Below are 996,075 nucleotides of genomic sequence, written 5' to 3' on the forward strand. Positions count from 1 at the left end.
GACACTCTTATGACAATGAAGACGGAAAACAACAAATTGCATCGTCAAGAAATTCGATGCATAACTAATACTCCCTCTGTTTCCGAATATTTGTAGTTTAAGGTTTTTGCACACAAATTAAGAAAACATATAAATCTCATTGAATTTATCTTTTTTCTATAAAAACATCATTAATTATAACCAATCCAACCAATAAAAAAATATGATATCAAATATAATTGGTTAAAAACGATTAAATACATTTAATGTTTACATAAAAAAAAGTGAAAACAACACTTATATTGAAAAAAATAAAAATCCTTTAAAATACACTTAAACTACACTTAATTAGAAACAGAGGGAGTAGTACATTCTAACAAGTAACAAATGTGGTACAAAATTCTTTTTCTCTGTAAAAGATGGAAGTTGGAGCAGATCTGTTACAAATCTCTCTATGAAACGAAAAGAGAAATGCTGATCTATGGTGATCTTTGATGGACCAACTGAATCATATAAAATGAAGTAGCATCTAATCGATTAATCACTTAAACAGAAAGCTTCTCGTAATTCAAATATAAAAATAGCCCAATAATTCACCACTAATTTTTTTTAAAAATCAGTAAATCATATTCCCACTTTTTCCCTGAGCCTTGTGACTGGATAGCTGTATCTATATAAAGTAATTTGAGTTATTGTTCATTTATTGTGTTTTGGTTTCACCTCGTAACTTTCTGGACTGGATAACATGATTGGACAATTCATTTATTTTATTGTTTTTCCGCAATAAAGTCACTTTATTATCATCATCATCATCACTATTACAGCGCAGTATTTTAACTTTTCCTTTCTCTAATCATTATTTTATTTGGCTACTTAATTAAATAATATCTATGTGCCCACTATGTCGACATCTGAAAATCACGATAAATAATGCTTTTATCCGTTTTCTTAAGCAAATAACATTTCGATTTGACTGAAAATGGCTCCAATCTTAAGCAAATAAAATGACTATCCATCATCAAATGAACAAAACAGACCTAATAATCTGTGGACACATCAAATATGAACTAATTGTATAACCTTAATGATGAGTTTTCACCTTTGTTCTAAACGTTTTGGATTGATTATTTCATACAATATGGAAAATGACGCTTAGACTAATATTGACCCTATAATGTTTTTCAATATACAACAAAATTGCTTCGACGTAATAAAAAAAAAATCATAAAATGAAAGCGTAGATGTGGATAGACACAAAAACCTCAAAAAAAAAAAAAAAAAAAAAATGAAGTTTTATTCGAGCAAAACACTTAACAAGCAAAGTAGGACCAACCAGACTTTCAAGTTTCAACGTTCAACGAATCTCGTGACATCAAAAATAAACCCACTCGCATGTGATAACTCACGCGCTGAGACCAAACTCAGATATTATCGAGATGATGAGAAAATATCGAGATGGTACGAGTCTGTCGCGCGTGAGAGTGACACTGAGCGAGAAGAAAACGAAAGGACTTAAAAACCTGAAATTCCAGCTGGCGAGAGATTAACGCGTTTAGATCATCAGAATAGTGGGTCCTGCCTTCACGTGGCACCCATCTAAGGTGATTGATTCCACGTGTGATGAGATCGAGCTCTTAAGACACGTGTCAAGATCGTAGAGACTATTACTTTTGTCTTTCTCTTGGAACTGGGGAAGGGAGAAAGTGAAACCGACCCCACCCGAGTCACGACAAATACTTGAATCAAGTTATGTTTTTTTTATATGAAAATTGATATTTTAAGATGTACAGTACGAAGAAGAATCTATATTATCCAATAAAAAATTTAAAAATATTTATTATTTTTTTGTTTCATTAGGAGATTACTGCGAACTAAAAAAAAAAAAATCTTGGTTGACAAATTTCTTTTTTAGATTTTATACTTACATTGTTGTCCAATTCAATTTTCCTTCATTAATAAGAAGTCGGTATGCTTTTGTTTTTGTTGAAACTACCTAAGATTCTCCTATTTTTTTATTTTTTGTTCCAGAAGAAAGTGGAGACTTGCATCAGCATGATCCGGTAGTTTTGAAATAATTATTAGAAAATCATAATGCAAATTAGCTTAGACAGCAAAAACAAGAAAAAGAAAAAGATACAAAATAGCAATAGTAAACAACATTTGCTCGTGATAACCACTAAAGTAACAGGTTCAACTCTATCATAATGAATTGTAGTAATTAGTCACAACATTAAGTAATGCATGGTTAGTCATTTAATTAGTTTAATATTTTCTAAGTGTGAAATGTGGAAGAATCTGTATGCAAAATGAGGAAAACCAGAGATGAAAGTCTGAAAGACTGACTATAGAGCGAGAGGAGACCCTAATCCTAAACAAAATAGTCCACATAATTAGTAGTTTAATAATGCGGAATATGTTATAGGGAAATAAATACATTAAATAAGTAATAATACCACGAGAGAAAGTAAAGCACGAGTGGTAAGCTTTGTGCAGAGTGTTTTCATTGGGCAAGGAAAGATAAATAAAGATATAAAAAAATAGAGTGTGGAACGGCTAAAAATAACGAGGCAACGAGCCATGATGTAATCTTCGACGGTTCTGGTTCCCCGCGCCGATCACACCGACCAACCTCGTAAGTTTCCAAACGGTCGAGAGCCTTACAGTATTATACTATTATATTCCATGATATTCTCCGTCCATGCACTCTGATTTTTTTTATCAATTTCTTCTAGTATTTCTTGTATAATCTTAATATTTAAAATTGTAACTATATAATAACTCCAAAACAACAGTCTTTCATTCCGATAATAAATCATTCAACCATTGTGCCACATGTAGAATGATATTATTGACCGATATACTAAATGAAAAAAGTGTGGATTACAATTTCTTGAGTGAAACTTTTTGATTTTCCTTCATACAAACACAATTACTTTCGGTAGTAGAAAATCCATTTAGATATAATAGTGGCAAAAATTTAAAGTCTAGATACTTACTTTTTCGAGAGACAGATGAATTAAAAGTTTTGAAGTGGTAAAGAATATGCCAAACACGACACATGTAATATTCTCCAACTCCGAAAAAAAATCCATCGCAATTCGTGGCATTTTTCGACACTTCATTAAAATCTCATTTAAAACCCAAGGGGTATTTACGTACTTTCACAACTGACGGAAACTAGAAGTTAAGGGTCCCTTATCCAGTTTATCCAAAAAACCTGTATAAAACCAAAGACTCCCTCACGACTAATTCTTCTTCTTCATTAGCAGATTAAACAAATCTCAACATTCGAATTTTTAAAAATTCTTCAAAATCTCTTCTTCAATGGCGACGGGAAAGAGTTACTACGCTAGGCCTAGCTATCGATTTCTCGGCACCGATCAGCCGTCTTACTTCACCGCTTCCGATTCAGGTCTCGAATTCGACGAATCCGATCTCTTCAATCCAATCCACTCCGATTCACCAGATTTTTGCCGTAAAATCTCTTCATCAGTCAGATCCGGTAAAAAATCGTCGAATCGTCCCTCCGCCGCTTCCTCCGCCGCAGCAGCGTCGTCGCTTCCTGTTAACGTGCCGGACTGGTCCAAGATTCTCCGCGGAGAATACCGCGATAACCGACGGAGAAGCATCGAGGATAACGACGACGATGACGATGATAACGAAGACGGTGGCGATTGGTTACCGCCGCATGAGTTTCTGGCGAAGACGAGAATGGCTTCGTTCTCGGTTCATGAAGGAGTAGGGAGGACATTGAAAGGAAGAGATCTGAGTAGGGTTCGAAATGCAATTTTTGAAAAATTTGGGTTCCAAGATTAAATATTTGGAAACTTTTGGAGTTTTCCTTTAATTTTTGGCTTACTTCAATCATTTTCTCAAGTAACTGTCAGAGAAGAGAGAGAGCATGTAATATTTCTAGAAATGCCCTCCATTTATCGTTATATTCCGAAAATCTTACCCTATGTAATTGTTTTTTTAACTTTTGAGATTTTTATCACATTTTGCGTAATGAGTAATAGATAATGTTTTCTTTTTTTGGAAGAGTGTTTGTTTTGTTTATTAAGCAGTTGATTTTATGGGAATTAAAATCTGAACATTCTGATTTTTGGGAATTTAATTGATGTAAGTAAAATTTAGGGGTTGAAAATGGATAAAATAGAAAAAGTGGGGCAAAAAGTTTCAATTATTTGGTTGTTGATATTTGAGTGTTTGATGAGGTGGGTGAGAAAAGCAGAGGCTACAAACACTTGAAAGTGACATTAGTTGCTTGAGAATTATTCTCTTAATTTCTTTATTTATTTGGAACACTACTATAATTTTATGAATCACTTTTGTATAAATTATATTATATGAATTTCAGATAAGTTTCTCATCTAAACTAAAACGGTTTATTTATTAAAATTAGCAAGGGATTACGTGAATCAGAATGGTTTTCGTGTAAGGGATAATAAGGGACATGTAATTCATGTGATCTTTCAGGATTATGCGTTCCCTAATGTAGAATTTTGTCATTATCCAAACATATTTCCCCATAAAATTAAAACTAAAACTGGATTTTATTTTCATGTTCATTGTCTCAAGAGTTTCTAGAATTTCCGGTAATAAGGTTTTGTAATTGCATTCTACATATAGAACTAGGAAAAACTGCATTTCTACAAATACATTATCTTATCCGAGTAAAAATAATGATCTTATCCTGTCTAAGAATTATAGTTATCTTCAACTTAAATCTGAAATAGATATTTCCCTTTTGAAAACAAGATAAATGGAAATAAGTACCATCCTTGAATAATTACAAGATATTAATGTTGAAAAAGGACTGTAATTTCAAAGGACCCGCAAAAGGTCAATGTAATGAGTAAATGAGTAAGGAGGTTTTCAAGTTGGGTGTCGTTTTCTGATCAAACGCCCACCGTTTTGGCCAAACTGTGGACCTCGTGGAATATGAGGACCTAGGACACATACCTGTAATATATAAAGTGACTAGGAAAAAACTAAAACGATTTTGAATGCCAAAATGTTCTTTCGAAGACTCCCTTTAACTACATAACTAATCAAAACTTGTTTTTAGGAGGTGATCCTAGACCCAATCGGTTTGGAAGTGAGCTCATAAAAAAAGGTTTCAAGCAGAAATCCTCCTTCTTGATCAGATGGGACATAAAGTTTCAGTATCTTTAGTAAAGAGTGTGTGTGCTTGTGTAGAAAAGTCGGAAGTAGATTTTTCTGTTTGCTATTTATGAAATTTGAGTGCAAATATTGATGAATGAAATCATTTTCTTACGTTTGGATTTGATATTCTGTGTTTGAATATAAGAAACAGTATATGACAATGATCACACATACAACATAAGATATAATTAATTGTCTGTTGTTTTCTTACAACATGACAATATCTTGTTGAGAAAATCTTTCGGATACAAGTTATAATAATAAAGGATTGATATTATAAACTGTAAACCGTCTTGATTGGTAAATGACATCTCCTATATTTATTTAAAATTTTAAAATCCACCAAGTTAGATGAACAGTCCACATCTGTTATATAGTCATCAATCATCAAGTTATCTTTTTAGTTCAAGTTGTATTATGACACACTCTCATGAATTAAAATGATATTAATCTGAAAGTCTTTAGAGACTGCAGTTGTAATGGAAGAAACGGAGATCTGAGTAACAGCCAAAATTGGGGGTTTAAAGTTCAAAGCCTTATCATTTAATTAATCTTTTATTAGTTGCAGATATACAACATGTGATTCCACAATAAGGTCACCAGCCCATAAACATAAGCCCAAGTCCACTATAACTTCTAAGCGATATAAAATCATAGATTGTTGGTTATATAATACATCTTTGTGGGCTTATTCACTGATACGGTACTTCCACATTTTCTTTTGTCGAGACTCTCAATAACATTTTACCATAAAACAAAAAAAAAAAGAACACAGAGAACATTCCTCATTCCTGACCTATTTTTTTTCTTTCTTGATCGTCTATAGTACACTAGCATGGAATCTAGAGAAAACCGAACACTATCTTCGAATGTAAACTTTGATATATATTGAATTGATATGTTATTAACAAATGCATGTACTGATGTACGTTTACCTCAAGCTCAAGGGCATGAAGGAACCGTAAAATCCATGTTCAATAGTGGAGTAATGCTTACGTCAGCAATTTGTCATACAGATTAATTTTGGAAAGAATACTGATTAGTGCTCTGATTACGCGAAAGACTAAAGTAGGTGATAAATCAAATCCTCCATTAACAAGTGGAAGTTTCAATGCCCTTTTTAAGCATATAATATACACATGACATATTATGAAAGAGAAAGTTTCCACGTTTAAAGCCTTTAAGCTCTAGTATATTTTTGGGATGTGATTTCATTGCTAGCTACTTGTCTATGTTTTCCTCCTCTTTTGTCAAATGTGGGCTTACTTTCATATTTTTCCATTTGGCTGAAACAGATTGGATTACATTGGTCTATTATATTAACCCATACAACTTTATATAAATATTTTCCAGTATTTTCAACAATTATCAAATAATTGAGGAAAAAATGATCTGAATGTGAACATCCCATGATCAAAGAAGACGATATAGTTTTGTGCGTATTTGTTCTGTGGGCGTACCATTGTCTCTGTTTCGTGTCGCCATTCAAGCACAAATATCCAAAATCGTCTATCACGTTTGATATTATGCTATGAGAGCAATTGACTCTCTTTTGTCTTTTTAGGCCTATTCATGTTTTAGTTTTACAATATTCAAGTAAAGGAAAAATATTTCATCTTAGATAAAAATTAGGGTATTAGGGTTCATTTTTAAAAAATTGCGATTTCAACTCTGTAGGAGGAACCTATGTGCGAATCAAAGTTTCATGTTCGGATCTCGATGTTGGAAAGATGATTAGTACTGGTTTCAAGCCTAAAGGAATTACGTGCCTTTTTTTTTGGTCAAACAAAGGAATTACATGTCTAAGGACGAAAATCTCTTGGCAAACAAAGAAGACAACAAAAAATTACTATAGTTGCATCATTGTAATTTAAATGTCATAAAATATTCAAAAAATTTCACATGTAACAAAAACTAGTTTTGACTTTGGTACTTATGTCCTGGTCACTAGGAAAAAAAGGTTGAGGAGAAAACAGAAAGAAGAACCATGATCAAATGTGTAGGAACGTTTATATAAAAGGGTAAAATGGTACCACATCAACCTCCGGTCAACTACATTAATTAGGTTAGCCTTAAGAAATACTCTTCGAGTTGTCGTTATCAATACCAATAGAGGAGGACCAATCCTCTGTCTCTCCTATACATGGGTTTTGATTCTTTGAACAGTTAAAATCAAATTGTGTGGTGAGGTAAAAACTATTTCAATCTATCTAAAATAGTAAAATACAGTCTCACTAAGATAAAATTTCATTAAAAAAGATCTAAGAGTTGTACCATGAGGAAACAAAAGGAGAAGAGAGGGCAGAGACATCATCAAGATTTTAAAGATGTGATGTGAATAGAATTGGTAATAATCATTCAATTTTGTTAGGAAAGGAATTCAGTTGAATGACAAAAGGAATAATGAGGGATCACGAAGGGTCCCGGTTAGGTCAGGTCTCCACATTCGATAACACCAGACAGCTACCTCTAAAAGTACTCATGGGGCCTATCACAGAGACAAAGTGGACCCAAACGATTGGACCTTTTATGGGCCCAAAATATTTGGGTTATTGTAACATGTCCCATTTTCCACATTATTCTCTTGCTTCCATAAGCTATGGGCTCATCAACTCTGTAAAGAAGCCAACATTCTCATAACATTACTCACCTTATACTTACCTAATAGTTTTGTTTAACTTAGCACCAAAATAACCGAGTTTTGATGTAATGCTCGATTAAATTCCGAGATATACAGTAAATGCTTCTTGGTATATAGTTTCAGACACCTACTACGGATAAAACACCCGATCTAAAACCCAAATGAACGATGCGCGCAAACCAACTTACCCAAAATGTTATCTTGTAATCTCGTACAACAGTTTTAACGCAAACCGGTCGTTCGAATGCTGGTTAGTGTCTACATCTAAACGTCCTAGACACCTAGCAAAACAATACAAAATGGTCGAATGATATGGTCAAAGTTGGAGCGTTGGAAATGTTTGACCGCCGATATTAGAACCTTGTCGTTTTTTATTTGGCCAACAGAACCTGAAATTGTTTTTCTATTTATTTTGTTTACCATGAGTTTTTGGGTTTGACATTGTTTTTTCAAATTTGTGATAGTGTTTGTTGTGATTTAAACAGCTAACCGCAATAAATGTATGCAGATGATCAGCATTAATAATTTTGTATCTGTTGCAGTACAAGTATGGTAAAAATTTTACACGCATGCGTTTAGTTCAGTTTATTTTTCAGAATAAACATCAAAAATAGAAGGGTTAGTTTTTTTATTAAAAGAAGGGTTAGTTTAGTCTGACTAAATCATAGAAAGATATTACAAATTTTATTCTATCACCGGAAATAGTAGAAAAGCTTGTTTCGAGTTTCATAGTTACCATATTTCTCAACTTATACTGCACGTTTTACCTATTTTACACTATTTATTTGAACACCACTATTTGAAGCAATTTTCTACTATAGTTTTACTTTTTTTATTAAATGTTTTTTTTTTACCTTCCTCAAAACTATACTCTTTTAGTTTACAAGAAAGTGTTTTTTCCCTATAATTTTTCTTTGATTGACATTGAGATATTAAACCTGCTATGATTAGTGGTAAAATTCGCATTGAAACATTTCTAGCTTACTTAACCATGAAAATGCAATTTTTTTCTTCTAAAAATGTCGGAAAATAAATTCAAATTAATTTACATTTTTGAATTTTTAGATGATCTCTGCCTGTTAAATCATTGGATTTTTTCTATTCTATTTATTAGTGAGAAGAAAATCGGCAACTGAAAATAAAAACGACCACAATCTATAGTTTTGCTTAGCTTAATTATTTTCAAGTGTAGACACTTTAGGTGTATATATAGACTTTTGTGAAACAAATGATTAACAAGTAGGCTTTTTCCCCTTAATGTAAGCAAGACTTTCAGCAAACTAGGAAATAAAAGATTTAGATCGGGAGATATTGAGATAGATGCCTGATGAGTCATGTTATATGTGATATGTATATTTAGTTTTGGTAGAAATATGTGATATGTATATGGGTTCTTCATTTCTACATATCATTATCAGTCATGGTACATAAAAACTATACGTTATATTGGGAGGTAAGTAAAGTGGACAATAAATATGAGAGGAAAATGTTAAATTTTGGTGGGGATGTTAGGAGGGGACAAAGTGGAGGAATATTAATATCCCATCAAGCTCAACAACATCAACAAAAGTATATATATATTTGACAATTAAAAAGCAAAAGATAATATATTTAAGAAAAAAAAGCAAGAACGAATGTGACATTTTGACTTTTTCTAATATTTAAATTTGGGGTTATGCTTGGTTCCGAATGGTTTATCTCAAGATGAAAAATGTGAATAATTGAGTTTGTACTATAACGCGAACTTAATAGAGACACTTCATCTTTTTTTATCTCCGTGCATAGTCAAATTAAGACTTGTCGCAACTCGCAACCAATTTGATATGGAAACATCCCTCTTCGTCTCTCTATCTCCCTGTTGTTTACTCTCTTTTTTTACGCACTATATATGAATATCCTATTTTAAAGTGAAAACACTTTTACTTCAATGATACCTAAAATTATAACTTCAAAACTTGTGTTTGGTTTTATGTTAAAACGTTCTGTTTCTTTATCATATTTGGTGATATAATTACGGGAAAAAAAATTTTTGGTGTTATAATCAGTATATATACAATTTTAGGTAGATTTCTCTATGTAGTTTAAACTTTTTGGATAATTCAACAGTTGATAGTTAAACTGTTTCTCTTTCTCATGGGCTTTTACGTTACAGTATTGGGTTGTGTATCAGTGTATTTGTAATATATTGTGTTGTATTTATGAATACGATGATGTAATAAAGTCGGATTTGTGCTTAGGATATGCTTAGTGCTGAATCTTAAAGGAATATTTTAACTCTATTTTCATAAAGACATTAAAGTATATAATTTGCATATAGCCGAATGTGGAATGGTGAGATAAGCAGTCAATAATGATCCATTGGATATGTTAACAAATTGTTTGGATTTATTTAACAGTTTCTTAAGGTTTCTAGTTTATTTTTCTTGAGTTTTTTTTGTCGTGTTGTTACACATACACATGCATAGATATAGCGCATGATCTTTTTATAGAATTTGAAAGAATAGAACATACATAGAATAATGGTTTCATCAGTAGACGCTATGAAATAAAATAAGGTAATCATTGTGAGCAAAAAGACTAATTTCAACCGGAAGTTAAAAGGAAGAAGTCGATCTTTAATTAACTATTTTTCCAACTGTTTAATTTGTCGCTTGTGAAAGAATCAAGCACATGGGTCGCTATACTACAATGTGAAATTGTGAATTAGTATCATTATCAGTATTCAGTCATAACTAACGACAAGTGTCTCAAAGTTTGAATCAACCTAGAAAATCATGACAAATGAAAACCCCATAAAAGCAGCAGATTTATGAATGATAGTAACAATCAGATTCATATACATAAAACAAATCTTGGAAAAAAGATATAGCTAGTTAGTTCAACTAATTAATAGAAACATACCACTTCACAGATCATCAGATCATACAATTATTTTGACCATAGGTGAATCATATTATGATCAAGTGAACTCTACTGACAATCAAAACAATATTTTGGAAACAGTTGTTTAGATTGTGTAACTACAATCAGTAAGTTTGATATATTTACTAATATTGTTTCAGCTCTGTTTACCTATTGTGCACTATTTGAATGAATCTTACTGATTATATACAGACTGATTATATAATATGAATAATTATGACAAAATACATAAGTTAATTCTATAATAAAGTTATTATAATCTGATACAAAATCAGTTGAATACTACTACTAAAATTATACTATAATAAAGAGATAAATGGGTGTAAATGTGTGGTCAGCACGTGAGAGTTACTTTTGGCGCATGCGAAAAGCTGATGGAAATACCACATCGTCAAAACTTTTCATTTTATATTATTATACTGAAATAGTGAAATGGTCTCAAATGAAAAAGTAAAATAAAATTGTGTTCAAATGATCTTAAAATGTATTTTCTTTCGGCAAGTTGAAATTCTTATTACCAAATCAACTTGCTTAAATAGAAATTGAGTATGGTTGATTAAATAAAAAAATGTGTGAGCCAAAAACGAGAGAGAATGAAATTGTGTATTTTTATGGTTGAACAATAAAAATGCGTTAAATACATTTAATTTTGTTACAAATTACATTTTTCTTATTAATTTTGGGCTTAAACATAGTAATTCTTAATAAGTGACATTTGATAGATATCACATACATGATCTTTCAAATTTGTTTTTGCTGTATCAGTTTTATTTGATTTACTGTAGTAGTTTTGTTTGTTCTTCTTTTTTCACACAGTTTATTTTACTGTTATTATTCAGAGTTTTAAGTATTTAAATGCACAACATATGTATCAAATGAAATGAAAGATAAATAAATATATTCTTAGATTAACATGTACTGTAGAAAAGAATTTGGACATAAATAATAGATATGTGGTACAACAAAAAATAATAAATAAATAAAAAGAGAAGAGAAAATAGTGCGGCGATGGGTGACGGATAATTGAAGACTGAAGGGAAAGGTGGGCCCTACCTGAGCGCGCCATAAAAGAGACGCAGATTGTCTGGATTTAAGGAACCATTTTTTTATTTATTTCTTTTCCATTCTCTCATTTTAAAAAAAACAAAAATCTTTTGGGCAATTTTTCGTAAATTTGTTTTCGTTGCGAATTGGTGATCCAACAAAAGGAAACCAAATTTCTGAAAATTCAAATGGGAACACTTAAAGTATAGTGCAATTGTATTCAAACTGACAAATTAATCATTAATTGTATTAGAAAATGATATATTGTCATCGTGACTAATTTGTCTTTTGAATTCAATTGTAACTACTAACTACTGGTTTTCATTTTTCAGATTATTTCTCGGTTCTTAAAAAGAAGAAAACACATACCTAATATCGTGTGTATCAAAAAGCCATGTGCGAGCAACCATCTTCCTTTGTAAATTTGACCCTTTTGTGTATCATTTATATCGAGTGTTTGTAATTGTTGGTTGATTTTGTGTTATTTGAGAGGCTAGTCATTTACGCAATTTCTAAATTTATCTTTTAGTACGTATCAAGATGTTGGAGCAACTGTGTCCAACATACATGACATGTGAAATTATAATTGTTAAAACAAAAGGACATGTGAAATTACTATCTACTTAAAGAAAAAAACCAGAAAGAAAAAAAGGTATTAAATTTGGAACTAAAAGAAGGTTAAAAAGTTTTTTACAGAAAGTAATTACACTTGCAGATGAAAGAAAAAAGGCAGCATCATGATATGTAAAAAATTGTCGAAGAGGTTTAGTCGTATCACTTTGTTTGACTGATCACTGTCTTCTGATTCATTTTTCAGTTTTTCTTTTTCAAATTGTAGCTCACAACATTAAAGTTATTCACTGCTTTAATCAGATAGTTTAATACTAGTAACTAGCTCATTTAGGCTTTAAACACCTCTTTCTGATTACTAGCCCACTCTTTGGTGGTTCTTACATATCACACCTAACTATACTGTGTATCCTTGAAGTGAAAATCAAATTTACCATTCGTATCTTACTTACATACACTATTATTTTTCCTTTTTTTTTTCACTCAAGGTCCTACTCTTTGATACCATAGCTATAATTTGGAAATAACTATTTACAGTGTATTAATTATACCTAAACAGTTTAATCTGGACTAAATATTTAGATAGATGTTACAAATTTGGTTCGTCTAATAAATGAAGACAAGACATGCTAACAAATAAAACACTACCACAAAGGGATAGTGAGAGAATGTGTTTTGCAACAAGACATAACTTTGATTGCTTGATGTGTTAAAATGATTATGTCAGAGACAGAGAGCGATCATAGGCTTTCTTTATTTCTAATAACGTCGATTTTCTTCTTCTTTTCTGGCGTTCAATAATGTCGAATTTTAATTCTTGATTTTTGCAACTCTAAATATCCTTAACGACATTGAAGCATGGTGCATGTCGATCGTTAATAATAAAGTTGAACAAAAATCTTGTTGAATTAATTACAAGCACAGCTTCAATAGCATAACTTTACGAGACGACCAGATCTTATAGACGAGTTTCGCTTTTACTTTTTTAATGATTAAAACTTTCATCGGAGAACATAAGTCTTCCTCTTAATTAAAATTACTACCCGTGCATAACTTCATTTTTTAAAACATCAATAATTAATATACGATTACAACCCTAAAAATTAGTCACCCTATAGTACATAACAATGATGATAGTTTTTTCTTTTTGGTGTAATGTTAAAATAAAATGTTAGCCATATTAAACGATAGTTCTTTTAACTTAGCCATTGTAAGATATTTCTTACTTTAGTTTTTCCGTAGAAGATATTCATTATGGTATGGATAGTATATACCTTAACTGAGTTTAAATATTGGATCAATACCATCTAATAACACATATCTGATGTTCAATACTTAATAATTTTGCATAAATGTTAAGCGTGACAACTTAAAAAAAAACACATCAACAGAGTAAAAACATATCTGTTAAATAAGAAAAATGTCATTTTTATAACACTTAAAAAAAAATGCATGAAGCGTTTCATAGTTTTTTTTTTTTTCAAAGTAATGTAGGCGTTAGATATTTCTTACAATTTTTTGAAAAATATTTTTTATGTTGTGATTGGCTGATATCAGGTAACTAAAACTTCTTTAAAGAATTGAAGAAAATTTGAAAAGTAAATAGATGGATTCCTATATTGTCATTTCAGAAAAACAGTAGGGACAACTTCGTAAATGATAGCCGTATTATTAAACAAATAAATTTAAATTAGAAAAAAGGAAAAAAACGCACCACTTTTCTTTTTCGCTGATGCACAGCTTGTCGGTTTGCGTGCAAATCCTCTGTTTCACAATTTTTTCTTCTTCTCTTTCTCTCTCTTCCTCTTTTATTCCTCTGTTCCAAAGTTCAGCAGAAGCAAACACACACATCACTTACTATCTCTCTCTCCTTCTTCACTTTCTCACATAACCAAACTCTCTCTTTCTCTCTTTTTTTTGAAGTCTCCTTTGAAACTATAATTGCCCTTTAGTGTTGTTCGTTCAGAGTCTTCAAAACTTTTGCAGCTTCAATTGTACCTGGGTTTCTTCTTCATTGTTCCTAAGGTTTCTGTGTCCTTCAATTCTTCTGATATAATGCTTCTTTAAGAGAGTTGACATCATCACTTTCTTGGGGTACTCTTCTCTGTTTCTCCCCAGAAAATCCAACTCTGTAATTTTGGGTCTTTATTCTGTTTTTCTCTTTGAAGAATCTTTAAAATTCTCAGATCTTCTGAATCTCTCTTCTTTAAAACTTTTTTTAACTTTATTTTTTGTACTCGCTTCTTTGCCTTCATTTTTCTCGTATCCACATGTCGTTGGTCTTTCGCTACAAGCCACGACCGTAGAATCTTCTTTTGTCTGAAAAGAATTACAATTTACGTTTCTCTTACGATACGACGGACTTTCCGAAGAAATTAATTTAAAGAGAAAAGAAGAAGAAGCCAAAGAAGAAGAAGAAGCTAGAAGAAACAGTAAAGTTTGAGACTTTTTTTGAGGGTCGAGCTAAAATGGAGATGGCGGTGGCTAACCACCGTGAGAGAAGCAGTGACAGTATGAATAGACATTTAGATAGTAGCGGTAAGTACGTTAGGTACACAGCTGAGCAAGTCGAGGCTCTTGAGCGTGTCTACGCTGAGTGTCCTAAGCCTAGCTCTCTCCGTCGACAACAATTGATCCGTGAATGTTCCATTTTGGCCAATATTGAGCCTAAGCAGATCAAAGTCTGGTTTCAGAACCGCAGGTATTGCTTCTCTTTAATATGGCCAGGATTAATTTTTAATTAAGGATTTTGAATTTGATTCTATTGGATTTAGTGTGTTATATTCAATGGATATGAAGGACCACTTTTGTTGTTATTTCAAGATTTGATGCTTCAATTCAATTCTCCGACACAATTTCCTGTTTTTACAAAAGGGTTCCTTTGAATCTGTCTGGTAGATTTGGTTATTCAATAGCTTGGTGTAACTGTTCTTGTGACGATATGGTTACTGTCTGATCTGGTGTCTAATCTTAGGAGTTTTGTTGATTCGTTTTGTTGTGTGGTTTCAGGTGTCGAGATAAGCAGAGGAAAGAGGCGTCGAGGCTCCAGAGCGTAAACCGGAAGCTCTCTGCGATGAATAAACTGTTGATGGAGGAGAATGATAGGTTGCAGAAGCAGGTTTCTCAGCTTGTCTGCGAAAATGGATATATGAAACAGCAGCTAACTACTGTTGTATGTAACTTAACATTTCCTTTTGTCAAATGTGTTCTTAAAGAATCATTTGTTACTCCTATCAGTTCAACATGTAGCTTGAGTTATAAAGTTACTGACTTGTTGTTTTAACTTCAGGTTAACGATCCAAGCTGTGAATCTGTGGTCACAACTCCTCAGCATTCGCTTAGAGATGCGAATAGTCCTGCTGGGTAAAGTTTCATTTTTGGTTTTGAAGTAACCTTTTTCTAATCTTTTTTCTTTGCCTAATTGCTTGGTTTTGGTCTTAGATTGCTCTCAATCGCAGAGGAGACTTTGGCAGAGTTCCTATCCAAGGCTACAGGAACTGCTGTTGATTGGGTTCAGATGCCTGGGATGAAGGTTATACGCATCTCGTATCATTACTTAAGTGTTATTTTATCTGTTGATATCTATGGCAATATGTGAAATATTGAAATGTTGTGTGTTGTAGCCTGGTCCGGATTCGGTTGGCATCTTTGCCATTTCGCAAAGATGCAATGGAGTGGCAGCTCGAGCCTGTGGTCTTGTTAGCTTAGAACCTATGAAGGTAAGAAAGGGACACTCTTTTCGTTGCTAAAGATACAAGTCATAATGTTTCATTTTCAACCAGTTTGGGTTTTTTGTGTTCTTACAGATTGCAGAGATCCTCAAAGATCGGCCATCTTGGTTCCGTGACTGTAGGAGCCTTGAAGTTTTCACTATGTTCCCGGCTGGTAATGGTGGCACAATCGAGCTTGTTTATATGCAGGTGAATCCTTTAGCCTCTTCTGGTTTAGTTTTCTATCTCTAACACTTGAAGATGAATGAATAAAGTTGTGACATTTGTTCAGACGTATGCACCAACGACTCTGGCTCCTGCCCGCGATTTCTGGACCCTGAGATACACAACGAGCCTCGACAATGGGAGTTTTGTGGTATGCAGCTCTCATAATGTCTAGTGTTTACAGAAAAACTCTGGGATCTTGATGTTTTTCATATGTCTTTAAAAGGTTTGTGAGAGGTCGCTATCTGGCTCTGGAGCTGGGCCTAATGCTGCTTCAGCTTCTCAGTTTGTGAGAGCAGAAATGCTTTCTAGTGGGTATTTAATAAGGCCTTGTGATGGTGGTGGTTCTATTATTCACATTGTCGATCACCTTAATCTTGAGGTACTTAAATCTTCACATGTGGCATTTTGTGTGTGTTTTCAGGAATTTCTAGAAGAATTGATTATAAACATTTGTTCTTGCATTGTAGGCTTGGAGTGTTCCGGATGTGCTTCGACCCCTTTATGAGTCATCCAAAGTCGTTGCACAAAAAATGACCATTTCCGTGAGTGTATACATATAATAACCTTAAGCTTTGATTGATTCATATAACATATCTAACGGTTGGAGGTGCTTCATGTTTTAGGCGTTGCGGTATATCAGGCAATTAGCCCAAGAGTCTAATGGTGAAGTAGTGTATGGATTAGGAAGGCAGCCTGCTGTTCTTAGAACCTTTAGCCAAAGATTAAGCAGGTACTTCGATCTTGAGCTAAAACCTAATTGTTCTTTGCTCTGTTTGCTCATTGTCATTTTTTCTGTTCTTGGTTTTCTTGAAGGGGCTTCAATGATGCGGTTAATGGGTTTGGTGACGACGGGTGGTCTACGATGCATTGTGATGGAGCGGAAGATATTATCGTTGCTATTAACTCTACAAAGCATTTGAATAATATTTCTAATTCTCTTTCGTTCCTTGGAGGCGTGCTCTGTGCCAAGGCTTCAATGCTTCTCCAAGTAAGTTAGTGTGTCCAGTATTGGTACTTTGTGTTCTTTTGACAGTTTTCTATGGCTGAAATTTGTGTTATCTATTGTCTTCTGTAGAATGTTCCTCCTGCGGTTTTGATCCGGTTCCTTAGAGAGCATCGATCTGAGTGGGCTGATTTCAATGTTGATGCATATTCCGCTGCTACACTTAAAGCTGGTAGCTTTGCTTATCCGGGAATGAGACCAACAAGATTCACTGGGAGTCAGATCATAATGCCACTAGGACATACAATTGAACACGAAGAAGTAAGGCTTCAAAGTCTTTACCTGCCGACAAAACATCATTTTTATGTCTCTCTCTTACATATATATTTGGTTTTGTTATGTTTAGATGCTAGAAGTTGTTAGACTGGAAGGTCATTCTCTTGCTCAAGAAGATGCATTTATGTCACGGGATGTCCATCTCCTTCAGGTATATCACTTCTAAGTTCTAACCCAATGGATCTTGAAATTTTTACCATTTCAAAGTTAAAATTGACCTTAATGATTTATGGTAGATTTGTACCGGGATTGACGAGAATGCCGTTGGAGCTTGTTCTGAACTGATATTTGCTCCGATTAATGAGATGTTCCCGGATGATGCTCCACTTGTTCCCTCTGGATTCCGAGTCATACCCGTTGATGCTAAAACGGTACTCTTCTTTGCTGTACCACTGATTTTTCTTTTACTTAGAGATGGTTTGTTTCAAGGCTCATTTTTTCTTACTCATACAGGGAGATGTACAAGATCTGTTAACCGCTAATCACCGTACACTAGACTTAACTTCTAGCCTTGAAGTCGGTCCATCACCTGAGAATGCTTCTGGAAACTCTTTTTCTAGCTCAAGCTCGAGATGTATTCTCACTATCGCGTTTCAATTCCCTTTTGAAAACAACTTGCAAGAAAATGTTGCTGGTATGGCTTGTCAGTATGTGAGGAGCGTGATCTCATCAGTTCAACGTGTTGCAATGGCGATCTCACCGTCTGGGATAAGCCCGAGTCTGGGCTCCAAATTGTCCCCAGGATCTCCTGAAGCTGTTACTCTTGCTCAGTGGATCTCTCAAAGTTACAGGTGGGGGTGTAAATGTTTACTCTCGTCTCTTTCTTATAATCCTCGAACTTATCGATGATGCCTTATGCTGATATGTTTGTTTTTCCAGTCATCACTTAGGCTCGGAGTTGCTGACGATTGATTCACTTGGAAGCGACGACTCGGTACTAAAACTTCTATGGGATCACCAAGATGCCATCCTGTGTTGCTCATTAAAGGTATGTGTCCTACACCAAACAAAAAGCAGAATACACCTGTAGTTTTAGACGTATAATATGGTCTGGATATGTTGCAGCCACAGCCAGTGTTCATGTTTGCGAACCAAGCTGGTCTAGACATGCTAGAGACAACACTTGTAGCCTTACAAGATATAACACTCGAAAAGATATTCGATGAATCGGGTCGTAAGGCTATCTGTTCGGACTTCGCCAAGCTAATGCAACAGGTAAAGAACCAAAACAAAAACATCTGCAGATAAATGGTTTTGATTCATTTGTCTGAGAACTATCTTTGCGTCTACAGGGATTTGCTTGCTTGCCTTCAGGAATCTGTGTGTCAACGATGGGAAGACATGTGAGTTATGAACAAGCTGTTGCTTGGAAAGTGTTTGCTGCATCTGAAGAAAACAACAACAATCTGCATTGTCTTGCCTTCTCCTTTGTAAACTGGTCTTTTGTGTGATTCGATTGACAGAAAAAGACTAATTTAAATTTACGTTAGAGAACTCAAATTTTTGGTTGTTGTTTAGGTGTCTCTGTTTTGTTTTTTAAAATTATTTTGATCAAATGTTACTCACTTTCTTCTTTCACAACGTATTTGGTTTTAATGTTTTGGGGAAAAAAGCAGAGTTGATCAATCTCTATATATAAAGGGAATGATGTGATAATTTTGTTAAAACTAAGCTTACAACATTTTTTCTATCGCATTTGACAGTTTCATTTTCACATCTCTCGCTATATATTAGTAATATAAACTATTTCAAAAAACAAAGAATCAACAAGAATCCACAGATGTAAGAAAGAAAAATCACAGCCAAATAACTTTTTTATTTATTTGGCCGTTAGATAAAACTACCTTCAGAATTTCATGCATCTAGCCGGTAAACCTGTCTGATGATTGACGGCGACAATCTCAGAGACATTGTTGCAACGAAGAACATCTTGACCAAGCTTAGCTCCTGCAGCTTTAAGACCTTTAAGCGAAACCGGCATGTTGAAGAGATTGAGTGATGGAAGCTTAGAAAGCGGAGGGAGTTTCTGGTTCGGTAAGAAGTTTCTGAAATCATCCATAAGCAATGGAACTTCGAAATCGGTTTTGTTGTGTTTCACCACATTGTCTTTAGCTGCGATGTGAGCTCCTGGTTCCATGTGGTTGGTTGAGAAGCTTGATTGGTTAGGGAAGTTTGGGTATAGACTAACGTATCCTCTCAGGTACATCATGTCGATTAAGAATTTCTTCCATGACGCTTGCCAACCGTTGGTTCTTGATTTCGGAATCTGAACCGGGTTAGCTTTCGCGTTCTCTGTGAATCTCATGTTCATGTAGACATAGAACTCTCTCCATTGCTTTGGGAAGAAAACGGCTCCCCAGCTGCATGGTAATTGGTGAAGGTAAGGTGTGTGAGGATGGATTTGCTTGAAGAAATCTGTTGGGTTCCATTTGGGTCTCTCTTTGACAACTTCAACGATTTTGGGCGTGTAAAGAGAGATCGAGGAGAGTTCAGGGAAAGAGACTTGAGGGTCGTAGTGGTAAGCAAGTAAAGCGTATTTGATCCAGAGGAAATAATATGGAGAGACTTCAATGTCGTCTTCAAGCAAGAGACCAAAATCATCATCAGAAGCTGGATACCAACTCTCGCTCACAGCACGGATTAAGCCTCCTTGGATGATTCTTCTTCTTAGTGTTTTTGGTCCATGAGGCCAATCGAATGTGCTCACTACATTGATCGTCTCTTCATCCACTTTGCTATCCATGTTGAAGCTGAGTGATATTTCGTCACCAAGGTAGTATGCATTGCTCAAAGACCTAAGCAATCTTAATAAAGATTGAGCTCGGTTTTGGGTGATGATGTTCACTGAGACTCTCATCTTATTCCAGTCTGAAATCAAGACATTTGTCAGTTTCGGTAAATTAAAACTGGAAAAGCTATATTAAAGGCAAAAAGTTGATACTTACTTGGCAATGCTGTTGATCTTAGATCAGCCATCCAGAGAACCTTGGAGATAGAAGCTCTCGGTAGAAGAACCAATGCGGTGCCATTAGAATTAGTCTCGGTAGCCATTTTCAAAGCTTTCTTGACATTCGGATCAGCATCAGCTACCGTAATCACCACGCTTGGATTATGAATCTTAATAAGCCCTTTCATGCTCGAATACACAGCTTGAAATACAGGCACCTCTGAGTTCGACACACCCAAAATAGCCCCAACTTCCAAATCAAAAATCTTGAATCTCCTCTCCTTACAAACAACCTTAGGCCACCTCAAAGCCGACGCCGCATCCTCACACGGACAGAACTTCCCACCCGAAACCGCGATATAAGCCTTTTTACCAACAGTACCTCTAAACTTCTCCAGCAAAGGACCAAGTGCTTTAACTTCATCAATCGAATGCGCGTAAAACAAAGCATCAATCTTCTGAGGATACATTGCAGCCCATTGAGTCACATAACCCGTAGAAAGCGCTTTCCACCACTGGTTATCTCTTACTTCAACAATGTTTTTAAATATCACAGTAGTCTCAGACACATAAGCTAACCTGTGTTCACTATCTCCCCAAGTCTCCTTATCATTTGGATCAACGGGAAGAACAAACGAACCTGCATTTCTGTATTTCTGAAGCTGATAACTGCAAAACACACACAAAAAAAATCAAAACCACAATTATTACTTCATAACAAAAAAAATCCATTTTTATAACTTTTCCCCAGAGAATTTGAATCTATTTTTTTTTATAATCATGAAACAAAACATGTGATTCAATTACTCTCACGAAGATCATCATCTTCTAGACGTTACTACAATGATTTTAGATTATTCTATTAAAAATATAAGTTTTTTCCGTTTTTTTAATGATCAAGCTATTCTCAAACATTGCCTTATTGTACACTCAAACGATTCAAATTCCCAAGAAAAATCACAGAATCGAGAATTTACGAAACTAACCTGAGATGAAGATCTTCACCGGTAGAGAATGTGAATGGTTTTTCGATGAACAACGCTTTCACGAGCTCCGCCGATAAGAACCACGAGCTTGATAAGAAATCAACCTGAAGAATCCGATCTAAGGTGATGTCATAAGCTGGATCAGGCAAGTAAAGGCCAGCTTCCTTAGATCTAAACTTCCTATAGCTCGGAAACGTGAAATCCTTTTGCCGGAAAGGTAAAATCCTTCCGATACTTCCCAAAACAGAGTTTTCGTATTTCTCAGTTCCGGCGACGTGTGAGAGCATCTGAAGCATTTTCTTCCCAGGAATCATATCATCGTCGAGGATATAAACCAGATCTGCTTCTGTTTGAAGCGCGATCTGGAATCTTCCATAGTATTTGAAATCGTAGTTTGAGCTGATGAAGCTGATTCGAGAATCGTTGTAACTTCCGGCGATTCGCCGGAGAGAAGCTTCGTTAGGACTCCCGAAGGCCAAAACCCAGACATGGTGAAACGGTAGCGTCTGGTGGAGAAGAGAATCAAGCTGAGCACAAAGTGTTTTCCTCTTGAAGTGATTTAGTATTACTGTTACTTTGGGCTTATTAGGCCCATTTAAAGCCCATTTTGACTTCATCTTCATCAACTCTTCTAAACTCTCTGACCCAAGATTCTTCCTCTGGTAACCCAAAACGTCGTCGTATAACTCTCGCTTCATCTTGATCATTTTCTCGTCGTTTGATTTTTTCTGCGAGAAATCAATCTTCTCGTACTCGCAAACTTCCGCTGGAGAAACCATCACCGGAAAATTCTCCGATTTGAGAAAAGAGGCAGAGTCTTGGTAATGGCTTACGACGTGAGGGGTAACAATGTAACTACGCATGTTATGGGCCCATTTAGTGGCCCAAGTGAAGTCTGGCTTGGCCCTTAAGTCAATGGAAGGACTCATGTAGTAGAGAAGTCCGGTGGCGTAGACGGCAAATGCGAACTGAAGACACGTCAGTGCCGTCACGAACTTGGCCGAGTTAAGTTTCCGGCTAGGTTTTGTTTTCCCGGCGGAATATTCGCCGAAAATGCTTTCTATATAATCGCCGCTTCTCACCGCCGGTGGCCGTATAAAACCCATTTTTGCAGAACCCAAACCCTTGGTTATAATAAGAAGATGAAAAGAGAGAAATAAGAATGTAGAAGTTGGTGCTTTTTTCTTTCTATAAACTGTTTAGAGCAATGCTTATATATAGATGAAGAAGACAAACATATAAGTATATATAAAGTGAGATTTGTGGGTGAAGAAGCATTACATAAGGAGGATATCACATGGGGTAAACGTTCATTAAGAATAAAGTAAAGTGTGAATAAAAATAACAAGAGTTTGTTTAATTTCATTGGTTGAATTGTATGAAAAAGGTTACACGATACCGTTAGATTGTATAACTTATTAAAAGTGTTTTATTATTATAGAAACTAATGATGATTATATATATTTAAAAAGATATAATTAGGACAATACTCAACGGGAAAAGCCGGGTTCATTGGCGTATAAAAGGGTTACCCTTGCATTTAACACTTCCATATGCTATTTTTTTTTTTTTTTTGCCAAATACAATACTTCAATCATATTGTTCCTAACAAGGTTTGTTTTTAAAAGTTATATTTCAATTTTATCAATATGAACTAGAGAGGACAAAGTTTAGTGGCATTCACTAAACTTCTATTTGTCAAAAGGCAAAAGCTTGACTAACATTAATGTTACTAGGAGTGGAAACAAAATCAGTTTTCATGTACTATATTCATTTGTATAATTATATGAGAATTTTAAGATTTATGCAGCCTAATCGAGAAGGAGAACATAAAGTATAATACCTTTGTGTACATGATCAAGCCTATTGTGAGAGTCAAGCCTTTTCTTCTTCAACAATCGATCCACAATATATATTATATTATAGTACAGATTCTCCTTGAATAATACAAAACTGAAGTAAAATAGAGTTTAAAAATCCAAAGAAAGAAAGAAAGATTTGAGTAGAGAATGCGTTATTGAAAGTTTGGAGTATAAAAACATTTTATAACAAATGTCTCGGACAAGCGATGGTTTGACTTTGCAAATTGCATGAGAAACGTAGTTGAACTTTGCAGCAATTTGCACCTTTTGCATATATTATAGCTTCTTTGTTATCTCAATATTCTAATTTTTAATGGATTTTAGCCGAACATTTTACCTGAAATTTTCCATTTTGGACCAATATTTGTAAATTAAAATAATACTAAGAAAATAAAAGGTTGAAAAGGTAGGTAATAAATTTCTTAAACCCGTGGAGTTTTCAGTCCATATTTTTTGGATTGAATCCCTTGTCATCTTTTTTAATAACTAAAGAAATATTTTGTTCTTCCATGTGCAGTCGAATTTAGATCTGGTAAACCGATGTAGTTTTCTCTAAAATATTCATGTTAAAAAAAATTATTGTTTGTTGAACTAACATAATAAAGTAAAATATAATTTTAGTTTATAACTTCGCATTCTCAATCTTCCAAACCAGCTACATTCAATAAAAACAAATTATATTTTTGGATATATAATTATCATGGAGATATTTAGACATACACTTTCTCTGTATAAAGACTTTACAAATACATTTATTTTGGTGTTGGTGCTCTGACCCATTAATATACCACAAGTGATCGCTCAGTTTTCTTTGATGCTGCATTTCTCATGAGTGCTTGTTTCACTTAAGATTATTCGTTTGTCTCATAACGCAAAATGATCAGATTTTGAAAGTATAGTACCAAATGACATTTGATCCTTTCAATATAATCAACAAAGAATTTCAAAACAGTCGCAAAGTTTGGATTTTGGCTTTGTGATATTTATACCCTTGAGTATATAGCCTAGCCTGTTTTCTAGACCGTCTTTACAATAAGCACTTCAGTCCAAGTTTATATGTAAAGTGATAATATTTTCCTTATGTTTTATTTGGATTGTACAAACATATTACTAGTCGCTAATCCATGATCATTATTATCAAAGCTATTTAATTCTTATTAGTACTAATTAACAGTATTTACTTATTTGTTACTTAGATTAGGAGTTCTGAGGTCGGTCACACATGTGTGACTTTTATTTAAGAATATAATTATCCTTCATCACCCAATTGAAAATACGGTGAACATGATTGCTATCTTTTTCTTTGACGTCGATTGTTTCTTTAGACTCATCAGGTACATTATATACACAAATCATCAATATACGTAAAGGATATATACAGAAAGAAGTTCTTGGACATTTAACAACTCATGTAATTTTTGTAGTTTTCACGTATCTAAAAAGATGACATTCAAAAATTACAAATTTCTATTTAATTACAAGAAAACTATTTCATAAATCTTACTGATCAAGACCACAAACCATTTCTAACCTTAATAAAGAAAAACCCCACCATATAACAAATTACTTAGTTGTACGATTTACTTATTTTTATGTTTGGTGAGGAAAGGATAATTTTGGGCAGCGGGTAACAAAGTTAGGAGACAAAGTAGACATATAAGTGAATTTCTAACGAAATTTGATTTATGATGACCGGTCTCTCCAAAAATAGAAAATGTTGTGGTAATATATTTTTCCGAAGGAGTTGTAATTTGACTTGCCATAAACCAACTCGTTTTTCAAGACCAAGCAGCTTCGTTGTTCCATTGTACCTAATATATGTGGACCGACATATGAACACATATGTATAGTGTAATTTACTTATTAGAACTTCACCAAACTTAGCTTTTAGTATTTGTCAACTTCGTAGTGTCAAGTACACCACTTTCTAATGTGTATGCGCGTATGCATATATATGTCTGATTCAAAATCGATGTACAGGTTATCAACTTAGCTATTATAAAATTATATAATTTATGTGCTGTCAACAAAAGAAAAAAGTTTACCTTTTGCTGAGAGGTTTGATGTATGTCGCATATTTTGATTTTAACCTATGATTTTCACATGTTCTTGAAACAAGATCAACTTCATACATATGCATATACTAATTGAGCTAAGAAGATTCATAAGTATTTAAAACCAACGACGTTTATTTGACAGGAGTTTAAATTATATATAGATGAGTAATATATACGCCAATGAATACTAAGTTTTAGCTTCTCATGAAAATAGTGGAATCTTTTTTTGTTATTATTTATAGAATCAATTATGGGCATTTATGGATTTTGCTGTTTTGGCTAAAAGATCTTATATCTTATAATTTTACTCTGGATATAAAAATTTGATTTAATATGTATTTCACCCGTAATATTTGGATTTAGTTGGTTCTGTTTGTTCTTAGAGTTTAATATTTATTATAAAGTATGTATTTTAGCAAAACAAATGATAAACATTGTTTATAAATGACAAATTTGTAAGATTTTAAGAAAATGATAAATTTGTAAATATAACTAAAAGTGATGAAATCCATAATAAGTTAATAACCCTTTATTTATAACTGCAAAAAATCTCTAAAAAGGGAAAGACTTTAGAAAAAAAAGTAATAGTGTTGGCAGAGAAAAGCCACCGAAGCAAGTTGATGCATCATGCATGTGAAGAAAAATATAGAGTTCTTAATAATCAATCATTGTGAAATCTAGAGTAGATCGAACTCTGTGCTATAAGGAGGCACATATATGCGAGGGTTGTTCCATACAAACTAACCAAGTAACCATACAAGATATTCGATTATCCAAACTAAAGAAGTGATATCATATACATATTTTAGCGTTGCTACATATATTTAAGCAGATAAGTACAGGATACAGTAAATGAAGATATAAAATGTAAATTTGAAACGTACCTATCATATTCTATTGTGTGCTTCTTAGAATGTCGCCATCTAATGAGTCAAAATCTGATCTGATAACCTGATATCCGATTGGTCTAAAGTACGACTATAGATATCAAACTCACTTGATCAATGATCATACTAGAAACTGTTTTTTTTTTCTTGCATTATATATATATATATATATATATATATATTGACTTATTGTCTTGTCTAATATTAATTTTCCAATGTAAGAGTCCATCAAATTAGGCTAGTTTCAATATAGTCGTTGATTTTTTCGTTAGCTTAGTATGTTTGGCCTTGGTCATATATATCATGGTCATCTAATTAAGGAACATAAACTTACCATTCGACCAACAACTTATTAAAAATGAGATAGTCCTATGCGGCCATTCACTAGTCGAGCGGGATTTAGTGAAGGACGTAGTTTTTTAAATTCGACTGACAACAGATTCTTTTTTATTCATGACCTAAAATTCTTCAATTGATATCTCTAATAAATAACTATTTGACTTTATACAGTAATATAGATGTTTTGACTTTATTGAGAGAATTTGGAGGTAGATCGATCTTGAGATCCAATAACACAGGCTTCAGCACGTGAGGCAAGTCGCATATCGATTTATATATTATAGTCTCTTCAGTTTTATAATACCAAACAAAATTTGTATTACGCATAAAAAGAATATAAATAATAATTACTTTATACGTTTGTGTTGTGGTAAGAAAGTAATTTAGGACATTTCCGGAAGTCAACACAAAAAAATTAGGAAGTTTGTTAATCACTGAATTGAAATCTTTTGTCGTTATGATGATTATTTTCTTAACGTTTTTGTTTGTTTATCATGGATTCATGGTCGGTTGATGATATTGATAGATGAGTCGATTTCAATAAGTAACGTTTACTACTATTCGGTTTTTAAATTGGATTAATGTTATGTAATTTTGGTCATTGATAGTTTAATAGACAATGAATAAACCAGAGTTCTTTTTTGCTGCTACATGATTCAAAAGTTTCAAACTACTGTACATGATGTTTTAAAATAAAATAAAAAATAAAAGAGATATAGTGGCATTACAGGCCCACTAGTTGGAAAATTTAATTTGGATTTCTCTTATATCAAGCCCACTAGCTGCGTTTCGGTGGATTTACGGCGGTTTGTTGCCTTCTTTTTTTTCTTTTATGACAAAACGTCAATTCAACCATTTGATGCTGACTAAATTTTGTGGAGTAGTGTTGGAAATTGGAAGTTTTGAATGAAAATGAAAGTTAGAAAGCAAAAGAAAATGTAGCTGAAAAACTACATGGGAAATAATTTATCATCATATATACTACAGTAAACACAATGAGAAAATTATGGAATTTTTTGGCAGCAAAGGTATATATAAAATTTTAACTATTTATGGGATAACATTTTCTCCACAATCATAAACTGACAAGCTTATACCCAAAATTAACAAAATTATAATACTTGAAAAAAAGAAAAAGAAAAAAAGAAGTCACTCTTGCTAAAAATGCCAATATATATTATCTATATAGTAAGCACCATTTCCACAATTACCCCTTTTTTTTCAACCCCACCAGAAGCTATTAATACTACTTATACCCCCAAAACTTAGAAATTAAGCTTTAAACTACCCTCCCAATTGAAAAAACAAATCGTACTAAGAGAAATCAACAAAAAAGACGAGGGAAAATTGAAATATCCATAATGTAAAATCCCCATTATGCCCTTCCATCAATCACCTAGGCCTTGGCTTCGCCGGAAAACTGAGAGCTTGCCGGAGTTTCCTCTGCCCCGACGGACTCGAATTAGAGCTAGCGATAGGCATTCCGAAAGTCATGGTCTGTGAGAGATTCACCATATCCACCATTGATTGCGTCTGGTAAGAAGTTGTAGTTGAATCACTCATATCGCCTCTCGCCGTTGCTCGCTGCCAGGAGTGCGAGCTCAGACCGGCGAGCACGTAAGCCCTACCCGAAGCCTCATATACTTGACGGCTCGCCATTCTCTCTTGCATCTCCTTCAGCTCTGCACACAGTGTGACACACAATTGATCTCCGGCTCGACCCGACACGGACTCGGTCAGTAACCCACGGCAAGTCTCGAGAACCGACACAGCTTCAGTCAAATCACCGCGCTCGGCTAAAACCCTAGCTTCAGAGATTGCTTCTGCCGCACGTAATCTGATCCTCTGTCTGTCAACTTCAACTGACACTACAGGTCTTCTTTCTGTCATCACTATTGGCCTGAGAATCTTTACTTCGCCGGAATTATTCAAATTAACCGTCTCTTTCGTCACAGGGTCTTTGTAAACGCACTGAACCTTAAGTAACGACATCACATCTGAAACTCCATCGACAATAGGGATATCGAGATTCACCAAGAAATTCCTCTCTTCCTCTGCATAGAGATCACCAACTGCGATAGATCCGGTTCTCGAATTCGGACCATTATCGAACCGGTAGCTTCCAGCTTTAACGGATCCAATCCTCAACAGATGATGCATGCACTCAATTGTAACGCATAGCTCTTGAACCACAACGCTAAGAAGACCTCCAATGCACTGTGCGAATGCATCTTGTATAACCGTTTCAGACTCTATGAAAGAAAATGTACCTCCGGAGTTTTCTGCAATGGAATGCATTAAGGAAGCATCGTGGTCCGCACCAAACCCAAATGCGTGAACTGGAATCCGGTTTCCGTTGATCTCTTTAGGAAGAAGGGCTTTGTAATCCGTCCCTCTGGAACCGTTGGGGCTAGTCATGGTATATGTATCTTGGCCATCGGATAAGAGTACGATGCTAGATACCGGGTTCTTGAATCTACGATCGATCAAAACTCTTGCGCCCTTCTTCAATCCCTCTGCAATGTTAGTCCCTCCGTTTGAGACCAATGAATTAACCGCCTGAAGCGCCTCTTGTTTACCAGTCTCGGTCATGAGACGAAGAGGGAAGTTACGACGTGCTGTGGAGGAGAAGGATATAACTGAGAGACGGTCAAATGGACCAAGATTCTGAATCACAAAACCCATTGCTCGCTTTAGCAACGCCAGTTTTGTTCCAGCCATGCTTCCACTCACATCAAGAACTGTGACTAGATCGACAGGAGCCCGAGAAGACGAAGATGGATTTGAAGAGGACTTTGAAGAAGTAGGAGCTTTTAGATTGATCAGTACAGCAAAATCCTTGAATGAAACCGATCTCACTACTTCCGAAATCTCAGGGTATGTTTTAACTTCCAATGTCCCAGTAACACCAGGTTTATCCAAACCAGATTCAGCAGAACGGTCTTGATGTTCCAGAGCCTCATCATCATTAAAAACCGCAGGCTCGGTGTTAAAGATCGAGGAGACCCTTAGACAGTCAGGCCGTGAAGTATATTGAATAGGGGACGACCTCCTTGGAGGTATAGACATCCAGGCATCATCCCTTGGTCGACCTATCGGTTTGACACCAGATTTAGGCTTAGCATTAGGGCTCTGAATAGGAATCTCGTTCCATTTCGCGCGACAAACAGGACAAATCTGGTTCCCGTGTTTAACATTCGTAGTGATGCATTGGAAATGAAACGAATGAGAGCATTCCGCTGTGAAGATGGCGTGGCCTTGCCCAGCTTTCATCGCCGTCAAACATATCGCACAAGTTTTCTGCAAATTTCACAAAGCAGAATACAACAATGAGCTTTCAAATTGTGTAAAAAGGTTCTTAGTTTGATGGTATCCACAAAGCAGAAGAGAATGGTATCCACGTAATACAGAGTCACACACAGGTCATTGTAGTAATTACAAGAATCCAAAGAAACCTGACATAAGTGAGATTGTGTCATAGTCTCTGACACATTTGGTTCTGTTACTATGACCTCTCTATTATTGAATGATGCATAAAAAGAAGAGCAAACATTAAAAAAAAATGGAATCTTTCTATTTCCATAACCTGGAAAAGAAAAAAAAAAGTCTCAAAGACTAATCGTTTGATCATTCAATAATCTTGGGACAAAAAAAGATGGTTTATACGTTAGAATTTGGATCTTGGAATCTATGATCAAATTACTTTGGAATCTATCAGGTCAAACAATTAAAAGAACAATGAATAAAAGAGAGGGAAAGACAAAGGACACAACTTTATAAAGTTAAAGGATTGATTTAACCAGACCAGTAATCAATAGCTTTTTAAGTAAATTCAACGCCAGAAAGATCAAACTTGAAAAAGAAAACAACAATGCAAAGCAAAGTTAAAGAAAGTGTGAAACTTCAAAAGCTAAACCAAATGCTTATGTATGTAGTTATGTAATTTCATGGTTAATACTAACAGTTATCTTGGTTAGGATTTAGAAAATGCAATTTTAGTTTAACTAGATGTATAACATGAACAAAAAAGTATACTAGATTAAGGAGAATATCTAATTCACAGTAGATATTTAGAACACTAAGAAGGGTATCTTTCAATAATAATTAGAAAGTTGAATGTAAAAAAAGCAACCAAAAAAAGATTGGTCCTTGAAGTGCACTTGACTATTGCCAAAAAACTTTATCCCCACAGTGGCTCCATTTGGGAGAGTTGATAATTACATGACAACAAATTGTTCATCTTTCTTCAACACTACCAAGAAAAATTATACTCAAAAACAAAACAAAAACAAAAAAGAGAGAAAGAAACAAAAGGCACTATAAACCGGGGAAAGAGACAGAACAAATAGAAGCCAATTTTAAGCCAGCTATAATGTCAAATTCTTGATGAAGATAAAATGATTCGAATCATAAGATAAAGTTGGTTATGGAAGAGAGACCTTTACCAAGTGTACTAATCTCACTAATCATTCTACATATTCATCTACTAATCCCCATTTAGCCCTCTTAAGACATTATTTACTTTCACCCATAGTTTTCAAAAAGGTCAATACTTTCAAAGCCTGTAGGTCTCTAAAACAACAAACCTATTGACAGATTCTAAGTTGATGATAGACACAAAACATATGAGGGTCATAGTAGTTGAAAAAACACATCTAATTTTTTTATGAAACATATAAAAGCAACTAATAAGATCATTTGATGTGTGTGAAGATCCAAACACTTTATAGGAAAGCAAATTAGTTGAATAATTAAACAAATAATAAAGTAAGTTTAGATACAATAACAGCTAGTAGAAACTAAATTAAAATTAATTTTTTAGACTCCCAAGAAAGATTAGCCCTTGGATTTGCTGCTTAACCAAATCACAAATTTGAACCACACAAGGATCCGGTAATCCAACGGTGACCCATAATCGAAAAAATCAAACTTTACCATTTTTGTAAGTAAAAAAACACAAAATTTGGCACAAAATATCAAACAATGAAAGAAAAATTCAACCCTAGAGATAAAAATCAAAACTTTATGTCAATTTCAATGATTGTGACGAACCCGCAATTCTTAAAAACGTAAAGGACAAACCTTTGATGAGGATTTGCTCATGGAACGAGGTAATCGGAGACCAGAGGAGGAAGGAGTCGGCGTTGATGGTCTTTGAACAATAACCGGAGAAAGTGAAACGGCGTCGTCGGATCTTCTTGGAGGAGAAGAATCTTCAAGCGTTTTGGGAACGTAGAGACATAAATTGAGACCTAAAGCCACCTTTGCTTTTCGCCATTTGCTTCCCATTTCTTATTGAACAAATCAATGATGAAATTTGATGGCTTTGTTTGTGAATCTGATAACTATTTTTGTTTTGTGGAGAGAATCTTAAGCTTCTTATCTTCTTGTGTAGATATGTTTGAGCTAAAGAAGAGATTGGGTTAATGAATGTGTTGCAAATTGCAAAGTTTCTCTGCGCAGAGAGAGGAAGAGAGAAGGAGAGAGAGAGACGGTGGTGAAGTTTTTGACCTTTTTTTTTAGGATGAGTGAAGGGTAATTTGGTAAATGTGTTTAATCATGAAAACTTGGGATTTATACCAAAGTTAAATTTGACCTTTGATTTTCTTTGGTTTTTGAGTTTCCTTTTTTAATTGGTCACATACGACTTTTACTTTTTTTCTTCATTATTTTTGTTTCCTTAATTAATACTAAGTACTTCTCAATTTGGTTTTGATTTGATACGCCGCTTTACTTTACAGTAATTATATAAATACGACACCGTTTTGGTAATAAATGATTTAATGGTCTTGACATAATAACTATAGTTTCCAAATTATGACATCATATTTTGACAATTTATCTAACCGAGAATTCATAGAGAATTATTTACTTTTATTTTGTACATTTTATATTTTTTGTTTGCCATCTTAAGAAAGGATTTCCTAATTTCTACGCAATAATCTCATTCCATGGATGCATCTAATATTTGTTTCCTTTAATTAGAAAGTTGCCTAATATTATAGTAAATGCTTAGCGTTTGATTAGGTCTCATATACCCAAAAAAGGATGGAAACTTACCGTGAAACTTGTAAGATTTAAGCCATGGCCGTTGAAGTAGTTGGAATTAATCAATGCATGCCTTGTGCATACAATCTACTAAATTAATGATGTTGTTGACTTTACAAAAATTAGCTACCTTGCCTTATTTGCTTTTTTTAGCAACTACACTATTTACCTATTTAATAATGTCAAGTAATTTGGGCAATTGCTATTTATTACTGTATATTTCATATATTGCATTCTACAATCTACATGACCTTCGCTTGCAAAATTAGTTTAAGCTGTTATGGCAAAACAGTTAATGTTCATGATCATATCTTAAACATATGACAACATGAATGAAATTGGATTATTATATGATCAAATATGCATATTGTATTGGATTCCCTTCGTCCCGCAAGCAAGGACTCTTTCCATGGAATTTAATAGACAGAGTCATAGATTGATGGTTCACCAACTTTTACCTAAATTGTATAACAACTACTCCGGAGAAAACAAAACTACTTACATGTATAAAACAAAAATCCAAATCCTAAGTTTAGGCCTGAAATAATTATTGAAACAAATTTTGGAAGTTATATAGTAGATTCTAGTATAGCTTTTATTTTATATTGTTATTTAAATAAGTCTTTCTACAAATGCACCAAAATATATTTGAGTACAAGAAGGCTTCTCTGTACTTTAGTGCATTAGTTTGGTATTCTATGAAAGTTAACGAATGATGTAATAAGTTCTTACATGCATAGAAGTCATTGCTTTGAAATTAGGTTAAACTATTTCAACGATGGGCGGTTGATAAACTATTTAAACAATGTGCATGTGTATGTGTGAAGGTATGGGACTATGGGTATAAATTTATGGAAGTGTAGTAACTCTTTTATACAATAGAGGAAATTGATAAGGAAATGCATTAAGTTTGGTTGAAAAAGAGAAGAAAACGCGAAGAGAAATGAGTTGAGGATAGGAAAATAAAGGAGGGGACAAAGATAAAGCAAAAACCTTCATAGCCATTAATTAGAACCCATTCATTAGGTGGAGAATATTGAAATTGTGGTCTATTACAGGGTGTCAACCATCATAGGAAAATTAAAAAAAAAAAATAACAAGTTTTTAGAGAAAACACAAAAATATCATGGAGAAACCCATGTCCAAAACAAAATATCTTAATAATTAATGAGATTTTGAGAATTCTCTTTTTTTTGTAAATTAAATAGCCAAATTCTATCTTCTTTTATTTATTTTTCATTTTTTTACAAAATGATGGATGGCACAATATAAATAAATTGGTTCAATTATCGGTGTTCTTTTTTGATTAATACTGTAACATATTTGTCTGTTTTTAAAAAAATTACACTAGCTATATCATTTTATTCTATTGTCATGTTAATTTTCGTGATATCATTTTATTCGTTTAAATCATACGTAATGGTAGTCTGAACTCCCTTTTTTGTAATTGATAATTCGTCTATATGGAGTTCTGATGAAATATGTAATTAATAAGATAATGCTTTGTTGTATACAAAAACCAAACGAAGATTGCGAAATGCAAAAAGAATACACTTGCACATACCAAAAGTCAATCCCCCATAGTAAAAGCCCCCCTAATAAACGGTCTCATTTATTTGCATCCACCGTATCATGTGACATAATATTTCTTTATTTTCTTCTAACGAAAATAAAAATAAAAAATCATCCGCAACACATACATATATAGATATTATTTTATACAGAGACAGCGATGAGAAAGTGAAATGTCAAATGAAAAACGTTAATTGTTTTTTCTTATGATTTAAACTAAAAAAAAAACAAGGATTTGGATAACATGTCAAAGCTGAAAGTTTCTCATTGGTTTGCGCTGAATCTTCCATTGAGTTCTCTGACTTAAATCGCCGCCGTTTTGTTTGAACTTAAAACATTACATACCCTTTTTGCTTCCTAACTAGTATTCTTTATCAACAGAAGAAACGTGCTGCCATTAATCATCCTTCGTTAATCGAAATTATTTCATTGTTTTCTTTGATAAAGAACTTTTTTTTGGGCAAATCTGTTTGTTAGTTTTTCTTTCTGTGAGTGTGTGACATTGTCTCTCGTATGCATTTCTTGATTATCTCATCTTCATTTGAACTTTTTTTGTTATTTAATCATATACCAAATATCTGACATTTTACATGCCTTGATTAGTAGGATTTTCAGTGTTAATGTTATTAAAAAAAGTCATTGTGCATAAATATGGTTTTTATTTAAATGATTCTAGCTAGACATAATGTGAAGTCAAAGATAAACGATTTGGTCAACAAAGCAACCTAATATACTATTTTGGATAACGCAACAAGAAATTCATTGTCAAGGATATATTGGTTCATCTTTAGTTTAAAGTATTACTAAAGCTGAGTGAATCACGAGAGTATTAAAAATCTCAAAAATCACGAGAGTGCATATATATCGTCAAACATTTTTTGGTTGACATCGAAACATTCTCTATAAATATTTTTTTTTTTAATGAAACTAAAATTTTGTGATACACAAGATTAAGTTCATGGGAACTATAGAGTTATGTTAAATAATATTTAAAACCTGTATCTTTTAACAAATACAAATATTCTTTAGTAAGAGTTCTTAATTTCGTACAGTACAACATCTTAGAAGGTTTGATTAATATCAATCTTATAATCTACTCGGGAGGATCATAAGATATACGATGATTATGTTCAAACATATACACGTCATATTACAATCAAACATATTCATAATAAAAAAACAAACAAATTTTGATATTTTTATTTGAAACACAACATTTTCACAAATAAACGAATAAAAAATTAGTAGTAGTACCCTAAATGGCTAAAAGATACTGAAACTCGAAGTCATAAGGTATCTTCTCAACGGCGGAGGAGGACGAAGAAGCTTTGGAATTTGGATTCTTAAAACAATCCACCATTGATTTTCTCAATGATCCAGAGGTTGGTAATTGGTTGCAAACCCATTTCACCAAAGATCCTAACTGCTCCATCTCTCCAGTACCACCATCCGCCGTGAGCACCACGAAATCGGTGGCATGTTTCAGGAGAAGTTCCGGCAAGCCTATCCGTTTAGCCGCGGTAACCACCAGCGAGGCTTGCAGATACTCCAGCTTTGATTTCTCTAGCTCCGTTGTCACTCCTTCTCCAGTGTATATCCTCACCTTCAATTTTTAGTTTTATAGCTTTTAACCATTTGTGCATGATAGCCATATCATTTTACCATATAACATTCATTAAGAAAAACTTATCGATAAGAAAATTATGATAATCTTATTAACCCTTGTATATATAGTGAATATGAACAATACTACGTACACTAATAAATCACTAATTGCCAGATTAACAGTGAATTAATATATATAAACTTACTGCAGGAGAAGATCGAGTTCCACAAGATAGAGCAAATGTGATGTTAGGATCCGTTGCTTCTACGCCATATAGTTTACGAATAATCATTTCTTCGTGTCGATCCTATAACAGTTATATTTGAATATATATCAGCTTATCGAATTTGATCTTAAACATGAAGAGGCTTCATATACATTAAAATGATAGATATGTATATACCTGAGTCATTGTAGAAGATGTAGACTTCCTTAGGATACAATGCTCTATGGTATGAGCACTTATGTTTTTGCCTCCGACATTCATTGTAGCCTATAGTTTATACTTTATTATTATATCAAATTTGAGTTATTTAATTCATCAGTGTTTATATGAGAAGGACCGAAAAAGAAAAACATACCTTATTGTATACAAGAGATTGCAATCTCTCAGCAGTTTTTGGAACTCCATGTTGTAGATATCCCTGCTCATACACGGAAGTTAAGATATCCGTTGAGTATATGGTATTGACTTTATAATTAATGAAAAAAAGAAGAAGATTTTTTTTAAAATATGTTTGTAATCAGTGAAAATATCGAAGAAATATTACATGCATAACACAAGCATTGAACATGTTGATCCAAAACGCTAGCTTTTGTTGATGGCTCAACACTTTTAGATCCACAGTCTCAAGATTGTTCATCAGTACCCTGCATTTAACGATATATTTATGTGATTTCATCGATGTAGATAACATTTTCTCAAAAATAAAATCCAACACTTACCTGAGTTTCTGGATTAAAGAAACCGAGCTAGAGCTTGAAATGCACTTGGAATCCATAGAACTCGAAGTGAAGATAACAAGATTCTTGTAAGGACCAATGTCTCTTGCCAAAGATGATTCTACATCAAATATTCCATAAGGATCTTGTTGTCTTGATTCCTTATAAGACACAAGATTCATCGATTTTGACAAGCTTGAGGTTGCATTGTCGACCCTAAAGCTTCTTGAGCTCAAAGAGAAATTAGTGGATCTCGAGATGGGTCCTGTTTTCTCTAGCTCCATGACTCTTGTGGTTCTAAGAAGACGAACGTAGATGAAATTGAGACACTTCATGATGTTCTCGGCGAGCTTGTTTGGGTGCCACTTCTGAATGTTTTGGCCGTCTTCCATCAAGATTGTGCTTGATAAAGATTTTGGTGGAATGTCTAGTGATGCATCAAGTGCTGCTACACGATCCTTATTAGGCTGAAATAAATCATAAATCAAAATTAATTGAACGAATCAAACATATGTTTCAAACAAAGGATCATATAAGAAAATCGGACCTTATTAGGAGAGGTATATCTAGGTTCACGTAGAGGCGAAGGCGATTTCATCGTCCTAATCTTTTTCATTTTCATATTCTCTTGCACCTTATTTTCATGTTGGACCGACCGATGATTTTCCTTCTCAACAACTCCAACTTTCTCGTTAGACTTGCGGAAGCTTTCAATCGCGTAATCACCTTTTATAGCTTTGTTGATGAAATGCAATGTCTTTGTACCAAATGTTGCATTCTCTTGATGATGACTAGTAGTAGATTTGGTGTTGTTGTTTTCACTCTTCATCATGCCTTTGTTTACCATAGGGCTTGGAGGTGGGAGCTTAGGGTATTTTGGTAATGTTGGAGCTTGATAAGGGTTTATGTTGTCATCCTTGTAAGTCTCACTAGTTTGCCATGCTCGTCTTGAAGAACTTGTTGTAGCTTGTTTCAAAGTTTCGTCTTGTTCTTGCTTGAGATTTATCTGAAGATGGCTTATTTGAATTTCTAGTCTTGAGATTTCTCCTTCTACGATTGATAGTTCCGTTATAAGTTCCTTCATCTGCACCCATAACAAAGTGTTAAGGTAAATTTAAACATTTTACCGCTTAATTAATAAAATGTTAAGACCTTTTTATTTTCACAATAAATGTATCTTTGTTTATGATCAAACCATTTTGTTTCATGTAGACATATAATAGTGTTAATTAACAATAATATTTTTCGTTGACCAGAGACTTGGTTTAAAAGCAACGTTACCAAAAATATGTGTATGATGTTAATATCATCACATATATTAAAGTCTTGCTGCTTTTTTACACTAGCCAAACTTGGAACACTATACACGTATATGTGTTACTAATGAAAACGTACCTTGGGAGGGAGAGAAGCAGGAAGAGTAAGGGAAGAGGAAGAAGAAGGAAGTTGATGTTTTTGGACTTGTTCCAATATCTCACGTGTCTTTTCTTCTTGATCCAGCATCTCTCGTAACATCCACACCTAACGATTTATCATATCAATACTTTTTTTTAATTTCATTAACAACAAAAATATTAACCTCATAATTAAAAAGTAAAAAAAAAACTACAAATGTAGAATCAGAAATACCATAATCTTTCAATTTCGTTTGGTTCTTGATTATAATAATACCATGCATGAGTGCTAATCGATCTAATGTATTTACGATTTTTTTATTTATTAATTATAAAGATAAAATTGAACCGAAAACTTGATTGGACACCTATAATACCTTGATCTAGATACATATTTATAAGGACATCACTTGATGTTTGCCTAGACATAAACATAAGTACGTAAGCTAATTTTATGGATTCCCATACCTCTTTCTCTATTTCTTCCTTTTTCTGCTGCCCATTTGGCTTTTTCGTCCTCTATACACATCAAAAAAATTCCCAACTTAAGCATAGATTCTTCTTTTACAAATGAGAAAAAATGAGAAAAACTTATTCAAAACGTAGACATTCATACAACAATAGAATTATGCAGAAGCTACTGATCAGCTTAATGTGAATGAAAGAGACGCATAAATCGATCCGGACATGTAGCCTATATATGGAAAGAGGTTTAGAACAAGGTGCATGTAACCCAAATTAACACGATATCTTTGAACAACTAACCACTAGATTAAAGATTTTATAAAATTAAAGTTGTACGCAAAAATTAATCAACATATGAATGATCAGAACTACGAAGCATTGAAAGTAAAACTCACAACACTATGAGGGACATTGAAGGGAGAGATAGAGCCAGGGAGAGTTGTGGTGGGCATGGCTAAGATGGAGCAGTAATCGTCGGGACTAGACCAGCGAGAGGAAGATGGAGCAGTGAGACAGAGCCGGAAAGAGTGGTTAAAATCAGGAGGAAGGTAATGGTAATGAAGGAGGTTAACAGAAGAAGAATGAGACATATTGAGATATATTAGCTTTGGCTTCAAGATGAAGAAGAGAGCGATCGTGAGAGGGTTGTTTGGTGAGGGAAGACGAGAAGCAGTTTTCAAAGCTGATGCTCTTAACCGTCATTGAGATAGAGAGTGGTGGGTAATAATTTTGGGACCTTTTTAATTATAAAAACATTTTTCATTTTTTACATATATTTTTAATATCCGGTTTATGATTATTATGGACCTTTGTTGCGACGTAAAGATTAGGTTTTTGGTGGTGATGGTTTTAATCCATTAAATTATGAGTTTAGCTCACTAATCATTTTATGAACAATTAGGTTGAATTGTAACTTGTAAGGGCTTTTTGTGAAACTTTATTTTACCTTTTTAATTTATTTTGGCCAAAATGAATTGAATAAGCAGTTTTTCTTCAAATTTGAAAGAACAATTTTCATATTTGAAAGTTAAAATTTTCATTTACAAAGTGATTACTCAAATTTTAACATATTTTTATTTTATACTAATAGTAAAAAAAAAAGAAAAAAAATAATTTATGAAAAATAATTTATTTCCTAAAACCCTCGCAAAGCCCTTCTTCCGTCGCCGGCTCCGTCCAAAACAGAGTGATTCTTACTTCTTCGATTATCCGGGAAAAGTTCATCCCTTTTTTCTATTCTGAATTCTTCAATGGCGGCTTTACTTCTCCTCAATCGTGTTTCTCGAAGTACTAGCTCAATCTCTCTCCACCGGGTCGCAGGAACTCTGGGTTTCAATTCCTTCAATGCTCAAATTCACGGTGACAGAATCTCCGGAACACTCTTTCGAGGTAGCCCCTTGTTGCTCTCTCTGCAAAAAAATTCAAACTTTATGACATTTCTTCATCACCGTCTCTTCTCTTTTGTTTAGCTAGAATTTTCTCCGCAGAGTTGACTATGGTTTTCAGATCCATTTTTGGTTTGAGTTTTGGACTTGACTCTTACTATTGTAAGAACTCTCGTTAATTGGGAACGTTATTAATTGCAAATATCTGATCTTTGTGTCCTCTTGGAGTGATGACATGACTTCAAGATTCTCTGTGGAGTTGAAAGATGAGAACTTTACTGATTGGTGAATAGATGAGTTGTGGTTTATCATGAGAAACATGTAGTTGAATATGTAAATAAATTGCTGTTTGGATCACATAATGAAGAGTAAGCTATGTTCACCTTGCTCTGTAGCCTGTTGAACTGTGATTTTATCCACGGAAGCAAGTGATTCTGCATATAGAAAGTTCTGTCATTTGATATTTGGTTTCTTGTTTGTTTGTGTAGTGAGATCATTAGCTACTCTTGCTGAAGGAGCTTCTCATTTTAATGAGATGGTATCTGTGAATCAGCGGAAGTATTATCTTCTGGGTGGTAAAGGAGGTGTTGGGAAAACGAGCTGTGCTGCTTCTCTTGCGGTTAAGTTTGCTAGCCACGGTCATCCTACCATTGTGGTTTCTACTGACCCTGCTCACTCCTTGAGCGATTCTTTTTCCCAGGTATCAATTTTTTATTTGGTTCTCTATGTTTTCGCTTGGATTATGTTTTCAGGCATCAGCTAATCTCTTGTTTTGAAATCCAGGACTTGTCAGGAGGAGTCCTAAAGCCCGTTCAAGGTGTTGATTCTCCACTTCTTGCTCTTGAGGTGATTAAAAAACTACTTGTCTCTGCAAACTCCGGGATACCTTACATATGTTGCTGAGTTTTCTTCTCATGTTGAAACAGATCACACCTGAGATAATGAAGGACGAGATAAAACGTCAGACGGGCGATAAAAGTGTGAAAAATATGATGGATAGCATGGGGCTCGGAATGTTTGCCGGCGAGGTTCATTTTCCTTTTCTCTCTTGTTGATTTTCCAAGCCTCCATTATGATTGGAAAACTTCATTTATGTCTTACCTGTGTTGTTCATTTTTGGTAGTTAGGGGACTTAAATCTTGAAGATATGCTCAACGCTGCCTCTCCTGGTATTGACGAAATAGCAGCTATTTCCAAGGCACTTATCCCTCTCAGAATTCCCCTGAAAAGTGAAAACTATTCATGTTAATTACTAATGTTGAGATCTCATTCCAGGTTCTTCAATTTATGGAGGCACCAGAATACAGTAGGTTCACTCGTATAGTTTTTGATACTGCTCCCACGGTTAGTTATTTTGTTTCTTTCTAATTTGTACGGCTCCTAGAGTATGATGCGTTTGTTAATCTGATTGATTCCAAATAATTTCTTGCAGGGGCATACTCTGCGGCTTCTTTCCCTCCCAGACTTCTATGATTCATCCATTAGCAAAATAACTAAGGTTTGAGGATGAAATATAGCCTTTGGTTGTGGCTTGCTTACACAATTGATATGTTTAGGGTACTTGTTTCTAACTGGATTGTTTGATTATTCAGCTCAAGAAGAAAATCACTGCAGCAGCTTCAGCCTTTAAGTTGGTCTTTGGCAAAAAAGAGATACAACAAAAAGAACTTGTAAGTATAGGTTTTCCCTTGAACCATTACTTCCCCTTCACCTTCTTTCAAATTTTGAACATTCATTGCTTTAACAGCCTAACGAGTTAGATCAACTGAAAGAGAGGATGGAGAAAGTTCGAAATGTTTTCCGTGATGTGGACACTACCGAGTTTGTTATTGTAACCATCCCAACGGTAACACCATTCTTTTACTTGTTCCTAAAGATCATTAATTTGTATTAAGAAGAACACCTGGCTTGGAAATTATCTTCTTGGAATCCTGGGTACATTTGGTTACATATTCACTTGGCTATTATATTTCCCTTTAGGTTATGGCAATAAACGAGTCTTCAAGGTTACATGCATCTTTAAGAAAAGAAAATGTGCCAGTCCACCGGCTTATTGTTAATCAGCTTCTACCTCAATCTGAATCCGATTGCAAATTTTGCTCAATAAGACGAAAGGTATCTACAAACTCTCTGCAAGCAAAAGTTACTGAAACTTTTGATTTTAATTCAGTATCTGTTTAGTATATACTATAGGCATAGCCATTGCTTGTGACTTAATGTGATATGGTTGTTGATGTTTCAGGAACAAACGCGTGTGCTTGGACTTATTCAGAATGATACAGAACTTTCGGGGTTAAAATTGATCCAATCGCCATTGCTAGACGCAGAGATAAGAGGGGTTCCCGCACTTAAGTTCATGGGTGATCTCATTTGGAAATAAGATTTTTTTTTTTCAACTTTCGTTTCCAGTGCATAACAATAAGTTAAATTCTTTTGCTGTCCTAAGATCTAAAAAGTCTTGCTGATGAGATTAAACAAAATACCAATGTTATTAACTTTAAGCAAAGAAAGTAATGGAAGTTCTTGAAGGTTTCTCATTGCTTCTTCTATATGCTTCTACATTTTTACTTGGTGTATAAAACAGAATCGATACGAAACAGGTGATAATCTATGTTATATCTAAAGCAAAAGAAAGATGTACAACACGAAGAATTACAGGTAGGAAACTCTTAAACTCTGATGATGGAACTACCTATGAACAGCGTAACAGGGCTATTATCTTCTGCAAACGATGTGTTCTTTCTTGTAAAACCTTTGTGATTTCTCTATGTCCTCTATAGGGAAGAAATTGGTATTTTCGAGTTTTCCCAGATTTGCAGGTATAGAAGGAAGAGGTTATGGGAACGTAAAGCTACTTCTTTTGGAAAGTTACCATACAAAAGAAAGCTGCACAGCGGCTCAAGATACCGGTTAATGTCAGGAAGACGAGGCAACGAGGGAAGTGCTTGATGTTATATCCATTCTCCATCAGTGATCCACACCGAGTGATAAGCCAAACTCCTTTATATCTGAAATATATACGGAAGAGTAAGCAAGATGGTCTAAACTCTAAAGACTGCAGATATATGCGTTGCAATGCAGTTTTATAACAGGGAGAGATCAAGTTTGCAACCTTTGAGCGTTTGATACCACAAATGCTTCTAGAGCCCATCTCGTGTAGCACAACTCTGAGATTGAATCTACGATTTTGTTGTCGTTTGTACTGGTGGCAATTAGAGTCAGAACCACTGGAAGTAACACTGACCACTGCACAAAGAAAATGAGGAAGAGATGTTTTTTTGGGTCAAGAAGTGAAACAGAGCTTTCTAGTCCGAGTCTTTGGTTCTATCAACAGCATTGATGAGACACTTACTAGTTGAGCTGGACCAGGTTCGAAAAGTATGGCCAGGGTATAAGCTATACCAGTCACACAGTATACAAGACAGATGAGGACAACATAATTGTCTGTAACTGTTGATCTTGGATTGTTGAAGAAGTAGAACATGGATAGATAAACAAGCGGCTTAACGATGGTGTTGAAGTGATCAACTGTGTCTTTCGCTAGGAAGTAAGCCAGGCTGCTCATTCCGGCTCGGCTTTCTCTCCAATAGTGTAGTTTATCCAGAGAGAAAGATCTTAATGCAGTAATCTTACACAAGAGAGCTGAAAAAAACAAAAAATTGTTGCCAGAATAGATGAAAGAAGCAAAGTTGTTGTCAAAATAGCTTGAAAGTTTCTACTTACAAACAGCAATAACTGTATATGTATATCCCATGGCACCAAACGTTTCATCGCTCACTTTAGCAAGCGTTCCTAAGCAGATACCAGCAAGTAAAAGTATTAGGTAATCTACAGCTAGTGTCCTTGCTTCTCGTAGTCTTTGTTTACCTAACCTGCAAAGCAAACACATCGAGGTTAAGAAAAGGATTCTCTGTGAATCGATTGATTTTGCAAGTATTTGGAAGGGATCTACCTTCCTAAGAAGTATCTGTATTGCTGATACACACCAGGAACTTCTCTTTCGGATAAGTCACCTGAACTACTGAAGTTATTCTGCAAGTTATCTTTCTTGATTTCAACATTTGCCTTGACATCTTGCCAGAACTCTCCAGCGAAAGATGTTCCGTCATCTCCTACAACGCTCCCGTGAGCGCTTCCTCCATGAGCAGAGTTCTCACCGGAAGCAGAAGAAGCCATCCCTTCAATGCTTTTAAGCATGTCCATAGGAACTGGATACCCATTATGAAGCATCCATCTAACTGGAAGCTGCTTATAAGTAACTCCTGAACTTGTGCTTGGCTTTAGTATACCTTCCAATATGTCAATGTAGTAATCAGGCGGATTCACACGTTCAGGGACAACGATCCCGAGACTTGAGAAGTATTCTTCAACTTTCTTGACTGGTCCTTGATAACATATTAGTCCACCTTTTGCTAGAAGTATCAGATCGTCAAACATCCGAAAAAGAGTATAGCTGCAGAGAGAGAGGATAAAATGAGAATAAGATCTAATAGTCTCTTTAGTATTAACAAATGGGAGAGTAAATATGTTGAACCTGGGTTGGTGGACAACCATACATATGTTTACTCCTTCAAGAGCTTCACGACGTAAAGCTCTGAGAAGTAACTGAGAAGATGAACTGTCAAGGCCTGAAGTTGGTTCATCTAATATCAGAAGTGATGGTTCCATCACCATTTCAAGACCCACATTGACTCTTTTCCTCTGACCTCCTGATATTCCTCTCTTTTCCACAGTCCCTACAAGAGAGTCTCGAACATGTTGCAGGCCAAGTGACTCAATGACTCTTTCCACAACTAAAACTTTCTCCGGCTTTGGGAGATCTGCAGGCAACCTGTATGCAGTGACCAATGAGATTATGCATACAGTTGAATAAGATTTTCATTAAGCAAAAAAGTAGCTAACCTGCATCTTGCGCTGAACCAAAGATTTTCCTCCACTGTTAAGTTTCCATGGACTATGTCATCTTGAGGTACAAAACCTATAATCTTCTTGTAGGATTGAATTGATTCAACCTTGCCGTTTACGAGAATCATTCCAGTCATGATGCAACCTGGTGCTTTGCCTGTCAAAGCTGTTAGGAAAGTTGTTTTCCCGGCTCCAGAAGGACCCATCACAGCAGAAACACGTCCAGGTGATAGTTTTCCGGTCACACATCTCATAAGATGTTTGTTTTTTCCTTTTAAAGTAATTGAAAGATCTTTAAAAGCAACTTCAATCATAGGTCTCTTTCTTATATCAATATCATTAGCCATAGAGATAACTCCAGAGAAAGTCAAGTTCTTGTTCTGCTCCTGCATTGCTTTTTCCTTTTCAATCTGGCCATAAGCGTACCTGAACATCTGGCTCTGTGTATGCAAGGCCTTGCCTTTTGGAGCATGTTTTTTAATGTTTTTATCACCAATCTCAAGATTAAACCCTTCAGGATCTTCAGGGTTTTGTTCAATGTCATGTAACATCTCTGTTAGTTTGTTCTTCTCCTTTTTCTTTCCCTTTTTAGTGTCTGAGCTGCTTCCTAGCATTGGTGGTAAAGCAGCATCTGATCCAGGTTTTGCTTGGCTTAAACCTCTCATCAAATCAGGCTGTTTCATAGATTTCCTCCTCGAAAATGTTCGAGAAAACGATTGTTGCAGCTCGGTTGCATGCTTCTTTGCAATATCTTTGGCAGATTTCCATTTCTCTCGCGATTGCGAATCACGCACACTCTGCACTGCTTTTTCTCTGGATTTTGCCTGCCTTCTTTCTCTCGTTGCAAGCACTTGATCAGAGCAGTTGTATAAGATTATGAGCAAGAAACCTAGCCCGGCCTACACAGTACAATAACCAAGGGTCAAATGATCAGAAATAACCAACAAAATAGATGAAACTAAGGAGAGATCAATTATGACTCACGAAAAGCATGATTCCATATGCTGTGATATTCTGATTTGTTGATCTTGGATTACACGTTGCCAACTTAAAACAATCTGCAAAATATTCATCAGAGAAAAGACACCGTAAGTTCTTTGCTTCTCCTTCTTTATCTCTGATATAACAAGTAGTGTTGTTTGGACAAAATACATCACTTACTCAGTTCTGCAGTAGAACCTGTCCTGCAGTAATGTCTGGAGAAAACAAAAGATTAGTCTACCTGATTAGAGAAAGATGAATCTTCAAAGAAAGTAATGAAAATCATTCTTAGTTAGTTACCCTTTAGTACAAGGAAGCTTGTCGATAGTGGAAGGACAAAAGGATCCAGCTGAACAGAAAACTTCACTACTACTACCAATATCAGCCCAAATATCAGCTCCACCACAAGTATGATTTGGCTGACCAGAAGGAAGCTGGTAATGATATCTGCAAAAACAATAATCCTGCAGCAATCTTACCATATGTTCAAGACAAACTTAGAAAAATGAGCAAAAACAAGACTTACGGGTCGCATAATCCTGTTGTTCTGTTCAGATTAGCTTCTGGACAATAAGCTCCCAAAGGACAAGCTTCACATCATAGTGAGGAAACAACATTAGAAATGGATCAACAACCGAATCTTTCATCGTTTCTGAATGTTTAAAGGAGGTTAACTTACGGATCATGCAGGTGATACCACGAGGGCAGAAGAAACCTGCGCAACAAGGCGCACATTGCTGAGTTCTAACAGGAACATTCTTGTCGTCTTTAAGGTCAACTTTCACATCTTTAGCAGTACGACAAGCCCATCCAGGCTCACATCCAGACATCCATGAAGATAGATTGCAGTTCTTGTTCGGTTTCAAGTAATTAGTAGCTCTCTTTGCACCTCCTAATAATCCATTGAAGTATATTCTCACTTCTGCAGCCGTACATATCCTCTGCATCATGTCACCTATTCTCAAACCAAAAACATCAGCAAAATTAAAATATTATTTCGGCTTCTGTCAATGAAACAGAGGATGTATAAATATACCTTTTGTGGTTTTACCACATGCGTTTAAGAAATCTGGCTTTGTAGAGAAATTAAAGGCTTCGTTATAATCTTCTTTTCTGAAACAAAGACAATAACATAAACATCTTCAATGCTATAGGATAAAGGTTAATGCCATTTTGAAACTAACACATTGGTAATGCAGAATCCGAGCTCTCTTTTGATGTCATCCTCAAAAACTTCGGTGAGATTCGATATTTTGTCGAAAACGAATTGGTTATAGAGACGATTAGCCGCGGGATTATCCAAGCTTCTATCTTCTTGACAAATCACTCTTTCTTGCTGAAGAATCAACACGATAAACACGAAGAACAATGGAACAAAATTCCCTGGAAAATATGAATTTCTCCTTCCCATCCCTGAAAATTTTCCAAGAAAACAACGTTGCAAAGAATTGTCTTGAGATCAGGATGGATCAAGGAGACATTAGACAATTGAAGGAGACAGAAAGAGAGAATTAGGGTTTGTTTGTTTTTTCTTTTTTTCTTTTTCTTTTTGGGGAGAGAGAGATTGTTGTGTATCTTGAGAGTCAAGAAATGGATGAGAGGAAGGCATGGCGATATATGAGGAGGAAAGAGACGAAAACAGATTTTAATTTGACCGTTTGACTTTCTCTAACTCGTGTCATGGTAATAGATTCTTCACCAAGGAATCATACTATGTAATTTACAGTTAAGGCTCTGTATTTTGATAATGTTTCTACTGTGACCTCTATAGTTTTGACATTTTTGGTGCAATATGTCAAATAGAAAAGATTTGTTTTTCTGAAAAATATAAAAATAAATTTACCAATGTGTTCTGAAGGCAATTCAGCTATAAACTATAAAAGGATAATGAACAAATTGGTTTATTCATCAATAAATTGGTTTATTTTGGTTTAAACATCGGTTTTGTTCGATGGTCCGGTTAAGACGGATTGTTAATTATTGTCGTTGAAAATTCAACAACTTTTTTTTGGTGAGAAAAACTGAAAGACACAAAATCAGTCACGAAAACCCCCAAATCCACAGATTAATTAGGGTTTTCGATTTCTCTGATGAAACTGAGAAGAATCTCTCATTAGGGTTCTTCATTCTTCAGAGGGATTTCTCATATCTCTCTCATTGAGCTTGCTAAAGCTGAAATCTGAGTTTGAAATTGGAATTCAGATTCCCATCCCATGTTGACCTCTTCTTGCTCTTCTTCGTCTCTCCTCTGCCATCGCCCAGCTCTCTCTAGTTCGCGTTCCAAGTTTAGGGTTCCTTGTCGAACTGTTTTCTCTCCTGCTCTTACCAAGATTTCCCCTTTAACTGCTTCTTCACCTTCTAAGTCCGCCAAGCATGTACGCTTCTTTCTTCTTTTCTCTGTTTATATTCAAAAGTATGAAACTTTGAATTGAAAAAGAGACTTTGGTGTTTGAATTGTGTTGAAATTGAGGAATCTTGGATTCGAATAGCACTGTGGATTCAGTTTATTTACGAAAGAGAGTGCTTTTTGATAAGGATTTGCTTGGATTACTAGTAGTTTTAGAAATTTGTGGTTTCTTGAGGTTTTAGTAATCTTGTGACTTCTTTATTGTAAGAATTCAATATTTGTATTGATGCAGTGTCAAATGGTTAATGGAAGAATCGGTAGTTTGTCTCCAATGTATTAAACTTTGGGGCTATTTTCTGCAGAAATGGAAGATTTTGTGTTTTAGAAATGAAGATTCTGCTCCCGAGAATCCGGAGCATTTTGTGCCTGAGGAATTAGTTAAGCCAGATCAAGATTCTCCATGTACAGATAAAACAGATTGGAAGGCAACTTTTCAAAAGGTAAAGATCTATGGACGTTACTGGATACTTGTACAGTTGAAGAAGAACTACCTTCTGTCTCTGTTTTAGTCTGACAAACCGGTTTTGATATTAGGGTCTAGACTCTAGAGGTTAGGACTGCAGCAGAATCTTATATTTGTCAATAAACTGTTATGTATATATCCATTATCCACTCTTTGTTTTTTTTTGTTTACTAGTGAAAAATAAGAATTTGAGGTTTCTTTTGATCTGGAAATGTGCCATACAAATTGATGAGGCTTTCTATTTACTAAATGTGATGGCAAAAATGCAAATAAGGAAACTCTCACAAAGGCTTATCGATCTTGTGTTCAACCTATTATTATTGGGTCTAAAAAGCACTTTGTTTCGTTGGTTTTCAGGCTGCAGATGCAGTTTTGAAGGCCATTGGGACTCGTTGGAAGGTACCATGGACTGTCGAGACCATTGTGCAGGTACCTACATCTTAATGTTACTTAACCTCTTTTGTATTACCGTATCATATTCATAACTTTTACACAAGAACATTATTGAAACCTATATAGAAATTTTACGGGATTATCTGATAAGAGTGTATTATGGATATTGAGTCTGTGTAAGACGTAGTTTTTGAATGTATAGACATTTAAACGTGGGCTAATATCCTTGACTTAGTAACTAGGGACTACAAGATAACATCAAGCTAATAGTATTATAGATGCTTTGGTTCATACAAAAGATGCAAAACAAACAGTAATGAGAAATGAGTTATATACCAAAGCTTTCAGTTATTTCCTTGGTTAATCCTGCGATAATCTGCCATGCCCCTAACATACACTTTTTCAGGTAATGCTTCTGTGGGTAGCCGCTTTCTGGTTCATTGGTTCATGGATGATCCCATTCATGGCTCATATATCAGGTTTCCACAAAGAATCCCTAACATTTAGAGGCCAAGCTTTGTTCAGTCTGATAACCGATGTAACAGAAGGCCTAGCCGGGATTGCTATCCTCCACCGTTGCCTCTCCATGTTCCGTCCACTTGCAAGTGATTGGTTCCGCTTTACCCTTAAAGGAAACTGGCAACTAGATGTTATCATAGGCTGTTTCATGTTCCCTTTCGTTAACCGGCTCTCCCAATTAAACCTAAACCTCTTGCCACTCCCACCAACCTCAAGTCCAGTCTCACTCTCAAGTGTCGAGCAGTCTATAATGGCTAGAGACCCTGTGGCAATGGCACTGTATGCAGTTGTAGTATCAATTTGTGCACCGGTTTGGGAAGAGATAGTGTTCAGAGGGTTCTTGTTACCGTCTCTAACTAGGTACATGCCAGTTTGGTGTGCGATTCTTGTGAGTTCGATTGCATTTGCTTTGGCACATTTCAATGTGCAGAGGATGTTACCATTGGTGTTCCTTGGAGTGGTATTGGGTTTGATATTCGCAAGGTCAAGGAACTTGTTACCTTCAATGCTGTTGCATAGCTTGTGGAACGGCTTTGTATTCATGGAATTGATGCGATGATGACTATCTTTTGTAGGTGTCTTGTTTCTTATTCTTCTTGTAATTGATTCAAAGTATGATGTTAGCTTTTATTTTTTTATAATAAATGGACAGTTCAATTGTACAAAGATAAAACCAAAAAAGGTCAAAAAGAAATTCTAATTTTACAACTTCAGAAAGTTGAATATGATTGGTCCAAAAATAAAATAAAGCCGGTTATACTTTGATTCGTCTTTTCAAAATTCTTTTTCAAGCTTTTTCTATCGATTGGACTAAGCTTATATCTTGAATTCTTGATGGATATGGAGGAAATGATACGAAACGACATCAACACACACATGTATAAACAAGAAGTGCATGTCAATAAAGTTATATGACTTTCTCAATTAAGGTGGTAATATGAATTATCCGGCCCTTGAGCTCAATTAAGGCCAACAAATTCTTCTTCGACCTCTAATTCAGTTTGCTAATACTGACAAACTCAAATCCATATCACTGTTAACTTTTTACTAAGATTTTTCCACTTATCGTTAAAGGTTGAGATATTTAAATATCTTTCTTCCTCTTTCCTACAGATAAATTCGATTAGTATTTATATAAATATATCAGGTTACACAATACACATGTTCAGGAGCTTATATTATTCTTTATACAGCCTTTTAATCCTTTTGTTAACAACTTTTTGTTTCGTAGTGAAAGATTTAAATAACTTGGTCTTCCCAATTGTTCCGAGTCTATATATTAAGTTTTGGTTAACCTTTAAGTACACTATAGAAATCACTTTTGGCTGCTATTTATTTGCATATTTCTTCTATCCAATAAGTAAACATATTTTAAAAATCTAGAGAGACTCGAGCCTCGAACATCGATTTCCTCAGGATCACCGGGAATGTCTAATTCTGTTAGCCGAAGTCATCGCCGTCAAATCAGACATATTAATGGTCAACATATATTACTTGGTCAAACCTTCCATTCATGTGTAATATATGGTTACATGCACATGTTGGTTGGTTAGCTAAAATGCCCACTCACATATAAATATTGCAAGTCGTATAAATAATCTAGGATCAAGATTGTGGTCCTTTCTTTATTTAATCTCATAAAGTTTCCTAGATCGATTTCTAGATAGTGACCAAATATATAAGATAAGTTGATTGATTGTATTCTTACTTGGCTGCTTGTGAATGTACATCAAACTGAAATATTTTCATATATATCGAATCATGCATTTTTAATAATTTAAAGAGAGTTAGGTTATAGATCTCATGATATATTGGAGAATCGCTTATAATATATAACATATAAAGCTAAAGACTAGGGTTATTAACTTATTATCACTTTTTGGTTACTATCAAAACTGAAATCATATAAGACATGCAAATGACTGTTTATTGAAATGCAGTTTGTTTTGTTCAAATAAAATTACATTATGACAAATGATATGTTAATGTATAGTTTTTTTTTCCTTTTTGGTTCAAAAATATGTATTTTGTGGATTTGAACATGGGTGGTAGTGGTAGCACAATAACAATATTACCACAAACCATTGGTTTAGAAGACCTTTTGCAGTCTCTCATTGGGATGATTTGGCATCTTCTTTTAATTATTTATTTACGATCGACTATAAAGAGATTGGTTGTTTTTAAAAAAAAATTAGATTGGTTGTTAATGCTTTGGTTTTGCGAAAAGATGTGATTGCCTCTTTGGCACTAGGCTGTTGAAACATATAAATTTATTTGAACTTTTTTAAAAGGAAAAATTCAGCAGAGAAAAATAAAATAGAAAAGATGAAGATCAAGTCAAAGTGAAAATGAAGATAAAGTCCGTGAAGCAGTCTTCGTAAATTAATCACTCTTATATGTGTAATTTGCGTGTCTATATAACATAAGACACATATATTGACGGACTGAAAATATTTATCGGCTAACTTCATTACAATTTAGAAAACTGCATTTCAATCTAAGAATACTAAGAAGATTATTCATATATATTCTCGGAGTTGTGCTACCAATTTCTTTACTATCTTATGGAACCCAAGTCAGCTAGAGGTTAGCCGGTTATGAAATATCATATCTTTAGTATCTCTAACAATTTGGCATTAATCCCTTTTTTATATATCTCTAGTAAAAAAAGCAGCCAATTTGAGTATTTAATTTTATGGTGGGCGTAACAATCAAAGAAGAATCTAGTTGGCCATTAGCAACCAAACCAGGAAAAATAAAAAAGAATTTCAGTTGTTTCATAGTAATATGATCTGTTTATATGCATGCTAACAATAAAAACTTGACATGTTGTAGTATTTAAAGTCACTGAAACTACCTAACGCTTTTTAAAGTCATTTTCAATTTTATGTTCCAACATGCAAAATAATACAGACTTTCTGTTTTGCGCATGTTTTTGAACTTGAAACTTAGTGGTAGGGTCTCCCCAAGAACCAGTTACACTGTTACAGGCATATAAGCGTATAATTAATTAATATATTTAAATGTTCAAAACAAATTGAAATCAAAAGTTCTTTTCATATATATATATACTAGATAAGGTCCGCCTATTTAGGCGGGTGTACCCGAAATTTTCAAATATTCGAACGGGTCTAAACTTCAAAATCTGAAAAACTCGAACCCAAACCCGAAGAGGTATCCAAACATATTTCAAATATAAGTATATATTAGTTATATTTATACTTATATATAGAAAATATTAGGATTTTTTGGATATTTTAGTTATTTTTGTGTATTTTTAGATATATTCAAGCAAAACTACTCGTGTTGTTTTGGGAATTTTTGAAATTTTAAGTAATTTAATAGATTTGCACACAAAATTTGATATTTCAATATATAAATAAACTCGAACCCGAACCCAAACCCAAACCGAACCCGACCCAAAATCTTAAATTACCCGAACGGGTCCTAAACTTCTAAACCCGAAAACCCGAACCCAAAATACTCGATCCGAATACCTAAACGCCTAGGGCTAATAATGAATAAAAAAAAAGAAATCCACAAAAATATTTAGAAACCAAACATTGTTGAAAATATATTTTCTATATATGCCGTAATCTCGTAAGTTAATTTTACATCATGCAAATTAATATTAAATGAGTTAAAATTAATAAATGAAAATAATTGAAAAGTTAAATCCTATAAACTAAGCTATTTTTCTCAAAATGTTCTATTTTCACTTATGATTACATGAGTTAAAGACAAATTTGTTAATTTTCTTTTTGTTGAATAAATGTTAATTGTTTATAAATATATAGACATATAAATTAGTATATGTAAATTTGTTTACTTTTTAAGATTTTCTATTTTTTAGAGAATAAAATAAATAAATTTTGAATGACACATGTAAACATCTAATCGTTTGACTTGACACGTGGTACAATCCTTTGAGTTAGCAACTTTGAAAACCATACTTTATATAATAAGATATTTATTTTTCCACAAGTTCTTTTCTTATAATGAACTGGACTATAATATAAATTTGAAACAATATGTTCTTTATTTGTGGGCAAAACTAAAACGGTAAAACCTATGAAGCCGTTTATTTTAGAAAAAAATTGACAGGGTCCTCCACTGATGGCTGTTGGTAACACATTCATGGTTCATGGATGTAACGTTTGTCCTCTGACCCAAGTCATGGCCTCTCCCCTTTCTTGTCCTTTTCGGTCTTTTTCTTTCCTTTTCACACAGTCAGCTTTATCCTTGTCCTCACTTTACATTTACAACTTTACCCTCGTCTTGATTCTCGTCTAAACGGGTCCACAGGATGGACTTTTAAAGCGAACAAGAAGGCCCATGAAACTTTTTGCTTCGTTTTCCCTAAAACACCCTATAATCTTAGACCTACAACAAGTTATACACGTAATTAACGGCGGAGATTAGGGTCAATTTCGTCATTTACATAAATAATTATTGTCCCAGGAAGACTTATAAAAAGTCAAGACAGTTAAGTTTTGATTACTATATGATTATATGAATCATATGGCTGAATATTCAGTTAAGTTCGTTTTCAAAATACACATATAGTTATAAAAGGAGTTGTTTTATGTAAAAATATAAAGCCTTTTGTTTTATGAAATGTATAAATTTGCAGTGTACCATTTTTAAATTGTTTCTGTCATTTATGTTTACGAAATTAGAAATATAAAGTTTTTTGGTTAGGCAATGATAAGACAAATCAACTTTCATTAGTGTTAACTGATTTAACGATTTCGTTATCTAAACATTTTTTAGATTGAAGAGTGTTTTGTGGATCATCTTATAATCAGTTTCTTTCTGTATTTAATCACATAATATGTGGGTCATCTTTCTGTCAAGTGTCAATGTGGTTTCATATTTTTTAAGGAAAATCTTGATTTGAGAATGAGTAAAAATATCTTACGAAACCTACCATTTTAACGAAGCATTTAATGTGTTAGCCGAAAAAGTTGCTCAAATTGAGGTCTTATCGTATCTATGATCCGTTCATTTGTGAACAAAAAATGCTTGTACACAACAAACTGAGATCCTAGATATATAATGAAGACATACTTTTTCTCCTAAGAAATAGATCCTAATTAAATGTTGACAAAAGACCGGATCAATGGGGTCGGCGAAATACTTGGTTATAAAAAAAATTAAAAAATAATACTACTAACACAAATTTTAACTATACAAACAGAGAAATAAATATTTATCAAAAGTCAACTAAAAATAAAAAATCCTAGGATATAACCCCTACATTTTGATTCAATACGTATTTAATTTAAGGTGGATATATATACTTTTATCTATTTAAACCAGATATAATCGAATGAAATAAAGAGCTAACCGGATGTCTGAATATATCTTAAAGGGAGTAATTTGATTAATTAAAAAGTTATGCGTAACAATTTTAATGAAAAGAAAAATACATGTTGAAGAACTCAAAATAGACCAAAATACACACACAAAAAAAGTTTTGTTTTTTAATATCCTCCAGGAAGGAAACGAGAGAGGAAGGTGGGGCTTTAAAGAGAGACCCGTGGAGGCTCTACTGAAGCGATGCGTGGAACAAAGCTGACACAAAATGGCCACACCAACTTCTCCTTCTCCTTCTCCTTCTTCTTCTTATAACAACAAGTGATACATTCTCAATCTCTGATTCTTCTGATTCTCAAAACCCTAATTTCCACACGCTTTCTATCATTTCCACCCAAAAGGTAACGCGCTTTTTATTTCCTTTCCTGCATTCATAAATTTGTCTCCTGCATGTTGAAAAAAAAAAATTTACATCGAGATTCGTTTTTATTTTTTAGAGAGAGATATGACGGAGACGACGAAGGTGATGTACATAGTGGTGGTCGATGGAACGGATACGGCGGAGACGGTGGAAGAAGACGGGACCGGGACTTGGAAAGATTCGTTTAGGTATACACGTCCTGTTTTGCAGAGTACTCTTCAGCTTATGGGATGCAAAGCCCGTCACGCCTTCAAGGTGATCCTCGATTTTACACTTTCGAACCAAAAAAACTTTTTTTTTGTTAAATTGTTTTCACATCGCTTTCATTGAATTACGATTTTTTATCATTAAGAACTTGTATTCTTGTCGTTTATTAGTTTGGGATTATTTTCGTGTTTTTTTTTTTTTTTTTTAAAGTAACGAACTGGCTTTTTTTTGGGATTCTGGAACAGTGATGTGTCTGGAATTGAATAGAACTAAGCACTTTGGTCTTAATCTCGTTATTTGGCATTATTCTGTCGACCGACATGGTCTATTCTCAATTATTGTCTTGTAATTTGGAGAATAATTGTCAAGAATCAGGATCCAGTAAAGTATGAATTTTTAATCAGGGTGTTCACTTTTCTAGTTTGGAATTTCATGGCTGTTACTTTTGTGTGTTTAAGAATCAGGATACAGTAAAGTATGAGCTTAAGTTTCGTTGTGCTCTTACTTTGTGTGTTTCAATGTTGTCATTAATGAGCTTGCTTGGTATCCTTTAAAGGTTATGCTTTTGTTTGAAACTAAAGACAAAGCTTCTTGATTTATGGTGGTTCTGATTCATGCCTTGTTGATTTTGATTGATCCTGAAGTTCTGTTTTTTGTTTGTTTGTTTGGGTTGTGGACAGATTAGCCGCAGGGTGTTTGAGTTAATAAGAAGTGAGGGATCTTTAATCCTTTCTCCCTCGCTTTCGCCCTCGCATAGTAAAGAATCTGAATTTCAGAAGACAGGTGATGCTTCAGCTTGTGCTAATGTAGAAAAGGCTAACAAAGTTAACAGTTTGGCTACTGATGATGTTGATAAGAGTAAAAGTAAGCCGTTTGAGGTGTACAAAAGGCGAACAACCGTTGTTGTTTCTCGTGAAATATTTGTAAACGTTGTCTGTGATGCCCTGGCTGAGTACAAGTATGTGGGTCATGACCAAAGGGCAGACTTGATTCTGTCGTGCAGGTAAATTGCTTACCTTTATGAACATATATGTTGCTTTACTAATAATAAATTCTCTAAACTTTATAGCCATTATGGGTATATATATATGATAGGAACTGTAGTCAGATTTTATTATACTGAATTGTCATTAGAAATGATGTGAACTTAATGTTGTTTGACCTCTGTTATGTGTTTCGCTTCATCCTTTCTTGCATTATTTAATGCTTCATTACATTAGTCATGCCATTTATGGCTGTAACTAGAATCAATGCATTTGATCTTCTTTCACTTCACACATCATCTAAACATTCTTATCATTTTCTACAGAATCCGAGAAAGGAAAGAATCTGTGACTGTTCTACTGTGCGGTACTAGTGGCTGTGGCAAATCTACACTCTCCGCACTTCTGGTATTTTTCATCACATGTATTATAATCGTTTTAGATTGACATAAGATGATGCTTCACTGTTTTGTTTTGTTATATTCAATATTTGGTTAGGTACTGTTTCACTTCTTTTTTCCACAGGCTTTACAATACTGGATTCTGTTTTCCTTACAGGGAAGTAGGCTTGGGATTACAACGGTGGTCTCAACCGACTCAATCCGTCACATGATGAGGAGTTTCGTTGATGAAAAGCAGAATCCTTTGCTATGGGCTTCAACATACCATGCTGGAGAGTACCTTGACCCTGTGGCAGTTGCTGAGTCAAAAGCCAGAAGAAGAAGAGCCAAAAAAATGGATAGTATTGAGGACGAAAAAGCGAAAGCCTCTGAAGGTGGGAAGGCTAAGAATACTCAACAGACTGATGTTGGATCAACAAAAAACACCCCTGTATTGTTAAGTCCCAAGCAAATGGCTGTAGAAGGATTTAAGGCTCAAAGTGAAATGGTTATTGACAATCTCGATAGGCTCATTACCGCATGGGAAGAAAGGAAAGAGTCTGTTATTGTTGAAGGTGTCCATTTAAGCCTCAACTTTGTGGTAAGACTCAATTTGTTCTCTTTAACACATTTCATTTTGAAAGTTGTAATTCTAACTTCTAACTTGTTTTCAGATGGGACTGATGAAAAAGCATCCTTCTATAGTTCCTTTCATGGTATACATCGCAAACGAGGAGAAACATTTGGAACGATTTGCAGTTAGAGCTAAGTACATGACCCTGGACCCAGAGAAAAACAAGTATGTAAAATATATACGTAACATCAGAACAATACAGGATTACTTGTGTAAACGAGCTGACAAACATCTCGTCCCCAAGATAAACAATACCAATGTCGACAAGAGTGTGGCTGCGATCCACGCTACAGTCTTCAGTTGCCTGCGTAGGCGAGAAGCAGGAGAGCATCTCTATGATGCTACTACAAATACTGTCTCAGTGATTGACGATGAGTATAGAAACCAGTGTACAGCTAATTCATTGAGCTCCAAAGGAATGTTTCAGCTGATCCAAAGAAAAGGTTCTTCTAGGCATCTTATGGCTCTTCTCAATACTGATGGCACTTTCGCAAGAACTTGGCCCGTTACTGGTAAGGTCGATGAGAGTGGAAAGCCAGTCTTTTGTAATGAGATGATTGAAGAAAATGGAATGGAGCACCCGGTCTATGGATACCTACAGAAAGCTGAACCGGTGAATCTTCAGTTTGGTCTATTTGGGATCAGTGCTTGGCCTAGTGATGGAGCCACTAGCCGCGCTGGGAGTGTAGATGACTGTAAAGCTGACATGGCTGAAACCAGCAGTCGGTATTACTCTTCTTGCTGCAGCTCGCCTAGGATGTCTGAAGGAACTTCTAAAGAGGTACTCTACAACTATTTTCTCTGATGTGATTTGTATGTGGAAGGTTGTTTGATGATTCTGTATCTTCTCTGTTAACAGCTTAAGGAGGATCAGTCAGTCCATGGGAGCGATGAAGAAGTCGAGGATGATCCTCCCGAGCCAGATACAGATTTTAGCGATGACGATAACAAGCGAGACCATGACGAGGTAAAATCTTCTTAATGATCTTTCTACTCATTTATGTGTTCATATGCAATGAAGTGGTAACCATGAGGCCTTGTACATCTGCAGGTGGGTTCGGTTGATGAGCAATCAACAAAGTCAGATGAGGAGTACGATGATCTTGCTATGGAAGACAAAAGCTACTGGACAGATGAAGAGGAAGAGTCACGAGATACGATTGCAATAATGTCTGAAAAAAACAACAAGCAAGCAACAAAAGAAGACAAGTACATACAGAACTTAGACCTTTTTCTACGGACCGCAAACCAGCAGCTTGTCGAGCCACTTCAGCTATGTGCATCACTGCTCACATGCGAGAATGGGAACACAAGACTCTGGTTGGGTAAAGAAAAGATGAGGAAACGTTCTTTAAGCATCTCGGCCATTGGCAAACATGGGTCGGGTTTGGGTGATGCGATTCTCTTGGGTGCCCCATGAGGCCATGATCTTTTACTTTAGTTTGATATTTCTCTGGTGTAGTCTTTTTTTTATTTCTTGATAAAGTATTCTGGTTCTGGTCTTTAGTTTAAGTTTTCTGTGTGTGTATGTGTGACTGTGTGAATAGTCTTAACTTGCACAAATTTGGGGGTTTATAAAGTGCTTCGTTTTCTTTTCTTTTTTGATTTAAGGCTTTTCTTTTCTTCGACCTCAAATGTAAATACTTCAATATTAACATCTAAGACTCCAGTTTAAATTTCTATATAATTGAGCGTTTGCAAACAAATATAATATTAGAGTTAATCTGATTCATGTCACTTTCTTAAGGTTGGTTCTATTTTTCATTCTTTTTTTTAACGTTTTAAGTGAAAAACAGTAAATTAATTCTATAATTGATTTATAGTACTATATAATAGTTTAAAACTTTCAACTTAAGATGGACTCGATGATAAAATAATATAATTAAGATGACATCATCGAATTTAGTTCAATAATCTATTGGAATCCAGAGAATCTGGCTTGGAATCGTTGGGCCACTACTTTAGTCTTATAGACACGTACGATTCACATTTTGGTACATATACAATCATAAAATTATTTGTGAGCGCCTGTAAATCTGCTGGCATCGTAACTAGCATGTTGCTAACTATAGTTGACAATCCTAAGATTCTTTTTATAGTTTTTGGCTTCTTCGTTTCTTCAGAAATTACTTTCAAATGATCGTCAAAACTCATCATTCCACAATATGTACATACGAAATAAGTTATGGAATAGATATTTATCTTAATGAAGATTTCTCTTTTAAAAAAAAAACTAAAGCACAAAAGTGCTAACTAGAAAAAAGTTCTCGTTCACAAAACATAAAAGTCATTAACTCATTACGAATTAAGAATAATGGACTTAATATAATGTTAAAGGTAAACAAGATCAAACAATAGCACTGTTGCACGTTTCCTCTGGAGTTTCTTAAGGACAAAAAAGGTTTTTATTTGTGAAGGTACAACTGTTATTGCTGTTACAATCTTCCTAAGCATAATTAGGGATCTGATTACATCATCACAACTTTAGTTTAATAAGTGAAAATCTATATATTATTTTGTTTATTTCAATAACATTCTATTATATTAACAAAAAAAAAAAAAAAATCAAATGGAACCTTTGAATCCATGCAAAGACATAGTCACATAGAGAGAGAGAGGACCCACCGGACTCGTTCACATGTATGAATATGGATTGATTTTTATTTCTCTTTTTAAAAAAAAATATGGATCGATTATTGCATCCCATCATGTGGAAATAGCTCATTACCAAGAAAAAAAAAATTACAATGAAATTTTCTTAGATTAATCTCCGAAGTCTGTAGTAGTTAAGCTTACAAACTTCAAGGAAAATCACCTAATAAAAATTCGTGGATTTATTCCATGAGTATGGAGCTATAATTATAAACTTATTAAATAGAGAATAGACTTGATAACTCGCAGTTGATAATGCCTCATGGTACAATCTCTGAAAACATCGATCGAGGTTCGAAATACCACCACAGCAACGCAAAAAGCGTTGGCAAAATGCCAAAATCTCATGATTCTTTGGATTTAATTACTTCACCCAAGTTTAACGATTTTTATCGTTAATTTTCTTTAGGTAATGCTCTTTTGTAATATCTTTACATTTCATTTTCATGATACTAACATTCATAGCAAAACAAAATTATATATTAAATAATGATTTTAAGAAGTAAACATGATTTTTTTTTTCTGTAACTGTAAGACTATGTTATTTATTTTTTATCTGAGAAAAAAAAACTTAGAAAGAAAAGGAATCATATAGAAAAGAGATTACATCATGCGCTGCGACATATAAAGTTTCAAATTATACCGCCGATCTTTATTATATTGATAGTAAACTCTATGAGGATTTGCTGTATTAGACATGAAAAGAAATCGTTGTAAACAGAACCAGAAAGTAGTTTCTCGTTTGAGAAAAAAAAAAAAAAAAAAAACTTCCTAGATATATGGACAGTTTAGTAATATTATATTGTTGATAAATACTAAATTGGAATATAAGTGAAAGTGAACCTTTGGGACGTATGACCAGGCTAAATTCTCGTGTTTGCATGCTCGCGGCGAAAGTGAATATTCCATACTATTAATATAAAGACACAACTTGTATAATTGTAATCAATCTCACATAAACAACTTTGAATCATTAATTATCGTTAAGAACTATACTATTATAGTATCATTTACGTAAAACGAATCCCACTTATAGCCTTTTCGAATCTCCATCGGCTCTTACGAAGTCAACTTTCGTATCTCTATATAAAACCATTCTTCTCCTTCTTGTTCCCTAAACCAAGACCACAAGAAAAAAACATAAAAAAATATTCACAAAATGGCCGATGGTTTTGGTGAACCGGGAAGCTCAATGCATGGAGTCACCGGCAGAGAACAAAGCTATGCATTCTCTGTCGAGTCTCCGGCAGTTCCTTCCGACTCATCAGCAAAATTTTCTCTCCCCGTGGACACCGAACACAAAGCCAAAGTCTTCAAACTCTTATCCTTTGAAGCTCCACATATGAGAACTTTCCATCTTGCTTGGATCTCATTCTTCACTTGCTTCATTTCCACTTTCGCTGCTGCTCCTCTTGTCCCCATCATTAGAGATAACCTTAATCTCACAAGACAAGATGTCGGAAATGCTGGTGTTGCTTCTGTCTCTGGCAGTATCTTCTCTAGGCTTGTTATGGGAGCAGTTTGTGATCTCCTTGGGCCACGTTATGGCTGTGCTTTCCTCGTCATGCTCTCTGCTCCAACCGTCTTCTCCATGTCTTTCGTTGGTGGTGCCGGAGGGTAAGCATTCTTGTGAATTGTAAAATTTCTCAAAAAACTTAAGATTAACTTCACTTAGTCCTATATAAATATATGTACTAATGTACATATGATATGCAGTTATTGAAACAATTTTAAAAGCATTTTTCTAAAAAACCAAAGGATTTCATCTCAAAATTAATTGACAATAAGGAAAGTAGTTTATATAATGGATTATTCTTAATGTGGGTTTCTAACAATATTTTGGCCATATATAGGTACATAACGGTGAGGTTCATGATCGGGTTCTGCCTGGCGACTTTCGTGTCATGCCAGTATTGGATGAGCACAATGTTCAATGGTCAGATCATAGGTCTAGTGAACGGGACAGCGGCAGGGTGGGGGAACATGGGCGGTGGGGTCACTCAGTTGCTCATGCCAATGGTCTATGAGATCATCCGACGGTTAGGGTCCACGTCCTTCACCGCATGGAGGATGGCTTTCTTCGTCCCCGGGTGGATGCACATCATCATGGGGATCTTGGTCTTGACTCTAGGGCAAGACCTCCCTGATGGTAATAGAAGCACACTCGAGAAGAAAGGTGCAGTTACTAAAGACAAGTTCTCAAAGGTACTTTATTAGTACTTAAGTAAAATAAATGTTAATTCTTCTTGGATCCTTTGATTCTTAGTCTTATATATTAGGGTCTGCAGATCGTTGTCTAAATTATATTATTTTCATTGAATATATAAAGAAGGTTGTTCTGATATAGATCTTAGATTAACATTTAGATAGAGACATTAAATTAATCCAAGAAAGCGATTCGACTAACTAAAAAAAAAAAAAAAAAACAATTACGTTTTCATATAGAAAAAGCGAAATCCTTATAATACTCTTCCATAGATTTTTTGTTTTCTCTTTTTTTTTTTTGTTATAGATCTTTTTATTTGGTTAAGAGTAAGACTCACAGTTTTCTGGTGGACAAATTAACCAGGTTTTATGGTACGCGATCACGAACTATAGGACATGGGTTTTCGTGCTGCTATATGGATACTCCATGGGAGTAGAGCTCACAACCGATAACGTCATCGCTGAGTACTTTTTCGACAGGTATAATTATTAAAACTGGTATATAATTTATCGAATCCATAGTCAGTCAGTCTCTAAAGTATAAACAATAATAACAAGGGTTTGATTGCTTTTAGCATATATAGTACTATTATTATTGCAATATACAAGGATTTTGGTTTTTTCCTAACCATTAAAATCAATTTAATTAACGTCAATGCCGCGTGTTAATTGTAGTAGACAGTAAAACTCAAACTCAAATTTGTTGATACCTTGCATGTCGATTTACTACCACAATGTTTTAGCCAAAAAACATATATTTTTGAAAAATGTATTCTACTCATGAAAATGATTCTTGTTAAGCTTTCTTTACATTTCTGTTTTTGTAAATCCACTACTTACATTTCATTTATTTGTTACCGAGTAGACCCTAAATATATAAATTACTTCTATGGATCAAAGACTCAATACATGGCGATCATTTTTCAGGTTCCATCTTAAGCTTCATACCGCCGGTATAATCGCGGCAAGCTTTGGTATGGCAAACTTCTTTGCCCGTCCTATTGGTGGTTGGGCCTCAGATATTGCGGCTAGACGCTTCGGCATGAGAGGCCGTCTCTGGACCCTATGGATCATCCAAACCTTAGGCGGTTTCTTCTGCCTATGGCTAGGCCGAGCCACCACGCTCCCGACCGCGGTTGTCTTCATGATCCTCTTCTCTCTCGGCGCTCAAGCCGCTTGTGGAGCTACCTTTGCTATCATACCTTTCATCTCACGCCGCTCCTTAGGGATCATCTCTGGTCTTACTGGAGCTGGTGGAAACTTCGGCTCTGGTTTGACCCAACTCGTATTCTTCTCGACCTCAACGTTCTCCACGGAACAAGGGCTGACATGGATGGGGGTGATGATTATGGCGTGTACATTACCCGTCACTTTAGTGCACTTCCCGCAATGGGGAAGCATGTTTTTGCCTTCCACGGAAGATGAAGTGAAGTCTACGGAGGAGTATTATTACATGAAAGAGTGGACAGAGACCGAGAAGCGAAAGGGTATGCATGAAGGGAGTTTGAAGTTCGCCGTGAATAGTAGATCGGAGCGTGGACGGCGCGTGGCTTCTGCACCGTCTCCTCCGCCGGAACACGTTTAAGAGTTTTTAAATGTACATGTTGTATCAGTTTCTATATATTTCTCCAAATGTGTAATTAGTTGATCGAATTGCATGCTTTAATTTCTTTTAAAGGATATGCTACTCTTCATGTAATTTCGTAACAATTATATTGTTTTTTTAAATTTCGTATTTATTTTCAGTATCACGTCGATTAATTTGTTTGAACTATAACCTCAATGTGACAAAGTGTGGTCTATATCAGTCTTTGTTTATAATCTTCGTTTTCCTAGTTTTAATGTACCATAATCAAAGTTCGAAATAGCCCATCGAGCCAAATTAGATCACTTCTCTAGATCATGTGGCATTTTTTGTTTTAGTAAAACTCTATGTTCAAAAAATGATACGGTCTGAGTGATATAGACTTTTCAGAAAGCCCATTTATCCCAATTAGATTTCAATTTCTTTCTCAGAATTTGATCAACATATTAGCCCATTATGATTTGTTTTACTTTTCTTAAAACTTGGTTTTACTTTTGTAGTTTTGTTGCGGCGATTCCTTCTAACCGGATAATCTCATAACTAGTATGAAACTTTATGAGTCAACTTTTGATTGAGCAACAAAGTTATGTCATATTGGATTGTTATCATTTTAGTTTTTGTTCTATATCTGTGGAGTTTTCAGTTATGGGTCGAATGCCGAAAATGAATACTAGGCAAAACTTTTTATTGTAAACCAACTTTTTGTCTTATCCGAAACTTTCTGATTAGTAAACACACATTTTTAACTAGTACTCACAGACGAGAACAAGATATGTAGATGACGTGTGTGTTAAAATTCAATGGTTTGAATGATGAGAATTAAGTCAGAGAGGAGACGTACCGTACATCTTCCGCATCCTAAGGACAGAACCCAATGCTGTGATCTGTACGGTTATAAAATAGGAGTACTACTTTAACAGATAAGTCAATTAAGTTATCGTTAATATATTTATTATTTAAGCAAGTCAATAATTAGCACCTATCATAAATTTTTATATGAGCACGATAAGCATCAACCACTTTATTGGTGAATAATCCCACGTTGTTTCGTGAAAATTGCCGTCATTGGAGCGCGACTATTACATTATACAACTAAAACTTTCTGAAAATTTACAAAAAGGAGTCATAATTATTCACGCTGAATAAAAAGTAAATCTGTTTTTAACCTACAACTTTTGACTCCAATCTATTCACACCGTTTACTTTTCAATTAATCCACTTGAAGGTATATACTAGTGATGTTCACTTCAAAAGCCCGTATCTACGAAATCCAAACCAAATTGAAAAATCCAATCTAAAAACTTATCTGAATCTTTTTATCTGTCGAATTCGTTGTAATTTTCCCTATATCAAACAAATTACAACCTGAACCGGGCGAACAAAAAAGGAAAAGACAAAAACTGAAATATTTTTTTTGTATAGCTTTTTGCTAGTGCTAACGTTAAGAAATTCTCAACATTGTTTGTTTTGTCTGTTAAAGTTTTTTTTATATACAAGGAGTTCCACTAAATAGTATTATGAATAATAGATAATTAAGTTTTAATTATGGTAATTTGATGAAGAACTAGACTCTATTTGCATTGTAGTTTTACGTATACATGAAAAGTAGAAGTCTACCAAGTTGAGCAATAAACATTCTATAAACTTGAGAAGTCAATGAGCCAATAACTCCTGTAATGAAAAATAGTTAGAGACAATTTTTTTTGTTTGACCTTTCCACAATTTTCGATTCTTAACCTATAAACATTGGACTTTTTTAGTTGCCTTCCCCTACATGTAAAAACAATATATATATACATTTTTGCAGCCATTTTGTGAAATAAATTCTAGAGTTGGAACTTATTTACAATGGCTGCCACTGGATTTTAATGTTTGTTTTTGATAATTAGAAAAAAAATCTTCAAATTAAATATTTGACATTTAACAATCTTCCCTAAATCTCTCCACATTAACTACACGGTTAGTTACTAAAATTAAACTTCCAAAATATTTAATATCATTTAATTACTACACAATTATCATTTTTGATATTGTTTTTCTCCATGACTATAACAATTCGATTATAATCATCAAACCGTAGAGATATTTGATAGCATTTAATTACTACAAAATTATAAAATATTTAGACAATAATTCATAAAAATATCATAAATAAGATCAATATTAATAAAATAAATGGTTTTTTTACGGGACGGGTTGGCGGGACGGGTTTGGCAGGACGTTACTTAATAACAATTGTAAACTATAAAATAAAAATATTTTATAGATAAATACAATTTGCAAAGTTTTATGTATAGTAACTTTAAAAAATAAATTGTTTCCGCGGTGTACCGCGGGTTAAAATCTAGTATATATATATAGAACTAAAACCATTACAAAAAGAAAAGATTTCGCCTTTTTAATGATGGATAATTCTAAAGCCTATAAGACTTAAACTTTTATTTAAAATCTACAGTTTGTTGCCCAAATAAAATGTGATAAGTATAGAGATAACAAAATATAAAATTATTTCTTACCAAAAAAAAATATATATATATATATATAAGACTATTTTACCGTAATTTATTGATGATTGCAGACAATACAAGATATCTCTAGTTTACAAAAATATCATCAACAATATTCGAGAGAATAGTTCTTTTGAGTATTTGCGGATGGCCGGAAACAACAACACTTAGAAATCATATTTAGTAAAGAATTATGTTTAGAGTTTAGACTTTATAGCTTATATATTATATTGAGATGATAGATGATTATAAGGAAAAACATAAGGAAGTCAACTTATCATAACGCTTCATTGTAAGGATATGCGAATATCAAAGGCGGAAAGATTTAGAATAAGTGAATAACCCATAATTTCATAAACGTTAGAGCATTTTTTTAGGAAATTATTTTAAGATAGCAATTATTTCATTTGGTGAGTCGACCACATGGAATCCTCAAGAGACAAATGAAAAATAATTAGACTTTTTGACGATTTTTGCCTTCATTGATACGTACGGCCTCTTAGGCTTTTTAGCTATTTCCAATGCCAACTGTCAACATTCGTATCTCTTTCGCCATTTTAGTGAAATTCCACAAAGTCATTATCTTTGATGTATATAACTTGCCAGGCTGCTACTATACCAAATAGATTTATAAATATTATTTTTAGATTTCTTTTCCATACTTTTTAATTCTCAAACGAAACTTTATGCAAAGTTGAAATAAAGTTTTCTTCTGCATTTCACTTAAAATTATAATTTGTCAAACAGAAGTGCAAACATTGATTTTCTGACTGAAAATTTTTCAACCTTACAAAAGTTGCTTGAACTTTGTTTAGAAAAAAGAAAATACTAATACTTGATAAACCCTCACGGTTCCTATTTTAAAACCAAAACCTTCAAATCAAAGACTCAAGAATCAATTCATAAATGTGTGAGACAAAACTCATAACCCAAATATGGTACACGTACGTATGAAACGTACTTAAATGCTACAAAAGAATAATATGTTTAGTTCTCAAATTTAAATAATTTTTTCCTTCTATCATTACTAATCAAAATTACAACTCATATCTATACTAAATGCTATTATCAGCTAACAATAATAAAATTTTCACAAATTGGTAAAGTCCTTATTAACTTTTACTTATCTTATTCAAATCTCATTATTGGACCCACCTAACCCTACCCACCATATGATATTGGTATCCCCTCTGGCCTCTATATAAACTTTGCATTTCTCTAATCTCCAACTTACACCAACAAAACACAACAAAGACCATTAGCCTTCTCTCCCACTCAGAGTCTTTCATCTCACTCTCGCCTTAAATGACTCACAACCATTCTAATGAAGAAGGCTCCATTGGAACCTCCTTGCATGGAGTTACAGCAAGAGAACAAGTCTTCTCTTTCTCCGTCGATGCTTCGTCTCAAACAGTCCAATCAGACGATCCAACAGCTAAATTCGCCCTTCCGGTTGATTCCGAACATCGAGCCAAAGTGTTCAACCCACTCTCTTTTGCTAAACCTCACATGAGAGCCTTCCACTTAGGATGGCTCTCATTCTTCACATGCTTCATCTCCACCTTCGCGGCAGCACCATTAGTCCCCATCATCCGCGACAACCTCGACCTCACTAAAACCGACATTGGAAACGCCGGAGTCGCATCCGTCTCTGGTGCCATTTTCTCAAGGTTAGCCATGGGAGCGGTTTGTGATCTCCTCGGTGCACGATATGGGACTGCCTTCTCCCTCATGCTAACCGCCCCAACCGTCTTCTCAATGTCGTTTGTGGGTGGCCCTAGCGGATACTTAGGCGTCCGGTTCATGATCGGATTCTGTCTCGCCACGTTTGTATCATGCCAGTATTGGACCAGCGTTATGTTCAACGGTAAGATCATAGGACTAGTGAACGGCTGTGCAGGCGGGTGGGGTGATATGGGCGGTGGAGTGACTCAACTCCTAATGCCGATGGTCTTCCACGTCATCAAACTTGCCGGAGCCACTCCGTTCATGGCCTGGCGGATAGCTTTCTTCGTTCCCGGATTTCTTCAAGTTGTTATGGGCATTCTCGTCCTCAGTCTCGGCCAAGATCTCCCTGACGGTAACCTAAGTACCCTTCAGAAGAGTGGTCAAGTCTCTAAAGACAAATTCTCCAAGGTACTTTTCTATATATATATATTTCTGTCTCATCTTCAAATATATAACAAATCCAGACCAAGAAGAATATGGCTCTCATTAAAAGAATCTTGCAAACATTAAACATACTCATGAAGTTTTGCAATAAATTCGTGAAGAACTATTTCGTTTATTTAGTTAAATAAATTTCTAGTGTCTAAAGGTTTTTCTTGTTATAGGTTTTCTGGTTTGCTGTGAAGAACTACAGAACATGGATTTTATTCGTTCTTTATGGATCTTCCATGGGAATTGAATTAACTATCAACAACGTTATCTCCGGATATTTTTACGACAGGTTCGATTTCTTATTCGTTAAAACCCAACTGATGAACTTACTTACTTCTGTCACAAGGTAATAACCTTAATTTGTTTTCTTGTTCTCTACGTATTTATCAGGTTTAACCTTAAGCTTCAAACAGCTGGTATAGTAGCAGCCAGCTTTGGAATGGCTAACTTCATCGCCCGTCCCTTCGGTGGTTACGCTTCTGATGTAGCGGCTCGGGTTTTTGGCATGAGAGGCCGGTTATGGACCTTATGGATCTTTCAAACCGTAGGAGCTCTTTTCTGTATCTGGCTAGGTCGAGCTAGTTCACTTCCCATAGCAATCCTAGCAATGATGCTCTTCTCAATCGGTACACAAGCAGCTTGCGGAGCCCTCTTCGGAGTTGCACCTTTTGTCTCGCGCCGCTCTCTAGGGCTCATATCGGGACTAACCGGCGCAGGAGGAAACTTCGGGTCCGGTTTGACTCAACTGCTTTTCTTCTCATCAGCGAGGTTTAGTACAGCTGAGGGACTCTCATTGATGGGCGTTATGGCGGTTTTGTGCACACTCCCAGTTGCGTTTATACATTTTCCGCAATGGGGAAGCATGTTTTTAAGACCGTCGACCGATGGAGAAAGATCACAGGAGGAATATTATTACGGTTCTGAGTGGACGGAGAATGAGAAACAACAAGGATTGCACGAAGGAAGCATCAAATTTGCAGAGAATAGTAGGTCAGAGAGAGGCCGGAAAGTAGCTTTGGCTAACATTCCAACGCCGGAGAACGGAACTCCAAGTCATGTTTGAAGACAAAACTTACAAGAGATTTTCCTTTTACATTAAATCCCTTTTTAATAGTTTCATACTCCACTCATATATGTACCGAGTAAGACCTTTTCTGTGATAGGTAAGGATCGATGAGCTTGGTACTTTAGTATAAATTATTGTAATGTCATCAGAATGTTCAACTACTCTTTTTTCTGCACCAATAAGCTTTATGTTCAATCAGATTTACATGTCAAGTGAAAAAAACAAAAAAAGTCTCTGTTTACGGTGTGTGAAATGCTAAGAGAGTCCACATGAAGAAAACTTTATGGACAAGGACCACGGAAGAAGCAATTGAATGAGTGATCTTTACATCACAGAAACGGATCTCATCGAAAGAATGTAAGAAGAGTATGAGAAAATAATAAACTACATAGATTTTCGAAATATTGATTCAGAAGATTAATATGTTATTTTTTTCCACTCACACTACTCATTTTACAAGAGATACTCCAGAGATTTTATGTGCAACTCTGTAATTTGATTCAAGATTCCTTCACTGGAATCAACATAAAGATGGAATATCTGAGTCACCTTTCCAACGAATATTCGAATATAATTATGAGAATATTCGAATATAATTATGAGAATATTCCCACTTTAATATTAAATATAATACCATAATCGTCAACATCTCAGTCTTTAAAAAAACAGAAAAAAAAAATCCTACAATACCACCAAAAAATATTACTTTTCTCTCTGTTTCGCCTTCAAAAAAACGTTCAACAACAATAACGAAAAAAAAAGAAGGTGCACATGATAATGATAATACTAATATAGAAAGAATCTCTGACCTCTTAAGGAAATGCAGAGATTAGTGAGTATGGTTTCTCTGTCTCTCAAGTGTGTGGCTTTAGAACTCGTTAAAAACCATTCCCAAACCCATCAAAAAAACCAAAGCCTTCCCTCTCTCTCTCTTAGCATGTGACCCCAATCTGAGTCTTTTCCATTTTCCATCAAGAGAAGAAGACTCGACTCTCTATCTTCAATCTTCAAGTCCGGCTTTAGCCTTAAGGTGCCTCTTGAAGTCCATAATGTCACCATTCCATTTAGTGATGCATTGTTTCTCGCAAACCCATATCTCATGAGCCACTTGGTTGATCAACCTGAAGTCGTGACTAACCAGAACCAAACCACCATCCCACTCATTCAATGCCTCAGCAAGCGAGTCGATTGTCTCGATATCCAAATGGTTAGTAGGCTCATCAAGAAGAAGCATGTTAGGCTGCTTATAAGCTAACCACGCAAAGATCACTCTGCTCCTTTGTCCGTCAGATAGATTCTTCATTGGCATCACTTGAGCCTTACCAGTTAGACCAAACCTACCAATCGCAGCTCTCATTTTCTCCTCTTCAGTACCCGGGAACTCCCTCATCATGTAGAGAAGTGCAGGCAATTCCAAGTCTAGCTTCTCAGCCAGATGCTGATGGTACTGAGCAATCTTCAAGTGGTTGTGACGTCGCACCATTCCTTCAGTTGGGTGCAATTCACCAGTCATGAGCTTCAAAAGTGTACTCTTTCCAGCTCCATTAGGTCCCACAAGGGCAACCCTCGAGTCCAAGTCGACACCAAAGTCAATGTTCTTGTAAATAAGATAGTCCGGTGTGTAACCAAAAGACACTTCAACAAACTGAAGCACTGGCGGTGGAAGCTTCCCAACATCAGCAAAACGGAAAACGAGAACACTGTCTCTAGCAACCTTTTCAGTGAGCCCACCTCTCTCCATCTTTGCCAATGTTTTCTCCTTACTCTGTGCTTGACGAGCAAGTTTGGCTGAACCGTGACCAAACCGAGCAATGTACTCCTTCATGTGAGAAATCTGCTCCTGCTCCCATCTGTATTGTTTCATCTGGTTCTCTTCAAGTTCAGAACGAGTCTGGCAATACTGATCAAAGTTACCAGTGTAGTACTTGAGCTGTTTGCTCTGCATGTGGATGATGTTTGTACACACTCCATTCAAGAAATCCTGTGAGTGGGATACCACAACAAGGATGCGATCAAAATTCTTCAGGCTCTCTTCTAGCCACACACAAGCTTCCAAATCTGTTCCAAGAGACAACAACAACATCAGCGACACGATACTTAAGGAAAACCATCTGAAGCGAGTACAAAGAAGAGAGATTACCAACCTAAATGATTAGTCGGCTCATCAAGCAAAAGGATTGTCGGCATAATGAAGAGTGCTCTTGCCAATGCAATTCTCATCCTCCAACCACCAGAGAAATCTTTTGTCTTCTTCGCCTGCATTTCCTTGTCGAAACCAAGTCCAAACAGAATTTCAGCAGCACGTTTCTCAGCGGTTTCTGCATCCATGGCGTCTAACCTCTCATAGATAGATTGAAGACGCTCTCCGCCTCCATCATCCTGCTGTACAAGAATTTCAACTTCTTTCTCTAACCTCAACCTCTCCTCATCACAGCTAACAACAGCCTCCAGGGAAGACATGTCAGTAGCTTCAATCTCGTGAGACAAATGGTAGATATCCATTTGATCCGGAATCGGTATCTCTCTGCGTCCGATTGCAGTTAAAAGAGTGGACTTTCCACAACCATTCAACCCAAGGAGACCATAACGCCTTCCATAGTTAAGCTCCAACATTGAATCAACAATAAGGTCATAACCATGAAACGTCACAGACAGAGATTCTATCTGCAACATATTTTAAACAGAGGATACAAAGTATGAGCAATCAAACAAGGATTATCCAAACATATATTCACAGATCAAAGGACACGAATCTAAATTTCCAAATCGAATCACGAAATCTAGATAAGAGGACTTACTCGGATATCTCTAGATTGAGGATGAGAACAGAGAACTCCGGTACAAGTCCGATCAGAAATTTGAAGAGCATCGACACCGCTTGACAAGCTATCAACACCGTTGGAAGAAGTAGCGGCGGATTTGGATGGAGCAGCAGCTTTACCACCTCTTTTAGCGGCGGCAGCAGCTTTCTTCTGAGCTGCCTTCTTCTTGCTAGCGTCAGACACCATCTTCAAATTATCTCCCTGAGAAAACAGATCAAATCCAAACTATAAGAAATCAAACCGTGGAGAATACGATAGAGATAATAGAATCAACGAATCGTGGAAGAGGAAATAGTAAATTTTTTACCTGGGAGATTCGGGAGATCTGTAGATCTAGGGTTTTCAGCAGAAGACGAGTTCGGCAAAAATTAGGGTTAATGGTGGTTTCTGTTGACGCGAGGCGGAAGAATCGGTATTTATAGGAGATGATTGTTCTGGGTGTGCCACGTGTACGGCGACACTGAGTTTGCTTTCTATATTTTCAGTTGCGTATCAGAATACAACACACCTACTTCACTTTGGTCGGTCCCGAATAATGTGCTTCTTTTATATGGGCTTTAATTATTAAAGGCCCAATAAGTAGTTGGTAAGGATCCTGAAGTGAATAAGAGAAGCCCAAGGCTTTTAAGTGGGTCGTTTTATTCTCCCAATGCTTCGGCCTTGCAACTATAGGCCAGTTTCTGCAAATGTCTTTTACAATATATTTTTTTTTTGTTTTTTTGTTTTTTTTTGGGCATGTGTTAACATATGTGTTGCAATCTACAGCCTTGAGAATCCACGCAGTAGATGTACAAGTACGAAACTCATTCATGATGATGAACATGATATTGATAGGTCTTATCCATTAAATTCTATCAGCTTTTGTGTTCTACTTGATTCTTGTAGATAGACTGTAGAATTAATGTAGGTATTCACGAGTATACAAGTTGAATAGTTATTCTTGTAAACAGAAGAAAAGCTGATTCGACTTGGAAGTTGAAGATCTCCTAGTATATGGAATGCTCACTCGATGAGATGTATCAGAAAGATCTTCATCATTTCTTCAATTTTGTAATTATTTTTTCCAAATGCTTATGTAAATTTTAATATGTCTATTTCAAATTTATGTTGTAATGTTTGCCCCAAAAAAATGGTCATGAATGAAAAATTACAGTTGGATAATTGGATTTATCATCTGGCTAATTGATCCTTAACAAAAAAAAAATTGAAATCATTTATACATAATTTAATCTAAATATAAAATAGAGAAAACCAACTAAAAACTCTAACCAAAGACCTAGTTATTGACCTGCATATGTCAAGTCATGCTTAGTCGTCTTGTCTTTGAGGAAGATTCAACGAAACCGTCGAATGGGTTATGTCTCACGTACGAAAATTAATGTTTTCATATTGGATATTTGAAATTTGTTTTCCAAGGAAGAAGAAAGTTCGTCGACCTTATCATATCATCATTCACTCATTGCAAAAGAAGTTTGGAAATTAGTGTATAGAAGTAATCAAATCAAATAGAAATTTCACAAAGTACTAGCTAAAGTTGAGAAAAACATGAGAAGATGAGGAAAGAAAAAAAAGGCAAAGCATTGACTCCTAGAAAGGCTAAATGTCTTTCTCTTTTTCCTTTTTTTCATTGTTGTGGACCTCATTATTACCTCCTTGTGCAAGAAGGTGTTGTTTTGAATAGAGCCTATGTTTTGGATGCTTATGAGTTATGTCTATAGCCATTGGTCAAATTTGTTTAGAAATGATGATAGTTCAATCGATAATTTGAATGAATCTAATCGATTAAAATTTATTTTTTTGTTGACCACTGGATTAACATGATGGATGATATAAGTCCTAAAATGAAAAATAATAATAAAAATTCTGAATATTGTAAGTATGGGGTAAATTGATCTCTAATATTGTAATGTGTTTTTAATTCCATAACTTAAGGGAACTAATTAGTATACTTTTATTCATATCATAGTCCAACAAATCCAAAGAATCTATATGGTCCAAGAAATAGGACTAAACTAAAGATCGATGAGTCAATTTGAGACACATCATATTGAAAACATTTGGCAATAGACATATCAAATAAGTTTTTCGCAAGACCTTCTTTTTATTAACTATCAATTGATTTTTCAGATTGAAGTTTTTTTTAAAAAACATTTTTATTATTCATATCAAAGGAAAACAACACTCAAACGAATATTTATTGAAAAGAAGTTCCATTCTATACAAAATTGATGGACATTATCTTCAAAATGTTGATGGAGAAAAGTTTTACACACTACAAAATATGAGACTCAATCAAAATTTATAGTCACAATGTATCTTTAGTTACTTTCTTTAATCCGTGTTAGTTGTTTATGAGATGGTAATCTTCAAATATGTAGCTTGATATAGATATGCTTTAATGATAATCTTCAAACATGTGCCTAAAACTTTTTGTTCTTGATCAATCCATGGTACCCAAAGAAAAAAATGTACCATGTAAATGAATATTTTATATGTTCTAGCTTGGATTTGTAAACGTATAATTTTGCATAGCTGCATGTAATAATAAGGTATCTGAAGAAAGTGCTTCATGAAAACAACAAATTATATATGCATGCAGTAAAGAATCCTCGAATATTCGGTTACAGTTTCGTTTTAATGTTTTATCCAATTGATGATGTGCATTATAAATCTATAACATCTTCCAATGTGTTTTTAATTTTTCTCTTTTTTTAAACCTTTTTCTTTATCTTTTTTTCTTCTTCTCCTTTTATCTTTTATCTTTTTTCTTTTATGATCTTTTGGTCCACTTTTCTTGGCATGCCCTACTAAAGCCCACGTGGTAAGAACCAACGACAATCATCAAGCCTATGCAACAAAAAAAAACAAAGGGAATCATTTTGATCCATAATTTATTTTAATATTGTCTTAACTAAACCATTTGAAATTTTAAAATATGCTAGACATTTCATTAACCAAAATGTATCATGAAGAACGACCTCTTGTCTTGCAACTAACTTTAATTATTGATACGAAACGATGTAAATGAGGAAAATCATGTGTCTTCTTCGTGAACCATTTTCTTATCTCTCTCGACCAAACTCTTATTACATCAGCAAACAATAATTGATTTAGTGAGTTCCTTTGAATTATACCATTCTTTCTTGCTTTACTATTTTCAATTAATCTACAGATTTATCTTTTACTCTTTTAACCCCTGTCCGACTATACAAATTAACTATGTTATAAACGAATGAATCTTCAAAATGTAGAATTAGCAGTGGAACTTCGTAAATCGAATGACTAGGTCTACTAAACCACCACTATTTAGTTTATTTAGTTCAATTATTTCAATTTAAAAACTTCAATGCACTTTGGAATACAAAGAAAGCTGCTTACACGCTAAATTAACGGAATATGATAAACTTTTTATTTTTGTAAAGTGAAAAAGGTTGTCTACAAAAAAAAAAAAAAATCCAGGCAATATTTTATTGTAAGAAAAAGGATAAAGAGTATGAGATTTATGAGCGTGTTGAAAGCTTTAAGTTACTTTTCTATGAGATTTATCTATAAATCCATTAGTTTCCTCGAACTCGAATGTAACTTTCCTAGAAAAGAAAGTTGGACTTCCAAACTAACATGTATGATGATCATCATCATGATGATGCATGAAGCACCCCGTATCATGATCACAAAATTCTCAAACACATGTTCATGCATGTATTATTAGTTAACTAATATTGAATGGGATGTCGCATCAAACGCACATGCACAATAAAAACATGAATACGACGACTATATTGATGTTAATATAAATTTCTTATTAATGCCTAAATTTTCTACAAGAAATAAAGAAATAAATTTTGGCTTTACGTTACCATAAAAGAGTAAAAGGAAATAAATGGTAATGTGTGCATTGATGTCATGGGTTGGCATTCACTATATGTTGACTTACCTATCGAATTCGTTATCATATAAACTAAACTTCTTTTTTTGACCAAAACAATGCTAATTTCATTTGATTTTCACCTGTAGCTGAACAGTAACTAGATAAAGAGCATTAATAGTATATAGTACCAAATATACTTACCCTCTATGGATTTCAAATGTAGGTACGTATATGGCTTAACTAAATCTAGAAATAAATCAATAGATTTTTAGTTCAATATAATCGGCTTAATATATGCTAATCAATAAGAACTGAAAACTAACGAGATTTTGTCTTTTACTTTAGCAACAACACGCTTAAAATAGTTTCATATCCATTATTATTAGGTTGTTGCTTTATTTCTTAATTTGTTTTCTCGAATAGGCAATGGTTCGACTCATATATCCTCCACCGTTGATTTCATATATTAAAATTCATATTTTTATAAATAATAAATTAATATAAAAGTACATGATGTACTAGTTTATATGAACTCAAATGTGTCCAAAAACTTAGGAATAATATATTAAAACAGTAACAACTTACAAGACGGGAGAGGGCATGAAGCATAGGACAAGAGAGAACTCCCATCCAACCAACTGTCTCAAAGTTTCGTAGACACACCTAATAAGGACACTATTTTTCAAAACTATCACCAACTCGAAAAAGAACAAAAAGAAAAGAAGACCGAAAATGTAATTCGATCTTTAACATTAACCGGGGAAAAGAAAGTTGAGTGCTCATAGGTTTTCTATGTAATTTATGGTAAAGTTGTAGTATATGTTAAAACCGAAATGAAAATGTGTGATTGGAGACGATAGAAATTTCCAGTCAAGTGAGTGGTGGGAAAGAAGAAACTACGTAAGCTAAATTTATTACAAGGCAAAAAAAGACGAGAATGGTAGTAGTAGTAGTTATATAAACTAGACATTTATTATGTACTTTTTGACTAAGCATTTATGGACATTCACCATTGCGCTTTTAATTTTAATAGGTATCCGTATTGTCATTATTTGGTAAAATTAATACTCTGCAACTCTTCTAGGCCAAAAACAAGTCTGCACATAGTAGTACATAGACACACACAAGACACAACAATTGTTTGTATACTAGTAGTAAATAAAAAGCTTGATTGTTTATAGTAAAATACATTCGATTGACTAATTCGTGATTAATGCAGAGAAACCAAAAATAATTGCTTACTAATTCTAATGCTCTGTCTCTGAATAATGTAGTAAAGTACTCTAATATACAATGTTATACAACGTTGGTGGCTTAGTTCGGTGTATTGGACGAATTAGTTGGGATTTTATACTCGAATGTCAACATTCACTTAGAGGGAACCGATGGTTCTAAATTTATAAGGCCCCAAATTCCTTTTTTCTACAATCAATCTAACTAAACGTTTTATATTTATTCCCAATTAAATTAGACAAGAAGAAAAATTAAAATATTAAAATCTCTTTGTAGGATATATTTGCATGTTTAACTCAAGTATATCCAGCTAGATAATCAAAACTGAAACCGTCGTAGTAGTAGCAGAATCCCAAGACGAAAAATACGAAAACACCCCAAAGATTATGGCTTATTTACATCTCTACCACATTCCAATTTCTCCGCCGCCGCTTCACATAACAACACAAGCATTCGGATTCTCATCGCTAAAAATCTGCGGCGCGTGGGCCTGAATCGGATATCCATAAGGCCCACCCGGGTAATACCCATAACCGTAAGCTGGCTGAGCCGCCATGTACTCCATCATATTCACTCCCTCACCACCGCCTTTGTTACCGGTTTTCTCTTTCCCACCACCGTCTCCGCCGCCACCTTTCTTCTTCTCGCCATTTTCGTTACCATTCTCTTTATCTTTCTCTTTCTTCGGCGGCACAATCTCCACCGCACGTTTGAGCTTCTCACTCAAAATCTCAACGAGCTTTTTAACATCCATTGTTCCTTTAACCGTCAGCAAATTCTTCTCTTTGTCCATTGTTAAACCATTAACACCTGCGTTTCACAAAACCGCTGTTAGCAAACGCCGCGTTTTGATAACGCGAATCGTACAGATTTTTGTCTCTAACCTTTGGTTTTTGTGACAGTCTTTTGGATTTTCCCGATACAACCTTGACAATGGAAGTTCAGCTTCAACACCGCCGTTGTTACCGGAGTCTATAAACATTACAAAAATGTCAGAAACAAAAAAACATGCTCTCATTATACTAATCAGCAAAACAAAAACATTTTTGAGAATCAGATTCTTCAGAGATAAAAACAATATAGTAAAAAGCAAATGAGATTACCTCTTTGGGTTTTTTGTCATTGTTGTCTGGTTTCTTCTTCTCCTCTGATTTTTTTTTGTCTTCATCGTTTTTGTTTTTGTTCTCTTTCTCTTTTTCCTTTTTTGGTTGAGGAGAAACCAAATCGACTTTCTTCTTTGTCTTCTCTTCAAGTTTCTCCCTTAACTTCACCGGATCTAATGCTCCGGTCACCGTAAGTTTCCCTGTAGCCGACTCCGATTTCACAGTCTCAACACCTAAAAGACACATTTTTGGTTAAAACCAACTTAACAAAGTAGCGATTTTTCGAGAAATCCAGTTACAGATTCCGTGGAATAAGGATTTTACAACGTTCTGAATAAGAAAAATCGAAACTTTTTTTGGTTAACAATGAAAAAAAATCAAACCTTGGAAAGATCGAACACATTTGACGATTCGAGAAGCACAACCTTCACAATGCATGTCGACCTTCAAAACGACGGTGATGGAAGGCGTTTCGTTCTTCTTCTTGTTATCTCCTCCTTTCTTCTTGTTATCTCCTTCGTTCTTCTTCTGCTCAGAAACAAAACAGAGTGAGCAAACGAAACCCATTATTATGATCCAAATAATAAAAAGCTGAGATTTTTATGGATAAAAACGAGAGAGAAGATTCGAGAATGTAGAGAGAAAGAGAGCGTTTTTGACTCGGTAGTACCTCGCCCATGATGAATCGGTTAGTGAGAGAGTAGTGGGAGAAGGAAGGAAGTGGGTAGAGACAGAGTCGGAGGAAATGGGAGAGAAAGATGAAACCTTTCGTTTGTATTTATAGTCTTTAACGAAAATCATTATTTTTTGGAGTCGGTTATGTTTTATCATGATGATGATGATGATGGTTATAAATGAACAAAATGACCATTCCATCATGTATGTGTATGATGTTATGGTTATACATGTAACGTTTTTATTTTATTATGATGATGACTTTTCTTCTGTTAATGCGAATGTACGTTTGTTCTTTTATAAGAGTGGAATGGATTTATCAGTAAACAAACTCTTCTTTGTCATAAGTTTTTATCTCGTTCTAAATTGGCTACATATTGTGATTTTTAAAAAAATTCCAGACCCAGCTAGATTTTGGGGTTTCGGTATTTGAGACGTAACATTTTGATGTATTGAAATTTGAAGTTCAAATGCCTACCTATGTTGTTGCGTATACAAAATTGAAAAGACTTGCATTCAAATTAACCAATGCACTCGGTTTTTGAAAAGTGATACTACGGGCCTAGATAAGCCCAAATTGAAAATAGTTTTTTTAAATGTAATCATTTAGTGGGCCGTTTTAAATTATTTGAACAGAGAAATTAGTTTGAGTATATAGGCCAATGGTATTGGTATCTCTGTCTCTTCACTATCGAACTTTATTTTTTTCTCGCAGATCTCTTATTGTGCTCGGTCCATTGTATTAATGTCTGATATTTTGAACAATTAACAATTGTCCTATATTTTCAACGAGTCCATACGTAGATAATCTTTGGATTGATGCAGATAAAGAAAAAAAAAATAAACAAAAAATCAAGTTGATATAATGTATCTTGTTTTTATTTTTATAATATATATATATATAATTTTTATGATTTTAATTTCGTCTATAATTATAAATGTCACCTATGTATTCACCGCAATGACAACCATCATTTGGGTTACAATACTTCACATCCCTGAATTCTGAAGTATAACAATGAAAATGACACCACGCACATGCTCTAATATGTTCATCATCAGATTCAATATCATCGTTCTTTCCAAGAATCATGTTTGGTGGAGTTTGAGGACTCACTACATAGTTATAAAGAGTTTTTCTTTCTGAATTACTTTTCTCCACAATATCTGATACACCTATTATATATATATAAAAAATAGATATCATATAACTAAATCAATATACTATTGAAAATACATGATATACAATCTCTTCAATTTAATCGTGATAAACAAACTTACTTGATGAAACAAGAATTAAAAGAGTGAGAAACAAAAAGATTGTTTTCATTTAATTTTATTTGGGAATTTTTCAATATATATATTTTAGACAGATAAATATAATGTTTTTTTTGCTAGTTGTTTTAAGTTTTGAATGAGATTTACGGATGCCAAATGGTTTCATATTTATACATGTTATATTTATGTTACAAAAAATGTAATGGTCTTTTATTAACGTTTTTCTCTTGTCTTAACATTAGTAAGACCATTATAACCACTATTAACGTTTTTGGTTATAAGAAAAATATCTCTCTTGAATACATACAAAAGTATATTACCTAAAATAACCATGTTCCATGGTCAGAAGATAAATTTTTTCAAATATGTATTAAACATTTTTATTCCAAAGGCTTAGTAGATCCACCAAAACCGAAGCCCCTTTTGTGAAAGTGACTCATTTCAAGTGAGGCTCGTCTTTCATGTAACAAAAATTTTATATGATACCAGGGTTGCTGTAATCAGCCGTTAAACTCACCGTTTTGATGAGTCTCCTCTTGTTGTTTCTTTTCATCACCATTTCTTTACTATCTACCCCAAACCATTCTTCTCATTTGCCTCTCCATTCACATTACATGCTTCAATGTCTTTCGGTTCCTAAGAATAAATATGATTCAAACTAGAATTAATCCATTGACAACAATATACGTCTAGTTTCTATTTATGAAAAAAACATGGATTGAGAACCGAGTACTATAGCATATAGTGCTTGCTACAAGATCTTCACTATTTACCGCTTGTGGAGGTATAGATAAATTCTGATTAGCATGTTTATGACGACGCTTCAAAGTCTATAAACTGATGATGTAATAAATAATAATATATGGAAACTTTATGTCATTTAAAAAAAAACTTGTTCGACCAAAATCATATAATTGAGAAAGTGTCAACGAAATAGTTCAATGCATATTTTTATGTTTTCATTAAATCAAAGTGAAACATTTTTATCTGTATAAATTTCAGTATCTCAATTTTCGGAAGATGTGTGTAGTTTTCTCCTGGTAAATCTACATGATTTTGGATATGATATGTCTAAATCAATCGTAATTTCGTAACTTATTGATCGATGAAAAAGTAGCATGGTGAAGTTCATAAAGTGGACATCATAAAAAATTTCGAAACCAAGATTCTGGGCCTTATTGAGCCCAGTTGGAGGTGCCCAATTTTTAGTTTCCTTGTACGTAGGTTTTTTGATGGTTGCTATCAGATTTTTAGATTCCTCAAAATAGTAATTAGAACACGCTTTCAGATTTTTACTGAAAAGGTTGTTAATTTGGTTTCTTTATTTTTTAGAATACTGTTTAGGAGAAGTTGCAATGTGAGGGGGGCTTAATTGGAAGGAGCTACAACGACAAAAATGTTGTGGAATACAAGATACCATTAACCTATGTCTTCTTAAACAACGCTGTGGACATAACTCGGTACATTCCTCAGGAATAAAATGACCTCTGTAGCTTTGAAAATGCAAATATGGTGGATGTTGAAGCCTCATTCCGTGATTAGAAAAGGGAGCTTTTCTCTCTGAATCATGTTTTGCCATAAGATTTGATACACCTGTTAAAAATTAAAACAAATTATAGAACAATTTAATTAATATATTATTCGAAATATATGCTAGATATAGTTTTTTTTTAATCTCACTTGATCGATAATAAGCTTACATGATGAGATAAGAATTACAAGAGTGAAAAACAAGGAAAGTGTCTTCATTTCTATTTTTTAAACGTTTAAAAAAAATCGTAACTAAATTTTGAGTGTGAAGTTATTGAAGTCAAATACTAGCTAGTATCATATTTATATGCATGTTGTTGTTATATATATATATATATATGTTACCAAAAAAAACAAACCAAATGCTCTTTAACGTTTTTATTTGTTTAAAACAACTAATTAACCCATAGTTTTTTTGTTAAGATTTTTAAACCATAGTTGTTACAACTAGTAATCAATTCTGTCAAAAATAATCAATTAGTTATATTATTGTTGATATAAACACACATGAATATTGGACTTTTTGTTTCCATGTTTAATTTAAAAGTTTTTGTTTCAGCCCAACAAGTTTGGATTGATTTGTGTGTGTTGGTCATCTTCTCAATGTCCGCAGTCCACTGCCAGAGTTTTTCTATTTATTCAGAAATAATTGTATCCATTAAAAATAACTTAAATATCATTATATTCTCTTATATTAATAAGAATCTTCTCAAAACCATGGGAGATCGAGAGAGGGTTACAAATTTGACGAAAATGATAATTTCTAAGTAAAAGTGATTATACAAAGTGTGTACTAATCAAAATGTACAACTAAAACAGAAGATAAAACTAAAGTAAACCAACACTGATAATCTCTAATACTGTAGACTGCATTAAGTGATCACAATCACTGATGCTAATCATAACTGCTAGACTCTAATATTCTTTCCAACAACAAAAGAATATGGCTTTCTTCTTCTTTTTTCCTGTTTCTTTTAATACCCCATATATATATATATATATATATATATATATATATGTGAAATTAAAAACCAACAAACGTCTCTCTTGAATACATATATAATTCAAAAGATCATATCCGCATACCATGATGGCATGATCATACATGTAAAAAATATGTGAAAATTTTTTCTTTCTATTAAATTATAGATGATGCACCAAAATTGAAGCCTTTTTGTGAAAGATAGGCTCGTCTTTCATGTAATACAAAAATGTATGCAAATACATATGATTATATATATATATATATATATATATATGTTTTAGTTATGCCTAGGAGGATGATGACCAGGGTTGCTATAATCGGCAGTTAAACTCTCCGTCTTGGTGAGTCTCTTCTTGTTTTTTCTTTTCTTCACCATTTCTTTACTCTCTATTTCTAAACCATTCTTCTCATTTGCCTCCACCTTCACATTTACATGCTTCAACGTCTTTCGGTTTTCAATTACATCTTCAGCATGCTAAGAATAAAATGATGTAAGTCAATTTTAATTGATCAAAACCAATATGTCTAACTTATACTTATTTCGTAAACAAAAAAAAAATGGATTGAGAATTGAGTACCATAGTACGTAGTTACCAATACCTTCTTGGCAATTTGGGTACCATTGCTTGCTCCAAGACCTTCACTATTTTTCATTTGTGGAGCTATATAGAAATTTTGATAAGCGTGATAAAACTTATTTACATACATACGTACGTTTTATACATAGTAATTAATTTATCTACACGGTTATGTAGTAGATATATACCTTGGCTATTAAAGTTTGCATTGGAGACTTTAGCATGCACCTGCAAAACGGAAAATACTAAAAGATAGCAAATAACCCTTATGGACACCATCTCGCCTTCCTTTTTTCTCCTTGGCTTGATGTACGTATATGAACAGAAAAGAGTAAACTTGTGTGTTTTATATGATGGAGAAGATGGTGGGAGGTTATATAGAGCAACAAAAAGTCCAAGAAGAACAAAAAGAGCTCAAGGTCAAAGCTAGTATTCCGATAACCTTTACTATCTTTCTTTTTCTTTTAAAAACTTACATTATAGTTTATCGTAATATATAAGAAATAAATCAAAGTGGAAAATGCGTTTAACTGTTTTGAATGTTGATCGTGCTTGGGGATTGTCTAAAAAGAGACAAAATTAACAGGTGCTAAGTCCAATGTTGTTCAAAGCTTTGGTTTTGGCATTCTTCTTGTATATCATGTGTTTTGAATTATATATTGTCATTAAATTTTCCAGATGATAATAAAAAAATAATACTTACTTATTTTTTTTTTTTTTTGATAAAATGGCGTCTAAATTTTATTGTAATAATATATACATATTATTTTGTGATTAATATGATTAATATGATTAAATATGGTATAGAACATATTATGAGTTTAGAATACAATGTGCAATTTAAAATGCTTCCTTCGTTTTTCTAACATACTGTAACATGTTTTAGGAAATAGATACGATAATAGTATTATATATGTAGACATATATCACACATGTTTTTTGTTTTTTTTGGTAGTTTGCATGTATCACACATATAACTTATAAAGATATACTTACACAATCGTCTTCCAATTAAAAAAAAAAAGAAAAAAAAAGAGAGGCTGTTACTAAAACCTAGAAAGTGGGTATTACAACGTAATTAGTCAAAGTGTCGAGTGTCGACGTAGTTTTCAATTTGCTAGCAGACAGGATTGGTTTTTGTACCAAACCGAAGACATTAGAGAAGTTTTTGGTTTCGAATATTAATCCTACAAACCAAATGTGAAGTGAAGATGTTTAAAAGGATTATTGATAGAAATCGGTTGGATTGTGAAATGAATAATGGGAATTGGAAATTACATAACTTTATTCTGTTATGCAATTGCAATATTTACAATTTCGGTATGAGTTAAAAGACCGGAAAAGAAAATTAAACCAGCACCGGCCAACAAATGTAGAAGACCGACAGTGGCTCTTGTTTTTAACGCAGTCGTTTTCGGGATACTAAAAAACCTCATGTGGATGTAAAGAATGAGATTTTAATTCATACTATAAAAAGAAGTAAACTTCAAAATATGGGTTTTACTTTCCAAGGACATCTTCACGTGATGCTTTTTCTATATGCTCTCTAAAATAAGTACATCTTAATTATAAGTTATAACTCTTTTCTTTTTTTTGTTAAACATCTTTATAAGTTATAAGTTATAACTAATAAAATATTCCAACTTTTTTTCTTACTACAACATATTCCTCAAAACGACACATAAATGAACTACTTTTTGTAATAACACCTGTAATGAGGACGAACCAACTAGTTCACTGTTATATGGTATTCTTGATTACCTTAGAAATTCCAGCAATAATACATATAAGACGTTTGTTTGACAAAAACAAAAACACAAAAACCAAAAACCAAAAACAAAAACAAGGTGTGTATTATAGCAACGATACGCCATAATCAAATTGTAGCATACATCACTTAAACTACATGCAAGAACTAGTAAGAAAAGGGAAGCAAGTGTGCAGATTAAACAAACATATGTTCATATTTGCTAAAAGAGCTTCTTTTGGTAGCGACTGGCATTCTGGCAAGTTCGGAGCATGACATTTGAATCTTGGGTTTCCCAAGCAAATTGGTAATACCGACGTCTTTAACGTTCTTCTTTAGCAAATTAGTTTCTCGTTGGTTTTTCCAAAACTCAATAACTTTTATTTTTCCTTTTGCTCATCACTCATTCATGAATCATGATCATAGTAGAATATAATCTCGGTTATAAACTTATAACCAATTGGTTCTTATCTACGTTTTTAATATGCATTCGCATAGATCATATACATAACCGACGCTCAGTCAGAATATAATGAAACAAGTTTGTTTTCTAAACAAGAAGTAGACCTATCATCGTCACTTCTGATATAAAGAAATAGATAATTTTTTACTGGATGCAGCAACGGTTGATAAAATATATTACTTTATGCAAATCAAAGTCCCACTTACTTAATCATATAAACGAGAAACAAATAAGGGTACAACTAAAGCAACAAAATCCTATCGTACTCTTTTAAGCCATACTCATATCAGTCACACTATTCCACTTGAATATAGAACAATGTTTTTGTCAACCTGCACTGTTACTCCTCCCCAACATTTACCATTTTACCACGGTCCTTTACTTATTCTCCGGTAGAAAAATCACTCGAATCAAGCCCATTTAGGTTCGGCCCATTAGCGTGAATCAGCGGCATTTTTGTACTTTTACATTAAATATATATTTTGGATTGATTCCATAAATAAAGTCAAAAAGTCTTTTTTGACGCAAATTTAAAAAAACAAATAGAAAATTGTTCCTCTCAAATAAAAAAGAGAAAGAGATCCACCGGAAAATATGGCGGAGATGTCTTACCTTCAGATCGACGATGCTAACGATGCCGTTTTCAACCATTACCGCCACCAACGGCGGCTACATGATCACCTGAGAGATCAATCGTTTTCTCAGATCCTATATCCGCTTCCTCACTGGATCCAATCAGACGACGGCGATCTCTACATCTCTGAAACCGATTTTTCTTCCGGCGACGTTTCGGTGTCCGATCTAGTATTCACGACCGACGACGGTCTCGATCTTCTCGATCGGCGTAGCTTTGTTATGGATCTGTTCCACCAACGCGTTGAGCAATCTCAGGTAACTCCGCTTGATAATGACGGAATCGATGATTTCGAAAATTACGAGATGCGTGAGGATAATGTGGAACTTGATTTTGGATTGGAGATGGAATCTGGTAACGGTTTCGTTGATAGTGATCTTGTTGTTAACCTTAATGAACACGTTGATGGGATGAGGTTATTAGGGATTGAGTCAGGCGATGTTATAGTTACAGTGGAATCGTGTTTTGATTCTGATGATGAAGATGATCAAGAGAAGGAAGAGAGTGAGATTTGGGGAATAGATTTGAATGAAGAAGATGAGTATGTGAATGATGATGATGATAATGATGATGAAGAAGAAGATGCTAGTGTGACAATCCCTCTTTGTTGGGATTCACTTCAATTAGAAGATTTAGGAATAAACAATGAGGATTGCGAGTGGGAAGAAGTTGATAGTGATGATGAGAGGGAGGTTTTGAGTGTTTTAGCAGAAGCTGATGATAACAATTCTGTATCAGTCTCTGTCGCAGCTACAATATCTTTGGAAGATTTAGCGATAAGTGAGAGAAGGGGAAGTAGTAATCTAGGGTGGGAAGTTCTGTTGAATTCTCGTAGTCTCGAGTTTAATCTAGATGATGCAGAAAGCAACTTGGAGTTATACATTGGTGATATTGATCATGAAGAAGAAGATTATGAAGATTATCTTCATACAACAGAGTATGAGATGTTGTTTGAAGCTGAGATTTCATCTGGTATTGGTAAGCCTCCAGCATCTAAATCATTCATAAAGAATCTGAAAGTGTCTCCTTTGAGCAATGAGGATGTTATGGAGAACGATGATGATGCGGTGTGTTGTGCGGTTTGCAAGGAAGAGATGATTGTAGGAAAGGAGGTTGCAGAGTTGCCTTGTAGACATAAGTACCATAGTGAATGTATTGTTCCATGGCTTGGGATTAGAAATACGTGTCCTGTTTGTCGTTTTGAGTTGCCTTCAGATTGAAGACTTAAGCAGGGCCTTTGAAGACCCTGAATATTAGGGTTTATGAGACGAAGAAGATGATGACTGACTTGTGTAATTAATAGGATAACTTGACTTGTGTGTAGAGTTTGAGCCAGTAAAAAATATTTACATATGTTGTATGAACAAAATTATGATTTGTTTTTCCCTCTTATACTGAATCTCTTACAAAATTTGTTACATTTTTTCATATATTCTTATGTTCAACTTGTATTTCAAGCCAAACTTTATTGGGATGATTATTGGAGAGACTAACAAAAAAAAATACTATTAAACTATATACGACACGTAATTTTTCAGTAGATCATAATCTTTATTTTAGAATATTTGGTGTTATGTCATTTAATCACCCAGAGATTCTTTTGCTGTAAGTGTGATATGAGTAATGAAGAAATGAGATGGATAGAGCCTCAATGGGTTCAGGTTGGTTCAGACGAAACTTTGCAGAAAAGAGACATATTCTCCGTTTCTGGAAACAAGACATTTCCTCTCCGTAACATTTAATCACCATTTTGGTTAGCTCTTTCAAAGCTGTTAAACATCATTATCTCTCTTAATGGTGTTTGGTTCCTGCATTAATTAGCCTTGAAATTCAAGATTATTCCCTAATCTCAGTCTGGAAACAACGCATTGATGTTTCTTTTGACTTTATTGCAGTAGGTTGTATTTGCTATCGGCGTTATTTTCTTCTTATATGATTAAGATCCAATTACCAAAAAGGAATCAAGATAACAACTTTACGCAATTAGCATTGTCTTTGTCCAACTAGGTACAAAAGTTTGATTAACTTAACGCTAATGGAACATCATCTTGAATCGTTTCACATTTTCTTTTTATCTACTTTTAAAAGAAATTTTACAATTCCTAGGATTTTCTAAATTGACGAATAGACTTGGAACAGTAACATTGTGAGTGAAAATAGTGAAAATAGCAAAAAAACGTGCAAGATAGCATACACCGACCTATTTCGCTACGAAGTCCTTCTCATGACACAAACATTATTGTATTACACACGAAGTAGCATACGTTGGATTCGCACATAATCGAAAGAAAAAAAAAAAATCAAAACGTAAAAGGTGTTTCTAGGATTTTAATGGAATCAAAACAAACAAAATGAGATGAAAAAATAAGAAAAAATTATTAAGAATTTAGTTGTATATATCTAATACATTCATCTCCTTTTTTTTTTTTTTTTTTGGCTCAACTTCAAATACTCATTCATCTCCTTTTTAAGAATTTCAAATGATTAAAACAAATTTTCATATTTTTGATCGATCAAGTTAAATGTGACTCATGAAAAAGAAAATAAAATTTGAAAAAGGACATGAAAATTTGTAAACAAAGAAAATAACAGGACATGAAAAAGAGGCTATCGTGAGAAAAAGATAGGACTAACCTTGACAAAGATGTAAATAAGTGAGATTTTGTCAAAAAGTATCACTAGATAGTTTAATTAGTGGGAAGTTTTAATTGCTAAGCAAAAAATGTAAATACATTTGTCTTCATGCAAGTAAATTTTGTGTCATTATATAGCATTCATAAACCTTAAGTATGAGCCTACACAAATCTTTTATCTCTTCTCTCATTCTCTATCTTCCTCATTCTCTCTTGCTCTAGTTCTATCACTCTCCCTATGACCCTATCCTCTCGATCTCTTACTTTTGACGTTTCTGATTCCTGCATCACAGAGAATTCAGTTTGATGATTAGACATCTAAAACCCTACATGGAGTCGTCTAGTGTCCATCGCTCTCATTGTTTCGATATTCTTGATGGAGTCCCACTACACGACGATCATTTCAACTCGGCATTCCTACCAAACACTGACTTTAATGTTCATTTGCAGTCAAACGTATCGACCCGCATCAACAATCAGTCTCACTTAGACCCAAATGCAGAAAACATTTTCCATAACGAAGGTCTTGCTCCAGAAGAAAGAAGAGCAAGAAGAATGGTCTCTAACCGGGAATCTGCAAGGAGGTCACGTATGCGCAAAAAGAAGCAGATCGAAGAGCTGCAACAACAAGTTGAACAACTCATGATGTTGAATCATCACTTGTCTGAGAAAGTCATCAACTTGTTGGAAAGCAACCATCAGATCCTACAAGAGAACTCACAGCTGAAAGAGAAAGTCTCTTCCTTTCACTTGCTCATGGCAGATGTGCTATTACCCATGAGAAATGCAGAGAGCAACATCAATGACCGCAATGTGAATTATCTAAGAGGAGAACCATCAAACCGTCCCACCAACAGTCCCTTTGGTAAGTAAAAAAAAAAACTTTCATCTTCCACTCTTCTAGTTCTTGGTGTGTTAACTTAAGCCAGTAGTACTATGATTGATGCCATGTATGCGACTAGTGACTACTACAGTAGCAATTACTTACTTGCATTTGTATGTAGATACTAGATAACAACAATGTTAACACCGAGATTGTGTATCACATTATTGGTCTAAAGAAGCAAATTAACTGAAGTAAAGGGTTCCATTCAAACATTGTTAACACCGAAAACAGAACAAAGAAAAAGAAACTAAATGGGAAAATCTGGTTTCTCGCCAACATCACAAGTATCCTCTAAGACAGTACCTCCATTGGAGATTTCACCATTTGGTATCTCTGCAGAAGCTGAATCTATGACCTCTTCTTGTTCTTCTTCTACTTCTCCTACTTCATCTACTTCTTCTTCAACCTCTTCTACCTCTTCCATTTCTTCTACTTCTCCTACTTCTTCTTCTTCAACAATGCATTGTGGCGGGTCTACAAACGAAGCATCCGGGTCTGCATACCAACGTGCACAAGGCAACCTAAAAGCAATATCCAAAAACCAAGATAAACAGTATTATCAAAAATACAAAAACTTATGACAAAACCTCTGTTTCTAACACCTATCTGATTACTTACACGCTTGAAAAAATGGTTTCACCATCAATTGTTGTTGTCTCCTCATATTCATCCACTGAAACAAACAACAAAACCACAGCCAAAAAGATTAATTTTTTATGAAAATTCAACCTCAAGAACAACAATTCGAGACAAATTGAAAGTAACCTTCAGAGAAGTGCTTATCCATGAGATACTTTCTAAAATCAGCTTCGTAGCTTCGATACTTCTCAGCATACTCTTCGCTATCCAGATATCTAACAATGAAATTGGTATTTGTGAACATTCAAATTTAGGTTCTTCAACTGCACCACAAAGCCTAAAAAATTTCAAAATTCATGAAAGCAAAATTACTTGTAAAAAGATGGGTCTTCATCAACCAATTGATCTGTTAAAATTCCGTTGCTATTCACAATATCCATCATCTGCAACACAATCGGAGTTTTATAGATCGTGTAAATTACTCAGTGAAAGAGCAGAGAGAGCGGAGAGAGTACCGTAATTTTTGGCGGCGGCGGAGAGGGAGGAGCGGGGGAAAAGAGTTCAGCGTTGCCTGGCTTCTCCTGTGGTGGTGAATGCTCCACCTGCGGAGGCGGAATCGCCGGAGATGTAGTACACTCGGTCGTCGTCATACGTTTTCAGTTTTTTTTTTCTTTTTGAAAACTCAATCTATTATTGACTCTGACTATATGATTGTACTATCTTTGGTTTTTTTTTTCTTTCAACTTTTTATATTAGAATCAATTTATGAAGACTAGGTTTTTGTCTTTTTATATATTTCTATATTAAATTCATTTTTGTATTTTTGAAAAATTATAAATTTATATAAAAAAATTAGGTAATTTCCCCTTCATATACAGTCAATCTCATGAACCAGAAGTCATGAGTCCTCAAACATTGAGGTTGGACCTTAGAAGGCTTTTTGAGTACGGGCCTTCTAATTTGATATGGAAAAAAATCAAAGCTCTTTTTTTTTTCTGATAGGAATGTGAATTTCATTAGAATGAAGTGTTGGGGTTTTGCAAAATGTTGAACCTAAGTCTGTAAACTTTGCTAAAAAAAGAAGGTAAAAAACAAAGATTACAAAAACAGAGTTAAAGCTTTTCTCTCGTTCATTTGTTATCATCGTTAAAGGAAAATAAGGCGCTCTTATAACCTAAGACCCACCCAAAATACGACTCCCGTAAGTTCAAATAGTCAATAAAACCATGATAGTTAGCGTTTGCTGTTGTTGCATTGCATAAATATGTGATCGATTCATCGATATATTTGAATTTGAGTGAATAGGTTTACAAATCTTACTAAACTTTATACATCAGAAGGCCCGTACTCAAAAAGTCATTCAATAAATTAAAATAGGGCATAAAAACATGATAATCTAGTAAAATTCATATGGCGTGATGATTTTTTTGTTTTTCTAATCAAAAAGATGATGATTATGTTTCCATAAAATCATATTATTGTAAGATATGTACCGCCTGGTACTCCTATATATGTTAACTAGATTTTAACCCGCGGTATACCGCGGTATGATTTATTTTTTTAAAATAATATATATTAAAACTTGCAAATTTTATTTTTATAAAATATTTATATTTTACAGTTTATAATTGTTATTAAGGAACGCTATACCACGAATCCATGAGAAAATTGTTAAAAAACCTGAAGTTTTAACCCCTATAAAAACAGCATATTAATAGTATTTTAAAATTTTATAAATATTAATTCAAATACATCTACCATATAACCCAATTCCAAAATAAAACCCGTTCTGTAATTCTTTACCCGTCCTGTGATTTTTTTTTTAAGTAGTAATTTTTAAAATTTAAGAATTATTTATTATATATAAAAGTTTTTCAAATTTGTATCATTCTCTAATATATTTATATTTTATAGTTTAATTTTATATATAGTAACATTATACATACCACATAACATTTTTGGTTTTATATAATTTTTTCTAAATTAGGATGATTTGATAGGTTTAATATTAGTGATCTTAAAAAATAATAAATTAAAGATTTAACCCGTATTGAAACGGTGGATTAATTATATTTTACTTTTTTATTAATGTTGATTCAAAAACCCGTCCCTCCAAATCCGTTTTGCCAAAAAGTCATTTATTTTATTAATATGAATTTAATTTATGATATGACTCTGAATTATAATCTAAATATTTTAGCTAATAACATAGGAGTGCACCATATTTATTTAATAGGGGAATGTACTATATGACCCGAATGCACTTTTACCCAAATCCACCAAAAAAGTCTTGCAAAAATACTATAGAGATAAAAAACGATAGTCGGTTTTGATAGGTATAAGATTAGCAAATATATTAGCTAGCTTAAATTAGTTAAAGAATACAAATTGAAAAGGTATATTACACTTTATTCGAATATAGTATCAAAAATTATATAACACAAAGATTTGATAAATTTTTCAATTGTTGAATATTTTTTTTTTGTGCTAATTTTTATGTGATTAAGATTTAATTGATTTCGTATATAAAATATTAAATTGTTTTACGAACTTATTTGTTTATAATTTGGTAGCAGGCAGATATTTGAATACTCAGTATATTTTGCTTCAGTTTAAGAAATCTTTGATGATCCGTCTTTAGATCCAATAAACCCTATAATTAAGAGATGAATATTATCGTTAAATGATTTTGGTAACCTTAATGACGTCATTAAAAGATTTTGTTTTTGATTAAATTTTTCTAATGGCATTGTCATGTAATTAATTATAAAAATTAAGGTTACATTTAAAATGTACTTTCCAAATAATATAGTAGGATCGTTGAACACGACAAAAAGATAAATTGGTACATCAAAAGAAAGCATTCAATATCACAAATTATTTGGTACGCACAAATAAGATCTTTTAGACAATGAATTGATGATCTATCGAGATCATCATCTGCAACTATCTGCGATATTTTCAATATAAATCACATTTCTACACAAAACACATCGACCTTTCATATCTCTATCAAAATCAAAACATCTCACGATCTGTTTGTTATCCAGCCGTATGTGTGTGTATTTGTATGTATGTGAGTATGCGTGTGTTTTGTACAATAAATGGAAGTATGATAGACGAGAGCTGTGAGATGTTGATGGGAGATGGGCCTAGTGGGCCCAATGATCACGTGACAGAGGTGATGATGATATAACGGTCTAGGACCCATGGGCCTTAAGAAGACTTTGCTATCTCAACCGACCACCGACGACTGAACCTTGAGCATTGATGGTGACCTTTCCACTTAACTCACTGACATGGCTCGTCGTTTTAGCAAACACTCTTCATATTTGTTAAGAGTATAGTATCTCTGCCCAAAAATAGTATGTTACTGCTCTTACTATTTTTATATATTCTTTTTATTTTTATTTTATTATAGCTCTAAATGCTAAACAAATCACTCATAAAATTTTTCTAGATAGATGCTCGTATCACACATTTTGGAATTTATTATATAGATAGGATGAAAAAGTGGGTCTATATATACATGTATTTGACGGTATGGTCCGTATGGATTGTGAAATAACCAGCAGCTCCTAGTCCTAGCTAAGGACACCTGTATGTGTGCACCTATGTACAGATGGCGTCAACATTCCTTTTCATTTTTATTTTTTTTCGTCAACATTCCTTTTAATTTCTATTGATTTTATATGTTTTAATGTACTGAATTATTTGCTAAATCGAATGAATTTGGTTCTTGGCAATTATTTTAAAAATTAGCAGAAATTTTGGTCTTTTTCATAACAAATATCATGTTATTATATTTGCTATCGTCATATGCTTTAAGTCATGCAACAAATATTTAAACAATAATATTATTTGTATGTGAAATTTACGTGGAGCCAAATGTGTTGATATTCAATTTCGAAATCAAGCGAACTAGTGAATGTAAATAATTAAATTAATTAGATTTGTCAAACATTCGACATGAGAAAATACTTAGATGCGTGTGTGCAGTCACCGAATCTTACTGTGCACATACATATTGTGGCTAACTGGCTATGAATTGGTATAGTATATGCTTAACATCGTCCACGAACAGATAAAGTAAAACATCTAAATTTCGCGTGAGTATAATATATATTGAATTCAATAATAATGTTTTGTGATAATTATAGCCACGTCGTGACGAAGCGCATGTGTGATGATGAAAGAACAAGGTTTTGCATGAACATTAGAGAATATTTAATATACAAGACGTTTATATATTTTACGATCACTAATTTTTTTTTCATTAATTGAATAATTCATTACTGTTGTATATTACTGATACAATACAAATTCACAACCAATATATACTTCATTGCTACTGCTATTGCTACTCATCACTGTCTTTGATAATTACAACACAAAACAAACACTATCATATGTAAATCACTGCTAATTCTCATCACTGTCATGCATTTGTGACATATGAGCGATGAGCATTGTATTTTATGTCTCCGAGTCACTATTATCGTGTTTTCAGTTTACACTTTGCACCCGACATTTGCTTACCCACTCTAGTGGTCCTATTTGCTATTTCCACTAAAATACGGGTCAATTTCATAATTTCTGAAAATATACGGACACCATCCAATATGAACTATGAAACCATGGATATCTCAAGTGAAGGTACATTCAAAATTAATGCGAACGCTGATTATGAATTTCAGTTCACATTTTCTACAAAATGTAAAATCTGTAAGAAATAAAAATTATAATAAAGGTACGGCATTTTGGTTTAAACTAAGGTTATAAATCATCAACTACAACTATGAATCATATCAGTTACCACTATTCGAAAATCCATAAAACTATGGACTATAGATCTAACAGTTTTGGAATGTACAAAAAATAGATGAGATTACTTAAATTTGACAACCGGACAAATAATTGCGATTACAAGTACCATATTTGTACACATACACTACATTCTCATACCAAATAGTTTTATCATTCTTAAGAGTATACGGTGACGTGGCACAAGAGGAACCACTGAAACAGGCCACAAAGCTCTTTGAATCAGCAGATAAAGCGGGGTGGCCGACAAGTCGACAATCCAATTTATGTGGACATCAAACTCTTACGTTTCTTCATCCTCCACGTGCCCTCTTATCCTTATCAACCGCCCAGATTCTTCCCAATACAACCAAAATATTGGCCCACTATTATTAGGGTTTAATATGTTATATGCGTTTACAAAATTTCTTTGTGAAATTGACGTATTAATTAAAGATTAGACTTTCAGGAATTAGCTATAAGAAACTCAACGGAGTATAATCTATTTGGGGAAGAAAACAAGATTAATATAGTTATGTTTTGAACGAACCCCTTTTACAAAAAAATGTTTTGAACGAATAACTTTGACGAAGGACTGTTATACCACTATGACAATTGTTAAAATCACTATTTAACATTGAAATATTTATATATCTAAAAGTGATATAACTAATAGAATAATAGTTATTCAAAGATGACTGTAATTATGCGGCAATGGGCAACTATATTTCACTGTTCAAACCTTAAACATACAACAAATGTTAGACGATATAACTTAGGTGTTGTTTTTTCCTTGTAGATGAAGCAACGGATTTTACTACCTTTTGACATTGCTTCCATTATATTTCCAACACAAAAAGTATCTGAAAACAATGCAAGTGATTTCATCAAAGCTCTACGCGTAACTTCAAATTCCAAAAGAAGCTTCTCGCGAAAATACCTATTTATGTTATGTTTCACTTTCACACGCAAAGTAAAATTCGATATTTAAATTAAGTACGAAAACTTTAGTACATCAGAAATGATTCTAGCATGTTCAAGCAACGTAGTTCAATGGTTATATCCTGTGGAGTGTGGACTATGTCTTATCAGTTTCTTAGACTCAGTACGAGGATAATATCTAAAGATTATATATGATATAGACGTAATCACTAGTCAACCCATTTCAAAACATTTCATATGATATGAGATTTTAAAACTGGTAGGTTGTAGACTTCTAATTCATTTCTATATAGTTATAGAATATGATTCATTGTTTTGCATACTAGACAAAAATTGTTATTCTTTTAAATATTCTGCTGGAAAATAAAGGATTCAAATCATATTTTCAGTTACATTATCTCATTTTATTTGCAACAAGAGATTAACCTCTTACACGAAATAATTTGTTGTCCACAATAAAAATTTGATTGTTTAAGAAACAATTTGATATGTATCATTTTTCTTTTTTTTTATGTATCATAAGAAACCAGAAAACTACTTAACATTTTTAAGAAGGAAGTTACAGTTCAAAAATTATTGCAATTTTGAAACTATAGGGATTTAAATTCGACGTGATTTTTTTTTTTGGACATAAAAATTCGACGTGAAATAAAAGATGTATATACACTCTTTTTTTTATCAATCATTGGACGTTTGATGCGACTCCTTTGGCATAAATATATATACAACCGAAATATAACAAATCACTTCAATGCCCAAAGATATTAATAAATAATAATTCCATGGGGCCAATTTTTGGACTCGAAGCTAACTTCTGAATACAGCCACACTATGGGATTGTAAAATGCAAAATATCACAGGGGTATAATCGTAGTTCCAAGATAAACTGCCTGTTCAGACATATGAAAGATATGCTTTGTCAGAGTTTCAGAACAAGTCTTTCCCATGCTCACCACTTCACCTCTCTCTCTCTTTCTTCTCCACTGTAACCTCCCAATTCAAAAACAATTATAAACCAAACTTGATTAATATATATTTCTTTATCATCATCTCTTCGAAATGCAAGATATTCATGATTTCTCCATGAACGGAGTTGGTGGTGGGGGAGGAGGAGGAGGGAGGTTTTTCGGTGGAGGAATCGGCGGCGGAGGAGGTGGTGATCGAAGGATGAGAGCTCATCAGAACAATATACTTAACCATCATCAATCTCTCAAGTGTCCTCGTTGTAATTCTCTTAACACAAAGTTCTGTTACTACAACAATTACAATCTTTCTCAGCCTCGTCACTTTTGCAAGAACTGTCGTCGTTACTGGACTAAAGGTGGTGTTCTCCGTAACGTTCCCGTCGGAGGTGGTTGCCGGAAAGCTAAACGTTCGAAAACAAAACAGGTTCCGTCGTCGTCATCAGCCGACAAACCAACGACGACGCAAGATGATCATCACGTGGAGGAGAAATCGAGTACAGGATCTCACTCTAGCAGCGAGAGCTCTTCTCTCACCGCTTCTAACTCTACCACCGTCGCCGCCGTCTCCGTCACCGCGGCGGCGGAAGTTGCTTCGTCGGTTATTCCAGGTTTTGATATGCCTAATATGAAAATTTACGGTAACGGGATCGAGTGGTCGACGTTACTTGGACAAGGCTCATCGGCCGGTGGTGTTTTCTCGGAGATCGGTGGTTTTCCGGCGGTTTCAGCTATTGAAACTACACCGTTTGGATTCGGGGGTAAATTCGTAAATCAAGATGATCATCTGAAGTTAGAAGGTGAAACTGTACAGCAGCAACAGTTTGGAGATCGAACGGCTCAGGTTGAGTTTCAAGGAAGATCTTCGGATCCGAATATGGGATTTGAACCGTTGGATTGGGGAAGTGGCGGTGGAGATCAAACACTGTTTGATTTAACCAGTACCGTTGATCATGCATACTGGAGTCAAAGTCAATGGACGTCGTCTGACCAAGATCAGAGTGGTCTCTACCTTCCTTGATTCTGATCATAGCTTCTTCTTCTTAACCCAAAAATATATATTTTATACACATAAGGTAAAGTTCGATGAAGTGGTTTTTTTAATTTTTATTTGATGGGTTTAAAACGGGATTTATTATATAATTATATGACTGCTTGTAAATTTTTTTCCCAAATATCAAATTTACCTCTCTTTTTTTTTAGTTTTTGGAATATCCCAAGAGTGCAAATTTATGTGGCATGGTTTTAGTTTGGCTTCGGTTCAGTTTTGGAACTGGCCGTTTTACTTATCGTTGTATCATATTTGATAAGATTTTAATTTTCTGGGATTTTTTTTTGGTTTTCATTGATGTATCTAATAAATTTATATATATATTGATTGGGCATACAAAAACCTCTTGTCTTCATGCTTCTTAGATTATGCGTTTTTCTTTTGATTTAATCCTTTGTTAATGTGTTTCTGTACGTATGACTCATTAGTCATTTAGTAGTTATGAACAGGTTCAGTGTAGCTAAGCTCCGCCGTGTTAGCACTTAAATAAACAATAGTAAAATCAATTTCTTATGATACCTTAACTATCTTCGGAAACATATGATAATATCGAATATAAACAACTATTTATTCCACATCAAAAGCATGCACTAGGCGATTTAAAACTAATGATATACTATTATAGCATTAGTTAATTTGTATTAACGATAAATTAAGATAACTCGAAAGAGTAATCTTAGGTTTGTTGATGATAGGCTTGAGATATGTTAGTGGCGAATTAGAAAAGATTCAGAGGGAATTGTACGGAAAACGAGAGAGCCGTGCCGTCGCGTAAAAACAGTGCAAAGCAAGAATAGACGAGCGATTTGCGCAGAGGACCCACGTGTTAGTGACGAGTCTCATGCGCGACATGTATTCCACGTGGCTTAAGATGTGTCCCACTTCACGTGTCGTAACGTCTATGGCTGACGTACTTATAATATCGAAGTCGGTTCGTCGTTTACTCTAACACCAATCGCTCGTAGACGATTTCAAAGATCTATCTAGCCGAGAGAGAACGAGTACGGATTCTCTGATTGTGGGCCGTTGGATCAAAGAAAACTCACTGCTCGTATTGGTCGTTGGATTGGATTGGTGACACTAGGAATCAATGGTGATGATGGAGAGGGGTCCAGATTAGGTAGGTGGTGGTCATTGTAGGGAAAACACTTGAGAGGGGAGTAGGTCCATTAGGACATGTGCATAAGTTATAAAATCTCATACAAATCATACACGGGAAAGTTTGGTTGGGCGGTTGGGAGAGTTTGGGATTGTCTGTGGGTTGGTGTATGACTCCACCATGTTCCCCTAATCATTTTTCCTTTTATTATTTCATGATTTCTTACTTGTATTTTCTGTTTTTTTTTTCATCGATCGACTCAATTGTTTGACAAATTAGCTAGAAGTAGTTCATGGACATTTTTATTCAAATGCGGGTTTAGTCCTATATCTATAATGATGGCCCTAAGAGTGATAGGTTTGAACGTTTTAATAGATTTTTTCGATAGCAAGACTCTTTACACTTCGCCATTTTTAACATTTTTTCTTTGGCTATTTTGTAGAATCTTCTAGAACTCTTAAAATCTTGTAGGATGGTTTAGAGATTCTAAAGAAGTGCGGAAGAATTCAAATGATCATTAGCACTTTTCAGATTCTCCTAAATCATAAATCATAATTAACTTCGTATCAAACACATTTACTTTCAAAGATCCTAATCTAAGCCATGTTGATGGAACCATTGTGATGGTGCGACTTGGTTTCATGCATGTTATGATGTAATACGTTCTCGACACGTGAATTATGTCTGAATGACCACTGGTCAAAGTGTTTTTTATGTTGAATATGCGTATAGAATTTGGGGAAAACTGTTGAAAAATGGTTCCACCAACAAAACCTATTTTTAATCTCACATTGAAAGCCATACGTATCAATGGACGTCGATATCTAAATCTAAGCTCCAAAGAGCCGATCCGAAACCAACACATGGCTGAAGTGATCACCTGCTAAGATAGAAAAGATTAGTGTAGGAATCTCTTTAGTAAATGTCGAAGTTGAAGATTAAGTCACCATCAGTTGACAATGAACTCAGAGAACTCCAAGTATCATGAGACAATGACAATTAATGAAGAAATTGAAACTTGAAAGTTGGAACGGTTGACGTCGGTGGGATTAATGTCACATATGTGTAACATGGCAATAGAAAATACTAAAACTTAAAATGAATATTGAAAAGAAAGTCTCAATTAGTACGTATGTAAATTGTTCAATTGTGCATTATCAAGTTTACATTAGCTGAAATGACAACTAAATGAAATGGTGATGCGATCGTAGAAAAGATAAGTTATAGACAAATTTAGAGATTTAACATTTGCAAAGAATCACTTTTAACATACAAATTTTGTATTGTGGATTATCAAGGTAACATTATAATTGATTAGCTCAAACTTGTATTTAGGTATAGTAGGTTGCTGAGCTGGGATTACAATGAAACAGCTGTATTGAAAGACTTGGTAAGTGGTCCATTCTTAGTCTTTGAATCGAAGGCATGGTTCGATCGGAACTCGTCCTAACCGTATTTCGCATTACTATTTGTATGTAACAGAGTCTAATCTCTCTTAACTTAACAACACAAATCCCATAAAAATGGATAGAACTAGCAAAATAAAAATCAAAGAATTTTACTGAAGTTACTGAACTTTATGATTGTAATGATCAACAGTATCGTCTTTACACAAAAAAATATATGAAGAAGATGATACACAACACATTTCATTACACCATCTGATCCATCTCCATCTTCAAGTATAAACTCATTCTTATTTAGTTTACAACTATTTTTTGTCTTTTGGGAATCTTATAAATTATTTCGGGGTAATTAACGTCAATAAAATAACTTACACCTACCGATATAAGACTAAGGTGAAAAAGTATACGTTAAGAAAAGTGAAAAACTTTAACAAAAGAAAAAATTCAAATCAGAATCACTAACCCGGTAAAAATGTAAAACCGTTTCCCGGACCCAAATAAGGACCTGGATAACAACCCAGACCCGAAATTAAGTCGGATCCGGATCTCCTTGATTTATTTTTTAACATTTTTGTCTTTCCCCTGGAAATTTGAAACTCTCTCTTCTTTTTTTGTTCTTCTTCTCATTGGTTGATCGATACGCGCTAAATTTCTAGAAATCTCAGATCCATAAAATTTTCCGAGGAGAGATTCTCTAATCAGAGAACCTCACAATGGCCGCATATAGAGCCGACGACGAGTACGATTACCTCTTCAAAGTTGTGTTAATTGGAGACTCCGGCGTTGGAAAATCCAACCTCCTTTCTCGATTCACGCGCAACGAGTTCAGTCTCGAATCTAAATCCACGATCGGTGTAGAATTCGCCACTCGTAGCATCCATGTCGATGATAAGATCGTCAAAGCTCAGATTTGGGATACCGCTGGCCAAGAAAGGTATATATATATATATATATATATATATATATGTATGCCTCGATTTCAATTTTGAGAAATTTTCGTTTTCGATTGAATCTGAAGAAACATACATTGATTCCTGATACATTAGCTTGATTATTGAATGATCTACGTAATCGTGATTGATTTTTGGTTTTGAAGATATCGAGCAATCACAAGTGCATATTACAGAGGAGCTGTAGGAGCGTTGCTTGTGTACGATGTCACAAGACATGTGACGTTTGAGAACGTTGAAAGATGGTTAAAGGAGCTTCGAGATCATACAGATGCCAATATCGTCATCATGTTCGTTGGGAACAAAGCGGATCTCCGTCACCTACGAGCTGTTTCGACTGAAGACGCTAAGGCTTTCGCTGAGAGAGAGAACACTTTCTTCATGGAGACATCAGCTCTCGAATCGATGAACGTCGAGAATGCTTTCACTGAAGTACTTTCTCAGATTTACCGTGTGGTTAGCCGGAAAGCGTTGGATATAGGAGACGACCCGGCTGCTCTTCCCAAAGGACAGACCATCAATGTCGGATCGAAAGACGATGTCTCTGCGGTGAAAAAGGTTGGTTGCTGCTCAAATTGATGGTACGTTCGACTTTCAAGAATCGGTCTCACGGTCGATCTTGTTCATTTCTTTTTTGTTGTTATATGTGAAGATCTTGTTCATTTATTTGTATAATCACACACCTTAAACCATATTGAATACCACTGCGTTTCCATATCAAATGTATATCCCAAACAACCTTTGAGCTGAACCATAATGTTCTGCGTTTCTAAGGAACGGTACCGCCTATCCAAGTGTTACTTAAGGTGATCTTGAGACTAAACACAGAGCATGAGAAGCACCAATGGAAATTGAGATAACCTTGTGTGGTTGACACTCATCTTCTTCGGTTAAGAAATTGACTTCGACCGGAGTAGTTTGGATCTCAGGGAGACCTGGAACTCCTAGCTGGAAATCTTTAGCGTTTCCCCACATCCAGAGTTCACCCCCATCTGTCAAAAACCAATCCCATCCTTTTGGTTTTGTTTGAGTTATTTATCATGTCAAATGAACATATCTATAGCTAAATATACCTGTTATCGCTGCAGAAGAGGAACCTCCACTAGCGATGAAGACTATCTTTTTGTCAGCTAATGCTTCGATTTCAGTAGGAACTTTCTGGTTTCGCAGCGAGGAACTACCCAACTGGCCGTGGCCACCGTGGCCCCATGAGAGTACTTTACCTTCCTCTGTTTTCACATCAAGCAATTTTCAAGTCAACTTAGTAGAGACCGACAAGAAAAATTGTTCAGTTGGGAGAAGATTGTTTACCGGTTAAGGCAAGAGAATGATATCCACCGCACGCAATCTGGGTAATACGAACCCCTTCTAAACTGGGAACCGGCATTGGTTCCCAACCTCCCAAGTTATCACCGCGTCCGAGTTCATAATTGGAATTTGCTGATACAAAAAGATCCAATGAATTCTTTTTTACACCACCAAATGTAAAAACGAAGGCTTGAATTGGGTTTTACCTCCCCAGTTCCAGAGTTGTCCCTCTTTTGTAAGAGCCATTGTGAAAAAACCACCACATGAGACAGAGGCTACAGGAACTGTTAAAGCTTTGACCTTTGAAGGAACACTAAGCCCACCACCTTCGTTTGGTCCTCGGCCTGGCCCGAGTCCTAATCTACCATCTCCTTCTTCTCTTCCCCACATATAAAGCTCCCCTAAAACCAAAGAACAAGTCTTGCTCGATTAAGACACAGACCGAATACTAGTATATCAAACAATTGAAACAAAGAAGAAGAAGAACCGGTCTATATTTTAAGAAAAAGAGGGTAACTATAGACATATGATCCTCAGTGACAGCACAGTGGGGATGGTTTGTTGGAAAACTTCAATTAAGTTCTTTTCAAGTTGTACATACATATGAAAACATGTCTACAACTACAGAAATGTAGCAAGAAGAGAAAGCATGTGGAAACCTGATTCAGTAATAGCAGCGGTATGAGTTCCACTAGTAGCAATGGCAGAGATTTTGCAATCCCAAGAGTCGTCAACACGTCGAGGAACGAGTTCTCTAGTGTAAACCTTATGACCAAGCGCTCCAAAACCACCATAACCCCTAACAACTTCATTTTTAATTTATGGAACCATCACATTATGCAGAACCAAAAGATCAAAACACAAATGCAAATCTAGCTAACATTGCATCAACTAGCTCAAACAGTATGATTCCAAACTCAAATGAAGACTATAGAAGCTAGAGCTTTTACCAAGTGAATACATCTCCTTGATGTGTTAAAGCTACTGAATGCAAACCACCAAGAGCTATACATCGAATCGAATGTTCCTCAAAAAGCGGATTTAAATTGGGGACGAAAACCGAATTCTCTTGGCCAAACCCTAACCTTCCTCCGTCACCTTTCCCCCAAATCCATAGATCTCCGTCTATAGTTAAACCAGAATGGAACAAGCCGCAAGAGATTCCAATTCGAAAACTGGAAGAATCTGCGTCGATTCTTCCAGGAGTTTGAGCGAGAGAGAAGGATTGATCAGAGCGAAAGAGAAGATTAGCGACTGGAGACGGATACATTCGAATCTCCTCGATTCCGCCGCCGAGCTGACCTGACGCGCCACGTCCCCACGAGAAGAGCTGGAGAGTGACGGGATCGGAGTCGATGTCTGGGCTTGTGTAGAGAATAGGTACCTTGGTGTTGGCTCCTCCGCCGCTTCTTTGAGTGGTCCGGGTGGAGGAGAAGCGGCGTGTGAAACTACGTAAGCGGTGGCTTAACGCTGCCATTGTTGTTTCATCGGAGTTTCATCACTACAGTCTACCGGTGGGATTTAAGATGTGAGGCTTATCGAAACGACGGTGTTTTTTTAAGTAAGATGGAATAATAGCTCTTTGGACCTTATATTATTATCGTATTTGTCAATAGGGCCTATATGTTATTTTATTTATTTTAGACCCTCTAGTTTTAATTGTAAAATCTTTCAAGTAATCGGGAAATTAAAGTTGATTGTAAAATAAGTTTAAGTTTAACGACTATAATAAGTTCTTTTCTTTTTATAATCGTTAAATATAATGCCAGATTTACTGCCCAAAATTGTGTAAAATATTTAAATATGTATAGTACTAAATTAGTTACAAGGTGAAGAAAGAGCAGAAAGTTTTAGAAGGGAAACTCAAAATCTAACTTGAAATTTGAGGTAATTTTAGTATTCTATTACTTTGAATATTTTGAAATTTGCATAAGTTTCAAAATTTAAAAGATTCACCTCTTGTTTTATGGAAAAAGCAAGAGTAGTGTATGTTGAAGCTGTGATACTTACTTGTAGTCACTTCTATCTTTTGAGTTTTGATACTAATTTACACTAATTTTTCTTGACATACATTCAAATTTCAGAACAGATATATAGATATGTGTAACCATCAAGACATGAGGATACTGATGATTTCATCTGAATTCGTGTCTTATCAAGATTGTAGATTCTATGTCCTTTAAGAGTGTTTCTTTACTCTGAAGTCAGAAACAGAGTAAAACAAAAGAATTGGATAAACTTGTAGGATGTTATCTTTTTCAGAATCTACAACATTGGAACCCTAAAGCAACTGGCTTTTGTTTCTTGGGAGACAAGTCATCTGATTCAGGCATCTTAGCAGGACTCCCCATCCACTCTACTCCTAATCTGCATTAATTTTCAATCCCAAATTGTACAAATTATCAGAAACATTTATTTCCAAACAAAAAATGTTATAAACTCTTTTGTTGTTATTGAAACTCACATGGGAAATGCAAAAGATCCCCTTCCTTCATCTGAGTGACTAGACCCGCTAGATTTATCAGAGGCATCAATGTCTTCTTCTTCTTTGGTTCTCTGCGACAGTCAAAGACCAATATATAAATAAGAATGTTAAATTCTCAAATACTTTGAAGTTGAAAGATGTTACGAAGCATTACTTCTGTAACATCACTAGAGACATCTTTAGTTCCTTGACATGAAGTGTTATCGTTCTGATCTTGTTCTGTCCCTTTAGTCTCCGGCGAGTTATTCTTCTCTGTTCCTCCTACTCCTTGGTCTCCATATATAAGCTGTTCTTGAAAATAAAAGCATTAAGAACTTTGTAGTTTGCTATGTTTCAAACTAAAAAGGTCAAAACTTTTTAAAACAATTTTGATTTTCGGACAACGAACCTTACGATTCACCGTCCTCGGTGACTTTTCCGAGGACGATTCCGTCTCTTTCTTCTCTTGTTTACCCTCTTTAACCACATCGAAACCACCATCTTCGCGATCGAAGCAGAAGACAATGAATCCAGATTCTTCTGAGACAGGGGGCTGAGGCCAGCTCAAGCGCCGGTGCTGAGACCCCGACGTCGTCGGAGAAACGCTACTGCTTCTTAGATGAAGATGATGATGACGTGTACCTGGTGGGCTTAGGCTGAGTTTCCTCTCTGATCTCTTCTTCTTAGTACTTTTAATCTTCCTCTTAATCCTTTTGAACGTTAGATTATTGTTGTTCGTAGTGTTTCCATTATTATTAGCTCCATCTTCATCTCCGTCTGATACATATAATCGGTAAAATAACTTAACAATGATTGAAAAAAGTAATGAAATTAGGAAGAAGAGAATAGAAGAAGACCTAGAGGAATCTTGCAAGCCAAGAAACAAGAAGCCCAATCTCTGACTCTCCAAGTGACAAGTTTTGGTATTGTCCACTGTGAAGCCATGGCTGTTATGTTTGTGTTTCTTTGTCACGAGAAATAGCTTTTTTTTATGAGTGTGAGTGTTTTGGCTTTTTCAAGAAATGTTTTCAGAAGGGAGATAAAGAATTTATTATGAGGGAGAAGAATGATTTGAAATTTGAAAAAAAAAATGGAGACAAGAAATAGATTGCCATGAATTAGGGAAGGGGGGTTACAATGTGCAACACATGAATGCATTTAATATTATTGGAATAAAAGGAAATAACATTTTTATTCTGGAATTGTAATAATTGGGCAGTAAATGCTATCATAGTTATTAAACACTGCTATATGAAATTCAATTTTTTTTTTCATTTTCCATTTTCATCTTTCAATTTACTAATTCAATTTTCGTGTGTCAAGCAGACGGCATAGCCAATGGAACGTTGGCTAGAGACATGGATGTCATTTATGGTGGCAAAAGAGTTTTTGAAATGAGTTTTTATTTATTTATTATTTTAAATGAAAATTATAACCAAGGAATCTTCATGAGCCCATATATATATATATGAAGCCCATTATCAGATTATCTGATTAAAAGAGTAGTAAGACTAAGATCCACTTGATGTACACCTTTTGCTTGTGCCTAATCGTCAACGATCCGATAGTTGTCAGTGTGGTCACCAAGTAAGTTGCAAGCAATTGAGTCCTAATATGTGCAGCTACAAGGACATTGAGGTCTACCCTCGCTACAACCCTCAAAAGTTCTGTTTTCTATGTGTCCATGCGATTTGTTAGAGATTTATGATTGGGGGCATGTTAATTGCTAATACGTTGTTTCATGTTTGATAAATTCAATATATTTGGTTAAAACTTAATCAGAAACCGTTATTTGTTTTTGAATTCAACTCTATATAACATGAACTTCTCCTTCTTTTGAATATCTTTTTTTAACAGAAAAAATTCACCTTCTTCGTTGCGTTTGTTTACTAGATTGAGCACATACTCTTCTTCTTTTTTTCTATTCCTTTTTTGGGGGGGGGGGGGCAAAAGACCACATATACTCAACAACATGAAATGCATGGGCGTATAAAATAGAAGGGTCCACTATAAAGCACATGATTCACGACCAAACATGATTTGTTGTAAAGTGTGGCTTTGCATAATCGAGTACTATATATACACCAAACACTAAATAAGAAAATGTGTTAAATCTTTCGCTTCATTTGTTTACCATTTTATGCTAGCTGCCAAATATCATCTAACTACCTCCACTCTGTTTCTTTTTTGGAGTATCGCATACATACATATTCTATAATTTATAGACATATAAGCTGAGACATGTGTCCTCATTAATTTATGGAATTTCTTAAAGGTCCCTCTTTCATAAAACTACAGTTCCTTATTAGAAAAGATGTAAAGAAAATCTTTCAAGAGATCTAATTTTATATGAATGATCTGCTGGATGGCCTACGACAGACTCGTTTTTCGAATCTCATTATGTAAAGAGTCTCCTGTAGTAGTTTACTGGTCTGGCCTTCTTGAGTGATGAAAGACTATCATCTCATGTGGCTTTAGGATGATCAAATTCCATCAACTACAGATTTTCATTGTTTGGTCCATCTTAAATTACAATAGATATCTGATTTTCTACAATTTTCTGAGCTTTGTTGGATTTCGATTCAAATTCTATGAAAATGACCCAAATCTTTATATAATTCAAAATATAAAGTGATTGTGAAGATCATGGCCGGTGGGCATAAAAACAAAAACGAGCAGAAATTCATCAATGAAAACTGAACATAATTTTATGATAACCTGGACGGTACATAAAGTTTTATATCAAATAAACCTAACCAAACTCGAATAAACCTCAATTTATATAAAATTTAAATTTAGTTTATAAATGTATATAATTATGCTAAAAATGTATTTAATATTTACTAAAATTAAGTAATTATTCTTATTTTTAATATCTCTTTTAGATTACCGGTGCATGGGTCATATATACTCATATGTGCGATTGTGGACCTCGTGGTTGAGTGTGAAGAGACGTGAAAAGGAAACCATGTGGCCATGTGGGGGGGGGGGGGTCATACGACCACAATAGGCGTGTATTACCCACACCAAAAAAAAAAAAAAAATTGCTCTAAACCCCAAATTATATGGTGAAATTAAAGTTTCTGAGTGAAAAAAAAAAAAAAAAAGTTTCGGAGTGAGAAAGGTGGATATATTTTGTTGCACAGAAATAAAAATAGCGAGAGGAGTTTTGAGCAATTGCTCTTTCTAGAAAATAGAATTCTTCCGAAGGAAAAGTGGTCAAACTTGTATATATAAAGATATACCTTATATTTATTTTATTTTGTTCACAAAAGATCGACCTTGTTTAGATTCAGATATTGATACATAAAATGTGTAGTGTCCGTGCGACATGTCTATTAGTGGACTTCTTCGAATTAGCTATGGCCTATGGACTATGGAGTATGTTGGTGTAACTGTGGATCTCTCTTACATTCTTTTCAGAAATATGTTCGTCGTGTCTTATTATTAGCTGTCTATCTACAAAATATTTTGAATGTATTCTTGTTTGTTAAAGAATAAAAATAAAAATATAAGCTCTAATTGATATGCATATATTTAATTAGTTGTGTCTCTTCTGATAACCGATATTGTAGACCACCCCTTATGACACAATAATGCTGATAAAATATTTAAAAAATAAAAATAAAATATTCGAGAATTATTGTCATGCATCCAATGATTCAACAAGATTTTATCATTTAAGCTCTAATTGAGTATTCTTGAAATAGATTACCCACCAAATTAAAGTGAGTGAGAATTACTTCAAGAATACCACAAGTGGTGGATCATTGTGCTGTTATACTTTATATAGCCGAAAAGTACTAGAACAGAACAAGATGATACATTATTGATTAAATGGGACTCTTGTGTAGCAAAGATGAATATCCAAATTCAGATTAATATTTGAAGTCTACATATTTTCAATCTCTAGCAAAGATCCATATGTCACTGACTACTAAACTAATATTATACTTGATTACTCTTCTTTGGTTTATAAAAGTTATTATTGAGTATGCTTTCTAAAAGAGTTGTTATGATATATTTAATAAATGATATTTTGTTTAATTACGCAGTAAAAGAAACTGTAAAACTTTCTATTCTTTTGTCAGAGGAAAAATATTAGTGGGTGCAAATTGTTAGATAGTGGAGTTGAACTCCTCACTTTGAAGGCTTTGCGGGAGAATCTCAAACAACTTTGCCACTTAACTGATTTTTCTAAAAACTTTTTTTGGTTCAAGAAGATATGCTTGTAAGAACTTTACAGTAGAGTTTAACGTGTTATCTCACTAATTAAAATCAATAAAATCACATGGGAATACTTTTTGCCAGTATTTTTTGATCATTTGTTAATAAACTATATACCAAGTTGTGATCTTTTGTGTGTGTTGGTTTTATCAATTTCCTAAGAATTATAAATATGCACTATATCTTGTCAGAGCTTATCTTCGACAACAATTTTAGGTTTCCAACTGCTCGATTTTACATTCTTGTGCTTTGCAATGGGTTGATTTATCTTATTGCATCGGGAATCAGAAAGGATCCAACATGTACCACAACCACATGAGATCTTCACGTCAGTCCCTCGTAGTTTACATACGTGCAATAACTTTTTTACTAAGAACTTAAAATCCAAAATATAATATGTTCGTATAGCGGATGTTGGAAGACATATATATTAATTCATACACAAGGTTTTTAGACCCTTTTAACTTTCTATCCTTTTTTTTTTTTTTATTACAATTCTACACATATAGTTTGATATAAGGACGAAGACTTTTTTTTGATAAAGGATGTAAACTTATAACTAAAGGTGAGCACAAACTTGTGTTTTCATATATGTCGTCCTGTTTTTAATTTCAAACCTCATCCCATATAAAATTAATATCCAACAAAAAATTTGTATCACAAAAAGCAAATTTTTGCTAACAAAAGAAGAGTTTTTGAATTATCAAAGAAAAAAAGATTTTTGTATCAAAATAAATTCGTCTTGGATCACAACGGTCCGGTTCACCAGTCCAAATAACTTCACCATTGTAGAGGATACTTGATCCCAAAAGAAGTGATATATATTTTAATTTGGTAGACCTTTTTTTTTGCTAAGATATTTGACCCCAAAAAAATGTATATCACCCCAAAAGACGTTTCTGTAGACTTATAATTATTATTAGACCGCAATCATTTTTTCTTGGTATATCAAATCCTCCAGACATACATTTATCAGTGATCTTACAATCACATTTTTTTTTGTTAAATGGTTTTTCCTTGTTTAATAGTTAATCAATGATCATACTAGCTTCCCTTAATCATACTAGCTATAAAATTAAAGATGAAAAAAGGTTGTGCCTTTAAAATCAAATCCTCCAGACCTATGCTATAAAATATCCGATACATTTTAAAATATAATGTCATAGTCATGGACTCATAGTTCAACCTTCACTAGTATTAAAAGTCAGTAATATTATTTTGAAAGAATACAAATAGCAATAGTATAATGATAGTAGCATTAATTATTGATTGAATGAATCAATTATTATTTTAGCTGAACAATTTTTGTGAACACCGTATCTCCTAGAATCGATAAAAACTTTTACCCAAAATCTCAATGTTCCTTGATCTCGCAAGAAACAAACTAAAACGGACAAGAGCATCAGAACAGTGTCATCACTCATCAGTATATGCATTTCCGTGTGACCGCGAACTCTGACAGATGCTCAACTGATCCAATGACAACACTGCACGTGGCATTTCCCCACAGTGACTTAGTGGCCTGTGTATAGAAAGATTTAAAGAACGTGTAATCCCAACCATTCCTCCATCAAAGATATATCGATCATTTCTTTTTGACAGCAATAATTTTTAATCATTTTATCTGTCTCTCTGTTCTTTCTCTCTCCCGCAGTCCCTCTCGTAATTTTGCTATATAAGAGCACCTCTATAATCTGTGTGAGACAGAATTATAAAAAAAAAACATTGATAGTTTTGTATCTAAACTCAATATATAATGATAACACGTTCACGTGTTCATCGTCAAAAGAGTGTCTCAGTGAGTACAATCTTCAGGTGTCTTCTAGTTTTGATCAGACGCTCTATTCAATTCTCTTAATTAGTCATATCTTTCTTTCTTTTTTCCTCGTTTCGTGTTAATTTTATTTTAAAACAAAGGATTAAAGAGTCGTTCTTTCTTTTGGTAACATGGAGCCTTAATGATCCTTTGTTAGCTCTAGCTAGGATTTTACGTACTACTTAGGGTATTCAAACTAAAATAAAATCAAGAAGAAGAGCAGAGAGATGGTGAGGACACCATGTTGCAAAGAAGAAGGAATAAAGAAAGGAGCTTGGACTCCTGAGGAAGATCAAAAGCTTATTGCTTATCTTCACCTACATGGTGAAGGTGGATGGCGTACTCTCCCTGAAAAAGCTGGTATATATTTTTTTTTGTCATATATAGGTTTAAATATTAGCTACTTTTTAATTAAAAGAAATTATTGTTATAGTGTGTGTAAATGTATATAGGATTGAAGAGATGTGGAAAGAGTTGTAGATTGAGATGGGCTAATTACTTAAGACCCGACATTAAGAGAGGAGAGTTTAGTCCTGAAGAAGACGACACTATCATCAAGCTTCATGCTCTTAAGGGTAACAAGTAAGTATCTCTTTTTTTCTTTCTTTCTTAATTCAGTTTGGATTAGATAATCATTACTATATGTGTAATGTTGCATGAAAATACTTTACTTTTCATCTCAAATGCCAACCATAACTTTTTAAATCTTTTTTGATAAAGATTCCAAATCTTCATTAGAATAAAATAATATTTGTTAGTATTATTTTATTGATAGTTGTGTTTGATTATTGAAGGTGGGCCGCAATCGCCACTAGCTTGGCGGGACGAACTGACAACGAAATAAAAAACTATTGGAACACAAATCTCAAGAAGCGGTTGAAGCAAAAAGGCATCGATGCAATCACTCACAAACCGATCAATTCAACCGGTCAAACCGGTTTCGAACCAAAAGTAAATAAACCGGTATATTCATCCGGTTCCGCTAGGCTTCTTAACCGCGTCGCAAGCAAATACGCGGTTGAATTAAACCGGGACTTACTGACCGGGATCATCAGTGGAAACTCCACCGTCGCCGAAGATTCACAAAACTCCGGCGACGTTGATTCTCCGACCTCCACATTGCTCAACAAAATGGCGGCAACATCAGTTTTGATCAACACTACGACTACATATTCCGGCTTCTCCGACAACTGTTCTTTCACTGATGAATTCAACGAATTCTTTAACAATGAAGAGATCTCCGATATTTACACGACTGTCGATAATTTTGGGTTTATGGAAGAGTTAAAGAGTATTTTAAGCTACGGCGATGCCAGCGCCGGAGTTATTGAAAATTCGCCGGAGGTCAATGTAGCTGATGCAATGGAGTTCATTGATTCCTGGAACGAAGATGACAATATGGTTGGAGTCTTTGTCTGACGAGTCAGACTAAAATCAATCTTACGTTGGTTTTTTCTTTAATAAGCTGTGATAGATTCGTGTAATCGTCACGTAGTCAAAATAATGTGCTGTTGTAAAAATTAATAATAATAAATATTTCTACTTACATGAATTTGTTTACAAATCCGGAAAAAAACACGTTTTTTACGAAAATACATATGTTTTGTTAATTTCATATGACATGCCACTAACGGAATTGATAAGTCTGTTACACATTTTTAGAGTCTCATAAGTCATAAACTATATAAAAATTTTAAAATGACATATACTGACCACCGTTTTCTATCAAAACAATAAAATTATTTCCCAATTATTGGTATAAAAGAGCTTTTAAAAATCCTGATTTGACAAAAAATATTATTGCGGATAGAGTCCAGGGCTAATTCTTCTTTTTTGCTTACATATAATTAATTCTAGATTTTTAATGATGATATCTAACGAATGATGTAGATTAATCTGCCCGTGGTCAATTTTTGTTTCCGTTACCATTAACAAAATTGTGTATGCAGAAGAGCGTTTAACAGAAAAAAAAACATTAAATTTTGTTCGAGGCACTAAAATTAAACAATTACATATTGTTGTTTGGACTCATACCATTTAAAACTAATGTTTTGCACACCGTGAATTTTATTGGTGATACATTGGAAAGAGAAAAAGCAATAACAAATAAAGAGATAAATAAATGGTATTACTACTTTTGGTACCACATATTTTTTTTGGTGCAAAACTTTAGGTACCACTATAATTTAAAGTTTTTAACATGCAATTTTGAACCTAGCGATTTTGACCAAGCTAACAACATTTGACCTACACAATCTCCAAATTGAGATATCCATGACTTAATTAGGCACACTTTGATCTTTAACTTTTAAAATCACTGGTAGTATATTTAAATTCGAAATGCAAATTTGCTTTAACGTAATAAATCAAATTTAGATCAATAATTAAAGTGTTGAAAAAACTTAAAAACAAAGTATATTCCTCTGCGAAGACTGCAATATTCCCTAACAAGTGAAACTCCCATTCCGTATTATAATATTCCTACTACAATTATTTTCATATTTTGGTGGATTCACGTGAATACGTAATCTTTACAAATATATCACTCATACTAGTATATGCAGAACACACCAATCAAGAATCGTCAGCAGCACTTTTTGATTAGTTTCGAAATTCTTATTTTTCCTAATACTAGCTATTTAATCCGTAGTTCATGATGTATATATAAAACTGATATTCAATTGTGTGTATTAATAATCTTAGTGGAGGTTTAGAGTTTGCACGAAAATAAAAAAAGTGGAGGTTTAGAGATAAAGTTTACCTAATAAATTATTTTGCAGCCACTATCCCTAGTTTGATTTCTTTATTTAAAAGAAAATTAATTAATATTTTATATAGTCAAAGTAATTAATAATTTTGATATTTACACCTTCGCACAACAAATAAAAAAAACAATGTATACTAATATGTTTATTTGAAACGGAATTGTTCCTTTTAATATAAAAAACAACCTTCATGACTTCATCTAGAACTTCATCCATGGAATAATATTTATCTATTGCAAACAACGCAAGTAACTTCATTTTGATAATCTTCGTTTTTAGTATTAAAAAATGATATGAACTTTTCGAAAAAAAAAAAAAATCATGATAAAAACATTGAAAATTTGTCATTTAAAAAAAAAAGCCAAAATCATGAGAGTTACAGGTCAACGATCGTAGGCTACTTTTCTGCTCCCAGTACTATCCATCCATACGGTACGCTCAAGCAAAATTACTCATTTTTATGAATCAATTCATATATATAACTCATGAATAAAACGTGTTCGACATTGGAACTACCGACTACGATCTATAACTGTCTTCCATGTATTCTTGCCTTCTGAACATTACTAACGTCGAAATTGAAGGATTTTCCTTAGTTTACTAAGAGTTATGTTATTGGAAATTCTACGTTAATTTATTAAGAAAAATAAATTCCGAATCTTTTAAAAGAATTACACAATTAGTTTAACCATTCATTTAACCCGATTGCATAGCCAGTTCTGAAATTTGTAGCAGTGTCAATTTTGTTTAACGAAATTGTAATAGTTGCAATTTGTGTCATACCGTGCTGGTTATATCAACATAATTAAAAAAAGGTGTGATTATTTAACGTAATATTAATGATTGGAGTTTATTCCATACAAAAGTATAATAACTTTATTTTGTTTTTTTATCAACTTATCAAACAAGTGACACTGGATCACTAGACAAAGATTCATCAGACCAAGTGAAAGTGCTATAAGGAGACGGATTTGGAGGATCAAAAACTTGAATCACACCTTCAAGCATCTGTGTAACATTTCTCATGTTAGGTCTCATCCCATGCTCTTCTTGTATACACCATATCGCTATTTTCACATATCTCTCCACAGTTTCCATGTCATTCATTGCCTCTGAATCGTCCTCAGTCAGATCTTCCAACCTTCCTTGTCGAAAACAATCGTAAGCCCAATTGATGAGAATCACGTTATCCTCAAGGTCGACGGCTTTCTTGCAGCACACGATTTCTAAAAGCATTACTCCATAGCTATAAACATCTACTTTGGATGTAATGGGGCTATTCCTGAACCATTCAGGGGCCACATACCCTTTTGTTCCACGGATGTTAGTGAGCGTATACGTTTGGTTCATCAACAAAAGCTTTGCTAGACCAAAATCCGAGATCCGAGGAGTGTAATACTCATCTAGGAGTATGTTCTGCGGTTTTATGTCACAGTGTATGATCTGCTCGCTGCACTCTTCATGTAGATACAAGATTCCACGAGCAATGGCCACCGCAATATTCTTTCTATCTTCCCAGCTCGGCCTCGGACGCCTGAAGAGAAAATTGGCTAGCGTCCCTTGTGGTAAAAACTCATAGACGATCATCTGGCTCTGTCCTTCGTTGCAGAAGCCAATGAGCCTCACTAGGTTCTTGTGGTGAATCTGACCTATCACTTTAACCTCATTCTTGAACTCTTTTTCGTTATCTAAATCAAGACGATCTAGTTTCTTCACAGCCACGGTAACTTCAGAACCACCGGCAACTTCTAAATATCCTTTGTAAACTATACCAAAGGCTCCTCTTCCAAGCTCTTCCGTGAAATCTCTTGTAGCCTCTGCAAGCTCTCCATATGTAAAGACCCTCAAATTCAACTCATTTGCAGTAGTTGTAGCTGTAGTCCGACCGATATCTCTCGCTTGATTCTTCATCATATTTTTACTCTTCTTAGTCTTTCTATAAAGAGCAAGAAGTATCAAAAATCACAAAAGCTGAAGTTCCAAGTAGAACAGAACAAGCAATGATTAACCAGTCAAGTTTTTTCGCTCTGTTTCCGGTAACTGGAACATCCGCGATGGAGCGGTTTCGAACCTTAATGAATGTATCACTATCACCACGTGGAGATCTTTCACCGTGAGACAAGGGAAACTTCTTCTTCCAACATTTTAGATCCCGATTTGTTCCAAAAATAACCGCAGCACATAAACAATCGCTAAGACAAGAAGCTTTACATCTTTCTTCATCATAGTTGGCATAACTCTCATAATCCCCAAACGGCCAATTCGTCTTCTCTAAAGTAATGAACTCGTAAAGATTCACATCTGAGTTTGCGGTTTGGTTCTCTGGTCTACAAGTCTGCATCTCAAAATCTGGCAAACAATCACCATACTCATTGCTCGGATCCTTTAACACAAACCTCTCAGGACACTCACATTTTGGCCTCTTGTTGTTTCCTAAACTACATATATTATTATACCCACAAGCCATATTCCCAAGTGCATCATCGGGGCTACACATATTATCCGGCACAGCCCAAGCAAACACCCACCCACTATTCTCCTGGCCTCCTTTGGGATGATAGTACTCAGCAAAAACCCCGTCGAAATGTAGAACGGCGCGGCGATAGAAAAATCCGGATCTCTATCTTTGACGACGAATCTTGAATTGTTCCTTTGAAGAACATATATTTCCCCTGACTGGTTGAAAACTAATTGAATCCCGGGGTTGTTTGGATCGTTGGTATTACTTTCGTAGTACTGAGAGTATATGTCTGATTCTGAGGCAGTCTCGGCGTTGAGAGAGTGAAGCTGAAGATTTCCGTCATCCTCTAGACGTAGGCTGAATCTTCCTTTTTTGAAGCTCGTCTCTGTCCTACGTGATGACAGATTCCTTCCAACTTCTATATTCTGTATCATCATCATTCATAAATATATCATCCGCAACATACTAACGGAAACAAATCAATTAAAATCGATTGCAAATCTAACAAAAGAAGTCAACTAAAAAGTATTTTCTCACAATAGGATCAAAACCTTAATTAATAGTGCTAACTGCTAATTTAATTTTTACTTTTATTTTTTTTTGAGTTAATTTCTTACGTTTGTGAACACATATTATTATTTTTGTTTTAGTAAATAAAATATATCTTACATGCAAAAAAAAATTACTAGAATACGTATATATTTTCATCATATATTGATTACGTATAGTGTAAATTAAAAAAAAAAAACTAGAAATTTCTCATTTTGGCACCTCATCTCCGCGTTTGCAATTTTGTCAAAACAAACAAAAAATTATAATTGAAGATTTTCCATATTTTATCTCCCAAAGATATTCTTTTTGTCATTTAATTCATCAATTTTGTTTTAAATTTCATAGAATTTTTTATTATTTTGGTCAATATTGTCTATGATCGCATAATAAAGATTTAATTACCTGATTAGGTAACAGAGTGTCGGTGGGATTTTCAAAGCTCGACCATAGAACCTCGTCAGAATCTTCTGACCCATCTCTGAAAAGAACGAAGTTTCCGTCGTCAGTAAATCGCCCTCGAGAAACAGAGCCACCACTCAACGCTCTCCACAGCTCCTGACCTCGAGGGTCAGCGATAACCAGACCGCCATCTGCAGTTAATGTAACCTTCGAACCATTAGGGACAAGACCGGTGGTTGTGTTGACGGCTTGTGCGTGCCACACGATGGTCTTGTCAGAAATCTTGTCGAACCAAATGGAGAGAGTGAAACCGTCGTTTGGTTGGATCTTGCGGAACCCGAAAGCAAAGTCACCGGAAGGTGAACGCCATGAACTAGAGATTTGTTGGGACTCTGAAGCGGTGAGAGATTCTCCGACAGGAACAGAGCCGTTTCTGATGTTTTGAGAAAAAACGAAAAATGTTTGTAGTTGCAGAATAAGAACCAGATGGATTATTGAACAAGAAAGAGAACCCATTTTACTGAAGCAAAGATGTAGAGATTAAATCTGCGTATATGTGTAAATATAAAGACTTTTTAGTTCTAACTCTCTGAGTCAATGACTCAATGGACCAGGTTTTGAAAAGCCAACAGAGACTTTTAAGGGTAGGAACAAATAGACTACATTGTGGTTGTGTGTGTTTTGTCTTTAGATATTTCTGATTGTAAACGTAAAAGATGGATTATCAAACAAGAAAGTAAATCCATTCTGCTAGAACTTGAGATTACATGCGAGTGTGTGTGTGTTTGTTTGTGTGTGTGTGTGTGTTTGCATAATGTAGATTTGTTCGTTACTATTGAACGTAGGAAAGGGGTTGAGAAGACTTAGACATTTCTTGTTCTTTCTCTTAGTCAATGAACCAGATTTTGAAAGAGTCAAAAGTCTCTTCTCCTCCATACAATATTACTTAAGTCGTGAACATGTGTTCTAAAGTCTTTTAAGGGTAGGAACAAAGTGTGGTTGTATCTATATTGTGATAGGACATTCCTGAATTGTATACGTAATAGCTTTGTATTCCTTGTGTTTGGATTTTGAATAGTAAAAGAACAATTTTGCTCATTGACATTTTTGGATGATAATACATCATATTCAGTTGTTAATTATTTTTGGATTATATACCATCATAGAATCACATACTTTGTTTTCTCACTGAATATTTTATAAATTTTTAAAACACATGCATATACCATATTCAGTTGTTTATAAAAAAAATATAGAATCACTTTTAGAATATTTTTGAATATTTTGAACAATTATCGTATTTATACAAACCTTTTTCCATTTTTCAAAAATCAAATAATCATTTGTGCCATGCGGTACCTTGCTGCGACAACTTTAAAGCGCAAATAATGAGCACATTTACAAGAAGACTAAATTTGAGCAATTTTGAATATCAGTCATAAAAAACATAGTGATCGCATTTACAAATGATAGAATATTGATATATTGCGTTCACCACAGTTTAAAAAGTAAAAGTTACATTAATTATTCATGAGAAATCATTACCAAGATATGAATCTTTGTTCTTAAGACGCAGTGAATCTAATGATAGCTTACGTACATACGTCTCGACAACGGAGTTCCATCATACATATAATATGACTAGCTAAAACATATCGGTATTAATAATGAGTATAAGTCACCAAAAAAATGCTGAATGTTATGAAAATATTAAACATTAATTATATTATCATTATATTATAAAGAGTGAGATAGTTCTACTCGTTCGTAGTGGTAGGACGTAACATCCAAGCCGGAAGCAGAGAGTTTGGTTCCGTCAACGACGATGCACCACCGTTCTCTCCCCCAACTCTCTCCACAAAGCCATCTCTGCCCATAAAATTAAATTAATCAGAATCATTCATAGATATACATGTACAAATTTGAATTATATATATGCACATGGCACAATTAATCAACCTCTTAATCTAATTTGGACTAGTACTGAGAGAGAGAAAGACGAGACCTGGAGGAGGTTACGCAGTATTGAGGCAGAAGAACTGAAGAAGAGTTGGAGCATTGGACTAATTGTCCTTCTTGCTGACCCGTTTTCTTCTCCCTCTCCTTAATCTAAAATTATTGTTTTGCCATTAGTTAGTAATAATATATACCAGCATAAATCTACAGTTGCAAAAATTCTATAAATAAAATATCTGAGTTGTCAGAAACAAATTATACAAATATTAGAAAACATTACCACTTTGAGTCTTACGAAGAATTTATATCAACTTCATATATATACAGATCAAGAACTAAGGTAAACTAAAATCGATCTAAACATTTTTTTTTCTTTTGATATATGTATAACTAGTTTACGTCTAGATAGCTGCATGATCTCAACATTGATTTTTATTAGAAGGGTTATCAATAGAGGATTAAATAATGACCATTTTTTGGGATTAGATAATGACCATTTCTAATGCTAAAAAAACTAAAAACCATTTCTAATTTTTTTTATCTTACATCTACTTAAATTCTTCACTCAGATATTATGGAAACATTATTAATATAAATATATATTTGGTCTCCATTATATATTAGTACCGGTTTTTTGCTATTATATTTTGTTTATGTAATAGGATTAATTACAAAAATTAGAGAATTATATATGTAGTAAAGTCACATATTTTTTAAATACTTTTATAATATATAAAACATTGTTAAACCTAATCTTTTTAAAAAATTATGGTGAGATGACATACTGTAGTTAATTATTTCAACTTCTATCAATTTTAAACTCATATATAACCACTTATATCAAAAATAAGTTGTACTTACCTTTTTGAGAAGCGAATTGTTGTGATCTTGCAAGGCTTTATCCTGATGATTTAAAAGAAACAAGTAGAATTATGCCTCAAAATGATTTTTTTACGATGTACCTAATTGTGATTTGATATTGGTTGCAAACATAGTTATATATATATATGAAAACAATACTTTTCGGTTGTTATATATATTATCTATCTAAACAAAAAGTTGAAACTTTACCTTCTTCTGGAGCGCAGATATGGATTCGAACATAGCTTGGTTCTGCGAACATCAGACATTAGTTAATTAATAACATCTCAAATTTAAAATTCTGAATTCTTTGCCAAACTCAACTTCTCGATCGAAAGCTTTACATACATATGTAGACGTATGTAACTATGTATCCATGTTGTCCTATTACCTTTCTTGACCTAATGCTCTTGATAGCTGCATCGAGCTGATGCTCCAAGCTTTGGAGCTCCTTCAAGCTCAACGAATCAAGATCTTCCCCCATAAAATTCCTACACATTTTCGTATTTTGTGACTACTGCTTATATAAGCAAACCGTGGTTGTTGCTAAGGTAGAAACCATTGATATGCCTTAGTTTTTATGATCAAATTGACAACAGAAAATGAACTTTATGAGGATCCAAGACACAATTCCCCCATAACCGTATAGTGTCATAAACTTATATGAGCAATAACGAAGTCACGATCAATACACATTCATTCCCTCTTAAGTAAAGGAAAAAAGTTGAATACATTAGAAGTTTGTATGTGCGACCCAAAAGTTTAGTTAACTTGGGACAAATACTCTTGTAAATATATGTTTTACTTGGCTATTTGATTAGCACGATCTTAATTTGACATTGTGCACATATATAAATTTGAAATATATATGTGCGATCATTTGTAAATTTGAAATTATAACATATATATACCTTTTGTTCTTCTCAAGTACCTCAACTCTTGCCTTGAGCTTAGCATGTTCTAGAACCCAATTTTCCTACAACATTGGTGTATGATAAACATTAGTTACTACAACAAAAATACAACATTAAGTAGCTAAAAGAGACATATCTAAAACTTACACTTTGTGAAACGTCTCGGCCAACAAGTTGTTTGTCTGAATATAAATAGCGATCATAGCGTTCAAGTATCCTCTCCATGCTAGATTTAAGAAAGAAAAAAAAGGTCAACACTCGATTAATTTGATCCATAAAAATTATTATAATTTCACATGTTATAATGTGTAACATTTGTTACAAACTGCAAGCCAAAAGTTTACCGTATTTGGTATACCGACAAAGAATAGCTAAAAATAAGAATATAACACAAAAATGTATATAGAACCTGGTTTTGGTGAGTCCACAAAACATCATAGAAAACATACGTACAAATTCAATTTAAAGATTCGAGTTTCCCTCCTGACTCGGTTATCAAAGCAAACGATCACTATAAATCTCTATGATCGTACATAAAAACATATATATACACTTTCACAAAACGCATTTAAAATATCAGTACGAACTTACATATATGTTTAACGTTATGTTATTGTCCATTGGGGATTATAGCACATCCTTGTTATAAATGCTTTATTTCATCGTTTCAAATCAACCTTTCTTTCAAATATATGGTATACTCAAGTATTATTATACATGTTATCTACATACATATCTTCGTACGTGTCTGAGTGCACGTGCTTCCATACATCAAAAGGGGCAATCAAATCGTGAGTGTGTGTACTAAGTTTCATAATTTTATGCTATTTTCAATTGGGTAAAGGAAAGGAAATTTAGAAATAAACATAAACAGCTTTTTCATGCGTCCGTACGTAAAATCCCAAAAAAAAACCCTAATTTCTCGAGCCAGTTCTTAGGGAACAAACAAATCTAGAGAAGATATGAAAGACCAAGATACGAGATTTGGATTTATTTCCAAGGCTGACGACGATCGAGATCGAGAAGTACGAATAAAAAACAAAATCTGGTTAAAGATCAAGAAAACAGATAGATATGATCGATGTGATATATAATATAAAACATTAAAAAAACATTTACCAAGAGTCGGTGGAATATTCGAAGAGTTTGCCTTTGGAAGAGAAGACGATGAGAGCAACCTCAGCATCGCAGAGAACAGAGATCTCATGAGCTTTCTTGAGCAAACCAGACCTTCTCTTTGAGAAAGTAACTTGCCTATTGATCTTGTTCTCTATCCTCTTCAGCTGAACCCTACCTCTTCCCATATCTCTCTCTCTTCAAAATCTCAAGAACAAGAGAGAGAAACGACAACCCTGAAATGACCAAAGTATCTCTCTCTCTCTTTCTTTCTTATGTCTCTCTGGGTATCTTTTGTGTTGATGAATGTGATAATAGCTATTTTATTTTTTTTATTTTTTCTTTTATGGACTTTTGTTGGGTTTCGCGTGAGTCTACAGTGACGTAAGTGATGTGGTATAAATACGGTATGTGACGTGAATACATAGACGATGATATTTGTGGAAAAAAAAGAAAGAAAAAAAAAACACAAAAGCTACATACGAGTGGAAGAAGAGACCAGAGTGGAGATAAAGTTTTAAGGGCTGTTTGGGAAATAAACCATTTGATGTGTTGTCGAGTCCTCATTGGCTACTTTTTACTGTGCTTGTAACTCGTTCGTTAGTTTTGTGCCTCCCTTTAGCTTACATTGTTTCCGTACCGTACGGACTTTTGTTATTGTTTTTAAGGTTAAGAAATCAGACCAAAGAACTCAATAGATATTAAAGGAGAATAATCTTTAACTCCTTAATACTTTCTACAGTAACACTATAACGACTATATATAGGGTTTAAATATTCTTTCAAAATGCAAATTGTATTTTGGTTTTTTAATTTTTCTTTTTGCATGGAGACAAGTTTTTTTCTGGTTAAATGCACGGAGAAATTTTAATTTTATTTAAGGTGACTTTCTGTTTTTCCTTTAAACAGGGAGAAACATTGTGCTTACAATTTCAAAGATATATATATTAGATAAAATTAAATATAGTGTGTTTTAATAAGTACACGAAAGAATTTGACCCAATTGTAATAAAACCTTAGGAAAAATAGTAATTTTATAATTGCAAACACAAAAATAACACGGAACATTTTACAATATTTTATCCTGCTAAATTGGAAGGAAAAAAACTAAAATGATGTCCTTTTCTTCAATTTCAAGTTAAGTATCGATCTTCTCTTTGCTCTGGAAATTGATGAACCTACAAAGTGGAAGCTAGGCTGAAATTTAGCTGCTGAACCAACAAAACTCTTAACATCAAATGAAGCATGTTCTATAGATCGTGGCGTTGATCTTTTTGGACCAACCAATATGCAAAATGCATATATTGTTGTAAAAAAAATGCCTATATTCCATAACTTATTCACTTGATATACTATAATTTTTCTTTTGACCGGGAAAAAGTGGCCTATTTATGGGAAGAGAATCTCAAACGTATGATACTCTCAATGTAGGAAAAGTCTCTAGACTACCATTTTCTTTTACTCCTTTAGACCCATTGGATTTGGGTAGATGGATTTATTAAATACAATGTAAGGAGTTTTTAAATGAAATATAAAGATACTTTAATGATTAACTGGTAACTGGTAAATTGGTAATGTACTACTATTGTAGTCAATGTAAGAAAATAGTTACGAAAATAAAACCTTTTCTGTCAATTAATAACTCACTACTATAATTTTTGTAGGATTAACACATCACACTAAGCTATTTTATGACTAAATAAGTAAATATAATTTCTTCCGAAGGTTCAACTTTTTGAGTGGTTATTGAATAGGGAACGTGTTCCGATAAGAAGTTAACAAAACAACATTCATGTCGGTCCCATGACTATTATATGTCTGACTCTGTGTGATATCGATATATACATAACATATATTGGTCTGAAAAGTGGAAAATCTATTTTAAGATTTGGTAACTGATCAATGAATTGATAACTGATAGTCTGATACCAAACATAAACTAGTTTTGTACACTAACAAAATAAGAATGAAATATCAAATTTTGTAAGAATTGGTAACTGATATAATGAATCATCGTAACTGATTATTTTCTTTTACCTTCCGACGTAAATTTGTTTATGTTGCTCTTAATTATGTTCGTACCTTAATTGATCATAAACACATAAATTTTAGTGATTCCTTATGTCGAGTTGTCAATGGTTTGGAAGATTGGTAGCTCCTGACATTTCATCGGAATTTCTTCTCTCCAACAGCTCAAATTCTGATCGACAAGTTCGATGGGTTACTCCAAATTTGGTTCCGGTGCCAGTTCTCCCAACTACTGTTACGGTTACTGTTTCTATCAGAACTGCGTGACTGTGGCCTGATTTTTTCATTAGGCTGAACTAACTTAGTCTAGACTGACACAATATATATGTCTTAGGAATGTACTTTCTGCTAAACAAATACAGATGATGTAAAAAAATAAAATTTTATAATTAATTGGACTATACTTTAATAACTCAGAATAGATATTAATTCGAAGCTTGTGTTGGAAATTTGGGATTTAAGGTAGAAATTTTCTATAGTAAGCTATTCTTGGTAGGGTACAACTTATAAGTGAAGGGGAAGAAATATATTATATAAAAAAATTTTAAAAAGAGAATATATAATTCTACGAGCATATATATATGAGGGTGTTCGGTTAGCAATTTTTTAGCATAGACAAACACTCGTCCGACTAAAATGTATGTAAAGGTACTATAGACTATATAGTATATACCAAAATTGGACCACATGAACAAAAAGAAATGGACCACATTTGTGTGTTGATGAGCCCTAAACATCTAAATGGATGGATAGTACCTAAACGTATTTAATTTCTCTGAATCGTTATTAACATAAATTTGGTTCTCTCCTTAGTACGATAAATGTTTGCCCTCTTAGATCAAAACTTTGGATCTTTTTTTCTGCTCATACCTTATGTTAAGTCCACATCTCAAGACCGCATGTATTATATCGCACGTTGTCTTGTCAAACTTATATACCAATATATAGTGGACATAAACCTCATATTTTCCATTATTAATATTTATAGCGAATCATCCTTTTGTGAAATTTGAATATTTAGATATCAATCGTTAAAAGCTTTTAATTTACTTACATATGTCAACTTAGGACCATTTTAACATCACGCCTTGTCTATTTTTTCTGTGTGTGACCACACTCGTACATGATATTTGGTACGCATATATATGATATGGTGCAAAGTGAAAAATAATTTTTTGGCATGAAAATTATAAATAGAAGTTTTTATTTCACCATAAGGGCCTTCATCATGACTACCACGTTCTATTTTATTTTACAGTATTTCTTAAATACGCAAGTTTGAAGTTTGTGAGGTAATGATTTACCCAAACAAAAATACCAAAACATCTTTAATGGCTACTAAAATATCTTAAGAGAGAATGTGAATAATATTATTGATCCAGTCACATGTCTTTATATATTATTCTTTCAATTAATTTTTCTTTATTTCAAATAAATATACTTTATTTTTAAGAATATAAAACTAAGGAAATTATGTGTCTTAGGACTATAATCTCCCTCTCTCTTGTCCTAGGATAATCTCTTCTCAGAAAAAAAACTCAGCATCCCTCAAAAGAATCTGTGCTAATTAACCAAATATAGTGTTACCCCCTGACTACTATGATAGAATAGGCTACCTAATAAGTTATTGAAAAGTAAAAAAAAAAAAACTCCTCTACCAGGTAAAAAGTAATAACTAAAGTCGTAGCCAAGATAACCATTATTTTCTAATTTTGCGAAAAGGACAATTTCCCTTTTCCGAAGTTAATTTTGGAGGAATCGAAACTTGACACGTGATTGAGAACCCAGCCGAGTTTTAAACCATTCGACAGGGGTAATTACGAAATAAATCAACAGTGTGAGACATCATTTGATAGGAAAACGACAAAATTACTTTTAAAACCAAAGGAGATATCCCTGTGAACTTTTGATAGGAAAGCAACAAAGCAACAAACAAAGAATTAGGTTAATTGTCCTAACTCCTAAGTCAGGGTACAAACTTTTTAAAATAATCGAATAAGCTTGATACTTATTTTAAATTGTTAACTAGAGCAGATGCCCAAAAAAAATGTTGATCATAGTGCCTAGTGAGTGTATCGAATAGATATTTCTAACTGAAGAATTCGTCCCAAAATTTTTTTTTATTTTTTTTGTTAAAAGGCCCGTCCCAAAAATTATTTTGGAATACCACGGATGGAAATTGGACTGAAATGCAAAATTATTCTTAAATCAAAGTTTTAACATTATTCTAAAGTTTATAACATTATATATGTTAATTTAACGGAGTATTAATTAATTATTGATGTAATGCGTTTGTAACCTTTTTTCCTTAAATCTTTGTATTTAAGAAACTATTAATAATTGTTTTTTTCTTTAACATTAAAACCAAAAAAAAACTTTGGTGACTAAATAATAAATATATAAAAACCAAAGCACATGGATTTTTATTTTAAATTTCTGTTAGGTGGGTTTTGATAACGAAAATATATAAGAAAGAATATCATTGACATTTTAGGGTTTGGGCATTGCCACTTGTGATCTTCCTCTTTCGGAAATAAAAAAACGAATCCCATTTCTTCCGCTTCGTTAAAATAGGCATCCTATAGACTATAGAACTCACATGACTATTTTAATATTATTTATTTTTATATGGATTATAAACATGATACTGCAAAGAAGGAATTTCAATAATACTAACATTACATAGTATTGTTATTTCTTGCTTTGTTTACTTTTATGGAGGGTTGGTAATTTTAGGGTTTATATGCAAATATGGAATCGACAACGCACACAAACTTTTCTAAAGCAACTTCTCACTTTGTCTCATTTTGGGTGAGATTCTCTGCCACACAACTAATCAATGTTCCATTTTACGAGTCCATTATCTCTTTCTATTTTTATTTTCTTTCATGATACTGATACCCAATATATATATTCCCAATCCAATAATTATATTTTGAAAGGCACACCTATTTTTTTTTTTTTTTTTTTTTTAAAGTTGAACGAACTAGTTGTATTTCAAATAACAGTTTAACAGAAAGAAGAAGAATATTTCTAGCTAAATTAAATGTAGTGACAAAAATACAAAATCATTATTTCTTGTTGTCTGTTGGCTCTTTGAAGGAGGAAACTGGGCCTAGTTGAATTGAAGTCCATTAAGTGTGTTTTATAAGATGTTCCCAAAAAAATCAGGCCTATTCTTTTTTCTTTTCATAAGTATAAGATTGAGATTTTCCCCAAATGCGTTCTAAAAAATGACGAAATTACACTCTCGAGGGTTTGTTTTTTCAAATTCACTACATATTCGTTTTTTTTTTTTTGAACTTTTTTTCATTATTAAACATTTAGATCACAGTAAGTCAGTAACAGAAAAAGTAAAGTATATAACGTTCGGAAAACAAAGTTTACAGTATCTAACATCTTTTTTTTTTTTTCCCGATATTCTACAACGACGGACCAACAGAACACAAGGATATAAATTTCTTTTAAAAACAAGGAAGTTGAAAACTATTTATATTTTTAAAAAGTATCAAAAGATTATAATTTTTGTGGGACACAAAAGAATCATAAATAAACGTTTATACCACTCCGCCGTAACCCTAAGCAAACCAGTGGCAAAACCGTAAATCCGAGATTAGGCAGAGAAGAAGAAAAAGACAAGAAGAGGGAGGAGCACGGCGGCGACGAATGAGAATTGTGACCGGGAACCACCGTTGGGAAGAAAAGGGTAAGAGTCTGGAGGAGGCATGACGCAATTGTCTCCATTAAAGTAAATCCTTCGTGGAAAAGCCCAACCTTTCTCGAATGTGAAGGTTGATTGGTCTTTACGGAACAAAATCTCTGATTGAACATTCCCAAGAGGACCTGCTTCTGATAAGAAATCGTTGTAGAACTTCACTCCCCATAACATCGCCGTATCGTCTGCAAAACCAAAATGTTAAATCTTTGAGATAAGCTGGCATAAAGAGAAGAGAGGGGCTTTGTGTGTGTGTGTGTGTGTGTACTTACTTAGTCCAGCGTAAGGAGTAAGAGATTTGTAGTTGAAGCTGAAGATTTGAGTGATGTTGTCGAGATTTGGATGTTGAGCAACAAGGTTCCATTGTGTGTAGTTCAAGCGATAGTTGAAGTTTGTGATTGTGATCTTCACACGCCAATACTCTTTGTAGTTCTGCTTTACATGCCAATGCACTCTGATCGGGCACATGTGTCTCGTGCATTGCACTAATGGTGGTAAAACCGTTCCTTTCTTTGTTGGTGGTGACACAACCGAGGCTAAGTGTGGTGTGTCCGGGCTGCAAATACATAAAAAGTGTGGGACTTTATGATTGAAAACTGAACAGAGAACAAGAGGAGGAAACTGAATATTGATTTGAACTACTTACTCGAGGCAGGCACCGGATTCTGTTCTGTTGTTTTGACATCCGCAAGCACAAGTTGGACATCCAACAATGGTTTCATTGTAGAAAGAAGATAAAGAAACACAGCAAGTTGGAGTTCTTTGAGCAAGGAACTGCGAGTATGTGCACGTAATGTTCCATGTCACTGCAGTAATTCAAAGAGAAACATTTAACCGGTCTGTTAGATGAGAAACAATGTTAACTAACATTATGGTTTAAAAAATGTCGAATTGCAGTCATGGGTTCTTACTCATAGCTTGAGTGGTTCTGCGTGTGTCAGTCGTGACAAATTTTGTTGGTCTGACAATCTTTGCTGGACCACAAGTGTAACCTGGACCAGGTCCCATGAGAGTGAAGTTTCTTGGGACCCTAACGGTTTTGTTTGTGGTTCCAGCAGCACCAACACTAATCTGGAAGGAGCTAGCCGCAGTGGCAGGGTCTTGAACCCATGAGTTCATAACACCACCCTTGCAGCAATTAGCAATCTGCTGATTATAAGGAGTCCCTGGAAGCAAGTCTACAACTGTTGGATCCTTCTTACAACAATGTGGTATGTTTCCTTTGTACTTTGAACAATCACCTGTAAAACCATTTTGTCTATAATTCATATCCAGATAATTCGCAATTAAAACATAAAGTAATGGAACCTGAAACAATTAGTTACCTTGTTCAGTTGTTTGTGCTCCAACCATACTCCATATAACTTCCTTCTTTGCCCATTTCCAACCTAATGTCCATCCTGGAGATTGAATGTGTCTGTATTTCTGGAAGTTGAACATCGTAACCACGGCCTAGATCGAACAAACAAACAGTTTAGATGAATCAAAAACCGGTAAACAAGGCCTAATATTTTCTACTTCAGGTTCTTGAACTTACAACATAGCCATCAGGAGTCCAGCTCATAACATCCCATTTCATTGTAATGTTGCCTTCTGGATCAAGCGCATCATATGCTTCTGCAAAAGGATTTACCAAAAGTCAGAACTTTGTTTATCCTGATCCACACCGACATTGTGATTGCTTCAATCTTAAAACTACTAATTATTTGGTTTGTAGAAAATAGACCAAAGTGTTAACTGCTTATAACTCACAAGTGTGCATCAAGTTTTCTACTTATAGAAAATATCAGAAAGTTACTAATTTTAGATCAGAAAACTTGAAACTTTGGTGTTTCCTTATATAAGCAAAATCCACTGATCTACATATGAAGCACTAATATGGAAATTGACGTATTGATTTTAGGATCTGAACTCTATAAAAAAGACTTGAACAGTGAGCAAGCAATTATCATCTCACTAATTGAGGAAAGATCTACAAAAGAGTTTTTTTTTAAAATGGATCATGAACTGCCAACACCACACAATACACGATTCATATTATCACCTCTCTTTATCAATTTCAACAAACAAATCAGTTACAATTGAAGATACTCAGATGCAAAAACATAGTCTAAATTTAAGAAAAATGAACAATTTCACGATCTTAACTCTGAAAAGTGAAATACCGATCAAGGAGCAAGATTGGAAGTTGAAAAAGCTCTGAGACAAAGAAACAGAACCAAGAAGCAGAATAATTGGTGATAATGGGAATAAGAAAGTAACCTGTCGAAGTAAAAGAAGATGAAGAAATCAAGAAGACGATCCATAAGGCCAAGAAACTCAATTTGGAGACGATGGAGGTGGATCTGGAGAAGAAAGACTCCATTTTTAATACTCTGATGATCAGAGTGGAACCAGAGACGAAGCTTGTTCCAGATCCCTTAGATGGGTCTGGTTTAATCTTAAACCAATCTCAGAGGAGCAAAAAGAAGAGGAAGGTGCTTTGCTTGAAGGAGGAGTGGACTTATAGAGAGATAGCAGCAAGATTTTTTTTAGAACGAGAGAAGCAATGAGACATTTTTGGGATCTGGCTGGCTAGTGGCTGTTTTAGTAAAATTTGAGCCGGGAACGATGATTTGACCATTTTACCCTTCTATCATGATTTGATTTTGTTTTCCGATTATATTAGCATCATGTTAATAAGAACATTAATTCTTGTCTTGCTTCTTATGTTTAAGTAATTGTTTCTCGATAAAAAATATATGAACAGAAAAAAAATATTTTAAGGAATCTGTATTTTTGACTTCTTAATAACCAACTCTGTAAGTTTGCTATGAATCATAGCCTATGATTATAAACGAGAAAGGGGCTTTTGTGTAATTGTGATCGGAAGTTAGTTTATTACCGGAAAATATTACCGAAGACGACAGCTTTTAGAGGAACGTGGGCCATTGACAGTGTTTTCGGCTGTCGGTGGAGAGAAATATATGATCGTATGTGGACAGATTTTTTAATTATTCATAGTTTGGATAATATTACTTTCTGTTGTTATAAAAATTTTAAACTTTTTTTTTTTTTTTTTTTTTAAATGGTTAATTTTTGTTGCCAAAAGAGAAAATGGTTAATTTAGTTTGGATAATTTTTTTTTAAAAATGGTATATTCATTATAAAAATTTTAAACTTGCCAAAAGAGAAAATGGTTATTTTTTGTTGTGATATATAGGCTTTTACAATAGAAAAATCTAGGGAAAATAACTTTAAAACTACTTTTTTTGTTGCTCAAGAAATTATACTAAATAGATGTAAATAAACAGAGTTGATATCATTGAAATATTCAATGTCAATAACGAAATAATGTGTCGGCGAATTATTTTACATTTCTATATTAAAATTTGGTATTGTTTAGGAATATTGGTCCTAACAACCATCTAGGCATATATCAATTTAAAACTCAAGTGATTGATTCTAGTCCCAACAAATTATTATTACTGGTGACTGATTATCAGTGGAAATACCCTATTGTCAATTAACCATACTTTCAATATTATATTATAGTAAAACTGTGAAAGTTATTGGACTAATAACTCAATCAAAAGTGAAATTATATTTCTAAATTAGTCCCTCAATGTATAAAAATATACATGGTTAGTAAGCAATCATTATCAATATGTGAAGACGTTAATTAAGACTACCATTCCAAATTATTAAATTCCTGTGATTACGTGTATCCTGGCTGATTATTACGTATACAGAGTATAACTTTATTTTGCCGACACTATCAACAATAATCTTAAAGACACCCTTTTCACTTTACCACAAGAAATACCATACTTAAATCAGTCAAATCTTAATCAAACTTCAAACTTTAACAACTGTATCTGTCTGAGAAAATTCACAACAGGAACCTGAATTCACAACCCTAAATTTACGTTTGTTATGTTCTAAAATCACACCATAAACAAAAAGACAAACCCTTGAAAAGATTTCAAACCCATCTTTCTTGCACCTCAAGCGACGTCTCCTCTTTAGACCCGACGAGTGTGGTTCTCCTTTTCATCTGAAGTTCTACTTCCACTTGCCCTACCCGAATTGCTCTGCACAAAACCACTATTGCCTCCCGACTCACTTCCGTTTTGATCAGCGTTTCTTTCTCTCAGCAAGTTGCTGCCATTTGAAGACGCTGACCTCATTGCCCTCGGTAGCTTCAGTTTGATGCTATTAGACTCTCCTGAGTCACTGTTTTCTGGCATTCTCGCTGTGTCCGAGTCCACAGTCACTGAATTAGCTTCTGGAATCAGGTGTGTGTTTGTGTGTGTGGGTGGTAGTGCTGGTGGACCTACAGGAACAAGCTGAAGCACAGTCTTCTTCCATTTCTTTCTTTGGCTTGGCCTTGGCACATTCGATTTACCCTGAAACCAAAATTTCATTAAATCAGAAAGCTGTTGTTTCCTAGCTACATGAACACAGATATGTTGAAATGACCAAAACAGTGGAAACTTTAGAGAGTTTTTTACCGTTGTGTTTCCTATGTCTGATAGAGGTTTTCTTCTTCTTCGTGTTCCTCCATCATCGTTTGTCTCCTCCTCTGGCTTGTCAGCAAGAGCGTTCTGTAGCAGCATAGCTCCACGTGAAGCAAGAACTTGTTGTTGTTGGCCTTTGTCCTTTTCATCAGATTCTTGCGAGTTCTCCCCGTTTTCCAAGGCCTCTGATTCCGAGATGGAATTGTTCTCCTTTCCGTCTGCGTTTCTGTTGGAGCATTTCACGGAAGAACATCCACATGACGGACCACAAGATCCCTTTGTAGCTCGACACTGACACTTCATTGTCTTGCAAGAGGAGCTCTTGCTGCAAGTGCAACAACACACGTCAGATTTCACTGCATCATCTGAAGGAGTTTCCGAATTCTCTTCATATGAACGCCTCATGACCACACTCGAGCGCCGTCTTCCCACTTTGAAGTTTCGTTTCCTATTTAGCTTTATAACCGATTCCTGCTCGGACTCACGCTCTGATTCATGTTCAGGTTTCCATTCATCATCAAGATCTGGATCTTCCCGTTCATGGTCTGACGCTTCAGAATCAGAGGTATCCATGTCCTCAAGAACTATAGTCGAGTTTCGGGTTTCCTGCTTTTTCATACTATGCTCGTTCTTTAGGTTCTCATCTGCTGACAATTTCTTCATTGCAGAGGTCTGTAATATGGAATGCCAATGGTTTTATATGCTAAATTTCAGACATTTACTGTCTTATACAAAAAGAGTAGAAGATGTTTTCTACTAACCTGTGCTTTCACTTGATGCACGAGGTCTGCTTTCTGGATCTCCATGTATCTTACATAACTGCTAAACTTTACTATTTTTTCTTTGAGGTCTCTTATTAGGACATCTTTTTCTCTGCAGTCTGCCTCTTTATCTCGGGCTAGACACCTTCAAATTTAAACAATGGACAGAAAGAAGAATGTAGGATGAGTTTTGCATCATATTTTGAAGATGATCCTTCAAGAAGCAACATATTACCAAAAATCTCCAGTCACTAATTGAGATTTTACCTCGCAGTTGACGCCAAGTTGAATAGATAGTTCATGATACTCTTGGCGTCACCTAATGTTCTAACTTGGTTCCACCTCCCTCTTCCACCAAACACACGCTCACGTTCTTCTGCTTCAGATAACTGTGATGCCATGGAGACAAGAGTGCTGGAAGAGGTCGCAAGCATATTCTCCAGAGCAAAAATCCTTGAGTTTCTTGCACCAGGAGACATGGTGTCACCATGAACGCTGCTTTTGTCAGAGAAGACACTAATTGTTTACGATATATTTCATTATGAATGGTCTTGGTTTATGCAAAATCTTTGTCAGTCCTGATTACGCACCTTATCTTGGCATTCTTGAGAAGCTCGTTTTCTTCTCTTAGCCTTGCAACTTCCTTAGCCATTCTTGCCCTCCTGAATTATAGTCAGTGTTATTTGAGACAGGTTAGTAAGAAATCATTTTTTTAAGAATTACTTCTTGTCAGGCCTTAATAAGTTATGAAACAAATACTGATGAAAGACATACTCTTCCGTTTGCCTCTCATATTCAGAACGCACTTCGTGAACCCGAACAGTGACTTCAATCTCATGCTCAATTGCTTGCATCAATGCCTGCAAATGGAGTACATTTGAAATTATTAAAAAGTTGCATTTACAAACTAACCAGAAGAATCACCAAACTCACTAAACCTAGTCAATAACTTGGAAAACAAAACATTGGTTTCATAGAGTTTGGTGGGTGTTACCTGAGTTCCAGGGCCATTAGCACCACCTGCATATATAATAGGATACACAGTTAGTAGACATATAAACAAAGGTGGTCATACTAAATAATGTTATACGAAATATCCTCACTCAATGTCTCGCGTGAAGAAGCCTTTCGATTATCTAAAAGCTCTTTGAGTCTTTTTGTCACCTGAGATGCCTCTTCTGTCTTTCTTTGCAAAACCTAATAAAACAAACTTTGAGAAGCCATGATAATAGAAATGATCGTTACCAATGGGCTGAAAGTTTATAAAAATGTGCTCACCAGCTTCTGTTTTTGATTCAGAGCCATGAGTTTGTGCATCTCATACTCATTTCTCCTTCCCTCTTTTTTGAGCTGGTCAAATTTAAAATACGATGTAATGAATGGTTCAATACGAGATAGATTTCTGAAAACTAAATCCAAATGTCTTAAGAATTAGTTTGAAGTTTGAGACCTTCAAGTCAAATGTATATACAAATACTGGTTATATACTACAGGTGACTAATGACAGAAAATGACACTTGTCTAAGTAGTTCAGAAGTGGAGCAAGAGATAGCATAATAATCAATCAATAAATTCAAGTAAGCTTAAGAAGAATCTTAATTGGCTACAAACTGAAAAGTCAAATATACCTGCATAACTTCCTTCTCTCTTGAAGCCTTCCAAGCCCTAAACTGCTCTGACTCCTGCTTAATCTTTTGCTGTAATTGCACCTGAAAAGTAGATAAAATCAGATTAGCATAGGTAAGACATATATGTAGAGAGTCTCTAATAGAGATTACTGCAAAAAAAATAAAACACCTTCTGAGACTTAATTCTGTGTATTTCATCCTGCAATTTTATTGCGGCATCGTCACTTTTCTGCTTTTGTCTCATAAGCTGAGCCTGTGCATCTTGTTTCTTCTTCAGAACAGAAACCTAAAAAGAAACAAAATACAATAAATTAGGAAAATGATATGTGAAAGACGAGTATAACTAAGAAATAAAACGGGAGTTACCTGTGTTTCAAGCGTGTTCAGTTTCTGAACATATTCTTCCTTCAGTTTCTGGGCACCATCTCCTGGTCCAGATGGTATGCTAGCAAGATTATGTCTCAAACCTTCGATTTCTCTCTGCATGCAATTTGATTTAGTCAAATATAGGCCCATAGTTCCACTCAAATACAGTATAAACAACAGAATACTGACCTGTAGTGCTCTTTTTTCCTGTTCTAGGTCATAAACTTTTTTCTCATAGTGTTGTTTGAGAACAGATGTACCACCACTTGAAAAGCGCTTCATTTCAGCCTTCATGAAAAATTGAAGTTATAGACATACTATCTTAAGGAAATAGATGAAAGACTATAAAGAAGAGCACTCTAAACTTGAGAATAGTACCTCCTTTTCTTCAAGTCTCTTATCCAATTCCTTTAGCTCCATATCCAACTTTTCTTGAAGTGAGCAATGTTCAATCTCTTTTTCTTGAAATTCAAGTTCATCTGCATACAAGGTTAAGCTACTCAAACAGAGTTCTTATTGAGAAAATTCTCTCATATATTAAATCAGGGAAAAAAAATTCAGCCTAACAATCTGCAAGTAGTAGACAAACAAGTTGTGTTTTGTTAGCATCTAAATATTTAAGTGTTCCAGCTTCTTTCTGCAAGGCAAGCAAAAACAAATGCTAAAACAACAGTTAAGGTACCAACCAGTGACATCCATCACTTTGTCTTCACAATCTGACGACTCATTGGATGAGGGAAACAAGACATTGTTCGAACGAGGCCCAACGTCATAGGAATCATCCGAATATTGGTGGTTACTGGTTTTCTTCAAGTTTTTGATATGCAACAGTTCTCCTTCTAGCTCTTGAATTTTCGAGACATACTTGTTCACCAAACCAACATCCTGGAAAATTAGACATTTCAGCGAAAAAATACACTCGCTCATAAACTTCAACTAAGGAATCATAAAGGAAATCTCACCTCATTTTGGCAGGATTCAATCTCATCCAAGGATTTACCATTACGAACAGATTCAATTATCATTATAAGTTTGTCCTTTTCAACCTAAAATAGATGGAAAATAAGTGTAAAGTGCTAGATGCCATAAAAGTTTGATCCATCAAAAAAGAATGAGTAGAAGAAAAACCTGAGCATCATAAGCACGCTTTGAGAAATGCTCAGACGCGACTCTCCGTTCTTGAAGTTCATTGTGTAGCTCACGATTGCTTGCCTCAAGTAGTGATATCTTATGCTTGAGAATCTAACAGGTTTTATAGTAGTTTAAGTATAAGAAAATGTTACTAGAAAAACTGTCACTATTTGTCTCAGATCAGATTGAATACCTGGAGCTCATCAAAAGCACCACTATCACCCCTATAGAACAAGAGTTCTGTTTGCAGTTGCTCAATTTGGCTCCGCATTCTTTGCATTTGTGCGGTTGCTGGGTCTCGATTGATCTAAGTATTAGAAGAAATGACAAGAATGTTAGGCCACAAATGATATCTATAGTTGAGAATTCATAATTAAAAGCAAGAACTAACATATAAGTACCACTGCTTTGTTTTGAATATTGCGAGCACGATTTGCGTATTTGAGCGTATTTAAAGTTTCCTCAGCATTTGTATCAGCGGGACTTACACAAGCTGCAACATTCAGAGATCATAAATTATGTGATCCAATAGATGGGTGAAAACAGTTCTGTCTAATACTTGGATCATAAATGAAATGTTTGAGAAACCATACCAATCATCACAGTTTTGCTATTGCCACCAAGAGAATCCTAAACAACAGATAATTACCATTAGTTTTTCTTTTTCATAACCATATATTTACAAGGGCATGTAGTTCAATTGAAAATGTATTTACGTGTATAAACAAACACATAGGGAACCTTGATACCTGTAGCAAACGAGTTAACTTGCTGTCACGGTAAGGAACGTGACCTCCTTCCTTTCTCTTTTTCTCATCTCCAAGTGCACTTATAACATTTCCAAGAGCTAATAGACCTTTGTTGATGTGAATACCTGTGTAAATATTGATGAAATAAACCTTATAGTTTAGTCATAGTCTCTTTTAAGAAACCAGAAAGAATATTTATACAACTTTATACATCATAAAGATAAACATGAGATAGATAACCTTCTTTTAAACGCATCCCATCAGCTCCTGTTCGTTTTGCACGTTCTGACCCCGCTAGGTCAACCAAATGAAGCTTTGCACATAATATATCTTCACCTCCATCTTCAGTTGTTGTGCAAGAACCACCGGCAATCTTCTTTTGTTCCAGAGTGATTGTGAAGATTGCATGGGACCGACTAAAAAAGCAAGAAACAAACATTACATTAGTATACTTGTAAGAACTATAATTTCTTAATATTGGTCATAGAATATGATCTAATAATGAAATTTTATCTTGATGCAAAAGTACTCATAACTCTACTAGTGGATCAGCCACATTAGCTCTTTCAAGTATTGAAGTAGTTATAAAGAAAACGGAATGAAAACAGTGCATTTCAAATTACAAATTCACCTTGACTGGCTATTCATGTTTGTGCTGCCTGTAGCTCGAGACAAAGAGCCTCGTGCTAGAAACGAGCCCATCTCCTCTTTCGTCTTGACTTCAGCCTCAGTAACTCCAGCCAATGTTATTCCTCCACTGGCAGTTTCCCTGATTTGAATTGGAGCTCGTGAGAGAGCAGTGTGCTTTGCTTGAACGCCACTGTCATTTTTAAGGAGGGCCGAAGAATTTGAGTCCAGCAAATCAAAAACTTCTTCCTTAAAAATCTGCATTTAAAGGTAAAAATCAGCAAGTGAAATATACAAATCAAATCTCAAATAACAAACACAGAAGCTGTTTCTACCTCAATAAAAGACACTCGTATCAATAGTTCAGATGAATCTTTGGTTGTCTCCACTCTTCTAAATATATCCTCCATAACGTTTGGTATAACGCCACCATTTGTGCAATCTCCACTATAATTAGTACCCATGGTATAGGTTTTACCTGAACCAGTCTTCAATTACAACAAACAAACAATGAATTTGATGGATCAAACCAAAAAAAAAAACACGTAGCTAAAGGGAACTGCAGAGTTTAGAGAATTTAAAAACAAACCTGGCCATAAGCTAGAACAGTGGCATTGTATCCTTTAAACAATGCATCCACAAGTGGAGCAACACAGTGATTGTAAATCTCCGAACACGGATAGCCACCATTTCCGTAGACGAAATCATAAGTAAATGTATGCGAACCAATATGTACCTGTTTCAGTTCATAAGAAATTCCAACAAAATGAGTTTTATCAAAGTTCGAATCTTTAAACATATTTTCAGCAAAAAAAAAAAAACATTCACGCATCAATTGATTTCCCGAATTGAACCGAATCAGTTCTATGTGAAAACAAATCCCAAATGTTTCAAAATTCGAATCTTACAGCAAAACTATTAACTGATGAAGAATAAACGTTATTTCTCATTCGCGCATAAATTTGATTTCCCGAATTTAACCAATATATAATCCCACGAATCTTATCAAAACTGAAAAACTCTCAGAAGAAATAAACGCAGAAAAAACGAAAAACCCTTCCAATTGAATTACCTGTGGCTCTTTGGGAGCCACGGTGATGCAATCTGTGCATCCGTTCAAAAGCTCCGGTGTAATTAACGGACGGATGTTGACGGCAACCCTAACGCACTCTGTGCTCTCCATAACCGCCGAGCAGAAACCCAGAAAACCTCTGGTTACGGATCTAATCCAGAAACGAAACCTCAAATCAACACCACGAAAATGTAGATCCAATCCAGAAACGGAGGAGCTAGGGTAATTTTCGAGAAGAAAATTCTCAGGAAATGCGATTTTTGAGAATTCAAATTTTGAAGAGAGAGAGAGAAAGAGAGAAGGGGGACTTTTGTTTATTTTGAGAGGTCAACAATTAAAAAACAAGAAAGGCAAAACTTAAAACCATTATGGAAATTAAAATTATAAGCGCCGCTCAGGTACGAATTCAAATTTTCTTTGAGACCGTTACGCACGTGTCATGCACATGATCATCACTAAAATATCATAGGCCCATTATTTTATATTTCAGCCCATATTTTAATATCAAAGGCCCATTAGTTTATATTTCAGCCCATAGTTTTAAATATTGGCCCATGTTGATCTTTGTTTCTGAAGAGGAGGAGGAAGAAGACGATGGTTGACACTTGACAGAGTAAGCTCAGAAATGGCGACTCTGGTTTCGAATTGAACTTGTGAGGAAGGTTTTTAGGGTTATAAGGTGATAAAGAAAATGGGGAATAGTGGAGATTTGGAGCAGGCTCTGCAAGATGGGAATATCTTTAGACAGCTCAATGCTCTTATTGTAGCTCATCTCCGTCATCACAATCTCTCACAAGTATGTTTTTGCTATCGTTCTTCATCTCACTCAGATTCCAATTTTGTATCTTTACATACGCACGCCAATTTGGATTGGGATTTCTGGGTCTATCTATTTTTGGATTGTTTTTTGAAACTTTGAAATTCATTTATAGATGAAGTAAGTGCTAAAAGTTTGGATTTTTCATTACTGTTGAATGGTTAAAATTTTGATTTTTGAGATCAAATGTTTAGGTTGCAAGTGCGGTTGCTTCAGCAACAATGACACCATTGAATATTGAGGTTCCTCCAAACCGTCTTTTGGAGCTTGTTGCAAAGGTTATTGTTTTGCACCCTCTGAAGTTTCTGTATATTTTTTTGGAGTCTGTGAAGAAATGTTTTGGTTCTGAGATGAGAACAGGGTCTTGCAGCGGAGAACAATGGGACATTGAGAGGTGTTTCTTCATCAGTCTTGTTACCTTCTTCTTATGGATCAATCACTACTCCTCGAACAGCTTCTATCGACTTTAGGTGATGTCCCTTTCTGCAATAAGTTATGTTTCTTAAGAGATGAAATCAAAACTGCTTACCATCTAAAGAATGTTTGGAATTGTTCGAACTAGTGTTAATCATGCGAAGGGCTCATCAAAGACTATCCCAAAGCATGAATCAAAGACGCTATCAGAGCACAAGGTATATATATTTGCGTTGTTTATGTCTCAGTAGACACAACTTTGTCTAACCCTTAATAATGTTTTTCTCCAAGCTATTTTATTTTATTTTGGCTGATATGTTTATGAATTTTGTAGAGCGTTGTTAGGTGTGCAAGATTTAGTCCTGATGGAATGTTTTTTGCTACTGGTGGTGCAGACACATCTATTAAGCTCTTTGAGGTACCAAACTTTTGTCATATTCATTGTACCAACTTTTTTTCCTTCAAGCATCGTCAAGAGTTGATAGTTCTGTGGATATTCCGTGTTGTTTCTTTGAGGTGCCAAAAGTTAAACAGATGATTTCAGGAGATACTCAAGCTCGACCATTAATACGGACTTTTTATGATCATGCTGAAGTAAGCGTTTCTTTCTTCAAAATTTTTGCCGTTCTGATTTTGTGTATCTCTTAAACAGGCTCTTAAATTAGTGATAATCATTTGCAGCCGATAAACGATCTTGATTTCCACCCTCGGAGCACAATCCTAATATCTAGTGCCAAAGACAACTGTATAAAGTATATATTTACGTTTTCCCTACCTAAAATGAATTCTCTTGGTGATTACAAGAAAAGTTTGTGTTCAACTCGTTTTTGTGTCATTTCTTGTGACGTGGTAGGTTCTTCGACTTCTCCAAAACCACGGCTAAACGAGCATTCAAAGTTTTTCAGGTAGAGATCATGGTTGTTATATCAGTTTCTGTTTAGCTACATGTTGAAAACACTGTATCTCATCCAATCTTTAACTCCAAATTCTGCAGGATACCCATAACGTGCGCTCTATATCTTTTCATCCGTCAGGAGAGTTTCTTCTTGCAGGTGATTTTCTATTATAGTTTGAATTCAAAGAGAAAAAGGTTCTCTTTGAATTCAAACTATGATTCAGATGACAATCTTTTCATGATATTGCGAAACTGAAAACTTGGCCTTTGCAGGAACCGATCATCCAATTCCACATCTGTACGATGTAAACACATATCAGTGCTTTCTTCCTTCAAACTTCCCTGACAGTGGAGTAAGTGGAGCCATTAATCAGGTACGTCACACGTTATCTGATAAATGTTAATTGTGCGTTCTATAAACATCTCTTAAGATGATCAAGGATTCATGGCTGTGAGATTCATGGTTTTTTTAGGTGAGATATTCTTCCACGGGATCCATCTACATTACAGCCTCAAAGGATGGAGCTATTCGACTCTTTGACGGGGTTAGCGCAAAGTGTGTTCGCTCCATTGGCAATGCACATGGAAAATCAGAGGTCACAAGCGCAGTGTTCACTAAAGATCAAAGGTAAAATGCAGACTCAATCAATTATCTCTGAGAATCACTAGTTTTTCCCAATAGTTCATGGCAGAACAATTGATTGATCATATGGCTTTTGTTAGGTTTGTTCTCTCATCCGGTAAGGATTCCACAGTTAAGTTATGGGAAATAGGCTCAGGTCGAATGGTAAAGGAATATCTTGGAGCAAAGCGGGTAAAACTGCGGTCTCAGGTGACTCGTTTTCTCAACCTTTTGAGACAAAAATATTCACTTCGTCGACTAATTCTAACTGGCCTTCACTGTTGTGTTTTGCAGGCAATTTTTAACGACACTGAAGAGTTTGTAATCTCCATAGATGAAGCAAGCAATGAGGTCGTTACATGGGATGCTAGAACCGCAGATAAAGTGGCAAAGTGGCCTTCTAACCATAACGGTGCACCACGGTGGATCGAGCACTCGCCGGTTGAATCAGTCTTTGTTACTTGTGGAATAGATAGATCAATTCGGTTCTGGAAGGAATCCGTTTAGATGAGAATCCAATCAATCAAAGTAGTGTATTTTATTCTCTTAAAACATAAACCATACATGAAAAAAAAAAAAAATCCGTTGTTCATGTTGCTTTGTAGAAGACGCAAGTAATCTTCCAGGTCACTGCAAAAGAACGAAATCAAAGCAGGTGAGCTTCAAAACCAGAATTACAGATTTGTTGAGGTTTGTTTCTGTTGTGAAACTTACTCAGGGCTGTAGTCACTCTCCTTCTGTCGGAGGTTATAAACCTACTGAGCTTCGCATGCGGGAGGAACGGGGTTCGATATCCCGCACCTCCATCTTCTTTACTAAATCGAGTTTTTATTTTATTTTGCATTCAAAACAAAAAAAATTAGTGCATAGAGTCTTCATAAAATTAATGCATATTACTGTATTTCTTACTTAAATGTTGTTCGTTTTACTCTTGGGAGTTTCAACTCTATTCAAATTTATAAACGGCTAATTAATAAATGTTTATTAAAAGAATCCAAAGACGTTAATCAAGATAATTAATACTATAGTTTTGTTCCTTTCCATTTAAATAGGCAAGTATCTTATTGATGTTCATAAATCAACCATTAAACATATATTTTGCTATACTAAACAAAGTTTTCTTTCTTTGCTTCTTCTCAATATCTCAGTATGTCTACTAAAAATGTGATTTCATTTTTAATGGTCATATGCATCATAGTCTCCGTAAATGCAAGACCACTTTTTTCGTCTATTTTTACTGATCCATATCCGTACCTTAATAGTTTACCAGGATTTTTTCATGTATTCAGATGTTATTCATCTGTGATGAAATTTCCAATATGCGTTATACAAACTACTGAATCCGTACGTAATAAGCGATGGGAAATCAGTCCTTATTGTTGCAAGGCATATTTACATACCAAAGATTACTGCTTGCCAAAAATTCCCTACATGCCAAAATTTCCTTCTTTCATAAGAAATCATTGTAAAAAAGTTGTTCGCAAGTAAAATTTTAATATATCTATATATATGTGAATCTTTTAACAAAAATAAAGTTATTATATTTTAATTAAAGTTATTATATTTTAAATAAAGTTGATTTGGTAAATGTTGTACTCAAAAACTACAATGATACAAATAATAGCACTTCAACATTTACTTTTCAATGTTTCATCTTTCTTTAGTTAATAAACTTTACTGAAAGCATCCACGCTTTGCAAGACATATAAACATATAGTTACAGGTTTAATCTTTAAAAAGAATTATGTATTTATAATTACGAACATTTGAAAATTCAAATCAGCAAACATGGTGAATAGAATATGTCTTGATCATGGAAATCACACATTCTAATACGTCTGACCACTCAAGTCTTTGATTTTGTAGCCGGTAACACACTATGGAAGAAAATAATTAAAATAGTGTATTTTATTTTCTTAAAACATAAACCATACATGATAATACAAATCCATATAAACTCTGGAGAAAGATTTGCTTATGATAATGTTCCTTTGGAGAGTTGCGTTGTTCATGTTGCTTTGTGGAAGACGCAAGTAATGTTCCAGGTCACTGCATAAGAACAAAAAAAGAAGCAGGTGAGTCTCAAAATCAGAATTACAGATTTGTCGAGGTTTGTTTTTGTTGTGAAACTTACTTAGGGCTGCAGTTATTCTCCTTTTGTCGGCGGTTGTAAACCTCGTTGGTCTAACGTTCTTACTCGGTCCACATATGTACTGTTGTTTAGGTGCCGTGAACATGAAGTTTGCCGGCATCCGAGCAGTCTTAACCGAGTTACCAGCGCTACCAACAGATAACTGGAATGCACTTTCTGAACCAGGTTTTAAGACACCGCTTTTGCAGCAATTAGCGATCTGCTGATTGAAAGGAGTTCCGGGAAGCAAATCGACAACTGTTGGCTTACGAACGCAGGACTGCGGGATATTTCCTTTGAACATGGAACAACCTCCTTGCCCTGTCGTTTTTGCACCCAACATGTTCCAGATCACTTCTTTCTTGGTCCCTCTCCAGCTCATTTTCCATCCTGGAATCGAACGTTGCTTCTGGTAATTGTAGGCTGTAACCACTGCCTGAGATAGAGTCAATTTTGAAGTTAAAGCAGACTCTGAGATTTTGTGAGACACGAAGAAGAAGAACTTACAACGTAGCCATCAGGCGTCCAGTTCAAGAGATCCCATTTGACTGTGATGTTTCCATAGTTGCTGGTGAGAGCTTCTGCAGATTAAAGAACATAAAAGACTTTTGAAGTTTTAGAAAAGACAAATGCAGGTGATTGTGTACAAGGAAATTTACCTGTAGAAATGAGACAGGAAAAAGAAACCAAGAGCAGGACAATCATCGTGGAGAAGAGAGACTCCATTCTTGTGGTTCCGATGTGAACAGAGACAGAGAGAGACTTTGTAAGAATATAGATCAAGGCGACGACTTTGACTAGTATACATTTGCACGTTGATATGCCTTTATACACGGGATCTTGTTTTAACTTTAATATATTAGATAATTAACAAAGATTAGCTGACTTGATCCGTTATAATTAAACTCAACTTGGATGTACAAGAGAAGCATTCAATTAACCAAGAAACCTAATTTTACCTCCGATTCTTGAGCCAAGCATGAACTCTTAGTAAACGTTACACTGAGACAAAACAAAAGATTATTGGGACAATTTGCTCATGATCAAGCAAAATGATGAGTACTCTTGACAATATCTTAAAAAGGAAAGAACAAAGACAATAATCTTTAGAAAATTCTATCAGATGTTGAAGATTCATCAGCATCACATTCTCCGTCTCATCTTATTGTGCGGTTTCTTAACAAAACTCATATTGATCTGCTTGAGCCGTTTCTTCTTCCTCGCGGTTTTCTCAGGCAAAGTCTCCCTCTTCTTAACATTGCTATCCACTTCCTTGGTCTTCTTTTTCATAAACCGTGGATCTACTCTGTATTCCTTAGGGCTAACAGCGATTCCTTTCTTAGCCGCTTCTTTATACAAACCATTAGCTCTAGTCAGCTGGTTATTCGCACACATTTTCCCCATCAACAAATCATAAGTCTTGATCCCAGGTTTGCATCCATTAGCTTTCATGCTCTTAAACACACTCATCGCATGCTCAAGCCTCTCAATCCCACACAATATCTTGAGAAACCCGTAATACTCTTTCTTATTCAAAAGCTCACCATATCCCGCTGATTTCATCTTATCGATCATTTCGTCCCCTTCACCGATCCTCGCTGCTTGATACAAACTCCTAATCAGAACAAGATAAGTCTCAGCATCTGGTTGACAACCCCATTCACCCATCCTACCAAACAATGTCATTGCTTCTTCAGTTCTCCTGATTTTACAAAGATTGTTAATCAACACATTGAAAGTCTCTGTGTTTCTAGGTACACCACGAAACTCCATCTCCAGCAAAACCTTCTCTACTTCAGGTTGAAGCTTAAAAGGATCTTTCTTCCTACAAAGCTTACAAACACAATCAAGCATCATGTTATACGCTTTGGTTCCTATCTCAAATCCTCCTCTAGACATTTCACCAGCTAACCTAGTTGCTTCATCGAGTTTCTCAGCAATACACCATCCACTAATCAACAAATCACATATATTCTCATCAGGAAATATTTCATTAGCAGTGTTCTTCACCATCTTCTCTGCGATACTCGCGTGTCCTTTCTCACAAAGCTTCTTCACAACCAAGGTAAGTGATTCTTTATCACGTTTCAAACCATAATCATTCTCCATTTTCTCGAAGAAATCAGTGACCTGCTTAGGTCTACCAGCTCTAACAAGCCTATCAATCGCCGATTCTAGTGTTTTACCTCCGGCGATACCTTTGTATTTCGAGATGATCTCTAGCATTCCTTTGAAATCTTTCCGACGGCCAAAGTAATCGACGAAAAACGAAACTGTTTCATCGGTGTGAGAGAAGTTAGAGTTCGAATCTAACCACTCGTTAAAACCTAGAGCCGCGCGACCAGCTTCCGGTGAGAGATTAAGAGTTTGGAGAATCAAATCGGGATTAGGCGTGATGTGGGAGAAGCTGAGATTGAATCTCTGCGAAATGGTTTGAGACTCGGCGTCTGGATTCCCGGTGAGCTCCTTCGAGAAAGAGAGAGCGATCTCATTCGAATCCAAAGATTCCGATTCCGCATTCGTTTCAGATGAGAAGAATCTAGAAGGAAATGTTGAGAATATAGAGGAACGGGAAGGGGGAAGAGGAGAAAACAACGGCTTGGAAGAAATGATACGGGGCTGAGATTGAAGAGTATTGACGGAGGAGGAGGAAATGAAGCTACGGAGGAGAAGCCGTCGGAGTTGCAGAGACGGTAACGACGGCGGCATTTCTGATTTAGTGAGAGAAAATTGGTAACTAGAGAGTTAGTGAGAAAGGGAAATAGAATAAAACCCTAGTTCAGGATTTAGGAACATCTTGAGTAATTGGGCTTCGTTTCGGGCCTTGATTTGCTTAAGCCCCTTTTGATTGTTTAATTTGAATTTATTATGTATCTGTTTCATTTTTACTCAAAATGGGGGTGTAGCTCATATGGTAGAGCGCTCGCTTCGCATGCGAGAGGCACGGGGTTCGATTCCCCGCACCTCCACCTACTCTAATAATAATCATGTTATAATTTTATTATTCATTTTTTTTTTAATTTAATTAATACATAGAGTCCTCATAGAATTAACATATTCCTATATTTGTTACTTAAATGTTGTTCGTTTCTAGAAGTTTTAACACTATTCAATTTTATAAACTGCTAATTAATAAGTGCTATTAAAAGAGTTCAAAGACGTTAATCAAGATAATTAATACCATAGTTTTGTTCCCTTCCATTTAAATAGGCAAGGATTTTATTGTTGTTCATCAATCAACTACTAAACATATATTTTGTTATACTAACAAAGTTTTTTTTCTTTATTTTTTCTCAATATCTCAGTATGTCTATTAAAAATGTGATTTCACTTTTAATGGTCATATGCATTATAGTCTCCGTAAATGCAAGGCCACCATTTTCGTCTATTTTTACTGATCCATATCCGTTACTTAATAGTTTTCCAGTATTTTCTCGTATATTCAAATGTTATTCATCTGTGATGAAATTTCCAATATGCGTTATAGAAACTACTCAATCCGTATCTAATAGGCGATGGGTGATTAGTCCTTATTGTTGCAAGGCATATTTACATACCAGAGATTACTGCTTGCCAAAAATTCCATACATGCCACATTTTCCTTCTTTCATAAGAAATCATTGTTTAAAAGTTGTTAGAAAATAGAATTTTAATATATATATATATATATATATATATATATATATATAAGTCTTTTAACAAAAATAAAGTTGATTTGCTAAATGTTGTACTCAAAAACTACAATTATACAATAATAGCATTACAACATTCACTTTTCTGTGTTTCATCTTTATTTAGTTGACAATATGATACTTTACATGGACATAGACATATAAACAAATAGTTACAAGGTTAATCTTCTTAAAAAATTTATGTATTTATAATTACGAATATTGAAATTCAAATCAGCAAACATGGTGAACAGATTATGTCTGGATGATGGAAATCACACATTCTAATACGTCTGAACTCTCAAGTTTTTTATTTTATAGCCGGTAACACTATAGGAGAAAATAATAACATATTAATAATATCTATATTTTTGAAAAGATAACAATCATGACTCATGAAACCGTGTCTCCCTGGCCTCCAGAGACCTCCGTAGCAAAAGTAAAAAATTATTTTGAAATTTGTGAGTCTTCTTCTAACTTGATCATTTTCTTTGGTTGCATGTGAGTCTTATATATCGTGATGAAGTCACAAAGGTTCTTTTCATAATATTTATCTTCATGTGAACATCAGCACATGAATATTATGAGTCTTATACATCAGTACATGAAGAACCCTGAACCCATCACTTAAGCTTTTAGTTTATCGTCACGCAGTAGTTGGAAAATATGGAAAACGAACCGAATTATATATTAAAAATACCTTTATAATTTCGGATGCCTCCGTAGCATAGTGGTATTGCGTTCGCTTCGTAAGCGAAAGGCCGCGAGTTCGATCCTCGCCGGGGGCTCATATTGATTTTGTCTTCTTTAGAAAATTTGTGAGCTCTTTCTCCTTTATTTTTACAGCCCAATAGCGTGTTCCCTTTGTGCGCTTATGTCCCGGTCCTCCACATAATTTGCTTACGAATATATCTCACGTCGTCATCATTTTGGGTTAGTCAGATGCTCAGCATAGGCTATGAGAATGTCGGTTCCTAACAAGCTTCCAAATACATATATCGTCAGGGATGTGTGCTAAACTAATCTCCTAATACATATATTTCGAACCTAATCTCCTAATTACTTGTTTGGAGTTAGGAGAATGATCGTTATTTGTATCCAACACTCAAGAAATGACATAAAAGGCATTAATATTTATATCGACATCAAACTAAACATGTAGACTATATGGAAATTACAACAACTCCAATTAACTAACTATAACTAGAAAACAAAATTATTTCGTACCGTGAAAAATCTAGCAAAACTGTATATATATTATACAGTCTATATTGAGAAATGAGGTTCAGATAGATCTCCATGTCGATATAAATGTAGAATTGGTAAAATGTTTATTTGAAATTTTTTTATTACGGTTTTTATACTGGCCTACATAAAATATGATTAAAAAATGTAGCATACATAATAATTTTTGCGGGAAAAGAAAAAATATTGAAAAAGAAAAAGGATAAAACAAAAAGAATTGCATGCCTAAGTGAGTGAATTATGTGAAAATGAAATAAAGTGGGCCTGTTTTTTTTTTTCTTCATCTCTTAACTTGAAGCATGCCGGTGATGAAAAAGAAGTTTATAATCATATGGACCATGTATATTATCCCATTTTAAGATAAATTATCTCTTGCCACTAAAAGATTCTACAAAACGTACATATTCTCTTGAGCAACTACAATTCTCCTCTAATTAACTAAGATATATATATATATATATACATATATAATGTAATCCACACATGTAAGATAAGATAACCGCTTATCATTATAGGCCCCTTGTAAGTTTTTTTCTTTCAAAAAATCGCATGCTCTTACAGTGAGTCTCACTGCAATAACAAAATATTAGTATTTAATTATCTTTAGAGAATTATAAAGGTTTTTTTCAATAACACGGTTCTTAGAGAATGTATAACTTTCGAATTCCAACCATTTTTTTAATTGATACAAACTGTAAACCCAATCTCGCGAACTAAAAGACTTATTTAAGTATGAGAATATAAATTTTAACTATTAGAAGAGATGTGGTGTACGAATTTATAGATCATCTTGGTTGAAAAGGAAAAAAAATGGCGAATCTTTGAATTTTCTTGACAAGTGTGTGCCCATCTATATCTAAACACATGATTTAGAAAAGATCAAAAGGACCACCAAAAAGGAAAAATAAGTTATGTTTTCAAAACCAATAATTTACCAATGGAAGGTTAATGACCCTACAACTTGGAGAAGATGATAGAGAGAAGAGAGAGAGTTATTGAAAAAGAAAGAGAGAGAGAGAGAGGGATATGACTAATATTGGAAGATAGGGATCAGTGCTTGACTGCAATTCAGTTGCTGTCTTAACTGCTTCTCTTCTTTCCCTTTCCTTCTCTGACCCTCCAATCCCAATACTCACCATCATCTACTTAATTCTCCTTTTTCTTTACATATTTATTCTTATTTATTTGATTTTGGTGGTATTACGAATTTACTACCACGACCTCAAGGTTATAAGGAGGTTCCACTATTATATATATCATGTGTCAACATTATATATCCAATTATTTAGTAGAATAAGGAAATATATAGGGAGATAATCTATATATAGTCTACACTAGAGTTATATACGAATAAGAAGCATATTATTGACAATTTTTTTTTTTTTTTACTTTCTTACAATAATATGTGATATGAATCATAGGACCCAATAGATTAATAAATGAAGGATTATTTTTGTAGTATAATTTTTAAAAGACTGTATAAGTTTGTGAAAAAAGTTAAGTGTGGATACATGCATAACAGAAAAAAAAAAAAAAAAAAAAAGGAAGAGAATAACCAATAATAAGTTATAAGAATCAATTTGGAGTAACTAAGTTAGATTTTTCTCATGTTTAAAGTCAAGTTTGTTTGATAGCTTTGTTATTATTTCAAAAAATAACTAAACGGTGGAATAGATATGTGTAAGAAAAAATCTTAAAATTGTGTGAAAAAACATAGAACTTAGTTTGAAACAAAATGAATACAGTATTTAATTAAAGTGAGGAATTATTAAGAATATAACGAAAACGTTGAGAACTGTAAATAAGCATGTTGATCCGTATGATCACTCTTTTACATGCATATATCTCTGCATTGCTTTCGCCCTAAATATAATCTCTCTCCCGCCTCAAACACGTGAATGTGAATGAACTTATGAATATAATCATATCACATTTTATTAGCTCTCTTGTTGAAATCAGTTGTGTGTTGACTAAAGACTACCAGCGATTATTTTTGAACTTTGATATTTGAGAAATTGATGATCAAAAGTCAGCAAATACGGAGATGAGGAAACCGCTAGCTATTACAACTAATTTGCCTTACATACGTACTATTATTATATCTATATTCACAGTTTTTTTGGTAACCATCACTTTCTTAATTAGTACATATATACTCACATATGTATACATAGGTTATATATGCATGATTGTGGGAGTGACTCATATATACACACGAGTCTAGGGTTTTGGCATGCATTACATAATACATATTGCCGTGCTTCTAGGCATTGTGAACAGTAACCTATCTATACTTCTAAGTTCGTATCTCTATATATAAAGAATATATAATATATATGCATGGATATATATTTATGTTCTTATGAATACATTTCATAATTAATATGCCCGTACAAATATACGTAGTTATAAGAAAATGAATGATTGTGGACATAAAATTATTTGAAACTTATTGGTGTTTTTCTGACACATGACAAGCAACGACCCCTTCGATTTCTTTCATTTGCATTGTGAACAAACATGACTTTTCTATATACATTATTACATTGGCGGTAAAAATTTGTACTTTTGTAGTTAATTATAGATATATATATCAAAATTAATTTGTAGATACGATTATATCCAATTCAAGTCCTGACTATGTAATCATTGCATAATGATGATTAAGATAGATCATATCATATTTTGATTAAAAAAATTACATAATGTTTTTTCTTAGCAACATTGTGATGCCTATATATATATATATAATGGTGATTGGTGAAATGCTTTGAATCTGGTCATACGATGGTAGAATAGCATATGGGTTTCGATGGACCTATTTGGTTTAAAGTTGAATTAGGGTTATGTTAATACTCTTTTTTTCTTTTTCTTTTTCTGAATCTGTTTTTCCTCCATCCTATTTTGAAAAGTATTATTGTTCTTTGCGTTTTTATTCACTTTCTCACATTCGTGATAACAATAAAAAATTCCATATATGTAAAACCTAAATCCTAACATATGAAATATGATTAACTAATCTAGATTATGGATTAGGATGAAAGTGCTAGCTAGTTATGAGATACCTATATTGTACAATTCATTTATTCGAGTGTATATATTCATAAATGAATAGAGAAAGACATTCAAGTAGAATTCATATAATTTCTTAAGGAAGCAAAAACTACCTTCAAAACTAAAACATATATAGAAATAACAACCATCCTCGCATTATGAATGTCTTTGTTCGAATCTAAATCCGAGACTATTAAAAAGTGTATACATACACGAAGAAGATACATAAACCAATCCAACAATACGCATATATATCAAAATATAGAAGAATACGTATACATATAACATTTTCAATGTATAGTGTAGATATATAAAATCATTCAAGAATCTGATTCATTATCGCTACTATGATGATCCGTATCATGATTCGAGCTCATCAAATGATGAAATGGTCTAATCAAACTCGTATTACCCGGCATCATGTGTTGCTGCGATGCGGTATTTGAATTCGAGCTAAAGAGCTGAAGATGACCGGCTCCATCGACGACATGATGATGATGAGAAGCTCCAAGAAACGAAGGGTATGTCGGGAATAGAGAGCTCATTGCCGGAGGAGTAGGACCGAAAAAAAGCTGAGATCCATCTCCGGCAGACGAGGAAGGAGGATGCAAATTGAGATTATTGTTATTATTAGCAGCAACATTAGATATTGCGACAGTAACGTTATTACCAGATTGGTCTAACGATTGTTGAAGATGTCCAAGGTTGTAATAAGCTGAAGTGTTGTTGTACGGATTGGTCAGAGGAAATTGTTGTTGATGATTGGTGTTAAACCCTTGATGATCTTGATTACTATTCTCGTCGTTTTTGATCCATTTTCCTTTATCAAGATCAAAACTTTCTCTTTGGGTCGTAGTTGTATCGGTTAATCTTGCTCTTGTTCTTGAAGAACCACCAAGATCCCAATTTTCCAAGAACCCGAGATTGGTTCCTGGAAACGTTGTTGATGTAGTTGAAGATGGAGATTCTCCAAACCCGGAGTTTCCGAAGATGAGATTTGGATACATCTGGTTAAATCCATGTGGGAATTGTAGAGGAGGTAGCTTGTCTACGTCATCTTTTGCTGCTTCGAGTAACCAATCAATGACTTTGCTTGGCTGACTCAGCCCTAATCGATCTTGAAGGTCGTAGAGTTGAATAGCTGTAGGTACGGACAACCTTATCCTCCGGTCTCGAAGACCACGGACTGTACATACTTTGCTGTGTCTGTCTTTGCCACCGAATGTTCTTGAGACTCGAACGATTCTTGGATTCCTAAAAGCTGAAGTCCATTGCCTTGAAGATGATACCGAACTCGGCTGTTGTTGTTGCAACATGTGGTTTAAGTTTACTTGATGATTTTGATTTTGATCTCTTTCTTGCTTTGCTTGAATCTCCTCTTCATCACATTCTCCTGATCTCATCTCTTTAATTCACTCAACAAGATCTTCAGTACTCAATTTGGTGTAAAGAACAGATCTGAAACAAGAAGGGAATAAATTGACCAATTTAATAGAAAATAAATCAAGAAGACAAGAATTAGTTGTTGTTAGCTTTCAATTGAATGAAATTGTTGATTTTAAATATGTTTTTGGAGCGAGATTCACATGAAAACAAAGCAATAATATCTCTTTCTTGAGTTTGCATCAAAGAAAAGAAAGCTCATAAGAATTTGAAATTCAAACATGTTGAAGGTTATATGTTCTTACGTTGATTGAATACTGGTAAGCTTGAGTCCTATTTCAAGATCCAGCTTGATAGAGAAGTAGAAGAAGGAGGAAGAAGAAGAATAAGAAAGAGATAAGGAGGCAGAGGAATGTGTAGTATTTCTTTTTTTGGAAACTAGAATTACATATGTATATTATAATGATTGGGGAAGTTAAATAATAAATGAATTAGATATATTTTTAAGTATTATATTCCGATCCCTAGGGCTTTTTTTTTTCGGTATGAAAGGAATTTATGCAGAAGGACAAAAGAGGAGCAATTTATGTAGTGTATTGATACTGTGATGGGAATGTGCATGTTTCGTTACACTCACAGTCACATAAATCTTATATATATAAAACTTTACAATAGTTGACAAAAAAAAAACCTTTACAATAAATTTTAATATATTTTAGTATTCAAGTTTTGGTTCCCTTTCCTTGGTGTTAGACATTCATTTTGAATTTTATATGATTTAATTTTTACCCAAGTTTGTGATCTATGTTGTCTTCTTATCTTAAACAAAAATATAAACATACGGTTAAGGTCATTTAAGAGAAAGTGTACGGTTGACAAATTAATAGTTATAAATGGTAACAAGAGCTTTTAAAGTGAAAAAAAAATATAGTACATGTATAGTAAATTAATAATGGTAAAAGTGGTTTGAACTTTGAACTGTGAAACATATATATATACAAGATCGAGTTTGAAAGTTTTATGAAACCAAATTTTAGTAAATTCAAAAAAATTCATAATATAAACAAATGGAAAGACCAATTTATTTACAGTCGTCGCTCATTTCATTTGAGTTTCTGTCGTTTTGGAAAATGAAAAGTTTTATTTGTAGATAAATTGTTGAATTTCATTATTAACGAAGCAACTTGTTGAAACCCTAAATTTAGTGATAATGAAATGTAGACTTGTTAAAATCAAACTGTTGGGAATACTGCTTTTATTTCTAATTAACTACTTGTGGGTTATATTTTTAAGCATATATAGAAAATATCCATATATATAAATTTTTTGTTTTAATATCAACATATATAAGTAAATATAATAGAGATTGACAGCTAGAGGAGGTAAGGGTCTGTCTCTGAGATAGAGAATGGACCAACGAGTATAGGTTTTTCTTTAAAGCATCTAATGCCTAAATACTCACAAAGAGATTTGTGGTCCACTTCTCTTCTAAGTGTCTTTGCCACTGAGATTTTTGCCCACAATCACAAACCATTTTCTTTCCTCTTTGTATCCAACTTGATCACTACTATATATAAAGTCTTCTGTAATTGACCGCGCCTTTAACCCACACTGGTTGTTTACGAAGAATATTGAGTTACTGCATATATAGTACTGTACGGTTTCAAATTAAGAACTCTGGTTTTGATTATGTAATCTTGAGATGAAATTGACTGTAACAAAGTTACATTTGTAATTTTGCAAGAAAAAGTTTTGTATCAGTTTTTTGGTCCTCACTTAAATATGGGGAAAATATTAAATAAATATGAACCACTTATATATCGTATAATTTTAATGATCATATAAATTGTGGTAACTGTTCATCTCAAATCAAAGGTTCCATGGATTTCTTTTTCCACATCGGTTCCGTAGATTATCCAACACAATTTTAAGGCATTTTAAGATGATCACAACACAATGTCACAGATTATTTTAAGAAGGCGATTGGAAGCCTTCATTAAAGGCATTTCCAAGGATCTTTCCGGATATGGTGGTATATTTTAAACACAAATTATTCTTAGAGCGAGATAGACTTGTACATTTCATTTTTTTGGTACTGTGATAGACATGTACTAACTTTTATATAGATGGTGTCAGTGGTATATTGGTCTAACTAATATATGCTGCAACAATATTAATTATGATGTATGTTCATAAAACTTGTGGTGAAATTTATCACAACAATTTTTTTGTCCCAACAAAGAAGCTTGCCAAACCTACCCGTCGTCTAAAGCAGCCCACTACCAAAGCCGCCTTTAGTCATTGCTTGGTTGGTAACGTCTGTCAAAGCCAAAACCTTAATTTCTTTCAAAATTGATTTAACGTAAATTCAAGCTTAAGGAATAAGCTAGAAACTATTAACAAGATCATATTTTAGGGAATTTTGGGAATGTATGACAGGATTTGGCAACGAATTATGTGAATACAATTAAATTGTTCCTGCCTTTTATATATATACACATAATTTAACTTAATCATCATGTTGACAAAAAAACAACCGAATCATATATAGGGATGGATGATGATGACGACGACGACGACGTGACTTGAGCTTCTTGGCTTAATTTCCTCCGACTTTTGGATCATATATATATAGGATCTTGTGATCATTAGTTGTACAGAAAATACCAAATACGTTAAAATTGTATGTTTGTATACATGTAACATGTATGTATATGTTCGACACTTCTGACTTTAGGCTGAATTTATTTCAAAACTCTGCCAAATTGAAATTTCAGTCTGTTCAAATAAGTTCTCCATCTGCTTAAAAAAATATAAAAAATGAATAACCAGGTTGTTTTTCCTAAATAGATCTAGCTAGGCAATAGAAGCCCTAACTCACGGCTCACGCTGTAGATTAATTACGTCCTAATTTTAAGAATGTTTACATGTCCTATACTTTTCTTCAACATAATTACGATTTCTCTTTCTTACAGCGGAATTTAAATTGAATATTAACGACTTGTAAGGGAAAATGTTGTAGATGTAAAAAAAAAAAAAAAAAAATGTTGTAGATGTAGGAGAAGAAAACTGGTAGTAATTAGCATCATATCACCGAATAATAAAAATAAGGTTTCTCGCAGTTGACTATCCGTAAGAATTAGAAATACTTACTAATTTGTTTATTCCTACCAAATTTTCATTTGCAACCAAAAATATTTGTATATATGTGATTGATCCAAATTTCAGTTTTTTAGTTAGGGAATTGGACATTTTTGTCTTTTGATGTGGGAACACAGTTTCTTGCATCCAAACTCACAACATGTTGTTTTCTTTAAATCTTTAACCATCAAAGACATTTTAGGTCAATAAAAGCATCTTTGTTTTCTAATGTAAATTCATTCATTATATACTTTATCAAGGTTGAATAAAAAATCTTAAGAAAATATAGCTAACTAGTCCAGTACTCCTCCTAAACTTTTTTTTGTTGTTGCCAAATTTACTGGATTATGTGATCTAATAATATGAAACACTCTAAACAACAGAATCTCAATAATATTTATCAAAACGAAAATGATGGAACTGTGTGTATTTTTCCACAGAAATAAAAGAAAATAAGACAAGTTCGTGGTCTTAAGCTATCGCCATCAGAACGTGTACAGAGTCACACAAATCGGTCTATATACCAGAATTCTAACAAATGATCAAAAATATCCAAACTTGCATACTTGCGTTATGTGATATCAACGAATCATAACATCCACATCTCTCTTTTATTAATTCAACTACAAGAGAGAATCAAAACAAAAGAACGAAAACGGTGTCGTTCATTATCTAACAGTGAACACTACACGATAGCCTAAGAAGGTCTTCTTCTTTTTTTGTCTTTTGGTACTGAGCCGTCGTTTTCGGGTCTGAACGTCAGTAAATGCAGAAGGCTCATGCTGAGACAGACAGCGATATGTCCTTGTAAGAGACAACACCAAAAGGAGTAAAAACCACCAAAAAAAGTAAATTATTTAACCACATAAATACACTACACACACATCCATATATTTCTATACTTATATACATGCTGATGCTGACATTATGACTTACATACATAACTGCTTCTCTTTTTTGTATTATTGACGTAGTAAAGGTGTCTCCAGAGTTTGCTGCACTGAAACTACTCGTTTCTCTCTGTGTTTTTACTGTTAACAATATCAAACCAACTCTCTATTGATCTCTTCATATTTGGAAAAGAATATTTAATAATATTAATAAATCACGAGTTCATATATAAGACAAACATATATATAAATAATATAAGGTTTTAGATGCCAAGACAAGTATTGGCTTTTATGGATAAATGGATATGAAAGTAAAGGACGTATACCCATAACGTTAGACAAATTGACTCTGTTTGTTGAACTTTGTTTTGTAATAGTATTCATTTAGATTCCTTTCTTTGTCGGTAAGCCAAATAGCCTCGAGGGATTGAGAGGAGACAAAGGGGAAGATATGAACCTGCAAAGGATGAGAAAATGCAGTAAGAAAGTTACTGTAGAGTAGTGAAGTGCCTTTAATGTCTGGGGGAGCAATAAACAAAGGAGACAATTCACAAAATAAATTATTATTTCAGATAATGGTTTTTTTTTTCGAGCTTGGACCTAGAAAAGTAAATCAATCCCATGACTCAAAAACTGTGTATACTCCATGTATTGAACTTACAAATGCTGTGAAACATTTATGCAGTATAAATGTATAATGGTTGTGACTGGCTTTTTAGTATCAGAAAACATTTATAGAAAACATGTGAGTTCATAATTTAAAAAACATTGAGCTAGCTAGTGTGTGAAGAAGAACTCAGAGAGAAGGAGATGAACAAAACAGCTAGTCAGAGTCAGCTATCTCCAAATTAATCATGATTTATATTCACAAGTTTTTCTATTTTTCTAATTTTACATCAATACCTTAATTCTATATATGTGTAAAAATATTCAGCAAAGTAATTAAAGGGACAATATGATTTTTAGGGTTTTATGGATCAATAAAATAAGAAAATTTGTCTTGATTGACCTGAAATAAGAATTCCTCAACCCATTGGATAAACTTTAAAAAGTCAAGATTTCTCAAATAGATCCAATTAGTTTTACTGACTTATTGAACATTATTAATGTACTGATTAAGAAGTAGTTCCCGCACTAAAGTATAGGCTATATGCAATACTAAGACTGATAAATTGGTAGACAAAAAAGGTAAACAAAAAATGCAACAAATTGTCACCTTAACACAATTTTGTACTAAGCTTTTACTTTTACGACTCTCCGTCACACGCGTTCTCATTCTCTTGAAGTTGGACCTCTTCTACGGGTTTTCTAGTTAAGCCATCTCTTCTTCTTCAACATCAGAACTACATTTTCCGGATTCAAAGTGTTTATTTCAATCGGCGGCGTTGAATATACGAGATGGTACGTTGTCTCCGGATGTAAGAGAGCCTTTTTTAAACGAGTTAAGAGGAATGAATATAATCAAATCAAACTGAAGGATTAATAATTGGTTAAATTATGAGCTATTCCGGTTTGGTTAAGTCCCACCGTTATATTCATCTCCTCTGAATTAATCAAATAGTCAATTATTCTAATTACTGTTGATTGTCTCATTAACTTGGAATAGAGGAGGTTTGGACTCTATTTCAGTTTTAAAAAACTGCTAATTAAACCAGATTAAAAAACGAAACTACTAATTAAATACAGTAAAATTTCGAAGACGTTTCAATACACAATTAATACCATAGCTCAATTTCTTCCCCTATAAAAACAGCCAAGGATCTTACTATTATTCATCATTCAAAGACAAACTCGAGAAAAATAAACTTTGAAACTTTTTTTTTTGTGTTTTCATCATGGCTATCAAAAACTTGATTTTTATTATAGCGGTTATGTGCGTTTTTGTCTCCGTAAATGCTCAACTACCACAATTTCCTTTTCCATTTTCATTCTAACCGATTTCTGGTATGCCAGGATTACCTGATATTACAAAATGTTTGTCATCCGTGATGGATATTCCGGGATGCATTGCAGAGATTTCTCAATCTATTTTCACAAGAAAATTTGGTAACTTAGGTCCGGCTTGTTGCAAAGCATTTTTGGATGTCGAATCCAATTGCATGCCAAAAATTCCATTCATTCCGTTATTTCCGCCGATGCTAAAAGAACAATGTTCAAGAATTGCCGGTGCTACTCCTCCTACACCAAAATAGAGTCTTAGTTTATTTTTAAAACATATAAAATATGAATTTTTTGTCTTTTCAACTTCTTTCTTAAATTTTATAATTCTCAGATTACTCAACATGTTTTACTTAAAAAAAAACGATGATACATTAATAACATTTGAGAAGTCGTATTTGTGTTTAATTTTTAGTCGTTCTTTATTTCTAATGAATAATACCTTCAAACATCGAGTAGATAATTAATTTAATATTGCAATATTTCAGAATTTGTTGTTTTCATAAATCTTTTAGATACGTCGTATAGTAACACAAAATCTGTCAACGGTTTATAACTTTTTATATACGACCCAAAACCATTCTCAAGATCAACACAAGTAAATCCTATTTTTGTAAGTTTCTAATAAGGAAATGAACAAGAAAGACCCAATAATTCAAGAATGATGAAGCCCAAAGTATGAGTCTTCTTGCTTCTTGGGCCGAACCGAACTGAACTGAACTGAACTGAACTAAAGCTAAACTAAAACTAAAGTTGGTACGGTTCCTTCTCTTCTCTCTCTCTCTTTCTCCGTCTGTCGCTGTCTCTCTCGTCCTCTCCTCTGTTTCGTAGCTTCTGCAGCAGATCTCTCTTTGTCCTTCTCTCTCCCTCAGATCACTGTAAGTACACGACACTTCACTTCATTTCCTAATTCGATCTGTTTCTTTTACTCTTTCTCGATTTGCTTCCAATCTTGATCTCTTTTCTCTTTCTATATCGAGCTTGATCTGACTCATTCTTTATTATATACTTCTCTTCTCGATTCCTTTTTTGTGAAAAAAACATCTTTAAAATTTCATTTTTGTTAGTTGCTTCGTGTCTTGATTAGTGTTGTTCTTGTAATAAATGTTGTGATCTTATATTCATTCTAGGGTTTTGTGTGTGTGTGTATGAGCTTAATTTCATACAGAACAGTGAAATCTTAGACTTTCGATTAGATCGTTGACTTTTATCTGAATTATTGGAATTTAGGTTATTGAATCAGTCTTTAGGTTATTGATCAAAATGATTTACTTCAGAGAAGATTGTCTCAATAATTACTAACACAGTGGTTGATTATTGATAATGTTATTAATCCTGAGCTATGTAAATTTTGATTCTCACCGTATATATATATATTGAGTGTAGATGGCACAGCAGGAAGCTAGTCCTTCCCCTGGTGCTGAGGTTGTTGGTCGTGCCTTTGTGGAGCAATACTATCATATTCTTCACCAATCTCCCGGTTTAGTTCATCGGTTTTATCAAGATTCGAGCTTTTTAACCCGACCTGATGTTACCGGTGCTGTGACTACTGTCACAACTATGCAAGTGAGATTATCATTAAGTCTATTACTTTAACAAGATTGCTATGATGTTCTCTTTTGATTTATATTAACTTGGTTTCGCTATGGATTTCAGGCGATCAACGACAAGATTCTGTCGTTGAAATATGAAGACTACACGGCTGAGATAGAAACTGCTGATGCTCAGGAGTCTCATGAGAGAGGTGTTATTGTGCTGGTTACAGGACGCTTAACCGGGAACGATAATGTTAGGAAGAAGTTTAGTCAATCTTTTTTCTTGGCTCCACAAGACAAAGGATACTTTGTCTTAAACGACGTGTTTCGATTCCTTGAGGAGAAAGAGGTGACTGCACAAGCCCGCTCTGTCCCCATCAATGGAACCACTAGGGATGTTCAGGCTCCTATTGAACCAGGTAGGATGAAAGTTCCATGTTTTTTTTTTTTTGTTTCCTACCACACATAGCACTTATTTATTTCAAGTTAGAATATTAACATCGGCTTACTTCTTGTCAGAACGTGTTGTTGTTAGTCACGAGCCCGAGGTAGAACCCGAGCCAGTTGCTTCTATCGAGGAAGAAGATCTTGACAATGTGGCGGAAGTGTATGATCCTTCTGATAAAGATGAAGGAGTTGTTGTTGACGTTGAGCCTATTGAACCTCCCACTCAAATAAGTCATAATGAAATCTTATCAGTGCCTCAAGGAGATGCTCCTAAGCATTCTTATGCTTCAATCGTGAGTTGAAACCGCTCACTAACTTAATTCTTTTGTTGTTTCTCAAGATTGTTTTTCTGTTGTTAGTAAAACTTATGAAGTCATTTGTGTGCCTCAACAGCTCAAGCAGATGAAAAGCAGTCCAGCACCAACAACACACGTTGCTAGAAACAAGCCAAGACCAGCTCCAGTCAACCAGAAGCTGACCGCGCCTCCTGCTGAGCCTGCAGCAAGACCCGAGGCTTCAGCTCATGAGAATGTTCCGAATAGTAGCCATGTTGATGTGGAAGGTCTGTAAATTCTTTTCATTTTGCTGTTTGAATACGCGCATTTCCCTTGGTTATTGATTTTTGTTTTGTCTATTTGTTGTTACAGATGATGGTCATTCGATTTATGTTCGAAATTTGCCGTTTGACTCCACACCAACACAACTTGAAGAGGTGTTCAAGAACTTTGGTGCAATCAAGCATGAGGGGATTCAAGTCAGAAGCAACAAGGTTTGATATATAAATCTACAATCTCCTCCAAAAACCCTTTGCTTATTGGTCCCTTACACGTATTTGTGACTCGCAGCAGCAAGGTTTCTGTTTTGGTTTTGTGGAATTTGAAACATCTAGCGGAAAGCAAAGTGCCCTCGAGGTAAAACCATATATAGCCTTGAAAATTCTCCTAAGTCTTTTCGAGCTCAGGTGTCTGGTATATGTTTCGGTTGAATTAGAAAGTCTGACTCTTTGTGTTGGTACATGTAGGCCTCACCAGTTACAATTGGAGATCGTCAAGCTGTTGTAGAGGAGAAGAAAACAAATAGTCGAGGTAACAAACATGAGAGACCTCATCAAGAATCAAGAAAAAGATGGTTGATGAAGAGTTTTTGTGTATTTAAGATGTGGCTAATCTTTTTTTTTGCAGGAGGAGGCAACAATGGAGGTAGCAGGGGAAGGTACTTTTCCGGAAGAGGAAGTTTCCGAAATGAAAGCTTCAAAGGAGGACGCGGTGGTGGGGGAAGAGGAGGCTATGGAAGAGGAGGAGGTGAGTTTTCTGGTAGACCAAAGAGCTCAAACCCACGAAATGGAGGAGAAGGTTACCAAAGGGTTCCTCAAAACGGAGGAGGTGGAAGAGGAGGCCGCGGAGAAGGAGGTCGTGGTGGAGCTCGAGGTGGTGGTTCATCTTGACTTTGCTTTTAACGCTCCTCTACAAGAGAGTAGTTTTAATTTTTGTTTTGCGTCTTTCTTTTTGCCTACTACTTGAGTTGATGTGGTATTGGCTTTTTTGTCGGTCTAGTTTTTCAATATTCTTGCTTTTTTTCCTCTCTTTTTTGTTTTTCATCTTTCAATCTTTCTTTGGGGTAATGTACTCTTCATAAACAAACATTCAATTTCATAAGGAATCCATTATAGAGTTGTGTTCTTTACGCAGAGATGTTCTTACTCTTCGTTTTGAAGTTAAAGTGAGCAGAAGTGAACATGACCAGTTTATCTAATTCGTTGAATGCATTAGGGAACTCGAAAGCATAGAACTGTAAATTAGAGATAAAACAAAGAGCTGCAGGAGCCACCAAGAACAGACACCAGAGCTTTTAAACATCTTTCAACTTAAATTGTATAATCTGTCATTGAGAAACAAAGCAAAAAGAAAAGAACATACAAATTACGAGTACAAAATGGATTAAATTTCCCTAGTTCATATGGAAAACTTCAATTCAAAACTTTGGTGAGTTATCGGAAAACAGTAAAAACAGAGCTATTTTATCGTTTGAACTTCTTAGAAGACTTCTTGTCTTTGTTACCACCTCTTTCCTTGTTGCCTCTGTCCTTGTTACCTCCCAAGAACCTCTCACTTTCTTCATCATCTTCTCCCCTTCTCTTCCTACCTCCTGATTCTTTCATATTCTAAACAAAAATTGCCAGAAAACATATTTCAGTTCTCTATAAATCAAAGTTATACGCAAAAACGAATAAACCTAGAACTACAAATGCAGAGTAAAAATACCATTGCAGATAGCTTTTTCGCTTCTGCAACTCTCTCCAACAATGACAAGACTTCATCTTCCTCAGCGGGATATTCAGGTAGTTTCTTGCCTGAATGTCAACAAATAGTCATGTCTGTCTCCATGATAGAATCAAACAATAAAAATGTATCCAATAGTTTTTTTACTTACCAATGAGTTTTTCTATTTGTATATACCATTCGAGCTCATACTGGTTTACAAGTGATATCCCAACACCAGAACGTCCAGCACGAGCGGTTCTTCCTACTCTATGGATGTAATCCTATAAGCCAGATTTGGAAAATCAATGCCGGTTCTCAAGATCATGGATTCATGAGACACAAGATACAAAAAAACTATTCATCTGAAGACAGAACAAGGGCTAACCTTTGAATTTGTGGGAATATCATAATTGATAACCACATCAACTGATGGGATATCGAGCCCTCTACTAGCCACATCGGTACAAACCAAGATATTACATTCCCCTGCTTTGAACTTATTTAAAGCTCCCAGTCTCTTTGACTGTGAACATTTAAAAAAAAATGAGAAAATTTTGAGAGAAAAGGTCGAGCAATGTTCAGAGATAGGAGCATATCATTTACCTGAGTCATTTGACCACTGATAGGAATAGCTCTAAAACCAAGGCTCCGAAGCACCAAAGCCAGAAAGCGAGTACCATCACATGTTCGGGTGAAAATCATAGATGTTGATTCAGGCATTTCACTCAGAATGTATACCAGATAGCAATCCTGTCACAGTGATGAAATTAGGGCCATTATAGTCAAAAAAGATAAAACTCTCTTATGTGATTGCTACTATCTATCTACCCCGCTCTGTGATGTAAATAAGGTACCTTGTATTTAGCGGCAACAAACCGATACTGCTGCTTAAGAGTATCGACAGTGGAATATTTGGAGGCAGCTTCAATCTGAAGAAAACCAACAAATTAACAACGGTTATAACCTCAAAATATGATAGCTGTGACAAGAATAATTCCAGTCATTTAGTGTCTCCATACCTTCACAGGATTCCTCAAACATGCCCTTTGAAGTTTTCGAACCTAAAAAGCCAAAACAAATTCAGTGAGATTAACCCGTTGTTCCTTTTTAATCTTCCACTCCAAAAGATTATAGAGTGACACTTTGATCGATCAAAATGACAACACTCTCAAGCAAGGTTCCTACCTTTTTAGTCATAGTCGCTGAAAAAAGAAATGTTTTCCGCTCAAGAGGGATCTCTTCCAAAATCTGGTTAAGAGATTTCTCAAAATCTTCATTCAACAGTCTATCTGCTTCATCAAGAACCTGTTAAATAATGTAAAGTAAATACCAAAATGATACGAACTAAGAACACATTACACCGAAACGTAGAAGACCAACAAATATAAGCATAAATTTACCAGATATTTCAATGATTTCAGAGAAAAGCCTTTTGTATCAGACATATGATCCCAAAGACGACCAGGTGTTGCAACCTATGAAACAACATACCATACTTAGTACTAGATTCGGATAAGTGCTGAGGCTGAGGCTAAAACAATTAGAACAGAAAGCGTACAATAACATGAGGCCGTTTCCCAAGAGCAATAGTTTGTTGCATCCTGTCTATACCTCCAACAAGCTGGCACAAAAATTAGGTAACATTTTCGGTTTAAATCCATACAATACTTGTTAGCAGGAAGACATAAATTGCTGTAAACATGAGCTTACCACAGCACACCTAAGACTTATATCAGCACCAAGAGCTTCAAACTGTTCAGCAATCTGGATTGCAAGTTCTCTGGAGATAGAATCAAACAGAAGAATCGAAACCAATAATAAGAATGAGCAAACAAAGTAAACACTAGAAGAAACTAGATAAGCGAATCATACCGAGTTGGAGATAAAACACAAGCGAAGAAAGCAGGATCCGGTCTACGTCCTTTCTTAGGCTCAGAATCATAAACATACTCAAGTAGTGCTTGCAATATAGGAATTGCAAAAGCTCCGGTTTTACCAGAACCGGTTTGCGCAAGTCCAATTACATCTTTCCCTGAAACACATTAGATTTTTCCAATTAATTGCAATGATAAACCCTAACAATCAAAAAGTTGCAACCTTTACAATCTCGCAAACACTTAAACTCAGAACTAAGAACCTCTAAAACGATTTAATCGTAAGGAATTTACCTTCAAGAGCAAAAGGAAGGGCTTCGGCTTGAATTTTGGAAGGGTTCTTCCATCCCAATCTCTCGCAAGCTTTAACAAGCTCCTCACGCACACCAAGCTCTGCAAACGTCTTCACTACTTCGTTCTCTTCCTCCATTTTTCAGTACTCACCAACAAATTTGCTATCTCCTGGACCTCAAAGGCCGTAAGGGAATCAAACGGCGTTAAGGAAAAATCGCGACTTTAAGAATTCCGGCGAGGTTCACGGCTTTAGATAAGTCGAGTAAACGTTAGGGTACAAATCAGAAGAGACTAGTGTTTGTTGGCTGAGAAAAGAGAGCGAGTTCTAGCTATCAAGGGTTTTAGTTATGTTGTTATTTTAATAACCTAATTGGGCCAAATATGGGCCTGCCTTCTTAAAGTTTGGACTAGATATCACAAATTACAGTGGTCGATGAAAAGTTATCTTCACAAATTACACAACTCTCTATGACTCTACAGCTGTAAACACAAAATAGATCGCTTGTTTTTATTTGTTAATGATACCGAAATGGATGGCTTGTAAACAATGTAAAGAACAAATTTTAAGCAAAACCCTAATTTTATAAATTGCAGAAAGGCTTATATTATACAAGGAAAAGTTTTGAGACTTTTTTAGGCCAATAGAGAAAAAAAAAGAAGTAAAAGCTACTACTGAGATGTTTTGTTCTTGTTGGAGATGTCTTGAAGCAACAATCTTGTTTCAGCAGCAAAATCAAGAGGAGCTACTCCTTTTACAGTTACCCTCTGTCTCTTCTCACCGTTATACTCATTCTGTGTGACACTAACCCGGAAGACATGAGATGACCATGTTGCCTCTTTCAGTTTTGTCTGATATTCATTTACTTCACCTTCCTGTAAACAAATGTAAACATCAAAATGATGACTATACTTCTTAAGTTCTGACAATTAATAAAAGCTCATGTAGGGTTTTGTTTCCTTACCTCTGATTTTAGTTTGTTGAGCTCATCAGCTGAACATCCAAGAATCTTCTCTGCTTCATCGTTGAATGACGAAATCCAAGTTTCTCCAGATGAGTCGGTGACTTTCACCGCCATTATGTACCTAGCGACAACCAAAGTGGACAGATTTGTAAGATGTCGGAGAAAGGAAGTAAAGATTATAACCAAGTTTGATTATGAATCAAAAGAGTATCTCTCTTACCTTAAGCTGCATTCTTCATACTTTCTCTGGCATCCTTCACACCAGTAACCAGAGTCAAGTGCTTCTGTCACTTTCTTGTTACAAGTCTTACAAGCTTGGTACCACATTGTTTGGTCTGGTTTGATGAAGCTTATGTAAGCCCTAGTGCTGAAAAATACAGGCTGATCCAGAAAATCCAAGTTCATAATAAGTTCATAACTCTATAATTAAGCACTTTTGGTTCAGGATTTGAATTTCAGTGTTTAGTACCTTTTCTTCGAATAAAGATGGATTGCTTGTGATGTGAGAGAGAAGCACTCGGTCAGTATACAAAGACCGAGATCCATTTTTGGCAGAAGGGCTCATCCCTGAGCCAATAGAAGACATGGATATTTCCTTGCCTTCAGAATCAAACCTGCCAATGTCAAAGAGAATGGTAATTGAATAACAGAGACAAGTTTCATCATTTTATTTTATCAGCTGGCTCAATCCAAAAGGCATACCAAGATTTCAACTTTTTAGCTTCTGGTGATTCCGGGTTAATAACCACATTGCTTCTGCTGATGGTAGACAACGAAACACCTGGAGAGATTGGATTCTATGAGCAAAAGGTTCAAACAAGTGTGATTTATCCATACTGTTCAATAATACCAAATACATCATACCTTGAAAATCTCCAACTTTGAGAGACTTGATTGCAATCACAGGTGACTGATCAGCCATGTCTAGTAGCTCCTGACCTATGCCAGTTGCAAGATCATTCCACAGGGACACCACAACAGTTTTCCTTGACTCATCAGCCAAAGTTATATCCCTCTTAGGAATCATCTCATTGTCAGTTCTCCTTCTAATACTCATGGTAGGAGATACACTTTGAACAACTCCAATAAGATCTGAAATAGCATAACAATTAAGTTATTATCACAACCAATGTATAATTTACCTGGAAAAAGAATGTTCAATGACAATAAGGCTCTTACCAATAAGTTCCTTCTGATTAACATACAGACCCAACTCTTCAATGGGTACGAAGTTGAATTTTGTCTCAGGGATGAACATTTCTTCGCTACTAGCTTCCTCAACCTCTGAATTTTCATTCAGTGTCATCTCATAATCATTCTGAACTGTTTTGAACTGCTTGTTAGCGAGTTTTAGTGACCCCCTTGATATATAATAAACCTTTCCCAACTGGAATCTGTCAAAAAACTTCCTTGCAGCATCATTAAACATCGTTGCTTGAATTTGTGTTCCCTGGATAACAGCCAAATAAACAAAATGAGAAACCGCATAAAGGTTGTCTATACCAAGTTTGAGAGATAGTAAGGAGCTTTCTTACTTCTTCATCTGTTAGTTCAACATTGAAGACACATCCTTCACCCCTAGCGTTTTTGTAATTTCTCATCACTCCCTTGTTTGTAACTCGGACTTTGATGGTCCAGTTTCCTTGATATGGATTTAATGACACAAGTGGATGAACCCTTCTAGTCATGGCCATTCTTGCAGCTGGTGCAGCACTGTCAAAATCCAAACGAATTTAAGCAAAACACTAATAAAATAACCATTTGACAGAGACAGTAATGAAACATTGAAGATCAAAAAAGATAATTTGCTTACTTTCCCCTTTGTTCACTCATTATCTGAGAAGCTGATTTGGCTACAAATTCCTGCTTCGGTTTCAATGTGATACCAGTAGAAACAACATCATTCAGAGGACTGACAGGAGAATGCTCTAGTTTCTGCTTCTTGGGCTCACGAGCCTCCTCCTCTCCGCTCTTACTGTCCAAGTTAATCTCAGAATCAAGCACAGAACCAACAGCCTCACATTTAGTCACAAGGAAATATCTGACACAGAGACAATAGAGAAACACACATGTTAGTAACTGTTGATTTCAAGAATCGAACCAGAGTGATTATCCATGTAAAGAAGAAGCAAAAGAGAAGTCTTACTTTGTAGATTTGCTTGAAATGTCGTTAACAGTGAAATCAATGAGACGAATTAGACCCAAGTTCTGGATCTTCCCAGAAATGATTTCAGGTGTGAGTGAAGCAGTAAACATTGCTTTGACTTTCGTCTTTCCGTCATTTGCACTAAATCTGTCAACCAAAATCAAAACAGATCCATCAGAACAAAATCGGTAACTAAAACCCAAAACTAGGCAATATACAAACTATTATCAACAAACCCAGATCTCTTCTATCATAGAGTCATCAAAGTCGTTGCATATCATAATCTAGCTATACAATTGTGATTGAGAGAATATAACACTGACCTAAAGCTGGAACAAGCGAGATTTAAGAAATCAAGTAAAACCCAGATCATGAAAAGCCAAGGAAACTTACGTATAGCGATTGCCGATAGGTTTAAGATCCACAACTTGAACAACGATCTCAGATCGATCGGAAGACGAATCAAAGGATGGGTTTGACAAAACGGTGGAGATGGCATCTGGGGTCACCGAAGTCTGCATCTTTCTCTCTAGATATTGAAAAATGAAACGTTTGGTTTCTCTTTAATCAGAATGGTGAAAACTAAAAGCCGTGAGATAGTGAGAAGAATGAGAGAGAGGTACGAGGGTTTTTGTAAAGGAGAGAGCTTTAAGCGGGAGCTATTAAATTCGATTAATTGTTCCCCCGCCGATTTCAATTTCTATTTTTTTGGCAAAAAACTCTTACCGCTTCTTTTCAGTATCTTTCCATTTTTTTGGCGCATTTTGTTTTGTTTGATAATGGACTTTGTATGCGAAAGAAACTGTGTTACAAAAGCCTTTCACTTCAGGCCCATAGTTTATGGTTTTGTTTTTATGTGTGGGTCTTGAATCCACCGTATCACACGTTATGATTCATAAATATCTAAAATTTATTTCCAACAAATACAATTTTTTTGTTTCTTAAAGAACACATACGATATTATTATTTCAGAAAAAGATTAAATACAAAATCCCCAGGATCAAAATCAAACACCAATTCCAGATTAAACAATATCAACAATCTTTAATGTTTTTGACTTTTTTTTTTCTCTGAATGTTTTTGACAATTGAAAAAAATAATTCTACGCATTGCGTGAGGCAAACATTTAAAATTTTAATTTATATAAAGAGAAAATTTATACTTCTTGACTTGGGAAAAAAAAACTTGCTGAGGTCCTTACTTGATATGAGCTGTCAACTACTAGTGTGAGCCGTACAAATATAATCGGACGGTTCAGATCAATACATTGCGAGCCAGTCAAACTTCAAGTATTGACTAATCAACATCAACGTTTATTACACTAATTTATTATTGTACCCCTTATTTTCCAAAAACATAATACTTTTATCCCTATTGTATCCAATAGCTCTAAAAAAATCCACCATAAAATGTGTTTAATGAAATTCGATTATCTCTGACGACAACATTATCAAAAATCAAGACAAGAGATAGAACATAAAATGTTCAAATTCGTAAAAGTAATTGAAACAAATTAAATTCATTTCGAAGTTTATTAATTACATTTTGACCCCCAAATTTAAGTTAATTAGACTTACCATCCCCATGGTTTTCGTCCCGCCATATGGGGAAGTCAATGGACGAATCAATCTCAATTAGATTCGGGGCGGCCCAAAAATTTATCATTTTCTAAACCTTTCGTAATCTACGAAATTACGGGATCGCCTTCGTTGGAATACTAATTCCATTTTTCAACTTTGTTTTTATAAATACAGTTTACGTGCACCACAACTTTTCTTCTTTCCCTTCTTCTTCCCCAATAATCTCGCTGAAACTCTCTTGCTCTTGCTTCTAAAAATCTGTTCTTTGAGACTTTGATCACACAGTTATCAAAATCATAATCTCTTCTTTCCTGGTTTTTTTTTTTTTCTTCTTCTTCTTCCCGTTTCACGGTACGTTTACTCTGTTCGATCACCGAGTGTATGATAAAATGTTTCTGTGAAATCAAATAACATATCACTTTCTAATAAACATCAAAATTTCTCCTTTTTTACAGAAACAAGAAGTTTTTTTGGGAAAGCCGTTGACTTGACTTTTTCTTTGGGGTGTTGTGTGGGAGCTTATAGTATGGTACCATAAGTGGGAGCTTATAGTTTGGGGTGTTGTGTGGGAGCTTATAGTATGAGGAAAAATGTTAGATTTGAAGAATGCTTCACTGATTTTTTACCATAAGTATGTCAACTGGATTAAGCTTAAGTAGTAATGGTTTTTACTATGTTCATGTGGGGATTTCTCTTCCTCTCTGTTTACTTCATTCCGAGATGACTTGAGATTTTTTCAAAGTATAGTTCTTGGAGTTAAGCTTACCTAGTAATCACTTTATATAACATCCCTTCGTTTACATTTGTGCTTTCACCTGGAAACACTTTAGACTTTTCTCTCTTCTGCCGTGTGTATTTAGTTGTCTAGTCAAATTTAAGTTGAGTTTAGGCTCTAGTCTTTGGTTTTGGTTATGGCAGAGTTTGATTCCAAGGTTCCTGTTTCCGGAATGAACAATCATGTCTTTGAGGCATGTCACCATGTTGTTAAGGCACTGAGGGCATCTGATAACAACCTGGATGCCAATTTGAGAAAGCTCCTAAGTGACCTAGAGATGCATTTGTCAACATTTGGGATTGCTGATACCAAAGTTGAAGATGCAGGATTCTCTGAGATCAAGAAGAGATTCAAAGAAGCTGTGAAGAGAATCCGCAGTTGGGAGACAAACCAGTCGACGATGTTTGAAGCTGGTCTGTCTGAAGCTGATCAGTTCTTTCAAGCCCTGTATGACGTTCAAACAGTTCTTGTGGGTTTCAAAGCTTTGCCCATGAAAACTAACCAGATGGAGAAAGATGTTTACAACCAAGCTACGGTTGCTCTTGACATCGCGATGTTGAGGCTTGAGAAAGAGCTCTGTGATGTTCTGCATCAGCACAAACGGCATGTACAGCCTGATTACTTGGCTGTTAGTTCCCGTAGAAAAGATATTGTGTACGACGAGTCCTTTGTCTCCCTAGATGATGAAGTTATTGTCGAAGCTTCTTCACATGAAGATGATGAACAGATATCGGACTTTTATAATTCTGATTTGGTTGATCCCATCGTACTTCCTCACATCAAAGCTATTGCAAACGCCATGTTTGCTTGCGAGTATGATCAACCATTCTGTGAAGCTTTCATCGGCGTTCAAAGAGAAGCTCTGGAGGAGTATATGGTTACTCTCGAAATGGAAAGATTCAGCTGCGTTGATGTTCTCAGAATGGACTGGGAGGATTTGAATGGTGCAATGAGAAAATGGACAAAGGTTGTTAAGATCATTACTCAGGTCTATCTCGCCAGTGAAAAACAGCTATGTGATCAGATTTTGGGAGACTTTGAGTCAATTTCTACAGCTTGCTTCATTGAAATCTCAAAAGATGCAATTCTATCACTCCTCAACTTTGGAGAAGCTGTGGTGCTGAGATCTTGCAAGCCAGAAATGCTTGAGCGCTTCCTTAGTATGTATGAGGTTTCAGCAGAGATTCTCGTGGATGTCGATAACCTCTTCCCCGATGAAACAGGCTCGTCTTTAAGAATTGCATTTCACAACCTGTCAAAAAAACTAGCTGATCATACAACCACAACCTTCTTAAAGTTCAAAGACGCAATAGCCTCAGATGAATCCACACGCCCCTTTCATGGAGGCGGGATTCATCACCTGACCAGGTATGTAATGAACTACTTGAAGCTTCTCCCGGAGTATACCGACTCACTAAACTCACTGCTTCAGAACATACACGTTGACGACTCCATCCCCGAGAAAACAGGAGAAGATGTCCTCCCTTCGACATTCTCTCCAATGGCTAGACACCTCAGGTCAATCGTCACAACTCTAGAATCCAGCCTTGAGCGAAAAGCTCAGCTGTACGCAGACGAAGCACTGAAATCCATTTTCCTGATGAACAACTTCCGTTACATGGTCCAGAAGGTAAAGGGATCAGAGCTGAGACGCTTGTTTGGAGACGAATGGATCAGGAAGCACATTGCAAGCTACCAATGCAATGTCACTAACTACGAGAGATCCACATGGAGCTCCATACTCGCTTTGCTCAGAGACAACAACGACTCTGTAAGAACCCTGAGAGAAAGATGCAGACTTTTCAGCCTTGCATTTGATGATGTTTACAAGAACCAAACCCGTTGGTCAGTCCCTGATTCAGAGCTCCGCGATGATCTTCACATCTCGACCTCTGTCAAGGTTGTTCAGTCTTACAGAGGATTTCTTGGAAGAAATGCAGTTCGCATAGGCGAAAAACACATCCGATACACTTGTGAAGACATTGAGAATATGCTCCTTGATCTCTTTGAATGTTTGCCATCTCCAAGATCACTGCGCAGCTCTCGTAAGAGATGATGATGATGATGACTTGAGCCTAATGGACTCCATCTTTGTTCTTTTGATCTTTTGTTATTTACTCACTTATGCAATGTTTTGTGATTGCTTACATGCAAATAAAGTTGTAGAATTTTTATACTCCATTGTGGGGATGTAATAGTAATTGGCTATCTTGTCACTATGTCATCTTTGACATGCTTAATACAAATTCAATGTTTAAGTCGGATTTAACATTTATAATGACGATGGTTTTTTGGTTAACTCTATGGACTCATCTGATTTAACTGAGGTATGGACTTGGGCTATTTGACTAGGAGATATCTTTGGTGACTTCTTACTACTACTCACCTCTGTATTCTCTGCTGGATTTTGGCATATGCAACAGCAAAGTGTTGTTGATGGAACAAGTGAAGGAAGTGAGCTAGCAGTGGAAAGAAGACTGGGCTGATTATGAATGTCAGTAATGACGTCTCTCCCCAGTCAAGAAGATAACTAGAGAATTATGCTTAGAAGATTTGATGGTAGCCTTGCTATTCTCCATCTATTCTCATCTTCGGAAAATTGTCTAAACTATAGTACCCTTATGTCCAAAAACCTACAATCTTCTGTCAAAATATGAGAAGGAACTTTTTTTGGACCGTTTGATTCCTGCATTCGAGTATGAAGCAGATGCCAAATGTTTCTCTTACTTGTCTTGCCTGAAAAGTTATATAAAACTGAATAAGCTGATTCAATACCAATCTTTTACCCATATCCTCATATGTTGGACCATTACTAAAGGGATAGAGAATAACTGCAAGATGATGAATGCTCATGCCAAAACTTCATCTACTAAGCCACTACCCTCTCAACTCGGTTCCAAAAAAAAAAAAAAAAAAGTCTGCAAATTCAGGAATGGAAACAAAACTAGAGAAACGCTCTAAATAGCCTAAAACAGCCCACCCAGTTCCCACTTAAAACCAAAGGTTGGTTCAGCAGGCAGTAGCAACAGCATTTTTCTCCACAGGTAACTCGGTCTCTTTCACCACTTTCGATTCTTTAGTCACTTCAGCCGCAACTCCTAGTGCTGCTGCATCTTCTGAGGCTGTAGTAGACTCTTGAGGTTTCACAAGATTAATTTTTGACATTACACCTTTGTCTGCATTGGCCACCAATGTCTGCTTGGAAACAATACCAAAATTTGTAAGATATTCCTGTTATATAATTATATATATCAATGAATTGTTGGTTTCAGAGAGGATTGTTGCCTGTTTTTTGATCTGCAGGTGTTTGCTTTTCCTTTCTTGGATAATCTTTTGACGATTCTCATAGAACTCAAAATCATCGAGGATGCATGTCTTGCTTGCGTGGTCCTTGAAAATCTTGATGACTTTAATGCCTTGCTCGAGCTTTACCTGCAGACAAAAAAATGGTAAGAAAATAAATGACAGCTCAATTATTAGAATACAAAAGATGATAAATAACACAGTGAGCGGACATACTTCCTGTGTGTCTCTGCTATTAGTAACCGGCTTGTTCTCATTGTTCTCCAGAGTTATATGCCTCAAGGAGCTATTAGGGATATCTTTAACGAAATGCCACTTAACAGGGAAGCAACCAATCCATTTGTCCTGTTGCCAGTATTCAACAGTCTTATTGAAATCAACAGGGCCTACCATCTCGGCTAAACCAACAAATTGTCCACTAGTGTTTACCTGCATCAATGAAAACATAAGAACTCTACAACTAAAACTGAAATACACAGCAGAGGTTGATAACATATTCAAAAAAAATTATTCACTCACAGAGAAAAGTAGAAACACGGGACAGCCATCTGACTTCTGTTTTGCCTCGTTATATGAGGCATCCAGCTTCTTGTTACCATTAGGAGTGCTGGACCAAACACTGTATTTGATACTTTTATGAATATCATCTTCACTGTACGATTTGATTACATAAAACTTTGCTTCTGTGTAGGTCTCAGGGAAATCTATCTTATTGTAGTCCTTGGGATCTAAAAGAGACACATCTTCACTGAGTTTCTCAGTCTCAGTCACTCTCTGCTCCTTCAAAGACACAGCCATCACCTTGGAACCATCTTGGCTGTTGAAACCCTTAGCTCGTGGACCTCTATTCATCTCATTTAACCCCTCAATGTTTTCTTTGCCATATCCATGATACCCGTTTCTTGGCTTGTAGGTATTGTTAACCGCATACCAATTGGGCATGTATTTCCATGAGTCATAACCGTAAGAGCCATACCCATAGCCATTCGTGTAAGGTCCACACATCCCATAATTGGAGTAAATGTTGTCCATGTATCCTCCATAAGATTGACCATTACCAGCTGATCTTCCCTGCTGAGTCTGCAAAATAAGATGATAATAAATTAAACGAATAAACAAGTCAAGATTACATACCAAGTGATTATAACTACAGCTCAATGAATGAAATAAGAACATACCAGGTACTGATACTGAAGATTGGTTTTCCCTGAAGCATAGCTCCCAGTGTAACCATGTCTTGGGTACTGATATGCTGGGGGATAGTACCCATAAGCATAGGCACCCTTCCCATATGAACCCTTTGCGTTATAAGCTGCACTTTGGTACCCGAGTTTCTTAAGGTTGGATCCCTTGTCTTTGGTCACACCTCCATCTTTAGACAAAAGACTAGGTTTACCAATTTTGGTAGCCTCCACTAACTCATCATTGAGCAAGAAGTCATTACCGTTTCCGCCATAAGCCCCCTGCAACTAAAATGGACACTAGCCTTTATAAGTTCACTCTGAAAATTACTCTTATTGAAACCAAAAGGCATGTTTTCTGAATCACTAAACAAAAGGTGAACACTAAACCACAGAAAAATACCTTTGTTTCAGAATCAGGAGCTAAAGCCTTGGTTGTTGGATCAATCGACAAATTATGTAGCACATCTGAAACATCTATAGAAAAAAACAATGAAGGAATAACAAAATTTATGATTTTTTCACGAGTCAAAACATCAGATCAACAAGGAAGAACCACGATAATTCTTCATAAACCCTAAAAGTTAAGAATTTATGAACGATTTACAAAAAAATAAAAACAAAGAAGAAGATCTAAATCCATCGTAGAAAAACAAGAGTGTCAAAAGAACTAACAACAGATCCAGCTAGAATGAAGAAATCAGCTTATATTTAAAACCCTCTGAACAAAAAGAATCTTCTTAGAAGAAAGCTTTGACAAAAACTCATAAAGCAAATACAAATAGACACAGATAATGAAGGATACGGTCAGGATTTGCCATGGCTGCGTAGTGAGTGGCTTAGCGGCGGAAACTTGTTGTAGGAGAGAATGAGAAAATGTGAGAGAGAGAGAGAGTAAACGCCTGACTAGCGGAGACCACAAAACCCTAAAAGCAACAACTTTTTGAGTATTTCATGTTTCGGGTTTAACCCATTCACTTTCGGGTCAAAATAATGTGATTCGGGTTGCATTTTCAGCAAATCAAATGGGCTGAAATAACAAAAGAGAATAAGGCCCAGTTACAAAAGAGAATAAAGTTTTGTTAAGGGTTAACTTTTTTTTTTGTTTTCCTTTTATCTTTTAATACTTCTATATTATAATTTTATTGCAACAATATTCAAACTAGAAGTTTAATGTATAGGATTCAATTACAAAAATTATACGTAGTTTTACCAAACTTCTAAGAAAAAAGTTTAATTTCGAAATATCTTTCTAAGTTAAGTTAATCTTCGAATTCTTCCTTTTTATTTTCGTTTAAAAACCAAAATAGAGAGATTAAATCGTTATAGGCTTAGAGCTACTGGGCTGTCACATAAACGAATGACTTACCCAATGAAAACCCCGTACGTGTCTAATATGATTTTCCAAAATCATTTTAGATTCAACGGTCACGATTGACTCAGATCTTGCAACTTCGCTACATAAACCCTTTCTGGGAGAAGTAGGGTTTTAAGTTTTAACGGACGCGAGAAATCACAGAGGAAGCGAAGTCAGTGTAGAGGTACTTCACTCTTCACGCTCATTTCACTCTCAGCTTTGAATCTCGTTAGCTGTTTTGAAGGTTCTTTCTTTTCTGATTTTGAGTGTTCTCTGTTATTTCTTCGCTTTTCATTTTCATGGATTTAGGTTCCGATCTTTGTGTTACGGTATTGAATTCACTTTTTGGTTCCTTAGTAGTTCATGTATTTGCAGAGTACGAGTTAAAAAAGCTTTGATTGTCGTTTTTAAGATTCCCTTCTTCTTAAGGGGGAAAAAGTATGAAACTTGCTAATTTCTTGATAGAAAATAGGAAATGATATCATCATTACTTTGAAATTGACTATCTGGTGGCTGAAGTATTTGTCTTTTTCATGCTAGATATCTAATTGCGATGGCTTTTTTGAGTAAATTCGGGAACATATTGAAGCAGACCACAAACAAGCAACTCAATGCTCAGGTTTCTTTATCAAGCCCTTCGCTTTTTCAAGCAATAAGGTGTATGTCATCTTCTAAGCTCTTTATTGGAGGTGAGTCTAGTTCTATAGGCTTTTCATCTGTTTACTTGTTTATGCTGTTATGTTACTAACTTTATGATTTTGTTTTCTCTTTTCTTGTTGTAAGGTATGGCTTATAGCATGGATGAGGATAGCTTAAGAGAAGCTTTCACCAAATACGGTGAAGTTGTCGATAGTAAGTTACTGATCTATTTAGTATTCTTGTCAAAATGCTATTGCAGTGTCTTAGTGAATAAATTAGGCACTTGTTTCTTGAGTATGGTTTGTTTAGTTGCCTTCTGCTAACCAAGCCTTTGTGTTTTTACACAGCTAGAGTTATTTTGGATCGTGAAACTGGTAGGTCAAGGGGATTTGGATTTGTTACATTCACCTCTTCAGAAGCGGCATCTAGTGCTATCCAGGCTTTGGATGGCCGGGTAAGTTCCATTGCTAATCTATGAAACCTTTGAAAGAGTTATAATGTCTGTTAACTTTCTCGTGTCTCGTTGGGTTTAACTTTCATTGATACTCTCCCTGATCCATTACCTTAATCCTCCCTCAGGATCTCCATGGCCGGGTTGTTAAAGTAAACTATGCAAATGATAGAACAAGTGGTGGTGGTTTTGGAGGTGGTGGCTATGGAGGCGGTGGTGGTGGTTATGGTGGTAGTGGTGGCTACGGAGGAGGTGCTGGTGGCTACGGAGGAAGTGGTGGCTATGGAGGCGGTGCTGGTGGCTACGGAGGTAATTCTGGTGGTGGCTACGGAGGTAATGCTGCTGGTGGATATGGAGGCAGTGGTGCTGGTGGCTATGGAGGCGATGCTACTGGTCACGGAGGTGCTGGTGGAGGTTATGGTTCAAGCGGTGGCTTTGGATCTAGCGGCAACACTTATGGGGAGGGTTCAAGTGCAAGCGCAGGTGCTGTTGGTGACTATAATGGAAGTAGTGGTTATGGTAGCGCCAATACTTATGGTAGCAGCAATGGTGGATTCGCTGGAGACAGCCAGTTTGGAGGAAGCCCTGTTGGCAACAGCTCTCAGTTCGGTGGTGACAATACCCAGTTTACTGCTGGTGGCCAATTTGGCGGTGAGGATCAATTTGGAAGCATGGAGAAAAGTGAAACGAAGATGGAAGATGGACCAATAGGTGGAGAATTCGAAGATGTTGCCAAAAGAGCTTGAAGGAACTAGCAAAAAATGTTGTCAAGACTGTCTTTTCATATTAAATCCTATGATTAGTAGTAGCTAGCTATTCTACATTGCTTCCTGAATTAAACACTTTATCAAGAAACAATCTGCTTTTGCTATCTTTGAAAATAATTTGTAGCTTGAAATTGTTTTGTAAGGTATAATTTGAACTTTAACCAAAAAAGTGAGCTCTGTATCAACTTTGCTTGTGGCCTACACACTAACCAGACCTTAAGAATTCCATCCACGCAAAACTCTAATGCTGCCTAATGTTACAGATTATGTTCAGTTTCTTCCATGAGAAATAGCATCTTCTGTGCATTCAACACAACAGGAGACCCTTGTTTTGTTTTCTCAACAATCTGCTTTATCAGTTGCTTCTCCATTTCATTCACAAAGTCACTGCTTTTTTCTTCTTCGTCTTCAATACCAATAAGGTCTAGCAGCTCCTGCTCCTGCACCTTGAAATCATCCTTGTGATGGCTCCAAGGTGAGCTTTTGTTTGTTGAAGATAAATCTTCTTGGTGAATCCCGCTATCTTGCATCTCCAATGGTGAATCACCATCATCATCTTCCGAGTCATCGTTTATTTTCATCAATTCGTCGTAAGACTCATTGAATGCATCAAGTGCTTCCCCAGTTAAGTTCATAACCAGGGGTTGCATCTCCGCAAGATTAGTCTTGGTGTGCTCTATAGCAACTGGGATTTTTGATTCACTCTTATAGGTCATCACTTCACGGGTTTCCCATAATCTTGACCATGACTTCTTCTTGCTTTCTGATTCCATGACTAGCTGCTCTACCTTCCTTTGGCTCTCTTGGAGTGCAGTCTCGAGCTCTCCAATCCGTTTCTCAAGACGTGAATTGATAACTTTATGCAACCGCAAGCTCAATTCGCGAGGTGAGACAGCATAGTTTCCTGACTCAGGTGTGGAGTTACCACTTGGGTCTTGGTTGGACTCAGTTTCATCTAAACGCTTCCCTTTAACCCGATCAGCTCTCAGTTCACCCTGTGCAAATTCTACCTCACAATCCGGCTCCATCTGCAACAAAAATCAAAATTGAACTTTGAATATCTTGTTTGAGTTTTTGGTGGTGATTCAGGCAAGGCAAAGTAAAGAGCATAGTTAAAAGTGTAGACAACACACCTCTATTATATCAGAGAGTCTTGTCTCAATGTTGGAGGAATTCATGTTAATTTCTAGCCTTTCAAGTTCCGCTTCAAGCTCTGCTTCAATATTACTTATAGATTCTGAACTCTCAGCTGCCTTTTCAATATCTATCTCCTTCACTATCAACGTGTCTTTCATCTCAAGCTCATCTTCTAAATCATGCACCAAGTTCTCTGTTTGCTTCAGCTCTTGTTTGACTTTGCTCACTTCGGCTTGGCTTGCCATAAATGAGGACATGATGCCAATCGAGATCCCGATTTGTAACAACATTGTTGCATCACCTAGTCCTGAAAAAAAGAAACTTAAATGCCATGGACAGTCTACTCAATCATTTAGTATAAATAATTACAAGTCAAAGATTGCAACAACTTTACCATGTTTTCTACTCTTGCTCTTCTCATTTCCCACTCTCTCAATCGAAGACTCCACTCCGGGGACTCCACAACTTAATGTAGCCTTATCTTCACTGAGAACAATATGTTGGCTCAGCCACAAAGAATCTGCAGCACTCTTGCTAATTACTCGAGTACCATCAGTGACAAGTAATGGCCTTGAAACTGAAGCGTGAGGTGATGGAAATGGGCTAGTCATGTAATCTTCTATGGTCATTTGTTCTCTATGAAACCGAGACATTAAGCAGCTATCCATCGAACTCAAAGGTTTGATTAATCGCCTGAACCGCTGGTTTCTCCTAAATGAAGAATTCAACTGTGTGTCACCTACAAGATTACCACTGGTTTTCCAAGTCCCCAGTTCCATCTCCGGGAACTCGGGCATCAAACCGAACAAAGTATCTGAATGGTTAGTTTCGTAATATCCTGAGCTTTCCCCACTCGTAGATGCATCTGGATTATCCCCATCTGATAGCATTTTCTCATCCCCAAACTTATTTTCATTAGCCTTTTTGACTCTTACTAATCTGCTAAGCAAGCAACCAGGAGGAGATTCTGGCTTCACATCTTCAGAAGAAGATTCAAGAACGTTATCTTTACCTTTGGTTACATTCTGCAACTGCTTAGCTATATATCCCGTAGCAGCAGTCGCTGCGATTAACCAAACATCCATTTCGTCCTCTCTTGCCTTGAGGAATCAAGAGAGCAACCCAAAAATACAACAGTACAATCTCTCCTTCTTCATTCCAATTCAAACACCAATCCAATGAAAGAAGTTGAAAGCTCAGGGCTTTAAACAATCCCCACTCTATCGAACCAGAGTTAACAGGCACTTTCAGGCAGAAATGTTATCTGAAAATTCCCAAACGAATTCAACCTCAAGGAGAGACCTAAAAACGCAGGAATCAGGCCACAGAGCAATGCCCAAAACCCTTCCACTTTGTACCAAAACTATACGGAAATCGAATTACTACTGAGCAAAACCCAGAGAAAGCTTCGATTTTTCCGTCAGAGATAAGGTGAGGAGCTGTAACAACGTGTACCCTTTTCCTTTGGGCGAAATTTGCAAAGAAAAAAGAGAGACTTTTGCTTGAAGAAATGATCGATGAACCAATGGAGAAGCTCAAGGTCTAAGAAATCGAACAATCGGAAAAGGTGGAATCTTTGTCGGAAGTTGGTACAATCGAATCAGCCAAACGAACGGCTCTGTGTTTTAATTTTTATTATCTTCTTAGCTGACAAAAAAGACGACGATACGGCAACTTAGTGAGAATACTGTAAGCTTATATTATTAAATTCCCAAAATATCTGATCATTAAATAATTAATCAAACGGTTGCTGAAAAAAAATAAAAAAAAATTGTATAATGAAATTGACAAACAATTAATATCAGTTTGCCCAATTTTACTAAGAAATTAATTTCCCTCTCTTAAGTTTTACATATTTTACAAGAGTACTACACAATAACAGAACTTAAAAGTTAGTTACAAAATAGTTATAAGAACAAGAAAAATATTCTCAAATATGTTTAAATGTTTGCATAATTTTTCTTCCATTTCTATTTTCGTTCTTATGCCAAATTTTGTGAACTGTAATAATGTTCATTATAATATCTTAAAATATAACTAAATTACATACAGAGAGAGTAGAGCAACCTCAAAGCACACAACACATCCTCTCTTTCAAAAGACACAATCAAAAGTCTCACAATATTTCTTAACCTGTGATTTATTTTTCTTTTTAATCCTAATTGAATACACTAGAGAGGTTTAGACGCAGCATTGTCTATGTAAGCCTCAGCTTCTTCTATAGAGAATCTTCCCCCTTTCACAAGTCCCCTTATTAAAGTGTTGGCATAGGCTTTTGCAGGAGGTCTTATAGGGATCTCACCCGATTTGAATTTCTCAACAACAGAAAGCGTGCAACTGCAAAACACAAAGTTATTGAGAAAAAAATGAAAGTTGAAAGAGAGCATCCGCTTAGCAGTTTAAGTACTCTGTTTCTGAGCTAGCAAAGGAATAACGAATGATGAAATCTTACGTCAATGTAAGTATAGGAATGACGCCTTCTTTCCCCAAGCAGACAACATTCCCATACAAACTATCCTGTAAAAATATGTCAATATAGGGGTCAAGTGTGATTACTACTACATGTTCCTATTAAATAACCATCTGTTATCTGACTAACCGAAGCAGTTTGAAGTGAAATGGATCCTTCCTTCTCTGCTAACCGCAGAGCAGCTAGATCAAAGAACGGATAATCAGAATCTACGTTCAACTCATTTTCTTGAAACAGAAGGTCGTTGAATTGCTCAAGCCTGATCACGAAAACAACAACCATATAATGAATAAGTAGAAAAGATCAGATATATGAAAAGAGAAAACTCGGAAACGGAGATGAAGAAACTTAACGTGATTCTGTACAAACACATGTGAGTTTGATCATTGAGATTAGTAAGGGGATTGGTGTAAGCAACTCCTCCTACACCCCAAAACATTGAAGTTTCACGGCCAAATAACAATCGATGTGGAAATGTTTTCCACATTATTTCCTTTGGTGGACTTTTGTCCATTGAACCGACACATGCTTTTATCATTCCCTCGGCCTGAAAATAAACACAAACAGCCATAGATGTGTCAATTAAGACACAAGCTCAGACTCCAAAAAGAAACGAAACAAGGCTACTTACTTGTCCCCCTTGAATATAGCAAATAAACCTCGGTTTCCACATGTTGGATCCGTAAGAGGCATACCAAACGTCAACCTTTGCGAGATCAATTCTCCAGGATGTAGAAGCGGTATCTACTTGCTCCTTTTCAACTAGTGTACCTTGCTGGCTTTTCCCGGCGACTTTACCGTCACAGTTTCCATATTTTTTGTCGGCCATGGCCATATGCGGGAGATGAGAGAGTCTATCGTTCGACGAGCAGGGAGAAAAAAGAGAAATGGTCCAATCTTTGCTTCTGAAGCTTCAAAGTATTTTTACGTTTCAATTTTTATTTATACATGTTTTCCAATCTCTTTTTTTTAAATAGGTTTGTTTGACCAGAACTCTTCACAGTGCTGTTAAATCTTTTTTTAAAATAACTCTTCAAACTTCAAAGTACCATTCCGAAGAATAAGAATGTTTCTCTCCGGTCAATATAAAGCAGTTTGGAGGGTTCTTTAATACATTTACCGAATACAGCTTCTTGGTAAAGCCTAAAACCCGAAGATAACTAAAATACATTGAGAGTTTGCTTAGGGAGCAAGCACAACACAGCTAACAGAGGACACAGTCCTCTCTTTCAAAAGACAAATTCAAAGGTCTCACAATATTCCTAAACTTGTGGTTTTTATCCTAATTGAATAACTCAGAAACCCGAAGCTCCAAATCGTGTTCAAACGGGCGGTTTCTGAGTAAATAATTATACACTAGAGAGGTTTAGACACAGCCTTGTCTATGTAAGCCTCAGCTTCTTCTTTAGATAATCTTCCTCCTTCCACAAGTCCCCTTATTAAAGTGTTGGCATAAGCTTTTGCAGGAGGTCTTATAGGGATCTCACCGGATTTGAATTTCTCAACAGCGGAAAGCGTGCAACTGCAAACACAAAGTTATTGAGAAACCTCAGGAAAAAAAAAATGAAAGCTGTTTAACTCGGTTTATGAGCAGCAAAAGAAAAAGAATGATGAAAACTTACGTCATTGTAAGTATAGGAATGTCGCGTTCTTTTCCCAAGCAGACAACATTTCCATACCAACTATTCTGTAAAAATGTCAATAAACGAGTATAAGTGTGATTATTACATGTTTTATAAGCGTATCAATCAACATTTGTTATCTGACTAACCAAAGGAGCTTCTAAAATGGATCCTTTGTTATCTACTAACTGCAAAGCAGCTAGATCAAAGACCGGAGAATCTGAATCCACATTCAAACCATTTTCTTGAGACAGAACGTCATTGAACTGCTCAAGCCTGTTCACAAAAATAACATCCATAGTGAATAAGTAGAGAAGATCACCAAATGAATAAAATAGGGAAAGTGAACGGAAACTGCGATGAAGAGTGGTACACTTAACGTGATACGGTACAAACACATGTGAGTTTGATCAATGAGATTAGCAAGGGGGTTGGTGAAAGCAACTCCTCCTACACCCCAACCAACTGAAGATTCACGGCCAAAGAACAATCTATGTGGAAATGTTTCCCACACTGTTTCCTTTGGTGGACTTTTATCCATTGAGCCAACACATACCTTTTTCAATCCATCGACCTAAAAATAAACACAAACAGCCATAGATGTGTCAAGTTAGACCAAAGCCCAGACTCGACCCCGAAAACAAAACAAAACAGGTTACTTACCTGTCCCCCTTGAATATAGCAAAGAAACCTTGGTTTCCACATGTTGGATCCAAAAGAGGCATACCAAACGTCAACCTTTGCGAGATCAGCTCTCCAAGATGTAGATGCAGGTTCTACTTGGTGGTTTTCAAGTAGTGTACCTTGAGGGTTTTCAATGCTGAGTTTCGACATTTGATCCAGGAGTCCTTGGGCGTTGTCTTCAGTTTCAGAGTCGGAGCTTGAGATAAGGATGATCTATAGTGAACAAATAAGAAAGAAATTATGTGATAAGAAATACCGAGTCTGTCGCCTAAAAAGAAGATCAAGCAAAGGAAAATTTGTATAGAGACAAAGAAGTTAAGAAGTGGTTGCTAAAAATAGTGAGGTTTTTCTAAATCCGATCTGGCAAGGAAACGCTCTCTGATGAACAATGAACAACTGAAATGGTAGACAAAAAGAAGGGTGCTCAACTGGAGTAGGAGTTTTCTGATTAATTAGCTTCCACGATAATTCATCTGCAAGTGAAGGCCAATATGTGCATAGCCTCTTGCGCACCTAAACCCACAAGAAACAGATGAGTTTTGGTCAACTAGTAACATGAGGACTACAGCCCATTTATGGAAGGTTGTTTCAGATTGTGAAATAAGAAAGTTAAAAGATAGGATGATATAGAGCCATACCGCTTGTATGACACGCCATGTCGACTCGAATGGGTATGCTTCCGGAGGTCCTTGAATTTGTTTGTCTTCAAGCAAAACTTGGACACATGCAAGTGAAGACTTTGCAATTGAGTCAAGATTGTACCCTCCCTCTAACGCCAGCACTATCTTTCCTTGTGCAAACTCCATCAGCTGAGAGAACATTGGAGAAACAGAATGATATTAAATGCAAGTTTCTATTATTTAGCTCAGGGACAAACAACCAGCTAAAGCAAGAAGTGCTATTTTCAATGATGGAGACCCCTGGAGCGCAAATACAAATGATGGACAAAAGAGGGAGTTCACTTCAACACCAACCTTCTTCAACATAACTGAATATCCATATGGGGTCACACAACAACCCCCTAGCGGATCATTAATAGCTGTTAAGAGGAGTTTGAAAAGGTTACACACCTCTGAACAAGACATAGCTTAAAAAAATGCTTAAACCATGTTTACCTGCATCAAATCCAGCTGAAAGAAAAATAACATCCGGGTTAAATTCCCTCGCCACAGGAATCAAGATATGGTCCCATGCAGCAAGATAATCTGCATCTCCACATCGTCCTTGATCCCATGGAACATTTATGTTAAACCCTTCACCTGGACCTTCCCCAACCATGTTATAATCGCCATCATCACCCGCTGGATAGAAACCCCCATACTCATGCCTAACCAAAAATGCATTTCCAGTTACTTTCCAAGCGTAAAAATCAAGCAAAGGGGTAATAGAGTAAAAAGTAGGCTCCTTAAATCATGACAAGCGACATCATAAGAAGAGTAAACAATGGTCACAATTACATACCTATGAACAGAGAAAAATAGTACACGAGGATCTTTCCAAAACATCTTCTGGGTACCATTTCCGTGATGGACATCCCAATCAACGATCAGAATTTTCTTGACCCCTAGATCCGGCTGCATTCAGGAAAAGCAAAGAAGTTGGGAACACGCACTCCAAAGGAATGTGACCAAAGAATTTGACAGTAATTAAAAGCAAACAGTACAAGTCCTTACTCTTTCGTTTAGTAAAAAACTAGCAGCAACGGCAACATTGTTGAATAAACAAAAACCCATGGCTTCATCTGCCTCAGCATGGTGCCCTGGGGGCCTGACAATAGCAAAACCACAATCTAACTCTCCTTCTGCAACTTTTTCTGCCAACTGTCAAGTTGAAAGAAAAATGTTGTTACCCCATATTCAATCAAATCATTCTAACAGTTTCTAATGTATCCTCCTATTGTAAAAAGAAACAAATCAACTAGTATTATTACCTTTACAACAGAACCAGCTGCAAGATATGCGGCTTCAGATGAACCTCCATTCAGATAAATCGAATTCAACTGTGAAGCAATCCTGTTTCTCCGATAATCTTTCTGTTTTGTGCTAATACTCTTAACTAAATTAACATGGTCCTTTGTGTGAACCAATTGGAGATGCTTATCTTCTGCTTTGCTACTACCAAGAACCACACATCTGCAAAAGAAAAGACCAAGATCGTCAATACATAGCAGGCCAATTCATCCGAATCGAAAAACAAATCGTGATGGATACACACCTCAAAGACTAGATTCCACCTTCCCTAACTAATGTGCTGCCACATTACTCTAATTAATAATGTTATGAGTGAAATTCAAACAAATATGAAAAATATAAAATTGATATCAGAGAGGGTTATAAAACAGACATGGAGGAAATAACTCGAACACAAGACCGAACATAACGAAAAGGTAGCAAATTTATGAAGGGTTACCGTTAAAATTGAGCAGCATACAAACCTTTTGATTCTATGAAATGCACAATTCAAATTGAGAAAAGTAAATTTCATACCGAACAAGGAAGAACAAATTGAGACCAGTTTCTCAGCTGACAGGATCAGAAAGTACCCAATTTGACTAAATTTGAGCATTTTCTAGGGCTTATATTATCAAACAAACAACAAAGCCGCACGAAGAAGAGAGAAAGTATGAACCTTTGAGAAACTCCGGCGAGCTGAAGCTTCTCCCAGATAACTCTGATGCGGTCGGGACACTCAGGGTGATCCTCGCCGTCAGGTGTGTCGTGTTTGCACATCGTCTCGTCGTAAATAAGACCCACCTTTCGCTGTCTGTTCCCCGCGACTTTACCGTCACAGTCTCCAATTTTTTTGCCGGAAGATTCTCCGGCCATAGCCATAACTGGGAGATGCGACGGCCTTATTGTTCGACGATCAGTGAGAAGGAAGTGAAAAAGGTCAAGTCTTTGCTCTCAGCTTCTAAAGCTTCCAAGTATTTTTTACTTTTCAATTCTTTCTTTTTTTCATTCTCTCCTTTTTTTTTTTTAGGTTTGAGAGTTTGACCAATTTGGAGATTCTTTGGAGGGAAATTGGGAAACCAAGTATCGCAACCAATCAAAGTCTGACACGACACAGTTGGTTTACAATCACAAAAAGGTTCTGTGGTTACAATGAAACACCATTGTACTTTCTAAGAAGGGTATATGTTGCTCTTCCCGAGCTTATCAACCATCTCGCGAAACTTGTGGTAGTCTTCTGCTACGGCCTCAAGCTCCCAACCTAAAGTACCCTGGCTCTCTCACTGGCGATAAACTTGATACACTCCATATCTTTTATGAACTTCTTGTGGGAACGCTCCATGTTTTTCTTGATGACCTGAAACGGTTCAAGCTCTTCCGAGTCCATGTCTTCATTGAACTCCGGAGACAGAGGTTCGAGCTCGTCTAAGTCCATGTCTTCATAGAACTCCTGAGAAAAGGCAAAAGATCCATTCCCAACTCGGCTTCTTGACCTATCCTCTTGGAGTTCCTTATCTATGCGTTCAGCTTTTGCTACGGCCTCATCTCGCTCCTGCTGCAACCTCTCTATTTTGGCATGAATTTTATCCTCCCGAGCGTGAACCAACATTAGCCGCGCTTCTAGCTCCTTCTCTTTCGCTTCTAGGTCCTTATTTTTGGCCATGATGGCAAGCTCCTTCTCCCTCCTTAACGTACTCAAGCAAAACTCTGTGTCTTCTTTGAACTCCTGGCTTCTTGCCCTATCCTCTTGGAGTTCCTTATCTATGCGTTCAGCTTTCGCTACCGCCTCATCTCGCTCCTGCTGCAAACTCTCTATTTTTGCATGAAGACCACAGATTACATCCTCCCGAGCGCGAATCAACATTAGTCCCGCTTCTAGCTCCTTCTCGTTCGCTTCTAGCTCCTTATTTTTGGCCTTTAACTCTTTTCTCCTTGCCTCCAGTTCTCCATCTCGGGCAGCCATTAGAGACTTTAACTCTTCCACTTCACGAAGGAGGGCGTCAGCGGAGTTTCTTTCTGCACTTGGGTTCTTTAAATTCTCATTAGACGCCATTGACGCGTCAAGTGAAGGCCAATATGTGCATAGTCTCTCGCGTACCTAAACCCACAAGAAACAGATGAGCTTTGTCAATTAGTAACATAGGCGATATACAATATTTATGACACAAGAACTGAGCTGAAAAGAGAAATCGTAGCCAATTCATACAAAATTTCAGACTGTTAGGGTTATATAGAGCCATACCGCTTGTATGACACGCCGTGTAGATTCTAATGGGTATGTTTCAGATGAACCATGAATTTGTTTGTCTTCAAGCAAAACTTGGACACATGCGAGTGAAGACTTTCCCAATGACTCAAGATTGTATCCTCCCTCTAATGCCAGCACTATCTTTCCATGTGCAAACTCCATCAGCTGAGAGAAACCAATTAAATGATGTCATATCCAAGTAAAATTATGTAGCTTTGTTATTTTCAATGGTAGAGAAGCCATGGTACGCATAATAGAAACAATGGAGAAAAGAGGCAGTTCACTTCAACACCAACCTTCTTCAACATAACTGAATATCCATATGGGGTAACACAACAACCCCCAAGCGGATCACCAATAGCTGTTAAGAAGAAGTTGAAAAGATTACACACAGCTTACCGTCACAAAGCCTTGAAACAAATGGTTAGACCATACAAACCTGCATCAAATCCAGCTGAAAGCAAAATAATATCTGGTTTGAATTCCTTGGTCACAGGGATCAAGATGTGGTTCCATACGGCAAGATAGTCTGCATCTCCACATCCTCCTTGCTCCCATGGAACGTTAATGTTAAACCCTTCACCTGGACCTTCGCCAACCATGTTAAAGTCTCCATCATCGCCAAATGGATAGAAACTTCCGTGATCATGCCTAGTCACAAATGCATTTCCAGTCACTTTAAACCTCAACAAAGATCATGTGAAAAAGTAGTTTGGAAAGAAGAATAGACAGAGGTTGCAAATACATACCTATGAACAGAGAATATTAGTACGCGAGAATCTTTCCAGAACATCTTCTGTGTACCATTTCCGTGATGGATATCCCAATCGACAATCAGAATTTTCTTGACATCTAGATCAGGCTGCATTCGATTAATGCCGCATAACATGAGAACAAACGTACGCACCAAAGGAATGTGACCAAAGAAATTTGAGAGCAAGTAAGAGATACTAAAAGCATCACAAAAGTCAAAAGAAGTCATTACTCTTTCGTTTAGTAAAAAACTAGCAGCAACGGCAACATTGTTGAATAAACAAAAACCCATGGCTTCATCTGACTCGGCATGGTGTCCTGGGGGCCTGACAATAGCAAAGCCACAATCTAACTCTCCTTCTGCAACTTTCTCTGCCACCTACCAAGTTGCTAATTTGTTTTGTTACTAATCGTCAAACAAATCATTCTAACAGTTTGCTATCCTCCTGTGTGAGAGAGACAATTTGTATGAATCTAATATTACCTTTACAACAGATCCAGCTGCAAGATATGCAGCTTCAGATGAACCTCCATTCAGATAAATCGAATCCAACTGTGAAGCAATCTTGTTTCTCCGAGAATCTTTCTTTTTTGTGCTAATACTCTTCACTAAATTAACATGTTTCTTTGTGTGAACCAATTTGAGATGCTTATCTTCAGCTTTACTACCACCAAGAACCACACATCTGCAAAAAAGGAAAGACCAACATTGTTAACAATTTATGAAACACCTATATAGGATAACGAAACAGTTAACCAAGCTAGGAAACACCTATATAGGATAAAGAAACAGTTAACCAAGCTAGGAAACACCTATATAGGATAAAATCAGCAGAATCTTTCCAATCTATGAATTACACAATTCAGATTGAGAAAGTCAAACGTCAAGTCAAATAAGGAAAAACAAAACGAGACCTGTTTTCTCAGAGGAGATAATCATCAAAACACCCAATTAGCCTAAAATTTCAGCCTTTTCTAGGGCTTTATCGCCCAAAAAAGACAACAAAGGCGCACGAGAAGAGGAAAGTATGAACCTTTGAGTGACTCCGGCGAGCTGAAGCTTCTCCCAGATAACTCTGATACGATCGGGACACTCTACGTCAACCTTACCGTTAGGTGTGTCGTGTTTGCACATGGTCTCGTCATAAACAAGACCCACCTTTCGCTGGCTTTTACCGGCGACTTTGCCGTCACCCTCTCCGCATTTCTTGCCGGAAGATTCGCTGGTCATTGTCATATCCGGGAGATGTGACAGTCTTATCTTTCGAAGAACAGTGAGAGAAACTGAAGGGTCAACTAGTCTCAACTCTGAAGAAGCTTCAAACTTCAAAAGCATTTTTCTTTTCAAAATATATTTTTCTTTATCTTATTTACGATTAAATATATATTTGTTGGACCATTAAAGAGCTTCTTTGGAGGGAAAATGAAAAACCTAGCATCTCAACCAATCAAAGGCGGACACCTCAAACTCATTTAGAACCAATGACCGGTTGAACCTCATAAACCAATTTAAAATTGGTGAACCGAATTTTCTGCAAACGGCGAATTTATCGTTTAATAGTAATTTTTTTTTTTTTTTTTTTTGTGAATTGTTAAGACTGTGCCTAAACGAAAGATGAAGAGGAGCAACACTGAATCTGGAGGGAAAATCTACAGTTATTTCGATTCTTCACTTCACAAAAACGTCTGTGTTCTTGAACTGTGGCTACAATGAGACTCCACTGTACTTACGACTACGCAAGGATGTCACATTAACACTCCAAACATCTCTTCTTCTACTAGTATTTTCAAAAGGTCAGACTACTTAATCGAGATATGTACCTCTAAGCTGCTCACTGGGACTGTACCTCAAACCTGAAGAAGCTCTACATAGCTGCAAGGCGGTCTTTCTCCAGAAAATCCATAAGGCCTCGAGGAGGGTATTCAAAGAAAACTAATTCTTGAGGCTGTTCTTCTGATCTCTTTGCTAACCATTCTGCACATGAGTTCTGTTCTTTGGAGATATGGTAAATGTCACACTCCCACTCCTTCAATATCATGTCCTTGCACGCTCCTAGAAGCGTTTTACTTTTACAAAACAGGGACGATTTTGTTGTTAGAGCATTGATGATCTCAAAGCTTGTTGTCTCCAAGTGGATTCTTCGGAAACCGCTGTCCCAGAGATATTTGAGGCCTTGGTATATAGCCAAAAGCCCAGCTACGACTTCAGGGATGCTCTTATGGCACCTGATGTACCCAAACACCCACTTCCCTGATTGGTCACGCACTATTCCAGCCGATCTGGTTAGATCAGACAGAGGGTTTGATGTTCCTTGTATATTAAGTTTCACCAAGGGTGGTGTCCATATCTTCTCGAAACCAGGAGGTACACTTGCTTCTCCCTTCACCTTCTCCGGTGATCTTGAGGGAGTTTTTTGTGATTCTGTAATAAGCTTCAGAGCCACACGCGGGGTCAGGCATTCATTGTCTAAGTCCATGTCAACAACACCCCCATCATCAAAATCATTATCAATTTGAGAAGCAGTTTCTGGAACAAGTCCTAGTGAGTTCTTGGTCTGGAGAAAAAAACCCCAAAGGAAGTTTTCTGTTTTCTTCTGCGTATTGATGAGAACTGCTGAACACAAAACGGATGTTATCCATCGAAAATCTATGCACAAACTAAAAGCTCTGCAGAAATTCAGAATGCATACATACATTGGGAGGTCTTGTCCAATAGTTTTGAGGAGAATATTAACAATTCAGTGCCGTTTATATTAGCTTTGGCCATGACTTTGCGAGTTACCATTGCCTTGAACAGAGTAGCATGTTCCCCTGTAAACCTAAAAGAATGAGTGTACATGCCCTGAGATGATAAGTTTTCTGATAACAGAGATACAACAAGAATAAGAAGCTTGTCCTTCATAGAAAGGGGTTTTGAGTACCTTTCTGTTTTCTTCTCATCTGGGAAAAGGTACATTTCGACATTCAATAGAGTTGGGCTTCTGCCAGACACATCATTTAGAATGTGGCATGTAGGAAGCAGTTCGACCTTGAGTAACGCAGGCATTGCCTTTGAACGTCTGAGGGCCTTCCTCCTGATATTGGATGCCGGTTTAGACCAAAACTCGCAGTCAAACTCAGGCGGCGAGGCAGAATCCATAATGCGTCCGCTGGTTCAGTAGTTAAAAGGAAAATTTCATCATATAACTTGTGAAGGTCAAAAGATCAAAGGAATCAAAAAAGGAGAAAAGTGCAATATTGGCATCAGTGAATCTTATTATGGTCATGCTCTCGAAATCCCAGCACGTTTCTATATTTGCACATCTCCAGTTTCAACAATGTAGCATATGCCTAAACTGTGAAAGAGATTAGGGACTGTTTTACATTCTGGCAAGTAAGAGCCACTAGATTTCCTTGAAAAAAATGCAAATAAGGCTAAGAGCTACATGAAAAAGGTAGTCACACAACATTCCCTAAGTTGTAAAACTGGGAAAGAGTGATGGCAACAATTTAGCATATAGCGTGATCTGATTGACGCTTCTAACAAAACACATGTTTAGCTCAAAAAAGATTATGAAGTGTTAAGAAACTCACTTCCAAGTAGGATTCTGAGCTGGTAGATATTGAAGTAATTCCGATAATTCTTCCTCAGAGACTGATCGACGTATCTCGTTGGAACCATGATCTTTAGCTTTATCCCCAACTTCCACTATCGCCCCTAGAGAAACCAAGAAAAATCAATAGTTTTTTTAGCGATCCGATCAAAACAAGTTTAGGATCTTTGGCTTTCAGAAAGAAAAGAGAAACAAAAGATAACACCTTGTTGAATTTTTGTTGCATTTGCTGCTTGTTGCTTAACTCTTGAACGAATTTGCAACGCACGTGGACTTGGAGGCTCAACTTTCTTAGATTTAAGGAGACTTGGAGTGGTTCTCTGTCTCACTGGTGTAGTAGTCATACTCAAAGCTCGAAGACTGCAAACGAGTTCTCTTCTAATACCTGCTGCAGGATTAGCCAACACAGGTTTTGATGCTTCAGAAGTTAGACAAGCCGAGACAGGGCTTGGTGCTACAGAAGTTGGATGAACCGAGACAGGGCTTGGTACTACAGAAGTTGGATGAGCCGAGACAGGGCTGGGTGCTGTAGAAGTAGGACGAGTCGGGACAAGTGTTTGTACTTCAGAAATTGGACGAGCTGGGACAGGTCTTGGTATTTCAGGGGTTGGACGAGCTGTGACAGGTCTTGGTGTTTCAGGGGTTGGACGAGCTGGGACAGGTCTTGGTATTTCAGGAATTGGACAAGCCGGGACAGATCTTGGTGCTTCAGGAGTTCGACTCGGCGGGACACGTTTTGGTACTTGAGAAGTTGCACGAGCAGGCTTAACTGGAGAAACCGCCACTCCATTGCCTCCAGATGTAAGTTTCATAGCTTCCTCCGGCGAAAGCAGCTTCACCTTTGAAGCTCTAGGTGTTGGATTCCCTCTGGCAACTGGATTTGAAGATTCAACTCTCAGCTTACTCCTGCCAGGAACTACTTTGATCGAATCTGAAGGCAACTGACCAGGACTCATCGTGATTGATGAGAAATTCTCAACCTTGAACCAAAACAAAAACAAAATCGGAGACTATAAATACATTATCGGCAAACACGAATAATCTCTTCTCACAATCTGATTCAGATAACAAAGCACAAACTCCATTGATGACGATTATTCCACTAGAAACTTAAAACCAAGCTAAAACCAACTATTCTCAACAAAAACCATGTTTACTGCAGATAAGTTCCGTAATCGTAACCTTAGATTAAAGAACCTACAAAACCCTAACGAAACCCATTTTCAGGTGAACAGTACGGAACGTGTGACAACGAATGCAGATAAACCGAAACACAGAATCAACAAGTTTTTTCTTCAAAAAAAGAGCAAAAATTTCAGAAAATCATCAAGGAGAAAGTATCCACAACTTTTTTTTTGCTTGCGTGGTACGGAATTTAAAGAGAGAAAATGATCAGTAAACTGGAGAATGCACGACGAACGCAGGGGAGATGAAAAAAAAAACAGAATGTTGTTTCAGATAGCAAACGATTCAACTTCTTACCGTGAAATCGAAAACCGCCGGCGAGTTTTTGACGTGGAAAAGGAAGAGACACTGTAGAGAGAGAAAGCAATAAAAGAAAGAGAGTGGAAGGTGAACGAAGAGAGGGGAACGAGGAAGACGACAATAACTTTTTCTGAGTCTCTGAGAATATTGATATTGGCGATATCGCCCCATATCTTTTACTTAATTTCAAAAGACCCCTTATAGTCTATCGTTATTAAAAAAGGTGCCAACGTTTCTTAAGTTTGCAAGAAAGCCCATGTGCTAGTGAGAAGATAATTATTCAGACATTTGAGCTTTTATGGTAATGTTTTAGAGCTTTTATGGTAATGTTTTAGTTATTGGAAAATTCAACCATAATATGGTTAATGGTTGATCAATGATCATGATTCATTCATGGCATTTGTGAGTTGTGACCATTTCTATACTAATCTTGATTCTTTGGTGTCACTCTTGATTTTCAACATGTTTTATAGCGTTTAAAACTTCATAAAATGTTTGAAAATTTATGCAACTTGGGTAAGTGAAATTTATTACATAAACATGTCGAATTTGAAATGCAGGGCTATTAACAAAACGAGAAAATAAATGAAGTTTTCATTACGGGTCAATGTCAAATACAGAAAAAGCTAGCTAGAAGAAGGTTTGCTATAATTGGTAACATCGAATAATGAGTCCATATATTGTCATCATAGCACCTCTATCATCTTTCTAGGAAACTTCGTGTTCATGGCCTATTTTTCATAAATGGGTCTTCACAAAAAAAAACAGATTCGTCTTCACAAAAAAAAACAGATTCGTACGATTTTGGGAAGAGCCATAAACAAAAACTTTAAACTTTATGGAAAAAAAAAGAAAAAGGTTATGATACCTTTTTTACTCATAGCTTTAATAATTTAGTTATGTACATAAGTCATATAGTATATGACTCCAAATGATGATCAAACTAGTCTAATCTCACTTAGCTAGCAAAATGACTTGTGACACAAGAAAAAGTTAAAGCAAATGTCTTTTTAAAAACCCTAAACCCTGACACGAATCTCTCTCAAATGAGGCATTTACTCTTCAGATTCGGAATCAGAGGACAGATCAATGTAATGTGATGGTCGTTTGACTGGAAATCTTTCCCACATGGACTTGAACACTGAAACATTGATGAGTCAAAAAGAGATTTTCTTCAATTTTTCATCAACGGAGGGAGAGAAAGTGAAGGATACTTGAAGTGAAAGAGATTGGTTTCATCATCTAGCGAACATGGAGACACCGGAGAGGATGATTCGTCTGTAGTAAACTCATGAATACGAGGAGCAACAGGCACAACTTGATTAGATCTTAATGATGGAGCAGCTTCAATCCAATCTTTGTTATCAACAACTTGATTACTTCTTGATGATGGAGCAGCTTCAATCAAATTTTCATTATCCACAACTTGAATAGTTGTCGATGATGGATCAGTTTGATCAATAGGAGGATCTTGGTGGTTATCCACAACTTGATTAGTTCTTGGTGATGGAACAGTTTGATCAATACGAACTTGTTTAACCACAACTTGTTCCACTTGAATAGTTCTTGATGATTGAGCATTAGCAGTTTTGTTGGCGACAGATGAGAAATCACGGCACTCTTCACAAATCCACAAACGAGGCACACGTTGAAACATCACCCTCGCGCAATAACTGACACACACACACAAGAAAACTAAAGGAGGATTAAAGATCATTGAGTGTTAAAACAGTAATTAAAGAAAACTAATTGAGTAGTGTTGCTTAATTTCTTACGTATGCTCCCTAGTATCTCTGCACATGAAGCAAGTCATCATCAAAAGCTCATTGGCATCACTTCCGCATACTTCACAAGGCTTCTTCTTCTATATATACACATCGAAGCATATTAAAGATCAGTATAAAAAGAAATTCGCATCTTGCTAATCACAAGACCATTAAAAAAAGCCTAAAAGAACATTTAAAAAAAAATAAAGAAAAACTCAAAAATCAAGAAACCCTAAAAGAACACACATTAATTTCTGATTACAAAGAGTCAAGATTCAAGAAAAATCAAGTAAAGATGCAATTTTTACTCATGAAATCGAAAACCCATATCAATAAACTGCAAGCGAAGATGTGATTTACCAGTTTTACAAGAGAATCTGAAAGGCTTAAATCTGAACTAAATGTCGGATTTTCTGGTCCAGGCTTGTTCCCACTTTCGTAGACCATTGTTATCAATCAAAAGGTTCTTCAATGGCATCGACTGTAACCAAATTTTCGATCTTTTTTCTTGAAATCGAAGAATCAGTTTTTTTTTTGGTCTTGTGTTCTTGAAGAGCCAAGACGAATTTTTATTAACACTCCCCAATCCCCAATCTTGATTCTTGAATATTGATTTTTCTTTTTAATATACGAAATCGAATTTTTCAAATTCTCTTATTTAAATATTGGGAATTAACTTCACGTTTATTTATAAAAAGAAGCTTTAGCAAAATTTGTTTATCGCCGAGATCTATGGAATATCCAACGTGGCATTTTGTTAACCATGTATTGTTTTCTTAAACATTGAGAATCTTTTTTTTTTTTTCAAAACAAACACACTATTAGTATCTAATAAAAAAATGAGATTCACATGGCACAAAATTGAGAAAATTTATTTCAAAAACTGTCACACGGTAAAAAAAAAAACAGAGCACTCCCCTAATTACAGCTTGGAAATAGCATCCATATCCATAAACTGTCTCCAAAGCATATATCCAATTTTTGGTAACAACAAAAAAGGTTCAAAGTAGCAAATGACTCAAACAATGAGAGAAGATAATGCACAAAGAGTGATGAGTCAAATCAGGATCAAAGAGAAGTCCAACCAAAATGACTTTTGACCCAAGAAAGAAAAAACAACCCAAAAAAAAAATCCATATCTCTCTGTCAATGGTTAAGCTAAAGCTTACACCAAAACCTCTCTGATAAAAAGCAGTTTTAGATTGCAGATTCCGAATCAGAGGGTGGCTGCTGATTATCGCTTGAAGATGTATCCATTGGCACAGCTACATAATATCCATAAACAAAGTAAAATAATACATCAGTTTCTTGATGTTATATCAATAGCAGGGAAGAGAAACTGAGTGATACTTAAGCTAAAAGAGAATGTTTTTCATTACCTACTGGACTTGCATGTGCCTGTGGAGGTTGTTGATGAGTCGCTGAGATTTGATTACCAGAGTCGCTTGAAGTCATAGTCTGATTAACAACTTCACTATCAGCAACTTGATAAGTAATTCTTGATGATGATGCAGCAGCTTCTTGATCAACAGGAGCTACGTTATTCACAACAACTGGATTCATTCTGCACTCTTCACATATCCACATTCGAGGAACAGATCGTAGATGCACCCTCGCGCAATAACTGAAGCATATACTTTCGAAACTTAAGATCCTTTTTAAACAGTAATCAATTCTTAAGTAATTGAGTAAAGGAGGAACAAATTATCTTACATATGTTCTCGTGTATCTCTGCATAAAAAGCATGTCATTATCGCATGATCATTGGCATTACTTCCGCAAACTTCACAAGGCTTCTTTACCTTTACGTAGCAATTTAAAGATTATGATTAGATTAAACAGTTTCTCTGCTACTTCAAGAATTGTCATCGAATCTTGCAACCGAAGAAAATACAAATCCCAGAAAGATAGACGAAGAAGTGTTCTATAATCTACAACTATAGAAGACGCACAATGATTTCTGATTACAAGAAGATAAACCATAACCAAAAGTAGTCGTAAATGCAAATCGGATCAACAGATTTTACCTCGACAAAGCTTATCTCTGAAGAAGGTAGTGAAGCGTCTGATCCAGCGTCTGATCCAGCGTCGTATCCACTCTCATCGGCCATTGTTATCGATCAAAGGGTCTTCTTCAATGGCGTTGAATGAAACCTGCAGGGTTTTGATCGTTTTCTTGAGATGGAAGAAACAGTTTTTTTGTTTTGTTTTTTGTCTCAAGAGCGAAGGGAAATTTTATCTGCTTCTCTCGAAACCCAAACTTGAATCTTCGCTTTATTTATAGACGAAAGCCAAGTTCAAATTCGTTTGCAGTGTTTCTTTCTTTTCTTTCACATAAAACGAAGCCATTTCCAAAAATGTTTTAAATACTCTAGTCTTGCCTATTGGATACAAATTTCATACTTTTGATTATCCCTTATTTATATAAACAATCTAACCTTTATTTAATACCCCATAAAAATCTACAAGCAATCAGGAGGTAAAAAGTAACACAAGGGTTAAATTTTTTACTTCTTACACCAATATAGAACAGTACAATCAGAGATTAGTAGCACTAATCTATATAGCAATTTCCTTGAGACAACATAAGCCACTCCCCATTTGATCAATCCCTCTGACCATAATGTCTCTGCAATTGCTTCCCACAATTCCGGTGGTATCGTCTGAAGAAAGGCTGATTCCACCAGAGGCAATGAAAAACAAGCGAAACACATTACATCAGAGACAAGAACAACCACTTGATGAAGGGTCTTTGATTTAGAAAAAGAAGGAATTAGCCTACTTCAGTGTCATTGTCAACTACATATCCATCATCAAAATGTTGGGGAGTTTGATTCGATGTTCCTGGAAGAAGTGCTAAAGACTTTTTCGTCAGGAGAAAAATCCCCCAAAGGAAGTTATTTGTTTTCTTCTGCATCTTGATGATAACTGCAAACACAAAACGAGTTTTATTCATATTTTTGAAGCCAATGATAGATCTGTAAGCATACATTAGGCTTACTCTGGGAGGACTTGTCCAGTAGTTTTGAAGAGAATATCAACAATGGTGTGCCATTGATGTTAAATTTCATCATGGCATTGCGAATCCTCATGGCCTCAAAGATATGATCACGTTCCGCTGTAAACCTGCAATCGTCGTAAATTTTGTGATAACAATGAACAAGAAGCTTTTCCTTTGTAGCCATAGTGGCTTGATTACCTTTTTGTGTTCTTGTCATCTGGGAAAATGTACATCTCGACATCTGAAAGCCCTGGTTTTCTGTTCATAAACAAACCACTCAGAAGATTGCCTATAGGAACCAATTTGACCTTGAGTAAGACAGGAATAGCTTTTGAAAGTATATAAGCCTTCCCTCGGACTTTAGATGCCGGTTGAGCTAAGAACTCGCCATTAAACTCAGATGGTGTAGCAGAATCCACTATGCGTCCCCTGGTATAGAGGCAGAAAGAGGAAGATATAAAATATGCACATCTTCAGTTTCAGGTTTTTCAGCAATGCAACAAAGCCTAATGCTAAAGAAACTAAGGAAATTTCCTTTTTAAGAACGCAGATAAGGCTAAGCACAAACATATATCATGAAATTAGTAGGAGTACTATAGAGTGGTCTGACCGAAGCATACAAAATTTGAAAGCAACAAAGATATATTGTTTGATGGGATCAGTAACTCACTTCCAAATGGGGTGCAAAGCTGGTCGATATGGAAGTAATTGCAACAATTTCTCTGATAAAATTGATCGGCATATCTCGTTGGAATCATGATATTTAGCTCCATCGCCAACTTTTGATTTTGACCCTTGAAAAGCCAATAAAAAACTCAGCAAGATATGTTTTTAGTCATCTAGTAAAAGAAGTTTGGGATCTTAGGCCTTTAGAAACGAAATAGATTAAGAAAACGGAGAGAGAAGCAAAAGATTCCACCTTCTCCTACTGCTTGTGCTTTAGAAGCTTGTCTCATGACCCCTGGACGAATCTGTTGAGTACGAGGACTAAGAGGCTCAACCTTTTTAGGTGGAAGGTAAATTGATTTGGTTTTGCGAGCCACCACTGTAGAATTTAGACTCCTAGCTCTTGGAAAGCCAGCAGTTGGTTTTGTTAAACCCATTGGAGGACGAGCTGAAACAGGTCTTGGTACTCTAAAAGTTGGTTTACTGGTACTGCCTCCACATGCAAGTTTTTTTACTTCCTCTGGTGAAATTAACTTCATCCTTGACGTTTCAGGAATTTTTTTCCATTTAGGAACTGGATTTGAAGATTCCACCCGCACTTTATTCCTAATACTTCTAGGGACTCCTTTGATAGAATCTGAAGTAAATTTGTTTTGAACAGGTCTCATCGAACAATCAGCACAGACAAAATGTATTGAGGTCTCAAATGAACTCTCCCGCATGCAATAACTGGTAAACATAGATAAAAATTGAAAGAGACTTAGTCACAATCAAAAAATTCATTTGACTACATAAGCAAAACTAATAAGATATGATATTACTTCTCACCAGTGTTCACAGGCTATGCGGCATTTAGAGCAAGTTACAAGTGAATTCTTCCATCCTTGATGTCCGCATGTTTCACAAATTGACCTCTAAAATAATTGCAGCAAAGAGAATCATCAGCAAGACAGCAAGCAAACACCAACGTGGGAAGCAAACAAAGATGTATGATAGTAACTCCATACATGTGATTTGTATAAACCAATAGAAAAGACTAGCGTAGAACACATCAATACAACATCAAGATCAGAAGTCAAATATACTACATAACAATTTTTCAAAACTCTATATTCACTACTATTTTTCAAACTCTAGTGTTCACTACTAGTTCTTCGTCAACTACTGTCTAGGATTAACTCATAAGGTAGTTAACGACTATTTCTTGATACCTTGACCATTCTAATTATATGTTACATTGTTTGGCCTTTAAAGAAAATAATGTAAAGACTCGCTACCTCAGGTAAACATAGAGTCAATTCAACTTGCTCAGATCACTGGCCAAATGTGATGTATAAACATGTACACTAAGACTAATTCAAGTATTTTAAACAAGAGACTCAAAAAGGAAAATCATTGGTCAAAAGAGTAAAGGAAATATGATGTTACAACTCCTCACAAAGAAGCCATGATTAATTACCTTTGATAGATTCAATGCAGCCATATCTCATGTCATCTTAAATCAAATCCGACTTCAAAAATAAGAGAGGAAAGGTCAGAACAAAAAATCAATCCTCAGGGAAATCAAAAAGAAAAATAGTTGAACAAGACAGTGATGCGAACATGATTGCAACTCAAATCAAAGAAAATTCCATGATCGACTTGATCAAGCCAGAACTTAAGTCAAAAAGAACATCTTTCAACACTAATCTCCCATTTACACTTCATTAAAGACATTAGCAACCTCCAATAATAAAAACAATCGAAAACAAGTAATCACCGAAGCTGCGAAAGCCAAGGATTCTCATTGAAATTGCAAGTTAATAAAAAGTTCCGAAAATGGAAACCCTAAATTAAAAACCCTACACAGCTCCAAAACCCCATTTTGAGTACAGTACAAAACGCGTGATACCAAAATGCAGATGGTACACCCGAAAATCAGCTCTTCCAATGAAGAACCAAACTTTCACAAAATCCCCAGCTAAGGATCTGAAACACCCTTGCTTGTGAATTACGGAACCAAAGTAGCAAACATGGTATAAAAAAAAACAAGAAGAAAGCTACGAAAACAGAGCAGACGATGAAAGAAAAAAACAGAGATGGAGCTTCAACATACCATACTACGGTAATGCTTCTTGCCGAATGAAGTCCTAATGTTAAAAACTCGTCGGAAAGTTTCGATTTTTGTAGCTGAGAAAAAAGAAATGGTTTTAGAGAGAGAATGGGGAAGAAATGTGGGGAAGGTGGTGGGAGCTTGAGGGACCAGTTAGAGAGAGAGTGGGGTAATCACTTTCACACGGAAGAGAAATGTTTTAAAAAGTATAAATTGCAACATCTGCTCATACCTTTTAATTAATTTAACTATCAAAAAGACCCTCCAATTTCTCAAAATACACGTAATAACCCTAAACTTATCTGTTGTCAGTCTTTACTACTGTCTCAACTTTTTCACTATTTTGACTTAGCTCTTATAGGTTACAATTTTTGTAATTTATTCCAAAATGTCATTTCATCTTCTTCTTTTTGACAGCCCAAAATGTCATTTCGTTTGTGATTGACATCTAATAAAATTAAATATACATTATCTTATGGGTCTTAGAGTGTGACTGATTAACTCTAATAAAAGAAATAAAAGGAAGAAATTATCATTTTTCTTTATATGTATCAGTCGAAAAAATTGGAAGAATATCTTCTTCTTTTTTTCTGAAATGTCAAAAAGTAATTAAAACAAGATTCTTCCATTTTTTTTTCTGAAAATGTCAAAAGTAACAAGAAAAATTAGTTTTCCTTCTAATATGATTTGTCTTCTCCTCTATTTTTTCTTCCTACATATGTACTCCTTGAAAATAATGCATCACTGAAATAATTTCGTCTTTTATTCTATTCAAATTTACAGCAATAAATACATTTTTTTTTTGTTGGCAGCAATAAAAACAGATTTTATATATATGTTTATAGTTTATACTACATGATCATGTGTCTAAGGAGTGGTCGTGAGTCTGGAATGGTCGTGAGTGACCATAACTATGGGTGTAAGATATAATGATATATTGACTATCAAATTTTAACTATTTTTGAACATTTCAAATAAGTTATATATATATATCTATATATATATTTTTGTAGCCATTTTGTGAAATAAATCTTGTAGTTGGACTTATTTACAATGGCTGCCACTGAATTTTGATGTTTGTTTTTGATAATTAGAAAGAAAATCTTCGAATTAAATATTTGACATTTAACGATCTTTCCAAAATCTCTTCACGTTAACTACACAGAGATATAATTTGATAGCATTTATTTACTACAAAATTACAAAATATTTAGACAATGATTCATAAACATATCATAAATAAGATCAACATTAATAAAATAAATGGTTTTTTTTACGTTGATAGGACGTTACTTAATAATAATTGTAAACTATAAAATAAAAATATTTTATAGTTAGATACAATTTGTAAACTTTTATATATACTAACATTAAAAAATAAATTGTTTCCGCGGTGTACCGCGGGTTAAAATCTAGTATATATGTATAAATGTAACGAATAAAATGAGTATATAATTTTATATGATTAGTGTTGAATGTTTTGACTTAACATAAAGTTGCATCAAAATGTATAACTAATGCTATATACTTCTCTTTTTGAAAAAAAAAATTGAGTCTTGGTATATTAACCGGAGACGAGATAATGTAATTATATATTAAGATTTTTTTTCACTGGCATCAAATCTACCAGAACAGTCAAAGAGGTAATTAAGAGTAACTGCAAGAGCTGAAATCTTCTTACAAACAAAAACATAACATAGACCCATAACACAGAGACAGAGATTACCACTAAACTAGACCAAAATGTCCTCGAAACGATAACTAAGTGCACCCACAGAACCAGAGACCATTAACATCCTTAGAGCATCAGGAAAGAGCAGAATCCACTCGAAGCGATCAAGAGAAGGCAGATGAACAATTTGCTTGAGTTCTTGAGAGCAAACGCGCTGCTGTCTGTCGTGTAATCCGGGTTAATCCCTGTCCCAGTGGTGCCTCCTGTGCTATTTCCCCCAAAAACTCCATTGGTTGGGTTCCCTGAATAAGGACTGTTGGTACCACTACCAGGAAGTGTGGTGGTCGTTGGGCTGCCTTTTGGATTGGTTGTGCCAGGTGTCACAGTTGTGCTGCCGCTAGAGCCACTGGAAGAAAATAAGAGTTATATCAGACAATGAAGTTCCAAAACCAGACCAAGTCTTGATGAAAGAGATTGATCTAAAGGAAAGTCTTCAAAGCAAATTCATATTCTATACTCAAAAAACGCTAACAAAAAGAAGAGTCTCAGTTTCTATTAACTAAAAGGGTCTTTGATGGGTCCAAAAGATTAAAGATTTAGAGTACTATTGCTTAATACGGCCATATCAGTCAAGAACATGATCATGCGTTCAAACTGTAATCCAATAAAGCATTTGATTTTGATTATAGATATGACCAAAAGTTTGGTTAAAGAAATAAAGAAAATTGAGTACTTTTAGGTTCACGTTGAACACTTACAATTAACAGTGTCTTAAAATAAGACTGTTCACAACAGAGTCAAAAAATTTCATTACTTACTCTATTTCCTTTAGTCTATTTAAGTAATACTAATGATGCTGTTTTCTATTTTAATTTAAGCTGAATGATGATATCTCTTTCACAACAAAAGTAAACAAGAACAAAAAAAGTTGTAATTTGGGACCCAAACCAAACTTTAATCTACTTTTTCTCTTTGCCACAAACATAGAAAACAAATTCTTGGTTTTGGTTCCATAAAATGCAAAACGTTTCTTTCAATTTCTTGATAAGGCCATTTGAATCAGAAGCATACCTGGCACTAGTAGGAAAGGCACAACCTGTATAACCTGTAAAAAACAAACACAGAAAATGTTAAGCCATTGGTTATTGTCCACAAATTTGAAAACTAGAAATATAGTCTTTATTATGCATTTGGCGTATCCATTTTGTCTCAGAATCTTGAATACCAAAGTCATTCACTAGTGACAAAAATAAAAACCTTCAACTTTCTGTAACTATCAATAATTAGACACCACATGAATCCTAACAAGCACTCCAAAAAGAGCAAGTTTCTTTAGCATTGGCCTAATGTAATATCAAAGAGCAGAACAAATGAGAATAGTTTAGAGAGACTAACTGGGATCGGAGTTAGTGGGAGTGGCAGTTCCATCGAAATTACAAGAGCCAGGAGATTGACCCTTCTTTTGGAAGAAGCTATTGACTGCATAGTTGCAATGAGACCTAACATTGTCAGGGTTGAAGCAAGATTGTTTTGGTTTAGTAGGATTACAATCTGCTCCATTTCCACAAGCATAGTCTAGGGTTGCCTGTAGCACTGTATCACTCAGCCCTGTCTTACACACACACCATGAGGCACCTACAAAGACCACAAGAAAGCCAAAATTAGAAAATAGATAGCTGCATCTTCCTTGTTCTATAATGTGAGAAGCCAACAAGATTTGGGTAAATCTTGGAATCACCTTTAAAAGGCAAGATTTACAAATATTAGGGTAAAAAAAGTAAGTAGGAAGTTGAGAGACAACAAGCAAATCAGAAGAAGAAAAAAATCAGTAAAGTTTTCTAGAAATTTGTGAACTATGCCAAGAAAAAACACTTTAAGAACAGAAAACAATTTTTTATTTTTTCATTCTTCAAAGGAACAGAACCTTTTTCAGACAAGAGCTAACTAAGAGTGAAAGAGATAAGAAGACTAAGCTAAGAAATCTGAAGAAGAGTGAAAGTTCTTACTAGAATGTCCAGCCAAGGATAGAAGGAGAAGTGAAAGCACCAGAGCAGCCATAGATGCGTTCAGACAAAATGTCACTGTTGTCTTTCTAGAAACAGAGAGAGAAAAGAATGGAGATAGAGAGATCTCTAGAGCAAGAAGAAGAAGAAGAAGAAGAAGAAGAGAAAGTGGAGAGACACAGAGAGAGATAGAGAGCAAGTAGAGAGAAAGAGGGGTGGTGAGATGAGAGAGTGGCTACTTGTTCTGTGTCTTCTTGTCTCTTCTCAAAACCCTTTTGAATGCTTTTTTACATCATTAAAGAACTTAGCTCGTGTAGACTTTTTTTGTACGTATATTTTTAGATTTAAATTAAAGACACATCGTATTATTGGTACTTCAAAATAATTTAAAATGACTTATTGTAAAAGGCAATTTTTTTATTTTTTGTGTTGCAGGATGAGATGTGAAAAAGCTGATTCAGAAAATCTTGTTCATGCTTGGGTCAGATTTGAATAATTTGTTTTGCAAAAAAAAGAAATAACAATAATTTGTTTACTGTGTATTGGCCATTCTAAATTTTATAAAATCGACATAATTACAGTAAAAAAAAAAGTATAATATTTTGTGTATTTTATTTTTAATTGTCTTGTTATTAATTCAAAAAAATTCTCTACCAATAATAATAAAAAAAGAATAATTTAGTCATGGTCCACAACTCCCCATGTAATAAACATAAAACGACGTCGATTTCGTGGACCCGTATCTTAGCGGGTCGGTGTACGGGCCTATTTGTTCAAGTATCTAACCGACGCCGTTTTAGAACGCAAGCGATCGCCTTCTTCCTCGGAGAGCCGACCAGAGGTGAAAACACCACAGAGGAGAAGAATCCTAAACGACACAAGTACAGGGATTTTGTCATGTTAGTTCAGCTTCCTCGCTTGACAAGCTCTCTTAGAGAGCCTTTCGACATCGATCAGGCTTACCTTCGCCGCAAAACTATACTCCAAACTCTTAATAAGCCTCGCAGGTCCGTTTTTTTCTTTCCGAACTGATTCCACTCGTTTACTAAGTTTTCAGCGAGTTCTATAGCATCTGTTTGGTGCTATATCGAATTTGATAGTTGTATAGTCTGGTGATCACAATGTCTAAGTAGAATTTGGAAAGCATTTGGAAATACTTGAATTGAATTGGACTATTGTGTTACTTGTGTTTGCCATTTCAGCTCCGGTAATCGCCTTGATGAATCTGACCTTGCTAAGAGGATAGTTCATCAATGGGAAGGAGGTGATTTTATGATGATATCTATTTTTTCCCAATTTCTCTATAAAAGATGGTGTTGTGTGTATATTGATTGGAATTGGTGTGACAGCTTCTCTCGAAGTGCGACAAGCATACAAGCAGTTTATTGGAGCTGTAGTGGAATTGATTGATCGGGAAGTTCCATCAGATGAGTTTCGCGAGGTTGCTTTTTCCGCTTATCGTCTGTTTAACAATCCAGTGGAGGAAGATGATAGTGATATCAATGATAATATAAGCATTTCCGGGAAGAAGTAAGTACTGTTAATTCTGTTTTTTCATTTTATGTATATTCGTTTATTTATCAACCATGCTGATGCAAGATTGTTGAAGATTATGAAAGTGGCCGAGATTTTTGCACTTCTTTATGGTGTTCAGAGATAATTGAGGCTTTCTTATATTCAACAGGTTAGAGTTGCAAAATCTTGTCGGGCATGCTGTCTCAGATGCTAATGTAAAAAACGTGGCCTCCTTTGCTCAGGCACTTTACTCAATACAGCCTACTCATCAGTCTGAGACATATGCTGATGAAGTTAATGGGGGAGCTGAGTTTGGTGCCGACCTTGTTTTCAATCTACCAGCTCGTTTTTTGGTGGAAGCATCTCTTGACGAAACTGGGTTTGTGGATGTAGAAAGCAATGATGCTCATACATCGTTTTCTGAAGGATGGAGTGGTGTTAGCGACACGAAAAATAATCTCAGTGCAGGAAAATTCAATTTAAGTTGGCTAAGAGATGCATGTGGTCGGATGGTTAGAGAAACCAATTCACAACTTTCCCGTGAAGAATTGGCTATGGCTATATGCAGATTTCTGGATTCGGATAAACCCGGTGAGGAGGTATGTTATTTTCGAACCTACTATACCTGTTCCTAGAGCATCATATTTGCAAGTGAAAGTAGATGAGATTTTAAATATTTGTTCTGCAGATAGCTGGGGATCTGCTGGATCTTGTTGGGGATGGTGCATTTGAGACTGTTCAAGACCTTATTATGGTAAGGCCTAAATTTGATATTGCTCTTTTTTCTGAAGTCTACGGACCTGTGGTGATACTTGGTACCTGATTTCCGTTAGATTCTACAGTATAGTATGCCTTTCTCATTAGTTACCATTACGTTTAAGTGGCATGCACAACTGTGTTTTTATGTTTTTGGATGAAATCACCATCTTTTAAGCCGACTTTATGGTGTATGGGTGTGCCTATATATAGTAAAAGAGTTGTTACTAAGGTCTATATTAAAATTATATTCTTCTTTCTAGTCTCTTAGAAATGTGAATGGTGTCTTGTATATTCCTTTTTCAGCATCGGAAAGAAATTGTTGATGCTATCCATCATGGCCAAATGATTCTCAAGTCTGACAAAGCAGCTTCAAACACCCAATCTCGGATGCCTACCTATGGAACACAGGTACATCTATTTGCCTGAGGCCTTCCCTTCTGATTTTGGGCACCATTCCTTTTCTATAGCCACAGTAATGATTGCACTCAGCCACCTTTCAGGTTACTGTTCAAACAGAGTCTGCAAAGCAAATTGAAAAACTTCGGCGTAAGGAGGAAAAGAAAAATAAACGAAATGCTGATCTTGGTTTAGAGAGTGAAATATCAGAGGCCAATTTTTCTTCTTTACTTGAGGCAAGTGAAAAGAAGACTGCATTTGAGGATCTGATTGGGTCTGGAGAAGCGAATTCTCTTGCACTTGCCCTTCCCCAAGGTACTGTAAGGAAGCACTTAAAAGGATATGAGGAAGTGTTTATCCCGCCAACCCCTACTGCACAAATGAAACCTGGCGAGAAGCTGGTACGTCTCATCCATATCCAGAGGCAGATGATAAATTTCTTTGAGTGACATTTTTTCATGCCGAGAAGTTATCGTCAAGTCTTTCTCCACACATTTGAATGGTTTTCTTATATAGATGGTATTGTAGCTTTTTTCTGTCAGATTGCATGCACTCTTAACTCTAAATTCTTGCTTGTTTCTAGATTGAGATAAAAGAGTTAGATGACTTTGCTCAAGCTGCTTTTCATGGTTACAAGTCTTTAAACCGTATTCAGAGTCGCATATTTCAGACAGTTTACCACACCAATGAGAATATATTGGTGAGTCATATGATTTTTTTTTGTCCATACTGCTACAATGCCAATTACGTAGTCAAGCATAACATGATTCTGAACTTTGCAGGTCTGTGCTCCAACAGGAGCTGGTAAAACAAATATAGCTATGATTTCTGTTCTACATGAGGTAAGTTTTTGATTTACCTGGTTGATATATTTTTGTCTGAATCTGTTTTTAATCACAGACCGTGCTGGAAAGAGTTGATATTTACTTTACTAAGAGCGTGATATTTTTTTGTTAGATGTGGTTTATCTAGTAGAAAAGGTGATCTATTGTTTAATCACACTGACTTATTTCATATTTTACTCATAGATATTTTGGAAATTATCTTGCAGATCAAACAACACTTCAGGGATGGCTACTTGCACAAAAATGAGTTTAAGATTGTTTATGTAGCTCCTATGAAGGTAAAACCAGGTTAATATAATCTTATGGATGACTTTTTTTGTAAATATTTTATTTTACTATTTTGTTCTTTGTAGGCGTTAGCAGCAGAGGTCACGTCAGCATTTAGCCGTCGTCTAGCTCCATTAAATATGGTTGTGAAGGAGCTTACAGGGGATATGCAACTCACGAAGACTGAACTTGAAGAAACTCAGGTGTCATTTGAGCTTATGAGATATGCTTAAGTTTCTTGTGGAGACATGTAGGAACTGATACTTACGGATTATTTATCAATTTTGAATCAGATGATAGTGACAACACCAGAGAAATGGGATGTCATTACTCGCAAAAGCAGTGACATGTCAATGTCAATGCTAGTAAAACTATTGATCATTGATGAAGTGCATCTTCTGAATGATGATAGAGGTGCAGTGATAGAGGCGCTAGTTGCTCGGACCCTCCGTCAGGTAACGTCTTGACCATGAAAAATTGGTTCTCCTAAAGTAATTCTTGAAGTTGTAATTTCACTCCTTATGTTGCAGCAGGTTACCATCTGTCTGACTTTTGCTTTGTTTATCAGGTGGAGTCAACTCAGACAATGATAAGAATTGTAGGCCTGTCAGCCACTTTACCTAGCTACCTACAGGTCTTTTCCAACATGATATAGATCTCTGTCACGATGTTTTACTTCACATATCCTTTTTAGTCTCAGGAAATTAGGGTCGGTCAAAATTACTTTTTTTAACCTATTTGTGGGGTGGATTCCAGGTTGCTCAGTTTCTACGAGTGAATACAGACACTGGCCTATTCTATTTTGATTCAAGTTATCGCCCAGTTCCCTTAGCTCAACAATACATAGGCATCACTGAGCATAACTTTGCTGCTAGAAACGAATTATTAAATGAGATATGCTACAAAAAGGTCTCTATCTCGAGCAAAGACTCTTTTTCATTTATGTGAAAATGGATAGGTCACTTATCTATCTGGTAATGCTTTCATGTTAGGTTGTTGATTCAATTAAACAAGGTCATCAAGCAATGATATTTGTTCATTCCCGAAAAGACACTTCAAAAACAGCTGAGAAACTGGTACATGATATTTTACCTTTTTATATTCAGCTTCTACTTTTTACCTGATGTCTTCCAAAACGCATGCATTTGTGGTTTTCCTGAAATCTTAATTATTGCATATGAGAATGATCTCGCCGCCGAAAACATGGTTTCTCAAACGATTTTGGAATCCAGATCTAGAAGTACATGACTTTTATATTTTCACTTTGGCAGGTTGATCTTGCCCGGCAATATGAAACTCTGGATTTGTTCACGAATGAGACTCATCCTCAATTTCAACTGATGAAGGTAAAAAATGGAATATATATTATCTTTTTTAACATCATTGTTGGTGTTAATTTCTCAAGATTGTTTCTGATGTATCTCAGAAAGACGTTATGAAGTCCAGAAATAAGGATCTTGTCAAATTCTTTGAAGCTGGCTTCGGAATTCATCATGCTGGGATGTTGAGATCTGATAGAACACTTACGGAGAGGCTGTTTTCTGATGGTCTCTTGAAGGTACAAAACATTTTGTCTGCTTGCTCTTTACTATTTAAATACTTATTTCCCGCAACTTGTTTTGGTTATACAGGTGCTTGTTTGCACTGCAACTCTTGCGTGGGGTGTAAATCTGCCTGCACACACAGTCGTAATTAAGGTATGCTTATGTGGTGCTCTTTGGTATAGCCAGAGTTCACTCTGTAATCTGTGGGAAGATAAGTTTCTGTTTTGGGAGATCAAACAAGTGGCGCAATTATATCACATTTCCTTATAGCTCAATATGTTCGGTTGATTTCCAGGGAACACAATTGTATGATGCCAAGGCTGGTGGGTGGAAAGACTTGGGAATGCTTGATGTCATGCAGGTAAAGGAAAAATCTTCTTTAGAAAAGAGCAGGACATTGTTATATCTTTGGTATTAATGTATCATGCTATTATATGCATTTAGATCTTTGGAAGGGCAGGGAGACCACAATTTGATAAGAGTGGTGAGGGAATTATCATCACATCCCATGACAAGCTGGCATACTATCTCCGGCTGCTGACTAGTCAGCTTCCCATAGAAAGTCAGGTATTGGGCAGAAACCTAAAAGGGCTTGGGTCTGTCATCTTGATGCAGAAACCTGCTTTTGTAGTTTGATCTGTCAAATTTCTTTGGCCATACAGTAAAGTCCCATTGTAATTCTTATTTGCAGTTCATAAGCTCCTTGAAAGATAACTTAAACGCAGAAGTGGTTTTGGGAACTGTAACTAATGTAAAGGAAGCCTGTGCTTGGCTTGGATATACATATTTGTCAATTCGGATGAAGTTAAATCCTTTGGCTTATGGCATTGGATGGGAAGAGGTGCGTTATTCTTTGCATTTATGTTTTTTAAGCTCTAGTAGTGTACATGGAGATCTTTGTGATTTTGTTTATGCCATAGTGGTTTTGAATCATATTATAATACTGATTTATATATGTACCTAAAACTATTCTGACCTTGTTACTCATCACAGATAATTGCCGATCCTTCTTTATCCTTGAAGCAACGAGCCCTTGTTGCTGATGCTGCCCGTTCACTGGACAAAGCTAAGATGATGAGGTTCGATGAGAAAAGTGGAAACTTTTACTGTACCGAGCTTGGACGGGTTGCAAGTCACTTCTATATTCAATATTCTAGTGTTGAAACATACAACGAAATGTTGAAGCGGCACATGAATGAAAGCGAGGTTTTCAATAATCATTCTGTTTTTCTGATATTTTCTTGTTTCTTTGCTGTGTAACTAAAGTTTAATCATTACTTACTGATTTCAAATTTTCTGGTGTAGATAATTAATATGGTTGCCCATTCTTCTGAATTTGAAAATATTGTGGTAAGAGAGGAAGAGCAGCATGAACTTGAGACTCTTGCACGCTCTTGCTGTCCCTTAGAAGTTAAGGGAGGCCCTTCTAACAAACATGGAAAAATTTCGATTCTTATTCAGGTGACTGACTTTCACTGTCATTTCAATATTATACCTATGCGATGAAACGGCTGGTTGATATCGAGTTCTGATATAGTGGCTTTATGATCTACAGTTGTACATATCCCGTGGATCAATTGATGCATTTTCTCTGGTCTCTGATGCTTCATACATTAGTGCTAGTTTAGCACGTATAATGCGTGCTCTGTTTGAAATATGCTTGCGAAAAGGCTGGTGTGAGATGACTTTATTTATGTTGGAATACTGCAAGGCAGTTGATCGTCAACTATGGCCTCATCAGCATCCTCTTCGGCAATTCGAAAGGGATCTGCCTTCTGATGTAAGCTTCTGAATACTATTTTTACTTGTAATATGTAATATTTTCTCTAATTCATCTCAATTGATCAGATATTAAGAAAACTTGAAGAGCGAAGGGATGACTTAGACCATTTGTATGAGATGGAGGAAAAGGAAATTGGAGCGCTGATTCGTTATAATCCTGGGGGAAGGGTATATAAATCTTAAGTTCACTAAGTTACTGCATGTATATATGGAAAAAAGCACTAATGTTTTTTGGTTTTTTGCTTGCACTGGAATTTCTAGTTGGTCAAGCAGCATCTAGGATATTTTCCTTCAATTCAGTTGGCAGCTACTGTTAGTCCAATCACCCGCACTGTATTGAAGGTAGCTAATGGAGAGATTCTTCAATAATTTATAAGCTTTCAGACGACAAACTATCTATCAACATCTAATTTGTTACCATTTTTAGGTGGATTTGCTTATAACTCCAAATTTCATATGGAAGGATCGTTTTCATGGTACTGCTCTTCGTTGGTGGATTCTCATTGAGGTACTACTATCTAACTCCCATTAAGACACATATGTCACAGTGACAAAGAATGAGCTGTTTGTAACGATATAGTATCTCATGTTATAGCACTACTAAACACTAGGAAGAGTCAATACTCTGTGCTAGATACTAGTTAACTAATGATTTCTTCTTCAATAATGCTAACTCTTTTGGCAGTGTTGATATAACGCTTGTCTTGTGCTATTTCTTCGACAGGACACAGAGAATGATTATATCTATCACTCAGATCTTTTCACACTAACGAAGCGGATGGCTAGAGGGGAACCACAGAAGCTTTCTTTTACCGTACCGATATTTGAACCACACCCACCACAATACTATGTTCATGCGGTTTCTGATTCTTGGTTGCATGCAGAGACTTACTTCACAATCTCTTTTCACAATCTTGCACTACCAGAGGTATATATCTTCTAGAGGTTGCTATTTCCGAAATAGTTACAAGATCATTTCTACGCTTAAATTATCGGTAAGGTAGGTCCTAACAGTCTTCTTCATTCAGGCGCGGACGTCTCACACAGAGCTTTTAGACTTAAAACCTCTTCCTGTGACTTCTCTTGGGAATAAGTTGTATGAATCGCTTTACAAATTTTCACATTTCAATCCAATACAGACTCAGGTTTGAGCATATTTACCCTGTTACTCTCCTAATTTTATATTAAAAATGTTTTTCTTCATCACTCCTTTTTTAGTTAACTGAAAATTGTATGGTTTGGTGTTGCAGATTTTTCATGTGTTATATCACACAGACAACAATGTTCTTGTAGGAGCTCCAACTGGAAGTGGGAAAACTATATCTGCTGAACTTGCAATGTTGCGTCTCTTCAGTACCCAGCCTGATATGAAGGTATGAGTTTTCACTCTCCTAACGCTTGGTAATTATTTAGTTCGAGACTTCGACTAATGTTTCAGTTTATTATACATGATTATGTTTCAGCTAAATTGCCAGCCTTTTACTGAATCTACCTATTGAAATGAAGAAATGAATCTCTAAAATGATATCAAATCACGGCTTAGTTTAGTTTCTAGTGTTCTATTTTATCTTACTGAAGATGCCTAAATTTTTGTGGCTTGCAGGTTGTTTACATAGCACCACTGAAGGCTATTGTTCGAGAAAGGATGAATGATTGGAAAAAGCATCTTGTTGCTCCACTTGGAAAAGAAATGGTAAGAGGATATTGCCTCGGAGCATCTATACATGTTGCAGACTCATAATCCATGATTGCTGTTTATTTGGCTACCAAATATTATTCCTAACACTTGCATTTCAACAGGTTGAAATGACTGGAGATTACACTCCAGATTTAGTAGCTCTCTTGTCCGCGGACATCATCATATCTACCCCTGAAAAATGGGATGGCATTAGTCGTAATTGGCATACTCGAAGTTATGTCAAAAAGGTAAATTTTTGTCAATAGATTGCCTTTTTTGTGAACAGTAACTTATGATGTTCTGGGGATATAGGTCGGCCTTGTTATTTTGGATGAGATTCACTTGCTTGGAGCCGACAGAGGACCGATTCTTGAGGTAGAAGCTTAATAACTATTATATCCCATTTTCTAAGTACTTACGCTAAGCTCCATCTATTGGTTAGAAGTTTCCAGTTATATCATGACACATGCAATGTATCTATGGTCTTGGTGAAGAGCTTATATCTTTTCGGCTCAGGTTTTTTCAAAGTTATGTGTTCCACCAGATTTATTTTTGATCTACATTTGGTTTCCAGGTTATTGTATCTAGGATGAGATATATATCATCACAGACAGAGCGCTCCGTCCGGTTTGTTGGGCTTTCTACAGCTCTGGCAAATGCAGGGTTCGTATTTTAACTTCTCAGACTCTTTGAATATGCTCTTTTCTATGTATTATCATTAAACACGCAACTGAATGTTCGAGCTGGTAGACTGTTATTCGTGTCTTTTCTGTGCTGATGACATTGTGCTTATAGTGTGATTTGTGAGTGAAAGACTTTCAACTTTAGTCTTATTTACTAGAAAATGTTAATGTGGAAGATGGCTTAAGATATACCTTACTCCCAATTTTTCTGGTAGCCAGTTTTACTTATTCTCTCAAGTCTCCCTTTTCAGTGATTTGGCTGACTGGTTGGGTGTTGGGGAGATCGGACTTTTCAATTTTAAACCAAGCGTCAGGCCTGTACCAATTGAAGTTCATATTCAGGTAAGTCAATATCTTTTCTCTAGTTTGCAAACAATTAATACCTTTCTTAAACAAAAAATTTATGTATGTCTCCTACACTGTACTTGACTACGCTATTTAATTTCCATTTTCGGTGGGTGGATTAAAGGTATTCAAGGAAACCATACAAGTATGAAATTTCCAGACTTAACCTTGTTTATTGTTTTCAGGGTTATCCTGGAAAGTATTACTGCCCAAGGATGAATAGCATGAACAAGCCAGCATATGCAGCCATATGTACTCATTCACCTACGAAACCTGTTCTTATCTTTGTTTCATCCCGTAGGCAGACAAGGCTTACTGCATTGGATCTTATTCAGGCATGATTTATCATCAAACACCGATACCGAATCATCTTTTAACTATATAACTCTAATTTGTATCATCCTTTGTATCTTCTTTTCCTATGAAATGAAGTTTGCTGCCTCCGACGAACATCCGCGGCAATTTCTGAGTGTGTCAGAGGAAGACTTGCAGATGGTCCTCTCACAGATAACTGATCAAAACCTTCGACATACGTTGCAATTCGGCATCGGACTGCATCATGCAGGTTTAAACGACCACGATAGATCTGCAGTCGAAGAGCTTTTCACGAACAACAAGATTCAGGCAATTTCCTCAACATATTCTCTCTGCTGCCTTTACCGTATCCATGGTTACACTTTTACATTACGATTGATGATGGAATCCATGCTTCCATTACAGGTTTTGGTCTCAACAAGTACCTTGGCATGGGGAGTGAACCTACCAGCTCACTTAGTTATTATAAAGGTAAAAGAAGGTCCTCTTCTATTATTATGTTTGGGATCACTTTCTTGGATTTTCTCCTCTAATGATTTGTCTTTTCTCTTTAATACCGTTGTTTTTGGCAATGTTTCCTATCAGGGAACAGAATATTTCGACGGGAAAACCAAAAGATATGTTGACTTCCCTCTTACAGAGATCTTGCAAATGATGGGACGTGCAGGGCGACCACAGTTTGACCAACATGGGAAAGCGGTTATTCTTGTACATGAACCTAAAAAAAGCTTTTACAAAAAGGTCAAGCTCAGTTGGAATTATTTGGCAATTTTTGGTATCCGTTGCAACAATTTACCTCAAAAAGATCATACTTCCTCTGCATGCAGTTCTTGTACGAACCATTCCCCGTAGAAAGTAGTTTGAAAGAGAAGCTGCACGATCACTTCAATGCGGAAATCGTCTCTGGAACAATAGGCAACAAAGAAGATGCAGTGCATTATCTTACATGGACGTATTTGTTTCGTAGACTGGTAAATATGCTTCAGTTTTATTAAAAAGCGAGATACTACTTGAGAACGTGATTCTGGTTCCTTGAAAAATTGTGCTAAAAGCATGATCAGTTCCCTGCAGCCAGATTCTCTTTTTCCTTTCAGATTTTTCCATTACTGCAGAATAACCAGTTCATGACTCAATCTGGTATTTGATGTAACAGATGGCTAATCCTGCTTACTATGGGCTAGAAGGTACTCAAGACGAAACAATCTGTTCCTACTTATCAAGGTAAATATCAAAGTTATTAAATAAAGAAGATTTCTCTAACTAGAACCATTGTAATATTGGTGTATGCGGGCTGCTTTTTGTGTAGATTGGTGCAAACCACATTTGAGGATCTTGAAGACAGTGGTTGCCTCAAAGTAAATGAAGATAGTGTGGAGCCTACGATGCTGGGTACAATAGCGTCACAGTATTACCTTTGCTACATGACCGTGTCTATGTTTGGCTCTAATATAGGTCCTGACACATCGCTTGAAGTAAGAAGCTGATCCAGTTTATATTGATTATTCTTTTTGTTTTTCTTTGGTTTCTAACCACTGCCCTTTAGGCATTTTTGCATATCTTGGCTGGTGCTTCTGAGTATGATGAACTTCCTGTGCGGCACAATGAGGTCTGGTCTATACTGTTTTACTTGACGAATATATGGTTCATTTTTAAAAGTATCTTTAGTGATATGGTGTCAAAAAAAAAAAAAATCTGTGTCCCTTAGGAAAATTACAATAAAACACTGTCAGATAGAGTTCGGTATCCCGTGGATAATAACCATCTAGATGATCCTCATGTGAAAGCGAATCTGCTCTTCCAGGTATGTACTTCTTCACACTATCATGCACTGAAGAATGAAACAAAAATCCAAACTGTGTGAGTTCATGACTTAGGCCCTGTTTGTTTGTCCATCCACATGATCCATCCAAATGGAGATGAAAAATGATGTTTGTTTTTGACAATTTAACAAGCATTTGGATGGATCATCTGGATGATACATCTGAATGAGTATCTAAATTTAGGCAAATTTATGAAACTCATTTGGATGAATTTGATTAAACCATTTGGATGGAGATGTTTCATCCAAAAATAACAAAAAACTAATATACCCTCATTTATAGTCATAATTTAAATAATTTTATTTTCTATAGATTTCTCAAAAAATCATGAAATCACGTATTATTCTTTTATGTCAAAATCGTAAAATCGTGGAATTGCGTTTTTTGGCCAAAAATCGCAAAATCATAATTTTTGATGTAAAATTATAGAAATCGCTATTCCACCTAAAATCATAAAACTATATTTACGCTGAAACCACTAAATTATATTTTCTTGCCAAAATGACAATATTATGTTTTTCCGCCAAAACTGCAAAATCATGTTTTCCTGCTAAAATTGCAAAATCATTTTTCCCGCAAAATCATATTTTCCCGCCAAAACCGTAAAATCGTATTTTTCCGCCAAAACCGTAAAATCATATTTTCCCGCCAATATGTTTGGTATTGATAGTGGGTAATAATGTTGAATATTTGTCATTTGTTAAAATGAAAACATGGGTATTTTAGTTATTTTTATCTAAATGAAAATGTGAATGAACTACAAAATGATCAAACAAATAAAGATCCATTTAAATGCATCATTTATATTAAATTACAAATAACGAAACAAACATCATTCAAATGTATCATTCAAATGAATCATGTAAGTGGATCATTTGAATGGAAATGATAAATGATGAAACAAACAGGGCCTTAATCATATAATTCATGATTGTTACCATCTTCTTAATGCATGACATCCATTGCTCCAGGCACATTTTTCTCAATTGGCACTTCCAATCAGTGATTATAACACGGATTTAAAGTCAGTACTGGATCAAAGCATTCGGATCCTCCAGGCCATGATTGATATCTGCGCAAACAGTGGATGGCTCTCAAGCTCACTGACGTGTATGCGCCTTTTGCAAATGGTCATGCAGGTAGTGTCCTGAAGATTACTACTCTTAGCTTGTTCAAATTATTTCACTTTTGCAAATTAAGAGGAATCCAATTCTCTTTTTAATTCTAGGGCATGTGGTCTGATCAAGATTCGTCATTATGGATGATCCCATGCATGAATGACCTTCTTCTAGGATCTCTGACCGCAAGAGGGATTCACACGCTACATCAGCTATTAAATCTTCCAAGGGAAACTCTACAAAGTGTAACCGAAAACTTCCCTGCATCAAGATTATCTCAGGTGCTCTCAAATTGGTCACAACTATTTCTTTTGCATTTAATACTTTCACTCATGGAGTCTCAACTATTCTCTGCTGCACTCTTCGATCTTAATTAGGATCTCCAACGATTCCCACGGATCCAAATGAATGTGAGACTCCAAAAGAAGGATTCCGATGGCAAGAAAAAGCCTTCAACGCTGGAAATCAGATTGGAAAAGACATCAAAGAGGAATAGCTCGAGGGCATTGGCCCCTCGATTCCCAAAGGTTTCACTTAAAGACTTAACCACAGATTAGTTTGAGCTCGAAACAAAAATGAAATTGAATTCAACACGTTTATTTTGTGTTATAGGTGAAAGACGAAGCGTGGTGGTTGGTTCTTGGTGATACTTCAACTTCTGAGCTCTTTGCTGTGAAGAGAGTTTCGTTCACTGGTCGTCTGATCACACGCATGGAGTTACCTCCCAATATAACCTCTTTTCAGGTACAAACAATTTTCAACTTATTTTCTCAAACTAAATCATTCTTTCTTACACTTCTATGTATATATTATTATTGCTGAATTGGTTTTTTTTTTTTTGGCCAGGATACGAAACTCATCTTAGTTTCGGATTGTTATTTGGGGTTTGAACAAGAACACTCCATTGAACAACTTGCACGACGCGGATGAGCCATTAGATGATGGATTGTAGTAACCCCATATTTTTTTGGAATTTGTTTTATATATTGTCAAAATTTTCTTAAAATTCTGGTTTTTTTTTGTCGTCTTCTTAATGTAAAACCAAATTTTACCTTACGTTTTGTAATAAAACAGTGTTACAGATCTTTTGAGATACATAAGAAAAATAATGAAGAGCTTAAGGTAAATGTGTTAATTTTACATAACGTTATGTAGAACAGTGTTACAAAAAAATTGGGCTACATGACTACATAATAAATTAATCAAGAGATTAAAACTAAATGTGTTTACTCTGTGACAGTCTGTTTGGTAAATTTGTTTGGGTCAACAAGTTTACGTTATTTTGAACTATCTCCATATCAAATTACCAATTATTCATTACAGTTACAGAAGGGAAATAAAATCCATTATTACATGAATTTAAAAAAATCATGATTCTGTCTTTATTTTGATTAAAACGAGTCTAATTCCAGACTACATTATAACAAATGGACGAAAGGAGAGTGAAAGATTTGACGAACATGATTAATCTTCGTCACTGTCATCAATCACGGCCTTACGACGATGAGTCGGAGCTTTTCTAGGCGGAGACTCCTCCTCGTCAGACTCAATCCCTTTCCTTTTCCGGCCACTTCCACGGTGATCCTTCTCTGCCCTACCTCCCTGCATAAACCACATTTCACCACACATTACAATCTCAATGAACTTCCTCATTGACAACAATAAAAATGGAAGAACATTCTAATTTGCGTACCGCAACCTCTTCCTCTTCTTCATCTTCATCTGAGTATCTGTTAGATTTTCCTCGTTCCTCTTCATCTTCTTCTGCATCTTCCTCATATTCATCTTCTGAATCCTTGCCCCTTCCACGGGCCGGTGACTTTTCTTCCTCTTCTTCTTCCGTCTCATATTCTGATTCCTCTCTCTCACTCTCAGAATACTCCATTTGACGTCTTGACGGTCTGGCCGAAGTCATTGAAGACCTCCCCGGAATGCCTTTGTGGCTCTGGTTTTACCCCAGTGAGAAGCAGTTGAATATTAGTTCAATTTCTAATGCTTTTTTTGCATTCCGAGATATATGAGTTTTTGTTTTGTTTACCTTCTTGGCGTTTAGAATCCGGCGTTCCCGTTGCGCTTCAGCTTCGAGATCTTCCTCATAGCCACGGTTTGAGCGGTAATCCTCGTCATCCTGGTTCCAAGAAACAATCAGTCGTTACTAGTGCAATCTTTGCTTTAGAAAATGGAAGAACCCAATATACACAAACTAATCAAACAGACCTCATCAAGAGCATCTTCCAAGTAGCCAGTGGAAAGTTGTCTCCTTTCAACAGGAAGTGGATACTTGCGCTTGATTTTCTCCCTCGCCTGACTCAGCTTTGTACTAGCCTTGAGGTTTTGGCTTTCCGCCTTCAGAATTTGAGATATTAAATGAGAAAAGTCTACAAACACTGCAATAAAACTATTGTTGGATTGTCTGAGCTCAATTAAGAGGTAACCTTTTCTCTCTTCTCCTTCTCCCTCTCAGGGTCAATGTCAGTGACACAGTTCTTAACTTTGAAGGCCTTCTTCTGCCTCGATTCAACAATGGCAGTCAAGAGCCTATGGGAATTTGACGTCAGCGATGATGGGGTAAATCTCATTTTCTTCAAAATTCTTCCTTGTGATTGAAGGATACCCTACACCAACATCCAAATAAGACAACACTTTGAGATATAGCAGAGTTGGAATGCAGGAGACATTTGGTTTCCTAATGAGAAGTTTTGTCATTTAGTATAGAGAATCGTATGGGTGCTCTAAAATGAATCAGTGTATCTAGGAGGCTGGAGCAACTACAAATTGATCGCTAACTAAGGCAGAAGGAATGACGAAGTAACACCTTTTCATGTTTGATAAAGAGGTGATTCTGGTCTTCTTTTGCATCTTGTTCAGTTATGTTAAGAACTTCGTTTCCTATCAATAGCTGTAAGCTTCCATCTGACCACCTTACAAACCGAGCATTACTTTCACTCTGCATACGAATATAGAGTGACTTGAGTTTACTACAGCAAAAGTAACGGAAAAAGTAGAAGAAATGTGTGCAATAAGCAACAAAACCAAGAATTCTTGTTTATGGGCAGATTTCTAATGAAGCCTAAAGAATAAGAAGAACTGTTGAACAGAGATATCATAAAATTTCATCTCCAACTATATGAACACATGTCCGTAGTGAAAAGCACAAAGTAAACTAATTCGGAATACATAAATTGCATCAAAAGTATGTACTTATAATACATCATTGCATCAGAAGTACTAGTAATAGGCAAACTACATAGCTTCATTGCAGGTTTGATGGAAAATTTAAAAGCAGAAAAGCTTTGAAGAAGTGTTCACTTACATATGTTTTGCCATCTCGACTCTTAACAAACCTATGGCGAACAATATTATTGTCCAAACGGATACGATTCTTTGCTCCGGGTTCATCTGTCATGAATGTGTCTTCTTCAACGAATGTTTTGGCATCAAAAGGCTTTGGATCAATCCCCATGATATTGGAAACTTTTATCATGTTCATCTGAAAAAGATCAAAGAGAAAACGGTATATGAGGAAGCGCAATTTTGCTACAGAACATCTTCACTACAGATAGACAACTAGAAAATGGGGTTTCAGATATAAAACAGAATAGCACGCTCATGTACACCAAATGGCCCTTCATGCTAAGTAAATGTAGAAGCATGTTTCAGTGCAATGGTTCTCCACATAAAAGACATCAGATACTCACTCTTCGAACCACAATGATATGAGAGATTTTGGTAACTTGGAAATACCAGAAAGGAAACTATTGATTTGAAGCCATGTCAGCGAATAATCTTTTAGCAACATAAAGCAGGTATACCTTAACGGGGTCACCTGGAGGAGGGCGGAAAGGAACCTCCACTTCCAAAGGGGGACCAACTGGCCTCTCCCTGTACCTAGCTTCAACATGTTCAGCTTCTGACTCGTATTGAGGATCTTCTTCAGGGATTATATCATCAAGCACCATATCATCGGGTCTCAGATCCTTCTCAGAGCCCTCTTCATCTTCGATTGGCGATCTCTACAAAATTAGACATCTCATCATACATACATGCAATTTCATATGGTTTCTAAAAGGAAGCAAACACTGGAAAGGAAACAGATATTCTGTAAACTGAAATGTAATATTAGATGCAAGACTCACATGTTCATCCTGCTCAACGTCATTCCGAACATATTCTTCTGCGTCTTCATCATCCGAAGATCCGAAAACATTACGAATATTTACGTCTGACTGTGCAACTTGAACCTCTTCCTTCTCCTCACTAGGTGATCTACCCACCACGCCATATTTCCATGTACAAAAGACAAAGTGATCCATAAGAAATTTGAAAATCCAAGGAACCTCAGAGGACTAGCAAGTATTATTAAATCCAGAGCACAGAAAAGATCAAAAAGAAGCTATGAAACAGCTAGGAAAAAAAAGAATGGAAAAAGGGGTACCTTGGACTCCTAGTCTGATCAACCTCTTCATCTTCAGACTCATAATGCTTTTCACCAGACCTCTCTGATCCGCTCTCAACAACCTCCTGTCTCCTCTTTTTGGCTACTCTACCCCCATGTTCTTCTTCTTTGTTATCACTATCACTATCTCTTGCTTCACTTTCCTCTTGTGGATCAGCCTCCTGTGAACTTTGCTCCCTCTCACCCTCACTTTCTCCAGGATCAAGTTCTACATCTCCCTGTTCCCCGTCAGACTCAGCTTCAGCTTCTCCGTGAACTTCAACCTCAGCTTCACCTTCTCCTTCAGGCTCCACCCCGCCCTCAGCCTCATCCTATCAGTGTTTACATTGGAAATTTCAGCCACAATTTCACTGATATCTTAGTCTAGTTGATATTAAGAAGAACTGAAGCTGAATTAGGCCTAATAAGTTGCATTGGTTCCTGCAATTAACCTAAAACCCTAAATTCAAGCGAGAAGAACTCCAGAAACCATTCGTATTCCAAGGTGTAATTGAAGAACAGTGGCAGTGAAAAATACGAAAACTGAAACAATCAATAGTGACGAAACGAAGGAGATAAAGATGGAGAGAGTTACGGAAGCGTAGTTAGGCTGACGACGATTGCATTCATGTTCGGATTCGATCTCTTCTTCCTCGGAATTATCTCCGAACAGATTAAGCATCATCTCGGATCTCTTTTCTCCTTTAACCATCTTCGCCTCACTTACTCAAAAGTCACTGCCTCTTAGCTGGTGACGGCGGCTCGTGATCTGAGCTCCGACGAAGGGTTCACTGTTATCGGCCTTTGTTGAAGAAGCTATTTTTTTTTCATCTCTACCTCGCGATTTTATGGCATCAGAATTATTATTATTAAAAACAATTGTTACAACTTACAAAGAAAAGGAAATTTTCATCGATATATCTTTTTTAACGCATTACCGGATTATTAAAAATCATTTTTTTTACGTGTAACGACGACTAGAGAGGGAAAAAAGATGGGATTTTATGGGCTTTTTTGAGATTGGAATTCAATATTTTTGGCCCACAAATTTTGGGTTATGGATACCAGTTTCTTTGTGATAGTGAGCTTGTGTTTGCCTTGGCCCCTATGTATATGAATGATACAACATCCTTTTAACTGATTCTTTTGGCCCCTATTTTTTTATATTTAATTTATTTTAAAAACTAATTATTAACTTCTTTGATCAAATAACTTGAGTTGCCAAAATAAATGTTATGTCTTCTTCTAAAACATTGTTGTTGGTTTATAGATTTTATCTGCTTTAGAAATTAACAAGAGACAAAGATTAGGTAAAAGCATAACCGACTTGTGTTCTATGAAAACTTAAGTGACAACTAAACATCATGAATATTCAGGAAATCCTGAAAATTTAAACAGAATTATAGTAATTTCTGAAAAACTCAAGAAATTATGGAATAAAAAGAAAAAAGAAAAAACTATGGACACTTTTAAATTACTCAAACTAGTTTAAGGCTTTTGGAAATTTCACTTTTTGCTTTTTTTTAACTCGAGAAAATTACAATTTTATGTAGACACATTTTGCTCACAAATGTTTATTTATATATTTTCCATAAATTTATTTTTCAGCCTTTTATCTACAAAAATTTATCTTCTAAGAATGTTTTTACCACCAAAAATAATAAATATAAACCACAAAAATAAAATTATATATTTTATATATATATATATATATATATATATATAACAATTTTTATCTATGATATCTGGCAGTCGCAGTTGGCTTAAGCCGCCTGGCCGCCTCTGGAGGGACCAAAATAATTCAAATGGTAATTACGTGCCTTGGCTTCCAACCAACGTTTTTGACTAGGGCTGACTCGGTAGCTTGTTATGTTAGTATAAGAGTTAACTCCATCTGATACTCAGCTGAATAAACTCATACGTACAAAGGAATATTATCTAAAAGACGAGAGTACAAGTGAGAAATGGCGTTAAAGGTGATCAAGATCTCCCGAGTCAGCCCTGCAACCGCCTCCGTCGACCCGCTCATTGTCCCACTCTCGTTCTTTGATTTACAGTGGCTTAAACTCAACCCTACCGAGCAAGTCTTCTTTTACAAACTCACCGAATCATCATCATCTCGCGACGTTTTCTACTCCTCCATCCTCCCCAAGCTCGAGCGATCTCTTTCACTCATCCTCACTCACTTTCGCCTATTCACGGGTCACCTTAAGTGGGATTCACAAGATCCAAAGCCGCATTTAGTTGTTCTCTCAGGAGACACACTCTCTCTCACAGTGGCTGAGACTGATGCGGATTTCTCACGTATCTCTGGCAGAGGGCTTCGTCCAGAGCTAGAGTTACGCCCTCTAATACCCGAGCTACCGATTTATTCTGACTCGGGGGCTGTTGTATCTCTGCAAGTCACTTTGTTCCCGAAACAAGGCTTCTGCATTGGAACCACAGCCCACCATGTCGTCTTGGACGGCAAAACGGCTGAAAAATTTAACAAAGCATGGGCTCACACTTGTAAACATGGCACCATACCGAAAATTCTACCAACGGTTTTAGATCGTTCTGTCGTCAATGTTCCAGCCGGACTTGAACAAAAGATGCTCGAACTTCTGCCGTATCTTACGGAGGACGACAAAGAGAACGGAAGAACCCTAAAGCTACCTCCAGTCAAAGAGATTAACGCTAAAGACAACGTCCTCCGAATCACCATCGAGATAAGTCCTGAAAACATTGAGAAACTCAAGGAGAGAGCCAAGAAAGAGTCAACACGCGCTGAGCTTCACTTGTCAACGTTCGTAGTCACGTTCGCCCATGTGTGGACATGCATGGTGAAGGCACGTAGTGGTGACCCAAACCGACCGGTTCGTTTCATGTACGCTGCTGATTTTAGGAACCGGTTAGAACCACCAGTCCCTGTGACATACTTCGGGACTTGTGTCTTAGCCATGGATTTCTATAAATACAAAGCTAAGGAGTTTATGGGAGAAGATGGATTTGTCAACACCGTCGAGATTCTCAGTGATTCGGTCAAACGTTTGGCTTCACAAGGGGTAGAGTCAACTTGGAAAGTGTATGAGGAAGGAACAAAGACAATGAAATGGGGTACACAGTTGTTGGTCGTAAACGGGTCGAACCAGATTGGGATGTACGAAACGGACTTCGGGTGGGGAAGACCCATTCACACTGAGACAATGTCTATCTACAAGAACGATGAGTTCTCTATGTCCAAGAGGAGAGATGGTATCGGTGGCGTCGAGATTGGCATCTCTTTGAAGAAACTTGAGATGGATACTTTTCTGTCTTTATTTTACAAATGGATTGGAAACTGAAAACGTACGGTCTTAATCGATCCCAGCTTTTGCTTATTTGTATTTTTATTTCTAGTTCAATAATTGCCCTATATGTACTACGCAAATTTGTATTGATTCTGTCTTTTGAATTCTATTTTTTGGGGTACAATAATCATCCATATTTGAAATATTAGTAGACTTTTCATGATCAGTGAATCTATTTCCCCCTACTTTGAAAAATCGAAACTTTGATTTCAGAAAAAAAAAGCTGTGATACGCAGTGGCGGAGGTACAGCTTCAGGAGGGGGGTCACTTGACCCCATGACTTTTACAAAAAAAAATTTAATAGCTTAATTATTTGGTATTTAGTATATAATTTGGGTTCAAATATTAAATTGACCCCCTTACTCGAAATTCAAATCCTATTTTTGCCCCACTCAATTACCATATTTTGTGTAAATCAATCTCATTATTCTTCTTCTATTAATTTCCTGAACCCTATATTAAATTTTGGTAACTGGTTTTATTATTCCCCTAAAAATACATGAATTTAGATAGACAAAACAATTAAATAATGTGGGTACTAATCTTTACATTTAGATAAACAAAAAACAATTTTAGTAACAAAAAAGATGTATATCATTTTTCACCAGATTTTTAGTAAACTTTTAAATAGAAAAATGATGAATAACATATGACTACTCGTGTATTTTCCACAAAGAATTTTTTTTCGGAAAAACAACAATAATTTACGAAATTGTGATATTATTTTTTGTTCTATTTTTTTATCTATAAAAAATTTTTTTTTAAAAAAAATCCTTGTTTTAATTTTCTCAGAAACGTGGGACCACAATATTTTCCAAAGGGTTCAGAGTTTAGCGGGCCGAATATATGTCATAGGCCCATAGGCTAAAACAATAAGGGTAGTTATGTAAAATCCGCTCACACACACTCCTCAAAAGCCCTAATCGTTTATCATAATTCCTCAATCCCGTCTTCAAGTATCGCCGACGCCGCAGCACAAAGGAGGAGAAGAAGGATCAAAGGCGCGACAACAATGGCGACAGGTAAAACAGTGAAGGATGTCTCTCCACACGAGTTCGTCAAGGCTTACGCTGCCCATCTCAAGCGTTCCGGCAAGGTAACGAATCGTGATTCTTAGCTTTTGGTCCGCATCGTTTGTCCCTAATCTAGTATTTTGATTGATGTTTGGGATTACGATTACCTCATGAAACTGCAATGATCACTGCCTGATTGAAACTTGAATTTGGCCTTACTCTAGAGCATTTTGAATCGTAACTACAAATCTCAATAAAGTCTAAACAGTGATTTGCTAGTGTCATTTCAGTGAAGATAGGTTTCTGCTTTTGATTCCAATGTTGTTCCTTCCATGTAGATTGAGCTGCCTCTGTGGACAGACATCGTCAAGACTGGTAAACTTAAGGAGCTTGCTCCATATGACCCTGACTGGTACTACATCAGAGCTGGTATGTATATATAACATCTGGTCAAATCTTCTACATATTGGATTTAGCATTGTCTTTATCTGTTCTATTTAGCTTCCATGGCTAGGAAGGTTTACCTGAGGGGTGGTCTTGGAGTTGGTGCCTTCCGTAGGATCTATGGAGGAAGCAAGAGGAACGGAAGCCGTCCTCCTCATTTCTGCAAGAGCAGTGGTGGTGTTGCTCGTCACATTCTTCAGCAACTCCAGACCATGAACATTGTTGACCTCGACACCAAGGGGTAAGTATATTGTCTCTAGTTTAGATTTCTCATTGGCCTAAATTAAGTTAATACACTGGTACAAAGAAATTGTAGGAAAATAAAAATTGTATAACACAAGTTAGACACTTGGATTCGATTTTCGCTTAAGAAATCTGCTGAAACTGTAATTGTGACCTATTAAAACTCACTAGATGAAGTGTGTATAAATGGTTTTAGAATGTACTACTGCGTCATTTACTAATATACCTATGGAAGCAATTGTTCATCTTCGCTAGCTTATGATTACATGTTCTGATGTAACCAGTGGAAGGAAGATCACATCAAGTGGTCAGAGAGATCTCGACCAAGTCGCTGGAAGGATCGCAGCTGCTGTCTAAATCATAGCGACTGATGGTCAACTCCAAGTTTAAGGTTTATGTTTGAGATTTAGTAATGGAATGAGTTGCATTTGATGAAAACCAGTAGTAGAATTCCCTCTCATTTTTGTTTTGATGAGTTTTCGTTTACAAATTGCCTCTCTTTTTATTCTCAGCGACTTATGGCTTATATATTTGATTTCATCTTTGACCTCCTTTCCTTTCTATTTCATGAAATTAGTTATCAAAATTTTGATAATGGCTTGTTTAGGTTTTTACATTTAAGCTCCTCGTTCTTCTTCAAAATCAAAGTGTAGAAACAGAGATTACCAATAACTAATTGTGAACGTTTCAAAGTTTTTAAAATTTCTTGTAAACGGAGGTAACCATTAAAAAACGAATTACATTTATTATTTTGTAATATTCAAAACAAAATCAAAATCTTGAGAATCGAAACCGTTACGTATACTACAATTTATATGATCACATTTTAAATTTCGAAAATTGAGGGACATTTCAAATTCAAGAAAACATATACTCCACTAATTTAGGGTGTCTCCGTTAGTTTCTAAAACTCGTTGCCCCTTTTAATTCCAGTTCAAAAGCTCACGCCTCATACACAATCTCTAAACCCTGACCTCCCATTTCAGTTTCTCTGTTTGAGAACACTTGATTTCTTTTAAAAATGGCGGCTACAGTAGCAGAGTACGCAACTGCTAAATCATTGGCGTTGCTGGACACAGAGAACCGCGAGGTTCTCAATAGTTTTGATGCCATTTTTACTCATGGCAACACCGATCAAGTCGCTCCTCTTGATGAGCCTCTGGTCTTTAACCGCTTTGGACTCAGTCACATCTCGGCCAAAGACACCCATCAACCAAAAACGGACGTAGATGAATCAGCGAAGGCGGATTTCGCTGGTGCAAAAACGTCAGTTTGGTGGGACATTGAGAACTGCGAGGTTCCAAAGGGTTGTGACCCTCATGGGGTTGCTCAGAGCATTAGATCAGTTCTGTCGAAAAGTAACTTCTGTGGTCCGCTCACTATTTATGCCTATGGTGACACAAATCAAATCCCTTCCTCTGTACAACAAGCTCTCTCTTCCACCGGCGTATCTCTCAATCACGTCCCTGCCGGTTAATCTCTCTTCTTGAAACACCTGATTAGCTATAAATTAAAGTATGAATATTTTGGAGTTAGTGAGACCAGTCTTTGCTTTGTAGTCTCTAATGGCTTAATTATTCTCTATGTTCTTGATGATGGTGAGCATTTAACAGGAGTAAAAGACGGGAGTGACAAGAAGCTCCTTGTAGATATCATGTTGTGGGCAATGGACAACCAAGCTCCTGCTAACATAATGCTCATCTCTGGTGATAAAGACTTCTCTTATCTTCTTCACAAACTAGGTATGAAGAGGTATAACATTCTTTTGGCTCGACCTGAGAAAGCTTCAACGCCACTCATCGCTGCTGCAAAGACCGTATGGTTATGGACAAGCATTTTTAATGGCGATTGTCCTAACATACCTATTGATCTCACTACTAGACGTCATCATCATGATTCTGCCTATGAGGTATCAAGACATTTGGGTCCTAAACAAGCTCAAGGGACCAAGAGGGGCCGGAGTTTTTGTGAATTATGCAATGTTTCTTGCTCAAACCATGATTTAACCGCTCACCTCTCTGGTAGAAGGCACAGAGCTAACGTAAGCTATACATTTCTTTTTCTTAATGTGTGCTTGAATATTGTCCTCTCTTTAAGCCTAATCTTGAGTTCACTCTACGGGCATTAGATGTGAGGCACATATATATATATGTTTTATGTTGATATAGTCTTGACAATTGTTGTTGTACATTTTCTCAACTTGTGTAGGTTGAGCTAGTAGCCCGTGGACGCCCTCTTGTCAGTAATTCAACCGAACCAAAGTATGCATGGTGCCGAGTTTGCCGTTTGCGTTTCCGCAGCCAAGCAAGTTATGAAACACACATCTTAGGGAAAAGCCACCAAGAAAAACTTGAAGACCAAAACGAGCATTCCAAAAAGCGCATCTGCAGGACCCCCTAATCGTTTCATATAAGATTTTGGAGGGAAGACATAATGCGATTAGAGTTTGTTAATTCCCAAACTTGTCTTTTGAGTCTCATCTTTAGTTGTTGGTTGAACAACTTTTGGTTTCGGTTTTCATTTAGTCTCGTCTGTGTTTTTGGATAAAAGCCGAGAGCTGAGCCCACGTTGATAACTTTTTTTTTTTTCAAAAATTGGGAACCTAGTAGATGATGATGTGAAGTGATAATTACTTAAACGTGATTATATATATATATATATATGTGGGAAATAATGTTTTACTGGAATGTTGATATAATAGTTTTGACAGTTTTTTGTACTCTTTAGCTGAAACCATTTTCTTAATTGATTTTTGTTGTCAGTGTGCTAATGTCATTGGTGTAATCAAACCCGAAGCAAAATCGAAAACCTTCCGCTGTAAGCTTTGCCAGGTCGATTGCTCGAACGAAGCTATGTATAATGCAAGTCATATTTCAGGGCGGAAACACAAAAACAAACTTAAAAGTCAAGCTAATCTGTTTCTTTAATTAAATTTAGAGTAATAGATATAATGATCTTTGAGGTCTATGGATTTTTGGTAAGGAATAATTTGAGCCAAATTTGAGCAATTTTGATTATCGATCGTACAAGTTGTAGTTTTGTTGCTCCGGAAGATTTCAGATTTTGATGTAAATTTAATCCCACAAGTTATAATCATTTTTGTAGTTTATGGAATTGAAATTCTAAACATAATTGTTCTGACAAAACTTGTATTTTTAATACAATTTTGAAACTCTGCACATCCAATTATTTTCTTTAACGTGCATGCACCGATTTATTTAGTAGCCTTAATTTTTTCTTATTAAGAAAAGATCCTTTACTAATTATGACACTTATTTTCGCTAATTACCGATGGGGAGATACAGCCCCCAAAAGTTACAACGGCTATTTTCAAATGCTGATTGGTGCCTTTTCAAATGCTGACGTGGCTTAAATAATAATTGTCGAAAAAGTAGAATACTGTATTTAACTTGATCGTACTACAGAGGACAAAATAAAAAAGCAGACTTTGCGAAAAGCGAAAGGTTTCTTCGTCAACATGGAAAGAACTTAGTGGAAACTTCTTAAAACTTAGATTGTCAGATTAGCATAACTCACCTTAGCAAGCTCCGATCTTCGACGAGATAGTGAGAGGAGTAAAGAGTAACTTTTGGTTCAGAAACAAGTGTCTCTTCTCTCTCTAGTATCTCCGGTGATGTCGACGGCGGAGGCGGATTACGTGAAGGCCAAAACATCGGTGTGGTGGGATATAGAGAATTGCGAGGTACCCAGAGGTTGGGATGCGCACGTGATTGCCTTGAATGTGAGTTCGTCTTTGTTGAAGATGAATTATTGTGGACCTGTCTCAATTTCAGCTTATGGCGATACCAATCTCATCCCTCTCCATCATCAACAAGCACTTTCTTCTACTGGTGTTGCGCTTAATCACATCCCAGCAGGTGTACTTCTCACAAAACCCATTTTGTGATTCGTCGTTGTTTAGATGCTTTTGTGGTTTTTGTTCTTCTTGGATTGGGATTTTGTTTTGTTGATTTTGTGTGTTTTTTGTTTGATTTTGGTTAGGTTATTAGTTATGTATTCGTCCTGGATCTGCAATTTTAGGTTTTTACTTTCTGTATGTTGAATTGGGTTTCTCCATTTTGATTTTGGATACTGTGATTATAAATCTCAGTTTTTAAGTAGTTTTCTAATTGTGGAAGTATATGATTGGGTTTGTGGTGTTTTGGTGGTTGGAACAGGAGTGAAAGATGCGAGCGATAAGAAGATTCTGGTGGATATGTTGTTGTGGGCAATAGACAACCCTGCGCCAGCGAATTTATTGCTAATCTCTGGTGACAGAGACTTCTCTAACGCTCTCCATCAGCTAAGAATGAGGAGGTATAACATTCTTTTGGCTCAACCTCCACGAGCCTCTGTGCCGCTTGTTGCTGCTGCCAGAGATGTTTGGCTCTGGACAGTCCTAGCCTCGGGAGGTCCTCCTCTTACAAGTGTTGAATCCTCTCTACTCTTTAACAATGGGGGTTTTCGTGTCTCTAATAAAGGTGTGTCGAAACTTCCAGTTTCTGAACAAGCTCAGCCTAGCCAACCAACTGGTTCAACTTCTAACGCTGGAGATACTAAGGATCATAAAACCAGAGAAAAGCATGTTCCAAGAGGATCACTTCAAGAAAATAGAAAAAATATGCTTCAGCATAGCAGTGGAGCCACAGGGGAATCTGCTACTACCTGCAGAATATGCAATGTTGTATGTGATAGCTTTGAAAAGTTCACCGCTCACCTTTCAGATATAAGGCATATATCTCAGGTAAATTAATATCTTGCTTGTTGGTCTATCTCTTCTTGAAGATGAAATTGTATGGTAGCTAGAAGGAATAGAAAAAAAATTGTTTGAATTCTTTGTGCAGGCTGCCATTGTAGAAAGTCGCAGAGCTCAGGCCAGCGTTTCAGCCAAACCCATACATCAAGCAGTTCTTGTCGAACCTTTGTTGTGCAAAGTTTGCCAGATCAGCTTTACCAACAATGATACATATAAAAATCACACCTATGGAAAAAAACACCGAAACAATTTGGAACTGCAATCAGGTAAGTCCAAAAACATTTTGGTGGGACCAGCTGAGCCTTCCAAAGAGGTTCTAGAGAAACATAATATGAATAAGAAGGTGATGATTGAGAGTAGAGCTCAGGCAAACGCTGAATTCGTTTGTCTTATGTGCAATGTGGTGTGCCAGAGTCAGATTGTCTTTAATTCTCATCTGCGCGGTAAGAAGCATGCCAACATGCTGAGTCAATCAGAGGCAAGTTTCTAACTTTTGGTTATTCGAGAACTTGTTAATTTATAGCAATAGAAAATTTGACAGCTTGGTAAAACATATGCCTGACCTAAAAGCATTGGATCAGGCACTCATTGTTTCTACAAAGCTTCAAGAGAAAGGAGTCGGAGAAAAAGAACAACCAAGTGAAACAGTTGCAGAGCTTCAGTTGCAGTCTCAAAAGGCTCAAGAGAAGCAGGTTCCCATGGTGAATCAATTAGAGGCAAGTTTCTAACTTTTGGCTATTCGATTATATGGAATTTTTATTAACATCGATAAGTTGGCAGTTTGGTAAAACATATGCCTGATATTATAGCTTTGGATTAGGTACTAGTTGATTCTAAGAAGCTTCCAGAGAAAGGTGATGAAGTAAAGGGTCAACCAAAAGAAATGACTGCACTGCGTAATGCAAGTGCTAAATACATTTGTCGTATGTGCAATGTGGGGTGCCACAGTCCAATTGTCTTTGAAACTCATCTAAGGGGTCAGAAGCACGCTGCCAATCTGAATCAATCAAAGGCATGTCTCTTACTTTTGCATATTTGAGAGCATATAAAAAACTACAGTGTGGTAGACATATGCTTTATGTAATACCGTAGGATCAGGCACTCATTGATTCTAAGAAGCTTCAAGAGAAAGGTTTCGGAGAAAAAGAACAACCAAGAGAAACAATTGTAGAGCCACAGTTGCAGTCTCAAAACGCTCAAGAGAATAGCAAGTGTTTCGAAAAGCATGTTGTCATGGTGAATCAATCAGAGGTCAGTTTCTTAATATTGGTAATTTGGTATTTTAATTTACAATTTCCAGTGTAGCAAAACATATGCTGAATATGAGAGTCTTAACTGTGGTAAAATATATAAAGAATGAAGCTTATATAGTTGCATCAGGTACTCATCAATGCGAGTAAGCTTGAAGAGAAAGATGCCCAAGAAAAAGCTCAACCAATAGAATCAATAGCCGAACCTCAGTCGCAGTCTCAAAACACTCAAGAGCATACCAAATTCTTTGAGAAGCAAAACGAAGAGTTGAGAAAGATTTGTGGCACTTTAGAAAGCAGTGTAAAAGAACCTCTTCCAAGTACTAAGGACTGGGTGGAGACTCTTAACAAACAGATTCCAAATGGAGAATTTTTCTTTGGTGACCTAAGATCTGATTTTGAAGTACCCAGGGAAGCAAGGTAATTTTTGCTAACTTGGATTTGCTTGCTTAGTATGTCAAAGATGCAATTATCTAAATGTATTCTCCAACTTTTGTCATAGTGAATGTTTTGATGGCATTGTCAAGCCTGTAAACCTTTCCAAAGGAGAAACTAAGCATTCATGGGAGGTAAAGAAGAAGAAAATCGAGGTGACCGTACGCCATGCAAGACCAGCTGCATCTAAACTTTGTCATCTTTGCGTAGTGATTTGTGATAGCCGGGGTTTGTCAACAGTTGTTTGTGATAACAAAGCTCATTGGCCGAACCAAAAACATACTACTGTAGTGACACTTACTTCATGTTCTACCTCTTTATCCTTGATCAATATCAAACCCTTCTGACTTCTTATTTTTGATGTAGGCCGCCTTTGTAGCCAGCAATGGTTCTCAGTCCAGCGTTTCAACCAATCCTTTGAAGGAACCAGAGGGTTTGCAGCCCGTGTGGTGCCAAGTCTGCCAGATCAGCTGCAACAGCAAGGTTGCATTTGCAAGTCACACATATGGGAAAAAACACCGACAGAACTTGGAATCACAATCAGCCAAGAACGAAACTATGTCTACTGGACCAGGCAAGCTTTCTAAAGATTATGGAGAAAAAACGAAGAAAGTATCATGCAAAAACCAAACCACATTTGATTCTCAACTGAAGAGTCAGAACCATTATACCATGGCGAAGGAGCTTGTAGAGGTAAATCTTACTATTTAGGTTTTCTTTCGTGAACTTGGAATCTGCTTTTAGTAATGAATATTACAAATCTTAGTAAAAATAATATCCTTAGGTTTGATTCCTATCGAAAGTGATGAAGTATATATTAGACCTTAACTAAAATATCGATGTAGAAGGCATTTGTCTCCGCATTTGAGCATGTCTCCGCATTGGAGCAGTTCAGTATTGTTGACTCAAGGACAATCCGAGAAGACACCGACCAAGAAAAAGAAGCAACAAAGGAGCAGACACTTGTAAAGATGGATGGTAATGGGTTTCGAGGGGCACCAGAAGATAAAGTGGAATTGAACCAAGAAAAACATAGAGAAGCACTGGAGCAGTTCAGTATTGACTCAAGGATAATCCGAGAAGAAACCGATCAAGAAAAAGAAGCAACAGAGGAGCAGACACTTGTAAAGATGGATGATCTTGGGTTTCGAGGGGCACCAGAAGATAAAGTGGAACTGAAGGAGAGACACACCGTATCTGAGAACTTGGTGCACCGTGTCTTCACTGAACAGAATCGAGAGTCTAGAATACCCAATGAACCGAGGTAAGAGCCAACATTCATGGGAGTGTATAATATGGTCTCTCTCTCTCTCTCTTTCTCTTGAATCTCGATCAATATGTGTGTGTCTAACTGGTTGCTTGGATTTTGGGTTACAGAGGATGTTTAGATGTGATTCCTGAGAGAGTAAAACTGCCACCAAACGTGAATGTGGCCAAGAATTTGGAAGATGAGCAGAAGCATAAACCCGAACCAAAAGCACAGGAAGCCGAAAACAAGTCTGGAGGACGCAAGGATCTTCCTGGAGAGGCTGCCAAAAGGGAAGAGATTAAGGGCCAAGCTGATAACTTTTGGACTCGCCTTTGGGGGAAAAAATATTAAAATAATGTGAATTGTTAATTCATGTTTAAGTTGTCAACAATGGATGTTTTCTTTTGAATGGCAGATTAACGTTTTATTTTGGATTGGCTTTTGCTTATTTCTTACTGTTGTTTCTTATATATAAACTTTACCTCTTAAAAAAGATTCAAGAACAATAGAATTTAGGCATTGTAGTATATAGGTTCTCTCAATAAATTGGGAAATAACGACCGGTTTTTCCAACAGAATTTTCGGCTTAGTCTGTAATGTAATCATCAAAAATTGCATTATTTGCTTTACGACTACAGCTCAACTGGGCCACCCTGATTACTTATCCGACCCGGCCCGACCCATCCGGATCTTCCTTCTCTTGTTTAAATTAAAGCAGATAAAAAGGAAACTGGAAAATTCAGTTCAAGTATTGTCGTCGGAATATTACTCTTCACCGGCCAGGTAAAGCTTTCCTACGACTATGCTTGTGTTCGTCGGAATGTGTTTTTCTTTCTTTTTCTTATAGTCTCTGGTCGCTAATGACTCGTATTCTTGGTCCAGTTTTCAGCTCTTGTGTGTAAATTTGTTAGTCTTTTTTAATGTCGAGTAATTGGGGAAGTAGCTCGCGAGATAGCTCGGGAAGTAGTTCAAGAAGCGATGTTGACAACTCGTTTGATGCTGACGAACTTTTACAGATTGGTTCAAGATGTATGGAGGTGAATCTGTTTTTCTTTCTCTATATCCTTTGTCTCAGAGATTGATGAAGTTCATATTTTTGGCTTTATGATCTCATGTTTTCATTGTAATTGTAGCTACGGAGAGAAAAGGAGATGCTTAGAGAATCTCAGTCACAGAGTGTTGAACTTGTCAGAGTATGTTCCTCTTGTGTGTTTTAGACTAGTGAATTGATTGTTCAAACTTTTTCTGAGATTTGTTGTCTTTTTTTTTTTTACCCTAGAGGTTGGAACTGAATGCGAATTCGTTGTCAGAGTCTCGTTTAGAAGATAAGAGAAGAATTCAGATGTTGGAGAAAGAATTGTTGAATTGCTACCAGGAGATTGGTAATGGAGAGATTCTCATGAAACTGAAATCTAGGCATATATTTTATATGAGCTAAAAAACACTTTCTTTGTCTTTCAGATTATTTGCGGGATCAAGTAAACTTCAGAAGCCAGGAAATGAACGACCTGAGTGAACATGTACTCGATCTTGAAGTCAGAGTAACTAAATCAGGGAAATTGGAAGAAGAAGTTAACTATTTGAGGGAGGAGTTGTGTTCGTCGAAATCTGAGCAGCTATTGTTGTTGCAAGAACTGGAGAGCACAGAAACTGAGCTACAGTTTTCTTTGTTTTCTGTTGAGAAGCTGGAGGAGTCGGTCTCATCCTTAACATTGGAGTCTCAGTGTGAGATAGAAAGCATAAAACTTGATATAGTAGCGTTGGAGCAGGCGCTCTTTGATGCTCAGAAATTTCAAGGTGAAAGCATCCAAGAAAACGATAAGTTAAGAGAAATAGTCAAGGAGCTACGGTTGAACTCTCGAGAGGCAGAAGAGAATGCTGAGTGTTTAGAGAAGCAAAACAAGGAGCTGATGGAGAGATGTGTAGCCTCTGAAAGGAATATCAAAGACTTACGTCAAAGCTTTAGAGGAAGGTTGGAAAGTGAAAGTGAAGCGCCTGTAAATCCAGATTGTTTCCATGACATCATCAAGAAATTAGAGGTTTTCCAGGATGGGAAACTGAGAGACAAAATGGAAGATATGGCAAGACAGATACTTCAATACAAAGATCTTGTAAAGCAGCTCAAGGTATTAGTTACCAAACAAAACAGTAGAATCAAAAATTTGGTGCCTTTTTGCAGCGTCACACATATTCTAACTAGTTAAACCATTATTTTGTTATGCCTAAGGATGAGTTGAAAGAAGAGAAACTAAAGGCCAAGGAAGAAGCAGAGGACTTAACACAAGAAATGGCTGAATTAAGATATGAAATGACATGTTTATTGGAGGAAGAATGCAAGCGGCGTGCATGCATCGAACAAGCATCATTACAAAGAATAGCCAATCTAGAAGCACAGGTACTTGCTTCTTTATATCTTCCAATTTTTTTATTTTTTTTGAGCCATCAGATATTGTTGAAGGAACCTAACAAATATCCATTTTCTTGTTAAGATCAAGAGAGAGAAGAACAAGTCCTCAACTTGCTTAGTTCCTCTTCCTGCTGTATAAACCAGCTAAGGTTCGAGTTAAACTTGAAATCACAGTTAATGCCTCAAATAAGCCTTTAAGCTATAAGGTTTGAATTCTTATGTATTTAAAGTGTACATAATCCAATTTGATTGGAAATTGGAATATAGATTTCATCCCTGTGATTATGTTTATATATGGAAATTGAGTTTTACAAGAGTGAAACTGCTTCTTCATGTGCCTACCAAAAAAAAAAACTGCTTCTTCATGTGGCTTCTAAGTGTTTAATTACGCCTTCAGCAACATGTAGAGATCTTGAGAAATTGACATGAGTCTCTAGAGAATGTTGAAAGCTGTGGTCGTTGACCAAGAAGATTCTTACTATTTGACTCTATTTGATAGGCCTGTAATGAGCCTAGGTCAATAAGGCTGAGTTTATTTGATGGCCCGTTTTTCTCTCTTTTATTGTTCTTCTTTTTCTTGTGAAAATAAAGAAATCTGGAAGCGTTGTTGTATCATCATGTATGTGCAGAGTCTAGTAACCTTGTTGTTGATGCAAAGGGATAAATGAATGGGTCAAGGAAAAGAACCTGTTGTCTTTATTGTTAATCAAGACACTTGTAGATTTGTTGTCTAACCTAATCCAACTTGACTTTAAGCAAAAACATATTCCAACTTGTTCTTCACCAAAATGATATGTTGAAATATCGTATCTACTAGGACATCAAGATTTTGTTGTAGTCGTTATCAATGTAACCGGTAACAAATAAAAATTAATGAGATAAATTAGGCATGATCATATCCATAGATATTGTCAAACAATTTTCTATCTTCAAGTAGTTTTTGGTTTTGGGCGAAAATATGTTCTCTTTGACAAATTCAACAAAGACCATTCTTTTTGGATGACAAAATTGACAACTTACCCATTCTTTTTGGGCTCATACAATTTATCAACTAAACCATCAGTACAAAAAAAGAAGCAGAAATTAGAAAAATATAAGAAAATGACTCTTTCTCTGTAAGAAAAAATCCAACTACGTTTATTATATCCACAATTACGTCCTATATACAATTAAAAAGATCTAAATTGCTCTATTTTCGTTAGAAAGTAGTTACTTTTTACTTTTTTAGAAGTTTGATCTAGAAAAAAAAAGAATTATATATATGACCGTTTTAGATTTGAATTAAATGATTTTGTTTTATTTATTAATTGATCCACGTTCCTTTCTACAATTTGTTTTTTTTTTAATCTCCTTGATAAATTTTCGTCAACACATACCCAAAGACCTCCTTGTTGTACTCTCAAATTCTTGGGTCGTTCTGAGTCGTCTCCGCGTTAAATCTTTTCCCTTTTTGATCCTTTCTTCCTTTCTTCTTCTTCTTCGCATTGATTTGGTCCTCCTTCCTCTTCTATTCTATTCATTAAGAACCTAATCTTCATCTTCTCCATCTTCTTCTTCACGGACTCCACTTCGCTCATCCAGGTAACCACAATCTGCTCTCTATCTTTTGCTTCAAAATTCTCAGTTCCTTTCTTCTCAATTTCCGTCTGCTAGATCCTGGGCTTTCGATTTGTTCCGTTCCTCTTCTGCGATTGTTTCGTTCCAGAGAGAATTATCGAAATAATTAAGCGAATTTTGTGTGTGGTTTTCATAGTCTTGGGTTCTTTAGCCGCTACATATACTCAATTATGCCCAAAATTAGGTTTAAAATTGATTAACTAAAACTTATACTTTTTGGTCTCGTCTTATGTTATCGTTTAAATTGTTCTTAGAAGTGAAATCATTCGATGCTACGTTTTTGACTTGTTGCTTTACTTTATCTATACCTTTGATTTGATCAACTTTTCTCTTAGCTTACAAGTTAGAATCAAAGCATCAATCCTGATTACTGTTTTGGTTTCTGCAGGAAGGTTTATTAGTAGTAACCAATCCAAGTGTTCCTTTTGTTTGAAGCAACAAGCTTTGTGATATTATCCTGAGAGACAATGTTTGGTTTAAGGAAATCACCGGCAAATCTTCCCAAGCATAACTCAGTCGACCTCAAGTCTTCCAAGCCAAATCCTTTCGATTCAGATGATGAATCTGACAACAAACATACCCTTAACCCTTCTAAGAGGACTACCTCTGAACCCTCTTTGGCTGATATGACAAACCCTTTTGGTGGTGAGAGAGTTCAGAAAGGAGATAGTAGTTCATCCAAACAGTCATTGTTTTCGAACTCCAAATACCAGTACAAGAACAATTTCCGTGATTCTGGTGGTATTGAAAACCAGTCGGTTCAGGAGCTTGAAGGTTATGCTGTGTACAAGGCTGAAGAGACTACGAAATCTGTACAAGGTTGTTTGAAGGTAGCAGAAGATATAAGGTCTGATGCTACCAGAACTTTGGTCATGTTACACGATCAGGGCGAGCAAATCACTAGGACGCACCATAAAGCCGTTGAAATCGACCATGATCTCAGTCGTGTGAGTTTTTCTTCCTTCTGGTTCTTGATTATAAAATGGAAACATTCAATCTTTTTCTGAGGACATTAGTTGGTGTGAGATAAGAAGACGGTAGACATTTGATGCTGAAACTAGTTGGATTTTTGGTTTTCAGGGTGAGAAACTTCTTGGAAGCCTTGGAGGCATGTTTTCAAAGACTTGGAAACCAAAGAAGACTCGTCCTATAAATGGTCCCGTCGTAACCAGAGGTTTGCTTCTTGGTCATTGATATCTCAATTCTTCTCGCAGCTATTTTACTTTCACCTAATTGCTGAATCCTTTATTTTGTGTTTTTGCTTAGATGACTCACCAACGAGAAGAGTTAACCACTTAGAGAAAAGGGAAAAACTGGGACTGAACTCAGCACCCAGAGGACAATCAAGAACCCGAGAACCACTCCCCGAATCAGCTGATGCTTATCAGAGAGTGGAGGTTTGGACTTCTCTTCCCTCTCTTCAATTTTTCCTTTCATAAGAACATTACTATACTCCTGCATCTGATATGAGTGATGCATGAACTCTTTATCTGTGGTCCTGTAATGCTAACAATTTGAGACATTGATGACTCATCAATGATGAGCATATATATCTGAGTGAAAAACATGTGTTTTGGACGCCACTAAACTTAATACTGGTTTATTACAGATGGAAAAAGCTAAGCAAGACGATGGGCTTTCAGACTTGAGTGATATACTCGGCGAGCTAAAGAACATGGCTGTTGACATGGGAAGCGAAATCGAGAAGCAGAACAAAGGACTTGACCATCTTCATGATGATGTTGACGAACTCAACTTCAGAGTGCAACAATCAAACCAACGTGGTCGCCGTTTGCTTGGAAAGTAGATGAACAGAGGGTTTATATGTTCATTACACTCATTCCTCGTTTGTTTTATTCTCTATGAAGTTGTTCTTTAAAACTGGAAAGATTCTTATCATGTTAAATACATTATTGCTATCTGTGTTTGTATTTGATCTTGTGACAAAAAACCAAAAAACTTATTGATCAAACAGAAGCAACTTTGGTATCGTTTTTATCTGTATCATAAAGCTTTCTCAAGAAATTCTGATAATAGATGAAATTATGAGTTTTAATCTCAGATTTATAACCTAAAAATATCAGTGCTAGAATACGACATAAGAATACAGAAACTCCAGACAAGTTGGAACATATGTTATGCAACAACTGCACAATCATGTGAGATTATTCAAAAGAACAAAAAAACCAGGAACTCTTCATTCCCTTTAGTCTTCCTCAGCTACAATCCAAGGGATATATTCCACAATGTCCTCTTCTTCACTTGTATAATGTCTGAAGCCATAAAACACAAAGACTACTAATGAGAACTAGACAAAGCAATCTGACATAGTTGGAAAGAACTATGAATAGAGGAAATAATAATCTCATACAAACACCACTTGTTCCCGAATCATATTCTCAAGCCACAAACTCGACAATCAATGAATATAAAGTGGCTCCAACATGACCATTAAAAACAAATAGCTTTGGAGGATATTGTAATGACAAACATACATCTACTGAAGCTTGACTTCCATGATGTTCTTGGTCTTGGGAGGATATGCCAAGTAAACCTTGAGCACTCTCTCAGCAACAAAAAGCTGTTTTTTAGCTTCAGCATAAGCCTCAGTCACCTTCGATGGGTCAGTGAGATTCTTGTTCATGCGGAAGCCATCCAAGGTCCTTCGCTTACTGTACTCCCTAATGTTGTAATCAGGGAATTGACGTCCCGCTCGAAGCAAGGCACGACATAGGCTAAGAACTTCACTACTAGACACCATTGCAAGATTGGAAACTAACCCTTAATTATACAAAGCCTGGTTAACTGCAATCAGTATAAGAACACAAAGAAGCTGAGATTAGCAATGCCGAAAAGGAAGAGAAGTAGTCAAGATGATCAAGGGATAAAGCTATACACTTCGACATGTAACAAGAAGTTATATAGATAAGTGAAAAGTATTAAGGACCAGTACATCATTTATAGAGCAAAAGAACCTAGATTCAGTAACATTAGTATATAGATAAGTATTGATTTGAGTAGTGTATATAAGGTATGAGAACCAGTTGCTGCAACATTAGAAACTAGGCACTAGAGTTCATGAAAATACGCAAAAGAACCAATATTAACTAATCGCAAACGCTTAAAACAATCAAGAAGAAACCTTAAAAGGCCATAAACGCACTTAGTAATCCTAAACTTCAGTAAAATGGATGAAATTGCAGTCACAGCCAAAAGAGACAATACATCTGAATCATGAGAGGATCCGATAAGCATAGAATTTGACGATAACGAGCTCCAGATACATATACATACCGAATCAAATCGTCGGAGAGTATTAATTTCCCGAGCTCGCCGTTGAAGTTCTCCGTTCGAAGGTTTTGATAGCAGCAAGCTGGGTCGTTCGGGGGAATAAATAAACTTTTAGGTTTACCCAAAACTAAACCGGGAAAACTGATTTGGGAACCGGATCAATTTTAGATTGAGTAAGAAAAGAACCGGTTTTAGAATGGGCTAGACACAAAGGCCTGTTAAATTGGGCCAATATGTGATAAGCCAGCCTTTTTTAATGAAGGTGTATGAGCTGGCATATTCGACAAGAAATAGTAAACAAAACCGATATTTATCATTCTCTGTCACGCCTTCTTCCTTCTCTACACGAATTCGATTCTCTCTTATCTCGACGAGAAAACCCTACTGCGAAAAAACTCCGATCTCTCTGGCGAGAAGTAAATTTTTATCTCTGAGCTTGGTTTCACCATTTCTCTATCTCTATCTCCTCGCTGGGTTACGGTACGAGCCTCTCAAACTTTTCGATTCCTTGTGTTCATAAGTATGTGTGAAAATCCTTGCGTGTCGAGATTGATTTTTCTCTTTTTCGTTTCGGATTCATCGTTGGATTCTTATTTCGTCAATGTTTTTCTGTGATTTGTTCTGATTCATGTGTAATTTGTAGCTGACTTGATTGGTGATCGATGATTAAAATTTGTACTCGTTAGTTCCCCCTTGATTCGATTGATTTTGTCTCTGTGAGGGTATTTTTTCTGATTCTATTGTATTGTTTGTAGATTTGCCAATATTAGAGACTACAAGTGTCGTAATTGGATTCTGAATGAACTTTTGAAACTCTACACGAGCTGGATTGTTGTGTTATTTATATTACAGAGAAATTTATAGCATTTTTGTTGTGTTCATCTGGTTTTCACTAATTTGGTTTTCTTCTCCATCTTTTGTTGATAGGTTTGGTAAGGTCAGTGTTCTCTAAGGCTGAAATTTGGGGGTTTCTCAGTCTCGATGTGGTCGTGCTCCGTTAGGATTCTTCACAATCATTAGGGTTATATTTCTTACAAACTGATGCTCATTTTCTCTTCCCTGTCTATGGCTTTATCTGTGATCCTTCAAAAGCTTAGTGTCTTCGGCCCTGGTTTGAATCCTTCTTTCCCTTACTGCATCGCCAATCACTCCTTTGCCTCCCGTTAATTGAGTTGCTCTCTTTCAACTTAATTACATTAGTCTGCTTCCTTTGCTGTCTAGTCTGGATAGTGTTGCAAATCAAGTAGTATCTTCTTTAGACATTCTTGGCTGAGAGATTTACACTAAAAGCATAGAATAAGAAACCCCTGTTTGGTTAGTATCTACCCGAGTCTCGTAGTCCTACACAGATCCGGATCCTAGTTTCGAAGCTAGTTCTTGTTTAGCTGAAGCTCAGACCCAAAATGCTCCAAGAACCGTCGGCTGCATTCTCCCTCCGGCGTAACTCATTCAGACGCCGATCTCCCAGATCAAATGTCGATGACAGAGGCTGGAATCCGCTCCATATCAAAGCCAGAAAAGGCGATCTGAAATCTGTCAAGCAGCTTCTCGACCAAGGAATGGATGTGAATGCTCTAGCATGGGGACCCAAATCAAAAGGAGTGAGTGCACTTCACCTTGCAGCAGAGGGAGGTCACATTGAAGTCATGGATTTACTCCTAGAACGTGGGGCCAACATTGATGCTAAAACATGGGGCTCATGCGGGTGGACTCCTCTCCACGCTGCAGCCAAAGAGCGGAAGAGAGAAGCAGTGAAGTTTCTGGTGGAGAACGGCGCATTCTTGGCAGATGATATAACTGATACCAGGTTTAATCCGCCGGTGCATTACTGTCACGGCCTTGAATGGGCGTACGAGGAAATGAAGAAGCTTAACAGCGAGTCTTCTTCTTCATCTGGTGGAGACACATCTTCCAGTTCTGACAACTGAACTTCTTCTTGGTTGTTTCTCGGTGTGTTTTGTTTTGTTTTCTAGTTGAGACTACTTATCAGAACTATTATGGTTGGTGTTTGATCTTATGGGCTATGTGAAACATTGAAACTGCGGATACATTCATGTAATCTTCAGTGTGTTATTTTGCAACTCCAGTTTGATATCCTAGCCGAATTTGATTTGTTTAACCGGTTCTGGATCAACCAAAAATATGAGATAATCGGTTTTGGTCTCTTATGAATCATTAAGTCTAAAAATTAATGCAGGTAATTGACATAGTGTGATTTAACATAATTGACATGGATATGTATATAGCTAGATTGCGAGGATGAAGCAAAGTTTTGCTCTTAATTGAGTTAGCACCATATGTTTCTAATCATTGTCATTTGTGTCTTAGGACATGTTTAACTAATTAAGGTAAGGAATGCAATAATTTTACACAAATGACAATTATTTGGTCGATACCCATTAACAAGATTGGTTCTATCTCTTCAATGAATGATTTGGTCGATACCCATTAACCAAAAAGAAAACATCCGGATCATTACCAGACCCGTCGGTGAGATAGCGGGTTTGAAATACACGGTATTCGGTTTACGAATCTCAGGAGGAGGAAGAGAAAATAAAAATGAGTTTTTTAATTTCGCTCTCTTCTTAGATCCCGTTTGTTCTCTTTCTCACTTTGGCTGTTTAAGCAAAAACCATGGCTTCTCGCTGTGAGCTACTTCTGATCTGCGTCTTCTCTCTCTTAATTGCTTTTGCTCACTCCAAGACATTGAAGCGAGATGGTAAGTTTTTACTTTAATCACCCTCTGGTTTTGTGTTTATGATCGATCCTCCATTGATTGAATTTGTATAGCTCTTTAACAGATTTGGTAGATACCCATTATCCAGATTCGTTCTATCTCTTATCAATTTCCATGATTTAGCACGCAAGTTCGATCCTTTTTCTTTCATCTATTTCTAATCTGAGCTGAGCTGAGCTCAAATTGAGAAATATTAATTATGTGTGAACAATGATTGGATCTGATACTATTGGTCTCAAGAAGTTTGTTATATCTCTGCATCATGGTAGTTGGTTACTACTGTATCTTTTATAATCAGCTTTCCTCAAAGTTAATCTCTTGTGGACAGTGAAAGCTTTGAATGAAATCAAAGCCTCTTTGGGATGGAGAGTGGTGTATTCATGGGTTGGTGACGATCCTTGTGGAGATGGAGACCTTCCACCTTGGTCTGGTGTCACGTGTTCTACACAAGGAGACTATAGAGTTGTCACAGAATTGTAAGTTCTGGTTTCTTCTCACTTTAGTGTTTTCTTTTGTAGCAACCTGATTTGCTTCACTGAATTTGATTTGCAGAGAAGTTTATGCGGTTTCGATTGTTGGACCTTTCCCCATTGCAGTAACAAACCTTCTGGATTTGACTAGACTGTAAGTTACTTTCTAAACCTTTTTATTTGTGACATTAGGTAGATTGATGCAAGAACTCTTTGAACAGATATTTCCAACCTAGTTTGTGAAACGAGATCCCCAATAATTCTTTAGAGTTATGCTGTTTTAAGATGGTTAAATTGAAACTGGTATTGGTTTCTTTGATATTTCAGGGATCTACATAACAACAAGTTGACTGGTCCAATCCCTCCACAAATTGGACGACTGAAACGGCTGAAAGTACTGTATGTTCCTTGTGCTCTCACAACGATATGAATCATTGATTTACTTCCTTTCAAAGTTTGTCTCAATAAGTTGTTCTGAGACCAAACTCAGGATCCAATTCTCTTCAGAGTGAACTTAGCACTTACGTGACAGAAGTCTGTTATTTGTGCCATCATAACATGTCAAGTTTCCAAATACTTCACCTAAACATTTACTCTGTTGTTATCACTAGAAACCTGAGGTGGAATAAACTACAAGATGTGATCCCTCCCGAGATTGGGGAGCTGAAGAGACTAACCCATTTGTGAGTACCTTAATGTTTCTTTTTACCTTCTGATGATCGTCCATTTTTATCCACATGAAATCATGATATTTTTTCTTCTTTTCTTTTTATGTTTAAGGTACTTGAGCTTCAATAGCTTCAAGGGAGAAATTCCCAAGGAACTAGCTGCTCTTCCCGAGCTTCGGTATCTATACCTTCAAGAAAACCGTCTCATTGGTAGAATTCCTGCCGAACTGGGGACTCTGCAAAACCTTCGCCACCTGTAAACACCAAATGCCGTTTTCTACATATAGTTTGGGTACCCTCCAATGATTTATTTACTGAGATCATGTTTGGTTTGTGTCCCATTATTTTTCAGAGATGTTGGTAACAACCATTTGGTGGGAACTATACGGGAGCTCATCCGTTTTGATGGAAGTTTCCCAGCTCTTCGCAACTTGTAAGCATCCCTTCAGAAATTTCCATTTGCTTCTCTCTTCCGTTTGATATATTCTTTTATGTACTACGTTTTCTCTTTTTAAAATCTCGATTCATTAGGTACTTGAATAATAACTATTTGAGTGGAGGGATTCCTGCTCAGCTGTCAAATCTTACAAACTTAGAGATTGTGTAAGCAGTCTACACTCTCCATCTCTCTGCAATAAACTATATCACTAGATCTCTGATGTCTGTTTGATTGGTTTTGCAGTTACCTGTCTTACAACAAATTTATTGGAAACATTCCTTTTGCCATTGCTCATATTCCTAAACTGACATACCTGTAAGTCTTTGTGCTAGATCGCTGATCTTTCTCTTTGTCTTTGATTTGCTTACTATCTAAAAGAAAATATGCATTCTAATGGGATCATGATGTTGATGAAACCAGGTACCTTGATCACAACCAATTTACCGGGAGAATCCCAGACGCATTCTACAAGCATCCATTCCTCAAAGAAATGTGAGTTCTCACCCAATTTTTGAAGAGTTCATCAAAGCTTTGACTCAGACAAAATAGCAAACCCATCGAGTATAAGAATTTGAACAATGTGAACTGTTTTGTGTGAAATCCATCTGGATGAGTTTATGATGACTGGTTTTTCAGAAAAGTTGAATGTTTTCTTTCTTCATTCTCCACTCTGACGATAAGGAGTTCTGTTTCTATTTTGCAGGTACATTGAAGGCAACATGTTCAAGTCAGGCGTGAACCCAATTGGTACCCACAAAGTTTTAGAAGTTTCTGATGCCGATTTTGCCGTGTGACCGGATAGAAGATTCCAGGAAGGTTCTCGAGAAAACGTCTCAGAACCACCTAGAGATTGTTCCACTTTAGCCCTCTTCACTATTATTATTTTTTGTATGGTCTGTGGATTTGCAAATGAAAGAAAGCATAAGACTACAAGTTTTTATCTTCATATTGTATAGTTAGACACATTCCACTAATCTATATTTCTCCTTAATCAAATGATTATATATATTTAGATTGGAATAAACCACTTCCAGTATACAATAGTATGTGTTACATCGATCATATATACAATTGCCAAGAAATTTACAGTAGTTCTTCAATGTTTGATTTTCACCAGTTACCATCCTCTTCAAGAACAAGCAGGAGCATCAAAGGTAGGCAACACAATGAAAGAGATCGACAGCGGATTGATATAAACCGGAGATTTCACACCATGACGGACCGGCTCAAGCTTTGGGATATCTCCGGTGGCTGTCGGTACCAAAGGTTTACCATTCAAGAGCATTATCTTGCTACGCAAGTCACCGTCTTTGGGACTCAAGTGATACTCTTCTCTGTTCAAATATCCGTCCGAAGCTTTGTTTCCAACCCAAGAAACCTTGCTCTTGATTGTTTCCAAGAACGATTTCCTCTTCATCGATTCTGCTTGCAAAACCACCTTCACGCCATTGCTGACTGCGACTGTAAACGTCGTGTGCTTACTCAGATTGATCAGAAGAATCGTTATACCCGCCTAAGATGATAGATTTCGCAGTTACAAACCGAAACTAGAGGATAGTTTAGCGACAGAAAGATAGAGATATATATACACTCACTCTTCTTTTGGAGCAATGAACGTAAGCTCGTAGATACTCCGAGGCAGTCGTCTGAACGCCGAGAATGCCTTTACCCATCAAACGATGCCAAAGAAGCGCGCTGGTCAGATTGTTCGAGATCAAGAAGTTTATGTTATGAACTCGCCTACAGTAATCATGCTGGTTTAGGATTTACAGATTATACTTTATGAACTTGCCTGTAGTAATCTGGATTTGGAACAAACGTTTCCTTTTCAAGCAGACCGTAGAAACCTCCGACCAAAGCTTGTCTGCAGTATACTTTGGTGTTATGCTTCGACGAAATACCGAGCTGATCTAAGTACCTTAAGAGAAGAGTTCATTTTGTCAATAATAGAAACCGAGTAAAGATAGAATGTGGAATTTGATTCTGTCTTACCAGAAACTGTTAATGAATGTCTCGGAAACCTGACGGCCACCACTGTTAAAGGCTCCACCAGCTTCTCCAACCCAAGCAGCAGCCCAAGGTCCATGTTCTTGAATTGTTTGGTTCACATTCGCGAATAATTCCGAAATTCCGCTCAAGTAATTTGGATCTAGTATCTTATTCACTAGCTTAGGATCATTCCCTGCAACACTAAATTCAACATTGTTTAGGAATGCTACAAAGAGAGTCTCTTATTGATTTATTTTTCATATGCAGCACCTGGACCAAGATTGTATATATGATGAGTCAGGACATCAAGAACACCAGGCCCAGAGAGCCGAAGAAGCTCCGAGTACCATTGTTCTTCAAAGAATCCACCTGGAGCTACAACCAAAGGCTTGGTTCTAGAATTCTTGTAAACGTTCTTGATTACATTTTTCAGTACAATCAAGTCTTTCCCATAAAGCTCTACACTCACGCTTGCCCAAATCCCGCTTCCACTAAGCTCATTACCTAGTCAAGAACAGAGCTCGTGTTATAAGGACCAACACTAATATATAAGAAACAACATGGGCCAATAAGAAACAACATAAGAAAAGAGAGATCTAGTTCTATATACCAAACTCCCACGAGTCTATAGCATAACCCTTTGAGACTGTGTAGTTCATGAAATCCTGAGTGTTGGTATGATCCCAATCACCTCCCCACGCAGTTCCGTTGAGTTTATTTCTCCCGTGCAGCGCGTTCAAACCGAAAGTCACAATAGCTCTGTAGAATTAGAGTTAAGTCAATGTGAATTATGCTCTGCATAAAACCATACTAAGGTTTTATACTTACCCCGTTGCGTTGAAGAAATGGTTAACTTCGTCCCAACGTTTCATATACAAACATCCTTCAGAGAATCCGAACAATCCGTCGTCAGTTTTCTTGAACTGAGTGCAAGGAGTCTTCAAGTCTCCAACGTCGTAGATCACTTGATCTTGCAAGGAACCACCTATTCTTATCCTCAACGTCCTAAAAGCTAACAACAATCAAAGTATTTCAGCAAAAGAAGTTTATGAGAAAATGAATATTTCGGTTTGTGATAGAGGTCACAAACCTTGAATAGCTTTAGCAAGAAGAGGAGAAGCTAAGTTCTGAGTCATTTTCAAAAGATTAAAAGAAAAGGAGAGTTTTTAAGGCATATTTAAGATGAAGTAAGTAAGAGTCAAATTAAGCTCAAAGTTGTTTTATATACCAAATTGATGAGAGATGCGTAACCCCAAGGACATTGATCATAGTTGCATTTTTCAGGTGGCCACCAATCAAGCGTTGCGCAGATAAAGTTCTCATCGGTCTCAGCGATTCGACGTGAGCCGTCTATAACCAAGGTGGTTCGTTCCATGTTGCTACCAAAAGTAACAGGAGGAAGTAGAAGCAGACAACTCAAGAACACAACAACGTTGAAGCCCATTTTGGTTTCTTTCGATTGGTTGATCTGTAAGAAAGAAAAGTGAACTTTTAGAGCGATCAAGAATTAGTAATCAGTTACAACCAAAAACATATCAAGAAGATGGAAAATATAATCCAAAAAAATTAGAAAAGAGGAATAATAGAACTGAAACCTGCTTATCTTAACAAGCAAATGATGATTACAGAGGAAAAACTTATTAAGAAAACTTGGAGGCTTGTTCAATGATATAAGAATTATATTTCTTGGAAAATTTATTTCGAATTTTGAGTTGAAAAGTAAACCATTAGTGTTTGAAAATTTGTGTATATAGAAATTTTACTTAATGTTGGAGGTGTATTTGTTAATGATAATAATTTTGTTCCTAATTTAATTAGATTAGTCAAATGTTGGTGTCAGAGAAGCATGGATAAGGGCATTAGTTGACTTTTTGGATGATTTAATCATTAATTTCTAATTTTAATCTTGTAACCTTCATAAGTCATAACTAAATATTTATAATTTATGTTTCTCGAAGAGATGATATGAAAATCTGATTGAGAGAGAAAGCAGAATGAAAAAAAACCTCAAGAACAGAAACTGACCTCAGAATCAAGGATCCATGGAGAGAAAAAGCCTAGACTGAAGTTAGAAATTGGGACTTTTGATTAGTTTGAACTGTGGTTGGATCTCAAAACAGAGCAGAGGTGCTTTTTGTTCTTGGAGTTGACAACACTTCATCAAAGTCTCTCTCTTTTAAGCATGCTTAATCTAATTAAACCGTTTACACCAAACCGAAACTGTACCAATTTTTTTGTTAATTGATATTCTATTGAAAACCATGAGAAAGCAAATGTTACAAAGGAGCCCAAACACACATTTAGGAGAATCAGTTTCTAATCTAAGGAGCCCAAACACACAGTTTGAATCTAATGAGCCCAAGTTCATTGGCCCATAAAGAATAAAATCAAGTAACCCATCTTGACATTGTATTATTGTGGGCTCTGTCTTCTCAATAAAACATTTTTTGTTTTTGTTTTGCCAAATTCCATATCTCAAAGATTTATTTTAGGCTAAATCATGATTATCTTTTTCGACGGCCACATTATCTATATTTAAAATCATTTTCTTGCGATATAACAATTCATATATTTTTTGTTCGTGGGTCAACACCTTGATCTTATCTTATTCTAAAGAAATTACGAAAAGAATCTAGAGATGTTCATTGGCAAGAATCATTCTTTAGAAAAAGTACCAAAAAGACTTAACTTAAGGTATCGGATCCCTTAAATGTCATACATATGAATATGATCTCACAAAGTAAAGTCAGTTTATGTAAAAAAAGAAAATAGTTACAAAACTAATAACTCTTTGTTTTTATGTTAAAGAAAAATTATGGATTTTGTGCTTTAGCCAAAATATCCTCCGAGCGATTGGAATTCCTTGTATGATAATATACTTTTGAGATTTAATATAGTGATCTAAGGAGATTATAGATTGAATTTGTCAAATTCATTTTTCGTGACCGATTATTCATGCATTTTTCATGATTTTGATATATAAGAGAGATTAATGAGATTTTTAAACAACACCGATTTTTTATTAAATGCATCCAAGTGTATCAGTTTTATATAAATGAATAAATAGATTATAAAATTAGGTAAAACATTAAATAACAAATCGAGCCAAAGTAAATTAAATAACAAAATTCTTTAATATAAAAATCAGAATCTCCCTCTCTCACAAGACTTCTGCACAAGAAGATTTCTTCCCTCCTCTGTGTATTTTTGCGTGTTCTTTTCCTAACTAATCAAATCTACCTTTCTTCTTTCTTCATATTTGTTTCCAACTAAAGATAATTTGGGAAAGCAATTTTCTGGTACACATATATACATTTTTCTCATATTTTACTGTTTTCTTTGTTTTTTCTCTCTTCTTATTCTGTGGAAATTCTCTGAGAGTTAGATTAGGCAGCAATCTAAAGGTATCTTTTTTCTTAATTCTTGATTTCTTTTTTGATATACGTTTTTGGTTATTTTTGTGTTTGTTTGAATTGTGAAACTGTTGGTAGGGTTTTAAGCGTGTGGAGTATTTATTGCGTTACTGTGTAGAAATTAGGTCATTGTCCTTCAATCTCGATCAGAAGTCAAATTTTTTATCTAAAAAAAGATCGGAGTTTTTTTCATTGTTTTGTAATACAAGTGATTAATTTTCGTAACGGATCATGATCAAAATTCAATTTTGTCGTTTAGGTATTAATGTCATTGATGATCAACGAGGAAATATACACATATTTGATCATGACTCTTAAAGTCAACATTTGTCCTTCTTTGAATGTATTGAGTCATCTTTGGTAGATTTTTGTCTAAAGATTTGTTCTTTATGATGTCAAATTCTAGAATCTGATTAGTGAATAGGTAATAAAAGACAAAGAATCAGTTTAGAATCCATTAAATTGTTCTAATATGCTCTGTTCATAAACGTCGAGATCTTTTTGGTAATGCACTCTGTTTCCTCTACAGGTTTATTTTGTCAATGGCTGAAGAGAATACTTCAGAGGTCAAAGATATTGAGAATTCTTCCGATACAAACCCTCCGAAGATGTCTGAAGAAGGCTCTTTGGAAACAGTACGTGTAAAGGATGTGGAAAATGTGGAAGATGTTATAGCTGTGGTAGCCAAGGATCAAGAAGAGATTATACCAGAGATTATTGAAGTGCCTAAGCCTCAAGGTGGGACTTTGAGACGCCATTCGACTGGAACGATAAGTAAACCGCAGGTTCAGTCCCGTTATCGTGGGAATCATCGTGTGGGTTCGACTCATGATTTATGTAAACATGGGAAGAAATGTGATCAAGATGATGCTGTGAAGCCGTGGAAGATTGCAAGGAGAAAGAGTGTTGAAGGTTCAGTTGTGATCAAAGTTGAGACACCAAGTTCGACAAGGAAGTCATTGGGGAGTGTGAGTAGACAGAGTCCAGGTATAACCAAACCGGATAGTTCTGTTTCTGCAAAGAGAGATGCCTTGGCTGTGAAGAAAAAACCATGTGCTTCTGTGAATTCAGAATCTAGCTCCAAAGAAGGTAGTGAGATAGCGAAATCTGTTGATGGTTTAAGCGTTAAAAGCAATGATAGAGCGCGGAAGAATAAAGAAACCGAGAGTGGTCTGAGTGGTTCAGCTGTTGTTAAGAAGGTTCCTGCCTTGAGAACTGATAAGTCAAGTACTTCTACGGGCGTTGGAAGTTCTAAGGTTTGTGCTCCAAAGAATCTGAAGAATGTGGAGAAGGCAAAGACGACTCAGACAATTAGCGGTGAAGATGTAAAAGAAAAGACTGTGTGTGTTGTTGAATCTAGCGTCAAAGGTGTTAAGAGTGAAAAGCAACCATCATCTGAGAAGAAAACCATGAAAAGTGGGAATAAAAGCTTGAGTACTACTCCTAAACGTGGTTCTAGTCCTACAAAACAGATTCCTGGTAAAATCAGTACCGGTTTGACTAAGAAGAAAGAAACTGGCTCTGCAGACGTTGTTGAAGCAAATCCAAAACCGGAGAAGAAGGTTAGGCCTAAGAAGACAGGAGTAAAGGTGAGTCTAGCTCAGCAGATGACTTTCAAGAAAGGAAAGGTTCTTGATCCTAAACCCGAGGATTCTTCTCCGAGATGGATCAAGTTCAAAAAGAGGGTGGTGCAGGAACTGAAAACGCAATCCGAAGGGAAGAAGAAGAATCTTAAAGATAGAAGATTGGGTGTTGAGACGAAAACAGATTCTTGTGAAGGAAGTAAACGTGAGAAAGTTGTTCTGAGGCATCGAAAAGTAGAAGGGAAGAAGAAAATGATAACATTGTTTAACAATGTGATTGAGGAGACAGTGAATAAGCTAACAAAGGTGAGGAAGCACAAAGTGAAAGCTCTTATTGGTGCTTTTGAAACTGTTATCTCTCTTCAGGACACTAATAAGACATCTCACAAACCTCAGAGCAAGGCCACAACATCTGCTTCTAAGGTTAGACCTTTGGTCTCCGAACAATGAAAGAAAGAAAAAAAGACAAAAGTTTATTTGTGCATATGATCTATTAACATTGAAGATTTTAAACTTCAAGAGCGACCAAGAGATAATTTTCTTGTTACTGTCCTCGAAATAGCAAAGGGTTTAGTAATGTACTTTGACAGTTACTGAATTCAGTTGTGAAGCTTTCAAGTTTTATCTGCAAGTCTTTTTCCATACTCAAAACAGTTTTTACAATCATGATACAACAATCTTTCAAGAACTATATATATGGATCAATAATACTAGGTCGCTAGACTAATCTCTTTTCTCATGATTCGAAGAACTTGAAGGCATGCCGATATTTACCTTTGTTGTTTGATCAGACTGTTGTCTATAGATAGCTGCTGCCATTTTATTGTAGAGATCCATATTCATTGTCTGCATCAGCATGGCCAATGGAAGTGAGCTCAAGATTTGTATATCTTTGAACACTTTTCTCGAAAACAGTTAAAAGCGGTCTTACCTGTGCGAAAAAGGCGCTGTATGGATCAGATAATGTGGCTGAAGAACCGTTGGTGCAGTCTCTGTTACCCATAGGAGGGACCATCATTGGTGGAGGAGGAGGAGGAGGAACTAAACCTCCATAACCATTTCCACCACCTCCCATTCCCATTCTTGCCATTGTTGCAAGCAACGACATCTGAAACTGTTGCTGCTGTTGTTGCTGCTGCTGCTGCTGTTGTTGTTGTTGTTGTTGGTGTTGGATGCTGAGAACTGACTGTGGTGGAGGTAGTTGCGGAATCATCATTTGTTGTGGCAAGTTGGCTCTTAGGCTCATGAACTGTACTTGTGCTTGTAGCTGTTTCAAGTGTTCGATAACATCATCCAAGATTGAGACTTTATCCGCCTGCAATATCCGAATAACGCGTTTAAACTGACCGATATCAATATAAACAAAGTTCTTAAACTTAAAAGTGGGTTCTTCTAGGATAGACATTTACCTTACTTGCAGTAGGAAGCAGCTTCTGAAGTGTTCTCATCCTCTGGTTTATCCTATCACGCCGTCTCTGCATCAAAACTCAGAGTCAGTAGTTTGGTAATCACGGAAAGAGAAAAGATGGATTAGTTTTTACCCTTTCGGACTCGTTGTGAATCGCTGCTGCTCGTCCCCGTCGTCCATTAGATCTACCTGCTTCTCCTCTTGTCTCTTGTTCATCTCCTTCAGTATCTTGAGTTTCCTATTAAAGTCCTCTTTTGGTTATTTCTCCAGTCATCTTTCAGGAAAAAAAGGAAGAGTAATTTTGTTAGTTGTTACCGATCCAGAGCGGAAATAGTCTCTGTCTCCGGTTCTAGCTGTCTTCAAGCTCCGACCGGATTCAAAAGACGCCCAAGACATATTGGTACCACTCGCACTTGCAGTGACGCTGTGGCCAACTCTATGGCTCTCCTCTTGAACAGCGAACCATCGGTCCATTTCTTGAGGATAACCGCGTTTTCTTGAACAAGATCCATCCTTGCTCTCATAATTGTGGTTTGGACCATTCGGACTCTGCAGCTGAAACTTGCTTGGCTGCTGTAGAGCCGCTTGATGAACCACAGACTCCAAAGTCTCACAACCGTTGAGACTTTGAGTCCAAATAGGGTTATTCGAGGTGGTTGGTTCTACTTCGTCGCCTAGACCATGAACGGTTAGTTGCCCATTTTCCCATGTGAGCTCTTTAACTCCATAATTCGACCTGAGTCACGAAAAAAAAGAAATTGGTTTTGTGTTAAGACTTAAGAGAGAGAGAGAGATAAACAAAAAAGGACAGAAGCGTAAGGTTTTGTCTCTTTTTGGTGTAAACAGAGAAGAGTTCTTTATCAGAAACAGAGAGAGATACATGTGTTACTTAGGCCGCACGTTTGCAGAGAATAAACTGACAATTAAGCTCTCTTTTTTTTTGTTCTCTCTATTATTGGACCTTCTCTCTTCTCTCTTTCTTCTTGCTTGAAATGTTGAGTTCTTCTTTCTTCTTTGTGTGTTCAAACTCTTGACAATCACAGCGACAACTCATGCGGTGTATCTGCCTTTGATCCATATTGAAAGTTATAATAAAGAGGCCTCTCTCTCTCTCTCTTCTTGTCTCCTCTTTCTCAAAAATGGTCCCTGCAAAACGTCAAATGGTTTTTATGTGGACGAAGCACATGTGTGGCAAAGGATTGTTTGTGTTTTGCCACTCAAGTCCAGAATCATCTCTCCTGCTTAAGGAAAAAAAAAACTAATAAAATGAGGGCATTTTCGTCATTTCTTCACAACCGACTCACATTGACATGAATGTGTTATTGCATGCATTTGACTACTCGGTAGAAAGCATAGCAAAGCAAAGCGTGTGATTCACCGATTTAGAAACAAACACATTTCTAATAATAGAATTTATTATTATTATTTAAAAATGTAAATTTTTATCGTTATACAGTATAATAAACGTAGTTGAAATATATACATATATGTAGACGCATTAAAGAATAGAAAACAAGATATATTTATTGGAGTAAACACGTAAGAATCCGAAACTATAGTATGGTATTCGAATGTCAAAAATGAGAGTGAGATGTGAGGTTGATGCATCAACTAGAGATATTTGATGCAAGTTGCTAGGAATCAATCAATATGTTCTCACTTCTCAGCCTCTTTTAATCACTTCTTTAATTTTTCTCTGTCCATTCCCATCTCACAATATATCAAATGACTTGTTCATATGATCACCATAAAAACATTTTTAAAAAGTAAAAAAAAAAGAAAAGCATTTTTAAGAAGTTCATTTTACAAAAAGTAATGTATGGGAAGAAAGTTTCTAGTCTACCATGGGAGAAAGAAGAACAAGAATAAGAAGAAGTTTTTTAGATTTCTCAAAGAGATATCTCATTGATTTCCATGAATAATTGAAGCAAAGATTGTTCTTACTTGTTTCTTAAAATGACATATTATGTTTTTCAAATTTTGATTTCTTACTGTAGTTAGTGTTTATATTGCTATCTAAGATATTTTTATATGTACTCTTCAAAATGGAGCATCACTTATTAAATTTCTTATAGGACCTCATGTGCACTGGTCCAGAGATTACCTAATACATAGCCGTCTAGGTAGTTTTGTACGTAAATAGGTAAAAATAGACGACTTTTTCAATCATTGGTTCAGTACTTTTGTATCAGATTGGTTACAACTTGCAACCATAAGTTGAGGCTTATAAGCCTTGTTTGTAGTGGAACAACAAGTTGATATGAATGAAATATGTGATGTTGAGTCAGAAGAAAAGAATACGAAAACTATAAAGTACAGAGAAATGGATAAATACGGATCAACCCCTTTGTATTGTGAGATTTTCTTTCCCAATCATTTGATGTCACATCAAAATCTTAAGTGATTTCACCCACTCCGCTCTCGAGTTACGGCCGACAGCTTCAAAACTGATGTCGTCATAATGACACGTGGAAAGATCTTATTGGATGGTTTTTTGGGACCCAGTGTTGATCTGTGAAATTCAGCCAATCAACTTCTCGCATTAGATTCTTGACAGCGAATCCTAACGCTCCTCAGAGTTATCTGTTCAATTTCAAGCTTTTTTTTTTCTTTGATGTTCAAACTCTCTTTTATACGAATTAGATTCTTCACATCAATTGTTTTCTGCTAATCATTTGATTTATGATAACTTATTCTTTGATCACTAGTTGATGGTAATGACTGTATTGACCAAATGATGTTATAGATTTACATAAAACTAAAAAATAAATAAATAAAAAATACATTAAACTACAAATTAAAATTAAATGTCACTGTCAATGTTCTTTTGATATTTGAATGTACTCTTTCAATTAACACTCGTAGTTTTCCGTGAGACTTTACAAATTTGCCTATGCAACTCAACACAAACCCGAAAAACAATTGTTACTTATCAAAATTAAAGAATATTAATATGGTTTCAATTTATCATAACAAGTTTTAGCTAGAATCCTAAAGTCGTCACTTTTGTAATATAAAAGCAGAGGACATGCATGTGTTCATGTATGTGTGCGTACGTGTGAGAGATAAAGAGGTAGATAAAAAGTGAAGAGATTGAAAGCTTGATTGAGCAAAGTTTAATCAGTGGATCTTCCGAAGAATTTTTAGGATTTATTTTAAGGATTCGTACTTGTTAACTATTCATGTGTTCTTTCATTTCAAGTTTCTATTTTTCTTAAGTCTTTCAAGAACACACGAGTTTAACAAAGTGAGAAAGATAGCTTTTATATAAGAAGAAAACATCATATTTATCAAGTTAAGTGAGTTCTACTTTTAACTAGGTAACTATGAGAAAGTTATATAGAATGTATTATGTTTATAAATGTATATAACATTTGAATTCATTACAAGGTCACGCAACGCGTATCCATGGCATAGGATCGGTGAACTTACTCTTTGCATCATAAATTGAAAGGACACACATCAATAGTTGGTGAATAAAATTTAAATCGTCGAAATTCTATTGATTGAGACTTGTACAACGACAATATATATTACAAATTTTCCTAATAAGAAGAGAGGATAGTAAATGTGAATGGTCCTGGCCACCACATAGGTGTTGCTACGTACCAATGGAGAAAGAAACTTCGGGTAAGAGAGTAACTTGGTTGGACCAAAGAATGCCTCATTTTCCTTTTGAGAGCATATCACAAATTGAGTTTAACGATCTATCAAAATCCTTTATGGTCCCTTTTTGGTGTTTACTCGTCTATAATATGATACATTTCATGTGTGAAATATGGTCGAGAGCGTGTGTAAACATCGACTATCACATCAATATTTGATTTTTATGGAGTATAACTCCATTTTATTATGATATTTGACATAACAATTAAAGCTTAAGAATTAGACAGATCTTTAGAAAAGAAAAGAAAATAGGGAATTAGGTTGAGAGACAATTGAAAACTGCAATATTATCCATGGTGATGATATCTACCAAAATTTATAATTATAGGTACTTACTCTTTATTTATGATTTGAGTTTAACACATACAAATATAGTTTCATTGATATAAGTAATTTTGATTTTAGTAACACCGAAAGCAGAAATAATTATTAGGAACTTTCCCTGTTCGACTCATTTTCTTTACTTTTCCATGAACTTGAGCTTCTTTGCTCCTTCTCTTCTCCTCAAGCTGTTTCTTGGCTCCATCAGCTATTAGTTGAATCCTTGCTAATTTTGACTTATAATGCTGATTATTAATCCCTTTTCTCTTCTCCAATTCACTCTTTATAAAACAAAATAATATATTAGCTAGTCGTCTGAATTATATGCATTAAAAAAAAATGTTTATTCACTAGATAATGAAATAACCTTTCTTTTCTCCATTAACAGTGTAGCTGCTAATTTTCTCTCATTCTCCCAACCCACAATATCAGCTTTCATTTTCTCATACCTTCAAGTAGAGTTTATTTTCCAGATAATTATAATAAGTAATGGTATTATATATACTTTTAATATTAATAACTAAGAATGAATTTTGACCTTAATCTTATTTTCTTGATTTGAGATTTTTCCCAAGAATCTGCTTTACTTGACGCTGAAGCAAGTCCTGATGTTCCGGAGGATGAGCCAATCTCTTGTGGCCGACGGTTTTCTGATGGATACTCCAACAATTTTTTTCTGAAACTCTCCTCTGGGGGAAGAAAAACATATCTATTACGATACATGTGTTTTTATTTCAATATATAAGCCAAGTATGATTACAAAAATGGTAGTAACCACTTAGATTAATTATTACCTCCAATTTTCACCTCTTGTGTATATGATTTGCTTAACCTCTTTACTTGGGTATTAGGTATAACCAGATTGGATTTTTTGGTCCTTGACCTCTTGATTTCTTCTCTTATTCTTTTCGATTTTTGTTTATCGGCTTCTTCCATTGATCTAATGACGAATGCAGCAACCGCAACAGAAACTGCCAATTCACTCTCTTTCTCGTTGTAGTAGTCATTTTTCTCGTACCAATATGATTGGTTTTTCAGCCAGTTTAATGCTGGGTAATCTTCAGATTGATATTGACAAAATTCAAAATTTTATATACATTCTTTATGAATCTTTATAAAAAAATATGGAAACAGATGTCAAATAAGCGTAAATTACCTGTTATGTCCAATTCTGATAGCATTGGCAAATCCGTTTTTATGTTCTCAGAGATTGAGACCCTATAAAGATCAAGAAAACAAAAACAACCGTTTTTGAGGGATACAATATAATGTGATTCTTATCAAAAAGATATCTACAGAATTAATATAATAAAAATGAGATTTTGGACGTGTACCTTCTTCTTCTTTGCTTAACCAAATTATCCATTTAATTTTCCCAATTAAGAGACTCCAGTATTGTTGAGCTTCCTATAATCCTATTTTGCCTTTGTCTTATATTAATTGTTTTGATTCTTGAATACCACGACAACGAGAAAATGTGGTAATTTTGTCTTGAAGCAAAAATAAGTAAATAAATAAATAAGGTGAATTCTTTTTCCACTGAACAGGAACATGCCAGGTATCAAAACATGTGATTTTATATGCTAATCTTCATGTACATATTCTTTCCACATAACTAATACCTATGTAAAAGCCACCGTTTCTTTAGTAAAATCTTTTGGTTAATTTAATGACGCTCTGTCTCTCTGAGTGTTCTAAAAGTCTCAATCGCTGGCTGGTTCAGGTTGAATTGAACCGGAAATTGCTAATTACGTGAAGATGGGTTTCTAGATGGGCTAATGCCCAAAATAGAAGCTGGCCCAAAAAAAACTGGTTGCCTTGTTATAACAGACGAAACAAAGAGAATTTACAAATTATGATACAAAAATTATTTAGTCCACAATTTAGTGCAAAATAATGAAATAACCGCAGCCAGTTATACTGTTATACCATGGGTAAATTTGTGAAATTACCATGATACAAAAAAGTGAAAAAACGAACAAACTAACACTTACATACAAGTACAATATATTAGGTGCATACATATACCCATTTGGACAATATTAATATGTGGTTAACAAAATAGACCAAATTAACACCCACTCCTTCTTGTTAACCTCACGTTATAATTATTTCAAGAAAATTTAGATTTCATCATTTCCTGTTGTTTAAAAAAAATTATAATCTCATACGTGTTAGTCCACAGCTTCGGAATTAAAACAAGGTTCGCTCTGTTTTAGGACTGAGTTTCGACGTTTCTCCTGTAGACTGGGTTCTTCTTCTTTCTCTGTTCTTCGTGCTCTGTCTGCAGGTGGAAGACGAGTCTGTGCTGGGTTTTTCGTCTGGGCTTCTGAGCTCTCTGCTTTGTTTCTTTTTGGATTCAAGGTTTTTCTTGTTTTATTTTCGGGCATGTGTGCTTGGTTGGCCCTAGTGGCTTTGTATGTTTTCAGGGCCTATATGTCCTTTTGGGCTTTTGGCCTTGTAATGTTTTAATGGAAATATAAAATTTTAAAAATAAAAAAAAATAGAATTAATCATAAAGCTCTCTCAAAAATATGTCATTTACAATCACACCTAAACGATTCTGCACCAATTAAGGTTTCATTGCTGCTCAGCAACTCTTTTCTTCTTTCTTTTTTTTGGTTTTGCAAGAGTTCCAAAATAATTTGAGTAGTCTATTGAGCTTGTTACCGTTACGCGCTCATGACACTCTGATTATAGTGACCAGTGAGGCAGTGACCACTCTCAACTAATAATGATATCAATGATCTTGCTACAAGTTGTCTGTATTAACTCATCCTTGTTTGTATCCAAGTAATTATTTTAGTGACTAAGGCAATAACACATGCAGATTCACGTCAATCAGTTTGTCCCATTCCTGACAGATAACTTATCATATTCGTTACAATGTTGTCATTTTTTTAAAACAAACACGTACGACATGTATAATTTAGAAGGTAATACTCAAGAAGTTGTCAATAAATTCAGTATCTATTATTTTATGAAGATGATATGATTTGACCTAACCAAATTCTTCAGCTTGGTGACGGACGTATAACGAATACTTATTGGTTGTCATCTACAATTATATATGAATTGCTTCATAAACTATTTCGTCGGCAAAAATTTCTTTCCAATCCTGAAGCGAAATTATTCATGTTGGTAATAGACTAATAGGCTAATTAACAGCGCTTAACGCGTGAATTTTCTTAAATCATCTTTCCTTTAATTAATTATCTTCTCAAATACTCTACAATTATATAAATGATTAATTATGATCCATGACTTTGTCTATTGTATATAAAAATATATATATTATAATGTTGTTAATATTTACAAGAAAGAGGACTTTTTTGAAAAGGAAACTTTTTTGTCTCCTCTATAATTTTGGTGCAAAGAATAATTATATATGAATGTAAACGTTTAGTAAGACATGCTTTGATGAAAAAAGCTCATTTGGTAGCTTACTGGAAAGAGCTTTTTAACGGGGTCAATTATAAAACCTTAAAATAATATCTAGGCATCCCTCTTGGAGGACAACCAAAAAAAAAAAAAAAAAACTACTCTGTAGAGAACAAAAAGATGAAGTCTAGTTGGTAAAAATTTAAAGTTTTCGTGTTAATATTAGGTTGAAAAAACTATATTCTGTTAAAAAAAAAAAACATACACACAACTAATTAAATTGGACCTACAGTTATTTTTTCAACGTACTACGTATTTACGTTAGGTTAGATTATGATTGATCAAACGGGTTCTATTTATTAAAATTAAACAAATTTAATTGATACATTAATGTGTCACGAGTTCAACTAAGGAATTAAAATACTGTGCATGGAAATATTGAATTTGCATATACTGTACACGATGAGAATTAAATAAATTAAAATATATATATATATATATATACCCCAGCCTCGATTTGAAGTGGACAGGTTATTTTATTTCAAATAGAACGATATAAATCCACTGTATATCTATTATTTTTTAACAGAATTGGACCTACAAAAAAAAATCTGAAATTGTTGTATCGAAGTGAGTTGGTCAGTCAGAGATTATGATTGATCAAACCAGGTCCCATTCATCAAAATAAATGATATTTTTAGTTTTTTTTGTTGTTGGAGGAAATCAAAATTAATGAATATACAATGTACTAGAGGCATTCAACATATTTAATCGGATATATTAATGAATTCAAATATATTGTTTCCATGAAAAGAATTTACTATTTAGATACTAATCGATAATCATACTATTGAACTTCGATATTCACGGAGAGAAATTATAGAATATTAAATTTTGGATAAGGATTAGCTCCGATTTGAATTGTGGCTGAGAATGATATCGGTTCATGCTGGTCAAACAAGTCCCATGGTTTACTTAAAAAGGGAGAAATTAGCAAAATGGGTGAAATAGTCTGTTTTCTTTAAAAATTATAATTTATCAAACGACACATATATAATTACTTTTTATCTTAACCATGCATATAACACATAAAACAAAAACAAAGTTTTCCAAAATGTGATCATAGAGTAATTATGTATATACAAATCAACAATTGTAAGAAAAAATGAATCATCTCATAATATATAATTAACCAATAATGATTAGCAAATGATGTAAAAAATCAAAATTAATTAATTAAATTTCCTAAAAATATAAACTAAACAAGTACAGTATTTAGCTTGAAAAAAGATATTTATGAACAATCAATATATCACATGTTGTCTGTCGACAAAGACAAATGTAAAAAACAATCAATGACCTTTAATTTCATCATTTTGATTGTACTTGACTCGTGTTTTTTGTCTACCACGTCTCGTCGTCTCTTTGATTTATTATTGATTGATTCATTCATTTATAATTTCCACGTTTCAAAAATGTCACTAGCTAGCTAAGTTTATGTAGCTATATTCTTTTAACCTTAGTTCTCAATGCAGTAATAACCAAAAAAAGCAAAAAAACAATTGTTGACCAACAACAACAACCAAAAAAAAAAAACCACTATATAAGCATGCCCCATGACCCATATATGACACCACGAGAAGCAAATCAAAATCAGTTACTCTCCGTCCAAAATGGTGTTAGTGATTACAGAGCCAATTAAGAGTCAATCAAAGACGGTATGTGTGATAGGAGCAGGACCATCAGGGTTAGTGTCGGCGCGAGAGCTAAAGAAAGAAGGACATAAAGTGGTGGTGATGGAGCAAAACCACGACGTAGGAGGTCAGTGGTTATACCAACCAAACGTAGATGAAGAAGATACATTGGGAAAAACCAAAACCCTAAAAGTACATAGCAGTGTTTACTCATCCTTGAGGTTAGCTTCACCCAGAGAGGTAATGGGTTTCTCTGATTTCCCCTTCATCGCGAAGGAAGGAAGAGACTCGAGGAGATTCCCAGGGCATGAGGAGCTTTTGTTGTATCTTAAGGATTTTTGTCAAGTGTTTGGGTTAAGAGAGATGATTAGGTTTAATGTTAGGGTTGAGTTTGTGGGAATGGTGAATGAAGATGATGATGATGATGATGATGTGAAGAAATGGATGGTGAAGAGTGTAAAGAAAAGTGGTGAGGTTATGGAAGAAGTGTTTGATGCTGTTGTTGTTGCCTCTGGCCATTACTCTTATCCTAGATTGCCTACAATTAAAGGTATTGTTTTTGTCTAAATTATATGTAAAGCTATAATTTGGAGTCCGTGTGTAATTATGTTTAAGTTCATAATCAAAATGGTTTTGGTGTTTTAAATACAGGTATGGATTTGTGGAAGAGGAAGCAACTTCATAGCCATATATATAGAGTGCCTGAGCCTTTTTGTGATGAGGTTATTAATTGTAGTAATTAGTGAATAAACTTGATGATTTCATGATGTTTATATGAAGCATGCATGCATGATGATGATGATGGTAGGTAGTGGTGGTCGTTGGATGCTCAATGAGTGGACAAGACATATCAATAGAGCTTGTGGAAGTGGCAAAGGAAGTTCATCTAAGTACCAAATCACTTGATATTCCTCCTGGCTTGTCCAAAGTCATTGAAAAACATCAAAATCTCCATCTTCATCCTCAGGTACGGTCTTACCATCACATCACATATATACATCTTATTCAAATCATTTAAAATCTTTTGTTTTATTTTTCAAATGGTTGTAGATTGAATCTCTGGAAGAAGATGGACGGGTCATTTTCGAAGATGGGTCTTGCATTGTAGCCGACACTATTTTATACTGTACCGGGTAAGTTAATATTTCTTTCCACGACAAGATCACTTTCATCTCCTTATTTCTTGGGGCCGACATATGAATAGTTACAGAAAAAATGTCAGAATTGTGGATTCTATACATGAATATATAAACATTTCTTGACATTTTTAGATTTGAGAAATTTTATGTTTACTAACAAAAAAAAAAAACTAAAAATGTGGGCACAAATACGTGTAGGTATGAGTACAAATTTCCATTTCTTGAGAGCAAAGGAAGAGTAGAGATTGATGATAATAGAGTTGGACCACTCTTCGAACATACTTTCTCTCCTTCTCTATCCCCTTTTCTCTCCTTTGTCGGAATCCCTCGAAAGGTACAATGATTAGTACTTACTTACTAATCATTATGATTTATATAAATCAATCTTTCGTTAGTTAAATCGAGGATTAAAAACCGGTTAATTGCAGTTGATAGGGTTCCCATTCTTTGAATCACAAGCTAAATGGATTGCAAAGCTTTTGTCAGGCAAAACTTCACTTCCTTCCTCTGATCAAATGATGCAATCAATCTCTGATTTCTATCTCGCCAGAGAAGCTGACGGAATCCCTAAACGTAACACTCACGACATCGCCGATTTCAATGTAGTACAAAGTTTCTCCCTTTTTTTGTTTACTCAAAAAGTTTCGATCTTTTTCATCTGATAAAGCTCTGTTTTTTTGTTTTTGGATATTTGCAGTATAGCGATAAATACGCGGATTACATCGGATTTCCACATCTGGAGGAATGGAGAAAGGTCTTGTGTTTATCGGCTATATTGAATTCCATCGAAAATCTAGAGACTTATCGTGACTCTTGGGACGATGATGATCTTCTTCAAGAAACTCTTCAAGACCCTTACTTTACCCAACTTTCAATTCCTTCTGTTTGATAAAAACAAGATTTATCTTTTGTCTAAATGAATAAAAACGCTAAAGGTCTAAACTTTCTGTAGTATATTTGTATGTAAACTTCTTTTTTGAAGTACCATCTAGCTTACAAATTCATCTTCTTTTTGATGAACTTGTAAAAAGCAAAAACCCAAAAGTTTCACTGTTTTAGTATATATCTCCTATGTGGTGTGATTACTGTAACTAGACTTTGATTCTTCAAGAATCTGAAAGCAAAAAAGGTATGTAAGCTTTGGTATTAGCAGGCAGGACTTCTGATGCCTCTTCTTCGTTTTGTTACGGTTCCCCAATCGATTACCATATAGCTTGAGTGAGCATCATTCGTCTCAGTAGCTTCACTTGGCCTTTCTATCTTCTGTAGAACCTTAGAGGCTTTGTTTCCGTTAAAAGTGCTTAGGCTCGGGAGAAACTCGTTGTGTTGTTGACGCTTTCCTCGACTGTGCAGGGTCCTCTTGTGTTTAGGAGTAGCAAAGTTATAGACTGGAGTGTTTGTTCTTTGCTCCTCTGACTTCATCTCTGTTAGCTGCAGTGTCATTGCCTCGGGATAGTCATTGTTACTAGAGTTGAATCCGGGCACTGATAATCCAACTTCACTCTTTGAGTCCTCAACAACCGAAGATGCGATTCTAGCAAACCAATGCAGAGGAGTGATACAATCAGAGGTTTTGATGCTTGACTTTCTAGCTGAATCTGATAATGACATATCAACTATAGCGTCTGCTGCTGCTACAGATTTTTCTTGTTCCTCTTCCTCTCTAACAAGAAAGCTCCCTCTGGCCTTTGATTTAGTTCTTGAACTCTTTCTCATAACCTTGTCTGGTTCTACTTGTGGTTTACAACATTTTCTCTTAAACTCAGGCTGTGAACTTGAACTAACTTCCTCCAGATTATGGGCAGATTCAGGGATGTATGAGGCATCTTCATTAACACCGAAGTTCGAGTCAAGATTTGAGCCTTTCCGGGATTTGGTGCGAGGATTTTTTTTAACATATTTTGCTCCACGTTTAGCTTTCTTCCTTGGCTGTGAGCAACGTGTGTGGAAGAGTGAAATGGTTTCCAAACATGGGAGCGCTAGAACTAACGATCTTGACGGTTCTGATCCGTGTTTTCCGTGCAATGAAGCTGAAACAAGCTCTCGGGGTTGCTCAGATTCTATAGGTACTTCTTCTTCAGGTGAAAGGGGAGACATATTCAAGTCAATTCCATTCTCTGCACCAAGACATTGATAGCTTTCAATAAATCAAGACAATGTTACAAAAACAATAATAAGTACCATAAAGTAAACATTACTCACCAGCTTGACATTCTTCTCCAGGTGAACGTTCTGCTCTTTCACTCCTTGTTTGGGCTGGAGTAGGGAACTGATTAAGCTCATAATCTGAATGTTCCTCGATACTGGAAGGTTCATTTAAATCGAGTATACATTTGAAACTTGACAAATCAGGTAAATCCTGCACACTTTCCGGCTGGAGAACTGATTCGAGAGACCTGCTTCTTGTAGATTGATCTTTAGGAAAGTACGGAACTTCAAGGAATTCTCCATTCTTTGAACCTTCTTCTTCCCATATATCACGATACCCGTAAGATGGTAATTCAAAATCCAAGACCTTCTCTCCAGACTTACCAATCTCATTTCCAGAAATACCAGCTTCATCAATCTTGGCAGATGGGTCTTCTGGTGGCCAAACGCTGGTTTTAGATGTAGAGATGCTTGAACCCATCCAGTGTCTACTTCTTCTAGGACTAGAGACCCCGGCATTTGGGAATAAATGTTGAGTTTCCTCCATGTCCATCATCAGATCCTTCTGCCTTTGATACAGACGATGAAGCTCGTAGATCTGAGATAACAAGTATTGTAAGAGAGACAAGAAATACTGAAATGAGACATCTTTTGAAGACAGACGCACTCATAGAGTGACTCTAACTAGAATTGGGGAATGAAAAAGCTAACCTGAGTTTCAAAGACAGATTCTTGGCCAAGCATGGTCTGTTTCAATGTTTCCTTGTACTGTCTCAAATAAAGATCACAGTAGACTAATCTATTCGTTAAGGCCGTATCAATATCGTGTACAGGATACAAACTCCACAAGCTATCCTCTTGCATTTCCATTCAACACACAGTGATAACAAACCTCCTTTTTTTAAGAACAGGACAGAGTAAGTTAGGTAAACACAATGTACCCAAAAACACCGAATTGATGCATCAGGGACTCGGAAGAACTTAAACCGAACAGTTTTTAACTGAAATTTCAGCGATGATTCATCAAAATGGGAAAAAGAAAGATGAATCTGCGAGAGAAGAAACTTACCTAAGGAAGAGAAGAGTTCATACGAAGAAACAAATTCCAAGGATTTTCTGAGATTGCGAGTTTATCGATTATCGTCTCTGCTCAAGAAGCTAAGGAGATAAAGTGTGGTGAAGCGATAAGAAATGCGTACTCGAGATCTGTTATCATGGAAGAAGATTTGTCAGAGAGAAAGTGGAGACAAAATGTAGCAGACAAACACTTGAAGTGGAAGCGAAAGTAAAATAGAAGTTGAGACTTTCCGTCTTACTGTACTTTCCTCCTTCGTCTTCTGTGTCTCTCTGTCTTTCTTTTTCGTTGAAAACACTTGTTCCTTCACAAATAAATCTGAATTTGGTTAATAGATAATTGTGTCATTTGTCTCTGGTTTTGTGTAATTATAAATCTTATTTTGTGTCATGTAGACATAATAATTGTCTCTTTTGGGTAATGGGATGCTTGAAATCATCGCCTGAAGCTAGAACTAATGAGGTCAAACGATGTCTGGGTTTATAACCCTATTACATTGAAGTAACTAACAACAAGCACTACAATTTTTGAACTTATTGTTGGAGAATTAAGATCTCTCTACTATTCCTCGGTAACAACAACACCAATCTCGCCTCTCTCAAGCAAATCATAGAAGACTCTTGTTTTCCTCTGCTCGTTCCAGTGATGCATCTTCCATAGCCCACCAGCCGCTAGTCCCAGTGTGAGACCAATAACTAACTCCTTCACAACACTTGGGCCTTTTAAAGTTGCGTGTGCTATCTTGTGCCCAGCCATCTCTTTGCCACTCTCCTGCTCACACTAAACCAATCAAACATTGCAATAGATCATGAATATACAAAAATCCATTCTCTTTGATAATCTAAACATCAACATTTAGCAAAACATAACATTATTCTTCGGTTATATATACACATATAATACGTCTTCAAATCAAACCCACTTGAAAGAGAGATCCTAGAGTATCGACAAACAGAGTACTTATCTTAAACACTCTAATGGCCACAGTGAAAAACCCAATCAAACAAACACTAGAAGGTATGGTATACTTCTTCAGCTTAACCACAAAAGGGTAAATGCTAATACATGAATAGTTCTGTAGTCCACACATACAATAATGAGGGAATCATAAACATCATCCACAAGCAATGCCTATATCAAACAAGCTTTGTCAAAAAGCTTCAAACTTCAACATAGCAATACAAAGAACTATTTAGATACTTTCGCGTGGATCAGTCAAGGAGGTCTTTGATCAGTGCAGGACTTATGAGGGCAGCTAATTGATGATAAAGAAGCACAAGGAGACCAATGTATATAGGGAGAATTCTAGATTGGCAATCAATAATAGAAAGCAACCCCAAGCCTTTAAAAATCGACCCATCAGATTGCACACACAAGCACGTGGTGAATCAGGTTCATTGTTGGAGAGGTTGCGGAGCCACAGATGCCATGACTCAAGGCATGGACAAGGGCCCTCTCCTATTAAGTTAAAAAATTGTCTCCTCGAAACTAAATTAAAATCAAAAGCTACACACTTTACTCATAACCTACTCAGACCTTTTACTTAACATTCATCATCTCCACCACAATGTCACAAACATATCATACAAGCATTCTAGAGCTAACACAAGTCTAAAGTGAGAAACTTTCGAAACCTAAGACCACAATGGAGAAGAAAGGAATCAATCCAGTTTATAAACTTCGAGTTTTTTCGGGAGATTCCATTATACAGATGAAGACAAAAAAAAAACAGAGAGCAAAATTACGCAAGAGAAAGCAGAGAACTTTGAACATTAAAAGGAATCATACACTGAAATCCAAGAAAATGGTTATACCCAATTGTATAATTGTATGTTCCAATACGAAGAAGAATCAGAAAGAAACCTGTTTATCTGCGTTTAGCAAAAGCTGAGAAAGATGAAATCAATTTATACGTCTAATTCCATTTTCTAGGGCTTTCAACAAAAATGAGAGGCATCTAAACGACAACGTTTCAATAAATGGCTGCCTTTATTGAAACGACAACGTTTCTACCACAACAGATTGAACCAAAAACACTCTAGAAAACCAAAAAAAAAAAAAACTGAAAAACTAAAGAACAAAAACATCCCCAAGAAATCAATCTGCTACTCTGTCTCTAAGCCATGACGATATGTGTCTTCTCCTTCCTTCTTGTCACAGCAAGAGCTTTAAGAGGATACTTCATAACAACAGTGAACTCCCATTTCTCAGACAAGTCAACTTCATAACCTTCAACTTCTTTCCACTCAAACTCTTTAACCAAATTCACCACAAAATACTCCAAATGCAACATGGCCGATCCAATCCCTGGACAGATCCTCCTTCCTGCTCCAAACGGCATCATCTTTATCCCTCTACTTCCAGTAACATCAACTTCTTTATCTTCTCCGATGAATCTCTCCGGCTTAAACTCCATTGGCTCCTCCCACACTGTTGGATCTCTCCCTATCATCGCCACATTGATATTAAACGTCCCTTTCTTTGGAACTCTGTATCCTCCTAGCTCAGTGTCTTCACTTACTCTGTGTGGTAACAACAAATGTCCCGGTGGATGTAACCGGAGACCTTCTAACACGACAGCTTTAAGATACGGCATCTTCTTCATCTCTTCTTCTTCAATCTCCTTCTCTTCTTCTTCACCGATTACACTTTTTATCTCTTCGTATAACCTCTTTTGAATTTCCTGGTTTCTCACAGATTCGCCATTATCCATTGAAGTGTCGTCGCTGTTGTATCAGTCCCGGCGTTGAGAAACTCAGAGCATAAACTCACGATCTCGTCTTCGTTTAGTTTCCTCTTCTCATCAGGAAGCTCAAGATCGAGCAGAGTATCTACATACGATTGTATGTATTCTTTACCGGAATCTTTAGATTCGATCATGATCTTTCTCCGGGAACGAATCAACGGAAGCAAGACGTTCTTGTGTTCTCTCCTGAACGTAAGAAACTCTTCCCATCTCTTTCTCAGAAACAACTTGGTGAAACTAGGGAAGACATTGAGGATGTTGAATCTTGGTAACGTGATGAGCTCTCTTCTTTGAACGAATTCGACTTGTTTGATCTGTTCTTCGTCAAGCTTATCTCCGAAACACATGAGAACAAGAAGCGAGAACATTGCATAACGGAGATGATCAACGACGACGATCGGTTTTGCTTCTTCCCCGTGATTACGAATTCGAGAACAGAGGTTTTCAAGAACAGAGCGACGAGCGTTGGAATAAGATTTGACACGGGATGGATGAAGAATCTCGGAGGTGAGATTACGACGGAGAAGTCGCCACGTAGCTCCGTATGATCCTGAGCTGATGGTGTGTTGGTTACTAGTGATGATCTTTCCGGTAGGAAGCGCCGGTGGACGATCAGAGAATACGGCGCCGTTTAAAACAAGAGCCTTGTGAGCCAAGGAACGATCAGAGACGAAGATGGCAGGGACGGAAAAGATGCGGAGAGAGATGATTGGGCCGAGACGGTGGTGGATGGAGCGGAGATAGGAGTAGAAATCATCGAAGCCTTGACGGAGCCACTGGAAGGGACCAGGCATGGGGAAGAAGTTAGGGTTCGGAGGTAGAGGAAGATTGTTGTTAGTTCTGCGGAAGAAGAGATATAGAAGGAAGTTGACTGTGAAAGAGACGCAGAAGATGTGAAACCATGTCGCCATTTTTCTTGTATTCTTTCTCTGCTTTTTTTTTGTTATGCTTTTAGGATTCTTCCTCTTGAATTCGTATATATAGCAAATTCTTCAGATAACAATTTGCTATCGTGACGCTCAAGTATAAACTGTTTTTATTTATATATCTATAGTTCGGAAGACAGATAATTTAGAAATAAGTTTGGATAATTGAAAATATATCCGATTTGTTTGCTTCTTGGGCGACACACCAAGCTCCGGAGAAAGTTATACGATCTCTTTGCTACGTTTAGCTTCATTACTCCAAACCACAAACCCACATGAATTTTTGTGACATCATCGAACTTTTGTGATTTTTTTTTATTTTTGAAGATAAAGACAAGTTCAATTATGATGTTATATCTACCAAGTACCACCAACCAATGAAAAGAAATCAAGATTTCAAGTAGAATAAAAGTAGATAAATAAATTACATAATGAAGATTATTCATCCAACTCTTGTGTTACTTAATACTCGTTTCGTTGTTAATCAAAAATTTCATTTGGATTTTAACAAAAATTAACTAGATGCTTTCACATATGGCTTTCGATAGAAACGGTGTCAATAGTAGTATTACAACACACCACAGAAAAAGGGACGATCTATTACAGCGTTTCAAAATTGTGGTTTGTTTGATATTAAGCTTCAGACTGAACGTTTCTGGTCTTGAGACCGAAGAGATTCTTAAGCAAATCCGCCGTGTTTGGAGGAATCTTCGCTGGTCGTGGAGCCATAAAGTTGACAATCTTCTCATGAACATTATACCTGTTTCGATTTTTTACAAGAAAATGATTCAAAAGAGAGAATTATGGGAAGAGAAAACCTCCAAGAGGTGAAACTATGTGTGTTTTATTTACCTGATCTTTCTGCTCTTTGAGGCACGTCGATCCACAACTTTCCTCTTCTTCGTCTGGAACTTCTTCATCTCGTAGAAAGCCGCCTCTGCCAATGGCAAATATTGAGATTTCAGAATATAAAAAAGACTCTTTACACTTGAGTTGTTGGACATAACAATCGCTAGGGGGGGTTTCATATCTAATGATTCTAGGATGTTTTTCTTTACTATACCTGAGGAAGCTGGATCGATAGTCTCGAGAAACTCCTTTAGTAACTGCCTATAGAACTCAGCATCTTCCACAAGTTCAGGGTCTCCTTCTTCTTGTTTTTCCTGGACAAGAAAGAGTACACATGTTAGAGAATGGGTATCAAGATAATCAATGAGATTGATTAAATGTTTATACTCTTTATGGTTAGAGAAAACCGTGATTTTACCTCTGGATTTGGTTCCATGGCTTCCTGAGGGACCTGTGGATGTTTAAATTTAAAGTCAGGAAAAATTGAAGAGAAGCTGATCTATTGACCACCAAAGGCCAAATTCTTAGATGGTTTATGCTTTTATTATCAAAGCAAAAACTTACAGTTCCAAAAACAGCAACAGTAGATCTTGATTGTTGCATCTGTTTAATCATTCTACTTGGATCCCTCATGTAGGAAGCAACCTGTTCACTAACGTTCTGGTTTTGAAAATTAATTTAAAGTTAGATTCCTGATTGATCCCCAGATAAGAGCAAAATCATCTTCGGAGTTTGCTTTCTATACCTGGTTAAAGGCGTGGAGCTTTCCTTTAATAGCAGCTGCACCAGTTGTGACTTGTGTTTTTCTCTGCCATTTGTCCACAGCCTTGTTTCGGAACACAGACATTCTACATAGCAAATACCAAATTTGTGTTAACGATGAAACATAAATGGTTATGAGACTGGTCTCCAAATGAAGTCAATCATGCTTTACTAAACAGAATTCTTTTGATTGGACAGAACTTTAAAGCTGGACAGTTGAACATTTAGTCTTGAATACCTTTTCTGCAAGTCAGATATTCGCTGCCATTCATCGCTATCTTCTGCATCTGATTTATTGGATTCTTCACTAGCTGTTGCTGACAGATAGAAAAAGAAAGGAGATGTTATATTGACCCTCGCTTATAGTGATGATAATTATGTTATCTGTTAATATGGCATACCATTCACTTGTTGATCAACCGAGGGGTTCTTCTCAAACAAAGCCTGTAGAAATCCATATTTAGATAATAATAATAAAAGTCAACAAACGTGGCAGAGCGACAAAACACTAAGAGACAGCATACAATTACTGAATCAAGCCTATGCATACATACCTCTTGCAACTCCAAGAGGGAATCTAATGTCTTCTTAGATGAAGTAACTAGATCTGTATATGCTGTTGAGACATCCTCATCTTCTGAACAAAATAACGATTTCACAGGCTCCTGAAAAGGGTACCTTCTGTCATAAAGTATGATGAAACAAACAACCATAAATAGAAGAGGAGAAGAGCATAGCTTACCTGTGGTAATCTGTTTGAACGATCAAATGCTTTCTGAAGTAAGAATCTGAACTCCAGAATCTTATCCCAAAGAGCCTTTACATAGAGCACAAAGAAAGAATTGTCAAAAATTCGCTCTAGATCAACTTCATTAACATAAAATAGGAATATACAACTGCAACTGATTTCTAGTTAGACTACTTCGCAAACCGCAGAACAAGGTCATACCTTCTGATTCTTCACCGCTTGACCTTTAACAGCATCTTCACCCTTATCACGCTTCAAGTTCTTCAATATATCCCTATACCAGGAACACGCATATTACACAAAGAACATTCTTTTGCCTCTCAATCGTTCATTTAAAATTAAATGATGCAACCGAATTAAGACAGTATCTGACAAAAACTTTTGGCAAAAGTCTGTTCTTTTCCTTTTAAACGTATATATTTTCTACTAATCACGAATAAATCCAATTGCTATAATGAGTTCGAACCTACTTCTAAATCTAGCCAACATCCTTGCTGATCTAGATTAAACAGTTGAAACTTTAATACGACTATCTACCGTTTCTAGAAAGAAACACATACAAGAATTCACTATCTTAGAAATAACAGTATTTAAAAATGATTAGTTCAAATGAAATCTTACTGCTCTTGTGAACGAAGCTCCTTGACCTCTTTCTCAAGCTCTTCCATCTGAGCATCTTTATTGTCATCATTACCTTCATCGCCACTCTCACTCTCTTTATCATTTCCATCTTCAAAGTCCTCGCTTTCTCCATCCTCGTCTTCCTTGTTCTCTCCTTCATCATCTTCCTCGCTATCTCCTTCATCATCTTCCTCGGTATCTCCTTCATCGTCTTCCTCACTCTCTCCCTCATCATCTTCCATGCTATCTACTTCATCATCCTCTATCCCATCAGGTAATTGATCATCTTCATTGTCGCTTTCGGCCTATAATATAGAGAACCCTCAACCAAATAAATTCACCTATACCATCTAAATAACTTAAACGAGACAAAAGCAACATAAACATACCTTAAGGTTTTCTTGGTCGCTTATGTCTTCCGATTCACTGTCAAGTCTTGCTCTTTTAGACCTCTTTGACCCCCCAGCCATTTTAACAACTTTTAATGCTGCAATCACGAAAAACTAACTCAATTGAGGAAGGAGAAACTATTATACAGTGGATTAAGCAATAAAAATATTGAAACAAATAAAGAAGGACCAAATATAGAGCAACAATGAGGTAACCATACCATCAAACAAGCTTTGTCAAAAGCTTCAAACATAAAAAAAAAAAAAAAAAAAAAAAAAAAAAAAAAAAACAGAGACCTATAGATAATCTCATAAAAACAGCTCACGTGGATCAGTCAAAGGGTCTTTGATCAGTGCAGAATCACGAGGGTAGCTAATTGGTGATAAGGAAGCACAAGGAGACAAATGTATATAGGGAGAATTCTAGATTGACAATCAATGATAGAAAGCAACCCCAAGCCTTTAAAAATCGACCCATCAGATTGCACACACAAATCAGGTTCATTGTTGGAGAGGTTGCGGAGCCACAGATGCCATGGCTCAAGACATGGACAAGGGCCCTCTCCTATAAAGTTCAAAGATTGACTCCTCGTAACTAAATTAAACATCAAAAGCCACACACTTTACTCATAACCTGCTCAGACCTTTTACTTTAACATTCATCATCTCCACCACAATGTCACAAACAGATTACAAAGAACAACATTCTAGAGCTAACACAAGTTTAAAGCAAGAAAACTTTTGAATCAAACTAGTTTATGAGTTCGAATGTTTCAGGAAGAGAAACGATTAAATGAAAAAGGGAGAGACTTTGAGCAGATACGCAAGAGAAAGCAGTGAATTTTGAAAATTAAAAGGAATCATACAAGCAGAGGAGCTTACCTAAAAGCTCTGTAGAAGCTGAGACGCAAATAGGAGAGGTTATATCTTCGACTTGGAATCGCAGAAACTGGGAATCGTCTCAAGCACAAAGCTGTCTACGAGCAGAGGAAAAGTAAAAGTAAGAAGAAGCTCTCAACCAACTCTGGAAATATTAAAACCCTAGAGGTTTCGCTTAACCCATGAACCGGCCGGTTCAACCAAAAATCCGGTTTAAATGTTTTAATTTTGGTTTGATAGGACCAGATTATACGATTCGGTCGGTCGGACCTGGGATTATAAACCCTTGATCCTAATTCCTAAATATGGACCATGAATGATTACATTGTTTTGTATGTTTGGAAAGCTACAAAATTTTGCTTGTTATAAAATTCATCTTTTTGTGCTTAATTGTTTCTTGATCTCTTTAGATGCAACATTTCCGGATTCCACTCTTTTTAACCTATAAAAGTAAATTAGATTCATTCATAATTTCTCCATTAGAAGAAATTTTAGGTAGTACTGAACTATTGTATTAAAGGGCTTTTTGTTAAAGAGGTTCAAGTAGAGAGATTAGTGATGTAGACCACCCACTAGCCATTTTTTGTCTTTTTAAGTTGAGCTTTTATCATTAACACAATTTCAATGTATTATTAGGATTTTCATTCAACGAAAAATACAAAAAGTTCAATTGCTTTCGCCTCTACCGTCTATTTAAAGATAATTGTGACATTTCTTCTTCTCTCTTTGTAATGAAAGATTTTGCTTGAACTTATCCTTGCTCAAAAACAAAAGACTCTTCACTCTTGTTAAAGTGTGAATCTAGTCAACATCTTCATAACTTAAGGAAGTAATCAAAATCATTGCTAATTAATATATTTTGTCGGCAATGAAATTATACTGTAGGATTAACCAAATGTGAATTCCAAGATTTGCATTAATTAAAATTTCTGGTATATTTGACTTTACAATGTGGAAAAAAAAGAGACTAAAATAAAGAAAAGCAGAAACAGAGGAAGAAGAAAAAGTTTTGCAGATCCTGTGATTGTTCTTTACTGTGTGTGTACCTTTGCTCTTCTTTGAAGTGAAAGCTACTTGAGATTATCCTTAAAGAATCAATAATCTCATAAAGTTTTTCACTTTTTTTGTATAAGTAATAATTACATCAACCAACACAAGAGAGTCACAAGATTTCTTGCAAGTTCTTTGATCCTTTGATGTGTATCTTTGTGTTCTCTGTTTCGCTGATTTGGATCTTGATTGAATACTCGTCTTCTCTACCGATATTTTGATCTTCCTCGTTTTTGATGCAGCTCTGGTAAAAGAGGAAGTTGACTATGGTGTCAAGAACCAAGAAGAGAGCGTATAAGTAAGCTATGAAGGTTCCTTCAAGAGCTATGGATATGATATCTCTGTCTCCATTGTAATAAGATCTCATGACTCGGTACTGAAACAAGGCTTCGACTCCTGCTAAGCCGAGATTGGTAGGCAGAGCAAGAGCCATTGCTGTTGAATTTCTTCCGCGAATCAGAAGACACGCCTTGAGGATGTTTGTGTATCCTCCCGAGGAAGAAGAAGGTGATGAAACCAAGGCTAGATTAGAGATGACAAAGGCGTTTGCGATGATAATTGAGTAGATGATTGCTGAGGATAGGGAGAGGAAAGTGTAGAAGTTTCTTGAAGAGAATCCAAAGGCTTCAAGGGTATTGTATGCTAAGAAAAACAGAGCAAAAGCAGAGGCGTTTGCAGAGAGAAGGAAGAAGAAGTTGCAAACGTAAGTTTTGAGAAGCCGGAGGTAGAAAACAGAGGAGGAATCTGCAGAGTGATTGTTTGATAGAAGTTTGATGACGTAAGCTTTGGATAAAAGGAGGAATGTGAGGGAGAAAGGAAGAGTGAATAAAGAGGAAGATAGGGTTTGTGAGAGTTTAAGGCTTAAGATGTTGAAGAAGTCATGAGAAGAAGAGAAACCCGCTCCGCGGAAGAGCATGTTAAGCCTCATGTGAAGGGTGGAAGAGGAAGAAGAGAAGAAAGGCTGAGAGAGGAGGAGACCGGCGGAGAAAGGGAGGGCCACGGCGGCTGCGGTGGTGACACGGTGGTAGTTTTGGAGGAAAGTGTGAATTGACCTTCTCATGATCTTGCTTGGATCCTCCATTGTCTTCTTCATTCTAGTTTTTGCTATTTTCTTTTCTTTGGAGAAGTTTGAATATGTGTGTTTCTTGAATGATCCACCAAATCTTGAAAGGGTTTTCTCAATGCAGGTCATCTATATATATGTATATAAAATATGTAATGATTTTTATATTATTTATATATTTTTTTGCTAAAATTTAATTGTGGGTTGGGTGTTAGAGAAGAGAATGGAGATAGGCCAACCGATTTTGCCTGAAGATGAGGAGTTGTTTAGACAAACTAATCAAATTAAAACTCTTCTTTTTCTTTGTGAAGCAAAGTTTTTTGCATGGAATAGAATCTTTCGTGTGAGTAAAATAATACATAACACCTCCTTGTTAGGTTTTATTGGGTATAATATAGATTTGCTTCGTAGGTAATGTTGTTAGGATAAATGAATTTCCTTTTCGTGATTTAATTTTTATACATATATTCTAGAAAAGTCTTTTACTTGTGTGATATGCTTAGTGATTTAATTGGTTTTGGATGCTTACTATACACTCCATTGTATATATATATATGTGTGTTTGTGTATATATATATATATTAAATTGTGACAGAGTGAGTCATGTATTAGTATTCAATTGAAAGCTTAATAATGATAGGTTTGAGGAAACTGGAGGCTTAGCTTTCAAGAAATTGAATAATGATAAGAGCTCAAAAGAGTAAAGTTTTTAATAACCAAATTTATATTGGTAAAAATGGTACTCTTGTTATGCTTTTGATCATAATGTAAACAACAAAAATGATTTTTGAGTGAGAAAATTCCAAACTCTATTAACTTTTCTTGAGGCGACTTGATCATATATATGCTTACCAAACCTACTAAGTTTAGCTTTAATGAAAAATAAGAATGTTTAAAAAAAAACTCTATCCTAGAACACTTGAATACTTATTAATTACCAATTGTGTTCTTGTACCAATACAATAATATGTTAACCAAGTTAATAATTTATTTTAAAATAATCAAGAGAAAATGGAAATTAGATAGAAGAAATCATCAAACTTTGTCCAACCTGTGGCATGCATTTGGTGTGCAGTCTTATTGACTTGGACTTGGTGGTTAGGGAGTTCTCCATTTCCTTGTTTGAAATTTCTGATTTTCTTATATATAGAAATATATCCACTCGCAATAATATACTTTAATTAATGGCATATGGTAATAGTTTAAGCGTGAACCATTATTATTGAGTTTCCATTAGACGAACAAAATCAACGAGAAAATACACCTGGAAATTTGCAATTTTATTTTCATATCTATTTTTAGTTGAATGGTTTAACGTTTACCAGGTAACACATCTTCTTGTTTTATATAAATCTACATATAGTCCATGGAGAAATAAATCTAGAAAAAGCTTGCTAAAATCTTAAATGGAATAATCTTAATAGTTATAGGTATAAAGTCTACTTGTAATTAGGTATTAGTCTACTAATAATTGGAGTTATAACCATTTTATAAAGTGAGCTATAATGTTTGATTCTAAGCTACTCCAACAAAAAGGAACTCGACCGTACATATGTGTAAAAGCAAGAACATAGACTCAAAACATTTTTTATATGTGATATCTACTGAAGGTCTCTTACGAATATTCATTCTATTTTCTTTAGTTTATACAAAGATTATGTAATGTTAGAGAAAAGTATATGTCCATCAATAATAATTGATATTTTGGCGTCGACCATGACTGTTGAACGTCTATTTTTGGTTATTTGCTGAAATGTTGATGTGTTTTTTTTTGTTTGTTTATTATGACATTGTATTATCACAGTTTTAATTTTTAAATTATATTCTGATCAATTTTATAATTTAGTAACATCAATAGACGCAATAATGTATTTCTACAAAATGAGTATATATTTTCTTTTATTGATGTTAGAATTTTTAAAAATAAGGATGGTAGAATCCAACAGAAAAGGTTGTAGTGTTGGTGCTTAGTACAACCGAACATCTAACAAACTAACAACACTATGGTTAAGGTAAATTACCAAAATTAATCCTTCTTGTTGCCATGCCTCTTTCTTACACGACTTTCATTTAAGTGTTCTATTAATATTTGTTTTTTTGAGAAAAAGTGTTTATTAGTTATTCCATCTGTTTCTTAATAAATAATGTTTTTGGAAATTTTTGTTTAAAATTAAGTGATTTCTCATTTTTTTTTTAACATAAAGTTTATTAATTTTGATGTTAGTTGACCATTTGTGTTCTGAATTTTGTTTTATCATAAAAAACATATATATAATTTCCTTAATAATCAACTAATTTGATATACAACACCCATAATGACCTAGTTTATTTATTTTCATCAACAATATACATATTCTGAATTTGAGTGACAACACGACTTTAACACAAACAATGTCGGATATCATGATCTCATATAGTTACTTTTTAGTTGATCAATAAATATTGGTCACATTTTTTTGTAGAAAGTCAAAATCGAAAGGATGAATATGGATCCTATAAATTCTGTTTTTGCAATAAAGGAAATACTTCCAAACTCTGGTATGGTGCAATTAGAAGGACCTCCAAAAACTAGAATGGACAATATGCTACAACCAAATCTAAAGTCAACATTCCTCACATCACAACTTTGTTATACTTTTTTTGGTTCTTCTTTTATTAACTACAAAATTTGAATTACATGCCACAGGTTAAACTTATGAATTATGATGTAGACAATTATAACGAGAAACTTACAAATTATATTTCATGTTATTTAAATCTACATTCACAACGATAATTAACAAAACATTTAATGTACAATTAGATATCGATTAAATACTAAATCTCTCTCTATATATATTTTATACCATCACCATCATCATTATTATTACCACATATAATTTGAATAACGAAGAACCAATCAATCATTGTTTATATGTGATTTTGGATGGTGTTGTTTTATCAACCGATCCAGAGTATTGTGACATGTAATCTACCTAATCAATTATACATTTGAGTATGTACTGGTAAATGAAATCACAAGTCGCAACTTTATACTTATATACATGTAACTCTCTATAGCATAATTAGAATACACAACAAAATAGAAAAGTATAACCATTAATAAAGCAAAACCGTTATTTGTTTCACTCATTGACCTAGAATATATTTCCTTGATGTATATAACCGTATCAAAGACTCTATAACCGAATCTTGATAGAGATTATAAAACAAAGTTACCTCTAATGATTGACTATATATAATTAGTCTTTGTCAACACGAGTACTTATTTATATAACTAGAATGGTTAAAATTGTTAAAAATCACGTGCAACTACGGCTGGATTATTTACTTCTGATCTGTAAAGCAGTGGGATCGATCCAAAATAAAACTATATTGCAGATGGTTTAGTGTATAAATTAAATCTTAGAGTTTATCCAAAGTTAAGTTGACTTAGAAACATACAATAAGACGAACAAGTAGTAGTTCAATAGAGCAATATTTAAAATAATTATCGAATTATAAGAGACAGACAAACAGTACTTTACAAAAACAATACTACATGGTTGGTGCATATATATTAAATATGATTTATATACCCATTTTAATAATGATTTATGATGAATACACATATACCATCCGATCCTTTCTACATTTTTTAAATATAGACAACTCTCGTTTGCTTGAATTATGTGTAGTGAAAACTTTTTTTTTTTTTTTTTTTTTTTCATAATGAAAACAATTTTGTTTACTAGAAATAATAAACTTATTTACCCATTACCGCTTCATAATAAGTTAATAACCATGTTTCCATCTTACATTTTTCAAATTTAATGATGTTTAAGTTAGGAGTAACTAACTTCATAATGTTAGGAATCTATATCTATTCAAAATCCCATTAAAAAGGAAGAACAACAGTTAGAATCTCGAATTTCTTTCTTAAAAGAAAATATATATGGAAAAAGGTTTTTCAAGGTTAAAGAATTTGTTGGCCCAAAAGTTAAAGAATCACCATCTAGGCTTTTAGCCTACAAATTTGGACAGATCATAGCACAGAGAATGATTTCTCTAACATGGATCGGCCAGGCCTTAATACTAAGCCAATGTGCACAATAAGACAAGTCATAAAATGTTATTCAGATACATGAATATGTTTGTCTTCGTTGGATCAAAAACCTATACCCTAATATGGGCTCATATTATAATATTTCAATAGACTATCGCCCAAAGGCCCAAACTTATGGTGTAAAATAGTTTTATAATCAAATCCATTTCAACTATCAAAATTGCCGTCTTAGCTCAGTGGTAGAGCGCGTGGCTTTTAACCACGTGGCCGTGGGTTCGATCCCCACAGACGGCGTCGCTTTGAGGTCATTTTTTTTTTAAGAAGTCATGTATATTTTTATTGTTAAAACCTACAAGTATAATAATAATTGAGATTATAACTAAAATGAAATATCTGGGTGTTTCTGTAATAGTATTACCCAATCTCAAACTGAAAATGAGCTAAACATGGCTGTCACTAATTTAGAACAAAAATGAACATTTCTAAACACTGAAAAAACTATAGTTATCGTTAATGGAGGATAAGAGTTTGAAATCTTTAACTGCCCACCAATTTAGTACCTCACTGTCTTTATTTTTCTAATTTGTAACAAGTAAACTCAAAGAAACCTATCCACAAAATTAATTAAGCTTTTGACTAAAAAAAATCAATTCTCATCTTCCAAAGAAAACAAAAAATATTTCTTACACTTTTGCACGTTGCTCCCTTTAACGTGCTTCCAACAAAACAATTCTCAAACATTAATAAATTAAAAGATCAATAAAACAAATATCGTTAAATCGTATAACCGGCCGCAAGTTTTTAAGTAGTTTTTGTTCAAAACTTTAAAAACCATTCGTTTTTGATTATGCTAAACCTCTAATTCTCTCCTTCCTCCTCCACCACCACCACCTTCAAAACCTCGCCGGATATTATGGGAGGAGATTTTCGTCATTTCTCCTCCCACGTTTCTCTCCTCCTCCTCTTCCTTCTCATCGTCAAATCCAGTTCTTCATTCACTCCAGCTGATAACTACCTCATCGATTGTGGCTCCTCCGACGAAACAAAACTCTCCGACGGTCGTAATTTCAAATCCGATCAACAATCCGTCGCGTTTCTTCAAACAGATGAAGACATCAAAACCTCCGTCGACTCAATTCCGATCACCGACTCTAATGCCAGTACCCTTCCCTTATACTTAACCGCTAGAATCTTCGCCGGAAAATCAACTTACTCCTTCTACATTTCACGACCTGGTCGTCACTGGATCCGTCTCCATTTTTATCCTCTCAATCATCCTCTCTACAATCTAACAAACTCCGTCTTCTCCGTCACCACCGACACCACCGTCCTCTTACACGATTTCTCCGCCGGAGATACTTCTTCTATCGTCTTCAAAGAATATCTAATCTACGCCGCAGAGAAACTCTCTCTTTATTTCAAACCACATAAAGGCTCCACCGCTTTTATCAACGCCGTTGAAATCGTCTCTGTTCCGGACGAGCTTGTTCCGGACTCTGCTTCCTCTGTTCCTCAAGCTCCTGATTTCAAAGGCTTAAGTAGCTTCTCTCTTGAGATCCTTCATCGGATAAATATCGGAGGAGATTTGATTTCTCCGAAGATAGATCCTCTCTCACGCACTTGGCTCTCTGATAAACCTTACAATACGTTCCCTGAAGGTTCGAGAAATGTCACTGTTGATCCTAGTACGATTACTTATCCAGACGGTGGAGCTACGGCGTTGATCGCTCCTAATCCGGTTTACGCCACCGCGGAGGAAATGGCCGATGCACAAACCTCGCAACCTAATTTCAATCTCTCATGGAGAATGAGTGTTGATTTTGGTCATGATTACTTCATTAGGTTACATTTTTGTGACATTGTAAGCAAATCGCTTAACGACCTTATCTTCAATGTTTTCATCAACAAGCTCTCTGCAATCTCTGCACTTGACCTCTCCTCACTAACCAGCGCTTTAGGTACAGCGTATTACGCGGATTTCGTGCTTAATGCGTCTACGATCACCAATGGTTCGATCTTGGTTCAGGTTGGTCCGACTCCGAATCTTCAGTCGGGTAAACCGAATGCGATACTTAACGGTTTAGAGATCATGAAGCTGAACAATGCTGCTGGGAGTTTAGATGGACTTTTTGGAGTTGATGGGAAATACAAAGGACCGATCGGTGGTATGTCATCTAAGAAGCTTGCTATTGCGGGTATTGGGTTTGTGATGGCGCTAACCGCTTTCTTAGGGGTTGTCGTGTTGCTTGTTAGATGGCAGAGACGTCCTAAAGACTGGCAAAAACAGAATAGTTTCTCGTCATGGTTGCTTCCTTTACACGCAAGTCACTCGAGTTACATCTCGAGCAAAGGCGGGTCAACGTCGAGGCGGATGAGTATTTTCGGGTCAAAGAAGAGTAAGAGCAATGGATTCTCTAGCTTCTTCTCAAACCAGGGATTAGGTCGGTACTTTCCCTTTACCGAACTACAGACCGCGACACAAAATTTTGACGAGAATGCTGTGTGTGGAGTCGGAGGATTCGGAAAAGTCTACATAGGAGAAATTGATGGTGGGACGCAGGTCGCGATCAAAAGAGGGAGTCAGAGTTCGGAGCAAGGAATCAACGAGTTTCAAACAGAGATTCAGATGTTGTCCAAACTCAGACATAGACATTTGGTTTCTCTAATCGGATTTTGCGATGAAAACAAAGAGATGATTCTCGTCTACGAATACATGTCAAACGGTCCTCTGCGTGACCATCTCTACGGCTCCAAAGAAAATGACCCTAACCCTATTCCTACCTTGTCCTGGAAGCAACGTCTAGAGATCTGCATTGGATCAGCGCGTGGACTCCACTATCTCCACACGGGTGCAGCGCAGGGGATCATCCACCGCGACGTCAAGACCACCAACATCCTCTTGGACGAGAACCTAGTCGCTAAAGTTTCTGATTTTGGACTTTCAAAAGATGCGCCTATGGATGAAGGGCATGTAAGTACCGCGGTAAAGGGTAGTTTCGGGTATTTAGACCCCGAATACTTCCGCAGACAACAACTCACTGATAAATCCGATGTTTACTCATTCGGTGTGGTGTTATTCGAGGTTCTTTGCGCGAGGCCAGTGATAAACCCACAGTTACCTAGAGAACAAGTTAACTTAGCAGAATATGCTATGAATTTGCATAGAAAAGGTATGTTGGAGAAAATCATCGACCCGAAAATCGTGGGAACGATTAGTAAAGGATCGTTAAGGAAATTCGTGGAGGCTGCAGAAAAATGTTTGGCAGAGTACGGTGTTGATCGACCGGGAATGGGAGATGTGTTGTGGAATCTTGAATATGCTTTGCAGCTTCAAGAAGCATCGGCTCAAGTTGATTTATCGGAGGATAAGACTACAATGAATATTGAAATGGACCTTATTCCCGGCGAGGAAATGCAATCTCCGTCGCATTCAATACCGTGACGATGACGGTTTCCGATGTGAAACTTCGTTTGGATTTTTTTTTTTTAACATGTAGGATTTAAGAAAGCCTTTTGGTTTTTATTTTCTTTTTTTCTTTCTTAAATGTAGTTTCAGTTTATTTATTTCCGGAAATGAGATTTTTAAAATTTACTTGTGTGATCTTTTTTAAAAGACATTGGGTTGTCTTGTAGATTATGTTGTGTATACTTTGTTTGATGTTAATGAATTTTCCCTTTCTTTCACCAAAATTACATTTGTATATGAAATTGGGACGAAGAGTTGCTGGAAGCTAGTTTTTGCAATGAACCATCTCAAATTTCTAGGATATATACAATATGGTTTTTACTAATGGTATGTGACGTAAATAAGATTTAATTTGTAATTGTTTTGGCAAATAAATTGGGTGGATTTGTGAAGAAAATAGTAAAAGAAAGGAACGAATCTACATGATAAAGCATCTATGGTGCCGATATTTGAAACTTGGAGTTTCAGGTAGTCTCCATCGTTCCTTTGTCAGGAACAAACCAACGACTCAAAATTTAACCAGAGATGGTGGAAGGTGAAGAACAGAGGAGGATCACACACTTGGATCTGAGAAACGAGCCCCAGTTTCCAATGGTTTTCGTTAGAGAATCGACTTGTTTCGCTAAGGACGATCTCGCTATCTTCCCGCCGATCAACCACGAGAATCTCTACGTCAACGGACTCGAATCTCCGTCGGTATCATCCTCTTCTTCATCTTCCTCGTCGAGACTCTCAGATTCGTCCTTCTCTCCGTCCGATTCAGACGAACAATTTCAATTTAGCCGGAAATCGCATTCTCAGCCATCGGAAGATGTCGGGAAATCTCCGTGGAAATCCGTAATTGAGATTGATATTATCCAAGGTTGGTGGAAGATTCTTCTCGCTCGAGTAATGTCAAATTTCCAGAATTTGGTTACCTGCTTCTCCAGAAATAGTCTCTGTTCCTTCTCAAAGACTCTCCGGTCATTTTATTCGGTTATGGTCATATTCCTTTGGTGGTGGAAGCGTAACCGAACTCGCCGACGACTTGAAAAAGGTGAAATCATCGCTGCTCATCTCAGAGATACAATCAAAGAGAGAGACGAGGTTTGTATTCTCATTCTTGCTCTGTTTTTTTTATAATTCCTACCAAGTGTTCGACGAAATGTCAATGAAACACCTATTGTTACTAACAAGTTTCTTATTTGTGTGTTTCTGCAGAGAATAGCTCAACTCTTGCATCAGATTACTCAGATGAACGAGTTACTTGTAAAAATAACACATTCCAATTGATCACAATATTCTTGTCTCTTGTTTTGTATTCTTCAGAACCCATATTTTTCGTAATAAGAATCAATGGGACAAAGAGAACAACAAAAGAATCTCATGTCCTTTGCTTCTGCATTACTACTAATACATAAAAAGCAGAACATCTTACTTGAGTTTCTTGTGATACATTGCCTGCTATATCAGATGTTCTTAACAATGGGTAGAAGAAATCAATCAATGTTGCAGATTCTTCTTCTTTGTCTTGCTCCTGCGTTTCGGTTTTAGTTTCAGTTTTGGCTTTGTTTTGTTCATTCTAGCGTGAATCTTCAAGTTAAGAGCACGACGATCCACCATTGCAGCTTCTTCTTTCATCTTCATAGGTTTGAAAACCTCTGTGACAGATGGATCAAGCAAACTAATGGAGCAACTAAGTGTAACATCAATTGACAATGCCTCTTCCCAAAGCTCTCTTCCTTTCTCAAAGTTTCCTCCTTTACATAGTTTTGGTATGAGCAGATCATAAACCTGACCATAACCACCCACTGAGCTTCTCTTCATCTTCTCAAACAATTGAAGAGCAAAGTTAACCCGCTCGACCCCACAAAGAACCCCGATCAGATCATAATAGAATTTGCGTTCGGGTCTAAATCCTCTCTCGATCATCTCATCCACAATTTGGTTGCCTTTACCAAACCTTCCTGTCAAATACAGGACCCTCACAACGAAGTAATAGCTCCCTGTATCCGGATCACATCCCGATCTTTTCATCTGTTCTAAAATCTGGCAGGACTCTCTCACCCTCCTAGTCCTTCCCAAACAAGAGAGCAAAATGTTGTAACTCATAGACGTAGGTTGGATTTTGTAAGACCTCATCTCCAACATAATATTCAAAGCTTCAGGAACAAGCCCAGACGGGTTTCGATTCACGTTTCTTTCGCAAAGGCAGGTCAGCAACGAGTTGAAACAGAACAAATCCGGTGTAATCCCTGCTGATTTCATATCTTGTATAACTCTTCTTGCTTCCTTCACGTTTCTTTGTACCGACCACCCGAATAAAAGACTTCTATACACAGACAATTCATTCCCGGATATTACATCCTTGTGATGATGCATAACTCCCAATGCTCTCTTCACATGTCCTCTGGAACAAAGAGCGCTTATAATAGCCGTCACAGTGAAACCATCTTGTGGGCAAGAAAATTTGTCCAAGATCTTGAAGATACCTATTGCATCTTCTTCCTTACCAACCTTAACCAGAGTTTCAGCGACAATGCTAAACGTTTGCTTGTCCATCGCCCGATTCTCCTTCCTGAGATCTGATAAGAGTATCTGCATAGCTGTGTGATCCTTCTTCTCAGCCAAAACTCTTAGGACATAGTTGAATTCCTTGTCGTGTAAACTAGATCCCAAGCTTTTACACGACCAGGAGAAAAACCTCAACAGCCTTCTCGGTGAAGTCTCGTTCTTGCAAGACTCAATCACTTGGGTAACAAGGTTTGATGATGGAGAAACAGAAACCTGGTTCAAGTTTTCTTCAAGGTCATCTAGACCACCAACTGGAGAAGAAACTATCCGAATAACTTCATGCAACGCCGTTTCCGATCGGTCAACTAAATGGTGAGAGCAAAAGTAACGTGTCAGTTTTGCAGTACTCGTTAGATACGTAAACCTGTTTAATCTGACTGTGGTGGACATCATCTTCTCTGAGGAATTTCATCAAACACTTGATATGCGTATGCTTCTTAAAAGCCGCCAAATATAAACCATAGAAGGGACTCTCTCCTGACTTACATGTTTCTCAGAGTATTTACAACTTCGTTGTAAATTCTTTCAGCAACATGAAATTCAGATTTCTATTAAAAGACCTAAATTTGCAGATTTCATGAGATCGCTCGGCTCAACAACAATATATATTCATTTGTTGGAAACATTGCCCGCGTGTCTGAAAAGGGCATTTTAGTCTTTTACATTCCATCACGCTTCAAATTCAGAACCGGATAAAACCGATAATCGTGAGATACGATGGTTATAACTTATAAGTCACTAACCGGAATGATTACTCTCGAAGGCCGCCGATGCATATTGGAAAATCGAACTCCCGATAAAATAGTTCTGAAATTACACGAATAATTAACATCATAAAGTCATAAACAAGTTATTGGTCAATGGTCGATGGCAAAACGTAATAAAAGTTGGACCGGGACAAAACGTGTCTTACGGTGGATGAAGTTGAGAATATATCATGCATTATTGGTCCACTTGTACTAACGATATTCGCAGCTACTAATATGAGCCAATCGGTAATACGAAATATTTTAGCTTGTCGACTACTTACTTTCTATATAAAAGTTTAGCCTACTAATTATCTCTTTTTATGATTATGACAACTTGATTATTTGTTTCCCAACCACTGATGATGAGATTAACCATCTTTTTTGCTAAGAAGGTAAATATTTCATCTTGCTAATGTCCTGTTTACAAGACAATTTGCACACATACACTTATAACATTAGAAAAAAACACTTGAAACTTTGTTACAACATATCATTTAGCTTGATTTTTCAATCACTTTAAGAAGTTAATGAATCATAATGCCTAAATAAGTCCTCTATAACAACCATGAAAGGAGTGTTATATCTATAACCCTGTGCTTTTAGAAAGAATCATAATTTTTAGGAGTCTTTTGTGATGAGAAATTGAGATGTAATAAAAGTAAAATTTTCTATATCTGTATCTTTCGTTTTTTATTTTTATTTTGTTTGTATCTTTAATTCTTCAGTACCTAAAGATAACAGAAAAATAAAATTCTGATAATAGATTTTCTTGTTGTTATAAATATATTTTAATAAACGAAACGAAGCCGAATCCTAAAATTTGGTTTCTGATGGTTTGGTCTGATCTGGTCATATATTTTAAAAGAATTTGCAATTTTTTCTTTCTGTCGACCTTTTGATATGTTTGTTGATTTTGATATGGAGATGCATCTTCTTATCTTGTATCTTACCACAATAATATCAAAAACAAAAATAAATATCATGAGATATTTTCTCCAAGATGACGTGGCCTTTTCTCTATCTCAACCAAACTATCCAACACAACCTTTTTTTTTATGGCCTGCACTTTTTATTGTCCACGTCATCTCCTTGGCCTAAAATATCCCAAGTCCCACCATTAAGCTACACAACAACGCGTAAGAAAAAGACTTAATCTCCACCGTCCAATTCTATCCTCTTTCAACGGTCTCTGATTTACCATCTCTCTCTCTCTTTTTCGCGTCTCATAATTTGACCATTGATTGACAAAACAAAACAATGAGTCTTCTTTCTCTTCTCACTCTTCTTGTCGGAAATTCACCTTCTCTCTCTCTCCTCCTCATCTCACCGCCGGCGTTACGCCGGATCTCCGGTGACTTTTGTTGAGCTTTTTTGTTGATTCATGATTCGATATAGAGAAAAAAGAATTTCCTATTTCAGCTCTTTGTTCTTAGATTTATCTTTTTGTTTGTTCTTATGGATAAAGGATTAGGTTGGGGGATTAAAAGAGTAGTTTTTGTTTGGTTGTGAGATTACTTGACTTTGTTAAGGGGATAAATTAGGCGACTTTGTAGGGACACTGTACCGAAAAACCCTAGTTCTGATTTGGCCATGGAAGTATCATAGCACTTACTATTGTCGGCTTTACTTCTTCTACTTTTGTATAATCCTTTTTTTTCTTAGGTTCTGTGATTAGATATTTTTTTTGTGTGGGTTTAGTTGTTAATCTGATCATGGATTTGAACGGTGAGTGTAAAGGAGGAGATGGGTTTATTGATAGAAGCAGAGTCAGGATTTTGCTTTGTGACAATGATTCCACGAGTTTGGGAGAGGTTTTTACTCTCCTTTCAGAGTGTTCTTATCAAGGTATGATTTATAGGTTTGTCCTTGTCTTGTTCCCAAAGTTTCTCTTTTTACTTTGTTATTTTTTGCTAAGTTGGGATTACTACTTTAGATTGCAGATCTCTTATAGGTTCTTGTCGTCTGGCTTTTTGAGTCAGTATGGTCAGATGTGATCAAGATGACATTTTTAACCTTTGTTGATTTTAGTACCTTATTGATAGTTTTTGAATGCATCTCTAGTGTGTATTGCTTTCTATTTTTACACTATGCTCAACTGTTTGTTGTTCAAGACTCAATGATGATATATTGGATGAATTGTTTTTATTCTTTTTGGAATGCAGTGACTGCAGTGAAATCAGCAAGGCAGGTGATTGATGCACTTAATGCAGAGGGACCTGATATCGATATAATACTGGCGGAAATTGATCTCCCAATGGCTAAGGGTATGAAGATGCTGAGGTACATCACACGAGACAAAGATCTTCGCAGAATCCCTGTGATAAGTAAGCTGTGTTCTTTGTTGCTCTTCTCGTTTTATTATCTATTCGTGAAGTTGTATCTTCTCTGCTTATCAAAGTGCTTTTGACAGCATGATCATTAGCTTTATACTGACTAATCTTATAATATTCTCAATTTAAGTGATGTCGAGGCAAGACGAAGTCCCTGTCGTTGTAAAGTGCTTGAAGCTAGGTGCAGCTGACTACCTTGTGAAGCCTCTTCGCACCAACGAGCTTCTGAACTTGTGGACACACATGTGGAGAAGAAGACGCATGGTTTGTTTTGCTTGTCTCAAGTTCTCTCTATTTATCTTACTGTTTTTGAGCAATACTTGATAGCCATATCTCTCAATCTGTCGTCTTCTGAAATAAAAGACCTTGATGCATGAAGTTAATGCTATTGATTTCATATATTTGTTTTGGCAGCTAGGACTTGCTGAGAAGAATATGTTGAGCTATGATTTTGATCTTGTGGGATCTGATCAAAGTGATCCAAACACAAATAGTACCAACCTGTTCTCTGACGACACAGATGATAGAAGTCTTAGGTCCACCAACCCACAGAGAGGAAATTTAAGTCACCAGGAAAATGAGGTGAGAAAGTATTTGACAGTTTAAAGCCCTCTGAAAATGGAGAAGAACTGATTTTTTAGCTTGCGCTCATGCTTTTGCTGGTAGTGGTCTGTTGCTACTGCTCCTGTTCATGCTCGTGATGGTGGTCTTGGTGCTGATGGAACAGCCACTTCTTCTCTTGCTGTTACTGCTATAGAGCCTCCATTGGATCATCTTGCTGGGTCTCACCATGAGCCAATGAAAAGAAATAGTAATCCAGGTGATTGTTTCTCTTTGATGTCTCACTTTCTAATAGCTAGTCTCTAAAAGAACCTTTGTTTTAGTGAATTCTAATATAGTAGGGGTTTTGCAGCGCAATTTTCTTCAGCACCGAAGAAAAGTAGATTGAAGATCGGAGAGTCCTCTGCTTTCTTTACATATGTCAAATCTACTGTCCTTAGAACTAACGGTCAGGATCCTCCTCTTGTCGATGGAAATGGCTCACTTCATCTTCATCGGGGTTTGGCGGAGAAGTTTCAAGTGGTGGCTAGTGAAGGGATCAACAACACCAAACAAGCACGCAGAGCAACACCAAAATCTACTGTCCTTAGAACTAACGGTCAGGATCCTCCTCTTGTCAATGGAAATGGCTCACATCATCTTCATCGGGGTGCGGCGGAAAAGTTTCAAGTGGTGGCTAGTGAAGGGATCAACAACACCAAACAAGCACACAGAAGTAGAGGGACCGAGCAATACCATTCTCAAGGAGAGACCTTGCAGAATGGCGCCAGCTATCCACATTCCCTTGAGCGGTCACGCACGCTTCCCACATCAATGGAATCTCATGGTAGGAACTACCAAGAGGGCAATATGAATATTCCCCAAGTTGCTATGAACAGAAGTAAAGATTCGTCTCAAGTTGATGGATCGGGTTTCTCTGCACCAAATGCCTATCCTTACTATATGCATGGGGTCATGAACCAAGTTATGATGCAATCAGCAGCCATGATGCCTCAATATGGTCATCAAATTCCTCATTGCCAACCAAATCATCCGAATGGAATGACGGGATATCCTTACTACCACCACCCAATGAACACATCTTTGCAGCATAGTCAGATGTCTTTACAGAATGGTCAGATGTCTATGGTTCATCATTCTTGGTCACCGGCAGGAAATCCGCCTTCTAATGAGGTGAGGGTAAATAAACTTGACAGAAGAGAGGAAGCTCTGCTGAAATTCAGACGTAAAAGGAACCAACGTTGTTTTGATAAGAAGATTAGGTATGTGAATAGGAAACGCCTTGCTGAGAGGAGACCCCGCGTTAAGGGTCAGTTTGTTAGGAAGATGAACGGCGTGAATGTTGATTTAAATGGACAGCCTGACTCTGCTGACTATGATGACGAGGAAGAGGAGGAAGAAGAAGAAGAAGAGGAGAACCGGGATTCATCTCCTCAGGATGATGCTTTGGGAACTTGAAGATACACCAAGAACTGAAAACCGTTGTGTTATACGTATTTGCTTGCATCTTATCAAACAACAGAAGATGTTGATCGACTGACACGAAAAAGATGATACTGCTACAGCCAAAAAAACATCGAATATCGAGTTGTCTCTAAGGCAATGTTGGCTCTTGCGGCTCAACTTTTTGACAGAGCATTGAAAAGCTCTCATTGGGTTTAGCTTAGTTCGTTGATAAACATATAATGTATTTTATCATGTTCACTCACATTCTCTCAGTAAGTACTCAGATGTATTAACCTTTCTTCTCCTTCCAGTATCATTTACTTGAATCTTGTTTTTCCCTCGCTCTCTCACCTGTGTTTACATATATAATTATATATAATCGCTCCATGTCTTCCACCACTAAAGCTTCTGTCTTTCCTCGGAAAAACACAATACAAATGCAATTGTGTCACAGACAAGAAGCATATGAAAATCTAAATTTGGATTTAAGTTATCTGAAACTAAGAACATAATCAGCTGTATATCTACTGTCAGGAACAACAGTTCTGTGTTTCTTTCATGACTACATAAATAAATCTCTACAGTCCACTAAACTCTGATTTCTTTAATTCTCTGTGGTGCTATTGAGTAAGGTCCACTAATGTATAACAAGCTTTCTAGCAACTAGACGGATTCCGGCTCTCTGCTGATAATCATATGGCTCCAGAGACAAGAAAGCGTCAAGAACAGTTCTCGGATTCAACAAAGACTCAATCTCTTCAGCCTTGGGGTTGCTAGAAATGAGTTTCTGAGTAGCAGTAGCTCCAGAGAACTCTTTCTGGTGTATCTCAGCTGCGTACCGATCTATATCTCCATTTAACTCTGTGGGTATACTGCACATACAAAGAAATAATCAGGAAAAAAAGCAAATGAAATAAGTAAAGGAGATATATAGGAAAACATACTGTATCCTTGCAGTGGGACAGTTCAGAAATCCTTTCATTGGAATGACTAGAGGGTTCCAGTCAGAACCACTGCCTGAATCAACAGATATTGTCTGTGCAGCACTGTCGCATTCTTGAAGTACGTTGCAGAGACTTGGATACAGATCAATTACAAAGTTCAACCTCCGTCTTCCAGCTTTATCCATAAATTTCCCATTGATTCCAAACCGTACTTTCAGACGAGGACAATGGAGCTGAAGGGGTCTGTCCCCAAGGAAGAGTTGCAGCTTCATTGTTTGGCTCCCGTCATATAGCGGGACATGAGTTGCTCTGATACTTGAAACAGATATTTTATCTAGCTCCATGAATCCTTCCTGGTCACCGGTACCTTCAGAGGCAACAGTCTCAGACTGCTGATTTTGTTCTTCTTCCATGGGAACATCTGATTGAAGAACTTCAGGGGCTATTTCGTTCCTCAAAGTGCTCATATCAAATGGATCCGTTTGAGCTTCTGCGGATGAAACAAATGATAAAATAGGTATAGTTGTCATGTTCTCTCCTGTCTGCTGATCAGTGGGAGATTGCAGAGGAGATTTTTTTATAGTCCTACGCCTTCTTGAACTAGTTTCAGGAGTAGTAGTAGTAACCGAGTTCTCTATAAGTTCATCTGGAAGACTTGACTCCTGTTGAAAAATGGCATGTTTCTGAATTAGCTCCTCATAGTTACATCACTAAAATCTATTCTACAGAGCGACAGGTACACACAACACACGATAATCCATCTCGAAGAAGTAAAGAGAGCATACCAAGAACAAAACAGTGGCACAATACTTGAGAACCTCGAAGTTCATCCTTACATCGTCCAGACTCCTTAAGAGATAGAAATAAACATAGTGTACAAAGCATTAGAACTCAACCGGCCTATTAAAACACCGTAATGCAAAAAAACTCACATATATAAATTACCTATGCGTCTGGTTTCCAAGTCCAAAGTATGTAGCCAAAGTCGCCATCTGTTCAAACAAAGGCCACAGGAAAACAGAATAAGGAACCATCAAAACCGCCAAATTCGAATTCCATCAAGCAAATTCAAAATACACAGATGAATATCAATCATGACTCTTTGAGTATACGAGAAGAAACCATCTCAAAACAATAAACAAGTCAGGACCAGAGAGCAAAATTGTTACCTTCATATCACCAGCTCTTCTCCCAAACCTTTGAGTAAGCAAAGCCAAGGAGTCAATGGTGCCCTTTGGCTCTGGTGGATCTCGTCCAATCTCAGCAAATGCTTCTCTTATCCTTGGACAATCGAACTTCAATATGTTATGACCTGCCCATATCCTTCCTACAATAACCATTAAACCACAACATCAACACACTTGAACAAAACAGGCTCCAAAGTTAACAACTTTGAGCTCGAATTGTGTCCCAAAATTCTTGAAAAGAAGAGAGTTTCTTCTGTATCTTACCATGGAGAATATCGTAGACGGTGTCGGCGATATCTGCAAAGGTAAGAGCTGATTCGACGTCTTCGCGTTTGATGCCGTTGCACTTCACGGACCGAGGCGTGATGAGGTTGAGATTAGCAGGACGAACCAGAACAGAGTAGTTTTTCAGCTCCACAAGCTTCTTGGGGCAAACCAGAATCGATCCAAACTCCAGAATCGCGTACCCCTGACCAACTCGGAACGGAATTGTCGTCTCGACGTCGAAAAAGGCAATCTCTGAACGATCCTCAGCTGGAGTTAGACCAACCATTGTTAACATGTAAGATCGAATTGAGCGGAAAATGTGAAAAGGATTCAACTTTTTATCGAAAATGAGCAGAGATTTATATGAAGTATGAAGATAACTTGGTAAGGTGGGTTTCCTTTGCCCAATTTGCTAGGAAAAGGCCATCTTCTAAATTTGGCTTCTCTTTCTCAGTCGGTTTCCTCAGGAATTTCTATATTATTGTTTTGGTTTAGATTCGTTTTACATGTAAAAAAGATTCTTTCTCTCAAATCAAGGGAAAATATATTACTGGTCAAACAATCAAATTTTATAACATAAGTACAGAACTAAGTACATTGTGTTGTTTTTACTTTTTAGTGCATCGCCGGATCGCCCCTTAGATTAGATGCTACTTCCTTCGTCTGTAATCAAAGTCCCTTGACTTATTGACTGAGTTTAACAATTTTGGCTACTTTTCTTACATACCAAAATGCACCAAATTACTTATTTTCACTCTGTTTTAACCTCCTCATGTGGCTTCAAATTACTTCTGTAGTCTATATCATTAACATCATTAACATCTATAACGAACATAGATTACGAAGATTAATTTTGGTTATAAGAATTATCTAATAAACCAATATTAACCGGAATAATAAACCAATGAGAGTACTGTACCATTTACACGAAGAAGAGTAACGTAGTTTTCAGTTTTGACCAGTAGATTCGTACAATCTCCTCTCCAGATGTTGAAGCTTCTGCTTCCCCAACATAGAACATCAGTTTACTTGTTCAAGTTTCAATTTTTCAACTTTAGATTCTTATCTCAATCTCCTTCTCTGTCAAATTCGGCATCTTCTTTCTCTTCTTCGAGTCTGGCTGAAGCAATACTGAAATGCAGATCAGCGGAAGAAGCGTTCAAGCTGTTCGAAACGTCTTCGAGATCTCGAGTCTCCAAGTCAAACGATCTTCAATCTTTTTCGGCAGTGATTCATGTTTTAACCGGAGCTCACAAGTATACGCTCGCCAGATGTTTGATAAAAAGCCTCATAGAACGTCTGAAACGCCACAGTGAGCCGAGTAACATGTCTCATAGACTTTTCAATGCTCTGGAAGATATTCAGAGTCCAAAATTCAGTATCGGAGTGTTTAGTCTATTGATTATGGAGTTTCTGGAGATGGGTTTGTTTGAAGAAGCTCTTTGGGTGAGTCGAGAGATGAAATGTTCACCGGATTCAAAAGCTTGTCTTTCGATTTTGAATGGCTTGGTTAGAAGGAGACGGTTTGATTCAGTTTGGGTTGATTACCAACTTATGATCTCTCGTGGGTTGGTCCCTGATGTCCACATTTACTTTGTTTTGTTTCAATGCTGTTTCAAGCAAGGTCTTTACTCCAAGAAAGAGAAACTTCTTGATGAAATGACGTCGTTAGGGATCAAGCCGAATGTTTATATCTATACCATATATATCCTTGATCTCTGTAGGGATAATAAGATGGAGGAAGCGGAGAAAATGTTCGAGTTGATGAAGAAACATGGTGTTCTTCCAAACTTGTATACTTACAGTGCAATGATTGATGGTTACTGCAAGACCGGTAACGTGAGACAAGCTTACGGATTGTATAAGGAGATTCTTGTTGCTGAATTGCTGCCAAATGTTGTTGTTTTCGGTACATTGGTCGATGGATTTTGCAAAGCTCGCGAATTGGTAACTGCGAGGAGCCTTTTCGTGCATATGGTGAAGTTTGGGGTTGATCCTAATTTATATGTTTATAACTGTTTAATTCATGGACATTGCAAATCAGGGAACATGTTGGAAGCAGTGGGATTACTTTCTGAGATGGAAAGTTTGAATCTTTCGCCTGATGTATTCACTTACACTATACTTATCAACGGGCTATGTATTGAAGATCAGGTAGCAGAAGCAAATCGATTATTTCAGAAGATGAAGAATGAGAGAATTTTTCCGAGCTCTGCGACTTACAACTCGCTGATTCATGGGTATTGTAAAGAATACAATATGGAGCAAGCTCTGGATTTGTGCTCTGAGATGACAGCAAGTGGTGTAGAACCCAACATCATAACCTTTTCTACTTTGATCGATGGTTACTGCAATGTGAGAGACATAAAAGCTGCAATGGGCTTGTACTTCGAGATGACCATCAAAGGTATAGTTCCTGATGTTGTGACCTACACAGCTTTGATTGATGCACATTTCAAGGAGGCCAACATGAAAGAAGCACTCAGGCTGTATAGTGACATGCTAGAGGCAGGAATCCACCCCAATGATCACACGTTCGCTTGCCTAGTAGATGGATTCTGGAAAGAAGGACGACTCTCTGTTGCCATCGATTTTTATCAAGAAAACAATCAACAGAGGAGCTGTTGGAATCATGTGGGGTTTACATGCTTGATTGAAGGGTTGTGTCAGAACGGCTACATTCTTAGAGCTAGCAGATTCTTCTCAGACATGAGATCCTGCGGGATAACCCCTGACATATGCAGTTACGTTTCAATGTTAAAGGGCCACCTCCAAGAAAAGCGTATTACTGATACAATGATGTTGCAGTGTGACATGATCAAAACTGGGATATTGCCAAACCTTTTGGTGAATCAATTGCTAGCCAGGTTTTACCAAGCGAATGGATATGTAAAATCAGCTTGTTTTTTGACCAATTCAAGTCGTTTGAAAACTGTCAGCAATTCCTGTTAGTCAATCTTTGTTAATCGGCTCTTCGTTGTATATAAGGATAAAACTTTTACAGGAGATAGAGCAAAGTGATTATCTCTGGGTTTTTGGGCAAGAGTCGCAAGACAAATGAAATGCTTTATTATAAGTCAAAAACACATATGTAACAACATATTTCTTATCACAGTGTTTCATTGCAAAATGTATGGAATCTGCATATCCTCAATTTACAAGACAATGGTACAGAATAGTATAGAGGAGCCTACTTTGAAGATATTGAGTTTGATTCTTGTGAATGTTATGGCGAATGGAGACACAACGACAACATCTGGGACTTCTGGTGATCGTCATTCACTTTTTAACTGTTCCTGAAATAAAAGTTACTACAAGTCAGATCAAACCACAGATAAATCCCAGAAACAGGATTTGCTCATCAAAAAAAGAAAGAAACAGGTCAAATATGTGAATTTTCGTTTTCAAGATCCAAGTTTGTGTACTGCAAGCAGAGTATATAGATACAACCATGAGTATTTAGAAATGGCGAAGTCATTAACCTAAGTTTAACAGAGTCTTTTCGCTTGCTGTTGCTTCACATTACACAGCTACAGCTGCTGGTCGTTTGCTGGCCTTAATTCCTTTTATAGCTGCAGATTTTTCAACAAACAAACAGAGCAACGTTATATTTTCCTACTGGCTAAGCTCAGAAAGTAAACGAAACATCGGATTTATCTCTATACCTTCTGCGTAGTCCTTAGCTCCAAATACAGCTGATCCAGCCACTAGAGCATTTGCTCCAGCCTCAATAACCTATTACACTCACAAAAGATTTAATATCGCGAGATCTCTAAGGCACAGAAATATCTACAGCAGTAAAATGTGAGTTGAAGATAGAAACTAGGAAGAGTATCTGAGCTTTACCTTGTACGCATTCGCTGGAGTGACACCACCATCAACTTCAATCCATGGGTTTACTCCCTAAAGAAAAAACAATACAATGTTTTGAGAAGAGAAGAGGCTTTCACTCGGAGAGAAAAGTTACTCGATTGATACCTTCTCTGCACACATTTTCCTCAAGTCCGAGATTTTCTTTACTTGGCTTTCAATAAAGCTCTGTCCACCAAAACCAGGGTTGACCGACATGATCAAGACCAGATCCACCACTGATATCAGAAACAATCGATATTCCAATGAGAACAATCTTAATCATCTCTTGCCAATGACAGAGCAATGTTAAGGAAAAAAAACTCACTATCCAAGACATATTCTATTGCACTCAATGGGGTTCCAGGGTTTAGAACAACTCCAGCTTTAGCCCCTAAGCTTTTTATCTAAACACCATTGTAGCAGCACAAGGTAAGATTATATACTCCACCAGAAGGAAATTTTAAAAAGTGGAAGCATGAAAATATCAGTACTTGATTGACGGTACGATGCAAATGGATGGTGGATTGCTGTTCACAATGTACACTGACAATATCTGCACCTGCTTTGATGAAATCCGGTACTCTCTGCTCGGGTTCCACTATCATCTGATTTTAGAGAATCTTTATTAACTAGAAATGTGACTTCAAACATCAAGAAACCATATATAGAAAAAGATAAGAAAAGAAGCTAGTCTTTACCAGATGAACATCCAAAGGAAGATCTGTCACAGGGCGCAAAGCATCAACCACGAGAGGTCCGATAGTAATGTTGGGAACAAAACGACCGTCCATGACATCAACATGAATCCAATCACAACCTGCCAACTCCACTGCTTTTACCTGAAAGAAGCCGGAAATAGTGAAATGGAGAAACAAACACACAAGAAACCAAAGAGGAGAGCAACAAAAACCTACCTGCTCGCCTAATTTGGCGAAATTAGCCGAGAGAATAGAGGGAGAAACAATGATATCACTTTTCGAAAACCTATCAACCCGAGATGAGGCCTTGACAATTCCATGAGTTCTCCTTCTGCAAAAAGTTCACATACCAAAGTGTAACTTAAAGATAACCGTTAATGCAGATTGAATCTTTATCAAGTGACAAATCATAAGCATAAGCTCTCCCTGAGCAACATCTATATTACTGCAGAGACTTAACAATAAGCAATATCCACAAAGACATGAAAGATACTTCATTTATATAACGATTCAAGTAATCTTCAATAACCACATAATTTCAATTTAAGGATGCCAAACAAACCTATCCCTGAGCAATCGTAGCAACTAGAACAAAATCATGGTTATTGAGTTACCTGGAGAAAGAAAAGGAAGTGGGTTGGTAAAGAAGCGACCTTTCAGGCCTAAGACCAAACCCATTGACCTGGGTTGATGAACAACACAAGGAAGCGGCGGAGGTTGACATGTCCCTAATCAAAGACTCAAGCTTCTCTGGCTAAAATCCTGAAAGACTTGGTGGGTTTAGATAATAAGAGAAAACCTCAATCGTTTCTCTTACACCAATTCTCAAACCCAGAGAAGAAAAAAGAAGAACAGAAACTTTATTTTTCCGGGTAAAGAAGAAAAAGAGAGAATATCTGAGAATCCGCCACGTGTGATTACGGTCTCGTGGGTAACGTCTTCCTTGTTCGGATGATCCAATGCAGCGGCTTATCGCTATCTCAAACGGTTGGCTCTCTTTTGATGACGGGTCTTGTACATTTGTGGGAATATGCTAATTTTGCAAAATAATAAATCTATTTTTACTAGTGATACAAAACATATAATTTCTAAATAAATTGTCGTTTAAATAAAAAGTTAATTAATAAAAAAAAAAATTTTAGGTCATTTATAATTTTTACAAAATATTTGATAAATAAAAAATAATAGGAATGTATATACTAAAATCAAGATTCAATTTGAGATGTATGACTAAAACAATTGATAGAAAATTTTAATTAACATGAAAAACTCATCGTTTTAAATTTTATAATTTTGTCAACCAATTATATATACAAAAAATGTTTTAGGTCATTTTATAGAAAAAAACAGAATACCAAATTTAGTCCCATTTGATAGATTTCGTAATCTATTTACATGATGCTTTTATATCATGGGGCCATACTGAAAAAAGAAGGCCCATGATCCATAGGATTAGGCACATAGTTCACGAGGACTAACGAGATTGATTAAGAAATAAGAAGAGTGGGTTAAGCACAAAGCAACAAACACCTCATAAAAATAAAAATCTCATTTATTCAATACTTGTTTGTACTTCATAGCATTTTATTAAATAGAGAATAGATCAAAGAAGATGGCTCATGGTTGTAGTATAACAACAACACTCAAGTCACTTCTTGCTTTGTCCACTGCCATGCAAGTTACTAAAGTAACCTTGAGGGTTACTCTCGAATCCACCTCTTGAGATGTAAGCACCCCCATTTGTCCCTGGTGCTACCATATTACCTGCTCCTGCTCCTCCGCCGCCGCTTTTTCCTCCGCCACTGCTTTGTCCGCCACCACCACTCTTACCTCCAGCGCCACCGCTCTTTCCTCCACCGACATTGCTGCGTTTTCCACTCATTCTTCTTATCTGATATTGATCAAGAATTTTGGAGGTTTGAGAGAGTATGAAAATTGTGTGTTTAGGAAATGGCTATTTATAGAGAAAGAGACCCGATTCGGAGTGTTGGTCAAAAGTTGTGCTTCCCAAAATTATATCGTAATCTCTGCATTACTTAATTGATTCAAATCACCTCGTAAAAGATATAAGTAGTACAATCTTACATTTACAAAGTGATTAGCCATTAATGGGTTGAAATTTGAATGAGAATCCAAAACGTCTCTCCATATTCGTCACAATACTATTTTAGGCTTTATTTTAAGTAAAGCCCATTAGCATGAGGCCTAATTATTTATATGCAGATCTATATAGTTTTTTTTGTGTGGCTTATCCTCTGTTTACAGAACTCCAATGATTAACATTTTATGGATTGTAGTGGATTCCATCGGAAGAAGACCGATCTATTAGCATGAAATGCTCGCAATAAGAATCTAGTCTTTTGATATGTCAGCACTTTTACTTTTTGTTAGATGATGCATATAATGTATTCGTTTAATCATTAAATAAAGTGTCTTTGTCACAAAAGAAGACATTGGATTATATACAGTATTGGTTTGGCTTAATAATATTGCCATATGATTATCGTAATTTGAGTGGGCTTGGGCTCTTTTTTTGCAAGTTGACAACCAGTGAAATTAAAAGAAAAGTATCAAATTACTTTAGATTAAAATCTCCACACATGCCGACAAAAAAATAAAGCGCTCCCATATATAGCAAAAACGTGCTTAATGTAAAAAAAAACCTATAATACCAAAAGGAGTTTTTGACCAACAAAGTTTTCATCTTTTATTTTCCACTACAATTTCAGATAAACAATGTGTTGGCTTTAAGTTTTCAATTTTTTTTATTTATATTTTTTAAAATATAGCGACTCCAAATGTATAGTAGTTGGAAAGAGAATTTCAGATACTATACTAACGAGTGATCATATTAATACACTGCATATCAACAACATATGTTTTGATTGAATTTACCTATATATAAAATTGTTGATTAATTGTAACTCTGAATTATATACTTTACCCTAAATTGTGTCTTATCTTCATTCGCGTAATACAAACAAAAGTAACCAAAACAAAATTTGCAAACAATATTGAGTAACGAACCATTCGTGGACGATGGTGGAGTTCTGATATGAAGTAACACAATTACGCTCTTGACGATCGATGCAAGAGATACATAGCATGACTGGGGTTGAGAGCAGTCACGATGATTTGGTCTTGTAATAAGTTGCATTGTTTTGTGCCTCTTTGTAAGATCTTAGGGGCATTTGTACAATTCATTTTTTTTTCTGAATTTTTTTGAGCGATGAGTGGGTCTAAAGGCCATTTATGAAAAGTGAGTAAGACTTCTTATCAGAATTATTGGTCAAACAAAAAAACTCTAAAACATCTTAATTCTTATCGTTTTTTTCTTTATTTGGAATCAATGAGTGTATTAATATATGAAATCATGTTTCTATATCACTATATATTACGTTTTTTTGTGTGTGGTAACCACATAAAATTATACAATATCATTCGAAAAAATTGAAATAAAGAATTAAAAATCATTTAAAAAGTGAAAATTAGAAATCGAATAATTTATTTCTAATTCTTTGACTGCTAGAGCGAATTCAAATAATATGCACATAAATACTTTATATATTATAATATAATTACATTATTATTAAGATTCGATTTTGTGTTTAGACAAGATTTGTAAATCCAATTAGACTTCTGTTTCACCTCGTGATCTTTTGGCTTTCATGTAAATTGTTTATTGACCACACAAATACACTATTATTGCAACGTCTTTTTCGTTTGAGCATTTTTTGTTTGTTTTTCTTTTATTTTTCATTACTTTCACACATTTCTTATTAAATTCTACAATAATAGTAATTGGATTTATCGGAAAGAGAGATGTTGTGGTCGGTTCAAATCCAACGAAAGGTATCACTATACCACTACGTTGAATCGTTGATGACTTGATGCCATGTAAAGTTGTAAACAATAAATGAGTTTAATCATATAAAGAAGAGCATAAAAACCAAAAAGAGCATAATTGATGACTATTATGGGCACTGATGATTATAATGGGAAGTACTACTACGAAATAAGATAAATAAAACAAGCTTTAGAAAGAAATATTAGTATAAACATCGTGGCCCGCACAAATCAATTACCAATTGATTCGCGAGGTTACATGCATGGTTCTCAATGTAAGAGAAACCCTAACTCAAACCCTATTTTATTTATTCTTGGGGAAACTTAAGTGTTAAGATTAACCCTTGTTTAACATCGTAATAAACACGCCTTGGACATATAGTAAACAACCCAAATACTAATTAATACATACACAATATCTCGTTCGAGCGAGTTAGTAATCGACTAACCTTGGGTACAGAACCATTATTTTAAGTCGTCGAATAGTTTGAAACCTTTCTGTTTGGATATGAAGACTCATATGAAATGCTTTTCAAGCGAGTCTGAGTCGGTGTCATACATAAAATTGGTATGGTCAAGAAGATAATTTGACCATCCCTCGAAGTTTCCTACCATATTGTCTTGATCATCAACGCTAGTTGATGAGACTTCTTGGGAAACATCGGACATAAGGAGATCATTCATACTGTTCTCCTCATTGTGGTTATCTCCTCCGAATTTTTCGAAAAATTGTGAAAAATCGTAATCTTGGTCCATGTTGAGATCAGAAGTAGCATTGATCTCATGTTCGGGGTACAACGATGATGGGGAGAAGGGATCAAATTCAGCAAGAGTATTTGTCAGGGATGTGTTAGAACTATCCTCTTCATTGCGAATCTGCTCAGTGAAGCCATTAAAAAAGCTTGCATGTGATATTGTAGTAGCACTCAAGCTACCTTCCATGGAAGCCGACAATATATCTTTGATGGAAGTGGCCTTAGCCGCAACTTTGTTCAAGAGCCTTGATGTAGAACTTGATTTCTTGAAACGTTTCTTGCAACTCAAGGAACTGCCTTGAATCGGTGTCCCATCATTGCTGCTAAGCTCGGAGACCTTGGAAACCATGTTGCAACTGGATGGAGGAGGACGAGACAGAAAAGGCATTGAGCTCGATCGGGAGTATTGCTTGTCGGAACTAGAGGCATTTGGGGAATTCAAATTCTCATCGACCGTAGGGTTGGAACTAGAAGCCAGTGGCTTGTGAGTCACGGGATCAATACCCTGTTCCATCAAACGTTTTTTGAGATGCGTGTTCCAGTAGTTCTTGATCTCGTTGTCTGTTCTTCTAGGTAAATGTCTCGCTATGACCGACCACCTAAAGAAAATAAGATAGATCGGAGACCAAGATTAAAATGATGATTATGTCTACATAATAAATATTATATGAAAACTTTTTCATGAAATTCATTTCACATTCGAGGGTCCACGCACACACATAGAAACATAGAAACGTACTTGTTGCCACGAGAAGCATGAAGCATGATGATAATCTGCTCTTCCTCTGAACTAAACTCGCCTCTTTTGATCTCAGGTTTAAGGTAGTTGGTCCATCGCAGTCTACAACTCTTTCCACACCGTTTCAACCCTAATCAGACACAATATGTTTATCAGAACAATTTTCTACAACAAGTACAAAAATGAGTGTATGTATAGATTTGTATAAACCAGCTTTTTGGGGAATGTCGCGCCAGCCTCCCTCGCCGTGGTCGTGGATGTAAGAGATGAGTTTCTTGTCCTCCTCGGTGGTCCATGCTCCTTTCTTCAAGCCTTCTCCGACGCAACATGGCTTTCTTGACATTGTTTTTCGATATAGATGAACAATAATGCGTAAAATTTCATATAATTAACCTCTCACAAAACTCAAGATATAGGAACAGAGAAAAACTATATATGTTCAAAAAAGTAAAATTCTGAAGGAAATTGTTTAATCAGATAAGGAAAAAGAAACAGATCTGTTAATGAGAACTCTGATACATCTGAATATGAAACTGATCGAGAAACACCCTTTGATCTTACCCACACTGCTGCTACGTGTTTTCATTTTTTTAACGCAGAGTAGATTTTAAAAAAAATATATGTTATAAGCTTATGGAAAAGAACCAAGAGGCATGATTTCTGTGGTAGTGGTGAGGTTATGAGCTATTCCATATATATACACGTACGTAATGAGATTTTTTTTTTTTTTTTTTTGTGAAAACGTAACAAGATAGTTATGGTTAGTAAATTATTTAAATAGATCAATAGTTAAAAAGGATAATTCGTAACTTTTCTATGAAAATAATGTCCGAAAAGTGGTGTTTGTATAGTACTATATTTTCCTACTTTCAGGTATTTTAAATACGGTAATGCGCTTCGGTACGAGATGCAATATTTTAATTTATATATCACGTAAACGTACCTGTAGGTTCTTGCATATTTGTACATTTAACTTTTGGTTATTAAAAAAAAATTGAATGATTGATCCAACATGGAGAGTTGGAGGGGAATAACTAAAGGGACGTTTGCAAATATATATAACTTTTAAGAATTCGATTGTATTATATATATATCTTTGCAGATATTTTTGTATTGTTTAAATAGTTGGTTTCTGTTAGGTATATATATAAAAAAAAACTATCAAACAGTTTAATACTTAAAACGTATTTTACTATTTTTATACTGCAAACGCATAATGAAAAAACAAATCTGGTTAACGAGAAAGTATAAATTTACATTATTGTTTTTCTTATCAATAATAAACATTATTGTTCATCATTGAGAATGAAAGGGTGATTGTAACATCACGTGTTTTTTTTCCAGCGTAGGTCCTTTTTGTTTGCCACTTTTGTGGCTGTTGTATTATTGCTCGTCGTCTATACCACCTTAACATATTCTTCTTTCCATTGTCTAAAAATCATTCTTAAACAAAAAATATTCTTCTATTTATATCATTCCCTCTTTGACTCTCTCAACCTAAACCTTATGATTTAATTCGAACTAGTCTTGATGAGGTTTCCTAAGGTTTTGTTAGTTATCGGAATAGTTAGAACAATATTTTCTGATGCTATTCTTCACGTATGTATATGTACCTATGATTTTATCTCATGCGCATTTTTCAAGGTAGAGTGAAAAAGATAAAATTTATACTCCCATGGATCGTTTAAAACTAGACCTTGTTTGATCTAGAAAAATATTTTACATAGAACACAAACTTGTATTGTATATAAATTTAATCAAATTTAACATCTTATTTTGCATTATAAAACAAAAATATGTTAGTGCCACAAAGTAAATTCTATATAATTAAACACCTGCCACACCTACACTCTTAAGCTAGGTCTGCCCCTGCCTAGTTCTCGTACTGCAAGCTAAGTGAACTCTTATCAATTTGTGCGTGTGTATATTTTACTTTGCTATTTTGAAGTTCTTGATTATTATTCTTTAAGTCGGATTTAGTATTTAGTTTTTAACAAAAGGAACTCTTACAAGGAAGATAGAATATGATACAGCTATGCTTGAAGAAGGCTTGGGTTTAACATTTCGTTTTGGTCGGTTTTCGTGTTGAAGCTTTCTATGGATAGAAGCCAATCTCTCATTGTTCTGTTGGTTCTAGTCATTGCTGGAGTGAAAATGTTAAGAGCTACGATAGCTCCAAACTGTGTAAAAAGATTACCTGAAGTAGGAGTTTTATGAGAGCGCCACATATTTAAACCATCTGCATTTCTACAATTTTGTTAGGATCAGTTTGGGTTACTACATAGAGTAATCATTTGATTCTTCTTTCTTTTGGGAAAATTTTAGTCAATAAGTATTGATTATATCCCTAAGATCCGCTGGTTCCAGTCAGTTATATATGTCAACCTACTTAAACGGTCCCATAGTGTATCTTCACTTATTCTTGATTATTTCCTTGGTCCCATAATATTTTAGTTATTTTGCAAACTAAAACTCACCATAATCCTTCATTTTACAAACCTAAATTTTCGCAACGACTCACTTCCGAGCATTTACATTGCTTCAATTCTTCTAACTCTTCGTGATTTTGTAGCTTTTTTTGTTGCGGTTTTATCTTATTCTCCACTATCATTTTGCAAAACAAGTTGCTCTACATTTTATTTTGTGTCCTAACTTTTTTCTAGTGACGTAAATTTTATACTTGGACAGGTTGCTTTATCCACTCAAAACCACAGTTATGTGATCTCTAGCATTTTCGACAATTTATTTATTCTTTCCTGTTGACTGTTGTCACTCTTGTTTTGTTCCGATTATATGCGAATATACTTTTTGTTATATTAATCCCCACATCACACGAGGTTAAATTCTTTTTCTTTTTAATGTTCTTGTAGTTAATCATCTTTTTGTTTAACTTTATATCATGCTTAAACACTTCTACACGCCAATTATTATAGTTTCGTTCCCAAAGGCACTACTGATTCTGAATCGGGACGTAGAATTAGGACTCATTAATTAGAATTCTGAGTTATGGAAACTCTTATCTGATAAAAAAAAATGGATACACTTACACAATTAGATTAAAATAAAACAGAATAATAAAATGATTTTATCTGTGAGGTGATAGAGAACTTCAGTGATTCTTAATTGGGGAATTTGGGACCATGAGAAATATCCACTCACCCCAAAAATTAAAATTAAAAGGTCTTTCTTTTAGACTGCCCCCTTTTACTTTTAACATTTGAAAAATAATGATTTTCTTTATGAATAAGAAATGAATATTTGTCTACTTTTTATTTTGAAATGGATTTAACGGCCCGACGGGAGATCACTGATTTCAGTTGTGCTGTCAGTTGTGTTCTCAATTCCAATTTTCTTTCAAATAATTGGTATTTTCAACTATAAATTATTAGAAAAATATTATGATATAAACAATACGATGACAGTCATACATTTACATTTACTTGTTACGATGCGTGTCGATGGCAAATTTTTATCTATGTGTTGTTGATACATAAACATTTGTGTATCAACTTTATCTGCATGCATGAACTCGTGTAAACCAAAGAACCGGGATATCGATCTCCCAAGCCTTAGTCGAAGCACATTCGGTCCAAAATGCTTTGACAATCAGATGATTCATATTAAAGTCCAAACATATTTGTCTTCAATAGGGCAAACAAAAAAAAGAGAGTTCATACTTAATTACGCCGCAACATGTGGACTTCGAGTCACGAGTATAACCAATGATCGTTTTTTTTGGAAGACGCCATTCCGTCTCCGGCCCAAAGAACAATGACCGTTTTCTTCGTGTACATTTGTTTATTCAATAATCAATATAAATATACATGACAATATTTTCAATGTTCTTAATAAAAAAATTATTTTATTGGATCAATTATATGCTTTTAAGCAAATAAACCTTTTATTTTATTTTTACCCGAAAATAGAAATGTTTATTTTGTCATATAAGAAGACAAAAGATCTGGCATATAGAGGAAGTAGCTAGGCTATAAACTCCTGTTGAAAACGATATAATTAAAAATCAAAACAAGAATGAACCATGCATTTACCCGTCCACTAGTAAAACCTGAAAAGAATTTCAAACACGAGTGGTCTTTAGATTCAACAGTTGATGCATAATACATAGGCAAATCATATTGTGTAGAGTGATTAAAAAATCGACTAAAGTATGATAACCCTATGTAGAAAGTAGCTTTAAATATAATAATTACGAAATTGACGGCTATCATTTATTATTACTAAAATATTATTATAAATTAATTATTGTTTCTGTTAATAGCTAAGTAAAACATTATTTCAACGAATATACTCTATTACACTTGCTCTCATTTGTGTTTTGTTTTTGGGTAAGTGCTCTCATTTGTTTTTGTTGGACAAGTAAAAATAAAAAACGATCAAGTTATTTCTTTTGTGTGGGTATTTTGAGTCGGGTGATTACCTCCGATTACGAACCATCATAAAAATCTTCCTCCAAGCAGTTTGCTATAAGATTTTAAAGCAGCAACACAACACCCGATTGCGTTGTACATAATCTAAGCCGTCAAGTGTCATCATCAAAATATTATGCAAATTAATCGCAACCGCATTAATTAGCTCCCTTTTTTGGCCTTTGGGGCATCACTCCGTTCATTATCTGGTTCCGCATGCACTAAGCTGAATCTTTTCTTAGATCTACTTTTTTATTTTTTATTTTTATTTTATTTTATTTTTGAATATCTTCTTCTCATTCTATGGCTATGATTTCTAATATTGTATTAGAATAATGTTCAAAAGAACCATACACTTCCAATTCAAAATTAACTAAATTTGTCCATGAACATTACATATTAGAATAGAAATGTCTCATTTATCGATGTGGGACATTTTAAATGACTTAGCGCTTGATTGGTTTTCCCTCTACCACCCGCAAACGCAGCGTTTGCGGTTGGTAGCGGTTGTTAGCGATTGACACCAATCATAAAAACCGCTAGACATCGCTTTGGGCCGCTCGAAATCGCCCGTTTTCAAAAGCTCCTTCCCGCAAGCGTTTGCGGTTGCGGGCGGTAGCGGTTAGGTTAAAAAGAAAACTTTTTTTAATTAAATTAAATAATTGTGGCTTTCACCCAAACTCTAATCATTATAATTAAAATAATCTAATCTTTTATATATCTTATTTTTATTAGAAAACCTTAATCAATATATTATAACCCTATTGTCTCAATTATGGCATCCGATGAAAATCAAAATCAAGAATCAAACATAAGTATCATCTAACCTTTTATTCATTCATTAGCTAGTGTAATTCTTTAACTATTTCATAGCATCGTTGTTTTTATTTTATTTTGTATTCTTTTTAGTTTTTTGATTGAATACATGTTTCGATTTGTTTTCTCGATTAGAAATCATTTGGTCGGACGAGATGATATATTGTATTTTTATTTGGTCAGAAAATCAAGTTTTCTAATATTATCAATTTATCTTAATATATTATATTTTTATTTCTTTTAATAGTAATATATTATATTTATTTTGGTTATTTTTTATTTAATTACTATCGCACCCGCTGGTTTACCAGTCATAAAACTCCCGCAAAAGCATCCATTATCAAACGCTCAACCAGTCGTTCAAAACGCTTGATAACGCTTGAAACCGCAACCGCCCGTTTTCGCAAACTCCCGCAACCGCATCCGCTACGTTTAAACCAGTCAGGCTATTAATCTTTCATTCTACGATTAAATATATGTTCAAAAAATAATTAAACTGTGCACAAGACTGTTTGACTTTAGGTTTTAGTACTCTTTTGCACACACAAAAAAAAAAAGACTTTAGGTTCCAGGTAGTACAAAAAAAAGAATTACCTTTAGCCATACAATTTGTAAATTAATTGAGAAGAGAAGAATGATAGAATGAAAAGTCATAGAATAAGAAGCATTATAACAGTTGAATTAAAATTATCTTATTTTTGAAAATAGATATGTTAACTAAAATACAACGTGATACTTTTCTTTTGGAGCAAAAAATACATCGTCATGAAAGGAAATTTTGTGTTCTTCACAGAATGTAAATCTTACAATAATAATTTTCCTTTACCGTTTTTCACGACAACAAATGGAAAAACGTTTACTACTGATTTTTCTTTAAACAGTAATAAAAACTTATCTTTTGTAGAGTTGTCATTTTCGTGATTACTATGACTTGAAGAAACTATTTGGCAATCGCTGCGGAGAAAACAAGAAAATAAAGAGGGACCATGCATTTGATAGAACGCTGTGATATCAATCAATTACGACAGCTTCTATTGGTACATAATTGAAGAAATTTGGTTTTATTCGATATTTAGCAGTTTTGTTTAGCTAGTCCAATTTTGATTTATGCTACATTTTTACAATTGTTAATTAGACACAAAATGAATATGATACTAACTATTGGTCCTTGCAAGGACATATTCACCCCCTCTTGGTTTATACAAAATGCGGAAATACGAATTCCACTAATATATCTATACAATTAGTTAATATGGCTAGGCTAAAGACCACACCATCAAGAGCTCCTTTTGAGACAAAAACAAAAAATGAAAAGTAACGAAATGATGGAAGGTGGGTTCTCTTGGGTAAGGTTTATGTGGTTCTCTACTCTTGGAATTCTTTATTCTTAATATAGTATATTAAGTTTTTAAGAAACTAAATACATAAATTTTAATCACCAATTTTGGTTTTCTACCTTAGGCCATTAAAAAGAATATATATATATATATATATATATATATATATATATTTGGTAAAGCTATTAATTTTTTTGGGATTTCGATTTTTTTTCGTAAAAGAAATTTTAACTTGTAGGTTTTGGTTCATGATATCACAAGATGACATGTGGTCTATATTGGATCTTCTCTCTCAAACCAAAAATCGATCGAAGTACAAAAGAAAGATATATATGGAGATGTCAGACGATCATGTCTTTTAATAAAGTACTACTCTATTTATGGTTTTTATTTGGTCTAATCTTCTGTTTGTAGCTAATTGTAATATGATAAAATTAGATATACTTCTTGTTTGATTTTATGTTATAAATACATAAACCAGACATGTTTAATAACATTTGAGGGAAAGTATAAAGTATTCACATGTGGTTTGTTCAACAAGTTACAAGAATTGTCGTTCAAGTCCTTACCAAATATGTTACGAGTTACATTTAGGGATGGATTCATGTTTCGTGGATTCGTCACAACAATTATTTAATAGTTGTCAATTAAATTTGGTTCAAAATTTCTGTAATAAAAATTCTTTTAAGAATAAATCTGATGTAGCCTAATGTTCTTATTTTGAGTGCTTAAAGTCTCTTAGGTTACCATGTGATTAGCAATATGTTTGGGCATTCTTAGGATGTATTTTTGGTGCATTTTCAGTATAAGATGTTTTTAATCTGCAAGTCGTAAGCGAAAGATTATGCATTTGGATTGCATTTGCATGGTAGAAGATGTATTTCAATTGATACTGAGATATGTGATAAGTGATTGTTAATTATAGCAAGAATGTATCCTTTATCTAAAGATTGATATCCGATCCCTTCGTATTTCTCTGATTCTTAAATCTCTCTCAAACCCCTAAATAGCTCAGCAAATCTTTCACTATCATTTTTTTTATATAAAAAGATGGATATCCGTGTTATTTGTCTTTTGCATTGTGTACGTAGGTAGTAGTGTTGTTTGTACGTACATGCAAGATTGAATGTGTAGAACAAGTGTACCAGTTTTGGGCCATATTGGGCTTCTACTGTACCTATTCTCTACGTTACACTTATTTTTATTATTTTGACGAACTTAGCTGCATGCTGTATAGTGTATACGATGTATAGCAGTTAATGCCCACTTCATGAATGATGATATATTGTTAGTATTTTGGTTCAATATACCGATTTGACTCCAGTTCAAGTTTTTCCCATTTGTGCGGTTCTCAAAACAAACAGTGAAGAACATATCTAGAATAATTGTGAGTAATTTAAGAAATCACAGAAATATTAAAATCATTAAAAAAAAGTTCCTAGTTTTCGCAAAAAAAAGTTAATAACTAGAGTCCTTAAAAAACCTAAGAATACCCGGCCCACTAGACCCATAACTAATTAACTATATAGGTCCAAGAGAAATCTTTTTCGCAATCAATTTATTAAAATCATAAATGGAAATAGTTCATGTAATTTGTAGTATACTTTTTTGAGAATAAAACAAAATTTAAGAAAAATATCTGGTAGATCACTCTGTTTTTACTGAGCACTTGATATTTTCTTTGTAGAAAATCATATTATTAGAGTAGGAAGAAAGAAGGACGAACATTTGTTTTGTGGAAATAAACTGGTGAACAATTAACATCTAATTACGACACGTGGTTATACGTATCCATGTAAAACCCGCAATTAACTTTGTACGTAAGGTTTCAAGTTCAACTTGAATAATTATACGCAGCCTAAATTAGAAAAATACAAAACTTTAATCCAACCCTCCTTTGGGTTTGGAAAACTGGCTATTAATACATTTGGTAATTAAAATAAAAAGGGATGGTTATGAAGGTATTAGTACTACCTCATTTGTAATATATAGCTCTGTAGTTTATAAACTATCGAAAAAAATCAAATGTTTTAGTTATATATATTTGATGTTTCTCAACAAATGTTTCATAACTTCATCAAAGAAAAAAACAAATTTTTCTTAAAGAACTTTTAGATAGATTTTTTACTCTATTTTACGCGCTAAACATGTTTTCCTGTAGAATATTTTTTTGTTCATAAAGAATGTTTAGAAAGTAAATATATAGTACGTTTGTTCATTTGGATAATCGAATCAACTTCTGTAATCATCTCGCATTCACCACTATAAAGAAAATGAAGTGCAAAATTTAACTTGGAATATAACAAGAACAATACATATAAAGAACCTTAACCAAAAGGTGAAGAAAAAATCAATAGGAAAACAAGACAAAACGGTTGAGGGGAAATGCAAAAACAAACAAATGAAAAGAAATGAGAAATGTTAAAAAAGGATGTGTTAAGGAAGATGTCGTGTGGGACTCAATTTATTTCATTTCTAGTTATGATCATACCATCACGTGCCTCTATCACTTCTCCACACCTTTTGTTTGGTAATTCAAAATGTGTCATAAAATTAAAATGATAGAGATTCTAATTTTCATCCGAGTTTAATTAAGATCATATAGAGATAGAGATATATGGTTGTATGATACCTTTCAGTAAACATCAGTGTGCACCATTATAGCCACATAGAGCTTAGAAGTGTTATAATTAGGTTTGTATACTTGATTTGGTGACTGTTGTGATGACATTGAGATTGAAGTGATCATATATATGCAGCTCATGTATCGGTTCATCCATTAAATTTTACCAAGTGGAACAAAAATATAATTAAGAATTTGAACAATAACCGATATTACCACAGCTAAATATTAGTTCCAAAAATACTGTAATTTTCCAAACAAATTCAAAAATATAGGAAGAGTTCTTAAAGATTTGAGTCAAATGGTAATTGATTTGACGACTGATTACATAACATAGTCATCAATAGTTGTACATAGTGTATATATATATATATATATATATATATATATATATATATATATATATACATTGGAGGTTAAGAATATATGATATGTCGAACGACTAAAAGAGAAAAAAGGATATACGAAATAGAAAAGTTGTGTTACGTAATATATATAGACAATACACACAAATTTCAAGCATCACGCATGACAGCTTTATAACGGAATAGATTCCTCATGGATATATAGAGAAGATGTGCGAAGTATATACATTTCAAATTTTACTTATTGTAGCTTTCTTTAAAAAGTTTGTTCTTACCAGAATTATATATCCATAGGTTAGTATAATTACTTCTTATTTAGTTTTTAGTATTACAACATGTTCTTTCTAAAACTATTATACCTATTGAATAATAAATTTAAAATATATGTTTTTATACATTTTATTTCTCTTCACATCTTTTCGAGTAGTATAACAAATGAGATATTTTTTCTATAAAGAAGAAATGAGATACTTTCGAAACTCTACTAATTGATACGTTACGTGAATTAAGGTTTTAATGTTCATGAAAATTGTGTTTCACTTTATACATTCCCAAAATTTTAATAAACCACATGGGGGAATGCATATATGAATATACTATACCTTATTCTCTATTTTATGCTAATTTAGATTTACAATGTCAATAGTAGAAAATCCAAATGTGAAGTGTCTTCTTAGTAAAATTGGAGATATTATATTCTACATTTCTTCACGTTAAGCCGAAAATATGACCGGTTTTTAACAAGCACCAAAAATGGAATATACACCACCTCTTCACATCTACAAATGAAAGCACAAGTGAAGGAAAAGGAACGTTGAAAAACAATTATTTGTTCTCCAAGACCATTTACCAATCAAATTAATAGATATTAAATTCTAAGATAATTGATAAATGTTAACAAACAAACAAAAAACGATGTGTCGTCTAACATCTCAAAATTTCATATTTTTAAAATTTGCATAAATCTATGTAAAATTAAAAAGCTCAAAATGTTGGTTATTATGTTATTTTAAAATATTAGTGATAAATTTTGGCGTAGAACTAAATTTTTCCATGAGGATGAAAACAATGGAATCTCAATTCTCGCCTAAAAATGATATTAGTTCTAAAATATACATTTGATTATAAACATCGTAGAGGTACAAAATTGTATTATAATACTTTAGTCATATATCAAATCATATTTTTAAGTTTCTTTAAATTGTTATAATATATAGTGGAAGTTGATATGAGAGTATATGACAATAGCCTATACAAACTTTAACACACCACAGTAAATTAATGGACATGAGAATCTTGAATCATCTTCAGTAATTCCAGAAAGGTTCAAGATCAACCGGTCCAGTAGAGGAAGACGGATCTTCTTGAGAATCAAACCGTCTCTTACCAAATTCAAAATCCGATGAGATATCAGTGTTCATGTCAGTTGAAACTCCGGTTTCTTGTGAGACACTCATCGTTTTGAGACTTTGTCTTCTGTTGTTCTCGATCATAGCATGTAGAACTGAGTGTTCTTGCGTGAGAACCGGGCTCTGTAGATTCATAGAAACCTGGAGGGACTGAGTTTGATAGAGTGGAATCCTGTGAAAAATGTCGGCTTGGATCGAGTTAAGAACAGGGCTGCTGAAGCAATTGAGTGTGGTTCCTTGGTTTTGATCCGTTTGGTTGGAGAAGCAGGGCACGTAGACCGGTTCTGTTTTGGTTTTATCGTTGTAAGGCGAAGAATCGGTTAAAGAGGGCAAAAGCGAAGGGTTAAAGTCGGTTCCGAGTGAACCGATTCGGATTAGACTCGAAATCGGGATCTTCTTCCCTCCAGCACTCTTTTGGAACACCCTGCATATCACCCATTCATTCTGCAAACCCCAAAACAAAAACAAAATTAGTAAACAAAAGGAAAACAGAGCATAAACAGAGTAAGTGTTTGGTTTTCGGGTTAACCTTTGCGGTTTTCGGCAAGTTATGGGCAGAGAATTTTCCTTCAAGCCTGTACTCATGCATCACCCAGTTGGTTTTCTGACCTTTAGGAGCTCTTCCTCTATAGAAAACAAGTGTCTTCTTCATCCCAACAAGTGATTTGCCTCGGTATATCTCTTTATCCTTCCCGGTCGCCTTCCAATAACCGGCTTCAGTTGCTCGGTTAGTTCTTAAACCGGTGGGATACTTTCTGTCTCTCACACAGAAAAAATACCATTCTTTCTCACCCATTTTTGCCATCCCTATATACACAAAAAAATCAATCTTCCAACAACATTAGCTCTCAAGAAGAAGACAAAGAGAACACTTGTTTAGATTCAGAAAAAAAAAAGACTTTAAAACTTGAAATCCTGATTTATGATCAAAACATACATGGTAACTCCCATGGCTCTGATTTGTTTAAATCAACTTCACCGATAGCTTTAGCTGAGAAGCTGGTGTCAAGAACCTTCTTATGGAGATAGTGAGTTATGAGTTCTTCATCTGTTGGATGAAACCTGAACCCAGGAGGTAAATCCATCTGCTCTTCCTCCTTTTGAAACCCACAAAAAGTCTCCATCGTTTCTTCCCCAAGAAACCTTAAACCCTTAAAACTGAAACCAAAACCTGATTTTTTTTTTTAATGGGTTTCTTGATTTGATCTTGGACGTTTTTTTTTTTTGAAGATATAGATTCAGAGAGTACTATGCAGATAAATTTATAAATAAAGAGAGAAAAAGATGAACAGAGAAGTTAGGGAGAAAGGTTAGGAAGATGAAGAGGAAAATATAAAGGGAAAAGAGCCAAATGAAACTATAAAGTTTGGAACTTTCAAGGAGTGGAGAAAAACGAAATTGCGATATTTCATTTTCTTAATTATAAGAAAATTACGTCAAAACGAAAATTTTGTTTTTTTAAGAATTTGGAAGAATAAAAAGAGTATATGTATTTCCCAATTTTTTTGTGTGAGAAGAAAGATACGTAGTGTGTAACGCAACTTGGGTAGGTTGTTTTAGCACTTTCCCCTTTTAAAAAACTTTTTTTCTGAGCTTTTTAAATATTCGTAGAAAATAATTCAATTTTGAAAAAAAAAATATTAGACCTTTTTTAAATTAAGGAACTGTTTTGGGATAGTTATAGGAGCTAGAAAATAAATAAATCAATAAGGAAATAAATATCTGTGAATTAAGTTAATTCAATTAACAAGAGAATGGAAATTCTTTGAATCTAACGCATTAAGCATGGTTACTATAATTGTATTGAAATATACAAAGAATGATCTATAACCTTATTACGTCGGTTAAGCAAATACAATGAATAATGACAATGTCTTAGAAAAACAAAGTTACACAGAAATAACTATGTGGTTTTTAATATTTATGGTGGCAACACTTAATTCAGTGATTAGCAAAAGAGTTTAGAGTTCATATTTTCCATTATATTTCATACGCAAGAGGTTTTAGATATCCTTTTGTATTCGTTTGAAAAGAATAATGGATGGTACTTTAGGGGGTGTTATTCGTTAATGGATTTTAATAGAATTGAAATCCAATACTAATCCACTGTTATTCAACTAATGATTCTAAATCCAACTTTAAAATCTAGTGTTATTGGAACTCATATTTGTAAATGATGCTGAATAGATTTTAAAGTTTGGTGTTATTCAATTAAGATTTTAAATATTTCATTAAAATCCAATGTTATTCAAAACTAAAAGACTTGTAAAATCTTTATATATTAATTGATTTGAAATGAAACCTCTTTGGAGTTTCATGAGTAAATCATTAGAATCAAAATCCAAAACATATTGCAGAGATTTTGAAATTCATACAAACATATTCTTAAAAACAATATCAGAAAACAAATCTAAAGCTTAAAGAATTGACTTTAACTCCATAATTGAATAACACCACCTTAGAATCTTAAATTATACTAATAAATAAATGTTGTTATTTTTTCGGACTTTCATTGAATTAAACTATCTTGTAAAATTTGCCAAAAAAAAAAAAACTATCTTGTAAAACAATACCAACAAATAATCTGTTTCACTGCTCTATAATGGATATAATTTTTTTTCTTTAATAAATTGTATGACTTCCCTTATCATTTGTATATTGAACCATATCTAACCACTTTTGAGATCAAACAGATCTTATAATTTTAATAAGGAAGTCTGTGCTTGTTGGCAAATAAGAATAATTAAAGTTGAAATTTAGATGATTTAGTACCAGTTGAATACAATGTAAGATAGTAATGTTTTAGCATAAAATAATATAACTACCTTTAAAACTCTCTTTCCAAAAGAAGAATCAAGAAGGCATGATTGACAAATGATGTTTCTGCTGGTACTTTTATTGGTTCTTTAATCTTGTTACCTCATTCGTCAAAGTTTTAATTATTATTACGTTTTTAAAACCAGTTAGAAAAGGTCAAAGAAATATAATAAATACTTTAGGTTTTATTGAGAGATTTCTATTTCGAAGAGTGAAGTGCGTTCGGTGTACTATTAACAAAATTTGATTTTGGTACCATAAGGTTGCAGAAAAAAAAAAAAAAAAAAAAATTTGGTACCATAAATTGGCATTTATTTAGGAATAAAAAGGTGCTCAGGGTGGATGTTCCCCTAGAAACCAATTAGTCTAAATATTTTCCTTGTGTCTGTCTGTATATATTCCAAAATATATATGACGGATTCCACACAGCTTAAAATGAATATTGTGTCGGCCATTTTATACAATCTTACATAGTCGATAAAGATATAAACAATTTTTTCTTTTCAGATCAATTTTAAAAATTATTGTTGATCGACTCAAAGATATTAATTACAGATATTAGAAAAATACTCAAAGGTATTTTTTTATATTTCTGATCATTAACTATGAACCGGTTGTGCCTCGTTTCCTCATGTAAATACTTTTGGAATTTTTTTTGGGGTAGAAATAGAAATCTTGTTTTGTTTTGCCACCCAATAGAGATTCTTTTTATAGTTATTGGTTGTAATAACATTAATTGATTAGAAACATCATTTGGAAAAAGATAAAGCATAAATGTTTAGGCAGCGCCAATTCTTATTTCCCATTCGCTATATTTAAACATATATTAAAATTTAATAAAAGAGTGGTAATTAAGCACGAGAAATATTTCCATTTTATCATCATTTGCATAGTTGAGTTTCACCAAACAATTAGGATTGGCACTCGGTTTACATTTCACCATCCCGCGATCCTTTTCTTTTATGACCAAAAACAATTACAAAATTAAAACTATTGAAAGAAATCTCTATTGCTACGAGTAAGTTATTTATATGCTAAATTGACGTTTCCTTTGACCGCCATTATACTATTTACAGAGTATTTTAGTAAAATAGGTATGAAATTTGAGAGTTATATATTGGAGTATTTTAGCACTATAGGTATGAAATCTGAGAGTTTTCAATAGCCAATGACTAAACTTATTACATACTTGGGTTAAATATAGTCTTTAAGACCTATTCGATTCACTTAACGTTACAACTTTATAGAAAATAGAGCATATTCCATACAACGTTTCTCATTATCTTTACTTAGTTTAGCCGAACCAGAGTGACACTGCATTACGCACAGTTAAGTATATAAACATAGTTTGAAGAAAGATCATTTACGCTTCTTTGTCGTCCTTAACAATATTATACGCACTAGAAACTAATTCCACCTGATTAAAAAACTAGCATCATATTATGCACAAAATGTCAAACATGTCGATAATATTTTTAACTATTAAAATATAATGTCATGGTGGGGAGAGAACATGACCAAATGAAATATTTGGTAGTCTAATAAAATTAGAAATCTGCTTATAGTGTTGCAAATTAGGTGGTAAGAAAGCTACTAATATTTCTATTTAAGGAATAGATCCAGTAAGACAAGACCACGTATTGTTTATGCCCTCGTTTGCAAAGACTTTCTGGTCTCTTCGCTAAATCGTAAGCCTTTGATTTTGTAAATTTTGTATTGTTGTAGTCAACTTAAACCTATATTTGAATCTGCTACGTCATCTTTAGTTTCCTAATACCCGAAAATTTAGACGAATGGCCATGTGTCTATATGTTGAAAAGACGATTAGTATTGAGAAATAAGGATTAAACCGACTAATGAGTGATTAAATAGAACTTAATAAAACTCTAGGGTTGAGGTTGACCACTTTCATGTTCGTGCTTCCGACTCCGCCTACATATGGTATACGGGCCACAAGGCCAGACTCGTTTTTTTTTGTATATGGGCCACTGGGCCAGTCTCGTTTTTTTTATGATTGTTTATCAAAGGAGTGGCAGATTAAGGGAGCTAGCTTTTATGTTGTGATAGCAATTTGACTCATTTGGATACGTTGGGCTCAAAATTGTAGGCTTGAGTCGAAGTGCTTTAAGGATATGGACCAATCATAGATACTACATTACTAGATATGTACAATAGCACAAAGCACAATAAGAAGTTGTTATTTACAGTCTTAAAATGGAAAATAAATTAGAGTGGAATGGTTTGCATTAGTGTTTCTAGCATATCATAACTTAGATTCAAGATCGATAATATGGGTGTGTAAGTTGGAGACGATAAAAAACATATAAATTATGTCATTGTGTTTTTTTTTTTTTTTGTCTAGTTTGAAAAATTATCAAATTGCTACTTGCTAGTAGCAAATAGCAATGTTTACCGACTTTGCAATCAAATTTTGCCCATCGTTTCGTTTCTAGGCATTGTTTTGGATTAAAATCCTGTGGGCCGCTTTTGGAGTCTCTTTGGACCATGTTTTACTGACTAATCCAGAATAAAGGTGTGGGCTGCATTCTTTATTTTTGTCAAAAATATCTGATAATGGATAATGCAAACAAATCCAAATTTCATTATATTCAAAAGAAATGAAATCTCCCAATCTTCAAATGCTAATATAATAATTTTTCCAAGTTTGTATCATGATCACCTTAAAAGTGGCAATTTCTTTTATTTTCTTTTTGACAACAATCAAATTTTACAAAATGTGTTTGACAACATTTTTGTTTTGTTGTTGTTAAGAATATGTGGTTTTACCTTCATATTAGATTGCAACAATATACTACAATTATGCAAATACGATTGTATATAAACTAAGTAGGACCCAATCCAACGAGGAAAAGCCTCATACACAGTCAGCAACACGTTTCATGCGACGACCCTGACAATGATGTTTTTTACTTTTTTCACTCCTCTTTCTCATAAGGAAAAAAAAGATACAGAAAAATCATTTTCAAAGAAATAATTCTGTTTTATTTAGTGGATAAGTTTGATAATCATGAAATCATAGTAACACATAATCCGGATCTTCAGATTGGTCAACAATTGTTAATCACTATGAGTGAGTTAATTATTTATTAGCACAAGTTCGTAATCAACGGTGAAAAATGGATATGGGGAATGGAATGGATAAAGTCAAAAAAATCTAATTGGATAAACAAGGACCCACCTTACGAGTAAATTCCAGTTTTGTCTTAAAAACAACACAAGTTTCTGCGTAACTGTACAAAGTGTTCTCTTCCAATTTGATGTCGAGAGGTCAATAAAGTGATGAGCTTTTTGTGATTTTTTCCTCATTCAAAATCTTTGCACTTTTTCACTCTCCTTCAATCTCAAATTTCTGAGTCTTTCTTGGTTCACTTTCCTTAAACACGATTTGACATGGATGCAATTTCATCTCTTGGAACCAATTGTGTTCTTTCTGGGGTTTCTCCATTTTCACAAGAGAATCAATCAAAATCGAAACTTTCTCCGTTTATGAGTCTTGATTTGAAGGAACATCCAATGGCTTCAGCAGATTTCACCAACCAAACCTTAACCGCTTTCTCTTCTTCCTCTGCGTCTCCTGTAAGCAAAAACAAAAAACAAACATCTCTTTTTTGTTTCTTTAATCCAAATCTTTGGTGACTTTATAGATTCCCTAATTGACTTGTGTTTGAAAATGGTTAGTTTCAGGCAAAGACATCATCGATTGGTATGAGTAGAGGAATGAGATGGTGGGAGAAGTCAACAAATCACAACATGTTAGAGATTCAATCTGCCAATCATCTTGTTGACTCTTTGTTAAACGCTGGAGATAGATTGGTTGTTCTTGATTTCTACTCTCCTGGTTGTGGTGGCTGCAAATCTCTCCACCCAAAGGTATGAAATATGAATAGTGTACTTTTTTGTGGATAGATTCAGTGAATCTGGTTTTGTGTATTGATATGTTGTTTTTTTGTATATAACAGATATGTCAATTGGCAGAAACAAACCCAAATGTGATGTTTCTGAAAGTGAATCAAGAAGAGCTTAGAACAATGTGTCATGGTCTAAACGTTCATGTGCTGCCTTTCTTTAAGTTCTATAGAGGAGCAGAGGGTAAAGTCTGTAGCTTCAGCTGCACTATTGCAACTGTAAGCAAATATATCTGATGATCAAATAACATTGTGCTGGTTTTAATATCATTGGCACTTAGGTAGTAAACTGAAACTCTTTTTGATTGAATGTGCAGATCAATAAGTTCAAGAAAGCGTTGGATAAGCACGGTAGTGAAAGATGCAGCCTCGGGGATGCAAAGGGATTAGACGAGAAGGAACTCGCGGCTTTGGCATCGGTTGGTGAACTGAAAATGAATTCTTTAACAATGCATCAAGCTAGCAACATTGGTTATAAAACAGAGGAGCAATATCAAACGATGGTGTTATAAAGAGATGACTTTTTTCATTAAGGTTCTTATTGAATTGTAGATATTAGTATTATTTGTGCTTGGTTTGGCACTTACATTCATTTTAGTTTCACACCATTACTACCAGTGGCAATTTCAATTAACTGATAAGATTGAATCAATCTTTGGCTCTTATGATTATATTGTGATAAATCTTGTAGCTTCAACTTTTTTAATACAATCTCTTTTACAATATGAAAGATCAATGGATTAAGATCTTAACACAGTTTCAAGAGCAAGATTTCAATATTGTTGTAAAGAAACTCTTAACAGGTTTTGTTAGATCCGAAATCAGCTATCTAATCCAATCAGATAAGAAAGTTTTGGTTTTGACTAATCTAGTATATTTAAAAACAGGTTATGAAAGGCTTTACCTCAGCGTCAAGATTGTAATCATGTATATCAGATCTGATGATTATTTTGAAATCCATCATTGGTAAAGCCTTTTTCACTTTTAAAAATCAAATCAAAAACAGGTTTTCTAAAAACTGAAAATAAATGAGATAAAGTTTTATGCATCAGAGAGATTCCCATTATAGACTATAGTCAACACAGAATATTTTCTGATGTCCCTGTCTGTTAATCGTCACTTGCAAACAACACAAATCTAAAACACCAGATGATACCAAGTTGAAAAGAACCTTTAAACTTGAAAAAAAATCTTCAAAGTAATTAAAAGTTATAAACCATCAAAGGTATCAACAACTATCAGCAACCAAATCCTATAATACTACTAAATTCAATAAAGAAATAAGATTCAAAATAGAGAAACAAGATTGTAATGAAGAAACGGCGTTTAGAAACAGAGACTAAAGAACAGAGAGAATGATAAGTTAGGGTTATGGATGTTTGCTCGGACTTATAAAGAGGTTGGTTCTTGTAGTTAAGGTTGGGCCGGGCCGGACCGTTATCTAATAGAATAAAATATGTAATAAATATATAGTTTAGTGATTAAACAGCAATGGGGATGTAGCTCAGATGGTAGAGCGCTCGCTTAGCATGCGAGAGGTACGGGGATCGATACCCCGCATCTCCATCTTTTTATTTTTTACGTAACAAGAAGCTTCCTATATTCGTCCTACGACTTCTTCGGTCTCTTATTATGAATTTATGATCATGATGGGAAATGGTGTGTTCTGCCAAAAAAACAAATGAGACTAATCCATGTCTCAAGAGTGAATGAAGAGTATCTCCACTTCGTTGACTCAATAAATAAGAGGCAGAGCCAAAATGGCCCCATAAAGTTGACAAATGTAGGATGAGGATAATCAAAGCACCAAGTGCATGCATGAACTTTACATGTCAGATCCATACCTAGGGGAAGATCCGATTATGTCAGATTCTTATCTTATTCTGAATGGACAATTTGAGTAACTACAGTATTAGTTCATGCAAGAAATTCTCTTTGTTTTTTTATAACGAGTGATAGCTGACACTATAGAATACATAACTCGCTAATCTCAATTGTTTTAACTATTATAGTTTCTGAGGTATAGAAGGTGACTTTAGCCTCCTTAAGACTTCTTTTGCATGTGTCTCACTTCGGAGCCTCGTTCTCTGATGATCGAATCCCTTCCTCAATACGCTACAAACACACAGAAGAATATATGGTTACTGTTTATTTTTGTTGAGAATTTAGACTTTCAAAGCTTTGAATTTGCTGACTTCTTCTTACCTGAAGAAGATAGTTGTGAAGCCAATCTAGTGTCTGTGGGAATGTGGTGGCCGATATATTTACAACAGTCACCCCCTGATTCACGAATACGAAATGTAAGAACCTAAAAAAACCTGAACAGAAATTTTGATTGATGAAGAACCAAACAAACCTGTGAATTAAAGGAACAAAGGTAGTCTTCAATGGTCTTTAGGTTTGTTATTAGTCTATCTTTCTCCTGCAAAAAAAGGAAAGCCAAACAAGTGTTCATACAACTTTCAAGTTCAGTTTAGATCTCTTTAAGCTTTAAGTTGTATAATAGTACCTTAGTGGTATATTTCTCTCCAGATGTACGGGAAGAGATCCACTCCTCTAGCAAAGCCTGAGAAAATGAGATTAAAGAAAATAAAGAACTGAGAAATGACTACTTTTCGAGTTATATAGCTTGAAAGAAACAAAATTTTGAATCACCTTATGATCGAATTCAGACATCTTTAACACAATAGATATGACTATTGGTTCAGGGCCAGATTTCGTCTTTCCACTTCCATCTGCAGATTTGCTTTTCTTTTCAGCATCTTTTGAACTTTCAGCTGCACACACACGAAACGAAATAGAACTTTACACTCACATAGAAGCAAATGGAAGAACAATCACAAGAAGAAAAGACTACACTGAAAATACTTTGAAGCATACCGTCGATTGTACATTGTGTAACTTTTTCTGAGAGGTTGTTCGCTTCTACAGATGCCACAGCTTCCTCATGAGAATGGGGTTTCACAGCACTATTGTCGGTTTCTTTCGTGTTTGAAGAACTTGCCTCGGGATTTTTGTCCGAGGTTAGATCTTTCGAAGAGTTTGTTTCGCTGCTGCTCTTCTCGGGATCATTTGATGGAGTTTTGTTCTCATCATTCATTAAGTATATGCTTGGATCTAAATGTCTTCCCTGTGATTACTTGGCCAAGATTAGAAAACAGGTGTAATTGCCGAAATATAATCCAAATGTATGGAGCTTTCACAAACAAATTTACCTCAATTATAATGGGTTTCCCATCTTTCATTGCTTTCTTCAAATCACCACCAAGTCCTATACAACCCCAAGCCATTGAGTAATGTCAAGAAAAAATAATGTAGAGAGTAACAAATCTACAAACACAAAATGAAAACAAAACCAAATGAAGCATACACCAAAGAGGAAGTACCTTTCCGAACAATTCTGCATTCTCTACAGAATTCAGTAATCAACTCTTCTGATGAGCCGAATTCTCGAGTCCATACAGGGGTTGATGTCAACGGAGCACTACATTAAACATAAACAAACGTGCTTATGCGCTAATCTATAGCCCGGATTGTAACTCTTAGACTAGAGGATAACAATGTACATAACTAAAAAGGAGAAAAACGTACTCAGTTGCTGTTCGAAGCAGCTCATAAACCATGTCTGTCTGTGTACACAAAAGGCCACATTTGAAAATAAACAAACATAAGAAAATGAGAACAAACTGATGAAGAAGGGTTTAGGAGCAAGTTACTTGTAAAACGTTTGGCAAGTTAAGTCTCTGAGCAAGTTGTGTAGCTATAGTGGACTTGCCAACACAAGCTGTTCCGCAAACGAGTATGACAAGAGGTACTCTTTGATGATGAAATCTACAAAACCAAAAGTATAACATTCAAAAAATATGAACTTTGAGAAAAGATTTTCAAACAAGTAAATATCATATACTAGCGTTTTACTTTGTCATCATGTTATAACGATTAATGTACTCTTCTCCATAACCACGTCGCTCCATTAGCTGCAAATTTCAACCAGTAACAGATTACTTCAATGTTCATAAGACATCCAAGATAAGTTTTAGCGAGGATCTAAAGATATGTACCTTAAACAAATTGGTTTCCAAATCAGACTGAGAGCTGCAAAAAGAGACAAAGCAAATTATGTTACAAACAAGATCAAGGTTATGTAAATTGAATCGATAAGAAGAAGAAGGACGAAATGGGCATACACATCAAGAAGACTGTTGTCAATTAGAAGCTTCTTGAGTTCAAGAGAAATCTTTATAGCTTCATGATTTGGGATCTGAGTCAAAATTGGCAAATATTGTAACCAATGTTATTATAGAATTATTCAGTACTAAATCCTAGAATCTGAAGAAGACTTAGATGTCGAAATTGAACAAACCTTAGTAACAGTTAACATTCTACAGACTAAGAATCGAGACAGAACATAGTAGTGATCTGCGTTGTCTCCAAGCCATACTTTGACCTTAAAAAAGTTGCCGTCAACAAAAAAAAAAAAAAATCAGAAATTTGAAAAAGAAGAAGAATCAAAAACCACCCAAATCGAAAGAAAAAACGAACCTTGACGAAATCGTATTTGGAAGAAGCGTTACGAGGAGAAGAAGGAACAGAAGAGAATGATCGGATGTTGATATCTCGAGGTTCGTGTTCGCCGTTGTTGATTATTCCATTAGTTTTTTTTGTTGTCATTGAAGAAGAAGACGATGATGATTCCTCTCTGTCCTTCATCTTCAAATTTTGAGTTTTTTGAGAAGAGGAAATTTCGATCTCTCTGATTAATAATCTGTTGATGTTTCCGACAATCTGACTTCTTTAGGACATATACTCTGTTTTCTTTTTCCTTTATTTTTTTTGCTTAACAAATAAAATTACAGTATGATTAACATAGATAGCCCAATATCAATTATGATTAGCCCATATTAAGAATTGAATCCACGTTTATTTGGGCCAGCCCATAATAATTTTGTTATTTGTTGATTCTGCTTCTTTGATTTTTGATTTTTGATTTTTTTGGGTTTTGATTCTTTCAGATATATATGTTAACAACTTCCAACTAAAACTTACTACTCATACCCATTAGCTTACATGAAGCCATCTCAAGTTCAAAGTGAATTCTATCCTAACCATGTGCATCGCGTATGAGGGTTTCAACGGTCATCCACCAGTTACATAACGTTATTTATTTAGGTCCCTAAGCCCAAATCTACAACATAGTGGCAGATTTCCAATATTTATAATTTTACTGGTTTATTGGCGGGATGAGCCAGGCCCGTGCAGTAGTGCAACGCATGGGCGACTCGTGAAAACCCAGATAGCAAGCTACCTTAGTGGGTTTTCTCCCTTAAAAAATAGAGTTAATATCGTGTGGGCCGATGGCCCACATATCAGATATTAAACTGATAAGAACAGATACTACACTTGATCTTAGCCAAAAGGCCGAGAAAGGTATGAATTGTTCGTGGCCGTGGCCTCGTTATTTATACTACTCGTCTTGTCTTCACCTCTTAAATTGTTAGCGATGTGGGACTTTGGAACGAGTTAAAAGTTATTTAAAATAAAACAAACCGCCTGTTTCTTTTAGTGGGCTTTGCACGACTCCCCCTAATCGGATTTTTAATCCACACGTAGCCCAGATAATATCAGATTTTGGTTTAGCGTAACCGGACCAAGATTTATATTCAAATTACATGTATATTGCATAGCAATCACATTGTTTTTTTTTGTAGCAATGACATTCTTAAGTTCATAAATTTAACATTTACAACGTCAAAGGTAGAAAAGAAGTATGAACAGTTTATAAGTACTCAATTTTATTGCCTCATTTTTCAATGGATGCTCCTTGGCTGTCATATGTATTAGAGATGTTGATGACACTAGCCTTTATCGAACATTCAGGATGTACTTAAACTTGCCAAAAAGAATCAGAAACTATGGACATTTCTTAATCCGAAGCTTAAAAGTTACTTAGTCTTTCTGCTATTGTCCTCAATCACTAGTCTTTATCACTAGGAAAGTAATCTGTCACACTTGGTCGATCTAAAAATGATAATTATAAGTCAATAAAAATGATATATAATACAGTTTTAAAATCAAAGTTTGACAATATATAAATGTCATAAAAAGAAATGAGAGAAAACAAAAAAGGGTCTCACTCAGCACCTGTAAATTCAAATCAATACACCATGACCATGGATGACAAAGCTCTTCTCAAACTTCCCATCAGCTCGTCGTAGTATTGACTCAAAGCCGAGGATGCCCTGATGAGTCCCGTAAAGAAACACATAAGTGAGAACTGGCGAAAAATGCAGACACAAAACATAAAATGCTTGAATGGGTCATGCAAGCAAAATTGTGTGTACCTTTATGGAGCTATACAAGGAGAGTTTTTTTTTGTTTTCAAGAACGAGGAGCAGCCATTTGCTGTTTCTTTATCCTCTCGTGCGACTTCACCATGCTGTAAAAGAGCACAAGAGATAAAGAGTTTCATCCAAGTTATTCACTTCACAGACTGAGTTCCATGGTTTTTGAAATTGATCGGTTGGTTACCTGATATCATGAGGGGTGATGAACATCCACTGCGATCCTTCTCCAATTGCAAAATCCACCAGTGCGTCCAAGCTAATTTTCCGACTGACTGCATCCTATATTTCAGAATCAGAAAGTTAAAAATGTTAGTCTCATCCCAACGTAAAGCTCGTAAAAGAGAGAATTCTTAAAAGGACATAATACCATAAACACATCAAACTCATCCATTGCTCGAAACGGGGCTTCTGTCATCTCGTGAAGAGCTAGTGCAAAACATAAAGTTGAGAAAGAACGTTCTCCGCCTAGTATAATGAGAAGAGCGTTACACATAGGAAATGTCTTTATATGGCAATGAATCAGATGTATGATTTTTAAGAGTGTGGAAGGATGCAGTACCTGAAAGACCTTTGGTGTCTCGAACGACATTGCTTGTTGCGTCTTGAGGCATTTTAACCTGTCATAAAGAACGATATCAATCAGATGACGTAATAATATGGGCACGCTAGTAGCAAAAACCGTACCATGGCAGTGTCAATTACCTCTATGGACAAAGTTTTATTTTCATAACTGACTTTGATGTGTCCGCTGATACCTTTCTTTCCCAAGTGAGCGTTGAATCTGCTTAGAAGATTAACGTCAAAGAAAGCTCCATATGGAAAAAAAAATCATACTAATCTCAAGAGACAACCGAACTACAGATTTATCTATGTAGGTGGCAATGGGGAAAGCGACTCTTACTGCCATGTTAACTGGCGCCGAAGAAGAGATGCATTTCTTTGAAATTTGGCCCACCGTGAATCTAGAGCATTTTTGCAGGCCTGATCAAATAGTGATGAATACATTAAACGATAATACGATAACAACACAAAGAGCTTTAACATAAACAGATCTGCAGACTCAACCATGAGTTTTTCTCGATGGTCTTGATAGGATTTGCGCTTCTTTGCAATCTTTCGTTCTAGGCTCTCATACATCATCCTAAGGTCATCAATTGATTCAGAAAACCTGCACGAACAAAATTGAAGCACGTAATTTACTGTCACAGGTCGTTTCTGTGTGAAGGAAAAAAGCTGAAAGGCAATATTAAAATACGCACTGCTGATTCTCTCGATGAAGTCTCTGATTCATTCTGGTAATCTGAGCACTGAGTTGCTCAGGAGTACTCCCATCCCAGGGACCCAAAGATTCTATCTCACTCTCAGGACAAATTTCAGAGGCCTTCTGGTCACTTTCCTGAAATTTCAGCACATGCAATTCATAACCACAGAAAAATGAACCCTGGGCAATAATAACCTACAAGATAAAAAAATTCTACAGCTAATACACATTACTCCAGTAGCTAAGTTCCATAGACTAGACAACATGTCATACCGGGTTTCAAACTGGCCATTTCCTTAGAGAGGGTTTACAAGAGATTAAGAGAGGTATCTATATATATATATATATATATATTGTGTGTGTGTGTGTTGTATAGAACGGAAAGAAGTTGCAAATGTCATTTCGAAAAATTTCTGAGTAATTGCTTATTATATGTACCTTTCGCTTATTTTTAAGCTCCTCGTAGTTAGCCTCAGCATTCTTAATATCAGGTAGGACCTTGTTTTTCATTATGTTCTCGTAATGGATTTTCTCCTGAAACAGAATCAAGCTTACATTCTACATGCAAACCAAGTAAAAAAAATCTTCACGTCGAAAAAAGAAGGGGTACCGCTTCGGCAGACTGAAGGTCTTTCTCAATCTTCTTTAGCTCATTCTCTGCTTCCTCAAAGGCATCAATTTCACCCTTGGCTGACTCTACATGCACGTTTTGAGAAAAAGTAAGAATAGAGTCGGCCACTCAATCAAGAAGATCTATTCATGTTCGACCACACCACAAGAAAAAGATACAGGTGTTTCAGAAACAGTGGTCTATCACACACATACCACGCATGTTCTCAAATAAAGCTGTAAGTTTATTAGCCTTTAGCTCAGCTTCTTTCAAGCAGTTTTGGAGCTTCTCAAGGAAAGCTTCTTTCTCATCTATCTCTTCTAGGTCTTTCTGGCATATTAATTAGAAAAGAAGAAAAAATACATGAGGAGAAGGCGAAAACAGTAACAATAAAGAAAAATTCCAACAAACTAACCATGATTTCACGTTGAAGCTCATTAACACTTGAAGAAGGTAATGCTTCGATCTCAGCAGCGACTGTATTCTTCAAATCGTGCATCTCAAGTTCCTTTGTCGTCAAAACCTTCTCTGCTTGGCTGCGGTGCTTCTGCACAAGCCGAACAAAGAAAAATATGGAAACGGTTATGGATACTAGCGAACTAAAGCTTTGTAAATTCAAGCTAATCATTTCAGTTAAGATATATAAAGACTGGGAACTCTAGTTTCTACTGGATTAATCAATGAGACAATACCTTCAGTTGGCGCACTTTCAACTCAAGTTCCTCAAGATTCTCCTCTGCCTCCCTCTTACGTCTCATGCATTGATTTATCTCGTTTTGTTCTTTTGAAGCCTCTATTTCAAGATCCTTGATCTGGTCATCAAAAGAAGCACAGAGTCGCGAAGGTCTACGAGAAAGAGGAGGAAGAGTAGTCTGAACTGGCCCACGAAAAAACCTGGGGTAAGAGTAGATAAATTAGTGTTATGATTGAGGAGGATATTCCTATATCCCTTAGATGCTCTCAAGTCAATCCCTTTTAACTAAAAATGACTCTTATTTTACACGACTAAGATATTGTAGATGTTGTAGATGCAAGACAGTCGGATATCTCATATTCTGGTCCCTTCAAGATAAGTTGAAGGGATTTTGAAAATGAAATATATCAAACAAAAAGCTTCTATTGTTTGAAGCTTTTTGTTTGTCTTATGGTGGAAAATTGATATTGGAGAAATCCAGAGCCAGGATACAGAAAGAGGGGTGCATGTCATTGTTCAAAATTCTATTTCAAAAGAAAAGATTATCCCCCGCCATGCAAAGGATTTGTTTTTGTTTGCAAGGGGAGAGATATAGCGGGATTGTCCATGCCAAATCTAACAAATTACTTACATTTTGTATCCGTCTAAAGTGTAAACCTCCTTCAGATTTGAGAGCCTTTTCCCAAATGCAACCGCCTTTCCCTCCTCATAATTTTCTGCAAGCACTTGCCTCTCAACACCACTCTGAAATATTCAGAAAACAAGACTAAAATATGAACACCGTCATAAAAGGCTGTAAGAATGAAGAAATTTAGTAAGTGGAGGGAAAATTTGAAAGTACAAACCTGATCCACCAAGACATTAAGGACGGTTGGGTTATCAGAGTCTATGACAGAGAATATAGTTGGGTGTTCTGTCTGAGGCACCATGTGCCTTGGTATATTTAACCTGCATAAATGAAGAGATAGCAAATATTTGCGTTATAAAGCTACCCATTCATCAATGCAGATGGTTAAAAGGAAATATGAAAATGCTTATTTCGAGTTTGAACCTTGGTCTCGAAAAGTCATAGATGATAATCTTAAGATTTCTATAGTTAGCTTCATTCGCACAGCCTCTTAGAGTGAGAGAATCTTTGTGATCAGTCACAATGAAGGCATTTAATAGGGTTCCAAGAGCTTGTTCAACTGAAGAAGCCCATTTATTGCCATTGACTAAAGTCTGCAGAACATCACACCATTAGAAGAGACTTTTTAACCCACAAAATGTTCACATCAAAAGATTGTTACAGCAACAGTTGCACATGTCAATATAAGATAACAAGTGAAATAGTTTGTTTGGTGCACAGATTGCAAACGAAACGAGTAGAAACTTACCACATGGGAGCCAATAGGACCAATTGGTGGTTTTCTAAATCTACGATGATTTCTCTCAATAGCCTGCAGAAGATTAATGACTCTGTCCCCTCCAAATGCAGTAACCTGGTGAGCATGTATGTATTTGTATGCCTCTTAGATATTTCCGAAAGAGGCTTGACAAGATCCAGTTGAAACACTATATTTTGTGATGAAATAACTATGATGCACCTTATTTGTTTGATGTTTCTTCAGATCATTAATGTTCGAGGTTATGAATCTTTGCCTCTTTTGATGGTTTTTAATCTAGAAGCAAAAAAAGGACAACGAAAAGATTGAGGTGTTAATTGCAATTGTAAACAACCTGCATATGAAACTGATTGAAAAAAAAGACTTCAGATTCATGTGTAAGTAATAGGTATAGTTGTACCATATCCTCGATGTGTTCCATCTTTTTCCTCCCTTCAAACGCTTTTTCCAAGAAGCAGTTCTCTTCCTCTTTCAATCTAAAGTATCAATCTTTAAAACATGTTTAAAGACGAGAGAGAAGACTCCGAAATGCTAAGCAGACGAAAAGGAAACAGAAAACTTAAGATCATAACCTGGAACGCAATGTTTCAACTTTCTCAACCTCCTGCTCCAAATATTTTAGTTTCTCCTCGATTTCAGATTGTTCAGCCTACATAATTATCAACCTATGAGAAATATGCACAAGTATATCTGTCCATGTATACACACCTTCACAATATCTTGATCGTTAAGCCAAGACACTCAGCACAAAAGAAACATGACATAGTTTTTCCTTTTTAAGATATGTGACTGATATTGGGGACCTGTGTGTTCTTCATTGTCTGTTCATTGATATCTCCAACTTGCCGTTCAAGCCTTCTAACACGATCCTTAATCTTTTGAACATAATTGCACTTATGATTGAATTCTTCTTGTAGAGCAATTTTTTCTCGTACAGCCTAAAATAAGAACACACAAAGATCTATCAAGAACACACATACAAGATGTGGACAATTACTTATACCGAAAGCAACTTTTCAAAACTAATCTAAACTAATAATAAGCATATTAGAGCCTTGCAGCCCATTTGCCAAAATCCAGTATTTTTATTTGCTTCACCCTCTTACAAACACTGAACAAGAAAATATATTTTGTTAAATAAGGGAAGATAATTTGTCAATTCTTTAGGCAAAATTCCACCCACTAGATCCCTCTTAAAACTAAGTTTACAAACCGTCTTGGCTGATTGGTGAAAACTCTCTATCTCTCTCTTCATTGCAGTTGATTCATCCATCAGACACGCAACTTGAGCTTTCTTCTTGGTCAACGTATCCCTTAATGATTCCACTTTTCCCTACAAAAAGGTCAATGATAATCAACCAGTCTGAGCTCGAAACATGAATTAAGCAATCATTCACTCATCAGTAGACCCCTACAGTAAGGCAGGCGAAGGTTTGCGCTCTAAGAAAATTGAACATGTTAGAGGCAAAACCTCACATAAACATATGGAACCAATATGGCACACATTAACTATGCCCAATGAGAAAGTTTTACGTTGGGAATACCACAAGACTCTACATAATCAAACTCTCTCTTTTATACAGCTAAAAACTCCATTTTTATCTTATGATGGCCAGGTAGGATATCAGAGAGAAGTTACAACTTGTAATGCACCCAGCATCTTTACCTTTCGATTTTTGTAGCCATCCAAATTTCGGATGAAGGAAAGTATGTATTACTTACCAGTTCCCAATCTATTTTAGCTTGGCAAGTCGGTATACGTTCTTTAAGCTTCACAATCTTCTCAGTCTGTTCCTGGAGCTGCCTATCCACATCATATACCCATGACCAAGCCAGTTTCTTCTTCAACTGCTGCAACCTTTGAGCTATTTCTTCAACTTGTTCCATATTCTTTATCTTTCCACGCAACTCACTGATCTCCTTTTCTATTGGTTTAATTGTGTTCTCCAATTCATCGACTATAGCAGTTGCTTTTGTCAAGTGTTCGTAGATACTTTGGAGAAGATCATTGACTTGCTGAAGAAGGGTTGCCTTAAAAAAGAACTAGATAGCGAAAATTTTCAGCCATAATAACAACATGGTTGACTTTGATATATATATCAATTCACGTGACATACCTTGAATTTATCTTTGTCATTTCCAGAATGTAAGAACTCCCTGCTTTTGTCTTGACTCATTACCACACACGGATTTTCAACATCAATCTACACATGTAAAATATAATAAGAATACAGTACTGAGTATGCCAAGTATCTGATATCACTTAATACTTTCTAAAATTTTGAATGAACGGCCAAAACTCACATTAAAATGTTCAACAAGTTCCCGTAGCTCGTCCCTTTTGTTACTTACTTTTTTTCCTGCAGAAAATAAGAAATCAGAAAAACATTTTAAATCAATAGTTTTATATATATGCACATAACACAAAGATAGAGTTGTTGGAGAAGAAAATAAGAACGGAGACAGGCATCACAACAAACACGGGGGCTATGAGATAAACTGTAAGTCAAACTATAAATTATTATAGAGAGTACAATGAATTAACCTAGATAATCTTTGAGAACAGTAGCTGTAGCAGACTCAGTTATCCTGCGTTCGATAATTATAACGCCACCATAAATTTCAGGCTTAAAAGCATCCTCTCCACTGTTTTTCATTTCTACTTGGACAACGGCATAGCTGCAAAGAAATCCAACCAAATTGGAAAGGAATTTCAGTCACTCTTATCATTAGTCATCTCCTAATCAATGACAAGAGACAATCTAAAAAATTTAAGAAAGAAGAATAAGCGCCACTAAACATGTCCTATTTTCACTTCCAATCTGCAAATCTGATATTTAGACAAAACACAGTGCAAGTGTACAAAACCTGCATCCAGTTTTAATGAAATCCTTTAGAGTGGCAGCACGCTGAGTCCCTCTCGCTCGACATCCAAATGCAACACATAGTGCAGTCAGTATTGCACTCTTACCACCTAAGATTTTTAATCAAAAGTCCAGATTAAAACTCTTGGTCATGACTGTGAGAAACCAATTCTAAATAAATAAAAAAGACATTTCCACTACCTCCTAACCTGAATAGTGAACACAATTGAATCAAATTGAAAAATCTGGATATCAAAATTAGGCGAAACCCAATTCCCAATAAGGCATGCGTGATTAAATTCAGTCAATCAGAGCTCTAAAAAACATTTTTTTAAACAGAAGGAGAAGACTTACTTCCGTTTTGGCCGGTGATGAAATTAACCCACTCGCCAAACTCAATCTGGAGATTACTATGGCACATGAAATTCTCAACTTTGATCCTCAGAATCGAACCCGACCCAGAACGTTGTTTGATGAATGAATCACTGGCTCGAGCACCAGATTTTACCATGGCTTTTCGCGTTCTAGGGTTTCTTCTCTCACTCGGTTGAAACAAATTAGAATAGAGCAAGTTCCATTGATGCGACTGCTTAGGGCGGGAAAGAGATTGCTATTGTACGTCGCGTGTACTATATTCCGCTGTCTTTACCGTACGATGATGATGATCTCGAGATCTTATGACCGAACACAAATGGGCCTTAAAGTTCCCCCTAATATGGCCCATTAGCTACAGTTGTTTTTAGCCCAATAGACCCTTTTTCTTTTGGTCAACAGTAGTGTTCACTGTAAGAAAGAAAAAAAATTAAAATCTTAACTAAATTAAAATAATTTTATACTACAAAAGTGTATTTGTTTTACGGTGTGATTAAATAGATTTTCAGATATTGTGCATAATTTTCCGGAAATATCATGCACATTCCTATCATGTTCACGTTGTTCGATTCAAATACATTCGATTATAATTTATACGTTAAATTATCTATAGTTATTTGTATAAAACACGAAAAAACTACTGTTACTTTTTTTATATACTTTTTCTGTTTTAATTTGATTGTCTTTCTAACACTAAAATTTTATTTCGTAATAATCGTCATTTTAGATTTTCAATATAAATATTTGATAAAACTTTCAATAATATCCTTATTGTTCAATGTCGTAACCAATAAAAATAAATAAAAAATTTAATTGTTTTCTTAACTTTTATGTAAAAATCCTAAACGACGACTATTTTAAAAAAAAGAGAGTAAGAAAATAAAAGATTAGCTTGTATATAATTGTTGACTTTGTTTTTTTTGACCAGAATAAAATATGCTTGTAACTAAATGTGAGAACATAATGAACAAACACTTATGTTAAGTGGTTAACTCCTTTTGAACAGAAATTGTGTTCCTCCCTCTCATGCATCTATATATATATATGAGTATCTCCACTGATTCAAAATCACATAATATTCACAAACACTTTTCGCATTAAAAAGCAATCAAAATCTTTAACGCCTAAAAATTTTGTAGTTTTTTTTTTGTGTTTTTCATCGTCAAAATGTATTCACTTCTCAAGAAAACAAAAATCTGTCAGGTGTGCAAGAAATCATTTTCAAACGGGAAAGCTCTTGGTGGTCACATGAGAGCTCACACTTTGAAATTTTTCCCTGGATCATCTTCATCAACTGGCTCGATCACTCCATCACTACGATCATGCAACAACCTTGGAGCAAGCTTTAGAAGACCTAATGAAACAGTTCTGGCGAGATTTGTCCACACCAGTGAAGTTGTTGGTGGTCCAAAGCCAGATCTAAACAAAGAAGCTGAGCAACGAACAACTGTCAAGAAAAAGATCGTCGTGGATTTGGAAGAGGAAAATTCGATAGAGTCTGAAAGCGATATAACTATTGAAGAAAGTGCTTTATGTCTTTTACAAATGAAGGATGACAACATGTCAGAATATCTTCAGAATCTGAAATCGATTGATAGTTTGGTATCAACTCGAAAAAGAAAAGATACTGAAAACTATATCGAAATAGATTCTGATGAAAATCACGAAGATAGTGATGATGAGTACGTTGTTGAAGATGAAGATGAAGACAATGAAGATGACGATGTTAAGTCTCTCACTTCAGATGTGGAAAACCTAATAGGAGACAGCGATGAAGATGATGATGATTATGGTGATGAAAACGCATATTACGGTGGAAAAAGGAAAAGGGGTAAGAAACAAAGTAAATATACGTGTGATACTTGTGGAAAAGTTTTACGTTCGTATCAGGCATTAGGTGGTCATCGAACGAGCCACAAATACAAGCGATTGAAGATTTCCGACAAGAATTATTTCGGGGAAGATGGGCCAATAGTTCGACGACAATACGAGTGTCAAATTTGTAACAGAATGTTTGCATCTGGTCAAGCACTTGGTGGTCACAAAAAGATTCACTATATGTTCCTAGCTCCAGCCAAGTAACTTGTCGATTTCCACCAAGTGACCATAGAATCTATGAAGCGTACCTAGATTTGGGTGACTAGTTGAGATAAACAAATAATAAAAAGAAACATGCTTTCTTTTCTTTCTGTTTTCCGACTAATAAAACATGTTCTATGTTTTTATGTTGTTAACCCTTTTTAAGTTTATTTTCCTACATCAATAAAAGTTGTTTTAAATTTTACTCTGAAATATATTTCTCCAATATTTTATTCGTAAAAATTAAACTAAATTTTTTTTTATCAAAAATAAGTTTTGTTTGACTAGCTATAGGCAAAGATATATAATCCAAATATGTCAACTGATTAAATATTAACAATATAATAAGAAACATAAATTCTTAACATATAAACTTTAATGTAGATGCAAGGAAAAATATCTATATGTCAATGCATGTTAGTTTTTTTTTTGTTTTATGCATGTTAGTTTGCTCCAAAATAGGACAATGATATACAGTATACCACATTGGTGCAATCGATGCAAAGAATACACATGCTGATGATAGGGCCAAGATAATGGACGCCAACTCTCTTTAAATATAAATCTCTTACTCTTAAGCCCAAAAAATGTAGTTGCATGATCGATCTTCCTCAAAGCAAAATTCGAAACATTCCGATATTCATATAACGAAAAGAAACAAAAATACACTCATATCATATATACTAGTAACACCCTTAAAAAAAACCTACAATTACATTAAAAACTCCAAATACAAAAAAAATATATATATATAAACAATCACACCCCAATCCTTTGACATTTAACATCATGACCAACATCAACACTACAAACATCTTCGAAATTGACATCATTAACATCACCAACGACGATCACATTATCCCCTACTGTCTTCCTCTTTGGCTTTGCCTCTTGAAGAATCAACAACACATCTCTCATCGGCGGTCTGTCTGTCGGACTCCGGCTTGTACACAACAACGCAATTCTCAACATTTGTTTCATCTCTTCTCTTATAAGACTACACGACCTACCCATGCTTTTGTCTAGAACTTCTTCTACATCTTCTTTCGTCTTCAACTTTGATCTAACCCAATCCACGATACTGTTACCTTCTCCAAATTCCGGTTCCACCGATCTTTTTCCGGTGATTATCTCTAATAAAATCACTCCATAGCTATAGATATCACTCTTTTTATCCACTTGTAAAGTGTAAGCATATTCTGTAACCAAAACAAACAAAATTAAAATTTTAGTCATATTTGTCAGATGTTGTCATCCCAACAAAAAGAATGTTTAACAAACGGACAAAATTCGAATAATAAAAACAAAGGGACAAAAAAGTACAAAATTTAAAATTTGGGGAAAGTAAAGAATAATCAAAAAAAGTTAAGGGTACCTGGTGCAATGTAACCGTACGAACCGGCGACGACGGACATGGATTCGTCGGTTTGAATAAGCTTCGCGACGCCGAAGTCCGCCACACGCGCCTCGAAATCGGCGTCGAGGAGGATATTGCTAGGTTTCAGGTCACGGTGTACAATCACCGGATCACAATCATGGTGGAGATAACAGATCCCTTGAGCCACTCCAATCGCGATCTGATACAAAGCCGTCCATTCCGCCGCCGCGGTCATCGTCTTATCCCCACCGTGAAGAAGATCGTCTAAGCTTCCATTAGGCATGTATTCGTATAAAAGCATCGTGCAATCTCGATTCGTGCAACATCCAAGGAGACGAACGATGTTCCGGTGACGTACGTTCCCTAGAACATCAACCTCCGCCAATACGCCGCTCTTCCGCCGCCGGATTTTGCCGTTCTCTTTGTTTTTTCCCCAAAGTTTTTTCACGGCGATTATTTCTCCATTAGGCATCTCTGCTTTGTACACTGTTCCTGTTGATCCCATTCCGAGGATGTTATCAGTCTTTGAGAGACACTCAACCACATCATCCGCCGTGAAGTTTAGTCTCTGAAAAGCCGTTAGCTTCCACGGTCCTATATCTCCGCCGTTTCTTCCACCACCGTCGACTCTGTTTCCGTAGCTTTTCTGGAAGCATCTAGTGGCGGCTACAAGGACGAAGAATCCAACCCCAATCGCCGCCGCCAATATCCAAACAATAGCTCCGGCTGTTTTCTTAGGTCGTTCCTCTTTATGATGACCGTCTATATCTGCATTTCCGGCGTTAAACCTATCAGAATTGCAAGGTTTTCCGACGAGATCTCCACAGAGTCCTTCGTTTGAGGAGAAGAACGACGGATTCAGATGAGCGAAAGAACCACTTGGAATCGGACCGATTAGCTGATTATACGAAACGTTGAAGGTTGTGATCGTCTTAGAGCTTCCGAAATCGGAAGGGATTGTTCCGGTTAAGAGATTATGAGAAAGATCTACGTCGGCGATTGACGGAAGAGTTGAAATCTCCCATGGAATGATTCCGTTGAGATGATTTTGGCTGAGATTCAAACAGAGAAGCTTCTCGCAATGTCCGATGTCCCATGGAATCGTTCCGTTGAGTGAGTTTCCTTGTAGTTCAATCCTGTAGAAGCTTTTGCATCCAACGTAATTTGGGATTTCACCGATCAAATTGCTGAAACTCGCTGAGAAGATCTGTAGATTCGGAGCTTTCCATATGTTTTCCGGTAGTTTCCTGTGGAAGAAATTGGTTGAGAGATTCAAGTACTGAAGAACAGGAGCGGTGGCGAAATCCGCCGGAATTTGATCGGTGAATCTGTTGTTGCTTAAATCAACGAAAGTGAGGTTACGTAGAGAGCCGAATCCGATCGGAATTGTGCCGTTTAATCGATTGTTTTGACTCCGAAACCGCCATAGAGATTCGCAACGAGTCAAGCTCTTTGGTAGCTCACCTTCAAACATGTTGGAGAAGAGGATGAGTTTGTATAGCTTGTTTCCATGGCAGAGAGAAGAAGGGATTGTTCCGGTGAATGAATTGTTAGAGACGTCCATTGTCTCAAGTTTACCGTTTGATCCAAGCTTGTGTGGCAAAACTCCGGTGAAGTTATTGTTCCATAGAAACAATGTAGTAAGCTCAGGGAGTTCACCGATTCCTTCAGGTACTTCACCTGAGAGGTTATTGCTGATTAAGCTTAGCCATGTGAGGTTCTTCAAGGTCGAGAAGCCTGATGGGATACTACCAGAAAGCTGATTACTCGAAAAATCGAGAAGCTTGAGGGATTTCAAGTTGCTATAACTCTCTGGGATTTCACCGGTGAAACCGTTTTGGAATAGAAATAAAGTCTCTAGGTTTGAGAGATTCCCGAGTTCTTGAGGCAGAGAACCAGAGAGGCTGCAATTGGAAACGTCAAAGTACTTGAGATTTGAGAGTAAGGCAAACTCCGAAGGTATGTTTCCGTTGAAGTGATTATAACCGATTTCCATGTGTTGGAGCTCTGTTAAGAGTCCTAATCTAGGAGGTAGTTTACCTCCGAGGACATTTCCAGCTAAATGAATAAACTTCAATCTCTGTAAACCACCGTAAGCTGCTGGAATCTCTCCTTCAAAGTAACTTCCACCAAAGTTAAGCTCTTCCAAGAAACGAAGACGAGACACGTCACTAGGTAATAGACCTTCGAAGTTGTTGCTGAACGCATTGAAGACTTTTAAGAACTTAAGCTTGGAGATTCCGGGAGGAAAACTCGAGTCGAACGAGTTACGGCTGATGTCGAGGGTAGTGAGCTTGGTGAGATCAAAGATAGAAGTTGGAAACGAACCTTCCAAAGAATTCCCACTGAGATTTAAGTAGAGTAAGCTCGACAAGTAACGAATCTGTATAGGAATACGACCAGAGAGGTTCCGGTGAGAGAGGTCGAGGGAAATGACTTGAGCCGTTACATTATCACAGACTACACCGGACCAAGAACACCAAACGGCGTCGTTTTGACCGTTAACGGGGACTTTCCAGTCTTGAAAGGCAGAGGGAGGGCCAGAGAGAGATGTTTTAAGGGAAAGGAGAGACAAGAGTTGAGGTGAAAACTTGAGAGCTAAGGAATTGAAAGCAAAGAAAGGAAGTAGAAGAAGGAGAAGGGGATGAAGAACAAGAGAAGGAGAAATGTTCTTCTTTTTCATCGTAGCTTTTAGAAAGAAATTAAAGTGAAGTTGTTTGAGGAAGTGTGGTGATATTGTTGAGAAAGGTGTTAGTGTTGACAATGGTGGATTTAAGGGTTTGAAGAAGAAGAAGATGGAAGAAGAGAAGAGAAGAAGAAGTCATGATGAAGGTGATGATTGTGGAGTGCGTCTAATGGTCTGGCTTTTGTTGGTTAAGGCATTATGGTTTTTGTGTGGGGAAGAAAACAAAAGCAAAGAGAAAAAAAAAACTCAATCCATTTTCCACTCTTCTTTTACTTTTCTTACTTTTTTCAAATTACTGTACTTCGTATACTAGTACTTTTTTCTGTTTGTTACCTTTATTAAGTATGAACCAAAATAAAACGTATATACTATAATTGTAGATTTTGTTTTTGTTTTGCCATCATACAAGTATTGGGTAAAATCAGAAACCAAATCACACAATGCCACTCATATTAAAAACCGATTAATTAGATTTGCTAGTATCTTTTCTTTGTCCTTTAATTTCTTCTCCTCATTAAAATTCTTTTTTTTCCACTATGGTATTCTTTTTAAAAAACCTTTTGCATACAAATTGAATGTTCAATGGAATGTATACGCATGCAGATGTACAAGTACATAGATACACAATAAGCGAAAGTGGACTGTATTTATCCCAGTCACTCACAGGATCCAATAAAGCTAAAATCCTCTGTCTCTCCACTAACTCTCATGCCCACTACATATATGTGTGCGTATATAAGTTTTTACATATATATGAATTACGGTTTTTTTTTTTCGAACAACAATCTCGCGCCTAAAAGATTCAAGATTTTATAACAAATTTATTACACCATTCTTTTTTTATCCTTTCATCAGACCATTCATACGTATAGATATATACGCGTGCATCTCTTTATTACTTTTAGTGAAATGATATTACATTGGGACTTATTTTTCAGTTCGTTTATATATATGCCAAGTAATACTTACGATCACTGAAAATCTACTATTGTCTACCAACCTTAGAAAAACTTGATTAGATTAGGATTGGAGTTGAGAGTTTTATGATTTTAATTTTATCGTAGTCTAAAATAAAGTTATTTTATACGATAGACTACAACATTCCATCCTAAGCATTAGCTTAATTCTCAGCATGATTCAAATCGTAGTGAGATAATTTCAACATTAAATTCTACGCTTACATGATAAATCTTTCAACTATTAGACTACTATAAGAAGAAGAAAAAAAAAATCGTTTTTCTTACATTCTTGATATTTACGAGTTTATTTACTCGTGAATTCATAATTATGAACATGAATTATCTCAATCACCTGGTTCTGCTCTACTAAAAATAATGTGTCGAGCTAGGTCTCTTCATTCTTTAATTTACATGTTAATCTTGTATATACATCATCATATTATGAACACAAGTTATATTCTCATATTTTTCTATTTACTATTTCTATTGATTTTCATAAAATATCTCAAACACATGGTCCCGTAATCCCGTTCTACTAGAAATATTTTGTCTCATTTATTTATTTGATACTACTAGGAAATCCAAGCTATGCCTTTTGCTTATACGTATTTTTTTTGGGGTCACGATGTCTATTTCTTATGATATTTTTTCTTTTCTTTACTAAAAACACAGTAACACAATGAAAAAAATAAATTATCTTTTGTCAATGCTATATATATAAAGTTATAGCTGTAGAAATTGACTTAAGGGCATATAAGGTTTGTATCATGATGGTTGCTTGCCATTATAGATTCACTTTTCATCATTAAGGTTGGGTGAATTAAATATCTCACATTTATTCGATGATCCATAAAGTTCCAAAAAGGAATTCATTATTTCCCAACTAATCACCTAAATTATCGCTTATGCATACATATCTTAAAGACTCCGTACGTACGTGAGTGAGCTTAATGCTATACTATATTTTGAAATCACACACATTCATTTCTATTATATATCGTTAATTCTTTACCCGTTGCATCATAGTTTGCAACTGCATTGGTTCGAATATAATCACTTTGTAAGTGTGGTTAATTAGAAGTCCAAAATCAACTTCTTTTTCTACGTGATGTAGTGGAAGAACCGATAATATCTCAATTAGAACGATTATACGTTTTACAAACTCGTCCTATAAACGATCAACGATCCTAAAAATTTTGGGATGTTTTAAAAAACAACAAGTAGAGTGCAATAATGAAAAGAAAATGTATAGAGGCATGCGTCGTTACATTTCTCTTTTGTTAGTGTTTTTTGGCCACGCGTGTCTTTTTCGCAACAACAGTATGGTATGTTTAGCCTTTTCTCAAATGACGGTTTTACCCCCAACTGAATTTCTATTACATGAAATGTGATCAAGAAATTATATTTTGCAATATATGTATGAGTGTATTAGAGATTTAGAATATTTTTTTGTTGATGTCATAAACAAAAATTCTGACTTAAGAGATTTAAAAATATTATACTTCAAATTGTAGGTTTCTGACTTTAGAATATCTATTATTGAATGAACATCCTTCAATTTTTCATTTTTCTGTGGGTTTTGTATGAACTGAGTTATACTTAAAGTAGAATTCCTGTTGTTAAAAAAAAAAAAAAGCAAAATAAAATGTAGAATTCCTCGGTATTCAAAATTTGTAACAGAGCAATAATACTCAATTTTGCTTGTATATGTAAAATACATGAATTTAGAGGAAATTGTTAAATCTGGAAGTACACGAGACGTAAACAAAATAAAGTAGAAAAGAAAAGTAAAATAATTATAAAAGTTTCTACAAGAGAATGATGAAAGAATTGAACATTCTTCAAAAGTAAACAAAGAGGATGAAATAAAGAGAGAAAGAAACCGATTGATGGGAGTGAGGCCATTTATATAAACAAAATGTTATTTCAAATGTGACTCATTTTTAGATTTATTTTTCTTCTTAAATACCACCGTTTATTGTATTTGACATTTGTTGTGACACTTTTGGATTTTATATTTTTGGCGAATGAAATGATTTGTCATCTAAGTGATGATAATCTACAGTCCAATGAGCTAATTATTCAAATAAACAGTTCAATTCGTACAATACATGACCACCACAAATTCAACATGCAGCATCTCTAAACTTACAACAATTTTCCCTCATGATCTACGAAAAAAATTTATAGTAAATTTATAGTCTTAGGTCCATTTTTTTTTTTTTTTGGAATTTACATTTTCTAAAGAGGAAGTAGAACATTTTTGCTGAGATGGTTGAAAAGAATCAAATTTCGTCAACCTCATCATACTTGAAGACATTTTTTTTTCTTTGATTTGACACTAATAAAACATATTGCTCAGATGAAGCCAAATTAGATGTCAGTTTTGTCTATAGTTTAAGTAGTCTGATCATCCCCACTAACCAAATCTCTTTTTGGTTTGTATGAAAAAGGTGTGTTAAAATTAGTTTCTGTTATTGGTGTAATTTAAAACACTCAAATTAGTTTATAAACCGAAAACACATACTTGAGCAAATTTTAATTAACATGGCCCATGCTTTATTTTGTCTTATGTGTTGTGGGCACATAGATGCTTTAGCTTGAAGTTAATTATGATCAAATTTAAAGTAACAATAATGCCTTATCATTAACCTATAAAATTCCATAACATTTTCAAAGCTGTTAAGCAGATTAGATGATAGAATCAATGAAAGAACCAAACAAAAATTATTATATCAAAACTTGTAATCATTTTGTTCATGAAAAATTAGATGTTACACTTTTTGTGTGTAATAGATGAGTATTCATTCATTCCCATGGGATCCTAAATCAACAATACTAATCATCATTTTCTCATTTCAAAATCTTGTCCTTTCCTTTATCTATATTTCCCATTTGAAAATAAAATAAAGTTATGATTGCATGTGGGATTAAAACGGGGGAAAATTGGAGGACAGCCCATATACTATTTACCCCTTTTTTATACATATATATAAATCTTTTCTATAATCACAGTCGATTTTTATTCTTGATATATTTTATGTCTATAAACGTTATATATATTGAATGGGTCTTAAACCAATTAATCTGAATAATCTGGTACAAGATGACAGTATGTTAGTGTTTTGCTTTGTCATAGCTGATTGTTGGATGACTGCTGAAATGTTGAATCCTCATTTAGAAAGAAACAAAATCAATATTGAATAGCCCACTTGAACCTTATTCTAGCAAAGGAAGTTTCCCAATGCTGGAAAAAGTGAATGTTGGAGATCTGTTACCTCCAATCCAAGTCTTTTTAATCATGAATGTATATATCCGGTTTGCTATATCAGTCAACTTTCCCGAAACAACCAGGGCCTTAAACCGGATTTTTGATTCTTCATTGGTGCATGATCTTGGAAATCATTTTAGATGGTAGATTGATAGAAAAAGAAGACCATGCTGGAAAGAGTGAATGTTGAATATCTGTACTTCAAGTCTTTAACCATGTATACTCAGTTTGGTATATTAGTCAACCGGAAACAACCGGAAGCCATAAACCGGATTCTTGATTATCGGATTCAAAAACAAAACTAAAAAGGCTTGAGAAAGCAATTCAAAGTATTTTACCATCAGAACTAGTGGGCTTTGGAACTGCTAAGATTCAAGCTTATTGGCAAATTGGAATGGGCTTTAAATGTACAATGGGTTTGTTGATTTCCAATTGCATAAGTAGACGGCTGATTTAGAAAAACGTAAAAGTATGAGGTCTAAAAGAAGAAATAACGTAAAATAAGAAATAGAAAAACGTAACTAAAGCACCGTTTCCTTCTTCCACAGCAAGAAAAGTTCAACCAAATGGGAATCAGAATCGGCGACGGTGACGGCGACAAATACGGCGGCACAGAGGAGCTAGAACTTTTCGGAAAATCTGATACTGTTACAGTAAACAGTATACCGCATATGTCTCCGTCAGTTTCTTCGTCATCCGCATCCGCGAAGATGAGTTATGGATTCAACGAGGAAGAGTTTGAATGGGTGGCTGTAGATAAAGAGATTGATCTTGTTACGGATAAAGCTCCGGAACTTGACGAAGTTGATGATGCTTTCTCTGCACTTCAATTGTGAGTTTTCCAAAGTCGGTTTTTAGTGAGAATTTGAGTAAGGTTTTTGTATTGAAAGAAGTTATCGTTATCGTTTAGGATGTTCAATGATGATGATGACGAAGAATCAGGAGACCAACTTTCAGAGTCAGAGTTTGTGGATTGGATTGAGCCTTCGTTGCAGCTTTGCAATACTAGCCTTCTACAGCCTTTTATGCTGGACAGACTCTATGACGCCTTTCATGTGTTTCAGACCGACCCATCTGTTCAGGTTCTCTCTTTTCTCGCAGTCTTGAGATCCATGGTTTGAGAAACAAATAACTGAGACTCTGAGACATACATTGGTGTCTAATGTTGCAGAGAATGGTTATGTCATTGACTTCAGACAAGGCTGTTTGGGATGCGGTGATGAACAATGAGGTTGTCCGGGAGCTTATAAGCAACGGTAAGAATATAAGATACAATGGGCTATGGTTCTAAACGATGATTATGTAAGAGTTTTACTTGTTGTATAATGCAGCTGAGAGGTCAGAAGAAGACTCTGGTTCAGCCGCAAATTTCTTAAGAAGGTTGTTTGAGAGAAGTGCCGTCAAAATCATGGACGCAATGGAGAGAGTCACAAAGTATGTCACTGACCTTTTCAACGTTGTTCCTGGAGATGAGACGGTTGTGTTAGCCTCAGGTGCTGCGCCTAAGATGGAGAAGCTTCAAATGACGGTTCTGCTCGCCATTGTTGTCCTGCTTATCGTGTTAGTTACACGAGTAACAAGGTGTAGATAGTATACTACACCCAGCCAAACTATGATCTCACATTTCAGGGTCTGCTGTACAATTGTAATTGCGACCTTTGGCTAAAATCGCAGCAGGAAAACTGTAATACTTGTGCTTACTCTTGTTTAATAAGAATATAGTGATTTGTCATTTTAAATATTAAGCCCAACTTCTCCAAAGCAAGAGTGTATTAAACACACTAAATCACATTCTGTTTTTTGAACCACACCGAATCAGTTTTGATCAAATACCCGTTTTCAGAGTTTTGTCACAAATTACTATTCATCAGCGTAAACTTTAGATAAACGAGTGATTAAACCACAACACCTTAAAGTTTATCTTGGAGAGAAATGAAAGTGAGGACTCTGTTTTATGTACAGTGCAGAGCCATCCAGCCATCCATGAGACCATACTTGTTTCCCGGATTCACGAGCACATACTTGTTTAAATCTGGTAAAACACAAAAAGCAAAAGTGTGTCCAAGTTTAAGATAAAAGCTTTACCAATTAATTGTGTATATGAAGATAATAGACAGTGAGAAGGGGATCTCACCTGATATTAGGTGCTTGAGCTACCGAGATCAAAGTCCATTGTGTAATCGTACTCAATTGTTGGAATAACTGATGCCATGAACTTCAAGAACAGGAAGAGGTACCTGGCAAAATAGCAACGGTGTAACCAGCAAGCCCAATGAACTATAAGCGTTATTTGCAATTAAAACACATACTTGTCGACTTCAGGTTCTACTCCACGCGACATTAATACATCAATGATTTTCTTCATAACAGCTCCATGCCGACATGGATGAACTGAAGCATGTTTACCAGGCAAGTGTGGATGATCTTCGATTGTGACCTGTGCATTTTTGAAAGACGATCACAAAAATACTCTACATTGGTCAGATTCAGAAGACATAAGTCAGGAAAACTTTGGTGGAATAACAAAAAGGGTAATTGATGCAGTTGAGATTGTCTTCCTTTTACCGTTTTACGAGCATGGTCTTGGCTAACATCCTCCATTACAAGTTCAGGTTGCAGCAGCATCCTTGACTACAAGATACATCGTAGCTTTTAAGTAGATAACAGGAAATATAAACAAGCAACAAAACAAAACCCATGAATTTTAATGAAAAACAAAACGAAACAAGACATAAGTCAGGAAAGACGATCACAAAAATACTCTACATTGGTCAGATTCAGAAGACATAAGTCAGGAAAACTTTGGTGGTCAGATTCAGAAACTTTGGTCAGATTCAGACGATCACAAAAATACTCTACAAGATACATCGTAGCTTTTAAGTAGATAACAGGAAATATAAACAAGCAACAAAACAAAACCCATGAATTTTAATGAAAAACAAAACGAAACAAGTATGAAAGAGATGCAAACCTCATCATAACCGGTCAGCCAAACACGAGGAGTTTGGTAATACTTATCATACCTGAACCAAAGTGAGAATTATAAGTTTGCTTACTACTGGACCAAATGTAAGAAAGCTATATCTAAAAGTCAAAACGCAGTACTACACTTTGAAGAAACCCGGGATGCTTACGTTATGCTGAGATCATATGTCCGAGTTCGGAGAATGTTATCGTCATCAGGTTCATGAGCCACAAGATAAGTTGACTGAAGAGTTGCCTGAGTCAAGCATGTAAAAAGTTTAAAACTACTGGTAGAACCAAAAATTGGGAAAATGGAAATATGCTTTAAAGGCAAAATACACACACAGCCAAATCATAACTGATGTGATAAACCCAAGATCATATCAATAACCCTTTACAAACTTTGCAATTTCCTAGAAACTTGCAAATTCATGTGCATAATTCAGAAGTATTTTTCAAAGAGAAATGACAAAAAGCTGAGTGCAACTGCAAAGACAAATGGGATAGTGAGAGAGAGTAAAGAAAATAAAACTCACCGGATCATTTTCTACCACATTGTCAGCCTCATCGAACTCCTCCATGTCTGGAATATCATCATCCTCCTCACCTCCAAAATACGTAGGTATTGATTGGATAGTATTTTTCTCGTTTATATCCAAGGCATCCATGGATGGTAAGTTATCCTCTTCCTTGCCTTTATCTATGGCCAAAAATCAAGACACAAGTTGAATAAGAGATAAGTGAATTTCAGAGGCACAAATCTCTAAATACAAAATGTACCTTTCGGTTTCCCATGTGTAGCCAGCCAACCATCATTATCTTCATCATCAACCAACACTTCACCTCCAGCAGCTTCATAATCCTCTGCCACAGAAGCAGCTCTCCGTAGACAAGGTACTGTCAACCCGTAAAAAGTCCACAACATAATGTGCAATCAGAACTACAAAGCCAACAGAAATAAGCTTTAAAGATTTCAAATTTACCATTTCTAGTAATCAAAAACTGTTTGTCCGAGGGCAAGTATGGCTTCCTTTTGCTTGCGTCACCAGATTCCCTAATCAAAAGTAAAAGCCATTGTGTCAAGCTTACCCATTCAAGCAAAGATATAGATATCGCCAATTAGCTTGAACTAGCAGTCATATACTAAAGCGTGAAAACTAATATGTTATAGACATATAGTATTGAGCAGCAAGATACCAAAGATCACACTTGTTGGTCTACTCAACTAATCGAATATCATAAAAGTTATTAAGATCAAACTTGTTGGTCCATTCAAGGAAGTTGTGACCTTAATGCCACCAGAAAAGTAACAATTTGATTGATCCCATCACAATCTCACATAATTTGTATAAAAGTCAATAACTTTCGCCAACAGAGAGAGACCCATTCACCCATAATCATCAAGGATCAATTTCACATATCATAGATCACAAAATTCACAAACACAAAATTGTACAATTGGCCATTGCTGTGTATTCAAACTCCAATAAAAACTCAAAATTCAAACTAACCAAGACCAGGTGGGACACTTGGAGACGAGATTATCTCCGGCAAGTACGAACTCGCTGACGCTGAGAACTCCCTTCTCCTTGAACGCCGAGATCGTACGAGGACCTGTGATCCTCTCAACTGTTCCTTTAAATGCTTCATGAAGCTTTTGCGAAAGCACCATCTTTTGAGCTAGGCGACGAATTAGGATCTAATCAGTGGTTTCTATATCGAGGAAGAATTTATCGTATCGAAGAATCAGAGATTTGAGATTGTGAGCCCTAATCCCTAGGGAGAAAATTATCTTATAGATTCCGTCAAATTTTAGGAAGATGATTTGGCTCTTTGTAATATTTTAAGAAAAATCTCCAATAGTACTCATACTTCTGTATATTTACGTTTTTACCCCATCTATTTTAGATGTTTCATTAACGGGTCCCGTTTCCTTGTATTCTCAAATTGTCATTCAGGTCCAAAAGGTACATTTAATATTCTTTCCATCACAAAGGAATCTCATTGCCCTTATTGAAAGATACTAACATCATTGTATATGTTTTCATGGCAAGAGCACAACGGAGCCAGAGGTGATCCTATTCTCAAGATCTGCGTGGGCGTCAGCGACTCGAGACAACGGGTACTTGTGATTCACACGAGCCTTTAAGATGCCGGAGGTAACATTAGCGAAAACCTCTCCTGCACATTCCAAGAGCTCATCTCGAGTTTCATTGTAATGCATCATGGAAGGTCTTGTCAAGAAGAGCGACTTTGGAGCAAGATCAGATAATGGAATCGGATCTGGAGATCCTGAGGATTGTCCAAAGCTCACCATGTATCCTCGGCTCTTCAAACATGCTAACGATCCCTGGAAATTTATAAAAAATTCATTATAAGAAATCCGAAAAACCAGCTAAAGAACATAAACAGTCTGGCTCTTTGTGACAATACCTTAAAGGTGTCTTTTCCCACAGAGTCATAAACAACATTTACTCCTTTACCCGATGTAATGTCATTGACTCGGGAAACAAAATCCTCGTTCTTGTACATAATAACATGGTGGCATCCATCTTCTTTGGCTTGAGCCGCTTTCTCATTGGTCGAGACAGTTCCAATCACAGTGGCTCCAAGCGCATTTGCCCATTGACACAACAGAGACCCAACTCCACCAGCTGCAGCATGAACAAGGATTGTGTGCCCAGGTTCGACCTTTCCAAATACAAATAGGACTTGAGTCATATAGTGAATAGATCTTTGAAAAACGCGACCAATATAACAAAACTCTACTCTGTTCAACAGGCAAGAAGACACAAATCCTGCTCTTGGTCTTCTTATTAATAACTTCCTAGAAATAGGAATGAAAACTAACCTTGAAGCAACGGCGAAGGAGAAACTGTGCAGTCATACCCTTGAGCATGATTGATGCTGCAACGATAGGATCAATAGATGAAGGAACAGGAACCACTTTATCCGCTGGAAGGATTTGTTCCTCAGCATACGCACCCATCGGATTTCCAGCATAAGCAACGAGATCACCGATCATTCTGCCAGTCAATCCCGACCCAACAGCTACCACCTCTCCAACAGCCTCCATACCTATGATCAGAAATGGACCATTAGTTCAGAAAAGAAAAAAAAATCTTTTCCGTTCTCTCATTAGGTTCTAGTAATGTCCATACCTGGTGTGAAGGGCATAGAAGCTGGCTTGTAAACACCTTTCCTGAAGTAAACATCAATAAAGTTAAGCCCGATAGCCTTGTTCTTCACACGTATCTCACCCTCCTTTGGTTCCCCTACTTCCACATCTTCCCATTTCAGAACCTTCCAATTAAATAAACAAAACCGCTATAAATACTGAAAAACACTGATCAAACAGAATGCGAGAAACTATCACAAGTCTCTAAATCAAAGATATCAAAGTAACCAAAGCTACGTTTGAAATACACATCAGTGATTCTGTATATAACCATCAATTTCGACTCAAGCTCAAATCCAAAACCTTTCACCTGGAAAACTAGCCATTGAAAAAAGCTGAAGCTTATAGGGAATCTCAAATCATTTGAACTATAATCACACGAGCACATAGAAACAGACACAATCGCAATCTAATTTGATTTCAATGATCCAAATCCGACCCGGAACTTCAAAATCGAATCTTTTACTCACCTCAGGACCGCCATGCTCATAAACCCTAATCCCTTTCACCATCTTCTTCTCGGACGACTCTTCTACCGCGACTGTACTCAGAGCTCTTACAGCAAACACAGTGCCACGTGTAGATAAAGAAAAACTCGAGAAATCGGCAAGACTTAGACGAAAGTTGAGATCTTTGACGGGATTTCGTGGAAAGCTCGAGAATATTCGGTGATATAGACGACGTGACAGATGTCCAGACGCTTGAAGACACGAGTGATGACGATGATGATGATGATGATGAAGAGTCAATGCTGCCATTTTCTTATGGCCCCCATTTCTTCTCTGCCTCCTAACTTTATTTTCTATTTCCCATCTTTGTCCTTTAACGTTCAATATATTACATTATCACTATCCTAGTTTTACTATATTTATAAAACACCCCTAATTTTAATTCCAAACACAAATCGTTATTTCACAAACATATAAGTGAAAAAATGAAACTATGGCTAAATTTACAAAATAATTTGAACAATAATCGAATCTTGGATCATGTGATTTGATTATTGTTACGTGAATAGTAAAAAAATATCCTTAATTTAGTTTGAACTTTGAAAATTTTAAAACTTATATGCAATAATTTTTTTGGCAACAAAAGATGCGTCTCATCTCAAATCATGAGGTGCTGGTTTTTTTATTGTTTTCAATGGCTAAGAATGGTGGTTTCTTGGATATCACGCTTGCTCGTCATTCTCCTCCAAAACCAATGCTTCTCCCAAAGTCCAACCACCTTCTCGATTGGAACATTCTTAGTCTCCGGCAAAAACAGCTGCACCGCTACCGTCATTACCACCAACCACCCTCCATAAAAGAAGAAAATCCCAGCTCGAAACTTACACAACATCGGTGGTGCACTTTGAGCCACCGCAAAAGTAAACACAAAACTCACTGCCACAGTTACACTCTGCGCCACCGATCTTATCTCCAACGGAAAAATCTCACTCGGTACAAGCCATCCTAATGGACCCCAAGACCAACCAAACCCGGCCACGTAGACACACACCAAAACCACAACCGCGTAACCATACCCTTCCTTGATCACACCGTCGTGAACATCAGCCACCATAACGATCACACCAATGGTAACTTGCGACACGAGCATCTGTAACCCTCCAATCAAAAACAGAGTCTTTCTACCGATTCTGTCAACGACAAGCATCGACAACAACGTCGACGAGGTTCCCACGATTCCAGTCACGAGGGTCGACATCAACGAACCACTCTCTCCAAACCCAACGGTTCTATACAAAACCGGTGCGTAGAAAGCAACAACATTGATTCCAGTAACTTGCTGAAAGAAAGGTATCACCAAAGCCATCACTAACTCAGGCCTATATTTTCTTTGAAGCAGTTTCAAAAACGCGTTTGAATCTGTATCAGAACCAGAACTCGCTTCAACGAGATCAGTAAGCTCATCTTGAACGTCGTTAGTTCCACGGACACGGCGAAGCATAAGCTCGGTCTTGTGAACATCTCCGGTGGTCTGGATGATACTATTCGGCGTTTCCGGGAGAAACAGTGATCCTAAAGTGAGGATTGAAGCAGGTATTGCAGCTGTGGCTAAAGAGATTCTCCAACCATGTTTGATATTTTGGGTTTCGTAGTTTATTACATTTGCAGATAGAAATCCAATTCCGATACAGAGCTGGAAACCATTGCTGATTGCTCCTCTGTATTTTGCCGGCGCCATCTCGGAGAGATACAGAGGAACCGACTAAAATATAAAACAACAAACCAGTCAACATACAGAGAAAATTGAAACATCATTAATCAACTTGTCTTTTGTTACCTGGTTAGCGAATCCAACTCCTACGCCGAGCAAGAGACGCGCAATAATGAGCATAGCAACGTTTTGAGCAGAGCCACCAAGAGCAGCGCCGGCGAGAAAGGACACACCGCCAAGAAATATAGAGGGCTTGCGACCCCATGAACGAGTCACGGACGAAGCTAACAGAGTAGCGATGAGACCGGAAACGTATAGAGAAGATGTGAAGGATGTAAGAAGTTGGCTATTGAAAAGGCAGTAGTGGTTATTGCTATTGCCTCTTCTTCTTCTATCTTCTTCTTGGAGCTTATACACTTTTGGGAAAAATCTTTTTAGAAATGGCCCCATTGACATCACTCCACCTACATATTTATATAGTTACATGTTTGCATTTATGTTTAGGTTTAGAGAACCACAACATTTCATTTAAATATTATGAAAAACTAAAATGTTTTCTACTTCAAAAATATGATTTATTCTTTTTGCAAACGCAAACACAAACACAAACAAAAAAAAGAAAGAACATATATATCCTAATTAGCAAGAATATATATGTGAACCTGAAACCCCGATGTCGTAGCCGAAGATGACACCGCCCATGGCGGCCATGACACATGAAGCCACCACAAAATAAGTAATCTTCCCGCCAGATACTGATTTAGCCATGGCTTCTTTTCTTGCTTCTTCTGCTACCATGTTTACCTAGAGAGACACTCAAACACAACACACCTACTATTCAAGTTCGGTAGGTGTTTTTAGATCCTGTATTTTTGTATATCAATCATCCAAAGGTTGAGTTTCAAGGTAGACGACGAAACTTGTTGGACCATTGGAGTGCTTTAATTGACTTGAGTGTGGGACTTATAGTTTTTGTTTGTTTCGGTTCTGGCTGATGAGATATCGAAAGTGGACAATAAAAGACATGTGAAGAAAGACTTTTCACTGCCTACCTTCATTATCTTCCTCTTTTTTTTTTTTTTTTTTTTTTTTTTTTTTTTTTTTTTTTTTTTTTGAAAATCGATAGAAGAAAAAGATGGCTATACTTTTTTCAACGACTGAATGATAAAGCTCTTTCGATGATATTGGACATACCAAGTTGCAAACTTTGATTGTTTAATTCCATAATACTGATATTTTGTTTTGGAATTTGACTATGTAGAAAAACCATCATTTTCTATATATAAATACTGATATACATGTGGAATTAAGTTGGCAGAATAATTACTATCAATCATGTAAATTTATGGAATCATTTTTACATTCACTTTTTATAATTATAATTTTATAGTAAATTTTATTTTTTGCTTTTAATTTTATAGTAAAATAATTTTACTCTATGGTCAAAAAACTTAAAACATTAAGGGGATGATAAGCTGTGAAATTAGAAGCTTAGGTCACAAATGAGATACTAAAAGAAGATGAAGGACCATTTTTGTGAAGAGAAAAACTTATTACACGTGGCACCAACAGAATATTTATTACCGTCACAGTCCGTGACGGAGAGAATATCTGTGATTTGCAAAGGGAAGAAGACTTTCCTATTCAAAATTCAAAGCCGACTTTTTTTTTACCTAAACAGCAATAATATCTTTTTTTCTCTGCTCCAGGGGGAAATTAAAAAAGTGGAACCTTTTCATCTCCTGGAGCGATCAATTTCTTTTTCATCATATCGCTGACTCTCGTCTTCGTCGTCTTTGATCGTATCGAGGAATTGGGTTTAGTTCGATTCGATCATCAGCTATCTCAATTTTTCTGGGGATTGTTCTAAAGGTTTGATGATCGGATTGCTTTTGTTCTATTTGTTCTTTTTGATTCTCGTATATGATTGATTAGAGAATATAGGATTAGGGTTTGTGTTCCTTAAAAGTTATCTCCTTTTGGCAGTTAAAGACTTGGTTTTTATTCTTTGTCAAGAAATTCATTCCATGGTTGACGATGAAGTCAAGGTTTTGGTTTTCTTTTGTGTTTCTTCTGTATCAATTGTATATGATTAGATTGAAGATGATTTCATGTGATGAAGTTGATTACAACGGATAATACCGCTTGTGAGGTTGTATCATAATTTGCTAAGAATAAGTATATATCTTCCCATTTGTTTCTTGATGCAAACAGGTTTCTAGTGACTTGTTTAAAGTGGTTGGTATTGGATAATGCCTTCTCTCATCTCACAGCAATGGCAGGAGAGGACTAGTGGATTCTTTTCTTCATCAGGTTTGATAATTTCTATGCTAACCTCATTTCGTTTCTCTCTGTGAGTGTTTATGGTGGAAAGCTTACTATGGAGTTACTGAATTAGGAACGAAGCTTAGGGAAGCAGGGCAGACTGCTGGTAGTTTTGTCGGGGAAGTTGCTAAGGATGCGAAAGTGAATGTTGCAGATGTTGCAGAAAGAGTTGGGTCGTTGTTTAAAAGCCGGTGGGCAATTCTTCAGCAGCCTGCAACTAGACATGCCGTGCAAGAACACCTCATAACAGCTGCTGCCACAACCGGGACTTTTGTCAGGAAGGGTATAACTGAGACAAAGGAAAAGGTTTCTGTTGGAAAGATCAAAGTGGAAGAGGTATTCTAGACACATAGCTTCTCGAAGTTACTCGACAAGAATGTATGTATCTCGTTTCATTCTTCTAACTTCTGACAGCTAAATTCTTTGTATCCATGTTTTCTCTTTAGGCGGCCAAAAAGACTGCACAAAAGAGCAAGACCATTTTGACGGATATCGAAAGGTGGCAAAAGGTATTTGACTATTAGAGTCTGAAATCTGATTGTATGCCGTTGATTTGAGTTTGGTCTCTAATATCTATTCTTTGTAATTCTGCAGGGAGTTGCCAGCTCAGATGGTAAGTTGATCGCAATATATGGAGAGATTACAGTTTAAACGTTTGTTAATCGAAAATTCAATGGATTCTTTGATGTGGGGATACTTAATTATATTACCGTTCTTGAGATAACTATTAGTGATTGCGTGTCTGAAATGCTGTGACTTTCTCTGTATGACAAATGTTTTTGGCACTCAGTGTTTGGTGTTGCGATTGAGATCACTGTCCAGCGGCAGGAGTCAAGCAGGCCTATTCCTCTGATACTAGTTAAATGCGCAGATTATCTCATATTAACAGGTAATAATGTTTGGACCAATGGAGCAATAACACTTTTATTGCTCACACCTTCTCATATCGAGTTATCAATGTGATATTTTCCTCTTACCCAGGACTTAATTCACCGAACTTGTTCAAGGCCGAAGGAGATAGAAAGTTGATTCAACAATTGGTTTCTGCTTACAATCAAGGTAGCAAGATTTCTTTTCGACTCTTATGGCTCATGGAGAAATTGTCATTTAATTGAATCACTTGTTTGGCAGATCCTAGGGCGTCAATACCTGAGGGTGTGAATCCAGTTGATGTCGCTGCACTCTTGAAATACTATCTTGCTAGCCTTCCGACACCACTAACTACTTTTGAGCTTTATAATGAAATCAAAGATGCACGGTCGAGCATACACAGAATGAGACAGTCACTCCAGAAGCTTTCCAATGTGAATTATAATACATTGGAGTTCATAACAGCGCTATTGCTTCGTGTGAGCCAGAAATCACTTCTTAACAAAGTGGGAATAAGTTGTTATAACACTAATCTCTGATTCTAGATACTTAAGATGATCCTTTTTTCAGGAATCATATAAGTTATCTGAATATTGGGAATCATTTGTTTGCATTTTGCAGATGGATTCGCATAGCCTAGCTATGGAAATGGCTCCAGTGATCATGTGGCGAGAAGACAACAGGCCTGAATCTTATCGGGAATACTGGAGACGCCCGTCAAGGAGTCCTAAGAAAAGTAACGACTTTGAAACTGCTACTCCATGGGACTTGCTCTCAGGTAAACACAAAAACACTTGGCTCCTATACTCTTTGAAGCACAGTTTCATTACGATCATTCTTCTCTTTCATGGTTAATGGTTATAAACAGATGAAGGAGAAGGTCCAGATGCATCCTCATCAATCCCTCTAGATGATATCGCACGAGTTGATTTTGGAGCGGTCGAGGTTGTCCAGTGCCTAATTGAACACCACAATGCGATTTTCACTGATGCAGCCGAGACTGTATGGAGGTGAAACCACCACAGTTAACCAATATTGATCTGGTTACAAGAACATATGCATTTTGATCTGGATGATGATTGACTAGTGGTTTCAGTAAATAAGATGTTGTTTCATATTTGGTTCTTCTGTAACAATTTTTAGACTTTAGAACTCTGATGATTAAAAGATAAGTTTTTCTTATAAGAAAATCAAGAATTCGGATTGTTTCCCAATCATATAAAGCAACAACCGGATGTGACCGCAATTCGTTAAAACTCTTATCCAATCGGGTTATCGAAATCGAAATGAAACCAAACCGATTTAACCGAACCGTATTGACTCATGAGCAGACCAATTGACCTTAGAGTCAAACAGAGCAAAGCAGAGCAGAGCACAGACATACAAATTTCCATTTTTGTAGCTTCTTCGAGCTCACAGCCATGGCGAGAAGCGATGTTTTGATTTTTGTTTCTACTCTTCTTCTGTTTCTGTCTCTGCTTACGGTAAGCGCTCGAAATAGTTCTATCTTTTTTCTCTGAAAGTCTCAAGTCGAATGGAACTGGGAAATAAAAATCGGATCTTTAATCATTTTAAGTGACACCAGATTAAAAGCGTTTTGGGTTTCTACTTCTTGGTCGAGATCTCTCTCTGATTTTCGAGATTGGGACACCAGATTTTGCCAAATTTGAGTGCTTTTCATATTTTGGATATATATTGCTTGTAGAGATTGAATCCTTAGATGTTGGTTGGAGTTGGATATACTTTAATGAACTAACTTTTGGGTACTGATTTATGTATTTCTATGCTCAAATGCCAAATCATCTAAATTCGTATTTAAACCTGCTTAGGGACTTGACAATTCTCATAGCACAAACTGTTTTTTTTATGAATGTGGGTTGGTTTCAGGTAGCTGATGCGGAATTGGTGAAATCTGACAAGTTTCCGGTAGTGGTGAGTACTTGGCCTTTCCTTGAAGCTGTTAGAGCTGCTTGGAGAGCAGTTGATAATGGGAGCTCTGCAGTGGAAGCTGTTGTTGAAGGTTGTTCTGCTTGTGAAGAACTTCGTTGTGACGGTACAGGTCGGCTTTTTGGTCCGATAATTTGAATTTACTTCTTTAATGTTACTACTTCTGAAAGTGAGAGTTTTCTTTGTTGGTATTGATAGTTGGGCCTGGAGGAAGTCCGGATGAGAATGGTGAGACCATGATTGATGCTTTAGTCATGGATGGGGTAACAAATCATCAGTACCCTCCGTTTTATAAAGCCCCATTTGCATTAAGATCTTGAAGAATGACTCTTCATTTGGGTTATTCTAAGGACATTCTTAGGTGACTATGGAGGTTGGAGCTGTTGCTGCAATGCGGTATGTTAAAGACGGTATAAGAGCTGCACATCTAGTGATGAAATACTCTCAACACACGTTGCTTGCCGGAGAAGGAGCATCAGCATTTGCAATCTCCATGGGTCTCCCCGGACCCATGAACCTAAGCTCCCCTGAATCTGTAAAGAAGTGGTCGGACTGGAAAGAGAATCAGTGTCAACCCAATTTCAGGAAGAATGTAGTCCCCGCAAATGACTGTGGACCTTACAAGCCAAACAATAGTGCTATGAATGTTTTTGTAGACAAAAGCACTGAATCTTGCGAGATGGGGGCGATTGAGTATAAACCTCCTCTTGTTGGTCCTCACAATCACGATACGATATCGATGGCTGTCATTGACAGAGTAAGATGGGTTTAGTTATATTCTCTATACATTTTTGTTGCAAGGACGAGAGAAACTGAGTGTGCTCTTTCAATAGATGGGGCATATAGCTGTTGGGACATCGACCAATGGAGCCACATATAAAATTCCTGGAAGGTAATGCCATTAAAACCGAGCATTATCTCTGACCTAAACCGAACCTATCTATCTCACATGCCTCCTGAATCCTGATTGTTCAAAATGTGCAAGGAATATGCTCAAAATGGATTTCCATGTGTTATCAATATAGATTACTTAATCCATATTTCATGTAAAGATTTAAAAAACTTTCAAACCTTGATTGTTAAAAACAGGGTTGGTGATGGGCCTATCGTCGGTTCATCAGCCTACGCTGATGATGAAGTAGGTGGATGTGGTGCAACTGGAGATGGTGACACCATGATGCGCTTCCTCCCTTGGTAATTACCCAATCTCCTTGAACAATTTTGTGTTTTGTTTCTATCTCAATGCATTCTACCGACCTAGACAGGTCTTTCTCAGTGGTCACCAATGAATCTTGCCTTATTTTTGCGGCGCTAAAATTGAATATTGAGCATGTAAAAGTGAAAGGGTTATTATGTTTTATCATGTGTTAAAGCAAACTTCTTCTTCTTGGTTGGGGTTTTAGTTACCAAGTTGTGGAGAGCATGAGACAAGGAATGAAACCAGAAGAAGCTGCTAAAGATGCAATCTCGAGAATCGCAAGGAAGTTTCCAGATTTCGTGGGAGCAGTTGTGGCTGTTGACAAGAACGGATCTCACGCAGGAGCTTGCTATGGCTGGACGTTTCAGTACTCAGTCCAAAACCCTGACATGAACGATGTTCAAGTCTTTACAGTTCTTCCATGAAACAGGTAAATTATATCTACTATTAGTCCTATAGAATTAGTAATTTATTTTGTTGGCATCAAATATAGACTACTTATGTACTTATCTTATCAAGTTAAATCTCTTGAAATTTGGTTATAGGATCATAGGATTGAAGGTGTCTAAAAGTGATTGTAGTAACAACAATGAAACGGCAAGAAGTTCATGTCTGGAAATACGGAATGGCAAGCTCGTTTGGAGTATTCTAAAATATTGTTTTGCTTTTATAAAAAAAAAGGATTTTCGGATTTGTCTGAATTGATCAGACAAAGAGACTAGATGATTTTTTTTTTTTTCTGTAAACATGAACATAGTTGACTTTCTGTAATTTTAGTGATTGAGAATATAACAGTTTTTTTGTGAAAACACGAGCACATAAAATTAGGAGAATTCCTTGGTATATCCTCGACGACTCTATATCTAGCTATTTAATTATTAAAGAATGATAGGAAAAATATAATATACAAAGTTATATAACTTTTGTTTCTATTATTATAAAGTTTAGTAAGAAAATTGTATAAAAGAGAAGACGTGACAAAAACGAGGAGCAAGTCATGCAGCCAACTAAATCCTAAGTTTAGACATAATTTCAAGCTTCATCCTAAATATGTAATCATATGCTAACAGTGAATCAAAGCGAAAACAATTCTCAAGCCTTTATTGAATATTTATTTGTTTGACTTCGTTTTTTAAAGCGAAAACTGCAACCTGAGGGATATACCTACGTAGATCCTAAAGAAATAAAACAGAGAAAGTCTGTATTATTGTTTCAATGTATGAAGAAAAAGTATTAAAATTTTATCAAAGAAAAGAAAAAAATAAAATGATTTAGTGAGCTGACTATGTATATAATGAGGTTGTGGCGGCAACAACGTGCTTGCTTGTGTCCTAATCCTTCTCTCTCCGTCAATAATTTCATCTCAAGAAAATGTCCTAAGATCACCAAACCAAACCAAACTTAGGGTTCTTCTTTGTTCTCTGCTTCAACAGAACTACAGGGTAAGCTCTGTTATGTCTGAAGCTCCATTAGTCTGTTATATTTACATCTAAATTCTTCTCAATTAGCCCTCAAAAACTCCATCTCAGACTCTTATTTCTGCAAATTTTACATTTCCATCTTCTTGCAGGAGTTTGAAACTCTGTTTTTAAGTTTCAGATTAAACAATGGAAGAGAAAAAAGTAGTAAGAGCGTTAAGCGAACACCTATCACTACCTCCTCCACCATCTCCTTCTGTAGCGGTAGCCATCAACGGGAAGAAGAAGAGCAAATACGTCGTTTTTTGGGCTCTTGAGAAGTTTATACCTGAAGGTTTCACTGATTTCAAATTGCTCTATGTTCGTCCTCCTGTCTCTTACATCCCTACCCCAAGTAAGTTGTGACTTAAAAAGATTCATAATCTTATAATTTATGCAAAAGATCTAGGTTTTGGGTACAAAGATCGAGTTTTATTTTGGGTACGGTTCGATTTCAGTGGGGATTGCGGTAGCGGTATCAGAGCTTAGAGAGGATGTAGTATCAGCTTACAAACAAGAACTGGATTGGAGCGCAAACGAGATGCTTCGTCCTTACAAGAAAATGTTTGAAAGGAGAAAGGTTCTATCTCTAGAACTAAATCTTAATCTCTCTTTGTTTTTTTTGTTCTGTTTTCCCAAATTCTGAAAATGTACCATATTGAACCAAAACAAAGGTGCAAGTAGAGGTTTTGTTGCTGGATTCACTTGAGCCTGCAGCCGCGATAGCGGAAGAGATTGCTGGAACTGGAGTCACAAAACTGGTAATAGGAATGTCTCTCCGCGGATTCTTTTCAAGAAAGATCGATATGTCTTCTTTGATCGCAACAGCTGTTCCGAGATTCTGCACTGTCTATGTGATCTCGAAGGGGAAACTAGCTTCCGTGCGTCCTTCTGAGTCAGACGCTAGCGGAAGCATAAGATTCGAGAGAAGCAGTTCCACAAGTGGCTCCACTGATAGTCCTAGACTCCCTCCTGGTAAAATTTAACATCAAGTAAACTGAATTTGAGTCTTTTACATGTCGGTTTTCTGACTTGCAAAACTTGAAAAACAGAGTACCAAGACTTTCTCTCCGCTGTTTCGGAAGCACAATCCCGAGTCTCTCCTTTTTCTCCTGCTCTGAAACATTCGATGGGAAGCAACGCAGTGGCTCAGATGGATACGAGTTCGAGCGGGACGGACCAAGAGGAAGTATCTACGGGGAGAGGGATGGAGATTGTCCATAGCGGTATTGAAGGAAAGAAGAATAAGGATGAGAGCTTTAGCGCTTCGTTCCCAATGGGTACAGAGGCTTACAACTCGATGAGCTGGACGTCTAAATGGAGAGATCACGAGGATAGGAGAGAGATGAGGAGCTCTTCTTCGAGTAACAACCACGATCTAGTCAATATGGACTGGGGTGCCGTGGTTCCTGAGAACTATTCTTGGGTTTCTCATACTGCCTCTCACATGTCTGATGGACTCCTCAGTGTCCATTCTATTACCGATAATCAGGTATCATTCTTGATTATTTGTCATTGATGCTGTCTTATGCAGAGAAAACAGAACGGCTTTGTTCATTTCTCTGTCTTATCCATATGCTTTGGTTCGAAGCTGAAATTGGATCTAATTGTGTAGGTGAATCTGAACTTTGAGATAGAGAAACTGAGAGCGGAGCTGAAGCATGTTCAGGAGATGTATGCCATGGCTCAAACCGAGACTGTTGGTGCTTCAAAAAAGGTTTAATAAAGGTCTTGAACCACATAGACCGTGGCGTTTTTATTTTTGTTAACATTTGTTTGTTCTTGCTTTTGTTTTTTGTTGCAGCTGACTGAGCTAAACCAGAGGCGGTTCGAGGAATCCGAGAAGCTTGTGGAACTGAAGGAAAAAGAAGAAGTAGCAAAAGATACAGCTTCAAAGGAGAAGCAAAGGTACGAAGAGGCGATGAAGGAAGCAGAGAAGGTTAAAGAACTCATGATGAAAGAGGCTTTACATAGAAGAGAAGCTGAGTTCAAAGCAGAGCGCGATGCTAGAGAGAAAGATAAGCTCCAGGCTTCTCTCGTCTCTCCCGGGGTCCAATACCAACATTATACCTGGGAGGAAATCGCAGCCGCAACTTCTGACTTCGCAGAAAATCTCAAGATTGGAATCGGAGCCTATGGATCAGTCTACAAATGTAATCTACATCACACGACCGGTGCTGTCAAGGTCCTTCACGCTGGAGAAACTCAGCTCTCGAAACAGTTTGATCAAGAGGTTAGAATATCCCTACCAAACCCAGCAAAAAATTTGCCATTCTGAGAGTTTTCAGTTACTTCAAGTTAATTTCGCAATTAGAGTTCAAATGGTTTTATTTTATCTCTGTTTTAACAGCTTGAGATCTTAAGCAAAATTCGACATCCTCACTTAGTCCTCCTACTAGGGGCGTGTCCCGAACGCGGCTGCCTTGTCTACGAGTACATGGACAACGGAAGCTTAGATGACCGGTTGATGCTAGTCAACGACACACCACCGATCCCTTGGTTTGAGCGTTTCAGGATCGCTTTAGAAGTCGCTTCAGCGCTTGTATTCCTCCACAAATCCAAGCCTAGACCAATCATTCACCGTGACCTCAAACCAGGAAACATCTTGCTTGACCACAACTTCGTCAGCAAACTCGGCGATGTTGGTCTCTCAACAATGGTTAACCAAGACGATGTTTCATCTAGAACTATCTTCAAGCAAACCAGTCCCGTGGGCACGCTCTGTTACATTGACCCTGAGTATCAGCGAACCGGGATTATCTCACCTAAATCGGATGTGTACTCCCTCGGAGTTGTGATTCTGCAGCTAATAACCGCGAAACCCGCCATAGCGATTACTCATATGGTGGAAGAAGCTATCGGAGACGATGCTGAATTTATGGCAATCTTGGATAAGAAAGCTGGGTCTTGGCCCATCAGTGATACTCGTGAGTTAGCCGCTTTGGGACTGTGTTGTACAGAAATGAGACGCAGAGACAGACCGGATCTTAAAGATCAAATCATCCCGGCTTTGGAACGGCTCAGGAAAGTCGCCGACAAAGCTCAAAACTTGCTTTCGAGAACTCCGTCTGGTCCTCCATCTCATTTCATTTGCCCACTTTTGAAGGTTCAAAATAAGCCCTAAAACCATGATTACTTGTTACACAAGAAACCTTGTTTCCTCATTGATTTTAACCTAATTATATTTGGTGTTGGCAACAGGGAGTAATGAACGAGCCGTGCGTGGCTGCGGATGGGTACACGTACGATCGGGAAGCTATAGAGGAATGGCTGAGACAGAAAGATACATCACCGGTGACGAATCTTCCATTGCCTAACAAGAACCTTATTGCTAATTACACTCTTTACTCAGCAATCATGGAGTGGAAATCTAATAAACGGTAGAGAGAAACAGATTCCAGAAAAATTACAATCGGTTCTATCAATGTGTTTACTCTAATATGTTTTTTTTTTGTGTGTTTTTCTCTGTTCCGAGGATTCCTCATTTGTCTGATGACATGCACAATTACAACAATATATATAGAGAGAAATGTCTTTCGATATAAGTTTATTTTGTTTCTATTGGTAAAAATGTAACTTTAGTTTGAACTTCCCCAAAGAAAAATTCTTGGCTTATCATCCAATCCAGTAATTGATTTGTCATTCTATATAGTCCAAATATAATTATTAATCTCTAGAATGAATGTAGATTTTGGACCATCCATTAGATAAAATCCTTACCTATTGTCAATTTGTCATGTCTCAAACACGTCCACAAGTTAAGGCCAATAAGTTCCACATACAAATCAATGATAAAGTTAATACTGTACTTATCAAAGGCATAATTTGTGTGTTTTCTTCTCAATAACATCCGCATCTCAGAGATAACTATCACCTGTTATTTTGTCCAAACATTAAATGACCTCTACTCTCAACCCATTTAATGCACATAATAAATGCTAAAAAGTACACCTGTGTGATCCAATAAATTAATAATATTTCTCTGTTTCATAATACTAGTATTTCATAACTTTAAAGAAATTTACATAAGTTAATACAAGTATGAACAATGAAGTATGTCAATGTTAAAACAGTGAACATATCCATCCGTACTTGTTGAGTTACAAAAGCTTGATGCTTAAAGTACCACAAGGTCAAGGTTTAATTTGTCTTGTCTAGTTGTCTATAGAGCTTCGAGTATTGTTGTTGCGGAGAGATCCAAGCTGAAAGTGACCGGGAGGTGCCGATGTAGAGAGGTCTAAAATAGAAGCTTTCATATCGATAGTTTCTTCCACTTATCGAAAAGAGAAATCCTCTCCTGTAAATCGAAAAGAATCTTTAGAGTTGACTAAACTTTTGTTTACTTTACCTATTCACATAACTTGAAATTTATTAGTCAAAAGTTTAGAAGAAAAAACAAAAAAATTCGCAAAAGAAAAACACGATAATATAGCTGAACAAGAAAATCAAAAACAAAATTGTATTTTGGCAGAAAATGAAACCTATATTCATTCATAAGGGAAGGGAAACAGCCCAAAAATTGAAAAGTCAACAAAATTGAATAAAGAACAAGTTGGTAGTCCGACAAAAGCCCAGTTGTTCTGACTTTCAACGTCATCAAAACTAAGGAAACTACCGGAAAAGACATCACATATTCACACGAACTCTTCTAGACTTTTTTGACATTTTCATTTCTCTCATCGTTTTCTTTTTTATCATTACTTCTTTGAATCTTTGGTTATAACCATTAAAGAATTCAACTGGTATGCGCATAAATTTCCGCATAACTCCATTAATATAATCAGGAGACCAATTCACTGGACTCAAATTTGATTCGTCTTCTTCTTCTCTCTCTCTCTCCATTTGTCAAGAAGCTGTTGAATCATCGTCCCCCACGAGTTTTGGAAAAAGCTTGCAAGTCAAATATCAATAGGTACTCTATCTTCAACTCTGATGATTGATCATAGCCGTTCAATTGGCTAACAAGATCTTTTATCTTTTGAGTATTTTGTTATCTAAATTATAATATTATCCATTAAGGTTTCAACTTGTTTTGTTTTGTTTTGCCCAGAAAATGTCTCTGTAACTTACATTTAATTAAACTTAAAAACCAGACCAATTCATGACTCTCTCTCTCTTCTTCTCTCTGTTTTGTCTCTTTAAGCACGACTAGAGATTAAGGAAACAAAAGCTTGAACCTTTGTAGTCAAAATCATCAGGTATATATATCTTCAAAAATCTCTCTATAGTTTCAACAAAACCCTGATGATGATAAAGAAGAATGATGATGATAATCAGATCTTAGCCGTTGGAAATCCAGAGATGGGAGACGGAGCTTTAATCGTAGCGGTGGCTATCAAAGGGAACAATAGCAAAACCAAAGGCGTTGTTCGATGGGCACTTCAAGAATTTGCTTCTCAAGAACATGTCGTCTTCAAGCTCTTACATGTCCAACCAAGTAAGTTCCTTATATTCTCTAAACTTCTACAAAAGTAACAGACTTTAAGTCAAATTTAGATCTGATATTGTTGAGTTAAAAACAGGAGATTCGAATTCGGTTTCAACTACAAGAAAAGATTTGACCACAAGTGTTTACAAAAAAGATGTTGATAGAAAAACCAGAGAGATGCTTCTTCCAAGCAGAGACATGTTTGTTCATAGAGAGGTATATTCGTAACTTCTCTCACAGATTTGATCTGTTATTTTAGTATGAATCTAAAATCTTGTGAAATGTGAATAGGTTCAATTGGATATAATGGTGCTTGAATCAGACGATATAGCTGATGCAATCTCTAAAGCAGTTCAAGATCATGGAATTAGTGAGCTAGTCATTGGAGCTTCCTCTTCAATCATCTTCTCATGGTAACATTTAAAACACAATCTCTTAGCTTTAGATTTCCATCAGATTGTTTAATCTTTTTCCTTTTGTAGGAAGTTGAAGAGAAGCAACTTGTCTTCAAGAATTGCAGATGCTACACCAAGATTTTGCTCAGTTCATGTTATCTCTAAAGGAAAGCTTCTCAATGTTCGTAAATCCGATATGGACACCGAAACGAGCATTGCAGACGATAGAAGCGAAAGCCGGTTCTCTTCAGATAGCCATTCAGGTAAAAACTTACTCTGCAGTACACAAAGTAAAACCGGTTCCACCAGTTTGATTTGTTACACATTTTAGGAACAGTAAGTTCGACATCGAGTCATCAATTCTCATCAACACCTTTACTCTTCCAACGAATCCAAGCCCTAACAACCGTGAACCAGAAGGTTGGAACAAACATTGGAAAACAGAACAATGAACCGCATCATCATCATCATAACAGAGCTGGGTCTCTAGACGTGGATGAATCAAAGTTACTGAACCAGAAGGGCTTTTATCGAACAAGCAGCTCCGGAATCGGGTATGGAGGAAGTGATATCAGTAGCTGGAGAAGCTCTCAGATGGAAGAGGCTTCAAGCTCAAGTACCTACAGTGACCCTACTTCATCTAGTAGCCAGGTTTATTTTCCTTCTCAAAACCAGTTGATAATGAGTGAAGTTACACATTCTGTTTTACTAATGTGGGATTCATAACAAGCAGATACATAAAGACTTTGAGTTAGAGAAGCTGAAGATTGAACTCCGTCACATTAAAGGAATGTATGCAGTTGCTCAAAGCGAAGTCATCGATGCTTCTAAAAAGGTTTATTTTTGTTACAATAATTTAGAAAGTTGCTTTATTTAGATATTGGGAATGATTTGTATCCTCTGTTTTCTTTTTATTAGATGCAAGATCTGAACCAGCGGCGATCAGAGGAAGCTACAAGGCTCAAGAACTTAACGATAAGAGAAGAAGAAGCGGATGAAGTGGTGGAAATGGAGAGGGAGAGACAAGAGGATGCGGAAAACGAAGCTGAGCTCGTGAGAGAATGCATTGAGAGAGAAACCGAAGAGAGACTTGAGGCGGAAGCAAGAGCGGAAGAGGTTAGAAAAGAGAAGCAGAGGTTAGAGGATGCACTTGAAGGTGGACCGCTTCAACGCCAACAATACATGAAATTTGAGTGGGAAGAGATCGTCGAGGCGACGTCATCTTTCTCGGATGAACTTAAGATCGGAGTCGGTGGTTACGGAAGCGTATATAGGTGTAACTTGCATCACACGACAGTAGCTGTCAAGGTTCTTCATTCAGACAAAAGTAGTTTAACCAAACAGTTTCACCAAGAGGTAAATAAACATTCTTCACTTCTTAAACCTCCAAGCAAAATTACTGTTCTCCTAAAACGATGGCGTTCTCTTTGATACTTGTTCAGCTTGAGATTCTTAGCAAGATTCGTCATCCACACTTGCTTCTCCTCCTAGGCGCGTGTCCTGAACGCGGAAGCTTAGTTTACGAGTATATGCACAACGGAAGCCTTGAGGAAAGACTCATGAAACGCCGACCAAACGTTGACACACCGCAACCGCCGCCATTACGGTGGTTCGAGCGGTTCCGAATCGCTTGGGAGATCGCTTCAGCACTCTACTTTCTCCACACAAACGAACCAAGACCAATCGTTCACCGCGATCTTAAACCAGCCAATATCCTCCTAGACCGGAACAATGTGAGCAAAATCGGAGACGTAGGCCTTTCCAAAATGGTTAATCTTGATCCTTCTCATGCCTCAACGGTTTTCAACGAAACCGGTCCAGTTGGAACATTCTTCTACATAGATCCTGAATACCAAAGAACCGGAGTGGTAACTCCCGAATCTGATATCTACGCGTTTGGAATCATACTTCTTCAGCTAGTCACAGCTAGATCCGCGATGGGTTTGGCTCATTCGATAGAGAAAGCGTTGAGAGATCAAACCGGGAAATTTACAGAGATCTTGGATAAAACTGCTGGAGATTGGCCGGTTAAGGAAGCTAAAGAGATGGTTATGATAGGGCTTAGATGTGCAGAGATGAGAAAGCGTGATCGTCCTGATTTAGGGAAAGAGATTTTGCCGGTTCTTGAACGGTTAAAGGAAGTTGCGTCTATCGCAAGGAACATGTTTGCTGATAACCTAATTGATCATCACCATAACGCTCCGACCCATTTCTACTGTCCAATAACAAAGGTAATGAATGATACGAAAATCTTACATTTTATGTCAGATTTTTGATACGTTATGTGTTTTGATTTGGTTTATGGGGTCATTGATGAAATTAGGATGTGATGGAGAATCCATGTGTTGCTTCGGATGGATATACGTATGAGAAGAGAGCGATTAAGGAATGGCTTCAGAAGAATCATAAATCTCCAATGACGGATTTGCCCTTTCCTAGTGATTCTCTTCTTCCTAATCATTCTCTTCTTTCTGCAATCAAGGAGTGGAGATCACAACTAATTAAATAAATTAATTAAAGGTTCTTAAATTTATACGGCTAAATTCGTCAATTAACATGAATCGTTGTGGTTTTTGTTTTGTCATACCATTCTTGCGCACAAACGTTGATGAAATATTCGAGCTTTTGTGTGTAAATTTTTTTTACCTTATTTGTTTGATTGTATTATAGGTTTTGACTGCATATTTGCAAGAAGAATATAATAGTGTTGATTTTTGTTGTGTCGTATTTTCTTATAAAAGTATACATATCAATACTAACGAAAAACATATATGAATCCAATCCAATATGAATATGAAAACTCTTCGTTTTTTAAAAATCTTTTAGTTGTGTATGATTTTATTATCAAACATGAGATAGTATCGTAAAAGTTGGCCTATCGTTTATACTACGAAGATACCCATATCATTTACTATTTTGTATTTTTGTTTGTTTCTCTAACATCTATCGGTTTCTTAGTGAAAAAAGTCTAAAATATTAAAATGGTATGTTTTGTCATGTTGGATTTTGTTGAATATATGCAATTGTTAACTAGGTTAGTAACTTAGTATACATGAGATGAGATCTGACACCTAGGCCATTAAATTGTGTGGGTTCTATATGATATAGCTATGAAAGACATAAATATGGTTATAGAATAATAAATGGGCTAGCCAAACGAATACTGAATTTACAAAAATAACATTTGAGCATTGTTCACACATTCTATCATGCACTTATCTACCTGGAATGATAGAGTTTTCTTTTTCCTTTATCCTTTTTTCATATAGTATTAGTTACAAACGAAGAAACTTTAACAAAGGTAAACAAATATACGTTAATAAGTTCGAACTATACGTCAATTATGAATTATGTCTAAACCAAACGATGTTCAAAACATAGAAGTAATAAGAATTACATTATAACAACAAACAGTATATGTAACTATGTAAGAGAATCATTGCAATAATTTATATTCTATATGTCGTTTAGTTTGCACACATGCACACATAGGGAAAAAGAACTTTATCCTAATATGAAGTGATTAAATATCAGAATGGAAATTATGCAATACAAATAGAAAAATAAAACAACAAAGTAAAAAATCTCTAAAAAAATTTAGTAAACAAAAGTTGCAATTGAGTTGTGGTTGTTGAAAGGGGAGTGACATGAAGGTCCCCCCACCACCTTATTTGATACGTATGGTGATTGGTGGGGCTATCAAAGGACCATTCGACGTCGGAGTATAATTTTGTCATTATAATCAAGATTTTCTCTAATTGAAACTCTACACTAACCTTTCTTTTGTTGTGGCTAATTTTTGTATACTTTGGACGTAATAGTTCTGTTATTGGCTCTTAAATGATGTGGAAACTATTAAGAAGGTTCCATTAAGTCTAAGTGTTAATTTCTCATTTCCTTAAACTAGAAAGAAGGTTCCATAAAAAGTTAAAAGGCAATGTCTAGTAAAGAGTAGTTAGGTAGTTTTCACAAGAAAAATACATCCTTTATAAGATTGATTAGCATTCCTAACATTTTTTTTTGGGAGGTGATTTCGTACCAAAAACAGAAACAAAATTTTAATACGTTTTCACAGTACAATGCCAAAATCTAATTCTAATATGACAAAGTTAAAATAGTCGTTCCAATAAATTGACCTATACAATTTGGTTTATACCAGTAGGTCATAAACTTATACAATTGGTTGAGAACTTGGCAGGGGAATAAAAACACACAAGTTTTCAATAATAGCGAACAAAAACAACTCATAAGTCCACATTGATACAACTAATTAAAACATGTTTCAGATCTCTCTATATCATTTACTTCATCTCCATCACATACCATCTACACATCTCTCTGTATCTCTACTGTAAACAAATAAAGTTTCAATTATTCATACACTTTTTCTTATTCCATTTTGTATTCTCACACCTAAAGATTCCAACTTTAAATCTCTTGCTTAATACTCAAAATCCAATTTCCTTGTCTACAAAAGAAAAACCAAAAAATCCAACACTATTCCATGAGATGAGAAAATCCCATTTGGTAAAACTGATACTTGCAGTATCTCTACCAACAACATTCTTGATCATGATCGCCATCATCATAATCTTCATCTTCTGTAGAAGAACAACAACAGAGACCAATGAAGTTCAATACGACGTCGAATCTCCTTACGAGAAACAAGAATTTTCCGATAACGGATCCGAAACAGAGGAGGAGCTTATCATCTTCAACGGTGGAGAAGATCTAACGATCTGCGATATACTCGATGCTCCAGGAGAAGTCATCGGAAAATCAAGCTACGGTACATTATACAAAGCGACGTTACAAAGAAGTGGGAAAGTTAGAGTTCTTAGGTTCCTTCGACCTTTATGTGCTGTGAATTCAGATTCTAAGGAGTTTAATGGCGTCATTGAGTCACTTGGGTTTGTTCGACATGATAATCTCGTTCCTCTGTTAGGGTTTTACGTTGGCAACAGAGGAGAGAAGCTTATGATTCATCCCTTCTTCGGTAGTTCCGGGAATCTTTCTGCGTTCATCAAATGTAAGTCTCTGTTTTCTACTCTGTTTTTTTTCTCTCGAGAAAATGCGAGGAAGCTGAAAAAGATTAAAAGGAACAAACTTTTTTAATTTTCGGACCAAAAGAGATGTCTTGAGTTCTCTTTTTAGCTGTCTTGATTCGTGGAATCTCCTAGATTCTTGTTTTCTGGGAAACAAACAGAGTCTTGAGTTCTCGTTTTCCCGGGTAAATGGTAAAAAGTTTTTAACGCACTTATCGTTACCTATATAAGATGTCTCTGTTTTTGAAATATCTATATCGAAGATTTCTTCGTCAGATGGAATCATATTGGTAACTGTAGTCGATCCATAAGAAATCGTCTTATCTTTTACATTTTCATAAATCGTAACATGGAATTGTTTTTTTTTATCTCTGACAAACAAAAAAGTAAGTTTGTTTATTTTGTTCTAGGATCACCATTATTGATCTAACTTTTGTCGGTAACTACTTTTTTTTGTCACTTCCCACTTAGTTTGCTCATTATATAAGACAAAATCTTTATAGATCTCGTTCCTTTAAAATCTGTAGAGCATCAACATCAGCATTAATTTTTCTAATCAATATTCAATAGGTTGTCTTAAAAACAGAGCATAGTTTTGGCAGGTGGAGATGTTGACGCACACAAATGGAGCAACATTTTGAGTATCACCATTGGAATAGCAAAAGCTCTTGATCATCTCCATACAGGAATGCAGAAACCGATTGTTCACGGAAATCTGAAGTCGAAAAATGTTCTACTAGACAAGAGTTTTAGGCCTAGAGTCTCTGATTTCGGCTTGCATTTGCTTTTGAACCTTGCAGCTGGGCAAGAGGTTCTAGAAGCTTCAGCTGCAGAGGGTTACAAAGCGCCTGAGTTGATCAAGATGAAGGAAGTAAGCAAGGAGAGTGATGTATATAGTTTCGGTGTGATCATGCTTGAGTTAGTCTCTGGTAAAGAGCCGACAAACAAGAATCCAACGGGATCTGTACTTGATCGTAATAGGTTGTCGGATTTGTACCGTCCTGAGATTATTAGGAGATGTCTGAAGGATGGAAATGGTGTGACCGAAGAGTGTGTCCTCGAGTACTTTCAGCTTGCAATGTCTTGTTGCTCTCCATCGCCTACTCTTAGGCCGAGCTTCAAGCAAGTATTGAGGAAGCTTGAAGAGATCAGGAAATGATGCATTAGCAAACTTGACTAATTTGTGGAAGAGACATAGGAAGAGAAAGATTCAAACAATCAGAAACCTTTTTGCAAGATTGATTCAATGCGTAGGGCGGATAAGAGAGTCTTCATAGGATGATACAATACATATAACAAGTTCTAGCTTGTGGAAGTTCACAGAGAAGTAGTTAGTCTGATTATCTACAGAAGTAACTGAAGATGGATCAAGGTTTTGCTTAGGAAGGACTTTTAGAACAGAGTTATTGGAGAATAACTGAGAAAAGAGCCAACAAGAGACTCGAAGAACTTTGTAAGGCCTCTAGTAATCATAGAACATCATCTTTTTGAATGTAAATTGTCTTTGCAGTTGTATCTTTATAGCCTTGCTCGGTCTGTGCAGATATGATTCTTGAGTTGTATACCTGAAATCTCCAAGAGGCTCTCTCTCTCTTTCTTTCTCTATATATATATGGTTCTTGTTCTTGAAGGAGAACTTTGCAGTTTTAAGCAAAGTATCATGAACTAATCTTGTGGTGTTTGTTATAACCACAGATTCTACACTTTTTACGCTGCACTTTTCTCCATCAATACATTCAGTGTTTTGTATATATTATCCTTCTGGGGATGGTATTGATCCCCAGAGCAAAACTTGTGGATTTTCCCGGGAAAATATTCAACAACAACTACCGAACTAAAACACACTGAAAAAAGTACCAGATTTAAACGGCACGGAGTGTTATAATTCTTATTACGAACGTCATGGTGTTATACTCCTTCTTTTTCAAATCGGTTTATTCTTTTTTCCGTTAAGTTTGATTTGAACCGGAATTGATCGGTTTAATCCGGATTGAACAAGCCTAGTCTTCTTCGTTTTGGTGATCTCTCTCTCTCCTATGAATTGAATTCCACAGAGAGATTCTAAAAATCTTTCAATCCCACAGATTCGGATTTGTACTCCATACTCATGGAAGCTTCGATTTCGTTTCTGGGGTCAACAAAACCCAATATTTCCTTGTTTAACCCTTCTTCAAACGTCCTTCCTCGTAGAGATTTCCCTCTTCCTGCTTTGAAATTGAAGAAAGTTTCAGTGCTGCCTCGAATCTTGCACCAGAAACGACTCATCAGAGCTCAGTGCTCTGATGGATTCAAACCAGAGGAAGACGATGGGTTTGTCCTAGAAGACGTTCCTCACTTGACCAAATTTCTCCCTGATTTACCGGTATTCGATTCTTCGCTGTTTCTGTCATGTGTTAATATCTTTGTCAAGTTATGAGTTTTTCCATCTAAAAGTATTAACTTTTCTGTTGGGTTGATGTTACTTCCCTAATTGATGATTTTGTTTCTGACATCACAGTCATATCCAAATCCATTGAAAGAAAGCCAAGCATATGCCATTGTTAAGTAAGTTCAAATTTCTACATGGCAAAGTCACTAAACTCATAAATACCTTTGAGGGTTGTAATGTATTGTTCATATGGTTTCTGTAGGCGAACTTTTGTCAGTTCCGAAGATGTGGTTGCGCAAAATGTAAGCTTGATGTGTTTTTTTCTAAGCTTTTTTTTTTCGATTTGCGGGTGTTTACTTGCTCTCAAAGCTCCCTCATTTTTAGATTGTAGTCCAGAAGGGAAGTAAGCGAGGAGTACACTTTAGGCGAGCAGGGCCTCGAGAAAGAGTATGATTTCTTCTTTAAAGTGTTAAACTTTTGTGAGATTTTTCGCAACTGAAACCTGTTAAGTTTTTGGTTATACAGGTGTACTTCAGATCAGATGAAGTAAAAGCTTGCATAGTGACTTGTGGGGGCTTGTGCCCTGGAATCAATACTGTTATACGGGAAATTGTATGTGGATTGAACAATATGTATGGTGTTAATAACATTCTCGGCATTCAGGGAGGATATAGAGGCTTTTACTCCAAAAACACTATGAACCTGACACCTAAAGTAGTTAACGATATTCATAAACGCGGTGGCACTTTTCTTCAAACCTCAAGAGGAGGACATGATACAGCGAAGATTGTTGATAATATTCAAGATAGAGGAATAAATCAGGTAGCTAACATAACTGATTTCCATTTTGTCCATAATTTTTATGTAGTTTAGTTTGTATTGAAGCTGAGCCATCCTAATATTTTGTCAATGTGTATGTCAGGTATATATTATTGGAGGTGGTGGGACGCAAAAGGGTGCAGAGAAGATATACGAGGTTATTTCATATCACATATTACTGAATGCTGAATGTAGCATTAGTAATTCTACTGATACTTGCTTCATATTTTGTGAAGGAAGTTGAGAGGCGTGGTCTTCAAGTGGCGGTTTCTGGCATTCCTAAGACAATTGATAATGATATTGCTGTAAATACCCATTGATAATTTTCAACTTAAGGTCTACTTTTCTCTCATGTGGAGTTTCTTATACATCTTCTTCATCCATTGTTCTAGGTGATTGACAAATCATTTGGCTTTGATACGGCGGTTGAGGAAGCACAACGAGCTATTAATGCTGCACATGTAGAGGTCGAGAGCGTGGAAAATGGAGTTGGTATCGTTAAACTCATGGGCAGATACAGTGGTAAATATTCTGTGACATATGTTGATTACTTTCTTTTGTGAATACGAAGTTAACTTGTGGTACAAATTCTGCAGGTTTTATTGCCATGATTGCAACTTTAGCGAATCGTGATGTGGTAATAGATTAGTTTGATTGTTAAATTGTCACTATAAACTTTCTTTATTTGTGGTGTATAACAATGGGAGCTTTGAAATGTGACAGGATTGTTGCTTGATTCCAGAGTCTCCATTTTTTCTTGAAGGAAAGGGTGGGCTCTTTGAGTTTATTGAAGAACGACTCAAAGAGAATAGGCACATGGTTATTGTGATAGCTGAAGGAGCTGGACAGGATTATGTTGCTCAAAGCATGCGTGCATCTGAAACTAAAGACGCCTCAGGAAATAGACTCTTGCTTGATGTTGGTCTATGGTTGACTCAACAGATAAAGGTATTGGTCGAAACTCGAAAGTTAAGAAAATGGTTTCTATATGTTTTCCCTCAAACATTCAAGATGAATCTTGTGACCACTATGTTGCAGGATCACTTTACAAATGTTCGGAAAATGATGATAAATATGAAGTACATAGGTATATCTTCAGACTCACTGTCTCTATCTTGTTAACAACAGTTAACACTCTTCTGTGCATTTCATTGACATGTACTTGTTGAACAGACCCAACGTATATGATAAGAGCAATACCGAGTAACGCATCAGACAATGTCTATTGCACTCTTCTTGCCCAAAGTGCAGTTCATGGAGCAATGGCTGGGTACTCAGGTTTCACTGTAGGACCAGTTAACAGTAGACATGCTTACATCCCAATTTCTGTAAGCTTTTCTCTTTTACTTCTCTAATCATTCTTAGACTAAAATCATTGAGTCCTAAACCTTTGTGGTTAAAGTTAATCCCATGATTTTTTACTTCTGCAGCAGGTGACGGAAGTGACAAATACGGTGAAGTTAACTGATAGGATGTGGGCTAGACTCCTTGCATCGACAAATCAACCGAGTTTCTTGACTGGTGAAGGAGCATTGCAGAATGTGATCGACATGGAAACTCAAGAAAAGATCGATAACATGAAGATCTCTTCTATCTAAGAAACAGGTCAGTTGATATTCATCAACTGTTCCAAATGTATACTAGATATATATGCATAGGAGATATCTTTATCAAAAAACCATGAAGTAATTTCATTGTTATAACTTATAAGAATTCTTTGGTTTTAGTTATTCCTAATAATAATAATCAACATCCATCTCAACGATGAGGTTGAGATGTTAATACATATCTTCCTCTGTTTACTTTTCCATATTGCAACTTGTGCATCTCTCCCCTCTTGAGCTGTTGCGTGTGGTCCATCCAATTCTTTGTCATATTTAAAAAATGAATGCTGACTTGTACCCAACCATGAGACAAAACTCTGGCTGCTATATTCTTTAAACTTGGTCCCTCTTGCAACTTGTTCATCTTTCTACTCAATTCACTGATTCACGCTTTCTGGACATGTGAACTAATTAATACCTCAGTGATATCGAATAGTGAATACTGAAGCCACTGTACGGTACTGTTTGTGTCATTGGAGAAACTTTAAGGCTTATGTTAAGGTCTTTCAGGTAGAAATTCGATTTTAAGTATCACAGTAGATTAATAAATAAATGTAGTCGATAGATTTAGGTCCTCTTGTCTTCCCAAATAGTGTACTCTGAATAAACCGAAAGGACAAGAACTTTGTTTCTAGAACCTTAAGCTCTTTAAGACAAGAGAAAACGCAGAAGTTCCATTGTTACAGGAACTCTTTAGTACATATTTTGCAAGAGTTCTTTTCAGTACACTAGTCTAACAGGTTCTTGGCTCTATACATGATGCTTCACATACTTAAGATATTAACCTATATATACTAATTAAACATCACTATTCCCCCATTAGTTTGATGACGATGATGAAGTACTTGTTGTTGTTCCTTGAGGCTGTGGTACATCGGTTCTCCTCCTTTTTCGGCATGAATTGACCGGAGCATCATACTTTCCGGCATCCAAAGGAAAGTTGAGAACAGCTTTTCTTCCCCTGAGCTTAAAAGCTGCATAGTCGTAAGCCCTTGCAGCATCAATATCACTCTCAAAAGTGCCTAACCAAATCCTGGATCCTTTCTTTGCCGGATCTCGAATCTCTGCTGCAAATTTCCCCCATGGCCTCCTTCTCACGCCTCTGTAATGTCTCGTTTCTTCAAACCTCTTTGTTTTTTTCCGGTTTGAGACAGTCTCAACCTCAGGTGACGTTGTTGTTGATGATGATGATGATGATTCTGCTTCCATTTGCAGAATCTCTTGGACATAGGAATCTGGATCAAGAACAGGTGAACTAGGTTCCAGTTTCGGAACTGGGTTAAAGGGTTCTAGAGACCAGAGTCCGGAGACAAAAGCAGTATCATCAAAGACAAAATCTTCAATGAAACCATCAGGGATCATCAAGTCTTCAAATAGATGTTTCTGTATAACATCCAAATCAGAGCTTTCCTCAAAAGTCTCCATTTCTTCCTCTCTCTTTTTTCTTTAGACAAGACAGGAGAATAAGAAAAACTGCAAGTGGTGTTTGAAGAAAAAGTTTTGATGATATTGTTGGCTATATAAAGAAAGGAATCCTAAACATGTGTTAACGCAGCCATGGGTGAGGTGTCAAAAGTCTCTCTCTGTGTCTCTCTGGTTTAACTCTGTGGGGCCAAGTCTTATCCATTAAACATTTATGGAGGCAACTTAAGATATTTTGTCAGGACCCTTCAAGTTGTGCCAACTTGATCTTGTCTATGATGCTGACAAATTTCACTAACATCCATTTTATTCCTCTAGAGTTTAAAATACCTTGAGCTACCCATGGTTCGAATCCTAAGCTGAATGCTAACAAAATGGTGATTATTTTTTTTAACTAGAATTTTGATTGAGTTGGTTAAGGACGTAGGTTCATTTGAAATTTTAAATCTAAAACATAACACAAACCAAAACCAAAAAGACTTGAACTACTAGTGTTTATAATCGTAACTTAAGTCTTTAAAAGCCAATCTCTCAAAAGTTTTTTCTTTTTTTTTTTTATCTTAAAAGTTTTATGATAAGATTGATATATGATTTTCGTAGTAGTAATGACTCACTAGGTAAGCTCTTAAATATCAAAAGATATTTTGCATATTCACATTCGAGTAAAAAGATAAGAAGATAATGACTTTCACTCGAATAAAAAGGAGAGACAAATTCATCAAATTGCTTGTCTTGTAGGGTTGTCTTGCTAGGATATGATTTGAAGCAACTTGATATTTCTTTGTTTCTACATAACTTCGTATAGGGCTCCACATATATAATAACCAAACCTTACCCTCTTGCTCAGTTGCTTGACAATTATACTCCTAATCTCATAATCTTTTATAATAGCATGTAAGATAATATTAATTATTTACTTTTATTGATGCTTTGTAGATAATCTTCGACAGCATTATCCATTTGATTGGTGTTTTCCACTATTGAAATTTTGAATTTGTTTAGATTTGTATGTATTTTTAACTAATTAATTGTCTTTTCGTTGCACACTATTTTTTTATAGCTCCGATTTACTTTTTCCTGATCCAATTTTATAATCTATTGACTATTTAGCAGATATGAAGTGTTTAGATATGGACTTAACGAAACTGATGACTAAGAATGTTTATACAATCAATAAATTTATAACATCAACAAATACAAAATTAAATTTATATTTTCAACATCCAAATATTCTACTAAAAAAAATAATGAATAAAATGATTGGTACTAATTAAACTACTTATTTGATATTTGCACACTACCGCTACCTTTATATTATACAAGAATAAATGAAATCATGAGAGTGACGCAAGTGAAAACGTCATCGTACGTTGACTTTTCCGAAGTTTTAAGTGACGGAGATAACGGAAAAGTTGGGAGACGTCGGAGATAACGGAGGAATACTGAAAATACCATCTCCTGCTCCCACATCCCAAAACCCCATCCAACTTGACGGCGTCAATGGTACCACCGGCTCAACCTCAGCCTCCGTCGTCTCCGACGTATTACTCTCTTCTTCCTCCACTTTAACCCTAGCCGCCTTCTCCTCTTCCGGCGGAGAACCCTTATCTCGCTTTCGTTTCCCTAATCCGATAACTCCTTCCCCAGAACAAGTTTCTGACGTAACCCTAACATCGAGAGGGAAATTCAAGATTGCTTTTCTTCCACGTAATTGAAACGCCGCTTGGTCATAAGCTCTTCCAGCTTCCACGGCAGTGTCGTAAGTCCCAAGCCAGATCCTACAACCCTTTTTGTTCGGATCCCTAATCTCCGCCGCGTATTTTCCCCACGGTCTTCGTCTCACTCCCCTGTAGTGCCTCTCTTCTTCCTCTTTCTCTGTCTTTGTTGAAACCGTTCTCGAGACGGATAGATTCGGTAAGGGCGGTTTACGCTGGTTAAGAGTCGAATTCGGTTTAGGGGATTGGTTGGTGATGGTTCTAGGGCCTGTTTCTGAGTGAAAGTTGTGAAGTTGGTTGGTAAAAAGAGATGGGTGATCAGTTTCCATGGAAACAAAGTCTGTGAGAAGGTGTTGGCTTATGAAATCGATGGCTAAAGCTTCTTGTTTAGTTGCCATCTTCACTCTACTTGATTGACTCTCTTGCTCTGTTGTATATGTGTATGTGTGGAAGTGGGAATAAGAGTGACGAGGAATCGGACTTTCTTATATAGTGGTAAAAAAACAAAGAGAGGGTTCGAGCCTTCGAGGGAGTTTCGAGGATCGGACCGAGAAAGATCATACTACCTTTTCTTGGACTTGTTACTTATTTTCTCTCTTTAGATTTCGTCCTTTTTCTTTATTTTGTCTTTTTGTCTTATTCCTCTACGTGGACATCTATCATTTAAAAGTGCTTATCAAGTTATCATGTGATTCTTCTTTTAGAATTTTTAAAAATGCAATATGGATTATTTTTAGTATAAGTGGAGTTTGATTGAGATGTATTAAAAATTTAAGGAGTTTAAAGAATTCGGAAAACCTATCAAAACTTTGTTGTAGTAGTTATGCCAATTCCAAAAGGCAAAGGACTTGGAATATTCAATCAAACACACCTTCATACATTTGCCAAAATTCTAACCATTGATCCTATATTTCTATTTCACATCTTCATCTCGACAACTCAAAGTTAATATAGTTTCTAAGTTTTTTAGTTTCGGTCCAAAACCGATCACATGCAAACAATTTCAGGAAATATCTTTAATACTGTTTTAGAATTATTTCAAAAATAGGGAAAAATTTTATTTAATGATCCAACTTTTGAAAATATATGATATTTTTATATATCAATTTCACATGTGTTAATTTTTTAACATGAACAATATGTTGATTAACTGTTTGAAACATGAGAATGTGTTGATTAGACTAAAAAACCAAAGAGTTATCAAGCGATAACAGATTTTTAACACTCGTTGGCACCTGTTAACGACTTCGTTAGTCAGCCCAAAACGACATCATTTAAGCTTTGATCGAATTAAAATTAGGACTTTTCCCAAATTCAAAAAATCAATCCCAAATTTTCCTAATTCATGCTTTTGACGAAACCCTAATTATCTCCCACAATCTTGAATTCGTTTTCACGAATACCTTCAGTTAGAAAGAAAAGCATCACATGGAATATTGGATTACCAATGCAAGACGAATTCGTAGACATGCAAATTGCAATGGTAACACAATTACCATAAACATAAAAAAAAATAAAAAAAAATATGTTAAATTACGATAAGCATAATCGTAATTGTTTCCTTTCCATAAACTTATATTTATTCATATATCAAGAGAAATTTAAACGTAATTAGTAAATTGTAGATATGGGTTCTTCAAGTTTCTTAAGCCATTGAAGGAGATTCGCGCTTGCAGACAGACGTACAGCCTCGTTTATCAAGAAAACAGGTCCTCGGTAGTCCGGCACAGCAAAAACACCATTTTTGATTTCTGTGTTTTGCACATTCGACACGCAGACACATTGATGGATCTAATTGCAGCTCCGCCTCAGAACCTTGTGCGTTTCCAACTATAACAAAAGAGAAAATAGGAGTTAAAACTAACTATAATTGCGATGGTAGATGATGAGTTATATGCATGCAAAAATGTATGTACTTACATTCATGTAAAGGAACGAGGAAAATCATGAAGAGGCAAAGGATAGCAAAATATAATGATGACATTGTTGTTGTGATATATTCTTCTTAAAATTATACCGAAACGTTGTTTGTTATAGGTTGGTCGAAATCCACACAAGTAATAGGGTTTTATATAGTACTAAACTACTAATTAAAAGTGCACGTCTCTTGTTATAGTGATGCACAAAAAAACGCTTAGAGCTAGTTGTTTTATTAGTTTTAGTTCTTTGCTATTCCTTAGTAATATGACCTTTTCTCTTAAAAGAAAATTGTTTTTGAAAGAAATACTAATCAGACCTAAAACCATTAGAAGTTTAATTTGGTCGACAAGAATAAATGAAGAATCATCCATCAAATAGTGGTTTCAATGGAAACTAAAGTATAATGGAATATCTATAATTTATATATATATTAAAAAAAAAAAAATTTTGAATGTTGAATTTGTTTCATCCAAGAAATGAAGTTGAATGATGGCAAAATAAATAAATAAAATAAAATGAAGTTGAATTGTCTGACCGCTATGACTAAAGAAGCGACCACTCATCAACGCCATCGGCCATAGCTGTTAATTATTTGTTGGATCCACGAAGGAGCTTACACATCAACTTGCCAAAATTTACACTTATAATTGCAATCAATACAAAGGTTTCGTCAATATAATTAACCACACTATGCTACATATCGTCGAAAATTGAAACTAATTTATCCGGTAACATTTTGAAGTTGTAGTTTCATATAGCCTGCAGATACTGTGGTTTTTGTTTAATTGCAGTCTTTTGATTCACTCTTTGTTCGTCGCAAACTTGCAATACTTATCAGATTTTATTTTGCCTGCTAATTATCTCTAGTTCATATCTTTCATTTCACATATTGTGTCGATTTTTTCAAATTGATATATAATAGTTGAGTTCCTTTTTTCAAATTTGTGTGTGTTTACGAAAGAAGAAAAGTAAACGAACGAGGCCAAAAAAATGTGAAATTTTTTAATACATACAAAAAAGATGTGAACAAAAAAAGCGAAGTAACTTGGCGTGAGGTAGAGCAACTTCACTAACAAAGGTGTCAGTTGCATGCATGGACAGGACAAATACTCTCTTCAGTCATGTGTCGTACACGTCGATCTCACCACTGGACCCACTCTTTAATACACAATCAGATTACGTTGTAACAAAATTTCTATTACTGCCAAATGCATTTCTTTGGCACGAAAGACAAAGCTCCTATTTATGCCGGTATAGCCGTCGTATCCTTCATGATCCTCACCGGTTTAACCTTTGCCGGTACGGCCGTGGCTCTAACCGTTATGATACCGGTTTTGGTGGTTCTTAGTCCGATTCTCGTACCGGCGGTAATCACATCGAGTTTCTTGGCAACGGGGTTCCTAGCTTCTGGTAGCCTCGGAGCATTGGGGATCGCCCTCCTCATATGGCTCTACAAGTAATTACTTAAGTTAAAGTAACTAATTAACTCTTCTAATGCTTTGATTGTACCAATTGAAATTTGTTCATACATGCATTGACCACATTTTTATTTTGTGTGTTAGTTAACATTATGTATGTGTGAATGACACTTAGGAAAGAAGAGTATTCCAGAGCTACTTTGCATGCACGAGGAGGTAGGCCTGATGGGCCTAACAAGCTGGCAGAAAGTGGCAAGCAATCAGGAGGAGATAATCCGTTGAAGGAAGACAAGCCGCCAGAAAGAGATAAGCTGCCGAGAAAAGACAAGCCATCCAAGGAAGACAATCTGCTGAAAGGAGATAAGCCGGTCGAGGAGGATAAATTGCCGGCTGAGGAAGAAAAACCGCCACAAAAAGATAAACCGGCGGAGGGACACAAACCGCCACAAAAAGATAAACCGGCGGAAGGAGATAAACCGGTGGAGGAAGACAAACCGCCACAAAAAGATAAACCGGCGGAAGGAGATAAGCATGTGGAAGAAGATATGCCTTTAGGAGGAGTTGAGCATTTGTCAATCCCTGAGATACCAAAGGTACTATATTAGTGATGTTCAAATTTTTTCGTTAATGATTTTTTCACATTTAGCAATTGCCGGGAAAAGAATTTGGATTAGCAAGATTAAACACTGTTCTGCTTTAATATTCCCTTCATAAATTAATGGTAGGTTATGGTGGTGGAGCAAAACCCAATTGTCCCCAAGTGTTGCGGCCCAAGTACTTGTACTAAAAGGTGTCACCCATTTCGATTCGCCATGGATGCTAATGCTACTAAAGCACGATCTATTTTTATGAAAGAATACCAAAAAGTCCCCCGTGTAGGAGCTTTTGCATATAAATATTTTACATCTCGTGACAAAAAATACGTAAACCATTTTCATATATGACATTTGGGACTTGGGTGGTTATTATTTTAAAGGGTACGCTTTTACCTTATAAAGAGTTCAAACGAAATTTATCATTTTGAAGGTATTAAATACTATAAGCTAATGTGTTTTTGTTTATAAATATGCTGCTATTAATGTACTTTAGAAAGCGTAAATTTCAGTTATGAAAAAACACATTAAACAGGTGGAATCTCTCAATTTGTCAGATTACCATGTTTTTTTATTTTATTTTAATATATAAAAATTGCAATCGGAATCTTAGTCGAGATTAAATAAAAATCTAAAACTCAGAACCTACTAGATTTTAATTTTTGATCAAACTAATCATATTTTTTACCACCGTAGATTTTGTATGTGTCACACACTGACTGCAATAAACAAATAAACAAAAAAGGTTTCCCTAAATAAGGAAACGAGGACTTTGTTCCTATATTGATCTAAATTTCCAAGTATCCAATTAGATCTCAACGCGTTTAGATTGGATCGAATTATATCACAAAGTTATTTAAAAAAATTATACTCTGAATTTATCGCAAATATATATAGGAGTATATATATGTAAAAACTTTGGAAGAAATAGAAATATGGGTAACTTAGGAAATATGAGATATTAACTAATATGGATGAAGATAAAAGTAAGTAAATTCCAGTTATATTAAGATTAGGATTGATATTGATAAAAATATGGGTAACTTAGGAAAGAAAATAAAAAAATAAAATCGAATATACGATTTAATATCTCTCCTAAATATCCGGGATCAATATCCAGTACATGTTTACCTGGAAAACAATCTAACGGCTGATTTTCCACGAATCCTATCTTAAGAAAATGTTAACCGTCGATTATGATCCTACGCTGATTCTGCTGGATTTTTCCTTATAATGACTTGGGTAAAAACTTCCAAATAAAACAAGATAATTAAGGAAACGCTTTATCTCTTAAGGAAAATAAAAAAATGTAAAAACACCAAGGACATTCACAAATAACAGCTCACGCATATCCGCATATATATATATATATATATATATATATATATCATTACACAAGAGAGTTTAAGGTATAAATACAATTAGCGAGATCTTGTGATTCTAATTCTTGTGATACCGAAAACATTGGTGGCGAGAGAGAGATGGTGAAGGAGACGGTGACGGTGGCGAAAACGTGCTCACACTGTGGCCATAATGGCCATAACGCACGGACTTGTCTCAACGGCGTTAATAAGGCAAGTGTTAAACTGTTCGGCGTTAATATATCGTCTGATCCGATTAGGCCGCCTGAGGTAACGGCGTTAAGGAAGAGTCTTAGTTTGGGAAACCTTGATGCTCTTCTCGCTAACGATGAAAGTAACGGTAGCGGTGATCCTATCGCCGCCGTTGATGATACCGGTTATCATTCCGATGGTCAGATTCATTCCAAGAAGGGTAAAACTGCTCATGAGAAGAAAAAGGGTACGTAATCTTCTAATCTCATCAATTTGATAATCTAAATTCAATGAAATTAATAAGAATAAATCAAATTCAGGGAAGCCATGGACGGAAGAAGAACATCGTAATTTCTTAATCGGTTTAAACAAACTCGGAAAAGGAGATTGGAGAGGCATTGCAAAGAGTTTCGTGTCGACAAGAACACCAACACAAGTCGCAAGTCATGCTCAGAAATATTTTATTAGGTTAAACGTTAACGACAAGAGAAAAAGACGTGCTAGTCTCTTTGACATCTCTCTCGAAGATCAGGTACTTATTTACCTTGTTTCTCAAGTAATCCATTGAGTCAATTGATTTGTCTAGGGCTATTTTTTAATTTAGGGTTTAATTGTTTTTTCATTAAACAGAAGGAGAAAGAGAGGAACTCTCAAGATGCTTCAACAAAGACTCCACCTAAACAACCAATAACCGGAATTCAACAACCGGTAGTACAAGGTCATACTCAAACCGAGATTTCGAACAGGTTTCAGAATTTATCAATGGAGTATATGCCAATCTACCAACCCATACCACCTTACTACAACTTTCCACCTATTATGTACCATCCAAATTATCCAATGTACTATGCCAACCCTCAAGTACCGGTTAGGTTTGTTCATCCTTCTGGTATACCTGTTCCAAGACATATACCGATTGGTTTGCCTCTGTCTCAACCGAGTGAAGCTTCTAATATGACAAATAAAGACGGTTTGGATCTTCATATCGGTTTGCCTCCACAAGCTACTGGAGCTTCTGACTTGACTGGTCATGGCGTTATTCATGTGAAATGAAATCTCATTTTTTGTGTGTTTATTTAAGCATGATATAGGTATATTGCTTCTTTTTTTTGGTGTTGAGTTTTATTTGAATATATAGCTCCATATTCAAAAGTTTTGCCAATCGGATTATGTATCATTTTTATTTCTTCCCAGATTAGATTAAATAAGAATATAGATATATTTGGATTTATATTTAGCTGCTTCTTTATCAACCAAAAACAAAACAAAAAAAATCTTAGTTTTGGTGAAGTTTATTGAGTAAAATCAACATTCATTGGGAGAAAATTAAAAAAATGGTGTTGATTAACTAGTAAAATCCTTTGATCAATTTCCTAGAAGCTCGTCTGGTTCTATCAGTGAGGTTTGGTTTGTCAGGATCTCCGAGTTCTAAGGTGGCACCCAAGAAACCGGTCTGAGTTCCATCGCTATCATTGTCGATGTCTCCTTCGATCGTCAATCCTTCAATCTTAGCCGCAATAGATTCTTCTCTCATCCCAACATCCACATCTTCAAAATTTGGATCGATGTTATAAGTGCCACAAAGAATAAAGTATCAACATGTAACAGTTACATAAAATATTTCCCAACTTCACAACCGCCAAATGCAGACATGATCTCTCTACCATTTGCAATCCAATTTGATCATGTTGGATTATTGCGGATGAGTTCGTGGTTAACAACATGCATGTTTTTTCTTTCACTTTAAAACCGGGCATGGTTTGATCAAACACAAGCATGTTTTTGGCTCACTAATTGTATATACCTGGATTTGAGAAGAGCCAAAGTACGAGAGCGCATGCAAGGAGAACAAATGGTATGATGTGAATGGCGTTTTCTGCGAATTTGGCACGTGACTTCTCCTTCTTAACCATCTCCTCTGGTGGATTATTGTAGGAAGGTAGTTCGTTCTCGTCGAGGGGACCGATCACCGAGCCCATCCACAATCCCTTAGGCGGTGCGGATGAGTAGTCTTCTGGCACTCGGTTCCAGCTCGCGGATCTATACATTTTGATAAGTATTTTTGGTTTTGATAGGTGTGTTCCAAAAACTCTATAGAAATTACGTTTTTAGGATGTTGATGGTTTTTGAGCTTAATCAGTTTCTTTGTTACATTTTAGTCACAGTTTTTTATTTCTTAGAAGAAAAAAGAATCCGGATTGAATTGCGAATTTAGAGCCTATGGTTTTGGTACATTTGGATCGAAATAAGGACTTTGTCAAATCGTTCAATCTAATCACTCATTTTTCCATTTGAGAGTGACAAAAACAACCATTTCTTTAGATTCTTTGTTTTCTTCTTCTATTTCTGTGACATTTTATAAACATATGATTTGATCATGCTTGAAACTAACTAATCTTAGTTTTAAGATTTTAAAGATTAAAAAAAAAAAAAAAAAAAAGATTTTAAAGATTGTCAATTTGAACTGCTTGAATGAAATGTCAACCAAAACTGGTTTCTAAAATTATTTTTATCGTTATTCAAAACGTAAACGCAAACGCGAATTTTATACCTGTCAGAATTTGGTACAAAATGTTCCGCAGAATCAGCCGACGTTTCCTCTTCACCACTTTCCTCTGTTTCTCTGTTTCGCTCTCTCTACAAAATTTCTCCATGAACATACTTAACAAGCTAGGTATAGGATCAAGTAGACAAACCAACATGGATCCTTCTCCAATCGCACAAGTAATCGACGACGAAGCTCCGGCGCCGGGAAACCAGTTTACTCAATTCGGCGCCGGTTGTTTCTGGAGCGTGGAATTAGCGTACCAGAGAGTTCCAGGAGTGACTCAAACAGAGGTTGGTTATTCTCAAGGGATCACTCACGATCCTTCTTACAAAGATGTTTGTTCAGGTACCACGAATCATGCCGAGATTGTTCGTGTTCAATATGATCCAAAAGAGTGTAGTTACCAGTCGCTGCTTGATTTGTTCTGGTCTAAGCATGATCCCACCACTTTGAATCGGCAGGTAACGAAAGTTTTGCTCTTTAGAATGTCTGATTTTGTGAGTTTTAAGTTTTGATTTTGGTGATTGAGGAAGATTTCTAGGGTTTCTAGGGCTTGCTTGAAATATTGAGCTCTAAATAGATTGAAATCTAGGGTTTGGATGATGTAATACTTTGGATTCATTTCATGTTCTGTTGGTACAAAATTTAGGTTTTATGTTTGAAACTGAACAGAGAGACTCATACATCTTCTCTTTGATAAGGATGTGAATTTGGCTATCGTTCTTGTCATCTTTGGTCACTGAACCATCCTTATGTGTATTTTGGTAGTTTCTTAGAGAGCACTTAACCAGCTCTTATGCAGAATCACTATTTATTTGGTAGTTTATCTGCTTGTCGTGCATTATGTTCGAATTTGTTTCTCTGTTTTAATGAGTACATCCTTATCTGATCAGGGAAATGATGTGGGAACCCAATACCGTTCAGGGATATATTTCTACAACCCGGAGCAAGAGAAACTAGCACGCGAGTCACTGGAGCGGCACCAGCAACAAGTTGACAGGAAGGTTGTGACAGAGATCTTACCGGCTAAGAAATTTTATAGAGCTGAGGAACATCACCAGCAATACTTGTCTAAAGGAGGGAGGTTTGGTCTTAAGCAATCAACGGAAAAAGGCTGCAACGACCCAATCCGCTGCTACGGGTAAAAGCCTTGCTTCTAACCGAAAGCAGAGGATGCTTCCACTTATCTATGATAGATTATAGCAATTATCGTTGAAAAATAAAGAAGCCGAGGCTACTTATGTAACTTGTTCTTGTTCATAAAACTTTTTAAGTGTTCAATCCTTTAGGTATATAGTATTGTTTGGATGTTCTCGATTGAATTTGTTCTTGTAAGATTCATCAAAACTAGTTTGAGTAAAACGTAAAATGATTTTTTAGTGTCTTTTACTCAGCATCAGTTTTAGTTAGTGTACTAGGCTCTAACTTAAAGGGTTAAATTGATCCAAACCAAAGTGAACTCTAATTTGGAAAATCAAATTAAAAATGATAGAAAACATTCTTCATCCAAACAAATCAAAACGGAAATAGGCAAAATTTTGAACATTGCGTTAGGGTGGATAACCTTTTAAGCTATCAGCCAACTATTGGACGAGGAGATTATACTCCAAATTTTGGAATTGTATGTTTTTCTTTTTGGGTTTTAAATTAATGTGGTCTCAACTAATATGAATAAGGTAAGTAAAATAAGCACCGTTCATACAAAGTACAGAAGAAAAGATAATGGAAGGGGAAGTCAAGCAAGTGAAAAAGACAGAAGCGAGAGAGATCTTGTGATAACAAAAATCTGCTTAAATAGAATGTTGACAACGTGTTGTTCATTATCTCTCTAACGTGAATAGCACGAATTTTAAGTTCAGCCTCGCAACTCTCTTACGTGGCTTTCTCTCAGTCGCATTTTCGTTAATTAAATGCTAACTTATGATTGAGAGTTCATCGGTTTCGTCCCATTCGTCGAACATAAAGTTAATTAAATGCTAACTATGGACAATTCTATTAATATACGATAAAGTTTTATAATGGTAGGTGTTTTTTGGCGAATTTAATAAACTGCATGTTAAGACTTCAAGCAAAAAATACTATTATCTTGTTCCAAATAAAGTGATGATTCACGAACGTCAACTAAAAGAAATTTCGTGGAAAAAGAAAAAATATGTTTCATGAAACATCTAAAATAAAACAATTACTAATTGCAATAATTTAAAGTAATTTTTGCTAGCTAGTTTCTAACTCAATTGTATGATTTCACTTCAATTATTATACTATATATTTTCTTCAGTACTTTGTTAAGATATCTTTTTTTTTGGTGCGAAATGTTAAGATATCCTGACATCTATATTTATATTCAGACTAATAGAAATTCTTGTAAAGCTTAAGAGAAATACGAATGTGATGAAAACTTAAGGGCTAGTTTGGCAGGTAAACCAACTTAACCCCAAGGAAAAACCAAATCTTAAGTTACTATTATTGTATATTCTTTCTCAAACACAACAAATTAATCATATCCTCCCAATGTTTAAAACTCAAGCTTAAGAGTTTTTTTTCTCCTGCAAGCTACAATCATTTTTGATAGAAAATTTATACCTTTTGATGGATTCAGAAATCAGAAGTCTCCTTAGTCCTTAAAAAAAGAAAGTTTAGTACGCTAAAACAAATTCACCCTAAAACTCTATAAATTGCCTATATTTCCATTGGGTTTTCCCGCTTTTTTCTTCTCTTGTAAATTTCTATAATTTTCCATGTTTTAGAAGCTAAGTTAGTTAATATCACCAGAAGTCGGTTTAATTAATAATAAATTCTCAGGCCAATGGCTTAACCATGCGATGATCATAATCACTAGATTGTTAATTCAAAACTAATCTTGAGTATTCAAATGAAACTACAAAATCAAACATAAAATGCGTGATTTGTGAACTACCACATGATAATAATTTTAGTTGAAGAGTTTTAACGTTTACTAGGGAATATATTTCCATCCAACTATATTTTTTCAAGGATATACATAAAATAAGACTTTTATTGTTTCGTAAAAAATGCATTTAGTTTTAAACAAAAATCTAAAATGATACTTGTAATGAATGGAGTAGTAGAAAATAAAAATTCAATGCATATAGTAATAGAATATTCACAATCTTATTTAAAATTCCTTCTATATAACACCAAAATGACAGGCAAAAGACAGGTACAAAAAGCAAACCAAAACATGTAATGTAATAAACTCATCAAAAACAGAGCTCTGTTTATCTTTTCTTCCGTCATTCGAATGGCTGATCAGATTGAGATCCAGAGAATGAACCAAGATCTTCAAGAACCATTGGCTGAGATCATGCCAAGTGTTTTAACGGCAATGTCGTATCTCTTGCAAAGAGTATCGGAGACCAACGACAACCTGAGCCAGAAACAGAAGCCCTCAAGCTTCACTGGAGTAACCAAACCTTCCATTTCCATCAGAAGCTATCTCGAACGGATCTTTGAATACGCGAATTGTAGCTACTCGTGTTACATCGTCGCATATATATATTTGGATCGGTTCGTGAAGAAGCAGCCATTTTTGCCTATCAATTCTTTTAATGTCCATAGGCTTATAATCACAAGTGTCTTGGTCTCTGCTAAATTCATGGATGACTTGTAAGTAAATAATTCTGAGGCTAATTAACTTTTTGAAATTTACTAATGAGTTAACATTTTGTTTAATTGTTAATATCTTTGTGTAACAATTTTAGGAGTTACAACAATGAATATTATGCAAAAGTTGGAGGAATAAGCAGAGAAGAAATGAACATGCTTGAGCTTGACTTCTTGTTCGGAATTGGGTTTGAGTTAAACGTCACCGTTTCTACTTTCAATAACTATTGTTGTTTTCTACAAAGAGAGATGGCGATGTTGATGAAGATGAAGTCTCTGTTTCTTGAACCTTCTTCATTCAAAATCTCTTCTAAGACGAAACTTGTGATGTATCCACACGAGGAAGACTCTTTATCTACTCACCACAACAAGAAGCAACTCGCTGCTGCTTGATTATATTTATGCATTGGGTCGTTATCACGTTGTGTGATGTAAAACCTTTTTATATATCCGAGGGTTCTTGATTAGTGATGTTAGCTTGGAATTTGTTTTGTACATCTAGAGATTGGTTTCTTTACTCGATACAAGTTGAACTAAATGCAAATCTGATAATATTTGTTTTCATCAAATGATCAAACACATACCAAAAACACTAAATATACTTAATATTGATACCAAAAAAAAGAAAGAAAAGAGATCACACTTAAGAGACATGCAGACATTATAAGATACGTCGAGCGCATAATCTATATAAAAAGCATACAAGGCAAAGGAAGATAAGTTACATTTAACAGAGGACCAAAGTCCAAACCTAATAATCTTTTAATATTGCAAACGCTTATACTCCTCCCAAAATATTATAGTTGGGAGAAATTACCAAATCAAACGTCCTTACGGATGAATCTTACTACCATGGCTCAAAGCGGCAACTTCACCGTTGAAACCACCACCACCACCACCGCCACCAGACCGACCATTTCCGCTTCCGTAACCATATCCACCACCACGTGCTCCACCACCTCCAGAACCATATCCATACCCGGTACCTGATCCCGATCCAGATCCATAACCGTATCCGGATCCTCTTCCCCATCCTGTTGGTGATCTACCTGAGCCTGCCCCGTAACCCCATCCAGATCCTGGAGCAGAGCCCCAACCCCAATTGTACTCCCAATTCGGCCCACGGCCCGACCCACTTTCGCCTGGCATGTTACCTCTCGACCATGCAAACGGACGTGAAACAGAAGTCTTTGCAGTGATTAAAAAGAAAAAAACCAACAAGAGCCCTTTGATCATTTTCGATATATTCTTAGGGTTTATTTTCTTTTATGTTTTACTTCAAAATCTTGTTTTGTTATGAAGTTATTGTAAGAAAGCTTCTGCCACCATTTATAGGCAACAACGGTCCGTAACAAGTTGGTTTGATAGTGTGAGATGGGCCAGACACACCCTTTTGTTAAGTCGTATCTCGAAACTAAAGAAATTTTGTTAGGAAAAAAGATTAAACACCATTTTTTTATAATTGTTTACTTAGACATAATTATCAACTGAAAATAAGCACCTAACACCTAACAATATAATTACAAGTTCAATCATGAAGTCACTAGCTACGAACCCTTTTATCATATAGATACTAATTACCATGACTTAGTGCCCAAATTTTTTTTACTATGATTATAAGATTATTGTTAATTATAACGATATTGCCAAAAACGAAATGAAATGTAGCCTCTATTATAGTTGGTATTAATGTATTATACAAAAAGTCAAATGAAATGATGACTATTTGATATTATTACTGATCTACTTGAGTTTTTTTGAAGTAGAAAACATTATCCTTCAAGAACCAATTTAAGATGCATCTCAACGTCAATCCCACTCACAAATTTTCTAGTTACGGGCCTGTGATCTGCAAATGATGGTGATAATCATCATCATTGCAAGGTAAAATACATCTAGAAAACACACGCATATAAACATCAACACCATTGACAGTTGTAGATTTCTTTTCCACTAATTCGTCTTTAAGATTGGCTACGCAGCCGCAAATTCTAAATATTAATCGGAAATGATGAGCAAATCAGGTATATCGTGATTATTAAAAACTATAGAACACAAAGAATTAGCAAGCATCTTATCGTCTAACAGTTGACAAATCTAACTCCCTCGCAAACCAATCAAGCTAACATTTGCTATATCAAATTTAAATGGTTTAACTTTTTGAATCAAATTGTTAAAGAAATTTGATTCAAATTAAACAATGAAATCCAAAACCTAGTCAGCTTGATCATATATGATTTTATTAGAAACTTTTATTTAAAATTATGATTTATTACATATGTACGAGGTCATCATATATATGGCCCTACATCGTATAGGTTTATTTTTAGAAAATTTAACGTATATATGAATGATTACAACATTGAATATACATAGGTTTTGAGGTCGGTCGGTGTTTTGTGATGGTCTTTTGATATGATGATATTATTTCGCATGTATAATATAAAACGTGTGTGCATAGAAAACTAGATAGTTTTTGATCAATTATAATCGTATATGCAGAGGCCAAAATTAACAAATGTATATCAAAATTTGAACAGCAAATCGGAAAATGCTAATTTTTAATACATTAATATATGATTGATTTAAAAAATTTGTATGAGCTTAGACTCAAAATTTCTTACTTTTTTTTTTTTGAATAAAAAATTGTAAGAGGATTCATAAAATGGACGTACCAAAATATACTAATAATTTTATCCAGTTAGTAGAACACATATAGTTTACAATATTAGTTTAACAATAACCGACAAAAAAAAAAATAGTTTAACAATAATCGATGCACGTTAAGTGACATGATAGATTTGTAATTTGTTTTTGACAAATAGATTTATAAATTTAGAAGAGCAATTCCACCTTAATTGATTTGTTCTAGTAGTTTATTTTTTTACGGATTGTGATGTTTATGTTTGTTTGCAATAAATGAATCGATTATATTGATTCCACAAGATTTACACTGTTTTCTTTGTGTGTTCCTGTAACGATTGAGATCTATAGTGCATACACGAATGTATGTTTTTGGCTCTAGGAAATATCTAAAGGATTTGTTTTTGGAATGATGGAAACTTTTCATATATTTTCAACGGTGAAGCGGTCCACACGCACAACTGCCTACGGTGGAGCAACTACCATATGTTATGTCTAATGTCTCTTTTACGATATGATCGAATATCCATATTACATAACCTATATTCGTTTATTACATACATCTAAAAGACTACCCCCAAAATTTTATCTGAAAGCTCCCAATCCACTATCGTCGAAGTTTTTTTTTAATTTTTTCTTCAAATTACAATTATTATTATTATTATTTTTTAAAGTACAATTATTAGTGTCCCTATTTGTTAGTATTCGTGTTTCTTAGACAACATTCCTCTGTTTAGTTTCAAAAATATCTAGATAATGGATTTACGTATATATGGATCAATTGTGATAGTGGACTTAAACAGGTAGGCACATTCCTCTTCATATCGGAGTATAATTTAAAATTTCGATTTGGTCGAGAGCCCAAGGGTTCTACTAGTAACAACATTCTGTGACGCTTAAGTAGTGCCACGTGCTGGACCCTCACTAGTGACTACTATTTCCACCCACTTCCTCTATTATTACACACTTAGCACAAAAATGCATCATTTGATTTTTATATAAAAGCATCATCACATGCATATGTGCTTTGACTATGTATCTCTACGCGTTTCTAACATTATATTGGTAACAAACTACAGATACGTCATATAATTATATCTCTTATGACTATTGTATTCTTAGGAATTAATGCGTGACAGAGATATTTAACAAAATTTGTTCAAGAACACGCTCCATCAAAAAAAAAAAACGCTCCATCGGCTAGATCCTAATTTGGAATGGAGGGAACAGATACTTTGTTCAAACAAAAGGTTTCTTTGTTTGGTAACAGGAAGAGATCACTCAAGCCAATTAACGTCAAATCAAAGATCGGAAGAGGGAGTTGCGGATCCTCCTCATTGTAATCTCCAAATTTTAGAATCCAAAAGATTATGAGAAGAAAATCGGAAAAAAATATTCGAAAATATTTGAAGTTTGGAAGAGGAGAAATCGCTCAGTTCAGCGGGATTATCGACACACGCAAGACTTTCCACTAGGAAAAATCCTACATTACGGTCTGTTGAGCTTGAATATTTCCAAGTCATCACCACGATTTCTCTTTCCGAATTAACAAAAAATCATAATAGAAGAAGAAGAACTAGGAAAAGGCGATTGCTAATTAACCCAGGAATTGGATTGATGATGAAGATTAATTGAAATTAATATTTATAGGTTAATTGCCTAGGGTTTCTCCATAACCCTTGTTTGATTAGGGCTTAATTGGGCCGAAATATTTAAGTAGGCCTTACTAGTTAGAAAAATGTTTATAAAACCCACCAAACATTTAGTTTAATTTGATTCGGCCCATTTGTATTTCAAAACTCATGGCCTATGTATTCGTTTTTTAGACGTAAAAAATTCATCAAAACTGTCACATTTTTAAGGCTAATTTGGTAATAGGATCCAGAATTGGATTATTAATCTTAATTGGGAGATTAGTAGGTCGTATTATCCCCTAAACTAAACTCAAAGCCTTGCTAAGTTTGACTATTGTATATAACACACAAATATGAATGTTACAATTTTATTTTCAAAGAACACATAATTTTAAATTAGTGGAAAGTATATCTTATTAGCACTCACAACAACAACAACAACAACAAAAAAATCAATTATTCATCAATTATCCATTTAAAAAAATTCCAAGTCAGCAACAAAAGAATTCTGCCACCACAAGTTTTCTCAAAACAAACCTAAACAACAAGACAAGTGTGAAATTAAAAAATAATAAGCACCAATACGAACTCGCCACGTACATACAGTTGAGCAGAGTTGCTCTCTTTCGGTCTCGATTTCTCAATTCTCACTATACAATACCGACCATTTAAGAGCAGGCAAAACTAATCTGTATGATCGATCTTGTGCTGAAGATATCGAAAAGATGTCATCTTTGGGTAGGATTTTGTCTGTTTCCTACCCACCGGATCCGTACACTTGGCGGTTTTCACAGTATAAGCTGTCTTCTTCACTAGGGCGAAATCGGAGACTCAGATGGCGATTCACGGCGTTGGATCCTGAATCTTCCTCACTCGACTCTGAATCCTCCGCCGATAAATTCGCTTCCGGGTATTCTGAATTTGCTTTAAACTACAGAGCTTGATTGTTTGCGTATTCATTGATAATGAAAGGAAGAATCAATTTTTTTTGTTGGATTGCTCAAGGTTTTGTATAATAGAAGGGCCTGAAACAGTACAGGACTTTGCCAAAATGCAATTACAAGAGATTCAAGATAACATTCGAAGCCGACGAAACAAGATCTTCTTGCACATGGAAGAGGTACTTACTTACTAGTACACAATTGTTTCTTAAAGTAGAAACCTTTCTTATACTGTTCCTTTTTTTTTGTGGTAGGTGCGGAGGCTAAGAATACAACAACGGATTAAAAACACAGAACTTGGTATCATTAACGAAGAACAAGAACATGAATTACCTAATTTCCCATCTTTTATCCCATTCTTACCTCCATTGGTGAGTTTATTACAAGATTTGTGATTCTTTTCACCCTCCCTTGCATGATTGAATTGATTATAAAAATACATTTCGATATTCAGACTGCTGCCAATTTGAAAGTCTATTACGCAACTTGTTTCTCACTCATCGCGGGGATTATCCTATTCGGTGGTCTACTAGCTCCTACTGTAAGTGCTTTTGCTACGCCTTGTTTTTTCAAGATTGGCTTTGTTTGTTCCCTCTAATATAGTTTTCAACGTGTACTCTTTGCCAGCTAGAGCTGAAGTTAGGTATAGGAGGTACATCGTATGCAGATTTCATTCAAAGCCTTCATCTACCTATGCAATTGAGGTTTTAATACTTGTTTCTTTGAGTTTTCTTTCAAACTACTGTCAAGTTTTTTCGCATCTTCATTGCGTTTTTCGTATAATATTTCTTGAAAAGATGCTTAATCTGTGTGTTCATTTGAATAACAGTCAAGTGGACCCGATAGTAGCGTCGTTTTCTGGAGGAGCGGTTGGTGTGATTTCGGCTTTGATGGTAGTAGAAGTTAACAACGTAAAGCAGCAAGAGCACAAGAGATGCAAATACTGTCTAGGAACTGGTATTGTGGCTTACTTTTTCTCCTTTTTCCTTTCAAACATGGTTTTTAAAAAATGAGTCTGGTGGTTCTACAATATGTATTCACATATATTCTTATATAACACAGGGTATCTAGCATGTGCTCGTTGCTCTAGCACAGGTGCTCTTGTTTTAACTGAACCAGTCTCAGCTATTGCTGGTGGGAATCATTCTCTATCACCGCCCAAAACCGAAAGATGTTCAAACTGTTCAGGTGCCGGAAAGGTAAAACACACAAAAACCAAAACATATAAAACACAAAACCTAAAGGTGTGGATACTAAGTTGTATGTGTTTGATGCTCAGGTGATGTGCCCGACATGTCTGTGCACAGGAATGGCTATGGCCAGTGAGCATGATCCTCGTATCGACCCTTTCGATTGAATTTTGCAACACATTCTACTTCCTTAGAATCTCATTCTGTCAGTGTAACTAAAAATGGTATGTACTGATTAAATAATTAGAACCGCATACTTTGATCTGTATATACACACAATTAAAGTTATAATACAATGTTAGACATGTCTTCTCTAAACAACCAACAACTCGAAACCGGCATGTTGTGTACGTCTTGTGAGTTGTGACAGAAAAACGGCATGTAATGTTTGATTTCTCCACTAAGCAAAAAAGCTTTTTTCATGTTAACATATTGTTTTCCTTCATGTTACATTATGTTTTTGTTTCTGAGCTCTAAAACGTTTTCAGTTCCAATGAGAAGAAAAAAGGATGGAATAAGGTGTGTGTGTGTGGCTCAAGGTTCCCAGCCACTCAAGAGAGTGGCGCGAGTGGCTCATTTAACACCATGAGTGAAAGCTCCCATACGGAGGGTGCAGGAATGAGAATGGTGAAACTTGATGTTGTGAAAGGCACGAGCCATGTACTTACTGAAGCTGCGTTTTGCGTATATGTTTGGAAGAATCACCAGTACTTTCTTCACCAGAATCTGCACGTAGACCCTAGAACAAGGGAACTTTAGAAACCAAACTCTTTGGGTAACATAGCTTCAGTGGCGCAAACGAAGGATCAATTCATGCAGAATTAGTGTATGTCAAGAACTCTGTTTCTTCAGACCAATGAATGAGCTTACATGCTCTGTTTCTTGAGAGCTAGGGAATATAAGAAACCTTAAGATTCATAAACTTCAATCTCTTCAACATTATACCACGGCGACATCCCTGAGTTCGTATCTCAACTTACTGATCACGAAATCACCAAGCTTTAGCACAAGATTGATGAATGAATTGGGAAACAGAGCATTTTTGACACTTTTAAAAAACAAAAAAAAGTTTGCTATTTCAGATTTTAATGTGAGAATTGGAGCATTTTTTGAAAATTTGGTATAAGCCTTTTTAAATATTTTCCTTCTTTTTTCTTGAAGATCAAAGCTAAGTAGAGATTTGCTAACACATTTGTAAACCAGGTACTCTTATTTCTTGTAAAAGCAAAACACTAAACAAGCCTCAGCTTCTCCAATAATTACAATATCAGAAAAACAAAAAAAATGTAATAGTACAACAAGTTACATGTTTTTGTGTTTTTTTTTCTTCTTCCAAATATAGTAATTTAAAACGGAGTGGTTGATTAATTTGGTAGTTACATTAGAAAGAAGGAGGAGGCAGGAGCCAGCTAGATCCTTGGATGTAGCCAAGCGAGATGAAGTACTTAGCTTCTATGTCATCAATGTCTTGTGTATACTTTACTCTCTTCTCCTTGTGCGATCCTGTTCCTGTGCACTTATATTCTCCATAGAACACCGTCCTGCTCATCAATCAGTGCATTTTACATTAAAACTTATGTCACATAGTTTTTGATTGATATACTATGGTTTGGACTTTGGACTATACATACTTGTCACGTCCGGCCTCGCGGTTTTCTTGCCATCCAGATGGGTTCACAACACTTGACATATCCGTGTATGCATAAACAACCTTGGGGTGGCTCATCCATGATCGACCCAAGTAGATCCCGGTTCCAGTCCCTGTAACCTTGCAGTGGACGAACGAGTATCCGCTTTTCTCTGCAGCGCTTTTTCCCGCATGAGCTGTGATCACTCTGATTCCATCTCCCACAACGTTTAGTTGTGTACCCTATTTTCATTAACATACAAAACGATTAACGTTAATGATCATCGTTATTGTATATATACACTATGGAGCAAGAGATCTAATTAGGTAGGTACGAGGTACAGAGAGCGTCCGCTTCCAAAGATGAAATCAAATGTGCCTTCGATGTAGCAGTCTTTGAAGAAATGGTTTCCGGTGTCATCGCAAATCGTGTCTTGATAACCGTAAAATTTACAGTTGTAGAAAGCTGCTTTGTTGCCAGAGATTCTCATAGATAAAGCTTGTGCTCCCTTCCTCTTACCATCCGGCATAGGCGCAGAATTCTGAAAACAAAAATTTATTTATCTCATTTGTAAAATAGTGCCGTTTTTTCTTTTTTCTTTCAAAAGTAATGTCACATGTAAGGTAATCATAAACTGTCCTTGATTAGTCCACATATTTTGAGACATATCTTACGATATAAATACCTTAAGGATGATGTTAACAGCCATGAAATAGTCGGACAAGACAATGAGAGTTGCGCTATCGACTGTCCCATATTGTGCTGCGGTACCGTCGAATGTCAATACCGGCATTGCATTTGGATGACCGTACAGTGTGATGAATGGCTTGCTTCTATCTATCGTGACCTTCTCTTTGTATACACCAGGACCTATCTTGATGATCACACGCCTAGTGTTCCCTGCCCGTACACTATTTATCGCTTCGGTTATTGTCTTGAAATGGCCTCTTCCATTTTGTTTCACCTGCATTCGTAGATCCAAAATATATTTTTATGATGTGTAAAACCCAAAATCCTACATACAAAATGCGATATCATATAAAATATCGCAATATCGAACTAAAAAAAAATAGCGTGTTATATTTGTTGAAAATTAACATAAGCAAAACGTCTATTAAGTAATGTTTATAAATATTATCATGCCTTGATGATGCGTGGCTTAGCCTCAGCGGTCAATAGAGCTGGATCTGATGTGCTTTTTCTACTAGCCAACGAAGGGACGTTGGTGTTGAACCACTGCTCGATTCGGCCTTTGTTCTCCGGAATTGGTGCTGCATCGTTACCGAAAACCACGGGCGATGTAATCACCACGAGCAGGATTGTTACTATGAGGGACACATAATTGTATCCCATTGTACTATTAATATTTGTTACTACTTTTCTAAAGTAAAGATGATTAACTTTCTGCTTCTTCCTTTCTTATGGTATATATATCTATACCATCTCTAAAAGCGAAGAATACCCGTTGCCGTTAATTTTTGCTAAATTGGTTTCTGGTTCTTCACTTTTTATTCATTTTAATCCCTTAATAAACTCTATATATATTATGTACTGTTTTAAGTGTTTCAATCTAACTAATTTAGTTTATTTGTCTAGAAAACTAATTTACTTTAAGGTGTAAAACCGACGTTAGTTTTATTTTTGGAACAAATGATTAGCTAATGCTATATTACTAAACAAGAAACTTCTCAATACTAAACATCTAAACCGAACATGGCGTTAAGATATCCCAAATAGTATTGTGAATTAGGCATAAATCGCTATAAAATCAACTTCAGCGACTATTGTTAGTAGGATATCTTCATATCCTTGACTATATTTTTCAATCAAGGTTCTATTTATGTATAGTCGTATATTCACATTAACTATGATTGTAATACCCTAGCTACCTCTCTGTGTATATACGACTGTACATAAATATAACATTGATTGATATAGTCAAAGATATGAAGATGTCGTAATACAATTGTTAGGAACTTCATAGTTCATTTGATCAAAAATAGTGTTATTTTTTATTCAACCAAAAAAAAGTATGTTTACATCATATGCAAGTTGCAACCTTGGATAAAATTCAAAGCTGAAAAGAAAATAGAAAGAGTTTGAAAGTGAAAACAGGGCAATTTCTATAGCCCGTCCTCTAGAATCAGATTGTCGTGTCCCCTGATGGAGCATAATCTCTTGCGGACTACACGATCAACGAGATTGGCGACATATTCAGGAGGGTTCGGGACCTCACTGTGTCGTCTAGAGTTGTGCTCACACCGTTTTTTTTTTTTTTTTGTCATCAAAATCAAATGCACTATCACAGAATATGAGAGGATCCAAACCGGTACATAAATAGGAAAATAAAGGAGCATGCAATCGTGCCTGACGCACCAATATTGAATTTGCTTGCAAATGACTGTTAGGAATCAAGTTGATAGAGAAAGAATCAAATAAACTCTCTTTGACAAGAAAAATAAACAAATAAACTCTCTGAAAAAAAAAAAATCTTGCGTTTTGATTTTGTGACGAGTGTTGTTTTAAGATGAAATAACGTAATGGTGTTCGTCTTAAGTGTGGTCGTTTTCGAACGAGTTTTAATTTCCTTCGTCTATTTCTTAGGTTGTGAATACATCATGCATGCCAGCAACTTAACCCTAACTTATCTGAAACACTATATATACAGTGTGCTTACTTTTATCACATTCAACAAAGACAAAACTCAATTTAAACTTTTTCTAAAACTTTAACCCCTGTACTATATAGGAACAACTCAATTTTTCACCAAAAACAAACTCAACTTTGTTCACGATTCTCATTTTCTAACAACACGAAAAATAAATCGTTAAATCATAAATCGATCACGATACCACGAACCCCTTGTCGTAGGCTTTTATGTCCTAATGCATTTGGTGATGGTGGACGTGTCACCGGAACATTCTGTGGTACCCGCATCTCTGATGAGTGTCCAGAGATGCACATCGACCCCGAGCCGTCTTGTTGCCAGTACACTTCCACCATTACTCCACTTGGATTCTCTGCGTTTTCTGTATCAGGGATCCCAACAAATCTTGCTCCCACAGGTATCTAGACATAAACCATATAACTCAATTTTTCTCAACTCTGCATAATATATATATATATATATATCTGCATGTGGATTTTGATATACCTCTAGTGAGATGCCTGATGCTAACTCCAAAGTGACCATGTTTCCTTCAGCTGTTGCGCTTTCTAGTTCAGCCTGTCTTGCGATGTTGAGAAACACTTCTTCAAGAGTCGCTAGACCAAGTTGGATGTCCGAGATTCCAAATTCAGATTCTCTGTTTTGTAGCTCCTCAAAAAAACCCTGTTGGTCATTGAGACCACAGAGAAAGAATGATGAATATATATCATAGATAGATAGATGAAGATCTATAGGATTTTGAGAGCCTTGTACCGTCAAAAGATTTTCTTTGTCGTGTGGGATAACAAAAGTCATGAAAGCTTTGTTTTCTTCTGTTGGCTCAACTTTCAGATGCTGCAAAAAAGGAACACTTAACTCTCTCTTTTTTTTTTTTTTGCTAGTATACTTTTGAGTGTATGTTACCTCTTTAAAAAATTTCTTCAATGGCTCGTGCGAAGCTCCAACACCGATGTTATTGTCATTTTTGTTTTCGATGAAGCTAACGGTAGCAACAAATCCCGTGCCAAAGCGAGATTTTAACCTGATTGAGGTTCCAATGCAGCGGAGCCTGCCTTTAGCCATGATCCCTATTCGATCACTTAAAATATCAGCTTCCTCCATAGAATGCGTCGTTAGTATGATGGCACGACCTTTCTTTGACTCTTGTATAATGTCCCACACATGTCTCCTCGTGATAGGGTCCATGCCAGTAGTCTAGAATCCATGTATAAACAACCATCTTAAAATTAATTGTTTTTATATATAGACACATATTTAAAGAAGAATGTAGCAAGTTGACATGCCGGTTCATCTAGGAAGACCAGCTTGGGATCGCCGATAAGTGCTACCGCAACACTGAGTCGACGTTTCATTCCACCACTGTAACTTCCTGCTCTAACTTTCGCCGCTCCTGTCAGTTTTACATCCGCCAGTAACTTCTCAGCAGTCTATAACAGAAACGAAACTTGTAAGATAAGTTGCATGGATTGGAAAGTTCAATAAAATCATCAGACCTCTTTGCACTTTGAGATTTTTCAGTCGGCCTACCGATTTGATCGATGCTGGTGGCAACCCTTTGATGCTAGCAAAGAGGTGGAGGTGTTGTTCACTAGACAAAGCATCCCAAAGAATATCAAACTATAAAAAAAGAAAAACGTGTAAGAGATGATTGTATAAGAGACAATGCTAGAAACATTTATGAGATTGATACTTACCTGAGGACATACTCCTATCATTTTGCGAATGTTAGATATACCCACAGAACTTCTTATGGAGTCTCCATATATAAGAGCTGTTTAAGTCAATCACATGGATATTATTAGAATGGTTAAAAATGCTTTGAGAACTTTTTGCTTCCTCTCTAAACAGATACTTACCATCACCACCAGTAACTGGATTTATGCCAGTCAAACAACTAATAGTAGTTGTTTTCCCCGCGCCATTAGGTCCAAGAAGACAAAACAACTGATCTTTGGCAATATTCATCCACAAACCCTGAAATTTTTTCAATGAATTAATAGTTGAATAATAAATGTAACTGTTGTAACACAGGGTACATGATCAGCTAGGAAAAGCTTTGGCAAAAACCATTCATTACCGGAAAGATTTATCCATCGGAAGATAATATACCTTTACAGCATGAAAAGGCGAAGTTTTGGTGCATTTGCAGCATCCAAGCTTTGTAGTTCCAGGATATGTCTTTGCAAGACCATGTATTTGAACTGCAATGTTAGGATCAGCTATTCCGTCCATTGCTTGTTGTTTAACTTCTGTCTCTTCTTCAAGCACATCTTTGTCATTTGGCGTATTATGCTCTACTAGTGGAACTGAACCAACACAGCTAAAAATGCTACCTTCTGTAAAATGTAATATTTATGTTAATTTTACTAATGTTTCCCAACACAAAGAATATTTGTTCTTAAATAACCTTCCACTTTGTTGCCTCCTTTGCCAGTCCAATAACCAGGTGCTAAAAAGTAGAAGATCGGTTTTCTTACACCGGAGGCGTTGGGAATAATATTGTCAAAGTAGATAGCCAGAACAAACCAGAATAGGAATGTCCCAAGGAGCCACTGGTAGATAATGTTCTACCAAAATTTAAAATACTTGTTAGAGAATGCTATTAGACAACGTAACTAGTAAAATTTATTTTGAATGTCTGCATACAATAGAAATTACGCAAGTCGCTTGGCCCCCTTCACATACGGCTCTATTACTCCAACTGATTCCAGAGCTTTTGGGAGTTGAGGTTGCATCAAGAAGAAGCTTAAGTCCCGCAGAAAAAGTGTTGGGTGGAAAAAGAGACCACATCACCCGGCGAGAAACTGCATATGAGCTGGAATAAGGGAATCCAGTAGCTGATACAAACTGCAATTAGAATTGTAACCAAGTAAGATATTAAAGATTTTGATCAAGAACCAGTTTATTAATTACTATTTTTAGCTAGACAAGTTATCATACCTGTGTTATAAAACCAATCAAAAACACAAGGAAACCGACAGTTGTTGCCGAAGATGATTTGCTAATGATAGATGATAGCGCAAATGCTAGGCCAATCTAGCAACACAAGTAAATTGATAACTTAAAAACTAGGGATAATACATTAAAAAAAAAAACTAATTAGAAAAAATGAAGGATTTTTACCATATTAAACTGAAAAAGCAAGAAAAGTAGGAAGACAAGAACAAAACTGTTCTTCAAGAAAAAATCAAAGCGGAATATCATTCCAAAGAGGACCAAGAAAAGTGAGGAGACAAGGGTAAGGATTCCTTCCCAGGTTAGCCATGACAACCAATATGCAGAATCATAAACACCCATCATTGTCATTGCCTGCCGAAGTTTTAGCTCTTTCTCGGTGACCAGGGCACCGAGTTGGAGAACAAAACCAAACATGGAGAAAGCAAGAAAGAACACTGGTCCCATGACTGAGAGTGCAGAGGTAGTTTCAGTTATAATAGCTGGTCTTGCAAATTCCTTAAATCCCAAACCCCAACCAAAATTTGGATCTCCAAGTAAAGACCTTGCGATTTCACGCTCTGCAGCGACTTGAAGAGGAACAAGGAACTTAAACGTAGGATCTTCAGTCTGACCACGTTTACTCTCCGATGAAGAATTTGTTTGAACACCATAGCTGATTACTGAAGCATTCCTTTCCACAAAATGCAAAGCTCCTGGAACTTGCAAGGGATGTGACAGAAGCCATGTATCTACCTCATCAGGCTCCTTGAACGACTGAACCTGAACAACATCGAATCCAACACATTAAATAACCGTAGAAACTTAACCAAGGGAAACCAATGAAGTAATACCTTGTTGGTTGGAATTGGTCTCCCTGGATTGTTAGCCATAATTGCAGAGACGATATCAGTAACGCGGCGACTATTGTTCCCACTCCACACAAAGTCATAGCAAGGAAGCTTCACAAAGAACTTGTCCTCACAAGGAAGAATCGGTGGGGATACCAATAGTGTAGGATCAGTGATATTCTTGTACGCACTCGAGGATGCGTCGCTTGCTTTCATGGCTTCCTCTATACAAAAGATGAGAAGGATGAAGAAGAATGAAGAGAAGATTTGAAGACACGTGGCTCTCTTGTTCCGCCATGAAAGCAATAGATTCTTCCCGAACAACGCCGTGAACTGCTGGTAGAGAAGCGGCAAGCCTTCTTGCAAAATCATTATCAAGTTTTTTAAAAAAAAATCTTTCTTTTTCGAAGTAAATTGTTTGTCTTAGAAAAAAAAAAAGCAAAATTTTAATCTATAAAGTTCCCACACACCCCACAAAAAAAGGATTGACCAATATTAATTAGAAAGAAAATAAAAACTATCCAGCTTTTGTCCAATTTTTTCGATTGACTACATTTCATCCCCATCTTGAAAAATGTGTAAAATTGAGACCTCGCATATTTTTCGCATTTAATTGGAGACCACATATATATATTTGGCACTTAAAACAAGCGCAAGTTTAAAGGAAGAAACGATTACTTAAATTGGCAAGGGAAAAAAAAAAGAGACGACAAAGTGCGACTACCTAAGCTTCTTTCTTTCTTCATCAATGGTGAATCCTAGCCCAGCAAGTTTTTGGACGCAAGCCAATGCGTTACTTAGGAAGAACTTAACCTACCAGGTATGTTTTCATATTGCCGTTTCCGGCAAGTTACTTAGAATATTTTTTTTTATAACGATCTAATTGCCTGAACCCTGAAATGGCAGAGGAAACACATATGGACGAATGTTCGACTCATCCTGGTTCCACTCTTCCTCTGTTTAATTCTGCTGGCGATTCAACAAGTGCTTGATGCCTTGATGAAGGGTGTCTCTGATATGTCTAATTGTGGAGGCAACGTTACTTTGCCTGGTGGTATCTGTCCCATCCCAAACCCTCCATCGTTGCCTCCGATGTTGCAGATTCCACAACATGAACTCCGTTCCGTTAAGACCGATTTCTTTTCCTACAAAGATCTCCCTGACAAGTTATGCAGAGAAACAGGTTCTTGTCCCGTAACGATACTTTTCACTGGTGATAAACTGCCCCTTGGAAAAGCTTTATCCGCAAATATCTTCAGCACTTCTTTTGTGGTTAATTCCTCCGACCTCTTGCCTACTTTAGCCAATAACGTTTTGGTATCTCTCTCCATCTATCTCTGAGTGCAGTTGCATTGCATGATTCTCTTATCTCTCAACCACTTCTTTTACTCGAGCGAGAGATGATATGACTTTCAGGGTTCAACAGAAGCAGCGGGGGAAGACAATTATGAAGATCCGGGGATTGCCTCAGATCTTCCTATTTACAGTATCCAACCTTCGTGCAGTGCAAACTCTACATGGCCACTCTCGCTCGGACAAATTCAGACAGGTAATTTTTTTATTGTTTTTTGTGAATCACTAAGTGGTTCTTTAGTGATTCTGGGCATATCCTCTGAGACATGTTTTGACATGGATCTAGACGTAAGAAATGCGTTTTTTTTTTTTTGTTGTTTTTATAAATCATTTTGATGATCGTTTGTGTCTATATTATTAATTATCTCAGCCGTGAAGTGTGTTCAAGGGTTGTGTCTCTGGAGAAATAACTCTGTAGAGGTCAATGATGAGCTTTTCAAGGGTAGTTGGAGGGGAAATCCTGCGGGGATGCCAAATGAGATCGTTGCAGGTTTGTTAAAATCTTCCATTAGTTTATATATCCTTGGTGGTTACGTTATTATGCCATTTATATTATGTCTGCCTTTTTCGTTTCGTTAGCATATGATCTCATGAGCACGGATAGGAAAAATTTCAATGTGACCATATGGTATAACTCAACCTACAATGATGAGTTTGCAACTGGTCAGGCTTTAAAGCTGGTCCGAGTTCCCCGCTCTATTAATCTGGTAACAAATATATATGGTGATCATGTACTCTCAGACATGGTTGCATTTCGCCTTCGATTTCATATTTATCTCGTGCTGCAGATATCAAATGCTTATCTTAAGTTTCTAAAAGGCCCTGGGACAAGGATATTATTTGAGTTTCTCAAAGAAGTTCCTAAAGAAGAAACTAAAATGAATCAAGACATTGCGTCCTTGCTTGGGCCACTTTTCTTCACTTGGGTTGTTCTTCTTTTGTTCCCCGTAAGTTCTCTTACACGCTAGTTAATTTGCATCCCCATTATATTGTACGTTTAATAAATAAGAAATCTTGCATGCAAATGCAGGTAATCTTGACATCATTGGTGTATGAGAAACAAGAACGTCTAAGAATTATAATGAAAATGCACGGGCTAGGCGATGGTCCATATTGGATGATTTCCTATGCCTATTTTCTCACCATATCTATGTTGTATGTTATTTCTTTGGTGGGCTTCGGGTCTGCTATAGGACTCAAGTATTTCCGGCGCAATGACTACAGCATCCAGTTTGTTTTCTATTTCATCTACTCAAATCTACAAATCTCCCTCGCTTTTCTAGTCTCTTCGATATTCTCAAAGGTTAAGACTGTAACAGGTATACCACATTTCCTGAATATTCCACTGCTCAAGAACATGTCAGAGTTGAAATTTGAATGGATTTCTCTGTTTTATGGCTTAATTAATATTGTAGTCATTGCTTACATACTGGTGTACGGAACCGGGCTCTTGGGTAGCTTTCTTTTCCAAAAAATGATTGAAACTCAGTCATTCCCCGGTAATTTAGTCAACAACTTGACAAACAAACAAAAATCAAAGATGCTCATGTTTATTTACTATACAATGTATGTACGTTTGCAGAAGAATGGATTCTTGCCATGGAGTTGTATCCCGGCTTTTCTCTATACCGCGGGTTGTATGAGTTCTCGCAATATGCATCCCGAGGAAACGGGATGAAGTGGCAAGATCTCAGTGATAGCGGAATGGGTGAAGTTTTCTGTATCATGTCAGTAGAGTGGTTTCTTGCTCTCATAGTAGCCTACTATATCGATCAGGTTTTCACATCCGGAAAGCATCCTTTCTTTTTCTTGGTGAACCTTTTCAAAAGTCCTTCTTCCCTACCAAGGAGGCCTACTGTGCAAAGGTTGGATTCTAAAAGAGTATTCATAGATATGGACAAACATGATGTCACTCAAGAGGTATGGGAGAAGTCAAGTTTTTTCTTTGCCATTCCATTTTTCCATATTTCAAAGCCCTCATGATAACAAAGAAAATAATAATCAGAGGGAATCAGTTCAAAAATTGAGGAATGAAGGTAGCACAGGGCATGCCATCTTGTGTGACAACTTGAAAAAGGTTTATCCAGGTAGAGATGGTAACCCGCCAAAAATGGCCGTAAGAGGGTTGTATCTCAGTGTGTCTTCAGGAGAATGCTTCGGCATGCTTGGACCTAATGGTGCCGGCAAAACTTCCTTCATCAGTATGGTCAGTTTTGCAAACAAATGTTGTTTTCAGAGTGTCAAATTTAGTAATCTACTGCTGTGTTTTCTTTGCTGCACTAGATGACAGGACTCCTCAAACCGTCATCTGGAACAGCTTTGGTTCAGGGTTTGGACATATGCAAGGATATGAACAAAGTATACACGAGCATGGGCGTATGCCCGCAGCACGAGTAAATCCTCTAAATGATTTTTGAATTTTTTTACTACCAAGCAAATAATGAACAACTTTTTGAAAAAATGTTATTCTCTTGGTTTCAGCTTGCTTTGGGAGACGCTAACAGGAAGGGAACATCTTCTCTTTTACGGTCGACTTAAAAATATCAAGGGCTCTGATCTTACACAAGTATATATGTTTACCACCTGGCTAATTTTTATTTTATTTTATATGTGTTGTTATTCTTGAAGACAATAACAAGAATATATATATATATATATATATATGATCATTTCAAGGCTGTTGAAGAATCTCTCAAAAGTGTCAGCCTTTACGATGGAGGAGTTGGCGACAAACCTGCTGGTAATTATAGTGGAGGTATGAAAAGGAGGCTTAGCGTGGCCATATCGCTTATCGGGAACCCCAAGGTACATACATTCTTGTTAGTCGAGTGATTTTGTCTAGCAATAGCTCATGATAATTATTAACAAACTCAAGGTCTCTCTAAAATAGGTGGTTTATTTAGATGAGCCAAGCACAGGACTTGATCCAGCCTCGAGAAAGAATTTATGGAATGTGATCAAGCGTGCAAAACAAAACACAGCAATAATTCTCACAAGTATACATATATTAGTTTCTCCACTTACGGAATGTGATTGAGTATGCCTCCTAAATTATACTTAATATTAACGTTAAGACAAGATTTTCAGCTCATTCCATGGAAGAAGCCGAATTTCTATGCGACAGATTAGGAATTTTTGTCGACGGAGGCTTGCAATGCATAGGAAACTCCAAGGAACTGAAGAGCAGGTACGGTGGATCATATGTCTTCACAATGACAACATCTTCAAAACATGAGGAAGAGGTAGAGAGATTGGTTGAATCTGTCTCTCCCAACGCCAAGAAGATATATCACCTTGCTGGTACTCAGAAATTTGAGCTCCCAAAGCAAGAGGTTCGAATTGCTGAGGTGTTTCGCGCTGTTGAAAAGGCCAAAGCCAACTTCACAGTCTTTGCATGGGGGCTCGCCGACACAACGCTCGAAGATGTCTTTATCAAAGTCGCTAGAACTGCTCAAGCCTTCATTTCTTTGTCTTAAAAGCTATTTTTTACAGTTATAGGGTTCTCTTTCTTGGGTCAAAATTCTATGTCTTGAAACACACGCAAACTTACCACCATCTTGAGTCTCCTTGTGATTGCTGCTATGAGAATCAAAGAAGCTTCTGAGATCCCAGAACCATATGTGTTATTACTTTGGAGAATGGGGAAACAGATGATAAAAGCTTAAAGAAGAAAAAGATAAGGTTTGCGACATTTGCCACTGGGATTGTTCACGGCCTGCAACCGGATGCTATATCTGATGATGGTACAAATTTTGTCACCTAAAGACGTTACTAGGAATTCTGTTCTTGTTGCTGCTTTTATTCATTAATTATTGCTTCATGTAAATCTTGTCGTTGCAAGATCTTTGTTCTTGTATGTTGGACAATGCCAATGTGCTACTATCGCTGAGTGAATTATACAAGGACACAGTACACTGATTATGAAGATTCTTAGAGACAATCTTACTTTGTGGATCATTCGTAAGCATCAACACAATATACATTGATCATTAATTGTTCACTAAGTTGTGTAATTGACATGATTATAACTCTTTGGTCAATAGGACGAAGCAGGAGATGAGATCAAGGAGGCAGAAGCAAATTAGGTCTTGTGCAAGTGTCATTCTTGTTTCACTGTCTTGTCGGAACCAAAGCATAGTTAATTCACAAATTCTAGTACTCTCTTGATTCAATGTATTGTAGCGAGTAAAAGCAAACATGTGCAAGCAAGAGTTGTTTCTTTTGGTGAATATGTATTGGCTTTGAACTTATAAGGAAATGGAGCAGCATAACAAATCCATTGATTCCTTCCTTGTTGTGGATTTGCTGTATATCTCCAGAATTGCTGATTTGATTGAATACCGTACGTGATGTTATCTGTTCCGGTGATTAACCGAATATGAGATTTACTTGTGGATTCGAGACTGATTATCTGCTGCTTTCAATCTCATTTAGTCTGTTAATTCGACTGCTTTTAGTTTGATACATACTTGTGTGATGAGATGACTGATATGAATCGGACGGATCACAAACTTGTCCGTGAGAACTAGTACAATTAATGTCGGTCGACTGGTGCACGGGTTTCTGGTTAAGATTATGGGCTGGTTTAATATAAATGGGCCTATTTATTTAGCCCGAAAAAAGAGTGCTCCTCCGTATAAAAATCTAATGCATACTAGAGACTAGAGAGAGACAAGTCCCCGTTTCTTCTTCACCGATTTTTAATGGGTTCTTGGTCTTTTTTAGTGTTTTGAAACCTGAAACTAATCCAAAACTTTTCGACATTGTTGTGGAATACGTCACAGATTTGGTATTTGGAAAGATTCATGTTTAACATTACAAACTGAGAGAAATAGCTAGCTAACAAGTGATGTTTTAATATATGGCAGACACATAAGGCTCAAGAAAGCGAGGAAGACTTGTAGTTGATGATTTCTTGTATCATATCCGCAAGGTAAACTACACTATCGAAGATTGATTGATTGATTGATTGATTGAGACGGATTATGGTTTTGTATTCCGTTTATGACACTTTGGCGTCTCTGATTTATGCAGGATATATTTGCCAAAACTAGTGAACCGGTGTAGACAACGCCACTCTAAGGAACATGTTGATTGACCTTTATTTATTTTCAAGACTGTACGTAAGATACTTGATAGATATTTCTTAATTCACTAAACTTGCCAAATTGAGGAATAACTAAGTAAAAATTGAGATTCTATAAAATAGACTTTTGGATCCATTTACAACTAGACAAATTTTGTTTTCTTAGATGAAATGAATTATATAAAATTAGTCTACTTTAGGCTGTCTCAATTTCTTTTCTTGATTCTCAATTTTTCTCATCCTCCGATAAAAAGATCCTAACTTCCTTTAATCCCTAAACAATTTAATCTTATTATTTAACTCCCAATATTTCAAAAACTATCGTTTACAAAAATAGCGGAATCTTTTCTTCAAGAAAACAAAAATCTCCCTCCAGGGAGAAGATTTTTTGTTTTTCCTTAAAACTTTAAGTCATCTTTCTGATGGAGACAAGAAATCAGAATGGTGATCAATTAGAGATAGAGCAAATTAAATAAACAAGACGACTACCATGATGAAGAAGAAGAAAAAGTCATCACGTGGGATGCACATGTTCTCCGTCGTCATGTTCATGCTCCGTCGTCGCCGGACCTCCAACACCAGGTTCTGGCGGCGTGTTGTTGAGTCCGTACGTAAAGTCCGTTCCGAAATTACGATAATGCCAGTGACGGAGATGGGAGGAGACGATGGTGATAATGAAGTTGATGATCGTTTATCGGAGACTATGGAGGTTTTCACGGCGCCTTCCTCTTCATCATCATCAGGAATCTCGGGATATGGATCAGCCATGTCCTTACGTGATTTGGACTATCCTTATGATGATGATATTGATGAATGTTATAGTGATGTCCAAGGAGGAGATGATATGATTGATGAGAAAGCTGAGGAATTCATCGTCAGATTCTATGCGCAAATGAAGATGCAAAATCAGGTTTACACTGATCGTTGCAAAGCCAAAGGGATACTGATGAATTTTTAATGATCTTATTAATTATGGTTCGTTCAATTTTACCTCATCATCATCATCATCATTCAGGTTTTAATTTCTTGGTCATTTTTGTTTTTCGTATTATAATTTAATTTAACGACATTTTCTGTAATTTCAATTAATTAATGAAATATAGGAGAATGAACAAGTATATGTATTTTTGTTTGTGTGGAATATTAAATTTGATTAAATATTTCATATTCAATGTGTTTTATTATCTCATAGTATCAATCAGAAATTGGTTATATTAAATAGCACATTTGACCCATTCATTGAATTGAGTTCTTTTCGAAAATTGAAGAATTTGACATATATATATATTATGCATGGACATATGCGTAAGTGAAAAATCATCGTGAGTGATGATAACAATTACACACTTTATTTCATTTCGTGGAAATTAAACTCATAGAAACAACGGTGACAAATGAAGTTTCCATAACCAAGAACTGGATCCTCGCCATACGATTAGCCTACCGAGAGGAACCAATATAGACTATAAAGTACAAATGATTTGAATGAGATAACCCCATCGTCATTCATGATTCATCATTATCAAAGTTATAATCGGAATAAAAGCAAAAAATTATAGATTATAGAAAAATAAATTGTATTTTTTCGTGTGATGAAATTCCATAAGTCTTCTAGTTTTCTTATTGATTGTGTTTCATCAAATCGAGCAACCTATCATATTACATGATCCATGTTAGTAAAACCTTAGCTAGATTGTTTTGTAGTTTAATTTTGTGAACAATTGATGTGTTGACCAATGAAAACAAATTGCTGAATCAAAAAAATGCTATGCCCCTATAGAGTCGAGAGGAGTATTTCAATATGTCCTAACTAAATTTATCCTTTCTAAAAATATATCCAGAAAAAAACGAATAGCCAGAGAAATTTCTTCGAATCTCGTTTACGATTTCTTAACAACCTTAAATTTATCAACTATTTTATTCTTGTTCATTTTAAATAATAGTGAATTTAAGACGTTTCAAGCATCTATATAAATCCACTCACCATAGAAAGCAAGGTACAATAAAAACAATTTCAACGTTTCGTTTTCCTGTACCTCTTTTAAGAATAAAAAAAAAAAAAAGAAATGGGAAAAATTTCATTAGCGATATGTCTAACGTTGCTTGTCACATTAAGCACTGTTTATGAAACACAAGGGACGTTCTCATTACCCCTTTACTTGAAAAATTTCCCCAAACTGGGCAAAGACTATGAGGCTTTCGCAAACAAAGGTATATCGGACTTTTTGGGTGACCTAGAGGGTATGTGTCCTAAAACCGCAGAGTTCAAGGATTTCTTTGAAAACTTGAAGGATTACATGGCCTTCTTCAATTCAGCAGCACCCGGGTCAAAAGACAACCAGTTCGAGATGTTCGTAAAATCTGAAAAGCTGTTCAAGGCTTTGTCTGCTTTCAACAGTAGTAAAGGCGGAACATCAGTAAGTTTTTAGTTTAGACGTTTAATTAACATTCATATATATATATAATGGTATGTTTGTCACAGTTTTAAGTGAAAAAGGATTGTGTTATATTTTTGGTGATAGGAGGATTCGTGGAAGCTGGTGGATGGATTGTTGTCAATGGGTAAAGGTTTGGTTGAGATGAAGAAGAGCGGTTCGAAGGAGATAACTTTTGAAGAGAGAAGAGATCTGATCAGTTCTATGGTGAAATGGGCTAGAGCCATCGGTCTATTCGTGAAGGCGGCCTCTGAAGATAAAGGACAGTCTATTGATCTGGCATCTTTTGGGATTGACTATGACAACAATGTAGAATCCCCTTTTTCAAAAAGAGCTATGTATGAAACACAAGGAACGTTCTCATTACCTCATTACGTGAAGAATACCCCCAAAATGGGCAAAGCCATTGAGCCTTTCGCTTACAAAGGTATGTCGGACTTCTTGGGTAGCCTAGAGAGCAAGTGTCCTGCGACACCAGAGTTCAAAGATTTCTTTGTAAAGTTGGAGGACTATATGGCCTGCTTCAAGTTGGTATCACCCGAATCAAAATTCGAGATGGCAGTGAAATCGGATAAGCTCTTCACGGCTATGATTTCATTGGATGGTACTAAAGGCGGATCAGTAAGTTCTAACTAGACATTTATAACATTTAATTATATAGTGTGTGAGACGTACGTTCCTCGCGGTTTTAAATGAAAATAAAGATGGTTTCCATTATTTTTTGGCCAGGTGGATTCGTGGAGGATGCTTGATGGTATGTTGTCAATGGGAAAAGTTTTGGTTGATATCAAGAAGAGCGGTTCCAAGGAGATAACTTTTGAACAGAGAAGAGATCTGATCAGCTCTATGGTGAAATGGGCTAGAGCTATCGGCCTATTCGTGAAGGCGGCCTCTGAGCGTAAAGGAAAATCTATTGATCTAGCACCTTTTGGAATTGATTATGAAAACAATGTCGGAAATGGAAAAGGTAACTTTAGAACCGGCCCTGTTCTCATAGACGACGGCAGCGAGCTCTAATCTTCCAACGAAAAAGGCTCCCAAGTAAACAAGAAATATGTAACAATATATGGAGACAGCCCTGCTTTGTTAAACAGCAGCGTGCTGTAGAACATTTTTGGTTATTGTAAAAACTATATTAATCATATTACTAAAATAAAATTATTACAAATCTTAACTCGTTAAACAGAAGCTTTACCTCTATATGTAGATCTATTATTCAACAGCCTTTCGGAACACAAGTGAAAAAACATCCGCATCTTCAGTTTCTTGTCTTACACGCTAGTTTTGGATCATTATCTAGGTGTCTTGAAACACCCGTAAACTTTCCAACCAACCAACCTGTGTTCATAAATCTCAAGCAACCTGTATCTATATTGTTCTCAGTCTCAATGTTATACACTCTCTTCTAACGTAATTAGGATTCTGTTTTTTACTATTCTCGTTACTGTTGTGGATAGAGTGTAAACACAAGTATTTAATTTTTCTCACTGTGAAAATTTGACAACATATAACTTTCTAATTGTCTCCATGACTGTTTTTAAACTCCAGCGTAAACCAAGTATTTTTTTTCCCAAACTGCCCAAGAAGGGAATGTTAATTGTTAGATTCATAATCAATCACAATACCCCGAACTCGTCGCTGTCCATGTCCTAATACTTGTGATGATGGTTCATATATCACCGATACATTCTCTGGGATCCGCATCTCCGCCGAGTGTCCAGAAATGCACATCGATCCTGACCCGTCTTGTTGCCAGTACACTTCCACCATTAGTCCTCTTGGATTCTCTGCGTTTTCTGTTCCAGGGATACCTACAAATCTTGCTCCCACAGGTATCTGCACATTGAGGTTAGTTTGTATCCATTTAAATTCAAGTTCATTAATTCTCAATAGTGCATTTCATCGACGGTTACATGTGAAACTGATTATTTTGATGGACCTTGTAGACTAATTACCTCGACTGCGATGCCTGATTCTAACTCGAGAGTTACCATAGTTCCTTCAACAGTTGCGCTTTCTAGTTCAGCACGTCTAGCGATGTTCAAAAACACTTCTTCAAGAGTGGCAAGACCGAGCTGAATGTCTGCGATACCAAATTCAGATTCTCTATCTTGTAGCTCCGCGAAAAACCCCTATTCCCGTTAATTATGGAAAAATCATTCATCAAATGAAAGATCTAAGAGATAATTAATAAAGCTTTTTATAGATGGTTACCTTCAAAAGTTGCTCTTTGTCGTGTGGGATTACAAAAGTCATGAAAGCTTTGTTTTCTTCTGTTGGCTCAACTTTTAGACGCTGCATGATGTTTGTTCCAGGCTCAGAGGTACTAGATTATTTACTAACTAAACAATACTACTAAAAAACTTGAGTGTACATACATACCTCCTTAAAGAATCTTTTCAATGGCTCGGGTGCACCGTCTTTTTTGTTTTCGATGAAGCTAACGGTAGCAACAAATCCCGTGCCAAAGCGAGATTTTAACCTGATTGAGGTTCCAATGCAGCGGAGCCTGCCTTTAGCCATGATCCCTATTCGATCACTTAAAATATCAGCTTCCTCCATAGAATGCGTCGTTAGTATGATGGCACGACCTTTCTTTGACTCTTGTATAATGTCCCACACATGTCTCCTCGTGATAGGGTCCATGCCAGTAGTCTAGAATCCACAAATGTTAGAATAAAAAAAAATTTGATGTTTATATAAACTCATTTTTAAAATTAAAAAAAAAAAGAAAAAAAAAAAAGAGAGGAATGTTGCATATTACAGACCGGTTCATCTAGAAAAACCAGCTTGGGATCACCAATGAGTGCTATTGCAACACTCAGCCGACGTTTCATTCCACCACTGTAACTTCCTGCTCTAATTTTCGCCGATCCTGTTAGCTTCACATCTACCAGTAACTTCTCTGCAATCTATATATACGTAAAGGTATGCTTAGCCAAAAGTTTAAATCAGATATTTGTAACACACATGAATATGAAGTATATTTTATGTTATTAGGGTGATGTACCGATTTGATCGATGATGGTGGCAACCCTTTGATGCTAGCAAAGAGGTGGAGGTGCTCTTCACTAGACAAAGCATCCCAAAGAATATCAAACTGTAAAAAAAGAGTGATAGAGTCATAAACCATTTTAAGCTAGCATAATGATTAGAAGGTTGTTTTGTGTGATGAGGACAATGAAGGAAGAAAATTGACAATACCTGAGGACAAACTCCTATCATTTTACGAATGTTGGACATACCAACAGAGCTTCTTATGGAATTTCCATAGATTTTTGCTGTTTTAATTTAGTCAATCAAAATGGATCTTATTAGAATAGTTAAATTTTTCCAAAATCTTGCTTCATTCAGACTGAAACAAAAAGCTTTTCTTACCATCCCCACCAGTGACTGGATTTATGCCAGTCAAACAACTAATAGTAGTTGTTTTCCCTGCGCCATTAGGTCCGAGAAGACAAAACAACTGATCTTTGGCAATATTCATCCACAAACCCTGAATTTTTTTCAATGAATCAATAGTTGAATAATAAATGTAACTGTTGTAACACTTTTATCTCAAGTCACATGAGCTAGGAACATCTTTGGCAAAAGCCATACATTATCGGAAAGCAACATACCTTTACAGCATGAAAAGGCGAAGTTTTGGTGCATTTGCAGCATCCAAGCTTTGTTGTTCCAGGATATGTCTTTGCAAGACCATGTATCTGAACTGCAATGTTAGGATCAACTCTTCCATCCATTGCTTGTTGTTTAACTAAAATCTCCTCTTCAAGCACATCTTCGTCCTCTGGTGTAATATGCTCTACTGGTGGAACTGAACCAATACAGCTACAGATGCTCCCTTCTTCAAAAGTGTAGAAAAACATGTTTTAACTTATAATTAGTTTTATTTAGTGCAATAGAGAAAAATACCTTCCACTTTGTTGCCTTCTTTGCCAGTCCAATAACTAGGTTTTAGAAAGTAGAAGATCGATTTTCTCACACCGGATGCATTGGGGATGATGTTGTCAAAGTAGAGAGCCAATACAAACCAGAAAAAGAACGTTCCCACGAGCCATATGTAGATTTTATTCTGCCAAAAACACAGTTTGTTCAGAGAATGATACCTACACAACTATTAGATCCAAAATCTATCTCAGAAAGGTTGGCATACAGTTGTAATAACGCAAGTGCTCTCGCCCCCTGCACATATTGCTCTTTCACTCCAACTGATTCCAGAGTCTCCGGGAGATGATGTCGCTTCAAGAAGCAGCTGCAGACCCGCAGAAAAGGTATTCGGTGGAAAGAGTGACCAAATGACACGGCTACCAATCGAATATGCGCTTGAATAAGGGAATCCAGCAGTTGTTACAATCTGCAATAAGAAGTAGAAATCGTAAGAGTCCAAGATTTAAATAAGAACCAAAATTTCAGCTACTATATATGTTAGCAAGAGAGGCCAAACCTGTGTTATAAAACCAACCAGAAACACAAGGAAACCAACAGTTGTTGCCGAAGATGATTTGCTAATGATAGATGATAGCGCGAATGCTAGGCCAATCTAGCAACACAAGTAAATATATAATAACTTAAATGATACACAAATAATATCTTTGAAGAAAGCAGAGTACATAATTTGAAAATGAAGTTTTTTACCATATTAAACTGAAAAAGAAAGAAAAGTAGGAAGACAAGAACAAAACTGTTCTTCAAGAAAAACTCAAACTGGAACATCATTCCAAAGAGGACCAAGAAGAGTGAGGAGACAAAGGTAAGGATTCCTTCCCATATGAGCCATGACAACCAATATGCAGATTCATAAACACCCATCGTTGTCATTGCCTGTTGAGCAACAAAGAAACAAAACAATGATCCAATACGCAAAACCTCAGGCTACCAAAAAACAAGAACAGAGATTATTATAAAACCTCGCGAAGTTTTAGCTCTTTCTCGGTAACCACAGACCCGAGTTGGAGAACAAAACCAAACATGGAGAAAGCAAGAAAGAACACTGGTCCCATAAGATAAAATGCAGAAATGATCACTTCACCACCAATCGCTGGACGCGCAAATTCCTTAAATCCAAAATCCCAACTAAACTTTGGATCTGAAAATGTATAAGGACTTGACTTATTATTCCATGTTATAAGAAGCACCCACATATGTATACATACACACTGCTACAAAAATCTTCCTAACACAAATTAAGATTCAAGAATATAAAGTACCTCCAATTAAAGACCTTGCGATTTCACGCTCTGCAGCAATTTGAAGAGGAACAAGGAACTTAAACGTAGGATCTTCACGCCGACCACGTTTTTTCTCCGATGAAGAGTTTGTTTGAATTCCATAGCTGATCACTGTAGCATTCTTTTCCACAAAATGCAAAGCCCCTGTTACTTGCGATGGATGTGACATAAACCATGCATCTACTTCCTCAGGCTTTGTAAATGATTGAACCTGAAAGAGACCAAACCACACCAGAAACATAACTATTCAGATTTTCGTACATTAGAGACTATGGAAGATGATGAAGAGACATAATCATGACAAAAAACCTTATTGGTTGGAATTGGTCGTCCAGGATTGTTAGCCATAATTGCAGAGACAATGTCAGTGACACGACGGCTCTGGTTGCCACTCCACACGAAGTCAAAACATGGAAGTCTCACGAAAAACTTATCCTCACATGGAAGAATCGGAAGAGAGACTAATGCTTTAGGATCTGTGACATTCTTGTGCCTAGTCGAGGTTAAGTCGCTCGCTTTGGAAGATTCCTCTATAGAGAAGATGAGAAGGATGAAGAAGAACGAAGAGAAGAGATGAAGACACGTGGCTCTCTTGTTCCTCCATGAAAGCAGTAGATTCTTCTTGAACAAAGCTGTGAATTGCTGATGAAAAAGCGGCAAGCCTTCTCGCAGAGTCATGATCACAGAGGAAGAAGAAGATTAGAGGTTTTTTTTTTTTTTTTTGAAACAAATGAATAACGTTTATCTTTAATTAGGTTTTTCGTAAGGAAACGCCTATGAAACTATGGACAAAGACTCTTATCAATTATTCTAGAGAAAAAAAAAGAAGTAATTTTGTTTATTACTCTAAAAAAGGTTTGAAAGTTGAGAATTCTTAAAAAGTTTTTTTCCTAGTTTTTTCCATGATTTTATTCAGTTAAAGGAAACGCGTTTTCTGTATTTGTAAGTACACTTAAGTTTTTTTTAATCTTTCCGTTTCTACATAGTATTAAATTTGAAATGTTTCCAATTAGTATTTATTGACTTCTTGGGAAGACTATCTGTATCCAATCCATCATTACAAAGGGGTAATGTATCAGATTGTTGTTACACTGTATACAACAATCAAGAGGGTTTTCTTGGATTTTCATCAACTATTATTTGATTAATTAAAAACCCTAAAAAAAAAATATTAGAAGAGAAGCGTTTTGGAGAAGAATACTAAAAAGTGGTGTCAGTAAGAAAAATTTTAAAGACTAACGGAGCTCTTTTTCTTCTTCATCAATGGCGGATCCTAGTCAAGCCAGTTTCTGGGCGCAAGCAAATGCGTTACTTAGAAAGAACTTAACCTACCAGGTATGTGTATGTGTGACAAAATTGTTACGATCGTTGTTTGAAAACATGGTTTTGAATCGATTATATGACATTTTGGGTGGGTGCAGAGGAGACACATATGGACGAATATTAGGCTTGTCCTGGTTCCACTACTCCTTTGCTTATTTCTCCTAGGGATTCAACTTTTGCTTGATGTTGTGGTGAATAAGGCCGCTGATTTGACTAAGTGTGGAAGTCAAGATGATTTTTCTATTGGTGATTGTCCCATCCCAAACCCTCCACTGTTGCCTCCCCTGTTACAGATTCCAGAACCTGAATCTCGTGCTGTCAGCGGTGGTTTCTTTTCGTACAATGACCTTCCTGATAAGTCTTGTAGAAAAACTGGAACTTGTCCTGTTACTATACTTCTTACTGGGAATAACCATTCCCTTGGTCAAGGTATATGCGCTTCTTTGATACATTTACTCTCTATTTTTTGCTATGTAACTTATCAGTTAAGTGTTTCTACTACAGCTTTATCTGGGAATATGTTTGGTGGTTCGTTTGCTGTGAATTCCTCTGACCTCTTGTCTAGTTTAGCCTATAATGTCTTGGTACGTTTTGATATTTCTTTCAATCAAGCAAGTGCAAACATTTATCTCTCTGTTTTAGATTTTTAACTAGAGGTCATGTGCATGTGAGTGACTTCAGGGTTCAACACTAGCACTAGGCACAAACAATTATGCAGATCCCGGGATTGAGTCGGATTTTCCTATCTACAGTATCCAATCTCAGTGCAGTCCAAACTCTACATGGCCACTCTCATTTGGAAAAATTCATACAGGTAGTTTTTTTTTTTTATGTTCAAAGCTTGAGATGATAAAATGAACAGTGAAAAATGTGGTTTTCTTCACTTTGATGATCAACTTAGTGGTTGTGTCTAATATTATCTCAGCGGTGACGTGTCTTCAAGGGTTGTCTCTATGGAGAAATAACTCTGTAGAGGTCAATGATGAGCTTTTCAAGGGTAATTGGAAGGGAAATCCTGAGAGGATGACAAATGAGATTGCTGCAGGTTTGTTTCATTTTCTTCTATATACATATGCTTAAGAATCAAGCTGTGATTTCTTACTGTTGATGTATTTTTGTTGTCTTTAGCATATGATCTCTTGAATACGGATAGAAACAACTTCGATGTGACGATCTGGTATAACTCAACAAACATTGATGACCCTTCAAGGGCACCTTTGGTTCGAGTTCCTCGCTTGCTCAATCTGGTATGAATCTAAGTCACGCTGTAGTACTCTTTTACATGTTTCTGTTATTGAACGGATCCAATTAATGTTCACACCGTGCAAAACTTGCAGGTATCAAATGCTTATCTTAAGTTTCTTAAAGGCCCCGGGACGAGGATATTATTCGAGTTTGTCAAAGAAGTTCCTAAACACCAAACTAAATTCAATCTTGATATCGCTTCCATGCTAGGCCCGCTTTTTTTCACTTGGGTTGTTCTTCTTCTATTCCCCGTAAGTTATTTAACAATTTCTTACTTTATGCCATTGCAAGTACTAAACTCAACAAAGTATTCATCACATTATGTGGTTGTGTGTATATAATATTTGCAGGTGATCTTGACATCATTGGTGTATGAGAAACAAGAGCGCCTAAGAATTATAATGAAAATGCACGGGCTAGGCATTGGTCCATATTGGATGATTTCCTATGCCTATTTTCTTACTCTATCTATGTTTTATGTTATTTCTTTGGTGATCTTCGGTTCAGCGATAGGACTCAGGTACTTCCGGCTCAATGACTACAGCGTCCAGTTCATTTTCTATTTTATCTTCGTAAATCTGCAAATCTCCTTCGCCTTTTTAGCTTCTTCCATATTCTCAAAGGTTAAGACTGCAACAGGTACTAACATCACATTTCTTGAATCATCTCACGAATATGTTATATATCAACGGCTTCATGATAAAAAAAAATCGGCTTATAATTGTAGTTGTTGCTTATACATTGGTGTTTGCAAGTGGGCTCTTGGGAATGTTTCTCTTTGGTGAACTGCTTGAATCTCCCACATTCCCCGGTAAGTTAACAAAATCAATACCTTGAAGAACGAATACACATGTTTATGTGTGACCACTTAAGTAACTAGTATATATCTATGTTACAGAAAAAGGGATTCTTGCTTTGGAGTTGTATCCCGGCTTTTCCTTATTCCGCGGATTGTATGAGTTCGCGCAATATGCCTCCCGGGGAAACGGGATGAAGTGGAAAGATCTCAAGGAAAGCGGAATGGATAAGCTGTTCTACCTCATGTCTGTGGAGTGGTTTGTGATTCTCATTGTGGCCTACTCTATCGATCTTCTTTCTTCATCAGGGAGAAGCCCTTTCGTTTTCTTCAAGAAATCATCTTCCCTACCAAGTCCTAGTGTTCAAAGGCAAAACTCTGAAAACGTTCTCATTGACATGGAAAAAACAGATGTCACTCAGGAGGTATGAAAAACAAAAATCTTATTTTCTTTCCATGTGACTCCAACTTCAAGTCGTTCTGATAAAAATTGAAAATATTCAGCGGGAAAAAGTTGAGAAATTGAGGAAAGAAGGGACCACGGGGCATGCGATCGTGTGTGACAACCTGAAGAAGGTGTATCCAGGTAGCGATGGTAACCCGCCAAAGCTAGCAGTAAGAGGGTTATATCTCGACGTGCCTTCAGGAGAATGCTTTGGCATGCTTGGACCTAATGGTGCCGGAAAAACCTCTTTCATCAATATGGTGAGTTTTTGCAAAACCACTATTCTTACTCTAAATTACGTTTCAGGGTTGAGTTTTGTGACATTGTTCTGCTGCGCTAGATGACTGGGCTCCTGAAACCAACATCTGGAACTGCGTTGGTTCAAGGTTTGGACATATGCAAAGATATGAACAAAGTATATACAAGCATGGGAGTCTGCCCGCAACATGAGTAATTAACATTTTATCAATTCCTTTACCATACAAATAAGGAACAATTGATGGAATGGTTTTTTTTCTTTTTTTTTCTGTCATTATCTTGGTTTCAGCTTGCTCTGGGGGACGCTAACGGGAAGGGAACATCTTCTCTTTTATGGGAGGCTTAAGAATATCAAGGGCTCTGCTCTAATGCAAGTAAGTTTATCACTTACTGATTTCTTTATATGTATGTTAATGTTAATTGGATATCATACATTTTTTAAGGCTGTGGAAGAATCTCTTAAAAGCGTCAGCCTTTTCGATGGAGGAGTTGCCGATAAACCTGCTGGAAAATACAGCGGAGGTATGAAAAGGCGGCTTAGTGTAGCCATTTCGCTTATCGGGAACCCAAAGGTACAACTCCTGGTCTCTTATATGTTATGTGATTTTGTAAGCAATGGCTCGAATTTATTAACGAATCCATTGTCTGATTTGTTAAAAGGTGGTTTACATGGATGAGCCTAGCACTGGACTTGATCCAGCCTCAAGGAAAGATTTATGGACAGTGATCCAGCGTGCAAAACAAAACACAGCCATAATCCTCACAAGTATTTTCAATCTCTTTCTCACTACTCACTCTTCTATATGTGATCCTGATTGATGCCATGAAACTGAACTTATTACTCTTAGTTAAGACTCATTTTGTTAAATTAGAAAGTGGTGGATATTTTAACCTAGAGAAGCTTGTCCCTCACGTTTTCAGCTCACTCGATGGAGGAAGCAGAGTTTCTTTGCGACCGATTGGGGATTTTTGTAGACGGAGGCTTGCAATGTGTAGGAAATCCGAAAGAGTTAAAGGGAAGATATGGGGGATCATATGTCTTCACGATGACGACCTCAGTTGAACACGAGGAGAAAGTAGAGAGAATGGTTAAACATATTTCACCAAACTCCAAGAGAGTATATCATTTAGCTGGAACACAGAAATTCGAGATCCCTAAGCAAGAAGTCATGATTGCAGATGTGTTTTTCATGGTGGAGAAGGTCAAAAGCAAATTCACAGTTTTTGCTTGGGGACTCGCCGATACAACTCTGGAAGACGTCTTCTTCAAGGTTGCTACAACTGCTCAAGCCTTCAACTCTTTGTCTTAATGATTCATGCTACTTAGGGCATCACTGTTGTTATTATTGTTCAAGTTAGGGCTTAATTATTAACAAATTTAATGCCTTAAGAGACACGTTAACTGCAATACACTATTAATCAATGTTTTGCAATCTGATCAATAATCTGGTACTGATAGATCTTAAAAACATTGCTTCTAGTTAATAACAGCAATAAGATGAGTAAGAGAAACATTCTAAAGCTCATCACCGTCAGTGACCCTACAGCCAGAGCCAGTAGCTAAACACCTCGTCATGATCTTTATATGCTCTTGATCGATCCCAAAAACTTCTCCAATATTCACGACTCCAGGATTCTGGCTATTGTAAAACGAGAAAGCGGTGGCTGGTTCAAAGCCACCGCTCAAGCAGAAATGAAGCAATCCTTTAGGGAAGACAAAAACATCGCCTTTTTGCAGAACCGTTTGAAAAATCTTGTTGTTAGTATCCACAAATCCAGCAAACACGACTCCTTTGACCACAAAGAGCATCTCAGATGACCTCGGATGCGAATGGAACGGCACAGATCCGTCCCTTTCAAGATCAGTCCGTGAGACCGAGAGGCCAAGAGTGTTGAGACCTGGAAACTCTAATGCAGTGAGCAATGTGACATTCGACTGGAGATAATTGTCTGTATCTCCAGCTTCTGTAAGTTTGGTGGACTTGAAATCCTGAGCGGTAATCTTGGTCGGGTTCTTGCAAGGATAGCCGTTGATGAAGAAGATGCTCTGTTCTCCCGGAGCCGTGGGACATGTGTCCTGCATATTGTCCGAATCCCCAGAGACAGATAAGAAGATTGCACAAAACACGATCACGACGAAGAACTTCATCCTTGTGATTATGTTACGAAGAGTACTCAACTTGTCATTAACCAGATTTAAACAGAAAATTTAAAGAAGGCCAAAAAATACTCTGTTTCTAGGCGATGTGGCTTAGGGTTGAGTACACTACTTAGTGGCATTTTGAGTAAGATTATGTTCTAAGGTGAAAATCGCTTCTAAGTAATATTTTTCACTGATTTTCCAACTTATTGATGTTGACATTATTACTTCTTCAAGCTCTAATTCTATTCTGTTTACCTGAAAACGCAATTTTGCTTTGCTATAACAGGAAACCAAAAAGAAGCTTAACTGCCTTAGCTTACTTTCATGAAACTCTCGATATATTTCTCTAATGAGAAAGTACAATGGTTTAGTTAACGAAATTATACAATTGAAAGGGACAAACGTTCATGTCCAAAACCCAACTAGTCCAAGAAAGGAAAAACTTGGAGATTATTTGAAATGGAGCCGGGAAGAACGACGTTTCTCTAGCGCCCGTTCTCAAGTAGGGAAGTATCGGTTTCATCGTGCTTTTCAACGCTCTGAAGAATATCTTTGATGAACTTTATGAAAGAGCAGAGTCCACCCAAGAAATTATGGTCGATGACACCGTTTCCATCAAGAACATGCGCGAAATCCACCAGCTTCACTTGTGCCCGTGGTGCCGGTGCATCATCTCCTCCTTGCATCAAGATTGATTCATTCTCGTAAATCATCAGAATCGAGCAGGAATTGAAATGGTAAAGCGTTTGGGTTTCGAACCAATCTTTAAGCTCCAACAACTGCGCTAAGATCCCGTTACAACCGCCATAAACCTCTGATGCAAAAGCACAGTTTGGTGTCAAGTTAGAGTCAGCGGGAGAGTTCGATGACACAAACTTCCTCAGAGCCAATCTAGCACCATCTGCATTATACCCAAGAACAAGCTTCTTCTCAGCTCTCCAAAAACTTGATTCTTGGTGATCAAAAATCTTAAAACCTGAAACCCTGAACCCCAACGAAACCGTGGTGGTCTGTCTATCTTTCTTAATACATTTCTTGAAGTATTCTTCTGATACATCCGGGTACCATGTCCTAGATCCAATCTTAACATCCATTACCGACGGGTTTGCGTACCCTGAAACAACATCATCAAGAACAAGATGAGGAAGCTTGCCAGATCCATCAGATGCTTCAACTAGCTGAGTGCCGTGATACACCGGGAAGTATCTATGGATGTGATCTGGAACCTTCATGTTCGATGTGAAAGACTCATAGAACTTAGCCTCGTGTTCGCCACGAGAATCTCCCTGAAGTGGCTTGAAGAACCGGCCTTGGTCATCTACGAGTGGACCGAGCTTCCCATCACTAGCAATGTGACCAGCAACTTGGTGTTCAGGGACCTTGAGCATCTTCTTTGTGGAAGAGTATATATACTGAAGAATAAGAAATCAAATTCACCGTTAAGAAAAAATTGAAACTTTCTCAAGACATGTTAGATCTAAATATTTACAGATCATTCATCTTAAGTCAAAGTAGACGATTAGATCCGAGTAACAAATTAGGGTTACTCTAATCAACCAAACGCAAAATCTAAAAATAGTGTCTTTCTTATGAATCAAATTAGGGTTCTTCAATCCTTTCCACATAAAAAAGAGAAAGAAAGAAAGAAAAAAACCAATCAAGTCTATCAGAATTCCTTGAGTTCATCGCCGAAGAAGAGTAATAAAAAGCGCGTAATGAAACAATCCCAGAGTCACACCATGACAAAAATAAACAATTTGAGATCTCTAAAAGCGTACAAAAAGTGAAAAGTCTTTAGATTAGAATAAACATTGTGGAACTTTAGAAAAGTAACGATTTCTGGTGATAATACATAAATATTGAATTGGAGCAACACGAAGAACTTTGCTCAAAGGTAAGAGATTTATCAAAGAAGAAATATATTACCAAACAAATCTCCCCGGAGAAATTTTTGAGATGCTCAAACGATAGCAAAATAAGTGTAATTGTTGATTGTTCTATGCAAAAAATTCCCAAGCAACCTTGTCGGGAAGACGAATAAATAAAGAAAATTAATTTAAGTAATAATTGAATAAATTCTTTATGGAAAAAGATTGAATCACTAAACCGGACCCGAATGAACCGGATTGTAGAGATAACCGGTTTTGAATAAATAGGGCGTCTTCATCAGTTTTTACAAAATTCAGCCGTCACCTCCTACCTCAGACTCTATTACTCCGGCCGGCGAAATTAGGGTTAGGTAATAATCTCTACTTCGAGTGTATTACTCTCTTTTTGAGTCATCCATGGTTTTTGGTATCTATCTGTAGAAGCCCTAATTTAGAGCTCATTCACTCTCAAGGGTTTTAAAGAGGTTTTTGCTTTGTTTATACATAAATGTTTCGTCTTTGTGTATTCACCAATCCGATTTTTCTTCTTTACAGAATCTGTAGCTGTTTGGTGAGATAAGAATAATAAATGGGTCGTTTCAAAAACGTAAGTTTGTGTTTGAGTTTCTCTACGAATTCGTGTTCATATCTTTTGTTTTTTCAGTACTATGTGATTTACTGGTTTGTGATTGATATAGAATAAGAAGAGTAGGGTCATTGGGAAACCTATTGCGAAGAAAAATCAAGAGGATGTTAGTCATGTCACTGGGGATAAGATTCCCAAGAGTTTTGTCTTCTCAAGAATGAAACTTGCTGGCCCTGTTAAACAACTCCAGATGGATTTGAGGAAGCTCATGCTTCCCTACACTGCTCTCAGTCTTAAGGTCTGTTTTAAGCTCTTGTCTGATACGTTGTAGTATTGTAAGTGTTATGTCTCGAGGGTTGTGATTTTGATTGTTGCTAATGCTAGTTGTTCCATTTTGTTCATCATCTTCTTTCCAGGAGAAGAAGCGGAACACTTTAAGGGACTTTTTGAATGTATCAGGTCCAATGGGTGTTACACATTTCCTTATGCTTTCGAAAACAGCGTCTTCACTGTCTCTTAGAGTAGCAAGAACCCCTCAGGGCCCGACTCTTACCTTCAAAATTCATCAGTATTCCTTAGCATCAGATATAGCTCAGTCTCAGCTTCGACCTAGATGTCCTCAAGATCTTTTCAAGAGTCCTCCTTTGGTAATTAATCTCACTTCTCTAACGCCAAAACTTGGTTTTGTAATATGTTGCCTGAGAATGTAAAACTTCTCTTGGTTTAGATTGTCCTTTCTGGATTCGGTTCTCAAGAGTTGCATCTGAAACTGGCAACGATTATGTTTCAGAATATATTCCCAGCTATTGATATTAACACTGTAAGTTTGTTGCCTAGAACTGAAAATATATGCTTCGTTATTGATTGTAACTTGTTTCAGCAATGTGATTTTGTTCTTCTGATGGTGAAATATATCAGGTCAAGCTCTCCACCTGCCAGAGATTAGTACTCTTGAACTACAACAAAGACACCAAGCTCATTGATTTCCGGCATTATTCTATAAGACTTCAGCCTGTTGGAGTATCTCGTAGGATCAGAAAGTTTGTGCAAAATCATCAGGTTCCAGATCTTAGGAATCTGCAGGATGTTAGTGATTTTGTCACCAAGTAAGGATCTACATTGGTTCAGTCTGTTTGCTGCATCGATGTGGATGGATTAATGTGACATTTCGTCTTTCTTTTTTGTTGTCCCTTTTTGTCAGGGCTGGTTACGGATCAGAGAGCGAAGGAGATGAAGAAGCGGCAACAGTGACACTATCATCTGATCTAGGCCGAGTTAACAAAGGTGCCACCAAGAGCGCAGTGAAACTGCAAGAAATTGGACCAAGAATGACTATGCAACTCGTTAAAGTGGAGGAAGGATTGTGTACAGGAGGAATCATATTCAGTGAATATGGTAAATGTTGATCTTATTTCCTTACATTGTGGTTTATATCTCATCTATTACAGGACCAAACATCTGACTTTTGGGTTTGTTTCAGAAGATGTTGATGGAAAGAAAGAAAAGTTAAAGAAGAAACAGGATGAAGAAGAAGAAGAAGATAGTGAAGAAGAAGGCGAAGAGGGTAGTGAAGAAGATGGGGAAGACATGGATGAGGATTTTGAAGATTGAAAAGAGTTAAAATAGAGTAACACTGTTTTCACATGAGACTTGAGTGTTGTTCATCAAATTTTGTTCCTTGGATCTCTGAGTAGCGTTGCATCTATTGTCTGATTAAACTACAATTACAAAGCCTTTTGTACTATTAAACTAAATGTCTTCCCGGAATTCGTATAATGACCGAATTAAGCCTTTTGTACTATTAAACTAAATGTCTTCCCGGAATTCGTATAATGACCGAATTATTTACTGTTCTTGTTTAGCAAGTTCGTATGAAATCCGAAGACAAAAAATAAAAGAGTATCTCAGATTGTCAATTTTTGAACTTATCTTACTAATGGATTTGTCTGCATATTGATGTGAAGATTCCATGTGTTCTTTCTTTTAACTCGAAAAATCTAATCTCAAACTAACTCTGATCTTCAACTTTTTTGATGAATCATTCAACCACTTAAGTCCCATGAGTTGGCTGATAATCTTAACTCCAAACGAAAAAGAAAATTAAGTTCATAAACAAGAAGAGTAAAAAATTTGGTCAAAATACGAATTCCATGAAGAAATTTAGTTTAGTATAACTCCCAAAAAAAATAAAGATATGAAAATGATAGAAAAAACAAACTACTGTAAATCAATGATATATTATGAAAAATACATGAAAAAACTAGAAACAGCATGTCAAAGTTTTGGTTTAAGAACACAAACAAACAAAGTTTACAAAAAAAAGAAAGGAACATAAACAAACAAACAGATAAGTGTTTTTTAGTCGCAAAAGAGAAGAAAAAAAAAAACGAGTATTGAAAAGTTGAGATATACGTAATACGTATACACACAGGCAGTTCAAGTACAAAAGACGCAAGTACAAATCTGTTGAGGAAACTAACGGCTTTCCGTCTCGATTCCTGTGGGCTGATTAAAATTCTGTAGCCATAACTTTTTTGTGATGCCCCCCAAATTTTAGTTGTTTCTAAACATACACCCCTTTGTTTTATAATTATTTTAGAAAACCCCCATGTATCTTCTTCTTCTTTTGATAGGATGTATCGGGCTCGTTAATCTAAATATGGAATTATCCAATAAAAGCACTGAAAAAAACAAATCTAGGAACATCAAATGCGTTTTTTAAAGATTTAATTAGTGCATATATATATGAGAAAACATCGATTTTTCGTGATTTAGTTTTAGTTTACTTTTTTAAAAAAATCAAACATAGCAAATTTTACTAGTTTAAAATTTGAGAACATATTAATTCTTTTTCAACAACTAAATTATCATCAATGAGAGATATCTAAGGGTGTCAAAATGGGTCAAAATTCATGGGTCAACTCAACTCAACTCAACCCATGAACCCTAATGAGTTGAAAATTTTGACTCAAATGAGTTGATGGGTCAAATGAGTTGATGAGTCAATTGGTTTGATGAGTAAAATGAGTTGGGTTGTAATGGTTAATGGTTTCAATGGTTTACCCAATTACCCATCAAATTTTGTAAAATTGAATTAAACCAACTAAAATCTCTAAACCAATACCAATTTAAGTTTAACCAACACATCTAAACCAATTTAATAAAATTAATATTTTTCCAAATTTCTTAAATATACAAGCGATGAAATTGAGAAAAAGTAAACTCGTAATTTTTCCACCAAAAAACATAAACCCGTGATTTTCCCGCCAAAAACATAAACCCATGATTTTCCTACCAAAAACGTAAATCCATAATTTTCCCGCTAAAAACGTAAACTCCTAATTTTCCCACAAAAACGTAAACCCGTAATTTTCCTTCCAAAAACGTAAACCCGTGATTTTCCCGCCAAAAACGTAAACTCCTAATTTTCCCGCCAAAAACGTAAACCCGTAATTTTCCTTCCAAAAACGTAAACCCGTAATTTTCCTTCCAAAAACGTAAACCCGTGATTTTTCCGCCAAAAACGTAAACCCATGATTTTCCCGCCAAAAACGTAAATCCATAATTTTCCCGCCAAAAACATAAACCCGTAATTTTCCGCCAAAAACGTAAACCCGTGATTTTTCCGCCAAAAACGTAAACCCGTGATTTTCCCGCCAAAAACGTAAATCCATAATTTTCTTGCCAAAAACATAAACCCGTAATTTTTCACCAAAACCGTAAATCCGTGATTTTCCCGCCTAAAACGTAAACCCGTGATTTTCCCGCCAAAAACGTAAATCCATAATTTTCCCGCCAAAAACATAAACCCGTAATTTTCCGCCAAAAACGTAAACCCGTGATTTTCCCGCCAAAAACATAAATCCGTGATTTTCCCGCCAGAAACGTAAACTCGAGATTTTCCCGCCAAAAACGTAAACCCGTAATTTTCTCGCCAAAAACGTAAAAACCTATAATTTTTCCGCCAAAAACGTAGATCCGTGATTTTACGTACAAAAAACGTAAACCCGTAAAAAGTGGAATCCGTAAATATCTTAAGTTTGATGATAATGAATTAATAATTATTATTATTTATTATTGTTTTATAATAATAATTAATTAAATTATTACTTAAATGAGTTAACCCATTTAACAACTCAACCCATAAAATTAAATGAGTTATGGGTTGACCCAAACCCATTTAACAAAATGAGTTGGGTCAACCCATAACTCATTTAACCCTATACTCATTTGATTATGAGTTGAGTTGAGTTGGGTTACCCATTTTGACACCCCTAAAGATATCACACCCTAAAGATATCACAATCTAAATAAAATTGAGAAAGAAGACGTTTTTTTGACAATATGAAAATATGAGCTAAGTTTCATCGCGTCACTTTTTGATTTATAACTGTTGATTTAATTTGTTATTTTTACCAAAAAAAAAAGAAAAGAGGTTATATGGAAAATGACTAGTAGCTAATCGTATTAGCGTTGACAACGGATAGTGTGATATATATATATATATAGTCGGACGATTAGCTAGCTCATAAAGCTAAGTGACAAAACTAATTATCAACGGTGAATGAGATTGGTCGGCAAGTAGGTAGAGCGTGGACAGATCAATTTTCAGACAGAATTCAAAGTATTAATGACCAATTTGATACCCTTGAATGAAGAACCAAACTAATTAAAACGTGCAAGGAAAAAAACGTGTATCTCCTCCTCGTGTATTCACACCTCCTATTTAATTTATCATGGATTTATTACTTATATTAATTGCAGATATGTTTTTCCTCAAAATCACATGCAATTGTTTCCTCATTCTTCAACAAATTAATATTACGCTTACTACTATTTCTCATTTCAAACTTGGTCAAATTTACATATTCAGTTAAGACAAAATAAAATTATATAGTTAATATTTTCCAACAAATTAAAAATATACATTTATATTAATATATATATATATATACTATTGTTTTGGTAACGTTATCTAGTTTCCTATCAAAATAATTTTAAATGTTACATTAAAAATACAAAAATACATTTGTTACAAAATGGTTTGTATTGCTATATTATAAGAAAGAAATACATAGAATTGAGTTGTTGACAAAAAAAAACATAGAATTGATTTAATGTAGCTTAAAAAAAGAACATAACTTTTTTAAAATTTGTTTTCACCACATAACTTTTTTAAAAAAGTTTACAAAACCCATATTTTTCTAAGAAAGATAAACAAGTGTAGTAAATAATTTAAATTTTTTTTCTTCAAAATAAACTATTTTCTGCGAAATTAAATCTAAAATATTTAATGGCATAAAGAGGTAAATAAATGAAAAGTATTAGGGTAAAATTACATATATAAGTATAATATCCGATTTCTCTCATGATGTCCTTGTTTATATTTCATCCACCTCTCCTCTGCACAATCTTCTTCTTCTCAGCTCTCTCTCTCTCAATCTCGAGATCCGTTCTCTTTAAATCTGTCTCTTTCTCTTCAATCTCATTGTCTTTGAGCTCTTTTGTTGAGATCAATCTCAGATTGAAATCAATCATCATAGACAATTAAGTTTTGATTTACGTTTTTTTTTTAATTTCTTCATCAGATCTAGTTTTTACCAATAACGGATAAATTCAGGTATGTTCATCATCGTAGATCTATCTCTGTCTATTGATTCAAATTGGATGTATTTAGATTCAATCCTGATCTGATCTTTTGGCTTTTTGCGATCGCAAGTTTTGATTGGTGAGAATTCGTTTTTTTCTAGCTCGATCGAACTCTGTAGTGTAGATCGAGACGAATGTAGAGTTTCGTGATTCGTTTTTGGTTATATGATGTTATGTTTTAATTGATGCATGTGAGTTTTTTTTGTTTTTTTTTTGTGTGTGTGTTGTGATTCATTGATCTGTGAGAAAAGTTTTCTGAATCATGGTTGTGTTTATTGATTTGTTGGAGTATGAATCATAGAAGAACCAATGCAATCATTTTGAAAAGGAAAACAACCTTTTTTAAAAAACTTTATTCTCATTTCGCGAGTGTTTTTAGTGATTGTGGTAAGTGGGTAACCTTTTTGATGTTAGGATTACTATTGTTTGATGTTTTTTTTTTCATTGTTTATCGTGCAGGTCTTAGCCAATCACCAACATGGCGACTGGGGCAGCAACTGAGAACCAGTGGCTCAAAGGGAGAGTGAAGGCTGTTACCTCCGGAGACTGCTTGGTGATCACGGCTTTGACCCACAACAGAGCTGGCCCACCTCCGGAAAAGACCATCACTCTTTCTTCTCTTATGGCTCCTAAGATGGTCAGCTTTGTTAAAAAAGCATTCCTTTTCACAACTCTTTTTACTAACAAAAGTTTTCAATTTCATAGCTACTTATTATGTTTCTCATTGTTTGGTTTGCCTTTGTTTCAGGCTCGCAGAGGAGGTATAGATGAGCCTTTTGCATGGGAAAGCAGGGAGTTTCTAAGGAAGCTTTGCATTGGAAAGGTGCTTTGTTTAAACTCTTTATCACTTATGTGTTATAAGTTATGGAATTGAAAAGTTTTCTTCATATTAACAGTTTAAACCTTTTTTTTTTCTTGAGCAGGAGGTTGCTTTCAAAGTGGATTACAAAGTGGAAGCAATTGCCGGAAGAGAATTTGGCTCTGTTTACCTTGGTAACGAAAATCTTGCGAAGCTTGTTGTTCAAAATGGCTGGGCAAAGGTGATTACCGCTTTATTTCATAGATAGCCTTGTCTAAGGTATGATGCTCGCATCAGCTTTCTCATACGGTGGAGGAATGCTTGTACTTTATATGCACAGGTCAGACGGCCAGGTCAGCAGAATCAGGATAAGGTTAGTCCTTACATTGCGGAGCTGGAACAGCTTGAAGAGCAGGCTCAGCAGGAAGGATTTGGTCGTTGGAGCAAGGTTGGTGTCTCTTAGTCTGTTTCTCTAAATTTGGTTTATCAAAACACGTCTAGAGTTCAGTACTGAGGAAAAACTTGTTGGGCTGTCGAAGTTTCTAAACCAGTGGTATAATTCTATCTATTGTCTACTCAAAATATGGGGAACAAACTTGAAGTTATTTGGGTTTTTATCTCTGTGGGATTCTCCTGAGAGTTTTATTATTATATATCTTCCACTGAAATTGACTTGGGAGAGTTTGACATCTGTATTTGATCTTGATTTGGTGATGGAATTAACTTGATACAGGTTCCTGGTGCTGCTGAGGCATCTATCAGAAATCTTCCTCCTTCTGCCGTTGGAGATTCTGGCAATTTTGATGCCATGGGTCTTTTAGCCGCAAGTAAAGGCAAACCCATGGAAGGTATTGTTGAGCAAGTCCGTGATGGCAGCACCATTCGGGTTTATCTTCTTCCGGAATTTCAGTTTGTTCAAGTATTTGTTGCTGGACTCCAGGTATGTTATCTTGTTTCCTTGTTTTTACTGCGTGAGGAGTTGACATTTTAATTTCATGGTGTAAGAGTGCTGGAAATTTTCTATGTAGGCTCCATCGATGGGAAGGAGACAATCAACACAAGAAGCTGTCGTTGATCCTGATGTTACAGCAACTTCGAATGGAGATGCTTCTGCTGAGACGCGTGGCCCTCTAACAACAGCTCAGAGACTTGCTGCCTCAGCAGCATCGTCTGTTGAGGTTTCCTCTGATCCGTTTGCAATGGAAGCCAAGTACTTTACTGAGCTTCGTGTGCTTAATAGAGATGTAAGGAGGTTTTACAACAAATTAACTTACACGTATCTGTATTTGACATTTAGATGATCTAAGTTGAGCTGGATTGTGCAGGTTCGTATTGTTCTTGAAGGCGTTGACAAGTTCAACAATCTGATTGGGTCAGTATACTATTCCGATGGGGATACAGTTAAAGACTTGGGTTTGGAGCTGGTTGAAAATGTACGTGCCTAAACTAGATGGTTATTTGGTTTTCGACATGATTACATATTGAACTAATTGGCCAACAAAGCTTGGCTTTGCCACAACGATGCTGGCGTAACTTAAAGATATAAGATTAACGTTGACCTGTTACTTAGTTTGTGGTTTTCTTGGTAGATTTGATACAGCAGTTGTGATATACGAAATGCAAATATAATCTTTGGATGGTGTTGAATAAAAGTTGTGACACTGGCTACTATTCCTTTTGCTCAGGGTCTTGCTAAGTACGTTGAGTGGAGTGCCAACATGTTGGATGAAGAAGCCAAAAAGAAATTGAAAGCTACAGAACTTCAATGCAAGAAAAACCGGGTGAAAATGTGGGCAAACTACGTCCCTCCAGCTAGCAACTCCAAGGCAATTCATGACCAGAATTTTACCGGAAAGGTAATATTTGCTTGCACACATTTCTTGGTAAATATATTTCCTTCCGCACATTTCACCAGTTCTTAGTTCTTACTAGTTTGTACTCTCTTCAGGTAGTGGAAGTTGTGAGCGGGGACTGCTTAGTAGTTGCTGATGATTCTATCCCATTCGGGAGCCCAATGGCGGAGCGCAGAGTTTGTCTTTCCAGTATCAGGTCTCCTAAAATGGGTAACCCACGCAGAGAGGAGAAACCTGCCCCTTATGCGCGCGAAGCCAAGGAGTTTCTGAGACAAAAGCTTATCGGAATGGAGGTATCTATTGCGTTGTGCCTTCTTACTTAAATCATCTCGGTGTGCCACACAGGTCACGATCACTGACATCCATTTTCCCGGTTCAGGTTATTGTTCAAATGGAATACTCAAGGAAGATTAGCCCAGGAGATGGTGTTACTACTTCTGGAGCTGGTGATAGGGTCATGGATTTCGGCTCAGTGTTCCTTCCATCTCCTACCAAGGGTGATACAGCTGTAGCAGCTGCAGCAACTCCTGGAGCGAATATTGCTGAACTCATTATTTCCCGTGGCTTAGGGACTGTGGTTCGACATCGTGACTTTGAAGAGAGGTCGAACCATTATGACGCTCTCCTGGCTGCTGAAGCTCGTGCTATTGCTGGGAAGAAGAATATCCATTCTGCAAAGGATTCTCCAGCCCTACACATTGCAGACCTGACTGTGGCCTCGGCCAAGAAGGCTAAAGATTTCCTGCCATCCCTGCAGAGAATCAACCAGATATCTGCCGTTGTGGAATATGTGCTAAGTGGACATCGGTTCAAGCTATACATTCCAAAAGAATCGTGCAGCATTGCCTTTGCATTCTCTGGTGTCAGATGTCCTGGCCGTGGCGAACCCTATTCGGAAGAAGCTATTGCTTTAATGAGACGTAAGATCATGCAGAGAGATGTCGAGGTAATATGGACATATTACGCCAAAGATACATCTCAATTTTTCTTTCTTCTCTTTTCTTTTCTATGAAACTTACATAGTTTCTTATAATCACATAGATTGTAGTTGAAAATGTGGATAGAACCGGTACTTTCTTGGGATCAATGTGGGAGAAAAACTCAAAGACGAACGCAGGAACATATCTTCTTGAAGCTGGCCTGGCAAAAATGCAGACTGGCTTTGGTGCAGACAGGATTCCCGAAGCTCATATTCTTGAAATGGCAGAACGATCTGCTAAAAATCAGAAACTGAAGGTAAACATCAATACATGATATATTTTACTAAAGAAATGCATCTTGTTAAAAAAACTGTACTTGCTAAACCGCATGATGTCACAGATTTGGGAAAACTATGTTGAAGGAGAGGAAGTAGTAAACGGTAGTTCTAAAGTAGAAACCAGGCAGAAGGAAACACTAAAGGTGAATTTAGCCGTATTATTCGTTCTACAAGTCATTGACCGGAATGTCTCCTTTGTCTTCGTCTAAACTAAAACCAAAACCTCAATTCACTCTTAATTGCTTAACACTTCAGGTTGTTGTTACGGAAGTACTTGGAGGCGGTCGTTTCTATGTTCAGACGGTTGGCGATCAAAAAGTAGCTTCGATTCAAAACCAGCTTGCAGCTCTGAGTCTTAAAGACGCTCCCATTATTGGATCGTTTAATCCTAAGAAGGGTGACATCGTCCTTGCACAATTTAGCCTCGATAACTCCTGGAACCGCGCAATGGTAAATTATAAAGTTTCTAAATATGCCAACCATGATTTCTTCTTTTTTTACTATCACTTATGGTTGTTTATTGTATTTCGTATTTGTGTTAAGATTGTTAATGGACCTCGAGGAGCAGTTCAATCTCCAGAGGAGGAATTTGAAGTGTTCTACATCGATTATGGAAACCAAGAAATAGTTCCGTACAGCGCAATACGCCCTGTGGACCCTTCAGTATCCTCAGCACCAGGGCTAGCACAGCTCTGCAGACTTGCCTACATAAAAGTTCCAGGCAAGGAAGAGGACTTTGGTCGTGACGCCGGAGAGTATTTGCATACCGTAACACTCGAAAGTGGTAAAGAGTTCAGGGCAGTGGTAGAGGAAAGAGATACTTCAGGAGGCAAAGTGAAGGGCCAAGGAACTGGAACTGAGCTCGTTGTAACTCTCATCGCTGTCGATGATGAGATCTCTGTCAATGCAGCAATGCTTCAGGTCAGTGCTTCGCCTTCTCTTCAACTCCTCCAAAACTTAAGAGTTAAGAGTATTGTCTGAAACCTGAGAGTGAAATGTGTTGTTATGATCACAGGAAGGAATAGCCAGGATGGAGAAACGCAGGAGATGGGAACCGAAAGACAAGCAAGCCGCTCTTGATGCTCTTGAGAAGTTCCAAGACGAAGCTCGCAAATCTAGGACCGGAATCTGGGAGTACGGAGATATCCAATCTGATGATGAGGACAATGTTCCAGTCAGGAAACCGGGTCGCGGGTAAGTTTCACACCGGTGAAAACTTTATGGTCCAAAAAGACATCATGAGGAGGAAGAGAGAATCCATCGTTTCTCTTTAAATGAGTTAAAGAAGCGAGATGATGTTTGCTCAAACTTTTTGTAACGTTTAGAACTCTTTTTTTTTTTTTCTTATCTTTTTTCTTCTTTTAATTTATCAATTTTTTTGGTTATAGACTTCAAAAGAAATTTTCTATTTAGGAGTACGAAACGAGACGATCTTCTTGTTCTTTATTTTTGCAGTTACCAAAATCGACAACATGTTTGAGCTTTCTTTATTGAGAAAATAGACGGTATATCACTTTCACTTATTCATTCTCCTTTTCTGACTCTATTATTCTCTTTTTCATTCCTAGTGGTTGATATCGCTAAAAGCGATTCTATTCTGCTAAGTGTACAACTTCTGTAATTTATAGCTAACACTCTTTCAATCTTCCCAAAACTTTCGTTATAAAAACTCTTTTGATTCAAATAAGAAAACTCTAATGTTTCAAGCAACCAGTTGTTACTACTGAAGGGGATGAAAAAGAAATAGAAGCTACAATTTGGCTGTCAACAAACCGTCTTCACATACATATTCCTCCTTTCTTTTCTTCGCCCAAAGACAAAAATTTCTCAAACTTGGTGTTACACCATTATAGGCTACAGCAGAAAACAACATTCAACCCAAAACCAAAAACAGAAAAATAAATCTGAACTTTTCTTTCACATCTTCGAAAACTACTTTAAAATCTTGTTCTAATTATCACGTCTCGGTTGCCTTTTGCGTGGTGCCGCGGTTTCTTCCTTCTTCTCCGCCTCATCCCCACTCTTTGAACTCTCCGCTACTTCTGGTTTCTTCTTTTCCACAGGTGCCGCCGCCTATAATACCATATTTATTAGATTCTTCTCACTATCCACAAATGACCATTGTGCATAAAACTCTTTATGGAATTTTGTTTTTACCTTTTTGCCACCAAAGATAAGCTTGAGGAAGAGCGAGAAGAATACAACCACAATGGCGACGAGGACACCAATGGTTAAGTTTGGTTGTTGCTCGGCTTTCTCAATCAGTTCCTACAAAACACACATTTCACATCATCACTCAAGGTCGAGTCATCAACAAATCACATGGTAAATGAGGGAGAACTTACCGTGATCTTAGACTTGTAGGCACTTAGGAAAGATAAATCTGCAACCTTGTTCAAGAGGTCGAATACAACCTTCTGCAATATCATGCACATAAATACAGCGGTAAGTATTTATACATAAAGCTTTATAATATATCAATATTAAGTTTAATTATGGGGAAAAATCAATTTACCTGGTAGCTCTTGAGACCATCTGCAGAGCCAGCAGCTTCCTCTTCTGCCTTTTGTTTCTCTTTCTCAACATCGAATTTGGGCTTCCAAGTGGTCTGTCTGTAAGTCTCAGCGACCTTCTCGTCTTTCGCTATCAAGATGTTGTCAAACAAGATACCATCTTGCATTGTCCAGATCTCAATACCGATGGCTGCAATGGGTTCGTAATCGGGTCTGTCTAGCTCAAAGTAGTCAGGGTTAGGGATATCTCTGGGTTTCCAGATTCCCTTGTAAGCCGGGTTATCAATAAGAGGTGAGCTCCATTTGCCCTTGTAAGCAGGATTCCTCTTCATTGGTCTCTTCCATTCACCACAACCAGGTGCTGCTTCACACTTGGGGTTGTCAATTTTAGGAGCCTCCCACATACCATCTTCCTCATCATCCCAATCTTCAGGCTTGGTCGCTTCGGGGTCGTCGACCTCCTCAGGCTCATCATCTAACCATCCTTCGGGTTTCTCAGCTTCCTCATCTTCAATCTCCATAGGTGCATCCTCATCCCAGTCCTCAGGCTTCACGGCATTTGGATCAGGAATCTTGGCTCTTTCGTCCCAATCCTCTGGTTTCTTGTCTTCAGGGTCAGGGATGGTCTTGGCAGGGATCAATGCAGGCTCAAAGTCTTCACCAGAGAGTAAATTGGCCTTTTTCTTCTCCTCTCCATCAACCAAAATTCTAACCTCGTTGTCGGGTTTCAAGATGGCGGTGTAGACATGGGAAAGCTTGTCATAAGGAACAGAGGGAGGGAACTTCAGATGGTGTTCAACGTACTCGCCACTCTTGGGATTCTTGTGCTTCAAGATGAAATGCACTTTGTTCGTACCTCCACACTTGTCAGGCCCAAACATGATAGAGTAAGGGGATTCACTATCGAATCCCTGAGGTGTCCATCCAGCTTCCTGAGGACGGAGGTACTTCAAGTAAGCACCACCACACTCAAGTCCTTCCTGGAAACGAACCTCGTACTGAAGAACAACAGTTCCTTCCTTGAGGTTTAGAGGCTCGTCAAGCTCTTTCACAATTCCATACTTCCTAGCCTTCTCACTCACGAGAAGTCCATAATCCTCATGTCCTTCACTCTTTGCATGCTTCCATACACCTGAAACAGATAAAATCGTCTTTAACAAGAAGCTTCAATGCAAAAATGGAAAATCATCAACAACTTCAAGTCTTCAACAAGAGGAACATATTCGATTTGATAACCAAAAAAGCACCAAATCAGAATTGATTAACATCCACATAGTCAGATTTGATTCAAACTACTCGATTTGATTCCTCTATAATGTTGAGTGCAATACATCACAGTAAGTAAGTAGTAATTGAATTCCAAATACAGATATAGATCAGAACGATACACTAACTACAATGCAGTGGGAATTCAAAGACAATAATATACCTTCGTAATCACTATTCTTCGAAACGATCCAGCGGCCATCAAAAGGCTCATCGAACGATTCATACAGAACCTGAAACAGAAACGAGAATCCAAAACCAAACGAACTCAGCTAAACAATGATCGATCTAAATCTTCGGATCTACAAAGAACAGAGGAAGAATCGAAATTACCGTTTGATCGTCACAGTAGCAAAGCTTCTGGAACGAAACGAAAGCTAAGAGAAGCAAAAACACGGAAAATAGTTGCCGTTGTCTCATTCTCGGAATCTCTAAAATGCAAAAGGAAACCTCAGGCTTAGATCTAAATCGGTGATAAGCCGGAGAAGTAGATCGGAACAAAAATCCCTCGTGAAGGAGAAAGAGTGATATGTATTTTTCGGTTTCTCTGAATAAATTATATATTCAATCCCGTAGACCCGGTCGAGTGTGTCATTTTGTTGTTTCCACCAATCAAATCTCTCGCCACGCGAAGCTAACCAATCATAACAGGCCACGTCATTCAAAAGCGAGCTCTTCTACGTGCACTGTTATTTTGCTATATACGTACGTACACATTTAACAGCTAGTTGAGCATAGTTATTGGGCCTGGGCCATTAAAGTTTTTAAGTCCTTACTCTTAATGATTGTTACATTAGTAATCATAGTTTATTAATTTTAATTAAATCCAAACTATGACAAAACTTTACTAAATCCAACATTCTTCTTCACTTTCTTGTCTCTGTCTATTATTTCTCTAACCTTAACTACTTCCTCCCATCTCTCTGCGTTTGCATACATTTCCACCATAACTTTATACACTCCTCCATCTTCGGGACTCAACGCCTTGACTCGATTTGCGGCTTTCTCCGCGATCTCTATGTTCCCGTGGATTCTGCATCCGCCTAACAAACCGCTCCATGCTAAGAGTTTCTCTCTGTTTCCTCCATCTTTAGGCATTTGCTCGATCATTTCCGCTGCTTCTTCGATCAATCCTGCTCTTCCAAGCAAATCCGCCATACACCCGTAATGCTTCATCTCTCTATTAACATCATACAAAGATCTCATTTGGTCAAAAAGGTTCCTGGCTTCATCAACTAGACCAGAATGGCTGCAACCCACTAAAACACTTATGAAGGTTACTCCGTCTGGTTTGATTCCAGAACTAACCATCTTACGGAAGTAATCAACCGTTAGCTCACCGTTACCGTGCATTGCAAGACCAGTGATCATTGCATTCCATGTGAATAAAGTTTTATCTGAACATAATTCGAAGATCTCCATCGCTGTATCGATGAAACCACATTTTGCATAGAAATCCACCAATCCAGTAGCTAAGAAGGAATCAATGAAAAGTCTCTTCCTTTTCGTGTAATCATGAATAGCTTTCCCTTTTTGCCAATCCCCTGATTGTGCACAAGCTGAAAGAGTTGAAACAATGGCGACATTATCGGGTTTTAGACCCAAAGCAACCATCTCGTCGAAGAGTTTGATTGCTTCTCTGCAATGATTCATCTGCGCATAACCAGAAATGAGACTATTCCACGAAACCAAATCACGTAAGGGCATTGAATCAAACAACTCTCTTGCACGAACAATCTCACGTGCCTTCACTAACCCGTCGATCAACACATTGTAGGTAACAACATCTCTTTGAGGATTTTCGTCGAACAGTTGCAAGGCACTATCGATTGGAGCAATCAATGAGTAAACACGAATCAGAGTGTTCAAAGTGAACAAATCAGATAACAATCCGAATCTCAAAGCTTGACAATGCAGAGTCTTGACTAATGTAAGATCACCATTCTTCTTTGCTGCACAAGCCTTGAATACGAAAGGGAAAGTGTGGAAATCTGGAGGAACAGAGCGACGTCGCATCTCGACGAAGAAACGTTTAGAAGACAGAGACGACGGCTCATGAAGCGTACAAATCCTAATGATCGTATTGAAACAAAACGTTGAAGGGTTTGTGATGAATCTGAAAACTGAAGTCGCGTAGCTCACGACCTCCTTCGACGCCGACGCAGACGGTGAAATAGAGGTGATGGCGAAGAGGACATTGGCGAAAACAGAGTTTTGTTTGAAATCATTAGAGATTCTGCCGGAAGTGATGAATTGGGCATGAAACTGATGCAGATGTTTAAGGGTTCTACACAGCTTCAAGAGATATGAACAACTACTATAATTTATCATTCAGTTGATCAAAGAGCTTCACCAGATCCTCTAAAGTTTTCTCTTTTAAAGGGAAACGAACGATTTAGCATAAAAACTATTTTCTTAAGAAATGAGTGTTTATGGACTCACCAAACTACTAAAGAAGAATCAAGAATCAATCAGATCAAGTTACATTTTCTACACTCGAATGACCTTTACCGAATCCAAAAAAAGGAAAACGGAAAGCTCAAGTTTTTTTTTTGTCGTCACCATCAAGGAGTTTTCACTGTATCTCTCTGTGAACACAACATTAGGTTTCTTGCTTTTTTTAATCAAGGGCAAGATTTTTCTTCATAGCTTCGTAGACAAGGTACGAAATGCTTGCGGAAGGAATGACTTTGAAGAAGTTGGGGAAGATTCCTCTGTAAAAACCTTTTAGACCTTCGCCTCTTAGCGTTTTCAGAAACTCTTGGCCCATGCTTGTTTTTGAGCTATCAGCTTGCATTCTGATGATAAATGACTAAACTCAGTTTCAAACCAAAACGAAGAAATAGATAAACTCAAAAAGCTAAAGATTGTGAGTTTTTACCTTGTTCTTATGACCTGTAATGGGTAAACACACGATGCTCCAAGAGCTCCAGAAGTCATTCCACATCCCAGTTGTATCAAAGGACCTGGCTCTGCACATCATATACGGTTTAGTATCATGAGAAATATCAAGAACTTTCAAGGCACGATAAGTAACTAACCCGCAGTGTCATGAAGAAAATGTGCCCTTGATAAGTCTTTAAGAGTTTCGTAAGCAGCAAGGTCAATTCCTGCGTAAGGGATAATCCCAATTAGAGAAGGACAAAGACCCCTGTAAAAAGCTCGGGGTCCTTCTTGAATCCAAATATCCTTTGTGAGTTTCCACAGCTTTGGTGTCCCAACTTCACTCACAAAAGTCTGTAACCGAGTCTTCACGAGATCCATAGGATAAATAGCTGTTTGAGCCACTGCACCAGCCAATCCACCAGCCAAAAGCCTCCCGCTTGTACCAATGTCACCATCCGCTCCCCCAATTATTGGTTTCAGCATTTCATAAGCAGCAAACTTTATAGCGCTTTCAGGAGCGACTTTCGCTACATTTAACCCATTACCTCTGAAGAAACCCAACAACTTATCTTCTCTCCATATTTTCTTAATGGTCGGGACAACACCCAAATTTGTCCGTTGAACTTGCAGAGCAACTTTCAGACGGTCCAGAGGCGCAGTTGCGGTTCTAGAAACAGCCCCTGCTATTCCTCCCGCGAGAAGTAATTTGCTTCTTTGAGCGTGTGCACTTATACCATCTGGTATAACAGCTTGCTCTCCAATGTCTATTAAGCATACTCTTTCCCAGTGATGATAAATGTTCTCAATTGTAGCTTCATGAGGGTTTAGCAAAAGAAAATCCCTCCACTCCTCAAAAGTTATAATTCCGTTGTTGTCCTTATCAACATGCTCCATAAAAGAAGCAAGTTCCTCATCTTTGATTTTAATGCCTACAAGACCATAACTGTGAAGTTAATTTACTCACAACCAACGGTTTTGCAAACAAGGGCTATGTCAAAGGAATGGCAGACATTGTTAATACGTTGAGAATCTACAAATCAAGACATTTCAATTTTCAAGGGATCAACGAACAACAACACACAAATTCAAGTCACCAACCAATCTATCAGTAACTAACAATTTAAGCAAAATCCACAACCATAAACCCATAAAAGTTTCCTCTTTTGCTTATGGAAGATAGTTGCAAAGTAACAGTAGAAGAATGGAACAGTATAAGAATCAAAAATCACATACCAGCTTTATCAAGAGCCTCCCAAAGCTCCGCTGGACAAATGTCGCCATTGTGTTCAATATCAATGGCCTGAAAAATCTTGTACAACTCAAGCTCTTTAGCATCCATGTAACGACGAAACTCCTGGTAGTCCACACGCCCATCTCGATTCGAGTCGCAGACTTTAAGAAAATCACTAGCGTACCTATACTTTGGAGGAATACTAAGCGAAGACAAACCTTTCTCGATCTGGGTATCGTCTAAGAACCCTAACTTCGAATTGTCGAAGAATTCGAACAGTTTTTGAATCCTGATCTCTCTCTTCTCCTTGGTCTCTCGTAATGCCACCAACACGTGCTCCATTGTTGCTTCTACGGGCTTCTTACCCGGATTTTGCTTGGATTTCTCTGCCTCCATTGCTGGTTAACGATCAATCGAGAAACCCAGATGAGCAAAATTGGAAAGCTTTCAAGTTTCAACAGTTTTGGACGATTCTATGGTCCCTTCATTCTTGGAAGAAAAAAGAATTTCGGAAATAATCAAAATCAGAATTCAAAAATGAAATTTATTTGGACAAAACTTTTGTCTCTGAGATTTGAGGTCGGTGAGCAAAAAATATCTGCCTCAAATCTTCCATGGACAGCTGGAGTCTCCATTATTGTTCGTGGACCACTCAAAACTGTTTCCGACATATATGACACACAAAAAACACCAGTCAAATAAAACCGGTCTAGTTTGAGTGAATCACAGCAACGAGTCAGTTTTCACCGGTTTAGCTGCTTTGAACGAGAACAATATCTGGGTTGAACCAGAACAGTGACGGTAAAAGTTTTTTTTTATAACTAACTCTAGTAACTGAATATCAACTTTTGAATTTTTGATCATACAGATGATTTTAGACAGTGAAACATCACAAATTTGGATGTAGAGTAATTCATAAGTTATAGAGATTAAAAAAAATTGTAATTTTGCAAGTATTAAAGGGTTTGGAACCAAGACAACGAAAATAATGTTAGTTTATTGTGTGAATGTGATGTATTTGAGAAAGAAAAGTTCTTCTTACACGTAACTATTACAGAGATATCACATCAGAGGAAGATGACAACAAAATAATCTTTTATTCTATGTATACAAACAGAATTCACTTTGAAGACATATATAGAGTCGACATGGTTTTTGCTCTTTTTTAAGTACTAAGTGATTGGTAACCATCTTCCCGTTTCTGTCTCCGGTATATCACGGCGGCTATTAAAACCACAACAGCCACAACTACCGTCACTGCAAAAATGGCTAAAAAGCTCAAGCTTCTCGCAGGTGCCTACAAGGAAGTGAGAGATATTAACGTCAGTTAAATAATCACATGGCAATACACTGTATATGTATCGTAACCGGTTTGACCTTAACCGAGTTCTGGTACCGGGTGGAGTGATTACCTCAAAATGTTGTTTATTAGGCAAGGAGCTATCTGGTTCCGGCAGCTGCTGAGCAACGAGGATGTAAAAGAGTCCCATAACTCCGGTATGACCAACGGCATTACTGTAATTAGATTCCAAAGTCAATGTCTCTCCATAGCTCACTTTCACTGGATCAGCTGGATAACAAGACGACATTCCAACAATGTAACCAGCTTCGTTTCCAGGTTCATCTCCATTGCCATACTTCGGCATTGAAGCGCATATCCCTTCACCGTTCTGATCCACAACACAACAAGAGTCTCAATTCAATAACAAAGTTTCAATCTTTTCGTTTTGCAGTAGCCTAAACTAAATCAGTCTCTTAGTTACCTCTCGGTATAGAGCACCACCGATACCACCAGCGTGCTGGTGAGCTACCCCGTAGACAATATACCCATCAAATGGCATCACTAAGCTCTTTTTCTTAACGTCAACGCATCCATCGCCATTGGTTTTGCACGGTTTCACCTCGTATTCCACCTGAAAATCACAAAGACCCGGAAAATTATTAGAGAATGAAGTAGAAGTAACGGCATTAAGCAGATATGAAAGTTCTTACTGACATGGCAAATATGTTCTTGGCTATCTCCTTTTGATCTTTCCCAAGAATCTGTAACATCGAAAATATAAACCTTAGCGGGCAAAACCGAGCTGTCCCAATCAACCCATCTCACGGTATACTTCAAATACAGAGTTCTTGTTTTCTCCCCATTGTCAAATCCGCTTTTCACCCGACATTGAGTCTTATCATAGCAGCAGTATAAACCTCCTTTGTATCCAGGCCTTATAGCTCGACCATACTCATCAATGGTAACATTATACAGATCACACAAACATTCTATGCATCCTTTCTTATCTTCCACACCTCTGGTGTCTATCGCGTGAATGTTAAGAAGCCATTTGAATTCATAACCATCAGGTGTTTCCTCAGGATTACCGATTTCAATAGCGTAGGGATCAGGAACATACGTCGAGGTTTCGCGGGTTTCTGATCCTAAACCAAAGAAATGTCTGAGTGTTAAACTCCTGCACAACCCTCCATTTTTCACAAGAATAATATCTGACTTGGAATCAAGATTGCTTTCAGGATCTTCCCTGGAAAATCCATGATTCCTGAACATTTCTCTCTGTGGAAGCTTGGAACCTTTACGTACATAGTATGGCTCGACAATCCAATGGTGGAGATAGGTCTCGTGTAGAGGAACGGGTTTGCCCGCTTCGTCAACCACTTCAGCATCGAAAGCTTTGAGGCCGATATGACCTCTTGGGAAATCGATGTCGAATAAGTAAGGATTTGCAACTGATCCTGGATTCATCACAAGTTTTGGTGAGTAAAAGACAGCGGATTTGATCTTTTCCTCTGTCCCTAGGAAGCCTTGGCTCGGCGATATGCTTAATGAGAGCAGAACTAAGCACAAGATCATCGATCTCCTGTGGTAACGAGCCATCATCTCCTGTTTCATGATCATATATAAAAGGAAAGAGATTGATTCAGCTAATCAAATTCATAAACATGGATAAGATATCACAAACTCTAAACCTAGCTCAAACTATGAACAATAGAGGATAACCACTTGAAACCTAATTTTAATCAGAAGATTTTAGTACTTGTGCTGCTTATTCAAAATTCCTTTGCCCAAAAAAAAAAAGTTTGACTTACCTTTTGAAAGACGAACGTATCCACTATGGAACAATCTTTCGTAATCTCACTTTCTAGTTTGGTATTTAAAAAACCCAAAATTTGATTGTCAAATTAAATACAATAAGAGATTCCTAAACCCAGAATTCAATTGCGAAATCAAACAGAGACGATACAGAGAGAGCGAGAGAGCGAGAGAGAGAGAGTGATTTACGTGAGAACGAATCGGATAAACGGAAATTTCCAGAAGCCGGATGAGTTTCCCGCTATTGTGATGAGTAACAAAACAAATTCGGGAGTTGTCTATTTAATACTTATCAATAGCCCATGAACGCAGAGACGTATGGACGCGAGAATCGTTAGTACGTGACACGTGTAAACCAGTGACGTCACCGCTCTCGTCACAAACCCGCTAGTATTGTCCTCTTCTATTTTATCTCACACAATCATGTTAGGTTATCATAGTACCACTAAACATTTATGTGAGAATGGATGGATATTAGACAACCGACGACAAATAAAACAAACAAAAGTAGATAGACGACCATAAATTAAACTATAAACGAAGATTGAGGGAAAAAATCATTGGTTTAGATTTTCGAACAAATATCGTGAAAAGTTTTTCATCTTGTAGTTTTTGTAATTAATGGTGTATGAAAAATCATTGGTTTGTTTAGTTGAATTAAATTTCAGTAAACGGTTTAGAGTATGAACCCACTCAATAAAGATTTGACTGCCAAGCGTTACTGGTGTCTGGTGGATTGAATAGTTAAGAGTATAAGGTTTGGGCCATTATGTGGTTTTTATTAAAGTTGAAGGTCTCATTTATTAATTCCTTAGAGCTGATGGCTAATGTACAACGAATTTGATTCAGGAGTAAGATAAACGGTACACCCAAACACGCGACGCGAGCGAAGAAGACGATGACGAACAAGGAGAAAGCTCGAGAGAGAAGGGAGAAAAGAATGCAGGAGATCTCTCTCCTTCGAACTATTCCTTACTCTGACCACCATAGGTATGAAGAGACCTAATTTGTCCAATTGTTTCGGCTTCTTTGTATCCTAAGATCTATCATCATTTACTCTGCGAGATTCTCAATTTCACAGCATTCGATGTGTTAATCTCTAATTTCACTTGCTTAAATCCATTTCTTAGTGTCGCTTACAGTGTTTGATGAGTTTCTATTTTTCTCTATTTGGGAGTTGGAGACTGAATTGGTATTGTTGTTGGTACTTACAGATTTGTGTTTCACTAAACCAAAAGAATTTAGAGAAATTGAAAATGATGAAGTATGTGTCTCTCAAGCCCTCTTTTTGAATTTGACTTGTCATTAGGCGTCAAATGATTTTTTAGGTGGTGGTCTTGTGAAAATGTAGCAGTAGTGACTGGTTCAAACCGCGGGATTGGATTCGAGATTGCAAGACAGCTTGCGGTTCACGGATTGACGGTTGTTCTTACAGCTAGAAACGTGAATGCTGGTCTTGAAGCAGTTAAATCTTTGAGGCACCAAGAAGAAGGTCTCAAGGTTTATTTTCATCAACTTGATGTCACAGACTCTTCGTCGATTAGAGAGTTTGGTTGCTGGCTTAAGCAAACATTTGGAGGTTTAGATATTCTCGTAAGATCCTTATCGATTCGTAATCTTGGAGGATAGTTCTAATGTTTTCTTAGATTTGAATTACATGCATTTGTGTTGCTATGTTTTTCAGGTGAATAATGCAGGTGTTAACTACAATCTCGGCTCAGATAATACGGTTGAATTTGCTGAAACAGTTATATCTACTAACTACCAAGGAACCAAAAACATGACAAAAGCTATGATACCCTTGATGAGACCATCTCCTCATGGCGCTCGTGTAGTCAATGTTAGTTCTCGGCTAGGTAGAGTAAATGGAAGACGTAATGTAAGAAACTCTTTCACTCATATCTTTGATTTTTTTTGAAAAAAGAAAATCTCGTTGAAATTCATGAATTGCAGAGACTGGCAAATGTAGAGTTGAGAGATCAGCTAAGCAGTCCAGATTTGCTGACCGAGGAACTTATAGACAGAACTGTCTCTAAATTCATCAACCAAGTAAAAGACGGAACTTGGGAATCAGGCGGGTGGCCTCAGACATTCACTGACTACTCCATGTCTAAGCTTGCAGTCAATGCTTACACGAGACTAATGGCAAAAGAACTTGAGAGACGAGGAGAGGAAGAGAAGATTTATGTTAACAGCTTTTGCCCTGGTTGGGTGAAGACTGCGATGACTGGCTACGCCGGAAATATGCCACCTGAAGATGCAGCTGATACTGGAGTTTGGCTTAGCCTGGTCCTTTCCGAAGAGGCAGTAACCGGAAAATTCTTCGCAGAGAGACGTGAGATCAACTTCTGAGGGTTGTTGAATGTTTGTAAACGTTGGAATAGATTGTGTCGTCTTCGTTTAGTGCCATAGTTTTAGTCAAAGGTTTACAAAATCAATTGTAATTGGTAAGTGAATGGTTGTAGTCATGATACGCGTCAGATTTGCCACAAAACTAGGAGTTTATAATTTAAATATAATTAATTTTTAATTGCAATTAACAACCGACCTTAGCTCAGTTGGTAGAGCGGAAGACTGTAATGTTTGCAGATAATCTTTAGGTCGCTGGTTCGATTCCGGCAGGTCGGATTTTTTTCTTTGATCTTATACTTTTTTTCGCCCAACGTTGTTAATTGACCGTTTTGCCCTTTTCTATGTCAGTTCTCTCTCTCACTTGAATGGTTGAAAACAGAAAACGAAAGGAGAACAATAATTTTTCTTTTACTTGTCTTTCTCGTGAGATGTCAAAAGGATTCTAGTTACATTACAATGACAAAGCTTTTTCCCTTCTACATAGCAAAAAAAAGTTATGATTCTACAAAATACAGACACGAGAAGACAGAAACCAACCAAACAATAGCTCATTCAATCAAATTCCAACACTGGTCCTTACCAAGGTTTCAGATCAGCGACCGGTCCTGCCGTCCAGTTCAACAGCTTCTCACCTGGTCTCAGATACACACTCCTCTCATGAGGCAGCTTACGAGCCAACCCATTCAATACTTGATGAAACGCATCCCCTGGTTGAGCCGGTTGCGGGAACAGCATGGCTTGTTTCATCGACGGGTTTGCCAACAACCTCTGTTTTCTCAGTATAACCTCTGGTGGGATCGATGTGAGTATTGTGTCCAGGTAAGGGACATCTTTCTCATCCACAAACACACCAATATCTTCCCAAGGGATTGCATCTGCAAAAGGTAACACGATGTCGTCTGCTATGATCACAGGGATGCAACCGAATATCACTGCTTCCACCAGTCTTGGACTCCATGGGGCCCATCCAAGTGGGCATAGGCAGAAGATTGCTCTCTGCATGTCCTCATAATATGTTGTTGGGTGCTCTGTTGAGATGTCAAACAGCGGATTGTCTTTGAAGTTTTCCCATACAGCTGCTCTTGCACCCCTGTGCCAGTTTGACAAACAAACATCATCACTGATTATAAGAACAATCCATGGCTCTAAAAACAGTCTGATAAATTTTCCTTTTTTGAGTTTTATGTCCAAAATTCCAAACCGATAAAGCAATTATGAACTGTTTTAGGAGATTTATGAAATTTATTATGAACAATAGCTAAGAACTTTCATAAGAAAAAAATTACCTCGCATAATAACCACCCTCAGGGTCATTTCCCACATCATAAAACAATCCTCTGAAATAAACGAAGATGGATCGAGGAGTTTTTTCGGGAATTAAGTGTGACTGCATCTTCTGTGGTGGAGCATATGGAGGAACAGTGATTGAACCTTCTTTCAAGCAAACATGATTCCTTTGTCCAAATGTCTGCACCAGTGTAGCTCGTTGAAGCAAGGGTAGTATTCCTCTTCCTATTGCCTTCTCTTCCTGCCACAGTCAAACACAAAACAAGAGATCAGCTAGGTTAGCAGTATCACAGGCACAAATCTTTGTTGTCACGGCTCGTGAAAATTTTCTGCTCCATCAAAAAGGCTTTGTAAGTTGATTGCCATTTTCGAGAGTAAAAAAATGAGTATGGAAGCATTAAGATCTACTGAACTAGTTATAGACTTCTGGTTCCTAGTTCAGTCCAGAAGGAACTACAAGAGAACATGATGAAACGTGTGCAGAACTCAACCCCAAGGCCTCAGCATGGATCTTTCAAACGAAAACAGAAAATGTATCTGAATTTGAGGAGATGAGTAGGAATTCTAACAAGATGTGGTATGGAACAGTTATTTCTTCACAACTTGCAGAACTGCAAATAATTTAGAGTGCATGTTCATAGTAGCACACCATCATTTAGAATAGTGTAGAAGTATTGATCAAGCAAGCAAAGCCTACTTAGGATAGAAAGAAAAAGAGACTGAGAAAAGATTCTATTGTTTACTTGATAATGGAAACAGGCTCCAAAGTCATGAGGCACAACAAAGAAGTGGTCTGCTCCTTCTGTGCGATTCCAGTATGGCCAATTGGAAGCAATAAGCTGAATGGCACTTCTCATCATTCGTGGAGATTTAAAAGGAAGAGGAAGCCCATTAGGCGTGAGATCACAAGTGGTGTACACAGGTACGTAGAACCAATCAGCTTCCTCGGGATTAAGTGTTCGAACTGGGCTAGATAAAAGAAACCGTTGCATATATATCTCAGCAGCAAACATGTGGTTTAGACATCTCGGATCCTTCTGAAGTATCTTCTTGTTGTATTTACTTGGAAGCTCATAAACAAAGACTTTCAGTCTTCCCACGGGATCATCTTCCAACACATCACCAGCACTACCTAAACATCAGAGAAGAAAAAAACAGATACACACTTAAAGTTCACATCATAAGCAAGGATTAACTATGTAGCTCAATCACAGAACCTGAAAGATAATGCTCATCAAAGTAAAAAGTTCAAAAACAAGATATAGAATCGGCTTATTCAGGCATGAATATTGTCATATACAATTTACAAATCAGATGCATCTTGATTTACATTTTCCCCAGGTTCAACAAGTGAAAACGAAACCCCTAGTCTTCATTCGACTAGCAAACTAGCTGATGACTACACAAGATAACTACGGCAAATCCCTAGAACTAAGCTGCATCATCCAAGTAAAATTATGAAACCTGAGAATTCACAAAATCCATAGATTAACCTTCTCTGCATAGACTGATAGATAGAACTCACCTGAAATTCGCTCAGTTGGTTGACTCCGACTCAGACGGAAAGCAGAAATCGAGGAGAATGTGTTACATAGAAGGAAGATCAAAACGCAGCTCGATAACTTCATTTTTCTCTCTCAGAAATTTTGGTTCCTCCCTAAAAACTCTTCAAAATCCCAGATCATATAAAGTATATAAAGATCAACTAGAACAGCTGAAATGTCAGAAGAAGTAGTTGCTAAAACCGGAACCCCGAGATTGAGACTTCAAAACCGGAACAAAATTTACAAAATTCGCTACCGATTGTTAGATCTCACTCACGCCCAGCGTTGACAGCGAGAGCCCAGCGATTTTCATTTGAAGATGCGAAGAAAGCAAGAAGAAAGTTGAAGAAGATTCGTCTATGGCCTATACGACGTCGTTTGAAAGGGATCCATTTTTCGCAAAGGAAAGTCGTTGGGGACTTGAACATTCCACGTCAGCCTCTTTTCCACTTTAAAAAATAACAATGTAATGGGCTGACCGAGAAGATATAAACGCAGCCCATTATTTAATGGGCAAAAGTGTTTTCTTTTTGGGTTAAAGTGTGATTCCGTTCTTGTGAACCTAGTTGTAAACTTTTGTAACTGCAAAGTGTAGTTCGGTCTTGTTTATCCGGTATATTGAATTTTGAAACAGTAATAAATAGCTGAATTAAGTCACTTTTGAGTTGTTTTTCTTTAATGTGAAAATGATACTGAGAAAATAGGGTAGTAATAGGAGGCTTTAGAACAGATTATTCAGTCTTTTCAAGATTCTAAAACTCCAACAGTTAAATAACAGTGGTGAAAACAGTATCAAGAGTACGAGCCGCTACTCGCAATGATGAAGATGATGATATATAATAGTAATGAATTTATATGTTGTAAACTTGTAATGTTAAAGATTAATAATAAACTAAATGAGAGAAAGGACAAAGAAAAGGTAAGAGGAAACTGAGGGAGTGAGACAGTCAAAATAAAACAGACTGAGAGCATTAAGAATGCCAGTCTCTCAGAACTTCGATTTGACCTGTCGTTTCCTCATTGGCTACCTTTCCAACATTAAAGTTTTTTATCGGCTCAATTCCAATGTTATAATTTTTTATATATTTTCACATCATTCTTTTTTTTCACTGTTTAGTCACAAAGTTTACGTAACCCATATGTCCAATCCCACACTTTAATTTGTATTTTTAGTTCCAACATATAAAAATAACAAAATAACCATTGCTTTTTTCCCCACTTTAATTTGTAAGTTCTTTCTGTTATTTAATAAATTTGACATTACCAAAAAAAAAATTTTTAGATGGGTGAATATATATAGAAATGTAACTTATCAAATTGATTCGGTTTTCTGATTTTCTTAACGACTAAAAAAAATATATGTGTACTAGGGCAATAGGGGTAATTACAAATCAGGGAGATGACAACACGTAAGAGATAGTTGAAGAGATTAGACCGAAACACACCTGACCTCCTCTCCTTCTGGAGTTTTCACACTGCATTTATCAATTAATGTTTCCTAAAACGCAGATAGATAAAGGTTTCATTTATTAGCTTATGTTTATTTAAAGCAAAAGAACAACTTGTGGCTATATATAGTAGATTAACAATCTCAGACTCAGAGTGCTGATATTTCTTATCATACAAAATTTATCTTCCCCTAACAATACTTCCAAAGCTTATTTAGATAGACATATATGGAATTATGGATAATGGATTCCCTTAAGTTATATGAATCATAGGGGAATATAATTTTAGTAACTTATCGGGCTTCTGCAAAGATTGTGCATGGTACCATGCGTCCATGCCAATACAGTTAAAGTTTACATAATACAAATTTTTACGTATTTCTATATATCATATATGACTTACAGATTATCATAGCTTAATATAGCCAGTATTGCCAACTTTCCATTCGTACCTAGAACTTATAAGAAGATTGGAAAGGATATTAAAATTGAAAAAGACGTAGGTTGGCCATGTATCTTAAGATAGTTAAACGATATCAGCAATCTATCAATAATCAATCTATCGTAACAAATATTTTTGTCATAAATGTATTTGTAGATTTTTTTTTTTATACTTTTAGATGGTTAAATGTTCAAGAAATCTAACCAAATGGTGGAATGGTTCCGTTTGATCGTGCTCTCATGGTACAAACAATGAGACCCCCCAAAAAAAAAAAACCCCCGAGGATGAAATTAAAACAAATAACACAGCTTGAACAAAACATCAAAAACAGAGGATCATCACAGTAAATATTAATACTTGAACAAAACATCAAAAAGATAGGATCATCACAGTAAATATTAATATGCATAAAGAAGAGAATCACCACAGTGAAAACCCTAATCATTTTATATTCCTACGTGTCAAATTATGAATGGTCATAATCAGAGTAGAGAAAAAGAATGTCGATGAAAGAAAAAGTTTGACTTGTTAAGTCCCAACTGTCAATTTCCCAGCAAGACACATATCTTCTTTTACATCACATTACATCTACACATAAATGCTTTATTGCAAAAATAGCGATATAAAAAAAGAATATACAAAAACCTAGTATTTATTTTCTAGATTCTTTACTGTTGTATATATAGAAGTTGCTCGAGTGGTCATTTTTACAATAAAGCAATCTGCTCAAAAGAGTAAAGAAAGAGAGAAAAAGAGAGTGATAGAGAGAGAGAGAAAAATAGATTATGGATCCTGAAGGTTTCACGAGTGGCTTATTCCGGTGGAACCCAACGAGAGCATTGGTTCAAGCACCACCTCCGGTTCCACCTCCGCTGCAGCAACAGCCGGTGACACCGCAGACGGCTGCTTTTGGGATGCGACTTGGTGGTTTAGAGGGACTATTCGGTCCGTACGGTATACGTTTCTACACGGCGGCGAAGATAGCGGAGTTAGGTTTTACGGCGAGCACGCTTGTGGGTATGAAGGACGAGGAGCTTGAAGAGATGATGAATAGTCTCTCTCATATCTTTCGTTGGGAGCTTCTTGTTGGTGAACGGTACGGTATCAAAGCTGCCGTTAGAGCTGAACGGAGACGATTGCAAGAAGAGGAGGAAGAGGAATCTTCTAGACGCCGTCATTTGCTACTCTCCGCCGCTGGTGATTCCGGTACTCATCACGCTCTTGATGCTCTCTCCCAAGAAGGTACAATAATTATGAATACATATAGAAATATCAAATATCGCACGTTTTATAAATATGTGTATATATTGTTCTCAACATTTCTATGCCCGACTTTCAAGAAAAAGTATGTATATGTTCACGTGACTAATATAGATAACTAATTTATGAATCTTACCATATGTATAGTAGTTGCTACATAATTTTATGTTTAAGCTTTTTTTTTGGTTAAATATATTGGTTAAGCTTTTGTTACATAATACAAGATAATATATGTCATATTTAATTTATATGTTGGATATATTTACTTGTATGATATTGATTTAGAGCTACTGTGTGTATAGAGTATGCAGTCATAGTCTGATATTTATTAAATAGACCTAGTGCAAGAAGTACGAGGATTAATGTCATGTACAGGAATTCAAAGAGTATATACGCCTAAACTTGAATAATTTTTTGTGATTGTGACAATTTATATGTAGATGATTGGACAGGGTTATCTGAGGAACCGGTGCAGCAACAAGACCAGACTGATGCGGCGGGGAATAACGGCGGAGGAGGAAGTGGTTACTGGGACGCAGGTCAAGGAAAGATGAAGAAGCAACAGCAGCAGAGACGGAGAAAGAAACCAATGCTGACGTCAGTGGAAACCGACGAAGACGTCAACGAAGGTGAGGATGACGACGGGATGGATAACGGCAACGGAGGTAGTGGTTTGGGGACAGAGAGACAGAGGGAGCATCCGTTTATCGTAACGGAGCCTGGGGAAGTGGCACGTGGCAAAAAGAACGGCTTAGATTATCTGTTCCACTTGTACGAACAATGCCGTGAGTTCCTTCTTCAGGTCCAGACAATTGCTAAAGACCGTGGCGAAAAATGCCCCACCAAGGTATCTTTTGATTTATCTTCTAAGAACTAATCCTGACCGTTCATTATCTTGAAATTTATGTTTCAAACAAAAGTTTAAAAAATGGTGTCGGAAGTTATGGGGTATGGTAGGGGAACTATAGCTATAATCATGGACAGCTGTTCTAAAAGCAAGTTTGACAAATCACGATTTCTCAGGGTTTTCAATTTTTTATTTTTTTTTGCTATGTCTCGCAACAAAATTTAGGTTCTAATTTATTAAATTTTTCATTTTGTTTTCATACTGTCTTCAGCATAAATATAGTTAGATTTCAATTTCAATTTTGACAGTAAACGTACGACAACGTGTCGAGTTAGGGAAAGGACATAGTTGTTTCTTTGTTTTTGGCTATAACGACATGAGATAGTTAGATACGATATACAAATTTTTGCATGCATTCACACATAGTACACATAGATATTATTAGACTTTTTGACAATTAATAGGGATATTTGTTGTATGTATATATTATTATATCTAGTTACAGTCTATTGCTCGGCGGATAATAGAGGGTCCTCTTTCCTCTAGTGATGATAGTACAGAATCCATGAGCTCTGTGCCATTGCTTGTACAGACGCACGTTACTAAGAAAATCTAATTTATTTGTTTTCTTTCTAAATTTGTTATTGGTTCCAATATTTTGATTATTGTGTTGTTTTTATCAAAAACCTTTTTGTTATCTAATTTTTTGGGTTTAGTTAAGTGTCAAGTCTAACAAGGGTTATAAAAAATATCTAACAACTACGGTTATAATTTTGGTAGGCATTTTTTTTTAATCATTGTTTACCGAATTAAAACCAAACTTATTAGGTTTCATTTTTCCTACTATATATCTCATGATAAATGATTTGTTTGATTATATTGATGTTGGGGAAAATGTGTAAATAGGTGACGAACCAAGTATTCAGGTACGCGAAGAAATCAGGAGCGAGTTACATAAACAAGCCTAAAATGCGACACTACGTTCACTGTTACGCTCTCCACTGCCTAGACGAAGAAGCTTCAAATGCTCTCAGAAGAGCGTTTAAAGAACGCGGTGAGAACGTTGGCTCATGGCGTCAGGCTTGTTACAAGCCACTTGTGAACATCGCTTGTCGTCATGGCTGGGATATAGACGCCGTCTTTAACGCTCATCCTCGTCTCTCTATTTGGTATGTTCCAACAAAGCTGCGTCAGCTTTGCCATTTGGAGCGGAACAATGCGGTTGCTGCGGCTGCGGCTTTAGTTGGCGGTATTAGCTGTACCGGATCGTCGACGTCTGGACGTGGTGGATGCGGCGGCGACGACTTGCGTTTCTAGTTTGGTTTGGGTAGTTGTGGTTTGTTTAGTCGTTATCCTAATTAACTATTAGTCTTTAATTTAGTCTTCTTGGCTAATTTATTTTTCTTTTTTTGTCAAAACCTTTAATTTGTTATGGCTAATTTGTTATACACGCAGTTTTCTTAATGCGTTAACGGATTTTAAAACCAATTTGGTCAAACTCAAAAGTACTAAGATACATTTGAGTTAAGAGCACTGAAAATAACCATTCATACATCGAGAAAGAACTGTGAAGGTGTCATCAGTATAATTAATCAATAATGGGCCAGTTTGAGACAAATATATGGGCCTGGTTTGAGACAAATAGATGGGCCGTGGATATATAAACTTGTGTGTCAGAAATTGCAAACGAAGAAAACAAAAGAGAATTTGAGAAACGACTGTTTGAAATTCGAATCCATTTCTCTTCGGACTTGTGTGATAACTGATTTCCTCCTACAATGGAGTTCCCGCCAAGAGCGTTTTATCCACGGAGATTCCAGGCCTCTCCGGCGCAATACACGGCGGAGGAAAGTGCTGCAGCAGTATCGGCGCCAGATCTCCGAGATAAGCTCGCGACACTGGTCGATCGCACCAAGAAAGTGAAAATGGCGTACCATCAACTCCAATCGCAGATCGCGTTCGGCCTTGTCGAAGTAAAGATAAATGCTCTTCTCTAGTTTGTTAGATTCGATTTCTAAGTAGATCTAAGCTTGATTCAAACGAATTTGAGAGAGGTAATCCTATTATCTGGTTTGGTAGATTCGAGCTTGATTTGAACGATTCCGAGTGTTGCGTACTCTTTAAATTGGTAGTTTCAAGCTTAATTTGAACAATTGTGGGTGTTGCAACGAATTTGATAGAGAATTTGATAATTTAAAGGCAGGTGAAGTTTTCGATTCTCTGGCGATCCCTTTGATGAAGTTGGTTGGGCTGAAAACGTCGGAGATGGAGAGTGAAGGGAGACACTCCGCCTTTATTTTCAATACTGTGAGTGATATCAATCATCTTCTTGTAGAATCATGAAATTGCAAATTTTCAGATCATTACTCTAATTTTCATCAGGAAAGGTATCATCATATGGATACTGCACGGTCTGGTGATCTGAACATTCAAATTCGCAGTTCAAAGGTAGTATAGTAGTATACATCATGATTCTTATAACATATGTATGCCTAGTTATAATGAAGACTGAACGTGAACCAATTGATATGATTCTGAAACTGTTATGTGTCTAGGCAAGTGTCATTCTGATGATTCTGTATATGTGTATCCCTTGTTCTACTATAGATGTGATGCGAAAAAAGCAATATGATTCTGAAATTGTAACGGGTCTTGTCAAGCTTCACTTTGGTGATTGCCTATTTAGTATGACTAATTTTACTAGATATTGAATGTGAAACCAAACAATGTGATCCTGAAACTGTAAAGCGTCTAGTCAAGTTTTAGTTTGGTGATTCCTTATACATGTATACCTAATTCTGGTATAGAGTGAATGCAGACTAATAAATATGATCATGAAACTGTGATGTGCCTAGTCAAGTTTCATTCTGGTGATTCGTTATTAATGTTTGGCTAGTTCTGCTATAGATTAATGAGAACCAATAGGGAATATAGTTTAGATGCTGTCTTCTCTACACTTTCTGTTTCAAATTTTAATCAATTGCATCACAAAGCTGTTTGGAAAACCATTTGTACCTTCATGTGGGTTTGGAGCTTGCAGTTAAATATATAATTCTGCCTACTTTGAGTGGATTTCTTCCTCAGAAGTTCATTTGAAGTATCATGATTTTGTAGGAAGAAAACTATGCTGCTAAAGCCGAAACAGCGGGGAAAGAGATCTTGCACAAGCATAAGGGGCAGCTGAGACAGTTAGTTCATATGCTTAAGCACATTGAAACACAGGTGAATTCACATCGGGAAGATATTCTGCAGATGGTTGACGATCGTAGAACCTTCTTCCAAGAATTCATCCAGAAGTCTCTTTATTACCTAAGCTCGGTTCACAGCCAAAACCATGACACTTTCCCTGTCACAGTGAAGCTCCTTCGCGTACTATTTAATAACATCAACGAGGTGCTTGGTTCAGTAGATACTGGAGTCAATGATTTTATGCAGGCTTTAGCAAAGAATATGTGTCACCCGATGACCAAGTACGTAGGCAACTTGGCTGCTGAAATAAAGCATGGCCCTTGTGTGCAACTGATGAATGTAGTGAATGAGATGGAGAGATCAAACTCAGATACAAGGAGAGAGCTACAAGATGCTAGAGAAAGGATTAGACTTGCAGAAGAGACAAAGATCAACGCTTTATCAAAGCTGAAAAAAGCTGAAGATCAAGTTCAGAGGATGACAACATCTGCCAAATTTCTTCTACCCGCGAGTCAGAAGAAACAAGCTGAACATTCTATTACCGGCAAGGTAAAATTTCGATAATGAGTTTTGTTTGTGAAAGCTCAAATGATTAAGTAAGCGCTAAAAGGGTTTTTGTTTCATCCTTTTGTCCATGTAGCGTATAGGCACAGAGGGAAGCCGAGAACACGAAGAGAAACTACTTTGGGAACTACTGAGCAAAAGGAGAAAGCAACAAGAGCCAGAGAGTCCAATGGGACCTAAAGAACTCATCAGACAATCAGACACAAAGCAGAAGACATTGGTGTACAATCGCCGAAGGACTAGGAGCCAAGCACTGTTAAGTTCTCAAACCGCACGCCCTGATGCTTTGATCCCACTTGGTTTGTCACCGTCTGCTAGAACAGTAACCTGGAGGTAAGTAAACTAAAGCACACGTCTCACTCATTGCATCAGAATCTATCTTCACTACGCTTTGAAAAACAATGAGATCCAGTAGCTTCTTTAACACTTAAGCACCTTAAATAAAATACTCGTTTATCTTGTCATTAGTTACACTTTAATAAGTCTTGGTAATTTCTTGAGATGGTGTTTCAACAGTCAGAAACAAAACGTCTTTGTTAGAGTTGCACCGAAACCTTTGTTTTGTATAACTATGGACCCTAGCTAATCCTGGTGACTATAATGATTAACCAACTTAACTTCTAATAAACACAATGATACATACAAACATTATATTTCTAACTACATTGCATAAATCGAACCATCTAATCTGTTATGTTACTGGATACATTGTATCAACCTATGCAAGAGTTTTCGAATGAAAAGTTGGGATGATCAAAGTTTAATTAATCTTCAAAAAATAAATAGTGGGGCCAAAATAGAATTTCTTGAAAAACTTGGGGGTTGTACTTCAATACCCACGTTTTATAAATAGTGGGCTTAACTTTTTACATGTAGGCCCAAATCATCTTCCGACGTCGGTTAGGGTTCTTGTTGATGATATCACCTGAAACTCTGAGTTTCTCTCTCCGCCTCCGTCATAGAACGCAGAACTGGGTGGATCACCGTGGTCGTCAAATTCCTAGCTCCTCGACTCCAAAAAAAAATCATAAACGTATTACCGTCTCTTGTTTTCCTCGTAAGGTTCTCAAAATCGATTATCTTCATTACACTCGACTTGTCTCTGTTTCGAATCCTACGTCGTGTTTTTCTTTTCAGTATTCGGTTACGAGAAATCTTAAACCGTACTTACATTTCAGGTATTATATCGGTCGAAGTCTCCAATCATCGGTCTGAGTAATCTCTGACAATGGTATGTGTAATTTCCCGACCGATTGTTTCTCTAGTTTCAAAGTCCACACTTTTTTTCTGATTAGAGCCAATTTTATTGAAATTTCTTAGAAGCTCATAAAAATTTACAAGTGAAATCATCACTAAAATATTGAGAACTGTTGCTTCTCCATGACCTTGGTTATTTGTAGAGATCCTTAAGTTGAGCTGGTTTTTGATTGAATATTGTTGCATAGGAAATTTTCTTTTTTATTAGTGTATCTTTCAACAAGAAATTGTTCTCAGTGATTGATTAACGTGTATTGAAATTTCTTGAGCATTTGTGTGCAAGGCTGCAAGAGTTTTGGCAAGTGTGATTGTGATGGGCTCTGGAATCATAGCCAGGGCTTGTACTCAGGCATATCGTCAGGCGCTTGCAAGTATGTCTTTTAATTACAATGTTCTTGTTTTCTTTCTGGGCAAGAATGAATTTATCAAAGATTCGTTGTATTGTGTGTGTGTAAGTGTAAGTTACTTTGCGAAATTGTTGATAAACATTGTTTGGAATGGTTTACAGATGCATCAAAAACCGGGGTTGCGCATGAAGCGACACAGACTATTAAGAGAGGGTTGACTATAGGTGAAGCAGAAGCTAGACAGATTCTTGGTGTAACTGAGAAATCATCTTGGGACGAGATTCTTAAGGTTTGTCTTCACACTTCACCCCGGGCTGGCTGTGCAAACGCGAATAGCGGTTTATAGTTTCTAGTTTCTACTGCTGATTGAAAAAAGAGACCCTTATTCTCATTGAGATTATATGTTATGTTTGTAGAAATACGACACGTTGTTCGAACGCAATGCGCAGAATGGAAGCTTCTATCTCCAATCTAAGGTCCATAGAGCTAAGGAATGCTTAGAGACTGCATACCAGAAGAGTACAACAACAAGCGCATGAACAAGCAATAAAACAATAGGAGCAAATCAGGAACATATCTTTTGATACAAGTTATAGTTTTAGGACAGAAGTTTGAAATTGAGTGGAGATAGCCGCAAAAGTTGAAATTGAGACAAGGTCGGTGATGGCCGGAATGCTGCCAGTAACCGACTCACCGGCGTTGTTAAAAGTCTTGTTATTTTGTTTAATAATATTGACTTTTCTAGTTCTTAGGTAAACTAGTTGAATTCTAGCATGTCTATTGAATTATCTGAGTTTGAAAAATCCGTCTACTTCATTTTAATTACCAAATATATTGATCACCAACAAAATCGTAGATAAAACGAACACGTTCCTATTAGTCTACGAAAAAATAGGACTTGCAATTTTTTTTTTTTTTTTTTTTTTTTCATAATTATACATCTTTAGTTATACTTTTTACGATTTTAGTCATGTAGATTCAAATACACTTTGGATTTAGTGGAATACTTCTGTATTTTATTTGATAGTCAACTAAATTGATAGAGTTGCACTAGCTAGTAGCTACTAAACCAAGTGGTGTCTGACTTTGAAGTCCAAGTCCAAGACTTCAAGTGGGTTTAAGAGCGTTTAGCAAAGTTGAATCGATGTCTATTACACGTCTAAGCCGATCCAAACGAGAATGAAGCTTTTTATATATTTTATGTCGAATTGTCGACCGCCGAATTTCGTGATCCACACACTACAATTAATGCTGATTTAGAAAGACTTTTAAAGTCAACTAAATATTACACTATCGATGGTATGAAAGTAGACTACATTAGTATTGCGTTAAAGACTGGTCAAACATCAACGGAACGTAGTTTTCTTTATGGTATTTAATTGCACCATAATCGATACTCTATATTTGCAATCTGTATAATGTATATCAACTATCTAATGCATTTTATCGTGCGTTGAAGTTCGAATCGGTGATGTTATGTTGTCATGTATGTAGGAGCCAAAAACCTCCAAGATATTAACCAAAAAAACAAGAAAACACGTTCAATAAATCTTAACGCGGAAGACAAAAATGACACTCAAAAACATTCAGGAAGCATATGATCATCTCAATTTTGACGGGAAATGTATCATTACTTCATCACAAGTAACTGATCAAATCTCCTAATTAATATCCCGAATGAGGAGAGGAAGAAGAATCCCCAAAGCGCCAGAATCTGGCATAATCTTGCTCTTCTTGTTGCCTAGAAGAGCCACCAGAAGACGAAGAAGTTGTAGCAGCAGTCGTAGTACTATTATCATGAGACATTGAATATCCGGTACCACTCCCATACCCACCGCCCAAATTAAAACTTAGCATATCACCACTACTCGCATCATGATAGTATTGATTATAGTTCGGTATACTTTGTGGTTCCATTTGTGGAATTTGGTTGGAGGAGTAATATGTAGAGTTACTTCCAAGCTGAACCCTCTCCGGGAAATTGAGTTTTGCTTTGCTTCCTTTGAACTTTAGGGCTGCTTCATCATAAGCTAAGGCCGCAGATTCAGCGGTTTCAAATGTCCCGAGCCACACACGTGCCGCCTTTTTTGGGTCTCGGATTTCAGCTGCCCACTTTCCCCATGGCCTTTGCCTTACACCTCTATAATGTCTCCTCCTCAAGTCCCCTTTATTGAAATCACAAAAGTTGAAATCAGAAAATCTTTGGTATGGTCTACTCATACATGTGCATAGTATGTAAACTTTGTATATGCTCATAGTTTATGTGTATAAATATATATCGTCACCTAATATTGGTGCTGAAACCATATACTACCAACAAAATCTCCATGTTAAAAATTACATTTTGGTAATAGCCTAATCGTTTTTTCTTTTGGTAAATGAGTATTGAAATAAACAGTATAATAATAACCTTTTAAGTTTGAGATTTACTTCTGATATGAAATTTGCACATAATTTCAATATATCCTAACATTGTTTCAACCAAAAAAGATTCAAAGATCGATATGAGCATGTATATATATACCTTGGTCTTGATGAGTAGGCGCAACTTGTTGATTAGGGTCTTGTGGATTATACACAGAAGGATAGTTATCATCAATAGAGCTGATGTTATCATGAGATTTGCTTTGTTGGTTTCCGATTACTTGAGTCAAGGCCGAGACCATAACACGCATGTCGTGTTGAGATCGGGCCGAGAAGACCGGGAACAAGTTCTCATCTTCTTCCCTTTCTTCAGATTCATCACCTCCAAAAGGCCTCTTCCCATACATCCGAGGATCTACTTTTGCTTGATTTTCTTTTAAATATAGCCTTTTCTTCCAAAAAAAAAATTTGATATAGGATTTATACAGTACTTTAGGGTTGTTCAGTTTTTCTTTATGGCATCGTTGAACATCAAGAACAAGAGGATGATAAGGAGAAGAAATTAGATTGAAGTAAATGAAGAAAGAGAGAGTAAAGTATTTTTTTGGGGGGGTTTAGCAATTTTCTGAGGCTTTTATAGAGGAATTCGTTCTACGTGTGAACATATGACCTAAAACAAATATGTTTTAAGTTTGATTTTTTTTTTTTTTTTCACATTCTTTCGTATTTAATAATTTCTTATATGTGTTTGTTTCTGTTATCGTATTTAAAAAATATGCTTGTACGACCAGTACGGATCAATGTTTTGTAATGAAGGCATGTATAATGAGAATGTTTGTTAAACTTTTCTTATTGAGGAAAGTGCATGTGTATTTAAATATCAAAAGAGAGGATATTTTATAAAGATTACTATAAAATACTACACGAGATGGGAAAACTAAACATGCAAAAGTGAAAAGAATAAAATAAAGAAGAGAGGAAAATTGCGCATGCATGTTCATGTTTTGTTTAATCATTTATTTTGTGTGAAAAGGGTTTAACACATTCATGGAATTGAGGGAAAGATATAGACTAATAGTGTTTTTTGTCTAAATTATAATTTAAACTATAAAAAGCACTGTCGTGGTCTTAGTTGTATATGTAATTTAAACCGACACATTGTTTTTTTCGTCAAAAATCGACCTGCATTCTCAAGAAAAAGGTATTAAGAAAATCTATAATATAATGTAAACCGACACCCTTGTTGTGGATCCAAACGTGAATTAAAAAGGAAATATGAGTTTGCGTACGTAAGAAGTGAACCTATTAATTTATTTAAAGACTGGTTGACTAAAATTTGCAACACAAAAGACGTTTTAAAAACCTCTAAATCCAAGTATCGTGTACACACTCGAATTGAGTTAAACAAAGTGATTATTGTTCTATGTCGTAGTATGATGAAATTGATTAAATGGTTAGTGTTACATTTTGTAGAAATTGTTTAAATTGCAAGTGTTAGGGTTGTGTACACGTTTCTACGTCCGAAAGGAGGTATTTAATTTTTACTCAATGGAGCTCTTGCCTATCTACATATTATAGGCTTGTATGTAAAAAATTTGACATTTGAAAAATTATTCACTCAAAAAAGTCAAGAGCTAACTAAGTTGACAGGTAAAGAAATTATGTACAATGTGTGACAAGTACGGATATAATAATGTAAGACTTGTAAATGTAATCCACAGCCAGTTTGACTAACTTGATCGATCATGTGTGTACTGCGTTGGTGTTAGGTTCAACTACCACTTCCCTAACCAGCTGTTTATTTATGTTTATGATCAAAATTTCTCTAAACTGTAGCTTTACTGTTAAATGTATTTGGTCTTCACTTTGGACACCCTCATCTAAATCTTAGATCACATGTGATACCTAACTATTCATTTATTTGACGGAAAATTTATAGTGTGATCAATAGCCATTTGTTCACGTTTTCAACATTTTGATAACATAATTTTATTATTTTCAATTATCCGCAAATAATGCAATATTCATTAAGAAAAAAAAATCATTGTTTTAGTTTTTAAGAAATGATTCTGATATATATGATACACATGTTTAAAAATATATTAAATTAACAAAATAACAACTATAAAAAAAAAATCTACAAAAAATTGTTTTTGGGAATTCTATGGTTATTATCAGTCTCTTACATAATTGATATAACAGTCTTTACCTTTTACTTTTTGGACACTTTCTCCATATGTCAAATCATTAGTTGAAAATGCAAAACAATATTCATCTGTAACTTGAATGTTTTTTTTTTTGTTGGACGTTCACTATTCTCTATCAATAGAAGAAATTAAGCTGCACAAAACAGATATCTTCAAATTCCAAGTATTGATGTAAAAGAAATCAAGACAAATGTGTACATCAGCCTCTTCATTCGAAACTTACATCCCACATTCAGACATTTTTATTATAAAAATGGAAAAAGCTTATGTAATCGCGCAAAACGACAGCGATTTTTAACCGCCGCAGTGGTTTATGTAATGTATAATATGTACACACTTCATTTACACACGAGACGAGATCATTCATGGAGGAATCGGTTTCATATTACGGATTCTCATATACGTCAAAAACTGCGAAGGCAATTCTGCTAGAAGCGCTTGTACCACTGAGATCTCTCCATCTACAAAACCCACACACAACACATTAAAACTCACCAAACCAAGAACTAGCGTTCTCATGCGTTTCCCTAAAGTTTCACTCTAAGAATCAAATAAAACTCACATTGGACATCTCGTAGTGCCACAAACTGAACAATGTCTCGTGAAGCCAATCGCCCGCTCGAACTCTCCAATCTTTCTCCTTTATCTGCGTCTAGTATCTAAAAACCCCCACCAAAACAAAAAAAAAGTACAGTTTACACAAGATCATATGTAGTTGTAAATCTTAAATGTCTTATTTTTTATTTGTTACCTCCATCTCTTTAAAATCAGCTCCTCCAACTCCTACAATGAGGATTGATAAGGGCAAATCCGATGCACTGACTAATGCGTCTTTTGTTTCTTGAAGATCAGTTATAACACCATCCTGAAACAAGAGTTTATGATTTATGTAAACAATGTTTGATTTGTTATTTTATGTGATCTTGGCTTTTCTTTTTATATATATACTCACTGTTATGATCAGTAAGACGTAATATTTCCGTGAACCTTGAGCTAGCGACGCGCTGGCGATCATTGCAGCAGCGTTGATCACTGGACCAAAAAGGGTAGGCCCTGCAAGAGAGACGTTGAAAAGGGCACTGGTGTATGAAGTCATGATTCCTTGAATCCCATCCACCTGAGAGAGAGAGAGAGAAAAAAAAAAGATACTTTTGATGTGTCAATCCAAAAACATCAAAATTTAGTCTTAAAGACCAGCGAGTCGAGTTTGTTTACCTCAGAGTATGAACTGCTTCCATTTAGATTAAAGCAATGTGAAACTGGAGCGTCGATTGGACGAGCTCCGAATCCCCAGGCAGGGAAACGTTTGTCTGAGTCATAAAACTGCAACACTTCTCCAACATCCATTATTGCCTGAGTTAAAAGAAGAGATCATGAAGGTTTGTTAGTCACAGTCGATGCTAGTTACAAGAAAATGGAATAACACTGAGTCCTCACTCTCTGGTAGGCATTTAATCGTCCAGAAGGATCAATGTAGTGCAAAGAATCAGGGAGGCGGGGATTTCCATTTGAAGCTGAAGGACAAAAGAAATGTAGAGATGTTTAGATTATATCCTTTTTGCATGATGTATACGTAACAACAACATTACATACCCAATCAAAGTTTTTAGGATTTTCCACAGTGGTGCAATACATACCTGTGAAATCGATTGCTACCATAAAGTTTAACTCAAATCCAGATGCCAAGTACTCTAGGAATGTGTGGTGGACAGTCTCGGTAAACTTGTCCACAAAAAGTTGGCTCTTTAACACCTAAAATGACCATAAATGGTATTAGATAGCTTATTGAAAAAGGCATGAAAATGTTAGGAGACCTTTTCGTATTGGTTTATACCTTGTTTTGTCCAGCACCAGTAGGCAAAGAAAAATTGATTCCTTGGCCCGCCAAATGAAGTTTTTCTAAGTCTGAAAGCGATTTCTGAACTTTCCTGACCACCCAAAATAAACGAGTAATTATGTCAGCTAACAGCTAAAGTCACTCCAAAAAGAAGATGGACTGAGCTCTAAGCTGTTGATTACCCAATCAGACTGTGTTTGCCATTGGAGTTAAAGTCTGAGCATTCTATTATCACTGGACTGTCCTGCATTATTACATTCTATGAATCAACTTGCATCTCGAACAGAGAAACATACTTTCTAATCATTCAGTTACATATTACTGGAAGCTCACATATACGAAATCTCCCGTACCTTACTTCCCACTTGTTGAACACTAAGAAAGACTGGCTTCCAAATAGGGTTAAGATCATTCTTCCGGACTTCAGTTTTAGACACGGGAATTGGAGTTCCATGCTCTACAATCTTTGATACCACCAAAAAGGGGTCCTAAAGTTGAGCCACAACAAAAAAAAAGTGTTATATTGATGTCAGAACTAGAATTTTATTAAAATGGTAAAGAGAATAAACAACAAAACTTACACTTTTTGAAAAAAGATCCTTAGATTCCAAATTCGAACATCTAAATACTATCTCTGTTGAAATCTTAGAAGCAAGGGACTCCTCAGCATGGATGATAAGCTTTCCGTGGTGAGGCTGAGCCTGTGGAGCAAAGCCATCTTTGCGCTTGAGTTCTAATGTGCTCGTCCTAGTTGATTTTGTGATTATCTGCGTGGTTGAAAAGTTAAATATAAAGTATTCTCTCTCTCTCTCTCTTATAAGCTAGGCAATAAAACAAAATTTCTGATGTGCCTCTCAGAGAACCAGCAAAAACAAGTGCACATATATTGTCAATGTCAAAAATGATACCTCAGACAATGCACATGTTGCCTCACCAAGAAACTGCTGTTCGTCAAGCTTAAGCATCTGAAAAGTATTAACATATTGAGAAAAGTGAACATCAGATCAAATGAAAATGCAGGCAGTAAATAAACAATTACCTCCTCTCTTGAATTTTGAAATTTGGTGTCAACATCATACACACGAAACCTGAGTATAAAGAAACCAACACAAAGAGTCAGGTAAAGGTTCATCTCTTTCCTCAAGTCACACAAGATAATAAGAAACTTACACCAATGTCTGCACAGTCTCGAAATGATAAGCGACTATAAATTTCTTAATCCATTTCGGAGCTAAAGAGTTCAAAACAACTTCACTGCGGAAAACTTCTGAAAGTGTTGCATCTTTTTCTTTTTGATATACAACAACCATAGGATCACTCTGCAAAAAAACAAAAAACAAAAAGTTTGTCATTAACTAAAATGACCAGCTATGAAGACTAATTCAATTTTGAATAACAAAGTAACCTTGGAGAGCACGTCGCGGTCTCGCAAATTCGAAGCTGAAAACGATAGCTGCATCAACAAAAAACAGTATCAAACATGAATCCTCAGAATATACAGGGAAAATCGAATTTCGCAGTTTTCTTCTTTCAAACGAAGCACACACATATCATTGTTAAACGTTTTTTGGCGGAAGTAGAGAAAAAACACGAGAGATAGATGATAGTGAAGGAACCTCTATCTGCGAGAAGAGTCCGTTGAAACCTTTGGACTTGAGATAGTAATCAAGGGCGTCGTTAGTCGCACCGAGAGCGGCGGAGGAACCACTTCCACCAACGCCGGCTGTAGCACCAGCACCGGAGGCGACATCGGAGCAACAATTCCCCATAATTTTTGATTTCCCAACAAAAAAAACTGCGGATTCAAAAGTACCTGGATCGAACAACAGAGACAAACATTTTTTTGTGAGGAATTTCGGAAGAAGAAGAAGATTCAGAAGAAAATGATAATCTGGGAGAGCAGTAAATGGGACCCACTTGTCTAAGTCGCGCTTTTTCTTTTCTTTTAATTGACTCGCTCTGTTTTACAGCGTCTCCTTCTTATATAGGTTTTTTTTGTTTGTTTTCATTTGATTAATATTGACTTACGAAATATCCAAGAAACGTTAAGCTGTTTTCTGAGAAATTCGCTCTCTTTTTTTTTTTTGTATTTATTGTAGTAAACGACGTGTTGGTCAATATCAGATTAACCTCAGACATATTTAATTAGAGCAATTAACTTCTGTGACATAATCTTTCCAGCTTACAATATCAGAATATTGTTATCGATTATAATTGTTATATCAAATACATATTATCTATGAAATCCTTTATAATATTTTATATGACAAACAGTTGGTCTTTAATAATTTTATTTGCAATGCACTAATAGTATATATATAATTCTTTTTGCCAACTGGATCTGTGATGCTTTTAGCGAAGAATTGTAATAATTTTTTTATTATTATTATTTACATGAAATTTGAGAAATTTTCAGACGAGTACAAGTCGTTGTTGCTATGGGGACATAAAGTGAGCAATAGGAAATAGTGAGAGAGTTTCACGTGAGAACATTTTACAAAGATAATTAGTAGTTTATTACCATGGAGGTCATACTTTGTTTATCTTTAACACAAATCGTAAGGTTCACACAACTCAGAAATTTTGTAGAAAAAAATCCCACAGATCATATCAGTAAATGATGATAGATGGGGACTATAACTTTCAAAAAGTGGATAAAGATAATATAATAGACATCTATTGAAAGAAGCCAACGTTAACTCCAAATTTATCAGGAAAATTTGCATTTTTCAATTCCAATTAAAAAGACCTCGAGACAATTCAGAGAGTTGGATCTGATCATGTTTTTCCCAATTTCAGTATTTTTTCCTTCGTCAATAATATTTTGATGATCTGTGACACAACCAACAAAGCTGTAAACATACGGGACCCTTGACCCAAAAAAAAAGAAACAAGAGGGCAAGACCAGAGCCTTAAGTAAATTCTGTAGCAAACAAAACAAAGTAGGTGGAAAGAGTGAGATAGGTGTCTTTTAAAATCTTTTTTATTGGAGAAGAAAGAAATAGATAAAAAGTTTTTTTGAAAGAGAAAGAGAAAAAACAAAGAACATGTGAATTGCAGTGCAAGTGCTCAAACATACATAGTGGGAGACTTAGGAGTCTTTTCTTTTCTTTTTTGTCTACCAATAGATATGGCTTAGGGTTTAGGCCACTTAATCTTAGAGCCAATAAGCATATTCTTGGTCCCTAGGTTTCGTTTGAGAGAGTGTTTAAGATGAACCTTTTTGAAGGTAGTATTCTTAATAGCAAATCCCAAGTATTAAACATGACCATACTAAAAGAAATGTTTTAGCATAAGTAATGATAACAGAGTTATAATATGTTTTATTAACTTTAAATCCCAATCAGAATTGCATTTCAGATTGCACTCCTGAAACGGGACTTAAAGAAGTTTTGATGGTTTGAGGAATTTCCTCATGCGCAGCTCAGAAATGAATATGATCAAACCGTAACATAGAACTTTTAAACTTACAGTAAACGGAGCTGGAGACTCTAGTTTTATGTCCTTGACCTTCTTTTCCACTGAGTGCACCAGTTCGAGTCCATGCTTCCGCACCCATCACGCACAAGTTTCTCAGATCCTGCAATACCAATGCAAATAGGTTTTCAGCAAATCGTTTCTCACCTGAACCGAAACAATGCTTTAAATACACGAGACTTAACAGAATCCTCTTTGGCATACCAGAGTAGCAACACTTTGCTTTAACGTTTTAAGATGTTTGATAATACGTTGTGGTTGCATCTGCTGTCTGAGGGTAATAAGACTGATGCACTGCATTCCAATCTCCTGTTGCAGAATATGCCTGGTTTGCAGCATTACAATCAGTTGTCCCAGGAGCCCTTGGTACAGAACCTTGCGTCACACCTTGTTGACTGTATACAACAGCGTGAGCATGGTATTGCGGCATGTAGCCAACAGCTTGAGCATGTGGTTGCATTGTGTATTCAACAGCTTGAGCATGTGGTTGCAAAGCATACCCAGTTGCGGCAGCATGGGGTTGCTGAGCGTACCCGGTAGCTGCAGCATGGAGTTGCAGAGCATACCCAGTAGCTACAGCATGGAGTTGCTGAGCGTGCGCGGTCGCTGCAGCATAGGGTTGCTGAGCGTGCGCGGTAGCTGCAGCATGGGGTTGCTGAGAATACCCGGTTGCCGCCGCATGGGGTTGCTGAGTGTACCCGGCTGCCGCCGCATGGGGTTGCTGAGTGTACCCGGTTGCTGCAGCATAGGTTTGCTGAGAGTACCCGGTTGATGCGGCATGAGGTTGCTGAGAGTACCCGGTTGCTGCATCATGAGGTTGCTGAGAGTACCCGGTTGCTGCATCATGAGGTTGCTGAGAGTACCCGGTTGCCGCATCATGAGGTTGCTGAGAGTACCCAATTTCATGAGGTTTTTGAATATATCCACCAGCATGGAGTTGAGTAGTAGGCCCCATAGCTGCATAATATTGCTGTTGTGAGTAACTATCTGTTCCAGCATATGATTGTGTACTTTCTTCCACATTCCCAGGCTGTGAATGCGTGCTATAATTACCCGCTACACTTTGAGGTTGGTGTGTGTAACCAATTGCTCCAGCAGGTGGTTGTGAAGCTTCACCATGTGCCGGTGTAGGATAGCCAGCTGTCTCGGTATGAGATTGAGCAACACTAACTGCCTGCATATCTGGTTGCATGGACTTTGTAGTATTGGAAACTGTTGATGCTTCTGGGTGATGGTAAGTCCCAGCAGGGATCTCATGCTGCTGACTAGCTTCCCCTTCCTTTTGTGATGCTGAATTATAGAACTCACTTCTATACACACTCCCATTAGCTGCAGAAGCAGAAGGATGCTCACTCCCAGATAAAGTCGAAGGGTAATTTTTATTATCAGAATAAGGTACAGCAAACTGGTCCTTCTCTGATGGTGTTGCCGGATGATATTCATTTTCTGAGGCCAAGCGATCTGATGCAGATCCATATCTGTCATTGCAAAAAAACCAAGCCCTATGATTACACATTCACATATAAGTAACTGCAAAGCCAGGAAATAGGAACAATGTAAACATCTGAAGAGTGGAGGAACCTAGTAGAGTTCTCAGGTTTAGCTATGATTTTAAACATCTGATGGCTACAACTTCAGGTCTTCAGTGAGCTATGATCGACATATTTGGGCAAAGATAAAAGTTCACCATAGGTACCTCCGAATATTAGATAAAATGGTGAGGTATTTGAGTTGAGGATCCTGAATAGATGACCGCGGAGGTTCGGACCGAGGAGAATCTGAGCGAGAAGGGTCTCCGAGCAACCGTAGTTGCCGAGCTTCTGTAGGATAATAAGGCTGATTCAAATTTGACAGACTTTCTCTAGGTGGGGTCGTGTAGTCGTCTTGTCTAAAGTAACTATGTTGAAGCAGAGATGTGCGGGGAACAGGCTGATGGGCCATAACAGAGCCAAGTCGTGGTTCTACATGACGAGCAGACAGAGGATCTAAAACCGATGAAGCATTTCTAAGATGTGTAGCCGCTATGAACCTTTCCTCAAACGATAGAGTCCTAGGTGCTGAAGCTCTGGAAGCCAACCTATGAGGCAACAAATCGAGTTCTGGAGACGTAAATGAACGAAACAATGATAACAGAGACATAACCTGCAATCCATGAACATTTTTGTTTAGCATATCATAATTGAAACTTGAAAGCCAAGCCGGAAAGCCTGGAACTTTGAAAGGCTGTGTTATAAATAGCAAGAAAAAGTGTATTACTTGGTGAGGAGAAAGTTCTTGCTTAAATTTGGAACCTTTGTAATTTTCATAGATAGCAGACTTGAAAGTGTTTTCTGTCAAGGGTAAACAGTTCATGACAATTCTAAATCCAACCTGCCAAAATCAAGTAAGAAAATAGAGAAAAGAACAATCTTAGGCAGTGCCATATAAACAAAATCATATGTGTTTCACACACAGGCTTACTTGAGCTGGATATTTCCCTTCAAAAGCTTCAGGTTCTATATCCAACCTGCCACCAACAGTAGCTTCATACACACCATAAAGAAGTCTCTTCTCAAAGTCATAGAGGAAAAGCTTCATGCCTGGCTTTATACTCTCAACAACGTCTTTTCCTCCTCTTGGAATCCCGAAAACACGGTAACGGTAGCAATCGGTTTTCGTTCTCCCATTACACATAAAGATATAACCAGGTAGTTGCTCATGATGATCTAGTCTCCTTTCTATTCCTTTTTCTAATCCAATGGTTGTGTTTCCATTCCCATAAGCAGCCACAAGACTTCTATTATAACCCGGAGGAGCAAAGTATTGGGAGGCAGTAACATGTGAATTACCATTAGTTTGTTCACCATCTGAGAAATCCATCTCCGTCTCCATCGCTTCTGCCATTTTCAATGCATTTCAGTACAAGTACGAAGATGACACTGAAATTACAAATTTGGAGCTTAAAGCGATTGAAACAAATGTGGGATCAAGAAATAATAATAAATACCTCAAAACGAATTAGGTTATGAGAATCTAACAGAAAAAGCTTCTTGAATTTCAGAAAAAATAAAATCAAAGAGAGATATGTGAATGAGGTAAGAAGAGCAAGAACAAAACTTACTTATCGGATATTGAAACCCTAGAGACAGAAATTGAAAATCAGGAAGATTGAATTCGAGAGATATTTTTAGCGATCAGCTCATTATTAGCTTTCGATTTTTATTCAGATAATTTCAAGCGTGCGAATCTGAATTGATGAAGTTGGATTCTTCTTCCCTTGTTCAAAAAAGTCGGGAGAAGAAGATGACTTTCAGAGAAGGAAGCTGAAGGTCACGTGACAGGCATGGAAGGGAAACTATTAAAATGGGCCAATTACTATCTAATGGGCCTTAATGGATTAATACTGGCCCAAATCTATAAACGAAACTAATTTGGCGTCTTTAATGGTTTTTAAATCACAATTTACAGAGAACTGGAACTTTTTTCTGACAAGCCGAGACCAAAGCTGGTGCTGTTGTGGAATCGATCGTTGTCTTTGATTTGATTAGAGATCAGGTTTTAGAGCATAAAGCTCTTAATTTTGCGACACTTATCTCATTTCGGTGTTCGGTTTCAGCTAATTTTAATCGAAGATCATCTCTCTTTGTGAATTTCAGGTTCGTCCAATTGTGATAAGGATGATATAAGGGTTTCTTAGGATTTGGTAAATTGGGTCTTGTTGTTAGCTTGAGAATCTAATTCGTAATTCCTCTTTCTGGGTTTTCTTCTAGCTCGTGTCAAGATACGATGTCTACAGATTTGCCATTGTCTTCGATTACTCAATCTCATTGCATAGATAATTTGTCTGAAAGAAGATAGCATAGTGTTGAATTTAGAATTTGCACTCAATTCGCTTCTTAAAGTTTAAGTTTTTAGGTTAAAAAGGAACTCTTTGTTTTTCTTTGTTCAATCTAAGTTTTTGAGTGGAGTCTTGTCTTTTTCTTTCTTCCAGAATGTCTTCAAGGGAGAGGATAGGTTCAAATCATCATAGCCGAGTTAGCCAAGGTATGTCAACTAGTGGATCATCATCGTCGAGGCACCACGATACCATTTCTTCGACTTCGGATCCTCGTCATCTTCGAGACCACCAGATTTCACTTTCTGATATTCTAGAAAACAAGATTGCAGTTCAAGCTGCTGAGATAGACCGGCTCTCTAATGACAACCGAAAACTAGCTTCAAGCTACGTAGCTCTCAAGGAAGACTTAACCGTGGCTGACCGCGAAGTCCAGGGGCTAAGAGCTCACATCAGAAAGACGGAAACAGACCACGAGATTCAGATCCGATCGACTCTTGAGAAAATAGCGAAAATGGAGGGTATGGTCAAGAATCGAGAGAATATAAGGAGGGAAGTGCAATCAGCTCACATTGAGGCTCATAGATTGGCGAGAGAACGTGAGGAGCTTGCTTCAAAGGTGAAGTTGGGAATGAAAGATTTGAAGAAGGTTTGTCTTGAGGCAGAGAGTTTAGAGGCGTCGAGTCAAGAGCTTGAGCGGTTGAAAGAGGAGCATCAGAGATTACGGTAAAAGAATTGTCTTTTACGTGTCAAGTAACTGTTAAAGATTCATCATCAGTTTTTTTAACCAATTGGTTTGATGGAACAGGAAAGAGTTCGAGGAAGAGAAGAGTGGGAACGTAGAGAAACTTGCGCAATTGAAAGGGATGGAGAGGAAGATAATTGGAGCGGTTAAAGCGATTGAGAAGCTGCGAAGTGAGATCTCAACCGCAAGGAACAAAGCTGTCGAGAATTGAATGGTTTTTACTTTGTAGGCTGACCAAGAGGCTCCTCTATATAGGGAGGATCACAAGAACCGCAAGGATCGCAAGAGGATCAAAGCTGTATATGAGTTTTCATTTTTTCTATATCAACCTGTTTCTTCTGAAAAAAAGATAGAGAGTAATGAGTTAGAGAAGTGCTTGAATGGTCGATCACAACATCTGCTGAGAATTAAACACCAATGTAGAAGAAACGAAGGAGATTATTCTACCGCCTAAACAAAGAGTCTTCAGCCATCTTTTTTTTTTTTTTTTTTTTTTTTGGTCAACCTGTCTTCAGCCATCTTAATACATTCTTTAGTGCCTCTCGTGTAAAACAATGTCAGTTCATCGAAAAACAAGACCGGGTTAATCTACGAATCTGGCTAATAGACAATCGCTAGTTCTATTCTGAACAGTGAACGCCTTTAAGATACCAATCTGGAACTTTAAGATTTCTTGTATAAATTTATAGGACTTCAAGAAATTGAACTGGTTCAAGGTTTAAGAATTGAGATGAACCTGAACCTAAGATTACAGGGGAGTATTTCACTGTGTCCATACTAAATCATTAAGCAATGCTGAATACTTAAAGAGGTCAAGCGACTAGATCGACCTCATCGCGTTGAGGGTAAACTACATCGAGCCTCATCATACTGTTGTACTGATCAGGTACCGGTGCACCACCTTGCACACACATCTCTATAACCGCAGGAGCCTTCCCGTAAAACCTCTTCAAGCTATTATCAAGAACAGAACCATCAGTAGGATCCCGAACATGCCACACATAGGTTGGACCGACCACATCATCAATAGTCGCTTCTTGCCAGGCATGCATTCCGTCTCGCATCTGATGCTTTGTGGCTTTACACATCCTTACTTTGTGTCCCTTTGGACCCACCTGAATCTCTGGACAATACCCACAAGTCCACACTCTGTATCTCTCCATCAGTTTCCTGACCCCTAAAACCATTTCAAACCATGACTCCATCGTCTCGAAGCTTAATTCCTTCAAGCTCTTCTTCTCTTCCTTGCAACGATCATCTTCTTGTATAAGTGTAGTAGTAGAAGTAACTGCCAATTCTGAATTTCCATCGTTGACGTCCTCAAAATCCACAATCCGTCCTTCGATGCTGTACACAGGTTTCGATCTTCGCTTGGATGGGAATTTCTCGAGGTCTACACCAGCCTGTATGCATAGCTCAAGAACCGCAGAGATTTTAGGGACAGTAAATCTCTCATCATGTATAACTCTCGGTTTCACAGCACGGTCATAGAGGTGAAAACATTTTGGGAACAACACAACATCACTCACTCTTCCTCTTTTCCAAACATGAGTCGCACTTCTTGAACCACTCCCGGGACCAGTGCAAGTCCTGATTTCATGACCTTGCTTGCCAATATGAACCTCAGCGCACAATCTGCAAACAAACCACACAAGTTCAAACTTCAAAACTAGCTAAAGCCAACTTAAGTCTCAATTTTTTTTCAAATCTCACTGGATCTTCTGTTCCAATCAATTACCACACAAAGCACGCAAAACACTTCAAGGATCAAATTCTGGTTGTATAGATTATATAAAACGCTTAAACAAGCAATAGGAAGTATCAGCAAATCAAACACAGAGATGAGACAGAGTGAAAGTAACCTGCAACGATGAACAGGAACATGATGAATGATTTTAGAGAGGCCAGAGAGCAACATGTTACGGCATCGGTGAACACAGTGAGCCACGTCGACAAGTTCCGGCACAAGTAAACCATTATCCGGTGGATCTTCGAGAACTCGACATGGTTGTAATTTTCTCAGTTGTTTCTCCTCTTTCGCACGACGAATCAACTCCTTCATCGGAGTCGGATACGGTTTCCTCTCCGATTTATCCTTCGGAGGTTTAGGTACGTCGGCGTAAAGAGGATCTTCATCATTATCAACTGAAACGTCGACGTCGAGATTGGTTAGAGATTTAATGGAAGATGAAAAATTAGATTTTCTGATTACGAAGATGGAGATTTCTACTAGCTTTCTTCTCTGCATTTTTTTTTGTCTCAAACCAAAGCTTTAGTATTTATCTTTATTAGTGGTAGTGGAGTAAATAAATGAAAAAAACTTTTTTATTTCTTTCACTTGATTTGTCGAATCTCTCTCTTGTTGCTGATCTTTTCAAGTTCGAATTTTTGTTCATACCCAACATGAAGACGATTCTAGATTCAATTATTGAGCTAGATTTGAAGATTTTCACTCATTATTTTGATGATTTATTCCGGGAAATTCTCAAACGGGTAATGCACACAAGGTGTTTGATAGAATTCCCCAATGATCAAAATTGTGTCTCTGTTTTGCTATCAAGCCTTGTCACGTGTCTTTCACGTGATGATACGGTGCCTTGCTGTCATTAGTCAGTTACTTTCGTTTGAGTTTCCCCGCGTCGACTCTGCTTCTTCTCGCGATTCAGATTTCTCTCCGAAGAAGAAAAACCCTAGAGAAAAAGAAAGCAAAAGAATCTTGAGAATCGTTTCGTTTACTATGGATTCTTCTTTCATGGAAGATGATGAGGGAGCACAACTCCTTGAAGATGCTCAAAAACTCTTTGATAATGGAGATCACATCAAGGCTTTGGAGATAATTGAAGATTTGATTTTAGTCCATGGGGAAGATATAACCGCATGGCGTCTTCATATCAGAGAAGGTAAAATGTTTGATGACCTAGCGAAGAAAACAGAGGATCCTGACGTGAAATTTGCTTACTTTTTGGCTTCTGCTGAATGCTTCTCGGAAGATGGTACGTTATCACCAATTTGTGCTAGTTCACTCTTCCTGTTGGGCCAAATGCTTGGGTCAGTATTGTATTACAAGAAGTCTTTGAAGAAAGCGAAACAAGGTTTATCTGTTAACTCTCTCCCAAGCAAGTCAGATTCTGTTGCTCAACTGAGTTTGCAAGCGCAAAGAGAATTGGACAAAAAAAATAAAGCACTGTTGAGTTTAATCAATGACGCAGAGTCCGAGATCGCATCTTCCAAGACTCTAGTTGGTTCTACTGTAAAAAACACTAAACCAAAAGTTGTGGAGTCAAAGAAAAGTCAAGACCCGCGTGAGGATGCGTTTAAAGGATTGAGGTCGTACTGGGTGGGATTGGATGTCAAGATCAAAAGGGATTTTATGAAAGTAAGCATTGCAAAGCTTACAAGTTTTGTTGAGGGAGTAGGACATTACAAAGAGGAACGAGAAGTTTTAGAGAAGGTTCTCACTTCGGCAAAGGAAGACAGAGAATGGAAATTCTGGATATGCCGAACTTTGTGTTCGAGGAAGTTCTCTAGTGCTGAAGAATGTAAGAATCATCTTGAACAACAACATGCTGCAGATTTCAAACCTTCTTCAGAAAAGGATATAGTCAAGAGGATAGGAAAAGACTGGGTTCGTAAGATAATAGTTGGAAGTTGGGAACCAGTGGATGCAGTCGCTGCCACTGAAATGATCAAGAACCAGCTCGCAGATGTGAAAGCGTTTGCATCTAAAGCTAAGAATGGATGGTCCAAAGAATGGCCTTTAGCTGTGGATGAAGAGCGCAGTAAGTTACTCAAGGAAATCAAATTGCTCCTTGTCTCTTTTTGCGACCTTAAAATTCTCTCTTGTAGCATTCGAGACTGGATGATGTGTTTTCCAGCTAAGCATCTTGGAAAACTTGAAGTTTCTGAACAGAGTCTTGTCGATTCTCGCTTAGTAGAAACACCTCATAGTATCTGTTTTCTAGAAAGTCAGGAACTCACTCAAATCCTTGAGTTTCTAAACCACATCAAATGTAAAAGGAATGATGGTACAGATCTTGTTTGCAGAGCAGTGGACAGTGTCTTGGGTCGTACTCGAGTTAAAGAAAAGATCGACTTTGACCCTCAGTTTTCATTTCTGCTTCTAGATAAAAGACTGCTGAAAATCAATGATGATCAATTCGATGATGATGAAGGGACGATCAATGTTTTTGATCCCAGTGTTCACTACGCCAAGACACCAGTTCATGGAGATGATATCATATCCTGGTTAACTGACTACAATTCAGTAGATAAGACCTTTCCCAGACCTATCAGGGAACACAATCTTGATATCTGGTTGGCTGTTCTGAAAGCTGTTAAGTTCACCTGTAGGACTCTGGGAAACAAATATGCAAAGAAATTACAGGTCGTGGACTATGATGCAGCTCTTACTGATGTCGAGAACATGTGTGTGAGAGAAAATGAAAGGAGAAGGAATCTGCCGGAAGATCAATGGAGCAGATATGCATCTCTTCTATGCGATGTGTGTGAAGAGAGAGTCCCCGAAAATTCCCTAACTACAAAATTATTCGTGTGTGCAGTACGGGATGTTTTCGAAGGAGCATTGCATCCAACACTTGATTTCCTCGATTTAGAAGATTGCTTGAATTTTATACGTGAGCACAAAAGTCTCAGTGACGATAAAGTGTTGCAGGCCATAGACCTTCTGAAATCAGTGGTCACCCAAAAGGTTCATCTTTTAATATTCATTAACAACAGAATAACATGAAATTGTCCATCTAAAAGTGTCTATATGACTTGCAGGTTCTTTTAATGGATACAAAGATCTTGCTGATTGATAATTCAAGGATGAGTTTGCTAAACAACCTCACAAGGCTTTCTGCTTTTGACAACCGCACTTATATCCTTCAACTGCTTAAACCTTTCTTGCTGGTTGGTTTGAAACTGTTATATACAGAGAGATTTTATTATCCGTCAAATTTTGCCTTTAAATTGTTTCTCATATGTTATTATGTCTCTTCTCATCCAGAACGAAATTGTGAATATGGAATCCAAAGCCAAGTCAGATGCAGCAGAAGCAGATCTTTTAAACGAGTTGGAGAAGGAGAAGCTACAATCGAAGGAGAAGCCACAATCAAAGGAGAAGCCACAATCAAAGAAGAGGAGAGATAGAAGCAAAAAGGTCTTTGAAGTTCTAATTTCTCTATTTGCTTCTCTGAAAAATATTTTACATAAGATATATCGGATAAACCTAAGTGATATCGGTTTTAAGTTCTCGGAACAAGTCAATAACGTCTTCCTATCTTATAGGGATATCATATCTTCTATGTAGATATCGTTTCCTTACTTGTAGGATTCCATGGTTTGTGTATATACTACTTGTGAGATTGATTGATCTTCTTGGCGAAACAGAAACCTTCAACGAGCATATCTAGTTCCCTTGATAAGACTGTTGAACAGTAAGTACCTCAATGGCCAGTTTCGCATGTTATAAATTGTTTTCGCGTTTTCTCTGACCAAAACGTTTTCTTACATGTACAGTAAACCTTCTGTCAACCTTAAACCGGAGAGTACATCTTCATCACTAAGAACGATCGAAGAAGGTTCTATGGAACCAGAAGATGCTCTTGCAAGTGAGACGGGTCAATTGAAAATTTCATCCAAAACTGAAATTCAAGTGGAAGCTACTAAAGATGACCCTGGTAGTTAAAAGCTTCTCGATTTGAGCAATAATTTGAATTATATTCTTGTGAGGTTCATAACTTCTTATTTCTTTCATTGACCATTTTAAAGATATGCGAAACATGCCTGGAGAAGATTCACTGTCGGAACATTTGGAGTCAGTAGCTGGAGAAGCTACAACCAGATACAATTCAGCATTTGACATGACGCTGAAGGTAAAGCAATTATCAATCAAAACAAGATTCAATACCTGAACTCTCATCTTTTGATTCCTTATTCTTTTTGAGAAGTTCACAAAAACATGTGGTATTGCAGGCCCTCTTGAACATTAAGGTTCTCAAAGAAGATTTGCTGAACCAACCATTTCAAGACCACCAGGAAGAACAAGTTCCTATTGCACTACAAAATTTATTTACTGCTGTTGTTTCAGAAGCGATACAAGATGAGGGTGTCTACAGTTGCCTCTTGAGGGACTTACTTACTTCCCAAGAAGAAGTTATTTCCATGGTTCGTGTGGAGAAGATATGCTTCTAAGCATTATTTTGTTAATTGTTTGTTGTCATTAATCTTATTTAATATCCTAAAGGTATTCTATTTTTTTGCTCTTTGCAGTCAAGTGATGCTGCTAATGTAGTAGTAGCCATCCTTGATTTTTGGCGTTGCTGGAAAAATCCAGAAAGGGAGAGCTTGGTAACTCGCCTCTTTACCTCGGCGGAAAATAAAAGAATGAGTTGTATAAAATGCAGAAGGATTACAAATTATCCACAGCAAAGTTGTTATGGCATTGTTACGGCAGCAGATACAATCAGAGAACTGAAGGTATTTATCATTTATCATCCTCGTTGTCTTTCCAGCAGAAACTGCAGGTACTTCCCCTTATATAGTTGTTTTGTGCTTAAACACATGCAGTGTGCTTTGGGGAATAGAAATTTTGTAGATATCCTAAAGGTGATCCGCTTGAGATATAAAATGGTATGTGACGCAGAAGGTTGCGGAAAGACGAACTCTGTTCAGCACATTTCAAGTAGATGCCCGCCTATCTTCACAATCGGTAAGGTTTTGACCCCCATGATTGTGATGTTTTTTTTGTACTCATATCATATATTTATGTTGGTGTTTTGTGGGTTTGCAACATCAGTATTGGAATGGGAGAATAGTGCAACTGAAAACGAAATATCTGAAACAACAAAGGCTTTTGACTGGGAGATAGATATCAGCAGGCTGTACGAAGAAGGCTTAGCACCAAACACTAAGTACAGGCTTGTGTCAATGGTAAAACATCTGAAACAGGGTCATATATGTTTGTGCTATTGTTCTTTTGTATTTCTTAGTTACAGTGTAAGAATATCTGGGATGTGATCCAGGTTGGTTACAGTGAAGGAGATGAAGAACACATATGCTTAGCTTATGAAGAAAACCGGTGGGTCAATCTCAGACGTGAGTGTATAGCAGGAGAGGTAAGTCGAAACAGTTACCTTTTGTCTACCTCAGAATTGTATAGTGAATTTAGATAAGGTAGACATGAATGATTGATATATGTGTGGTGATGGCATAGGATGTTGGTGACTGGAAGAATGTGGTCAGATTCTGTGGAGAGAGGAAGGTTCGGCCAGAGATTCTGCTTTACGAAGCTGCCTGATCGATGGCCTAACAAGTGACAATGTGGAGAAGTCTAGCATTGATGTTTCCATCTACCAGAAGACACTTTTTTATCTTTGCTTTGGTTTTTTTTTTGATGAGATCGATGTGATCCAAGTATAACTACGGTACCTCTTAATTCACTATCACTTGAGTCTTAAGAGTGTTGTTACACAAGATAGAAAACATAGAGAGCGAGAAAAAAAAGATTGAAAGAAAATGCAGAGCTTGAGCTAAACGTCTTATAGCGATTACCTCAAACGACATCGCTTAACATCATCAATAGATACAACCACTTAACCGGCTCGGTTATCTTTCTGGTTCGTTTAAATCCCCGAATACTCCGAGCGAGTTAGAGTCTTTCCTTCAACGGCAAAACCAAAACCTCTCAAGAGTTCCTTTTATTGTTTTTTCAACATCACTCTCCATTTTTTGTAAAAATAAAAATATCTAATTTTTCTTGTGTGGCTCTCCAAACATTTTCACGAATGTTGTTCATCATCAACATGAAGACCATTCCACATTCAATTCTTAACCCATATTCGAAGATTCACTCAATTTTTGGGTCTTTTTTTGATTTTTTTATTCCGAGAAAATCCCAAACGGATAATGCACACAAGGTGTTCGACAAAATTCCCCAATACTCAAAATTGTGGGTCTCTCTCTGTTTGTTTAAGGCTTGTGTCACGTGGCTCTCACGTGATATAAAAAGCCAGCCTCTTCTTCTTCAGTACCTTACGGTTATAATCGTTGATTGTTCCCGCCTCTACTCTCACAAATCTCTCTGAATCATCGTGATCCACAAAACAAAACCTTCGAGAGCAAGAATCATCGTGAAGAATCGTTACTATGGCGTCTTCTTTCAAGAAGGATGTTATGGCGGAAAGACTCTACAAAGACGCTGAAGATCTCATCGCTAAAGGAAATCACATCAAGGCCTTGGAGATACTTGAAGATTTGATTTCAATCCATTGGAATGCCAATGACGCATGGCTTCTTCATATCGAACAAGGTAATGTTTTCGTAGACCTAGCTGAAAAAGCAGAGGACCGTGACATGGAAGTCGCATACTTGTTGGGTTGTGTTGCTTGCTTTTCGCAACATGTGACGGTATTTGAACTTTGTGCACAATCACTCTTCATGTTGGGCAGAAACCTTGCGTCTGTGTCACATTACAAGAAATGCTTGAAGAAAGCAAGAGAGGCTTTATCTGATAGTAACTCTAAGAAACTGAGTTCTTCTACTCCAGTGGCTTTCCGAGCCATAGTATCCCGAAAGAAGAAAGACCTCGAGGGTTTTATCGAAGATGCAGAGTCCATGATCGCTGCTTCCAAGACTTCTCCTTTACAAAAACCTGAGCCAAAAGTTCGGGACCCAGAGAAAACTCCAGAGCCGTCTAAGGATGATTTTCAGCGGTTTAGGTCCTATTGGGTGGGATTGGATGTTAAGATCAAAAGGGACTTTCTGAAAGTAAGCATTGCAAAGCTTACAAGTTTTGTCGGGGGAATACGTAAAAGAAAGGCACAAGAAGCTTTGGAGCAAGCTCTAGCTTCCAAGAAAGACAGAAAATGGACATTCTGGATGTGTAGAACTAAATGTTCCAAGAGGTGCTCTAGTGTTGAAGAATGTAGGAAGCATTTTGAACAACAACACGATGCAGATTTCAAACCTTCTTCAGAAAAGGATATAGTCAAGCGGATAGGAAATAACTGGGCTCGTAAGATATCGCTTGGAGGTTGGGAACCTGTGGATGCGGTAGCTGCCGTTGAAATGATCAAGAATCAGCTCGCAGATGTTAAAGCGTTTGCATCTAAATCTAAGAATGGATGGTCCTACGAATGGCCTTTAGCTGTCGATGAAGAGCGCAAGCAGTTACTCCAGGAAATCAAATTGCTCCTTGTCTCTTTTTGCGAGCTGAAAATACTCTCTGGTAGCATGCGAGACTGGGTGATGCATTTTCCAGTTAAGTATCTTGCAAAACTTGAAGTTTCCAAACAAGGGCTTATCGATTCTCACCTATCAGAAACACCTCAGAGTATCTGTTTTCTGGAATGTCATGAACTCACTCGAATCCTAGACTTTCTGAAAACCATCAAGTGTAAAAGGAATGATGGTACAGATCAGGTTTGCACAGCAGTAGATAGTGTCTTAGGTCGTATTCAAGTCAAAGTAAAGATCGACTTTGACCCTCAGTTTTCATTTCTGCTTTTAGATAAAAGACTGCTGAAAATCAATGATGTTCAATTCGATGATGATGAAGGGACGATCAATGTTTTGGATCCCAGTGCTCACTACGCCAAGGCACCAGTTCATGGAGATGATATCATATCCTGGTTAACTGACTACAATTCAGTAGATAAGACCTTTCCCAGACCTATCAGGGAACACAATCTTGATATCTGGTTGGCTGTTTTGAAAGCTGTTCAGTTCACCTGTAGGACTCTGGGAAACAAATATGCAAAGAAAGTACAGGTCGTGGACTATGATGCAGCTCTTACTGATGTCGAGAACATGTGTGTGAGCGAAAATGAAAGGAGAAAGAATCTGCCGGAAGATCAATGGAGCAGATATGCATCTCTTCTATGCGATGTGTGTGAAGAGAGAGTCCCCAAAAATTCCCTTACTACAAAATTATTCGTGCGTGCAGTAAGAGATGTTTTCGAAGGAGCATTGCATCCAACACTTGATTTCCTCGATTTAGAAGATTGCTTGAATTTTATACGTGAGCACAAAAGTCTCAGTGACGATAAAGTGTTGCAGGCCATAGACCTTCTGAAATCAGTGGTCACCCAAAAGGTTCGTCCATGATTTTAATATTCATTAACAACAGAATACCATGAAATTGTCCATCTAAAAGTATCTACATGACTTGCAGGTTCTTTTAATGGATACAAAGATCTTGCTGATTGATAATTCAAGGATAAGTTTGCTAAACAACCTCACAAGGCTTTCTGCTTTTGATAACCGCACTTATATCCTTCAACTGCTTAAACCTTTCTTGCTGGTTGGTTTGAAACTGTTATATACAGAAAGATTTTATTTTCCGTCAAATTTTTCCTTTGAATTGTTTCTCATATGTTATTATGTCTCTTCTCATCCAGAACGAAATTGTGAATATGGAATCCAAAGCCAAGTCAGATGCAGCAGAAGCAGATCTTTTAAACGAGTTGGAGAAGGAGAAGCTACAACCGAAGGAGAAGCCACAATCAAAGGAGAAGCCACAATCAAAGAAGAGGAGAGATAGAACCAAAAAGGTCTTTGAAGTTCTAAATTCTCTATTCGCTTCTCTGAAAAATACTTTTGAAGATATATCGGTTAAACTATAAGTAATATGTCAATAACATCTTCCTATCTTATAGGGATATCATATCTTCTTTGTAGATATCGTTTCCTTACTTGTAGGATTCCATGGTTTGTGTATATAATACTTATATGGTTGATTTATCTTCTTGACGCAACAGAAACCTTCAACGAGCATATCTAGTCTCCTTGATAAGACTGTTGAACAGTAAGTACCTCAATGGTCAGTTCGCATGTTATAAATTGTTTTCGGGTTTTCTCTGACAAAACGTTTTGTTTCATGTACAGTAAACCTGAGAGTACATCTCCATCACTAAGAACGGTTGAAGAAGATTCTATGGAACCAGAAGATGCTCTTGCAAGTGAGACGGGTAGATTGGAAATTTCATCCAAAACAGAAATTCAAGAGGAAGCTACTAAAGATGACCCTGGTTGTTAAAAGCTTCACAATTGACCAATAGTTTGAACCATTTTGTTTTTAAGATGCATAATTCTTATTTCTTTCATTCGCCATTTTCAAGATATGCATAGCAGACATGGAGAAGATCCTCTGTCGGACCATTTGGAGTCAGCAGCTGGAGAAGCTGCAGCCAGATACAATTCAGCTCTTGACATGACGCTGAAGGTAAAGATTCAATACCTAAACTCTCGTCTTCTGATTAGTTCATTCCATATCTCTTTACTTCCTCATTCTCTTTGATTAACTCACAAAAACATGTTATATCGCAGGCCCTCTTGAGTATTAAGATTTTCAAAGAAGATTTGATGCAGAATAGTCAACAAATTCAAGACCAGCGGCAAGAACAAGTTCCTACTGCACTACAAAATTTATTTACTGCTGTTGTTTCAGAAGCGATTCAAGATGAGGGAGTCTACAGTTGCCTCTTGAGTGACTTTCTGACTTCCCAAGAAGAATTTCTTTCCATGGTTTGTGTGAAGAAATATGCTTCTAAGCATTATATTATTAATTGTTTTTGTCATAAGCTTAATTGTTAATCTAAAGGTATTCTAATTCTTACTCTTTGCAGTCGAGTGATGCTGCTAAGGTGGTTGTAGCCGTCCTTAATCTTTGGCGTTGTTGGAAAAATCCAGAAAGAGAAAGCTTGGTAACTCGCCTGTTTACGTTGGTGGAAAACAAAAGAATGAGTTGTAGAAAATGCAGAAGGATTACAAATTCTCCAGTGCAAAGTTCTTATGGCATTGTTATGGCTGCAGATTCGATCAGAGAACTGAAGGTATGTTTCATTTATTATCCTCTTTGTCATTCCTACAGAAACTGCAGGTACTTCCCCTTATATAGTTGTTCTGTGCTTAATATATGCAGTGTGCTTTTGGGAATATAAAGTTTGTGGATATCCTTAAGTTGATCCGCCTGGGATATAAAATGTTATGTGACAATAAAAAAGGAGGTTGTGGTAAGAAAAGCTATGTTGATCACATTATACGTAGATGCCCGCCTATCTTTACCATTGGTAAGCTTTGACCCCCTTGATTGTGATCTTTTGTACTCAATTTCATATATTATGCTTAATCATAAAGCAATGTTGGCGTTTTGTTGGTTTGCAATGTCAGTGTTGGAATGGGAGAAGAGTGAAACTGAGAAAGAAATATCTGAAACAACAAAGGCTTTGGACTGGGAGATAGATATCAGCAGGCTGTACGAAGAAGGCTTAGAAACAAACACTAACTACCGGCTTGTGTCAATGGTAAAACATCTGAAACATGGTCATATTTGTTTGTGCTATAGTTCTTCCGTTTTTCTTAGTTACAGTGTCAGAATATCTGGGATGTGATGCAGGTTGGTTGTGGTGAAGGAGAAGAAGAACACGTATGCCTAGCTTATGAAAAGAATCGGTGGGTCAATCTCAGACGTGAGTGTTTTGCAGGAGAGGTAAGTCGAAACAGTTGTTTTTTCCTTCAATGAGTTGAATAGTAAATCTAGATAGGCCAGACATGATTTATATGTGTTGTGATGGCATAGGATGTTGGTGACTGGAAGAATGTGGTCAGATTCTGTGGAGAGAGGAAGGTTCGGCCAGAGATTCTGATATATGAATCTGTCCGATTGATGGCCTAGGAAGTGACAGTATTGTATCAAAATATGGAGAAATCCAGAATCGTGTTCTGTTCTCTCAGGGAGGGTTCCCTTTGAAATTACATTTGTTATCTACACAGAATCCTTTTTCTTGTTGTTGTTGTTGAATCTTGATAAGAAACTTCAGATTATTTTTGGCTCTTGTATCGTATGACCTTACTCTTACAGCACCAAACATTATAACAGAGCTTTGAATAAATATTTGTTTAAGAAACTTCAGAATTAGTTATAGGTTTCTTCATGTCGTATCATATAATAATACCAAACTCTGTCCAGTAGATATATCATAGGAAACCATATACTATGTCCTTATGCAAAATATACTCAATGAAACCCACGGAATGATATTAGTCAGTGCCCTTCGTAAAATTCATCTGCTTCAGATAGAACTCGCCACAGAACAAAAATTAGGAAAAATAATATTTTTATATATCCCAAAATAGAAGCATTCAAAAAAGGGTCCAAAAGAGTACAACGTAGAATGGCCACAAATAGCCAGCAAAGAAGATGAGTGTAATCCAAGGCTGTTATACATTGATAGCAAGAACCAAAAATCCTTGAATATAACCCCAAAACCCAAAAAAAAAGAGGAACAAAAAAAAAACCTGCAATATTTTTCAGGGGATTTTGATAATACAACAAAACTGGTGAAGCAACAACAACCTGGGTAAAAGGTTTGTGGTCAACAAAGTTTTTCATCTCTCCAAAAAATTTCTTCACTGCAAAATGAGTTTTGTCAGGGTAAATCTAACACCCCCCGATTTACAGAACTCTAGGGTGTGTGGATGATATCATATAATAATAACTTTATATATATTTAACCTTCTTGTTATCTTCGTGTCTCTTTTTATGTGTTCTTTGTTTTACCTCTGCTTGTTTTGCTCATTGGTTAGTTCTCCTTCAAGAACGGATCAGTTCCATTAGGAGTTTCTTCTCGGTTTTCAGAAACGGAAGAGATGCTAAAGCTGTTGTAGTTGTCAATGCTACTGCTTCGTGGCTTGCCTGGTCTTGACCGTATGTTGCTTCCCATTGGAAATGGTTCCTGTGGTGATATAACAACAAAGGAAATCATATGAATCTTCTTTTACTCACTAATCTTATGATATAATGAAATCACACTTGAAGTGAAGGAAGTGCATATGGATAATGGGAACCAAACAAGACGGAATTGTATGAAGCTTTAATCTTTACCTGATCACCAGCATTTGGACCATCAGTGTGGAAGAGAATAGGTCGGCAACGTTTGTCTTCGTTCATTAAGCTTGAGTTCTGGAAATGGGCAATAAGAGCTGTTTTCCCTTGGATACGAGCATACGTAAGCGTTGCCACCTTCTCGCTATTGAACTTTTCCCACTTTTTGCCATTAAATGCCTGTGAATGTTTTTTTAAGAGCTTTTAGCCAATGCTCTCCCAAAAGGACAAAAGCCATAAGAAAAAGCAGCAATATGAGACTGTACCTTAAAAAATGGGACAATCTTTTCAGGTTCAATAAGATTGATGAAAGCATATCCCACATTGCATTTGTTCTGAAATGACAGGGTAAGATTAGATTAGATCGTTATTGCAAAATACCAAAACCTCTACGTGTCTGCTTAATAAGACTTTCTTATATAAAAAAGGTAGGACGCCTGCTTGCCTTGAAGTCAATTGGCAAATAAAGGAAATCATAAGTTCCTTTACAATGCTCGTCAATAGCAGATAGAAGCATCTTCGAAGTGTACCTAAACCATAGCAGAATTAAAAAAAAAAAAAAAAAAAAGAGAGTCAAAGATGAAAACAGAATACATCTTTAACTAAAGACACAAACTATAAATAGTTGCAGAAGATATAGACAAGAAAAATAAAAGAGAGACACTGAGTTCACGTACTTGTTAGGAATGTTTTTAATCATCAATGTTGTCCTCCTGTCCTCCCCACGTAATATACGGTCAACGTCAAGCTCATACAGTTTTTTGTCAGCATTGCTAGAGCTAGATTCGCTTCTTCGGTGAGAGAGATTCCTGTATCGTTCATTTGGCGAGTCAAATGACCCTGGCATCGAACCCATTGGACTCCTTCCAGGAAAGAGATGAGATAACTGTTGAGGAGATCGCAGGACAGCATTTTGGGAATTTACATCCATGCGATTCCCACCAACAGAGAAAGTCTTATGAGAACCAATGTCCATTGGATGTGATGGTGAAGAGCCAGGAATCCCCATGCTACCATGAGAACCTATGTGGAAGCCAGATGATTCTAGAGATTCAGCTACATAGGCTTGTCTTCTGTCCCAGAAAGGAGAATTTAATACCGGCGCAGATCCAATGTGGTGGTGCACAGGGGAAGATGCCATATTCACCATTATAGGAGGTGCTCTAGAGAATACAGTAACAGGTGGGCGCTGAGTAGGAATGCTGTTGATGTGAGATGGCGAGTTAGGCCACATCATGCCACTTGACGGATTTTGTTGCTGAGTGTTAGAGTTGCTCCATAAATTAATAGGGCGGCGAGAGCTTTGATGCATGGGAGATCCTATACCTACAGTCAAAAGATAACAACAGCTAAAAGTAAGGAAAGAGAATATTTCGTATGGCAGTTGAAAGAAAAACTTCATTACAATCTTCCATATCAAAATTTTTTTAGCAATGATAATATACACAATTAGGTTCAACCCCTTCTCATATTCAAACCCCAGTACAACACTGCCTAATCTGTTTAGATAACTGGCCATTAAGAACATAATGCTAATACTGTCTTTCCCAGGATGACAAAAATAAAAAAAAACAGTTGTAAACAAGTTGTCTATCCAGACAACAGTACCTACTGTGCATTGCTGTAGCATTTCACAGTCTACTAAAATTGTAAGGACCATTTCAATGTCGTAACTTAAAGATTGTGCTCTGATAATGTACTACAGCAGAGCTTATCAAGACAGTAGCACATTAGCGATAGAGAACTTACCGCCTCCACTAAAGCCTTCCACTCCACGAACATTATGTATCATAAAGCCTTCATTTGCTTTTGAGCCATCACTGACCATTTCAGAAAATGCAGAGGACGTATATGGACTACCATTTGCAAAGTTGTCGACGTACTCCGAAAAAGAATGAGGATGGAGATTTGGCATGCTTTGGATCCCCATATTTGAATTATCAAAATGGTGGCCATGCTCCTGAAGTCCTACAGGCTTACTTGCTGAGATGCCGTTTGCCGAAGGTGGGAATCCAATAGGAATGCTGAGACTACGATGTCGTTCAATGAAGGAATTCACAGGTGATCCAATAGAATTATGTATAACCCGCATAGATCCACCATCACTGGAGGTTGAAGAAATCATTCCTGGGAAATGTCTACCTGAAACAGAGATATTTAACTGCAATGATTTGTGTCCCCAGATGATTGATGATTGAAGAAAAAAGAACTATAAACCATAGATGTAAAGGCATACCTATGTGTCCCGATGATGTATTACTATAAGACGTTTTAGGTAGACACCCTTCAGTATCATTTGCAGCACACTGCGACGTGTATCTGAAAAAGATAATGAATCATACATTAATACAGTTGACGTCCATGTAAAGACTTGATAACAAATCACATGTTCAAATCAGTTTGATTAGCATTTGCATCAATTTCACAGCCCACAATGGAATATAAAGCAGGTGAAAATGCCCAATCACCACCTTGTACCCTCTGGATAGGTCGGCACAAGTTGAAGCTTCTTCCCAGCAACCTCAAGTCCATTTAGTCCACCAAGAGCAGCTGCTGCAGCTCGAACGTCAAAGAACTCTATGTATATCTGTGAGTTATCATGCATGGTCCTACGAATCTACAAACCACAGAAACCGAATAAGTATCAATCTCAGAACTCAAATACAGGGAGAACCCCAGTATACCAACCTCTTTGACCTCTCCATACGATTTGACCAGTCGATTCAGCTCTTGATTCGAAATAGAAGAATCGAGATTATTAACCAACAAGGCTCCTTTACTTGTATCTTTTTGTGAAGGATTTTCCTGATAGCAAGAAAAATTGTAAGCACAAGTCACAAATGCAATCCATATAGCAAACGACAAAATCTTCTTTCAGAACAGTGAATACCTTAGAGATAGAATAACGAATGTCAAGTTTTGTTCCTCTTAACAGCTTATTCTGGAGTGCTCTCGCCGCATTCTGAGCAGCCCTTATATCACAGTACGATACCATGATAAAGCCACGATTTTTGCAAGCTGTATGAAGAGCCTGGATGTCTCCAAATTGCTGAACAAGCAAATGTATCCTCAGTACGAAGTAAGTAATCCCAAAATTTCTACATACCTTACATTTCCTAAGTAAAGAATCCATGCGAACCAAAATTGCTGCTGAAAGAAGGTACCTCAAAAAGGACCTTCAGCTCATAGTCTTCAACATTGCTACTGATATTTCCGACCAAAAGTGTTCTGGATGGAATTTCCCCACGGTTAAGCTCGCCAACAGAATTATTGCCACCTCTCTCACCATTTCTATGACTCACAGAAGAAAAAATATCTCCATCTAGTTCCATGCCACCAACACTGCTGAAGAGGTCAAACTCATCCAACTCATCTCCTGTATTAGCACGAGATTTACGCCCAACCTCACCTGTCACTTCTGCAAAAAGATCATCTTCATCTGGGAGAAGATTTCCAATAGTTTGTGCCTCAATCTCTTCCAAAGATTCAGACGGTTCTTCTTCACGGTGGGTAACAACTGTGTTTGCAGACATAGTGGATAGCATATCACTTCCCTGTAGCCGCACTGCAAAAAACAGCAAGTTGGAGACACGCTCAAGTAGTTAAAGTACAGTAAGTCAGAGCACACAAGTAACAATGTTTTTTTACCATAGAGGATTGTAGATTTTAGGAAGCTGAATAAAAAATCTAACACAATAATTAAAAAAACCATAAAGGTGAACCAGAAGCTTACGCTTTCTACTAAATAAATCAGACATTGAGCTGGAAAATAAACTGCTTTCCCACTGACTACCATTTGTAGTGTTTCTTGCGTTAGGGCTACCAGAGGGGTGCGACCCAGAAAAACTAGATTGTGGCTTCAGCTGGTAACTTTCAGATGTCCAGGAACTCTTTGGCATACTTGAAAGTCTATCACGACCACCTTGGTTTTCAGGCATCATGTCTGTTTTCATAAACCCAAATTGCCTCTGCCGAACAAAAAAGCACAAGTATAGTTGAGAAAAACTAGTGGCAGATATAATGTCATACGTGAGAAATATGATACCAGCAATTCTAGAGCTACACAGTTTAAATCCTGAAACAAATGAAAACAAAGAGTTTACCTCTGAAGTAATATGAATATCTTCATGAAAGTGGGAAGGTGTTGAAACACCTCTCTGTTCCATTATATCAGACGGCATCTTACAAAATTTGACTAATAAAACCAGAATCAAAATCTTTTAAAACTTTAAACTTATTTCAACGAACCATATCACTTCCCCTGAAAAAACCTGAAAAAAAAAAAAAAAAGTGGTCAAGTCAAAACCAGTGTCTACATAAACAAAATGCATTTCTCAATTGCGAGGAAGATCTTGCAAAAACGACACATAAAAGTGCTCAATTACTCACGTACAAGCCAAAAAAATCAAGCAAAAGAACTACAAAAGTAGAGAAACAGAAGATTTCTACTAGAATTACGCGAAGTCCAAGGATAAAACAAAGTTAGCAACTTCAACCACTAGAGAGGCAAAACATATCAAATCGCTGCATTTTAAGCTCATAGAAATATCTAGAAGAGACGATTAGGTACATCCAGAAGCAATAAGAGTAGAATTCGCCTAATACCGGATCCTTGTGCAGCTCATTATAATCAAACAGCGAACCAACTCTTACCTAATTCACAAATTCGGCACGGAATTAAACCATTTCCAAATTATTAAACCATAAAAATAAAAACCCTAATCACCACCAGCTACCAAAAAAATAAGAAAACTTACCTAATCACAAACAAACACAATTATGCTTCCTCTTAAACAAATTCAAACCAGATTTTCAACAAACAGTGGATCTCGTTAACTCTTATTTTTTACCTTCTTCTTCTTCAGGTATCACGATCCTTGAAGAAAAAAAAAAACAGCGATGTAGACAGAGATGAAAGAGAAGAGAGAAGAGAATAATTCCTTCTTCTCTCTTTTATCTTCCTCCTTTCCTTTTTGTTTCCTTCTATCCAATCGCATCCATCACAGAATATTTAATTCCGTAAAAGAAATTTTTTATATTATATATATAAAAAAAGTGAATCGGCGTTTTCAATTTTTTTTCTTTCTCTTTTCGAATTTCCCCTCCTCTCACGACGCGTTGTTTCCAACGAATAATTCGTGCGACCGGCGATGATTTTTGAGCTTTTCCGGCGATATTCTTCCCGTCGACGCGCGATTCCGGCACTCCCTCCGACAGAGAGAGAAACGGAGAGGAGAGAGAGATTTTTATTTTTTTGGGGGGTTTTTTTGGTTTTTGCGGTTAGTTGGTTTAGAGAACAAAAAAAATGAGAGGGAGAGGAAAAAACAAAAGAGGGAAGGAAGGAGAGAAGGACTCTGCTACGTTGTATGTACCATGGATTTAGTGGTATGGTATGAGCTTGAATCTGGACCATTCGATTATGATTATAACTCAATAGTTTATTGATTTTAGTTGAAGAATAAATAATTACGGACTCACACGAGAGTCTCGACGGCAAGTCGTCGAGTCCCGGCTAATAACCAAAGTAGCCGGCTATGAAAACAATGGACCATTTGGTTTTCTTTTTAAACATGTGATTCATTTGCTTTATCTACAAAACTTTACTTGCACAAATTAAAGTTAGAATTTCAAATCTTAGTATTATGGAAGAAAATAGTATTAAAAGGTTGTTTTAATGTTATTGATATAGTTGACATTTTTAGTTGACACATTTTTGCTTATGTTTTAGTCTCGTACATGATTTTAAATGCAAAAAGAACATTAATCCTATATTAGTTAGAGTTTAAGAAAGATGTTTGGTACTAGTTGTTTTAAGGTTTCTTTACTCTTTGCAAAAATAAAATTTGAAAATGTGATTTTATTTTTTAAACCCAAAAAGAAATCTTATTATAACAATTATATATGGTCACATTTGTTTGAGATATAAATAGATCTTATGTTTGTTCCAAAAAAAAAAAAGATACTTATGTTGCTAAATAAGTTACCGAGAAATAAATCTTCATCTGGTCATTGAATAATCTTTGTAGATAATGTTTGGTTGGTTGATTCAAGATTATATCTTATAAACGCTATTTTCATTCATTAGTTTTTTTTTATTATTGACGAGATTGAATCATTGCTTTTACTTCTATATTCACTGTCTTTATCATTCTTGTTTTGTTGTTTTCCCTACCTCTCAAGTCAAGTCTCACTTTTATATTCTTACAAGTTTGTAGTACAATCTAATGAATGGCGCCATAACAAAAATAAACTACTAAATACTAATAATAATCAGCTAGCATCTATTGAAGACTTCAAGTGAAGTTGATTTGTTTGATGGTTAAATCTCTCCATATTATCAGATTTAGCATGACTAGGTTCGAACTACTTAATGGAAATATCAAAAGATGATCTAAAATAAAACGTTTTTAAAAGATGGTATAAATATCGGAGACTGGTATTGGACTATAAAAAAAATAGTTATCCAACATTAATGCATGTATTCATCTTTTTGTCTCAAGTTAACATGCAAAAATAGGAAGAAAAAAAAAAAAAGGAATAGAATGGAAATGCATTCACGTAGCTAGCCAATCGGCCGTGAAATGTGGCTGAAGGTGAGTGTCGTGTACGATATCTCGTCTGTGAATGTATTTTACAAAAACTGCAGCTTCTTATCTTTGAATTAGTTTATGTGATCCATATTAAATGTTACTTACTATTTATGTATTCTACTCTATAGAGTATATAAATGTTTACTTGTTTAGCTTAAAGATTCATCAAGTGTTTTGTGTTGGGATCTCCGTCGGACAATGCAATCTTTTATTCCATTGAATTTAAGTACACTGCCTTTAGTATTGGATGAAACAAAAACCATTTTTGAAAATCTGAGATATATAGAAACCGGTTGGTCAGACCTTACGTCATTTTATACTTCCACTTCGTAATGATTCTGTTTGGCCTTGTTTGGCTTCATTACAAGTTTCTTTTACACATTTTATAGTAGTATCATTTAAATAATGATCACATTCAATCAAAAAATACTTCTGCCATTATTTAACTGGAGTAACGTTTTGGTTTCCCCCTCGTAAGCAACGTGTCCAATTCCTTCAATGAAGGTTTTCATCATACCAGTTCAAGTCGGTTTAATCCGATTAAAATGCTCGGTAACCCACCAATTTAGAATGTTCGGTTAAGCTCATAGGGCTAAGTATGGCAAAATTTAACGAGAATTCTCAAACAAGATCGAAACTGAATTCAAATATTTATATTGTAAAACGAAAATTTACTTAAAAACAATTAGATCAATCCAACTAGTCACAACATTCATATTTCTAGCTTAAATTTCTTTTGGCAAATATCAAGAAGTGGTGATCTAGTAGTAGATCATATATAGTCCTTTTTGAAAAGGGTTGAAACATTGTATTTATAATTTGATATTTGTTTTAAAAGGATTACTTTACTGTAACTTTAATTTCCGTTTAAAAGATTGTGTGGACTCCATTCAAAAGATTTCAAATAACAAAAAATTGCTTCTTTTAGTTCGATTATGCTTGCTTACTAAATAATACAACTAGACAATTAGTTAGAACGTAAATCCAAACTTATTAGGGGCTTAAGGCCAATCCAAAAACGAAAAATAATGGAAATTAACAAAATAAAATAAAAGTGGTCCAATAATGTTTCTTAAAATAGTTAGAGTTAGAAAATCTCAAGAACAGGATTAGAGAAAATTTCTATTCTAGTATTAGTCGGCCAAGCCAAGCTGAGCTGACAAAAAATAAGCCGAGCGTGAGAGTGGCGTGAGAGAGAGGGTCACTGTCCGCTATTTTAAATGCTGGGCGCTGCGTGAAGGATTAGAAAAGCATTTATTCTTAAAAGATGCTCTTCTCAACGTAATCCACGTGTCAACTTACCATTAGTTTACACATCAAAAGCTGACCAGCAAATCCCAGGATGGGCTGTGATCACCTACTTACTCCTCCATCTAAAATCTCTGTGCACCTTTTCTCCCACGAGCCGTTGGATTCATCCAAATTACGTGTGCAACACTCACTTTTAAGACGATGTTAGCCGTATTTAACCGAACCTAACCGGCGCTGAACCGTCTTCCAGTTTTGCTAATCAACAAGCGAGATTTGATTATATAATTAAAAAGCCTTTGTTATAGACTTAGTAGTGTCACGCTGGTCTCACATGCCTATTGCCTACATGCTTGGAAGTTTGAAAATCTTTAATCATTTATTTATATGATACTTAAGTTAACATCTAAAGATATTCAAAACTTGAGAATGAAATCATTGCTAAGAGAATAATTTATTTTCTGAAATACTATTCTTACTATGTTAAATATTTTAATTCTTTCAAGTACATTGTAATGCTACTAGATACTTTGCCTAGCAAAATAGTTTTATATTTTATCTGTTGTAAATTGTATCAATATACACTAACTTTCATTAAGAATTACAGACATAAATAAACACACCAAATTTTAGTTTTTGAGAGTCAAACTATATATGAAATATCGCTGCAGTGGAAATTGTATAATATTTGATTTAACCGGCTTGAATGATTCAGAACTAATACCATGGAAATATAAATAGTATAAGAGAGACTTCACGTGCTAAATCTTGAAGAAGACGATTGGACAGAACAATAAGACAGAAGCAATAACCAATGGAATTATGGAACATCATATAATAAACTTTTTTAATAATCATTTGGATAATTAAACAAATAGTATTATAATCATTTTTGAATTATTTGGTTGTTAATATGGTCCACGCGGTCTCTTCTCCAGATCCCGTTATCTGTTCTAAGATTTCCGTCGGTCTATTTATTTATTATCTTTAATTTTCAGTATCAATTAATACCTTAACATAAATTATTATTCCATGCTATTTTCCTAATTTCTACAATAATTGATAACAAATCTTATGGTTTAAATTAAAGCTGACTTTATAATTATTACGTCAAATGTATAAGGTTTACCAACCACTTATCTATATGTGTTGAAAATATTAAACAGCTAATAAGTCTACGGATATGTGTAGTTTTTGCCTTTCTAGTATTATCAAAGGTGGATATGTATAGTTTTAAGATGAGTACATATAAGTTCATATAAATTTATGTAGTTGTGTTTTTACATGATTGTAAACTTTTTGTATACTTCTAAACAATTTTTCCAAAAAATAAGTATATCCCAAAATAAATTCGTTGCGCAAATGGAAAATAAGCCCGAGAGGCTGACATTAAATGGGCCTGGTCCTAAGAGGCCCATATATACCCAGATTAATCTGGACTTGCTTACCAAAACCCCAAAACCTCAAATTTCTTCGTCACCCACCCGTTTCGTTTCTAAGTCTCTCGTCCTTTTCTTTTAACCACACTCCTTGCTTGAGATTCAATCGAAAACTGAAATTCGCAAGCCTCCACTGCTCGCCGTCGCACTCATCGGAATATTCCATTGGCACCGTACTACCCTGAAATCATCTCATCAGATCAAAAGTATGGAATTAGTTGAGCTCAATTTCTATTGTTTGGTTTTTATGAATCCCTCAATTTAAATATCGCGTGGTGATTTATTTTTCTTCTTTTGGTGTGTTTCTTCAGCGGGAGTTTAACTAGAATTGCGTGGATTAATGGGGAAGAAGCAGAGCGAGATATCTGCAATGGAGATCGACGATCCGAAATCTGAAAGCTCGGATCAGATCCTTCCAAGGTTCTCGATCAATGGTTAGTTTTTGTTTTCCAGGGAATTCAGATTTATCCGATTGTTTCTCTTGATGTTTTTGAGACTAATTGGTGGTATACAAGTTAACATTATAGACATGATGACAATATACATGATTAAGTATCTGCATGTTTGGGAATTTTGCTTACGGGAATCTCGAATTTGGCCATTGTTTGATTCCTTCAGTCGTCGTTTTTATGAGGGAGATTGCTGTGAATTTGTTGTATCAATAATATATGTTTTCTATGTTTTTAATCAATGCAACATTGCATTTTGTGTTTCAGTTCTGCAGCTGATGAAATCTTCTCAGGCGCAACATGGTCTGCGTCATGGTGACTATGCTCGCTATCGGTATTAATATGAAACCCTAAGCTCATTGGCTTACTTGCGATTTTATTAAATTTAGGTCAATTTCTGTAATTTGTGTTGTTTTGTTGTGTAGGAGGTATTGCTCCGCACGTTTGAGGAGGTTATACAAGTCCTTGAAATTCACTCATGGCCGTGGAAAATACACTCGACGAGCCATTCTTGAATCAACTGTCACTGATGTTAGGTATTTATCTTGCTCTCATCCTTATTCTTTCCAAGCTAAAGATCTTGTTGGCGTAGTGTGATTTTGTTTTTACCTGAACATTATAGGGAGAATGTGAAGGCTCAGTTGTTATTCCACTAGAAATTAAGAAGTTATTTTGTTGTCACATGCTCATACTTGAGTTCATGTTGTGTATTTATTTGAAATAGGTTCCTTCATGTGGTTTTCTATATGGCGGAAAGAGCATGGAGCCATGCAATGGAAAAAAGACAGCTACCAGATGGGCCTAATGCACGGCAGCGGATATATTTGGTTGGTAGGCTGAGGAAGGCAGTTAAATGGGCTTCCCTTTTCTCAAGTTTGTGCTCTATTAAGACAGATTCCAGGACATCTCTGGAAGCTGAGGTATTCTTGTGACCTCAGGTGTTGCAGTATTCATAAATTTACATATAACATATTCACTGCTTTGAAAGGAAGAAGAGAATACCTCAGTTTTAGGCTTTTAGCTTAGTTGTTTCATGTAATACGGGTGTTTACTCTATAAATGCTTGACATGAGTCGTCATATTTTATCTTACTGTTTTATAGGCATATGCATCCTATATGAAAGGTACTCTGTTGTTTGAGCAAGATCAAAATTGGGAAACTGGGTTGGCATGTTTCAAAAACGCCAGGTTTGTCTTTGTTCAGTATCGTCATTCTGCAATTTAGTAGGTTTTGTTTTTGAAAATTACCCCCTGTTGCAGAGCTGTTTATGAGGAACTTGGGAAATATGGAGATCTAGAGAACCAAGTTCTTTGCCGAGAACGGGTTGAGGAGCTTGAGCCTAGTATTCGATACTGCCTACACAAAATTGGCAAGTCAAACTTGCAGACATCTGAACTTCTTCAGATTGGTGAGATGGAAGGCCCTGCATTGGATCTTTTCAAAGCAAAAATAGAGGTATGTATGAATATTCGCGATCAAATATATTATTTTTTTGTCAGCGTCCCCACCAAAGCAAGTGAATAACTGTAGATGTATCTTTCAATAATCCACATACTGCAGCAGAAAATTTTGGTCTGTTAGTTTTTCCATCTGTTGTTAGGAACTTAGAGTCTCGCTTTTGACCTGAGACCAACATACATGAAAACGTATTACATGTATAGAATCTTGGCTACTCTTGAATGTCTTGCAATGGTTTAGTGGTGAACTATTTCTCAGCTCCCTCACACATTTGGTATGTAAATATGATGTATATACTCACTGTCACGTAGGCTGCTATGGAAGAGGCCAGGTCTCAACAAGCTGCATCTCTTACAGAGTTTAGTTGGCTTGGCTACAGATTTCCAGTTTCGAATCCAAAATCTCGGGTTTCTATTTTAAAAGGTTCGACTAACTTTTTCCTTATCCACTCTTTTAGAATTACTTGATGATGCTGTAAAGTTTGGTTTGTACCTTTACAATGGGATTACTGTTATACGTTACCTATTAAGATAATTTATAGAATGTCGAGCACCTCTCTGAGGCTCTTATTCTTTGTTCCTTATTCAGCTCAGGAACTTGAGAAGGAACTACAGAGTCCAACAGCAGAATCTCTCCCTGCAGAGAAAAAGCTAACCATTTTTGATAAATTATTCACTGCATATCATGATGCCAGGAACACGATACGCAGTGACTTGGTGAGTGAATTTACAAGCCATCTTCTGATTTATTGATTGGGTTCACCGAAAAGGTTAACATTTTAAAAGATTTTTGAAAGTTTAGACAAGTTTGTTCATCCCAAAATTAAGAGCGTTTGTTTTGGTGCTTTACTGTTTCTTTGATTGATTTTACTGAGGCGCATACTATATTTAGGTAAGTGCAGGTAATGCTGAATCTGTTAAAGATGACCTAAATGGTTTGGACAAAGCTGTTGGAGCTGTGCTAGGACAAAGAACCATTGAAAGGAACCAGTTGCTGGTTAAAGTAGCAAAGAGTAAACTGAACAGGAAACGTGATGATAAAAATGATAAAGTTACTAGGCCTGAAGAGCTTGTTCGATTGTATGACCTTCTATTACAGGTAACCAATGTTTACCTCTTTTTTTCTTCAGAAGCAGACTTTGTTTTTAAACCAGTTGGGAGACATCACCTGTGTTTCTTTTTCTCAGAATGTCGCTGATCTTTCTGATCTCATTAGCTCTGGAAGAGACAGGAAACCTGAAGAGATTGCCTTTGAAGAAGAGTGTCAGCGCACAAGCTTGGCCTTCCGTGCTGAAAGGTTTAATGCTCTCACATTATTGTATTTTTTAGGGCGGTTGCTATTGAGTTGTGGACTTCCTTTACAATTCACATGTTTATCATCTTTGGTTAGAGTTATGCTCCTCTAAGCCGTTTATCTAATCCTTAGCTATATGTAATATTAGTACAATTTATTCATTAAATTAGGAATCTGTTTCATGGTCAGTCATCCTCTTCGCTTACTTTTTGGTCTATATTATAACCACTTATTTCGTTCCATATTACTCATGTGGTTCTTTCCATATATGAACTGATACATTTAATGTTTTCATTGCCCTTGACTGACTGAGTTAGCTAATGATATATTTTCCTAATCTATTTCAGGTGCTTCTACTTGGCAAAGTCATATAGTCTAGCTGGAAAGAGGGCTGAAGCATTCGCCCTGTATTCTCGTGCTCGATCTCTAGCTGAAGATGCCCTGAACAAGTTTCAAAGCATAGCAAAGAAAGATGAGGTATCGAGCTCATCATTTATTGGTCACTTCATGCATGGCTTCCATAGTCATTGTGAACAGAAGTGTACTATGTTACCTCATGTCGACTGAATATTCTTTTCACTGGACATATATGAATTTTGACTAAATTTTTCTAATAATGCTCAGGGAACAATCCAGGAACTGAAGACACTGATCAAAGAATGCAGAGCTAACAGCTGCATAGAGCATGCGACCGGGATTATGGAGGAAGAGAGGGCTCCAGAGAATCTGTCGAATAGAATGTCAACTATATCACTAAACAATACAGCTGCGCAGGTACAATCTCACTATCTTGCCTTGTTGAATAGTGGTTGATGGTAGAAACATTGATTTTCACCTTATTTATTATGCCTAGATTATTTCTTCGACCATCTAAATAGTCTTGGTGTTTGAAACTTGTTGATAAAAATCCCCAATGTGATTAGCCAAGTAATTTCTGATCATATGCTTTATTCTGCACATCAGATGTATTAAATATCAAATAGCATAAGAAGTTTTCCAGTGTCTGATAATCAAACAGACTGCACTCTAACGGATATTTTTATAAATTATTATTATATGTTAAACCAGGTGGAGGAGAAGTACCTGTTAGACAAACTGGATGTGTATGAATCTGCGGTTGGGGATTCAAACACGAAAACAGCCCCAAAGATTGAACGGTTCCCACCGGCATTACAATCTATACCGCGTAATCCGATTGTTCTAGACCTTGCCTACAACTGCATCGACTTCCCAGTTATTGAAAACAGGATGAAGAAAAAAGGAGGCTTCTTTAGTAGCCGAATTTCTTCTCTCTGGTAAAAGCTTTAAACCGGCTTTCTCTCTAAGGTTAAAAAAGGATCTCGGATTCATTCTCCCTTTTTATTTACCAGACTCAGAAACTTGTTGTTGCTCTTTCGTAGCTTCTGAAACGAAATGCATGAGATTTCTGTTAAATTTATTTTGTCACAGAATCACAATTTAGACATTTTGTTCTTCCATTTTAGTGACACTTGGAATTTTGGAAATAGAGACCAGTTTTATTGGTAATATAGTTTACATGGGTTATATATTTTTCTAAAACTATAATTTACAAGGTTACATTCTTGACCAGCGTAGAAAATAATGGAAGCACGGTCTAAAAACGTTTAAAAATCGGTTCATGATATTGAATCAGAAAAGAATGTAACATTCTTAAACCTTTTGTCTATAATATCATCGATAAGGATGTATAGTTTCTTAATAATAGAAATATTTATTAGTTTCTCACACGTTTAGGATGTTCTTCTACTTCTCTCATAGTCTCGGAATTATCAGTTTATTAAAAGTCAACTTACTTTGGATTTCAGCTTCCTAATTTATTTATTTTGCAGTAAATAATACTCTCTCTTAATTTATATTTGAACTCACGAATCTATGAATGCCTCATGTCTTTAATACTAACTTTATTAATTATTTCATCCCTCCCATACCTAATCAATCTAAATCAAATCTGAGTGACAATTTTATAAATTGTACCATATTTTTTATAAAAAAGGATTAGCATAAATATCCCGTATTTTTAAGTTTGATGATCTTATTAAGGTTGTTATTTATCATTCTCTAATTAATACATTCTATAGATTTTCGAAAACTGTTTTTTTTTTTTTGAATTTGTTTCCGAAAACTGTTGAATAGTAAAAAAAGGATGATTATTCCCTCCATTCCAAGAAGAAGAAAGTGGTGGGGTAAGCTTATTTATATATGATTAATTTAAGGTAATTTAAATTTAAAAGTTAATTTTTGTTTGGGATAGTTTAATTAATTTTTTAGAAAAAAAATGAGATGACAGGCATGGAAGGTTTCAAGGTTTTTATTGCACACGATCACCACAACAAGGACAAGGACAAAGAGAAGTAGTAGAAAGTGTATTTTTGGATGATTGTCTCCATCGCACGATCTTTTTCCTGAATTTCCGCCCATTTTTCCCCACTTCTCAACCAACCCTAATCTCCAAATTAAGCTTTTTCATTTTCCAAAAAAGACAACAAAAACTTTTATACTTTTTTTTTTTTTTTTTTTGGTGGAAGAAAAGAAACAGCGTAATTAGCTCTGTCCGCGTCTCCGGTAATCGGCATTTTGTCCAAGTGGAAGACAACGACGACGAACAAGAAGAAAACGGTGGAGGAAGAGGAAGAGCATTCTTCTCCGTCTCTTTCTTTTCCCGCAGACGATATGCATTTCGCCAAGCTCGATGATTCTCCCATGTTTCGCCAACAGGTTTATTAAAATGCGTTTTGATCGTCTCTGTTTCTAGCTTCTTCATCGATTTTATTCCTCTGTATAATCTGCGATCAAATAAATTTTCGAATTGGTTTTGTTAAACAATGCCCTGTAATTTCAGATACATTGTGGAGGAAACGTTTATCTTTCCATCAATTTCAGATACATTATAGATTTGTGAGGCTCTTTATTTGTATGCAATGTGCTTTTGTCTAGATGTCAAAATTTTAGGAGTTGACTTCGATCAACAGTTTTAACATCTCTATTCCACTTCACTTTTGATTGGTCGGTCCTATTTTTTTTGGAGGCTTGACCTGTTTCTGTAACTTGTTTGATATTGTCTCTTGTATCTGCACCAAAGTATAATTTGACTTATAAGTTTTGGCTTTGAAAACTTTTTTTTTGTTTGTACAACAGATGCAATCTATGGAAGAGAGTGCGGAGTTGCTCCGACTGCGATGCTTAAGGTTCTATAAAGGTTGCAGAAAATACACGTAAGCCCCCTCCGCTGACTGAATAAAATTAGCAGCATCACATCTCTCACTCACCAAATTCTATATTTCGGTTATTTAGGGAGGGGCTTGGAGAAGGGTATGATGCAGATATTGGCTTTGTAAATGCACTTGAATCTTTCGGAGGAGGCCATAATGATCCTGTTTGTGTTGCTTTTGGAGGTCTTTACTCGAGTCATTTTTTCTCTTTGTTCCTCCTTTTTATCTTTCTTGGAGTCATTTCTCAAGGAACTAAGTTATTTGCTCAGGTCCTGTAATGACAAAATTCACTATTGCTCTACGAGAAATCGGGACATACAAGGAAGTACTTCGTTCTCAGGTACTGAAAACCATTGCCTACGTATTCCTAGAACTAATTTCCTTCAAATTTATCTGACTTATGTTCTCGCTGTATCTGTATGTTGATATCATGATATTCAAGTGATGCATAGCTAAACTATGATGTCTTGTCAACACTTTTCAGGTAGAACACATGCTGAGTGATCGGTTGCTTCAATTTGTGAATGGTGATGTCCACGAAGTTAAGGTATTTTTAGTTCCCATACCAAGTATTATAGCAAAATCACTCTGATAATCTTTTCAAATTCTTGCATGTTATTCTTATGTTCAGCATTTTATCTGAATTGCTTCGACTTATATCCCACCTTTATTTTCTCTCACGCAGGAAGCTCGTAAACGGTTTGACAAAGCTACCATTACATATGATCAGGTGCGTTGAATAATATGTCAATGTGATGGGTTAAATTATGGTTTCCCAGCTTGTTACCAAAATACATATTTATGTATGTGCATCTATATGAAACAGGCACGAGAAAAATATCTTTCATTAAGGAAGAGCACACGATTGGATGTGGCTGCCACAATTGAGGAGGTATGTAAAAATCTTGGTAACAACTAGTCACAGATTATCTTCACTTTTTCTTCTGCAAAAATTAACTTGGTAGAGAGGCATTCCAGGACCTACATAGCGCAAGAACGACATTTGAGCAAGCCCGGTTTCATCTGGTAACTGTTTTGTATTCAAATTCTACAAATATTTTACAGGATATTCATTCATATAACCGTACATAATGATTGCATACTTCTTCCTGGCCAGGTTAGTGCACTCTCTAATGCAGAGTCTAAAAAGAGATTTGAGTTTTTGGAAGCAGTCAGCGGGACTATGGATGCTCATCTCCGTTTCTTCAAACAGGCAAGCTTTTTCTTGAAAACAATTTTCAGAGCAAGACCACAAATAACTCTGGATCCAATCCGCTTGGTTTTACAAGGAAACCTATCACACAATGGGTTCTATTCCTGTTTTCTGATAAGAACCACTTTATTCGCTTTCTCACGAGTTCTTCCTTCTTTCAGGGATATGAACTACTACATCAAATGGAGCCTTTTATTAATCAGGTCTGATACTCTTAGCCGCATGTTTTTCATTTGCAGATATTTTTCTGTAGCAAATCTTTCTTATCCAAGGAATAGTACAAGGTATATCCGTGTTTAATTGAAATTTTACGGCAGGTGTTGGCTTATGCACACCAGTCTAGAGAATGTGCAAACTATGAGATGGCATCACTTAATGAAAGGATGCAGGAATACCAAAGGCAAGTTGATCGTGAAACTAGAAACTCCTGTGTTTCTCCAACAGGGGATGGCATGAGACATAACTCAAGAAACTCCCAGAAAGTCATCGAGGCCGTGATGCAATCTGCTGCAAAAGGAAAGGTAAGGAAATATCTTTTGTATTGAGGCTTACTCGTCAAACTGCTGTCACATCTTTATACTCTCTTGTTTTATATTTATCTGTTGATATAACTGTTCTTCAGGTTCAGACTATCAGACAAGGGTATCTGTCTAAACGTTCCTCAAACTTGAGAGGTGACTGGAAAAGAAGATTCTTTATCCTTGATAGCCGTGGGATGCTATACTATTACCGCAAGCCATGGAATTGGTCTTCAGTAAGTTGCAAAACCAAAAACAATTGTGTTTTTGATCCTTCCTTGAGAAAACATATATAGATCAGATTGGTGATGTACTGTATCTTTACTGAATCTTTGAAGCTCTATGTATCAGGGAAATGGAAGTCGCTCTGTTGTTCACAGGAATATGGCTTCAGAAAACAGTCCTGGGCTGCTAAGTCGGTGGCTGTCTTCTCATTATCATGGTGGTGTGCACGATGAAAAACCAGTGGCACGTCACACCGTCAATCTGCTGACCTCAACGATCAAAGTTGATGCAGATCAGACCGATCTAAGATTCTGCTTTAGAATAATTTCACCAACAAAAGTTTATACATTGCAGGTATGTTTCCAAGTGAAAAGATCTTCATTTTCTTCAACATATTGAATTTTTCTTTTAGGATTCATGATACTTTGGTGTTCTCTTCCATCATCCCCGAATGACCAGAATTTTTTAAATCTTATTGATGTAGGCAGAGAATGCACAGGATCAGATGGACTGGATCGAAAAAATAACTGGAGTAATTGCTTCTTTGTTGAGTTTCCAAACACCTGAAAGAGCAATCATGGTTAGATTTTATAAGATATTACTGCTGATTATTTCTTGTCTGACCCATCTTCGCTGTTGAGTAATGTATCCTTTACCTTCAACTCGACCAGCGTCTCTCTACTGTGGACGGAGGTGATACTTTCTCTGCAAGTGATTCTGGTTCTTTAGCAGATCCTTATGATATCGAACAGGCAGAAAGTGGAGAATCCACAGTGGAACATCCCATGACAGGAGGAAACCGTTCGAGGTTCTCAGGGTGCTTGCAGCAACATGATATGGTAAAGACTGAAAAGCCAATTGATGTCTTGACAAGGGTATTGGGTAATGAGAGATGTGCAGACTGCGGTGCTCCTGAACCTGATTGGGCCTCTTTGAACCTCGGTGTCCTTATTTGTATCGAGTGTTCTGGTATCCATCGTAACCTTGGTGTTCACATTTCAAAGGTTTGCAATTAAACCTACACATCCAGCAAACATTTCACTCTTTCCACAAAGGGGAAAGCATGAACTATCATTTTCCCATTTTTTATAAATTTGGTATAAATTATCCAACCCTGTCGTGCAGGTCAGATCGCTCACTCTTGATGTCAAAGTATGGGAACCATCGGTCTTGACGTTATTCCAATCGTTAGGTAATGTATATGTAAACTCAGTGTGGGAGGAGCTGTTGAACTCGGAGAGTAGAACTTCCAGTGCTAGTAGATCTTCGGGGTAAGTGGCTTAAGTACTTGTAATTGGGAGAAGAACAAAACTACTTCTTACATGTATTTACAGTTAAAATATTTCTATTTATCAGCACTCCCAAGTCAGATCGACCAAGAAAGTTGCTTGTAAGGAAGCCTGGTTTCAATGATCCCATTTCGGTGAAAGAGTTGTTCATCCACGCAAAGGTATATATCACCCTGGAGTTACTAAGCAAAGCTTTTGAAGATTTCTAATATAATGGCTAACTGCAGTACTCAGAGAGGATTTTTGTCCGCAAAGCAATAGACAGTCAGCATTTTCAGGCAGTTTTCCAAGAGATATGGGAGAATGTCCGTGCCAACGACAAGAAATCAGTTTACAGGCACATTGTCTGCTCTGAAGCAGATGTGAATGCTCTACGTGGTCAAGCATCATACACTGTGTCTTTGCCCTTATCAAAGATGATGCAAATGGAGGAAACCCTTGAAGCGAAATTCAAGAGCATTGAAGAGGAGTTTCAAGAGAATCCAGCGGGATATTCTAACTCAAGAGGTGACGGGGAAAGTATGGTCAGAGAAGAAACTTCAAACGACTGTTCTTTGCTTCACCTTGCTTGTCTTTCTGCGGATATCGGTATGGTAGAACTATTGCTTCAATATGGCGCAAAAATAAATGCAACAGATTCAAAAGGTCGGACTCCACTTCATCATTGTATCATCAGCAGGAGATATGCAATTGCAAGGTTGCTACTTATGAGGTAAACTCAATATACTTCTTGAGGTTTCTTGGTACTGGTCTTATAATATAAACCATGGAGTTGAATTATAAGTCTGATACAATAATTCAATAACAGGGGAGGAGATCCAAATGCTGTGGATAAAGACAGTAACATACCAGTCAAATATGCTTCACAGACAGACCTCAATGATAGCGAACTGATTGCTTTATTAACAGACTCCAAAAGATGATAACACTGATGAATCGAATTTGACCATTTCATTTGCTCATCACAATGAAAGCAGAATGGTATAGCACTAGAAGAGTGTTGTTTGACTCAACTCTTTTCGCCTTTTTCCGCCTTTTAGTTCGTTCCATATTCTTTTCTTTTTTTGGCCCATATAATCAGCAACTTGTCAATGAGGAGCTTAGAGAATACATGTAGATTTTCTTGTTTTGCTTGTTAGGTTGATATACTTGTTTATACTCTCTGGTGTACATATGGTCTTTTTATGGGTTGTATGTTCTGTAAGATGAAAACCTCTGTTTGATTTCACTATGAGATACATTTTTTTGTTCTTTTTCTGTAATGAAAGACAAAGACACCAATTGTGTTCTTCTGTTCAGAGATCTATGTTTTCAGGCAGAATTTTTGGTTTAGCCCATTTAAAAAAACTTGCTTTAAATCACCAGCCAGATTTTGATATTGATGAATAAATAACTTAATATAAGTTGATCATCATAGTAACATTCGCACACCAAAATCTTTTTATAGATAAAAAAATCAGTATAAAACTGTCATCTCTGTTCTTCAACAGGATTTTTCCGAGACTAAGAAAACAGAGGAAGTTGCAGAATAAATTGCTCCCATGCGTCTCCTTTTCATCGTCAACTTCTGATTGTCGTCATCGTAATGGAAACTGCTCCCATGTAAATCAATGGGATCCAACATGTCTAGCTGAAGGCAAACCGTTCTGAAGTAAATGAATTGGTCCAGAAGAGTTTATGAGCAGACACAAATTGTTTCAGGAACAGCACCTCCAGATTCTTAATGGTAACTGAAAAAATATACAATGACATATCAGAAGATTGAGACTGAGTAGAGATCATCAAAAGTGAGATGATAAAGCTTGTAAATTTTGCCACAATTGCAGCCCATCAGAAATTTGCCGTAAACCAAACTAAAAGCAGCAGACTCCGTTTTTAGCCACAAAGAAAAAGAAGGAAGTTTATCTGCTCTAGCTTTCCGTCTAGAAAACTATGGAACTGCATCAGCTTCCACTCTTTGGTTTGAGGAAATGCAACTTTCATTGATTAACTCAATAACAGTCGCAGAATCAGGAATATATTGGAGTCGAACCATGTTCTCCATAACCTTCTCAGCTACCTCCATTTCTCCCACTTTAGCAAAACCAGAGAGTAGAGCCCGGCATGTTGAAATACTTAGCTTACACCCATCATCAACAGCGTTCTTAGCAAACATTTGATCCACAAGCACAAGTGCTTTTGTCGTCATCCCTTCTTTCAGGAAAGCATTGATGATAACACTATACATTATGTGGTCTGGTTCAATTCCTGCAGCAATCGCCTCATCAAATACAGGAAACATTTCAGCTCTTCTACCCATTTTATCATACCCGTTTAGAAGAGATGTGTAAGTTATAACAGTAGGCATCAGATTAGCGTTCTGCATCTGGTGAAAGAGCTCCTTTGCAGCTTCCAAGTTTCCTTCCTTGCATAGATAATCAATCATAATGTTGTATGTTACGTCATTGGGCTTGCCAAACCTATCAAACGACCCATCCATTAGCCGATTTAACACTTCTGTTTTTAATTCTGTTTTTCCAAACTTAAAAACCCAATTGATCAAAGCATTGAAAGGGGCGGTACTAGAAGCACAGCCCTTCTTGTTTGTCCCAAAGATGGTTATAGCTCTTTCCACATCGTTCAATCTGCAACACCCATCCACGAGTGTTGTGTACACAAAACTATCAGGAACTAATCCCTTTAGTTTCATCTCATCAAATAACCGAAAAGCCTCAGCTAGATCCCCAGATTTGCAATATCCATCTATAATTGTACAGTAGGTCACTGCATTCGGGTGAAGACCTTTAACTGACATTTCATCAAGCAGTTCCTTAGCTTTTTCAATTTCACCAGATCTGCAAAAGCCACCAAGTAACATGTTGTATATGATAACATTAGGAGTCAAACCTTCTTCAACCATCTCATCAAAAATACTAGAAGCCTTCTGCATATTTCCCAACTTAGAAAATCCATTAATGAGAACACCATAAGAGAATACATCAGGTGCAATACCCTTCCCACGCATTTCGCGGAAAATCTCCTCGGCATCATCTACTTTATCATTTTTAAAAAGACCATTCATAAGAACAGTGTATGTTTTAGCATCCCCCAGGATCCCTTGGTCAACCATGGATCTATATGCTGAACACGCCTCTATTACTTTCCCCTTTTTGCAATACTCATTGATCAAACCCGTGCAAAGAACCTTATTTGGAAGTACGCCACATTCCCGCATCTCTTTCACATACTTATCTGCAGATGCAAATTCACTTGCCTCTATATATCCACTGATAAAAGCCCCATAGGTGAAAGCATTAGGCTTTAATCCGTTCTCGACCATTTCAACCAGAAAAGACCTTGCTTCGTCCATTCTTTTAGCTTTTGAAAGGCCAATTATAAGGGAATTGTAGCAAAATATGTCTGGTGCGATTCCTTGTTCTTTCATTTCTTTTAACACCCTCATTGCATCTCCAAACCTACTATTCTGGAGAAAGGTTTTGATCAATGTGGTATATATAACCACATTGGGTCTGCAACCACTTGCAATCATTTCCTTCACAATGTTATAAGCTCCATCGAGATCCCCAGAAGAGCACATGCCTTTCACCACTGTACCATAAGTATATGGAGATATGACAATGTTCCTCTTTTTCATTTCAACAAGTAACTCATAACCCTGACGTACATTCTTTTCTCGACAGTATCCTTCGATCAGACTAGCATAAGCCTGAGCCTGTGGTATCAGTCCGGATGCGATCATTCCATCAAAGAGAGCCTTTGCCTTCTCCATCACCCCTTCCTTTGACATCACACAAATACAACAATCATACATATAAGGTTTGATGTTAATACCATGTGAAACCATCTCATGGACTAGTCCTTTCGCAGCATCTGCATTTCTACCCTTCAGTAAGCCATCAATCAGTAAACTATAAGTATGATTATCAAGAGACACACCTAAACTATCCATCTCTACCAGCAACGATTTAGCATCTTCTAGTCTCTTTATCTTACACAACCCATCTATAAGTACATCGTATGTATACTTCAATGGCACCAATCCTTTGCAAATCATCGACTCCTTAAGCTTAAGTGCTCCATCCACATTCAAAGTAGCCGTCCTGAATTCTTTTTCCGTTTTAAAAAGAACATCTTTCCCCAACTGAACATTCCCAGCCCTACAATGAGCAATAATCAACATATGATAGGTCTTAACATCAAATACTACATTTCTCTCAACCATCCCCTTATACACATCCCAAAACAAATCCAGCCGGTTCCACCTCAACAACGCATCCAACAAAACTTTACATCGTGACAAACGAGGAACCAATTCCAAACCCATAGAGCTAGAAAACACAAACACAGCTTCTTCTATATACCCTTTTGCAATGTATCCATCAAACAATATCCCAAATAGAACTCCATCATCACTCTTTCCCACAAACTCTTGTGAACATCTCACAATCGAACTCCAAACCTCAGCTACAGGCCAATTTCTCTCAATCATCCGTTCTACAACACTAAGAGCTTTCTCAAAACTACCGAAATTACACAAATCCAAAGCGAGAAACGAAAACGAATCCAATTTCTGCTCTGTGACTTTTTGAGAATCGACCCAGTTGAAGAAACTCAAAAGCTTAGAGGGATCATCGACGCGTTTGGATCGTAAAACGGAGAGAACTACTTCTGGATTTATCTCGATTGAAAGATTCGAAGATACCAGAGTGTCACGCCAGTTCTCTTGCTTGAGAATTCCCGCTATTTCAGCTGATGCGTCGGAAAGTTTCTCAACGTTAACGGAAAACGACCGGAAAAGTAAAAAATTCGCTCTCGTGACCAAAGTTCTCTTCCTGAACAACATCGATCCCATCATCACCGATACCGGAGATCCTCGTCGGAGATGATGATTAAATCCAAATACGATTTTAAAAAAAACATCTATGATTATTCCATAAGGCCCATTTATAATTGGGCTTTTAGGCCCAAACACTTACGGGCTCCTTGCATATCCGATGGTATATAGAGAATTTTTTTTTTGTCGGCCAATGGTTTTTACTTTTTAGAGAATTGGTAGGTTTGTTTTACATTTCAAGGAAATTAATTACATGTGATTTACGATTTTGATACTAGAGATTATTAGAGAAACTCACATATTGATGTGTGATTATTTTTAGTCATAGAGATCGAATTAAATAATAATAGATAGATAGATAGGCGTCTGGAGAATTCGTATGGGAGGGGTTATGGGAGAGATATGATGAAGATCCCCACTAGAGTTGAAATTCAAATGGTGCATGAATGTTTACCCAAATACTTAGTGTGTGAAATGCATGGTTTGACCAACTTTCTTTCTTATTTTGTTTTGACATGAGAGAACATTTTTGAGAAAAGTCGACGGGTATGGGTAAAACGTTAACTAATACTAAATCCATTTGTTTTAAAATTTATAAAACGTGTTATTGTTAATTCCACTACATGTGGGGTGTGTATTTACATGATCTAGGCTTTGACGATTTCTTTGTATAAATATGTCAGGGGTAAAAAAACGTCACTTAAAATCATGAGATTTAGCTATTTTATTTTGAACTATAAAGTCACCCCAAAGAAGACCTCCCAAAAAAAAAAATCAATGTAACCCTTGAATAGCTTACGAGTCTAAAATCATAAGTGGAATAATAAAATAGCATTATTCACCCTAGAAGAGTCTCCTTAACCATTATAACTAGAGTTACTACGATTGGATGTTAGATAAAGCGATATACCATCGATGAAACTTCTGAACTAAATCTTAATTATGCTAACATTGGTAAGTAATCATTTGTAAGATCAAATTTGGATCAAAATCCAAGTTTAAAATATCAGTCACCCAAAATCAACTTTATATAAACATAATAGCTAGTATTTGCTAAAGTAAGAAGAAAATCGTATAGGTAAGATTATTTATTAATAAATGTTGCTTTTTAGAATTGTTGTTACATAGCTCCAAGTTGATTAATCTTGCACAAAAATAAATAAAATAAACAATTGTGTTGGAAGCAAGGAAGCAGTGACTAAAAGTCTAAAGAAAACAACTTAACCAAGCAAGACTAAAATCATCTTAAGACGCTTTCATCGTCATTAGATACAATTAATTAATTATTGTTTATGACCCATCGACCCAAGTTGGCTTCAAAAACTAGTGCACTCCATTTTAATAACCATTATGTGTTTAGTGATAAGATAAAATAATAATTTGCGTTTCTATTGACGAAACGATTAAAAGTATTCGTTTTCTTAAAGTGATGTTTAGACAGAAATAGTATACCTTCACTAAGATAGGGAAGTTTTCCAAATTCTATTAGCAAATAGTTATATTTTGCAAAAAGATTATTTACCTTGTCTAACCAAAAGAATTACTATGAATTTTAATTAATTTAACTAATAAATTTTAAATACAAATTGTGTCTGTATTTTGAAATTCTAACTCAAGTTCAAGTTCCTAGCGATGATTTTAAATAAATGGCATAAGCCGACAACATTGAAGCACTGTCGGTGGGGGAGAGTCCGTATTTAAGATTGTTACAGATAATTATGAAAATTTATTTTTGTCGTATTTTCTTCATAATTTGACCACATCAAATACAAATGTTTATGCAAACTATTCTTAATTAGACGAACCAAATCACGAGGACAGGAATCTCGACACGTCACACGTGGGCATATTGATTTAAGTCCGACTAATTGAAACCAAAACCAAAGAACAATTAATAAATATCAAATTGCTAATTTTATAATCAAAAGAAAAATTAATTAGAAAATTTGATGCCAACGTTTATTAATGACCAATAAAAATCATAAGATTGATTAGTCATTAGAAAAAAACTAAAACTGTATACATATTGGGGGATAAAGACGGTCCAAAATGTCCAGCACAAACGTATTCCATGCAGTCTTTGACAACTAGCAACAAGCTTAATTATATAATCAAAATGTTAAATGATTATGCTTTATACATAAACCAAATTATGTTATCTCTAATTGACTTGATAGAGGAGGTTATCTTCTATGGTGGAGCCATTTTGATTAATTTATCATTAAATAGATATTTATTTAATTTATCCTATGATTTTTGATAAAAAAAAATTTGACGTACATGGACGGCTACAGTTGTGTGTATGTGTATTAATGGGTTTTGTTTGTTTTTATTTGGATCTTTTTGTTCTGAGTTTTTGTTTATATTGAAATTTTGTATAAGCATTAAGGAAACCATTTGTTTTCATAAATAGGTGATTACTTCGAATAGTCAAAGAGGAGGCTTTGTATATATCTTTTCTAATGGTGGGCTAGAAAAAGACATGGAACAAATGGAAGAATCGTAAAGATCAAAGACTTAAAAATTCTTAACATTTCATATAAGTTTCTCACAAACTTGGAAAAGAGGTGATCAAATGGGTCATTCAATAGTTTAGTACTCACTCTTTGTATGTCTACCAACATTTTCATGTTGAGCATTCTCTTATATCCATTCCATTTGAGATATTGAATGGAATATGGACACTCTTGATCTTTCATTATGAGGCTTGGGTTTTAGTCATTAGTCTTAAGCTTTACCATCGCAGATTTTGTATTAATTGTTTTATTGATCAAGTGGACTAATTGGAATTTGTTGCAAATGATAATACATGTGATTAAAGAAGCAGGTAGGTAGGGTGCTTTATATGGCTGGACCGTTTTAAAGTTGGTGTTGTGTTTTTATTTATTTCCAGCTTTAAGATATGATTCTCACTTTTTCTCTGCGAGAAAGATAGAACGAAAAAAAGTCATTAGCAAAAATTATAACGTCAATAATAATACTAATGGTAGTTACAAAAAAGTGACTTCATTTTATAAATGAATATAAAAATAACACAAAAATATGACGTCATCATCTGTAGTCTAGCCTAGGCCGTTTCTTCACCTAAATGACTGTCACGCAACGTGCATGACTAGACGTAACCGAACTCTATAGGAACAGACTTTCTTAAAATAAAATAAATGCAATTTTTAAAACGAAAGGAAAAATACAAAAAAATGAAAACGAGTAATTCATTATGGCTTTTACCTGCGAGACCCACGTGCGTTGGAAAGTAGACTGGTCACCACGTGGCGTGTGACCATTCGTTTTCTGGATAACCGGCAAGTCACTCCAGCGTTATCCGGAAATTTGTAAAAACGACATGTAAATCAACTCGTTTGAATAGAATGGCTCGAGTCCACCAATCAAATCTCACGAGCCATTTTGTAACTGACCACCGAGTAATCTGTAATCTGAGCTCTTTTATTAATCGGATTGAATAAATTCGCTTGGAGTCCGTCAGTCGTGTCCGTGAGCGCGTGTCTCACTCGCTTGAGCTGATGAAGTGCGATAATGACGTGGCATGTTGGGATGGAGACCAAAGACCAGCATTTTATTTTATTTTATAGTAACTAATTTTAAAAACCAAACAACCTGAGATTAAAATTTTAATTTTTACTGTACTGTAGTAAATTTGGGTCCTGATTAAGATTAGGCATATTTATCTCATAGTTTATAACAAGTAGCAGCTGAAATTTGTATTACTAGCTTATAGTAATTAAACTAAAAACTACGTTCCAGGTTTTAAATTATTGTTTAAAGAAGATATAATAATATATTAAGAAAATAGTTAATTAAGGTAAGGAGGAAAGTAGGGTTTGGTCTGTAGGTTAGGGTTCAAAGAGGGAAGAGATTAGGAGAAAGGAAGCATGAAGGCATGACCCATTTCTTCAATTAGTGCTCCTTAATCTGGTGACACGTGTAGGTCCCACGTGTAATCACTTCACATTGTTATTTTTCAAAAAATCAATTAGTAAAAACAAAACTTTGTCCATCATCAAATAGTAGTAGTTTTTTATGTGTGGTTACAATATTGTAAGAAGCTCTCCCCCTTTTACTATGTAATTCAACCCCACTCTAATTTTTAAAATATTTATGTAAAGCTTTACCCGAAAACAATCTATCATGGGTTGGTAATGACACATTTCATTAACAGTGTTAGAGAATGATTCCTTTAATTTTTCTACAGTAAAATGTTAGGTGATCTCATTGTACTACATCGGAAAATACTCAAAATTATGTCGTGTAATTTAGATAATGGACGAATATGGTTTTGAAATATTTATGGATACCCAACAAGATTTCTTAACTAGAAAGACAAAAAAATAGAGCACATTTTGCTCGTTTTCCATCAACCCTATTTCTCCAATTTGTTCACATCATGATCAAAAATACAGTAGCAATTAAAAAATAAAATAACAAATATAAATGGCTATATAGATCAACCCTATCTAGCTATTAGTATTACTAGAAATTGACAATAAAGGAAACATTCACGTGTGTGAGCATGTACTACTCTACACACATGTCCACAGTTATTATATACTGAGTACTAGTATACGTTGATGTTATCAATAATAAAAACTCGAAATTAAGTATTATTTTCTTATAATAATCTATTTAACCATATTTGCTACTGTACTATTTAGTCTATTTTCTTTTGCCAACCTTTGTATTAAATATTTGTACTATTAGTTTCAATTATAGGTCTATCACTATGTATATGTCCGAATAATGGTCTAAAATTGTTAATATAAAATACAGATTTTATTTCAGCTAAAGATAGTTGAAATTACACAAGAAAATAGAAGAGATAAAAATGATCAATCAGCTATGTAAGACGTCGTATGGATAGTTCAATAATTGTGGTAATACTTAAAGACATATATCAAAATTATCAACAAGCCTCGAACACAAACTTTACAAAAAGCCTGTGTCTACTTTATGAGTGTTTGATTATTAAATTGCAAGGTCGTAGTATAAAAATTTCGTAGGCTTTCAGGACACAAGATTAAATTCATTTATCTAAATGGTGATGGAGTACTTTTATTTTTATATATCAAAATGGTGATGATATACGAAGACCATATATTTAGATTATTAAAGAAAAAACGAGAAAAGAAGAAAGAAAATATAAAAAAATGGTTTTTCTTTTTAACGGACAAAGATTCCTACAATGGTTGCTTTTAGACCACACACAAATGCTACACAGTACTCTTGGGTCCCACACCTCTTAGCAAGTGCGTTACCAACACGTGAATTTCCTCTCCCCATTTTCTCGTCCTTTTCCTCTCAATATTGTATCGTCTCGTTTTCCTTGTCATATCGCGTGTGACGTGTTATTGGCTTATTGCTGAACAGTCTTCTTTTTTATTTTCCATCGTTATCCTGATTTTTTTTTTTTTCCAAATTTGATTTTCATGGTTTGTAATTTTGCAATAGATTTTGTGTTTCACAGAGAGATAGTTTACGTGTTGTTAAAAATAATTTGTGCAAAATAGTGTGCGTGTGTTAAATATTAAACGATATATAATAATTAGAAGAAAATAAAAAGTTTTGTCGCGATTAGTTATTTGATATTTACCTTGTTCTTTTGTTTATCGCTGCGACAAGCACCGACGGTATAAAATATAAAGAAAAAAAGAAAGAGAGATGAAGGTGAGATGAATGAAAGAGTCGCAGCGACAGATCTGAAGAGATAGGAGAAAGGGAATTTGAGACGCTGAAAATTCCAGCGTCTACGGAATGGCCGAATTACAGTCGATGCGGCAGAGATGAAAAAAATGAGAAATGAAAGTGAAAAAGAGATGAGAACTTTTTTTGGGTCGCAGGTAGCTGACGCAGCAATCAACAAAAGAACATGGCCAACGTTTTAGTAGATACTACTATAAAAGAAAAAGGTTGATTTAATTCATTCGTAATTTGGACTTAATTTTTTTTTAGGAACACTAATTAATCTTATTTGCCAGCTGTATGAGTGGACTACAATAAACTCTTGTCTATAAACCAGATTTTCTTCCTTTTTAACGCTTCCACTTACAACAATATATGTAAATATGTAATTATGACGGGGCATACGGAAATTTAATTTTTGAAGCAGATTCATCCCATTAGCCAGCTGTATTAAGTGGTAATCCAAGAGTTAATTTAGTTGTTCAGCAAATGATTTTAGATAAAATCAACTACTAGTTTAAAATAACTATCGAATGACTGTTAAGGCTTCGTATTTTTTGTTCTGCCATCAGGATATCATAAATATGGTTGAGGTTCGTATAATATTCGACGATCTTTTATATATCTGAGTTGTAATTGAATTAGAGAAAATAAAAAACAGATAATGAAACGTCTTTGTTTTTCCATAAAAAGAAAAACAGGGTAAATTAAAGTACGAGAGATTCACGAGACGAAAATTCCTAGAGGCGCACGATAGCCAAAAGACCATAGAAAATGACATCCGAAATATCTTTAAAATGCTAAAATGCACATATTTTTCTGGTGCCACGTAGCATTTTTCTCCCTCTCTCGTTCTCTCTACGTCCACCCAGACCTGCCTGTTCACAGCACGACAAAGCCACTTCCCAATAAAAACACAACACCTTTCCCATTGACGCTCTCTTTCCCAAACACCGTTATCCTCTTTACCCAATCAAAAGTTGACGCTTGCTCACGACTTGTTGACGCCGTTAGTCCCATCTAAAAAAGTAAAGCAGCCTTTCTTACTTGCTAATCCCCTCTACACATTTAATTTATTTTCTCCCCTAATGGATTTTTTTTGGCAACTTGAGTATTTATTTTTCAACTCACAGTAACTGTAAATAAATAAAAGTATTCAACTCACAGTCACCAGTAAATAAATACTACCAGACCATAGTTTTTTCAAGAATTGTTTTGGTCAACAATTTTAGGATGACTTAAATTGCTATATTTCTGGGGAAATACGACTTGGAAATGTCTGCAATTTGGGTCTTTTCTTCAATTTATCTTCTCCAATTTGTTTTTTAAAAAATTAAATTTTAGAAAAGGATATGTCAATTTTTTCTATTGAAAAGGCTTTATTAAAAAATAAGAAAAAGTGGAGGAAAGAAAATAAAATCGTCACTTGTCTTTGGTTTTGTGAGGTCGCAGACCCTGGTCCCCCGGAAATGGTTACAACCGGTAATAGCCGGTATGAAAGAGGGAATGGTAACCGGTGAATGCCGGTTATCCATATGGGTTAGAAGTTTACCGCGGTTGAAATGATTGAAGCTGAGTTTTGACTACCTCTGGTTAAGCCCATTGGTCGCCTCATACCCAGAAAAACAAAAGGATAGGAAAGACGAAGAAATAAAAAGAGAGAGAATGTTAGAGAGACAAACTCTGAGAGACAAAACAAGAGAAAATCGCTCGTCGTCGGTATTCAAGCGTCTGTGACTCCGATAAAGCCTAGACTAGCGAGGACGGCGAGAGAGAGAGAGAGAGAGCTTTGGAGTTGTCGTATCTCTAAATCGGAGGCAATTTGAGGTGAAATTGGTGGTTTTATCGTTTGATTCTAGGGTTTATCTTCTCTGATAGTTTTATCGAGTAATGTCAAGGAGCTAAACTAGTGGTGATTGTGTTTGTTAGTGAGATAAAGACAAAGGAAGGAATCAAGTGGACTACCGAAGCGAGTTTTGAGCTTTTTCAGAGACGGATTTGGAGATTTCTTGTTGATATCGTCTGCTTAGAGGCTTATTTGGTACCAGATGAAACAGATCTGAGCTTCGGAAGGTATGGCGAGTTCGGAGGTTTCAATGAAAGGTAATCGTGGAGGAGATAACTTCTCCTCCTCTGGTTTTAGTGACCCTAAGGAGACTAGAAATGTCTCCGTCGCCGGCGAGGGGCAAAAAAGTAATTCTACCCGATCCGCTGCGGCTGAGCGTGCTTGTAAGTCTCCGTTTCTTAGGGTTTCTTAAGCTTGGTTTTGGTTACAGACTGACTTGATCTAATTTATCTTCTTCTTCTTCGTCTTCATAGTGGACCCTGAGGCTGCTCTTTACAGAGAGCTATGGCACGCTTGTGCTGGTCCGCTTGTGACGGTTCCTAGACAAGACGACCGAGTCTTCTATTTTCCTCAAGGACACATCGAGCAGGTGAGATATTTCATCTATGAGTTCTTGCTATTTTTGGCTAAATCTTTGAGTTAACCCCTCTGTGATTCGTACCTGTTGAGATATTTTCTAATGAACTTTGTCGGTTTCCATTGTTTTATGATTAGGTGGAGGCTTCGACGAACCAGGCGGCAGAACAACAGATGCCTCTCTATGATCTTCCGTCAAAGCTTCTCTGTCGAGTTATTAATGTAGATTTAAAGGTAGGTTTCTTTAACTTCTTGGAAAATTTTGGTTTCTGTGTCTTGGATTGTCAGCTAACAAGAGTTTTGTTTATGATTTTACAGGCAGAGGCAGATACAGATGAAGTTTATGCGCAGATTACTCTTCTTCCTGAGGCTAATGTAAGTTTTGTTTTCTGATTTATTGGTTTGAGTGTTGTAGAGGTGATCTTATTCTTCAAGATGCTGAATTCTATATATTTTTTGTTCCATACAGCAAGACGAGAATGCAATTGAGAAAGAAGCGCCTCTTCCTCCACCTCCGAGGTTCCAGGTGCATTCGTTCTGCAAAACCTTGACTGCATCCGACACAAGTACACATGGTGGATTTTCTGTTCTTAGGCGACATGCGGATGAATGTCTCCCACCTCTGGTTGGTGTTTCATTTGCGCTTCTAACTATCTATTCATTGGCTTATTTTTCCTGAATTTTGTTCTAAGATTGCCTTCAATTCATTTTTTGTTTCTTCCCTCAGGATATGTCTCGACAGCCTCCCACTCAAGAGTTAGTTGCAAAGGATTTGCATGCAAATGAGTGGCGATTCAGACATATATTCCGGGGTATAGGAATCTGTAACTTTTTTATTTTCTGTTTTTCTCGAGTCTGTGTGTCATCAAACTTATCTGGTTGTTGATGTTTGTGATAATGGACCAGGTCAACCACGGAGGCATTTGCTACAGAGTGGGTGGAGTGTGTTTGTTAGCTCCAAAAGGCTAGTTGCAGGCGATGCGTTTATATTTCTAAGGTTTGTGGATTTTAGTTCATTGTTTTCTTTAGCTGTATCTGTTAGTTTCTATAATGTGGAATATCTTAATCTTCTACAGGGGCGAGAATGGAGAATTAAGAGTTGGTGTAAGGCGTGCGATGCGACAACAAGGAAACGTGCCGTCTTCTGTTATATCTAGCCATAGCATGCATCTTGGAGTACTGGCCACCGCATGGCATGCCATTTCAACAGGGACTATGTTTACAGTCTACTACAAACCCAGGTTTGTATTTGTATTAGCTCACAAAACAGCTTTCAGTTTTTTGAGCTCTTTGCTTTGTATGTCTCTATATGTCTGATGCTTGGTAGTGAATCACTCTACTAAATTTTCATGCGGTGTTGTTTTGTTTAATACAGGACGAGCCCATCTGAGTTTATTGTTCCGTTCGATCAGTATATGGAGTCTGTTAAGAATAACTACTCTATTGGCATGAGATTCAAAATGAGATTTGAAGGCGAAGAGGCTCCTGAGCAGAGGTAAAACCTGTCTTCTGCTTTTGAAATATGTTAGCTCTTGAGCCTTTTTCTCTTGGAATAACGAACCTAACAAGTTGTATTGATTTATATTAGGTTTACTGGCACAATCGTTGGGATTGAAGAGTCTGATCCTACTAGGTGGCCAAAATCAAAGTGGAGATCCCTCAAGGTATGACCTAGTTTCTAGAGAGGATCAAGACTATTGTTTGAATATAATGAATGCTGATTGTTCAATTGTCTTTCAGGTGAGATGGGATGAGACTTCTAGTATTCCTCGACCTGATAGAGTATCTCCGTGGAAAGTAGAGCCAGCTCTTGCTCCTCCTGCTTTGAGTCCTGTTCCAATGCCTAGGCCTAAGAGGCCCAGATCAAATATAGCACCTTCATCTCCTGACTCTTCGATGCTTACCAGAGAAGGTAATGTCTTCCCCTTCCACTGTAGTACACATAGTAGTGCGTCTGAAACTTAATTGAACTTGTCAGTGGGAGTCTAATTCATTGTACACAAAACAGGTACAACTAAGGCAAACATGGACCCTTTACCAGCAAGCGGACTTTCAAGGGTCTTGCAAGGTCAAGAATACTCGACCTTGAGGACGAAACATACTGAGAGTGTAGAGTGTGATGCTCCTGAGAATTCTGTTGTCTGGCAATCTTCAGCGGATGATGATAAGGTTGACGTGGTTTCGGGTTCTAGAAGATATGGATCTGAGAACTGGATGTCCTCAGCCAGGCATGAACCTACTTACACAGATTTGCTCTCCGGCTTTGGGACTAACATAGATCCATCCCATGGTCAGCGGATACCTTTTTATGACCATTCATCATCACCTTCTATGCCTGCAAAGAGAATCTTGAGTGATTCAGAAGGCAAGTTCGATTATCTTGCTAACCAGTGGCAGATGATACACTCTGGTCTCTCCCTGAAGTTACATGAATCTCCTAAGGTACCTGCAGCAACTGATGCGTCTCTCCAAGGGCGATGCAATGTTAAATACAGCGAATATCCTGTTCTTAATGGTCTATCGACTGAGAATGCTGGTGGTAACTGGCCAATACGTCCACGTGCTTTGAATTATTATGAGGAAGTGGTCAATGCTCAAGCGCAAGCTCAGGCTAGGGAGCAAGTAACAAAACAACCCTTCACGATACAAGAGGAGACAGCAAAGTCAAGAGAAGGGAACTGCAGGCTCTTTGGCATTCCTCTGACCAACAACATGAATGGGACAGACTCAACCATGTCTCAGAGAAACAACTTGAATGATGCTGCGGGGCTTACACAGATAGCATCACCAAAGGTTCAGGACCTTTCAGATCAGTCAAAAGGGTCAAAATCAACAAACGATCATCGTGAACAGGGAAGACCATTCCAGACTAATAATCCTCATCCGAAGGATGCTCAAACGAAAACCAACTCAAGTAGGAGTTGCACAAAGGTAAATTTTTGCAATATGTAGCACAAAGTGTATGAGGTTGTGATAACCCTTGAATCACTTTTCAACTAACACATGACACATTGATGTAAAGGTTCACAAGCAGGGAATTGCACTTGGCCGTTCAGTGGATCTTTCAAAGTTCCAAAACTATGAGGAGTTAGTCGCTGAGCTGGACAGGCTGTTTGAGTTCAATGGAGAGTTGATGGCTCCTAAGAAAGATTGGTTGATAGTTTACACAGATGAAGAGAATGATATGATGCTTGTTGGTGACGATCCTTGGCAGTAAGATTTTGCAAATTTTCCATCTTAGTTTATATCGATGTTAGTGTTTTTCTTATAACACTGACACAATGATCTCTCTTGCAGGGAGTTTTGTTGCATGGTTCGCAAAATCTTCATATACACGAAAGAGGAAGTGAGGAAGATGAACCCGGGGACTTTAAGCTGTAGGAGCGAGGAAGAAGCAGTTGTTGGGGAAGGATCAGATGCAAAGGACGCCAAGTCTGCATCAAATCCTTCATTGTCCAGCGCTGGGAACTCTTAAACAAACAAAATAACCAACAACCCTTTTGCTGCAAGCCGAGGTATGTAAAAGCTTTTGAGATATTAGTAGACTAGAGACACAGCCAAAAGTTTATGTCATTACATTCGACTGATGTTTGTTCTGTTAATGACAGCAGGATGGGGGTCGATTGGTGGAGACTGGAGAGCAAAATGGGATGATGGGTTTAAGATAAGATATTAAAAATGCAATTTTTGAAGTATTTTGTTGGCCACTTAGATAATTAGCATCTTCCATCACCCTTATTATCTATCTAATAATAATTAATAGATATTATAAAGTAAAACATAAAAAGGTTACAGGTATTATATAGTAGAATATGAAAAGCTCTTTTATAAGTAGAATATGATGGTGTGGAGTTGTAGTCGGAGGCTGGTATCGGTTCTTTTTATGGATGTATTTTTTTCCTTCTTCCAAAGATCTCTTGAAGTCTTTTTATTGTTTATATTAATCCCAATGTACATAAGTTTTCAAGCTCTTGCCCTTTTTTAATTATCTTGTCGATTCACATTTTCTCAACTTATTCTCTTGCTGACTTTTGGTTTTGGTCTGGTCTTGTCGGTATTTTGCAGCTTTTCGTATTAGACGGTGATATAGATATATTCACGAAACTGTAAGACCTCTTAACAAACGGATTCCATTTCGAATCCTTACATTAAATAAATTCGGATGTTTCTAGCTACAATCTGAAAATTAAGCTTGCAATGAGCAAAACAGTGAGCCCTCTTTTTAAAGTACTTTGAAAAAAAAACTGGATGCTAAAATTTGTTGTTTCCCTTGTAACAATGAGGAAAACAAGGTTTGGGTTTTCAAGTTTATTTCTCTAGCTATGCTCATGTCCATATAAACGAATCCGCTGAAAAACAGAAAGATGACACCATGGCAAACACATGATCAAAGTTTCGTGATCTATGGTTTCATTCTATCATATGGCTCTTCATAACCAAACTTGTATTTAGGTAGAACTCTATCTAAATCAAGACTTTAAACCATATGAAACACACAACACCGGCAACTCTGGCATACTACCGCCTTAAGCCGACAATCTCAATCGTCACAGAAACACAACAAACATTTTATCAAACTTGCTGAGTTTATGGAAAAACTTTCAATTGTATCAGTTTATGCCATTATCTTACAACAATACAAAACTGCATAGTTAAATAAGTGGTTCTCTAGCTCCTTGTAATTCTACCATCGACACATATAGTGATAGGTCTGATATGGATGACACATCAAAGCAGACAATCTAACAAAATTATTAATTTTTCCAAAATTCCAAATAAACAATAGGATAAAGTAAACAAAATGTGGGACCTCACCACTTGGGGCACACTATATGAGGGAATAAACACGCAACTCCATAGGAAGTTTCTTGAAGCCTAAAACATTACGCTGCTTCTCGATCTTTTAACCCCCATTATTACATATTACTCCTTCCTACATTATTCTTCTTCTGCTTTCGTGACTTTCAGGGGACACTTTTGTTTTTATAACTTACGCTTAAAATCCTATGAATTCGCCGCCGGTTGACGCAATGATTACCGGAGAATCATCGTCACAAAGATCTATCCCAACGCCGTTTCTCACAAAAACGTTTAACCTCGTTGAAGATAGTTCCATCGACGATGTTATCTCATGGAACGAAGATGGTTCCTCTTTCATCGTATGGAATCCGACAGATTTCGCTAAAGATTTGCTTCCTAAACACTTCAAACACAACAATTTCTCTAGTTTCGTTCGTCAGCTCAACACTTACGTACGTTTATAATAATCATTTCTTCTTCGATTCCTTCTATTTCCATTGTTCTTGATTTAATCAATCCTCTTTTTTATTCACAGGGATTCAAAAAAGTTGTACCGGATCGATGGGAGTTTTCAAACGATTTCTTTAAGAGAGGAGAAAAACGTCTTCTCCGTGAGATCCAACGTCGGAAAATAACAACGACGCATCAAACAGTTGTTGCTCCTTCGTCGGAACAACGAAACCAGACGATGGTTGTATCACCGTCAAATTCCGGGGAAGATAATAATAATAATCAGGTGATGTCTTCGTCTCCGTCGTCGTGGTATTGTCATCAAACGAAGACGACTGGGAATGGTGGTTTATCAGTGGAGTTATTGGAAGAGAACGAGAAGCTTCGGAGTCAAAACATTCAGCTAAACCGTGAGCTTACTCAGATGAAATCTATCTGCGATAATATCTATAGTCTCATGTCGAATTACGTCGGATCTCAGCCCACTGATCGGAGTTATTCTCCCGGAGGTAGTAGTAGTCAACCGATGGAGTTTTTACCGGCGAAGCGGTTTTCGGAGATGGAGATTGAAGAAGAAGAAGAAGCGAGTCCGAGGTTGTTTGGTGTTCCGATTGGGTTAAAACGGACGAGAAGTGAAGGTGTTCAGGTGAAGACGACGGCGGTGGTTGGGGAAAATTCCGATGAGGAGACGCCGTGGTTGAGACATTATAATCGAACCAATCAGAGAGTTTGTAATTAAAAACGAACGGTTTAGATTTGTGGTGTAGATATGTGCGCGAAGTAGACGATTACAGCTTTTTAAGACAAGCAGAGCACGTGTCCCATCTGTTTCAAGAAGTTTCTGCAATCTTGACTTCTTCTTTTAACACTTTGTGTTTTTTATTATTTAATTAATAACAATAAATGTTCTTTTTCAGTTTTGTTTTCTTCAAAAATAGTTCGGCTGTTTCTAGACTTTCCTTTTTTGACCTTTTTTTATTCTTCACATCTTTTTGTGTGTTTTACAAATATAATAAACGAGAAATGAGGTAGGGATTTCTTATTATAAGGATAAGAAATTAAAATTTGTAATGTAATGAAGCATCTGGAATCTCCCGTTTGGTGGGCGCGATTCAGGGAACGTGTTGTGGACCCAGTTTCGTCGACTATCACAAGTACATTTTTAGATTTTCAACGACATTATGTAGAAGATTGGTTTCGATTACTTATTTCAGTTGGTTAGATTGAATGTGTTGGGATTTAGATAGAGAAGGTTACGTGAAAATTTGCTCACTCATATTATTCGTTGAGGTTTCGCAATCACTTGCAATGGGAAACCAAAAACCAAATGCATAACTTGCAAGAAAAATGAGACATCAACATCTAACTGATTTTTCTTCAATTAGATGGCATATTATTTACAAAAAAAAAACTAATTTTCTCAAATATATTATCTTGAAAAGCTAGACACTAATCGATTGTGAGTTTATGAATTATAAGGGTCCTAAGAAAACTCTCAAAGCAAGACTATTTTCCTAAAAACACTTTGTTTTGTTGTCTCAATTTCACTTTGTTTTTCTTAACAAGTTCCGATTTATTGCCTATCAATCTCAGTTAGTCTACGCCAGGCTTTGATGATACATATTTAGGTGTAATCATCCCTCCCAAGTCCCAACAAAGCTCAAAGTTGAGAGTTAACTAAACCTTCCTCTAACTACTAAGTACTAACTAAACAATTATAGATTTCTTTTGGTAGTGGTGAACCTTTTGTTGTTGTACTCAAGTCTTTCTAACCACAACTCACTATTCTCTTTGACACTATAACTGTAATTAAGGGAAATGAAAAATAATGAAGACTAGATGTGTCTTTAAAACATAAAACTTGGATTAATACTAGTATAGACTGATTTCTATATAAAATATCTTGAAGTTTGTCCATCTTGACTCTTGATCCTTATTCGTCACTGTTGAGTTGTTGACAATGACATGTGTGATAATGTGTCTTAGTGTCTATGCATTTACATACATACAAACATCTAAATCTATGAGTTGTCTTCTTTCCCAAACTAATATGTTGTCTCTGATTTGCAACATCAACCACACAAAACAAAAATCTAAGAGAAAATCAAGAACTCTCGGTATCATCGATGAAGCAGTAGAACATACTCTAGAAACAAATGTTCTCGGTTTAATGTTACTTATCCGGTTAGATTATACAATAAAATTGATTGGCTTATAACACCGGTTAGACCTTAAACCCTTTCGTGACTTATTAGTTGGTCTCTGCGCCGCGTTCTCTTCTCTATCGATTAAGCAAAATCGACCCTCTTCGATTTTTTTTTTCCATCTCTGAGCAAAATATCGTGCTTTCATCATCTTCGTCTGCTTCTTCTTCTTCCAAGGTTTGTCTTCGATCTCGAAGTATACTGATTCAAAGACCTAATTTTTGTCCCCATTCGATTGTAGAAGCTTCACATAGATTAATAAAGGAATCGACTTTGTTCTGTTTTAGCGACTATGTTTACCTAAGCTGTGTAAACTTAAGAGAAACCCTTTTGCGGATTGAATGTATGATTTATGCATATCTTTCTCTTATGTTTCAGGCCAAAGTATGGAGCTTTCTGATCCAAACAATGGCAAGACCAACAAACCAAAGCAACCTCCAAAACGTTTCATCAAGAACCAAATCCCTGATTCAATCCTCGGTGATGCATCCCTCAACGCTGCTATCTCCATCTTACCTTCAATTTACCATTTTGAAGTCCATAAATGTGTGTGGCGTATCAAAACATCAAACGCTAAACGCATAGCTCTGCAGCTTCCAGAGGGTCTTCTTATGTACGCTCTTACACTCTCTGATATCTTCACATCTTTTGCTGGAGCTTCTCACTGTTTTGTACTCGGTGATGTTACTTATGGAGCTTGTTGTGTTGATGATTTCTCTGCTTGTGCGCTTGGTGCTGACTTGCTTATTCACTATGGACATAGTTGTCTTGTCCCTATCGACTCTACAAAAATCCCTTGCCTTTATGTTTTTGTTGAGATCCAGATAGATGTCAAATGCTTGTTGAACACTATACATCTGAATCTCGCGAGTGATGTTAAGAACATCATTCTTGCAGGCACGATTCAGTTCACTTCGGCGATTAGAGCTGTGAAACCAGAGTTGGAGAAGCAAGGGTTCAATGTTTTGATCCCTCAGTCAAAGCCTCTATCTGCTGGTGAAGTCCTTGGCTGTACAGCTCCCAAGGTGAAGACGGTTGAGGATTGTAAAGACCAAGTACTGGTCTTTGTAGCTGATGGGAGATTTCATCTAGAAGCATTCATGATAGCCAATCCAAAAATCAAGGCGTTTAGGTATGATCCATATCTTGGCAAGCTGTTTTTAGAGGAGTATGATCATAAGGGAATGAGGGAGACGAGAATGAGAGCGATTGCACGGGCCAGGGAGGCTAAAACTTGGGGGATCGTGTTGGGGACATTGGGAAGGCAAGGAAATCCTAAGATTCTTGAGAGATTAGAGAAGAAAATGATGGAGAAAGGGATAGATAGCACAGTTGTTTTAATGTCGGAACTTAGTCCCACTAGAGTGGCATTGTTTGAAGACTCGGTGGATGCTTGGGTCCAAATAGCATGCCCAAGACTTTCTATTGATTGGGGTGAAGCGTTTCTTAAGCCGCTTCTGACGACTTTTGAGGCTGAGATTGCTCTAGGATTCATCCGCGGCTGGTGGGAGAATGATTCTTCTAGTAGAGTAAATTCTTCATCTGGCTGTTGCAAAGAGGACAAAGAAACAAGCTGTGCGTGTAAAAATGAGAACGTGAAAGATGACAAGAAAGACAATGATGGGGCACTCGATGGAGACTATCCAATGGATTACTATGCACAAGAAGGTGGAGAATGGAACTCTTCATATCTCAAGAAGTCATCTCGTCCCATTCGAAGAAACCCTTTACCTTCTTCTGTAGTTTAGAATGCTGACAGAGTAAATTCAACCACAGCAGGTATTACCAAGTCAAAAAGGCAAATGGGTTTTGATGATGTTCCTGGTATTTTCGGATGGGTTGATTTGCTTGTATCGTAATCTTCATGCTGAAGAATGTTACTTGGGGAGGTCTTGAAGCGAAACCTTAGACTATTACGAGAGTTTGACATAACATGAAGATTGGAAGAGTGAAGACTCCTGGTCTGTTTTGATACAAAGCGGTGAGGATTAAACGCTGTTTGCAGAGAAGCTACTACACTTGTTTATTTTTGTCTTCTCATTACTTGTTTTGATGGGTTACAACAAAATGGTGATTGAAGTGAAAACAGAGCCCTGTTTATGTGTCTGTAGTGAAAACTGATGATGTTTGCTGCCTATTGGACCCGGTTTTGTTTTGGTTTTGAAGTTTCGTTGGATCCGGTCTCATTATAGTAAATCGAGTTGACTATTCTTGCAATTTAGAAGAAGAAAACTAAGATGTAAACATGATTCATGAAAGTTTGTGATGAAAAAGAGAATAAGTTTCAGCTGATTTTAGAACTAGTACCTCTACTATGAATGAATTAATGAGTTTAACCGATTTACACTGAATGTCAAAATGAAAAGGAGAATATGGTCGTACACTGACAAAATAAAAGAGGGAAAAGATATGGTCGTACACTGATACTGATAGTATCGGATCATACGTCAATAAGGGATAAGATATTATTAGGTTCCCACACTTGGACATCATCTCTTTATTTGTTTCGTTGAAAAAAATAATGTTCTAATTTTATCGGATCTCCTCAACAAAATATCACTCCAATTCCACCACCTCTCTGTCCCCTGTCCTCTTTTTTTTCTTTTTGCCTATTGAAAAAGTCACCTTAATTTTTCTTGTGGCATAATTTTTCTTGGACCATAGAGATATTCATAAAAGAAAGAAAAGAAAAGATTGTTCACAATGCCACCTTTCTGTATATAATTCACTACGAAGAAACAACATTTGGCATTTGACAAACCATCAAGCAGCAACTATGGATTCTCTAGAGAATCTCGCATGCAAATATCAATGTGTCCCCTAGATTTTATTTTCTTCTTCTTTTTTTTTTTTTTCTTTTTTTTTTTGTATAGTTTGGTCAAATTCGAACATGTGACATGTTTAGTAATTTATGATCCGATGTTGTCTTGAATTTACGAAATCCCTACGTGTGTGTGTCTTAAGTCGAAATTTACATGTTAGTAAGAAGCTCCTAGTTTTGACTCCAAATATCTCCAAGTTCCAACGACACGAAGAAACTTTTTATAACTGAGTTTGGCTAAAAGCTAATATGTTACTATGTTAGCACCAATTAACCATCGACGTGTTAGATTCTATTCAGACAAAATTTTAGTCACTTTTTTTTGTATCGTCAACTGGAATCTATGTCTTTTTTAATTTCGTAGTAATGTTTGCGTTGACTGTTTAGCTAAGAAAGTAAGAGCGTATAGTTTTCTATTTTCTCATGTAAATTTGTTGGTTTCTGATTAGTTCTCAGTAGAGTAAAGTGTCTTCAAGAAAATGAAAGTGTTGATGATTGCTAGAGAACAAATATGTCTCTCTATTCAACGATAATGGTTATAAGACGGATCAACAAAATGGCTACAGAAACAAGCATTTAAAATTAATAAGGTGCACTGTATTTGGGACACGTATTGAATTGAGCATGATGAGAAACTCATGTTGATTCTGTGACTAGAAACTATAAAGTGTCTAATTAGATTCTTTGTCTTTGTAAAGCAGATTCCATTCTTTTTATTGTTTTATCTCTTCTTCATATTTGGAATATCTACAAATCAATTCCTAAGCCAATCATCACAGTATCTGGTTTTTATTTTTTTATCGACACGCGGGCTTATTCTTTTCTCCATTTGGTCGATCGAATATTCGAATGTAATGGGGACAATAGTTATTGAGTTTTAATAAATACGAAACGTGAAGATAATTTTGCAATAGATAATTGATCTGTTATCTATACATGTGAGTTTTTTTTTTTTTTTTTTTTTTTTTTGTTATGTGCATACACGGAAGTATTTTTTAAAATAGGTAACAAAATAAACATGTAATTTCTAACCATATAGAATAGGTAACAAATTACAATAATTGAAGTAATATGGTTAGAAATTACATGTCAGATATATACATACAATATCTAAAGATGACAAATGTCAAATAGTAAAATAATAGAGCATTTATGGAAGACTATCTAATTCAGTATAGTAGATATATACATACATACAAAATACAATCTATCTCTCACTTTGTGCCAAGTCCCGAGATTCTTTAGAAAGCCTATATAAAGCTATCACATGTTTTCATTCTAACGAAATCAGCATCAATCACAAACGCAAACACATTGGAGCAAAGAAAAATGTCAAGAGAAATAGAGCCACTAATAGTGGGAAGAGTGATAGGAGATGTACTCGAAATGTTTAATCCAAGTGTGACAATGAGAGTCACTTTCAATTCCAACACAATCGTATCCAATGGTCACGAGCTCGCGCCTTCTCTTCTCCTCTCTAAGCCTCGCGTTGAGATCGGTGGCCAAGATCTTCGTTCCTTCTTCACCTTAGTACGTAATTAGCTTTCTTCTAAACTTAAAATACATATGTTAAGTACCTTATTTAGTTCTCTCTTGTAGCATTAATCTTGTGGTTTTCTTTTTAACTCGAAAGATCATGATGGACCCCGATGCCCCGAGTCCTAGTAATCCTTATATGCGTGAATATCTGCATTGGTAAGTCGATTGAAGATATCACATTACTTCTCATATATTACAACAACAATGTATAATATGTATTCTTTATGTTCTCATCAAATTCAGGATGGTGACAGATATTCCCGGGACAACCGATGCTTCTTTTGGTAAGAATACATCACATCATAACACATTTACATAGACTTTTTCACCCACCACATCTTTGGTTGTAAACACATTCCCAAGCAAACACATTTTTGGAAGAGGAAGAGAAATAGGGATGTATGTATGTATGTATGTATGTTGATGAAGATAAGATCATGAATGGATTTATTGATTGCAGGGAGAGAGATAGTGAGATATGAGACGCCTAAACCGGTGGCGGGAATACACAGATACGTCTTTGCGCTATTCAAACAGAGAGGGAGGCAAGCTGTGAAGGCAGCGCCGGAAACTAGAGAGTGTTTCAACACAAACGCTTTCTCTTCTTACTTTGGTCTTTCTCAACCTGTTGCTGCTGTTTACTTCAACGCCCAACGTGAAACTGCTCCTCGACGACGTCCTTCTTATTAACTCTATCTATTATAACTCTGCTCTATAAACAATAAACTTCAACATAGCTACAAAGATTATGGATGCTTGTGCTGAATAAATCCAACCATTACCAAGATGTTCAAAAAGATCCAATGTTGTTCAAGTTCTGTTACTTAACAAGATAAAAAAGTATATGTTATCCAAAATGTTTCTATAAAAACAATCTTCTATTCTATAATTGGTCAAAACAAACTTACAATAGCTGCCTCCAGCTTTTTAGCTCACAGAGTAGTTTCATCAGTGAGAAAATTCTGTGTTCACTTTCGACTCAAAAGCTTTATTATTTTTTTCGTTTGGCCCTCTTAACAAAAATAGTATGCACCGTTTTAAATCACTTCTTCTTGCTGCTATTCTTCTTCCTTCCCTTTACTTGGCTCTCCAAAGCCTTGAGCCTCTTACTAACAGGACTCAGCGATGTTGAGGAAAGCCTCGGGTTTACTGGCGAAGGTGGTTCTATCTGGTTCTGTGTATGGTCCTGTGTCATGGCTTTCATTTTCTTGAGAGCTGAAAACAGGTCAAATGAAGGTTGTTGACCTGGAGGAGGTGGAGGCAGATCAGGTATGCGTAACATCTTCTTCACTTGAGGACGCTTTATCACTGTCATTAATAACCATTCCTTGTTAATGTTTCAAACCAAGAATATGCCACAGTTAAAATCTTCATTACACACTCACTCACCAAGTCCATACATGAGAGAGAACAGGTTGGATGTGATCCAGTAACAAAATATGGCCTGCAAATTTTCGGAAATTCGTTAGAACATCCATTATACAAAGTCTTTCGAGGTTTTTTCCGATAAATGATAATAACCTGTGGAAAACTCATTGTCATCGGGACTGTGAGGAGAGCAAAAACCCGACAAACAGTTTTTACAGTGCCAGCCATCGGATTCCCTTCCATGCCTTCTTGTGCATTACACTGCGAAGTGGACATGTTTAAGCTTAAGTCAGCAAGTCTGTTAAAGGTTGATGTCAAAAAGTTTATTAAGTTAGCAGAAACTGTACCTCAACGGTTATCAAGAATGTCAATCCTGTTATAACCGGCAAGATGTATAAGCTGTCGGGAGTTGTTAGATCGGTAAACCATAATGCACCTCCTGTTTGGAATGAAGGTACCTTCTCTGCCATATTTCGAATCTGGGGAAAAAATAACTCATTTGAGACAAAAAGCCTAATGATATAACAAACAACATAGCCCAAAAAACATCTTAAGATTAAAACGTCTTACAGCAAGGAAAAAGCAGATGAACAGCGGTCCCTGAATAAACATCCCTTTCATTGGGGTGAATGGAGTGACACCATATCTGTAAATTATAAACAAACAGTATATGGTTATTAGGACATATCTACCAATATATTCAAAATGTCAGGAGACTGCACCAATACAATAACCAGTAGAACAGACAAGCTACATATAGCGCACTCCCTACCCAACTATGATCCACGAGGGAAAACTTATATTAAAACTAGTATAGAATTCTAGTTTTTACGACCAAAAGAAGTTTAAACTCCAAAGAGATCTTTAAATTTGATTTTTCTGGTCAGAAAATGTTTAAATTTAAAAGCAGCTTACTCTTTAAACAAATTCTTCATCTTTTTTTGACCTTCTGCCATCGTAACCGAGTCCATTCCCTGAACAAAAATAGTAGGAAAGAATATGGAGAAAATCAAAATTAACATGCTGAGCTAAAGCTGAGTGGACATGCAGTCAGTACAAAAGCTATTAGCAGGTAGCAAAAGTGAGGATGACTTCCATGATGTATTAATAACAAACTTCACATACCTTGTTTTGCATTTCCTCCCGGATGGACTCCAACCGTGGCCTCATCAGCTGCATGATCACAGAATAGACTACTGATGGATGTAGCATAAGGCAGAAAAAAATAACCAAGTATAAATGACAGAAGTTATAAGTTAATGTGCATAGACATTGCTTTCCTTTTGTATGTCAAATTTGTTTCACAACCTGAGTATGTAAAAACACAAAAAGCAAGAAGAAACTGTAACGGTTGGAAAGTAGAAATTTTTTCATGAAGTTCACAAATACATCCTTTGCAGTAGTTTATGATTTATGTAGACTTGTGTTATTGACTACAGTGATGTGGATCTCAACTTCCTATTCTATACAGAGATCAAAGTCTACATATAACATATTCATATTTTTATAACCGAAAGAAGCATGTCTAATTCTCTAACTACAGTCAGTCTCTATATTTGAAATTACTTTATATATGCACCATCCTAAATGATCTGCAAGGTGTGAAAAAGGGACAAAAGGGAGACACATACCGCTAACTTGGTTGTGTCTTTCATTTGTTTGATCAAGAGAGGAACTGTTGATGATCGGATCAAAATGGTTGCTACAACAATGGATGCCCACCTGTAAATAGCCAGAAAGAATATAAGGATATAGTAATATCTTGGTCCAGATGAGGTTTTCAGACTTTTTAACTCATAAATATCCGAATCTTATCTCAACAGTACTCAGCTAACATGTGATGTATACTTAAGATCAACTCCAGCAGACTGATTAAAGTGAAACATGACACAACAAACAATATTAAAGTTTCTTACCACTCAAAGCCTGTGAATGTATGCACCATATCAATGCACTGCTGAAGGGCCGCGATAGGGAAGAAAGAGTCAGCAGCTGCAAGTGTAACTTCACTGACAGCAGCAGCAGCCTGAGCTGGCACATCTTGCAATGTTGAGTCGGTTATGACTTCTGCAATGTCAGACATCACACCAATCTTCTCTGAACCAACACCAGGTGCACTTGACATATAACGATAGAAAGCAAAACCAGACGTGGGAGCAAGAGGCAAATGTAAGCTTCCTCCAGAAACTTTGGAGAAATCAGAATTGTTAACGGATCTTTGGTGAAGAAAGCTATGGTAACTTCTCTGAGATGTTTCTTGACAGAATGAATCCCTTTCATGATCACTCTCACGAGGGATAATATGATAAACTGGTTGGTTACGACGAGCGAAAAGCCTGGACCTTATAGATAAAGTTTGCCTGAAAGCCATTGCAGAATCTAAACAAGATCCTACAGTAGTAAGAACAAAGTCAATATCCAATAGATTGCTGATTTTCAGATCAAAGAGCAAACTTTTTTATTCATTGATCTTGCTTAAAAGGAATCACACATAATCAAGTTTCAATTTTTGGAAATACGTATAGAAAACAATAGAGAACCCACAACAAATCATAGAAGAGATTACTAAAAGAGCATACTAAAGATTGAACTGTGAGTTGAAGGAAACAGAATCAGAAGAAAGCAGAGAGATTTCATAAGAGATATCAATCAGCTTCAGGCACTTGCAAACATATCCAAAAATTTAAGCTTGAAAATGATGATAAATCGGGGGAACAAAGAAATGTTAAAATCAAACAAAAAACCAAACAGAGTAACAAAGAGGAAAACTTTAAAAACTACTTGAATAGAGAATCTTCAGAAATAATGAAACCTGTCAATGGAAGAAGAAGACGGTGATGGTGACGGTGAGACGAGACGACTATGAATCACGGCGAACGAAACAGAGACGGTGAATGGGTTTTAGAATGGCTAAGTTATGAGATCACTAAAGGAAGGTCAGATCGTACGGGAAATTAGGGATTTTAGTTAAACCGTTCTGGTTTATTTTGTTCGGTTTGGTTTATAAATCGGACCGAACCAGATCACTTTTGACTTTTGAAAAAATGTCCAAACTCCAAACGATACCTCAGCTAAAATTTATCGTACCATGTGAGAAGATTTCTATGTCTTTTTTTTTTTTGCTAAAGAAGATAGATTTTAGTTTGTTGTAATAGAAATTTAATTTATTGTAAAAATTCTATTATAATATATTTTCATTATCCGTTTCGAATTAGTACTCACAATTATATTGATAAATATATGAACATGTAAAGCCCTCGTTGTATCTTCCATATAATCAAATCTCTAGGGTTTAACGTGATGAAGAGAAGAAGCAAAGAGAGCAACTACAATATCTCATCACAACGTCGTCGATACCGTGAAATCTCCACTAGGGAAAAGTCCCGTTATATTGATATCCCTCTCGATATAACGGTGGAGATACTCAAGAAACTCCCTGCGAAGTCTCTCGTGAGGTTCCAATGCGTCTCGAAACAATGGTCAACCATTATCGGATCCCGTAGAGACTTCATTGATTCGATCGTGGCCCGTTCGATGACTCATCCGCAGCAGTGGTGGGATGTCCTTCTCATCTTCCACTACCAATCAGACAAATCTTCTTTTTTCATCTTCACTCATCCTCTAAACACTAACCAAGAATTAGTATCAATCCCTGGATTAACGGTCGACTGTTATGGCTACATTCGTGGTTTGATTTTATGTTGTTCAGATAGTTCTATTTCTGTCGCTATATACAACCCTACTACGAGGCAGTCTCTTCTCTTACCAAAGATCTAAATGCTCATAGATGATTTATTCAATCACGTTTTCGTCTTTGGGTACGATCCTGTCAAGAATAAATACAAAGTAATGTGCTTGATGATTACTAAATCGGAGGAGTTTGAGAATGCTTGTTTTGTTTTCACATTGAGAGATCCCAAGAAGCAATGGAGGAACGTCAAATGCGGTATCCAACATCACTATCCGTGGCTACCCGCAGTTTGCATCAACGGGGCTATCTATTACCGAGCCACTGAAGATCATGGTTCTACATTTTTCTTGGTGAGTTTTGATGTTAGGTCCGAGAAATTTGATCATGTGAATGCTCCGAAAGAGCTGATTGATAGCAAGGATTCGACTCTGATAAATTACCAAGGAAAGCTAGGATTCGTAAGTTATGAGAGGAGCGTGGGAATATGGGTTATGGAGGATCATAATAAACAAGGATGGTCCAAGGTTGTAGATAGCTCCATTGGAAGTGGTGAGATTGTTTTCATCAATAAGATGGTTATCTGTCATGACACGGTATATGTAGTCTTTTTTTTATCCTAAGCGAAAAGATCGTATGAGACACATTGGAATCGAAGGTACTAGTGCGGAGGAAATAAAGCGTAATCATCTTATTCATATATTGGGTGTTCCATATCATGTGGAGAATACAATGTGTTTGTATTAGTTAGAAGTTTTCAAACAATTTTTTTTATCGATATAATGGTTTCGAAACATAGGTTGTTATATATAAAAGTACTTAACCATTGAGTGATTGTCTTCTCTATATGAACTCCACCTTTTCCTTTGCAATTCACTTCCAACATTGCTTTCATATGTGCTAACGTGCACGTCAATGACACTATTGTGCGCACCCTAATCACTTTTCGCATGATATGGCTTGTTTTTAGAGGTGGAAATAATTCATATAAACCTCATCGCGTTCACACAACCTCTGTTGAAAACCAACTCCAAACACACTCCCAACGCTCGTTTTTCGTGTTGTCTATAAACCCTACCTTGTACACCAAGCGAAAACGTCCTAACTAGTTTGGCCTAATAATCAAAAGATATGACGAGATCATTCTCTCCGGTGGTGTCTCTCTTCTTATTACTACTGCAAACGATATGTTCAGCCACTGTGGAAAACGCAGCGGATTGTGCGGCGGTGGGAACGCTGATATCGTCGTGCACAGAGTTTGTGAACTACGGGTATCCGGATCCGATACCAGGGTCGAGTTGCTGCGACGCGATGACTGTGATCGGAACTTACTCTGATTCGTCGGAGAAGAGAAAGTGGCTGTGTAACTGCTTCATGGATCTCATCAATGTCTATAACTCTAACGCCACCGCCATTTCTACTTTGTCTGGCTTCTGCGGCGTCGTTTTGGGCTTCACCATCGACCCTAACACCGACTGCAACTTGTAACTCACCCTTTCTCTATATATTCCTTTATGATTTATTTAGTATCAAATTAGATTCATTTGTTTTCCTTTTTGTAGCATTCAATGAAAATTCAAGGCTCAGTGTCAGTGGATTCCAAAACGGCCTCACATATAGATAAGGTGGATTCCAAAATTTGTACTACAAAATTATGAATGCTTATCTGAAACAAATCTGTATTAAACTCTTGATAAAACCAGTAACGAAAATTACATCAGTTAGTTTTAGTTTGGTTTCAGTTCTTCTGATATCTAAAAAAAGATACCATTTGAACCATATCTAAATTGTGGGGTTTGACTCAGTTTGATTAATCTTAATTGAACACTAATCAACAAAGATAGAGAACAGAGTGGTGTTCCTTCTTTTGCAAGCAATCGAAACTTGTTAACAACAATTTACACATCCAGTGTTAATACTTATCTCTTCTGGAAAATTACCAAACTCAAACCAAAAAAAAGAAGAGAAAGAGAATCACAATCTAAACAAGAAACGAAGAATGCATCCTCGATTTCGCACTTTGGTTCCGATTCAATCGATCAGAATCGCCTCCTCCTCCTCCGTAGTAACCAGCGCTTCCAACATCCAAACTCTCTTCTTCTACCGCTGTGTAGTAGTAATACTGTCCCTGAACAGATCTCTTGTAGCCACTGGTCTCATTAGAGACCTCAACTCTCTGTTTCGGCGCACTTTGTGACCGAACTTTAGCTTTATAAGACTCAGTGTTAGCCATGTAATTCGGGTGATAACCCGAGTAGTAATAGTTATTACATCCCCAAGAATACTCGCTTCTTGACGTCGGCGTAAAAGGAGTTCTTCTTCTTGACCCACTAGAACCAACTTGAGGACTATTCTCTGTACTTCTCGGACCCAACAAAGATTGTTGTCGTTTCCTCGGAGACTCATTGTTTCTCTCTGAACGTAACGGTTTGGGATGATAATGAGGCTTCCAAGTATCCACTTCTAGGATCTTGTCTCCATTTTCGCTTTCCTCCGCCTGCCAATCTAACCGCTTAGAGCCTCCACGGTGGTCAAGAGAGCTGACTTCAGCGTTTGAAACGCAGCGCGTGTGAAGAGAACGTGGAGAAGACGAGGAAGATGGGAACAAAAGAGCGGTGGAGGAGTGGAAAGAAGCAGAGGAGTGAGAAGAACGAGAGGCTCGAGCACGAGCTTGAGATTGAAGACGAACAAGAGTCTGCATCCTTCTAAGCATATCTGCAGTTTGTTTTCTCACTATGTGTCCTCTCACTAATGCTTGAAGCTTCACTAATGCCTTTAGTGCTCGTAATGCTCTCCTCGCCTGAAAATTTTCCAAAGTAGCCAAAGCAAACCAATAAACTTCATATAGAGTCTTTAATTTATGTTCAAAAAATGAATATTTACTCCATATAGAAAGAACTTGGAGTAAAAAATTGGCTCCACCATGAATAATCAAAATTTGAGTTTGCTTGAAAGTGAATAACAAAGACAAGGCGAGTTCAATCATTTGTTGAAGACATAATCATCGTTTTGCCAACTAACATTAAAACACACAGAAAAAGAGTAGTAAAGGGATTAGTTGTTTGTGAAATTATTCTATTTAGCTTTTAGTTTCTCAACCACTTCCACTTGTACCAAAAACTAGATTTAGTAATTACAACAGAGCCCACCATTCTCATAACTATGTCTCAAAGTCAAATGTACACACACAAACACACACGAGTTCTTCTTTACACATTGGTCAAGATTCGACAACACACATAAGATCTTGGAATAATTTAACGCAAATTAGCAAAAACAAAAAAAACTCCAAGATTCACAGATAGGAATTTGAAAAAGAGTAAAAAACATGGTCAAAATGAATCTTTGTAAGTAAAGAGAAGATAAATAAGCAACTTGAAAAAGTTTTTGGGCTAAAGATTTCAACTTCAAAGTTGCTGTCCTAAAGCAAAAAAGAACCCATCTGTAAAATACTAATTAGTCTTGTTAATTTCAATAAAGGTTCAGAATTATAAAGCACAACATAACGTGGAACAAAAAAAAACTTGGCCCATCTGACAACTAAAATCAAATGATTCACACCAACATTAAACTAAGTTCATTTCGACATTCTGATCAGATCTTTCATCAAAATTTTGAGTGATAAACTAACAGAAGAAGATAAAAAAAAAAACTGGAACTATTGATAACCACTAAAAATAGTGTCGGCAGAGTGTACAAGTTTCAAAGAACCTTCTTCATTTCACATTTGTTTGTCTTCTTCTTCTTCTTCTATAGTCAGTTTCTTTTGGGACCAAACCCCACACAAAACAATACAAGTTTTACCCATTGTTTCCATTTTCAAAATTTGAAATTGTGAATGAGAAGAAAAAAAATCCGAATTTCAACAGTTATTGCACATTATGTAAATTGTTTTATGAAATTTTCGAACAGTTTCAAAATTCAACATTTTGAATCATTCTTGAATTAATCAGCTAAAACGTTTGAGAAATTAGTAAACTAACCAGATAACCACGAAAAGCGGATTGAATCTTCATCGCCGCGATATTCTCCTGAGCCCACCGACGGTTACTTCTTCCTATTTGAAACACCGACGAGTTTCCACCGCCACCGACGTTTCTCCCGCCGTTTCCGCTTGTTAGTCTCACGACTTCAGCTGCCGCATGAGCAGCAGTAAGAGCTGCTTCCGCCACCGCGGCTGTCGCAGCAGCCACAGCTATCGCATGTTTGTCAGCATCCAAACCATTTTGCTCAACCACCGAAGCCGACGTCACCGCCGGAGCTCTCTTGCTGGAATTTGAAGATCTGGTGGTGAAGCTCCACCTCCGTTTATCTCTCGACGAAGCAGCTTTATCAGACTTTTTTTTACTCCCGAACAGTCTCCCGAAAAAGCCCATCTTTCATCGTCGGAAAATCGTCGGCGAGGTTTTGTCGGAGAGTTCTCCGGTTGATTAACACTTTATTTAATATCTGAGATTGTTTTTTGTGTTAGAGGAAAAACAAAACATAAACTTTTGTCTATAGAGAAGCTAAATAGAGTTTAACGGCTTATATATAGATTGCAGAGTACGTTTCCACGCGCCGGCATACAGCGAGTTAGTTACACGAGATTTTAAAAGGCTTTTTTATTTTTTGCTTAGCTTGACTTTATCTAAAGGGCGTCGGTTAAAGTCAATGGGCCTGACTAATCCTACCAACCGTACCAGATCTGTGCTTTGTGGTTTTGTTCAAACCATTTAATATCAATTACGTCATTTTTTATTTTATTTAACTTTTTCTGTAATGTGAATTGTGAAGTGAATATTAGATCTTTGAATTATGTAGAAAACGTATGAAAAATAAATAATGAAGAAAAGAGAATAATTGGGAGGACGTGTCATTCTTTGAAGCCCATAATTTCACTGCAGTCTAGTGTCTGTGACTTCTGCAATTTGGCAGCTTTTTTCTTTGCTTCAATCCAATACAATGACTGCAAACTTTACAAATGTGTATGGAATATGTTTTTGAAATCAGAAATATATTTTGTGTGGATGATAGGTGTTTATCTTTTATCCAGGCCATACAAATGTTACATAGGTTGTTATTCTGGTGGCACAATTCAAATTCTTCTTGTACTTCAAATTCTATAAAGAGAAGTTGTTAATCACTAGCTAGATTAACCCCTCGATTTTGAAAGGTGTTGTTTTCTTCGTTTATTCATCTATCTATTTGTTTAGTTATCTATATTTTACTGTTCAGTAGGATGCAGTTTAGAAGTAAGTCTACGAAAAAGGAAAACAAATAGGGAACATTCGAAAATAAAGACTAGCTGTGATAACGATCGTCTATAACCACTAATAAATACTATCCTCCTCAAGTCGTATTCAGCAACAAGCACTAGAGGGGTCAGGTGCAATTTTTAGACTTTCTAGCTTTTAAACAAACATTGTTAGCTTGGCAACAATGAAAACTAACATGATTTTCCATGCATATTAAACAAGTCACTAATCTAATTTATTTCTGATGTCTAGACTTACGTACGTACATGTTTAAGAATAATTTGGTTTCAGACCGGGAATGTTTTATTCTCATAATTATCAAAGCTTTTTATTATACTAGTAGTATCTAAATTTCTAAGCAAAACTACTAGAACTTTATTATAGTAAAGCAGAAGTTAGAAGAAAAAACATAAGACTGGAATATTTCTCATTATTCTTTATTTTCCCGTTTTCCTTGATCATCTTGGAATTGACTCGTAGCTTAACTAAGCATTTATACCTGCACAACCCAAAAACAAAACAAACAAAAAAACAAAAAAACCTCAGAAACAGATATGAAATAGAGGTCTATATATCATTAAATAAACACATTACTACATTAGCCGAGTTAGCTAGAGCTGATATATGAGGTTTTATCCTACTTAATCTACTTGGAATCTTAGGCCAAGTCTTTTTGGTTTGGCCATATATTAGGCCAAGTCTAAAATGTTGGTAACTAAAACTAAATATATATTGAGATTTGTTTTATTCATCCTCATCTTGGGATAACGAGCCAAATATCAAACTTCTTGGTTAAAAGTAAATAAATCCGTACCACAATCCACAGGAGGAAGGTTACAAAGCGAAGGAAGAGAGGTGGCTGCACGGAGAGCGTTGCATAGACAATCTCTATTAGTAGATTGAAGTGCGGCGCAACACTCTGAATTTGGTCTGCCTGAACCGGGCAGCACCATGGCGGCGCATACCTGCACATTTGCTAGATCGTTGCCACATTCTTGGGCTTGAACTACCGTTTCTATAGCAGTCATGGCAAGAAAAAGGACACTGAGAACGGCTGCGAAAGACTTGAACGATGCCATTATTGCCATGGATAAGTTTGTTTCTATAGATATCTGATGTAGTTCTATGTATATGATATCATATGTTTAGATTTATCATTTATATAATGTTTTGAGTGTATATTTTGAGTGATTAATTAGATGAGTTGAGGAGACGTTTGGCATGGTCACATGGTCTAGTTAGTTCACAAGATTTACATGTGAAAGTAAATCACTCTGTTCTCTATCCACCACGCTGAGTGCAAGGTTTTTTTATTTATTTATTTTATTCTTTAGTGCAAAGCAAAAATATTTCATATACAAAATTATGTAATATATGAAATTAACTATGGTAAAAGGAGTTGACAAATTATCTCTTGTAGATAGTAGGATGGTTGGTATATTGAAGATGAAAAGTATTACTGTATTAGTGCAAGTAGATGAAGATTACATATCCGTATTTGTGGAATTTTGTATGATTTAAAATCACGTCACAAATACATTTTATTAAAATTTCAGAGAAAAAAATAGCATGTGTCTGGCTTGTTTGTGACGTGTTACCGATGTTTGTAACTGTATCAGCTTTAAATAAACGAGGCTTAAAAAAAGTCATAAGAAAAAAGGTAAAATATTGATTGATAGCGATGAGTTCCTGAAGAACAGTCTTTTTTCTTTTCCAGAATTAGTAACACTTTCCAGAAAAACCTCTTCATAAAAAGAGAAGCTTTAATCTAAGAAGAAGAAAGAACAACAACACAGTAGACACGTTAACATTGAATCCCCCTCATCAGATTCATATACCTAAGAAAGTTAGTCTTTAGTAACTCGTTCTTTACAAAGACAACATTGGAGCTAACTATCAAAATGCCTCTCATGACTTCCAAGAATATCCTCCCATGCTTTCATCAACCTCATTGCTAAAAACCCCGTTATTCCCAAAGTTGAGCGATGTATTAGAGATAATACCTTCCAGGTTTTGGCTTTGGTCTAACCCCTTGATGCCTCTGAATCTGTTGGAGGTGCTTGGTGTTTCAGCTGCTGCGGGAACATAATCTGTTCTGTTTCTTCCCATGTTGGTATTGCAATTCATCATGTTCTGACCAGAAAGTGACTGTTGTTGTTGACCGGAGCCTCCATTGCTGTTTGCCATCTGTTGCCATATTTGATGAATCATTTGTTGTTCCAATGTTTGGTTACCGCTACTACAGGAAGGTGGCTGTTGGTGGTATTGCTGGGTTGAGCCATTATAACTGGAGCTTGGCATTTGCCGCTGAGGAGATAGATGGGAAGATACACCACTTATTGATGGGCTATGCACAAAACCAGGTAACAAGGGACTAGTTCCTTGATAGCTCGGGGATGCACTCCGGTTTCTTGATGGTTCTTGCTGGATTGTGGTGTTGTTTAGGTCTGAATTCAGATGGTTTTGTTTCATGAGCATGCTCTGGTAGTTGGTAAGCGCAAAAGCGGCAGCTTGTGCAGAGCCGGGAAGAGATCCTTGACCGCTCATGTTGTTCATTGGTATGTTTATCCCGGAATTGCGCAAGGCCATTAGCTTGTTGAGACTGTTCCTATCAGGTGGAAGCCCTCGGGCAGCCGCTAGTTGCTCCATCTCCTGCATCTGAGGTTTACCAGCCTTCATTCGATATGGATAGCTCTTCAAAGCCTCTGCAAATGTTAAAAGGTAGCAAGAAAGCTTTTTATAAGCACAGCCAAGTAAAAAAAAAGCGTTTTGATGAATCTCAGGGACTCTCTGGGATTTATGTATTAACTTACCGATTGGACCCACTTTTTGGTCACGGCAAAAGTCAATCATATCTTTCATGCTGCTGACAACCTCAGAAATCTGTTTAAAGAAGATGGCAAGAGTTAAACAGTAAAAAGGAGACACGCCACCAGGAAAATGCAAGAAAGTAGGCAGAGAGATACCTGCAGACACCGAACATATCGTTTTGAGAAGCCTAAGTCATTGAGTGAATGTGACTCCAAGCTTTTTGCTAGTTGACGTCCAGCAGCCATGACCCTGGAGCAAAAGACTTGGCATCAGTACATCATATTTGTATATATTAAGCTAAAATCGCTTTGATCTTCTTTGCATCAGTGAAAAATCTTACCTAATTACCGTACAAGATGCAAGAAACAATGAAATTGAATTGATTGAGAAATATGGAAGAAAGAGAGTGAAATATTGTCTAGAATCATCAAGACTCACATGTTGCTATTAGCTTGCAAATCTTGTTGATGAATCCCATCTGATCCACTTTGATCAATTGTGCTCTGACATTTCTCTGCAACCTGAAGCAATTGGTTCACCTGCACGACCATAGGGAGCAGACATTCAAAAAATCTCAAGACCAGGGATTTCAAAAAGAGTCACAAAGATTGTAAGAACCATTAATGTTACCTGTGGAGCTACTAGGCGACGAGGAAGTAGTTCTTCATGTCGACGAGTACAGAACTCCCATGAGAGAATCTGGCAAAAGGAAAAAGGATAAGCTAAGTTACTTTAATACACATTAATGATTAAAAGTATTTGGAATCAAAAGCTCTTTAAACCACCTTCAGCTCTTGGGAGAATATAATCCGAAGATGGCCTTCGCGAACAACACGGATATGTTCGTACACACTCTCCTGAACTGCTTTTCCATACTCTAACACCATAATTCCAGATCCATATCTGCGTTCAGACGGTACACCCAGATAAAGAAGCTCGTCCAGGACACCACTTGCGAATTTGATTTCGTTAAGCCTTGGCAAGACATCAAAAGTTGCTTCTGCAGAATCCATAAGAAAAAGTTACTAAGAGAAGATGTTTTGCTACCATAAACATTTTTGAAATTTCCCTCTTCTTCATCAGGGTATAAGCAAATTGGAACTTACCAAATCCTCTTCCCGATTTAGAACCACATAGATCACACTGCCATTCATCCTGCAAATGGAAAATACAAAAAGCAAGAATAAGTAACCTATTTGTAACTACACCGTAAGATCAGCATAAAGAGTATGAAACCAAAAAAAACAAAGAGTCAGGGAAACAAACCGTGGCTGCCTGAGGAGAAACACCAAGTGCACTATGCCCCACATTATCATAATGAGAAAGACACCATCTTTTCTTTGCCCGGGGAGAAAAATACTCCGTCACAAATTTCCTCCAGTAAACAATACTGCTCTCCTACAAAATCAGCAATGACACGACTGGTATCTGTCAAGAGCTTTTTTCTAGAATACACATAAAACAAAAAATTTGACGACTACATGCACACTCACAGAAGGCCTTTGTCGCTGATGATATAGGTACTGCATCAATCTTCGAGCGCAAACGCTATTTTCATAAGGTCTTGGCCCACCGGTTAGTTGCATTTGCATTCCTTGTTGTTGCAACTGTTGCTGTTGCTGTTGGTGCTGCTGCTGCAACTGTTGCTGTTGCTGCACTTGTTGCTGCTGCTGCAGTTGAACCCGTTGCAATGGTGGGAGGGACTGGAGATATTGTTGCTGTTGCCTCAGCTTTTGTTGCTGAAGCAAGATTTGGAACTGTGGATTTTGGCCTTGTTGTTGTTGTTGCTGCTGCTGCTGCAATATATCCTGTCTCTGAAGCCACTGACGTAAAATCTGCTGCTGCAAAGCATCATCCTGCTTTGAATCTAATCTAGGTTTTTTCCGTGCTTGAGTTAAGTTGTTTGGATCCTGAAAGAACGATTCAGAAGCACGCCGAGCCATAGAAAGCGGGATTTGATTAGTTTGTGATGTAGGCAGTGATGTAGCACTAGAGCCACCTAGCTGAACACTAGGATCATGCCGTTGTACCACAGTCGACCCATCTACAACTGATGAACCAGATATGCTGATATTATTAGAAGAGAACGACATAGGAGACGCCGGTAAACGCATATATGACTCATTATTGATACTAGCACTACGCTGCAAATGAGGACCACCTCCAGAGAGCCCTGAATTAGCATCTGTGACAAGCGAACTAGCTCCTGCGCTTGGACCGGGTGTTGAAACACTCATCATAACCGGATTATGCATATCACCAGAAACCATACTGAGATTGTGATAGCCACCAGTAGGTCCACCACATCCAGGAGCAGAGTTAGATGAATTCCCATAAGAGGAAGTCAAGTGAGAGTTAATGAAGCTTTGAGATTCATCATCTCCTTGAAAGAAAATCCCAGAAGTTGAAGAAGCCATTAAAGGGTAGGTCCCAAGTGAGTCTGAAATCCAAAGTTTCTTCCTCAATGCGACACAAATGTCCCACCTTTACTACTGATACCTACAACATTATACATGTATCGATTAAAATCAGATCAATAACATTCCCTAACACATGAATCTGGTGCGTTATTAAAGATACACAGACATTGAACTTAACCACTGAAATAAAAAAAAAACCAAATCAAAACCCTAATTTTAAAGTTCGTTACTTAACATAACTAACCGAGAAACTAACCAATCCCCAAAAAAAAAAAAAATAGATAGCAATCCCTTAAAAATCTCGGAGTTAGATATTTAAAAAGCAACCGAAATTAAATTACAAAATAAAAAAGCGAAGAACACGGAAACAACGTACGAAGAACTGTTAAGTGGAGCTTCGATCAATATAGAACAAAAGCTGAGAGATCACAACTAGAAATTAAAACTAAACCCAGCTGAATTGAAACAGAAGAAGAGGAAGATAATTAATGAGACAAGAAGAAGAAGAAGAAGAAGGAAAAAAATTTGCCTGGAAATTTCAAGCTGTAATATAAAGTTAAAATAAACAATCTTCTTATTTATTTTGTGTTTGTTGTTTTTGCATAAAAAAAAGGAAAATCCTGGAGAGAGCTGGAACTAGGCAATGAACTTGACGCGCCTTTGTTAATATACCTAGAGGAAATCGTAAGAACCAAATCTGACCGGACAAGCCGGTGACCCATCTGCTTATGGTTTTGCAAGTACTTTTTATTACCCGCTAGTCAATACTGACACGTGTCTTGTTTATCGTAACAAGTATCGTATGACCGATTGGTAACCTTTAGCTGTTTTGATTGCGTGGCATATTCTTGACCTTGCGATCAATAAAGTTAAATCAATTGTGGATCGTTCGATTGAGAGCATGGATCGTGTGCGACGCGTGTAGTTTAAAGTTGATTGACCAAATTATGTTTTTTATTTTATTTTTTTGTAATAACTGTACCAATGATTGCAGCTGTAAATGAGTGGGCTTACGACAAATATCCTCTTTTTTGCATGATTACTTATTGACCCCAATATTACTCCCTTTGACAATTCAACCCCTAAAATATTTCGACAAGATCATCCAACTATATGGAGCTACGACCCAACAGGCCTATTTCAGTATTTTTAGGCCCATTATTAGCCCATAAATAATTATACTCTGTTCTCCAACCGTTCAAAGCTCTGTTCTCGAACAGTCTTGAGGTCAAACCTAACCGGTGTCTCTGTCTCTAAAGCACTAGCTTGTTCAAGAAATGATCAAAGAAAGCTCGTGTGTGGTCCGTACGGTCCATGGATCATTCAAAACTTGGCAAGAAGACACACAACACCGACGATAATTCTAGACAATGTGGATCTGCAAGAAAGAGAGATTTTTAAGTTGCAGAGTTTGTCGGAGTTAAAGGCGTGACGTGTAACACAAGTTTCTGTTTCAGTTATTTCATTAGCTTACCTGTACTTAGAAACGTAGAACACGACTTATAAAATACAGAAGAACGATGACAAATAAATATAAATGTAACAACGACATTAATATATCGTCATTATTTATCAGAAATAGAAATAAATATGTGGGGGATACAACATTTATATTAAATATATGTATCTGTGATGGACTGATAATGAGACATAACAACAATCACATTAGCTGTCACTCTTTTCTTTAACTTTTTTTTCTCATTGTATAAAATTTTATAAAACAATAATCTGCTTTATATGATTCTTATCTTTCTTCTTCTTCCACGAGTTCTGTCCAGAAACAGAAACATTAATTTATTACAAAACAAAGTGTATTTACTTCTCTTTGCTCAGACGTTTCTTTTTTCTTCTTCTTCTTCTTGATCTTTTTCAGAAATCAACTTCATCTCATCATTCCTCTGTTTTTTTCTCTCTATCTCTCTTAATAAAGAAAATGATGAAAATGAGTATCGGAACAACAACTTCCGGCGACGGTGAAATGGAGCTCCGACCTGGAGGAATGGTTGTACAGAAAAGGACGGATCATAGCTCAAGCGTGCCACGTGGCATTCGGGTTCGGGTCAAATACGGGTCGGTCCATCACGAGATCAGTATCAACTCTCAATCTACTTTCGGTAAACGACACAAAACATTCCGAGTTATACAGTATTTCCTTTATACTATTAGTATGCTCTGTTTTTGGAATTTGATTGTTGTTGTTGTTGAATTTAACAACAGGGGAATTAAAGAAGATATTGTCTGGTGCGACAGGAGTTCATCATCAAGACATGCAGATTATATACAAAGACAAAGAAAGAGACTCAAAGATGTTTCTTGATCTTTCTGGTGTCAAAGATCGTTCGAAACTTATTCTTATAGAAGATCCCATTTCTCAGGAGAAACGTCTCCTTGAGTTGAGGAAAATCGCCACCAAAGAGAAATCATCTAAAGCAATCTCTGATATTAGTTTCCAAGTCGAAAGACTCGCCGGACAAGTAACTTAAGAAACATAATTTTAAATTTTCCGGATAACAACGCTCTTGTCTCGTAACTTGAATCAGAATTGTTTTTTTTGGTTTTTGGACTTTAGCTGTCGGCGTTTGATACAGTGATTGGTAAAGGAGGGAAAGTTGAAGAGAAGAATCTTGAGAATTTGATGGAGATGTTGATGAATCAATTGGTCAAGCTCGATGCCATCTCAGGTGATGGAGACGTTAAATTGAAGAAGAAGATGCAGGTACTTAAATCATGTTTTATTACTCACTGTTACTAATCTAATTCTTCATTTTACTTAGAATTCTAGATGACACAACTCTATTAATTTTTATTCATAAATTTGCAGAATTATGGAACCATTCTATAAGTAATTACCAATCATACCCATAAAGTCTTGTTATTCAAGTTTTTGAAGTCGCTTTGACAATTATTATTTTTTATGTATAGTTAGAATCTAATGATTCGATTTACAAATTGTTGGAAGGAGGAAAGATTACACAAGTATGTTGAGGCTCTCGACTTGTTGAAGATCAAGAACTCAAGGCAACCGCAAACGAAACCAAAGCCGCAATACAAGGAACGGGAAATGCTGACATTTTACGAGGAGGCGTCAAGGAAACCGACGGCCTCCTCATCAAGTCCTCCGGTGATCATAACAACAAGATGGGAAACGTTTGATTCTAGTTCAGCCTCCACGGCAACCCTACAACCCGTTAGACCGGTTCACCCAAAATTTAAATGGGAATTATTCAATTAATATCTAGATATTAATTACACGATAATATAATATACTATACTTAGTTTTCAGATTTATTGTAAGGTGTAACATATGTGATTATTTTTGTCTAGTTGTATATGATTTGTGATTGGTCGTTTATGTTACATTATCAAATTTTGTTGTTGTGATATACTAAAAACAATGTAGTATTTACTATTTAAAAGAAAATATGTGGATTAAAAAAAGTATGCGAGTAGATGGCAAAAGGGAGAGAACGAAGGTTTTGAAATGATTAAAATAAACTGTTAAGAGTTGTAGCATTTTATTTTAAATATAAAAATAAAATTTGGTTTACGATTCCAAACATATATCTACAAATGCAATCATTCAATCAGTGATATGCATGTAAACATCTACGAAATTCACAAATTACTTAAATAGCATCCAAATTGAATATGAGTCATGATGACAAAAACAACGTCAAAAATTGAAAACAATCTTAAACCAAAACAACATCCAAATTTTAAATAAAATCTTAAACAACATAACAAAGTTATCAAATATTAATCTGATACTTTCAAAAGCAAAATTAAAAGATTTTCTTAAAACATGTCGTCAACATCCAGCATAAAGTTCATGAGGCCATCATCCTTCCAATCCTGTATCAGAAAACATAAACTAGTAAATGAATTTGCTATAAGAAATTAGATCTAGTACACACGTGACATTTCATAGACTACAAATACTATTAGACTCTTTATATTTCTATAATTGATATAAAAATGAAAATATGGCATCGGTGTATCATTATAGTTTTTTTTCTCAAAAAGTAAGAATTTTCTAGGATTCAATAAATTTTGATGAGAACTATAACCAAAATTAACTTTATTAAAGTAGAATTGTAAAAGTTTAAATACATCATCAAATGGCAATGAAACATCTATCAAATCTGCACCACATTGTTCCTCCTATGCAATTAATATTCAAACATCAATTATTTGCTATATCATTGTATATATATCAAACCAATTTCGATAAATTACGTAGACTTCAATAAAACCATATTTTTTATATCAATCGTTTGTAAGTATATTTCAAAACTCAAAATTACGTAGACTTCAATAAAACTAGAATACAACTTATAACTAAAATTATTATTGTAAAAATTTAAAAGATTACCTGATCAAATGTCAATGGAACATCAGTCAAATCTGTAACACCTTGTTCAGGAACATCAGTCAAAATCTCAACATCTTGTTCTGGAATATCAGTCAAAGCTGCAACATCTTCTTCCTCCTATTCAACCAATGTTCAAATATCAATTATGTGTCATATCTATATTGTACACAAAATTGGTTTAATGTATATATATGTATGATTATATTATTTCTTTCAAAAATTATGTATAATCCAATAAAATTCAAAAATTAATTATAAGAAAAAATTAATTTTCCTAAAATAGGATTGTGAAAGTTGAAAAGCCTTTTACCTCATCAAATGTAATTACAATATCCATCATATCTACAGCACCTTGTTCTTCCTATGGAGTAAATGTTCAAATATCAACTATTTGTTATATCACTACACACAAAAGTGATTTAGTATAAAAATATATAGATATAGGTATTTACAGTTACCTCATTTATAATGTTCACGTCGAGAGTAGTAAAATTCATTTCAGAATTAGCAGCAATAGAGTTCAATGTTTCTTCATTAAAGTTGTTATCCACCTAAATCATAGATTACATATGATTAAAAAATTTGTATCCATATAAATATATACTTTAGTGTAAAAATATATAGATATAGGTATTTACAGTAGTTACCTGATTTATAGTGTTTACGTCGAGAGTAGTAAAATTTATTTCAGAATTAGCAACAATAGAGTTCAATGTTTCTTCATTAGAGTTGCCATTCACCTAAATCATAGATTACGTATGATTAAGAAATTTGTATCCATATAAGTATATACTATAGTGTAAAAATATAAAGATATAGGTATTTACAGTTACCTGATTTATAGTGTTCACGTCGAGAATAGTAAAATTCATTTCATTATTAGCAGCAATAGAGTTCAATGTTTCTTCATTAGAGTTGTCATTCACCTAAATCATAGATTACGTATGATTAAGAAATTTGTATCCATATAAATATATATTGTACATGAATTATTAATTATTATACGAAAGACATGTAATTGAAATACGACTTACGTTATTAATGCTCAAATTATTAATATCCTCAATAGAATAACCAGCAAGAATTGCATTCCTTTCGAATTGATTATCGTTGGCAAATTCAAAATTTACACCACTCAACACTTGACCTTGATGCTGCTCAGATTACCACATATAAGTCACAACATTAGATTTATATACTGTACATGAATTATTTATATACGAAAGACATGTAATTGAAACACGACTTACGTTATTAATGCTCAAATTATTAATATCCTCAATAGAATAACCAGCAAGAATTGCATTCCTTTCAAGTTGATTATCGTTGGCAAATTCAAGATTTCCACCACTCAACACTTGACCTTGATGCTGCTCAGATTACCACATATAAGTCACAACATTAGATTTATATGTGTTTGTTAAAAAAAATTCATATCTGTAAAGTTACCTGATTTACAATGTTCATGTCAAGAGTAGGAAAAAGCATTTCCAAATTAGCAGCAGTAGAATTCAATGTTTCCCCATTAGAGTTTAACTTCACCTAAATCATAGATTATGTATGATTAAAAAACGTTTAGTGCATATCGACTTACATTGCACATATATTATTTATGCTAGTAATGGAAAGATTCACTTACGTTATTAATGCTCAAATTATTAATATCCTCAACAGAATAAGTAGTAAGAATTTCATTCCTTTCCAGTTGATCATCGTTAGCAAATTCAAGATTTTCATTATTCACTAAACCTTGATCCTGCTTAATTATCACATAAAAATCACAACATTAGCTTCATATATAAAAAAATAATAAAGAAGGTTGAATTAATTAATATCAGTTATAAGGTAATTTACCTGATTCTCAACAAAATGGGAATTAATCGTATTGCCAAGAAATGGGTTGATGCTTTGATGATCATTGTATAGGCTTAGATTCTCTAATCCAGGAACCAACTCATTTGTTTCCTCGTTTAAATGACTTAGTGACTGATCCTCGAATGATGAAAATGGAGAAGAAAACCTCGAAGTTGAACTTCCATGATTACTCATGTTGTTTTCATCGAAATTCCAATTCATACTACCCAAATTTTGACCAAGAGAGACATTACCATTAACATTAACTCTTTCTCTACCAAGTCCAACCAGATTTCCAACTTGATCAGTATTGATACCATTGTAGTTACTATGCATGTAACTAGTACCAAATTCAGGTTCCATACCGACAACATCATTTGGTATACCATATTGTCCAAAAGAAGGAACTTGAGATGTATCAAGGATGCTTGTAGAAAGCAGACCATCCGTTTGTGAAATTAAATTGTGATGTGGCTGAACCTTGTTGTGTAAGAACGATGAAAATGGAGAGGAAAACCTCGAAGTTGAACTCTCATAGTTCCTCACATCATTGTTGTTGAGATTCCAGTTCATGGCGCCTAGACTTTCACCAAGATGCCCGTTGCCATTACTATCAACTATTGCTCCACCAAGTCCAAGCATGTGACCATTTTTATCTATACTTATTCCAGCATAACTATTACACATATAACCAGTACCAAGATTAGAGTTTATACCCGAAATGTCGCTTGGTGTACCATATTGTCCACGCCTAGGAACTTGAGACATTTGAGATGTTTCAAAAGCGCATTCACTTTCTTCATTTAAAGGCAATACACCCCTCGAAAATCCGACGCTTTCTCTCATAGGCGACAAGTTAGATTCGGGTTCGTTCAAACCATAGATGGATCCATCGTACATGGAGTGGATAGAGTCATTGTTATTCAAAAGGAGGCTAGATTGACCAAGAGTATCACCAATTTGGGACTTAAACAAATTTTCCTTAGTTAGACCGAGATAATTATACGAGCATTGTGGGTTGATGTTGCTAGATGATTCAAAGTTGGATTTCATGGCTTTTTTTGATATGTCGGCTTTTGTGACATTAACCTTAAACCTTCTCATGTGTTTCCTATACTTCTGTGTAATGGTCAACAATTCCAATATTCGTCATATATTTTATGTTGATGTAAGATATATTATCCAACAATAGCATTGATTATGTGCTTTGAAATTCGATTGACATATGGTTCTGAATTCAAATAATGTTTATAGAAGATCAAACCTGTAAATGGCTGGCTATTTGTGATCTTGTTATGCCTTCCACATTCATATATTGTAGAATATTCTTAGGCACAGCCTCTTCAAAATGACATCAAACACAAAGCAAGAGATAAAGCATTAGCGTGTGCATATATTAAAATAATTTGACAAATGCAAGTAAAATAAATTGTAAAGAAATTTCGACAGAATGAAATTTATTTTAGATCTACTTTGCAAATGAATTAAAAGGTAAGAATCAAAAAACAATAAATGATAAATATAAAATATGCAATACGTCAGCCCTAACTTATTTTGTATTGCATTGTTTTATATTAGTCAAGTAAAATTGTATTTCATATTTAAGATTAGTTTTGGTCCTTTGGTTTAACAATTTTAATGTCACGATTGGCATATTTCCTCGGTTAGTTAATGAATAAATAAGATAATCAACTAAACTTTTACCGAACGCATCATATCAGCCCTTACTTGCAAAAATAACATTTTTTTGTTTAACAAAACTTACAAAAATAACTATGAAAATATAAAAACATATCATATGATTTGCAAAAATGATACAAAAATTAAAATTTATGGTCAATCAATACTTACATACAACCTAAAAAGAATAGAGACAGGTATCTTTTGCAAGTAAGGTATATTTGAAATGAACACGAACACTACAAGAATCAGCCAAAGATTTATCGATCGAGTAATATCAACAAACAAAAAAAATCAAAATCGATCTACACTATAGACTTCAATAATATTCTATTTTTTGGTGTTAAACAATGCAATAACGATATCATCTATCGTAATTGATATTTAATCATATAATTATTGCATATTGTTATTAGATAATTTTAACTAGCATCAATACTTTTGTAGACACTAAAAAACTGATAGTATGTTCCTTTAATTGTTGTAGTAGTAAGAGAAGAGAACTTTAATACTTACTAGCGACACCAAGGCTTTTAAGAGCGCTCATGAATCTATGCTGAAGAGGTTTTGTCCATTTGAGCTTAGGCTTTTCTCGAAGCCGTAGCCAATCATCTGGATCGTCGGTCACATTTTGTCCCGAACCATTTAAATTGGTTTCTCCTATATAAAATCGGATAATATATAAAAACAAGATAAGTTTACATTAGTGCAAGAATAAGGAGGATGTTTATTATTATTTGTCACATAATATTCGTATGTATCAATGGATATTATTACCGTTCATTCTATGGCGGAGAGCTTGTTGACATACAACGTTGAGGCTGTTGAGATCACGACGTGAGATTGGTTTATGCATGAAACAAAGAGCTCGACGAAACAACTCCTCGTGCTCAATGTTCCTGTATAGATCTGCTGATATCACAGTCATAATCATTCAAAAACACACACAAACAAAATCGGAAAAAAACTATCGTTAACATCAGTTAAGAATCTTAATTAGAATAACATTGCATAAAGAATTCTTTTGTTTTTTGCTTCTAGCTAGTGTTATTTTCTTCTTCTACGACACTGACCTCTTGGATTCTTCTTGCTTGAAAAACTCAAATTTTCTTCACAAGATTTTTCTTATATCATTTTATCTATGTGATAAGAGTGACAATTATACTCTAAAGACTAGAATACCACTGCTTAGCTGTAATTTTTAATCTAAAAACAGAATATGGAATGAGAAATTTTTTATTCCTTTTAAGATATTACCCGTTTTATTACAGGTCAACATTTAATAGGAAAAAACGAATTCTCATTTTGCTTCTAGGCAATATTTGCTAATATTTTTAAAAGACAGGTCATTTTTAACTAATAAGGTTTCATACTAAATATCCAATCATAATTACAAGAATAAATTTTATTCGATTTCTGTGTCAACACTCATTACTTCCCTTTTTAATTAAAAATAACAATGACCAATAGTTATCCTGTTTAATCTGTCACCGCTCATCACTTATCCTTGTTTATATAGGAATTTTTCTTTTACAGCAATATTATACTATGATATTTTAAATTAATTTAAAAAAAGGGAAGAAGAATAAGTAATTGTCAAATAAGTGGAAAAAAATTGCACATACCAATAACAGGCAAATTCCCAAATTCTTCATCAATTCTCTTTTTTAGCTGAACACCATTCAAACCAGGCATATGGTAATCGGTGATTACAACATCTATATTGTTGAATTGAGTAAGCGTAGTAACTGGTTCTGACGAATCTTTTGCTGTCATTACTTTGACTTCCCCAAATAGTTTTTCTATATATTAAAACAATTAAATAACTCATATATATGTTGAACAAACAATAAAACAAAAATAACTATATGTTGGTCAAGAAAATAAATTACACTATATAATATGAGAAATGTGTGTATGGGTTAGGCAGACCCGGCCTTGAAATTAGAAAATTGATCAAACACCAGCTTCTGGCCCATAATTAAAAATGTCAATATTCTTGAAAAAATCATTAATTTTCGTTTAAAAAAGAAACTACATAAAAGACCAATATTAATTCATCTGAAATAGATACTTGTTAGAAATAATTAGAAAGAAAAAAAAAGATTCACGTTTTACATGTATTTACAAACATTTGAATTAGACGAGTTTTGTAAGAATATTGTTTTTCTATCGAAGCTATTTTCATAAGACAAAATAACGACATGTTATTTATGAAGTAGTCGATTAATCGGAACACATATTTTCTATAAGGAAATTAATTAGATGAAAGATAATGATTGTTAATTATATGCAAAGTTCAAACTTATATGTATAGTAGTTAGTAGTAATATTATACATATAAGGACCATAAACTAATTGAACTCCTCTATCCTCCAAAAACAAAATTGAACAAATAACTCGATAACTAAACGTAGCTTTATCCCTGCAGACATATATATAAGATCTTTAATATCATGTGAGATCATTACACAAATTTGTGAGAGTAAATGAAAAGTTAGATATGTGCTTGTTATCGAAACGTTGATCGCATGTCTATGAACATATCAAAAAAACAAATATGTATGTAAAACCAACAAAACAAATAAACAAATATGAATGAAAATGAAAATCTTCAATTCTTATGCGAAAACGATAAATTCAGAACGTAGCCAAAACATAGTTCAATAGTCAGAAACTCACGATAATGATTATAGCGTTAGTTCAAATCGTAGCCAAAACATACAGATTTCTTCTTTCTTTTTCTTTTGCAAACACACTAATGCAAACTTAAAACTAGCTCTTAAGGTAACCCTTGGAACCAATATATATGGACTATAAATGTTAGAAAATTAGCTTTAGTAGAAAGATTAAAGAGGGAGAAAATTTAGTGTTTATAATTAAATCGTGTATCTAAAAAAAGTTACATTGGGCAAACCAAGAGTATCATTTGGTTCAGCTAAACCAAGTCAAATGACCTTAACATAATTTATTTATTTTTTGTTATTTTTTCTTTGCTATTAAGTAATTCGTAAATTTTTGGATCAAACCAAATGAAGAAAAAGAAACTAAAAAAAAAAAAAAAAGACATGTTACAAGATTATAATTTGTGAGGGCCAAAACCGAAATTATACCAAACCAAATCAAATGGTATATATTTTTTATATAATTAAACATCTCTGGAAAAAATACCACTACTTGAGCACTTTATGTTAATTTATATACAAAATCTAGACAAAATTAAGAAGATTTAAAGATATTTACAATAAAGTTTAGTTTCTAATTTTCGGATTTAGGATTGCTTGTCTATCAGATTTTTTGACTTCTTAGTTAGATTTATTAAATAAATATAAAACAATAACTTTGTGTTAATTACATGTGTCTATAATTCTGAATATACTTGCTATATGTCTATTTTTATTTTTGTAAATTAGGTGATAGATGTAGTAGCTATGTCTAAATTTATTTTAAGTTTTTAACTAATAAAACTAAACTTTAATTGAACTGAATTTGTTGTTTTTACTTTTTAGCTAATTACATGTTTCTTTGCTAAGTACCTAAGATAGCCTAATTTGGGACAATCTTTGCAAAAAAAGACGCATTGGTATCTTCGTAGAAAAGTGTTGTATTTTATCGCACTTGTTAAATAAAAATCTCGTGATTTTTTAATCATTTTTGAAAATACATAACTTATTTCCAAAATTGTCACTATATCAAAAATATTTGCAAATAATGAGTAAAGTCATTCACTATGTCTAATTCTCTTTTCAGTATTAAAACTTAACCCTCATTGAACAGTGTTTGTTCATAAGTTCATTTCAACTAGTTAATGGTGTTGGCTAACTAGGGTTTCTTTGCTTAAGAGCCCAAAGTAACCTAAACGAAGTAAAGGAATAAAAAAACAGATTAATAGAACATTTTTTTACATTGAGAAAAATGATAACTAGAAAAGGACTTTTGATTTGAGTCAAAGGGCGGGAAAATGAAACTGGTGATCCTAAAAGATCGGTCCCTCTCGACGGTAAAACTCTCCGGCCGACAAGCCTTGAGAGCAAAAACAAAAAACCAACAACAACAAAAATAATACATAAAAACAGAGAGAGAGGAAGACCCCAAAAAGCGAAGCAGATTCACCACAGAAGAACCAAAAACATTGCTTCTTCTGCGAAAACACGCCTAAAAACAACTTCTGAACACCGGAGAAACTCGCCGGAAAAATATAAGATAAACGAGACTTTTGTATCATTTGTTCATGATCACTTGGATTTCTTGAGATTAACGGTGGTTCTGAAAACTGCGTCATCGCAGACGAAACTCCACCAAAGGTAAGAAAGAGGAATCCCTGCACCGCGCCAAAGAGCATGAGCATCGATGTAGCCTTTGTACGGAGGGAAGTCGAACATTCTAAGACACAATGTGAGTATGCTCGAGATCAAGAAAGCTCTTAGCTTCCACTTTGATGGATGTGACGTTAAAGCCGCCCATAATCCCCATACTACTAGCTCTATTCCTCCAATCCCGAATATAACTTTCCAGTGAAGCCCTGCAATATAGCTCATATGCATTTCAAGAAACCCGTGTTTTCGTTTCGTAATGTAAAGTATATCCCTAAAGAACCATACCTTCATCGAGGTTGTAGAAATTAAGGTAGAGAATATGAGTTGCAACAACCGCAAGAATAGGTGCAGTAACCATGATTTTGACAGATTGATCTTGAATACTGAAGGACCGGAGTATTGCTAGAATAAGCGAAAATCCGGCTAATACAGTAGCTGAAGAGTAATCTAGCCTCTCCGTCAATTCAACATCTCTATATAACATAGTTCAAAGCAAAAAAGGAAAACATATAAGTGAGAATTATTTGACGAACAATCTTGGTATAGAAATAGGAATGTTACCTGCTATGACAAATACTACTCCAGAAGAGTGAATTCATTACAATGATGGCGTAGATATGCACTATTCCATTGTACTCGTAGTACGTTTTCCGATTTGGCTGGAGAGGCAATTTATAGTAAACGAGGATGAAATATGAGACCCATCCTTGAAACTGCATTGCAAGATCCAGAGCAGAGAAAGCAACAGAGACAGGTTCCTGAAAATATACAAATAGATGAGGAACAATACTTAAAGCTGAGACTTGTAGAGAGAATTGCAAAGAGAAGATTACCTGAATTCCGTAGACATGTTTGAGTGGCCATTTACCGAAATACTTGGTAGGTCTCTCTCCGTTTCTTTTTCTTTCTTCTTCTCTTGTCATCATGCATTCGTACTGACAATCACTTTGGCAATCCCATTGTTTCCATCTCAGGTAAAGTGGCTCTTGCATGTACCATGGACCGTCAATGGCTTTTCCATCAGCTGAAAATTTACAGTGTTGGAAGCAAGTATCCCCCACGCATCCAGTTTTCTGACATTGATCAACACATGACCTGGAAACCAATTAGCACATTAACACTAGTCTCTTCTTAAACTCAGCAAAAGCCAAAAGTATAAAGCAACCGAGGATACTCTAACAACAAAACTTTAACCATAGCCACTCTATGACACTAACATCCAACTAATTTCTCGAACTAAACCTTTGCCACGCTATGTAGCATTACACTAACACACACCCATAAGACCTTATTACAACAAACCCTGTCTCTAATGCAACATCAACCGGTCTAGCTAAATCGTAGTAAGCTGCCTTGAAACAAATTTCTGAGCTTTTTCATTTCTAATTAGGCTCAAGATAGATTAAGCTGTTTAGATGGCCTACAAAGCAAACAACAGAGAGACAGAGAGAAAGACAAGCTTCCACCCAACAAAAAAGAAACACCTAACTCCTCAAAAGCCACTTGCAGCATAAGTCCCTATCTAGTTTTTTGCCTTTATAATCTTTCCAACAAAAGCAATGACCCTACTACAGTGAAAATGAAGGGCTTGTGGAAACACACAAAGATCTCATCTCTAACGTGTCCCAACTCTCACCACACACAAGACTAAAGAAATTCATTTGGAAAAGTCAACCACATAGTTCTAATAAGCTCCTCCTACTTGAGTCACTCCTTTGTTAGTGGCTCTAAATTTCCACCAAACCTGTGAAACTCAATCCATACCTTACAAGTAAAAAAATCTGAACTTGTATCCTAAAACAGAAAGATCATTAAAGCTAAACCGAGAATTTGAGAATCAACTGCCAGAGTTATGCAATCAATGAATCTAACGGTCGACTCTGACAGTTAAATCAAAACATAGCTCAGCATTTATAATGTCAGTAAGCAATAACAGAAAGCTAATTAAGAAATAAAGTTTGTATTTTTACTTCTCCAAAGATATGAATAAAGCAGAGAAGAGCCGTGAATTGAAAGAAGCGATCTTAGAAAAGGAGAAAGGAGAAGACTTTTTACTTGTAAAGAGAATCAGAATCTCCTTCACTAGCTTCAAGTGTTGAAACAAGACACGATACCACAATAATAAGCAGAACCCATGGCAGATTTCGCGCCATCCGATTACCAAAAACAGAAGAAAGTAGAGAGTAGAGAGAAGAAATAGAAGAGAAGAAGAAAGGAGAAGCAAAAAGACAAAAGGAAGAAGCTTTCTCGTAGGGAAATTTCTAGAGAGCAGAGTAAGTCGGTGGGTGATCGGAGGAATTGAATGGGTTAGGGTGTGGCAGTTTCTTCTTGTCCATCAAATTACGGAGACAGGTGGATGCATAGAGCCAGAGAGAGAGAGAAGAAGAGAGAGATCTCGCTGCGGCAAAAGAGAGAGAGAGAGAGAGAGAGAAATCCCGTGAGGGTGAGAGAAGGAGGAAGTGAAGAAACAAGCGCGTGACGAAAGAGAGAGTGACGCGTGGGAGTTGTAGTGGTCACAGACGTCGACTTCTTCTTCAGACCATCCATTTCTTAATTTTTTATTTCTATCTAATTTTGAAGCTAATTTTTTATTTATTTAATCTATTTAACATACTCAATGACAAAAGAAGTTTATCTTCCACCAAAAGTCTTAGGAAGTATTCTGACTTTTTGGTTAAGAATCTATGACAAATAAGAGAAAAAGAAAACAAATGTATAATAGTTTAGATAACGTGAAAACAAATAAAAACGATGACAAATATTGTAATACATGACAACACGATGATTCCACAGCCTCACGTTCAAGACCTGCGCGTGTAGAAGAAAACGAACTTGTCCCCGAATTTTTGGGAGGAAATTTTCCTTAGTTTTGATTTAAACTGGTTTTATTTTTGTTACTATTAATGTTATAGTTAATCTCTCCTTTAAACTACACACGAGTCCCCGCCAAAATAAACAAAGAATAAAAAGTCAAAAAACGAATCAGTAGATTTGTAGTTGCGATCAATCAATAATCTTTAAGCATCATCGAGTGATACGACACACACACAAAAAATCATTATTATCATTGTTATTAGTTACAATCATAGAACTAAAAGAGAAGAAATATTTGTTTTGAAACGTTAGTAAAAAGAAGATCAAACATGATATTATGTTGCACGTGGTAATTAGTGTTTGCCAGAGTTTTGTAGGACTTGTGAGGTACGAGGAAGATTTTATTCCATTTTCCCAAACTCGTATCTTCTTCTTCTCTTAACAAATTTACATGTAACTTCTTTTTCCATTTTTCCAACCAATTAAATTATTTGAACAAGTGTAACGTAACCCTTTTATGTGCATAAAACACGGCAAACACATTGGAACCTTGGCTTATACTACTATTAAGAGAAATAGACAAATAAGCTGAAATTTGGAGATAAGTAATTTTTACAGTTTAGACTTTAGAGTTTATATATTAAAAAAGTCTCTTTCGTCACAAGTAGTCATCTACAGTATTCAATCAATTCTCCAACAACAACAAAAATCATCAAATTACAACGTCGGTCAAATAAACTATATAAATTTCGTAATCACAATGCACAAACAAACAAGTGTTAAGATATGTGTCAATTCGCATTTACTTCTTCAAGCTGTAATTTGTTGTGTTCCATGCTCATCATCACCCATTATCTCATCTTTTATTTTCCATGGCCACCCATTACATATTCTTTATTCAAATCCTAAGTGTAAGACTTTTTTTTAAGTAAACAAATAATTAATCAACTTCAACTCAAATATTTATGGTTTATCATTAAGATTCAAGATTGATTATCAGAGACTGAAATAATAGCTTGTAGATCGGCGAGACACTCCGCCGGAAGAGAGAGGAACGTGTTCATAAACAAATCGTCGATGGTCTCAACTTTCGCGACGCCGACGAGTCTACACTTTCCTTCTTCGTCCAGTCTCTCTCCTTTCCCTCTCTTGTTCTCTCCTATCGATTCCTCCGTCGTCAACACAGTTCTCACCACCAACGCCGGAGCTCTGTATATCCCTCCTCCCGCCGTGAAAAAGAACTTCGCCATAAACTCCAATTCCACCTGTAAAAGAAATCGAACAAAAACAGAGGATTATGGAAACAGAGGATTTCTTGACTAACAAAAAACAGAGGATTTAGGAAATATTCACCTTCCCGGATTCTTGGTTGATAGTTCCTTGGAAAATCTCCGGTGAGATATCGATTTTTAGAAACGGTGGCAATGGAAAGCCGAGAAACTTCGTGGTTTGGCTAGTGAGAGAAGGAATATAAAGAGTGGCCACATTGAAACAAACAGACAATTCAGAGTTTGATGCTCTGTTTTTGTCGTCGATTTTCTTGGCGGTTCCGGCACCAGAGCCACCTAGAGGAGAGTATTCGAAATCGGGATATCTGGAGATGCCAAGCTTACCTGTTCCAATAGTCTTGAAGCTGACACTGTAGAGAGTGTTGGGAAGCTGTGTTGTGTTGGGTTTTGGGTTTAGGGAATTTGAAATTAGTTTGATTTGGTTTTGGGATTTGTGGTTAATGTATCTTCTTGGGGATTTGTAATTGTAGATTGTTGTTGTTAAAGAGTTTATTTTTGTTGAAGCCATGTTTCTCTCACTATTAACAATTGTTATGATGTTTTTGGTTTGTTTTGAATCATTTTGATTGAAGAAAGCATAAATCTTATCGTCACAATTTTTATGTGGCTAGTTTCTAATGTTCATTCACCTTGAGATTCTACATTTCTTGGAATATCAATGTATTTGTGTACATGGGCTCAATAGGGTCAATTAACGTCAAAAAGAAGAAGAAGAAGAGATTATGGGTCAACTACATTTTACTCATTTTTGGGCTAAATATCTCACATGCTGGTGGGCCGTGGACTCGTGGGTTGGTTGGACAAAAGTCATAAAATAAAACTTCTCTAAAACTAGCTACAGTACTACATTTACAAAGTTTTTGAACCCCCACCTCAATAAATTTTTATTTCCTCCATTTATTACCCATGTAACCTTCATCCACAAAGTCAAACTCATAAATTTATCCGGGTAAAATTATACTTTTGAGAGTGATATGTTAGAATTTGGTAGTGAATTATAAGGTTAAGTTTTTTACCCATTAACCAAATTCGAATCTTGTTTAGGAGGGGGTATTTTATCCAGTCCGGTTCTTGGACTACGAGACATAGTTCGAATATCGTGGATAACAGTAACAGAAACAAAAATATTGACTTGTATGATATATATTTTGTCAAACTGACTTGTATGATTGATTGTATAATTCAAATTTCCATCGCTTAAACAAATTATCAAATTGTATAGTAATGAAAGGCAATGTAAAGAATGGTTGGTAATATATAAACTTCTCTAAAACTCTAAAAAAAGGAACAACAGCCATCTAAAAAAACATTAAAGACAACTATTGATACTTGTGTAACGTTTCGTGCTCAAATATGTGCATATGAAACACTTAATGGATGCTTATAATAAGAAGTAAGACTTTCCGCCGCTGTGGAAAATATAAACCCATAGAATTGGGACTGCTTTTGTAGAATGTGGACCGATCGGACTTTGTCAAATTTCGTTTTAACCGTTGGTCCTCCTTTCGCTTACTCATTTTCCGCACGCCATTAACGATAAAGATTCCCATTATTTTTCGTCGTCAAATTTGTCTAATCTCAACCATATTCTTTCACTAACATCATTTTTTTCTTTCTTACACTTACATCATATTCCCCAATCCAATTGGAAATCAGCACGATGTACTAGTCTAGTATCTTCTAAAAGAAAAGGATTAAATTTGAATTTAATGTGGTGATGTTCTTTCACGCCACGTTTTTGTAAGTTTGCAACACCATTTTGGGGTTTTAACACCTTATCACCTTATGACGACCAAAAAAAAAGTTTTTATATGCTAAACTCAAAACGTTTCAAAAGTCGTTTTTTCTAAAAGTGAAGTACATTTCGTCGGTTAGATGAACCAGATCCACCACCTGCTACGTATATATTTGGCTAGATGTTTCTTTTTCACTTTTATTTTCTAAGGTTTTTGTAACGTACTTCTTACGTTATTACTGAAATAGGATCGAGATTAGGAATAAAAGACTTTGCTACGCATTTATCACTATGTGGAAATTTAATTAGACGGTTATAGGAGAAATCCACTTCTTTCTTCAAACTTGTCGAAACGTATAGTAGCCTACTTGGTTTTCTCACCCATTATCATTTATCAATGATTCATAATAAATTTTTAAATTTAATATACAAAACAAAAATAGCTAGTTGAACAATTTCAATCAATTATATAAATTCTCAACTCATCGACTTGCATCAAATGTTATGACTGGTTTGGTATATGCACGACAGGACAACCGATACAATGACAGTTGGTTCCAAAAAAAAAGTTTAATCCTAAATATATGAATAATCGAATCGATCAATAACACGTTGACAAAAAACGAACAAATAATCACACTGATGAACCACTTTATAATGAACAGAGAATTTTGTAATCTGAAAATTTTGAAAGTCAAGAGGTTAATCAAGTAATTATAGAAAGGTAGTTGTAACGTTGGCTTTTGTGGAACTAATAACTTACGTGTCTTTAAACGGCGGCTACTTTGGAAGGCTACGTTTCTTAATTTGAACCTCATTTTCTCCATTTTCCTTCGTTTATACGATATCTTTTTCAAAAAAGTGACCCAATAACCACACATATAACATATTTAGTATAACTTTGAATATAAACGAATCAATGATATCTGAATTTTATTTTGATTTTGATCTTGATTTTTGTTGTTTTTTGTCGAGGCTATTGCCTTGCCACTTTGGATGAAGGAACCCGGCTAAGGTAAGACCCCCTGCCTAATATTAGCCTCCGGCGAATTTTGCACTCAGAAATTACATTATGTTATAGTTTTGGAATTTTAGTTTAAATTTGTAAAAGTATTAAAACAATTGGTCAACTATTATATTAATTAGCTCAAGAGTGCTTTCAAAAACATATCTTAAATTTAATAAAGAAATATTCCAATATCTTAACCAGTACTAAAAGAGAAGATCAGAAAATTTCTTATAAAACTTTAATCTAATAAAATCATCTACGACTCTACCATTCAATATTTTTTTGTTATTGTTTTATTTACATATTTCTTTTAATATTTACATATCTCTTTTCCTTTTTGCTAAAAAAAAGTTGGCATAAAAATTACTAAATTTTAAGCGTAAAAAAATAAAATTAATTATTGTCTATTGCCATTTTTGGAGGATGGATATGATTTGGAGGAATAGTTAAAGAAAGTGCTAAAATCTCCTTTAGTGAGTCACAACCGTTGACCTTCACCGCAAGGCACAAGAGACCAAGTCTCTAACCCAACACAACACAAAACCCATAAACTGAAAAGACTAACCTACCCTATCTTGCCATATAAATCCCTCTCGAGCAACGCATGTTAAATAAACCTAATTTATACATTCATTCTCAAAGTCAAAAGGAGACAGGGAGAGAGAGAGAGAGAGAGAGAATTCAAAGCGTTTTTTTTTTATAAATTAAAGGCATGAGAGGTTCAAGAACAGGTTCTTCAGACATGAGTGCTTGGTGTTCTGCTGTTGTGTTATTGTCTTTAATACTTTTGTTATCTGTTCGTGAAAACAACGCTTCTAATTCGATTAGAGGTTCTCAATTCTCAACGAAACCTTGTGAGGAGATTTACATCGTCGGAGAAGGAGAGACACTTCACACCATCGGCGATAAATGCGGCGACCCGTTTATCGTGGAGCGAAACCCGCATATCCATGATCCCGATGATGTCTTTCCAGGTCTTGTTCTCAAGATCGCACCTTTTTACTTCAACAGGAAATTGTAAGACATATAACAAATACGTTTCTTTTTTCTTTCTCTTTTCTCTTCTTTTAAAATTTTGTTTGAAGCATACTTTACCTTAAGTATGTATGTATATATTACTAAAGGATTCAAAAATAAATACAGAGATTTGAAAGAAACAGAGCAAAAACAGAGTTGTGTACCGTGAGTTGATTATTCATGTTTTGTGGGTTTACAAGTTCATTTAGATTTAGGTGTATATGGTAATTATCGATGATTTTTGGTCTTTGGGGTGGAAAATTTGATTAAACAAAATTAGTAGCTGATGAATGCAATAACGAAACGCCAAGTTAGAAAAAGGTCAACGACTTTACAGTCTTTACTAGTGGCAAAATATCAATAAAGGAGTTATGTTATTCTACAAATAAAAAGCTTCATCGTTTAATAATTCTTCCACTTATAGAATTCTCGTATCCAAAGAGGACAGATTATTTGATGAATAGGTGTGCTATATTCAATGATGTGTGAATTTATGCTTAGAAACTCGTGGATGAAAATATGAATTTTATTGATATATACGAATTTCAAAGAACAATAGCCGCATGGTTTGTGTCTCTTGCTATAATCCAAATAAGGATTTTGTTTTGGCAAAAACCTTAAGAAATTTTTACAAATACATGGTCAAGTTGCCCATTCCCAATCCATATCAGTTCTTCAACTTTCGAGCCCTAAGCCATCGTTTCATTGACTTGTAATGTGGGTCGGACCTGATTATGTTGGAAACCCAAACTTGAAATTTTTGCAAGTGGGCTTAAAGTTTTGAAGTTTTTTAGCGATATGGGTAAGTAGGGATTTTATGGATCGCATAGTGGATATCTTTAAAGTTAGAATTGGTCGCATGATGCCCAATGAGTGAATTATGTCATTATGTTACCTTGATTTCTCCCTGGTCGAAGAGAACTTATTCGTAGGTTTATCGAATTTGACATAATATCATATGTTCCGAGAATGCTTTAAAACTTCATATTCTGTTGCTTGTTAATGTAATATGATGTATTATTATCACAACAATAAAGTATTATCTGAACGTTGCCTCATTCGTCCCGTTACAAATAATTATGTTTGAAATATATATATGCAAGTCAAAAATATCTCATTCTCAATTAATTACATAACTATTCAAAATTATCACCAACTCTAGTTCTAGACTTCCTTTTTTGTATGCAATATTCCAAAAACTAATAAACTACACACCTAGACTAATTATGTCGTCATCTCCTAACACTATAGCTTCTAATTTCAAAAACAAAATTCCCAAAGTAAAAGTAAAATGAACATTATTACCGTGCATGTCGACATTACTCCCAAAGAATTGCACAAAATCTCCAAAACCTCTGTAAACAAGAATCTCTTATATATAAGAAACGTGAGTTGTTCGCTGTTACAAACCCACAATCAAAGCCACAAAGGAAGAAGAAGAAAAAAAACAAACCCTAACTTTTGTCAAAAGTAAACGATGAGTAGATTCCGTAAAACCCTAGTTTCTGCTTTCGTTCTCTGCTTGGTTATTTTTCCTCTTCTAGTCTCAGCGGCAGAGGAAGAAAACCAATGCGGCGGATCCAAAGGTGGCTCTGCTGCGGAGAAAGCATCGGCTCTTAAATACAAGATCATAGCTTTCTTTTCCATCTTAATCGCCGGAGTATTTGGCGTCTGTTTACCTATTTTTGGCCTCAAGACGGAGAGCAATTTCTTCATGTACGTGAAGGCATTCGCTGCCGGCGTAATTCTAGCCACCGGCTTTGTCCACATTCTTCCCGATGCTACCGAGAGTCTCACGAGTTCGTGCCTTGGAGAAGAACCACCGTGGGGAGATTTTCCGATGACGGGACTCGTTGCCATGGCTGCATCGATCTTGACAATGTTGATTGAATCCTTTGCTTCAGGGTATTTGAACAGATCTCGCTTGGCGAAAGAGGGTAAGACTCTGCCGGTGAGTACAGGCGGAGAGGAGGAACATGCTCACACTGGCTCTGCTCATACTCATGCCTCACAAGGACATTCTCATGGCTCTCTTCTTATTCCCCAAGATGATGATCACATTGATATGAGGAAAAAGATTGTAACTCAGGTACGTTAAAGTTTTTGGAAATTCTTGATTTAGATAAAGACAAACCCGTATTATTAGTCACATGTTGTCTATTTTTCTTATGGTGTTAGATATTGGAATTGGGGATTGTGGTTCATTCAGTGATAATAGGAATATCTCTAGGAGCATCTCCAAGTGTGAGCACAATAAAGCCTCTCATAGCTGCAATTACTTTCCATCAATTGTTTGAAGGTTTTGGCCTTGGTGGTTGCATCTCTGAGGCAAAGTTTAGAGTAAAGAAAATTTGGGTTATGTTGATGTTCTTTGCACTCACGGCACCAATAGGGATAGGAATTGGTATTGGAGTGGCGGAGATTTACAACGAGAATAGCCCAATGGCCCTAAAAGTTTCCGGTTTTCTTAATGCCACGGCCTCTGGAATCTTGATTTACATGGCGCTTGTTGATTTGGTAGCTCCACTTTTTATGAACCAAAAAACTCAGAGTAGTATGAAGATACAAGTAGCTTGTAGTGTATCTCTTGTTGTTGGTGCTGGTTTGATGTCTCTTTTAGCTATTTGGGCTTGAAAGTTTTAGTTATTCTTGCTTGTTTTTTGAGATTTTTTTTAGAACAGTGAAATTACATTTCAATTCGGATTTTGATACTAAGACAAACCAGTCAATTCCATTCATGAATGCTGTTATATGGGAAAGAGAATGTAAATCAGTCTGTAAGTGACACACGTAACTCTCCATGACTCCATCTCTGATGAAGAAATACAAAACCATCTAACTTACCTGCAAATCATTCGAATGCACGCTTTGTATTTACTATGATATTGTATTTGCTTGAACGCTCTTTAATTACCTCTCCTATGATGCATGTATTACCACAGTAGAACCCCTACCAACAAAATAAAAAAGGTAAAATCAGTTACTAAAAAGATTCTACAATAGCTATGAAATTGTAGTATGGAAATCTTGTAAAGCAATTACTATATGAGAAAGAGAATGTAAATAAAAAAACACTAAGCTATGAAGATGTCTATCTCATGACGTAGAACTCAAGGAAGTGAACAAAAACTACTTGGAGGACAGAGTAAATCACTCCACAACCAGCTAAACAGAGTAAGAAATGAGATTTGGCAGCAGTTGAGAATTGGATGATTTTGTAATGAGTCAAATGATGACTTTCAACTTTGGCTCTTCATAAAAGCATAAATCAAGAGAGATCATATTCTTGTCAAAACGATCCGTTTTCAACTTCTGGATATTCATGGAATAACCCCTTCAAATAGGATATGCCAATTTATCAGTTTATATTCCAATTCTTCCACTTCCATAATAACCAGTCTACATTTTAATTATCTTGAAACCAAAAGAAAAAAAGCCAAGATTAATTTCCTTTTTCTTGAAAAAACAAAGCATTCAAGTACTCAGGCGCATATGAAACATATGAAAAGTAAAATGCTTCAATAGTAGAGACAGACATGCCTTGGAACCTTGGTGGGTAAAAAAAACATACTTGAATGGCTTCATAATGAAGCAAAATAATGAGAGAACATGAGAAGCATCATCATCAAAAGCCAACACTTCAAAAAGAAAAAAATGGATATGGATATCCATGGGAATAACCCCATCAAAGCATCTTCTCCTTTTTCTTCAAGCACTCAAATGTCAAAAAGGTCACCACTTTTATTAAAACTCATATATATACACTGAGCCATTAGTCCATGAATAACCAACCAGCCTTCTCTCAAAGCAAACCAAAAAGAAAAACCAACATTGAAAGAGGAAGTTACGATAAGCGGAGCAGTAATAGGGCATCTTTCTATTGGCAGGCGACTTGGCTATTTGTATCTTTTGTGTTCTTGACTATTGGCTATGTCACTTGCCAAAGGAGAGTTGCCCTGTCACTGCTTCCGCTTAAACACAGTCTATAACCGGTTCTGCTAATATCAATCCTTCTTTTGGACATGTCCAAAGCCGAGATTGATTGATAGAGAATTGGTCTCTCTGGCTACAAAACTAGTGCGGTTCTCTCGATTTAAGTTTTAATAGCATTCACTTTGCACATTGCATCTTTCACATCAAATTTCCATTTCATCAACCATCTAAACCTCTTTGTTAGCTTTGATATAAGCAACGATCTAAAGTCTAAAAACCATTAATCCTCTGAAAAAAAAGACAATTTCGATGGTTCTATTATGTTTCTCCAATGCAGAAATTGTATCGTCTGAATTATAGTAGATTTTTTCTAGACTAAAGTGTAAACCAAGACGAATCTGCACTAACAAGACACACCAATAGACTTTACAGAGAAAGGTTACGAGTTTTGAAAATATTAACGGACCATAGTCATCGCGAAGACAGTTGAAACGGCTGAATCTCTCCGATTTGCAGTATTTCGCTTCGGGAGTCAGAAAGCAGAGGTTGAAGGCAAACGCCGCTAACGTAAACCTTCTCTTTCAGGTGGAATCTCTATTAAAAGGCTTTTGGGCCTTATTTATAGTCTTGTATCTCAATAGGCCTTTGGAGTTTGGGCTTAATTATCTAAATCGGCCTTTGGACTTATCCAAAATATTTTATTCAACTGCTTGAACGTCTCCCTTACATATCGACCATTTCATTTTTTAAAAAGATCCAACATTTGGTGAGGAAATCCAAAAATCGAATATCCAATCAGTATTAAACTAAGACTTATTGCCCAAATTGTATACTAATTCAGTTGGAACGGTAATCGAACAAGTGAAACGAATCAGTGCGAGACACGTGACAAAGCACTGACATAGTACGATGATGTCGATGCCAATTTTCAACACTGTTTTCTTTTTGGCGTGGGCCTTTTCGATACTGTTTCATCTCCTCTCGTTTTCTCCTAAGATTAAAAATAATAGAAAGAGGACAATGTATTATTATTCTCTTAACTCATAGACATAATGACACGTAGTAGGTTCTCTAGTTCCTATCTTTTGATTTCTGTTAACGACTATGTTCATTAGGAGCTACTAGTCACAATGCCTTCAATTAATTTTAACAACATATTTTAGCTACGAGCTTGTCGAGAAATCAGTTTGTTAATACTATTAAAAAAATAGTATTCACGAAAATTTTGAAATTCTCTACTAAATTTTTATTAAATCACAAAACTTTTAAAATTGACCCCATTTAAATTGACTCCCACTAATCCTATAATTAAGTGTTATGTTCTCTAGTAATGACGACATCGTTAGAAATTCAAACACTAATAAATGATTTTATTAATATTGCTCAAAGCCTCAAAGTCGTCCATCGATCTTCTCTCCCCCAAAATTTCCTATTTTAGCGGAGACTTTCCAAAATCCCTTGTTCTTTCTTTCCTCGTTAAGTTTGCCAAAATAGGGTAAAGAATATGTTTATCTCGTAGACCAAATGGATCTTCCTAATGCTTAATAGCTTTTTTATATATATATTTTAAGTTATATTTCGTACGGCTATTATTTTAATGCAACATTTGAACCTGCCACGATTGTCTTTTTTCTCAATTATATAAATAAAGGTTGAAATACTATAATTGGTGCACAGCTACAATAATTATGATATTTACTTCCGTAACGTGAAGGAGAAATATCTAATAAATTACATTTTTATATAAAAACTGTACTAACTTACTTAAAATGAGAGTGAAAATACTAAATCGTATGAATATTACAGTAGTATTTAATTACCATTTTATTGAAATTTGATATATATATATATATATATATAACCATATATTGGTATATACACACATTTTTGTTGACAAATAAATCAATTCTTATAACCAAGTTTGGTTGTTTTCCAGATAAATAAAATAAAAACAAGAATTATCCTGTTTCTTGTTTTGGCATCTAATTATCCTTTTGTATGTGGGGAGGAGAAGATATGGACACAAATTTAAAATACTCTATACATAATTTTTATTATTATCAAGAACAGAAATGAAAATAAGAATGGCATCATTTTATTGTGACCCATAAAACAAAAAAGAAAAGTGATAAAACATAAAAAAAAACTTTCTATAAAAAAAAAAAACATTAAGAAACTTGCCCCTTCCTTCTCTCACAGATCATTCTAGGGCTCCTGACAGAAAAACCAAATACCTTTTCCTCTTTCCATTTTTGTAGAATTTCAAATCTTTCTTTCCTCAATCTTTCACAATGATCTTTTCCTGTGAAGTTCTTGATTTTAAATCACCCTTTCTTCACTACTAGCTTATCTCTTCTTCAATTTTCTCTACCGACATTCAATTACTCTCCCTATTCGGTGAGATCTCTCTCTCTCTTTTATGACTTTGGTTATGATGACTGGTCACTGGCTTGTTTAGGGTTTCAATCTTTACAGATCTTGTGGCAGAAAAAATCAAGTCAAAGCAAGAAAAATGGTTAGAGGAAAGATAGAGATGAAGAAAATAGAAAACGCAACGAGTAGACAAGTGACTTTCTCAAAAAGAAGAAATGGTTTGTTGAAGAAAGCTTATGAGCTCTCAGTACTCTGCGATGCTCAACTCTCTCTCATCATCTTCTCCCAGAGAGGAAGGCTTTATGAATTCTCTAGCTCTGAGTATGTTTTCTTCAATTTCTTCTTGATTCTTTTAATTCATCTTCTTTTACTTTTCCGATCGTACTTTTTTTGGGGGGTTAATTAGGCTTTTAGGTCATGTGTTTGTGTCTGTTCTGATTTATTTTCTGAATCGTTATTGACTAAAGCAACCTTCTCAGATTTTGGTACTTGAGAGATTCGATCCTTGTCTGAATCCTAAAGATTTCTTTCTTCTCTTCCCCTATCAGTCTAATTTCATTTTTCTATTTTTATAATAGTCATTTGGTTAGAAATCTAGACAAACTCCTTTTTTCTGATCTACCAAAACTTTACATCCAAACTAAATTGTGTGCGTATATATTGATATATGTGTGTGTATGTTTCTAGGGTTTCCAAATTCTTGAAAGTATATATGAACAGAAAACAACATCGGAAGTAGATCTAAATGGGATTTATTCTATAATTTGATGATTATTTATTGTGATCCGTACCAAGTTGCACATATTTTTACCCATTTCTTTGGTGATAATATAAAATAAGTTTACTTTTTCTTGCCCCTAGTTAATTAGGTTGTGTACTATCGTTTTTGGTTTTCGTTATGTCTTTATTTGGGCTCTACTTTTGCAGCCATGTAGTAATAATGCTTGCTCTTCCTCGTTTGATTCAGGTGTCCAGTGCATACATAGTTCCCTATATATATATATGTTTAACACATTCACATCCTTAAGTTTTTGCTATAATCAATGTTAGAACCAAGTAGCTAAAGTTGTGATTTGTTATTCTCTATAGTAATATATATTGTTGATTAGAGGTTTCCTAATGGGTTAATGGATCTAGATTCAATTATTTGATGTGAGAAAAAAAAGAGTTCAATAAATGGACAAAAAAGGGCCCGGTGAATCATAGGGCATGGATTTGAATAGTTACCTAGCTATAGAGATATTAACCAACAGCAAAGAAGATATTGTAGTACAATCTAAGAATCATACTACAGTCAAACAAAATTTTCATATCTCGTTGCGATAAGATGTTATTTCAAATATAGTAGAGCTATAGATAAAACAAATACGAAGATAAGTACGTTAGTTCATATTTCTGAAAATATATGTCTATTTTTGATCATCAGTATGCAGAAGACGATCGAACGCTACCGCAAGTACACAAAAGATCATGAAACCAGCAATCACGACTCACAAATTCACTTGCAGGTTTGTTAGCAAACTCTTTTTTTTTCACTTGATGACTTTCACGGTTTTATCCTTGGTAAAAATAATCAAACTTAAACTTTACATGATTTCCATGCTATTGATATTAGACTGTGGGCTTCCAACTTAAAACCAATTGGCAATAGGTGGAGAGACCCATATCTTATATATACCACTTAAGATCCTACTCAACTTCCGATGTGGGACATTGTCCCTAATAATTGATTCTTTGACTTTCAATGGCCAACAAAACCAAATCTTATGAGATCAATTACTACATCACAAAACAACTGATGGATCGATGGTCACAAAGATTACATACTGATCTGTTTTACTTCTTTTGCATCCTATGATTTTATTTTGTGGGCGTATTGTAGCAATTGAAACAAGAAGCAAGCCACATGATAACAAAGATTGAACTCCTTGAGTTTCACAAGCGGTATAATGTCTTAGACTTTTTGTTTCTTTTTCTTTTCGTTGCTACTTCTCTTAGATCACAATCTTGATTATTATTCCTTTAATTTCATTTACGGTATTTTGTTTCGTTTTATATATAAAACCATATAAGCTTAGACTTTTTAACCAAACTTTCTTTATTAATTGTAGATCCATATCCTTAAGACTTCATTAACCATTTTTTATTTATTTCAATACTATAATTTTTAACCTTTTTGTTAGTATTTCAAGAATTTTTTTTATAAAATTTGAAACCTTTAGTCGTTTAGATTTAAAAGTCCTTTTAGTTGTTTCCGTATGTAAAGGTACGCATGTAATCAAAGACCATACTATAGTAATATCATTAATGTATTTGTTAGTGATCTCAAATAGGAGAACTACTTTGGAGATTTACAAAATTTGTTCATGAACCCTCCTCTGCGTGTGTATAGGAAGCTATTGGGACAAGGAATTGCTTCTTGTTCTCTAGAAGAGCTTCAAGAAATCGATAGTCAACTCCAAAGAAGTCTGGGAAAGGTCCGAGAAAGAAAGGTACATATACTTCATCACTATCTAATTGGTATATGATGATGATCTAATGTAACTATACAACACATATTGACTTGAATAATCTCCATCTCAGTCATCAAGTTATAGTCCTCATTTAGATATGAACTTGAACACAGATCTTTGCAACCATTTAGCGTCATATCTCAACCAATATACTAACATTGATCAAGAGTCAAGTCACATGTGTGTTTGTATATTAGTGTTGTTATCATGGAAATGAAAAAAAAAGTTGGACAAAATGTTTTATAGGCTCAATTGTTCAAGGAGCAGTTGGAGAAACTAAAAGCAAAGGTTTGATACATTATGTTATAATATAAGATATGTATATCATACATGCAATTTTTTAACTAGCTTTTTTATATGAAATTGGTGAAAGAGTGTCGGTTGTGTTTCAGGAGAAACAATTGTTAGAAGAGAACGTCAAGTTACATCAAAAGGTGACCCATCTCTCTTTACAATTCACATATTTAGAATTGTATATACCAATACTAATTCAACTGAAATTTACATATATATCATATATGTTATGAATTGCTAATGCTTTAGTATGCTGAAAATATTACCCAAAGAACTCTGATTGTTTTTCGTCGGTTGATTTTTTACATTTTTAGATTTTTTTTCTCCGGCAAAATCATTGTTAGAGATTATACGGTGCTATTCGGTAAAATTTGGTTCTCGTTCCAAGTTTTTTTTTTTTGATAAAGTATTTGATTAGTTTTAAGGATTTCAAAATTTAAGTTTGAGTTTGACTTTTTCAGTTGGTTTTGTTTACAACTTTTGGATATCATTTTTAACATTTTCTCCTAGAGATAAAATTATAAAATGATATGTTTTATGGTTGATGAAATTGCAATCTATGTCATGGACAGAATGTTATTAATCCATGGAGAGGATCATCGACTGATCAGCAGCAAGAGAAATACAAAGTTATAGATTTGAATTTGGAAGTTGAAACTGACTTATTCATCGGTTTGCCAAATAGAAACTGCTAGTAACATTATATAATATGTTTATTTATTTATCATGAAATATTCAAAATCATTCAATAAATTGTGAGGTAATGATTTGGGATAGTATTTTCTGAGTTGTTATAATTCTAGTCCTTATACAATTAAAGAGATATATATATACAGTATATTCAAAATCCTTCAACTAATTGTGGGGTATGATGTTCTTACACTATTCACACTGTATTTGGAAGCTCATGTTAAGAAACATTCTTGGGTTCATACTTGGAATGTCCAGTCATCATCCAAAATCTAAAACAAATCTTCGGCCTAAGTTATGGGCTCCAATCGGCCCAATAAGGATCCAATGGATTATATTAATATACAGCCAACTACCCACCCATGGCCCACCAGTCTTTGTTGCAGTTTACTCGTTTGCAAGTACTGTATATTATAATCAGATACACAGAAGTTAGATACTACTAATTACTTGATAGGATAATATTAATACTCTAGTGTATAGGAGATAAATGCATCAGCTCACGGTTAGCTGCTTAATTCTGCTGTATTTGAATTTTGAAATTCACTAACCTCGACCGTTGCTTTTGTAATAATAATCTATTCATTAGATAATTGTAATAATTGAGTATGGAGAACATATACATTATCAACATGTAACCAGGAGTTTTAGAGAAAATAATCTTTTTTTTCTTCTCAGTAGCGGTAAATTTACCTTCAAGACAAAATATTTATCGATTGTAAAATTATATATTAATCAACTCATCAAGTTATACTTCCAGTTGATGAAATTACTTGTATATTATATATCGAAATATTCAATACATTTACATTCTCGTACACGTACATAGATTAGAGGAGCCATGCATATGGCTGATTCGTTTTATAGTCTTTCTAAGACTTTACATAGTATGCTTTTTAACTTTTACACTTTTTCCTGATTTTCTGTAAGTCCCTTTTGGCTTTCTATTGTAACCCAACATATAATAAGAAAGAAAAAAAAAAAGAAGAAGAGTAAATTAGAAGTGGAACCAAAGATAAATTATTCTCTTTTCTTAAAAGGGTCGCCTAACTGCATTTCCCTTGCATTTAACTTATTGTAAATTCATCTAAAATCTTTTCCATAAACTTATTGTAATTTTACAACTAGAATTAGAATATTGCTAGTTTGTTACGGGCCATGATTTCAGTTTTAGCCAATTTATGGTTGAGCATTCCTTCGATTAAAGGAAGAATGTCTTTATTTGCTAGCTATACGCACAGTGTACTTAAACATTCTCATGTTGAAATATGTGTAGTATCGAAACTAATTAGCTTTAAAAATCTCAATGTCTAAATCTTCAACTTCATATATTATGTATAAAATATACTCCTTAGGGAAAATATTTCTTCACGTTTTCTTGATTTCGTTTTTCATTTAACTGTATCCGATCCAAGGTTACCGTACGCTCAAAGAGTACTCTCGGACACTTAGAATTTACACTATACATTTTAGAAAATAATATGCATACTCCCAAAAGTGGACTGTACATGTTTTCAGTTACTTATTTAATATAACTCGACTATATATATGTTCATAGATTTGCCAACAAAACATTTAATTCCAACAAACTGGGTAGTCAATTAATATTTGCTAGAAAAGATGCAAAGAGATTAGTTTATAAGAACATCATTTAATAGATTTTGGTCAACCTTTATCAACATCTTGATATCATATAGTAACGATTAGTAAAAGAAAATGAAATTATTAAAAAAACATAAACGCCCATGTGACTTCGCTTAGTTTTTTTTTTTTTTTTTTTTTGCTGCTTATTTTGAATTTCCCGCTCAACGGTCGACAGATTAGTTGGACACCTAGACGACGACAAATATAATACATCTATACACTCGCTTACAACAACAACAAATACATATATCGAAAGGCAGTTTTGTCAATTATATATAGACATTTTATTTGACCAAAAAAGAAATAGACACTTAAATGTGGAAATCTGATGATACTCCAGTTGAGTATTATTTTTTTCTCTTATACAAGATAGATGTAAAATTTTGGATATTCCAGCATGTTATAATTAGCTAGAGTCATCCATGTTGATCTTGTTTGCTGTACAAAAATATATTTTATTAAATAATTAGATATATCGGTTGTGAATTAGATTTTATTTCCAAAACAAATATATTAAGAATTTCATTAATAAAGTTATAAACGGCAAAAAAAAAAAAGTTATAAACGGTTAAAGTGTTTGAATTGTATGCTTTTATCTATCGCTCTAATTATTTTTTAGCTAGATAATGAGATTTCAATGCTTAAATTTATCTTGATAGTGCAAGTTTAATTGTAACTGTTTCAGGACTTCTGTAATGATAAGGTTTGTATGTGCAAGTGCAATGAAAGTAGAGTTACAATCTCGGCCACCGTAAGTCTGTGAACAAACACAAAACAAAGCAATTTCTTTGTCATGCAATACATATTTAACAAACTATATAATTAGCGTGTTCTTTTAATGAACGCAGCGTCAGCGACAACAAAGAAGAAAAACAGATCTGCGGCGAGAAAAAATACAGTGATTAGAGAATAACTGCCGCAGAAGATGTACGATGATGAAGATTGACGTGACGCTGCTTAATTTCAGCGATTCATTTGATGCAGTTGCAATTCATCGGCTATCATCGGCGACTCATCCAAAATTATTATTTTCAAGCTTTAATGTCGTTTTACTTACCTACTACTTCTCATGACACGTCGTTTCAGTCCGCTATTGCCGCTGTCGCAGCGTCAAATAAAAGAACACGCTAAATGTATATGCATTCTAAATTGCATGAATGGTGTCTTCATTACGACAGATGTAGCTTTAAACTTCACGTAAATGTCTCGGGTCCATGCAAAATCTATCTTTCGTCTTGTCTTTTTACTACTTTACAAGGTTCTCTTCACCTTTTTACTTTTCTCTTTTCTTTTTTTTTTCCTTAAAATATTTCTTTATATCTATCAGAAATATTCTTCTCTTACATTGCTTTGCTGTAATTATTTGGACAATCGTCAGAATTATTTAAGCTCTCTGAGATGCACAAACTCTCATGACATGATAATAAGAACAAAGATACATAACAAGATTCCTCTCGAAATTTACGTACGTTTTTTTGTACCCATCGTCAACGTCATAATCGTCAAAGGTTTTTGAAAACTTGTTGCTTCATGGATGTATGCTAATTTTTTATTTTACCATATTTTCAATACGTTTAACACATTCAAACTCATTAGGTCGAGAAAAAGTTGACATAGTCCATAAATATAACAAACAATCAAACAGATATGAATAATCTATATAATAGGAATATGATCATGTATAATAGGAATATGAATATAACAAACAATCAACCAAAAAAAAAATGATCTATATAATAGGAAAGTAGTTACTGTAATAGCTCATCAGTCATCACTAAACACATTAAAATGTAATCAATCAATTGTTCAAAATGGTTTATATATTTATCTAAAAACAAATTGAGATCATTTTGTCACATCACCATAACTATAATGTCATATTTCTTTTGGAGTGAATAATTCTTTCTGCAAAAGTGTGATGTGTGTCACATCTTCAGAACTTTGAAACCTTTAACTGTTGTTTGTGTCAAATTAAGTGGGACTAAAGGGTAGATTCCAATTACCGGTAATTCTATATTTCTGAATATTTTTAATATGTTAGGCTTGCCTATTTCATTTATATATTTTGTGAATTCAAAGCGAATGATTTTATTGGATAATTTTTTCAAAATAACTTGGATGATTTTGTAAATTTCCTTTGTTTGTTTGTAATTGGTCGGATGACATATTACAAATAATGAATCTAATTACATGCAATACACAAAGCATACGAGACCATAACACTCATCACATTCTTCATAGGACACCTTTACGTATAAAGTACATCAACAAAGACTCTGCACTACACCGACACTTTTGATAAACTTGCATTCACAATTCAGAAACTAAAATATGTTATCTGCAAATCAAATCATTATGGTCTCTAAACACTAAATATTTGAAGATATAATTCAAACTCATGTAAAAAAAGTAAGTTCAAATTTTCAGACAAAGACATGGCTAATATGGCAAAAAACAAACAAAATGTTTTGGGCCCAAAGTTATTTTCTTCTCCTAAAACCACTAAAATAGTAAATAGTAAATGCTTCTCTAGTTTTCGTGTATAGTATTCAAAACTAGACGACTATTTCCGAATCTAGCTACGATATGATTTCAAATATTTCCAATAGACCCCATAATTCATCTTGACTAAGGATTCAATGTCATCAAATGCGTGAAAGAAACGTCTCTTGACACATCTTTTTTCCCCCTTATTGACACATCTTTATCGTCAAGATTTCATTACAAAAAGAATAGCCAACAACATAAAATCAAAATATTCAAAACTCATGAATACTATTCTTTAGTCTACATAGCATATGCAAAACCCATGGGATGTTGGAATACGCGGGGGACAAAAACATCTGAAATTGACAGATCTTTCTATCTTCTAACAAAAGAGCTCCACTTCGGTCCACACTCTACAATTTCAAAATTTTATTTTATTTATTTATAACGGCTACAAAAGTATTTGAAAATTAATATAAATAATCTATATATTAAAAAAAGATATCTCTATACAAAGAAGAACCAGTAAATGTCTGCCATGTGGAATTCTTTTATCCACGTGGAAGCCTTAATCTCAATGAGGACGAGTCGTGGTGGGACCCCACATTTGTAGAGTATCTCGTCACGTGAACACCCCACGTGCCACTGACATCATCGTTACGTTTCAGCGGCGCCGTTTTGACCATCCACGTGGCTAAATAATCCGTCGTCGTTTCAGTCACGAGTGTTTCAAAGATTCCTCTCTCGATCTCCGTGACGATTCCTTCGCCGTCTTCTTCAAACGCCGATTCAATCTCCGGGAAGTCCCCGGCGACGAGAGCGTCGATATCTTCTAGAACCAAACACTTTGCTAACGGAAACCGCTCGATTCTCCGAGATAACTCGTCGATTAGCTCCGATCCCTTTAGATTCCTCTGAGACCGAATCGGGTAATGGCAAACCCAAGGTTTCAAATTTATGTGTGGCTTTAAGATATCGGCGAGGATTTCGTCTACTAAGTGGAAGAGTAGCTTTCTATTGCATCGAAGAGAGAGATTTTCCGGTGAATTTCTAGGTCTGGTTGATGTAACAGCGAAATGTTCGAGGAAGTAGAAGATTGATGGATCAAGTGGGTGTGAAGGAGAGAACCATTTAGCGTATGAGATTGGTGTGTCTCTGTCGATTCCTGTTCTTCTTAGGGTTCTTGTTATGTACTCTAATTCGCCGCCGGCGATTGGTGCAATGTGGTGTTGTGATTGGCTCGGAAAACTAGGGAGCTCTGATGATGATGCTCTGTTTCTTGGTGTTTGTGTTTCTCTGAGCTTTAAGTTTGACTGCAAAAACATGAATGAAACATTTAAATATTTAAACTTTGGATAAGGGAGGTAAAGAGAGTAAGTAGGTGTTTTGTACCGATTTGTGATGAGGTTGTGAATCTTTCTTCTTGATGGTGGGAACACTGGTGAAGTTGATGAGATGATTAATGGATAAAGGAGTTTTCTTGCTGGAAGATTTGTCTCCTTGGATAAGAAGTAGATGACCATTGTTGTTGTTGTTGCTGTTGTTTATTGCTGGTGATCGAACAAACGGCTCTTCCTGCATTGATTGTGGCGGCTTCACTAATCTCGACTTGAAATTCTCTGGTTTCTTGCATTTCTTTGTAGATTTCCTCTGTTTTTCTTTCTCTGTTCCTTGTGGCTCTTCATGCACTGTTGGTAACCTGGTCTTGTCTTGAACCTTCATTGCTGTTGTTTCCAGAATCTTGGAAGCGACATTATTTGTCTGAAGTGAGGTTGGTTTTGTTTTGGGGACTTCCGTTAATCCCAATCTCGGGGATGATGATACATCATGAGTGATGATTGTGGTCTTAGAAGAAGCTTTCTTGGACTCATGAACCTCTCTTGGTTGTGTTTCTTTGTTGGTTATATCAGTTCCCATTCTTCTTCTTCGGCTAACGTTCTCCTTCAACTGCATCACTATCTGTCTAGCATACTCTCGTGGACTCCGATTCTCTTTATCTTCGTGTATCTCTTTGACCCTCGTGAGCCTGACATTGTTAATACCAGATTCTCTTTCAGGAAACACGTTGATGTTGTTGTCTCTGAGATGAAGTGAAGAACGTTGGTGTTCGTAACAGTTGACATCAACGGATCTCCTTCCAAGTGAAATCCTCGGTGTCTCGGGAAGAGAACGTGTGCCTCCGTCGACAGAGTTTCTTTGGAGAGAATAATGTCTGTGTTTCTTTGCGTGAGAAGATCTTGTTGGTGTCTTGAGATCAATTAAGGTAGAAGAAGATGACGAAGATGGAGTAGGAGATGATCTGTAATTATCAGGAACAAGATCAAGACCCATGAGTCTAGCAACCAAAGTAGGTGTCTTTATGCTCGGAGAGTAAGTTTCAGTGGGTGTAAGAGATGCTGATGATGATCTTGCTTGTGGTTTGGTCTTGATTTTAATACCCATCTGGAAAAAACCATGATTAGGGTCAAAAGGAAGAAACTTTTGAGGAACCCAAGAAGATAAAAAAACAGAGTGGATAGTTTTAGTTTTATTCACTTACAGAGATATTTAAATTTCCATCTTTTCTGGTTGGTGAAAATGAAGTTTCCTCCTCCGTTGATTCCAAGCTGTTTCTTGGTGCATCTACGCCTGAATTTGATTTATAACAGAGAATCAAATAATGTAATGTAAAAGAGTGAAGAAGTGGGGAAGAAGATGATACCTTTGGGAAGATGAAGATGGTGGTGGTTAATAGGAAACTGTAAATGTTGAAAATCAAAAATGTTGAAGACAGCACTCATGCATCCCGCCGCCGTTGCAGTATTTCCGGCGAGTGACGGCGGTGGCGGCTGCGTGGGTTTGATGTCTTCTTCCTTTGACTTGCTTGAGGATTTCTTCTTCCCTCCGCCGAGCCAGGACCAGTCTCTTCCCATTTTTTGTTTTGTCAAGTTTTAAGGATGAGAGCTCTGTTGTTGTCTGAGTTGTTGAATTGGTTTTGTGACTTGAGGAGGAAGAAGAAGAAATATGAAGAGAGGAAATGGTTTTTATAAGATTAAAAAATATATAGCTGAGAGAAAGTGGATCCATGAGACCGTATGAATAAATAAATACGTATATTTTTTCATAGGCTTTCTTTTTCGTCAACTATTTTTCCGTAGGGTTTTAATTAGGAGAAGTTTGTCAAATCTAAAATCAATTAATATTTTGAATAAAAATGAAAAATGGTTATTTGTAATGAAAATAAGAATTACATTTTTGGTTAGAAAAAGGTAAGTAGGGGCCTGCTTGTTTTGGCTTCTTTGAAATACACGTAATGTTTTGTAATCCCGTCGGTATCACATGATGTATATATATTTGTTGAAACTTGAAAGAATCAAAAAATACATCTCTAGCTCTCTTTTTTCCTTTTTTTTTTTTTATCTCAACAGACAGAACTCGTTAGCATAATAAATCTAAATAATCAATACATGAAAAACAACACACAGTTTGAACTGTAAAATTTTCAAAAAAAATGTCTCATCGTTTTGTTTTTGACAACGACATTGACAAATTTTTGTTTGTATTATCGTGTCATTGGTTCATAAATATTTGGCGACTCTAGCAATAACCAATCGTGAATAGGGAGATTCTCTCGATTGCTATCACCATATATTTATTCTGCGACAGTTTTCTAACGTCTTAAATTTATGATCATTAAGAGTTTAAGACTGATCACGATATAACGATATGCCATGGGAGAATTATTAGAATAATACAAACTGTTCATGCGAATTTCTTAAAATAATAATATGCCTATGCTTAGTTACAAACTATGTCAGACTTGCAACTACAACACTGTTTATAAAAGAATCCACAACACTAATTATTTTAAAATTATTATTATTCAAAAGCTCAAACAACAATAAGATTCGTACACAAACTCCATGGCGGTATTACCAAACAACGAGGGGATCTTCAATCGTGACCCTTATGTTTCAAACCATGACGTCTTCCTCCTTTCAAATTTTATCCTTAAGATTGATTTTGACTTGCTTTCTCATAATTTAATGCCCAGTGACCATTAAACAAGTACAATATGATCTTATCTATCAATAAATGTGATGTGAAATTCACCGCTTAGGTAGTACTATATACTACATAGTAATGACTAATGAGTAGTAATAATTTGTAGATGGGATCACAGTGAAACCCAAATGACCGTTGTTTGGTCATCACTCTTATGAGTATTAATTAGTTTTACGTCTTTTATTTGCATATCGGTTCTATTCATACGGATACATATATTTATTATTCCTTAGATTCTATGTATATACAGTATAAGAATTTCAGATAGCAGTGAAAGCAAAACAAAAATAGCCCATATATATAGTGTGCATACAAGAAAGAAAGAATGATATAGTTTGTACAATTTAAATTCATAAATGAAGAGAAGAGGCTGGACCATAACATGGTATTATTTAAGTGAATGTAGCCAATACAAATCACATGAATTTTTTTTAGGTATGGTCATAGTACAATCCAAATTAAAGTTGTCCTTGTAATTAAAACAAAACTAAAAACAAAGAACAGAGAAAAGGACTGATCTTTTTAAGAAATTGTGCTTAAAACAAACAAAACGAAGAAGAGACGAAAGAGCCAAAGAGGTATATTGTCTCTCCAGTCTCAAACTAATTAAGAAAGATCTCAGTTTACATTTCTGGATTTTTCTTCTATAAAACATTAATGCAACATCCTGCAAGTTTGCTATCACCTAAAAAGGGACCACAACTTCTAATACATATGGACCATTTTAGATATGTTTATGTCAAGATTCCAAGTGGTAATCACAATTCAAACTACACCATTTATTGGTTATTTACTTATCTTCTAAGTCCAACATGAACGGATTAGTATATTTATTTAATCTTTTCGGTATTCTCAATCTTAGTCATTGAGTTAATATTTGTTAACATGTATAGAGGATTGTGTTTATTTAAAACTACTACTCTCAGTTTTGGTCCATTACTTAGTAAAAACAATAGTCATAATAACATGGTAAGATTGTTAACCTGTTTAGACGATGCAATAATCTCATTCGTTATTTAGTGATTTAAGACGTCATTGCTTGATAAGTCGAGATCATAAATCTTTATCGTTGAAAATTTAAATGGTTATGACTTATATTTTAAAATTAGTTTGGACTTTTGATTCTGAAAACATGCAATAATTGTTTGTGATACGTATGTATAATTAAATGCCAAGTGAGTGAATCGAAACTTTCGTAACAAACATAATGTTGTTGTATCATTTTATTTTCCCGTATGGCAGAGTGGCAACATTAATGTGCTAAATCAAGTAGTAGCTTCTATAAGGAGTAGGTCCATATTCTAATAATGAAATATAACTCTGAAAGTTTAAATAAATTTCATTTAAATGTCCCCTGTGAGTCTATGACTAAACTATTGTGCCCACAAGCCGTTTCTTCCATATCAGTACCGAAATTTAATTTTCAAGACTTAGTTAGAACGACATAGGTACAACAACTAAAAGAAGCTTTGTATTTCATTAAAACATTAGAGACCATTTCACGTTGTTTTAGTTCAAACTTTATTTTGAAGACGTATTTTTGATATTGAGAATTTGTTGAATACTATGTTGCAAACTCAACAAAATAGTTGATTTGAGACGACAAAAGCAGTAATAAATTTCCAAGGTATTGACAACATGATCGGGTGACGAGTTTCCAAAATGTTTTGTTTTACTGAAATTGCTTGCTATAGGTTGGATCGTTAGAAGTTTCTAAGAAAAGAACCAAAAATTCCAAGTTCTTTCTTTTCCAAACTACTGAGTCAGCTCCCAATTTGTTTTAAGAACATGGTTAGGTCTCTCCTTTTGGCGGCAAAAAAAATATTAAAGAAAAACTTGATTAGATCAACATTGGTACAACAATTCAAATAGATGCCATGTGACACGGGCCTCTCATTACTAAGAGAGCTCTCAATAGTTGGGCCATCGTTGGGCTTACTTGTGGCGGGGGCTCTATTTACCTCCACGTGCTACATTTTTGGTTGACAGTTTTCTACAATCAGATTTCACAGCTAAACATAGATGTGTTGGCCGACAAACCAAAACACGTTTATATGCGTTGTCCTTAAAAATACTTACGATAAGTTATCTCATTGCTTAGGCGAAATTATCATTTTTGGATGGACAAATAAGTTTTCAGTTTTATGGGCCTTAATATATATTGGGCCTAAACTAAATATAGTTATTAAGAGACAATTTTATGGGCCTAAGATTACACAATTTTATTATTTTATACAAAAAGTAAAAAAAAAAAAAAGTTACAGAACAGAGAATATGAAGTTTTTGATGGAAAGAAACAGAGTTTTACGTTTAGAAGGATCTCTGATTTCAGCACCGTGAACATGGCCGCCGGTATAATGCTCCACCACTTCTACTCCTTTCTTCTTCATCAGCTTTGCCACATCTTTCTGCAGATCTATCATCGGATCATCCTCTCCTCCAATCATCATCACTTTCCATCTCAACCGTCCGATTTTTTCCAACTTCTCCGATCCATCTCCAACCGTCGGATTCGAATACTCATGATCTCGGTCAACGCCGACGGGAAGAGACAGATCCCACATTACATCGGTGACTATGGGAGGACAAACCTGATCGTTCATAAGTCTAATCTCAGATTCACTTCGCTCTTCTCCGCCGAAGAATGGATGGTGTAGAATCAATCCACGGATCTGTAACGGACTCAGATCGGAGACGGAATCGACGGATCTTAGTCCGACGTTGTAAGCCAAATTCCCTCCGGCGCTAGTTCCCATAAGAAACACATTTGAGAAATCGGCGTGAGATTTGATCCACTCATCGTCGGAGGTTTTAATCCAATCCAACGCCTCAACTCCGTCGTCATACGCCGCCGGTAATCGATGCTCTGGAGCTAATCGGTACGAAGGAGATACGACGATGGCGTTGAGATCACGAGCCACCTCGGAGCAGAAATCGTGGAAGAGTTGCATATCGACGCTGCAGAGGATGAATCCTCCGCCATGGTAATACACAACAATGGGGAGTTTCTGAGACGAAACGTTACCCTCGTTGACGGCGGAGGAGGGAAGGTAGAGACGGAGCCACGTTGACTTTAATTGGTTAACGGGAAGATCTTTTGAAACGGCGGGGTTTAGTGGGGAAGGATCAGGTGTAGCTGCGGTGCAGGGGAAGTTGCTGAGGTCGCGAGTGATTGAACCATCTGGATTATTTACGATGTTAAGATAAGCATAAGGATCAGCGATTGGACTTGGTTCGGACATTTTTTTGGTTTTTGGTCTTTTTGGATTCTAATGTGTGCATCAGAACTCGAATATGCTACGCTTTATATAAATCCAAAACCAGCGAGGAAAATTATTTTTAAAGTAAGAGATTTGGCAGATTCAAGCAAATCTTATTTAATCCCATTAACTTAGTCAAAAACTTTGTATTAACTCATCACCAAAAACGAGAAATCTGAGATCTACTACTAGAATGGTAGTCAAAAACTAAGGCAAATATGTCAAGATATATATTCTTGGTTCATAAAAGTCGCTAACAGGTCTCTGTCCTAAACGATAATCTAGATTCTAGAGGTTGCTGTTGGCAAAAGCCAAAACTAATTTGAAGTTTGACGACTCATTTACCAGGAAAGGTAGCCGATTCAATTAAACAGACGAATAGCAAATCAATTCTAGTGTTAAAAACGACAACCTGAAAGATGGATTGAAACTTACAAAACAATTCCAATGAGTGACGAAGTTATAATTTAATCATCATTATCATCCAACATTACACAAAATTGATAAGAGGGTACAAGAGAGCCTCCATAAGTTTGTTCAAGGAAAGAAAATGGAAAACACAGAAAAGCCACCTATTATAGTGTAGAAAACATCAGCGGAAGAAGATAGTAATGAAATTATAAGACGGAGTTTAGTTTCTTTTTATATAGAAAGGAGAAGTTGGGTTCCAGTTTTCAATATCTCTGGCCTCTACCACCACTGCCTCCTCTTCCTCTGCCACCACCACCGCCAAACCGATTTCCTCCACCACCACCAAACCGATTTCCTCTGCCACCACCACCGAATCTTTTTTGTGGCAATGGTTCTCTCTCCTGGAGTTTAGGCATCACCTTAACCACTTCCAAACTCATACTTCCAGCACTCTTTTGTGCTCCTGCAATGAACAAGTCTAGATCTGATTGCTTAACATCGAACACAGCTCCTGTTTTATCTGCTGTTAGAGATAACCCTTCAATCATTTCCACCTTGTCATCCGGTAAAACTCTCCTTAGCAGTCCATAAACAAATCTGTTGCAGCAAATCATTTTAGTACTTGCTTTCAATGTAAACAAAGACTACAAAAGCAGAGTATAAGGAGAGAGAGGAACTTACGATGGCGAGTATATTGGTTTCCCTGCTTCAAGATGTAGTGTCACATAGTTCTCCATTGATGTAAGAAGTGACCTTTTCTTTATCTCAGTGAAGCCCTGTAATGATCAGAACTCGTAAGTACTTGTTTTGATAGGAACAAAAAAAAAAATGTTACAAGGGAAAATTTTCGTAAGACAAACCGCAGTTTTTGCAAGAGCTTTTGCGAGGAGTACTTCAGCTGATAAACCAGAAGTTTCTAATAATTCCTTGGCAGCTTCAAGGAATGCAGGAACCACACTGCATTTAACATATTCTTAGGTAAATATACGACATCCCAAGTTATTTATTATACTTTTAAAAAATCTTGAGATGCAAGTGTCAGCATACCTGTCACACACTTGTTTAACTTTCTCAGCAGCTTCCATACCACCAGATCTGGCAATTTCATCAGGTTGAGGTGCAGCAAGGTGCTCAAATTTGATACCAGCTTCTTTTTCGATCCTGGATACACTCGACTTTCTAGAATCGTAGAGTGTAACCGCAACTCCTGTGTTGCCTGCAACAAAAACAAAGTAACGATTATGGCAACAGCAAGCAAACCTTACACTATCATTAAGCAACTGCGCAAAAATATTAAAGAGCAGTTTAAATAAATTTCTGTGCTTTACCAGCTCTTCCTGTTCGGCCTGAACGATGAATATATGCTTCAACTTCACGTGGAGGCTCACACTGTAACACATTTAAACAAGATGTGATGTTAGAACACCAACGAGGCATTAACCAAAGATGAATAAAGCTCATGGGCAGTAACTAACCTGGATAATTAACTGCACATCATTGATATCTAGACCACGAGCAGCAACATTTGTAGCCACCAATGTTGCAAACTTGCCATTCCTAAATCCAGCAAGAGTAACCTATAATCACAGGACTCATAGTTAGCAAGCTGATACTGCTCTGTTTGAGCAATTTAACAGGATAAGAAGATCAAATTCTCCCTACTTAACTTTGCCTATGCAAGAAAGCTTGAAAGAAAACTTAAACACATACCTCACGTTGTGATTGAGGTATTTCACCATGCAAGGCTCTTGATCCATCCAACAAACCAGAAAGCTCAGAAACTTGAACTTTAGTTTCAGCGAAAATAATAGTTTGGCCTCCACTAGATAGTGAAAACAAAAATTGGATAAGACAAAAATAATTGAAGTATAAATATTGGTTAGAAAATGTAGTACTAAAGGATACCTGCTATAGCAACTGATAATATCAGGAATCAACCGAGCCATGGCTGCCTTATTACAAGGAATAGCAATGTGTCGAACACTATTACTGGCCTTCATTTTATCATTACCAACAAGATCAATAGTCTTCTGGTCTCTTTTAAGAAACCTGTTAGAGATCTAGTAGAAGCAAGCGAAAAGGTCTCAACAACAAATAGAGAGAAAATGAACATAGCAGCAAACTATAAAGCTTAAAACATTAAAAATAGCCACAAATATTTGAAAGGGACGCACATTTTTCACCCATGATGGCAAAGTAGCACTGAAGAGAAGAGTCTGGACTTTAGTAGAATCCTCCACTTTCCCTGAAGTTATAGAAAGAACATATAAGATACAAAGAGTAAGCTGTTTCATATTAGGAAAAAAAACCAAAACCACGACATACCTAAAATAAGTTCAACATCCTCAACAAATCCCATCCTCAACATTTCATCAGCTTCATCAAGAACACGGAATTGTAAATAGCTGAAATCAAGGTTTTGTCTTTCAATATGATCCTGGAATGAAAGTCAATTACAAGGTCAAATAAACAAAAATGATGATCTGAATCCAGGGAAGCCAATATTAAAAATTAATGTTTAGAAAAGAGAAAGAGAGAGAGGGAGGGAGAGAGACGTACCTTAATACGACCAGGGGTTCCAACTACAATGTCAACACCTCTCTTTAATTTACCCTCCTGAACTGGATAGCTATCACCTCCATAGAGACAACATGAACTTAACCCAAGTGATCCTCCATATGCATCAAAGTCAGCAGCCACCTATCAAAGAAAACCATACCATAAGTAAAACCTAGAGTACCAAAAAAGATTTTGCACCAAATCTCTTAATAACATGCTGAGAATCATTACCTGCTTGGCCAATTCTCTGGTCGGTAAAAGGACCAAAACACTTGGTGACCTGCCATATCCCATCTTCCTTTTGCTTTTGGCAGGTCCATTAACCAAAGATTCCAATATAGGCAACACAAAAGCCAATGTTTTACCCTGCACCACACCACATATGATCAGCAAAGACCCCTAACTTTGAAAAATTCACTCTAAAGTCCACATAAGCAGGAGATTCACAATACCGAGTCTCTAAGTCTCACAAAATAACAATTAAATAGCAAATTAGGCATCCCTAATAACAAGCCTTCCACATAAATATCCAAAAGCCTCAAACTTGACAAATTCATACAGAGACAAACGCATAATAAGCAAAACCCAAATTTCAAAATCAAACCAATACCTGACCAGTACGAGCCCGTCCAACTAAATCAGCACCATCGAGAACCATATCAAACGTGGAAGCCTGAATCGGGAAAAGAGCTTCAATACCATTCGCCTTAAGCTTCTCCCTCAAAGGCGCAGAAATCCGAAACTTAGAAACAGCATTAGGGTTATCAACTTCAACATCCTCAACGCCCAACTTAACCTTCTTGCTGCTCTTCTTCTTCTCCGAGCTTGAATCGCTCTTCACTTCATCCTCCTCCTCGGAAGCCTTACGCTTCTTATCCTTCTTCTTACTCTTCTTCTTCTCCGACTCTTCTTCATCCGAATCAGATAGTTTCAGCTTCTGCTCCTTCTTCCCCTTCTTAGAATCAAGCTCTGGGGTATCCAAAGCCATCTTCTTCTTCATCTTCTTCTCCTCTTTCTTATCAGATAACATTAGGGAAGGCATTTAGAAGGAAGATAATGGAGAATCGAATCTCTTCTGCTTGTTGAGAGATTGAGGCTATGAAGTGCGAAAGCAGGGAGAGACGACAAAAGAGGACGACAATTGCTAGGGTTTACCTCTCTTTTTATATAGTTTTGAGATTTTAGAGAAACCCTAATTTACTCTAATGTGCAATCTCTAATCTGCCGTTTATTTATTCTGATAAGAGAATGCGTGTCGTTTCTAGGTCAAACACTCAAAAATATCTATCTTTCCTTTTTTTAATCAAAGACTCAAAAATATCTTCTTTGTTGGCTTTTCTATTAAAATAGTAACTTTCTTCATTTTTCGACGATATGATAAAACCAAAGCTCAAACATAATCAATTCGTTTTCTATCACATATATAGTTGATGAACTGTCACAAATTTCTAAAATGGATACACACTGCTCATAAGATTTACAGACTCTGTAATTAGGAGTAAGTAACTTCATCATAGATTTATGGTTAATACTTAATACAGTTCTGAGACCCATTTCCCCAAAACGGTACACATTTATTCTTCACAAGTCCTAATATGTTTATACAAAACCGGAAACATAACAGCTTACAAGAGCAATGTGGTACCGGCGACAACAAAACCTAGGAGTATGATCACGCTCCTTCTGAGACCAATGGCAAGGACATTAGAATCTGAGGCGCTGTTGCAGTAATTGAAACCATACCATACACTCTCAGGAACATATGTGTTATATGGGAAGGTGACCGCTTTAGAGCCATGGCTATATATCTTTACAGTGTTTGGGATCCAACCATCTGGACCAGACCTGTAGAGATATACATAGCATATCTGGTATGTACATGGTCCGTTTATCTGAAATGTATCTGATGAACATTGCTCAAACGTTTTTGTAGATGGATCATCAAGCCTTGGTGCGTATATCTGATTCAAATAAACAAAACTTGAGCAGCGAAATTTCATTGAACATCGAACCGAAGCGAACATCCTTACAGTTTATTAGTTTATTAGTGATAGATGCATGAACAGATTAGACACTAGTTACAATCAAAACCAATCCATTGAAACTTTCATCTATTCCAAAGATGTGTATATTTCTCTAAAACTCAAATGTTCAGATCAACCAGAGCAACCAGAGCTAAGCATTTGCAAACTTTTGGTAGCTAGAATTCTTCCATAGGAGTGACAATGTTATGCATATTCAGTAGCTAACTAGAACTGGACCTGAACATACTAAAAATCTAATGAAACCAAAGATGAGCTCAAAATCTGAGAAAGTCCATTGTAACAAAGCTCAATTACGAAGAATCAGATATGTGCGAAAACAGATGTGTATTTTGGAATGAAACATTCAATTGGAACCCTAAGCATAATCGATAAACCAAAGTGTTACCAAATCAAAATCAAATGTTCTGAAGAAATCAAAATCTCACTCAGCGAAGAAATCTAACCTGGTTACCATAGCCATCGCCGAAAGCGACGCTGATCTGATCGCGCGTGTACCTAGTCGACGAACAGCTCGTCGAGATGATCACTGTGTAAGCACAAGTATTCCCCAATTTCTGCATCATAGATATAAATTTACACGCATACAAGGAAAATCATAAGTTTCTCGGGAAAAGTTTCTACCCAAAGACGATGAAGGAAAGTTCAAACGGGGAAAGAGAGACGAACCTGGATGAGGCTAACGTTGAATGATTCAGCGACGTGAGGAGGATCCAATACTTTTGATTCGTAAACAGAGGTGGATATAATGAAGACGAAGGAGATTAAAGTGAAGAAGAGTCGTACGGACGCCATTTTCGTGCTTCGAGAAATCGCTCGCAGATACACAAGCGAAGAGAAAACGAAAGAGTAATTGAGAAGATAAAGTCTCGAACCAGTTGAGGATAAACCGGATTAGACCGGGTCAAATTCAAACAAATTCAATTTCGGTATAAGAACTGAAATAAATGGCGACGCGCCCAAGTTACAGGCCACACATCTCTTGTCAGTGTCATAATATTTAGGTAGAGGAGAAAATGTAATTAATGTTTTGTATAGAAGAAATTGATTAGAGATTCGACATGTAACTGTAGGTTATGTGCTTTTCTAGATGATTCTTAATCAAGTAACCACTTTAAGCTTTGAAAAAAAAATGTTGTATACAAATCAATACAAAACTTGCACACTGATATTAAATTTTTGTCATGTATCATCATTTTACCATCCACAGAAACTGAATGTGATCATGCACTAAGTAAATTTACAACATCTTGATATACTGGAATTTCTATAATAAACTAAAGTCAACATTTTAGAATCATTTGTTTACTCTATAGCTCTAGATTTATGTAAAAAGTTTAGAGTTTTAAGAGTACTTGGTATTTCGAAGTACATAAATGTCATTATCAAATTGTATTTTCATGGTGTGTGGTTGTATAGTTGTGTAATCTAATATTCATAGATTTATCACATACAAAACATTGATGCAGAATTTATAAGGAATAGTACGTTAAAAACTCGAACTCATACATTAGTTAACTAATTAATGTTACCACAATATGAAATTGTCAATGTTCAACTACAAAGAGTCAAAGACAAAACAGAGGGATTACACGATACTCGTTACTTATTGAGACAACTCTTAATTCTTAACAAAATAACTCAAACAACCACAGCCGCAAACGCAAACACAAACGCAGCAAACGCAACAACCAAACTCTGACCACTTCCACGTCCAGAGGCAGCAGACGGCGGTGATGGTGGTGGTGGCGGCGGGATTGAAGGTGGTTCAGGAGGAAAATAAGGTGGTGAAGGCGGTGGGATGGATGGAGAAAACGGAGGGAAATCCGGGGAAGGCGGTGGCAAATCGGTGTTGTTACAATAGTTGTTTCCGTACCAAATGTTTTCAGGGACGTTCTTGTTGAAATCGAATTTCACGGATTTGGAACCTTCCTTGTATATCTCGACGGTCTCCGGGATCCAGCCGTCGGTACCGGAACGGTAGATGTAGACGGAGCAGATAGTGTTGAGACATTTACCTTTGACTTGGAATGTGTCCGATGAACATTTCTCAAAACCACCTCCTCCACTTAGCGGTTTGTCTAGTCTCGGTGCGACCACCTAATAAATTAAAACCAAAACTCAATGATATACGTATTTATTAATAAGATACACATAACACATGCATCGTCACTAAAATCCATCAAAATAAGACTGTTATATTCAAAATAAGTTTCATTAAGGTTCTAATGGCTTTGGTTTATCCGGAGTTTAACAAACTTCTTACGTGAATCCATCAAACAAGATGGAATATGTATAACTTCAGGGTTTGAAATAATACGAACATAACAAATATTTGGACCCACAAATAGAACAAAACAACCAAAGAGTTTTTGTATATCAAACCTGGTTATCGTCGGCGTCACCCAAAGCGATAGTGACCTGATCTCTAGACCAATCAGGAGAGAAACAGCTTGTGGTAACAATTACAGTGTAAGGGCAGCTTTCTTCTTCATGAAGATCAAGAGAAGAGATTAGTGGCTCGAAGGTTAGAGAAGGAATGGGATGAGTGAAGCAGAGTACAAGGAGAAGGAGGATGGATGAGAGAGAGCACTCCATTGTTGTCTTCTTGAAAAGAGATCTGGGAGATGAGGGTTAAATAGAGAACTTGAGAAGTTACCCTTGTTATATTAACTTACCTTCATACTTACTCAGTTACACTTGGCACAACACAATCCACAAACAAGCATATAGTGATATAGCAAGCATATAGAAGCACTAGACTACGAAAATATCTTTCATGAAGAAAAGTGATTGTCGAGTATTTGAAGTGTACTATTTTTTTTCTGTGTTACTATTACTTTGAGTACTAGTATTATTTTCGAAGCATAGAATATATTCAATTTACACCAAGTATCTATCATTTCTTAAGGCCATGTTAGTTAGGTGAACTTATCTCCCGTTCATTGTAACCAATTTTGTTATATACTTACTACATATATTGGCAAAAGACATGACAAAACTGATCCAGCTTCTTTACTTGTTACAGATATTGGATTTATTGGAAAGTAACAGATTTAAACTTTCCCAAAGAAAACAAGAGCATATATCTCAATTTTACCTAGAGTAATCAACGTGTCACGAGTATTACACGATGATCAAACCTAACCCCCAAAATCAAATTCTACTTCTCCTACCTACCACCTTTTTATCATCGTACAACTTACTTAATAAAATAACCCTTCTACGTGCAAAGATGCGGGCCTCTGGTTGATTTTTCACTTCCCACCTACCAAATTAGCTCAAGAGATTACAGATATATAAAACACTCAAAAACTATTTAGCCTATCAACATCGAGACTGTAAAGTAAGTAGGAATCAGAAAGAAAACTATAAATTGTCTCCAAAAGAGAATATATAAATGAGAATTCAACACATAGAACAACTTACTTACTTGACTACTACCAAAAATTCAACTAACACAACTTATTCATCTCTCAAAACAAAAATCATAAATTTACAAGTGTAATCATAACTTTACTGGAGCTAAAAACTTGAAAAATCCTTATTAAATAAATAAATAATTTTATCCAATCATCATCTCCATTTGTACCATTTCTCTTGCTCCTTGAATCTCCTAAAAACTCCATCTATCGCCACATCAAAAGCGTCTTTGAAAGTCTCTAACCCATTCGGAGACTTAGCGTAAACCAAATTCGGTATCAAATCAATCACTCTTTCTCTCATCTTCCTCACATCTTCTTTGCTATACCGTTCCAACACTTCCTTTATAGACGTCGTGCCGTTTGTTACCTCGTTCCGGTCTATAAAAACCGAATAACTATCCGGTTTATCCGGTAAAAACCACTGATACTGCATGTAAGCGCTTCGTCTCCAAAAGAAAACCGGAATCGAACCGGCCAACATACAATCAAATATCGACCGGCGTGTGAAGCTATCTCCTCGTGGCTGGAGACAAAAATCAGACCCGAGAAACGTCTCCAAAATCGCCGACGAACCATTCGAGCATTTCCCGACGGTACAATCCACCGTCCGACACTTCCCACGCGATTCCTCACAGTGACGGAGAAGCAATCCTCTAAAATCATTCACAATCCCGGCGCGTGGAGCTCCAGCGAAACAGAACAACGTCTCACGACGTCGATTCCGAACAAAATCTTGCCAATTCACGACGTCGGAGTCCGATCTAGGGTGGAATCCGGTAGGGTACGGTACACCGACGTCAAAATGATCCCAAGAGTTACGCTCAATAAGGAGGCGCGTGATGTTACGCATACCAGGGATATAAATACAGTTAGATCCCCAATCTTCGTCTTTAGACCTGCGAAAATCCCATGTGATGCGTCCCATAGTAATGAAATGATCCCAACCGTTGGATCTATTCCAATAAGGTTGATTTTTGACCCACTGTGTCATCATCTTACAATGACGGTCACGATCAGCCGCTGCGTAATTTGACCATAAATATTGACCAACTGCGAGTCCAGCGTAGAACGGTATATAAAACGCCGTAGCTGATTCCGGATCCAAAGTCCGACACCGGTGGTTTAAAATCCGGTTATGGAAAATAATTTCGGTTACGAATTGGTCAGTCCAAAACCATGATTGAACCAAATCTTTAGGGATCACGTTGCTTAACGACGTCGCTTCTTGACCAAACCCGTCGTTAGAAAGTGCGTCGCAGCGAGAGCTCCATGGATTGAGATTATCACACTGTTGTAGAATCACTTCGTTGAAGATCTTTGGCATGTCGTAGACGAAGACTCGACCTGAATCGCATCGTTCGTCAGATGAGGAGGATGAGAGAGGGGGATTGGAAGAGGCGGCAGAAATGACGGTGGTTGTGACGGTGGTGGTGACGACGGCGGCGGGAGAAGGGAAGTTTTCGGGGATGTGACGGTGAGGAAAAGGGATGGATCGGAGAGTGAGGAAGAGGATCAGTTGGAGAGATAGAAGAGAGAGGATCAGCCATGTGCAGTGGCTACGAGAAGCGGCGATGTAGGAAGAGCGGTTTCCGACCGAGTGAAGCGAGTTAAATGAGTTCTTACGATCAATGGAGGTGGTGGAGTCTGGGGTTCTGGATTTTTTGAGGAGATGTTCAGGACTGGAAGGATTTGAGACAGGAAGCATAGTTTATAATTAGCTGAAAATGAGATTAGAATCCGTCGCCGGGAATTATGGGTCCGTTACGACGACGGAGCTAAAATCTCCGGGGAAAAAGAAAATGAGCGTTTTGGGTAGTTGTGTTCTTGTGTGGTTCTCGTTGAAGGCGTAAAGCTAACTCTGTGAGAGAGAGAGAACTTAAGAGTGCTCGAGAAACGGGGAGATTCTGTTTCTTTTTCTTTTTTTTTATTTACAAAAAATGAAACTATATTTATTTGCTTTTTCTTACCAAACTATTTATGGAAAGTTTACGGTTTTGTCCCCTTAACTATTTTAGATTTCGAAAATTAGCCGTAATATTAGTGATTTACACTAGATTTTTTTATATTATAGTTAAATTTGTCCCCTCAACTATTTTAATTAAACGAATTTCATTGTAGTTAATCAAATATACGTGATGCACAGTAGAAAATAAAAGGAATTAACAAAAGATAAATCTGTTTTCAACTACAATTTTTGTGGACTAAAAAATCGGTTTCAAAATTTTCGGAGTCAAATAGCACATGCTGAAACTTTGGGAACGTTACATAAAGTTTAATAAGATAGAGGTCCTGATTTTTTAATTGTTCTCAAGGCGTTGGAGACATTACGGAGTGGAAAGAAACGGACACGTGCCTGTGGCATTGACCGTCTGTGCCGGCAACCGACAAGGGAAGACCACAGCAGCCGGTGAAGAGTGAACACTTGGAAGTTAGTGTAATTGACAACGTGTCTTTGTAGAAACAGAAACTATTATTCTAGATTATTTTTTCCACCAGAGTTTGTGTCAGAAACTAACTAGTATTATTTGCATATCAATCACGATTTCTATCCAATATCTGGGAAAAGGAAATAATATCACATTAGAATCATTGATTTTAAAGATTGCTTAAAATTTAGATACAATCACCGGATTTTAGTGTAATCATATGGTCAGTGATCGTAGAAATTAGGAAAGTTGTTCAATAAATATAAGCGTTACAAACTTGGGAAAAGAGCAAAAAAAACCTAGGAAATGGAAAGAAGAAGATCGTGCATATGGGGCAAGTGGCAAAATCAAGGGTCATAAATTTATTAACGGACTACAAAGACGGGGATGGCACCGAAACGGTGACGTTTACGTGTAGTTGACAGATTAGAGTGAACTGTGTTCGATGTTGAAAGAACTTAAGTAAGCGCCATGTGAGTTTTGTGGCCATGCCTCTTTAATCCACGAGTCATGCCGCATGACGTGTCACATTCTCCAAGTTTTTGCCGACAAAATTTGTTTTATTCATGACCTATGTCATAACCGCAGAAAACCGGATATATTGAGACTAATTTTGGTTTGATCGGTTTGTGTTCAGTCTGATTTGATTATAAATTAGCCCAACTACCCAAGCACAGAGTGAACTCTAACTTGATTCGGTTCGATACTGGAGTCTGGACCATCTTTAGTGGCAAGCATATCAACTGTAATGACATTGAATTTTAATCGAAGAGTTCGTTGGAATAATAACTAAGTTAGTAACAACTCACAACAAGCGTTAATTTTATGGGTCAAAGTCTATGAGTAGTTTATTATTGATTTGTCGGTCAAGCTTTCACGAAAGTGAAGACTAGTATTAAAGTTAATTATAGAGTTTAGAAAAATAGATAGTGCCATAGTGGTATGTGATAATTAACAAAACTAGAGAAAACTAAAATATTAATGTAGCGTTATGGTACACTAGGTCACTCACTACCCCTTTTTCTTAATTAATGGTCAAATCACTACTTATTCATTGATTATAAATAGGAAAGAGCATATCGCCTAAACTTTTTTGGTTCTGATTAATTCTATTGGAAAATATCATATACCGTACAGTTTGACCTCATAGTCGAATGACAGTTTGAAAAATAGTCCCAAGATGAGAAAAACTGAGACGGTAATTAGATAAAAGAATGGAGCAAATGGATATTTCTTTAAGGAACTTGTTTGTTGATACTTCTATTAAACAACGTACACTAAAATATGATAGTCGATAAATCAATAACGTCCTTGTGACTAGTAAAAACGAAATTAACCCCTGAATAAAATTTAAAATATCATCGTCAAAATACATGCATCCAACTCAAAAAGCAAAGCTACAATTATCCCAAACCGGACGACCTATGAGTCAATGCTTTAAAATATGAAAATATAGTGATTATTCGTTTATACATAATACATGTTTCGCATGATTAGGGTTTTGATGCATTTGACTTTCAGCATCGTGCAGTACGGAAAACTAATTATTTAGTGCGGGGATATATAGTTCAATAGACTGCAGTATTTTATACACCAATAAAAATACACAGCAATAAAATCGCTACGTATATATATATATAATATGTATTATCTATTACAAGATAGTAATAGAGTATAGCAAGTTGTATCATCTAACAAACTATGCGAATAAAATTTGAACATTGTGACATGTAGATGTAGTGTAATTTAGCTAAGTGCTTATCATCAGTAACATAGACCGACTTAACTTTTTACGAAAAAAAAAAAGTAACATAGACCGAAAAAATGCATATCGTAAATTTAATGGAAAACACAATTTACGATAAGTAAAAAACAAAAAGAAATTACGATAAGTCGAGAAAAATGCAACAAATTGAGATAAAGTATTGATAAAACCATGAAAGTGTCGGCGTATGTAAATGCGGTGATTAATGTGATCATTAGAGCGTGTGTGTTAAACGCGGCGGTTTTAGTGGAGATTGATCAGCTGATAACACTCTTACCGGGACGAATCTAATTCCATATTCATGGCTTGTTAAAACCTAAGACATACGCAATCTCTAATTTGCTAGTATAGTTAGTTCTATATTATTTTTCGACTAATAATGTAAACATATGATTATTAAGTCGCAAAAAGAGTGCTTAACAACCAAAAAGTGGATTAATTAACTTGGTGGGAAAAGTTACAAAACCTTTAATGATTACTCTTTGTACCAAGAATAGTGGCGAAGCACTATAAGAGCAGAGAAAAGAAGCTCAATAATGTACTAAAAGTTGTAGATTTTTACAGCTTAAATACACCAAAATTAATAGAAAAGTTGGTAATTTTTTAATTCATGGCTACTGATTTAGATTTTAGAAAACAATAGTAGTATCATTGTCACATCTTAAACACACAATAGGTATGTTTTAAATCAAAGGCCGTAGTTAATTTGTCAAAAATGTATGCATTTGGTATTTGGATGTCTCCGAAAGGATGGATATATGGACTTGTTAGATAATTTCATACCTCAGTATCAATAGTCATGGAGCCCAAATTGCTCAAAAACATATTTTTAATTCCAAGACTTTGATGAAGACGTAATAATGAGTCCAATGGGCCATCAGATACAATGTTCGGAATTTAACGGGTTTGTTAGTTATAAGTATTGGGCTTGACCTATCTGGTTCAATGATATGTAGGAACAACCCAATTTGCAAAGCTTTATTAAAAGACTCTTTAGTTGTCGTCAAGGTTTAACTTGTAGTAGTTGGTAAGAAATTCTACGTGAAATAGGCAACATTACAAAAACAAAAATCAATTCGAAATCATACAAAACGAAACCAAGTAGTAACCAACTACACTATTATGACATTAATGATTAGACATTCCCAAATCATACAAGTTCCTGTCATGAAGGAAACAATGGTCCGTATTTGCAAACGATTACAAAAATTCAAACCAAAAATGAAAAAACGAGTTAAATTATTTGGTTTATAAAAATAGTAATGTCAACAGAAGACTAGATTGGGAAACCTGAAGCGAACAGAGCTTTTAAAAACGAGTTTGAACGGCTGGGATCATTTGGTACAATACCCACCGTAAGTTTGTTTACCCTAGGGATGCAAGCCAAAGGCCCAAATCAGTTACTACTTACTGCTACAACCATCGTCTCAGCTTTTTGTCTCAGCTTTTTACTAATGAAGCATACAATTTCTTGGGCATGTCACATCTCGACACGTGTCCACTATTCTCTTCTCTTATTGGCTACTCGTTCGTAGGCTTCTGTTAATAGATGATCTCTCTATAACTCTAACAGTCTTTTCTTTCTCTTTATTTCGTTTTGGTATTTTAAGTTTCAAATTGAAAATAATAGGAGGAAAAGTCTAGTTTTAAATATTGTTTTTTTACAAGTGAACGTGAACCAATTTACCTCTTTTTTTTTATATATCCTATCGGCTAATCTGGTTAGTATCGGTAGAAATGCACCGAGGTGCTACAGAGATTAATGCTAGGGATAGTCAGACCGCTTGTATTTCTGACTATCAAGTAAATCTACGCCCAACTCACATATTTCCCAAACAAATGTGATTTTTTTTTTTTTTTTTTTTTTTTTTTTTTTTTTTGTAACAAATGTGATTTTGTTTTCAAGGAAAATAGAACTTACGTTTGGGAATTTCACCCTTCACTAAAGCTTCCTTCTGCCATTAGACCACAAAGGCTTGGGCAATTTACCATTTTTGTAAAAGTAGAAAACAAAATGCCTAAAATGTTCATACTTCATTACATCAACAAGGTTATGCCCACGATATAGAGGCATGTAACATTTATATATATAGTGGAAGAAGCCTACGAGCTTTATTAATAAGTATAAACTCTGATTATTAGGTAAATAAATTACTTAAAACGATTACTCAACTGACAAAACCGTAGTTGAATAATAAGGTTACTATGAATACCGATTGAATATTGCAAAGCCGGAATTGAAAAATATATAACAGATCAAATGTTCAAGTGTGGTCATAATTCTCACATAGGTCATATAGCTGAACCCATGCATCTATTTACTAGTCTATAGAAAGTACTAGAGACGCATACAGCTGAACCTACTCTATTCTTTTATTAATTTTGGTTCTCGTGGATACAAAATTCCTCCAACATTTATTAGAACGAATAAAACCAATATGATGATGATTAGTTATTGGTAAACATATAAACGTTGAGTAAACTTCAAAATAGATTGAAGTACTATTAAGACTTGCATTTTTTCCCCTTGGGTTATATTCTTGAATCGTTTCGAAGTATTTTAACTTTCAAGAATAGAAGGTTCCTCAACTATAAACAATTACATTAATCAAAACCATTTCTATGTAAACAACATAATTTTTGTATATTTTAGTCTTCCCCAAAAGTTTGACCGATAGGGCGGTTTAGACCGTATAGTACGACTGTACAACAAAAAGGACTCTGGAGACCTAAAGATCCAAAACTATGCAAAATAAAGATACGGTCGGACCAATTTAATCTAACAAAACCAAATCCTTATACTAAACTATTTACCGATACATTTCCATATAACACAGTACACACAATTAAATCAAACATTATTGGAAGAACAAGATAGAATATTGGCTTAATCTCGAACGATTAGAGTTATCCTAGAGCCTCGGAGCTTTTGTCACATATAATATAAACTATGGTATATATAAACATGACTCTCATTTGTATTTATCGCAAGGTACAATTCCACCAATTTTTTTCGTCCCACTCATACAGCTTTAATTGTGAAATCAATCCATAAAAAACCAACATGTGACATGGTCTCTATAACTATAACTATAAGATAGTAAAAAATTCACATCAACATAAAAGAAAACCAATCATATTGGCTAAAAAAAACTAACGGTCGAAAAACGTATAACCACAAAACCAAACCGGTCCAACCGGTGTCCCCAATCACTATCAAAGCATTAACTAACTTTCACAAGGAAAAGCATAGTTCAGTTTCTCTACATCGCTTCCCATCCTCTTAACCCTGTTTACTCGAATCATCCACCGTTGGATCAAACACGCGCTACAAATCTAGCGCGTGACCGAGGTTTTTACACAGTGGAATATTACCATGCATTGGAAAGCGGCGTCTACAACAAACGGCGGGTCATGTCACCGTCAAAATCAACCTTTCTTAATTCCTAACGCCGTTACTTATCTCCGTTTACTAAAAATGTTAATGCGTGTGAGAGTGAAGATCATATACTAATTAGAAGTGGCTAATGTTTTAACGTGACATTATTATCATAGTTAATGGTTCGATCAGAGTTTTAAGTAGTAAATGATATAAGTGTGTGTATATAATTGCATACATATATACTCTCACACTCTGACAGATTTGTCGTGGTCTTAGTATTCTCTTTCATGGCTAGTTATATAGGGCTCTAGTACATTATCTCTCTCTCCCCATTTCTCTGTCTCTCTCTTCTTTAACATCTCTGGCTCTGCATTTCTTGCAGTTCACGCTAATCACCTGTTTTGGTACCCTTTTCTCTCTGCAACAATGGCAGAACAAGCCTGAAGTTTCGTTCTTTTGTGTTTTGGTTTCCTCTGCTTTGTTGTTATTGAATCAAAACTTCAACGAGCTTCTTGGCTTATTACCCCAAAAGGAAAGAAGAATAAGAAGAAAAAAATGAAGGAGAAGATGCAGCGAATGGTTTTATCTTTAGCAATGGTGGGTTTTATGGTTTTTGGTGTTGCTTCGGCTATGAACAACGAAGGTTTGTTTCTTCTAACTCTTTTGTTTTTGTCTTTTTTCTTGTGATCTCTGTTTAAAATTTTGATTATGTGCTTCAAAAATTAGGGTTTAGTTAGGTATATCTCCTTAAACCCATTCTCTGATTTTTTCTGAAAGTTTGAATCTAAAATCGTCTGTGTTAGAAGTTATCATGACATATAATCTTTGGTTTATGTCAAACATTTGGTTTCCCCATAAAAAGAGAGTTAAAGTTGAAAGCTTTTTCATACCCAATACTTAGCTCTGGCTTGTTCTTCATCAAATGCATATAAAGATGCAATCTTTTCTCCATTTCCCAAGAAATTTGATCATGATTAGTACACAGAGAATGCCTGTTCCTGTACCATGGAAAGTTTGTGTTTTTTTCAAGCTGTTTCCCGAGAAAAAAACGAAGCTTAATCCCTAGTGTCCTGGAGAGAAAGGACATGAAATTTACAAAAATTCCTTAGTTTTGGTTTATGTATATTTAACTATGTGACTGATGTTCCGCGTTTCAAATGATTTATTACTAATCCTAGTTGAGTCTGTTTATGAATTTTGAAAACCCACAGGGAAAGCTCTGATGGCGATAAAAGGCTCTTTCAGCAACTTAGTGAATATGCTTTTGGATTGGGACGATGTTCACAACAGTGACTTGTGTTCTTGGCGAGGTGTTTTCTGCGACAACGTTAGCTACTCCGTTGTCTCTCTGTAAGAATCTTATTTGAGTTCAATAATAATTCTTGTGTTGTTGAAAAATGTCTCTCTTTTGTGGTCTTGTAATATTCTGCTTTTTTTCTATTTTTACTTTGTGAAGGAATTTGTCCAGTCTGAATCTTGGAGGGGAGATATCTCCAGCTATTGGAGACCTACGGAATTTGCAATCAATGTAATGGTTTTTTTTCCCTTTCTTTCTCTGTTGATTTGCATGTTTGAACTTTGAAATGTTGTAGCTTTTGTTCATAAAGGCTTTTTCCAATTGCAGAGACTTGCAAGGTAATAAACTAGCAGGTCAAATTCCAGATGAGATTGGAAACTGTGCTTCTCTTGTTTATCTGTAAGTCTTATTAAACTTGTTTTTTTGAGTTTTCAATTTTCATGTCTTTAGTTTTGACGTCCATATCCTCTGTTGTACAGGGATTTGTCCGAGAATCTGTTATATGGAGACATACCTTTCTCAATCTCTAAACTCAAGCAGCTTGAAACTCTGTATGTGTTATACTTCAACATTTTGTTTTTCCGATTCAAAGTTCAAATTTTGTCTACTTGTTCTTTTTTTTTTTCGAGTGGATTTTTGTGAACCTTTGAACTTGTGGATGTATCAGGAATCTGAAGAACAATCAGCTCACAGGTCCTGTACCAGCAACCTTAACCCAGATTCCAAACCTTAAGAGACTGTGAGTTCTTTAGTTACATCATTTACTCATGAATCAAAATTTGGGAATAGATTTTGAACTTACTCATTTTCTTTTTTCCAATCATGATGTTGCAGTGATCTTGCTGGCAATCATCTAACGGGTGAGATATCGAGATTGCTTTACTGGAATGAAGTTTTGCAGTATCTGTAAGTTCGTCAGAGTCATTTTCTCTGATCTCAATATAGTCTACACCATAGAAGAAGTTAATTTTCTCCTTCTAATACTTTCTTTCTGCAGTGGATTACGAGGGAATATGTTGACTGGAACGTTATCTTCTGATATGTGTCAGCTAACCGGTTTGTGGTACTTGTAAGTGGATCCAACGCTCTGCCATCTTTTGAGTCTTGTATAGATCCTGGTCCTTCTTTGATTCATTCAAGTCTTGAGTTATATTTTTTAACTTGTGTTTTGTTGTTGGAAGTGATGTGAGAGGAAATAATCTAACTGGAACCATCCCGGAGAGCATCGGAAATTGCACAAGCTTTCAAATCCTGTATGTGCCATCTTAAATTAAACATTAGACTTCCACTATAGGAGTGAATTTTGGACTCATACCTTTTGATATTACAGGGACATATCTTATAATCAGATAACAGGAGAGATTCCTTACAATATCGGCTTCCTCCAAGTTGCTACTCTGTGAGTATTGAGCCTCTTTTACCTTAGTTTCATCAGTAAATTGTTAACATGCGGTTATTGAATTGTGTATTATTACTTTTTGAAGGTCACTTCAAGGAAACAGATTGACGGGTAGAATTCCAGAAGTTATTGGTCTAATGCAGGCTCTTGCTGTTTTGTAAGTTCAATTCATATGGAAAAGTAACGACAAAGTACATTCTTGAATTTGGCTCGTCTGACTTTGTGAATCCTATTCAATTCACAGGGATTTGAGTGACAATGAGCTTGTTGGTCCTATCCCACCGATACTTGGCAATCTCTCATTTACCGGAAAGTTGTGAGTCTTTTTTGTATAACTGTAGTATCTCATATGTTCAGCTAATCAGCTCTTGGCATATGCATTGATACCTTTTTTTTTTGTTGAAATAGGTATCTCCATGGCAATATGCTCACTGGTCCAATCCCCTCTGAGCTTGGGAATATGTCACGTCTCAGCTATTTGTAAGCTTGTTTTAAACTTCAAATCTGTTTACATAGCTTTCGCATTCCATATACTTATCTATTTTGCTTTTCTTTTACCGATTTTGAAGGCAGCTAAACGACAATAAACTAGTGGGAACTATTCCACCTGAGCTTGGAAAGCTGGAGCAATTGTTTGAACTGTGAGTTTCTTTTCCTTGCTCTAAAGTTTTTCACTTTAGCTGTTGAAGCATTACATTTGATCCTTGTTTTTACTGATCCATTTTTTGACATGAAAGGAATCTTGCCAACAACCGTTTAGTAGGGCCCATACCATCCAACATTAGTTCATGTGCAGCCTTGAATCAATTGTAAGCTATAAGATAGTTCATTTTGAATTCATGCTTTACTCTTCTTATTCACAAACCTAAATTCTGCTGCTCTACTTGAATTCAGCAATGTTCATGGGAACCTCTTGAGTGGATCTATTCCACTGGCGTTTCGCAATCTCGGGAGCTTGACTTATCTGTGAGTTTCATTCAATACAATGCTGTAACATTGCTTCCCTCTAAACATTATAGTGACTGTTGAATCCTTTTGGATGCAGGAATCTTTCGTCGAACAATTTCAAGGGAAAAATACCAGTTGAGCTTGGACATATAATCAATCTTGACAAACTGTATGTCTTCTCAACTTTGTTACATCGTTTGGTTTTATGTTTCAGTTTGAATTTGCTGCAAACTCATCATATGTTTTTGTTTCCAGAGATCTGTCTGGCAATAACTTCTCAGGGTCTATACCATTAACGCTTGGCGATCTTGAACACCTTCTCATATTGTAAGTCTTTTACACTTAAAGTTGTAAATTTGTAAATGTTTTTCTTGTGTTTGTTAACTTTTAATCTTTTGCTTCATTAAACAGAAATCTTAGCAGAAACCATCTTAGTGGACAATTACCTGCAGAGTTTGGGAACCTTCGAAGCATTCAGATGATGTAAAGCTTATAGTTGCTTCTTTTGGTTATATCAAAATCATATTTTTTTTCTGACTTATCTGTTTTACTTGTAGTGATGTATCATTCAATCTGCTCTCCGGAGTTATTCCAACTGAACTTGGCCAATTGCAGAATTTAAACTCTTTGTAAGTTAATAATATGATCTTATCATTTGTATTATATACAAAATAGATGTATGGTTTGATCTTTATGTTTATGTACAGAATATTGAACAACAACAAGCTTCATGGGAAAATTCCAGATCAGCTTACGAACTGCTTCACTCTTGTCAATCTGTAAGTTCTTCTGCAAGAGATACTTGCTTATGAGCAATATTAGCCCTTTGGAAGATTTGTGAATCCAACATTTTCTTCTTCTTTCTTCGAAAACGTTTTAGGAATGTCTCCTTCAACAATCTCTCCGGGATAGTCCCACCAATGAAAAACTTCTCACGTTTTGCTCCAGCCAGGTATGAAGCTTCTCTCAGTAGTCTGTCATTATGATCAATACGCATAAGCTTTCATTGTAAAACTAAATTCATAACCTCTGTATAGCTTTGTTGGAAATCCATATCTTTGTGGAAACTGGGTTGGATCTATTTGTGGTCCTTTACCGAAATCTCGAGGTATCTACTAGATTTATCCATTAAGCATTTTCTTCAATAGATGTTTTTTCTTGTTTATTTGAGCTTGCTTTTCTTGTTCTTTTCAGTATTCTCCAGAGGTGCTTTGATCTGCATTGTTCTTGGCGTCATCACTCTCCTATGTATGATTTTCCTTGCAGTTTACAAATCAATGCAGCAGAAGAAGATTCTACAAGGCTCCTCAAAACAAGCTGAAGGTAATGATGATGCCTTCATACTTCTTCATAACTCATATTCTGTTCTTATATGACAATATCAATCTTTACCGATTCTCAGGGTTAACCAAGCTAGTGATTCTCCACATGGACATGGCAATTCATACATTTGATGATATCATGAGAGTGACTGAGAATCTTAACGAAAAGTTTATAATTGGATATGGTGCTTCTAGCACGGTATACAAATGTGCATTAAAAAGTTCCCGACCTATTGCCATTAAGCGACTCTACAATCAGTATCCGCATAACTTGCGGGAATTTGAGACAGAACTTGAGACCATTGGGAGCATTAGGCACAGAAACATAGTCAGCTTGCATGGATATGCCTTGTCTCCTACTGGCAACCTTCTTTTCTATGACTACATGGAAAATGGATCACTTTGGGACCTTCTTCATGGTAAGTTCTTCTAACTTTTTTTGGTTCAATTTGTGAAAGATTGATTTGCAGATAAACGGTAAAAATGTTTTGATTTTTATTTTCTTGAAAAGGGTCATTGAAGAAAGTGAAGCTTGATTGGGAGACAAGGTTGAAGATAGCGGTTGGAGCTGCACAAGGACTAGCCTATCTTCACCACGATTGTACTCCTCGAATCATTCACCGTGACATCAAGTCATCGAACATACTTCTTGATGAGAATTTCGAAGCACATTTATCTGATTTCGGGATTGCTAAGAGCATACCAGCTAGCAAAACCCATGCCTCGACTTATGTTTTGGGAACAATTGGTTATATAGACCCAGAGTATGCTCGTACTTCACGAATCAATGAGAAATCCGATATATACAGCTTCGGTATTGTTCTTCTTGAGCTTCTCACTGGGAAGAAAGCAGTGGATAACGAAGCTAACTTGCATCAACTGGTATATGAATCAAGAATCACTATAGATTATGATCTTTGAACCTTAAAAGAGTTAACGTTTTTTTTTTTTATGTTGCAGATATTGTCAAAGGCTGATGATAATACTGTGATGGAAGCAGTTGATCCAGAGGTTACTGTGACTTGTATGGACTTGGGACATATCAGGAAGACATTTCAGCTGGCTCTCTTATGCACAAAGCGAAACCCTTTAGAGAGACCCACAATGCTTGAAGTCTCTAGGGTTCTGCTCTCTCTTGTCCCATCTCTGCAAGTAGCAAAGAAGCTACCTTCTCTTGATCACTCAACCAAAAAGCTGCAGCAAGAGAATGAAGTTAGGAATCCTGATGCAGAAGCATCTCAATGGTTTGTTCAGTTCCGTGAAGTCATCTCCAAAAGTAGCATATAAGAGAAAGATTCCAGGGCTTTTGTTTAGTTTCTTGTGTCCTAAGGAAGATAGTAATGCTGATTGGAAGGAAAGGATGGTTTTTCTATAGTGAATTTAGGTAGTACAAGGGGTATTTTGGGTAAGGAAAAATAATTTATGGTAAGCATTTAAGACAAGAACAAAGGTTATATGAAAGAAACGGATATGTGAAGTTAATGTTTGTTTTCTCCCAAGAACATGTTCACGAGTTCTGTGAAGTCTTTTGGTCTTAAGTTTTAAAAGCTCATGTCACTATCCCACAACCAAAATTTATTTAAAAAAATCTCTTTCTCTATGCATATATCTAAACAAGTATACACGTTTACTTATATAGACATAGGAATGCGTGTGTTACATGTATAAAAAATGAAAGAACATCTTCAAAATGAAGATTAAGCAGTGATTAGGTTCCTTGCAACTTCCTGAGAATCGAATTTCCGGCACAAATCCAGGCTCCTGTTCAAAGTACATCATCAATGGCGTCTGATATAATATTATGGCCTGTTCTTTTTTGAACTATTTGAGCTTTGAATAGATGATTGCTTATTAGTTTACCTGTTAATATCTGTCCTGCATGAGCTCTGATTTCCATATTCGATGCGGATTGCTTCAACGAGGTCTTCTTTGCTTGATATCTGTCAAGAAAAGGAAGATTTTGGAGTAAAAGTAGGACTTTTCCATGGATTTTTAGTCAAAAAAACTGAATTACCTTTGGGTCTAGAGGGGAAGATTTAGATTCATACACTTGGCAATTTATCTTTCTGCTGTGATTTTCTTTGACTATCCTAGTTTTTAAGGAATCAATGGGCTTTTTTAGTCTGCAGAAAATGTGTGTGAGAACGTTTTAGGAAAAGTAGATTCACTGAAAGTTTCAAAGCAATTGGCACTAACGTTCTGGACTTAGTAGCATCATTCTCTTGTACGACATCGGTTTTAGCCTGCAATGTGAGACACATCATTTAACTAAATGTAAACATGGAGGTGAAGAATCGACAATGAGATTCGTGACTTACATTTGAAGAGCGTTCCTTCGCTCTCAGTGATGTCCTTAAACGAAATGCCTGATGCAGAAATTTTTGTTAATGGATGAGGAACGATTATAACACTTTGAGTTTGTAGCTATTGGAAGATACATTATACCTGAAAATGTTGGGACCGTGGCGTATTAGTTTTAGCCAAAGATGTTGAAACAGGTTCCAGATTAATCTGCAAGATCCAAACTCATAAGCTTCTGAGAATGTGGTGGTAATAAAGAAACTGAGATGAAAATACAAAAGAGGATATAAAGTACATTTTTGTTCCTAATGTGTCTTTTAGAATTTGATGTCGCAATCTGCTCTCTCTGTGTGTTAACCTTAGACCTGAAACTCTCAAGAGAAAACATGTTATACGAAAGCCAACAAACAAACATTTTTAACACAAAGTCCTTAATTACCTGTGTCTTTCAGATCTTTCTGCAGTTCTAAGATTCGGTTCCTTTGGAACAGTGAGTTTGGCTCTGCTGCTAACATGAGCCACCTTAAAGGAAAAAACAATGACTCATTGAAAGCTATCAGTATAATTGTATAAAGATAACTAGAATCAGCAAATTCAAAATCCATAAGAGAAACACACACCTTAGCTTCCTGTTTTTGCCTATTGGTGTCTTGGTTTTGTAACTTAGAGACTAAGACCGGAGCTACATTTTCACCAAACTTGGCTAATGATCGCTGACATCTGAAACATCAAATACAAGTTGTTGAAGCCACAAAATAAAATTCACATAAATGGTTTCGTCATTGGTTTTAGTACCTTGTCAGAAGTTGAACAGAGTAAATATCTAAAGGTTTGTTCTGCCTTGCAAGCAAAGAAGCCGTAGGTCTTGTCAAAGTAGAGTTACTTGTTTTGGTTTTAGATTTCGATTTTTTCTTGGATACATCTTTAACGGTTTGGTTATAATATATGAAGCCTGACAACAACAACAACAAAATAAACTAAAGGTCTCAAAACTGCATTGAAGCATCATTATGCATAAACAAAGATTTCAGAATCATTACCGTTGAATTTATCTTTGCAATTCAAACCGGTCTCGGCTTCCGAGGATTCAATAATCTCCACAGGCTTAGACTCTGATATGGTGTTTGTAATTTGCTTAAATGGCTCAAATTTCCAATTGAACTTTGGGCTAAAAGCTGAGATAAATCACACAAATACATAAATAATATGAATAGTAAAGAGAATCGTTGAAGATGAATGTGTGTTCTTACGTGAAGGAGGATAGTTTCCAGAGGATTGAAACCAGATTTCGATTTCTTCAGTCTCGGAATAAAGCTCAGGTCTAGAGAAATCATAGAACCTCGGTGCATCGAATTCGAAATCAATATCGAATTCGAAATCATCGCCAGAAAAACTCATTATCCTCGATGATGATTCGGGAACCATTATCAATCCTCGATGATAACTCCGATCTCAGACGACGGGAATCAAGTAGGAGCGTTTCACATCAATCGAATCGAAAATGTCCTTCTCCTTCTCTCCCTCCTCCTCCTCCTCCTCCTCCTCCTCGAGAATCGGAGAATCTCTGGAAAAAATCGCCAGAGGATAAGAGCGAAGGAGAGAGAGAGAGAGAAATTGGAGATGAGAGAAGAGCTCTAACTTTTCTTGTGGACAAGAAGAGAGAGAGAGAGAGAGAAGGTAACGGCCCTAAAATTCAGTTGGCGCGGATGTATAACAATAACAGCTCATATTTTTAGTATTCTCAATTTGGTTCTTCAGTTTTCTAAAATCACAAATTAGACCCCAATTTATATTTTTTTGAACCACAACACCAGTTCATCTAATAATTTATGTTCTTTAGTTTCTATATATTAAATTTTGCACATGTTTTCTACTTCGGTTCTTGGTATTGGCAAGAATTTTAGTTACTTTACTAGATGTAAATTCAAATCTTAAATATATGAAAATAGTGTTTTAATTTGTGAATTAAATTATGGTAATTTCGTGGTTAAAGATAGTTAAAGCGTATCTAGGAAATTAGAATTTGTTTTTCTTCTATAATTTCAACTTGTCGTAACGCTCTTAAATATGAGATATATTTGGCGCATCATATATCTTTCTATTGTTAAAAAAACATGACAACAAGAAAATCTATGTATCATGAAGCAAAAGGAAACTAATATCTACAAAGTTTTATTAGGGGAGAAAGGAGAGATTTCAAAAGATTAGGGGGAAGCAAACAAATATACGAAATAAGCGTTTTCCCTCTGCCTGTAATTTTTTTGTTTACAATTAACAACTTACCTGTAATTTTTTTTTGACTAGATTATTTTTATTTGATTCCTAAATTTTATCCGAATTTTTTTCAAGGAAAAACCAACGGCTGTGTCCTTCAATCCAGGTAAAGAATCTCGTATTTCTTCCAGGAAAATTCAAAAGAAAAAAGTTTCAGCAATTAAAATGATTATCATTTAGAAAGAAAAAAATTCTTGTGTTTTCTAAAAAGATTTTGTTATCGTTTGAGAAATTTTATGAAGTAACCTATTGAGGAAAAAAAACATCCTCATAGGATTGAATAAGATAACGAATGTGGAAGAATTTTGAATTTATTTGCAGAGTTTGGAGATAAATAATGTCCAAATCTCAAATCGAATCAACTTGGTCATCTCTTCTACAAGAACTTGAGGTTTGTGACGATTGCTTCAACTCCAAGAAAACGCTTTTTTTTTTCAATTACAAAAAGGCATTTCCATTTTGATGTGGATTCTGTTTTCTGATGCAGATTATATGGAAAGAGGTTGGAGAAACTGAAACAGAAAGGGAGAAGATTTTGATTGAGATCGAAGAAGAATGCAGAGAAGTCTACAATCGAAAAATCGAAAAGGTTAAAGAAGAAAAGATTCGGATAAAACAAGAGATTGCTGATTCTGAAGCAAGAGTTATTGATATATGTTCTGTAATGGAAGAGCCACCAATTCTTGGAAGACACCATCAATCTGATCAACAAAGTGGTAATGGGAGAAGCTTGAAAGATGAGTTAGTAAAGATTCTTCAGAAACTTGAAGAAATGGAAAAGAGAAAATCAGAGAGGAAGATTCAGTTTATTCAAGTAATTGATGATATAAGATGTGTAAGAGAAGAGATTAATGGAGAATCTGATGATGAGACTTGTTCATCTGATTTTTCTGCTGATGAATCTGATTTATCTCTTAGAAAGCTTGAAGAGTTACATAGAGAGCTTTACACACTTCAAGAACAAAAGGTTTTTTCTAAACTTTACCTTAAATTTGATTTCATTTCTTGATCAAAAAGTTAACTAATACTTTACTGTTTATTTTGGCTCAGAGGAACCGGGTGAAACAGATTCAAGATAATATAAGAACTCTTGAATCGCTTTGTTCGGTTCTTGGTTTGAATTTTCGAGAAACTGTTACCAAGATTCACCCAAGTTTAGTAGATACTGAAGGGTCAAGAAGTATAAGTAATGAAACACTTGACAAGTTAGCTTCATCAGTACAACAATGGCATGAGACAAAGATTCAAAGAATGCAAGAAGTGAGTTAGAATGTTTTTAAACATTTTACCATCTTAAAAACTCTGCTCTTTGTTTCTTATATATATATGCTATCTTATGGATTACAGCTTCAAGATCTCGTGACAACGATGCTTGAGTTTTGGAATTTAATGGATACACCAGCAGAAGAACAACAAAAGTTCATGGATGTATCATGTAATATAGCTGCTACTGTTTCTGAAATAACCAAACCCAATAGTCTTTCTATAGATTTGCTAGAAGAGGTAACTTCACAACAACTTTACATCAAATCTTTTTGTAAACTTACTGAGACTATTTTCGCCGATGGATTGCTTAATGTTTTAAATAGGTTAAAGCTGAGCTATGTCGGTTGGAGGAGTTGAAGTGGAGCAAAATGAAAGAACTTGTTCTAAAGAAAAGGTCAGAGCTTGAAGAGATATGTAGAAGAACACACATTGTTCTTGAAGAAGAAGATATCGCGGTAGAGAATGTAATCAAAGCCATTGAATCAGGAGATGTGAACCCTGAAAATATACTAGAACAGATCGAGTATCGAGCTGGGAAAGTGAAAGAGGAAGCTCTAAGCAGAAAAGAGATTCTTGAGAAAGCTGATAAATGGTTGAATGCTTGTGAGGAAGAGAATTGGCTTGAAGAGTATAATCAGGTTTGTCTTTTTTTTATTCATTAAAGATTCAGTTCTGACATTTTGCCGTTACTTAATGTTTTTTTGTATAGGATGAAAACCGATACAACGCTGGAAAAGGATCTCATTTAATCCTCAAACGCGCAGAGAAAGCTCGTGCACTTGTTAATAAACTTCCAGGTTTGATATAAATGATCCCAACGTACACATTGTCATATTGATGAATGCTTATCTTACTAAAAATCTTTTTCACTCTTCTTAGCTATGGTTGAAGCATTAGCTTCCAAGATTACAATATGGGAATCAGAGAAAGAATATGAGTTTCTCTTTGATGGTGTATGATCTTATCTTCTTCTCTCAAAAAAAAACCCCTCTTCTTCTCTTTTCTCCTTTTTCTCTTTTATATACTTCATTTGATCTCTTAATCTGATTTTCTTCATTCAGAATCGCCTACTTTCAATGCTCGAAGAGTATACGGAACTCAGAGAAGAGAAAGAACAAGAACGCCGCAGAAAGAGGGTATTAGTTTTACATGCAAATCATATTTTTAATCAAATTTTCTATTGTTCCAAGAATCACCAAGAACAATGTTTGTAGGATCTGAAGAAACATCAAGGTCAAGTGACATCAGAGCAAGACAAAGGAAGTGTTACGAAGCCCCAAAGCGCGAAAAAGGGTCTTAAAGTGTCAACTAACAAGAGATTTGTCTCATCACCTCATACTCCTCAAACTGATTCGCCTCACTCAGCAAAATCGAATCAATCGTTTAGTACTCCTCTATCACGCCATGGCTGAAAAAGATAGAGCTAAGATTTCAAAAACAGTCTTTTTATAGATCAACTAGTAATAGTTTCTTTCTTATATACACACTGTCACACATGTTATGTACAAGTATAGTTCTAATGCAACCATAGAAACAAGACATGCTAATTCAAATAGAGGGTCTCGAAACTGATGATTCTTGATCATTTGTAATCTGTCAAACTCAGGATCCAAGTGTGTACTATACACTGATTGTTTTGCGGAAAGATTAGTTTGACTTTGACCAACCAATATACTTGCTGCAAAAAAAAATGTCAATTGTTTCCTAACATTTTTTTAAAACCAAGGAATACTTTTAGTTGGTCGATTTTGTAATTAACATCATCGGTATAGATTTTGACGCATAGTTAGTCTTATTACAATTAGTGAATTAGCTGAGAAATAAATCTAAATCTTGAGCTTATCTAGAAAATTAATTGGTCTTAGTAAGGTATTCAAAGCAATAATCTTTGGTCAACCTTATTTCAAAAGTGATTTACTGGAAAAAAGACAAAGGAGATTGTCAGAAGTTTTGGTATTCTTTATTTTATTTTCCTTTTCTTTTCGAAATTTCACTTTAATTTTTCTTCGTATTTCCGTTTATTTTATTACAAATATTAAATTTCCAAGACGGACGTGGATCTTTCCCTAAACCGAAATCAATACTTTGATTTTTGTAATTATTATATCGATTTTCAACTAATTAAATCCTTAATATTCCTATTAAATAATACAACTGTCTACATGACATTTTTTTATATATATTATCGTTTCTTTTCCTGAAATTTTCCATTTTATTTATTTCTTTGCAAAAACCCTAAAAATTCATTCGTCTAAGAGAGAAAAATTATCTTCTTTTTCTTGTGAATTTTTTTTTGGGGATATTGCATGTAATTTTTTGGGGATTTTTGAGGTTTAATCTCCATTGAAAGAAGCTCTGGCATTTCTCTGCTACAGTGTTGGTTTTCAGCTGCAGAATTGGTGAAAAAGTAAATCTAGAAACTGTAATCAAATTTCTCTGCTTTGATCTTTGGTCCTTTTGAGCTACTATTTCATATCTCTTGTTCCTTTTATTGTTCTTAGTTATTATTACAAAGAAGAAGAAGAAAAAAAAGAAACCTTTACTTCTTCTTCATCTGAAAAAGCTCATTTTTTTTTTTTTTGGAATCAGAGTTTGGTGAATTTCAGGAGCAGAGTATTTAAGTAATTTTGGGGAATTAGTGAGAAAATGGAGGAGAAAGGTGAAATAAGTCCAAGTGGGGTCGTCACAGTTAAGGGAGATGAAGCTTTGGTTCCAAGAACAGAGTTTCAACAAAACCCTAGTTTTCTCCAATTCGTGAGTCCCACAACGGTAGTGACTCCTCTCCCTCCTCCACCAGCTCCGTCTTCGGCTCCGGTACCAACCACCGTGACTCCTGGCTCAGCCACAGCATCAACCGGATCAGATCCGACGAAAAAGAAGAGAGGAAGACCGAGGAAGTACGCACCAGACGGAAGCCTGAACCCTAGGTTTTTGCGACCAACTCTGTCTCCAACTCCAATCTCATCTTCGATTCCATTGTCTGGAGATTATCAATGGAAACGAGGCAAAGCTCAGCAGCAGCATCAGCCTCTTGAGTTCGTCAAGAAATCTCACAAATTCGAGTATGGAAGCCCAGGTAATTAAAAGTTGAGATATTTGTGTTTGAACTGTTTGCATTGGTTTCAGTGAGACAAGATCTGATCTGGGTTTCGAGTGATTTTATGTTGTTGTGTGGATTTTTGAGATGTTGGGAAGTGGGACCAACATAACTGGATTTTGCTGGGTACACTTTTGTCTGAAGAAGCTATTACACTCAGACCAGTTAGAGACAGAGAAAGGGAATCTGCTGATGCTGACCAAACAAAAACAGAAATAAAAAGAAGATTTTGTCTTTAAAAAAAAAAATACAAAGACAGAATAATCTCTGTCTCTTCCTTTTTATCTTAGAAGATAAGTATGTCTAGTTGTGATTATAAGTTGTTTAGCAGATCTTACGATTTCTCATTATCTGTTTTAATTACTGTGTGAATAAAAAGAGATTTAGATTATTAGTTGGTCTTTGTTTTGAATCATGGAGTTAGTTGCTTGAGGATTAGGATTAATTAATTAGCTGATTAGACTAATGCAAACTCTGTTTTACTATCTCTTGCAGCTCCTACTCCTCCTCTTCCTGGGCTCTCATGCTATGTGGGTGCAAATTTTACGACCCATCAATTTACTGTCAATGGCGGTGAGGTAATAAATTTCCCACAGAGGATTCTTTTGTTTTCTTTCTTCAACACGGTGCTTGTAACTCAAGCTTTGGTATTAAATTCTATCAGTCTTTGTTTGAGAATTTCTTGTTTTGATCAGGATGTGACAATGAAGGTTATGCCGTATTCGCAACAAGGATCTCGAGCTATCTGCATTCTTTCTGCAACTGGTTCGATCTCTAATGTCACTCTTGGTCAACCTACCAATGCAGGTGGCACTCTTACATATGAGGTAACAAAACATTGAATCAAATTTCGTTAGTACCTCGTTTTGAAATATATATCGAGTAAAACTGTTATGTGTTTTTTCTTTTCTAAGGGTCGGTTTGAGATACTATCGCTATCTGGTTCCTTTATGCCTACTGAAAATGGAGGAACAAAAGGTCGGGCTGGTGGGATGAGCATTTCTTTAGCCGGACCAAATGGCAATATATTTGGTGGTGGCCTTGCCGGTATGCTTATAGCAGCTGGTCCTGTTCAGGTGACACGATTTGATTACATGAATGAAACATATTTACAGATTCAGGAGTATAGAAAACTCTAAAGTCTTATAATATGTGACAGGTGGTAATGGGAAGTTTCATTGTGATGCATCAAGCAGAACAAAATCAGAAGAAGAAACCTAGAGTTATGGAGGCTTTTGCTCCACCACAACCACAAGCACCACCACAACTGCAACAACAACAACCTCCTACTTTTACCATAACAACCGTGAATTCAACTTCTCCTTCGGTGAACACCGTAGAGGAGCAGAAACCACAAGCTTATGGTGGTGGTATAGTGAGACCGATGGCTCAAATGCCTTCTTCTTTCCAAAACGACAATTCAACTATGAACAATTTCACACCGGCCTATCATGGATACGGGAATATGAACACTGGTACTACTCACAAAGAAGAACATGAAGACGAAGATGGTGGTGATGATGATGATGATTCAGGCGATACTAGGAGCCAATCTCATAGTGGTTGAGCAATTCTCTGATCAAAGTCAGAAAGTTTTCTTGTGTAGAAAGGAAGGGAGCTTAAAGGAGTGCTTTTTTTTAGAGGGTTGTTTTAGTTGTGTGAGGGTTTTCTTCTTTTGTGTGCTTTTCTAATTTCTAGGGTTATTCTTCTTTGTGATCGGTTTAGATTTAATCATGTCGAAGTCATAGACTAAACGATGTTCTTATTGTTGAGGTCATTGGGATTCAAATTTAGTAAGACTTTTGTGATATGGTTCATATTCTTGCAAAGTCCATTCATAAGATTCACTACAAACAAATGTTTTTGATGTATAATACAAAGTAGGAGTACTATAAAATCCTACCTGTGATTCATCATTATTTGTCTATGTCATTAAAACATTCATCAGTTTAAAAATTGCTTCAAGTCTAGATCGTGCGTAATTGCAAAAGTCTATATAATTTCTGTTCCACATACACAGACTCATCAGTGGATTCTGGGTTTAAATTGTAACAAATAAAAAGTCAAGATACAAAAGGAAGTGAGCATAACTAAAGCAAAACAACTATAAGGTGATATTTAAAATAAATAAAGAAATATAGGGGTTAAAACATAAATACAAACTCTTCGCTAATTCTCAAAACCCTTCCCTTTCCTTTATCGCAGTCGTAACTGGCCTCCGTTGGTCTCTATCGTGACTCCCTTCACGCCATTAATTCCGATTAATCGGAGCTTCGACTTCTCATCTTCCTTGGGTAACTCGCTCTACCTTATCTTCATGTAATCAAAATTCGAACTTTTTGTCTGTGTGTTTTAGTTGTTTATTGGGTAAGTTACTAGATCTTCTCTTTCGATTTTGTTTCAGCGTTCGTGCGATTCAACGTTTGATTTGAAGAATCAGTAGCAATGTATAACCTTAGTAGGATCATTTATCGTTTCTCCTCGGTTTCACTTAACCCTAGCACGAGAGCATCTGGGTTTCTACTTGAGAACGCTTCATCAAAAATCTTACAATCTGCTACGAATCGAGCATTTTCTGCAAAATCAGGATCTGATGGAGTTGGAGGCGATGATAACGGCTGGAATATTTCAACAGGAGGATCATTTGGTGGTACAGGATCTGCTGATCTTGATTGGGACAATAAATCTATGTGGTCTACTGGTTTAACTAAGGAGCATTTCGATGGTGTCTCCGTTGGTCGTCAGAAGAACGCGGCGAATCCTTCTTCTGATAACACCCCTTCTGATTCGGGTGATGTAATGAGCAAATTGGGTCCAAAGGAGGTAGCTTTGGTTAATGAAATGAATGAGTATGATGATTTGCTTAAAGAGATTGAGCAAGATAATAGGCAAGGCAGGGCTTTTGTTGATGGGATTAAACAGAGAATGATGGAGATCAGTGTGTTGTTGAAGCAAGTTAAAGAGCCAGGTGCTAGAGGGTCTTATCTTAAGGACTCTGAGAAGACTGAGATGTATAGATTGCACAAAGAGAATCCTGAGGTGTATACTATTGAGAGGCTTGCTAAGGATTATAGGATTATGAGGCAGCGTGTTCACGCCATTCTTTTTCTTAAAGAAGATGAAGAAGAAGAGGAGAGGAAGCTTGGTCGTCCTTTGGATGATTCTGTTGACCGTTTGCTTGATGAGTACCCTGAGTAAGTTACTTTACATGGACTAGTATTTCTATACCTTGGTATAATGTTACTTCAGTTTTACATGAATTGAAATGGAGTAACTGTGTGTACTCTCTTTTATTTAGTCTTCTTTATAGCCAAAATAGTTAAGGTAGTTGGATCTAGCATTGTTAGTGAACGATCATGATGCAAACTTGAATAGGTTGCGGATTATGTGGCTTCGTCTTCCTTTAACCCTCATTTTGATATTGGTATACAGGTTCTTCATTTCGCATGACCGGGAATTTCATGTGGCCTCACTTAATTACAAACCCGACTTCAAGGTCATGCCAGAAGGATGGGATGGTACAATCAAAGATATGGATGAAGTCCATTATGAGATCTCAAAGAAAGAGGATGACATGCTTTACGAAGAATTTGTCCGAAGGTTTGAGTTCAACAAAATGAAAGTAAGGCCCTTCTTTTGCCCACTTGAGTATGCATTGACTTAGTAAACCATTACTACATTTGGTCTATTGAGACATTTTCCCATCCATATGTTAATTATCAAGTGACCTGCTTGCAACTTAGAAGGAAAACTTGAGACTAGATGCAAGTTTGGAACCCTCTATTCTAAATTTGGTAACTTGTAAAATAACCTTGAAAGATTGAAAGTAATAATGGTATTGCAACTTGCTTGTGGATTGTTTAAAAGGTTATTGGTTTGAATAGATCCACGCCTTTTGATTGATATATAACATCAGCGTTCCTGCTTGAGTTCTTGCTGAGTTATTAGACGTTCTTTGGTCATTTCTCCTTGGTGATAACAAACGTTACTTTACCTTTTGCTCTCTAAACCAGTGGAGAGGAGAAGTGATGTGCCACAAGTACAGCAGGAGACGTTCATCAGAGGGATGGAAAATCACGGTTGAGAAATTGGGTGCTAAGGGCAAACGTGGAGCCGGAGGTGGCTGGAAGTTTATGAGTCTTCCAGATGGATCAAGCCGACCACTCAACGAAATGGAGAAGGTCTATGTTAAGCGTGAAACCCCACTACGTCGCCGTAAGATCTAGACTCCATCAATGGTTATATCAGGATGGGAATGTTATGTCTCCTGTGGGTTCTTGTTTGATTCTGATTTTGCTTCTGTTTGATCTTAAGTTGAATAGAATAAGATGGGTAGCTTTTGTTTTTCGTTTAGCTCTCTCTAACTTTATCAGTGAGGTTCAAATAAATCATAAGACACAGTGTTGTTTTAATAGAATCATGATCTTGTATTAGAATTCTCTGTTATGTTTAAGAAGGTTCCTTCATCGTTTGAAACGAATTGAAAGATGATTTAGAGAATCTTGTCCTAATTTGTTGTGGTATGTTAAAAGTTGTGGTGCGTTTGGCAAAGCTAAAATAAAAGTATGTTTGTTTTTGTCTAGGAAGCATTATATCAACGGAGGTGATGCGTTACTCGCCCGCGAACCAGAAGCGGAGGTCGAAGCGGAAACAGAAGCGGAAGGAGAGGCGCATAGCATGTCTCAAAGCCGGTAAGCAAACGTGATTCCAAAAATGAGGTGTTTTGGAAGCGTAGTGAAACCACATGACTCTAGTTTGGAAACGTTGGTGGTGTGGATCGGAAGCGTCGATGGTGACTTGCAATTCTAATTTTGGGTTTATAATTTGTTTTGTGGCCCAACTTACCTTGGTCACCATAAGCATTTAATGTTTGGTATTTTAGGTTATTTCATTTTTGCTAATATATTCAAACAAACATATAAAATAAAAAGACAAATCACCACCCATGATATTAAAAAAAAAACACTAATAAAAGATGATGTCTCCTGGAATGGTCGACGCAGAATCTGTAGCCACTCACTGTTCTTTATCGTTGTCTCCTCCTCAACATTATCCCAATCCCACGTTCGCTTAATTTTTTAATTTTTAGGTTGGATTTTATTTTTCATCAACCATATAAAATCATTGAATAGACCCATTCTTTTATCCCAACCTTTGAATTCTTTACCTCCTCCCACTTACAATTATTCGAGATTTAGTTTGAATACATGTATACTTCCGGTGATTTGATCTTGGTCGGAAAAAACAATCTTTTACGACTTTTCTGAAGTATGTCGCGACGATAAAGACTATTGAGGATTCATGTCTACGTCTACGGTTTCAAAATGTCTTATAATGTCTACTGTGTAGTACATGCATCGAACTCCAATTATACCTACACGTACGTATTTAATAAAGTTTTGTGCTATTTAAATTTGTATACGATCTAAACATTTCTAATGTATTTTGAACGTCGGACCAGTAAAATATATGAAATCGATCGAATGTAGTAGAATTTAGAAGTTCTCTAAATATTTGTTTTGCTATTTTTTGTTATGTTTTTGTCAAACTTTTGATATTTTTCTTTCTTATCTCTTTGTTCATGATCTACAATTATCAAATCAACCAATAGGAACTGTTTCGAGTTGCACTTGGACCACAATATCCCACACTAAATTAAAACTTGAACCAGATCAAAATCTCTTCGGACCTTTGCCCTTTGGACCAGTTCGGTCCAATTTAACCTTTCAATACCCTTATCTTGATAGAGTACTATAAAGAAATAATAATGACAGATGCATGAAACTAGTTCAAGTGGAAAAAGCATCGTGCACTGATATATCTTCATCAATTGCAAGAACATGTCTCAATAAACCCAAAACTATTCAAACATTTTTTCTGAATCATATCTATCAGCATGGGACACTGTGGCTCTTTGTGCCTTTGGATTCAACGCATCCTTCACAATCTTTTTTTTGTAACTGCATCTCATTATCGCATTAGTAGCAATCACCACCTATATGAAATACCTCTTTATATGTATATGATATCGATTTAAAAGTATTTAGTAAAAATCGATTAATGTTTTCTACAATAAGATTAGTCAGACGCGATTGCCAAATCCATAAATCCAAAAAGAATTATATAGCAATTGATATACTATTACTATAGGATATATTATAGAGTGGATATGTTTCACCATAAGCTTAACATTAATTTCTCAATCTTGGTTTGCACAATGATTAATGCATAATTAGATTAAGTGTATATGAAGCTTCATGGAAACCCGTACGTGAGAGGACGGTCACTAGATTGTACAATCAAGAACGTAATATATATATATCCATTAATCTAAACCGTACGTTGTAGCTAATTAGTTTTGTGAAATCGAGAATCTAATCTTGTAAGAAAAACTGTAGGCTTGTTGTCAGAACAAACATGGACCCATGTTCTCTATGTCCCTAAGATGTGTACCAATCTCAATTCACTTCTTTTGTTGCACTATTTTTTAAAAAATAACTTTTATTTTATATTTTGAGATCTCCATTGCCCCTGCTGCACTAGACATTACAGCTCATTTTTTCCTTATAATTCAATCCCTAGCTATTTTTCTTTCTTATTAGTTTAAACTAATCATATTTGGGTAATTAGCGTTGAAACTATCTATCATATCAATTTTAATGATACATATGCAATACTTTATGTGAGTATATGCATGTATGCATGTTCCAACATCCAGATTAATGACTAACGTTTAAGCCCTGATTTTTTCAGAGAAATTTTGTGTTGTACCTATGTTTGTATTACACACAATATTTACCATTGTTTAACATGTACACATGTGTTTATAAATCTCCGTACACTATAATGCATATTTGAACCATATATGACAGAAAGTTTTCCACTAGTTCTAATTACATTTTGTTGCCCTTTCCTACTCGTCTATTGCCTATAGAAATATTATTTTAGTTATGATTAAGAATTGGGATGCACATTCCGAAATTAATTATTAAATGCCACTATGAAGAACCCTTGAACATAGTCTAATTCAATTTTAAGATCATAAGGAACATTAACAGTGACAATAGCTAAGGTCTCTCGACAATGAGACAATCCGCTTTTTAAATATATACATATAAGAGATACCATATTGTATACATATGCAGATACAATTACAACTTGACCAAATTTATTCAATTTCTCCTTCTCTTTATATCAATAAGAAACTATTCATGATACTGGACCAGCCTGTTTGAATCTTGTCCCATCCACAAATCTCCCAATATATAAATAAAGAACCTTCACCCGTAAAACCAAAACCATCAACAACTTCAAAGCTTTCTAAGCAAGAGATTGAGAGAAATCGGATTTTCTTTCTAAGACTCAAAATATCTAAAAACAATAATGGCTTTTTGGTCTGCTGAGAATGCTACTAAAGCCTATCTTAGTACATTGAAAACGGTAAGAGTTTATTCTTATAACCAAAACATTTACCCGTGATATTGTTTCAAATTACGATAAAAGATTAGTTAATGTCACATTTTGACATATTTCTCTATATGCATTTTCAGGATCAAAGGACAAAAGAACCAAACGTCGCCGAATTCATATCAGCCCTAGCCGCCGGAAATAGCGCTAGAAAGATAGCCGTGGCTTGCGCCGGAGCAGCAAACGCCGACATACTCGTTGCACTAATCGCAGCGGCTAACCAAACGCGTGGTCAAGTTGTATGCGTTTTACGTGGTATCGAAGAACTAATCATATCCCAAAAAATGTTGGAACCATCAGAGATTCATCAGATACAATTCGTAGTCGGAGAATCTAACGACGACACTCTAATCAATAATCATTTCGGAGAAGCAGATTTCGTCCTCGTGGATTGTAACCTCGAAAACCACCAAGAGATCGTTGGAAAAATCCTTAATCATCACGAAGAAAACGCAAGAACCGGGGGTGGAAGCGGTGTGGCGGTTGTGGTGGGTTATAACGCGTTTTCGAGAGGGTCATGGAGGTTTAGCGATGGAAGGAAAACGCAGTTTTTACCTATAGGAGAAGGGTTACTTGTGACGAGGGTCAATGATAATCAGAAGATGATGATGAAAAATCACCATCGTGACCAAGTGATGAGGAAGAGTCGTTGGGTGGTGAAGGTTGATAAGTGCACTGGAGAGGAACATGTGTTTAGGGTTAGGGTTCCCCGAGGAGAAGCCATTATTGAAGCTTAAATTCAAATCTTATAGATTATTGGGTACGTTAGAGCAAAGATGATCACCTCTGTGATGGTTCAGACGAGTGAAAGTAGTAATTAAGAAGATGATTAGTTATTTTGTATAAGTAATTATATTAAGAGAGTTTTGATTGGCTTTGGAGTATTTTGTGTGGTGAGAAGAGTGAAAAAGTCTATGTTTTTCGAGTAAATGACTTTTTTTGTAAGTGTAAATATGAAATGATGTGTTTTGGTTTAAACTTCTCTCTGATTTTGGATTTTTTTTTTTTTTTTTTTTGTCTTTTCTTGAGCATATGTACACGCATTGTTATTCTTCAGATTTTGGATGTTTAGCAAATAAGATATTCAAAAAATGCACATGCATGCATGAGAGATGGCATCTGAAACTAATATAATGAAACATTAAAGTAAGCATATGTATTTAGCTGTCTTATACAGATTCTCAAAATAGATGTAGACGTATATTATTGAGAATTGACAAAAAAAAACGTATATTATTGAGTTGTTGAGTCTAATTTTTTTTGTTGACACTATTTAAAACCGACAAGCACGTCAAACAGATATTAGTAATAGTATATAGGGTCTTCAGACATGTATTCGTTTGCCTTAAAATTGTATTTTAAAAAGATCTTCTTCTTTTTTTCATCACCGTTACCTTTATTATAAAACCAAGAAGATTAATATATAGTGAAATCCGTAAAGACGAAAAATTAACGTAGTTCTTATATTGAAGATGAACTACCAAAATCTAATTAATTCTTATGTGATTTTGTTAATCATTGTCTTGGAATTCACTATATAATGAAGTTCATCATCTCTAAGGAATGGTTTTACTTTGGTCCGATTCTTTCGACTTTTGGTCGTTCCATTTCTCATTGAATCAAATCTATGCCCAAAGGTAAAACATAATCTTCTACAGTACTTTTAGATATATGATCCAAATTCTCATCGACCTAAACTTATAAGTCATTGAATTCAACTAGGCTTGTGCACATAGCTGGGAGGCACCAAATAAACTCCTTCTTCGAAGTAGACAACTCGTAATGAATGTATATTATTTTTATCAACCGACATCTCCGTTAAGAAAATAGATAACAATTTGAAGAGAAGAGTCGTTGTTGACAATGATCCGTTCATTAATATAAAGCATTGTCACAATCTCTATATGTCCCATAACCTTCCCCTATCCCCATGAATGACCACCCCCATCTCTTCCTTATCCATCATCTCCCACACCTCATCACTCTCAAAGACAACGACATTTTTCACCCATAAATATATTTACATAACAAAATTTATTCGAAACAACATTAATCAACAACCAAACATTACATTCACACAAAGTAACAAAAAAGGTTCAAGGGAAATGGACCACCAGAGAGACTTATCTGATCTCAATAGTTTAGTGGGCTTATGTTTTAATGTAGTATGGGCTTTTTTAACGAAGCCCATTTTGTCAAAAGCCTTGTAGTGTTCTTCATCAGTAAACGTAACAAATCATTCCTCTGAGAAACCCTAAGAAAAACCCTGCCTGAAAATCTCTGTTTTTTTTGACGATTCTTTCTTTGTGATCGGAAAAAATGGTGGCTGGTCTAAGAGATTTCACGCTCAGAACCGAAGATGGCTCCGGGAAACCGGTACTGGATGAATCTAACGGCGAGGAACTTATGCACGTTCAGACTTCCGTCGCCGTCGCTCTCGGAAACCGTCCCATTGAGTCTCCCGGAACTCTCTACATCACTTCCAGGTACAAAAATTAACTCAAAATCTAGTCCTTCTCGATTGAGATAAATGTCTTAGCTTAATTTTGTGATTTGATTTCAGGAAATTAATTTGGCTGAGCGATGTAGACATGGCTAAAGGATACGCAGTTGATTTCTTATCAATATCGCTTCACGCTGTTTCTAGAGATCCTGAGGCTTATTCATCTCCTTGTATATATACTCAGGTATTCAACTCTTGCAATTTTTCTGGGTTTTGTTAGACTTGGTAGCTTAAAAGGGAATTAGTGTTGTTCTCGTTGATTGTGATTAGTTCTTAGGCCTGTACTGTAATGTTGCTTGTTGCAAGTGCTTGCTGGAATTTGAGAAAGTGGCTTACACGTTTTAATTGGATTTGAGAGGTGTGATTAAGTCTTTTCTGTTCTCATTTTGCTAAGTTTTTGGTTTAATGTTTTGAAGATTGAAGTTGAAGAAGATGAGGATGATGAGTCTGATTCAGAATCCACTGAAGTTTTGGACTTATCAAAGATCAGAGAGATGAGGCTTGTTCCTTCTGACTCTACCCAGTGTGAGTTGTTATGTAGCAATCTTTAGAGCTATTAGAATCGGCTGTTTCATTATATAAGAGTCTTGGATATTATTAAGCTGATATATCGTTTTGTCTTGTCATATGAAAGTGGAGACGCTGTTTGATGTATTCTGCGAGTGTGCTGAGCTGAATCCTGAACCAGTTCAAGGTAAAACATATAATTACTGGTTTAATAGTATCACTAATTGCATTTTTTGGTTACCTAGCCATTTATATCTTTGGTTTCATTGCATCTTTCAGAAGAAGAAGAAGAAAGCGGACATAATTGGGTGTTTAGTGCTGATCAGATGGATGTTCGTGGAGGAGGTAATTAATGTTTTCATATGACTTAGACCGAATTAAAGAGTGTGTTAATGTATTCATCTTGAATGGTACGAATGAAATGTGATGGTTTTCTATGTGTTTGCAACAGATGATGATGCAGAGTGGCAAATATCTCAGAGTCCGACTAGTGTAATTGGTCATTCCAATGGAGATGAAGGTCTTAATCAGCCTATGCTTGAGGTAATACAAAGTTACAAAACTCTGCTTTCAATTTTTCCTCTTTTTTTGTTTTTAAAAAATTGAGCGTGGTTTCATCTGCCTTTTGTATTCACACTGCAGCTCCAAATCAATGATCAGAGGTTTGAGGATGCTGAAGAGATGGTTCATGAAAGTGAGACCAAAGATCACTAGACTCTTCACAATTGTACTCGAAAACATAGTAGTTGTGTTATTTTAACGATGAAAGAGTTGTATTATGTTCAACGATAAAGTATTATGTTCGTGATACTTAGCTTTTCAATTTATGGCTGATTAAACTTTAATCTTTCTCGTAATAGATCTCTCAATTTGAAATGAGATAGCAAGTTGGTAACTTCATACAGAGTTATGTCATCGAGAGGGTCAAAAGATCTCAAGTTAAGAATAAAGGACGAACTTCTAATTAAAAAATTCAAAATCTATTAAATTAAGAAAACATAAGAACTTGGGTTTCACTACAACAAAACATTTGTTTTTTTTTTAACTCAAAAGGAATGTCGTTACGGGAAAAGAAGATTGTTTCTTAAGAGAATTTGAAAAGAGATACCAAAGCCACAGAAGGGTTGATCTACGAGTCAGCGATGGTGACCTCAACTTCAACACCAGGTTCAATGGTGATGGAGGTGATCTGCTTGACCACATCAGGAGAGCTGAAAAGATCTATAACTCGCTTGTGTACCCTAAGCTCGAATCTGTCCCATGTGTTGGTTCCTGTTTACAATACCAATAGTTAAGAGAGTTTCAGCAAATGTGAAGACACTTGCAGTGACAGAGTATAAAACAGTATTGAGCACAATCACAAATTCTAAGACCTAAATCCTAGGTTTAATAGAGCAAATGAACTAAGGGAGTGGTTCCAACAACAAGCTCTAGTGATTCTGAAGGCAATATAAAAGATGAGATGAGCATAATCATCATACCTTCACCACAAGGAGCTTTACGGGTAGTGATCTTGAGAACCTTGGTGGGCATTCTGACTGGACCCTTAACTCTCAGTCTCTTGTCCTTAGCTCCACGAACCAAATCAGTACACACTACATATCATTTTGTAGAAACAGAACAATAACAATAAATCAGTATCAAAATGTCCACTCTCAAACCATTCGAATCATCACTGAAGCAAATCGAAGTCAATAAATCTATCATCTTCTACTGAAAAAACTAAACCTTCAAAATTCACTAAAACTAGGAAAACATTGAATCCTCAAACATTCTTTACGGTTTTGAAAGCAGCTCAAAACTAAATTGCTGAAGCGAAATGATAAGATAATCAAAATAAAAGGATAAAAAAGAAAGACCTTTTTCCAAGTTCTTGACATTCTTGGAGGAGAGAGTAATTCTGATCTTGTGAATCTGCTCGAGTGGCTCTTCCAAACCAGCCTTCCCTGGTTTCATTGGTTGATACGCTGTCGCCATATTTGCAGCTTCTTCTGAAAACAATCACAAACACACCAACCAATCCATCACATTAACAAATGATCCGATAAACTCATGTAAACATGAAAAATATTAAAACTTGGATCAAGTGAAGAGAACCTGAGAGACGAACGAAGCTCGACGGCGGATTGCTTTTTGCTGCAAGGAAGGAAGGAGTCGAATGATTTAACCTAAGAGACGGTTGATTTAATATGAAAACCCTAATTTATATGGACTTGTTGGGCCCAAACAATATTCAGCCCAATAACTACAAAAATATTTGCTCTGTATTTTTCTTTTGTGTTTTGACCCAATTACTTGGAAAACAATTCATTTTATTAAAAAATACAAACCATGTTTGATTTAATTACATAAATTTTTGTAATGAATAAACGTGTTATTATAAAAAACAAATTAATATTTTTTAGAAGTTTTAACCAAAAATATCTTGGTACCGTGTTTTTTAGTCAACCCAGAGAAAACATCACGAACGGCTATTTTTTAAAATTAAACAAAAAAAAATTAAGTTCTTTGTTATTTCTAGAAAATGGGGAAGACATGCATTTGTTGGAAGCACGTAGTTTCGATATGGACACTCTCCCACATGATTATTCTTTAAGAACTATACAAATCATAAAATATCACCATTCATTAATAACTTAAGGTGTTGTAAGAATAATAAAGTCAGAAATTATAACTTTAGCACTATGGATATAAGAATACAACGAATAATCACAAATCACAACCATAATAAAATCTCTGTCTGACTTTTGAATTTGGAACTAATTTAGAATTATTTTTTGTTGACAGCAAATCTTTATAATTTAAAGATATTAAGTTAACATCAAATAGAAGTATCATACTATAACTATAGTCATATTGAATTAAAGATAACAAATTACCATAAAATTTAGATGTAAATAGTCAAATTTATTTATCTGCAAGAAGAACAAAAAAAATGGCGAATGAGCCAATTTTTGCATCAAGTAGTAAAAACGGAGTCCCCCACTTCCCGCGAAAACCTCAGTCTCTCTCTCTCTCTCTCGCAACCGCTTCTCTGTAATCGTTATGTTTTGATAAAATCACAAAACAAACAAACAAACAAAAATTAAAAGAGTGTAAATATGAAAATTCAAATAATTCTCCACAAATTTTTCTATTAATAACAAATGTCTACGACGGAACCGTCGCCTGAGAATGATCGGGATCCACAACCGACCACCATATCTACTCCGACTTCCACCAATGCGAAGCTTCTGAAGAAGATCCCTGCGATTCCTTTCCGCCATTCGGATAAGGAAGGAGAAGATGAACAAGCGAAGACGGACGAGGTTACTACGGAATTAGCTGGGGAAGGTCCGATGAGTCACGATTCGCCGGAAATTCTTGCTCCTTCTTCCTTAGGTTTGAATCATATCAGAACGAAATCGTCTCCTGCGCCGTCTCCTTTGAGATTTTCATCTGCCACGCCTTTGATATCTCCGGGTCAAGATGATAAAGACGTCGCCAAGGAGAAACCGAGGGTTGGTGTTGTTGATGCTCGTGCTGATGCTCGTGCCAGATGGCCGATTCCTCCACATCAACCCGATCAAGGTAGATTTCTCGTTGATTCGATTTAGGATTTATGAATTCGAAAATTCAACTTAGATGATGATGATTCAGAGGATCTTAATGATCAGGAGGTGTTTGTTGTTTTGTCTTTTAGGGAAAAAAGTTCAGTGGAGTCAATCAAAATCTCAACGAGTGCCTGCAAATTCAAATCCAGGGGTAGAGGTGAATGTCTTCTTCTATGTTTGTTTTTCAAATTCTTGGAAAATTTTATATTGCTGATTCGTTTTTTTTGTTGTTCTTGTGAATGCAGAGTACTCATGTAGGTCTTGCCAAGGAAACACAATCTCCACGTTTTCAGGCGATATTGCGTGTCACAAGTGGAAGGAAGAAGAAAGCTCATGACATTAAGAGCTTCTCTCATGAACTTAATTCTAAAGGTGTGCGACCTTTTCCCGTGTGGAGATCTCGCGCAGTTGGTCACATGGAGGTTAGTGTTGGTTGATGCTTCTTCTCACCTCTGATAAGTTCTGCTCATTTGGTTGATGCAATCTGTGGAACGTTTTACAGGAGATTATGGCGGCGATCAGAACGAAGTTTGATAAGCAAAAGGAAGATGTTGATGCTGATTTAGGAGTTTTTGCTGGCTATTTAGTGACAACTCTAGAGAGCACACCAGAATCTAACAAAGAATTAAGAGTGGGTCTAGAGGATTTGTTAGTTGAGGCTCGGCAATGTGCAACCATGCCAGCTAGTGAGTTTTGGTTGAAATGTGAAGGTATTGTTCAGAAGCTTGATGATAAACGTCAGGAGCTACCCATGGGAGGACTGAAACAGGCTCATAATCGTCTTCTTTTCATTCTTACTCGTTGCAATAGGCTTGTGCAATTTCGTAAAGAGAGTGGTTATGTTGAAGAACACATTCTGGGAATGCACCAGCTAAGTGATCTTGGAGTTTATCCTGAACAGATGGTGGAAATCTCGCGACAACAGGACCTTCTTCGAGAGAAGGAAATCCAAAAGATAAATGAAAAGCAAAATCTAGCTGGTAAACAAGATGATCAGAACTCGAACAGCGGAGCTGATGGAGTGGAAGTAAATACTGCTAGAAGTACTGATTCAACTTCGAGCAATTTTCGGATGTCATCTTGGAAGAAGCTTCCATCTGCTGCCGAGAAAAACCGTAGTCTTAATAACACTCCCAAGGCTAAGGGGGAGAGCAAAATCCAACCAAAAGTTTATGGTGATGAAAACGCTGAAAACTTGCATAGCCCGTCAGGCCAGCCTGCATCTGCAGACAGAAGTGCTTTGTGGGGTTTCTGGGCGGACCATCAATGTGTGACATACGATAATTCTATGATTTGTCGTATCTGTGAAGTTGAAATACCAGTTGTACATGTAGAAGAGCACTCTCGAATATGCACAATCGCTGATAGATGTGACTTGAAGGGAATAAATGTAAACTTAAGACTTGAAAGAGTAGCTGAAAGTCTTGAGAAAATTCTGGAGTCATGGACGCCAAAGAGCAGCGTAACTCCAAGAGCAGTTGCTGATAGCGCAAGATTATCAAATTCCAGTAGACAAGAAGATCTGGATGAAATCTCTCAGAGATGTTCAGATGACATGCTTGATTGCGTTCCTCGTTCACAGAATACATTTTCTTTGGATGAACTGAATATCTTGAATGAAATGTCTATGACCAATGGAACAAAGGACTCGTCAGCAGGAAGCTTGACACCGCCATCACCAGCAACACCAAGGAATAGCCAAGTAGATTTGCTACTAAGTGGTCGAAAAACAATATCAGAGCTTGAGAATTATCAGCAGGTAAATGTTTACATTCTAATAATTCATGCTGAAACTCTCAATTACTTCTTTCTTTATTTCAGCTGAGTATTCCACTTCTCCTTTACTTTTATCTTGTGCTTTGTGTTGACAGATAAACAAGTTGCTTGATATTGCTCGTTCGGTGGCAAATGTGAATGTATGTGGATACAGTTCACTGGACTTCATGATTGAGCAGTTGGATGAGCTCAAGTACGTCATTCAGGATAGGAAGGCTGATGCCCTTGTGGTAGAAACGTTTGGAAGACGAATCGAGAAGCTACTGCAGTAATCATTTTTATCATTTTCACTTGTCCTGCGTTTTTCTGGTCAGTACTTTTTAAATGCAAAATTTCATTCATGCTGATTTATTGTTTCTCAAATCCAGGGAGAAGTACATTGAACTCTGTGGACTGATAGATGATGAAAAAGTAGACTCATCCAATGCCATGCCGGATGAAGAAAGCTCAGCAGATGAGGATACAGTACGAAGCTTACGGGCAAGCCCACTTAATCCACGTGCTAAAGATCGAACATCAATAGAAGATTTTGAAATTATAAAACCAATTAGCCGTGGTGCATTTGGAAGAGTTTTTCTTGCAAAAAAGAGAGCTACCGGTGATTTGTTCGCCATAAAGGTTGGTATTACTAACATTATATTTTTCAGTTTGGCTCTTTGAATTTGTTCTTAGCATAACTCGATCTTTTCGAAACCATTGTACAGGTTTTAAAGAAGGCTGATATGATCCGTAAGAATGCTGTTGAAAGTATTTTAGCTGAGCGTAACATCCTTATATCAGTTCGTAACCCATTCGTGGTATGTAATGCCGGCAATGCATAATTTCCTTAATGAATACATTTGTGAAAAACTGTGATGCTTCTCTAACGCTTCCTTTAGCTGTTCAGGTTCGTTTTTTCTATTCTTTCACATGCCGGGAAAATCTCTATCTGGTCATGGAGTACTTGAATGGTGGAGATCTCTTTTCCTTGTTGAGAAATCTTGGTTGCTTGGACGAAGACATGGCCCGCATTTATATTGCTGAAGTGGTAAGGCCGTTCACCTCAAGATTTGCTCAAATGTCTTTGTCCGGATCAAAACTTAACTGTCCACATGATGAAAATTGAATTTAATCAAATGCATTTTCAGGTGCTTGCTCTGGAGTATCTGCATTCTGTAAATATCATTCACAGAGACTTAAAGCCAGACAATTTGTTGATCAATCAGGATGGTCACATCAAGGTCAATATTGTGTTATGCATCTTGAATTGATAGCGAGACTGCTCTTCTCACAAAATCTAACCCTTCTAATACAGTTGACAGATTTCGGGCTTTCCAAGGTTGGTCTTATCAATAGCACAGATGACTTATCAGGTGAATCATCATTGGGAAACAGTGGATTTTTCGCAGAAGATGGATCAAAAGCTCAACATTCACAAGGCAAAGATAGTCGTAAGAAACATGCAGTTGTTGGAACCCCTGATTATCTAGCACCTGAAATACTTCTTGGAATGGGTCATGGTTAGTATCTCATTTGCCTTTCATTCCATGACATCATGCAGTTGTACATGGGACTTATTATCACTACTCATTACAGGTAAAACCGCTGATTGGTGGTCAGTAGGTGTTATTCTCTTTGAGGTTCTCGTTGGTATTCCTCCTTTCAATGCAGAAACCCCACAGGTATATATTTTCAAGCTGAAATCATCAGATATCAAAAGTAAACATCATTCTAATGCCTTAACATTTTCTCTCATTCATGGGTTTGCAGCAAATTTTTGAAAATATAATCAACAGAGATATACCATGGCCAAATGTGCCAGAGGAGATATCTTATGAAGCACATGATCTGATCAACAAGTAAGATCCCACACTTTCTGCAAATGAATCTCAGAAACTTCATTGCTTTCCCGCGTTTTCTGTACTTTCGCCATATTAGACGCTTTTCATCAATCAAAGTGAAACAATTACCTGTTGATTGTGGTAACATTATCTACTTATGTCCTTGTTTCAGGCTGCTAACTGAAAATCCTGTCCAAAGACTAGGGGCTACGGGAGCTGGAGAGGTAAAGCTCTAGTTAGTTCATCATATAGCTAACTTTATCAAATCCTCGGTCTCTAAAAAATTCCTTCCTTACAGGTGAAACAACATCATTTTTTCAAAGATATTAACTGGGACACACTTGCTCGGCAAAAGGTTCGTCCCATATTCTGAACACAAATTAACTTCCCTTTGAAAATCGATCTCTTACTACTAACTTTCAATTTTATCTATTGTTACAGGCTATGTTTGTACCATCAGCTGAACCACAAGACACTAGTTATTTCATGAGCCGATATATATGGAACCCGGAAGACGAAAATGTTCATGGAGGCAGCGATTTTGATGACCTTACAGACACATGCAGTAGCAGCTCCTTTAATACACAGGAAGAAGATGTATGACTTTACTTTCTTTAATTCCTTTTCTCTTGCACCAAATTTAGTGTTATCATCTGAAAACTCACATAATCTTAACAAGTGTTTATGTTGTAAAACAGGGTGATGAGTGTGGTAGCTTAGCAGAATTTGGAAATGGACCAAATCTTGCTGTGAAGTATTCCTTCAGCAATTTTTCGTTCAAGGTCAGTTATAGTTAATCCCCAAGATTTGTTTTTAGTGAAATCTATAAATGCTTAATTTTTTGACAATATTTGTGTGTTATCAGAACCTCTCACAACTGGCTTCGATCAACTACGATCTTGTCCTAAAGAACGCAAAGGAATCAGTAGAAGCTTCGAACCAGTCAGCCCCTCGACCCGAAACATGATGACTACTAATATGTATGGATCATTTATCTAACTTCAAGAGCTGATTGGTTCCTGTTCAAGCCATCAAAGAAAGTAATAATAACTTGGAAGCATAGCATAGCTAGGAAGCAAAAGAGCTACAGAGATTTGAGTATGATATTTTATGTAATTACATGATACACTTACTGAAATTACAAGATTTTTTCAAATAAATCTAAAAAAATCTTGAATTTGTATACATTATGTGTAACTGTGTATCATGTGATCTGTTCTATATATTTCCAGCTTAAGCTCTATAATATATCAAGAACTATCAGGTCAGGGACATTCAAAGTGCAAAGCACATTTATTCATTAGATTAATTTGGAAATCAAATTACAATGTTTTATAACTTTGATTCTTTATACTGGTCCAACTACACAATTCTAGAATGAAGTCAATGAACCTTATGATTAATCAACCTACGGCCTAATTAAACATACTTGAATCTCTAAACATCGAAACATCCAAGTTCTAAATCTTCGTATCCGAATTCTCCATACTTCATCCACAAAGATGACGAAGAAGAACATGATGACGTAATGTCACCGGACAATAGCATCGTAAGCTCTCCGGCGGCGTCGCCACCTCCTCCTTCGTCATTTTCCATTAGAAAGCTCCACGGCTGATCATCACCGTCCACGTCAGCCAATTGGTTTAGATTTCCTGATAACACTGCTGACGTGTCATTCTTCAAAGCAACAGATACCTCGGTCTCAGACAGAGGCTTTGGATCGTTGACCAATATCGTTTCCTCCTCGTTGACTTTTTGTTGGTCAAATCGACGATGTGTGTTTGGATCAATACCCATTCTTATAAGCTTCCTCTTTATATGAGTGTTCCAATAATTTTTGATATCGTTGTCTGTTCTTCCTGGTAACTCCACTGCAATCTTCGACCATCTATAACCAAATTATATATAATGCATTAGAATATTTTCAACATTAGAAATAGAAATCATCAAATCTAACATATTGGTTTAACTAGGAGGGTCATAATTGTCAAAGTAGTGTAATAGCTCGTTTTTATATAATGAAATTGGTAACAAAATTGAAAATATAAAAACCTATTGCCAAGGCGAGCATGAAGATCAATGACTAGTTGGATTTCTTCTTCAGTAAAAAGACCTCTCTTGAGATCTGGCCGGAGATAATTAGTCCACCGGAGACGGCAACTTTTGCCACACCTCCTTAGCCCCGCCAGTTTTGGCACGTCTCTCCAGCACCATCCTCCTCCACCACCACCGCAGTTGCCACGTGCCCTTAAGAAATCAACTAGTTTCCCATCTTCTTCCACTGTCCATGGACCCTTTCTTAATCCAACCTCATCACAACATGGTTTACGACCACCCATTATTTATATTATATGGTTTAAAAAAAGCTTCATCAAATTAAAACTTTATTGGATTTGAAAATCGTGAAAGTAATTAGCTACACCCAAGGGGTCGATAAATGGAAAATGGAGAAAAAGAAAAAGAAAGACAACACAAAAGTGGTAACCAAGTTTATCTCAACTAACTAACTATATATACACACGTATGGAGTTTCTTGGCCATTTTTTGTGATGCTTAATTAAGATTAATAATTATTTTCATTTTCATTCAATATAATTAAGAAAACTCGATGATCCAAAAGTTTCTTGAATCTTTTCTGATGTTTTTGTGGAATTTGCTAAAACCATTGAATACGGTGTTAAATAAGTAATTGTGTGTATATTATAGTTCGATATATAAACCTTTTTCTTCTTTCATTTTTATTTTTAAACACTTTCATATTAAAGTATAATTAAATTCTTTTGACGTACTGTTTAGCGGATAAATTTCGTATAATTATGTATTTACCTTCATATTACTTTACAATTCATGTTGGATTATTCGTGATTTGATGATATGTCGTTTACAGTTTACACGTACAACAAAGTTGTCATCTACTCTTAGCAAACGGCTAAAACAAAACAAAAATTATAACTATAAATAGGCATATACGTGAAATAAACAATGTATTTATCTTCTTGTTTATCTAATTTCAAATCTTTTATAAACTTGGCTCTTTAGAATTTTGTATGTACATTCACATGTTTTAAGGAAAAAAGATCATGCTGCTTGCGTTTTGATCATGACAAGAAAATGAGACTTCATTTATAAATAAAATCTTGAAATAGAGAAAAAGAACATGAGACTTGCCTTTGAAGTTTAACAAACTGAAATGATATTAATTTCGAATTGAGAATTTATTAAATATCTTTGACACGTAGTATATATATAGGACTTCACAAAAAATGTTGTTTTCTATTTCTAACACATATTTTTCGAAACAATCTCAGTTTTATCCACATTATTTCAACTTATAAATATAATAATGATATACCAAAATTTAAACACATTTATAAAAACAAAACAGAAAGTTAAGCATTTCGCTATGAATGTGTAGTATGATCATGCATTATAAACTTGTTACAAGAAAAATAATTTTGACAACAACTTGATTCTGTCGGTAAAGATAAAACAATTTAGGAAAAGAAAAAAAAAAATCTATTGATAAATATTGGTCGTACTAACGGAATTGATAGAATGCTCCTCTTCGATGAAGACGAAAGTTAGTTCCCACTTTCTTGTATAGACAATTATGGTGGGAAAAATTCGTTTTTCCCGATTTGGATGAATCAGTTGATATCTGGTTATTTCTCATTTTTCTAATCTTTCAAACGAAACTACAGATATATTTTTCACTAAGTCAACTACATGTTCATATATTATTTTGATGAGTCATTTTCTATATTAGTTTTGGTAAAACAATTAACAAAAAAAAAAAAAGTATATAAACATTTATAAGGGAAAATAATTATAAATTGGCTGTCAACAAAATGTATATCTGCATGTGTTGGGTGTAACAATCCGATCGGATCTGGTTACGAGATAGTAATTTACAAATACCATGGATATATAAAATTAAGACTTGGAACGAAAGTGAGTGGAAGATACGTGATTTTTATTTGAAACAAATAACCAAAATATCAAATTAATCATGGTGATTACTGATTAGTATCAATATCAAGTAATAGTGCACTCTAAAAAGGTAGCCCGTACTATAAATATTTGAACCCCAACTCTTTTCTATTCACACTTAATTATTTCAACCTCAAGAAAAAACAACAATCATGACAAAACAATGTCAAGCTCTCTTTCTACTCCTCTCCGTCTCCTACCTCTTCTCCTCAGACCTCACGGCTGCCACCGTCACCGCGGCCGGAACTTCTACAAAAGCACTAAACTTCATTCAATCTTCTTGCAAAGTTACAACGTACCAATCCCTGTGCGTGGACACGCTCTCGGTCTACGCAAATACGATCCAAACAAGCCCTCGACGCCTCGTGGATGCAGCTATCGCCGTGAGTCTGAAACAAGCGCTGTCCACGAAGCTCTTCATCTCACACCTGAGGAAGAGCCAGTTCCAAACCCTTGCAGACTGCCGACCAACAACCGAAACATACACTACAGATGCGCAGTGTTCTGTCGAAGAACTCCAAGAGGTGGTGAATTGTAACAGTTGGACCGAATGCTTGTTTCACACAAACAATGCTGAAGTCTGTGCCATTGCGGGTGAGTATATGGTCGAGAATTCTTGCTCCAGCCCGTTCGCGGATCCGGTAAAGATGTCAGTCCGGGGCGGAGTCTCGGATGCGGTAAGAAAGTCACTTCATACCCAGTTCGCTAAGTTGCACCATGAAATAAACAATGTCAAGATGTTGTTCATAGCTTTTGCTAAGAATTAGTAAGAATTGACTTCTTTTGTTGTATGGTATTCATGTAGTATCAGTCCAAAATGAATAAAAGAGTTTCGAAATGATTATCGAAGACTAAACAAAAAACCCTAGCTTAAAAACACATCTAGATTTTAAACATGTTTTTAGTCCCTTTTCACTTATCTCGAATACCAAACTGGCCTTACACTTATGTAAACCTCGAGATTGTTGAAGATAAATTATCAAAAAGATCCTCCTTTCAACTCATCATTAATTGTACGAACTTATCAAATATCTGTTCAATAACCAGATTACCAGAACACATACAAATATTGCACATGCACTAGAGAGACACGAGACAAACATAAGCAAACAAGAAATATTTTGCCTCGGGCTTTGCCGAGTTATATTGTGCCGTAACAATGATTTGGGCCTTATTAGTCCCCAATATACACATCGAGCCACGTAACGTAGCCCAAGATTTCAACTTCTTAAATAATCGATTCATAAGACTGGCATATACTATAGTTGGATCTTAGATATGTTAGTACTATTGTCCATGTGTCACAACTGGAATTTAAATTCTTCTAATATATGCGGTCGACCACAAGAAGAGGTCTGGTTCACATTATTTATTGTGTAATTTTGGGGGTTTTAAAAAAAATCAGTACCAATATTCTTCTGAGAAATGTAAAATGGCTTGGACTCTTGCTTATGCTTTAATATACTGATTATGTTCATAAAGATTGTACAAGCTAAGTTCATTTACATATAGTAATAGTATTCTGTCACATAGTAATGAACCAAATGAAAAAATGACTAAAAAGTTTATAATTGAGACATTAAAAGGCAGTGAAGGATGTGGATATATCAAAGGTAACTATTATCAAAATAATTATAAAGATTTATTTTCACTAAAAATAATAAATCATATAAGGGATGGGATGCCATTTTCTGTTAAAAGATGAGAGTCGTGTATATTAAGATAAGTTAAAGACTACTGCATTGAGATCCAATATCGATAAATGAGTTTATCTCAGTCAACTACTTATCCACAAATAGTTATGAGTCATTTATATATATTATTTTCGGTAGTTACAAAATTTTCTGCAATTGGCTGTCAACAAAACAGTTATCTATGTGTGTCTGTGTGTAACAATCCGATCGGATCTGGTCTGGTTACGTGAATACAATTTACAAATATTATGGATATTTAAACTTAAGATTTGAAACGAAAGTGAGTGGAAGATGCGTGTTTTCTATATGAAACAAATAACCAAAATATCAAATTGAATATTGGTGATTATAATATCAACTAGCAAGTATCAAGTAATAGTGCACGCCAGACGCCAGTAGTACTATAAATATATGAACCCTAACTCTTTCCTATTCACACCTTAATTCTCTCAACCTCAAGAAAAACAGCAATGGCAAAACAATACCAAGCTCTCTTTCTACTCTTCTCCGTCTTCTACCTCTTCTCGTCGGTGCTCACGACCGCCACAGTCAACCCGGCCGGAACTACCACAAAAGCACTAAACTTTATTCAATCCTCATGCAAATCCACAACATACCAATCCCTGTGCGTTGAAACTCTCTCGGTTTACGCCAATACGATCAAAACAAGCCCTCGACACCTCTTGGATGCAGCTATCACCGTGAGTCTGAACCAAGCGCTGTCCACGAAGCTCTTCATCTCACACCTGAGGAAGAGCCAGTTCCAAATCCTTCAGGACTGCGCACCATCGACCGATACGTTCAGTACAGATTGCGAGTGTTCTGTCCAAGCACTCCAAGAGGTGGTGAATTGTAACAGTTGGACCGACTGCTTGTTTCACGTAAAGAATGCTGAAGTGTGTGCCATTTCGGGTGAGAGTCATAGCGTCGAGAACACTTGCTCCAGCCCGTTCGCGGATCCGGGAAAGATATCAGCCAGGGGCCGGATCTCGGATGCCGTAAGAAAATCACTTCATACCCGGTTCTCTAAGTTGCGCCAGGAAATAAACAATGCCAAAATGTTGTTCGAGGCCTTTCCTAATAAGCATTAGTAATAATATATTTCTTTTGTTGTATGATGATATATTCATGTAGTATCAGTCCATCAGAAGATCAATAAATAAAACCCTTTCGAAACGAAAATGGAAGACTAAAACAAGAAACCCCTAGCTAATAAACACATCGAGATTTAAAACATTTTTTTAGTTATTTTTCACTTATCTCGAATACCGTTACACCAAACTGGCCTTACACTTACGTAAACCTCGAGATTGTTAAAGGTAAATTATCAAAAGATTCGTCCTTTTAACTCAGATTGTGCGACCGCATCAAATATCTGCTCAATAACCGGCCGGAACACAGACAAGGATTGCACATGCACTAGAAGACAAGAGACAACATACGAAAACACAACTTTTTCGTTGGGCTTTTCCAAGTGATATTGGGCCGTACCAATAAGTTGAGCCTTAGCACCCAATACACCCATCGAGCCGCGAAACGTAGCCCAACAGTTTCCATTTTAACAACTTGTTGAATAATCGATTCTTATAACTAGGACATATACTATAGTTGGATCTGTTAATTAATATTGTTGATGGGTCACGATTTGACCAACGGAAGAGAACCGGTTCAGTTCACAATAATATTGTCTATTTTTGGGTTTTGTTTAAATTATTCTTGGTTTACTTAGACCATCTCCGATGGAGAGATACCCAACATGGTTCTCTCAATTGTTTATGAATAAATTTTCCATTTTTTGAGATGAGAATCTAAGTATTTCTTTTTAGTTTTTCTGCAAAGTCCAATGCTGGTATCTCTTCATGGAAAAAAAACTAATGAAAAATTAAGAACCCTAATTCATTGATTGTCCTCCGATGCAGATTCGCCGTTCTTCTATTGGGGTAAAATCGATTCTCCGATGGATAACAGTGATTCTGGAGATGAAGAATCCGACATAACCAAACACTCGGAGAAACGAAATCATGTTTAAATTGAGTAACAAAACAAGGAAATCGGAATCGAATTCCATGGAACGCGATGAGAATTGAGAAGAGAAACGTCGAAGAAAAGAGAAAGATAAACGTCGAATAATTTTTTAAATGGCTTGCACTCTTGCTTATGTTTCAAAATTTAATATACCGGTTTGTTCTGCTCACAAAGGTTGTACAAGTTCTTTGACAAATAGTTTTGTGGCATAATTTTAGCAGTTATGTGACATATTTAACACATCACGAAGACATTTCAACATGTACCATTTTTCTCAATATATATTCTAGCGTTTATTTATGAAACCAACCTTTTTGATTTTTTGTTTATAAGGAAGACTTTTTATTAATTAAATGGAAACTCTTTTGGTTTGACAAAAAAAAAAAAAAAAATGGAAACTCTTTTTGTATGGATTTCCATTGAAATGTTTTCCCACTCCTTTTTCCAACAAGCCGATCCAGTCCACACATTCTAATCATCTGAACCATACTTTTGACAATACAATATATATATACATAGATAAAGGAAGATGTGGTTCTTTAATTCCACAATTAAATACATAAACATTAAAAAGTGATATATGGGCCTTACGCGGAGAAGGCGGTACGACGGTGCTTTTGACCCAGTAATTTCTGGATCACGTTCACATGCCGATAATTATTGTTAAGTTGTTTGCATATTTTATTATGTGCCTTGTTTGTGGGATTTTCGCTAATTTCTTTTCTCGTTTTTTCGTTCTCCTCTTCCCTCAATTATTTTCTCAACTTCCTATTCGACCAAAGCATTAATTCTACACACGACAGTAAAGGACCCACTCAAACAATAATTAGTTTTCAACTCTTTCAGAATATATTTTAGTGACACTAAAATAGCATATCATAAACACAACAGAGGCCAACGACTCTGAATGATCCGTACCGCAGTGGAAATAACAGTCCGGTTATGTCGGTAGGCTATATAAGCCACTACTTTCATTTCAATTTCTCAACTTTGTTGTACTTAGTTCGTATCCTATCAGTTTATCATCACTTTAATTTGTTACCATATAGTATCTGTAAAAACTAATTAATATTTATGAATCATGCTCATATTTTCAAATCTTAGAGCTACTCAACAGAACACACACACATACAGTCAAAATTTTATACTACATAATTTTTGTTTTAAGTTTACAGTTATAAACCAAACAAATCACCTCACAAAAGTATATAGTTATACCAAACCAAGCACCTCATAAATGAAAACAAAATTAAAAATAATAATATATATAATAAGAAATATTCATCAATACTAACGTTCAATTTTAGTAAATTGGCAAAAATAAAATATTAGTATCACTTCCAGAGATTACATTATTATTTGGTGAATTTGGCAAAAATAAAATATTTCGTTGGTGGATGCTTTGCTGGGACGACTTTGTTTATTACCGTCATATTGTAGTAACCTAATTTTATTACCTAACATTCATTTGAACATTAAAAACATTAATGTCATTTGATTGGAAGAGTTTATTAATGACCATTATTTCCTTATTTCCAAACCTAATAAACCCATTATTTCCTTATATTAAATTATGGCTTGATTGGTGCAATTTCTTTCTAGCTCTTTCTGTTTCCGTCTTGATTCGAATAAAAACGACAAATGTTATCTCTACCCGTATCCGATTATGTTTAATATATTATGCATTGATATTTCACGCTACGATCTGGACCGACGTTTAGTGTGGACCCTGTCACGAGTTTTATCTATGACGGACCAAAAGAAAAACTAATTAAAGCAGAATATCAAAGTTAGTCGGGTAAGTTCCAACTAATAACCGAGCCCTGTTTGGCTTTGAGCATTAGTAGTAATCAAAGTAAACATATGATAGAAAAGTTATTATAATCTATTATATACAGATTAATATGTACGATTCCAGATTCTATTTATGTTTCTCGTATGTAAAACATATAATGTGAACCTACTTAAACTATACTAAGACTATTAGTTTGGTTTCAAATTAGATTAATTAGTTTAACCAAACTGAACATATCCCTAGATTGTAAAAGTCTAATATATCCACTAATTATTTTTGCTTGCCGACCTCTAATCCACAACTTTTTGTTTTTCCATTTCCACTGATTTTCAACATTCCACCGGGTGTTACCAACAGTAACATACATACAGTGAATTTTTTCAACACTCCACCGCATGTTACCAATAGTAGCAAAACCCTCGACAAAAATTTGTACCGACTATAAATATTCAACTCCAACTCTTTCCTCTCCACACACTCAAATATCTCTCCAACACTAAAATAATTGTACCGACTCTCTCTCTCTCTCTCTCCGTAACAAAAAAATCACCAATGGCAAAACAATATCTCTTTGTACTCCTCTCAATCTCCTATCTCTTATCACTGGAGCTCACGGCGGCCACCGCAGCCTCACAGACCGGAGCTTCCAAAAAAGCCATAAACTTCATCCAATCTTCTTGCAAAACCACCACATACCCTGCCTTATGTGTCCACTCACTCTCCGTCTACGCAAACGACATCCAAACAAGCCCTAAACGTTTAGCTGAGACCGCTATAGCCGTGACACTAAGCCGAGCCCAATCCACGAAGCTCTTCGTCTCGCGTCTAACACGTATGAAGGGTCTTAAGAAGCGCGAGGTCGAAGCCATCAAAGATTGCGTCGAGGAGATGAACGATACCGTTGACCGTTTGACCAAATCTGTTCAAGAACTGAAGTTGTGTGGGAGTGCCAAAGATCAAGACCAGTTTGCGTACCACATGAGTAATGCTCAGACTTGGACTAGTGCGGCTTTGACTGACGAGAACACTTGCTCCGATGGGTTCTCGGGTCGGGTTATGGATGGGAGGATCAAGAACTCGGTTCGGGCTAGAATCATGAACGTGGGACATGAAACCAGCAACGCTTTGTCCTTGATTAATGCCTTTGCTAAAACTTACTAATTTAAAACTATATTTTGTCCTGTAAAATATATATATAGATAAATGTAATGTCTTGCTAAGAGTTTGATGTGATATATTTTTTTCGATTTTGGTAGTTTCTTTTTGTTTTGTAACGTGGTTTATAATAGTATAATGTGTATTTTGAGCTATAAAGTTGTTTTTAAGATTGGATAAATTGCCCCCAACAAATGGTAGCTAGTAGACTGATACAGTCATTTTCCTTAAAGGGTAATTGATTAAAGTTTGGACTAGTTGGCAGATATGTTTGACAATTCTCTTTCACACCAATTTTGGTTTCCTTGTCGCAAGTTGGGCACACATTTTAATTTTCTATATCAACCTTTTTTCAAACAGAGAAGATAAAGTGAAGATAGTTGAATTTAGATATCACTATACCAGTAATGAATTTCTACATAACTACTTGAAAACGGTGACAAGAAAACAGTATCATTTAATTCATGGTGATGGTCTCAACTTAAGAAATTCAATACATCCTTGATTTCAAATTTATTGTCCACATTTTCGGTTCAGGTTCATTTGATGAGTTTGCAGGAAATATTTTGCCAAAAAAATGTGCTCCTTTATCAAGATAATTTGGTGAAATCTAGATATCCTGTATTAAATAAGAGAAAACGACATTACTGTTGTGAAATAAATTTATTTTCTAGCCTAAAAAAATATAGTGGATCTGAATTCTGATATTAGTGTTATATATATTTTATTATATGTATTCTTCGTTTACACCACGTGAGATGTCTGATGATACAACTTTTTCAAAAGTAGTGTGCTTCACATATCTCGTAAGTCGTAACTGCTTGGGTTTGGTCCATGATTTTTGTTATGGCTTTGATTCTCTACCAATCATTTATACGATCATACATACGTGATACGCTTATAAACACGTTACACACACGTTCGCCATCGTCTAACATATTTGGGATACCACTATTCGCAGAAACAGCTTTTGGGCCCCTAAGCCCATTTTGATATCTGTTTTCAGCATTATTATTGGCTGTTAAACTTTTTTTTTCCAAGCAATAGCCAAGAGCCAACATGAATAAAGTAATAAGTCATGACAATCTGACAGAATAACATTATCAGTGAAAACCACGAGTTATACAAATCTCAGTGTTTAATATATAACATCCTAAATCATATAAAGATGTATGGAGGAATCAATATTATATATTCAAACCAATCTTCTTCTTTTTTGCGTTATCACATTCAACAATTTTTTTTTGTGTGTGTTTAGAAACGTTGTACTGTTTTCATTCAAAAAAAGAAAGAAATGTTGTTTTGTTATGTTTGGATGAAGTTTTAGTTTTCTTTTCCCAAATGTACTTTACATTTTTAAAATGGACGAAACCATACCAAATCTTGTATCTAAAAGGATCAAACTCAGACGTGTGCATATGTGAATTCTAGATGATATGCCGTCCAAAATAAAATAAAAAAATTATAGAATGATAAAATCATTTATTATAGACTAAAAAAAAATATCCCAACAGTATATATTGGAAGCATGATAAGAGTCTAGCTCTTTACATTACCAACTAAAATGAAGAAACTAACAAGAAAATGAGTCATGCACAACTTAATTTCCCTTTCACAATACAACTTGACACTTTACATCGACCTACTGCTTCTAATATACATGTGTATTTATATCAAGATATATATGGATATATATGGATATTTGGGAGCAGACGCAATGATTTGTGCCAAATTGGTATTGAAAATGACCCTAGTCACATGCAGCTCCATTGAGTACAAGGACGATAAGAGGCATAATTAAATGTTTTTGGTTCACGTCCACGATTCGGTTTCCACGGTCGACATCTTTTAATCTTTAGTGTAAGTGTGTAACCATTTTTGAGTCATAAGTTTTTTTTTTTAATTTATAAAATTTTGTATTTATGTTTACAAAATTAAAAACACCATTTTCTAACAAAATAGAACACTAAATTTAGTATTGAATATATTTTGGGTTTCATATTTGCGATTGTTAGAAACATATAGTTCAGAAATAATATAACATTGTAAATATGACAAAAAAATATATATGTATATTCATGAGACAAACATTCAAATCAAAAACCATCATGTGTAATTAATGACAGTAATTGTCGTTTATCGTAATCGTTGTTGTGGATCGCCATTCGCTATCGCAAGCAAGTGTTAAACGAATAGGACCCAACTAGCCGACTCCATTAAGATATGAAAGAGACCAAAAATAGCCCACTAGAATGATCTATTAACCAATTAAATAGATCATTCTAAATGTAGTTAATGCTTAATTAATCATATGATTATGTTTTGTCTTAAAACTACAAATTCCAAACCCTACAACCAGTGTCGCCTCCGTGTTGCTTTCACATGTTAGATATTTTTTCGTTTTTTTCCCCCATTTTTGTGTGTGTGAGAAATATCTTCATTATGCAAATCCCATTGGCCACTTGATTTTTAAGTGCTTTTTAAAAAAAAAAACGTCTCCTTTTTCTCTATATAAACCCCAATTACATAACAATCAATACTAGAAAACATATCATTATCACACTTTCATAAAGCTCATAACATACATAAAAAATGGGTGAATCTTTTAGATTATTCAATCATCATCACTTCCTCACAACTTTTCTCATAATCATAGCCATGCTCAAATTGGTTCATACAACAACAACAACAACTACAACAACAACAACAAACACCGAGTTCGTAAAATCATCATGCACTTTCACAACGTACCCAAGACTCTGTTTCTCTTCACTCTCAACTCATGCTAGTCTCATCCAAACAAGCCCCAAGCTCATGGCTCATGCGGCTCTCAACATCACATTAGCCTCGGCTAAAGTAACTTCAGCAATGATGGTGCGTCTCTCGAATAGTCGGCTCAAGCCTAAAGAAGTCTCGGCCATGAGAGACTGCGTCGAGGAGTTAGGTGACACGTTGGAGGAGCTTAGGAAATCGATTGGTGAGATGTGTCAGCTAAGTGGCTCGAACTATGAAGTTTACATAAGCGATATACAGACTTGGGTCAGTGCGGCTTTGACAGATGTGAACACATGTACTGACGGATTTGAAGGAGAAGATATGGACGGGAAGGTTAAGGTTTTGGTTAGAGGGAGGATTTTGGTTATTGCTCATTTAACAAGTAATGCTTTAGCTTTGATTAATCACTTTGCTTCTATTCATGGCTAAAGAGAGTTATGATAAGTACTGTTAGTTTGTTTTTTATTGATTTTTCTAGTGATTTTGTGTGTATAATGATAATATAATGTATGTGTCTTTATGATTCCAGAATCAATATGTAACAAATGAAGTGTTTCATGAAAATTGATTTTAAAGATTTTCCAACAAAACATTTATTTTATTTTTCCTACCCAATAAATTTTGCATGCATCTATCATTTTCTAACTTTAAAACTTTCCAATAATTGTTATAAAAAACTGATTATATAATTGAATGTATATAAAGTCTTCCATTAATGCTCTTTAAAGTTTACATTTGATTGACCTAAATTAATTTAATAAAAAACAAAGAAATATTTATGCTTAATTTGAGATTTTTTTAAAAAACAATGGATAACTCACGTGAAGAAAAGCTGTCTTTTTCTACCACTTTTGTTGAGTAAATGGCAGACCAAACAGCTTACAGTTGTTAGATTTTACACATGGAATCTGTTTCTTTTTTAAGGTTTACATATCTATAAGAAAGAAGATAAATGTAATTCATTATACTACATAACATTTACAAGAAATTTACAATATATTGTAAGAAGAAAAAAAAAACTAAAGTTGTTGATTCTGGTTAAGCATTTTCAACAAACCAGGTTTAGTACAATTCAACAAAGATCTTCCAGATTGAACCATAATAGCAAACAAAGCACGAGCCTCTCTCAACTTCTTCTCTTCACACAAAATATAAATCAACCAAGTGTGGTTTATTGAACGAGGCCAGATATCAAGAGCAGCCATGTCTTTAACCACCTTAACCGCTTCCATGGTCAATCTAGAGTAACAGAGACATTGAAGCAGCTTCTCATAAGAGTCTTTATTAGGATTAATCCCACTCTTCTGCATTTCTAACATCAGAGCCAAAGCATCAAGAGGTCTTTTAAAATCACATAGGCCCTTAAGCAGAGTACTGTACATAACTTGATCCGGCTCGCAATTTGTTCCCTCAAACAAATCTATAGCAGACTCGATATCACCTGCTTCAATATGAGATTTCATCAGAATAGTGTAAGTTACTAGATTTGGAACAATGCCTTCCTTTTGCATCGATTCGAGATGGTTATATGCTTCGTCTAGCCTTCCTGCAGCGCAGTATCCGGTTATAATTGTGTTGTGGAGGTATAAATTGGGGATTATAGACTTTTTCACTTTCCCAATCACTTCCATTGCAAAGCTTTTTGATCCGTAGTTGCCTAAAGAAGAGGGGATTGATACTAAAGGCTTTGTGCGAATGAGACGTTGAAGAAGCTTTTCTTTCCCTGGCTCAACAATAACCTGCCTCTTCTTCTTTCGTGCCATAGCTCTCCATAAACCGCTAAGTAGTGTAATGTAAGCGATGTGATCATGTTTGATATCATTTTCGCCCATTAACCCGAACAATGTAAAAGAAAACTTGAAATCTCCCTTCTTAAGGAAATGACCGATGAGCGCAGTATACAGAACTACGTTTGGTGATAACCCATCTTCAAGCATCTTATCGAGATACTGACATCCTTTCTCCATCATACCCATCTTCACAAACCCGCTGATCAATACAGTGTAAGTAAAAGAGCTAGGTCGAAGAAAATGTTTGACGACTTCTTCAACTAACTCATTTGCTTCGTCAATTCTTCCGTTTCTCGCGTAAGTATTGATCATAATCATGTAAGCAATCTCATCAGGTTGAATCCCAGACTCAAGCATCTTAGCAAAAGTCTCTTCTGCTTCAACAACCCTTCCCTGTTTGCCAAGAGAACCAATAATTGAACTGTAAATAGCTACAGTAGGTCTCAATCCAAGCTCCTCCATTGCATCTATAATAGCAAATGCAGCATCTCTGTCATTCTTCTTGCATAACTCATTCACCACTATCAAATAAGTATCAACATCCGGAACAAAGTCTAACTCTTGGATAATATTGACTAAAGACGCCAAATCTTCAATGATATTTTCCTGAAATAGACATTTGATCACTGAATTGTATGAAAAGGGTAAGGGTGTGCATCCCAGATTGACCATTTTTTCTATACGAGATAAAGCTGCGATATAATTTCTTTGCGAACACAACGCAGTTGTGACAACAGCAAGTCCCACAGCAGCTAGGTTCGCATCTTTTCTAGCAATCTCCCCAAGCAAAGACTCAACCTTTACCTCAATATTTCCAAGATCATCAATAACTGGTGGATTAATCCCACATCCGTTATCTAAAATTGATTGTAAGATCACCATAGCATACTTAAGCTCGTGGCATTTTGGGAGCATCTTCAAGAGAACAAAGTAAGTAATATGGTCTGGGACAATTCCATTGTCTAACATCCTCATTAACAAGTCAACAGCTTTATCCATTCCTCCCTTCTTGTAAAACCCGAATATAAGATTTGTATAACAATGCACGTTGCGGGATATATCTTCACTCCCTGTGTTGTTCACGAAAAGCCTCAAAGCATAATCTACATTCCCTTCCTTGCAGTAGCTTCCGATCATTATATGGTAAGTGAAAACATTCGACTGCACACCCTTTTTTATCATTTGACTAAACATTACCCTTCCTTTATCAAGCATACCCAACTTCATGAACCCATGAATCAAAGTGTTAAAAATACAAGGATCAAGCTCAAAACTTCTCTCGACCATCCGCAAGTAAAGCCGCATTGCCATCGTCATATTATTGTCCTTACAATATTCTTTCATCAAACAAGTGTACATGACCTTATCCACATAGTAACCATCAACTTCCATATGATCAAACAGAGCCTCTGCTTCAGCAGCACATCCTCTTTTACAAAAACAGTAAAAGAGAGACTTATACAGATTAACTGGCAGAGGCATTCTTGTCATCCCACATAGAGTATCTAACATCCCAATTGCTTCATTCAAGTGACCGTGACCGCACAATCCCTTAAACAATCTCTTACAACACCAAAGCCATAAACCACTGCCTCTCTCTTTGACTTGTTCAAAGCAATGAAACGCCTCGAGAAACCGATCTTGATTACAAAGCTCATCAACTACTAAGCTAGAGGAGTTTCTACTAGGAGCATAACCAGAAGCTATAATTCTATCTAAATGTGCTCTAGCTTCATCAAATCTCCTTAACTTAACCAAACAAAAAACCATTGAATCTAAAACCGACGAATCAGGAACAATACCGTTTCCGATAACACGTTGATTGTAGAAAGTTTCGGCCACTCCAGGCTGACCCATCTCCGTAAGCTTCCTTATCAATGCACCGTAGCAAGACGAATCAAGTTCTATTCCATTATCGACTGCAAAATCAGCAACTAAAGCTGCCTCTGAAATAGAAGAAGAACCATCAATAACACGGCGAATCACTTCCCGAGCAGAGTCTAAGAGACCTCTCCGACCAAGTTTGACTATCAACGACAAACATCGAGACCGGTGGTCACCAGAAGCGGCGGAGAAGACGGCGGCGGAAGTGGAGGGAAATAGTTCCGAAGAAAGAGCACAAGTTGTAGCTTTTCTGGATTTGAAGAAGCGATAACATAAAGCTTTCGCCTTTAACATTATCTAAAACCCCGAATCTCTCAGGGCTTCTCAATTAAAAGCCTCTCCAGGTTTTTCGATTTCACGAGTTCCCCAGTTGCAGAATCTAAACAAAGCATTGTACTTTACTACAGATACTAAAGAAAAGTAGAGATTTTGAAGATAAATTAACGCCGACGAAGAGTAGCAAAGCGCGGTTTTTGAAACAACATCCTCCGCAAATGCCTAAAACCCTCGTCGTCGTCTTTTTCAATTCGTGTTTGGTTTAAGATTGTGAACCGGTCGAATCAAAATTATGAATCTAAACCAGACATTTATCGACGCAAATCGAACCGAAATGTTAAATGTTTAAAATGAGCCCAAGCGAAGATAATTCAATACGGCCCAACTACAATATATGTTCAAATATTCTTTAGTTTTTTCTCTCTTAATTCTGAAAATAAACAAATGGTACAAGATGTAAAAAAAAAAATTGTATTAAGTTGATAAAAAGATAATAAGATAGATCACATATAAAATGTCATAATAAAATTATATAATCATTCTCTTGTCCTTTGTTTGTTCTAATTTCGTAGTCATATGATTAAGAGCTATAATTCTCATTATTATTTAACTATATGAGGTGACTCTAAAACAAAATTAAAGAAAAGGATTATAAGAGAATGAAGGATTTATCCCTAATAATTTAGCATTAGGTGGGATTGGGAACGTTGACAATTTGTGGAGGAAACGTATTCACAAAGTGCAAATATATTAAGCACTAAAAAGGCATGATTATTTATTGGTAATTATTTACACTTGAGCTTATTTTTAATAATCAAATTAGTTACGACTCTTGTGCAGTTGTGCACGGGTGATTTTGATTTCTTTCATTTTTTGTTTCTACGTTCTCTTGTACTTTAAGACAGAAACTTTGATTGGTTTGAAAGTTACAAATAAAACAAGAACATATATCACCGTTACAAAAATGCTATTTTATGCATGTCAATAATATGATTTTTGAAGAAATATCAGTAAGTTATATCATGCCAACATTGCATTACAAAAAAAGGATAATCAATACACTAGAATAAAAGGTCAATCATTCCTAATCTAACATACTTGAAGATCTAAATTTTTTAATATAATATTATGAATTGCTTTAATAAGACAAAACTAAACTCCGAAAAAGTCTTGTTATCTATTTACAAATCGTACGTTTTGCATACAAATGATTATAATGTTCCCTATGATTTGTATTTTTTTTTGTCGTCATATCCTTATAGGCTCATATAACCATGAATACATCTTGGTGGAGGAATGATCCCCGCAAGTCCACAATCAACCAATCATTTTTCATGAAATTAATCAAAATTTACACCTCCTCCTCTTTTTCATCTTCTTCTTATGATTTTCTTTCCGATATATAGTTTTAATATTCTTTGCCATGCCACAAACTAAACTTCCAAGACTAATCATAACCAATAATTTCAATCTAATATATAGCAGCAAATACAAATTCTCATCACCATACATACATACATGTGTCATGTGTCCAATGAAATATGGATTGGTTGTAATATAGAGATAGGTAAATTAATACACACACTCACGCACGAGCTTCACGTGTAGCCCATTACTTTGGCTCCCCAAGGGAATGATAACGGGTCCCTCAAGGCCCACTCATTAGACCGGAAAGATCGGTGGTTCGTTGGCAACGGCTGACTTGACAGTGGCTGGACCACGCCGGGCTCACGAGTCCAATCATATAATTTGTAGTGGGACCAGCCTTAACGGCTTCAGTCACAAGATGAAATTTGTGTTAGGATCAAACCAGCCAAACCGGTTGTTCTTCAAGTTCGGTCTGGGCAAAGAAAACATGTGATATGATGGTTTTGATAACTGTCACTCTCTCAGTTCCCTAAGCCTATCAATGTACTCAAAACAGTCGGTTTGTGGAACCCATCATCCAATGAGATGAATCAAACAAAATAAGATGAAATTTTTGGTTTTGAAATTTAAGAAGTGGCATTCTCAAAACTCTATCTAAACGTAGATGATAGAAATAATTTAAATACGTACCACCACTTATGATGAAATGAGACATCCAGCTCTTTCTAGTACGTACATACTACTCACGAAAATAGATGCGTGCAATATATAAATCTTTATAGACCATAATAAAATAATATAGAAATTGCAGGTATAATCATAGTGTTTGCAAGTGGAGAATTGGAGATAGAAGCGTACTGCTTAAGAACCATCTTTTTATTTTGTTTTCATATTAATAGCAATATCATAGAGACACTGAAATCAGAGAAAAGAGAAAGAGACTCTGCCGTCAAAGATATAAAATAAGAGGCCTAGCAATCTAGCATTAGGTCATAATATTTTGCTATGGAATCTAGTGATCCATATGATCACTAATTAATTTCTCTGATTTTGTTTAAGAAGAAATTTATACATACAAACAACATGAAAACAAAATCTTAAAATTCTAGTTAGATCGATAAATTTTCATAGAATAAAAACACAACTAATCTCTTATAGATTAAAGTGAATTTGATGTGACCACAACAATTAATCGAATGAAGAAAAACACGAAAATATCAAAGATTATTTTGATTGAACTTGCGGATTAAGTTTTTGTTGAATAAAATGGCAATGTGGACCATGTGGTATGAGTAGTACATAAAATTTAGAAACTCAAATCGGGCTTAAATACTCCTATATGTGATTTCGTTAGAATTGACCTAAAAGATTCGATTATCTAAAGAAGTAATTAAATATTAATTATGTTTGTCTAAGTTATAAACTGGTATCACCTTCACCTATATATGAAAATCAAACTTCCAGAGTAGCTGCATTTTATTCGAGAGTTTATTATAGTATCTCTGTAATTCTATATTAGAATGGTATGTAATATGAACAAAATTAAAAATGGAACCAAATGGAGAATTTGTATGTAAGTTTGGTGGGGGCAACAGGAATTGAAATGGGGCCAGCACCGAAGGCGATAAGGAGCTTTTTTGCCGCGATGATGTTCCCTGTGTTATTACGTAACCACTCATCTCACGCCACGTTATTTTATTACTGTTTTTTTAAAACAATTATTTACTCTGTAGTTCACTTCTTTTTTCCTTTACGATGTTGTTATGGGTTATCCATTAAAAAAAAAAATATTTGTAAATCGTCTATTTAAGGAAAATAAAATAAAACACTTCATATCATGTTATGTAGTACCAAATTAACAAAGTATTAACTTCAAATTAATTCGCCAAAAAGATGTTATGATGTGATGCATTCTTTAATATAGATTAAACTATTGGTGATTTGTTTTTCTATAGTTAATCACTAGCAAGAACATTTTTCTTTTATGTTTACAGTTTTTAGATTATAAAAAAATGGTGTAATAAGAACATGTCAAATCAAATGTATTTAATTTGTTAATATAGATTTGTGTATAAACAATTGGTAGTTTTGATAATTCAATTTTTCAGCAATCATCATAATAATACTTTACAAGAAAAGCTAAATCATCTGAAAATTTTATATGAATACGTACGGTTTAATTCCCAATCTACAACTTTTTTAGTTGGATTTATTATAACCGTTTTTCTAAAACAAAACACATTAAAATTTATAAGTGAAGATCCAATGGGTTCAAACCTTTTAATTCTCAATAAATATACATAGATTCTCGAAGATATCCTATCAACTTGTAAAAGTTGTTTAATCAATCTTTTGTTTGATGAAATCTTGTTCAACTGTTGATTTGGTTAAGTTTTATAGCTGAAATGTGTATAAGTGTTTCTGAACCTTTTTAATTACTGCTAAATCAATTTATGTCTTACAAACTTGCCGATGTATCATGTATGTTCATTAGGGGTGTCAAAATGAGCCAGCTCGCTCAGCTCAGCTCATGATGAACTTAAATCTTTTATGAGCCAGCTCAGCTCAACTCATTTATTATATGAGCTTCAAAATACAAACTCGGACTCAGATCATCTAGATCACGAGCTAAATGAGGTAGTTCGCGAGCTAATGCAAATAAATGAAAAAATTTAAATTTTCTAAAATTTTTATGTAAATTATATATTTTTAAAAATATATTTCTATTTTTATAGATTATATAAATATTTATGTTTTGATTGTTGACTTTTTGTGTTTATTACTAATATTTATTTTCAGAAATTATTATGTAACTTATATATTTTCTAAAATATATTTCTATTATTTATAGAAAAATATATATATACTTTGATTGTTAGTTTTTTGTATATATTACTTCAAAAAAGCCAAACTCATGAGCTAGCTCATGTTCATTAAAGCTCGCTCATATAACTCGTGAGCTAAATAAAGTTCGATCACTAAACTCATTTATTAAATGATCCTAAAAAATAGAATTCGCGCTCATGAATAACTGAGTCGAGTTGAGCCAGCTCATGAGCTATCAGCTCATTTTGACACCATTAATGTTCATATAATAATCGTAATCCATCATGACCAATTAGGCAATTAAGACATACTATAACAAAACATTTTTTTTTTTTTCGTCAAACATTGTTTTGTTAAAGGTTTCAAAAAGAACATGCGTATCAATTTCACCAAACGAATCTAATAAATAGCACGACCATCGGATATTATATTGCTATTTGACGATCAACGTACGTTCGATTAAAAAAAGTACGGGGATTGTTTAGTTTAATCCAAGTGTAGTGTTATTTAGACTTCGAGTAACATCAACGCGGGAGAAGAAACGCATGGGATGAATGTGTAAAGTGGTTAACTTTCAACAATGTTTCTTAATTGCTAAGATGTTTAAAACGAGTTTACATGAATTCTTGTGTTACTTATCGAATTATCTTTTATGAGATAATTAGTACACTACCTTATTAGGGCTCCATTTCTTTTTCTATCTAGGCCTAGGTCGATCAGTACTGTGTATGTTACACATATGATATTAAAAAAAAAATTGATTCTATAATAATCTTCATAACTAAAGGCAAGTATAGTTTATTTGAAAACGTCTCATTCAATAGTTGGTAGAGATAGTTCTAAAAGATCACATTACTTCTCTATCACACAGAGTGTAGAAAAGTGAAAACTTATGCAACACTTCAGGTAGAAAGAGAAAAGACAGTGATAGCTTAGTTATAATTAAAGACCCCCAAAATCCAAATAGAATCTTCTCTTAAATAAACTATTGAAAAAATATTCACAAAAAAATAAAAAGCACATTTCCTTTTGCTTGCATCACGAGAGCTTTTGTCTCTCTTTACATTTATGTGCCTATATATAAGCCTAGAGAATCCACCATCATCGGAGTACTCGTTGTCTTTCATGATCTCAACATAAACAAGACAAAACGCTTTTGTCTCTTGTCTATCTAAATTAAATCTACGAGGAAACGAAGAGAAGCAACAAAATTCGATATTTTAGAAGTCTTGCATAAATAAGAAGAAGGTTTCAAGTAAGTTTCTTTCAGTACATAGAGAAACCATGTATATGATTTATGATTGTCAAGATGTTACACAGTCGTATATATAATTATAAGTATTTCATAAAAGTAATTTATGAAACCATGCACATAACTAACTTTTGTTTTTGATTTTGTAAATTGAGTAGTTTTTGTTTTTATTATCATTTTTATGTGTTTATAGTTGGTTCAGCCGAGATATTATGAGTAACCAAACGTAACCTTTTTCATAATGAAACGGATCAAATATACTTTAATCTTTTTCCTACATATGCTTAGTTACTTGAAAACTTGATTTCACATTACTTCTATGCATATCTTTTCTATGTACCGCGCGATGATAAAGTATGTGTTACAAATTGCCACATTGCAGAAAATATAAAATTAAAAAGATCAAATGGAAAGTCTCGCACACATTCCTCCCGGTTATCGATTCCATCCGACCGATGAAGAACTCGTTGACTATTATCTCAAGAACAAAGTTGCATTCCCGGGAATGCAAGTTGATGTTATCAAAGATGTTGATCTCTACAAAATCGAGCCATGGGACATCCAAGGTATGTATGCATTACCAACATTCATTATGATTTCATCAGTTATATCATATACTACTAATACTAATAAAAACTCAAATTCTTCTCATTCAAAATCACTGCTGAAAATGTTACCTTTTGGGAACATATAGAGTTATGTGGAAGAGGGACAGGAGAAGAGAGGGAATGGTATTTCTTTAGCCACAAGGACAAGAAATATCCAACTGGGACACGAACCAATAGAGCAACGGGCTCCGGATTTTGGAAAGCAACGGGTCGAGACAAGGCCATTTACTCAAAGCAAGAGCTTGTTGGGATGAGGAAGACTCTTGTCTTTTACAAAGGTAGGGCCCCAAATGGTCAGAAATCTGATTGGATAATGCACGAATACCGTCTTGAGACCGATGAAAATGGACCGCCTCATGAGGAAGGATGGGTGGTTTGTCGCGCTTTCAAGAAGAAGCTAACCACGATGAACTACAACAATCCAAGAACAATGATGGGATCATCATCAGGCCAAGAATCTAACTGGTTCACGCAGCAAATGGATGTGGGGAATGGTAATTACTATCATCTTCCTGATCTAGAGAGTCCGAGAATGTTTCAAGGCTCATCATCATCATCACTATCATCATTACATCAGAATGATCAAGACCCTTATGGTGTCGTACTCAGCACTATTAACGCAACCCCAACTACAATAATGCAACGAGATGATGGTCATGTGATTACCAATGATGATGATCATATGATCATGATGAACACAAGTACTGGTGATCATCATCAATCAGGATTACTAGTCAATGATGATCATAATGATCAAGTAATGGATTGGCAAACGCTTGACAAGTTTGTTGCTTCTCAGCTAATCATGAGCCAAGAAGAGGAAGAAGTTAACAAAGATCCATCAGATAATTCTTCGAATGAAACATTTCATCATCTCTCTGAAGAGCAAGCTGCAACAATGGTTTCGATGAATGCTTCTTCCTCTTCTTCTCCATGTTCCTTCTACTCTTGGGCTCAAAATACACACACGTAAGATCAATCCTCAAAACGTGTGTGTAAATCCACACGGCTATATATAATTAATTCATGTGGCTCATGCTTATTGATTACAAATCATATACATATGTCTTAACGATTACTGATTATAATTTTATACGAAATTTGTTTATTTATTATGATGTAACTTTATAGTTTTATGAGATATATATAAATACAAACTTTATAATCAATTTCTAATTCATGATGGAGTAGAAATAAGCAAAACCAAAAACATAAGCAATTTGACAAAACAGAGTCTACAAGTTTGGGAACACAAAGGGATTACATAACCTGACAAACAGAAACAGACTAAGAAGAGACAAGATTTGAGAGATGAGACTGATGCGAGCGAGACACCAATCTCTTCTTCAAGCCACTCTCATTATTAATTTTGTCTGCATAATTAGAAACATTCAGAACACTAATCAAACTAAAGAGGCTGATCAGTTCTTCCCAGTCACAAACAACAACAAAAACAGCCCCTGAGTCACAAACACACAGTGCTCCATTCCATCATTCTTCTTCCGTTTCAAGCATCTGCACAATCTGAGTCACTCCCTCTGCGATTTCTTTGCGGATCAAACTGTCTGGCATATCAAATGTTCTTCTTCTCATCGACAATGATTTCCCCTGCGGTTGCGGGTCTACCACATCTAACATTGCTTCCAGCTCATCCACCATTGATCTCTTCGCTCCTCGAACCATCACATCAACTCCCTGATACCAAACAAACACAATCTCCATAATTCTTATCACTTAATACCTTAAAAACCTTTTAGCTTAATCTTATTCTAAATGTGATATGATGATTTGCAAAAGCAAAGGCATTCCCATTTGAAGAGCAAATAGAGACTATAGAACCATAAATCCACTGAATTAAAAAAACCAAGAGAAATACCTCTATGGCGTCAACAGTGAGGAGGAGTACAATGATCTTCTCTGAGAATTTCTGACGCTCCTCTCCATCACGAGCAATCAGGCGACGGTAGCTGAAGTTGTGGAAAGAAGCTCTTAGCTCCTTAAGTTTAGTCTTTGCAATAGCAAGATCACGAAGAGCACGCAATGATTTTGAGCGACGAATCAAATAAGCTTTGAAGGCCCTCTGGATCATCACAGCCGCATATTCAGGTGGCATTTCCTTGTTCTTCCCCTTCTTGGTCCTAACTGCTCCATTCCTTCTGGAAAACGCCTTTATAACCACACAACCATATAGTAAGTACAACAAGCTTTAGTTAAAGATGACATCCAAATAAATATCTGATTAAGTCTATGTCTATAACTTAATAATCACTCTGTTTTGCTAACCTAAATACCACCACTCAAACACATAAAGGTTCCAACTTTTGAAGAAACCATGCCTATCGCTATCAAAATCAAACTCACTACTCTCAAACAACTTCATGACAGTGACACTAAAGCAGAGCAAACAAAACAACAGTCAATTCAAATGGTGAATGATACCTTCCTAAGAACGATAGCACCATGTTCTGACGACTCATCATCTTCTTCTTCCTCCTCCTCAATCACCACAACACGAGTTTTCTCCTTCTTCTTGCTCTTAGTCTCTATCTTCTCTTTCTTCTCCTTCTCCTCATGTTTCTTCTTTTTCTCTCCTCCAGTAGTAGCCTTGATGATATAAGTATGCGAAACCTCACCATTCTCTCTCTCACTCTTCACCTCCGTCGTCCAATTATAACTCTTCTTCTTATTCTTATTCTTCTTCTTCTCCGCTTCAGCAGCAGCAATAGCTTTAGCTTTCGCCTTCTCCTTCTTCAAAGCAGCTAACTTTAACCCTTCCTCATCCTTCTTCCCTCCTTTAATCTCCGTCGTCCATCTATACTTCCTCTCTCCCGAACCTTCAATCTCAGCTTCCAACTTATACTTCCTCTCCAACGGTCCTTGAATCTCCGCCTCCCATTTATACTTCCTCTCACCACTTCCCTTTATCTCCTTCGTCAATGTATACTTCCTATCACTCTTAGGACTAACCAATCTATCAAACTTTGATTCCAAATCAGAAACACGGTCACAAAGATACTTCAATGGATACTCCGGCTCTAATCTCCGACGAATCACCTTGTACTTGCAAGACGACGGAGATTTCTTAATCTTAACCAGATCCGTCACGGTTTCGAATAGATCGAGAGGATTAGGTGATGAAAACTCGAAGAGATCTTCAATGTCTTCGTCGATGAAGGAAGGAAACCCTAGGAACAATGATGAAGGTTCAACAATGGAGGTTTCACGGACGATGAGTGGTGTACACGTGTACGGATCGATGAGATCGAGTCTATGGAACAAAGTCATGGTTTTGTTTTAGAGTGTTTTTGACTCGGAAGCTCGTGAACTCTGCGAATCCGGTCACGAGTAAGGTGTATTAATAAAAGCTCTTTTGGATTGGTAGTGATAATGGCTTTACGAATAAATGAGCTTTATTTAGAATTTGATCCAAAAATTTGATATCAGATTTAAGACAGAAGATGGAGAAGACGACAAATTCTTGAGTTTAACGATGTTGAGATTGAACAAAAGAGCAAGAATGGTCAAAAACGGTGGGCCTTGAGGGTAAGTTTGACATTTACGATGGGGATTATCCGGTTTGGCCATTTCCATGCCATTTCAAATATAAACTAATAAAAGTTTACTAAAGCTTATTGTATTAGCAATTAAATATTACTAGTGAATAGTATTTTCATTACTGGCGAGATAAGTTGGTTTGAAAATTTCTTTATTCGACGTATAAATTGGTTTTATCTATGATAACCAGCCCGGTTCGATGAACAGATGAGGCGGATATTGAAGATAACCGTGTGTTTAGTGGGGAAATGACGAATTTGACCTTGAAGCGTGTGAGGTATTACGTCGACAAGAGAATCTTTCGGTGGGATTACAACCGGGTAAAAGATGGCACGTGGGGCCTGGTTACTCCCACGTGAGCCACACCAAACAAATCTTACGTTATTTTGAATGTGTTTTATCACGAAGACAAAAAATGCCAAGAGAATCGAAACAAACAAAAAAAACATAAATAGAAAGCAAAGATCTATTGAAAATTACATCAGAATCATTGTAAAACATTAATAGAAAGCCAAAACCTATTGAAAATTACATCATAATCATTGTAATTTAACATTCACATGATCCCATCATAATCAAAACAAAGTAGGTTCAATGAAAACAACGAAAATTTGTCACCAAAGTTAAGTAGGAGTGAGAAAAATGGTTTCCTCGTTCATTTGATTACAAAGATAACCATAGAAACTTACCATACTCGTAACAAAACCAACTATACCAAAACTAACCAAACCCCTAAACCGCTTCTTCTTCATCTTCTCGGTTCTTCTCATCGCCAACTTCTCTTCTAATGAATTCGCATCTTGATATTCTGCATGTAACGATTCAACCAACGAGCGAACCAAAGTGGTCTCATCTACACCACCACCACTTTCCAAACTCTGCAAGTCCAGTTGGTTGATTGGACCGGTCTTTTCCTTGAAAGCCTCTTCAAGTTCGGTTAACCTCTTAGCCATGAAACGAAGTTTCAACATCTCTTCTTCGTCTTCATCGTCCTTAACCGACGATATCTCCGCACATAAAAGGGTTTGCGTGAAAACAAACCGGGTTCCGAATTCCCGGTATGCGTTAAGATCACCATTGCCAGAACCGAATTCTTGTAGGTAATACTCAAGTTCTTCGAGTTTCTTCCCCAAGATTGTGTTTGCTTTCGCCTTCGTCGTCTTCATCCTTTTCTTAAACAATTATTTCTCCCATTTTCGAAAGGTTTTAAACTCTTAAAAATAACTTCTCGTAGTCGATCGGATGGCGACGGTTAATGTGAAGCTACACGTATCATAAATATAACTGTCCAAGGCCAAGGTTACGTGGCCTATAGAAATTAGATCCTATAGTTTTGCTCCCTCGACGATATCGATATCCGTTGTGTGGATCTGCGCCATGCATGTCGAACATGATATATGTGCATTAACAAACATAGCACCATTCATTAGTCATATTCAAACAAGGAATGAACCATTAATTTGTGGGTGTGAAGCAGAGTGGGATATCGTTGTTAACATATGAAGTATACATGTATAAAATTGTACAGAATGTATTTGATACCATCAAACCTTCTGAATGGTGTGGAAGGTTTCAGAACTGTTCCCAAAGTTCACTTTCCCGCTCCTTGTGTTCCCAAATCGAAATGCCCTTGTTTTCAAAATCCCAAATCGACTCCTAATTATCTTCAACTAAAAAACCAAAATTGACTTCAGATTCGCCTTCTTCTTCTCTTGCAACGTTTCAATTTCATGTGCCTTCGACCTTAGATTCCAATTTTGAATTCGAATTTCTGGGGTTTCGATTGAGCTCTTCTCGCTTTTTTCTAGGGTTTTGTCGCATATGCTGCGAGTGTGAGTGGAAATTTGGGGGAAGAAGAAGAAGGAAGATGCATATAAAGGAGATATGCTTGGAGGGTTTTAAATCATACGCGACGAGGACGGTGGTTTCTGGTTTCGATCCACATTTCAACGCGATAACGGGTCTGAATGGTTCGGGAAAATCCAACATCCTCGATTCCATCTGTTTCGTTCTGGGTATCACCAATCTTCAGCAAGTTCGAGCTGCTAATCTTCAGGAACTCGTCTATAAGCAAGGCCAAGCTGGGATTACTAAGGCGACTGTCTCGGTTACCTTTGACAATTCCGAGAGACACAGAAGCCCTCTCGGCTACGAAGAACATCCAGAGATTACTGTGACTAGACAAGTATGTTCTTTGTTTCTCTTTTGTTGTACTCATCAATTCATGTGCTTGACAAAATTTGAGACTTTAACTTGGAATTGTGTATCTTTTGGTGTTAAAAAGATTGTAGTTGGTGGAAGGAACAAGTATTTGATAAATGGGAAGCTAGCACAACCAAGTCAAGTTCAGAATCTATTTCACTCGGTGCAGCTTAATGTCAACAATCCACACTTTCTCATCATGCAAGGGCGTATCACCAAAGTTTTGAATATGAAGCCTCCGGAGATATTGTCCATGCTTGAAGAAGCTGCTGGAACAAGGATGTATGAAAACAAGAAAGAGGCTGCATTGAAAACGCTTGAAAAAAAGCAGACCAAGGTTGATGAGATTAATAAGCTTCTTGATCATGAAATATTGCCGGCTCTCGAGAAGTTGAGGAAAGAAAAATCACAGTACATGCAGTGGGCTAATGGTAACGCGGAGCTAGATCGACTAAGGAGATTCTGTATTGCCTTTGAATATGTTCAAGCGGAGAAGATTAGAGACAATGCTGTTCTTGGAGTTGGAGAAATGAAGGCGAAGCTCGGGAAGATTGACGCGGAAACAGAAAAGACACAGGAAGAAATACAGGAATTTGAGAAACAGATAAAAGCTCTGACTCAGGCAAAGGAAGCCAGTATGGGGGGAGAAGTAAAAACTCTGTCAGAAAAAGTGGATTCACTGGCTCAAGAAATGACACGTGAGTCATCTAAACTTAATAACAAGGAGGACACCCTTCTGGGAGAAAAAGAGAATGTTGAAAAGGTTAGAGACTGAAGAAAATTATTTCTGTTGCCAGAATGTTATAGATTCTCAGCTATTTCTGGCGTAAATAACTTCCTACTTGGTGTTGACAGATTGTTCACAGTATAGAAGATTTAAAGAAATCCGTAAAGGAGAGAGCCGCTGCTGTGAAGAAGTCTGAGGAAGGAGCGGCAGACCTAAAACAAAGATTCCAGGAACTCTCCACCACATTGGAAGAGTGTGAAAAGGAACACCAGGTAGTACCACTAAAAAAGTATCTCTATTCCATGCCAAATAATATCCATTCGTTTTATGTTAATTGGCTTTATGTCCTTTGATTATTAGGGCGTACTAGCTGGTAAGAGTAGTGGAGATGAAGAGAAATGCTTAGAAGATCAACTACGGGATGCAAAGATTGCTGTTGGAACAGCTGGAACAGAGTTGAAACAGCTAAAAACCAAAATAGAACACTGTGAAAAGGAGCTAAAGGAGAGAAAGTCTCAGTTAATGTCAAAACTTGAAGAAGCCATTGAAGTGGAGAATGAACTTGGAGCTAGGAAAAATGATGTGGAACATGTAAAAAAGGCACTTGAATCTATTCCTTATAACGAGGGTCAAATGGAAGCTTTGGAGAAGGTTAGCATGGTCACTTTAGTTGATTTTGTCTTTTTCTACAGAAAGTATACTTCTCTGACTGAAATATATATTTAGGACCGTGGAGCCGAACTTGAAGTTGTGCAGAGGCTGGAAGATAAAGTGCGTGGCTTATCAGCTCAATTAGCAAATTTTCAGTTTACATACAGCGATCCTGTGAGGAACTTTGACCGATCTAAGGTGAAAGGTGTGGTCGCAAAACTAATAAAAGTAAAAGATAGGTCCTCAATGACAGCGTTGGAGGTAGACTGGATATCTTATCATTTCACAATAAACACTGTTGGGATTTCAATTGCCTGAAGTCACTTTGCTTCTTGTTTCCAGGTTACTGCTGGTGGCAAGTTGTATGATGTTGTTGTAGACTCAGAAGATACTGGAAAACAGCTCCTTCAAAACGGTGCTCTTAGGAGAAGAGTTACAATTATACCTCTGAACAAAATCCAATCTTACGTTGTTCAGCCTAGAGTGCAGCAAGCGACTGCTAGATTGGTATGTGGATCTTTTGTTTGGTCCATTTAGATTTAATCTCTTTGTTTTCATTTTCATTGCTAATTTTTTATTATATATTTTCAGGTTGGAAAGGATAATGCAGAACTGGCACTTTCCTTAGTCGGTTATAGTGATGAATTAAAGGTACACGCCTGCACAGAGTAACATGAATCTGATATATAATCCTCTATTTTTCAAGTTTTCAAGAATACATAATAAATTTCAAGTTCAAGCTCATATTTGTGTGAATCATGGTATTTTGCAGAATGCCATGGAATATGTTTTTGGCTCCACTTTTGTTTGCAAAACTACTGATGTAGCAAAGGAAGTAAGTATTTCCTAAGCATTTAGTATTATATGTGGGCAGGGCCTTCAGTTTTTCTTTCTTGTGAGATGATGTCAGCTTATATATAAATCTTTACGTGGAATATGTGGTGTGTACATTTTTTTAATTGCCTAAGCTTGTTTTTAGTAACTCTTGACGGATAATCTATTCTAAAGTTTATCACTTTTGTTGGGGTTATAACTTATAAGTGCAACATATACCTTGAGTTTATTCCCACTGTCTTAGCTACTATTTGATAGTTTTGATTTATTGCTTTTGCCTCTAGAGTTCAGTCTTTGATGTGCCCCTCATTGCTTCTTCTGCAGGTTGCTTTTAATCGGGATATTCGGACTCCAAGTGTCACACTTGAAGGTGACATTTTCCAGCCAAGTGGTCTTCTTACTGGTGGGAGTCGCAAGTATGTCTTTCTTTCTTGGACGCTTATATCTCTAGTGAGAGTCATCTCCTTATAAAAGTATTTTGGTCTTTTTTTTTTCCTTTGCCTTAGGGGTGGAGGTGATCGCCTTAGGAAACTTCATGACCTGGCAGAAGCTGAATCAGAATTACAAGGACACCAAAAAAGGTTGGCTGACGTTGAATCACAGGTAAACCCCTATTCTTCCGTGATAAGTCTAAATACAACTTGGAATTGAACAGGTGCTAGCCATATTTTGAAATTACTAAGAAAATGATAAGGCAGTAGCTTAGTAATGGTCTCTGATTGCTCTCTCTAGACTCCTCATGTCACACAGTTATAAAGTACTTTCAGTATTTTAAACGTAAACTGCTGATTTATCTTGACATGACAGATCAAAGAGCTTCAGCCTCTTCAAATGAAATTCACAGATGTTTATGCACAGTTGGAGCTGAAGACGTATGACTTGTCCTTATTTTTGAAGAGGGCTGAACAAAATGAGCATCACAAGGTTATATCTCCATCTTCTATCTATATCTTTCAAGCTAAATTATCTGCGTCGTTGGTTTTTTTGTGGTACTTGAATCACATACATTTATACTTTCCATCACCTGTTGTATACACAGCTTGGCGAAGCTGTAAAAAAACTTGAAGAAGAGCTTGAAGAAGCGAAATCCCAAATCAAAGAGAAGGAACTTGCTTATAAAAATTGTTTTGATGCTGTTTCCAAACTAGAGAATTCCATCAAAGACCATGACAAAAACAGAGAAGGAAGACTTAAGGACTTGGAAAAAAATATTAAAACCATCAAAGCTCAAATGCAGGCAGCTTCCAAAGATTTAAAGGTATTTTATATTTTTTGGTCAGTTACTTCCATGCCATTGAACTTCTTGAATCCATTTTTCTTTTCCTTATCCTGGGTTATCCAGTTTTATCATGGAAGCATTGCCTTCTTTTGAATTTGCTGTAACGTTGTCTCTGGTTCGTCATGCGCATAGAGTCATGAAAATGAAAAAGAGAAGCTTGTGATGGAGGAAGAAGCAATGAAGCAAGAACAATCGTCCTTGGAGAGCCACTTAACTTCATTGGAAACCCAAATCAGCACTCTGACTTCGGAAGTAGACGAGCAGCGAGCCAAGGTGCTGTAGTTTTGCTACTCTTGGTGAAGTTTGTTGAAAATAAAGAAATATATCATGTTAATATATGATTCCCCTGCAGGTTGATGCCTTACAGAAGATTCATGATGAGTCTCTTGCCGAGCTCAAGTTGATACATGCAAAGATGAAGGAATGTGATACACAGATAAGTGGTTTTGTCACTGACCAGGAAAAGTGTCTGCAGAAGCTTAGTGACATGAAGCTTGAGAGAAAGAAATTGGAAAATGAGGTACTTTCTGTTTCTGTTCTATTCCTGTTTCTAGGTTTTGCAAAGCTACAAGCCATGCTTGTTTCTTCCTCACTACCAATCTGATTTATGCTGTTCTTGCACTTCGTATAAAAATCTTTCGTATTCACTAATCTTGCCTATTAAGAGTTTCTGCCTTGGATTTCTTTAAAATTTTGAAAGTTCAGTAATTGCGTTAAAGTTCAAACGTCTCAATGGGTAACATACAGCTGTTGGGGATGGTGAGTGAATTAGTAATTGCATAGAAAATTAAGACTTTCTTGTAACGTGATTTTGATATAAAATTGGAAAAGTTCAGTAGTTTCTGAAATTTCTGCATGTCAAGGAATATACTTTTCGTGACAACTGTCTCTTCCAATTTATTTATAGGTCGTAAGGATGGAAACGGATCACAAGGACTGTTCCGTGAAAGTAGACAAACTTGTTGAGAAGCATACATGGATAGCATCTGAAAAGCAACTTTTTGGGAAAGGAGGGACAGATTATGATTTTGAATCTTGTGATCCGTATGTGGCCAGAGAAAAACTTGAAAAGCTCCAATCAGATCAATCAGGGTATGTGTATGAGAATTAACGTTTTATCTTTATGAAACCTATATTATATTGTCGTCACATCATTGAAGTGAAATATCAATATGACATGCATTCTTCTTCTTTTCCTGGTTATTTATTTCCCTCATGAAGCTTGGAAAAAAGAGTGAACAAGAAGGTTATGGCTATGTTTGAGAAAGCAGAAGATGAATACAATGCTCTGATATCGAAAAAAAATACTATCGAGGTTAGTTACAGAGGACAGAGGGCCTTTGCAATGTATTTCAATAGCTTCGTGTGCCATCATAACACAATTTTTTCGGTTTTTTTCCTAGAATGACAAATCAAAAATCACGAAAGTGATCGAGGAGCTTGATGAGAAGAAAAAAGAAACCCTGAAAGTTACTTGGGTTAAAGTTAACCAGTGAGTGTCTTTCTAATCTCCAACAAAGAGTTTGTCTTTGCTCTTAGGCTCATGATCTCATTCCTCAATGTCTGAAAAGATAATATGATATTAGCCTTTGTTAAATCCTTCTTTTTTATTAGGGATTTCGGATCAATCTTTTCAACTCTACTACCTGGCACCATGGCAAAACTAGAACCTCCTGAAGACGGTAACTTCCTTGATGGTCTTGAGGTGCGTGTTGCCTTTGGAAAAGTCTGGAAGCAGTCTTTATCAGAACTCAGTGGAGGGCAAAGATCTCTTCTTGCGCTATCACTAATATTGGCATTGCTTCTCTTCAAACCGGCTCCTCTTTATATATTAGATGAGGTACATCTCTGCTTTTCAATTTCAGATTTCTCAGTTTCCAATTGATATTTCAAATTATCATAGAAGATCTATAGGGTTGGTTTATGTTTCCGATGTGGAACACTGATTTTGCATTACAATCAGCGAGTGAAGAGAGAAAATACTCATGATTTTGAATTATACAGGTTGATGCAGCTCTTGATCTCAGTCACACACAGAACATAGGAAGAATGATAAGAGCTCATTTCCCTCACTCGCAGGTCTAAATCTCTATTTCAAGCCTTACTAATATACTCTTCTATGTATTTACTTAATCCAATTTTGGTCTCTAAACATTTTCTGCTTTTTAAACTCGATGCTTAAACAGTTTATCGTGGTTTCGCTGAAAGAAGGAATGTTCAACAATGCCAATGTTCTTTTCCGGACAAAGTTCGTTGATGGAGTTTCAACAGTCCAAAGGACAGTAACAAAGCAGACCAAGTGATATGCTTATACGTCATTAGATCAATCCAATCAGTATTCAGATTTTGCAATTCCATTTGGCCGTTTCCGTCTAACATTTTCTTTGTATTGAAAATCAAGATCTTTGTGTAGAATATGACTGAGTTGTACAACCACTTTATGCAATGTAATGCACTTGAAATCTTGAATTTCTTTGCAATATATGGTCCTGATTATAGAACTAGAGACAGCAATCAGACACTGCGATCACACTTGAAGCTACATAGCAACAGATCATGTTTCAGAGATACCAAGAAGTCATTTCATCATTTGTATATAGTTCATAATAAAACTATACTTCATACATAAAACTATACTTCATACGGTATCATTTGTTCAAAATGATGAAATACCAAGAAATCATAAAATTGTTTCAAATGATGAATAATAAAACTATAGTTCATACAGATTATTTTTTGGGATCCAAACGTTCAAACCAAGACGCAAATTAAAACGCTTTATTTCTTAAAAGTTTTGTTTACGGATTTCGTTTCGATATTATTCAAAAAAAAAGTTATCTTGTAAAAGTTTGTTTACGATTTCGTCAATGATCTACCAATAGAGTGTTTGCATGCGCTACTAACACAAAATTAGGCTAAAAAAAAGTCAACAATATGCAGTGATGCCAAGCATAAATTTTCTGATGAGATGCAACAATAACTTGCGGAGAATGTACAATTAATTAGTTTTCAACATACATTAGTTTAGTAGTATTGAAGAGAACTACATATTAAAAACCACAGTTTTTTTATGTAAAAAGATTCGGAATATAAACTATCACAATGCATTTTGTCATGCTGATATTTATGTTTCAACCGCCACAAATTTAATAACGACCAACAGAAAGATACATTTGATCTAATTTGTTTCAGTTTATTTTTTAAGAAAATTTCTAGCATGAATCACGAAAAGGTTGATAGACGATATTTTATCATATTGGTTGGAGAAGAAATGTTTTATAAAGAACTTAGAAAACAGAGAAACATTTTGGTTATCGAATATATAAAATGTGAGAGGTCAAAATATAGATGAAAAGAACTATTAAATTAAAGTAGGAGTATGTGGTAGTTGACATTTAATTCTAGTTTACAAAGCAAAGATTAATAACTAATAGGACTGCAAATTCCCAACATTGACTAAGAAAACAAAAAAATCACATGGAAAAAGATTTGTGAAATCTTTAGGCGGTGCACTAGAAAAGCAGGAACATGACTGTCTTCTGTTGTAAAATACTACGTGAACCACCATTACATTTAATTTTATTTAAGTTTTATCCATCAAGAGATTAGACAATTAATTTAATTGTCAACGCTTAATTCATTTGTAATTTGGTTAGTAAGCCAACGGTCGATTCCATGCAATCGCATTTGATTTGACTTCCACTCTCTTTGAAATTTTCTATTCAAATAAAATCATTGACAAGTAATCGTATGTCAAACCGCCCTTTCTAACATCTTATACTATATATTCACAACTATACTTTAATCCTACGAAACGCCTCTTCGAGTGTGAATGTGATTCTAATAATATACTACTCATACTAAAAAAAATTAATAATCTATTCCTGCTGATTCTTAATATCATGTATATCTTTGAAAAAGAAAACAGTGGTTAGATAATCCTTTTGCAGATTAGTTGATATGTTAGTGTCGAGCTCTTTTAACTACTACTATATAATTCGATAATTATTAACTCTTATCAACGCCTTAAATAGTGAAAATAATTTGAATTTCGCACATGTTCGAGATTGGTGTGAGACCTAGTCCAATATTTACCGGTTTCAATAAAATAGAAGACAACATGCATGATATTTTGTCCATAATGAATCTTGTGACACGATAAAGGTCAAGTTTAAACTCTTGAGCTATTAGTTGTCATTTATTACGGAAAATAATGCTAGATCATTACTTCAATAAAAAGTTAAATGAGTAAAGATTAAACAGTTGACAAACAAGTAATTAGCTTGTACGTACAATTCCAGTGGAATATATGATCAAGTTGCAAAATAAAAATGTAATAGCAACCATATTTTGGAAACACTCAAAACACTAATGAGGAAAATTTATTGAGATCAGAAGATATCATCTTGAGGTTTGAGAGATTAGGATTTGGGTAGGCTAAGAAAATCCCACAAGACATGGAAAACTCTCGTGCTTCGATACCTCCACAGTCCTAGCCTTATTATATTTCAAAAACTTCTAAAAACATTAACTATCATAATATTCCATAAATAGGTCATATATAATTCTACATATAATAATTGTTGTCACAACGAAAAAAAAGTCAAGCTCGTTGACCTTTTAGTGGCCTATATAAACATGTCATAGACGCAACAGAGAGTGGACAGAAAAATCATAAAGAGAAAAGAAAGAGATAGAAAGATGAGGAGTGACGTGGCACGTCTCAGGTGTGGGGAGACGATTCCATTGCTTGGAATGGGAACTTATTGTCCTCAAAAAGATCGAGAGAGCACCATATCAGCCGTCCATCAAGCTATTAAGGTTCATAATTTTCATGTACTTACTTTGATTATAACAAACAACTTAATCAAACCATTCCCATAGTCTTATAAGATCTTTCATTGGAATGGAAGCAGATAGGGTACAGACATTTTGACACAGCAAAGATATATGGATCAGAAGAAGCTCTTGGAACTGCATTGGGACAAGCTATCTCCTATGGGACTGTCCAAAGAGATGATCTTTTTGTCACTTCAAAGTTATGGTCTAGTGATCACCATGACCCTATCTCTGCCCTCATACAAACTCTCAAGTAAGACACACAAACACTCACTTACGATACAAAGATCAAGGGATATCAATCTCATGATCACATTGTTTATGACTTATAGGACAATGGGTCTAGACTATCTTGACAACTACTTGGTGCATTGGCCAATAAAGCTAAAGCCGGGAGTTAGTGAGCCTATACCAAAGGAAGATGAGTTTGAGAAAGATTTGGGAATTGAAGAAACTTGGCAAGGCATGGAGAGATGCTTGGAGATGGGTTTGTGCAGATCTATTGGTGTTAGCAACTTCTCTTCTAAGAAGATCTTTGATCTCCTTGATTTCGCTTCTGTCTCTCCATCGGTGAATCAGGTTTGGATTCAACATTACACCCAAGATTTCTTGTTGGAGAAATTCAAGAAACTAAATATTTTCATATATGCATGTATAGGTGGAAATGCATCCATTGTGGAGACAAAGAAAGCTAAGGAAAGTGTGTGAAGAGAACAATATCCATGTAAGTGGATACTCCCCACTTGGTGGGCCAGGGAATTGTTGGGGATCAACGGCTGTGATTGAACATCCTATCATCAAATCCATTGCTCTCAAGCATAATGCCACTCCTGCTCAGGTAACTCCACAATTTAAGGTCCTTCCTCTTTTGTTGATTAAGAGACTTCATTGACTTATGGCTATTAATGAAGGTGGCTCTAAGATGGGGAATGTCAAAAGGAGCAAGTGTGATCGTCAAGAGTTTTAATGGAGCAAGAATGATAGAGAACAAGAGAGCCTTAGAGATTAAATTGGATGATCAAGACTTGTCACTCATTGACCATTTGGAGGAATGGAAGATCATGAGAGGAGACTTCCTTGTTAATCAAACCACAAGCCCTTACAAATCCATCCAACAACTTTGGGATAATGAGATTTAATTTATTAGGGGTTCACATCATTCACTTCAAAATGTAATTTTATCTTCTCATTCTCTTTGCTTATGATCTTTTTCACATTCGGGTATATAAAGTCATTACGACATGAATGGACCACATGATCAAAACCATTGCCGCCGGCAAGATTGTTATCCATCGTAACAAAAACAATTCTGATTAGGTATTCGGTACCGGCTCAACTTGGTCTAATTAGCTTTACTATTCTTGATTATGTATAATTGATCCGGTTATGCTAAACCAAAATCTGATATTATATGGGCTACCGTGTGGATTAAAAATCCGATTGGGGGAACTCGTGCAAAGCCCAATTAAAGAGAGGCGGTTTGTTTTGTTTTTAACTTTTAACTCGTTCCAAAGTCCCACATCGCTAACAACATAAGAGTTGAAGACAAGAGGAGTAGTATAAATAACGAGACCACTTCACAGATCAATTCATACCTTTCTCGGCCTTTTGGCTAAGATTAAGTGTAGTATCTGTTCTTATCAGTTTAATATCTGATATGTGGGTCATCGACTCACACGATATTAACTCTATTTTTTAAGGGGGAAAGCCCATTAAGATAGCTTGCTATCTGGACTTTCACGAGTCGCCTATGCGTTGCACTACTGCACAGGCTTGGCTCATCCCGCCAACAAATCAGTTAAATTATTAACATTGCGAATCTACATTTATGTTAATAAATTATTTGCACTAATGGGCTTTGGGCCCTAAATAACAGTATGTAACTGGTGGATGAGCTAATCGGTTTAAGCAGTAAATCTCGGTTCTATCGACGGAAGTACCGGTAGGAAACCTCATAGTTGATGCACATGGTTTGGAATCTTTTTTGGATCGAATTCACTTGAAGATGAGCATTAGGCTATGAACCTCAGTAAAGTCTGCTTCCTTTGAACTTGAGCTGCCTTCATGAAAGCTAATCGAAAGTGATCAACTGACCATGACTTTGTGTATATGGGTATGAGTAGTAAGTTTGAGCTGGAAGCTTTTAACATCTGTTTTGAAAGAATTAAACCCAAACATATATATTCAAAGAAACAGAATCAACTTTAATATGGATATGAAGATTCATATATACCTCTACGTATAGCAATCCAAAAAAGTTAACTCGTTAGACCTTCTTCTCCTCTGTTGCAGTCTTTTTCTTGTGTGCATATGAATGTAAATTGATGCCCATAAATTTTCACCTTTTTAACACACAAAATTATGCACAGAGCTTTCAAATAGTTCTTTTTGTTTTTTTGGTAAAATAGTTATAAACTCTTTTGAAATTTCTATGTTGATATAAATCCACGGCTCAATGGTAATATGAAAGTGGCTTTAATTTCTTTGCACTTTGATTCATCCTCTGGAAAAAATATGAAAATAGTGGCTCTAATTTTTTTTTAAGAATGAATTACTTAATGAATGGCCAAAAGTCAAAAACACAAAACATTGTCTCTTTTCTCTGTTTTTACACGGTGGATACCGGTCATCTATAAAGGCGAAGTAGACGGATTACTTACACGTGTCATACTCGTGGAGGATGCCATTCGTGTGGAAGTCTACTCACCCAAAGTTTTCCTTTTAATTAACTTTCTGATCAAAAAATAAAAAGTGGACTTGAACCTTTTTCAGCTTATTTGTCTACTTTTCTTCCATTTTCATGTCACTTTTTTCTAATGTGTGATCGAAAGTCTCTTTTTTTTTACTAAATCAAAACCTTCTTTAATATTTATTATGTGCTTTGTGTTGAACCTTTTTTTTGCAATAATACATGAGATAATAAAATTTACAGAAATTGTTTGAAGACACAAATTCAATAACATTCAATGACATCAAGACACAAATTCAATGACATAAAAAAAAAAAAGATATCTGAATAACCAAGAAAAATGGTTGAACGTGGTTACAAAGCTGTTTGATTCAAATCGACTCTAGTGATCGACGTTAAATACTGTTTCATATATGCATTCTTATTTTGTTCCATATGTGGAGGAAAGAAAATAATAATAATGTATGAACAATTAGAGAATTTATGATATTGAATATTTTTGGGTCGCAGAGATAATACTGTCTATATTCAAAAGAATGAAAAAGCAACGTGTCCTGCTCTTTACTTTCAGCCAAAAAAAATACTCTGTCCCACGTTATTAACAATTTCAAAGGAAATAATAAAAAATGGTTTAGGATAATCACATTTGTGGCTAATATTAGTTGAGCTGTCCAAAATATCTAAGTTGCTATCAGACACACAGACCAAAGTTCATAAAAATAAATGAATTTGGGAGCACAATGATCCATCTTTTTCAGCATAATTAGTTAAAAGGAAGTAAAAATAAGCAAACAAATGATTATATACAGACTGTCTCGACGTCTATTTCTGATTTTTTTCCATATATTCCTCGTTTTAATCTAAAAAAACCTTTATACCAGGTTTTGATTAGAGAAGTATTCGTTAAAGTACATTCGTTTGATACGGTTGGTCAACAAATTATCCAAGAACTAAATTTTTTAATCAATCTAGGATATTTATTATCCAAAAATACTATGTACTTTACCAAAAAAACATTACACGAAAATGATCTAAAATACAACACTCCATTAAAAGGGGCTAAGTTGCAAAGAAAGTCAAAATAAAAGTAAATAGATTAACTAACGATAATTTAAAAACTCTGCAAAACTTGATTAAATCTAATTTCATTATAGTTTATTTTATTTGTTGCTGTTTGCTTTGTTTTCCATATTCAACATTATTATGTTTTGTGCTGTTTTATCGTGCCCACCCGCACCAGCACACATGACACAACTGTTAGTTATCGCACAAAAGAGGTCAAATTCAAGAAATCTTTTTACATTATCTTATCTTACTTTACTTATCCACTCGTGTTTAAAGTAAATCAGATGTCTATCTCAAATCTCACAACAGTTTTTTTATATTTTTACTGTTAGCTTTTAACAGCGTATTTAATTTGAATGCAAGATAACGGTCAAAAAGAACTTTTATTTCATCGTATTTAATCTTACAACAAAAATCAAACTTAAAAGACTAAAAAGTATATGGTACAAAAGCTATTATAAAGCTTCATGTAAGCCACAACGAAAGAACAAAAAAGTCAGATTTTGATGGATCTAACTTAATCTTCCACCACATCTATACATACATACACGTATATATCATATGTATACAATCACATCTGCTCATGGAAATTGATTGATCTTGATAACGCAGCAGGGTTTGCACAAAGAACAAGTGAGGTCTCTGTTTCTTCTTTGTTACTGAGCTTAACCTCTTTCTTCGAACCAAACCCATTGAACATAACTTCGTTCTTGATCCCAAGTGTTGTCCATATCGAACTCTTTGCAGCTTCATTAGGATCATCAATTCTCAAAGTCTTTGGAACCAATACAGATCCATTCCTCTGTTTTTGCTTCACCGTCTCGTCTTCGTCTCTCGAATGCTTACCAAGAGTAGAAGTAGGACTTGAACTTACCGGAGAAGACAACACTGGCATGCTCCAATAAGGGTAAACCGGGTAAAACGCAGGATTCCACGTGTACGGCCACGAAACTCCCGGAAAACAATTCAAACCGTTCGAAGTGTTGTTATTAGAGCGCTCGTCATTGTTCTCTATCCTAGCAACTAGCTTTTGATTACCAAACCTATTACTCGAGACCTTTTGATCATCTCCGAGGCTGAAACTAAGGACCGGACCATTTGTTTCGGAGATAGTCACATGGTGGTAATGTGAAGTTGGTGAGTTGTTCTTGTTCTTGCGCCGTCCTGCTCCGATTGGAACACTTCTCATGGTCCCACCTGAGGTCCAATATCTCTGACAAGCTTTACAAAAATGGCGAGGTTGGTTTACGTTGTAGTTGTTGTAGTAACAGAACTTAGTCTCCATGCTGTTGCATCTTGGACATGGAAGAATCTTGGTTGGTTTCTTTAGGGTTTTGTCTTTCTCCGATTGATCAGTTAATGTCTTGTTTTGGTTCTGATGCAAGACAATGAAATCGGATTATTAGGGACGGATGATGAATAAAGAAAGAATAACATTTTTGAAGCATGTTAAACAGAAATGAATTTAAAACTTTGTATTATAATGAGTATGATTCTCAAGAAGAAGGTTCTAGATGAAATTTTGGTGGAGGAAAAAGTCTTTTAAAGAACACGCTTTAGTTAGAAGTCTAAATTCGCTCACCTTTATTGGTTTCAGTGTGTATACTATAAAGCAACCTTTTTCACTAAAAAATATGATTACTTTATGGAGAAACGAATATGCTTTTTCGTTTCATGAAAAGTCATCAAACCAAATTGCAACCTCTGGTTCACCAACAGAGAACTAGAGTTTTAATTAAACAGATGGTTTAAGTGTATTTTCTTAGGAATTCTCCAAAAAGTTTACCAATTCATCAACTATGAATATAAAACGATACCAAAAAAAGAAAACAGTTGCCTTTGATGGGAAAATGAACAAAAACTCAAATACCCTTTTCAAAACACCAAAACTCATTTTCTCTATACTTGTATATAACAAAACATACTCAGCCCTTTCAGAAACAAAAAAGTAGACATAATAATGAGTACCTTTTCTTCTTCTTCATCAGCAACCTCTAAAACCGTCGGGAAAGGAATTTTCATACCAAAGAGCTTTATCGCAGGATCTTTAGTTTCCAGCATTATTATCGTTTTCCTAAGATGTGCTCTTTTTTACTCGTAAGTTTCTGACTCTCTGTGTCTCTTTTCCTTTCTTTTCAGGGTGTTTTTTTTTGTTTCTCTTCGAAGATGTTTTGTGGGGGGTTTGGGTAGTTTGGAAATTTTTGGTTTGGAAATCGTGAGATTTGGGATTTTGATACGTTTTAAAAAGTGAAGTGGATGCCAGGTCAGCATTTTGGTTTGATTCTAGACCACAAGTTTATGTGGCCTCTGATATTTTACTTTTCTCCCAAACCCCATTAAAACCCATAGCATATAATCTTTTGTTATTTTCTTTAAACTTTGTCAAAACTATTCGAAGAATCGATTTTTTTATATGTTTTAGATTTTCACTAAACTTTCCGTTAACCAAACAGATCAAAAAGGTCTTATGTAGTTATATACATGGAACAAATGCATAACAAGTTTGAACGATAAAAAACGAAGTGCTCCTACGAGGATGCAATAAAGTTTTCAGAAAAAGTGTTTTTATAAACACGCTTCGTTATATATAATACTGATATAAGATTTCTAACATATCTTAACAATTATCTATCTATTGTTGAATTGAAGAAAAAAAAACAATTATGTAAACTGTTTAGAAACTTTTGGGTAGGTAAATGTCAGCATCGCGGGGATGGCTTTGGTGCAGCTCACACGAGAGCTGTCTTGTTACGTGCAATTTCTTAATTGGTTGGTAGAAGGATAAAAATCCTTCATTTGAAAACGATCTACACTTTTTGGTTTGGAGAAACATATACCCTTCTTTTATACACAAAGATTAATCACAACCATTAATAGAAAATCAATTATAAAAAAAAAAACAAAAAAAAAACTTCACAACCATATAACATCCATTGACGAATTTCATTAAGTGAACGGTTGTACGTTAAGATAAGAAGACTGCAGAAGAAGGTAATAGATATGAGGTGCTCTCTCATTGGCTATTACCAAAAAGGTCTCTGCCACATTTTATGATTTACCAAACTCTGCCTTTTTTCCATGTCAACTTCTACTGTAGGTCCCTTACTCACCTGCATCTTGGTCAGATCATAGATTTCACAAACTGATTGTGTTGCAGTAAGATCGTAGTTAAGAAGCTTCCTAAATCTAAGAAGGCTTAACAAAACAAAATTTGTTGCATCTTCAAAAGACAATTTGTGTATGTGTCTATTTGTATATTGTGTAAGAAGACAATTTGGAATATTAATCCGAATACCGAATATCGGATAATGTTTCTTTATAATTCATAATGTGTTTCAAAATAATCCATTATTCCAAGACGTGTGCCAACCAGTGTTATCACTTCATGTAATCATTTTTTAGCAGGGTTAAGATTTAAGACAGCTTTAGTTTGAGGGCATTGTCTTTCTCTTAGAAGGGTCGTAAACGGTGAACATGTCACACACAGTAAGTTACCAAAGTCAAAATGTCGGTTTTTCATAACTTCCCCAATTCTTTTTATTTAACATTATCATTTAGCAACCAGATCAACACTACACTATCAATGGAAAGTGTTTTTTTTTCATCTAGATTTTGATTTGAGTTTTTCGTTTTTGAATTATTGGTTTTTAAAAACTAGATCAACCAGATTTTTAGTTCTATTGACGCGTCTGTGTTTTTTTCTGATGTTGTCAAGATAGTAGGGACAATATTCTTCTTCTTCAGCAATAATGGGTTATATAAACTGACAATTTTTCTCCAACAAAAAGCAGTTGCATTAGACAAGATCATAACTTTTAAAGTTTTTGGCAAAAGAACTAAATCTGAAATTTTCAAAATTTTCTTTTGAAATAAGGCATCAAGTGTCAGCATATTCATCTTCTGAATCTCCCTCCTCTACCACCACCACGACCGCCTCTTCTTCCACCACCGCCACCGCGACCTCCACCATGTCCATTGCCGTTAGCTCCAGGAGTCTTCATGTTTTCAGGCAATGGGAGGATTTGATCAACACACTTCCTGAAGCTGAAATCGTCTGCAGTATCGTCTTCCCTAACCAGAAAGAAGCATCTGCTTTTCCACATTGGGTGGGTTCTTACTTGGAAGGTTTTGATTCCTCCTCCAATCTTCTTTTCAGGCTCAGAATGGCCCTTCTTAATCAGATCTAGCAGCACCATGTGCTCATACTGAAATGTACAATCCAGAACAAAGTTCAGTACAACGAGTTAGTTAGTTGGAAGCTCAAAAGAAACTGCAACAACTGTAATATATTACATGACTATGCAATGTTTTATCTTTTATTTGTGCCCTCAAAATTTGACATTAACTTCATTCTTCTAACCATTATATGACATCAAGACCCAAAAAAACTTTCTAATTCACACACAATCCACAATCATATAATCAGTAAGAACACGATACATTTGAACTTTTCAACTAGTAAAAAAGCTGCAAAGGAGTCCAATTTACAAGCTATCTCCACTTCACTAATCCTCTCCCTAAACATAATACAATATCCACAATCATCTCCCTAAACATAATACAATATCCACAATCATTGTAAACAACCACTAATTTGAGACAAAAACAAAATTCTAACACCAAACACTGAATCCAAAATCAAATCATATGACCAATACAAAGGCGAACCCAATTCTCAATTTCTTTTAGTTTAAATACAAAGCACGATCATCATCAGATTCATTGATAAAACATCTTCCTAAACACATCACAGAACTTAATAATCACAATCAGAGCTCTTAGATTAACCTATATAAGTCTCGAGCAAAGGAATGAATATTTCCAAAAAATTTGAAACTTTACAATAAACAAAGCCAAAAGACAAAGACGAAGAGTAAACCCAAATATGTATTACCTTATTAACATCGAGATCAGTTGGCCAAAAGTGTAAAAACTTGACAAAGTAATCGAACATCGCCACAGAGGTAACAAACTCCTTGGGACCAAGTTTAACCGGACCTGACTTCTCTTCCTCTCCAACCTTCTGCTTCTTCGATTCACCTCCGTTCTCTTCTTCCTCTGTCTCCTCTCTCTCACGTTTCTCATCGCCGGTCTCGGCTTTCGGGGTCGCGGTTTCGACTTCCATGTCCACTTTCTGGTCTGGGTTCACTTCCGCTGACAGGGAATCGACGATCTCTTGTTCTTCAGCCATTGTTAAGCTAGTAAAGCTTCCGCCTTTTTTTCACCTTTCTACGATTTCTAGGGTTTAAGCTTGAGGGTGTGTGACCTACAGAAATCGTCTAAGCGGTATATTTATATGACTTTGGTTTCCGATTGAACCGAACTGGTTCGGTCTATTTGATTTTTTGGCTCGACGGCATACACTACATGAAAACCAGGATTTTCAATGTAGTAACTAATTTGTCGTCATTGATCTGTCCAATTATTATTTTTACGTCTCTTAAATCTTTTCATTTTAAAGTCTACATTTTTCTAATATATTTTTTTATTAATCATCTCAAGATATTTTTTTAGTCTACAAATTACTTTTACTGTTGTAGAAAATTTGGATAATAGTCAGTAATTCTAAATAATAGAATAAAAACTCAAATCTTAATATAATAGTTTAACAAATAAATCATATTATACTTTTTTTGGATAAAAAATGTTGATATAATTTACAATGTTATTAAAAATAATTTTTGGGATACCTAAACGTTTTAGATGTTCAGTCTGTCGGGATATCTTGGAGACTTAACTTATTGATCAATCACAATTTTTGCCAAAGAGGAAAATGTCAAAGTCAAACGAACATCTTTTGAAATTATTTACATCTCGTGGAATTAATGGAACTTCTTAAATTTTTCAAAAATTTGACATAATTGGAATATATTTTTTTTGCTTCTAGTCAATCTTACCATATTATCTATCAACAGTCAAACACCTCAATCTTAAATTTTCTAAAAATAATGGAATTATTTTATCGTATTTTGGTAAAGAGTTATTTTTGTAATATTATCTAAAATCTAAAAAGAACCAAGATAGATAGGTACAAAAAAAAAAAAAACTTTTTTTTGTGAAAATCTGATTATCATAACGTTACCGTGTCAAATCGTCAACCTCCATAACTCCGGTTTTGTGTATTTAATTATATATTTATCTGTTTACACGCGCTTCGAAATTTTGATTTACTTATCTGAATATTTTTCCAGACCGAACATCAAACAAGAAAACACATTTGTCCGAATTTCATCTTGAGAGCTGTTTGTGCCCTTCAAGAAATCGAAAGAGAGCTTCTTTCCCCCATTTTCTGCGATTCACGATATTTCTTCTTCTATAGGTAATCATAATTTGATCATCTTCTCTTTTATCTCTTTTTTTCTTTCATTTTCTTCTTGGGTTATGGTTGGTTGATTCTGCTATTTGGGAATTTTGATTTCTGTGACTTTTGGGGTTTCAATTTCATTCCTGAATTGTGATGGAATCGAATGGTATCTCTCTTTTGTTTTCATGGTTGAGATGTGATTCTGAAATTTGGGGATTTTCCGATTAGGTTTATGTCTTGAAAATTTGGGGAAATTTGGAGACAAAGACATATTTTAAACTCAGATCCTAATCTCTTCCACCAAGACATTTTCCCTGAATTGTTCCGCTTTAATGAAATGAAATCGATTGTCTGAGCTCAATTATGATGTTTCGATTCAAAGAAATGGAGATTTTTGTGTTGATGATGGAACATTTATCATTATAAGAGTTATGAGATTTTTATTTTGAATCTTTGGATCTTTCTTGGTTTTTAACAGGACAACGTTTTTTTACACATTGAGGCTAAAAGAGAGATGGCTGATGATCAGAGTTCAAGTACTGACCGTCTCGTGAAACCTGAAAGTTTAAACTCAGATAGAGGATCCAATCAATCTATTGAATCTTCTGGAGAGAGTTCTAGAGCTCAGGGTTCCACAAGCCTGTCTACTACTAAATCTATGGATGGTAAGAAAACCGAGGAAGAAGAGACAACGGAACAACGCGATGTTGATGATGAAGAGGAACCGCTCATCCAATCGGTTGAATGTCGTATATGCCAAGAGGAGGATTCCGTTAAGAACCTCGAGTCCCCTTGTTCTTGTAGTGGCAGTTTGAAGGTGATAATTTTATCAATGAATCTCATTGTTTTATTTGTTTTTGTTGGTATCTTTCGTTTAAAACAGTTCTCATCAATTTGGTATTTTGTGTCTATAGTATGCTCATCGTAAGTGTGTTCAACGTTGGTGTAATGAGAAAGGCGACACAACCTGTGAAATATGCCACAAGGTATAATCAAATCACTAACAACATTTTTGGTATAATCTTTTGGTTACACCGAATGCAAGTTTATATAACTGTTTTTTCTTCCTTATGGAAACAGTCTTATCAACCTGGATACACCGCTCCTCCTCCTCCTCCCGCTGATGATACCATTATTGATATCGGGTAAAGTTTTCCGTAATCCTATGGCTTTATGTACCTGCACTCAAAAATTGAAAAATTCTTCCTTTTCATATAGATTCTCTATTGTGGGATAAGACATAGCTAAATCTCAATCGAGCACATTACTCATGCTGCTGTTTTTGCTGTTGTTGTGTGTGTGTAATGCAGTGAAGATTGGGGCAATGGTGTTCACTTAGATTTGAATGACCCACGCATTTTGGCAATGGCGGCTGCAGAACGCCATTTCTTTGATGCGGACTATGACGAATACGCTGATTCTAACTCTAGCGGAGCTGCATTCTGTCGCTCTGCTGCTCTTATAGTAAGTCCACATTTGGTTTTAGTTTCTTACTTTGAAATGGAAACTTACTGACCGTTAAAAATGGCAGTTAATGGCGCTTTTACTCTTACGACACGCTCTAAATCTTACAAACAACAACTCAGATGACGAAGAAGACGATCCATCAGCTTTCTTCTTTGTACGTACATCTCTCTTACTCACAGTTCGTTACAGAATTCTCCTTTTTGCTTTCTTGTTATAACATTTTTCGTTTTCTTTTGTCTTCTTTCGGTTAGCTTTTCATGCTTCGAGCCGCTGGTTTTCTCCTCCCGTGTTACATCATGGCTTGGGCTATTAGTATATTACAACGTCGAAGACAAAGACAGGTATATAAATCTTTGGAAAAACAAAACACATAAATAAACCCATGTGTATGTATGCTCATATTCTCGTGTTTTTGTGAAAATCAGGAAGCTGCTGCTCTAGCTGCGGCAGAAGTAGCGTTTATGTTACATAGCGGTGGGGGCGGGGGAGGACAACGCAGAGGAGGTTTGCACTTTGCTGTACCACCAGAGCTTATATCTAATCCACACCACCAACCTGAAGCTTCACCGCAGTGATTATATATTCCCGTCACCGGTAAGAGAAATCAATCATCATCTACGACGTTGGTTTCTCTCTATCTCTCACTTCTCTCTCTGTGTAGTAGCTTGTGTGTTTGTTGTGTACCGGTCTTGCTCTCTCACCAAACACACAAAACTGAGATTATAAAACACGGCAAGTTTCTTTGTCTATTATCTTCTTACAGACGAGAAAAGAAAGATTCTTCACCTATTGGATTTATGTTTATGCTTTTTATTTATCTTGTTGATAATTCTTTTTTCTCGCTAATACAGTACAATTTAGTACTTAAGAAAATGGCAAAATGGTAAATAAGGGAGTAATTAAATATTGGCTCAATTAGACAAAAATAGTCTCTTACACGATGGGCTTTGCGCCTTTGCCCCATTTTGTCTTGTGGTATCGACCAAGTGGACCCTTTTGTAGGCCCAAATGTAATGGAGCCATTTCGACAAACGTCCTAATTCCTCTCTTTTATCTTTTTGACATAGTCTTCTTACTCTGTTTGATCCCAACAAAGCAAGCAGAGAAGAGTCGTCGAACTCTTTTTATGCCAGCAGAGAGGATTTTGACATCAGACCAAAAAAAAGTCTTCTTCTTCCATAATCCAACACGCAATTCTCTTGTATGTGTTGGAAATTATCATAATTATTTCGAGATTTTCTTTTGGTTTAATAATGTCGTCGATAAGGTAGTACATATATTTATTTGGCTAACTTAATTTCAAACGTATTGACGTATTGTACTGTTTGAGAACAATTTGTTCAATTCATAATACGAAATTTTCTCAGACATATTACATAGGAAAGAGAAAAAAAAACTAATCTAGAGAGATTCAATGGGAAAATCTAAAAAAATGATAAACTTTAAAGACATGACTTTGAACAATTTCAAGATTCGATATTCCTCAGTCTTACACACAGAGACATTGCACCGAAAAATAACTGACATATCCTGAAGAATAGTTCAGTTTTTATCCAATGAAGTCAACGTCCGAGATAAGAAAACAAAGTCAACGATTGTGATATCACTTTTAAAAGTCTTGAGAGTGTGAAATTAATAAGAATCGAAAAGGAGTTTTTCGGTGGCAAAACATAGCTCACTGTGTTTCACAGGAACAAGTCAAGCCCTTCACATGTTAGCATTTAATACTCTTTTTTATTTTTGCTTGATTATTATTCTTTATTTGTATATTTTTCAAATTCGTTTCCACCACTAGATTTTGCCTCCTTTATTTATTGTACCGCCTATGCGTGTATTGTATACGTATAGATATGTCTGCGCCTGCATATGTTCCTCTTCATTACGTATCCTATTCACACATTTATCTCGACATGATTTGTTGGATTTTGGATTATATGGCTCTTATTTTGTTTAAAGATACACCAACAACATAATTTCATGAGATGTATAGTCTACTGCAATTCCATCATTTGCATTTAAATCCGTATAATATATCTAAAATGATGTCAAAATGTCTATTTTTATGTTTGGTTTTTAGAAATATTCAGACCACTCACGCAGTTCAAACATACCATTGGAAAAAATGAAAGCCTGAATTTGTTTAGGAAAAAAAACAAGAAATTGGATTTTGACAACTCATAAAATATTATAATAATATTTATGTCAATTACAAAACCACATTATCACATACAGCCTCATAATTAGTTGTAAATAAATAAATAAAATAATTAAATGTATTAATGTTGGAATTAACTCAGTTGGTGGACTCTTTAATGTCATTTTTTCTTCCGGGATTATGATTGATTTGAAAGGACAAAATATACAAATATCAATTTGTGAAAATGTTGAACTGTCCCGTTTTCAATATTTAAAAACTGAACATTGAACTTTTGATCCAAAAAAAACCAATATTGAATCTAAGCAAACGTTCTGAACTAAGATAAAAAAAATATCGGATCCAAAAGTTTGGATGGACAATCTCATAAATATGTCATAAAACCGCATGTGAAATAGAATGCATCTTTAAGAAGTTACACTTAAAGGTAGAAAATAAACCTTACAATGACGAATTTTGTGTGTCAAGTATATGTTCCATATGAGCATCAAGAGACATTTGCATAACCATATGAGCCACAAAGTGAAACACAATACATTTGTTACGTTCTGCTACATACAATTTTTTTATATTTATAGAAAAAGAGAGATTTATATCACCAAAAGGGGAAAAGAGTGTTGTAGAGCTAAAAGCTAGCTACTAAAGACTCTAAAACCCTAAAGCAATAATAAGCATATATATCATAGGTTATAACTCTATATTATTTGTTATAACTCATAACTAATTAAGCCCTCAATTTTAAAAAGATCCCACTTTGTTAGTTCTAGACAGTCTTCTAGAACTAGAACATCCCTTCTTGTCCTGCTAGTGCCATACCAACCATCTCGTGGCTTTGCTCATCAAATAACCATTTCTCAAACAAAGACAGAGACCCTTGTGATATTAGACCATGATCTTGGTCCATTGTTATTTCCGGTTTGATCACTTGATCATGGAAGAAGCTTGTCTCCTGAGTCAAGTTTTGAGTTTCGTCCATTGAATTGAAGCTGAAGAAAGATTGTTCAAACCCTTCTCCACCTTCTTCCGAGACTGCAGCAGTGAGTGGTCCAGTCTCTGAAACCGGAGATGAAGATGATAAAGTTAAAGCCTTGGGTGTGTCTTTCATGAAATCTTGAAGCAACCGGGCGATGTTCTCAGCACTTGACGCATATACCCCTGATGGGTATGGATTAGTAGTGTTGCTTGTAGTGGTGGTTGTGGTAGATGAAGAAGAAGAGGATGGATCATAACAACGGTCAAGCAAAGCTGATGAGAAGTTACGGATGTTTTGTTGTGTGATTACTGGTGTCGGTAATGATGAAGATGATGAAAGAGTGGATGATGGTTTGTCTAAAGACAAGGCCTCACAAAGAGCTTGTTTTGCCATGTTAATGTCTGTCTGAAGTCTTCTTTCCCATTGACCTTTGTTAGTGCTTTGATGGTTCTTTTGTGAACTAGTGTTTGATGAAGAGACACCATCATTATCTTCTTCACCAGATTCATTAATCTTTTTGAGCTTCTTCTTCAAGTGAGTGTTCCAATAGTTCTTTATATCATTGTCTGTCCTTTCTGGAAGGTATGATGCTATGGCTGCCCATCTATATACAAAGAAAAACATATTTAGATCTTATACCCAAGAAAGGTAACTTTTTGGAAAAATATGGATCATGTGCATTAAAATATACCTGTTGCCTAAAAGGGCTTGAAGATGAACAATTGTCTTCTCTTCATGCTCAGTAAAATTTCCACGCTTAATACCGGGTCGAAGATAATTAGTCCATCTCAATCTGCAGCTCTTGCTACATCTTCTCAAACCTAAAACACCATATTAACAAAACAATTAACTCAAGGAAAAAGGGATTAAATGGTAATTAGAGATATGTGGACGAAAGAGTCGGTGACATAACTTATTAGCTATTTATTACACTTTTATTAAATGTTCATACCAACCAAGCCAGAGAAAGAAATAAAAAAGAGAAGAAATCACAACCCCTAGTACACTTTCAAGATAAATACATAAAAAGGGTTTAAGAGGTGGATCAAAAGTTTAATTAATCTATTAATTAGTTAATTTGATTAAGAAACAAAACAAACCTGTGTGTGTTGGGACAGATCTCCAGTTTCCAGGACCATGTTCTTGGATGTAAGAAACCAAGATGATGTCTTCCTCTGGTGTCCATGGCCCTTTCTTCACTCCAATCTTTTCACAGCAAGGTGGTCTTCCCATTCTGTTTTCACCTTTTGAAAGGGTTTTGATGAGATATTAGAACAAAAGCTAATCGTTGCGGGTTTGTTGGAAAACCTTTGGAAATCTTAGGGTTAAGACAAAGAAAGTCCAAATGGGTTTGGTTTTGTCTGAAGAAGTGGAGGAGAGATGTTGGTTATATTTATAGAAAGAAGTAAGTAAGATTGATGTGTGAGAGAGAAACAAGAAGAGTTAATTAGTAAGTAATTAATAAAATAATGGAATGAGAAGCAACAATAATGAAGAGGCTAGCTTTCAAAGAGTCAACATGGACAGCAAAATGCATTTACTCTCTTTCTCTCCAAAGTCAGCCTTCTTCTTCTATCTCTCTCTCCTTCTTTGGATTACTCTACACGGTTTCAAACACAAATATTTTTTTGGACGTTTACGTTTAGTAATTAAACAAATATCAATGATATTTTGTTGTCTTTTATTTAAAAGTAACAAACATAAACGCAAGTACTTTACGTTTTTGTCTTTATTATACTATCAATTCACACACTCAAAATTCCAAATTTGAATCTAAATAATGACACATCAATGGATATCAGTACATTATTAGATTATACTGTAGTAAGTATTAGTTTTTTTACACAAGTGAAAGGCAAAAATATAAACACACAATAATAATAATCGGATTCATAATAACTTATAACAGGCTTCAACTCATGTACTTGTTGATATCTATCATCAATCTTAAGTTTGTGTGAGAAAATTCTGATGAATAAATATGTTTTAGTTATTTTTTTGAACCATCGAGTTTTAATCACTTACACACGTATTTTACAGCGAATATATATGCGGAGTTTTGACAAAAGATTCATATAGGTATACGATAAGCATGAGTTCATGTACTGTATGAATATATATGTAAGTTTTGACATTCAAAACCGTGTGGTGCTGATTATTAATGCAGGATGTGTGAGAGAAATAAAGGAGGTGGCACCGAAAGAAGACAAAATTTAAAGGAGAGAAAATAAGGCTATTATTTCGATTTTTCTTGTGGTTTTTTATTTTATCAGATAAATACCTTATAATAGAAAAATGTGCTTTTTTAGAAGTTCTTTTATTTAAGAGAAATGATTTTCTGAATAATGCTGAACCCATTTATGCTGCGTCTGCCCGAAATATTCTCTTCCGATTTATCAATATACAGATAAGTGTTTGCTTTTTCTTGGCGTGAAGATCTAAACTAAATATAACACAAGAAATATTTAAATTTAAATTTTTGGGTGCCTGATATATTTATCACTTTCTAATTTTTACTTTGCTCTTGAATGTTGCATTGACTATCATCTTTAACCACGAAACTGCATCGACAAGATCTTTGTAACCAGCACATGAGAGTCCATATACTAATATACTGTATAAAAATAATTATTCTGATACAAGTATAAGAAATTCATCGATTTCCAAATTTTAGCAACTTACACCACGCAGCCCTAATTTATTGTCACCTCCATTTTCGTGAATACATCCATTGAATTGTCGACCCCTCAAAGTCCATAACTTATGGGGTAATATGGAGCATGATTATTTATTACTTAGTTTAATACACATGTCTCTTTTATTGAATGCCCACTAGCAAAATCGTAAATTACTGGAGCAAACCTCAAAATCAAATAACTCTATAGAAATTATTTATAGACAACTGTAACTGAATCCTGAAGACTCTCAATTTACCGACCAATTAGATTTACTCTTCATTAATTTGACTTTTGATGGTCATAGGCTCGTATTAACTCTCATAGTAGAGTTTTACGTAATTAGTGAACTTCCTCTTTAAATTTAAACCAACTTGAGAAATAAGAATGATTCGCAGAAATGGAAGAAAAAAAAATTGATTCGCAGAAATGAATAATTACTAGCACATTTTCGACTTACACTCTAGTCTACAGTAATACGATGATCTTTCGCTGACACATTACCCAATAAACCTTTTAATTGCATCAGTAATCTCGTTTTTTTTACTTTACATAACACGCGGGTTATTAGGATTTTAAAGGTAGTATTTATCGAAGCATTAACACAAAAACAAAAACGACTATATATAATCTTTTACCAAACTTTTTATTTTTATCAAACAAATACTCCAAACTGTAAAACTATTTTTTTTAATATTAATAATTGGAAAATTCACAGTAATTAAAAGTAACGTGTTTCTAATTTTGTGGAGATAACATTAACAACTATTAAGAAATACATTTTGCTACATAAAATCTCAATTACCTGACAACGTTAGCTATATCTATATTTACCAGTTCTGTGAAAATAGTATTTACTACTTCATATTTTTGATAAATCTAAACGTGTACAATAAACATGAGGAATGTTGCGATTTGCGAAGCACGTCGTGGCTGTGTGCATTGAGCTTCTAAAATAATTTTTTTCTTCCGACGTGCATTGAGCTTCTAAAATGAATTAAAAATAATGTCTGCACATTAATACTATATCATAATGGATATAAATTATGATTTTCAACGACTAGTTAAAAACTTCATGAAAAACAAAATCGGTTGAAACTGTAGTACATAATACACCACGTCCTTGGGTATACATCGCCCATACCTTCTATTTACTCATCATCCGGGTCACATATTAACTTTACATTGACCATAGATACCTACTTATAGTACTATATTTGAAACATATATTAAGTATTTTATAGAACTGTACTAATTTATAAATGCACATGTTTTCATGTTTTCTTCTATTAAGCCAACTAATTGAACATATTATTTCAGTAGTTAAAAATGGCTTTAATTTACTGCCACCATATTCTAATTTACACGCGAGATTGAGGATAACAAACCTACTTTTTCACTGTTTTATTTATTTAAGAGTATAAATTAAAGCTAAAGTCAAAACTCAAAACATAGTTGCTTTTCGAGGAAAAGGCTCTAAAAAGCTTTGTAAGATTTTGAAACTATCAATATAACGAAAAACAGTACCGGACTACCGGGAGACCAAAATGATAAAGTTATGATTATTTATGGTGACATTATTTTATATCAACCCAACTTTAGTTTATACTTAATCGGTCTTAGAAATATATTATTAACTGCATCTTCGAGCACTAAAGTTTCTTTGTTTTTTTCTACAATCAATTTGAAAGTTTCTACGATGCTTCCTATAGTTTCCAAAAGATTAATATGGGATGAAACAAGTCAACGACTATGGTCGTCTTTTGGATGTAGACGAACTTTGGGTCATATCTTATTTTATACGCTATCTAATTAAATAATTGGTAGGTTAACTTAGGGTTTAAATATAATATCAATAGCAAAATTTAGGGTTCAATATTTTAATCCCCAAAAATTAAGGGTTTAATGTGAGTGTAGCGACACGTGCCAGCATCCAACGAGAAAAATTAGGATAGTTTTCTTTAAAAAATGAAACAATAACATAGATTATTGTACCCATCGTCTAATGATGCAGCGATGATTGACGTACGTGTATATTGTTACTGTGATGTTGCCCATGTACTTCTTAGGAAACAGTAAGGTTGCAATTTTCCCGTCACATTAAAGTTTTAGACTGTCCAACATTAAAACATTATCAAATTATTTGACATGAACATTTCATATAAACCAAAATATATTTACGAAAGCATTCACCAGTTAAACAGCCAATAAAAGATCAACAACTCTTACATAAGCAAAAGCAATTAAGAATGACAGTATAGTAACAGTGTACTACCCACTTTCGATGAGTAACTACAATATAATTTAATTTTATGTTTAATCCAGAAGGTCCGTACCTTAAACGGTTGAACCAGGAGACACATTTAGGAAAAGTTGGTCCAAGTGTTGGGTTCGAATACCGTATGCGGAAGGGAGTAGGCACTGCATTTATCATGTTTTGATCTCTCGTTAGAAAACATGTATGAAGATTTGGTTCGGAACTTATAAATACTTTTTACTCAATCAAACTGTAAGAACAAATTGATGTTTATATATCATTTAACGTCATTTTGCGCATGCAAGCTAGAAAATCTGCTCTACCTAATCTTCATTTAGTACATGACGATAATTTTTTGACCAATTCAAAGTGTAGGACACTTGCTATTCCTAAGAAAGTATGAAACTTTCCAATCCAACTTGCTGCATCCTCTGATTTTTAAAAGTCACGGATCTCTTGTTTTAAGATAGCATAAGTCAAACATTTAAAGCTTGATAATTTTGGCAATTTGGACTAAATCTGCTGAAACGAATATACATATAGCTAGGTTCGATATTTTTACTAAGGTATTTTTTAGGTTTTATGTATATTTCTATAATAAAGGCTTTCAAATTCCAGATTAAAGTTAGGTATAACATATTAACTCTCCGACAAGAGGTTAGTACATTGTGATTGGAGACTTCACAGCTATTTTCTTCCGGGATATCTGATGTTTGCGGTCAATTTCATATATAATATGCATAGTGTTTAATTTTACTGGACCCAAATCTTGATATAGTGGTTTTGGCCGGCCATGCCATATCGTTTTGGATTTTACTTGGTTTCTCTATTTGAAAAAAAATTACATACCAACATGTAAACAGCAAGTGTTGTAAAACAGAGAGGAAAAGAGCTGGATGTTTCAAACAAATGAATTGATAGTCAGTGTGAAAAACTTATAACTTGACATAGATATTTTGTCCAATGAACCAAACCGTTGAGACTATTAACGAAAACGTCTTTATCTGTCCCGCTATAATCTGCAAGACTTATCTGAAATGTAAATAGAATGTTTTCGTAAAAACGTATATTAGTTTATGTACAATAATATACATATCCTAATTTTGGTTCTAGATCTCATATTACATAGCTTATATGGTATCCGATCCCCCTGTAATTTTTAGTAAGATATTTGATTGTGACTTTGTGAGTATGTATGAGTATGAATCTATACACATGGGTTTCTAACTATTGGGTTTAGAGATGCCACTAAGCCTATGCCAACACAAACATATTCGTTTAAAATAAACTCAACGAATCGTTATCTGATCTTCTAAATCTTATAATTAATAACCTAAACATTTTGACTTAACGTGTCTAAACTCTCTCTTTATAGCATAATGTTGTCCTTTTCCGTAGGGTATTTTTGAACCATCACTTTCAAAGTTTCAATGTCGGTTTGTGAAGATTGACCACGTCAATAGTAAGTTAACGTTGTTAATTTAAATAACTAAAAAAAACTGATAACAAAATTATTGGTACGTACGCATTTTAAGGAAGAATCTATGCAACGATGCAGATTGGTTGGTTAAAATTATAAATAAGGTTTTAAACTATATGAATACGGTAAGATATAGGATGTATCAACACTTAAATTCTTCGGTTTATAGTACTATATTGGTTAAATCAATCAATTTATCTTAAACTCGCATGTATTAATATTTTGTTGTTAGCATTAGATGTTTGGTTCGGTAAAACATCGGACGACTAATACTTAATAATAAACATGTAACTTGGTAAAAAGTTTCATGCAAATTAACTGTAAGTTAAAATCGGAAAACTTGTGAATTGTGATGATTGAATAGTGGCACAAATTGTTTGTACACAATTGTAACTTTATTTTGGAAGAGCTTGAATCTATGGTTGGAATTTTGGATTTGCTTAGTGCTAATCTAATCCTTCCATATTACTTTCATGAATTAATTTTGACAATTTCTCCCCTTGAACAAAACAATACATTAACAAATATTGCAGATGACACTGCAAAAGATTTATAGTAACACTAAAATTCGAATTCTCATATGTATCAACCGTCTGGTTTAAAGGATTAGTGTGTGGTGGACAAAAACATATCAGAAATTGCCTTCAAAATCGTGATGAATTATTTTTAGCACCATATACATCATCAAAGCTGCTAGTATTCGAACACATGATATGATACAATCATACAAAAAAAAAAGCAATAACGAAAAAAGATAAAGAATACATTCTTCGATCATTTTCTTAGGACTTCGAAATCATTCATTCCCACTCATTTACACACCGATGCAACGCTTCAATGGCCACGTAATCAACTGACATGGGAGAATGTACACGTGTACGGTAGAGATCAAACCACCTAGCCTTCTCCGGATATAGAAAGCGAGGATCTAGGACAAGACAAGTCAAAGCACACAAGACGACAGAAGAAAATACTCAAAAGGAATTAGGTATATGGCAGGTCCCACCTTAAAAGCAATATTTTATCGTATTAGAGCTTTGTGGTCTCCACTTATAACTAAATCTCTGCCACACGTCGTCATCTTGGTGCTCGAACGATTTGATTTGCGAACGCTTACGCTTCTCCTGTTCTCCACTCCTTGTACAAAGTTCGTGAATGTTAACACGTGGTGACCGGCTATTGAAGATCACAACAATAATCTCCAAGGTACGAAATCTTTCAATTCAAATTTACTCGATACATAATGGGCGGTGTATTATTTAATTATAGTTTCAGATTTAGTTTGATATACTATATGCATTTTTCCTGAGAATATACAAATTATTGGCGATTGAATCATATTATAACTATTATGGCGAGGCATTTTGTATGGGACCATATAGCGTATCGACATATGTCTACGTGATAGAATTTGAACGTGGCATGATCTTAGAGGGGTTTCAAAGTTGACTATTTTTTGCAGTTATGAGCTCGATGAGTATAAGTCAATTCTCATTTGAATTTGTTCACATTATTGAGAAAGTAAAGCCTGGATTTCCAAGTTCCGAAAACGAAACTTTTATTCATTTTTATTGCATTTATGGTTTTATTTCAATTTCATTGACATACATATACACCCTACGAATAGCTTGAATATGTTGATATTTTGTAGGGAGATGGTTTTTTGTATAATGTGGCGCAATAGTGAATTAGTGATTTGTTGATTTTGAGTATTTAATTTACGTTAAGTCGTTCTTCAAAGTTCAAACAACTGAACTTGTTAAGCAAAATCTAATACTGGAAAATAATATATAAATTAGTTACCTATTTTTTTCTTAGAAATATGGAAATGATTGTTTTGTATACATGATACACCTATATAGCAATAAAAACAAACAAACTAAATGTTTTGTCTTATTAATAGTTAGGAGAAATTAGTTTGTTGACTTAATCTCAGTGAGGATGCTCGGACTCAAAAAAGTTGCTAGGTTTGGCAAGATATGATCGATCAATTACCGACACATAAAATTGGGACCATATATATATAGATTTTGTACTTTCATAATTTATGTTCTGTGACAATTTCATGAAAATCCCTAACAGCAACCTTATAAGTTAAAGAATCAACTAGAAAATCATTTTCATAACTTGAATAATTCGACAATTACTATTCATCGAAATTAGAGAACGTTTAAGTAATCGTTTGAAATATCGGATGGTTGTGGCTAATTATCTACTTAGAGGCTAAATGTTTACTCAACTTCGAATTTAGAGATGTATCATGTATGTATAGTGGAGTATATTAATCAAAAACTTATGTGTGGTGTTATTACCTTATTTATTAATGTTTCGCCTTTCGTGTATATATCATTGAATTTAGGTATTTTGAGACTTCCTTACTCGCGTTTTTTTTTTAAGCTACCGTATTTTATGTTTATCAAGTGAAAGTGTTGACACCACAATCACCAACGACAATTTCAAGAATGGGCTTGGGATAGTTTATAAATTGAGCCTTTTAAGTTTTAGGCCCAAAAATTCTTCAACGTTATTGGGTCTCACTCGCTCGATTCCGTTGATAGTAATGACAAACAACAACCCAACAGAAACTGTTTGTAGAAATCAATCCGTTTTATTTTGGGCTTGATGATGTTGTCTGTTGAGGCAAGACCACTAGAAAGGTATCAAAAACAGAGAATAACATATGAAAACAGAGCACATAATTTTATAACTTTGCATCAAGCAATCCAAAACTTAAGAGTTATGACTGATAAGTTTCAAGAACGGGAGAGAGAGACATCTGTCTGAAAGCCCGAAGAATCTCTAGGATTTGTTCATAAGGAGGACTTAGATCTTTGACCACGCTGGTTTCGTTTATAGCATTGATCCACCCGTAGACACCAGGAACTATCTCTGGGTCAATAATTTTCAGACCCAAAACTTCTTCGTGTGCCTTGTAAGGGCTAAGCAAAGTGCACATCACAATGTCTACGAGGCTCATGGTCTCGTTCGTCACAGTTGGTTCACCATCAGTGTCAGAGAAAATCTCCTTAAGCCCTTCTTTCTCTATAACGCTCAGCTTCTCCTTTACTTCTGTGAGAGCTTTCTTTTGCTCTTCTCCTTCGCTTTTCACCACTTTTATCACCAAATCGTAAAGCTGCACAATAAAAATTCAGTAAAGTTAAAAACTTGAATTAAAAAGTTAGGGTTTATCAGATTTACTCACATGTAATTGGATGTAGTTAGCCCAAAACCGGACTTTAGATCTTCTATAAGGGTCTTCTGGCAAAATATGTGGACCGTTACTCCACGTTTCGTCGATGTATTCAATGATAAACAAGGACTCAGAGATGGGTTTACCGTTGTGGACAAGAACCGGGATCTTCTTGTGAACCGGGTTATACCGGAGCAGGGTTTGGCTCTTGTTCTGGAGATCTTCTTGCACGAATTGGTAAGGTATGGATTTAAGCCTTAGGGCTAACTCAATCCTTTTGCTGTAAGGACTCGCGAATGATCCATGGAGTATCACTTTGTTCTCAACTTCTTCATCCATTTTTTTTATTCTTCTTTAGACTTGAGAGTATTGCTTGAAACAATGGACTTTTATGCATACAGACCACAAGTGGGGATAAAAAGAAAATTCGTTAAATAGTTTGGTCAAACAACCTTGTTCATCAATCTCATAGTTGCTTGGAGAAGAGTCTTTATGACGTGTGTAAATCATTTGAATTTTGTTATTCAAACTCGACAATCGTCACAAAACCCCAATAAACTGGTGCCGTGTCATTATCCACCGAGTTTAGTGGCACGTAATGCATTGGATCACGACCAAAACTAAATAATTGTAATCTAAATTAAAGGCTTATTTTGTTCCCTTTACTAGAATAAAAAACATTGGATTCACTTTCATTAGAACAGAGGACTGAGAAATAGAGAAATGTGAGATTGATGAAATCGAACGGTCAGAAAACTACCACCAACTTTACTTATTTAGGTTTCAGATCAAGCCACGTGGCTAAATTACCTATTGACTCCTCTCATAGTCACGGACACGTGTTCACAAGCCCTGCTTACTTCATATAGTAGTCTTGCCCAAAACACAAACAGAGAAAGCTAAGAAAACTCAAAAGGCGGTGGTGAGTACTGGTGAGAGTGTGAGTGAAAAAACAAAAAAAACAATTCAACTGCAAAAATGAGTTCCGGAATCGGAAGTTTAGTGAAGGTCATCTTTAAGAACTTCGATGTCATCGCTGGGTAATTTAATTAGTATTATTTAGCCTGATTATGATTTTTTTTCTCGTTTTATTTTCTCCATTAATTTGATCCTTCTTGGTGTGCAGACCTGTGATTAGCTTGGTTTATCCTCTGTAAGTTTCATACAAGTATCTCTTTATTTTCCTGAGAATATATTATATATGTCAAATCTTGAGTTCTTTTTAATTTGGATTTTGGTTTACACAGATATGCATCAGTGAGGGCAATAGAGTCGAGGAGTCATGGAGACGACAAGCAATGGTTGACGTATTGGGCTCTCTATTCACTTATCAAACTCTTTGAGCTCACTTTTTTCAGACTCCTCGAATGGTAACTTTCACACAAAATCTCTAAACCTTTCTTGATTACGCAAGCTACTACTTATGAAAAGAGAGTAAGGTCACAGTCACACACAATATGTTTGTTTCTAGGGCTCTTAAAATTTGTGATAAAATCGATGACTTGGATTTTACCTACCGACCTTACTATATGAAATTTATTAAAAAGTTGGTTTGGGGGGTACATAGATTTACCTTTCTTGTAGTCCAAGTAAGGTACTTCAGGTAACGGATGAGCTTATGTTTAACATTCCTAGACTGACTTCAGGAGATAAACTGAGCTGTATGTAACGGTGGTTCATTGATTCAATTATATAGACTGAAGTTTCGAGATTTATGGTATGATCAGGATCCCATTATATCCATACGCAAAGCTAGCCCTAACTAGTTGGTTGGTCTTACCGGGCATGAACGGTGCTGCTTATCTCTACGAGCACTATGTGCGTTCATTCCTTTTAAGCCCACATACTGTTAACGTATGGTACGTGCCAGCCAAGAAGGATGACGACTTGGGAGCAACCGCTGGCAAATTTACTCCAGTAAATGATTCCGGTGCGCCTCAGGAAAAGATTGTGAGCTCGGTATGACCTCTTAACTCTCTATTACTCTATAAGACCCTATTTGTGACCTAATGTTCGATCTATAAGGCACATCAATCTCTTGAACGTTTATATTTTCAGGTGGATACATCAGCAAAATATGTTGGTCATTCGGCTTTTGATGACGCCTATATCTACTAGGCTAGTAGCTAGTAAACTACTTCCGGCTAGTTGTAGCTGAGCATCCTGATCTTAGTGTATCGAAATACTTGTTTTCTCCTCTTTTTCTTTGTTTTCGGGTTTTATGAAGTTTGTTGTTACTGCTAAGGAATTTTAATATCAAAATAAATGTTAATTGAGTGAGTTATATAATTATGTAATAAAATCTGAGCACAAAAATAATAGTGAACTAAAAGGTAAGAGTCTAGACTAGCTATGATCAATTTAGTATCGTATATTGCTTTCTTCCTCGACCAATGATGAGAGAATTCAGAAACGAGGTTTTGATAGCGTAGCTCACCGCTCAGTCGCTCACGGGCTCGGAGTAGATATATTTTCTTTCAATATTCGTCGACTTACTCGACTATAAACAAGCAGTATGAAGAAGAGTTGACACTAAAGAAATGGTAAAGCCAAAAATCTTATAGCTGTAAAGAGAATAAGAATGAGTAGGTGTACTAGCCATATATTCGTTTTCTTACCACGTTACCAAAAGCATTGTGTGTTTGAACCGGAGCTAATTAATTTGATTCTATTCACATATTGTATTTACATACATCATGTGAAGTCTGTCATGGAAATAAATGTCTCTTTTCATCGTCACGAAAATATGTTTAATTTGATGTTGTCATTCTTAAATGATTTTCTACTTTATTGTTAACAAAAGAAATTGATTTCCTACCTTACACATATCTTGTTGGTAAAATAGACAACTAATTTTAATACCCTCATCTCAATAAATGCTATTTACACTAAATAAAGTCTGATATGAGAAATGTTACAGAATGCAATAAACAGAAAGAAATAAAAAAAAATTGCAACAAAAAATCATTCTCAATTGGGGAAGAAAATAAAGTCGAAATGATAAGTTTCATAAGAAATGTATATTTTACCATGTTTACTAAAAGGCAAGACCCACGTGGGAAGGCGTTACATATTACACAGTCCAAATCAGCATCGTTATTATTGTGAACTCTCACATTAGCTGTTACCGAAACTAACCAACAACAAGTTTTTGCCTCTTTGAGGACATTTAAATATAGAGAAATTGTTTCTTTCTTTGATTTTTTAAAAAATAAAAGAAAAATCAAAACTTAGTCTATTAAGCATCGGTCATTATCACAAATGTAATCCTAAGCATCCGTATCTAATAAGTTAAGAGTAATTTATCCACACATAGAGTTTTTTTTTTAAAAATAATTATTTATTTTCTTTAAGTGTAACGACTAATAAAATAAGTTATAATTAAATTAAGAATCAAATTCTCTCTATCTTTTGCACTTTTTCTTCTTTGTCTATCTCTCTCTCTCTCTATCTCTAACCTTTGCTTCTCCGTCCTTTTCTCTGCTTCAGTTTTCTCTTCCTAACAAGCAAAACCCGAAACAGATCGAACCATTTTTTTCCTTTAGAAATTAAACAACAAAAATCATTTTTTTGTTTGTTTTCGGTTTCACCTAACCAAATTGATTCTCTTACCTTTTTATATCACATTGCATCTGGGTTTCCATTAGAAACAACAACAAACGAAAAAAGAGGCTTCTTTCGTTTCAGAGAGGGGTTCAAAAATGGCGACGAACATTGGGATGATGGATAGTGCTTACTTTGTTGGAAGGAATGAGATTCTGAGTTGGATCAATGACCGCCTTCATCTCAATCTCTCTCGTATCGAAGAGGTACTTTTATAAAAAAATTGCTGGATTTTGTAATCTGCATGTTTGTTTCCATGGATAGATTTCTCCATTGTGTGCATTGTCATGGAATTGATTTATAAAGGACGTGCCTTTCGCTTTAAAAGGGTTTTGTTTTGATAATGTCGGTGGCTTAAGAGGATTGATTTTGAGGAATGTGTTGTTGATCTGGTGCAATTTTGTTTGGTAATTTGGGGGGAATTGGGTTTCTGGAATTTGATTTCTTGTCATGATCCAACAGATTTGTCGGTGTGGTCCTCTCACTCGATTTCTTGAAATGATATTGCTGATCTATACAACAAGTGTTTTGGGGGGAACTGGTTTATCTTTGGTTCTGTCTGATAGTTAAGGTGTTTTTGTGTGTGTTAAGATGCAACTTCATTGATTCTCTGATGGTTCTTGCTCTGTGTGTGTGTATTTGATGATTCAATGCTTAGCTAGCTTTTGGAAGCAAACTCATGTTAGTTGTTGAAATGTGTTATTGTTCTGGACCTCCCAAGTTAAAAAGATTCATTTTTTCTTAGTTGTTTGATTTTCGACTGATACACTTGCAAGTAAGCATTGAAACTGTTGTAATTCGTCTTGCTTGTGAGATTGTTTATCTAAGTGGCTTATGGTTGGGTTTTGCTAGGCTGCATCAGGTGCTGTGCAATGTCAAATGTTGGACATGACTTTTCCAGGAGTTGTGCCAATGCACAAGGTGATTTTATTATTCACATTTTATCGGCATCTCTTGTTTGCTTTTTTCACAGAGCAATCTAAATCTCCCACTTTTTAGGTTAACTTTGAAGCAAAGAACGAGTACGAAATGATACAAAACTACAAGGTCATGCAAGAAGTCTTCACCAAATTGAAAATTACAAAGGTACTTCTTTCTCTTAGATATCATTACATTTTGCTTGGGATAAAGTTTCTGTGTGCTAATGCTTTCAAATATGTATATTACTCACAATGCTGTTGTCTTAGCCATTGGAAGTCAACAGGCTTGTCAAAGGCCGACCACTAGACAATTTGGAGTTTCTTCAATGGTTGAAACGTTTTTGCGATTCAATAAATGGCGGCATTATGAACGAGTATGGACTTTTATACCTATTCTCTCAACTTTTAATCCAAGAACAAGTAAAAGTCTTCTTACCATCAATCCAATGGTTTCATCATTGTAGGAATTATAATCCAGTAGAACGAAGATCAAGAGGTGGGAGAGAGAAAAGCGTAAAGGGATCTAGTAAGATCTCAAAGTCATTGCAAACAAACAATATGCATCATCCTCCTGTGGCTACTTCCAACAAACCAGCTGGTATGCCTTTGAATTTGCTTCTCTTATCCTATTGCTTGCCTATCCAAATTTTCTCAAGGTCATTGAAAATTATAACTCCTAGGTCCCAAGCAAGCAAAATCACATGGAATTGGAGGTGGGAGCAACTCATCAGCCGAAGTGCAAGCTCTGTCAAAGGAGGTAATCAAACATCTAATCATCCCTCTTAACCATTCGGTTTCATTCTTTTCTTCTTGTTAATGAAGATAGACTTATAATGAAATTTTCTTTTCACAATACCAGGTAGAAGATCTCAAGGTCTCGGTTGATCTCTTGGAAAAAGAAAGAGATTTTTACTTCTCTAAGCTCCGGGATATAGAGATACTATGTCAGACTCCTGAACTCGATGATCTTCCGGTAAATGTCATCATTTTTGTTGTTGATATGCTGTCTTTGTTTTTCTTAGTTTGAACTCAAACCATATATGATTTTGTTGAAACCACAATGTGTGCAGATAGTGGTAGCGGTTAAGAAGATATTATACGCAACCGATGCAAATGAATCTGTGCTAGAAGAAGCTCAAGAGTGCCTAAACCAGTCTCTAGGGCTTGAGGGTTATGAAGAAGAAGGAAAAGAGGAGGAAGAAGAAGAAGAAGAAGAAGAAGAAGAAGCAGCAGCTGCTGCAGAGACCCAAACTTAAAGTTGTGACAAATAAAAGTAGAGGGCAACAATGATCCATTGCCTTGTCTTAGAAGATAGAATCACTTGGAGAGGATGTTTGCACAATATTCAATTTACCCTAACCGGTTTTTTGGTTTTACAGTGAACTGAACCGAATTTATTCCTTCCTAAACTTGAAAGATTATCTGATGGATTTTCATTGTATCACAAAAATGATTTTATTAAATGTTCCCCAATAAGTAAAATTAAAAATTACAAAATAAATAGTACCATTGTATTATTAAAGGGTAATGTATAATCCTACCCTCAGACCTGGCCATACGATATACTTTATAATTAAGGACTTGTTGAATTTTCACTTTAAAGAAATACAAAGTAATGGTATTCAAGTTTCCAAGTGGATGATGCTTTCACTCTTATCCATAAGTTTGAAACCAAAGTCCGGTATTCCTTTGATCCCATCCTTCTTATGGTCCGGCATTGCTTGGATTTCAACCTTCCTCAGATGATTCTTCTGTATATCATAATAGAGAATGTAAAAAGGGGAACACAAGTCACTTGGTACCAAGACAACCTCGCCGTTTTGAGTTGTGTCTACTAACGTCAATGGAATGTCGTTATCAACTAAATGCAGCTGACAAGGCTGCAAACTCAAAACTGTCCTCGACCAGTTTCCAGCATTTTCCAAGACCCATAAGTCTACCAAACCGTTTTCTTTAAGACTAGTATGATAAAAAATAGCTGGTTTCCCACCGTACTCTATAAAATCCAGAGAGTCAACATATGCAGACAACACAAGAGGCGCTTGGATAATGTTAAATTCTTCAGACCTAACGTCAAAGGTGACAACGATATCCTGAAACATACTAGTGAAAGCAAGATAATATATAACTCCACCGATGCACAGTCCAGATCTCGTAGGAGTATGAGGTTGATCAAACTCAATTCTTTTCCAAGAACCTCCAACTTCCAGTACGAAGACCCAATGCTCCGAGATTATCGTTTCCAAATCTTGTGAGGATGATGACACAAAAGTGCAAACTACTTTGTATTGATCAAGAACAGGATCGTGCCCCAAGAAGTAGAGGAGACTATGTTCGTTTCCTTGGACAAAAATGTTGAATTTGATGGCGGGTAAGGTTACGCTCTGTCTGGTGGTGGGATTATAGAGACACGCTTTTCCGCAAACAATGTATAAAATCAAGCCACGAAGAGTCACCATATGTAGTCCTCCCATCCCTTGCATGGTCGTCAAATCTTGGTCGAAACTAGAAGGCGATGAGAATGATAGCAGTACAGACTCGCGGGGGCTGTGGCAGACCTCCCTTGAATCACACTTGTGGTCCACCAAACTAATGTATAGACGATGTGGTCGCAGTGGAGATGCAACCGTAAGATAACGGTTGCTAAAAAATCGGGAACGGATAAGAGAAGACCACTGCTTTGAAACGCACTTGAACCTCATAAGCGATTTATGAGGCAATCTAGTCAGAATCTCGATCAGTAGATCCAAAGGAATCTCCGGTGCCACAAAAAAATCTTCTCCTCTTTGTCTTCTTCTTCTTCTTTTTCTTCCTCTTCTCATAATCGCCTTTGAAGACCTCTTCTTCCATTGAAAAGATGAAATCAGAGCTACAGACAAACGCATGGCTACTACTACAAACTTGTATATCCAAATTCTAGGGTTGTGACAGTTTTATAAAGTAGAGGACGATGATCGTCTCTAATCAACAGTTTTCCTTTTGTTGATTAGGAAAAGAAAGTTTACCCTAACCGGTTTTCTTCGGTTTTAAAAATGAACCGAAACCCAATATATACGGTATGTTCCTAAATTTGAAAGATTACCGGATTGGTTTTTATTTGTCTCGCAATGTTCTTACTAGGCTTATATCGTTCATAAAATGAAGTATGGCTCAATAACAAATTATCATTGATTCATGTATGGGCTTCTGAATGAGATAATTCTAAAAAACATGCATGCTTATGATTTATGATTAAGGTAAAAAAAAAGAAAAAATTGATTAAAGTCATTTCTAGCTAATATTTGGATATCGCTAGCGGTAAGCTCATTTGAATCAAGTTTCTTTCGGGATTATTTCTAAATATTCAAAAATAAACAGAGTTACCTATTGAAAACCCAATTTATTTACCATTTCATTGCGATTAATTTAGGATTTTTTTACAATATGTTTTTTAATCAATTTGATTACTTATGCGTTTTCTTAAACAAGACTTAATTGTGCTTATAATATGACTTTGAAACATATACGAATCTCAATTTGTTGAAAATTAAGAGTTCATACTTAGAAGACGATATGTTGTTAGTAAATAAGTTTGTATAAAGACATTTGATTGCAATGATACAAGTCAAACACGATTTCGGTGAGTTTAACTATACTAATCTAATTTAACCTATTCATTGTAATCACACACATTCACATTGTTTGTCGATTAATTTATTTAGTTATACACTTATGTGATTCTAACTAAAATAATATTGACCTTAAAATTCATTTAAGAAATTGAAATTGGTTACGTATAAAACGTGTTACGTGTGTCGGTCGTGTCCTCTCAACTAAGAAAGACGCGATACAACACATTCTCGATGTCCACAAGCAAAGGGTAACTTCGTCATTTCCGCTTCTACCTAAAAGCCCCACTTGATCCAAAGGATATTTTCGTCTTTTCACACCAACCAACCCGCTTAACGAACTCCAACACGGAATAGACCCCTCAAAGAAAAAAAAAACAGCTAGCGGCCGCAACTTACAAAAACTTAACCAAAGTATTTATTATGTAATAAAATAAGAAAGATATTTAGCTGTTAAATGTTTGTTTACGTCTTCTCCACGGAGAAAAAGACAAGAAACTCTGAGTTTTTGATATTTATAAAAATTGCAAAACCGACGGTAACAGAAACAAAAGGCGGTTCTTTTTTCCATATGTGTAATTATTTCCTTAAGTCATAGCTATAAATATGAACTTGGACCTCAAGTTCTTTTCCTCTCTCAAGTAACAAAATACTAATTCAAAAGCTTTATAAAGTTTCTTTTCTCATTCGGTTCTAAAGTTCCTATTTTTCAATGGATTACGTGAGAACCCAAGTCGAAGCTGTTTTTGATGATTCTGAGCAAGATGGATCAACCATCTCTGAATCTGGAAGCTGCGATTCTTCTTCTGATCGATCTTTTGCTGACGAGCTTGGGCTTATGGAGTTGCTTGAAGGAGATAAAGCTCATGATTTGATCTATCGTAATTGTAAATCTGGTCTTGGTGATCAATGTCAGATTCTCTCTGTTCTTAGAAACGGATTTAGGAACGTTGGATCTCGTGCAAAGCTCAAGACTTTTCAGGTTTTTCAAGAGGCGGTGCAGATGAAACACGGTGGAGACGGTGGAGCTAAGGTGAAATACGGTTGGTGCTCTGTTTCGAAACATGAGCTTAAAACGATTTTTGAGTATGGGTTTAGCGAGCCGCTGAGGAATGATGGATCTTTTGGCCGTGGATTGTATCTCTCGCCGGATAATTCTCCTCTTGATTGGTAAGTTTCTCTAAATCTCTAAAAGTTTCAATTTTTCGAAATTCATTGGTCTCAAAATCTCATTTTTGGTGTTTGTTTGTTTGATTAGTTTGAAGGATTCAGCTTCAGAATCAGAAGATGGGATGAGATTCTTGTTGCTTTGTAGAGTTCTACTTGGAAAATCAGAGATTGTTCCTCAAGGCTCGACTAGATCATGTCCAAGTTCACCAGAGTTTGATTCTGGTGTGGATGATTTAGTTTCTACGAAGAAGTATATTGTGTGGAGTACACACATGAACACTCATGTTTTGCCTGAGTTTCTTGTTTGCATCAAAGCTCCATTTAACCTAACTCGTAAGCAAAATCAAAATCTCTAATCTTGAGTTTTTCTTGTTCTTGTTTATGGTTTTTTGACATAGTTATAACTGTTTTTGCAGGAAGTCCAAAGAGATTGAGATCACCATGGATGGCATTTCCTGTATTGATCAAAGCATTGTCCAAGTTTCTACCTCCTTCTCAAATACTTGTCATTCAGAAACATTACAAAGATCAACAAGTAAGTGTTTTTTTTTGTTTGTTTCCTCTTCAATTATCTTTTGAGGTGATTTCATTTCACATTCTAATTGTTGCTTTCCTTTGGATTTAACAGAATAGGAGAATTACACGGAGCGAACTAATCCAACGAGTCAGAAGCATAACCGGAGACAAGTTACTAGTTCACATCATCAAAGCTTGTGGACATAAAGTACAACACTAAATCTCCATTGCAGATCACTTTGGCGTTTTTGTTTCAAGGACACAATCACCATGGTTGTATTTGTCTGTTTACCAACTCCAAAATGATCAGGACTGGTAGAGTCCCTTTCTATTGTTTTCCCATGATAGTGATGAAAAAAAACTGTTCATTAGATTATTTAAGATCGATTAGATTAGGGTCTTAGCAACATTATTAATGAAGAGAACATTAACAAGTTATCATCTTGTTTTTCTTTTCACTCTTCTTCTTTCAAAAACATTTGTATTATTGTCTGGCTTTGAGCTGAAGAAAATTTCTGGTGGACTGAGTTTTACAATAGTTCTCTCTCTGTCTTAATCCCTCTACCCCTTGACTAAGTCAACGTCGTTGAAAACTTCATGTTTCAAGCTCTTATTCCCTCACACGGAAACTACTCGTAGAGATAAAACTACAAAACTCATATTTATTTGATGCAACAGCACACTAAGATCTTAGTTTATTAATTATTAGTGGACACACCACTTCTAAGTAGATGGAGGAAGTTCCCAACCTTGTGGAACCGGACCATAATCGTAGATGACTTCTCTGTGGCATGACCAAACCAGCTTTATAGCCTCTGGTGTCCCTATCCCGGCCCCTCTCGGGTCCCCCGCAGGTCCAAACCTGTGTTTATATGATAGTTTAACTTTTCCTCAAAGAAATAGAAATAGATACTTTAATTTGGGAGTGTGATTTTTCCTCTCACCAGTGATTCTGAGGAGCTCCAGTTGTTCTTCCTCTTAGTCCAGCATATGTAGTCCCATTCACTGAGTTCCCTATTACTTCCTGCACAGATTTGTTACATCAATATCGAAGGGATAGAGAATAAGAGATTGATTGATGATAATTGTGAAAAGATTTGCCTGAAGAAAGATGGGATCGTTTGAAACAACAGCTGCAGTTAGATGAGCGTGCATCCTCTCCAATGCTTCCAACACTAGAGGAAGTTGATCCTTTTTGTATTCCGTTACAATCTGGATATCATATACAGAAACAACACTATACGTTTCAGTAAAAGAAACACACAAGATCATTTAGACAAAGCTAATAAAGTCGATATCAAGGTAACCTGAAATGGTCCAAAGATTTCTTTGGTGACGAGTTCGTAGGTTTTATTATCCTTCAAGATTTCTTCAATGGGAACATAAACTGCAGTTGGCTCCAAAGCTCCGTAGATTGAAGGAATCGAATGATTCTTCAATTCCTTGCCACCAAAGAGTAGCTTTGAGCCAGGAATCTGAAGCAGATTCTCCATGTGCTCCAACATTGCCTCAGTTGTAAACTTGAAACAATAATGAAAAAATAAGTTTTAATGATACAATCTCATCAGATGATTAACAACAGATGGAGAAACAATGAAACTCACTGTAAGGACAGGACCAATGGTTAAGTCTTCCAGTTTGCGTCTTTCCGCTAGTTCTTTTAATTTGGAAACAAGAGGGGTTTTTGACCAGTTCTGCTCAGAGAGAAAATACATTGAAAACAACAAAGACAGAAGAAAATGGAAGTAAACAAAAGATTCAAAGGTAGTTTCACCATAACAATTAGGATCAAACCAACCTCATGAACAAAAAGCATAGACTGTGCAGAACACTTCTGTCCACTGCACGCGTATGCATCTTGATCACATTGCCATGCAACATAATCAACCTGACATTAGAGACCGAAACAAGGGTTACAATCACATTTAAGGAGACTTGTGGAAATACAAATACGGAAGGGTATAATAAGAAACCTCCTGAACATCTGGTCCTAAGACTTTCCAATCAAATCCAGCATCTTCCAATCTGATTCGACCCTTAAGGTCAAGTGCCAACTTTTCAGCTACTCTAGAACTACCCGTGAAGAGGGTCATCCGTGGGTTCGCCTGAAAGAAGTTACAAATCGACAAGACACTGAATTAGCTCAACTAAAAACCCTGTGGAGACAATAGACTTGTGAATTCCTGACCAAATACCTCTAACAATATCTTGTTCATTGTCTTCCCATCAGAATTTATAAAGTCCACATCTTCAGCGGGTAAACCACAATAGTGGAGCAATCGCATCATTTGCTCCATAACAATGCTTACCTAATCAAATAACATTATATTATCAAACAGATGGAACCAATACAATTACGAGAACTATAGTAATGTGAAGAGTAATTTATACCTTGCTGTCCACTTTAAGAAGAGGTTTGTTACCCATGTATAATGCCCCCATCAACTGAAGTAGTGGAATCTCAAGTGGAAAATTAAATGGTGTAACAATCGTTACCTGCATTACAAATCTATGATTTCAAAACAAAGCACAGACAGAGTTCTCACCAATTACAACCATCTAGGAAGAATGCCTTACAGGACCATAAGGCCAACGGTAACCATGACTTTGCTGCCCAAGATGATTCCCAGGGATTGCAAAAGACCGTGCCAGGAACCGCACCTGATAAAAGAAAGTGAAGCGAAATCATAAACATACATTTAAAGATGTAATTTCGGAAATTCAGCCACAAACATGAAATGTCTATATAGGCATTTTTGAGAACATGCCTTCAAGAATTACTAAGTTGTTGAAACTAATAGCCAGGAACCAAAATAAAAAATGGTGAAGAGAGTAATGTACCTGATCACCACAAAAGTTTTCTAAAAACTTCCGTGTGACAAAGACTTCTCCAGCAGCTTGCTGGTAACTCTTTGGAGCAACCCTTTGAATTAACCTCGCGAAGAAATCAGCAACCTAATAGTGTATACACGCATACAACAGTAGCTCAGTATGCATGTTATTCAGAAAACAAAACCTTTTGAATTCAAGACTCGAGATTCAACAAAAAAAGTATGTGTTACCTTAGGTAAGGCGAGCATATGAGCTGCCTTTGTCGAGATATCTCCATATAAAAGGTATCTGTAGAAAACAAGACCATTACTATCCTTCATATATGAAACAAAATGGGAAATGACAAAACAAGAAGAAATAGCACCAAACCTCAACCAAATCATACCTCTCTGGAGATTTGAAAGGGTTATGGAGACCATGTTTCGGGCACTGGGATAAGCTGTCCACAAATGGCTACAACATAGAACAGAGGAAAACTGAAAGTTAGAATTGACACGGATAAACAACATTGTGATACGATCAACGGTTTTTGATAGGCTCGTACCTGAGTTCCTGATTCATCCACTTCCGCAACTTTGATAAACGGTTCTCCATTTAGAGGATCTAGAAGCGTGTTATGATTTGACGATCCTATCCACTTTCCCTGCACTATAGACATAACAATGAAAGTAGAACTCAGAGACTTCACAACAGCATTTAACCAACAAGCTATTACTCATTTCCATAGCGTCAACGCACAATCAGTGAGAAGTAAAGACATACCAAAGCTCTGTACTTCAGCAGGATGAGCACCAGAGAGCTCCTCGGCATCTACGGTAGCAAAAGGTATGGAATGATTCAATCTGCAAGATCCATAAACACAAAAATTAAGGCAAAGGAACACTCTTTTAAATGGATCACATTCTCAGACATCAAAGAGTAATCAGAACACAAATACATAAAGTACCATTTCAAACTCTAATCAGCTAACACTCTCTTCATTACATAGAGACTGAGCAGATGCGGCTACTCGATGATCTAAATCTCAAATTTTTAATACACCAACTTGCTAAAGTTTTCTCTTTTATTTATTTATATATATATACAAATGGAAAGTCTATTACTTTAGGCAAAAACATGCAACCCCAAAAGACGAAGAGCAATGTTTAACACAAAACAAGAAATAATTTGGTGAGATCAGGACGTTTGAAAAACCTGGAGAGAGTCAAAGAAGCAAGCGAGGTGGATGATTTGTCACAGAGAGACTTAGCTCTCAGTGCTCGGCTCGCAAAAACTCTATACATTGCGTAAGATCCACAAGTAACGGAGAAAGATGAGAATCAGACGATTGGATGAGAGGATTCAAGAAGATTGGTGATAAAATAGCGAATTCTCGAGTGATTTGTGTTTAGCAGCTTATTAAAGAATTAAATGTTTTTCCCCTGATTGACGAGAAATACATTAATGATTTAAAGATATTTACAGATAATTTCTTATTTCTAGGTTATTATCTTTTTTACCCCATAGTTTCTAATGGCTTCTTATAAACCCTGATGTGATGAGTCATGACTCATGAGGAAGAAGAAGTTGAGCAAAAAATAAAAATAATAGTAAATCTCTTTTAAAGACCTCCTCTAATCAATTCGACTAATGGAATAGTAATTAGTTAAATATCAAGGGAAACTAATAATGAAAATTGGTACAAAAAAAAAAAGAGATTTATGATTATTATCTACTGTTTTACTCTTTTGAAATTTAAATTGGAAAATCAATAGTATTAGTGATATTTGACATCAAATCCAGGGATCAACCAAGGAATTTTGTAAGATGAACACAGATGTCAATTACAAAATAGATAAATAAATCTTGATAGATAAATAAGTATTAAAATGGTGATAGCTTGCTGAGTCACGTCCGCTTGGGCCATTGGCCCATTGAGTAATAGACGTATACGTTTGTCTTTTACACGAACCGACAAATAAAAAATAATAATATTAAAATTGTATTAAAATTATAAAAGTCTTTTTTCGTCTTTGGAAGAAAATATATATATGTTTTTTTCTTCTGGCAAGTTTTGTATTTTATTTTCTTAAAATAGTATATGATTTTTTCATTTTAAACTTTCTTTGTGTTTTCTTCTTCTCTTCCTTTATTTGGTGAAGAAAAAGGAAAGAAAAATCTCAACTTTGATTCTCTCTCCCTCTATATATACTTTATTTATTCTCCACTCATAATAGTTTCATCATCTCTTTCGGTCTATGAAAAACATTGGAAAAACCCTAATTCCTAGTGTTGCGAATCACTTTTCATTGCAGCTTTGAACTTCAGGTAATTTTAGGTTAATCGAGCTTTTTCATTTGATGCATGACATCGGAAGATCAAATCTTTCATAGGTGATTGTATAATCTAATCCTAAGGCTCGTTGAAATCGATAATTGTACTCTTGATCTACTTAAATTCAGAATTTAAATTCAGAATTTATACACAGCTACTATCGTTGAGTCGAACTTAATTTGCTAGTTGAAATAATCCAAGCTTCAAGCTTTCTTGTCTAGAAGTTTGGTGATTCTTGTTCTCTGACCTTTTGGGCTATATGGTTGTTGAAGCTTAAGTCTTTGTTAAACTATGATGATAGGTTATAGAAATGTAGATCTTGGTCTCTGCTTCTACTTTTTTTGGGTCTGAAAAAAAATTGAAACTTTAATCAGAAATTTAAAGCCTAGTTCATGCAATTGCTCTTACTTTGTGACTTATGAAATGAGTTTGTAAGAGTAAAGTTGAAATCTTTCATATTTGGATGCAGTCTGTGAATTTCCAACAGCAATGACAACTCCAGCAAAAAAGAGACTGATGTGGGATTTCAAGAGACTGCAGAAAGATCCTCCTGTGGGAATAAGTGGAGCTCCACAAGATAACAATATCATGCATTGGAATGCTCTCATCTTTGGGTATAACTTTTTGTTTTGTTTTCTCTTCAAAGCATGGCTTTGTAAACTTATTTCTTCATTGTCTTTGTTTGCAGACCTGAGGACACTCCATGGGATGGAGGTAATTATCTTTCAGTACTTATTGGCTATTGCTGCAGACCGAGATATTGTCATGAGTTAAACTTATAGCTAAAATAATCAGTCTGTTGTGTTCATCAGGTACTTTCAAGTTGACTCTTCACTTCACCGAGGATTATCCGAACAAACCCCCGATTGTTCGGTTTGTTTCACGGATGTTTCATCCAAACAGTAAGCCCAAGCATTCAGTGAACAACATAGTAATAGACCAATTAGGAAATTCGACTTTGATAATTGAACTTTGGTGCAGTTTATGCTGATGGAAGCATTTGCTTGGATATCTTGCAAAACCAGTGGAGCCCCATCTACGACGTTGCTGCAGTTCTCACATCAATTCAGGTTTTGACTTCTGAATTCTTCATTTGTATCTTTTGCATTGTGGAGGTTATGCATGAACTAAACCAAGACCTTTTGTTTTACAGTCTTTGCTCTGTGACCCAAACCCTGACTCACCAGCGAACGCAGAGGCTGCAAGGTTGTTCAGTGAGAATAAAAGAGAATATAACAGGAAAGTAATCGAGATCGTGGAGCAGAGCTATGTATAAATATGATTCATTTTGTTGTATTGACTAATGAGTAATTGGATGTTGAATAGTATTTATTATCTGCCTTGAGTTTATTTTACATGGATGTTTAAATTTCGGAAATGAGATTTCTGCTATAAATATATATATATTTTGATAATAGTGAATAACCAAATTTGAAGAGACAACAGTAGAAGAAAGACTTCAAATGAAGACATGAAAGTAAAACTTAAAACAATTACAGAGCAAGCAAATAAAACATTTGTTGTCTTTCAAACCACACTTTGGAAACAAACTTGCAAAGGTTTTTCAACTATGTACTTGAACAAATCATTCAAACCAAAAGAAAAAGATTGTTTGAGATATGTTGAAGAAACGCTTCTCTGTTCTTCATTTAAACCTGGATGTCTTCTCCTGCACCAACAACAACCTGCGACGAGAAAAAGCTTGTGTTAGCTACAAGAACAATTTCGATCCTGTGAACTTAAAGAAGTTTTTCACTCACCGTGTTTTCTTTGTTCTCCATTTTCTCTGTTTGCTTCAGAGATTTAACTTCACCTACACATATGAACATTAAAAACGATCAGCCACAAATGCTACACAAGCTATTCAAAGACATTTATATGATTTTCCTTTTACCTTCTTTAGCAGTAGATTTCTTAATTGACTTCTTTGACTCTTCTTGAACTCTCTTAGTCCTGGGTTTAGTGATCCTCTCAGACTTCTTCTGAGACTTATCATCCTTGTTTACTTGAACTGTTTTTGAATTAGCAGAGTTGGTTGCTAGTGATTTCTTTGTCCTCACCGGCAGGTTGTTCTTAGGAACAGTCTCCTTTCTGGCACGTTTCTTGTCTGAAGGTTTAACAACAGTCACGATCTGAACACCATCTGCTGATGGACGGAGCCCTTCTTCGGATTCCTGAACAACCTCTGAATCATTCTCTTGGTTCACATTGATTACCTCCAGAGACTTTCTAGTTCTTCCTTGTGTTACAGTTTCCAACGCCTGCTCTTCCTTAGTTGTTTCTGTGACAGATGAATCTTGCAAAGCATCTTCTTCCTTAGTTGTTTCTGTGACAGATGAATCTTGCAAAGCACCTTCTTCCTTAGATGTTTCTGTGACAGATGAATCTTGCAAAGCATCTTTTTCCTTAGTTGTTTCTGTGACAGATGAATCTTGCAAAGCATCTTTTTCCTTAGTTGTTTTTGTGACGGTTGAATCTTGCAAAGCATCGTCTTTCGTGATCTCTGATGTGATGTTCGAATTTCCAGGAGTGGAGAATGAACTCTGGACATCATTATCGTTGTTCAGAGACATAGCTGTTTCTTCAGCTACAACAGAACTAGTCTCCGAGACCTGCACCTGATTGGATTCTTCAGAGATATTGTACAGTTCCGAAAGTTCCTTCATAGCATCAGCAAGCCCATCCATGTTATTGCGACGAGCATACAATTTCAACTCTTCTTTCATCTTGTCAAGTGGCTAGATTCCAAAACAAACAAAGCCAGTGAGATAATAAAACAAACGAATCAAGACTTATTCCAAATTAAAGCTTTCATTGTAAATGAGCATTTTCACCTCACACCCTGCATGAAGAGCAAGTTTAAAGAAACCGAGAGAGATCGAATGTTTCGCCACGGATTCAGCTAGCTTGATATGAGTCAGCCAATAAGTAGAGGAAGACAAGTCTTCAACTTTCTTTCGAGTCACTGATGATCTGAGATTACTAGAGACAGGTGTTGTTGTTTCATTGAAGCTTCTAGGAACAATGCGTGATCTCTTTGGCTTGACTTCAGAAAGAGAAGTGACGCTGCTGCTCACTGATTTAACAGAAGAATTGCTTGTGGGCTTGTTTGGAATCGAAAGTCTTCTTGGTGGTAGCTTGGTTCGATCAACACTCTTCTTCCCAGACAAATCAAGAACTGTTGTACTCTGACTAACAGCAGATACAACTCGTGCCCTGAGATTCAAATTCACACACATAAATATAATCCATAAGACAAATTACATTGCAACGTTTATATAAACCATAACTGATCATCTTAAACTAGCAATTCAAGATATGAATCAGGAGAAAATGACCAAAATTCTGGGAAAATTTTCATCTTCTCTAGAATTCAGAAAATGAACAAATTCTAGCATCATCAATGTCTCGTTGAATCCGGATCTAGGATCATTATTGAATCAATAGTACCTTCTGGGCATAGAAGAAGCAGAGAAATCAGGAACAGGAGGCTTCCCTTCCTTGGATCTAAGAGCCGATCTGAGAGGATACCTCAGCTTCGAGTTTATTGAATTACCTGTTCAGAAATTTTCGAATCAGAAAAACATTACGAAAACTGAAATGGGAAGTGATAATCAGATAGAAGGAATTGAAGAAGATTTACCAGAAGCAGCAGAGCTCACGCTTTTCTCCATTGATTTCTCCATTGATGAACTTAGAAACTTTTAACGCTTTTTTGTTTTGTTTAGACTGAGAGAGAAAAAAAACTGAAGATCTCAATTTGAAAAACTGTGAGAGCGGAGAAATCTCTGACTTATAATAATAACAAAACAATCTGATTTGTTTCTAAGAACTCGTGGATGACCCCTACATTATTTGATATTTCTCTTATAGCCTCATTATTTTCTATTAAACCAATTCTGACCCATTTTTTACTCTACCCAATAAGGGTAAATTTGATGCTTCATTTGAAATTGAATTGATTAAAAGTTTAAACAAATTTATTTGAGTTTATATATATTTGAAAATATTCATATATATTAGTTTGGGAACAGAGATAAAGGTTTTAGTATGTAAAAACATTAGCTTGGGATTAAAAATGAAGATTTCTAAAGTTAAAGGGTCTACTTTTTGAATAATCCGTAAAACCTAAATTTCTGTTGCAGTTTGCCTTGAGAGCGGGAAATTGGTTGAAAGTCTCTTTGGGAGAAGATAGAGAGAGAGAGAGTTACTCTGAGCCGTCCGATTCGATTGATTTAGGAATCTGAGGGACCTCATTTTTCCAAACGCTCCGTTGTCTGTGGGGTCTTCTTTTTGTTTTGTTTATTTTTCGAAATTTCAAATTCAAATAACGCCGTTGACTGATTGATTAACCGTTTGTTATATAACTGTTAAGATTGAGGGGCTTCTTTAATATCTGACGACCCATTAATGTTTTCTCGATACTGGGCTTCATTTGGGTTCGGTCCAATACTTTTAGTACTGTGCTTTTTTAATTAGAAGAAAATGGATCTCTAAAGTCTAAACACTCGATCATCTAAAAAAACAGAGGGATATGAGTCACAACGCTTAAGCTAGGTTTTGCCAGTTTACAAGTTTATCCTCTGTCTATCTATTTTTGACCATAACAAACAAATAAGAATTTTAATAAATTAAACATTTCTAATCTTGTTTGTATTGTTTAGTGTATTAGTGTATATAGTAAATCAAAAGTGAGATTTTTAAAAAAAATAATATTCTATCGACAACATGCAATATTTGAATTTGAATAAGATGGTAACACAATGACAATACTAATATAAACCATAAGCCTATGTTATAGTCAATGGAATTTTGGTCAAGCTGCTCAAAATATGTTCTTCTTTATTTACGATTATTGCTGCCAAATCATATACCTAAATAAGTTTTCAACAAGCTATCCACATAATGCTTCCTTAAAATAACTTTCATAAATATTAAAGATTTTAAGCTTACATGAATGGTAAAAGAAATTTCAAAATAATATAAGAAACTATCCTACCTATTCTCATTGTCTTTGTTCACATGTAACCAAATACAAAGCGTTGGTAAAATAAAAACATACTCCTCTTAGTGCATTTGAAAGGAAAAAAAAAACACATCTGAGTGGATGTCATGTTCTTGTTCTTTTTTTTTTTTTTATCTAATCGATAGTGTCGCTCTATTCCGACTTTATCTCACTAGAAACAATATAATTATTTGTTTCACATTATAAAGAACAATATTATTAAGAATGTATATTTAAATATATTCTCGTTTTCTGAGTATGTCGCCGGTAATTAATTATCATATGGTGTGTGCATTACTCAGTCTACTTTTCTTTTGTCAAATTTCTAATTACGATTAACTTAACAAAGCTTGAACTATAGCTCATAATTTTTGCGTAATAAATTCCTTGCAAAATAGTATATCCTAGGTTGGTAAAATTAAATGTCAAAGATACCTTTTTGGAGTATTTATTCCCTATTTGTAAGTTCTTGATTTGATACTGTGTTAAATGAGAAACTATTTATGGCTCATGGTGATTATTATTAGGTGTCCATTAATGATGATCATCAATTCATCACCTTTACAATATTAATTCTTCTCAAAAAAGTAAACCATGAAAAAGTCAAGAATGTCAGAGTCGTTACTATCAGCGTTACCAATTCCGTTTTGTTGTCCCTTGATTTAGCTAATAAACAAAAATCAAATAGATAGTTTTCCGGTTTAATCTAACTTGGTTCGGTTGATTTTTCCGGTTAATCTATTGGTTCGGTTTAATCATCCAAAACCTTTTGGACTGTATCAAAGACTGAATATTACGAGCTTTGATTTTTTTAGCTCGGAGCCGCTTCTTCTTTCTTCATCTTCTTCCTCCTCTCAATAACCCAAGTTTTTTCGCCGATGGGTGGAAACAAGCAGAGATGGTTCTCTTTCCACCAACGATCCTCATCCGCCACCACTACTACTTTACCACAACACAAACACGACGAGACTCCACCGGAGTTTCTTTGTCCCATCACCGGATTCCTCATGTCGGATCCCGTCGTCGTCTCTTCCGGTCAAACCTTCGAGCGTCTCTCTGTTCAAGTCTGTCGTAACTTAGGGTATATACCGGATCTCCTAGACGGTACCCGACCCGATCTTTCCACCGTCATCCCCAATCTCGCAATGAAATCCACCATTTTCAGTTGGTGTGATCGGCAAAAAGTTGACCATCCTCGTCCTCCTGATGCCGCTTACGTCGAAGGCGTGGTTCGTGCCCGAATGGATAAAGATCCTAATCCAAGTCCGGGTCAAAGTCCGGGTCCGGGTGATAAGGATCCGGAGCCTGAGATTCTCCCTCCTGTAGAAGAGAATTCACCTTCGGATTACGATGCTGTGATGGAAGCGATTCGAGCTCGATCAAAGAATTCAATGTCGCCGACGACGTCTCTTGAATCGGTGACGATTGGTCAGAGTTCATATCACCCGGTTCGAGCCGTTAGTATGTTCTCTTCTTCAACTACTTCTTCTTCCTCTGGAGTTTTCGCTGGTGCTGATAGTCCATTTCGAAACGCTATGTCTTTCTCTTCCACTGATCACTCTTCTTCTCCGATGTCACCGGAAGAAGAAGAGATCTTCAATAAATTGAGAGGTACCGACATTTTCGACCACGAGCAAGGTTTGATTCTTCTTAGGAAGATGACGAGATCTAGTGAAGATCTTCGGGTTTCGCTTTGTACAGATCGGATTCTCTCTTTTCTCCGATCGCTGCTTGTTTCACGGTACAATCTTGTTCAGACTAACGCCGCTGCTTCGGTGGTTAATCTCTCGTTGGAAAAACAGAACAAAGTTAAGATCGTACGGTCAGGATTTGTTCCTCTGTTGATCGATGTTTTGAAATCGGGAACGACGGAGGCGCAGGAACATGTTGCCGGAGCTTTGTTTAGTTTGGCGTTGGAAGATGAGAACAAAATGGTGATCGGAGTTCTTGGTGCGGTGGAGCCGCTTCTTCACGCGCTTCGGTCGTCGGAGAGTGAAAGAGCGCGGCAAGATGCAGCTCTTGCGCTTTACCATTTGTCCCTGATTCCGAGCAATAGAACTAGGCTGGTTAGAGCTGGTGCGGTGCCGACTCTGCTTTCGATGGTAAGATCGGGTGATTCGACTAGCCGGATTTTGCTGGTACTATGTAACCTGGCCGCTTGTCCAGACGGAAAAGGTGCGATGTTAGATGGAAACGCGGTGGCGATTTTGGTAGGGAAGCTTAGAGAAGTCGGAGGTGGTGATTCAGAGGCGGCGCGTGAGAATTGTGTGGCGGTTCTGTTGACGTTGTGTCAAGGGAATTTGAGGTTTAGGGGGTTGGCGAGTGAGGCGGGAGCGGAGGAAGTGTTGATGGAAGTGGAAGAGAATGGGAATGAACGGGTGAAGGAGAAGGCGTCGAAGATTCTGCTGGCGATGAGAGGAGGAGGCGGAGGAGAGAGTGAGTTTGGGGAAAATGCGGAGGCGCGTGAGTGGAACCGTATGCTTGAAGCGACTGGGCTAAGTCGGACTCAGTTTCAAGGAGGGCAAAATGGGGGTTTTGCTTATTCCTCCCAGTTCTAGCTTTTTTTAAAAAATTGTTTTTTTGGGCATCTCTTTGTTGTTTACCTTTTTTTGGTAAAATGTTATCTTATTTTTCCTTTTTTTTTGTTTTGGTTTGATATAAATGGGTGTAAATTACTAATTTTGTGTGAATTATAATATGTGATTATGGTTTTTTTTTCCAATCAAATGACAAAAGTGAATTGTCCATTTGTTTGTAAAAACATGTCTAATGTTTTTTGTAATTTTCTATCACATAATGTTTTTTGCAATTTTCTCTCTTTACCTTTTTAGGAAATTATCTTATCTAATTTTTGTAAAATAATTAATTTTGAGTGGAATATGATATGTGATAAAAAAAAATTTCACTTGATGAGTAAAGCGAAATGTCAATCGGTTGTAAAGAGATGTATTTTCAGCTTGATGTGATTTATTAGTTGAATTGACTTATTGCAAATTAGAGAGATGCGTGGATGAAAACGAGCGTGTGATGGAGAGAATTAAGAAGTCAGACAGTTCGTGTGAAGATGTCAGAGGACAAAACTCTGAATTATTCTACTACAAAAACATTCCGTGTGATACTATGAGATCCAATAACTAAATTTTAAGTAACCAATCCTGTTTTATTGTCAAATTAAATGCAGGCAAGAGGCAGGCAAAATACTAAAAAAGAAGATTTTGTATGTTTTTTCTAGATATTGTAAATATTTGAATTGATCATAGATTCATAGGTCTCACATAACTGAGCACTTCTTCATATTCTTGCCCAGCCCAAGTATTGGTCTCATGGGCTATAAATTTTTGATGATTTTGGGAATATAAATTTCTAGAATTCTTTCATCTTTATAAGTAGTAGTATTGTTCATATGATTGTGGATTTTCGATTAATAAACAGCCAAAATTCAATTTGTACAATTAATGAATAGCCAAATATCAGCTTGAAACTTCTTTAAGACAAAACTGCTTAAGCGAAGATTGGTTATATATAGTTTATAACATCGTACGTAGATCAACGATCACGTATTCACATATATTTCCCAAGTGCAACACTGTATACTGATTCAGAGAATCTCTTTGAAGTTTGTTTTTGAATAATGATTTACGTGTTTGTGAAAACTCAACTATTTTAAAATGTTTAGTGGAGAGAGGGTTAGTGTGTACGATTTAAATATAAAAGAACTTGAGACAAACTCATTTTCTTTTACCCATTCTTCAAATCACGCGTTTATGTGTATGATTTGTGTTGGTACTGGAAAACGAGTATGTCAGCATCTTTGTTTAAGATGTGTATAATTAATTGGTGTAGAAGAAGCGTTTGTGTATATGTCACATAATTATTAAATCGCATTTTGCAGACGCTTTCAATATGATTTATCAGTAGATAAAGCTTAAAAACCGAGTTCTATGTGTGGTTAAAACAAAAATAGTAGTCAAAACTGAAAAACATATCATATCTGTTAGTTGGCACAGAATAATTATCACATCAAACATCGAAATGTTTTTTTTCGTTTGTCGACCCAATTGGAAGAACAATATCATAAGACAAGACCGTATGGCTGGGGCATAAGTTATTGTTATCCACAAGGTTCTTTTGTGACCAAGCTACTTGATTCATATCCATGTGACAAGAAGAACAAGGGTGAATTATGGATGATTGCTGTTTCCGCATGCTTGATGATTTCGTCAAACAGCCCTAATAATAGGTAAGAGTTAAAAAATTTTTGTTTTTATTTAAAATTCGAATGAATAAAAACCAAAATTCTTTAAGGATAAAATGAAAATAGCTTTAAGAAAATAAAAAACCCTTATTTTTATTTTTATTTTTAAAAACCCTCTTCTATGTATTTAATTGTTTAAGTACGTTTTCTGCTAACTCAAGATAAATAAATATTATTCTTAATTGTATAATTTTGTTTCATGATGTTGTGGATTCAATCAGTTGGTTTTATTTATAAACAAGAGAACTAGTAGTGAAGTGATGATTTCTTTAAGACAAGATTGAACATCTATGGCTTGTTAGATGAAACTAGTTGATCTTTAGTCCCTTATCCGCTATTATCCAACACCCTATACCCATAATGCTCAGACCAAGCAATGCTTCTCAGTTCTCAGTATTCGGAAGCTATGTTCTAAACTTTGAAATTTGATAAATGTACTTGAAAAAAGATTTAGGTACGGTCTAAACTTGTCTCTGTTTTAGTAGTTAGAAGAAGAAGCACACACAACATATAAATTAGGGGTTCCTCGTCACTAACGCGGTTTCGGTGGGTCCCACAACACCCAACACTGAGAAAGAAACACCATTCTTCTCCGTGTTCTGTCTCTATCTGCTAATTACCACAAAGAAGAACTTGCAAATCCCTTCTCTTTTGTTCAAGTCGTACGACAGAGCCTTTGAAAGAAAGAACTGGTGGGGAAGCGTTAAGCTACAGATAACTCCAAGATACGGGTCTTTGTTTGTTTTGAAGATCAGATTCATTTTACGATAATTCCGTTACTCGTTATTGTGTATATATATCTCTTTCCCGGAAATTTCGGTTCTTGTTGTACAAAAACTCCAAAAAAACGCATAAAAAATATTCTGTAAATGGTTGAAATTCTCTGGGAATTTCAACGGGTCTTGTGGTATCATGTCACAGAAGAGAGAGTTTGAAGAAGGGAAAGGTCGAATTGAGGGCGGCTCATCCGAAGACAAGCGTAGAAGATTCAAAAGGTATAAATTTTGTTTCAGCTTCTAGGGTTTACGATGTTGTTGTAGCTTGAATCAGTCTTCGATAGTTCGATTCATTCAATTGGGTTTATGTATTAGCTAATAAGGATGAATTCGAGTCTAAAAGTTGTGATCTATATGTTGGAACAAGTATAAATAGTGAAGTGATCGTTTCGTTAGGATAAAATTGAGCTTCTATGATTAGGTTTTGACACGATTTTCTATAGCTTGCGGAGTTCTTTAGATGATCACTGTCTTGTCGTGGAATTAATAAAAAGGTTTAGTTTTGTTTATAATCAAAGAGTGATACTTCTTGGGAAGATAAAATTCTATTGACACACAAAAGTACTCATACTAGATAGTATGACACCACGTAGTCACCATGGTTGGATTCCTTAATAAGAAGCTTTATTTGTTTTTCCCAGTCACTTACTGTTGACAAATCAACAATGTTTATGAAGTTCAGATTTTCTAAATTGATTTTTAGTGTTAATGAGAATTCCTACATATGACTTTGGATCAAAATTTAGTGTGGTTCAGGAGGTAATGAGATTACAAACCGTCAAACATTTTCTCGAACCTGTTCTCGAGCCCTTAATTCGTAAAGTGGTACGTATCTCGTTGATATAATATAGTACCCTTCTCTCCTAGTATTGTGTGTTTATTTTAGCAGTAATTTATGAGTATCCCTTGGAACAGGTCAAAGAAGAAGTTGAATTAGCTCTTGGAAAGCATCTAGCAGGCATCAAGTGGTAAAACTATTTTTCAAGATCAACATTAGATTTTTCAGGCTGTTCTGTAATAAATAATTTCTTCCCATGTTCATCTTTGTTCAGGATTTGTGAGAAAGAGACTCATCCTTTGGAATCAAGGAATCTACAGTTAAAGTTCTTGAACAATCTATCGCTTCCCGTGTTTACTTCAGCTCGGATAGAAGGAGATGAAGGCCAAGCTATAAGAGTTGGATTAATAGACCCTTCAACTGGCCAAATTTTCTCTTCTGGTCCTGCATCATCCGCCAAACTCGAAGTTTTTGTCGTTGAGGGTGATTTTAACAGTGTTAGTGATTGGACTGATGAGGATATCAGGAATAACATTGTAAGAGAGAGAGAAGGAAAGAAACCTCTACTCAATGGGAATGTATTTGCGGTTCTTAATGATGGCATTGGTGTTATGGATGAAATCTCATTTACAGATAACTCTAGCTGGACTAGGAGCAGGAAGTTCAGACTCGGGGTACGAATAGTGGATCAGTTTGATTATGTCAAAATTAGAGAGGCAATAACAGAGTCCTTTGTCGTAAGAGATCATCGAGGAGAGTGTAAGTATTGCTTGTTAGTTTATTCTCTCACATTGAGTATCATTGAACCAATTTACTTTCCTGTTCTCATATTTTCTGTAAATTAAAAGAAGTTGTTTCTTTCTTATGACTCTTTCTCTCTTATTTGTAGTGTACAAAAAGCATCATCCTCCTTCTCTTTTCGATGAAGTATGGAGATTGGAAAAGATAGGGAAAGATGGAGCATTTCACAGACGACTGAATTTGTCAAATATAAACACTGTCAAGGATTTCTTAACACATTTCCATTTAAACTCTTCAAAACTCCGACAAGTAAGATTCGTCTTCCTTACTCTGTGCCTATGTGACTAAGGCTTCTGTGGTGGGCGTGAATCTTTTGTGTCACCAGTAATAATGGTTTGTGATTGATTCTCACCTGGTGAGAAATACACAGTTTTAACTTGTCTACATGTAATGATGATTGATGTTCCTTGCAGGTTCTTGGTACGGGTATGTCTTCAAAGATGTGGGAAATTACTTTGGACCATGCTCGATCATGTGTTCTAGATAGTAGCGTCCATGTGTACCAAGCTCCTGGATTTCAGAAGAAAACAGCTGTTGTCTTCAACGTCGTAGCTCAAGTGCTTGGACTGCTCGTGGATTTTCAGTATATTCCTGCTGAAAAGTTATCAGAGATTGAAAAGGCACTGATCCTCTCTGTCTACATATTTGACTTGGTTTCTCTTCTACATACTCTCAGGTTTACATAAATTTTCTGATTTCAGGCTCAAGCGGAGGTGATGGTAATTGATGCATTGAGTCACCTAAATGAAGTAATCTCGTATGATGATGAGGTTTCCATGATGAGGAACGTTCTCAATGCCCCGGCTTCTCAAGGCAGTGTTGCCGGGATTGATTATTCGGGTCTGAGTTTGACCAGTTTGGACGGATACGGTTTTGTGTCAAGTCTTCACAACACAGCAGAATGTAGTGGCAAGCACAGTGATGATGTTGACATGGAAGTTACTCCACATGGTTTATATGAAGACTACGACAATCTCTGGAACTGCTCTCACATTCTAGGCTTAGAAGAACCGCAATCTGAGTTGCAGAGTGCGCTTGACGATTTCATGTCACAGAAGAATGCTTCGGTCGGTGGTAAGGCTCACAGCAAAAGATGGACAAAGCTTTTCAGTGTCTCGAGATGGCTCTCTGTTTTCAAGTATGTCAAGTTAGGAAAAATATAAAATGAGTTTAGTACACAAAAGAACAAAACGACTCGCTGCGCCGCGCCCTGGACAGATTCGTGTATATATATACTCGGGGAAAGCTTGGGTTTCTGATGATCCAGAGGCGTTCAAAAGTGTTTTCTTTCTTCTTCTTCTTCTGGTTGTCTCCATCTTTGTGTTAAAGATGTGAATATATGTTTTAGGACAGCTTCATTTTTGTTGAAAGCTTAAAAAACAGGGTCTTTTATAATCTCTGTGATTAGTACCAAATTGCAGATTTGCAGAACTACGTTTTTCTTGGTTTGTCAGGTAATGTGAAACTGAATAAAATGAATATTATTTGAATCAACTGAGATTTTACATTATCTTCTAGAGTTTTGTGTTTGAGATTCAAAGAACACTAGACTGAGTATGAAGATTTTGGGTGAGTAAAAACAATCAGGGTGATAATTTATCATACAATAGTTTTGGGGTCAAAATGGAATAATTCTAGAGTATAGAGCCCATGTTGAAAAGCTCGAAAATTCTTTCCAATTCCAGAAGAAAAGGTTTTGCTGTTTCCCTGTGAGCGATCTTCGATACTCGTCTGGGCATGGCGTTTTTGCTCAACAACGCTTCAATTTCATCTCATTTACGCTCGTCTTCTTCACAGGTTTGGATCAAATCTTGTTAATCGATTATTGTTGGAATTTTGTTTGATTTTTGTGACAATTTTTTCCCTTACGAAATTTTTGAAGAAGACGGGTGATGCTTTATCAATATCGCGTCGTGGATTCCACATTGAGCCAGGAACTCGAGAGAAAGCTGTAAGTTAATCTCTGTTTCTGTTCGAGTCCTGGATCATTTTGGACTCAGTTTTTGTGGAATTTTCTGCATCTATTGTGATTTGAAGATACTAATTAGGGTTCATGAAAGAATTGGCTTTTATATAGATTCCCTGAGACTCTCATGTGTGTCCCTAGTAATGTTCGTTGTCTGAATCTATTTGAAAGAGTAATTTTTATGAGAGTTTTGAGTTGTTGTTGATGCTTATGCTGTTGTTATATGGCATTTTCTTAAAGCTCTTGATGAGTTTGTGTTTGCTTAAATTGAAATCCTGTGTAGCTCTTGGCTGAAGATTCTGCTTTGAAGAGATTCAAGTCTCATAAGAAAAGTGTGCACAAACTGAAGAGGATTGGTGATGTGCTCACTGTTGTTGTTGTTGCAGGTAAAAACACTTTAGTTCATAACTTTTGGTCGAAGCTAATCAGATTCTTGTTTTGTTAGTGGTCTAGAAACATAATCTGGTATGGTTCAGGAATCATAATGAATCTGAGTAAGAGATTGACTAGGCTAGGCACACTTAGATATTTTCACCTTGCTTCTTGCAATTAAGAAAGCTGTAGATTGAATCTCATAGGTTTCATGTAGAGCTGAGCTTATTATGTCAAATCAAACTAACAACGTTCTTCTCTGTTGTTCTTGGTAATATGAATTATGGATTCACGACATACTCGAAATCTAAATTGTGACTTATCTCGTGTCTTGCTTGTTTTTTTGTCTTAGGATGTTGCTATGAAATCTATGTCAAAGCTGTGATGAAAAAAGAAGCTCTGGCTGCAGGGAAAAGCTCATGAGTGTTCTTGTCTTTGTATGCCTTTTTGTTTTATCCTTTATACAGTGTCTCTTTCTAATAATCTCACAATAATGTTTGTTTACTCAATGAAAATGGCATCTAATAAAGTAGACTAAAAGAAAAAGACATTGTCCAGGGAAACCAAACTCTGGTTTTTTCTGACGTTGTGTGGAATCTCTGCTTTTTCTTCTTTTTAAATATTCCTTAGCTTTTCACTTATTTGTACTTTGCTTAAAGATACACTCTCCATTTATAGATAACTGCAACGATTAATGTCTTATCCATGGATTAGGTGACTGTATTTATGTGAAATTGTGAATGATCAATCACACTTAATGGTTTACACTGGACATGAAATTGTTTCGAAAGGATTAGTAGAGCGAGTGGGCCGGTTCGGTGTAGCCTACCTCTATCTTGGGCCTCTCTCTAGGCCCAATTTGGGTTCAAACCGGTTGAGACGAGGTCTCAAACCGAAATCTAACTTTACACCCTTAATTTTCAACCTAATTGTGACTCAACAAGAACATATCCACCACTGACCACTTGTTTTCCACAAATCATGCAAATTTGATTAATACCTACTGAGTACTGATAAAAACAAGTACAAAGAGCTTTCATGCTCCCTTCTGATAACATTGGTTCACCAAAGATGTAATATAAAAAATGTTGGAATATTAGTTGAACCACCTTGGAGAACGTATAACAAAGAAGCCCAACAAATCAAGTTACTTTTGCTTGATTTGCACACATTCATGTTTGAAAGCTACAATTCATATGTTCTATATTATCTACATTTATACTCATAGTTGATATGTTGTCGAAATTCTATCAATTTATGATATTGATAGGTTTGCAATTTCGTAAAAGAAACTCTCACATCTATTTTGACTAACCCACACGTTTTTAAAAATAATAAAACTATGAGTAATTACACATCCTAAAGAGCATTTACTCATCAGTCAAAATTAGTTGATCAATATTGAGTATGATTCGTGAAGTCATGCATGATACAACGTCGATAATTTTTTTGGTAAAATGTAAAAGAATACGTAATCAATTTTTTCTTTGGAATTTTTAATACTTTGGAAATTACAAATTTTTTTGTTGAAAATAAGATTTCAGGAAGACGAGGAGTAATATTCTTCTTAGACCAACATCATGACATGTTCCCTGGCGTGATTATTTTCGCGACACCTGAAGAAACGGCATCGTTTAGGTCAAAGTCATCATCATCATTCTCTATTTTGCAATCTCATAAAGACGGTTATAAAAATCACAGAGACACACCCACAGACGATAAAAGCTCTAACGGACCGACCACCGCCAAGTTTTTAATTTTACACTAATGCTACTGCCACCTCTTATTCCGCCAGATCCACCACCGTCTCCGCCGCATCACTGATTCCTCAACCGTCACCGGAGATAAATCCTTAAGCAAATAGAAAATGGCGACGAAGAACTCAAAGCAAAACATGTCCGTGTTGTTAACTAAGCTCGGAGATCGAGATACTTTCACAATGGCGGCTCGTGAGCTTGATTTAATGGCTAGACAGATTGATCCTTCTTCCTCCTCCGGGAATCTCCAGTCGTTTATTTCCGTTATACTCTCCGTCGACACCGGAGATAAACCGGCGGTTCGTAAGCATTGTATTCACTTGCTCGCCGTTTTATCAGTTTCTCTTCCTCTCAATTCTCTATCTCCTTTCCTCTCTAAGATCCTCACTCGCATCACGAGACGTCTCCGTGATCCCGACTCTTCGATTCGATCAACTTGCGTCGCGGCTGTGTCGGCGATCTCTTCACGCACGACGAAGCCTCCGTTTTACTCGGCGTTTATGAAGCCGTTAGCAGATACACTTTTCACTGAGCAGGAGGTTAATGCGCAGATCGGAGCGGCGCTTTGTCTCGCGGCGGCGATTGATTCAGCGTCTGATCCGGATCCGGTTCGGTTAGGGCAGACACTTTTGCCTAGGCTAGAGAAGCTCGTGAAGTGTAACGCGTTTAAGGCGAAATCGGCGGGAGTTGTTGTGATCGGAAGTGTGATTGGTGCTGGTGGTTTGTCTGGAACCAGTGTGAGCTCCGGTGGATTGAAAGGACTTGTGGATTGCTTATTGAGCTTCTTGGTTAGTGAAGATTGGGCGGCGAGGAAAGCAGCTGCTGAAGCTTTGGGGAGGTTAGCTACAATGGAGAGAAATGAGCTAGGTGAGTTCAAGGCTAAGTGCTTGAAGATCTTTGAAAGCAGGAAATATGATAAGGTTTGGTTTAAATTGATCACCTTGAATTTTTTATTGGAATGTAAGGTTTGGCTTAAAGATGATCATAGATTTGAACTTTGATATGGTTTAGGTGAAAGCTGTGAGAGAGGTGATGAATCAGATGATGGAGGCTTGGAAACAGGTTCCAGATTTATCAGAAGAGGTTTCTCCACCCAGATCTAATGCTTCTTCTAAAGGTATCTTCCTTCACCATTTGATCTTTAGCCAAATCAGGAAGCTTTTTCTTGTTTGGTACAATGTTAGTGGTTGCTTACTTGTCCTGTTTTTTTTTTATTCTAGGTGATGCAAGTGATGGACGATATCCTTCAGGGTCTAGAGTTGGTTCAACACCTGCTAAATCAAGAACTCATCTGGTTAACAGATCGACTCCACCGGGGAGTTCACTAGCCACCACGGCTAGGAAGCAGGCTAATAGAAAAAGCATTGATCAGAAGAAAACCAGTCTAACAGCATCACTTACAAAACCAAACGTGAGGAGAAGATTGGAATGGAAAGCTGGAGGAGCTAGTATTCCCACTGGTGTGTCTCTTGAAGACGAACAACATTGTGATCATGACGAGAATGCGAAGGAAACGAGTCATTCTAGTCACAATACGGTGCAGAAGTTAGGAGGTGTTTCCAGTTCTCTTAATGGCAATATCCCACCATCCGGTGCTACAATGGTAACAGGGCATCACGTCTTGTCTGAAAACCCAAATAGTAATAACTGCAAAGGGCTTGAAGATATATCTTTGATCCGTAATCAGCTTGTTCAGATTGAACAACAGCAAGCCAATCTAATGGATCTTCTTCAGGTTTGTTCTAAAACATGATGATAATCTTTCTCACATTACAAGCTTTCAGATTGCTCTCATTTCCGCAGTCCCTGAAACTTACTCTTTGTGATTTTCATTAGAGATTTGTCGGAAGCTCGCAACACGGAATGCGTGGTCTGGAAACACGAGTTCACGGATTAGAACTTGCTCTGGACGAAATATCTTATGACTTGGCGGTTTCAAATGGGAGAATGAGTAACGGTTCAAGCAGAAACAACTGTTGTCTCCTTCCTTCTGGAAGTTTCATCAAATCTAAATTCTGGAAGAAACACGATTCCAAGTATTCAGCATCGAGAATGTCCACTTATAGGAACAGAAATGCAGAAACCACCGAGATACAAAACTCGAGGCATCGGTTTAATGGCTCTCCTGGATTTATAGTCAACCCATTAGCTGAAATTCGACCAGATAATGATCTGCAGGTAAACAACTTGTGTTATGTCGATTCGAGTCAATGTTTTTTTGTTGAAGAACTGATATAAGTGAATAACATTATTAAGAGTATGATTGTTTGATTTTGTGTTGCCAGGTCTGCCTCACAATTGAGGGACGACGAGAAACAAAACCTTCAAAAGCTTCTGAGACTTTAAAAACCACTGTGTGAATGTGGGTGATTCTTACTGATTAGTATTTTTATTTTTTTCCTTCAAAGTAAATTCTACTAATTAGATTGAGATCAAAGATATCTACAATGTCTCCAATGAGTTCTTTGCTGAAATTTCTTATGTGTTGCTTTGTTATTTTCATGGTGAGTTTGCGTTATGAGGTAAATGAGTTTTAATTTTACAAATGATGAATTGGTAATATCTGTAACCAAGTTTTAATTTTTTTGCGTGTTCAAATACAAAACGATATGAAAAGATTAATAATTCTTAAGAAAATTGATTTAGTAGTTTCACGGATTGATAGTTGAAGTAAGTCGGTGCAACTGTTATTCTTTCTCTACTTTTAAAAATGGCTTTTAATATCTCTTCATTGATTTAATTATTGCTTACACTGTTTGCATTATACTGATTATTGTGTCGCATGTGACTTCATGGGCAATTAAATAGTTTAGTAGGTCTCAAAAGCTATAAAAAAACAAAAAAAAAAAACTTTACATATTACTAACTATTGATTTATTGTAAAAAAATGCATATTTGAGGATGGGCAACTAAATAATAATAATTACTAAATTTATGTCAGAATATATTTCCACGGGTTCTATGAAGTATACAACAACTTCTCAAAACTGAAATAAATCATTTTGTTCTTGAGATTGCTCTTTCTTTAATTTCTGCCAGAAAGTAGAACTCATGAAATCAAAACTAGAAAGAGGTATTAGATGCTTTTTGTTGTATATGATCCCTCCCACTCAAAATCATACCAATCCTTGAAGGATCAAGGATTCCTTCTGTGTATCTCACCCGGTTTAAATTAAAATAGAAGATTTTGGTTCATCCCGCTGGAAATAAACCGGCCAAACAATGGAACAACGGTTCACACCAGAAGATATAAAGAAAAGATTTAAAAAAAAAAATCTTTATCAACAGCTAAAACGGTTAAAAAAATATGCAGAAAAGCATCAAATCTCTCAGTTTCTCAAACCATCAAAAAGTGGTCTATGCAAAAATTGACCTTCTTTGATGTCTTCTCACTCTTCTTTTCTTCTTTTTCTTTCTTTCTTTGTTTTTCATCATCTTTATGATACAGGAGCAGTAACCAGATTCAACTCAAGAGGCTTCAAAGCTGCCTGAACAAGCTCTTGAACAGTACGGTTACGTCGACAAACATCTGAGAGCTCCTCAACCTGTCCTATCAGAGAATTCACATCTGCTCCATAAGCAATATCGGACAATGCTTGTAAGAACTTGGTAGATTCGGTCTCTGTCAAGGCTGTTCGAGGTATCAGGCTTACACTTTCCTTAGCCCAACTCACTGCTTGTAACCTGTATGTTCTTGTCAGAGCTAGCAGCGAATATGTTACCTGACCAATACCCAAAACAAAAGAAAACGGTTTTCAAAGGCCATAAACATCACTCAAAAAATGCAGCAAAAAGATAGATTTCCTAAATTTACCGTATCTAGCCGAGAACTGGGAAGTGCCCCAGCTAATGAGGCTATCAATATTCTGGTGATTGTAGCTCCCCGAGGAATAATGATATTGTCCCTGATCCGTACGAACTGTTCTTCATTCACAGACTTCTCGAGGTCAAAAATGTCGGTTAGAAAGGTCAATATCGAGTGGCAGGCTTCTCTGGAAAAGAATTGTTCAAAATATATTGTTAACATCATTTCAAAACTCTCAAGGAAAAACAGCTTATGATGAACAACTTTAGAGAAAGAGAGGGTAAACCTGTGCTGCACTGTGATTCCAATCATTGCGCAGTTTACAAGAGCTGGAAATATAGGAGACGGAATGAATAAATGTGGACAGTAGCGAAGACATCTAGACGCCAACAAAAAGCAGTCATCGGCTATATCTGGTCTCGCAGTGACTTCCTGTAAGAATATAAACAGAATCAGACACCACATCGGATATTAAAACTAAGAACTTGAAGATAGTATTTTACTATGTGAAATTCGTCAACCTTGATACTTGTCATAAGACATGTTGTATGTGCAAAGAGGGTTTCAATCAGGTTCTTCAAGTAGACAGCACACGATGGATCAGAACCAAAAATCTGCAAATCCCACAAAAATTAGAGTCTCTAAAGCTTTTCTATAAGCATTCCACTGAATGGAAAGAACACAAATTACCTTTATAACTTCACTGGATAAGTATAGAAAGCATGGCTGATGATGCTGCTGATAATGGAATTGAATCTTTTCCAGCATTTCTCCAATTGTATCAATTATGTATCTTCCAGAAGTACGTACCTACAATCATTGCCTTCTTTTAGTGAATTATCCTCTATCAAAATTGTCATCCGACATATAGTTTTAGATTTTCTCTTATGTTCATAGACATGGAATGTCTAGCAAACAAAACAATGGTGTTCAGGAATGTCCAGGAAGGAAGTAGGTAAAGAAAAAGGAAATGAATCTCACAGCATATTTGCATGCCCTGCATAGAGATTCCATAGTCCTCATGTCCCAAGGACGACTGCAGTAAAAACCATTTCAAAGTAAGAGGCCACATAAAAGCAATTTGAAGAGAACATGTTAATCATCATGCGCCTAGATTCACTTACGCATCAAAAATAACTCGGAAAATTGCCCAATGCTTATTAATCTCAGCAGCCACCGCTTCAGGGTGGTTCACATACCTAATGTGGTAGCATTTGTTAGTAACACTAAACAAAACACATGGAGATGTATCGCATCATTGAGATATTAATACACAAACCTGAAGAGGAAGGCAAATCGGTCAATATGAACAGTTAATTCACGTGCATGCTTCTTCTCCAAATCTTCTTTCGCCGCTTCCTGATTCACAGATTCACAGTTCCCATCATTATAAGTCTTGACAGTATATCAAACAACCATGCAAATAGTCAAGATGGCAAACCTCTAGAGGAGAGGCGGCTGAAAAGCATAATTTTTCAAGAGCGCCCTTGGCCTGATCTAAAGGCAGTTCGGTAACAACCATACTGCACAATCAAATTTTAGAGATGTCAATAACACACAAATGAGATCTAATCCATCATTCAGTTGAATCCATACCCTAAAGCTTCAACGAGATTTAGTGAATCCTCAGCAGAGACTTTATAACCACCACCGCCATTGATCGCCATACAATAGATATTAAACAAATCTTCAAAATACCCACAAAGATTTTTTCGGCAATCTACAATGAAACATTATTTAAACAGGCATCAGATATTTACAAAAGCAAATTTGTAACATTTTGAATCCAGTAAGAGAAAACGCCAAAACTAATATATGCATATCAGGTCAACAGAAAAACACCTTCCTGTATCTTTCATTTTGGGGAGAAGAGGAAAGAGGAAATTGATTAACAACAAGCAATCAACAATTACAGAACATTAGTTGTTAGATAGCTACAAGCTTTTATTTAGTATCAGTATGGTTTCACACCATATATCATGAAAAGTAATTTGAAAATCGCATTGACGTAAAAACAAAACTGGAAAACAGAATTCAGTCCAAGGAAAAGCATTCAACAAAATTCCAAATACTTGCCAGTATTGCAATGCACCCTATATGCTAGCAATTCAGTAGAGTCGAAGTCAGATCCGTTAGCGTAGGTTCCAGTCAGACCTTTCGACTAGCTGCCATCTTTGAAGTAGGTCAGTATGCACAATTCGATTGATTTTTACAGAGGTGAGAACTTCATACTTCCTAAGAGAAAACTAACAACCAAAATTTAATTTAGTTTGCAAGTGAAAGAGTTATAACTATTAAACTGATTTCCTGAATTTTTGTAGTCCATGAAACTATTTAGCCATGAAAAATCAAGATGAGAAACCTTCTCAACAGCCCTAAAAGACCGTTTTTTTTATATAAAAGGGGAGCTGGTTTAAATCAAAATCCAATGCTAAAGCCTAAAACCAAAATATCTTTGCCATGGTTTCTCATCCAGGAAACAACAAAGAAATAAGATAGCCAGATTTGTAGTGCGTTTTTGACATTATTGTATTGCAAACCAATTGATGACCAAAGTTTGTATACTAGTCCTTGTATGTTTGAAAATGATTTTGCAGAGAAGAATGTATACTTGTCATAATGTCAATGTTATGCTCAGAAAATAAAAAGAAGGGATCAAATTTGGAAGAGAGAATACAATACCGTCACAAGTATGTCTAAAAGCCAAAGCTGCAGCTGCTGCGCAATCTTCAGATGTGCCCATTCCACTCATAAGAATTCTAATGATTGATGGTAATATTGAAACACTGGCTGGTGCAGCATTAAGCCATTTTGAATATGCCCCAACAAGTAAGCATGCTGAAATCAAATAGGGAAGCAGATATCTTGCATTAAAGAAAAAGCTTCTTTCGCATAACTTGGAAGGTTTCTGTTGCGCATACACTAGTGGTTTCCACCAAGTAGCTATTCACCTTCTACATATAAAACTTAGAAAGAAAAGCTATTCACCTGTCTGAAGTAGTTGCGCTTGCTGAGGAAGATTTTGAAGCAACGCCATCACCTGAAAGCAGAATTTAAGAGAATGAAAATTCCACGCATGAGAGATAGAACGGAATCTAAAGCCATTCAAACTTTAAACACTCAAGACTTTATAAGACACGGACCTACAAGCCTTTCATCACACAAAAACAATATGGAAACCCATAATTCATAGGCAGTGAGAAAAAAAAAATAAAAAAATTTGGCAGCAGTAGCTTGGAGGAACTATGTATAATACAAACCTGGGGCATCACTTCAGCTTCAACAACCGAAACATAATTTGATATTGCCCATATACAGAACAAAATAGCTTCTGCTGGACGCCAATCTTGAAAATTGTTTCCTGTCTGGGCATTGGCCTAAGTACATATTTCACAAATGTCAAAGATGCTGAAATCCAAAAGGTAAATAAAATGTAACTGTTTGGTGCTGATAATCCTAATTGTGTTCTACCCTGATCGTATTTAACTTTTTCAGTATATAAAAATGCTGATTCAATATCTCCCAATGCTTATTTTGTATTTAATGATAGAACAGATATATGCATGGAGATCCAAAGCACAAACCTCAAGAAGCTTCATATAGAGAATCTTAAGAGTAGTATCCCCTCCCAGGATTAACGCTGCATCTATTAATACATCTGCAACAGCTGAAAATGTCACAAACTTCATCAGTGAAATTAGATAGACAGAGCAACATTCCAGAGAAGTAAACAAGAAAATGAGGTAATTGGTCCCATCAAAGATGATTGAGAGCACAATAAGAAGTACATATCAACAAAAGTATGAAGAATAGGTAAATCAAAAAGTGACGTTACGAGATACAGCACCATACCAAAGCTAAGTGACTAAAACAACCAAAAACCTCAGAAGAACAATACTTTATCTGCGTCAAGAAACAAGTGTAAAGGATTGAAACATAGGGAGAACAACAGTGCTAAGCAAACAAATTACGAAAATCTAAGGTCGCGCTGATCTATTTGGGAAGCTCTGAGGGGTACACTTATTCCTTAGCACACTTAACTCAAAAGATCTTGATCTAATGTAATATTGAGAACAAGTAATACACCGCTTTGATTACCATATCTAGTCTGCTTGAATTCCTTAAGGTCCTCATATGAGAGGCCTTGATAATCTTCAGGATACTGAACTCTGAAGCCAACCTGTGAAGGGAAACCAGTGTATAGGTGACATAAACTGCAGAGCATACAATAACCCATATGATTTTCTGTTTCCACCAAAAGATGATCGACCAAATAAACTTTAGAAATCAAGAATTTTTTCAAAGAGCAATATTAATTTAAGCATAAGTCACCCGAGCATGAGAATTCAATTTTGTCTCTCTGGATTAGAGCAAACCAATAGAAACGGCCTGGGTTCAACAACGAGCTTCAAATATTCTTGAAAGAGTAAAACATTAGAGTGGTATCTGATGACTCACTCACCAAAGATACAAGGCTCTGATAAGCTGGCTGAAAGATATGCAGTCTTCGGTTTCTCTCAACTTCAATGGATGCTTCACTACCCAATGAACTATAAGATTCCCTGAAGATTAAAAATCACACTCTCAGAATATGACCCTAGGAACACCCAAAAACATAGAAAAGGCTGAAGTTACCTCTTTGTCAACATAAGTTGAAGACTGTGCCAAAAGTTGAAGGTCATCGAGGCTATATCAAATTCTGGGTGTGCAGTAACTTCCAGCAGGGCATGCACAATAACCATTGGTTCATCTGAACCTAGAGGCCAGAAATAGTACCTTCAAACATATTAGATTACCAACTAAAGCATTTTGCGCACCAGAGGCCAAAAGCAATCAAGACACATGAACCAGAACACTTAAAATAACAAGACAGAGTAGCAGAAATGAGGCCGTATACCAGTAGCTATTAGTTCAACATATGAATCGCCTACGTCAGCGAATAATCGACCAATAGCTTTGACATCTTCTTCATCCTGAAAGAGAAATAATTCTAAGAATCAAAAGAAAGAAATACAAACATATGCCAAAAATTACAACACATTATGAGGGATATCTTTAGCCACATATCAAGTCATATAAACAGAATATAACCCTTTTAGCACTACAGTTTAATTAAATTAAACAAGGATAGGCCATTAGTTTCCTACTATTTGATGCATCTGATAACCTTTTCCCTTAATAGAGTCCACGAGCAACAGAATCATAGCCGTTCAAGCCAGAGACCAGTGAAACAGAAAATTTGTGAAATAATGAAGCTTAATATCAAGCAGATTCAGCCATCAACTTGTATCAATACCAAAGGTAAACAGTACCTTTGAAGAATCTCTTAGATGGGCCTGAAGACTTAAAATCTGAGGCACAATAACTTGAATCAAGGGTGTTTGTGCAGAAATACCACCAGAACTTGGTGATGCTGTGTGATGTATCAATTCAGAGATAACTGCGAAGTTGAAAATGAAGTTTCTCTATTAAAACTCTAATAATGAATTCTAAATTGAAGGAAACATTGGCTTGTAGGTTGAAAACTAATAGAAGGCTATTTTCTATTTGATAAAGAACAAAAAAATTCCTGCTCATTATAATGAAGGTGAAAAAACCATCTTAAGGCAATGCAGTATACACCCAACACACATCAAACACTAATTTCCAAAATTCAACAAGAAAAGCTTAATAACCAATTTCTAGAAGCTCAATTTGCAAATTCTCGAACTTCGCATATTCCAACTAAGAGATAACAGGTATGCTAGAAATTTCGCAGCTCCCATAGTGTTCCAATACCAGAAGATATCACAAAATAACTCATCCATAAATAGTCTCTATTCAGTAAAGATATTTCAATTTACGGGGAAAAATATATCAATGTGAAGTATCCCAAGACTCTAAAGGCCTATGTATATATTAGCTTTTCCAACTAGTATACCATTAACAGATGCCTCTGATAGTGGATCACAGTTCAAACTTGAGAGAGCTGCATGCACCAATGGATGACAGGCAAGCACTGTTCCAGGAATCCTGAAAAAGACCACCCCAAAGTTCACCAGTATACAGTTCAGTCAGTATCATCGTTGCTAAGTTGAATTGGTGAAAATAAAGAAGGATAGCAAGTAGAAACCAACAGCAACAAATCAGATAAACTTAGCTTTGTGTCTAAGATGATTCTATATAGGACAAAATCTATGACCCATATATTAAAACAATTTACAACCTGACGAACTCGCAATGAATATTTGTAATCTAGACGAGCTTTTGTTCTAAATAAAACTGGAGATAGAAAAGCAAAAGAAAAGAGCATACCCATGCCTAAGACGGAGCCAAGAAGCAAATGCCTCGAGAACCTGAAAAATCAAAATTACAGAACACAATTGACAATAAGTGACTTCTTGCAACACCAAAAACACTAGCTGGTCCAACACACAGGAACATGGGACATTTTTCAGAAGCTAACAATAATGCAAGAAGACATATTAAATTTTGGCAGGTGAGTGAAAACCTAAGATGTAATCAAGCTTTTACCTAAAACTAGCAAATATGTTTTGACAAGGCAAACATAGACTCTGACTGGTAAAGAAAGTAAAAACTAGTGGAAAGTAAAAAAACAGACATGCATCAGAAAACATAAAAAGAAGAAGGTTATTTTGATGTGTTATACAGAGGGATCATGGAAAGTGAATAACAAACTATGTACTGAACTATGTCACGACTCTATATTAAAGATAAGCTCTGACCTGTTCCTTAAGTTCGGATATTTTCAAACATGCTGATAAGATACTAAGTGCAGCTTCCATTTGAGAAGTAAGCTCTTTTTCGAATTGACGTCGTCGATCCGGACGAGCAGCTATTTTGTAGTTAAATGTTTCCTGGTCATAGCAAGAAGGACAATATAAGATCAAGACATCATATAACCATCTAGATTAAAGCTAAACATTCCTAAAGTGAATCAAGTTAATGAAAGGGAAAGGTCAAACGATGTGGTAGAGATTTGTGAAAAAATTAGAATCTTCATTTAGTTACAAATAAACTACCAACATTTTTTGCAAACAATACCATACAAAATATCAAGGTCTTGCCCAGCCAATACTTTAGGGATTGAAATAACACTCACAGAGTAACGTCGAATGCTACCTAAACATAGATATGGAAAAAGTAAAAAAGGAACAGAATATTCTCCAAATAGGTCTACCCAATTTGAGGTCAGTAATACCAGCATAAATAATAAGTAAGAAGATCCAAGTCAGACCAAAATAAGGCCTTTCATATCTATATAGCCGGATACATGAAGTCAAATTAATTACTGAGTGAGATGAACACTTAAACAAAGGAATAAAAAATACTCTACCTCGGGCAAAACTGTCAAGAGTTCCAAGAAACCAGGCACATATTCAGGATGCATATGCATCTCATCCCTAAGCCAGCTAATTATACCACCATCTCCCCAGTCTGCCGCAGGAACATGCACCGCCAAGGCAGCAACAGCAATGCTAATCTACAATATAAAATACTTAAATAAGATAACTCGACACAAAGTACATGACTTTATACGCACAACAGAAAATTCCACATATGCACTTACCTGGGTCCTAACTTTTGGAGGGCCCTTGTGGAACTTTTTTAACAATGTCTGCATTTGAGAAAATAATGAAAGTCAAAATTTTCCGGGAAGTAATTGTCCAATACCAAGAATAATAGGCCAGAAAGATGAAATCATAGTAAAACCTAGATCCCAGAATACTCTAGTTCAACTGAGTTTTCCTATTATGTTATTGCTCAAAGGAACAGACATACTAATGAATAACTCATGAAACCCTACAACTTTGGAAGAAATAGTTAATAGAACAAAGAATTACCGTTAATGATTGCCGTAGCTTCTGAAAAGCCCCAGGTGGTAGTTCTTCAAAATCTCGTTGAACCTTCGAGTGAGACAGACTAGATGTCACCAGAATGCTCCAAGATTGTGTGATAAATGAATAAGGATTTACAGAAACATTCAGGTGCATTTACCTTGCTTCGAAGGGTCTGAGAACAGAATATCAAAGTTTCCAAATTGCTAGAAGAATCATGAAGTAAATTATCCGCAACCTAGAAAACATACAACAGCACAGAGTAAGAAATATTGTAGAACTTCTCCATCAAAAAAAATCCTCTTCTCCGCAACAACAATCATGGGTCTAAAAGAAAAGAGCTCATATAAAACCTAGCTAATCGTTTCTCTAACAAGGTAAATCTATTCACACACCTTACACATACTTCTCAAACCAGCTACAGGAAAAAGTGCACAATTGAACTTAGATGTACTGAAAATTCGAGATTTCTGCTATGCATAAGCCTATATGACCTTAACAAGCGAATCGCTAATACAAATTGACTAAAGGATGAAAATTTATGCACTTATATAGTCTAAAGTAACTCAGAAATGAACTTAGACGTACTGAAATTTTGAGATTTCTGCTATGCATAAGCCTATATGACCTTAAAGAGCAAATCACTAATACAAATTGACTAAAGGATGAAACTTTATGCACCTATATGGTCTACAGTAGCTGAAAATCGAACATTAAACTCTAGCACAAGTGCTACAAAACAAGGAAGAACAAATCGAACCTAAACAAATCGAGATTAAATAATTGAAATCGAAAAGAAAAAACTCGCCTGCCAAGCATCGAGAGTTCCTTGGAAGTTCTGAAGCCAGCGATCAGCGTGCACACGCACTGTATCATCCGGGTGATGATACAGTGCGTTTAGGGCTTCTTTGACCGCGTTCTGATGCTCCATAGCTATGAATCTTTACGCGTTATTCGCTCGTACGGTCACCAAATCACGACCAGAGAGAAAGACCCAGATTGAGAAATAGAAGAATTTGCCCAACTGAAATTCGGGATTTTGTCAAATCGATTTCGCCCAACAAAAACAATAAAAATAAAAACTTTTTTTTTCCCTCTTTGTCAAAAAGGTTTTTTTTTGGCGCCCCTCAACTTGAGTGAGGAAGAGAGATAGAGATCGAATTTTGATCTGAAAGAGGATGAAGAAGAGAGAATCTCAGCCGTTAGATACAATTACTTTGACTTAAAGTCAAATCCTTCTTCTTTTATTTTGAAGACAGAAGTTGTTTACTTTTTTTCAGTTGTTGCAATAAATTGAAGACAACAAAAAAAACGTATCATTGATTCATCATAACATAAAGATTATACAAAGGACAAGATTTAAGACCAACATATGTTACTGAATCAATTGTTACAAGTTATATAATAGGACAATACAACAATGTTTTATAAAGTGTTAATCTCTCTGGTCACTCTCATATTCTATCTTATGATATAACAGCAAAATGATACACACGCATAGGATAAAAAATAAAGGGTTGCATTCATTTTTACTGCCTACAAAACACATCCATCAATCAGAGAAAGACTCTTTTTTATGTGGTTCGGTTAAAGTTCCCATCAACCTGCATATGGAGCCACTCCGGTTGAGATACTCGGGTTTCATTAGCTTCTTGTTGCTCGTATATTGTTCGATGAACGTCAATCGGTAAAGTCCCGAGCTGATACAACACACCAAGAGCTTTTAGATTTAGTAGCTTTGATTAAGAAAGATAAGATTTTTCTATGTTCTTTTAGATTTGGGACTTACATCACCGGAAGGAAAAACTCCTATTGTCGGACCAGTACTTGCACCCGAGTTAACAACTTCTAGCTTCATTGATAGAAACTGCAGACCAAACTCCATGCTTAGGCATGTATAATTGTAACATATAACAGAGAGGTGTTAACGACTTTTACCTCAACTTGCCGCTGCAATGACTGAATATAATTGATAATCTCATCGAGCACAAGGGCTTTTCCGATTATCTGATCAACAGAAATATCTTGTTGAATGTTTTTTAGGCTATAATAACATCATTCACAAGCAGGGACCAAAAGAACATGTACCTTATTACATCCTGGAATTATATCTTGAAGAGCTGTCATCTTCTCACTGATCTTTTCTCTTCTAGCCTGTCAAAGACAACATTGTGATTCTAATAAAAGGAACAGTTTTTGAGGATAAAATTTATGGTGATTTTAGCAGAAGAATTACTCGCTCTGCTAAACTATGCCGGTCAGTAGCTTGTCCTCTTCTTGCTCTCACATGAATATAATCCTTTGGTGGCTCAGGTTTGTTCTTCTGTTCCGTTGCTTTGCTTCCACCACCACCCGAACTTGTTTCGCCTTCAGGTCTCATCGAACCATCTCCATTTCCACTTTCAGATCCACACAGTTTTCTTTTCTTATCCCCTGATTCTTTCTATTAAAAAAGTAAACAGATGGAAAGCTTTAAGATCCTAAATCAAACTCTCAATCTAAGATCACTAAGTAAGCATTGACCATTCCAACATCTATCAAACTAATGGTCTTCAAGCTGAATCCAACTTAAGTCAAAAAGTCAATGGAGATAAGTCATCTAATCTATAAACTAATCCTTGATCCCTAAACCAAAGACTTAAACTTTGACTCATTGATTTTTAGATCACCACCAAGCTAAAGGATCTAGATTCAAACATTCAAAAGACCCAACAAATAAAAATCAGGACTTTTCAAAAATTGAAGTGCAAAATCTCACCAATTCATTACCACTGCTGCTGGAAGAAACCATCTTTGAAGAATCATCCTCAGAGTTCAAATCTCTAGTCTTTCTACTTCCCCAGCCAGCAGTTAGATCGGTGACTGTAGATTCCTCAGCCGCGGAGACGTCTTTATTGCCGGAATGTTCAGAGCGAGTAAAGACTCGACCGGAGTTAACAGCTAAACGGAGACCAGAGCGAACGGCGTCGTTTACAGGGAAAGGCCAAATCTCGGAGAGAGTGTAAGAAGAAGGATTAGCTGCAGAGAAGGAGGAATCGTTCACTAGTGGAGGGTCCATTTCCGATGATCGTAAAAAGGGTTGACCCAGATTTAGGACCCGGATCCGAGAAGTGAGGAACTTGATAGAAAAAAAGAAGGAAAAGGTTTGAGCTTTGCGAGGTCTTGTCTTGTTTATAGGGTTGTGTGTGAGGTGGACAAATAGAGAGAGAGATCGGAGAAGGTAAGACAGATGTGGGTAGTGATAATGCGCCACTAGTATGCAATGGAAGATGATTTATCACCAATACTTTCAGAAAATCTCATTAATTACACAGCTTACATCAAATATTTTGCCGTTTCTGTTATAAAAAAAATATTACAATGGTAAAATTTTCGTTTCGTTTAGAAACAAAATTGAATAGAAAAGATATATTATGGCGCAATAACCTAAATAATTTCTATCAAAAATAAAAAATAAAAATCTCACAATTATGTCTTTTAGTTATCCTTTGATTAAATTATTTTTTACTGTGAACAACTTTGGTAATTTTACTGTGAACAACTTAAATACACCAAAGGACAATGCATCTCTCTTAGAAAAAAATACATACTAGCAAAACCAAATCATGTTACTTTGGTAATTTCATTCTGACGTGTTTAAGGAAAAAACGTATATGTTTGGATTAAAAATTTGATCTTCGTACCATATGTCCATCCTAGTAAGTACTCGATCGCCTATGTTTACAATAATATTCACCAATTAGTGTTTTTTTATTTAACATAGATCTCCCACTTCATAGTCATATGTTTTATGAAAGTTAGTTGTGTAAAGTGAAGGGAACCACACACCGGTACGTAGGATACGATCGAGGATGTGACAATGGGCCATATATTTAAATTTTAAATGCTTAATCACAAAAGCCAAAATTCTAGCTAAATATATAAAACGCTAATATGAAGGATAGATGACATGTGTTTTAGTCTTTTTGTTTGCATGTCAACGTTCTTCACGTTAAATTTTTAAAAATTCAGAAGCTATAGTTTTATTATGTTCAATGTAGTTTTAGCCTTTTTGGTAGATGACATGTTCAAGGTAGTTGCGGAAAAATACAAGGAGCCAAGAGTGTCATTTTTCGTTTCGATGATTTCAACCTTCATTTGTTGTGTTTATTATAAAAGTTTGTATTTTTGAATGATGAATACAGAGATATCAAACGTTTTTAAGAATACAGTATATAACAAACAAAAAAGCTCTAAAACTATTCACTGAGTTAAAACTTTTAAAAGTCAATTCTATAGCATTGAATGCTCTAAATGTGTAGCAAGAAAATTGTTTAAAGACCAACAAATTAGAAATTGATGTTTTTCTGCAAAACTTTTTTAATTATTAATTTTATTATCGAATTAAGTGGAATATGTTTATATTTTGATGAAATAATGAAAAGGTGGAAAAGACAAGTGTAGAAAGAGAAGACACCTGGATGCAAAGGTGTCACACATGAAGCCCAATTCCTCTCTTTCCATTTTTCCCATAAAGCTTTTTTGCTCTACTCATCAAGATACCTCTAATAAAAAAACAAGAAACACTATTTTTTTGTTATCAATTTCTTCTGTTCATTTCAGTTTGGTCATGAAATTAAGAAAATTAATAGAGAGAAAAGTCAAAAATAAAAACATGAGCATAGGAGTACTATGTGACTTCATTGGTGATGGAATGACACAGTTGGCCGATTTAGCACCGACTAAGTAGACATTAATCAATAATAGTTTAAATTTCAAAATAAGAATCATATCTACTAAACAATCAAATACATATGATTCCATCTACTATTATTGTTTTTTTTTAATTTATAAATCATATAGTACTAATTAACTAATAATTTCACATTCTGTCTCGTGTAATCAAGACAACCTTTTCGATTTGTTTTTTTGGTCGATTTGCTTAACCTTAAAAATCTTATTACTTCAATTATAAGATTAAAATTCGACAAAAACATAACGTTTTTCCTTTTTATTCTACTGGTGGTGGAAATAATCATCTAGAATAATAAAATTACTTTAATTTGAAAAGATAAATCCAACGAATCTATAACTTTAATCGAAAACTAAATAAAATAAGGAAAAAGAGAAGATTTAAAAGCGAAGAAAAGATTCGAAAAAGAGAGAGAGAGAGATGGACCAAAACGGCGGTTTATTCAGACGTCAGCAGCACTAACTAAGAAAGAGGAGAGAGCTTTAACTCTTCCCCTTGCTGCTTCCTTCTCCAAATTCTCCTGACGCGTTTCTGTTCATCTTACGATTTTACACGTCTCTCTAAAGATTTAAATTTTCGACTTTACGTTTCTTTCGGGTTTTGAATTTTCTCACTAAAGATTTGTCTTTTCCATAGAAAGTTCTTGAATTTTCTCTCTTCGTGTTCAAAGGGTTTTTCAGAATTTATAGTAACCCACCAATCTACTGATTGTCTCCGTTCATCGTAATCTCTCAAGATTTGATTTTTATTTGTTTTTTGAAATTTTGAATTTTGAGATTCTGTTCCTCTTTGATCATCATCACTAGGGTTTTCTGTTTCCAGTTAAAAAAAAGTTTGGATTTTTCTTCGTATAATTTAGGAATGAGGAAGCCCAAGTTGTCAAAACTCGAGAGGTTAGAGAAATTCGACATTTTCGTTTCTCTAAGCAAGCAGAGATCGGTTCAGATACTAATGGCGGTTGGGTTACTCTACATGCTTCTTATCACATTCGAAATCCCTTTCGTCTTCAAAACCGGGCTTAGTTCTTTATCTCAGGATCCGTTAACCCGACCCGAGAAGCACAATAGTCAGAGAGAGTTACAAGAGAGACGAGCTCCGACTCGACCTTTAAAGAGTCTGCTTTACCAGGAATCACAATCGGAATCACCGGCTCAGGGTTTAAGAAGAAGGACTCGGATCCTTTCTAGTTTGAGATTCGACCCGGAAACGTTTAACCCGAGTAGCAAAGATGGGTCTGTGGAGCTTCATAAATCTGCTAAGGTAGCTTGGGAAGTTGGTCGAAAGATATGGGAAGAGCTTGAGTCTGGGAAAACGTTGAAAGCTTTGGAGAAGGAGAAGAAGAAGAAGATTGAGGAACATGGGACAAACTCGTGTTCTCTCTCTGTTTCCTTAACCGGGTCTGATCTTTTGAAACGTGGGAATATCATGGAGCTTCCATGTGGTTTAACTCTTGGGTCACATATTACAGTGGTTGGGAAGCCACGAGCTGCTCATTCGGAGAAGGACCCTAAGATATCGATGTTAAAGGAAGGAGATGAAGCTGTGAAGGTTTCACAGTTTAAGTTGGAGCTTCAGGGTTTGAAAGCAGTGGAAGGAGAAGAGCCACCTCGGATACTCCACTTGAATCCAAGGCTTAAGGGTGATTGGAGTGGTAAGCCTGTGATTGAGCAGAACACTTGCTATAGAATGCAATGGGGCTCAGCACAAAGATGTGAAGGATGGAGATCTAGGGATGATGAAGAGACTGGTTAGTGTAGATATGTTCAAAAGCATTTATCTTTCATCTGTTGTTTTTCTTGGTGTTTTTGTTGGGGATACTAATTAGTAAGAATGGTTGTAGTTGATGGTCAGGTTAAGTGCGAGAAATGGGCTCGGGATGATAGCATTACATCTAAAGAAGAAGAGTCTAGCAAGGCGGCTTCATGGTGGCTTAGTCGATTAATAGGTCGGAGCAAGAAAGTAACTGTTGAATGGCCATTTCCATTCACAGTTGACAAGCTTTTCGTGCTTACTCTTAGTGCTGGATTGGAAGGCTACCATGTTAGTGTCGATGGGAAGCATGTCACTTCCTTTCCATACCGAACTGTAAGTGATGTTTTGCCCTGGCTTAAACATGTTGTGGTTTGATTAGTGATTGGTGTGAACTGATGGTTGTCTATGTGCGTGGTTTCTTGGCAATATATGAAGGGATTTACGCTTGAGGATGCTACTGGTCTAACCATTAACGGGGACATAGATGTTCACTCTGTTTTCGCTGGCTCTCTCCCAACCTCGCATCCTAGTTTTTCTCCTCAGAGGCATCTTGAGCTCTCGAGCAATTGGCAAGCCCCATCACTTCCTGATGAGCAAGTTGATATGTTCATTGGTATCCTTTCTGCTGGTAACCATTTTGCTGAGAGGATGGCTGTGAGGAGGTCGTGGATGCAACATAAACTCGTTAAATCTTCCAAAGTAGTGGCTCGGTTCTTTGTTGCACTGGTAAGTTTAGACTAATTTACAAGTGATCTGATCTTGGTCTTCTAGGTTAAAATGTAAGAGCTTCTCATATCGAATTGCAAGCTAAACTCAGATGTTTATTTGGGCAGCACTCAAGGAAAGAAGTAAATGTGGAGCTAAAGAAGGAAGCTGAATTCTTTGGGGACATAGTTATAGTCCCTTACATGGACAGTTATGACCTTGTCGTCCTCAAAACCGTTGCAATTTGCGAGTACGGGGTGAGTCCCGCTGATTCAAAGATTCAACACTTGATGTTGTGTTTTCAATTATTCAATATAAGGTAAAGAGTTTCTCTATTCTCTGTTTTGCAGGCTCATCAACTTGCAGCTAAATTCATCATGAAGTGTGATGACGATACATTTGTACAAGTGGATGCGGTTCTTAGTGAAGCAAAGAAAACACCCACAGATAGAAGTCTATACATTGGCAACATCAATTATTATCACAAACCACTTCGCCAGGGTAAATGGTCTGTTACATATGAGGTAAAAAGCTATGATCTTTTTGCCTAAAGAATCATTTGTATCTGTTCTTTTCTCATATGAATTCAAAAGTTAATGTTACATTATCTGCTTTGCCAGGAATGGCCAGAGGAAGACTATCCACCTTATGCTAATGGCCCCGGATACATATTATCAAACGATATATCTCGCTTTATCGTGAAAGAGTTTGAGAAACACAAATTAAGGGTATGAGAATTTCCCATTACCTACTCAATTTAAAACCGACCATGCATATCTATATAACCCTTTTCCTTTCTTTCTCATTCTTGATACTACAGATGTTCAAAATGGAAGATGTAAGCGTGGGAATGTGGGTAGAACAATTCAACAATGGTACAAAACCGGTGGACTACATTCACAGCCTCAGGTTTTGTCAGTTTGGTTGCATAGAGAATTACTTGACGGCGCATTATCAGTCGCCGAGACAGATGATTTGCTTGTGGGATAAGCTGGTGTTGACAGGCAAACCTCAGTGCTGCAACATGAGATGACACATACCAAATCCTTTTCTTTGGTTTATAAAAGGAAATAGAAGTCCGAAGAGTTCTTTTTTTTTGGGTAGTAGTTTATAGCATATAGTTTCGGTTGTATTATATCATCTTTGATCTTTAGTAACGAATCTAAAATGGATGTTTTCTTTTGGTCGAATTCTCTATTAATATTCATTCTTTCCTTTAAACTTATTATGTGCCCATGAAAGCCTTTGCTAAACCGTAGTTTTGTCCAACGACGAGTTTTGGTCTTCCTAAGCCGTAGCTTCAATAAGAATTAATATTTCTTGTTAAAATGAATCATAAGAATAATGTGTAAAAATGTTTAACAATAATTAAAACACTCATATCTTTTAAAATTAATAAAATTTTTAGAACCGGTTTAATATTGCGGCACCTTTTTCACCATATATATAAGCCCAATTTTAAGAAGGTCTATAAATGATCAGACTATAGATGTATGGCATTTTTGTGGGTAGTGTGAATTCCACTACCAGCGAATTGGTAGAGATATAATAACACATACATTGTGTTCTCGACTTGACCCAAAATTGCCAAGACTAATTTAAAACTTTTCACTTACAACCTTTTTTAATGCATTTTTTTTTATAAATTAGAAGTCCATATAGAAGAAAATAATCAAACATGTCTCATAACAGTTAAATAAGGAGTAAAATATTCCAAAATACTTTGTGAGAAGTCATTTTTATTTTAATTATGCTATTTTCATAGTTATCTACTACAATTATTTTTGTTTGATTTTTTATCATAATATTTGTCTGAAATATTTGTTTTTGGCAAAAAATAACCTCATCTTACATAGTTTCCTATTCTTGGCAACAAAATACACATATATAAAATGATATATATATATATATATATGTAAGTATGTTTGGGTGTGTTTATTTTTGCATAATTGGATTCAATAACTGTAAAAGAAATTTGGAACCGGTATCATCAAAATGGAGAAAATGGTGTTGAGGAAAGTGGTTCTTCTTGCCATTTTGTTGTCTCTTTCATGTGAGTCCATCATTTTAATTTAAATACATAATCTTTTATTATGTTCTTTAGTTTTCAAAACATAATTGATGCTCAAACTTGATTCTGGTTTAGTTGAATTGCGTGGTAGAAATACTAGTTGACTGTTTTTCTTTTGTTTTTATAATCTACATTTTGAGTTGATTCTACAAGAATCTCTTTTGGATTTTAGTCGTTTAATCTATCGACACTAATTTAAATTAGTGCATCAAATTGGTTATTTTTCAACTATTCTTATATGTACATGCTAGGTTTATGGGTAGCTAAAGCATTGGAAGGAGAATCAAAAGTTAGTGGACAAGTGAGAGATGAAACACCGCATACATGGTATTGCAAGTACGATGATAATTGTCGTGAAAATTGTCCAGGTTGTACTATCACTAAATGTAACTACGGAGTTTGCATTTGTTCAAACTGTTACCATCAACAATCAGATCTAGGTGTTGAATCGCATATGTAACTTTAATAACAACAGTAATAATGATTAAATAACTACATAAACTATTTTTACATCTTATTTGATTTTGGGTTGTTTGATGCAAAGATTATTACTCCCTATGTTCCTAAAAGATTGATGATCTAGAATTCTCAAAAATATTAAAAATAATAATCAGTATCTAATTATTTGTCGATTATTTTTTATGTTAATTTTTTTAATAAATTTGAACCAATAGTGTAATATGAAACAATTAATCATTGTACCTTGAAGTTTATTATATATTAAAAAAAAATCAATCTTCGTGGAACAAATTAAAGATTTATAACATCAATCTTTTAGGAACATAGGAATTCCAAAAAAAAAAGGAAGTATATATCTTAAGTTAATTTTAGGCATTCCACCAATCAATTTGCTTATCGTCTTTTTATGGGTCGCTAAATTTTGTCAATAAATTTCTTCTTTTATGGTTTATGTGAGTGGGATCCAAAATTCTCCATCTTCTAGCTCTTGAGAGAGTATCACTATGTATTTATTTTAATGCTCTTCAACAAAATATCAATATGCACTAATTCCACTAAAGAAGATTGCATACTAAAATAAGAACATTCAAATAGGCTGATATTGTATTTTCATATACTTTAAGAAAATGAAGCCAGAGATTACAATGTTATTAACTGAGTTTTAGTTCATGTATATTATTAACTTATTAAAAATAAAACTCATATATATGTGTAATCTTCTTTAATGGAATTCTATCTACACTGTATAATAATATAATACTTATAAAGTGAAATAATTTAATTGATTGGATGAATGCTTTACTTTATTTATCTTCTATCCTAACATATCCTTTAACAATACATTTCTTAATCTTATATGTATATATATATATATATATATTTGTATGTTTTTTGGAAAAATATCACCTCAAATCTTACTTAATAATTTGTATGTATATCCTTCCAAAAAAATAAAATAATTTGTGTGCATATGCGTGTATATATATATACATATACTCCCAGCATTTAGATATGTGTGAATTTGTATAATTAGAATCAATATTAGCAAAATGGAGAAAACTGTATCGAGAAAAGTAGTTGTTCTTGCCATTTTGTTGTCTCTTTCATGTAAGTATGTCTACGGTCTATCTTTTATAAATCATGTTTTCATAATTTTCATTTATTTCTTACATGAAAATTGATGCCGAGTTTTGATTTTTAGTTTGATTTGAATTCGTGTCCTAGACATACTAGTTATATAGTATATATTAGAACATCACACTTTTTATCAAAAAATCATTGGTTTTAAAATCTTAGGACTAATCTAGCTAATTCTAAAATAACTCGATTTTTTTATAACTCGACTAATCTAGATCTCGTTGCAGTCGTACTAGTCTCAGGACTAATCTAGCTAAAATAACTCGATTAAATCCTTTGATTACCGTACGCTAAATTAAATTAGTGCATCATATAGGTTTGTGTATAGCAAAAGCATCAAAGGGAGAAGAAAAAACTAGTGGAGAACTAAGAGATGTAACACCGCAACGAGGAGGGCCTTGCAGCTACGACAATTTATGCCACAACCATTGTCCTGGTTGTAAAATTACTCAATGTGTCAATGGAGAATGTGTTTGCTTAATCTGTTACACACCACCATTATAATTAAGTGTTAAATCGCATATGTAACTCTAAGAAGCATAATAATAATAAATTGATAACTATTCAAACTTCGTTATGTGTAATATAGACAAAACAAAATCGTCGTTTGTCTATGTTCGAGCCTTGTATGCTCCACATTTATGTTTTACCGAAAGAAAAAGCGTCATGAAGGGAGAAAGAGAAGAGTGTGATCATATACGCTCTCACAAGTCACAATGTTCTAAACGTAGTTGCTGCCTTGAAATAACAGCCGGTGATATTAATATTCCTCTCGATCTAACGGTGGAGATACTGAAGAAACTCCCGGCCAAGTCTCTTGTGAGGTTCCAATGCGTCTCCAAGCAATGGTCAATAATTATCGGCAGCCGTAAAGATTTCATTTAGGTACTCGACAATCTTCATTTCTTCTCCATTAATTAGTTATCTATATTCTCTGCATGTGTTATATTCACCCTCCAAAGAAAACTACACGAAGATAAAAGAGGTCATGTCATAGAAACAGAGCTTTCTTGTAGAAGAAGATAACAGCTGATATAGACACTGGAGATTTTCTGACATGCACACCTAGTGTCGAACTCGAACATAAGTCTTCATAGGCTAATTTGAAGATGTGTTGAATTGGTCGGCTAACTGAAATATCTACCAGCAAAACGATTGTTCCTGGGAGATTGATCACATTGCTGCGACATAACAATACAAAAGAACTCAAACTTAATGGTTTATTACATATGAGTTCGTCTAATATAAGCAATCACAAAATAGTTTTTGAATAACATCCATAAGAACTGTTACAAAACAGAGTCTGAAACAATCATCATTCTAATCTAACAACGTTAAAAACATCATCAACAACGACAATAACAAAAACACAGAGAAACAGAGCTTTCTTGCAGAAGAAGGTAAAGGCTGAGGAGGAGCAGAACCAGCAGGGTTCTGTTTTCCGGCAGAAGCGGTGGTGTTTTCCTTGGAGCAAGCTAAGTTACAGCGACTAGGACGAACAATTCGATACACACCAGAGCTCGTGAGTAAATGTATGTCCTTGTTATTGTCTTGTCCAAATGAGTAAATGTAACCAAGAGCAGGTCCTGAGCTAGCTCCTCCTGGAGCTGCGGTACACTTCATCGGTGAATCCTTGCTGCAACTAAACGGTATTAGAGAGTCCGTGAAGTTTCCACTATCTTCTGGTGATTCGATCGCTGCCCACATTGCGTTTGCATAAAGATCTGCATACAAGTACCTGAGACAAAAAAATATTTGAGGATTTAGTGTTTTAGCCTTTTAGGGTTTGGAATTAGGGTTCATGGTTTAGTTTTTTTACTTACGTTCCATAAGAGCAAGGATCAGTGTTGGATCGATAAAAGTAACCTCCAATGATGGAAGCAGATCCTTCATGTTTGTTCACTTCAGAGTGGTTGTAACCGAGAATGGGGAATGTCAGGTTTGAATCCGAGGAAACATTTTCTCCAAAAGGCGATAACGGTGAGAAAACATATGGTCCTTCGTAAGTTCTCCAGCCATAGTTTCCACCCATTGTTATGATATCAACTTCTTCATATGTATCCTGTTACATTTTTAACACAGCAATCATTTCATGAGAAACTCTGCATCATCACAGAACTAGATGCTTGAGACGTAAGAAAAAAAATACACAAACCTTTCCGACATCTGCGCACAAGAAGTAATCTGGTCTTTCGGAATCGAAGCTGCAGCGCCATGGATTTCGTAGCCCTAAAGCCCAAATCTCAGGCTGCTCATTTTCATTTCCTTGGAAAGGATTGTTTTTTGGTATAGAGTAGTTTCCCCATAAACCAAGCTTAGAGATTTCAGATACGCCTGCAGAGTTTAAAAACAAGAGTTAAAACACCAAATCCAAACTCCCAAATACAGGCTTTTGGTTATCGATTTCGTCACTTAACTTGGCATAACATCAACATCAAGCCTCAAGATTTTGCCAAGCAACGACTTCTTGTTCTGTGCAAAGTTGTGAGTATCTGAAACTCCTCCTCCGTCACCAGTCATGAGATACAAATACCCGTCAGGTCCAAAGAGAATCTGACCACCGTGAGATGAAGAATACGGAAGTCCCATAGTGAAAATCCTCCTCACTTCAGATGCTTTACCAATCTTTGCCTACACAATTATAAAAGCAACAATCTTGTTAAAATCTTGACCCCCAAGAAACTCACATTTTGGTTGAAATCAAATCTTGAATCTTTTTTAGTTTTAAACTTACCGTTGAAGGGCTCGAGGAAGTACCGTTTGCGGTATACTCGGACACAACGGTCTGATAACGACAAGGCGTCGTGCCATCATCTTTAGGAAGCTTCGAAGGATCACAGTTAACATCAGAATTGCAAGCACAACGACCAGAGCATCCAGGAGATTTGACTTTATCGCAGTTAAAAGACGCGAAAAACCGCCCGTTCTCTGCGAACTTAGGATGAAACGCCATTCCCATCATACCAAACTGCGTATCGAAACTAACTTGATCGGTAATATCAACAAAAGGAGTTGATTCATCGATTTCCATCGGTTTACCTGAGTCTTGATCCGGTATTGTACCTAACCAAATCTTACCAGGTTGGTTAGAGAAAAAGGCCCGGTTCGAACCATCAGGATGAGCGACCATGTTAAGGTAAGAACCAGTTCCTATCTTCTCAAGACATATTCCTTTAGGTGTCTTAACATCATCCTCATCATCATCACTAGTGTCTCTGTTAACCGGTTCACCATTGAAGCATTTGGTTTTGTTGTTGTTGGTTTGAGATGGTCCACCAAAGGCTGTACAGAATTCGGTTTGGGATTTCCAAAGATCGGTTAATGTCGATGAATTTGATGAAGTTGAAGGCGAAGTAGCACCACCAAGTAGAGTGGGACTAAAAGGAGAAGAAACAATGGAAATGTTCTGACATGAATCCCAAAGTTTTGAACATAAGTCTTGTGATGTTGAGTTGCAGAGAATTGGAACTAGAGAACTATCATCATCACCAAACAATTGTCCTGAGAATTCATCACATTTCTGAGGGAAACAAAAAAAAGACTCAGAGATTCAGAATCAATTAGCTTCAAACAGAGCAAATGCATAAGTGAAAGATTGATTCTTATTCTTAAGACTTACAGAACAGAGAATGGATTTGAGAAGAGAAGAACAATTAGAGTCAGAGATGTTCATGGAGTTGAAGCGATTCTGTAATTGAAGATCATCTTTAGAATTGCAGCAAGATCTTTCTTTGTAGGAATCGCAGAACTGGAGTGTCTCGTTGTTGTTGACTGGAGTCTCTGACAAAAAGACGAAAAATTCATCAAAACGACATGAACACAAAAGCCATTAAACTCAAAACGACATGTACGCAAGAACACTTCAACTAAAAACGACATGAACATAGAGAACACTTACTTGAATCTGAGCAAAGAAGGTGAGAAGTTGTTTCAGAGAGTAGAAGAAGCAGAAGAAGGGAACAGATAGTGATGGCTTGATTCGTCTTTGCCATTATTGGAACTATGCAACAACACAATTCTCTCTCTCTCTCTCACACAGGAGACTCAAAGCTATATAGTATATGTGTCTAAATAGTATATATGTGTATATGTGGTAGTAACATAGTTGTGTCTAAATACGACATAAGTCGTTGAAAATTTTGTCAAAATATTAGAGAAAACTTGAGAGAGAAATGAATAAATTCTTTGGATAGGGTGAGACGGTTACGCTAATTTGTCTATCTCAAATATTAAATTCGATTGGGTGTTATGGATTTGTCAACCCTGTTCTCGAAGCTTGATTTTCTCAAAAGTTTCCAATGTTATGATTTTTTTACTATGAAAGAAGAAATGTGGCATCAGTTTTTATTTCTAACTTACTTTTGTTGAAACTTGATAAGATACTAATAGCAATAAATTTTGCCAACCAACATATATGATGATGATGATGATGATGATGAACTAACAATATCGGTCTTGCTCTATTACGCTTATCATTATGTGCTATATTTTACACATTTAGCTTATAGCCTTAATTTTTATCCAAGTTTACTAAATTGGTTTTCACCTCATGACATTAATATTGTGTGTTGACTTGTGCCAACTTCTGTCTACTAGTTCTCAACTCATTAATTATTTTTTAGTTTTCTCTTGAGAACTCAGCCACAAAACGTAATGTTTTCGTATATGTAGAGGATAGATTTTATAAAGATATAGTAAAGAGAACAAGGCTAAGACATTTTGAGCATTTAGATAGCCAACATAGGACTATACTATACATCTTTTATTCGTATTTAAGTATTCTAAGATCTATTTCTTTTGGGTTTGGGATAAAGGACAGAATTAATTAATAATAGTGTTCTCCTTACGCATGTTAACCATATTAATACTTTAGCAGTACCTAACATGAACAATGGGTCAATCTCGTCGTCAATGTTAACATTTTTACATCTTTTACCTTATATTATTATATTTTGTTAGGTTGCTCCGCATTTACCTTTTCTCACACGCTTCACAAAGTTTTCTTCATTTTTGCACCTTTGGCTAAATCAGAAAAATTTAAACATTAACCAGATTGAAAGTTATGACAGCCGATGAAACCACTGATTAAACAATTGTCTACCGACTGAAAAGTCTTACAAGTATATACAAACCTACTAAAAAGCTTAAAAAGTGGATTATGATCAAATATGAAACACGACCGAATAGATTGAACAACCCACTACGACTATTATTTATACTATAGAATCCATCGTTAACTTAGAGCCAACCATAAAGCTATAGTCTGAAATATCAAAGCGGGCCATGTCGGAGCAGATTGAATCATGGTCCACAAACTTTTAATTCTAATTTGCAGTATATATAATAGACCTGACGATATCGAATTTTCCGAAATTTCTCAAACTTTTTGTAAATAGTAAAACATCAAATTTAGTAAATTAAGAATACATTTTGAATATAACATATTACAAATGAACGACATATTAGATACTATAGTATTGTGTCTCTTTAAAAAGATGATATTTAGAATAAAATGCTTAAAATACTATTCTTAATTTTGACGTAAAAAGTTAATACATAGAAATTGATGGGTTTAATTCAAATTAGAAAGCATGTTAAAGATATAGTTGGCGGGTAAGTTTAAAGTATCCTCAAGCAAAGAAAATATGCAAATTAACGGCAACTTGGATCTCCCTTCTCGACATTTTTCTCTTAATTGCATTCCCGATTTCTCACTTACTTTATGAAAATTTAGTTATTTCAACGCCATGGACTTTTATTCAATAATGATCCCATTTGGACTTTTGAAATAGTCTACTTCTTATCATGTAGTAATTTTGATTATGGTCCATACATTCTAGAAGGTAAATAGAGTTTTACTTGGCTTTTTAGATATTTTAAGACAATTAATCAGTAAACTCCAAACGTTAAATATATACTGTCATGTAAATTCTAATGTGAAATATGTTATAAAAATCTATCATGTATATCAATCAACCATTAAATGATGAAATTACGTACTGGACTACAAATCATTCATCAACCACGTTATTAGATAGGACCAACAAAGATAAGAGAGCAAATATTTCCCGTCCATGAAAATGATATATGGAACAAACAAAGTGTATAATTATCACAAGATAAAGTTTGTATATTATATATTTTTATAAGGGTTTGACTCTAAATAAACACTTGCAAGGTTTTCAAATTGATCTTTTGTTAAAGTTTGTTGAGAAAAAATCGTCACCACTTGATTTATTAGATATTGATAGTTGCTTCCATGTGGATTTGCACACATAGTTGATTCCTCTCGTTCGGCGGCCAAAGTAAAACAAGTCTTATATGCATATTAAATAGTGTAATGCGTTCTCAATGCATAGATGTATGACTAAAAAAATAAAATGAAAACACACATTTATGGTGTTAGGTGTTGAGATATTCCATGTTAATTTTTAATCTAAAATCTATGGTTATATTCACACACTATTTATATATCACTATTTGAACACTGATAAGATTTTGCTTTTTTCCTTTTTTGACTAAAGGATACAAATTTAGTTTAATAAATACACGAACTGGACCATTTCCGTATTACCCACTTCGGAATTTTTGTCTCTCATCTGAAAAGTCTTTGTTGACCTAGACAAAAACTCACATCATCATGACATCATCACGATTAGACATACGTACGAGTATGTTTCAAATACAAAGCTAAGGTATTGTCTGAAAATTTTAATTTATAATACAAAACAAAATCTATGAGTATTATCTCTAGTTCTTTGGATAATTGGTTTCTTCCAAACAAAAGGATCTCGTAAATCTTATTGCCGCAGTGGCAAGGAAGTTGGTACACTAACTTGAATGACAAAATAAGAAAAGATCGAAATTTCAAGCACATCGCGTTAATTTCCAAGAATACCCTCCAAAAAGGGGAAATTGAAACCAATTATTGGCCTTATGTTCTCCAAAATTATTGGTAAGAAATGCTATGCCATGCTATTGCATTTCTACTTTAGCTTATGGTTTCAAACAATGTATTGCTCTAAACTGCAAAATGATCGAGTTATTTTTTTCCCTTTGAAATTGGTAATGAAAACAAAACAGTAAGCGAATTCTGTTCAAAAGAACCAATCATTACTTCTCCAATAATATCTCTGATACAAGAACACCAAAATAAACTTTGTTTGAAGACTACAACTCTAAAGTTTATCCATCAAGTGCGCCAAGAGCTTTCATGTCCTCTAAGAAAGCTGTGTACGAATCATCAATGCTCTGTGGCTTTGAAGCTGCAGATGTCTTGGCTGGCTCTACCTTCACCGTTGCAGCAGAAGCCATAGCTCTTGGTGTAAAACTCAAGCTCGAGGCTATCGAAGTCTTTGGCTTTGGTTTCGTCACAGTTGCTGATTCTCTTCTGACTCGAACCGACGCAGGGACCTGCAGATCAACAACAACGCCATAAAAATCGGTTGATTCGATGTTTGGGATTCATATGCGATATATCAAAAAGGTGTTGCGAATTCATGTAACTCACCATGGATGTAAGCTCAGGTGTGTGTTGAGCGAGTGGTCTCCTGACAACAGTAGGAGCAGCGGATTTTACAAAAGATGGTTTGTTTGGTACATATGGTCTGATCATTGCTTGACCGTCTTGAAAACTAGACGGTGGTGGTCCTGGTGGAAGTGGCGGTCTCATCATAGGAGGCGGTCCAGGCGGTGGGCCATACGGTGGTCTTGGGATTAGATGACCAACAAACATTCCAGGATGAGGAGGATGCATATCGAGTGGAGGCGGTGGAGGTGGAAAACGCAACATTCCTGGAGGAGGATGAACATCAGGTTGAAAATTAGTCAGTGAAGCAGCAGCTCCTGCAAATGTTGATTGATGTTGCTGATGTAAAGGTGCTGGTGGTGGTGGTGCAACCATCTTTGAGAGGTTAGCGTTTTGAAAACTACTGGCGTTAGATTCTGCAGGACGACTCTCAGATTCATTGCTTGGAATGCCAGGTGGTGGGAGAAGAGGGACGGAAGTTATATTAGCATTCTGCAAAATAGATATGGAAAAATCTGTAATCAAGTTTCAATCTTTCTTCATTTGATACACGAAAACACATAAATTGCCACCATTTTAAGATAGCTATCAGTAACAGAATGAGGTTTTACCATGCGATTGTCGAAGGTAAAATCTGATGATTCCGGGAATCTACCATCGCCTTGACTTCCACTTAGACCAGGAGGAGGTGGTTGGGAAGATTGAGGAAGTTGAGGAGGTGGGGGAAGAGGAGGACGAACAAAATCCTGCTCTTTTGGTGGTGGCCCCGGAGGTGGTGGTGGAAATGGTGAATGTGGCAAAGTAAGGCCTGTAGTTGGTGGCAAAGGAGGTAGAGGTGGAAGTGGCAAAGAAGCAGATAAAGCATTATCCCCATCCGGTAGAGGAGGAAGTGGAGGAGGATTAACTAAGACGGAATCTTCTGACTCGGTAATAGAAGACAATGCAGCACTACTAGATGAAGCACCATCTGAGGAGATAGCAAGTCCTGAAAAACGTTAGAAAAAAAAATCTTTTTACGATCAATAAAAGGAAGTAGGGAAAAGACTGTTTTGATTTGTAAGAAGCAGCATTAACAAAAGATATACCTATGGATGAATTATACATTGGTGGCTTTCCCGGGGGTGGTGCACCAGTTGGGTTCAAAGTAGGGTGATAATAAACAGAGTCCTGTCATAATATGCAGAAAAGTGAGGGAGGTTTTCGAAATCAAGCAGGGGGAATAGAAAGAAAACTAACTAAGTACCTCTGGTTTTAAGTCCTCTTCGCCAGTTAATCTTCGCTGAGGGGGTAGATGACTACATAGAAAACAAGAACAGGTTATACTTATATCTAATAGCAAGCCGATGACATCTTAACAAACAATATATATAGCAAACGAAAAGTAACGCGATGAACGATTAATCACCTGAACATAACAGAGGTTGTTGCCTCTCCTTGCTCCTTCTTTTTCTCATCATATTCCTGTAAAAACAAAAGAGACAAAGGAATAAGAAGACAGGAGATGCCAAATCATAAGCTGGGGGGAGTCCTGTGGGACAAAGGAATAAAACCTAACTCAACCAGAGCAATACCTTTCTCTTCTTCACCACCATTTTAAGAGTATCTTCAAGCTGTCTCTTTTTATGTTTTCTTGCTTTGTCCAAAGCACCTTCCGCCTCTACACCAAAAAAATGTCAACTCTGTATTAGTTTGCATAGGGACTGAGCAAATCTGTATATCTGTTGGGGGTTTAGAGATATGCTTGAAACTTGAAAGCCAAAAATAACTACGAAAAGAAGAAGACATATTCGATTTGAAGGTATAAGTTGTTACTAGAAGTAGAGTAAAACTTACTTGACATATCAAGCTTCCTGATCTGATCCTTGATCTGTTCAGGATCCTTCTTCAAAATTCCAACCTCTCGTACCTTTTGCCTCTCTTTCTTGTTCTGTTAAAGAACCAAAGTTAATGTAAATGGTAAGAACATTGCCCACAAATTATATTTGCTCACAGATAATGAGACACCAATTGAACAAGATGGTAAAAATCTCATCTTCACTTTCTTAGCTACTGCAAAGCTATTGACCTAAACGAGTCTGAACATGCAAATCAAACTCACAAATCAATTTCTCTAATGCCTAAACAACCAAAGAAAAAGTCTAATTAAGGAAAAATTAGCCTTTATATGAAGATTTGTCCACTTGAACCCTAACAAAGAGTAATATATGAATCAAAGCTAAATCAAAACAGAGCAGTTTTAACCTGAATCTAAACTCATACAGCTACAACAACAATTAATCCCAATTCGATTTCACCAACAAAAAAGAAAGGGAAGATTGAGAATGGAGAAAACAAAAGCCCTTACACGCTTAATTTCTCTCTTGCGAATCTGCTTGCGATAAGCATCAGTAGGGTTCATCACTTTGCCTCCCTTCGTCGTCTTCATATTTTCCGTTTACCGTTCTTCAATCTCCCTCCCACCGATTTAGGATTTGCTCACAGATATTTTACAAGGAATAAACAAAGATCTTGTGGAGATTTATCTTTTCTCTCGCACAATATAATTTGAATTTTGTTTCCTCAATACAAGATTGGATTTTCTCTCCTCCCTGACTCTCGCTCGATCTATGTCTATCTACGAAGCAAATTTTTGTCCTTCATTGTCAATTGAATCTTGGGCCGTTCGTGGATTTTCTTATGTATACTGAAAAAGCCCATTAGTAATTTTATACATATTATTTTCGTAACCAATGATAAAAATGTTATAAACAAAATTATTACTATTGAGAGCATGGGTGAAAAATTGCATTTTCACGTTCAAAAGTACGCCGATAAATAAAATGACATCGGGTAAAAATATTTTTTCAACATGACAACAAACTTAATACATGCCTAAAAGCATTACAATAAGTAACTAGGCTTGAGCAATTCACACAAGATAGGTTATGACCCATAGGATGTGTTTCGTTACTGGTCATCACCTCTACGTGACAACCGAGCAGAACCAGCTTTAGCCAAACCCGAATAGTAGTCTCCGACGTTTGCAACAAATAGAGGATCTCTCTCTTCAATCTTTAGAGAGTCGTAACGTTTTGAACCATGATCGTTCCCTTCATCAGATTGCTCCAAGTCTTCTGTTAAATCTTCCATTGTTTTCTTGAGATTAGCCTTACTCATCTGTGCAGCTTCTCCTGTTGAAATCCCTACCATTGTTATCTTTGGTAAGAATGGACTTCGCAGCATTTCTCTTTCTCTAGATTCCATATCCCTGAAACCGAAAATTTGTGCATTTTAAGATTTTTACACTCTTTCAACAACCTTTTGTTTTCAATTGGTACCTTTGATCTGATGAACCCTTGTGATGTGTGTGTTCTTTTCTTGATACAGAGTGACTGATCCAATCTCCAAAAGGAAACCAGAGATGTTGCTGTCTCTTTTCAGCTTCACTTGGACTATCATCTTCTACTCTAAGTAGTGATGCGGAAGTATCTGCTTCTACTGAATCACCAAGACATCTTGTTGCTGACCCTGACGCTCTTTGGATAGAAAATGCACTCCTAAGAGAAGCGAGAGAGAAAATATTAGCTATCTAATGAGGCATTTAATAAGTGCTTTAATGTTGGTCTGTGTACATCACATCAATATGATTTTGCTTGCACGGATCTGTAGCAAAATTCGAAAATCTAAATCCTCCTATATAACTCAACTAGAAGAAATTGAAACCCTTTTTAGTTTGAATATATACAGAACTGAATAAATGTCCAAACTTCAAATTCTGCTTCAGCAAACTTCCCAGTTTTTGTGTCAAAGTGACATAATAACGTTTCACTATGTAAATAAAACTCTGTTGGAGACCAAATTACTAGCTTATTCATTAAACGAGTTGGAAAACCTAGCTTTGAAGAAATAGTTAAGAAACAAAAAGATAGATGCACGAGCAATGCATACCTTCTTTCAAAAGAATCGACCAAATAAGGTAACTTTGGCTGGATACCCGTGGCTTTTCGAAACCATCTACTACCTAAAAGTACTCTGTCAACGGCATATAGGAGCTGAATCTCTGCAGCCTTTGCCACAACACTCAAAGGAATTCCGGAAGTGCCAATCTCCTCCATGGCTTCTTGAACCTGCAGTTTGATTAACACAAGAAGAAAAACCGTAAAGTTTTTAGAAACTCTATAACCACCACCAATAAACAAAGCAAAAACATTATCAATATCTTTTTCTGCTACCCTGGTTAAAATTTATTATCTCTACGTGGAGGCACCCAGCAAGATGATAGGAATAGCAACTGACAAACTCTACCCCGGTAGCTCTTGTTGTTGACTATAACAATTACATGCTCATGTTTGTTTTGTCATAACAAGAATCAATATGTGTACCTCTGGCGGCTCTAGCATGCTATCTCCCATCTCTTCCATAACCTCTGAAGCTAAACTATCGTCAACAACATCCCGTCGTCGTTGCACATGCCGGGTTTGGATTAAAGTATGGAAATGTTGATCTACAGACTCTTCCAGAATGTTATCAAGTACAGCTTTATCAAAGAAGTATGGGGTATACCTGGTAAAGGTAAATAAAATTAGGTACTAAAAAGTTATAACAATCCCAGGATTTTTCATACAAATGGTAAATGCTCGAAGAATTTTTTTGCACAACTATCAAATTAAAATACAGGCAAGTCAGCAAGAAAATTGAAAAGCCATGTGTTCTGATAGTATAACTTGGAGGGAGTTGATTACACGAAGCTAAAATATTTTCATGTCCTAACAAATTCACACTGCTTTACATCAGTTAAACTCACCACTTAATTCCATCTGCAGTTGCAACAGCAATGTCCAGGTTTTGAGCACCGAAAACAGGGACACCCTCCACCTTTTGTGTTTTACCATTCTGTGGCATTGACTTGAGAAGTTTGTTGGCAGCCTTCACCTGCGAATCAGAAATCATTTCAGTTAGAAGTAAGTTAATCAAAGGAGCAAACAAATCCAAGTCACAGTGTCACACTGACCTGTCTCTCATTTGGAACAAACTGAAATAAGTGAGGTTTCTCCTGAGGAAAATGAAACAATTAAAACTCAGCCTCTCGTACAATTCAAATGTAGTATATAACAAGATACTAGTTCCAATCAAGGCATACCTTGAAATGCTCATATGCCAAATCAAGTCGACAAGCCCCAACCACTCCACTTGGAATATTTAGTTTTTTAACATATGAAACTGAGAAAACAAACAACACGTCAGGACCCAAAAATTGGCAATCTGGTTTGCAGTTTCAGGATCTCCATTGCAATTCATTTTAGATTATTTCAGCCTTATTCAAAACCAGAAGGCTCTTATACAAGCAAGTAGTATCTAGACTAAGTTACTGGAAACTGCTAAAATAGCTTACAAAGAGAAGTGTCAATGCACCTGCATCACCAAGATCCATGAAAAAACGGAACACAGGGCCATTCCTCTCGCTCTTAGTGATAGTCGAAAACATTTTCTTTAGCCACTCAGGTGTTCTGTATATAAACAAGGAACAAGCTAAGCTAATGGAAACTGAATCGAACATGAATATTCGAGAGTGAGAAGTAAAGGAAGAAGAGTGATAATAAACCTCTTGGAGATGAAAGGAATATCGAAGTGAGTAGAAACAGCCATTAGACCAGTCCCAGTAAGGTCACACATACTAAACACCTGACCGACGAAAGCAGGTCCACCGCGTTTCCCATCGGAGCTGAGAGATGATATCCTAACCGTTGAATTAAGGCCGGAGGAGGACGCGGATGATGTGCTCTTGACCGTCGATTCGAAAGGGGACGAGACATCGTCTGATACCGAGAATCTAAGTGGGAGGCATACACGAGACGGCGCCGTTTTGGGAGGGAAGAGAGGAATGATTGAGGAAGAGATTGAGGTTACCGCGCTATGGAGAAATTCGGCGGCGACGTGGCGGCGATGTTGCTTATCCGGCGAACCCATTAAACTGACTGTTCTGTTCGGTGCGCAAAAGCCAGAAGATGACTTTGTGAATTTAGACACAACAAAAATGAAAACATTATTCGGTAAGAAAAAAAAAAGTCAAGTTAAATAGGTTTTTTTTTTTTGGTTAATCCAATAGAAATCAAAGTTTAATCTTCTGTTATATTAAACACTTGATGTTAATTACGTTAGATTTGACTACAATCGCTTTGTCTATAGATTTCAATTTGTGGAAACAACAAATTAGCTAAGATTATATTGTTCAATCTGGAACTTCTTTGTTGAATTACTACACTGATGATTACAGCTTTGACGGAAAAAAGATAAGTAATGGCATTCAAGTTTCCAAGTGCAATATGCTTTCACTCTTATCCATAAGCTTGAATTCAAAACGTACGTTGGTATCAAGCTTACTAAACCAGTGTTCCGGTATTCCTCTAATCCAAACCTTTTTCATATCATTCTTTTGGAGGTCATAAAAAGAATGTAATAAGGGGAAATAATCGTTTCGGGTGCCAAGATAACCTCGCCGTTTTGAGTTGTACCTTCCACATTAAACTCAATGTCATTATCGACTAAATGCATCTGACAAGGCTGCAAAACCAGAGATTTCCTTGACCATTTTCCAGCATCTTCCAAGACCCACAAGTCCACCAAACCCGTTTGTTTCATCATGGTATAATCAAAAACAGCTGGTTTTCCACCATACTCTATAAATCCCACAGACTCAGAAAATGCAGACACCTTAAGAGGTCCTTGGATCATACTGAACTCTTCAGACCGAACGTCAAAACTGACAACGATATCACGACGCTTCCAAGTGGAAGCCAAATAATATATAACTCCATTGACGCACAATCCTAGTCTCGTAGGGAGATGAGGTTGATCGAATTCAATTCTTTTCCACGAACCTCCTGGTTCTAGTACGAAGACCCAATGCTCTGAGGTTATCCTCTTAAGCCTTTTTGAGAATAGTGCAACAGTGCAAACTACTTTGTATTGATCAAGAACAGGATCGTATCCGAAAAAGTAGAGGAGACTATTCCAGTGGGATTTTTGAGCAAGGATGTTGGATTTGACAGCAGGTAAGGTTACACTTTGTCTGGTGGTGGGATTATAGATAGACGCCGTTCTGCAAACAACGTATAGAATCAAGCCGCGAAGAACCACCATGTTGCGTCCTCCCATCCCTGCAATTGTCAAATTTTGTTCCAAAGACTCAGCACTGCTACTAGACGACAGCAGTACAGACTCACATGGGTAGTGGCAAACCATCAGTGAATTACACAAGAGGTGGTCTACCAAACTCATGTATAGACGAGGTGGTCGCCGTGGAGTTTTGACCGTAAGATAACAGTTGCTAAAAAATCGGGAACGGATAAGAGAAGACCATAACTTTGAGACGCACTTGAATCTCATAAGAGATTTAGCAGGCAATTTAGTCAGAATCTCGATCAGTAGATCGAGAGGGATCTCCGGCGCGACCAAAGCGTCTTCTATTCTTCTTCTTCTTTTTCTTCCTCTTCTCAACATCACCTTTGAAGACCTCGTCTTGCATCGAAAGGATGAAAACATAGCTGCAGACATACGCATAGCTACTTACTTATGTCTTAATTCGACCAAAATATTTTGTTTTCTAAAAAGGATCTGAGTAAGAGAACAGAGGAAGACGATCAAGGTAGCTCACGAGTCGCGACTATAGGGTTTGAAAATTGGCGTATTTCTTCCTTTCCAATCTAAGTAGCCCATGGGCTGATTACTACTTTACTAAACCTTTGGGCTAAAAATAATTGAGCCTCCATTGGGACATGGACGAATTTCTGTTTCCAATAAGTTTATCATGGGCTTTTATTTTCAATAACAAGATGCATTTTATCAAAGTTGAATAACAAATCAATAATATGTCGGTCACTTTTCTCATCATGAAATTTTAATCCTTAGAATGTCTTTTTATTTTGTTTTTCAGAAGAAGAAAAAAAAAGGATGTCTTTTTATAGTTTTTTTGATTGACTATAATTAATTTTCCCAAATCGAAACTAATTGACTAATTGAGCACTAGAAGTTTAGTCAAATGTGAACCATTGGATATAGAAGGGTTGCAAAAGCTTTCCTCTTTCTCCTAGCAAGTAGAGTATTTACCGACACTTCTCGAATTTCAGCAGCGGTTTTTGATGTCACGTTGTGCAAGAGGTTGTTACATTCTTTCCAAAGCATAAAGATCATAGCCATTTGGAAGACAGTTCAGAATCTATAGATATAAGAAGGGTTTTGATCATATATATGTAAGATAAAGATTAAGTCCACTCACCATCTATTACTCCATATTCCCTAACAGGCAAGATGGGACACATTTTGACTATAAAGGATAGAACACTAAAAGCGATATATAGATGTAATGTTTAATTACTTCAAAAATCACAATGATAAACGATAAAAGCTAAAAGAAAAATATTCGTTAACGTTGCCGAGGGAAAAAGCCAAAAGAAAAATAAAAAGGAGACTTCACTTTGATATAAGATGGATCATCTCCTAGTCAAATTTCCATTATCCAAAGAAGAAGTTCAAAAAGACTGAATCAAACTAATAATACACAAAGTTGAAACGAAAAAAAGTTTATAAAGTCGAAAGAAGAAAAATGAGAGAAAAAGTTCATGAGAGTGGTGGAAGCACACTCGTTCTACTACGGACGGGTACCGTACGGAACATGGTACCTTTATTCATATTTAAAAAAAAAAACGCATAGAAAAAGAAAAAAAAGAAATAGTACAAATAAGAACAAAAGGTCTGCGTCACGTGGGTTGTGTTTTGGCGTGTGTTGTAAAATGTGAACTGTTTATGTGGTTTTCATGGACACGTGTCAAGTTTCCAAGGGAGCATCATCTCTTCAAGCATATGGCCACCACTTTGTGATGCACATGGCTGTTTCTTTCTTATGTTGAGAGTGTCTCTGTGACCTACTCGCTTTTATTTCCCATGTATTGTATTTAATTCCAACGGTCATTCACGCCTACAAGGCTATTACTTTAACTTACATAAGTTTATACTCTCTAATGACGACTCACTTTCCTAACTTGGATACATTTTCATGTGTTTTGAGTTAGGAAAAGATCATTAACATCTCTAGTTTGTCTGCAATTAGATTTTTTGTCAAGTTAATTAAATAATTAATTCCCTATTGTAGTAAAAGATATAGATGATGAGGTGTCATGAATCTTGCTTGACGCATGAAGAAAAAATGTTGAAAAAGGCAGTAAGAAAAAGATGCCTAAACAAGACTGAGAATTTAATAGATTAAATATATAAAGGAAATTAATAAATAAATGAAGGATATAATTGTGGTGCGAGAGAGAGAGGTCGGAGTGTGTTAGCTTCCCATACTGCCACTAACCTTTAGCGGTTTTCTCATCTTCTCTACTCTTCTTTCTCTTTTCTGAGAAACCCAAAAGACAAAAACGAAGAAGAAGATTAGGAAATCATCTTGAGAAACAGGTTTCTACATCTCTGTGTTTCAACATTTTCTCTGTTTTTTTTAAGTTGTTGAGCTTTCTGGTGGTGTTTTAATGGAGAATTTTTTCTGATAATTTGTATGGTTTTTAATTGTACTAGGAGGTAGCAGGAGAATATGGGGGACAAGGAAGAAGTCCTTGAGGCTGTTTTGAAAGAAACTGTGGATCTGGTAACAGATCTACTCTAAAGTTTTAATTTTTATTTGTTTCTCTGATGTTGGAGAGAAAGAATCTGAAGAAATTTGTTTTCTTGGGTTTTTTCAGGAGAATGTACCTATTGAAGAAGTTTTTGAGAGTCTGAGATGTAGCAGAGAAGGTCTCACTACAGAAGCTGCTGATGAAAGGCTGGCTCTTTTTGGGCATAACAAGCTCGAAGAGAAGAAGGTTTTGTTCCTTTCTCTATGTTGTATTCATGTGTTTTTCTGGAATTTTGGGTTTTGGTCTATAGCTCCAAACGATTATAATTTTTATGTCCTGAAGCAAAGTTCCTTTTTTTTTTTTTGTTGCAGGAAAGCAAATTCCTGAAATTTCTTGGTTTCATGTGGAACCCTCTTTCTTGGGTTATGGAAGCTGCTGCTATCATGGCTATTGCTCTTGCTAATGGAGGAGTGAGCATACTCTCTTACATATTTTCATTGTTTTAAAGTTACCTCTTTTATTAATAATCTTCATTTGGTCTGTGTTCTTGATGATGCTTTGTTTACCAGGGGAAGCCACCTGATTGGCAAGACTTTGTTGGTATTATTACTCTGCTTGTGATTAACTCCACTATCAGTTTCATAGAGGAGAACAATGCCGGGAATGCTGCTGCTGCACTCATGGCACGTCTTGCCCCAAAAGCAAAGGTTTGATATACCTGCTTATTGCTACTTGTTTTCAACAATGTCATAGATTGTTTTCTGGTATATCAGTTAGTTGATTTGGTTCTTAGCTGAGAGACGGATACCATTTGCTTAATGTATATTTGCATCTCCCTTGTCAAAACGTTTGTAAAGGTTCTTCGAGATGGAAGATGGGGTGAGCAGGATGCTGCAATTCTTGTTCCGGGTGATATAATCAGCATAAAGCTCGGGGATATTGTTCCAGCTGATGCTCGCCTTCTCGAGGGTGATCCCCTTAAAATCGATCAGGTTTGACATACGCTTAATCTTGTGGCGGACATAGCTTCAATCATAGCTACTTTTGGATGTTTGGATATAATACTACTAAGTTTTCTTTACTTTCGAGATTAATTTGTACTGAAGCTGTTATGAACCCTTTGTTCTGTAGTCTTCTCTTACCGGTGAATCTCTCCCAGTAACCAAAGGTCCAGGGGATGGTGTGTATTCTGGCTCCACTTGCAAACAGGGAGAGCTTGAAGCAGTTGTGATTGCAACGGGAGTCCATACCTTCTTTGGAAAGGCCGCACATCTTGTCGATACGACCAACCACGTTGGCCATTTTCAACAGGCATGATACACGTTATCAAAATTCTCATTGTTGGGATCTTGTATGGTGCATTGTTGTTCCCTTTTCAAGTTTGTTCAAACTATATTAATACTTATATCTGTTTTGTATATGTTCAGGTGTTAACTGCCATTGGGAACTTTTGCATCTGCTCTATCGCAGTGGGGATGATAATTGAGATTGTCGTTATGTATCCCATTCAACACCGTGCATATCGTCCTGGAATTGATAACCTTCTTGTGCTTCTCATTGGCGGTATCCCAATTGCCATGCCTACAGTTCTCTCTGTGACCATGGCCATTGGCTCGCATAGGTTATCTCAGCAGGTTAGCCAGAACCACATAAGATGTATTTTTATAGAGTTTCTGTTTTATATTTTATCATTTTATGTTTGTCTTTTAAGTTCTTAAGGATTTTTTTTAATTATTCATTAAGGTTTGATGTTAAACTTGCTTGATGTTGAATGATTAGCTGGGACTTGATAACTTTGTCTTGAAATATCTCTATGCTTTAATGGCTATATGATTATATTCTAATATATATCGCAGGGAGCAATAACCAAGAGGATGACAGCGATTGAGGAAATGGCTGGCATGGATGTGCTTTGCAGCGACAAGACCGGAACTTTAACATTGAATAAACTTACTGTTGACAAAAATCTTATCGAGGTAATGTGGGCTTGTTCAAATAAACACATCTTCCTAGGATCCCGGTAGCTGATTTCTGAATGAGAGCAAGTTTTTTGTATATAGGTTTTCACGAAAGGAGTGGATGCGGATACAGTAGTTCTAATGGCAGCTCAAGCCTCTAGACTGGAAAACCAAGATGCCATTGATGCTGCTATAGTTGGGATGCTTGCTGACCCTAAAGAGGTACTTTTATGAATACTGGTTGCCCCACAGAGACGTTTTATTTAATTTACTACAGAAGTACACTGTTAGTCTAAAGCTTCCTCAATAATACTTTTTGTAGGCACGGGCTGGTGTTCGAGAGGTTCACTTTCTTCCATTCAATCCCACTGACAAGAGGACGGCTCTTACATATATTGACAGTGATGGTAAAATGCATAGGGTCAGCAAAGGTGCACCTGAGCAAGTAAGCTGTCTGTTCCCGTTTATGTTCTATTCAAAATATTTTGGTGTAGAGCATAGTCTTATTAGCTTCTATTGTCGATGTCTCAGATCCTAAATCTTGCACACAATAGAGCAGAGATTGAGCGGAGAGTACATGCTGTAATAGACAAGTTCGCTGAACGGGGTTTGCGATCTCTTGCCGTGGCATACCAGGTAACTGGAGACCAGCTCCTCAAGTTTCTCGTGATATATTAGTGTAAGTTGATACAAGATTCAAGGTTGTATGAGTTTGGCCTTCTACAGGAAGTTCCGGAAGGGACGAAAGAAAGTGCTGGAGGCCCTTGGCAATTTATGGGTCTCATGCCTCTTTTTGACCCACCTAGGCATGACAGTGCCGAGACAATTAGAAGGGCTTTAAATCTTGGGGTGAATGTTAAAATGATCACAGGTGAGTTTTTTGTTCTACTCAGAACTTGAATGTCTACATATCTTTTTTCTTTGCCTTTTATATAAATTTGTTAGTCTATGATGCTTTAATCTTTTTTTTTCTTCATTTTCCTGATATTGAAATCGTATCCTTATTCTAATTGACACATCTTAATCTTGACAGTCTTTTGATTCTTCATCAATGATGTTGTTTTGCCTCTCTTCTTGTCCGAATTCATTTTTCTTTTCTAAATGTTTGTGGCTTTCTACAGGGGATCAGTTGGCTATAGGAAAAGAGACTGGCCGCCGTTTAGGAATGGGAACCAACATGTACCCCTCATCTGCTTTGCTTGGACAGCACAAGGATGAGTCTATTGGTGCCTTACCCATCGATGATCTTATAGAAAAGGCCGACGGCTTTGCTGGCGTTTTTCCTGGTAAAATTTGTTTGCTTCTGTTTCTCTGAAAACTTTATCCAGCGTAGTTCCAACTCAGAATTTTAACCAAATTATTCATGAAAACGGTTTGCAGAGCATAAATATGAGATAGTTAAGCGACTACAAGCGAGGAAGCATATCTGTGGAATGACAGGTGATGGAGTAAATGATGCGCCTGCTCTTAAAAAGGCTGATATTGGCATTGCAGTTGCTGATGCAACTGATGCAGCACGTAGTGCTTCAGATATCGTTCTTACTGAACCTGGTCTTAGTGTTATCATCAGCGCTGTCTTAACCAGCCGTGCTATCTTCCAGAGAATGAAAAATTATACAGTGAGTGTTGCATTTACTCTCAACCTCCATCACACTTTTAACTTTCTCTGCATTTTCATAGAAGAATCATGCAATGTATCATGCAGACAATATCATTGGTTCTTTTGTCTTGTAAAAAAATAACTTGAGCTGGCTTATTGTTTTTCTGGACAGATCTATGCGGTTTCCATCACTATCCGTATTGTTGTAAGTTGTCATTCGATTTGTTGTATTTTTCCTACTCGTTTCGTTACACAAGTTCTCAATACAACTTGATTATCATGTGTAATAATCCTTATGATTTCCTTTTCTACAATCCATGTTAATTCAGCTTGGCTTCATGCTGCTAGCTCTTATATGGAAGTTTGACTTTCCACCCTTCATGGTTCTTATCATTGCCATTCTGAATGATGGTTAGTTCATTATTTTTGCATTCGTCACTCTATAGTTCAGTTTCTACTACTGTCAAAACTGTACCAAAATAAGAGTTCAGCATATCTATACTTCTAACCCTATGGATTAACTCTTATGGCATTGACTTTGTAGGCACAATTATGACAATATCAAAAGACAGAGTGAAACCTTCCCCTCTTCCAGATAGCTGGAAACTCTCAGAGATTTTTGCAACTGGCGTTGTGTTTGGGAGCTACATGGCGATGATGACAGTTATATTTTTCTGGGCTGCATATAAAACCGACTTCTTCCCGGTATGATTTCTCTCTGCTCCTCAGTATAACAACAATACCCTTGCTTTGTTTTTCTCTCTCTGGATTGTGTGCTCCATTAACACGTCTGAAGTTGTTTTCCAACGCTAGTCTACTAAAACATCGTAAACCAGTTTCAAATTCCTGTGTTCTGTATCTTAGTGACCAGCTTTTATTATTTGAATTCAGCGAACATTTGGAGTTTCAACCCTGGAGAAAACAGCACATGATGATTTCCGGAAGCTTGCCTCGGCAATATACCTGCAAGTCAGCATCATAAGTCAGGCGCTTATCTTTGTGACCCGATCACGGAGTTGGTCTTATGTAGAACGTCCTGGGATGTTGCTTGTGGTAGCCTTTATCCTTGCACAATTGGTAAGTGTGCCACTTCACTATCTGTGGTCAGCACTCAAGTCAGAGTCATAAACCGCTGTTCCATTTCATTGATTTTTTTTCTTCCAATACAGGTGGCTACTCTAATTGCAGTCTATGCGAATTGGAGCTTTGCTGCAATAGAAGGGATCGGGTGGGGATGGGCCGGGGTCATCTGGCTTTACAATATCGTATTCTATATTCCTCTTGATATCATCAAGTTCTTGATTCGTTATGCCCTTAGCGGAAGAGCCTGGGATCTTGTTATCGAACAAAGGGTATGTATCAAAAAGTAACATCTTTCTTTTCATTTCTAATCTTTCCATTAGCCAGATATCTACTTCTTCTTGGATTGTGACCCAAATGGATACCTTTAGTAGTAAGTCTCTGTTTATAATCACTTCTGCATATGTTTCATAGGTTGCATTCACGAGGCAGAAGGATTTCGGGAAAGAACAAAGGGAGCTACAATGGGCACATGCACAGAGAACCCTGCACGGTCTGCAAGCACCAGATGCTAAGATGTTCCCGGAGCGAACCCATTTCAACGAGCTTTCCCAAATGGCCGAAGAAGCTAAGAGAAGAGCCGAGATCGCCAGGTAAAAATCATCAATGCTTTTTCTTCCTTTGAAGTCAGAGAAGGAACACATTTTAGGATATATTGTGGACAAAGCTTTCTGTTATTGGCTCAATCTTTCTTAAACTTTGATAGGTTGCGGGAGCTTCACACACTTAAGGGTCATGTTGAATCTGTTGTCAGACTAAAAGGTCTCGACATTGAAACCATTCAACAAGCTTACACCGTCTGAGAGAAGCATAGAGAGAGCCCAAGAACCGTCTCAAACTCATTCAAAAAGGTCAATATTCCTGTGTGAAACATCGATACAAATTATGCATGTAAGTATCAGTTTCTTAGTAGAGTCTTTTTGGTTGGGTTTTATTTGTTCTTCCGAGTTTTAAGATATGTTCTGTTATTATGATGAAGTATGACAGAAAATAGAAACAGAGTCCTCACAATGAAAGACAAATTTTATTCTGAAATACATCTGATGTTATAAATCTCTCTTTTGTCCACAATGATAGAAAGAAAGAGATGTGATCTTAACACAGTAACCAGAAGAAGAAAAAAAAAAGGCAAAAAAAAGCCAGAACAAGTATATGATTACTTCATCTCTATATGGCTTATTCCAAGAAAATCCAAAGAAAATGTAAAAGGGGATTGAGAGAAGCTGACCAAAAACTAAGTCTAACAGCTTCCAGAAGATGACAAATCCATGATTATCAGGCAACGTTCTTGTCTTGCTGTTTGATGATATTTTCATTGGTTTCATATGTTGTCACTTCGTCATCACTTCCTTTGTACCTATACCATCTTGACATCACCAAGAAATAAGCAAAATTAACTGCCAGGATTCCAGCGATCATGAAATAGAAGAGATCCAATCTTCCTTTGTTCAAATCCTCAGCTAACCAGTTACCCCCTGACGAGTTCTGTGTTGTCCTGTGAACTGTTGCAATCAAGAAGCTACCAAGGTAACTCGAAACTCCTCCTCCAACGTAAAAGATGGATCCAGCGAAACTCCTCATGTTCTCGGGAAACTGCTTGTAGTAAAACTCCATTTGTCCAATGGCTGCAAATGCCTCTGCTACACCCGCCAGTGAGAGCTGCGGAATCAGCCACATAGCTGACATCGACGAGATTTCTCCCTTTCTTGGCGCCATACCGAGTGTTGGTTTAGTCAGAGCGAATGTTCTCCTTCGTTCCTCGACAAATCCCGCGACTACTAAACTCGCGGTAGCGAAGAAAATGCCAGTTCCAATTCTCTGCAAGAGCGTTATCCCGGTGTCTAGACCAGTAATTCTTCTCATGGTTGGCACAAGTACACGGTCGTAGACTACGATGAAAACTGTCATTCCCGTCATCAAGAAAACCACGTAGGTGGCTGCGGGAATCACAAAACCTCCTGAGCCTAAGCGACGGTCGCTCTGAAGGGCTTGGAAGACGGGATAAGTCATTTGTTGAGTTATGGTTAAGTAGTAAATTGATGATGCAAACCATATAGGAAGCACTCTCACGATGCACTTCACTTCTTCAACTTGTTGCATTGTACAGAGCTTCCAAGGATCAGCAGGCTTACCATCTGGCTGCAACTTGTCTTCAGGAGTCAAGATAGCGGCTTTATCAAGAAATCTGCCAAATAGGAAAGTTTTTTTCAGTAACATAAAACATATAAAGAAAGTGAAAATACTATTCATGGGGTGTGTTTTTTTTACCTGAATTGGTCTGTGTATTTGAGCTTGGAGTTTGCGTATTTTGGTGGGTAGTAATTGTAAAGGTTAAGCCAAGGCTGTTTCGCGGGCTTTAATCCGCGTTTCTTGATCGCAACCGCTATAACTTGAGCTATACCGGCCAATGGACTACCCGAGGCTTTGATCTTCACATACAACTTATCGCCCGCAAAGAAAATCAAGCAGGCCAAAAACATTAGAACGGCAGGGATGGTTAGACCGATCGTCCAACTGACATTAGACTGAACGTAGACGACTAGAGTCAGCGACAGGATCTGCGCGAAAGTGAAGGTAAAGAAATACCAATTAAAGAAACTGTCAATCCCTCTTTTCCCTGATTCGCTTTTCGGGTTAAACTGATCAGCCCCAAAAGCTAAGTTACACGGTCTAATACCGCCCGCTCCCACTACAAGGAACCCGAGACCCATCAGTAGAAACGCTATCTGGCCTCCACTTGGCCCGTTACATATGCTATCCGCCGCTGTTCCACATGCAGCTGGATGCAGTTGTGGCACTGCTGCAGTCAATAGTATCACAAATGATCCCTACAAAACCGAATTTACTGATCAGATTTGTTTGACTTTAAACCGAATGTTGTAGAGAAAGAAAATATTAAAAAAGAGGAAGGATCGTTACAAGAAAACATGCGATGACCGCGACACTTAGAGTCTTGTATCGACCGAAGTAAGTGTCACAGAGAAAAGCAGCAACGAAAGTTCCGAAATTAATTGTGCCACTAAAGGCGTTAATGATGGTTGCAGCTGTAATACTCTTCAGGTTGAAGACTGCAGTTAAATAAACCAGAAGGTTTGATAGTGTTCCAATGATCCCAAGCTTCTCAAATGTCTCATTTCCTGATAACAACAACATGTACAAGATCATAATCAGACACCATACCAAGAATCAAGAACTAGATGAAATTTGTGTTTCTACTTTCTTATTGATCGTTGACCAAATATGTTCTAAAATCTTAGACAAAATTCGACATCTCACTCTTTTTTGTCTTAAATTACCGTTGACTAAGTCAAACTTTCAGACAACACAGAGAATCTAACAAAACTCTCCTTGCTCAGAGAAACAAGTCTTCGAGCAAGACTTATGTTTTTCTTATAGATTTATTTTTTAAACAGTTTTTCTGGATATTCCCAAACTTCATGAAACCAACAGAAAAAACAGCTTCTTGGACACAAAAAAGAAAAGCAAATGATCAAATTAGTGTTACCAATAATAAAGGGCATGACTTTCCAGCCTCTATAAACGACTTTCTTCTGATTCTGAACATCTTCTTCAACAGAGTCAACCGCCGTAACAGAGCCACCGTATACGGCGGAGGAAGGATTCTGGTGGTTATCCGTCGACTCAAGTTCAAGAGGCTTTCTCTCCATTTTGTTTGTCTATATTTTTGGCTATAATTATTACTACAAACAAAAAAAGAAGTTGTCGTATACTTTGTAGTATCTTTATTTTCTTGTGTGTTTTGTTTAGTTTCAGAGACAAATGATGACTATTTTCTTCATCTTAGAGCTCTCTCTATTTATAGTGGTAAGAAAGAAAGCAAGAGGATGGTGGAGATGTCGGAATCTTGACAAAGTGGTAATTGGTGAATTTGGCCGTGAAAGAGAGCTCTGTTACTGATTTAAATATTCATTAATTTCTTCTTTTTTTCTTCTTCCAAAATTAAACTTATAAAATCCATTTAGCAAAATCAGTGAAAAATGTAGATTCCATTAATAAGTGGTGTGGCCCCATCATAACACTCCCTCTTAATAACGGCACTTTCTTTTACGCTCTCCATCCATTTTCTTATTTTCTAATCTTATTCTTCTTCTTTCCACTATTTTTGATCTCATAATCTTATATTTTAATTAACTAGTGTAAAACTGACGTTGACTTAAATGCTGTATGATTTCGAGATCGATTTTATAAAGTTTTTTCCAAGCATTTTAATTAAATATTCAAATATCCTTATAATACATTATCATTTTCGAAAGTTACACTGACTACTATGAATGTATTTGAAAATACTATCTATCTTACGACATGCGCATATATATACAGAATTTATACGAAATCTCAATATATATGAACTAAAAAATTAAGTACGTTTTTAGGAGGTTAATTAACCTGGTAAAGGTACCTAGACCACCAACCACCATATAATTAATTACTTCAAACTCTGTATAAGAAAACATTCGATTCTTTTCATTTAAAGCGTATATATATATATATATATATATATATATATATATATATATATATAGTGAAAAACACATACCCACAAGAATATGAGATGTAAGTTTTAATTTCGATCAATTTCGCAAATTTGCAACCACTCGATCAGTCTACCATAGTTGGTTAAGCTAGTGTGAGACCTCTTAGATGTTAACTAGTAAATTAATTAATTACATTGATTTGACGGAATAAGTTATAAGTTAGTTAGAAATCAGCCAAATCTAGTGTGCTGGCTGCAATTTCGTGTTAAGAAATATGTCAACCAACGTTTTCGTGTTAGTTTCATTTGAATCGTTTATGTTAAAAATTCAATTACCAACTAAGGTGCAAACAACTTTCCCTCTTATCTACCATTTTGCTATCATATGTACTTAGATTCATTCTTTTATTAATCCACCATTTTTCGTGTGTTAAAAGCCAATTGTCGGTTTTCTTCATTGAAAACGGCCAGATTTTGTGTTATTGATTTTTTTTTTCCAATTGATTTCCGTTGAAGTTTCAAAGAACTTTTAATTTTCTGTTTTTTAACACACGTACAAACTATAAAAACGCCACATCTACAATTTTCACCAAGTTGACGAATTTCAATTCGCTGTCAGTTGGTGGATAGAATTTTGTGGACTTCATTTGCATTTTGTGAACTATTATTATTAATATATAATAAAGAAAACAAAAAACAATTCTTGCTAATGACAAAATACAAAGTAATATTTTTGGCTGAAAGAAGTTAATTAACGTAGATATTACTTTAATATTTTTCCAAAAATAACCTAGTTATCACGGAAAAATAGACAATGCTCAACTCTGTTGATATAAAAGCTTTTAAAAATAAATGTTGTTCAAATTTGTCCTTATTCATTTATAAATTTGTTTCCTAGACAATTAGTAATTTATGAGATGTTTTAGTGAACATAATTGGACATGACACCAATAAGGATGTGTACCTATTTTCAAATTCATCAACTTGAGGTCTTCAGCTTTCAATTCAACTTTAATCCCTTTCATTTTACCACTTAGGTCCACAATTAAAATCGGCCTCAAGCATATGTTGTCGTACTTATTTGCTTGTAGTTGTCAAAGATATGCGATCAACAATTTATGAAAGAAATTATTGCCTCTAGTTCAAGATTCATAGTACTGACAATCTATGAGGTCAAACAAAAAAAAAAAAAAACTTAGTAATCATATGGTGATTGTAAGTTTGGGAAACTAGTGTAGCATTTCGCCTCAGATATTTTTATAATAGAAATCTCAAGTATAGCTTAACGGAGCTATGGGGTATACCGGTGTAGAAAACCTATTCAAAACCATCTTAGAACAAAATCAATACACAATAGCTTTATTTAAAATTACTAGACATAATGGTAGTTCGAGAGAAGTACGGGCGTAGGTCCAAGTTGATAAAACAAAATAAAAATAATGATATTAAAATAGTAATGATCCGATTTTTTAATTGGTTACTTGTTTGTGCTGAATTATTGAAAAAGGATACTTGGTAACTTTCAACATATTGTCAATATATATAACTATACTCAAAGTTTAAATCCTTTTATAAGCAGAGAAAAAATAATTTCGCTTAACATTTAATTGTGTTTTAAACTATTTATGTGATGGTGAGTGAAGTTAGGCATATCTTTTGTGATCATTCTGTAAGCGACCAGGTCTCTTATCCAAATAAATCTAGTGGCACATGTATTGTACTTGCGGAAAGTATTAATCATTCTATTAAATTTTTGAATTTTATTAAAGTGAAAACCAAAACTATTATAAAATTATGTTTCTAGGTCGAAATACATTTTCTCTCAAGGCCCATATTTACAGTACATTTTATTTTTGTTCTGTTTATCATAATGCCAACTAGATGTAGAAACGATTTACAAAATGCCCGACTTTACGGCTTGACGGTAATGCATTTTTTCAAGTTCTAACCTAACTAACCCAACCAAGTGAGAATACTTTCTTTCACTTTCGCAACTTTTCACTATATTATTACGAATTCAGCTACAACTACTAAAATGTTAAATATTGAGATGAAGTTTAGCCTATATATGAAGACTTATGTTCTAAAGTAATATTATAAATCCCTCACTGAGCTTTACAAGAATGAAAAAAAAAAAGATGAGGCCAACATAAAATTGTTTTCAGCTCGAAAAACTGATCGACTCAAACAAAATGATCCGTTTTACTACTATTATTTTTAGTCAATTAGTTTTTCTTTTCTTGCTGAAAATAATTTAATATAGCTTAATCTTTCCATTTTTATTCGGAAAAAAGAAGCTAAATGACGGATTTTATATAAGAAGCAATAAATCAATACTAGATTTTACTTTGTAACTTCGTTACGTTGTTACGTATATAAGTATATTATATACCATTTCAACCGTAAACATAGTCAACTAGGTCGTTAGTGATCTAATTAATACTATCATTTTATATTAGCTTGATACACGACGTAACACTTCATCTTTTGGGACTATACTATACGGATAAGTCAAAAAAATTATTTCCTTATTTTTTTATTATAGCAATTTTTATTTTTATTTTTTAGTATAACCATTTGTACAATAAATAAACAAACATTTCTGTTTTTTCATTAACAACCAAAAACGTCAATTATTGTCTCTTGTTAAAAAAAAAACAAGTGGTTACACTAATCCGGTTGGATTTACACAGTTAAGAGAATCTAACAAAATTGAGTTCGTCGCTCAATTTAATTTGTTCAATTGGGTTGCTAACACAAAACAAAAGCTTTGAATATGATTTTTTTTTTTTTTGAATATGATTTTTTATATTTCTGTTTAACAAATCTGATTAAAATTAAAATGGGTATTTCGAATTGAAAAAGAGCAAGAAAAAGAAATATTGATAACCACAAATTCGAACACATACGTATAAATGTCAGAAATATACGTGTAGGCAAAAACTACGCATGCGTTAAATATGAAAATGACAACCGCAAGCGTTGAAAACTTTACGCACTTCTTTTTCCCCCAAAACTTCACTCACTCACTTAAAGGCTCATAATAGTAGTAGTAATTAATACGATGATTTTTTTTTTTTTTGTCAACTTGTTGATTTGTTTTGATATTTTGGTTTTAATACTAGAAGTCTTTACTCACGAAGCCAAACTATTGTCATATTAATGTCGTTTTGCGAAATGATTTTGTGGACGATTTCTAGGAAAATAATTGAATTGAATGATTTAAAATTTGGTGACTTTTGCATTGTACGCAACAATAATTTATATTCTTGTTAAATTATTGACCCTATCACCCAAGCCTCCAACTTATTTGTAGATAAAACTCATGGAAAATATGATTATATCTCTTAAACTCATGGAATAGTAATTCATTTCAGTTCTATTTTAAATTCATGGTTCGAAAAGTGGGAACTTTAAATTACTCATCTTGGACCAATATATTACAATGAATATATATAATCAATTTTTATTTAGGTTCATAGGTTCATAATATGTACGGCATTTTATTAGATTTATGTACAGAAAAGAATTTGGTTGATATACACAACGACAACAATGGGTTCGGCTCTGACGCGGTTACAATAAAATGAACACTGAACAGATACCAAAATCGTAAAAGTAAATCCACAAGAGTCAACCTTCATGCTCATTACCTACACATAAACTGCCCACACCTTTTTCATATAGGACCATATTAACTTTCACGTGGTCAATGATGAAAAAGTGTAAATTATTAGTTCTTATATATTATATTTAGTGTTTTACTAAATGATTATCCATTTGAATGAGTTCTTTTTTTTCTTTTCTTTTTTTGTCAAAACCATTTGAATGAGTTCATGAAAAGAAAAAGAAGAGTTCATTTTGTAGATGAAGAAAATCACGATGAAAATGAGTACACCCCATGCGACAACTTGATTTTTAGGTTAATCATTGTATGTATATATATATATATATAAGTTTTAATCTTTGCTATAAAATAAAAATAAAATAAAATAGAAGTTTAGTCTTGCTACTATTTAATTTGATTATTGTCCTACAAGAATACAAAGAAAATAGAGATGAATTTTTGTAAACAAAAATTCATTCAAGGTATCCCATTCTTTGTTGATATGGTTAGATTTTTAATCAAACTATATGTTTCATAAATACGTAATTTTATCTCTTAAAGTCTTAGACCGGTTTTGAATAATATACTTTACCTATATATAAAGTTCCAATAATTTTGTTTTTTTTTTGAGCAAAGAGTTCCAATAAACTCTAACCCTGTATTTTAAAATGAACAATTCTCTTCATATTCGGGAATTTATATTGTTAAGTTTAATTTCTCTGGCCGACAAGAAAAACACAAATCTTAGTTGCACAAATCTTAATCACTATAAACAATCATACGAACATAAATATTCTTCACTAACACTCAATTATCTCTAGAAAGTGTGCTTTTACAGAGACTTAGTGGGACGACATATATACCGTTTTCTTGATTACTTTAAAGACTAATCAAATTTAAATCCGTTGACTCTAGTCCACCATTTTTTAGTTTGATATAGCGGTCAATTTTTCCTTTTATTTAAAATTTATGTAATAATAAACTAAGAAAGAGGCTGTGGTATATTATTTCTAAACTATTCTTGCATTAACACAGAAAAACAATTCTATTAAAGAAAAATACAATCACCCCACAGGGTCACGCCGAAACCCTTAGAGTAAAGAGGCTATGATATGATTAAGCTTTCTTGCATAATGCAATTATTGTTGAAATTTCATTCCAACAGAAGTGGAGATCGCCCTTTAAGCTATTCCTTTTTAATCATTATTAGTCTTTTTAATTTGTTTGAAATTTTAATCATTAATCTTGCTGTTTCTTCCTCTCTATATGGCTCTTTTACATAGTCCTTACTCCTTAATATATAATTTTTTTGTAAAAACAATAATCATGAGAGAAGTGTTACACTTTGTCAACCCAATTGTATATTTTTCATATCATACTTTCCTTAACGGAAATTTTCTGATGTAAAGGAGCTGAAAAGCATAAACGAAAATGTATCAAAAACATTAAAAAAAATAAAGAGAGACATAGAAGATACAAAGATCAAAATAGATTAGGGATTGGATCTTCGATGTTTTGTCTATCCCAAACTGCATATACATCTAGATATAGTAATTCAATAAGGCATCTAGACCTACCCCATCGAGGAACATAGATCAAAATAATGATCGTGGGGATAAAAAGGCAATAAAATGTTGCCAGCTTTTTGTAATAATGCACAGCAAAGATCCTATCAGTAATGTTTTAGGTATGATCTCTGATGTTAGCTTTTGATATTTTTGGTCGGTTGATTGGGGAAGTGCAGCACATTCGACCGGTATGACTTGTCCGATGAGGTTCTTGCCCACAATTTGGTACTGTCCCCAAAACCTCAATTATATCTGCTTCTTTTTATGAGTTTCATACATTAACCAAAAGCGGTAAGCGGTCATTGCCGGTTGACTTTTTATTTCTATCATCACTTTTAAGTTTCATATGCTGTGGTTTGGTATATTGTTTTTTTTTTTCGACCGAAGAAATACTAGCTAGTAGTTTTACTTACCTAACTAATAAACTAACACATTGTCGATGAAAAATTAATAATTAATATCACATTGTCTTAGAATATAATAGCTTATTAGTTTGATTTATGAAAATGTGAAATAAGTGGATTATGCTTTAGTCAATTTCGCCATCTATATTGATTTCACCTGCCATTTAAAACATCACTAATTCCCTATACTCTTACCACCACTAATTCACCAAGTTTTTTTCTGTGGATTTGTATTTCAAGTCAATAAATAGAATTCATTAATGTTAAAGAAAACGCACTACACATTCTAATGTAAGAAAACTTTAAAAGCAATAAGAATACATACAGAATTTTTTATATAATTGTATATAAAAATCACGTGAATCATGTTGTAAATGCGCGTAGGTTTATATATGTGGATGCATTTTAAGGCCATTCAATTTGTTAAAGAGTAATTTATGGCAACGAGTATTTAATTATGGAAGCGAATTATCATAATTGGGTTTCTTTAAAACGGAAAGTGGGAGGAAGAGCATCGAAATGCGTCACGTTTTAGCAATACAAATGAAATGGGAGAGAAGAAGTGCGTGTCGTTTTCACCAATCCATTAAAAGTGATTCCAAGTCAAAATATTCCAAAAGCGATTGCGATTGCGATCATCGATCCAACGCCTAACGCGTTGCCGTTACCTTTTCCCCTATTTAAAATTATTTGGTGGTGTTTACACAATTTCATATGTATAACATGTTATAAGTATTTATATTACTGTTGTATATATGCGTCACTAGTCAGACAATAATGTTTTGTATTTATATAACAAGTTGAAAATTTAATTCAAAAATAAAAAAATAAAATTAGGTAGTCCGATAGTAAAATTGTTACAGCCGTGTTTACTTATGATATAACAAGATGATGACTGCTTTTTGAATTTTGGCTGAATAAATACAAAATAAATGAAAAGAATGAAAAAAAAAAGTAATTTTGTTTGAAAAGAAAAAGTTTATTTATGGCAAAAAGTGATCGAACCTTCGACATGTGCTTCTCTGCAAAACTGCAACTTTATATAATAAAGGTGTTACTTCTACAGTTTGCTTCTAAAATCCTCCAATCAGGCCATCGCTCCCGGAATTTTTCTTTATTTCCGATTTTTATTTTTATGTTTTGTGAGGCCATTTATTTAGAATTACACTTCAAGTAGAAATGAGAACAAAATACATAAATGGTAATGCAACCGAAAGTGTGTATACCAAAAGTACATATACCCTCGAGACAGTAAGCTATTAAAAATTCTCACTATTAATATAAAGTTTGCCAAAAACGATAATAGGTCCAATGAAATTTCCGAACTAATGTGTAAAGTGATACTCCTCATATACAATTTGGAAGAGAATAACGATTAAACGCCAAAGAATGGCTCTCAACAAACACAACTCTGTTTTCGTGTGAAAAAGGTATAAGGTTACGATTGAGTTTGATTTGAGGTTCTATAAAAAACTAGGGCAAGATCTTGAGTAACAACACTTTCTGTAGCACGTTTTTTTTTTATAATGATAATGTTCCGAGCGTAGAATTTCAACTTACATAGTTTTTTTTCTTCATATTTTCGTTGTTTTTTCTTCTACTTTTTGACAAAGTGTATAGGTTTTGATCGTTAACTAATAAATGGAATCGAGAAAACGTTGAATAGAATGATAGAATTAAATAAAGAAAATAAACTTTCTCCAAGGAGATCTTTTGGAATTGTAATTTTCATTAATCTTGCAAGAATTACATATAAATGAGTGGATATTTGTCATCTAACGCCGAACTACAGTACCAACTTAGACATATATGTCATATGACCAAACAAAAATCCAAAAAATAATTAATTATTTTTAGTTAGGTCCATTATGATCCGGTCTAATCGGATCAAAGAAGACTCCCAAAATCTAAGGTTGTATCTCCTAGAGAATTTCTTGATAACGAAGTTGGCGTATAGAGATAATGCTGAGAGAAATTAGATTGGTCCATATCTTGATTGATGCTCTTGTATATGGAAGTGCCTATAAAGTCTAAAGACATATACGACCAAAACCACAAATGATGAGTGAGTAGAACTAAGAGTTGTATCATCAAAGAAAAAGTATTCTAAAAACGGAATTCTCTTTTCGTATTACTTCGTATAATTGGTCCCTGAAAAGACAGAAAACTTGAAATTCTATGCTTTTTATTTGATTAGGTTTGTTTCGGTTGGATATAGACGTATAGTATACATATCAAAAGTACCAAAATATATTTGAAGTTGCATAAAGTTGTGTTCGATCGGACCAAGTTTTGATTCACATACTGGTATATGTGTTTATATGGCTTTAATCGAGTTAGTGATCTTTTAGGTGTGGTTTGATTTGATTCAAGGCAATTAGATTTAAGTGAAAGTGTACATCAATTTGCGTGTTTCTAATCCTATTAATATTTTTTTTGGTCGAACTTCTATTAATACTAAATTTTAATATTGCTTGCGAGCAGCCCCGGCTCACAAGGGTGGGCAATGAGTACAATTGCCTAAGGCTATTTTTTTTTGTTTTGAAATTTCTTCATACATAAAAACCCAAATATTTTTAAAATTGTTAATAGTCTAAAAGTTATACCTCAAAAGCCTCAATTTTGTTTTTAAAAATATCATCGTTTTATAATTAAAAAAAAAACACAAATCTTTGGAAAAATTAGTAAGAATTTTTAAGAAAATTAATAGGCAAAAAAAAAAAAATTGCCCTAAGGCTCAGATTTTCTTTGAGCCGGGACTGCTTGCGAGGAAGTAGATCCCAAGACATGTCAACTTACTTAATTCTTTATGTTGGACACTTGGACCTTCAGTTGAATTAACAAGAGCGTTGTTTTTTTTTTTATAAACTGTTTGATTTTAAAATCTTTGTAAAAAAATTCAAAACGTATATTGGCTTTGGTTGTATTATTTAACCGTCTAGACTGCAGAAATATGATTGCTTCAAAATGATCAACGTGTTATTCACTCTTCAGTATCGGGGAAAATTTGAGAGGGGATAAATATGGATAAAGTGGAGATATACAGTCCTAATCCGACTTTTACAGCAACGTCGAAGATATATTTTTAGACTTTTAATTAGAAAATATTCGAGTTAGCAAAAATAATATCAAACGCCAGAACATACCAATAATACAAAATCCACCCTTTCGATAGATTCGTTTGTGCGAATTGTTCAGTCTTTTTTCTATAATTTATTTTCTTCATTGACCATATTTTCCGTTCACACACCTATTGCTATTGATATGGAACTATTACTTTATTTCGACAACATGTTATATATATGTATATCTTATATGTGCTTCTAACGAATGATATAATTGAAAGTAGGTAAGATACATCATAAAAATGATTATCTTAGGCGAGAAATTAAAATATAAATAAATAGTGTGGGATAAAACAAAGTTGACAAGATTCTTAGTTTTATAAATGGTGTGGAAATGGCGAGAACGGTTCTGTTGAATCGTTAAAAAAAACATAGAAGTGGTATACACATATATAGGCAAAGTGAGTGATACTACATAGAAAAATATTACGTAAATATTAAAGGATGAATTCTTATGGTAAAATAAAAATATATAATTAAAATAAATATCTTTAAGCAGTAGTAATACTCTTTGACAAAAAAAAAAAAAAACAGTAGTAATACTGAAATAGTTGGTATTGTTTAATGTTATCCCAATCGGCCCATCTTAATTATAATTAGTAAGTGACCTTGTTTAGTAAAAACAAAAAGAAACCAAACGAACATGTTCTTGATTCTGAAGTGATGGATGATATCTGTTTCCCTTCAGTCTTTTACGGAATCACTTCATCTTTCACTTTTAATGGTTTTAGTATCTTGAATTCTTTTTGACAGCCGAAAAGCTCGTTTAATTTGTTTAAACTTTTCAATTATTAGAATTAATATAACTTAGCACGCTAATCTTTTTCATTTTCCTATAAATGTTCTGATTCTTACTCTATATTGGCCTTCTGAAAAATCAAGTACCACAGGGAATTTTTTAATTTTATCACTTTTCACTTATATTTAGTTGTTTTCTTTAAAGATTAAGCCACATGTCGAGTTTTAATAGTAATGATATTGCATTTATAGTGCCTACTCCATTAAAAACTGGTCCAACTCTATACTTGGTTGCCTTCGTTAGTCCAGTTTGAAGCAGAACAAATTCTTAAACGACTATAATTATATATAATCCATTAAACGATTATGCAAAAGTAAACTTTGTTAATCACAATGAAAGCAATATAGGCATTTTAGAAATGCGTATAACTTTCACGTGTAAGCACTTCCAGAGGTCCAAAATAACTCGCACAGACATCAAGGAAAGCATATAATATGTTGATTTTGAACTCGTTTTCTAGGATTGTTTCTTTATTCTGTAGCTTTGAATTTGTTCCAACTGAAATTGTGGTCATTGTTTTGTCAAAAAAAAATGTGGTCTTTTTACATATATCAGAAAAATGATGTTTTTACAAATCTCGTACTTGTGTGACAAAAAAAGGTATATATATATATATATATATATATCTACATATATATTTTTGCAGTCATTTTGTGAAATAAATCTTGGAGTTGTATATTATTTACAATGGCTGACATTGGCTTTTAATTATTGATTTTCTTTTGGCAATAAATTGATTAATAAACAAAAAATATTCCAAATATATTCCAATCCCATATATCACGCAGATTTCTCCAAAATTTGAACTAAATTTCGGAAATTATTTAAAATAAAAAATATTTGACAAACCAAAATACAATTGCAATCCCTTAAAATGAGCAAAACTCACCTAAATACATTCCTTATCAGTTTACTAAATCTTATTTCTCCAACATTTGAATTAGATTTCGACAACTATTTAAAACAAAAATTTGTTTGACAAACTAAAATATAATTGCAATCCCGTAAAATATTTTTTTAAATTAGCGGTGTACCGCAGATTTTTTTAACGGGACGGGTTTGGTAGAACGGGTTTGGAAGGATGTTACTTAATAACAATTGTAAACTATAAAATATAAATATTTTATAAATAAATATAATTTAGATAAATATAATTTACAGACTTTTATATATACTAATTAAAAAAAAAAAAATTATCTACGCGGTGTACCGCGGGTTATAATCTAGTATGTCTTATGCTTGTTAGAAGAAAGTCGGATGTTTTGTTCTTAAATTTTGAATACATGCCACTACCATGTGTTTCTAAAACAAAAACGAAACCATCTTTACCATCTCTAGTTTTATTAAATCGGGTTAGTTGGTTAAAATTCGTTATTAAATTAATTTATAACTTATTAAATAGAGATAAACTGTTATCATAAAGCAAGGGGAAAAAAAAACTAAATCGAGCAAATACTTGAAAATATGTGACGCACAAAACATAGTATATATTATAATGTTAATAGGTTTGCTATTCTGGCATCAATTATGGTTTTACGTAAAGTTCAGACGTTTTATTTTTTTATTTAAGGATTCTTACATATGTTTATGTTTGTTTTTTTTTTTTTTTTTTTTTTTTTTGAGCAACTACTTATATATGTTTGCTGTTTTTGTCCGAAGGCCAATTAGTTTTCCTTTAACACTTGAAGAATATATATTTTTCTCTGACATAAAAATTCTAAAATAGTTCAACTTGTACAAGTAACGGAATACTAAATTGCATGTCGTTGTTGTTATCAATAACTTTAGATTAACGCAAAGTGTAGGAACAAAGAACCAAAAATAGTAAATAAGTGTACATGTTTGAAAACGGATAACAACGAATACTAAAAGATCATATAACAAACGACGACGGAAGTAGTAGTGGTAGTAGCAGCGGCAGCAAGGTCCAGTCAAAATCACTTGGCATTTGGCTAACAAAGTCATCGTAACGTACTATAAACAATAATATCAACTTCTCTTATGCGTAATGCATTTCCATTTATTTAGATTCCTATATTATCTGCAGAATAAAATATAACAGAAAAGAAAAGATGACAGGACTACGAATAAGCATGGTAAATTCTGAACCCATTGTTTCTCAGTGGGGAATTTTTGAGTAATAATAATTGATATCAAATCTGAACTATAGTACAAATTTTGTTTTTTCCCTAAAGGATATGGAAATATGGATTTCGAAAATTTTGGTACGAATAATAAAGCCAATCATCGGACTGGAAACCATTTTTGTCGGAATTTTTCAAAATTCATTCGGCTGATTTAATGTAACAAATACTCATATATAAAGCAAACTGAAACTAAGAAAACAAAAAACCTCAAATTGAAGAAGAATCTTAGTATATAATAAAATAGGGTTTGGTTATGGTCAATTTGAGTCCAATATTCTTTTCAGAAAAACCAAGTGAGAATCTAACCGAATTATTTCCCGACTTTATTCGGTACCTCGAACTCGTAAACCGAATAAACCGATTCGGCTACAGGCTCTGTTTCGCTTTCTTGTTGGTCAATTATAATTGAACTAGAGTCAATCAATATCAATGTTTGTGGTCAAATAATTGAAAATGGGCTTTTGTATCAACAACTGTTGGCCCAATTTAAAAATGGAAACCCAAACATCTTTACCAAAATATCCAATCCATAAACTTGGATCGTTAAGTAGATTTTACATACTTTATTGTTATGATTTATTCACATGTTGTCACGGCCCAGTGTTCCCTATAGTTTGATTGGATTGTGTCTAAGCTATTGATTTCCTTTACCAATTTCATTAGCCGGTCCATCTATTGGAGGAAACCTTAAGCTACAATTTATTTTCTTTACCAATTCCACATATACAGTTTAGGATAAAAGCGAAATTGTCTTTTTTCAAACACGTTCTCTTCCTTTTGTTAACAAGCAAAATAACATGTGCTCTTCCAATTTTCATTTTCAGCAACCCTTCATGAATGGGCCCAAAGCCTGCCACAAACATGTGCACAATATTACAAACTCTAAAAACAAAAACAAAATAAAACATTCTTTTTTCCCAATTTGTATTTTAATATCAATTTGAATCAAACTCATAGTTTTAAAACTCAATTTTGTAATCGAAAACAATTTTTTTTTTTTTTTTTAAGGAAACTTACACAGTAGAGAAAGAAACGGACCATTTTAAAATTTTGAATTTCGTAAACAAACAAAATAGTAGCCCTTATTAGATAATTGGGAAAAAAAAACAAGAAACAAACACAGAGAGGAGTGAGCAATAATAAAAGCTCACTCACTCACACTTTTATTCATTTCTCTGAAAACCCTTAAATCTCCGGATTTCGATTCCCGAGGCTCGAAAAAACCCTAAATCTCTTCTCCGTTCACTCATCCAACCGAAGATGCGTGAGATTCTTCACATCCAGGGTGGTCAATGCGGTAACCAGATCGGCGCCAAGTTCTGGGAAGTGGTTTGCGCCGAGCACGGCATCGATCCAACCGGAAGGTACACCGGAGACTCAGATCTGCAACTTGAGCGCATCAACGTTTACTACAATGAAGCGAGTTGCGGTAGATTCGTTCCTCGTGCAGTGCTCATGGATTTGGAGCCTGGGACTATGGATAGTCTCAGATCTGGACCGTACGGTCAGACCTTTCGACCTGATAACTTCGTCTTTGGCCAATCCGGTGCTGGTAACAACTGGGCCAAGGGACACTACACGGAAGGAGCTGAACTAATCGATTCCGTTCTCGATGTTGTTCGTAAGGAAGCTGAGAACTGTGACTGTCTCCAAGGTTATTCTTCTTCTTCTTATAGATCTGTTTGATTTTAGTGTTGATAATGCTTTACTAGTGTTTTGAACTGTGAGATTTCCTTGTGTAGGGTTCCAGGTTTGTCACTCGTTGGGAGGAGGAACTGGATCTGGTATGGGAACATTGTTGATCTCTAAGATCCGTGAAGAGTACCCAGATCGCATGATGCTTACCTTCTCGGTGTTCCCTTCACCAAAGGTTTCTGATACTGTGGTTGAGCCTTACAACGCTACTCTGTCTGTCCATCAGCTTGTTGAGAATGCTGATGAGTGCATGGTTCTTGATAATGAGGCCTTGTACGATATTTGCTTCAGGACTCTCAAACTCACTACCCCCAGCTGTAAGATTTCATTTCCCAATTATGCTCTCCACCAATGTTAAGATGAGTTAAACTATGCTTGAAATGCTTGGTCTACATGGTGTTTATGTTAATAATTGGTATCAAGTTCAGATCTGCAAGCATCTATGTAAAGCTTATAGTATTGTTACTGTTTCCATTGGTTTGCTCTTTGACTATGTCACTGTTTTATATCAGAATTCTGATTTGCAAGTCTCTGTGCAGAACTTATACTTTTGTTACTGTTTCCAGTCGTTTTGTACATATCTTTAGCCTCTTGTTTTGTGTGATATTGCTTCTGTTTACCTATTTTGATCTCATCACCGAAGTAGGTCCTTAAACTACTCTTATTGGAACAATACTTTCTGGTTAAGTTGCAAGTAGAAATCTGATACTTGATGATCATCAGTTTGTTGAGTTTACTGTCTGCTTTGATTCTTTTCTCATCGTACTGTTTGGATATGTCTAAAGCTTACACATACTTGGATTTTCTTCTGTGTGCAGTTGGTGATTTGAACCACTTGATTTCTGCTACTATGTCTGGTGTGACTTGCTGTCTGAGGTTCCCTGGTCAACTCAACTCTGACCTCCGAAAGCTTGCTGTGAATCTCATCCCATTCCCCCGTCTTCACTTCTTCATGGTGGGTTTTGCTCCTCTCACCTCAAGAGGTTCTCAGCAGTACCGTTCCCTCACAGTCCCTGAGCTCACCCAGCAAATGTGGGACTCCAAGAACATGATGTGTGCTGCAGACCCAAGGCACGGACGCTACCTCACAGCCTCTGCCATGTTCCGTGGCAAGATGAGCACAAAGGAAGTTGACGAGCAGATGCTGAATGTGCAGAACAAGAACTCGTCCTACTTTGTGGAGTGGATCCCCAACAACGTGAAATCGACAGTCTGTGACATCCCACCTACTGGTCTGAAGATGGCATCAACTTTCATTGGAAACTCAACATCAATCCAAGAGATGTTCAGGCGAGTGAGTGAGCAGTTCACAGCTATGTTCAGGAGAAAGGCTTTCTTGCATTGGTACACAGGTGAGGGAATGGACGAGATGGAATTCACAGAAGCGGAGAGCAACATGAACGATCTTGTGTCAGAGTACCAGCAATACCAAGATGCAACTGCGGATGAAGAAGGTGACTACGAGGATGAGGAAGAAGGTGAATATCAACAGGAGGAAGAGTACTGAGAATAATTTAGTTATAACTGCTTTAAAAACAAAAACAATTTAGTCGTTTGCTACTTTTCTTTTTTTTAAAAGGAACACCTCAACTACCAGTTGTAGTTTTTTTCTCTGCTTGTATTTGACATATCTGGTTGATGTTTCTGTACTTTTGTTCTTAATCTTGTTATTGCCTGTGATGTTTCTATTAATATTTTCCAGTTGTACTGTCTTCAATCTTTGGTCTTCTATCCTCATCTTTCTGCTACCTGACTACCTCAGTACCTACTTAAGGACTTTAGGTTTGATCTGTTTGGAAAATAGATTAAGGTTCGGGATTTGTGACCTCAGGGCAAGTGCAGCTCCATATTAGACCCCAAAACAAATTTATCACTGTTCTGAAATACAAATTCCCCAACATGCCTAGCTTTGAGGATTGATTGTTTCTAAGCTATTTATTTTCTTTACCAATTCACATAAATACTTTAGGATAAAGTGGAAATTGTCAATATTCAAACACGTTCTCTTCCCTTTGTTAACAAGCAAAATATGAAAATAACATGTGCTCTTCCATTATTTCATTTTTTGCAACCCTTATGAATGGGCCCAAAGCCTGCCACAAACATGTGCACAATATTAGAAAAGAAACTCTAAAAACAAAAACAAAATGAACATTCTTTTTTTTGCAATTTGTATTATAATATCAAAATAATATTTTAAAACTCAATTTAATATTGGAAAATAAAATAAAATTTGGAAACTAAACAGTTACCATAGAGAAAGAAACGGACCATTTTTAAATTTTGAATTTCGAGAAAAACAAAATCGGCGCCTCTTATTAGAGATAATTGGGGGAAAAAAACAAAAAACAAACACAGAGAGAGCAATAATAAAAACTCACTCACTCTCACTTTTTTCATTTCTTCAACAAAAAAAACCTAAAGCTCTCTTTTCTCTCCAGATTTCGATTCCCGAGGCTCGAGAGAAAACCGTAAATCTCTTCTCCGTTCACTCAATCAACCAAAGATGCGTGAGATTCTTCACATCCAGGGTGGTCAATGCGGTAACCAGATCGGAGCCAAGTTCTGGGAAGTGGTTTGCGCCGAGCACGGCATCGATCCAACCGGAAGGTACACCGGAGACTCAGATCTGCAACTTGAGCGCATCAACGTTTACTACAATGAAGCGAGTTGCGGTAGATTCGTTCCTCGTGCAGTGCTCATGGATTTGGAGCCTGGGACTATGGATAGTCTCAGATCTGGACCGTACGGTCAGACCTTTCGACCTGATAACTTCGTCTTTGGTCAATCCGGTGCGGGTAACAACTGGGCCAAGGGACACTACACTGAAGGAGCTGAACTAATCGATTCCGTTCTCGATGTTGTTCGTAAGGAAGCTGAGAACTGTGACTGCCTCCAAGGTTATTCTTCTCCTTCTTCTTCTAGATCTGTTTGTATTAGGGTTGATTGAGCTTTACTGGAGTTTTAAACTGCGAGATTTGCTTCTGTAGGGTTCCAGGTTTGTCACTCATTGGGAGGAGGAACTGGATCTGGTATGGGAACATTGTTGATCTCTAAGATCCGTGAAGAGTACCCAGATCGCATGATGCTTACCTTCTCGGTGTTCCCTTCACCAAAGGTTTCTGATACTGTGGTGGAGCCTTACAACGCTACTTTATCTGTTCATCAGCTTGTTGAGAATGCTGATGAGTGCATGGTTCTTGATAACGAGGCCTTGTACGATATTTGCTTCAGGACTCTCAAACTCACTACCCCCAGCTGTAAGATTTCGTTACCCAATTGTGCTCTTTTACAAATGTTAGATTAGTCGCTCTATGCTTAAAATGCTATGTCTAGATGGTGATTATGTTAATAATTGGTATCAAATTCAGATCTGCAAGTTTTCTCTATATATAACTTACTGTTTTGTCACTGTTTCTAGTGGTTTGTTCATGTCTATATCCTCTTGTCTTGTGTGCTATTGGTTTATCAATGTTGAGCTCATCACTATAAATCCTTAAGCTGCTCTTTAATCTTATTGGAACAAAACTTTCCGGTGAAGCTGCAAGTACTTTCTAGTTTAATCTTATATGTTGCTTGCTGTTACATATGGGATATGAATTCATTGATGACTATCGATTTGTGAAAGTATACTGTCTTCTTTATAATATACTTGTTTCTGCAAGATATGTTGCTATGCTCATCATGTTGTTTGTTGTATGTGTCTATATGGCTTACATACTTGGTTCATTCTCTGTGTGCAGTTGGTGATTTGAACCATTTGATATCTGCCACTATGTCTGGTGTGACTTGCTGTCTGAGGTTCCCTGGTCAACTCAACTCTGACCTCCGTAAGCTTGCTGTGAATCTCATCCCATTCCCTCGTCTTCACTTCTTCATGGTTGGTTTTGCTCCTCTCACCTCAAGAGGTTCACAGCAGTACCGCTCCCTCACAGTCCCTGAGCTCACCCAGCAAATGTGGGACTCCAAGAACATGATGTGTGCTGCAGACCCAAGGCACGGACGCTACCTCACAGCCTCTGCCATGTTCCGTGGCAAGATGAGCACAAAGGAAGTTGACGAGCAGATGCTGAATGTTCAGAACAAGAACTCGTCCTACTTTGTGGAGTGGATCCCCAACAACGTGAAATCAACAGTCTGTGATATCCCACCTACTGGTCTGAAGATGGCTTCCACTTTCATTGGAAACTCAACATCGATCCAAGAGATGTTCAGGCGAGTGAGTGAGCAGTTCACAGCTATGTTCAGGAGGAAGGCTTTCTTGCATTGGTACACAGGTGAGGGAATGGACGAGATGGAGTTCACAGAAGCAGAGAGCAACATGAACGATCTTGTGTCAGAGTACCAGCAATACCAAGATGCAACGGCTGATGAAGAAGGTGACTACGAGGATGAGGAAGAAGGTGAATACCAACAGGAAGAAGAGTACTGAGAGTAATTTAGTTATAAAAACCGCTTGAAAAAATCAATTTAGTCGTTTGCTACTTTTTTTCTTAAAAAAAAAAATGAGAACCTCAACTACCAGTTGCAGGTTTATTTCTATGCTTGTATTTGACTTATCTGGATGATGTTTATGTACTTTGTTTTTAAATTTGGTTCGGTCTTTAGTTTGAATCTTCGTTTAAGCTATTATTGACTGTATTGTTCCTAATCTCGTTAAAGACTTTGGGCTTATGATTGACTAACCTTTGGGCTTATGATTGACTAACCTTTGGGCTTTGGATTTCTTCATTTATTTTTAAGAGCTCGGCCCATTTTCGTGGTGACTAAATTACACTCTTCGAGATAAAACAGATAAGAAATTTACTTTTGATGTAATAAATATTGTTGCTACGAAGTATTTTACTTTTGGAAATAAATAGGGACGACATTAGTGTTAATACTCTTGTAAATTTTGTCAGATTACACATTATTTTACAGATCTCTCAGACAAAGTAAATACAAAAACGACACAGTTTCGTAACTTTCACTCGCGTCTCAAGTACAATCTCTAAATTACTCGCTTTCTGTGAAAGACACGTGTATTTTGTGACTTAAATAACAGCGAGTAGATTTTAGAACCATAGTCGCGAGTGTTTTTATAGGCACAGATATATTTGAATTATGTCTCCTCGCAACGGGTCGCTCTCTCTCTCTCCTCTGCACCAGTCTCCAAGGGTACAGATTTTGAAAAACCACTCCTTTCACTTAGCTCGAAAAGAAGAGGGAAAAACAAAATAATAAAACCAAAAAAATGATAAATTAAAGAATTCTTTTTAGGAAAAACAAAAGTAAAGATTTTTCATCATGAGTCTTCCTCCTCTTACTCATACGGTCATACCCAATCACTACTAACCTCTCTCCATTCTCGAATTAGGTCACTCTATTTGGGTTGAAAAAATCTCATATTTTCGTCTTTGGAACCTTAAGAACTTTCTCTTTTGGAATCGGTGGAATCAGTGAAATGGGTATCTCGAATTGGGTTTTCTCTGTAATTTCTGTAGCTACCCTTTTTGTCTCCTGCTCCTTTGCTCTCACTCTTGATGGTTAGTCAAAACCCACTTTACTCATAAATCTTTGCTTTTTTGGTTGGTGAGAAATCTGAGATTTTGATGTTTGTAGGATTTGCTCTATTGGAATTGAAGAGTGGATTTAATGATACGAGGAACTCACTAGAGAACTGGAAAGATTCAGATGAGTCTCCTTGTTCTTGGACTGGTGTCTCCTGTAATCCTCAAGACCAAAGAGTTGTTTCTATGTAAAAATATGCTCTTCTTCGTTGATAAAGTCTCAATCTTTCGATTATTTCTTTACCTGATTATGTTCTTCTTATGTGGATTATGCAGAAACTTACCATATATGCAATTAGGAGGGATAATATCTCCTAGCATTGGGAAGCTTAGTCGATTGCAGAGACTGTGAGTAGTAGATTTGGCTCTTATGCTAAATTTTGGTCTCTTTAAGTAGTTTGTTTAATTCAAGTTTGGTGGGAGTTATGTAGGGCACTTCATCAGAATAGCTTACATGGGAACATTCCTAATGAAATCACCAACTGCACTGAGCTAAGAGCTATGTAAGCCAGAATTTTGCAATTGGGAATATCAAGCCTTTGGTTAGTGTTGAGCCATAAATATATATCTGGTTAAACATGCTTTCAGGTACTTGAGGGCGAATTTTCTCCAAGGCGGGATTCCACCGGATTTAGGCAACCTTACATTTCTTACTATATTGTAAGATTCAATTTTTTTTTTTTTTTTTTACTTCTTTTCCAATATGATCATTTTCAAGAATTTCTGATGTTTGGGATATCTTCAGGGATCTATCAAGCAATACACTCAAGGGTGCTATTCCTTCTTCAATTAGTCGATTGACGCGGTTACGCTCCTTGTAAGTTACAAACAGAATCTCGTGTTTAGATGTAGTTGTGCAAGATGTGTCAGTTTAATGTATTTACTCTTTGTTTGATTCAGGAACTTGTCAACCAACTTTTTCTCTGGTGAAATACCGGATATTGGAGTTCTCAGCAGATTCGGGGTCGAAACGTGAGATTTCTCTTCTATATAATTATAACTAGTTGTTTGAACATCATCAAGAACTTAAGAAAAACTTTCTTGCTTATGTTAGACTAGGATGTTATTTTCTGATAGTTGTTTTCTGTCTTTATGGTTAGTTTCACTGGTAATTTGGATCTCTGTGGCCGGCAAATTCGCAAGCCATGTAGATCATCAATGGGTTTCCCTGTTGTTCTTCCTCATGCAGAAAGTGCTGATGAATCAGGCAAGATCTTATTATTAAAGCCAATCATCACGTCTTGAGGCTCCTTGACTAAACTTTCTGATTCTTGATTTCTCTTTTGCAATCCACACAGATTCTCCAAAGCGATCATCACGCTTGATTAAAGGAATCTTGATCGGCGCAATGTCTACAATGGCTCTTGCATTCATCGTGATCTTTGTTTTCCTATGGATTTGGATGCTCTCAAAGAAGGAAAGAAAAGTAAAGAAGTACACAGAAGTCAAGAAACAAAAGGATCCATCCGAAACAAGTATAACATTTGCATAAAAGAGAAAAACTAGTTTTCTTTTCTTCCTGCTTATCATTTTTCTAAATTCCGTTTCTTCATTTGTCTTTAAAAAAAGGTAAAAAGCTGATTACTTTCCATGGTGATCTTCCATACTCTTCAACTGAGCTGATTGAGAAGCTAGAGTCTCTTGACGAGGAAGACATTGTGGGTTCGGGAGGATTTGGCACGGTTTATCGAATGGTTATGAACGATCTTGGAACCTTTGCGGTTAAAAAGATAGATAGGAGTCGACAAGGATCAGACCGAGTTTTTGAGCGAGAAGTAGAGATTTTAGGTAGTGTCAAACACATCAATCTAGTGAACCTACGTGGATACTGCCGTTTACCATCTTCAAGACTTCTCATCTATGATTATCTAACCTTAGGAAGCTTAGACGATCTTCTTCACGGTAAATACAGTTATACATAGTTTATCTTCATTTTGGTCTGTGATGCGTCATATTAATCTATTTTTTGGTTTCTTTATCTATCAAGAACGAGCTCAAGAAGACGGTTTGTTGAACTGGAATGCTCGGTTGAAAATTGCGCTAGGTTCCGCGAGGGGTCTTGCTTATCTACACCATGATTGTAGTCCCAAAATTGTTCACCGTGACATAAAATCGAGCAATATTCTACTCAATGATAAACTAGAACCTCGAGTCTCGGACTTTGGTCTTGCAAAGCTTCTTGTTGACGAAGATGCTCATGTTACCACCGTGGTAGCTGGCACCTTTGGCTATCTTGCTCCAGGTTCTCTTCTTTGCTAACTTCTTTTTTGAATCTTGGACAATAATTTTTAAAGTTTCTAACTCTTTGATGAATCTTGGAAACAGAGTATCTGCAAAATGGGAGAGCGACGGAGAAGTCTGATGTGTACAGCTTTGGAGTTCTTCTCCTTGAGCTCGTTACCGGAAAAAGACCAACAGACCCGATATTCGTTAAAAGAGGCTTGAACGTCGTCGGATGGGTAAGAAGACACCTCAAATCTTGTCTCCGAGAAGAAACGTTCTGTTTTTACTTCCTAAGATTTGGGTTCTAATAAAGTGTTATTTCTCTCAGATGAACACTGTGTTGAAAGAGAATCGATTAGAGGATGTAATAGACAAGAGATGCACCGATGTCGACGAAGAGTCTGTTGAGGCATTGCTCGAGATAGCTGAGAGATGTACAGATGCTAACCCGGAGAACAGGCCGGCTATGAACCAGGTGGCTCAGTTGCTTGAGCAAGAAGTCATGTCACCTTCTTCTGGTATCGATTACTACGATGATTCTCATTCTGATTACTGTTAGGGACTTATGCACGGCTAAAAGTAACCAGGAGATCATTAGCCTGCGACGGTTTTGTTGTTGTTGCTGCTGCGTTATGAATGTTGTGATTTAGGAGCGAGGGATTTGTTTGTATATTAGATATGAAGGTGGAGTCAAGATTATTGAGCGTGCACTGTTCTTGTGCACTTTATATTTTTGCAACAAAATGATCGATGTTATTGCGTATGCATTGTACTATGACTCTTTCAAAGGGAAGACACACATACGAATTATCGATGTTAATGTCGTTAGGCTTCTTTCTTACGTTTTGTAGCGTACATTGCTTAGCTCTACTAAAGCTGGTCCTATGTTTTACAAACCTGAAAGTAGAAGACTCTCAATGCACAAACGTTGCTACAAAACTTTCATCTTTCTGAATAATTAGCTATTTTTATTTATGAAAGTGTTATTTCTCTATAAATCTTATAATTTGGAAACTGATATTAAAAAAAAAACATCTTCTTTTTATAGTTACAAACAAGTTTTTTTTTTTTTTTTTTTCTGTCAAAGACTTGAGAGTTGATAAAAAAAAGAGTTGATAATTTCTTGATTTTTCTTCTGGAACATTTTAATATTATCTTCTGAATAATCAAATGACCTTTCGTTTAATGGAAGAGACTTCGACCATCATCAAAACCCCATCCACCTCTTAAAAGGCCAACGCTTTTCTGCCCTATGTGCTTTGCTAGTTTCCTACACGTACGTATATATCTATAAAATCATTTTTCATATATATATGGTTTAATGCATCCATAGTTTATACATATTTTATATTTAAACCCTACCCTATACGATACACTATATACATATATCGTATAGTAGTAATTGATTATATAAAATTTTACATAGATGTACAAGAGCATTGATATCGATAGAAGTTAGAACCTTTTGAAGATATTCGTAACTCTTGAAAAATTCGATTCTTAGTGACATAGTGAGCAATAACTACAGATTATGGAGATTAATTTGAATTTTAGTCTATTTTCCCTCTTATAAAAGAACAATTACCAAGGAAATCCTAATTCTGAATTAATCATTTACAAAGTTGTAGTATATATATAAAAAAAAAGTTGTAGTATATAGTATTAACAAACTAACACAATTTTTTTCAACTTTGATAGTAACCTTTTTCAAACCAATATATATTAGTGTTTTAAAGTACGCCATTATCTTGTATAATATGCATGGTGTATTGATAGTATTTTATATGTATGTAAAATGAAAACTAAAAGGCGACTACTAGCATAAAAAATAAATGATGAAATTTAACAAATTTTGTAATTTTAAAGGCAATATACTATTGTACCGTGAAAAAATATATAGGTAAAATTTTCAAAATATTTGTGTTGACCAAATAAATGGCAAGATCATAATATTTTGCATAATTTTCTATATTTTAAAGCCGATTTTCATTGCTAAAATATATTGTATAAGTATATGCTAATACACATATTTGCGTGTGTGTATATAAATAAAAACATGCATACATGTATCATTTGTCTGTCTCCTATTGGCTAAGAAAACAGAGAGAATCGGTATTTTTAGCCTTTGCTAAGATATTTTGATCAAAAATCCCACTTTTGAGCGGTCTTATCTTTATTCTCCACCTCAAAGGACCATTTCTCATGGCTTCTGTTCCGGTGAGACCTCTACCTCTTCTTCGCCGGAACATCACCTCGACGACGGCTTCGAAATCATCTCCAATGCTCGCCAACGTTTCGAGCCGGCATTCTCTCGGGATCTCTACGTATGATGAATTTTTGAAGCAAATAAAAACTCCGGCAACTGTGAACCACCGGCGGCGAGTAAGTACGGTGGTGGCGTCGGCGGGAAACTTGACGGCGCCGTCGTGGGATTCGTGGAAGCCTGATAAGACGGCGGCGGCTACGGCTCTTTTGCTGAGTGACGTCATATGGCCTGCTGCTGGTTAGTCATTTAAAAAGAATTACTATTTACTAATTACTAATTTAGTGATTTAAGATCACAATTTAATTAGTATTTTTTTGTCAAATGCTTTGAGATATATAATTCTTTTACTAATGTTTTCTCGATCGTCAAAAATTGATTGCTCAATCAGAAGAACTACAAGAGGCGATTAGGGTAAAAAAAAGAAGAGAGAAGAAGTGCACAAAAGAAAATAAAATTAGAAAATTAATGGACAATTATAATATTAATTAATTTCTGACTGACTAAAAGATGAGTATAGAAAAAATATGGAGAGAGTCAGAGAGAGAATGTGTCTTTTCTTAAGGCCAAAAGGTCATTCATATGAACCTTTACCGTTCGAATTTGACCAATTTTATTGTATTTTACCTTGAACTAGCTAGCTTAGTATTTGACTATAAATGGTGTGATTTACAAAAAAATAATCTAAAAAATTAGAATAGAACTCTAAATAATTTGATAAAAGATATTAATTACCTCAAAAGTATGAAAATTAGTTTATGACATAAATATATTCAAAGATTAAGTAACTGTTAGTTAAAAGTTGAATATCTGTATCTAAAAAAAAAAGAGTTAAATAATTGAATCGTGGCATGTTGTATTTGAATATGTTTGCAAATTACCTTAATGATGGGAAATATGCATGCAAGTCAAACTCATTTGTTCGTGAGAGAATCTTAGTTTGCGTTTAGTCAAACCCTATGCTGACAGAGAGCTTATATTATTTATTATTCAAGGTTTATAGCTGACTTCATCCTATTATTATGAAACTATATTCATCTGTGTCTCAGCTATAGTTAGTTAATTAATTACCCATCTACGGTTTCAACTTGATCTGAATTTTAGCGGACCATGTTGTCATGTAATATATTTGGATTCAATTTTGTTATAGGTATTGTATCTTATTCATATGTAACTCTTTTGTTAGAGCCTTTACAAAAAATGTGAGTAGTGATAATACCGTTTGTTTTGGTTTCTTAATTGAATTTTGTTTTATGAGTAGGAGCGTTTGCGGCAATGGCATTATTGGGAAGAATGGATCAAATGCTATCTCCGAAAGGCATTTCAATGTCAGTTGCACCACTTGGCGCAGTCTCCGCCATTCTTTTCATCACCCCTTCTGCTCCTGCTGCTCGGGTAAATCTTTAGTTAACCGTTTTTCCATATAATAGCGGTCTAATTATATTTGCGGTTAAACGCAAACGCTTCATTGTCTTTTCTGTGAGACAAAAAATGCAAATACCAAAAGTGAGTTGTTAGGATTTGGATGGTGTGTAACAAACATAGAGGAATTGAATAATCAAAAGTAGAAAGTAGTGGTTAGAGGAGACATTTTCCCACTAAGTTCTATATCCATAAGCTAGTTGAAGATTTTCTTCTAATTTTGTTCTTGTGCTTACACTTTTCTATGGAATAAATCTAGAGGTCCACTATTTTATCGTTGATTGATACTTTCATATATTTGGATAATTAGTCACAACCTATTTCAGCCATCTTCTCATGTTTAGATTGGAAAGAGATGCCATCACATCAAGTTAAAATAGAAACTTGAAGTACTAGTAATTGGTAATTTGTCATCGTATCAGTTATTTAACTGATTAATTGAGGAGTGTGTTTTGTGTTTCTTATATTTTCAGAAATACAATATATTTTTGGCTCAAATAGGTTGTGCTGCGATTGGGGTGGTAGCTTTCTCCGTCTTCGGCCCAGGCTGGCTCGCCCGGAGTGTCGCCCTCGCCGCTTCCATCGCTTTTATGGTCATTACTCGTGCCAATCACCCTCCTGGTAAATATTTACTTCTTTAAATTTTTACCGAAATCAGAAATTGTTTTCTTGATTCAAAGTTTTTGAACTCTTTTTCATAAAATGATATAATTTCACATGTTCGATTTTTGACATTGTTATTATAAAAAGGAAAAATGATGCAAATGAATATTTTTTTTTTAAAAACATCTGACTTAGTGATTTTTAGCCCATATTATTTTAAGGAAAGATTTGAATCAAACCAAAAAGCCCAAAAAGAAACCATTTATTCACCCATGATCTGAAAAATGTAATAAATAATCTGGCCCCCGCGACTTTAGGTATACCTTCATAAATAACCTGAAACTTTTGGTTGGAGCAGAAACGTCCCCTTTATATATACTCTTCACAATTTTCTCAGTCTCTTTAATTAAGAAAGAAAGTCAAATGCGATTTTATTATTATTATTTGCTTCTCGTCAATTAATTTACATATTTTGAGAGTTGATATTGATTATTATCTATAATTCATCTGATAAAATTACAGCGGCGAGCTTACCACTAATGTTCATAGATGGAGCAAAGTTCCATCACTTGAATTTCTGGTACGCATTGTTCCCAGGTGCAGCTGCTTGTGTCATCCTCTGCCTTCTCGTAAGTTTTGTAATTCTCAAAAACAATAAAATCAAGATAATGTTTAATGGCGAATATTTTGGTTATAAGATTTAACGTGATAATTAAGTACTAATCTGATTCAAATTGATTTCTTGGCAGCAATCGATCGTATGTTACTTGAAGGAAAACATGAAATTTTGATGAATCACCAAGCGACATGTACGATCGAATTAATGATATATATAATACATACATATCGATGGAAATCTTGTGAAAATATTTGATTCATATGTATACACTTGATGAACGTATGTAAATGACTAAATAATTATTAAGTTCATTCAATATTATCGTGGTCTTCTCCGATTCCTTATTATCATTTTCCTAATTCTTACATAATTAACAGTTTAACACCTCATACAAAGGATTATACGAGTTAATTATTTTCGCTCCATAAATTTCCAAAATTACGTAACATTGTGTCTTTGTGATATGCCTGTAACAAAAATATATGTATCAATTGTGTTTTAAAGATGGACTGTTTGGCAAATTGTTTGGACGGCTGTCGTGGTGAGCTTGAATTTCCTAATAAGGGTATACGAAAACCTAATTTGTTCAGGAAAATAGAGATAATACTTATTTTATTTTGATAAAGAAACATACTACTTGACGAAAAAACGAAAACAAAAGAAACATATACTACTTATTTCATTTTCATTTGTTTTTGTATTCAACAAAGTACGCAATTGAATTCACATTCACCGTACGTATGAGAAAACTTAGTCTACGATATTTTTCTGAATTTATGTGAAGAAAAAAGCTAAAAAGAAAATCAAAATATTTTATCAACATCTTACTGCTAACTTATTTATGACTAATCACCTTAATAAAAACCTGGTAAATTATGCATAACCCTTTTAACCTGATTCGGTTCTACTACTGTTAAAAAATTCAGATTCCGGTTGATAGATGTAAATATGTTTTAGTCTTTAGCTTCAAATCTTTAAGACCCAATGAAAGAAAATGGAGTTGGTGGAAAATTGAAATGCGAAAGCTGACTCCATCCATATATATTCTTAAATATTTCAGTGTCACCTTTCTAGTATTTCTTTTTATATTAAATGGATCCAATTTAACGTCTAGACTCTAGATGATAGAATTCAATAGGTTAAAACAAAGGTGGGGCCTTTCGTAAAATGGAGGAAGAACTAGGCCACCACCCAAATTAGATGATTGTAGAAGATGGTTACTAGTATTACATTATCGTACCGATTGATAAATTTTGCTGCTGACAAATTTTATCATCCACAAAAAGCGTTTTATAAAGAATGGAGTGTGGTTTGATCCAAAAAAAAAAGAAGAGAGAATGGAGTGTGGTTGTTGCAGTGGTGGTGGTGGCCCAAAATGACACACCCAATCTCATGGGGGAATCATTTACCAATGCATAAAAACCTTGTCTTATATGCACATATCAATAATGCATGAATAACCCGGTTTTGATTGGTTTGTCTCCGACAGGTTAAACCGGTTTTGATTGATTTAAATTTGTTACCAAGCTCTAATCCGAAAAATTGAAAACAACATTCCTTTTGGTTATATTTCTTATCGATTCGGTTCGTAAACACACATTACTCATAGAAAGTTGCCAATGATGCGGTGCATAAATAGTTAGGTTAAAATTACTGGCGCGTGACAATGAAACAAGAATATCGTTATCACAAGAGTTAAATGTAGTAGACAACTTGCATATGAAATATTCATATCAATTGTTCTTTCAGTATTTATAATAATAAAGACAGATTTCTATTTTGAGTATGAACCAATAAGATTTGAGAAATGGGTTGGGTCGTTCTCACCGCCTCTTTTACAACACGATCATTCACTATCAAACCGATTAAAGCATTAACCGGTTTTACATTTCGAATTCTCCAATTACTAACAAAAAAATTCAATTTTCGAAGATATACGACGATATTCCACAAGATATTCTCGCTCGTGAAAGACCAACAAAAGGATACACTGTGGGTCTAAAAACTGGTTTAGCAATTGAATTTACATATAAACCAGAATAACCGCCTTAAATTGTGTGGACCGTGGTATTTATCTGGTTAGTTGACTCAATTTCATGAAATATTAATTTCATCATAGACGATCCCCATAATTTCGTTACTAATGTAATGTGGGACTATGCAAGATTAAAGGTCAGTTTAAAGAAACCTCTCGCTATTTTCGTCTTAAACTAACGATGATACAAAAAAATGAAGAACCAATGTGTGAAGATATTTTTTGACGAAATAAAAAAAGATTATGTGTTACAAGATCATTTGGTTTTAGTATTTTACACAGTTGCTAACCAAAAGCGCATTTTCCAATTCCATGGTGCCACACTGCCACTTAGCAAACGCATGTCCGTTAGACTCTTGATTATGGTTTATTTACGTGGACAACATTATAAAATGAATGACTTTAATTTCTTGTTTTTAAGAAATTTGAACTTCTAATTCAAACCCAATCGGTTGATTTATATATACCATCTACTAGATTCATCTCCATTTATACTCTGGAATATTCTAACATAGTTGATTGATTATGAGAATCTTTTATCCAGTTTACGTTATAGAAATTTAGTAAACCAAAAGTAGCAAAAATTTGGGTAAGTTAAACTTCTAGGATATGTAGTTATGCACGGTGCCTTGTTAACGAGGAAAGAAACAGAGGACATACAAAAAAGAGTCAACATCAAAGACAGTAACAATGTTGTACTTTTAGTCTCTAGAGTTTTCGCTTGTTTGTAATAACCACACACCAAATTTTTTCCCTCACGTCCACTCTCTCTCCCCTCTCTATAAATGTCCACAAACTATACTGCCATTAATCATATACTTCACTTTCATTCTCCAAACAGCTGTTTCTTGATGATCATGTCTCTGGAGTTTGAACAAATGGTGAGTTTTAACTCTTTCGTCCAATTTTTTTAAATCCAGCTAAAAGTTCAGACTAGTATAAGCTAAGAGTTCGAAATGATTATTGATAATTTTTTGACAATTTTTGTGTGTGTAAATATATGTAGGATGAAGCAAACAGGTTAAGCGCGTGGAATGGTTACGTAGACTGGCGAAGTAGACCTGCGTTGCGTGGCCGCCATGGCGGTATGCTTGCTGCCTCGTTCGTCTTGGGTGAGTCATTCTTACAAATCAAGAATATAGTTGTATACAAATTACTCTTTTTTTTTTCTTTTTACATGATATGCTTTACCATATCAAATGACAGTTTCAACTTAATATAATTGTTAAGAATCTCACGCCAAAAAGTTGATATTCACTCAAAATATGATTTATTAAAACTTAACTGGAGTATATATTAATTGATATGATGTATATTGTACGTTTTTAGTTGTGGAAGTGTTGGAGAACCTTGCGTTTTTAGCAAACGCGAGCAACCTAGTGCTGTATTTGTCAACAAAGATGGGATTTTCGCCGTCCGGAGCCGCAAATGCCGTAACCGCTTTTATGGGAACGGCATTTTTCTTGGCCCTTCTCGGAGGGTTTTTGGCAGACGCCTTCTTCACTACTTTCCATATCTATTTAGTCAGCGCCGCCATAGAATTCTTGGTAAGCAATTTAGTTAATGACTATATATTTTTAAAAATCAGTATATAAGGTGAGGTTAATTTAAACCTTTTTAAGAAGAAGAAAAATACCCTGCCTAAAACCAGGTCATTGGAAATAGACTTCAGACGCACGAGGATTTTCTCAAAAATTTCTCAAAAAATATTGAATGTTGATAGAAAAAACACAAAAATTCCTTCCATTTTTAGCATTATATTTGTTTCAATATGTATATAAATAAATGAAAACTCTATCTTTTCCTCTTTTTTTTTTCTTCTTCAAACTGTGTAACAGACTAACAGGTGTATTCACACAAAACAGTCGTATTTTTTTTTAATATACATCAAATACTGATATAAAAATTTACATAGAAGCTCTAGTATGAATATCTAACCTTTTAATTAAACCGCACTATTTTGTTGAACACACAGGGCTTGATGGTACTGACGGTCCAAGCCCACGAGCACTCTACCGAGCCATGGTCTCGTGTATTTCTATTTGTGGGTCTATATTTAGTAGCTCTTGGTGTCGGAGGAATAAAAGGCTCGTTGCCACCGCACGGAGCGGAACAGTTCGACGAAGAAACATCGAGTGGGAGGAGACAAAGATCTTTCTTCTTTAACTACTTCATATTTAGCCTCTCGTGCGGTGCCTTGATAGCCGTCACGGTCGTGGTCTGGCTCGAAGACAACAAAGGCTGGTCTTATGGCTTCGGTGTCTCCACAGCCGCGATCCTGATCTCGGTCCCGGTTTTCTTGGCCGGTTCTCGCGTTTATCGCCTCAAGGTTCCTAGTGGAAGTCCAATCACGACTCTGTTCAAAGTGTTAACCGCTGCTTTATACGCTAAATATAAGAAAAGAAGAACTTCAAGAATTGTTGTAACGTGTCACACAAGAAATGATTGTGATGACAGCGTAACCAAACAAAACTGTGACGGAGATGATGGATTTCTCGGATCTTTCCTAGGTGAAGTTGTGAGAGAGCGTGAATCACTACCACGTCCACTCCGTTGTACGGAAGAGCAAGTCAAAGATGTGAAGATAGTCATCAAGATCCTACCTATTTTCATGTCTACCATTATGCTTAACTGTTGTCTAGCTCAGCTCTCGACGTTTTCCGTTCAACAAGCTTCCACAATGAACACAAAGCTCGGGTCCTTTACTGTCCCACCCGCGGCATTACCAGTTTTTCCAGTGGTCTTCATGATGATCTTAGCTCCGACCTATAACCACCTCCTCCTCCCTCTAGCGAGAAAATCAACAAAAACCGAAACCGGCATAACCCACCTTCAACGCATCGGAACAGGGCTAGTCCTTTCCATAGTCGCAATGGCGGTGGCAGCCTTAGTGGAAACAAAACGCAAGCACGTCGTTGTTAGTTGCTGCTCAAACAACAACTCATCTTCTTATTCTTCTTCGCCGCTTCCTATAACGTTTCTTTGGGTGGCTATTCAATATGTGTTTCTCGGATCAGCCGATCTATTCACTCTAGCCGGTATGATGGAGTTTTTCTTCACCGAAGCTCCTTCTACCATGCGTTCCCTTGCAACCTCGCTCTCATGGGCGTCTCTTGCGATGGGATATTACTTTAGCTCTGTTCTCGTCTCGGCTGTTAATTTCGTAACAGGCTTAAACCATCACAATCCATGGCTTTTGGGGGAGAATCTAAATCAGTACCATCTCGAGAGATTCTACTGGCTCATGTGTGTGCTTAGTGGGATTAATTTCTTGCATTATCTCTTTTGGGCTAGTCGTTATGTGTACCGGTCGAACCAAGGGTAAATCCTAAGCACATACATTGGTGGTATCAGACTATCAATTGTAATGAGTGAGCTTATTGTAGGGTAATTTGTTGTCTGTTAATGATCCGATTAGAAGAAGTCAAGGGATTAGTTTCTTGGAGAATAAGTTACTATGATGCTAGATTGGTTTTTAATTTTACGGCTAGGGTTATAAGTTGAACTAGCACAAATCCTATGCTCTTCAGGAATATGTCATTTAATAAAATTATAAAGACATTATTATTTTTATTTTTATTTAATACTCCATGAAAATTAATTGTAACGTTAGAAATTAATGGTTGTATTTGCTGCGTTTATCAAATAAATAATAGCAAGTGCATCTGTAAATCACAATTCACAACCGCTTTTTTACTTTTAAAGTTTTAACCACTGCCCAAAACAAATCAATCTCATAAGATGTTATGGTGGCAAGTAGTCCTTTTTTCATGTAACGTACGTAAAAGATTGACAAGTTGTAATTTGTAACTTGTAATGAAGCTTGGTTTGGATAACTACTGACTAAATAAAAATCAACCGAGTATTCTTTTCCGATGTATTTGTGGAATAAAATCTTCGACTTTTATCAATCAAAACTGACTCAACAACTCATCCCTTACTTTTAAAATTCTCCAAATTTAGACCCTATAATGTTTATATTTATCACAGATATAACAGAAAACAGTTTTTCTTTTTCTTTTTTTTGTAGAAACAAATAATTATTCCTGAATCTAAAATAGAACAATAATGAAATTTATCATATTTCGTCAAGAGTTCCTGGTTTTTTTTAACCAATTAAAATTTATATTGAGTATATTGTGTAAATAACAAATAAACTTAAGGGTAACAATTCGAAATAGTCGAAAGCTAGGGAGGTCTTTCTTGTATATAAAACCGTCTCTGCCCACTGAAATATCAACTTAGCTCATAAGCATATCTAATCGGAGCTCGGAGAAATTTCGGTAAAACCCTAATCATCATCTTCTCCTTTTGATCAATCTTATCTTCACATGAAAAATCTCTGTTCAAAGACATAGCTTTGTTCTGGAATTCCAAATTTTGGGGTTGATTTTGTATTTTCTGGGTACGCGAGATTAGATCGAGATAGAAAAAAAAAGAGCGATCTTTTCTCATTAATTCCGGTTCGACATGGCTAGTTTCAGCTTAAATTTACAAGCTTTGAGTTCAGTATTTGTTCTTATGCTCATGATCTTCAGAATTTTCTCAATAAAAAATTTGATTTTTTGTTGTTGTTGTTGTTGATGGGATTAGGTTGTGAAGAGAAGAAAGATGGGGAATTTGTTTTGTTGTGTGCAAGTGGATCAATCAACGGTAGCGATAAAGGAAACATTCGGGAAATTCGAAGATGTTCTTGAGCCTGGTTGCCATTTTCTTCCATGGTGTCTTGGTAGTCAAGTTGCTGGTTACCTCTCTCTAAGGGTTCAGCAATTGGACGTTCGTTGCGAGACAAAGACTAAGGTTTTAGAATCATCTATTAACACTCTCTTTATCAGAAATTATGTTTTGATTAGTTTTAATCTTAGTTTTAATCTTCTTTGGTTTTGTGTTTTTGCAGGACAATGTGTTTGTTAATGTTGTTGCATCGATTCAGTACCGTGCTTTAGCTAATAAGGCAAATGATGCGTACTACAAGCTCAGTAACACAAGGGGTCAGATTCAAGCTTATGTGTTTGATGGTAAGTCTCATTGTTAAATAAACAAAAATATGTTCTAAATAATGAATTGATGTGTGCAAAATATTGATCATTCGGAGTTTTTGTTTGTTTTCCAGTTATTAGAGCGAGTGTCCCGAAGTTGCTTCTTGATGATGTCTTTGAGCAGAAGAATGATATTGCGAAAGCTGTTGAAGAGGAGCTCGAGAAGGTAGAATCTTTTTGTTTGTTTTGTTCTCTTTCTGCTTGTGTTAAGTTATGAGTGTTCAATTGTATCTCTGTTACTTGTGTAGGCAATGTCGGCTTACGGTTATGAGATTGTGCAAACTCTCATTGTTGATATCGAGCCTGATGAACATGTCAAACGGGCCATGAACGAAATCAACGCTGGTAACTAACAAAACTTCCCATCAGTTATATGTTCTTGTACTTGTAAATCATCGAGTCTGAGTTTCGGCTTCTTGTTTATAGCTGCAAGGATGAGATTGGCTGCAAACGAAAAGGCAGAGGCAGAGAAAATCCTACAGATTAAGAGAGCTGAAGGTGAAGCTGAGTCCAAGTACCTCTCTGGTCTTGGTATCGCCCGTCAGAGGCAGGCGATTGTCGATGGATTACGCGACAGTGTTTTGGGTTTCGCTGTGAATGTCCCTGGGACAACTGCTAAAGATGTGATGGACATGGTGCTAGTTACACAGTACTTTGACACAATGAAGGAGATTGGTGCTAGCTCCAAGTCGTCTGCCGTGTTCATACCTCATGGACCAGGAGCGGTTCGTGATGTGGCTTCTCAGATTAGAGATGGCCTTCTTCAAGGCTCGTCCGCAAACCTGTGAAGTGAATTCACTGATTATGTCCTCTTTTCTTTTGACTATGGTGTGATTATCATCTTCTTCTTTCTTTTGGATTATGTTCGAACTCTTTTGTTTTGGTTTTCTTATTTCTATTTGTATAGACTTATTGGGGGTTTATAATTCATATAGAATATTAAAACGTGTTTAGTACTAATTATTATTGTACACGAATTATGGTGGTGATAATCAAACTTGTGAACCTTAATTTAGAAGATTACAAGCACAGACTGAAATATTTCATGCTCTGTTATGTCAAATGAATAGTGAAATGACAGATTAATAATAGTTTTATTGGTGTCAGTTTAAAGACAGGCTCTCTCAAATTTCTGAGTTACTTAAAGATTAGTAGTTTGTTAAGAATGTTTTGTTTCACATTCAACTAATTATTACGTAGGGTGAGGAAATTTCGCAGGAAACTTCCTTCACCTGCACGAAATTAGTGCTATTTCCTTTAAAAGCAAGAAGACATTGACAATGTCATAAATTTTGCAGGGCCTTTTATATATGTGATCAATAATTCATCTCAAGAAGATAAAACTTTCACATGGTAACTCTAATAATGCAATAATTAATGGGCATAAGTAGGATGCTGATGTATGAACTTGGCACGATGCTTATTTCTATACTTAATGACACATGATCCTAGTAGCTAGAAGAAGATAATTCAGCTTTTTTGGTTATTAGACATTGCAGAGTGTTATTTATTGTTTCCACTTTCATGGTGGAAGAGTTAATTACTATATTACCCCTCAGTTTTCTTCATTATTTTCAACCCAATACCAGTCTTCTCATCTGCATGTATTTTTATCATCTTTCAAAGCTTCTAATGTGTAATACGTCAGGGTCCAGTCTTGAGTTATTAAATCATAAACATGAACTTTATAGTCCTTTCAATGTGGTATACATCAGCATTACCAATATGTATTAAGCTGAAACGTATTATATTAAAACAGTTTTTTTTGTACAATTTACAAACACATAGTATACAAGCAAACTCTGATTGGTATCAAACAAAACAAAACAAAGACCTATACCAAGATACGCTGAAAATAACATTCAGCAGCATTTGTTATTGACAAATATATTAGTTAACTTATTGTAGTATATAATTTGTGTATTTGAATTAGTTAGTTGGTGGTGGTGCATCTACTGCAGCAGTACTAGGCTTAGCTTGTTCAGCATCATGAATAAGCTTCACAATCTCATCTTTCTTTAAGACCATAGCTTGAATCTTTTCTTCAATCTTCTGAAGCTTCATCTTCAACTTCTCTGGATCTTTCTTATCTTCAGGGTTCTTCTCTTTCTTCGCTTTCTTATCTTTCTTCTTGCTCTTCTTCTCTTGATCTTCCCCTTCTTCTCCTCCACCATTTTTATCGTCCTCGTTCTTATCCTTCTTATCTTTATCCTTCTTCTTCTCCTTCTTCTCAGCTTTCTCAGCCTTGTTGTGTTCCTCTTCTTTGTTATCATGGTTCTTCACTTTCTCTTCTGTTTCTCCCATTATTCTTTATGAGTTTGATTTTGTTTTTCTTAGATAGTGCTTAAATCTAGAAAACTTTCTTACATATTTCTTGTAGAACTCAGAATTACCCTTTTATTACAAAGGATCTTCAGCTAATTTTGGACATAAAATGATCACATCCGTAGAAATTACTTGTATAACGAGAATTATGGAGTTTCGTATGTTGCTTCCATATTTTACTATCTTTAGAATTTTAATTCTGTGGAATGATCAATCGTTTAAGCTCATCCATAGAGCCCCTAAGTAGTTGGTAATTGTTATACATATATAAGACGAAGGTTTTCACAATGGTTAGATCTTAAGATTATCACTATAACTGCAGCGATCAATTAAACCTATGTAGTAAAAGGACCTTTTGGTTATACAGATCAGCTTGGCGAAGAAAATAGCATTTAAATTCAAAAATTTATAAGATTTGATTATTTCCTCCAAATAATATCAATATTATACATGCATACACAAATAAAAATTGGAAGAATTCACTTACTTATCCTTTGTAACGATTCTAAAAACACATTAAAACACAAAACAATGGATTATTTTTATTTTCTAAAGTTTCTCAATTTTATTGGTCGATGTGAATGAAGAGAAGTGGGAACTGATAATTCTCGTGGATCAGGCAAAATAAATTTTGATTACCCGGAGAAAATCATACACTTACTTATCCTTTGTAACGATTCGTACATGTCTCTTGTCAAAAACAGCTTTGAAAGACTCACGCTCTGCTCTAAGCTGATCCTGGAAAATTCCTCTTACCTTTGCTTTTCCAATTGCATCAGCTAGTGCACGACTCTCTTCTGCCGATAGAGGATTTGATTTCACGTTGTATCCTGATCCTGGACCTATAATTAAGGATGGCATGTTCATATTCCTTGCAGCACCAATTGAAAACCCCGCGTCTCCACCCTATCCACAGAAATAAAAAAGCATGTATGATCAGATAATTTCAGAAGATAAACATGTTTTCAAAGTTAAGAGACATAATGAACAATCAAAGATGTGTATGCTTGTTTATACCTTATCGCCCCACCAAACAGATTTGCCTTTCCGCTGGCGTTCTTGGCTTGATTTGGGAAGAGATTTGGAGTTTCGTCTCATGCTCTGAGAGTTCTCTGTTTCATCTTCCTCTACATTTGACCATTTACTTCTGCTTAGTTCTTTCACTTCTTCTGTACGGGAGCCAGATTCTGCATCCCATTTACTCTCACTTTTGTAAGAGCCTGAGGTGATTTCAACAGAAAGAAAGACTCAGTTAAGCGTTTTCGGATTGTCTTAGTAAAAAAAAAGAAGAAATTATAAAGAAAGCATTCAAATTTACCCTCTGTCGCACCCTTTTCTTCTGACTGGGTACTGTTATCGGATTTTCTTTCTGGCAGTCCGAAATCATCTTCCATGTCCATATCCACCTAGAGCAATTTTATGAGAAATTACGAGGTTGGATCAAATAAGGAAGGTCAAAATTGAAACAATGGTCAAAACAAGGAATTTTTTAACCCTTGTTTACTCCAGGACAGAGGTACAAAAAGATATTTTTCTATTACCTCCTGGATTTCATTCTCCTTCAGGTCATCCCACCGCGTAAAAGACTATCACAGAAAAAGAAGATCATATATAAGATGTTGTAAGAAATGCAACAAAACGAGCTTAGTGATGTTTAAAATCCCAAAATACGCTGCATGAAGCTCATCTTAAGATCGGTTTCCTTTAGGTCAATGCCAAATCGTACATGAAGGCATTAATTTGGCGTCTTTATCAAAAAGCGAGGTCAATGTTGGAAAGAAAAAGAATGACATAAGAACCTTGATATCAAGCTGCATGTACAATGAAGGAGCTTCTTCCCATTGTTCTGCCATCTGCTGTACTTGATCTACTGTGATGCCATGTACGTTTCTTGCAGCACAGCCCTGTAATTTTGCACACGCTTAGAAACACCAAGTGAATGTTATTCTATTTAATATGATAATGGTCGTAGTGTGCTCCTATTTATCTAGGCTAAAAATGAAAACTACAAATGAGATACAAAATCAAACTTATCGAAGAGTAAATAGTATGCAGAGAACTCACAGTTGGGTCCTTGTATGTTGCTTCCAATATGTAAGCTTCATATCCAGATCTCTGCAAAAAGAAACAGTAAGTCAAGGAAACTTTCAAGAACGATTAAGATAAAACATTTTCAATACAGGACAACAGACATGTTTCAGTTGAACTGGTTTTAAATGTTACAAGAGGTAACAATTCAAGGTTCATCAATTACAACAAGCATCCAATCATACACAGAAAAGAGAATGAAGCAACTGTTCACTGAGCAAAAGAAGATTGAATCAAAATCAAATTCAACAAAAGAGGAAAAGGTGAATTCTCGAATTCAAAGTTTTTTTTTTATATCGTATTAGTTTTAAGCTGGTCAAGAAGCCATCTAAAAATTTTCAACTTTCATTTTCACGGAATCATAGATAAACAAGAACATTATTAAGCACGGTGGCAACAACAAAAGGGGATGAGGAGTAGTGCATGCACTGCCCAAAGCAGACACTATCACTAATTGTTTATAAATAATAGGAAAGGACATATTCCAGAGTATATTGGTCAGTGAAAGCAAGGTTACAAATTATTTAAAAGAATGGCAACCTCAGACGATGTTTAGAAAGCAACATGAAGCAAGCAGAAAAATCAAAAGCAACTTTAACTTGCAGGTAAAATACCACTATAAATAGTACATACAGTCATCAACAAGACTAATGACTCATCTTATAAAAGAGCGAATTAGCAATATAAAGGAGATAAGACTTATAAGAACTTGCAAGTTGCCCCACGTCAATGTCCTCTTTGATGATATATACACAACCAAGAAGGTTTTAAAGGGGGGAAAGAGAATAGACATATCTTTGAAAGATCATATTCACTAATATACAGGAGTGAAGCAAGACAATAACTAATGTACAGGGGTAGCTTTGGAAAAATAGTTTTCAAGATAAAATTATGAAGATGCTGAGGAAAAGAAGACTCGTAATCTCAAATCTAGGGAAATGCAAGGTCATTATGAACTTGGACGGAGCATTATGCTAATTCTTGTGGAGGTTGAGATAACTAACTAAAACATTGTCAGAACTGTCAACTTACTAAGACTTCACTACCGTTTAGTGCAGATGAAATTATCTAGACACTTGAAAAACCAAGGTTGACTAAGCACTAAAGACGCTAGTCGCTAGTTGACTTCACAAATCATTATGAGTCTTCCATAGAATCCGAAAACAACATCCAAACTCCACAAGGTAATACAGAAGGAAGTGAGGATATACCTTTGCTGTTGCCCAAAACTGAGTAAAATCAGCTACCCGCAGATTGCGGTCATCCACTAAGATGAGTGACATATACCAGCAAGAAACGGTCAATTCCAGAAAACAAACTGCATCCGTGGTTAGAGAAAATGAAAGTAGTGCTTGAACACTGCACCACCTAGTTCCTAGCTAAACTAGTTGAATAGAATCTCTAAACAAAGATCTTACATGTTGCAATATATACTACTCCCTATACCTTGAGCAGATAAGAGGGCTGCTGGAAGGATATCAAGTTCTTTAAACTAAGAAACTAGAGAAACCATATCAGGTGAAAATGTTTGCTCAAAAAGAAAAGTAGTAGCAATCATGTCAACATCAAGAAACCAAAAGAGATAATGTCATTAGATCACAGATAGCAAGGAAATAAAATTTCAATGCTGTTCTCTATGTCCTACATTCTAATATTATGAGAAAATCATTACCGATTACAAAGCTGAAAGCCCCATCTTCAAGTGTCCTCTTAAAAGCTTTCAACATGCTTGAACGATACGCCTGAGAATTCAAGAGTGGCAAGAAACTTAACAAAATAAATTTATCGCTGTGGTTTATTACATTCATCTTTCATTTATCTCAACATATACGTTGAAAATATACCTCTTCCATCTCAGGTTCGTAGCAGTATTCCATGACCGTCTTCACAATAGGTCTTTTGCTTCTACCAGAGCTTAAAGAAGTTGAATCACTCTCCTCAACCTTTTACATTGACAAAACAACACAATTTTAGAGTCCTTTGCTGGTCCAAAGTAAAGAAACCATTCTTTTAGAAACGTCTAAAGAACTATGAGGATTAATTAACCTTCTCAACTTCAGTCATGAAGTAATCATCCATAGAATGGATTCGTGGAGCACTACCACCATTTTCTACCTCGACGTCACGCAACAACTTGGCTAAATAACTCTTCCCACTACCTGAACATATATACAAATGGAGTTATTCAAATGCAAAAACAAGTGGAGGTTATATTGTTTCCTGCAAGAGGCTACGCTAAGAACTGAAATCATGTAACAAGTCGACACAAAAATCAAAGAGAAGGCTAGGAAAAGAACCTGGTAGCCCTCGAAGAATAATTACAAAGTGATCTGGACGAGTAGATCGATGAGGTGGCTTCAGCAAATGAGACACATCAATCACTTTAGACCGAGTTGGTGCTAGTTGTGCAGAAGATGGCTACCAAACAATAAGAGATTTATCAGTACAGCAAAACAAGATATTTCGAGAAAAGAAGGAAGCCACGAAAGCAACATTACAGAAGCATTAGGCATCTGAGGATATGATGATGACGGAGGGATCGTTGGTGACGAATTAGTAGTGACAGGAAACAAGGAAGAAGGATGAGATGAAGGCAAAGGCGGTGGTGGAGAAACCGGAAGAGGAGGCTGACCATTAGAACCGCTGAAATAGCCACCGTACGGAGGCGGATGATGAGGCGGAGGAGGAGGAAGAGGAGCTACACCATTAAATTGACCTCCATTCCTAAATTCACTCCCATACTGATGATTCATCTCTATATTGGACGGCGCAGCTAAACCATAACCATGATCGCGAACCATCTTCAACCTTCGTTCATTTTCCCAAGAGATCCGAGGACTCGGACTCTCAGAAACACCGTAACCCGGAGAACCACCTGCGATCGTATCAATCCGAGCTCTCTTATAGCTCCGATCAGCTTCCCTATCAACATCAACGGCAACTGGTCGCCATTGATTTCCGTGGTGAGGTTGCCACGGAGGATAGTGATTTTGCGGTGGTCGAACCGGTGGTCCGGTGAAGGAATCGAATCCAGGACGAGGTGAATTGAGGTGAGGAGGAGGAGGAAAGTTGGGGTTGTAAGCGAAAGAAGATGGAGGAGGATACGGTGGGCAAAAAGGGAAGTGAGGCACTGTACAAATCGGGCATATGTTTGGCTGTGTTGGTGCTGGACGCCATTGTTGTTGATGATTATGATTATGATGATGATGATAGTTCTGGTAATTATTATCCATTGTTGATGATTTAATAGCTTGTAAATATTGCAAGAGTTTTCAGATGAACCCTAAAATCTAAATTAGGGTTTATGTGATGAAATTGATGAACAGAAGAAGAAAAACTAATGTTTCTGAGAGAAGCTGAAAACTTCGAACTGTGCTTGAGTTTGATCTGAATAATTTACCACTATGAAACATGCAACTAATTATGGCGGAGGCCCATTTATACAGTCCCATAATGTGAGCCAAAGGCCCAACTAAAAGTTGAAGGATATTTAGACTTCTATTCTTAAGGGCCGATAATGTGAGCCAAAGGCCCAACTAAAAGTTGAAGGACATTTAGACTTCCATTCTAAAGTCAGAAGAACAAAAAAATAGTGGTCACCAAAGCACTATGTTGTATATTTTTCTTTTTTCACTATGTTGTATATATGTTGACAAAAATATACTTTTTATAAGAATTATTTAAAATAATTTACATAGGATAACATATTAACACATGCTTCCTTTATGCGTGTTAACACTGATTAACATGTTAAAATTTGAGCTGACACAACAACAATATTAACACGGTAAATGAACATCAGTACATGGAATTAACGGAGAATTCTTTTGTTTAATCCTTACCACATTTTCGTAACCTATTACGTACGTCATTTTTGTGACATCATTAACGTTTGAATATTCAATATACAGAAGAAAATAACCAAATGGATAAGTTTTATTACGTCGTGATGTGATTGTCTGATTAAACGTGACATCAAAGAAGATAATTAAACAATTTTTCATGGTATACTCTCTTTATAAATAAAAATACCAAGACCGATACCGATTTATTTGAAAAAGTGGAGAGACTTATCTTCTTTTATTATTCTCAACAAGTGGTTAAGTTTAAACGTTGGTGGTTTATTTAATTTCATTTGACGTCGTTAGTGGTTTATGTTCATTACGCTCCTTGTTAGAATCATGATAATTAAGTTAGATTTTGGCTCCTGAATAAATAACAATTAATGCCCCACTAATGTAATCATTTCAATTTGTTTCTTCTCCGTCAATGAAGAAAATACAAAGACTTTATATTTCCCATATAAATATTCCCCGGGACCCAAATTTCGAAGCGTACAATCTTCTCTCTCAAAAACGTTTCAGTTTCAGAAAACAGAGCAAGAAGAAACAACTTTCTCTCAAATGCAGACGAGTCGGTTACTCTCCTTCTCCTCTAACTCTCCGAGTTTTGGCAGCTTCTCCTCCGCCGTTGACCTCGCTGCAATCGCCGCTCGAGTCGTCGAAGAATTCAGAGATCACGACCAAACACAATCCGATTCTTCTCCCCACCGCGACGACGATAATGATTCCGACTTCGCTTTCGACTGTCCAAGCAACACGTGTTCTCAGCCTCTCGCTACCGCCGACGAGATTTTCTGTAACGGTCAGATCCGTCCGTTGAATCCGTACGGTGGAAATGCTCCGGTGGAATCTCAACCGACGAGTAAGATTACTACTCTTCCTCCTCGTCGTCGTAGACCGGCGTTGAGGAAACTGATGAGCGAGGATCGAGATCCGGCTTCGAATTCTTCGTCGGAAGCTGAAGAGGATCTTACTGGTGTTCCTCCGGAGACGTACTGTGTATGGAAACCTAAACAATCGAATTCCGGAGATGATGATCTTCAAAGACTTTCGTCTTCTCCGTCACACAGCAAAATCAAAAGCCATTCAGCTGGGTTTTCGAAACGTTGGAAGCTCCGGAATCTTCTGTACGTTAGAAGCAGTAGTGAAGGAAACGATAAGCTCGTCTTTCCGGCGCCGGTTAAGAAGAACGACGAGACGGTCTCCGATCAAAGAGAAGAAGAGGAACCGCCGTCAAAGGTGGACGGAGAGGAAGAAGGAAGGGAAAGGGAAGAGACAAAACGACAGACGTATGTGCCGTATAGAAAGGATATGATTGGAATATTGAAAAATGTGAATGGGCTAAGTCGTCATTTACGTCCTTTTTGATGGTGACGTGGCTCTCAGAAGACGCGGACTTTGGGTGGGCTTCGGTTTCTTTCTTTTTCCTACTTTTTTTCTTTTCCTTTTTTACTTTTATTTAGTTTCCGAGAAAATCTTGAGTGTTGGCGAGAAAGTAAATAATTTATTTTCGAATATTTTTAATGTCTCGGTTTATAAAATAGATAATGTATAAGTTTTGGTTATTTGATTATTGGAATGGAGGAGATTACTGGTTTTATTCGGTTTATTGTAATAAACTTGTTCAAATTTTATTCTTCCTCATCATAATGTTGAATTGTTTCACCTAACAATATGATTTGGCAAATTCAAGTGTACACACGATATATCAATTATGTGTCTACTTATTAAAGTTTATTTTAGGTTACTTAGATGTGTGTGTGTGTGTATAATAAATTCTAAATTTGGATAAGGGTTGTATGTTTCTTTGTTTTAGACACAAGAAAGTGTTGTGGTCTTTTAACGTGTTATACATTAACGTGTGGAGTCTTGTATACCTTTTTATATATATAGATGGATTTGTTAATTTGGGTTTATAAGTTTTAGGTGGATATTGTAGGAATGTTTGGTTTGCCTTGAGATCTACTTGCTCGAATTTTCCATAAAGCGATATGTGTTCACACTACTGATTGAGAGACTCGAGTCATCATAATATAAAGTGTATTCAATCAGATTATATTAGTTTAATTGTAGTCGTCGATTCATTGATCTTCAAACTAAACTTCAGATTTGGTGTCTTGTTATATTTAAAATATGTTCAGTGGAATCCGCAACAAATTTAAATGAACTGGTTTAGAAAACTAGAGATCTATGTCTTAGAATGGGTGTGATCATTTCATTAGTGATTACTCATTAGTAATTCTTGCCGTTTTTATTGTGACCAATCGATAAAACATCAAACTAAAATACGACTAGAACAAAATGGTCCAATATTTTTAAGGAACTGTTTTATATCTTTCAACTATTCTGTAATGGTTTATCGATATATATCAAACCAATATATTTTATTATCAAGTTTCATTACATAATGTCTCATACTAAACCAACAAAAATAAACGTCAGTATATTTAGCATATATTTACTTTGTCAGTATACCAACCCTCATTGCTTAATATATAATGGAAATCAATCTGAAGTATAACCTACAAGTTGTACGTGTCTAATAGTAAACGAAGTACCACCTTAGATAATCTGATATCACACATAATAGTAATTAATAAGGTTAAATTATGAAAAGAATGACTTGCAAGTTACGATTTATGATAACTTAAAGAAGCTTTTTATCATAAACCGACCAATTGATTTCCTGGTACATTTATATTAAAACATCATTATTGCAAAATAATGAGTCGACAAATCAAAACTTCTATTGTTCCAAATCGCTTTTGCCAAACAAATTATTAATCTAATGTGAAGGTGTTTTCCTATGCTATGACTAATAATTTAGTTAAAATTATTCCTAATGATTTTAGCGGTGGCAGTAGGTTAAAAAGAGTGCATTTATATCTTCTTCTTTTTTTGGTAAGGAGAGTGCATTTATATCTTTATCCCTACGATTCGTAACTAAATCCTTTAAAAAAGAAAAAAAAAACTAATTGTTTTTAATTCAAGTTTTATTGCCGGTATTAGAAACAGAAAATATTTATTTCTTGATTGTTTCAAATAATGGAAACCAAAAAAAAAGGAAAGAGAAATTAGTAATCAAAAAGTAAATTTGAAAGAAAAAAAAGGGAAATCACCATCAATTAAGTAAACCCATCGCCAGAGCAACAAAAACCATTATCGCCCTCGTAGCTTCTTCAGTTTCTCGAGTCATCTCTAAGATACGACGTTTCAAGTCTCTCAACGATGGAATGTAATAAGGAAGAAGCTAAAAGAGCAATGACTAGTCATTGCAGAGAGAAAACTTTCTGAGAACGATTACATTGGTCATTGGTGCAAAGAAATTCATTAACAAGGCTCAGAATTTGTATCCAACGCTCGATGGTTTGAAACAACCTTTGATGATGATCAATGTTTATATCTCTGCATCAAACAAAGAAGAAGGAGAATCTGACTGGTATGGAATCCTTGGTGTTGATCCTTTAGCTGATGATGAAACAGTGAAGAAACATTACAAGACCTTAGCTCTGTTGCTTCACCCGGACAAGAACAGGTTTAATGGTGCGGAAGGTGCGTTTAAGCTGGTTTTAGATGCTTGGTCTCTACTATCTGATAAAGCTAAGAGAATTGCGTTGATCAAAAGAGAAAACCAAAACAAGAAAAGAGCGAACCATCTGCTTCGTGTAATAAGCCTGCAGAGCCTGCTTCTTCTTCTTCGTCGAAACCGGTGGACATGACCTTTTCGACAGTGAGCATGACCTTTTCGACAGTATGCAATAAATGCACAACGAGATGTTGTCATTTTTCGACGCAGAATCATCTTAACAAGACCTTTCCTTGTCCAAACTGTGGTCAGAATTCGGCTATGACCAATATATCATCGACAGAGGTGATCAATGGGAGGACATTCATCAGAGTCTCTGTTTCTCCGCAACAAGAAGAACCATCGAGGGCCAATTCTCAAGCAACTAGCAGACGTAGCACACGTCATGATGATGCAAACTCTACTGAGAGTTTTTTCAAGAAACCAATGCCGACAACAGGAGATGCAAACTCTACTCATGAAGCTCAGAGGCTTTTCAAGAACCCAATGACGACAACAGGAGATGCGAACTCTACTCATGAAGCTCAGAGGCTTTTCAAGAACCCTTAGATGAATGTAATTAATCATATAATGTGAAACAATTAAGCTCGGTTTTATTGGTAAAAATGGTTTCAAATTATCAGTTTGGCTTGTTCGGATCACAGATAAATTAGCTACACAATCCATAATCCTTGCCAAAAACGCTATTAAGTAGTACCCCATTCTCTACACTAATCTTCTTTCAACATTTCCTCAGAAGCTTCCTTATGTTCTTCCAACAACCAATTCTTCATGCATGAACTGGCCTAGCACCAGAAGAAAGCTGCACATTCGCGGCATATTCACGTGCCCACAAGTCATAGTGAACAATCTCTTCAAGAGACGGTGATGTTACCAACTCGTTTCGATGTTTATCGCATGTTAATTCCACAACCTTGAAGATATCCAAATAGCTTATCCTGTAAACAAAAGTGAGAATATAAACAATTGTGATTCGTATCAAGAACTTCATTGAGATGCTCAAAACTGAAAAATAATTCTTACTTTTCATCAATGAACATTTCAACAGCTTTCTCATTGGCGGCGCTGAGAACTCCAGTCATTGTGCCTCCAGCTCGTCCAGCAGCATAAGCAAGATCCATGGATGGGTATTTCACATTGTCTGGTTTCTTGAAAGTCAATGAACCGAGTCTGCCAAAATCCACAATTGTAAACAACTTTTGGTTTTAGGTGCTGAATGCTGATAGATAAGGCAGTGGTCCTAACCCAGTTTAACTGATCCACACCAAAACAGTAGCAAAATAACCAATTGCAAAACCAAACCGAAGACCGATTCGGTTTCATTTTTTATCTTATCTAAACAACCTAAAACCAAACTGAAAACAAGATTGGGGAACTTTTCTTGGTGATAATTAAAATTTTCAACTAAGCTTAGCTTCACACTTGATAAACAGAGAGTATATAAATGTGGTTAGCTTACTTGCAAAGGTCAAGTCTTGGCCAAGTTACTTCAGAACAAGGAACTCTATCGGGCCATGACATGGTGTAGAGAATCGGTAAACGCATATCAGGCCAACCCAATTGAGCAAGCACAGATGAATCCTGTGGAACAAAACAAATACATGTTATACAGTTATTTTTTTAAAACCGGAAAAATAATAATTTAGTTAGTAATGTTTCAGCAAGACCTGTGTTTCAATCATGGAATGTATGATACTTTGCGGATGAATGACAATCTCTATATCGTCATACTCAGCTCCAAACAAATAATGCGCTTCAATGACCTCAAGACCCTGTTTCAAAAAATCAAGAACTCATCTACCTTGATCAAAGGTATTTTCAAAATCAGAGTTTAACCTTAGGAGAAAATAATCTTAACCTTGTTGAAAAGCGTAGCAGAGTCCACAGTGATTTTCTTTCCCATGTTCCAGTTTGGATGCTTCAACGCATCCGCTACTTTAACTTCCTTTAGCTTTTCGACAGGCCAATCCCTTTTTCAAAATCCAGTGAAAAGTTTCCATTAACCAAACGAGAATTGAGAAGAAAAAAAGTCTATGCAGAGAGAGAAGAATATCGAAACAAACCTAAAAGCTCCACCAGATGCAGTCAAGATTATCTTGCGCAGAGCGCCTTCAGGCAAACCTTGAATACACTAGAGAACATAAAAGAAGATTTTTCACTCAAATTGCCAGAGGTTGAACTTGCATTAAGACCAACGCTGAACTCAATATGAAAGTTGAGGTACTTAATTCTATGTGATTTGTGATACCTGAAATATGGCAGAATGTTCTGAATCTGCCGGAAGAATCTTTACATTATGTTTGTTGGCAAGCGGAAGCACGAAAGGACCACCTGCGATTAATGTCTCTTTGTTTGCAAGAGCAATGTCCTTTCCTGCTTCAATTGCAGCAACCGTAGGCTGCAGTAAAAATAAGCAACAAGCTTTATCATCTGCAACTTTCTTTTTTCATATCCTCTTAATAAGGTTTAATAACAAAAAATTAGAGTATATACCTTTAGTCCCGCACAACCTACTATTCCGGTAACAACGGTTACAGCTTCAGGATGTCGGGCAACCTGTTGATGAACATAATAAGTAAAAACCTATCTACACTACAATCAAAACTAACAAATGAACTAACCTCAATCACTCCTTGCTCTCCTGGAATAATCTCGAGTTTATAGTCCAAATCAGCTAAAGCCTCTTTAAGCTCATTAATCAGTGACTCGTTTCTAACAGCAACCAATGCAGGCTTAAATCTCCTTACCTGCCACCATTCAAAATAGAATCACAGAACCATACTATAGAGATTTCTTGAGATTGCAGAAGCAAAAGCCTAAACCAGAACCTGATTTCTCTGGTTTGATCTGATACATAACGAGTTAATACTATCTTGCTTATGATACTACCACTGAACTGAGAATTAAACTGAATTCCAAGTGGTCTGAATGACAAATTGGAGAGACTCAATACTAATTTTTTTACAAATGAAGCCAACTTACCTGATCAGCAAGTAGAGTAACATTCGAACCAGCAGCTAGAGCCACAACTCTGAATTTGTCAGGATTCTCAGCCACAATATCCAATGTCTGCAAAATGGAAGTTCTTGTCGATAAAAATGATGCAACAATAACTCAGTAAGAAAAAAATATCATTCTTCTATGAGTCTAGTCATTCATAAGACAAACTTAAAGTCTGGTCATACTCAAGAACTGCACAATAATGCCTTAATCGAAATAAAACCTGAGTGCCAATAGAACCAGTAGATCCAACGATAGAGATGGGTTTTGGTCCATCCCAAGATTGACGAGGCGCCTCAGGGACAGCTCTCCCAGGCCATGCTGGAGGAGGTTGTTGTTGCTGCTGCACTTTCACTGAACACTTAACACCTTTTCCAAAACCTCTCCCTTGATTCCTCCTCCTCAAACTAAACCCACCTGTGAAACACTCCAAAGATGTAAAATTTAAAACTCTACGACCTAAAGCAAACCAAAAAAAATCGAATTGAAGAAATAACAGATTACCTAGATAGAGAAATTCACAAGAGCCTAAGACAACTAATGAAAGTTTGCAACTTTAATCGAAAAGAGAGTTGACCAAGGAGGAGGAAAGAAGAGAGGAAGAAGAAGAAACCTGAGAGTTTAGGGATTGGATTGAACCTGGAGGTATCCAAGAAAGAAATAGCTTTGGATTCAGCTGGAGATAGTGAGTTTAATGTCATCATCAGAGTCTTTTAAAAATCGAATATTTTCCAGAGAACCGCACTACTACTCTTGATTATCAGAGAAGACGAATCAGATAAACAGTGTGAGAGAGAGAGATGATGATAAGAAAGGAATCTGGATTTGAATGGTACCCAACAGATTTTTGTCATTTTTTAAAGATTTCGCTGAGCATTTAGTAACAAGGACCTTTTTATTAAGGTAACGACAACTTGTAAGTGGTAAATAATCCAGTCTTACTATGTTCCCATTTTCTATTTGATTTCTTTAGAGTATTAAACAGCAGAATCTGTATCATCAATTATATAGTTTGTCAAATATAATTATTATTAGAAATATGCATTACAAGGGATTAATGGTTAAGGATTTCTCTCTTACAAAATAAAAAAGAAAAAGTTTATGGTATTCGTTCGTATTATGAATTTTTGATATGAATATCTTAAATTGAATATGTTTTGACTAACATGTTGTATGCTGTCTTTTTCAAAAATAAAACATGTTACATGTTTTTTTTTTCTTCTTCTCTTTTTTTTTTTTTTTTATAAAGTACATGTTATATGCTGTAACAATTATAATCCAAATGTCAAACTTAGTTTAGATCTTTGACAAGTATATAATATACTTTTCTTTTTAAAAATTATGTATTGAATATTTTTCACTATCATTCTTTTTTTTTTGTCAACATTTTTCACTATCATTCTTATTTCTTTGATATGTTCCTCAATGTTCAATTTGTAAATTTAAATTTCAAAAGCCATGTAACTTTAACCAACTTGAATTTTTTACGTATATAATTCTCTATATCTCTAATTAGAGTCATGTTAGGTTCGATTGTTTAAATAAAATTAGTCTTCTTGTAGACTATTAGATCATCCGTTCAAAAAGATTATTGTTGTTTGAATGGTGCTCTCTTTTCTTTCTTCGGAAAGGAATAAAATTTATCCCATAAAAAGAAAAGAAAAAGAAAAAAGATAATTTACTTTATTTAAGTGTGATTAAGCTGTTATGATTGACTATCACATTACATAGTGTTTTCGTGGGGATACAGAGATCAATAGATAAATGATAATGGTAAGATAATGGTATGTTGGTATTGGTAGATGAGTCAGTAAATCATTTACTACTGCTAATGGATCATCTGAGGACAAGTGTTGTACGTTAAGTGACACATGGCAAAACAGTGAAAGAGACGTTAAACAAGTGTTACTTGCTGCATCCACTCAAATTCCATCCCAAGTCATGCATGCAACTTTTTCTTTAAACATCGGAAATCGGAGCCTGAATTAATGCGTTAACTAATGGAAACAAAAACCATAATTACGGTGTAGCCATCTCTCCAATTCCGATTCCATTTCAAGTTAACCTTATCGATATGGAGGATAGCAACTCTCACCCGCAAAATCAAACATCAAAAAGAAAAAGCTCTCACCCGCAAAAGAAGCAACGTATGGAGAATGAAACACGATCGGCTAAGTTGTTGGATCTTGATGTTCTTGACTGTCCGGTTTGCTTCGAGCCGCTCACTATTCCTACCTTTCAGGTTATGTTTTGAACTTGCATGCATTTTATTTTGTTTCATGTGACATTTTGATTTCGCTTTTGTTAATTTATTTTATTGAATACGGCTTTGATTGTATCTCGTTTGGTATATTATGCGTTTCAGTGTGATGATGGACATATAGTTTGCAATTTTTGCTTTGCCAAAGTGAGTAACAAGTGCCCTGGTCCTGGGTGTGATTTACCCATTGGTAATAAGCGATGCTTCGCAATGGAGAGGGTTCTCGAATCAGCCTTTGTTCCATGTCAAAATACTGAGTTTGGCTGCACAAAAAGTGTCTCTTATGAAAAAGTGTCAAGTCACGAAAAGGAATGCAACTACTCTCAATGCTCTTGCCCTAACCTCGAATGCAATTACACTGGCTCATATAACATCATCTACGGTCACTTTATGCGTCGCCATCTTTACAATAGTACGATCGTTTCCTCCAAATGGGGATATTCCACTGTTGATGTTCTAATAAACATCAAAGAAAAGGTTTCAGTTCTCTGGGAATCTCGTCAGAAACTTTTGTTTGTAGTTCAGTGTTTCAAGGAGCGACATGGTGTTTATGTTACTGTTAGACGCATCGCACCACCTGCTTCAGAATTCAAGAAGTTCTCGTATCGTCTTTCGTATAGTATCGACGGACATAATGTTACTTACGAATCACCAGAAGTAAAGAGGCTTCTTGAAGTGAATTCTCAAATCCCTGATGACAGTTTCATGTTTGTCCCTAACTGTTTACTGCATGGTGAAATGTTGGAGTTGAAGCTTGGCATCAAGAAGTTGAAACAAACGTAACTAGATCTAGTTTGGTTTGGGGTTACGAGGCGTTCTGTTTTGTTGTGTTTGTTTTAATTCTCTGTTTAAGAACCTTTGTACTTTTGTAGTAGCCCACTCTTGAATTTATTGATGTTGTTGTTTTGAGTTAGTTGTATAATCCAAAAGCTTTCTGGTTTGGTTCCCGGTTCGGTTTTGTACATAGTAGGATTTTTAATAAAGCCTGCTAATGAGGTTCAGCAAGTTACCATTGCTCAGGAAACTGTTATGGAGGATCCTCCAACGTCTCTGTTTAAGAATTCAGTACCAATTCGAGAGGATCAAATTCAGAACGCTATCACAAATTCCATTCGCTAATCTTAGAATTGGGCATAAATTCTGGAATAATGGGCTCATTTGGTATTAGCGTCCATACACATTGTAGGCCCAATAAAATAATAGACCAAGAAAAAACTAAAAACCGGACAACGCCGTTATCTCTTCTTCGTGTGACCACCACACATACATACATACCACTCACCGTACCAAAAAGATTAGACCAACAAAAAAAAAAAAAAAAGGACCAGCTCAGATGAGTCTGGAGTTTCCAAGTTTAAAACCTCTCTACCTCGATTTGAGCAAATCCTGATTTACTCTCATCCTCATCATCTCTCATCATCGAGATTCATAGTCTCTTTTGCCGCTTGGATTCTTCCAAGGTTAGTGAGCTGCTATGGCAACTCATCAGCAAACGCAACCTCCTTCCGATTTTCCCGCTCTTGCCGATGAAAATTCCCAGATTCCAGGTTCAATTTACACCTTCTAATCATTATTTCTTAATTTTTCTTTGGTGGATTCCATGAACAGATTCTCAGTATTTCGCCTGGTGATGAACTACTGCGATTGCATAGGATTTTTATTGAACTATTATTAATGATGAATGTTCAATTACACCAATACCAAATTTTAAACCTAGAAAAGATTGATCCTTATGAAGTTATGATCTATATTTATTTGATGATATAGAGTAATACATAGTAGGATTTCTACTAATGTTATTATTGATGAATGTGTTTGTTACAGAGGCTACTAAGCCTGCTAATGAGGTTCAGCAAGCTACCATAGCTCAGGATCCTCCAACATCTGTGTTTAAGAATTCTGAACCAATACGGGAGGATCAAATTCAGAACGCTATCAAATTCCTTTCGCACCCGAGGGTTAGAGGCTCTCCTGTTATACATAGAAGATCTTTTCTTGAGAGGAAAGGTCTCACTAAAGAAGAGATTGACGAAGCTTTCCGCCGTGTTCCTGTAAGCTTCCTCCTTACTTCTTTTGTTTGGAGTCTTTTTCCATTCCTATTGCTTACCTCTCTGTGAAAAATCTTAATCATAGGATCCACCACCAAGTTCGCAGACAACTGTTACAACAAGTCAAGGTAAACAGCAACGACATGTATTTGTTTGTTTGTTCCTTTGATTACTAGACTGGGAGGTAATTTTGTATGAATTGTTATGTGACAAGCAGATGGACAGCAAGCAGTGTCAACTGTTCAGCCACAAGCTATGCAGCCTGTAGTAGCTGCTCCTGCTCCACTCATTGTGACTCCACAGGCAGCTTTTCTCTCTCGGTTTCGCTGGTACCATGCTATTCTTGCTGTTGGAGTACTTGCAGCCTCTGGTGCCGGTACAGCTGTTTTTATTAAGGTATCATGATCCTGTTCTCCATTTATATGCAGTGTACTGAGTTTTTTATGTTATGAATTTACTTTGTACACTGGATAGTTTTTAGGGTTACTTGGCATAGTCCTCTAAAGACGTATTTAGTGGGATAAAATGGTTAGGCCATTAAGAAAATGGAAGCAGACTATATAGGAATTCATTTCTTTGGCTTATCTAATCAATTTCATTCCTCTGACACTCGAACACCAGAATATAGTTGCCAAGAACTTTCATGAAAATATTATCCGTAAGAGTTTGTTAGGGTGTTAGAAAGTTGTTAATCCCTTTCTGGCTTTTACTGATTGCTGCTAGATGTGTTTTAATGCTCCATGTGGAATGCAACTTTATAGTATGAATCTCCCTTCTTCAAAATCAATATCTTATTGAAGTGAGATTTGTTCTTGTTTCAGAGATCTCTCATACCCAGATTTAAATCCTGGGTCCAAAGAATTATGTTGGAAGAAGAAACTGACCCTCTGAAGAAAGCTGATGCTAAACCTAGCTTAGCTGAAGAAGCTGTAGCTGCAGCCAAAGCTGCTTCTGCGGCTGCTTCTGATGTAGCCAGGGTTAGTCAGGAAATGATGATAACAAAGAATGAAGGTAGATATATTTCTGCAGCTTATATTGTAGACTAATTTTGTCTCTTTTTCTGTGATCATTTCTGGACTTTTCTTGCTTGTTCCTTCTTTTCCTCTAAATTAAATTATATACATTGCTTCCTGTCAGAGAGGAAATATTTTGAGGACTTAACGCACCTGTTAGGTGTCCAAGTACAAGAAATGAAGTCCTTGAGCAATAATATCCGTAAGCTTGAAGGTAAGTATTAAGCTTTACTGAAACAGAGATTTGGTCTTGGTCTGGACAACTCTTATCGGGAGTCATGGAGGGTCTAGTTACCTTAATATTCGGTTGATCTTAAGATCCATTGTTAAAGCTTCTCTTACTTACTTTCAGGGCAATCCAACAACATCCCAAAGATTTATTCAGCTGATCAAGAGGTTTATAATGGTTCGGTCACTACAGCAAGGGTGAGTTTATAGGTTTTGGTTTGAGTAAGCTTTGATTCATAGATTTGTTTTTTTTGTAAAGGTGATTCATAGATTATATAGGATTATAAACACAAAGAAAACCCAAAAACTATGTATCATAATTCTTTTGGTAACATTAGGAACCTTGATATGTGATGCAGAAACCCTATACAAATGGCAGCAATGTTGATTATGACACACGTTCAGGTTATTATCTCTCTTTTTCTCTGCCTCAAACTGCATTATGTTTTGTTGTTTTTGGTTAGCTTATTTTTTCTAACTAATGGACAATACAGCACGATCTGCATCTCCTCCTGCGGCACCAGCTGATTCGTCGGCGCCCCCTCATCCAAAGTCATACATGGATGTAATGTTCTGAAATCCCTCAAGTTTGCTGCAGAATCATGGATTTATAATAAATCTTATCCTTTGAATTCCTAATAATCTTTGTAACATTTAGTTGATTATTGGTGATACTGCAGATAATGTCTATGATCCAGAGAGGAGAGAAGCCTTCAAACATTCGGGTAAGTTGAAAACTACAATCCTTTCTCGCCCCATTTCTAGACTAACAATATAGTTTTGTGGTGACAAACTTATGGCACTTTCACTGAAATCTACAGGAGATTAACGACATGCCGCCCAATCCAAACCAACCACTATCAGATCCACGCATTGCTCCCAAATCAAAGGTACAAACTGAAAATGTCCCTGAATGTTAATCTAAAAGTACATTATTTGTAAGGAATCTTGGTCAAATTTGTGGAACTGAACTTATTATTAAGACTTCATTAAACTCGTATTCTCTCTTATTACCAGCCATGGGACTATGGTCAAGCGCCGCAAGACGAGAGTTCCAATGGTCAATGGTGGCAACAGAAAAACCCTAGATCCACGGATTTCGGATACGAGACAACAACAGCGGCGCGTTTCACTGCTAACCAAAATGAAACAAGTACAATGGAACCAGCAGCTTTCCAGAGGCAACGATCATGGGTACCTCCACAACCACCTCCAGTTGCCATGGCAGAAGCAGTCGAGGCCATTCGCCGTCCTAAGCCACAAGCTAAGATAGACCAAGAAGCAGCTGCTAGTGATGGCCAGTCAGGTGTGAGCGATGAGTTACAGAAGATCACTAAATTCTCCGAATCTGGTGGTGATGGGTCAGGAGGAATTAAGATCGCAGAGATACAAGAAGAAACAGAACAGCAACATATCAGCCAGGAAGGGAACTAAAAACAATAATAATTAGGGGTTATTGATACTTTATGAGGTTTGCCTGTAAGAAAACATGCATTTAGGTCTTGGGATTTATCACCACCTACCTTCATTTAATAAAATATGTCTTGCTACACAAGTAAACTCAGTCATTTGATGATTACTTGTCTTATTTTAATATTTTGAAACTTGTATCACACATTACCATTCTAAGCTATAAGAGAGACTGTACATAGATATAGAGTAACATTTGGTTTAAGGGAAGGCAACACAACTAGGAGGAAGCATGAGTGAAGAGCCTGTAAGAAGAAATCAACGCGCTGACCGCGAACGCTCCAAACGCTAAAAAGGAAACCGCGATGGAAGCGGTTGCCATTTGAGTAAACTCATCTTTGCCCCAATTAGATACCCAATCATCAACTCGAGTCGCAGCACATGAAGAAGCCGACATTAGAAGATATGCAAGAAGCTACAAAAAAGCTCATCAGAATTCATCAAAAAACTATGTTTGATTACACAAATCGCTCGACTAAATGTTTTAAAGAAAGACTAACTTGATCCATGGAGAAAACGAATAAGTCATGAAATCCACAGTTGATCATATAACTCTCTTTTGCGATGTAGCAAGCAGCGTCACAAGCTTCAAATGCAGAGTAAACGAATGCTATAACGTTCACAGCCAAACAATACCTGCAAGAGATTTGTGCAGATGATGATTTTTGAATAATCTGATTAAGATTTCGATTCTAAAACCAAAAAGTTGTGGTGAAGAAGAGAGAGACCTGTACTCTTTGTAGCGATCATAAGAATCGCCACTCCATCCTTGAGTTTTATCAGCCGCCATGATTGAAAACGAAATCACACACAAAATTACTTCGGTAATTCTAAACCCTAGCGCCGTCAAACTTACTAAATCGTCTCCTCTCGCTCTGTTCACCGTCGTCCTCGTCGATTCTTCTCCGTTTATCGGAGCTCCAGCTTTTCTCGTCGTAGTTTGTCCACCGTCTTCTCTCACCCAGCTATTGTGCACCACCATAGACGACGGAGACTTATCCGAAGAAGAATTCATCGGAACTCTCGCATTCCTCTGACGCCGCGGCGGCGGAAACTGAGGAGGAGGAGGCGGAATCGGCGAGGGAAGAGGCGAAAACTGTGTGAGCTTATTACCAGCTACGATCGACTTCGGATTCTCGATTTTGAACGGAGATCCCTCAGGAGAAACGTAACGGCTTTCAGGTAAATCTCCGGCATCTGATAACGGAGAATGAAATCGAAGAGGAGAGTGAGGTGATTCGTTGTAACTCTGTGCTTCCGAGTTCGATGACGCAGTCCGCTTCATCTTCATCTATTTGATTCGATTTTCTCCGGCGTCTTCTTCCCGGAATTTGATTTTTTTTTGCCGAGCTTTTTTGTGTGTGTGTTTGTTATGGTCTCAGTGTGTGTGAGAAAGTGAAGGAGAAAAAGAAACTTTAATTTCTTCTTCTCTCTTTTGTTTTCCCGGCAATAGAAGAGACCCCACTTTAACATTTCTTCGTGGAGAATTAAAACCCCAAAATGATCTAGTGTGACGCATGTCTATGTGTACCTGCACCTATATGTCTTTAAACCAATGATGTTGCAACACGTTAGTTTATAACGCAATCAGATGATTCAGTGTGACGCATGTTCTTGTGCACCAAGATGTAATCAACTAACGATTTTGCATCGCGTTAATTTATGACGCAATCATAAGGTGTTTATGAATTTTTTGTGCATGTGTTTGTTTGATTTTATTTGATCTTCTTACCATCTACAAAGATTCCATATTACTAAAGAAGTATATCAACTTACTAAATATACACATAGGAGAAACAATTATGCGATTCCGTATATTTTCTTTAGTCACAAAAATATTTTTGTTTAGAAATTTTGAAGTAGATTACTTTTTTTTAATGATTCTGAAATCTATTTTCAACTCTTTTAATGATTCCATTTTTTTTTTTTTTTTTGCATATTTTACAAACCGAAAACATTAGCCAATTCTCGAAAATAAATTAGCACAAAAGTTAAAGGTAGTATAAGAAAAACAAATAAAGAATACGGGAATAATATATAAACCTAGACGAAGCTAAAGTAAAGCATCATTGATCTCTATCAATTATATTTGTTTTCAATCTTGTAGTTTTTTGGGCATTCCCTTTTGAATCAAATGTCTTCTATCTTTAGATTAAGAAACTGTTTTTTTTTGGAGACGAATTAAAATATTTTAAATATATCAAAAGCATTTTTTTGCCTTTTCTTCTTTGTTTAAAACTTTAAAGCACAAAGCAACCCACCCACTCCTATTTTCTTTTCTTTATGTCTTACCATATTTTTTTTTCTTCAAATTAATCCATCGTCACAACACTTTCTTTTTACTTCTTATATAAATTACTTTTCGATTTAGGCAAATGCAAAGAAACAATCGGGGCCTTTGTTTGAAATGAGTAGAGCATATAATTATTATTTACCAAGACTTGAAGGAAAAGTCTAAGAAAGTATAAAAGCCACCAATACTAAAGACACCAAAAAACAAAAAAAAACAGATATCATTTCATCCAAGGACATGACAAAGCAAGCAAAAGAAACCACAATGCTAATCTTTTGGAACATAACCAAACAACCTTGGTATACAACGGTAACATTGAAAATGCGCTGCTTGTATGCCACAGAAAACTGACTTATCGGGAGATGGTCTATATTCTTGTCCTTCTCTAGCAATCCATACCAATTTGGAGTAGTAGAAATTTTCGCTTTCATCACAACACACAACAATTTTCTTCTCCTCATCAAGAATATAGAAGCTCATTGATCTCGATAAACAAGGAGAAACTAAATCTAATGTTAAGAACTTGCTCCACGAGACAAATGTGGTCTCAATCTCAACGGTCACCCATATTTCCACCTTTAGTGTCTGCCTACTCTGATAAAACAAGGAAAGATGTTCTTCTCTAACAACCGAGAGAGCAATAGTATCAACACGGCATGGTTGATGATGAAAGTGAGCACACAAACGTTGAAACCTTTCTGTTGAAAAATCAAAACTGAGTAGTGAGTAGTCGTCGTTGTCTCCTTTTTCAATCCATGACACCCAATAAGTATTTCCACTTAAAGACGCACACGCATGACCATCACATTTTAAGTAGGCCTGATCGGGAATGATCACATCAAGATTCCTCCATGAATTAGAGGTAAACTCATACATTTCCATCCTTTCCGGAGCCAACTTCTCGTGTATACACACAAACCTCAAGATTTGTAGCTACGACACAATTCATTCTTGTCGTATCCGAGAGCAAAGGCTCCGATGTTGTCTTTATTTTGCAGCTGTATCCATCTTGTTTGCCCAGAAAACGGGTTCCAAACCACAATCATCATGTTCTTCTTAAAAGGGCATAGCAATATGCCATCGCAGTGAAAGGCTTCAGATAAATCGACTGGTTGATTAGAATGGGGAGATATTAGGCCATGCCCATCTTTAGATATGTATATGTTTTTCTCAAGTCTAGCGAGAAAGGTGCTCATTGGACATACTCTATGATCAACCAGCATGAGAGCATGATACTGTCTTGCTGTTTTAATTATCATTGTATTTTTTGATGAATCTCGGATCTTTGAATAAAGCTTGATGGTACCACCGTTTGCAAGTAGCTCGTAAGCTTCTCAGAGATGCTACCGGAACCCTATATAGTATCTCTTCTATCAAATCCTCTGGCAGATCGGAGATCATCCTTGTTTCTCTCGTCATCAGTTAGGGTTTAAACTAGATTTAGTACTGTAACAAATTTAAGCTCTTATATGATGAACAAATAAGTTAAAGCTATTAAATAAGTAGATTCTTTATACATATGAGACAAATTTGTAAGGCAAGTATTTAACATATGATCTTTAATTTTGGTAATTAATATATATCCCGAGATTCCCTGTTTTTGTTACCACCTAAATTTTACTTATCTTATTTTTATTATATTTTCCAAACTGTTATATTTATCTTCTAAAAATCTGATCAACTTAAGACTCTAAGATTTGATATTTGTATTTCTATTAGAAGTAGATATACTTTTTTAAATCATACAGTATTCAACTTTCTTTTTTAATTCCTTAACTGATATCAATATAAGTTGATTTCTAGTTTCATATCATTTTCTTTTTTACTTATTTAGGGGTACTAAATTAAATCCACAAACTGTTTTCAATAACAGTAGATTTTAATATAGATTTTTAAAATCATTAATACAATAACAGTAGATTTCATTAGAATTTTTAAAATTAATGAGTGAATAACATAAGATTTGTAACCTTTCATGAATTTCATGAAATCCTTCCTGAATTTTGTAGAATCTTTCCTAAATTTTGTGAAATCTTTCAATAAATTATTTTCTTAAATTTAGAACGAATTTTATAAAATTTAGGAAAGATTTCATTAAATTCAAGAAGGGTTGCACGAAATATTTTTTTGTGAAATCTTTACCGAATTTTGTAGAATATTTATTTTTCGTAAGAACAAACTTTTATCAAATGAACTAGTTGAAGTTTTTTTTAGAAACAAAAACACTACAACTTAATATGAGTTTCTTGAAAAAAACATTTAAGAAAGCAATTAGAAATATACGGCCTATTATCATTATGATTATATGTACTAACACTTGCATTGAAATCTAAAACTAAGCTTCAAAATTGTATTTGAATAATAACAATACATAGATACTGAGGATAAAATGTTTTTAGTCACAGTTTGGTGGTTTCTTACACTTATATACGGCAGAAGCAGGTTGCTTATACACTGGAATGCTGTTTGCATCCAACAATCTTACTTCTCCTGGTCCAAAATACAACTCCGAGTGCCTTCGAAGGTCGAGTCCTTGGATACCAGCTTGTAACACCGATAAGTTGTCTGAATCAGGCGAAACAATCACGATTGTGTCTTCTGAGTATTGAGTCTCGAGAATAGACATGAGTTGCGTCACACGCACAAATACATCTGATACACTCTCGTTGGGGGTACCGTCGCTTATAGGAGGAGGTTTTGTCTTCATCGATATTGAGTCTAATGCATACACCTGCACAGAAGTTGAAACTTTCATACTTCAACCCGAGTTTTTGTTTGTATGTTTTAATGTGAAAAATGCTAAAATCTTACTTCTGATATAGATTCAAGCTTCTTGCCTTCGTAAGCTCCTAAACCACGAGCATCAAGGAAGCTATACTCCGGAACTATATAGCTGCGAAAACCAAGTGAACATAAAACATTCAGCGTACCATCACAAAGATTAGATTCCACAGCTAAAACCTCACTAAAGAGTAAGAAGACTAATGGACGATTTTACCTGCGACTAATTCCATTGATGGCGGCGATGATTTCAGCAGCCTGATAAGCTCTCTGTGTTATGGAAGGCCAGAGCCAACAGTTTCGGTCACAAGCTCCCATTGCTTTTAACTGTAACGCAGCTCTCAGAGTCTGCTTCTTACCTTTCTCTGATAATCCGCTATCTACCGATGTTTTGGCAACCGGGTTTGTGTTGATTATCCCTAAGCTTTCGTAATCTGATTCCCCAGCTCTCACAAGGTAATAACTTGATCCAAGAAAAAACAACAACCAAAAACACATTGTGTATTATTAGCTCCATTTTCTAAGATAACCAGGCTAAATAACTCCGGAAACGAATCAAGAACAAGAATCAAAATGTTAAAAGTCAGAGATTCACTCTTAACAGTTCAATGTGAAGAATTTGGAATCTCACTAATCTACTAAAGCTTTACAAGATCCTTTAAACTTAGTTCCAATCAAAAGGACGAAGATACGTATACATTGATGCACATCTGGTTGTATGCACAGAAACTCAAAACTAGGGTTTTGAAAAAGTAAATTACCGATTAGAGAGCCGGAGAGGCGGCATTTGAAAGAGACCGCGTGCGTTAGCTGGTGCGGCGATGGAGACGGAGAGTGATGGTGTGGCAATACATACGGAGAGAGTTTTGAAAAGGTCTCGGCGGGTAATATGCGGCGAGGAAAGTAAATTCAGAGGAATTTGGTAGGTTTCCGGCGACGGAGGAGGATGTAAGTGTGAGGCGGTGGTGACCGCCGGTGATGATGATAACATAATTCAATCGTCATCTCAAACGGTATCTCTGGTCCTCCGTGTTTTAAGGTTACAAAACCACAATTGTGAATCGCACATTCCGGTTTAGATTATGGGTTCGTTTTTAAAATCGAATCAGCTAAACCGGTAACTTTCTCGGAAATATTCTTAACCGGTCAGGACCAAAAAAAAAACCTAAAACAAGAGAGAAACTCTGTTTATTACTCTGCTCTTAAGAGGACAAATTTGTTTCTTTCCTTACAGTTTCCAAAAAAGAAAATGTTATAAAAGTAATCTAATAAACTTCGATTAAAACTAAAATTGTAACAACGTACATAGATTCAACTTGCGAAAGTTACAATCATTTCCAAAAAAAAAAACTGAAAACCCATTTCTTCATACACAAGAAACTTCATAACTTAAGGGTTCCACTTGTTCATTTTTTTTCTACATAGGCTTACACAAAATAATAGTAATAAGAACTTCACCTCACTTCTGATTCTATCTTAACCTATCGATGAAGCACCGTAGACGATGAAATAGCTGAAACTATCAAGCCTGGCCAAGTTCGATTCCAGCATTCGAATAGCGCTTTTCTTTATCTTCATCGTCATCGTTCCAGTTAGTTGTTTTATAGTAAGTTATGTATATTATAAGCTGGATTATTCCTGATAGCGATCCAAGACCATTTGGAATCTGTTTTCATGCATGGAAGATAATTAGTCCTTTTTGAGATGTAGGGATTTGAGTTCCAAACAATAAAGATATATATGAGGGTTTACCAAAATATAAGGGTCAAATTTAAGACATGCATAAATGACCCAAACGACACCGTTCATGAAGTTGGCTAATGATAGGAAGAACGGCATGTATTTCACGCTCTTTGTCTTTATCACAAGTTTCTGTTCCACATTATAACTAAACTCATTAAATGGAAATTCACGAGATAAAGAGAACAAAAGAAAAAAGTTGATAGTGTAGTATCCAATTTTTGCATTTCCGTGATTAGTTTAGAAAGAAGAGGCATCATACCATGACGGTGAGAGGAGCAGCATACATGATGACGTTGAAAACAATGCACAAGATCCCAATAAGCATTGATCTCTGCTTTGTTGTATGCAAAAAATACATTGTGCAGAAGATCACCACCGCCATGAATATTACCTCGATAACCATAGCTATTGTGATCTTTCTCTGTACACATATATATATATCATAACTTCACATATCAAAATCTATATCGATCTACATTTGAAGTAACAAACTAAAACAAACATCAACCACTAATTCACTAATTTTCAATTGGTTTAAAGGCTATCAAACCTATGTCTGAAAAGTTTATATAAATTGAATAATTTAGAATGCATATACATATTTTTATCATTCGTGTTGAAATTAGAGGTTTTAAAGGCTTACGCGGACAGGGGAGGTAGCGAAGACAAAGAAGATGGTGACGTAAACGAGTTCCATGAAAAGACCAGTTCCATTAATGGTGATGACGAGGAGACTGTCGGGCTGGACGAAAGGAAGTCCGTAAAATGTCCACATCATGCAGTTTAAAACCGTAGCTACGTATGGATCTGGCTTAAACTCGGAGACCGATTTCATCTTCCATATCTTCACCATCGTTGGTCTGCACAATTTTCACATATGTCATTGCATGCAACAAAACAAAAAAAGATTTAATCATCATGTGTGCTTACATTGGAGCGCAGAACAAGCCGAAAGAAATCACGTTTCCTAAACATATAACAGACAAACAAAGACATGAGCAAATGTTTTTGTTGTTGATTGAATTAAACTTTATGTTTGAGTAAATTGTGGAGGACTTACCAACGATTCCGACGATCGTCCGGGCGGTGTGGGGGTCCGTCATTTTTCTTTGTTTCTAAAGAAGAATTCTTTATCTTCTACAGATTTTATCAAAGAACTAATTTATATTTTATAAAAATAAAAGAAGAAGAGAAACAAAATATGTTGATGATTTCGATTCTTCTTTTCGATGATTCTTGTTTATAATTTTTTTCTTTAGTACTGCGTTTCTTTTTTGTTTGTTTCTGATTTGTGATGTGAGTTTTGTTTGTTTGATGAAATAGCTTTTTTTTTTTTGGTGTGGTTTCTAGGTTCTGTTTTTGGTTTTTTGATATTTGGATTATTTTTGGTTTCTGCTTTATGAACAGAGAAAAAAGAAAAAGTGGATTTTAATAGTGAGTCTGTGAATCAGCAGAATCTGGGTAGAGTAACAAACGCATGACACGTGGTTTCAAATTTGAGCCATGAAGCCGTTGACTCCGCTCGTACCCCATGCATGAGAAACACCCGGCTCTTCACTCACATTAATACCTCTGTCTCTCTCTCTCTCTCTCTTTCTCTTTCTCAAACATAATTACATTTACTATTACTACATCTTCATTATGTATAAAGAGTTTGTTGTCTCATATTCATGTCATAGTAAATGTTGTGTAGAGCATCTTGTATAGTATATACAATAATACAAAGCAAGTGAATATGTGCTGTAACCAAAAACTTTGTTAATAGCAACTTGTATTGATGAATAAAGAGAAGAGATTTTAGTTTTACTCTCTTTTTAGGTTTACTATGTAAACACTTTGCTATATATGAATCACTTAATATTCCTTTCTCATCAAGCTACGAAACTGCAAACGAATTGAATCAAGATGAAGAGAAACAGAACACACAAGCCTCAGGTTTCAGTGTGAGGCGCATCAATCGAAAATACTAAATTAATCTCTCATTGTTTCTTAATGTTTTCCCTTTAAATGTAGGTCGGTTAAGACTTGAGATCTAAAACCTAATGGGACATGAAACTGGGCTGCTTAGCTTATAAACTCTTTTGTATTGCCAATATATAGAAAATATCCAAAAAAACAAATGTCATAAACCCCCAAAAAATGTCAAAAACCAAAAATATATATGTGTTTTTCTTCGTTCAAGTTTAATGAAATAGAAAACTGACACCATGAAGAGAGGACGCCAAGAGAAGAAGACCTCACGATCTCCAAAACGACGACAACAACGTCAGAACGAAATCTCCGAGAGAGAAAATTCAAACGGTATACATATCCCTTTCGATGTAATAACCGATATACTCTCGAGACTCCCTGTTAAGTCACTTGTGAGGTTCCAATGTGTATCGAAGCTGTGGTCATCTCGTATCACCCTCTTGATCATGACTCGGTCATTATTCTCGCCCTCTACTTATCCTACTAATGATATATCATTCATATACCCAGACAAAGACAGTAATTATACATTAAACCATGGGCGAAGTTGGGATTTTAAGTATCAATAATTTTCGAGGACTCTTCTGTTGTTGGTCAAGCTCGATCTATAAACATACCAATAGGAAAACGATTTTATTACCGGAGGTAAAACACGATAGATGGAGCAACTCGTGTGATGGATTGTTCGGATATGATCCAGTTGAGAAACAAGTTTTCACATTAGTGGGAGGTCCAATGAAGCAGCAATGGAGGAGCCTTGACATCCAAGGCATTTGGAATCACTCTCCAGAAGCTAGGAGTAGTGGTTTATGTATCAAAGAGTTTATCTATTACATAGCACATGTAGAAAGCTGGGATGATCCCGAATTCTATGAGCTAGTGAGGTTCGACGTTAGACACGAAAGCTTTGATCGTATTCAGATGCCCATAACTCTGCAGATGAATCAGCAGCTCAGTGAAGTGAGTTTCGATGAATTGACTTTGGTAAACTACCAAGGAAAATTAGGATGCATACGTTACACCAAAGCTAGTGCAGAGATGTGGATTATGGAAGATCATATTGAGCAACAAGAATGGTCTAAGATGATGATATTTGAGAAATTAGGTATTGCATCGCTGGTGTCAGTCCTAATGGTGAGATTGTGATAATGCCAAAGACAGTGACATCTGCTCAATCTTTGTACCCCTCGTACTATGATCCGAAATGTTAGTTTGTTGTACCCGCCGGATCACATTTGTTCAACTCGTTCCCTTAGTGAATAGTAGTTTTTATAATAAATATCAATTTTGTTTTATCAAGTGTATTCCTAAAAACATTGTTAGGAAAGTAACTATCTTATAACGGATTCTAGCTCAAGATATTTATTTTTTCTAAGACTCGTTTTCACCAGCCTAAGAAATTGTTTAACACTTTTTATGATTCTCAATCGTGTTGATCGATAATTGAGTTTCTAAGGTTTTAATATTTACAGCCATGATTCGTAAAAGTGTCAAGTGTGCATATAATAACATAGAAAAAATAACAATTTCTTAATTTATATTACAAGTGTCAAGTGTGCATATAATAAATAGGACCAATCATAATCCTTTACAGCTAAAACTTGAATCAAGTTATATTATCATCACGAGTCTTTTGACCCAAGAAAAAACTTCTCTGAGTTTCGGCCCATGGAACTTTCGCAGTCGGACCCAACCCGAGATCCTGATACCCGGTACGATCAACGTTGCTGTTGTTTCCCCAGCTTCCGCCGATCAAGAAGCTCCACCGCCGTTGGTTACTCCTCCTGGGGACGAATTCGAACCGTCGATGACAGTAATCACAGCGGCGACCACGGCGACGAGCCACGTTGGTGGATCCGAGCATCCTTGAAGATCCGAGAGTGGTCAGAAATCGTTGCTGGTCCACGGTGGAAGACTTTCATTCGTCGATTCAATCGCGATCCACGACGCGGCCGCGATTGGGACGCAAGCGAGAAGTTTCAATACGATCCTTTGAGTTACTCTTTGAACTTCGATGACGACGACGAGGAGGATGAATACGTCGGACTAGGTGGATTACGAAGCTTCTCGACCCGATTCGCTTCTGTCCCGGTTTACTCAGGTAAAGCTCCGGCGATTTCGCCGACGTCGTTGTCTGCGTTGACGCCGCGTAATGAGATCATTGAAAGTTAGTGGGCGCGTGTGAGAAACGCGTTTGCGTTTCTGGCGGCGGGGAAAAGGCTGTCAAAATGGTTGACTGGTTTGGTTTACATCGTTTTTGGAGTCTGTCGCGTTTTCTTATTTAATCATTCTGTTTATATAATCAACTTTGAATTAATTTTATTATTTTCCCAGTTTAATTAATTTATTTATCAACCAAATTTTATGTTTCTTGAAAGAGAAGCAATATTTTGTTTCTTTTTTGAGGGGATATTGAACTTGTTGTGGCTAATATAATATAATTTTATGTAAATTAGCTGTTTAGCATATGTGGAAGTAATGATTTAGTTAATCATGGTTGCTTGACATGATTTCTTTATTTTTATAATCTATACTCATTTTTAAAATTCCACTCAAAAACTTTTCTGTTTTCCAAAGATATAGTTACCGTTAAAGCCGAGTAAAGAGAAGAAACTATCAATCGTTTGGGGTAGTATGTAATGAACCAACAACACTTTTCCCAATTCAAACTTCAAACCTTTCTATTGGAAGCCATAAACGAATGACGATCATTGATCAAAACATTCAAATACATTTTTTCGTTTCTCTCAATTTATTAAGGAACTACATAACGATTTACATGTTCTAGAGAGAAAACTGTACCGAAGAATCGATTCACCTTCAGATTCATAAGAATGGTTCAAAATTCATAAGACCAAAAGAAACAGCAAATTAAAGAAAACAATAAAAGAAGGGACCGATAGGAACAAAGAGGGAGAAAACACGTGACCTGGCAAGGGACTTCCATTACGTGGGTCGGCTCGTTTCGGATGTGGCCCATATATTGAGTTGTCGGGCCCGTTGCATTTGTTTGTTGAGTTCATATGATATATTCGAAAAAACTTTTACTTTTTCAATATTAACCCAACTTCAAATCCAATAACCATATTTCTTACTGCCAAAACTCGGATTTGTGATCTTCAAGTCTTTTTCACTTTATGGATAATTTCCACTGTTAATCACGTTTTGCTTTTACGCGCATCAACTGTTGTGGAAATATATATTTATCGTTTGTTCTTGTTTCTTTTCAATGACGCTATCCTTACACCAGCACGACATATGCTCCTGTTACATGTCTTCCTTAGAGACCAAAAGTTATGGATTCACTTGTACACACATACACATATATTGATTTAGTTTAATGTGATTACTAGTCTCCTTTTGCGATTTTCGTTCTTACTAGTCTCTATATTTATCTGGTTTAGGCCATACTTTTGTCATTGTATTGTATTATTAATCAGCTACTTTAATTTGTACTTGTATTTTGGAGCTTTTGGTGGAAATAACTTGCAAAATACTAAAATATTGGACCAGAGAGCGATAAGTTCCCGTGGTCGTCCTTTTGAAGACCTCTCTAGTTAACAATACTTTTGCATTTTCATATTTATGGTGGTTGCGTCGCCGTCGATATAGTCGTAGGTATTACTCCAATAATTAACTTACCTTATAAAATAAAATCATTTATCTTCTGCTTTTGGTAGATGTTCACACAGTTTGGCTCCAACATCCACCTATAAATGATTATTTAAACACATGACAAAAACACTTTTACTTTCTAAACCATGAGTCTGCAATTATATCCATAAACAAACAAAAAGGAACTATTTGGTAAGAGTATTCAATTTTTAATAACTGTATTAAAAGTTGCTTTGTGAATATTGAGAATTTTTATTGCTGGTTGTTGCCAACGAAACTCTTGTTGGCAATTTTAAATATCTTGAGTAAATTAAATTAGATGATAAGTTTTTTTAAAAGTAGGTCCACATAAAAAAATCCATATATCCTAATATAATAAATGAATATCCTAAACTAAAATTACAATTTTAGAATTATCAGTTTTACACTTGTGAATTGTGATATAAGTAATGTTGAAAGGTTGGTCTTAGTGATTTTGCTATAAATTTTTGTTGCTATGATATTCTATTATTTTATATATTTTGTAACCCTAGCTTGTAAGTTATGCTATATACATTATATGATATGTAAGTCTCGAGAGAAAAACAAAAATAGCAAAACATGTATTCGACAGTACATGTTAATGTATACAAATATGGTATATCCATCTTCACTTGTCACTGTGTGGCTCAACGTGACACTATTATTAACTTGACGAATATCTACCTTCTCTTATAATTCGATTCGTAACGCCATACTTGTATGTAATACACATTATTTCATTTTCTTACAATCCAATACAAGTGTAATAAACACTTAAAAAAAAAAAAACAAGATTGAACCACCAAGATTTGGTTAACAAATTCCAATGCAAATTTGCTCGTTGGAGTAATAAATGAACTACAAGAATTTGGAAAAGGAAAGCTTGGACGATGGATCATGTGAGTCATCACCGCTCTTTCTCTATCTTCAAGTTCAAACCAAAAACAAGCCACCAAATACCAATAAACAATTTCGTTTATCTAATTGGAAATATTGAAAAAACAAACAGAAAAAAGTAAAAAAGGAACAGAAAAAAAAGCCATAAATTTATGCAACAAACCCTACCTTCTTCTATGCTCTAAAGAGGGTTTATTTATCTTTTACTCCTCTTTTTAAGTAATCTCACTTCATTTATCTCTCTCTCTCTCTCTATTTCTTTTGCTTCCTTTTGGTATTTGCTTTGTATGTTTGTTTTGAGATCAAAATGGCTTCAAGTGCTTCAAAGTTCATCAAGTGTGTGACTGTTGGTGATGGTGCTGTTGGTAAAACCTGTATGCTCATCTGCTACACCAGCAATAAATTCCCCACTGTAAGTTCTCTTTAAAAAGACCTCTCTTTCTCTCTTGAATTTTGATCAGGAATCTCATCTGGATTTATCAGATTTAGCTCAAATTTTACAAAATTTTAATCAATTTCAGTATCTGGGTCTACTAAATTTCAGCTTCTTATTGCCATAAAGGTTCTTAGAATCTATCTGGGTATGTCAAAGTTAGCTCCTTTTTCCTAGGAACTGTGCATGATATAAGATCCATTTTTGGAGATTTTGATTTTTTTTACTTTTCATAAGTATGTGTGGCGCATCTGGGTTTTTGCAGCTTTTGTGTATAGTCCAGCTTTATGTTATCTTTTTTCATTTAACATCCTCTGGAGTCTGGATTCGTCAGACTTTTTCTTCATTGCTATTATTATTATTATTATATGTATATATGCTTGATTTGATGATTGAAAGTTTGAAACTGTGTATTGATTTGATGAATTGTTTGTAACAGGACTACATACCAACAGTTTTTGACAACTTTAGTGCAAATGTTGTTGTTGAAGGCACCACTGTCAATTTGGGGCTTTGGGACACTGCTGGTATGAACACTCTTTCTGAGTCTTGAATCCTATAGTGGTTTATAACATTCTTATTGGTCTAGTTCTTTCATTTGGTTGATAAATGAGATCCATTGAATAGCTTTGTCTCATATGAGGTTACATATGTATATCCTTTGTTTGCAGGGCAAGAAGACTATAACAGATTAAGGCCTTTAAGTTACAGGGGAGCAGATGTTTTCGTCTTGTCTTTCTCATTAGTCAGCCGAGCTAGCTACGAGAATGTTTTTAAAAAGGTCTGATTGAATAAATGATCCTTTTCTCTAATTGTTGAAAACGATAAGACTCTTATAGTGTCAGAATGAGTCATTTCTAATGTTATATGACTGTTCTTATTGAGTCAGTGGATCCCTGAACTCCAACACTTTGCTCCAGGAGTTCCCCTTGTCCTTGTTGGTACCAAATTAGGTAAGAATAACCGATGAGCATTTACCAACAGATTCCTCTTAACCGTTTAGTTACAATTCATAGCTAATGATTCTTACAACACTGGTGTAGATCTTCGTGAAGATAAGCATTATTTGGCTGATCATCCTGGACTATCCCCTGTAACTACTGCACAGGTTTAGTCTTAAAGAGCCTTTTTACTTTAGATTTCATATAATTCCACTATAAGGCTTGATGGTATTAACTAAATGAACATTTCTATCTGATAGGGAGAGGAGTTGCGTAAGCTAATTGGTGCGACGTATTACATTGAGTGTAGTTCAAAAACTCAACAGGTATATGAGGCAGCTTCTTTATGTTACTCTTTTCTTCGGATTAACAAAGCGATGAAGTTTATATATTGCAGAATGTGAAAGCAGTTTTTGATTCTGCGATAAAGGAAGTGATCAAACCTCTGGTTAAACAAAAGGAGAAGACTAAGAAGAAGAAGAAGCAAAAGTCGAATCACGGCTGTTTATCGTGAGTATATATACAAATCTTTACAAACTCTGCATCTACAATCTTATGAAGGGTACTGATTTCACCTTTGTGTTTATTTTGTATGTGCAGAAATGTTCTGTGTGGGAGGATAGTGACTCGGCATTGATGACGATGACCCAACTCAGTCTGATGATTTTAAACTCCACTTTTGAGATTGTGTGATAAACGAGAGACTTTATATTATATAGATTGAATCATGTAAGAGATTATTAGCCTCTAATCAATCAATAGTTACCTTGAAGAGAGAAAGAGGGGGAGGTAGAGAGCTTATTATTAATTCAATTGTGTTTATTTGTTTCAAACCTGTTATTGCAATATATTAGCCATTTTGATACAACAGAGAAGCTCTCTCTTCCTTCGCTTAACCCTGTGAAGACAAGCAGTTATTGTCCTACATTAGCAATCAAGTAATTTTATTTTGTTTGTTAATGTTGATCTCTTGTCGTTACATTGTCCAGTGTCAGTCAAATCACTGTCCTCAAAGTACAACTGACCAAACTTTGTCTCTCTTGACATAGACATTAAAACTTTCTACATAAGAGTCTCATATTTCAGTAGTCGCAGGCTAATTCCAGTCGGTTCCAATGACACATTGTCTTCAAGATTTTGAGACAGCAGTTCCAAAGGTTTTTTTATCTTCCACCTGACCAAAAAAAGGAGATTAAGCCATAAAAAGATGGAAGCGACGAACTCAGTCGAAGACTTTCCGATGAGACTCGAGTACACGAGAAACGACCACTGGACTCACCAGACCAGTCCCAAAGGCAAATAAATAACGGAGTAAAAAAAAAAAAAAAAACGCCGAGTTTCATCTAAACATAATAGAACAAATGTCAATGGGTCCGAGAGAGCCTGTAAGAGCATAAATGGGCTTTAATCGGGCCAAATTAAATGTAACTCTTTCTGTTGTTGTTTTTCCGGTGTACCTCTCTCTGTTTTTTTTTTAGCTCTTTTTGGAAAAAGCAACTTTTTCTTGATTTCTTTTTGACGTGAAAGCAGGCTTTTCTGTTAGGCAGATAAAAGCATATTTTTATTACTTAAGACCATTTCCTTCGTAAAAGAAAGCAAAAGAAATATATAAACCGGACAAGGTTAAAAGATATGCGACACTTACACATCAAGTCATAAATTAGAAACAACAAGAACATGATTACTTATTTATTTGAGTTGGTGAGATCGGAGTTACAACACACAAGTTTCTATTGGGTATGGGGAAGAGAGAATGACAGGAAGAGCAGGGAGAGGGCTCGTTAATCTAAACCAACCATGACCCAAGTAGCCAACCTTTTTTTTTCCTCTTCAAAATTTCACATTCTTTATTCGAGATTATACTACTTATAAAGTATAATAACTAGCTCATTCAAACAAAACAAAAAGTGCTGTAAGGATAACACTATCAACGCGTGTTAAGAAAAGTAACACTTTTGAACTTCTTTTTACCATTGACAAATTTTAATAGTTACAACCATGTCATTGCTTTATTTAACAATTTTAAAAAGGAAATCTAAAATGTACATAAACCTTTAGCTAATTTACAAATATATCATATTCTTAATGCATCTACAACAACCATATTATGAACTCTAAATACTAGGATTTGTAACCGGATTCGGTTTATTTGGACTACAAAGAGTAAAAATGGACTTTGTCCATCTCATCTAGCCAATGTTTTATAAGATTCTATATTGGGTGCATCATGCATGTGTCTCTCTTGCTCACACCCTACATCTACCCATCGTTTCAGCCACAATTATGTATATATTTTTTTGTCTTCAACATTTTAGCTCATATGCACCAAATTTTCATGAAAATGTTTGTTTATCAATCATATTCATCATGTGTTGTTAGCCATTAATTTCGATGAGATTGCAAATCTTGAAAAAAAAAATGGAATTATGTGGGGGAAAAAGTAAAGAATGGCACATGAAGAGAGTTTTGCGTAATTCCCAAAAGTAAAGCCAGAAAGATTTTTCTCCCACCCCATGTGCTTACTCTCCCCAGTCCCCACTTTTTCTTAATTAAATTCATATTTCTTCCATTTTTATTTTTCGGCTTTTAATTTCTTAGCATACTTTTAAAAAAAAAATATTGTCACACTTTTTAGGCCGATTTTGACTGAGTTACACAGGTCAATAATGCTCCCAATTCGGCGGACTATAGTTATTTTAGTGGACATTTGTGTTAACTAATTTTGTGGCAAAAAGAAACTCGGAACAAATTAAACCATAACTGATTTAGACTAAATTATATAATGTAATGGCCATTATGTATTAACTAAAGACAAAAGTAATACTACGATCTACGATAATACAAAAAAAAAATTCAGAATATCGCGTCATTATCAACTTGACACCAACTTGTGAGTCTCCCAAACTCAATGATTATGTGGTCATTATCGGTGGTGTTTTTAAAAAATACTATGAAAACTCGCTCTCACTAATATCAAGTGGCTTACACACTTGATTGACTAATCAATAGTTTATCACTACTACTATAATGTTTCAGGCTAGATTTTCCATCACGTGCCAAAAAATTCCTTCAAACAATTTAGCAAGCTAACCATCAAATTTAATTACGAATTTTTTTCTTTCATATCCACGTGGCGGATATTCAAACTTAATTATGTGTAACATATGAATGACGTAAATAATCTATGCACATCTCGTTTTACTGTTGTGTGTTGCTTTAAAGGCTATCATGGATAACGTGTGTATATGACCTTCGAGAAAATTTTGAAGAGATCCATTCAACAAAACATGCATGACATTTTGAATATATCCCAATTATTAAAGACTCAATAATTTTCAGAAGTATATTTTGGGTATAAACAGGTAACCGTACGTGTTGCTACACTTGCTATTGTCCATCTATAATGTGAAAAATATCAATTTAAACATTACTGTTTTTATGTAGTTTTTAGTTCATGTAGTATTTGATTATCTGGAGAAGAAGAAAAAAAGATGATAAATAAAAAAATTGTCGGCAATAGAAAACTGAGTTTAGGTCAAAATAGTTATGTACTATAGTTATTACCGACGTAAACACTGATAAATTGAAAACGATGCATCACTGGTTTTTGACAAAATGTCGAATTAGAACAAACATGACTCAGTGTATTAGAAAGTCAAAATATACACATTTCCTCTTGAATAGTAGTATTAGCTTGATAACTTTGTTTATCTTAATGAAATCGTATTAAAGAAGTTTAGTGCCGAGATTAAATCTCGAGTCCTATCACTCTATCAGGCACTAGAATATATAATGTCCCACTAAATTCGATAACAAATTATCTTTAAAGTTAAAGTATCTTTATAATTGTTTTTATATATGGATCACGGGACTACAAGAAAAAAAGTAGACGTGACAATTATCTTTTCTGTGTTTTTTTCTCGTTATCTCTAGTTTTGTTTGATGCGTATGTATATAATTTGGACAATACTATAATAAAGTATGCTTAATAAGATTCTCCAATCGTTTTTATATTATTCTTAATATAAAATCAAAAGAGATTGATGATTTCAAATGATGCCTACAAAGAATAACATCCGTGTCGTTAATAGAATTCACAAGGAATTTATATATTCTAATGTACATTCGACTTGAAATCAAAATCATATGGACATTAAACAAAAAAAAAAAAACTAGAAAAGGATTAAAAAGAGTAAAGTAAAATTTTGATGGTTCGAAATTAGACCAAAGCGTATGAAACATCATCTTTTGAGTACCATATATTTTGCAACTTCAACTAATTAAGAGTGTAGTATAAGCTGGGAGTTTTGGAACTCAAACATCATAATCCATTCCATCATCTCTAAACTTGGGAAAAAATCCCACAGCTACCGTATTATATTTGGGAAATCGTATAAACCAAAATAAGAAAGTTGTTAATTTTTTTTAACTATAATTAACCCGACACTTAGAAATGTGTATCAAAAAAGTAATGCAAGAATTATCATTGACAAGTTTCAACAACAGAATTATTGAAAGATTTACTTTATTTGAACAAATCTCACTATTAACTTTGTTTTTGTCAAGCCTCTAGAGATAGGTTAAAACTTTAACAAACTTTACTTAACAAGAAAAGACTATGACTTTTCAAAATGCAATAAAAATACTTTAAAGAAGAAAAGATTCCTCTCGTCTCTTCCTTTGTTCACATCACTTTCATCTTTATTTTCTTTATTAATTAATCATTTATTACTCCTCTTTCAAAAACAAACATTTTTTATTTATAAAAAATTCATACGGCGCTAATTTCACCACCGCTCTTCCTAATTGATTCTTCAAAATCCATGATTACTATTGACCCCCAAACAAAAATAATATAAATCTGATACTATTTGGTTAGCTTTAAGCATATAATTCTCATCTATAACTCCAATCACCAAATCAAGAACCGCCTTTAGTTAATAAATTGTTCATTAATTTTGCTAACAACAATATTTGTCCACATTACACGTTCCATTCATAAAAAAATTGACTCCAATATTAATTGTATTTTTTTACACCTCGAGTTTTGCAGAAAAATAAATAAAAGCTCACATTTTTATTTTCTCCCTCTCTCTCTCTCTGTGTCTGTGTATGTGTGGCTTTACCTTTTGTACCTAAACCTCTCACACTCTCTCTCTCTGGCTTGCTGTTTACTCTCATCGTCTCCTTTACTTCATTCGTCTTCTTCCTCTCTTTCCCACAAGCTCCCATTGATGTGAGTTTCTTATCACTTTTCTTTTTCCGATTTGTCAATTCCTTTTTTGCACTGATTTGTGCTTCGCTTACACATTGCTAGTAGATTCCCCGATCTGGGTTTTTTCTTATTCGTGTTCATCATACTAAAGTTTGGTGCTTTTTTGTGTTTGTGTAGATAGAGAGAGAGATTTAAGGAAGGAATCATGGCAGGGGGTGGAGCTCCAGCACCCAAAGCAGACGAACCACAACCACATCCTCCTAAAGATCAACTTCCCAACATTTCTTATTGCATCACCAGTCCTCCTCCTTGGCGTGAGACCTTCTTCCTACTTGTTTTCTGATTCTAAGTTTTGAAATTAAAGCTCTTTGATTTTTATTTCGAGGTTTTTCCGGCTTTATCTGTCGGTGGTGTGTGTAGATGTTAGGTTTTTTTCTCTTTATTCGGCTTTGTTCTTCTTAACAATGTCTCGACCTGAGATTTACTCTTGTTTTACTCGTTTAGACCTTTATTTTTAGTAAGATTTGTATTCCCAGTTTGCTTTTAAGCTGGAGATTTTCTTTCCTAATTTGTTGCATCTGTGGCAAATTTGTGGTTTTCTTCTGTTGTTAACTAATCTCTGGGTGGGATGCTTGTGAACCGAATATAAGCTTTGTTTGATGTACCAGTTTTTTACAATGTCGGAAACCATTATCTCTTACATATGTTCAATCACATTAGTCTGTGCTTCTATCTTCTTTTGAAACATACAATTTTTGGTGTTTGCAATGAGTTCCTTTGGAATTCTGCAGTTTTTCATAAAGACTTACATTTTTCATGCTTGTGTTTCAGCTGAAGCTATTCTTCTTGGATTCCAACATTACCTTGTGATGCTTGGGACAACGGTGCTCATACCTACTGCTCTTGTTCCCCAGATGGGAGGTGGATATGTAAGGCCTCAACGATTTAACTTGTAGTAAAGAGGAAGATGAATCAAATGATGTCAGTGACTGAAAATGATTTTGATTTTCTATTGTTCTAATTTCAGGAAGAGAAGGCAAAGGTGATCCAGACTATTCTCTTTGTTGCTGGCATCAACACATTGCTCCAAACACTGTTCGGTACTAGATTGCCTGCTGTTGTTGGAGCTTCCTACACATTCGTGCCAACAACGATATCCATAATCCTCTCTGGCAGATTCAGTGATACCTCGAACCCTATAGATGTATGATTACTTCCTGCTTTATCATTGTGAAATGGGAATTTTTTCTTTCTTTGATTTCATCTCTATGGCCCTTACTTGGTGCTATTATGACAACAAAGAATATGTTTAAATTGCTTTGTTTAGCGCTTTGAGAGGATAATGCGGGCAACCCAAGGCGCCTTGATTGTTGCTTCTACCCTGCAGATGATTCTTGGTTTCAGTGGTCTCTGGCGTAATGTTGTTAGGTTAGTCTCGAGGAAAAAATGGTCTCAGACATTCGATTTGCTTACACAGCAATAGATTTCTCAGACATGTCTTCAGAATTACAATGACGATGTGGTGATGTAATTTCTTTTGTATTTCATTTTCAGGTTCTTAAGTCCTATTTCAGCTGTTCCACTGGTGGGTCTCGTTGGTTTTGGGCTGTATGAGTTTGGTTTCCCGGGGGTAAGTCTACTCTATATGAGCACTTACGAGCAGACCAGAAACTCTTATTTCTTTTAGTTGTTGATATCCTTTTTACATTTTAGGTTGCTAAATGCATAGAGATTGGACTGCCTGAGCTTCTTATTCTAGTATTCGTTTCACAGGTAATCTTTTTAACTTACTTACAGATTAATCCTGTCTAACTCCCAAAATCTTTTTTTTTTTTTTAACTTACCTGATTTCATGTGTTCATGTTTCCTGTTACAGTACCTGCCTCATGTGATCAAATCAGGGAAAAATGTGTTTGACCGATTTGCTGTGATATTCGCGGTGGTGATTGTGTGGATCTATGCTCATCTTCTTACAGTTGGTGGGGCCTACAATGGTGCTGCACCAACTACTCAAACAAGTTGCCGGACAGATCGTGCTGGAATCATAGGTGCTGCCCCATGGTAAGTGGTTACAACAAAGCTCAAAATATGTAGCTCCCAAAATACCATTTCCACTAAAAATTTCCAGTTTAAACAGAACAAAAGAACATGAACGAATAGAGTATCAGAAGATAAATGTGATCTCATTGGATTCGTTGTTAACATTAGTTTCTTTGTACTTAGGATAAGAGTTCCATGGCCTTTCCAGTGGGGTGCCCCATCGTTTGATGCTGGAGAAGCTTTTGCAATGATGATGGCTTCTTTTGTTGCTCTAGTTGAGGTCTGTGGTTATCTTCTTCACATTTTAATCTTTCAAAATATAATGATTATGCTCTGTTGTTCTGTTTATTCATTTTGGTTTCTTGTTTATTCTGTGTCTGGCTGATCTTTAAAGTCAACCGGTGCTTTTGTCGCGGTGTCAAGATACGCAAGTGCAACGATGTTGCCACCTTCTATTCTCAGCCGCGGTATTGGCTGGCAGGTAACTCAGCTATACTTGAAGTTATAATGTTGCTGAATCGATATTGAAAGAATTCTGAGGTGATTATGTTTTGTTTTGTGAATCAGGGAGTTGCGATTCTGATATCAGGATTGTTTGGTACTGGTGCTGGTTCCTCTGTCTCTGTGTAAGCATCTCTGAGATTTACATGTTCTGATTTGATTACTTTCTCTGGATATTTTGGTATGAAAGTTGATTTTTCTCTCTTTTGTGCAGAGAAAATGCCGGACTATTGGCCTTGACACGAGTTGGTAGTCGAAGGGTTGTCCAGATAGCTGCAGGCTTCATGATATTCTTCTCTATTCTCGGTTAGTTTTGTTCTATTCTGTTTTTAACAAATAAAAGGAATTACTTTTGTTTGAAATTTTATCTGTACTGATGAGATCCATCCTGTTAATGCAGGAAAATTTGGAGCTGTGTTTGCTTCAATTCCTGCGCCCATCATTGCTGCTTTATACTGTCTCTTCTTCGCATACGTGGGAGCTGGAGGTTTGAGTTTCCTTCAATTCTGCAACTTAAACAGCTTCAGGACCAAGTTCATCTTAGGTTTCTCTGTCTTCCTGGGCTTGTCCATCCCTCAATACTTCAATGAGTACACCGCAATCAAAGGATATGGTCCGGTCCACACTGGGGCTCGTTGGGTATGTAGAACCAAGTCACTGTTATTTTTGCTTCTCTTTCCATTGAAATAGGTTTATGGTAGAATGATCTATTAAGGTCCCTAAAACTCCATAGCAAAGATTCGAGTTTAGCATGGCCTGAACTAATGAAACAATCTTATTCTCTTACATATTTGACAGTTCAACGATATGGTAAATGTCCCGTTCTCCTCAGAGCCTTTTGTTGCTGGAAGCGTCGCCTTCTTCTTGGACAACACACTGCACAAGAAAGACTCTTCGATAAGGAAAGACAGAGGGAAGCATTGGTGGGACAAGTTTAGATCTTTCAAAGGTGACACAAGAAGTGAAGAATTCTACTCTCTACCTTTCAATCTCAACAAGTACTTCCCATCTGTCTAAAAGGGAAGAGAAGAGCAAAAAAGATAACTGGAAAACAAAGAAAATGGTGAAAACTCGAGTTTCGCCATTGTTGACTTGGCCTCTGTGTCGTGGTTCGTTTGTTCAGTTCCTTTCACAACTTTGGAAACTTTAAATATCTCATCACATTCTATAGTCTTATTTACAAGAATGATGAATCTTCTTAAAGAGCATTGTTGTTTACTCTCTCTCTAATGCTTTTGTCTTTGTAAATCCGAGGGAACAGAAACACTACTTTGTGATTTTGATTAGTTTCTAAACAAATCTTTAGCTTAATTTTTCTTTTTATATGTTTCTCACTCCAAAGTCTTGATTTAGAAGCTTAGGAAACCTGATTGGTTGAACTTTAACGAGAATTGACATATAACATTTAATTTCAATAGATAATTACAATTAATTAGTTGTTTTTTCTTATTAATTTGGTCATATGTGTAGAGAAAAAAAAGGGAAAAATGGTCATATAAAATAGAGCGACCTTTCACTCTTGCGTGAGGTTTTTGTTCTCTGATCAATAAAATAGTATAGAGAGACATTAATAAGGCAACTTTTGTATGTTATCATCTAAATTAATGGACACGCAAAAGTTAAGATTACTTTGTTTTGTAAGGCAGATCGATTTAATTCCGTAATTAAGTAAGTTTGTTGAATAATTAACGATTAATACGACACAGGCTTTCAGGAGATCGAGATAAAGTGTACAGTAAGCATGTGAATAAGGTTGATTGCACGAGGGGAATATTATTCTTACTTCATTTTTGGTTGTCATTTTCCTTATTTTAATTTCCACAAAAAGCTCATCATTGCTTAAGAAAAATATGATTTATAAAGTTGCTTTTTATTTAGTTGACAAAAAAAAAATTTGTTTGTTTATTATTCTGCAACTATTGATCTTTACGTATTGAATTGAAAATTTGAATGTTTAAATTATATAACTACAAATGTGTTTTTGATCATTTTTATATTATAAATTATAAACAGCTGCTACATTCTATAATTTGTTAGTTGTAGTATTTACTTAAAACAATACAACTATACTAGGAGAAAAATGAACACAGAACATAAAGTAGGAAATTGGATGAAAGTATTATCTAAATTGTGGTCCAATAGTTTGTGGATACTTTAACTTTAGATGTATGAAGACTATAGACTTTTCCTAGAGATTTATATATAGGTGGTGTATATATACACTGATTTACACATATTAAGTTATGTGTATATCTAAAAAAGATAGTGACTAATTTCTGAAGTAGAGATTTACTATGAATTTCTTCAGAGGTTGAACCTAAGCTAAATGATATAGCATGAACAAGAATTTAAATGTTAATAAATAGATTCGTAGTATCAAAGGCTTAAAGATTTAACTATTATTTTTGCTTGGAATCTACTTTTCGTGAAAGATTCCAGCCAAGCAAACACTTGGGGCTCTGTACGGACACTCTAAAACATAATAATCATTTAAGCAATTACGATCATTATTCTATCTCTTCTTTCTTGTTTGTTTGTTAAATGTTAAACCATTTATCGAATAATGGAGATACATATATAAATAAAACCTCTTCCACACCACTTTTTTTTTTTCCATAGAAACGAAAAATAGTTGATGATGACAAAATGAAATAATAACATGAAAACTTATACTTATAGTTATTGTATAGAAATAAAATGATGAGTATATATAATGAGTAGAGAAACTATTAAATCAGTATAGACCCCTCACCTACGCTTTACTCTTTCACTCCTCTCTCTCCTGCTTTGCTCCGCCGTGAGAGGAGAAACAAATGGGGAATTGTCAAGCGGCGGAGGCGGCAACGACGGTGATACAACAACCAGACGGTAAATCGGTTAGATTTTACTGTACAGTAAACGCGAGCGAAGTGATTAAGTCCCATCCCGGTCACCACGTGGCTCTCCTCCTCTCTTCCGCCGTACCTCACGGTGGCTCTCTCCGCGTCACTCGTATAAAGCTTCTTCGTCCTTCTGATAACCTCTTGCTCGGTCATGTTTATAGACTCATCTCCTCCGAAGGTATATAATATATTAATCACAATTCACACAGAACATGTTTCAGTTTTAAATTCAGGAAAGAACAGAACCCTAACTTATAGGGTTTTCTTCAATTTGTTTCTTCTGCTTCACGTTTGATTACAATCATCATATACGAAGTGTATAAAATTTACAAATCAGAACTAAAAGCTTTAATTTTCAGGATTCTTATCAATTTATTTGTTCTGCTTCACTTTTTGATGTTAAGTCAGTCTTTCTTTTTTGTGTTCTATTAATAGAGGTGATGAAAGGAATAAGAGCCAAGAAATCTGGAAAGATGAAGAAGATTCATGGAGAGTTTTCTGTTGCAGAAGAAGAGATTAACCCACTAACCCTAAGATCTGAATCTGCTTCTGACAAAGACACTCAGGTATTATTATCACATACTACAATTGCTCTGTATCAGATGTTTCAGTTTTAGTTCTCTGATTGAAACGATAGAGTGTTACAAAAGAATAATAGAGTTGGTTTTGATTTACAGAGAAGGATACATGAAAAGCAGAGAGGAATGATGAACACAGGAGGAGCTACCAATAAAGTTAGAGCTTGGCAGCCTTCTCTTCAAAGCATCTCAGAATCTACAAGCTAAAACACTTCAATCCATATTTTTCTATCTTTTTTTCTTACTTTTGACTCTTTTTTTTATCATTTCATTTCTCTTTGTATTGTTGTTTTTCCCAATCAAATTTGTAAAGGAAGAAGACCCATTTGATTGTGGTTGAAGAAGAAGAAACTTTTGTCATTTTTTAACTTTAATAATAATAACTGAAGAAAGAAAGATCCAAAGGATTATTTTCATTTTCTAGATTTCTAGATTTTCTTTTACGTTTTCAATAAATAGTTATGTCATAGATCAAGTTTTACAACTTTTTTTACGTACTTAAAAGATTGATAAAATTGTACTTGTTGTTGTTGACCATTGAAACATTTCCCTTTATTCACTAAAACTAGCTTTTGCAACCTTTTTATTCAACTGTATTGGTTTGTTGTATGTTTTTATTATTCAACTCTATTTAATTATTCATGTAGCTTAACATATCAATAATAACTAACATGCCATAAATTCCGAAGAAGAAAAATTGTTATAAAAGAACTATATGCACCTAACAAAAAACCAACAAAACCATAGTATTTTCTTTTTGGGTTACATAAAAATATCTTTGTATGAAGAAGAAGAAAGAATCATTACACAGCTTTCACTCACAAGATTACAAGTTTGCAAATTGCATATAAGGAAACTCCCAAAAAATATCATCAAAGATCTTTTCAGAACACAAAAAAAAAAAGGTAAAAGTATATCTCTTTTGCCATAGTTAGACTCAAAAATACGACATCGTTTACCTCACACGTGCACACTCACCGACTTACAGAAGAACCCACACGTACGTTGAGGGTACTTTAGTCATTTAGCATCGAACGAAATTGTCTGAGCGGAGAAGAGGAGTTTCCGTTATCCCTTTATATATTATCTCTCTCACCTTTCTTCTCTTTTTCTTTGATTTTTATTAAATCAACAAAAATAGAAAAAAAAACATAAAAATAAAAATAAAAAATCTTCACGTTTCTTCTCTCTCTCTCTCTCTCTCTCTCGAGCCACCAAATCTGAATTAGGGTTTTTGAGAATATTCATCTTTTGATTTCAAATTCTTCACCCACTGTGTAATTTCACTCGTCAGGATTCATCTGCGGAATCATGATTACAGATTCGATCACCAACGCTTCTGCTACTTCAGCTCCGAGAGATTCCGGAAAGAAGAAGAGGGTAACGTTATCCTCTTTGATAAATCTCATTCCTTTCTCTGAAATTGATTCAAAGTTTTGATTTTTAATGGTTTTGTTATTGCATTACGTTTTGCAGAACAATAAGTCGGCTAAGATGAAGCAGAACAAGCTTGGTCTCCGTCGTGAGCAATGGCTTTCTCAAGGTTAAAACTTCATCTTTCTCTCCTTTAATGTTTCAATTCTGCCTGATTCGTTTGGTTAGATTTGGTTGTCTATGTATTGATTTTGGGTTTTTGATTTTGATATTAGTTGCGGTGAGCAATAAGGAAGTTAAAGAGGAGAGGAGTGTTAATCGTAGTCAAAAGCCTCATCATGAGAGTTCAGATAAGGTGCGTAGAGAAGAGGATAACAATGGTGGGAATAATCTTCTTCATCATGAGAGTTTTATGGAGTCACCTTCAAATAGCTCTGTTGGTGGTACATATTCGAGCACTAACTTCAGTGGGAGAAGTAGCAGGAGTAGTAGTAGCAGCAGTGGCTTTTGCTCTGGTAATATAACAGAAGAGGAAAATGTAGACGATGATGATGATGGGTGTGTGGATGATTGGGAAGCTGTTGCTGATGCGTTAGCGGCTGAGGAAGAGATTGAGAAAAAGAGTCGTCCTCTTGAGTCTGTGAAAGAGCAAGTGAGTGTTGGACAATCAGCTTCTAATGTGTGTGATTCGTCGATTAGTGATGCATCAGATGTTGTGGGTGTTGAAGATCCAAAGCAGGAATGCTTGAGAGTGTCATCAAGGAAGCAGACTAGTAATAGAGCTTGGAGGCTAGATGATGACCTTCGCCCACAGGGGTTACCTAATTTGGCGAAGCAGCTTAGTTTTCCGGAGTTAGACAAGCGTTTTAGCTCTGTGGCGATTCCGTCTTCATGTCCCATATGCTACGAAGACTTGGACTTGACGGATTCGAATTTCCTCCCCTGTCCTTGTGGATTTCGGCTCTGTCTGTTCTGCCACAAGACCATTTGCGATGGAGATGGGCGTTGTCCAGGCTGCAGGAAACCCTATGAACGGAATATGGTCAAGGCTGAGACTAGTATTCAAGGTGGTGGTCTAACAATTCGGTTGGCTCGTTCGTCTAGCATGTTTTGCAAGTTTTAAAAGGAGAGGTGCGGTTTTCTCAACCATGTTGTCTTTTGGAACTCGAGAACTTAAGCTCTGTTTTCTATGTCATCTATGGTTCTAAGTCTGAAACACTGTGGTGATGATGTAGAATGTGATGTGTGAATACATAAAAGGTGGTACAGAAAATGATTCAAATACATTTAGATAGTTTCAATAATGAATGCTATGTTCTCTTTTCTAATTCCATATGTTTGGTCTGCATTTATTCCTTGTCAAACATTATTGAAGGTTTAAGAGTTATTTTGTTGCTATGGTGAATCCTCTTGACAAGTTACTCATGAACCAAAGCTTGTTTTTTAGAATCACCATTCACCAGAGATCAACTCTCATTACTTCAAATTCTTTTAGGAAACTTCTGATTGTTTATGATTAGCTAACAAAATCATTTATTCACATAAAGTGAGGCTTCTTAACAACTTCTATTAAGCCAGCTTACAAATCTCTTGTAAGGAAAAAAGCTATGACCCCTCTAATGAATATAATATATAATATAGCTTTTGCTCATCTCTATACCATTTACATTACTACTATATGAATAAACCCACTGAATTCAATCAGCGAAAAAGGCCATAGGGGTTGGAAAATTGTATAGGTCATTAAGCTGGCGAGAATCATCAGTGTAGGCTCAAGTGCATTGAGTCTTGAAGCTTCTGTATATGAAAAGGCTTTTTCTAAGATCCAGTCACGGAATTTGCATCGGAGAGCTCAGATCTTTGCGCGTTTGAGCTGCGAGTGAACAGGGTAGACATTCTCTGTTTCTAGCTCTCTCTTCTGAATACTCTTTGTGAAAGACAAATCTTCAACCTTCATTAGAGAATCTCTTAATCTTTTTACATCCGAGAGTTTTACCGGCTTCAGTAAGAAATCTTCAGCCCCTTCTTCAAGACATCTGAATGACAAAATAATAATCACAAGAAAATCAGTTTGAGTAAACTCCAATTTCAATAAAGTTGATGATAGCTTTGGATCAATAAGTTTTTTTTTTGTTGTATATGTAGCAAACAATCATAAAATGGCCAGTTCGTAATTGAGTTGGCCATTGTGTGTAACACAAATACATATTCCTTTTTATTTTATTTGGTCTAGAGGTTTCCTAATATTGTATGCAAAGTGAAAAAGCATGTGAGGTGGCTTTCACAATACCCTACCAAATATTAGGCAAGCAAGATCATGTACTTATTTTATTGTAATATCACATCACCAGAAATAGAATCAAATCCCAAAGTAAAGATTTTGCTGGTTAGAAACATCTTTATACACAAAATCATCTTGGGACCCATTAAAGATCACCAAATCTCAACATTTGTTTAATTATGCAATATCCACCACCAAAAATGGTTTAAGGAAATTAACTTTTAACCATATGAGCAGGAACTTTACTTTGTGATCTAATCCCTTTTTGTTTTATCTAATTCTTTTTTTGATCATCTAAGACAAAGATATTCACCAAATTTACTATAGTTTGACTTAAGATTATGATGAAGTTTTATACCTATCAATACGAGGCAAAATGTTCTCGGAGGACATAATTACCACCGGTACTTCTCTAAAAGCTGAGGATTCCTGTGGAAAATCACGTAAAAAAGGATTAGATAAACATAAAACTCAAATTCCATTGACTAATTATATCATTATATGTTTGTTTGCTTACTTTGATCTTCTTCAAGAGTTCATATCCAGTCATACCGGGCATTGAGTAATCAGTCATAATTAAATTAACCTTCAAATCCTGAAGCACAAATCACGATTTAACATATTGCTTGAGAGCTACGGCAAAATTTTGTTTTCTCTTGGAAATTGTTTTATACCTCAAAACCGACTGATTTTTCCTCAACATCCAAACCAAGGTATTGGAGAGCTCTTGTTGCACTATCAACAACAGTAACTGAACAACCAAAACAGAGCTTTTTACTCAGATAACTTGCCCGAATTCAGAGACTGATTTTTCAAAATATGAGTAATAATTACCTTTGCAAGAAGATACTCTGAGCAAACGCTCGATGAATTTACGATCAACGTGACTGTCGTCGACGGCAAGAACATGAAGAGGATCCGGTGATCCAAACTTTGAAGAATGGTTGAGAATCTCCATCTTCCTCGGTAGCATAACTTCAGCCATTGATCAACGAATGTTGGAGGATTTGGAAGAAAAAGGAAGAGAAAGATATGATGTGAAACCATGGTGGCAGTGGTTGGGCCATTTATATAAGTAGAAAGAAAGAAAGAAAGAAATAAAAGAGGGAAAAAATATGAATGAAATCGAGAGATTTTGCATATCTTTAAGATTTTGTCAATTTGCTTTCAAAATCTTTATTTTATATTTTATATAAATAATAGTTCGGTGGATTTTTATTATTAAATAAGTTAAAACAAAAAACCGAAATAAAGTCAAACCAATCGGTTCAAGTTTAGTCAAAACGAAGAACAAACCAGAAAATTTGGAATGGGATGCAAGATTTAACCGACCCAAACCGATATTCAATAACTTGTAGAATTCTTTTTTTATTTTTAAATTATTTGTGTGTGTTTGTAGTTTTTTTTGGTAAAAGTGTGTTTGTAGTTGAATTGTGGAAGTTCACGCATTTAACTTCTACACTTCAATACTTCATCTACGTAGAAGTTCACTTTGAGGTTTTGACTTAAGCTCAAGACAGAAAAATGTGAAATCAAGAAATCATAAACTAATACTAAAACATTACACGCATCCTTAATCTACAATTAGTAAAACCTCTTTAGATTACCACCTTTTCATTCACCAAAAATATAACAAATTAATACTAAAGGCCCGGCCCATATGATTTGGCCCAGAAGAGACTTTAAGTTTCCTAATACAGTTAACGGTTTACTCAGTGAACCGGAGGGAGACAGCGAGATGAGGCCGGAGATAGTTCTGTTCGGCGACTCGATCACGGCGCAGTCTTTTAGGTCCGGCGGTTGGGGATCTGCTCTTGCCGACGCTTACTCTCGCAAGGCTGATGTTGTGGTTCGAGGCTACGGCGGCTACAACACCCGATGGGCTCTCTTCTTGCTTCATCACATCTTCCCTCTCGTCAGTACTTTTTATCTCTCTCTCCCTCCCTCGAGTCTACAAATGTTGATTTGAAATTTGATCTAAACACGAACGAATTTTGGTAGTCATTGGGATGATTTTGTTCATGAGCTGTTGTGATTGTGTGTATGATCTGTGTGGATATAGATCTTGAGTTATTGTCTCTTGTGCATCATTTTTTGTTTTGCTTATGCTTGTTATGGTTCAGTTCTGAATGGTTTTGATATGATTCTAGGATGTGTTGGTTTTATGACATTGTCATGGATTGGTTGAAGTACGAAAGATTTAGATTTGAATTTTGAGATGGTAAAAGGCAATTACATCTGCATATATCATGAGAACTCTTCTTGTAGTGCGTGTTGTTTTGGTGTGCCTATCTCAGTATGTGTTCTACTCTGTCTTTTTGCCTAGGGCTCTTCGTCTCCTCCTGTTGCTACGACGATATTCTTCGGTGCAAACGATGCAGCTCTCAAAGGAAGAACCAGTGATAGACAACATGTGCCGGTGGAAGAGTACACAGATAATGTCAGAAAGATTGTTCAGCATTTGAAGGTTTTGATATGCTTCTTTGATCCACTCTAATGCATGGACTTACTTTTCTTGAAGTGTGATTCCTTTAAAGACTAATGACTCTGTTTTGTAGAAATGTTCACCTACAATGCTAATTGTGCTTATAACTCCACCACCAATTGATGAAGCTGGACGTCAAAGTTATGCAGAGTAGGCTTTATTATGATCCTTTTCTTCTTTGCATTTTTGTTTCTCAAAGCATTTAGTCCGACATGTTTCTTAAATGAGCCAGTGATTGTGTTACATCAGATCAATCTACGGTGAGAAAGCTATGAAAGAGCCTGAGAGAACAAACGAAACAACAGGGGTATATGCACAACATTGTGTTGCATTGGCCGAGGAACTCGGTCTGCGATGTGTCAACTTATGGTCTAAGATGCAGGAAACCAATGATTGGCAGAAAAAGTACCTAAGGTCTGTATCTAAGTCTGATCTGAAATGTTGTTGGTTTTTCACAAACACTCATCTCCTCCTCAATCATGTTTGTTGTTTATAAATGGTTCTTGCTCGTTGTTGTTGGCTATAAGCAGTGATGGGCTCCATCTCACGCCTGAAGGCAATGGGGTAGTTTTTGATGAAGTCTCGAGAGTTTTTAGAGAAGCTTGGCTCTCTCCCGAAGAAATGCCGTTTGATTTCCCCCATCATTCGCATATCGATGGTAAAAACCCATCGAAAGCTTTTGAAGAGCGTTGCTTATAACGATCATCCCCAAATTCATGAGCAGGTTTGTTTTGATTTAAATTCATGAACACGTTTCAATGTTGTGATTTAGAAAACTCTCGGATGTGAATAAATACCTAAAAAGTGCATCATCACTAGAGATCGTTTTCAAGAGAAATGAACTTATGATGTACTTACTATATGTTGTGACTTTTGACTTATGTACCTGCACTAGCTTTCTATCTTCCTTGCTATATATTTCAGTCTGAAAGATTTTTTTTAATCTTCTTTTCAATGTCAAATACTCGTATAATTTGATTGCTTCTCTACTACTAACTAGTTGATGACGGCAAGAAAATATTACAGGGCCTTATACAGATAAATTAAGAGCCCAGTAGAGTTAAATTTGGAATGTGAGCAATTGGGCCTTAACCAAACTTGCCCAATCTCATTAGAATCTAACCAGTTGGTTATGATAAATAAATATGACCGTACCAACGAGATTTGCAATATCTCGTGCATCTACATTCATCCGACGATTTTGGAGTCGAAAAATTGAAGTTATTCAATAGTTTTTGTAATATAGAGCTATATATGTTACCAAAAGTAAATGGGCACTACTTATATATATCAAGAAACATTACACCTCAACCACACGAACACACACAAACGAAATATCTCTCTGAATACTCTAGTCAAGATTACTAATTAAGATTACTCTCGTAAATAACCACCAATTACGAAAGTAAAACTGGCTTAGCAAACAAACCCATAAATAATTTGAAGTGCTTCTCTAGTCTCCAACTACTATTACTACTACTACTAGTTGATGACGACAAGAAAAAAGAAGTTCTGATTAACTTATCAAACCAAGGAGTTTGTTTTAGTGGACGTTCCATAGCCATTCATCAAACCATTCCACGACGAACCTAAACCGTTGATATAACCACCATTGCCGTATCCACCACCGTCGGATTTTCCTGCGCCTCCGCTACCACCACCATTGGAGTAGCATTGATCTTGCTGCCAATCAAGCGATAACAACTTCGGATTTGGCTTCACATCCATTATTGTTGCTACCCTTTGATGATCTTCTTGATGATTGTAATGGTGATGATCATAATTAGATAGCATAAGTCTTTGGCATGTCGATATATCCATGAGACCACCACCATTTCCATTGCCTCCCGTAGAAATCCCATTAAATCCACCATTGTTGTTGTTGTTGTTAAGACCTACACCGTGATTCAGACCCATGTGATGATTATGATGATGATGATGATCTCCGTTACTTCCATGATTAACCATGACCAGGTTGTCATTGTTCACTCCCATGAGATCAAACTTACTGTCCAAGAAATCAATAGGTCTAGGGCTCTGCGAAAGCAAACCGCCATACTTGCTCTCCAAGAAACCAACGTTACCATGCTCCGGAGTTGAGTAAGACCCCATCATCCCACCAAAATGTGAAAACCCTAGAGGAGAATGTTGGTAATTTTGATGAGAATGTGCTAAAGCCATAAGATCAGAGGTATTGGCGGTAACGATGTTGGATGGTTTTTTGCCGGAAGAAGTGGAGGAGGAGGAATTAGAGGAAGATGGTTTCTTGTTTTTACGGCATCCACCACCAACCGGAATATTCCTTAGAGTTCCGCCTTTTGTCCAGTAACGGCGACAAGTCTTGCAGAAGTAACGAGGCTGAGAGAGGCTGTAGTTATTGTAGTAACAGAACTTAGTATGTGTTGACTCGCAACGAGGACACTTTTGAGGATGGTCGTGAGGTGGACGCAGCCTCCTTCCACCGTCCATCAGAGCTGCAGCGGCTACAGCCACGGCCGAGGCTTGTGGTCTAGTGCTGCAAGCTGCTAGTATGTCGGCTGCTGACGGAGAATTCGTTGAAGAGTCTAACATGCTTCCTCCTGATGACTCGGATTCCTAACATTTCAATTTACAGAACCATATGAAAATGTGGAAAATAAGGACGTGATAAACACAAACAGGTCTTCCATTTGTATATTGACATTTACCTTAGACATTTGTTAAGAAATAAATTTTGCTTAAAATGTTACAAGGCTTATGTTCATTTTTGGAAAAGAAACACAAATACAAACGATGGAGGTAGGTCTAAGTGAAGATACCTGGAGCCAATCAGAATCCATGCAAACTTGAAGAGAAGTGAGACCCATTTTGTGTTCTGTATGTTTGTTTAGTTTGAGGGAGAGTGAGAGTTTTTAAGACAAGTTCCTGAACAAAATCTAGAGAGAGAAGGAGAAGAGAGAAATGTGAGAGATGATGAGGCAAGGAAGAGTTTGGGGTTGGGATGTGAATAAGAAGGAAACAAGAAGAGGACCCTTCTTCTCCTCGGGATTGCTGTCTCCACTCAAAGCTACTTAGTTCTACTACTTAACTTAACCTTATTATTAGTTCACACTTAATTATTATTTTTTTACTTTTTTTTTTTTAAATGTTTGAAGTTTAATACTTATTTTGATACTAAAATAAATAATTTCGTCAAAAAAATGCTTACTGTAACTATCTGAAATTCAACAATTGATTTTGATCGTGGATAAATTCCAAGTACTTTATTAGAAATAAAAATGTCTAAATATGAAGACATTATTTAATTAATCAATATGTTCTGTTTCCAGTTACAAAGAAAAAACTCTTTCAAAATTTTGATTTTGAGAAAGTTAATACGTCTCGCTTTGGTGTGATCATGATAAAAGTTAAAACTTTAATTTCGAGTTATTTTTGTATTACAAATGTCTATAAATGTATAAAGATGGACCGTATATACGGTCGGATGTGGCGAGGAAAAAGAAAGCGTCGGTGGTTCCAAAATCCACATTCTTTGGTGGGTCTACGTCAACTTGACCAATCATCTTTATCAATCTAACGGTTAAGATCAAACAGTGGGACCTAAATGGACAACGTGAGCCGTTAGATGGGTTCAGAAATAGCGGCTTGATCTTCACACAACAGAGACAAAAGTGAGAGAGAATAATATCTTTTTTTGAAGTTTTGTCTCTCTGTGGTTTTTCAGACTTACGATAAAGAAGGACGAGTTTTGATAACTTAGGTGGGCCTGTTAATGGCTCCACTCGCTCGCTCCTCTCAAGCAAAGTATCTATTCTCTTGCCACCTGTCACTTTTTCTGCTTCTTCTACCATGTGGTAATATGATTCAAGTTTTTATTTTTTTGACTTCTTGAATCATTAGTTAATTATTTGAAGAGCTAAACTACTTTTGATGTTTTTCTTATTACTAAGTTTCGAAATTAAAGTTAAAAGAGTTTGATCGATGGAAAAAGAAGAGCAAGAGACAAAAGTTTGAGGCTGTGACTGTGTTTTTTTATCAACTGAAAAAATTAGGTTTTCAAAGTTCTTTTTCAACTATAAAATCGGTATTTCATAAATAATACTATCAAGTAATTTTGCTAGTCGCAATAATACTTTTAACATAACAACCGATTATTTAAGCTTATTGTCTTTTTCAGCTGATTCAGTTTTGGTACTTACGTATATATTATTATCATAGGTTAAGAAAAAAATGTTGTTATCATAGGTGAAATCATTTTATTTGCGTACATGAAATTTATATTAGTATTTTGTTAAGTTGATCGTGTTTAATTTGTGTGTTAAATCATCATATTTTTTTTGAATTGAGTACCACATTACACTTTTAAATTAGAAACATATTCATCTGACGGTAGGATAAGAAGAGTCTAAAGTTGGGAATTAGTAAATATACTTGTATGTTGGAAAATGTTAAAAGTGGTTGACGATGAAGTAATCTTGTTACGAAAGAATTCCCCCTTGGGCCTTAACTGATCCTTGAAGAAAAGAGGTTATTTTTAATCTGTTTTTATTTTTTGGTCTTTGATAAATTCTCTTTTTTTGTAAGTAAAAGTTTCCATCTTATTCGCCCTTCAATGTATAATTAAGTAACCTTCATAATATAATATATATACTATATATAGGTTAGAGAATAGAGGCTCAAACTTTGAATTTAACGTGCAGTTTACTGATAACATTGAGTGTTTTCATAAGGATAGCTCAGATAAGAAACAGTTTAATTATCAAATTTAAGCGAAACTAAGATTGTATATTTTCTGGCGGGAAACATAGAAACCATTGCGATTCCACTAAAGTTCACTAAAATAAAAAAAAATAAAAAAAGAGACTTACTTAAGAGTTTGTTTCTTATAGCTTAAACAAACAAATATTTTGATGAGCTGATGGTGGGATTTCAAATCGAAATTCCGCCCGAGGCCCATGCCATTATAATGTGACACATGCTATATACATGGACTACAATTAAATATTGGAAAGTGGAGGACGATTAATATCTACATATAAGACTAGGCAATAGCAATACTATAGTTTCTAGAATTTGATTTCAATGTTTTTTTTTTTCCTTCGATAACTTTATTAATCATCATGGTTTACATCATTGTTTATAAGAGGACATGAGAAATGTAGGACATGAATGATACAATGCATAATTGAGAGGGCTTGAGACAGCCATTTTAGCTAACGGATCTGCACACGAATTTTGCTCCCGATGCCGAAATGTACTTCACCTGTGTAAATGTTTTATTGATGATTAAAGATCACAATAAATCAAAATTTTCATATTAAACTGATATAATCTATTTGTATTAAAATGATTTTTGGTAGTATTCCTAAAATTGTCATATGGAAACCAAAGATTGAAACGAATCAAACCTCGTTATAATTATACCGACATTTGTTACATGCACGATTATACAATACGGTTAAAATGATGTTATTAACAAATTGTAATCATCTAAGTTTATCATACAATACGAATAAGTGAGTCGAAAATTTAATAAACCTTAAAGGGAAAGCTTCATAACTATATGGGACAAGTGGGAAACTGAAGATTGTAAGGATCTAGGGAGAATACTTCATAGTTGGTTCACATGGTTTTTTCTTTTAAAATAGAACTTATAAAAAGAAGAAAGGAAAGAGGAATAAAAGGGCATCGAAAATGGTGTGAGAAAGAATAAATTACACAAGATAAGCTAAGCGTGACAAAGACAATTTCTTTGGCACCTATATATCTCTATTTAGTGAGACCCACTTTTTAAAGTTAACAAAAGTATATCTGTCCCGCGTATCTTTGTTCTATTGCATCACTCATTACTTGTCATTACATCATCATAAGTTATGATTCACAACATCATGAGATTTTCAGTCTAGTCCTATAATATTGTGATATTTGGAAAAAATGAAGTATATGTAAAATGGAGTTGATGTAAGTTTAAGTTACATACTCTTAAGGATTATATGTAAATTTGTACAAACAGGAAAATTGGATACTAAAAGAAGCATATCAGAAAACAAAAATTTAAAACTTCCTAACAACTTGGTTTTACCCAAACCGAAATAAATCACTTCCAAACCAACTGATCAAAGAAAATGATCTTCCTTTACCGGGATCACGACTGAACCAGCACACTAATGAACATAAACCATGTCTAATTGAGATCACAAACACTACAAGAGTATTATATTCAAAATTCTGTCTATGTATTTCTTCTTGAATGTTATTCTGATTATGCTTCAACTCAACCATATGTATGCGGAATTTGAATATTTCTACCATATATTTATCATTATAGCTCAGTGAAACAATGGAATGGATTACATATGCTTTCATAAAGGTTGAGATACCTATTTTTGCTCAATATCAAGATGTCAAACCTTATGCTTATCCAACGAAATTTGAAATAATATTCGACAAGAAAAGTATATTAAATAAGTTGTATTATTCTCCTTTAGTATAATTATAGAACATATTCCTCTACACTTTTGTGGGTCGTACCTCTATATTTTAAAGTTTAAATCATTTAGTATGGACCTGTTTTTTTTTTCTTTGTTAATGAATGGACGTAAATTGTTCGATCGATTATCTTCTTAACTTAAAAGATAACAAACTCAATCTAGTTAATAAGCGTTTAAGAGGATGGTTACAAAATCAAAACATAAACTCAACAACTTCATTAGCACGTCACGACTGTTCACCATTCTCTGTTTCTTCTTCATCATCATCTTTAGGACTTGCAGTTGTAGGCAGAGGAGGTAACAAATCCTTCACAAGCTCTAATATCCCATCAGTGTCGATTTCTCGATCATCCAGGTTCTCTATGATCTACAAGAGAGTCACAATCAACAAATGTTATAAACCATGAAGAAGAGAAATTAAATGCAGTGATAGAAATGGTAGTGTATAAGCTAGAAACAACAAACAAACCGGTAACAGTTCGACTATAGAAGAAGGCCGGAGATTGATGATATTGAGAATCTCAGCTTTAGCGAGTTTGAAATCTTTACACTTGTCTGCGAATTTGTTAATGCTCTCTCGTGTTTGAGTGGAAGCAGCAGTCTCCACCAAATAATCATAGACCTATAAAGATCATTCCAATTAGCAACAAAAGTGCACTCTTAAGACCAAATCAGAAGAGAGATATTGCAGGCAAGAGAACCTTGTATTCTGATCTAGCAATTGGAGCTATAACTCTTGTAGTATCTTTTGATGCACCTCTCGAGTTAAGAAAGTCAAGCACTTCGAAATTGGTCAGTGCTCCTGCATTTGCCTTGACTCTGCAACAACCACACCAAATTTTAACTACAAAAATAGAGAAGGAATCGAACAAAAACACAATGGAAGATGGATGATACATTTTCATCTCTTAGGTTGAGCAGAGAGACTTCAACCACAGGAAGCTTTTTCTTCAACCAAACGAAGTCGTTTTAACAATATGGGAAGAGAACAACACTAACGATGCTCCAAAATCAGAGTTTTTGCTCCTGAAAAATTCAATGGGAACATCAACATCAAGGAACAGATGATTCTCGTTCCCACAAATCATGATGCAATGGGAACATCAACATCAATAACGTTTCTAAATCGAAAATATTTAGGTCACGTTCAGTACTAAGCACCTTAATATGAATCAAAGCTTAAAGTGAAACCCTTGGATTCGATCAAAAATAATGACCAATTTAAGGGAAGAAAATAAGTACCTTCTCTTCTTTGACGGAAAGGATTAGTTCAAATACTAGAAGTAGCTCGCTGATTGACTCACAACACACAAAATATCAACGTCACGTAATTAAGATCAATTACTAGTTGGATTTGAGTATTACCAAAGCTACTAATTAAGATCAAACACATACATGAATCTGTAAAAGTAAAATCTAATACGAACCCAAACCCACCAAAATCTAACACCAACTCAAACCCACCAAAATCTAACACGAACCCACCAAAATCCGTCGATAAAAACGCCAACCCAGATCGCTATTTCGCTATGGTGACAAAAAAAAGAGTAGAATCAAAGAAAAAGAAGAACAAAAACTTCACCTTTAGGGATTGAAAAGTTAGGGTGGCTGCTCCTTCACCAAGCTCTGGAAGTTTCTGTTTATAGTCAGATCAATCCTTTGAATTCTTCAACTCTTATGGCTTCAGAGAAGTAATAAAAAAAAAAAAAAAGAGATCGAAGAAGAAGAGCGTTTGGGAGAAAGAAGAAGAAAGAAAGATAAAAAAAATGGAATAAAGAATAATTAAAAAAGTGTAATAGGGCCAACCCTATTTTAGCCCGTAACAATTTAAGTATAGCCCTATCTTAACCTAAAATCTTTTATTAGGGTTAGGGCTTATATCTTTTAACAGACTCGGGCCGGCCCTAAATTATAAGCCCATATTAACATCCCTAATTAGAGGAGCTCCTTCGAGGTATGATTCAGACGGAGATTGAGACCACGATTTGCTCCAGACGGTGGCGGTGAATGAATCGGTAGAACGACGTCGTTATTGTCAAAAGTAAAACCCTAGAGACCAAAAAATAAACTTAAGCTGGGCCTGTTTATCCCATAAAGAACATTTATGTGTTATTGCATCCACGGCCCTCTTCAGCTTGATGGGTTATAAGCCCAAATACATGTCCCAATGCTTGAATTGTTGTGTGTTTAGCGTTTGCTTAGTTATTTTTAAACTATGCCAAACGCTTGACTTGTTGTCTGTGCGTTTGCATTTACACTTTGCAAAAAATATGTTATAATTTCCGAAAAATATGATTTTAAAAAAAAACTTACATGTAACATAAATAGTTTGAAATCTTTCTAAGAAGTAACTTCATAAATAACTAAGGTGAAATAATCATAATCCTACTATATTATTTGGGAAGTACATTTTAAATGTAATCTTATTTTTTGTAAGTAATTACATAGGTATGCCATTAGAAATAAAATTTAAAGAGTAAATTAATTCATCTCTTTAAATATTAAAAAGTTAAATACTAATTTAATTAATTAAATTTAATTAAAAAACGAAATACATTATTAATTTTTTTAAAAAGTAACCAATTAAAATCAACAAATTAGATTTGATATCTAAATTATCATATTAATTTTTTATTAATTATTATAGTTCACCTCTTATCTTTATATGATTATATTTTTGCGAAAAAATAATATCATCGTTATAAAAAATAATTAGATTTTTTTCGCATATGCCATAATTTGAATTTTTAAAAACGAATATAAACTGTTCAAGACATGAAAAATACTATAACGGGTCAAAAATAGATTTAAGACAATTTTCTACTGAGTATTGGGTCATAATTTGCAAACTTTTATATATAATAAATAATTCTTAATATTTTAAAAATTACTACTTTCAAAAAAAAATCACGGGACGAGTAAAGAAATTACAGAACGGGTTTTATTTTGGAATAGAGTTATATGGTGGATGTATTTGAATCAATATTTATAAAAATTTAAAATATTATTAATATGATGTTTTAATAAGAGTTAAAACTTCAGTTTTTTAACAATTGTCTCATGGACTCGTGGTATAGCTTTCTTAATAACAATTGTAAACTGTAAAATATATATATATATATATTATTATAATACAATTTGCAAGTTTTAATATATATTACCTTTAAAAAATAAATCGTCCCGCGGTATACCGCGGGTTAAAATCTAGTTTTTTGTTTAAAATATATGTCAAAATTTTGTATGTTTAAGAAGAGTCTTGTAAACTTTTTGAAAATCAATTTTTATATATTGTATCATTTTTTATGCGGCGTCTCGATGAACGACAAATATACCAATACAAACCTAACTCTTATTTCTTAAGAATAAAAATCAATTCAGTTTTAAGCAAATTAAAGGAATTAGGACACATGATTCTTGCTTTGGAGAAAAAAGCACTTGAAACATGTAAGCTAAGCTAACTAACTGCCTTTTTTAAAAACCCCAATTTGGCAAGGCTCCTCTCATTGCCTTTAAAGCTCCTCATGCTTTCCACCCTTTCTTAAATCTCAAATTACATGTACTTATATTTTCTTACACATTTCAATATATATTTTGGTTTGTTATATAAACATCATCTTTTTGGTTTATTCAACATTTTTTTGCTTCTTCTTTTGTTTCTTTGTTTCTTTTTTTTTCTGCAGTCTTGCAAGAAATTTGTGAACCCATGGCAGGTACCAAACTCATTCTCTTATTTTGTTTTAATGTGAAATTCCTGAGTTACTATGAGCGTTATATATTCAATGAATCTTAATTAGAAGTCGTTAGTGCATCCAAATTCTTACAAATTATACACAAAAATAAAATAATAAATCACCAAAATCCCAGGCATCTTTTCCTCTTACGTATCTTTGATAAAGACAAATAGTTATTGATTATAGAGTTATATTTTAATGTAGTTTCGTATCCTGTGGAGGCTATTTTAAAGATTTAAGTAGTTACTTTTGAAAAGAAACCTTGTGAGTTTGTTCATTAGATAATAGAGACAAAAGATGAAAAATTCTTATAACTATGTGTTGTCGAATTGAAAATGGAATGTAGTAGAAGTAGTAGTAACGTGAAGAGAACAGCAGTTTTGTTGCAAACGCGTTTACTTAGACGCGTCGCTCTCGTATCTTGCACGCTCTTTTGGCTTCGTTTGCAACAGCTGTCTCTCTGTCACACATGAATCCTCTTCTTAACCTACGTAACCGACCTGTAGCCTCACCTGTTACATATGACAGAAAAATAACAAATTTAATTTATTTAGCTACTAGTTTCATCCGTAGCCAGTATCTATTAATGTATATGACTAAAATAAATCTAAAATTTTAATCATTGGAAACTCATTTTGGTGTTCAAAGAAATATTTAGTAACAAGTAAATCATAGTTAATCAGAATGTCAAGTTAAAATTAGAATCAGGAATATGACAGCATTTTTCTTTGACGACAAATGTAACAAAAATCCAAAAAACTGAAGAAAAAATAAACTGCCGACAGAATTTGTTCCCTCATAACTCACACATCTTTGTCTTTCGCTAATCGCTACAATCAATTTGATTAATTGGAAAAAGTTTTCTTTAACAAAGCCATGAAAGCCGCTATTTGATAGATTCTCAAAACAGGTGCAAAAGATTTGATTAATTGACTCGAGATGATGTATGATACACATATTTGGTGAATGCAATAGTCATTATATATCACATTTAAAGTATCAATTTTATTAAAGAAAAGATATGCGTAAATAGCATTGGCTGTTGTAGGACAAGAGACAAAAGTCACAACATTAGGCATCAAATCTTTTGGAATTACCAATAAGCAATTCCCTAGGTTGGTCCACTACTAATCGTATATTTTGGTTTATATAAAGATTTTTTTTCTTGTTTTTTTGGAGTTACCAATAAGCATTCCTGCCTTATTATGGCCCATTAAGAATTTTTGTTAATAGTTTGACAAAAAAAAAAAAAAAAAAAGAATTTTTGTTAATACTATAAATCCTACTTTGTTCTTACGAATATTTTATCGTATGCAACAAGCCATGCATTATCATCAACAAGAAAATCTAAACTAGTAAACCCCACCAGAAATGGCTACCGACTTATTTCCCAAGAAAACAAACTTATCCCAAACAGAAGAAATAGAACAATACGTTATATTTTCCAAAAGCTTAAGGGTAAACAATTTTTTAAAACATTATGATTCTTCCGTTTATTTCGCTATACAACTATAGTCTTCACGCTAATTACTCTAGCTTCATTTACTTCAACTGTTCCTCATCGACGTGACCCATTTTCACCAACTTACCGTCCAAGTTTCAAACTCAAAAACATTTGTTCTCAAACATATAAAATGTACAAATTTGCTTGACTGCATTTAATATCGAAACTCAGAAGAATGAGAAAAGGGGTCCTACACTGTGGTCTTTGCATGTAATCTCTGAAACCTCTTTAAAGTCTTTGGTTTTGGTTGTTAGTGGGTCCCACTTTTCACGCAGTCTCTGCCTTTGACCAAAAGTAACCTATCATTACATTTTTTTAATTTACACATATTAATAGGCCACAACAAAAGGTGTTCCTTCATTAATTTCTCATTTGTCATTGACACATCCAAATCTTTCAAAATCCAACGGTTCATGATTTCTTTAGAAAGCTCCCAAATAGTTCCTTTGCACATAATTAATTTTCTTTTTCACTTCAATTAAACTATTCAACAGATTTATTCCCTTTTTGAATGGTGGAACCATACAATAACTTGACTAAGCACAAACCACTTACAGTATGATTTATGTGCTCCTCCTCCCCACATGGTATACACATATGATATACGTAATATGTAGTGAAAGAGAAACGACACGTAAACAATGCATACGTCCCAATGTCTATTTGAGAGCGAATAGCTTTTGTATACTCTTTTTGGGTATTTGCAAAAAGATTGAGACTCAACACAGAGATGCCTTATGTATTTTATTTATTCACATGATCACATCTTTATAGATTCTCTATCCTTATATTCAACCATTCATTCACGTTTTTTAATTTTTTTTAAAAAATTACATTTTTTTAATTTACATTTTTAATAGGCCACAACAAAAGGTGTTCCTTCATTAATTTCTCATTTGTCATTGACACATCCAAATCTTTCAAAATCCAACGGTTCATGATTTCTTTAGAAAGCTCCCAAATAGTTCCTTTGCACATAATTAATTTTCTTTTTCACTTCAATTAAACTATTCAACAGATTTATTCCCTTTTTGAATGGTGGAACCATACAATAACTTGACTAAGCACAAACCACTTACAGTATGATTTATGTGCTCCTCCTCCCCACATGGTATACACATATGATATACGTAATATGTAGTGAAAGAGAAACGACACGTAAACAATGCATACGTCCCAATGTCTATTTGAGAGCGAATAGCTTTTGTATACTCTTTTTGGGTATTTGCAAAAAGATTGAGACTCAACACAGAGATGCCTTATGTATTTTATTTATTCACATGATCACATCTTTATAGATTCTCTATCCTTATATTCAACCATTCATTCACGTATACGTGTGTATATGTATTCTCATTTATATGCATCAATCTGAGTATATGCCAAAAAGAAAATTAAATAATTACCTTCCTTTAAGACATAAATCCTCACCCGATTGCCTCGAATCCATTACTTTTTTTTTTTTTAATACGTGGGATTTCAAATTCTTAATGTTAAAAATTCAGTGGTGAAAATATGCTACTACATTTTTAATATGCATTGTTTTTGTTTTGAACACCGTTACTTATTTTATTTACAGATTTAACTCTCTCTAAAAATACTTGTCTTTCCTAAAGCAAAGAAGCAAAGAATCGTGTCCTCTTACACAATCACAGGCTTTTTGCAATTTTTTTTTTTGCAAGTATCATTTCTTTTCTTGGCTTCGAATTCAGCTCCCTCTTCTTCTTCTTTATTCACTTTCTTTCCCCTTTTTCTTTTATTTCATTATAAATAAATCTGATCCGATACATATATGGTTCCTTCTTCTTTATGTGCAAGAACAACACATGGTTTAAAGCTTCGAATCTCTCCCTTTGCTTCGTCATATATCTAAATCACCCCACTCAAGATTTCAAATTCCCTATATCTTTGTTTTTATAAATTCTTTCTAATTTTATTGTCACATATAATTGAAGCCTAATAAATCACACCACACTGTCTTACTCTGTTTTTGTTTCTTCTCTACTCTGTTTTTTTTTTTTCCCTTCAACATTGAAGATAAACTTATCTTTTCTCTCTCAAAGACTGAAACTTTATCAAAATGGTCTCATCGTCTTCATCATTGTTATCTCCATCTTCATATACAGAGTTAAAAGATGCTTGGCATCCATCAACAACAGCGAACACAACAGAATCAAGCTACTGGTTTAATTGGAGGGTTATGATCTGCTGCATATGGATGGCTATAGCGACTGTGATCACAGCTTTTCTTATATTCAAATACGAAGGTTTTCGTCGGAAACGAAGTGACGTTGGTGAAGTTGACGGAGGAGAGAAAGAGTGGTCGGGAAATGTATATGAAGACGAGACATGGAGGCCTTGTCTTCGTAATATTCATCCAGCTTGGCTTCTTGCTTTCCGAGTTGTTGCCTTCTTCGTTCTTCTTGTTATGTTGATTGTTATCGGCCTTGTTGATGGACCTACCATCTTCTTCTACTACACACAGTATGCTTTCTCTCTTTCTTTTTAGATTTCATTTTTGGAAAAAATTGATACTTTTCTTGAATCGTTTAGTGGGGTGATTAAAGACTTTGTAGGTTCTTGATAATGTTATTTTGTTTTTGTTTTGGTTTAGGGTCTTAGAAACGTTTTGTATATAATTGAAGATTTTTGGAGGTTCAAAAGCATAGATTCAAGAGTGTGATATTCTTGGTTTAGAAAAAATTAAAACTTTTCTTGAATTTTGAATTGGGAAATTGAAGATTTTGCAGGTCCACTAGCATAGATAGTAGATACATTCTTGATTAAGAGTCAAATTCTCACATTCTTTGTTCAAGATTTCTGGTGGGTTTTAGAAACATTATTGAATCAAGTAGTGGGAGATTAAAGTTTTTTCAGCTTTACCAAGCATATAGGGGCAAGAATGTGACATTCTGATAATGATATAGGGTAGCAACTATTCTTTAATCCAATCTTTAGACTAGTTTCTCTCTAACTGTCTCTAATGTTTTTTTCCTTGTCTCTGTTGTTTTGATTTGCAGGTGGACTTTTGGTCTGATCACTCTCTATTTCGGAGTAATGTTCTGTCACAAAAACCTGGTTACTTTGCTTATTAACTTATTTGTGACATTACTCAAGTTTCTTACATTTTGATCTGGTATCTTTTAACAGTTAGGCTCGCTTCTTTCTTTGCACGGATGTTACCAATACAACAAAAGAGCAGCTGGCGATAGAGTAGATAGCATTGAAGCCATAGACTCAGAGAGAGCAAGATCCAAAGGAGCTGATAATACTATTCAACAGAGTCAATACTCTAGTAATCCAGCTGGTTTTTGGGGATATGTTTTCCAGATTATCTTTCAGGTAATCAAAATCAAAATTCATAATCATGCGCCATGATTATATCGAATTTTCGTGAGTTCTTAATTGGATATATATCGCGTAAAACAGATGAATGCAGGTGCAGTTTTGCTTACTGACTGTGTCTTCTGGTTCATCATTGTTCCTTTCCTTGAGATCCATGATTATAGCCTCAATGTTGTAAGTACTTTTATAAGCTATATAGATTATTTGATTCATTATATAAAAACATTTGATGATCAAAATATTGCAGCTGGTGATCAACATGCACTCTCTTAATGCGATTTTCTTGCTTGGTGATGCTGCATTGAATTCTCTGGTAATAGCTCAGATTCTAACAAATGAAACATAAATTCTTTAATAATTCTTTATTTGAACTATGAAATTTTCATTATTACAGAGCTTTCCATGCTTCAGAATTGCTTACTTCTTCTTCTGGACTATAGCTTATGTTATATTCCAATGGGCCCTCCACTCCTTAGTCCATATATGGTAAATTTCATACAAATTCTACTGATTAGTTTTCTCTATTGTAATCATTCTTAACTTTGACAGTGCTGTTTATTAATAGGTGGCCTTACCCATTCTTGGACTTATCATCACACTATGCTCCACTATGGTAACTTCAAAGTTTTATAGCATTTCTCAGCATCTCCTTTGTTTTATTGGAAATTTAGGCTGATGACATTGAAATGATGTGAAATTTGTTACAGGTACTTCTCAGTGGCAGTGATGCATTTGCCATGCTATGGAGCCTTTGCCTTATTGGTGAAGCTAAAACATCGGCTTCTACAGAGATGGTTTCCTGAGTCGTACCAGAGTCCTCGGTAGTAGCTTGCAAAGCAAGCGACCACGTTTGATTGGAAGTTTTTCTTAAGTAGAAAGAACGATTTTTGAATGATAGAGAATGAAAAAAAAGAGTGGAGCAACCAAACTCATCATGCTTATAAATATAATTAATTCTTTGCAGTATTTATTTAGCTTTTTGTTTACGAACGTGAATAAAAGGAAAAATGTGGATCGAAATTGAACATTAATACATTATCATCAGAACAGAGTTTGAAAACGCCTTTGTATAAAACCAGCACTAGTTTTATTTGGGCTTAAAAGTGGCCTAAGACCAAAACATTAGAAATTTGGGGTTGAAAGAGGCCCGACCTAAATCACATTCTTCTAGGGCTTTGTTCCGTTCCTCTCTTTCTTTATTTATTATTCTCTGCCTCTGCCTCTGCCTCTGCCTCTGCCTCTGTTCCGTTCCTCTGGTTGATGTTGTGAGGGTAAGACAGAACTAAGTCTGTTAAATCTACAGTGAGGGTTTTTTGTTTAAGATATGGACAAGATCAGTGGGTTTTCTGATGATGAATTGCTCGTGAAGATCTTATCGTTTCTTCCATTTAAATTTGCTATAACAACGAGTGTTTTGTCGAAGCAATGGAAGTTTCTTTGGATGCGGGTGCCAAAACTTGAGTACGATGAAGATAGCATGTATTCTTTCGAATATTCCTTCCGATATTTTTTACCTAAGGCTAAGGAGGTTGACAGCGAAACCTATTCTATAGTGTCCGAAAGCGGCCATAGGATGCGGTCTTTTATTGAGAAGAATCTGCCATTACATAGCTCTCCGGTCATAGAGAGCTTGCGTCTCAAGTTTTTCACTGAGGTATTTCAACCTGAAGATATCAAATTGTGGGTTGAAATTGCAGTTTCTCGTTGTGCTCAAGAGCTAAGCGTTGACTTTTTTCCCAAGGAAAAACACAATGCATTACTGCCGAGAAACTTGTATACATGCAAATCGCTTGTGACATTGAAATTAAGAAACAACATTCTCGTGGATGTTCCTCATGTTTTTTCCCTCCCTTCCTTGAAAATTTTGCACCTTGAACGTGTGACATACGGAGATGGAGAATCTCTTCAACGGCTTTTATCTAATTGCTCGGTTTTGGAAGATTTGGTTGTTGAACTAGATACAGGTGACAATGTGAGAAAGTTAGATGTTATCATCCCTTCATTGCTTAGTTTATCCTTTGGGATGTCTAGATACTGCGCTTATGAAGGGTATAGGATAGATACTCCTTCTTTGAAGTATTTCAAACTTACAGATTTAAGTAAAACTTTCTCCGGCTTGATTGAGAATATGCCGAAGCTGGAGGAGGCAAATATCACTGCTCGTCACAATTTCAAGAAGCTTCTTGAACTGGTCACATCTGTCAAGCGTCTTTCATTGAACATAGAAAACAACGATGCAGAGGTGATTTGAAATCCGTTGATAATCTTCAATCTCACTATATCTCTTAGATTACTAAAACCTTCCTTTGTACAGGCCCTAACTGCTATATATGGAGATGATATTGTCTTTAATGAGCTTGAGCATCTGAATTTTCATATTCATAATGCATATTGGTCTGAGTTACTATACTGGTTGCTCAAAGCTTCTCCTAAACTACAAAACTTGGAGTTCGATGTAAGTTTCTTCCATAGACTATTATTTTTGTTCAAATTCAGTACACCTTGCCCTTTCATCTAACTTTTCTTGTTTATTCCAAGGAACAATGTTCACGTGATGGTACTATGGGTACACTGGCGGTTTTCTGGAACCAACCGAATAGTGTTCCTCAATGTTTGTTGTCGACTCTTCAGACTTTCGAGTGGTCAGGTTACCCTGGCTCCGTACAAGGGAAAGATTTGGCGACATATATCTTGAGAAAGTCTCGCCAGTTAAAAATTGCAACAATTTCGATTGGATATGGGTTGGATCCACAACAAAAGCTTAAGATGGAGATGGATGTCAAATTTTCTTTCCGTGCTTCACCCACATGCAAACGCGTATTCTATTGAGCATTCATATCCTTATATATGAAAGATATATATATACCTTATTAATTTTGCAAAGGACATATTTGGATTTGTTCTATTACAGTTTGTGTTGCATTTAGTTTAGATGATTTTATGTGTTGCTCAAGTCATTAACAAAAAAATAATATACTTAAATAGTCCAAAGCAACTTCCTCTATTCCTCCATTCCTTGAAAACTGAGCTGAGTTCCTAAATGTTTGTTGAAGAGTCTTGGAACTCGAGTCGTCGTATTCCTCTACGGGTTATAGTTTTGCCTTCTTGTCCAAAGAACATTATTTGAAACGATGTTCCAGGTATTTCTCAGTTGCAGTGATGCATTCGCCTTGTTGGTGAGCTAAAACATCGGTTACTACAAAGATGGTTTCCTGAGTCTGACCAGAGTCCTCGGTAGTAGCTTGAAACGCAAGCAACCACGTTCAATTGGAAGTTTTGTTTAAGTAAGTAGAAATAATGATTGTTGAAAAGATACAGAATGAAAAAAGTTAGAACCGAACGACATCATATTATACATATTGCTTGAATATATGAAAATTTAAACAAGTAGAAGAATGGTGAAACCCAGCTTTCAGATGGTTAGAAAACAATGGGGAACCAGATTTCACATGGAGCAACGACTTAAAGCAAAACGAGTCAAGAAAAATAGTTTTTGGACATTATCTTACGAAAGCCGTTTTCACACGCATTAGCAGAGAATTGTTATACACATTCAATTACTACGGGGATAGTAAGTTTTAGACAGTAGCCGCTAAACAAAATATAGTTCGTGGTCGAAGCCTCAATGCCACCAAATCAAACAAAGTGTCCCGTTCAGCAATTAAACTCGAGAAAAAGTAAACAGAAACTCTATGGGTGGTCTTTTAAGATGATTGGAATATGCTTGCACTTTGACTTATCGAGTTCTTTCTTGAGTGCCTTGAGATCTTCATGATAGACCGGACACCGATCCACTCCACCGCCGCATGAGCAGTTTTTGAGGTTTGGCGATTTCTTGAGGCGTCGATTTTCCATGTCTTCGAGAATTAGCTCACGACGTTCCGCAAGAAGGTCCGGTAATATGCCGTCGATGAGACAAAACAAAAACAAACCGATGGCTGCAATGGCAAATACCAAATCCGCTGTATCCACTGTCAATGCCATTACTCCCCCTGATTCACAACAAATAAACTTCTAGCTAAGGAGATATCTAAGAAACTTGGACAAGATATGTATTAATATATATAACTAAGATTTGGATGACTTCGAATTTCTTCCGATGTGGTTCAGTTTTGGATTTAGTTTCCTGAATTTAATATACAAATACAATCCTATCCCCACTCTAATTAAACCTAAACCCTTATCAAATATTGCAAGAAATAAAATAACAACTGACCCCGAAAAAACATCACTCATGAATTTATTTATAATTTATCATCAAAGGTTTAATTATTGGGGATGGACTTGCACGTAATTCAATTGCGTACAATTAAATTAATAATGTTCTACTGCTCTATATAAGCCTAGCTAGCTATGCGTGGGACAATAACTAAAATTATGATACTTGTGAAAATCTATTAAGAAAAGTAAAAAAAAACAAATCATTAACCAAGAAACGTAGGAAAAAGTAATTATCAATTTACGATTTATTTGCGTACATATAAATTAAATTATGTAGATTAAATAGCTATAGAAACGAAAAAAGAAAGAAAAATCTTGACACGCAAGAACTTGGATGACTTCGAATTTCTTCTGATATAATACTGTTTGGACTCATTAAACGTAACCCTTTTCAAATTGCATACACAAGATAAATTTAGGTAAAAAGTATATTCCAAAAAACTTAAGTTAGCTAGTAAAAAAAAAAAAAAATTACAATCTCAGTTCATAACCAAAAGCAAAAGAAAAACATAAAAAATGATGTTTCCTACAATATTGAAAGCTAAATTATTTGGTTAATCTTTTAAGTTGAGAGAACATGGAACGAATACTGTCGCACTTCGAAAGACGTATAATATTGGAGAAAGCTCTTATATCTTCATGACAGATGCGGCAACAATGATCAATGTCTCCAAGTTCAATGTCTTCATCATCATCTTCTTCTTCTTCTTCTTTCCAATAATACACTGAAAAAGTATCGACAAAGATGTAGATATAGAAAGTAGCTGCGATGAAAAGAAAGTAACAGTTCACCAGGTCTTCTACTGTCGCCATCTCTTCAATTTACTGCTATACCAACAAAATATAGTTTCTGTTAAATAAACGATGATGATTCACAACTAATGATCTACCTAGCTAGGGTTTTACCAAAGGAAGGTATTTATATTTTATAGGGGAGCATCCAAAATTTTATTTGGGTTTGGTTACAAGTTAAAACGCCTTGGTATAAAAATAACGCAAGGACTAGCACTAATTTTATTTGGGCTTGAAAGTGGCCCAAGCCCAAGACATTAGAAATGTTGGTCGATGAAATATCAAAAGCGTCGTGCTCTCTACAGATAAATTCTTTATCTTCTTCCACTACTCTGCGCCGCTTTGTCTCTGTCGCAATCTCGTAAGCTTCTTCAGTCTTCTCTTAGTTTAATCATTGGTCGTAATTTGTATTCGTTCGAATTGAGTGCTGTGATGTTGAAAACCTAAATTTATCGGGTCCTGATGACGTAATGGGACTCGGGAACGATCTTTGAGTTAGAAGTATTTTTGCAGTTTTGTGTAGAGTTTCACAAAATTCTTCGGTTTTTTTAAACTGTGGATCAAAATAACTGCTATGTAAATCTGATTTTTGTTTCAAAGCCTGTAATTTTGTTATACAGTTTTACTGTATAAGCTGATTGTGTTTATTTGAACAGAACCATATGGAGAAAGACATGGCAATGATGGGAGACAAACTGATACTGAGAGGCTTGAAATTTTATGGTTTCCATGGAGCTATTCCTGAAGAGAAGACGCTTGGCCAGATGTTTATGCTTGACATCGATGCTTGGATGTGTCTCAAAAAGGCTGGTCTATCAGACAACTTAGCTGATTCTGTCAGCTATGTCGACATTTACAAGTTAGTTTTAATTACTAATATGAGAGGATTTGCTAGAGATAGTTAACTAAATTCTCCCCTTTACTCTTGACCAATCCATTTTTATTGTGACCTCATCCAAAAATGACAAGCTTTGCTTATATAACAATTTGTCATCACTATCTGTGTCACTGAGTGATGCATTGATTATAGGATATGAAATGATTCTTTGAGATTGAAGATTTGAAAAGGTTGTGTGTAGGTTATGTAGTAGTGACTACACTTTTCATATGCTGTGTTTGAAACTGTATCATAATTTGTTTTGGAATGGAATGAATAATCTTAGCGTGGCAAAGGAAGTTGTAGAAGGGTCATCAAGAAACCTTCTGGAGAGAGTTGCAGGACTTATAGCTTCCAAAACTCTGGAAATATCCCCTCGGATAACAGCTGTTCGAGTGAAGCTATGGAAGCCAAATGTTGCGCTTATTCAAAGCACTATCGATTATTTAGGTGTCGAGATTTTCAGAGATCGCGCAACTGAATAACACTAAAAGAATCATTTGTATCCCAGTTCTGTTGTATACATGGAAATTTTATTTTTTCATATCCAAAAGCTTTTGTAACATGTCATTGATTTTGAAGAATTTTTCTGTTACAAAGTTTAAATAAGATGAAAGATTGGGAAATATTATTGTACTTGAGATTCTCTCAGCAAAATTCAGTATGGCAACATTTGAAGCCTCTCTTGTTTATTAGAATTTGTGATGTAATTGTGTTTCTTTTTTGCATTTTTTTTTACGGGGTCCTTTTTAAACAAAAATGAACATGAGGACCTCTATTGCAAAATTCGGAATCCTTCTTCAGATGCTAGAAATAACACGTGTAAAGACACATTCCATGTTGCAGAAATTACAGTCCGCTTTTGCTTTGATCATTCAAAGATCATTCCCTCCTTTTACTTTTGTCTTTGTAAGGTTCATCACCGCAATTACCAAAGGTAAAAGATTTTAACCGACAAATCTCTCCTCTCTTCCCATGTTTGCTTGTTATGTCGATTATGCAATTGGCAAGTTTTGTAATTGGCTTCTCTCAGCTGCTTATAGTTGCACACCATGTGTTTGTATAAATGCCTGAAAGACCTACTTGCTTCTGAATTCGTACTTTCTATTGGTAGATTTTGGGTTTTCTGATTAATTGTTTCGACTTTTGAGATAGCCCTGTATTAAAATTTGATCCTTTCTTTGATTATGTTTAGGATCAAGAAGATGAATTTCTGAGAGATTTTGCGGATGATGATGGCGCTTACTCAACTGGTTCCTTCTTCTCCAGAGAAGCTGTTCTGTTTCTCCAGCTTCTTCCTCCCTTCAATTCCTCTGGAGATTCGTAGAAGTAACGTAACTACGAAAACCAGTTCCAAGAAACTCGGAAGTCTGTCTTTGAACATCTCATGTTCAGCTCACAAGATTGTTCGGAGTCCATCTTTAGACAGACATGTAGTGAAGCAGAACAGAGTTCGCTTTGTGCAGAAGTTGAACACTTTGCTTCTCTCTAAACCAAAGCATTACATTCCAATTGAAATCCTCTATAAATGTCGTTCTTACCTCTGCATCGAAAATCCATTGGCCATTCTCTCAATGATCCGTCGGTATCCTACAATCTTTGAACTTTTTACGACACCTACGCCACATTTGCCTATGAATGCCACTAAGCCGTTATCTCAACTCTGTGTTCGTTTGACATCGGCTGCATCATCCCTTGCAATGCAAGAATTGAATCTGAAGTCTGAGATCTCTGATAAATTGGCTACTAAGCTCCAGAAGCTACTAATGTTGTCATCTCACCGCAGGTTGCTTTTGTCTAAACTGGTTCACATTGCCCCAGATTTTGGCTTCCCTCCTAATTTCAGGTCTCGGCTCTGCAATGACTATCCGGACAAGTTCAAGACTGTGGATACTTCCTATGGAAGAGCACTGGAGCTTGTCTCGTCGGATCCCGAATTGGCGAACCAAATGCCATCTCCTGAAGTTGATAGGGGTTTGATTGTTGATCGTCCTTTGAAGTTCAAGCGCTTGAATCTTCGGAGAGGTTTAAATTTGAAGAGACGGCACCAAGGTTTCTTGATAAAGTTCAGAGAATCACCTGACGTGTGTCCTTACAAAATGTCATCTGACTATCTGGCAAGTGAGTCAATTGAGGCGGAGAAGCGAGCTTGCGCAGTTGTAAGAGAGGTGTTGGGGTTAACGGTTGAGAAAAGGACCTTGATTGATCATTTGACACATTTCAGGAAGGAGTTTTCTTTACCAAATAAGTTAAGAGACTTGATTGTGAGACATCCAGAGCTATTCTATGTGAGTATAAAAGGCATGAGAGACTCTGTGTTTCTCGTTGAAGCATACAATGACAATGGTGATCTTCTAGATAAAGATGAGAGATTGGTGATAAGAGAACGTTTGATAGATCTTATTCAAGAAGGAAAGAGAATTAGACGTGAACGAAGAAGAAAAGGCGCCACACTTGGTGATAAAAGCGTGGAAGAGAAAAGGAAAGATGATGAAACAATTGATGATTATGATAGTGATCTGGATGATGAATATGAAGATGGGTTTGAGAATTTGTTTGACTCAGAAGATTTAGGTGTGGAATATCATTTCGACGAAGAAGATGATGATGATGAGGCAGGGGTTAATGGTGAAAGTGTAGAGTATTGGAGTAGAAAGCTTTCGTCTTCAGGTAGTAGCAGTGATGAAGCAAATAGTGCTGTGGAATCATGGTGATGGAAAATGTTAAATAGATCGTTTTGATATTTATACTCAGAAAATTGTACGCAATTACACAATAACATAATGTTTATGTCGTTAATCTTATTCTCATTGGCTTTAGAGCTGTGTGTATTGATGAAATAGTTCGGGATAATGGTAATATTGAATGGGCTTACGAAAGAATATGAGGCCTTTTAACTAAACGAGCCCATTTAAGCATTGAAAGAAGTCGAAAGTCCCACATCGCTTAGAACAAAATAAGAAGTTGCGTTTATATACAGGTAGAGTCGAAGTAGTGATTGTCCCTTCGGGGACATCCGATAAAATTGGAACGATACAGAGAAGATTAGCATGGCCCCTGCGCAAGGATGACACGCATAAATCGAGAAATGGTCCAAATTTTTTTTGAAAATTTTCCCGGTTAGTTAATCGGTATGGGTAGTAAACCGACGTGTCGGATCTTTGTCATACTCATTAGTCATTACCGAATCTAGTTGGTCAGAGGGTTTCTGGATAATACCTTGTAAGAACCTGAAGAAGAGGTTTTTTGATAGGCATCATTCTTATGACTATCCGAGAAGGAATCATTTTGATGAAGAAGATGACGATGACAAGGCATGAGCAGTGATATTGGAGTAGAAAACTTTCTTCTTCTCCTGGTAGTAAGAGTGATGAAGCAAAAAGTGTTGTGAAATCATGTTAAGAGAGTAGAAAAACCATCAATGTTTTGATATTTTTGTATATTCGAAAATTGTTGCAATTACACAAGAACACACTGTTTCTGTTTGGTATCTTATTCTCATTTGCTTCAGAGAAGCGAATTTAGCATACAAAACTGTGCGCGTTCCCTTCTTTATTTTCTCAACTGTTGTTCGAGTCTCTCAATGGCTGCACCAACACCACTCGTGACCTCACCGTGGTGGCCTGTGTCAACGTTATTGCCTTCGTTTGCTTTCTTCATGAGCTTCAGTTGTACCCACCCTGTAGAATCAATGCAAGTATCACTTAGTTCTAGCCAACTTTCCAATCCTCCCTGATGCTTCTCTATCATTCTCTAAATATGGTAATGACTTGTAAGACTTATTTATGTAAATAAATTACCAAGAGGGAAGCACACTGTGGCTCCAAGAACTGAACCAAGCAACACATTCCGCGCACGCCAAGCAAGAGACCCCGGCACTGCCACATTTTGATTAGAGGTAAAAATATGTTAGGACACAGAAAAGTTAACATCCTGAATCTAATAAGCCACAAGTCCAAAGGAGGATGCAGAGAGTTTGGGATGTATCAGTACTGATTAGGCCAAAAACTGCAGCAGTAGCTGAACCAGCTCCAACCACATTGAAAACATCATGCACTCCTCGGGTCTCAGCTAAAAAGTTTTGTAGACTAAAGAAGGAAGCAGTGAACATTCCAAGACGCATCCCTCCAATGAGGGAGCCACGAGTTACTCGGATGAACCTTTTCTCCATTGCATCTCGCATCAACCTGTGTTGTTCACGCTTATCCTGTGTACTACCCATCTTCAACATCACTTCTGCATCTTTGCTCTGTTTCAAACCACACACACACTGATTTTAACACAGGAAATAATATTCAGCTAAAAGTCTTAAACTTTGATATCTTATGAGTTCAGTCTAGTACCAGAAGTCACTAAGTTACACCAAGGTAGTGGAATCGAAACACAAATCTCAAGGACAAGTAACGAGCTTGAATCTGAAATTGAAAGCAGACATACCACAGAAGCAGAAGCTTCTTTGCTCCCTCCATATAGCAATCCTGCAAATACTCCAACAACAGTTGCTGTTCCCCAGTTGGGATTTCCAGCTAATCTTGAAGAATTCTGTTTTATATAACATAAAAAGCAATCACACCACAAGTAAACTATGAACCAATCACTTAAAAACCCTAACTTTTATGTAGATTCTTGAAATGATAATCATAAAGAACACATATTTTGAAAAGCTTTGCTTCTAACAATGATCTTATCACAGGGAAAATGAATATAAATACAATTTCAAGTAAGTGATCCCGATTCGAATGATCTTATTCTATGCATTTGAACAATACAACCCTAAACCGGCTTGTCGCTTAAGGAAAATCGTTGAGAGGGAACATAAATCTCACCCCTGGGATTGTTTCTTCGGGTTTTTCTACCGCTTCCATAGATGACTGATCAAACACTATCGCCGTAATCTCCTTCTCCGCCGTAGTCTCTTTCTCCTTCAGTCCAACTAAAGGTAGAAGACGACCAGAACGGTTTAATTAATCATCGGCGATCTATCTTAACCGATCAAATTTTCCTAGACCGGTTAAATTTGTCATAACCGGTCGCATAGACCAATTTATGTTTTCTTATGCGGAACGTCTTCGTATTCCTTTAAAACGCTTTATTTTAGCCGCCGGGGAAAAAATTGGTGACAAGAGCAGAGAGAGTCGCCATGGACGCAGCAGATTGCTATCTCGAAGGAAACGCCGACGCCGTAGAATTCTGTCCTCACGAGTCTTACGCAAACTTGCTCGCAGCTTCGACTTATACACTTCAAGAAGGAGATTGTCCCTCTCGATCCGGGTCAGTGTATCTATTTGATGTCGGAGATGTTGAAGATGTTGGCTTGAATCTTATCCAGAAAATTGACACTGCTGGAGTTTTCGATATCCGGTGGAGTCGTGGTGGCGATGGAGGAGACGTGGCGCTTGCTCAGGCTGATGCTGATGGATGCTTGATAGTTTACAAGATAGATGAGACTGAAAGTAAAGGTACTAACTTTTTTTATCTTGTAATGGAAACTTCTGAATCAATGGACTCAGTAATTAAGTGAAATAAAAATTGGAACTTTGGTGTAATCCAAAGGGAGATCTGTAAAGGATCAATTGCTGGGTTGTTCTTAATATGCAGCTAAGCTTTGTTTTGTTAGCTTGTTGGTGATCTGAGTAAAGTTTTATGCTTGAAACAGGTACTCTGAGAGAAGTCTCCGGGAAAAGAATCAGCTCATCAATGTGTCTTTGTTTGGATTGGGATCCATCATCAACATCAATCGTTGTTGGTTTATCAGATGGCTCTGCTTCAGTTGTTTCATTCACGGATTCTAATCTAGAAACAGTTCAAGAATGGAAAGGGCATGACTTTGAGCTTTGGACGGCGTCATTCGATCTCAACAATCCTAATTTGGTCTATACTGGATCAGATGATTGCAAGTTCAGCTGTTGGGATATCAGAGATAGTCCGGCTGACAATCGGGTTTTTCAGAATTCCAAAGTTCATACAATGGGTGTTTGCTGTATTTCATCAAACCCAAGTGATCCTTACTCTATATTCACCGGAAGTTATGATGAAACCTTAAGAGTTTGGGACACGAGGTCTGTTTCGAGACCTCTGAACGAAACATCAGTGTCTTTAGGTGGTGGAGTGTGGAGAATCAAGCACCATCCTTCTCTGAGCGGTGTTGTATTGGCGGCTTGTATGCATAACGGTTTTGCTTTAGCGAAGGTTAGTGATGGGAAAGGTGAAGTGTTGGAGAGTTATAACAAGCATCATTCTCTTGCTTATGGAGCAGATTGGTACAGAGGGAAAGATCAGAAGCAAAGCGTTGTGGCAACTTGTTCGTTTTATGATCGGCTTCTTCGGGTATGGATGCCGATAACTGATTTTTCCACACGATGTTCCTAAACTTAAGAACACAGCTGTTAAGGTAGATTCATCTGTGCTCCGACTTGAATTAGGAAATTTCTTTGAGCTCTGATTTCGAAGGGTCATGTTGTTGTACTTCGTTTTCCTTATTTCCCGGAATATTTATTTGGTTGAAGTTGTTTCAAGAACCATCTGATATGGTTGAAACAACTTGAACCCCATACTTAATGAAAGTGAATTTAATAACATATGTTGAGTTGGAGCAATAACACTTATGTCTGAATATTTAAGTCACTCAATATCAGCAACAAGAAGTCATCGTCTCAGAAGGAAATCTCATAGCCGTCAGCGTCGATGTTCTCCGGAAAAGCCTAAAACATCCAAAAAAGAGAGTAAGATCCAAAGGAATGAATAATTAAAAAGAAGTTTTGGCAGATAAATGCGAGAGAAAGAACCTTGAGTGTAGGCAAGAAACGGGCTTTGGTGGCTTCATCTTCCCATTCAAGGATTTCTATCCATTTTTTATGTGCCTCTATGACAAGATCACCTCTTGGGACACTCGTGAAATTGAGTGGAAGTTTTCTCAGCTCTGAGCATCCATTAACCAAAATTTTCTGTAAACAGGGAAATGGCAGGGGACCCCGGTGGATGTGTTTTAGCATCTGAACATTTTCTAGCCGCAACTCTTTTAGTTCTTGGAAGGGAATAAGGTTTTGCTGCTCAGCTTTCTCTTTGTTTATTACTTCTTTCAGGTCACTCGCTGAAATTACTCGTAGAACCGTAAGATTTGGAGCAAAGATCAGCCACGTCAAATCCCGCAATCTTGTGCAGAATTCTAAAGACACTTGCGAGAGGTTTGGGAAGAATGTGGTAGTGGTTGGGATGTGCAGAGGCAAAACCGTCTCATTCCTCTTTACCTTGATCTCCCAAATGTCAGAGTCTGCAAAATGAAGCTCTTGAAGACTGTCCATAGTAGCAACAAATGAGATTACAGATGATTGCGGATTAAGATTCTCGATGCGCAGAGCTCGTGTACAGCTTGCCAACCTCTGGTTGCTAAGGAATTGTTCCAAAATAGAAGCAAGACCAAGAGTTATGGTTAAAGTTTGCAAGTTTTCCAAAAGCTGCAACTCGTTCAAAACACAGGGATCTTCAGGGAAACCGGAAACAAATAATCTCAACACTTTCAAACTTGTTAAACCTGATATGCCACAGATACTCTCTACCATCCTTGTGTACTCCAAATTCAGGTATAAAAGTTTCCTCAACTCTACTAAACCAGCAGGCCAAATCCTTATCCTTGTACGTGATAAGCTCAGATACTGCAATGAGACACATTCTGATATTTCATTTGGCAAATGTCTGAGATCCCTGTTCATTGATAGATCAAGAACAACTAGCATTGGCATCAACCGAAAGAAGCTGCTTGAGATATGCCCCAAGAAGTTCTTTCGGAGGAGCAAAGTTATAAGTTGGGGAGATTCAGGAGCATCACGTATACTTTCAATGTTGTTAAACATCAATGACACCCTTCTCGCAACTTTCCACTTCTCGATCTCAGGTATGTTCCTCGACTGTAAGCCCGCTTGCACTATAAAGTTTTCTTTTTGCTTTCCAAAATCAGATGCTATCCACAATGCCATTTCTCGGACCACATCATGCATCTTCACCGTTTCTTGATTCTCCTCCATCAATAAGCATGAACGAACTAGAATACCGATAATTTCATAACCTTGGTTCTCAGCTTTACCTTTGTTTCTATCTATGAATCCCTCACCTATCCAGTAATCTACCAAATCATTTTTCTCAATGTTATGATCTTCTGGAAACAAAGCACAGTACTGGAAGCACAATTTGAGCTGTTCACTTTTTAAATTATCATAGCTGTACTTTAGAATAGGTAGAATCTCATCTTCCATACCTGAAAACTCAGCTGCAGATGAAGTCAAAACGTCGATTGCTGAACGCCATTCTTGCACTGTCCTTTTATATGCCATTGTTTCACCAATGACGTTAAGGGCCAATGGTAGGCCGCGACATTTCTTAGCAACTGTTCTTGCGACTGTGGGAATCTCAGGGTGGCTCCCTAATGTGATCTCTCCTACTTTCTTAGTAAACAAATCCCACGCATCATCCGGGGCTAAACACCGGACTTCCATATCGCTATCAACTCCCATCCGCCCGCAGATTTCTTTCAACCGAGTGGTGAATACTATTTTGCATCCGTTTTCTCTACTCGGAAACGGAACTCCCACCTCTGTTAAATCCACTTTACTCCATATGTCATCCAATAACAAGACAAACCTTTTGTGCTTTAACACATTGTAAATGTTAGATGCTTTTATGTCCTCTGTTTTCTGTTTCCACTTCTCGTTATCAGACCGTAACTTCTCCCATATCTCATCTTGGATCCTCTGGATCTGTAACTCTTTGGAGACCACAATCCAAATCACAATATCAAACTCGCCCCCAACTCTAGAGAATCTATTGTTGATATGACTGAGAAGTGTAGTTTTACCTACTCCACCCATACCATGAAGACCAAGAATCCCAATCTCATCTTCCATTAGACGGTTCCACGCACTCTCAAGCATTGGATCCATAGCAACCATAGGTCTAGTAGGCCTCTCTTCCACTCTTGCTGCATCAACTCTCTCAGCCACCACAGCGAAATCTCCCTGATATCGAAGAACCTCAACTTCCTCTATCATCTTCATTACTCTCTTCCCATAACGGTAGCTTGAGACAAGATTCTTGGAACAAAACCCACAAAGACACAACCTTTGGACTTGAACAGATCTCATTCTGACGAGTTCGTTAACTCGAGGTACTATTGCTTCAACTTTTGAAACCCATCCTTGCACAACAGAAAGTCGTTGTAAACCTCGTCTTTCTTCAGACAAAATCTTTCTCAACAAATCTTCTCGTCTTTGCTCAATCTGCTCAAGAGCTCTCTGCAGAGCTGTCAGATTCTCCTCTAAGCCATGAATGTAATCTCCATTCCTGTTTAAGCAACTACAAACATTCTTCGTCAACTGATCACATGATATTGATACAGAGACACAACCTCCCATCCTGCGTTTACACAAAAGAAGAAGTAAACTTGTGGCAGAGAACTAGAAGAAGAAAAAGGATAAGAGCTGCTGAGTTGTGAAAATTGACAATAATCCAAACTCTAAAGTCGTCGCTATTGTAAACTTTAAACAATATTCTGAAAAGAGAAATTTCTACGAAAAAAGACTAAAAGAGTATCATTTCAGAAAGATAACTTTTTTTCAACGCAAATAACTCTTTAATAAATATTGACTGAGGTTTGATTGAAAGAGATAAAAACTTCATTTGCCAGCAAGATTGGCACAAAACTCGAGCAGAGGACATCTGTAGGAGTTGTGTCGTGGTCGTCTTTGGTTAAGAGAAGAAGAAATGGGTTCAATGTTCAGTGGAAACCGAATGAGCAAGGAAGAGATGGAGGTGGTGGTGAACAAGGCTAAAGAGATCGTCTCTGCTTATCCCGTTGTTGTCTTCAGGTTTGTTCTCGTTGAAATCTCCCATCTTTTTCATCTGGGTATTACTCTTTTCGTTCGTGATTATGAATTTGTTGAGAAAATTGGATGTTGTTGCCTTGAGGGGTTTTGAATTAGTCAAAAAGTTTGAGTCTTTACCATCAGGGGGTAGAGTCTGCTTCTATTTGACGCAGAGGCACCAATGGATCATTGTCTGCTTGTTTTGTTGTTTCCATCTGTGAAATTAGGTCGTGAATGAAAGATCGAACATCATCTTATATTAGTGATTCTCCATCCAATTCAGAGATTATTTGTGGGTTCCCTAGACGATTAGGGATGTGATCATGTAATATATACTGATAGATCCAGTTCTCAAATTTGATTCTGACTAGTCTAGAAATCTTTGAAGAAGCTAGAGTTTTTGAAGATTGATCCGTGCAAGCTCCTATGACTGATTTGGGGATGCCTTTCGGAGTTTTGAAATGAAGCTTAATTTGTTGTTGCTTAGAGTCTTGAGTTTGATTTTGCTTAGTCTTAAAAGGAACGTATTTCTTTCCACTTTTTGAGATGGTCTAAAGGTTACTTTTCAAATGTAATGTCTTAGCTCTGATCCATATTTTCTCTTTCGCAGCAAGACATACTGTGGTTATTGCCAGAGGGTGAAGCAGTTACTGACGCAGCTAGGAGCAACTTTTAAAGTACTTGAGCTCGATGAAATGAGTATGAAACCAAATCCCTGTCAATACCTGTATATTAATATATCTCAATGAACCTGAATTATCTCGATGCTATGTTTACTTCAGGTGATGGAGGTGAGATCCAATCAGCTTTATCAGAGTGGACTGGACAGACCACAGTTCCAAACGTCTTCATCAAAGGAAACCACATCGGTGGATGCGATAGTAAGTGAAAAACCTACACAAATTCTCTGCACAATAATGGAAATTCGGGTTGCCGGAAAAACTAACTGCGTTTTTCGTGTTGCTTCTATATTTTGCAGGAGTGATGGAGACCAACAAGCAAGGCAAGCTTGTGCCTCTACTTACTGAAGCTGGGGCTATTGCAGATAACTCTTCTCAACTTTGATGAAACTCGAAACTAGTGTGTGAAGAGTGTGTGTTGTGTTTAGATCATGAAAAAAGAGGTATCGTCACATACTCAATAAAGAAAGATCATTCCCGTTGTTTAATACAGAATATCTAAGTGTATACTTTTCATGTTGGTGTTTCGGTTAATGGAATAAAACTTGAGAAATCTGCTCTAGTTTCTTGCTCTAAATTACTGAAGATTACTGGTTGCATCCCAAGTTGACTTTGTAGCAGGCCGGTCAAGTAGGTGGATTAAGGCTTTTGGTTGAACCAAACTTATCTAGTAACCGGCCGTGTAGGTGCCTTAAAGGCTGAAAAACTAATATTAGCCAAATCGATCAACGGAAAGTTACGATTGAAAGAGAAATGAATATTCGAACAGCAGAAGTGCATTTTCACTGATTTGTGTAATCCAAATTCGGATTCGAACAGCACAAGTACATTTTTCACTGATTTGTGTAATCCAAATTCGGAGAACCAATGTCCAATGGCAATGAATAATGTCAATTTGGTTAATCTAGATTTATTATAAAGTATAGTGCAAAATCGTAGTTTAAGAGAACTTGTGGGGTCAATTAGTAAATATTATCTAGAGCCGGTTAAAGAAGAGAAACTGAGGAAACTGAATTTGACCAGAGAGTGTGTTCAAGCGAAGCGTTGTAGAAGAAAAGACAAAGTTTTGGAATAAGCGGAGCAAAACCTAGACAGGCCCGTGTAAGATGGAGATTTGTTTTAAAGATTTATCAAATCAATAACTACTAACCTAAGCAAGTAACGAAGCCGTGGCTCTCACAAATTAGCCCAAATCCTCAAATTTCACCAAAAGTCTTCGAATTTATTCTCCAGTATCAGTTTCTCTGGGAAAAAGTTCTACTTTTGCGGACTCTGAGGAAATCTTTTGTATCTGTACACCATTCATGGGTTAATCCGATTAAACCCGTGTTGCTCCGTTAGGGTTTAAGAGAATTGCCGCCTTCACCGGCCATGGCTGCTAAACTTGTGTCCTCCTCGGCTTCTTCTTTGGTTCCATCCATTTTCTCGCCGTTTCAACCTCGGAGTTCCTTTCAGGTGACAATTTCTTAATTTGTAGTCAGCCTTTAGAGTTTCTTCTATGCTGCATCTGTGTTTCATGCTCCCAATGTATTGTCTCGACAGATGTTTCTCCCAATGTGGTTTGAGACATTGAACAAATATTCATTTGATCTAGTAGGAAAATTTAGTTGACACATTTGAGTATACTAAAATCAATGTGTCTGAAGTGGACTTTAAGATATAGTTTTTGCAATTCTTACTTAGATTTGATTGGGACATTGCAGTCTTGTTCTCCATAGATGATGCCTAGAAAAAACTGGAACTTCATCTGATCAATAATGCTTTTTATTAGGTTATGATAAAATGAAATCAAGTGTTGGTTTCATTTGTTGTTGTTGATGAGGTTATTACCTGCTGTTTCTTGGTCTTGGGAAGCCCATGTTTATGGATATTTGCTGATATTTGTCGTCTCCAAACTTCAGTTTCGTTCACCGAGGGTTCAGCCTGCTCATCTCCATTGTTACCATTCTCTGCACCTTAAAACTGATAAAAGTAAGTTCCTTTCTTACTCTTAATTGTTATCCTTTGGGGGTATGAGTGACTTGTGAGTAAGTTTTCTGACTGTATTTGCATTCGTTATGAACAGTTGGCTCTCTTCACATTTCCTCAAGAGGCCAAAAACCAAGCGAAGTCTCCCGAAAGAGAACTTATTTGCCTCTTGCTACTTCAGAAGAAAAGTTCCACTACACTGAAGATACAACAAATGATCCAGACACAGTAAGTCCCCAAATTGGCACCGAAGCTACACCTAGAGATGATGATTCAACTATCCAATACAATAGAAATGACGGGAAACCGGGTTTCATTTCGTTTTACAATCCTCGGAATAAAACTGAGGATATCATTATCCCCCCTGAAACTCAAAGTCCATGGGGACGCCTGCTCTGGCTCATTGGTCCTGCAGTCTTAGTCTCCTCTTTCATTTTACCTCCAGTTTACTTACGAAGAATAGTCTCAGCAGTTTTTGAAGATTCTTTGCTCACAGGTTCGTCTTGCTTCTCCCTTTTCCGATTTACTCGTCACGTTTTCTTCGAAAATTGCAGAGACAAAGTCATTGTATCTTTCTTCCTCTATTTGCAGACTTCCTCATCCTGTTCTTCACCGAGGCTCTCTTCTACTGCGGAGTCGCTGCATTTCTTCTGATAATAGACCGCTCAAGAAAAGGATCCGGAAAAGTTCCCCAGAACCGAATCAATCCTTCTCAGTTAGGACAAAGAATCTCCTCTGTAGCAACATTAGTGCTGAGTCTCATGATTCCAATGGTGACAATGGGATTCGTCTGGCCATGGACTGGACCTGCAGCATCAGCTACTCTTGCACCATACCTCGTTGGTATCGTTGTTCAGTTTGCATTCGAACAGTACGCAAGATATCGTAACTCTCCATCATCTCCTATCATCCCCATCATCTTTCAGGTATGTGATCACTCTTCTTCAATCAACACCTCTCAAAAGATATTTCACTTTAACACACTTTTGAAGGAACCTTTTTGGGTTTTGTAGGTATACAGACTTCATCAGCTGAACCGAGCGGCGCAACTAGTAACAGCATTGTCATTTACGGTTAAAGGAGCAGAGGCAACAGTTAATAATCTGGCAATCAAGAAATCACTGGGCACACTTTTGAATGTGATACAGGTTTTGGGTGTGATTTCAATCTGGTCTATATCTAGCTTCCTCATGTGGTTATCATCACCTTCCCAAAACCAGTCTTGATGTATGAAAACATCTTTCTTATTATTATTACAGAGAAGAGAATAACACAGATCTGTCTCGAGTTCTTAACTGTAAAATCCTTTACCTTTTTAAAGATTTTACTTAGGGATCCAGTTATTCTGAAACTTAAAAGATTCAAGTGGAGATCTGATTCCAGTTACAAAATTTGAGGTACTTTGTGACGCCTCAATTTACCCAACACATTTGGAAATTGGAATTATTGGGTAACTGAAAAGTTGTCAAAAGCTAATCTATTTGTGGTAATTGGATTTTCTTCCTAAAAATAGTATGTACATATCACTTTTGGTCGAATGTCTCCTTGTCTAAAAAAAGGTCCATAATGTTCTGTTCAAATTCATGTCTTTTTACGTGGCTGCATAAACTTCATCTAAGTCCCAACATTTTAACTACCTCAAACTGTCAACGTCTTGGAATAATCAAGTCCCCAAATATTGTCTATATCAATCAAATATCATAAAACTTCTCCACAAGGCACCAGGAATGTAATTATATTTAACACAAAAAGATATCGATATTAATAAAAAAAACTTTATACAACCCTTTATTTGAAATCAATTGGTAAACCAAAGTACAACAATAAACATGCCTAAAAGTCTAAAACAATTAAAAAAAATTCAAAACAATTTGTTAAGTAGAAAATTCAAAATTGTATGCCAAGGTAAAAAATCGATTTCAATATTACTGAAGAGATATTGAAATAGCGATCTTTTACATACCGAAGGGTCAAACATGATAAAGGCACTCAAAGATTAATATGTGCAAAAGATGGCCGCTCTGCCTACCAAAACGACATGACATGCGGATGGAAGATTTTTGCACCATCATACGTAAGTGTATACACTACTGTGTAAATTTCTCATATCGAATATACCATCTCATATAAAAAGCTTCCTATCTTGACTAAGAAATACAATAAAACTGTAACGACTATTGGAATGAAACCTCAATAAAACACCAAAAATAAACAGCTGCAAATCTAAATATTAGAAAGATTGTAACATTTTTAGAACAAGATCCAGATCTATTCTCTAACTGACCAATCAACTATCACCAACGTGTAAACAAGCTAACACATAAGTTTATGGAGTTAGAGAATATCTTCTACCACTTAAAAAGAAAAAGAACGAAAAACATGGAAGAGAAATATCGAATAAGGAGGAGACAGACAAAGGAGGCTTCTAAAGATAATGAAGGTATATGCAAAAGAGGTTTGGTTTATATAGAGAGAGGCTTGGAAATTAGGTCAATGGTGTTTATTAGTCGGTCGATGGAAATAGGCAGAAATTGGAAATAATATAAAAAGGCAATTTTCTAAGAAAAGAAGGAAATCTGTTTGGTCAGCGGGCAGCTACCCGGTGAATTAAACAATTCAGCAACTTGTCTGAAACAGGCAGCCTCGAGACTCCCACATGATCTTCCCGGTTCAATTTGGTTTACAAGTCTAATTGTATTTTAGATTTCGGTTTGGTTTGATTTTTCTTCTTTTTCTTTCTCAAGGGCCCATTTAGCATGATTTCTCGCAAGTCTACTATTGGATTAACCGATTAAGCATTAGGCCGAAGCCTAGGATCAAAATTCAGGGTATAAAGATCCATATATCGCTTGACTAAGTTGATAAACATCCGACCACAACCCCTTTTAAGTCCAATGAAATCAAGTTGTTAGTTAATTCATTGTGAAACTAGAGATTCAAGTTTTGGTTCCTTCAAAGATATTCGATATAAAAGAGAGGACTTCAAGTTTTGAGAACGTAATTACATGTTTCACGTCGTGGTTTTCAAAAAAATGATTATAAGAAATGTTATTTTCGTGTTGATTGTATGATTTGAAGAAACAAAACATCATGTAAATCTAAATGTAAAGAGCTTTTTTATCTTGAAAAAAGTTGATAAAAAAGTTGTGAAAGTTCTATTCAAATGATTTTTTTTTTTGTTAAGACTATGTTCTTCAACTCGTTATTTGACTATTTAAAATAGAAAATCAATTGTGATTTAATAAAAAAAAAAACTTAATAGTAATTTCTCCGAAACGACGACGTTTAGAGGTGTTGGTATTAAAAAACCTTTGATTAACCGCTTGCCTGCAATCTGCTCTCCTATCTCTTCCAATCTCCTCTCCTCTCTATCTATCCGCGTCCCCATTTCTTCTTCCCTCTAAAATTCCAATCTTTCTTATTGCTTTTTTTTATTCAAAGCTTCAAGATTTTCACTAGGGTTCTTTCCCTTTCTCTTATTCGATAAATTCTGTTCTTTTCTTTCGTATTCTCACGGACGAACAAACCCCAAGGCAACGAGCTCATGATTGAGGTCCGTTCTTCTGCTCTTTCCCTCTCAGTTTCTTCGCAGCTGTTTTCTAATTTGCAATCTATTTTATGGATTTGGGGTACTTTTGTTAAGGGAACAAAACCTATCATTTTCCAGGTTTCTTATGGTTGCGCTTTAGATTTTATAGTTTAGTGTAATTTAATCTGATTTGGGGAATTGGGTGTTGGATAAGAGTGTTTTGCAGCTGAGAGGATTGAAAAATTGAATATTTATGATATTTAAGCTCGCTAATGAGGTTCTCTTACTTCGGATTTTGCTCAGCTTCGCTCCTGTCAAGTAATTTTTGTTGTGATCTATATATGAAATTTCCTTTTAATGTTTTATGGTCGCTACTTGTGATTTCATCATCTTTGGAGGTTACAATCATCTTATTCAATCCTTTCTTCGGCCTCAGATTGTGGCTTTTGAGTAAATGATTCACTGCTCAGCTAGAGACAATGGTGTTGGTAACCCATAAATTGCAGGTATCTTAGACATAGATCTGTAAAGTCCTAAATTCTACTTTGTTTTGTGTCTCTGTAATGGTCATGTCTGCAAATGGTTGTACCTTCCGTTTCACTCTTGTAAAGCCTTCTTTTACTTGCCACACTAGAAATATAGATGTTTACCTCCCCCTTGTTCTCTCATGTAGGGTTCACATGTCTTGTCTCCTTGGAGTTCGCCAACATGGACCAGAGGCTTGTGTTTAAAGAGACCTGTTACGACAGTGCACTTTGTTGAGAGGAAAGATAAGCATTTACGATTGAAGCAAAAATGTTGTTTTAGGTGAGTATCCCACTTTACAAATCCCTGCTTAGGTTATGTACTACTTAGTTTGAGACTCATTACTCTCTCTGTACGACTGTACTCTAGGAAGGTAGATACGTAGTTATATTGTGGATTAAAATGTGCCTCTTAATACGCTGAGACCTATCTGTTAGCTAAGAGATTCCTTGTTAGATACTGAGACGTATGAACATATAGGAAACTATACTAAAAAGTTATAGTTCATATATTCCCTTTGCAATTGATTCTCGGAATCATAATATGTTGTGAAACTCTTTTGCAGTTTAGGGTCCCCTTGCAACGGTGGATTGAGAGCAAAACCTTTCAGAGTTACATCTTTTAAAGGTGGCATCCAAAATAATGAATCAGGAGGAAGTGAGGGTGGGAAGAAAGTTACTAATAACTCTGTCAAACTATCTTACCGTTCAGATGATGACGAAAATAATGTGAATGGCTCCCCAAAGGCACAGAACACTTCGTTTTCATATACCTCGGAAACAGAGGATTCCATGACAGGGCAACCCGCTATTCAGAAACTATTCAAGAAATGGTTGACATTGTTGCGCACACAGTCACCTATTCAAGTGATTGACGAGACTTTAGGAGGAGAACAGGTTCCACAAACGACGAAGCAAGAAACTGAAACAGAAATTCGGAAAGCAGAAAGTCTCCAGAGTACCAAAAATACAGTTTGGTCCTGGTTTTGGAGTCTAGACGCAGCTATCAAGATTCCGTTGCTGTTATTGTAAGTATCAGCATCAAAGCATCTTTTTCTTTTGCTTGATGAGGTAGTCTAGAGTTAGTTATCAATAGAGGAAAATCGACTAGATGTGAACTTATATTCAAAAACTGTCCTTAGGAAGATTTAAGAGTGTCACAGCCACTTTTTTCTTTTCCAAGTTCCTTGTATGTGTATTGACTATACTTTCACCTTGACCTTTTTTGTAGTGTTCCAGCTTTCCTAGCTGTTTACGCGATCTGTGGTGCTGAAGTTACAAAGGAATTATCCCCTATGTGGGTGGTTGGCCCCTTGATCATCGCCCTTTATATAAAAATGTTCCAAGGACTATGTTCCCTTTACGCCTTCTGCTTCAACCAAACCATCAAAATGATAAGAAACCTACCATCGTATTATCTTGTAGCATACCAATACATTGCCGATGGAAAGCTCAAAGACGACGTTAAAGCTCTAGTGTTTAAACCAGTGGTGGCCATCAAGAACACAGACTACAAAGAGCTCACACGCACGAAGCTGAAACAGTTCCAAGAATGGATCATTGAGAAATACCTGGATTTTGTTGAATCTGTATGGCCTTATTACTGCAGAACTATCAGATTCCTGAAGAGGGCTAACCTGATTTGAAGATCTTCAACATGGAACCCTCAAATTCTGACTTCTCAGGGCTTCTCTATGATTTCTCTCTGTGCTTTGTTTACCTTTTTTTTTTTTTTTCTTAATTTTAGGAAGGCTTTTCATGTTGTTTGTTCTTATCTCTATGTATACTGATACCTTTTTTGAGGTTTTACAATGAGTTCTTTTAATATTAAGGGTTATCCCTTTTCTCCATACTTAAAAATTATCTATACACATATAAATCGACAACAACAGAAGAAATAAGTGCTTAAAGGTCTCTTATAAACCTCTTTAGCTCCGGAAATTTGATGGTAATGTTTCTTCAGTAAAGTACTCCTTTCTGACGGTCTCTGCTGAGCAAAACTTGACCTTCACATAAAGCAAAGTATAAAAATCCATCTAGTCCAGTCCTCTGAATAACCACACTATGTAGTATATAGCAATTAGAATCGATGCATAAAAACATAGCAATATGGTATGGAAGTTACCAGAGAAGCGTATTGCTTCACCAACGGTTTAGTGAATTGCCAAATTGGCTGAAATATGAATGGAGCATCTACAAAAAGGACTTCATCCAATCGGCTTGGATAGTAATAGTAAAATACGTCAAACTGCAGAAACAAAACAATGGAAAAGACAACAATAAGATCAAAGACCATTCACCTGTAAGAAGATACAAAAACCATTCACCTGTAAGGAGAAAGAAATACCAGGAAAGTCAAGAACTTAAGATCTGCGTTCTGAGATCCGAATCCACGGAGATCAAATATCCCAAGTATCTTGTGTTGTCCTGCTGGTAACTTACTTAAAGCCTTTTCAAGTAAGAACACACAAAGCTTTTCATCTTCTATTGGATCAAGCAGCTGCAAAACGTCAGACATTTCACAAATCCTCAGCTATAGTAAATCTGCATTGCTGAAATTTAACAAGAAAACTGGTGTCTAACTTGCCCCGGGGATGTGCTTTGCAGGAGCTACAATAACCACTGGCCGACCTTTAACATCTAGAAAACCATGTACATAGGCTTTTCCAGTGTCAGTAGCTGCTTTAATAGAATCTTCAGAAAGCTCATCTACCTTGAACTCATGACGCCATTTCTAAGCTTTTAAGTAAAGGATAACATGGAAACCAAACCTTATCAATATTACCAAAACAAAAAACAACATGTGATTTGATTCTACAGGTTCTACATAAAAGTGAAGTCTCTGGCAACTTTCTAGATTCATTATAGTGAAGAATTGATAGAAGATAAAGAAAACACAAGGAAGAGGATACAATAGCTTTAGTTAGCTTTCCAATGGCTTCATCAACAGAAAATCTGCGATCTTTCAAAAACCAGAGGATCATATCCTCATCATCTCTTCCATATTTGCCAAGTGGGAGACTAGTACAATCTTTCGCAAGCCGTTCTTTTACTTCCAAAACTAGCTGCACCACATGTTCACAAACCCAAACTTTCATTACACAATCCCCTCAGAACTCAGAAGACACATTCCATAGTCTAAACATCCAATTCAATGGGTATTGTGGAACTCAAGAACCCAATTCTGAGACCACATAAGCAAAAGACTAAGTTTTTATTTTATTTCTTAAACAGAGCTTCCAATGCCAACAATGGAAGAAAGAAACAGAGGAAAACTTGCTGCAGATATCATCAGAAAAAAGCATAAAAGGCATATGCGAAGAAGAAAGCCATTGCGTAAGAAATTAAAAAAAGTAACGTCATCGTAACATTCATCCAATTTCCATGATTCTCGCTTTTTGGCTAAAAGAGAAAAAACAAAACCTTGTGCGCATGTTGGGATTCAGACACGCAACTTCGGACAGAGAATCTGCAGTTCCGAGATCGATTAATGTTCAAATTCTTCGAGCTTTTGAAATTGACTGAAGCAGCAACGATGGTTGAGCTGAAACGAATCGACATTGACTACAAGGAGTAAAAATTTACTCTTTAGAGTTTGATTCTCAGAAATTAGATTGATGAGAGGAATTCGGAAGTTTCAAAAGCTGGGCTTTGTTCACCACAGAGCAAGAAGAATTCAGAATTTGGAATTTTGCGATTTATAGATACAGAAGCGAAACAGAGGCATATGTTTTTGTTTCCCCTTTTTATAGACTCTTGCTTCTTATACACACGGGTACGGGTCTTTTTATCTGGGTTTAGATCCGGTTCAGGGTCTCGGATCCACGTTCGGATCCGGTTTGGTATTTCTACATTATTACCAAAATTTATTTGCTTAGCCAGAAGTTTGTATTTTGTAAAGACATCATCATAGTACTACATATATAACTACACACTCGCAGTAAATCTTTTTTTCTCTCTGTATAATTGAAGTTAAAAATAACAACAAAAATGGCAGTTTATATGGAGGATCACATAAAAATAGTTAAAAATAATTTAGTCCTAGTAATTATAGGTCTTCTCTAATTTTATTTGGAACTAAATTTCAGAAAACAAAATATCGTATCAAATTTTGATGTAAATTATAAAATAATAGAAATTAGTGAGATAGCATTCTAAATGAGGATTGCATATTTTGGTATTAGATATGTCGGATTTTATCTGATATGGTAGTTTTCAGTGTATATATATATCTCTAAAGCTTTTTCAAGCCAAATAAGAAGAAAAATGGAGAGCAAATGGAGTGTGGTGATGATGGTGTACTTAGTTTTTGTGGTGATGGCTGCCATTGGAGGAGAAGCACAAGATCTTTCATGTGAAACGAAATGTGCAATCACCTGCAAAGATTCGATGTTCCCTAAAAAATGCTCATCCAAGTGTTTGGAAAGTTGTAGACGACATTATCCACCTACTCAACTTCACACTCGCAGTACTAAATCTCTCTTTTTCTCTATATAGTTATATTATGTGATATGATAGTTTTCATTGAATATATACCTATAACTTTTTCAAGCCAATGGAGTGTGGTGATGATGGTGTATTCGTTTTTGTAGTGATGGCTGCTGCCATTGGAGGAGAAGTAAAGAGTGTTGGATGTGTTTTTAAATGTGAATTTCACTGCAAAACTCTGCTCCCCACTACAGCTTGCGTCAAACGGTGCTATAAAGAGCGCTGCGAGCATCATCCACCTACAAGTACCTCGCACTAAACTTCACACTCGCCGTAACTCTCTAACTCTTTCTCTACATGTTATGTACTTATGTTTGTGTGTATATCATAGTGAAATTGACATTATATATGGTGATAAATAATGCAGGATGAAGATCGAGTAGAGGGCTGAAAGAGAAAGAGAGGGTAGAGATCAGTTGATTCAGTTCTAAAGTTGTCAATTGTCATGATGGAAAATGTTTCCTACATGTAAAAGAACATCTATAATCAGAATACATAAATATAAGTTTTTTTTTATGCTCATGTGAAGAATGGACTGAAGAAACATTATAATTATCATTTCAACACGGTATGATGTGGGAGAACATCTATTGATATATGCCAAATTAAAACAAATGATTAGTTGTTGATCCTAAAAAAAAAAAAAAATTATTAAGCAAATGATCAATTTCCAACAATTAGTGTTCCTTTAATATGTGAATACAAAAAACTTATTATTATGTAAAAGAAAATCTATCATAAGATGAAGAAGAAGAATAAATAATAGTAAGTTTTTTGTATTCACATAATCATTTACTTTATTTTAATATTTTGTTTACTTTAATAATAAATAATAATATTTTTTTGTATTCAACTATTCTTCTTCTTTTTAATGTCAAGTTTCTCTGCAAAAGATTTTCTTGTCACTATCATATCCAATTATCCATATTTCAGATTTCTAGAGTCAATATTCAACACTTCACATAAAAATGGCTTAGCATATATAAAGCTCATTGTAATTACATGAAATTTAACAAAAACAAAACAAATGGTTGGTCATTTTGGAAGTTTGGAATACTCTACGTACTAATATTACTTGGGAAGTACAGTTGCGTGGTGTATAGTGATTAACCAACCTACGCAGACTAGTTCAAAGATGGAGAAGATATGTGGTTTTATTGTTTCTTTTAAATTATGGATTGTATTCCCACTCTTCACGACATTTTCTTTATTATCTTTTGCGTATTTAGGATACCAATGGAAGGAAATTGGCGGAGATTTGTGTTCTTCAAGAACTAGATTGAGACCTCTAACACGAACCGTTACTGCGGTGGTGTTCGAGTGTTAGAAGACCAGATATGACGTTACGTGCTTTGTAGATTTGCTACGACAAATGTTATTGTATGCTGCATCGATCTTAAAAGTTGAGTTTTATTTAAAGCCTTAAGGGACATTCTAAAGAAGAGAAGATAGAAATCACAAAGCACAATAAAATGGTCCAAAAAAAACAGAACAGAAAAAATCTTTCTGACTTGAAAAAACAGAGCTTTTTCTTCATCACCTGAGAGGAATAAACCTGGTGGACCGACGGAAACAACAACAACCACAAATACGTGGTCTATGGTGATTAACCTTCTTGCAAGTCATCGAAAACTCCGCAAGATAATGACCAATCATCTCAGGTTTAATCACGATTTCATTAAACTTCTTTCCATTGTGCACTCCGACAACACTTCCAATCATCTCAGGGACAATGATCATGTTCCTTAGATGTGTTTTCACCACTTCAGGCTTCATCTTGTTCTCATCGCTTGCTTCTTTCTTCGCCCTTCGTAGCTTCTTGATCAGAATCAGAGGTTGCTTCTTTAATCCTCTGTAGAATCTTCTGCGAACACGAGCGTTGAAGAGCTTAGCGAGATCAACGTTTGACATTTTGAGCAGAGCATCAACGTTGAACCCTCTGAATGAGAATTTCTTGAACGTTCTCTTCTTTGTTGCCACCGCCACGGCCGTGGCAAACTCTGGTTCGTTGATCGCCATTGTTGGAATTTGAGTTTTTCTGCAAAAGGATAGAATATGCCATTAGAGATTGGTGTAGTGAGAATTCTTTGTTTGCTTCACTACTATTTATACAAAAATGTTGGGAGATATCGTAAATCTCTAGGATCGTCGGAAATATCGAAAACTTACCTAAATGTTAAAGATTGACCGAGTAAATGTAAATATTTTTGAAATATTATCAATTATTTAATGTTACTAATCTTGTAATCTAATTATGGCTGTTACCAACCATGTCAAGATAAGAACAGATATTGGTTTAGGATATTTATTCTTAACATAGCATACAGTAGTTTTTAAAAGTTTACTAAATAAAATAGATTTTTTATTAATTATTTCATTTACATCTAAATAAAATAGATTTGGGAGGAAAAAGTATTGTGATGGTTTATCATTTCAACAAGATCCTTTGGAGAACATATTTGCATATTTGGACCTGCAAGACCACTGAGCTTTTGTAATAATTCTTTCGAAGAAAGAAACTGATCCTCTTCCTCCATGTGAATCCTTGCATAAGTTCTTCCCATGTCTCTGACAAATCTGAGAAACTGTGGATCCTCCAGTGTTTCTCGCAAGTCCAGATACACTTCCTCTGCAGTTACACCGCCTGCAGATATCATCTTCATCATGACTTTCAGTATAGTTGAGAGATTCATTAACAGGTTTTGGGCCATTGCTAATGAACACGAATTCAGGTTTTTGTGTTTGTCAGAGTAAGATTGCAGTAGAACCATGTTCCCCAAAGAGAACCGTGACATGAAGAGGAAGAAATCATTTAAATTCATTCCTGTAGAGGAGAGAAAAGAAAGGGTCATGATAGGAATATTCATATTCATAGATCCAAAACTCTTATAAGGATTTTCTTGAATATTTTGTTCGATTATACATTCATGTAAACACATTCAGTCAACTCAAAGATTCAGTTATTCACTATTGCACAGGGAGTTCTCCAAAGATATTAAAAAGTTTCAATCAAAAGATCTCAGATGAGATAAGTTATGCATGCACCTGTGTTGGCAGCAAGATTACGTTGGCAGATAGCTTCAAAATCATCACATATGTCTCTTATGTCTTCTATTGACTCTTCAGTGTCCTTGTAGTCCTTCCACAGTAGATCCCACTGGAACTCAAGTAGACATGAGTACTTCCTATTTTAGTTCAGTTGCATATTTCTCTATATAGAAAATTAGAAAGGTAACTCGAAATGTCATTACCACCCAAGATAGGTTGTATGCGTTGAGCCAATTGTGGTTAATAGATATTGTGTCTTCCTGTAATAATATTTGAGATCATTCAATATAACATTGTTGTTGTATATATAGGGAGAGGGGGTGAGAAAAGAGAGATACCAAGTTATATACTTGATGATGCCATCCACTGGGAACAAAGATAATTTCACCGGGTTCTTGAATGCACTCAAGCCAGGTGGTCTGAAGACAAACCATAAAACGCTCATAAACACATGGTGGAAGAAAGAATATCTCACAAATTGATAGTAGGACTAGCTGATTTACCTTCTTAAAACCAGGGAATTTAGTTTCATTCACCTCTTCAAAAATGTCATAAACGCAATTTTTCATGTACCTGAAAAAAAAATCATCAAAGTATAAAGCTAACAAGAGCGAACAATGTGGATCAGAAACAAATCAAAGAAAGGTTACATGACCAATAAGATAAGAATACTTGCCTGTCATAAACAAGATGACTTTGAGGAGGAGGAAGGAAAAGCCATCTTTTTTTACCACAGACATTAGCTGACCAACTATAAGATCTAAATACATCAGCATGTAGAGGTGTCCAAGATCCTGCAGCCAAGATATCAGAAATGATCAGCTTTTTCCAAAGGCCAAAACACTCAAACAAACAACAACACAAACAGTTTCTTTGATCTTTTACTCAGACCTTTCCCACCCATATAAACAAACCGATAATCAGAGCAGCTTATTTGATCATACTTCTGGAAACTATCTCTATCCTCATGCATTTGGTAATTGTCTAGATACACGTTAAGCCAATCATCAGAAAACAACGGCGGTGTTTGGTAAGCTGTATAGTCTGGATACTCCTGGATTCAGCACAATCAACTCTCAAAATTGATACATAGAAATAGCAATTGTTCTTCTTCACTAAGAGAAAGAAAGTAACAAGCGTGTGAATTAACCTCAGATATGCACCTTCACAAAGTGCCAATCTTTCAGATACAAAACAGATTCCTCAATAGAATCCTTATTAGTCCATTGCTCCACAAATTCAGTAACAGACATTTCTAATCTTTTCTGATCTGTAAATTCTCTCGTATCACAATCTGCAACCTGTAAATATTCAAACACCAAATCAATGAACAAACAATTCATTCCCAAAACCAAAAAGACTCAATTTTTATTCTTTCCTTCAACAGTTTGGCTATGGTAGCTAAGCCATGGACTATTTTACCTGAACTCTGGATTTTCCAAAGTGAGTGGCAAATACGTGGAGATTAGGGTTTCCATTCTCACTGACCCAATCTTCCCGAGCTCGCCAATCTTCAGTGAGATCGGATATTACCACTGGCTGGTTCTTAGCTAAGTATCTCTCTGCAAAATCGCCGTAACTCAGCTCTTTACCATTGATTCTCTCAATTTGACCTATAATCTGTATTCCCATGTTTCTCTCAATTTGATCTGCTTCTTCTGAGAGTGAGAATCTCCGATCAAAGTCGCCGGTAAAGTTGAAGCAGATATAGAGCTCCGGCCGATGAACGAAAGAGACTCTCTAACTCACCTAGAGACTTCCTAATTAAAGGCGGCGTTTAAGGTCAACTCACAGAAGGTTAAAAAGCAATGTAATTGTACGGCCCATTTATAGGCCCATTATTACCCACGTAGTGACGTAGATGATCAAACGGTGACGTGTTGGTCTCCGAATGGGAATTGGGTCAATTATGTTTTTAATGGTGTCCTGATCTCTCTAGGGAAAAGCCAGTCAAAATTATCACTTCCATATGCGTTTTTAGAGTTCTAAAGTCAATTTTCAACACTTATTTTAATGACTTGACATATGGAGAGTTCATAGTAATCACATGAAATTTAATACACAGAAGACAAAGAGACGTTTTCTTTATATATATAGAGAGAACTTCCACTGAATATATATTACATTATATACTGATATACATATAATCTTTACAAACTTATAACAAGAGAAATGGATAAAAAATGGAGTGTGGTGATGATGATGTTCGTTTTGGTAGTGATGGCTGCCAGTGGAGGAGAAGCAGCAAGTCACTCATGTACATTAAAATGTGAACTCACTTGCAGCGACTGGGAGTTCAAAACACCTTGTTTCAAACAGTGTATGGCCGCATGCGAGCATCATCCATCTACAAGTACTCCTTCTTCAATGAAATCCACAGTCGCAGTAAATCTCTTTCTCTTATAAACCTCTTTGTCTGTGTATGTAATATATGCATGCATGTACTTTTCTGTGTGTGTCATATATATTGAAATTGATATGGTTTTTACATGGTGATCAATAATGCAGGATACTAAACCGATGGAAGAAATGAGAGGGTAGAGAAATTTTAAGAAGTTGTCGTGATGGATACTTTCCTTATCTTTTTTCTTCTATATGTAAAAGATAATCTATAATAAGATGAATATTAGTCATAATGTTAAGTTTCTTATATTCGGGAAATGGGATGAACAAATTATTATAAGTATGATTTCAATTATTATAAGTTCCTTCCGATTGACGGGAGTCACGGGACAAATGCATGAATTACAATTTGATCGGATGCTTAATTATCTGAAGCTATCGATATTTGTACTTTATTTTGCATTTTGCAACCGCCGATGTGACAAAGTCGTCGGAGAAGAAGCGATGGAGAAGACTTAGATGTTACGGTTGCTGCCACGTGGTCTCACACTCATGTCCACAAATGTTGGACTATATTGGCTCACTTTTCAATGGAGTCTTACTCAACAAGTATCTCGATTGTGTTATAAACTGTACGGCCCATGGTCTGTGAGGATGATATTGATGAATAACGCAGGGAATTGATGAACAATGTCATTTTGTTGTTTACATCTAGTACATGAGTTAATTCATATTCGTCAACATCGATGCAAACAATCGGACTCATGAATTTTCATTCACATCGCACGATGTATTGGAGATGGCTTCTACACACGTGAGTAAATCTTGTTGAAACATCAACCACATTTCATTATTAGTATTTCGCTCTCTTGTAAGAGCGACTCTGTTTTCAGTCCCCTGTCTTGTTTAAATTCTCTTCACTTATACAACGAGACAAACAAAAAGCAAAAAAATTCAGTTTGGTCTGATATGGTTATTACTCTTATTGTTATTGTAAGCATACTTTATTATAAATGAATGTGAAAGCAAAGTCTAATTACATTCATCAAGTTTTGGGCTCAAAACGGTGATGCCCAATAATCCGGTGAGTCAAAATAATGATCCAGTTATGTTTCCCATCCATATATATATATATGAACAAAATTTAGCATAGTACCCAAAAAAAAAAAAAAAAAAAAAAAAAAAAACAGAAAAATACTATTCACTAAAACAAAGGTAAAACGGGTATATTCAATCTAATATTTTAAGTGATTTGTGTAAAAATTACAAATCTTATGTTATTTAATCATGAATTTTAAAAACTCTAATGAAATCCAGTATTATTGGACTAATGATTTAAAAATCTACTTTTAAATCCACTGTTACTGAAAACAATTTGTGGATTTGATTCTTTTTAATTTTAAAGGATTTGAGAAGATTTCTTTAGTTAAAAATACAGAAATCCAAATCTCATGATTTTAAATAAAATTTGAAAAAATACAATAAAAATCACATCAACTTTCCAAAAATCATTAAAAATCATATAAAAACTCACTAAAACTCAAATCATTCAAAATGTAAGGTTCAATACACCCTTTTAAGATAGAAAATCTGGCATTTAATTAGATTTATTTCTATCTTATATTAGTTTGAATAATTTCAATGTTTCTATATGCATTTTGTATATTCCAAGGCAAATAAATGACTTGCCATAAACAAGGCCCAACATATTAATTACAAAAGATGTGGTCCTTTCATCTTTATATATATATTAAATAGTGAGAGCTTCCATAGACTATACATAAAACTTTTAAAGCAAAAGAAATCGATTAAGAAGAGAGAAATGGAGAACAAGTACTCGAGTGTTGTGATGATTTTGGTTTTGGTGGTGATGGCTGCCATTGGAGGAGAAGCATCAGATCTTTCATGTGAACAGAAATGTAGATCAGCATGCGCTGGCGGCAAGGGTTTCGTACACCTTCCGGAGTGCTACATTGACTGTGTACGAAAATGCAAGGACATTCCACCTACGTATGTATATAATACTTGTGTGTGTGTGTTTCTATGACTATATGTGTATGTGTGTTTATAGTGAAACTGACATGGTTTCTCTGGTAATTATATTGCAGGATTGAGACTTCGAGGGATGGAAGAATGAAAGCATAGAGATAGTTTCGGAAATTTTCATGATGGAATTTTCATTTCCTTTGCTTTCTATATGTTTAAGAAAATATATAATAAGATGAATAAAACAAATTTCTCATATTTATGTGAAAAATGGGATGAACAAGTATTGGAGAATATATAATGGTTCTGAAGCATGTAATATCGTTCTTTTAATTATTTTTTTCTCAAAAAACCACAAAAATAAAAAGTTTAGGCCTGGTTCTTAAATGCTTCAGAACCATTTCAAAATAATTCCAGATCCTTTTCTAAACGTTTTTGTTTTGGCATAAAAGTCTTTACATCAACATCAGCCTAATACTATTTGCTTTAAAAACCATATATATTTCGTCAAGTGTGTCGGTTGGATTCAGTAATGCATCTCAACTGAGAATTGCATTTGCCTTTTTATTTATAATTCAGTCAAAAGATTAGTCAATCAAAACTCTATTAATCACTAATCATTATCATCCCTTCTTGAGTCATGAAACTGCTAACTAATTTTAAATTATTATGGAAACTCACTTCATATATTCTTTTAGAAATTTGAGTGGACCTCTTTCAAAATCATGAGATTCTCGTATGTATCTAACAATCAATCATTTTTCAGGTTTTGTTCAATGCATGCGGCTTCAAGAATCATGATTATTATTATATTTTCCATTGTAGTATAATTATTCGGTATGACACGATGGCTGGAAATGGAATAGTTGGGAATTCAGATCTTATGAATCCTGAATAGTGCTTATGATTGACAAAAGAGTTCCCAATAATTGCTGCCATGATTTCAATTCAAAGGCATGCATATAAATAGCAAAAACAACAACAATACATTAGTGGACTAGTGGAGCAATGTTTTTTTAATATACCAATAATGAATAAGGAAGTAGTTGCTCTACATGACTAATTAATTAAGAACATATGTCTAGTTTTTTTGTTTTGTTAAAGTAACCCTGTTAGTTTTAGTTAGCAGTTTTTGATACTGACTTTTGTTTGGTATGAATCCTCCTTTCATAACTCTTTTAAGCATTCAAGACATTATTATATCCAGAAATAAATGATCATTGTGAGAAAACTGTTATATGGAACTAAAAAAGAAACATAATCCAATGCCAAATCTCAACCCACTATTATTAGAATCTATCGAGACAATGGTCGGCGGTTATTAGGCTATTAGTTTATTCAATCATTATTGAATCCTAATATTCTTACAAATCAATGATTGGAAGACTAAAGAACATATATTAAATCCTTTTATCAAAAAAAAAAGAAGAAAGATCACATATTCCAAATGCACCAACAATCTATTAGAAATACAAACTATAAAATATGGAGGCTCATTTATCCTAGATATGATATTTTCTGTGAAAATTATACAACTCTTTTCACAGTATTTATTAGTTGATTTTGTATGTATTAATCAGACAATCTGACTCAAACTCGAACCGTTCGGACCAAAAAATGTTCCACTCTGTTTGACATTGTCCATATAATTTTATATGAATATTTGACTCTAACTCCCATCTAAAACATCTTAGAATTAGTCCAATCATGATCCAAAATTTCAGATGATGACTAAAATATTAAACTAACAATTCTCTTAACTTCAGATGATGACTGAAAACCTCTGAGTATAAAAGATTGGCTTTAATCCTCGGACTTCGAATTTTGACTCTTAACTGAAACTACAATTCTCTGTGCTTTTACGTTTTTTTTTTTTTTTTCTCCAGCTTTTGATGATTTATAAATCGTAAAAAGTAGCAATTTGGGCCCGCAATGCACAATGTAAAAAGAGATTGTCTTGTTGGGTTTTGTAGTTTAGCTCAAAGGCAGAAACTCAGAGTTTGCTTCCTTTTCACGTCTTTAGAGACATCGATTGATTGATGGGTTTGATGGATTCTCGATGACTTCCTATTATTTTCTCCGCGACAATATCTATAATTTTTTTCCTTCCAAAAAATGGCAGAGAGTTGTTTTAATTTTGGTTATGGTGAATCTATGTTAATTTGGGCCTAGATAAAAAAAGAGTGGAAACTAAATTATGGGCTTAATTAAGATAGAGATATATTCCATGTTGAACTAATCATTTTAAATTAACTAGATTTGGAAACGAAAAGGTATGGTTAACTATGTTACTAATTATGTTTCTTGACATATATCACTAAGTGTTAGTTATTGCAATTCACAAGCTTTGGGTGTACCAAACTTTCGACTTAATTTTTAAAAGGTTTGGCTTATGTATGGACCAAATTAACAATTAGGCATTCAAGCAGGTTTACGAAAAAGTTGAACGTATATGACGTAATTACTCACCACCATATTTTTAGTTACATAACATCATTTTAGTTCCAAAATGCTCACTTTCTTGCATTGCAAAAAGAATTTAATTAATTTAAAAGCGACTATGTGACAAATATACTTTTTGTTTTTGTACGGCATTTTAATCCCAAATTTGTCTCTTTTTTTGTATTGCTACTTCGATTTCACTACTCATGACTTGGTCTATATTTGGTATATTATAAAATGTTCACACCTAATGATAACTCCATAATCGGACAAAAAAGAAGAATTCAATAGCAATTTTCATTAATAATGCATTAACACTTCTGAGTCTGAAGATCATATTTTATATGACTAAAAGGCTGCAAACACACCATAATAGGCAGAACTTTTATTTTAAAAAAGGAAAAGGAAACTTCATAATACACATGCCTAGCCGTCGCTCTACAAGTTCATTTTTACTCAACAAAATGGAAAACTAATAGTATGATAACTCCAAACAATCAATACAATTATATATTGTACACTTAAACAGATACAAACTATGTAGTTAAATAAGTTAAACTAATAATAAAGCAGAGACCTTCAATTATTAGCACCCTTAAGTTCTCTGAAACATGCATCCACGCAAACTACAATCCTAGTTTAGGTATTGAACCCAAGGCAATAACAATCATCACCATATTATATATCTAATCATAGGTATTTTTAAAATAATAAAATTCACCAATGCCACTATAGAAACATACCTTTTTCCGTTTCGTAATTAAATGAATATATCTTGCTTACCACAGAATACCATTTTATATTTCAACGTATATTGTAAATAAGATTTTAAATATTTAATGATATAGCATTAAATAAATAAATAAAATTTATACTAAAACTGATATTTTTGTTATTGATATTCATTCTAATTATTGAAATCATTAAAAATAACTAAAAATGAAACGGATAAAACTATATCATGTTTGGCACCTAACATTACAAAAACAATCAAGAAAATAATTATCTAGTAAAATATATTTGTTCAAGTATCATAGCTTAGTTATTGAAAAACATACACTAATAATAATCAAAAACCAAAATATATATACCTCATCAATCATCATAAATAAATAAGAACAGTCCATGCATTTATAATTCGCTAGGAAATAATATCCCACACACAGTCCATGCATTAAACAAATAATATCGTATTCGTACCACACACACATAAATATAGAAAGAGAGAGATGAGAGGATGAATACTCATAATTTATAAACTCTCACATGTTACCTCCTTGCTGATCATGACCATTGTTCCAAGGAAGAAAAGTCCCATACGACCCTCCGGTGCCACGTGGCATCTGATTCATCACCGGACTTGCCCCCGAAAGCCTATAAACCGGGTTCAAGGGAGGCAGTTGCTGCGACGGAAGCGGCTGAGGCTGAAAAACCAAGTCCACGACGTTGCCAGGTGCTCCGGCGGCTGATGTGGACAAACCATAATGTGCCAAGTCAGCATTAGCTGCGTCGAGCTCCTTCTGAAGCCTATGGACTTGTCTCTGGAGATAAGAGATGGCTCCGACGCAGCCATAGACGGGGTCACGGACACGTGCCTCGGCCTCATAGGCTAAGGAGTTGACTGCGTCTTCACGTTGGTGAGGGAGGAGCTCGTTGAGGAGCTTCGTGACGTTGCTTGCTCCAAAGATTTTGTGGACGTTGGCGAATTTGTGTGGCTCCTCCGGTGGAAAATATGGCGCGAATATGCATCCCGGCATGCATTTCCGGCGAAGAAACTTGCACGCCGCGCATGGTGAGTTGTATGAGTTTGATGACGACGCCATTTGTTTTTCTTCTTACAACCTAATATTGTGTTTTAAGAACAAAATACAATTAGAAAGAAAAGTTAAACACACACATATATAGTATGTTTATACATACGATCTACATATATATAATTTAAATTTGCCAGTAAATGATAAAACTCCTACGTTTCGTTTAGAAGTCATTTTTCTATAATTTCTATATTGCAACTTTTTCAAATTTTATATTGAATTTTTTTATTTCCTTCTTTCATTGAATTCCTAATTATCTTTCCATTGATTTTCCCTTTCCACGTTTTTCTTGATGTATATGTAAAATGTCCACCATCAAATCTAATGAAAGGAAAAACATACTATTTACAAAACCTAAATGTCTTTAGATTGAATATTAATTGAACACGTTAGGAACACAGAGATAATCCGGACGTGCTGGAACTATAACTTTAGTTTCACATAACGTTTTTTTTTTCAATTAATTTAGTCTACACTAGTTTTCAAGTAGACAAATATCACTTCACATATTTAATCCCCTATTACCTTCTTAATTTATCTCTACGAATATATTTAACTAACTTCTCCGAATCTTCCTTAACAGAGTATACACATACCCACACTCGCCTTTAATTCTAGCTAATATATGATGTCATACATGTCGATCAGTTATTCCCTGAACAAAACAAAACCAAAAAAAAAAAGCAATCTTATTTTTAAAATGTCAGATGAGTTTGTGTATCCCTCTGTATCTATATCAATCTTACATATAAATACTACATATTTTTGTTCAATGCATATCTACTTCATATTTTACCAAAATATATCAAACAGTTTTTCTTTGTAATTCAATTGTGTCCTGATGTGTTTTACCATCTTCTTCATCTTCCTCTCACTCTCTCTTCAACCCTAGCTTTGTTAAAAGAAACTATAACTTAAAAGGGAAACTCAGTGAGGATTTTATAATTTCTATTTGTATGCCTCAAAACTAAACTTGGTCAAAGAAATTTCAAAAATTGTCTTTACTAAGTAAGATAAACTCTCTCTTTTTCTCCGAGATGAAGCAATTCTACTGACCTCAAGTCTATACCAATTTGGATTTGTTTGTAAACTTTAGATCTGACCTTAATTATGTCAACTCAAAGAGATCACGAAGGTTTAATTACACGTGTTTACTTATATCCTTGTCTCATTTGCTATAATTAATTAGATAACCTTGTTAAGTCTTTATTATAGTAGAAATTCAAAAGGAAAGTGACAGAAGGATCAAAGTGAATATGTGTATGAGCAACATAGAACATAGAACATGGAGCATAGAAAATAAAATTAAACATAGATTAGAAGACTTGTTTTGATAATCGGGAGCTATGCATAAATCCAGGGATTTATTAAGATACATACATCAAAGTATATACATATACCTGCCTTTAGATCTTTAGGTTCTTTGAGGATCTTGTATCTTTCTTCCTCTTTCAAGGGCTTTTACCTTACCCTTTGAATTTCGCTTCCAAAGTAGATAGAGTAGGCTTAACTCTTTAGTCAATGAGAGGGATATATTAGGGTTTTAGCCCTCTCAAAGAAAGAGGAAACCCTAATGTCAAGAAGAATTGAGAAAGGTTTGTATAGAAGCTGAGAATTTAAAGAAACCAAACAAACAAATAAAAAGGAAAAAATAGAGAAATGTTTTAGTGGAGAGGAAGGAGAAAGAGCAAAAGACAAAGTGTAATAATAACAAATGAACAATTAATAAACAGGAAGAGGAGGAGAGGGTATGTCCCTTAAAGAATGACTATGACATTTCATCTCAAGAATATTAGTAATATCATTTCACTGTGCTTACTTTTGTCTCCCATTAGATTATTTTTTAAAACCTTAGCTTTTGTGAATTTTTCTTCATACATTTAATGTTAACAATATTCCCTAACAGTCCCGAAATCAACCCTAAGCTAACTAATCAATTATCATTGTGTGTATATAAATATCACTATATATGATCTCTCTATATATACCTGTCTCACGCTGATGGCCAAAATTTGGAACCTCAAGAAAACCCTAAGCATCTCTCTATATCAATCTCGACTTTAATTGAATATCATAACAAACCCTGATTTGCAATGAGAACTAAAGAACATATTATATGACTGTTTTTGGCAGAACAAACTATACAATTAATATATAGCGGTATAAATTTGGTGACTGGTAACTTGTTCTCTTGTTCATACCGTTGTGAAAAAAGCTTGACATCCTAAAATTAACAGCAATGAATTGAACCTTTTTTTCAGGTGTGGCAAAATAATTCTTCAATTTAATTTAATCGAACAACAGTTAATAGGAACAAGAATAAACTCTTGAGACCTCAAAGTAGCTACGTAGAGACAGGAAATCAGTAAAAGTCAAGCGATTTCATGTGAACGATCAAGTCAAGTTTAAATAGGTTTTGTAAAATCAGAACTTTTGTAATGGAAAATAAACTATGAGGGGGTCCGAAGATTTTTGAAGCTATAGCTAGCTAGGGTTAGTATCATACAACAGTTACTTGTGTTAGATTATATATTATTGGAAGTGACAACCGATTGAGACATTTTTCATAATGTCTTCTTCTTTTTATTTCGCACCAATTCTTGGTCTAATGTAGAATTCAAATGGTTCAATATTGAAGATATATTAGACTGGCAAAATTCAAATGCAAATGTAGATCATAAATAGTTACCTAATGGAAAAGTAAATGAGATAATTTTCTTATTACTATCAGAAAATTGTGGTAAATTAACCTTTTGAATATTTTCAAGATCATTATTTGTTGGTCTAAGTTATGATGGTGGTTAGTGGTGGGAACTTAGTAATTTACTAAAGTGAAGCATCTATAGGCTTTATCACCAAACTAATGTCTTCATATTTTTCTTAAGATATTAATTTTGTGACTAATATATATCGGGATTAGGGTTCGAAAATAGAGGTCCTATTCTTTTCTAAAAGAGGAAACTAGTCTCGTACTTGGAAAGTAGAGCTTCTCTCTCGTTATGATACAAAAATTGACTGATTATTCAAAGTTTTCAATGTTATTGATTGCGCATTCTGATATGATAGATAATAAGTAACTATATCGAATAAGTTGAAAGTTGTTTGGAGAGCTATGATATGGTTTATTCGTTCCGTCCGACGTTGTAAATTCAACACTAAGCCTACATATTACAGAAGAAACCATAACAAAGTTTACCATCAAAAGATTAAAGTAATCGATTAGAATGGGTATTGATCTATATATATAGCCCTTCAATATATATAGAGAGGTTGCATATAAAATGATACAAATAGAGAGGTGGGGGTATGAAGTGTTATAAAGGGTTTGCAGAGAGAAAGAGAGAGAGAGGGAATATGGGTCCTCCTCACACATATGATCTACTAAAACTAGACTAGTACCTAGTTTGTCCCTCGAATTTTATTTTTCTTCTTGTAATTTAATTAAGTCAGTGTGACTCTAAGAATCTATAGAAACCACATTTTATATATATGGTCTCATTTGAAACAACACACACATAAGAGATAATGTTGAATTAATGAATGTGCATGTGCTGATTATGGAAGGGTAAAGTTAGAGGTATATATGGGAGGTCAATGATGCAACTTGGAGGAATAGTTTTGTGAATATGTCCTTTTGTTTTCTTGTTTGTTTTTATATATGTAGAATCGAATAACAAAATAGACAACAATCATGAATATGAAACACATATAGCAAAGGAAAAATTAGGAGAGGTAGAATTTAAACTGAAAACTCCTAATACGGAAGTTTAGTGTATTCCTCATACAATAAAAATAAACAAATTTAATAGAAATGGATAGAGATTTTATTCTCCCTCGGGATTGCTTATTGCTGCGTAACCACGTGTTGAGTCAAATAAAGTCAACAACCCTTACAGTAATTATAAATTTCGTTTACTATTATATGAATACGATCATGAAAATGTTGTATTTATGCTAAAATATATCAATGGCATATCCAATTTATTTCACAGTTTATCGACACTCCAACATGGTGGCACTGGTTTCGCGCTCTCTAATGTTCAACATGGTTTTTTTTTTTTTTTTTTAACTTTTGTAATTTCAATTTACGATAACAGTTTAAAAAAAAAAAGAAATTTAAAGACGAAATAGCTATGGGTTCTAACTTCTAAGTTAAATGATGAGATTCCGAATAGTTGCCCTATCAAGTATTATAAGAGTGATAGGCATTGGAATGATATAGAGATTTTTTTTATAACTTTCAATCTTTCATGACTTCACACTTTAGTCTATATTCTCTAACTACTCTACAATTTTAAAAAGTGAAAAAGACAATTAGAAAATAAACCTGTGGTGTTTATATGCTCTAGTGATACTATATACCCAACTACTGTAATTTGTATCCTATGGGCGAAAAGCCTACGTTAAGAAATAAGCATGCGTTTGATTTAATATCTCTACAATTATTCAACTTTTATTAGCATGTTTAATGGTAATTTAGGGCTAGGGACTATATAGTCTATATCTTACAGATGTAATATATTGATTACCAGGTACAGATCAAGAACTTGCGCTTAGCTGTCTATAGTTTGAGATGATAAATGAACTAAAAAAAATGCAAATGAATCATTAATCATCTTCATAAATAAAAATCATCTGTTAAGTGTAAACACAAACAATTCTTATTTTTTTTACCTAATGCGTTGGAAACAATCAAGAGAGCAAAATGATGATGTCAAAGAAAGAATGTGGACTGTAATGCTTTTGCCTTGTGATAAAGGTTCAATGGCTTATAACCTAACCACTGTCTATATCTTCTCCTTCAGAGTATGAACTGCCAGAACACCAAAGAAGATGAGAGACACAATTTTCGATTTGGATTAAACAGAGCGAGACAAAGATCATTGTCGAATTTAGGTTTAATAATACCAGAACAAATCATACATAACAGTAATGAGTAATCTCAAATTCTCAATCCCTCTGAAAGAACTAGACAACCTTAATATTCATCACCAATAAAGACACGATGACCAAGCAATAATTTGTACACTTGTAACAAACACTCTCTGAGACAGAACAAGTTTTGTGTATTAGCTAATCAGGTTTCATCATAGCTTGAATTCCAAACACATTGCAGCATCCATCACAAAAACTGATTATCAACCAATATCATCTAAAGACTAATATCTCAAGCAGAATTCTCTATAAGGTATCCACATATCAACATAGCTTCTCAATTCACTACGCGGTAATCTCTTCTTCCACGCATCAAGATCCGGTAAATCACCCGTTAAAGCTACCGAGCTATCATTCCCATTCCCAAGCGTTAGAACAAATAGCTTATCTCCAAAAACCTGACTCATCACTCTCAACGTTTCCTCCATAACCAAAGCTCCATCTCTATCTGAATCCTCAGCTTCCACACATTTACCTCCAACATTCACCATAATCCTCCCTCTATATCTCAACCTAGATTTCAAATCCTCCCACACTTGAGGATCTTGAAGCTCTTTGATCACACTCCCTTTACTAAACAAATCCACTAAAATACCCGAAAACCCGGTTTTAACACTAGCGTTCAAAGCATCACCAATGTTGATAAAAATCCTATCTTTATGATCTCTTTCGAGCTTAGAGAGACCAAAGAACTCTCTACCAACGTCAATCACGGAAGGGTCAAGTTCCCATCCATGGACAGCGATCTCAGGAGGATAAAGCTCAAGAATCAATCTAGCTGTTGAACCAGCTCCGAATCCGAGAATACCAATTGGTCCGGGAGGTATAATCGGAGGCAGAGTAGCGAAAACGTCGAAGTAACTATCGGTTAAGGTTTTAAGAAGGAAAGAGATGCTATGGATGTTACCGGGATTATCGAGAAGGAGGAGACGAGAACCAGCGAGTGGGTGATTGGTTTTTCGTGAAACTTCGATGACTCTGATGTAATTGTGACGGGATTTGAATTTGGCGATGGTTTTGACGTCCTCTGCTGGGATTCCGTTATCGTCGGCGGAAGTTTTGTTGCGGTGAGAGTCGGTTCGGATAAAGATTGGATTTTGCGGAGGTTTTGGCCGGAGATTGAGAGTTAAAGGAGGAGAAGAGAGGTTTAGAAATTGACGAGAAATGTGAAGTGGAGGTCGGAGGTATTGAAGAGACACAAGCTCCCTGGCCATGCCTGTTCTTAGTTACCGGGAAAATTTCGATGAATTTGGGTGATGATGAGACTTCAGTGGTTTGTTTAAATCCGTTCGGTTTAGTAACAGCTTCAATGGTTTAATTTTAGGGTCTATTGCAATCGGTTTTCTTCGGTTTGGTAACAACAACTTCGGAGAAAGTAAAAAAAAAAGAAGAAGTAAAAGCCCATATTTTTTTTAAAAAGTTTCTTTGCATTTTTCACATATTCTGATTTTCTAACTTGGGCCAAAATACTAGTCAGTTGTCACTGTTCTAATCAATGCAGCGTTTTCACAGAACTCAAAAGGTTGCTGAAAAAACATCAAAGAATCATTCATTCCCCTAACTTGTTTCTTAAATCTGCCGACATTATCATATGGCAAAAGAGACACCAAACCATCAAGCTGGTTTAAGACGATGGAGGATTCACGTCTGGCTCTGGGTTATCGTCATCCATTTCATCTTCACCGGTAGAGTCCCTGTAGATTTTAAGAGACATCAATTAAATTATTTATCTCCTGTTAAGAAGTTAGACAATGAGGATCAATTCAAGTGTTGGTAGATTTGAGTAGGAGGAAGGTTTTTAATTACCTGTCCGTAGTTGCGCCACCACGACATGAGTAACCATGAAGAGGTTTATCATCATCGTCACTGTCTGATTCATAAGTCGCAGTTCCACTCCAGATGCGAGGTTTTGGTCTTGTCTCCATGTCATCTTCCGGCTAAGGATTTGAGATAGCAGATTTAATAAGTTGGTAGTCAATAGGACAGAACGCAACTAAAAACATCAAAGAGAGAAATGGATGACTGAAAAATTACCTCGTCCAAAACTCGATTGACTGGTGGTGTGTGCTGAAACTGGACGCTAGGTGCGTGTATTAGTCCCGAAAGTTGTTCCAGCAACGTGTTCCTGAAATTTCAAAAAGTAACTTTCTCTAAGTTCAATATATCCCATTGACAAGGCTAAGAAGGTAAGCTACTGAACATGTAAAGCTTTCGTTAACTATTTGGAACCGGCACAAAGATAAACTCATATGTTACATACAGAATTACAATCTCGAGGGAGCATCATTAGCATGTTAAAATTACTAAATTAGAGTGGACTAGCTAGAAGTTCAGTGGCAACTGAAGTACAATGACCATAAAAATGGAAAGTAGGAGATATTACCTTATCCTCTCCATATCTTTGGGCGTGTTTAAATTCTCCATAGGACTTGGGTCGACATGAAGCGTATAATCTGGGCCGAAATACTCAAAATACTCATTGTAAGGGAGTTTGTTGTCCGGCTCTACTCCAACAGCAACTGCAGTCTGCGATGAGGCAACAGAAACAAACACTTTCAAGAACAAAAACCTATATGATTATCAAAAAACATAGAAGAACTGCAAAGGAGATGGAAAAGACCTCATAACACCAGCAACGGGCAACATTTCGAATAGTATACCCTCCACCACCCAACACCATGAGAGGAACGTTGTAAGATCTTAAGAACCGAAGGCAATCAGCGTGACCCTTGACTGATAAGTTGAAGCAACCCAACCGATCACCACTTAAGGAGTCAGCACCACACTGAAGAACAACTGCCTCTGGCTGATACACTTCCATAACCTTCTGGATAAGAGGTCTAAACAAGCTGCGGAAACTTTCATCGTCCATACCATCGTTTAGTGGAACATTTAGAGCATAGTATTTCCCTTTTTCAGCGCCAACATCTCTTATGTGACCAGTTCCTGGGAAAAAGTCCCCAAATTTGTGGAAAGAAACAGTCATAACTCTATCAGTGGTGTAAAACGCTTCTTCCACTCCATCTCCATGGTGGACATCAATATCTATGTAGAGAACCCGCTGCAAACAAAATTTGATGAAAGCATTAAGATGTAAGCAATGGAAACATCGTTCCACACTCAATCAACATTTTGAATGATGCTATCAGAATACATTAACAAAGCAACGGAATCCTAATTAGAGAAACTTAAAGAACCAGACGATGAAAACAAAGAGGCAATGTAGAAAACCATTCTCAAACAAATCAACATCCTTATCAGAAACACCTGATGCACTTGACCTAACATGAGATTCTAAAGGTAATATGCAGTTTAGGAACATGAAAGGATCAAAGCTCATTCGATAATCACACAAGGCTTCAAGGTTTCAGGTAGATTTAAGAAAAACCACTCAAGATAAGCTTAAACCCTAAAAATTTCAGAAGAACATGAAGAAGTTCTCTATGATGAGATCATAAAGAAGGAATGGAGCATTTACCTTAAACATCTTGAGCAACTCCAGAATCCCTAGCACGATGTCGTTTACATAGCAAAACCCAGAAGCCTCGCTTTTCTTAGCATGGTGAAGCCCACCGCCCCAATTGATAGCGATATCAGCGTCCTGTCTGTTTAATTTGACGGCAGCACCAATAGAACCTCCGGCGGAAGCACGGCAAAAATCAAAAAGTCCGTCGAAGACAGGACAATCCTCACCGACATTGAATCGCCTTAGGTTTCGTGCAGCGGAAGGATCGCCCATAGATTCCGGCGAAACGGAAGCGAGGAAGTCAACATACTCCGGCGAATGGAATCGGCCGATATCGGAGGCGTCAGCGAGGCTAGGGCGACTGATTTCTAAGCGACGGTGGAGGTGATAGTGAATGATTAGGCTATGAGCCATACGGATCCGGTGAGGCTTCATCGGGTGGCCTTGACCGTAGTAGTAGTCTCCGATCGTCGGCTCGTAGAAGTAACTGACTCGCCGCTTACGTCCGTCGGGTCCCGACGGCAGAGAGATGCCGCTTTCGTCTGCCTCCATCTCCGTCTCTCACTCAGAATCTCTCTCTCACTCAGAGTCTCTCTCTATTCCCAAGTTTTACTCAGAGCAAAATTTGTGTCAACAATGCCTGAGAAAGTCATTACTAGGAGTTGTGGGCACAGCTTATATATACACGCACATTAATGATTACTTACATTATTATCTTTGCGTTAAAAATTTAATTTTAATAATTACTGAATGTTAAACTAACGATCGATTATATAATTCCAAATTCGATTCAAACATAGCGAATTATTTTTAACTTGTTTTCCTAATGGTAGACAATGTTAGACAAATAAATGTAAAGGGTTTTTTAGCTAAGTATGATCTATTTACACATTTCACCTTAAGGATTCGTAACTAGATGTTGTTGGGAAAAAAGAGAAGATATACATGTTCTAGATGTTATAGATGCTTACATTTGTCTAAATTCTATTCGCAATACTTGAATCTCCCAACCTAATAATCCACATCCGATTTTTAAAAACAAGTTTCATTACAGTGTTACGGTTGACTTGAGAGTAAAGTAGTAAAGTGTATTTAGTTGATAGAATTAAGAAAAAGGCAAAATGTTTAGAAATATCATGAAGAAGAAGAAGAAGAAGCAGCGAAATCAGCTAAATAGTTATATAGTAAATGTTTGTTCTCTACGACAAAGAACTTCTAGTCGAAACCAAACGCTGATCATCATCATCATAATTAAAGGTTTTCTCATAGAATCAAAATGATGGGATTCTCTTTACCAAGTCCTCTTTCCACCGTGAGGTACAAAGTTTGAAGTCGATCTTGACCGTTTATCTCCAAACCCACCACCACGTCCTCCTCCTCTTGGCCTGAAGTTTCTTCCACCACCTGAACCTGAACAAATCAACAAAATTGAATCAGATCCTCGTACCAAAATTTAGCAAGATTGATTGAACTCATCAAATGAGAGAAGAGAAATGAGGTTTCACCTCCATAACCAGAACCAGATGATCGGACTAGTGCGGAGAGAGTAGGAGGTACAACTTGACCAGCTTCTTGAAGGATCTTGACAAGCTCTCTCGCAAACTTAGCATTGTCATGTGTGAAGAATGTAAAGGCCATTCCTTTAGCTCCTGCACGCCCGGTTCGACCAATCCTATGGATGTAATCCTCCAATGTATTTGGGAAATCATAATTAACCACACATTTAATGTCCTTCACATCTGTAAAACAAAACAAAAGAAGAAAGAAGGAACACAGTTGAGAAGTAAATCATAGACTGAGATGAAATGCAGGAAGAAGAACAGAAATTTCTTTGTGTAAATGAGTTTGGTGTTTAAAGCCTAGCTAAGGAGAGGATAGAGAACAAGAACCCCTTATCCCTACAACTGCAGATCTGGAAAGATCAAGAAACTAAGAGCAACACATTTTTCCCAAGTAAATGTGCCCACCTTAACTTGCAGGGATAAGGAGTGTTTGGGACGGCGTTATAACACTATTAATGCATGCAGGTGTCAGTCGCCCAGGCTGCTCAAAAACCAATCAGCTCCATGCCCGGGAGATGGATGCAGGAAACAAATTCTTCAAAGAAGCTCCTTTTTTCTTTCTATGTGCTTTTTTCCCTAATACCAGAGGAAACTGTGGAAAGCGGCAGCCAGGCGACTTTTTTTATTATCTTTAAAACCCCAAGAAAACGAAATGCTCTAAGTATAATCTCTCCTATTGTGTATCACAGTTAATCCTACCAAGTCCCCTTGCTGCTACATCAGTGGCAGTCATTATCGGGCTTCGTCCACTCTTAAATTCTGCCAAGACTCGGTCTCTTTCCGATTGGGTCTTGTCACCATGTATGGCAAGAGCTGGCCATCCGTCCATTCTCAATTGTCTAGTCACTTGATCACACCCTCTCTTTGTCTCCACAAAAATTAGGATTTTACTCCCATCCATTAACTGTTTAAGTAGTGTAAGGAGCCTATCAAACGAGAAAAAAGGCATAAGTATCATATCATATAAGAAGGCAAATAAATATATATATAAATCGTTTCTTATCTAATGACAGAAAAATTAAGAACCTGTTGTATTTCTCTGGCGTCGGTACAATCTCGATTACTTGGTTAATAGACTGGTTAGCTTTTAGATCTGTTGATCCAATAATGGCCTACAAAATAACAACTGTTTTCAGTGCACAACATAAAACATCCCCTACTTTATTCAACAACAGTATACTCAATCCTAATAAGTTAAACTAAATAGCAAGTAAACCTTATATGGATCTCGTAGAAACTGCCTGGCAAGAGTTTCAACCTCTCGTGGCCATGTTGCACTCCAAAGAAGTGTTTGTCTATCAGGTCGGATCTGTGAAAAATAAGGAACAATCTCAAGTTCTGAACAAAAGCCGTGATGGTTCTTATTTAGCAACAGAACAATAAACTGGGAAGATAAAATCTATCGACTAATAATGTTGGTCAACCACCCTTTCCTTAAAGACACTACATGATAGCTTTGGAGAAAGTACAAACATACCTGAGATACAATCTTTCTAATTTGGGGTTCAAATCCCATGTCTAACATTCTGTCAGCCTCATCCAGTACAAGGTAAGTCACTCTCTTCAAATTAGTGTGTTGACATTCCAACATATCAATCAAACGACCAGGTGTAGCAATTACAATCTCAACACCTGACAAGCCAATCATGATTCATAAACTTTGATGTTCCATCCAAGAACCAGACATGAAAACTACACTATTAAAAAATAAAATACCTCTTCTAAGATCACGAATCTGAGGTCCTTTAGGAGCACCACCATAGATACAAGTACTTCTAACACCAGACCTCAACCCGAATTTCCTTGATTCCTCTTGAATCTGAACAGCTAGTTCTCTTGTGGGAGCTAATATTAACACAATGGGGCCATCATCCTGACCTATATTACACCCCAACAATGCAAATAAAAAAGTTGCCGGAAAAATGAATGCAGCTTAAATCAGAATATCACATAGTGCTGTAATACTCACCTAATCGAGGTTGTGCACTAACGTGAACCAATGCTGGTAACAAGTAAGCCAATGTCTTACCAGAGCCAGTCTCAGCAATACCAATCAAATCCCTACCCTTCAACGCCATCGGCCATCCCTGAGCTTGTATAGGTGTTGGCTCAGTAAATCCCAATTTAGCAATTGCTTCAAGAATGTTATCTAACAGATAAAAGGAACCATTAAACTAAGAACCCAAATTAGATATAAATGAACTGGAAACTCTATGACCAATCCAATCAAAATACCTGGAAAGTTAGCATCTTGGAACATCTTCATCGGCTTAGGAACATCACGACCTTCAACGGATATATCCCTCTCGGTTCTGTACATTGCAACATCCTGCTCTGTCATAGCTTGCACAGTGGGACTCTCCACATAGAAATTCTTCTCAAAATGTACAAGATTCCCAAAATTCTGCTTCGGAAGAGAAACACTATCTAGCTCTCTTTTACTCGATCCGCCACGTCCTCCTCCTCCTCCCCAATTCCCTCCGCCGTTTCTATCGCCGTATTGACCATATCCACCTCTTCCACCACCGCGGCCAACAGAGAAACCGCCACTAGGTGGCTGGAAAGATGGGTACCGATTATAGCCGGAATTATCACCGGCCATTACCGGAGATGGTCCATATCCTCCACCACCACCAGTGTACCGTGGGTTGTATGGTGCGGCGGAAGGATCCATCGGCTGAGACGAACCAACTGGGGCGCTAAAGTAACACAGAGAAGATAAGTGTTACAGATCGAAGGAAACAAAAACGAAGAAATTGGTCGATTGGTTTCACTTACCCAGAGCGTTGGCGATACGAATTTGGATCAGCAAATCTACGATCATACGAGCTCATTGTAACTTAAGATGGTTATGGTTTTTGATCTCTCGCTCTCTCGCGTAAATTCTACTACGTAACCTTGGAAACGAATTGATGCTACAGAAGGAAGATAGTGCAAGGAAGACGACGAAAAGCCGCAAAAGGAACAAAAAGCTTAGATTTTTTTTTTGATTCGTTTTGGACAGTAAAATTCCCAAATTAGTAACCCTAATTTGTCCCACCATTTTTCTGTTCTTTTTATTGCGCGAATTTAATTAATTTCCTTTATTTTGTTGGTAATCAGATATGGGCCATGACTAACCACTTAATGGGCTACAAATTGGACCCAAACAATTGTTTAACTTAAATTATTGGAGGTTTTGTGATGGGGGAGTCTATTGCTTTAAACATTTTGCCAACAGTGTCGAATCAAATTTGGAAAATCTTAAAGTTGCGATGGGATTTTTCAGACATACCATCTCATGAGTCATGTGACTACACCAATCCTAGTCATAATACATATTTTCTGGAATAATACCATATACTGTATGTTATTTTCTAACTAGTGAAAAAGTATACATTTGACTTGACCCATAATGCACAGTATTTATAAAATCGAATCATTAACATTACATGGCCATAAGGTCATACTTGACATATTTATAATTTCAAACATAATAATGTTCTTGCAGCAAAAAAAATAATAAAAAAACAAAATCATGTTCAGAGCAATCAGTAAAATTGATGGTAATTAACAATAACATTAACATGGAAGAGACTGCCAAGAGGAAGGTACAAATCAGATTCAGCATTCAATATTTGATTAAAATTTTATGACTAGTTTTCTTTGATGACCAAACGTCTATAATGATGAGCGACTTTTAAGAAAGAAGATTTCTTCAAAATGGAATCAATTAAACAAAAGAATATTCCATTGTTGGAAATAACAGAATTGTCCAAAATGCCCATAGAAGATCCAAGGAATTTTCTATTTGCCCATACGCGTAATATCCCACCATGACATCACTCCTTCCCTATAAAACCCATCCATCTGCAACCTTTCTTCTTGGTTTAAGACACCAAAAACAAACACTCAATTATAAAAAGCTTCCCTCTTCTCTCCCAAATCTTCAAAAATTCAAAAAAAACTAACAATGGTAGCCGTTGATTATACCGAGAAGAACAGTGGAAGCAGTCTCAAGTTTCTATGCAGTTACGGTGGCAGAATCCTCCCTCGCTCCACCGACGGCAAGCTCCGTTACGTCGGAGGTCACACCAGAGTCCTCTCCGTTGATCGTTCTATCTCTTTCTCAGGTTCGTCTCCACTTCAATTTCGTATTGAAATCGATTCTATTTCCGATTTCGCCGAATCTGAGATTGATTTTTTAATTTTGTTTCTCCAGAGCTGATGAAGAAACTCTATGAATTCTGTGGATACTCCGTTGATTTACGATGTCAATTACCAAACGGAGATCTCGAGACTCTAATCTCCGTCAAATCAGAAGAAGAACTAGCGGAGATCGTTGAAGAGTACGATCGCATCTGCGGAGCCAAGATCCGTGCCGTTCTATCACCTCCGAGATCTTCGCATAAGACCGAATCTTCGCCGTCTTCAAGCGGTGATCGATCTCCAAAATCGCCGTTCTCCGTCACGCCTTCACCGCCAAATTCTCCGTCGCCGGCGTATGGAAGATATCTACAATCTCGGTATTGTTTACCTTCCACGGATCTTCCTCCGAGAAGATACATTCAGAGAGCGGAAGAATCGCATTGCTGCTATGCGTGTCGTGTACACAAAGACTCTAGGCTCGTTTGGCATTGACGGAGATTGGGGAAATAATCGAATATACGCCATAGATACGAATACCATGATAATGACGAAGAAGACGCAATTAAAGGATTTAATTTAGGGTTTTTAGAAATTTTTACGATGTGTTGATTTTTTGTGAAGAGAAGAATTAAAATTTTCCTATACAATTACCGGTCGGAGACGTAACCGACGGAGAAATTAATTTAGACGGAGTATATACCGGGACGTTAGTGGCCGTTACTAACCGTTAGAGTCGCCGTTACGACGTGTTTACACGTACGACGTTTGTTTTTTTGTTAAACGTGATACGTGGCGAATAGTGAGATCATCTCGTGTAAATATCGGAGATGTGAACACGTGTGTTGTCCGTGGATTAGTTACGTCACACGTGTCAACCTTTCGTCTTCTGGAGTTTGTTTTTCTTAACGAGGTTCTTTTTTATTTTACTTGTTTGATAAGTAATTTTTTAATTGTTTTCTCAACTTTATAATATTCGATTTTTTTTGTCTGTCTCATCAGGATTAGAGAAGGACATGAGATTACTCACAGTCTCACACGGAGTTCCTTTGTTTATTCGATTCAAAATTTTGCCCGACTTGAGAAAAGGACCATCAAATATATTAATTAATCAGAAAACTATTGGAAAAAGAAATGTTAGTCGGCGTATTTTAGTTGACTTCCTAAATATTCGCAACTTGTGAATGGGACAGATGGAGGAGTGGAGAACTAAAGAATGAATAAGTTGGTGAGCAAATTGTCCCATCTTAACTTGAAAACTTGGAACTCCACAAAAAATATTTGAAGTTGTTCATTGATTATTTCGAATCAAATTTTGAAGTAACAGTACCACATATTTCTTGTTTTTCAGCATTATTTGTTGAAATATCAACCAACCAGCACACGAAATTGGGCTTTCTTAGCATTTTTATACATATTTAAAGTCAGAAACGAATCTCAAATTATTAATTCATACAACCAATCATGTTCTTGTTTTTTATGCTTTTGGCCAAATAAAATTTATTCACGTAAAACCCAACTACATATGTTTTCGTTTAAATTTGTATTATTTCTGGTCAAATATCTTACCCGTAGTTGGCATGTACAGGCCGGTCTAAATTTTGAAAAATGTCATCATCATCAAATCACTACAATCTATAAACCATAAAATTCAATGTCAATACACTAACACAATTAACACCATGAGATTGAGACAATTAACTACGAATAATCCACTGACTAACCTTAGGGCCAAAAGTGAACATTTCAGTCGTTCCTAAGAAAAGAAAAAAACCTGGTTTACAAAGTCAGAATCACAGTCGTTTTATCACAAGAAGATTTAGATAAGGGTCCTCAAGTTTCAAGCCAATGCCATCAATAACCCTTGTGTATTTTCGGCCTCAAGATTATTTATCCGGTTTCTTGCTCAAACTCTTCACCATCTGATTCCTCTGCATTATCTGCATCATCATCCTCTGCTTCATTATCATCCTCTTCTTGTTCGTTGTTGACGACTGGTTTTCCAATTACCGGTAAAGCAGGACTCATCTTTCTGATCTCGTTGCACTGCACCAAACCCAAGACAACAAGAATTTACTTAGAACTTGTCTTAAAACATTCATAACAACAACACTGAAACTGACAATTAGCTCTACTGATCTCTCTCACTTTTGAGCTCCCACGTCTATATAATCACACAATCTAATATATTTAAGAAGAACATATAATTAGAGGTAACACCAACACATCACACGACAAGGAGACATGTTGTCTAAAGTTCACAATGGCTAAATTCCAAATCTGCAAATTTTGTCTTTGCTTCTTTCCTTTCACTTGCTAGTGATTCAGGAAACGGAACTAGTTTTCAAACATTGGAAAACATGTAACAATAAACTCAAATCCTTTTCCATACTAAATCTAGAAACCAAAAATCTCTCCAATTTAAACTCGAAGATCACCCTTGGATCTTTATACATTATTACGGGTCTAAAGCTATAAGATGATAGTCCAATGAACACAAATGCATATATCCATAGAGTCTACACTGGAAAAACCACTACACTAGAATCACAACTCGACATTGGTATCCACTAAAATTCTCACTTTTGTACTAACTTAAAACTCAAACATAGGACCCAAAAGAATATGTTCCAAAGCAGAAAGATTCAGAAACTCATATTCATCTTATCAATATGAAGTAGAGAAGAAAGTGATCTGCCTAAAACCAAAATCATCACCACGGATCGAAAAAGATTGATCATTTACAAAGTAGAAACCACTTATAATCTCGAACACAATCAATAAATTTCACTCATAATCAGCTCAACTTACATGAAACTAAAGATCTAAGATTGACCTTTTATGCTGCCTGTAGTGACAGTCGAAAACTGAAAATTTCCTATTCAGCAGATTCCGAAGGAGAACGAATACATAAATAAAAAAGAAGGAAGCTACCTTTTCTTCGAACTCAGCTTCTTCCATGGCGAGAAGAATCTCCTCGTTCTGCGGCTGAGGCCATTGTAACGGAAGCAAATACGATGCCGGAATCGTCTTCGTCGACGACGGAAATTGGGTCATCAACGTCGGAAACTGTAACATTCTTCTTCTCTTCCTTTTTCTCTCTTAACGAAAATTGATGGAAAAGTAAATAAAGACCAAAAACACAGTGCATTTATTATTGGGCTTTTATCTGTTTAGCCCATTGTTATTGGGTAAAGATAAATATAATTTTGACTATGAGTAGGGACTAAATGTTAAATTTGGGCTTGTAAAATTACAAAAGCATAATTTGAAACCCATTGGGCCACTCCCTACCTTCCGCGCGTGACTTAAATTTGAAACTAACTAACAACGTCTTAAAAATTAAAACTCTAATAACAAAAACGTAAATAGGCATCTGATCTTTTGATTGGTGATGGAATAGTAACATTCCAAATATTTTGATTACCCATAAAACATCGAATCTTGCGAATTCATAGTACTTTTTGTATTATTTTTTGAAAGCTATATTAACATTTTCGTTTATCATTTATGGTAGTATTTATGTATCTTGTTTTAGGTTTTCGAAATAAACTTGTTCATGTCAAAAGAAATTGAAGAAATTCAAACGAATAAAATTAATCAACTCTAATAATTTTCTTATATTTCACCAGTCTACTATCATAATGAACATACTTAATTGTAATGTTTGTTAGTATGTTTTCTAAAATCCACTATTTAACTTGCATGCCATTGCTGTTTATATACGGTCTCTAACCCCCAAAGGAGCCAATTATAGATAAAATACTGACTATCAATTTTGCAAATTTGGTGGTGTGAATAGTTGTAAAGGCTGTACATTGCGTAAAAAAACTTAGGGTAAAATAAAAAAGCATCACATAGTTATTTTAAAAAGGCCAAACACACCTTTAAAAAGGATAACTCTTTACACCTTTATCCCACACCCCATTTCCTTGTGAGAAAGAAACTATGCATGCGGGAATATAACAATACGGCTTTGCTTCTCAATACAACGACATAAAAACTCTCTTTATAAGACTCTCACACACACATATGTTGATATGTATAATACACGTCTCTAAATTTGTGTATCTATCTACATTACAATATATATAGTTTGATATCAATCTACAATTGAAAGCATATATATATAAGTATGTTTCTTGCTTCAGTTCTTCACCAAAAACTTGTGTTCTTAATCTTGGTTTATCACGATGAAATTGTTGTCGATGATGATGATGATGGAAGCTATTGTCCTGGCTAACTCACCTTGAGGTCCTCGATTCCATTGATGACGCTAAATGGGGAATAAGCATTCCTGGTCCGATCCATTTCATGTCACTTAAATCTTATTATTTCGTATAATAATCAAATTCAATGTTGTTCAAGTTTGTATTCGATGTTTTAATCACTTACGTATGTATTTTCTCATGGAATGTATCGTCGAACTAATTATTCAAAACGACCTTTATTTTGAAAGGAATGCTTTTTTATTAATTGGAAATTACAAACGAAAACAAACAATTTGTGTCCCCAACTATATTTTTTGGACCAATTAACTAATCACTAAAGGTCTCATGTGGAGACTTAATAAACCTTAAATGTAATTGTCATTATGAGTTTGAATGACGTTATGCTGAGTTCAATGAGAAAATATGGTTGGTAATTGGTAGTTGTGTGTCATAACTCGTAATTAAATCACGCCACAAATAATTAACTCGATGCTAATTAAGAATAAAACCTCTTTTCAAAATAAACAAAATTAAAAGCTTTCCATGTCAAAGTTGCTTCCTTTGGCTTCTTCCTACACACTTGCTTCACATGTCTACTACACTGACTGACTGACACAACGATAAAGTACACTTATCGTGTTTCTTGGTCTCATCATAAGTTCAATGGCGGACAATCGAAGAAGAAGAAGCCTATTCGACTTCCTACTTTTCTCCGTGTTTCTAGGACTCGCATGTCTCTGTTTATCTCCGATTCCGGCAACAGCTCAACGTCGGAAACTCAGGTTCAGTGTTAACGGCGAGTTCAAGATACTACAAGTGGCGGATATGCATTTTGCTAACGGCGCTAAGACGCAGTGTCAAAATGTTCTTCCTAGCCAGAGAGCTCATTGCTCAGACCTCAACACCACCATCTTCATGTCGCGAGTCATCGCCGCCGAGAAGCCTGATCTTATCGTCTTCACCGGTAAGACCCCCAAATTGAACAAAACCCTAACTTTTCTTCTCGTGATTTGAAAAATCTTAACTTTCAGGATGTTTACATAAACCCTAATTGTGAAATTTCGAATCTTTTTGGGGTTTTGTTTCGTTTCAGGTGATAACATATTTGGGTTTGATGTAAAAGACGCTTTGAAATCCATAAACGCTGCGTTTGCTCCAGCGATTGCGTCTAAAATCCCATGGGTTGCTATTTTGGGAAACCATGACCAAGAATCTACATTTACAAGACAACAAGTTATGAATCACATTGTGAAGCTTCCCAACACTTTGTCTCAAGTGAATCCTCCTGAAGCTGCTCATTACATTGATGGTTTTGGTAATTACAATCTCCAAATCCATGGAGCTGCTGATTCGAAACTACAGAACAAATCTGTTCTTAATCTTTATTTTCTCGATAGTGGAGATTATTCTAGTGTTCCTTACATGGAAGGTTATGATTGGATCAAAACTTCTCAGCAGTTTTGGTTCGACCGCACTTCAAAACGTCTCAAGGTACATCAATGATGAACATGATCAATCTTGTTTTTTGATCATGACATTGTTGTTTTAACCCTGGTTTTGATGATATTGCAGAGGGAGTACAACGCAAAGCCTAATCCTCAAGAAGGTATAGCTCCAGGACTAGCTTACTTCCACATTCCATTACCGGAGTTTTTGAGTTTTGACTCAAAGAACGCTACAAAAGGAGTGAGACAAGAAGGTACATCCGCGGCTTCTACAAACTCGGGTTTCTTCACAACATTGATAGCTAGAGGAGATGTGAAATCTGTGTTTGTGGGTCACGACCATGTCAACGACTTCTGCGGTGAACTTAAAGGTTTGAATCTATGTTATGGTGGTGGATTTGGGTATCATGCTTATGGTAAAGCTGGATGGGAAAGAAGAGCGAGAGTTGTGGTTGTTGATTTGAATAAGAAGAGAAAAGGAAAGTGGGGAGCTGTGAAATCGATTAAGACATGGAAGAGGCTTGATGATAAGCATCTCTCTGTTATTGACTCTCAAGTTCTTTGGAACAATTCTGCAAACAAATTAGTTGTTCGTTGATATTGATTCCATGTGTTGTTGTTTTGATCTGTCTACTAAATGTTCTGTTTTAGTTGGTTTTGGGTTTCATAGAAACTGTTTAAGTGTTTATCATTGAGTTAGTTTTAAACTCCATTTGATGTAATTTTGTTTGGTTTAAGACTTTAAGGCAAGAAAGTGAAAAACTAAACTTTCAAACACATTAGAGATGTGAGTAGTATTATATTTTAACCGTTCTTTAAACTTTTGATTAATCGTTTTACCATTTTGTGTTACCAATCCGATCCAATAATTAAAACGTTTTGTCTATACTTTATAAATTTGGCTACATAACGTTTGATTTTGGTGTTTTACAGTAACACCTAATCAGTTTATAACAAAAATTTGATTTGTTTGGTAATACATGATTTATAAAATAACCTTGAAAGAATAATCAAGTAGCCCGTATAGCTCAGTGGTAGAGCGTCAGTCTTGTAAACTGAAGGTCCGTAGTTCGATCCTGCGTGTGGGCACCTTTTTGTTTTTTTTTCCCATTTTCATTTCCTTTCATTATCATTGCGAAACGGCGACGTTAATAAGTTTCAACCCGTCGTCATTTTCACTCGTGTTTGACGAGCTTTTGGTTTCTTAGGGTTTTTGATCTCTGCAATGGCGAATCTAATTCCTAGATTCCTCAGGAACAAGTCTTGCTTCAATTCAATCCAAAGGCTTACTACTACTCCTTCTCTCTTCACTTACCAGAAGCCCTACTTCAACAACAACAACAACATCGACTCTGTTATTGAGAAACCCGATCCAGTTTCTTTTACTAATCCTTTGATTACACTCTCCGGGAATGAATCCAATCAACCTATGCGGTTTTACCCTAGTTTCTCCATGGGGTTATGCTTGAATCCCAAAATGATTCAAGGTCTGGATCTAGCTGAAACAGCGTCGTTGGAGGAGGAGGAAGAGGATACGAAGGAGATTGTGATTTACGCTGATAGTGTGAAGAAGAAGAGGAAGAAGAAGATGAACAAGCACAAGTATAGGAAACTCAGGAAACAGCTTGGTCGCAAGTCATAGATTTTTTTTACTATTCCGGTGAGAAGTTTGCTCCTTTCATGTCTTCTGAATTACTGGGATTCAAAGGATGAACCTTTTTTATTGAATCAGAACAAAAAATTTCTAAATTCCATTGCATTGTCATTAGTCTGTGTTCATCGTTTGTCTTGACAACACATTTCTAATAAAACGTTTGCTCAATTCACACACTGGTGCAGTATGTCTTTATGATTTTGAATTCTATAGGATTTGCCAATTTGCTGTCTTGAGTTTTCTTGCTAGTTGGATGCTCCAAGTTTGTTTCTTTCCTCTATGCACTAAGCTAGCATGAATTCTTCATTTCATTATCAGTTCTTAGTGATTGTATAAACGTTATCAGTGTGTACTTTTCATGTGTCATTTGCTTGGAGACCCGCTAAGGGTATTTAACCTGGTTTGATTGTAGAGTTAGGTGTCGCAATGAGATTACTTCTTTAAGCTTTAACTGGTGTACTCTGGATCACATGGAACCTTAGATGATATCTTAGGGTAAAGTTCCATTGTTATCCAGGTACTGATTCACAATCGCTTTTAGAAATTCAATGTTTATTGCAGTTGATGCGGATGGTTGGTATCTTCAGATTGTTATCAACTTCTATGTCTTGAGTTAGTCAGTTAGATGAAGAGGATACTGATGTTCTATTTAGTTGTAAAGCTAGAAATGGTTGTAACAATTATCAAAGCTCAAAAATGCAGAATTTGCAGACATAGTTAGTGTGAGTCATACTAGTCTCTCTGTGTTGGCATTCAAAGACTTGCACTATAAACTTGTAGTAATCTACATCAGAAGAGTGACATTAATCTTTTCCAAGTTTGATTACTAGTATTAATAGATTTTATTATCATTCTTCTCTGCTTCAATAGCGTTGTTGTTCCAAGTTCCAACTCTTGAGTTTTAATTGCATTGGTTTTGGACATTCTTGTTTTTTTGTGATTCGTTCATTTGCTAAGGCTGTGTACCTTAGAGAATAATGGGTTATGATCTTGAATCTACTAGCAACTGTTCGTTGCTTTTGGATCATATCAGTTCTTTTTCTTTCTCAATGAAACAGAGCATTTCTTCTGATTTTTAGACCAAGATGATGGTGTTTATGTAGCTTAAAGGATTTATATGATTAGTTCATGTGTGACAACGTTAGTGATTCATGTCTACTAACATTCACACCCGATTACTCTGTTTTTTTCTTTTCTATTGCATTGCATATCTTAGTTGAATTTAATATATCAAATAATGGGAAAAAATCTACATTTGCTATAAATATCTCTTTATTGGTACTAAGTACTAACAAAGTAATAATACAACAAAATGTCGAGAAACGTCAGAAGATCAGAGATAAATATCTTATTCAGTGCTAACACCTAAAACTGAATGTTAAAGTTAGAGCTATGAATCTCTTTCATTCCTTAACCACAAGAACCGATACACTGTTTACACAAGAGAGCCTCTAGAACATCTCTAGGTCATATAATTCTCAATCACAGGAACACATCGTCGCTCACAAGTCAAAATATCAAACAATGCATAATTAATCGTATCACTCCCATGACTCTTTACCTCCACGGAACCTGCAGGATGCTTCCAAGTCTTTGCTTACTCCAGCTCATCCAAGTCTTTGGTTAAATCTTTAGTCACCACTCACTTATTCTGTGTCATTACTCCTGATAAGAATCTTTTTTGTCGTTCGTATGTAAACATTCTTTTCTTTAATTCATACGTGGTCGAATCTTTAGTCACCTCTATCGTCATGATAAGAATCATTGTTGTCGTTAGTATTAAAACATCGGTGACTGCATTGCTCCACTACTCAGAAAGCTTTACGGGTTGATATTGTCATCTTCTTTTTTGTTTTTTTTCTTCAAAATATGTAAAAATAACAATTTAGAATAAGTTTCATGTTGAAACTTTAGTGAATGAACTTGCTCGAGTTGTTTAACCTTTTTATGTCAAAACTCGTGTTATAACATGAAAATATTCATTTCCATTTCAAAAGAACAATTCTTGTATTTGATTTTTTTTTTATTAAGTGCATTCATCTGGTAGTTAAGAAGTATGAACTGAAATGTAAGAGTAATTGACATCCGACACGAAACCACATTGCGTGGTTCATCTGTCCCCCACGCGTCTTTCCTTTTTCCAGTCGAACCCAAGTATGAATGAAGAATTTAATAAAAATATCTCTGTTTTAACTAATTATAAGCACATGTTTTTTTCTAATAATTTGCCTTGTTTGCTTTTGAATCCTCAATCATGATCAACCTTCCACTATACCAGTGACTAAGACCGGTTGGTCAATTTTGATCTCCAATATTGAATTTCTATTATTTCCATCAAAATTCTCCTTTGTATCATGCATGGTTGAAGCTATTGTGATTGATTAGACCGATCCAACTTGAATCTCATTTAGATTTTTTGTGATTCATATGCAACCAGGTCTAGTCATATAATTTGGCATGACCAATCAACTACAAAGAGAATAATTATTTTGTTTCCATCTTGTCACATTACTTTAGATTCAGTAATCCTTTTGCGTTTGACGTTAGCTAGTTTAAACCGGATCAATCTGTATACTTTTTGCCACAAAGTCTCCAAAAACCCTAATACCATTTTATAACCAATAATACATTTCTATATAATTCGACCGACCAAACAAAACGACAGATTCAAAGGGTTACTCATTGACAAGTTTAACCCAATCAACCAGTCCGAGAGACAAATAACAAACAAATAAACCTTCCGACTCAAGTAATTAATGGCTTCTAACAATCGCTCACTATATAATCTAATAAAAACACATATATTGTATATTCACATTAACTTGTTCCGGATTCTGATCAAATCTTCTGCTTCTTCTTTAAATAACACTTCACTTTTTTTCTTCTTTGATTGAGACAACGAAGACATGGCTTTAGCAGACGCTACTCTTCTCACCAGAACCTTCCACTTCGTGTCCTCAACCATTTTCTTGTCCTTTTCACCTCTATTCTTATATTGCCTACTCCAATCACCAAAACAAATAAAAAGTTGACAACGAGATCAGATTCTCATTTCTTAAAATATCTTTTAATAATTCTACCAAACAAAATATTTCCAGCCGTCCGATCACGACTCATCATCTAATAAGTAGGCTACCACCACAAAAAGATAATTATTATTGGCGCCGAAAGTTAAAAAAAAATCAAATGAGATCTACTATCGAAAAGTGAAAAACTTTTATCATTAGAAACATTTAAAATGTGGTTTTGATTATTCTAAAATGTCGGATTTTTACCTGCAAAGAGGGACACGGCAAGATTCAGATTGGTCACAAATCGAAGAATGGAGTCTAAGGAGTTGAATCATTCTCTTGCATCGGACACAACCTTTGCCATCGACTCTTTTCTTGCATACTGCAAAGTGACGTATAAGAAGTTGAAGTCCGTAACAAGTCGAAAACGCACTGCATGGACCGGGTTTTGCTTGACATGTTGACTTGTTGTCTAAGTTAGACGATGGTCCGACCAGTGTGCAACCTTCGGTGCATATGTGTTCTATACATTCCATGGCTTCACTCAGCTGCAAATACAGATTCTGTTCTCGTCTGTGTCTCCTTCTTCTTTTCTTCCTCTGCAAGAAATTGACCCAAAAGAAACCTAATTCAATAAAACAGAGTTTTCTTGAAGAACCAAAAAAAAAGAAAACAAAAAAGTGTGGTTTGAGTTAATTACCGATTCTGCATCGTCGATGAATTGGAGAATGTCAAGTTCAAGAAAAGGATCGTGTTCTTGAAGAAACTTCCATCCTTCTGTCTGTTCAACGGTCTTGAACTTGTAGTGAATGAATCGCATACACTTGAGACAGAGGTCAGGTGCGTCGCAGAGACGAGCCAGCTGGAGAATATCGACAACGTTTTCGGCGGTTACTCTCTCACCGACGCCTTTAGTGCACCGTTGCTTTAACTGAGTCACCATATACACGTGTGATAAAGCCAGTAGATGGATTCCGTATTTTTCCATCTCATTCTCCGTGACACTAAACAAAAGATACATATAGGGGTATTCTAGTCATTTTGCATACTAAGGGTAAAATTTGCCGTTGATTTATTCAAATTTGATGTTGGTACTAGTTTCGTGTTCCTTGTGTTGTGTTTCACACGTTTTTGAATATGAAACAAGTCTAAATCAATCGCAATCTGGTTGTAGTGATTTTAATGTATGATTAAAACGTTGGAAAAGTCGAGTTTGGTAAAGATCTTTAAGATGATGTATTTAATCAAGCATTCTTTTTAGTATGATTTGTATTTTTGAAGTAATAAATCTACGGATTAAAAAAAAAAATCTGACGATCAAGAAGATATGAAAAAGAGAGAAAGACGAACCTCGGAGAATAGAGGAATCTGACGAAGACTGAAACGGCGTCGCATGGAACACCGAGAATCTTAATAACTTTCTTCGATGATCCGCCGTGAATCTTCCTCGGCTTCTCGATGATGTTCGTCAGTACCGGTGAGACCGAAGCCTGCATTTAACAATTTTAAACAAACAAAAAAGATAAGCACCAAAATAAAAAAATATTCGATCATACAAAGAAAGTAAGAAGAAAAGAAACTTACGAGGATGCCGGAGTGTGCCGGAATACTACGACGACCGGAGGTGATGATCTCAACATCAGTTTCCACAAGATCATACGAAATCTTATTGGCGTTTAGTGAAACGCCGTCGTTTTGAGTGGCGGTTATAGCCATCGTTTTAAGTTTTCAGAGAGAAAGAGAAAGAGAGAGTGTTGGTAAATTTTGTTGTTGGAGGCTGGAGGGTTTTAATTTGATGATGGAGAAGCTTGAGGGCATTGCTTCTCTGGATTTTATAGACACAGCTCAACGAAGTCTGGTCCTTTTTGATTACTTGTTAATAACACGTGGCATTTTTTTATGATAAATATCTTGTTTTTGTTTCTGTTTTACCCTACGCGCCTTTGTAGATGCGTGTATGTCAATTAATCTCTGTTTTTTTGGTAACCAGAATAATTGGAAATAAAAGTAGTGAACTGTATATTCAGGAGTTTTGGGGTCTCAGATCTGTATTTCTCTGAGATAAGTTATGATTCATTGATAAATAATTTGCGGTTGTCTTTAACACCAACCCAAATGCAAGTAATTGGCTATGGTTTTTCCGTTTTGATAAATAGATAATCGTATATATAGACACTAAGACACAGATACAATTAGTTGTATCTTAATCTATACACAGATAACACCCAGTATTTGAGTCTACTTTAAAAGCATATAGTTACATGTTGTTATAAATTTTTATAAACTAAAATGAAACAGAACTTCTTGCTTACAAAATTTGAAGCAGAAAAACTGAAAATATACTACTGTTTGACAGAAAAAAAGAACTAACAAATGTGAACAAACCCAACAACAAAAAGCCTATGTGTACTTATCTCATTTATGTTTATATTGGACTAATAAATATACAAAGCACAATTTAAAAAAAAAAAAATCTCCAGAAGATAAGTTCAATTTTATTTTCCTAGTTTGAATAGTTTGAAAATTTAAGTCTGCATATCATTTTTGGACCCGAATGACATATTTTATTTAATTAGATAAATATATTTTCTCCATTCAGAGCTCATATCATATGTTAAAATCTATGATCAGTTACATTCATCTTACTACGCTTAGATATGTATAAAGGATTTGGTGATGCAGCTTATTATAAACTTCCCTAGGACTAATATGCCTCAAACATTGTCAAATAGCCGCAGTGCCCCCTAACACAACATATTCTATAATACATTGTATAACAAAAGTATTTTCTTATTCCCAACCTGATATACCAACAGGATCTAACCTATAGATCATTACAATATATTATGTTTTTAAATGGACCTTTCGATACACCAATGTCGACTATATTTTATTCCCAACATTACACACATATATTAATACTTTCCACTGAAAGTATCTAGAAATAATATTGCCTTTGGCCCTTTGTAATGTTTGGGATGACAATAAAACAAGTAATGTATTTTACTTTTGGTACCATGTAGGATGTTTGTCCCCATGATTCATGAAGTCACGAATGTTTATCTTTTTTTATTGATCCTACGTGGGAAAAGTGATAAAACCGGTCAAGAAATTTGCCTTTGTGATGTAGAAAAAGTGCTGATAGTAGTATTATTCTAAGTTTGAGAAAGGGTGGTTATTGAAGTAAACCGACCCTTGCCTCTTCCCAAGAGCCCACCTCCTCGTCTACGTGGCTTGTTGATCCTCATCCACTCTCAAGCCCTCTTGTCTATCCACTTGTCATTCTCTCATTTATCCATTTCTGCCACTGGCCTTTGTTAATTGTGGTTTAAGAATGCCTGAACATCATAGGATGTTGAAGAACTTATCGAAGAATGAAATAAATTTCGCCGCATATATTACACGTGGCAAATCTGGTAGTCTAGGCCAATATGGCAGTCAAGCTTAACCATTAACATCATGACACGTGTCAAATAAGAGCTTTATGTTGCGCATCAAGCTCTTAAACGAAGTACTTAAACGAATTCAGAATCAGTTCCAAGAAATTTCAATATCCGTGTTGACATTTAACAACTAGTGTAGACATCTCATAAGGCCATATAACTATTCTAAGTTTCTAACTATTGGAAAATTAATGTGTTAAGGTTTCAGAGTAGTAGTTTATGTACACTTTTTAGTTTTATAACATTTTATTATAAGATGTCGGGGGTGTTTTCCTTTCATTAACTCTACAAGTATATGTATATTCGATATATTAATCATGTTGTTGTTATAACTTTAAGTATTCACAAATGGCTCTTTAAGAAAACGAAACATCAAAATCCAAAACTTGTGGATAAGTTTCGACGGAAGAGAAAAGTGAAAAGTGTTAATAAACTAATGGATTTGATGATTTCATGTAAGATTCTTCCCAACACATTTAAGGGTTTAGAAATTAAAATATTACTGAACACTTTCTATTCTAAAATTGTTTGTATTCCACTTGAACTCTGAAGCACTGGAGATTGATGTGCATGTTTATACTCCGATCTTATCCTTTGAGTTTGGACTTTGGATATATATTGCCCATTTATATAATGCAAGTAGCCAAGTATGAAGTATCATGAATCAGCGATGTACTTATAAAAACTGAAAACAGTAGATTTTTAATGTTTTTAATTGTGTGTATAGTCTAGTTGGAGAAAGATGTATATTAGTGTATATTTCCATATACATTCTCCAATAAATAATTTTTATGGTTTGACATAAAAGTCTAACACGAAAAAATAACATGCTCAACACATTCAGTTTAAATATCTAGTTTTTTTATTATTATTATTGTTCATCAAATATGTTACCAAGATTAAAATTTTAATTTTTACAATAAATGGTTGACTAACTCAAAAATCGGGATGACCGTTGACCTGACCAGCTTCCCATGGTCTTCGGAGCCAACCCTAACCACACGTTGACGAGGCGCTGACTCGGAATATTTAGAAACTTATCTTCTTCATTTTTTTTCCTTCTAAACATTTATGCTAATTGCCTAATTGGAAATAAGTTTGTATTTTCTATTTGGAACACAACAAAGTAAATAAATTAAAGTAGAACAAAATAAAACAGATCTTTGTGCGGCTCACAAATTCTCAATGTGGCGTGGCGGGTAGTTTTGTTTGGTGCTAGTCTAGCCTTTTAAAATAATCTTTGAACTTGGTCAAACTATAAACAAATTTGTGGGCTTCATGTTGATTTTATAGAAGCTGTGTGCAGTTTCTAAGTAAGCTCAGAAACAATTGGGTCTAAAACCTTTCAAAAGGGCCCAAAAATAGAAGAAAAGATTTAAGGGCAGTACGACCTGGAAACAACGATTGTGTATGTACATGGAGGCACTATATATTGAGGTGTTTTAATATATAAATAGTTAAGATGTATTCATTGATAAGATAATCATAAGCAACATGTTACACTTACAAGAATAATATATCTTTTATATACACATAAATAGAATAATCGTCGAATAGACAAAGACACCCAAATCAAGCGAAGCTTTGTTGAATTTGTTGGATAATCGGAGGAATAATTGTCTGATAAGCTTTCTCCGATGGATGTGCAATGTCCCAAAACACATAACGAGACGCATCCAAGCACGGTATGGGAGCCGCCGGAGCACAACAACAAGGTCTAGTTGGCGAGATAAATCCTTAAAAAAAACCAAAAATATGATCATGAAAAATTGATTCACAAGAATTGAAAATTTTATAGCAGTAAAGATTTTGGTGATTTAGACTTTACCTGATCTTAGAGGGTTTTTGACAAGTTCGAGGAGAGGATTATACATGTCGACGTATATCGAACGAGAACCTGGGAGCATCGAGTTGAGGTTGTTGACTTCATCCGCTAACTTCCTATTAAAGAGTCTAGCCACTGCGTTTGCGGGTTCTAGACATAAACCTCCAAGAGCATTGCTTGCTCCCGGCAAGCAACCCAATGGTAATGTTCCCATAATCGCGAATTTTCTTGCTCCCAAATTATATAATTCCTATATCAATATTGTTTTGTCCATAATGGAATTTAAAATTTTAAGTCAGAGTATGTAACTTTGGAATTAACTTTGAAAAGTATTATACCTTTATGAATGATTGAGTCCATGAAACCATCAAGTCAGTGTATGAAAAGATAGTGTATCGAGTGTTTCTTATCGGATTTGTGAAATATGTGATGGCAATATCGTTATTCCCAGCGGAAATGACAAAAACTGCATTCGATATGATTGATCTTGTTTTCTCTTCGTCTCCTGTGATGCTATTCAGCTTTGCTATGTAAGCTTTGAAGTCATTTAACTGGTCTGGTACCCAAATAACTCCCTATATTTTTTTTTTAACAAATATGAAATTATATTAGTCATTTTTAATTGTTAGATGAAAGAAATTCAAAGCACATTATCTTAAGTTTAATAACCGTACCTGAATTCTGGCGGTCATTGGATCTAAACCGGAACCACCAGAAGCAAAACTAACACCGGTTAAGATATCATTGGGTTCAAGGAATGGACTACGATAAGCTGGTACAATATTCTTTATTCCCAAACCTTCGGCTGCATTCATTTTTCACCCCACCAAAAAAAATAGAATGATGAATTCACTTTTTAATAACAAAAAAAAAACGTGAAAATGATTATAACTCTTAAAGAAATTACCAATCAAATCTGTAGGAATTCTTCCATTGCCAAATCTTCCTGTGGCTCTTCGAGTTACAAAATCTCTTCCATAGGGATAGAAATTAACCTTAGTTAGAGTCATGAGATAATTGTTGTTGCCTGTATCGAGAATTGAATCTCCGAACGCTATAACCGCGGGAATATTTCCGGCATGAACGATAGAAACTGATATAACAGAGACTAATACTATTGTGGTTTGAATAACTAGAGAATTCATTTCAAAAGGCATTGATATATTCGTTTTTCACTCAATTCAAGATGTTTTACCATTAGAGTAAAATGAGATTAAAGGTGCTTCATTATTTATAGACCCGACGAAACATAGCTGTTATGGTTAGTTTTTGCTGTTACTGAATAACTATTTTTAAGAGGTCCATCGAATCGAATTTATCCATTGATAGGTTTTTATCGCTCATCTTGATTTTTTAGAGAATTATGTTATCCTGTTAACCATTAGCTGTGTTTGATACGTTACTATAGTTCTGTTTAGACTGAATGCTAAAAATGATACCTTTCCCAGTACGTACACTTAATTCTATATGTATTAAGTATAATATGGAGATATATGTTACATGCTTATATATAGATGTACAAAAAATATAACATGCGTATATACATGTGATAATGTGAGTTAATAACAAGTCATTTAATAACCCTCATCTGTTTTATGATAAGTGTCATTTTGGCTTATTTCACATATACAGTATTCAGATTTTTCTCAATATACAAACATATCTCTGTTTGACATATCACTAATTAAATCATATACTAATAAATGCAAATGTTATTAGTTTTAAACAACGGGTAAAACTGGAATTTGGTTTGAAAAGTCAGCATCAAAAATATTACATTCAGACATGAACGACTTCCTTTTTGAAGTGGAGATTTTTGAATATGTCAAATGAGTCAAAATGACAAATTTTTTATAAAACATATGAAGTATTTAAAATGACTAGCTAATTATATATATGCTACATATTTCTATTATGTTTATACATATAGAATCAAGTGTACATTAGGGATCAAAAGGTATCGTTTTTAGAGTTATAGTTGTAATTAAGTTTTAAACCGAGTGAAATAACTCTGCCGACACAACGACAAGATAAAATGTAATAAACTCTTCTTCACTTTCCCATCAAGATTATTACATTAGCTTTCAAGTGCTAGTTTCATTATATTATATGTATATACACACATGCGCACACATACACGTTGATGGGCTATGATCAACAATGAGAACCCCTTTTGCAGCTGAGTGCACCCGAGGCTATAGTTATCTCACCAACATGAGAGGACGGTCTCGCGGCTAGACTCGAAGCTTTTGAATAGCTTGATGATTTAGCTGGTCCAGCACCAGAATAGGTGAAGAATGCACCATTAAGCAGTAGATCTCCTTCAGATCTCCAATTCCAATTTCTCCATTCGTCTTCCGGCGCATCCTCGTGCTTTGTTACCTATTTCCCCCCAAAAAAGACATAAGGATACAATCCAAGAACTTTGAATAAAATTAAGTGAAATAATTTGACACATAGAATTTGGTTAAAATTGAAGAAAAAAAAAAAGTTTGTGAACCTCTTTGCTAGATGAGTCATCAGGAGCAAGAAAACGGTTGCCTTGAGAGTTGATGGTAGGATTAGCACTTCCTCCAATTGCATACATTTCCCAATGTGTATAGTCATTGTTCACCACATGGAAATATCCATGTCTACACCTATATTTATATAATTTTTCATTTAGGTTGTTAAAATCAATTTTCATGTTCTACTTGTAGAATTCATCTCTCTGAATTGATCTACATCTAAAAATAAGATATTAACAAAATGTTAGCTCAACTAACCAACTATTATTTTTTCAGTTGATTTAGACATAGCTAGCATACTTATTTCGGTTGATCCATCTTAGATTTATTAAAGAACGAAACGTATTAAAGTTTAGAGCAGTAATTGTATCTTGGCTTTGTTATTTTATTTTAAGAATATGTCCAACCGACAATATACTTGACTTTTATAGTTGGTGACACATATATCCACAAATATAGGTATACTAAATAAAAAATTCTGTTTTGATAAAATACCTTGGCATTCTTTGGACGAGGCCTTCTCCAAAATGGTTAAAAGCGATAGTGACTTGCATGTTCTTGTCTTGTTCGTACGTATCACTGTGTCCCAATAACATAACCTTATTATGATGCGTCAAATAATTGTTCGAGATCGTTATAGCCGTTGATCCACGAATTGCATCAATTAACCCGTCGTTGCAATTCGATAGCGAGCAATGATCAACCCACACGTGGCTTCCACCGAATATTGACACACCGTCACCGTCGGATACCGTTCTATATCCGTAATGCTCTGGTGAGTCACGTACGTAAGTATTCCCACCTTGCTTGCAGTCATGTATGTGTAAACCATGGATGATGATGTTGGTTACATATTGTATGGTTATACATGGCCCACCGGAGATGTGTACGGAGGCTCCTCGTCCGTCTAGGGTTTTGAAAGAATTCATGATGAGTTCTTCTTTTAGTTGGATCGTCATGTCTCGCTTAAAAATGATCCATAGCGGTTCATCTTGAATGACTGCGTATCTTAGTGTTCCCGGTCTAGGGTTTACTGGATCATCGTTTCCTGGATCCGTGACCACATAGATTTCACCATCACGACCGCCAATAGCGTTCTTGCCAAAACCGATACCACAGTCTGCTAACCGTTTTCGGTTTTTCTCCCAATCCTTGTCGCATCGCCAACAATCATCGATTGGATTACCACTCCCGCACGAGAAGAACCCTAGCTTCCTTCTTGATATGGACTCGTTTATTTTTCTAATGCATTAACCAACAGACAATATATTAGCATTAATTAATCTTGACGTACGTAATTAGGCGTACTCATAAGTCATAGCTATTAATGCAGCAATAGTAACAAGTGAGTTTGTGATCAAGATCAAAATTAGCCTTGGATAGAAAGAACTTGGAAGCAATATCTAATACCAAACATTTGACTATTTGAGTGTATGTAAAATGCTTTTACATTTTTGTTAGAACATATACCTGTGTACTTCCTCGACAACAAGCTCAGGGTCGGAAACGGGCAAAGACGAAGCGAGAGCGGAGAACAAAATGCAGCAGAAAAAGATAAGTGCGAAGGATAGATATGAAGAATTTAGCATTGTGTTTCTTTGGCTTTTTGTTGTTGATAAATTTGAAGGTATTAAAAGAGAATTGGGACGAAACATATGAGTGAAGAGAGAAAGACAAAGCAAAGCGATAGACTATATAGCATATGAACACTTCGGGTGATTTATTGCGCATGCAACTTGACGTTAATTGGACCCACCTTGCTTAACCTTTTTCCTCTTCTTGTGAAATTATTTTGGTGTGTGAGAATGGAATCAACCCAAGTCATTTTAGAGAAGAAGAAATAATGCAAAATGTTTCCTAAGATTCAAATTTCATGATACCTGATAAAAAGTGTTTGGCTGAACTAAAAAGTGTTGTTCAGAAATGTAATTCTGATCAAGCTAAACGGAGCTGGTTATGATTTAAAAACGGAAGGAGTAATATCAGCCATCATTACAAATATAATTGGCTCAACAGTTCTAATAATTAAGATTATCAAACCGATAGCACTTAATACTGTATTCAACATTCAGGTAACGCTAGGAATGAGTCACGTGGCTTAAAGAAAAAAAACACAGAACTCGTAATTAAAATCTCAACGAACTTAAAGCTGAATGTTGGTGAAACACTAAGTACGGTGCACCAAAAGTCAACACTGTGTTAGTAATGTACTTTAGTACTAATATTTAATATTACGGTTTAATTTTTGTACCTTTATCATTACTTTTACGTTTTAACGGTTGAATATTATCAATAGCATAGCAGTTAGCTCAATTTAACTGATTTTTTTTTTTTCCTTTTTTTTTTTTTTTGTTAAAGCTCATATAGTAAAGTATTACATTTCGAGATACTTTAGTGTTTCTGCTATCTACTAAACCATATTTTGATAACTAAACGTATATGGATTGTAATTGTAAGAATACGATATTTGATACACTTTGAATTGTTTGATAAGTTGGTTTTAGAGTGTTTGTTATTATTATTATCTTTATACAAAATGAATTTCTTTTGGTGTCTCAAAGAGATATTGCTTGCAGGAAAAGAGAAAAGAATAGACCCACCAAAAGCAATAGAATAGGAGAACTGAGCCGACACTGGCCCATAGAGGTTTGATTTTGGGACCACCGAACCATGTGCTCGAGTCCAATCTTTCAATAAATTCTACACATATAATTTTCTTAAATTCATATAACGTTTTTAGAATAGTAGTGTATTCATTCATATCTAACAATCAGACCCTATGTTGAAATTTTGGCTGGTACAAAATGTGTTGACAATCAATGCACATGGGAAGTATTTGCATCATCACTCTATATCCTCCTCCTCCTCCACACTTTAAAAAGAACAATGTCTTTAAAAACTTAATCAACTATTCGATTACAAGTCTCGCCGACATTTTTCTTTTTGCTAGAGCCATTCATGTTGATGAATTTTCACTTCGGGCAAAAATATGGATCATGAGTTTAAGTCTAGTTTTTTTTTTTTAAATTACTGTTAGTAGCAAATTATTTTATACATTAAGCAAATTGTGTATTCTGGTACATAAACTGCAGAAAACAATTAAATGACATTTCTCACTACATTTTAGACAGTTTTGGACATTCATTCGATTAGTAAATGATTTCGTTCTCGTACGTGATGAAACACGAGAACCGATCGACATTAATGTTCCTTTTTCAGAATATTCTCAACGCTCAAAAGCTAATCTATATACATTTTTCACTACTTTTTACATGATTCATAGAATACAAAAATAATTGAACGCATTTGAATAAGTAACTAAATATAGAGTATGATAATATCTAATTCAACCATTTTAATTATTGACTACATTGGCTTATCAAACTGAAACTTGATCATTTGGATAAGCAAACTTAACAAATTAATGTTTTGAACAAATGCTCAACTTTACAAGTTTTTTTTGTCTTCTATACGAAATCAATTCAAGTTTCATGACATTGTCTTGTGAAAAAAAAACAAGAAAAAATGTAGAGAATTGACCTTTCTATAAAGAAATAGAGTCGTTAGATTGGATTTAAGGTGGTAGATATAAAGAAAACCGTCGGATCAGAAAATAGAGACAAAAGGGCATGTGACCGGTTTTTGCTTGAAAACTACTTGCTAACTTCTTCTCTACTCATTTATCAGTGTTATAATTTTTTTGTTTTTTTTATACACATAGTACGTTCACTAAAATAACAATTTAAAATGAATATTGATATAATTTAGTCATAATAATTTGAAAAATATAAAATACAATATCCATATCTGTTTTAAAACTATAAACATGATGGCCATGATCTAATAATATGATTCCATGAAGCATAAAACTTTTATTAACGTAGTCAACCATTGGATATTGTCCAGCCCAAAATATCTAATTCAATGGGCCGAACCTACCCAATACAGCCCATTGTTTTGGATTAAAATCTTTAAAAAAATTGGAGGCTAAATTAAAAAAAGAAGGAAATATTCTAAGCCCTCCACGTATTACGTTGATGACGTGTACCATCGTATATAAACAAATGCACAAAACTTTATTATATTGTTGTAAAGTAGTACTTTTATTGGCGATCCTCATCCATTTCCTCTCTCGTCGTTGTCTGGGAATCGGTGACTTTTGAATCTTTGCGACTCTCTTGTAGTGATAAATTGATCGTTATCTACTTTGATACTCTCCGGTCGTTTTTCTCCGGTGCTGGAGATCCGATTCCTTATCTTTTCTGTCTTGGCTCGAGATCCGAGCCAAGCAGTAAAGAAGACGACTTTGTTTCACGATTTGGAATTTGATTCCTGCGATCACAGGTATGACAGGTTAGATTTTGTTTTGTATAGTTGTATACATACTTCTTTGTGATGTTTTGTTTACTTAATCGAATTTTTGGAGTGTTTTAAGGTCTCTCGTTTAGAAATCGTGGAAAATATCACTGTGTGTGTGTTCTTATGATTCACAGTGTTTATGGGTTTCATGTTCTTTGTTTTATCATTGAATGGGAAGAAATTTCGTTGGGATACAAATTTCTCATGTTCTTACTGATCGTTATTAGGAGTTTGGGGAAAAAGGAAGAGTTTTTTTGGTTGGTTCGAGTGATTATGAGGTTATTTCTGTATTTGATTTATGAGTTAATGGTCGTTTTAATGTTGTAGATGGCATCGGGTGAGGGAATTTTGACGGATGGACAGTGGAAAAAGCTTGAAATAGCAACTCATAATTCTGGAAGTTTGTCATCATCGCCTAAATCTCATACTCTCTTTGCTGATCTGAACATTAAGTCTCCCACTGGTGGCAAAGGACCAGTTGCTGGGATTCCTAATAGGCATGTGCGACGTACTCACTCAGGGAAGCATATTCGTGTTAAGAAGGGTATTAAACTTTCTTCAACCTTTTGTGCTTGTTATTTGGCTAATAGATCCTTTTAGGGAGTGATATGACTCTTTATTAGTTCCTTTCAAATTTGCTTTAGTGAAAAGACTTAAGTTTTCAGTAGAAGAGTTCAAGTGTGTAGGTGATATATGGTTTACTTATGTGGCAATGATATCTGCAGAGGGTGCTGGTGGCAAAGGAACTTGGGGAAAGCTTCTTGACACTGATGATGGTGACTCCTGTATTGATAAGAATGATCCCAATTACGATAGTGGAGAGGTACTTTCATATTTGCGCCTTTTGTTTTGTGTTGGATACTTTTCCTTGTTTCTTTAGTGTATCTAACATCCCTTGATTTTATCTTTTATTAGTAGTTTGCTTTTTTCATTCATATACTCAATTTAACAGGACGCATATGATGGACTTGTTGATTCACCGGTATCAGACCCGTTGAATGATTACAAAAAGTCAGTAGTTTCCATCATTGACGAATACTTTAGCACCGGGGATGTGAAAGTGGCGGCATCTGACCTCAGGGAACTTGGTTCAAGCGAATATCATCCTTACTTCACCAAGCGACTTGTTTCTATGGCCATGGACAGACACGATAAGGAGAAGGAAATGGCTTCAGTGCTACTCTCTGCATTGTATGCTGATGTTATTTTACCTGATCAAATTAGGGATGGATTTATAAGACTTCTCAGATCTGTTGATGACCTTGCGGTGGACATCCTTGATGCTGTTAATGTCCTTGCATTGTTTATTGCACGGGCCATCGTTGACGAAATTCTCCCTCCGGTTTTTCTGGTTAGATCTAAGAAGATTCTTCCAGAATCTTGCAAAGGGTTTCAGGTTATTGTAACTGCAGAAAAGAGCTATCTCTCAGCTCCTCACCATGCAGAACTAGTGGAGAAGAAATGGGGAGGTAGTACTCACACTACAGTAGAAGAAACGAAGAAAAAGATATCTGAAATCTTGAAGGAATACGTGGAAAACGGAGACACTTACGAAGCTTGTAGATGCATCAGGGAATTAGGTGTCTCGTTTTTCCATCATGAGGTTGTGAAGAGGGCTTTGGTTCTGGCGATGGATTCTCCAACCGCTGAGTCACTTGTACTAAAGCTGTTGAAGGAAACTGCTGAAGAAGGACTGATCAGTTCGAGTCAAATGGTGAAGGGATTCTTCCGAGTAGCAGAGAGTCTCGATGACCTTGCTCTAGATATCCCATCTGCCAAAAAGCTGTTTGATTCGATAGTTCCAAAGGCTATTTCTGGAGGCTGGCTCGATGATTCATTTAAGATAACCTCTGATCAAGATGGAGAAAAATCGAGTCAAGACGGAAAGCTAAGACAGTACAAGAAGGATACAGTGAACATAATTCAGGAATATTTCTTATCAGATGACATTCCTGAGCTAATCCGCAGTCTTCAAGATTTAGGGGCACCTGAATATAACCCGGTGTTTCTGAAGAGGCTCATAACTCTTGCTCTAGACAGGAAAAACAGAGAAAAGGAAATGGCTTCGGTTCTTCTTTCTGCTCTTCACATGGAGCTATTCTCAACTGAAGATTTCATAAACGGTTTCATTATGCTCCTGGAATCGGCAGAAGACACAGCTTTAGATATCATGGACGCATCAAACGAACTTGCTCTGTTTTTAGCTAGAGCTGTGATTGACGACGTCTTAGCTCCACTTAACCTTGAAGATATCTCAACCAAGCTGCCTCCAAAATCAACCGGAACCGAAACAGTCCGCTCAGCCAGGTCTCTTATCTCCGCCAGACACGCAGGAGAGAGACTCCTAAGAAGCTGGGGAGGTGGAACCGGCTGGATAGTGGAAGATGCAAAGGACAAAATCTCGAAACTCCTAGAAGAATACGAAACAGGAGGAGTAACATCAGAAGCTTGTCAATGTATCCGCGATCTAGGGATGCCTTTTTTCAACCACGAAGTAGTGAAGAAAGCTTTGGTGATGGCAATGGAGAAGCAGAATGATCGGTTACTGAATCTGCTTGAGGAGTGTTTTGGTGAAGGATTGATTACAACTAACCAAATGACGAAAGGGTTTGGTCGTGTTAACGACAGCCTCGATGACTTGTCGCTTGATATACCGAACGCGAAAGAGAAGTTTGAGCTGTATGCTAGTCATGCCATGGACAATGGTTGGATCCTTCCCGAGTTTGGGATTTCTGCAACTCAGTGATTAGTGGTTCTCTTATCAGTTTCTTGTGTTTGTGCTTACGATACTTTCCTCACTATCTACATATATGTATGGATTCAGTTAGTAGATAAACATGAGATGTTTATATGTTCATGTGTTTCTGTCTGGTTGTTGTGTTTTGTCTTTGTACTGATATCTTTTAGTGTGTTCTAATTTCTGATGGATTTTTGTTACATTGAAAATAAGTTATTAGCATGGTTAATTTGTGTTAACTTATTACTCTTGTGATATTTTATGAAAATTATTTATAAATATAGAAAATATGGTAATTAAATTATAAAAAGATAAATAAAAATATATTTGTTCGGTCGGTGAGATAATTATGACTCCGGTTCCGGGATAGAGCAAACAAAAGGATAGACCAATACTCGTTGCCAAACAGCTTTATCCTCGTTTTTATATTTGTTTTGATTCTTTCTTCTTCTGCTCAACTTTACTGTCCGGCGTACTCAGCACCATCAATGGACCGCCCGGAGACGATCGCCGTCAAATGCGAACCCATGACCGTTGACTCTCCTTCTCGACCTCTAAAGCTTGTAGTTTTAGCTGACCTTAATTTCAATCCTCCTGAGACTGATGATCTTGACTCATCCATTCCAATCCCTACTCCTCCTCCCATCACTAGGTACTTCTACATACGTAGTTGTGTGTGTTTCAGCTAATTAACCTATTTCTTTCTGTTGCTTTCGACTAACTTTCTTTTGCTGAGATTTTTTTTTCCTCTGTTCGGAAGAAACATATGTTTGAAGTGACATTTTTGTTACGGGGTTGAATATATTGATGTCTTCTTATGCCGCAAAATCTAAAAATCGAGACTTTGGATATCTTTCAGCAAGAGTCTAAAAATGGGGAATTTTTTTTTTGATAAGTAGAGTTTGATTCTTACTGCTTTGGGGGATAGGAGAAGCTTCATGATTCTTAACTTAAATACATTTTTGTGTGTTTTAGGTTGAGTAACGAGGAAAGTCATCAAGAGGGAGGTATATTAACATGCAAGGAGGTGGAACCAGGAGAAGTAGAAGCCAAAAAGATCAGCAAGGTGGGAAAATGCCGCTCCAGAAGTAAGATTGAGTCTTCCTCTGATTGTGGAGTTGATGCAGATGGTGATCTGGCTAATCAAGGGGTCCCTGCATCCCGGGAAGAAAAAATCAGTAACCTCAAAATGGTGAGTTTATTGACTCATAGTATCGTAGAAAGTGTGCTTGGTCATATTGGGGCTAGGATTTCATAAAGTTGCCAAGAATGCATTCATCGTTAAACATTTGGAGAAAGAATGATGATGGTCCTCTTATATTCATAATGCTCTTCGCAGTTGATTATTGGTCTAATTTTCATGATGATGATGCTCTATATAAATTCTGATTTTCCTTCTCTGCTTATAGGGTTTGATTCATGTTGCAAGGAAGATGCCCAAAAATGCTCATGCCCATTTTATACTTGGTCTTATGTTTCAACGATTGGGCCAATCTCAAAAGGTACGCTTGAGCTGAGGGTACTCTGATGTATCTTAGAATAATTATCATCTTAGTGATTTTAACTGCTAGGAGGTTTTAGGCGATACCAGAATATGAGAAAGCTGAAGAGATCTTACTGGGTTGTGAGCCAGAAATTGCTCGGCCAGAACTTCTCTTATTAGTTCAAATTCACCATGGACAGGTGATGATCTTTGTGTCTGAACCAAATTTCATATTTGAAGTTCTTGTATTCGAGAGCTCCTTAGTTTATTGACAATTCACTCGAAGGTTTTAACATTGTACACTTGAAAACATTTTAGTGTCTTCTTTTGGATGGTTTTGGGGATACTGACTCTGTTAAAGAGCTTGAGGGAGAAGAGCTTGAAGAAATTCTTTCAAAATTAAAGGATTCTATAAAGTTAGATGTTAGACAGGCAGCCGTGTGGAATACCCTTGGTTTAATGCTTCTCAAAGCTGGTTGTTTGATGGTAAATTTCCTCACCATGTTGGTTGATTATCAATGTCATTCCTTTTGTTATATAGTTTTGCTTTGTTAATTTGTAGAGTGCCATATCAGTTTTGTCATCCTTGTTGGCTCTTGTTCCTGACAATTATGATTGCCTTGCAAACCTTGGAGTTGCTTATCTTCAAAGGTGAGGAGTTTTCTTCCCCTCTATTTCTAACTATTATCGTGATACTTCACTCTAATGAACAAGTCTTCCAGTGGCGATATGGAGCTTTCAGCAAAATGTTTTCAAGATTTGGTACTGAAAGACCATAACCATCCTGCCGCTTTGATAAATTATGCTGCCGAGCTTCTCTGCAAACACAGTTCAACTGTTGCTGGTTTGTTTCTTATCAAAGAACCTCTAAATTGTTTGCTCCTCTCAATCTGCCTAAGCAAAGTACACATGAAAAAAGTAGAGGGAAATCTATCTTATGTAAACTGTATTTTCACTTGTAACATGTGAATGTATTTTCAATTGATGTCAGGTGCCGGGGCTAATGGTGGTGCTGATGCTTCTGAAGATCAGAAGGCACCTATGAATGTCGCAAAGGAATGTCTCTTGGCTGCTCTAAGATCAGATCCAAAGTCTGCCCATGCGTGGGTGAATCTTGCTAATTCATACTATATGATGGGTGATCACAGAAGCTCGAGCAAATGTTTGGAGAAGGTGCTCTTGGCTCACTTCTTTGTTTTGAGGTTGTTCATTGTTTTCCTTATATTAGACAGAAGGGTTTCTATTACTTGATTTCCTTTTCACCTTTTCTCGAGGCATATTTGGTACTTGGTGAAAAAAGTAATGCAAAATAAGTATGAGGAGTCCTGCATATCCTGCCCATTCTTCATATTTTAACTTGGGATGATAAGGATGGACGCTGTTCCTCTGAATGGGTTGGGGGTATCAACCACTTATCTGATATTGGACCGACTTTCTCTCTTTTACCAAACATTTTACTTGTGGTTTTGTGTCCATGTTTCAGTCTCTATTGCAATAGGCATAGGTTCAATTAAAAATGCATATGAGAAAGAGACTCGTGTAGCTTAATTATACCCTGTCCAAATGATCCATTCGACCTTGATGGTGGCTGTTCAAAATGTAACCCTGGTTCTGTGATAATAAGATTCTGGCTGTAAACTCTTTGGCTTATACTGCAGTCTTGGTATGGTTGACTGACTTGACCTTTTTTTGATTCAGGCAGCCAAGCTTGATCCCAACTGTATGGCTACTAGATTTGCTGTTGCTGTCCAACGAATCAAAGATGCAGAAAGGTCTCAGGATGCAAGCGACCAGCTTTCATGGGCTGGCAACGAGATGGCTTCAGTGATAAGAGAAGGAGAATCTGTTCCAATTGACCCTCCCATTGCTTGGGCAGGGCTTGCCATGGCTCACAAGGCTCAGCATGAAATTGCAGCTGCTTTTGTTGCTGACCGAAATGAATTGACAGAGATGGAAGAGCGGGCTGTGTACAGCTTAAAGCAGGTATGCCGTTTCTGCGATTTGATGCTTAAGAAGTTAGTTTCAGATGTTGCATTCAGATAATAACTAGTTGGGTAGAATAGGAAGAAAGCTGAAGACTGATTTCCTTAAATAAGTCATTGGCACGTCTTCTGGTATGGTCACAAGTACAGACACACATAGATAATGAAGAGATATTTTCGCATCGAAAATGTTTTCATCTCATTATCCTCTTTTTATTCACGTTAGGCAGTAACAGAGGATCCTGAAGATGCTGTCCGGTGGCATCAGCTCGGTCTTCATAGTCTCTGCTCTCAACAATATAAACTCTCCCAAAAATACCTAAAGGCAGCAGTTGGTCGTTCTAGAGAGTGTAGTTATGCATGGTCAAATCTCGGTAACATCCTCTTCGAATCAATGCTTGCAGATTAACCTAATTGCTCAAACTGCGAGGAGAAAATTGATGATTCCACAATCTTAAGTTCGTTGCATGACTCATGTTAGATTCATTTGTTGGCTTTAGGTATTTCGCTGCAGTTATCAGATGAACATTCAGAAGCTGAGGAAGTATACAAGCGAGCCTTGACCGTGTCAAAAGAGGATCAAGCTCACGCGATATTGTCTAACCTGGGGAACCTCTACAGACAGAAAAAGCAGTACGAAGTCTCAAAGGCAATGTTCTCAAAGGCGTTGGAACTCAAACCTGGTTATGCACCCGCATACAACAACCTTGGACTCGTGTTTGTGGCTGAACGCAGATGGGAAGAAGCGAAGTCTTGTTTCGAGAAATCCCTTGAAGCTGATTCATTGCTAGATGCAGCACAGTCTAACTTGCTTAAAGCCACAACCATGTCAAGGCTCTGTACTTGCTTCTCTTCTTCAACTGTTGTCCGAGATTCTTGATGCTCTGTAATACTTCTTGTTTCGTTTTGTGGTTTCACAACTCTCACATTATGTGCCTTGAATAGTATTAAGTACAAAGACCATAATATCGCGAGAGGCTTTGAAAACTTTGAATCTAGAGAAACATTTGCTTCCTCGACACAAATTGAAGTTTAATTTGTATCTATCCTGAATTAATATAGTAAAGACAAACAAATGTAAAATGTTACAAAGAACAAAACTGTTTCACCCACTTGAGGAAAAGAGAAATAACTTATGATCTGGAGAATTCCCCAGAGCTATCCATTATTAGTACGTTGCCAAATACAAATCAGAAAGGAAAACCAAAAAAAGAACTCACTCTTCAAACTCCTTCCTCAGCCCATCATCTACACAGTTTCAATGGTTACTTCAAGATATGAGATATATGCAGATCATGTATATATAGCGATTTAATTTACCTTGAAGATGTCTCCAAACATTCCTTGCAAAGGATTCTTACGCTGCACACCATAAAACCTCTCTGCAATCTCGTCCAGCAACTTCAAAATGTAACAAATTTTCCGGGTTGTCATCAGAAGTGAAAAAGAAACATATTGAATAAACAAGGAACAAAACATGCAGAGACCAAACAAAAAGGTTGCATATTGTTGAAGAAACTAGGGACCAGTAACTAGCAACTGTATACCTCGTTAAGCAGCTGATCTCTATCTATGCTTGACTTATATTTTACTCTTAACATATTGAAAAGAGGTAATGCATCCCTCTGCAACCTGTATTGGGCAAGAAATTTCTTAAGGTAAACAACAACGAGCAGAAAAGACTACAGGAAAAAGAATATCTAAGTAGGTAACTAACGTTTCCAGAAGATATGAGATAAATTGGATAAGGTCCGATTCTGAAAGCTCAGGATTTTTTGTCTCTGCTTGTTTCTTAATCTCATCCATCATAAAGTTTGCATCTTTCATGTTACCCATGGATAAATACCTATCATGCAAAAAAAGAAAAATCAACCTCTTTGGTTCCTTTCAAACTCTGCTATCTCTGTATCCAATTATAAAACATGAACTTACATGAGAACTGCTCGTGCAATTGCGAGGTCATCTTCTCCGGGATAACACTGTAAGGTTGTATTCAAGTAAGAAACCCCATATTTTTGGCCACGAGAGGTTAAATTGAAATCCAGACATTTCTTGAAATTCTATCCCAGTGGAAAAACTACTCTACACTAAAACTTAGGAATAATAGAAAATCAAAGATGAGACAACTTGAAACAAAGAGACTGACCCTTCCCATAAAGTTGACCAGCATAGATGCAAATTTCTCGGGGTCCTCAGCTCTAACAAAATGTCGGGATATCCGGACCATATCCTGCGAGAAATATATAAATAATGAAGAAAGATAAAACGTATAACTTTATAATCAAAAATGGCCACAAGAGGATTACAAGTTCAGGACACTCAGTGTAGAGATAATCACCCAGCATAGCATGCAACTCAGGATAGCCAGTACGTGGGCCTCCAAATTCTGCAGACCATCTAAAAGAAAGAAGAAACAGCACTATGAAATACCTACCTGACATGTTCACACAAAAACTATGGAAAATACCAGTTGAATAAGTGAAATAATACACATGCTCTGGCTTACTTGATAGCAGCTCTCAAGAACGAAGTCAAGTTTTCTACTCGTGATCTGGCTTCCCCAAGAGATTCTTGAAGATTTTGAACATCTTCATCGTCACTCACATCTACCAAATGAGGTGGTACAGGAACCCGAGGAAACAATTTGAAAATACACCTGATACGATCTGACGGAAATATCTCAGTATAACCGAAAACTGCAATAAGTCAAAGCGATTATATGCAAATTTGAACTAACCAAGAGTTTCATCGTTGCAAGGAGATTTGGCTTTAACTAGTGTGTCAACAAACAAAATAGCTAGGTCCGCCCCACAATTCACCTGAGAATTTGCAGTTTTAATAAGAAATTAGCTCTACTAAACTGAACAAAAGTGCACAAGAAGAAACAAAGAAGGAAAGAGAACAAACCAGGCCGTGTTCTAGTTCAATGCAAGCCCCTGAAAAGAGGATATCAAGAGCTTCAGAGAATCTTTGAGCGGTGACATATCTGCAAACCAAAAAAGGCCAATCCTTTATCAATCCAAACATATCTATGAACCAAATAATCTGCCAATCCATAATCAAAAATCCAATTTTTACAACCAATACCAGAATTCAAAAAAAAGGGTCAATGCAGAATGAAGCAACAAGCAAAAGGATTATAAGAGAATGGAGCTAACGAACCTTGCACTGATAGATTTATACATCTGCAAAGCTCCATAGTAATTGCCTTCCTCTATCACTTTCCGCAATTTATCAATATGCTTTAAGAATTTGTCAAATTTGAAGGATCTGTGTTATCTCTTATCGAGTGAAATTAACGAAATTTGAGAAGAAGAAGAAGGAAAGGAGATGCGAGTAGTAGTACCTCTTGAACAGGAGGTAATTCACGTTTGATCCTCTCTCTCGACATGGATCTCAAGGATTTGTTGTTTTCTTCTTCAAATCTTTCTTTGGTTTATTTTCTGCACAAGATTGATAAATTATCCCAAGTACGGAAACTAAACAGAAAATTTGTCAGCTTCGTGCGTTTTGCAGATTTAACCTAATTTTAAAAAAATAATAAGAAATTACCCAAATTTAAGTTTAAAAATGGAAAATTCAAATAATTAAAGTAAAAGTTGATGCCAAAGACCAAAAAAAAAAAAAAAAAAAAGTTACGAAGAACTTCACCTAAAAGTTTTCCAATTTATATATTTTTAAGCTCCAATATGTTGATGAGTTTTGAATATATTGTTCAATTCATAAGAAGAAGGTTGTTTTTTTAACTAGTCAATTCAATGCATAGGAAACTAGTAGTATATATGTTGTTCCAATTATTAACTCGTATGTAAAAGTTAATCGAAGAAACTCGATCATGTATTCTAATAAGTAGTAATCCGTTGCATATTGGCGTAATATATAAGTTGTAACAAAAAAAAAACCTTGATCTAGTAATTAGATTACAGTTTATGTAGCCAGATTATAAACAAACTAAAAAAAAATTACAATAACTTTCTTGTGAAGATTGGAAAAATTTACGATGTCAGAGATGAGTCCATATAATAAATTTGTACGAATACAGTTTCTTCTTAATTGGCGTCAATTTATCTATTAGCTAGTCCCTCTAGTAGTATTGGTTTGTCATGCTTGACATGTTTCAACAATAATTGACATTATTCCACAACCATCTCAAATTCTCATGCCTTAATAATCACATTACAATAATATATATCAGATCACTACGAGCATTGAACATCCATTATATTGAAATATCTTTAGTTTGGGGATACAACATCCGAATATTATAAAAAACAAAAGCTATCCGGAAATTAATAATTAGTACGTAACGCAATCCATAAACATACTTATTTTTAAGTGTAGTAGATACATGAACCATTACTTGGGTCGATGAAAACAAAACAACCAGTACGGCCGAACCTACAAGCATCTTCGATACGACCATGGCTTTGATAATATGCGTTCATGGCAAACGACGCATGGTCTAATAACGTGTTAGGTTCATAGCAAGTTCCACCTGGTTGGATCGGTGTACAATCAACATTCTGGCTACAAGCATAATCAATATTAGCTTGTAATTGTTCTCCTGTGGCATTCGGCATGGCCATGCACCATTGTCTGCTAGTCACGACAGGGATCGCAACAGCAGATAGAAGAAGAAAGAGCGTTAAAAGCTGCGATGACATTGAATGAGAAATCAAGAAATCTTAATGTGTTTGTAAGAATCTTAGGTTATGTATATCATGTAATGTGATTTTCATTGTTCTTATATAGAGATACAATGGAGAATAATCTAGAGTTATGACCAAAGATTTCAAGGGATGTGATTATGGAAGCACTTATGATATGGAAACTACGTATTGAGAAAGTTTCTTTTAATTTGTTGCTCACGTTATCGCAGTTACATGGAAACTATACAAAAAGACTTTGAAAGTACATGGATCATATACAAAAAGACTTTTCCAAACAATAGTGATTCTCTCTCGCTACTTTTGTGCTTATTTGGGAAAGGACTTAACGAGAGAGAACTAGAAGATTTATTAAACGAATGGGAGTTTCTGTTTACAAAACTAAAAATCCGAATTCAAGTATTCTGTTTCCAATTTGTAAATTCTATATTTTTTTTTATCATTATAAAGTAGAAGTTGATGTCCAGAAAAAAGTTAGAAGTTCTGAAGAAGTTCCCTGCACCAAATTTTTTCCATGAATTGACCAATTTGTTGATGAGTTGTATACTTGTATATATTGTGCAATTCCTAGGAACGTAGTTATAGAAATTTACCATAAGTTTGTATTGTAGTCCCATGACCTGAAATCGAAGACAATCATCGCACAAATTTTCATAGGCAATTTATTTTTATTAAATTATAATTTAGTTTGGGTATTACTGTATACAATAACACAAAATAAAATCCATATTAGATATAAACAATCAATAGCACAATCTTAATACAGTCGCAAAGAGTTTTCTTTATTTAAGTATAGTAGACACATGAGTCTTTACTTGGGTCGACAACAACAAAACAACCACTACGGTTGAACCTACACGCATCTTCGACACGGCCATGGCTATGATAATAAGCGTTCATGACATACGATGCATGGTCAAATAAAGTATTAGGGTTGTAACAATTCCCACCGGGTTGGATCGGTGTACAATCGACGCCGTTGCTGCAAGCAAAATCAATGTTGGCTTGTAACTGCTCATCTGAGGTATTAGGCATTGGCGTACACCATTGTCTGCAAGTCACGACGGGGATAGAGACAGTTGATATGAGAAGAAGAAGTGTTAAAAGTTGCAACGACGACATTGGAAGTGGTGAAGGATTCAATAGTTTTGATGTGTTATCTTTTTGTGCAAGTACATGTATATATATACTAGCTAGGGAGAGATAGTTAGAGGAAGTAATAAATAAATAAAAATACTCTAAAGGTATTCCATTAAAAAAATTATGATATATTTCTTCTTATAATATTTGGTAGATTTTTTGATATATCATAATTAACTTAGATATCTACCAAAAAAATAATTAACTTAGATATCTTTCATTTATGGCTATATTTTTTTAAAAAAATTAATGAGTTAATAACTATATACAACTAACTCAAATATTTATTATTAATTAAAAAAGTAAAGAGTTATTAGCTACTTTTAAAAGTTTTAGTTATTGATTTGAACAAGATTAAAAATGTAATAAATGCTTATATGAAACCTATAATTTTTTTGGAGAAAAAAGACACCTATGAATGTATTAAGTGAGTAACATTTAGTGAATGATGGTGACGAAAGACGCTTTGGTGCTTACACAAAGACCAAAGTGTATAAAGGTGTATGATATTTGATGCTGAATTCTTGATGAAATACTAAGAACCCTAAGTAAGCGAGAGAGATAAGGAGGTTTGGCGATGATTAAATACTCTTGAGCTAATAACTTCAGTATATATTTAGCGATGTAAAAGTGAATATACTCTTGAGCGATGTTTTTGTCTTTTAATTAGAGTTGTTACCATCTCATATCTCTAGTCTACCTGCCACATAGAAAATTGCAATTTCACGAGAACATTAAGACATTAATTGTTTTCGTCACTATATAATCTCTTTTAATGGACGTTTGTAACATCTATGTTCAGATTGACATAACGACAAACAGAGCCGGCCGAGAGTTTCACAATGTTACAAGTGAGAGAAAATTAAAAACTGGCCACATAATTTTTACCTATTTAATTATTTTGTTGTTAAAGAGAATATGTTTAAGCTATTTTCAAGGTTCAAATTCATGTAAAGGTGACAAAACCCCTGAGGTTTTAAGCACTAGACTGCAAGAACTTTTTTTTGTAACATTGGCCAAAGAAAACCATATACTACTATTAGCGGCCGCAAGCCTTGCTTTTGCCGGTTTGGTCTTTTGGCCGGCAAAATTAGACATTTGTAAGATGAAATGAACTGATATAATCTGAGGTTAGAGAAACTTTTGGTATATAGTTTTTTTTTCAACTTATTTAACTGGAGTTTAGGCTTAACAAGTTCCCACATAAAAGCGGAATTAGAATTCTAATAAGATACGAAAATACACGAGCCATGGCTTGGGTCGGTAGAAACTTCAATGCCAGTGTTATGGAAATTGCATTGTTCCTTGGTGGCACCAAGGTTCTGGTAATACAAGTTCATTGCGAACGACGCGTGATCTCTTACCGTGTTTGGTTCAAAGCAAGGTCCACCGGAATTGAGCGCTCCACAGTCACGGAATCCTCCTTCGTCGCTGCAAACCCAATCTATATTCGCTTGCAGTTGCTTATCTGTCGCTTTGTCACCCGCTATGCACCATACTCCTTTGTTTTCAGCAGCCTGCGAGAGGTTTCTTGGTGTCGAGTTCACGGATACGGTAGATACGAGGAGGACGAAGATGAGCGTCAATGATAGAGACATCAGTTTTGTGACCATTATATTATTGCTTATAGATTGATATTTGTTCACAGACTAAACATTTTATGTGTTTGTGTCAATTTATACGCTAAATCAAAAGGTGATAAGAAGAAAAGAAGGTTTGGTCATAATTTATGCAAAAATGTGTAACTTCTCACTTGTTTGTTTTTCCTCGTCATATATATATATATTATTAAAATTTATTTCTTTTGTTATATTATAAGTAAAATTTAAAAGGTATAAAGGAAAATTCAATATAGTTTAATGCATCATTTAAGAAAATCACATTTTCTAGCAACGTAACTGAAATTTTCAACTTTCTTGACTCTTTTTTTGTCACATCCACGTAACTGCAATGTAATCCAACTTTCAGTCCACTTGTCTCTAATCGATAAGCCACAGCATGTGCTCCTTTCCAATGTAATACTCTCGTGCTAAAGATTCCATACCTTCTTTTTCATAGGATTAATCGAAATTTTAGCCTATTTTTTTTTTTGTTACGAGTCCAGCAAGAAAAACCTTTCCTATTAGCATCAGGTTTAATGTATATTATCACCTCAAAAAACTTGAAATGCTCTTTCAAGATACATAAAGTCATTTTATGAGTTGGATCTTGCGTTTATGAAGTCTTTAGCCATCAATACAAGTATTGATCTGATCATGTACTAAAAATGATTAATTCATCAACAACATTTGAGAAATATGAAGATGTTCTATAAGTTGAGAATATACTCCAATATATAGTTACATATAAACTTATACAGAGATTAGAGATATTTGATCAATATATAGCATTTTCAACTTATTTGGAGATTCGGCTTAAAAATCTACCACACATACATTAATCATAAGATATGAAAATACACGCGTCATGGCTTGGGTCTTTAGTAACTTCAGAGCCAGAACCGTTGAAAGTGCATTGGTCTTTGGTTCTACCAAGGTTCTGGTAATATAAGTTCATTACGTACGACGCGTGGTCTCGTAGAGTATTTGGTTCATAGCAAACTCCACCGGGATTGATCTGTGTACAATCACGGAATCCTCCTTCGTAGCTGCAACACCAATCTATATTCGCTTGTAGCTGCTCATCTGTTGCTTTTTTATTCGCTACACACCAATATCCTTTGTTTTCAGCTGCCGGTGAAAGGTTTTCTAGTGTTGAGGTCACGGAGACGGTAGAAACAAGGATGAAGAGGAGGAGTGTCAATGATAGAGACATTGTTTTTGTTTTTGTGACCATAATTGCTTGTATATGATTTGTTGTTTGATTGATATTGTTCAAGAGTAAATATTCTGGATATGTGCTTGTGTTTATATATATACTAAGTCAAATGGTGACAAACTAAAAAATAAGGCAAAAGGTTTTGTAAAAATTTCTATCATTAAAAATTAATTTTATTTTGTTATATATATTATAAATAAAAATCTGAAAGATAGATTAATACTCCCTCTATTTCATTAATTATATTTGTAGTTTAAGGTTTTTTCATACATATTAAAAAAACACAAAAATCTCATTTAGTTTCTCTATTTTCTATAAAAACATCATTAACTACACCTAATTCAACCAATAAAAAACTATCCTGTAAAATATAATTGGCCAAAATTTATTAAATGCATTTAATTTTTGCATAGATAATGAAAACAACACTTATTTTGTAAAAAGTAAAAAAGTCCTTAAACTACATATAATCAGAAACAGAGGAAATATCTAATAAAGTTTAATAAACCATTTATGAATCTGACCCTTCTTTTATTTTATTTTATAAATACGATCTTATCTTATCTTGATAAAATAAGAAACATGATAAGTGTTGTTTGACACATCAGATCTATTATGATGATGACTTTCCGACCGATTTCCGATGAATTCTATTCACTGGAAATCTTCGACTGATTCAACGAATTCAAATTTCAACAAGAATCAGTCGAAATATCATAACAGAATAATGACAAATGCGTAATCATCAGACAAAAAGTCGCAAATTGACATTTAAGTTAACTTCATACACATAGTTGAAGATCCAAAGATTTGAAGTTTGAATGCGATAAAAAGAATTGAGTCTTAAAACTCTTAATTTGACATTCTACGTTTTAAACATGAATGATATTTAGTTATTTACCCTCGGTCAAGATTTGCTAACTATTTGTAAAAATTTCAAACTTAAGAATCGAACATCATTCAAAATTATATAATGTGTTACGAGAGATGCGAGTGGAGAGACAACTTCAGGGTCTAAATTGCAAATTTTAATAAGTATATTGCTTTTTGAAACTAAACTATCAATTATTACACTTTTGAGACACAGTTTCTTTCTGATTCTCACTTGTGTCGCTTTTATAAAAAAGATAAAACGCAAATTGATTTCTTCTTATTCTGCTTCGGTCTTCGTTTTTCTTTACCCTTTTGATTTGATCTTCTCTTCTCGGTTGAAATTAGGGATTTCTGTAAAATTGTAATGTGTTTCTGAGTAAATCATGAGCAAGCCCGAAGAAACTTCCGACCCGAACCCAACCGGACCCGATCCGTCTCGATCTTCCTCCGATGAGGTCACCGTCACCGTCGCCGATCGGGCTCCGTCTGATCTCAATCACGTTTCTGAGGAGCTAAGTGATCAATTGAGGAATGTGGGTTTGGATGATTCTGCGAAAGAGCTGAGTGTTCCGATTAGTGTCCCTCAAGGTAATGTAGAAACGGATTCGAGGGCATTATTCGGCAGCGATCAAAAGGAGGAAGAAGAAGGGAGCGAGAAGAGAATGATGATGGTGTATCCAGTGAGACCTGATTCAGAGGATTGTTCGTTTTATATGAGAACTGGAAGCTGCAAATACGGATCAAGTTGCAAGTTCAATCACCCTGTTCGCAGGAAACTTCAAGTACTTCTCTTCTATCGATCATCTTTGCATGTTTAAATTTTCAATTTGTGACCGAAAGTTTTAGTCTTTTTGCTCTCTTGACATTGATGTTGATTGTTAATTGGGGTTTTGTCAATTGAACTTAGGGTTAAAGGTTGATTTTTCATGGTAAATAAAAAAATAAATAGAAATATTGTGTATCAGTCATTCAGTCTTATGTTTATTTCATTTGTGTACTTCAGAGTTGAACCAAAAGGGGAAAGCTTGATTTAGAATTTATGTTTTACTTTTGAGTTTTCTTCGTTTCCTATTGCTCTACTGTTTTGGTTTAGGATTTGAAGTTTTTAGGGAGTATGAGAACGAGAAATGGAAAAGAATATGTTAATTTAAACGAAGATGATATTTTTATATCCTTTTTTTGTTATTCTAATGTTTCGGTTTATGGAAGATTGGTAGGGAGAGAGTAAGGGAAAGAGACGAGGATGTGGAGAACCCAAAGCTGATGGAGTGTAAGGTTAAATGTCCTTCCTTTCCTCTGTATTGGCTTAGCAAGATTACATTATTTTCTTTCCGTGTAGCCCTTATGTTTATATTCCTCACAGTTCGTTCAAACATCTAACACTTGTATGCTAGTCGGGTCATGTTATTCTCTGCCAGACAGTGAACAATGAAGTTTTCTGGTGTGGTTGTTCTTTTATACATGGCAAATTATTTGATGATTTATAGGTGCTTGGTTTGTAAAGGTGGATGATTAGTAGTCGCCTTTTCATGTCTGAAGATTGCTGTTATCTTGAATTGAATTTATTTATCACGGCTTACGATATAGACATATCAGTCTCTAATTTTCAATGGGAAGTGCACTATTTAACCTCTTCTTTTTTGTGTTGTATGTGTTTGTTCTCTCCTGTTATTCCTCTTTTTCTTTTGAAAGTCTGTCTACTGATATCCTACATATGCCCCCTAATTCCGAGGTTTGCAGTACTACTTTAGGACTGGAGGGTGCAAATATGGAGAGTCTTGTAGATTCAGCCACATGAAAGAACATAATTCTCCGGCCTCAGTACCAGAGCTTAACTTCCTTGGCCTTCCTATCAGACCGGTATTCCATTAATTGGTTTAGACAGTTCTAGCATTCTGTTTACAACAGCCTTATGGAAAAGCTATAATAGTATAAGCTATTGACAGGGAGAGAAAGAATGCCCGTTCTACATGCGCAATGGCTCCTGCAAGTTTGGATCAGACTGCAAATTTAATCATCCTGATCCTACAGCTATCGGAGGAGTTGATTCTCCCTTGTACCGTGGTAATAACGGTGGATCCTTTTCCCCAAAGGCCCCATCCCAAGCAAGTTCAACTTCTTGGTCTTCAACGAGACATATGAATGGTACTGGTACTGCTCCTTTTATTCCATCCATGTTCCCCCATAGTCGTGGAGTTACACCTCAAGCTTCAGACTGGAATGGGTATCAGGTACTAATTTTGTTCCATTTTTTCTTTTATGCTGATAAAACTATAGTACTTTACTTTTGAAGTTTCTCATTTTTATTGGTGTAGGCGTCTTCTGCCTATCCACCAGAAAGGAGTCCACTTGCTCCTTCCTCATACCAGGTGAACAATTCATTGGCTGAAACTAGTTCATTCTCACAATACCAACACCAGATGTCTGTTGAGGAATTCCCAGAACGCCCGGATCAACCAGAGTGCACTTATTATCTTAAAACTGGGGACTGTAAGTTCAAATATAAATGCAAATACCATCATCCGAAAAATAGATTGCCGAAGCAAGCTGCATTCTCTTTCAATGACAAGGGCTTGCCCCTAAGACCTGTGAGTTTTTTTCCCATGCTGTTCTTTTGTGCTAGCATTAGGAAGCCACTGAGAAATTTTGTTTGTAGTGCTACAGAACTTGATATTTCTGGTGAATTTGATTCAGGACAAAAATTATGATCAATCACACACTTCTCCGATTCACACTTAAAACTCATTTTCCTTTATTTTGTTATACTTTCAGGATCAGAGCATGTGCACACACTACAGCCGATATGGCATCTGCAAATTTGGTCCAGCTTGTAGATTTGATCATTCCATACCGCCCACATTCTCGCCCAGCAGCTCCCAAACCGTAGAAGCTCGTCAAGTTGGCGCTAACGGAAATGAAGATGACAGCTGGCATTGACATCACATGTTGAGAAGCCTGCGTAAGGGATACTTTTTTTCTTTACCATGATAGGCTTTTCAGTTCTTAGGACCAAACTCTTCTTTTGGCTTTGGAATTTATGAAAACACATTTAGGTAAATTATAGTCTCCAAACTACATCTATCTGGCAAGTCAATGCTTGTTTACAGGATTCTCACCTAATAACTACTGTTATGCCGCTTTAACTGTAACTATCTACTCTTTCACTAAGGTTCACTCTAATGGAAGCATGTCCTGTTTATGCTTTGTTCTTCTTCCGTTGGTGACTCTCCTCTGATAAAAATTTCCTTGATTTCTGCCTAGTTTTGTTCATATCTGAATCTCAAAAGAATTGCTAGAACGGAGAACCAAACAACGACACTATATGTACATAGATTGTTTTGCATACTTCTATGTCAGGACTCAGGACACATGTTTCTGCTATGATTGTCTGGTGCTGTGTGGTTACCCTCTTACAAGGAGTTCACTTTTCTGAAATCGAAGCCCTAAACATGGCCTCGGGTTCTTTCAGATAGATGGTGGGATCAAATCTTGTGATCCCAGTTTCAGCAGACTCTGTTTCAACATCTTTTTGCCCGACAGATTCTTCTTCAGGTGTCAGCAATCTAGCCTTATAGAGTTAAAGCTCGCGACTTCCTCCCAGTAAAATCGAATGTTAATTTGGTTAGGGTTTAGAGAGGTTGAAGCTATTGGAACGATGTACAGAAAGCCATGTCGATATGAATAATAGCTAATAGCATTATGTCTGCGAAGGACAATTACTCAAAATCTTATTTCCATAGTTCTTAGATGGAGAGTCAAAAGATACAAATTATATCCATTGTGCGCAAAATGTTGGCAAACAAAAAGAAAGGAACAAAAAGTATACTGAACAAGTATAATATCAGCAGAAGAGAGAAGAAGAAGAAAGCTGAGATATATGGGTCTTTAAGCGTTAACCCTTTTGTTTCACTTTGTTTGAGACCTCTCTGCAAAACTGCTTCAGCTTCCCTACCCCTCGGATTCTTCAGAAGATGGCAGGATTTAACGGAAGCAAAACCATTTGTTCTGCGCAGAAAGCATAAATCAGGTGAGCAAATCTATGTTCTTGGATAAAGAGCTAAGAAGTTGAATGTAATGAGAAAAAGAAAACAACCTTAGCTTTAGGGTTTTGGGAACTATGGTTATTGTTTTGATCGGAGTTTTGGTTTCTCTGAGGTGAAACCAGACTATTAGGGCCAGCGCCGGATGCTTTCTTGGTCTTCTTCTCGTCACTAGCTTTGCTGAAAATGACTGTGAATCCTTCGGCTGATGCCGGATTGTTCACATCCCATTCCCCAAACTTTGGCAATGGTTTCCCTTTGTTTTCCTGCACCAAAGAAACAGAGATTCATCAAACATCAAGAAAGCTATAGAGACTTTTTCTGAAACTGATCATCGTGGTGATGATGAAAGGAGAGAGACTTGATGAAGACGTTGTTTGTTCTTACCGCCATTGTTGTTGAGATCAAAGCAAAATGAAATATCAAAGATCTATTGAGAGAGAGAGAGGGAGGTGGGAGGAGAGAGAAGGGAAATGCAGTTGTAATATAGAGAGAGGAAGGAGAAACATAAGAGGGAAACACGTCGTCGTCGTCGTTGACAACAGCATTAACCAAATCAAACAACATTATTACACCTCTTCTTCTTTCCCGCGTAAATCCCTAACCGTACTACCTAACAAATAATTTTAAAACAAAACATGATTAAAAAAAGTGTCAAGCATCCCTTAATACATTTTCCTCTAGAACGTGCGTTATAAACGTGCTATTGAGAAAGTCTTTTAAAGCAGATTTGCTTATTAATATGCTTAGGTCAATTGATTTTTCAAAAGACAGAACTGTTTTTTTTTTAAGATTTGCAAGAAGTGTTTGTTAAAAATAGTAAAAAATTTATGTTTTAAAAAGATAAAACACAATCGTTTAACTTAAACATGTTAATTGTTAAGAGTATAAAAAACAATCAATCGCTAACGGTTAATTAAGACAAATATATCACAAAAGTTCCAATAATATCAAAAAGAAATTCCAACTTATCAGTTTTATTTATTTAGCAATCATTTTCAAATATATAACGTAGAATTACTATAATTTTATTTTATCGTTTATAACTCGCACATGCACAGTACCGAATTTAAATCTAGATTACCGTACTATATCACTAGTACAAATCATTGTATTATATAACCTCAATCACATATACCCAGTCATTTATCAATCATTCAATCCCAAAACAATGAAAAAACAAATTTGATACAGCTTAGTTACTTACTACTAGTAGCCAAAAGTAGTAGCTCGAGCACAATAATTTATGAGAAAAGGAAAAGTATTTCATCACTAAATATGCATGTAGTTTATTTACTCTGGAAAGTTGTGAGAGCCCAGCCCAAGATAGTTTTGTAAGTAGAGTGATTGGGCCTAGCCCAGCCCAATAAAGTTTTGTAACTATATTAGGCAGAGAGAGTTGGACCTAGAATAATGTCTCAAAATCCATCTGTTTGGATGCAGTGATATCTCCATTCCCAATTGCCTAAACCCAAATTAGAAATTTTGCAGAAATCAAATTTTGTCGCTAAAATCCCCACACAGTTCGATGGGAAGACTTTGGGAATCACTGCCCGTGATTCTTCTACTCTTAGTTCTTCTTCTTCATCAATCAGTCTCTCAGGTATTTGAAGATCTTACGTGCTCTATCATCTATATTCATGATTTACCGATTCGTTGTTTTTCTTCTTCTTCTTCTTCTATTGATCTATAATCAATGAATTTTCATGTTTTTGCTCTCTCTGTAGGGGTTTGAAGAATCTGAATCTACTAGGTGAATCTCTAGCAACTCCACTTGATTAAACTCGTGTCTTTGTACTCAAAACAAAAACTTTAAATTAGTTTGTGTAAGATTATTCTCAATTTCAGCTAAACATGTCTGATTTATATTGATTTGTCTTGTCCTGAAATATAGATTGGTTAACGAAGAAGTAGAAGTTAGTAATGCTCCAGAAATACATTGTTCCCGAGAAAGAAGTCGAGCAGCTTGGCAGATTATACAAGATGTAAGTAGAGACTATTCAAAAACTGAATATGTTTCCTTTAATTTGTGAATTTGTTTGGTATTAGATGGTAAGGAGTAGATTTTTGATTGTTTTTGTTATTTGGATTTTTTTCTGCAGTATTTGACGCCATTTGTGGAACGGGAAAGATATGAAATTCCAAAAAATTGTAGGCTGCATCCTGATAATGATTTATACAGAGATCAGGAACATCATAAGGTTCATGTTGATGTCTTCGAATGGAAATGTGGTTACTGCAAGAAAAGTTTCAATGATGAGAAATTTCTTGACAAGCATTTCAGTACTAGACATTATAATCTTTTAAATACGGTATGTCTTATATGTTTCTCATCTTGAGGATAATGAAATTCTGTTATTTAGTGATATTTTGCTTGTTTTCAGACTGATACAAAGTGTTTAGCCGACCTGTGTGGTGCATTGCATTGTGACTTTGTATTGAGCTCTAAGAAACCCAAGAGCAAGTGCAACCCTCCTGCTGTTGCCAAAAACCGTCATCTCTGCGAGGTTTCTTTCTTTGATTCTCTTTTCATTATTATTTGCTTTTTCCAGCTCTGGTTCCATGACTTGTTATTATTATCTTTCGATACTAATTTTACTTGTTTATTCACTTAGAGCGTTGCCAATAGTTGTTTCCCAGTGAGTCAAGGTCCCTCAGCTAGTCGTCTTCATGGTATGATTCCTTACTAAGAAACCTTCCAAGTGAATAGTTGCTCATTGAGATGATTCTTAAATAGTTCCTTGAAGTGTGCTCAAATCACTGTCTTTGATTTTTATTTTTCATGATCGAAGAACACTTTTTGCGCCAATTCTGTGATGCTCATACCTGCACTGGAAATGATAAACCCTTTCCTAGAGGAGGCAAGGTATGATCTCTTAAACCGTCGCAGTTACTTATGCATGCTAAATGAAGTTGTTAATTATTTTTTAAAGCAACTCTGTTTGCATATGCTTCTTCTATGCTATCTGTTTCTTGTGAAAACCAATATAAGGGAATATGTCAGTCTTCTGTTAACATCTTTGTCTATACTAATTTGTGCAGAAGAAATCGGGTGTCTTCTACCTCGCCATTTCAATATTGACCTTGATGCTACTCCCACTCTTTTATCTTCTAGTCTTCTTACATCAAAGGTACCGTATGGTGTTACTTGTTTTTATTTTCCATCATTGCCTTATCTTCAGAAATCTTTGGTCACATTGCTGTTTCTACTGTCTTTAACAGAGAAAAGAGAAGCGGAACACAAGATTTGCGTCGTATTATAAAATCTGGAAAAAAAACAAAACCGTCATAAGATGGTAATCCTCTCAAGCATTGGATTATTGAATGTGTACACAATTCATTCTCTAGACATTTTATATCGAATCGTTTTCAGCTCCTAAAGTCACTCTTGTTTAACATTTTATACAGGTAAGCTTCAAACTGCTCTTGAGATACAGGATGTTCAAATCCGATATTGGTTTGGTGAATCACAAATCTTCCTCATTACTTCTCCATCTCAGACCTTTCCTCATTTGGTGTTTCTCAAACCAGAGACTTATGGATTCCAAACGAGAGTATTTCTATGTGGTTATGAAGCTAGTTGCTATGGATATCAGATGGATTACATAGACAAATGATTTTTCTGTAAGCTTGTAAAAACAGATGATTCCTTCCACAAAATAGGAATAGTGATTAGATTTTTCTCTGTAATTTTATCGAATCTTCATACATATCAATGATAACATCAAGGTTGAAACACAATCTATAACAGTAAGAGTATAAAACAATCTTTCTTGTTAGTAGCTTTAAGGTTTAAGGAGCTACCACGCCAAACGATAGAGATATCAACTCATTAGAGAGGAGAAAACCATCTGGATCTTTCAGTCTAAGGTACCTCACATGATCCTCAATCTTCACTTCATCATTTGCAACTAAGGTTTTGAATTCATCAATCATCACTTCGCTTCTCATATCATCCAAACAAACAATGTGCCCACTCTCCACATAAGGCTCATAAACTTTACAGATTGATTTCACTACCTCACTGCCAAAAGCTTCTCCAAACTCCTTAAGTTCAAGCCCTTTAGATGTTCTGAAAGATAGCATTAAGATGTCTGTTGCAACATCCTTAAGATCAACATCACCATTTCCACACCAGTTTGCTGCGCCATTCTCCAAGTCAGCGACATAGTTTGTGTATTCCTTTAGCCTCCTTGGCCTTGAAAACCTCAACCCTCCAACATAACTCGCTGAACCTAAACCGAAAGCATAGAATGGCTTGTTCTTCCAGTATATCAAGTTGTGTTTGCACTTGAAACCGTCTCTCGAGTAACTGCTGACTTCATAATGTTCATAACCTGCACCACGGAGCATCGATGATGCTGTTTTATAAAACTCTGCAGACTGTGTTTCTGAAGGAAGAGGGGACTGTCCTGGAGTGTACCTACACAAGTTCATGAACCCAATTCGTTTCTGTTCAGATTACATTCAAGTTCTTAAGCATCAGTAAGCAAACTTGAACTACGTACACTTACAAATTTCCAAACTTTGTGCCTTGTTCGACTTGCAGATCATATACAGAAACATGATTGGGCTGTGATTCGATAGCTAATCTCAAACTCTCTTCCCACATCTCCAAAGTCTGGTGAGGCAGAGAAGAAATAAGATCCATACTCCAATTCTCAACTCCACATTCTTTAACAAACTCTATTGCTTCATACACTTGAGAGACACCATGAGCTCTTCCACAAGCTTTCAAAAGCTCATCTTGAAAAGCTTGAACTCCTAAAGACACTCTGTTAACTCCCAATTTCATCAAATCCTTCAGCTTCTGACCATCAAACGTGCCTGGATCCATCTCCATTGATATCTCAGCATCTGGACTCAGCCCGAAATTCAAACTCAATGTTTCCAGAATCAAAGAAACAAGCTTCGGAGGAACAAGAGAAGGCGTCCCACCACCGAAAAACACCGTTTCTAGATTCGGGTTCGTATCAAAATCCGTCCTTGTCGCTTTTATCTCTCTAACAAGCAAATTCACATAGTTCGTGATTCTCGGGTCATCTTCTTTTCCTTCCTCGTAGACATTAGACGGTCTGGCTGAAGAAGAAGACATGCCTAGAGCTAAGATAGGAAAGTCACAATAATGACAGCGTTTGCGACAAAACGGAAGATGAACGTAGGCTGAGGTTGGTGGACCTTTGTGTAACGTAGTAAGATTGGTTGACGCATTTCGTCGAGCACTTGGTGGAGTATCTTGTAGAACAACCTTACTAAAAGCTCGAAAAAACAACTTCGATGAGCACTTGGGTTTACCTGTAAACGATGAGAAAATTGGAGAAATCGTTGTTTTCAGCATAATTACCAAATAAAACGAGAGAAAAAGAAAGAGAGCCAGAGAGACGAAGAGAGAAAGCTTTCAAAGATCAAAGTTCACTGGTCTCGTTTTATATGCTTCAACGTCGTCGTTTTAGTCAGAAAGTAGACTCACTAAAGACTTGACCATCTAATTAACACACTAATTACAATTGAAAAATATTATAATAAGAATGAAACGATTATTCACTTATTCAGACGGAAAAAAAAATGGCGCTAGAATCGATAGTCTCTCTCTCGGAGCTTCTCTCTTCCCTTCTCTCGTCGAAACCACCGTCTCCGTCGAGTCTGAAACCTATCACGCTTCCGTCTTCCGTATCCGCGAGAACGTCACAGCATTTGTCGATGACGACGAAGATTTTAACGGCCGAGCACGATGACGTCATCAATCGAGTGGCGTATCCTTCGCTGGCGAACGCGAATCTCGTATTCTTCAAGTCCAGTTACTACAACGTCGAGGTGGTGCCTAAAGACGGCGAATCGGAGGAGCAGCTGGTTAACGATTTCAAGAGGTCGTGTTTCAGAGCGGGTGTGTTGCAGGAATCTCGAAGACGACGCTTCTTCGAGAGCTCTCTGGAGAAGAAGACGCGGAAGACCAAAGAAGCTGCGAAGAAGTATCGGAAAAGGTCAGATTTTTTTTTCACTTTTTCTTCTTTCTTTCGAAAAACACTTGGAGAAGTTGAGTCAATAGATTTTGATTTTACAGGAGACCAAACCCTAAACCAAAACCACTATCAACTTCAGAGATCCGCAAGCACAACAGAAATGCATCCAGAGAAGACGAACAAGACGATCACTGGGAACTTCCTCCTGAGGACATTGAGATTCCATATACCAACCGGTCTTAGAAGTAAACCGGAATGATATTCCGGTACACTGATCTGAGCAATCTTAATCACGCAGCATCTGCGTTTTGTAAAGCCACTCTTTTGTATGTTCTTTTAGCTTGAGATTAGAAAATTTTCATTGCTCGGTGTAGAGTGAAGATGAATGATTTTGGAGGTGTCTGTAACGTAGAACCAAATGCAGATGAATCTGTAACTAGTTTTGATTACATGACAAGTGATCACAGATATGAGAAGAATCAAGCCATAGATTGGCAGTTATATTATATTGCCGCCCAAAATCAGGAACAAAACACCAAAGCTCATCATCGGTAACAAGAAAACAAGTAAGGACACCATTATAATTGACTCTGTCTTCTCAAGGATCACTCCCTTAGCCATGTAGCTAGAGCCGAATCCCACTTGCATAGCTCGCCCTCTTTGAACCACAGACCTATGCCACAACCACAAGAGCCAAAATGTCAGCAAATGAAAACTAAAAGTTTAGCATACTAAGGAATGAGAGTGATTGGTCAAACTAAGTAAATGAAGAAGTGATAGTAATGGTTTAAAACAGATATATTGAACCTAACAATTTCAGTAATCAAGTATGATCTAATCTAGTTATGTTATCAAGTTAATTTGAAGCAGTTTGAACCACGTTGATTTGCCCCTAAACTGGACATAGTCAATGTCTCAACAATGAAAGATGGGTGAATGATTTGAACAAAAAACAAGAAATCTCACCAATCTCACGCTTGCCGTTTTCAGGGCTGTCACTACCATGCACAATGTTCCTGCAAATTGCATAATTTAAAAATATCAAACCATGAGAATTATTTTAAGTGCTTACTTCCAACAATTTTAAAGATGATAGAAGTCCAACCTTCCGGTTTGCACAGCAAGATCTCCTCTTATAGTACCAGGTTCAGCTTGAAGCGGATCTGTTTTCCCTATTAGCTTCCTGGCTGAAGCAACAACACCAACACCTTCCCAAGCCTTTACCAGGTTTAAAACATCACATGCAATTAACTCATCTAATTACAACTTGAAAACAAGTAAAAATCAAATTAGAGCATAGTTATACCCATACCATACACACAACTGGACCTGAAGTGATGTACTCAATCAGGTTAGGAAAGAATGATTTAGCACTAAGATCCTTATAATGCTCCTGGCAATTGAGATAAACACACAAGAATATTAATTATGTCAATCGAATATGAAAAAAAAATGAGGCAGCGTCATCTTACGCAAATGTAGCGAATAAGTGAAATATGCAAGTCATGATCAGGCTTCAATTTCTCGATACTTGTCAATGATTTATTAGTTATATCACATTAAGAAGCAATCTAAAGTTATCAAACTACTGATGTAATGAGTGAGTGTCAAACCTCAGCCAATTCTTTTGGGCACTGAAACATCTTGAGCCCAATAAGTTTAAACCCCTTTTTCTCAAAGCGAGAAATGATTTCTCCTACCTAAGAACATCAAATGAATCATACATTCATAATTTAAGCCAAGATAGTGTAATGAAATAACATTCAAAGCTCCATAGAGTTCCAAGATACATAATTTAACCTCAAAATCAGAAGAAGAAAAAAAATGAAAAGCAAAAACGCTTACAAGGCCTCGTTGTATGCCATCAGGTTTCACCATAATGTAAGTCTCCTCAACGTCCTCCTGAAACAATACAGAAAACAACGTAAGAACAATCAAAAGGTCACTAAATTGCATTGAGATTCATCAAATTAGAATATATCCAAACTAATTTGAATCCTAAATTCCTGATTTCGGAGTTTAATCAATGTAAGTACTAAGAAAACAAAGTAATTCGCATAAATGGAGGGGAAGCACACAAACCATAGAAGCTACAAGGTGAGGAAGGAAGATTCCCGATTCGGCGGAGCTGGAAGCGCGAAGACGGCGGCGAGACGCGGAATTGCGAGAGAAAAGACGGAACTGAGGACGAAATGCGGCCAACGCTGTTCTAAAATTAACCCTGGCTGGAGAACAGTGTGGATTGAGACTTGCCGAGTTTCTCTCCGGCGGCGAAGCCACACATAGGGGAGTCCATTTACTAACTACAGTCGCTCCCACCATTTTCTGCGCTTTGTCTTAGCTTCTCTCAGTGTCTTCGCATCATCATCTTATAAGAACAAAGTTAATTGACATAAATACCCTTTATCCAGAAGCGAAGATAATTTGGGTTTAGTTGATCAATCAAAAAGTATCAGTGCTCAGAAGTAATTTAAAAAGTGATCTCGAGTACAAAGAGTGTCTCGTTTAAATGGAGGAAACAGACTCTTTCTCTTTCCCTGTACAGTTTACTCTTCTAAAAGATTAAAAAAAACAAAAGTCTGCACATTTCAACAGTCGCACAATTTGCTGCTTTAATACCAAACCAAACCATCTTTCTTGTAGCAAAATTGTTTTTTTCTTTTTCTTTTTTCGTCGATTTAGAATCATTGTCAACAGAGTCACGTTGAAAAATAGGCAATACAGACTCATCGTCTTGTCTTCTAGATGTATCTGGCTTTGCCTTTCTTTTGCTTGCTTTAGCCATTTCACGCCACATCAAATTTACATTTTGTGCATAGAAGAATCAATGCGTAAACATCCCCAACTTTTTCTTTTCATCTTGTTGCTTTTAACAAGACCCGGAAAAAAGACTTCATCAATCAATTTCTACATCTATATCTTCCTCTCCCTGGTCAACAAGGTCAGTTTTTTGCCCTGCCTTGTCCACAACTTCGGTTTCTACCTTTCCATTGCCATCAACTACAGTTTCGTTTCCTCCCTTGTCCGAAACTTCAGTTCCTTGCACTCCCTCACCATTGTCAACAGCTTCATTTTCTTCTACCCCCTTTTCGACAACTTCGCTTTTTTGCTCTCCCAAGTCGACAACTCCAGTTTCTTGTTCTTCTTTTTCAGTAACTCTACTTTCTTGCTCTGGCACATTCGCCAATTGTTCTTCTCCTTCAATTTTATTGATGGATTTTTCATCTTCTTGGTTCCCATTATCTTGTGTCTTTTGGCTTACCAGTTCTTCGTTTCCACAATCGAGTTGGTTCTCTCCCTCTTCTCTGTGAGGACTAAGTGTTTGTCCTTCACTTTTGTCAAGGGAAAGTTCTTTTCCTACTCCGACAACTTCAGTTTCTTGCTCTCCTGTATCATCATCTCTACTACTTTCTTGCTCTAGCACATTCTCCAATTGTTCTTCTCTCTCGCTTTGATTGATTTTTTCATCTCTTTGGTTCTCATAATCTTGTGCCTTTTCGCTTACCGATTCTTCATTACCGCTAGCACGTGGGTCCTCTCTCTCTTTTCTGTGAGGACTGAGTGTACGCCCTTCACTTCGGTCAAGGGGATGTACTTCTTCCACTCCCATATCAACAACTTCATTTTCTTGCTTTCTCATATCGACAACTTCAGTTTCTTGCTCTTCCTTGTCACCAACTCCACTTTCTTGCTCTGGCATATTCTCCAGTTGTCGTTCTATTTCATTTGGGTTTATGGGTTTTCCATCTTCTTGGTCCCCATTATCATGTGCCTCTTGGCTCACCGGCTCTTCATTTCCGCTAACGAGTTGATCCTCTCCTTCTACTCTGTGAGGACTATGTTCCTGTTTTTCACTTCTGTCAAAGGGATTGTCTTCTACTTTTCTCTGGCTAAAGTGTGGCGGGTCTTCTTCTTCATCCTCATCCTCATCCATTTTCATATACAGACCTAGATGTTCTAATGGATTACTGTTGCTTTCCATCTTGAAACTACCCAAACCCAACATATCCTCACTAAACTTGGGACTCATCACTTCCATGGAAGTCGGTAATTGATCACCTTCTGTACCTGTAGCTCTAAGCATCTGGAGGTCTTCCATAAACCGTATGCCCTCGTTTATCTCCACTGTCTTTTCCATCTGCAACAGACCAGAAAGTCATTTATCATGATTGTACACCATGGTAGGGCTCTGAATAATAGAAGAGAAACTCGAAAAGTCTTTTATACCTTTTGTAAAGCTTGACGTGCAGCTTCTCTCTCTTGCTCTCTTTCCCTCCTCGCTTTTTCTGCGGCTTCTGCTTTGGCTTTTCTCCGAGCCTCCTCAGCTGCTTTGGCCTCGGCTTGTAACCGTTCTTTTTCTAATCAAACGGAAATCGCAAGAATTAAAAATAAAAGTATTTAGTTAGGAATTATGGGTACATAAGCACACTCGAATGCACTACAATCCAACCTTCCCGTAGCCGTTTTTCAAACTCCTCTCTTTCTATCCTCAATTTTTCAGGATCCCCTTTTTCACCCTGAAATTTGATGCATTAAATTTTTTGATTAAAACAATCCACAAGTTCAGGCGAGCTTTTTCGTCAACACAGTAGATCGGACACTTAAAAATTCAACCTTGGTAAAAGCCTTCTCTCGAGCTTTCATAATGGTATCAGCAAAACGATTCTTCAAGAAAGCCGCGCGGTAACGCTTATCTGGGGAATCTGGGGAAATTTGCCTCTCAGGTGGAGCAGTCTCCTCTATAATACCAAAGCATGACAGGTAAACTCATGATCTGAAAATAAACATCTATTACCATCTCCAACCTTCCTTAACTTTCATTTCTTACCATCTGGAACGAGAACTACTGCATCCATGGTGGTTGACTTTTCCCCAACAGTATGCTCAAGTTGATCCAATTCATTCAAAGAATCTACAGAGAACAAAGAATGAGTGTCGGGAAGACTTCTATATCCGAGCACTCCAACTTGCATACATCAATTATAAAGAGACTAACCATTTACAACTATCTTCTCACTGTTGCTATCATCCTCTTTTTTGTCTATACCAACTCCTGGTTGCTTTTTTTCCTAAATTAAAGAGGAGACTATACTTATTTTTCTGTAGTAATTTCACTTTTATGATTGCAAATAGTCCATGGAAATATTGGTGAGTAAATGAAAAATCTTGCAGAAATTAGAGCAACATCCAAACACAGAGACTCCATAACATAAGTTATTCCACTGTTAGATATACCTCTCTACTTGTGGGTTTTGAAGCTTTAATAGAATCTGTTTCACTCCCAGAGGAACTACAAGAATCAGAATCTGAAAGATAATCACAGAACACATCAGTATAAAAAGCACTTCCTATGAGTAAAAATAAAGCAAAGGAATCAATTCTACAGTTTGCCAAACCACAATGTAAGAACTTAATTCATTCGTCATAAACGATAACCACAGAAACTAACTATAATATCCTCTATAGCAAGGGAATAACCACACTTACTAGAGCAGAGAAAAAGCATCGAAAAGATAATATGGGACACGACGTAGGCTCAAATTACAAAACAAGACTCAGGAGTCCAATACTAATCATTTCAATAGAAAAGTTACTTTATTTCCAATCTTAACTATTCTTACAAACTGTACAAATCAATGCACTATTTAAGAGAAACAAAATGATTATTCTAAGGAAATAGAAGAAGGCTCGCATAAACACGAACCACTAGATGAAGAGCCTGATTCACTACTAGAGCTACTCGAACTGCTGCTTTCATTATTTCTACATGCAGCATCTTTTTCTATCTTAAGAGGAGGATGGCTTGAGACCGAGGGGTCATTCCCACCAACTATGTCAACATCCTCGTCAATTTGCAGATCACCTGTGATTATGAGTACATCAGATACTCAGATTACTGAAGGAAATCATTTTCGACATCAAATTAAATAGCAAAAACATACCTTTACTAGGCTGCAAAGGGGAATTACTGAATCCAGAGTCATGAACAATCTGTAAAAGAAAAGTTAAAACCAAAAGTCAAATGTCAACATTTCCAAGTGCACACAAACGATTACTAAAAATAATCAGAGAGGTTCTTTACCTCCATCTCACAAGGTTCGCTCTTTTCCATGGATTTCTTTTTCTCCCTTAAATAGTCATCCAGGAGTTTCCGAACCATGAACAAGATTTCATCAGAAAGCGCTTCTATATCTATCTCAATCTCACCTTCTCCAGATTGACCATCACTGCCACTTTGCTCTCTCAGGAGATCAGCAATCTTTTGAGGGAAATCTTCTTCTAATGCCATCAGATCTTGGCCTAATTTTTTCTTCTCACCATCTGTCATGACCAACTTAGCAGGTTCCACCCTCAGCTTGTTATCGTTCATTGCAGCTTCCTTCTTTCTCATCGGTGCTACTTCGAAAGGGATTTCAGACTCCAGAGAAGCAGAACTGGTTAGGGGAATAACTGGTGGTTTAGACATAGGTATTTTTTTCTCTATACTTTTCCATCCCGATTCAAAATATTTACTGATACCCTGAGCCATAGTATGGAACTGATTTCCTGGTGGATTGTAAGCTATAGAATTTGAAAATGTAAGACGCACATCTGCTGCAAAGTCCAAAGGACTAGAGTATTCACCTTTACACAGCCTGCTTCGTATCGTTCCAAGATCCATTGGATGTTTAATCACATTAAAATAGTCTGGAATATTCAACATCACTGGATCAACTGGAGTACGAAATGGCCACCCCGACTTATGTGACCATAAACGATTGAGTAACGTCTCACACTCCTTCATCACTGAAGCAACAGTATAACTTGTTGGGACATTTAATCGAGATGGACCTTTCTTATTCCGCTGCTTATCACTGCGCACAGGAGGGCGCTTTTTGCCCTGTGACCCAACAAATGTAGCAAAGTTTTCTGGTGGCGGCCTCCTAGGCCCATCACTGCAGCTATGATCATTGTATGGCGACAACAGAACAGTGTCTGAACTGAAAGATGCAATCTTCTTACTAAGGTCCCTGACCTGTTGAAGCTCCATCTTCAACTTGTGAACTAAATTCTTTCTCTCAGACCTCGACATCTTTGACAGAGACAAAACCTCTTTAGAAACGCCATTGTTATCTCCATTCAAACCAAAACGTCTCCTTTTCAGTGGAGGAGACGCCTCAGAATTCATCCTCTCTGAGTAAACAAATTCATCAGGCTCAACAGCTTGCATGTAATCAGGAACAAAGCCTGATGGTCTCCCTCTAGAGTGTTTCCGCGCTTTACCCATCGTTTGCTATAAACCAGAAACCCAACAGTTCATTCGCTTTTCAGAGTTAATCGTCTTCACACCATCAAATTAGAATATAAAACAAACTAAAAAAAAAAATCAAGCAAGTAATGCTTTTATGCCTTTGCTCCAAAAATCTTGCAGATATCTTCAACAATGAATCTATAGACACCATTCATCGTTATCGAGCCAAAACACAATTCCCCGAAAAAATATCACAAGAATGCGATTACCA

General features: G+C 35.9%; 279 protein-coding genes, 30 long non-coding RNA genes, 19 other non-coding genes and 1 pseudogene across 559 annotated transcripts in view, besides 2 other annotated features; 159 read left to right on the forward strand and 170 right to left on the reverse strand.

Moving 5' to 3' along the window:
- Window positions 1-3,066: 3,066 nt before the first annotated feature.
- AT5G60680 (transcription initiation factor TFIID subunit (Protein of unknown function, DUF584)) lies at window positions 3,067-4,361 on the forward strand. Its single transcript, NM_125461.3, has one exon. It carries the CDS (start codon window positions 3,304-3,306, stop codon window positions 3,793-3,795), a length of 492 nt encoding a protein of 163 aa, NP_200876.1. The 5' UTR covers window positions 3,067-3,303; the 3' UTR covers window positions 3,796-4,361.
- A 9,676-nt stretch (window positions 4,362-14,037) lies between these two features.
- Window positions 14,038-19,252, forward strand: REV (Homeobox-leucine zipper family protein / lipid-binding START domain-containing protein). Its single transcript, NM_125462.4, has 18 exons — window positions 14,038-15,023; window positions 15,332-15,494; window positions 15,612-15,685; window positions 15,764-15,854; window positions 15,946-16,041; window positions 16,129-16,242; window positions 16,325-16,408; window positions 16,484-16,639; window positions 16,728-16,802; window positions 16,884-16,990; window positions 17,074-17,248; window positions 17,336-17,524; window positions 17,610-17,690; window positions 17,776-17,910; window positions 17,993-18,330; window positions 18,419-18,527; window positions 18,605-18,754; window positions 18,832-19,252. The coding sequence occupies exons 1-18, from the start codon at window positions 14,791-14,793 to the stop codon at window positions 18,988-18,990; spliced, it is 2,529 nt and encodes an 842-aa protein (NP_200877.1). The 5' UTR covers window positions 14,038-14,790; the 3' UTR covers window positions 18,991-19,252.
- On the reverse strand, window positions 19,186-22,657 carry AT5G60700 (glycosyltransferase family protein 2; the record flags this gene model as incomplete). Of its 2 annotated transcripts, none has more annotated exons than NM_125463.3 (3): window positions 21,473-22,013; window positions 20,485-21,155; window positions 19,186-20,407 (listed from the first exon to the last, which is right to left on the reverse strand). In NM_125463.3, exons 1-3 carry the CDS (start codon window positions 21,784-21,786, stop codon window positions 19,386-19,388), a joined length of 2,007 nt encoding a protein of 668 aa, NP_200878.2. In that variant the 5' UTR covers window positions 21,787-22,013. The 2 variants fall into 2 exon arrangements, with proteins under 2 accessions (NP_200878.2, NP_001331468.1); NM_001345430.1 differs by having other exon boundaries at window positions 19,386-20,407; window positions 21,473-22,657.
- A 4,980-nt stretch (window positions 22,658-27,637) lies between these two features.
- On the reverse strand, window positions 27,638-32,202 carry AT5G60710 (Zinc finger (C3HC4-type RING finger) family protein). The gene is made up of 2 exons (NM_125464.3): window positions 31,700-32,202; window positions 27,638-29,917 (listed from the first exon to the last, which is right to left on the reverse strand). Exons 1-2 carry the CDS (start codon window positions 31,904-31,906, stop codon window positions 28,010-28,012), a joined length of 2,115 nt encoding a protein of 704 aa, NP_200879.1. The 5' UTR covers window positions 31,907-32,202; the 3' UTR covers window positions 27,638-28,009.
- A 2,025-nt stretch (window positions 32,203-34,227) lies between these two features.
- On the forward strand, window positions 34,228-34,762 carry AT5G08970. Its single transcript, NR_143143.1, has one exon. It is a non-coding gene; the product is annotated as an other RNA (long non-coding RNA).
- Window positions 34,763-35,251: 489 nt separating this feature from the next.
- Window positions 35,252-39,331, reverse strand: AT5G60720 (electron transporter, putative (Protein of unknown function, DUF547)). Its single transcript, NM_125465.3, has 10 exons — window positions 39,040-39,331; window positions 38,648-38,698; window positions 38,181-38,306; window positions 37,333-37,869; window positions 36,789-37,252; window positions 36,614-36,713; window positions 36,425-36,487; window positions 36,247-36,336; window positions 36,049-36,150; window positions 35,252-35,840 (listed from the first exon to the last, which is right to left on the reverse strand). Exons 1-10 carry the CDS (start codon window positions 39,232-39,234, stop codon window positions 35,493-35,495), a joined length of 2,076 nt encoding a protein of 691 aa, NP_568927.2. The 5' UTR covers window positions 39,235-39,331; the 3' UTR covers window positions 35,252-35,492.
- A 411-nt stretch (window positions 39,332-39,742) lies between these two features.
- On the forward strand, window positions 39,743-42,597 carry AT5G60730 (Anion-transporting ATPase). Its single transcript, NM_125466.4, has 11 exons — window positions 39,743-40,033; window positions 40,518-40,729; window positions 40,813-40,875; window positions 40,956-41,057; window positions 41,153-41,227; window positions 41,305-41,373; window positions 41,462-41,527; window positions 41,622-41,699; window positions 41,777-41,875; window positions 42,010-42,144; window positions 42,272-42,597. The coding sequence occupies exons 1-11, from the start codon at window positions 39,895-39,897 to the stop codon at window positions 42,407-42,409; spliced, it is 1,176 nt and encodes a 391-aa protein (NP_200881.2). The 5' UTR covers window positions 39,743-39,894; the 3' UTR covers window positions 42,410-42,597.
- Window positions 42,512-47,470, reverse strand: ABCG28 (ABC transporter family protein). Its single transcript, NM_125467.5, has 14 exons — window positions 47,100-47,470; window positions 46,952-47,028; window positions 46,595-46,870; window positions 46,442-46,505; window positions 46,216-46,362; window positions 46,096-46,130; window positions 45,919-45,992; window positions 44,932-45,833; window positions 44,564-44,860; window positions 43,982-44,482; window positions 43,753-43,901; window positions 43,382-43,671; window positions 43,142-43,275; window positions 42,512-43,037 (listed from the first exon to the last, which is right to left on the reverse strand). Exons 1-14 carry the CDS (start codon window positions 47,324-47,326, stop codon window positions 42,881-42,883), a joined length of 3,330 nt encoding a protein of 1,109 aa, NP_200882.4. The 5' UTR covers window positions 47,327-47,470; the 3' UTR covers window positions 42,512-42,880.
- A 416-nt stretch (window positions 47,471-47,886) lies between these two features.
- On the forward strand, window positions 47,887-50,451 carry AT5G60750 (CAAX amino terminal protease family protein). The gene is made up of 4 exons (NM_125468.3): window positions 47,887-48,290; window positions 48,625-48,762; window positions 49,143-49,214; window positions 49,585-50,451. Exons 1-4 carry the CDS (start codon window positions 48,129-48,131, stop codon window positions 50,254-50,256), a joined length of 1,044 nt encoding a protein of 347 aa, NP_568928.1. The 5' UTR covers window positions 47,887-48,128; the 3' UTR covers window positions 50,257-50,451.
- A 4,683-nt stretch (window positions 50,452-55,134) lies between these two features.
- On the forward strand, window positions 55,135-59,344 carry AT5G60760 (P-loop containing nucleoside triphosphate hydrolases superfamily protein). 2 transcript variants are annotated; one of them, NM_125469.3, is made up of 8 exons: window positions 55,135-55,417; window positions 55,514-55,692; window positions 56,325-56,647; window positions 56,954-57,035; window positions 57,186-57,608; window positions 57,682-58,422; window positions 58,501-58,608; window positions 58,693-59,344. In NM_125469.3, the coding sequence occupies exons 2-8, from the start codon at window positions 55,522-55,524 to the stop codon at window positions 59,059-59,061; spliced, it is 2,217 nt and encodes a 738-aa protein (NP_200884.2). In that variant the 5' UTR covers window positions 55,135-55,417; window positions 55,514-55,521; the 3' UTR covers window positions 59,062-59,344. The 2 variants fall into 2 exon arrangements, with proteins under 2 accessions (NP_200884.2, NP_001331370.1); NM_001345431.1 differs by lacking the exons at window positions 55,135-55,417; window positions 55,514-55,692 and having other exon boundaries at window positions 56,285-56,647.
- Window positions 59,345-61,421: 2,077 nt separating this feature from the next.
- On the forward strand, window positions 61,422-64,184 carry NRT2.4 (nitrate transporter 2.4). The gene is made up of 4 exons (NM_125470.2): window positions 61,422-61,910; window positions 62,147-62,498; window positions 62,863-62,978; window positions 63,426-64,184. The coding sequence occupies exons 1-4, from the start codon at window positions 61,453-61,455 to the stop codon at window positions 64,081-64,083; spliced, it is 1,584 nt and encodes a 527-aa protein (NP_200885.1). The 5' UTR covers window positions 61,422-61,452; the 3' UTR covers window positions 64,084-64,184.
- Window positions 64,185-67,801: 3,617 nt separating this feature from the next.
- On the forward strand, window positions 67,802-70,021 carry NRT2.3 (nitrate transporter 2.3). Its single transcript, NM_125471.2, has 3 exons — window positions 67,802-68,726; window positions 68,924-69,039; window positions 69,141-70,021. The coding sequence occupies exons 1-3, from the start codon at window positions 67,896-67,898 to the stop codon at window positions 69,811-69,813; spliced, it is 1,620 nt and encodes a 539-aa protein (NP_200886.1). The 5' UTR covers window positions 67,802-67,895; the 3' UTR covers window positions 69,814-70,021.
- Window positions 70,022-70,314: 293 nt separating this feature from the next.
- Window positions 70,315-73,172, reverse strand: ABCF1 (ABC transporter family protein). The gene is made up of 4 exons (NM_125472.3): window positions 72,946-73,172; window positions 72,615-72,839; window positions 71,961-72,480; window positions 70,315-71,874 (listed from the first exon to the last, which is right to left on the reverse strand). Exons 2-4 carry the CDS (start codon window positions 72,822-72,824, stop codon window positions 70,817-70,819), a joined length of 1,788 nt encoding a protein of 595 aa, NP_200887.1. The 5' UTR covers window positions 72,825-72,839; window positions 72,946-73,172; the 3' UTR covers window positions 70,315-70,816.
- A 4,603-nt stretch (window positions 73,173-77,775) lies between these two features.
- On the reverse strand, window positions 77,776-79,652 carry AT5G60800 (Heavy metal transport/detoxification superfamily protein). Of its 2 annotated transcripts, NM_001203653.1 has the most exons (6): window positions 79,513-79,598; window positions 79,226-79,370; window positions 78,843-79,075; window positions 78,624-78,711; window positions 78,177-78,549; window positions 77,840-77,939 (listed from the first exon to the last, which is right to left on the reverse strand). In NM_001203653.1, the coding sequence occupies exons 1-6, from the start codon at window positions 79,519-79,521 to the stop codon at window positions 77,879-77,881; spliced, it is 909 nt and encodes a 302-aa protein (NP_001190582.1). In that variant the 5' UTR covers window positions 79,522-79,598; the 3' UTR covers window positions 77,840-77,878. The 2 variants fall into 2 exon arrangements, with proteins under 2 accessions (NP_200888.2, NP_001190582.1); NM_125473.4 differs by having other exon boundaries at window positions 77,776-78,549; window positions 79,513-79,652.
- A 736-nt stretch (window positions 79,653-80,388) lies between these two features.
- On the reverse strand, window positions 80,389-80,908 carry AT5G00690. The gene is made up of 2 exons (NR_144221.1): window positions 80,799-80,908; window positions 80,389-80,693 (listed from the first exon to the last, which is right to left on the reverse strand). It is a non-coding gene; the product is annotated as an uncharacterized misc_RNA (transcript).
- Window positions 80,909-82,116: 1,208 nt separating this feature from the next.
- Window positions 82,117-82,544, reverse strand: AT5G60805 (Putative membrane lipoprotein; the record flags this gene model as incomplete). Its single annotated transcript, NM_001037037.1, has 2 exons — window positions 82,117-82,388; window positions 82,496-82,544. The coding sequence occupies 2 exons, from the start codon at window positions 82,542-82,544 to the stop codon at window positions 82,117-82,119; spliced, it is 321 nt and encodes a 106-aa protein (NP_001032114.1).
- A 1,021-nt stretch (window positions 82,545-83,565) lies between these two features.
- RGF1 (root meristem growth factor 1) lies at window positions 83,566-84,272 on the reverse strand. Of its 2 annotated transcripts, NM_125474.4 has the most exons (3): window positions 84,077-84,236; window positions 83,911-83,972; window positions 83,566-83,785 (listed from the first exon to the last, which is right to left on the reverse strand). In NM_125474.4, exons 1-3 carry the CDS (start codon window positions 84,165-84,167, stop codon window positions 83,588-83,590), a joined length of 351 nt encoding a protein of 116 aa, NP_200889.2. In that variant the 5' UTR covers window positions 84,168-84,236; the 3' UTR covers window positions 83,566-83,587. The 2 variants fall into 2 exon arrangements, with proteins under 2 accessions (NP_200889.2, NP_001119468.1); NM_001125996.2 differs by having other exon boundaries at window positions 83,573-83,785; window positions 83,911-84,272.
- Window positions 84,273-86,617: 2,345 nt separating this feature from the next.
- On the forward strand, window positions 86,618-88,265 carry AT5G60820 (RING/U-box superfamily protein). The gene has a single exon (NM_125475.3). The coding sequence runs from the start codon at window positions 86,693-86,695 to the stop codon at window positions 87,950-87,952; it is 1,260 nt and encodes a 419-aa protein (NP_200890.1). The 5' UTR covers window positions 86,618-86,692; the 3' UTR covers window positions 87,953-88,265.
- Window positions 88,266-89,695: 1,430 nt separating this feature from the next.
- bZIP70 (basic leucine-zipper 70) lies at window positions 89,696-90,376 on the forward strand (the record flags this gene model as incomplete). The annotated part of the gene is made up of 2 exons (NM_125476.1): window positions 89,696-90,230; window positions 90,291-90,376. 2 exons carry the CDS (start codon window positions 89,696-89,698, stop codon window positions 90,374-90,376), a joined length of 621 nt encoding a protein of 206 aa, NP_200891.1.
- AT5G60840 (uncharacterized protein) lies at window positions 90,259-91,581 on the reverse strand. Of its 2 annotated transcripts, NM_125477.5 has the most exons (5): window positions 91,346-91,581; window positions 91,203-91,273; window positions 91,017-91,105; window positions 90,870-90,924; window positions 90,259-90,772 (listed from the first exon to the last, which is right to left on the reverse strand). In NM_125477.5, exons 1-5 carry the CDS (start codon window positions 91,478-91,480, stop codon window positions 90,499-90,501), a joined length of 624 nt encoding a protein of 207 aa, NP_200892.2. In that variant the 5' UTR covers window positions 91,481-91,581; the 3' UTR covers window positions 90,259-90,498. The 2 variants fall into 2 exon arrangements, with proteins under 2 accessions (NP_200892.2, NP_001331836.1); NM_001345432.1 differs by lacking the exons at window positions 91,203-91,273; window positions 91,346-91,581 and having other exon boundaries at window positions 90,376-90,772; window positions 91,017-91,202.
- Window positions 91,582-97,347: 5,766 nt separating this feature from the next.
- OBP4 (OBF binding protein 4) lies at window positions 97,348-99,220 on the forward strand. Its single transcript, NM_125478.4, has one exon. The coding sequence runs from the start codon at window positions 97,635-97,637 to the stop codon at window positions 98,556-98,558; it is 924 nt and encodes a 307-aa protein (NP_200893.1). The 5' UTR covers window positions 97,348-97,634; the 3' UTR covers window positions 98,559-99,220.
- A 51-nt stretch (window positions 99,221-99,271) lies between these two features.
- On the reverse strand, window positions 99,272-99,878 carry AT5G08975. The gene has a single exon (NR_143144.1). It is a non-coding gene; the product is annotated as an other RNA (long non-coding RNA).
- Window positions 99,879-101,554: 1,676 nt separating this feature from the next.
- On the forward strand, window positions 101,555-102,762 carry RABA1f (RAB GTPase homolog A1F). The gene is made up of 2 exons (NM_125479.4): window positions 101,555-102,027; window positions 102,190-102,762. The coding sequence occupies exons 1-2, from the start codon at window positions 101,807-101,809 to the stop codon at window positions 102,620-102,622; spliced, it is 654 nt and encodes a 217-aa protein (NP_200894.1). The 5' UTR covers window positions 101,555-101,806; the 3' UTR covers window positions 102,623-102,762.
- AT5G08980 lies at window positions 101,593-102,011 on the reverse strand. The gene has a single exon (NR_143145.1). It is a non-coding gene; the product is annotated as an other RNA (long non-coding RNA).
- On the reverse strand, window positions 102,712-104,963 carry RUG3 (Regulator of chromosome condensation (RCC1) family protein; the record flags this gene model as incomplete). 4 transcript variants are annotated; one of them, NM_001085306.1, is made up of 6 exons in its annotated part: window positions 104,302-104,881; window positions 104,011-104,157; window positions 103,558-103,752; window positions 103,355-103,483; window positions 103,117-103,272; window positions 102,712-103,035 (listed from the first exon to the last, which is right to left on the reverse strand). In NM_001085306.1, the coding sequence occupies exons 1-6, from the start codon at window positions 104,312-104,314 to the stop codon at window positions 102,845-102,847; spliced, it is 831 nt and encodes a 276-aa protein (NP_001078775.1). In that variant the 5' UTR covers window positions 104,315-104,881. The 4 variants fall into 4 exon arrangements, with proteins under 4 accessions (NP_001078775.1, NP_200895.2, NP_974971.2 ...); NM_125480.4 differs by having other exon boundaries at window positions 104,011-104,150; window positions 104,302-104,867; NM_203242.2 differs by having other exon boundaries at window positions 102,845-103,056; window positions 104,011-104,150; window positions 104,302-104,963.
- A 382-nt stretch (window positions 104,964-105,345) lies between these two features.
- Window positions 105,346-106,893, reverse strand: BASL (breaking of asymmetry in the stomatal lineage). 2 transcript variants are annotated; one of them, NM_125481.3, is made up of 5 exons: window positions 106,673-106,893; window positions 106,225-106,592; window positions 105,991-106,122; window positions 105,816-105,907; window positions 105,346-105,718 (listed from the first exon to the last, which is right to left on the reverse strand). In NM_125481.3, exons 1-5 carry the CDS (start codon window positions 106,758-106,760, stop codon window positions 105,610-105,612), a joined length of 789 nt encoding a protein of 262 aa, NP_200896.1. In that variant the 5' UTR covers window positions 106,761-106,893; the 3' UTR covers window positions 105,346-105,609. The 2 variants fall into 2 exon arrangements, with proteins under 2 accessions (NP_200896.1, NP_001032115.1); NM_001037038.1 differs by having other exon boundaries at window positions 105,816-106,122; window positions 106,673-106,835.
- Window positions 106,894-111,347: 4,454 nt separating this feature from the next.
- On the forward strand, window positions 111,348-113,428 carry MYB34 (myb domain protein 34). The gene is made up of 3 exons (NM_125482.3): window positions 111,348-112,218; window positions 112,311-112,440; window positions 112,653-113,428. Exons 1-3 carry the CDS (start codon window positions 112,086-112,088, stop codon window positions 113,275-113,277), a joined length of 888 nt encoding a protein of 295 aa, NP_200897.1. The 5' UTR covers window positions 111,348-112,085; the 3' UTR covers window positions 113,278-113,428.
- Window positions 113,429-115,425: 1,997 nt separating this feature from the next.
- RLK1 (receptor-like protein kinase 1) lies at window positions 115,426-118,827 on the reverse strand. The gene is given in 2 exon segments (NM_001345434.1): window positions 115,426-117,509; window positions 118,039-118,827. Coding segments are annotated over 2 exon segments (2,499 nt in total). The 5' UTR covers window positions 118,552-118,827; the 3' UTR covers window positions 115,426-115,523.
- Window positions 118,828-119,490: 663 nt separating this feature from the next.
- Window positions 119,491-123,326, reverse strand: AGL8 (AGAMOUS-like 8). 2 transcript variants are annotated; one of them, NM_125484.4, is made up of 8 exons: window positions 122,886-123,326; window positions 121,914-121,992; window positions 121,764-121,828; window positions 121,244-121,343; window positions 121,063-121,104; window positions 120,853-120,894; window positions 120,041-120,144; window positions 119,491-119,904 (listed from the first exon to the last, which is right to left on the reverse strand). In NM_125484.4, exons 1-8 carry the CDS (start codon window positions 123,068-123,070, stop codon window positions 119,793-119,795), a joined length of 729 nt encoding a protein of 242 aa, NP_568929.1. In that variant the 5' UTR covers window positions 123,071-123,326; the 3' UTR covers window positions 119,491-119,792. The 2 variants fall into 2 exon arrangements, with proteins under 2 accessions (NP_568929.1, NP_001078776.1); NM_001085307.1 differs by lacking the exon at window positions 122,886-123,326 and adding an exon at window positions 122,358-122,373 and having other exon boundaries at window positions 119,539-119,904.
- A 4,882-nt stretch (window positions 123,327-128,208) lies between these two features.
- On the reverse strand, window positions 128,209-131,395 carry COB (COBRA-like extracellular glycosyl-phosphatidyl inositol-anchored protein family). 2 transcript variants are annotated; one of them, NM_125485.4, is made up of 7 exons: window positions 130,887-131,395; window positions 130,162-130,241; window positions 129,950-130,076; window positions 129,536-129,865; window positions 129,271-129,430; window positions 128,897-129,180; window positions 128,209-128,809 (listed from the first exon to the last, which is right to left on the reverse strand). In NM_125485.4, exons 1-7 carry the CDS (start codon window positions 130,987-130,989, stop codon window positions 128,523-128,525), a joined length of 1,371 nt encoding a protein of 456 aa, NP_568930.1. In that variant the 5' UTR covers window positions 130,990-131,395; the 3' UTR covers window positions 128,209-128,522. The 2 variants fall into 2 exon arrangements, with proteins under 2 accessions (NP_568930.1, NP_001330939.1); NM_001345435.1 differs by having other exon boundaries at window positions 130,669-131,193.
- Window positions 131,396-132,337: 942 nt separating this feature from the next.
- On the reverse strand, window positions 132,338-139,800 carry AT5G60930 (P-loop containing nucleoside triphosphate hydrolases superfamily protein; the record flags this gene model as incomplete). Of its 3 annotated transcripts, NM_125486.3 has the most annotated exons (28): window positions 139,458-139,765; window positions 138,975-139,121; window positions 138,721-138,873; window positions 138,390-138,643; window positions 137,999-138,174; window positions 137,759-137,883; window positions 137,603-137,639; window positions 137,411-137,502; window positions 137,203-137,316; window positions 137,007-137,120; window positions 136,841-136,924; window positions 136,565-136,763; window positions 136,257-136,357; window positions 136,068-136,166; window positions 135,879-135,992; window positions 135,682-135,798; window positions 135,513-135,593; window positions 135,163-135,234; window positions 134,988-135,081; window positions 134,879-134,904; window positions 134,659-134,744; window positions 134,475-134,546; window positions 134,152-134,379; window positions 133,885-134,029; window positions 133,118-133,795; window positions 132,789-133,012; window positions 132,610-132,697; window positions 132,455-132,508 (listed from the first exon to the last, which is right to left on the reverse strand). In NM_125486.3, the coding sequence occupies exons 1-28, from the start codon at window positions 139,566-139,568 to the stop codon at window positions 132,455-132,457; spliced, it is 3,885 nt and encodes a 1,294-aa protein (NP_200901.2). In that variant the 5' UTR covers window positions 139,569-139,765. The 3 variants fall into 3 exon arrangements, with proteins under 3 accessions (NP_001332386.1, NP_001332385.1, NP_200901.2); NM_001345437.1 differs by having other exon boundaries at window positions 132,338-133,012; window positions 139,458-139,800; NM_001345436.1 differs by having other exon boundaries at window positions 132,338-133,795; window positions 139,458-139,800.
- Window positions 139,801-140,009: 209 nt separating this feature from the next.
- AT5G60940 (Transducin/WD40 repeat-like superfamily protein) lies at window positions 140,010-143,170 on the forward strand. Of its 2 annotated transcripts, NM_125487.3 has the most exons (13): window positions 140,010-140,253; window positions 140,469-140,552; window positions 140,635-140,744; window positions 140,837-140,906; window positions 141,023-141,106; window positions 141,205-141,282; window positions 141,370-141,440; window positions 141,542-141,593; window positions 141,683-141,740; window positions 141,857-141,957; window positions 142,057-142,211; window positions 142,307-142,415; window positions 142,500-143,170. In NM_125487.3, the coding sequence occupies exons 1-13, from the start codon at window positions 140,149-140,151 to the stop codon at window positions 142,710-142,712; spliced, it is 1,290 nt and encodes a 429-aa protein (NP_200902.1). In that variant the 5' UTR covers window positions 140,010-140,148; the 3' UTR covers window positions 142,713-143,170. The 2 variants fall into 2 exon arrangements, with proteins under 2 accessions (NP_200902.1, NP_974972.1); NM_203243.2 differs by having other exon boundaries at window positions 140,635-140,906.
- A 131-nt stretch (window positions 143,171-143,301) lies between these two features.
- AT5G60945 (ECA1 gametogenesis related family protein) lies at window positions 143,302-143,693 on the forward strand (the record flags this gene model as incomplete). Its single annotated transcript, NM_001085308.2, has 1 exon — window positions 143,302-143,693. Exon 1 carries the CDS (start codon window positions 143,355-143,357, stop codon window positions 143,691-143,693), a length of 339 nt encoding a protein of 112 aa, NP_001078777.1. The 5' UTR covers window positions 143,302-143,354.
- A 210-nt stretch (window positions 143,694-143,903) lies between these two features.
- On the reverse strand, window positions 143,904-145,208 carry COBL5 (COBRA-like protein 5 precursor). The gene is made up of 4 exons (NM_125488.5): window positions 144,996-145,208; window positions 144,844-144,917; window positions 144,340-144,772; window positions 143,904-144,254 (listed from the first exon to the last, which is right to left on the reverse strand). The coding sequence occupies exons 1-4, from the start codon at window positions 145,060-145,062 to the stop codon at window positions 144,214-144,216; spliced, it is 615 nt and encodes a 204-aa protein (NP_200903.1). The 5' UTR covers window positions 145,063-145,208; the 3' UTR covers window positions 143,904-144,213.
- Window positions 145,146-147,089, reverse strand: PNM1 (Pentatricopeptide repeat (PPR) superfamily protein). The gene has a single exon (NM_125489.3). The coding sequence runs from the start codon at window positions 147,043-147,045 to the stop codon at window positions 145,480-145,482; it is 1,566 nt and encodes a 521-aa protein (NP_200904.1). The 5' UTR covers window positions 147,046-147,089; the 3' UTR covers window positions 145,146-145,479.
- A 143-nt stretch (window positions 147,090-147,232) lies between these two features.
- Window positions 147,233-147,305, forward strand: AT5G60963. The gene has a single exon. It is a non-coding gene; the product is annotated as a tRNA-Ala (tRNA).
- A 323-nt stretch (window positions 147,306-147,628) lies between these two features.
- AT5G60964 (ECA1 gametogenesis related family protein) lies at window positions 147,629-147,981 on the forward strand (the record flags this gene model as incomplete). The annotated part of the gene is made up of 1 exon (NM_001085309.2): window positions 147,629-147,981. The coding sequence occupies exon 1, from the start codon at window positions 147,643-147,645 to the stop codon at window positions 147,979-147,981; it is 339 nt and encodes a 112-aa protein (NP_001078778.1). The 5' UTR covers window positions 147,629-147,642.
- A 742-nt stretch (window positions 147,982-148,723) lies between these two features.
- Window positions 148,724-148,795, forward strand: AT5G60966. The gene has a single exon. It is a non-coding gene; the product is annotated as a tRNA-Thr (tRNA).
- Window positions 148,796-152,393: 3,598 nt separating this feature from the next.
- On the reverse strand, window positions 152,394-154,301 carry TCP5 (TEOSINTE BRANCHED 1, cycloidea and PCF transcription factor 5). The gene is made up of 2 exons (NM_125490.3): window positions 153,995-154,301; window positions 152,394-153,764 (listed from the first exon to the last, which is right to left on the reverse strand). Exon 2 carries the CDS (start codon window positions 153,707-153,709, stop codon window positions 152,627-152,629), a length of 1,083 nt encoding a protein of 360 aa, NP_200905.1. The 5' UTR covers window positions 153,710-153,764; window positions 153,995-154,301; the 3' UTR covers window positions 152,394-152,626.
- Window positions 154,302-159,037: 4,736 nt separating this feature from the next.
- Window positions 159,038-159,281, forward strand: AT5G08985. Its single transcript, NR_143146.1, has one exon. It is a non-coding gene; the product is annotated as an other RNA (long non-coding RNA).
- Window positions 159,282-159,555: 274 nt separating this feature from the next.
- Window positions 159,556-159,912, forward strand: AT5G60978 (annotated as a pseudogene). The gene has a single exon.
- A 280-nt stretch (window positions 159,913-160,192) lies between these two features.
- AT5G60980 (Nuclear transport factor 2 (NTF2) family protein with RNA binding (RRM-RBD-RNP motifs) domain-containing protein) lies at window positions 160,193-163,409 on the forward strand. Of its 4 annotated transcripts, none has more exons than NM_125491.3 (9): window positions 160,193-160,536; window positions 161,045-161,224; window positions 161,315-161,612; window positions 161,713-161,933; window positions 162,034-162,202; window positions 162,288-162,409; window positions 162,486-162,551; window positions 162,662-162,725; window positions 162,822-163,409. In NM_125491.3, the coding sequence occupies exons 2-9, from the start codon at window positions 161,045-161,047 to the stop codon at window positions 163,082-163,084; spliced, it is 1,383 nt and encodes a 460-aa protein (NP_200906.2). In that variant the 5' UTR covers window positions 160,193-160,536; the 3' UTR covers window positions 163,085-163,409. The 4 variants fall into 4 exon arrangements, with proteins under 4 accessions (NP_200906.2, NP_851235.1, NP_001331368.1 ...); NM_180904.2 differs by having other exon boundaries at window positions 160,293-160,536; window positions 162,489-162,551; window positions 162,822-163,374; NM_001345438.1 differs by having other exon boundaries at window positions 160,293-161,224; window positions 162,822-163,374.
- On the reverse strand, window positions 163,386-166,396 carry AT5G60990 (DEA(D/H)-box RNA helicase family protein). The gene is made up of 13 exons (NM_125492.5): window positions 166,070-166,396; window positions 165,774-165,933; window positions 165,612-165,681; window positions 165,460-165,522; window positions 165,302-165,376; window positions 165,087-165,206; window positions 164,921-164,962; window positions 164,756-164,830; window positions 164,505-164,651; window positions 164,287-164,424; window positions 164,071-164,182; window positions 163,902-163,990; window positions 163,386-163,801 (listed from the first exon to the last, which is right to left on the reverse strand). The coding sequence occupies exons 1-13, from the start codon at window positions 166,203-166,205 to the stop codon at window positions 163,658-163,660; spliced, it is 1,371 nt and encodes a 456-aa protein (NP_568931.1). The 5' UTR covers window positions 166,206-166,396; the 3' UTR covers window positions 163,386-163,657.
- A 139-nt stretch (window positions 166,397-166,535) lies between these two features.
- Window positions 166,536-169,912, reverse strand: RPA70D (Replication factor-A protein 1-like protein). Its single transcript, NM_125493.4, has 11 exons — window positions 169,571-169,912; window positions 169,178-169,324; window positions 168,845-169,072; window positions 168,567-168,744; window positions 168,211-168,481; window positions 167,896-168,123; window positions 167,734-167,812; window positions 167,501-167,645; window positions 167,252-167,412; window positions 167,032-167,152; window positions 166,536-166,942 (listed from the first exon to the last, which is right to left on the reverse strand). The coding sequence occupies exons 1-11, from the start codon at window positions 169,696-169,698 to the stop codon at window positions 166,739-166,741; spliced, it is 1,890 nt and encodes a 629-aa protein (NP_200908.1). The 5' UTR covers window positions 169,699-169,912; the 3' UTR covers window positions 166,536-166,738.
- Window positions 169,913-170,800: 888 nt separating this feature from the next.
- Window positions 170,801-174,100, forward strand: EXO70E2 (exocyst subunit exo70 family protein E2). 2 transcript variants are annotated; one of them, NM_001037039.2, is made up of 2 exons: window positions 170,821-171,108; window positions 171,213-173,840. In NM_001037039.2, exon 2 carries the CDS (start codon window positions 171,669-171,671, stop codon window positions 173,586-173,588), a length of 1,920 nt encoding a protein of 639 aa, NP_001032116.1. In that variant the 5' UTR covers window positions 170,821-171,108; window positions 171,213-171,668; the 3' UTR covers window positions 173,589-173,840. The 2 variants fall into 2 exon arrangements, with proteins under 2 accessions (NP_200909.1, NP_001032116.1); NM_125494.3 differs by having other exon boundaries at window positions 170,801-174,100.
- Window positions 174,051-176,993, reverse strand: ECT3 (evolutionarily conserved C-terminal region 3). Of its 2 annotated transcripts, none has more exons than NM_180905.3 (7): window positions 176,822-176,993; window positions 176,420-176,493; window positions 176,014-176,304; window positions 175,355-175,915; window positions 175,052-175,264; window positions 174,818-174,964; window positions 174,051-174,727 (listed from the first exon to the last, which is right to left on the reverse strand). In NM_180905.3, exons 1-7 carry the CDS (start codon window positions 176,835-176,837, stop codon window positions 174,542-174,544), a joined length of 1,488 nt encoding a protein of 495 aa, NP_851236.1. In that variant the 5' UTR covers window positions 176,838-176,993; the 3' UTR covers window positions 174,051-174,541. The 2 variants fall into 2 exon arrangements, with proteins under 2 accessions (NP_851236.1, NP_568932.2); NM_125495.2 differs by having other exon boundaries at window positions 174,258-174,727; window positions 176,014-176,298; window positions 176,822-176,936.
- Window positions 176,994-177,365: 372 nt separating this feature from the next.
- Window positions 177,366-179,584, forward strand: GR-RBP3 (glycine-rich RNA-binding protein 3). 2 transcript variants are annotated; one of them, NM_125496.3, is made up of 5 exons: window positions 177,366-177,557; window positions 177,914-178,062; window positions 178,157-178,225; window positions 178,360-178,466; window positions 178,592-179,584. In NM_125496.3, the coding sequence occupies exons 2-5, from the start codon at window positions 177,927-177,929 to the stop codon at window positions 179,207-179,209; spliced, it is 930 nt and encodes a 309-aa protein (NP_200911.1). In that variant the 5' UTR covers window positions 177,366-177,557; window positions 177,914-177,926; the 3' UTR covers window positions 179,210-179,584. The 2 variants fall into 2 exon arrangements, with proteins under 2 accessions (NP_200911.1, NP_001330940.1); NM_001345440.1 differs by lacking the exon at window positions 177,366-177,557 and adding an exon at window positions 177,558-177,617.
- On the reverse strand, window positions 179,390-182,036 carry AT5G61040 (uncharacterized protein). The gene is made up of 3 exons (NM_125497.3): window positions 180,762-182,036; window positions 180,364-180,674; window positions 179,390-180,258 (listed from the first exon to the last, which is right to left on the reverse strand). Exons 1-3 carry the CDS (start codon window positions 181,450-181,452, stop codon window positions 179,488-179,490), a joined length of 1,773 nt encoding a protein of 590 aa, NP_200912.1. The 5' UTR covers window positions 181,453-182,036; the 3' UTR covers window positions 179,390-179,487.
- A 502-nt stretch (window positions 182,037-182,538) lies between these two features.
- On the reverse strand, window positions 182,539-183,672 carry AT5G61050 (histone deacetylase-related / HD-like protein; the record flags this gene model as incomplete). The annotated part of the gene is made up of 5 exons (NM_125498.1): window positions 182,539-182,704; window positions 182,820-182,884; window positions 182,967-183,096; window positions 183,191-183,384; window positions 183,469-183,672. 5 exons carry the CDS (start codon window positions 183,670-183,672, stop codon window positions 182,539-182,541), a joined length of 759 nt encoding a protein of 252 aa, NP_200913.1.
- A 167-nt stretch (window positions 183,673-183,839) lies between these two features.
- On the reverse strand, window positions 183,840-188,129 carry HDA05 (histone deacetylase 5). Of its 2 annotated transcripts, none has more exons than NM_001203654.1 (13): window positions 187,772-188,048; window positions 187,074-187,275; window positions 186,817-186,963; window positions 186,605-186,717; window positions 186,259-186,470; window positions 186,106-186,182; window positions 185,782-185,952; window positions 185,573-185,656; window positions 185,123-185,356; window positions 184,840-185,033; window positions 184,609-184,735; window positions 184,460-184,524; window positions 183,840-184,359 (listed from the first exon to the last, which is right to left on the reverse strand). In NM_001203654.1, exons 1-13 carry the CDS (start codon window positions 187,972-187,974, stop codon window positions 184,194-184,196), a joined length of 1,995 nt encoding a protein of 664 aa, NP_001190583.1. In that variant the 5' UTR covers window positions 187,975-188,048; the 3' UTR covers window positions 183,840-184,193. The 2 variants fall into 2 exon arrangements, with proteins under 2 accessions (NP_001190583.1, NP_200914.2); NM_125499.5 differs by having other exon boundaries at window positions 183,841-184,359; window positions 186,118-186,182; window positions 187,772-188,129.
- A 22-nt stretch (window positions 188,130-188,151) lies between these two features.
- HDA18 (histone deacetylase of the RPD3/HDA1 superfamily 18) lies at window positions 188,152-191,444 on the reverse strand. Its single transcript, NM_125500.3, has 8 exons — window positions 191,128-191,444; window positions 190,578-190,779; window positions 190,326-190,472; window positions 190,090-190,202; window positions 189,780-189,991; window positions 189,637-189,701; window positions 189,335-189,505; window positions 188,152-189,190 (listed from the first exon to the last, which is right to left on the reverse strand). Exons 1-8 carry the CDS (start codon window positions 191,427-191,429, stop codon window positions 188,354-188,356), a joined length of 2,049 nt encoding a protein of 682 aa, NP_200915.2. The 5' UTR covers window positions 191,430-191,444; the 3' UTR covers window positions 188,152-188,353.
- A 264-nt stretch (window positions 191,445-191,708) lies between these two features.
- On the reverse strand, window positions 191,709-195,257 carry AT5G61090 (Polynucleotidyl transferase, ribonuclease H-like superfamily protein). Of its 2 annotated transcripts, NM_001345441.1 has the most exons (6): window positions 195,169-195,257; window positions 193,892-194,666; window positions 193,667-193,790; window positions 193,015-193,242; window positions 192,788-192,912; window positions 191,742-192,704 (listed from the first exon to the last, which is right to left on the reverse strand). In NM_001345441.1, the coding sequence occupies exons 2-6, from the start codon at window positions 194,640-194,642 to the stop codon at window positions 191,959-191,961; spliced, it is 1,974 nt and encodes a 657-aa protein (NP_001330380.1). In that variant the 5' UTR covers window positions 194,643-194,666; window positions 195,169-195,257; the 3' UTR covers window positions 191,742-191,958. The 2 variants fall into 2 exon arrangements, with proteins under 2 accessions (NP_200917.4, NP_001330380.1); NM_125502.5 differs by lacking the exon at window positions 195,169-195,257 and having other exon boundaries at window positions 191,709-192,704; window positions 193,892-194,771.
- An 889-nt stretch (window positions 195,258-196,146) lies between these two features.
- AT5G61100 (uncharacterized protein) lies at window positions 196,147-197,538 on the reverse strand (the record flags this gene model as incomplete). 2 transcript variants are annotated; one of them, NM_125503.2, is made up of 4 exons in its annotated part: window positions 197,298-197,519; window positions 196,947-197,035; window positions 196,423-196,844; window positions 196,227-196,312 (listed from the first exon to the last, which is right to left on the reverse strand). In NM_125503.2, exons 1-4 carry the CDS (start codon window positions 197,382-197,384, stop codon window positions 196,227-196,229), a joined length of 684 nt encoding a protein of 227 aa, NP_200918.1. In that variant the 5' UTR covers window positions 197,385-197,519. The 2 variants fall into 2 exon arrangements, with proteins under 2 accessions (NP_001329950.1, NP_200918.1); NM_001345442.1 differs by having other exon boundaries at window positions 196,147-196,844; window positions 197,298-197,538.
- Window positions 197,539-198,134: 596 nt separating this feature from the next.
- On the reverse strand, window positions 198,135-199,187 carry AT5G61110 (zinc ion binding protein; the record flags this gene model as incomplete). Its single annotated transcript, NM_125504.3, has 4 exons — window positions 198,965-199,187; window positions 198,651-198,739; window positions 198,317-198,561; window positions 198,135-198,202 (listed from the first exon to the last, which is right to left on the reverse strand). The coding sequence occupies exons 1-4, from the start codon at window positions 199,046-199,048 to the stop codon at window positions 198,135-198,137; spliced, it is 486 nt and encodes a 161-aa protein (NP_200919.2). The 5' UTR covers window positions 199,049-199,187.
- A 94-nt stretch (window positions 199,188-199,281) lies between these two features.
- Window positions 199,282-202,875, reverse strand: AT5G61120 (zinc ion-binding protein). Of its 3 annotated transcripts, NM_125505.4 has the most exons (9): window positions 202,700-202,875; window positions 202,064-202,115; window positions 201,433-201,518; window positions 200,858-201,333; window positions 200,609-200,732; window positions 200,137-200,367; window positions 199,939-200,063; window positions 199,720-199,865; window positions 199,282-199,611 (listed from the first exon to the last, which is right to left on the reverse strand). In NM_125505.4, the coding sequence occupies exons 2-9, from the start codon at window positions 202,085-202,087 to the stop codon at window positions 199,543-199,545; spliced, it is 1,281 nt and encodes a 426-aa protein (NP_200920.3). In that variant the 5' UTR covers window positions 202,088-202,115; window positions 202,700-202,875; the 3' UTR covers window positions 199,282-199,542. The 3 variants fall into 3 exon arrangements, with proteins under 3 accessions (NP_200920.3, NP_001332173.1, NP_001332172.1); NM_001345444.1 differs by lacking the exon at window positions 202,064-202,115; NM_001345443.1 differs by having other exon boundaries at window positions 199,720-200,063.
- Window positions 202,876-204,229: 1,354 nt separating this feature from the next.
- PDCB1 (plasmodesmata callose-binding protein 1) lies at window positions 204,230-206,637 on the reverse strand. The gene is made up of 4 exons (NM_125506.5): window positions 206,375-206,637; window positions 205,764-206,003; window positions 205,440-205,473; window positions 204,230-204,774 (listed from the first exon to the last, which is right to left on the reverse strand). Exons 1-4 carry the CDS (start codon window positions 206,424-206,426, stop codon window positions 204,495-204,497), a joined length of 606 nt encoding a protein of 201 aa, NP_200921.2. The 5' UTR covers window positions 206,427-206,637; the 3' UTR covers window positions 204,230-204,494.
- Window positions 206,638-206,962: 325 nt separating this feature from the next.
- Window positions 206,963-220,579, forward strand: AT5G61140 (U5 small nuclear ribonucleoprotein helicase; the record flags this gene model as incomplete). Of its 2 annotated transcripts, none has more annotated exons than NM_001203655.2 (49): window positions 206,963-207,378; window positions 207,574-207,635; window positions 207,721-207,901; window positions 208,056-208,485; window positions 208,575-208,640; window positions 208,949-209,053; window positions 209,146-209,442; window positions 209,625-209,741; window positions 209,824-209,883; window positions 210,093-210,164; window positions 210,240-210,356; window positions 210,447-210,608; window positions 210,722-210,787; window positions 210,910-211,062; window positions 211,146-211,229; window positions 211,425-211,499; window positions 211,580-211,711; window positions 211,785-211,850; window positions 211,993-212,058; window positions 212,142-212,264; window positions 212,389-212,538; window positions 212,691-212,903; window positions 213,003-213,158; window positions 213,253-213,477; window positions 213,546-213,647; window positions 213,741-213,821; window positions 213,907-213,987; window positions 214,204-214,407; window positions 214,508-214,624; window positions 214,730-214,852; window positions 215,083-215,172; window positions 215,280-215,405; window positions 215,470-215,532; window positions 215,732-215,820; window positions 216,092-216,182; window positions 216,371-216,520; window positions 216,618-216,809; window positions 216,906-216,971; window positions 217,086-217,241; window positions 217,328-217,471; window positions 217,654-217,721; window positions 217,807-217,972; window positions 218,044-218,106; window positions 218,206-218,301; window positions 219,292-219,459; window positions 219,549-219,719; window positions 219,816-219,965; window positions 220,051-220,182; window positions 220,285-220,579. In NM_001203655.2, 49 exons carry the CDS (start codon window positions 207,056-207,058, stop codon window positions 220,366-220,368), a joined length of 6,474 nt encoding a protein of 2,157 aa, NP_001190584.1. In that variant the 3' UTR covers window positions 220,369-220,579. The 2 variants fall into 2 exon arrangements, with proteins under 2 accessions (NP_001190584.1, NP_200922.2); NM_125507.2 differs by having other exon boundaries at window positions 207,056-207,378; window positions 213,567-213,647; window positions 213,753-213,821; window positions 220,285-220,571.
- A 111-nt stretch (window positions 220,580-220,690) lies between these two features.
- Window positions 220,691-224,782, reverse strand: VIP4 (leo1-like family protein). 2 transcript variants are annotated; one of them, NM_180906.2, is made up of 11 exons: window positions 224,469-224,782; window positions 223,874-224,205; window positions 223,575-223,704; window positions 223,251-223,451; window positions 222,752-222,928; window positions 222,254-222,385; window positions 221,874-222,053; window positions 221,656-221,784; window positions 221,477-221,566; window positions 221,132-221,383; window positions 220,691-221,040 (listed from the first exon to the last, which is right to left on the reverse strand). In NM_180906.2, exons 1-11 carry the CDS (start codon window positions 224,583-224,585, stop codon window positions 220,903-220,905), a joined length of 1,878 nt encoding a protein of 625 aa, NP_851237.1. In that variant the 5' UTR covers window positions 224,586-224,782; the 3' UTR covers window positions 220,691-220,902. The 2 variants fall into 2 exon arrangements, with proteins under 2 accessions (NP_851237.1, NP_200923.2); NM_125508.2 differs by having other exon boundaries at window positions 220,713-221,040; window positions 221,138-221,383.
- An 879-nt stretch (window positions 224,783-225,661) lies between these two features.
- AACT1 (anthocyanin 5-aromatic acyltransferase 1) lies at window positions 225,662-227,386 on the forward strand. Its single transcript, NM_125509.3, has one exon. It carries the CDS (start codon window positions 225,838-225,840, stop codon window positions 227,194-227,196), a length of 1,359 nt encoding a protein of 452 aa, NP_200924.1. The 5' UTR covers window positions 225,662-225,837; the 3' UTR covers window positions 227,197-227,386.
- A 702-nt stretch (window positions 227,387-228,088) lies between these two features.
- Window positions 228,089-229,621, forward strand: AT5G61170 (Ribosomal protein S19e family protein). Its single transcript, NM_125510.5, has 4 exons — window positions 228,089-228,298; window positions 228,554-228,644; window positions 228,717-228,900; window positions 229,187-229,621. The coding sequence occupies exons 1-4, from the start codon at window positions 228,215-228,217 to the stop codon at window positions 229,257-229,259; spliced, it is 432 nt and encodes a 143-aa protein (NP_200925.1). The 5' UTR covers window positions 228,089-228,214; the 3' UTR covers window positions 229,260-229,621.
- Window positions 229,622-229,923: 302 nt separating this feature from the next.
- Window positions 229,924-231,528, forward strand: AT5G61180 (Putative endonuclease or glycosyl hydrolase; the record flags this gene model as incomplete). The annotated part of the gene is made up of 3 exons (NM_001345445.1): window positions 229,924-230,374; window positions 230,462-230,943; window positions 231,111-231,528. 3 exons carry the CDS (start codon window positions 229,924-229,926, stop codon window positions 231,300-231,302), a joined length of 1,125 nt encoding a protein of 374 aa, NP_001318852.1. The 3' UTR covers window positions 231,303-231,528.
- Window positions 231,529-232,309: 781 nt separating this feature from the next.
- Window positions 232,310-237,110, forward strand: AT5G61190 (putative endonuclease or glycosyl hydrolase with C2H2-type zinc finger domain-containing protein). Of its 11 annotated transcripts, none has more exons than NM_001345451.1 (11): window positions 232,322-232,780; window positions 233,081-233,646; window positions 233,747-234,136; window positions 234,240-234,374; window positions 234,479-234,670; window positions 234,751-234,909; window positions 235,030-235,328; window positions 235,411-235,630; window positions 235,710-236,036; window positions 236,189-236,607; window positions 236,721-237,110. In NM_001345451.1, exons 1-11 carry the CDS (start codon window positions 232,537-232,539, stop codon window positions 236,941-236,943), a joined length of 3,174 nt encoding a protein of 1,057 aa, NP_001331007.1. In that variant the 5' UTR covers window positions 232,322-232,536; the 3' UTR covers window positions 236,944-237,110. The 11 variants fall into 11 exon arrangements, with proteins under 11 accessions (NP_001331005.1, NP_001331007.1, NP_001331009.1 ...); NM_001345452.1 differs by having other exon boundaries at window positions 235,039-235,328; NM_001345453.1 differs by having other exon boundaries at window positions 232,330-232,780; window positions 232,905-233,646; window positions 235,039-235,328.
- Window positions 237,111-237,200: 90 nt separating this feature from the next.
- AT5G61200 (myosin heavy chain-like protein) lies at window positions 237,201-239,723 on the forward strand. Of its 4 annotated transcripts, NM_001203656.2 has the most exons (7): window positions 237,201-237,375; window positions 237,475-237,629; window positions 237,726-237,785; window positions 237,872-237,974; window positions 238,054-238,718; window positions 238,820-238,987; window positions 239,082-239,723. In NM_001203656.2, the coding sequence occupies exons 2-7, from the start codon at window positions 237,513-237,515 to the stop codon at window positions 239,136-239,138; spliced, it is 1,170 nt and encodes a 389-aa protein (NP_001190585.1). In that variant the 5' UTR covers window positions 237,201-237,375; window positions 237,475-237,512; the 3' UTR covers window positions 239,139-239,723. The 4 variants fall into 4 exon arrangements, with proteins under 4 accessions (NP_001190585.1, NP_001330630.1, NP_200928.2 ...); NM_001345456.1 differs by lacking the exon at window positions 237,201-237,375 and having other exon boundaries at window positions 237,443-237,629; NM_125513.2 differs by lacking the exons at window positions 237,201-237,375; window positions 237,475-237,629; window positions 237,726-237,785 and having other exon boundaries at window positions 237,941-238,718; window positions 239,082-239,318.
- Window positions 239,724-240,304: 581 nt separating this feature from the next.
- On the forward strand, window positions 240,305-242,688 carry SNAP33 (soluble N-ethylmaleimide-sensitive factor adaptor protein 33; the record flags this gene model as incomplete). Of its 2 annotated transcripts, none has more annotated exons than NM_125514.5 (5): window positions 240,305-240,580; window positions 241,005-241,563; window positions 241,697-241,790; window positions 241,883-242,013; window positions 242,226-242,688. In NM_125514.5, exons 2-5 carry the CDS (start codon window positions 241,084-241,086, stop codon window positions 242,421-242,423), a joined length of 903 nt encoding a protein of 300 aa, NP_200929.1. In that variant the 5' UTR covers window positions 240,305-240,580; window positions 241,005-241,083. The 2 variants fall into 2 exon arrangements, with proteins under 2 accessions (NP_200929.1, NP_001332102.1); NM_001345457.1 differs by having other exon boundaries at window positions 240,356-240,800; window positions 242,226-242,423.
- Window positions 241,990-242,246, reverse strand: AT5G08990. The gene has a single exon (NR_143147.1). It is a non-coding gene; the product is annotated as an other RNA (long non-coding RNA).
- AT5G61220 (LYR family of Fe/S cluster biogenesis protein) lies at window positions 242,630-244,022 on the reverse strand (the record flags this gene model as incomplete). 3 transcript variants are annotated; one of them, NM_125515.3, is made up of 3 exons in its annotated part: window positions 243,911-244,022; window positions 243,112-243,421; window positions 242,630-242,889 (listed from the first exon to the last, which is right to left on the reverse strand). In NM_125515.3, exon 2 carries the CDS (start codon window positions 243,375-243,377, stop codon window positions 243,114-243,116), a length of 264 nt encoding a protein of 87 aa, NP_200930.1. In that variant the 5' UTR covers window positions 243,378-243,421; window positions 243,911-244,022. The 3 variants fall into 3 exon arrangements, with proteins under 3 accessions (NP_200930.1, NP_001330535.1, NP_001330536.1); NM_001345459.1 differs by lacking the exon at window positions 242,630-242,889 and having other exon boundaries at window positions 243,114-243,421; window positions 243,911-244,008; NM_001345458.1 differs by lacking the exon at window positions 242,630-242,889 and having other exon boundaries at window positions 243,114-243,843; window positions 243,911-243,980.
- A 221-nt stretch (window positions 244,023-244,243) lies between these two features.
- On the forward strand, window positions 244,244-246,025 carry ANK6 (Ankyrin repeat family protein). Its single transcript, NM_125516.4, has 2 exons — window positions 244,244-244,387; window positions 244,835-246,025. The coding sequence occupies exon 2, from the start codon at window positions 245,311-245,313 to the stop codon at window positions 245,833-245,835; it is 525 nt and encodes a 174-aa protein (NP_200931.1). The 5' UTR covers window positions 244,244-244,387; window positions 244,835-245,310; the 3' UTR covers window positions 245,836-246,025.
- Window positions 244,949-245,074: a sequence feature (AT5G61230.uORF1).
- A 287-nt stretch (window positions 246,026-246,312) lies between the features above and the next one.
- On the forward strand, window positions 246,313-249,268 carry AT5G61240 (Leucine-rich repeat (LRR) family protein). Of its 2 annotated transcripts, NM_001203657.1 has the most exons (12): window positions 246,313-246,626; window positions 246,973-247,120; window positions 247,197-247,268; window positions 247,442-247,517; window positions 247,605-247,639; window positions 247,726-247,797; window positions 247,895-248,038; window positions 248,135-248,215; window positions 248,314-248,385; window positions 248,465-248,536; window positions 248,642-248,713; window positions 248,925-249,259. In NM_001203657.1, the coding sequence occupies exons 1-12, from the start codon at window positions 246,542-246,544 to the stop codon at window positions 249,013-249,015; spliced, it is 1,020 nt and encodes a 339-aa protein (NP_001190586.1). In that variant the 5' UTR covers window positions 246,313-246,541; the 3' UTR covers window positions 249,016-249,259. The 2 variants fall into 2 exon arrangements, with proteins under 2 accessions (NP_001190586.1, NP_200932.2); NM_125517.4 differs by lacking the exon at window positions 247,605-247,639 and having other exon boundaries at window positions 246,315-246,626; window positions 247,442-247,513; window positions 248,925-249,268.
- GUS1 (glucuronidase 1) lies at window positions 249,211-252,369 on the reverse strand (the record flags this gene model as incomplete). 3 transcript variants are annotated; one of them, NM_125518.5, is made up of 10 exons in its annotated part: window positions 252,236-252,369; window positions 251,439-251,678; window positions 251,301-251,337; window positions 251,039-251,222; window positions 250,821-250,969; window positions 250,481-250,714; window positions 250,214-250,403; window positions 250,014-250,139; window positions 249,817-249,916; window positions 249,211-249,734 (listed from the first exon to the last, which is right to left on the reverse strand). In NM_125518.5, the coding sequence occupies exons 2-10, from the start codon at window positions 251,652-251,654 to the stop codon at window positions 249,351-249,353; spliced, it is 1,620 nt and encodes a 539-aa protein (NP_200933.2). In that variant the 5' UTR covers window positions 251,655-251,678; window positions 252,236-252,369. The 3 variants fall into 3 exon arrangements, with proteins under 3 accessions (NP_200933.2, NP_851238.1, NP_001330163.1); NM_180907.3 differs by lacking the exon at window positions 252,236-252,369 and adding an exon at window positions 251,806-251,941; NM_001345460.1 differs by lacking the exon at window positions 252,236-252,369 and having other exon boundaries at window positions 249,351-249,734; window positions 251,439-251,753.
- Window positions 252,370-253,352: 983 nt separating this feature from the next.
- AT5G61260 (Plant calmodulin-binding protein-like protein) lies at window positions 253,353-255,865 on the forward strand (the record flags this gene model as incomplete). 3 transcript variants are annotated; one of them, NM_001345461.1, is made up of 2 exons in its annotated part: window positions 253,353-253,614; window positions 254,153-255,865. In NM_001345461.1, one exon carries the CDS (start codon window positions 254,166-254,168, stop codon window positions 255,654-255,656), a length of 1,491 nt encoding a protein of 496 aa, NP_001318853.1. The 3 variants fall into 3 exon arrangements, with proteins under 3 accessions (NP_001318853.1, NP_001330296.1, NP_200934.1); NM_001345462.1 differs by having other exon boundaries at window positions 253,381-253,509; window positions 254,153-255,846; NM_125519.1 differs by lacking the exon at window positions 253,353-253,614 and having other exon boundaries at window positions 254,166-255,656.
- On the reverse strand, window positions 255,548-257,822 carry PIF7 (phytochrome-interacting factor7). 3 transcript variants are annotated; one of them, NM_125520.5, is made up of 6 exons: window positions 257,495-257,822; window positions 256,930-257,350; window positions 256,748-256,852; window positions 256,616-256,681; window positions 256,138-256,521; window positions 255,548-256,052 (listed from the first exon to the last, which is right to left on the reverse strand). In NM_125520.5, coding segments are annotated over exons 1-6 (1,101 nt in total). In that variant the 5' UTR covers window positions 257,497-257,822; the 3' UTR covers window positions 255,548-255,929. The 3 variants fall into 3 exon arrangements, with proteins under 3 accessions (NP_200935.2, NP_001032117.1, NP_001331793.1); NM_001345463.1 differs by having other exon boundaries at window positions 255,832-256,052; window positions 257,515-257,696; NM_001037040.3 differs by having other exon boundaries at window positions 256,930-257,822.
- Window positions 257,823-260,612: 2,790 nt separating this feature from the next.
- Window positions 260,613-262,047, reverse strand: AT5G61280 (Remorin family protein). 3 transcript variants are annotated; one of them, NM_125521.2, is made up of 6 exons: window positions 261,936-262,047; window positions 261,758-261,819; window positions 261,396-261,659; window positions 261,140-261,290; window positions 260,969-261,050; window positions 260,618-260,882 (listed from the first exon to the last, which is right to left on the reverse strand). In NM_125521.2, exons 1-6 carry the CDS (start codon window positions 261,965-261,967, stop codon window positions 260,682-260,684), a joined length of 792 nt encoding a protein of 263 aa, NP_200936.1. In that variant the 5' UTR covers window positions 261,968-262,047; the 3' UTR covers window positions 260,618-260,681. The 3 variants fall into 3 exon arrangements, with proteins under 3 accessions (NP_001330194.1, NP_200936.1, NP_001330193.1); NM_001345464.1 differs by lacking the exon at window positions 261,936-262,047 and having other exon boundaries at window positions 260,613-260,882; window positions 261,758-261,861; NM_001345465.1 differs by having other exon boundaries at window positions 260,618-261,050; window positions 261,936-262,004.
- A 3,537-nt stretch (window positions 262,048-265,584) lies between these two features.
- On the forward strand, window positions 265,585-267,872 carry AT5G61290 (Flavin-binding monooxygenase family protein). The gene is made up of 7 exons (NM_125522.4): window positions 265,585-266,226; window positions 266,328-266,398; window positions 266,485-266,643; window positions 266,727-266,809; window positions 267,014-267,149; window positions 267,244-267,417; window positions 267,513-267,872. Exons 1-7 carry the CDS (start codon window positions 265,656-265,658, stop codon window positions 267,702-267,704), a joined length of 1,386 nt encoding a protein of 461 aa, NP_200937.1. The 5' UTR covers window positions 265,585-265,655; the 3' UTR covers window positions 267,705-267,872.
- On the reverse strand, window positions 267,761-270,326 carry AT5G61300 (uncharacterized protein; the record flags this gene model as incomplete). 2 transcript variants are annotated; one of them, NM_001345466.1, is made up of 4 exons in its annotated part: window positions 270,033-270,326; window positions 269,675-269,858; window positions 269,018-269,561; window positions 267,761-268,932 (listed from the first exon to the last, which is right to left on the reverse strand). In NM_001345466.1, exons 2-4 carry the CDS (start codon window positions 269,831-269,833, stop codon window positions 267,962-267,964), a joined length of 1,674 nt encoding a protein of 557 aa, NP_001318854.1. In that variant the 5' UTR covers window positions 269,834-269,858; window positions 270,033-270,326. The 2 variants fall into 2 exon arrangements, with proteins under 2 accessions (NP_001318854.1, NP_200938.1); NM_125523.3 differs by having other exon boundaries at window positions 267,962-268,932; window positions 269,675-270,240.
- On the reverse strand, window positions 270,318-271,997 carry AT5G61310 (Cytochrome c oxidase subunit Vc family protein). Of its 6 annotated transcripts, none has more exons than NM_001345468.1 (2): window positions 271,853-271,975; window positions 270,318-270,809 (listed from the first exon to the last, which is right to left on the reverse strand). In NM_001345468.1, the coding sequence occupies exon 2, from the start codon at window positions 270,792-270,794 to the stop codon at window positions 270,600-270,602; it is 195 nt and encodes a 64-aa protein (NP_001330747.1). In that variant the 5' UTR covers window positions 270,795-270,809; window positions 271,853-271,975; the 3' UTR covers window positions 270,318-270,599. The 6 variants fall into 6 exon arrangements, with proteins under 6 accessions (NP_001330747.1, NP_001318855.1, NP_851239.1 ...); NM_180908.2 differs by having other exon boundaries at window positions 270,347-270,818; window positions 271,853-271,920; NM_001037041.2 differs by having other exon boundaries at window positions 270,381-270,809; window positions 271,827-271,997.
- Window positions 271,998-272,154: 157 nt separating this feature from the next.
- Window positions 272,155-273,695, reverse strand: CYP89A3 (cytochrome P450, family 89, subfamily A, polypeptide 3; the record flags this gene model as incomplete). The annotated part of the gene is made up of 2 exons (NM_125525.1): window positions 272,155-272,686; window positions 272,734-273,695. 2 exons carry the CDS (start codon window positions 273,693-273,695, stop codon window positions 272,155-272,157), a joined length of 1,494 nt encoding a protein of 497 aa, NP_200940.1.
- A 458-nt stretch (window positions 273,696-274,153) lies between these two features.
- On the reverse strand, window positions 274,154-278,298 carry AT5G61330 (rRNA processing protein-like protein). Of its 3 annotated transcripts, none has more exons than NM_125526.5 (14): window positions 277,962-278,298; window positions 277,080-277,177; window positions 276,691-276,995; window positions 276,271-276,343; window positions 276,064-276,138; window positions 275,876-275,986; window positions 275,723-275,765; window positions 275,560-275,638; window positions 275,305-275,407; window positions 275,124-275,219; window positions 274,978-275,010; window positions 274,774-274,873; window positions 274,563-274,647; window positions 274,154-274,470 (listed from the first exon to the last, which is right to left on the reverse strand). In NM_125526.5, the coding sequence occupies exons 2-14, from the start codon at window positions 277,158-277,160 to the stop codon at window positions 274,344-274,346; spliced, it is 1,311 nt and encodes a 436-aa protein (NP_200941.2). In that variant the 5' UTR covers window positions 277,161-277,177; window positions 277,962-278,298; the 3' UTR covers window positions 274,154-274,343. The 3 variants fall into 3 exon arrangements, with proteins under 3 accessions (NP_200941.2, NP_001331141.1, NP_001331140.1); NM_001345470.1 differs by having other exon boundaries at window positions 277,377-278,298; NM_001345471.1 differs by lacking the exon at window positions 277,962-278,298 and having other exon boundaries at window positions 274,156-274,470; window positions 277,080-277,288.
- Window positions 278,299-278,735: 437 nt separating this feature from the next.
- On the reverse strand, window positions 278,736-280,274 carry AT5G61340 (uncharacterized protein). 2 transcript variants are annotated; one of them, NM_001345472.1, is made up of 1 exon: window positions 278,736-280,274. In NM_001345472.1, exon 1 carries the CDS (start codon window positions 280,198-280,200, stop codon window positions 279,121-279,123), a length of 1,080 nt encoding a protein of 359 aa, NP_001332684.1. In that variant the 5' UTR covers window positions 280,201-280,274; the 3' UTR covers window positions 278,736-279,120. The 2 variants fall into 2 exon arrangements, with proteins under 2 accessions (NP_001332684.1, NP_568933.1); NM_125527.2 differs by having other exon boundaries at window positions 278,792-280,196.
- Window positions 280,275-284,338: 4,064 nt separating this feature from the next.
- Window positions 284,339-284,410, forward strand: AT5G61345. Its single transcript has one exon. It is a non-coding gene; the product is annotated as a tRNA-Lys (tRNA).
- Window positions 284,411-284,929: 519 nt separating this feature from the next.
- Window positions 284,930-287,806, forward strand: AT5G61350 (Protein kinase superfamily protein). The gene has a single exon (NM_125528.2). It carries the CDS (start codon window positions 285,030-285,032, stop codon window positions 287,556-287,558), a length of 2,529 nt encoding a protein of 842 aa, NP_200943.1. The 5' UTR covers window positions 284,930-285,029; the 3' UTR covers window positions 287,559-287,806.
- Window positions 287,807-287,848: 42 nt separating this feature from the next.
- On the forward strand, window positions 287,849-288,925 carry AT5G61360 (uncharacterized protein). The gene is made up of 2 exons (NM_125529.4): window positions 287,849-288,668; window positions 288,783-288,925. Exons 1-2 carry the CDS (start codon window positions 288,108-288,110, stop codon window positions 288,852-288,854), a joined length of 633 nt encoding a protein of 210 aa, NP_200944.2. The 5' UTR covers window positions 287,849-288,107; the 3' UTR covers window positions 288,855-288,925.
- Window positions 288,827-290,714, reverse strand: AT5G61370 (Pentatricopeptide repeat (PPR) superfamily protein). The gene has a single exon (NM_125530.3). It carries the CDS (start codon window positions 290,526-290,528, stop codon window positions 289,065-289,067), a length of 1,464 nt encoding a protein of 487 aa, NP_200945.1. The 5' UTR covers window positions 290,529-290,714; the 3' UTR covers window positions 288,827-289,064.
- A 1,305-nt stretch (window positions 290,715-292,019) lies between these two features.
- On the forward strand, window positions 292,020-295,607 carry TOC1 (CCT motif -containing response regulator protein). The gene is made up of 6 exons (NM_125531.4): window positions 292,020-292,729; window positions 293,047-293,208; window positions 293,345-293,478; window positions 293,629-293,796; window positions 293,881-294,034; window positions 294,128-295,607. Exons 1-6 carry the CDS (start codon window positions 292,597-292,599, stop codon window positions 295,231-295,233), a joined length of 1,857 nt encoding a protein of 618 aa, NP_200946.1. The 5' UTR covers window positions 292,020-292,596; the 3' UTR covers window positions 295,234-295,607.
- Window positions 295,608-295,611: 4 nt separating this feature from the next.
- On the reverse strand, window positions 295,612-298,135 carry AT5G61390 (Polynucleotidyl transferase, ribonuclease H-like superfamily protein). Its single transcript, NM_125532.4, has 6 exons — window positions 297,617-298,135; window positions 297,335-297,492; window positions 297,111-297,157; window positions 296,951-297,014; window positions 296,166-296,827; window positions 295,612-296,093 (listed from the first exon to the last, which is right to left on the reverse strand). The coding sequence occupies exons 1-6, from the start codon at window positions 297,912-297,914 to the stop codon at window positions 295,859-295,861; spliced, it is 1,464 nt and encodes a 487-aa protein (NP_200947.3). The 5' UTR covers window positions 297,915-298,135; the 3' UTR covers window positions 295,612-295,858.
- A 471-nt stretch (window positions 298,136-298,606) lies between these two features.
- AT5G61400 (Pentatricopeptide repeat (PPR) superfamily protein) lies at window positions 298,607-300,571 on the forward strand (the record flags this gene model as incomplete). Its single annotated transcript, NM_125533.1, has 1 exon — window positions 298,607-300,571. One exon carries the CDS (start codon window positions 298,607-298,609, stop codon window positions 300,569-300,571), a length of 1,965 nt encoding a protein of 654 aa, NP_200948.1.
- A 91-nt stretch (window positions 300,572-300,662) lies between these two features.
- Window positions 300,663-303,274, reverse strand: RPE (D-ribulose-5-phosphate-3-epimerase). Of its 2 annotated transcripts, none has more exons than NM_180909.3 (10): window positions 302,784-303,274; window positions 302,386-302,500; window positions 302,170-302,310; window positions 301,963-302,076; window positions 301,797-301,875; window positions 301,598-301,707; window positions 301,466-301,522; window positions 301,285-301,354; window positions 301,102-301,191; window positions 300,663-300,915 (listed from the first exon to the last, which is right to left on the reverse strand). In NM_180909.3, the coding sequence occupies exons 1-9, from the start codon at window positions 302,891-302,893 to the stop codon at window positions 301,142-301,144; spliced, it is 846 nt and encodes a 281-aa protein (NP_851240.1). In that variant the 5' UTR covers window positions 302,894-303,274; the 3' UTR covers window positions 300,663-300,915; window positions 301,102-301,141. The 2 variants fall into 2 exon arrangements, with proteins under 2 accessions (NP_851240.1, NP_200949.1); NM_125534.4 differs by having other exon boundaries at window positions 300,663-300,909; window positions 302,784-303,166.
- Window positions 303,275-303,666: 392 nt separating this feature from the next.
- Window positions 303,667-304,423, reverse strand: AT5G61412 (uncharacterized protein). Its single transcript, NM_001345473.1, has one exon. It carries the CDS (start codon window positions 304,049-304,051, stop codon window positions 303,818-303,820), a length of 234 nt encoding a protein of 77 aa, NP_001318856.1. The 5' UTR covers window positions 304,052-304,423; the 3' UTR covers window positions 303,667-303,817.
- Window positions 304,424-306,125: 1,702 nt separating this feature from the next.
- On the reverse strand, window positions 306,126-308,244 carry MYB28 (myb domain protein 28). 2 transcript variants are annotated; one of them, NM_125535.4, is made up of 3 exons: window positions 307,720-308,244; window positions 307,510-307,639; window positions 306,126-307,369 (listed from the first exon to the last, which is right to left on the reverse strand). In NM_125535.4, exons 1-3 carry the CDS (start codon window positions 307,850-307,852, stop codon window positions 306,532-306,534), a joined length of 1,101 nt encoding a protein of 366 aa, NP_200950.1. In that variant the 5' UTR covers window positions 307,853-308,244; the 3' UTR covers window positions 306,126-306,531. The 2 variants fall into 2 exon arrangements, with proteins under 2 accessions (NP_200950.1, NP_851241.1); NM_180910.2 differs by having other exon boundaries at window positions 306,201-307,369; window positions 307,510-308,152.
- Window positions 308,245-316,470: 8,226 nt separating this feature from the next.
- AT5G08995 lies at window positions 316,471-316,674 on the forward strand. The gene has a single exon (NR_143148.1). It is a non-coding gene; the product is annotated as an other RNA (long non-coding RNA).
- Window positions 316,675-318,118: 1,444 nt separating this feature from the next.
- NAC100 (NAC domain containing protein 100) lies at window positions 318,119-319,844 on the reverse strand. Of its 2 annotated transcripts, NM_125536.4 has the most exons (3): window positions 319,424-319,844; window positions 319,016-319,293; window positions 318,119-318,930 (listed from the first exon to the last, which is right to left on the reverse strand). In NM_125536.4, exons 1-3 carry the CDS (start codon window positions 319,608-319,610, stop codon window positions 318,385-318,387), a joined length of 1,011 nt encoding a protein of 336 aa, NP_200951.1. In that variant the 5' UTR covers window positions 319,611-319,844; the 3' UTR covers window positions 318,119-318,384. The 2 variants fall into 2 exon arrangements, with proteins under 2 accessions (NP_200951.1, NP_001331908.1); NM_001345474.1 differs by having other exon boundaries at window positions 318,179-318,930; window positions 319,016-319,818.
- A 4,657-nt stretch (window positions 319,845-324,501) lies between these two features.
- Window positions 324,502-326,453, forward strand: ACHT5 (atypical CYS HIS rich thioredoxin 5). Of its 2 annotated transcripts, NM_125537.3 has the most exons (4): window positions 324,502-324,900; window positions 325,003-325,194; window positions 325,284-325,448; window positions 325,547-326,453. In NM_125537.3, the coding sequence occupies exons 1-4, from the start codon at window positions 324,715-324,717 to the stop codon at window positions 325,739-325,741; spliced, it is 738 nt and encodes a 245-aa protein (NP_200952.1). In that variant the 5' UTR covers window positions 324,502-324,714; the 3' UTR covers window positions 325,742-326,453. The 2 variants fall into 2 exon arrangements, with proteins under 2 accessions (NP_200952.1, NP_001330106.1); NM_001345475.1 differs by having other exon boundaries at window positions 325,284-326,453.
- AT5G09000 lies at window positions 326,131-326,198 on the reverse strand. Its single transcript, NR_143149.1, has one exon. It is a non-coding gene; the product is annotated as an other RNA (small nucleolar RNA).
- Window positions 326,274-326,354, reverse strand: AT5G09005. The gene has a single exon (NR_143150.1). It is a non-coding gene; the product is annotated as an other RNA (small nucleolar RNA).
- A 269-nt stretch (window positions 326,454-326,722) lies between the features above and the next one.
- AT5G61445 lies at window positions 326,723-326,795 on the forward strand. Its single transcript has one exon. It is a non-coding gene; the product is annotated as a tRNA-Ala (tRNA).
- A 123-nt stretch (window positions 326,796-326,918) lies between these two features.
- AT5G61450 (P-loop containing nucleoside triphosphate hydrolases superfamily protein) lies at window positions 326,919-330,067 on the reverse strand. Its single transcript, NM_125538.3, has 15 exons — window positions 329,772-330,067; window positions 329,593-329,676; window positions 329,417-329,490; window positions 329,291-329,324; window positions 329,148-329,206; window positions 328,946-329,060; window positions 328,821-328,858; window positions 328,616-328,713; window positions 328,445-328,500; window positions 328,110-328,359; window positions 327,885-328,006; window positions 327,739-327,795; window positions 327,586-327,651; window positions 327,435-327,509; window positions 326,919-327,344 (listed from the first exon to the last, which is right to left on the reverse strand). Exons 1-15 carry the CDS (start codon window positions 329,937-329,939, stop codon window positions 327,297-327,299), a joined length of 1,344 nt encoding a protein of 447 aa, NP_200953.1. The 5' UTR covers window positions 329,940-330,067; the 3' UTR covers window positions 326,919-327,296.
- Window positions 330,068-330,320: 253 nt separating this feature from the next.
- U2.7 lies at window positions 330,321-331,151 on the reverse strand. Its single transcript, NR_143365.1, has one exon. It is a non-coding gene; the product is annotated as a U2.7; snRNA (small nuclear RNA).
- Window positions 331,133-339,027, reverse strand: MIM (P-loop containing nucleoside triphosphate hydrolases superfamily protein). Its single transcript, NM_125539.2, has 29 exons — window positions 338,742-339,027; window positions 338,392-338,497; window positions 338,069-338,202; window positions 337,828-337,883; window positions 337,641-337,727; window positions 337,246-337,566; window positions 336,737-336,856; window positions 336,327-336,461; window positions 336,096-336,172; window positions 335,924-335,999; window positions 335,725-335,799; window positions 335,515-335,619; window positions 335,190-335,359; window positions 334,984-335,086; window positions 334,770-334,882; window positions 334,137-334,338; window positions 333,860-333,991; window positions 333,660-333,774; window positions 333,445-333,530; window positions 333,273-333,368; window positions 332,833-332,969; window positions 332,639-332,741; window positions 332,475-332,554; window positions 332,276-332,354; window positions 332,133-332,190; window positions 331,941-332,038; window positions 331,758-331,852; window positions 331,571-331,665; window positions 331,133-331,468 (listed from the first exon to the last, which is right to left on the reverse strand). Exons 1-28 carry the CDS (start codon window positions 338,896-338,898, stop codon window positions 331,608-331,610), a joined length of 3,174 nt encoding a protein of 1,057 aa, NP_200954.1. The 5' UTR covers window positions 338,899-339,027; the 3' UTR covers window positions 331,133-331,468; window positions 331,571-331,607.
- An 899-nt stretch (window positions 339,028-339,926) lies between these two features.
- On the forward strand, window positions 339,927-341,040 carry AT5G61470 (C2H2-like zinc finger protein; the record flags this gene model as incomplete). The annotated part of the gene is made up of 1 exon (NM_125540.2): window positions 339,927-341,040. The coding sequence occupies one exon, from the start codon at window positions 339,927-339,929 to the stop codon at window positions 340,839-340,841; it is 915 nt and encodes a 304-aa protein (NP_200955.1). The 3' UTR covers window positions 340,842-341,040.
- Window positions 341,041-341,393: 353 nt separating this feature from the next.
- PXY (Leucine-rich repeat protein kinase family protein) lies at window positions 341,394-345,301 on the reverse strand. The gene is made up of 2 exons (NM_125541.2): window positions 342,214-345,301; window positions 341,394-342,037 (listed from the first exon to the last, which is right to left on the reverse strand). Exons 1-2 carry the CDS (start codon window positions 344,897-344,899, stop codon window positions 341,598-341,600), a joined length of 3,126 nt encoding a protein of 1,041 aa, NP_200956.1. The 5' UTR covers window positions 344,900-345,301; the 3' UTR covers window positions 341,394-341,597.
- A 2,390-nt stretch (window positions 345,302-347,691) lies between these two features.
- U2.7 lies at window positions 347,692-347,886 on the reverse strand. The gene has a single exon (NR_143151.1). It is a non-coding gene; the product is annotated as an other RNA (small nuclear RNA).
- Window positions 347,887-349,653: 1,767 nt separating this feature from the next.
- Window positions 349,654-350,881, forward strand: AT5G61490 (uncharacterized protein). The gene is made up of 4 exons (NM_125542.2): window positions 349,654-349,964; window positions 350,043-350,214; window positions 350,304-350,388; window positions 350,464-350,881. The coding sequence occupies exons 1-4, from the start codon at window positions 349,699-349,701 to the stop codon at window positions 350,721-350,723; spliced, it is 783 nt and encodes a 260-aa protein (NP_200957.1). The 5' UTR covers window positions 349,654-349,698; the 3' UTR covers window positions 350,724-350,881.
- On the reverse strand, window positions 349,825-350,542 carry AT5G61495 (uncharacterized protein; the record flags this gene model as incomplete). The annotated part of the gene is made up of 3 exons (NM_001161318.1): window positions 349,825-349,956; window positions 350,171-350,375; window positions 350,448-350,542. 3 exons carry the CDS (start codon window positions 350,540-350,542, stop codon window positions 349,825-349,827), a joined length of 432 nt encoding a protein of 143 aa, NP_001154790.1.
- Window positions 350,842-353,933, reverse strand: ATG3 (autophagy 3 (APG3)). 2 transcript variants are annotated; one of them, NM_125543.5, is made up of 10 exons: window positions 353,608-353,933; window positions 353,080-353,150; window positions 352,877-352,993; window positions 352,633-352,796; window positions 352,267-352,352; window positions 352,104-352,155; window positions 351,698-351,763; window positions 351,442-351,569; window positions 351,267-351,369; window positions 350,842-351,164 (listed from the first exon to the last, which is right to left on the reverse strand). In NM_125543.5, the coding sequence occupies exons 1-9, from the start codon at window positions 353,766-353,768 to the stop codon at window positions 351,273-351,275; spliced, it is 942 nt and encodes a 313-aa protein (NP_568934.1). In that variant the 5' UTR covers window positions 353,769-353,933; the 3' UTR covers window positions 350,842-351,164; window positions 351,267-351,272. The 2 variants fall into 2 exon arrangements, with proteins under 2 accessions (NP_568934.1, NP_001331033.1); NM_001345476.1 differs by having other exon boundaries at window positions 351,442-351,763.
- AT5G61510 (GroES-like zinc-binding alcohol dehydrogenase family protein) lies at window positions 353,928-356,059 on the reverse strand. Of its 2 annotated transcripts, none has more exons than NM_125544.4 (5): window positions 355,745-356,059; window positions 355,258-355,399; window positions 354,948-355,174; window positions 354,530-354,787; window positions 353,928-354,446 (listed from the first exon to the last, which is right to left on the reverse strand). In NM_125544.4, the coding sequence occupies exons 1-5, from the start codon at window positions 356,030-356,032 to the stop codon at window positions 354,141-354,143; spliced, it is 1,221 nt and encodes a 406-aa protein (NP_200959.2). In that variant the 5' UTR covers window positions 356,033-356,059; the 3' UTR covers window positions 353,928-354,140. The 2 variants fall into 2 exon arrangements, with proteins under 2 accessions (NP_200959.2, NP_001330100.1); NM_001345477.1 differs by lacking the exon at window positions 355,745-356,059 and adding an exon at window positions 355,546-355,706 and having other exon boundaries at window positions 354,002-354,446.
- Window positions 356,060-356,082: 23 nt separating this feature from the next.
- On the reverse strand, window positions 356,083-358,458 carry AT5G61520 (Major facilitator superfamily protein). Of its 2 annotated transcripts, NM_125545.4 has the most exons (3): window positions 358,097-358,458; window positions 357,561-357,898; window positions 356,083-357,485 (listed from the first exon to the last, which is right to left on the reverse strand). In NM_125545.4, the coding sequence occupies exons 1-3, from the start codon at window positions 358,230-358,232 to the stop codon at window positions 356,415-356,417; spliced, it is 1,545 nt and encodes a 514-aa protein (NP_200960.2). In that variant the 5' UTR covers window positions 358,233-358,458; the 3' UTR covers window positions 356,083-356,414. The 2 variants fall into 2 exon arrangements, with proteins under 2 accessions (NP_200960.2, NP_001119473.1); NM_001126001.2 differs by having other exon boundaries at window positions 356,274-357,485; window positions 357,561-358,361.
- Window positions 358,459-359,032: 574 nt separating this feature from the next.
- AT5G61530 (small G protein family protein / RhoGAP family protein) lies at window positions 359,033-361,880 on the forward strand. 5 transcript variants are annotated; one of them, NM_125546.3, is made up of 10 exons: window positions 359,033-359,306; window positions 359,649-359,747; window positions 359,833-360,095; window positions 360,206-360,268; window positions 360,354-360,372; window positions 360,550-360,648; window positions 360,741-360,818; window positions 360,891-361,135; window positions 361,251-361,407; window positions 361,498-361,880. In NM_125546.3, the coding sequence occupies exons 2-10, from the start codon at window positions 359,687-359,689 to the stop codon at window positions 361,641-361,643; spliced, it is 1,131 nt and encodes a 376-aa protein (NP_568935.1). In that variant the 5' UTR covers window positions 359,033-359,306; window positions 359,649-359,686; the 3' UTR covers window positions 361,644-361,880. The 5 variants fall into 5 exon arrangements, with proteins under 5 accessions (NP_568935.1, NP_001332246.1, NP_974973.1 ...); NM_203244.2 differs by having other exon boundaries at window positions 359,105-359,306; window positions 360,891-361,108; window positions 361,498-361,841; NM_001203658.1 differs by lacking the exon at window positions 359,649-359,747 and adding an exon at window positions 359,421-359,482 and having other exon boundaries at window positions 359,187-359,306; window positions 359,793-360,095; window positions 361,498-361,832.
- A 29-nt stretch (window positions 361,881-361,909) lies between these two features.
- On the forward strand, window positions 361,910-364,599 carry AT5G61540 (N-terminal nucleophile aminohydrolases (Ntn hydrolases) superfamily protein). Of its 3 annotated transcripts, NM_125547.4 has the most exons (8): window positions 361,910-362,113; window positions 362,517-362,688; window positions 362,775-362,839; window positions 362,938-363,333; window positions 363,410-363,468; window positions 363,666-363,770; window positions 363,980-364,204; window positions 364,320-364,599. In NM_125547.4, the coding sequence occupies exons 1-7, from the start codon at window positions 362,051-362,053 to the stop codon at window positions 364,197-364,199; spliced, it is 1,080 nt and encodes a 359-aa protein (NP_200962.2). In that variant the 5' UTR covers window positions 361,910-362,050; the 3' UTR covers window positions 364,200-364,204; window positions 364,320-364,599. The 3 variants fall into 3 exon arrangements, with proteins under 3 accessions (NP_200962.2, NP_974974.1, NP_001032119.1); NM_203245.2 differs by having other exon boundaries at window positions 362,775-363,333; NM_001037042.1 differs by having other exon boundaries at window positions 362,036-362,113; window positions 362,517-362,682; window positions 362,775-363,333; window positions 364,320-364,556.
- Window positions 364,600-364,912: 313 nt separating this feature from the next.
- AT5G09015 lies at window positions 364,913-365,124 on the reverse strand. The gene has a single exon (NR_143152.1). It is a non-coding gene; the product is annotated as an other RNA (long non-coding RNA).
- On the forward strand, window positions 365,080-368,928 carry AT5G61550 (U-box domain-containing protein kinase family protein). Of its 4 annotated transcripts, NM_001203659.1 has the most exons (10): window positions 365,159-365,216; window positions 365,374-365,586; window positions 365,690-365,811; window positions 365,906-366,206; window positions 366,284-366,723; window positions 366,847-366,948; window positions 367,036-367,464; window positions 367,582-368,337; window positions 368,433-368,611; window positions 368,814-368,928. In NM_001203659.1, the coding sequence occupies exons 2-10, from the start codon at window positions 365,382-365,384 to the stop codon at window positions 368,860-368,862; spliced, it is 2,583 nt and encodes an 860-aa protein (NP_001190588.1). In that variant the 5' UTR covers window positions 365,159-365,216; window positions 365,374-365,381; the 3' UTR covers window positions 368,863-368,928. The 4 variants fall into 4 exon arrangements, with proteins under 4 accessions (NP_200963.1, NP_001332143.1, NP_001190588.1 ...); NM_125548.4 differs by lacking the exon at window positions 368,814-368,928 and having other exon boundaries at window positions 365,080-365,216; window positions 368,433-368,812; NM_001345480.1 differs by lacking the exon at window positions 368,814-368,928 and having other exon boundaries at window positions 365,106-365,216; window positions 365,345-365,586; window positions 368,433-368,793.
- Window positions 368,929-369,839: 911 nt separating this feature from the next.
- On the forward strand, window positions 369,840-373,825 carry AT5G61560 (U-box domain-containing protein kinase family protein). Of its 5 annotated transcripts, none has more exons than NM_125549.3 (11): window positions 369,840-370,143; window positions 370,375-370,429; window positions 370,509-370,668; window positions 370,754-370,875; window positions 370,951-371,072; window positions 371,142-371,317; window positions 371,386-371,705; window positions 371,788-371,889; window positions 371,973-372,410; window positions 372,497-373,285; window positions 373,378-373,825. In NM_125549.3, exons 3-11 carry the CDS (start codon window positions 370,533-370,535, stop codon window positions 373,561-373,563), a joined length of 2,391 nt encoding a protein of 796 aa, NP_200964.2. In that variant the 5' UTR covers window positions 369,840-370,143; window positions 370,375-370,429; window positions 370,509-370,532; the 3' UTR covers window positions 373,564-373,825. The 5 variants fall into 5 exon arrangements, with proteins under 5 accessions (NP_200964.2, NP_001330717.1, NP_001190589.1 ...); NM_001203660.1 differs by having other exon boundaries at window positions 369,907-370,143; window positions 371,392-371,705; window positions 373,378-373,769; NM_001345482.1 differs by having other exon boundaries at window positions 370,375-370,668.
- A 1,420-nt stretch (window positions 373,826-375,245) lies between these two features.
- AT5G61570 (Protein kinase superfamily protein) lies at window positions 375,246-377,846 on the forward strand. 2 transcript variants are annotated; one of them, NM_125550.4, is made up of 2 exons: window positions 375,246-376,083; window positions 376,693-377,846. In NM_125550.4, exons 1-2 carry the CDS (start codon window positions 375,564-375,566, stop codon window positions 377,256-377,258), a joined length of 1,086 nt encoding a protein of 361 aa, NP_200965.2. In that variant the 5' UTR covers window positions 375,246-375,563; the 3' UTR covers window positions 377,259-377,846. The 2 variants fall into 2 exon arrangements, with proteins under 2 accessions (NP_200965.2, NP_001078779.1); NM_001085310.2 differs by having other exon boundaries at window positions 375,418-376,083; window positions 376,702-377,716.
- Window positions 377,847-378,097: 251 nt separating this feature from the next.
- Window positions 378,098-381,225, forward strand: PFK4 (phosphofructokinase 4). 2 transcript variants are annotated; one of them, NM_125551.4, is made up of 13 exons: window positions 378,098-378,461; window positions 378,597-378,643; window positions 378,730-378,769; window positions 378,852-378,914; window positions 378,993-379,289; window positions 379,390-379,443; window positions 379,523-379,591; window positions 379,679-379,808; window positions 379,883-379,923; window positions 380,010-380,234; window positions 380,325-380,373; window positions 380,460-380,614; window positions 380,717-381,225. In NM_125551.4, exons 1-13 carry the CDS (start codon window positions 378,207-378,209, stop codon window positions 380,882-380,884), a joined length of 1,593 nt encoding a protein of 530 aa, NP_200966.2. In that variant the 5' UTR covers window positions 378,098-378,206; the 3' UTR covers window positions 380,885-381,225. The 2 variants fall into 2 exon arrangements, with proteins under 2 accessions (NP_200966.2, NP_001032120.1); NM_001037043.1 differs by having other exon boundaries at window positions 378,148-378,461; window positions 380,720-381,071.
- Window positions 381,226-381,312: 87 nt separating this feature from the next.
- AT5G61590 (Integrase-type DNA-binding superfamily protein) lies at window positions 381,313-382,568 on the reverse strand. Its single transcript, NM_125552.3, has one exon. The coding sequence runs from the start codon at window positions 382,313-382,315 to the stop codon at window positions 381,710-381,712; it is 606 nt and encodes a 201-aa protein (NP_200967.1). The 5' UTR covers window positions 382,316-382,568; the 3' UTR covers window positions 381,313-381,709.
- Window positions 382,569-383,400: 832 nt separating this feature from the next.
- On the reverse strand, window positions 383,401-384,789 carry ERF104 (ethylene response factor 104). The gene has a single exon (NM_125553.3). The coding sequence runs from the start codon at window positions 384,423-384,425 to the stop codon at window positions 383,700-383,702; it is 726 nt and encodes a 241-aa protein (NP_200968.1). The 5' UTR covers window positions 384,426-384,789; the 3' UTR covers window positions 383,401-383,699.
- A 649-nt stretch (window positions 384,790-385,438) lies between these two features.
- On the reverse strand, window positions 385,439-386,067 carry AT5G61605 (EMBRYO SURROUNDING FACTOR-like protein). The gene is made up of 2 exons (NM_125554.2): window positions 385,948-386,067; window positions 385,439-385,857 (listed from the first exon to the last, which is right to left on the reverse strand). The coding sequence occupies exons 1-2, from the start codon at window positions 386,009-386,011 to the stop codon at window positions 385,673-385,675; spliced, it is 249 nt and encodes an 82-aa protein (NP_568936.1). The 5' UTR covers window positions 386,012-386,067; the 3' UTR covers window positions 385,439-385,672.
- Window positions 386,068-387,102: 1,035 nt separating this feature from the next.
- AT5G61610 (Oleosin family protein) lies at window positions 387,103-388,458 on the forward strand. Its single transcript, NM_125555.5, has 3 exons — window positions 387,103-387,403; window positions 387,541-387,958; window positions 388,091-388,458. Exons 1-3 carry the CDS (start codon window positions 387,156-387,158, stop codon window positions 388,307-388,309), a joined length of 885 nt encoding a protein of 294 aa, NP_200969.4. The 5' UTR covers window positions 387,103-387,155; the 3' UTR covers window positions 388,310-388,458.
- A 924-nt stretch (window positions 388,459-389,382) lies between these two features.
- AT5G61620 (myb-like transcription factor family protein) lies at window positions 389,383-390,564 on the forward strand (the record flags this gene model as incomplete). Its single annotated transcript, NM_125556.2, has 3 exons — window positions 389,383-389,758; window positions 389,832-390,043; window positions 390,142-390,564. Exons 1-3 carry the CDS (start codon window positions 389,440-389,442, stop codon window positions 390,562-390,564), a joined length of 954 nt encoding a protein of 317 aa, NP_200970.1. The 5' UTR covers window positions 389,383-389,439.
- AT5G61630 (uncharacterized protein) lies at window positions 390,286-391,635 on the reverse strand. Its single transcript, NM_125557.3, has 2 exons — window positions 391,316-391,635; window positions 390,286-391,059 (listed from the first exon to the last, which is right to left on the reverse strand). The coding sequence occupies exons 1-2, from the start codon at window positions 391,557-391,559 to the stop codon at window positions 390,860-390,862; spliced, it is 444 nt and encodes a 147-aa protein (NP_200971.1). The 5' UTR covers window positions 391,560-391,635; the 3' UTR covers window positions 390,286-390,859.
- Window positions 391,636-392,036: 401 nt separating this feature from the next.
- Window positions 392,037-393,455, forward strand: PMSR1 (peptidemethionine sulfoxide reductase 1). Of its 2 annotated transcripts, none has more exons than NM_001345485.1 (2): window positions 392,037-392,520; window positions 392,953-393,447. In NM_001345485.1, exons 1-2 carry the CDS (start codon window positions 392,083-392,085, stop codon window positions 393,202-393,204), a joined length of 690 nt encoding a protein of 229 aa, NP_001331838.1. In that variant the 5' UTR covers window positions 392,037-392,082; the 3' UTR covers window positions 393,205-393,447. The 2 variants fall into 2 exon arrangements, with proteins under 2 accessions (NP_001331838.1, NP_568937.1); NM_125558.3 differs by having other exon boundaries at window positions 392,085-392,520; window positions 392,953-393,455.
- Window positions 393,456-395,247: 1,792 nt separating this feature from the next.
- CYCP4;2 (CYCLIN P4;2) lies at window positions 395,248-397,046 on the forward strand. Its single transcript, NM_125559.3, has 2 exons — window positions 395,248-395,686; window positions 395,782-397,046. The coding sequence occupies exons 1-2, from the start codon at window positions 395,322-395,324 to the stop codon at window positions 396,074-396,076; spliced, it is 660 nt and encodes a 219-aa protein (NP_200973.1). The 5' UTR covers window positions 395,248-395,321; the 3' UTR covers window positions 396,077-397,046.
- Window positions 395,710-397,002, reverse strand: AT5G61660 (glycine-rich protein). Its single transcript, NM_125560.3, has one exon. The coding sequence runs from the start codon at window positions 396,917-396,919 to the stop codon at window positions 396,515-396,517; it is 405 nt and encodes a 134-aa protein (NP_568938.1). The 5' UTR covers window positions 396,920-397,002; the 3' UTR covers window positions 395,710-396,514.
- Window positions 397,047-399,756: 2,710 nt separating the features above from the next.
- On the reverse strand, window positions 399,757-399,856 carry AT5G09020. Its single transcript, NR_143153.1, has one exon. It is a non-coding gene; the product is annotated as an other RNA (small nucleolar RNA).
- Window positions 399,857-400,485: 629 nt separating this feature from the next.
- Window positions 400,486-403,322, forward strand: AT5G61670 (orange protein). Of its 2 annotated transcripts, NM_203246.3 has the most exons (9): window positions 400,561-400,870; window positions 400,966-401,080; window positions 401,156-401,272; window positions 401,356-401,442; window positions 401,529-401,605; window positions 401,731-401,858; window positions 401,964-402,100; window positions 402,181-402,315; window positions 402,580-403,213. In NM_203246.3, exons 1-8 carry the CDS (start codon window positions 400,686-400,688, stop codon window positions 402,256-402,258), a joined length of 924 nt encoding a protein of 307 aa, NP_974975.1. In that variant the 5' UTR covers window positions 400,561-400,685; the 3' UTR covers window positions 402,259-402,315; window positions 402,580-403,213. The 2 variants fall into 2 exon arrangements, with proteins under 2 accessions (NP_200975.1, NP_974975.1); NM_125561.4 differs by having other exon boundaries at window positions 400,486-400,870; window positions 402,181-403,322.
- Window positions 403,219-405,117, reverse strand: AT5G61680 (Pectin lyase-like superfamily protein). The gene is made up of 5 exons (NM_001345486.1): window positions 404,863-405,117; window positions 404,405-404,683; window positions 404,054-404,260; window positions 403,723-403,961; window positions 403,219-403,632 (listed from the first exon to the last, which is right to left on the reverse strand). Exons 1-5 carry the CDS (start codon window positions 405,070-405,072, stop codon window positions 403,473-403,475), a joined length of 1,095 nt encoding a protein of 364 aa, NP_001318857.1. The 5' UTR covers window positions 405,073-405,117; the 3' UTR covers window positions 403,219-403,472.
- Window positions 405,118-406,293: 1,176 nt separating this feature from the next.
- On the reverse strand, window positions 406,294-410,585 carry ABCA11 (ABC2 homolog 15). 2 transcript variants are annotated; one of them, NM_001345488.1, is made up of 14 exons: window positions 410,176-410,585; window positions 409,511-410,104; window positions 409,328-409,423; window positions 409,034-409,234; window positions 408,795-408,954; window positions 408,497-408,723; window positions 408,244-408,361; window positions 408,082-408,158; window positions 407,915-408,004; window positions 407,671-407,814; window positions 407,291-407,581; window positions 407,141-407,221; window positions 406,874-407,050; window positions 406,294-406,788 (listed from the first exon to the last, which is right to left on the reverse strand). In NM_001345488.1, exons 1-14 carry the CDS (start codon window positions 410,542-410,544, stop codon window positions 406,552-406,554), a joined length of 2,862 nt encoding a protein of 953 aa, NP_001332171.1. In that variant the 5' UTR covers window positions 410,545-410,585; the 3' UTR covers window positions 406,294-406,551. The 2 variants fall into 2 exon arrangements, with proteins under 2 accessions (NP_001332171.1, NP_001318858.1); NM_001345487.1 differs by having other exon boundaries at window positions 406,304-406,788; window positions 407,671-407,777; window positions 407,881-408,004.
- A 250-nt stretch (window positions 410,586-410,835) lies between these two features.
- On the forward strand, window positions 410,836-415,802 carry ABCA12 (ABC2 homolog 16; the record flags this gene model as incomplete). Of its 4 annotated transcripts, NM_001345492.1 has the most annotated exons (16): window positions 410,861-410,992; window positions 411,079-411,489; window positions 411,589-411,721; window positions 411,896-412,015; window positions 412,105-412,232; window positions 412,314-412,472; window positions 412,556-412,844; window positions 412,941-413,024; window positions 413,108-413,445; window positions 413,531-413,731; window positions 413,809-413,918; window positions 414,007-414,091; window positions 414,202-414,330; window positions 414,416-414,562; window positions 414,650-415,485; window positions 415,569-415,744. In NM_001345492.1, 14 exons carry the CDS (start codon window positions 410,921-410,923, stop codon window positions 414,560-414,562), a joined length of 2,406 nt encoding a protein of 801 aa, NP_001332311.1. The 4 variants fall into 4 exon arrangements, with proteins under 4 accessions (NP_001332309.1, NP_001332311.1, NP_001332310.1 ...); NM_001345490.1 differs by having other exon boundaries at window positions 410,836-410,992; window positions 414,416-415,485; window positions 415,569-415,802; NM_001345489.1 differs by lacking the exon at window positions 415,569-415,744 and having other exon boundaries at window positions 410,921-410,992; window positions 414,416-414,521; window positions 414,613-415,001.
- Window positions 415,803-416,892: 1,090 nt separating this feature from the next.
- On the forward strand, window positions 416,893-417,840 carry AT5G61710 (cotton fiber protein). The gene has a single exon (NM_125565.3). The coding sequence runs from the start codon at window positions 417,102-417,104 to the stop codon at window positions 417,567-417,569; it is 468 nt and encodes a 155-aa protein (NP_200979.1). The 5' UTR covers window positions 416,893-417,101; the 3' UTR covers window positions 417,570-417,840.
- A 216-nt stretch (window positions 417,841-418,056) lies between these two features.
- On the reverse strand, window positions 418,057-418,403 carry AT5G09025. Its single transcript, NR_143154.1, has one exon. It is a non-coding gene; the product is annotated as an other RNA (long non-coding RNA).
- A 158-nt stretch (window positions 418,404-418,561) lies between these two features.
- Window positions 418,562-420,452, forward strand: AT5G61720 (hypothetical protein (DUF1216)). The gene is made up of 3 exons (NM_125566.3): window positions 418,562-419,028; window positions 419,134-419,667; window positions 419,776-420,452. Exons 1-3 carry the CDS (start codon window positions 418,678-418,680, stop codon window positions 420,061-420,063), a joined length of 1,173 nt encoding a protein of 390 aa, NP_200980.1. The 5' UTR covers window positions 418,562-418,677; the 3' UTR covers window positions 420,064-420,452.
- A 31-nt stretch (window positions 420,453-420,483) lies between these two features.
- On the reverse strand, window positions 420,484-424,977 carry ABCA9 (ABC2 homolog 11; the record flags this gene model as incomplete). 2 transcript variants are annotated; one of them, NM_001345493.1, is made up of 16 exons in its annotated part: window positions 420,484-420,882; window positions 421,002-421,178; window positions 421,261-421,341; window positions 421,429-421,701; window positions 421,815-421,958; window positions 422,057-422,146; window positions 422,251-422,327; window positions 422,425-422,542; window positions 422,667-422,893; window positions 422,962-423,121; window positions 423,203-423,403; window positions 423,494-423,589; window positions 423,685-423,870; window positions 423,957-424,135; window positions 424,257-424,488; window positions 424,587-424,977. In NM_001345493.1, 16 exons carry the CDS (start codon window positions 424,953-424,955, stop codon window positions 420,640-420,642), a joined length of 2,853 nt encoding a protein of 950 aa, NP_001330984.1. In that variant the 3' UTR covers window positions 420,484-420,639. The 2 variants fall into 2 exon arrangements, with proteins under 2 accessions (NP_001330984.1, NP_200981.1); NM_125567.2 differs by having other exon boundaries at window positions 420,600-420,882; window positions 422,667-422,863; window positions 424,587-424,955.
- A 485-nt stretch (window positions 424,978-425,462) lies between these two features.
- Window positions 425,463-429,796, forward strand: ABCA10 (ABC2 homolog 14; the record flags this gene model as incomplete). 3 transcript variants are annotated; one of them, NM_001345494.1, is made up of 16 exons in its annotated part: window positions 425,463-425,612; window positions 425,699-426,029; window positions 426,105-426,184; window positions 426,282-426,414; window positions 426,526-426,645; window positions 426,729-426,847; window positions 426,938-427,096; window positions 427,196-427,484; window positions 427,573-427,656; window positions 427,744-428,066; window positions 428,146-428,346; window positions 428,427-428,536; window positions 428,634-428,718; window positions 428,788-428,916; window positions 429,005-429,110; window positions 429,266-429,794. In NM_001345494.1, the coding sequence occupies 16 exons, from the start codon at window positions 425,541-425,543 to the stop codon at window positions 429,652-429,654; spliced, it is 2,730 nt and encodes a 909-aa protein (NP_001318860.1). The 3 variants fall into 3 exon arrangements, with proteins under 3 accessions (NP_001318860.1, NP_001332100.1, NP_001332101.1); NM_001345495.1 differs by having other exon boundaries at window positions 425,541-425,612; window positions 425,801-426,029; window positions 429,266-429,796; NM_001345496.1 differs by lacking the exons at window positions 425,463-425,612; window positions 425,699-426,029 and having other exon boundaries at window positions 426,080-426,184; window positions 429,266-429,654.
- A 64-nt stretch (window positions 429,797-429,860) lies between these two features.
- Window positions 429,861-430,493, reverse strand: AT5G61750 (RmlC-like cupins superfamily protein; the record flags this gene model as incomplete). Its single annotated transcript, NM_125569.1, has 1 exon — window positions 429,861-430,493. One exon carries the CDS (start codon window positions 430,491-430,493, stop codon window positions 429,861-429,863), a length of 633 nt encoding a protein of 210 aa, NP_200983.1.
- A 223-nt stretch (window positions 430,494-430,716) lies between these two features.
- On the reverse strand, window positions 430,717-432,515 carry IPK2BETA (inositol polyphosphate kinase 2 beta). Of its 2 annotated transcripts, none has more exons than NM_125570.4 (2): window positions 432,414-432,512; window positions 430,717-431,899 (listed from the first exon to the last, which is right to left on the reverse strand). In NM_125570.4, exon 2 carries the CDS (start codon window positions 431,873-431,875, stop codon window positions 430,973-430,975), a length of 903 nt encoding a protein of 300 aa, NP_200984.1. In that variant the 5' UTR covers window positions 431,876-431,899; window positions 432,414-432,512; the 3' UTR covers window positions 430,717-430,972. The 2 variants fall into 2 exon arrangements, with proteins under 2 accessions (NP_200984.1, NP_001331991.1); NM_001345497.1 differs by having other exon boundaries at window positions 430,786-431,899; window positions 432,142-432,515.
- Window positions 432,516-432,597: 82 nt separating this feature from the next.
- Window positions 432,598-434,785, forward strand: PPAN (PETER PAN-like protein). 3 transcript variants are annotated; one of them, NM_125571.5, is made up of 8 exons: window positions 432,598-432,726; window positions 432,911-432,962; window positions 433,054-433,239; window positions 433,358-433,588; window positions 433,669-433,761; window positions 433,860-434,047; window positions 434,143-434,336; window positions 434,422-434,785. In NM_125571.5, exons 2-8 carry the CDS (start codon window positions 432,945-432,947, stop codon window positions 434,550-434,552), a joined length of 1,041 nt encoding a protein of 346 aa, NP_568939.2. In that variant the 5' UTR covers window positions 432,598-432,726; window positions 432,911-432,944; the 3' UTR covers window positions 434,553-434,785. The 3 variants fall into 3 exon arrangements, with proteins under 3 accessions (NP_568939.2, NP_851242.1, NP_974976.1); NM_180911.2 differs by having other exon boundaries at window positions 432,665-432,726; window positions 434,425-434,763; NM_203247.1 differs by having other exon boundaries at window positions 432,694-432,721; window positions 434,422-434,700.
- A 3,474-nt stretch (window positions 434,786-438,259) lies between these two features.
- On the forward strand, window positions 438,260-444,026 carry Tudor2 (TUDOR-SN protein 2). The gene is made up of 16 exons (NM_125572.3): window positions 438,260-438,561; window positions 439,050-439,227; window positions 439,339-439,413; window positions 439,514-439,630; window positions 439,730-439,837; window positions 440,123-440,329; window positions 440,418-440,633; window positions 440,715-440,822; window positions 441,075-441,245; window positions 441,338-441,535; window positions 441,622-442,188; window positions 442,284-442,478; window positions 442,563-442,643; window positions 442,756-442,950; window positions 443,044-443,421; window positions 443,516-444,026. Exons 2-16 carry the CDS (start codon window positions 439,069-439,071, stop codon window positions 443,696-443,698), a joined length of 2,958 nt encoding a protein of 985 aa, NP_200986.1. The 5' UTR covers window positions 438,260-438,561; window positions 439,050-439,068; the 3' UTR covers window positions 443,699-444,026.
- A 93-nt stretch (window positions 444,027-444,119) lies between these two features.
- On the reverse strand, window positions 444,120-446,957 carry CNX1 (calnexin 1). The gene is made up of 6 exons (NM_125573.4): window positions 446,613-446,957; window positions 446,443-446,512; window positions 445,016-446,145; window positions 444,846-444,917; window positions 444,658-444,768; window positions 444,120-444,573 (listed from the first exon to the last, which is right to left on the reverse strand). The coding sequence occupies exons 1-6, from the start codon at window positions 446,697-446,699 to the stop codon at window positions 444,451-444,453; spliced, it is 1,593 nt and encodes a 530-aa protein (NP_200987.1). The 5' UTR covers window positions 446,700-446,957; the 3' UTR covers window positions 444,120-444,450.
- Window positions 446,958-447,043: 86 nt separating this feature from the next.
- Window positions 447,044-448,672, reverse strand: AT5G61800 (Pentatricopeptide repeat (PPR) superfamily protein). The gene has a single exon (NM_125574.3). The coding sequence runs from the start codon at window positions 448,608-448,610 to the stop codon at window positions 447,111-447,113; it is 1,500 nt and encodes a 499-aa protein (NP_200988.1). The 5' UTR covers window positions 448,611-448,672; the 3' UTR covers window positions 447,044-447,110.
- APC1 (Mitochondrial substrate carrier family protein) lies at window positions 448,631-451,041 on the reverse strand. 2 transcript variants are annotated; one of them, NM_125575.4, is made up of 4 exons: window positions 450,399-451,041; window positions 449,321-450,094; window positions 449,161-449,251; window positions 448,631-449,077 (listed from the first exon to the last, which is right to left on the reverse strand). In NM_125575.4, the coding sequence occupies exons 1-4, from the start codon at window positions 450,790-450,792 to the stop codon at window positions 448,900-448,902; spliced, it is 1,437 nt and encodes a 478-aa protein (NP_568940.1). In that variant the 5' UTR covers window positions 450,793-451,041; the 3' UTR covers window positions 448,631-448,899. The 2 variants fall into 2 exon arrangements, with proteins under 2 accessions (NP_568940.1, NP_001032121.1); NM_001037044.2 differs by having other exon boundaries at window positions 448,676-449,077; window positions 449,321-450,074; window positions 450,374-450,927.
- Window positions 451,042-451,356: 315 nt separating this feature from the next.
- AT5G61820 (stress up-regulated Nod 19 protein) lies at window positions 451,357-453,990 on the reverse strand. 2 transcript variants are annotated; one of them, NM_125576.6, is made up of 5 exons: window positions 453,683-453,990; window positions 452,393-453,283; window positions 452,160-452,309; window positions 451,809-452,066; window positions 451,357-451,693 (listed from the first exon to the last, which is right to left on the reverse strand). In NM_125576.6, the coding sequence occupies exons 2-5, from the start codon at window positions 453,278-453,280 to the stop codon at window positions 451,562-451,564; spliced, it is 1,428 nt and encodes a 475-aa protein (NP_200990.2). In that variant the 5' UTR covers window positions 453,281-453,283; window positions 453,683-453,990; the 3' UTR covers window positions 451,357-451,561. The 2 variants fall into 2 exon arrangements, with proteins under 2 accessions (NP_200990.2, NP_001330390.1); NM_001345498.1 differs by having other exon boundaries at window positions 453,490-453,990.
- AT5G61830 (NAD(P)-binding Rossmann-fold superfamily protein) lies at window positions 453,955-456,027 on the forward strand (the record flags this gene model as incomplete). 2 transcript variants are annotated; one of them, NM_125577.5, is made up of 5 exons in its annotated part: window positions 453,955-454,250; window positions 454,343-454,483; window positions 454,822-455,086; window positions 455,178-455,372; window positions 455,447-456,027. In NM_125577.5, exons 2-5 carry the CDS (start codon window positions 454,392-454,394, stop codon window positions 455,843-455,845), a joined length of 951 nt encoding a protein of 316 aa, NP_200991.1. In that variant the 5' UTR covers window positions 453,955-454,250; window positions 454,343-454,391. The 2 variants fall into 2 exon arrangements, with proteins under 2 accessions (NP_200991.1, NP_001330081.1); NM_001345499.1 differs by lacking the exon at window positions 453,955-454,250 and having other exon boundaries at window positions 454,289-454,483; window positions 455,447-455,845.
- Window positions 456,028-456,036: 9 nt separating this feature from the next.
- AT5G61835 lies at window positions 456,037-456,121 on the forward strand. Its single transcript is given in 2 exon segments — window positions 456,037-456,074; window positions 456,086-456,121. It is a non-coding gene; the product is annotated as a tRNA-Tyr (tRNA).
- Window positions 456,122-456,233: 112 nt separating this feature from the next.
- On the reverse strand, window positions 456,234-459,200 carry GUT1 (Exostosin family protein). The gene is made up of 4 exons (NM_125578.3): window positions 458,658-459,200; window positions 457,876-458,264; window positions 457,132-457,373; window positions 456,234-456,935 (listed from the first exon to the last, which is right to left on the reverse strand). Exons 1-4 carry the CDS (start codon window positions 458,758-458,760, stop codon window positions 456,422-456,424), a joined length of 1,248 nt encoding a protein of 415 aa, NP_568941.1. The 5' UTR covers window positions 458,761-459,200; the 3' UTR covers window positions 456,234-456,421.
- A 2,104-nt stretch (window positions 459,201-461,304) lies between these two features.
- Window positions 461,305-464,046, forward strand: LFY (floral meristem identity control protein LEAFY (LFY); the record flags this gene model as incomplete). 2 transcript variants are annotated; one of them, NM_001345500.1, is made up of 3 exons in its annotated part: window positions 461,305-461,808; window positions 462,267-462,673; window positions 463,580-464,046. In NM_001345500.1, the coding sequence occupies 3 exons, from the start codon at window positions 461,352-461,354 to the stop codon at window positions 463,988-463,990; spliced, it is 1,275 nt and encodes a 424-aa protein (NP_001331273.1). The 2 variants fall into 2 exon arrangements, with proteins under 2 accessions (NP_001331273.1, NP_200993.1); NM_125579.1 differs by having other exon boundaries at window positions 461,352-461,808; window positions 462,279-462,673; window positions 463,580-463,990.
- Window positions 464,047-464,366: 320 nt separating this feature from the next.
- On the forward strand, window positions 464,367-467,175 carry AT5G61865 (uncharacterized protein). Its single transcript, NM_125580.3, has 5 exons — window positions 464,367-464,646; window positions 464,873-464,980; window positions 465,056-465,121; window positions 465,788-466,411; window positions 466,503-467,175. The coding sequence occupies exons 1-5, from the start codon at window positions 464,452-464,454 to the stop codon at window positions 466,761-466,763; spliced, it is 1,254 nt and encodes a 417-aa protein (NP_568942.1). The 5' UTR covers window positions 464,367-464,451; the 3' UTR covers window positions 466,764-467,175.
- Window positions 467,176-467,267: 92 nt separating this feature from the next.
- Window positions 467,268-468,860, forward strand: AT5G61880 (Protein Transporter, Pam16). 3 transcript variants are annotated; one of them, NM_001345501.1, is made up of 5 exons: window positions 467,268-467,483; window positions 467,605-467,657; window positions 467,953-468,054; window positions 468,192-468,319; window positions 468,447-468,860. In NM_001345501.1, the coding sequence occupies exons 3-5, from the start codon at window positions 467,997-467,999 to the stop codon at window positions 468,567-468,569; spliced, it is 309 nt and encodes a 102-aa protein (NP_001331745.1). In that variant the 5' UTR covers window positions 467,268-467,483; window positions 467,605-467,657; window positions 467,953-467,996; the 3' UTR covers window positions 468,570-468,860. The 3 variants fall into 3 exon arrangements, with proteins under 3 accessions (NP_001331745.1, NP_851243.1, NP_568943.1); NM_180912.3 differs by having other exon boundaries at window positions 467,967-468,054; NM_125581.2 differs by having other exon boundaries at window positions 467,373-467,488; window positions 467,967-468,054; window positions 468,447-468,828.
- Window positions 468,861-469,378: 518 nt separating this feature from the next.
- Window positions 469,379-470,998, reverse strand: AT5G61890 (Integrase-type DNA-binding superfamily protein). The gene is made up of 2 exons (NM_125582.3): window positions 470,555-470,998; window positions 469,379-470,195 (listed from the first exon to the last, which is right to left on the reverse strand). The coding sequence occupies exons 1-2, from the start codon at window positions 470,799-470,801 to the stop codon at window positions 469,696-469,698; spliced, it is 747 nt and encodes a 248-aa protein (NP_200995.1). The 5' UTR covers window positions 470,802-470,998; the 3' UTR covers window positions 469,379-469,695.
- Window positions 470,999-472,677: 1,679 nt separating this feature from the next.
- Window positions 472,678-481,229, reverse strand: AT5G61910 (DCD (Development and Cell Death) domain protein). 5 transcript variants are annotated; one of them, NM_001203661.1, is made up of 23 exons: window positions 481,016-481,229; window positions 480,376-480,791; window positions 480,172-480,285; window positions 479,612-480,057; window positions 478,319-479,393; window positions 478,120-478,224; window positions 477,910-478,018; window positions 476,055-476,251; window positions 475,844-475,891; window positions 475,609-475,757; window positions 475,478-475,526; window positions 475,347-475,403; window positions 475,020-475,205; window positions 474,792-474,926; window positions 474,621-474,682; window positions 474,436-474,529; window positions 474,239-474,353; window positions 474,039-474,115; window positions 473,817-473,954; window positions 473,554-473,718; window positions 473,353-473,466; window positions 473,164-473,260; window positions 472,678-473,062 (listed from the first exon to the last, which is right to left on the reverse strand). In NM_001203661.1, exons 2-23 carry the CDS (start codon window positions 480,784-480,786, stop codon window positions 472,965-472,967), a joined length of 4,041 nt encoding a protein of 1,346 aa, NP_001190590.1. In that variant the 5' UTR covers window positions 480,787-480,791; window positions 481,016-481,229; the 3' UTR covers window positions 472,678-472,964. The 5 variants fall into 5 exon arrangements, with proteins under 5 accessions (NP_001190590.1, NP_001330552.1, NP_974979.1 ...); NM_001345502.1 differs by lacking the exons at window positions 472,678-473,062; window positions 473,164-473,260; window positions 473,353-473,466; ... (11 more) ...; window positions 475,844-475,891; window positions 476,055-476,251 and adding an exon at window positions 476,875-477,270 and having other exon boundaries at window positions 478,120-478,872; window positions 478,969-479,393; window positions 481,016-481,205; NM_203250.4 differs by lacking the exons at window positions 472,678-473,062; window positions 473,164-473,260; window positions 473,353-473,466; ... (11 more) ...; window positions 475,844-475,891; window positions 476,055-476,251 and adding an exon at window positions 476,935-477,270 and having other exon boundaries at window positions 478,120-479,393; window positions 480,376-480,833; window positions 481,016-481,213.
- On the reverse strand, window positions 472,718-476,398 carry BON1 (Calcium-dependent phospholipid-binding Copine family protein). 2 transcript variants are annotated; one of them, NM_125583.4, is made up of 17 exons: window positions 476,356-476,398; window positions 476,055-476,251; window positions 475,844-475,891; window positions 475,609-475,757; window positions 475,478-475,526; window positions 475,347-475,403; window positions 475,020-475,205; window positions 474,792-474,926; window positions 474,621-474,682; window positions 474,436-474,529; window positions 474,239-474,353; window positions 474,039-474,115; window positions 473,817-473,954; window positions 473,554-473,718; window positions 473,353-473,466; window positions 473,164-473,260; window positions 472,718-473,062 (listed from the first exon to the last, which is right to left on the reverse strand). In NM_125583.4, exons 2-17 carry the CDS (start codon window positions 476,205-476,207, stop codon window positions 472,965-472,967), a joined length of 1,737 nt encoding a protein of 578 aa, NP_568944.1. In that variant the 5' UTR covers window positions 476,208-476,251; window positions 476,356-476,398; the 3' UTR covers window positions 472,718-472,964. The 2 variants fall into 2 exon arrangements, with proteins under 2 accessions (NP_568944.1, NP_974977.1); NM_203248.2 differs by lacking the exon at window positions 476,356-476,398 and having other exon boundaries at window positions 476,055-476,329.
- A 117-nt stretch (window positions 481,230-481,346) lies between the features above and the next one.
- Window positions 481,347-483,076, forward strand: AT5G61920 (FLX-like protein; the record flags this gene model as incomplete). 6 transcript variants are annotated; one of them, NM_001345504.1, is made up of 4 exons in its annotated part: window positions 481,347-481,550; window positions 481,886-481,938; window positions 482,062-482,455; window positions 482,538-482,685. In NM_001345504.1, exons 2-4 carry the CDS (start codon window positions 481,887-481,889, stop codon window positions 482,683-482,685), a joined length of 594 nt encoding a protein of 197 aa, NP_001331915.1. In that variant the 5' UTR covers window positions 481,347-481,550; window position 481,886. The 6 variants fall into 6 exon arrangements, with proteins under 6 accessions (NP_001331915.1, NP_001331917.1, NP_001119474.1 ...); NM_001345503.1 differs by adding an exon at window positions 481,551-481,597 and having other exon boundaries at window positions 481,347-481,449; window positions 481,886-482,455; NM_001126002.2 differs by having other exon boundaries at window positions 481,886-482,455; window positions 482,538-483,076.
- Window positions 482,143-485,869, reverse strand: APO3 (APO RNA-binding protein (DUF794)). 2 transcript variants are annotated; one of them, NM_001126003.1, is made up of 3 exons: window positions 484,337-484,731; window positions 483,211-484,109; window positions 482,143-482,812 (listed from the first exon to the last, which is right to left on the reverse strand). In NM_001126003.1, the coding sequence occupies exons 1-2, from the start codon at window positions 484,720-484,722 to the stop codon at window positions 483,287-483,289; spliced, it is 1,209 nt and encodes a 402-aa protein (NP_001119475.1). In that variant the 5' UTR covers window positions 484,723-484,731; the 3' UTR covers window positions 482,143-482,812; window positions 483,211-483,286. The 2 variants fall into 2 exon arrangements, with proteins under 2 accessions (NP_001119475.1, NP_568945.2); NM_125586.4 differs by lacking the exon at window positions 482,143-482,812 and having other exon boundaries at window positions 483,132-484,109; window positions 484,337-485,869.
- Window positions 485,002-490,011, forward strand: AT5G61940 (Ubiquitin carboxyl-terminal hydrolase-related protein; the record flags this gene model as incomplete). 4 transcript variants are annotated; one of them, NM_125587.2, is made up of 13 exons in its annotated part: window positions 485,212-487,182; window positions 487,257-487,385; window positions 487,483-487,635; window positions 487,866-487,912; window positions 487,995-488,155; window positions 488,247-488,350; window positions 488,451-488,642; window positions 488,748-488,825; window positions 488,882-488,954; window positions 489,121-489,186; window positions 489,274-489,407; window positions 489,500-489,592; window positions 489,691-489,822. In NM_125587.2, the coding sequence occupies 13 exons, from the start codon at window positions 485,212-485,214 to the stop codon at window positions 489,772-489,774; spliced, it is 3,285 nt and encodes a 1,094-aa protein (NP_201000.1). In that variant the 3' UTR covers window positions 489,775-489,822. The 4 variants fall into 4 exon arrangements, with proteins under 4 accessions (NP_001332197.1, NP_001332199.1, NP_201000.1 ...); NM_001345507.1 differs by having other exon boundaries at window positions 485,002-487,182; window positions 488,748-488,954; window positions 489,045-489,186; window positions 489,691-489,972; NM_001345508.1 differs by having other exon boundaries at window positions 485,028-487,182; window positions 488,748-488,954; window positions 489,045-489,186; window positions 489,691-489,835.
- Window positions 490,012-490,109: 98 nt separating this feature from the next.
- Window positions 490,110-495,366, forward strand: AT5G61950 (Ubiquitin carboxyl-terminal hydrolase-related protein). Its single transcript, NM_125588.2, has 12 exons — window positions 490,110-492,569; window positions 492,649-492,777; window positions 492,875-493,027; window positions 493,235-493,281; window positions 493,362-493,504; window positions 493,595-493,698; window positions 493,803-494,000; window positions 494,102-494,308; window positions 494,398-494,545; window positions 494,646-494,779; window positions 494,872-494,964; window positions 495,055-495,366. Exons 1-12 carry the CDS (start codon window positions 490,623-490,625, stop codon window positions 495,148-495,150), a joined length of 3,399 nt encoding a protein of 1,132 aa, NP_201001.1. The 5' UTR covers window positions 490,110-490,622; the 3' UTR covers window positions 495,151-495,366.
- A 197-nt stretch (window positions 495,367-495,563) lies between these two features.
- Window positions 495,564-501,909, reverse strand: ML1 (MEI2-like protein 1). Of its 11 annotated transcripts, none has more exons than NM_001345510.1 (16): window positions 501,117-501,231; window positions 500,965-501,012; window positions 500,608-500,630; window positions 500,463-500,516; window positions 500,093-500,327; window positions 499,524-499,924; window positions 499,250-499,408; window positions 499,048-499,164; window positions 498,831-498,976; window positions 498,596-498,678; window positions 498,109-498,501; window positions 497,037-497,685; window positions 496,805-496,889; window positions 496,626-496,694; window positions 496,360-496,539; window positions 495,577-496,210 (listed from the first exon to the last, which is right to left on the reverse strand). In NM_001345510.1, the coding sequence occupies exons 3-16, from the start codon at window positions 500,608-500,610 to the stop codon at window positions 496,058-496,060; spliced, it is 2,727 nt and encodes a 908-aa protein (NP_001330764.1). In that variant the 5' UTR covers window positions 500,611-500,630; window positions 500,965-501,012; window positions 501,117-501,231; the 3' UTR covers window positions 495,577-496,057. The 11 variants fall into 11 exon arrangements, with proteins under 11 accessions (NP_568946.1, NP_001330764.1, NP_001330767.1 ...); NM_001345516.1 differs by having other exon boundaries at window positions 500,749-501,012; NM_001345515.1 differs by having other exon boundaries at window positions 500,608-501,012; window positions 501,210-501,231.
- Window positions 501,910-505,652: 3,743 nt separating this feature from the next.
- Window positions 505,653-510,423, forward strand: AT5G61970 (signal recognition particle-related / SRP-like protein). Its single transcript, NM_125590.3, has 14 exons — window positions 505,653-505,842; window positions 505,948-506,070; window positions 506,353-506,419; window positions 506,511-506,621; window positions 506,810-507,005; window positions 507,188-507,273; window positions 507,346-507,541; window positions 507,856-507,967; window positions 508,133-508,260; window positions 508,436-508,642; window positions 508,731-508,840; window positions 509,185-509,314; window positions 509,462-509,611; window positions 509,906-510,423. Exons 2-14 carry the CDS (start codon window positions 505,977-505,979, stop codon window positions 510,134-510,136), a joined length of 1,818 nt encoding a protein of 605 aa, NP_568947.1. The 5' UTR covers window positions 505,653-505,842; window positions 505,948-505,976; the 3' UTR covers window positions 510,137-510,423.
- Window positions 510,424-511,109: 686 nt separating this feature from the next.
- Window positions 511,110-517,030, forward strand: AGD1 (ARF-GAP domain 1). Its single transcript, NM_125591.3, has 19 exons — window positions 511,110-511,573; window positions 511,994-512,070; window positions 512,150-512,250; window positions 512,337-512,407; window positions 512,552-512,614; window positions 512,753-512,797; window positions 512,894-512,959; window positions 513,046-513,093; window positions 513,185-513,280; window positions 513,442-513,483; window positions 513,598-513,801; window positions 513,903-514,034; window positions 514,150-514,377; window positions 514,508-514,603; window positions 514,695-515,027; window positions 515,149-515,294; window positions 515,380-515,473; window positions 515,540-516,024; window positions 516,121-517,030. Exons 1-19 carry the CDS (start codon window positions 511,529-511,531, stop codon window positions 516,233-516,235), a joined length of 2,487 nt encoding a protein of 828 aa, NP_201004.2. The 5' UTR covers window positions 511,110-511,528; the 3' UTR covers window positions 516,236-517,030.
- Window positions 516,663-520,188, reverse strand: AT5G61990 (Pentatricopeptide repeat (PPR) superfamily protein). Its single transcript, NM_125592.2, has one exon — window positions 516,663-520,174. The coding sequence runs from the start codon at window positions 520,165-520,167 to the stop codon at window positions 517,243-517,245; it is 2,925 nt and encodes a 974-aa protein (NP_568948.1). The 5' UTR covers window positions 520,168-520,174; the 3' UTR covers window positions 516,663-517,242.
- Window positions 518,419-520,157, forward strand: AT5G09030. The gene has a single exon (NR_143155.1). It is a non-coding gene; the product is annotated as an other RNA (long non-coding RNA).
- A 2,405-nt stretch (window positions 520,189-522,593) lies between the features above and the next one.
- AT5G09035 lies at window positions 522,594-522,873 on the reverse strand. Its single transcript, NR_143156.1, has one exon. It is a non-coding gene; the product is annotated as an other RNA (long non-coding RNA).
- A 2,448-nt stretch (window positions 522,874-525,321) lies between these two features.
- AT5G61997 (uncharacterized protein) lies at window positions 525,322-525,441 on the reverse strand (the record flags this gene model as incomplete). The annotated part of the gene is made up of 1 exon (NM_001126004.1): window positions 525,322-525,441. One exon carries the CDS (start codon window positions 525,439-525,441, stop codon window positions 525,322-525,324), a length of 120 nt encoding a protein of 39 aa, NP_001119476.1.
- A 357-nt stretch (window positions 525,442-525,798) lies between these two features.
- On the reverse strand, window positions 525,799-526,134 carry AT5G09040. Its single transcript, NR_143157.1, has one exon. It is a non-coding gene; the product is annotated as an other RNA (long non-coding RNA).
- Window positions 526,135-526,496: 362 nt separating this feature from the next.
- Window positions 526,497-526,777, reverse strand: AT5G09045. Its single transcript, NR_143158.1, has one exon. It is a non-coding gene; the product is annotated as an other RNA (long non-coding RNA).
- A 470-nt stretch (window positions 526,778-527,247) lies between these two features.
- On the forward strand, window positions 527,248-532,452 carry ARF2 (auxin response factor 2). 5 transcript variants are annotated; one of them, NM_125593.5, is made up of 16 exons: window positions 527,248-527,667; window positions 527,770-528,069; window positions 528,160-528,275; window positions 528,401-528,496; window positions 528,581-528,637; window positions 528,732-528,887; window positions 528,990-529,074; window positions 529,169-529,259; window positions 529,339-529,503; window positions 529,638-529,757; window positions 529,851-529,926; window positions 530,003-530,174; window positions 530,271-531,193; window positions 531,285-531,475; window positions 531,560-531,777; window positions 531,874-532,452. In NM_125593.5, the coding sequence occupies exons 2-15, from the start codon at window positions 527,916-527,918 to the stop codon at window positions 531,735-531,737; spliced, it is 2,580 nt and encodes an 859-aa protein (NP_201006.2). In that variant the 5' UTR covers window positions 527,248-527,667; window positions 527,770-527,915; the 3' UTR covers window positions 531,738-531,777; window positions 531,874-532,452. The 5 variants fall into 5 exon arrangements, with proteins under 5 accessions (NP_201006.2, NP_851244.1, NP_974980.1 ...); NM_203251.4 differs by having other exon boundaries at window positions 527,409-527,667; window positions 531,871-532,416; NM_001203662.1 differs by having other exon boundaries at window positions 527,415-527,667; window positions 531,560-531,662; window positions 531,874-532,267.
- Window positions 527,506-527,577: a sequence feature (AT5G62000.uORF1).
- Window positions 532,453-532,863: 411 nt separating the features above from the next.
- HSFB2A (heat shock transcription factor B2A) lies at window positions 532,864-534,700 on the forward strand. Its single transcript, NM_125595.4, has 2 exons — window positions 532,864-533,514; window positions 533,598-534,700. The coding sequence occupies exons 1-2, from the start codon at window positions 533,269-533,271 to the stop codon at window positions 534,249-534,251; spliced, it is 900 nt and encodes a 299-aa protein (NP_201008.2). The 5' UTR covers window positions 532,864-533,268; the 3' UTR covers window positions 534,252-534,700.
- An 835-nt stretch (window positions 534,701-535,535) lies between these two features.
- Window positions 535,536-538,012, forward strand: AT5G62030 (diphthamide synthesis DPH2 family protein). The gene is made up of 2 exons (NM_125596.4): window positions 535,536-535,893; window positions 536,095-538,012. Exon 2 carries the CDS (start codon window positions 536,103-536,105, stop codon window positions 537,462-537,464), a length of 1,362 nt encoding a protein of 453 aa, NP_201009.1. The 5' UTR covers window positions 535,536-535,893; window positions 536,095-536,102; the 3' UTR covers window positions 537,465-538,012.
- Window positions 538,013-539,858: 1,846 nt separating this feature from the next.
- BFT (PEBP (phosphatidylethanolamine-binding protein) family protein) lies at window positions 539,859-540,854 on the forward strand. Its single transcript, NM_125597.2, has 4 exons — window positions 539,859-540,067; window positions 540,171-540,232; window positions 540,320-540,360; window positions 540,537-540,854. Exons 1-4 carry the CDS (start codon window positions 539,867-539,869, stop codon window positions 540,764-540,766), a joined length of 534 nt encoding a protein of 177 aa, NP_201010.1. The 5' UTR covers window positions 539,859-539,866; the 3' UTR covers window positions 540,767-540,854.
- Window positions 540,522-544,371, reverse strand: OXA1 (inner membrane OXA1-like protein). The gene is made up of 10 exons (NM_125598.4): window positions 544,257-544,371; window positions 543,361-543,835; window positions 543,076-543,166; window positions 542,570-542,617; window positions 542,360-542,418; window positions 542,015-542,090; window positions 541,792-541,923; window positions 541,598-541,705; window positions 541,466-541,520; window positions 540,522-541,384 (listed from the first exon to the last, which is right to left on the reverse strand). The coding sequence occupies exons 2-10, from the start codon at window positions 543,813-543,815 to the stop codon at window positions 541,119-541,121; spliced, it is 1,290 nt and encodes a 429-aa protein (NP_201011.1). The 5' UTR covers window positions 543,816-543,835; window positions 544,257-544,371; the 3' UTR covers window positions 540,522-541,118.
- A 373-nt stretch (window positions 544,372-544,744) lies between these two features.
- On the forward strand, window positions 544,745-545,755 carry AT5G62060 (F-box and associated interaction domains-containing protein; the record flags this gene model as incomplete). The annotated part of the gene is made up of 2 exons (NM_125599.1): window positions 544,745-545,132; window positions 545,232-545,755. 2 exons carry the CDS (start codon window positions 544,745-544,747, stop codon window positions 545,753-545,755), a joined length of 912 nt encoding a protein of 303 aa, NP_201012.1.
- A 508-nt stretch (window positions 545,756-546,263) lies between these two features.
- Window positions 546,264-546,835, forward strand: AT5G62065 (Bifunctional inhibitor/lipid-transfer protein/seed storage 2S albumin superfamily protein; the record flags this gene model as incomplete). The annotated part of the gene is made up of 2 exons (NM_001085311.2): window positions 546,264-546,616; window positions 546,695-546,835. The coding sequence occupies 2 exons, from the start codon at window positions 546,264-546,266 to the stop codon at window positions 546,702-546,704; spliced, it is 363 nt and encodes a 120-aa protein (NP_001078780.1). The 3' UTR covers window positions 546,705-546,835.
- Window positions 546,836-546,915: 80 nt separating this feature from the next.
- IQD23 (IQ-domain 23) lies at window positions 546,916-549,743 on the reverse strand. Its single transcript, NM_125600.3, has 2 exons — window positions 549,116-549,743; window positions 546,916-547,932 (listed from the first exon to the last, which is right to left on the reverse strand). The coding sequence occupies exons 1-2, from the start codon at window positions 549,506-549,508 to the stop codon at window positions 547,114-547,116; spliced, it is 1,212 nt and encodes a 403-aa protein (NP_201013.1). The 5' UTR covers window positions 549,509-549,743; the 3' UTR covers window positions 546,916-547,113.
- Window positions 549,744-550,527: 784 nt separating this feature from the next.
- Window positions 550,528-551,541, reverse strand: AT5G62080 (Bifunctional inhibitor/lipid-transfer protein/seed storage 2S albumin superfamily protein). The gene is made up of 2 exons (NM_125601.3): window positions 551,184-551,541; window positions 550,528-550,868 (listed from the first exon to the last, which is right to left on the reverse strand). The coding sequence occupies exons 1-2, from the start codon at window positions 551,455-551,457 to the stop codon at window positions 550,855-550,857; spliced, it is 288 nt and encodes a 95-aa protein (NP_568949.1). The 5' UTR covers window positions 551,458-551,541; the 3' UTR covers window positions 550,528-550,854.
- Window positions 551,542-552,018: 477 nt separating this feature from the next.
- Window positions 552,019-556,296, reverse strand: SLK2 (SEUSS-like 2). 3 transcript variants are annotated; one of them, NM_001345520.1, is made up of 10 exons: window positions 555,977-556,296; window positions 554,674-555,679; window positions 554,447-554,578; window positions 554,287-554,335; window positions 553,966-554,180; window positions 553,811-553,879; window positions 553,619-553,719; window positions 553,336-553,429; window positions 553,183-553,252; window positions 552,019-553,074 (listed from the first exon to the last, which is right to left on the reverse strand). In NM_001345520.1, exons 2-10 carry the CDS (start codon window positions 555,595-555,597, stop codon window positions 552,278-552,280), a joined length of 2,451 nt encoding a protein of 816 aa, NP_001332402.1. In that variant the 5' UTR covers window positions 555,598-555,679; window positions 555,977-556,296; the 3' UTR covers window positions 552,019-552,277. The 3 variants fall into 3 exon arrangements, with proteins under 3 accessions (NP_001332402.1, NP_201015.1, NP_851245.1); NM_125602.3 differs by having other exon boundaries at window positions 552,020-553,074; window positions 556,130-556,296; NM_180914.2 differs by having other exon boundaries at window positions 552,020-553,074; window positions 554,674-556,226.
- A 963-nt stretch (window positions 556,297-557,259) lies between these two features.
- On the forward strand, window positions 557,260-559,060 carry BAG2 (BCL-2-associated athanogene 2). Of its 6 annotated transcripts, none has more exons than NM_001345522.1 (4): window positions 557,260-557,714; window positions 557,818-558,074; window positions 558,170-558,316; window positions 558,523-559,060. In NM_001345522.1, exons 1-4 carry the CDS (start codon window positions 557,534-557,536, stop codon window positions 558,583-558,585), a joined length of 648 nt encoding a protein of 215 aa, NP_001332748.1. In that variant the 5' UTR covers window positions 557,260-557,533; the 3' UTR covers window positions 558,586-559,060. The 6 variants fall into 6 exon arrangements, with proteins under 6 accessions (NP_001332748.1, NP_568950.2, NP_001332747.1 ...); NM_125603.3 differs by having other exon boundaries at window positions 558,560-559,060; NM_180915.1 differs by having other exon boundaries at window positions 557,453-557,714; window positions 558,527-559,012.
- Window positions 559,061-559,225: 165 nt separating this feature from the next.
- Window positions 559,226-563,144, reverse strand: AT5G62110 (Homeodomain-like superfamily protein). 2 transcript variants are annotated; one of them, NM_001345525.1, is made up of 12 exons: window positions 563,091-563,144; window positions 561,827-562,502; window positions 561,612-561,728; window positions 561,422-561,514; window positions 561,223-561,342; window positions 561,007-561,126; window positions 560,806-560,898; window positions 560,620-560,712; window positions 560,431-560,523; window positions 560,283-560,333; window positions 559,973-560,089; window positions 559,226-559,452 (listed from the first exon to the last, which is right to left on the reverse strand). In NM_001345525.1, exons 2-12 carry the CDS (start codon window positions 562,466-562,468, stop codon window positions 559,396-559,398), a joined length of 1,596 nt encoding a protein of 531 aa, NP_001331402.1. In that variant the 5' UTR covers window positions 562,469-562,502; window positions 563,091-563,144; the 3' UTR covers window positions 559,226-559,395. The 2 variants fall into 2 exon arrangements, with proteins under 2 accessions (NP_001331402.1, NP_201017.3); NM_125604.3 differs by lacking the exon at window positions 563,091-563,144 and adding an exon at window positions 562,543-562,702 and having other exon boundaries at window positions 561,827-562,443.
- Window positions 563,145-564,011: 867 nt separating this feature from the next.
- Window positions 564,012-565,282, reverse strand: RR23 (response regulator 23; the record flags this gene model as incomplete). The annotated part of the gene is made up of 3 exons (NM_125605.1): window positions 564,012-564,166; window positions 564,284-564,415; window positions 565,132-565,282. The coding sequence occupies 3 exons, from the start codon at window positions 565,280-565,282 to the stop codon at window positions 564,012-564,014; spliced, it is 438 nt and encodes a 145-aa protein (NP_201018.1).
- A 2,038-nt stretch (window positions 565,283-567,320) lies between these two features.
- On the reverse strand, window positions 567,321-570,419 carry AT5G62130 (Per1-like family protein). Of its 4 annotated transcripts, NM_001203663.1 has the most exons (7): window positions 569,793-570,289; window positions 569,459-569,566; window positions 569,110-569,188; window positions 568,656-568,917; window positions 568,384-568,580; window positions 568,108-568,295; window positions 567,321-568,028 (listed from the first exon to the last, which is right to left on the reverse strand). In NM_001203663.1, exons 2-7 carry the CDS (start codon window positions 569,481-569,483, stop codon window positions 567,742-567,744), a joined length of 1,038 nt encoding a protein of 345 aa, NP_001190592.1. In that variant the 5' UTR covers window positions 569,484-569,566; window positions 569,793-570,289; the 3' UTR covers window positions 567,321-567,741. The 4 variants fall into 4 exon arrangements, with proteins under 4 accessions (NP_001190592.1, NP_568951.1, NP_001330741.1 ...); NM_125606.3 differs by lacking the exons at window positions 569,110-569,188; window positions 569,459-569,566 and having other exon boundaries at window positions 567,352-568,028; window positions 569,878-570,419; NM_001345527.1 differs by lacking the exons at window positions 569,110-569,188; window positions 569,459-569,566 and having other exon boundaries at window positions 567,352-568,295; window positions 569,878-570,419.
- Window positions 570,420-571,272: 853 nt separating this feature from the next.
- AT5G62140 (ATP-dependent Clp protease ATP-binding subunit) lies at window positions 571,273-572,560 on the reverse strand. Its single transcript, NM_125607.4, has 2 exons — window positions 571,990-572,560; window positions 571,273-571,901 (listed from the first exon to the last, which is right to left on the reverse strand). Exons 1-2 carry the CDS (start codon window positions 572,431-572,433, stop codon window positions 571,620-571,622), a joined length of 726 nt encoding a protein of 241 aa, NP_201020.1. The 5' UTR covers window positions 572,434-572,560; the 3' UTR covers window positions 571,273-571,619.
- A 2,621-nt stretch (window positions 572,561-575,181) lies between these two features.
- AT5G62150 (peptidoglycan-binding LysM domain-containing protein) lies at window positions 575,182-575,870 on the forward strand. Its single transcript, NM_125608.4, has one exon. It carries the CDS (start codon window positions 575,382-575,384, stop codon window positions 575,688-575,690), a length of 309 nt encoding a protein of 102 aa, NP_201021.1. The 5' UTR covers window positions 575,182-575,381; the 3' UTR covers window positions 575,691-575,870.
- Window positions 575,871-577,163: 1,293 nt separating this feature from the next.
- On the forward strand, window positions 577,164-578,921 carry ZIP12 (zinc transporter 12 precursor; the record flags this gene model as incomplete). Its single annotated transcript, NM_125609.2, has 2 exons — window positions 577,164-577,775; window positions 577,865-578,921. The coding sequence occupies 2 exons, from the start codon at window positions 577,164-577,166 to the stop codon at window positions 578,318-578,320; spliced, it is 1,068 nt and encodes a 355-aa protein (NP_201022.1). The 3' UTR covers window positions 578,321-578,921.
- Window positions 578,922-579,541: 620 nt separating this feature from the next.
- MIR399c lies at window positions 579,542-579,655 on the forward strand. The gene has a single exon (NR_143366.1). It is a non-coding gene; the product is annotated as a microRNA ath-MIR399c precursor (primary transcript).
- A 2,047-nt stretch (window positions 579,656-581,702) lies between these two features.
- Window positions 581,703-585,664, forward strand: AGL42 (AGAMOUS-like 42). 17 transcript variants are annotated; one of them, NM_125610.4, is made up of 8 exons: window positions 581,703-582,016; window positions 582,107-582,313; window positions 583,419-583,500; window positions 583,875-583,936; window positions 584,385-584,484; window positions 584,752-584,793; window positions 584,898-584,939; window positions 585,372-585,664. In NM_125610.4, the coding sequence occupies exons 2-8, from the start codon at window positions 582,132-582,134 to the stop codon at window positions 585,492-585,494; spliced, it is 633 nt and encodes a 210-aa protein (NP_568952.1). In that variant the 5' UTR covers window positions 581,703-582,016; window positions 582,107-582,131; the 3' UTR covers window positions 585,495-585,664. The 17 variants fall into 17 exon arrangements, with proteins under 17 accessions (NP_568952.1, NP_001330227.1, NP_001330222.1 ...); NM_001037046.2 differs by having other exon boundaries at window positions 581,729-582,016; window positions 582,095-582,313; window positions 585,372-585,635; NM_001345539.1 differs by having other exon boundaries at window positions 584,385-584,793.
- Window positions 585,665-589,942: 4,278 nt separating this feature from the next.
- Window positions 589,943-592,765, reverse strand: TRM25 (LOW protein: M-phase inducer phosphatase-like protein). 4 transcript variants are annotated; one of them, NM_125611.5, is made up of 4 exons: window positions 592,322-592,689; window positions 592,160-592,248; window positions 591,013-592,062; window positions 589,943-590,933 (listed from the first exon to the last, which is right to left on the reverse strand). In NM_125611.5, exons 1-4 carry the CDS (start codon window positions 592,530-592,532, stop codon window positions 590,172-590,174), a joined length of 2,112 nt encoding a protein of 703 aa, NP_201023.1. In that variant the 5' UTR covers window positions 592,533-592,689; the 3' UTR covers window positions 589,943-590,171. The 4 variants fall into 4 exon arrangements, with proteins under 4 accessions (NP_201023.1, NP_001332085.1, NP_001332084.1 ...); NM_001345540.1 differs by having other exon boundaries at window positions 592,160-592,689; NM_001345542.1 differs by having other exon boundaries at window positions 590,034-590,933; window positions 591,013-592,248; window positions 592,322-592,738.
- A 3,009-nt stretch (window positions 592,766-595,774) lies between these two features.
- CXE20 (carboxyesterase 20) lies at window positions 595,775-597,132 on the reverse strand. The gene has a single exon (NM_125612.3). The coding sequence runs from the start codon at window positions 596,904-596,906 to the stop codon at window positions 595,923-595,925; it is 984 nt and encodes a 327-aa protein (NP_201024.1). The 5' UTR covers window positions 596,907-597,132; the 3' UTR covers window positions 595,775-595,922.
- A 192-nt stretch (window positions 597,133-597,324) lies between these two features.
- On the reverse strand, window positions 597,325-601,101 carry PRH75 (DEAD box RNA helicase (PRH75)). The gene is made up of 13 exons (NM_125613.3): window positions 600,505-601,101; window positions 600,126-600,260; window positions 599,895-600,035; window positions 599,661-599,772; window positions 599,510-599,580; window positions 599,241-599,395; window positions 599,046-599,157; window positions 598,811-598,912; window positions 598,664-598,724; window positions 598,383-598,551; window positions 598,196-598,292; window positions 598,017-598,111; window positions 597,325-597,932 (listed from the first exon to the last, which is right to left on the reverse strand). Exons 1-13 carry the CDS (start codon window positions 600,934-600,936, stop codon window positions 597,599-597,601), a joined length of 2,016 nt encoding a protein of 671 aa, NP_201025.1. The 5' UTR covers window positions 600,937-601,101; the 3' UTR covers window positions 597,325-597,598.
- A 3-nt stretch (window positions 601,102-601,104) lies between these two features.
- On the reverse strand, window positions 601,105-602,952 carry AT5G62200 (Embryo-specific protein 3, (ATS3)). The gene is made up of 3 exons (NM_125614.4): window positions 602,606-602,952; window positions 602,383-602,493; window positions 601,105-601,855 (listed from the first exon to the last, which is right to left on the reverse strand). The coding sequence occupies exons 1-3, from the start codon at window positions 602,729-602,731 to the stop codon at window positions 601,520-601,522; spliced, it is 573 nt and encodes a 190-aa protein (NP_201026.1). The 5' UTR covers window positions 602,732-602,952; the 3' UTR covers window positions 601,105-601,519.
- A 398-nt stretch (window positions 602,953-603,350) lies between these two features.
- AT5G62210 (Embryo-specific protein 3, (ATS3)) lies at window positions 603,351-604,868 on the reverse strand. Its single transcript, NM_125615.3, has 2 exons — window positions 604,322-604,868; window positions 603,351-604,036 (listed from the first exon to the last, which is right to left on the reverse strand). Exons 1-2 carry the CDS (start codon window positions 604,532-604,534, stop codon window positions 603,578-603,580), a joined length of 672 nt encoding a protein of 223 aa, NP_201027.1. The 5' UTR covers window positions 604,535-604,868; the 3' UTR covers window positions 603,351-603,577.
- Window positions 604,869-605,270: 402 nt separating this feature from the next.
- On the reverse strand, window positions 605,271-607,388 carry GT18 (glycosyltransferase 18). The gene has a single exon (NM_125616.2). It carries the CDS (start codon window positions 607,064-607,066, stop codon window positions 605,513-605,515), a length of 1,554 nt encoding a protein of 517 aa, NP_201028.1. The 5' UTR covers window positions 607,067-607,388; the 3' UTR covers window positions 605,271-605,512.
- A 3,444-nt stretch (window positions 607,389-610,832) lies between these two features.
- AT5G09050 lies at window positions 610,833-611,068 on the reverse strand. Its single transcript, NR_143159.1, has one exon. It is a non-coding gene; the product is annotated as an other RNA (long non-coding RNA).
- Window positions 611,069-613,185: 2,117 nt separating this feature from the next.
- On the forward strand, window positions 613,186-619,496 carry ERL1 (ERECTA-like 1). 2 transcript variants are annotated; one of them, NM_125617.3, is made up of 27 exons: window positions 613,193-613,577; window positions 614,146-614,284; window positions 614,391-614,462; window positions 614,559-614,630; window positions 614,711-614,782; window positions 614,899-614,970; window positions 615,066-615,137; window positions 615,229-615,300; window positions 615,413-615,484; window positions 615,562-615,630; window positions 615,716-615,787; window positions 615,875-615,946; window positions 616,039-616,110; window positions 616,200-616,271; window positions 616,368-616,439; window positions 616,525-616,596; window positions 616,676-616,747; window positions 616,834-616,905; window positions 616,990-617,061; window positions 617,136-617,207; window positions 617,286-617,357; window positions 617,459-617,530; window positions 617,616-617,686; window positions 617,773-617,901; window positions 617,981-618,319; window positions 618,412-618,782; window positions 618,861-619,496. In NM_125617.3, exons 1-27 carry the CDS (start codon window positions 613,490-613,492, stop codon window positions 619,185-619,187), a joined length of 2,901 nt encoding a protein of 966 aa, NP_201029.1. In that variant the 5' UTR covers window positions 613,193-613,489; the 3' UTR covers window positions 619,188-619,496. The 2 variants fall into 2 exon arrangements, with proteins under 2 accessions (NP_001190595.1, NP_201029.1); NM_001203666.1 differs by lacking the exons at window positions 616,368-616,439; window positions 616,525-616,596 and having other exon boundaries at window positions 613,186-613,577; window positions 618,861-619,379.
- Window positions 619,415-621,840, reverse strand: AT5G62240 (Cell cycle regulated microtubule associated protein). Its single transcript, NM_125618.4, has 12 exons — window positions 621,452-621,840; window positions 621,242-621,376; window positions 620,997-621,153; window positions 620,822-620,921; window positions 620,641-620,723; window positions 620,497-620,566; window positions 620,346-620,411; window positions 620,219-620,266; window positions 620,097-620,143; window positions 619,915-620,023; window positions 619,761-619,840; window positions 619,415-619,661 (listed from the first exon to the last, which is right to left on the reverse strand). Exons 1-12 carry the CDS (start codon window positions 621,624-621,626, stop codon window positions 619,598-619,600), a joined length of 1,134 nt encoding a protein of 377 aa, NP_201030.2. The 5' UTR covers window positions 621,627-621,840; the 3' UTR covers window positions 619,415-619,597.
- A 650-nt stretch (window positions 621,841-622,490) lies between these two features.
- MAP65-9 (microtubule-associated protein 65-9) lies at window positions 622,491-625,418 on the forward strand. 2 transcript variants are annotated; one of them, NM_001345543.1, is made up of 10 exons: window positions 622,491-622,581; window positions 622,797-622,866; window positions 622,963-623,442; window positions 623,526-623,735; window positions 623,823-623,978; window positions 624,065-624,379; window positions 624,451-624,538; window positions 624,621-624,694; window positions 624,803-624,877; window positions 624,956-625,418. In NM_001345543.1, exons 2-10 carry the CDS (start codon window positions 622,813-622,815, stop codon window positions 625,151-625,153), a joined length of 1,650 nt encoding a protein of 549 aa, NP_001318863.1. In that variant the 5' UTR covers window positions 622,491-622,581; window positions 622,797-622,812; the 3' UTR covers window positions 625,154-625,418. The 2 variants fall into 2 exon arrangements, with proteins under 2 accessions (NP_001318863.1, NP_201031.1); NM_125619.2 differs by lacking the exon at window positions 622,491-622,581 and having other exon boundaries at window positions 622,683-622,866; window positions 624,956-625,325.
- Window positions 625,419-625,899: 481 nt separating this feature from the next.
- Window positions 625,900-628,723, forward strand: AT5G62260 (AT hook motif DNA-binding family protein). 3 transcript variants are annotated; one of them, NM_001345545.1, is made up of 6 exons: window positions 625,900-626,163; window positions 626,331-626,817; window positions 627,334-627,416; window positions 627,534-627,665; window positions 627,753-627,914; window positions 627,998-628,723. In NM_001345545.1, exons 2-6 carry the CDS (start codon window positions 626,388-626,390, stop codon window positions 628,403-628,405), a joined length of 1,215 nt encoding a protein of 404 aa, NP_001332202.1. In that variant the 5' UTR covers window positions 625,900-626,163; window positions 626,331-626,387; the 3' UTR covers window positions 628,406-628,723. The 3 variants fall into 3 exon arrangements, with proteins under 3 accessions (NP_001332202.1, NP_201032.2, NP_001332201.1); NM_125620.3 differs by having other exon boundaries at window positions 625,900-626,148; NM_001345544.1 differs by having other exon boundaries at window positions 625,900-626,148; window positions 627,753-628,723.
- Window positions 628,724-629,013: 290 nt separating this feature from the next.
- GCD1 (ribosomal protein L20) lies at window positions 629,014-631,869 on the forward strand. Of its 2 annotated transcripts, NM_001203667.2 has the most exons (5): window positions 629,014-629,132; window positions 629,243-630,032; window positions 630,271-630,460; window positions 630,852-631,053; window positions 631,422-631,869. In NM_001203667.2, the coding sequence occupies exons 2-5, from the start codon at window positions 629,284-629,286 to the stop codon at window positions 631,541-631,543; spliced, it is 1,263 nt and encodes a 420-aa protein (NP_001190596.1). In that variant the 5' UTR covers window positions 629,014-629,132; window positions 629,243-629,283; the 3' UTR covers window positions 631,544-631,869. The 2 variants fall into 2 exon arrangements, with proteins under 2 accessions (NP_001190596.1, NP_201033.2); NM_125621.4 differs by having other exon boundaries at window positions 629,028-629,132; window positions 630,852-631,837.
- Window positions 631,870-631,999: 130 nt separating this feature from the next.
- AT5G00695 lies at window positions 632,000-632,215 on the reverse strand. The gene has a single exon (NR_144222.1). It is a non-coding gene; the product is annotated as an uncharacterized misc_RNA (transcript).
- Window positions 632,216-633,916: 1,701 nt separating this feature from the next.
- AT5G62280 (DUF1442 family protein (DUF1442)) lies at window positions 633,917-635,322 on the forward strand. The gene is made up of 2 exons (NM_125622.4): window positions 633,917-634,278; window positions 634,389-635,322. Exons 1-2 carry the CDS (start codon window positions 634,222-634,224, stop codon window positions 635,040-635,042), a joined length of 711 nt encoding a protein of 236 aa, NP_201034.1. The 5' UTR covers window positions 633,917-634,221; the 3' UTR covers window positions 635,043-635,322.
- A 909-nt stretch (window positions 635,323-636,231) lies between these two features.
- AT5G62290 (nucleotide-sensitive chloride conductance regulator (ICln) family protein) lies at window positions 636,232-638,188 on the forward strand. Of its 2 annotated transcripts, none has more exons than NM_125623.3 (7): window positions 636,232-636,791; window positions 636,869-636,992; window positions 637,225-637,333; window positions 637,443-637,502; window positions 637,595-637,660; window positions 637,767-637,858; window positions 637,958-638,188. In NM_125623.3, the coding sequence occupies exons 1-7, from the start codon at window positions 636,625-636,627 to the stop codon at window positions 638,027-638,029; spliced, it is 690 nt and encodes a 229-aa protein (NP_201035.1). In that variant the 5' UTR covers window positions 636,232-636,624; the 3' UTR covers window positions 638,030-638,188. The 2 variants fall into 2 exon arrangements, with proteins under 2 accessions (NP_201035.1, NP_001119478.1); NM_001126006.1 differs by having other exon boundaries at window positions 636,544-636,791; window positions 637,598-637,660.
- A 68-nt stretch (window positions 638,189-638,256) lies between these two features.
- On the reverse strand, window positions 638,257-639,621 carry AT5G62300 (Ribosomal protein S10p/S20e family protein). 2 transcript variants are annotated; one of them, NM_125624.4, is made up of 4 exons: window positions 639,413-639,621; window positions 639,175-639,306; window positions 638,797-638,910; window positions 638,257-638,587 (listed from the first exon to the last, which is right to left on the reverse strand). In NM_125624.4, exons 2-4 carry the CDS (start codon window positions 639,290-639,292, stop codon window positions 638,445-638,447), a joined length of 375 nt encoding a protein of 124 aa, NP_201036.1. In that variant the 5' UTR covers window positions 639,293-639,306; window positions 639,413-639,621; the 3' UTR covers window positions 638,257-638,444. The 2 variants fall into 2 exon arrangements, with proteins under 2 accessions (NP_201036.1, NP_001078781.1); NM_001085312.1 differs by having other exon boundaries at window positions 638,258-638,587; window positions 639,175-639,303; window positions 639,413-639,474.
- A 590-nt stretch (window positions 639,622-640,211) lies between these two features.
- IRE (AGC (cAMP-dependent, cGMP-dependent and protein kinase C) kinase family protein) lies at window positions 640,212-645,743 on the forward strand. The gene is made up of 17 exons (NM_125625.3): window positions 640,212-640,885; window positions 640,998-641,065; window positions 641,154-641,330; window positions 641,411-642,667; window positions 642,780-642,952; window positions 643,053-643,302; window positions 643,389-643,481; window positions 643,571-643,711; window positions 643,812-643,904; window positions 643,979-644,183; window positions 644,260-644,345; window positions 644,434-644,522; window positions 644,677-644,728; window positions 644,803-644,859; window positions 644,946-645,101; window positions 645,203-645,286; window positions 645,370-645,743. The coding sequence occupies exons 1-17, from the start codon at window positions 640,462-640,464 to the stop codon at window positions 645,469-645,471; spliced, it is 3,507 nt and encodes a 1,168-aa protein (NP_201037.1). The 5' UTR covers window positions 640,212-640,461; the 3' UTR covers window positions 645,472-645,743.
- A 29-nt stretch (window positions 645,744-645,772) lies between these two features.
- Window positions 645,773-646,990, reverse strand: MYB99 (myb domain protein 99). Its single transcript, NM_125626.2, has 2 exons — window positions 646,557-646,990; window positions 645,773-646,392 (listed from the first exon to the last, which is right to left on the reverse strand). Exons 1-2 carry the CDS (start codon window positions 646,841-646,843, stop codon window positions 645,942-645,944), a joined length of 738 nt encoding a protein of 245 aa, NP_201038.1. The 5' UTR covers window positions 646,844-646,990; the 3' UTR covers window positions 645,773-645,941.
- A 1,629-nt stretch (window positions 646,991-648,619) lies between these two features.
- AT5G62330 (uncharacterized protein) lies at window positions 648,620-649,333 on the forward strand. Its single transcript, NM_125627.2, has 2 exons — window positions 648,620-649,028; window positions 649,120-649,333. Exons 1-2 carry the CDS (start codon window positions 648,658-648,660, stop codon window positions 649,259-649,261), a joined length of 513 nt encoding a protein of 170 aa, NP_201039.1. The 5' UTR covers window positions 648,620-648,657; the 3' UTR covers window positions 649,262-649,333.
- A 1,194-nt stretch (window positions 649,334-650,527) lies between these two features.
- Window positions 650,528-651,461, forward strand: AT5G62340 (Plant invertase/pectin methylesterase inhibitor superfamily protein). Its single transcript, NM_125628.4, has one exon. The coding sequence runs from the start codon at window positions 650,659-650,661 to the stop codon at window positions 651,277-651,279; it is 621 nt and encodes a 206-aa protein (NP_201040.1). The 5' UTR covers window positions 650,528-650,658; the 3' UTR covers window positions 651,280-651,461.
- A 1,263-nt stretch (window positions 651,462-652,724) lies between these two features.
- AT5G09055 lies at window positions 652,725-653,183 on the reverse strand. Its single transcript, NR_143160.1, has one exon. It is a non-coding gene; the product is annotated as an other RNA (long non-coding RNA).
- A 1,064-nt stretch (window positions 653,184-654,247) lies between these two features.
- Window positions 654,248-655,481, forward strand: AT5G62350 (Plant invertase/pectin methylesterase inhibitor superfamily protein). Its single transcript, NM_125629.3, has one exon. It carries the CDS (start codon window positions 654,561-654,563, stop codon window positions 655,167-655,169), a length of 609 nt encoding a protein of 202 aa, NP_201041.1. The 5' UTR covers window positions 654,248-654,560; the 3' UTR covers window positions 655,170-655,481.
- A 2,115-nt stretch (window positions 655,482-657,596) lies between these two features.
- AT5G62360 (Plant invertase/pectin methylesterase inhibitor superfamily protein) lies at window positions 657,597-658,561 on the forward strand. Its single transcript, NM_125630.4, has one exon. It carries the CDS (start codon window positions 657,756-657,758, stop codon window positions 658,365-658,367), a length of 612 nt encoding a protein of 203 aa, NP_201042.2. The 5' UTR covers window positions 657,597-657,755; the 3' UTR covers window positions 658,368-658,561.
- Window positions 658,562-658,875: 314 nt separating this feature from the next.
- Window positions 658,876-662,104, reverse strand: AT5G62370 (Tetratricopeptide repeat (TPR)-like superfamily protein). Its single transcript, NM_125631.2, has one exon. It carries the CDS (start codon window positions 661,904-661,906, stop codon window positions 658,958-658,960), a length of 2,949 nt encoding a protein of 982 aa, NP_201043.1. The 5' UTR covers window positions 661,907-662,104; the 3' UTR covers window positions 658,876-658,957.
- Window positions 662,105-663,230: 1,126 nt separating this feature from the next.
- AT5G09060 lies at window positions 663,231-663,798 on the forward strand. Its single transcript, NR_143161.1, has one exon. It is a non-coding gene; the product is annotated as an other RNA (long non-coding RNA).
- A 3,410-nt stretch (window positions 663,799-667,208) lies between these two features.
- NAC101 (NAC-domain protein 101) lies at window positions 667,209-669,111 on the forward strand (the record flags this gene model as incomplete). Of its 2 annotated transcripts, NM_001345546.1 has the most annotated exons (3): window positions 667,209-667,337; window positions 667,717-667,900; window positions 668,029-669,111. In NM_001345546.1, exons 2-3 carry the CDS (start codon window positions 667,741-667,743, stop codon window positions 668,913-668,915), a joined length of 1,047 nt encoding a protein of 348 aa, NP_001318864.1. In that variant the 5' UTR covers window positions 667,209-667,337; window positions 667,717-667,740. The 2 variants fall into 2 exon arrangements, with proteins under 2 accessions (NP_001318864.1, NP_201044.1); NM_125632.2 differs by lacking the exon at window positions 667,209-667,337 and having other exon boundaries at window positions 667,736-667,900; window positions 668,029-668,915.
- On the reverse strand, window positions 669,035-671,501 carry BAG7 (BCL-2-associated athanogene 7). The gene is made up of 3 exons (NM_125633.5): window positions 670,382-671,501; window positions 669,819-670,109; window positions 669,035-669,637 (listed from the first exon to the last, which is right to left on the reverse strand). Exons 1-3 carry the CDS (start codon window positions 671,225-671,227, stop codon window positions 669,434-669,436), a joined length of 1,341 nt encoding a protein of 446 aa, NP_201045.1. The 5' UTR covers window positions 671,228-671,501; the 3' UTR covers window positions 669,035-669,433.
- Window positions 671,502-671,670: 169 nt separating this feature from the next.
- On the reverse strand, window positions 671,671-672,721 carry AT5G62400 (uncharacterized protein; the record flags this gene model as incomplete). The annotated part of the gene is made up of 2 exons (NM_125634.2): window positions 672,187-672,721; window positions 671,671-671,838 (listed from the first exon to the last, which is right to left on the reverse strand). Exons 1-2 carry the CDS (start codon window positions 672,661-672,663, stop codon window positions 671,671-671,673), a joined length of 645 nt encoding a protein of 214 aa, NP_201046.1. The 5' UTR covers window positions 672,664-672,721.
- A 360-nt stretch (window positions 672,722-673,081) lies between these two features.
- On the forward strand, window positions 673,082-679,727 carry SMC2 (structural maintenance of chromosomes 2). Its single transcript, NM_125635.3, has 20 exons — window positions 673,082-673,682; window positions 673,782-674,462; window positions 674,555-674,698; window positions 674,787-675,077; window positions 675,153-675,338; window positions 675,420-675,584; window positions 675,669-675,728; window positions 675,850-675,912; window positions 676,236-676,327; window positions 676,418-676,514; window positions 676,719-676,835; window positions 676,951-677,169; window positions 677,323-677,463; window positions 677,543-677,710; window positions 678,098-678,282; window positions 678,412-678,505; window positions 678,594-678,682; window positions 678,805-679,030; window positions 679,195-679,269; window positions 679,377-679,727. The coding sequence occupies exons 1-20, from the start codon at window positions 673,365-673,367 to the stop codon at window positions 679,491-679,493; spliced, it is 3,528 nt and encodes a 1,175-aa protein (NP_201047.1). The 5' UTR covers window positions 673,082-673,364; the 3' UTR covers window positions 679,494-679,727.
- Window positions 679,728-681,849: 2,122 nt separating this feature from the next.
- AT5G62420 (NAD(P)-linked oxidoreductase superfamily protein) lies at window positions 681,850-683,393 on the forward strand. Its single transcript, NM_125636.2, has 5 exons — window positions 681,850-682,011; window positions 682,107-682,282; window positions 682,362-682,608; window positions 682,688-682,867; window positions 682,941-683,393. Exons 1-5 carry the CDS (start codon window positions 681,892-681,894, stop codon window positions 683,166-683,168), a joined length of 951 nt encoding a protein of 316 aa, NP_201048.1. The 5' UTR covers window positions 681,850-681,891; the 3' UTR covers window positions 683,169-683,393.
- On the forward strand, window positions 683,283-684,085 carry AT5G09065. The gene has a single exon (NR_143162.1). It is a non-coding gene; the product is annotated as an other RNA (long non-coding RNA).
- On the reverse strand, window positions 683,353-683,621 carry AT5G09070. Its single transcript, NR_143163.1, has one exon. It is a non-coding gene; the product is annotated as an other RNA (long non-coding RNA).
- Window positions 684,086-686,149: 2,064 nt separating the features above from the next.
- On the reverse strand, window positions 686,150-688,168 carry CDF1 (cycling DOF factor 1). Its single transcript, NM_125637.4, has 2 exons — window positions 687,752-688,168; window positions 686,150-687,158 (listed from the first exon to the last, which is right to left on the reverse strand). The coding sequence occupies exons 1-2, from the start codon at window positions 687,842-687,844 to the stop codon at window positions 686,355-686,357; spliced, it is 897 nt and encodes a 298-aa protein (NP_201049.3). The 5' UTR covers window positions 687,845-688,168; the 3' UTR covers window positions 686,150-686,354.
- Window positions 688,169-689,173: 1,005 nt separating this feature from the next.
- Window positions 689,174-691,126, reverse strand: AT5G62440 (EMB514 (DUF3223)). Its single transcript, NM_125638.6, has 2 exons — window positions 690,678-691,126; window positions 689,174-689,988 (listed from the first exon to the last, which is right to left on the reverse strand). Exons 1-2 carry the CDS (start codon window positions 690,972-690,974, stop codon window positions 689,677-689,679), a joined length of 609 nt encoding a protein of 202 aa, NP_201050.2. The 5' UTR covers window positions 690,975-691,126; the 3' UTR covers window positions 689,174-689,676.
- A 712-nt stretch (window positions 691,127-691,838) lies between these two features.
- AT5G62460 (RING/FYVE/PHD zinc finger superfamily protein) lies at window positions 691,839-694,455 on the forward strand. Of its 3 annotated transcripts, NM_001345547.1 has the most exons (9): window positions 691,839-691,895; window positions 691,975-692,102; window positions 692,566-692,904; window positions 693,002-693,073; window positions 693,168-693,232; window positions 693,398-693,551; window positions 693,619-693,708; window positions 693,806-693,895; window positions 693,980-694,447. In NM_001345547.1, exons 3-9 carry the CDS (start codon window positions 692,602-692,604, stop codon window positions 694,127-694,129), a joined length of 924 nt encoding a protein of 307 aa, NP_001330073.1. In that variant the 5' UTR covers window positions 691,839-691,895; window positions 691,975-692,102; window positions 692,566-692,601; the 3' UTR covers window positions 694,130-694,447. The 3 variants fall into 3 exon arrangements, with proteins under 3 accessions (NP_001330073.1, NP_568953.1, NP_001330074.1); NM_125640.4 differs by having other exon boundaries at window positions 691,839-692,102; NM_001345548.1 differs by lacking the exon at window positions 691,839-691,895 and having other exon boundaries at window positions 691,912-692,253; window positions 693,980-694,455.
- A 1,592-nt stretch (window positions 694,456-696,047) lies between these two features.
- MYB96 (myb domain protein 96) lies at window positions 696,048-698,198 on the reverse strand (the record flags this gene model as incomplete). 2 transcript variants are annotated; one of them, NM_125641.4, is made up of 3 exons in its annotated part: window positions 696,048-697,286; window positions 697,374-697,503; window positions 697,783-698,198. In NM_125641.4, the coding sequence occupies 3 exons, from the start codon at window positions 697,913-697,915 to the stop codon at window positions 696,491-696,493; spliced, it is 1,059 nt and encodes a 352-aa protein (NP_201053.2). In that variant the 3' UTR covers window positions 696,048-696,490. The 2 variants fall into 2 exon arrangements, with proteins under 2 accessions (NP_201053.2, NP_851248.1); NM_180917.1 differs by having other exon boundaries at window positions 697,374-697,496; window positions 697,779-697,915.
- Window positions 698,199-700,847: 2,649 nt separating this feature from the next.
- Window positions 700,848-701,042, forward strand: U2.15. Its single transcript, NR_143164.1, has one exon. It is a non-coding gene; the product is annotated as an other RNA (small nuclear RNA).
- Window positions 701,043-705,583: 4,541 nt separating this feature from the next.
- GSTU9 (glutathione S-transferase tau 9) lies at window positions 705,584-706,683 on the reverse strand. 3 transcript variants are annotated; one of them, NM_125642.3, is made up of 3 exons: window positions 706,431-706,683; window positions 706,297-706,352; window positions 705,584-706,227 (listed from the first exon to the last, which is right to left on the reverse strand). In NM_125642.3, the coding sequence occupies exons 1-3, from the start codon at window positions 706,621-706,623 to the stop codon at window positions 705,832-705,834; spliced, it is 645 nt and encodes a 214-aa protein (NP_568954.2). In that variant the 5' UTR covers window positions 706,624-706,683; the 3' UTR covers window positions 705,584-705,831. The 3 variants fall into 3 exon arrangements, with proteins under 3 accessions (NP_568954.2, NP_851249.1, NP_001329956.1); NM_001345549.1 differs by having other exon boundaries at window positions 705,626-706,227; window positions 706,297-706,349; window positions 706,431-706,660; NM_180918.3 differs by having other exon boundaries at window positions 706,297-706,683.
- A 464-nt stretch (window positions 706,684-707,147) lies between these two features.
- Window positions 707,148-708,616, forward strand: HVA22B (HVA22 homologue B). The gene is made up of 5 exons (NM_125643.5): window positions 707,148-707,324; window positions 707,411-707,437; window positions 707,532-707,654; window positions 708,012-708,243; window positions 708,343-708,616. The coding sequence occupies exons 1-5, from the start codon at window positions 707,263-707,265 to the stop codon at window positions 708,400-708,402; spliced, it is 504 nt and encodes a 167-aa protein (NP_201055.1). The 5' UTR covers window positions 707,148-707,262; the 3' UTR covers window positions 708,403-708,616.
- Window positions 708,617-709,697: 1,081 nt separating this feature from the next.
- EB1B (end binding protein 1B) lies at window positions 709,698-712,367 on the forward strand. Its single transcript, NM_125644.3, has 8 exons — window positions 709,698-710,093; window positions 710,740-710,808; window positions 710,887-710,973; window positions 711,075-711,181; window positions 711,272-711,405; window positions 711,488-711,564; window positions 711,667-711,780; window positions 711,878-712,367. Exons 1-8 carry the CDS (start codon window positions 709,986-709,988, stop codon window positions 712,061-712,063), a joined length of 882 nt encoding a protein of 293 aa, NP_201056.1. The 5' UTR covers window positions 709,698-709,985; the 3' UTR covers window positions 712,064-712,367.
- Window positions 712,368-712,429: 62 nt separating this feature from the next.
- AT5G62510 (F-box family protein) lies at window positions 712,430-713,692 on the reverse strand (the record flags this gene model as incomplete). Its single annotated transcript, NM_125645.1, has 1 exon — window positions 712,430-713,692. One exon carries the CDS (start codon window positions 713,690-713,692, stop codon window positions 712,430-712,432), a length of 1,263 nt encoding a protein of 420 aa, NP_201057.1.
- Window positions 713,693-715,000: 1,308 nt separating this feature from the next.
- SRO5 (uncharacterized protein) lies at window positions 715,001-716,964 on the forward strand. 2 transcript variants are annotated; one of them, NM_125646.3, is made up of 4 exons: window positions 715,001-715,585; window positions 715,674-715,918; window positions 716,002-716,120; window positions 716,214-716,964. In NM_125646.3, the coding sequence occupies exons 1-4, from the start codon at window positions 715,128-715,130 to the stop codon at window positions 716,319-716,321; spliced, it is 930 nt and encodes a 309-aa protein (NP_201058.1). In that variant the 5' UTR covers window positions 715,001-715,127; the 3' UTR covers window positions 716,322-716,964. The 2 variants fall into 2 exon arrangements, with proteins under 2 accessions (NP_201058.1, NP_974981.1); NM_203252.1 differs by having other exon boundaries at window positions 715,084-715,585; window positions 715,674-716,120.
- Window positions 716,060-720,369, reverse strand: ALDH12A1 (aldehyde dehydrogenase 12A1). Its single transcript, NM_125647.4, has 16 exons — window positions 720,128-720,369; window positions 719,696-719,775; window positions 719,478-719,581; window positions 719,319-719,386; window positions 719,164-719,221; window positions 718,943-719,056; window positions 718,679-718,762; window positions 718,493-718,597; window positions 718,297-718,410; window positions 718,075-718,206; window positions 717,900-717,989; window positions 717,706-717,795; window positions 717,409-717,621; window positions 717,203-717,313; window positions 717,046-717,125; window positions 716,060-716,963 (listed from the first exon to the last, which is right to left on the reverse strand). Exons 1-16 carry the CDS (start codon window positions 720,214-720,216, stop codon window positions 716,825-716,827), a joined length of 1,671 nt encoding a protein of 556 aa, NP_568955.1. The 5' UTR covers window positions 720,217-720,369; the 3' UTR covers window positions 716,060-716,824.
- A 621-nt stretch (window positions 720,370-720,990) lies between these two features.
- On the forward strand, window positions 720,991-722,676 carry UBC3 (ubiquitin-conjugating enzyme 3). Its single transcript, NM_125648.3, has 6 exons — window positions 720,991-721,240; window positions 721,716-721,860; window positions 721,935-721,960; window positions 722,059-722,148; window positions 722,228-722,316; window positions 722,400-722,676. The coding sequence occupies exons 2-6, from the start codon at window positions 721,736-721,738 to the stop codon at window positions 722,520-722,522; spliced, it is 453 nt and encodes a 150-aa protein (NP_568956.1). The 5' UTR covers window positions 720,991-721,240; window positions 721,716-721,735; the 3' UTR covers window positions 722,523-722,676.
- AT5G62550 (microtubule-associated futsch-like protein) lies at window positions 722,633-725,070 on the reverse strand. Its single transcript, NM_125649.5, has 6 exons — window positions 724,890-725,070; window positions 724,697-724,802; window positions 724,081-724,462; window positions 723,141-723,984; window positions 723,007-723,059; window positions 722,633-722,931 (listed from the first exon to the last, which is right to left on the reverse strand). The coding sequence occupies exons 1-6, from the start codon at window positions 724,930-724,932 to the stop codon at window positions 722,896-722,898; spliced, it is 1,464 nt and encodes a 487-aa protein (NP_201061.1). The 5' UTR covers window positions 724,933-725,070; the 3' UTR covers window positions 722,633-722,895.
- A 1,826-nt stretch (window positions 725,071-726,896) lies between these two features.
- Window positions 726,897-729,058, forward strand: AT5G62560 (RING/U-box superfamily protein with ARM repeat domain-containing protein). Its single transcript, NM_125650.4, has one exon. It carries the CDS (start codon window positions 727,130-727,132, stop codon window positions 728,807-728,809), a length of 1,680 nt encoding a protein of 559 aa, NP_201062.1. The 5' UTR covers window positions 726,897-727,129; the 3' UTR covers window positions 728,810-729,058.
- A 1,946-nt stretch (window positions 729,059-731,004) lies between these two features.
- On the forward strand, window positions 731,005-734,371 carry AT5G62570 (Calmodulin binding protein-like protein). 4 transcript variants are annotated; one of them, NM_001345551.1, is made up of 7 exons: window positions 731,005-731,501; window positions 732,029-732,107; window positions 732,198-732,250; window positions 732,335-732,819; window positions 732,950-733,194; window positions 733,275-733,481; window positions 733,563-734,371. In NM_001345551.1, exons 1-5 carry the CDS (start codon window positions 731,419-731,421, stop codon window positions 733,147-733,149), a joined length of 900 nt encoding a protein of 299 aa, NP_001331113.1. In that variant the 5' UTR covers window positions 731,005-731,418; the 3' UTR covers window positions 733,150-733,194; window positions 733,275-733,481; window positions 733,563-734,371. The 4 variants fall into 4 exon arrangements, with proteins under 4 accessions (NP_001331113.1, NP_001318865.1, NP_001331112.1 ...); NM_001345550.1 differs by having other exon boundaries at window positions 732,950-733,110; NM_001345552.1 differs by having other exon boundaries at window positions 732,950-733,110; window positions 733,275-734,360.
- On the reverse strand, window positions 731,022-731,267 carry AT5G62573 (uncharacterized protein; the record flags this gene model as incomplete). Its single annotated transcript, NM_001345553.1, is given in 2 exon segments — window positions 731,022-731,111; window positions 731,127-731,267. 2 exon segments carry the CDS (start codon window positions 731,265-731,267, stop codon window positions 731,022-731,024), a joined length of 231 nt encoding a protein of 76 aa, NP_001332254.1.
- A 99-nt stretch (window positions 734,372-734,470) lies between the features above and the next one.
- SDH7 (succinate dehydrogenase subunit) lies at window positions 734,471-735,949 on the forward strand. Of its 2 annotated transcripts, none has more exons than NM_203253.3 (4): window positions 734,471-734,658; window positions 734,744-734,812; window positions 735,111-735,213; window positions 735,552-735,949. In NM_203253.3, exons 1-4 carry the CDS (start codon window positions 734,599-734,601, stop codon window positions 735,620-735,622), a joined length of 303 nt encoding a protein of 100 aa, NP_974982.1. In that variant the 5' UTR covers window positions 734,471-734,598; the 3' UTR covers window positions 735,623-735,949. The 2 variants fall into 2 exon arrangements, with proteins under 2 accessions (NP_974982.1, NP_568957.1); NM_125652.1 differs by having other exon boundaries at window positions 734,545-734,658; window positions 734,747-734,812; window positions 735,552-735,792.
- A 618-nt stretch (window positions 735,950-736,567) lies between these two features.
- On the forward strand, window positions 736,568-739,635 carry AT5G62580 (ARM repeat superfamily protein). 2 transcript variants are annotated; one of them, NM_001345554.1, is made up of 6 exons: window positions 736,568-736,658; window positions 736,737-737,876; window positions 737,968-738,073; window positions 738,177-738,691; window positions 738,793-739,134; window positions 739,242-739,635. In NM_001345554.1, exons 2-6 carry the CDS (start codon window positions 737,067-737,069, stop codon window positions 739,314-739,316), a joined length of 1,848 nt encoding a protein of 615 aa, NP_001318866.1. In that variant the 5' UTR covers window positions 736,568-736,658; window positions 736,737-737,066; the 3' UTR covers window positions 739,317-739,635. The 2 variants fall into 2 exon arrangements, with proteins under 2 accessions (NP_001318866.1, NP_201064.2); NM_125653.4 differs by lacking the exon at window positions 736,568-736,658 and having other exon boundaries at window positions 736,668-737,876; window positions 739,242-739,634.
- Window positions 739,636-739,859: 224 nt separating this feature from the next.
- Window positions 739,860-749,773, reverse strand: MOS14 (ARM repeat superfamily protein). The gene is made up of 27 exons (NM_125655.4): window positions 749,408-749,773; window positions 748,760-748,837; window positions 748,606-748,668; window positions 748,332-748,379; window positions 748,098-748,244; window positions 747,487-747,618; window positions 747,056-747,096; window positions 746,682-746,773; window positions 746,074-746,201; window positions 745,659-745,734; window positions 745,397-745,517; window positions 745,224-745,323; window positions 744,860-744,941; window positions 744,346-744,428; window positions 744,022-744,138; window positions 743,750-743,801; window positions 743,444-743,599; window positions 742,358-742,481; window positions 742,203-742,284; window positions 742,041-742,120; window positions 741,886-741,960; window positions 741,743-741,797; window positions 741,452-741,571; window positions 741,283-741,375; window positions 741,048-741,193; window positions 740,771-740,948; window positions 739,860-740,678 (listed from the first exon to the last, which is right to left on the reverse strand). Exons 1-27 carry the CDS (start codon window positions 749,528-749,530, stop codon window positions 740,394-740,396), a joined length of 2,877 nt encoding a protein of 958 aa, NP_201066.2. The 5' UTR covers window positions 749,531-749,773; the 3' UTR covers window positions 739,860-740,393.
- A 124-nt stretch (window positions 749,774-749,897) lies between these two features.
- On the reverse strand, window positions 749,898-753,122 carry AT5G62610 (basic helix-loop-helix (bHLH) DNA-binding superfamily protein). 2 transcript variants are annotated; one of them, NM_001345555.1, is made up of 7 exons: window positions 753,056-753,122; window positions 751,358-751,937; window positions 750,836-751,042; window positions 750,688-750,753; window positions 750,538-750,606; window positions 750,389-750,466; window positions 749,905-750,299 (listed from the first exon to the last, which is right to left on the reverse strand). In NM_001345555.1, the coding sequence occupies exons 2-7, from the start codon at window positions 751,655-751,657 to the stop codon at window positions 750,174-750,176; spliced, it is 846 nt and encodes a 281-aa protein (NP_001330306.1). In that variant the 5' UTR covers window positions 751,658-751,937; window positions 753,056-753,122; the 3' UTR covers window positions 749,905-750,173. The 2 variants fall into 2 exon arrangements, with proteins under 2 accessions (NP_201067.1, NP_001330306.1); NM_125656.3 differs by lacking the exon at window positions 753,056-753,122 and having other exon boundaries at window positions 749,898-750,299; window positions 751,358-751,963.
- Window positions 753,123-753,756: 634 nt separating this feature from the next.
- On the forward strand, window positions 753,757-757,081 carry AT5G62620 (Galactosyltransferase family protein). 2 transcript variants are annotated; one of them, NM_125657.5, is made up of 7 exons: window positions 753,759-755,078; window positions 755,172-755,416; window positions 755,519-755,809; window positions 755,917-756,045; window positions 756,139-756,312; window positions 756,409-756,516; window positions 756,609-757,081. In NM_125657.5, exons 1-7 carry the CDS (start codon window positions 754,193-754,195, stop codon window positions 756,819-756,821), a joined length of 2,046 nt encoding a protein of 681 aa, NP_201068.1. In that variant the 5' UTR covers window positions 753,759-754,192; the 3' UTR covers window positions 756,822-757,081. The 2 variants fall into 2 exon arrangements, with proteins under 2 accessions (NP_001318867.1, NP_201068.1); NM_001345556.1 differs by having other exon boundaries at window positions 753,757-755,078; window positions 756,409-757,003.
- Window positions 757,082-757,783: 702 nt separating this feature from the next.
- On the forward strand, window positions 757,784-758,408 carry AT5G62623 (Putative membrane lipoprotein; the record flags this gene model as incomplete). The annotated part of the gene is made up of 2 exons (NM_001037047.2): window positions 757,784-757,841; window positions 758,111-758,408. The coding sequence occupies 2 exons, from the start codon at window positions 757,784-757,786 to the stop codon at window positions 758,317-758,319; spliced, it is 267 nt and encodes an 88-aa protein (NP_001032124.1). The 3' UTR covers window positions 758,320-758,408.
- A 938-nt stretch (window positions 758,409-759,346) lies between these two features.
- Window positions 759,347-760,017, forward strand: AT5G62627 (Putative membrane lipoprotein). The gene is made up of 2 exons (NM_001037048.2): window positions 759,347-759,425; window positions 759,772-760,017. Exons 1-2 carry the CDS (start codon window positions 759,368-759,370, stop codon window positions 759,957-759,959), a joined length of 246 nt encoding a protein of 81 aa, NP_001032125.1. The 5' UTR covers window positions 759,347-759,367; the 3' UTR covers window positions 759,960-760,017.
- Window positions 760,018-760,574: 557 nt separating this feature from the next.
- Window positions 760,575-763,644, reverse strand: HIPL2 (hipl2 protein precursor). Its single transcript, NM_125658.3, has 7 exons — window positions 763,354-763,644; window positions 763,075-763,235; window positions 762,190-762,975; window positions 761,873-762,086; window positions 761,611-761,789; window positions 761,279-761,517; window positions 760,575-761,193 (listed from the first exon to the last, which is right to left on the reverse strand). Exons 1-7 carry the CDS (start codon window positions 763,445-763,447, stop codon window positions 760,776-760,778), a joined length of 2,091 nt encoding a protein of 696 aa, NP_201069.1. The 5' UTR covers window positions 763,448-763,644; the 3' UTR covers window positions 760,575-760,775.
- Window positions 763,645-766,385: 2,741 nt separating this feature from the next.
- ELF5 (proline-rich family protein) lies at window positions 766,386-769,620 on the reverse strand. Of its 3 annotated transcripts, NM_001161319.1 has the most exons (10): window positions 769,328-769,598; window positions 768,974-769,048; window positions 768,817-768,910; window positions 768,570-768,640; window positions 768,389-768,444; window positions 768,227-768,278; window positions 768,069-768,150; window positions 767,595-767,968; window positions 766,966-767,475; window positions 766,490-766,868 (listed from the first exon to the last, which is right to left on the reverse strand). In NM_001161319.1, exons 1-10 carry the CDS (start codon window positions 769,406-769,408, stop codon window positions 766,641-766,643), a joined length of 1,623 nt encoding a protein of 540 aa, NP_001154791.1. In that variant the 5' UTR covers window positions 769,409-769,598; the 3' UTR covers window positions 766,490-766,640. The 3 variants fall into 3 exon arrangements, with proteins under 3 accessions (NP_201070.1, NP_001154791.1, NP_001032126.1); NM_125659.4 differs by lacking the exon at window positions 768,974-769,048 and having other exon boundaries at window positions 766,386-766,868; window positions 768,555-768,640; window positions 769,328-769,620; NM_001037049.1 differs by lacking the exon at window positions 768,974-769,048 and having other exon boundaries at window positions 767,595-767,950; window positions 768,555-768,640.
- Window positions 769,621-769,681: 61 nt separating this feature from the next.
- AT5G62650 (Tic22-like family protein) lies at window positions 769,682-773,040 on the reverse strand. The gene is made up of 9 exons (NM_125660.4): window positions 772,565-773,040; window positions 772,375-772,469; window positions 772,103-772,182; window positions 771,974-772,015; window positions 771,767-771,894; window positions 771,345-771,525; window positions 770,911-771,089; window positions 770,301-770,519; window positions 769,682-770,230 (listed from the first exon to the last, which is right to left on the reverse strand). The coding sequence occupies exons 1-9, from the start codon at window positions 772,927-772,929 to the stop codon at window positions 769,930-769,932; spliced, it is 1,590 nt and encodes a 529-aa protein (NP_568958.1). The 5' UTR covers window positions 772,930-773,040; the 3' UTR covers window positions 769,682-769,929.
- Window positions 773,041-773,382: 342 nt separating this feature from the next.
- AT5G62660 (F-box and associated interaction domains-containing protein) lies at window positions 773,383-774,522 on the reverse strand (the record flags this gene model as incomplete). Its single annotated transcript, NM_125661.1, has 1 exon — window positions 773,383-774,522. The coding sequence occupies one exon, from the start codon at window positions 774,520-774,522 to the stop codon at window positions 773,383-773,385; it is 1,140 nt and encodes a 379-aa protein (NP_201072.1).
- Window positions 774,523-775,152: 630 nt separating this feature from the next.
- AT5G09085 lies at window positions 775,153-775,603 on the reverse strand. Its single transcript, NR_143165.1, has one exon. It is a non-coding gene; the product is annotated as an other RNA (long non-coding RNA).
- Window positions 775,604-776,264: 661 nt separating this feature from the next.
- HA11 (H[+]-ATPase 11) lies at window positions 776,265-782,266 on the forward strand. The gene is made up of 22 exons (NM_125662.4): window positions 776,265-776,418; window positions 776,536-776,605; window positions 776,700-776,819; window positions 776,945-777,043; window positions 777,143-777,280; window positions 777,431-777,565; window positions 777,705-777,884; window positions 778,001-778,207; window positions 778,430-778,549; window positions 778,634-778,753; window positions 778,854-778,976; window positions 779,063-779,167; window positions 779,258-779,402; window positions 779,653-779,817; window positions 779,912-780,150; window positions 780,304-780,336; window positions 780,461-780,542; window positions 780,676-780,836; window positions 781,023-781,208; window positions 781,301-781,483; window positions 781,626-781,804; window positions 781,918-782,266. Exons 2-22 carry the CDS (start codon window positions 776,552-776,554, stop codon window positions 782,012-782,014), a joined length of 2,871 nt encoding a protein of 956 aa, NP_201073.1. The 5' UTR covers window positions 776,265-776,418; window positions 776,536-776,551; the 3' UTR covers window positions 782,015-782,266.
- GTR2 (Major facilitator superfamily protein) lies at window positions 782,194-785,117 on the reverse strand. The gene is made up of 4 exons (NM_125663.4): window positions 784,717-785,117; window positions 784,131-784,348; window positions 783,480-784,039; window positions 782,194-783,396 (listed from the first exon to the last, which is right to left on the reverse strand). The coding sequence occupies exons 1-4, from the start codon at window positions 784,877-784,879 to the stop codon at window positions 782,487-782,489; spliced, it is 1,851 nt and encodes a 616-aa protein (NP_201074.1). The 5' UTR covers window positions 784,880-785,117; the 3' UTR covers window positions 782,194-782,486.
- A 13,235-nt stretch (window positions 785,118-798,352) lies between these two features.
- Window positions 798,353-800,868, forward strand: TUB2 (tubulin beta chain 2). Its single transcript, NM_125664.4, has 3 exons — window positions 798,353-799,010; window positions 799,099-799,368; window positions 799,870-800,868. Exons 1-3 carry the CDS (start codon window positions 798,617-798,619, stop codon window positions 800,556-800,558), a joined length of 1,353 nt encoding a protein of 450 aa, NP_568959.1. The 5' UTR covers window positions 798,353-798,616; the 3' UTR covers window positions 800,559-800,868.
- Window positions 800,869-801,314: 446 nt separating this feature from the next.
- On the forward strand, window positions 801,315-803,834 carry TUB3 (tubulin beta chain 3). The gene is made up of 3 exons (NM_125665.4): window positions 801,315-801,951; window positions 802,042-802,311; window positions 802,795-803,834. Exons 1-3 carry the CDS (start codon window positions 801,558-801,560, stop codon window positions 803,481-803,483), a joined length of 1,353 nt encoding a protein of 450 aa, NP_568960.1. The 5' UTR covers window positions 801,315-801,557; the 3' UTR covers window positions 803,484-803,834.
- Window positions 803,835-804,277: 443 nt separating this feature from the next.
- Window positions 804,278-807,779, forward strand: AT5G62710 (Leucine-rich repeat protein kinase family protein). 2 transcript variants are annotated; one of them, NM_125666.3, is made up of 13 exons: window positions 804,278-804,576; window positions 804,653-804,788; window positions 804,877-804,948; window positions 805,032-805,103; window positions 805,189-805,260; window positions 805,346-805,417; window positions 805,501-805,572; window positions 805,701-805,807; window positions 805,899-806,075; window positions 806,170-806,502; window positions 806,588-806,842; window positions 806,926-807,059; window positions 807,152-807,779. In NM_125666.3, the coding sequence occupies exons 1-13, from the start codon at window positions 804,495-804,497 to the stop codon at window positions 807,380-807,382; spliced, it is 1,815 nt and encodes a 604-aa protein (NP_201077.2). In that variant the 5' UTR covers window positions 804,278-804,494; the 3' UTR covers window positions 807,383-807,779. The 2 variants fall into 2 exon arrangements, with proteins under 2 accessions (NP_201077.2, NP_001330949.1); NM_001345557.1 differs by having other exon boundaries at window positions 804,360-804,576; window positions 804,676-804,788; window positions 807,152-807,657.
- A 679-nt stretch (window positions 807,780-808,458) lies between these two features.
- AT5G62720 (Integral membrane HPP family protein) lies at window positions 808,459-812,128 on the forward strand. 2 transcript variants are annotated; one of them, NM_125667.3, is made up of 5 exons: window positions 808,459-809,326; window positions 810,348-810,481; window positions 810,982-811,129; window positions 811,634-811,740; window positions 811,861-812,128. In NM_125667.3, the coding sequence occupies exons 1-5, from the start codon at window positions 809,026-809,028 to the stop codon at window positions 811,900-811,902; spliced, it is 732 nt and encodes a 243-aa protein (NP_201078.1). In that variant the 5' UTR covers window positions 808,459-809,025; the 3' UTR covers window positions 811,903-812,128. The 2 variants fall into 2 exon arrangements, with proteins under 2 accessions (NP_201078.1, NP_974983.1); NM_203254.2 differs by having other exon boundaries at window positions 808,917-809,326; window positions 810,982-811,740; window positions 811,861-812,035.
- A 2,389-nt stretch (window positions 812,129-814,517) lies between these two features.
- Window positions 814,518-817,443, forward strand: AT5G62730 (Major facilitator superfamily protein). Of its 2 annotated transcripts, NM_125668.2 has the most exons (4): window positions 814,518-814,646; window positions 814,772-814,877; window positions 815,095-815,312; window positions 815,741-817,443. In NM_125668.2, exons 1-4 carry the CDS (start codon window positions 814,551-814,553, stop codon window positions 817,088-817,090), a joined length of 1,770 nt encoding a protein of 589 aa, NP_201079.1. In that variant the 5' UTR covers window positions 814,518-814,550; the 3' UTR covers window positions 817,091-817,443. The 2 variants fall into 2 exon arrangements, with proteins under 2 accessions (NP_201079.1, NP_001330824.1); NM_001345558.1 differs by lacking the exon at window positions 814,518-814,646 and having other exon boundaries at window positions 814,671-814,877; window positions 815,741-817,343.
- A 451-nt stretch (window positions 817,444-817,894) lies between these two features.
- Window positions 817,895-819,896, forward strand: HIR1 (SPFH/Band 7/PHB domain-containing membrane-associated protein family). Its single transcript, NM_125669.3, has 6 exons — window positions 817,895-818,048; window positions 818,359-818,565; window positions 818,663-818,783; window positions 818,879-818,970; window positions 819,053-819,149; window positions 819,231-819,896. The coding sequence occupies exons 2-6, from the start codon at window positions 818,377-818,379 to the stop codon at window positions 819,590-819,592; spliced, it is 861 nt and encodes a 286-aa protein (NP_201080.1). The 5' UTR covers window positions 817,895-818,048; window positions 818,359-818,376; the 3' UTR covers window positions 819,593-819,896.
- A 585-nt stretch (window positions 819,897-820,481) lies between these two features.
- Window positions 820,482-821,377, reverse strand: AT5G62750 (uncharacterized protein). The gene has a single exon (NM_125670.3). The coding sequence runs from the start codon at window positions 821,106-821,108 to the stop codon at window positions 820,734-820,736; it is 375 nt and encodes a 124-aa protein (NP_201081.1). The 5' UTR covers window positions 821,109-821,377; the 3' UTR covers window positions 820,482-820,733.
- A 151-nt stretch (window positions 821,378-821,528) lies between these two features.
- On the reverse strand, window positions 821,529-826,640 carry AT5G62760 (P-loop containing nucleoside triphosphate hydrolases superfamily protein). Of its 6 annotated transcripts, none has more exons than NM_001203670.2 (12): window positions 825,716-826,640; window positions 825,515-825,635; window positions 825,264-825,376; window positions 825,062-825,160; window positions 824,890-824,959; window positions 824,429-824,484; window positions 823,194-823,244; window positions 822,929-823,033; window positions 822,671-822,715; window positions 822,448-822,535; window positions 822,147-822,349; window positions 821,529-822,035 (listed from the first exon to the last, which is right to left on the reverse strand). In NM_001203670.2, exons 1-12 carry the CDS (start codon window positions 826,448-826,450, stop codon window positions 821,787-821,789), a joined length of 1,935 nt encoding a protein of 644 aa, NP_001190599.1. In that variant the 5' UTR covers window positions 826,451-826,640; the 3' UTR covers window positions 821,529-821,786. The 6 variants fall into 6 exon arrangements, with proteins under 6 accessions (NP_001190599.1, NP_851250.1, NP_568961.3 ...); NM_180919.1 differs by having other exon boundaries at window positions 824,429-824,535; window positions 825,716-826,565; NM_001203669.1 differs by having other exon boundaries at window positions 821,747-822,035; window positions 822,460-822,535; window positions 825,716-826,628.
- Window positions 826,641-827,357: 717 nt separating this feature from the next.
- AT5G62770 (membrane-associated kinase regulator, putative (DUF1645)) lies at window positions 827,358-828,722 on the forward strand. Its single transcript, NM_125672.3, has one exon. It carries the CDS (start codon window positions 827,621-827,623, stop codon window positions 828,425-828,427), a length of 807 nt encoding a protein of 268 aa, NP_201083.1. The 5' UTR covers window positions 827,358-827,620; the 3' UTR covers window positions 828,428-828,722.
- Window positions 828,723-830,442: 1,720 nt separating this feature from the next.
- AT5G62780 (Chaperone DnaJ-domain superfamily protein) lies at window positions 830,443-831,194 on the forward strand (the record flags this gene model as incomplete). Its single annotated transcript, NM_125673.1, has 2 exons — window positions 830,443-830,611; window positions 830,740-831,194. The coding sequence occupies 2 exons, from the start codon at window positions 830,443-830,445 to the stop codon at window positions 831,192-831,194; spliced, it is 624 nt and encodes a 207-aa protein (NP_201084.1).
- Window positions 831,182-834,526, reverse strand: DXR (1-deoxy-D-xylulose 5-phosphate reductoisomerase). 2 transcript variants are annotated; one of them, NM_001203671.1, is made up of 13 exons: window positions 834,259-834,478; window positions 833,869-834,062; window positions 833,628-833,714; window positions 833,474-833,541; window positions 833,267-833,387; window positions 833,139-833,201; window positions 832,894-833,043; window positions 832,709-832,776; window positions 832,504-832,615; window positions 832,313-832,417; window positions 832,105-832,226; window positions 831,669-831,815; window positions 831,314-831,583 (listed from the first exon to the last, which is right to left on the reverse strand). In NM_001203671.1, the coding sequence occupies exons 1-13, from the start codon at window positions 834,344-834,346 to the stop codon at window positions 831,415-831,417; spliced, it is 1,494 nt and encodes a 497-aa protein (NP_001190600.1). In that variant the 5' UTR covers window positions 834,347-834,478; the 3' UTR covers window positions 831,314-831,414. The 2 variants fall into 2 exon arrangements, with proteins under 2 accessions (NP_201085.1, NP_001190600.1); NM_125674.3 differs by lacking the exon at window positions 833,474-833,541 and having other exon boundaries at window positions 831,182-831,583; window positions 833,267-833,392; window positions 834,259-834,526.
- A 1,164-nt stretch (window positions 834,527-835,690) lies between these two features.
- Window positions 835,691-837,024, forward strand: AT5G62800 (Protein with RING/U-box and TRAF-like domain; the record flags this gene model as incomplete). 2 transcript variants are annotated; one of them, NM_125675.2, is made up of 3 exons in its annotated part: window positions 835,691-835,887; window positions 836,011-836,684; window positions 836,820-837,024. In NM_125675.2, the coding sequence occupies 3 exons, from the start codon at window positions 835,720-835,722 to the stop codon at window positions 837,022-837,024; spliced, it is 1,047 nt and encodes a 348-aa protein (NP_201086.1). The 2 variants fall into 2 exon arrangements, with proteins under 2 accessions (NP_201086.1, NP_001331378.1); NM_001345561.1 differs by having other exon boundaries at window positions 835,720-835,887; window positions 836,011-836,638; window positions 836,876-837,024.
- A 179-nt stretch (window positions 837,025-837,203) lies between these two features.
- On the forward strand, window positions 837,204-840,846 carry PEX14 (peroxin 14). Its single transcript, NM_125676.5, has 12 exons — window positions 837,204-837,452; window positions 837,730-837,956; window positions 838,039-838,081; window positions 838,171-838,349; window positions 838,775-838,964; window positions 839,091-839,180; window positions 839,319-839,392; window positions 839,554-839,599; window positions 839,689-839,759; window positions 839,875-839,919; window positions 840,016-840,084; window positions 840,212-840,846. The coding sequence occupies exons 1-12, from the start codon at window positions 837,380-837,382 to the stop codon at window positions 840,626-840,628; spliced, it is 1,524 nt and encodes a 507-aa protein (NP_201087.3). The 5' UTR covers window positions 837,204-837,379; the 3' UTR covers window positions 840,629-840,846.
- Window positions 840,784-842,109, reverse strand: AT5G62820 (Uncharacterized protein family (UPF0497)). Its single transcript, NM_125677.4, has 3 exons — window positions 841,393-842,109; window positions 841,165-841,300; window positions 840,784-841,079 (listed from the first exon to the last, which is right to left on the reverse strand). The coding sequence occupies exons 1-3, from the start codon at window positions 841,953-841,955 to the stop codon at window positions 840,885-840,887; spliced, it is 894 nt and encodes a 297-aa protein (NP_201088.1). The 5' UTR covers window positions 841,956-842,109; the 3' UTR covers window positions 840,784-840,884.
- A 1,115-nt stretch (window positions 842,110-843,224) lies between these two features.
- AT5G62830 (F-box associated ubiquitination effector family protein) lies at window positions 843,225-844,188 on the reverse strand (the record flags this gene model as incomplete). The annotated part of the gene is made up of 1 exon (NM_125678.2): window positions 843,225-844,188. Exon 1 carries the CDS (start codon window positions 843,837-843,839, stop codon window positions 843,225-843,227), a length of 615 nt encoding a protein of 204 aa, NP_201089.1. The 5' UTR covers window positions 843,840-844,188.
- A 1,007-nt stretch (window positions 844,189-845,195) lies between these two features.
- On the reverse strand, window positions 845,196-846,795 carry AT5G62840 (Phosphoglycerate mutase family protein). 2 transcript variants are annotated; one of them, NM_125679.2, is made up of 4 exons: window positions 846,500-846,795; window positions 845,956-846,201; window positions 845,769-845,850; window positions 845,196-845,688 (listed from the first exon to the last, which is right to left on the reverse strand). In NM_125679.2, exons 1-4 carry the CDS (start codon window positions 846,727-846,729, stop codon window positions 845,353-845,355), a joined length of 894 nt encoding a protein of 297 aa, NP_201090.1. In that variant the 5' UTR covers window positions 846,730-846,795; the 3' UTR covers window positions 845,196-845,352. The 2 variants fall into 2 exon arrangements, with proteins under 2 accessions (NP_201090.1, NP_001331585.1); NM_001345562.1 differs by lacking the exon at window positions 846,500-846,795 and having other exon boundaries at window positions 845,274-845,688; window positions 845,956-846,237.
- Window positions 846,796-846,994: 199 nt separating this feature from the next.
- AtVEX1 (Nodulin MtN3 family protein) lies at window positions 846,995-848,901 on the reverse strand. 2 transcript variants are annotated; one of them, NM_125680.3, is made up of 6 exons: window positions 848,542-848,901; window positions 848,412-848,448; window positions 848,125-848,341; window positions 847,741-847,902; window positions 847,491-847,610; window positions 846,995-847,404 (listed from the first exon to the last, which is right to left on the reverse strand). In NM_125680.3, exons 1-6 carry the CDS (start codon window positions 848,582-848,584, stop codon window positions 847,261-847,263), a joined length of 723 nt encoding a protein of 240 aa, NP_201091.2. In that variant the 5' UTR covers window positions 848,585-848,901; the 3' UTR covers window positions 846,995-847,260. The 2 variants fall into 2 exon arrangements, with proteins under 2 accessions (NP_201091.2, NP_001330980.1); NM_001345563.1 differs by having other exon boundaries at window positions 846,995-847,610; window positions 848,542-848,879.
- On the reverse strand, window positions 847,625-847,724 carry MIR420. Its single transcript, NR_143367.1, has one exon. It is a non-coding gene; the product is annotated as a microRNA ath-MIR420 precursor (primary transcript).
- A 787-nt stretch (window positions 848,902-849,688) lies between the features above and the next one.
- Window positions 849,689-850,598, forward strand: AT5G62860 (F-box associated ubiquitination effector family protein; the record flags this gene model as incomplete). The annotated part of the gene is made up of 2 exons (NM_125681.2): window positions 849,689-849,844; window positions 850,098-850,598. 2 exons carry the CDS (start codon window positions 849,689-849,691, stop codon window positions 850,596-850,598), a joined length of 657 nt encoding a protein of 218 aa, NP_201092.2.
- Window positions 850,599-850,937: 339 nt separating this feature from the next.
- On the forward strand, window positions 850,938-851,941 carry AT5G62865 (uncharacterized protein). The gene has a single exon (NM_001203672.2). It carries the CDS (start codon window positions 851,121-851,123, stop codon window positions 851,622-851,624), a length of 504 nt encoding a protein of 167 aa, NP_001190601.1. The 5' UTR covers window positions 850,938-851,120; the 3' UTR covers window positions 851,625-851,941.
- Window positions 851,942-854,001: 2,060 nt separating this feature from the next.
- On the forward strand, window positions 854,002-856,319 carry RAC10 (RAC-like 10). 2 transcript variants are annotated; one of them, NM_125682.5, is made up of 8 exons: window positions 854,020-854,397; window positions 854,858-854,945; window positions 855,090-855,199; window positions 855,308-855,371; window positions 855,462-855,526; window positions 855,620-855,685; window positions 855,757-855,869; window positions 855,960-856,319. In NM_125682.5, the coding sequence occupies exons 1-8, from the start codon at window positions 854,293-854,295 to the stop codon at window positions 855,994-855,996; spliced, it is 648 nt and encodes a 215-aa protein (NP_201093.1). In that variant the 5' UTR covers window positions 854,020-854,292; the 3' UTR covers window positions 855,997-856,319. The 2 variants fall into 2 exon arrangements, with proteins under 2 accessions (NP_001331034.1, NP_201093.1); NM_001345564.1 differs by having other exon boundaries at window positions 854,002-854,397; window positions 855,620-855,869; window positions 855,960-856,290.
- A 251-nt stretch (window positions 856,320-856,570) lies between these two features.
- On the reverse strand, window positions 856,571-857,292 carry AT5G09090. The gene has a single exon (NR_143166.1). It is a non-coding gene; the product is annotated as an other RNA (long non-coding RNA).
- A 2,912-nt stretch (window positions 857,293-860,204) lies between these two features.
- Window positions 860,205-864,434, forward strand: AT5G62890 (Xanthine/uracil permease family protein). 4 transcript variants are annotated; one of them, NM_125683.4, is made up of 14 exons: window positions 860,205-860,595; window positions 860,752-860,888; window positions 861,406-861,503; window positions 861,602-861,778; window positions 861,902-862,002; window positions 862,129-862,204; window positions 862,288-862,347; window positions 862,451-862,635; window positions 862,798-862,894; window positions 863,009-863,095; window positions 863,182-863,240; window positions 863,330-863,421; window positions 863,516-863,754; window positions 863,914-864,434. In NM_125683.4, exons 2-14 carry the CDS (start codon window positions 860,780-860,782, stop codon window positions 864,130-864,132), a joined length of 1,599 nt encoding a protein of 532 aa, NP_201094.1. In that variant the 5' UTR covers window positions 860,205-860,595; window positions 860,752-860,779; the 3' UTR covers window positions 864,133-864,434. The 4 variants fall into 4 exon arrangements, with proteins under 4 accessions (NP_201094.1, NP_001078782.1, NP_001032127.2 ...); NM_001037050.2 differs by having other exon boundaries at window positions 860,462-860,595; window positions 860,756-860,888; window positions 863,914-864,426; NM_001085313.2 differs by having other exon boundaries at window positions 860,308-860,595; window positions 863,516-863,935.
- Window positions 864,435-865,746: 1,312 nt separating this feature from the next.
- Window positions 865,747-867,089, forward strand: AT5G62900 (basic-leucine zipper transcription factor K). The gene is made up of 3 exons (NM_125684.5): window positions 865,747-866,175; window positions 866,433-866,563; window positions 866,675-867,089. The coding sequence occupies exons 1-3, from the start codon at window positions 865,929-865,931 to the stop codon at window positions 866,780-866,782; spliced, it is 486 nt and encodes a 161-aa protein (NP_201095.1). The 5' UTR covers window positions 865,747-865,928; the 3' UTR covers window positions 866,783-867,089.
- Window positions 867,090-867,312: 223 nt separating this feature from the next.
- Window positions 867,313-869,411, forward strand: AT5G62910 (RING/U-box superfamily protein). Of its 2 annotated transcripts, NM_125685.7 has the most exons (4): window positions 867,313-867,480; window positions 867,717-867,955; window positions 868,052-868,118; window positions 868,225-869,411. In NM_125685.7, exons 2-4 carry the CDS (start codon window positions 867,887-867,889, stop codon window positions 869,070-869,072), a joined length of 984 nt encoding a protein of 327 aa, NP_201096.1. In that variant the 5' UTR covers window positions 867,313-867,480; window positions 867,717-867,886; the 3' UTR covers window positions 869,073-869,411. The 2 variants fall into 2 exon arrangements, with proteins under 2 accessions (NP_201096.1, NP_001332200.1); NM_001345565.1 differs by lacking the exon at window positions 867,313-867,480 and having other exon boundaries at window positions 867,693-867,955; window positions 868,225-869,354.
- ARR6 (response regulator 6) lies at window positions 869,064-871,375 on the reverse strand. Its single transcript, NM_125686.3, has 5 exons — window positions 871,065-871,375; window positions 870,905-870,981; window positions 870,748-870,825; window positions 870,589-870,659; window positions 869,064-869,985 (listed from the first exon to the last, which is right to left on the reverse strand). Exons 1-5 carry the CDS (start codon window positions 871,213-871,215, stop codon window positions 869,802-869,804), a joined length of 561 nt encoding a protein of 186 aa, NP_201097.1. The 5' UTR covers window positions 871,216-871,375; the 3' UTR covers window positions 869,064-869,801.
- A 502-nt stretch (window positions 871,376-871,877) lies between these two features.
- AT5G62930 (SGNH hydrolase-type esterase superfamily protein) lies at window positions 871,878-873,676 on the forward strand. 3 transcript variants are annotated; one of them, NM_001345566.1, is made up of 5 exons: window positions 871,878-872,145; window positions 872,557-872,697; window positions 872,789-872,865; window positions 872,965-873,129; window positions 873,246-873,674. In NM_001345566.1, exons 1-5 carry the CDS (start codon window positions 871,891-871,893, stop codon window positions 873,412-873,414), a joined length of 807 nt encoding a protein of 268 aa, NP_001332344.1. In that variant the 5' UTR covers window positions 871,878-871,890; the 3' UTR covers window positions 873,415-873,674. The 3 variants fall into 3 exon arrangements, with proteins under 3 accessions (NP_001332344.1, NP_001332345.1, NP_201098.1); NM_001345567.1 differs by having other exon boundaries at window positions 871,884-872,451; window positions 873,246-873,675; NM_125687.3 differs by having other exon boundaries at window positions 871,893-872,145; window positions 873,246-873,676.
- A 232-nt stretch (window positions 873,677-873,908) lies between these two features.
- HCA2 (Dof-type zinc finger DNA-binding family protein) lies at window positions 873,909-875,761 on the reverse strand. Its single transcript, NM_125688.3, has 2 exons — window positions 875,514-875,761; window positions 873,909-875,310 (listed from the first exon to the last, which is right to left on the reverse strand). Exons 1-2 carry the CDS (start codon window positions 875,559-875,561, stop codon window positions 874,240-874,242), a joined length of 1,119 nt encoding a protein of 372 aa, NP_201099.1. The 5' UTR covers window positions 875,562-875,761; the 3' UTR covers window positions 873,909-874,239.
- A 3,457-nt stretch (window positions 875,762-879,218) lies between these two features.
- AT5G62950 (RNA polymerase II, Rpb4, core protein) lies at window positions 879,219-881,110 on the reverse strand. Of its 7 annotated transcripts, NM_001345571.1 has the most exons (6): window positions 880,768-880,958; window positions 880,428-880,476; window positions 880,083-880,211; window positions 879,887-880,004; window positions 879,655-879,807; window positions 879,236-879,552 (listed from the first exon to the last, which is right to left on the reverse strand). In NM_001345571.1, exons 3-6 carry the CDS (start codon window positions 880,088-880,090, stop codon window positions 879,412-879,414), a joined length of 420 nt encoding a protein of 139 aa, NP_001332448.1. In that variant the 5' UTR covers window positions 880,091-880,211; window positions 880,428-880,476; window positions 880,768-880,958; the 3' UTR covers window positions 879,236-879,411. The 7 variants fall into 7 exon arrangements, with proteins under 7 accessions (NP_001332449.1, NP_001332448.1, NP_001190602.1 ...); NM_001203673.2 differs by having other exon boundaries at window positions 880,428-881,110; NM_125689.5 differs by lacking the exon at window positions 880,428-880,476 and having other exon boundaries at window positions 879,282-879,552; window positions 880,768-881,110.
- A 2,129-nt stretch (window positions 881,111-883,239) lies between these two features.
- AT5G09095 lies at window positions 883,240-883,517 on the forward strand. Its single transcript, NR_143167.1, has one exon. It is a non-coding gene; the product is annotated as an other RNA (long non-coding RNA).
- A 2,489-nt stretch (window positions 883,518-886,006) lies between these two features.
- Window positions 886,007-888,880, forward strand: AT5G62960 (UDP-N-acetylglucosamine-N-acetylmuramyl-pyrophosphoryl-undecaprenol N-acetylglucosamine protein). 2 transcript variants are annotated; one of them, NM_125690.3, is made up of 8 exons: window positions 886,007-886,904; window positions 887,441-887,474; window positions 887,571-887,762; window positions 887,850-887,939; window positions 888,013-888,078; window positions 888,160-888,251; window positions 888,331-888,378; window positions 888,473-888,825. In NM_125690.3, exons 1-8 carry the CDS (start codon window positions 886,501-886,503, stop codon window positions 888,588-888,590), a joined length of 1,044 nt encoding a protein of 347 aa, NP_201101.2. In that variant the 5' UTR covers window positions 886,007-886,500; the 3' UTR covers window positions 888,591-888,825. The 2 variants fall into 2 exon arrangements, with proteins under 2 accessions (NP_201101.2, NP_001331067.1); NM_001345572.1 differs by having other exon boundaries at window positions 886,116-886,904; window positions 888,331-888,880.
- A 209-nt stretch (window positions 888,881-889,089) lies between these two features.
- Window positions 889,090-890,594, forward strand: AT5G62970 (Protein with RNI-like/FBD-like domain; the record flags this gene model as incomplete). Its single annotated transcript, NM_125691.1, has 3 exons — window positions 889,090-890,007; window positions 890,080-890,220; window positions 890,304-890,594. 3 exons carry the CDS (start codon window positions 889,090-889,092, stop codon window positions 890,592-890,594), a joined length of 1,350 nt encoding a protein of 449 aa, NP_201102.1.
- A 371-nt stretch (window positions 890,595-890,965) lies between these two features.
- On the reverse strand, window positions 890,966-891,213 carry AT5G09100. Its single transcript, NR_143168.1, has one exon. It is a non-coding gene; the product is annotated as an other RNA (long non-coding RNA).
- Window positions 891,214-891,485: 272 nt separating this feature from the next.
- On the forward strand, window positions 891,486-892,003 carry AT5G09105. The gene has a single exon (NR_143169.1). It is a non-coding gene; the product is annotated as an other RNA (long non-coding RNA).
- AT5G09110 lies at window positions 891,523-891,762 on the reverse strand. Its single transcript, NR_143170.1, has one exon. It is a non-coding gene; the product is annotated as an other RNA (long non-coding RNA).
- Window positions 892,004-893,073: 1,070 nt separating the features above from the next.
- FOLB2 (Dihydroneopterin aldolase) lies at window positions 893,074-894,350 on the forward strand. Of its 2 annotated transcripts, none has more exons than NM_001345573.1 (3): window positions 893,074-893,354; window positions 893,435-893,637; window positions 893,942-894,331. In NM_001345573.1, exons 2-3 carry the CDS (start codon window positions 893,441-893,443, stop codon window positions 894,138-894,140), a joined length of 396 nt encoding a protein of 131 aa, NP_001332160.1. In that variant the 5' UTR covers window positions 893,074-893,354; window positions 893,435-893,440; the 3' UTR covers window positions 894,141-894,331. The 2 variants fall into 2 exon arrangements, with proteins under 2 accessions (NP_001332160.1, NP_201103.1); NM_125692.4 differs by having other exon boundaries at window positions 893,089-893,139; window positions 893,942-894,350.
- A 110-nt stretch (window positions 894,351-894,460) lies between these two features.
- emb1692 (Ubiquitin carboxyl-terminal hydrolase family protein) lies at window positions 894,461-896,531 on the forward strand. Its single transcript, NM_125693.3, has 2 exons — window positions 894,461-894,592; window positions 894,851-896,531. The coding sequence occupies exon 2, from the start codon at window positions 894,885-894,887 to the stop codon at window positions 896,367-896,369; it is 1,485 nt and encodes a 494-aa protein (NP_201104.1). The 5' UTR covers window positions 894,461-894,592; window positions 894,851-894,884; the 3' UTR covers window positions 896,370-896,531.
- A 130-nt stretch (window positions 896,532-896,661) lies between these two features.
- AT5G09115 lies at window positions 896,662-896,885 on the forward strand. Its single transcript, NR_144263.1, has one exon. It is a non-coding gene; the product is annotated as an uncharacterized misc_RNA (transcript).
- A 53-nt stretch (window positions 896,886-896,938) lies between these two features.
- Window positions 896,939-897,052, reverse strand: AT5G62998 (uncharacterized protein; the record flags this gene model as incomplete). Its single annotated transcript, NM_001126009.1, has 1 exon — window positions 896,939-897,052. The coding sequence occupies one exon, from the start codon at window positions 897,050-897,052 to the stop codon at window positions 896,939-896,941; it is 114 nt and encodes a 37-aa protein (NP_001119481.1).
- Window positions 897,053-897,068: 16 nt separating this feature from the next.
- AT5G63000 (Mitochondrial import inner membrane translocase subunit Tim17/Tim22/Tim23 family protein) lies at window positions 897,069-898,709 on the reverse strand. The gene is made up of 5 exons (NM_125694.5): window positions 898,482-898,709; window positions 898,093-898,197; window positions 897,649-897,904; window positions 897,456-897,533; window positions 897,069-897,335 (listed from the first exon to the last, which is right to left on the reverse strand). Exons 1-5 carry the CDS (start codon window positions 898,518-898,520, stop codon window positions 897,208-897,210), a joined length of 606 nt encoding a protein of 201 aa, NP_201105.1. The 5' UTR covers window positions 898,521-898,709; the 3' UTR covers window positions 897,069-897,207.
- Window positions 898,710-898,732: 23 nt separating this feature from the next.
- On the forward strand, window positions 898,733-900,233 carry AT5G63010 (Transducin/WD40 repeat-like superfamily protein). Its single transcript, NM_125695.3, has 2 exons — window positions 898,733-899,114; window positions 899,312-900,233. Exons 1-2 carry the CDS (start codon window positions 898,796-898,798, stop codon window positions 900,022-900,024), a joined length of 1,032 nt encoding a protein of 343 aa, NP_201106.1. The 5' UTR covers window positions 898,733-898,795; the 3' UTR covers window positions 900,025-900,233.
- AT5G63020 (Disease resistance protein (CC-NBS-LRR class) family) lies at window positions 900,120-903,178 on the reverse strand. Its single transcript, NM_125696.4, has 2 exons — window positions 900,441-903,178; window positions 900,120-900,356 (listed from the first exon to the last, which is right to left on the reverse strand). Exons 1-2 carry the CDS (start codon window positions 903,057-903,059, stop codon window positions 900,309-900,311), a joined length of 2,667 nt encoding a protein of 888 aa, NP_201107.2. The 5' UTR covers window positions 903,060-903,178; the 3' UTR covers window positions 900,120-900,308.
- On the forward strand, window positions 901,080-901,546 carry AT5G09120. Its single transcript, NR_143171.1, has 2 exons — window positions 901,080-901,235; window positions 901,353-901,546. It is a non-coding gene; the product is annotated as an other RNA (long non-coding RNA).
- Window positions 903,179-903,233: 55 nt separating the features above from the next.
- GRXC1 (Thioredoxin superfamily protein) lies at window positions 903,234-904,751 on the forward strand. The gene is made up of 4 exons (NM_125697.3): window positions 903,234-903,512; window positions 904,120-904,208; window positions 904,292-904,390; window positions 904,489-904,751. Exons 1-4 carry the CDS (start codon window positions 903,409-903,411, stop codon window positions 904,572-904,574), a joined length of 378 nt encoding a protein of 125 aa, NP_568962.1. The 5' UTR covers window positions 903,234-903,408; the 3' UTR covers window positions 904,575-904,751.
- A 451-nt stretch (window positions 904,752-905,202) lies between these two features.
- Window positions 905,203-907,477, forward strand: AT5G63040 (uncharacterized protein). Of its 2 annotated transcripts, none has more exons than NM_203255.2 (5): window positions 905,203-905,644; window positions 905,961-906,160; window positions 906,255-906,653; window positions 906,749-907,083; window positions 907,171-907,477. In NM_203255.2, the coding sequence occupies exons 2-5, from the start codon at window positions 906,007-906,009 to the stop codon at window positions 907,381-907,383; spliced, it is 1,101 nt and encodes a 366-aa protein (NP_974984.1). In that variant the 5' UTR covers window positions 905,203-905,644; window positions 905,961-906,006; the 3' UTR covers window positions 907,384-907,477. The 2 variants fall into 2 exon arrangements, with proteins under 2 accessions (NP_974984.1, NP_568963.1); NM_125698.5 differs by having other exon boundaries at window positions 905,204-905,644; window positions 906,091-906,160; window positions 907,171-907,434.
- A 492-nt stretch (window positions 907,478-907,969) lies between these two features.
- On the reverse strand, window positions 907,970-908,969 carry AT5G09125. Its single transcript, NR_143172.1, has 2 exons — window positions 908,757-908,969; window positions 907,970-908,370 (listed from the first exon to the last, which is right to left on the reverse strand). It is a non-coding gene; the product is annotated as an other RNA (long non-coding RNA).
- Window positions 908,049-908,100, reverse strand: AT5G09130. Its single transcript, NR_143173.1, has one exon. It is a non-coding gene; the product is annotated as an other RNA (small nucleolar RNA).
- A 491-nt stretch (window positions 908,970-909,460) lies between the features above and the next one.
- Window positions 909,461-912,077, forward strand: EMB2759 (embryo defective 2759). 2 transcript variants are annotated; one of them, NM_125699.3, is made up of 5 exons: window positions 909,461-909,710; window positions 910,123-910,192; window positions 910,360-910,493; window positions 910,777-911,238; window positions 911,442-912,052. In NM_125699.3, exons 2-5 carry the CDS (start codon window positions 910,166-910,168, stop codon window positions 911,854-911,856), a joined length of 1,038 nt encoding a protein of 345 aa, NP_201110.2. In that variant the 5' UTR covers window positions 909,461-909,710; window positions 910,123-910,165; the 3' UTR covers window positions 911,857-912,052. The 2 variants fall into 2 exon arrangements, with proteins under 2 accessions (NP_201110.2, NP_001190603.1); NM_001203674.2 differs by lacking the exon at window positions 910,123-910,192 and having other exon boundaries at window positions 909,505-909,710; window positions 911,442-912,077.
- AT5G09135 lies at window positions 910,508-910,751 on the reverse strand. Its single transcript, NR_143174.1, has one exon. It is a non-coding gene; the product is annotated as an other RNA (long non-coding RNA).
- AT5G63060 (Sec14p-like phosphatidylinositol transfer family protein) lies at window positions 912,011-913,953 on the reverse strand (the record flags this gene model as incomplete). Of its 2 annotated transcripts, NM_125700.4 has the most annotated exons (6): window positions 913,634-913,953; window positions 913,123-913,275; window positions 912,798-912,944; window positions 912,558-912,710; window positions 912,336-912,458; window positions 912,011-912,216 (listed from the first exon to the last, which is right to left on the reverse strand). In NM_125700.4, the coding sequence occupies exons 1-6, from the start codon at window positions 913,769-913,771 to the stop codon at window positions 912,139-912,141; spliced, it is 792 nt and encodes a 263-aa protein (NP_201111.2). In that variant the 5' UTR covers window positions 913,772-913,953. The 2 variants fall into 2 exon arrangements, with proteins under 2 accessions (NP_201111.2, NP_001331215.1); NM_001345574.1 differs by lacking the exon at window positions 913,634-913,953 and having other exon boundaries at window positions 912,139-912,216; window positions 913,123-913,489.
- Window positions 913,883-913,983, forward strand: U6.2. Its single transcript, NR_143175.1, has one exon. It is a non-coding gene; the product is annotated as an other RNA (small nuclear RNA).
- Window positions 913,984-914,476: 493 nt separating this feature from the next.
- On the forward strand, window positions 914,477-915,263 carry AT5G63063 (Plant thionin family protein; the record flags this gene model as incomplete). Its single annotated transcript, NM_001345575.1, has 3 exons — window positions 914,477-914,678; window positions 914,803-914,971; window positions 915,066-915,263. The coding sequence occupies 2 exons, from the start codon at window positions 914,477-914,479 to the stop codon at window positions 914,955-914,957; spliced, it is 357 nt and encodes a 118-aa protein (NP_001318868.1). The 3' UTR covers window positions 914,958-914,971; window positions 915,066-915,263.
- Window positions 915,264-916,234: 971 nt separating this feature from the next.
- Window positions 916,235-916,730, reverse strand: AT5G63070 (Ribosomal protein S19 family protein; the record flags this gene model as incomplete). Its single annotated transcript, NM_125701.2, has 1 exon — window positions 916,235-916,730. The coding sequence occupies exon 1, from the start codon at window positions 916,715-916,717 to the stop codon at window positions 916,235-916,237; it is 483 nt and encodes a 160-aa protein (NP_201112.1). The 5' UTR covers window positions 916,718-916,730.
- A 259-nt stretch (window positions 916,731-916,989) lies between these two features.
- Window positions 916,990-919,533, reverse strand: AT5G63080 (2-oxoglutarate (2OG) and Fe(II)-dependent oxygenase superfamily protein). Its single transcript, NM_125702.4, has 9 exons — window positions 919,169-919,533; window positions 918,910-919,047; window positions 918,638-918,800; window positions 918,423-918,540; window positions 918,250-918,319; window positions 918,085-918,165; window positions 917,950-918,006; window positions 917,744-917,855; window positions 916,990-917,522 (listed from the first exon to the last, which is right to left on the reverse strand). Exons 1-9 carry the CDS (start codon window positions 919,376-919,378, stop codon window positions 917,083-917,085), a joined length of 1,389 nt encoding a protein of 462 aa, NP_201113.2. The 5' UTR covers window positions 919,379-919,533; the 3' UTR covers window positions 916,990-917,082.
- Window positions 919,534-919,870: 337 nt separating this feature from the next.
- Window positions 919,871-920,412, forward strand: AT5G63085 (Plant thionin family protein). Its single transcript, NM_001085317.2, has 2 exons — window positions 919,871-920,131; window positions 920,255-920,412. Exons 1-2 carry the CDS (start codon window positions 919,919-919,921, stop codon window positions 920,285-920,287), a joined length of 246 nt encoding a protein of 81 aa, NP_001078786.1. The 5' UTR covers window positions 919,871-919,918; the 3' UTR covers window positions 920,288-920,412.
- A 135-nt stretch (window positions 920,413-920,547) lies between these two features.
- Window positions 920,548-920,785, forward strand: AT5G09145. The gene has a single exon (NR_143176.1). It is a non-coding gene; the product is annotated as an other RNA (long non-coding RNA).
- Window positions 920,786-921,806: 1,021 nt separating this feature from the next.
- Window positions 921,807-922,428, forward strand: AT5G63087 (Plant thionin family protein). The gene is made up of 2 exons (NM_001085318.5): window positions 921,807-922,099; window positions 922,198-922,428. Exons 1-2 carry the CDS (start codon window positions 921,912-921,914, stop codon window positions 922,232-922,234), a joined length of 225 nt encoding a protein of 74 aa, NP_001078787.4. The 5' UTR covers window positions 921,807-921,911; the 3' UTR covers window positions 922,235-922,428.
- Window positions 922,429-925,572: 3,144 nt separating this feature from the next.
- LOB (Lateral organ boundaries (LOB) domain family protein) lies at window positions 925,573-928,076 on the reverse strand. Of its 4 annotated transcripts, none has more exons than NM_180922.1 (3): window positions 927,736-928,030; window positions 926,928-926,986; window positions 925,629-926,359 (listed from the first exon to the last, which is right to left on the reverse strand). In NM_180922.1, the coding sequence occupies exon 3, from the start codon at window positions 926,338-926,340 to the stop codon at window positions 925,780-925,782; it is 561 nt and encodes a 186-aa protein (NP_851253.1). In that variant the 5' UTR covers window positions 926,341-926,359; window positions 926,928-926,986; window positions 927,736-928,030; the 3' UTR covers window positions 925,629-925,779. The 4 variants fall into 4 exon arrangements, with proteins under 4 accessions (NP_851252.1, NP_201114.1, NP_851253.1 ...); NM_180923.1 differs by having other exon boundaries at window positions 926,857-926,986; NM_180921.2 differs by lacking the exon at window positions 926,928-926,986 and having other exon boundaries at window positions 925,573-926,359.
- Window positions 928,077-931,160: 3,084 nt separating this feature from the next.
- AT5G63100 (S-adenosyl-L-methionine-dependent methyltransferases superfamily protein) lies at window positions 931,161-932,590 on the reverse strand. Its single transcript, NM_125704.3, has one exon. The coding sequence runs from the start codon at window positions 932,478-932,480 to the stop codon at window positions 931,491-931,493; it is 990 nt and encodes a 329-aa protein (NP_201115.1). The 5' UTR covers window positions 932,481-932,590; the 3' UTR covers window positions 931,161-931,490.
- HDA6 (histone deacetylase 6) lies at window positions 932,563-935,404 on the reverse strand. The gene is made up of 6 exons (NM_125705.4): window positions 934,745-935,404; window positions 933,887-934,327; window positions 933,650-933,792; window positions 933,301-933,391; window positions 933,073-933,203; window positions 932,563-932,960 (listed from the first exon to the last, which is right to left on the reverse strand). The coding sequence occupies exons 1-6, from the start codon at window positions 935,282-935,284 to the stop codon at window positions 932,891-932,893; spliced, it is 1,416 nt and encodes a 471-aa protein (NP_201116.1). The 5' UTR covers window positions 935,285-935,404; the 3' UTR covers window positions 932,563-932,890.
- Window positions 935,405-935,698: 294 nt separating this feature from the next.
- AT5G63120 (P-loop containing nucleoside triphosphate hydrolases superfamily protein) lies at window positions 935,699-939,341 on the reverse strand. 5 transcript variants are annotated; one of them, NM_125706.2, is made up of 11 exons: window positions 939,073-939,322; window positions 938,530-938,993; window positions 938,264-938,443; window positions 938,011-938,172; window positions 937,772-937,926; window positions 937,511-937,603; window positions 937,321-937,406; window positions 936,994-937,220; window positions 936,700-936,886; window positions 936,238-936,471; window positions 935,809-936,142 (listed from the first exon to the last, which is right to left on the reverse strand). In NM_125706.2, exons 1-9 carry the CDS (start codon window positions 939,126-939,128, stop codon window positions 936,855-936,857), a joined length of 1,455 nt encoding a protein of 484 aa, NP_568964.1. In that variant the 5' UTR covers window positions 939,129-939,322; the 3' UTR covers window positions 935,809-936,142; window positions 936,238-936,471; window positions 936,700-936,854. The 5 variants fall into 5 exon arrangements, with proteins under 5 accessions (NP_974985.1, NP_001331873.1, NP_001331871.1 ...); NM_203256.2 differs by lacking the exon at window positions 936,700-936,886 and having other exon boundaries at window positions 935,699-936,142; window positions 939,073-939,341; NM_001345576.1 differs by having other exon boundaries at window positions 935,699-936,142; window positions 936,700-937,220; window positions 939,073-939,341.
- A 690-nt stretch (window positions 939,342-940,031) lies between these two features.
- On the forward strand, window positions 940,032-941,796 carry AT5G63130 (Octicosapeptide/Phox/Bem1p family protein). 2 transcript variants are annotated; one of them, NM_001345579.1, is made up of 3 exons: window positions 940,032-940,406; window positions 940,496-941,332; window positions 941,422-941,796. In NM_001345579.1, exons 1-2 carry the CDS (start codon window positions 940,247-940,249, stop codon window positions 940,912-940,914), a joined length of 579 nt encoding a protein of 192 aa, NP_001318869.1. In that variant the 5' UTR covers window positions 940,032-940,246; the 3' UTR covers window positions 940,915-941,332; window positions 941,422-941,796. The 2 variants fall into 2 exon arrangements, with proteins under 2 accessions (NP_001318869.1, NP_201118.1); NM_125707.4 differs by having other exon boundaries at window positions 940,496-941,796.
- Window positions 941,797-941,810: 14 nt separating this feature from the next.
- AT5G63135 (transcription termination factor) lies at window positions 941,811-943,536 on the reverse strand. Its single transcript, NM_125708.3, has 2 exons — window positions 943,354-943,536; window positions 941,811-942,465 (listed from the first exon to the last, which is right to left on the reverse strand). Exons 1-2 carry the CDS (start codon window positions 943,495-943,497, stop codon window positions 942,310-942,312), a joined length of 300 nt encoding a protein of 99 aa, NP_568965.1. The 5' UTR covers window positions 943,498-943,536; the 3' UTR covers window positions 941,811-942,309.
- A 1,639-nt stretch (window positions 943,537-945,175) lies between these two features.
- PAP29 (purple acid phosphatase 29) lies at window positions 945,176-946,939 on the forward strand. The gene is made up of 3 exons (NM_125709.5): window positions 945,176-945,594; window positions 945,724-946,121; window positions 946,203-946,939. Exons 1-3 carry the CDS (start codon window positions 945,294-945,296, stop codon window positions 946,671-946,673), a joined length of 1,170 nt encoding a protein of 389 aa, NP_201119.1. The 5' UTR covers window positions 945,176-945,293; the 3' UTR covers window positions 946,674-946,939.
- Window positions 946,940-947,092: 153 nt separating this feature from the next.
- Window positions 947,093-947,164, forward strand: AT5G63145. Its single transcript has one exon. It is a non-coding gene; the product is annotated as a tRNA-Thr (tRNA).
- A 17-nt stretch (window positions 947,165-947,181) lies between these two features.
- AT5G63150 (uncharacterized protein) lies at window positions 947,182-947,964 on the forward strand. The gene has a single exon (NM_125710.4). The coding sequence runs from the start codon at window positions 947,301-947,303 to the stop codon at window positions 947,715-947,717; it is 417 nt and encodes a 138-aa protein (NP_568966.1). The 5' UTR covers window positions 947,182-947,300; the 3' UTR covers window positions 947,718-947,964.
- Window positions 947,965-950,228: 2,264 nt separating this feature from the next.
- BT1 (BTB and TAZ domain protein 1) lies at window positions 950,229-952,627 on the reverse strand. Of its 3 annotated transcripts, NM_125711.5 has the most exons (5): window positions 952,325-952,627; window positions 952,091-952,230; window positions 951,441-951,744; window positions 951,005-951,339; window positions 950,229-950,728 (listed from the first exon to the last, which is right to left on the reverse strand). In NM_125711.5, exons 1-5 carry the CDS (start codon window positions 952,454-952,456, stop codon window positions 950,542-950,544), a joined length of 1,098 nt encoding a protein of 365 aa, NP_201121.1. In that variant the 5' UTR covers window positions 952,457-952,627; the 3' UTR covers window positions 950,229-950,541. The 3 variants fall into 3 exon arrangements, with proteins under 3 accessions (NP_201121.1, NP_001331645.1, NP_001331644.1); NM_001345580.1 differs by having other exon boundaries at window positions 950,229-951,339; NM_001345581.1 differs by having other exon boundaries at window positions 950,271-950,728; window positions 951,441-952,230; window positions 952,325-952,606.
- Window positions 952,628-955,755: 3,128 nt separating this feature from the next.
- AT5G63170 (GDSL-like Lipase/Acylhydrolase superfamily protein) lies at window positions 955,756-957,153 on the reverse strand (the record flags this gene model as incomplete). Its single annotated transcript, NM_125712.1, has 5 exons — window positions 955,756-955,919; window positions 956,012-956,258; window positions 956,347-956,583; window positions 956,683-956,813; window positions 956,916-957,153. 5 exons carry the CDS (start codon window positions 957,151-957,153, stop codon window positions 955,756-955,758), a joined length of 1,017 nt encoding a protein of 338 aa, NP_201122.1.
- An 817-nt stretch (window positions 957,154-957,970) lies between these two features.
- Window positions 957,971-960,426, reverse strand: AT5G63180 (Pectin lyase-like superfamily protein). Its single transcript, NM_125713.3, has 4 exons — window positions 959,986-960,426; window positions 959,011-959,757; window positions 958,509-958,647; window positions 957,971-958,390 (listed from the first exon to the last, which is right to left on the reverse strand). Exons 1-4 carry the CDS (start codon window positions 960,168-960,170, stop codon window positions 958,163-958,165), a joined length of 1,299 nt encoding a protein of 432 aa, NP_568967.1. The 5' UTR covers window positions 960,171-960,426; the 3' UTR covers window positions 957,971-958,162.
- Window positions 960,427-962,598: 2,172 nt separating this feature from the next.
- On the forward strand, window positions 962,599-965,857 carry AT5G63190 (MA3 domain-containing protein). 2 transcript variants are annotated; one of them, NM_180924.3, is made up of 4 exons: window positions 962,599-962,859; window positions 963,202-963,418; window positions 963,600-963,697; window positions 963,827-965,857. In NM_180924.3, the coding sequence occupies exons 2-4, from the start codon at window positions 963,202-963,204 to the stop codon at window positions 965,618-965,620; spliced, it is 2,109 nt and encodes a 702-aa protein (NP_851255.1). In that variant the 5' UTR covers window positions 962,599-962,859; the 3' UTR covers window positions 965,621-965,857. The 2 variants fall into 2 exon arrangements, with proteins under 2 accessions (NP_851255.1, NP_568968.1); NM_125714.3 differs by having other exon boundaries at window positions 962,603-962,868; window positions 963,827-965,853.
- AT5G63195 lies at window positions 963,786-965,443 on the reverse strand. Its single transcript, NR_143368.1, has 2 exons — window positions 964,863-965,443; window positions 963,786-964,724 (listed from the first exon to the last, which is right to left on the reverse strand). It is a non-coding gene; the product is annotated as an other RNA (long non-coding RNA).
- A 102-nt stretch (window positions 965,858-965,959) lies between the features above and the next one.
- AT5G63200 (tetratricopeptide repeat (TPR)-containing protein) lies at window positions 965,960-970,096 on the forward strand. Of its 2 annotated transcripts, NM_001345582.1 has the most exons (12): window positions 966,006-966,263; window positions 966,587-966,803; window positions 967,021-967,113; window positions 967,193-967,294; window positions 967,413-967,580; window positions 967,657-967,745; window positions 967,817-967,938; window positions 968,086-968,267; window positions 968,793-969,077; window positions 969,303-969,324; window positions 969,373-969,450; window positions 969,577-970,096. In NM_001345582.1, exons 1-12 carry the CDS (start codon window positions 966,100-966,102, stop codon window positions 969,954-969,956), a joined length of 1,902 nt encoding a protein of 633 aa, NP_001332645.1. In that variant the 5' UTR covers window positions 966,006-966,099; the 3' UTR covers window positions 969,957-970,096. The 2 variants fall into 2 exon arrangements, with proteins under 2 accessions (NP_201125.2, NP_001332645.1); NM_125715.5 differs by having other exon boundaries at window positions 965,960-966,263; window positions 969,303-969,450.
- On the reverse strand, window positions 970,075-972,592 carry AT5G63220 (golgi-to-ER traffic-like protein). 3 transcript variants are annotated; one of them, NM_125717.6, is made up of 12 exons: window positions 972,423-972,592; window positions 972,239-972,318; window positions 971,984-972,062; window positions 971,814-971,895; window positions 971,583-971,742; window positions 971,383-971,473; window positions 971,223-971,306; window positions 971,009-971,055; window positions 970,794-970,922; window positions 970,624-970,708; window positions 970,397-970,477; window positions 970,075-970,324 (listed from the first exon to the last, which is right to left on the reverse strand). In NM_125717.6, the coding sequence occupies exons 1-12, from the start codon at window positions 972,465-972,467 to the stop codon at window positions 970,313-970,315; spliced, it is 975 nt and encodes a 324-aa protein (NP_201127.2). In that variant the 5' UTR covers window positions 972,468-972,592; the 3' UTR covers window positions 970,075-970,312. The 3 variants fall into 3 exon arrangements, with proteins under 3 accessions (NP_201127.2, NP_001332494.1, NP_001332493.1); NM_001345583.1 differs by having other exon boundaries at window positions 970,091-970,477; window positions 972,423-972,557; NM_001345584.1 differs by lacking the exon at window positions 972,423-972,592 and having other exon boundaries at window positions 970,091-970,324; window positions 972,239-972,397.
- A 597-nt stretch (window positions 972,593-973,189) lies between these two features.
- Window positions 973,190-973,824, reverse strand: AT5G63225 (Carbohydrate-binding X8 domain superfamily protein). Its single transcript, NM_001085319.2, has one exon. It carries the CDS (start codon window positions 973,738-973,740, stop codon window positions 973,408-973,410), a length of 333 nt encoding a protein of 110 aa, NP_001078788.1. The 5' UTR covers window positions 973,741-973,824; the 3' UTR covers window positions 973,190-973,407.
- A 592-nt stretch (window positions 973,825-974,416) lies between these two features.
- Window positions 974,417-974,879, reverse strand: AT5G63230 (Carbohydrate-binding X8 domain superfamily protein). Its single transcript, NM_125718.2, has one exon. It carries the CDS (start codon window positions 974,863-974,865, stop codon window positions 974,530-974,532), a length of 336 nt encoding a protein of 111 aa, NP_201128.2. The 5' UTR covers window positions 974,866-974,879; the 3' UTR covers window positions 974,417-974,529.
- Window positions 974,880-976,024: 1,145 nt separating this feature from the next.
- AT5G63240 (Carbohydrate-binding X8 domain superfamily protein) lies at window positions 976,025-976,622 on the reverse strand. Its single transcript, NM_125719.5, has one exon. The coding sequence runs from the start codon at window positions 976,494-976,496 to the stop codon at window positions 976,107-976,109; it is 390 nt and encodes a 129-aa protein (NP_201129.1). The 5' UTR covers window positions 976,497-976,622; the 3' UTR covers window positions 976,025-976,106.
- A 555-nt stretch (window positions 976,623-977,177) lies between these two features.
- Window positions 977,178-977,752, reverse strand: AT5G63250 (Carbohydrate-binding X8 domain superfamily protein). The gene has a single exon (NM_125720.3). The coding sequence runs from the start codon at window positions 977,716-977,718 to the stop codon at window positions 977,320-977,322; it is 399 nt and encodes a 132-aa protein (NP_201130.1). The 5' UTR covers window positions 977,719-977,752; the 3' UTR covers window positions 977,178-977,319.
- Window positions 977,753-978,769: 1,017 nt separating this feature from the next.
- Window positions 978,770-981,939, forward strand: AT5G63260 (Zinc finger C-x8-C-x5-C-x3-H type family protein). 2 transcript variants are annotated; one of them, NM_001203675.1, is made up of 7 exons: window positions 978,804-979,355; window positions 979,667-979,714; window positions 979,783-979,848; window positions 980,314-980,433; window positions 980,520-980,804; window positions 980,889-981,161; window positions 981,346-981,826. In NM_001203675.1, exons 1-7 carry the CDS (start codon window positions 978,957-978,959, stop codon window positions 981,508-981,510), a joined length of 1,356 nt encoding a protein of 451 aa, NP_001190604.1. In that variant the 5' UTR covers window positions 978,804-978,956; the 3' UTR covers window positions 981,511-981,826. The 2 variants fall into 2 exon arrangements, with proteins under 2 accessions (NP_201131.1, NP_001190604.1); NM_125721.3 differs by lacking the exon at window positions 979,667-979,714 and having other exon boundaries at window positions 978,770-979,355; window positions 981,346-981,939.
- Window positions 981,940-982,286: 347 nt separating this feature from the next.
- Window positions 982,287-983,069, reverse strand: AT5G63270 (RPM1-interacting protein 4 (RIN4) family protein). Its single transcript, NM_125722.2, has 3 exons — window positions 983,001-983,069; window positions 982,667-982,879; window positions 982,287-982,578 (listed from the first exon to the last, which is right to left on the reverse strand). The coding sequence occupies exons 1-3, from the start codon at window positions 983,004-983,006 to the stop codon at window positions 982,555-982,557; spliced, it is 243 nt and encodes an 80-aa protein (NP_201132.1). The 5' UTR covers window positions 983,007-983,069; the 3' UTR covers window positions 982,287-982,554.
- A 1,018-nt stretch (window positions 983,070-984,087) lies between these two features.
- Window positions 984,088-986,354, forward strand: AT5G63280 (C2H2-like zinc finger protein). The gene is made up of 10 exons (NM_125723.3): window positions 984,088-984,216; window positions 984,341-984,366; window positions 984,508-984,598; window positions 984,716-984,925; window positions 984,998-985,120; window positions 985,229-985,286; window positions 985,406-985,479; window positions 985,656-985,744; window positions 985,836-985,909; window positions 986,022-986,354. The coding sequence occupies exons 1-9, from the start codon at window positions 984,142-984,144 to the stop codon at window positions 985,903-985,905; spliced, it is 816 nt and encodes a 271-aa protein (NP_568969.1). The 5' UTR covers window positions 984,088-984,141; the 3' UTR covers window positions 985,906-985,909; window positions 986,022-986,354.
- On the reverse strand, window positions 986,302-987,997 carry AT5G63290 (Radical SAM superfamily protein). The gene is made up of 2 exons (NM_125724.3): window positions 987,128-987,997; window positions 986,302-987,036 (listed from the first exon to the last, which is right to left on the reverse strand). Exons 1-2 carry the CDS (start codon window positions 987,949-987,951, stop codon window positions 986,406-986,408), a joined length of 1,455 nt encoding a protein of 484 aa, NP_201134.1. The 5' UTR covers window positions 987,952-987,997; the 3' UTR covers window positions 986,302-986,405.
- On the forward strand, window positions 987,491-987,927 carry AT5G09150. Its single transcript, NR_143177.1, has one exon. It is a non-coding gene; the product is annotated as an other RNA (long non-coding RNA).
- Window positions 987,998-988,147: 150 nt separating the features above from the next.
- Window positions 988,148-989,074, forward strand: AT5G63300 (Ribosomal protein S21 family protein; the record flags this gene model as incomplete). Of its 2 annotated transcripts, NM_125725.4 has the most annotated exons (2): window positions 988,148-988,594; window positions 988,675-989,074. In NM_125725.4, exons 1-2 carry the CDS (start codon window positions 988,179-988,181, stop codon window positions 988,814-988,816), a joined length of 558 nt encoding a protein of 185 aa, NP_201135.2. In that variant the 5' UTR covers window positions 988,148-988,178. The 2 variants fall into 2 exon arrangements, with proteins under 2 accessions (NP_201135.2, NP_001119483.1); NM_001126011.2 differs by having other exon boundaries at window positions 988,168-988,832.
- Window positions 988,961-990,961, reverse strand: NDPK2 (nucleoside diphosphate kinase 2). Its single transcript, NM_125726.4, has 7 exons — window positions 990,656-990,961; window positions 990,419-990,475; window positions 990,187-990,273; window positions 989,886-989,966; window positions 989,679-989,791; window positions 989,540-989,589; window positions 988,961-989,246 (listed from the first exon to the last, which is right to left on the reverse strand). Exons 1-7 carry the CDS (start codon window positions 990,893-990,895, stop codon window positions 989,179-989,181), a joined length of 696 nt encoding a protein of 231 aa, NP_568970.2. The 5' UTR covers window positions 990,896-990,961; the 3' UTR covers window positions 988,961-989,178.
- Window positions 990,962-991,011: 50 nt separating this feature from the next.
- The window catches only part of NPX1 (nuclear protein X1), a 5,343-nt gene continuing 279 nt past the window's right edge, over window positions 991,012-996,075 (reverse strand). The window contains exons 1-10 of one of the 3 annotated variants that reach the window (NM_125727.6): window positions 994,656-996,075; window positions 994,516-994,564; window positions 994,278-994,436; window positions 993,809-993,879; window positions 993,570-993,642; window positions 993,402-993,485; window positions 993,188-993,312; window positions 993,024-993,090; window positions 992,801-992,931; window positions 991,012-992,711 (exon numbers count right to left, since the gene is read on the reverse strand). The exon at window positions 994,656-996,075 is cut by the window's right edge and continues 228 nt beyond it. In NM_125727.6, coding sequence (NP_201137.5) covers window positions 991,470-992,711; window positions 992,801-992,931; window positions 993,024-993,090; window positions 993,188-993,312; window positions 993,402-993,485; window positions 993,570-993,642; window positions 993,809-993,879; window positions 994,278-994,436; window positions 994,516-994,564; window positions 994,656-995,840 — 3,186 coding nt within the window. In that variant the 5' untranslated portion in view covers window positions 995,841-996,075 and the 3' untranslated portion in view covers window positions 991,012-991,469. Of the gene's footprint in view, window positions 992,712-992,800; window positions 992,932-993,023; window positions 993,091-993,187; window positions 993,313-993,401; window positions 993,486-993,569; window positions 993,643-993,808; window positions 994,437-994,515; window positions 994,565-994,655 lie in introns of those variants that run through there. The other 2 variants (NM_001161320.2, NM_001161321.1) reach the window with 2 other exon arrangements.
- Window positions 991,410-992,304, forward strand: AT5G09155. Its single transcript, NR_143178.1, has one exon. It is a non-coding gene; the product is annotated as an other RNA (long non-coding RNA).
- The window catches only part of AT5G63340 (uncharacterized protein), a gene marked incomplete at both ends in the record, with an annotated part of 781 nt that continues 656 nt past the window's right edge, over window positions 995,951-996,075 (forward strand). Inside the window, one exon of the mRNA NM_125729.1 lies at window positions 995,951-996,075. This exon is cut by the window's right edge and continues 34 nt beyond it. Within this exon, the coding sequence (NP_201139.1) occupies window positions 995,951-996,075 (125 nt within the window).

The sequence above is a fragment of the Arabidopsis thaliana genome, chromosome 5 (assembly GCF_000001735.4).
Source record: "Arabidopsis thaliana chromosome 5, partial sequence".
Lineage (NCBI taxonomy): Eukaryota > Viridiplantae > Streptophyta > Magnoliopsida > Brassicales > Brassicaceae > Arabidopsis > Arabidopsis thaliana.

What these genes read in the sequence shown, in the direction of transcription:
- NRT2.4 (NM_125470.2), top strand. Translation starts at nt 61,453, where the DNA reads ATGGCCGATGGTTTTGGTGAACCGGGAAGCTCAATGCATGGAGTCACC. An exon ending in TTCGTTGGTGGTGCCGGAGG is followed by an intron (nt 61,911 to 62,146) that starts GTAAGCATTCTT and finishes GGCCATATATAG; the next exon opens with GTACATAACGGTGAGGTTCA. An exon ending in GCTGAGTACTTTTTCGACAG is followed by an intron (nt 62,979 to 63,425) that starts GTATAATTATTA and finishes ATCATTTTTCAG; the next exon opens with GTTCCATCTTAAGCTTCATA.
- AT5G62960 (NM_125690.3), top strand. Translation starts at nt 886,501, where the DNA reads ATGGTCTCATCGTCTTCATCATTGTTATCTCCATCTTCATATACAGAG. An exon ending in ATCTTCTTCTACTACACACA is followed by an intron (nt 886,905 to 887,440) that starts GTATGCTTTCTC and finishes TTTGATTTGCAG; the next exon opens with GTGGACTTTTGGTCTGATCA. An exon ending in TTTTCCAGATTATCTTTCAG is followed by an intron (nt 887,763 to 887,849) that starts GTAATCAAAATC and finishes CGCGTAAAACAG; the next exon opens with ATGAATGCAGGTGCAGTTTT.
- AT5G62580 (NM_001345554.1), top strand. Translation starts at nt 737,067, where the DNA reads ATGGCGACGAAGAACTCAAAGCAAAACATGTCCGTGTTGTTAACTAAG. An exon ending in AAAGCAGGAAATATGATAAG is followed by an intron (nt 737,877 to 737,967) that starts GTTTGGTTTAAA and finishes GATATGGTTTAG; the next exon opens with GTGAAAGCTGTGAGAGAGGT. An exon ending in ATCTAATGGATCTTCTTCAG is followed by an intron (nt 738,692 to 738,792) that starts GTTTGTTCTAAA and finishes GATTTTCATTAG; the next exon opens with AGATTTGTCGGAAGCTCGCA.
- HIPL2 (NM_125658.3), bottom strand. Translation starts at nt 763,447, where the DNA reads ATGGCAAAGACGAATCAAGCCATCACTATCTGTTCCCTTCTTCTGCTT. An exon ending in TCAAATCCATTCTCTGTTCT is followed by an intron (nt 762,976 to 763,074) that starts GTAAGTCTTAAG and finishes TGTTTCCCTCAG; the next exon opens with AAATGTGATGAATTCTCAGG. An exon ending in TGTGCGCAGATGTCGGAAAG is followed by an intron (nt 761,518 to 761,610) that starts GTTTGTGTATTT and finishes AAAATGTAACAG; the next exon opens with GATACATATGAAGAAGTTGA.
- AT5G61710 (NM_125565.3), top strand. Translation starts at nt 417,102, where the DNA reads ATGATGAAGAAGAAGAAAAAGTCATCACGTGGGATGCACATGTTCTCC.
- AT5G61570 (NM_125550.4), top strand. Translation starts at nt 375,564, where the DNA reads ATGAGAAAATCCCATTTGGTAAAACTGATACTTGCAGTATCTCTACCA. An exon ending in TCTTTCTGCGTTCATCAAAT is followed by an intron (nt 376,084 to 376,692) that starts GTAAGTCTCTGT and finishes AACAGAGCATAG; the next exon opens with TTTTGGCAGGTGGAGATGTT.
- GTR2 (NM_125663.4), bottom strand. Translation starts at nt 784,879, where the DNA reads ATGGAGAGAAAGCCTCTTGAACTTGAGTCGACGGATAACCACCAGAAT. An exon ending in CGGTCATCGCATGTTTTCTT is followed by an intron (nt 784,040 to 784,130) that starts GTAACGATCCTT and finishes TCGGTTTTGTAG; the next exon opens with GGATCATTTGTGATACTATT. An exon ending in AAATACACAGACCAATTCAG is followed by an intron (nt 783,397 to 783,479) that starts GTAAAAAAAACA and finishes CCTATTTGGCAG; the next exon opens with ATTTCTTGATAAAGCCGCTA.
- AT5G63130 (NM_125707.4), top strand. Translation starts at nt 940,247, where the DNA reads ATGGTAGCCGTTGATTATACCGAGAAGAACAGTGGAAGCAGTCTCAAG. An exon ending in TCGTTCTATCTCTTTCTCAG is followed by an intron (nt 940,407 to 940,495) that starts GTTCGTCTCCAC and finishes TTGTTTCTCCAG; the next exon opens with AGCTGATGAAGAAACTCTAT.
- AT5G63190 (NM_180924.3), top strand. Translation starts at nt 963,202, where the DNA reads ATGGCATCGGGTGAGGGAATTTTGACGGATGGACAGTGGAAAAAGCTT. An exon ending in GCATATTCGTGTTAAGAAGG is followed by an intron (nt 963,419 to 963,599) that starts GTATTAAACTTT and finishes TGATATCTGCAG; the next exon opens with AGGGTGCTGGTGGCAAAGGA. An exon ending in CCAATTACGATAGTGGAGAG is followed by an intron (nt 963,698 to 963,826) that starts GTACTTTCATAT and finishes TCAATTTAACAG; the next exon opens with GACGCATATGATGGACTTGT.
- ML1 (NM_125589.5), bottom strand. Translation starts at nt 500,540, where the DNA reads ATGCCGTCTGATATAATGGAACAGAGAGGTGTTTCAACACCTTCCCAC. An exon ending in AGCTGAAGGTCCTTTTTGAG is followed by an intron (nt 499,409 to 499,523) that starts GTACCTTCTTTC and finishes TTGCTTGTTCAG; the next exon opens with CAATTTGGAGACATCCAGGC. An exon ending in GTCCAAATGCTGGTGATCAG is followed by an intron (nt 496,211 to 496,359) that starts GTAAAGATTAAA and finishes ATATCACCACAG; the next exon opens with GAACCATTTCCAATGGGAAG.
- NAC100 (NM_125536.4), bottom strand. Translation starts at nt 319,610, where the DNA reads ATGGAGACTTTTTGTGGGTTTCAAAAGGAGGAAGAGCAGATGGATTTA. An exon ending in AGAGCCATGGGAGTTACCAT is followed by an intron (nt 319,294 to 319,423) that starts GTATGTTTTGAT and finishes TTGTGTATATAG; the next exon opens with GGATGGCAAAAATGGGTGAG. An exon ending in ACTTGCCGAAAACCGCAAAG is followed by an intron (nt 318,931 to 319,015) that starts GTTAACCCGAAA and finishes TGGGGTTTGCAG; the next exon opens with AATGAATGGGTGATATGCAG.
- AT5G62560 (NM_125650.4), top strand. Translation starts at nt 727,130, where the DNA reads ATGGGTGGAAACAAGCAGAGATGGTTCTCTTTCCACCAACGATCCTCA.
- AT5G62865 (NM_001203672.2), top strand. Translation starts at nt 851,121, where the DNA reads ATGGAACTTTCGCAGTCGGACCCAACCCGAGATCCTGATACCCGGTAC.
- AT5G62360 (NM_125630.4), top strand. Translation starts at nt 657,756, where the DNA reads ATGGGTGAATCTTTTAGATTATTCAATCATCATCACTTCCTCACAACT.
- AT5G62440 (NM_125638.6), bottom strand. Translation starts at nt 690,974, where the DNA reads ATGGCTGAAGAACAAGAGATCGTCGATTCCCTGTCAGCGGAAGTGAAC. An exon ending in CTGATCTCGATGTTAATAAG is followed by an intron (nt 689,989 to 690,677) that starts GTAATACATATT and finishes TGTACATTTCAG; the next exon opens with TATGAGCACATGGTGCTGCT.
- IQD23 (NM_125600.3), bottom strand. Translation starts at nt 549,508, where the DNA reads ATGGGCTTTTTCGGGAGACTGTTCGGGAGTAAAAAAAAGTCTGATAAA. An exon ending in CCGCTTTTCGTGGTTATCTG is followed by an intron (nt 547,933 to 549,115) that starts GTTAGTTTACTA and finishes GAAAATTTTCAG; the next exon opens with GCGAGGAGAGCATTACGAGC.
- AT5G62290 (NM_125623.3), top strand. Translation starts at nt 636,625, where the DNA reads ATGGTGGCTGGTCTAAGAGATTTCACGCTCAGAACCGAAGATGGCTCC. An exon ending in GAATCCTGAACCAGTTCAAG is followed by an intron (nt 637,503 to 637,594) that starts GTAAAACATATA and finishes TGCATCTTTCAG; the next exon opens with AAGAAGAAGAAGAAAGCGGA. An exon ending in GATGGATGTTCGTGGAGGAG is followed by an intron (nt 637,661 to 637,766) that starts GTAATTAATGTT and finishes TGTTTGCAACAG; the next exon opens with ATGATGATGCAGAGTGGCAA.
- EB1B (NM_125644.3), top strand. Translation starts at nt 709,986, where the DNA reads ATGGCGACGAACATTGGGATGATGGATAGTGCTTACTTTGTTGGAAGG. An exon ending in AATGGCGGCATTATGAACGA is followed by an intron (nt 711,182 to 711,271) that starts GTATGGACTTTT and finishes TCATCATTGTAG; the next exon opens with GAATTATAATCCAGTAGAAC. An exon ending in TACTTCCAACAAACCAGCTG is followed by an intron (nt 711,406 to 711,487) that starts GTATGCCTTTGA and finishes TATAACTCCTAG; the next exon opens with GTCCCAAGCAAGCAAAATCA.
- VIP4 (NM_180906.2), bottom strand. Translation starts at nt 224,585, where the DNA reads ATGGTTAAAGGAGAAAAGAGATCCGAGATGATGCTTAATCTGTTCGGA. An exon ending in GTCGAGATGGCAAAACATAT is followed by an intron (nt 222,386 to 222,751) that starts GTAAGTGAACAC and finishes ATTCGTATGCAG; the next exon opens with AGTGAAAGTAATGCTCGGTT. An exon ending in AGAAGGAGAAGAGAGAAAAG is followed by an intron (nt 221,785 to 221,873) that starts GTTACCTCTTAA and finishes CAAATTCTGAAG; the next exon opens with GCGGAAAGCCAAAACCTCAA.
- PAP29 (NM_125709.5), top strand. Translation starts at nt 945,294, where the DNA reads ATGGCGGACAATCGAAGAAGAAGAAGCCTATTCGACTTCCTACTTTTC. An exon ending in TGATCTTATCGTCTTCACCG is followed by an intron (nt 945,595 to 945,723) that starts GTAAGACCCCCA and finishes GTTTCGTTTCAG; the next exon opens with GTGATAACATATTTGGGTTT. An exon ending in GCACTTCAAAACGTCTCAAG is followed by an intron (nt 946,122 to 946,202) that starts GTACATCAATGA and finishes ATGATATTGCAG; the next exon opens with AGGGAGTACAACGCAAAGCC.
- FOLB2 (NM_001345573.1), top strand. Translation starts at nt 893,441, where the DNA reads ATGGAGAAAGACATGGCAATGATGGGAGACAAACTGATACTGAGAGGC. An exon ending in AGCTATGTCGACATTTACAA is followed by an intron (nt 893,638 to 893,941) that starts GTTAGTTTTAAT and finishes GAATAATCTTAG; the next exon opens with CGTGGCAAAGGAAGTTGTAG.
- AT5G61865 (NM_125580.3), top strand. Translation starts at nt 464,452, where the DNA reads ATGGAGTTCCCGCCAAGAGCGTTTTATCCACGGAGATTCCAGGCCTCT. An exon ending in TCGCGTTCGGCCTTGTCGAA is followed by an intron (nt 464,647 to 464,872) that starts GTAAAGATAAAT and finishes GATAATTTAAAG; the next exon opens with GCAGGTGAAGTTTTCGATTC. An exon ending in CCGCCTTTATTTTCAATACT is followed by an intron (nt 464,981 to 465,055) that starts GTGAGTGATATC and finishes AATTTTCATCAG; the next exon opens with GAAAGGTATCATCATATGGA.
- AT5G61450 (NM_125538.3), bottom strand. Translation starts at nt 329,939, where the DNA reads ATGAAGGACAGAGAGGAATCATCATCGTCTTCTTCTTCAATGACAACA. An exon ending in ATGCAGAATTGTTCGGAAAG is followed by an intron (nt 328,501 to 328,615) that starts GTACTTCCTCTT and finishes GGGGTTGTATAG; the next exon opens with GACTTGGTGGTGATTTGAAG. An exon ending in TGTCTGAATTCGATCATAAG is followed by an intron (nt 327,796 to 327,884) that starts GTGATTCAAAAT and finishes TCATTTTCTCAG; the next exon opens with GCTTTGCTAGAGGAGTGGAT.
- AT5G61670 (NM_125561.4), top strand. Translation starts at nt 400,686, where the DNA reads ATGTCATCTTTGGGTAGGATTTTGTCTGTTTCCTACCCACCGGATCCG. An exon ending in TCCCATTCTTACCTCCATTG is followed by an intron (nt 401,273 to 401,355) that starts GTGAGTTTATTA and finishes TTCGATATTCAG; the next exon opens with ACTGCTGCCAATTTGAAAGT. An exon ending in CATCTACCTATGCAATTGAG is followed by an intron (nt 401,606 to 401,730) that starts GTTTTAATACTT and finishes TTTGAATAACAG; the next exon opens with TCAAGTGGACCCGATAGTAG.
- APO3 (NM_001126003.1), bottom strand. Translation starts at nt 484,722, where the DNA reads ATGCAGAGAAGAAAGCTAGTAGAAATCTCCATCTTCGTAATCAGAAAA. An exon ending in GTTCCTGTTCATCGTTGCAG is followed by an intron (nt 484,110 to 484,336) that starts GTTACTTTCACT and finishes GTTTGTTTGCAG; the next exon opens with ATTGTGCGCTGAGGTTCATA.
- ABCA11 (NM_001345488.1), bottom strand. Translation starts at nt 410,544, where the DNA reads ATGATTTTGCAAGAAGGCTTGCCGCTTCTCTACCAGCAGTTCACGGCG. An exon ending in TGATTGGTTTTATAACACAG is followed by an intron (nt 409,235 to 409,327) that starts GTATGATAACTT and finishes TTCTAATTGCAG; the next exon opens with TTTGTATCAGCTACTGGATT. An exon ending in CATCAGGCATCTCACTAGAG is followed by an intron (nt 406,789 to 406,873) that starts GTATATCAAAAT and finishes GTTTATGTCTAG; the next exon opens with ATACCTGTGGGAGCAAGATT.
- AT5G63040 (NM_203255.2), top strand. Translation starts at nt 906,007, where the DNA reads ATGAGGTTATTACCTGCTGTTTCTTGGTCTTGGGAAGCCCATGTTTAT. An exon ending in GCACCTTAAAACTGATAAAA is followed by an intron (nt 906,161 to 906,254) that starts GTAAGTTCCTTT and finishes CGTTATGAACAG; the next exon opens with TTGGCTCTCTTCACATTTCC. An exon ending in TGAAGATTCTTTGCTCACAG is followed by an intron (nt 906,654 to 906,748) that starts GTTCGTCTTGCT and finishes CTCTATTTGCAG; the next exon opens with ACTTCCTCATCCTGTTCTTC.
- ACHT5 (NM_125537.3), top strand. Translation starts at nt 324,715, where the DNA reads ATGGATGCAATTTCATCTCTTGGAACCAATTGTGTTCTTTCTGGGGTT. An exon ending in GCAAATCTCTCCACCCAAAG is followed by an intron (nt 325,195 to 325,283) that starts GTATGAAATATG and finishes TGTATATAACAG; the next exon opens with ATATGTCAATTGGCAGAAAC. An exon ending in TCAGCTGCACTATTGCAACT is followed by an intron (nt 325,449 to 325,546) that starts GTAAGCAAATAT and finishes TTGAATGTGCAG; the next exon opens with ATCAATAAGTTCAAGAAAGC.
- AT5G63085 (NM_001085317.2), top strand. Translation starts at nt 919,919, where the DNA reads ATGGATAAAAAATGGAGTGTGGTGATGATGATGTTCGTTTTGGTAGTG. An exon ending in CAATGAAATCCACAGTCGCA is followed by an intron (nt 920,132 to 920,254) that starts GTAAATCTCTTT and finishes TCAATAATGCAG; the next exon opens with GATACTAAACCGATGGAAGA.
- HDA05 (NM_001203654.1), bottom strand. Translation starts at nt 187,974, where the DNA reads ATGGCTATGGCCGGAGAATCTTCCGGCAAAAAAATTGGAGACTGTGAC. An exon ending in TGAAGAAGGTTGGTGTTGAA is followed by an intron (nt 185,953 to 186,105) that starts GTGAACTCCCTC and finishes ATGTTCTCTCAG; the next exon opens with CTGATGGAGTTTGCACAAGG. An exon ending in ATTCCTATACTTACAATGAC is followed by an intron (nt 184,360 to 184,459) that starts GTAAGTTTTCAT and finishes TTGTGTTTGCAG; the next exon opens with TTGCACGCTTTCCGCTGTTG.
- AGL42 (NM_125610.4), top strand. Translation starts at nt 582,132, where the DNA reads ATGGTTAGAGGAAAGATAGAGATGAAGAAAATAGAAAACGCAACGAGT. An exon ending in GAAAGGTCCGAGAAAGAAAG is followed by an intron (nt 584,485 to 584,751) that starts GTACATATACTT and finishes AATGTTTTATAG; the next exon opens with GCTCAATTGTTCAAGGAGCA. An exon ending in TGGAGAAACTAAAAGCAAAG is followed by an intron (nt 584,794 to 584,897) that starts GTTTGATACATT and finishes GTTGTGTTTCAG; the next exon opens with GAGAAACAATTGTTAGAAGA.
- AT5G61550 (NM_001203659.1), top strand. Translation starts at nt 365,382, where the DNA reads ATGGAAGAGAAAAAAGTAGTAAGAGCGTTAAGCGAACACCTATCACTA. An exon ending in ATTCTATTACCGATAATCAG is followed by an intron (nt 366,724 to 366,846) that starts GTATCATTCTTG and finishes CTAATTGTGTAG; the next exon opens with GTGAATCTGAACTTTGAGAT. An exon ending in CTGTTGGTGCTTCAAAAAAG is followed by an intron (nt 366,949 to 367,035) that starts GTTTAATAAAGG and finishes TTTTTGTTGCAG; the next exon opens with CTGACTGAGCTAAACCAGAG.
- AT5G62330 (NM_125627.2), top strand. Translation starts at nt 648,658, where the DNA reads ATGTCAAGCTCTCTTTCTACTCCTCTCCGTCTCCTACCTCTTCTCCTC. An exon ending in ACTCCAAGAGGTGGTGAATT is followed by an intron (nt 649,029 to 649,119) that starts GTAACAGTTGGA and finishes TTCTTGCTCCAG; the next exon opens with CCCGTTCGCGGATCCGGTAA.
- AT5G62300 (NM_125624.4), bottom strand. Translation starts at nt 639,292, where the DNA reads ATGGCGACAGCGTATCAACCAATGAAACCAGGGAAGGCTGGTTTGGAA. An exon ending in TGTCAAGAACTTGGAAAAAG is followed by an intron (nt 638,911 to 639,174) that starts GTCTTTCTTTTT and finishes AATGATATGTAG; the next exon opens with TGTGTACTGATTTGGTTCGT. An exon ending in TAAAGCTCCTTGTGGTGAAG is followed by an intron (nt 638,588 to 638,796) that starts GTATGATGATTA and finishes TATTGTAAACAG; the next exon opens with GAACCAACACATGGGACAGA.
- GRXC1 (NM_125697.3), top strand. Translation starts at nt 903,409, where the DNA reads ATGGGTTCAATGTTCAGTGGAAACCGAATGAGCAAGGAAGAGATGGAG. An exon ending in ACTTGAGCTCGATGAAATGA is followed by an intron (nt 904,209 to 904,291) that starts GTATGAAACCAA and finishes TGTTTACTTCAG; the next exon opens with GTGATGGAGGTGAGATCCAA. An exon ending in CCACATCGGTGGATGCGATA is followed by an intron (nt 904,391 to 904,488) that starts GTAAGTGAAAAA and finishes TATATTTTGCAG; the next exon opens with GAGTGATGGAGACCAACAAG.
- AT5G61040 (NM_125497.3), bottom strand. Translation starts at nt 181,452, where the DNA reads ATGGATGTTTGGTTAATCGCAGCGACTGCTGCTACGGGATATATAGCT. An exon ending in GAGCAAGAGTAGAAAACATG is followed by an intron (nt 180,675 to 180,761) that starts GTAAAGTTGTTG and finishes TCTTTTTTTCAG; the next exon opens with GACTAGGTGATGCAACAATG. An exon ending in GACTCTCTGATATAATAGAG is followed by an intron (nt 180,259 to 180,363) that starts GTGTGTTGTCTA and finishes TTTTTGTTGCAG; the next exon opens with ATGGAGCCGGATTGTGAGGT.
- BON1 (NM_125583.4), bottom strand. Translation starts at nt 476,207, where the DNA reads ATGGGGAATTGTTGCTCCGATGTCGCCTCCGGTGCTGGTGCTACAGCC. An exon ending in GGTAGCAATCGATTTCACAG is followed by an intron (nt 474,116 to 474,238) that starts GTATGTATTGCA and finishes TTTGTCCTTCAG; the next exon opens with CTTCAAATGGAAATCCCCGC. An exon ending in GATTAAATGCCTACCAGAGA is followed by an intron (nt 473,955 to 474,038) that starts GTGAGGACTCAG and finishes CTTTTAACTCAG; the next exon opens with GCAATAATGGATGTTGGAGA.
- AT5G63100 (NM_125704.3), bottom strand. Translation starts at nt 932,480, where the DNA reads ATGGCCAGGGAGCTTGTGTCTCTTCAATACCTCCGACCTCCACTTCAC.
- AT5G61350 (NM_125528.2), top strand. Translation starts at nt 285,030, where the DNA reads ATGGGAGGAGATTTTCGTCATTTCTCCTCCCACGTTTCTCTCCTCCTC.
- IRE (NM_125625.3), top strand. Translation starts at nt 640,462, where the DNA reads ATGTCTACGACGGAACCGTCGCCTGAGAATGATCGGGATCCACAACCG. An exon ending in ACACACTTGCTCGGCAAAAG is followed by an intron (nt 644,860 to 644,945) that starts GTTCGTCCCATA and finishes CTATTGTTACAG; the next exon opens with GCTATGTTTGTACCATCAGC. An exon ending in TTAATACACAGGAAGAAGAT is followed by an intron (nt 645,102 to 645,202) that starts GTATGACTTTAC and finishes GTTGTAAAACAG; the next exon opens with GGTGATGAGTGTGGTAGCTT.
- AtVEX1 (NM_125680.3), bottom strand. Translation starts at nt 848,584, where the DNA reads ATGACGGACCCCCACACCGCCCGGACGATCGTCGGAATCGTTG. An exon ending in GACGATCGTCGGAATCGTTG is followed by an intron (nt 848,449 to 848,541) that starts GTAAGTCCTCCA and finishes TTATATGTTTAG; the next exon opens with GAAACGTGATTTCTTTCGGC. An exon ending in CTGCTCCTCTCACCGTCATG is followed by an intron (nt 847,611 to 847,740) that starts GTATGATGCCTC and finishes AATGTGGAACAG; the next exon opens with AAACTTGTGATAAAGACAAA.
- DXR (NM_001203671.1), bottom strand. Translation starts at nt 834,346, where the DNA reads ATGACATTAAACTCACTATCTCCAGCTGAATCCAAAGCTATTTCTTTC. An exon ending in CTGGTTCTATTGGCACTCAG is followed by an intron (nt 833,715 to 833,868) that starts GTTTTATTTCGA and finishes TCCATTTTGCAG; the next exon opens with ACATTGGATATTGTGGCTGA. An exon ending in GATCAAACCAGAGAAATCAG is followed by an intron (nt 833,388 to 833,473) that starts GTTCTGGTTTAG and finishes GTGGCAGGTAAG; the next exon opens with GAGATTTAAGCCTGCATTGG.
- AT5G61800 (NM_125574.3), bottom strand. Translation starts at nt 448,610, where the DNA reads ATGATAAATTATAGTAGTTGTTCATATCTCTTGAAGCTGTGTAGAACC.
- AT5G61630 (NM_125557.3), bottom strand. Translation starts at nt 391,559, where the DNA reads ATGTATAGATCCGCGAGCTGGAACCGAGTGCCAGAAGACTACTCATCC. An exon ending in TTGGCTCTTCTCAAATCCAG is followed by an intron (nt 391,060 to 391,315) that starts GTATATACAATT and finishes CAAATTTTGAAG; the next exon opens with ATGTGGATGTTGGGATGAGA.
- AT5G61310 (NM_001345468.1), bottom strand. Translation starts at nt 270,794, where the DNA reads ATGGCTGGGCACAAGATAGCACACGCAACTTTAAAAGGCCCAAGTGTT.
- MYB34 (NM_125482.3), top strand. Translation starts at nt 112,086, where the DNA reads ATGGTGAGGACACCATGTTGCAAAGAAGAAGGAATAAAGAAAGGAGCT. An exon ending in TACTCTCCCTGAAAAAGCTG is followed by an intron (nt 112,219 to 112,310) that starts GTATATATTTTT and finishes AAATGTATATAG; the next exon opens with GATTGAAGAGATGTGGAAAG. An exon ending in CATGCTCTTAAGGGTAACAA is followed by an intron (nt 112,441 to 112,652) that starts GTAAGTATCTCT and finishes TGATTATTGAAG; the next exon opens with GTGGGCCGCAATCGCCACTA.
- AT5G62710 (NM_125666.3), top strand. Translation starts at nt 804,495, where the DNA reads ATGGGTATCTCGAATTGGGTTTTCTCTGTAATTTCTGTAGCTACCCTT. An exon ending in CTTTGCTCTCACTCTTGATG is followed by an intron (nt 804,577 to 804,652) that starts GTTAGTCAAAAC and finishes TGATGTTTGTAG; the next exon opens with GATTTGCTCTATTGGAATTG. An exon ending in CTTTGGCTATCTTGCTCCAG is followed by an intron (nt 806,843 to 806,925) that starts GTTCTCTTCTTT and finishes TCTTGGAAACAG; the next exon opens with AGTATCTGCAAAATGGGAGA.
- GT18 (NM_125616.2), bottom strand. Translation starts at nt 607,066, where the DNA reads ATGCTTCCTGTCTCAAATCCTTCCAGTCCTGAACATCTCCTCAAAAAA.
- AT5G63250 (NM_125720.3), bottom strand. Translation starts at nt 977,718, where the DNA reads ATGGTCACAAAAACAAAAACAATGTCTCTATCATTGACACTCCTCCTC.
- APC1 (NM_125575.4), bottom strand. Translation starts at nt 450,792, where the DNA reads ATGGAGGCAGAGAAATCCAAGCAAAATCCGGGTAAGAAGCCCGTAGAA. An exon ending in TTTTCTTCATGACACTGCGG is followed by an intron (nt 449,252 to 449,320) that starts GTTAGTTACTTA and finishes TATGATGTGCAG; the next exon opens with AGCCAGGTCCTTTGATACAA. An exon ending in TTACAGGTCATAAGAACAAG is followed by an intron (nt 449,078 to 449,160) that starts GTAAAAACTCAC and finishes ATTTATCATCAG; the next exon opens with AATGCAAGCTGATAGCTCAA.
- RPA70D (NM_125493.4), bottom strand. Translation starts at nt 169,698, where the DNA reads ATGCAGACTTCGGTGACCCCAGATGCCATCTCCACCGTTTTGTCAAAC. An exon ending in GCTAAAAAGTTGAAATCTTG is followed by an intron (nt 167,646 to 167,733) that starts GTATGCCTTTTG and finishes TGACATTGGCAG; the next exon opens with GTTTGATTCTGAAGGCAAGG. An exon ending in CATCTTTATTCGAAGAAAAG is followed by an intron (nt 167,413 to 167,500) that starts GTACTAAACACT and finishes TTTCTGGATCAG; the next exon opens with CCTGTATTTTTCAGCACTAG.
- AT5G62080 (NM_125601.3), bottom strand. Translation starts at nt 551,457, where the DNA reads ATGGCAATAATGGCATCGTTCAAGTCTTTCGCAGCCGTTCTCAGTGTC.
- AT5G61890 (NM_125582.3), bottom strand. Translation starts at nt 470,801, where the DNA reads ATGTATGGGAAGAGGCCTTTTGGAGGTGATGAATCTGAAGAAAGGGAA. An exon ending in GCCTACTCATCAAGACCAAG is followed by an intron (nt 470,196 to 470,554) that starts GTATATATATAC and finishes ATTTCAATAAAG; the next exon opens with GGGACTTGAGGAGGAGACAT.
- AACT1 (NM_125509.3), top strand. Translation starts at nt 225,838, where the DNA reads ATGGCGTTAAAGGTGATCAAGATCTCCCGAGTCAGCCCTGCAACCGCC.
- SRO5 (NM_125646.3), top strand. Translation starts at nt 715,128, where the DNA reads ATGGATTACGTGAGAACCCAAGTCGAAGCTGTTTTTGATGATTCTGAG. An exon ending in GATAATTCTCCTCTTGATTG is followed by an intron (nt 715,586 to 715,673) that starts GTAAGTTTCTCT and finishes TTGTTTGATTAG; the next exon opens with TTTGAAGGATTCAGCTTCAG. An exon ending in AACATTACAAAGATCAACAA is followed by an intron (nt 716,121 to 716,213) that starts GTAAGTGTTTTT and finishes TGGATTTAACAG; the next exon opens with AATAGGAGAATTACACGGAG.
- NDPK2 (NM_125726.4), bottom strand. Translation starts at nt 990,895, where the DNA reads ATGGTGGGAGCGACTGTAGTTAGTAAATGGACTCCCCTATGTGTGGCT. An exon ending in ATGGCATACAACGAGGCCTT is followed by an intron (nt 990,274 to 990,418) that starts GTAAGCGTTTTT and finishes TGATGTTCTTAG; the next exon opens with GTAGGAGAAATCATTTCTCG. An exon ending in CAGGTCCAGTTGTGTGTATG is followed by an intron (nt 989,792 to 989,885) that starts GTATGGGTATAA and finishes AACCTGGTAAAG; the next exon opens with GCTTGGGAAGGTGTTGGTGT.
- PFK4 (NM_125551.4), top strand. Translation starts at nt 378,207, where the DNA reads ATGGAAGCTTCGATTTCGTTTCTGGGGTCAACAAAACCCAATATTTCC. An exon ending in AAGATGTGGTTGCGCAAAAT is followed by an intron (nt 378,770 to 378,851) that starts GTAAGCTTGATG and finishes CCTCATTTTTAG; the next exon opens with ATTGTAGTCCAGAAGGGAAG. An exon ending in GAGCAGGGCCTCGAGAAAGA is followed by an intron (nt 378,915 to 378,992) that starts GTATGATTTCTT and finishes TTGGTTATACAG; the next exon opens with GTGTACTTCAGATCAGATGA.
- AT5G62930 (NM_001345566.1), top strand. Translation starts at nt 871,891, where the DNA reads ATGATTTGGCCCAGAAGAGACTTTAAGTTTCCTAATACAGTTAACGGT. An exon ending in AGATTGTTCAGCATTTGAAG is followed by an intron (nt 872,698 to 872,788) that starts GTTTTGATATGC and finishes TCTGTTTTGTAG; the next exon opens with AAATGTTCACCTACAATGCT. An exon ending in TGGCAGAAAAAGTACCTAAG is followed by an intron (nt 873,130 to 873,245) that starts GTCTGTATCTAA and finishes GGCTATAAGCAG; the next exon opens with TGATGGGCTCCATCTCACGC.
- AT5G61390 (NM_125532.4), bottom strand. Translation starts at nt 297,914, where the DNA reads ATGTTAACAATGGTTGGTCTAACTCCAGCTGAGGATCGTTCAGAGATT. An exon ending in GAAGAGCTGGTGATATGAAG is followed by an intron (nt 297,158 to 297,334) that starts GTAACAATTTTG and finishes TTGTTTGAACAG; the next exon opens with ATGGCGACTTTGGCTACATA. An exon ending in GTGCCACTGTTTTGTTCTTG is followed by an intron (nt 296,828 to 296,950) that starts GTATGCTCTCTT and finishes ATTTTTCAACAG; the next exon opens with GAGTCAAGTCTTCCAGATGA.
- AT5G61660 (NM_125560.3), bottom strand. Translation starts at nt 396,919, where the DNA reads ATGATCAAAGGGCTCTTGTTGGTTTTTTTCTTTTTAATCACTGCAAAG.
- AT5G62820 (NM_125677.4), bottom strand. Translation starts at nt 841,955, where the DNA reads ATGAAGATGAAGCGGACTGCGTCATCGAACTCGGAAGCACAGAGTTAC. An exon ending in GATCGCTACAAAGAGTACAG is followed by an intron (nt 841,301 to 841,392) that starts GTCTCTCTCTTC and finishes AATCTCTTGCAG; the next exon opens with GTATTGTTTGGCTGTGAACG. An exon ending in TCGTTTTCTCCATGGATCAA is followed by an intron (nt 841,080 to 841,164) that starts GTTAGTCTTTCT and finishes GCTTTTTTGTAG; the next exon opens with CTTCTTGCATATCTTCTAAT.
- AT5G61340 (NM_001345472.1), bottom strand. Translation starts at nt 280,200, where the DNA reads ATGACCTGCATTGAGAAAACCCTTTCAAGATTTGGTGGATCATTCAAG.
- AT5G62730 (NM_125668.2), top strand. Translation starts at nt 814,551, where the DNA reads ATGTCCACAAACTATACTGCCATTAATCATATACTTCACTTTCATTCT. An exon ending in CTCTGGAGTTTGAACAAATG is followed by an intron (nt 814,647 to 814,771) that starts GTGAGTTTTAAC and finishes AAATATATGTAG; the next exon opens with GATGAAGCAAACAGGTTAAG. An exon ending in TGCTGCCTCGTTCGTCTTGG is followed by an intron (nt 814,878 to 815,094) that starts GTGAGTCATTCT and finishes GTACGTTTTTAG; the next exon opens with TTGTGGAAGTGTTGGAGAAC.
- AT5G61530 (NM_125546.3), top strand. Translation starts at nt 359,687, where the DNA reads ATGCCTTCTCTCATCTCACAGCAATGGCAGGAGAGGACTAGTGGATTC. An exon ending in TGGATTCTTTTCTTCATCAG is followed by an intron (nt 359,748 to 359,832) that starts GTTTGATAATTT and finishes TTACTGAATTAG; the next exon opens with GAACGAAGCTTAGGGAAGCA. An exon ending in TCCATGGGACTTGCTCTCAG is followed by an intron (nt 361,408 to 361,497) that starts GTAAACACAAAA and finishes GGTTATAAACAG; the next exon opens with ATGAAGGAGAAGGTCCAGAT.
- AT5G63290 (NM_125724.3), bottom strand. Translation starts at nt 987,951, where the DNA reads ATGCTGAAAACAACGATTTCTCCAATTTTCTCATCGTTTACAGGTAAA. An exon ending in GGCACAAAGTTTGGAAATTT is followed by an intron (nt 987,037 to 987,127) that starts GTAAGTGTACGT and finishes GAACTTGTGTAG; the next exon opens with GTACACTCCAGGACAGTCCC.
- AT5G61590 (NM_125552.3), bottom strand. Translation starts at nt 382,315, where the DNA reads ATGGAGACTTTTGAGGAAAGCTCTGATTTGGATGTTATACAGAAACAT.
- EMB2759 (NM_125699.3), top strand. Translation starts at nt 910,166, where the DNA reads ATGGTGTTGGTAACCCATAAATTGCAG. An exon ending in TGGTAACCCATAAATTGCAG is followed by an intron (nt 910,193 to 910,359) that starts GTATCTTAGACA and finishes TCTCTCATGTAG; the next exon opens with GGTTCACATGTCTTGTCTCC. An exon ending in AAGATTCCGTTGCTGTTATT is followed by an intron (nt 911,239 to 911,441) that starts GTAAGTATCAGC and finishes CCTTTTTTGTAG; the next exon opens with TGTTCCAGCTTTCCTAGCTG.
- AT5G62200 (NM_125614.4), bottom strand. Translation starts at nt 602,731, where the DNA reads ATGGCGTCCGTACGACTCTTCTTCACTTTAATCTCCTTCGTCTTCATT. An exon ending in TCAACGTTAGCCTCATCCAG is followed by an intron (nt 602,494 to 602,605) that starts GTTCGTCTCTCT and finishes TCTATGATGCAG; the next exon opens with AAATTGGGGAATACTTGTGC. An exon ending in GCGATGGCTATGGTAACCAG is followed by an intron (nt 601,856 to 602,382) that starts GTTAGATTTCTT and finishes TATTTGAATCAG; the next exon opens with ATATACGCACCAAGGCTTGA.
- AT5G61290 (NM_125522.4), top strand. Translation starts at nt 265,656, where the DNA reads ATGGTGTTAGTGATTACAGAGCCAATTAAGAGTCAATCAAAGACGGTA. An exon ending in ATCTCCATCTTCATCCTCAG is followed by an intron (nt 266,644 to 266,726) that starts GTACGGTCTTAC and finishes AAATGGTTGTAG; the next exon opens with ATTGAATCTCTGGAAGAAGA. An exon ending in TTGTCGGAATCCCTCGAAAG is followed by an intron (nt 267,150 to 267,243) that starts GTACAATGATTA and finishes GGTTAATTGCAG; the next exon opens with TTGATAGGGTTCCCATTCTT.
- AT5G63135 (NM_125708.3), bottom strand. Translation starts at nt 943,497, where the DNA reads ATGTTACAGTTTCCGACGTTGATGACCCAATTTCCGTCGTCGACGAAG. An exon ending in AAGCTGAGTTCGAAGAAAAG is followed by an intron (nt 942,466 to 943,353) that starts GTAGCTTCCTTC and finishes GGTTTGGTGCAG; the next exon opens with TGCAACGAGATCAGAAAGAT.
- AT5G63270 (NM_125722.2), bottom strand. An exon ending in CCCAAAACCCTAAAGCTAAG is followed by an intron (nt 982,579 to 982,666) that starts GTTGTTTTCTTT and finishes CTTTCTGCGCAG; the next exon opens with AACAAATGGTTTTGCTTCCG.
- AT5G61560 (NM_001345482.1), top strand. Translation starts at nt 370,476, where the DNA reads ATGATGATAAAGAAGAATGATGATGATAATCAGATCTTAGCCGTTGGA. An exon ending in ACATGTTTGTTCATAGAGAG is followed by an intron (nt 370,876 to 370,950) that starts GTATATTCGTAA and finishes AAATGTGAATAG; the next exon opens with GTTCAATTGGATATAATGGT. An exon ending in TCTACTGTCCAATAACAAAG is followed by an intron (nt 373,286 to 373,377) that starts GTAATGAATGAT and finishes TGATGAAATTAG; the next exon opens with GATGTGATGGAGAATCCATG.
- AGD1 (NM_125591.3), top strand. Translation starts at nt 511,529, where the DNA reads ATGCATTTCGCCAAGCTCGATGATTCTCCCATGTTTCGCCAACAG. An exon ending in GTGATGTCCACGAAGTTAAG is followed by an intron (nt 512,615 to 512,752) that starts GTATTTTTAGTT and finishes TCTCTCACGCAG; the next exon opens with GAAGCTCGTAAACGGTTTGA. An exon ending in AGCCATGGAATTGGTCTTCA is followed by an intron (nt 514,035 to 514,149) that starts GTAAGTTGCAAA and finishes TCTATGTATCAG; the next exon opens with GGAAATGGAAGTCGCTCTGT.
- AT5G62550 (NM_125649.5), bottom strand. Translation starts at nt 724,932, where the DNA reads ATGGAGAAATCAATGGAGAAAAGCGTGAGCTCTGCTGCTTCTG. An exon ending in CGTGAGCTCTGCTGCTTCTG is followed by an intron (nt 724,803 to 724,889) that starts GTAAATCTTCTT and finishes ATTTCTGAACAG; the next exon opens with GTAATTCAATAAACTCGAAG. An exon ending in CTCTTCATGCAGGGTGTGAG is followed by an intron (nt 723,985 to 724,080) that starts GTGAAAATGCTC and finishes TTTGGAATCTAG; the next exon opens with CCACTTGACAAGATGAAAGA.
- AT5G63120 (NM_203256.2), bottom strand. Translation starts at nt 939,128, where the DNA reads ATGAGCTCGTATGATCGTAGATTTGCTGATCCAAATTCGTATCGCCAA. An exon ending in TCGTATCGCCAACGCTCTGG is followed by an intron (nt 938,994 to 939,072) that starts GTAAGTGAAACC and finishes GTGTTACTTTAG; the next exon opens with CGCCCCAGTTGGTTCGTCTC. An exon ending in TTCTACGAGATCCATATAAG is followed by an intron (nt 937,407 to 937,510) that starts GTTTACTTGCTA and finishes GTTATTTTGTAG; the next exon opens with GCCATTATTGGATCAACAGA.
- AT5G61240 (NM_001203657.1), top strand. Translation starts at nt 246,542, where the DNA reads ATGGCTTCTCGCTGTGAGCTACTTCTGATCTGCGTCTTCTCTCTCTTA. An exon ending in CAAGACATTGAAGCGAGATG is followed by an intron (nt 246,627 to 246,972) that starts GTAAGTTTTTAC and finishes TCTTGTGGACAG; the next exon opens with TGAAAGCTTTGAATGAAATC. An exon ending in TTCCCAGCTCTTCGCAACTT is followed by an intron (nt 248,216 to 248,313) that starts GTAAGCATCCCT and finishes TCGATTCATTAG; the next exon opens with GTACTTGAATAATAACTATT.
- MOS14 (NM_125655.4), bottom strand. Translation starts at nt 749,530, where the DNA reads ATGGAGCATCAGAACGCGGTCAAAGAAGCCCTAAACGCACTGTATCAT. An exon ending in CTCAGACCCTTCGAAGCAAG is followed by an intron (nt 748,669 to 748,759) that starts GTAAATGCACCT and finishes TCTCACTCGAAG; the next exon opens with GTTCAACGAGATTTTGAAGA. An exon ending in AATCTCGTTGAAGCTTTAGG is followed by an intron (nt 742,285 to 742,357) that starts GTATGGATTCAA and finishes TTGATTGTGCAG; the next exon opens with TATGGTTGTTACCGAACTGC.
- COBL5 (NM_125488.5), bottom strand. Translation starts at nt 145,062, where the DNA reads ATGGAGTCTCTCTTCTCCACGATGATTGTCCTGCTCTTGGTTTCTTTT. An exon ending in TTCCTGTCTCATTTCTACAG is followed by an intron (nt 144,918 to 144,995) that starts GTAAATTTCCTT and finishes TTTAATCTGCAG; the next exon opens with AAGCTCTCACCAGCAACTAT. An exon ending in GAGAATAACTGCAGCCCTAA is followed by an intron (nt 144,255 to 144,339) that starts GTAAGTTTCACA and finishes GTTCTTATGCAG; the next exon opens with TGACCTGGAACATTACTTGC.
- OBP4 (NM_125478.4), top strand. Translation starts at nt 97,635, where the DNA reads ATGCAAGATATTCATGATTTCTCCATGAACGGAGTTGGTGGTGGGGGA.
- AT5G63080 (NM_125702.4), bottom strand. Translation starts at nt 919,378, where the DNA reads ATGGGAATACAGATTATAGGTCAAATTGAGAGAATCAATGGTAAAGAG. An exon ending in ATCATCAAGTATATAACTTG is followed by an intron (nt 918,007 to 918,084) that starts GTATCTCTCTTT and finishes ATATTATTACAG; the next exon opens with GAAGACACAATATCTATTAA. An exon ending in TAATCTTGCTGCCAACACAG is followed by an intron (nt 917,523 to 917,743) that starts GTGCATGCATAA and finishes TCTCCTCTACAG; the next exon opens with GAATGAATTTAAATGATTTC.
- AT5G61412 (NM_001345473.1), bottom strand. Translation starts at nt 304,051, where the DNA reads ATGAGTGGAAAACGCAGCAATGTCGGTGGAGGAAAGAGCGGTGGCGCT.
- AT5G62750 (NM_125670.3), bottom strand. Translation starts at nt 821,108, where the DNA reads ATGGGAGAAACAGAAGAGAAAGTGAAGAACCATGATAACAAAGAAGAG.
- ARR6 (NM_125686.3), bottom strand. Translation starts at nt 871,215, where the DNA reads ATGGCTGAAGTTATGCTACCGAGGAAGATGGAGATTCTCAACCATTCT. An exon ending in AACTCTTGAAGAAGATCAAA is followed by an intron (nt 870,660 to 870,747) that starts GTAAGCAAACAA and finishes GATTTTCCACAG; the next exon opens with GAATCCTCAGCTTTTAGAGA. An exon ending in ATTTTGCCTCGTATTGATAG is followed by an intron (nt 869,986 to 870,588) that starts GTATAAAACTTC and finishes TTTGTCATTCAG; the next exon opens with ATGTCTTGAAGAAGGGGCTG.
- AT5G63150 (NM_125710.4), top strand. Translation starts at nt 947,301, where the DNA reads ATGGCGAATCTAATTCCTAGATTCCTCAGGAACAAGTCTTGCTTCAAT.
- AT5G63087 (NM_001085318.5), top strand. Translation starts at nt 921,912, where the DNA reads ATGGAGAACAAGTACTCGAGTGTTGTGATGATTTTGGTTTTGGTGGTG. An exon ending in TGCAAGGACATTCCACCTAC is followed by an intron (nt 922,100 to 922,197) that starts GTATGTATATAA and finishes ATTATATTGCAG; the next exon opens with GATTGAGACTTCGAGGGATG.
- ABCG28 (NM_125467.5), bottom strand. Translation starts at nt 47,326, where the DNA reads ATGGGAAGGAGAAATTCATATTTTCCAGGGAATTTTGTTCCATTGTTC. An exon ending in AGGTTCTACTGCAGAACTGA is followed by an intron (nt 45,993 to 46,095) that starts GTAAGTGATGTA and finishes AATATTTTGCAG; the next exon opens with ATTGTTTTAAGTTGGCAACG. An exon ending in ATGGTTGTCCACCAACCCAG is followed by an intron (nt 44,483 to 44,563) that starts GTTCAACATATT and finishes CTCTCTCTGCAG; the next exon opens with CTATACTCTTTTTCGGATGT.
- Tudor2 (NM_125572.3), top strand. Translation starts at nt 439,069, where the DNA reads ATGGCGACTGGGGCAGCAACTGAGAACCAGTGGCTCAAAGGGAGAGTG. An exon ending in GATTTGGTCGTTGGAGCAAG is followed by an intron (nt 439,838 to 440,122) that starts GTTGGTGTCTCT and finishes AACTTGATACAG; the next exon opens with GTTCCTGGTGCTGCTGAGGC. An exon ending in AAAAGCTTATCGGAATGGAG is followed by an intron (nt 441,536 to 441,621) that starts GTATCTATTGCG and finishes TTCCCGGTTCAG; the next exon opens with GTTATTGTTCAAATGGAATA.
- BT1 (NM_125711.5), bottom strand. Translation starts at nt 952,456, where the DNA reads ATGGCTATAACCGCCACTCAAAACGACGGCGTTTCACTAAACGCCAAT. An exon ending in CGGCACACTCCGGCATCCTC is followed by an intron (nt 952,231 to 952,324) that starts GTAAGTTTCTTT and finishes TGTTAAATGCAG; the next exon opens with GCTTCGGTCTCACCGGTACT. An exon ending in TGCCGTGTCCCTCTTTGCAG is followed by an intron (nt 950,729 to 951,004) that starts GTAAAAATCCGA and finishes TGATTGGAGTAG; the next exon opens with GCAATATAAGAATAGAGGTG.
- GUT1 (NM_125578.3), bottom strand. Translation starts at nt 458,760, where the DNA reads ATGAAGTTATCGAGCTGCGTTTTGATCTTCCTTCTATGTAACACATTC. An exon ending in ACCAACTGAGCGAATTTCAG is followed by an intron (nt 458,265 to 458,657) that starts GTGAGTTCTATC and finishes TCTGATGTTTAG; the next exon opens with GTAGTGCTGGTGATGTGTTG. An exon ending in GAGCCTGTTTCCATTATCAA is followed by an intron (nt 457,374 to 457,875) that starts GTAAACAATAGA and finishes TGACTGTGGCAG; the next exon opens with GAAGAGAAGGCAATAGGAAG.
- PDCB1 (NM_125506.5), bottom strand. Translation starts at nt 206,426, where the DNA reads ATGGCTGCTCTGGTGCTTTCACTTCTCCTTCTATCCTTGGCTGGACAT. An exon ending in ATCCTTGGCTGGACATTCTA is followed by an intron (nt 206,004 to 206,374) that starts GTAAGAACTTTC and finishes TGGTCTTTGTAG; the next exon opens with GTGCCTCATGGTGTGTGTGT. An exon ending in GCCTTTCCTACTAGTGCCAG is followed by an intron (nt 204,775 to 205,439) that starts GTATGCTTCTGA and finishes ATTTTCTTCCAG; the next exon opens with TGGCTCTAGCGGCAGCACAA.
- AT5G62620 (NM_125657.5), top strand. Translation starts at nt 754,193, where the DNA reads ATGAGGAAGCCCAAGTTGTCAAAACTCGAGAGGTTAGAGAAATTCGAC. An exon ending in TTGCAATTTGCGAGTACGGG is followed by an intron (nt 756,046 to 756,138) that starts GTGAGTCCCGCT and finishes TCTGTTTTGCAG; the next exon opens with GCTCATCAACTTGCAGCTAA. An exon ending in AATGGTCTGTTACATATGAG is followed by an intron (nt 756,313 to 756,408) that starts GTAAAAAGCTAT and finishes CTGCTTTGCCAG; the next exon opens with GAATGGCCAGAGGAAGACTA.
- GR-RBP3 (NM_125496.3), top strand. Translation starts at nt 177,927, where the DNA reads ATGGCTTTTTTGAGTAAATTCGGGAACATATTGAAGCAGACCACAAAC. An exon ending in ATACGGTGAAGTTGTCGATA is followed by an intron (nt 178,226 to 178,359) that starts GTAAGTTACTGA and finishes GTTTTTACACAG; the next exon opens with CTAGAGTTATTTTGGATCGT. An exon ending in TCCAGGCTTTGGATGGCCGG is followed by an intron (nt 178,467 to 178,591) that starts GTAAGTTCCATT and finishes ATCCTCCCTCAG; the next exon opens with GATCTCCATGGCCGGGTTGT.
- AT5G62650 (NM_125660.4), bottom strand. Translation starts at nt 772,929, where the DNA reads ATGGGTTCGCCGGATAAGCAACATCGCCGCCACGTCGCCGCCGAATTT. An exon ending in TTGTTCCAAATGAGAGACAG is followed by an intron (nt 771,895 to 771,973) that starts GTCAGTGTGACA and finishes TCTGATTCGCAG; the next exon opens with GTGAAGGCTGCCAACAAACT. An exon ending in GTCGATTCTTTTGAAAGAAG is followed by an intron (nt 770,520 to 770,910) that starts GTATGCATTGCT and finishes CGCTTCTCTTAG; the next exon opens with GAGTGCATTTTCTATCCAAA.
- AT5G61680 (NM_001345486.1), bottom strand. Translation starts at nt 405,072, where the DNA reads ATGGGATACAATTATGTGTCCCTCATAGTAACAATCCTGCTCGTGGTG. An exon ending in CTGTTAACATCATCCTTAAG is followed by an intron (nt 404,261 to 404,404) that starts GTATTTATATCG and finishes TTTTGTTTTCAG; the next exon opens with AATTCTGCGCCTATGCCGGA. An exon ending in GCGGACGCTCTCTGTACCTC is followed by an intron (nt 403,962 to 404,053) that starts GTACCTACCTAA and finishes TAATGAAAATAG; the next exon opens with GGTACACAACTAAACGTTGT.
- OXA1 (NM_125598.4), bottom strand. Translation starts at nt 543,815, where the DNA reads ATGGCTTTCAGGCAAACTTTATCTATAAGGTCCAGGCTTTTCGCTCGT. An exon ending in AAGACACAACCAAGTTAGCG is followed by an intron (nt 542,618 to 543,075) that starts GTATGTGTCTCC and finishes GTGATCATGCAG; the next exon opens with CTGATGAGGCCACGGTTGGA. An exon ending in ATGAAGAATTTGTTTAAAGA is followed by an intron (nt 542,091 to 542,359) that starts GTAAGCTGCTTT and finishes TATAATTTACAG; the next exon opens with ATATGGTGTCACTCCATTCA.
- AT5G61720 (NM_125566.3), top strand. Translation starts at nt 418,678, where the DNA reads ATGGGAAAAATTTCATTAGCGATATGTCTAACGTTGCTTGTCACATTA. An exon ending in GTAGTAAAGGCGGAACATCA is followed by an intron (nt 419,029 to 419,133) that starts GTAAGTTTTTAG and finishes TTTTGGTGATAG; the next exon opens with GAGGATTCGTGGAAGCTGGT. An exon ending in ATGGTACTAAAGGCGGATCA is followed by an intron (nt 419,668 to 419,775) that starts GTAAGTTCTAAC and finishes TTTTTTGGCCAG; the next exon opens with GTGGATTCGTGGAGGATGCT.
- ARF2 (NM_125593.5), top strand. Translation starts at nt 527,916, where the DNA reads ATGGCGAGTTCGGAGGTTTCAATGAAAGGTAATCGTGGAGGAGATAAC. An exon ending in TTATTAATGTAGATTTAAAG is followed by an intron (nt 528,497 to 528,580) that starts GTAGGTTTCTTT and finishes ATGATTTTACAG; the next exon opens with GCAGAGGCAGATACAGATGA. An exon ending in ACAGTCTACTACAAACCCAG is followed by an intron (nt 529,504 to 529,637) that starts GTTTGTATTTGT and finishes TGTTTAATACAG; the next exon opens with GACGAGCCCATCTGAGTTTA.
- AT5G63200 (NM_125715.5), top strand. Translation starts at nt 966,100, where the DNA reads ATGGACCGCCCGGAGACGATCGCCGTCAAATGCGAACCCATGACCGTT. An exon ending in TTCAAATTCACCATGGACAG is followed by an intron (nt 967,295 to 967,412) that starts GTGATGATCTTT and finishes AAAACATTTTAG; the next exon opens with TGTCTTCTTTTGGATGGTTT. An exon ending in ACACAGTTCAACTGTTGCTG is followed by an intron (nt 967,939 to 968,085) that starts GTTTGTTTCTTA and finishes AATTGATGTCAG; the next exon opens with GTGCCGGGGCTAATGGTGGT.
- AT5G62140 (NM_125607.4), bottom strand. Translation starts at nt 572,433, where the DNA reads ATGGCTTCAACAAAAATAAACTCTTTAACAACAACAATCTACAATTAC. An exon ending in TCAACCAAGAATCCGGGAAG is followed by an intron (nt 571,902 to 571,989) that starts GTGAATATTTCC and finishes TTTCTTTTACAG; the next exon opens with GTGGAATTGGAGTTTATGGC.
- AT5G61170 (NM_125510.5), top strand. Translation starts at nt 228,215, where the DNA reads ATGGCGACAGGTAAAACAGTGAAGGATGTCTCTCCACACGAGTTCGTC. An exon ending in CTGGTACTACATCAGAGCTG is followed by an intron (nt 228,645 to 228,716) that starts GTATGTATATAT and finishes TGTTCTATTTAG; the next exon opens with CTTCCATGGCTAGGAAGGTT. An exon ending in GTTGACCTCGACACCAAGGG is followed by an intron (nt 228,901 to 229,186) that starts GTAAGTATATTG and finishes TGATGTAACCAG; the next exon opens with TGGAAGGAAGATCACATCAA.
- AT5G60800 (NM_001203653.1), bottom strand. An exon ending in ATGTGTTCGATCTTTCCAAG is followed by an intron (nt 79,076 to 79,225) that starts GTTTGATTTTTT and finishes TGTGTCTTTTAG; the next exon opens with GTGTTGAGACTGTGAAATCG. An exon ending in GACTGTCACAAAAACCAAAG is followed by an intron (nt 78,550 to 78,623) that starts GTTAGAGACAAA and finishes TGTGAAACGCAG; the next exon opens with GTGTTAATGGTTTAACAATG.
- ANK6 (NM_125516.4), top strand. Translation starts at nt 245,311, where the DNA reads ATGCTCCAAGAACCGTCGGCTGCATTCTCCCTCCGGCGTAACTCATTC.
- AT5G62420 (NM_125636.2), top strand. Translation starts at nt 681,892, where the DNA reads ATGAGGAGTGACGTGGCACGTCTCAGGTGTGGGGAGACGATTCCATTG. An exon ending in TCTCTCCATCGGTGAATCAG is followed by an intron (nt 682,609 to 682,687) that starts GTTTGGATTCAA and finishes ATGCATGTATAG; the next exon opens with GTGGAAATGCATCCATTGTG. An exon ending in ATAATGCCACTCCTGCTCAG is followed by an intron (nt 682,868 to 682,940) that starts GTAACTCCACAA and finishes CTATTAATGAAG; the next exon opens with GTGGCTCTAAGATGGGGAAT.
- AT5G62950 (NM_001345568.1), bottom strand. An exon ending in TTGCTAGATCAGAATACAAG is followed by an intron (nt 879,808 to 879,886) that starts GTTCTCTTGCCT and finishes TGATCTTTATAG; the next exon opens with GTCTATGATTATTTGGTGGA. An exon ending in CTATAGTCGAACTGTTACCG is followed by an intron (nt 879,553 to 879,654) that starts GTTTGTTTGTTG and finishes ACTCTCTTGTAG; the next exon opens with ATCATAGAGAACCTGGATGA.
- HIR1 (NM_125669.3), top strand. Translation starts at nt 818,377, where the DNA reads ATGGGGAATTTGTTTTGTTGTGTGCAAGTGGATCAATCAACGGTAGCG. An exon ending in TCAAGCTTATGTGTTTGATG is followed by an intron (nt 818,784 to 818,878) that starts GTAAGTCTCATT and finishes TTTGTTTTCCAG; the next exon opens with TTATTAGAGCGAGTGTCCCG. An exon ending in CATGAACGAAATCAACGCTG is followed by an intron (nt 819,150 to 819,230) that starts GTAACTAACAAA and finishes TCTTGTTTATAG; the next exon opens with CTGCAAGGATGAGATTGGCT.
- AT5G60760 (NM_125469.3), top strand. Translation starts at nt 55,522, where the DNA reads ATGACGGAGACGACGAAGGTGATGTACATAGTGGTGGTCGATGGAACG. An exon ending in ATTTAAGCCTCAACTTTGTG is followed by an intron (nt 57,609 to 57,681) that starts GTAAGACTCAAT and finishes ACTTGTTTTCAG; the next exon opens with ATGGGACTGATGAAAAAGCA. An exon ending in ACAAGCGAGACCATGACGAG is followed by an intron (nt 58,609 to 58,692) that starts GTAAAATCTTCT and finishes GTACATCTGCAG; the next exon opens with GTGGGTTCGGTTGATGAGCA.
- CDF1 (NM_125637.4), bottom strand. Translation starts at nt 687,844, where the DNA reads ATGCTGGAAACTAAAGATCCTGCGATAAAGCTCTTTGGTATGAAAATT. An exon ending in CTGATGAAGAAGAAGAAAAG is followed by an intron (nt 687,159 to 687,751) that starts GTACTCATTATT and finishes GTCTTGCATCAG; the next exon opens with AACCAAAACAAGACATTAAC.
- AT5G61090 (NM_125502.5), bottom strand. Translation starts at nt 194,642, where the DNA reads ATGAGTCCTGGTCAGTTGCCTTCAGATTCGATCAAAGTAGTTCCTGGC. An exon ending in GCTCAGAATCCTACTTGGAA is followed by an intron (nt 193,243 to 193,666) that starts GTGAGTTTCTTA and finishes CTACTGAACCAG; the next exon opens with CGGACGCATTATGGATTCTG. An exon ending in ATTGGACAAGACCTCCCAAT is followed by an intron (nt 192,705 to 192,787) that starts GTATGTATGCAT and finishes TGTGTTCAGCAG; the next exon opens with TTCTCATCAATACGCAGAAG.
- AT5G62460 (NM_001345548.1), top strand. An exon ending in CTTGTAGTGGCAGTTTGAAG is followed by an intron (nt 692,905 to 693,001) that starts GTGATAATTTTA and finishes TTGTGTCTATAG; the next exon opens with TATGCTCATCGTAAGTGTGT. An exon ending in AACGTCGAAGACAAAGACAG is followed by an intron (nt 693,896 to 693,979) that starts GTATATAAATCT and finishes TGTGAAAATCAG; the next exon opens with GAAGCTGCTGCTCTAGCTGC.
- CNX1 (NM_125573.4), bottom strand. Translation starts at nt 446,699, where the DNA reads ATGAGACAACGGCAACTATTTTCCGTGTTTTTGCTTCTCTTAGCTTTC. An exon ending in GAAGAATAGTGATTACGAAG is followed by an intron (nt 446,146 to 446,442) that starts GTATATTATTGT and finishes TATCTGTTTCAG; the next exon opens with GTGTATGGAAGCATGCAAAG. An exon ending in CCTACAAGTCTAAGATCACG is followed by an intron (nt 444,769 to 444,845) that starts GTAAGTTCTCCC and finishes TGTGTTTTGTAG; the next exon opens with GAACTGATTGAGAAAGCCGA.
- PPAN (NM_125571.5), top strand. An exon ending in TTTTCAAGAGTCCTCCTTTG is followed by an intron (nt 433,589 to 433,668) that starts GTAATTAATCTC and finishes CTCTTGGTTTAG; the next exon opens with ATTGTCCTTTCTGGATTCGG. An exon ending in GTTAGTGATTTTGTCACCAA is followed by an intron (nt 434,048 to 434,142) that starts GTAAGGATCTAC and finishes CCTTTTTGTCAG; the next exon opens with GGCTGGTTACGGATCAGAGA.
- AT5G62280 (NM_125622.4), top strand. Translation starts at nt 634,222, where the DNA reads ATGGCTTTTTGGTCTGCTGAGAATGCTACTAAAGCCTATCTTAGTACA. An exon ending in ATCTTAGTACATTGAAAACG is followed by an intron (nt 634,279 to 634,388) that starts GTAAGAGTTTAT and finishes ATGCATTTTCAG; the next exon opens with GATCAAAGGACAAAAGAACC.
- AT5G62240 (NM_125618.4), bottom strand. Translation starts at nt 621,626, where the DNA reads ATGGTTCCCGAATCATCATCGAGGATAATGAGTTTTTCTGGCGATGAT. An exon ending in TTGCAAAGATAAATTCAACG is followed by an intron (nt 621,154 to 621,241) that starts GTAATGATTCTG and finishes TGTTGTTGTCAG; the next exon opens with GCTTCATATATTATAACCAA. An exon ending in TGCAGGACAGATATTAACAG is followed by an intron (nt 619,662 to 619,760) that starts GTAAACTAATAA and finishes TACTTTGAACAG; the next exon opens with GAGCCTGGATTTGTGCCGGA.
- MYB99 (NM_125626.2), bottom strand. Translation starts at nt 646,843, where the DNA reads ATGGGTGGTCGTAAACCATGTTGTGATGAGGTTGGATTAAGAAAGGGT. An exon ending in CATGCTCGCCTTGGCAATAG is followed by an intron (nt 646,393 to 646,556) that starts GTTTTTATATTT and finishes ATTTGGTTATAG; the next exon opens with ATGGTCGAAGATTGCAGTGG.
- AT5G61540 (NM_125547.4), top strand. Translation starts at nt 362,051, where the DNA reads ATGGCGAGAAGCGATGTTTTGATTTTTGTTTCTACTCTTCTTCTGTTT. An exon ending in ATGCTTTAGTCATGGATGGG is followed by an intron (nt 362,840 to 362,937) that starts GTAACAAATCAT and finishes GGACATTCTTAG; the next exon opens with GTGACTATGGAGGTTGGAGC. An exon ending in ACATATAAAATTCCTGGAAG is followed by an intron (nt 363,469 to 363,665) that starts GTAATGCCATTA and finishes TGTTAAAAACAG; the next exon opens with GGTTGGTGATGGGCCTATCG.
- AT5G62150 (NM_125608.4), top strand. Translation starts at nt 575,382, where the DNA reads ATGAGAGGTTCAAGAACAGGTTCTTCAGACATGAGTGCTTGGTGTTCT.
- GCD1 (NM_001203667.2), top strand. Translation starts at nt 629,284, where the DNA reads ATGTATAACCTTAGTAGGATCATTTATCGTTTCTCCTCGGTTTCACTT. An exon ending in TTGAGTTCAACAAAATGAAA is followed by an intron (nt 630,461 to 630,851) that starts GTAAGGCCCTTC and finishes TCTCTAAACCAG; the next exon opens with TGGAGAGGAGAAGTGATGTG. An exon ending in TGAAACCCCACTACGTCGCC is followed by an intron (nt 631,054 to 631,421) that starts GTAAGATCTAGA and finishes GTTTTTGTCTAG; the next exon opens with GAAGCATTATATCAACGGAG.
- SLK2 (NM_001345520.1), bottom strand. Translation starts at nt 555,597, where the DNA reads ATGGCTTCTTCAACTTCTGGGATTTTCTTTCAAGGAGATGATGAATCT. An exon ending in TTTCTCCTCAGGCAGCCACG is followed by an intron (nt 554,336 to 554,446) that starts GTTTGTTTCCCT and finishes TTCCATTTGCAG; the next exon opens with GATGAATGGCAGTGTGATCT. An exon ending in TAAATCGGGAAGAGGATTTG is followed by an intron (nt 554,181 to 554,286) that starts GTAAGTTCCAAT and finishes TGGATTCTGCAG; the next exon opens with AAGCAACTTTTGATGTCTTG.
- AT5G61990 (NM_125592.2), bottom strand. Translation starts at nt 520,167, where the DNA reads ATGATGGGATCGATGTTGTTCAGGAAGAGAACTTTGGTCACGAGAGCG.
- AT5G61605 (NM_125554.2), bottom strand. Translation starts at nt 386,011, where the DNA reads ATGTCATCATTATATTTTGCTATCCTTTGCCTCTTCATGATTTTCCTC. An exon ending in CCTCGTTCCTTTACATGAAT is followed by an intron (nt 385,858 to 385,947) that starts GTAAGTACATAC and finishes CTTTTGTTATAG; the next exon opens with TTGGAAACGCACAAGGTTCT.
- AT5G62910 (NM_125685.7), top strand. Translation starts at nt 867,887, where the DNA reads ATGATTACAGATTCGATCACCAACGCTTCTGCTACTTCAGCTCCGAGA. An exon ending in ATTCCGGAAAGAAGAAGAGG is followed by an intron (nt 867,956 to 868,051) that starts GTAACGTTATCC and finishes TACGTTTTGCAG; the next exon opens with AACAATAAGTCGGCTAAGAT. An exon ending in TGAGCAATGGCTTTCTCAAG is followed by an intron (nt 868,119 to 868,224) that starts GTTAAAACTTCA and finishes TTTTGATATTAG; the next exon opens with TTGCGGTGAGCAATAAGGAA.
- AT5G61190 (NM_001345451.1), top strand. Translation starts at nt 232,537, where the DNA reads ATGTCGACGGCGGAGGCGGATTACGTGAAGGCCAAAACATCGGTGTGG. An exon ending in GCTTAATCACATCCCAGCAG is followed by an intron (nt 232,781 to 233,080) that starts GTGTACTTCTCA and finishes TGGTTGGAACAG; the next exon opens with GAGTGAAAGATGCGAGCGAT. An exon ending in TGGCGAAGGAGCTTGTAGAG is followed by an intron (nt 236,037 to 236,188) that starts GTAAATCTTACT and finishes ATATCGATGTAG; the next exon opens with AAGGCATTTGTCTCCGCATT.
- AT5G62627 (NM_001037048.2), top strand. Translation starts at nt 759,368, where the DNA reads ATGGAGAAAACTGTATCGAGAAAAGTAGTTGTTCTTGCCATTTTGTTG. An exon ending in CATTTTGTTGTCTCTTTCAT is followed by an intron (nt 759,426 to 759,771) that starts GTAAGTATGTCT and finishes TGCATCATATAG; the next exon opens with GTTTGTGTATAGCAAAAGCA.
- BASL (NM_125481.3), bottom strand. Translation starts at nt 106,760, where the DNA reads ATGGCTTCACAGTGGACAATACCAAAACTTGTCACTTGGAGAGTCAGA. An exon ending in CGAGGACGGTGAATCGTAAG is followed by an intron (nt 106,123 to 106,224) that starts GTTCGTTGTCCG and finishes TTTCAAGAACAG; the next exon opens with CTTATATATGGAGACCAAGG. An exon ending in GGATCTTTTGCATTTCCCAT is followed by an intron (nt 105,719 to 105,815) that starts GTGAGTTTCAAT and finishes AAATTAATGCAG; the next exon opens with ATTAGGAGTAGAGTGGATGG.
- HVA22B (NM_125643.5), top strand. Translation starts at nt 707,263, where the DNA reads ATGAGTTCCGGAATCGGAAGTTTAGTGAAGGTCATCTTTAAGAACTTC. An exon ending in ATTAGCTTGGTTTATCCTCT is followed by an intron (nt 707,438 to 707,531) that starts GTAAGTTTCATA and finishes TGGTTTACACAG; the next exon opens with ATATGCATCAGTGAGGGCAA. An exon ending in AGGAAAAGATTGTGAGCTCG is followed by an intron (nt 708,244 to 708,342) that starts GTATGACCTCTT and finishes TTATATTTTCAG; the next exon opens with GTGGATACATCAGCAAAATA.
- AT5G61330 (NM_001345470.1), bottom strand. An exon ending in GTTCAAACAGATTACCACAG is followed by an intron (nt 275,987 to 276,063) that starts GTAAGCTATGCT and finishes TACCCTTTTCAG; the next exon opens with GAGCCTGTGAAATCGTTATT. An exon ending in AGCTCCACGCCTTTAACCAG is followed by an intron (nt 275,220 to 275,304) that starts GTATAGAAAGCA and finishes TTTCAAAACCAG; the next exon opens with AACGTTAGTGAACAGGTTGC.
- PEX14 (NM_125676.5), top strand. Translation starts at nt 837,380, where the DNA reads ATGGCAACTCATCAGCAAACGCAACCTCCTTCCGATTTTCCCGCTCTT. An exon ending in AAGCTTTCCGCCGTGTTCCT is followed by an intron (nt 837,957 to 838,038) that starts GTAAGCTTCCTC and finishes TCTTAATCATAG; the next exon opens with GATCCACCACCAAGTTCGCA. An exon ending in GATGATAACAAAGAATGAAG is followed by an intron (nt 838,965 to 839,090) that starts GTAGATATATTT and finishes GCTTCCTGTCAG; the next exon opens with AGAGGAAATATTTTGAGGAC.
- AT5G62350 (NM_125629.3), top strand. Translation starts at nt 654,561, where the DNA reads ATGGCAAAACAATATCTCTTTGTACTCCTCTCAATCTCCTATCTCTTA.
- AT5G60840 (NM_125477.5), bottom strand. Translation starts at nt 91,480, where the DNA reads ATGACGACGACCGAGTGTACTACATCTCCGGCGATTCCGCCTCCGCAG. An exon ending in GAAGACCCATCTTTTTACAA is followed by an intron (nt 91,106 to 91,202) that starts GTAATTTTGCTT and finishes TTTCATTGTTAG; the next exon opens with ATATCTGGATAGCGAAGAGT. An exon ending in GGATAAGCACTTCTCTGAAG is followed by an intron (nt 90,925 to 91,016) that starts GTTACTTTCAAT and finishes TGTTTGTTTCAG; the next exon opens with TGGATGAATATGAGGAGACA.
- HCA2 (NM_125688.3), bottom strand. Translation starts at nt 875,561, where the DNA reads ATGGGTCTCACTTCTCTTCAAGTTTGCATGGATTCTGATTGGCTCCAG. An exon ending in TGGATTCTGATTGGCTCCAG is followed by an intron (nt 875,311 to 875,513) that starts GTATCTTCACTT and finishes TTGAAATGTTAG; the next exon opens with GAATCCGAGTCATCAGGAGG.
- AT5G61120 (NM_125505.4), bottom strand. Translation starts at nt 202,087, where the DNA reads ATGGCTGCATTGAATCTATCAAAG. An exon ending in CGCATAGCCTGTGAACACTG is followed by an intron (nt 201,334 to 201,432) that starts GTGAGAAGTAAT and finishes TATGTTTACCAG; the next exon opens with TTATTGCATGCGGGAGAGTT. An exon ending in AGCACAAGCAGTAGGAGAAG is followed by an intron (nt 200,733 to 200,857) that starts GTGGAATCTTTT and finishes TGGCTTTTCAAG; the next exon opens with GGTCAAAATCAAAAGTTGGC.
- AT5G60940 (NM_125487.3), top strand. Translation starts at nt 140,149, where the DNA reads ATGGGGAATAGTGGAGATTTGGAGCAGGCTCTGCAAGATGGGAATATC. An exon ending in GTCATCACAATCTCTCACAA is followed by an intron (nt 140,254 to 140,468) that starts GTATGTTTTTGC and finishes TCAAATGTTTAG; the next exon opens with GTTGCAAGTGCGGTTGCTTC. An exon ending in ACAGCTTCTATCGACTTTAG is followed by an intron (nt 140,745 to 140,836) that starts GTGATGTCCCTT and finishes TGTTCGAACTAG; the next exon opens with TGTTAATCATGCGAAGGGCT.
- NRT2.3 (NM_125471.2), top strand. Translation starts at nt 67,896, where the DNA reads ATGACTCACAACCATTCTAATGAAGAAGGCTCCATTGGAACCTCCTTG. An exon ending in CTAAAGACAAATTCTCCAAG is followed by an intron (nt 68,727 to 68,923) that starts GTACTTTTCTAT and finishes TTCTTGTTATAG; the next exon opens with GTTTTCTGGTTTGCTGTGAA. An exon ending in TCCGGATATTTTTACGACAG is followed by an intron (nt 69,040 to 69,140) that starts GTTCGATTTCTT and finishes CGTATTTATCAG; the next exon opens with GTTTAACCTTAAGCTTCAAA.
- REV (NM_125462.4), top strand. Translation starts at nt 14,791, where the DNA reads ATGGAGATGGCGGTGGCTAACCACCGTGAGAGAAGCAGTGACAGTATG. An exon ending in TTTAGCCAAAGATTAAGCAG is followed by an intron (nt 16,991 to 17,073) that starts GTACTTCGATCT and finishes GTTTTCTTGAAG; the next exon opens with GGGCTTCAATGATGCGGTTA. An exon ending in AGGCTTCAATGCTTCTCCAA is followed by an intron (nt 17,249 to 17,335) that starts GTAAGTTAGTGT and finishes TGTCTTCTGTAG; the next exon opens with AATGTTCCTCCTGCGGTTTT.
- AT5G63010 (NM_125695.3), top strand. Translation starts at nt 898,796, where the DNA reads ATGGACGCAGCAGATTGCTATCTCGAAGGAAACGCCGACGCCGTAGAA. An exon ending in AGATGAGACTGAAAGTAAAG is followed by an intron (nt 899,115 to 899,311) that starts GTACTAACTTTT and finishes TGCTTGAAACAG; the next exon opens with GTACTCTGAGAGAAGTCTCC.
- ERL1 (NM_125617.3), top strand. Translation starts at nt 613,490, where the DNA reads ATGAAGGAGAAGATGCAGCGAATGGTTTTATCTTTAGCAATGGTGGGT. An exon ending in CTCTCATTTACCGGAAAGTT is followed by an intron (nt 615,947 to 616,038) that starts GTGAGTCTTTTT and finishes TTGTTGAAATAG; the next exon opens with GTATCTCCATGGCAATATGC. An exon ending in TCCTTTACCGAAATCTCGAG is followed by an intron (nt 617,687 to 617,772) that starts GTATCTACTAGA and finishes TGTTCTTTTCAG; the next exon opens with TATTCTCCAGAGGTGCTTTG.
- ALDH12A1 (NM_125647.4), bottom strand. Translation starts at nt 720,216, where the DNA reads ATGTATAGAGTTTTTGCGAGCCGAGCACTGAGAGCTAAGTCTCTCTGT. An exon ending in CTATGCTTTTTGTTCATGAG is followed by an intron (nt 717,796 to 717,899) that starts GTTGGTTTGATC and finishes CTCTCTGAGCAG; the next exon opens with AACTGGTCAAAAACCCCTCT. An exon ending in CCATTGGTCCTGTCCTTACA is followed by an intron (nt 717,622 to 717,705) that starts GTGAGTTTCATT and finishes TATTGTTTCAAG; the next exon opens with TTTACAACTGAGGCAATGTT.
- AT5G61200 (NM_001203656.2), top strand. Translation starts at nt 237,513, where the DNA reads ATGTCGAGTAATTGGGGAAGTAGCTCGCGAGATAGCTCGGGAAGTAGT. An exon ending in GAATTGCTACCAGGAGATTG is followed by an intron (nt 237,975 to 238,053) that starts GTAATGGAGAGA and finishes TTTGTCTTTCAG; the next exon opens with ATTATTTGCGGGATCAAGTA. An exon ending in TAGCCAATCTAGAAGCACAG is followed by an intron (nt 238,988 to 239,081) that starts GTACTTGCTTCT and finishes TTTCTTGTTAAG; the next exon opens with ATCAAGAGAGAGAAGAACAA.
- AT5G62610 (NM_125656.3), bottom strand. Translation starts at nt 751,657, where the DNA reads ATGGACCCTCCACTAGTGAACGATTCCTCCTTCTCTGCAGCTAATCCT. An exon ending in TAATTCCAGGATGTAATAAG is followed by an intron (nt 750,607 to 750,687) that starts GTACATGTTCTT and finishes TCTGTTGATCAG; the next exon opens with ATAATCGGAAAAGCCCTTGT. An exon ending in CATTGCAGCGGCAAGTTGAG is followed by an intron (nt 750,467 to 750,537) that starts GTAAAAGTCGTT and finishes TTTGGTCTGCAG; the next exon opens with TTTCTATCAATGAAGCTAGA.
- AT5G62770 (NM_125672.3), top strand. Translation starts at nt 827,621, where the DNA reads ATGCAGACGAGTCGGTTACTCTCCTTCTCCTCTAACTCTCCGAGTTTT.
- ATG3 (NM_125543.5), bottom strand. Translation starts at nt 353,768, where the DNA reads ATGGTGCTTTCGCAAAAGCTTCATGAAGCATTTAAAGGAACAGTTGAG. An exon ending in GTTTTTGATTACTAGAAATG is followed by an intron (nt 352,994 to 353,079) that starts GTAAATTTGAAA and finishes ACGGGTTGACAG; the next exon opens with TACCTTGTCTACGGAGAGCT. An exon ending in AAGACCATGCTCGTAAAACG is followed by an intron (nt 351,570 to 351,697) that starts GTAAAAGGAAGA and finishes AAAAATGCACAG; the next exon opens with GTCACAATCGAAGATCATCC.
- AT5G63225 (NM_001085319.2), bottom strand. Translation starts at nt 973,740, where the DNA reads ATGTCATCGCAGCTTTTAACGCTCTTTCTTCTTCTATCTGCTGTTGCG.
- AT5G61880 (NM_180912.3), top strand. An exon ending in ATATCGTCAGGCGCTTGCAA is followed by an intron (nt 468,055 to 468,191) that starts GTATGTCTTTTA and finishes AATGGTTTACAG; the next exon opens with ATGCATCAAAAACCGGGGTT. An exon ending in CTTGGGACGAGATTCTTAAG is followed by an intron (nt 468,320 to 468,446) that starts GTTTGTCTTCAC and finishes TTATGTTTGTAG; the next exon opens with AAATACGACACGTTGTTCGA.
- AT5G61970 (NM_125590.3), top strand. Translation starts at nt 505,977, where the DNA reads ATGGGGAAGAAGCAGAGCGAGATATCTGCAATGGAGATCGACGATCCG. An exon ending in TCCAAGGTTCTCGATCAATG is followed by an intron (nt 506,071 to 506,352) that starts GTTAGTTTTTGT and finishes TTTGTGTTTCAG; the next exon opens with TTCTGCAGCTGATGAAATCT. An exon ending in GGTGACTATGCTCGCTATCG is followed by an intron (nt 506,420 to 506,510) that starts GTATTAATATGA and finishes TTTGTTGTGTAG; the next exon opens with GAGGTATTGCTCCGCACGTT.
- AT5G61910 (NM_001203661.1), bottom strand. Translation starts at nt 480,786, where the DNA reads ATGGAGACGGAGATGGATTTCTCAGATGGTGAACAAACTAATGGTAAT. An exon ending in GACTCTTCTCGCAGATAGAG is followed by an intron (nt 475,892 to 476,054) that starts GTTCCTTCACTA and finishes TTGTTGATGCAG; the next exon opens with CTATCGTTTTCAGCTTCGAA. An exon ending in AGGATCTTTTTTCAAAAAGT is followed by an intron (nt 474,927 to 475,019) that starts GTAAGTTTTGTT and finishes GCTCAACTTTAG; the next exon opens with GACCCCTTTTTGGTGGTATC.
- LOB (NM_180921.2), bottom strand. Translation starts at nt 926,340, where the DNA reads ATGGCGTCGTCATCAAACTCATACAACTCACCATGCGCGGCGTGCAAG.
- AT5G61280 (NM_125521.2), bottom strand. Translation starts at nt 261,967, where the DNA reads ATGGATAATTTGGTTAAGCAAAGAAGAAGAAG. An exon ending in ATCAAGAAAATAAGATTAAG is followed by an intron (nt 261,051 to 261,139) that starts GTCAAAATTCAT and finishes CTCTACTTGAAG; the next exon opens with GTATGAGAAAATGAAAGCTG. An exon ending in TGTTAATGGAGAAAAGAAAG is followed by an intron (nt 260,883 to 260,968) that starts GTTATTTCATTA and finishes TGTTTTATAAAG; the next exon opens with AGTGAATTGGAGAAGAGAAA.
- PIF7 (NM_125520.5), bottom strand. An exon ending in ACTATTTCCGCTCTGGATCG is followed by an intron (nt 256,853 to 256,929) that starts GTAACAACTAAC and finishes GGACTTTAATAG; the next exon opens with GAAACTCAAGATACTGAAGG. An exon ending in TGCTTCCTACTGCAAGTAAG is followed by an intron (nt 256,522 to 256,615) that starts GTAAATGTCTAT and finishes CGGATATTGCAG; the next exon opens with GCGGATAAAGTCTCAATCTT.
- AT5G63280 (NM_125723.3), top strand. Translation starts at nt 984,142, where the DNA reads ATGGGAAGACTTTGGGAATCACTGCCCGTGATTCTTCTACTCTTAGTT. An exon ending in TTCATCAATCAGTCTCTCAG is followed by an intron (nt 984,217 to 984,340) that starts GTATTTGAAGAT and finishes CTCTCTCTGTAG; the next exon opens with GGGTTTGAAGAATCTGAATC. An exon ending in CTCAGCTAGTCGTCTTCATG is followed by an intron (nt 985,287 to 985,405) that starts GTATGATTCCTT and finishes TCATGATCGAAG; the next exon opens with AACACTTTTTGCGCCAATTC.
- AT5G62370 (NM_125631.2), bottom strand. Translation starts at nt 661,906, where the DNA reads ATGTTAAAGGCGAAAGCTTTATGTTATCGCTTCTTCAAATCCAGAAAA.
- BAG7 (NM_125633.5), bottom strand. Translation starts at nt 671,227, where the DNA reads ATGACTTTGTTCCATAGACTCGATCTCATCGATCCGTACACGTGTACA. An exon ending in GTGCTATCGTTCTTAGGAAG is followed by an intron (nt 670,110 to 670,381) that starts GTATCATTCACC and finishes GTGGTTATAAAG; the next exon opens with GCGTTTTCCAGAAGGAATGG. An exon ending in TCACTGTTGACGCCATAGAG is followed by an intron (nt 669,638 to 669,818) that starts GTATTTCTCTTG and finishes GTTTGGTATCAG; the next exon opens with GGAGTTGATGTGATGGTTCG.
- AT5G61820 (NM_125576.6), bottom strand. Translation starts at nt 453,280, where the DNA reads ATGATGGCTCGTTACCACAGGAGATCGATGATCTTGTGCTTAGTTCTG. An exon ending in GCCAAGAACATATTTGCCAT is followed by an intron (nt 452,310 to 452,392) that starts GTCAGTAAGAAC and finishes TGTGATTTTCAG; the next exon opens with GTGGAATACGAGGTGAAACC. An exon ending in GTGGTGCTCTATACCGAGAG is followed by an intron (nt 452,067 to 452,159) that starts GTAACTAAGAGA and finishes GTTGTGGATCAG; the next exon opens with AACGGTGAAGGGATATGCGC.
- AT5G61490 (NM_125542.2), top strand. Translation starts at nt 349,699, where the DNA reads ATGGGAATCAGAATCGGCGACGGTGACGGCGACAAATACGGCGGCACA. An exon ending in GCTTTCTCTGCACTTCAATT is followed by an intron (nt 349,965 to 350,042) that starts GTGAGTTTTCCA and finishes GTTATCGTTTAG; the next exon opens with GATGTTCAATGATGATGATG. An exon ending in CCGGGAGCTTATAAGCAACG is followed by an intron (nt 350,389 to 350,463) that starts GTAAGAATATAA and finishes TGTATAATGCAG; the next exon opens with CTGAGAGGTCAGAAGAAGAC.
- AT5G63230 (NM_125718.2), bottom strand. Translation starts at nt 974,865, where the DNA reads ATGTCGTCGTTGCAACTTTTAACACTTCTTCTTCTCATATCAACTGTC.
- AT5G61370 (NM_125530.3), bottom strand. Translation starts at nt 290,528, where the DNA reads ATGATGTCCACCACAGTCAGATTAAACAGGTTTACGTATCTAACGAGT.
- AT5G62900 (NM_125684.5), top strand. Translation starts at nt 865,929, where the DNA reads ATGGGGAATTGTCAAGCGGCGGAGGCGGCAACGACGGTGATACAACAA. An exon ending in TAGACTCATCTCCTCCGAAG is followed by an intron (nt 866,176 to 866,432) that starts GTATATAATATA and finishes TTCTATTAATAG; the next exon opens with AGGTGATGAAAGGAATAAGA. An exon ending in CTTCTGACAAAGACACTCAG is followed by an intron (nt 866,564 to 866,674) that starts GTATTATTATCA and finishes TTTGATTTACAG; the next exon opens with AGAAGGATACATGAAAAGCA.
- RABA1f (NM_125479.4), top strand. Translation starts at nt 101,807, where the DNA reads ATGGCCGCATATAGAGCCGACGACGAGTACGATTACCTCTTCAAAGTT. An exon ending in GATACCGCTGGCCAAGAAAG is followed by an intron (nt 102,028 to 102,189) that starts GTATATATATAT and finishes TTGGTTTTGAAG; the next exon opens with ATATCGAGCAATCACAAGTG.
- MIM (NM_125539.2), bottom strand. Translation starts at nt 338,898, where the DNA reads ATGGTAAAATCTGGTGCTCGAGCCAGTGATTCATTCATCAAACAACGT. An exon ending in ATGACAAAGATAAATTCAAG is followed by an intron (nt 337,567 to 337,640) that starts GTATGTCACGTG and finishes TTCGCTATCTAG; the next exon opens with TTCTTTTTTAAGGCAACCCT. An exon ending in ATCACCCCTCATGATATCAG is followed by an intron (nt 331,666 to 331,757) that starts GTAACCAACCGA and finishes GCTCTTTTACAG; the next exon opens with CATGGTGAAGTCGCACGAGA.
- TUB3 (NM_125665.4), top strand. Translation starts at nt 801,558, where the DNA reads ATGCGTGAGATTCTTCACATCCAGGGTGGTCAATGCGGTAACCAGATC. An exon ending in GAACTGTGACTGCCTCCAAG is followed by an intron (nt 801,952 to 802,041) that starts GTTATTCTTCTC and finishes TTGCTTCTGTAG; the next exon opens with GGTTCCAGGTTTGTCACTCA. An exon ending in CAAACTCACTACCCCCAGCT is followed by an intron (nt 802,312 to 802,794) that starts GTAAGATTTCGT and finishes CTCTGTGTGCAG; the next exon opens with TTGGTGATTTGAACCATTTG.
- AT5G62340 (NM_125628.4), top strand. Translation starts at nt 650,659, where the DNA reads ATGGCAAAACAATACCAAGCTCTCTTTCTACTCTTCTCCGTCTTCTAC.
- BAG2 (NM_180915.1), top strand. Translation starts at nt 557,534, where the DNA reads ATGATGAAAATGAGTATCGGAACAACAACTTCCGGCGACGGTGAAATG. An exon ending in CAACTCTCAATCTACTTTCG is followed by an intron (nt 557,715 to 557,817) that starts GTAAACGACACA and finishes ATTTAACAACAG; the next exon opens with GGGAATTAAAGAAGATATTG. An exon ending in AATTGAAGAAGAAGATGCAG is followed by an intron (nt 558,317 to 558,526) that starts GTACTTAAATCA and finishes ATGTATAGTTAG; the next exon opens with AATCTAATGATTCGATTTAC.
- AT5G60730 (NM_125466.4), top strand. Translation starts at nt 39,895, where the DNA reads ATGGCGGCTTTACTTCTCCTCAATCGTGTTTCTCGAAGTACTAGCTCA. An exon ending in TTTTTGATACTGCTCCCACG is followed by an intron (nt 41,374 to 41,461) that starts GTTAGTTATTTT and finishes AATTTCTTGCAG; the next exon opens with GGGCATACTCTGCGGCTTCT. An exon ending in AGATACAACAAAAAGAACTT is followed by an intron (nt 41,700 to 41,776) that starts GTAAGTATAGGT and finishes TTGCTTTAACAG; the next exon opens with CCTAACGAGTTAGATCAACT.
- RAC10 (NM_125682.5), top strand. Translation starts at nt 854,293, where the DNA reads ATGGCTTCAAGTGCTTCAAAGTTCATCAAGTGTGTGACTGTTGGTGAT. An exon ending in CCAGCAATAAATTCCCCACT is followed by an intron (nt 854,398 to 854,857) that starts GTAAGTTCTCTT and finishes TGTTTGTAACAG; the next exon opens with GACTACATACCAACAGTTTT. An exon ending in CCCCTGTAACTACTGCACAG is followed by an intron (nt 855,527 to 855,619) that starts GTTTAGTCTTAA and finishes TCTATCTGATAG; the next exon opens with GGAGAGGAGTTGCGTAAGCT.
- MAP65-9 (NM_001345543.1), top strand. Translation starts at nt 622,813, where the DNA reads ATGTCCAAATCTCAAATCGAATCAACTTGGTCATCTCTTCTACAAGAA. An exon ending in GGCTTGAAGAGTATAATCAG is followed by an intron (nt 624,380 to 624,450) that starts GTTTGTCTTTTT and finishes TTTTTTGTATAG; the next exon opens with GATGAAAACCGATACAACGC. An exon ending in ATGAGTTTCTCTTTGATGGT is followed by an intron (nt 624,695 to 624,802) that starts GTATGATCTTAT and finishes TTCTTCATTCAG; the next exon opens with AATCGCCTACTTTCAATGCT.
- EXO70E2 (NM_125494.3), top strand. Translation starts at nt 171,669, where the DNA reads ATGGCAGAGTTTGATTCCAAGGTTCCTGTTTCCGGAATGAACAATCAT.
- TRM25 (NM_125611.5), bottom strand. Translation starts at nt 592,532, where the DNA reads ATGGGAAGAGACTGGTCCTGGCTCGGCGGAGGGAAGAAGAAATCCTCA. An exon ending in CCATCTTCATCTTCCCAAAG is followed by an intron (nt 592,249 to 592,321) that starts GTATCATCTTCT and finishes AATCAAATTCAG; the next exon opens with GCGTAGATGCACCAAGAAAC. An exon ending in ATGGAAATTTAAATATCTCT is followed by an intron (nt 592,063 to 592,159) that starts GTAAGTGAATAA and finishes GGTTTTTTCCAG; the next exon opens with ATGGGTATTAAAATCAAGAC.
- TCP5 (NM_125490.3), bottom strand. Translation starts at nt 153,709, where the DNA reads ATGAGATCAGGAGAATGTGATGAAGAGGAGATTCAAGCAAAGCAAGAA.
- SMC2 (NM_125635.3), top strand. Translation starts at nt 673,365, where the DNA reads ATGCATATAAAGGAGATATGCTTGGAGGGTTTTAAATCATACGCGACG. An exon ending in CCTCAATGACAGCGTTGGAG is followed by an intron (nt 675,339 to 675,419) that starts GTAGACTGGATA and finishes TCTTGTTTCCAG; the next exon opens with GTTACTGCTGGTGGCAAGTT. An exon ending in GTTATAGTGATGAATTAAAG is followed by an intron (nt 675,729 to 675,849) that starts GTACACGCCTGC and finishes GGTATTTTGCAG; the next exon opens with AATGCCATGGAATATGTTTT.
- SDH7 (NM_203253.3), top strand. Translation starts at nt 734,599, where the DNA reads ATGGCGTTTTTGCTCAACAACGCTTCAATTTCATCTCATTTACGCTCG. An exon ending in TACGCTCGTCTTCTTCACAG is followed by an intron (nt 734,659 to 734,743) that starts GTTTGGATCAAA and finishes AAATTTTTGAAG; the next exon opens with AAGACGGGTGATGCTTTATC. An exon ending in CACTGTTGTTGTTGTTGCAG is followed by an intron (nt 735,214 to 735,551) that starts GTAAAAACACTT and finishes TTTTTGTCTTAG; the next exon opens with GATGTTGCTATGAAATCTAT.
- AT5G61950 (NM_125588.2), top strand. Translation starts at nt 490,623, where the DNA reads ATGGCGTCTTCTTTCAAGAAGGATGTTATGGCGGAAAGACTCTACAAA. An exon ending in AATCAGTGGTCACCCAAAAG is followed by an intron (nt 492,570 to 492,648) that starts GTTCGTCCATGA and finishes CATGACTTGCAG; the next exon opens with GTTCTTTTAATGGATACAAA. An exon ending in GTGAGTGTTTTGCAGGAGAG is followed by an intron (nt 494,965 to 495,054) that starts GTAAGTCGAAAC and finishes GTGATGGCATAG; the next exon opens with GATGTTGGTGACTGGAAGAA.
- HDA18 (NM_125500.3), bottom strand. Translation starts at nt 191,429, where the DNA reads ATGCTTTTGAAGTTTGAAGCTTCTTCAGAGTTGAGACTAGTTGACCCT. An exon ending in CTCGCCGGAGTCACTCAAAG is followed by an intron (nt 190,780 to 191,127) that starts GTTCATACTTTC and finishes CCTTTTTTGCAG; the next exon opens with ATGTGTGGTTCTTGGTGGTA. An exon ending in CTAATATTCTCTGTTCATAG is followed by an intron (nt 189,992 to 190,089) that starts GTATGTATTTGC and finishes ATTTGTGACTAG; the next exon opens with GCATGATCACGGAAGTTTCT.
- CXE20 (NM_125612.3), bottom strand. Translation starts at nt 596,906, where the DNA reads ATGTCCGAACCAAGTCCAATCGCTGATCCTTATGCTTATCTTAACATC.
- AT5G60720 (NM_125465.3), bottom strand. Translation starts at nt 39,234, where the DNA reads ATGTCTCATTCTTCTTCTGTTAACCTCCTTCATTACCATTACCTTCCT. An exon ending in GATATACCTCTCCTAATAAG is followed by an intron (nt 37,253 to 37,332) that starts GTCCGATTTTCT and finishes GATTTATTTCAG; the next exon opens with CCTAATAAGGATCGTGTAGC. An exon ending in AATCTCTTGTATACAATAAG is followed by an intron (nt 36,337 to 36,424) that starts GTATGTTTTTCT and finishes TATAAACTATAG; the next exon opens with GCTACAATGAATGTCGGAGG.
- PXY (NM_125541.2), bottom strand. Translation starts at nt 344,899, where the DNA reads ATGAAAAAGAAGAACATTTCTCCTTCTCTTGTTCTTCATCCCCTTCTC. An exon ending in GTACGGTTACATTGCACCAG is followed by an intron (nt 342,038 to 342,213) that starts GTACCCTTAACT and finishes TTTTGGTTACAG; the next exon opens with AATATGCTTACACTTTACAA.
- AT5G62760 (NM_180919.1), bottom strand. Translation starts at nt 826,450, where the DNA reads ATGGATAATAATTACCAGAACTATCATCATCATCATAATCATAATCAT. An exon ending in AGAAAAGGGTGCGACAGAGG is followed by an intron (nt 822,350 to 822,447) that starts GTAAATTTGAAT and finishes AAATCACCTCAG; the next exon opens with GCTCTTACAAAAGTGAGAGT. An exon ending in CTGTTTGGTGGGGCGATAAG is followed by an intron (nt 822,036 to 822,146) that starts GTATAAACAAGC and finishes TTCTGTGGATAG; the next exon opens with GGTGGAGACGCGGGGTTTTC.
- AT5G61520 (NM_125545.4), bottom strand. Translation starts at nt 358,232, where the DNA reads ATGGTAGCAGAAGAAGCAAGAAAAGAAGCCATGGCTAAATCAGTATCT. An exon ending in CTACGACATCGGGGTTTCAG is followed by an intron (nt 357,899 to 358,096) that starts GTTCACATATAT and finishes ATAAATATGTAG; the next exon opens with GTGGAGTGATGTCAATGGGG. An exon ending in GAGTTGGATTCGCTAACCAG is followed by an intron (nt 357,486 to 357,560) that starts GTAACAAAAGAC and finishes TTTATATTTTAG; the next exon opens with TCGGTTCCTCTGTATCTCTC.
- AT5G63180 (NM_125713.3), bottom strand. Translation starts at nt 960,170, where the DNA reads ATGTTTCGTCCCAATTCTCTTTTAATACCTTCAAATTTATCAACAACA. An exon ending in GTTGTCGAGGAAGTACACAG is followed by an intron (nt 959,758 to 959,985) that starts GTATATGTTCTA and finishes TTAATGCATTAG; the next exon opens with AAAAATAAACGAGTCCATAT. An exon ending in ATGACTCATCTAGCAAAGAG is followed by an intron (nt 958,391 to 958,508) that starts GTTCACAAACTT and finishes GGGGGGAAATAG; the next exon opens with GTAACAAAGCACGAGGATGC.
- IPK2BETA (NM_125570.4), bottom strand. Translation starts at nt 431,875, where the DNA reads ATGCTCAAGGTCCCTGAACACCAAGTTGCTGGTCACATTGCTAGTGAT.
- emb1692 (NM_125693.3), top strand. Translation starts at nt 894,885, where the DNA reads ATGATGATGGCGCTTACTCAACTGGTTCCTTCTTCTCCAGAGAAGCTG.
- AT5G62110 (NM_125604.3), bottom strand. Translation starts at nt 562,672, where the DNA reads ATGAGAGAAAGCGTCGGATTTTCGAGGGGTGTATTGCCTTTAAATGAA. An exon ending in ACGTAAACACTATAAATCAG is followed by an intron (nt 560,524 to 560,619) that starts GTAACTACTGTA and finishes TCTATGATTTAG; the next exon opens with GTGGATAACAACTTTAATGA. An exon ending in TTCCATTGACATTTGATCAG is followed by an intron (nt 559,453 to 559,972) that starts GTAATCTTTTAA and finishes TTTCTGATACAG; the next exon opens with GATTGGAAGGATGATGGCCT.
- AT5G62570 (NM_001345550.1), top strand. Translation starts at nt 731,419, where the DNA reads ATGTCACAGAAGAGAGAGTTTGAAGAAGGGAAAGGTCGAATTGAGGGC. An exon ending in AAGCGTAGAAGATTCAAAAG is followed by an intron (nt 731,502 to 732,028) that starts GTATAAATTTTG and finishes ATCAAAATTTAG; the next exon opens with TGTGGTTCAGGAGGTAATGA. An exon ending in ACTCTTCAAAACTCCGACAA is followed by an intron (nt 733,111 to 733,274) that starts GTAAGATTCGTC and finishes TGTTCCTTGCAG; the next exon opens with GTTCTTGGTACGGGTATGTC.
- HSFB2A (NM_125595.4), top strand. Translation starts at nt 533,269, where the DNA reads ATGAATTCGCCGCCGGTTGACGCAATGATTACCGGAGAATCATCGTCA. An exon ending in TTCGTCAGCTCAACACTTAC is followed by an intron (nt 533,515 to 533,597) that starts GTACGTTTATAA and finishes TTTTATTCACAG; the next exon opens with GGATTCAAAAAAGTTGTACC.
- RGF1 (NM_125474.4), bottom strand. Translation starts at nt 84,167, where the DNA reads ATGGTGTCCATAAGGGTTATTTGCTATCTTTTAGTATTTTCCGTTTTG. An exon ending in TGCAAACTTTAATAGCCAAG is followed by an intron (nt 83,973 to 84,076) that starts GTATATATCTAC and finishes ATTTCTATATAG; the next exon opens with CTCCACAAATGAAAAATAGT. An exon ending in GTACCCAAATTGCCAAGAAG is followed by an intron (nt 83,786 to 83,910) that starts GTATTGGTAACT and finishes TTTTATTCTTAG; the next exon opens with CATGCTGAAGATGTAATTGA.
- ERF104 (NM_125553.3), bottom strand. Translation starts at nt 384,425, where the DNA reads ATGGCAACTAAACAAGAAGCTTTAGCCATCGATTTCATAAGCCAACAC.
- ELF5 (NM_001161319.1), bottom strand. Translation starts at nt 769,408, where the DNA reads ATGAAGACGACGAAGGGAGGCAAAGTGATGAACCCTACTGATGCTTAT. An exon ending in AATGTATAATTCATCCATAG is followed by an intron (nt 767,969 to 768,068) that starts GTATATCTTTTG and finishes AACGTTTTTCAG; the next exon opens with GACTTGCTATCTCCTCAGAT. An exon ending in TTACCTTCGACAATCGCATG is followed by an intron (nt 767,476 to 767,594) that starts GTAAAACCTCAT and finishes TCTATTTTGCAG; the next exon opens with AATGCTAATATAACTTCCGT.
- AT5G63020 (NM_125696.4), bottom strand. Translation starts at nt 903,059, where the DNA reads ATGGGAGGTTGTGTCTCTGTATCAATATCATGTGATCAGTTGACGAAG. An exon ending in GTTTCTTGCCTACACTCAAG is followed by an intron (nt 900,357 to 900,440) that starts GTTCTTTCTCTC and finishes TGGATGTTTTAG; the next exon opens with GCTTTTCCGGAGAACATCGA.
- AT5G61360 (NM_125529.4), top strand. Translation starts at nt 288,108, where the DNA reads ATGGTGGAAGGTGAAGAACAGAGGAGGATCACACACTTGGATCTGAGA. An exon ending in CAATCAAAGAGAGAGACGAG is followed by an intron (nt 288,669 to 288,782) that starts GTTTGTATTCTC and finishes GTGTTTCTGCAG; the next exon opens with AGAATAGCTCAACTCTTGCA.
- UBC3 (NM_125648.3), top strand. Translation starts at nt 721,736, where the DNA reads ATGACAACTCCAGCAAAAAAGAGACTGATGTGGGATTTCAAGAGACTG. An exon ending in TGGAATGCTCTCATCTTTGG is followed by an intron (nt 721,861 to 721,934) that starts GTATAACTTTTT and finishes CTTTGTTTGCAG; the next exon opens with ACCTGAGGACACTCCATGGG. An exon ending in CAGTTCTCACATCAATTCAG is followed by an intron (nt 722,317 to 722,399) that starts GTTTTGACTTCT and finishes TTTGTTTTACAG; the next exon opens with TCTTTGCTCTGTGACCCAAA.
- AT5G63000 (NM_125694.5), bottom strand. Translation starts at nt 898,520, where the DNA reads ATGGAAGCGGTAGAAAAACCCGAAGAAACAATCCCAGGG. An exon ending in CCGAAGAAACAATCCCAGGG is followed by an intron (nt 898,198 to 898,481) that starts GTGAGATTTATG and finishes TATATAAAACAG; the next exon opens with AATTCTTCAAGATTAGCTGG. An exon ending in CACAGTGTGCTTCCCTCTTG is followed by an intron (nt 897,336 to 897,455) that starts GTAATTTATTTA and finishes TTGATTCTACAG; the next exon opens with GGTGGGTACAACTGAAGCTC.
- AT5G63240 (NM_125719.5), bottom strand. Translation starts at nt 976,496, where the DNA reads ATGGTCACAAAACTGATGTCTCTATCATTGACGCTCATCTTCGTCCTC.
- PMSR1 (NM_001345485.1), top strand. Translation starts at nt 392,083, where the DNA reads ATGTTCCGCAGAATCAGCCGACGTTTCCTCTTCACCACTTTCCTCTGT. An exon ending in CCACCACTTTGAATCGGCAG is followed by an intron (nt 392,521 to 392,952) that starts GTAACGAAAGTT and finishes TTATCTGATCAG; the next exon opens with GGAAATGATGTGGGAACCCA.
- ECT3 (NM_180905.3), bottom strand. An exon ending in ATAGCAGAGACACACAGGAA is followed by an intron (nt 174,965 to 175,051) that starts GTATGTCCGCTC and finishes TTTTGTCTGCAG; the next exon opens with GTAAAGCTCGAGCAAGGCAT. An exon ending in ACCTGCAGATCAAAAAACAG is followed by an intron (nt 174,728 to 174,817) that starts GCAACAATCCTC and finishes GTTTCCAAGCAG; the next exon opens with ACATTGGTGGCCAATGCAGA.
- RPE (NM_180909.3), bottom strand. Translation starts at nt 302,893, where the DNA reads ATGTCAACCTCCGCCGCTTCCTTGTGTTGTTCATCAACCCAGGTCAAT. An exon ending in ACTTCCTTTTCTTTCTCCAG is followed by an intron (nt 302,501 to 302,783) that starts GTAACTCAATAA and finishes AACTTTTTGCAG; the next exon opens with AAGGAGAACTCATGGAATTG. An exon ending in GGAAAATGTGTGCAGAGAAG is followed by an intron (nt 301,523 to 301,597) that starts GTATCAATCGAG and finishes TTTTTTCTTTAG; the next exon opens with GGAGTAAACCCATGGATTGA.
- HA11 (NM_125662.4), top strand. Translation starts at nt 776,552, where the DNA reads ATGGGGGACAAGGAAGAAGTCCTTGAGGCTGTTTTGAAAGAAACTGTG. An exon ending in CTTTGCTGGCGTTTTTCCTG is followed by an intron (nt 779,818 to 779,911) that starts GTAAAATTTGTT and finishes AACGGTTTGCAG; the next exon opens with AGCATAAATATGAGATAGTT. An exon ending in ATAAAACCGACTTCTTCCCG is followed by an intron (nt 780,837 to 781,022) that starts GTATGATTTCTC and finishes ATTTGAATTCAG; the next exon opens with CGAACATTTGGAGTTTCAAC.
- GSTU9 (NM_180918.3), bottom strand. Translation starts at nt 706,623, where the DNA reads ATGGATGAAGAAGTTGAGAACAAAGTGATACTCCATGGATCATTCGCG. An exon ending in CTAACTACATCCAATTACAT is followed by an intron (nt 706,228 to 706,296) that starts GTGAGTAAATCT and finishes TTTATTGTGCAG; the next exon opens with CTTTACGATTTGGTGATAAA.
- AT5G62130 (NM_001203663.1), bottom strand. Translation starts at nt 569,483, where the DNA reads ATGAATTTCTTTAGTCTTGTGTGTG. An exon ending in TTTCTTTAGTCTTGTGTGTG is followed by an intron (nt 569,189 to 569,458) that starts GTGAGAGTTGGG and finishes GAAAAAGCTCAG; the next exon opens with AAATTTGTTTCAAGGCAGCT. An exon ending in ACAGGGTTTGTTGTAATAAG is followed by an intron (nt 568,918 to 569,109) that starts GTCTTATGGGTG and finishes ATTGGTTTCCAG; the next exon opens with GTCATGTGTTGATCAATGTC.
- AT5G62030 (NM_125596.4), top strand. Translation starts at nt 536,103, where the DNA reads ATGGAGCTTTCTGATCCAAACAATGGCAAGACCAACAAACCAAAGCAA.
- AT5G60980 (NM_125491.3), top strand. Translation starts at nt 161,045, where the DNA reads ATGGCACAGCAGGAAGCTAGTCCTTCCCCTGGTGCTGAGGTTGTTGGT. An exon ending in AGCATTCTTATGCTTCAATC is followed by an intron (nt 161,934 to 162,033) that starts GTGAGTTGAAAC and finishes GTGCCTCAACAG; the next exon opens with CTCAAGCAGATGAAAAGCAG. An exon ending in TAGCCATGTTGATGTGGAAG is followed by an intron (nt 162,203 to 162,287) that starts GTCTGTAAATTC and finishes TTGTTGTTACAG; the next exon opens with ATGATGGTCATTCGATTTAT.
- AT5G61610 (NM_125555.5), top strand. Translation starts at nt 387,156, where the DNA reads ATGCATTTCTTTGGCACGAAAGACAAAGCTCCTATTTATGCCGGTATA. An exon ending in CTCCTCATATGGCTCTACAA is followed by an intron (nt 387,404 to 387,540) that starts GTAATTACTTAA and finishes AATGACACTTAG; the next exon opens with GAAAGAAGAGTATTCCAGAG. An exon ending in CAATCCCTGAGATACCAAAG is followed by an intron (nt 387,959 to 388,090) that starts GTACTATATTAG and finishes AATTAATGGTAG; the next exon opens with GTTATGGTGGTGGAGCAAAA.
- AT5G62890 (NM_125683.4), top strand. Translation starts at nt 860,780, where the DNA reads ATGGCAGGGGGTGGAGCTCCAGCACCCAAAGCAGACGAACCACAACCA. An exon ending in CCCAGATGGGAGGTGGATAT is followed by an intron (nt 861,504 to 861,601) that starts GTAAGGCCTCAA and finishes TTCTAATTTCAG; the next exon opens with GAAGAGAAGGCAAAGGTGAT. An exon ending in ATCATAGGTGCTGCCCCATG is followed by an intron (nt 862,636 to 862,797) that starts GTAAGTGGTTAC and finishes CTTTGTACTTAG; the next exon opens with GATAAGAGTTCCATGGCCTT.
- AT5G63220 (NM_125717.6), bottom strand. Translation starts at nt 972,467, where the DNA reads ATGTCGAGAGAGAGGATCAAACGTGAATTACCTCCTGTTCAAGAG. An exon ending in TTGAACTAGAACACGGCCTG is followed by an intron (nt 971,896 to 971,983) that starts GTTTGTTCTCTT and finishes GCAAATTCTCAG; the next exon opens with GTGAATTGTGGGGCGGACCT. An exon ending in ACACTGAGTGTCCTGAACTT is followed by an intron (nt 971,307 to 971,382) that starts GTAATCCTCTTG and finishes TATTTCTCGCAG; the next exon opens with GATATGGTCCGGATATCCCG.
- BFT (NM_125597.2), top strand. Translation starts at nt 539,867, where the DNA reads ATGTCAAGAGAAATAGAGCCACTAATAGTGGGAAGAGTGATAGGAGAT. An exon ending in TTCGTTCCTTCTTCACCTTA is followed by an intron (nt 540,068 to 540,170) that starts GTACGTAATTAG and finishes TTAACTCGAAAG; the next exon opens with ATCATGATGGACCCCGATGC. An exon ending in GACAACCGATGCTTCTTTTG is followed by an intron (nt 540,361 to 540,536) that starts GTAAGAATACAT and finishes TATTGATTGCAG; the next exon opens with GGAGAGAGATAGTGAGATAT.
- PNM1 (NM_125489.3), bottom strand. Translation starts at nt 147,045, where the DNA reads ATGCCGCCGTCGTTACCGTCTCTGCAACTCCGACGGCTTCTCCTCCGT.
- HDA6 (NM_125705.4), bottom strand. Translation starts at nt 935,284, where the DNA reads ATGGAGGCAGACGAAAGCGGCATCTCTCTGCCGTCGGGACCCGACGGA. An exon ending in TCAATCGAGTTTTGGACGAG is followed by an intron (nt 933,204 to 933,300) that starts GTAATTTTTCAG and finishes TCAAATCCTTAG; the next exon opens with CCGGAAGATGACATGGAGAC. An exon ending in GGTGGCGCAACTACGGACAG is followed by an intron (nt 932,961 to 933,072) that starts GTAATTAAAAAC and finishes TAAAATCTACAG; the next exon opens with GGACTCTACCGGTGAAGATG.
- ABCF1 (NM_125472.3), bottom strand. Translation starts at nt 72,824, where the DNA reads ATGGTGTCTGACGCTAGCAAGAAGAAGGCAGCTCAGAAGAAAGCTGCT. An exon ending in CTCAATCTAGAGATATCCGA is followed by an intron (nt 72,481 to 72,614) that starts GTAAGTCCTCTT and finishes AATATGTTGCAG; the next exon opens with ATAGAATCTCTGTCTGTGAC. An exon ending in TGAGCCGACTAATCATTTAG is followed by an intron (nt 71,875 to 71,960) that starts GTTGGTAATCTC and finishes CTCTTGGAACAG; the next exon opens with ATTTGGAAGCTTGTGTGTGG.
- PRH75 (NM_125613.3), bottom strand. Translation starts at nt 600,936, where the DNA reads ATGCCTTCCCTAATGTTATCTGATAAGAAAGAGGAGAAGAAGATGAAG. An exon ending in CCAGAGAATTGGCCAAGCAG is followed by an intron (nt 600,036 to 600,125) that starts GTAATGATTCTC and finishes TTTCTTTGATAG; the next exon opens with GTGGCTGCTGACTTTGATGC. An exon ending in AAGCTCTTGCAAAAACTGCG is followed by an intron (nt 598,112 to 598,195) that starts GTTTGTCTTACG and finishes TGATCATTACAG; the next exon opens with GGCTTCACTGAGATAAAGAA.
- AT5G60990 (NM_125492.5), bottom strand. Translation starts at nt 166,205, where the DNA reads ATGGAGGAAGAGAACGAAGTAGTGAAGACGTTTGCAGAGCTTGGTGTG. An exon ending in GTTTGAGGAATCCTGTGAAG is followed by an intron (nt 164,831 to 164,920) that starts GTATGGAGACAC and finishes GGTTTTCTTCAG; the next exon opens with ATTGAAGCTGCCTCCAAATA. An exon ending in CGAAAAAGCTATCTGCAATG is followed by an intron (nt 163,802 to 163,901) that starts GTATTTTTACTC and finishes ATTTTTGTTTAG; the next exon opens with AATATGAAAGAATCAGGAGG.
- AT5G62210 (NM_125615.3), bottom strand. Translation starts at nt 604,534, where the DNA reads ATGGAGTGCTCTCTCTCATCCATCCTCCTTCTCCTTGTACTCTGCTTC. An exon ending in GTGACGCCGACGATAACCAG is followed by an intron (nt 604,037 to 604,321) that starts GTTTGATATACA and finishes TTAATTTATTAG; the next exon opens with GTGGTCGCACCGAGACTAGA.
- AT5G60750 (NM_125468.3), top strand. Translation starts at nt 48,129, where the DNA reads ATGTTGACCTCTTCTTGCTCTTCTTCGTCTCTCCTCTGCCATCGCCCA. An exon ending in CTTCTAAGTCCGCCAAGCAT is followed by an intron (nt 48,291 to 48,624) that starts GTACGCTTCTTT and finishes TATTTTCTGCAG; the next exon opens with AAATGGAAGATTTTGTGTTT. An exon ending in CTGTCGAGACCATTGTGCAG is followed by an intron (nt 49,215 to 49,584) that starts GTACCTACATCT and finishes ACACTTTTTCAG; the next exon opens with GTAATGCTTCTGTGGGTAGC.
- AT5G62260 (NM_001345545.1), top strand. Translation starts at nt 626,388, where the DNA reads ATGGAGGAGAAAGGTGAAATAAGTCCAAGTGGGGTCGTCACAGTTAAG. An exon ending in ATTCGAGTATGGAAGCCCAG is followed by an intron (nt 626,818 to 627,333) that starts GTAATTAAAAGT and finishes TATCTCTTGCAG; the next exon opens with CTCCTACTCCTCCTCTTCCT. An exon ending in TAGCAGCTGGTCCTGTTCAG is followed by an intron (nt 627,915 to 627,997) that starts GTGACACGATTT and finishes AATATGTGACAG; the next exon opens with GTGGTAATGGGAAGTTTCAT.
- AGL8 (NM_125484.4), bottom strand. Translation starts at nt 123,070, where the DNA reads ATGGGAAGAGGTAGGGTTCAGCTGAAGAGGATAGAGAACAAGATCAAT. An exon ending in GTACTTGAGAAGAACAAAAG is followed by an intron (nt 121,344 to 121,763) that starts GTATATATATGT and finishes GAAAATGTGTAG; the next exon opens with GAATTTTATGGGGGAAGATC. An exon ending in TATCTGCGCTCCAGAAGAAG is followed by an intron (nt 120,895 to 121,062) that starts GTAAAGTTTCAA and finishes TTAAATCATCAG; the next exon opens with GATAAAGCCTTGCAAGATCA.
- AT5G62840 (NM_125679.2), bottom strand. Translation starts at nt 846,729, where the DNA reads ATGTTATCATCATCACCGGCGGTCACCACCGCCTCACACTTACATCCT. An exon ending in CCTCTCCGGCTCTCTAATCG is followed by an intron (nt 846,202 to 846,499) that starts GTAATTTACTTT and finishes TCTTGGATCAAG; the next exon opens with TTATTACCTTGTGAGAGCTG. An exon ending in AGCTTGAATCTATATCAGAA is followed by an intron (nt 845,689 to 845,768) that starts GTAAGATTTTAG and finishes ACTTCTGTGCAG; the next exon opens with GTGTATGCATTAGACTCAAT.
- AT5G60710 (NM_125464.3), bottom strand. Translation starts at nt 31,906, where the DNA reads ATGGGAAGCAAATGGCGAAAAGCAAAGGTGGCTTTAGGTCTCAATTTA. An exon ending in TGAGCAAATCCTCATCAAAG is followed by an intron (nt 29,918 to 31,699) that starts GTTTGTCCTTTA and finishes TGAAATTTGCAG; the next exon opens with AAAACTTGTGCGATATGTTT.
- AT5G63260 (NM_001203675.1), top strand. Translation starts at nt 978,957, where the DNA reads ATGAGCAAGCCCGAAGAAACTTCCGACCCGAACCCAACCGGACCCGAT. An exon ending in CTGTTCGCAGGAAACTTCAA is followed by an intron (nt 979,356 to 979,666) that starts GTACTTCTCTTC and finishes GTTTTGGTTTAG; the next exon opens with GATTTGAAGTTTTTAGGGAG. An exon ending in CGAGAAATGGAAAAGAATAT is followed by an intron (nt 979,715 to 979,782) that starts GTTAATTTAAAC and finishes GGTTTATGGAAG; the next exon opens with ATTGGTAGGGAGAGAGTAAG.
- AT5G61510 (NM_125544.4), bottom strand. Translation starts at nt 356,032, where the DNA reads ATGGCAGCATTGACTCTTCATCATCATCATCATCATCGTCATCACTCG. An exon ending in TCCTTCGCCGTTGCTTCAAG is followed by an intron (nt 354,788 to 354,947) that starts GTTAGTTTTCAT and finishes GTATTTGGAAAG; the next exon opens with GTCGAACCTGGGCACACAAT. An exon ending in TGGGAAAAGACACCTTTAAG is followed by an intron (nt 354,447 to 354,529) that starts GTATTGTCACAA and finishes ATAAATTTCCAG; the next exon opens with GGATCGTTAGCATGTTTGAA.
- AT5G60820 (NM_125475.3), top strand. Translation starts at nt 86,693, where the DNA reads ATGGCGGAGATGTCTTACCTTCAGATCGACGATGCTAACGATGCCGTT.
- AT5G60680 (NM_125461.3), top strand. Translation starts at nt 3,304, where the DNA reads ATGGCGACGGGAAAGAGTTACTACGCTAGGCCTAGCTATCGATTTCTC.
- TUB2 (NM_125664.4), top strand. Translation starts at nt 798,617, where the DNA reads ATGCGTGAGATTCTTCACATCCAGGGTGGTCAATGCGGTAACCAGATC. An exon ending in GAACTGTGACTGTCTCCAAG is followed by an intron (nt 799,011 to 799,098) that starts GTTATTCTTCTT and finishes TTCCTTGTGTAG; the next exon opens with GGTTCCAGGTTTGTCACTCG. An exon ending in CAAACTCACTACCCCCAGCT is followed by an intron (nt 799,369 to 799,869) that starts GTAAGATTTCAT and finishes TTCTGTGTGCAG; the next exon opens with TTGGTGATTTGAACCACTTG.
- COB (NM_125485.4), bottom strand. Translation starts at nt 130,989, where the DNA reads ATGGAGTCTTTCTTCTCCAGATCCACCTCCATCGTCTCCAAATTGAGT. An exon ending in GAATCCGGTGCCTGCCTCGA is followed by an intron (nt 129,181 to 129,270) that starts GTAAGTAGTTCA and finishes ATGTATTTGCAG; the next exon opens with CCCGGACACACCACACTTAG. An exon ending in TACTCCTTACGCTGGACTAA is followed by an intron (nt 128,810 to 128,896) that starts GTAAGTACACAC and finishes TTGGTTTTGCAG; the next exon opens with ACGATACGGCGATGTTATGG.
- AT5G62720 (NM_125667.3), top strand. Translation starts at nt 809,026, where the DNA reads ATGGCTTCTGTTCCGGTGAGACCTCTACCTCTTCTTCGCCGGAACATC. An exon ending in CGTCATATGGCCTGCTGCTG is followed by an intron (nt 809,327 to 810,347) that starts GTTAGTCATTTA and finishes TTTTATGAGTAG; the next exon opens with GAGCGTTTGCGGCAATGGCA. An exon ending in GTGTCATCCTCTGCCTTCTC is followed by an intron (nt 811,741 to 811,860) that starts GTAAGTTTTGTA and finishes ATTTCTTGGCAG; the next exon opens with CAATCGATCGTATGTTACTT.
- MYB28 (NM_125535.4), bottom strand. Translation starts at nt 307,852, where the DNA reads ATGTCAAGAAAGCCATGTTGCGTCGGAGAAGGCTTGAAGAAAGGAGCA. An exon ending in CGACATTCCCCAAAAAGCTG is followed by an intron (nt 307,640 to 307,719) that starts GTTTATACAAAT and finishes GTGTCTGATTAG; the next exon opens with GGTTGAAACGGTGTGGAAAG. An exon ending in CATGCTTCTCGTGGCAACAA is followed by an intron (nt 307,370 to 307,509) that starts GTACGTTTCTAT and finishes TATTTTCTTTAG; the next exon opens with GTGGTCGGTCATAGCGAGAC.
- TOC1 (NM_125531.4), top strand. Translation starts at nt 292,597, where the DNA reads ATGGATTTGAACGGTGAGTGTAAAGGAGGAGATGGGTTTATTGATAGA. An exon ending in TAAGTCACCAGGAAAATGAG is followed by an intron (nt 293,797 to 293,880) that starts GTGAGAAAGTAT and finishes TTTTGCTGGTAG; the next exon opens with TGGTCTGTTGCTACTGCTCC. An exon ending in GAAAAGAAATAGTAATCCAG is followed by an intron (nt 294,035 to 294,127) that starts GTGATTGTTTCT and finishes GGGGTTTTGCAG; the next exon opens with CGCAATTTTCTTCAGCACCG.